The following is a 974,901-nucleotide window of genomic DNA, read 5'->3' on the forward strand; positions in this document are numbered from 1 at the left end:
TGGGTCTTTTCACCATTGCCTGAAGTCTGACTTCAGTCTCCCAAGATTGGATAGTTTTAAAAGAATCAGACAAGATAAATGAACATGGAAGGGGGTCATGACTTTAGCCTGAGAATGTGGAGAGGGTCTTTGTGCTTTTATTGGTTTGGGTTTTTAAAATATTTGCATAAAAGTCTTTCTGGGTGAGGAAGAGAAAAGATCTGAATTCCTTGTCCTAAACACAAGTTTATTGGTTGCCTAGTACTTGATAGAAAAGACTTGTACTTAATATTTCTTACAGAGACAGAACTGGTTAATGCCCCACAACACAATAAAATCTAGCCTTTGTCATGTAATATTGCTGTGCATTTGGTCTCTTCATGTTCACAACTCCCTTTATCTTCACTTGATGGATGGGGCCACTGAGGCTCAAGGGAGTTGAACAACAGTCGGAAGGCAGGGGTGCATGTGTGCATGTGTGTGTGTGTGTGTGTGTGTGTGCATGGGTGCACGTGCATGTATGTGTGTGTGCGTGTTCACGTGTGTGTGTGTGTGTGTGTGTGTGTGTGTGTGTGTGTGTGTGTGCAAAAAGCCTGATGTAGAATGGCCGTCTCCACAGTCTACCTTCAGCAAAAACTTTTTGCAGATGTAAAAAAGCAAGCAAGAAAGAAGGAAGAAAGAGGAGAGAAAGAGAGAGAGAGAGAGAGATAGAGAGAGAGAGAGAGAGAGAGAGAGAGAGAGAGAGAGAGAGAGAGAGAGAATGAATAAAGCTTCCCTGGAAGACTCATCATAAAAAATTTACAGCCAGGTGGTGGTGGCACACGCACGCCTTTAATCCCAGCACTCAGGAGGAACTCTTTGAGTTCGAGGCCAGCCTGGCCTACAGAGTAAGTTCCAGTACAGCCAGAACTGTTACACAGAGAAACCCTGTCTCAAAAGACAAACAAACAAAAACATAACAGTCAAAGTTCTTGAGTCTGACTAAAGAGTCCACTCCAAGAATCACCCTTTCGTGTGGACTCAGAACACATTAGATTCAGAAGGAACCAAAGTCTGTCTGAAAACCAACTCCTTCTACAGAGCTAATTGGTGGTGTCCAGGAACAGTGACTTTCCTCAGACTGCCTAAGCTGGAACTGCTTGGTGCTCAGACTTGGTCTTGCTTTTTTACCAATGTGCCTGCCAAATTGGACTTACACTGACTGATGCCTTATTTTGGAGTTCTGCACATCAAAATAGGTTTTGTCTTCATAAAATAAAGTAGGTTGATGACACAAACCTAGACATTTCTGGGAAGAGAGGATCATAATGGAGAAAATGCTTCTGTAAGATTGCCCACAGGCAAGTCTGTGGGGTATGATTGATGTGGGAGGGGCCATCCCATGAAGAAAAGTGCCACTCCCGGGCAAGTGGTCCCGAATTGCTTATGCAAGCTGAGCAAGTTGGTAAACAGTTTTCCTCCATGGCCTCTGCTTCAGGTCCTGTCTCCTGGTTCCTTGCCTTGAGTACCTGCCCTGACTTTCCTCGGTGATGAATGTGACCTGAGAGTTGTAAGCCGAAATAAACCCTTTTCTTCCCAACTTGCGTTTGGTTGGGGTGTTTTACCACAGCAACAACAGCCCTAAGATACCAGGCAAAGAGAACAACACTAAGCGGAGGGTAGGGTACGAGGGAACAGCGTGTTTTGTTGGAACTCTTTCCGTTAGAATAAAACACCAGCAATTACATCCATGTATCCACAGCTTCCTGTAAACCAGAACTGTAAGAGATTAGGGATGTGCGTGCGTGCGTGCGTGCGTGCTCTTAACTCCTCCCCTCATTTTTCTAAGGGCAGCTGCTGTCCTCGGGAGCCAGCACTCTAAGGTAAGACCTTACCTTGTTGAAAACGGAGAGAAGGCAAGGTGGGTCCTCTGCTGCCTAAATGCAGGAAGAGAATCAGGCCTGGAATGTGGGCCTTGAGCAGAGCAAAGGATATATATATCTCCTTCCCTCCACATCTGCTCCCCTCTCCCCATTTTGTATTAGGAAGAATGGTACTTCTTGAGTATGTTGAGACTGGAACACTTTGAACTCAAGGTAATTGTGTGTGTGTGTGTGTGTGTGTGTGTGTGTGTGTGTGTGTGTGTGTGAACATTTACTTTATTTTGAAAGTTTTATACATGAGTACTGTATTTACATTATTTCCACCTCTCCCTCTCTCGCCTCCAGTTCCTCCATTGACCTCACCACTCTTTTCAAATTCATGACTTCTTCTTTAATTATGTTATTGTTTTACATGCACACCTCTCTAGATAAATACAACATGCAATGTGGATGGGAAAATCTCACAAGGTCCACTCCTAGATAAAGAGCTATAGGCAATTAATGAACGTGGGTAGTTTAGACCATCTGGTACCAGAAGACTCACCAGCTGATGCAGACTTATGAACCAAAATGACCCAAAAGAACATTCCAGACAATTCAAAGAACCATGGTGGTGCATGTGTGGTTGTAAACCACTGAGCTCTGGGAGTTTGGAAGGCAGTGCAAATTACCTTATATAAACAGAGCTTCAATTGCCCACTGCTCCATCCAAAAGACTGAGGATAAATCGTTTTTCGTAAGTCTCACTGAAGTGACTAATCTCATATTAGCCTTTGATACTACAGGTACTAACTTCCTTACTAAATCAATCTTTGCTATCAACTCCAAAAAAAGAAGCTACCAATCTTCCCAAGTGAATGAATTGGCAGTTGAGGTTCTTCAGAAAAACATAATGGGTGATATGTATGTCACACTCTCTCTCACACACAGTTGTGCATGTGCAAGATATAGACGTACAAATGCATTAACAGATAAAATAAGAAGTTAGCTTACACAGTTATGAAGCCTTCAAAGTCCACAACCTGCAGGCAACAAGCTGGAGACCCAGGGAGCAAATGAAACACTAGGCGTATTTGAAGGCCTGAGGACCAAGACTGCTGGTGGTGTAAGTTCAAGGATACGAACAAATCAAAGTCCCAGCTCACGTAGGCAGTAGAAGAAATTTCTTCCTGCTCAGGTCTTTTGTCCCATTCAGGTCTAGAGTTGGTTGAACAAGCCCTCATGTTGAAGAAGGCAGTCTGTACTGCACAGCCCACCAATCCATAAGTTCCTCTCATCCTGCGACACCTTCACAGGCTCACACAGAAAAATATTTGACCAATATCTATGCACCCCATGGCCCAGCCAAAACGTAAAAATGACTATCCTAGCAGGTGGAAGTCTAAGTAGATGACAGAATCTCTGAAAGGGAACCTGATGTCATTACTACTGCTCCAGCGGCCTCCTGGTCTACCAGTCGGGCTCATGGATGTCTGCCTGGACACTCTGCCATTTCACGCACCACAGTATGCATAACGTTCCTGCCTTCTTTTAGGTTTATGCAGATGCAAACCATTATAAATATCAAAAAGCCTAGGGCTGTATCAGTTACTGTTGTCATCATTCTGACGAGAGTACCTGAGAGAAACAACTTGAAGGAAGAATTACATGTATTGGTTCACGTTTTCAGAGGGCTCATTCAGTCCCTGGTTGTTTGGCCCCATGCACTGGGTGGCAGGAATGTTATGGGGGCAAAAGTGTGTGGTAGAAGAAGTGTGTGGTAGCTTCATGGCCAAAAGGAAAATGAGAATGAGAGACAGAAAGGAGCCGGAACAAGACACCCTAAAAAACCTACCCCCAGTGACCCGCTTTATCCAGCTAAGTCTTACCCCCTAAAATTACTAGAAGACCCCCAAATCTTGCCACTATTCAGGACCAAGCATTCAAAACGTTAGCCTGGTGTCATGTGTGTGTGTGGGGGGGAGGAGGCACATTTCTATTCACACCATAACGAGGATGCACATAGAATTAATAACAGTAAGAACCATGCGTAGACTGGAGAAGTGTTACAAGTGCTGACTGTTCTACGTGAGGACACAAGTTCGGGTTTCAGAACCCATGCTGGAGAGCTCACAACTGCCTTTTAACTCCAGCTCCAGGGGATTCAACACCCTCTCTAGCGTCCACAAGCACCTGCATGGTAGACTCTCAAACAGACACATCCACATAAATAAAAATAAGTCTTAAAAGAGCCATGCTTGCAGCCGGGTGGTGGTGGTACACGCCTTTAATCCCAGCACTCGGGAGGGAGAGCCAGGCAGATCTCTGTGAGTTTGAGGTCAGCCTGGGCTACAGTGTGAGTTCCAGCAAAGGTGCCAAAGCTACACAGAGAAATCCTGTCTCGAAAAAAGAAAACAAAACAACAACAACAACAACAAAACCCAAAGCAAACAAAAAAGGCAGCCTGGAATTTCTTTTCCCTTTAAATTACACATTAGAATTTCAAAGAGAAAATGGATGATATGGAGAGACGCCTGACCCTGAGCTGTGCCGTAGGGCCTTTGATGAGTCATAGGAATTGCACGGCCAGCATACATTTCCAGGGAACAAAAATCTACAACCACCAGAGTAGGACAGAAGCCTGGCCATGGCCCTACGTTGCCCTTAGATACCCAAGTGGGCAAATTTGTGTTTGAATTATTTATCTGATTTATAAAGAGATGTGCAGACACAAAAAAGCTCTGTGTATGCATAATATTTTCGTTATAAATAACTGGAGGCTTAGGGTATTTTTCAAAGTTCATTAATTATTGAGATTGTCTCTAGCAGCTTTCCTTGGCATGGTTTGATTTTTGTTCCTGGCCAGATAAAAGTACTCAAGAGTCCACTATGACTGAACTTACTCAGAAAGTAATTTATGGCCTCTTCAAAATTCTAAAAAAAAAAAATCATTTTGGAGAAATCAGATTTTACCTCTTTCTATACTAAGTAGCTCTTTATAGCATGCTTTTTAAAAATGTGGGGTTTATCATTGGAGCATCTTTAAGTGTGCACTTCAGGGGCATCCATGCGTCTGTGCTGCTGTACACCATCAGCACCATCCACCTCCGGAGCCCTCTCATCTTCCCAAGCTGAAGCTCTACACCAACTAAGTAACACTTCCATTGTTCTCATTCTACTTCCTGTCTCCAGGAATTTGGGTATGGTGATGGCTCATGTGTCAACTCAACAGCATCTAGACTCACTGAGCAGATAATTCTCTGAGTATGTCTGTGGGTCGTTATCTGGATTTGGATAATTGAGGTGGGAAGACCCCCGATCGTGTGTGGTACCATTCTACGGATTAGGGCTCTGGACTGAATAAAAGGGAGAAATAGAGCTGAGCACAAACATTGATCCCTCTGCTTCCTGACTGTGTGCAGATGCAGTGTGACCAGATGCCTCTAGCATGATCGCAAAGGGTACAGTGCCAAAGCAGGGAGCAGAGAGCTCACGTCCTCAGCTGTGAGCACAGAGCAGGGAGAGCCCACTGGAAGTGCTGGGAGCCTTTTAATCTCAAAGGCCACCCTAGTGACGTACTTCCTTTGGTGAGTCTGGAGTACTCAGGCATCCCCAACAAGCACCATCAAGTGAGGACTGAGTGTTCAATACATGAGCCTATGGGGGACATTTCGCATTCAAACTACCAGAAATTGCTTCTACTTTTTGGTAAAATAGTAGAATGCTAGAAAAGTCGTGCTATGAAGATGGCATTGCCAGATCTCTTCAAGATCTTGCTTCTAGTGCTTTGCAGCATAAACTTGAAGTGTGATTGCCAGACCACATGTAATTACATGAGCGTATTCCCAACCAAACTGCACAAGATTTCCATTTTTTTTTATTTACCGATTTTATGTGCAGGAGTGTTTTGTTCACATGCGTGTCTGTGTACCACATGTATGTTTGGAGTTCAGAAGAGGGCACTAGATCTCCTGGAGCTTGAGTTGTGGGTGGTTGTGAGCCATCATGTGGGTGCTAGAAATTGAACTTGGGTTCTCTGCAGGACCATCAAATGCTGTTAACCACCGAGCCATCTCTCCAGCCAGTTTCTAAATTTGTTTTAACATCTTCGCCGATGCTTATTATTTTCTATTTTGCTTGTAGCAATCCTAATGAGTATGAAGTTGTATCAAATTGTGATTTTGGCCAGGTGGTGGTGGCGCACACCTTTAATCCCAGCACTCGGGAGGCAGGGACTGATGGATCTCTGTGAGTTCGAGGCCAGCCTGGTCTACAGTGTCTACAGGACAGCTAGAGCTATACACAGAGAAACTCTGTCTCAAAAAATAAACAAAAAACAAAAACAAAATTGTGACTTTGATCTAATTTCCTTAATGGCTACTGATACACATTTTATGTGTTTATTGGCCATTTATATATTTTCTTTGGCAAAGTGTCTTCAAATTCTTTCCATTTTTAAATTTGGCCCTTTTTTTAAGTTGTAAGAGTTCTTTATATATTTTGCATACTAATTCTTATCAGATCTCTGGTTTGCAAGCACTTTCTTCTAGTCCATGGGTTTTGTTTTTACCCAATGGCAACATCTTTTGAGGTGGAATTGTGTTTTTGTGGGATGGTGGTATTCCCCCACATAGTCTACTTAACCTGCTTTTACTTTGTTATCTATGTTTTAATGTCATATTCAAAATAATTGCCAAATCCAACAACATAAAGCTTTGTTCTGTTTTTATTTAAAAACTTCAGTTTCACACTTACATAATTGACAACAGTTATATGTAGCTCATCTTTACATTTTGTGAGACAATGTAAGTATACGCTGTGAAGTGATCACCACAGTCAAGCTATTCACACATCCACCACTTCATTAGTTACTTTTCTTTTTCTTCTTTCCTTCCTCTCTCCCTTCTTTCTATTCCTCTGTGAGTGTGTGTATGTGTGTGTATAACAATTAAGCTCCACCCTCTTAAATTGCAAATATAAATGTGCAATACAGTCTTGTTAACTATGATTACCACACTATATGGCAGAATGCTGGAATTTATTCTTCTTGCCTGAAACTGTACCCTGTGACCTACATCTCTCTTCTTGCCCTCTTCCCAAAGCCCACAAAAACTGCCATTTATTCTGTTAGTTTAATTTGATTTCTTGAAAGTCAACATATGAGATTGTGCATTATTCGTCTTTCAGTGTCTGGCCTATTAACTTACTCGAGATTTACCCATGATATTGTAAATGGGAGGCTTCTCTGACTGACTGATGGACTGACTGACTGACTGACTGTATGTATATATGTATATGTATGTTATAGTTTTTGTTCATTCTGGATCATATGTTAGTTTTACTATTAAACAATACTTGCCAGCAACCTTAGCCCTGACCTGTGGGAGCCCATTCTCAGGTTCCTCGTGGCTTTACCCAGCAGGTCCGAATAGAGGATGATCAAGACCACGGGCCTGAGTGCAGGTGTCTGAGATGGTCTGCACTTGGCTGTGCTGGGGGAAGAGGTCTTTTGCTCCACCCCTTGGCATCTCTATAAAAACCCTGGGCCAGAGACAGTCGGGGCCCGTTGGAATAGGCTCCAGGCCCTCTCGAGCCTATCCTTTATTTTCTATCTGTTTATCTCCGCAAGATTCTCCGCTATAAATCCTTCTATCTAATATTTCCTGCTGATTGCACTCAAGAAAACTCTGGGAAGCTGTGGGTTTGGTGGGTAAACGCCCCACACTGACCTCTCCTCCTTCATAGTAAATTCTCTACAGAATTCTGAGGGAGCCTAATGTTTCCTGCCTGATAGGAACGGTAAGTGAACATGAACATAAACATGATGTTTGAAAGGAGCCAGTGGAGGTAATTAGTCCAAAGAGACATCCACCTTGGTACTTGACATCCTGTTTTGAAGTTGCCGGTTTAGTGACAGAGGCCAGAAGTCACCTCTCTGTATCCTTTTCTTCTTCCTTCTTTTTCTTTTTTCTTTTCTTTCTTCTTCCTTCCTTTCCTTCTTCTTCCTCTTCCTCCTCCTTTTCCTCTTCCTCTTTTTCTTCTACGTTTACTTACTCCTCATTTATGTGTGTGTGGGTGTGTACACACATGTGCCTCCCACAACACAACTGTGGAGGTGTGAGGACACTTTGTGTGAGGCTGTTCTCTTGTTCCACGTATGGATCCTGGGGATCAAGCTCAGGTCCTCAGGTGTGGTAGCTGTTTCCACCTGCTCAGCCATCCTACCTTCTTCCTCTATCCTTTCTCTTCCTTTTCTTCTTCTTCTTCTCTCTCTCTCTCTCTCTCTCTCCCTCTCTCTCTCTCTCCCTCTCTCTCTCTCTCCCTCTCCCTTCCCCTCCCCCTCCCCCTCCCCCTCTCCCTCTCTCCTTTTGATTTCTTTGCATGGGGTAAAGTACCAATGGAGAAGTTAAGGAATGGGAAATACTAATGTTTTCCTTCTTATTGTCTGAGTCACATAAGGCCATTTCCATGTAAGTATCTAATGTTTTTCCCTATAAAGGCTAAGATTTCAATCGGAAAACATAATATGAAAGAGTGAGCGCCCCTGGTGAGCACTGATTAAGGTACTTATTAAAAGCTGACTAGTAACATGATTTTGCACTATCAGAGATCAAATACAACTAAAAATGGCACACAGGCTTCTTGGAAGTTAAGCATCAGGCTGGAGTGTAGCTTCCAAGTACAGCACTTACCCAGCATGCCCAAGCCCTGGCTCAAACCCTAGCACCAGGTGGGGTAGGGGAGAGTGAGGTTTTAATCTTTGTTCATATACCACTTAGGCATGGAAAATGTTCACAACTCAGACATGAGAGGTAAACCCATGGCTGGGTTATATTACACTGTATGTCACGTCAGAATGTGGTAGTCTCTGCAACCACCGTGGCCAGCAGAGCAATGATCAGAGAGAAGCAGGAAGGCAGCTCGGTTCAACATGACTAAGTATCTGGTCTCACTTAGGAGTCTGACCCTGAGTAGTTTATTTTGGGCATATTTTGAGCACAGTACAATTTGGTGAAAAATTTCCTGGTGATAGTTAACTCAACCCTGTTAGCACAATAAACCTTAAGATGTGACTACATCAGAACTCCTTGTAAAGTACATGTGATGTCCTACATAAAGATAGGTTCTATAGATTGACAAGCTCATGATAAAGGTCTGGGGGAGGATCCAGTGTGCTCTCAGCCACACAGATAGAGCAAAGGTCCCCAGGCTATTAGCCATGCCCTCCCAGCCCTCTGGTAGACTAACAGGCTATCCATACTCCATTTGTGGGGACAACCCTGTGTTTTAACATTCCTGGTTCCCCTAGTGCTCATCTGTGAGCACAAGAACCTCTGCACCTCGCACATCAGAAGTCACAGGGGAGGGTGGCATCAGTCTGGGATGCTTGGTCCCTTTAGTCAGCCTTCTTAAGGGGGATGCGTTGTCTCCTGGCAAACTGACTAATTGGGCAAACTCCGTTCACACTCAGGCCTGCCTTGGCTATGGATCAGTGTGACTATGTTAGTCTAACATAAAATTTGAATTAAATTATTGTATAATCACATCCAGAGCCTTATATCACAGGGCTGATGCCTGAGCACACCTGGAGACAGAATTGCAGCACCTGCCCTCGCTAGCAGCTCTCCCCAGTGCTGATTCCGTCACGTGATGTCTACGGCTTCCACCCTCCTAGACAACCTCACCATCTCCGGCAGCTGCAGCTATTGACATCTCACGGCTGAGTTCAGACCTCAGATGGTGCATGAGTCACTTTGCCTGCTGCCGTGATCAAATGCCTGACAGGAGCGACTTAAGAGGGGAGGGATTTATCTTGGCACACTGTTTGAGGGTCACAGGCCACCATGGCAGAAAAGAATGCAGGAGGAGGTTCCAGAGTGCAGGGACATGCAGGACAGGTCTTACCCCTTCAGTAAATTCTCTCTGGAAATGTCCTCACAGACATACCCAATGCTGTAGCTCCTTTTCAAACCAACAAAAAATGTATATACACATACATACATGTGTACTGGTGTTCTGCTTGCATATATATATCTGTGCACCACATGTGTGCAGTTCCTGTGGAGGCCAGAAGAGGGATCAGATCTCCTAGGATCTATAACTGAAGTTATAGATAGTTGTGAGCTACCATGTGGGTGCTTGAAACTGAACCTAGATCCCTTGGAAGAGCAGCCTGTGCTCTTAACCACTGAGCCATGTCTCCATCCCCATGATGTAGCTCCTTAATACACTAGGCATTTCTGATCCAACCAAGCTGATCCCCAGAATTAGCCATCATAGGTGGAAATAATCTACTATGTGTGAGATATTTTGTAAGCCTAACCTCTTCCAAAGTTATAGGAGTAATTCCTAATCCTTTGACCACTCCAAAATTAATCACTCTTTAAAAATTTTTAATAGCTGTGAATAATAGTTCAAAATATAAAGATCATATCCCTGACCAATAAGCTCCTCCTTACTCAAATAATAATTTAAAGTAAGAGATGACTTCTGAACTTGATTCCTATCTACCCATCTGACCGTTTCTCAAAGGAGCTGCCACATCGTCTTAGATAAATCCTAAACAATATTTTACGTTTTCATTATGCTTGTTTTTTAAAATGAAAATAAAAAGACAAAGTATTTTTCACCGTGGCAATAAAGCTGCACAGGCAGAGAATGAGATGTCAGAGGCTTCGCGAGCAGCAACATTATTTAGCTGATGAATTAATGGGAGCTTGTGGAGAGGAGGTAGGATTTTAAGTTAAAGCTGCATAACAATTAGGTTTTAGTGTCATTAAAATTCCACTTTCAGCTGCTACTAATTTTCTTCTGGTCACAAAAGACATTAGTTTCTCCGAGTAAAGAGGGAAAGAGACCTATATTGTTTTACAACTGTACCCACCCAAAGGCTGCCAGTATAGTGAAGAGGTTGTCATCTGAGCTGCCTAGACAGGAAAAGACATGCAGGAAGAGAAGATGGGAAAAACCAAGAATGGACTGTGCTGCAGGTCATCTGGGCAGGGTGAGCTAACCCAGCAGAGCTGTTTCCGGGGAGGGGGAGAGGGGGGAGGGGGAGGGGAGGGCGGGGAGGGGGGCGGGGTGAGACAACAGTCAAGAGGCAGCCAGAAGGACCAAAGGGAGGTGGTGCCCCCAATAAAGCCAACCAAGCTGGGGTAGGGAGAGCAAGAGGATAGAAAAATAAAGGCCAGCCTGGGCTACATACCAAGACCCTGCCTCAAAACGCGAACAAACAACAAAACCGAACCAAAAGCACCAGCAGAGGCCAACATCTGGATCTCTGCCTCTGCTAATACCAGCAGAACGCTCCGGACCCAGCATGAGCATGGACTGGGTCAGATATCATCAAGAAAAGGATCCTGAACTTTGAAAAGGAAGAGCATTGGTATCATGTGAGGCCAAGTCCACATAGTTCTACATACCTGAGGGTATTATTGACACATTAATCTGCAGTGGGAACTTACTTGAGGGAATGAGAGACGTTCTTTCTAGTTTGCTGTTCTGTTGCTGCGATGGAGGAAAGGGTTTATTTTGTCTCACAGGTTACAGTCGTTATTGCGGGAAGCCACAACAGGAGCTCAAGGCAGAAGCTTGGCAATGCTGCTTACCGGCTTGCTTTAACGTTCATATTCAACAACCTTTCCTACATATCTCAAGCCCACCTGCCTAGGAATGCTACCACCAACCGAGGGCTGGGCCCTCCTACATCAGTTAACAATCAAGAAAATGACCCACAGACATGCCCAATATGATGGAGACTGTGGTGATATTGTGTTCCCCAAAATATTGTGCACAAAATAAACTTATCTGGGGTCAGAGAACAGAACAGCCACTAGATACAGAGGCCAGAAAATGGTGGCACACACACCTTTAATCCTAGCATTCTGAAGGCAGAGATCCATCTGGATCTCTGTGAGTTCAAAGCCACAGTGGAAACAGCCAGGTATGGTGACTCACACTTTAATCCCAGGAAGTGATGACAGAAAGCAGAAAGGTATATAAGGCATGAAAACCAGGAACTAGAGCTGGTTAAGCTTTTAGGCTTTTGAGCAACAGTTCAGCTGAGATTCATTCTGGATGAGGACTGAGAGGCTTCCAGTCTAAGGAAACAGGATCAGCTGAGGAATTGGCAAGGTGAGGTGGCTGTGGCTTGTTCTGCTTCTCTGATCTCCCAGTATTCACCCCAATACCTGGCTCCAGGTTTGTTTTTATTAATAAGACCTTTTAAGATTCATGCAACACGAGACAATTCTCCAACCCAAGGTTCCTTATCCCAGGTGTGTTGGGTTGACAACTAAGATTACCCATCATAATAAGCTTCAGAAATGAATACCTCCAGATCGTCACTGTACCTTGGTGTGTTATATATTTTAAGCTTAAGACTTTTGACCAAACCACAGAACCAGATAGTGGTTATAACAGCTGGTCCTTACCCAACAGCTTGTCCCCTGAAGCACGTCTTAGAACTCAGAGTGGGTTTTCTGACCTTCTCTAAGCAAGTCATAAGATCCTCATCGGAGAGGTTCAGGTTCTGTCTCCATACTGGGGCAGGGAGGGGGAGAGACATCAAACAAGATGCCAGGAAGAATCTGAACAGGGCTTGTCGCCTCTCCCTTGGTTTGTTAGCATTAGGCATTACTCTTCTCCACGACTCTACATTCTTTATCAAACGCAGGATAAAAAGTACTTAGTGTATTAGATGGTTTGTCATCACTGTGACAAAATCCCTGAGGAAAAACGTACTTGGATCAGTTTCACAGGGTTTTTTAGATCGCGGTTGACTAGATCCCCTACTTAGAGCCTGAGGCAAGACAGACGTTCATGGTGCTTGAGAAGGCGTCAGAGGCAGATCATCTGACTGAAGTCAGAAAACTCAGGGGAGTGGGGGACCAAAGTCCCCAATGACCTATGTCCTCCGATGAGACCCCGCCTCCTAATAGCCCATTCAGGTATAAAATCATCCATAGATGAGGTTAGACCCACTCACCATACAGTAGCGCTACAAACTTTAATACATGATCCAATGTCAATACATGATGTTGAAGTTTGAGCATTTCTTCTCTTGGTCTGTCTGCTGTCTGTCTGTCTCTTTCTGTAGGGGTGTGTGTGTGTGTGTGTGTGTGTGTGTGTATGGGGTGTGTGTGTGTGTGTGTGTGTGTGTGTGTTCTACTGTTTCTCCCACTATGTCTTCTGAGACAGGATCTCTCACTGAACCCTTGTCCTCCAACTGGCTAGGCTGGCTGGTCACTGAGACCTATGTTTGACAGCCCCCCACCCCAGTGCTAGGATTATAGATGTGTGCTACCATGTCCATCTTTTATGTGGGTGCATGAGATCCTAACTTAGGTCTTTATGCTTCTGAAGTACCCATTTTACTCACTGAGACACCTCCCCACCCCTCCACCCTTCCTCACCCCCCCCCCCCCCCCCGCCTCCAACTAAGTCTTCATTCAAAATTTTTGTTTTGTTTTTTGAGACAGGGTCTCACTATTGTCACCCTGGCTTGCCTGGAGCTCACTATGTGAGCCAGGCTGGCCTCAAACTCATGTAGATCCACCTGCCTTTGCCTCCCAGGTACTGACTGGGGTTAAAGGCTTGCACTGCCACGCCCAGCTCTAAAAAAATAATCACCTTATCGTGGGCACAGTGTTGATGCGGAGGTCAGAGGACAACGGGCAGGAATAAGTTCTGTCCTCTCACTGTGTGGGTCCCAGGGACCCAACAAACTCAAGTTGTCAAGCTAGCTCAGCAGCAGGTTGCTTTGCTTTACCTGCATCTTACCAGCCCAGGTCTCCATTCTTGACAAAGGCTCCCTTGTCCCCAGAACTTGCTTTGACCTTTCGGGTCTCTTTTGACACCAGCCAATGAACACAGAGATGAGTGAAGGAAAAGATGTCTCTCTTCTCTTCCAGGGCACGGGACTTGGCTTTGCAGTACAGCTATGACATGTAACACCCCGCCCCCCACCTCCCATCCCCCCCACGCCTGTCTCCCAAACAAGTGCTGATGTACGATCGGTGTCACCAGGACTATCCACCCACTTAATGCCTAATTACAGATAATAAAACAGCCGCTGAGTGTAGTTCATTGTTAAGCAGACCCATTGATTTATTAACAGAGGGCAAAGCACATGAGCATTTTAATTGAGCGACAGACAATAGAATCAGAACTGTGATTGTTTTAGCTATAGTTCTGAACCCAACCATCCAAAATCCAAAGCCCCGAAGGTGAGGAGGTTTTTGCGGCACAAGAAATGTGAGGAAATATGGAACCAGGACAGGGTCTCCACTGCTAAAACTCAGACATTTGTTAGAAAACTAGATGAAGTTAGTTTGTAGGGAGAGAGAAAATGGAAGCAGGCTGAGTCTCCACATTTTGAGCTGCTGGACGGACTAGGAGAGGAGGAACCCGCTCTCAGAGAGTGAAAGACAGAGCTGTTGTCAGAGGTGGGGAACTGACTTAGCCAGGACATGGCGGCCCCTTAAAAAAGAAACGTGCATCATAGCACAGCCCTCTCTCGCCTTGCTCGTGGCTCCCGGGGTAACTCTGCTAGCCTTGCAGTCAACCCTTAAAGTCAAGAGTGATTGGACATCTTGTGACCTCATCACAGCTCGAAAAGGGGTCACATTACGTTGGGAAGTGTGTACTATCTCACTCTGTAACTTATATACCTAACGGAAGCTTCTAGATCCTGAAATGTGTTGTGATATTGTATGCGGGAGGTCCTGGCACGCAGAGCCAAGATGCCTCACAGCAGGTGAGACAGAGATGCCATGCAGACAGCGTTCAGTGAAGAGTTTTATTTGATGGCGCGGCGGGGGGGGGGGGGGGGGGGGGTAGAGAAGGGTAAGGGGTGCACACCTCCTGGGAGGAAAGCAGAAGAGAGGAGAGGAAGGGGCGGAGTTTATCCTTTTACACGCAGGCGACGCCAAGGGGCGGGATCAGAATATTAACACCCTGGGAAGACAGAATAAATAAGGCGTCACGGTGTGTTAGGCTAGGTGGTCTAGCCGGAGGGGCTGAACTGGGTCTAGATGGTCTACAGAGCTGGGCAAGTGCTGCCGTGCAACAAGCTGCATGCTGGTGGGAAGCAGAGGAGGCCATGTTTAGCTAAAGAGCAGCTTTGAACCCAACAGTTCTCAGACCTTAGACCAGTGGATTCAGTGGAATCCTGAGGCGAAAGAGAGCATGCAATGTCTCCTTTTGGAGACTCCCATTTGCTGGCCTGGCTCCTTGAGCCTCCTTCCTGCAGTATTTGTGGAAAAATAACTCATTCTTTCCATTTTCTTTGTGGACTCTGCTTTGTTTTTTTTTTTTTATTATTAAGAAAATTTTTATTTATTTTACACACCACCCCCTTCTCTTCCCTCATCCCACCCTCCATCCTCTCCCCCAACCTCCCCATTCCCTCCTCCAACAAGGTAGGACTTGATGTTTTATAATTTTCAATATGAAACACCTCTGTTTGAATGTTCATCCGTTGAAGGCTTGGTCTACAGATGGTGGCATTATTCTAGAAAGTTCAAGAATCTTTAGAAGCCTAGCTAGAGAAAGACATGCTTGCTGGCTGTATCTTGTTTATCATCATCATCATCATCATCATCATTATCATCATCATAATCATTATTTTGCCTACCATTTATCTCTCTAACTATCAAAATATCTCAGGGCTGGAGAGATGGCTCAGTGGCTGCTCTTCCAGTGGACCTGGCTTCAATTCCTAGCACCCACATAGTGGCTTACAGCCATATGTAACTCCAGTCTCAGGGGAGCCAATGATCTTTTCTGACTTCCGCAGGCACCAGGCATGTATGTGGTATACTGACATACATGTAAAGCAAACAGCCACATATGTATGTATGTACATAAATGAATAAATTTTGATTGGTGTGGTGGCACATGATTATAATCCAAGCACTCAGGAGACAGAAGCAGGTGGGTCTCTATGAGTTCAAGGCTAACCTGGTCCACATAGTGATTTTCAGGTAAGCCAAGGCTACATAGTGAGACCTTGTCTCAAAAGAAAAAAAAATCTATCTATATTACCTACATATATATCTATATTATCTATCTTATCTATAATCTATAATCTATACCCCCCCCCATCCACCACAGGATAACTAGCTCCTGCCACCATGACATTCTGCCCTACCAGGAGTCTAAGGACCATGGACTGAATTCTCTAAAGATGTGAGCCCAAACAGCAACATCTTCCTCTTTCAAGTTATGTCAAGTATTTGTTGTCTTAAAAACTGCATGGAACTGTAAATTATTTCATGGGTTTCCCCTGAAAATAAATCAGAGGTGTTACCCTCCTGGCCTACTGTGAAGCATAGTCCCTAAAACAAGAGGTCTCCAAGAGTTAAAATTTCCCCAGGATTCCCCAACTAGGGAGGCAAAGGCTAAAGCCTGTGTCGGCACCTGCAAGTCAGAGGAGGCCTCCGGTGTCTTGCTGTGGCTCCCTGCCTTCTTCCTTTGAGACTTATCTCACAGAGCCTGGATCAAGGCCGGTGAGCAGTAGACTCACTTGATTCTCCTCTCTCCCACCTGCAGCACTGGGGTTACAGGTGCTCCTACCACCACACCCCCTTCTTACACAGGTGCTGGGATTTGAACTCAGGTCTTTGTGCTTGCACAAGGACAGTTACCTGCTGAACAATCTCTCTAGCCCTCCTTTGTTCTTGAAGCGTGTGGCCACTAAGCTCTCCCGATTCGTTCGCTGTGACTCTTGGATTTGTTTTCTCTGAAGGGGGTGGGGTGCTTGTTCATCGGCCGCCTGTGCTTCGTGGTTCAAAGAGCTCTGAGTTTTGTCAAGGAAGCTCAGGAGAAATTATACCACAGCTTCAGGATCGGGAGGTTTCCCTGGTGTGAGTGTGTGTTCCTCGAAGGCCTATTTCCTCCCTCTGGTTTAGAAATGTAGCATCTAAGCTCCTCACAATCACTAGCCTCCTTAGTCACAGGATGGGTTTGGGGGCCACAGGAGGCAGGCTGGGATTCTGAAAATGGCTGCCTTTGTTTAGGCCAAAGGCTGGCTTGGGTCTTTCATCATTCCCTTGGTGGTAACTGCCTTTGGATATTTCCAGTGGTTAAATGGTTACTTAAGCTATTTTGCCTTTCTTCTTCCTACTCTGGGACAGTTAATCACTTCCTATTCATCTCTCATTTGTAATCTAGAGAGCTTTCTCTGTGAAATGCAGAGTGATTTCGGAGTGAGCCACGGGAAACTTCTCTCCCCCTGTTTTCTCTTTGTGAGATCAAATAGGTGTCTATCAACAAAAGGCAGTCATCCTGTGCTCAGGCTCTCTGGCGTGAAAATGAGATAATATTGGTTTCAGACATCCCAGGGTCTCTTCATGGGTCTGTAGACTACACCCTGTCTACGTTTCTCCCAGTTTGGCCCCTTTCAGTACCATCCCTGACTACCTCTCATTCAAGTAGCAATAAATTTCTCCATGGTCTGTGTTCTTTGAGGCTTTAAATTCTTTTACAAGGTAGACCAGATTTTCGTCATTCAACTCACTAAAAGCTGCCCAGTGCCTATGTTCAAAGATGTGTGATGGTGATAGCACATGATAGAAACCTGAGCATTAGTCATGTGTGGGTGCACACATGCACTCTAATAAGGTGGCTAAGTTAGAGAGAAGGTAGGCAGAAACTATAAACCAGGGCTGCATTTTCAACCAGCCGAGGTAAAAGGGGCTGAAGAGAAGGCTATACCCCCTTACCCAGTCTGTAATCATGACCAGCTCTCATATCTCCACTATCTTTCCCCTCCTATCTTTTATTTCACTTTCATGCTGCAGATCAAACTGAGGACTGTAGCTAGAGTTTTCCTGCCTTGCCCACAGTCAGGACAAATCTTTGTCACCTGCCAGTCTCACAGCCGCTCAGACCCAACCAAGTAAACACAGAGACTTATATTGCTTACAAACTGTATGGCCGTGGCAGGCTTCTTGCTAACTGTTCTTATAGCTTAAATTAATCCATTTCTATAAATCTATACCTTGCCATGTGGCTCGTGGCTTACTGGCATCTTCACATGCGGCTTGTCATGGTGGCGGCTAGCAGTGTCTCTGACTCAGCCTTCTACTTCCCAGAATTCTTTTCCTCCTTTTCCTGCCTATACTTCCTCCTGCCTGACTACTGGCCAATCAGTGTTTTATTTACTAACCAATCAGAGCAACACATTTGCCATACAGAACATCCCACAGCAGAGGACTTCACATATGACTTCACATATGACACATATATGCTCCATAGAACAACAGCATTGCTTATCAGCCCAGCTGTCTTACTTTTCTGTTGCTGTGATTAAACACCTTGGCCTAGGCAACTTATAGAAAGGAGGGTTCATTTGGGGTTACAGGTCCAGAGGGAGTAGTGTCCATCATGGTGGGAAACATGGTGGCAAGGAGGCAGGCATGGTGCTGGAGCAGTAGCTGAGCGCTCACATCTTGATCCACAGCAAGAAGCAGAGAGAACACCCTCAGAAGAGCATAAATCTTTTGAAATCTCAAAGCCCACCCCCAGGGACACACCTCCTCCAACAAGGCCATACATTCTACTCCTTCCCAAACATTTCCACCAACTGAGCACCCAGCATCAAATATATGAGCCCATGGGGGCCATTCTCATTCAAACAACCACACGAGCTGACTCTCTTTTGTCTCTCTTGAACTCTATGTTTGCCTCTCCCCCCCCCCCCCCCCGCCTCTTTTTTTTTTTTTTTTTTTTGGTTTTTCGAGACAAGGTTTCTCTGTGTAGCTTTGCGCCTTTCCTGGAGCTCACTTGGTAGCCCAGGCTGGCCTCGAACTCACAGAGATCCGCCTGGCTCTGCCTCCCGAGTGCTGGGATTAAAGGCGTGCGCCACCAACGCCCGGCTTTTTTTTTTTTTTTTTTTTTTTTGTCTACAGTGACCTTGGATTCCATGAATGACAGGCCTGATTGATGAACATCTCTCTGACAAAAACCATAGAGAACTCAAGCAACAATGTACCTCACAGGACAGATCATGATGGGATCCCTCCCCTTATGAATCACTCATCACTCTCGATGGGGAGACTGCACCCTGGAAGAGGACTCATCTCATGGGTACCAGATTGCTCCCTTAGAGTAACGACAATGAAAACAACTCCTTTGGAGACAAAAGGTCAAAATAAATAAATAAAGGCAAAATGTCCCACTTTCTAACAATGGAACTTCGACTGCTTAGAGCCTGACCCAGTGACTTGTGATACCCTCCCATAAGTAATTAAAGTCTAATTCCTAATGACCCTGGTGACTCACTCTAACCCCTGGTGCCTCACTCCAAATGGCCAGTTTCAGAAAAGACAAATGATATTATAAAGTTTACTACCCAACAAGATATTACCTACCCCTTGTCTATTCAAATATGACTCCCCACAATTGGCCCAGGAGTAAAGTAACTGCCATAAAAGGACCCCAATTCCCTCTCCGGGGTGTGATTCTCTCTGTGAACTTGATTACTATGCTTCTGTCCATTGTCGAGTCTTTATTAAACATTTTATATCAATTCTAGTCTGGTAAATACTTTTACCTCAGTGCTCCTGGCTTGTCGCTCCCAGCATGATGTTTCCCGGAAACCCTTACAGAAGCAGAATTGAGACACTGCTCCTCGTCAGCCGACTCTCACCACTCTGTCAACTATGCAGACCCCAGCCTCCTCCTTTGTTTCTCTTTCCTAGAACATCTCAAAGTTCCATCACCTTCTTGAACCCTTTATCTGCCCTTCCAGACCCGCTCACACTCCCACAATCTTTACTCTCTGATTCATGAGTCATTCTTTGCTCAGATAAACTCTGCTGAGCCCATTTTGTTGAAAATTTCCACTAAAAGCCAAGTACCACCCATTTTGAAGGTGAGGCTGAGTCCTTTAACTAGAGAACTGATCAACACAAATCACTTGTTGTACCAGAAGTTTTGGGCATGCTGCCTGAGTTTCTGTGTTACTATTACAGGACAATCAGGATCTCCTCTTGGGGTTCTTAGTTTCTTTAATGGGGTAGTTTAAATGATATTGGCCCCCATAATCTCACAGGAGGTGGCACTATTAGGAGATGTGGCTTTGTTGGAGTGGGTATGGCCTCGCTGGAAGAAGTGTATCACTGTGGGGGTAGACTTTGAGGAGTCCTATGCTCTGGATACCACCCAGTATCTCAGTTGACTTCCTGTTAACCCGCCAAGATGTAGGACTCTCAGCTACTTCTCCAGCACCACATCTGCCTGCTTGCCGCCATGCTCCTCATCATGATGATAATGGACTGAATGTCTGAACTGCAAGTGAGCCCCCTCAATTAAATGTTTTCCTTTTTAAGAGTTGCCATGGTCATGGTGTCTCTTCACAGCAATAGAAACCTGAAGACACTTAATAAAAGAATTTAAGAATGGATTCACAAGGAAGCTCTAGGAAACACTCTTTCTGGAGCATAAAAACCAAAACCCAAACCAAACCAAACAGGGCAGGCAAGCTGTAATCCCAGCAGCTGCCTGGAGGAGGAGGAGGATGGATAGGAAAAGGCCAGGCCAGTTATCTGAGTTCAGCAGCATGGCAGTCATTCTCGTGGTGGGCTTGTAGGTACATGGGGGAGCGGAGCTAGAGAGAAGAGGAGGAAGTCAAAATACCAGAAAAATCACTTAGTCTCTGGCCAGCATCTGAAAGAAAGAAACAAAAGAGAAGAAAAAGAAAAAGTTAAGTAAACCCAACAGATCCTGTGGCAGCTCAGAGGGACTAGCCCAGGAGGTGGGAATTCTGGGAAGGAAAAGCACATTATCTCATTAAAGGCCTAATTATTCCCCCCCCACACACACACTTGAACAGGCTTAAGGTATGCCTGCCTTCCTGAGGCATGGTCCCTTGGCCGGGAGACTGGCAGGCCCAACTGGGAGACAATGGCATGTCTCCATGTTAAGGTGGATTCCATTCTTTCAGCTAGGAGGCCACAGCTTTCCCTTCACCGGCCTTCAGCGCTACTTTAACACAGGGCTAGAGTGCCACGTTTGTGTAGTATGTGGCTGTTGGCCACTCATAACCACTGACTACCCAAAATGTGGTTAATATGATTGACATACACTTTAGGGGTGAAACACATCCTGGGTTATGAAGACAATACAAAAACAAACAAACAAACAAACAAACAACGCAAAATGCTTCAATAATTGAAAGCTTTGTGTTGAAACAATAAGACTTTGTATATATTTAGCCAAATAAGGTTGTAGTTAAATGTAATTTGAGTTTCTTTTTACCTTTTGAATGAGGCTATTAGAATATTTCAAGTTACACATGGCGCCCGTTTCATTTCATTGAATTGCTCTGAAGCAGTGAGTAGTTTTCGTGACCGGCCATTCTTGTGGTATTATTCCCAGTTGTTGGGCTTGCCAAGCTTTGGTGCCGAGGGGTCACGTATAATGCGGCCGTACCTGGCTTCATGAACACTCACGCACTGAGCCAGTTGTGGTAGGGTCCGAGTTAGTCCTGTTCTAGGACCCTTTGCTACTTCACTTCCCCAAGGCTTCTCCCGTGCCGCTTTAAAGAAGGGACTTGTGGAGCTAAAAGCATCCAGGTCTGCAGGAGGCCGCAGCTTTTGTCCTTTCTCCTGATGCATCAATTAAAAATGCTTTGATGATCCAGCTTCCTCTCTAGCCCAGAGCTCAGACTCTCCAGCTAATTAACTCTCCAAAGAAAGCCAGGAGCTGCTTTCAACTTAGAGCTTTCCATTTCCGCTTCCACTCGGGGGAGAGTGGCTCAGAGCATCACCTGCTGCAGATACTGCTTTTATTTTGGGGTCCAGACTTTTCAGGACAAACAACACTTTTTGTATTCTTTTATCCTTTCAGAGAGAGACAGACAACTCGTTAAAGGCACAGTTCCGTTTTTGCAAGTGATTAGGCCTTTTCTTTGCTCATAGTGATGAGCAGGAAAACAGAGTGTCTTTGAGCTCAACGGGATTTTCCTCTTGCCTCAAGTGAGCTGTATGTACCTCATGGGGGTTAAAGCACTGGATGCTCATGGTTGTTGTGCCCAGATCGCGACCCCCAGAGAGACCACCAAGGACGAGCAAGCCGGAATGCAAAAGCAAGGTTTAATCGTGGATATCCAAATGCAATACAAGCCTAGGCAGGGACTTCGTCCAATACATCCAATGCAGTGGAAGCTGGAGGAAGTGCCCACCTATCTGCAAGCTCAGCTTTTAAAGGGAAAAATCACAAGGTTACATCATTTAGGGGTGCTAGTACGGGTACAATTCTGATTGGCTAGCTTCTAGGGACTTCTAGAAATTACTTCTAAGGGAGTGGTTGCCCGCCACCATTTCTCATTGGCTGCCCTCAGGTGGGGGCATTTCTGTGGTCAGTAACCCTGGAAACCAGGGAGAGGACATTCCATAGTCTGGCAGGCATTACCTCGTGACTATCTTGTGACTCTGTACTTTTACACTTCCTGGTTTCTGGAATCTGAACTGACTGGTTTCAGTAACTAATGGCCTATTCCTAAAAGGAGAAATCTTAGGCCTTAGTTTTTGGGTGAAAGCATTTTGGTCTTATTTCTAAGATGGCTCATTTTGGTCTCACAATGGTCACACAGAACTTCCACTGAGTCAGTGGCCTCTGGGTTCTTGTCCCTTGAATTTGAAGAGTGGAATTTACAACAAAGAGAAGATGGGTTCAGGGAGGAGTCTTGTTCTGGATCTGTGATGGGAATAAGTAAGAAAACAGAGGGCACCTGTGTAGTCCAAATGGGGCCCTGGAAATGGGATGCCATTGAACCCTAGGCTCTTCCTAGGGTTCTGTACAAACCCGAGTGATGTATGGGCAGGGGCATGATCGGCACGATCCAGTTGGTGCATCCAGGAGGTGGAGGTACCTCCTCTCAGTTTTGGTCACATCCTGGTGTACAGTTTCCAGGGTAGACCAGGAACCAGAGGACCTCTGGCATCCCTGACCTCCTGCCAAGGCAGAGCTAGAGATATTTGGGTTTAAACCTTCTGGCATCTCTGGCTCTTTCTAAGGACAGCACTGTGACAGCATCAGGACCAAGGAAAAACTGTTTAATTTGGGGGCCCCCACTCTAAAGCTTTCTGGCTATTTTCTGTCTCCTTGTCAGCGGTATTTGAAATAACAGAGAAGGCACACATTTGAATAGCTTGCCCACGGGCCAACAGGGCGCCTCTTCCCCTTGCATTGCCCTTCCTGCAGAGTAGAACCGATGTTTTCCATGAAGCTTCAAAATGTTGCTTCTCTCTGAGACAAATCATGCTACACTTTTGTTCAGGTTCAGCTGCTCATCAGACTCCTCTGCTTGAGGCCTAACAGATACCTCAAAGTCAGTATGTGCAAAAGACCTCCTTAAAATCCCCCCGGGTGCCCACCTTCTCCTTAAAGCTGACCATGCATGTGCTCTCCCAGGCTCCAAGCTCAGAACACTGCATTAAACTGAGCTAACCCTCTCCCTTGTTCCTGGCTCCCAAACTCTGCTGAGTCTGTCGATACAAAAAACAAAGCTCTCACCGTAAAGGGAGGAGGAGGGGCCACTTGAGTGAGCCTGGCCCAGGAATGGACTTGGGTTATCCCAGATCCCATGTTCCAATGTGGAAGCAGTTTTACAGAATTAAGAAAGTCATGAATCAAGGGGAGTGTAGAATACATTGGTGGGTAGATCAGAGAGGTTGTTATGATAAGATGGGGGAGGCTTTTCTCTAGACCTGAGATTCTGTCTGATGGCATTTTTAGCTTTTGGGCTAGGGAAGCCAGTGGTCTGCTAAGTTAATAGATCCCAAAAGGTTTTTATGTATTAGTCCCAGGATATTAGTTCCAACACAGAAGTGGACAAGGCATGGCTATTTATTCCTAGCTAAAGCTAGCCCACGATAAGGTTGTTAGCCTCTAGACATTCCAGCTTCTCCACATCAACTTCAAGTTGGGAGGGGAGGATGAGCAGGGAGGTGAATTTGAGAGGAATGAGGAGCATGTGTGAAACTCTCAAATAATTTGAGAATATATATTAAAATGTAACAACTATTTTAAGCTTGCATCACTTATATTTATGTGACAAGAGTGCCTCCATAAACGAACGGGGGAATGTATGTATGTAAATGTTTGTGGACCATTGTGTACAGCTATGACTTGGAGAAGAGTAAGATCTGAGGGTAAACTGGGGTGTGTGTGTAACTCAGCAGGGCCTGCTTGCATAGATTCTTCTAGACATCCAGATATGTATGAAATTCCTTCTCTCCAGCATTAGGCAGGACACCTGTCTCATTGAGGTCTTCAAAGGGATGGTAGAGAGAGAAGGTAGAGTGTGACCTCCCTGTGTTCGATGGCCTGCCTCAGATCAGAGGGAGAGAGCCAAGTAAGATGGCTTTCCTGCTTCTGCTTTTTCCTCAGATGCCAAGGTGCCGTGGTTGGGGGAGGCACGCTCTCATCCACACTGCTACATTGTCCACTCTCCAAATAAGACCATGTCCTGAGGTATTTCTCATTGCTGCGCCACCACACCAGACAAAAGCCATGTCAGGAAGGAAGGGATTATTTGGCTCGGTGTGAGGCTAAGATCCAATCATGGCTGCGGAGGTGTGGCAGCAGGAGCAGGCAGCAGAAGGTGATGAATGCTACTACTGAGCAGTTCTCTTTCTCCTTTTTATTCAGTCTCAGACTCCAGCCCCTGGAAGACTGCTACTCACATTTAGGGTGGGTCTTCCCATCACAATGAACCCAATCTAGAAAATCCCCCAGGAGCTGCCCTTAAGTCTGTTTCCATGGTGATTGTCAGCCCCATCAAGCTGACCTTCCTAAATGATGTCCTGAGTACCAAGGGGGATATCATTTCAGTATACACACGTTAGGAGATGCAGTTGAATCCATAGCACCGTGCTTTTGGTCAAGCCTAAATGCTGTGCACTTCTGAAACCATCCGTGGCCTTTCCTACATTTCTCTACCCCAAGCTTGAACATAATCTCTATTGCTCCCTGCACACCTGTGACCTCATAACACCTCCATGTTTCATAACAGAAAACACTGAAATCAGCATTTAGAAGCAGCTGCTTTTGCTGAACAACATTGTCTTGGACATGCAAGGTAACTGAGACAGGATCAAAGCCCAGCATGACATCTCTGCCTGTGTTTTATGTCTGTGCTTTGGCCGAAGGTACAGAGATAAATTGTGGTCCTTAATCTTTCCTCTTAAGTCACCTTGAATTCCAGGAAAACCTCCCAAAACAGACTGCCTTTCCCTCTAGATGAGGACAATTACCCAAGAAAATAAGGCTGCATCCTCAGCAATTAGCGGTGCAAAGATTTATTGGGCTACAGTTGGGGTAGCGATGTATTGGACCACCTTGCGGCGTAGAGTGGAGCTGAGACAATGTTGGGTCAATATGGGCGGGACCATGCCTTGACCAGGACTACTTGGTCATGCACTATGCATACCGCTTCCCCGTGTTTCAGCCTAAACTTCATCTCAGTACCCAGAAGACGTGGGGGTCACTGGATTGCTTCATTTGGTTCTTTCCTCAATGTGTCCATATTGCTTTTTGCCTTCATTCATCTCTTCAGCTGGCATATTGAGAGGCGTGGCCAAGTCTGCCTTGTTTCAGTGGTGCCAGAACCTGGACTCCATTCCTAAAGTCTCTAGGAGCAACCTTGGCATGGCACCAGGCTCGGCCATTTGTGATGTTTAAGCTGTTTTCTGAAGGGAATGGGGAACTTCCCCAGGAGGTCTCTAATCTTCACTGCCCATGTCTGGCCTCTCTTGCAGGGCAGAGGACCAGAAGCATCACTTCTTCCACATGAATTCTCCTTGTGTGTGCATGGTCGTCCTCTGCCATGACTCTTGTCCTAAGGGATAGCACTGCGTTCTGAAGACAGCCTGGCGGACTCCTCGATCTCTGACTGCTGAAGGCAGCACCTCCCATTGCTCCCACAAAAGGGCTGGGCTTGTCCCAGCCACCCCCATCCCTGTTGACGCCCTCCCCAACCACAGCAGTTAATCTGATGTTTTAGATGCAGCGCCCGATTTCTTTTCACAGCCGGCTCAGCTACTTTGCGGTTATGATTAGGAGATAGTGGCCCGTGTGCAGGAAGTAGGTCGGGTCACACCGTTTAATAAAGCTATCATGGCCAATGTGAGCGCGACACACAAAAGGGAACAGGAGAGCACAGCTGTACTCTTTGTGGCACAAAACCAGGCGGTGTGCACTTGGTAGGGACCTTTTTGATGTCACAGGGTGAGGGATTAAGTCATAATTATGTAGATCTAAATTGCCTTCCAGCGAGCCCACTGGCGGTTCTTCATTATCATCACAGCAGGTCTAATTCTAGTGCACACTGATCATCCTTCAGCTGCCTGACGCCCAGCCTAGGAATACGGGCAGAATTAAGCAGGGACCTGAGCGGTAGAGAGCATCAGGTGCTGTCTTTCCACGTTTGCCTCAGCCGTGTGTTGATGAGCATGTGCGAGCCTGCCTCCTTTCTCCGTAGTGGCTGGTCCCATACCCTTGATTCCAGTTCTCAGCTGATTCAGTTCTCACTGAGAATCCGGTAGTTAGTGAAATGTTGGAGAAAAACTCATCAGTTGCGTTTTCTAGGTGGTGCAATGCGACCTCGGATTTCATTTCCTTGGAAACATTTGTGACTGAGGTGGTCAGTTGGTATCACCACAAATCTAGACCTCACATAACTCTTCAAATGCCCACAACATCTTAGTGGATCTCCCCAGGAAGGCTGAGGCAAGGTGCGGGGGTTATGGATCAAAAATGCTGGCCTGGCAGCTAGGGTGTTCCTATCCCATACAGGTGTGGAGGGGGACGCCCAGTTGATGGGTAAGAAGCCTTGGGATTTAGTTGACTCTTGTTTGGGGTGACTCAGCTGTTAGTCTCAGTTGGGAGAGTCGATGAGTCAAAAGCGCCTCCTCCATCTTCCAGAGGAGTGAGTCCAGAGACTGCTTAACTCACAGCTTAACTTTAGGGCACCCATGGCAAGGCAGCCCCTATGAAGGACAGTGAGACAAGCAGCTGTCCAAGGAGGAGGGCCCTGACCACCTCACCTCCACCTTCTAGGATCACCTGCCCGCGGCAAAGGAATCCTCAGCTGACTTTACCCTGTGTTTACCTTCTAAAAGAAGCACTGAGGTGATCAACTTGGGGGTGGGAAGTATAGTCTAAGCCAAAGTTAGCCAGGTCGCTTACAAAGAGTGCACTCCCAGACTCTGCTGTGACCCACAGACGCTCACTCCCGGTGGCAAGGGACCGCAGTGTCCTTCTCCCTTGTGACTTCGTGAGACTAACTTCCCATTTGCTGCAACTCTCCTACTTTTCTGGTGTCTTTGATTGCTGTTTACATGGATTTTAATTGATTAATTTTGAGACTGGCTTTCCTGTGTCACTCAGGCTGGCCTTCAACGTCTATGGACTCAGTTGGTCCCCTTGCCTCAACCTCTTGAGTGATGGGATTATAGGCACATACCACTGCACCTGGCTTACTTTTAGTTTTTTAATCTTTATGTATCTATTTCATAATCCAGACTACTTTACAGTCTTTCTGGAAAACAGATGGTGGAGGTGGTATGAAACTGTGAGGGACTTTGAACTCAGAGGGCATCTCTAGAAAAGTTCCCCAGGTACCAGAGAACTACATTCATCGCCTCCAGTCAGTTGCCATCCATCTTGAAATCTCCAGGTGACAAGCATCAGAGTGCTGTAAGTATTCCATGGTGGGCCGCTCAGATGGAGTGAAATTCTTCCTTGCATTAAAACACAATTAGCAGTGTGGTAATGTTTTCCTATTTAATTCTGTCCTTTGATTGTCTAGAGGATTTTTCCTCAGCTTGTATTAGTGATGATTTCTGCATAACAAATCATTCCAAGCTAGCTGATTCAGGACCAACAAACATGACTTCCGTGAGATCCACAGCTTCTGAGGGTCAGTCAGGAGCCGAGTGTAGATGAGGTGGGTGGCTCTCGCTGAGCGGTTCTCCTGATGTTCTCTGGCTTGGCTGGAGCTGGAGGACCCGCTCACCAGGTGACCCACTTAACTGGCCATGGGAAGGAGGCTTCATTCAGCTATTGACTGGTTTCTGGCAGGAGGCCAGTCCCTTTCCATACGGCCTTCTCCATAAGGTTTACTTGAGTGTCTTATGCATGGTGCCAACTTCCCTAAGGAGGGGAACTAGGAGGCAGCAGGCAGTAACCGTGATGACTGTGATGGCCAACTCTGGTCCTAGTCTGTCATCTCTGTCACATCCCAGGAGAATGGAGCTGTGGGCTACAAGCTTGAGAGGGGAAGAGCATTTAAACTCCATTTTAAAATTTCATCTTTTATACAAGTTCTATCTTGTTATTGATATTCTCTCTTTGAGGAAATGTCAGTTTTGTGCTTTTGTTTAACTCTGTAGACATGGTTTCCTTTATTCCTTGAACATATTTGCTTTAGTTGATTACATCTAAACATTTTCATTTTATTACTACTAATGTGTGTATGGATATGATATGTGTATAAGTAAGTGAGGGATTACACATGTAACTTTTGGGAGTCCATTCTCTCCTTCCACTGTGGATTTCTAGGATCGAACTCAGGTCATCAGGCTTATACAGCAAGGGCTCTCATCCCCTGAGCCATCTCCCCAGCTCACTCTCCATACTTTAAGAGCACATGCAGTGTAATGTGATGGATTTTAGTGTACACAGATTGGACAATATTACCGTGAGCTACCTCCAGAATATTTTACTGCCCTAAAAAGAAGTCCATGCCCAGACATTGAAAAGTTGGATATGAAAATGATGCACCCAGAATGCCACCATCTTTTGATGTTATTGCTGTTTGTCAAGTTACCTTTCCAGATCAATTCTGTAAGTTATGTACCCCTTGTCCTGACTGAAGCCTCTGCTCAGCTGACCAAGGGAAGCTTGACTTCCTCAGATTACTGAAAAGTCAAGTCTTGTGTCTTTTCCAAAGGCTTGCATATTGGGCTACACTTGGAATGCCCCAGAACTTTATAACTTCCTGTGTGTGTCCCAGGTGAGCCAGAGGAGAGGCGTCACAGTCTGGTCTTTCCACACGCACTCAATTCTGTACATGCGCATGGACTTCTAGATCACCAGACATACATTGGAGCTTTTCAAAACTCCCTGTGAACATTTCCTTCCCAAGCTCTTCTTTTTAATGTCTGGTCGAGCTCATATTTGTCTCAATAGCTATCATGGTCTCAGACAGCTACACTGTCCAAACATGTCCATCGATTGTTCTTGACCCCCAAATTTGAATGAGGTCAAATAACATCTTATGAGAGGGGCCTTTCCAGGGAGCTATGACAGGTCACCACAGGGACAATTCTACGGATGTGCATTTTGAGGGGCTTTCAACACACATCGCCTCTCCAGTGAGTATAAAGCAAAACAAGTCAAAATACACACATTTTGTTCTCTCTCTCTCTCTCTCTCTCTCTCTCTCTCTCTCTCTCTCTCTCTCTTTGGGAGTTCATCTATGGGTGTACATGTGAAGGCCAGATGTCAAAGCTAAGTGTCTTCTTCTATTATTCTCCTTCTCTTAAAAAATACTTTTATTTTATTTTTATGTGTGTATGTATGTATGAATATGGACAAATTTATTGACATCCTTCTTTGGAGAGGTGAGATGTTTCACTACCCTATTTTTTTTTACCTTTAGAGTATATCCAAAGTGATGCTGTGCTAATTTTAGGGGTAGCCTTTATAAGGTTTTATAAGGATTTTCATTTTGGTTTTGGTTTCTTGAGAGTCCTGAGCTATTGTGTAAGAAGTTCAATTCCTCCCTGGAATATGCTGGAGAGATCATTTGGAGATGCTATGGGATCACACACACACACACATACACACACACACACACACACACACACACACACACACACACACGAGAGAGAGAGAGAGAGAGAGAGAGAGAGAGACAGAGACAGAGACAGAGACAGAGACAGACAGAGAGAGACAGAGAGAGAGAGACAGAGAGAGAGACAGAGAGAGAGAGACAGAGAGAGAGAGACAGAGAGACAGAGAGAGGAATCATGGGGGAAGGGCCTCATCTAGAGTTACCTTGAGATTGGTACCCACCAAGGTGTCAGGTTTGTGAGAAAAACCATCCTGGGTACTCTAGATTGGCCCAGATGCCAACTCAGTAACATTAAAGGACTCCAGTGGGTGTTACATGGGGTAGAAGGATCATCTAGCTCCATCTTGTTAAATTTCTGACCATCAGAATCATGGGATATAATAACTGTTTTAAGACACAATGTCTTGAGTTAGCTAGAGATACTGACTAGAACAGGGAGCCAGTGCCCTTCAGTGAGAATGTGCCCTAGTCATGAGCAAGGGCTCACAGTCACTTTTCTCTGCCTCCCAAAATGGTCCTACTAGAACCTAGTTGGATGTGCAAGCTGATCATACCCAAGTAGGAAGCTCCCTTGTCCTCTTTGTGGACAGCAAATCTTGTATGTATGATGACCATCAAGTCAATAGCTAGAAGGGAATTCTAGCTATTGACTTGATGGTCATGATGGGTCATGATGGGTAATAGTCTAAGCTTCATACATGCACACTACCAAATCTTTTCTAGAAAGGTGCTAGCAAGTGCAAACTCCGCCCCCCCCCCCCCCCCCCCCGCCACTGCCCCTGCCCCAGTCTACAAAGGTACCTGTTTACTGCTCACTCCGTGATGCAGGCAATCAGTGTGGCAGTAATTGTGATTTTATGGATTATATTATCTCTCTGCATGACCTCCCTCAGATTGCTCATCTTTACATCCACTGTGCCTGGCATAGTGTCTGGACAAAATCAACAAGACAATATCATTTGAAAGACTAAAGCCCATGGAGCCTGACTAAGTCTCTTCCTCCATCCCAAAGTACTCTCCAGCCTCCCTGCATCTTTTGCTAGCTGCTCAGCAGGTGCCTTGGATTTGTTCTCCGCCCACCTCTAGCCTCCCACACTGCTTCTCTCCCTTCTGTGTGGCTTCCTGTCTCATGAACAACACTCTACCCAGTTACTCTACCTAGAGATGTGACATGGTGGTTCGAATGAGAATGTCCCTCACAGGCTCGTGGATTTGAACACTTGGACTCTAGGTGGTGGTGGTATTAGGAGAGGTTATGGAACTTTTAGGCTATGGTGCCTTGTTGGGATGAAATACATCACTGGGGTGGACTTTTGAGAGTTTACAGGCTCACCTCACTTATAACTGGCTCTCTCTGCTTTCTGTGTGTGGTGGGAAATGTGATCTCTCATGCTTCATGCCATGCTCTCCCTGCCATTATGGACTCTTCTTCCTCTGAAACTCTCCCCCTCTATGTCTCTTTTGGTCATGGTATTTTATCACAGCAAGAGAAAAGCAGACTAACACACCTGGACAACCTCCTTTGCCCCTTCACCACATCCTTCTACTCACCGTCTTCTATCCAACCAGTGATTGCATTCTGTCTGTTCGATTCCCTGCCACCAGGAGTCATTCTCAATATAGTCAATCCACATGTGCCAGTGATTGATCTAGATCTGAGGATACAAAGAAGAAAGGAGAAGTCCCTACCCCACAGTTCAGTTACAGAGCATGTCAGATGGCAATAAAGTTGTGAGGAAAAAGCAAGAAGTCTAAGATATGGGAAGGACTGCTGTTTAAATAGTTGGCCAAAGAAGGACTCATTAGAGGGTGAAATCTAAGTAGAGACCAAAGATGGTGAAGGAACAAAGATTGTTCCACACTGATCATGTTTTGCTGTGGAACAATCTTTGTACATTGTAAATATGTATTACTCTCATTGGTTAATAAAGAGCTGACTGGCCTGTAGCTGGGCAGAAAGAGATTGGGTGAGAGAGCCAGACTAGGAGAATTCTGGGAAGAAGAAGAGCAGAATCAGAGGAGTCACCAGGGGACACAGAGGGAGCAAGACATGCTGTAGGACAGGTAAAGCCATGAGCCACGTGGCTGCACATAGATTAATAGAAATGGGTTAATTTAAGTTGTAGGAGCTGGCTAGTAATAAGCCTGAGCTATCAGCCAAGCATTTATAGTTAATATTAAGTATCCATGTTGGTTATTTGGGAACTGGTGGGTGGGGAAGAAAAATCCATTTACAATGTTTAAGATATTTCCTAAATGTGTCCACTTCTCTTCTCTTCCATGCCATGGCCTCAGTCTTAACCCAGTCTTAACTCAGTCTTAATCTCTCGAGTCTTCTAGATAGCCACTTTCACTTTGTGTTATCCTTCCCCGTGTCATATTTCTACATCAAAATCTCATGCCCTGCTCTTGCTTACAATCACTTAGTTGTTGCGCCACATTCCCTAGAGTCTAGAATTCAAACTCATTAAATATTGTCACCTACAAGCCCTTGCGTCTGTCTCCAACTTTATATCTTCCAAGTATCCAAGTATCCCAGCATAGAACTTAACTAAAAAAAACCAAAAAACCCCAAACACTCTTGAGTCTGTTTTTTTTTTTTCATTCCACAAAGAAAATAAGGGGCTGTTGTTGTTTATCTATTGATTGTCTTTTTTATTTGAGTTTGAGACGTACCTTAGAGAATCTCATTCCCTTTAAAAGAGCCATTCATTCAGAAAGGACAGGTTTGTGACAGGCTGAAGCTTTCTAATCAGGAAGCTAAGAGCTAATCATGCAGATGAACGACGTTTGTATCTTAACGCAGCCAGGAATCGCCATGCATTATTAATTAGCTGAAGACTGGTGTCATGGCCTGGCTATTAATAGGACAAGCGAGATGGACGCCAAGGCTTGTCATGAGGAGTGCAAAGCTCAGCACCTTTGGAAAAGGAACCTGTTTGCGTAGCAGCAGGAGTGGTTGTTCTTTTCTTTTTCCTTTCTTTTCTTTCTTTCTATCTTTTTTTAGGGGGCAGGAGAGGAATTTGTACCCAAGTAATCTGAACTAGTTCATAAGATCTTTTGATTAGACTTCCGGATTTGACGGTGTGTGTGTGTGTGTGTGTGTGTGTGTGTGTGTGTGTGTGTGTGTGAGAGAGAGAGAGAGAGAGAGAGAGAGAGAGAGAGAGAGAGAGAGAGAGAGAGAGAGAGAGATAGCGCAGTGGGTTGGAGGAGCATCAGGCCACAGAGACAAAGCAGAGCCCCTGTTTCTGGAGGAGCCTGTCCTCATCCTTGTGCCGGGAGACAAGCTGGGACTACATTCTAGATCCTGCTTTGCAAATCTGAGCAGTGGTTTCCAAGGGCACAGTGCAAACAACCGCCCATAACTAGGGAGGTAACAATTAGTAGACACCCCACTTGGGGGCTAGAGGAACTATAGGGTGAGATACTAATGAGGAGCCCATCAGCCCAGGCCGGCTGCTCCCCGAGAAAAGGCTAGATTCCAGAGTGTCTTCCAGAACTCTCTCTACTGCAGTGGGCATAGACAGTTTCTCCAGAATTGACATCTAAATTAGAACAGTACCAAAGGATTGGCAAGTTAAATGGATTGTAAGTGAGTATGAAGTGTGTTTAAGATATGCAGTTGCCAGGTAAGGTTTTATGAGCTTTGCTTTTTTTTTTTTTTTTTTTGGAATGAAGTTAAAAATAAATGAATTCACCTTTTTAAAGGGATGCAGCTGTACCCCACCAGGACCCTGATCTCGTAGAACTGATGGAGCGGAGCAGTCTAGTCCTGATCTGACTAGAAGGTGGGTCTGATCCCGCTGACAGGATATCTTTTTGTTTGCTTTGGAGTAAATGTTCCGACAACATGATGGTCAGAGAGTGGGGACAGTCTGGAGACTTCCTGAGCTTCCATCGAGTTGAAAGGTGACCTATGTCCTTGCTTGCTGACACGTTGTCGGTGGATTGCTCACTTTGCAGCTTACGACCTGCCGGCAAAATTGTGGAGAGGAGACTTCGCTCCCAGCTCTTCTCACGGCAGAAGCTAGCGACGCTTAGCCAGCCGAGGATGCTGCAACGCTGTAGAATAGTCCTTCCCTGAGGCTTGGGCTGTGGAGTCAGTCAGATGCTCACTTCCCTTCTGAACCCTGAGTGGGGTCAGAGAAAGTGACACTTTGGGTGTCTGCTGGACAGAGTCTGTCTTCATCCAGAAACCACAGAAGTGAGAAATACACAAGAACATGCCGACGGTTAATACAAGTGCAGTCCCTGACAATGTCTACCACGCCCGGGCAGATATATAATCTGTTAGCCAGCCACAGCCCTTCCAGGGCCCACAGGCCTGCCTCCTGGAGATTTCTCCTTACAGATGGCCAGGTTAGCAGCCCGTTAGCTTACGTCTTCTCGTTTAAAGGTGGTGGGTTTTAGACCTTGTTTAAATCACGGTAACATTTGCTTCCATCGGGACATCGGAGAAGAAAGGAAGTCACAGCTGTTGGGGAGGAGGGTAGAAAACCAGAAGACGGAGTTTCTACCAGCACTTCCATGGTTAGGAATGAGATCTGGGTTTCTGGAGGATAAAAATCTCAATTCTGAGGAGTGGTATTGCATGGTGGATAATGGAGACACGCGCCACCCAGAGTGGCTGGCGCTGCCGGAGTAGAATGGAGGAGGAGAGATGATGGCCTCTGGCTGGGGCCTTCAGACTTTCCCGGCAATTGCTTATTATAGATAGCAGGTTTTTAAAATTATGTACTGGACTTTTATAGAAGATTTCCCATGAATAATTCAAAATACTGACCCCAGACCTATGCATATGGGCTTACAAAGACTAACTGAGCTAAAAATAAAACAAGGAAGCCGAGGAAGAAAAGGCCTGTGAACTGAGGCGATCCAGGGTCAGTGTTTGTGATGTTAATTGACTGGGTTAAGGGAAGTCTGGGTAGCCCATAAACATTGTTTCTGGGTCCATCTGAAGATTAGCCCTGACCACTTCCCTGCACAGAGAAGATCTACCCTCACCAGGTTGGGAGGGCACCGCCCACTCTGTTGAGAGCTCTGAGAGAATGAAAAGGGCCAGCAAGGGTAAATTTCCTCTAAGCTGGGCCGTCCATCTTCTCCCGCCTCTGTGCAATGGGCTCCTGATTTTCTGTACTCAAGGCTTACCTCAGAGCATGGCGCTCTTGCCTGGGAGATGCCCATTGATTGCCTTGGTTCGTAGACCTTGCTTTGGGATGCTGGCTACTGCCTTTGAGCCAGTTCCTACAAGAAGATCCCAATCTCTCTCTCTCTCTCTCTCTCTCTCTCTCTCTCTCTCATTTTTTTAATGCAGTTTTTTACTTCAGTGTGGGCTGACCTGGAACTTGCTCTGTAGCCCAGGCTGGACTTGACTTTCTGATGGTCCACCTGCCTCAGTCTCCCCAGTGCTGGGGTCAAGCATGAGCCACTACGCCTAGTTTTCTTCAACGATTGCCTTTCTGCTTCCCACCATGTGGCCACAGGGCGAGATGACCTTTGGCAGATGCTAGCCCCTTGCTTTTGAACTTCTCAGCTGCCCAAACTGTGAGAAACACATTCTTGGTCCCTACAAATTACCTGGCTTCTGGGATGCTGTTATCGCAGCACAGGACAAACCGAGTCAGGGGCTCTCTCTCTTGAGTTTTCACAAGTTGGTCCTGCTGAGCACCTTGTACTGAGGAGTGGCCCTCTGCTTCACCTTCACGTCTCTATGGTAAACTGTGGGGCTGTCAAAGTGCATCCTTCATCTCAAGTGCCTCAGCTGATGCCCCAGCCCCACCCACATCCTTTTCAATACTGTGGTCCAATCGTACCTCCATTAAGTTGTGTTGGGCTAACAGTCCCCTGCAGCCGTGGCTCCTCTTGCTGGGTTCCTCAAGGGTTTAGCCTGGTCCATAGTGACCTTGCTTTGGGATGCTGGCTACAGTATTCTTTAGCTGATCCGTGGTGTTGTTCTTTCTATGAGATGGATGGGGCCTTGCCTTCTAGTTTCCTTCTTTTAACCTACGCATAAGACAGGTGCAGGGTCCCCAAATGCAGCATCCCTGGGGTGTGAGGCCAAGAGCCCTAGATGCTAGTCCTGGCTTAGTCACTGAGGAGACATCTCCACACTCTTCTCTTGGACTCTGGCATTTTGCTGCTCTGAGAAATTCAATGGTTGGGACAAAAGCTTTCTAAGTCCGTCCAGTGTTTTCTGCCTACAGTAGGGTAATGTACTGGACAGCTGGGTCAGAAATGTCCCTCAAAGTCCCTTCCATTAGAGACCTGGGCTTCAGCTTGGCACTGTTGGGAGGCAGTTGAACTTTGAGGAGGCAGGCATTTATGCTAGAAGTTAGCATATTGGTGCTTTGCTCTTGAAGGGCATAGAGGGTATCATGGAGGATACCCTGGTGTCTTGTGCTCTCTGTCTCAGTCTATCCCTGTCTGTCTGTCTGTGCTTCCTGGATGTCATGAAGTGAATAGGATTCCGTAACACTAAAAATGACAGGCTACTAAGACATGAAAGCCAGTCTCTGTGGGATCATTCTCCCTCCTCCCATATTTATTTTATTTTTGATATTATAATTTAATTACAATATTTCCTCCTTCCCTTCCTTCCCTCCAAACACTCCCATATGTCTTGCCCCTCTCTCCTTGAAATTTAGGGCCTCTTTGTTCACTAATTGTTATTGCATTCATATATATATATATATATGTATATATATATATAATACATATATATGTATATATATAGGAACAGGTTATATGTAGGTAGATATATATAATGCTACCTGTATGTATGTTCTCAGGGCTGACCATTTAGCGCTGGACAGCCAATTGGGGTGCTCTTCCCTGGGGAAGGCTACCTCCCTAGGGAACATCTTTTTCTGGAAATACCTATTGCCTCCAGACACTGAACTTTTGCCAGATCTTGCCATGCAGCAAGTTAACAATACACCTTGAGATCATTTAAAACCATGTACTCAGTCTGCTGTCCTACTGTGCACTCAGTCTGTTTATGGTTAACCTGCTTTAATAAAGCAATGGAACCCACCATACGATGCTTTGTACTTCTCACGTAATCAACTCTTACAACCTGCATGGGAGGCACCTGGGGCCAGAAGCCAGGCAGCCTCCAGCAAGCAGACATGAGAAGCAGCGAAAGTAAGATATTACAAAGAAGGTAAAGGCCCCCAAGGCAAATGGTAGATAAAGAGAAAGCGGTTATTTTAAGTTCAAAGAGCTGGCCAGAAATGAGCCTAAGTGAGGCCGAGCACTCCTAACTAATAAGTCTTTGTGTCATGATTTGGGAGCTGGTTGGTGGCCCAAAAAGGGAGATCCTGGTACATATAGCTTTAATCTTAAATTGTGTATTCTGCCACGCCCCTTAGTATAGTGTGTGTGTGTGTGTGTGTGTGTGTGTGTGTGTGTGTGTGTGTGTGTGTGCATGCACTGTGGTACTCATTTGCTGAGAGTATCTAACAGGCTGAAAGCAAACTGAAACAAAACAAGCATATACAATAAATATTGGAAGCAGATGTGGATGCAGGTAGATAGTACATGATTGCCATTTGGGCTCAATCTGTGTTAATAAAGTCATTTTTCCCCTTATAAAACTCTATTAAAAGTCTTTATAGAAAAGAACTTATTCCTTTCCACTAATGTATTTCTGTGCTATTCAATAAACATACAGCAAAGCCCTTTGTTAGGGACAGACATCAGACACACACAGCAGACAGATGGCACAGGGAGAGAAGTGAAGAATTCAAATATGGGCTCCATCTTTGTCTACATCAAGAGGAAGACTTTTAAAAAGTATCTCAATGTGATACTGACACCTATCTCTCTTAGCTGTAATTAAAATGAAAGCCACGTCCCCTTCTCCTGACACCTGAAGGTTTTTTTTTGGGGGGGGGATTGCTCTTGAAGTCCAGGTGTTCCTCATGTCCAGAGCCCGTTAACAAGCTGCTTTTCTCAGAGCAGAAAAGGGGAGGGGCGAGTGTATCTTTCCTTCTTAGACAGGGTACCAGCTGCAATCCAAAGTATCACCTCCCAAAGTCTGAGTTGTGGAAACAGTTTATTGGGCTTACAGAGCATGGATGAGGGGTTCCTAACAGGAGTGTGGGTGGCCCCCAAGCAGCTACACCACTGAACAGTCTCACCCCAGCATGAATGATGACTTCCCCACAGCTGCAGAGATGACACCTCCCCCTTCACAGTTAACATTCATACACTATGTACTCCACCTTCTCCAAAGACCATGAGGCCAGGAGAAAAGGCGGCCGAATTAAACACAGTGCACAGCTGGTACCTTCCAGCCCCTTCCTTCCGAGGGAACCTCAGCACTCCACAGCCTCCCCCACAAGAGTCTGCTCTGATGGAGATGTACCTGCTAACCCTGCAGCTGGAACGCTACAGCCGCTTTACAGAGACAGGAGAGAACAAACCCCACACTTCTCTGCCCCACCCTTTTCTTCAAAGGTCCTCGTGTGCATAAAATAAAACTTGAATACATCTGCATGTTTTCACGGGCCTTTTGACACGGATGCCACAGCCAGGGAGCCTTCATGGGTGGTGTTTCTCTCCTGTACAGGCTAAAGTGACATTCTGAGCCCCGATTGTAGAACCATGGTCTCCACTGCCTTCGGATGGAGTGAGAATCACTTTCAACAGCCATTTCAGTCCTTTGGAGGTTTATGTGTCTCAGATTTCTTTTTTTTTCAGATGTACTGGCCTCATGTTATTCACAGACAGTGAGGCCCAGAGAGAGGCAGAGATGGGGAAATGGCTTCTCAAATCAAGCCCAGAGGTGCCTCCCTCTGGGGGCCATAGGAAGGACAGAGGAGCTAGAAGAGCCAGGCTGCCAGAGACTGTCGCTGGAGCTCAGAGCTGGTGAAGTACGCTTTCTCTGCCACACTCGACACAAGTATTGGCTCAGAATAGAGAAGGCCAGAGGGCTCCCAACTTGAACCTTGGTGCCAAGCAGAGCAAGTCCACGAACTTGCTGGGTCTCAGGCACAGTCCTTGATCCAAGTCCCTGTGTCCTCAGTGAAGTGGGAAGGATAGTGTCTCTCCTAGGGTTATTGTGGAGATTCGGTGAAATAGTGTGGTAGAGCATTTAACACATATTGGACACATTACGTGTTCATGAAATGGTGTCTCCCATAATGCACTAGCAATCAACCACAAAATAAAAAACAACAGAAGCCAGCTAGTAATGGTTTCCCGATCTCTCACAGTAAGTAAATCCCTGTGACAAAAACTTGCTTTTTCTATGTGGAGTCGGGTTCCTCCTGGAACATCTCTGCAGAGTCAGCAGGAATCCAAGGCCACCTTTCTATCAGGGATCACAGATAATGACAACTCCGCTTACCTACAAGTGTCCAGCCTCGTCTTTTTTTTTTTTTTACAGTTTATGCACATGCAAGCTGTATATACATTTACACATTCGTATGTGGTTTTTACAGGTCACTGAATCCTTGGGGTCCCAGGGACTCCCGCTCCAGGTGTGTGAACACCCTGGCGGTATTTTCCATCACAGATGTGTCTTTGGCTAGGCACGTCCCAGTAACCCCAGGTCATATACATTTCTTCCCGCTCACACCTCATTCTGTTCACAGAAGTCCTTTCTGCTGTTTGCATCTTGGTTCAATTTCAGAGAGATTTCCAGCTCAGCTCCAGCCACTCTCCCATCTCATTACACTCTTGGTAATTAGCTCCATCTCATTACCCCAGCCCGGTTGGAATACGATTACTTGTTTCCAGGTGTAAACCTGTGCGGTGCATACACCTCTTCAAAATTCCAGGCAGGCCTTCTGCCGCAGCCAAGGCAGGACAACTACTTCCAGCCGCATACAGTTCATTAGCGCTTCCATGTCAGGGAAAGAACTCCGCTGTATTCCACATCTGGTCACATGCTTATTAATTATGCACTTCTTATAACAACTGTGTCTAATTAGGACAGAGTTGAGACCTCTGCGGAGCCTAGCGATTCTTTATGTTTTCCCATTCTTGGTACCTCATTACCCTCCCTCCAAATTATGCCCAATTTGTTTTACATCCATGCCACATTAAGACAATTGCTCTCAGGTGTGTATTACAACACACGCTCTGCTTTTCAACCCAAACTTTCTTGACCAGAACACTCCTTGTTCTCATATCCTGTTGAAGGCTAGCCATTTTTTGGTCTCTGCTCACATTTACCCTGGATGGAATGAATCCAGCTCAGACTTGCTGAACCCTGGGGCTGGACTCTGGCCTGCTTTATTCCTTGTCTGCCTATTTCTGTGCACGGGTCCCGGGGAGGCAGCCACTGCCATGTCTCAGAGCAAGAATCCCGACTGTAAGGGCCCTGGTCCATTCACAGAGCCCGTGAGGCAGGAACCCATTTGTTCCAGCAGGAGCTGGTGAGGCGTGAGCTGCCAGGCTGTGCTGGTGAGGGAAGAGGCACACCGAAAACGGACAGTTCTGAGCTTCCAAAACTGCACACAACTGAGCCAAGCAGCAGGGAGTCGGGCTGACGATTTCAGTCCTCAATCCTATGCAATGGCTTCCCAAATGAAAGGCTAGTGTCAGAGCATTGAGTGGGAAGTGTGGGCGGGAGCAAAAGCAAGATCCCCGTGAGTGTTTTGAGAAGCTGGCGGTCTTCTTAAACTTCCATAAACTCAGGGTCTGCGGTATTGACCCAGGGCCCTCCCGAAGCTGTCCTGTGTCTCTGTCTTTTTCTTGATTTACGTCTATATTTCATAGCTATCATTTCCCAATTCCACATCCCGCCCCCTTCAGAACCGTTCAAGAGGTTGAGCGGGACTCGACACCGTCCCATCTTACCCCTGTACCCTCCTCTTCGTATCCCTTGTTTCTTGGGACAGTTTTGTTTCTACCATATATACATATATGATTTTATATAGTGATTTAAGATCTAGAAACTACATGCACAAACTCTCAACAACATGGCTGCCTGCACAAGACAAGAGCGACGGCAGCCGGCATGGCCAGTTTTGTCTGAAACTGGCTACTCAGCTTACACTCATCTCCAGCTGCACCCGTTTTCCTGAAGATGACAACTTTGTTCTTTGTGGTGAGAAGACATCGCATCGTGCATCTATGGCATAGTTCCTTACCCATTCCTCCATTGTTGGGCACCTGGCCTGGCTCCATACTTAGCTGCTGTGAACGGTACAGCTGTAAACACTGCTGTGCAAGTATCCCTGTGACATGTGGATTTGGGTCCTTCAGTAAGTACCCAGGAGTAGTACAGCTGGGGCATGTGGTAGATCTATTTCACTTTTTGGAACTTCTAAATTTTTTAATTGAGTCTTTTATAAATGAGCACACTGTATTTATATCATCTCCGCCCCTCCCCCTTCTAACTCCTCCCATGTTCCTCTCCTTCTTGAATCCATGATCCCTTCTTCTAGAATTCTTGTTATATGTACATCCTGATGAGTCTGTTTAGTTGTTTGTATGTACATGTCTTCAGGGCTGACCACTTGTGATTGAATAGCCTACAAGGGGGCGTGCCCCTGGAGAAGTCTGATGATTCTCCCTCTCTTAGAAGGACTTGTGAATTTTTCCTTCATCCATGTTGGCATGTCAACTGCTGTTGTCATTATGTAGGCCTTGCGCAGGCAGCCACATTTTGACGGTTCATGATGCAGCATCTTATGTCTAGAAGATACCCTCTCACGGCAGCCACCCTGGTCCTCTAATTCTCCCACTTTTCCTGCTTCCTCTTCCGTGATGTTTCCCAAGCTTTGGGTGTAGGGGTTGTGCTGTAGCTAACCCAACTGGACACCTCACAGTCACATTATCTGCATAATAGTTGTCCACTTTAAATAAGGCTCATTGATGAGGCATGAGAGCTGCACCTGAGAAAGCATGTGAATGCAGCTTCTGGGTGTGAGGAGCTACAGGCAAGGGACCAGGGACAGAGTCACCAAACTATTTTTACTATTTTGAGGAGCCTTCACAGTGATCTCACAGTGGCTAGACAGCTTACATTCCTCCAAGCAGTATATAAGGATTTCCTTCAGCCCCTGTCCTCAGCAGCATTTGTTATTTAAGGAATATTTCTGTTCCACGTTTGGTCGAGTCTGTAGAAGAGAAGCCAATGGCTAGCTTTGTGGACTAGCCATAGGTCCATCTTATCTGTCCCACATTTAAGAGAAAGTGGTGAACTTTGCTCTCAGTGCTCTCCTGCGGAGGCTTAGTAGTATTTTTCTCTTTTACTCACAACAGGACTTTTTAGGGAGCGGCAGGCACAGCAGAATGTTAACTCTTGCGGCTATGTGTGTCTGGGCTCTCTGTATTGACTCTAGCACTTTCTTGTAATGACTGTGAATGACACAGAATCCTTCTCACAAAACATCCCTGAAGCAGGGCCATACCATGCAGAAACCTTCAGTGTGTCCCCAGTGGTGACAGGTTCTGAGGTGGCTATGCCGTCCATCTGTATCCCCTCAACCAGCTACTGAATGTGTCATTGGTTCTGACTGTTGACTTGGGCTTGGATGCCTTGGATGAAGGCCCCTATGACCCTTTTCTGTGTAGAGCTGGCATTTCTGGTCTGCCACTGTTGTAGCAAAGCGGGGACCCACTCTACACAGACTCGCACCCGGTCTCCACAGCAGCTCCCGTGCAGGGACACTGCTGGCTCTCACTGATGCCACTGCTACGCTCAACCCAAGCTCTTGTCCCCGTCCATACTCAGGAAACCCATCCCAAGCCCTCACACTAGGCAGGGAGGGACGAAGAAGGGGAAGATCTAAGTTAGGTGGCCACAGTCACTACCGAGTAGTGTCCCAACAAAAGTAGAACTCCAGCAGCTCTCTGCCCCTCCCGCCACCTTGCCTCTTGGGTAGACGTACGAGAACCTAGTGTGAGGCATTGCGCTTTGCCATGATTGTCTCCTGTGTGCATTCCACTTCTTTCCTGTCAGGCTTCTAAACCACACAGTGTGTAGCCCTCTCTCCTTCCTCTCAGCAGGTACTGAAAGGCCATCCTGCAGCTGCCTGCTGGCTTCTCACCCCACCGCCAACCTGGTTTCCAGCTTAGTTGTGGGTATGAACTTGTTGGGTTTCAAGTCCAGTTCCTAAATGCTAGATAAAAATGGTGTCCTCTGTCTCTGGCCTGTAGTGGCTTGAAAGAAAATGGCCCCCAAAGGGAGCAGCACTATTAGGGAGTGTGGCCTAGTTGGAGGAAGTGTGCTGTGGATATCACTCTGTATAAATAAAATGCTGATTGGCCAGTAGCCAGGCAGGAAGTATAGGTGGGACAAGCAGAGAAGAGAATTCTGGGAAGTGAAAGGCTGGGGCAGAGAGACGCTGCCAGCTGCAGCCATGTGAAGATGTTAAGATACCAGTAAGCCATGAGCCATGTGGCAACTTACAGATTAATAGAAATGGGTTGATTTAAGATATAAGAACAGTTAACAAGAAGCCTGCCACGGCCATACAGTTTATAAGCAATATAAGTCTCTCTGTGTTTACTTGGTTGGGTCTGAGCGGCTGCGGGACTGGTGGGTGAGAGAGATTTGTCCTGACTGTGGGCCAGGCAGGACTGGAGAAAACTCCAGCTACAGAAGTGTGTCACTGTGGAGGTGACCTTTGAGGTCTCATATATGCTCAAGCCACACCCAGTGTCTCAATTTACTTTCTGTTGCCTGTGCAAGATATACAACTCCCAGCTACCTCTCCAGCACCATGTCTGCCTGCACGCCACCATGTCCCACCATGATGATGATGGGCTGAACCTCAGAAACTGTAAGTCACCCAATTAAATGTTTTCCTGTATAAGAGTTGTCTTGGTCATGTATCTCTTCACAGCAATAGAAACCCTAAGACATGGCCCAAATATAGCAGTGCTTGCCACACGCTAGGCTCCCAGGAAATGTTTGTTGAATGAAGACAATCAGAAAAACAACATACAACATTAAAGCTTCTCAAGACAGTTTTTAATTTTTGGTTATTCCCATCCAGATCAAAGCTGTTACAAACAGGTGTGAAAATTCCCTCCCTCAGGGTCTAAGCATGACCTTGAACAGCCCCAGCCCTTCTGGCTCCTCTTCCCATGCGTGTTCAAGATGCTTCCTTGTCAGTGCACTGGTGTCTCCGGTGACCTATGAACCTCGAGCAGCAAGAGCACATGGGGGCCTGGGCAAGACCCATACCGCCACGAGCATCGCAGTCACCCGTCTCAGGAAAGGGCAATTGGAAAAGAGGCTGAGCGGCCAGGCCTGGGGGTGCATGCCTTTAATTGCAGACACTGGGAAAATGTCCCATCCTCCTTGCTTTCAGCTGAGTGGACCTGAGCTGTACTGCTTAATATTAAATATTTCTATTGCTTTATTCCTCTCTGAATTTTTCAGTAGATTCGATGTTTACCATAATATTGATTGCTTTACTTTCTCACTGTCAAATTATTTTAAAACTATTTTTATTTTTGTGTGTCTGTGTCCCTGTGTTGTGTGTCTGTGTCCCTGTGTTGGTTTTGGTCAGTTGTTTATCACAGCAACAGCAACCAACTAGGACAGGACTTGTCTGTGAATTTGAATTCTGTTAACTGAGGTGGGCAGGCCAACTCTGACTGTGGAGGAACATTCTACGGACCGAGGTCCTGGGCTGCATAAAAAGGAGAAACCTACCCAAACCCAGGCATGCACGGCTGTTTTCTGACTGCAGAGGTGGTGTGAGCAGTGGCCTCAGCCTCTGGCTGCCATGGCTTCCCGGCTATGTGATGTAGGATGGCTTACCACCCTCAACTGTTAGCCAAAAAGCCTTCCTTTCCTAAGCTGCTCCTGTCACAGCGACAGGACAAGTGACTAACCCGGTGTGCACGGGGACGTGAGGATACCCTCAGGACTGACCCTCGGTGAAGTGTGAGATGGGAAGTTCTGCAGCCATGGGAGGGGAATCACCTTTCATCCTTCTTTCTTAGCACTGGTTTTATGACTTGGCTTTTTTTCGTCATGTGTATGAGTGGTTTTGCCTGCATGTATGTCTGTGCACCACATACATGAGGTACCTGTCAAGCCATGAGAGGGCTTCAGGTGAGGGGAACTGAAGTTACAGATGACTGAGCCTCCATGTGTGGGTGCCGAGAACTGAACTCTAGTCCTCTGGAAGGACAGCCAGTGCTTGTAACTGCTAAGCCACCCTCCAGCTCTGACTCTTGGTTTTAATACAGAAGGAATAAACAAAAAGGTTATAAAACCGACCAGCAACCTGTGTACAAGCTATAGCGCACCCTCCCCCCCCAGGCCAGGGATGAAGGCTGCTTTCCCCCAGCCTCGGGATCTGTTTTTGGTAGGGAGCCTGCTGAGAAGCCTCTTACTTGATTTTGGCAATGGAGACAAAGCAATGCGCACACACTTCCTTCACTGAACTACAAAGCCCCTGCTTATGCTATGGACCTTATTAAGTAGCTTCAGGGTGGTCCTGAAACAGGCAGTAGCCAACTTTCCTTCACTCCTTGACATGCCTCCTTCTGTCCCACCCTCATCCCTTGGGAATAGACAGCACTAAAGTAGTCATTAGGCAAAACGTTCTGTACTGCAAACTTCCTTGGAGTTTATAGAAAAGCAAAAGTGAGGAGAAAAAAAATCCACCTTCTATCCACTAAGCATCAGTGTAGACAAAATCAAGTCAGCTCAAGCCATGCCGAGTAGCTAGAGCCTGTGGCTGCACACACAATGAATGCCACCCACACCCACTGCAGTGCACACCATCAGACGGTGGTTATTTTCTTGTCTTTGGTGGCTTGCTTGATGGCGGCCTGCTCACAGATGATCTCTTTGAGCCTCTGCAGCCTGGTGTTCTGGATGGTCTGGTCCCCCACGCCGGTCTGGCTGCGGTGCAGCAGGGTCAGGGCATGAATGTACTCCAGCTCTGTGTACTTCACGCCCTGGTCCACCACCAGGTTCAGGAGCTCATCGGCTGTGTTGTACAGCATCTCGTAGTACTGCCTGGGGAAGCAAGACAGAACCTTGTTGAGTGTTTCCTCCATCAGTGTGGTGGCCAGGGGCATGCATATGCTGTTAACTGTGCTAATAAGTTTACTTATTTCACAAACGGCTACGGATTACCTGGAAGGCAAGTTCTGTCCCACTCAACCTCGTAGTCACTCACTCACTCATTAGCTTATTATTTGGAGTCACTCATTAGCTTATTATTGGAGACTCTGGGAAAGAAATATAGCTTTCTTCTCCTTTACATGGAATAATAATGTTGCCTACTTCTTCAGGTTATTGGAAGAATTAGTTAATTCATATAACGCACTTAGAATGTGGTGTTTCAAGATGAACTCTTACAACAGCAATGGTAATAGGAGCACAGTAACAGTAACAGTAGCATGAGGGCAGCTTTGAGTGCCCAGCCTGTTAGTAAAGGACAGAAAAGGCTTCCAAAGTGTGGGTCACCTCTTTCCTTCCTTCCATGAAGGCTTTACCAAGGTTGAGGGGCTAGAAGCACGCAGCATGCGCTGAAGAGATGTGGGCAGTACAGACGGACATCCTACATGTCAGGACTGCTGGCTCAGGAACGTGCATTCCTGCACGCAGGGCCTTGAGTTGGTCGCTTCTCCACCAAGAATATCTTGGGGAAAGAAAAACCAAAAAACCAAACACCAAACCAAACTAAAAATCCCCAAACCTCACATTTTATGGAGTGAGGAAGCCATCCTTGGGTATGGGAATGTATTTCAAGAGCTTTGCAATCGCTGTTTCACTGGGGGTGTGGTCAGGAAGAGTTCTGGTGTTCAGAACTGATATTCTATTAGAATTCTGTTAGATATTCTATTAGTTCAGTAGAGCAGGAGAAATGATGCCCTTGAAGTACTAAGAAGGGGGAGGAATGAACCTGCTTGTTTCAGATGGGCAACTTCATGAGTGTCCTGGGAGCACAGGTTGGCACTGTCATGTAGAGACTCCCCTGAACATTAGTGTTCTGTTGTGGTTTCAAATGAGGACTTATTTCAGCCTCATGAGACCTGCTATGGCATGATTGTGAAATGTTCCCACGGGTTCATGTATCTGAACACTTTCTCCCCAGATGCTGGCATTTTGGTAGGCTGTGAAAGTTTGACTGCAAGAACCAGCTGGCAGATGCAGGACATTAGCGGCGGGCCTATGAGGGTTACAGACTGGCTCTGTGGCTTCCCAACACTCTGCTTCATGATCCATGGAGATGCTAAGAGGTGGCAGCTGTAAGCTCTCATTGCCCTAGAGTGAACAGCCATGCCTTCCCCACTAGGCAGACTGCGGCCCTTTCAACTGTGAGTCCAAATAGACCCTGTTTTAAGGTGCTTCTGTCCACTATTCGGTCACCACCAGAAAAGCAATGAACACATAATGGGTGTTTAGAAAGCACGGGCCAAGCATATCCTTGGATGCGCACAGAAGTACCTCAGATGGAAGAGGAGGAGAAAGTCACTTGGAGGAGTCTGGGAAAATGGTATCATCAATAATCAAGAAACCCTCTGAGGTTGCATGTTTGGCATAAAGTCAATGAGTTTTATATTATATTCCTCAATGTATCTGCTATAATTAAAAATATTTTACTGAAAAAATTATGCTGTAGGAAGATGCTTCATACTGTCCTACAGCATCATACGCTCAGTGGCACACAGTACCTTCCTCCCTGACACTTTCCTTATTTTATGAATTAAGGATCTATGCTATATAGTTCTGTTTCTCTTAGATGCATAGCTGTGAGAAGAAGCTGTCTGTTTAGGAGACAGACATCCGTTTTAAATATTGCTCAAGAAGAAGACATGTACAAGTTTAGACTTATCAAATGGAGTAAGGCCTTTGTGAAATCTGGACTTTCTAGCCTATGTTCCCAAACTTCAGAGTGCTTCACTGGGACCCCCCCCCCCCCCCCGCCCCCAGGGTCATGAGAATGGAGTACAGGAGCCTCACAGCCTGGCACTGGAACTGTCAAAGGTTCCAAGCCACTCCACCTCCGGAATCCCCAGGACCGGGGAGCAGGGGCTGTTAAAGAGGCAGTAAATGGTTTATAATACTTTTCACTGAGATTAAGCCAAAAGAATTGGAGTTCTTTGCATTACGATATTGATATTTTCATCATTTATCTTAAAAAGCAACGCTGAGCCCATCAGCCCAGATGAAATTGGATTTCTTTTGAAAAGTCTGATGAATTGTTTCCAGGGAGACTGGTTTTCTGCAGAGACTGCCATTCCGCCCTGGGAGCAAACAAGACAAAGGCGCCCAGATCTCTAGCCCTGGACCTTCCAGTGTGATGGGTGATGAAGGGCACACCACTGAAGTACTTAATGTTTCAATATCCTCTGTGCATTGACCACCTTTATGAACCCCAGAATGGCACTGCGAAGGCAAGGGGGAGACTAAAGGAGTTCTCAGGGGCCTCAGATGAACAGGGCACCAGGACTGCAAAGCTGAGTTATTAAACAAAATTGACAGCTAACTGATGGCATATTTTCTATAGTGAGGGTAAATTCCCTATAACCATGATGATATATTAGATCATAAAGAAACATAAATATTTAACGACAGAATGAAATCCATTTATCTTTCAGAAAGCCACCTTACCCAGTAGCGAAGACTAATAAATGGGCAGAACAGCTGACAGAGAGGTGGGAAGGTGCTACAAGATGCCCTAAAGAGGAAGTGGGAACATGCCCCAAACTACGCAATTAAAATGAGCTTCCATGATAAACACTGACAGATTGAAATGAAATCATGTAACCCAACAGTAATAAATAATTGATGGGTATGTACTGAGACTTCAGGAAAATAAAAGCATGGTTTTTATCATCAAGCTTTAAAACAGCGGCCATAGCTTCCAGGGTACCCCAGCTTACAGCAGATGGCATTGTATGTGGCTGCCTGGGCTGCATTAGTAAACACACATGTTCTGTAGATGTTTTCCAGCTCAGGACTCACAGAGGGAGTCTCTTTATAAGACCTTTAACATTTAGAGGCCAGCTGCTAGCTGTGGACTGAATAGGCTGTTCTGAGGACCAAAGGAGTTTGGCATCATCCTGGTGACTGGAACATTCTGTGACCAAGTGTGTTCCTTCCCATGGTTCCTCCTGCTCTTTGCTGTGTGCCTTTTGGTAGCACTTCCCAAAGTATCATGAGTAGACATGGTGTATTAATGGCTTTTCTGATGGTGTGATAAGATATCATGACCCAAATTGACACGTGGAGGAAGACTTTATTTTGGCATATGGTTCTGCCAAAATAAAAGCCACCCCCACACCCCAAAGCCATCTCTTTTACCACAGCAACTGTCCTGTGCCTACAGTCTTTCACAGCAGGTGTGTGTGCAGGTGACAGACAGCAGGACCTTGCTGGGGGGCTGGCCTAAATCCCTGGGTATACTTTTACCATCTACCTTCGTTCACTTGGTGGAATTCAGAGTACAAGATTCATTTCTAAATGGCTTTTAAATAGTTACCCTGGGCATCTGGGGGCATTAGTACCAGTACCCCCAGGCCAAATTCTCTCTATAAAATAACATAATATTTGCATAAAACTTACACAATCCTCGTGTACATTTTAATTTTTTGAGACAGGGTCTCACTATGTAGCCCTAGCTGGACTCAAATTCACAGAGATCCTCTTGCCTCTGCTTCTCAAGTGCTAGGATTAAAGGTGTGCGCCACCATGCCTGGCTCTTCCATACATTTAAAATCCTGTCTGGATTACGTATTCAGCACAATTGGAACACACTGCAGGCAGTTGTTATACTATAGGTTTCAGGATAATGTTAACAAAGTCTGCACATATTTTTTTTCCTGGATACTTTGATCTTTGGTTGGCTAAAGCCATAGAAGGCAGAATCTGTGGATAAGAACCTGTACATAAAGATGGGTAAATGTACACAACTATGGACTCCTGCTGTGCTTTGGGGCTGTTTTTATTGTAGTGATATTAGCAATGTTTAATCTGTAGATGGATCTATGTATCCAACCTTCTGAAATGGGCATCACAATTCACACTGGACACAGAAGCAACTCAGCTGAAGAACATGAGTGGTTTGTCTCAGATCTCAAACTAAAGGATTTTAAGACCTATACGTCCCCCAGAGCCAAGGTAATATAGATAGCTGAAACTGTAGAAAGCAAAGGTCTAGTCGCAAGTAGTGTCTGTATAGCTAATTACACTTAGCTACACTTTCGGATAACTGAAAAAATGATCAGACTAACTGACTCCAGCCATGTCTGCTGGTGAAGAGGAGTGAGCCTGCGCTGCGGCAGTTCACACTTTGTTTAGACGAACCTCACGGGTACAGGTGACCAGCTCTCGGTGGATATGGAATTCAGGGCTCCAAACTTAAACTTCAGCATTTAACTTAGGACTTTTTCATTTTGTTACCTACTTTACTTTTCCCTGTTTGTCTGTCCAAGGTGGTAATGGATGAGGTAAGCATTCTCTTTAAAAGTTGGTTGCCTTTCTGATTTATTACTTCCCTTAGGATAATCACGTGTTTTCAGTGTGGTGCTTTAGAAAGGGGAATTCTCATACATTGTTGGTGGAGATGGAAATTAGTACAGCCATTATGGAAGACAGTAGATAGAGTTTTTAAAACACACAGAACTCTGTATGACCCAGCAGGCCACTCTGGGCTCTATATCCAAAGGGAATAAAGTCATTACATCAAAGAGATACTTGTATTTTCTTCTTTGTTGCAGCAGTATTCACAACAGCCAAGATACAGAATTGACTACAGTGTCTGTTCCTGAATTTGTGAATAAGGAAAGTGTGGTGTATATGCCTAACAGGCTGTTACTTAAAGAAAGAATGAGATGCTAACCTGAAAAGCTGACCCGAATCTAACAGTATGGACCGTAGCTCCCCAAATTATTTTCAGGTGGGAATAGTGAGATGGCTCAGTAGATAAAACAGTGCTTGCTGCCAACCCTGGTGACCAGAGTTGAATTCCTGGGACCCACATGGTGGAAAGGAAGAACTGGCGTCTACTAGTTGTCCTTTGACCTCCACATGTACACTGTGGCTAAGTGTGTGTGCACGCTGGGTATTACTTTTCTAAAACGTTTAGAATCAGAACTGTGTTGCCTCAGGTGATTTCAGATTGGGAACTATATGCACATACATAGTGAGGTATCTTGGCAATGGGACTTGAAATTAAATTCATGTTTCCTACACTTCTGTTATGGTGTGGCTTAGGCGTGAGGCTCTCTCGGAAGGCTCCTTTGTAAGAAGGCAGCACTGGGAAGGTGGGCTCTTTAAGAGCCAGGTTCTTGGGTCCCTGTGGTCCTGCCTTCTGAAGGGACTGCTGCTTTGGGAACACAGTCCTTACAAAAACCAGGGCCTGACCTCCAAGTCGTTCTTGTTTTTCTGTATCTCGTTGTGATCTTGTTTCTACATGGACTGCTACCATTGGCATCTGCCATCTGATGGGTCTGAGGGAGTCCTTACCAAAGATGATACAGGCACTGGATTTGAACTTGTAAAATGAAGCTCTTGTCCTCATTAGCAACTTGCCTCAAGTATTTCATTATAGTGATGAAAAGCTGGCTCTTTGCAGAAGGCAATTTTGTGCAATATTTTAGTGAGAATGCATTTTGAGTGCAACCCTTGTACAAGGTTAGAGGTGGAGTTTTCCACTTGTGGCATCTGGTTAGTACCCATAAGATTTTGGAATTTAGAAAATTTTAGGTTTCAGATTTCAGATTAGAGATGTTTAACCTGCAACAGGAGTATTTCAAGCACTTTCATAAAGGCACCATAGTAAAGGGTAACTAAACGATCAGTTGAAACACTGAATTCTTCTCTTCTCGGCCTCCTTACTATTGACTATAATAATAAACACAGAAATGGGATGAAAGAAGAGAAAGATAATCATCCCATAAATAACTGACAGGGCCTCCTACAGTGGGGATTACCCACTCAGCAACCAGGCAGAGATTTTGGTTGTCTTGCAAGCCATCTTAACTGGCCATGTGCCTTTGGACAAATGCTGTCATCTCCTCCCCGTGTGAAAATCTGAGAGGCCATGGCAGGTGCTCTGTAAGCACGGTGGCATTTTTGGGTTTTACACTGGTACAAAGTCCCCTGCGTGGTCCTTGCACGTCACGGAGCTGCCATCAGGACCACTGATGCTAACTGTTGCCAAGCAATGGTAGGCACCACATTAGCAGTTGATCTGCAAACACTCCAACAAGTATAATCTTAGCCCAGGTACTTTCCAGACCACTAATAAAGCAGATGATAATCCTGTGTATCAGAAGAATATATTAGTGTATTAAAATACAATATAATTATTCTTATTTGTCTTCTCCTTCAAAGAGCTTAGAGTTTATTACAGACATGATTGAAATTTTTAATTTGAAATGCAGCAAAGTTATTTCCATTTCAGGAATGAGAAAAAGTAGAGAAAAGCTAAATAAGTTTCAGGCAGTTAATGGCAGGTTTAAATGAGTATTTTATGTTGAGATGGTCTTTAATACTCTCAACAGATTACCCTGCTTTTTGTTTGGGGCATGCTGCTGTAGAATAGATTTTAGAAAAGACTTTCCCTCAGCTGATGACAGCAGATAATCATTCCAGAGGTAGGTACAATTTGGAATTTTATGTTTGCAAAATTTGCTTTGTCTTTTTGGTGGCTCGTTTACTCATTTTTTATTGCTTAAGTGACTGGGGATATAGCTCAGTGGTAGAGTACTTCCTGAAGTGTGATGCCCAAAGCTGGACCCCAGACTCCAAAGCTGGGGAAGAGGTGGGGGTGGACAAGCACTTATTTATCAGCCTTATTCTGATAACCTCCACACTTTCACAATTCTGGGGTGTCTCTCCTGGAGACTTCAAAAGTTCACACCAGCTCTGTTCCCTCCTCCTCTCAGGAGGGTACCTCATCTCAGCACTTCTGATGGGCAGCTGCAGCCAGAGCTTTATTTCTCTTTAGAAAATGCAGTTCTTACAGCAAAGGAATTCCACTGAGTCCATCCATCCCTGTCACTGCTGAGATGATGGTAGCATTCCTGTTCCAGTCACTGAGATGGGGAGAATGCCTCCCCATAATTTTAGCTAGCAACTTTGTCCTCACACTACCTTTGGAATACATTCTGAATTTATAAAATCCCACGTCACTCTGTACTACATCGGATAATTTTTTAAAATAAGGTTTCTACAACAGGGCTAGAGGACAATCTGTATTTTAAATTCAGTACAATTAAAACTGTGTCTCTTTGGTCTGGCACTTCCTTTGGTCAAAGCCCATTTATATGAATAATTATTTACTACATTAAGAAGTCAGCTCAAGTCCTTCTCCCATTCTGAAGGTTTTAATAAATATTGATCAGGACCATTTTTGTTTGCACTTGCCAAAGCAATTCTGATGGATTCATCGTCTGATGTTATCAAATAATGAAATATGAAAGAGTGAATAGAATTACCCTCTTGTTCTGTGATTTTTTATTTAGGTCCTTCATTTTACTTTCATAATTGTGTTTGTCTCATACTTCTGTAAATGTTCTTTTGATTATCAAAAGGTGAGCCTGGGTTAAGGAGAGCTGTGCTGGGCTGAATAGCAGTTTAGAGTCTTTTCAATTAAAATAGTTTATCGGATAGCACTTTGGAGAGTTTTCAATTTTAAAAAATAATTTGTCTAATATCACAGGTTGAAAAAACGGCACATAGCATATTGCCCTCTGGCAGTCACAAAGCTACAGACTGTTTACTAATTAGTAGGAAAATCTTAAATTGTGTATTATCTATATTTCATAGACTAGAAATCTGGAGGCAACTGCTCGTGTAAGCTGAAAAATAATTCAGAGGCCCCATGGCTTTTTCATCTTTAAGTAAAGCAACGGCAGTACTAACTTTTCAAAGATAATGCAAAGTGCTACTTCAAAGGGAGAATGGACCTTGTTACCACTGCTGAGAAGTTCAGTAATGCTACAAATGACAGCATCACATAGAACAAATGCATGGCCCTAGGCTTCCAGAAGCTTCTTTTATTTGCTCTTTAAAAATAACATCTATCTAGGCCTAGGTCAAAGGTATCCACGGCAGAAGTCAATGTTTAAATTTAAAGTCAAGCCAAGCCAGGGCTTGCTAGTCTACCTGTTGGCCTGGGCCATTCCTCATGTACTGATCTTGGGAAATGATAGAAGGATTAGAGGGCCATAGACAAGAGACAAAACCAGGGCTTGGTGTCAAGTAATTATTAATGTTAAGGATGGGATAGAGAAGTGAGTGGATTAATGAGCTTATGGTTTCTGCATCTATCTACCCACCTGTCCATCCGTCCATTTGTCCATCTACCTACCTATCTACTATAGTGCTGGGGACTAAACCCAGAGCCTCTAATGCCTTCTAGGCAAGGGCTGTACTGCTGAGCTATATATAGCAGGCTTGGTTTCTGAATTTATAATGGGGAAATTCTGCCTACCTGGAACTATTTGGGAAGAGAGATTGTGGAATTGCATGGGATCTCACGGCTTTGCTCAGAAACCACTCTCATTAAGGCCTTGTGCTGAAGAGACCAAGGTAATGGCTTGATTATAGCAGATGACAGTTACGGCAATTCCATTCCACCTCACAACTGTCAAGACAGACTGGGTGAGGGTAATGGGATGGTCTGCTGCAACCCATTATCACTCTCTCGCTGCTACTCAGCTATCATTTGCTGGACTCTTACAGGACACTCACTCAGCCTTTCATTTCCATTTAGAAATCTGAACACTTGTCAAAATTGTTAGGGGACTTCTCTGCTTTGTTGAAACAAAGACCATCTATTTCATGATTAATAAGTCTCCATTGGGGAAAAAAAAAGGTTGGCAGCTGGGTATGGTGGAACACACCTGTAATCGCCCACTTGGGAAGTAGAGGCAGGAGGATCAGTAGTTCCGATTTTCATGAGACTACACACACACACACACACACACACACACAGAGAGAGAGAGAGAGAGAGAGAGAGAGAGAGAGAGAGAGAGGGAGAGACAGAGAGAGAGAGAGAGACAGAGAGACAGAGAGACAGAGAAGAGGGTTACTAGAGGAAACCCAGCCCCCTCTGAAATCCACAATTATTTGAGAAGTGTAAGCATATGCAAATCAGCAGGTCCCAATAGCAAACACTTGAGGTTGTATTAACTAAACACTTAGGTTATTTATGAAGGAGAGAAAACCTAAATAAACCAAAGCTACAAAAATGGGCCACCTGAGATTCAAGGACACGTGACTCAGGATGGATGTCAATTAGGAAAGTAATGGAGTAAAGAGGAGGGAGCTAATGGAAGTATGTACAGTATCCAGCAGGGCTTAATTAAAGACCCAAAGACTCTGACAAATGTGATGGATAGCTGTGGGAACTGTGAATTTGGTGGGTGAAAAGACCACTGTGGGTGATACATATTTGGCTGTCAGCAAACTGTTTGATACAGTGAGTCTAAAAATTGTAACTAGTAAAATGAATTTATTCTGAATGGCTGCCCATGACAGGACACAGGCAGAAAGCCCAACAAAGGGTAATGAGAAATGCAAGTCAACAGCTTCGGAGAAGGAAGCATCACTGAGTACTGAGGACACAGCTTCACAACTGGTCTCACTTAATGCCTTAATTAGTGTGCAGGAAGAAAAGGAGCAGAGGAGAGGGCAAATGTTAGTAAACTGGGCAGGGCTGTGACGGTAACAAAGAAGTACAAACACATAATGGACTCTAGAGAATTTAGACTCACAACAAAAGGAGGTCCATCTTAGACAGGCCCACATGACCATGGCAGGAGGAAGTCTAACCTTCGCTTTCAAAGATTGGCAGGAAGTGAGAGCAGCCCTGGGAACCAGTCTGGCCATCGATGGAGGGGAGGCCAGGGCTATAAAAACAAGGGCAGTTTTAGGGCAAAGAGGCAATGGCCGTCCTTTCTTTGATGCATTTCGCAGATCTTTTTCATTCTGTACCACGAGCCACATAGAAGAAGCTCAGAAAGGAACATCAAACTAGAGAAAAGGGACAAGGGGTCGTCAGTTTCTGTTCCTCGGTCAGCCTATGGATAAGTGAGGTTCCCCTCTCACGGGCCTCATTCCCATCAAAGGATATGTGACTACATAGTTATACATCTGTCAGTGTATATGCATACACTGGGTAGGGTCACTGGTGGCCTTGCTTTATCTGACTTTGGACAATTTGTTAATCTTTCTGCATCTTCTTTTCTTCTTCTCAGTAAGAGAACTAGTACCATACATGGGCTGAGATGATTAAGAACATGGGTTGGATAAGATTGATTACAGGCAAATGCATCTTAAGAGTCACAGGTTGGGGAAACTCTTTGAACAGAATGACAATTTTTATAAGGCCCTTTCTATACAAAAAGAGTAATAATACTAGGATTTTTCATGGACTCTCTTAAGTCTACATATAAACAAAAGGGCCTTTGATGGGAGGAAATTTATATAGCATTTGTATTTCTCCTATAGAAAGAGGGCAACTGTGAGGAAGTCTGAGCAAACTGTATGCCTCTATTTATCTGCTTAATGCTAACCTATACCTCTAGGACAGGTTAAGTCTCAAACTCTGGGACAAATGGCTGAGGTGTCTATTTAACGTATCAAAGGAGACCTGGCTGTCAGGTTCTCCCTGCATCCTTCAGTCCCTACTTGTTCCAGGGTATGGCTGGCATATTCTGGCCCTTATCCTAAACTTCTCCAGCTCAGGGTCAGGGCTTCCCTTTCCCCAGCTGCCCTTCTCTATATAATCCAGTCATTTTGGTTAGGTCACTTTCTTGGTCCAGGCTGGCCCTCTTGGTTAGCAGCTCCTCTCCCCTCTTCCTCTCCTACATGGATTCTCTGAACTCTAGCAGATGTCCCTGCCTCTGGCCATGCTCTCCCTTTTATCTACAATAAACTTTCTCCTCCACCATACCCAGGAGCAGTCATGCCCTTTCCTTTTTATTTTTTATTCAGGTCACACCCAGTTTTTTTTTTTTTTCAAAGACCAAAAGTAATTTTAAACTGAAACCTTACTTTCTTTAAGAAAATACCTATTATTTGTGAAGAGCAAAATAGAATTGAATACAATTTTGATCAGATTTTTTTTTTAAAGATTTATTTATTTATTACGTATACAGTGTTCTGTCTGCATGTGTCCCTGCAGGCCAGAAGAGGGCACCAGATCTCATTCCAGATGGTTGTGAGCCACCATGTGGTTGCTGGGAATTGAACTCAGGACCTCTGGAAAAGCAGTCTTATTTACGTGCTCTTAACCACTGAGCCATCTCTCCAGCCCAATTTTGATCAGATTTAAAGATAACCTGGTGAGTTCGGAGAGGCCAGCCCAGGGTTACAGGGCTATTTGCCTGGGTCCCCTGTAGACCTTGACACACAGGAGAGGTTATGTGTGTCCCGCCTACTTTGATGCAATGTCAAGAGATCTCTGATGTCTGAAAGGAAGTGGGGCGACAAAAGCAAGGAGGCAACACAAAGGCTGGGCAGCTGGCTCAGATTAGCAGAAAGGACACAGTGTGTGTGGAGAGCTCTGGAGTGCTTAGCACTGCTTTATTTCCCCTGGGAACCAATGGTAATGAAAGGAGGAAACCCAGGTGGGAAGGCCTTGCTCCAAGCCTGAAGAGGGCAGACTGCAAGGCTTGACTGGTATGCACTGATGAGGATGTACACTAACAAACCAGAAGAACACTGAGCAAACAGAAAATGCCTGGTTTGAGATACGTAGGAGGGGCCAAAAGGACATTGGGGGGGGGCGGTAATTTGATATTTAGCACCTGACAATGCTCATTAGGGGGCATTCACATCTTAAGATATAATCAAGCTGCATACTTCAAATTTCTGCATTCTATTCATGTATGTTACACTTCAATAAAAACATGTTCCCAGGGGCTGGGGATACAGCAGGCAGAATGCCTCCTTAGCATATAGGAGGCCAAGAGTCAATCCTTAGCACCAAACAGCAACAACAACCAACCAACAAAACAAACATAAAATCCCCAACAACAACCAAACATAATGCCATACATGGTGGCACATTCCTCTAATCTCAGCATATGGGAAGATGACAGCAGAAGAATTAGGAGTTCAAGGTCATCCTTGACTTCACTGTAAATTCAAGGCCAGCCTGGGTTATATCAGGAGGCATTGTTTCAAAACAAAACAACACCCACCCCTTCTCCATAAAACAAACAAACAACACAGACCCACAATCAACCAAACACAAACACAGCGGTGTGGGTGATTCAGGGTTAGAATGCTTGCCTAGCACGCATGAGCCCTGATCTACCTCCAACTCTGCAAAATCTACAATAAGAACAAAAACCACATTAGCTTCTTACTCCCTATGCTCTGCCCCCACAAACAAACAACACAAACCAGAAAGGAAAGAGAAAGGTCAGGTGTTGGGGTGGGTCCCTGGACACACTTTTTAACTCAGTCAGTTTCATACTGAAACTTTAAGAAATGCTAATGTTTTGAACTTTGAAAGTGCGATGCTAATTGAAAGCAGCTAGCTGTAAAAGACCACTTATTGCATAATTCCATTTGTATGATATGTCCAGAAGAGACAGAAAGTAATTAGTGGTTGCCAGGGGTAGGGTTTGCAGAGGAATGAAGAGTGATTGCTAATGGATACAGGGTTTCTTGGTGGGGCAATGAAAATATTCTAAAATTAGCCAGTGATGATGGCTGCACACTCTGGCTACACTAAAAACCAGTGAATTACACACTTTAAAAGGGTTAATATTTATGGCATGTAAATTATTACTCAATAAAGCTATTACAAAAATGCAAATTTTATGAACTCCAACCCTGACTTAAGTACACAGAAGACATTAGTCTGCAGCCAATACTGCTGTGAGGATTCACCCATTAATCAGGACATTGGCTGCAGCTCGGTGCTTCCCTTTGGTAATTAAGTGACAGATGTGGAAACACTTTCACTAAGTGCCCCTGAAATGCACGGAAGCCATTTCTCAGGACTCCACACTGTTGTGGGTTAAGTGACGGGTAGTCTTGTGCACTGCTGTTCTCAAGAAAACTTTACGGTAACAAATAATGGATAACCCTTACTAGAAAAATGGGTGTGAACTGGGACAGTTCTGTGTGTATAATTACAGAGTAATAGAAACATAATTGAGCCAAAGATGCAGTAATGATTGTCTTAATGTTCATAATTAGGAAGGACATTAATTAAGGGAGCAATTAGCATCTGACAATTTCTCCTGCTGTACTCTTTTCAAGCACACCTGACTTCCAAGAGGCTCATAAGGGCCACTACCTGCCTAAGGTCACCTGGTCACCAGCACTGAGACAGAATTTTGATTATATAACAACATACTAGCCTGACTCCACAGAGTATTCTATTTAAACTACTGAATTAGCCTATGAGAAAACAGTTTAGAAACAGAATCAAGCTTAAGGAGACCAAACTGCTTATCTGTCAGGAGACTAGGTCACCTCTGTGGCAGCCCTGTGGGACACTGGAAGGTACTAAGGGAATGCACACACCTATCAGTGTGAGTATGGTGCAGCTGTTAGGTCACAGACACATCTTGTAATTATCTGGCCATTTGCACAGATGATCTTCAGACCCTTACAGCCAGGAGTAACAAAGTCTTTATAGTTGAGGCAGCAGTAGAGAGGTGTAGCTGAAGTTTTCCTGGTCCTGCCTGGCTCCTGTGGCCCTGTGGCCACTTGGACCCAAGTAAACAGACAGAGGCTTATATTAATCAAAACTGCTCGGCCACTAGCTCAGGCTATTGACTAGCTCTTACATTTAAATTAACCTATAATCCTTATTTATGTTTAGCCACATGGCTTGGCACCTTTTCTCAGTTCTGCCTTCACATCTTGCTTTCTCTGTGTCTGTCTGGCAACTCCTGACTCAACCTTCCTCTTCCCAGAATTCTCCTTGTCTGTTTATCCCTCCTATATGAACAACATATTTACAGCATGCAGAGCACCATCACCCATCAGAGAGGAGACTGGAGGACAAGACTGTCTGAGATCTTAGAGGTTAGATTTAAAAAGTTAAAAATGTTATACCTGTGATTCTGTTTGCATGGGTATGTGTGCACTATGTGGATGTCAGTGCCTACAGAGGCCTAAACAGGGCATAGAACTCTCTGGACTGAAATTATAGGTGGTTGTGAGCTGCTTGATGTTATTGGGAACTGAATTCAGGCCCCTGAAAGAGCAGTATATGCTTTTAGCTGCTGAGGCATCTCTCCAGTACCAAGGATATAGATTTTTAAAGACTGTATCTGATGATCTCTCAAGGGAAAATAAGTCATTTAAAAGGTAACAGAAACACCTTGGATGCCTGAGCTAGTTTTTCTTAAATACAACCAAAGGTGGTAGGTAGGACAGAGCTGAAACTGTTTCATTTCCTGTACTTGAGGCCTTCACAGTCAGTTTCAGTTTGCTTTGGAAATTATAAAGGACTTTATCAGGTACGGTGGGCATGTTCATGACAGAATGTACGTAGCCTCTCTGTCACCTCCCTGTGTCACACACATGTTGCTCTTATGACCTCCATGTCGGGGAGAAAACTACAGGGGAAGAAGGTGGAGACAAGAGCTCCTGGAGCACATACTGACCAGCTTTCTTTGAACCTCTTTTCCACTATGCTCCATCCAGTGGCAGGATGAGTTAGTTGAAGAAATCCATGGTCAGAAATAGAGGTAGAATTCGACCTATTCTACCCAGACTTCAAGTTGCTGGCTACAGGATGAGACCAGGTCCCATCACCACCAGAGCAGTGCTACACACCGTCACAGCAGAAGTCATGGTGGGGAGTGTGGGGGAAAAGGAGGAGGCAACAAAGAAACCCTGCCCATCCCCTTCAGTGATACTGCTCTGGCCTCCTTCCTGCCTCCTCACTCACACTTCCTTCTCAACCAAGGCTCTACATTCTCAGCCAACTCTACATACACTCACTCAGAACCACAGCACCACTCTTCACCTTCTACAGTTTCAAGTCCAAGAATGCCAAAGGTTAAGGTGATGCTGGGTGATGCTCTTATGGGTCAGCAGGAGATAGCTTTGCCTTGAATGTCCTAAAGCAAGCATCTCAATGTATCCTCACTTCAGTTGGATGTTTCTGCTGGGAGTCTGGTTTACTGGCATACATTTCTAATGTTTTCAGAGAGGAAACATTTCAAACGTGGCAAAACAAACATTAGTTTGTGACCCAAATGTTTCTGTAGAACATTTCTCAGGCTTGGGGTGTGTGAATATTTGTAAACCAGTGAACCTGTGGGGGATGTATTCTGGTCACTTGAGGGGAGACACTCCCAGCAAGTGCAGCCAGCATGTCCTCAAGATGATGCCTGTCTGTTCTTTCACATTCCAAGTGGCAGTGCACACACAGTGACATTCCTGATGTGCCTCTTCCAGGCCTTGTCCCACTGCTAATCAGTGACTGCTATCTTGCTTCTCAATCCCAGTGTGCCTCAGTTTCCATTTCTGGAGACCTAAATGAATTAGGTATAAGAGATGACATCAAAACCACTATAATCCACAGGAGGGCAGGAGAAGGAAAAGAGGCAGCATTATTAATATTATTTCCATTTTCCAGGAAATGCAATTTATGCAGAGAGAGATGAAGAGATGAGGCCCTGGGTCACACAGCTCATCAGTGCGAGGCTGGACTTAAATCTGCATCTCCTGAGCCTGAAGCCTGTAACCTTCCATTATAGCTTGCTGGCTCACAGCAATTTATCTGCTTCCCTGGATTCCCCGGGGCCTCTGGACTAAACGACAGTAGGATGGGTTGCAGATGGCCCCCATTTGTTATTTGTTCTTTTACTTTATTTTTCTAGTATGCATGTGTCACTCAGCTGGTATACACACACACACACACACACACACACACACACACACACACAGAGAGAGAGAGAGAGAGAGAGAGAGAGAGAGAGAGAGAGAGAGAGAGAGAGAGAGAGAGAGAGAGAGAGCACTTTGAGAAGAGCAAAGAGTGTGCTGGGAAATGTGGGTGATGCAGCTTTATTTCAGTGTATATTCAATTGGATGTAATGGCAGCTTCATTGTAATAAAAAGCTTTATTGTGCTTTGTAATGAAGACACAAAGCACTTAGTGGAAATCACAGTCTTTTAAACTAATCTGCTTTCTACTCTATTGCAGAGATGCAGATACAGGGGAATTCAAAAGTGGTTTCTACAGAATGATGGTTTCACCCAGAATAGCAGGGTCTATAAGTGTGCACCCAAGCTTTGCCCAGGGTTTCTCATCTTTTTTCCAGGAATGGGCTGGGTGCTTATCTGTTCTCCTTCCCCATCATGTTTATGGCAGGTGCACCCTGAACTTTCTGTTTTATTCTACTTGTGAGGACTGACAGACTACCCAGTAAATACCCCATGGACTTGTGTGATCACAATTTGGTGTATTCTTCTGCCCACTAGTATGTGCATACCCACACAGACACAGACAGACAGACAGACAGACAGACAGACAGACAGACACACACACACACACACACACACGCTCACTGTATGCAAGCAGATGGGTAGCTCAAGGGAGAAAGGGTGATGAGGAGTTTAAAGCCTTTAAATAAAGACTGTAGCTGTTCCTGGACTATACACAGATACAGAGTAATTAAAAAGCTCTTCAAAGAATAGAATAAGTCCATTAAATCCAGTTAAATATTTTTTCAGAAATACTGCAAGAGATACTTCTTGCTGTTTCCTTCCCTCCCAATGACTAGAGGAGGAATATCTCATTTTCCAAATGGAACTTTATGGAGTTTTCAATAAGCCCCCTCAGCACTTATCTAAATCTTTAATTAGTTCTATAATATACTGATGATATCAAGCCTAATTAAATTTATATAGATAAGGAGCAATGAAATTCTAACCAAGTGAGCTGGAAAGCATATATTAAACAGTAAATTTAATGGTTCAAGCTGATAACTACAATTTTATATCAAAAAATTAAATTCAATTTACATGTTGTATTCAAATTGATTTTGAGTGTGCAAATTATTGGAAAAAATATCTGAAATGTATCAGTAAAATTGCTAATCTAGCCTATTTAAATATCAGTTATTAATGCCCACATTTGCAAATAAGCCACACACATTTGCATTTTTACTGCATATAGTAAAAAAAATCTAAACTTTATGTTATTTGTTAAAAATATTCAGAGTTTTTTTTTCTTTTTGACCCATACATAAATTAAAGAATTGAAAAGGGACCACTGGATCTAAAGAACAGTCAGCAATTCAACATATAATAAGTAAAGATGACATATATTTTTGCTGACTAAAGCAGTTTGTGTTGTCCTTCATGGACAACAATTGCAATGGCAAAATGTCCCCTTAGGGCCAACTGGAATGAAAGCATCCACGGACATCTGACGACATAATCACAGGTGGAGGCAGACACAGGAACTGGGTGGCATTACTGTCAGGTTGGGAGGGAAAAGAAAGCTTCTGCTGTCACAGAGGTAATGGCACACAACAGTTCATGCCATTGCCTTCAACAGAGAGTGCAGCAAAGGGAGGCCTCCTGCAGTCTATGGCAAATAACCACCCAATCAAGGGGCCACGCACAGGACCATGACATTTGATCAACAATGCTATTTTGCTGAGGTTCCATACCAAACTGCCTGCATCTTAGAAGCATTAGCCTTAAACATGCTTACGTCTTTTGCTTGCTTGACATATATGAGTACTGACAATGTTATAAGTGAGTTTCATTGACCTCATAATTGCTACCCTTTAGTAATAATGTGTGCTGTGATGACTCTGCCTTTATTGTTAGGCATTTTTCCCAAGATAGACATTTGTCACTCTTAGATTCTAAATGATGATTATTTATTAAATACCTACTTTAGGCCATTTGCAAACATTATAGGAAATGCAAGTAATATCTTAAAGACTTCAGAGAACATAAAAATGAAATGATCAATCATTTTAGAAGAGAATAAGGACTTCCAGGTGTTTTGAAGGGTGTAAGTTTAAGATTAAATAGACCAGGTAGAACAAAGGCTTGGAGGCTAGACCATAAGTCACACTAAAGGGACTATGAGATCAGTGGGAACAGCAGATTTCAGGATAAATAATGAGAGGAGAAGCCATTTGGTTACGTACGAGAAGTATAGGCTGTGTATAGTATTTATAAACATGTTATCCTAAGGACTGAGCAAAAAGTTAGTTGAAAGATATGGGGATGATTATGCCAACCTCATTCAAAAAGAAGGCTGAAGGGAAGACAATGAAAGCATGGACCTCGACTGAAAGATGGATGCTTTATATTTTTGGTTGTGAGCCTATCCTTTAACGACTGAGCCATCTCTCCAGCCCAAGATGGATGCTTTATTTTAGATATGAGAGAGCAGCTGAGGAACAGTAACATGGGGTTGGGAATGAGAACCATTTAGAGAAGAAAGAGTAAGAGTTACTGTAAGACAGCGCATGGAGGGTGTTGGTGACTTGTGTAATTGAAAGATCAGCTCTGGCAGATGTTGAAGCTGCTTTTAAAGAGAAACAGAATCAAAGTGGACACACCCGCGGTCCATTAGTAATGGCTGAGGGCCTGGGTGAGGAACAGCTAGGACTACGTAAGGATGATGACCCAGCAGCAGGAGTCAGCAAGACTCCTCTCCTGAAAGCAGGGGACTGGCAAAGTTAGACATGTGAACTTGTTTATGCAGAGCAGACCTTGAACTCTTCTTGGCCTAAACCTTTCAGGGAATGAGAGCCCTTGCATTCTGTGGCTCCTCCTCACATTTGTTCCTTCTCTTGGAATAGCTAAGCAAAATGGTATGTGAAAGGCTGGAGAGGTGTGATCAGCCAAATGGAGGACTCTGATGGGGGGCTGTGGCAGCAGGGCATGCTACCAGGCCTGGAAGGTTGCATTACTTTAGCATGCTTGTGGCTACATGCTCTGATCCCTGGCTCTTTGATTCAAAGACAAGAATGAGAGTAAACACAGAGGGCCAAAGAGAAGGGATCTGAAATCCCATAGCATCATTTGAAATTTTTCTAGAAGCACAACTATCTTGTCAGAAGAAAACACACGTGTATACTAACAGATTTTGATCTGATCATCAGGTGTTATGGACTCCTGAAGCTCTACCATGCACTCTAATGACTGCATGTTTTATATTTCAACTACCACACATATGTATATGTATTCGTGCATCCAAATACTTATCTTTTCTATATGATATGCACCATAGCTAAATGGATGCATGTAAATGCTTATAAGCCCATTTTCCTATCTAATCTTTTTGTGTCTCTGTATGTCTGTGCATTCCTATGTGCAAGTTTGTGTGTATATGTGTATACATGTAGGCCAGAAGACAACCTTCAGTGCCTTTTTTTTTTTTTTTGAGACAAATTCTCTTGATTGTCTGGAAATTTCCAGCTATCCTCAGGGACACACCTGTCTCTATCTTCTTGGCTCTACCATTATAAGAAAAGTCCATCATGCCAGCATTTTTACATAGGCTTTGGGATCGAATTTAAGTCCCTATGCTTGCAAAGCAAGCACTCTATTAACTAAATGATCTCCCAGGCCCATCTTCCTACCTGTTAGCTAGGTCTTATGTTGTACACTCTTCTATTTCTGATTAGTCTGGATTTTTATCTAGACCAGAAGGAAGCAGAATGGGGTAAAAATATAGGTTGGGCAGATCTTACCCAGCAAGCTAAGGCCAGAACATGGGACAATGGAACAAAGACACTTGCATGTGTCTTTACACATGTGTGCTCAGTGCTTGGAGTCTGCTGGGTGCAACCATCGTGTCTCTCGGCACCCTCATATGTAGACCCAGTGAAGCCCTAGGAAGATTCTGTTTCACCCACAACCATGAAAGGTCATGGAAGAGCTCCTAGATACTGTGGAAGAGAAGATGTAGACAGGGCTTTGCCTGTGCTCCACCTGTCTGCTAAGTGTGGCCTTCACACGGCCACCTTGGGAGTGAGGGTCTGCAGAGCATGGAGTACAGTGGACAAATCCAGAGCAGGGAACAGGAAGTGTATCACATAGGTGAGTGTCAGCTACAAGGCCAAGATCTGGAAAGAGATGCCAAGTCAGAAGGCGCTCAGAGAGAATAAAATTAACACAACACCAATGATTTCTCAAAGATATTAACTTATCCACATGACTTAGCTTGGCACCTTAGGGCAATTTAAAGGATATAAAACAAACCAGAGGGGCCAATAGCTCTTAATACCTGACTATACACAGGGGTTCTCAAAGAGAAGGCATATAGACAGAGGTGCCCAGAGTATTGGTACAGCATTTGGGGAAATATTTTTATTCTGTACTCCCTAAAACATTCCTGGAACTAATAAAAGATTAAAACTTTTGTCGTGTTCACTAGGTCTTTCCATGGGAGAAGTCCCAGGCTTAAGCCCATTAGGTTGCACGTTAACATCCTAAATCTGCCCCGTGGAAGTTCAGGGGCCAGTTTGCCTCGTCTCTGCTGGATGCCAACAGTCCTCACCTGCCAAGGGAGCTGATCCCTCTCCAATCTATACTGTGACTGCTTAGCGTGGGGACATCTGCTCCACTGTAGGCTGTGGCGGGGAGGTAAAGGAGACCTACCTACCTGCACCGAATCCCATCCCTACCGGACCTTTTAAGGGCAGACAGAGGAGAGAGGGGCATCTCTTCATTCTGGGCATTTAGAGAAGAATCCCCTTGATTCTGAATCAGAGGAAACCTGAGCAGGTAAGTCAGGACACCCTGTTCTGTTCTGCTGTGGTGCTTTGTTCTACAGACAGGATGTAGAGCTTCTTCTCATCTGAAGACGTGCAGTGAAGAGACCAGGACAATGAGTTTCGGGACCAGGAATGCTCCGGAGGAAGGATGGGGCAATCCACTTCTGAACTGTGCCTGAATGTTAGTGGCAATATTCATAAAGCTTTGGGTACCAGAGCTGCGGGGGGTTGCTCAGTCTCACAGCCTTGGTGGGGTGAGAAGAATGCAGAAACCAATGCAAGCCCTCTTCTCTACTAACAGACGTGAGTAACTAAGATGCTAACTTGAACTCCTCCGCACCTCTCTGCCAGGAGAAAATGCTAGAGAATCAATGATTATTGAATTAGAATCTTACAACATATTTTATCCACCATCTCACACCTTTTGATCATTTGATTTCTTTTTATAATTCAAAGTGTTTCAGTGAAGAAATAAAGTTGCCCTGATCTCCTTCTGGGAGGAAGCCATCCCACCAAAGCACCTTCAGTGGGGCTCAGCAGGATCCAGCTCAGGGCACACGGTGAGAGCAGCCTGCTCTTTGATTGAGAAACATACTCAAAAGCATGGCTATCGTCTCCCTTTGGTCTTTATCCTTTCTGCTTTTCATCTCTCTTCTTGTTGCTATATTCACGCTTCAATGAGAGTTAAATTCCTTTGCCTTGCCCCTAATCTGACTCACTTTCCAATAATATCAGCCTTCTATAAAGAATATAAAAACTAGGGAACTGAGGGCTAGGTATCCCCTGCATATTACAATAGGAAGGAGACTGGACAGTGAATCGGCTCCTCTTTGTGTATGTACTGTTTTCTTAAAAATATTTTTAAAATTTTATTTTGTGAGTGTTTTACCTGCATGTATGTCTGTGCACCATGCTGGTACAGTGCTCACGGTGGCCAGAAGAGGGCAACATATCCCTTGGAACTGGAGTTACAGACTGTTTTTGCCACCCTCTGGATGCTGAGAATAGAATCTGGGTCTCCAGCCCACTGGGCTGTTTTCTATTGCAGTTGTAATCCTCACAATTTGCCTAGAGTATAAATCGGGTACCTCCAAGCTATGGAGAAGGGGTAAAACATTAAAAGTGTAGAGAATGTTTGTGGTTATGCAGCTGCTAGCACATTCAGGGGCCTGGGCCAACCACCAGCCCTGTGAAGACAAAATAAGAATCTATCTCTATAGCATAAAATTGATAGATTACAGAAAGAGATGAAAGATCCTTTAACATATATGACTTATGTACAGATAATTACTCCAAGAAAAATATTCACTCAGAAGTTCTGAGGATCTTGAGCTGACACATTATTAACCTGTATTTCAAGGGGGGATTTTTGAACAGAGAAACTAGACACTGGCCAAGTCCTCTTGATTCTGATTTAGTTCCATAATTGAGTACGAGGCTAACACAGAAAACAACGTTTTGGACAGATCTGCAGGCACGAGCACTAATCAGGTTAAGGAGCATGAGATTAATAGGTAACTTGTGTAGACCTTATAGTCATGCTGAGGTAGACAGACATTGCTGTTCCCAGGGACTTCCCACCTAATCCAGTCTACTGAGGATTGGCTTTGAGAAGGCATCTTCCATTTCTGCTCGCAAATAGACTGGGATGTGCATGTGATAAAAATTTGACCCGTAAGAGTCATGTTAGACGACGGACTGTTAGAAAGTGTTTCCCTGTTGGCAAAAATAAAACACAGAAAAGGAAACACTCATCTTCCATGAGATATTTTTTGATACTGGGGTGTTCATGAGCTAACCTCAGACTACAGAGGAAGCTTCTGGGATGAAGCTCTTCCAGAAGGAGGAAGAGCAGAGAGATGGCATGACCCTGGTTCCTTAATGACATCAACAGGACAATGAATAGCAGACCTTCAAGCCAGACTACCTTGGGACTTTAAATTACAGGAGAGGCAATCTCTCCTTTTGAAATGCACATTTTAGTCAGGTGTGGTGGTATGTTACTGTAGGCAAAGGCACAAGACTGAAGTAGGCTTGCATATCACCTGCAGTACAGCACCTGAGCACAGGAGGGTGAGCGCAGCCTGGGCAACACAGTGAGACTGCCTGGGAAAAGTTTCAAGTCAGGGTTTCTGCTATATGCAGTCAAAAGCATCCTAACAGGGGCTGGAGAGGTGTAGAGGATCTTGATTTGATTACCAGCACCTACATGGTGACTTACAACCACTTGTTATTCTAGTCCCAGAGGATCTGATACCTTTTCTGGCCTTTGAGGGCTCTCTATACTCATGGTGCACAGATATACATGCAGGCAAATCGCACATTCACATAAAATAAAAATAAAATGAAGACGCGTCCCCCCAGCCGGCCCGGCAGGACTCTCCTTGCAGTGGCAGCCGTGGGTGCAGAGTCCGAGCTGCGGCGGCATGAGTCATGGCTGGACAGGCTTTCAGAAAGTTTCTCCCGCTCTTTGACAGAGTATTGGTTGAAAGGAGTGCCGCCGAAACCATGACCAAAGGTGGTATCATGCTTCCGGAAAAGTCTCAAGGAAAAGTATTGCACACGACAATAGTGGCTGTGGGATCAGGCGCCAAAGGCAAGCGTGGAGAGATTGAGCCAGTCAGTGTGAAAGTCAGAGACAAAGTTCTTCTCCCAGAATACGGAGGCATCAAAGTAGTTCTAGACGACAAGGATTACTTCTTATTTAGAGATGGTGACATTCTTGGAAAGTATGTGGACTGAAATCACTGTTGAAATGGTGTCACATGAAGCTGCCCATTCTGCTGACGGTCTAAACTATTCATCATGTAAATAATTTCCATGCCTCCCTTTTATAATAAACTGATAATGCCGCCCCCCCCCCCCGCAAAAAAAGTAAAAATTAAAAAAAATGAAAAAACAATGTAAAGAAAGCATCTTAGCAGATGAGAAAGATCTGGTTCGGCCATGACACTGAGCTTTTCAAACACTTCATAGATCTAGAGAATATGGCATTTAAATGTTTTGATAACTTGGAATTCTGCTGACATGAACCACAATTGCTTCTGGCAGCACTGATCTACTCCTGAGAGAATGTTGGGCCTCTAAGACACTCCATTTGGAAGTTGGTCGTCTTCTTGGCACAAGATGGCCTGCTGGGCAAAGAACTGCCCTTGCCTCAACTGCTGACAGTATACACGCTGTCCTTTCCAGATGAGCAGGACACAAGGAAAAGCAACTGCTGGACCTTGCCAAGGCAGGGTAAGATGGTCTTTCAAAATTCCTGCTTCTGAAAACTGTCTGTCAGATATTCTAGGCCTGTAGCCAAAAATGGATGCCCCAACGGTGCTGAGGAACATTAGGTGACTGTCCAGGCTGCCAGCTGTCTCTGTCAACTCTTGCAATTTTCAGAAGTTTCTTGCTTGCACTTCCTGTTTACTTAGGTAATATTATTTTCCTTCTCAGGTATTTGATGGGGTTGAAGACTAGATAGTTACAGTTATAAACCTCTCATATCTTAGATAAGAATATTTTAGATACTAAAGTTAGAATCTTCAGGATAGGACAGCTATTGGAGTAATCTCGGTAATTTGCCATTTACCTGTGATCTGGACATTCTGGACATTTAGCATGTCTTTCTTATTTGATGTTGTTATTGTTGGTTGTAGTTCTATTTTTATTATGTTATTAACCTTTGTTTTTCCTGGACAATATTTGATAATCATTCTTATTGTATATAGTTTGCATTAGGTTTAGAATCTTCTAATTTAGAGAAAAGGGGGAAATGTAGTGGTATTTGATCCACCCATGACCTTGGGCTATATGGCTCAAAGGAGGCAATGCTTCTTGCCATTATAAACAACCTCTTATGCCTTGTACATGTCTCACATGCCTTTTCTGTATGAAGATTCATGAAAAATAAAAGGACTGGTGTCACCATGTACATACACACTGGTTAGTGCTGCAAGGTACAGACAGGGTAAGTGCTGCATTCCTCCATGGCCAGACACAATCCCCAAGCCTCTCAAAGACAATCACTTCAAAAATTGGTTTTGTATGAATTGAATAGTTTTCCTTTGAATATCTCCAATCTACTTTTCTTTTTCTTACATGACTTATATTTATCATGCCTTGCTTGTCTGCAGCCCCTTAGCAATGTTATTTCCTTTCCTTTGTCTTTCCCCTCCCTAGAAACCTTTCTTTTCCAGCTTGGATGGGTTCATCTGAGTTGCTTCATGGCTCCTTTCCCACTGTTTTCTGGGGAGGGATCCCATGTTTTCTCACCTCTACTTCCTTTTTCTTTTGGCTTCCTTCTTTGCTTTGCTTGAACACACTTTTGATTCTTAGTTCCCTAGGAGAGGAACATGAGAGGCTTCCCAGCTCCTTCTACCTTGGGAAGGGCCTGTCCTGGCCCAGAATAGGCTGCTGTGCTGAACAGGTCCAGGGTCAAGGAGGATTCTTCCTCAGAGCTGAAGACCGCTCCATTATCTCCTGGCACTTGGCACTTCTCAGTCACAACTCTGATGCTACCTGACCTTTATTGTGCCTTCTGGGGGCTTGTAGTAGCTTGTTTTTACTTCTGGCATTCTGAAATTTCAGAGGCCAGTTTTCCAGCCACAGCTCCAGGCAACAAAATATGAAGCCTTGCAACCTTTTTCAGGTTTAGAAGGCATTTTTACTGTTTTCTAGGAATTTCACCTTACTTTCATTTTCTGTCATCCTTTACTGGGATTCCAAATTGTTGGCTCCTGGTCCTCTAACTAAGTACAGGGAAGGTTCATGTGCCTAAAAAGCCCCTGGACCAAGATGTTCTTGTGCTTGGAAGCATGATGTGAGTGATGTAAAAGGTGCCAACAGGTAGGGTTCTCTGGGAGAACAGATGGGATCTGAACTGTCTGGCCATTTTTTCTTCAGTCTTGGATTAGAAAGGTTTTATTCTGGAGCACTGACCTACCTATCAGAAGTCTGGATGCGCTTTGTGTTTCTTGGATCTTTCAGAATAAATTTTCCAGCACGTGGGAGGGGAGGCAAACAGCACTCCAGCTTTCCATTGACTCTTCCGTTTTTGGTTTCTGCCCACTCTCACTGTCTTCCTTTCTGCCTGTTGATGATGATCCCTGAACTTTCTGCACACTTCCTCTACTACTCCATCCACTAACAGCACCACCTGTCGGCATCTTTGGTTCAACAGCAAACACTTGTGGACTCACTCCTTTTTGGTCCTCTGTAAAGTCTGCCATACTGTACCTACCATTAATTTAGGTCTCATGGGCATCATTAAAGTTAAAAGTGTCAAAGTTGTGAGACACTGTCACCAACTCCCCCCCCCCCCCCCCCGAAGACAGTGTCTCACTATGTAGCTCTGGCTGCCCTGGAACTCGCTCTGTAGACCAGGCTAGCCTAGAACTCACATAGATCCACCTGCCTCTGACTCCCAAGTGCTGGGTTAAAGGCGTGTACCACCATGCCAGCTGTCACATAACTCCAAATTGGCACTAACTTTCCCAGTGGTCAAGGAGAAGAGAACACTGCTTCCCTGTGGTACCTAAGTGGGCACACTGGGAGGAGGAGAAAGAGGCCATCAAAGTTATACAGAATAGCTTTTCATCTCAGAAACCAATAAAGAGACTGTTGGGATCTGCTATGGTAGCTCCTAGACATGCAGGATTCTCTAAGTCCCAAGGTGCGGCCTCATTGAGAGCCACCAGCCTGCACAGGTAGCAAGGTGACTACAACAGTCCTTCCATCCAAAGGCTGGCCAGCTCAGACTAGGCTGGTCTCAGCTGACAACATTGCTGGGAAGGTGATAACGAACCGTGCCAGGAAAGGGTGTCAGATGGCTCTGAGCCTGGCAGGGTGACAACATCTGCACCTTGATGTGGCATGGAGAGGTGCCAGTCAGTCCCATTAGCAGCAGGAGGATGGTGGCAGGGGCAACAGCTTGTATGTGATGGTGATGACAGCCACAAACAGTGAGATCAGGCTGGAAGCCACAGATACTGAGACACAGCCACTGGACGTGACAGCAGCTGCAGCCACAGGAGAAAGTGCTGACAGACACAGGCAACACACACCTAATGCCTTGATGTAATAAAGCAAAATTGCTTCCTTTCTATACATAGGATAGTGCTTTCCAGGTGATGTGGTTATTGGAGGGGACTTCAGCAAGTTTAAAGGATGCTCTCAAGGAACTGTTTTCTGATCTCAAAGCCAGAAGACCTTTAAAAAGCCTTTGTTTCCATCTCTGTATCACCAATCCCTAATCCTACCTCTGAGAGAGTTAACTTGTCTCCAGGAAAGTCAGTGTTTGTACTGGGATGTGCTCTTTGTTATCATCAGGTGGCAATAAAGAGTCATAATTCATATTCCCAGATAGTTGTGGTTACTAGGGGAAACACATACGGAACATTTCATAGCATGCCTATATACTTACTACTGACTCATTAAGATGACCACAAGATTCAGCAGCACACGAAAACACAGCACAAATCATTGCAAACAGAAAACAAAGGAATTCTGCCACACTTCTTTAGCTGCTCGAACTCGATGGATCTATTCATATAGGGAGAATACCTCCATTTGCAAAGAAGTTTCCCTGTTCTGATGTAAGACAGTCTTCCAGCTCCTTGGAGCTGCCTGTCAAGACTCTGAACTGGCAACAGCTGCCCCACTTTCTAGCCCAGGGTACTCTTCCTTTAGCTGTAAGTTGTTCCATCTTAATTAGCTCCAAACCAATTCTAACAACAGTATCAACCTTACCAGGGTTACGGAAAGGATCACCTCATTTCCAGACTGTCTGCCTCGCCTCAACCACAAAAGTACGTGCTCCCCCACTCCGACTCCACGGTGGGAGGGGGAGAGAACAGTTCCTTGCCACTTCCACTTCTGTCCCTCGAATTTTCCCAGGTAAACAGCTTTATTGAGATAAGAGTCTCCTAACACACAAACCCCCATCTCAGGTGTCCAGTTCACCAGTGGGTTACATATTAAAGTATGCGGAATCAATACCACAGGGAACTTTACATTTTTATTTTCCTAAAAAGAAATCCCGTATCCGTATCCTTCAGTTCCCACCATCCTGCCTCCATTTCCCAACCACCCTATGCAAACACTAGTTTACTTTCTGCCTTTTACATGTTTTTGTTTTTTTTATTCTGGTATTTTTACAATTGGAGACATGTAGTCTTTTTTATTCACCTAGAATAATATTTCATAATTCCTCCATGTACATACAGAATCTATTGGTCAACCTTATCATACCCATGTACTATTGTGACGTATAGCTACATCACATTGTAAAGTCTACTTACCATGGGTGGACATAAGGATTGTTTTCACATTCTGGCTGCTGTGAAGAACGCAGCTCTCAGTGTTGGTACAGATGTTTCTGATGGAAATATGCTTTCATTCTCTTGGGTACATAGCTGGGAGTGAATCTGGTGAGCTCTATTTGATCCACTTTATTCTTAGGAATCTCCATTGCTCACATCACTGCTTACTGTGCTCATATTACTGTGGACAAGCAGGGACCATATATTTGTCTCTCTGACTCCAAGAATACAGTGAATTTTGTGTACTTTCAATAGACAGTTATATGAATGGAATGATTGACCCCTAGCTGACCTGTTCTATGCACCCCAATAAGTGAATTCTCCAGGAATTGCTTCAGATGCTGAAATAATTGACATAACTTGGTTATACTTGGCTCTGTTTATTATGCAAATTTGTGTTAAGACACTCCTAGTGGTAGGTGGTCCCCAGGATGTAAAAGCCTGAACATAGGCAAATTCAACAGGCTCTACAAGTGAGGGAGAGGCTGACTGCACAGCAAAGAACACACTTTATACAGTGGCGTTACACTCTCTCTTCACAGAAAATGATTACCCAATCGATGAACACCTTGATCTAGGCAATGTCTTTCTCTTAGTGTAGTAACAAAACTACTGTGTGTGTCCTGTGGCCTTAGGTTTGCTTCCCTCTAGTCCCCCCTAAGCCATCTGAAACACTGATGAAGGATCTCAAGACCTCTCCTGTCTATACATTAGATTGACCAACATAGAATCATCTTTTGTGACAGTCAAAGGTCTAGATTAGACGAGGGAGAAAGTAAGAATTTGCAGATAAAGCTCAGCTCTTCTTTGAACTGATCAGAGATACATAGATTCTCTCTTTATCTTGGCATTTAAAGGGGACATTCCTACATTATGATCATGAACTCTAGAGCTCAGGACCAGAACCTGTTCACCCTGGGAAGGAATCATCACTGGAGACAGGAGACAAGTACCAGGATACATCTGCCAAGATAAGTGATGACACTCATGCTCTCATGGGCCACACCTTCTGAATCAAGCCACTTTCTACCCAGGCTAATTTAAGAGCTCCATGCTAAGCTCACGATTTGACTTTATTGTCCTGAAAAGGAATTCTTTTCTATGATTTCTTATCTTCATAGAATCCCAGTTTTTATATTTGTTTTGACTTACAGTTTAGTAGAATTTAGATAGTAATTAACTGTACTACAGTTTCAATGTTAATTTCCTTAGGGGGAAAAAGATTCAAATTGATGTAGGCAGAACAGATATTTATAGCTGAGAGAGAACAGGGCCATTCCAATATCAAAAGCTAAGAAAATTAACAACCTGCCTACATTTGCTTAGTAACAAGAACAGGGGTACGTGTAGAGAGAGAGAGAGAGAGTAAATAGAACTCATAATTACCACCATGCAGGATGACTTTTTGGTTGTACGAACGCAAACTAGTCTAGTACTAGGGAAGGCTCACATGATGGTTGGTAGTTACTGTGACATTCTTAGGAACTTGTGGTGTTTAATCTTCGTTATCAACTTGCCTGGATTTACAGTTACTGAGGAGGCACACTTCTGGTTGTCTATGAGGGCATTCCTTCAAGGAAGAAAGAGCCATCTGGTGAAGGCTGGACTGATTAACTGAGGCTTTCTCTGAGGACCTAATGTATAGAGAAGAAACACTGCTCTGTCTCTAAGACCAGGGATATGCTTGGCAGAGCTGGTAATGGCCTTGGACCAGGGCCTTGGTGGAGCTGTGAATTCAGATCCTGAGAACCCAACTTGTCCTACCATACAGGGCTATGGTAATCAGTCCCAAGGCTGCTGTGTGCTCAGTCTACAATGCTCTTGAGATACCATGTTTCCCTTATGCAACACTGTTAAAATAACTTTCCACTAACTTAGTTCTACTGTATGATAGTTTCTGCTGACTTTGTCCTATTTCTCCCCTGGAAATAGGATATAAGATGATGTACATCTTATCTTAATAAGCTTGCCTGGCATAAGATATAGCTTACGTAAGACTTCCTGATCCCAAACTTATCTTTTTACCTTTCTGATATCCTGGTTCTCTCTCTCTCAGGACCCTGTCATTAATGAATGACTTGCTAGTCTAGGTCACCACCCTGAATGTTGGGAGTACCAACCCATGCACTGAGGTCCCAGATTGAATAAGAGGGGGAAAGGAACTAGTGGCGACACCAGTTTGCACTCCCTCCAGCAGTGAATAAACACTCCCCTTTTCCCACATCCATGTCTACATCTATTGCTATCTGATTCTTTGATCTCGGCCATTCTGACTGATGTAAGATGAAATTTCAGAGTAGCTTTATTTTGCATTTTTCTAATGGCTAAAAATATTGAACATTGTTTTAAGTCTCCCTTAACCATTTGTCTTTCTTCTTTTGAGAACTCTGTCTAGACTCATGCCTTATTTTTAAGTTAGGATGTTTGTTTTATTGGTGTTTAGTGTTTTGAGTTCTTTGTATACTGTTGATACTAGTCCCCTGTCAGGTGTATGGCTGGTACAGATTTTCTCTCATTCTGTAGTTTGCCTCTTTACTTGAATTATGTTTCCTTTGTTGTACAGAAGGTTTTCAGTTTCATGTGGTCCCATTTGTCAATTGTTGGACTTAATGCCTGTGCTACAGGATCCTGTTCAGAAAGTCTTTGCCATGTCTATATGGTGAAGCATACATGGTCTCTATTTTCTCCTCTATCAGATTTGGGGGATCAGGTCTTATGTCAAGGCCCTTGATCTATTTGGCACTGAGTTTTGTGCAGGTGAGAGATGAGGGTCTAGTTCATTCTTCCATATGTAGCTATGCAGTTTGGTCAGCTCCATTTAGTAAAGACGCTGTCTTTTCTCCAGTGTGTATTTTTGGCTTCTTTGTCAAAAATCTGGTGGCCATAGGTGGATGGACTTAAAATTGGACCTCAATTCTAGTCCATTGATCAATATGTCTGTTTTTATGTCAGCACCATGCTATTTTTATATTTTATATTACAGCTCTGTAGTATAAAACCAGGGATGGTGAAAATTCCAATAGTTCTTTTATCATTCTGGGTTGTCTGGCTATTCTGTTTTTGTTTGTTTGTGTGTTTCTAAATGGAATTTAAGATTATTTTTTCAACTTCATGGTAGGAATAACTCACACCAGAGTTCCCCTGCCACAGCAAGGCAAATAATCCTCACTGAAAAGGGACAAACTAAGAAGCTGGAGAGATGGCTCAGCAGTTAAGAGCACTGGCTGCTCTTCTGGGAAACCTATGTTCAATTCCCAGCACCCACATGGCTGCTTGTAACCATCTGTAACTCCAGACCCAGAGGGTCTAGCACCCTCTTCTGGCCTTTACAGGTACCAGGCATGTATGTGGTACACAAACATATATGCAGGGGTAAACACCCACCCACCCACACCCACCCACCCACCCACCCACAAATAAACAAATGAATGAATGAATAAATAAATAAATAAGTTAAATTTTTTTTTAAAAGAGACAAACTATTCCTAAGCCATGAAGAAAAAATGCCTTGGAAGAAAGAGAAGCTACAGAACTTACTGTACTGGAATAAATTCAGTACAAAATAAAGGCAGGCATCCTGGGGGGAAAAGATCTTTTGGCGGAGAAGGAGAAAGAAAGGGAGGAAGAAGGGAGGTGAGGGGAGGGAGGAGGAGAGGGAAGCTTGCCATTTACTCCCTTAACTCAGGAGAGGTGTTAACTGAGTTCACATTCCTGGCAGCCTTCAGCTTCACAGGAGGATGTAACACAGCAAAGTATTATTTCTGGTAATTTAAGTATATGTTGTTAGTCAAAGTGACAGAGGACAAAAAATGAATATACTTTTGAAAAAGGCTTTTCTGTGACAGCAATCACCTCAAACACTTCATTTTTGTACGGGCCTCTCAAACCCTGCAACACTCACTTGTCACAGTCAGGGTTAATTTTATGTTTCTTGGACTGAATCTGAAACAATACTGTGTAACACACCACAATCGACCAACTCTTGATTTTCTTACAGGTCTACCTAGAGTTAGGAAGGCAGATAAAGAAACCCCCAAATTACACTTAGTAAATTCTATTTTAATGGCATTAGGAGAAAGCTCTCCTCGCAGTGCATACTATGAAATGACAGGCTTTTGTTGTGTGTGCATAGGTAGCAGTCAGGGTCCAATGTTGTAGAGAAGGTCTTGCTGAAAGGATCCCAGGAAACTCATACTACCAACATTTCCTCTGACTATTTTATCTTCCTTCCTTTTCAGTCTTAACTTTCAAAGTACATGTCCCTGAATTACTTCAATCCACTCTGAATAATGTACCCAGCAATCTCTTTCCTTCCAGAAAAATGCCTTTGTGAGCTGTGCCCAACCCTCAGGGGCGAGCTGCCCCGCCCCCCATACTCTCATCTCTCACCACACAGGGGTGGGGGTGGGGGGGGGAGGAAGAACTGACCCTGATGGTGTGGCCTAGGGGAGCTGGCTCCAGCCCTCACTGAGGGGGGCAGCCCTGGTGGCCTAGAGTTGGCTCACCCTAACATCTACTCTATCTAGGACCTTCTGGAGCTTGTGAAGGGACTGGTCCTGTGGAACCATAACTGCAGGATCTCCGTGACTTGGGGAGACTGTGGGATATCCGAGAGGAGTCTCAGTGAGAAGCCAGTGATGATGGTGTACCAGAAACCAGATGGTGTACCTTGAACCAGACCAGTGACTCAATGCAATGAACATTTGCAAGTAAAGCTGACTGGACAAAGGGGGTGTGTGACACACCACGGCTCCCAAAGCCACCAGAACAAATGAAGGGTGCAGAGGTGGGAAAGATGGAGGAGCGAAGAGGGTTTTTTGTCTTGTTTTTGTTGTTTGTTTTGGTTCGGTTTGATTATTTTAATCAAAAATTCTAAGAAGGGGGCCTGCACGTGGGAGAGGAGGAGATGGAGGGACCGGGAGGTGGGCTGCATGGTGTGAAATTCCCAAAGATTCAATAAAGAAACTGTAAGATAAAAAAAGAAAAATGCCTCTCTATGATGTGACTGGTTGGAAGTGTCCATCTTCTTTGGCACTCTGTAAACTCAAGTCTGTGCTTTATGTCATTTCCTGATTGAACTGCATCCATGCAGTAAACTCCTACTGGGTGGAGCTTCCTGTCTCCTTCCTGGGTGTCCAGCTGTCCTCTCTTGTTTGGGTGACTAAACCTTATCTTCGGAGCATGTTCTATGAGGTTCAGGCTAGACTTAGAGATCTCCACATCCGATGTGGATAGGAACTTGGTCCCATCATAGTGCACAATCCTCCTGATTCTAGCAACTTGTTCATAAATTGACACATAGAGGAAAAAGAATTTGCTCTATCCCTTTGGAAGAGAGAAGGTAACTATTTGAGTTCCAGCTATGCATGTTATACACATTTCAGGTACTATTTTGCCACCACGGGGAGACAGGGTTTGAGGTACAGATAAGCAGATTCAAATAAATGTAAGCGCTGCCGGAAGAAAAGGAGTCTAGCTGATACAGTTGGAATCCTGGGATAAAAGCAAGGCTAAAACCAACTACTTCTTGTAAGTCTGTTGCATGATTCAGTATATTTTCCTCCATTTTGGCTTAAGGGACTTTGAATTAGGTTTCTATTCCATGAAACTGAAAGAGTCTTGACAAAGACATTGGGTAGGTCTAACTGTACCAGGCTGAGCTAGGGTATCTAACCTGGAGCCCGTCTAAAGATAGACCCTAACAAGTCACTCCCACCGTTATGCCTTCATTTAATCCCCTCTATGGAAAACCTGGCGAGCTCTATGACTTGCTCGGATATGGTGGAAATGATTCTATGCAGGTAGTGGGTCCAGGCCTCATAAAGGCTTGGTAGTTTCTGTTTCATGTGTTCAGAGCCCCACATTGTCATGTGTGTGATACCCTAATAGAGAAATGACATGTGAAAGCTACATGGAGAAGGGGGCATTTTGAGAAATGTAAAGGGAGTGGGGACCTAAGGATCCTGCATCCCTGCTGAGCCTGGAACTCTAGCTAGCCTCAGCAAGTCACCATACATGTGAGGCAAGCCACTCCAGACTTTTTAGTTCTATTGCTGTGTGGTGATATTGTGTTCCCCAATATATCGTGTACCCTAATAAATTTATCTGGGGCCAGAGAACAGAACAGCCACTAGACAGACATAGAGGCCAGAAAATGGTGACACTCATACCTTAAATCCTAGCCTTCTGGAGGCAAAGATCCATCTGGATCTCTGTGAGTTCAAAGCCACACTGGAAATAGCCAGGCATGGTGACTCATGCTTTTAATCCCAGGAAGTGATGGCAGAAATCAAAAAGGTATATAAGGAATGAGGACCAGGAACTAGACCTGGTTAAGCTTTTAGGCTTTGAGCAGCACAGTTCAGCTGAGATCCATTTGGATGAGGACCCAGAAGCTTCCAATCTGAGGAAACAGGATTAGCTGAGGAATTGGCAAGGTGAGGAAGTTGTGGCTTGTTCTCTTTCTCTGATCTTCCAGCATTGACCCTAATACCTGGCCTTGGGTTTGGCTTTATTAATAAGACTATTTAAGATTCATGCTACACTGCTGTCAGGCTACAGCCATTTGAGAGGCCAAGGCTGTCTACAGAAGAAGCTTATGGTTGGGCCTCAGTGACCACTGTTTCTAGAGAATGAATGCTGGGGGTTGCTGTAGGTACCGAGTAATGGAGTGATCTATTACATAGAAATAGACAACAGGAATAAATGTGTAGATTGAATAGTAAGTTTTGGTTGGATAGTCAACCTTTAAGGATACAATTCAGTCCATTTTGCTCTTAAAAAAAAAGAAAATTTTGATAGTTATTTTTAAGGGTATTATTTAATTGACCAAGATAAAGAAAAAGGATAGGATCAAAGCTTTAATGGCAATGCATGATACTGATAGACTGGCTTTTTCTGTGTCTGTATATGTATGTATGTGTGCTATAGTCAGGGTCTTCAGTTAGAGAAGGGATTATTGAAAGGACTTTGGGCAACTCATAGTTCCAAGAGAATGGGACTTAGGGAGTGAGCAGGAATAAATCAATTCAGGCAGCAGCTAGAATCAAGTCACTTCAAAACTGTTCTTCAGAGATGGTTCCATAAAGGTAGTATCGCTGCTACAAATGGGGTGCCATGTCTTGCTCTGCTCCAGCAGAGCTGGATGTTGGCATCCCACAGCCATGGCTGCTACCACCACCAGTTAACCAAAAGTTGCTCATTATCACATTGTCTCCAGTGGCTCTCTACTGCCCTGTGCTCTCAGGCCCCAGCTCCATGACCAGAGTTTGCAGTAGGTGCACTCAATTGGTCTAGACTGGCTTCCATATAGGGTCCAGGCATTGATTTCTGGGTTTTTATGATGGAAGGCAAACTTTGCCTCTTTCTAAACTCAGGAACTAAGGAAATTTCTAAACAGATTTAGAAACTAGATAGCCAAAATATGACAATTGTCAATCATATGTAGCATTTTTCCTTTAAAAAGGACTTGGTTTACTATTTATATAACTAGAAGACATAGCTCCTTGTGATTTAGACTAAACACTCTAGTGTCTTCGGGACTCTCAGCTGTCATCATTACTACCATAGGCTAGTTTACTAATCCTTTGGGAATTGCTCTTGGTGGCAGCCTCACTCTCTTCAGACTGCCTGGCTCAGTTTCCTCCCTGACTTGGACACTGTCTAATGCTGCTGCAGTGTCAGGTCCTTTGAAAGGTCATGTCTCATTTGATCCATCAATGATGGCGATCACTTCAAGACTGGACTTAGGTATTAGGTTACAGTCCTTCCTCATAATCTTTTGAATGTGTTTTGTTTGCCCCTGCATTACTATTTTTCTCATTGCAGGGGCAGATACATGACAAAGCCATTTCGAGAGGGTTGATTTTGGCTCACCATGGTGGGGAAGGGATGGTGACAGAAGTGTGAGGTGGCTTTTGGCTCACCGTTTGAAGGGTACGGTCCACCATGGTGTGGAAGGGACGGTGACAGAGTGTGAGGTGGCTGGTTATATTGCCCCCATAGTGAAGGGGAAAGAACTTGAGTACTGGTGTGCACGGGTTCTCCCTTCTAGCCAGTCTGTGGAATGGTGCTGCCTATATTCAGAGGAGCTCTTCCCTTCTCAGTTAACCCTCTTTTGAAATGATCTCACAGACATTTCCAAAGGTTTCTCTCCAAGGTAACTCTAAACCTGTCAAGTTCACCATCACTATTCACCATTACATCCTCCTAACCACTGTCTCCTCCCAGTTTCTCTCAGGGGTGAGAAAAGGCTACGACATGCCTCCCTTAAGCACTAGGACGGCCCCATCACCACTGTTTAGTGGAGTCAGAAAAAGCACCAGGGCTGTGGTATATCTCTTGAGATACAGTCCATCACCATATGCCATATAACATGACTAAGCTGCACACAGGTCTGTCAGTGAATCATGGTCCTGCCATCTACCACTAGTGTAGATCCTGCACCATGCTTTCAGAGACTTGACTTGTCCACGTGCAAAAAGAAAATGCTAACCCCTAAGCATGCAAGGTTAGTGCAGACTTCACTGAGATGATACATGTAAATCACATAAGTAGGGTGCCTTACACAAAGTATGTGCTTAATCCATGCTATTATTAATAGAACTGCAGTAACAAAATATCAAATACTTATTTTAAGTAATCTATTGTTACAACCCAGGCTTACAGAGAACTTGAAATGCTATGACAGAGGTATAGAATTACTCTATAATGTAGCATGAAAAGAAAGGGGGATATACTGCTTATGCTGGAATATCATGCTGATTCACCACTGACAGAATACAGTCAACTCTACTCAATGATTCAACTATCTCCATGTAGTTGTGCCCTTCTTTGATGACAGAGGTATTCTCAACTCAAGGAAAACCATCACACACTCCAAATATCACTGCAGTGAAGAGGTACCACAGTCCGGTCAGCGTGATTTGATTTTCATGTTTGGTTCTGATTATATATAATAATTCAAAGAACGATTAGTAGTATTAGTAAGAGAAGTAAACTTACCTATTTCAAGAAATGGTCTTGCCGGGCGGTGGTGGCGCACGCCTTTAATCCCAGCACTCGGGAGGCAGAGGCAGGCGGATCTTTGTGAGTTCGAGGCCAGCCTGGGCTACCAAGTGAGTTCCAGGAAAGGCGCAAAGCTACACAGAGAAACCCTGTCTCGAAAAACCAAAAAAAAAAAAAAAGAAATGGTCTAGGAGACAAGGCAAACTTCTGAAGTTAGGACTTAGCAATCACTGCTCAGGAATGGATAGCACAGATTAGACACAACAGGAAAGCATAATGCTAAGTTCCATTGAGAAGACATGTGGATATGAACAGCTCATATTGTTAGGGGTTGGCCAATTTTCGTGCAAGCAACAGGATGCTGCCATGTGCTGATGCATTATGTTGGCTAGTGTGAACCATGACACATACGCCTGGTGAGGTCCCCTAAGAACAACTGGCAAAAGGAATCTTTCTCTCTTCGCCCAGGTGAGCAAACAAAGAGGCCAGTATTTTCCAGGCTGATTTGTATGGGTCCTACTGGGAAGAAGGGGCCTGAAGAAAGGGGCTGTAACAACTGTTGGAAAACCATAGTACTTTTCATTTACAAAGGGGGAAGAAGGAGTCCAGGCTGTGGCTTAAGAGCCCACTACTTCAGCACGTTGCCTCTGGTGAAAAGCAGCCCTAGACTCCAGAGAACCAATTCACCCGTCTGCACAGCACAAGGTAAATATCGGAGGCTCATTAGGGGAGCTGGCCAATAGTTGCTAACCAATAGCTACACAGCTTTTAACTAAGGCAATCAGCTCCCTGGCAGACATATGCTTCTCTTGTTCAAATGCTATTTATGTGTCATTATCATTTCAATACTCATGTCCCTGGAGAACTAAGAAAACCAAGAAATGGAAAAAAAAAATCCAAATTTCTGAAAAAAAATTTCCTATACCCCATAATTAAAGTTAACAAAAGAAAACAGACAGACTGCCACATCCATGGAGCAGAGAGAAGCTGAGAGGCTTCAAATGACTGATTTACCACAACAAGTAATGCCTTTATGTTTTTCACAAACATTTGAAACCTATTATTACTTTCCCAGCAGCACACATCAACAGAAGACTGTCACCTAAGGGAGGAATGGGAACTGGGCTGTAATTAATTTCTGGTCGAATATATCATGAAGCCTTTAATGTTGTCAATAAAAGGCTCTAGCCACTAAAAATCCCCAGCCTCTCCCTCCTCCCCCATCGCCAATACCTCCAAAATATTTAATCAGCTTCTCGGTGAAACAGATTGCCTAAAGGAGAATGAGATGCAGTGCTCAGGACTGCTGAAAAGTTGGGGCCATTGATCCTTCCTCCCGATTCCGGGTATCAGGAGAGGGAAGTCAATCAAGTGCTGGCCTCTCCTACCCCCACTTGGGTTTCTTTCATTTCACTCCATCTGCAGTCGAGCAAAAGAGAAGGCGCAGTTCTTTGGAGGAATCTGAACATGCAGATGCCAAGCAACAGAAATCATTACAGCAGCAACTGAAGCCTGTGTCTTTAAAGGTTAGAACACAAAGATTAAGAGTGCCTCTGGGGGAAAAAGTGCAATGGCTGATCTGAATAAAACCTTTCCATCAACTGGAAAAGCACAGCACAGCAGATGAAGAGCTTCGGTGGATGTGACATTTATGTTTTGAGTACCCACATGTTTACTTTGTCAATTACTGTTTGGAGCCTACTAAGACCTTTAGAGGTCATGCACAGGCACTAGCTGGCTTCTGCTGCATCTGTCTTGCTCTTATGCTGGTATGGTGAGCAAATGCTACACCTATGATTTTGACTATGGAAAGACATGGGCCTATACGACTCCCTCCCTCCCTCCCTCCCTCCCTCCCTCCCTCCCTCCCTCCCTCCCTCCCTCCCTCCCTCCCTCCCTTCCTTCCTTCCTTCCTTCCTTCCTTCCTTCCTTCCCACACACATTAGCTGGAGGGCCAGTGCACCTCTCAGAAGTCTTCAATTTCTTTATGGAAACAGATTGGAGTAGACTGCTTTTCTTTGATAACCTCTATCAAGAACTAGAGGCGGAAGTGGAGCACCAGTCCTCTGAATCCCATCTCAGGTATATAATGTGACAGTTGATCTTCTAGTCAAAATCATTTTATAGATGGGAGAACTTCAGCCAAAAGGGTGGAGATCACTCACTCAAGTTCATATAACGATTAAGGGCTAAGTTTGCTAGTCATCCACTACACAAATGAAAGAGACACAACTTTTCTTGTGACAGAGTTATGTCCCCAGGAATCAACTGTAAGTTGCAAATACTAAGATGCAAATGCATTTACTATAAAACCAATGGCTTGTAATAGTTCACTTAGCCTAGCCAGGTTTACCTGTGCTCACAACATTTCTTATATTCATCTCCAGTTGGGCAGAATCACAGCATAACATCTCTGTTCTTCAACAGCGTTATGCATCTTGGGTACATTACTGAGTATTTTACTCAAAGTGAAAAACAGAATTGTTGAATCAAAGAAGCCTTGGGTGCAATCCTGAGTACCAACCTGTCCTTCTAAATACCAGAAAAATAGAAATTCTGGGTAGATATACCTTCTCACCATCACAAAGTTGTAAAATCTAAGAAAAGCCATTATTTGTTGGAGGTTTTACCCAACTCCAAAGTTCCAAGAACACACTCTGACTGTCTTAATTTTTGCACATAGAAGCAAAATATAATAATTTGACTATCCTGTAGGCTAGTTTTAAGGATGATTTAACTTAATCCAAATTAGTACTTTTAGTAATTTTGACTTTCTTTGCCTGTAGTAGTGGAGGGAGGGGAAGGAATAAGAGGGAGGGAGAGTGAGTGCGAAGGAGAACATGAGCAAATCTTAAACAAGAATAAGAGGGTGGGCTTTGGCAGTAGGATAGTGTATGGATCTCAAAAGATGTGAGGTCAGGTCAGTATTTCTCTTGGACTGTTCAGGAACGGCCCACATGAGGATCTCCTGGGAAACTGTCAAGCTGCATATATTTGCCCAGGTAAACTCTCAGCCATCTACTTAGAATTTTTAGGGATAGAGTCAAAAGACTTCCCATGTAAAGCAGTATCCCCTCTCTTGCCTTTGGGAACCACTTGTTAAGCTGCTTGTCTTAGCAGTGCAGGTTTTGCATCTGGGAGCAAAGCTAGACTTTGCCAGGAAATGGGTGACCAAGTGTTGGCTCTCCTCTGTGCTATGGCTCTAAGGCATGGTCTAGGGCAGTAAGCAAGTGCTACTCCACGACAGGCATTTGAGAAAACAATCTAGGAAGGTTGAGCAAAACTAACCCTATAACACAGTCCAGAGTAGGAGGAAACTGCAGAACTCTCTTTAAATTGTTAAGTAAAGCTATTTAAAATATCAGTATAATTTCTACCTGCATTCTAAGTACTTAGCCTTATACCCACGGATAAATGTAGCTCTCATGCCTTATCAACCGTTTCTTTTTGCAGGCCAGGGAAACCATTACAGTACACCATAACTGGTCAAAATGCAAAGAAGATGTGATGATGGGGTGCCCAGCCCTAGTAGATACATCTACACTACAACCCCAACAAAGGCTCAGGAAATATCATGGAAGAGGAGGCAGAAATATATATGGGCCAGAGGACCAGGATGTCTGCTGGGAGACTGTCTTCTCTAAAGGACAGGAAAGGTGCACAGTTAACATATCAACAATATGGAGCCTAAGCAAGACCTGAACATCATTTGATATGTGATGTGGATGGGGGAAATATCACAAGGGCCCTACTCCAAGATGAAGAGCTATAGGCAATTAGTGACTGCTGACATGGGAAGAATTAGTCTTTCCCAGGGATCAGCATCTGGGCATCTAACACCAAGTAGTCAGCTTCAAAAATATATACCTATGAGCAACATCAAATGGACTCAACATGGTTACATTTAAACACATTTATATCTCTATATATGTAATGGGAATATTAATAAAAAAATATATAGCCAGCAGAACTCCATAAAAATGAGTGGTGGGAAAATATAACTAGAAAAAAATAAAGAAAAAGAGTATATTTGTGTGTTAAGACGCTAATTGAAAAGTGATGCTATATAAAACAGAAACCCAATGTTTACTAAAATGATAACCTTAACTTCACATGGGTAAGAGTGTATTGAAGTCCAGTGACCTAAGTGTTATCCGATATCTATTATTACATGAACTGGGAATTTACTTAATCTCTTAAGCATTTCCCTTTTTTGTCTACAAAATGTGATAGTAACAGCTACACACACACACACAATCTCAAAGAACCCATGTGGAGAAAGCATTCACTAGAGTACATATACCAAGCCCAGTCATATAACAGTAACAATAAGTACCCTCACTTTACCACAGTAGGATAGCTTCATTATCATACATGAAAGTAACAAATTTAGCCTTGAAGATAAGTTACACCAAACCCATTTGTCTTTTAGGAGCTGCCCTTGTTTTAGAGAAAGCAGTTTATTCCCACAGGTCTATAAGATTAGGTATACAAAGTATTTCTTGGCAACCTATTTGTATTTATTGATGGGTGCTCTCTGAAACAAATGTAAATTCAGGTATACTAAAATATTTTCAAGCCCAGAACATGTTTATAAATACTTTCAATTTATGTGAGCTTTTTTAAAGAAGAGAAAATAAATTACATAATAAACTGTAGACATCTAGAAACTAACACTAAATACAATCCTGGTGACAAAAACTTCATGATTATATAAGGAGGGAGAATATGCTAATAAAATGAGAGTAATAAAATATTAAAAAATATAGGAAAAAGTGAAAATCAAGCACATAAAACATTAATTTCAGAACACAGAAAATTAGAAAAAGCTAGATTACAATCAGAGAGAATCCTATGGGCAGGCACATTATGGAAGACTTGAGAGCAAAGCTGTTTTGTTCCCCCATGGCTAGGTGCTTCCTTTCAGCATCTGGGTTTGATCTTTCCAGATCAGGAAAGGGGGGAAGCAAAGAGGGAGGGAGGGAGGGAGGGAGGGATGCAGTGTGTGTCTGTAGTTAGTCTGCAGAACAACCTTTGGCCTCATTCCTCAGGTGTCATCCAACTTCTTTTTGAGAAAAACGGAATGTATTAAGTAAGTGAGGCTGAACTTAGCCTCAGGGATCTGTCTCCACCTCCTCAATGCTGGGATTACAAGTATGGCCACCACACTTAGCTATTTTTATATGTGTTCTGGGGACTGAGCTCAGGCCTTTTACACCCTAAATCACTTTACTGAATGAGTTGTCTCCTTGGTCTGTGCTTCTGAGTTTCAAGCATGTAAATTTCAATACTACATCTTTATTTAAAAAAAGAGGAAGGGGTCAGCTTCTAGCTTTTTAGTAAGAATCCTACTGGAGTTAATACATGATCCTGGACCGGTGTAACTCAGCTTTCCTGGAAGAAACATGGTCTCACTGGGAGGGTTAGCTTAGTTTCTTAAGCACGGAGATCACAGAAGCACTGGCAGACAGAAGTGGCATAACCTGATGAGGTTGTCTTGGACAAGTTGCTTCTACTCCTTGAGATCTTCACTGTGTAATAAGGACACCTGCCATCTCTGCTCATCTCTGAGCAGTGCCAGTTCCAGAAAAGAAGCTACAAAGGAAGACTGTCGCTGCCAGGAATCTTGAGGAACCCCAAGCACTAAACTGACTGTAGGTTATCAGGACAAGAACAGAAATTTAAGGAAATCTTATTTAATCAAGGCCTTCACATCTATGAGAACTCAGACATTAATTACCGACAGGTATTTTTCTGGGAAGATTCTGAGTTCTCATTGTTCTCTGGTGCTCTGTGGAGGATACACAGGCTGGTGAGGAATGCTCACCTGCATTCAAAGAGCCCCAATCAAACGATTAATTAGAGACCAGTTAGTTGCTGCAATGTATGGAATCTACTTTAAGTATAATAAACTTAGAGAGGCTAGATCAGAAGAAAATAATATAGGCAGAATGGGGTCAAAAGGAGGTTAAAGTCAAGAAAAGTATAACATTATTTAAATATACTTAAAGAGGATCCTCAAGAAAACACTCTCAGCAATCAAATTATACACATTTTTGTCTTATTACTGAATTTTATTTATAGGTGCCTTTCTTTACACTAGGCAGTAAAAGCAATAAAACTCATCACTTAGCAGTTTTCCCTCCTGCTAAGGAGTCAGGGCTAGCTTTTTATCACTACTGAATTAAAGCAACTTCTCAGAACTTCTGGAGGTCATCGTTATGAAGAGAATTTGGCAGAAGACTAGCTTCTCTTATTCGATCACAAATCCAAACTGCCAATGGCCAATGAAGCACTGAAGGGGGGCTTGCCAAAGAGGCTGGGGTGGGAAGGAAGATAGGACTGTCGGAAGGACACAACTGCTTAAAAATGACTGGTGAAAAGGATGGAGAGAATATTATGTTTCTTTCTTCTGGCCAAGCAAAGAGAACAGGGTCTGCAAGGGGAGGCAGTCACTGTTTTCAGCCCCATCACTGAAGTCCCTTCAGGAGCAGAGCCTTTCAGATCACAGGTCTGTTCTGATGGGTGTTTCCAGTAGGTGGCAGCATGTCATCGCTAATTTTCTAGCATGTTATGCCCTGGTCACTCCAGATAGGAAAACTTAACCTTCCTGCAAAAAACCACAGTAATGTCCCCCTGTAACAGGCCTGTAGAAAATACACGGACATAACAGCCCCCATTCAACATTCCCAGCCATGCCAGAGATCATTCCAGGACTTAGCAGGTACAAAGGTCAAGGACAGGGCAATGTCCCATTTAGTTTCTGGGCTGCCTCCTAACTCACTCTGTTACCTTGAGGAAGAATCTGGGTAGGAGACCTCACAGAGGATGTGGAGGACTTAGAAAGAGATACCACTTGCCTTCACTGGGAGGGAGGAGGCTCCGCCCACTGATGGAATGTAGCATGTCTATGTAGGCAGAAGCAAGGCTGTGTGCTTTGTTGGCTTTTTACATCATCCTCTTCCTGCCTTGTCCTGTGGACCCCTCCTTTCCTCTCCTTTCCTGCAGCTCCTTCCTTCCCATGCCCTTTTCGGTCAGGTCTTCCAGATGACTGCTCTCTCTTGTTTCTCTTCTCTAAGAGCTTTGGACGGCTCATGCTTCCCCAGGTCTGTTTGTCTAATCCCACCCTGTCTGCTAAGCTCCAGTCTCACAGCATTTTACATATGTTGGCACTGAGGACCCTTCCCACATCAAGGCCAGTCCTCCCATTGTGCCTTCTCTTACTTGCTGATGCTGTGTCCATGTCAGACTCTCCAGGGTCACCCTTGAACACTATTCTCTGCCTTCACTAGTCTCCGATTCCTTAAGCCCAGCTAGTTGTTTAACTCCTTCACACTTGCCATATCTGTTTTCATTCCAGCCAGCTCCGAGCCTATTCATCACCACTTTTCCACTGAGGACATTTACCTAGTAGTGTAGGTCCTGGTGCGATGTCTTGCCTATGGAATTCCCATTCTACTGGGTAGACAAGGTACGGACAAGCAGATACAAAATACGTTAGGTTTAGAACAAGAAATTAGTTAGGGCAAGGGAAATGATGGGTATGTTTTGAGTTGTGGGCAAGAAAGTGGAATCCATAGCCTACCCAAAGGAGATCTCATTTCCCCCAAGCCTCATCTTTCACTGTCCCTCACTTCCTGACTGTGCCTCTTTGCCCAACTCTGGATAATTCCACTTAGTATTAAAATTAAGCATCACTTCCTTATAAATTCTTCATTGATTGTTCACCTCTCAGGATGATTAGGGAAATGCAAAAATGCATAGGATATTTCCTTGACAAAGTTCTCTATTAATGTGAGTATAAAACCTGAGCTACTCATTTTCTATGTCAAATCATCTGGGACTTTAAAAGCTTTAAAGCTCAACATTAAGAAAAAAAACTTATTGCAATATTATTCAGCTAGCATACAATTTCCATATTTGAAGTCTAGAGTTCAAGATCATTTAACATATTCGTAGGGTTGTACAACCGCCTGTAGAATCCATTTTAGAACACGTTAGTCATTCCTGAAGAAATCCACATTTTCATTTTCTCACAACCTCCAAACACTGACTGCTAGCTTGCAGATTTGCCTATTTTGGATGTTTCACATAGTCACACACGATGCAGCCATTCATGACCAACTTCTTTAATTTGGCCTCATGTTTAAAGGTTCATCATGTATTATGTTTCTGTATTTCATCTCATTTTATGACCAAATAATATCTATTTTATGGACTCAAATTTCATTTATCCATCAGTTAATTATCGATATCATTACTATAAAAATTGGTAGAAATTTCTGAGTACATGTATTTTTCATTTCTTGTGGGTAGAATTATTGAGTCATATAAAAAACCTTTTGAAAAAGGATAAACTTTTTCAAAGCTACTGTACCTTTTATTTTCCCAATAGCACAAATGAAGCTCCTAGTTTCTCTATATCCTTGTCAACACTTAAAAAATTATCTTTATTTTATGTGTACGGGTGTCTGTCTGCATGTATGTCTGCACCTTGAGTGTGCACTGCCCACAGAGGCCAGAAGAGGGCACTGGATCCCCTGGAACTGTGAGACACTAAGTGGATGCTGGGCCACCTGTAGATCTTCAGGGCATGTCTTTGACAACAATTTAATAGACTATTATTTCAAATAGTGTTGAGTCACAAAAAGTTGAGAAGTTATATTCATTATTCCTACTAATAACATCTTATACTAATATGGCACATTTATCACAAATAATGAACCAATATTAATATACCATCATTAACTACAGCCCAACTTCATCCAGACTTCCTTTGTTTTTACTGCATGCTCTTTTTATCCTAGGACCCATCCAGGATAGGACAGATTTAGCTGTCATGTCTCCTGGGTTCCTTATGGCTGAGATGGCTTCACCAACTTTTTTCTTTGTTTATTTTCTTTCTAAAGACTTTGATATGGAGGAGTGCTGGTCAAGTATTTTATGGCTAACCCTGTATATGAATTTTTCTGATGTCTTTCTCGTGATTTGAATGTAACACAAGCTTGGGGAAAGACCACAGCGGTAAAGTACCAATTTCATTACAGGGTATCAAAGATACATATTGTGAACATGATTAATGCATGTTGATGCTGACCTTGATAAACAAGAGGCTACCAATTTGGTCTTTTCTATATCATAGTAGAGACATTTTGGCTGTATTTTTGTTTGCTCTAATCACATCTAGGCTACTAAGAGAAGCCTGTTTCACTTGAGGCTGGCTCCTACTTTGGACAAATTACATAGGAAAGATGAAGGAATACAAATCAAGGTATTCCAAGCCTCTGGTCAAGTCTATCAGCAAGCAGCCAGTTCTCTGTAGTGAGCTAACGTACCCCAGGAACATGTGACACAAAGGTACCTTCTTCAAACACTCCTCTGGACTCCAAGATTCCTCTTTTCCTAGGCTCTTTACCTTCCTTAGTAGCTGTCTACTCATTCTCTGTTGGCGCTTTTTCAGCAGCCCAGCCTCTAGAGAACAAGGCAGTCATTAGGCCCAAATCTCAAAGACAGCATCTTTTTTCTCTACTTCTCCCAGCCAGATCTCACTTCTCACCTTTTCTTCTGGCTTCAAATCCCATGTGTAAGCTGATGGCTCACAAGTTCTTCTCTCTAGGCCAGACTCTCCTATACTCCAGGTTTCTTACTCAAGTCCCTCCCTTATCTCTACTCCTAGCTATAAGAGGCATATCAAACTGAATGCATCAAACTTAAACTTTTGGTATCCCCCACCATCTACTCAAACTCAACTAGCTTTACCCATAGTCTGGTTCAGGACATTAAGACCTCATTGTTTTGGACTGCTCAGAAGAAAACCGAGTCACTGGTTCCCCCTGTCAGCTTGACTACTGTAATCCAGCCTAAGCTGACTTCTTCTTCTCCCCAGTGCTGACTGGTTTGCATCACCATTGTTCACCTGGAGAATGTTCACCTGCTGCTGCTTTCTAATGGATCCTTCTGTTCATGCTCGAGCCTCTGCTTTCTTCTCCCAAGTCCTCTGATTTCCATCAGAGCAGACAGGAGGATTCAGATTGTGGTACTATGCTGCCTCCAGTTTATTTCTGCCTCCCAATCATTAGCAGTTTTCTACTTCTTTCTGAGTAAAAGTCAGTGATGTTACAACGGCCTTCCAGATCTCAGCTCCTTCGAATACATTTATAATCTTACCTCTCCCTGCTCATTCCAGCCACACTCACCTTTCTACTGCTTTCTGATCAAGCGTACACTCCTCTGGGTCTCCTCCTTAGAGCCCCTTTCCTGCTATGGGCTTTCCCTAGACCCACTGCAGGCATGTTCCTGCTAGGACTTTCATGAACACTCTTAGTGCTCATTTCTAAGCTTAGTTTTTCATCACAGTATGTCTGGAAAACTGACAGATTTTGCATTTTACCTATTAGTTTGTATTTGGCCTCACAAAAATGCAAGCTCCTCAGAACTGACAAACTCATATCTTCTGACATACTGTACATTTTACCTATCTATTAGTTGGTACTTTGCATTTCCTCCAGGGCAGGACCAAGAGAGGACACACTTCTGAAAAGTATCTGTTCATTGACTAAAGCAATAATGATGTAAAGCAATGTTCTGTTCTCCATTTTACAATTGATTCCCTGCCACTTCTGAACCTCAGCTTTCATTTCCTTATCTTTGTGAGGTTTAAATGAAGACATTTGTTTAATGAAATGCAGAATGAGGGGTGGGGTGAGGCAAGGAGCCATAAATCTTAATGAGGAAAGCAAGAGGCAAAGCATTATGGGAAATATAGAACAAAAGGAAGAATTGCCAGGCTTAGCAGCTATGCCTTTAAAGCCAGCACTTGGATACCAGTGAGCTCCAAGGCAGCCTGGATTACATAGAAAGTCCCAGGCCAGCCAGTGACAGCCTATCTCAAAAGGCAACAACAACAACAACAACAACAACCACCCCAAACAAACAAAAAATTTAAAAAATAAGCAAAACCAAAAACCAAAAAACCCCTGACAAATCCAAACCTAATCCAAACCCAAACACATGCTCTCCCCACGACAGAAGGAAGACTTGAGAAAGAGAAGAGGACCTGGGGGAAAACTCTAGGCTATTCCTTTTGAATTAGGGCTTCACCTCATCTACAACGCCTGCTAGATAATCCTATCAGACCTTGTTACACTTCTGCTGTACACTCCATCTTCCTACCACACGGACTCCATGGCAGCTTTGCTGACTTACTTCTGTAAAGGAACAGGGCAGCTCAAGTTTAGATGAGCTTCTGACAGACGGAACCACAACCCCACATCCCCCCACCCCAGACCCCCACACTCCCACACACACTTAGCCAAAATCTTTTCAGTTAATCTGCTATGATTTTCTTGGGCAGAAGTCCTTTGATTCCAAAAATTAACAGTAGGATAAAGAGTAAAAAATTAGAGCAAAATATAAGTGGTCTTCATCATGGGGGGGGGGGGGCAGAGCTGTCAGTAATCCTGGCAATATCCAGGCTGTCTTGATTCTCTGCTCACCTAATCTACCCTAGTAGAGATTAGAGTGCAGTGTATATAAAGAGATGGACAGCCATCCCCAGGCAGGAGAATCAACAGAAGTAGAATCCTTCCACACCCCTTCATTCTCCAGTACAGAAAGATGCTATGTGTTTGGCTGGCTAGGAAGGCAGTGGCAGAAAAAATCTACAAGTGCTGTACAACTTCTTGTTAAGTCAGTTTTCTGACACACGGCGACTGGTGATTAATTACTTGTTAGAAGATAACGTTTCTATAGAGATTCACTGGAAATACAGATGCCTTTGTCCATGCTTGATTAGACGCTGCTTGAGGAATGCCGAGGCACACCACTGCAGTCTGTTAATTCTGCTTGTTTAGGTATTTATTCTACACAGCTTCAAATTTGGTAGAATTGATAGAGCCCATTTCAGAAAACTATCCTCTACCTCAAAAAAGAAGAGGAAAAAGAAAGCTATAAAATATGTCCCTATGAGAACAAGAACAAATCAGACAGAAAGAGACCATGGACTGGCAGGGCTATGTTACCTACTTTTGGTAATATCTTCTGGTTTATAAAAGTGAGAGATACTCTTGTTCCTTATGAGTGGATAGAAAGTTGCCCATATTTGCTGCTTAAAACTTTTCAGGGCAGAGAGCCTAACTGGTCATTTTACAAACTCTTCATTAGCCTTGATTTGGCATGTACCCACTTTCTCACCACATCTAGTGATCATATACTCTGTTCCAAGCACTGAGGAAACAGTGTGAAACTCCCCATTTAGTCAGGAGAGATGGTCTCTGAACCATCTGGAGCACAGAATCCCATGCTATATGTTTACACCAGCCTGCATAATCCATTAGAGAAGAGGGATAACATTAGACACACCCCTCCCTGGTGGTCATGTTCACCTTTTACCTACTCCTTGGACATAATTCAGAAATCCAACTGTGAAAGGCATGACTGAGTTGCCATTCAATTATATCCTGCAGCAACTCTTCACTGGAACACAGCCCACTGATGCCAATCTTAGTGCTACCCTGTCAGGGCTTCATGATGCAGACGCTGGGTTTTCAGTATGTGTTTGGGCCCCATACTGTCTGCCAAGAACTGTGTTAATTTACTTATTTCAGCTAAATAAAAAAAATCATTTAAAAAAGGATGATTGAATTTAGGAATTATATTCCTCAGAGAATTAGTAATGGCTCTTTGTATCCCTCAGGCCTCCATGTTCTTAACTTCCCCTTGTCAATGTTATTATGGATAGACTAATTCAATAATGAGATCATTTCCCCTAAGAGCGGCCAAATAAATGCAGCTTTCAGTCACACCTGGTTTCCCTAATCTGAACAAGGGAGGCTTTCCACCAAATTTATCCTAAAACATGGAATTTAATGAACACACACACACACACACACACACACACACACACACACACACACACACACACACACACACTTACTTTCCTGCAAACAGTAGGAAAAATGCAGGGAAAGAGAGAAGCGGAGAGAACAAAATGGGTAGCAACACAACAAACAGACAGAGAAGGAAAGTTAAAAAGGAATATATATGGGCCACTTTCAAAGCAAAGAGTCCCCAGTACAAATGTCTTTATCGTCGTCAAAGTCACATGGCACTGTATAATTCTCTTAAATACTCAAAAACTGCTTCAATTTTTCCTGAACTTCTAGAGGAATCTAAAAGTCAAATGGAAAGAAACAGAAGTAATAAATAAGCAGAAACATTCTAGACTACTAAATCTAACATTTTCCTAGCTAAAAGGGCTTTGAAAATGAAGTTCACGGACTACTTCACCTAACTGTAAGTAACAGAGCATGCGGGGAGGGAAGAAGTTGCTAACGAACTGTCATCCACATTCTACAAAACAGCTTGAACTGTCAATAAAGCACCAAAGGTTTGATTATTTAATAAACAATGTGGAGACCAGATAAGTAAAATAAGATTAATCCTAGCATTTGAAAAGGTGTCATAAAAGAGAATTTCTCCTCTCAGTTGGAAGAAAATTGGACAGGTTCCAACTGGGGCAAAGTAGAAGCAGTGTCAGAACAGGCACATGTAAAGCTAACTTCAGTATTTACCAGGCGAGAAACAAAATGCAAAAGCGCTGACATCCAAAGTGATTAGAAAACAAATTTCAGTTAACTGTACCATGGATTTGTTCACTTATTGAAAGTAATATTTTCTAGAAGCATTAGTATTTGAAAGATCATGTTTTCAAAGATTATTATTGATATGGGAAAATGCAATGAATACATTTTAAGTTACATTAACATAGTTACAGTTTTGTAAAAAGAGATATCATATACATGTGTATATATGAAAATTCACATACTTGTGTACTCAAAGCACATGTACTCAAAGCCAGAAGGCAGACCAGATATCACTGTCTCTAGGCCAAAGGTTTATCATCTTACATATCTTGTAAAATGTGCATATATTATTCTTTTACTCAGAAAAAAAAGTCACCAATGTTTAATAGCATGAAAAACTTCAGTTTGAGGCCAGTGAGACAGCTCAGCAGGTAAAGACACTTGTTACTAAGACTGATGACCCAATTTCAATCCTAGAACCTCCATGGTGGAAGGAGGGAACCACAAGTTGTCCTCTGGTCTATCTCCACACACACTCTATGGCACACACTCCCCCACCCCACTCCTCCCTACCCTTGTCATAAAGTCAATAAAGGTAAAAAATATTTAAAAACAGAATTTAAGTTAGGCAGTGATAAAACTAACATCTGGAGGGATGCTAAACTTTGAATAGAGTTTTGTAGAATTACTGTCTCTGTCACATGAGAATACTGCCTTCTTTTCTTCTTTTCGTGTGTGTGTGTGTGTGTGTGTGTGTGTGTGTGTGTGTGTGTGTGTGTGTGTTTATGATAGGAATGCATGAGTATGCTTGTCTGAATGGATGTGTGTGTGCTTATATGTGGAGACCTGAGGTTGATGGCAGACAGCATCCTCTGCCATTCTTCTACCTTGTTTGTGGAGGCAAAGTCTCCCAATCAATCCCAGGTCTTGGTCTGGGGAATCTTAGTCTCTTCCTTCCAAGGCTGGAGTTACAGGAGGACTCCCATACCCACTCATACAACATCTACATGGATTCTGAGGATCTGAACTTTGGCTCTCTTGCTTGCACAAGTACTTTAACTGCTGAACTATTTCTCCAGCCACATTTCTTTCTTTTAAAAAAATAAGTTTCTTTTTAGCAAATAGAAGCTCATTACAGGCAATGAGTTTGGTGTAAGAAACCTAGCCCAACATTCCCTCATACCTTGCAAAGTCCAAGTCTGCTTCCCGTGACATAGTAATGTTGGTCAAATTCTGCTGAAGAACAAAAATGTTCCTACACATTTTCTTGATGCCAGACTCACTGATGCGCCGGAAGTACTGGGCTCCATTAATGAGGATGCAGGAGATGAGGTGTCCCAGACCTGAGGGGTCAGCACAGTGTAGTGAGGAGACAAAAAAGATATATTAGTGGCATCTGGCTTAAACTTATTCATAAGATTGCTCTTTTTCATCCTCCACAGGTTTAAATGACTGAAGAAAACATGTATCCCAGTTGCCACAGCAAATCTTACAATGATTTCATAATACTTCCACAATGTTTTAGTAGTTGCAAATGGAAAACTTAATATAGTCAGCTAAATTTGGTATATCCACAACCCAGCACTGTAATCCTCACCTAACGCCACCATCCATAAGGGCTTCAAGAAAAAGCCAGGGTGCTATAAGCTATGGACATAAAAAGGAACTGGACTATATGTGCAGATATTTGGAGAGATCTGTTTGGTCTCTCCTACTCATGAAACAGAGGAGGGCACACATTTGGCTCTGAACATAATTGGGAGCCTACGTATATAAAAATAAGTCAGTCCTAAGTTGAGCATTATGATCAATAATGCTAATATTTTGCTTTCCATCATATCAGCCATCTTCCAGTAACTTGCCAAAATGACAGACACAAAGGGAAAGAGGAGGGGCACTCACTATATGTTCTCCAGGCCTTTTAGGTAACATGGATTGCTCCTTTGGCCACTTACATACAAATCTACAAGAAAGATGATATTGTAGACATCAAGGAAATGGACACTGTTTAAAAAAGAAGGCCCTGTAAGTGTTACCATGGCAAAACCAGAAGAGTTTTCTATAGTGTTACCCAGCATGCCATGGGCATCATTGTGAACAAGCAAGTTAAGGGCAAGATTCTTGCCAAGAGAATTAGCATGCAGACTGAGCACATCAAGCACTCTAAAAGCTGAGACAGCTTCCTGAAGTGGGTAAAAGAGAATGACCAGAAGAAAAGGGAAGCCAAAGGGAAGGATACCTGGGTTCAGCTGAAGCACACTTTGTGAGAACAGAAAGGAGCCTGAGCTGCTGGAGCCCATTCTATATGAACTTATGGCCGAATGTAAAAAAAAAAAAAGAAAGAAAGAAAGAAAGAAAGAAAGAAAGAAAGAAAGAAAGAAAGAAAGAAAGAAAGAAAGAAAGAAAGAAAGAAAGACCTGGACTGTAAACAAACAAGCAACAACAATGCTAATCTTTAAAAAGAATCATTCAATAAAATATGGGCTCCTGGCAACAATGCTAATAGATTTCAGCATTGGCAACAGGGTGAATGTATAATACAGTAATGATAGAGCATTTAGGAAAAATAGACTGTGAGTTCACTGTTGAATTCCTAGCAGACATCTATAGATAGTTCTGGGGTCCTATAAATGGTTTGTTTTTACATGTGAAGGATTGTCCTATTATCTTGCTTTGTTTTGTTTGTTTGGAATATACATATAACACACACACACACACACACACACAGACACACACACACACACACAGACATGGTCTCACATATTTGGCCTCAAACTCTGACACTCCTGCCTCCACCTCTCAAATGCTGGGATTACATGCATGTGTTAACATGCTGGGTAGGTTTATATATGCTAGGGATTGATCCAAGGCTTTTTGTGTACACTAGGCCAAATACTCTACCAGCTGAGCCAAATTTCCAGCCCCCTGTGGACTGCTTTATAGTCTATGTAATCTGGCAGAGAGTATCTGAGGACATCAATAAACTAGAAGGACTCCTTTCGTCTTTTTGGTTGTGAATCTAGCCTTTAATGGTTGAACCATCTTTCTAGCCCCAGGACTCCTTTTGGATAGCAATATTTAGGCTGAGGAGTGATGGATGGTTCAATACAACATAAAGTAGTTATAGGTAACTACCTTTAGAAGGTAGATCTAATTTTAAATGTTTCTTCATTCAGATTGTCCCAATTTTGCAGAGTTGGCCTCTAGCAGGGTATTGTCCTCAGAACTCAAGAACCACCCCAGGTAGTTCACTGTTATTGTCATCTTACTCTCCTGGAGCCGGATCCCTTCATGGTAACTAGACTCCGATCAGTGACCAGTGCACATCTAAGGTTCAATGGCTACCTCTAGCTTCACAATGGGTTGCTCCTTGATTGAGATCAAAGCAGAAGAGGTGAAGGCCAAGACAATCTCTCTTGCTTTAGCTATTCTCAACCAGTAATTCTTCAAGACCACAGACTTGTTTGAGCTATTTACAGTGAAGAAAGATTTGGGCTCAAAGGAAAAGAAACACAACATAGAATTGTCATTTAAGCTAGAAAAAATCTTTTCAAGTTAAGGTCTGGTCTGCCATGGTACAATATGTTGTGATGAAAGTGTAAAGTATAGATGATGATGGCATATATCTGATTATTAAGGAATAAAAATATTAATAACTTAAAATATCATTAAATAAATGCAAGCACATGAATAAGACCTATGGAGGTCCAGGGCGTGGAAGAATCACACTAGGAGGAAAGAGAAAGCTCTGTGTTGTCAGAGAACAGTGACAGGTTCTGATGGACACAGTGTGGTCAGAGAACAGTGACAGACCCCGATGGACACAGTGTGGTCAGAGAACAATGACAGACCCCGATGGACACAGTGTGGTCAGAGAACAGTGACAGGCGTTGACAGACCCAGAGCCTTGAAGCTGCATATGATGCTACAGGTACTCTCTAGTCCAGCGTCACAAGGCTAGCCAATGGCTCGTGTCATAACTACTCCCATTTTTGAGTACAATCTCCTTCAGAAAACATTTCTGTCTCCATGGCTTGACTTTGAACATTTCATGGTATAACAGGATTCACCTATCTGGGGCTAGGGTTGCAAAGCTGCTATGGTACAATGTTCTCATAAAGCCAGCAATGGCCATGCACTGACATCATGTAGTCTGCAGCTTGTCACAGTCTTTAGATAATGTACCTTTTTCTTTTTTTCAAATGATTTATCTATTTATGTACTTTATGTAAATGGGTGTTTTGTCTGCATGTACATTTGCACACCAGAAGAGGGCATCAGATCCCATGGGACTACAGTTACAAATGGTTGTGAGCCAACATGTGAGTGCTGGAAATTGAACTTAGAACCTTTGGAAGAGCATCCAGTGTTCTTAAATGCTGAGCCATCCCTTCAGCTCCAACAATGGACCTTAACTGTCCTATTCTGTGTCAAGACACTGACAACTTCTAATATCCAGGCCCATGCTTTGAAAGACAAAACAAGTACAGACCATGCAGTGACATGTTGGAGGACTATGTACCAGAGGCTCTGTGGTAAGGGCCTGGTTCTCATGGGCATTCTTGGGAGGAGGTGGGACCTTTGGGAATGAGGCCTAGTTGGGGGGGGGGTGTCCATACCATGAGATCTTGGTCTCTTTATTCACTACCCTGGCCACAAGATAGGCAGCTCTGCTATCAGTTCCAGTTCCTGCTTTCTGGCCTCCTTACCTACCCCAACTCACCTAAAAGCAATGGAGTCTCTTGACCGTGAACAGGAAAATAAGCCTCTTCTTTTTATAGCTTAAGTATTTGGGGTACTGTATTATAGAGAAAAGGTCCTATGGTAGAATACAGCATCAAGAATTATTTGGCTTGCATCATATTTTTTAAGTTTGAAGGCAAACATCTCCAGATAATACTGCCTCCCACAGCCCTCCTGACGGAGGCAGCTGATAGAGGGCACTGATGGAAGCAGCTGCCCTAAGTTACTGCAGAGCAAGGAGCCTGTTCACTTCAGGGCATAATGCATTCTGCGAGAGAAACGTCCCCATCCAGGTACTAAGTGACCAGAGAAAGATTTTTTAGGGTTCCTGCCTCACTGTCTGCATATCTGTGAACTTCTTCTTTTTCTCTCCTACGTTTCTCTCTTTAAATGAGCTCCTCTCAAGTTAATTTGTGCTCCATTTACACATCTGCCCAAATCTCAGTGACATACATGTCATTGCAGGCAGAGGAGAGACATTTGCATTATCTTAGATAAAATCTCCTATCAGCAGGAGCAGGTGGACTGAGATCTATTTGCTCATACATGAAGCTAGGTGCAGCAGTTCTAATCTAAACACACTAGGAAACAACTTTTCCTTATACATTTTGAACTTCTCTAATACAGAAACACATGAACACCTTCTTCCCTCCCCTGCTCCTAGATACAAGAGGTAGGCCCTGACCTTCAAAGATGTACTGGAACTTGTGCTGCTGAAGGCTGGCGCTCATGGCCTCTTCCATGGCACTGATGTCTTTGTTGAGCTTGACCACCAGAGGGTCATAATCCATACTTTCCACATTGGCAACGATGGCATAGTTCCCCTCCTTTGCCAAAGGAATGAGATAATGGAAACAATGGACTCTGAAAGAAAGAGGGATGGAGAGAGCAAATTAAAATATAAAATAAACATTTCCCCATGAAGACAAGGATCTGCTTGGGAAAGCGCACCAAAATATCTGAAGCAGCTGTGGCCTTGTGCATTTCACCGAGACCTCCCAGCAGTCGTCTTCTTTTTTTAAAAACCAAAAAGCCATCTTAAGTTATACAGCTGAGTGATTGGAAGCAAGCAGGCATCTATGAAATTTGCTCATTTAATACATATACTCTTGATAAGAAATAGATGACTTCTGAAATTCTTTCAATGCCAAGACTGTATGCACAGTATAGGATCCGGGGTGTCTTTCAAAAGATGTTGTTATGATGACAATGGGAGCTGAATTTCCATCCTCAATGCGATGCTATTGTGGGAGACCTCTGATTTCTGTCTCCCAGTTTTGACACTTATTAGCTTTAGGGAAGATACTGGAATCTTTCTATGCCTCAGTTTCCCTTGAAATAGGCACAATAATAATTTCTGCATCAAAGGGCCATACAAAGCATATAACACAGAGCTCGATGTAAAGGAAGCACACAGTAAGAATGGACACTGTCACTAGTATTAATCACTGCTAATTTTTTATGTGACTAAGTCACTTATTGAACATGTTTAAAACTGCTGGAAATTATGCTAGAACCAGGAACTGTAAGACAGTTAGCAGCATTGAAGACTCCACAGCTTACTGGGCAGAGTAATAATAATAATAATAATAATAATAATAATAATAATAATAATAATAATAATAATAATATCTAAAAGAATGGGCTAAAAAGATGGCTCGGTGGTTAAGAACACTTGTGGCTCCTACAGAGGACCTGGGCTCAGTTCCCAGCACCAACATGTTGGCTCACAACCATCCACAACTACAGTTCTTCATTCTCAACTTGACTAGGAGATACACCTTTGGGTAGAACTTTGAGTGTATTTCCAGAGAAGTTTAACTGAGAAGGTAAGAATACAGGCAGGACCATTCCATGTACTGGCATTCCAGGCTGAATATAAAGGGGAAAAGAAGGAAGTCATTGGGTACACTATTCATCCCTCACCATGCTTCCTGGTGGTAGAGGCAGTGTGACCCGACACCTCATGCTCTTGCTGTCATGCCTTCCTGTTCCTGACTGACTATATCCCTTCAAACTGTAAGCTGAAATAACCCATTTTTCTCCTTAAGTTGTTTCCAGTTTTATGTAAAGATAAATTTTCATTTCCCTTGAGTAATTACTTAGAAGTAGGCTTTGCTGAGTCGGAGGCTAAGGGTACCTCCAGCTTTGGAGGAAACAAGGCACTGCGTTACTGAGCTGAGCTATTTTGCTCTCCTACTAGCAACATAAATCCAGTCATCTGTATCCTCACCAGCACTCCATGTGCCAGTTAAAATTTTTTTTCCATGTAGATGTATTATAGTATCTCACAGTGGTTTTAATTTCCATTTTTCTAAAGAGTAACAGTGTTGGACTTCATGTAGTTGTTTCCACCCATCTATGGTGACATAATACTGCCACAATGGGATGAGTCCTTCTACATCAACCAGCTATCAAGACAATGCAGTGACACTAGGTTATGCCAAGCTGACAACAGAAAACAACCAAGCAAAAGACACTGCGAGTCTTCCTTCATCACTCTCCATTTATTATCTAGAGACAGGTTCTCCCAGTGAACTGGAAGCTGTTTCTGCTCCAGTGACCAGCCAGCAAGATCCAAAGATCAACCTATCTTTACCCTCTGTCACCAATGCTGGGGTTACAGGTACTCACAGCCACATCTGACTTTTTATATTACATGGGTTCTGAGGATTCAAACTCAAATTCTCATGTTTATATAACAGGTGCTCAGATCAGTGAGCCATCTGCCTAGTCTCAAGCAATATCCTTAGAATCTTTCATATAAGAAAATATAAATACAAAATGACTATAGTTCATTTTTACTGATATGTGCTTATCCTCACAGCTGCTAATTACTAAGAAATGTCACCAATAAAAAGCCCAATTTGACATTCCTGAGTTAATTGGCAAAGAGAACAGTTTTGATCAAGATTGAACTAAAGGCTCTGATCACAGGCCCTCTCCAATGTGATCTTCCCAGTGTAATGAAAGATTACCCACTCAGGAGTGGGAATCTTGACTAGGGCAATTAATCACTATCTTGCAGAAATTAAAATGAAGTAGCATTAGTTGAATACTAAAGTATCTTTAAACTAGGTGTAAAGCTATGGTAGGATAGTCACAGACAATAGGAAGACCAAGCTGAAAGGCATGAAGTTGTATATGGGCAATGTCTCTGACCAATAGTGAGAGGCTCCTTTTTGTTCCATACAGATCACAGGAGAGAGACATGACATGAACTTAGGGACATGAGCAGTAAAATGTCATACTAGGCTTTAGAGGCCATCTAAAGAATGTGGACTTTATGCCAGAAGGTTTAGGGAACCTTAAGAGAACTTCACAGATTAACTGAAAATTAAAAAACTAAGTATGTGTGTGTCCCCATGTGTGGATTTATACACATGAATGCAGGTGCCCAAAGAAGCCAGATGACTCACCTGATACGCATGCTGGGAATTGAACCTGGGTCCTTTGTACCCACTATTAATCAACAAGTAATTTCTCTAGCCCCAAGAGAACTTTAAGCTAGCCTACTGAAGATTCTGGTACACTGGAGGTAAAGTTCATGAGACTCTACAGCTGGAGGCAGAGGGGAGACAATCACTGTTAAAGGTATTATTTTATTTTTCCCAAATGATCAGAAAAAAATGTCACTGCTGAATATCAAATTCAATAAAGTTTTATTTTTCTCTGGGTTCTGGTGTGCTGTGGCTGACCTTCGCCTGACTTTGGCATTAAGGTTTTCTGCAAACACTGCTGATTGCACAGCAGGATGGTTGATTTTCAGAAAGCGCACACTTAGGATCCCAACAGTGACAGGCAGTTGCTGTTGAACCCACTTAGAGCCCTCCTGATGGTAAGGGAAATCAGCTGATAGAGGTGACATTCTTGGTGTTGTGGACTCAAATGGCAACTTCATTTTCTTTTTCTAAAGTTCAAATATGAAAAAACCCTCAACAACTTTCAATGGTCTCACCATGTCCTTCATTTCTTGGGGGTGGGGGTGTCATCTGCCTTCTGCCTCAAACTGTGGAAAGATAGTACATGGTGGTTAAATGTGGCCTACAATGACATGGGTAAAATGTCAAATGCTCGTTGGATGGGTTCTTCAACACAGAACCTGATGGATTGGAGAACTTTTTTTTTTTGCTTTGAACTTTAACAGTGTTGAAGAAAAATATAGGCTTTGGATATAAAGATATTTTGGGAGTAAGACAGAGTTTGGCATTTGAAGTTGTTCTGGACTTTTGCTGGCACAACCCATTAATATATTTCACATGGCTTTCATTTTTCTTTGGTTCCTAGTGCAGTATTTTCATGGCTATAAGTGCAAGAGAGAGCATCACTTTTCATCATGCCAGCTCCTGGACAGGGCCTCCATTATAACTCTCTTTCACAATTGGACCTGGAACATTTTGCTCATTGCTATATGTTTAGAGCACTGCCTAGTACGAAGAAGACACCTGTTAAACTGTTCAACAACGAGGGGATAACTGAAGATGTTCTGCCTCTTCTCATTTCTAACTGTATTAAAAGCATCTGCATGGCCAGTGTCTTCTTGCTGCAGGGGAAGGAACAGGCATCCTTGACACCCGTCTCTTGGATCATTCTTTTCCTTAATCTCTTCAATTAGGTTTATAATTTTGTTGAAGGGAAGCTTTGTGGCTCTTGAATATAACTTCCTTTTTGACTTGCAAAAATATTAATGATGATAAAGTCCACACAATTTGACTATGTGACAGACGTGGTACAAATTATTCAAGATTTCCTTCACAACATCTAAGGTAGAATCTGCTATTTTCATTTTAAGTGGGAACTGAAGCTTTGCAAAAATAACCAGCTAGCTGACCCTCAGATCATCTACATGGTTGGTGTGCACATGCAAATCCATGTTACATCATAGGCCCTACCACCCTTGAGTCACCACACTCACAGTCCAGCATATGCTCACATCTTTTTAAGAACACTGAATCCTGATAAACATCATGCTCACCAAAGAAATGGACAGCAAAATAGTAAAAACTGAAAATTATGGTGAAACTCCATGACAGCACCTGACTTACGTCACAGGGGGTCCTGACACTGCAATGTCCTGTGCTTAATTGGGTCGTACCTCACTTCCAGATGCAAGACGAGCAGGCAGCGGTCAGCCATATCCTGGAAGGACTTTGCAAGTTCACTCAGTGTCTGCATGATCTGTTCAGATACTGGCGGAAGGTCCATGTTCCCATGGCTCTCTTGAGCAGGAGACAACACTGGACAAAAAGGAGAGAGAAAAAGCAATCATTCATTAGATACCTACAGGTTCCCCATAATGTATATTATTTATTTATCTTGGTGTTTTTACTACTTTGGCAGCATTAGAAGTCTAAGATACATCAGACTCTGGTTTTACTTTAAAATTTATTTTACTTCTTATTGTTGTGTATGTATGCTGTGTGTGAGTATGGATGCATGTGCCTGTGTGTCATAGTGTGTGGTGGCCAGAGGCAAACTCTGGAGAGTTCTTCTCTTCTTTCATCAGGGGTTTTGGGGATCAAGCTGAGGTTTTCAGGCCTGCATAGTAAGTACTTCTACCTACAGAGGCAGCTCACCGGTCCTATGGTGTTCTTCCTTAAACAGTCACTTGCCTCAATCAAGTTACTGAAATAGAAGCAGCTTTAGACTTGTGTGGCCTGAACATGTGGCCTGTCATTGTATTTCCTGTACATTTTCAAGTTGCTGTCCAGCTTCTGGCTGTACACTCACAGCAATGCTTGTGAAGGCAGTATCAGCATCTCTGAGCCAGCTGATTCCACATCCGAAATACCTGAGCTGACAAAACCCCTGGATCTGTCTTCATTAACTTCCAGAATTTCACTGGCACCAATCTACTTAGCTCTGTAGTCATTATCAGACATGTCAGAACTAAGGACGGAAGATACCTCTTTTGGCTTCAATGAAGTCTTTCCTTTCTCAGGCTAAATTTTCCCCATTCTTGAATCATTCTTCAAATGACTGGACTAAATCGTATCCTAATTCTCAAACTCTATTGACAAAGTATTCTGTCTGTTCTAGAGCCCTCCTGAAAGTCTCAGAATAAATATTACAGACTAACATGTCTACCAGGAGGGATCACTTGGGTTATTCTAGAGGCTGTGACACTTGGACTAAAGCTTAACATCTGGGGGATGAGATAGAGGGAGGTGGTGGTGGGCTGTATGCCGCCTCTTTAGTTCACATGTAACTTACGAGCAATGAGAGGCCCTAGCAGGGCTTTTTAGGATACCGGTATAGCTACTTTCTCTAACTTTCCAAAGGACTTCAGATCTTACTACAGAGATACTTGTGCATCCATATCCATTGCTGCTGTATTTGCAAAATTCAGGAAACAGAATCAACCTGATGTCTATCAACGGATAGATAGATTATGAAATTAACAGGTAAATGAACAAAGTCGGAAATAATCACTGAGTGAGGAAACCCAGATCCGGAAAGGCAAATGCCACATTCCTGCTCAAATGCAGGTGTTAGCTTTGAATCTTTAGGTATGTATGCTTAAACTGGATAGCCCATACAAGTTAGGAAACTACCAAGAGGCCATAAGGGGATTTAAAAGAAAGGGGATAGAATGGGAGTGATACGAAGGTGGGAAGACGAATGATAGAACAGGAAGGGCCAGGGTAAAAGGTGAGGGTAGAGAAGCGAGCAGGGGAAGGATAACAGTAAAGTCCTTTGAAAACAGCATATGGAAACCTACCAATATAGACGTTTACACACACACACACACACACACACACACACACACACACACACACACACACACCACAAAGTTTAAATGGAGATAAGACTATAACAAGGGGTCAATGCTTCCTTCAGACAATATAGGCTATAAAATAAAAAGCCCAGTGCAAGGAATTGTTTATCTCTTTTTGATTTGTTGGTGAATAGAGTCTCATACATGTTCCCAAACATTATAAGCTATTGTTATTGCTCTTAGTTACTTGATGATAAGACCCTACTGCTGAAGACACTGAATATCTGAGTTATAGGACAGGGAAAAAAATCAAGCTGATAATGACCTGGGAGTTTCATACCTACTGGCTAGAGTTCAAGTTGAAGGTTCTATGCATGCTATGAAATGAGAAAAGTCATCAATGGTCTCACCCAGTGAACCTTATATGCTATAATAATGATTGGTCCGGCAAGATATATGGAACAGTGTAATAGTGGTAGGAATATTAAGGGGGTAACCAACTACTTTCTGCTTGGACTTAAAGCCCATGCCACAAGATGGACCTCATTCCTAATACTGTTAACTGAGCAAAAAAAAAAATCTTTGACTGGACAAGTCATAGGTTTAAGAAGAGAGACCTTACGACTATTATTCTGCTAAATCATCATAGTAATATATGTCTCTAAGTTTTTATCTTTATTCCCAAAGACTGATTCCCTGCTCAACCCTCATCATAGAAGCTTCCTTTTGCAGTAGATGGCAATTAATACAAAGACCCACAACTGGTCAACATGCATAGTCTGTGGAGTGCTCAGTATTGCTTCTCTGTCTGAAAATCCTTCCCTCTGCCAGAGCACTTGGGTCTTCTGGAACCAGGATTCCTGGACTTGGGGCCTGCCACAGGATCTGCTGAGACACCACTAACTCTAGAAACAGGGAGTCAACAACTGCCCAAGCAGTGCCTAAATGGGACATCTATATCTCATCGTTTCCTACAAAGGTTTGAGGATCACTGAGGAAGAAGTCATGGAAGGATTGTACGAGTCAGAGAGAGTAGATGTCTGCAGTGGAACAATGTTTGCTGTACATAGCAGCACAGCTGCTCACACTGGCTAGGACTGTATGCACAAAACTTGTCCAGGCTCAAGTCAGCCAAAGTTCTAGACTGGATGGGGGAGGTGCTCATGAAGTTCCACCTCTAGCTGAAGAGCTGTTGGCATCTGATGGGTGTTGGGGGAGGGAAGCCAGTTGTCTTTGGGTATGTGGGCTCTGAGCAGCTACTAACCCTCCTGCAGATGGGTCTACACCTAGCACATCAGGCAGTAGTAAGTGGGCTGAGAGTATTAAAAAACTTAGAAAGAGGAGTGCACATGAAGTTGGGAGGGAAAGTGATGGTGAGGATAAGGGAAGAGTTGGAGGATACATTTGATCAAGAAAACTATATGCATATATGAATATTAAATAAAATATTGACAAATAGATTCCCTAGGAAAATATTGACCAGCCAAAGTGGGAGTTTTTGTTTACTTAAGCTTTTCACAGTTTCTTGGAGATCATCAACAATAATTTGGCCACACTAGTCAAGTCTTCTTTTAGCTCTGAACTCTCAGCTGCTGTACTTTGTCCTGCCTCTAGCTCATAGCAAGAGCCAATCTCTTCAAATATCTCTGCCTTAGTCTTTTGTGTAAACTGTGTCACATAATGGTAAATATGTGACACATATTTAGATCTTAATAATTACAGCCAGAAACAATCCCATCTATATCAGAGTTCACTTCCCAGTCATCTGTACAGCTTTATTTCTTTGGCAGAGAAGCCTTGTTCCTGCAGAAGGGATCTATGGGCTTGGAGCCCACCACAGCACTGAGACATCGCTAACTCACTTTAAAGGGTAGGAGTCACCACCTGCCCAAGTAGTGTCTATTATGAATATGTCTTTTCCTGTACTATCAAGCCCAAGTGAAGGTCAGACATGTGATCCAGGCATGTGACTTTTAAGGCTAAAGTTTCTTTTGAATCTGTACCCTAAGAAATTAAAACAGCATCCTTTGAGTATAAACAAGTGAATGTTATTCAAGGGAACTGACCTGTAAGGATGAGAATACAATCATGGAGATTTAAAATTCTAATAACCCCTGAATAGCTGTTCACAAACTTGATCTGCTGGAGAGTGGATGTAAAACACTGCATTTCCTCTCAAATGTTAATGTTATTCGTGTTGTTTTCTAGCAAGGCAACATCACTGCCATCATACCGTTCCATGCGGTAGGCTAGATGAAAGCAACTTTAAGTAACATTATTATAATATTCCAAAGCACTTTAGGGCTTTTAAGGCTCTGAATTCATTTTGTATGTGACATAAACTCTGGTCCACAGAATTGTCTGTGCACATCCATGAGAAGAGGCAGAGATTACTTTGACATTGTACTCATGGTCTCAAGCTCCCAAACACTATAATTGATCAAATACCATCAAAAATATTTTGGGTAAAATCCATTAAAAAGCTAGAATTTTCCCTTTTTATTATACAAACAAATAACTTCACCATGTGAAAACTGACCACTCCCAAACTATCAAAAACAAAAATAAATACTACAAAACCAAAACCCAAAATAGAATATAAGGTTCAGATGCCAAGTAAAGCTTGCCATGGCCATGGTAGGAGCAGTGTGGAGTAATGGAAAGCTATGCATTGTGTCTGACTGTAGGTACAGCAAAGCTATGGCATGATATTAAAGTAACATGATAACTTATGTCTAGAGCTTCCCTGAAGTGCTGGCTTGTAAATTCCTGAGAGCTTCCTGAAGTTTATGAAGCTTTCCTAAATAAGAAGAAATATATCGAGCGAAGGAATGCTGAGCATGGCAAAGACAGTACAGAACAATTAACGGGCTCTTAAATGTCAAGTGACAGTGTTGATAGATTCTGTTTATAGTTAAGAAATGAGATTACTGGACACACCCACCCCCACACCCGTAAAACACCCCCCCACATACACACCATACAAAATACCACACCACAGACTCTCACACAACACCCCCCACACCATACAAAATACCACACCACAGACTCTCACACAACACCCCCCACACCATATTCACCCCCCCACTCACCTCGCACCACCTAAACACACATACACACACACCACACACACCTCTGCACACACCCTTCTAGAGACTAAGTGATTCTATATCTGTCTTAGAGGCTGCTCTTCACTCTGCCACAGCCCCATGGGTACTGAACTTTTAAAATGTTAGTAATTGATCACCTCTGTAAGACATGCACTCTAAGCAGCTGTTCTAGCCCTGGGGAAGGTTGATATCTGACATCCATAATGTGACCACTAAATATAAGCATATATCTTTTTTTCCCTTTTATTTTATTTTACAATACCATTCAATTCTCATATATCTTTAAGATTTCTAGCTCACCCTCATGCTGAGGTTACTAGGGCTTTCTCCATTAAATCCATTGGTCTAACAGGAGGACGATGAACCTTTTTTGTTGAGACAATGGACAGGACAATTTCATCCCATCTTCACTCTAGCATATGAAATGCACACTATTTGAAGCCCTGGGGTTATAGAAAGCAGTGGCCTTGTGTCACAGACTGGTAAACCTTCTAGCAGAGATGTTTCTGATCAAAGGAGAGGGCTGGGCTGGGAGCACTCCTTTCTCCCCTACTCGGCCTTTTCCTGATTTGGGAAAGGAAGGACAAGAATTAGGCAGGTGTGGTATTACTGTTTAACTACTGGCCAGCATGGGCACTGACCTCAAACTTTGTGCCCCATCAGGAAAACAAATACCCTCTCAGAACCTGGAAATGAACAGAATAACAGCTCGCTGGTGAGTAGGGTCTAGTGCCCAGCTTCAGAAATGGTAAGTCCTAACATCCTGACCAGTTCCCAAGCTTTTCTTCTTTCAGCCCTCCCTAGCTTGCTTGTCTGCAGTAGAGCTGCCACTGGGCTTCAACTCGGGAATTCCTCCAGTTGCCCCTTTGAAGGCGGCGGCAGCATGGATGCAGAGCTAGACCTGAGACACCCTTTCTCCAGCAACTGCAATTCCCTTCAGTCTTCTTCTGTTCTAACTGCCTCAGGCTCCCTCTAGCCTTGGGCCAGTTTTACCCACTGACACGAAAACAAAAGAAGACCTGAAGAGCAGAGCATTGCCAACAGGAAGTTCTTGATTCTAATCTCAAAAGCTATCCACAAGCTGATGGTAAGGCCCTATTGAGAGTGGTGCCCAACTAGAAGCCTCACCCCCTACAGACTAGTGATCATGGTACTGGAAGGTATTCTGCATGTTACTGGAGGAGAAAGGTAATCATTAATATTACAAATTCAGCAACCTATAACAGTCAGCTGGCTGCAAGATATACTGGTACAATAGCAACACAAACATTATAGCAGAAATCAACCACTTTTTTATTGGATTTAAGGCTTACTCTATGAGATGGAATTCATACCTGTGTACCTAACACTGCTAAAGTGGCCAAGAACCCGAGACTAGATAGGTCATGGGTACAGAAGAAAACCTAATGCTATTATTCTGTAAAATAAAATAAAAAATAAAATGACTTCTAATGACATATTGCTATACCCACAGACCAGTGCCTCACTCAGCCTGCAATAGAGAAGCTTCTCCTTGCTGTAGATGGACACTAACACAGACACCCATGATTGGACAATGTTCAGAAGAGTGAGTGACTTTGGAGCACTCAGAAAGAGAGAGAGAGCATAAAGTTGCATGGGTAGGGAGGTGGGGACCATCTGGGAGGAGTTAGAAAAGAGGGAAACCATGATCAAAATATATTGTATACATTTTTTTTTTTACATAAAAAATGCCTGCCATACCACTTCTCAGTCCTTTTGCTAGCCAGCTGCCCCGTCTCAGTAACTTCCACACTCAAGCTGCTCTCCTCCAGCCCTTACTTCTTCTCTTGTAAGATCTCAGCTGCTTGCTGAATGTGTGAGAGAACTTTCAACAGCTGTTTTCTCTACAGTCCTGCCTCCTATTAGCTCCTCAGTGCACTACTTTATTAAAAATTATTCTGATATCACTTCTATGAAATTCAAATTTCCGAATTCATGGGATGCTTTTCAATGCTAATGCCATCTGAGCTTTTTGCTAGAGAGAGCATCACTGGCCATTTACTTCTTGAAATTACATCTGCTTTGGTTGATATCACATCATGTTCCCCTGAACACTCTTCAGCCTCTCTGGTACTCCCATCGCTGCATTCTCTTCCTTTATCCTACCTACAACTGCTAGGCTTGTCTGGGGGCCAAGTGTGGATGAGCTCATCATTTTCGACACTCCTAGTATTTAGGAATTCATAAATTCATGGCTTTAAAAACTTCATTTAACTCTTTATAAAAACCTCTCTACTTGTGTACATTCCACAGGCATCTCAAAACTAAATACATTATTGTTCCTTGGAAAATTTATTTAAATTGCCTTCTTACCAGTGAAATATAAACTATATTATCTTTGACTTTTTCTTTTCCACTAAAGACCAATTTTTGCTTATTCTAGTTAGCAAATATTTTCCCAATATTCATTTTTCTCTTTTCTACATCAATTGCCTCTTCCTTGGTTTAGACTTCTCTTTTCCATGGATCTTCTAACTGAGGTCTGCCTCATGCTTGACCTTTCAAATCTAACAAAACATGAAGTAATTAAGAGATAATTACCCCAAATGTAAGTATAATGATGCTAATTTCATTGCATTTTCTAGTGCTTGTGTGTGACCAAGACCAGGTTCCTTAGCCAAGCTTTTCACGGCTGCTGTCTTTTTAGTGCTGGGGATCGGGCCTAGAGCTTTTCACCCAGGCACATGTTCTACCACTGTGCTGTACCCCCAGCTCTCTATAATTTATCTGGCAAAATATTCCAGTTTTTCTTAAACACATACCATTTTCTCTTCTTCAATCCATCCCTTCCCCAAACCTTACCTTTTGACTGCCACACTTTAAATCTCTTAATTCTATCACAAGGTTCTATTATTTAATAGTTGTGATAGCTTTTATACTCTTTTCAAAATTTCTCATTCACCTGAGGGCAGTGCCAGTGACTTGTGTGCATTTTTCTCCATCCAATTCTAGTCCAGCAGTAACCACACCCCATTCTCTGATTGTCTATTTATTTTGTCTCTCAACCACATCACTAATTCCTTCTGGGCAAGAAGCATACATTTTCCATAACTGAAGTCAGAAGAATAACTGGAGGCATTCTATAATTCAACAGTGTCCTTTTAGTTAAACTGAGCTAGTGATTTTAACTGACTGGCACAACACAACAAAGAATTCACACAATAACCAATTATGAAGACCAGAAAAAGAAAGAGCAGCTGACACAGACCACCCCGTCTTCTCCTTAGTGTCTTGGGTACAATATAGGGAGAGAGTGGGGATGGGGAAGTCATTTGTTATAGCTGCTTTTCTGGGCCGTTCAGGGAGCTTACAGAAAGTTTAATTCAATTCTAGTTAATTCCTACAGCTCATGAACTATCCCTATAGGCAGTGTCGTCTTGAAGCCATTTTATTTTTAGAACTAGTCAGTCCATCTTGCTAAAACAGAGATTTGGGCCCCTTTTTTCTATTGATATAACATCCTTAGCTTGTCAAATACCCAGTATCTCTCAAGGAAAGCCAGCCCACTAACTGTCATGGAGAAGCAATCAGTCGAGGGCATTAGGATGTCTCAAGTGGCTCCACAGCCCAATATTAACCAGACTGAAATCTGTTTAGGTCTTAAAATTAGTCAAAATTGGACTTATTCACACCCAGAAGAGCATCTGTTTTCAAGGATGCAGCTGCTACACTTTCAATGGCAACTTACTGTGACTTCTTTAATTGATTCATATGAGGATGTCCTTGTACATCTGCAATATTATCTAAAATTGTTACAATATTAGCTTAGGCTGCTATCAGCTGTCAGCAAAGTGATAAATTGAAAAAGGAGAGATAGTTATCATGGCAGGAAAAGAAAGGTTAACCCTGGAAATTCAAATCTTTTAGAGGCTAGAGAAAAACACTGAAGCATGATGTCAGGAGACTTCTCATTGGGAACATTTTAGGAGATCAAATTTTGGTAGAGTAATTATTTCTGAATCCTATTCTTGTGTGTACAGAGATGACAGCCACCACGTAATGATCTCTGCTCTCACCTGATATCAAATTACTTCATTTCCAATCTTCAGTTTTCCTATTTAGAAAATTGTGGTAATTACATCTTTCTTGCTCTGAAAGTAATATGTTATTAGGCCTTGTAAATAATTTTGAGATCCTTTGATGGTGTTATCTGGCTGAACACTTTAGAAAAAAATAAAAATAGGAATGAGGACAAGGTGTGTCAAATTAAGAAGTCATGAAGCTTACAGAGTCAGTGGGGTAGTGACAGCAGCCCCTCCATCTAGCTTCTTTCCTGTCCTCAAAAGCCTATGGAATACGCTACTAGTCAGCCCAGCACCGATGGCATATTTTAAAATGTCAGCTCTGCCCGTTGTCTTGATAATCTCTGCACCACTATACATATTTTTTATCCATGCCCTTGGAATACTTGCAAACACATTCAAGCTTATCTTCCTCCACTCCAATGCTTTGGGCATTGTAGACATTTCATAACTATTAAGTGATCTAGTTCTTTACAAAGCTTCTTGGCATCTGAAGTATGCAAGTGATCTTCACTGGATCAAGTATCTTTTGTCCAATTAACTTCAGCTTTTCTTAAGGTACATTTTACTCTATCCTAAATGGAAATTTCTTGGCAATATTTTTTTAATGCACGTGTGTACATGTGTGTGCATGTATGGAGATCAGAGGACAACCCTGGGTATCATCTTCAGGAATGCTGTCTACCCATGGCGTCTCTCCTTGGCTTAGAGCTCACTGATTAGGCTAGACTGCTTGGCCAGCGAGCTCCAGGTCCCTCCTGGTCCCTCCCCTGCAGAACTGGATTGAACAAAATTTTTATATGGGTTCTAGGGATTGAATTCTGTCTTACATGCTTGTGAGACAAGCACTTTACTGATTGAGCTATCACCCAGCCATCTTAGTAACTTCAGGATTTTTTTTTTTATGATAAAGATTTTTTTCCACATCTAGGTATACTTTCCCAATAGACCTAAGGTTCTGCCACTATTTTAATTCATTTATCTTTAATTAACTAATGATTTTCTTTATTTTGTTCTTTTTAAGCAGGAGGATATAGGCAGAACTTCTGGACAGAGTGAGCTCTGGGAAAAGGAAAGGCAGGGTTGCCAGCTGGACACAGAGGAAGCAAGACATACAGAAGTACAGGTAAAATCCACAAGCCAGTTGGCAGCACATAGATTAATAGAAATGGATTAATTTAAGTTATGAGAGCTAGTGGGACAAGCCTAAGCTATAGGTTAAGCTTTCATAATTAATAATAAGTCTCTGTGTCATGATTTGGGGGCTGTTGGTCTAAAAAAGACTGCTATAAAAATTAGAGTGTAGAAAAGTAGTTCATTACCATGTAGGAAAAAAGAAATAAGGATGTAGGAACCTGGGGGAAGTTAGGACATTTTTCTCTGCTGTCCTATAATGCTGTCACTCAGTTGATGATGTATTTATTTATGTTACAGACAGGCACTCCCTGACTCTGAAGGGAATGCTTTATGTGGGTATAGGAGGCAGAGATCTTCTTCCTTTCCTATAGTACTATTTGCTGTTTAAATGACCAAGCTTTACATCTCTTACTATTGTGGATCATAGACCAGGACATGGTGACTTCTAAGTGCTTCATGGAATGTTTCTTTTGAGAAGACACTTATTATTTTATAGACAAAATCTTTTTGGTGATGAACATATTCTGTCCTACTCACTAATGTTAAGCATAAGCTTAACATTTCAGATGTCTGCAACATTTATTTGAGATATTATTATAAACCCTGCCCAATATCAAAGATCAAAAATTCCAAACTCTTACAAAAATTCATAGTTTTAAGGATAGATGGTAGTTTTCATCTGATATCATATTCTTTTCCTACTATTTGCTAAAGTAATATAATTTATTCTCTCACTTTTTATTATATTTTGTGTGTATGAATCTTTTGCCTCATGTATATATGTGCACCACTGTGTTCCTGTAGAGGTCAGAAGTGGGCATCGGCTCCTCTGAACTGGAGTTATGGATGGTTGTTGACCACCATGTGAGTACTCAGGACTCAACTCAGGTCCTCTGCAGTAACAACATGTGCTCTTAACCACTAAGCCATATCTCTATCCCCAGAACAGATTTCTTAACAATTGAATCTTAGTTTCGTTTCCTCTTCTTATGATAAAATACCCTGAGAAAAGCAACTTAGAGGAGACATGGGGTATATTTGGCTCACAATTCCAGGTCACAGCCTATCATTGCAGGGGAGTCAAGGCAGCAGGAATTTGAAGCATAACACATCCACAGGCAAGAGCAAAGAGCAATGGATTAATGCAGGCAGGCTAGTGTTCAGTTCCCCTTTGCTACTCTTATTCAGCCAAGAACCCCTGCTTAGGCTATGGTACTCCCCACAGTGAGTGGGTTTTCATACCACAATGAATGTAATCAAGATAATCCCTCACAGACATTATTAGGGACCACTTCCCAGGTGATTCCAGGTTTTGACAAACTGACAATATGAATCTCCACAAATTCTAAGCTTTATTTTCCTTACAGACAGGCCTTTGAGAGTTGCTGTGTGGACCACATGAAGGAAAGTGGCATCTAGCACTGTACTTAGCAGAAAGCCAGGGGTTGTGCACTGGAGAGTATTCCTATCTCTCTACTGTGTACTTGGCCTATTTCATTTTGTGCTTTATCCACCTGTAAAATCCCTAGGAAATGCTTAGACATGTGACAATAAACACATTAACCCATTCTTCTTGGCATGATTCACAATATATAGTTCCTGTTTACATCCAGCAGATTGCCAATAATACTTGCTGAATTTAACCTTCAAGTTAAGGACAAACCAAAGAGTTTTATATCCATTAAAAAAGCTGTATCTTTACAATGGTTTTAACTTCATGTCTTCCTAACAGTTCATTAGTCTGGCTCATCATTCTGTTTCAGAGAAGAAACTGAAGTTCCAGGAGTGTGAGCATCTGAATGAAAAATTACTTCACACAGAAAGAACAAAGGGGACTCATGTGAGGCTTTCTGAAGAGTATAACAAAAATAAGAACCAACTTAAAAATGGACTGTTGTTCCCTTAGGCTACCATGGGATAAGAGGTCAACTTAGAGTCCACAGTGTACACTGCACACAGCAGGGTTCTGGAGAGAGGCTGTTGTATTCAGTACTTATAAAATACTGCTTGATGGTTACAAGTCTGAGCAAGCTCTAGGTCCTTAGAGCAGTTAGCTTCAGGGTCTTGTCTACATATAGTGCAAACCAGTGTGGACACATGATGTTTATAGCATGTGATTGACAGTACAGACCTCAGCCTCTTTCAGCCCTGGGTGAAACATTAAGATTGATTTTTTTCTCCTTTTATTCTAAATAATCTTCCTGGAGGTTTAAATGAAAAAAAAGAAAGAAAAAAGAAACCAAGAAAACCTCATCATCTACTAAAAAGGCATATGGTGTGGCCAATTTAGTTTCTGCAGATATGAAAGAGAAATGGGGGAGGGTGTCTATGGAACACCTCTGGTCCTGCTGAATGCACAGCTGTGGAGCTGCATTAAGTCCATGACTGAATAAAATCCAAATTGCAGAGCATCCCAAAGTGTTAGGTGAAAAAGAGACAGGTTTAAGTTATAATTTTTGAGGCAAAAAATATTAAGTGGCAGAGAGAAAACATGTATCTTTGTTCAAACAGGATTCCTGGTAGGGGGAATGAAAGGGTTTGTTTCAGCTTACAGCTCTCAAGTCATATTCTATCACTGAGGAACCTGGAAGCAGGAACTAAAGCAGCAGCCATAGAGAAGTGCTGCTTATTGGCTTACTCCTCATGGCTCGTTCAGCCTGCTTTCTTATACATCATGGGGTCACTTACCCAGGGTTGGCACCATCCACAACAGGCTGGGCCTGCATATGTTAATCACTAAATAAGAAAATGCCCCACAACTTGCTCACAGGGCAAGATGATGAAGCCATTTTCTCAATTAACATCCCCTCTTCTCTGATATGTCTAGGTTTGTGTCAAGTTGACAAAACCCAATCAGGAGAAATGTCCTTCAAACATAGGGATAAAGCCTAAGGTTGAAATGAAAGATGTTACTTTCTGCCTTTAACAAGAAAACTCTATGTAGGAACCAACACTATGAACATTATTTTATGTGGAACCAGCAACCATATATCAATCAACATTTACTCAGTCTACTGCTGGGGATATCTGGTCAACCAAATCATGGCACTGACATACTAGGGGGACAAGGGGTTATTACCAACTTATTACAGTGTAATTTTCCCTATGTTATTATCACATGGACTTTCCTCTATATTGGAATGATCCTACTTTTCACCTTTTATTGAATATAGCTTCATTTTTACATAATATATCTTAATTATGGTTTCCTCTCCCTCTATTCCTCCCAGTTCCTCTCCACTGTCTCTCCCATCCAGATCTACCCCCTTTCTGTCTCTCATTAAAAAAGAGGCTTCTAGAGATAATAAAATAGAGTAAGATAAAACAAAAACTAATATATCAGACTAGGACAAAACAAATAAACAGAAAACCAAGAAAATGCAAATAAAACAGATATAGATTCAGAGACCCACTTGTTCACACACTCAGGAATGTCACAAAAACATTGAAATGAAAGCATAATATATATGCAAAGGACCTGTTTGTATGAGAAAAAATATATATATATATAAAATAAAAATGAAAAACAAAACAAACAAAAAGCCCTGAAACAATATTATGAAATAAGGAACCTTCAATAATGATGTTGACTTTATTTTCTGTTGGCCATCTCCTGCTGGGCAAGCAGCCTACCCTTGAAAGTAGTTTGTTTCCCCGGTGAGAAAACTGAATTTGCATTTGCAAGTGGTTATCAATTGGAGAAAGCTTCTGGGTTACAGTTGTGGGCATGTGTCCACTTCTTTCAGCCCTAGGACCCCATGACCCCAGATGGTACAGACCCATGCAGGCCCTGTGCATGCTTAGTCTCTTTAAGTTTATATGTATGTCAGTCCTACTGTGTTTAGAAGGCCTTGTTTTCTTGGTGTCTTCTATCCCTGGCTCTTACATTCTTTCTGCCTCCTCTTCCACAGTTACCTGAGCCCCGAGGAGAGGGATTTGACTGAGACATCCCATTTAGGGTGGTGTTCCAAAGTCTCTCATTCTCTGAATAATATCTGGCTATGGGTCTCTGTATTTGTTTTCCTCTGATGCGGGAGTATTTATGATTTATGAGTATATCACAATGTCACTAGGAGTCATTTTATTGCTACTTAAAAATGTATTTATTTATTTTTAAGGACAATAGTACTTGATTTTACACGAGGCTCCTGGGCTAACTAGTCTCAGGGTCTTGGTCACCCACGCAGTGTCAGGTAGGGTTCCATCTAGTGGAGTTGGTTGGTTACTCCCACAAGGGTTGTGCCACCATTGCACTAGCATACTTGCAGGCAGGACATGTTGGAGATCAAAGGATCCAACCAGATTCTTATAGCTTATCACCTGCAAATCTTCCAAAGAGCCTTAGGGCATAATTAATTCACTGTGAAAATTAGAACATTAGGCTCATTTGCAAATGGTGAAACAGAAAACAACAGTAAGTGTGTTTCCCCAATACACAGACCAGATGACAAGTCCCATAAATAGGGACAAAATGAAGTAAACAGCCTGATAGCCCATCATGGATCCTGCTCAACTGAATGCTTTACAGTTGCCTCTTTCCATGCGTTTACTTCCAAGCAGCCATCACTCATAAATTGGGCCTGAAATAGGAAATAATCATTAGTTTCTTGATTGGCAGTAGGAACAATCTCATTTTTATCCTGGTGTCCTCAGTAAATACCATAGTTCCTAGAACAAGAAAGTATCAAGTACATTGAATAAGAGGATGTCCTCACAAAGACCTGAGTTCAAATTCTCACTGTCTCATTTATTATTTGGATCACTTTCTCCATAACAGATTAAGAGATGATTTTCTTTACTCTTGAGAATTTCAGTTATAATGCCATAATAGGTTCTTCACCTGTAAGAAAATCATCCTCACAGGATTCTGGTGATTAACTAAGAAATTCATAAAAGACTAGAACAGTGTTGGCTGCATGGTGCTTAGTCATGGTAGTTAGTATTCCTGTCAGTAATATTATTATTTACCTAATGAAGATACAGTAGATAGAAAGACATCCTCTGGAGTCATATATACATTAGACCACTTGGCCAGCTTTACTTTTCATGCTAAAACCTGAGAATAACTGATTTTAGGGAACAGCCAGCCACAAGCCTGGTCCTCAGATCCCTTCCCAACATCAGGAAAACAAGCAGATACCTGGTTTATGGAAGATAGAGACACGTGACATCACTGTGACTAGCTATGTACTGGCAGGGGCTCCTCTGATGCATCTTGGGGTCAGTAATGCAGAGAGAATTAACCTTCATACACAGGGCAGAACTCACAGGCATTAATCTTGCTACTATTTTTCTTCAGTGAGAACAAGTGTTCTCATTAGTGTTCTAGCATGTGGTAAAGATTACAGCTGTATACTTCCCTTCAATCTCTCATGTGTCAAATGTGATAATGCCTTCTGAAAGTTAATAATATATGACCATGCTTCTGTCTTTATACATTAGTAACAAATGAAGATTGTTCATGTATTCATTTCCATATCATTCATAGAAAAATTCACAGTTCATGTATATGTCTCCACAATCAACTTTCTTAAAAACTAAAATATTACCAATCTGTGTTTAAAACCTTCATGAAGATGAGTTGTTTAATCAGCTGGTTTATATAATTATAAGATATTCTCAAGGGACTGGGGAGAAGGACCAGTGGTTAAGTGGTTGCTCTTCAAGAGGACCAACGTTCAATTCCCAGCATCCACATGGTGGCTCACAACCATTTTTGGATCCCTCCTTTGACCTCAGGCACTAGGCATGCAAGTGGTACAAAAACATACATGCAGGCAAAACATTCATACACATAAAATACACCCCCCCTTTTTTTTTGAGATAGGGTTTCTCTGTATATCCCTGGCTGTCCTGGAATTCTGTAGACCATGCTGACCACAAAATCAGAGATCTTCTTGCCTCTGTCTCCCAAGAGCTGGGATTAAAGGTGTATGCCATCACGGTCTGTTAAAAATAAACAAATCTTAAAAAAAAAAGATGCACTCTCAAAATCTAACTAATTTTCTCAAACCATATATGAGTGGTTTTTCTTTTCCTTTGTTCCTTCCTTCCTTTTATTTTCTTTTTTTGAGACAGGGTTTCCTTTAGGTAGCCCTGGCTATCCAAGAACTCACTATGTAGGCCCAGGCTGATCTTGAATTGACAAAGATCCTCCTGCCTCTGCTTCCCGAGTGCTGAGATTAAAGTTGTGCACTACTGTGCTCCACATATGTGAATGTTCTTGTATTTAGTTATGAACCAACTTTTTTTCTGGCAGTGGGGGTCAGGGAAGAATAGTCACCATATCTTCTGGAGTGGCCCAGAAGGCAGTGGTTAGTCTGACTGCAAGCACTTCTATAACCTTGGACAAAGCAGCGACACTTGAGAACAGGGTGATGATTTTTTCAGTCATTATAAAGATTCAGTGAAATTTTAAAACACAGCAGCCTTACAACAAGGACAAGTGCATTAGTACATGCTCGGTAAATGTAAGGTGGTGCTGTTAAGCCTCCTGCTAGGCACCCCAGGAGACTGAGATTCCAGATTCATCTCTATTAAAAACTCTGCAGACTGGGGGCTTATTTGCTCACGGGGTGGTGGTCAGAAAAAAGGGATACAGTGATAGCTTAAGACATCTGTACTGTATACAATCACGACTTTTTGAAGTTAGAGACAAAACCATGATAAGAGTGATACAGGGAGAAGGGGACCAACAGTGGCAGAGCTGAATCATCTGTCTATCTAATAAGAAGGGGAGGGCAACATCCCTGGAACTGCCAAGTGAGGAGGAGAGAAGGAACGTGCAGCAAGCATGAGGTGCATGGTTTGTGGGGAGGCGAGGGATGATATCTGACAGCATCCCAGGCGGAGATCGGAGATGACCTGCTTCTCATTTTATTGTGAAGCTACCTTCCCTCAGGGTTATCCTCATAAAGACAAGAATGTCTGCATTTGAAAACAAACAAGCAATCTTTTAAGGTCCTACCTTATTCAAGTAGGACCCAGCAGGTCATGTGCATATTTATATTCTGAACTGCATTTATTGCATGAACACAGTTACTGCTCTTCTGCCAAAGTCACAATGAGATGGAGAAAAGCATACCATGGGTGAGACTCTGTGGTACAGGTAAAGGAGTACTGCACAGGAATCTAAATAGCCATTATTGACACCTGTGCAATTTTAACCATGAGATAACAGAAACTATTATTTTCAACTGCAGAGACAGAAATTGGGTTGTAAATTATCTAATATGCATATACAGACAATGATAAGTCATATCTTCTACTAAAGTTAAAAAGAAGCTGCATGGAGTTACTGGGGAGTCTTTGTGTGTGTGTATGTGGGTGTGTATGTATGCACATGCATGCACACAGAGGCCAAAGGTCAATGTCAAATGTCTCTTTTGATCATTTTCACCTTAACTCTTGAGGTAAGTGGAAGACCCCCAACCGAAGGCCCAGACACAGTTCCCCCAGGAACCCAAAAGAGCTGAGGGAAGAGATATCTTAAAATAAACAGGATTGAGTCAGTTCCCCCCCTTCCTGGAGATGGTGAAGTCAGGTGTTTTCAAAAGAACAAAGTCAGGATGTCTGGTAGTGACCGATTAACCATGAGATGCCCCTCTCCGGAGATAACATGACCAGACCCTGGAGATAGTTGTAAAACTCCTGACAGGACAAATAGATAAGCTAGAATAAGGCAAAGTCCAGGCCTGGGAAAAACTGGACCAATCAAGGATGGGCCAGTACTAACCCCCTTTCCCCACAAGGAATTTTGTGGTTTTTGTCTATAAAAACTAACTTCCTCAAGAAAGAGGAACTCTCCTCCCTGCCTTGAGGCGTTGGGTGTGGTGGAGGAGAGTTCCCTGCTAGCTTGAACTAAGCACGTGTGCTGAGTCATGTGTGCCGAGTCAAATAAACCTTGTTATTGCATTCTGGACATCTTGGGTCTCCAGTGGTCTCTTTGGGGTTCCTGATCTGGGCAGAAGGGCAAGGTCTTTCACTGAACCTGACACTCATTATTTGGCTAGCCTGGTTAGATGGAGAGCTCTAGGGATCCACTTGCCTCTAACGCTCCTCCTCTCCCAAACACTACAGTTATGGCATGCAAAGTCATGCTCGTACCCAGCTTTGTTTATTTGTTTATTTTTATGTGAATCCTGGGGAACCTAAATTCAGGTCCCCATGTTTGTGTGGCAGGTACTTTACTCACTGAGTCACTCACTGCCCCAGCTCCAAGTCTGGCTATTTTATTTGCTTTGTTGGGAGCATGGTTCCCATCATATTACCCTAGACTAAATATACTGCAGTGAAGTGGGGAAATACCCTTGCACATTTGTATGCTGACAACATGGCCTCCTCCCCAGTGCCTTTTCTGGAAGCAGAGGGACATTTTCCAACCTCTTGCCAGTAGGGTTTGGGATTTGGGTCCTGCTACTGAAACTGTTCCCCAGAGATGTGTAGGGCATCAAGAAAAGGAAAGAAGCATCATTCTCCTCTTGCAGAGCTAACAAGGGACACTTCGGCAGCTGGCAGGGAAGAGGCCTGCAGCAGCTCCCACTACAAACAGCTGCTTCCTAGCTCTAGGTAGGCGGAACCCTGGGTTACATCCTGATTTCCTGAAAGATGACATCTACTTTCCTGGCTTTTTGCTTCCTTCCAACTGTTTTCTAAGCTCTCTCAGCAATTTTAAAACATCTAATTTTTTCTTGCTTGAAATAGCTAAACTGCTTTTCATATTTTTCACTGTGCCTTGATGAATGAAGATAACCTTCTACTTGTGAGATATTTGTGAACTGTGGCAAGATTTGGAACAGGAAAGAGTGGGCTGAAGGGTTACTAAGAACTTTTCAGTTGGGAATGAAAGTAAAGTGCTTGCTGAGCACTCCCAGTCACGGGGTTGAGGTGCTGCAGTACCACATACAGCAGGCATGGTGGCACTTGGCACAACGAGGCAGGAGGATCAGAAGTTAAAGTTGCCTTTGGCTACATGGTAAGTTTAAGGAAAAACAAAAACCAAAAGATAAAAACCAAAAAACTTTGGCCTCCCTCCCCCTTTAGGGAATGCTGTAAGCCCTAGGCTAGGTTTCCTGAAGGTGTGCTCCAGGGTTCTCTATCCCTACAACCCAGGGCTCCTCACCTTCACCAGGGAAGAAGCACTTAGACTGGTTAATCCTGGTGAGATCTGGAAGGAGAATGCTGCTGCTAACAAACAAAGCAATCAAGGATGTCCAAGCCATGGCCCTTGAAAAAGAAGACGTTGGGACAAGCAAGCAGGTCTCTACAGTGCTTCCCACAGTGTCAGCCAAAGCAGGGGTGAAGGGGTGGGGGGGTGAACATTGAAATTAGGCTCAAGTGTCATAGGCTGAGAAGAGCAGAACATAAATACTATGTGCCAGAAATAAGGGACCTGTTTTCTTCTTTTCCTTCATTATTTTAGTTGCATAATCTCCCTTTTCTACACTGTTTTTCTTACTCTTTTCTGTATTTAACACTCACAAATTATGAGTTACTCTTATTCTCAATAACACTTTGTAGCATTTCTTAGCAAAAAAGATTCAGCCTTCCCTTCAGAAAAGTATTTACACAGACACGTCTGTTTTCTAGAAGATTGTGCCCAAAGTTTCTCTACAATTTCTAAATATACACCGAGTTGAAGATGTAGAAAACGGATAGCTAGGTTGATACTCTATCTCAACTATGAATATTGCTGCCATCAGCACGGATGTGTACAGGTGCAGCTTAATATGCTGACTTCCTTGCCTTTGGATATGTGCCCAGAAATGAGGTATCTGAATCAAATCAATGAGAGATATATTTTCAGTTTTTTGAGGAAGCAACATACTGGCTGAATGGGTTAAGGCATGTCCTCCTTCTCTATCTCTCCCTCTCTCTACCCACTCAGGGTCTGCTCAGTCATAAGGAAGGACATCCTGTTCTCTGCAGCAAAATGGATGGAACTGAAAGATGATAAGTGAAATAAGCCAGACACAGAAAGGCCACATGTTTTCTCTCATATATGGGAACTTAAAAGGCCAGCCTGAACATTAAATAGTAGTTATTAGAGAGTGGGATGGGGGCTGAGGGGCTAGAGGGAGGCTGAACAAAGGCATCTAGTGCTCATGCCACAGGGAAGTGACTATAGTTCATGATAGCCTATTATGTATTTTATGAAGATATGGAAGAGGCCAGAGCGAAGTACCAAATAGAAATAAAGGAGGTGAAACACACTACCCTGACTAGATTATGTGCTTATATACATGTGTTAAAGTGTCACATGGTACCCTACAAATATTGAGTGTTATATGCCAATTCTCAATTAAACATATTTCAAGGTCACCTTCGTGGACCTGCTTACAGAGGCTCTGTAAAGGTTTCCCTGCACTACTGAATGCATCTTCCAGGCAAACCTTGAGGACACAAGAGATGATGCAACTTCTAGGGTCCATGGCTTACACACCATCCCTGTAGCAAATGGTTTAAATACTCAGCATTAAGAATGAATGACTTGGGCTGGAGAAATGGCTCAGAGGTTAAGAGCACTGACTGCTCTTCCAGAGGTCCTGAGTTCAATTCCTAGCACCCACATGGTGGCTCACAACCACCTGTAATAAGGTCTGGTGCCTTCTTCTTGTCATACATGCTGTATACATAATAAATAAATAAAATAAATCTTAAAAAAAAAAGAATGAATGACTTACTGAAGCAGACAGGCTTAGCTGTGCCCATTCATCCGAATAATCACCTTTAACAGTGAGTACTGGTTGAGTATCCCTTCCAAGACACCTGGGACCAAAAGTGTTTTAATTCAGATCTGTACAGTTTCTGGAACATTTGCTTCTTTCACTAGCTGGACAGCCTTCTGAAAATCTGAAATGCTCCAAATTCTGGAACTGCTTGCCTATCAGGCTGTCTATCACTATGGCTTTTTAGGGGTGTTAGATTAGTGATGCTCAACCTGTATTCAAATTCTCACAGCTCCCTTTGCTGGGTGACTAAGTAGATTTTCATTTTCAGAGAAAGAATGAGTTGATATTTGTAAAGGACATACAAGCTGAACTGAAAAATATGTGGCTGGATTCTGCCCCTGTTACTTCCTTGGAAGTCCTATCTGGTCTCTTTCAGTGGACTTGGGCACCTATGACACTTTGCTTTTTGTGAACCATGCTGGCTCTGGTTACCATCAACAGCGATTCTGCACCTTCAAACCACACTGGCTTCAGGGATCACTGTCTAATTGTGCTCAGTGGAGTTTATAGTTTTCAGAGTTCTTTCATTGTGCTGAGAACAAGGATATCTGCTATCATCTAGTACTGTGCTATATTTTTACATAATCTACATTTTTCAACTTTAGTGAATTTCCTTAAACCTCTTAAATCCATTTGAGGTCAATTTTAAAGTAGCTAGGTTCCATCAAATACATCCCTTAGAAATGTTTCTTGCCACGACCTGTCCTGGTCTTTCATCCTATGAACACTCCCTTTTCTGTAGCAGACAGAACAAAGGAGAAGTGGTTTTGCTGTCTATTACACTGCATGCTGGTGGCCTCTCCATCTCCTGCTTTGTGTGTGAAGGCAGCTGCACACTGCGCCTTCCTGTCTTCAGCAGGTTAGATGACTGTTGGGTTACTTCGAGCTTTTGCTTCCCTGCCATTGTACTGGTGGCTCACAGCACATTTTGTGTGCATGCTCTGCACTCATCTATGGGGACACATCTTTTCTCTTGGGTTTTAGTCAAAATTTTCTATTTGTTCACATCAAAGTTTTCTCTGGATGACACCCAAGTAGTGTGTTATTTAACATACAGCTAGGGGGAATAAGGAATAGGATCAAATTCTGCTAGTAGCTCAATATTTCAATGGCTATGTGTGAGATAACTTAATCTCACTCCTCGGGGCCACACTTCCCCTGTAGTTGAAAACAATGATAACTAGGAGATGAACCTATGGATCCAAAACAGCAGGATCTCCATGACACAGGACAACAACAGGCTACCCAGGAGGAGCCCTAGTGAGAGCCTATTATTGGTAGAGTAGCAGAAACAGAGGCCTCGAGCCAGACTGGCAATGAACACCTGGAGGCAAAGGTGAATGGACTAAAAGGTAAACTGTGTATCTCAATGGGCCACACCACAATTTCCATGATAAGATTCTATTTGTTGTTTTGTTTGGGTTTGGTTTTTCTTTTAAATTTGGTTTTGTTTATGGGGGGAGGTTGCAAAGGCAGAAGGAGGACCTGAGGGGACAGGGAGATAAGTGGGATCGGAATTCACGATGTGAAATCCACGAAGAATCAATAAAAGTTAAAAACAAGACAAAAGAAAGACAGAAAGCTGAACAAGGGATAGCGGGCAAACCTGAAAGTAGCACTCCTCCACGTTCCTGCCTGTTTCTGCTTGAGTTCCTCCCCTGACTCCCACAACAATGGACTGTGACCATGATATGTAAGCCAAATAAACCTTTGCTTCCTCCAGAACAGTGATAACTGTGGAATCCATGTAAGGAGTTTTTATGAAGATAAACATATACTGTATATATATGTGTGCAGATGTGTATGTTAGAATACTCTCTATCATACTGTATTTGCTATTACAGTTTGATCATTTCTAATTGGAATGTTTGAAATCTGAAATTCTAGACAATTCTACACCTTTCCTAATAACTGCAGTAACAACTCAGGGTGCCCTGAAAGTGTTATAAAATATTGCCTTCAAGCTATGCGTGTATGATGTATAGAAAACATAGATACAATCTGTGTTTAGATCTGGGCCCCATTCTCTTTTATTCTCAATGCTGGTGATTGAACCAGGGCTCAAGCATGCCACGTAAGGCCCCTATCAGTGAACTATATCTCTTGTTCTAACATTACTCAGTAGTTTATGCTTCAGATTTGATGTAGAATCTCTCAATTCTCATCATGAATTAGAATTATTCCTCAGTATCTAGGGATTCACTCCATGGACCTCTTCCACCAACACCCAAATCAGTGGGTGTTCTAGTCTGTTATATAAAATGGTGTTCTTTTTATGCTGGGCTTATCCACAGCCTCCCATATAGTTCACATCATTTCTAGATGATTTATAATGCTCGATACAATGTAAGTTATCTGCAAATAGTTGCTATACCTTATTTTTAAGCAAATAATGGCAATGAAAGTGTCTGCACATATTCAGTGAAGCTGTGTTTTTTTCTTGAATGTTTTTGATCTGGGATGGGTTGATATGCAAGGAAATGGAGGGCTAATTGTATTGGTTTAGTAGCACAAAGCAGAGATACTATTTTCTGCACGAATGCATTAGTTCTAGCTCTTTGTTTCAAAAATTATCCCTCTGCAATTCATTCTCTATTAGTCTTACTAGTAAAATCCTTCTGAATCCCTACTGGGTTACATTTCTCTAGTGTTTTAAGCCTTCACTAGCCTGCCATTGTCCTTTGCTCACCTCTGTAGAGCCACTGTTTGTTAGTTCCCTATACAAATACATGAAATACTCTGAACACATTATTTTCTTCATAGCCTTTTCTTAATTTTACTTGATTTCTGCTTTCTATAATTTTGCTACTAATTCTTTCCTTGGCTAATTACTATTTATACTTTAAGACCCAAATCAGAGGTTACCTTCTTCAGAAAGGCTTGCCTGGTATATACCTTTCCCTAAAGATCTGTACTTCACACATTTCCATCATACCATGTGCTCCCTCCATATTTGGCAATTCACTATAATGTAACGACACTCACATCGTCTTTTCATGACTTACTAGCCTCTACAAGCAGAGATCGGGTCTTGTTTGCTCCTGGGTCTACATCTTCTCCCATAGTTGGTATTCCTGTTATAATGAATTAATACACAAATATCAATGGAAAGAATAGCTTCCCTGATGGCTCCATAAGGTAGTGCTTCACCAACGAAGGTTAATTTCTACTGGGAAAGTTCCAGGGATCACATGAGTTGTGAGTCCTTATCTGTGCATGTGACCATTGTGATTAGTAAGCTAAGTCACTATATGTCCATTTCTTTGTTCAGCTATGATGCCTACTATAGAGATGGGCATGGAAACAACTGGTACAGCCAGAAAAGCAAAACAGGCAAGTCAGGCAAAAGGCAAAAAGAGGAAAGCAAAATTCCTCCAAGATCAATTTAGCACTTCCCTCATTATCTGCAACTCAAACAACTTACAACACAGAATCAAAAAACAAAACAAAACAAAACAAAAAAAACAAAACAAAAAAAACAAAAACCAAAACTAAGTAGATAGAGAGCATCTTCAAGTTTTTACATTTTAAGTGTTTATCTGAGAGGTGCTTATTTAAATATAACAATGTAGACAGCATCCCTCTAAAATACAGACTACTGCATTATGTTTCCAAATGTATTCATCTCTGGGAAGCAACAATGATATCACCTCAGAAATAGAAACCATAGCACAGTGGATGGACCAAATGTCCACAGTGAGGAATGCAGAGACAATGGGAAGTACAGAAGAGGAGAAGGAGGAGAGTCAAGCCAGGCAAGCTCTCATTTCTAGTGCCATGACTGTCAAGACACAGGCATCACTCAAGTTTTCAGGTTTTTCACTTGTGCTATGGGAAGAGAAGAGCTAGCTTTCTAATTAGCGGCTCTAGGGACTAGCTTTCGTATGGCTACTATAAGGTGCAAATGTGGGGGGCTAGAGAGGTCTGGCTAAGATGAGTCATCAAGAGGTAAAGAAGAAAGAGTAGAAAATTAGAAATGGGCCCAGTCACTTCATGGCTTCCTTGGCACCCCTGGATTGCAGGTCTGGAGGAAGAAAACAGGAATGCCCAGTGAAGCTCGGAAAGTGATGCAAACTCATTTGAGATGAGCAGTGATAAGCAGGCCTACCCACAGTCCCATCAGCTCAGTAAACACCAAGGACAGAGCTGGTACAGACCGCCACCAGTGATAAAGGGCCAGCTAAACACTCGATTAGGTTTTCATTTGGTGAATTAATGTCCTTCACGGAGTGTGTGCACTAACTGGTAATGAATTGTCTTCCTCCAGCTGCCTGGGGTACTCCTCACTGACTCTGCAAGGAGGCATAAATTTCACTTGGAAATTAGCACTTTTAAGGAAGCAATCATTCCTTTAAAAGAGAGTTGTTTTCTATAAGCCTCTGCAAACATCTTGCTTCAAGAAAATCTACTTTTCTTATAAATCAGTGTACTTTATAGAAAAGAAAAAAACAAAACAAAATAATTCATCCATTCATCCTACATAAAGGCCCAGGTATGAGTTGGGAATAAAAAAAAAAATCCACCTCCACTCCCAAAAACAAAAAAACAAAAAAACAAAACAAAACAAAAAAAACCAACAAGTTAGCTGGGTATGGTGGTGTATGCCTGCAATCCCTGCACTCAAAGAGGAGGCAGGAGAATCCCACAGTTCTGGCACAGCTAAGGCTACATAGCCATACCCTGTCTTAGAAAAGTAAAACATCAAAACCAAACCAATTGAACAACTCTGGAGGCCTATTTGTTAGTCTTCCATAACAATGAAGGCAGTCTCTTCCTAGCTAAGTCTTACATATTACCTGGCATGATCAGGGTTTTCTCCATTTGCTGAAATCTTCTATACCTTCTCTATCCTGCAGAAATAGATGGTTAAAGGCTGGTCTATGCACAAAACAATGTTTCAGGGTCTGGGGTCTAGTACTCCTCCTGCATCTTAGAAAGAACTGTGCAGTTATGTTTAGATGTTCTTCTCAACCTTTAGCCAGCTTCTCATGAGCCCTTTATTTGGAAGATGTGCCTTACAATGCAGAAGTCATCTGTCAGTCATTTTGAGGTCGGCAGAAAAGCCATCAGATTAAAAAACAAAACAAAAGGAAGATGGTTCTGGAGATGGTGGTTAAGAAACCAGCCTCTTCTGGTGGTGACAGTTCACTCTACTGTTGATCTGAAACCACTGAAGCATAGGCTGGTGAAGCTAAGCTTAAAAACACACACATATATAGTTCTAAGTCTGGCATAAAGACCCACACAGGGAGGCAGAAGGTCTCAGTTCTATGACTGGTTCCTTTGCTGACTTTTCTAAGAGGGTTTGGGATTTATTTTCTTCCCCAAAGATTTATGTACTGCCTATTTCCCTAAGAACTTGAAGTTCTTTCTCATATATCACCTCTTATTAGCCTTGCAAATTTTAATTAAAAAGATTTCACAGGGGCATACATACATAATAAAAACATTCTCATAAAATATATAAGACAAGTTCCTGTTTCTACACTTAACATTCTGAATATCCATTCCTTCAATGTGAACTACCCCTTTCTTGTCTCACTCAGTATTTTCTAAGCTACTAAAAGTAAAGCAAAAAAAAAAAAATCCCTGCATTAATTTAACTCACATCTGTGCAGACAACAGCTCAACTAGGCTGTAACCCTGAAGTGGACAGTGGACAGGACTCTGTTTCTAGTGTTCTCCATGAATCCCCCACATTTTAATGTCCCCCTTGAGTCCCCCATGTTGTTCACAGGTCTGAGCACAGAGCAAGCTGAATGATAAAGCTAAAGGAAAGACTGAAGACTAAAGGAAGGGCAGTGTCTTTTCTTGTGTAGTGCCAATTTTACCCTCACCCTCCTTCCCTGGGGCGCTCACCTCTGTCTTTTGTGACACTGTAATGTCACACACTAAGTACAGAATCGTTCCCTCCCCTATCTTCCACACCGTGCTTGTCCCACGGGAGCTGGTCCTCACATCCACTGTGCTGTCACTTTGTCTTCACTGCTGGCCTGGCTTGTCAGAAACATCCTTGCTGATGACATTTCCTTTGCCCTTGGGCTATCTCCAGTTTATAGAGAAGTTCAGTTCCTAAGGGTCAAAATTCTGCTGTTCCATTGTGAAATCCATCCATGCATTTTTACTTCAATGTATCACAACAGTTCTTCAGTGAAACTGATGATGTTGTTGTGAGCTGATTAGCCTTTCTTAAATACTAAGTATGTGCTCTGAAATACACTAATAGCACTTAGACTTTTTTCTTAATTCCTGAGTAGTTTCAAGTTCTGAACACTTTAAATGTGGTTGCTTCCCCCAATGTCCGACCAAAATGGGAACCCCCTGGAGAACCTCCCTGTACAATCTGCCCTTCGGGAGTAAGGGGAGCCACAGCTGCAGTGAGTGGTTGGCCAAAGCCACCTTGTCAAGTGAAGAGCCTTGACAGACAGTCATGGGCTTCTGTGCACACTCTATGTGAGGTCGACTCCCCATTGTTGCCATGCCTGCCACCCCTGGGTTGCAAAGGCATCCCTGTATGTACAGCATGTGAAAACATATTGAAATCCTCTTCATATCACAATACATCTGTTCTAAGAGGCTGAATGGGAGATGCCAGGGGAACATTAATTCAGAATTTCCTAACTTGAGTGCAATTAAAATCTCAGCCATAGTACAGAATTAATGTAGCCCTTTGCATTTTAAATACATATTATAATTAAATGACACCCATCTGTAGAATATGAGAGTGCATTTTTATTGAGGATTTCAAATGATATAATCTGTTTCTGTGAAACATAAATGGCTTGGTTCATGTTTCCAGAAGCCTCGAGAGCATTATATAGATGAAGCGTAAGCACGTGTGGTGACACTCAGTTTTTCTCAGATGGAAATGTCTGACTTGCTTGATACAAGTTGTTTGTGTAAGATCAAGGGTGTGCATAACATCAGATAATAAGAGCATGACCCTTTCAGTGTCCCAGCTTAGGCCCCCACAGACAACATGGGAGGACCAATGGGAACAGAGGCTCACAGCAGCACCCATCTGCTATGACTAGTGCCCAGATAGGGACTGAAGTCCTCTCTGAATGAATTTAACCCAGTCTCAGGGGAAGGTGTGCTATTGAGCCCAACTAACAAAGTCCATGCAGGACAGCCTTTGGGGCTACACCTTCCTTTTGACAAGGAGGCTTTAGGTTCCTGTAACACTTCTCAGGAAACAGAGCTGCACTACCAATGAGAAGGTAAATGTATGGTTTTGCATTTAGAGTGGTCATTTTTGGTTCCTTGCTGTGATATTGCCATACACTTTCAAGAACATTAGGCTCCAGCAGGGGGCCTCTGGGTTCTGCTCCTAGCTGTGGCATCACTTAGTGAGGTGCCTTCAGGAGACGCAGTGAGATGAGGGCAGAGTACAGGCACTGGGCTTAACTGCTGTTTAGATCGGGCTCCAGCACTCTTGGCCTCTATTTCCTCCTCTGAGAAACGAGGGCACCCATCCCACACCTTGCAGGCTGCTGTAAGGCACAGACAAGATGCCACACTTGTCTCACACTTGCTGCTCTTCAGGGAAGGCAGCCACAATGGCAGTCAGAATTCCAGGCTGGGAACAGGTTGCTCTAGGTTCCAGCCCTAGCTTTGGCGCCTGCCATCTCATCTTGTAGAGACATCGTTTTCTCTTTGAACCTTATTTTTGCTTTCTGGAAAAATGGAGGCAAGAATCGATCCTTACAGCTCTGCTTCCTCCTGCTGCTGTGACAAGGGTTTGTGTTCTTAGTGTCTTACCCTCGCACTGCACTGGAGAGCTGAGTACCACATGGCTCTTCCCATCCCACGCAGGTACCAGAGGCCCTGGAGCAAATGCCCATCATTGCCTTGTCAATTACTCCCCCATGGCCTTTCCCTTCATCTTCAAAGGTTCTCTCTCACAGGCATCCCACTAACCTACTCTTGTCTTCTTCCACTTGTGAGGACACTGGACTCACATGCACCATCTGGGATAATCTCCCTATTTTGTTTGTTTGTTTGTTTGTTTTTTGAGACAGGATTTCTCTGTGTAGTTTTGGTTCCTGTCCTGGAACTCTCTCTGTAGACCAGATTGGCCTTGAACTTACAGAGACCTGCTTGGTTCTGCCTCCCAAGTGTTGGGATTAAAGGCGTGTGCCGCCGCCACCCTGCTAATCTTGCTATTTTAAGGTGAGCTCATGAACAACTTTAATTCCTCTTTGCCTAGCAGATTCCTAGGTTCTGGGGATTTGCGCACAGGCACCTTTGATGACTGAACTGTTTTTTACTGTTCTGTGTACTGAGGGGTCATCCAACCTCAAGATTTTCCCAGACAGAACAATTCTCCTTTCAATAATCCATAGACCGGGGGTCCTGGCAGTACTCTCCTGAGGGGTGCTATGTTCTTACTGGGCCAGTGGGAGTGCTATTAGCCTAGCCTCACCTATCTCCATTCTGAGGAGCTTTCTTTGTGAGAATTCTAGAACCTCTCTTTCCTATAGCCAAGCCTTGGTTTTACATGGTATACTGGTTTTCTGAGACTCCGCATGTCTGAAATACCTGTATCTTCTAACACACCGAATTAGTATGATTGGATACATAACCCTATGTTGGAAATAACTCTTCTTAGACACCTAAAGGTATTTTTCCATTATCCTCTGCCTTCCTGTGCCATTTTTTTAATCCTTGCTTTTCAGTTTCTTGGTCTTTTTAAGATAAATTTCTCTTTGACAGTATATTTTCTCTTTATTTGGAGGGTTCTGCAACGTTGAGATGACTATTTTGGTGAGAATGTAGGTTTGTTTCTATCTACTTGACCATTTGAGATTGAAATTTTGTATTTTTCACTTGAGGAAGTTTCCGTATGGTTTTGTTCCTTCGCTCTTCTTTCTCTCTGAGGTCCTGTCACTCACTTGTCCAAGACCTTGTGCTGTTCCTTAGGGTCTCTTGTCTTTTCCTTCCTTCCTCCCTCCCTCCTTTTTTCTTTCTTTGTCCTATTTTCTTAGATTTGTTTTTGTTTTATTTTTCTAATCTTTCTAAGATTTTAATTTCACTGCCATAGGTGTTATTTCTAAGACTTCTTATATTCTGGATGCTTTCTTATCATACTGCATATTGATCTTGTTTCATGAATGTGAATTTTTACTTATTTCTAACTATAATTTTTCCAAGCCCCTCTCCACACTTTCTAGATAATTCACGTCTCCTCTAGGTTACCATTTCTGCTTGTCTTGGTTTCTCTGCTTTATATTATACAGTCTTCACAGATATCTACTGTCCCTGGTTGTCTGCCATATTTAAGAGGGGCTAAGTAAAGTTCTGTTTGGGGAGGTAGGGCCGATGGGCTGTAGTTACCCTCGGTGATGGCCTGGCAGGTCTCTTTTATCTTTAAAGTTACCTTTTTAGGAGTGCTAAGACTTCGTTGGTCAGAACAATTGCCACTAAACCACGATGACCTAATTTGAGTCCCAGAACCCACATGGCAGAAGAACTTCCACATATGTGCTATGATACATGTGTATATCTGCATATACACACATAGGTAAATAAATGTAAAAGTATTTTTTAAAAAAATCAGTGCACAAAGTAATGGGCTCAGATGGCATTTTCATACATATTTTTGTTTTTGCAGGGCCTCCTCCACATTCCCCTTCCTTCTCCCTCTGCCCACTCCTGCTGGTCCCTGTGTTCCCTCTGCTGAAGCTCCTCGCCATGTCACATACATTCTGTGCCCTCTTCTCCCTTCTTATGGCAGGTCTCTTTATTGGAGAACTAGTAATATCAGTGTCTTTGGCTGCTCTGCCCTCTTTAGGGGGATGTTTAGATCCTCTTAGTCTCTTGCCTGAGGTTATATACTCAGATACTAGCCCATAAGGGAACAAAAGGTCTAAACAGTCGTCGGTATAAACTTTACCTAATTTCTAAGTTCAGCCATGAGTTATGCTTTTTAGTCGTCAATAGGATTTCTACTCTATCAGTTTTAGAGATTAAATCTCGAGTGTTCGTGTGTGTGTGTGTGTGTGTGTGTGTGTGTGTGTGTGTGTGTGTGTGTGTGTGTGCGCTTGCGCGCGTGTACATGTGGGCATGTTGGGGCCAAAGGTTGACATTGGGTTTGTTCCTTAATCACCCTCCACCTAATATTTTTCATTGGGAAAGGGGATTTATTTAGATTGCCTAACACAATAAACACTGGTTAGTGAAACCATACCATTTGAATGCTGAAGAGGCAGAGAACATGGTAGCTGCTCAGAGCATGATGCTAGATAGCCCAGCAGTCTTAATCTGGTGCTGGAAGCCTGGGATACTCCTGGAGAGCCACTCATATTTAGGTTCACGTTGGAGGACTGAAGAAGCTGGGTTCTGATGTTAGGAAAGGATCCCACTATCATCAGCAACAGGGTAGATGAACTCCCTTCTCTTTTAGAGGGCAGACATGCAAAATCCTACCTTATGATTTGAGACAGAGTCACTCACTGAACCTGGAGCTCACTGACTGGATATACTGGCTAACAGTCAAGCCCAAGGAATCCTTCTCTCTCTGCCTCCACAGCAATGGGATTACAGGCTTGTACTACCATGCATGGTTTTTTAACTGGGTACTGAGAATTGAACTCAGGTCCTCATGTATGCACAGCAAATGTTACACTAGCTAAACAACCCCGCTCAGCCTTCTACTACAGTTTTGATACAAATAATGGCACATCTAGGTGAAGTGGGGGAGAAAACCTGAGGTTATGCATCTTCCAAAGACATGTTCAAAAAGGTCTTCTTGTTTTTGGCTTCCTCTTTATTTCTTCTTTCAACATAATTTGCTATACCAATACCCTGCATTTTTTAAAAAGAACTTCTGAAACATTACAGATATAATTTTCACTGAGTGCACATTTGTGCCAAAGTTGGTGCTGAAGAAAAAAATGTGTAAGGAGAGACAAATCAAAGTGGAAGGCAAGAGGGAACACCTTTAATAAATAAAATCCCTAAAGGAAAATCAGAAATATAATCAAATACATTGCATCAAATAATGAAGTTAAATGACTAAAGTATGGTGGGGATTTAAAGGTAATTATACTATTTAATCCAAGGAGATAATGGATAACTAGAAAAGAAGCTTTCTAAGCTATAATAGTTATTATGAGTCTTATTATGTGAGGAGCACAAAGAAATGGTAGATTTTGGGAGAACCAAAAAAGGTTCCTTTGATTTTGGAGCCTGTTCTGCAGATGGAAGCAAGAGTAGCAGGCTCTCTTTCCCTGGCAGCATTTGTTAACAGAATTCAGTCCGGTGAAACATTTGCTGACTACCTCCATCTTCTAGGGGTTAAGTCCAGAGCTGTCTAGTTTGTGGGAGCCCGTTCTGGGGTTCCTCGTGGCTTTACCCAGCAGGTCCGAATAGAGGATGATCAGGACCACGGGCCTGAGTGCAGGTGTCTGAGATGCTCTGCATTTGGCTGTGCTGGGGGAGGAGGTCTTTTGCTCCACCCCTTGGCATCTCTATAAAAACCCTGGGCCAGAGACAGTCGGGGCCCGTTGGAATAGGTTCCAGGCCCTCTCGAGGCTATCCTTTATTTTCTATCTGTTTATCTCCACAAGATGCTCCGCTATAAATCCTTCTATCTAATATTTCCTGCTGATCGCACTCAAGAAAACTCTGGGAAGCTGTGGGGGTGGTGGGTAAACGCCCCACACTAGTTGCAGACAGTGACACTCCTGCTGACCTTGTTAATACTGAGATCAACATCGGTGCTAGCAGGCTCCATGGAACACACTCAGGTTGGCCCTGGCTGCTGCCTAATGTCACTGGTTTACAATCTAAGTGGATATGAAGCACTGGTGAGAAAAAGGAATAGTAGCTGGAACAATCTGGCAACAATGGCTTGTCTGGCAGGTATCTCATATGTTTACTTCCATTCAGAAAGCAGGTAACTGAGTGGATTGCAATATGGGTAATTGGTCCTTAATTATTCTAGCTAAATAGCTATCTACCTTTCACTATTCTTGTTTCCCAGGCTTTCCAAATACATGAAGTAGATGTACTTCTCAACTCTTTAGGTGTTTGGAACAGTTCTGCTGAAGCCAGCACATGCTGTTCCATGATGTATGTTAAGCCTTAGGAGAGGGTTAGCATATACCGGAAGTCATAGGATAATCCATCATCCATGTAGAGGACACAGAAAACACCTCATTAACATTTAGGAATCTTGACTTCCTAATCTAAAATCCAGAACACCTTGAACTCTTGGGACCTATATAAGAAAAATGCTAATTTAATTTAAGTTATGTTTTCCTTCAAGGAATTAATTAAAGACTAAAGACTACAGTTATTCAAAATTAAGGACTTGAAAGTTATGGTAGATGTTTTAAGTTAATGCATATTTATTTGAAAATGTCTAGTATGTAGAGTGTTATTGGCCTGTTAGTATTCAGCCCATCTTTCCCAATCTGTTCAGGGTCACACAGACTTTTAACAGTACATAAAATTATTCTCTTTTTAAAAAATAAAATTATGTAAAAGAGCTAACTAGAAAAAACCCTATGAGCAATCTTTTCAATAAGACATGCTATGTTAGCATCTAGTAAAGAAAATAAGAAAAACCTTGGCTTTATGGAAATATTATGTTAAAAACACTTAATTCTAGATCAAGGATACGAAGACCATTTTGAACACACCACAGAGAAATACTTAATGGAGGTATGATTTTAATTGCCCATTTTACTCTCCGTAGTCTTCACATTGGGAAAAAAAAAACAAGTATAGTGTACTATCAGTTCAAAAATGTGTGTTTTTTTTTTCAAATAAGGAAATGGACAGAAAACACATTCTGTGTGGGTCAAACTGATTAACTATAAATATATAACTATAAATAATGTATAAATAAGAAACATGGTTTTCCTCATCATATCCTAGTAGAGTAGAACATACAGAGTCACAATTCTTGGCATTTTTTCTAAGAAACAATCTTTTCCTGTCCCTTGACTCTCTAGTGGCTCGATGACATTGGCTGACAGGATATGGCTGAAGTTAGGTTGGACAAATTTCAGAACCTGGGCTTAGGAATCCCAGCTTCTGCCTTTGCCTTCATGGAACTTTCCTGCTTTCCTACTTTGCAGCAGCCCAGGATGAAAGACCACAGGAGAGGGGGGTGAGGCAGCCCCCAGCTGAGGTGCTCGCTGAACCCAGCTGTCTGAGGATCTCTGGAGATAAAAAGTGGTCAGGAGGCTCACTGAACTCTGATAAATATTGCTTCGCAGACAAACAACCAAACTCTCAGGCTCCCACACACTCAAAAGACACCTTTTGTTTGTTTTGCCCTGCCATGCTTCACTGCAACAACTCAAGCTGACAGAAGGGCCTCCACACAGGAGGATGTTTCCTATCCTTGCTTCCCTGGGGAACCGTCCTTTCCTACCCAATGGCCTTCAGAAGCATTGGCTAAGATCATCAGAAGCAATGCAGTACTGGACATGGTAGAGCATGATTTTATCCCAGGACTCAGGAGGTGGAGGCAAGAGGATCTCTGGAGTTCAAGACCATCCTGGTTTATGTAGTAAGCTCCAGGATGACCAGGGCTAGGTAGAGACCCGTGTGTGTGTGTGTGTGTGTGTGTGTGTGTGTGTGTGTGTGTGTGTGTGTGTGTGTGTGTAGGGAGGGGGGGACAGTGATGTTACCCCAGTCCTTAGCAGCTTTGAGGGACTTTCACTATATATCCTAACAGAAGTGATTTTGAAGTCCAAATCACTACATCCTTATTATAACCTGAAAAGAAATATGGGGCAAATAAAGTTCTAAAATGTCTTCCCAACCATGAGAGCTTTAAATTACACTAGCCAATAGCTCAAGGCGTGCATATACTTAGGGCAAGCAAGGTTCATATTAAGGATTTTAGATAAAAATTCGTATTTCAGGAAATTCCTTTGACTCATTTAAGTTCTTATCCAATTTCCAGCTATTTGATTAGTTTGTTATTACAGATTAGATACATAGAAAACTCACAAAGAGCCCTACTAAGTGCAATATAAACTAGGCTTGGCATTTTCTCATGGTTTGTTCTTGCTTAGATCTTTAATCCATGGTTTAAGTTATTTTTAGGAAAGTGTGTTTAGTAAATACTAAAGATCCAACATCAGCAAATAACCTTCCACCTAAGATTCAGGGAACATTGTGAGAGAGGGTACAGAAAGACTGTAAGAGTCAGAAGATCAGGTAGTTGGCAGTGAGATTGTGTCTCCTGTTAGCCTCGGAAGCTAGAAACATAAAGTCTCACAAACATGACCACCCAAATGTCAAGAAGAACAAGGAAGACACTAATGAACATGCCAAATGGGATGGAGAAAAGCCCACAATGCCTCAATCCTACACAAAGAACTAAAGGCAACTGAGGAAAGCTGGGAGCAGAGAAACAGTCTTTCCCAGGAAAGAACACACAAATTGGTTGTTTAGGACCAAATGGTCAGCCCCCAAAACATACATACAAGTCACATTATATGGCCTCAACAGGTTACACATAGGAATATGTATGTATACAACAACAATTAGTGGAAAAAGAGGCCATGACGTTGAAGGATAGCAGGAAGGGTATATAGAAAGGTTTGGCAGGAGGAGAAGGAAGGGGAAATTATATAATTGTATTATAATCTCAAAGCCAACCAACCAACCAGCCAACCAAACAATCATAAAACTAAATATCCAACAGAAAATTTAGAAATCTAGTTCACTAGACACTTTCCCCAAAAGAAAGTAATGCCAACAAACAATCAGGCAAAGGATGCCATAATTAGCCTGTTTTAGAATCCTTAGTTTTTTTTCCCTCAAGATACATTACCGCCGGGCGGTGGTGGCGCACGCCTTTAATCCCAGCACTCGGGAGGCAGAGCCAGGTGGATCTCTGTGAGTTAAAGGCCAGCCTGGGCTACCAAGTGAGTTCCAGGAAAAGGCGCAAAGCTACACAGAGAAACCCTGTCTCGAAAAAAAAAAAAAAAAAAAAAAAAAGATACATTACCAACAGCACTTGGTATATAGCCTAAACGAAGACACTATACAAGTTCTTATATTAAACCAATGAAATTTATATAATTTTTTATTGTTTTAGTTTTTAAAAGCATATATAAATAATATCATGTTTTGTTTCTATGGCCCAATGTATATTTCACATATTCTTAGGAGGTATATCATCCATACTAATAATGGAACAGAAAATTTAAAGTTTAAGTATAATTGTTGAATTTCTTAGAAGTAAAAAAAGAAGGCATCATCCAAGGGTTTTTATTTTAATTTTCTATTCCAAGAGGAGACAAGGAATAATTATTTCTTTGAAGAGAACAGAGATTAGGAGGCATAAACCCTGATGTTAGTCAAATGTGCCCCTATGCAAACTCCACTACTTATGAACAAAGTACTGAACCCAATAGGCTATAGGTCAGGAAAAATGCATGGAACATACAGATCTTGGAATGCATAAACACTATTATTGCTTTCATTTATAAGAAAAAGTACTAAACTTTTCTTCAGAAGACATCAAGCAATAAGGGAGCTGCAAGGTAAGTAGTAAGTACACAAACATATGAAGTGCGTCTGTCTCAAAATACTAATTCCATAGCTATGTTTCTGTGTGCATACCCGAAAGAATTCCAAGCAGAAACTTGGATGTTTACACACCCATGTTCACAGCAGCATGACAACAGCCAAAAGGTGTGAGCCACTTAAGTGTCCATCGGTGGATGAACGGAAAAACAAAAGATAACATAGCCATCCAATAGACTATTATACAATCTCCAAAACAAAGATATTCTGACACATATCACATATGGATGGATCTGTAAGTCTCACAGAGAAAGAAATAAACCAGTCACAAAAGAAAAGCCCTATATAATTCTACTTGTAGAGAGTACCAGTTGCATTTCTAGAGATAGAAAGTTTAGAATACTGGTTGCTAGGGGCTGGGAAAAAGAAGGAACAATTTAATAGATACCTAATTTTTCAGTTTTCAAAAGAGAGAAAAGTTCTGCAGACAGATGATAGTGATGTTGTACAACAACTTGTACAGTTGTAAATGTACTTAATGCTCTTGAATTGCCCATTAAAAATGGCTGAAATAGCAACAAAGAAGAGTAACTTCCATTCCTAGGCAAAGTTCCTAAAAGGGGAGCAGAATCTGAACTCTTGGAACTTCAAGTGTTGTATGACCTGGCAGGTAGCAGAGAAGGTGTCAGCAGGGAGCTGCATCACCTGCCACTCTTGTGAGCCAGGCCCGGTTGAAGTGTGGGTATGTTTTAACTACAATGATTATGTAAGCTTATTCCAATGCAGACAGAGTCCCTTGATGTTAGAGACTCAGAGCTCTAGAGCAAACAGGGGCTTTGGCAATCGATGTCACATTATTTCCTTATTACAATAATACAGCAGCTTTGTCGGTTCCATACGACTTGATACACTGAAGTCAAAGTTTACAGAGAAGTTACTCATGACAACCAAGGGGTTAACATCAAGCTCCACTAATTGTGGTTATGAATAAATACCACCTTCCCCATGCCCGAGTTCCTAGGCCACATGGAATTTGGAAAGTTGTTAAACTTAAGAGCTCAAAAATCTAATTTCAAATGCAATACATCAAAGATCCCTTGACAGTGAAGTCAAGTTAGCAAGCAGAGTGGTTAAGCCATGAACGGGGAGAGTAAGAGACAGAAAAACATGATACAGATTGGGGCATTTCTCACAAGGCACTGTGGGCAAACATTGGCAGTACAGTGGGAAAGTCAGAACTAAAATGGTCTCAGGAGGAAGAGAGCTTCAATAGGAAGCAGAAGAAGACAGACATTACTGCTCATTGAGTTCACTGTTCACTAGGCACTAGAACAGGTGTTGTGCATACATTAGGTGGCTTGATCCTCCAAGCAATCCTACCAGGGCTTTAAAATATAGATGACACTTTTAGCAATGGTAAGGACTTTGCCCAGTTCATCTGTTGGGATATGTTGGTATTGAAATGCAAGTCAGGAAGGGAGGTACAAAATTAGGTGCTGAGTGGGCTTCGGTGTTTCATAGGTAGGGCTGGGTCAATGGATAGAAAATCGGGGCATGGTGTTTAAGAAAAAGGACAGCAGGTGGGGGAGGGGAGGTTTCTGGCCAACAGTGCTGCCTGTGCAGCCATCTGTCTGTGGTGACCCATGCTCTGCTTTCCGGAGAGGCTGATGCAGCAGCATATGCAGAATTCTCGTGGGGGTGTTTCTCCAGCACACTTCCCAGATTTCTGTGAAAATGTAAAAGGCTGTTGGCCTGAGCAAATGCGTTAATTGGGCTTGTGGTGCCTTTGACCGAATGATACGTGATAGTGGAGTTTTAGTTGTACTTCCTTCTGGAAGCAGACTTGAAGAAAGCCCTAAGCACCTCCTGCCTCTGAACATAGTTTGAGCAAATATTTTTCTTATAAAGCCAGTTCCCAAAGTTCTTATTATCAGTATGTGACAGAAGACTACAAAGTCATTTTGATTTTGTTCATAAAATAAAACTTGAAATTAAAATGTTTTTTCTTTTTCTCAGTCTTTTTGAGGAGATTTCACTGTATAGATATACCTGCCATCAAACTCGATTTTTATTATTTCTCTAAAAAATGTGAGAGACTATCTTGCAATGGACAGGTCCTTAGCCGGCCCAGGAGACAGCTCCCAGTGGAGGAAGATGTGGCCATTTTATTCTGACCCACTGTCCTAGGGTGTTCTCACTAGAAAGAGAATGGCTTTAGCCTCAATTAGAAAGAGCCCAGAACAAAACCCTGAATAAAAGACAAACACCTAAACATATGTATTCTAGGTCTGGCTCAGAGTCAGGTCATGTACATGGCTGCTTTAAAAACAACCCTTCCAGAACCATAGATGGCCTAACTTCTCAGAATGAAAACAGTTAATGTTCTCAGTTCTCTCAGAGCTCCACACGTGAGGAAGGCAATGCTATTTGAATGGGCATCTCCTCCTGGGTGTCAGGCTAATGACTTTATCATCTTCCTTTCAGGAACTTTCTCATCTGGAGACCGTCTGTGTTTACAGAGAGATCCACTTACATCGCTTATCAGCACCACTCTGAGGTTCTATAATATAATAATTCCGATAATACCTTCCTTGCCTTGTCTTCTAAGCACATCAGACTTTGCAATACCCTCATCTTTACACCACACACTGTGTGTTTTAGCAGCAGGGGAGGGATGTGGGGGTCCAAAGAGGTACAAGCTATGCATACACTGCACAATAAAGAAAATACAAAAGAAGAGGGGAAAACCCCAACTGTAATTAAAATACAACAGTCCTTCACCGTACGGCCCAAGGCTAGTTAATGCAGGCACTTCCAATAACTTTAATCTCTAAGTGGTGATTGTTGGGGGAGAAAAAAGAAATCAAGTTTGCGTTTTTTTAAAAGACAAGAGGAAAGAAAATGACTTGTCATATCTGGCTGGTTTAGAAATATAAAATCCAATTCTGAAGCAGCAGAGATAAGGAGAGTGCAGTGGAAGAGCCATCAGCTTAGCAAACACTAAATAATGAACAATGCAGAGACTGTCCAGTGTGATAAAATGCTCTATTAGAGGGACTGTTTTAAATGAGTGATAATTGTGGCACATCCACAGTGAAAGGTTATTGAATTTTTATCTGCAGGAGAAGCTTTTGACAGACTTGCCAGAAAAGTCACCTACAAATAGCACCTTCTTTAGATGAATTTGTCCAAAGGGGTTTCCCAGCATATAGCATCTCTCTGACATTTGCAGGTTTTTGCTTTTCTCAAGGATCAGATCAGATCGCCTGGGTTTCTCTGAAGCACTTGGGGTTTTTCATTGGCCTTCTAGAAAAGTCCCCATTATTCTTCCTTTCATAAACATTGAATTAACTTGTTAGGTAAAAACTCAGTCAAATCCACTCAGGACTCAACAACCAGAGCTTAAAGGCGTCAGTACCTTCATTAACCGCTATTAACAAGTGACACAGTGCCTTGGAGACTCACATCTGACACATTCCTTTTCCTCATATGAACATGGAGGACTTTTACATTTTTCTGCATAATTTATAACATAAATTATACTGCTGGATTTAAGATAATAAGAGAAACTTTCCTTGAACACATGACAAAGAGTCTTTCGAAACAGGTCCTGGGGGGCGGGGAGAGGAGTGGCAGCCCCAGGGCTCCAGCTTCAGAGTTGGTGCAGGGATGCCAAGGCTGCTTCCCCCCACTCTTCCTGGCAGTGCATGTGATGGCGCAGGCAGTGCAGGCAGGCCACAGAGTTGTCACCTAGTTACTGTCATTATGGGGGGCAGCTTGAGAATGGCCCTGTTTGTTTATGTGGGAAAACAGAGGCACATTGGCCTGGGTTCTGAGGCACCCTATCACAAGTGAGCTGGACATCATGTCACACTCTGAAAACTGATTTAGTCACCTTTTTTTTCCTTTTGACCTTGGGCAAATGACCAAACTTCTGTGCTCTGTGATCATACTTTGTTAAACTAAGAGAATAAAAGGTGCTCTGTCAACTATAGCTTGAGGCAGGGATGTGCAATTAAGAATTAATGTCTCTAAAGGTCTTTGAAACTATGAAGTGGACTCTAACTGTGGAGTGCCACCAACATCATCATGCTGTCCTTTGGGGCTGCTACATGACACACATTCACACAACCACTCCTCCGGCAGGCCAGAAAAGGGTTGTAGGTACCATTGATGAACACATAAACTTTCTGAAGCATATCCTGTTGAACTTTAGAATATTTTTCTAAATTCAGTCCTACTCAGTGATGGAGATATCTTGCATGAAATCAGCCAGGCCTCCCCCACCCTCCAGCCCCCCTCCACTTCTGGAGTTCCCTGTCAAGATTCATCTCTCTTCACCCAATACATTTTCTGACAGAGACAAAGTTTGTGTCAAAGATGAAAAAATTAAAAGGCCGATCTTTCTCCAGTGGAGTTCATTAAGTCCCAAGTTCACACTGGTTCCTGGGCTTGTCTCCAGTTTTAAAGCACCCAAGTCATCGACAGGAGCTGAGATTAACAGTGCGATGCGTGTCTTCAGGTCCTGGCTTTACTGTTCTGCACTGTAACACTGGGACCATTTGGCAGCCAAATTGATCTCCTCAGATGTATCGTTTAAGCCATGCCACCACAGTAGCCACCCCTTCTCACTGTTCTGCAGGGTGCCAGCCTTACCCCAGGGAATTTGCACCCTCTTCTTAGGCTGGGCCTGCAACTTCAGCATGCCATTTTAGAACTCTTTTATTTTCCAACTTCTGCCTCCCATCTTTGCCAGAGATTTTCATTTATATTTATTCTTACTGTTTCCATTTTATAGTTTTGTTTGCAGATGCAATCATTCAGCTGGAAGCTTCCAGCCACCACACTTAAGCATCCATGATATTATCATATTTTAATAAAATATTTCCCTTATGGATACAAATGTTGGCACTTTCAAAGAAATAGCCACATAATTCTTTATGTGCAGATACTTAGAACTTGGTAATTACACTGGAACGCCCACAGCACTAGCCTCCTCTAGCTCTGCAATTGATAACTGCCTCCTTACAGAGTGGGAGGAGGCTCTGCTCCCCAATCAGGATTCGGCACAAGACAAAGAACCTTAGAAAACATCATCAGACTGACGACAGAGAACTAGCTCAGGTCTTCGGGACAAAGAAGAGCAGGACACATTCTATATTAACTAGAAAGAAGCTGTGTGGGAAGGGGCAAGACTAACTGTAATCTGGGAGCCACTCAGAGTAGGAACGGCTCAAAGGGGGAGTAGCACTTATGCATTAGTACTTAGGATTGCTTAAAACAAAAGGGAACATGGGAAGTCCCCAAGGGTTTCCCTGAAGCTTGGCATTAATCCACAGTCATAGCACATACCAATGAGAAGCAGACAGCAGCCCAGGTGGTACTCCTTATGACACCCAGGGAAAGCATCATCTCCACTTCTAATATCAACAGTTGGCGTCCTAACAACCAAACACCCTGACCACAGTAGCTTCCATACTGTTCTTTTCTTGTTGTAAGTTTCAATGCATTTGTAAAAATCAACACAGTACAATTAAGGCTGAAAATGAGCAAAAATTATCAGTTGGTGTTTTTGCCTCAACAAAACATGATTAGTTGTTAAGTTGGATATAACATAGAATTGCATTAGGATGTTCTTTTAATGAAAGAAAGGCTTATACAGAAGTATAAACAATGTTGATTAGAGAAGCCCCAAACAAACTCAGAGATGGCCAGTGGTTGAGAAACTCATGAAGGAAATATGTCATCAATGGTAATTTGATTTTCTTAGCAAACAGCACGACCATGAAATTAAACAATGACTTTAAAAAGTATCATTAATAAAAGAAGAATGATAGGAATGGAGACATAGAATAAATTCATTTTAGAAAAATGACTGCTACTAACACCAGAAAATGATGAAGGGACTAGAAAACCTAAGTACAGAAAGATGAATAAAGAATCTAAACTCACAGGGGCAGGCTCAGGCAGATTGAAGCAGGATGTCTGATAACAGTGGACAAATATTTGAAACTTGTAAATACTGAAGCAGGAAAGGATCACCACACAGAGAGTTCTAATTAAAAAGAATCAGATGTAATTAGGACAAGGGGAATGCTGGCTTAATGGTTTACCAAAAGCAAAGCTGAAATGGGACACTATCCCATGAGACACTTTTATACCTGGGTGATTTGCATCTCATTTTTGTTTACCATCAGGACACAAAAAGACCAAGATAGTGAGTTCGTTCATGAAAGAATCCAGATTCCACTTTATGCAGTGTTGAAGCATATAGCAGGTAGCATGTGGACATGTCTTGGTATGCCATGCAGCCTGTTGACATGTAGGTGTGGATGGCCATGTGCACCACTTCTATCTACATTTTCAATGATATAATTGGCTGGTATCTGATTCGACATTCATTCAGTAGATTTGGCAACTGAAGACTTTGTGTTAGGAGAAAGCCTCATGTTATTATTATTACCTTCAGAAGTATAAAAAGAACATTTTAATTTTCAACCATTTTGGGCAACAGTCAGGCTGATAACTGCTAAGTCAAAATGAGTCACTGTGCAAGTACCTTATCTCTGTGGCTTCTGCTCTTGTCCACAAAGTGGGGTCATGTCAACACCATGCTTCTAAGAACAGAAAACCTGCTACAAAAATTTCCTCCATACATGAGGCTACAGAAATAGAGGAAGAAATGTCTAGGGGCTCTAGGTCAGTGGTTCTCAACCCTGACTGTCTGCTATTAAAAGGTAAACACAATTCAATTATGAGCTGAGGTTGTTAGCTGCCTCTGGACAACTGTAGGTCTTATCTTAACTGGACGGGCTTGGGGTACAGCACATCTTGTTACCTTTGAAGTAGGGCTCAGCTCTCCTACTGGTTATAGCTTATGTGCAGTCAAGTGTGAGAAATGCTATCCTAAAATGTTTGTTTGGAAGTAGATTTTAATTCAACACTACACATTTAACTAGACAACAATGCATTAAAAATACCTATTTAGTGAAGAGACCCCAATATGTTTTTGTTGGAAATAATACGTTTGTATGAGTCCATCAAATTCTGGTAATACACAAGACAACCAAGTACTACTGAAGACCCAATGAAGTGCCCCAAGTGCAAAGGCCAGCTCCTCCTATAATGGAGCCTTTCAGAGCCACCAGTTAAAATCTACACCAGTCACATCATTATTTGAACTGGATAGCTAGTTTTGAATGTATTCAGCTTGGCTAAACATTTGGCTTATAATAGATGCATTCATTATATATAAATTTTAAAGGTCATTAGAAAGATTGAATGGGCAAAGCCACTTTGTGGTGGGAAAGTGGAGAGTTGATCTGGAATTCAGAAGGAACTATCTAGAAAGATTAAACGAATTAGGGGTATGGAAATAAATTTGAAAACAGTATCAATGATATGGTGATAACATGAACAATTCATTAGAAGAGAATGGCAACACATCAGGTAGTCTTTCTTCCTAAAATCCATATGCCCAGACTATTAAAAATATTAGACAGACTCACACTTAAGGGCATTGTGTAAATACCCAGCCAGCACCATCCCTCAATGTGCCAAGGTCATCAAGAACTGGAAAGTAGCTATTCAAAGGCCTCTGATGTGATTAAAGGATAACATACATATATGTAAAAGGCAAAAAACAAACAAACAAAAACCCCAAAACCCAAACAAACAAAAACAAAAAACAGGGAAACTGGAGGTGGAGGGAATAGGACAGATTTGATCAAAGAACCACTACATAAATGTATGAAATTCTCAAGCAATAATTGAAAACAATGAAAAATCACAAGGGAAGTCTAGGAAACCATCAGTCTTCATGAGCCAAAGGAGACACGATGGTTAAAATGTACTATGATATCCTGGATAGGCTCCCAGAGAGAAAAAGAACATTAGACTAAAAGTAAGAAAACTTAAACTACAGACTTTAGCTAATAGCAATGTATCATATCAGTACTGGCTCATTAGTTAAGACAAATAGTCTATCTTAATGGAAGATGTTAACAAAGAGGGCATCTGGGAATGAGACGTATGGGGGTTCTCTGTACTGTCTTTGAAATCTGAAGTCTGAAAATAAGAAACCATTTTTCCCCTTTAATAAAAGCTGACTGGAAGCCCCATAATGGGTCTACTGGCATGACTTGTGGTGTCTGACTGCTTGGCCTCCTTGACAACTGTGAGATGAACTCAAGGAGTGAAAAGAGTCAGAAGGAGGACTGAGGTTTAAGAAAACAGGAAATGTGGGCCATCTTATATCGGCTGACTTCAACATTAAAAACCCAAACAACTGAAGAGTGAAATAATTAGATTACAAGGGAAGTCACCTGGGGTTGTACAAATTTGTCATGAATAAGAAATTAAGTCCCTGCGACTGTGGAACATCTGTGCCTGGCAAGGACAGGAGAAACAGGAGCCATTAAGCAAATCATAGTACTATAGCACGGAACTGTGAGGCCAAGAAGCTGGTTCATGGGGAAAGGCCTGTGAGCATCCTTGCAGCGAGAGGATTCCCATGAGCAATATGTCTGATAAACTATACTGCTGTTGTAGCCTTCAATACATTGGGAGCTTCATAGATTTAGGGTAGAGAGGCATACTCAAGGTGTTTTCACCATCACATTTCCTGAGATTATGTGATCACTCACCCCTTTCCCTCTTAGCACCCATAAACATCAACAGAAAAACCAGCTTAGAAAATAGAGGACCCATAACATAAATCTCTCCTGGGGTGCATGTGGGAGGCCAGCTCCCACCTTTTCAAGGGTGCTTATGAGGAGAGAGGGATAAGAAAATATTAGAAAGATAGAGAAAAGGAGAAAGACAGAAACTCAAGATAACTTCGGGAGGACCTGGGTCAATACCTATTGACCTTTCCCATATATTCTAAAGGGCTTTTTATAACAATGCCAAAGGGGCAGGGCAAAAGACCTCCCCCTTGCTAGATCAAAGGACACCATACAGCCAAGTGTAGACCCTTCCAAACACATGGTAACCACGTCTGTAGTCAAATCATCCCCTTATGTAGCCCTGCAGGGTAAAGCAAGCTCAGATTCTCGGACCCTGAATAAGTTCTCCCTAGGAAACCTCTATGGGTCTCCACAGGTGCATATGTGATTTAGGGGCTGAACGGTTCAAATAGTTATTCAGGTTTCAAGACAACCATTTAGACATTTTGAGTATGCTGCAAGGGTAGAGTATATGGACTGTTACTGTTAAAAACATTCCTCCGTGGGTGGGATGACGAGACACAGCAATGTTCAATAGAATGAGCTGATGACAGTGAAACGATCAAAAAGAAAAAATGACATTTTAATTTAAATAGCCATATAGGCTAGTGGATTCAGTGTGGCACAGTGAAATATCTAGAATATATTACAGAGCATAACAAGACAGAGTTTCTCAATCAGAAAATGTTTGTAATACAAAAAAAGGATGACACATTAATATTGATTACAACTCAGATGAATTTCAAAAATGATATATGCAATAACTCATGTACCTAAGGTATAGAAATTTTGTTGAGGCATGAGAAGAAAATGATGATCAAAACTAATGAACTGAAGATGACTTTTGACCCTCCTGCCTCTAACTCCTGAATTTTGGGATTATAGCTAGTGTTACAATTCCTGTTTTATGTGGTGCTGGAGATTGAACCTGGGTTTTGTGCATGCTAGGCAAATAGTCTACTGAATGAACTATATTTCCAGCCCTTTAGATACATTTTAAAAAGAAAGTATTGAGCACTGAATTTCTGAATAGAACATAACACATGAAGAAAGGATTAAGGCATACAGCCTTAACAGAAAGATATGGCCTCCTAAGTAGTAATTTAGCTTAAGCAGCACAATACAGTATATAATCAAGGAAGCTGTAGAACCTTAATCCTAGAGATCTGAACAAAACCCAAGACAGAATACAGGAACTCCGTGAGAAAGCATCCTGGGCAGAACAAGCCCCGGGGGCTCCTTCAGGTCTGTGTATCTGCTTTCTGAAACCGACATATCCACAGAGAGTCAAGAAATAAGGCCATGCAGTCACAATCAACTCATTTTCAACAAAGATGGCAAGCACACTGCAGAACGGACAGTCTTTTCAACAGGAAATCAAGGCAAAAACAGACAACTGGGATTGCATTAAACTTACTAAAAAGCTTCTGAAAAGCAAAAAGTCAATAGTGTGAACAACCTACAAATCGAGACAAACTACACGTCTAATAAGGGGTTGATAGACTGCATATGAAATTTAAAAAGGTCAATAGAAAAAAGTGTACAGCATACCTAAATAGATAGTTCTTAAAATATCTTACAGAAATTTAGAGCTGAATGGTGATTACTAGAGACTGGGTGAAACAGTGGGAAGTGGTGGGAAATATGTGCAAATGTCCATCACAAATACTCATGCTCAGTGGACCTGGCTCAGTTTGTTTGTCAACAAATCCATTGACTTGAGTTAGATCACTAGAACTCACATGACAGAAAGAGAAAACTGACTTCTGCAAGCTGTCCTCTGACCTCCACACACATGCTGTGCCACACTCATGTGTGCAGGGACACACGGACACACACACACACACACACACACACACACACACACACACACACACACACACACACGGGCTAGAAGGGGATATAGGATCCACTGGAGCTAGAGGTGCAGGTAGTTGTGAGCTGCTCTATCTGGGAGCTGGGAACTGAACTCACATCCTCTGCAAGACCAGCAAGCTTTCTTTATTGATGAGTTATCGCTCTATTCTCAAACTGAAAAAATCTTAGAGGAACAGGTGCAGAGAAGTTTGATGGGGGAATACCCTCAGGAGATGGAACAGCAACCATGGACTGTAGAAGCCCCAGAGTAAAAGCAACACTTTCTGCAGTCAGCATCTAGAAAAGGGGGAGGAGACCCCTTTGCATGTAAAGGAGACAGAATGACATTTAGGAAAATATTGAAAGAAAAGAAAAAAAAATCCCCCTTGGAAATGCCATTCACTCTGATCTCCTGGACAATGTGTGACCAACCATACTTTGCCATCAATAGATGATAATTTTCTCAGGAGGCCATGACATGTTTCAGGTGGGTGAGGATCCTGCTGTACTTGACTGAAGAGATGTTTAATATGAAAATGATTTTCTGCCAGCTGTCTCTAGTCCATTACAGTTGTAATGTGAGTTTAATGCAACATGGCATTTACCACAGCAAACAGTTACCAGCATGTGGAACAAGAAATAAGCCTGATTTCCTCCCCATCTTGCTGGGCATCATCTTCATGCTTTCTAGTCTCTTGGCCGGGAAGTACTTAAGATGATGTAATCTTTGGGTTCACTTTTCAAAACAATAATGAAGAGCTGTCCTTTTTTAGACACACACACTGGTGTAGAGTCACACTGACATGGAGCAGTCAAAGTAGGCCAACAATGGAATCTCTGTCTTTGTTCAAATGACAACATCAATGGGCATCTCTCTGGGAATTCATAGACCTGGCAAGTGGGGGTGAACTGGGCTGACTGTGAGCAAGATAAAGCAGGCTTGCTTGGTGCTTTGTTTTAGCAAAGACACCAGAAGTAGTGATTATAGTTCACTTGGGTTTTGAACTGATTTTAAAAATGCTGACAGTTAGTTAAATCACTCACTGGGTGGAATAATCACCCTGAAAGGAACTGAGAGGGTGCAACTTGTATTATAAGACGGAACCGAGCACAGTAGACATAGCACTAATGGGCGTAGTAGAAGAGATCTTTGTCAGAATAACAGAGATGATTAAAGACATGCATTAGACATCATCTCCACTGGGTACTCTCAGTGACATGAACACAACAGCTAAATTGAGCAATTACAAAGTTAAGTGTAACTTAGAGAGCATCTTTCTCCTTTAGAAAACAGTTGACATCAAGTTAGTTTAGCTTGTCTGAATCACTCAGTGGCTAGCTTCAAACTGTTTTGTCTTGTGAAACCTTTTGAGAATGGACCGACTAGAAATCTGGCATGGTATGCTACTCAAAATTTTTAAAATGTATTACACAATATTAGATCGTGTGTGTATGTGTGTGTGTGTGTGTGTGTGTGTGTGTGTGTATACATACACACACACACACACATACATACGTCACCAAACAAGCATATCCCTTCTAAACACCACTGAGAAATATACCTGCATCAACAGGAGCCAAAAGAAACCAGGAAAAGAGGTACCTGGTTCCTTTTCAGAGCTATTTGCAGTTAGCAAAGAGGAAATTAGCTCTGCCTTTTTTAGAGAGGAAGAACAGAGTGGGTCTGGGCGGGAAAAGGGATGATTTCAGTGGCTGCTTGTAACAGCCCTGTGATTACGGGATAGTAGAGTGGAGTGACCTTCCACGGACAGCGCTTCACGCACACTGCTCAAATGTAACACCAGGCCCACACCACCCCTAACAGGGTGAGCTTGTATTTGTGCAGAGTTCGGAGACTGAACATGTGTAATTGTATAAGTAGATAAGACAATAAGTAAAAATACAAAGGTGAAAAGCATACCTTTGAAGAAAAAGGCAAAGCACATGATAAGATTCCCACCTGCACACCGCTTCTATTGCCCACCCGCCCCCTGCTGCTCCGCACCAGCTGTGGAGATGGGCACATGATCAGCACTGGAGGGCACAAGCAATGAACCTTCAAGGGATCTCAAAGACTCTGGCTATGGGCCTGTATTTCATGGAACAATTTATCTCTGTGAATTTCATCCACTCCTTTTCCACTTCTAGGCTGCAATTGTGGTTACTCAAAAAATAATAACTTCACAGGACACTGATAATAAATAACTGCTTCCAAAATTTACAGTCACAATAAACATGGGCAGTTTCTTCTAATGACCATCTGATTGCTAGCCCTAACAGGACAGAGATGATCTCAGTGCTCTCTTCCTGCCAAGAGCTTGCTTGTCCTTATTTGCTCCCATCCCTCCACTCGCACGTCTAAACTGGCTTTCTTCTTTATCCACACTAGTGTCCCTCAGCCTCTACTTTCCATCTGCACACTTCTGAACTGAGCTGCCCAGAAAGCATCTACTAGTGGCTAGTGTGATGTTGCAGCACTTGCTGCTCTTGCAGAGGGCCTGGGTTCTGTTCCCAGCACCTACAGGGGGCAGACAGCCACTTACAACTCCAGTCCCAGGGACCCCACATCTTCTTTTGGCCTCCACAAGTACTATGCACACACACAGTAAATATACACAAATGTAGGAAAATTAAACATACAGGAAATAAACCTTATTTTATAGTAATTAATTAATTAATCCTCAACTTCTTAGAAATCTATAATTGCTATCTCTCATCTTTCTCTTTTCCAGAATAACTGTCATCCTTATTTGCTGTGGGATGTTCTGTATGTCCTGTGGGAGCCCATTCTCAGGTTCTTTGTGGCGTTACCCAGCAGGTCCGTATAGAGGATGATTAGGACCATGGGCCTGAGTGCAGGTGTTTGAGATGGTCTGCACTTGGCTGTGCTGGGGGATGGTCTGTATGTCAAGTTGCTCTGATTGGTTAATAAATAAAACCTGATCGGCCGTGGCTAGGCAGGATAAAAGGACAGAAAGGCAGAAGGAGACGCTGCAGCAGCCGCAATGACCAGAGAGGCTGCAGCCCCCGCCATGACCAGCAGCATGTGAAGACGCCAGTAAGCCACCAGCCACATGGCAAGGTATAGATGTATGGAAATGGATCAATTTAAGATAAAAGCACAGTTAGCAAGATAAGGACAGTTAGCAGGAAGCCTGCCACGGCCATGCAGTTTGTAAGCAATATAAGTGTCTGTGTTTACTTGGTTGGGTCTGAGCAGCTGTGGGACTGGCGGGTGACAGAGGTTTGTCCTGACTGTGGGCGAGGCGAAAAAATCAAGCTACACTTATTACCTCTATTTTCTATTTCAATCACTTCTATTATTCTTTTTTTAGATACTTTTATTAGCTTTTATCCAGTTAAAGGAAAACTGTAACCATGTACTCAGGCTCTAAGAGAAGTTGCTGGAAAGAAGACAAAAGGAATTGCTTTCTGTTCTTGAGACTTAGTATTGCCATCTTCCAGGGGGTTGTATTTCTAGGGTTTAGTATGAAGCCATATGACATGAGCCATTTGGCTGCTCATATTCCATAGAGGGAAGCTGAGATGAGTTCTTCCCTAGAATCTCAAAGTAAGAGAGATACAGTGTGAACACAACTCAAACATGGCTCTGACACTCGGAGCATGCTCCACTAGATGACAAGCGCCCACACTCATGTTCAGACTGGCTCTGCATCACCCAGCAGCTGCTGCCCTCCTGGGTACTTACTCTGGGATGTAGAGAGGTTGCCAAAAGCTGACTTTGTTCGGCCGGCCAGCCATTCCAGGCTCTCGTGCATGTTGGCCAAAGCTTTGAGGTCACTGACATCACGGAGAATGTCTTGTGGAGGTATAAGTTTGTCACCGAGATTCCCAATTAGAACTTCAGATTCCTTGCCAAAGGCTGCCCTGAAAAACAAATCAAAGCCACACCTCACTTACTGTTTGGTAAAGGCTCGGGACAGGTTTCATTCACTTATTTTAAAAAGACTCTGAAGCAAATAAAATATAAGCATTAATCTATGTTGTGACAGAAAATCTAGGAACAAGCACAAAGTATCGCAATGCAGGGATTCTTTAACTCACTGGGCTTCCCAGAGGCTACTGTCTTCAAACATTCTTAAGGGTGTGAAAAAGCTACAACATGGTGCAATAAAAGAACTCTGGAGACCACATGTCCAGACACACATTTTGAAAAACAAACTGCTCTATTTGTACAAATCTTTTCTACTAAGAGGGGAGAGGGTAGAGGGAGAGAGAGAGATGGGGAGGAGAGTACTGCTAATGTGATAACAGGTGACTAGGAGCTGGTTACACATGGTGGATAAGCAGAGCTGACACCAGAGGAAGTGGAAAGAGGTGCCTGGGGCCTCTTCTCAGTCCTAAGGCTTTTAAAACTCAAATCACCTCAGTGAACAGATGTGAGGGCTCTATTCAAATGTAAAACCACAATTTAAGCTTTGAGTAAATAATGAGTAGTAACATAAAATATAATAAAAAAGACTCTTAATGGACATACAGGCACTTAAGATCCAGCATTAGAGCAGGTGTTCACTGTGACAGAAACCCTGCTGTGAATTAAATGCTGTTAAAGATATCTGACATTAAACCATCACTCATGATAAACTTCATTTCAACAGAGGGTTATGTTCTTAAAAGGAAGAGTTACAGGTGATTGGCTGATTTGGATAAGTTGTGGCTAAAACAAACGAATGGAAACACATGAACTATGAATCAATGGCTGAGGGGCCCCCAACTGGATCAGGCCCTCTGAATGGGTGAGATAGTCGATTGGCTTGATTTGTTTGGGAGGCATCCAGGCAGTGGGACCGGGTCCTGTGTTCATTGCATGAGTTGGCTGTTTGAAACCTGGGGTTTATGCAGGGTTGCTTGGCTCGGCCTGGGAGGAAGGGACTGGACCTGCCTGGACTGAGTCTACCAGGTTGATCTCAGTCCTCGGGGGAGGCTTTGCCGTGGAGGAGGTGGGAATGGGGGGCTGGCTGGGGGGGGAGGGGAGGGGGTGCGGGAGCGGGGAGAACAAGGGAATCCGTGGCTGATATGTAGAACTGAATTGTATTGTAAAATAAAATAAAATAAAATAAAAGGTTGTGGCTAAAGGGGCAATAAAGCACATTGGACTGTGCATATGAAATTTCAGTGTGTTAACAAGCTCTACCTATGATCTGAAAAAAGATATTAGGGTGACTGACTCCCCAAATGACCCACTTCTAACTAGTTTCCAAGTCATGTTTGGGTAAAAATTGTGCTCCAGCTTCAAAGTGGGAAACCTAGGTGGGAAGCAAAAGTCTGCTGCTTGCTGAAGGTGGGATGTTGGACTTCCCTGTATGATGTATCTGGTGGTAATGGTACTGACTCCTTCTGAAGTAAAGTGAGGATTAGGTGAGGTGATTTTGAAAACTTTTCATTGGGAAAATATCAGTAATCATGAAAGCAAAATGTTAACAAATTCAATGGCCATCTCCCAGTTTCACCACCAGCAACTCACAGGGAACCGTGTTTCCTCTGTCCTCATGCCCTGCCCAGGAATATTTAAGTGCACAACACAATGCTTGGGATCTAATAGAAATCATAACATTTTAGTTATTATTTTTGGGGGCCACTGAGAAGGCTAGTTATTTACAATCAACTCAAGGTATGTGCTGAAAAATGCACTTAAGTAGGTAAGAGTGAGCAATGGGAACTAAGTCTCAAGGGGTAATACTACAAATGGAAACTTCTAACACTACAGTTACTCTAGAGGTGAATTACTGTGATAAAAATCCCTGGTCCCCTACCTAGCGCTCATTATTCTAGTCAGACCTGGTAAAAGGCCCTTCATATTACTGTAGTTGAAAGTGTGCCCAGTGTCAAAACAATGAAACAAGCAATCTCACTAAATTTCACTGTCCACTTGCAAATGTGGTACTGAGTGCCATATGATATGAATTCTGAGCTGTTTAGGAGACAGCTCTCTGGAGTAATCATGGTAAATCAGGACTAATTTTGCCTACTTCCTTTCTGGCATGTAGTCATAACAACTGAGCTACAGTGGCTCTTCTCAAATATCAGGAGACCTTGAGAGTAGAAGTCACTACTAAGAATGACAGAGCCTAGAGGTAAGATGGTTCAAACATACTGTGACATCACAGGTACCACACTTCAGCCCCAGACAATATGCTCTGGGCTTCATGTCAGAGGAGAGAAAATAAAGGCTGTTATTTCTACTTTGCTAGTAGCTGCTAAATGCAATTTTTAACGGACACAATCATCTAATTAGCATAAGTGAGGCTATCCTCATAAAACTTCCTCTGAATTTTGCTGTCCTTAAAATCTAGTTACTGAAAAAAAGCAAAACTAAGTCTCCTTCATGATGTGAGGCCAGAAAATATCTATAATGTCTTCCCTTGGGCCAAGTTGCAAAATTTACTTTTCTTAATATGTCCTTATAAATCAACTTTTCTAATCCCTTAATCATCTTTGATAGATATAACACAAAAAATGTCTCTGAGCTGGGTGGTTAAAAAGCAAAAGGGGAGGCAAAGGGCTTTGAAAGCCAGGCTTGGAGCCATTTTTATGCATGTGGGTCTAACTCTGGGTGGAATGTGACAATCAAGACAAGTGTATTTATGCAGAAGTCTAATCCATGTGTGCAGGTCTATGGGCCCCAGGCAAGTCTGTGTGTGCTTCCAGGGCTGGACGCTGGTCCTCTTCCCTCTGGATCACTGAGATTTGCTTAACCTCCTCAGACAGGACAGAAATAGATTTAGAAAAATACAAACTGCCTCATGTTGAGTACACAGCAGATCCCTCATTTGACAGGAATCTGTAATCACTCCCTAACAACCTGGAAGACATATCGAAACTATGACACGAGAATAACTGAATGACAGCTATAACCATTTCACATACAAAATCATTCCTTTGAGGATTTGTGCATGTGTGAAAGAGTGTGCTGGAAGGTTTTTGTGTGTTACAATAACCTTAGAGTAATGGCTAAAGTTGCCTGACTGCAGATTCATTTTCTAAACTCTCTGATTTATTAAATTGTACCATATCTACACTATAAAGTCATTAGAAATTATTCAGTGGAGAACTTTCAATATCACAGAAAATGTTTGGTGTAGCTTATTTTTATGGACGATATGCAGTTGGGTCAATCAAAACTATTATTACATTGTGCACACAGTGTAATCTAGGAATCCCAGGAAAGGAGGCAAGAGGACACAAGATTCACAGACACTAGAACAAAATTAGGAGGAGGGTGGAACAGGCCCTCCCTCATCACTGAGCAGAGATGATATGATGTATATCCAGGGACAGGAAGGAGAACTCACAACTTCTATGTTCAAGGAACTGATCTCTGGGAAGAGCCCCCTTCATAGCCAGCTGGCCAACAAGCTCACACCACCCAGAAATTGAAGAAGCATGGTAAACCTCTTAAGCTTAAATTTTACCATAGTTTTTTAAAAAATCGTTAAAGACCTTGATCTGACAAGGATTCATTTAAGAGAATTTTTCCATGAGTGTTAAATCTGTTTAACTTAATTTTAACACACAATTATACTCTTTAAAGAAGTCTATCTGACAAGAATTCATTTCAAAGAATTTTGCAAAGGATGCACAAAATTGTCTCCATTTAGAACTTAAATAATTCTGTTATCTACTGAAAGGAAAAGGAAAAAAATCTGCATTTTCAGCAGGCTACATGGAATTATGAAAGAAACATCATAAACGGTTTCAAAAGTGATTGATCTGAAGATCTGGCCTGTATCAGACATGGCACATACCCATTTTTGTCTCCTTCCCTGTGCCTGTTCCCTAGTCTTTTACTGCTGTTTCCTAGGTCTGAGCTCAGCTTTGAGGTCCTACAGATCCTGGAGCACGCCGCCTGAAGAGCAAGCACCACTGTGTTAAAATATGAACAGGGAAGGGCAAAGACCCATGCTTGCGGCTATGCAGATCAACGCTTTCCTTCCTTCCTGGTCTGCCAGGTCCATATGGAGCAGGCACCTGGGGCATGAGTTTGCCTTCCTTGCCTGAACGATTTATACCAGTCCCTCTGTTATGTCTACTTAGGGTCTTATTCATAGTCACAGTATCTTGTTTAACAATGTTGGTGACCAAGAATGTAATAGTACAGACTCCTGGTCTTCCCTTCTCCAACCATACACTCGCAATCATCCAGACGGAGCTAGCAACCAGCAAGATAGCCTGGGCAGAATTCAGCTCTTATCAATTGGAAAACAACTTATAATGCTGGTGTGCTGGGATACCTGACCCAAAGACCAATCACATTATATCCCTTACTAACAAGAAAAGATGAGTCTGGGGATTTGGGATTAAAGGTAGAAAGGATCCCTTCTCTCATTAGACTATTACTCATGGAACTTTTGCTCTTTCCCCTTCAGCTTTGGGCTAAGCCAGCCTGGTGGTATCCAGGAAGGAACGCTTCTGCTGGAAGACACATGGTGGCTGCATTAGTTGGAAGGAGAGCTTGCCATCAGGCTGCTTTGAACTTTTCACATATTCACAGTAAACAGCATGGTAAAGTAATAATATCCAGACAAAGGCAGGTTCATTAGGAATTCAGGTCTTTAAGGAACAAGGGCTAGAAATAAAACAGGGGAGAGATCTGGCCAGGTGAGGCACTGGCAACAGGCAAGGGCAATATGGAGCAGGCAGCTGCAGTCTAGGATCCTTACTCCTGCTGTCTTGCTTTCAGGAGAGAAAGACAACCACAACAACTCTGTATGCCAGGACAGGTAGCACATGATTGTTTGTGCTTTACTTCATCTACTATTTTATTAATGTTGAATATATGGACAAGGGTGCCAGTCTCCTCACAGCCTTGCTGAACTAGCTACTTCATGATTTTTGTTTCTTTGTTCTTAAATAATAATCATTCTTATGGGTGTGGCAGAGGATTGTAAAGACCCCATACTTGAAATGAATGTAATGACTCAAGAGACTAGCCAGGGCAATGCTGGAGAGCTCACCCTGGTGGTGAAGATGGGAGACAGCTGGAGGGCTGACCAACCTTGCAACTACCCAGGTCCAGAATCAACATCCACCCCATCTATGATCTGCTGAAGCACATGAAGGGACCATTTCTGCAGTCCCAAAGTTGAAAGAGCGCCATAACACAGGGCAACAATCGGATAGCCAAGAGGAGTCCCAGTGAGGGCCCAGCATCCACAGTGTAGCAGAAACCAGAGGTCTCAAAGCAGACCAATGACTCTTGCAATGAACACTTGCAAGGAAAGATATATGGATAAAAGGGTTTACTGTGAGACTCAGTGTGTCATACTATAGCTTCTGTGATGAGATTTTCCCTTAAATTATATATATGTATATATATACATACATATATATGTATGTATATATATGTATGTATATATATGTATATATACATATATATGTATGTATATATATGTATGTATATATATATATGTGTGTATATATATATATATATATATATATATATATATATATATATATATATATATATAGGCAGTGGTTGCAAGGGCAGAGGGCAGATAAAAAGGGACCAGAAAATTAATGGGATTAAAATTCATGATGTGAAAGACACAAAGAATAAATAAAAAGAAAGTTTAAAAAAGACTCTTAGGTGATTCCAGACTGTGTCAGTTGACAAAAGTAGCCACCACAGTGTGGAAACAACAGAAACTCTTACTGATGATGGGAACCTAAATGTTACAGCAACAGTGAAAGATACCTCAGTGGTTTCTACAAACTGTATAAACTAAATAATACTTACATTACATGACCTAATAATATACTCTTGTTGTTAACCAAAGTGTTATATCCATACAAAAACTCATACATGGATATTTTTAGTAGCTTACCCATAATGACCAAAACTGGGAAGCAACCAAAATAGTCTTCAGTGGGTGAATGTATTCTATGTAATATTATATACTGTTTATGAAAAAAGAGCTATTGAGCTGTGTTGGTCAGCTATCTGTCACTGTTGAAAATCCCTAAGATAATCACCTTATTAAGATAAGAAGCTTATTATGGTTTAGTTTTCGAGGTTTCAGTCTATGAGAGGTTAGCCCCATTGGTTTTGGCCTATGGCAGCCTGTAACCATAATCTCAGGCAAAATCATTTACCTAGCCAGGACACAAGTGGGAGGGTTGGAGAACAGGCCCACAGTCTCCTTCTTGGGCACACTCCCATCACCTGAAGGCCTCCCATTTGGCCTTACCTTTTCAGTTTCTACCACCTTTCTACCAAGCTAGGGATTGGGCTTTTAATGTGCAATTTTAGGGGGCATTTAATCAAACATGAAGCACAAGTCAAGAAAGGCACAGGAGAACTTGTTAGGACACATCAGTGAGTAAAAGGAGCCTATCTGGTGAGGCTGTATTCTGTATCTCTGCCATATTGAACATTCCAGAAAACACAGCACTATGAGAGCAGAGGGAAAAAGTCCTACTATTAGTGGGGTTTAGGAGGAGGGACAAACAGGCAAAGCACAGAAAATGTTCTGCATGATGTTAACATGGTGGACACATGTTATTCTACATTTGTCCAAGACCACACACCACCAAGGTTGAACCCCAAGGTAAACTACATGATGTACCAATACAGGTTCACTAACACAAATATGCCAGTCTGGTGAGGGGTGTTGATAACGGAAGCTGTATACTGTAGTGGGTAGCCATTCCAGCTTGGATCTGGAAGTTCCAACCCCCATTGAGACTCTGGCAACTGTCACACCTACGAGGCGGGGCGAGGGGAGGCGCCTGGAGACCCGAGAGCTGGATGGGCCAGCGCTCTCTCGGTGTGCTCTCTCTGTGCCGGGATGCTGAATGGTGAAGGTGGACTGTGCAGAGCTCCGGAGAACACCGCTGGATTGCAATACACCTTCCCCAGACCCTGCGACCTACTTTTCACTTAATTTGTGAGTTACGCCATTAAATAAATATCCTTTTAACTACGTGGAGTGGCCAAAATAATTTCTCCAATAGTGTCCTTAAAACTGCTCTAGAAAATAAAATGTATGTACACCTAAGAAAAGAAGAATGAGTATCAGAGCGGATCTTTCTAAGATCTGCCATTCCTCCCTTCCTTTTCTGTGGTTCTCATGTACATCAGAAAAGTGGAGGACAACCTTTGCTTGCTGTCTGCAGATTCCCAGGTTCTGAAATCAGAGGCCTTGGTAGAAAACTGAACGGCAAAGGGAAAGAGAAGCCCTGTAGTCCCCGTGGTGTCAGTTCTTTGCCTTGCAGCTGTGGCCTTTCTACCCTACTGTGCCCTCACTTCCTCGGGTTCTACTAACATGGGCCCGGCTCTGGCCTTTCAGCTATCAGATGGTGTGGACGTAATGGATTCTGACCATTACTGTGGTAACACTAACATCTCCTGTGTGGTACTCAGATCCTGACTGACCCTGGGAACCAATGCCTGCATGAAGTTCACTGTGAGATAAGCACCTGAAGTGGGCTTCCCAGGTTGGACTTGGATTTATGTAAGATTCAATATGGATGCCTATTTTAATGCTATTGAATTCTTTTTGGTTGATTCTGTTGTGTGGATGAAGAAACTGAAGCATGTTAATATAACCTATTAAAAATCACCGAGGTTTAATCTGGCAGAGCATAAACTAATGAAAGTTAGAGAAGGCCAGGCCACCTGCCTAGATCCTAAAACTCCAGATTGCTCTTTTAAGATGTGACAACGACACCTCTGTTTTAGTACTTCTGCTCTTTACCATCACTCACTCTTCAGCCTTTTAATTTGTTCTTGTCAAAAATGATGGGGACAGAATATTTCTGATGGTTTTTAATCAGGTTTTCCAAAAGTTGTTTTTCTAAAATCATCTTCACCAAACACTCATAAATAGAAAGTAATAGAATTGTTCCAATACCTTGGTTACAATATTATTTTTCTCCAAGTCTAACCTTCAACAGTTCTCACCCATGTGTTTCCTGATATACTATCATGTGAGGAGCTAGTTTTTATTTCAGGAAATAACTAACCCTCTCTAGATGTCTGTCTCTTCTCTAAGTAATTTTCCATTTGTTTTCTTTACCCATTCTCCTTCCTCCACTTTAAAAAATCACAATGGAGGCTGAGGAGCTGGCTAAACTGGTAAAGCACTTGCTGTGCAGGCCTGAGGATCTGAGTTCAGAAGGAAGGTAGTGCACCTAGTGTATCAATCGGTCTGTGTACTTAGTGCTGTGGAGGCAGATACAGGAGGACTCCAAGGGTGTGCTGGCCAGACAGTGTACCTGGCCTGGCGAGCTTTGTGAGAGCCTGTCTCTAAAAATAAGGTGGAGAGCAATTTGGGAAGACACTTGATGTCAACCCATTGCACATTACCTGGTCTCTCTCCCTCCCCCACGTGTGTGTGTGTGTGTGTGTGTGTGTGTGTGTGTGTGTGTGTGTCTGTCTGTCTTTCTTTCTCTAAACACACACACACACACACACACACACACACACACACACACACACACACACACACACACACACACACACTATACTTTTGACTGGCTAGATGAGGCTATGTAGTGTCCAAGTGTACAGAGCCTGAACTGGGAAGGGGACTTACTGGTCATATGTGGGAAAACACCAGCAGCTTTTCTTTCTTGTACTTTGCTAGAGACTGAGAACACTATTCATTTTATTGTATTTTTTTCCAGTTAAAGAAATAACAGGGTTCTAGGGTTCTACTCATTCAGGGGTAATAGCCAGAAATTCACATGGCTGCAGTGAAGGCCTGGGTGGTTAGGGATGCCTGGTTTTCCCCTTGTGCCTTTAAATCAGCTTGTTTACTGGACACAAATCACTAGACTTTAATGATTTATGATGTTGTGTCCACTTTAAATACTGCAACCATATCCCCATCTTTAAGTAACTAAGAATTTACTTTCTATCTCTATGGATTTCCTCATTTTGGAGATTCATGTGTAATTTCTACTCATATCCAAGGTCACTGTTTTCTTTCACTTATCACATTTTCAGGGTTCATCCACATTCAAGGATGTAGCAGTACTTTAATATTTTTATATTAGCAAATAAGAATGTGTCATATGATCTAGCACATTCATGTATTCAACATGTGGATATATGTAAGTGGTTTTCAACTTTAAGTAATTACCATGCTGCTGCTAAAACCATTAGTGTGCATGATTTTTAATGTTTTTCGAGACATAATCTTGCTATATGTTAAATATATACACATATACATATATACAATCTTGCCTGTAGCTTAGGCAGGCCTGGAACTCACAATGTTTCATTTGCCTCCCGAGTGCTGAAACTGGAGAGATGTTACAACCTTTCTTCCCTCCCCCGCACTGCGAATTCACTCAGGCGTTGGTCTGGTTAGGTAAGTACTCATTCTGCCCCCCTATTTTACTCTTAGTTTTGATCTAAGGTCTTACTAGATTTCCCAGGGTCTGAACTAGCTTTAGGATTCTCCTGCCTCAGCTCCAGAGTAGCTGGGATTATAGGCCTGTGCCAGCATGTGTAGCTGCAATAGTTTCCTGTATACATTTTGTATAGATGTGTCTTCACTAGTCTTGGTGCATACATCTAAAAATAGACTAGCTGGACTGCACAGCAATGTAACCTTTAACCTTTGAGGGAATGTTTAAGGGTTCAATACTCTATGTCCATGCAGCACTTGTTATTATCTTCTGCCCTTTAAAATTATAGTGGTGGTCTGGGGGAGCAGTAGCTTGATTTGCATTTTCCTGACAGCTAATGATCTTTTTTGTCCCTGTTAACCATCTGTATTATGTTCTTTAGAGAAATGTCTATTCTGAGTCTTTGTTCATTTTTTAAAACTAGGTTGTCTTGTTATTACAGAGTTATTATTTTTTAGCAGAAATTTACTGCAAATTTTCCTTTCTGTAAGTCCTGTCCTATACTGCATCATGGGTTCAAAGCCACCTTGTAGCAATGAGCATAGCCATGCTCAGAGTTGGGTTTCTAAATAAAAAGTCACACTCAGTAAAAAGGAACCAGAATTCTTGGGGGAGACAGGCTTAGGATATTTTGTGGTGATTAAAGATTAATGGGCTCATGTCAGAAGAAAAAATATATCTTTGTCTATATTTCAGACAATTTGAGATCACACTTCAAAAGAGTAAAAATAATAATGACTTTGTTTTAGCTATGAAAGAGGAAATGGTATTGAATTGGCTCGCCGGCCATGGGCCAACCACAAATGGGAGAAATAATTAAACAGCTGTTTCGATACTGAATAATAGGCAACAAACTATGATGCCTGAGAGAAGGAAAGTAAGGAAGTAGCCATCCCAGCTCACCACTGGGTGACATTATCTAGATTACAGTGCAGGCAAGTATGTATGTCTTTGTGTGTGCATACACATGTATACATTCATTTGCACTATATGTGTGTTTGTGTGTGTGTGTCTGCGATACACCTTTGAAGTAATAATTATAGTATATATCACTAATGTACAGAGGAATATACATCCATTACAATAATACCTTTGGAAAGTGATGAGGACAAATGACATTCTGGGCCATTTTAACAAGTACAATAAATTTAAAAGAACTGAATTCATTTCGGAGTGTATCACCTGACGATAAAAGAATCACATTACAAACCAATAACAAAATGTATCTGGGATATTGCCACATATCTGAAATTTAAGGACCATCTTTCTAAGCACTCTCAGCTCACAAAGGGATCACCAGAGAAAGAGAAAATGCTTTGAACTGAATGATAAGGAAAACACAATATGTCAACATTTGTGGGACACAGCTAAAGCAGAACTTAGTGAGGAATGTAAAACTGTAAATGTGCACATCAGAAAGGAAAAAACAGGATCAGTGATGCCAGTTCTCACCCGTAGGTGCTGTCTTACAGTGCTATACAGAGTAAATTAACCTGAAGTTAGCAGAAAGCAAAAGTTAGAGAAACAAAACATCTAATCAGTACAGTTAATGAAACAACAAAAAAGGTTCATTATAAAAATCAATAAAATAAAAACCCTCAATTACTCATAAATTGATAAAACTGGAGCTTGGTGATGAATGTCTAGTGAAATCATACCCACTGCCTACACATTTAAATGAAGCTGCGTTACTGAACACAGCTGCTCTTGTTATCTGTGTGCTGTGTACTATGGTTATAGTCACACTACAATAGCAGAGTAAAGCAGATAAAAATGAAACTCACAAAGCCAAAAACTACCTACACTTTCCTGGAAAGAGAGGGAAAGCTTTTGCCCTAAATGAACTGATGAATAAAAAAGTGAGGGGATACAAACTACTAATATCAGAAATTAAATAGCGGCTTCTACCACAGATCCTGTGGTAGGAGGACATATGGGAATATTCAAACCTTTCTTAGGTCCTTGACTTCAGTAACTTAGATCAAAGAAATGAATAAATTCCCTGAAATGTTTAATTTACAAAAGGGATTCAGAAATAATAGGATCTATAAATATACACATATGCATGCATATTTGAAGAGACCGAAATAGTAACTAAAGGTCCTCAAAAGGAAAAAAAGAACAGATGGCTTCACTATAGAATCTATCACACATTTAAAGAAAAAAAAATACTAGTTTTATGTAAACTCTTAGAGCAACATATAAAATACAAAATGCTGACAAAGTGAAGCAATGAGGACTCCTAGAAATTTCATATAATGTTAAGTATGCTTTGATCCTATGATCTAGCCACTCTTCTTCCATAAAGGCATATGAACACCTAAAGATTTTTATAAGAATTAAAGTGTAAGACAGCATCTGTTTTAGTTATGACAAAATAAGACTGCACACAACTCAAATACCTGTTAATGTAAGTGTGGGAAAAAACTATACTATATCCATACGACAGGATACAGCTCAACCATAAATATAAATTACTAACGAGAACAACTGTTACTACTCTAGAGGTGTAGGAGCTGGAGAAGGGAGCCAACAAATGAGACAGACCAAAGTCACATGCAATAGCCAAGTTTATTCAGAGCCTCAGACAATTTATACTGAGGGTCAAGAAAGCTCACTTGAGTCAAGTTCTCATGAGTTCAAGCTCCTGGGCAATCACAAGGACAAACCACACATGGCAAAAACTTTTCACAAAGATACAATTGAGTAATAACACCAAGCAGTAATGAGTAATCTGAAGTAAACTCACTCCTATCCACTACACCTGGGAGGAGCATGAAAACACTTTCCAAGAACAATTCTATGTTTGGAAGAAAGAAACTGAGGTCCTTGTCTTGTTTTCTCACAAGCACTCAGAATTCTCCTCACATGACTCCATTCCTGGACTGTGTTCTGACAAACTATGATGCAGAAGAAGCTCAAGCCAGTAGGACAAGTGAAACAAAAGATACTGAAGAGTTTGCTCAGTATGAGTCTCTTAACATAAAATTCTAGAATAGGCAAAGCTAATCTATGGTGAAGGGATCAGAACTGTGAATGTCTCCAATGAGGAAAGGAATTGTTCTTGGAGTAATGGATAAGTTTTACATATTCATTGGAGTATAGGTTATGTGTGTATGTGTGTGTGCATGTGTGTGTGTGTGTGTGAGAGAGAGAGAGATGGGGGAGAGGGGGAGGAGAGAAGGGGGAAGAGAGGGAAAGAGAGGGATAATATGTCAAAACTCATTAAACTGCAAACTAAGGTGTGGTGGTATTGTGTTGCCCAAAATATTGTGTACTCTAATAAATTTATCTGGGGTCAGAGAACAGACAGCCACTAGATACAAAGGCTAGAAAATGGTGGCACTCACACCTTTAATCCTAGCATTCCAGAGATAGAAATCCCTCTGGATCTCTGTGAATTCAAGGCCACATTGGAAATAGCCAAGCATAGTGACACACGCCTTTAATCCCAGAAAGCCAGCCTTTAATCCCAGGGAGTGGTGGTAGAAAGCAAAAAGATATATAGGGTGTGAGGACCAGAAACTAGAAGATTTTGACCGGTTAAGCATTCAGGCTTTTGAGCAGTAATTCAGCTGAGACCCATTCCGGATGAGGACTCAGAAGCCTCCAGTCTGAGGAGACAAGACCAGCTGAGGATCTGGCGAGGTGAGATAGCAGTGGCTTGTTCTGTCTCTCTGATCTACCAGTATTGACCCCAATAACTGGCCTCGGGTTTGATTTTATTAATAAGAACTTTTAAGATTCATGCTACACTAAGGTCAGCTGTATTTCACTGTATTTACATGTATTTTAGTAAGGACATAAAGAGAGGCTGTCCTGGTAATAATGCAATGAATTTAAAAAAATGCATGCCTACAATAAGTAAGTACGCGAGAAAGAGGAAGAAGAGGAACAGAGAACATGTTCCTCACGGAAGAATCTCAGTGATGTTTCAGACAAAATTTATCAATGGCTGTAGAGACTATTGGTGAATGATTGCTAGAAAAGCAGAAAACCTCAGGGTCTCAGGGTCCCACCTAATTAATAAGCAAAGTAAGTAAGAGCATCTTTCCACAGGTGAGACCTGCTTGTCATCAACTTAAACAAATGGTGGCCAACACAGCACAGTCAGGCTTCAGGTGAGGTGACACAGTGGGAGCCTAAAATATCATCTATGTGATGCTCATGACTGGACTGTTTATGTAGGAATCAGTAACTGAGTCATAAATACAGACATCCATCTGACCTCTGGCCTGGATTCTTATCCAAGAAATCCATAGCATGAACAACAGGGGCTGATGAGACTGGCAGGAGAGTGGGAACTTAATGTGTGAATCCTGACTGAATAGTGGACTTGAAATGATAGAGGTCACACTTTCTGGAGAATGAGTAGGGAAGTATGACTGTAGACTGTATATTTGAATGAATAATGGCCATGCAAAGATGCCTATGTCTTAACTTCAGGAACTGTGACTAAGTTAATTGAAATGGAAATAGAATGTACTGGTTAATTGTGTTTTTTTTTGTTGTTGTGGATTTGTGTGTGTGTGTGTGTGTGTGTGTGTGTGTGTGTGTGTGTGTGTGTCAACATAAGGAAGAGTCACCTAGAAGAGGGAACTTCCTTTGAGAAAATGCCTCCAACATACTGCAAATCTGTGTGTGTGAGGGGAAGATTTTCTTGAATAATGATGCAGAAGGGCCCAGCCCATGATGGATAGTGCACTTCTGGGGAGGTAGTCCTGGGAGAGATAAGAAAGCTGGCTGAGCAAGCCTTGGAGAGCAAGCTAGCAAGCAGTGTTCATCCATGGCCTCTGCTTTAGTTCCTGCCTCCAGGTTCCTGTCCTCACTTCCCTCAGTGATGAACTTAACCTGGATGTTACAAGATAAAATAGACCCTTTCCTCCAAATTGCTTTTCATGGAGTTTATCACAACCCCTCCCCAAAAGCAAACTAGGACAAGGAAATTTACAGATAAGATTAAGAAGACTGAAGACCATGAGCTAGACAGATTATCCTGGATTATGTGAAATGCCAAGCCTAACTACAGGGTCCTCAGCAAAGGAGACCCTCTCTTGGCTGTGCTCAGGGAGAGACATGTGTTTCCATACACATTTCCCACTGATCTTTGGTTTTGGCTGTCAAAGAGCAGCAACCAAAAGGGAAAACTAAGAGGTAAGACACAGAAGGCAGTTGCTATGGTTTTCAAAAGTGTCTCTTCTACCCCAACCCAAAGAGCGCCTAGGTGCAACAGTCTCATGCTTCCTAGAGGAATTCCTTGCTAGAGATCTGTTTCTAACCAGAGTGCTCAACTTCTGGAAATGAAGATTTTTACACAAGGTATAATATATACATATGGTGAGAAGTTAATGTCCTGAATCAAAACTCAACAATATTACTAAAGTAAACAGAATTCTTACACATAGTTTCTGCCCTTCGCCTTTCAGACCCAGAAATCACAAACAAAACACAATGACCCAAAATGATGCTGTCATGGTAAATGTGGAAAATGTTTGGACAAGTTCAATCCACAAAGGCATGCACGCACACTTTTTCCCTTCAGTTCTTCTTTCTGTCCACGTACAGCGTGTTAGGATGGTCTGTGTGTTGTATTCTCACTGGGGATGAGCACAGGGAAACATTGTACACAACTGAGCTTTTCCAGAAGAAAAAAGGCCAGGGTTACTAACCTCTGGGGTAAAGGTCCAGACATTAAAGTGAAGGTACCACTGTGCTAGGGGCAGCCTCACCATCATGTGGGCTCACTATCCAGAGGACACAAAAGCAGCATCTTTTGTGGAGTGAGTTGGCACAAAACACCAAGTTCAAAGAGCTGGTTCCCAATTAGAGGCTGAGATTTTAATCACAGGTCAAGGTAGTTAACTTTGTGATAAGTTCAAGTGCATTATTATGGAAGATGCATTATGTTAAAAATCCCTACTCCTATTTGACTCATCCTTGCACAATTTCTATGCAAGGAATTCTTTAAAAGTTCTCTGTAATTAGTTTTATTTTAAGCTGCTATTTTCTTCCCAGCAGTGCAACTTTTGTTCTTTGGCCTATATTACTAACAATATATGTAATAGATTAAAGAGTCACATTTTAAGTTTCTGTTAATTTCCAATTTTTACTTTGTGAAACAGGGTCTCACTATGTAACCCTGGCTGGCCTGGAATAGGCTATGCCAACAATGCTGGCTTGGCCTTAAACCTGGGGTGAGCCCCTCTACATCAAAATGCTGGGATTACAAAGTGTGCCACATGGCCGAATTTCTACTTGCAAATGTAAAACTGCAGTGCAGACTGTTATGCCAGGGGTTTTGTACTGTCCCCTCAAGATTCCTATGCTTCCCATTCTCCTGATGGCTTTACTTGGATAACAAGTAATGGATGAAGGCAAAAATCTTGAATTTTCAATAAATCTTCTTTAACAACTACCATGTAGCCAGTTTGATGTGTGTCATCCAACCAATAATGAGAAGTAAAGACTGGTCAGAAATACACACCTCTGGCATCAGTGTGGAATCCTGATTTGATCTTGGGGCTGGATGGTTTCAAAACCTATTCTAGGCAGTTTCTGATTTTTATTAAAGTGTTGAACTGGAGATTTCAATGGAAGACGGTAATCATCAAAGAACCAATCAATTTTAAAAAATGAGGTGACTTTATAAAGAATGTCCTTCTGATGCATAAGTGATACATCTTTACAAACAATGTGCTATAAACGTAACATACTGAAACCAAAGCCTTAAGTAGTAACAAAGAGTAGTCAATTGTGTTCAAAGTTTATGTAGCCAACTTCCTGCCTCTACCTCTGAGTGATGATGGAGTCACAAGTGTGCCCCATCATGCTCAGTTATTCTGTGCCTTCTATCAACTGAGCTGTATTAATTTTTCTTAAATCCCTTTTTACTGCCCCCACACCCTGTTCCTCTCTGATATGCTAGTTTAAATGAATAAATACACATACCTACAATCACTGAAAAGAAAACCCACACACCCAGCTTATATGTTGTAGGCACATATGTTGGTTGACACATGAATGGAAGGATTTGAAGAGTGGGCAGAGTAAGGCAGGATCATGGGCTCATCTCAGGCTTTACTCCATATGTTCTGTATCTCTTCTTTGGTACCAAGCAGCCAAGTACATGGATGCATCCATGGGCAGACTGAAAACTTCCATGAAAACGGACACAGGTCACAATAAGCAAAAATCAACTGTTAACAGTGTGTTACTTAAGGATCATACTTTAGTGCACTGACTCAACTTGCAGTACAAGTGCATTCACAAGTTTTAAGCATGTGTTTCTAAGCTAAGCACTCCAAGCATCGTCTCAGTGTTTCCTTCATAGATGAGAAAAAATACTAGGTGTAAGCAGCAGACTCCATCTTGTTTCTTTAGTTACAGGGGATCCACATGGTCACGTGGGTTTTCTGCCAGGAGACACGATGTTACCCACTCATATAAACAGCAACCATTTCCCACCAACAACATGCTATAAGCTTCAGAACTTTGTCAGTATAGAATTAAAATAATCAAAAATCACTTGTGAGTTGGGCATGATGTACCTTGGCTTTCAACTACAGAAAGTGACTACAGGTTTAAAAGCTGATGTTGATATAGCCCTGCAGACCCTCCTCTGAAGATTCCACTGTATTGACAGTTGTGATTTTTCTTCTGGTTGTCATACAGTTTCCTTTGGAGGAACTTATGCCTTTGCTTAGCAGAGACACTTTAGAATTGACTGGAAACAAGGTCCACTAAGGGTCCAGTATTCTGGCAGCATTCAGAATAAAGGGAGAGATGGGATGAAGGAGGTAGGAAAAGACACAGAGAGATGGGAATGTGTGTGGCTATGTGAGATAGCACAGAGAAAAGAGGATGCTGCCATAAAACTGGGAGAAAAATGAAGACGCCGAGAGATGATTTTTTTTTCCCAAGGGAAAAAAATATTAGGGTAGTGTATTGTGGAGAACCAGTGAATGGGCAATAAATAGTAATAGTAATTGAGGGTGTGTGGGAAAATATTTAAGCAGGTAAAAATTTTAACATAAAGTAGTGGTTACCATGGCTAAATAACCTATCATAATGTACACTGACATACTGTCCCACCTCTCCCCAGCTTCAGTTCTGTGTCCTAGAAAACTCACATACAATGGTTTAAGACTTATTTCTCCAAATTCTTCCAGTGATTATATGTAGACGAAATTCTAAATGGTCTTATTAAATAAGAAACACAGAGCCAAATACACAGAGTTAAAAGCCCAAGAGATCCAAGCATTAGCAAAGAGCCAAGACTACCTTATCTTACCACTCACTGCCGTCCTTCCCCCGAGAAAGAGAGAGAGAGAGAGAGAGAGAGAGAGAGAGAGAGAGAGAGAGAGAGAGAGAGAGAGAGCAAGTAAGCGCCTACTATCTACCAGGAGAAGAGAAAAAAGCTATGTGCCATGTGCTCCGGCTTGAGCTGATTCGGGACTGAATAGCTCCAGCTGCGGGTAACCGCTTGTAGCTACGGTTGAGTGCAGCTCTGATGGTGTGCAGCTGGACTGAGCCGGGTCTGGGGCCTGTAACCCCTGGCCAAGCCAGCCTGTAACCACCAACAGTTTCTAATAAATTCTTGCCCCACATTGGGCGCCAAATGTAGATGAAATTCTAAATGGTCTCATTAAATAACAAACACAAGAGCCAAATATAGAGTTAAAAGCCCAAGAGCTCTGAGCACTAGCGAAGAGCCAAGACCACCTTATCTTACCACTCACTGCAGTCTTTCCCCTGAGAGAGAGAGGAGAAAGAGAAAGAAAGAAAGAAAGCCAGTAAGCAGCACCCGTCCATGGCCTCTGCATCAGCTCCTGCCTCCAGGTTCCTGCCCTGTTTGAGTTCCTGTCCTGACTTCCTTCAGTGCTGAACAGCAATGTGGAAGTGTAAGCCAAATAAATCCTTTCCTCCCCAACTTGTGTTTTGGTCATGGTGTTTTGTCACAGCAATAGAAACCCTAACTAAGACAAATTGGTACTGATATAGTAGTGAGGTATTGCTGTGACAATTATATTTCTCACTAAACAATCTGTTGAAACTGCTAATGTTACTGAACTGATTTTAGACATTTTATTCTGACCTGGTTGGGTTCCAATCACATCTTCTTCCCTCCCTAATGTGTTTGGGTTTTGGTCTTTGTGTGTGCTTAAAACACATTTCCACTGAGAACACCACTACCACACCAGAAAGGATCTGCTCACTGCTCCCACCAGTGACTCCCTGACTGCTCACTGCTCACATCTGACATGCTGTCTGCTCACACCTGTGACATCCTGACTGCTCACTGCTCACATCTGACACCCTGTCTGCTCACACCTGTGACATCCTGACTGCTCACTGCTCACACCTGTGACATCCTGACTGTCTGCTCACTGCTCACATCTGACACCCTGTCTGCTCACATCTGTGACATCCTGACTGCTCACTGCTCACACCTGTGACATCCTGACTGTCTGCTCACATCTGACACCCTGTCTGCTCACACCTGTGACATCCTGACTGCTCACTGCTCACATCTGACACCCTGTCTGCTCACACCTGTGACATCCTGACTGCTCACTGCTCACATCTGACACCCTGTCTGCTCACACCTGTGACATCCTGACTGCTCACTGCTCACATCTGACACCCTGTCTGCTCACACCTGTGACATCCTGACTGCTCACTGCTCACTTCTGTGACACACTGACTGCTCACTACTCACATCTGACACCCTGTCTGCTCACACCTGTGACATCCTGACTGCTCACTGCTCACACCTGTGACATCCTGACTGTCTGCTCACTGCTCACATCTGACACCCTGTCTGCTCACACCTGTGACATCCTGACTGTCTGCTCACTGCTCACATCTGACACCCTGTCTGCTCACATCTGTGACTCCCTGACTGCTCATTGCTCACATCTGAGGCTCCCTGACTGCTCACTGCTCACACCTGTGATACCCTGTCTGCTCACACCTGTGACACCCTGACTGCTCACTGCTCACACCTGTGATACCCTGTCTGCTCACACCTGTGACATCCTGACTGCTCACTGCTCACTTCTGTGACACACTGACTGCTCACTGCTCACATCTGACACCCTGTCTGCTCACACCTGTGACACCCTGACTGCTCACTGCTCATATCTGTGACACCCTCCCTGACTCTGCTTCTGCTAGGTAGGAAATGGGAGGTTTACAGGAGGTGAGGGGAGAGGAGAGGACTTGTGAAAGACATGGGCAGCATAGATGCCTGAGCTGAATCTAGAAAGCTGAGCTGGGCAGACACAAGAGGGAAAGAAGGGACAGTGGGATGATTAGAGGCCACACCAAGAAGAAAAGCTGGGAATGGCCAATAAGGAGGGGTGAAATCACGAGTGGGAATCTGAAAACATCTAGTAGGGAAAGAAAAATGGAGGTAAGCGAGCAAGTGGTTCTTCATCACCTAGCAGGGAAATTCAACCTCTACAAGTCCCATTGCTCGACCTTAGCCTGGCTCAGCTGCTCAGACTCCATCACAGGCATCCTACCCACTATCATAATGGCTTGAAGTGGCCTTCTCAATCTCAAGGACCAAGATGGACTACATCAGAAGGGCAGGTTTTAAAATGTTTTATTAAGACTTCAAATGGGAGAAAGAGAAATAGTGTGAAATTAACACCTAAATGGAAATTATTAAATAATCCTATGATCTGAAATTAAATAAAAATGCAATATATAAAATAACAAATTAATGCTTTTAAAATGATATTAATAAAATTATAATTCACAAATAACTGTCTAGGAAGATTAAAATTTTACAACCTGTATGGGAGATTTTATTTTATTTTTCATTTACTGCCCATTTTTTACTAATAGGAGCTTTGATATAAGAATAAAGCACTGAATTCAATCATCTTGAATACTGATATGTTTGTATCTGAGTTTCTGGTTAATGGCTATCTCTTTTGTTTAATTTTGAGACTGAAGTCTGACTTGCTTGACAACGTCCCACATCTGTCCATGACCTTCATCTTGTTTAATTGAGGAGTGAAAAAAATTTTACCCAAGCATTTTCTACCCTTGCACTTAAGTTAATATATTCATGAGTCTTGTTCATCTTTCCTTTTCTAATTGCATTTTAAAAGTCATATTAAGCATCCAGAGATAGTGAGATAAGTGTCTGTATTCTACAGACTAATTCGATAGAGCTGAAGTCTTTGCCCACTGTTATCACCTCACTGCTCCTTCAGATTTGTCTAGAGATTTCCAGCAGCTGCGGTTTGCTGAGACCTTTCTATAGTTGTTGCTTAGATTATATTGGGGCCTTTTTAAATTTCAAGTGCAACTTCTCAGAAAATTGTTAATGTTCTACTTTATTCATATTATTTCTGAATCTGAACATATTTCTAGCCTTGCTTCTTTCATAATTGTCTAGTCTGAGCTATGTGAAGAAACCTATCAGGGATAAGAAAGAATTGAGGAAAAAAAACAAAGTGGACTAGTTAGCGCCAGGCAGGGCTGAGGACCAGAACTCGGGGCTGCCAACTTCCCAAGGAAACTACTTTCCCCAGCTTTATGAAGACAAGCGGACTTTTCCATTGCTAAGTTGGTTCCACCCATTTAACATCTATCAAGTATATACTGTGCTTTGAGGATTCCACAGAAGGCAGACAAAAGGCCCACCTCCTCTGCTTTTCTTCTGACTCTTTAAATTAAACATATAGCACAGAAACCAAAATGAATAGAAGCTTAAAATGATTATAATCCACCACTGAGTATTGAAATAATATTTTTGTTATTTAATCATCTTGCCTCCAAAATTTCATACAATAAAAAACCCTGGACAGTGAATACACCAGTCATCTGATCCTGTGATGAGGTGTTAAAAGGTTATCATCTAGACAACTCAGTTTTAAAAATACAAAAGCCACAGCTCTCCGTAGTCTCTCTTTCCTACTCAGAACCGCAGCATTTTCTTTCCCAAATTTAAGCAATTAATTTTATATATTTTTTACATTTTATCTTTCTTTCCTTCCTAACAATGACCGTCTCTATTTTCTTTGCTTTGAATAGACAAACAGATTACTGAGAAGGAAAGAGAAACAATTTAAAGCACACTACTGGGTTTAATGCACTGTTCCTCCCAGACACATCTCGGCACATACTGTTTAAACACTTGCTATTGGAATGGAGAGAATCCATAAAACACAATATATTGCCGGGCGGTGGTGGCGCACGCCTTTAATCCCAGCACTGGGGAGGCAGAGGCAGGCGGATCTCTGTGAGTTCGAGGCCAGCCTGGGCTACCAAGTGAGTCCCAGGAAAGGCGCAAAGCTACACAGAGAAACCCTGTCTTGAAAAAACCAAAAAAAACACCACAATATATTAATAAATACAATAATTAAAATTATAGAGTCAAAGTGCCATCATGACACATGTCTGTGACATTTGCAAAAAGAAGATCTATCAGTCAAGATTATGATAATCAGTGAAAATGAGGGAGCAAATAAAAAGTCCAAATTGTACATTACTGATCCAATTTTAGCCTGGCTGACCTAGTGTGGTGGCTCTGCAGGCCAGAGTACCTAGGTTTAAACCCCAGCTCTGTCACTTAACGGCTGTGGCTGTGAAGAAGTTTCTTTCTCTCAGTTCCCTCATTGGTTAAATGGGAATGATAACATTTAGAGACTCATAATGCTACCCTATAGTGCCAGGCACTGACGATTCTTATTGTTTTCATTATATTGTTGATCTAGAGAATTACTTTGTATCATTTGCCATTAGTCTGCTGTAATTCAAGACTAATCTGTACGCTTCATATTTACTGTTTAATTTTTATCACTTGAACATTCAGATCCTGGTCTACCAACCAAACTTACAAGTTTTCAGGACTACCTCTAGAGAAATGATTCTTATCCTTTAAAATTCAGGTTTTGGGGGTCTGATTATAATCTGCCCAACTTCTGGACAGCCCAGCCCTGTCTCTTTTACTTCCACCAACACCTTCCTCCTTCTGTTAATTACATCCCCCAATAGCAAACTCTTTCATCAGTGGATAGCTATTATCACAAAGGATACATACACACACATACACATACACATGATGACAGGTGCAAAGACAATGGGCTAGAGAGCCTGCTTTTAGCTTCTTTGGGAACAAAGGGTATTAGCTCCCCCTCCCCATTAAAGCCCTAGCTTGACCTAGTTTTTTTTTCTCCTTTTATTCAAAGCTAAACCAGGAAATAATACATTTTTTTTTTTAGTTAAAAAACAGGAATAGAAAAAGGACTCATTTATTAATGAAGAGAGCATAGCCTTTATTCAATGCAAAGGGCACTGGATTCTATATTCATCAGTTCACTAAATAGTCTTCTGAGCTTTAACACCTAATTATAGGAGAAGAATGACTTTTCAGTTGGTTTTGCTCATGCAGTGCTATATGGTACTTTAGTGTGCTAAACCAGGCCCTCTGTCAACTCCGCTACACTGGAGGATCAGAGAAGGTTTCAACTTCTAATCTAGATACAGGATAGGACAGGTTAAAGGAAAGAGCCCATCAAAGCTAAAGTAAACAGAAATCAAAACTTATTCTCTCTCTTTCTTGGTTTTTCAAGACAGGTTTTCATTGTATAGCCCTGGCTACCCTGGAACTCACTTTGTAGACTAGGCTGGCCTTGCACTCAAGAGATCTGCTTGTCTCTGCCTCCTGAGTGCTGGAATTAAAAGTGTGTACCACCACCACGCAGCAAATATTTATTCTCTTATGATGCATTTCAAACCATGTCCACATGCAAAAATATGAGCAAATATCTCAGGCATAAATCAGCAAAATAATCCAGACACTACAGCCAAAAAAATACAAGGACAAACAAAACTAAACTATGATTGTAGAGTTAGAATGGGGCATACTTTGATGGTAGGTCTTTGGAGAACACTAGGAGAATTTGATATTTTGATCTAGTTATATGGGCATAATGATATATATTTTATTGCGACCAAAAATGAGGAAATATTTATACAATTGGCTTTTCCTTTGATTTTAATATGAAGAGTAGTCTGATTGAATGATCAAACAAGAGTAAAGAAAGCTGGATCCTTAATTCCAGCTCTTTTGAATCTAAGGCAGTGTCAAAAAAAGGCTCCATTCCTGGTTCAGCATCTCTTTTCTATAATAGAACTGTTTCCTTTTACACAGAGCTACGGAAGATAACTAATACAGCTGATTAACAATCTTTTGCGGGCATATATTACAATTAAATTCTTGTATAAAAATAAACTGAGGAACAGTAAGAAGACACATGATTATTTGAAATACTAGTGCAAAAGAAATTATCATCCAGAAATTGCTTGTAATTCAACTACTGAGGTTAATACATACAGTTAAATGAATATAGTTATAAGAGAGAGTAGGAATGTGCTTACTCAGACCACTTGAGAATGTGGTAAATGATGATCTGACAGTAATTCTGTAAAAGCATAGCACCTTGGGCTTGCTTTCTGTGTTAAGGTCAGTTGATTATATCTACTTGAGTGATAATCAATCCATCAATCATTCATTATCTCTTGTCGTGGTAGATATGAGGATATTTTCTACTATTAAAGTCAAAAGAACATAATTTCAGTTGTGGAAAGTTTAGGTTACAGAGGAATAGAGTTAAAAAAAATTTTTTTTTAAACATACTGGGTAACCAGTCAGTACATCAAAGATTCCAAGGAACATTCCTCTGTGACTTTTGTATAAGCAAACGTTCTTACACAAGATGTTCAATCCATAAAATAAACTATAAACTGTACTTATATACTATGGAGAGTGAGTGGACAGTCTCTCTAGTGAAAGACTGCACTGTGCAAGTAATAAGGCAATCTGTCAAGCGGGAGAAGACTGGTTTATCTATAGCAAAGGAGTAATATCATGGTATACAGATCACTCCTACAAATTACTAGGAAAACCCTCCATAGAAAACATAATTAAAATTAAGCAATAGATTTGAAACACACACACACACACACACACACACACACACACACACACACACACACACACACACCCCATGAAGGTCAATAAATATATAAAAATACACAGGAAATTGCTCACCCTAATCCATGAGAGAAATGCACACTAAATGACATCAAATTATCTCAGCGCATGTACTAGAATGTCTGCTATCAACAAATGGAAGATACCCAGTCCTGATAACACAAAGGCCAACAGAAACTCTGACAGACCACTGTGACGGTGCAAACTTCTAGGCCTACTTTGTTTTCTAATTTTTAAGACATTTATTTTAAGTTGTGTGTGTGCAGGTGTGATGTGTGAGTGTGGTGTGAGGCCAGAAGAAGGTGTCAGATCCTCTAAAACTGGAGTTACAGACAGTTGTGGGTGTTGAGATAAAACTTGGTTACTCTACAAGAGCAGTTTGTGTTCTTAACGGCTGAGTCGTATTTCCAGCTCCTTAGGAATACTTTAGAAAGCTGATATTGTGGACCCCTCAAAATTTGCACACACTATTACCCAGCAATTCAAGTCCTGACATATATTTAATAGACATGCATACACACTTCATTTCAACATTTAATTGTTGTGGAATATTACTTTAACTATGTAAAGGTATGCTACATTTGTTTATGCTGCATTTAATGATATAAAGATGCATTATATTTGTTTATGTTGTATTTGTTTAATTATGTAAAGATGTGTTGCTTTTTGATCTTGCATGCCTAAGGCACTTGATTGGTTTAATAAAAAGCCAAAAGCTAGGCAGTAGAGTGATAGGTGGGGCTGGCAGGCAGAAAGAATAAGTAGTAGGAGGAGAAATCTAGGCTTTGGTAGGGAGGATGAGGGAGAAAGACAGGGAGATGCCCAGGGCCAGCCAGCCAGGCAGCTGCCAGCCAGACACAGAAGCAGGAAAAGTAGGACATACAGAAGGAAAAAAAAAGGTGAAAAGCCCAGAGGCAAAACATAGATGAAGAGAAACAGGTTAAATTAAGTTATAAGAGCTAGCGGGACAAGCATAAGATAAAGTCAAGCAGTCATAACTAATAAGCCTCTGTGTCTTTATTTGGGAGCTGGTAGGCAGCCAAAAGAAAGCTTGCTGCACTTAATATCCTACAACTTTTCAGTTGTAACTATATATAAGCTAGTATCAGGAAAAAGTTACCTACTGTCAGTGAAAATAAGTTATACAGGCATAAAGACAGGTATATAGGTGTGAAGACAGTTAACTTTATGAACAGTAAAGACTTACTATCTGGATTAGTTACTTTCTGTTGCTTTGATAAAGTAACATGACCAAAAGCAACCCATGGATGGCAGAGTTTATTTAGGTTATGGTTCTAGAGGGAGAATTCATAAGGGCTGGGGAGGCATGGCAGCAGAGGGCAGTAATAGGAAACTTAGAGATCACATCTTCCACCACAAACACGAAGCAGAGAGAATGAACTGGAAATGGGACAAAGTTATGAGCTCTTGAAGCCTGCTCCTAGGCTGCACCTTCTAACCCCCAAACATGACATCAACTGGGGACCAAGTATTCAAATACCTGAGTATATAGGGGACATTCTCATGCAACCCACGTTATCTACAGTTTCAATCTACATTCTGACAGACAGAGATGAGTCTGTTGTTGGATCATAAACTGAAAGTAAGATGCTATCCATTACTTTTGAAATTTATTTATTTTGAGTTTTGATCTTTGCTGCTTCTCCTTTTTTCCTTTGTGACTCTGGGTCTCAGATGGTCAGGCCAGCTTGGACTCACTATGAGGTGAAAGGTAAATAAATTCCTGATGCTCTTGCCTCCACCTCCTGAGTGCTGGGATTCCAGATAGGCCTCACTTTCCCAGCTCTTGGTCTTTGCTTTTCAGAAGTGCTTTTATTTTACTGTACCACCTATTTTTTCCCTCAGATAAACAAAAGGTAACAAGAATGAACCTAATTTTAATGTGATGAAGCACTGTTGCCATCATTTATCTGCTTTACACAGTTCGATGGTGACATGGGTGAAAACGTAGGAAAACATGCAGCTTCATAAGATCCCATGGGTTAAGTAAAGAAATTGTACAAAGAAAATGTTGAGTGATAATGTTAAGAGAGAGACCTTACTTTTGTCAAAACAAGCAGAAATAGTAGAGACAATCCAGTCTGTGTGAATGCACATGGAAATTACAGAACATGCTTGGGATGCTGTGACATACTCTGAGCCAAACTTGATCTTACTATCAGTTTGTCAAGGAACAGGGTCAGTAGAGCAGAGCTGAATGAATGAATGAACAAATGATTGTATTGTACCTGTATAGAATCTGAGACATTTTAGCCCGACTTGACAACGCTTAGATTGGGTTCACAGCTCCTCCTTGCCGACATTTGAGCCCAAGGCACACTTGTATGAGAAAGGAAGTGCACGAGGAAGAAAACAGATTTTTCAAGTTCAAGTAACTGCTGCTTGATCTTTAGAATCGGCACCCTTTCATTTGAGTAAGGATTTGCGGAGAGCATGGGGTTTTCCTCCCCCTGTCTAACATAGCTTAGAGAACAGACGTTTACCTTATGAAGTCTTCTTCCTCTTCCCTCTTGGGCCTCAGCTGTTTGGGCTGAGCCATGTTAGTCCAGTTTGGCAGTGATTTCAAGAGTCTGCTGATATCATCATCTTTTGCCCAAGATGCACTGATGACGAGTTTCTCTTCCGACTGGACAATGCCCCTGAAATGGCCACAAAGAAATGGACAATTTAGAGTCATACACAGTGAGCGTTTTCTTCTGCCTTTGCTATAGAAAAGATGGTATGCCCATCTCTCTCTTAACACAGTTCATCACCTGTGCTGGAAGCAGCGTTATCTCTTCCTGGGTCACACTGCTGGGAAATGCCACTCTCAGAGTTCATTTTAGGTTTCCAATTTGTTGAATAAGCTAATAATATCGATTGTCCAGCTTATAATTGTTAATATCTTATGTAGAACACAAATGTATGGAAAGGTTTAGTTGGACCTTTTAAAAAATTTCAAAAAATAAAAAGTAGGACAATCATGTTTTTAAAATGCTATTTAAATGACCAAACAGTGGTACCTGAATGGTGACATAAGTGTTATAATAGACTGTTTTCTGACTTTTGGGTTTATGCTACCAATTAGTTCTATGTGAAGGTAGCTTTCGAATGATGGACAAATATCTCTCTATTCAAAACAAACCTACCATCATAAAGAAAGCCTGTGCCCCAAATGTCAGGCAGGGAAAACTTTTGATTACAGATAACTCTACTGGGCTTTGGCTGGTGACCTAGAGTTGACAGGCTTCTAGTCCTTTAATAGGGCCCATGGGTTCATTATTAATGCTGCCCTTACTAGAACGTACCTTAAAAGTCACCTTAAATGTTCAATTTCAACTTAATTAAAAAGTTTCTCTTTCTACTCAATATTTCTGCCACCAAAGCTGGTTTTAAGGGTCTAAAAATTCTCATCAGCAGTCCTTCCTGACAGAAGTGACATTTACTTATGGAATGTTCATGAGCTGGACATTCTTCTGATGACGATGATCAAGTCTCCAGTCTCTGGAAGCTTCTCACATCACAGGCATGGATACCTTTCAGTGCTAAGCATCACACTGAGATACAGCATACATTTCAGATAAATATAAATGGTGCATATGTACTTATAAGAAAAGTGCCTTCACCCAACAGACATTTCAATATGCACAGGCAAGAAAAGATGAGGCCTATAAACCTTGACTCCTTGCAGCCTGACCAAAGGTACCATGGTTTCATATTGCAACAATACTGCCCTGGTTCTTTTAAAATAAGCTAGACTAGGACAATTTTTCTAGCTTACTTCAAGCAGAAATGTTCTGATAAAAACTGTTGTCAGAAATAAAAACTATGACAGCAGAGTCTTCTTCCCTGCCCAGTCTTTCAAATTACTCTCATGGGTGGGTGCCCCTTATTCTTGTTTCTCCTTTATTTCCTTCGAAGTTTCTACTATTTCACTTTGTTTGTTTGTTTGTTTTCAGAGACAAGGCTTTTCTGTAGCTTTGGAGCCTGTCCTCGAACTCTCTCTGTAGACCAAGCTGGCCTTGAACTCACAGAGATCTGCCTGTCTCTGCCTCCTGAGTGCTGGGAATAAAGGCATGGGCCACCACCGCCCAGCTACAATCTCACATGCAAATCTTATAGCATGACACCACCTCAGATGTATAACATTCCATTTCAGGCAAGTCCTGAATAGTCTTCGGCAAATTGAAAAATGTGTCCTCTCCATATTTAACTTGGTGGCCATTTAAAACACTTATCTTGTAGACCCTCATTGGTCACCGCTACATCCTTTATATCTGACAGAGAATGGAGAGCACATATTACACACTTGAGTTTCTCTCTTCAGCAGGCATATTCAAATACATTTCATCTTCCTTTGTTATCCTGCTCTTTCTTCCTATATGTCACAAGCCTCTCCACAATGCATTTTCCTGGTCTCTGTTTTCTAAATAATGGACACATGATTTTCTCCCTTGACACAGAATTCCTCTCTTCCAAAGTTCTTCTCCCTCCTTTAAAAACATCCCATCAAATGATCGGATAGAGCATCTGAGTTTTCTGGTTGGACTCATGGACGAACCCATCCCTTGTACAACTTCTGCACAGGTGAAAGCTTCACCTTTTTGCATTGCAGGCTGAAGTGTCATCTTTTCCTTTTTTGGCCTCGTAGTCTGATACCTTTGTGGTCCTCTCAGCATCAGCCTTACTTGTTCCTGTGGCTTTTAATTCCTTTTTCAGTCGGGGAATATGGAGAATTGGCTTCTTTTTTAGTTTGATTACCAATTAGAAATACTTTTAAAGCTAAATATTTATACCCATTTTGTATATGTTAGAAGGAGGAAAAGGGCTTCCTAAATCTATTTTCTCCACATTTTTGACAGGTAGTTAAAATTTAGTCTTAAGCCAAATGCAGTAATGGTCTCAAACCAGCCTTCCCATGATGTTGACCTACCTTATTGACATGTCTTAAATCTTAAGGCTCTTTGACTGTTCTGAAGCTTCTAATGTTTTATTTCTCTTTTCTTTTCTGTATCTGCTTTTTCTTTTTATATCATTTCCTCCTGGTTCTATTACTGCTACCTGAATCCATTTGGGAGCCAAAATGATAGTTCCTTTCCTGTGCCCACACCTTACATGCTGAGTCCTTCAGGCCTATGCATTTCTCACTTGGGCAATCTTGTCTTCTAGACAGATTAATGACTCCTCCATCACATCTCTGGGGAAGCATTACTTCTCATTCTTGTTCCTACATTTGAAAGGTTAACTAGAGAATTCTTAGTGGACAGTTTCACCAATATTTCAAAGTAAATGAATCAAAAGGAACCCAGTCATTTCTATTTCTCTCTTTCCCAGTAGAAACCTGGCATGCCCTATTCTAGCCATGATGTAATCCAATCAGGAATATGCTCTTCTTTATCACCAACAGTGACCATATCCTATTAGTACCACATCTTTAATATCTTATGAATAGTCATTTCCTGTCCAGACTCACTGCCATTAATTGACATTTAAGCCCTAATCATTTCTCATGTGGACTTGGCAATGACTCAGGGCCTGGGCTTCTTGCCTGGAGTTATGAGACCATTAGTCATGTTTATCCTGCCAGAGGGGTCATCTCTGTAAATTAAAATACAATGCTAGTCCCCTCTTCAGAACCAGACAGCAATGTGTGAACATCTACCTGTTATGTGATACCTCCTTTGTCCCTGCTTACTATTCCAGGCCACTCCCCCATGCAGGTTGGCATGCTGGCTGTACATCCTATCCAGAAGGATAGTTCCAAAGTTCCAGAGTAGGATGTGTTGTTTCCCCTTCTTTATGCTATCATATCCTGTTTGGATGTTTTTACTCCCTAAAGGTTACTTGGGTTCCATCCCTGCTATTGTTGTGTGCATCTTTTTGTGTTCCACTCTCATGCTAGAGGTTTTTGGCCTTGACTGTGCACTAGAATCACTTAGGGGAGCTCTTAAAAACAAACAAACAAATAAACAAAAATAAAAAACAAAACACAAAACAAAAAAAGAAAAAGAAAAAACCTGGATGCCCAGGCCATATACAGGACTAAACAAATCAGAAACTGTGTGTGTGAGCAGCATGGAGGATGTAATCTTTAAATTTCTCAGGTGATCCAAACTGCATGCCAGGGTTACAAATATCTCTCCCCTCACTGTTTTTTAAAACAAACAAACAAACTGGGATCACAAATTTAATGAGTGTGCTGAGGATAGTTAATTTCTTGTCAGGATTTTTTTAAATCTTAGTACCTAGCACGATACCTGATAAGTGGAAGGTTTGTAAAAACTGAACAAGAAATAAACATAAGACTTCTTTCACGAGTCTGGATAACTCATTCTTCTGAGGCCATTTTAGCAGGTTCCCTTTCTCTGTGCTTAACTCAGACCAGTCACTAAGCCAGTAGCTTTCAGCCAAAGCACAGGTTTATTCTATGCCTCTCTAAATCACTAAGATCAGAAGTCGTGAATTAACGAACATATGTGTCTCTCACTAAAAACTCAACAGAAGAAAAGTCCTCGGAACAGAAAACATATGAACCAAGGAGCAATTGTTGACAATCCTTGCCCTGTGCTCCACTTCCTCCTAGGTGGTCTATTATGTGGAAAACCTCCTCAAAACCCTGCTTTCTCTGTGAGGAGTTTGTTGACCATGACAGCATACAACGATTTCTCTCTTTGGAAAAGACACAAAGCACAAACCTTTGCTTGTATATGGATCGCCTACCTCTTAGGATTTCATTCTATACAACAAAGTTGGCCTGTGGATCCCTCCTGCTCACCAGTTGTCTTTTTATGTCCTAGAAGCCATTTAAAGGTTGTCATTTTTAAATTGTTTCAAAAAAATTAAAGAGTAGTATTTGTAATGTGGGTAAATTATTTGTAAAGTAAATGTCAATGTCATACTCACAAGGAACCTTAGCTGAGTGGTTCAGTTCCCTTTAGAGCCACATTAGAGGTCAAATGCTGCTTTGCAGACTTAGAAGCCCAAGCCAAATCACTTTTTCAATTCTTAAATCCTGAGCCTGTCCACGGAAAGTGATTGTATCCACACTTGTGAGATGGTATTATATATTTTGGAGGGGTGTGGCTACAATCTTCTGTTTTAGTGCTTCATGGATCAAAAGAAACAGCATCTAAGATATTCACTGTGTTAAAGGTACCCAGAGCAAACACTGGTTTGCTCGAAAAAGTTCAACATTATATTACTACCTGAGGAATGGCAATATTAATTAATCCAAATGTTAGTAGGCAGTATATTAATTCATATTGGAATAAAGATAAAACCAAAAAGCAATTCCCAATACCTAACCTGAAATACTGACATCCTGTAGGAAATAATTACCCTAAAGGAAAATTTTCATTCAAATGACAACTGTCTTTGTTAGTTTTTCATTTTGTAATGAAACAAATCAGGTGGGTTATAAAATTCCAGGACATATCTAAACAGCTTCAAAAAAGGACCCCAGTATTCCCAACAATTATTCTGTAAGAGGAATGGGGTTAATCATTCCAACCAGAACCCATAATCTACCAATTAATTCACAGTTCGATAGGCAGCAGACAGAGCCATCTGTATAACTATTTGTATCCTTCCCAGAGGGGAGAGGAAAGTAGGTGTGTCTCTAGAAACAGGTGATGGGTTGCCATGAGAAGAGTCTACCCTCCAGACATGGCTGAGTGGATTTCATTCAGAAAACATCTGCTGATGTCAACCGGCTCTATGAGTACACTTCTCGCTCACTGGAACAGTTGGGAAGTGCAAGTCTGCACAGTCCCTAGACACAGCTGGGGTGGTGGGGCTTTCATTAGGTAAACAACCAGGGGCAGGTGGGGCTAATTGGATTCAACTGTTTTGTGACAGCCAGGGCATGATGCTTACTTTCCCAGACTGAATCTTCCAGAAATTTCAAAAACTAGAAGGCAAGTTAGACAAATGAAGCAAGGACAAGTCTAGCTCAGATGAAGCTGTGGTGTTAGTTGAGTTTATATAGACGATCAATGACTGAACATGCATCAAGCCAAACTGGAGCGCAGCACCACTCAGCCACCACGTGATAATGACAGTTAGGGATACAGGAAGAGTTAGCATCATGCTGCAGAAGAAAACCAAACAAAACCAGCAGTTCTAAAGTACTAGCTATTGATAGGTTCTATGAGAGCGGAAGTCACTATTGTGGGTTGTGTATCCACTGCTGGGCCTGCCAGGCCCCACTGCCAGCTTCAAGTCTATGGTAACACAGGTCTGGTTAAACTCAGTGGATCACCAAACAAAACAAACAGACATGAATGTGAGCAAGACATTTTTGGGGTTAGGGAGTAGATGGGGATGGGGGAGGATAGGGGTTGAATGATCAGCGTGCATTACATAGGCACTTGAAAGTGTCAAAGAAAAATACGATTGACTGAAAGAAGGGAAGGAGGAAACTGAAAAGGGAGGAAGAAGAAAAAGAGAAGGGGGAGGAGGGAGATAATAATAGCAATCATAAGGTTAGACCATAATACTTAAGAAAAGAGATAGAAATACCAGTAGGTCTTTAGGCTCCTCACAGAGCTGCAGGTGGGTGTGTCTTAGCTAAGGTTACTACTGCTGTGATGAAACATCAAGATCAAAGCAAGTTGGAAGGAAAGGGTTTAGTTCACTCATGGTTACATACAATAGCCCATGTCAAAAGCAGTGTGGGCAGAAACTCCAGCAGAGCAGGAACCTGGAGGCAGGAGCTAATGCAGAGGCCCTGGAGGAGTGATACTTACTGGCATGCTTTCCATGGCTTGTTCAGCCCTTCTTATTCAACCCCAGACCACTGGCCTAGGGGTGGCCCCACCCACAGAGGGCTGGGTCCTCCTACATCAGTCACTAATTAAGAAAATACCCTACAGGCTAGCTTATAGCTGGATCTTATGGAAGCGTTTTCTCACTTGAGGCTCCCTCCTCTCAGATAACTGCAGCTTGTGTCAAGTTGACATAAAACAAGCCAGCAGAGAATGCATACTTCTTCCCAGGAGACACAAGCTAAGAAGCATGTGGCAACAGTGCAGGCAGTCCATGGCAAACAGTCAAGCGGACTCTAGGGAAGGAGGGCTTGGATCTGAGTGTTTGCTGAAGGTAACTCTTGAAGATAATTCAATAACAATCTTCAAAGAGCAAGTTTGCATGATACTGTTTGTAAGTGACTGACTTTTCTTCTGACTTTTTAAGAAAAAGAATTACACTGTGACATAGGCAGTGGAGCAAAAATTAATGTGAAATGTGCTTCAACTGTCAATGTTCAGATTTTCCTTTGGTAAACAAATTTAAATAATTCGATGTTTGATATCCTTAAGATGTTTATAGAAAGACAGACCAGGCAGCCACTTTTAAACTTCCCATGTCCTCTTACTGCACTTAGGATAAAATCCTAATCTCTGGTTTTAAGATCCTTTATCAAGGGCTCTTAATCCTGGCTATACATTAAAACACCCCCAAAACATTTAAATATATCTACCAGGCTCCCAGTCAGAAGCTGGGCCTGACTGGGCATAAAAGTGCTCACACCGGCCTTCTCTTCCCGGTTCTTCCGGGAGTCGGGAAAAGCTGGGTTGAGAGGGCGAAAAAAAAAAAAAAAAAAAAGTGCTCACACCATTCTACTGTGTAGCCAGAGAAGGGCCAGGACCTGACTGCTGCCTGACCCTAGTCCGTCTCCTCACGTCGGCTTCTGTCTCTGCCTGGGAAGTGTTCCACTTCTCCACAGCCAAGTTCAAGCGTCACAGCCTCAGCGAGGTCTTCCTGCTCCTTACTCAGAAAACTTGTTTTGCAAAATCAAATCATTCTAATTACTGAAGCCCACTTTTTCCCTTCGTCACTAGATCATTACCTGTCTCTTTCCATTAGAGTGGAAAAGCCATGATTGCAAGAACTCGCCTCACAGATTCATTTCTCCAAGTTTAGCCCTCAGCATACCACTGCATACCCAATTCTTTTGTATTATAAATTGACAAATTATAATTTTACACATTCATAGAGTACAAAGTGATACTATGATTTACAAATATAACATATCCACCACTAAGACACATCATTTTTCTGAGGACAACATTTCAAACTTAGTCTTGATGACTCTGAGCACTGACAATACATTTCAACAAGGATGGGAGAAGCCTTCCTTTTTCATCTAATGGAGGCTTTGTACCATTTACCATCACTACTCCAACTTCCCTCCTCCCAGCATCTGGTAAGCACCCTTCCACCCTCTCCTCACAGACGTGAGGATATGTCTTTGTGTCTGCCTCATTGTACTTAGCATAGTATTTTTCTATTCCATCTGTGTTGTCATAGATGACAAAATTCCTTTTTAAAAAGCTAAATAGAAACCCTTTGTGGATATGCACCACATTTTCTTTATCCGTTCATCTGTTGATGGACACTTGGGTTGATTCCATAATTTGGCTATGTAAACAGTGTTTTAGTGAACAGGGACTGCAGACATCTTTTTGACATACTAACTTTAATTTGGGGAGTAAACACCCAGAAGTGGTATCTCTAGATATAATTTTATTTGTAGGTTTTTTTTTGAGGAGACCCATTTTGATTTTTCCACAATGACACCACCAAGTTATCCTTTCAGCAGCAGTGTATATGTGTATAATATCTCCTCTCTACACCCCCACTAGCAGCTAATTTTCATCTTTTTGTTAACAGCCTTAATGACAGTTGTGTGGAGATGTTTTAAAATTTGCACTTATTAAATCATTAGTGATGTCCAGCTTTTCTAAATACATCTGTTGGCTATTTATACATCTTCTTTTGAGAAATTCCTATTCAGGCCTCTTATTAGTTTTTCCTTTTTGTTTTGTTTTGTTTTGTTGTTAGTGGTGTAGGATTCAAATCTGGGGCCTTAAATAAGCTAAATGGGCACTCAAGTTACACCCTCACACTCTTTATCCACTGTTAATGAAATTTGTTGTTATGTTTTGTTTGTTTGTATGGAGCTAAATTTTCGATAGGGTTTTCTACTAACTACTAATAAAATGTACAGCTTGGAAATATTTTCTTCCAGGTGTAGGTTGTTTCCTCTCTCCTTCATTTCAGTACCCAGACCTTTGGTAAGCATGTTTTTTTTCTTTCTTTCATCCTCCCCATATTGGAGGTCAAAGCTAAAAACATCTTTGCTATAGGAATGCCATGGAGATGTACTATGCACTCTCTTTGTAGTTTTGGGTCTCACATGAAGGCTTTGACTACCTGCACTTGGTTTTCCTGTGTGACGGGAGATGCTGTGTCTCCTCTCCTATGCACACTCCCCCACACTGCAGCTGAAGATAGTTGCACCCTCCCAATATGAATTCTTGGCACTTCTGTCAAAATTCAATTAACTGTACATGCATGAGTGCATTTCTGGGCTCTCAATTCTCTTCTTCTGGTCAATGAGTCTGTTCTTATGTCAACGCTGTGGTGTTTTAATTACTATTACTTTGTAGCATAGATTGAAATCAGGTAGTGTGATGTTTCCAGTTTTGTTCTTTTAGCTCATGACTGTCTTGGCTATTTTGGGTTTTGCTTTTGTGGTTCCGCATGAATTTGATGTTTAAAAATACTCCTATAAAAATACATAGTAGGGGCTGGGGAGATGGCTCAGTGGGTAAAAGTGCTTGTTCTGCAAACAACACGAGGACCCGAGTCTGAGCCCCAGCACTCACACAGAAAAATCAGACATGGCTGTGCATACCTGGGGACCCCAAGATAGGAGGACTGAAATAGGTGGATTCTAGGAACTTGCTGGTTAGCCAGACTAGCCAAAATGGTGAACTTCAGGCTCTGTGAGAGACCATGTCTCCAGACAATAGGTGGAGAAAAGCAGACAAAGATGAGGACAGCCTGTTCTACAATCATGAGCATGGATGCAGGAGTCCACATGCTCATTTGCAAATACCAAAAACCAATTCATGCGCATGCGTACACACCCACCCACATACACACATACCCACCCCACCCCCACACACTGGAATTCTGAAAGGCATTGTGTGGAATCTGTACATTACTTTGGGTAGTATGGCCATTTTGCTATTTTTACAATATGACTCTTGACACAAACATAAATTATCACTCTGGTTACTGTGCCTTCCATTTCTTTCCTTCACACTATCACATTTATAGTGTTCAGTTTTAGGTTTTTCATCTCCGTGGTTACATCTGTTCCTAAGTATTCTTTGTAATCTTTGTAAATGGACTGTCCTCCTGATTTACTTCCATTATGCTTACTCTCAGTACATGGAAGTGTGATTGACTTCTGTTCTCTGCAAGCTCACTGCAGTCTTTTATTAGTCCTAGCTGTTGGTACTGGTAGAATCTTTAGATTCATCATCTGTGCCACTGATCACGTCAAAAAGCAACACTTTTCTACTTGCTTTTCTTTCTTTCTTTTACTTACTTGCCCAGCATCTTGTCCTGCCCAGATCTTGAGGAAAAGATTTGAATATTTCACCACCGTGTTTTATGTTAACTGTGGATTTACTGCATGTGGCTTTAACGGGTGTATTCTCTCCACAGCACATTTGTTGTAGTGTCCTCAAGAGAGGACACTGAGTTTTGTCAAACGTTTTCTCTGCATCTAATGAGATGATCACACAGCGTTTGTCCTCCACTGTTAATGTGATGCATCACATTTATTGATCTGTGGATGCTGATGTGTTTCTACATTCCAGGGATAAATCCCACTCGATCACAGGGAATGATCCTCTTAATGTGCTGCAGAATTTGATTTGCTAGTACTTGGTTGAGAAATTTTGTATCTGTTTGTTGAAAAGGTTGGTCTGTGGTTTTCTTTTCATATAATGTCCTTGCCTGTCTTCGGTATTAGGCCCTCAATAATTCCTGAATAAATCAGGTAACAGATTGAATGATGGAATGATATATTTGAAGTATAAACACTGGCGACACAACAGAAGGCATAAAAACATCTTTCCTGGGTCATCAGCAAACCTTAACAATGCCATCAATGAATGCAGTAATAAGCAAATATACTAACACAGTAGTTACCACAGTCTAGACACTGTTCTAAGTTCTTTACACATGCTAAAGCTTTTTGTTTCTTATGTGTGTGCATGTGTGTATGTGTGTGAATGTGGTATGGTATGTGTATGTGTGTATATGTATTTGTGATATGTATCTGTGGTATATATGTGTAAGTGTGGTATGTATGTTTGTATGTATGTGGGTATGTATGTATACATATATGTGTGTTTGTGTATGACTGTATATTTTTACATGTATGCATGTGTGTGATATGTATTGAGTGTGGTATGTATGTTTATATGTATATGTGTATATATGTATGTATATATGTGTGTGTTTTGTGTGTATGTGAATGCATGTCTCTGTGTGTGTCTGTGGTGTGTGACTGTGGTATGCATGTGTAAGTATGGATGTTTGTATGTGTGTGGTATATATGTATGTAGTATATGTATGTATACAGGTATGTATCTGAGTGTGGTATATGTATGTAAATGTGTTGTCTGTGTGTGTATGTTGTGTGAAGTGTTTAGTGTGGTATGTGCTCATTTTTGCTTGTGAGAATGCATGCCTATAATGTACACTCTTGGAGGCCTGCTCTCTCACTTTCAACGATATTCCTTAGAGACAAGGCTTCTTATTAAATCTGGATCTAGGCCAACAGCAAGACCCAGAGATCTTCCTATCTCTGCTCCCCTCTTCCTCAGTGCTGGGGTTACAGATGTCTGTGTGGCCATGCCTGACTTCTGACGTGGGTGTTGGGTCCTCAAGTCTTTATGCTACACTATCCAGCCCTCAGCTCATTGAGTCATCTCTGCAGCATGTTTACTCATGACACAGCAATCCTGTGTGGTAGGTTCACCACTTCCATCTGGTGGAGGAAACACCTAGACAGCTGAGTGCTGGGGTAGACCTAAGCTGGGCTCACGCTGCTCTTCTGGAGCATGGCCTCCATATCATTGTATAGTCTTCTAAGCCTCCTGAAACATTTCTAGGTTCCCCATTACTTTTTTAATTCCATTGCTTATGTGGGCTTTCGAGTCAGACAGAGTTAGCTTCTAATGCATGCACTACGTCTTCCACAATCTGCCCTTCGCCACATTATTAACCTTTCTGAACCTCTGTTTTTTCATGGGTAAGGTAGGAGAATCCAATTTAATAGAATTGTTGAGTGACTAGATAAGCTAATGACTTATAAAGTCCTCTGCACTGTGACTATGCATTTTATTGAGTATTTATTTCCACTCAGTCCAGGTCCTTATTACTGTGCATCAAAGTTACTGCAATAGGCTCCTATCTGATCATGGTAGGCGAGCTAGGCAGGAGAAACGAGGTTCACTGCTTCCTAAAGAACTTATAGGTCACATAGTTAGGGAGCAACATCTGGAACAACTGTTTGGGGCCAAGAGAACAGATGGCATGTAAAGTAAAGTGAAGGGGTGTGGTGATATATTGTGTCCCCCAATACATCGTGCATCCTAATAAACTTATCTGGGGTCAGAGACAGAACAGCCACTAGATAAACATAGAGGCCAGAAAATGGTGGCACTCACACCTTAATCCTAGCATTCTGGAGGCAGAGACCCAATCGGATCTCTGTGAGTTCAAAGCCACACTGGAAACAGCCAGGCATGGTGGCACATGCCTTTAATCCCAGGAAGTGATGGCAGGAAGCAGAAAGGTATATAAGGTGTGAAAACCAGGAACTAGAGCCTGGTTAAGCTTTTAGGCTTTTGAGCAGCAGTTCAGCTGAGATCCATTTGGATGAGGACTCAGAGGCTTCCAGTCAGAGGAAACAGGATCAGCTGAGGAATTGGTGAGGTAAGGAAGCTGTGGCTTGTTCTGTTTCTCTGATCTTCCAGCATTCACCCAGTACCTGGCTTCAGGTTTGATTTTATTAATAATACCTTTAAGATTCATGCTACAAAGGGGTTCATCTGGTCAATAACCATGAGTGCTAGGATATGGAGATGGATTATGCTAGTTCTGAGAGATAATTATGCACCAAAAGTCACAGTAACTTCCTTCTACAACCTGAGAGGAGAGTTCAGATAGTGATTTAACCAGTAGCACACATGACAATCACTTCTAAAATTACAGTTGCCAAGGCCTAATGCTCAGTGGACAAACTGTGGGAAATCTAATGTCTTAAAATTTCTCCTAACAACTTTGATGGGAATCCATAGTTGGGGAATAATGTTATGAAAAGAAAAACATACATATATCAATAACTGGTCAAATAATAATACACACAGAAATGTAAGTTACCAATAGGACAACTTCAGAAGCACATTACAAAAGGTCACCTGACTCATGCTTTCTATGAAGTAAATACTACATATTTTATAATATTCATTTGTTTGTATTTTATATTTAATAAAATCATGTGTGGTGGTTTGAATGATGGCCCCCGTAGGCTCATGTGTTTGAACACTTGGTCTCCAGTTGGTGGAACTGTTTGGGAAGGATTAGGTGTGGCGTTGTTGAAGGAGGTGTGTCACTGGTGTGGGGTGTGAGTTGTTAAAAGAGTCATGCCATTCCCAGTGTGCCTGCTCTTCCTCCTGCCTGTGGGTTGAGATGTGAGATACCAGCTGCTCCTGTCATCATGCCTCTGTTCTGCTATCATGGACTCCAATGCTTTGGAACTGTAAGCACAATTAAATGTTGTCTTCTATAAGTTGTTTTGGTCATGGTATTCCATCATAGCAACAGAAAAGAAACGAACACACCACATGTCAGTGTTGAATGAACCAAAGAGATGGGGGAAATAGTCTTTGTAGGCAGAGGGTAATTAGAGCTGGGGAGGCCTTTGCAGAGGGTTCCTCTGGCTCATGACTTTGATTTCTCTCATGTTTACATTTATTAGGTGGGCAAATGTTCAAGGCAAGCTCAACTCTGCTCTTGGTCCTACAGGAAAGGTGCCTCTGGTTATGCAGGGATACTGAGAAGTATTTCCTGAATCTGAAGGCATCTATGAATGTCCCATTTTCACTAGTTAACACAATGGACTCTTCCATATCTCCACTTGGACCATGTTGTCCACCCCATACCAGCCATATAGTTTTCTCTGACTGATTGGGAACATTTCAAAGCTTCCCTTTCCTACCTATCCCCACATCCTGCCCTTGTTTCTATTTCCTCACTTTCCCTAATACACCCATTTATCCCTTCTGCTCCACATTCAGTTCAGCAAAGCTTCCTTGTTCATCCAACAAACATTCCAAAAGGCCAACAAGGTATCCTGAGTTGGACCTGTTCCTTGCCATCATAGTTTATCATAGTAAGTGTGCCCTCTTACTACTCTGGAATCAAATCCAGGGTCCTTTGAATGCAGTCAAGTGCTCTACAGCAATTCCACTGAGCCCTAGGCTCAGCTTGCAAGTGTGTCCTGCTGCACGGTGTCTTCACACTTTAGCATAAGTTCCAGCTCCTTTAGGAAGACACAGTGAATAGCTGAAAGGTGAGTCCCCAGCTGCTTATAGCCCCCAATAGTATGCTGTGTCTGATATTAATGGAATCTCTAAGTGTATAGCAGAGGTTTTATTTGTATTCTCTACCAAGTAGGTCCAAAGTTATGGCAGCGTGTGTGTGTGTGTGTGTGTGTGTGTGTGTGTGTGTGTGTGCCACACGCGTGTGTATACGCGTGAGTGCGTATGTGCATGTACACACTGTACCAGCCCCTGGAAAAAAATTAATGAACTGATGCTAAATTAGAATGAAGAGGAACTTTAGACAACTGTGACCTGCAAGCATTAAATGACACTTTGGGGACAGATGGAGCTGCTGGTTGACTCTCAGGGCAAAGAGGACAAGCATGGTGAGAGAAGCATTTGGCTTGGAGGTGGCACAGTAATAGACAGACTGCCTGAATGGAAACACGGTACATTTCAGAACTCACAACTGAGCTTCCTTGGTGCTCCAAGGGGTGTGACTAATTATGGAATACACTTCTAGGCTCCTTTCCCTTGGAGGGAACATCTGTATCCCAAGCATGTACTATGACATCATTCCAGAGCAGTCTTTTTCTCCAGAGCGCTGGGCTCACACAGAAGAGATGCCCTGACCTTTCCTCAGATCTTTAAACCTACAGCTCTGCTCAAGTTCTCCTGGCAGACTCAGAAGACAAACTGATTCTCAGCAGAGGGCATTGTGAGCTTGGGGATTTGACAGCTTCTGAAAGGGATCTGCTGAAAATCACGAGGGAGAAAGTCAGATTGCAATGTTTCCCTGCTTCCTCCCTCCATCCCTCCCTAGTGTTATATCATTTTGGATCATTTGAATTGTACATGCTTTCTATTTAAGTCAGTCATTTGCTGGCAGCAAAACTAGAACATTTCCTGTTTTTCCTCTCACTGTAATCAGGATTTGGTTGTCCAAATTAGGACTGCCCTAATTACTCCTCAGCAGGTGCCAATCTGGGGGAGGGCAACAGACTGAAAGGGAGGAAGTAAGGACACTTTGAATCTTCAGAGTCACACAAGAAGAAAACACATTTTCCCTAAGGCTGAAAAACCTGATTAAGTCACAGGAACACACACCATGGGGTTGTGTCTGGAGAATGTACACACATGACCATGAATTGCTGTAAAACAAACATAAAGATGGTTTTCTACTTATCTGCTGTCATAGCTTTACAGATTTGCTTTTTCTAACTCAGAGATGAATTCAGGTTATACCCACAATTCAGCAGCCATGTACATCACCCCCAGACAGACTTGTGTGGAATAATCGACTGTTGAAACAAGAAGTGCACATAATTCTGGAGACGTTGGCTCTGTGTGTGCGTGTGCGTGTGCGTGTTTCCAAAGTGGTTCAGTCTCTTAAACAAAAGAATCAGGATCATTTTTAGGAGGACCAAAGCAATGGCTGTGGTCCAAAGGAAGCACACATGGGCTCAGTGGGGAAAATGCTTGCTCAAGCCTGATGACCTGATGCTTTAGTCAGGGTTTCTATTGTTGTGAGGAAGCTGCCATGATCAAACAGTAAGTTGGGGTGGAAAGGGTTTATTTGGCTCATATTCCCACACTGTAGTATATCATTGAAGGAAGCCAGGACAGGAACTCAAACAGGGCAGGAACCTGGAGGCAGGACCTAAAGCAGAGGCCGTGGAGGGGTCCTTCTTACTAGCTCACTTCTCATGTTTTGTTCAGCCTGCTTTCTTATAGAATTCAGGACCACCAGCCCAGGGATGGTACCACCCACAACTGGTTGGGCCTTTCCCCATCAATCACCAATTAAGAAAATGCCCGACAAGCTTTCCTATAAGCCCCGATCTTATGGAGGCATATTCCCTTATTCACTAGCCCCTCCCTCCCTCTATCCTCCCTCTCTTCCCCCTTCTCTCCTATCTCTCCTGAGACAGGGTTTCTCTGTGTAACAGCCCTTTGTGGTGATATAATGTGTACCCCAATAAACTTGCCTGAGAATCAGAGAAGCAGAACAGCCTGCTACTAGATCTTACCTCTACAAAATCCTCAGTCTAAATCGAGTGAATTCCTATTTGCTCACACCTTATATACCTTTCTCTGTCCAGATATCACTTTCTGGAATTAAAGGCGTGTGTGCTTCCCAGCACTGGGATTAAAGGTGTGTGCCACCACTGCCTGGCTCTGTTTCCAGTGTGACCCTGAACTCAGAGAGACCCAGACAGACCTCTGACTCTGAGTGATAGGATTAAGGGTGTGTGCCACCACTGCCTGACCTCTATGTCTAATCTAGTGGCTGGCTCTGGCAAGGTTATTAGGGTACACAATATATCACCACAGCCCTTGCTGTTCCATAACTTGCTTTGTAGACCAGGCTGGCCTCTAATATCGAGATCCACCTGCCTCTGCCTCTTGAATGCTAGGATTAAAGGCATATACCACCATGCCTGGCCAGAGGCATTTTCTTATTTGAGGTTTCTTCCTTTCAGATGATTTTAGCTTGTGTCAAATTGACATAAAACTAGCCAGCACACCTGAGTTCCAGCTTGGGCATGCACACAGTGGAAGGAAATGACTGACTCCCACAAGTTGTCCTCTGATCTCAATATGAGTACCATGGTATGTGCACATGTGCATACTACCCCACAATTAGTAAATATAATAAATAGGAGATGGTAAACATAAGTTTCCTTGGAAATATAAACACAGAAAAACAATTGAATTCCTATCCATAAAAGAGTCCACAGTGAATGAAACTATTCCCATTTCTCATTTCTGTCTAAAACCAACCACTCTACTTGTGTATGAGATCCCACCCTTACCTACCTGTCCCCAACACAGCTTCACAGTCTCCCTTTATTTCATATACTAACAATCTTCTCTTTCTATTAAATATTTTTCAAATATAGATATGCATATATTCCTCTTTGGAAATGACTCACCAAATATAACATATCTCCATGTGACCTCAGTTCTCTAGCTACTACCATAATCCTGTTCCCCTCTGTAGTGGCACCAATTATAGTTGTCATTTCTATACCTGTATTTTCCTTTCTCATCCATGCCATTCTGCTTTGCACCCTAATGCCCCACAGGAACAGCTCTTGAGATGGTCACCACCTTGGGAAAGCCACTACCCAGCCCATGCTCTGATTAGACCCAACAGCAGCATCTGGCTCATCCCTTTGCTTGGCTTGCACATTACATCCTTTTCATTTTCCTGTTTCACTGGCTGTTGCTTCAGTCTCCTCTGACAATTACTCCTCCTTCTGCACACTTCTGAGGTCCACATTGTTGTCAACTGTGCCACAGCTAGCTAAGCTCATCCCAAGCAGGTTTCACCAAGTTCCACAGCTTCACACACCACTCCTACCACATGCTAATGGCTGATAAATGCCTAACTCTAGGCCAGGGCTCTCTCCTTTTGATGAGTGTATCCAATTGCTACCTCCGTGTGTCCATGTGAATGGCTACTAGAAACTTCAAATTTAGTTTTGTATAGGAAAACATTCAACAGAGCAGCTTAAGCTGAAAAATTAGGGGGTGCCTCTTGGGCAATCCTTGCCAGGTGAACATGTATGTATTGTACAGTCTTTCTAGCTGGGAGCCTGCCTTTGGCTCAGGAACAGGCCTTACAGCCAGTGGGAATGGCAGGTTTTTACCTACTCATAATATGACAACTGTCTAGTTGTCCCCAGATCTGCAATATTCTCCTCCTCAATGGAAACTGATGCAGAATTTAAAAGTAGAAGATGGGAGGATTGTGGCAACATGAGAATGCCATCTGCATTGGGTGTGCACACACTATCTTGGGAAGGTTTAGGCTTTGAACCTGGAAACAACCTAGATGTCCATCAACCAAGGAATGGATAAAGAAAACATGGTATATTTTCACAGTGGAGTGTTACCCAGCTGTTAAAAACAAGGACACCAGGAAATCTGAAGGCCAATGGATGGAACTAGAAAAAAAATCATCCTGAGTGAAGTAACCAGGACCAAGAGAGACAAACATGATATATACTCACACATAAGTGGATATTATCTGTAAATAAAGGATAACCACGCTACAATCCATAGACCCAGAGATGCTAGGACACAAGGAGGGTTCATGGGCAGGTGCCTGGATCCCCCTGGGAAGGGGAAATAGAAGAGATTTTGTGAGTGGGTTGAGGGCAGATGTGGATGAGAACACAAGTGATCAAGTTTGGGGGTGGGTGGAAGGGGAGAATACTGAAAGAGACTATGGAGGAGGCATTTCAGGGTTAGGTAAAAACCTGGCACAAGGGAATCTCCCAAGAATCTATAAGGATGACCCCAGCTAAGACTCCTAGCAATAACAGGATGTAGCCTGAACTGCCCATCCTCTATGACCAGATTGGTACCTAGCCCAGTTGTCATCAGAGAGGCTTCTTCCAGTAACCGATGAAAATAGATGCCGACCCATTGCCAAAAATTAGGCAAATTTCAGGGAATCCTGTAGAAGAAGGGAGGAAGGGATTGTAGGAGCCAGAGCGGTCAAGGATACCACAAGAAAACTCATAGAATCAACTAACCTGGGCTCTGAGGGGCTCACAGAGACTGAACCAACTACCAGAGAGCCTGCATGGGACTGACCTAGGCATTTTGTATATGAGACAATTGTGCAGGTTGGTCTTCTTGTGGGACATCTAACAAAGGGAACAGGGGCTGTCTCCAACTCTTTTACTGGCTTTTGGGACCTTATTCTTCACACAAGGTCACCTTGCCCAGCCTTAATACAAGGGGAGGTGCTTAGTATTACTGCAACTTGATATGCCATGTTTTGTTGATATCCATGGGAGACCTGCCCTTTCCTAAACAGAAGTGTAGGAGGAGTGGATGGGAGGAGAGGAGGGAAGTGAAACTGTAGCCCAGATGTAGAACAAATGAACAAACAAACAAATAAATAAATAAATAAATAAATTTAGGCTTGGTGCTGCACAGTAGGACATGCCTACAATTCTAGCTCTTCAGATGCTGAAGCAGGAGGATCTTGAATTCATGGCTAGCCTAGGCTACACAGTAAGTTTCACACTTGCCTCTAAAACTAAACCTAAACAGTCAGGGCAAGAAGCACCCACAAGAAAAATGCTTCTGGTAGAGCAGCAGATGCTACAAATTTGAGCTGTCATTAGCAGTGGTACGGGGAACAACCACCACCATCAGCATCAGCGCCACCATAGCACCACCACCAGCACTACCAGCACCACTATAGCATCAGCACCAGCACCACCAGCACCACCATCAGCATCAAATTCACAGTTGAGTAATTTGGGTGACATTTCATTTGTTTAAACACAGGTGTAAAAGATTGGCATTTCAGGAACACCTCTTTTTTTATTTTTTTATTTTTAGGAAAGGGATTTAAAGCAGAGAGGCTGTATAGCTGTGCAAGCTGGCATTCACACTGGCTGTAGGGCCTGCTTCCAAGCCAAAACTTAGTTCTGACGAGAAACACTGTATAATAATACATACATGTTCACCTGGCAAGGATGGCCCAAGAGGCACTCCTAAATTTTCAACTTATGCTGTGTTGTTGAATGTTTTCCTATAAAGAAGGGAGGCATGGAACTTAGAGGAATAGCTCAGAATTTTTGATGACAGAATGAGGATTCAAAAATATCTCAATAGACCCAGATGAGGAGTTAAAAATAATACTACATTCAATGGCTGAATGTGAGATATTGAATCTATGTTTAAAAGTTACCACGAATTCCAAAGATAAAGATGCTTTTACACTTGTTTCCCCTAAAACCTCCCCTCCCCTCTCCAGCGAAGCAGTGGCCTGGCATCACAACTGTCTCCTCTTCAATACTTCCTGGACTGCCCCCTTCTCCTTTAACTTACCTCATGCCTAACAAGCACTCTTCTCCTGCTCTTCCTTCTCTCTCCCCAATCCATCTAAACCCCAAAACAGAAGAGCCTCCTCAGAGCACCTCTCTGCACCTAGCCCTCCCCTTTACACCTTCATTGGCTCCTTACTGCCTAAGTTTAAAATAGGAGTCCAGAGCCTGCATTCGAGAGCCCCAATGTCACCCACACTCATCCACCTGCTCTTCCTTTTCTATACTTCCTAACCTTCGGAAGGTTGCCACAGTTACAGCCTACCCTTCCTAAGCTTCTCTGTCTCAATCGTCCTCATTCCTCATCAAACCAGTTCACGTCTTTCTCCAGTCCTCTCCTGCTCTCATTAGTAATGTATTCCTATGGCATGGCCCTTCTCTGTTTCACTCTATTCCCTCCCACAACTTGATGCTGTGGGCATATACATTCTGTTTCTTTGTCACATACTCTTCCACTCCTTTCCCTGGACTGGACGGGCTCCTTGAAGGTAGAGTCTGTGACTGGTTAATTCTACACACACGGGGGAGGGGAGCGTCTTGGTGGATGCTCAGTGCAGTTTTATCCAATGCAATGACAGGATACAAGAAGAACTGGGTTTAGTTAGCCTTGGCTTCTAAAGGAGGCATGTGATAATACTGTTCTGTTATGCAGAGCACACCTGGATAACCAGTCCAGGCTGGGCAGAGTCCTTTTTAAAATGCGTGCTATCAGGCTAATGACAATGGAGGAGGATGACTGGGATGATGTCCAGTCTAGGGGAGAAAACAACATTAAAACAAAACCCCCCACAATGATCGACAATAACTGTCTTCACAAATGTGCAAGATTTTAATACATAAGGAATAAAAATACTTTCACTCTAATAAAAAGGAGTGGACTTTGAGTATATGTTGTTAAAAGGAATTGTGGGACCCTGGTTTCATGAGGTTTTTCTGCTTCTTGGTTCACGATGCAAGTTGTTGGCTTCACTGGGGACATCTGCCGTGATATAAAGCCCTTTGTCAGAGGCTCACAGCAATGAGACCATGTCATCTTGGACTGGAACAGCCGGATGGGAGCCATTCACTATGTAGGCTAATGGTCCAAATTATTTCATTATAGTAACACAAGCCTGACTAACACACAATGGCTTCTAATCACTTCACAGGTAGAGAGGAAGTGATGAGTGAGGAACCAAGCTCGAGGAACTTAAAACTTTTCTGTCAAAATAATTAAAGCAACAACACTTAACAATGCCTATCAGTAGAATTTAGATTCAAGAGCCAATTAATTTATTATAGGTTATTTATTATAGTTTAATTATAAGTAACATTCATCAACATTATTATTGGTGAGAAATTAGTTATATATATCAAAAAATGTTTAAATTTAATGGTAGTTCCATATAAACATAAAGTAAAACACATTGTTATTAAAGTCTAATTTTAGAATGTTTTCACTGCTTAAAATTGAAGTCTCAATGTTTAAAATATTTTTAAAGTCTCATTTGGTAGGTGACACACTGGTACAACCATTTAGGAATTTATTTTAAAATACTTGAGAATAGAACACCCATGGGATGGCCAGGAATTCCAATTTCAAACAAATACATTAGATCAGTAGATTGAGGAATTTGTATACCCACTAAAAGAATTTGTAAAAACTACAGTTTCCTCTCTGCATATTAAAGCTGACATACAGTTGTTTTGGGTGTGAATTTAAGTACTTACAAAACTCATGACTTTTGACATATCATAAACACATTTGTTAAAAAAAAAAATCACTATTTTAAATTCTCCCAAAGGCTAGCAACAGAAATATCACATGTTCTCTTTCAGATGCAGAATCTTTACAATTCAAATCCTAAGAAGTAGAGAGTAAAAAAAGTGGGTATTTGGGTTTTGTGTAGGGTAGGAAAAGGGGTTATTGGGTCAAAGACACAATCTCCATTAAATACAACATGTATTTAAAAGTTGACCAGATGTGATGGCTTGTGCCTTTAATCCTAGCATTCTAGACACAGAAGCAGGCAGATCTCTGAATTTGAGGCCAGAGTGATTCCTGGACAGCCAGACTACACAGAGAAACTCTGTCTTCAAATATAAAACCAAAACAAACCAACCCGCCTCCCCGCAAAAAATTCCTAAGTAGATTTTAAATGTTCATATCACACACATTAAAAAAAAACTATATGAGTTAATAGTTGTATCATAGATTGATTTAATCATTACAAATTTAAACAATGAAACATCTCACTGTAGATGAATCTCCTAAGTAGATTCAATTATTACTTTTCAAGTAAAAATAAAAAATGTACTTCATGGATCTCAATCTCACAGGAATTTGAATTCTTCCCCTGTATATTTATAATATATAATAAATGCTCTTCTTATGGACCCTTTCTCTTTTTTTCTTTGGGCACCAGTTGTATTTTATTTCTTCACTAAGTCTTATTGTAATGGAGTACATTTTTAGCTTGAAGCATTTGCTTATTATGTTGTAATTTTTGGCAAAGCAAATTTGTATAAAATTATTTTAAAATAGGAATTTATGTTTTCTGTTACCACAAGAATAAATTTTAATATTTCTGAATTACCATGATAATTATTTAGTCTCTAACTGAATATAAAATATTACTAGTGTATGACTTTAGCCTAATATGTTGACAGTTTGATGAATACAAAAAGTAAATATTGTAGGGTTTATAAAAATTTAAGTGAGCTATAAAACAATGGATAAATAATACTTCCTGCTGCAATGAGGGAGGTTTGCATTTATGTGTATTATATCACTCTTTCAGATTCCTTTTTTTCAACTTTGCTTCCTGACTCACATGACTCTCAGAACATTTACATGTCAAAGTCTTGTCTTCTCAGACCCTCTGTTGGTTGGTGTCAGTCTTCCTAGGAAACATTATCTCCTACTACTTCCCACTTAGGCAATCCTATTGTCCCCTCCAAATACAAGGCCATTATGTTAGTGTCCTCTCCTTTACTGAAATGCCTTTATGATTCTCTCTACTTCCATGAATGTCATCTGTCTAGCATGTCACCTTCTGCAAAATCATTCCTGTCTGTAATCATGTTTCCTCTGTGTTTCACACAGATTATGATTATGCACTGTACTGTATCTTTCTATCTTTAATTATATATCACATATAATTTAGTATTTTATTATACATTCTCTTTTTTCTGTAATTGTTTCAAGTCTTGTCAACCAGGCCATAATTTGTTCCTATTATTAGTTTTCTACATGAAATGCTATGATCTTTCTATGAGCACTGGATAATTTGATAAACTATGAAAAAAGGATTCTGAGGTCTAACTAACAGGTTTTAAGTTTATAACACTATTTTTCTCCTTTCAACTGATGTTGAAAACAGGTCTAAACGTCCTTTACTGACAGTAGGCGGGCTTCAGATCAATGTCAGTAGGATGTACTAGTAAGAATGAAAAATACTTTATATACTAGAATATTAGGAGTTTTAAATCACTCTATTATCAGGATCTTTTCACTCACGAAGTGGACTAATCAAGACCTGAAGTTTCCTTGAGAAGCCACACTCATAGTTCTAGGTTTCTAAGAAAACCAGGGCTGCCCCACGAGCTGAGCCATTACAACCATCTTAAGTGTCTCTGCCATTTGTTCCCTTCGTTCCCATTGTCTGTGTGACTGTGCAAGAACCTAAGTGACTGTCTCTATGGTGCTCCTTCCTGTCAGGCCCTCTGACAGACTCAGGGAAGTAGGCAAAGAAGGCAGCCTGGCCAGCAGTGCCAGGCTCCAGAGTCAGCATCTCCAGAGCTGTACCCTAGTCAGCATCCCCAAGCTGTACCCTAGTCAGCATCCCCAGAGCTGTACCCTAGTCAGCATCTCCAGAGCTGTACCCTAGTCAGCATCCCCAAGCTGTACCCTAGTCAGCATCCCCAGAGCTGTACCCTAGTCAGCATCCCCAGAGCTGTACCCTGAGTCAGCATCCCCAGAGTTGTACCCTAGTCAGCATCCCCAGAGCCGTACCGAGTCAGCATCCCCAGAGCTGTACCCTGAGTCAGCATCCCCAGAGCTGTACCCTGAGTCAGCATCCCCAAGCTGTACCCTGAGTCAGCATCCCCAGAGCTGTACCCTGAGTCAGCATCCCCAAGCTGTGTCCTGAGTCAGCATCCCCAGAGCTGTACCCTAGTCAGCATCCCCAGAGCTGTACCCTGAGTCAGCATCCCCAAGCTGTGTCCTGAGTCAACATCCCCAGAGCTGTACCCTGAGTCAGTATCCCCAAGCTGTACCCTAAGTCAGCATGTCCAAGCTGTGTCCTGAGTCAGTATCCCCAAGCTGTACCTGTAGGCTGTGGAGCAGGTGTCCTTGTACTCCTGGAGCTTCACACACACCATGTTGAGGAATTGATCTGAATATGCACTCAAGTCATGCATCAGGTTCATGAGGTCTTGCACTGTCTTCTCCACAATGATCGTGCTCTAGAAATGAACAAAAAAGAGAGGACACAGAAACTCATGAGATTTCTGTTTAGAAATAATGCACAGGACAAACAAGAACAACTGAAAGGATGTGACCGCTTAAGGCACTTGAGCTTCCTGTAGGATGTGTCACTTAAAAATACGAATTAAAGCCGGGCGGTGGTGGCGTACGTCTTTAATCCCAGCACTCGGGAGGCAGAGCCAGGCGGATCTCTGTGAGTTCGAGGCCAGCCTGGGCTACCAAGTGAGTCCCAGGAAAGGCGCAAAGCTACACAGAGAAACCCTGTCTCGAAAAAAAAAAATATGAATTAAAATTAACAACCAAATAAATATCTCACACAATGCTAGCCTGTCAAAGACCTGAAAGATCTGTTCCTAGGGTTGACGCATGATAGGGATTTTCAAAAGGTTTTGTAGACTTCATGGAATCTACCAGATATCTTTGTATCTGTTTTTTATTTTTCAAAATAATGCTATTGGGTGGACACCAGGACTTTGCACTCTACATTTCCCAAGGGCTGGGATTACAGGCTTCCACCATCACTACTGGAATCTCTGTGGGTTTTAAGAAAGAGCATTCATAGTCAATGGAAGCCTCATTTATCAGCTCCAGGGCTCTACTTAGGGAGTAAAAGCCCACTACAGGCAGCATAAAGAAAAAGGCTGCCATTATTTGTTCTAAATTTAGAAACTATCACTGTATTAGGAACAAGGAACATTCGGGTTGTATCTTACAGCTGCAGGGTGTTTGTAGCATGTTTTGAATCACTTGGAAGTCATATAATCATCATGATTATCATGATGTTTACAGGGGTCTTACAAGTACAAGCAAGGCCCAGCACTAGGTGCTCCACTTGCTTTAGCTTATTTAACCCTTTCAGTACCCTATAATTACTGTCAGTGAAAACAGTAGTGAACAGCCTGAGAAAGAGGAAACAAGAAAGCAAGGGCTCCAGGCTCTGCTCATGTTTCTGTCCCTTTCTGATTTAACACTGGCCCTGAGTTCTGCCCACAGCCCATTATTTTTTCACAAGTTCACTGTGTTTCACATTTATTTCTGTTACTATAACAACCAAAGGGATAACCAGCTTCCCAAGAGAAAGGCTACCTGGCTCACAGTTCAGAGGTTTCAATCCTTAACTTACTGGCTGGATTGTTTTAGGCCTACGCTGAGGCAGCACATTAAACTGCTCAAGGCATGGCTGGAGCCTAAGAGAATGAATGGTGCTGTACTCTACAGTCTCCCCCAAGGTCGCGCCCCTGGTGGCCTGAAGACTGCCTATGATACCCCACTCTTGGAGCTTTGGCAGCCTTTCAACATCTCTTCTCAGGGAATAAGCCTTTAACACATGCATTCTTCAGGTCAAGTCCAGAGCCAAATGATGTCATTATTGTCAGCACCATTGAAGAAGGGCTCACATAGACTAAGACTTTAAAATTGAACCAAAGAACTTCCAAAGAGAAAAATAAGACCATCTTAAAGTAGGGTATTATTACTAGCAAATTAGTGGTACTCTTGAAAAAGGGAATGTTCAATAAACTCTGAATCTTTGGTTAAAAAAGACTTAGTTCTTTAAACCACTATTTCATGTCTCTTGTAAAAAGAACAGAATTACACTGAAGTAAATATTAATCATATGCTTAGCAGTCTGGAATCCTTTGGTCAATAAAGAGTGTGTTATATATTTATTTAAATAAAATCACACAGGTTACAGCAGACTTAGCCATAAAGGGAATATGAAAAAAATATTTTTTCCAGTCTCACAGTGACCTAAGAAGGAATCAAAGGCATTTTACTGTGCTTAAAGATTCACAATGGGGTCAGGGTTTTAGATAATTTTTTCCCAAAATAAAAAGAATAGATAAAAGTACATACAATGGAGCATTAGCCTGGATTATGAGTTACAGTTGTATGCTCATTTCAGATGATTTGGTAGTACAGGCTTCTGCCTACTATGCCTTCTCCTCCCCTCCCCACTCCTACTGAAATAATTAGAAGGAAAGAAGAAAGGAGCATCATATTATATATGGCAAACCTCATAGGAAACCAAATTACAGTCTCTATAGAATCCTCCCAAGTTCAACTTCCTTTTCTGTATTGATTTTGAGATTAAAGCACTGCAGCTTCACCCTGATCTATAATCCCATTCCTCTGTATTTGTGTGACTGACAGGAATTGATTCTGCCTAGCTACATGTCCCCACGTTAAGCATCTAAAATCCTCATCCCAATTCAGAACACAGGATATCCTACAAAATGTGGACAGCAATTAATAAAGCAGAGGAGCTCAGCAATCCTCACAAAGCCTGCTTCGATTCTAAAGCATTGCAAGATAAACATGGGGAGATGACTCTGGTCATTAGGAGAAGGCCTGGTTCTGTCCTCAATTACATGATTGATAATCAGCTCTCTGGTAGCTTGGATAGCCTCTTCCTTTATTAGGACTCAATTTAGTCCACTAATAACAAGGATAACTTGATTGCTCCTTTATTGGTCCACATGACTCATGTATTCAACCTGTGCATTGGTGCTTTGCCATTGGCTGAATTAATGTATAACTGTTCTCAAGTTTTTGCAGGTGTTTCAAATAGATTATCAGCTTCTTAGAAGTGACCGACATGTCCCTTTTCTTTTTGTTCATCTCCTGTCCTTCCTTCCACTTGCTCATCACATGTCAGGATCTTCAGAACTAATAAAAGAGTGCTCATATAGGAAATGTAAAAAGTTCTCACTGAAGGTGGCATAGGCAAGGGATGTGGGAAACAGGCACCTGTATTTTGCAATCTCTTTGAGTGAGGGAGGTTTGTTATGTATCTACCACAGTGCTTTAGGGTAGTAAGAATGGAACTGACAGAATTTGGAGGAGAAAGGATGACTGAATAGTCTCTGGAGGTTGAGGTTTTGGGGGTGAGCAGGAAGTACCAGCACAGACTAACTAGAAAGGCACAATTTCATTCTGATGGCTGTGCTTGACATGGCACCTATGTGATGCTCTATGATTCTATACAATTTCCCAGCTCTCTGGCTGGTTTACCTTGTCACCACAGTACCCTGGATAATCAATCACTGCATTCTCTTCAAGGAAAATGAAACTGCACTTTGCACAATGATGGGGATTTTTATGGGAAAAAAAGGTCCACCTTTTCAAGAAGTTACAACAATTTCCAAATCAGAGGCTCTGACAGATAAATGCTGGAAACATTACATTTCAACAAGGTCAATCCTGTTTTTATTTGTTTGATTTCTTTAGCATCACCACTGATTTACTGGCTCATTATTAGAAGTTTGCCACTGTGAGTATAAGAACTTCAAAATAAGTAAAAGTGTTTTTATTTATTATAATTCCTATTAAACACATTTGAAATGATTTATATTTGTTTAGGAACAGGCAAGCTCACATTTCTTACAGCTTATTAGCAGGTAATGAATTCTGAGCATGACCAAAAAAAACCAAATCAAAACAAAACAAAAAACAAAACAAGGAGATAAAAATCTCCAGATAGCTAATACAATGAAAAACTTCTATGAAAAATAAACTGAAGTTTATTACAGGGATGCAAGAGCACTCCAATATGGAAGTGGGTATATAAGAACCAGCAATTTGGTTCTGCACTAGAAAACAAATATGTAGAGTTAAGGTGTAACCTAAAGGTCATCCCAGAATTGATCATCATCACTGCCCAAATAAGTAAATAAAGCTTATGAATGGAGATCATTGGGTTTTTTGAGACACAGACCACTGTTACCAAAATTGGGCTCCAGAAAATGATACTAATATTAGTATTATAGAAAATTGGATCCATGCTCAAATGCTTGAAAGCTTTTATAATATTAATGCTATTACGAATCTTCAGGGGATGACTATAGTATGCAATCTTATTCTAATCAATTGGCTTAAAAAAAACTCACAACACAAAAACATTTGTAATAGTCCATCCCTTTACACCTGCTGAACACAGTTTTAGAATGACTCTCCCCAGCCCTTTGAGTATAGTATTTGCTGACAGGGAGGGCCCGTGACATGCTTGAACACACAAAGGAAGAATTTAGGGTTCTTTTCCCCATCCATTCATTTCCTTTCTTATACTACAAACCTGCTTAGCTTTGGCTCTTCGACCTGCCTATGCTTCTCTCCAGTTCCAGTGAGCATGGACATCCCTTGATTAACCACACCAGATCATCAGTCATCCATCCCATGCTTGCATCCAGCTAACCGCTGCCTCTGTGCCTTGAAACCCCCTCCCCCCCAGATCTTTCTGTCTACAATGCTCTTCCTATGTCGTGAATCCCTTTCTTGACATATTAGCACATGTGTTACCCACTTTACTTTAAGTATTCTCTTCTGTGCTATGAGAATTCCTTGGATGAACAATTTCAGCCTAGTGTCTAAATGAGCTCTGGTACCACTGGTTCACCATTAGGCTGTCTCATCCACTAGACTAATATTTTTTTCATAAGGCCAAGGACCATTCCTTCAAATCACTAACACTGGGCCATATAGTTCACACAACATAGGTTATTTATAAATTGTATTTCATAAAGTAATACACAGTACATTCTGGGGGCAGGCAAATACACACACACACACACACACACACACACACACACTCACATACAAGAGTAATCATTGATGAGATCAGTTAGAATGGTAGCTTCCCTTCAAGGAGGTAGATTCTGAGAGCAAAGGAAAGGATCTAGGTGCTGGAAATATTTGGAATGGGTAGCTACTGCATAAAAACACTGACATTCTTTGCACTTAAGATGCCTGCCCTCAAGCAGGTAAGCGACCAGCCTGCTAGCTGGACCACCACCACCTTCTAGATTGTGCTCCTCAACACTCACTCTACCACCCATCCCCACCCACCTCTTCATTCTCCCAATGGCCAGCCCTTCCCTGTAACTCCAGCAGACTCCATAGGCACAGGCACAGCCCACACCAGTCAGGGGAACAGCAGACTCCATAGGCCCAGGTACAGCCCACACCAGTCAGAAAAAGAGCAGACTCCAAAGGCTCAGGTACAGCACACACCAATCAGAAGAACAGCACCCACTCCACTGCGTTCCATATTCTGGTCTACAACTTCAGAAGAAGACTTTGACTTTACAGGTCAGGCTGGATCTAGGCACTCAACGCCCTGCAAAACTCAGCAGAGACACCCTACTGGACCTGAAGACTTGCCAGTTACCAGAACCCTCAGCCACTTAGGCCAGAAGACAAGAGAGGAAACAGAAAACAAAGGAACAAAACACATATCCAACAAAGACAAATGCAAGAATCAACACCTAGACCTGTAATCATCCCAAATCCAGTGTAAGAACACATTCAATAACAAAAAGAACAATATGGCACCACCAGAACCCAGCGATCTTATGACAGCAAGACCTGAACATTCCAACACTGTTGAAACACAAGAAAATGACCTTAAAAATAACTTCATGAAGATGACAGAGGCCCTTATGAGGAAATAAAAAACTCCCTTAAAAATCAAGGAAAAGACATACAAAAATTGGAGGAAATCAATAAATCCCCTAAAGAATGCCAAGAAATCAAAGAAAACAAAATCAAACAGGTAAAAAAAATGGTTCAAGACCTGAAAACTGAAATAGAAAGAAAGAAAATACAAACCAAAAGAATTCTGGAAATGGAAAAATCTGTGTAAGTGAACAGGAACTATGAATGCAAGCATCACCAACAGAACACAAGAGATGGAAGAGAGGATCTCAGGCATTGAAGATATAATAGAGGAAACAGAGTCATCAGTCAAAGAAAATGTTCACTCTAAAAAGATTTCTAATACAAAACATTCAGGAAATCTGGGACACCATGAAAAGACCTAAGAAAACTAGGAATAGAAGGAGGAGAATCCCAGCTCAAAGGCACAAAAAATATATTCAACAAAATCATAGAAGAAAACTTTCCCAACCTAAAGAAGGCCATGCCTATAAAATACAAGAAGCTTACAGAACACTAAACAGATTGGATCAGAAAAGAAAGTATGCACATGTCACATAATAAACAAAACACTAAACAAGCAGAACAAGAAATATTAAAAGCTGCAAGGGAAAAAGGTCAAGTAACATATAATGGCAAACCTATAAGACTTACACTTAACTTCTCAATGGAGACTCTAAAAACCAGAAGAGTCTGGACAGATGTTATGAAGATGCTAAGAGACCATGGATGCTAAAACTTCAAGCACCATAGACAGAGAAAATAAGATATCTCATGACAAAACCAAATTAAACAACACCTATCCACAAATCCACCCCTACAGAAGGCACTAGAAAGAAAACTCCAACTCAAGGAAGTTAGCTGCACCCATGAAAACACAGGCAATAGATAATCTCACACCAGCAAATCCCAAAGAAGGGAATATCTCTCTCTCTCTCTCTCTCTCTCTCTCTCTCTCTCTCTCTCTCTCTTTCACACACACACACACACACACACACACACACACACACACACACACACACACACACACCAAAAAATAACAGGAACTAACCATCACTAGTCATTAATATTTCTTAATATCAATGGACTCAAGAGACATCTTGACGGGGGTGGGGGGTGGGTAATATTTAGGGGCCAGGTAGAAACCTGGTGCAAAGGAAACTCCCACAAATCTACAAAAATGACCCTAGCTAAGACTCCTAGCAATGTTGGATAGATAGCCTGAACTGACCATATCCTGTAATCAGACTGGCAACTACCCAAATTGTCATCAGAGAGCCTTTATCCAATGACTGATGGAAACAGAAACTAAGCCGCATCAGCAAATTTGTGTAGTTTATTAAGCAAAGTTTCTCTTTGAAACTGAAATCAACAGTGTGAAGAAATATGAACAATGCTGTAGTTAGACCATGGGCTCAACACTGTGCTTTATGGTTTTCTGAGAGATTTACTAGAAAAATTTACTTGAATCAAGACGTTGTTTGAAGCATTCATGGTATTATCAATAGCTTCTTTCCTAGGATCTCTGTAGAGCCAGTCCGAATTATATACAAGTCTTTGATTACACTGATTCTTTCTGACATGTGCTGGATCAGCTAGACTGGAGGACAAACATATTCAGAGAGGATTCTTTGTTGAAATTCTTCATTCTCACAAGTTGGATAGCCACAGGACAAGAGAGGACAAAAACTGGCAGATTACCGTACAGTTGTAATCTCTGCATATCATACTGATTAATGACCCTGATGGCCCTCTCCTGTGAAATCATGGGATAGAAGCTTTGGCAACTGGTTCTAGAAGATGAAGCTCCTGTTTATAGTTCTTATACCAAAGAACAGTATGAAATGCTCTCCTGTCAGGCTGGTCCCCAATCACTGAGAACCTTGACCCGTGTCTTAGCAAACTTCACTCCAAATATGAAGTTGGAGGGGGGTTTTCAGGCTACCACAGAGTGGCAGTGGAAGAACAAATATTCCTCCCAAGAGGACTTGTAAAATTTTTACCAGAAATGGGGAGAAGCATGCTGTGCCTGTCAAGAGTAAGCTGACACTCCAGTCTCAGATAGCTGAAGATAGCAGACACAACTTCTAGGAACAAAGAATGGAACTGATGAGGTAGAGTTGATGGTGGGATAGTGATTTCATGGGAAAAGAAAAAGAAGAAGCTCAAGGCTGTCGTTTATTTTTGAAACTTCTATAAAAGGGCTATTATACCCTATCTGCCTCTCTAGTCCAAAGTGTTAACAGTTACAACCAACCTTATTTCACACTTTTTTAGGGTATGGGATTTAATACTGGGAAGAGGGGAGATGGGTGTCATCAATTACAGTTTTACTTACCCTGGGCTGACAGGCCCTCTCTAGTACTGTGCAGCGGTTCCTATAATGGAGAAAAATGTACCTGCCATTCATTAACTTTAGGGTTGTGCTCAGGGACTAACTGGAGTTGAATTTTTAAAACATAATCTTTAATTACAGATGTTCTTCCTAATTTCTTGTTGGGCTTTTAGCATTTCCAAAGTAGATGTCTCACAAGTGCGATTGTTCCAGAGTGTGAAGTCCAACACTATAAATATGCTGTAATTTCTGTAAACAAAAAAAATCACCTGGGATGGATGGACTAGGCCATAGCTGCAATTTAGAAAGCATTTGGAAAACTGATCATGATACCTGGAATCATTTCAATCTGTGCCGTGACCTTGACTTCATGATTAAAGTGAGAAGGCAAGAGAGAAATAAAATACTGAGTTCCACGTTAGTAATTGTTTTTAAGGAAACAATAAACAAATCACATTTCATTATTTTTGCCTATCAATATAATTTTCTTTTGTTGAATGATATGCAAGGGAGTAGTATATTGGAAGCTGTTTTCCAATCTTGATTTATCTGTCAAGTAGATATAAAACTCACTATAAGACATTTCATTTTCCCCCCTTCAGGTAACACCCTGAGACCTCTTGAATAATCACTTTTTTTTTTTATTAATTAAAACTACTTGGCCATTAGCTCAGGCCTACCACCAACTAGATTTTACATTTAAACTCAGCCCATTTCTGTTAATCTATATGTTGCCACATGTTCTGTAGCTTTGTAGCACACAGGGAGCAGCTATGTGCTGTTACCTGCTGCCCCCTGGACGGTAGGCTGGCATTTGCTGACTCAGCCTTCCTCTTCCCAGAATTCTCCTTGTCTGCTTAACCCACCTCTACTTCCTGCCTGACAACTGGCCAATCAGCATTTTATTAAACCAGTGTAACTAATGTACAAAAGCATTATCCCACAGCAACAGGTTTTTGGATGACACCACACAATTATAGCTTGCTGTTAACAGTCTACCATCCCATGCCATTTGGTTTTTAACACTCTCTTCTTTTTCTATATTTTAAGGTAACAATTAAATGATTAAACATTTATTTTTTTAAAAAAGTGTTTCTAATGTATGTGTTTACAATGACGGATTTCATCTCTTTCTTGCCTGCTTTCTTTTCTGACTCCAGGTCTGCATGTGTTGGACCTACTGGTCTTATCTCTTAAATCTCTGATAGGTCGTAACACAAAAGATAGAACATGACAAGAATTTTTAGAACTATACAGAAAGCATGAAGAATTTAGAAATTATAAAAATGGAAATACAGATCTAAACTACATGAATGAAATTCTCACTAATAAGTTCAGCCACAGGTTGGTACTGCAGAAATAAGGGCAGGATGGCTTGAAAACAGGATGAAAAGAACTCTGAGAACTGAAGCACGCATGAAGAGGAAAAAAGTTAAAAGACCTTAGAGAATAATCACTTTTTATGAGCTCTTCTTCTTAGGAAATGACAAGTCAAACTTGGCCACTGCTGTTAGCTTAGCCTTCACATACTACTTAAGTATTTCTTACTTGGGGATGAAGATTGTCAATAAAATATTATTATAATAAAATATGTACTGCAGCAGCATTTTCCACTTCAAACAAAACAAAACACCAAAACACCACCAACAAAAAACAAAAAGAGGTAAGAATAAAATGCTGAGCAAGAGGATTAGTAACTACATTGACCTTACACAGCAAGGCAGTTACTCTAAAGCCTACACCAGAAAAAAGAACCTGGAGGGCATCCTCTAGAGTTTTCCTTCACAGTTGTATATCACTAAACGCTCTGCCCACAGGGCTTAATAGTCCACATTCTACAGTGGAAATAAATATACTTTGGAAGTTCCCCCATTAGTTTCCTTAACATAACAAATACTGGATTTTAAAAGCTAACTTATTCAAAAGAAAAAAAAAAAGACAGCAACATAAAAGTATAAAGACTTGAAAGGAAATAGTCTAGACAAGTTTACAGAGAACAGAGAACCTGAAAGACAAATTCTGACCCTTAGTCATCTTGAGTGTCAAAAGTAAAATACCCAAAACTACTATTTTTTTCTCTTATTATGGAAAGAACTACAACTGTAAGTAGAATTTATATTAAGATAAAAATAGGAATTGTAAGATGAGCAAACTTTCACCATTCAATACTCACTGAAATGGAGTTAGTGATGTGCCAGGCACAGCAGTTCATACACACACATGTTGGGGGATATTATTTTAAGGTGTGTTACTTTTGTTTATGTTGCATTTGTTTAACTCTGTGAAGCTGTGTTACTGAGCCTGTCTAAAACACCTGATGGTCTAATAAAGAGCTGAATGGCCAATAGTGAGGCAGGAGAAAGGATAGGCAGGGCTGGCAGGCAGAGTGAATATATAGAGGGAGAAATCTGGGAGGAAAAAAATGAAGTAGCCAGAGAAGGAGGAGGACTCCGGGGCCAGCCACCCAGCTACACAGCAAGCCACAGAGTAAGAGTAAGATTTACAGAAGTAAGAGAATGGGAAAAGTCCAGAGGCAAAAGGTAGACAAGATAATTTAAGGAAAGCTGGCAAGCAATAAGCCAAGCTAAGGCTGGATGTTTATAAGTAAGAATAAACCTCCATGTGTGATTTATTTGGGAGCTGGGTGGCAGGCCCCCCGCAAAAGGGCCAAAACAAACAACAAGAACAACAACAACAACAAACATGCAGATTGCCCTTTTTCTTGAGGTTTAATGTTTTAAGAAACATTTGAAACAATCCAGGAGATTCTAATGAATTCTAAACACTTTATATGCATTATCTTATTTAACTCATGATAAATCTCATTTAGTCATCAACGAGGTGTATACTGGTACATACTAACATTCAGTTTTACAGGTGAAAAAAACCAAAGTACCAGGTTCAACAAGGTACACAAATACACAAAGTTCCAACCAGGATTTGAACTCAAGCAACTTGAATCCAGAGTTCATTTTCTAGTTACTGTTTTTGTTGCTTCTAGTAAACGGTAAATGATATGCTAGTATCTTAGGTAGTTCAGCAAGGTTAAGATGACTGATGGCTGCTAGTGGAAAGTTTCTACAATGTTCAGAATTGTCATAGTGATGGATTTGGTGAAGCCAGGTTTTCAGAAGCTATGAACACAGTGTGAGGAGAGGGAGGAGAGACTGTCACTGAAAACAGAGGTGTGATGTGTGTAGCTCAGCAGGCGCACAGGACAGACAGGAAACAGAGGTGTGATGTGTGTAGCTCAGCAGGCGCACAGGACAGACAGGAAGGCTGATCAGTACAATGTTCTGTTTGACCAGCCTTCTGAAGACACAAACCTTTAACACCAGTAGCCAAGAGTCTATTAATGGATAGCTGAAGTCCTCTTTTAAGCCCTCTTCTCTCTTATTTTCCCCAAACCCTGGACTTTCAACTCACCAGGAACTGATACCTAAGAGGAAAAGACAGACTAGATGGGCATAGGACCATAACTTCTTCCTCAAATTAGGTCTTAGCATAATTTACCACGCCCTGCTATCAACATTACCACAACATTTTCTTTTCTTTTCTTTCCTTTCCTTTCTTAATTCTTTTTTAAAAATTTATTTATTTTACATCTCGACTGCAGTTTCCCTTCCCTTCTTTCTTCCCAGTCCCTCCCCACTACTTCCCCTTGCCCCTCTAATCCATTCTTCATCTATTTCCATTCAGAAAAGGGCAGGCCTCCCATGGATATCAAACAACAACAACAAAACAAAAAAAAAAAAACAAAACAAACAAACAAACAAAACCCCATGGCATATCAAGTTGTAGTAAGACTAAGCACCTCACCTTGTATTAAGGCTGGGCAAAGCAACCCAGTATAAGGACTAGGGTCCCCAAAGCCAGCAAGAGTCAAAAAGAGCTCCTGCTCCCACTGTTAGGCGTCCCACAAGAAGACCAAGCTACACAACTGTCACGCATATGCAGAGGGCCTAGCTCAGTCTCATTCAGGCTCCCTGGTTGTCAGTTCAGTCTCTGTGAGTTCCTATGCTGAGGCCATGTTGGTTGATTCTGTGGGTTTTCTTGTGATGTCCTTGACCCCTCTGTCTCCTCAGACCCACCCTCCCTGTTCTTCAGCAGGATTCCCTGAGCTTGGCCTAATGTTTGGCGACCACAGCATATTCTAAAACTCCTCTTCCAGTTCTTGAGAACATTGAACACTGTAAATATCTCAGTCAAGATCCTAACAGATTGTGAGAAAGTAGAACAGTCATTAGTGTCCCTATTTTATAGCAAGTCTAACACTTGACGCAGTTTACAGGAGGAAGCATAACACTTAGAAGGTCCACAGGGGATGCCAGAACATCAAGCTGCAACCAAAGGCGCTGGGATGTGGGTTTTTTTTTTTTTTTACATTTCTTACATTCTCAAGCCACTCTGACTAGTCTGTCATGTGGCAAAGCATCTGTAATCACAGGAGCCTGTTTCCTGAGGTAGCAATATTACTCAAGCATTTTATATGATTATTTTGTCCTTTTAAAGATTACACATCCTCAACCATTTCTGCTAGGGCCAACTAAAAGACCCACAAATTCAGAGTGACCTTTTACTGTTCTTGTGTTTGCAGAGGTAGGGTACTCAGCAGGAGGTTCCAATGACTTACAATGGGACACGATTCATTAGGGAAGAGTTGCAAATATATAAATCAACATGTCAGAGGAGGAAGATGGGTGGACCCAATGGGAGATGCACACTATACACATATTTGTTCCACTCTGTGCAGGCTCACCTGTCTTTGGTGGCTCACACTATGTAATAATCAATTATGCTGACAAGCTTCGCTACAAATTCTTTCAGCCTGGGTTACTTAGGCACCTCTGAGGTAAGATCTGGAGCCCTCTGAGGAGGAGAATGAGAAGGAAGCTTGGCTCCCAGCAAAATGGAACATATGGACTTGTCCAGGGGAGAGAGCATGTGAGCAAGCATGCATTCATCCACACACACAAGGAGAAATTTGTTCAAGGGTAGACTACAACCCAGATATGCTTCATACTGGGAGTGAAAACATTTCAGAACTAACGACTTCTAAAATTGCTTCTCAATAAAAACAAACAAACAAACAAAACCAACCCCAAACTGGTAGTTATAAACCCAGTATTCTAGCTCATCCCAGGAAGAATTATTCTACATGACCTTTCCACGTTGAACAAGTCAGAATGTGTTGCATGCCCTCAAAACTAAAAGACTGGCCAACAGGAGAGCTGGGCTTCCAATGTGTTTTCCTGCTGACTGACTTGAGAGAGCTGAGCCAGTCTCTGATCCTTTCTTCATTTGCAAGGAGTGGGATACTCTTCATGACCCAAGAAAACATGTCCAGCTCACCTACTATAACATAAGCTGAGGTTTTAGGTCACCTTCTAAGTTTTAGGCCCATGTCATCCATGCTTCACTTTCTTAGGTTTTAGCTACTGAAGCACATTATTTGTGAGGAAATGGACTAAAATGAGCTTGGAAATCCCCATGATGCATTCCAATGAACTAAACTCCAGGGCATCCTGCCAAAGCTAGTGTGAAAAGAACAAGAATAGAACCACCTACACACTGCCCAGGGAGGCAGCTTTCCTATCATGAATAAGAATGGCAAGTGGTTAAAAAAGCAGAATACTGAAGTTTGAAGTGTCTCCCTCTAAGACAGCCTTCACACAGGAAACACCTACATCCCTGGGAGGACACAGCCAGCATTTAGAGTGTACAGTTCTATCAGCAGGGTTTCACTAGGCAGGAAAAGGTAGATGAGCAAGAGATTTGTTTTTTCCCAAGACAGGGTTTCACCGTGTAGTTCTGGCTGTCCTGGAACTTACTCTGCAGCTAACTTTTTATTTTATTAAGTAAAAACCTTTCCTAAGGTCTTGAAACAACATAAAACATAAATTCTATAATACCGCTGTCTTTAAAGGTGTGAATGTTTTAATATTCCAAATAGAAACAATAATTTTGCCCAAGGAAATAAACTTTAAATATCCCTCCCCGCCCCACTTACCTTACTTCACTTACTTTCTATGGCTCATATGTTGGATTGAAGGGCCTGGGATAGAGAACTGGCCCTGGGGGGCCATCACTCTTAGGAGTAAGGTATTAGGCATCAGGAATAAACACTGCAGACACTATGTCTGATGAGACATATGCACAAAGTTCAAATGCTGGCTGTGAGTGCTTCCAACTTTGGGTAGGACTATTAAGCTCTGGTATTTAAGCCACCATGATGCTAAACTGGGGCCTCATATTTCCTATCTCTTCTCACTAGACTGTAGATGAGAACAGAAGCATACTCATATATTTTCAAAAGTAGAAAAAGTAACATGTACAAAAACTCAGCTGTCGTTATTTTATCTTTGGTTTGCTAAGTACAAATATTTAAAAATACAACATTAGCACAAAATTCAAATGCATTAAATGAGATTGTTCAGCAGCCTTTTACTGTGTGGTGGTACTTAGGAGGAGGCACTTTGAGAATATGCACATATAATTTGGAAAGAAAATTCTAATGATTCATAAAATTACCATGGTTCCCATGTAGCTGAAAACAATAGAACCCATAGCAAAATATAGACTGAGCATTCAAATCATTATAATGGTCTTTCATTTTTTCTTTTAAACTCTCTGCTCCTGTTATCACTTGAATTATTTTTTAAATGAAAAGTAGAATGCCCTTGCTGCCCATTTTCTTCTTTTATTGTTTCTATTTTATTCTAAGAATGAGGGTAAAATTAAGAACCTAGATCGCTGGAGATTTCCAGATGGCCAGACAAATGAGTGTTTTGGCTCCTGGGCTTGCTTTTTTCCTAGATACAGACACCCATCTTGCACTCTGTCTCCATGGTGTTTGTTCAATGAACATTTGATTTAGCCTAAGTACCTTAAATTTGTGACAACTGAATTTCTTCTTTTAGTAAAGACTAAAATTGATTTAATTGCTGAAATCAAAATGGGAATTTTCTAAGCAGTTTGAAAAAAGTTCCTTTTGAGCTAGCTTAGAGGGTAGCTCAGCAGCACAGAGCTTGCCTAGCAAACACGAGGTTCTGAGTTCAACCCTTGGAGTGGGGAGTGGAATTCAATATTCTTTATTTCCCAGGCACACATATTTGAAGGAAAATGCTCAAGTTTATATTATAGATTTTAACTTTTGCAAGGTATTCTGAAATGTAACTGTTTTTCTTCTTATTTGTCTCTATTCCTAATGACTACATCTTCTCTCTTTTATTTTATTTACTTTTCCACTAGCTCCCTGTAGCTGTTACTCTGTTACAACCTCAGGCCATTTTGCCTCTTCTTTGATTTACACATGTTTCATAATACTGTCCTTGACTTTTACTACACAGTAAGCTGGTGGGCAGGAGAACAACTGCCAAGTATTTATTTATTCATGTTATTTGAGACCAAGTCTCACTGTGTAGTCCAGGCTGGCCTTGAACTCATGATCTCATATCCTATGCTTCCTAGTGCCGAGGCTGTAAGTGTGAGCCATCAGGCTCAGCTTACAACTACTTACTTCACTAAAAAAATATGTACATATTGCTTACTGCACTGTTGGAATTTTTCTAGGTCTTTTAAAAATTAACTTATACCTCATAATAACTGATCTCTATACAGATAATGAAACTGAGACTCAAAAGATTCAGTAAGAAGCCCAAGGTGACAACCAGTGAGTGTGGGGCCAGATTCAAAGTCATTTAGTTAGTCTGTCTCAATGCCCTTGTTCTTAACTACAAGGCCAGGAATCTGGAGCAGTTGGTAAAAGTGATGGGAGCTAGATACAGAGAAATGGATGACTGGTTCATTGGGGATGAAAAGGAAGGAGAACCAGACCAGGACACAGACATGAATTCAGAGCAAAAAATCTTGGCCTAATGCTCACTAGAGTTGAGTGTCAAGGAAACATAAGCTAGATATGAGTATCTTGGAGGGGAAATTTTGCCATCTTGAAGAGAGATGGTAACTGGGGTGACTCAAGCTCAAGAGCAGAGACAAGCGTGGCTGGCTGTATCCTGACAGCCATCTGACAGTTGGGTCTCCTGGAGATGGGAGGGTCCTAACTTGTGTTCCTTGGCTTTGGTTATGTAAGCAGTTCTAACATGGTTGATTTTAAAAAGCTAACGTGACATCATTAAACTTAGAGCTGGGAAGAAATGCATAGTAACATGTTCAATGATTGGGTTGGAAGCCACAGGAGATGCAGATAGCTTCAAAAACAGGGGTATTAGTACGATCTCTGGTAGAATAATTAGGACCTGATTAATTCACAAATATTATCATTGCTCTTGATGTCAAGGAGTTCATTTTTCACTAATAGCTTTCTTTTTTAGTCAGCTCACAGAATTTCTGGGAATTTTAGACCCAGATCTTGGGGGCCCACCAGTATGACTCAAATACACCCTGTACTAGTCACTTTCCTCATCTGTGGCCAGATATCTGACAAGAAGCAAGTTAAAGAGAGGTGGTTTATTTTGGCTCATGGTTTGAAAGGGTGTAGTTGACATGGTGAAGAGAGTGTGGTGGCAGGACCAAAATACTGCTTGCTCACATCTCAGAGGATTGGGAATTCCACAGAAAATAGAAATCTCCGTGCTCAACTAACTGTTGGTCTCACTTCCTTCCATTTTATCCGGTCAAGGACCACAGCAGAAAGCATGGTGCTTCACACATTCCAGGCAGTTCTTCTACCTTCTGTCAATTCTCTTGAAAACACCCTTACAGACAGCCCAAAGCTATACCCCACTAATGGTCTAAGTTTTCTTTTTCTTTAAAAAAAAAAGTTAATTTAATAATAAGTACAGCATTTCCCCCCTTTTCTTTACTCCAACCAATCTCTCCCATGTCTCCCTTTAGGTTTTCTTAATCCATCCAAGTAAACAATGAAAATTAGCCATCACAGAGAGCCAACTCAGAGGGTAGATCATCATATTTCAAGTGAGTCAAATGAGGAAACCATGTAATAGGAAAACTATGACTACAAAACTTAATGAAGTCAATTCATGCAAAAATCTGGACATAGTACTGAGAAAACTTACATGGGAAACTCTGCGATAGACTAAAGTAATGCACGAACAGCAACGAGCCACATGCAGAATGGACAGTCTGCTGGATTCATTCAAGTTCCCCAATCCAAGCCCAGGGTCCAGCACTATCAGAGTCAGGCAAGAGTTTTGCACAATGGATTTCCATGACACCTGTTTCATGAGGTCTTTTGGATTTGTATCATTTGAGTACAAAGAGCTGTGTGGAGGTGTATGCATGGCGGGAAATCATCTTAGTGGAGAAGATTCTGCCTATTTCTTTTGTTGCTTAAATTTTTATTTGAAAATGAGTCCACCAAGGAAGATACATTAAAATTTTCTGTCCCCAGTTCTTTCTATAGTTTTTACTAAGTACACTACAGTACAGAATTTATGTATAAGGCATTTATCAAATGTGTGTCAGACTGAAAGATTAGGGCAAGGTCCATCTCATTATTCTAAACTGCCAAATAATGGGCTGTTTTGCTAATTGATACCTGAACATATAATTACAACTGGCCACTCTACATAGCGGAAAGCCTTAGGTCAAACACCAGCCAGCTTCCAGAACCAAGTGGCAAGCTATGGCTGGAGTGGAGGTACTAGCACAGTTGTCACTTTGCTAACCGCACAATGGAAGCCCAGAAGCAGCCTCAGCCTGGCTTTGGGAAGGCCAGGAGAGATGAGGCCCTTTTGGTTTCACTGAGTACATAGCTTCTGTTCCCCTGATCCCCTCACACAGGAGAGTAGGAATCTTCGGCCATAGCTTTAGTTTAGAGAAGGGAGTCTATCTTCCTGCCACACTTGATATGCTCTAGCATGAAGACAAAGAAATAGAATATCCATGTCTAAAGGAAAACCTCTACTAAACTATTTTTCTAGAAAAGAACATTTAGTATTTCTTAAGCATCCACCACCAGGGAAGCACCATGATGCGAAGATATAAGAACAAAGGAGGTAGAGAGGTGTGTGTGTGTGTGTGTGTGTGTGTGTGTGTGTGTGTGTGTGTGTGTGTGTGTGTGTGTGTCGCGTGTGTATGTGCATGTGGAAGCCAAGGGTCCTCAATCACTCTCTGCCTCTTTTTTTTTAAAGACATGTTTCTTACTGAACCTGAAGGTTGCTGACTAGGCTAGTCTGGCCAACCAGAAAACTACTGGGATTTTTCTATCTCTAGCACTGAGATTATAGGTACCTGCTGCTGTATCTGGATTTTTATGTGGTTCTGAGATCCAAACTCAGGTCCTCATGCTTGCAAAAAGTACTTTACCAACTAAGCCATCTTTCCAGTTAAGACTAGCTTTTAACAACTTTATTTTTGTATACTGGACCTAGGACCTTAACCCCTCACTAGTAACAAGATAACACTCTTACCAGCATGGCCTTCCCACCACCATCATCTCTGGCCATCTTCTGTCATACTCCACAGCTGTACAAAAGAGCACACTCCTGCTCACGTTCTTTACTCACCTGCCCCTCATCATTCTACCCCATCCACACCTCCAGGTTTTGTTTATCTGGAGCAGCCAAAGGCACAACAAATGTTTTATACATTCTCTAGTGCCAAAGTAGAGGCGACTTCTGAAGACAGGAGTTTGCAACCATTTCAATGGCTGTAAATTGTTATGCAAGTAATTTCATGAGTTTATACAACTGTTAATTCTTAATCCTTTGAATAATAGATACTGGTGGATTATTATTACTTTCACTTCCAAATTACAAATATATTGCTTCTTAAAATAATATGAAGTCATGGCTGGAGACTATCTCAGTTGGCAGAGCATCTGATTAGCACTCATGGGAAAAAAAGTGAACCTGAAAATCAGAAAGCCAAAATTTTGTAGAATAAATAGATCTGATGAAGGGCCCATGGGTAAACTACAAGAGTGGTACCTAGGTTTATAACCACCAGTTATGTAGCTTGGGAGTTCCTATTTTATAAGATTACATATGTATATATATATATATATATATATATACATACATCATGTATATATACAAAGCAAAACTACTTTTTGTACTTAATTTCTTAGTTAATTAGGTTCTTATAAAATGTAAGTTTTGAGAGTTGCATTATTTTCTCCAACAAGAAATCTCCTGTGCAGCAAATAGCATGAACACTCCAATGAAGAAAGACTCATGATATAGATACACTGTTCATATCCCTGTGGTAAAGTTTAGGTTTCCTGGAAGCAAACTGAATCTTGCTCACTTCTGTACATTTCAGTGGACTTATGATAGTGTCCAGGACAGAGTTGGCAACCAGTTATTCTTGAAATCATCACAGAAGTAGGAGAAAAAGAGCTTCTAGTATTTCTTCAAACTCAACAGTTGCCTACATTAAGGACACAACTCTCCATCAAAAGACAGAATAGGGACGGGACAGAAGAATAACTGGTCTGGATTTAAAAAGAAAAAAAAAAAGCAGAAAAGGAAGCCAGGGATGAGCTTCAAGCACTGGTGAGGACCTCTGACCACAATGGCCCTCAAGTATTCTCAAGATCATGGGAACTTGCTTCCCATGCCTTAGATTTCTGCCCTTCGGATTCCTGCTCTAAAGGACCTGGTTACCTGGCCTAATTCCTGTGTTTTTACCTCATAACATGGAAGTTTACTTTGATCCAGGTTGATCATGGAAATATTTGTTCCCTATCTGGTACACATAATTTGCTTAGGAGATATATCTGTTATTCCACAATTATAAATAATCATGCCATGAATCTTTCTGTTTCCTAACTTGAGTGCATAGCACCTTAAGGATAGAAGGGCAGGGTTTGGCAATGTATTATTTACTAATATGCACCAGATTGAAATGATTAAAAACTAATACTTATTGAAAATGTTTGGGAGTTAGTAATGATATAATGATTCCTATAAAGTTTTATAAATTAATGAGAACCCTTGAAGCCTTTTTAGTTCGACAGAGAGATAGAGTACGGAAGAGTAAAAACAATGCAGAATCAGAGAACAGATGGACATCAGATTCTGATTTCCCACTTACTAGTTAAGACATTTATATAAATCATAGTTTTCTTCTACATAAAATAGTAGAAAGAGCCTATCTTATGAGGGTGTAATGCACACAGCACACAAAAGCAAGATTTTAAAATATCATCCTAATGAATAATCATTGATATCATCAACTTGCACATTACAAATCAAATGGCCTAATCTAATCAACCTTCAGAACCTCTGAACAGATAATTGACCAGGTCATGCTACTTTATCCTGTCTCATCACAGCCACATAGATACTAGAAATAACATCAGACACATGGCTAGCATTCATCCAAGTATTAGCTGATGATGGTAATGAGAGTAAGTCCTCAGTACGGAGAGAACACAACCCAGAGTCAACACGAGAGAATTACACATGCTATTGCTACTGCTATCACTCTCACTAGATGGAAGGAGAAAACAATAGCTTGAGGACTACCTACTACCTCTTTTGAAATCTGGTTGCTCATATAACTGGTCAATATATTACAGTAAACTGTGGATTGCTTCAACTGTCAGCCACTAGCACAGTGCAGGAAAGCTGGGAGTTTATCCAAATAGCAAAGCTATTTCAGACTAGATGGGATCCTCTAACACAGCCTTTATTTTTCTTGGCAAAATGTTTAAATGAAATGAATATACAAACTGCAAAACAATTATCTGGATTGCCAAATTATTCAGACTCACGGATCTTTGCAACTATTCAGAGACTCTCAGCCTGGTAACTGTTGCTTTAGATGTTAAATTTCTTTTTTTCCTTCCTTCCTTTCTTTATTATTATTATTGTTGTTGTTGTTGTTGTTCAACACAGGGTTTCTCTGTGTCGCCTTGGCTGTCCTGGAACTCACTCCGTAGACCAGGCTGGCCTCAAACTCAGAGAGATTCATCTGCCTTTGCCTCCCAAGTGCTGGGATTAAAGGCAACAAATGCTTTCACTCATGTATCTTTGCCCTGCTAGAATTTCTGCATCACCATGTTAATAAGATGTAGAAAATTTGCAAAAACTTTCCCCAATGCTTACTTTCTTATTTTTTTAAAAGAATATATATAGGACTGGAGATGTTTCCCAGAGGTAAAGTACTTGCCTGGCATGTGTTAGGTACTAGTCTTAATCCCCAACACCACACACACACACACACACACACACACACACACACACACACACACAGAATTCACATGCATATATACATAAATTTAAATGGCAACCTTGACTTCTCGTACATATCCCTAAAAACCTTAGAAACAAGTCAGGCGTGATTTTCACAGCTGGAAGCAATGAGTGAGCTTAACTAAAGGGCATCCTTTCTGCTGCAATTAGTACTTTAGTCAATCAATCAATCAATGCAAGAAATAAAGTGCCCTGGGAGTAAAGCCCTTCGTAAGAACTATTTTTTTTAAAAGACAAAAGTAAAAGCCTGAACTGTACAAATCAGTTCTGATACATGCTATGTGTTTATAAGAACATTTACAAAGCTATAATATATAAACAACTGTGACCAAATACCTTATCTTGCGGATTGTACTCGTCAGGAGAAAATGAGCTAGACCTAATACAGAACTGCAGAAGAACCTCCTGGCATCCCCAACTGTGCTTCTTTTTCCTTCTTTCCCTTGACATGCAGGGTACCTGCCCTTTAAGACAGTAGGTACTTATTAAGGCTGTGGACTTTGGATCACCACTCCACAGCTGAAGATCAGAATCCCCATTCTAGAAGCTTCCATTTTTTAAAAATTTTTTTATTTTATTTTATTTTACAATACAATTCAGTTCTACATATCAGCCACGGATTCCCTTGTTCTCCCCCCTCCCGCCCCCTCCCTTTCCACCCAGCCCACCCCCCATTCCCACCTCTTCCAGGGCAAAACCTCCCCTGAGGACTGAGATCAACCTGGTAGACTCAGTCCAGGCAGGTCCAGTCCCCTCCTCCCAGGCCGAGCCAAGCGACCCTGCATAAGCCCCAGGTTTCAAACAGCCAACTCATGCAATGAGCACAGGACCCGGTACCACTGCCTAGATGCCTCCCAAACAGATCAAGCCAATCAACTGTCTCACCCATTCAGAGGGCCTGATCCAGTTGGGGGCCCCTCAGCCATTGGCTCATAGTTCATGTGTTTCCATTCGTTTGGCTATTTGTCCTTGTGCTTTATCCAACCTTGGTCTCAACAATTCTCGCTCATATAAACCCTCCTCTTTCTCGCTAATTGGACTCCCGGAGCTCCACCCGGGGCCTAGCCGTGGATCTCTGCATCCAGATCCCTCAGTCATTGGATGGGGTTTCTATCACAACAATTAGGGTGTTTGGCCATCCTATCACCAGAGTAGGTCAGTCCCGGCTGTCTCTCCACCATTGACAGCAGTCTATTGTGGGGGTATCTTTGTGGACTTCTGTGGGCCTAGAAGCTTCCATTTTTAAACATGGTCCATGGGACAGCTTTTGTGAGAACTGCTAGTTTGGCTGGTGGCAGTTGAGGGAGAAATACTGGTGATTTGGGGATGGGTGAAAGGGGATTCCCAGTAGTGAGAAGAGAGGGATCTAAAAATAGAGATGTTCAGAATCTAAGTGAACAGAGGACAGTAGAATTTATCTGAGTTACAAAGGCACCTCCCATATATATATATTAATGACATGCAAACCAATGCATAGTCCTAGATCATGAGATCCTATATTCTGATTTTAAAAGTTTCAAATAATGTCTGGTTACAGTGGTGCAACACCTATAATGTCAGCAGTTGAGAAGCTGAGGATGGAAGATTGCAAGTATGAGGCTAACTTCGGCTACATTGCAAGTTCAAGGCCATTCCAAGCTCCAGGATGAGACTCTATCACAACAAAATAACAAACAAATAAAATATTTTGCATAGGGCATCACTGTTTCGTGGTTCTAAATTAAAGAATGAATTCTTCTTGTCTGAAAACTGGAAGTCAAGAGAAAAGCAGTCACATCTACTTAGTACTTCCATGACTTGGCTCTTCACACAGAATTCTATCTAATCTTCATCAGTTCATCAATGCCTCTGTGATGTTATGTCCTTGGTACAAAAGCCAAAGCAGTAGGCATTAAGATATATGCCTAACATATTTGCCCAAATATAGCAGTTTTCATGGCTCCTTCTTCCCTCCCACAAACTCAAAATAAACTCATGCCCAGAATCAGCAGTGTCCAAGTTTTCCATTGTGACATGGCACTTCGTAGGACTGGGGAATGAATCCTGGTTCTTTCACTCCCTGTCTTGGAACTTGTAGTTTGGCGATCTCTCCTGCTCCACTGGTGTGATAGTACTGAGTCTAGAAATGCTGTGGAAAATGAAGCTTTGAATGAGAAAGCAAGCTGCCCAACATTAGTCAGTCTGTGTAGCCAGATATTTCCCCAGCACAGCAACTCGGGGCCATATTTCTGACATGCAGTCACCAGCTTAGAGTTCGGATCCTCTCAAGGGCACATGGGCTTTTGCATATAGGTTTTTAATGTTTTCCAAAGACAAAACATACAGATGGTGTCCTGTTGCTTTACGACTCTACCCCAAAAAATTAGCATTGCATAGTTGAACATGGGAGCGATGGTCAGGTTTTGACCTTTCCAAACAACAAATGGCAATGACATAATCTAATAGAGAAATTCCAGATACATCATAAGGAGTTTTGTAGTTTGTATTCTGGCTAGAACATAAGACAACTACTTGCTGTACAGCAGTTCTGCACTTTATAGTTTCCTGTTATTGACCATTAATTATACTTCAAAGTTCCAGAGCAATTTTCATCCAGCATCTTAATTCTTCACAATTTGTATAATGAAGACATAAAAAATGCCATTATTTTCAAACTCCTGAAAGTCAGAGATGAGCCTATTCCATTAGGCCATTTGTTCTAGAAGGACTTTGTGATTTTACTCTTAAAAAGCTAACCAACCGCTCGAACTTTCCCAACCAATCAAGGATGGCAGGAAAGTAGCTCACCAGCCCTTGTCCTCAGTATCATTCCCTTCCTGTGCTAATGACTCCAAGCCACTATCCCGTGAATAAACCCATTTAGGTCTCCTAACACCAGCTGCAAGTAGGAAATTAAAACAAATGGAAAGCCAGGCACTGCAGCAGTTCCAGTGTGGATAACCAGCATCCAAAAGATGCTCATTCATTAACCATACAGCAGCACTTTCAAGCCCAGTGGGGCCAATGGCTCCCTGCTGAGGAATAGGAATTAACTTTGCAAGTAGGTAATTTGTCTTTAGATAGCTGTCATATTCAGAAAAGCTCTCTAGGTGAGAGGGTAGGAAGAGAGGAAGCAAAGCTCCCAACAACACAGTCACACATAAAACAAAAGCTTATCAGGAGCCAGGTGCTGCTGGAGATTGATGGTCTGGCTCACTACCTCTGGGACATGTGCTTCAAGTGTAGCAGGAGCTATGGTACCATTTGCCTTTCACAGCCACATGGGAAAAAAATGGCTGCCCACACAATGGCTGCAGATTTAACTCAGTTAAGAAAGGAATAGTGAGGGGGAAAAGGTGCCCCACCCAGGGTGGAGTTCTGCAAACTTTGGCTAGAGAACAATCAAGTAACCAGAGGCTGTCAGAGATGACAACAAAGATTGAAATGCATCCTGGGATTGAAGAGCAAGCTAGAAGATGTCATTTCATGTTCAGAGTAGATGAAACATAAACGGTGCCTAAGACATTGCTTTGACTAATTTGGAAATGTCTTCATTATGAGTTTGGATTAAGATGGTGAAAGTTTAAAGAAACTTTCTGATACTAGTGATTTAGCACCACCCAAGAATGAACATTTCCCAACTACTCACCATACCCTCAAGGAGCTCCAATATGTGTAATTTTAAAAGGTATTCAGGTGCCCTCCTCAGAGCCATTCGTGTGCTTAGTGCCAGTATAATAGCACAGCATGCAAGTGTCTTGTTCAGTTCCTGTACAGTGCTTCTGGCTTTAAGTGAGAATCTATAAGGTCACTTGAATCAAAAGCCATCAAGAACCCCAAAGATGAAGAATGGGAGTATTTCTGAGGATTTCCTTAATTGACCAATACCTGCCAGTTCGTTGTCATTTTATACATGTAAATGGTATCTATGAACTACCACAGGGGAAAAAAGATAAGGGCAGAAGAAAAAAGGCATGCATTCATTCCACAGACTTCCTGAGGGACTACTACATGTAGTAGGTCACTAGAAGCTGCACATGAGGTGAGAGACAGTCTCTTTACAATCAAGGAATCCAGAGTAACTGAGAAGTAAATGAGCAATCACAAAAGAGGTGATTCTACACCGTGAGTAAATGCCAGCACCAGAAATGAGGCCCAGGCACTGTGCCCTACATGTTACACCACTGTCATGCTCTCTTGTAACTTGCTAAAAAAGCATGCATATGCATTCTTTTCACTGCACCAATAACTTAAATGTATTATATATAAGGTAAAAGTACACATTTACACATAGATGTAAAACATAAACATATATGTATACATATACATATACACATACATATGTATACATATATATACACACACATTCTTTCATATGTATTCACTAATCCCCATACTGTGCTCTAAGGGTCAATGTAGTATTTTTCCATCTTACAGATACGGAAATTAAGTCTCAAGAGTGTTGAGCTTCCTGTGAAAGGTCACATTATACAGTGGCATTTCTACGAAATGGTCCCACATCTAATTCCAAAGCCCATGCCTCCTTAACTGCATGGGTTAGTTTCTTAAAGTTAATGTTCAGGTAGGATTGTACCTTATAAAGTGCTTTTACACATTTCAGGTCATTTAATCTTTCTCATAGTTTTTGAGATGAAGAGCTCAGATTACAGGTAAGAAAACAGAGGTTCAGAATTGCAGGAAAAAACCTGTTTACATGGTTAGAAGTGATAGTGCCAACAGCTTGCTACCAGGTACCAGATTTAAATCAATGCTTCTCTCCAATTCAGTCTACAGGTAGACATAAAAACTGTGAGTAATGTTTATAATTTGGCCATAATTTTTTCTCTTTTGTGGAATTCAAAGCAGGGTTAACTACTTTGAGTAGCAGATGGGACACAGAGGGCTGACTTAATGCTCACTTTCTTATCAATAATTGCTTTTCCCTTTGTCCCAAAGCAAAGGGTCCACACTATGCTTTTCAGGCTTGTGTGTCATCCTCTAACATGTTAACAGTGCTACCACATTGTAGCTTCGGCACCTGGGGTAAGATGAACAAATGCAGTGTGAGTCCTGCATGGAAGTCACACATTCAGATGAAGTTGTGCTGTTGCTTGAGAACTGAGGTAAAGAATCAATCTTACCCATCCTGTAAGTGGAACACATGCGGTGGCCATGGCTGTGCATTTATTTTACTTCCATATCTCTTAGAGCATCTGCTGTAATGCAGAACAGCTGAAATTTGCAGGTGGAACTAAGCTGATTTTCTGGTTGAAACTACTGGATTATTCTGGGAAGGCTGGTGGCTCAGGAGACTTGAGGGAGCACTATCAGGCAGACAAGGTTTTGTATCAAATGCCTAGGACGGGCCATGCACAAGATACTGCCCATTATTCTTTGCTGGTAGGAACTATTTGGCAGAGTGCTGGGGACGGGGGAAGCCCAAATGACCTGACATCAGCCAGGGGCAGCCTGTGCTACTGTTTCCTCAACCAAGAAAGACATGGGGCCAATCAGAAAGTCCTAAGTAGTAGGAGTAATGTACTACACCAAACTCTAGCTGAGGGTCTAGATCAGAAGGCATATTCTTTCTTTAATTAATGCCAAAAGGCAAATTCTTTTTCTTTTTTTTAATTGGTTTCTAGGGAGCAAAGGAAAGAGAAAGTGAGGGAGGATACACCTAAGTAGAAGAAATGGCTATGAGGGCCATTTGAAGGTAGAGATGGGGTGGGAGTTTAGAGGGCTCCAAAGTTTAAAGTGCCTCAGGGTCCCATACAGCCTCTCAATTTTGCTGATGGCTGCACTTGTGTTTTAAAAATAAAATATCTGCTGAGTGGATTAAAGGAGTGAATTGAATTCCCGAGGCTCCGATTACCTTTCTTTCTGCCAGTTTTTATCAGCCATGATCAGTAAGACTGTCAGATCTGATGTAAACTTCTTTCCTCTCACACTCCTTTTAGCCTCACAGCATGTGAAATACAGGCTTAGCCCCCCACCCACCCAACCCCTTTGTGTGTATGCCTTTGAACAGTTGAGCTCAGTTGAGAAGAATGCTAAAGACAAACACAGAGGGTGTCTGAAGACAACAGGAAGGGGCAGGTACATGAGCAGTGGACACAATGGTCTCCTTTGGACAGCACTGTCATCTACTAGTACCCAGGGGCTGCCTTCACAGCATCACCACAACGGAAAGTTCATATGAGGCTATTTCCTGGAGCCAATTAGGATGGAAACTGTGGCACTTATTCTCTGAAGAGGTAGTATCCTAGCTCCTGGTTAAGGCTATTTCCTCCATGTACCCTGTTTCCTTAAAAGTAAAATGAACTACTTCTAGGAAGACGAATGGAAACACAGTCAACATCTTGAGCCCCACAGAGCCTGTGAACTGCTAGAACCCTGCTCATGAGACATTCCAGCTGAAGGATGCACCTGGAACATGCTGGTTAGCTAACATCAACTAGCTGTGCTTCTTACATTTAACCTGGCCAGAAGAAGTGGCAATTACCCTTAAAACAAGATCACTGTGCCACTGGAGGTATAAGACACACACAAGCGTTTGATAGGTGAATCAACATGCCTGGAGACTAGCAATAAACAAGGGGTTTGAGACTGGGGTCAGGCATGCCTAAACCCAGTGTTGAGCAACTCAGATATCAGGGCAGAGTGAAAGTTTCTTTCTTTGTAAAATAATGCTGGTTATAGGCAAAACAAGGAGTGAAATCTTGGAAGGGAAACAATGGGAAAGAGAAAGGAGGATGGAAGCAGAGCCCAGCTAGCTAAATGAAGTGGATGTGCCAGCTGGTGAAGAAGCACCTAGTTACCCTGTGTCAAGCTAATGAATGGTGTCATTTTAAAGAAGCCTGAAACGACCTTGATTGCTTAAGCCATGGCCAAGTGTACTTTAGATTTTGAACATTAGGTGCAAAAGGATATATACTTGACCACATCTAGCTTCCAGTAACTAAACCCATCTCAGTTCCACCAATCCTTCAAGGGAAACCTAAGAGGAAAGACACTTAATTGTCTGGTGTGTGTGTGTGTGTGTGTGTGTGTGTGTGTGTGTGTGTGTGTGTGTGTGTGTAACACATCTTTGTTAACTGTCACTGGAAGAATGCTCAGTAAACTCACTGTGGATGAACTGACATAGGCTTGTATACAGAGGCAGAAGATGCTTCCCTGAGAAAGGATACTTTCTAAGTTCTTCATTATGAGAATTAAGACAAAGAAATTTCATCTAAAAAGCCAATACATGATAGCACAGATGACTTTCAATTTTTTTTTCAGAATTAATAGACTGAGTAATCTTATAGTCCTTAATTATTGTGAAGTAAAACATATGATGGGGGACAATCCATGATGTCAAGCATGTTCAATGGATTCTTTTAAAGAATATTCCTAAAAGCTAAAGTCATTAGAAATGACAGGTATTTGATAACACTGAATAAAGACACATACTATTTATTAAACTTAATCAAGCCAGAGTGCTGAGAACAATCAACTACAATTAGTGGCAAAGTCAGGACTAAACATCCTGACAGGCGTAAGACCAGAATTATGAAAGTTAAGAGAGAAAGGTTCAAATCACTATTATCAGAAAAGAACAATAAAATAATGACAAAAATCAATATGAATTAGAAATTTGACCAGATTTTTGTAAAAAACAATTGTAACAATTTGATCTAGATTCATAACAGTATGGTGTTACATGATGATCTATAGAAAGTCAAATTAACTAGAATTACTTTTTAAAAATTATGTCAGTCCAGTCTTGTGCTTAAAAATCTTCCAACGGAGTCCACAATGTTTAAAATTCATACTTAGCTGAGCCACAGCTACCTTATATAAGCCAGTAGTCAACTTCCTCTAAGAAATCTCAAGTTACTTTCCCCTGTTCTTTACCTCCTTTTCAGGCTCCTTTTCCACGGATAAGACTTCCACCGCTGAGCCTGCCCCTGGCCCCTTCCTCTGTGACCCCTTACATCTTCACTCACACTGTTTCAAGAAACCTTGGAATGGTAACTCCTGAGAAGTATTCTCTCATCACCGCCGCCAAATAAGTCACCTATTCCCAACCACTGTTCTCAACATCTAGCTTACTGCATTCTGTGCACCTAGAATCATGCCCCAGATAGAAAGAGTGGCTCCAGAGTATTTGCTGAATAAGAGGTTAACATCTGTGTTTGGAAAGATCATTGTACTAAAGTCTAGTATCCTGTTTTGAGAGAGACACTGGACGCTATCAAGGGGAGAATAATCAGGCTCATGAGAATTCTATGAACCTCCTTACTGGAGGAAGGATTGAATTAGTTATACTTTGCCCAAAGAAGAAAAGAGTAACAGGAAATAACAATAATTTGGAAGGCCAACTTGCTTTGCAGACATTTCAGATGGTGAAAGAGGAAGGGACAATGATTGTAAAGAAAGCTCTGGTTCCTGTAAGGATTTTCACTTGTTCATTGTCTGAAGGTGAGAAGGCAAGTTTCCTGCAAAGTGATATCCAGCAGAGCTGCCCGGAGCCACATGAGATAGGCTCTGGCATGAGTGTGTGGGCAGGAAGTGTAACCAGGGAACCTCTGTATTCTCACTTCTAAGCACTCTATGATTTTATAAGTCAGCTCATAATGAATGTACTCTTTCCCATAGAACTCCTTGGGACATTTGGTCTGCAATCTTTTACAGAAGAATACTTCATTTGGGAAATAGTATTTACTGTATCTCTTTCTGTTATGTACTACTGCAAAGAGCCCATTTCATGTGGAAATAATGTCTTCCCAAACTTATTTTGACCTTGGAACCAGTTTGCGCACAGTGCCTATTAACAACCTTCAGGACTGGAGCTCATGAAACATATTCTGTGAAAGGTTAGCCTAGACTATGAGAATCGTATTCCTTTTTCCTTAGCATGCCCTAAAGTGAATAAGTGCTAAGAATTCTATTTCTGCATTCTGATCAGTGCCAAAGCTTGAGCCTGAAGGTATGGAAGAATATCCATAAAAGGGTTTACATTTTCTGCAATTTCATCAAAACAAATAATCTATATATCACAGAGACTGGCAATGTTTTGTTGGGTTAAAAGAACACAAGCAGCTCAAAAAATTGACATTATGCTGAAAAATAGTTCCTGAACATATTTACATTAAGAGTTATTTCTCTGAACACTATGCCCATGAATAACTCACATATACTTAGTTGCAAGATATTGAAAACATTAATATTTCATGCACTGAAGTGCTTCAGGACGAACAGTCATTGTACATAGTTAAAGGCAACCAAGAGGAAGAAACTAAGGTAGGATTTTTTTAGAAAAAGAAACCATTTTCCTTTGTTTTTAGGTTGTATTAATTTGGTAAGAATGAAAAAAAATGGGCTGATTTATTCAGTCAATGAATATTTGAATATCTATGTTTTGTTTCAAAGATGCAATGCTGGATGAACAAAAATAGTTCTCTACCTTTGGAAAGCTCATAACTTGTGGAAGGAGGCAGACAAATAACCTATTAAAATAAACTTGACAATAAACAGTGATGTGTTAGGGATACATCCTAATAGTTCATAGCTGTGCACTCTTACATTTTTAAGGCTTCAGTAAGCTAGTTAGCAAATGCATCTGTCATTAAAAATTATATAATGTAAATGTACAATTAAATACATTTAATGAAAGTTATAGTGATACTACTACTTCCCAGTTATTTTATATTGTCCTACTTTATATGTTCTGAGGGTTATTTATGCCTGTTGTACCTACATGAGGACAATTCCATATAATTCTATACTACTTTGAATTCCTAAGACAGCACATCATGCGAGTAGCATTAAACTAGCCGTGTAGGAAAAGATATATCATGGCTATTAGCAAATACTACAAATACGAGCCTAATATAAATCCCCTCTCATTCTAATTCTTTCCTAGAAAGTTGGTTGTTATATATTTACCAGAATATGAATGAATATGAACTATATTCAGATCTCTAGATTAAGGTTAGGAGACCTCCAAATACAAGGCAGAAGCACCAAAAAAGGCTTGTGCTTATTAATATTCTTGGTTTCAGGGAGACTTTCTGATACCAAAAGTATCTTTGCTTTTGTTTAAACATACCTTTGCTTAACAACACACACTGAATGGCCTACCATTAGCAAGGCTCCGAGATGGAGGCAGACTTGGATTAGAAATAGTCTCATATTTCAGAAAATTTACAATCTCACTGAGAAGCTAAGAGTGGCAAGGTAAGAAAAAATTAAATGAGCAAACTGTCACTTTTAAAAGACATTTCAGAAGCCGGCATTATTAGAATAAGAATAAGCATACTTCCGATCCCAGAGGAGAGCTGAGATGTGCTTGTGGGTAGGGCATGACAGTTGAAGGACAGAATAAAGGTATTTCAGGTGGGAGGGAAGAGTTGTGGAAGAGTAAGTGGTCAACAAATTGACATGTATACTTTAGGGACAGTGACAGAGCAATTAGGCCTTCACCATGCCCGGTACACTGCTGCTGTTCAGATACAGCCATCATCTATAGTTCTTCCTCACCGGACAAGTTAGCAGGGAAGAAGATCCATGGTGTTAAATATACAGGCACTGGGGAAGCATTAATACAAAACTTTAGTGTACCATATCCTTGGCAAGTTTAAACTCTTGGGAAGGCTTACATGGCAGAGATGCAACTAAATGCCCATCATCCCACCAACTACCAGGGTCCATGTTAGGAATATCAGTCTTGGGGTCTCCCCTGGGCTCTCCCTGAAGCCATGCTCCAAGGAGAAGGGGCCCATAGTGCTCCCCTCTGACAGACTGCTAAGGTTTCCAATTGGAAGCACATTCATATAATTATTTCCAGGTGTAGCCTAACTTCCAGCATGGGGCTCTCTCAGGGCTTGTGGGGGCCCTGCTCCCAATCCGTAAGTTTCAAGATACTCTGGTATTATGGGGAATTATAAGTGAGTCCTAACTCTCTCTTCTTCAGAGAATAATATTAATAATACTAGGCAGAAAGGCTATGTTTATGACGTTTCTCAGGGTGAATAAATATCTACCTAAATTTTCCTATTGAACTGTATACAGGAAGCAAAAGCAGCACTGTTACCACAAACTGCATAAATATAAAATTGATGAGGCCCATCAAGTTAGGATGGTTAAGCCCTAGTTCAATATACAGTTTTTACCACTGCATTTGTTAATAAACTATAGCCCATGGGCCAAATCTGGCTTGCTGACTATTCTTGTTAACTAATTTTAATTTACTAGAACATAGACGGACAACTGAGTTTATTACTTAAGGTATAAGCTCTTTTCCCTCTACAAGGGCAAACCTGAGTATACAGATGATCACCAACTGCTGGTGGGGTTGTATCCTGATAAATTCAATGTAAGTACAAAATGAATTTACTGATTCACCTAACCTGATGTCCAGTTGAGCTTAGTAACACAGCACTATGAACTTCAGGTGATTACTCTCACAATTGCATGGCAGTCTGGGATTTGAGATGCATCTCTCATATCTGCCATCCCAAGAAGCCTGGAGTATATGCACTAACCCAGGAAAGATCAAAATTCAGAATTTGAAGTACAGTGTCCATTTAATGTGTATCACTTTTTCACCATCATAAATTCAAGAACTAGCCAGTCAAACCACTTCAGCTGAGAATTGCTTGTAGGCACAAGACAGATTGTTATGGTTCACAAAGGAAAACCAGTTTGCTAATGTGTGCACTACCCCACATTGTCTTTGTTGATTGGATCTATAATTTCAAGAATAAAAGTATGGAGTCTTTCTGTCTAGAATACAGGTGAGGTAACTATTTATTGCCTAGCAGAAAGAGCTTCAAAGGCATTGTGTCAAGCATGGGATGCACATTACCAACACAGACCTAAATTAAGGGAGGTAAAGGGCTGAGACTCTCAGGTTCTTGCATACCTTCAGATTAGCCTATGCTTTCCATTATTAGTATTTTCTAGCGTTTCTAAGAATCTGAAGAAAAGAAACTGAGTCAAAAGATAGGACTAAAGATTTAAATTACTGAATGCAAGCCCAAGGTAATGAAGCAAGCAACTGACAGAGATAGAAATAGATTTTATAAAATTCAAGTCTCAGCTTGCTTCTTGCATTGTGCTTTCTCAAATTTCCTTTCACATCATCTCCCATTTCTTTGCTTGATTAAAGACCAACTTTATAGATATAAATGTGATTTCACCATTTTGGAGGTATTATGGAAGATTTTCTGTATGGATATGAACACACATGGTGTGCATGGTTGTAGAGTCAGGAGGAGATGGTAGTTATCACAGTCACTGCCAAGCTTGTTGGTTATTATAGAGAACCTTTTATATTCTTTAGTGTCTTGTAAGACAGAAACGTTTCACCAGTTAACCTTCCAGAAGGAGAGTTTGCTATCAGTGTTCTGACACTACTCTAGCAGGGAGCCAGATGACTGTGTTCATGACATGGTTGTATGAGGAGCCTGTGATTTGTTAAGATAATCAGATGGATCACCTTTGAGCCACTGTATGCACATGAAGTGTGGGCTTCAATTTAAATGAGGCTCGAAAGTGATAGCAAGGAAGATGCAACTGCTTCAGTGATAAGGAATCACCATGGCTAGGTGTTGAGTAGTTCTGTAATTCCAGGAGGAAACGTTTGGTGTGGCAGGCGCCATAAGCTAGAGAGTAACATAAATGAAGTGTTTTGGTCACTGAACGATATGTCAATCTTTTTCATTTTCCAAGAGAATTAGATACCAGGCAGTTTGGTTGGGCTCAGTCTAGCCCACAGGCATCTTCAGTCAGGAAAAGGGCAGAGGCTATATTTTGAATCTGGCTTTATCTTTTCTATTTGGTCCACACCGGATGCCCAAGCATTTCAACTCCACAAAATGTTCCCAGTAGTCTATTTGACGTAAGACAAACTAGGAACAGGATGTTCACGGACCACACAACTATAGTTACTATGCAGAAAAAGTCATAAAGCATATGTCTACCTAGTTAGAGTTTGCCTTCATATCATCTCTCTAAATAGATAACAGGATTTATTCACTTCAAACACAGAGAAAGCCACAGCAATAGAACTGAAGTGTCCATGATGTAGAGGCTACTCACAGACATACACCTCAATTACAAATATCAAGATAACGTTTGGGGGGAATGGTTAATCAAAATAAAAGTAGTCTGAAAAAGCTATATGGAAACCTACTACTTTGTAAGCTAATTGAAAAAAATTGTTAAAGAGTTAGAAAGGAGATATTCAGGCTGTTCCTAAAAGTCATGGGGTTATTATTAAACAGAACTCGCATTGGCATGCAAGGGATAGCACCTTAGGAGTTATTAGTCAGGGAGGTCCCAGAGGCTCATATTCCTCTTGGTTATCTATCAGAACTAGCTGATAAGAAGTACTTTCCCTCCTAGAGTTTGTAAGGCTGATAAAGGTGCTATGTAATCTGCTGAGGAAGAAAAGACATCAAGGGTGTTACCTAGTTGTAAACTTACCAACTACAATGCCAACCTGACAGTCAAGATATGCCACTGGTGCAACAGTGGCATGGGCTATGATGGTAACTGACCATTCTTTGGTTAGATTTGTGGCCTGCTCCACAGGAGAGAATTCATGTCTGATACTACGAACTCAATCAAAACCCCATGAACAGGTAAGTCTTAGGCCTAAGGTGGCAACTGACTATAGCAGTTCAGCTAAAGTGACAGGATGCAAATTGCATTGCAAATACACACACACACACACACACACACACACAAATCTTACACCTAGTCAAAATCAGAGAAACTTCTCTTTATAAGGAATGGCGATGAATGCAATTACCCATGGCTTCTCAAAGTGCTGAGAATAAGTGATGGTAGATTCCTGATCCTAAATAGACCACCCCTTCTAAGGCTAAGGGAACACTGTGGAAGAGGAGGCAGGAGGGGAATGTAAGAGCCAGAAGACTTGGAAGAAGGGCTGTAGAATACTATCTTCTGGGCATTATATGGCCACTGCCACTATGATCTTTCAGCAGATGTATTTGTCTGTACTGGGAATGCAGATGACTGGACTAATGGATCAAAGAGGGATTCATAGGACCATAATGATCTTACTGGCTATTGGCTACGGGTAGATTCAGGAGGGTCAGGCAGTCATTGTCTTTATTTGTCTATCCACAAGTGAGCCTATCAGGCTCCAGTGGACAAATGGAGCCAGTAGAGACATGGAGGTTAATGGGACAGGAGGGAGATACACAAGGGTGAAAGTGAGAATAACCAGAATGTACTGTATATATATATACACAAAATTGTCAAAGAAGAAAATTAATAAAAATTAATAAAAAAATTAATAAAAGTTACATAAAAAGATATGTTTGGATTTCCAGGTGTGAGTAAGGTCTTTTCAATAAATATATCTATTTGATAGGAACAAAAATCTATTCCAAAGTAGAAAAGAACTGTGGTTTTCATAGAGGTAAATAGGTATTTTTTTCAATAGATTTTAGGAGACTTAAAATGACTTCCTTTTTAAGAATTGGCTCTGGAGGAAGATTTTGTTTGGTTATGGAAATTGAGTTGGGTCTGAGAAATAAGTAGTGACATGGGTGAGGATCTGAGGAAGAAGGTGAGCAGTAAGGACCATACATTCAAACTAGTCAGAAAGGAATTCTCAGCTACAGTGAAGAAGCAGTCAGTTCAGGTCATAATGTATAGAAGGGCATAAATACTTGAAGTGGTCACTGGATATGAAGACAGGAAAATGAGCAGTTTTCTTGTCCCATAGTAGATCCTGGTGTCCTATCTACAGCCAAGTAGTGACTATGAGGTTCTATTGTGAAACATCCTTCAACCTACAATGGACTGTGCTGTGGGATGTCGTTCTGCATGCTGTGAATATGTGTTGCTCTGATTTGGTTGACAAATAAAGCGCTGATTGGCCAGTAGCCAGGCAGGAAGCATAGGTGGGGCAAGTAGAGAGAATTCTGTGAAGAGGAACGGCTGTGTCAGGAGTCACCAGCCAGATGCAGAGGAAGCAAGATGAGAATGTTTAACTGAGAGAAGGTACCAAGCCACATGGCTAAACATAGATAAGAATTATGTGTTAAATTAAATGTAAAATGTAGTCAGTAATAAGCCTGAGCTAATGGCCAAGCAGTTATAAATAATATTAAGCCTCTGAAAGATTATTCTATAAGCGGACCATGGGACTGTGGGGGCTTGGCTGGATGGAGAAACCTTCTGGTTACAGGACTGAATGTTTACACTTTCTATACTAGTCACCTTTCCTGTTGCTGTAATTAGATACTCCGATAAGAGCAACTTAAGGAAAAAGAGTCTATTCTGGCTTATTGTTTCAAGGGATCATTTCACCATGGCGAGAAAGACATGGCTTCAGGCAAGAAAGGCATAGCAGCAAGAGCAGTAAGCCTGCAGGTCACATTGCATCCACAGTAGGAAACAGAGTTACCAAGAAGAAAGTTTCAAAGTTTGATCCCAGTGACCAACTTCTTCCAATGAGGCTAAGATTTCCATAACCTTCCCAAACAGTGCCCCTGCTGGGAACCAAGTATTCAAACCCAGGAGCTTACTGGAGACATTTCACACCTAAACCATGAAACCTGTCATTCACATGTTGACATTCCAGTCTCCACAGTGCAATTCTAATCCCAAAGCTGAGGGGGGTGATTAGGTCTAGATGATATAAGATTTCTCTGTAACCAAAACTGTAAATAATAAATTGTTGTTAGAGCCATCAGGCACTGGGTTTTGCTTAAATGGACTATGATAAAATCCATTCCTTCTACTCATTCAAAAAATTCTCTTCTTTAACTCTATTTTATCACATTTACACATGTGTGCGCACGTACACATATAATACACTGCTATCATTTGGAAACATATTGAATGTATTACCCAAAAGTTTAAGAACTAGAATCTTGGTATCAAGAATGGCAACAGTAAAAGAGGGTGGACTCTTTTGAGAATAGGAGCTAGTAGAAAGTACTTGGTTATTGGAGGCATCTCTCCTGGGATAGATTAATGGAGTTCTAGTGGGACTTCAGTTAATTCCTACAGGAACAGATTGTTATAAAATATGGCAAGCCTGACTCCTTGAAGATCTCTTTTGTGTCTTACTCTGTGACTACTTCACCACACACTTTTGCTATTCTGATGCCATCTGCCATGAGACCCGAATGAGAGGCCAAGTAGATAGGGCTGTCCCATCTTAGACTTACAGACCCTAAAACTATGAGTCAAATAAACCTCTCTATATACTATTTTGTTATAGTAACTGAAAACAGACTAATTACATGTCTGCAAAATGTTTATAGTATGTGTGCATATAGTATGTGTGCATAAATAATCATTAAGGAGACACTGAATAGAAACCAAACCTGAAAAGAAATAAAAATTCTTAATATCCTCAGTACTTCCCTGTTCTATTCAAAACTGTCTCCCTTCCCACCTAAGGTAAACTCTGCAGCAACCTGGTTCTACCCTTATCATGTAAAATATACATCTTCAAACTCCATAGGATAACTTGGCACATCATAAATAAAATCAGGTATTACATATTCTTTGTGTCTTGCTTTGGTGAACAGTATGTACAATAGCTGAATGTAATGGTGTATGCCTATAATCCCAGTATTCTGGTTGAGGTAAAAGGATCATGAATTCCAGGCCAGCCTATACTAGTTTAGCATAAACCTATGTTATGAACTAAGAACAAAAATATTCATTAAGTTAATCCAAAAATGAATAACATGTTATTTGTTTATTCATTTTCATCACTGCATAGGTGTCCCCCTTCTGGGTATATATGACAATGTATCTGTCATCCTTGATGGGCTAGGCTGCTATACCTTTCTCAAGGCCTCTTTCTCTACCAGCAACATGAAAGATACTAGCAACCTTTCTAGATTCATTAAGTCATCTCTCTTTTAAAATCTTTTCTGAATGACCTGCAAAGTGTAATTGATCATGCAAGCTCCCAAGGTGCCTTATATGAATGTACATCATGATGAACAGAATGCTGATTTGCTAGTGTGTCTTCTCCTCTTTGATAAACAATAAAGTTGAGGCAGGATTCTGTGTTCATCTCTATTGCTCTAGTCAGTCTTACACTGATTGTACTGTGTTTTGAGTATGCACACAAGATACATGTTGGCTAAAGTGCAGAGGATTAGATAACTTCCAAAAATGGTGGGGGAAATAGAAGGGGACAGAGAAGAGGGTGTGGGGTGTGGATATGATTAAAATACATTGTATACATGAATGCAATTCTCAAGTAATAAGTAAAAATATGTTTTAAAAACTCAAATATTTCTAGGTTAAAAAAAATCACTTAAAATATCAAAGAAACAAAGTTCACATGATTGACAGGTCCAGGCATATTGAAAGGGCAGATCTAGTATACTGGTCTGAGAATCAGAAATCTGGAGTTTAACATTCTCAGAAAGCACTTATCACTACAAGACTTGGTTACTGGCTCAAGTGTGTTCCATGGCTGAAGTCCTAAAGCCATTAACACTGCCTATTGAGCGCCAGCTTCGTCTTCTCCACTGACCTCCAACTCAGCGACCACTTCTTGTTAGTGGTAGACAAACAGACAAGTGCTGAGTGAGCCTGCCGAGGAAAGTTCGGGGGAAATTTATTAAGCGCCTGCGTTGTCGCCAGAGCACAATCTTCAAAGCAGTGTGCTGCACTGTCATTATCTCATTACAGCAATTTCAACACTTGCTCCTGCTAACTTATTAAAAACATTTTAAATCATTTTCTTCATTGCAGGCACAACAAACTATCTCATTACCCAAATATGGATCACTGCCAAATGATATGGCAAGGGGCGTGATGAAAGAACTGCACATAGGCAGGAGGAAGTTAGAGTTCCGTGAGAGGCAATCACAGAATCACCCGAGACTGTAAACCAGTACTTGCCAAAAAAGAATGGCTTTTTCAAAATGCTGGCACTCAAGAGGACTAATACAGTATTATTCTCATCATATTATATGTCCTCTAGAAGGCAGATATATTTTATTAATTTAAGTTCTTTTACAGTATTACTTAGGCAAAGCATAAATTAACCACTATCCATTCATTCTATATATGTGCAAACATTATAAAAATGCCCTAGGTGAGCACGTGGGTGGAAATTTTTAGATTAAAATAACAAAAATGAATAATTTCTAACAAACTGTCTAAAGTTGGAGTTGGCAAAACAACCTGTAGCCAAATTTAGCTGCTGCATTTATTTATTTATTTTTATTTTTAATTTATTTATTTATTTATTTATTTATTTATTTATTTATTTATTTATTTATTTATTTATTTATTTATTTATTTTTCGAGACAGGGTTTCTCTGTGTAGCTTTGCGCCTTTCCTGGAACTCACTTGGTAGTCCAGGCTGGCCTCGAACTCACAGAGATTCGCCTGGCTCTGCCTCCCAAGTGCTGGGATTAAAGGCATGCACTACCACCCGCCCAGCACATTTATTTTTTTGTAAATCAAGTTTTACTAGCTCACAGCTATATGTATTCATTTATACACTGTCTATGCTTGCTTTTATACTATAATAGCTCATTTATTCAAACAGAGATAGCCAAAATCACATGGCTCATATTTACAGTCCAACACTTTGTAGAAAAAGTGTGCTTAGCTCTGATCTAGTCTGGCTACTAGATGAATGGACCAGATATAGCAGCACTATCTGAACATTTGACTCAAAAAGAAGAACAGAATGACGCACCTAGACTGGACGGATCAAATGAACACACTAAGAAGATACTACCTTCTATGATGAACAAGATAATTAAAATTTTAACAACAGTCATCCATAGAGTACTGTCCTAAAGATGAAGATAATTCTCCAACAAAAAGGAGTGGGCTTATTACCAGATGACATTTTATTGCTAGACAACAGAGGACAGGGTCCTTTGAAGAGAAAACAAAGAGGTAGATGGCAAACCAGAGGAAACACTCCTGTTGTTATGTAGGGGAAAGACTCCTTATGTCAGTCTTTACCTCCAGAGAAGATAGGACATGTAAAAACTTCATCAACTCAGCTGGATTATTTTTTTTCATAAAGGGACTATTATTACTGAAATCTGATCTTGGCCCCATATCACTTTCCCTAGTCCAAAAACAAGTAACTAAGAAACAGATTTGCTAATTTCAACCAAGTCCATTTGGTTGTCATACTCATTTCCTTTTTAAATACTCCATTTTCTCTCTAATAGGAAAATAGTTTCTTCAATAAGGCAAATGGGTTATGACTTGCTCCTCGAAAACAAACACGCTATAAAATCCACTTTAAATCTCTATTCTATCATGTGCTATTTGTGTTTCATGTGTCACAGGTTGATTTGCTGTCATTTGGGGCTTATGCTAGCCAATGCTATAAGGACCGACAGAGATGAACATTTCTTCTTAGTGCTATAAAGCCTGCTCTGCCACTATGTTTACATTTAACATCTTAACATTTTCTGTGCTTTTGAGTTGTTTAAGACTGGCCACATAGAAGTCAAATATCCCTAAAGAGACAAGAATAATAAATATATGAAGGATAAATACCAGGTTATGATCTCCCAATCTAACTAATGGGCAGAAAGTTAAGACTTGTGAAAAGCATATATCATAACCAAAATTCTTACTGGAAAAACAGAGTTGTGAGTTAGCAAAAAAGATGCCACATAATAATTTGACACAGAAGGTTATTTCTACTCTGATAATAAGTATCACTTGCTCAAATGCCATTTTCTGACCCCAAACTCACCCTGCTTTTGGCTACTGGACTTAGCCTGTAGGGAGCATATTCTGAAAAAAAGGGGTCATTTGTCTAGAAGCTTTCAGACTAGACAGGCTTTGATTTCAGACATGGTGAAGCAACTTCTGTCACAGCAAATTTATACCTTTTATAGTGTCTTACTCTTTCAATTAAGTCTCACAAAGAAGAAAGTGGTTGCTACTCTCTGATCTCCTACTGTGATTCACAGGTGGGAGTGCACCTGGAACATCACTGTTGCATGGAGACTGAAGTTGAGCCTCAGAAAAGTCATGCACACTGCTCCATGCCATTCCGCATGTTGGTAGCTGATCACCAGGAAACACATTCCTAAAGGACAGATGCCTTTCTATCCTTTCAACTGTCTGCATTTTCCAAGTCTTGGCACACAGTATGCATTCAGAAATTGTTTACTCAATGTACTACAAATCTCTGAATTTCAGACTGAAAGTTTCTTCTATTGTACTATGCCTGTTCATGTTTAACAATGAATTAATCTCTCCTTTATCTTTCAAAAGAATCAGAAGTCACATTTCAAATTATGCTTTTACACAGGTATAATTAAATCTTTAAAAGGTGGGATGGCAAAGAAATTAGAGGCTAGAGTGTAACAGACATTTTATAACCTGCAGATGCCAACAGCAGGCAGCTCCCACCCTACTCTGCCCCCTCCTCCCCCACAGTATAACGGCAATTATATTTCAGGGTGAATAATATAATTATCTAAATGAAACCAGGAAGAAAAACATGTAGGAAACATAAAAGGATTAGCAGTGCGAGGATGTGTGGTTGGGGGAGGCAGAAGGATGGATCCAGGCTGACAATTCCATAAAGTAGCCATCAATTATTTAAATCATTGTGACTTTTCAGACGCATTCTGGACAGCAAGGAGGAAAAAAAAAACACTGTAGAAATTTGAAAACCATAAATTAGGAGAGAGATGCTTGTTATTTGGTTTTGGCGTGAAACGTGCTCTGCCTAGAGAAAGGATCCAAAGTCAAAGTCACTCTAAATGGGGGTAGGAAAGATGTTACGTTCTGGGAAATGTAACAGAACAAAACACTGTTCTTACAGAAAAGTCCCAGTGCTGCTCAAATCCACGGAAGTAAACCACTCGACAGACTAACAGCAACGTGTTTTCAAATAACACCACAAGTAGACTACAGAGAACTGAGCCAGGAGGAGGGGGACCTAGAGTCTCTGTCAGAGCTGTCATTTCTAGATGTCACATGTGGAACCTGGCTCCAGGGATGCAGATGGATTACTTTCTAAGGCATATTTCAGCCTTAAAAATTCTACTGAAGCCAAGTCATTATGTAAGTATGTACCAAATTGTGCTGGGAAAAACTCACAAATCAGATTACTTATATCTAAAAATAATTTACAGAATATTATATATTATATATTTATAAAAGGTAATGTCCTGTCTCATGCATATGGTTGAGGTTGCAACACTTCCTGTCTGATCTATTATATTTTTACCATAGAAGTAAATCTGCCTGTGACTCTTAAGTCCAGGTCTTAAAAGAAAGAAAGAAACAACTGAAAAAAGCCACCCCACCCCACCCCCCATCTTGCTATTGCTTGAAGCATCTGCATTTGCTAAGCAGGCTGTAGAGAAATTGATTGCTTCTTCACAGGCACAAGATCTGCTTTGGTTAATACTCATGAGGTAAATCTAGTCAATAGTTTCATGAGCCAATTAGCTTAGTTTCCACCTAGATTTAACTAGTTGAGAAAGAATAAAAATAGCTCTCAAGCCAGTCACTAACAATGATTTTTAAGAAACAATTAGATTTGCCACAGAAAAGCGGGCATTATAAGTACATAATGGATCATATAAATATTTAAAAATGCATTTAAGCAATTATGTGAGCTTTATATTCACACATACAAGATTAAAAAACAGTAACACAGGGACTAACTTAAAAAAATCTCAACAACCAAATAATAATTTTATAAATTACAGCTTGTCTTTCAAATTTTACTCATGAAAAATAAAATCCTTAACTTATTAATATTCTATATATCAAAGCTTCTGATCTCTTCTGCTAATGAATTTCTTGTCTGGCTGGTAAGAATGATTTCTCTCTGCTTGCTCTGCCCCCTGTCATTACCACCCTTCGAATTGGCTAATTCCTTTCTAAATGGTAGATGCATGACACTATGCCTTCATCAGACATACAAAACTTCACAAAACAAAGATTAAATGTCAATGCATGTAAGGTTAAAACAAAGTTAGGACAGCATGGGATCTCAGACAGTGTGTGGAGTATGACAAAACTGGGATGGGGATAGAAACCTGAGAGTGGAAAGACCTGACAGACACTGCCTCAGACCAGCAGTCAAGCTTTCCCATCAACACTGTTAGGTCATATTAGAGGGTATACCTGAGATGATGTCCCAAAACACACAGTTCCTAGGAAACCACCAGAAACAACAGGTCAGTATAAATTTTGTAGGATATTTTACAAGACACCTCACTATTACCGCATGAAATACAAACACTGCTTTTGTGTATTTACTTTAAGTCAACATAACACCAAGACACTTGCAATCAGTGTTTATTGCAGCATGATTCATAACAGTGAAGTTATGGAACCAAAGGAGGTCCTCAGCAACAGAGGAATGGATTTGTAAAATGTTGCGTATATGCACAAAATGAATTTTTACAACCATAAAGAAGTTTGTCATTTGTAGGAAAATAGATGCAACTGGAGATCATTGCATTAATGTGACTTAAGCCAGTCTCAGAAAGACAAATATTGGATTCATTCTCCCGTCTGCAGATGCTAGATGTTCTATAGTATATATAATCATGTATACAGCTATGACAGGAAAGAGTTATGTATTGAAAGGATGAAAGTGAACCAACAGGGGGACAAGAGAAGGCAGGGGAGGAGGTCTGGGGGGAATGGGCTCAGGTACTAATATGTAGTTAAATAAAAATTGAGAGAAATAAAACATTAAAAAATAAAAACTAAGCTGTCATGGCCATCAAAGGGGAACAGCAAGAAACTTCAGGACAGCTGTTACACTGCCCTTGCAACTTTTCTTTAAATGAAAAAAGTTCCAAAAGGAAAGTTTATTTTAAAACATAATGCTGTTTCCCTTGACAAACCATGGAAGTTTGTTTTTGTACACCCTTTGACAAAGCTGCTGGCAATTCCATTTTACTCATTCAGTGTGTCCCACTACGTGCTAAAGATTTCTACTGGTCTATGATAAAATTTGAAAGGATGAAAGAAAAGGGTACTTTGGTTCGAGAGGCAAGAAATTAGCACAGTCTAGCCCTTAGTCTGTCAGGTTGCTCCCTCTGGTAAAGCTTTGGAAGCCATGGGCACACAGTAAGCAAGGTCATCAAAGCACTCTGCAAGTACCTGATAGGCAGCCTTGACCTTGGAACACCAAGAGGACAACAAATTCAGAAATGCTTCATGGAATAAAAGGGGGGAAAGCAATTAAGCTCTTGTAGTTGAAATCAGGCAAAGAGAAGTGCTGTGCACCCAACGAGCAGAGGTAGAGAACGGCTCATTTAAGTGCAGTTATCTGAATTTAATTTATACATATTTGCAAGTGAATACTCATGGCATTCTGGACTCTACAGATAGGACCATCCATCATGGGAATAGCTGCAACCATGAGGGGTAAAAGAAGATAAAAATGGGGGAGAAAAAGAAAAAGAAACCAAATAGAAGCCTAGATGAATTTTTCTTCTCAAAAGACTCTATTTCTAATATTCACAGTCCAAAAAGGACACAATGACATAGATAACCTATTAATGAGCTAGCTGTGGGTTGTCTATTCCCCAGAGCATGACTTCCAATTGCCAGAGCTTGTGTGTGTCTAAAAAGAAAGAATGAAAAATGTACAGCTTAATCTTTCAACAAATTTGGATGTGCTGGGGATGACGGCTGCTCCTGTGATCCCTAGCCCGTTGAGGCCTTGGTGGCATGGGGTCGAAAACTTGACAGATTTGAGTGTTTTATTGTGGGAAATCAGTTTGTTGGGTTTGTTTGGCCAATTATGACAATCAATCAAAAGAATGACCTCAAACACTGAGCCTGGGCTCACCTATCTCAGGCAGTTGTGAGGTTACTGCTCAATGTTTCAGTCTAGAGAAAAACAAAACCTTCACAGGAGACAGTCTCCTGTTCAGGGCAGTATGACTAGGGCCCTCCATCAGCTGCCTCTGTGACACCAGGTTTCTGTCCTTTACTGTATCTGTAGATGGCAATTCGCATTCTTCTTTAAAGGGCCACCTACTGAATAGCTGTATTTGTAACAACCTTTCATGTTTCCCTGACAGACAGCAATAGGAAGCAGGTCTGCTGAAAACCTGAGATGGCCACTGGCGAGTTTGTCTGTTTAACCTTGTTTCTCAGTCTCTGTCCACTTCTGCACCTCAGTCCGTCTGTCCTTTCACACCACTGAGAATCTTGTGTCCCCTGCTTGGGACACTTTCTCCTGCCTGCTCCATATCTGCACATCCAACGACAGCCAGCATCCTTCTATTTGGTTTTTTTTTCTCCCCCATATTTATCTTCTTTTACCCTGCATGGCTGCAGCTATTCCTATGATGGATGGTCCTATCTGTAGAGTTCAGAATGCCATGAGTATTCACAAGTATTTCTCTTGATTCCTACAGCCCCCAGTGCCTCTCCTTACCACATACAGTGCCTGGCTTCTGGACCATCCCAGCTGGGTTCATTTAGACACTGTCCTCCACTCTTCCTGGATTTGTGGGTGTGACAGATTCAGACTCCCTCCTAAACTTCTCAGATGAGGAAGTCTAGCTTTAAACTTACATCCCTATTCACCTTGTCCCACGACATTCAGAGATGAGACCATAAGTTTAGCACAGAGCAAGGGTTTACTAAATATCTCCATTTAGTTTCAATAGCATTTTAACACGGGGGGATTACTGGCCTGAAACCTGTCATTCTTGTCAGGGCAGTGTACCAGATCTCTCTGGCCCATTGTAGATGCCCACACCAAGATTAAGTGCAGACAAGTTGAGTATTGCATGAACCTTGAAAAGCATGAAGAAAAACAGCTGCTTTCCTTGAACAGTTAATCTTTAAAGGGCCATTTAACTTTGAAGCTGAGATAGTCTTGTTTCGTTCTCTTCACTTTCTCACTAGAACGTCTCTAAGCCAGACTGGCAACATACAGACAGGGCAAAAATTACTTAGGATAAGAACCTCAAAAATTCCCTAAGTACAGCAGTTCTCTGTCTATACTCATCTGGCTCCACCAGGAATCTCGCCAGATCAGCAATTCCCTCCTAAGAATGATAACTATCATTTGCTTGGGCTGCCAAGCCACCCTTTCTCTCTTCCTAGTGTCTGTTCATGAAATGCTCTCCCCCCTCTAACATTTAAGGAAAAGGAATAAATCTGAAGATGCCTTTGTTAGCACATAAAGTCAAATATATTTCAGGCAAAGGCAGCCCTCTCAAGATCTGAGTGACAGAGTGTTAATGTAGTTCAGTCCCTGTCAGCACATCTGTCATAAGTCATTACCTTCTGTCCTGCTTATCCACAACAGAGTGGGTTGAGGAAAGATCAAAATGGACAGCAGCCACTCAATGTTTCAAAATATTTATCTCAAATGTGGCCTGATACATGGAACCATCTAGGGGACAAACTAAGCTGCCCATCAGCACACTTACCGTTACTCATGATAGAAAGTAAATTCAGAGTCCCAGCTTACAGCCCTGGGCTTACCCCTATATTGATGTCATTTTCAAACAGCCCTGTGCTCAGCTTCTGAGCACCGAGAAAGCTGGTAGACAAGTGTCACTGGCTGTAATTACTTTCCTATGCAGGCGTCCTCATGACGAAACCTTCTAGCTCGCTCTGTTTTCACTTCCATTTTTAAACAATCCAATGACCTATATGACATTGGTCTCATAAAACTAAAATATGAGATATTTAAGGATCCCCCATATAAAATATATAGGGTTAAATATACATTGTTTTTTAGTGGCAGACAACAGGGGAAAAAAGATAATTAAGGATCCCCCTATAAAATATACAAGGATATATATATATATATATATATATATATATATATATATATATAGACAACAGGAAAAAAAATGACAACTAATGTTTATTTCTAGCCCTTTTATATTACTCCAAAATCCTAACTATCTATACTCAATAGAAGTTAGGTTAAAATAGTTAATTTTTTCTTCTCATTTTTACAGGAAGATTCCTAAAGACCTATTGACCAAAAACTTCACTAAGAAAACCAGACAAGAATCTATTCTTTTATCATTTAGAGGCAAGACCAAACCTTTAAGATATTTATAAATAGTAAAGTTGCTCACATAGTATGTTTGGTCTACCTGTACATACAAATCATTCCTTATTCATGCCACAGCCTTCTGCATCAATGCTGATAAAAACAAGTTCTCTTATTGTGTGATATTGATAAAGACCCTACTTACAAATTAATCTGAGTTAGTCAATTTCATGTTCCATGCCAATATTGAAAGGAAACTTGGATGAGTACTTCTAACAACTGAGTGCTCCAAAGAAAGCACCTATGGTCTCCCTCACTGTGGCACCTACACATGCCTATTTTTAAAGTCCTGTGAGTAGTCAATAGGAAATGGTTAGTGATGCATTTCTGGCATAGCTGAAGAGAAATTAGAATGTGCAGGTTCACCTATGCTACAAAACCAATACAGGAAAATGATAATGGCAGAATTTTGGCTGGGGAGTATGTGTGTGTTCGGGGACATGTAGCTTTTAGATGCTTAAATATTTTCACAAATTATTCAAACAATAGTTTCTTAATTGTCAAGTTCTCATGTTGATGGTTTACTCATGTATTAAAAAAATTTGGAAAAGATTAGTGCTATATTGGAGTGGAAATGTCTACAGCTGGTGGTAGTGGTCTATGAGGTTGTGAAACCTTTCTGGCCTGGATCCCTGCTGGTAGTCATAGGACTGCAGGCACAAGCTTTGAGGGTGAGAGGAGGGCCTTGCCTCTAGTCTTGCTGTTTCCTGACTGCCATTATATGACCAACAGCCTCACTATGCCTTCCTCACCATGACGGACTCTCATCATGAGCCAAAGTACATCCATCCCCCCTCAAGTTGCTTCCTTCAGGTATCTACTAACAGAGAGGACAGAAGAAATTAGCACAATAAATGAGACTTTTCATTTACTAGGGAATATTTCTGCAGGAATCGTCTAAGCACCAGTTTCCTTGATGCTGTCAGAATGAAGGGATTATGTGGTTAAGTGAACTAATAATACCTGTTGTAAAATGTCTCAGTATGTAGAGACTTTCTGAAGCCCTGCTGGACACATCATACCCACTCTATTTCTCTCCTTGTCTGACAGTAGCTTGGGCAAAGGTCCTTTCTACCCTACAGATGAGGGAAGGGAACCAAGGGATGGTATTCAATGGGACTCATCATTCTTAGGGACATTAGACTCATGCATCTTGTGCTTTCCCCACTTTACCATAAGGAAACTTAGTAGAAAAAAAAGAAGATATAAAACTTAAAAAGATCTAAGCCAGCAGTAGGACTAACAGTATAGAAAAAGCACATCTGGATAATGAGAACACAGGTGGAGGCAATGAAATCACAAGTCTCCCTTCTCAACAGAAGTATATGACTGTTTGAAGCTATGGTGACAGACAACCCAAATAGAGACAAGAACAGAGGTACTTCCCAGTACTACATCTCCCAGGACAAAGTCTAAACTAGCCACAAAATGCAGGTTAATTGAGGCTCCTGCTTGTTGTGAAAAAGCCAATCAGCACTGCTAGTGAATAAATATTAGGAATACAATTCCAAGAAAACAAGAACTGTAAGTGGTTAGTGTTTCTTTAAGCATAGAGGTACACCAAAGAATGAGATTGGATCCCAAGAAGCTTTGCTTTTTGAACTAGTTTTTCACAGTGAGAACATTAGAACCATCTCTAAGAGCTTGAGGAGGGGGGTGTCAATTGATCAGTTCTCTTTTCAGCTTAATGATTTTCATGATGACTTCCAGCAGACCTTAAATGGAACTAATCTATTTACACTAATAAAGCTGAATCTATTCTGTACTAGAGAGTGGAATAGTAGAACGGCAACAACTGGCTGTGATGCAAACGCCACTCAAAGGCAACATTCTTCATGTTAACATAATTCGATCTGAGGAAAACAATATGCTGTTGCCGCTATCCATATATCCTTGGGAACACAGAAAAGGTTACTGGCAGTGCTTTGGTCTAGCTGGGAAGATAATAAGTTTGGGTGTCAGTAATTATTTCCAGCAAATAATTGTACTGTAAGCAGCTATATCCACTACAGCTTGCCTGGGATTCCTGCAATCACCCACCTATCAATCCCTCTCCTTTGGAACTCTGTTGACTCCTAAAATTCAGACTACCCTCAGCAGTTGCTTTAAGAGTAATACTTCCATACTGATTCCCATGGAGAGGTAGAGGAATGAACCATGTGCTTCCCAGCCCACATCTTCTACATGCAACTTCAGAATGTGACCCAGCTTGGAAAGAGGTTCTTTGCAGATGGAAACATACAAGATTAGGGTGAGCTATAAATCTACTGAAAGTGTCCTTATTGGAGTCAGACAAATGACAAAGAGAGGTGGGGACTGGATTTATGCTTCTAGAGCAAGAACAGCAATGGCCCCTAGAAAGGGTCCCCTCCAGAGCTTTGGAGGAATCGCAGCTTCTGGCATCTTTAACAGTGTCAGAGTAAATCATTTAACACTATAAATGTTTATTTACTTGGTGTGTATGTGCACATATACATACACTACAGTGCTCATATAGAGGTCCAAGGATAACTTGCAGGAGTCACTTCTGTCCTTAGGGTGCTAGAGACTGAACTCAGGTTATCAGGTTTGGTAACAAACACCCTTACCCACTGAGACATCTTGCTGCCCCACAGAATAAACTTCTTTTGTTTTAAGCCACCGGCATTGTATTAACTTGCTTTAGCATCCCTAGGAAACCAGTCCACTGACTCTAAGAGTCATAAACACCACATGCCACTCCTAATTTTTTCTAACCAGCAGAGGGGCTCCAGGAACAGGTAAATGGTGCAGATATAGCATCGGCTCCTGCTTGCTATCAGGCTAGGTAGAGGGGAGCTAGAAAGGTGACTGGGTGGGTATTAAGAGTGAACACAGGTTCATGGGGAGAGGACAGCAGCTTGAAAATCCAGACAGATGGCAGGATGCTGAACAGCCAGTGACAAAGGTCAGTCAGTCTTAGAAGTGAGAGCTAGGAGCAGGCAGGCATTGTATTAGAGCTCTTTATGCTAAGATGCAGTCACACGTGGTGTGAGCAAGAAGAGGGTATGTTCTATAGTCATTACCCACTTAACCATTATCATGTTCCTAGGCCAAAAAATTATAGTTTCTATTTTCCAGAGAAAGAAATAGATATATAGAGGCTAAATAATTTGGTCACAGAGAAGAAGCTATCAAATGATGTGGTTGGAATCCACTTGTATGTGATTCCAAAGCTTACATCTAAAGCTTGTTCCCCAATATAAAACTGAGTACCCTGTTACAGACCTGATGAGATAACGCCTGAGCAATAACTTTAGCTTTTCCTTGTCAGAGAAATAACTGATTCAAAGCCGCAATCTTCAGAGAAGTGGCACCAATTCTGGCTGAATGCTAGGCTCATCTGGGTATCTTGCTGGAACTCTCTCACTCCCTCACTCCGGGCTGACTGATGGAGTGTGGGCAGTGGTGTTTTTAGGAAGCTTCCTGGGTGACTTGAATGGGTCGCGTTCCTGAGAACCGCTGATGGAGGCCAGCAGGTGGAAGTGGGAAGTGTGGCTGGCGGAGGAGGAGGTGCGAGTTTGGTGTCTGCAGGCAGCCTGCAGCTATTTCACTTCCCCGAAGCGACTCTGGCCAATGCTAGGGCAGCGAGGGAAATGGAATGTGCTTTACATGTTTCAAGACGGCTTCCTCTTACTCACACAGCTTATGTTTGTTCCTCCAGTGATAGGAAGTTTGAGCCTGAGCATTAGGGAAGCTGCCTGTCTCACATTGTCCTTCCTGAGCCAGAAAACGTGGGCTCTTCTCTTGGGAAAGCACTCTGCAAAATTCTGCAATGTGCTAGACTAGGAAACAGCTTCTGCCATCATGGCAAATATTGTTTTTGCAATGTCTGGGTCAGTGTGAAACAATGTAGAATACTTTTTAACATGACTACTGTTGCTCACCATAAAGTTAAATACTCACAACACTAGGTCCTGGAACTCCTTACCTTCAAGATGGGCATAATGACACTAAAGAATGCTTCTTCAACTTCAGATTATATTAAAGCTACATGCAGGGCTGTTACAATCCAGGTACGAAGTTTAGGAATCTAGTTCTCACAAGTTCCCAGGTGAGGCCAACACTCCAGGCTACAGGTCACATGTTGTGCTGCACTGGTCTAGGGCACTGCTTCTCAAACACAAATACACAGACATGTCAGATGGGGACAAGACACAAGTTCAGGCTGAGTTAGAGGTCTGATGGCCCTGTCTGTAGGCGGCTCTCCAGCTAGTAATAATGGTAAAGATTCCCCAAAGCGACTCTGGCAAATGCTAGGGCAGCGAGGGAAATGGAATGTGCTTTAAATGTTTCAAGACGGCTTCCTCTTACTCATACAGCTTATGTTTGTTCCTCCAGTGAGGAGGAGCCAATGGGGTAGGAGAGGAAACTCCAGTGGACCACTGCTCAGATGGTTGCCCATTCAACAGTTTCATAGGCAAGGAATAAAAAACATAAACTATCACTTAAAAAACAAAGAAACAACCATGGAACCATCAAAGGATATGTAAATTACCAAATAACAATACATGTGAGAACTAAAGTGAACCAGAGTTCAATCTCTCTCCTTATGTCTACATTTCTGAGTTAGGGTTTCTATTGGTGTGAAGAGACACCATGACCACAGCAACTCTTATAAGGAAAACATTTAATTAGGGGCTCGCTTGCAGTTTCATAGGTTCAGTCCATTATTATCACAGTGGGACATGGCAGCACGCAGGCAGACATGATACTGGAGGAGGAGCTGAAAGTTCTATAACTTGATCCACAGGCAGCAGGAAATGATGTGAGACACTGGGCATGGCTTGAGCATATATGAGACCTCAAAGTGACACACTTTCTCCAAAAAGACCACACTTAATTCAACAAGGCCACATCTCCTAATAATGCCACTCCCTATGAGCTTATGGGAGACAATTACATTCAAACTACCACACTATGAAATGAAAATCTCTGGAACACCTCAATGTCCATCTCAAACAAAAGTGCTCCTAATTCCAAGTCAGAATGCTGAGCACAGAGCTTCAAAGTTCCAGATCCAAAAGATGGCTTAGGAAAAATGAAGATTTTTTTTTCCTAAGAGACTTCCTTAGTTTAGCTTGAATCAACAAGCTTAACATAGCAGGAGTCGAGGCCACTTTGCAGAAAAAGCAGTGCAAAGGACGCCTCCGAAGGCTAGATGAATCATACCCAGTTTTGCCCTTATGTTAGAACACAAGAGGTAAAGGAACCATGACATTCTGATTTAGCAATGGGTAGGTTTTGAAACTCAAGATGAGAAATTTTGTGTCATGAGGGGAAAACATAGCCACATGTGTCCATGCAGTAAGGAAAACATCATTTTCATCTATTCATTCACTCATCCATTTATTAAATATTGAATATTGGGACTAGCAAGATGATTCAGAGGGAAAAGGCACTTGTTGCTAAGTCTGATGACCTGGATTTGATCTTCAGGACCCACAGGGTGGAAGGAGAGAACCAACTTTGGCAAGTTGTCCTCTTATCTCTGCACATGCACCATGGTGTGTGTACCTGCATGCACATACACAAACATGCAGACACATTCACACAAATAAATAAAAATATAAGAATATTCATATAAATATTATTAGATATTCTAGTCTGGAACTAGAGATTTTGGAGAGAACCAATGGGGAACCAATACTCACGCTCTCTATTGTAAATGTGTTAGGGCTGAAGCAGATGGTCCTTTCCTTCATTCTCTGGGGGGCAGTATGGGACAGTAAAGGATCTGGAGCAATGCTCCTCTAACTATGGTAATAGCCCAGTATCCCCACAATCTGTTGTGAATATACGCTTTTATGAGATATGATAAAAATGAGTTACCAGAGAAAGAAATTCAAAACCTAGAAATACATAAGATATAAGTTCCAATTTCTTAGATTCACAGACAATGTCCAAGCACTAAGAAGAAATCAACATGTCTAAAGGGTCACTCTCACCTCTGTGTCTGGTGGCACACAGGTAGCGGGGAGCTTGCAGACAACCATAATCCTCAGACTATGATGTGCAAACTGTTGTAGAATGTAGGGCTCAGGACAAGACTTCCTATGTGTGAACTAACCTTCCCTTTGCTAGCCACAAGACTCTGGGCAGGCAATTTAATTTAAGACCATCAAAGAACTTGTCCTACAATCAAAGCATATATAAGCCGGTTCATGTAAAGCACTCAGAAGAATGTCTGGCTCCTAGTCAACACTGCTAATGTGCTGACTACTATCATTACTAATATTACTTCTGTCATTACTTCTTGTTTCTGCTGGGCTGCGCCATTGAGGACCACCTCTCTCACAGCATTTCACCCATCAAGTGGGACTTGCTCTTTTTCTTCCTATTAACTCCCCTTCTTCCCTCCACAGAATTTACCACAGAAAGTAAAGTCATCAGTGCAAGTGCATGTTAGCACTCCCAGATATGTCTCCTCATGACATGATGTCTGGGCTGCTTAGATGCCATGTTGGGGGTGGGGAGCAAAGACAGACCCGCCAGAGTTCTCCTCACAGGACACCATGCATTTCACCTGCCCATCAGCTAACGAATGAAAGCAACAAGTAGACAACTGTCCTTCCTTCTCCCTGGAAAACCCAGTGAGGCTGATGACAAACGACACAGCTGCTGCTTCGGGGGAGGAGCACACGCTCGCTCTGCTCTGTGACCTGACAGCAGTCTAGCCCAGGGGTCTTTTTATGTTTCCCGTAACTGAGCACTTTCCCCACCCGCGTCTCTCACACATATCGCCCCCAGCTCCCTTCTTAGTGTGTCTTACATCCTCAGTTAATATTTTAAGACCTACTCACCACGTTTTCTTAGATTAGCCACCTACAATTAGCTAGAAATAAAAATGTAAAGTAGACATGGAGATACTTTTAAGAAACACTGAAATTTTAGCATAGGAAATCATGTTAGAAGACCATTTATAATTGTTATAAAGAGAATTTTTCAGGATGGAAGCCTCATTATCTCGGAGAACAGTAGGTAGATTTAATAACTATACCCTCAGAACTTTGCATCTTCAAAAATATAATTTTAATGTACAAAAGAAGGCAAGACTATGACCATATAACAAAGCAGGTATTTTAGCTCTGAGCATAAACTTGGAAGTTATTAACTGGAATGGCTTTGGTCTTAAGTTTTACTTATTTATGTGTAATTATGCCCTGATAAGGTAAAAAATAGAACAGGTAGAGTCCTTACCTAGCTTAGACTGGAGTAATTGATTTAAAAGACAAAAGAGAGATACTAATACAAAATGATGGGTGACAAATTTGAGAGTGATCTGACAGGTAGACTATGGACTGCCCAGAGGTGACATTTAGCTGGCAGTGTATGGCCCAATATGGGTCAGACGATGAATCTCAACGTGTATTTGCTACATAAGCCCAAAATGATCGTGTTTATTAAGGTGAATCTTTAGTTCACAGATTTACTAGATAGCGTAGTGTGCTTTCCCCATCCACCCTTTAAACACAATACATGATATACGATAAAGCTGTTATCTATAGCACAGCATTTCAGGATAATAGATACTGGGTGGGTTCCTGATGGAAAAGAAACTCATGGTCAGACAAATCATAGTCACTGTTTCTCATTTTTTCCCATTTTGAATTTTTTCATTGAGTTTATTCATCTATTGACCCATCTATGCACGTATGCATCTGGTAACATGCATGAGTACTTCCTGTTGCCAAGAGAGGGCTAGGATTTAGAACTTACCTCTTAGTGGGAAATGATAGAAGAGAAGTTAGCAAAAGTAGTAACTATATCTGTGATGAATGTTAAGAAGGAAAAACCCAGTGTTGGCTTGGGGTGTAGCTAAATTGTAGAATGCTGGCCTTGCATGTGCAAGGTCCTGAATTCAATTTGAAGTTAAAGCAAGCAAGCAAGTAAGCAAGCAGCAAATACTAAAGAAATGGTCAATGGATACTTTGCTTTTGGATCCTGATACAAAGTGCTCCATTCAGGTAATTCAAATGAAGAACTATTAATGAAGAAATAACTTACAGAAGTACACCCAGGGTTGAGAAAAGGAACTAGGGATGTTGAGAATTCAGAGACTCTAATAGCAGAAAGAGGAAATCAAGGAGTGAGGAGGAGAAACTGTTGTTAGAGCCCAGAGAGAGCAGGAGCTACAGCTAGTGAGGAAGCTTCATCATCACAAGTAGCACGGAAGAAACAGTTCAGTCTCTTTCTTCTCTGACCTTTGGGTTCCTGCTAGTGATCCCTCCCAGAAGAACCCAGTCAGAAGGTCATCTTGGCAAGATGACCTCAGTGGGACAGTACATAGGGACTGATCTCAGCCTTGAAAATACATGAAGAAGAGAAAAGGAAGAATGAGGAAAATCAGAAAAGGGACCTGGTTAGGTAGTAAGTAGCCTGAAAAACCTTCTAGCTGATGTGAAATACTCAGTAAGATTCAGGAAGGTCTCATCAGTGGAACAGCAATCCAGCAGGGACAGTGAACAGTGAACAGAGTTTTGGCACCCCCTTCTCTAAGAGCAGACCTGGCAGGACTAGACAGTGCACAAGAGCAACTTCCCTTACGATGCTTCTAGTTCATCTCTTCTTTATCACAGAGAGTTTGTGTAAAACTAGATACCCTGCTGAGGAAGTTCTAGCATGTCTCTATAGTCTAATGAACACGGACTTAGGTAGGCAGCACAGCCGAAGAGCTGAGTGAAGCAAGTATATCCCACCCTTCCATGTGCACCACTCTATTGAAGAGCTCGAATCTTCTACACCTGGCGCCCCTCACACTGTGTAATTTATGGAACATTGTGTTGTGTTTTCGGTTCTTTTCTGGAGATAGAGCCTCACTATGTAGCTCCTGGATGATCTAAAACTGACCATGTGGACCAGACTGGCCTCAAAATCAGAGATCTACCTGCCTCTTTTGGAGTCAATGGTGTGAGCCACCATGTCTGCTTATTGTTCTTCTTAAAGCAAGATTAATGCAATTGTCAATGTATACCCACAATTCCAACTCATGATTTTTCTCATTTTCTATTTATGATCATGTCATAAGCTAAATGTATATAAAACATCTACCACAGGCCTATGAAACAAAAATATCTATTGTCAGATAATATATATTGCCCAGAAACCGTATCTTCAAGGAAAAATGTTCAATATTAATAAGATCATTACTTGAACTAAATGATCTGACTTTTAACACCAGTTTACTGGTTCAGACTCCCTGAGCTAGTCAAGTTATTTACACTATCTACCTAAAAATGGTTCAGAGAACTGCTTTCCTGCTGGTAACTGAGGTTACATAGGGTAACTAATTTCCTTCCTGTTAATCCCTCCTACTCTAGGATGCATTCACCAGTGGAAAAACAATTCTTTCAAGGACAATTCTAAACAAACAGTGAAGAATTGTCTGAATGTCAGTGAGACTCACCATCTCCCATAGTCAAAGTTAAACTTTTTTTTTACTTCTTTCATTATCTTGGGAATTTCTATTATCCAAACTATATCAGACCTAAATTTCCCTAGCGTCTATTTAATTTATTTCCTTTTGTTTTGTCCCTGTTGAATATAGAACCAGATGGTAATTCTTCTTCTTTTCTAAAGTTATGACTCTTGTCAAGTCACAAAAAAAAAAAATGGTGATTAAAAACAGTAATTTTGGGGCTGGAGAGATAGTTCAGTGATAAAGAACACTGGCTGGCTTCTAGGGGACCTGGGTTGAATTCCTAGCACCCACATTATGTGAGTTACAACCACTTGTTTCAGCAGGTCCAACACCCTCTTCTAGTCTCTACAGGCGCCAGGCACACAACTGGTACACAGACATACACACATAAAAACCACATTTTAAAACATTAGGAAAAGAGTAAGTTTCTTTCCTCTTATTACCTGTAGAAGAGGCCTCTGCACCCCCAGAACCTTCATGGTGTCTGCATTAGCTAGGACCTTCAAGGGGTCGGTGGTTTTGGTGACTCCTTCAATCTCCTTGTTGATCTCAGCCAAGACTTGATTAAGGAAGATGTTTTTGATATAGATGGTGAGGAACTCTCGAAGGGGACACTGTTTGGCAGGGCCAAGTCCCAAGGCGTGTTCAATCTCCTGAATAAATCTGGAAGACAAACAAGAAGGTGGTTAAATAAATCAGAAAGACATAAATATGATACCACACATCAGTATCTGTGGGCTCAGGCTGTTTCCATAGATACAGCAAGGTCATCATTCCATCTCAATACAAGTTTCAATTTTTTAAAAAAAATAAATTATTTCACTAATTAAATGAAATAGGATGGAACAGAAAAGCATGACTTCTTTTATGTATGGTAGAGGATAATACTCGGGTTAATTCTCAAAAGAAATAAGACTGTAAGAGTCAAAGGAAAAGTATAATAAACAGAAAACAAAATTATAGGGCAAACTAAAGAGCATACCCACAAACAGTGCTTATTTCTTATTGAATTTGCTTATATATAGTGTGTGGGGCATAAAAGTATTCCTTTATTTACAATGATAATGAGTTTGCAGCAGGCTAAAAAAGGGAAAGAACAGGAGTTGGAAGACAAAGGAGAATTTCAACTATATGTTTTATGTTTAATTTTATGTTTTTTATTAAAATAGGTAAGGTGTATATACCAGAATATTAACAGCTGTCCTAACTCAGAGATGAATATATATTATCGTTTGCACTTTTCTGTAAAGGTAGCCTTGCTTTCAGTGGTTTAATACACACAAATTTAACTTACTATAGTTTATTTAAATGACACCAGCCCCCAACAACATAGTTTAAAACTTATAGAATCACAGTATAGTTAGCACCATCCATTCAGTGTAATTACACAAGGCCAAACTATGATATTATCCCTTCAGAATCCTACGTATAAAAAACTGCAGGGCATTGTGGTCAGAGACCAATCATTTCTTTCCAGTCTATTGCAAATGGTCATTGTGCTCCGTCTATTCAGTTCATGTACAGACAACCAAGTATGTGGTTATGTTGTCTCCTTGTCACCAAGTGAAAAGGCCACATGGCATTTTATAAAAAGCAAAATAATTGGCCAATAAAGATAAAATACAGGAACAAAACTAAATGAGATGACACCAGCAGTGAAATCTGAACTGAATGCAAATCATCTTATAGAAGAAATACATGACCATGACAACTTTGACACTGTCATTTCAAAATCATATGTAACCAAAATAAAACTTCTTAACATAAACCCAGAAATTGGCCGTGATAGGAGGGAGGGCAAGGATGAAGAGGGATGGGCCACCAGAGCAAGTTGGGAACTTGCTGGGAACTCATGGAGGTATTCTATAGCAATGGGACAAGAAGGCAAAATGCTTACAATGCCTAAAGTGTAGAAGCACAAGCTTGCCAAACAAAGACAAGACACACATGTGGAGCCACAAAGTACACAATATGAAGCCAGCAAGCACCATTCAAGCATGTTTTAATATTTTCAAAGGAAACAAAGCACTTTAACTGTGTTTCCAAGGTCCCAGCTACTGAATACATTTTAGACCATAGTTTCCTTGCTTTTCATTTCTACATATATTTACATGTTTTGATAGAAATTTCCAGAAGACACAAGTTAATTAAGAATAGCTTGTAGTGTTTTCTTATATGGTCATTTTTATAGTTCCACAATGGCATGCAAAGCAGGGGCTGCTTGTAATGTTTTCCGAGAAGAGAAAAAGAAAAATCAAGACAAAAGATAAACAAATAAATATAAAAATATTTTTAACATGTATCACAAATGTTGTCTAGACATAAGATTAAAAACCCACAGATCTTAGTAGAAAAGTGGTCAAAGCCAGGAAAAGAGCATCTAGAAAAGAGAAATGCAACATTCATCAAACATAAAAATAAAATCTCAATTTCATAAGACAAATGCAAAGTAAAGTATTCCGATTTTTGAACCTATGTGCTAGGCCAAATTCCAAAGGTGTGAAAGAAAACACACTGTTAGTCTGAGGCGGGGGAAGGAGGCTTTTTCACACAGCACTGAGGCAAGGAGAAGTGGTACAGGATATAAGAAGGGCATGTTGCAATATTATTCAGAACTATGTATGGATTTCCTTTTCCCCCCAGAAACACCACTTGTGGGAAATTCTCCCCAAAGCTAAAGGCAGAAAATAACCTTAATGTTGATCAGTTAGGTGACAAGCAAAAAATTGTGGTGCAACACACTGGAATGTTGTGGACCCCTTCCTGCTTTCCAAATGGGAAAGCTTTGGCTACATGGGTATGAAAAGATCACAGCTCAGAAGGTTAAGTAGAAAAAGGGAGTGAAGATCAATGTGTAGTTAGTGGTGTTTATCACATTAGCCTCTCTATAAGAACTGTATAATCTCATTGTATACTTTAGCTTGTAGCCTCATAAGAACCCAACAGGTACCTGAAGGAGACGGGATGGAGCTGAAGTTGGGGAGTGGGAATGAGAATTTTCAATGATTTTTTAAATGTTTAAAATGATTATAATCTGAAGGGTTAATGATTCGATTAAAATTAATTTAGAAAATTTAAAAATTGACTATATATAAGCTTCTAGTTAGACTATACTTCAAGTTTAATTCTTTAATTTTTGCTTAACCTAAACCTTAATAAATGAACATACTCCAGATAATCTTAAATAGTACTATGTTGCTCCATTGATTGTGTTCTTTCTCCCTTTTTCCCTCTTTCCACTTGCCTTTGCTTGTGTATGTGTGTGTGTGTGCACGTGCATGTGTGCAATGCTAGGAAGTAAAGAAGTGGTTATTACAATAAAAATAGTGTGACCCACAGAATTCGGGCAAAATGAGAAACTGAAACAAACACAAGACTTCTTACCTGATTTCAACAAAGAAAAGGAAGTCAAAGTAAACCTCATAAATCTTTAAGGAGATGGTGAGTGGAAGAAGGCAGGGAAAATGAGAAACAAAATAGTTAGCCACAGCCATAATTTTAAGATCTTGCAATCCATATCCTGCCCTCTGACCCTTCTGATTCCTGGACCTTGCAGAGGAACCCCTACCCAGGAGCACTCTGGTCCCTTTGGTCTGCCTCCAAAAGAAAACTTGTTATTTACCTTCCAAGGAGCAGATGAGAAAACCTCCTTTCACCAGAATCCCATTTGTTTTCTTAAGAGGGACCATGGTTTTCTAAGCAAAAGTACTTATATTTTCTTTTCAAAATCTTTATAATCTGAACAAACTTTTTACCAGCCAGCCTGTTCTCAAAGTGACAGAAACCTTAACTTGTCCACATCTTCCTTCTCTAGTCATGTATCCCTAAAACATGAGATGGCTTCCAGCAGCACTGGCAGAGGGTCCCCCATCACTTTCAGTAAGCCATCTCTCTTGAATACAAACTACTCCTTCCCTAGAGCACACAACATCCATCTCCAATGACACATCCAGGTTGATGTTGTCATTTTTAACTTGAGGGGATCCACTCAGGATGTTTCCAAATCTGCTTTCAGAGCTGTGAGGGATTTCAGCAGAAATTGTGAAACATGGGAGAATGAAAGAAAAATTAAGGATGTTTCCAGATCCCCTTTTTAGTCAGAAAATGGAAAGAATGATAGTTACCAGGGTGGGAGATGGTGGTGGGGATGTGTTCATCAAAGGATACCAAGTTCAGCTAGCCATGAGAAATCAACTCAGATTGTACAGGGGGAGACTTCAGTTAATGAATGCTATACGTGGAAAGCACACAAGATAGATTTAAGTAATTTTACCACAAAATATAGCAAACATGAATGGTAACCATACTTGTTTTGTTTGGGTTAGCCATTCTATATCATGTTATATGCCTTAACATACATGAATTTCTTCCTGTTTTTTCTTTTTATTTATTCTTCTCTCATTCAGTACATCCCTACTGCAGCCTCCCTTCCCTCTACTCCTTCCAGTTGCCCCCACCCCTCAATTCACTGCTTCTCCATTTCCTTTCAAAAAAGAGCAGGCCTCCCTGGGATATTAACCAAATGTGGCAAAACAGGAGGTAAGGGACCCCAAAATCAGCCAAAAGAGTCAGAAACACCCCCACTCCCACTGTTAGGAGTCCTCTAAAAATCTCAAGCTAAACAACCATAGCATATGTGAAGAGGACCTAGTGCAGACCCATGTAAAGCAAGCAATTCCACTAAAATCAGAACAAGACAAGGCTGTCCACTATCTATGTATCTACTCAATATAGTACTTGAAGTTCTAGATAGAGAAATAAGACAACTGAAGATCAAAGGGATACAATTTGGAAAGGAAAAGTCAAAGTATCATTATTTGTAGATGATATGATAGCATATATAAGTGACCCCAAAAATTCTACCTGGAAACTTCTACAGTTGACAAACATTTTCAGTGAAATGGCTGGATACAAGATTAACTCAAAAACACCAGTTGCCCTCCTATACACAAATGACAAATGGGCTGAGAAAGAAAGCAGGAAAACAACACCCTTCACAATAGCTACTAACCATATAAAATATCTTGGGGGGCGGGGGTTAACCCTAACCAAGCAAGTGAATTTCAAAGAAAGTAAATTTCAAAGAAAGAAACTGAAGAAAGTATCAGAAAATGGAAAGATCTTCCATGCTATTGTGTAGGTAGGATTAACACAGTAAAAATGGCCATCCTACCAAAAGCAATCAACAGATTCAATGCAATCCCCATCAAAATTCCAATATTCTTTACAGACTTGAAAGGACAATTCTCAGATTCATATGGAAAAACAAAAAACCCAGGATAGCTAAAACAATCCTGAAGAGAGTATCGCCATCCCTGATTTCAAGCTGTACTACAGAGCTATAATAATAAAAACTGCAGGGTATTGACATAAAAACAGTCATGTTGATTCATGGAATTGAACTGAACATACATAAATGTTTTAAAAACTACAAATAAGCAAATACATTGCTAAGCTATGCTCATGTTGGCAAAAACAACAAAGAAAGTCTTCTCCTAACTCTTGATAGGTGAACCTTGCTCACTGTCAATCGCGACAGGAAGGACAACTTCCGGAAGTAGGGTGATCAAAAACACAGTACTCAGAGTTGGTATTGCAGAGGCTGGACCAAGTTGCAACAACTTGGGCAAATAATTGAGTCTCTTGTAGTCTTACTTCTGCATACTGTGAAATGTGAAGATACCACCACCTCCTCACACAAACTGGACTGAGAATGACATGCAGCAAGAGCAGTAAGTGTGACAGCTACTCCAACAGTTAGTAGTGTTTCCATAGTGCAAGCTTGGGGGAGGATGGAGAATCTCTAGTGGGACACATTGATAATTAGATTTAAACTCTGAATCCTTCAGAAACAAATAAAAAAGTTCAGGCATGACCAAAATGTCCATATGGCCAGAAGTGAAGTGTTAAGTGCTCCCTAAGTGCCTATATGGGCACAGAGCAGAGTCTTGGGAGAAATATATTGAACTATTGAACAAGATATAGAGCAAAGGAACACATTTTGATCTCAATCCATAGTTCTTGAAACTAGGATGCAATTTGCCTGACAACCAGTGCTCCTCCAACCCTACCCCTTGCCAAAAGTTTGGATTAGAGGTCCCAATGAACAATTAAAAAGAGAAATAAATTTCATCCCTCATCCCTACCACTCCAGTGTCAACTGGTTCCTCTTTTGTGAAAGAACATTTAATGAGTTTGTCAGTTTAACTCTGCCTTCCTTTTTGGGCAATATGGCTGTTCATACTACCTTCCCCTGCTCATTCACAGAGAATCATAAACTCTGTCATGCTAATGAGCACATTATTAAATCAAACATCTGTTAAGGAACATTAATTCAGATTTTATTACAGGTAACCCCACAGTGAACATCTTCATTCAGTTTCTGGTAAGCTATTTTAACAAGTGCAAATATTTTAAGTCGCTCCTGATATTTTTTCTGAGGAAGTTTATATTTTATTTCCTGTTCTGTGCCCCCAAACTCCTATAACATGTTCCTGTTTCATATTTCGTTTTTTTTTTTTTTTGGTTGTTGTTTTTGTCTACTAATAAGCATTTTTTAAGATGGTCTGTTGAACATGAGGACAGAGGTAGAGATAGAGGTATAGAAGAAAATCATCAGGAGTCCAATCTTTCCATGAAGGCTCCTCATTAGCACTATGGGAGCAAGAAAACACTGAATATTTGATAATGTCAGAGAATCCCATTAGGAATGAAAACACTTCCAAGTTAAGCTAGAACACAGATGGAACCCTGTGAAAGGGGCATTATCTAATCTCCAGAAGTGCTGTCAGCTGGGGATTTCCCAGACCTATGAATGATGAGCAGGCAAACACAAACTACAGGTGCATCTGTGCATGAGGAGGAGACTATGAGAATCAAAGGAAAGAGCCACATAATGCTGTGTGTGGAGTATCTAATCACAGGATTTTGAAGACTGTTCTCCAAGTAAGCCTCTTCAACCAGAGACTGTAAAACAGGATGAACCATAAAGCAAATAATGAGGCACATGACTAATTTTCACTGCAAGTTTAAAACACTCATCTTATTCCCTAAGTTTAGTATTGATAGTTATGTATTTATAAATATTAAACTGGATATTTTCATTTCATTTCATTATCATTGAGGGGAATTTAAAAAGTCTATGCATACATAACACCTGTATTTTTAACTCATGTTTTGTTGTAGCAAGTTACTTGTTCTCTGGAAGCCACAAATGAGCACCCACTGCCCAGAATTTTCAATTATATTTTTTACCTTGATGTGGTTCCTATCTAGGGAATTTATAAACTAATCAAAATTTTACTCAAGCATCCCCAGTCCCTTGCTCAGCCTAGCCTCCTTATCACAAATTATATTTTATTGTAAAGCATCATTTCCTTATTCTATTTCAGCTAAGAATTGTGGCTGGTACCAGCTGGACATACCATCAAGCACAGAGGATCTACACCTGCTGTAGACACTGCACTGAGAGCAGCGACCTTTATTTATCTTAATGAAAACAGATGCTACAAGTAGACTTATAGTAGGACACGGTCTATTCAAAATCCCGACTGTACTGGATTTGCCTGGGAAAAAGAAATCAACCTAGAATCTCTATAGAGTCAAAGAGTCTACCCCTAGACACGAGCTCATCCTTGTACAAAGAACTGAAAACAGTTAGTTATACACAGAACGATGAGACTTTGGAATGTAATCCAACTAAGGCCAAAAGAAAAGCAGGAAACAACTTGGTCTGTACGTAGAGGCAATACAGCACATGTACCTTTTTAAGACATGTTTTGAATTTACTTGATACTTCTCACATTGACATCTAAGGCTGAACAAAGTGGAAGACGACCTAGGCAAAGAAGTGAAGAAGGCTCAGCAGAATTGATCTGAGATATAGTCAACTTACTTGTATTATCTGAGTGAAAAAAGAGCGTTTAGAAATGATTTACAAAGGACTCATTCAGAAACAGCAGCAACAGGCATATTTAAGACCATAAATCAGTGGAACATGAAAACTGAAGAAAAATCCATAAAGGTTAATGCACATTGGAGCACATTTGCCTCTTAATTCATGGGAGTGAGCCATTGGCACATCGGGGAGAGGCTCTCCCTCAATAGTCTGTAATTGCTCATGCTGAGTCTAACTACTATCTGGGCCTTTTGTATATAAAGATTTTCTGGGGAAAAGTACAAAATAAGCTCATCATTGCAGAGCCCAATTGTGTCCTCGGCTCGTGCCCCTAAGAGACAATTTGCTGAACTAATGAAATCAGAAGGGGTTTGGGTGCTCTTATTTGTAATGAGTGAGATTCATGCCTGGGACTTGAGGAGAAACGAGGTAAAAATCATTAAGTAACAAAAGAAAAGAATATTACCTATGAAATTTGGACTCTGCAGGCTTACAAACAAATTTAACTTTCAAAGTCTTGCCATGAGTGTATTGCAAATGATTTGAGACTATGCTTAAGTGCTCCCGACAGACTGAAAAGCACTTTAGGAAAAATGAAAAAAGCCTTTTTAAAATGACAGCTGTTAAAACTTTTAAGCATATAATTTGGAAATTGAAGTGAGAGTTAAACTCTAACCCTTAGTATAAAACAATCTTTCTTTAACCCCTCAAGATGCAAATAAATAAGTCAATAATACGGGCTATTGAATCAAGCTCAAAGGCAAGATGATATTTTTTCTATTCTGATTGGGTTGAATTCTGTTTTATTGCTTCAACTTACTTTACTTACAGTTAAATGCCTTTTTATGCTGTCATATAAAAGATTAATCTGTCAAAAAATTCCAAGAAAAATTTAGGAGAAGAAGCCTCCAGCATAGCTATAAACTCTCTTCTGGGGCTGGAGAGCAGTGAGGCCTTCAGATACTCTAATACAAATGCAGGGGAATGTGGTCCACATTGCTACTGTTGCTACATCAGTAGGAGTATTACATAACCGCTCATAGCCACAGCTCTCTTACCATGTCTTGCTCAAAGAGCTTTATAAGGATTCGTCAACATAAATTTCAAAAGTATCCTAAGAGGACTGCACTATTCTCGCCTCCATTTCACACAGGATGGCACTGAGATACCACACACAGAAGTGCTGTGTGGAATCACCGTGCTTTGGGTCACAGTCCTTACAATGTTGCATGGTAGAACACATGCACAACTGCCATTTGGAAGCAGAACTGACTGGCATCACACATCAAGATTCTTTCTCCAGATCAAACAGCTGGAAGTGATGGTGCTAAAATTTGACCTTGGACAGTGTGATTCCGGAGACCATGCTAGACTTCAGCCTATTCTAACACAACTAATTCTCAGACATTCAGCCCTAAGGTCAGGGTGCTTGAGATGGGCTATCAGTAGATGTAAGTCTACACTGAAGTCTAAAGTGTGTGGTAATGAGTGGATAGGAAAGATTATATTATCCCAATAAAATATTTTAATATATCAAGAATATTTATCTTAAACTAATTAAATCTTTTTTCTTTGGTTTTGTTTTGTTTTGTTTTTCAATGTAGGGTATCTATGTGTAATAGTTCTGGCTGTCCTGGACCTAGCTATGTGTAGACCAGGCTGGCCTCAAACTCAGAGAATTCTTCCTGCCTCTGCCTCCCAAGTGCTGGGGTTAAAGGTGGGTACCCACACCTTTAATAAGATAAGTAAATCTTATCTTCAGTTTAAACTATTGGTCCTTGACCTGTATTTCCAATCACCTGTTAGGTACTCCCAACTTGATTTCCCCCTGATAATTCAAATTATGTCTCACCTAGAATTCTTCACTGCTGAGTTCCAACTGTTTTTCAGTTCTCTCCTATGATTTCCATATTTATACCATTATTATCACAATCACCCTGGGTCAAGTTTAAAAATCATCTATCACTTTTACCTAATCTTGCTATTCATGTAAGAAACTCCCAGATTTAGACATGTTTTCTGTCTAATGTTCATATATGCTCATTTGGTCCCCATTTTGTTTATGTGGCATTATGTGGAGTGTGTTTATTATGCTGCCCATGGCTGTAGGTGATAAGCAAGCACAATGAAAGAATCAGGATCCATGGGTTTCATTTACACATCATTTGACATGGATGGTACTAACTCAACTAGTTCAAGGCTGTAGCTCAGGCAGACATTCCTGTGTCTCCATTACTAACATTTGCAACTCAATTCTGATTCTAATTAAATGAGGTGATGCAGATAAATGGTGAGAAGTTAATATAAGCACATTTAGTTCCCTGGCTTCCCTGTTACAATTTCCTAACTGGTTTTCCAATTTTTTTCTAAACCCCATTTCCTTCAATTTGTCATCCTAATTTCACTGAAGTACAGAATAGAGAGGTACTTACAAGGTCGTAATGCGTCCTGCTCTCCCCTGCCCGCAGGCTGTTGCACAGGCTGGGCATTTACCTGAGCACACTCCCTCCACTCTTAGTTGAATGCTGCACACACAGTCACAGCTTAGATGTCACTTCTCTAGTGTGTCTATGCTGACTGTCTTGTTCCTCACTACACCAACATAACACTCCTGGTGAGGAGACTGCACCCCACCATGTAGAACTTCCTGGAGAGAGGGGCATTCCTATTCACTGTGGACAGTCAGTGTGGACACTGTGGACAGAATATATCCTGTGTGTAACCTGCACGAAAGTAAACCTGGTGCCTTTTCTCACTTAGTATTTTTAGTACACCTTGAGTACACTACTGTGGCAGAGCAGCAAGCCTGGATTGGAGGTCTACAAAACTGTTACTTATTTCAATGTAGCCTTTGGACAAGGACCAATTAAAAGCATGGAATTTCCCCTGACCTCTAATTTATTTGACTTCAGTCATAAAATAACTACTTCACAGCATTAGTCATTTTTCTAACCTATTCTTTACTCACTGATAACACAAACAAGCTCCTTCAGACCCATAACTGTGTTCTATACACCTCTGAATCATGCCTGAAGAATCCAAATCAATTAAGTAGTGTGCATAGTTAATAAATATTCAAATAAATAATACTATTGCATTATTATGATAGTTTATTTAGTCCTTGTCATTAAGGGCTATGACTTTTTAAAGTGTTCACTATCCATGGGCTATTTTAATGTTCTGTTTTATAGATAAAAATGGTTGGATAAACAAGATGATAAAAGAATTGAGGTAGTGCAAGGAATACAGGAGGTTGTAAAACAGATGATGCATGCATTATGTTAAGTGTTTCAAAACGAGGCATTTAAAGACAAATTATCAGCATATTAAAACCTAGTCTTGATCTCTCATTTGAAGCTCAGAGAATCTGGCCCCATCTGAACACCATTCAGGCACCAGTAATAGAAATCAAGTACTGGAAATATGTCATGTATCAAAACTAGATGTGTGCACCTGTTGCAACAAGGCTATTGGATACATGAACTCACAGCTGTGAATGAATTCATGAGACACGCATAAGATCAAACCATCCAAAACTCTATCATGGGTGGGGCAGGGGTACATGACGTCCCATCCCTAGCTCCCCAAGGAGCTACTAGCAATGGACGGCTGCTGGTGGAGAAAGAGGCAGTTTTCATCAGGATGTAGCCCTGAAGGCTGCTCATGTTCTAGTGGTTGTCTCTATACCCATGCAATACTGCACCCATGTAATACTGCACCCATGCACATACTGTACCCACGTAATACTTCACCCATGCACATACTGTACCCATGTAATACTGCACCCATGCACATACTGTACCCATGTAATACTGCACCCATGCACATACTGTACCCACGTAATACTTCACCCATGCACATACTGTACCCATGTAATACTGCACCCATGCACATACTGTACCCATGTAATACTGCACCCATGCACATACTGTACCCACGTAATACTTCACCCATGCACATACTGGCACCACTGTGGCTACAGTGGGTAAAGAAAACAGCAAATGGAGTTGGGAAGGAAGAATGTTGGTCAGGGATGGGAGCAGTTGAAGGGAGGGAATGGGGGACTGGATCTGATCAAAACACATTATATATAGGTTTGAAATTCTCAAGTAATTTAAAATTAAAAATTACATAAGATAGTTGCTGGATTAGACAGGCAGGCTACTTGTGTCTCTTTCAGTGTTCATCAACAGGATGGATTTTATTATGCTTACAAATAAATGCCTTGGAAAGCTGTTTGAGTTATCTCTAATGAGCCTATTTGGCACCTAAACTTGTTCCAAGATTTTAGCTTAGATCATGTCTTATCCATTCCATGTTTATTATTACTTGATTAACTGCCAACCTGAATGTGCAGCAATCTAAGAAAAAAGTACCTGCAAAATAATGTGTGATACCCAGCAAACAATTATGGCATGGGCCCCAGACATAGTACTGATTGAGTCTGGGGCCTTTGTGGAGGCCCACAAAGGTTTCCTAATGAGATCTGAGCTTGCTTTACCCAGCAGGGCTGCATGAGGGGACTGCTTGACCATGTGCATGGTTACTAGGTGATTGGAAGGGTCTGCACCTGGCTGAGGTAGGAGGCGGTCTTTGTTCTACCCCTTGGCACTCCTATAAAAAAGCCCTTTAGAAGAGACAGAAGAGGTCAGTGGATAATGATCCAGGCCTTCCCAAGGTATACTGTGTTTCTGTCTCTCTACCCTCCATATTTTTATATAAATATTTCTCACTTCTTTTTCCTCAGGAGTACCCTGGGGTAAAAGTGGGAGCGGGACTCCCACAGGCCTTAAACTCTTGAACATTTTATCCTGTTTCATTTGAATATTTTGATTATTAGAACTCAGCCATGATCATCTTCTTATCCACTGCACACATGCATTTTCCAGGACAATATGTTTAATGAAGCATCATGCATAACTTCTCACAAAACTGTTATTCTATAGTGGTCTTAGATTTACTCCAGGTAGTCCTTTCCTGCTTGGAAAAGACAGCATTTTCTAGAAACACTTGTAGCCAGGCATTATTTTATCAGGGCTTTAGTACAACAAAGCAGCCTGTGCAATGCTTACCTAGGATAAAAAGTGAACGAAGCTGAATATTTTAAAGGTATTTTATCCAGTGTCCCATCACTATCCTATCCCTTTGGGAGGTATCAAAGGGCTTTTGCTTTACAGTTTCATAAATGTCTATTAATAGCCAGGATCCAAAGACTTTACTACTACTGAAAGTCCACTTCCTTCAAGTTCTTCCAGTAAAGCTAAATCAGATGTTAAAATTCTGCTCACAAAACCAAGGTACAGCAAAGTACAAATTATCACACTTCCACACAATCAGAAAGAGGGTTCCTTGCCTGTCTGAGAATCTGCAGGTAGATATGTACTAATAAACAGCATTTTAAACAAAACAAAAACAACAACAACAAAAACAAATCCAAGATCTTAGAAAAGAATTTTGATGGCAATATTATCAATTCCCACAGAACCAACACTATCCCATATTATTATGGTGACAAATACCTAGAGCACAGAACAGATAACACAGCTGTGCAACATTAGTGTCTACAAGCACATGACTCTGCTTAGCGTCTTACACTTTGGAGCTGAGTGTTCCTACTAGAAGGAACTGAATATATAGGAGACAGCAACAACTACAGAAATTGTTTTTTTTTTTTTTTTTTTTTTTTTGGTTTTTCGAGACAGGGTTTCTCTGTGTAGCTTTGCGCCTTTTCCTGGAACTCACTTGGTAGCCCAGGCTGGCCTCGAACTCACAGAGATCCGCCTGGCTCTGCCTCCCGAGTGCTGGGATTAAAGGCGTGCGCCACCACCGCCCGGCACAGAAATTGTTTTAACAGAAAAAAAGTTCAAGGTCACATAATTTCATCTGAGAAACATTTTATGTTTTCAAAGGCATAGGGAAAATTTGAGGAATATATGCTTTATCACAAAGTAAATACAAAGTCTACCTTGATGTAAAAATTATTTAAAAATTACTTTGTCTCAGGAAATTTGTGAAATAATTTTTAGTAATTATATCGACAATGAGTTTGCCCTCAATACAGTTTATTTATCAGCATAATAGTAAACACAAAACTTCACTTGTTCAGATGGACAATGAAAAATTATGGCCACAGGCATGATAGACAAAAACTTGAAAGAGTTCTGCATTCACCATCCATGCACTCAGCTTAGTGACACTGCATTCATACTTGTTAATACCGTGAAGTATTTTTACAACACTGCCCACAAAAATGCTTTGCTTCAAACCTGATAGGATAAGCTATTCTTGGACAAGAAGTAGTTGATACAGCTTTCTCTTTAAAAAGAATGCAACTGTATTCATTTCATTGATTTAGAAAAATTCTTGGCAATAATCACTCAGAGTAAACCTTGGTTACAATTGCAAGCTTGATGGCACAGAACTTTCCAACATCTAACTAAATAACTCAACCAAAACTTGCTGATTATGACTACATTGTATTCTAGGAGCTAGAGATGCCAGGTCCTCCAAGGCAAGCAGAAATGATTATCTTCCATATATACAGTATTTATCACTGCTTACTGTAGACTTTTACAAAACCCTCTTGTTCTGCTTTAGGGCTATTTTGACATTGATAATTATTTCCATTTTACACATGACAAGACTGCAATTCAAATAAGATAAGTAATTTTCTGGAGTTCAAAAGGTTATTAAGCTTTAAGATTATGTCTTGAACCCAGTTCCAGCTTCTAAGTAGTTATAATTCTTTCTTCTTTACCACATCCTAAACATGCTATAGGCAGAAATACAGAGGACTATAATACTTGGTCCCTGATTCAGTTATTTTGGAAAAATCCCCCAATAATAAAACATATGAAATGACATCTTTCACAACTTACAAATATTTTGATCCTATTAGATTTTTTTGTCTAAACTATTAAATCCTTGGTGGTCTGATGCATAAACTTTGTTGGACAGAGGGCAAGATGCATACCTAAAAGGCACACTGTGTCCAGATCCTGTACTCCTGACATTGATTTTTATAGCAAAGATCCAAGAACATGCACAGCATGACAATTCTGCTGTACACTAGTCTGGAAAGTGTGAGGGATGTGGACATCACTAAATTCCAGCTTCTTTAGGCCAAGCACAGAATCTGCACCTTTTGCCTCTGCTCAGTGTTGAATTTTCCAATGACAGAAGCAAAAGAGTAATTAGAGTACGTAGGTTTCTCTTTAGCCTGGCTGACCATTTCCCCTAACAGCACAATTACCCTGCTAATGAGATTAAATTTGGTTTAACTAGAGGATTATTTTACTGCAGAGCCCCCACTGACTCTGGTTCCCACAGGACCTATAGCTCTGTTGATGCACCCACCTAACATTCATTTAGGATAATGAAAGCCAGACATAAGAACTGGGCCTGCACAGTAGTGAAAAACACAAGGGCTTTTGTTTATATTGAAAAAGAGCCTCATTTAGTCAATCTGAATCTTCCTAATACCAAGTGAAATATTTATTAATGAGTATCAGCACAGCAAGCCAGGGAGTCTTATTTGCATTAATTTAAACCATAAATAATTGAAGGTAGATTTCATTCCTTAAGTCAGGGTTTCAGAAAAATCCTCAGCACGCTGAATAAAAGAGGCCATTAGTGAGATGAAATGTATTAGAAGTTGAGGGTGGTAGATATTTTTGCCCAATCTTAGACTATGTGCATCATTTTTCAATTATACATAATTCATTATCCTGTTCTATTCACCTCAGTAGAGGAGGCAGACTGAGACACTGAGTTTTTTCTTATTTCTCCAGGTCAGGGTTATAAGGAACCTGTGGCAGGCAATGTCATCTACCAGGTTGGACCGAAAACTGGTTGTGAGATTTGAGTGCACCTTATCTCTTGTTTATTGTGTGCTTACCAGGAAGCATGAGCATCGTCACAAAGCAGAAAGGAGACCTGCTCTTTGAAAGCTCAGGCTAAAGGCAGCTGAATTGAAACAATACAAATCAAAACAAATGAAGTGTTATAAACAATATGGGGGTGAAAAAGTGAGAACGAGGATACCTGAATAGGACAGGAAACAGGAAATACTGTAGTATATTGCAACTATGCAGGACAAATTGCCATGTGCTAATTATGCATAATTTCAAAAATACTCCCACTGGGTATCTCAGGAACAATACACTTTCATTTTATGTACATATGGCAGTGTGCTAGATTCTGAGTCCAAGAAATTCTTACTGGGGGTTGTAATGAAGAAAAAAATATCCCCACTTCATTGACCCATAGAGAAAAGAGCTAAGAATTACACAGGACAGAGGCTCAGTGTTCTGGACTGCTCTCTAATTCATGTGTACACATCATGACCCTTCTGGACACTAGGTTCTTTGAAGGAAGGATGTGGGCTCGATTCATTACTGTGTTTCCCACTGGGCCAAGCACTGTGTATCAGCAGACATTCACTACAAGCCTCCTGCATAAAGCGAGAAGTTAGGCCAGCTCTGAAAATGGGCATGGTGTAAAGCAACTACTTAGAGTTAGGCTTAGATATACACATGTGAAGAAAACATATGTATTTGTTGTTGGATGGTGTTTTTTATTTTATACTTGTATCTCTGTACTCATCTTAGATCTGAGATCTAAATTCATTTGTGCAAGCTCTGATTAATTCATATTTCTTAGTCTTTATGTTCTAAAAGCACTCAGAAATTATAAACAATACTGCTGCTGAAACAGATTTTTGCCTCTTATTAGCTGGGTCTGCAGTAGTGTAGAAGTGGAATGAGCTTATTGATTATTTATAAAGAGCAAATATAATGTGCCCAACCAACAACAGAACAGTAATTGGGAGATGTGTGAACAACATCTCCTTCATAGCCAGTGAGAAGAGAATCATATCCCCAATGTTTCCATGCCTATAGGAGCTCATCACTCCCACTGGGTGTCTCAGGAACGAACATCTTTGTTAAGAAAACAGTGAAGAGTGGAAGGAAACCTGCCTTCATGCCCTCAAATCACCGTAGCCACCATGCCATGCCTCCTTCATTTGCCCTCGTCATGCTAAAGTGTCTGCTACGTGTGTGTCAGATAGGCTGTGATTCTTGGCCAGTTGCCATGCAACAGTCCTTTCACTCAGCTGGAATAAGACAGGCTTCATCAACTTCAACAGTATGCCTGAACCATTCTTTCCCCATGATAATTTATGGATGTTAAACTGCTGGAAGGGAACAAAAGCAGTAGATGATCTTCAAATTTTCATGTGTTGCTCTTAGATGTGAGAAGTTATGCATGACTGATGCTTTGTACTATTGTCATTAGAGAACAGAAGATGCTTGCCTGCTATGTCCTAAGACAGGGAAAAAGTTATAATGAGGTGTCACACTCTGATACTTGGGTCAACTAAACTTTGAAAGCAATGACCAGGAGATTTTTATGAAATGTTTCCATGAATGATCTTCTTTTTGGCTATCATACCTACGATTATTTGGACTTTGGAAACAATGGAAAGAAAACTATCAGCAAAGGCCTGAGACGTCAGTGCAGGAACACGGTGCTGAAATGACTGTAACTCCCTACAGTCCTGGGAGGGCAACACTATCACTGAGACAAAACAGAAGCACCAAATTCCTGCAAAATCTTTTATTAAAAGTATCACACACACACACACACACACACACACACACACACACACACACACACACACACACCAAACAAGCAAAAACAAAACAAAACAAACCAACCCAAAATATAACAACCCCCACACACAAACAATATGATGACTATTCTAGGTCTTGGTATCGAGAGGAAGAGGCTCTTTTCTTTTACCCAATTAATTCTCTAGAGGCTGCTGTCATAAAAATGCATCAGGAAACAGAATAGGGAGAAATCAGAACACTGAGGTATGTTATACAGTATTTGTTTTCAAATATACTAACAGTATGTAAGTCTAACCAATTTAAGTATGATTTGAGAGAATCGAAAAGGTATGACACCTAGGTAATAAAAATAATACTAATATTTCAAATTTTTAAAAATGTTTTTTGAATACCTCTCACTTTAGCCACCTAAATTAATGCTGCCAACAATTTACAGTGCTACACCAAAATTTTCATTTGACAGGAATGAGTTCAATTGTAAGTGTAAACCTAGAGGAAGCAAAGGAAATTGGATGGGTGGATGAAAAGGTACAGTGTAAAAGGCTACCATTAGCTGATTCACCATGTTACTGTTATTTTAATCTGTTGTTTTGAACTCATTTCATTTCAGTGGCTTCAGGATCAAGTTAGTGAAAAGACAATAGAGTTAACTGCTCACAAGTTCTGTCTCTTGAACTGTCTGCAGTTCCTTTACATATACTCTTTATCTGGATCTCTACCAATGTCATAGCACAGTGGCTTCTATTTCTAGTATACCTATCTTTCAAAATCTCCCCTGCTGCCCCTCATCTATGGTTTTAAGAGCTTCCACCTATGATTTGGCCCCACTATTTCCCTACATTTCAGTAGGATGCTCCTTTGCTGTTATTTCCTGAAAATCTGCATTTTTTTCATCCTGGACTTTTTGTTAATAATTCTATTCATTCAGCATATATTTCATTCTAGTGATATTTCAGAATATCTGTATTTAACACATACAAAACCAATGATATATGGACTGAGCAGGGACAATGTAAGCACAGTGAGACATTCAGCCAATGATTTACTCAATGAGAATATGTCCCAGGAGAAGCAGGACAGGAGACACAAACCCAAGTCCCCCAGTCAGAATTAGTTCCTGGTTGCCTGTCATGATGCCACTATCTTGCTGCTCTGAGTATGACAATGTGACCCAGTGTTTTAAAATACCCATCTATTTTACATAACATAATGCCACTTTAACAAGTTAAACACTTCACTTGAGGCTTAACCAAAGGAGAGGCAAGTAGCAAGGTCCAGCTGCATTACCATTTCTAACTTGCCAAGCAATTTTCATGGGTTATAACAACATCTGATGTTCACCCTAGGTACAAGAGTAGATCTTAACATCCAAGGATGATGTTTCTACCTGTCTTTCAAAAGCTCAGCTTCAGGCTTATTGTCTGCAGTCTACATTAATCTCCGTCTCTCCTCTAGCTTTCACAGGCCAAGGAATGCAATTATGTGTTTATACCTCATCTTTCACTATTCTCTGCTATTTCTCATGCAATCATCTCTTTCCAGTGTATTTCGTTTGAGTACTGGAATTGCATTTTTATTTTTCTTTCTTTTATTTTTCTTTTTACATTTCCTATGATTCTTAACACAATATGTCCCTCATATTATGAAGTCAGAAGTAAGTTTTGTTTTTTTTTTGGGGGGGGCAATAAAGTATACAAAACACAGCATAGGGTTTAGGGTCAGACAAGTCTGGGGCTTCAGATCTGCCGATAGTTAACAAGAGAACTTCCCTGACCAGGCTCCTAATCTACAAATGTGGAAATAATATGTGCCTTGAGGGATTATTGTAAGGTTGTCAGTGATGTATGTGTGGTGACATTGCCTTACATTGGTGCAATACATGTAAGTCTCAACATTAATATGAGTAATCATTAATGTAATACTTGTACAAATTGATTTTTATCATTTATAAATCTTCTAATTCAGTTATTAATAGACTATTTGTAACATAAAAGTGATGCCTGTAAGTCAGTGGTTCTCAGCCTTCCTAATGCTGCCACAATTTAATTTATGAGTTACTAAATTAATTTATTAATAATTAATAAAGTTTCTCATATTGTGGTGACCAACCATAAACTTATTTTGTTGCTACTTTATAACTATAATTTTGCTAATGTTATGAAGAGTAATGTAAATATCTGATATACAGGATATCTGGTATGTGACCCCTGTGGGGTTCACGACCTACAGGTTGAGAACCACTGCTATAACATTTGTCTACTGAGAAGAGAATTTCTTCAAAAACAGGCAGTGCTCAGTTGACAATGGTGGAGTTCTGGAGTGCTCTGTTAATAGACTAGTGTGGCTTACTCTCTACCTTACAAACAAGGAACACTACGGGGGCTATTACCAGGCAAGGCGGGATACTCAGGTCTGCTGCGTGCTTGACCCAGACAGTCACAAGATTCACTGTTTCACAGCAGTCAGTTTCTTAAGAAGCTTAGAGAAGGGTGGCATTAAAAAATACCTCCCCAATTAACTATCTCTTCCAGCTGCCTTCCTTTTCTTCATAGTTGGCAAAATCTGATACCACAGATATGAGTTTGTTTGCTTACTTTCTGTTTGCCTCAGTGGAATGTAAGCACCAAGAAGACAACTCTTTGGTCAGTTTCCAGCAATATATCTAGATCTCAGTAAGGTGCCTGGCACACACAGGAGCTCTTCAGAGTCGTTTTGAATATATATAAGATTACTGGACTCCTTTCTAGTTCTCTTCACAAGCTCTGAGGGCAAGAAACTCCAGGATGTAACAATGAGGGGTATAATATTCCCTGAACCTGTTACTAAATTCATAGACACCATGTCTCTACCACTTGGCCATCAGCAAGTCTAGCCACAGATGTTTGAAGGAGAAAGTTCATAACCAGCTATGCTTCCAAAGACATATTTTGCTGACACATGTAATCTCAAATCTTCAGTGATATCTGGAAATAAAAGCATATATGTGACAGAATAAAAAGGTAGTTAAGTAGCATAATGATTGACCTTGTCACCCTTCCTTAATGCCTTACTACGATTGTCTCAGTTATACCTGAAAAGGAAGAAAGACATTTCTGGCACAGAATAGCTTCAATTTTCTCCCCTGAGTTATCAGCAGTAGCACATTCTACCATGTTCAAATCCTGCAGCTCTCAATCTGTCCCTCTGCAAAAAGTAACATATGCTCACAATAAATCTTTAAAATGGCTCTATTAATAGAGTGGCTGGGGTGACAGCTTTATAAATGGGCCCCATCTTTATGCAAACTGTGTTTTATTAGATTGCATTATAATGATTTGTAATAAGAATACAGAAATGAATTCTGAGAACAGGAACTCCAAACATTCCTAAGTCAGTTGGGGGTTTCAAAGCCCATGTATTCTGTGTGAAGGGTGATGTATTCCAGGAATAACAGACATCAGATTAGTTTTGTTACAGTGTATACATCTTTGCCTGCTCCCCCCTCCCAATAAGATAATAACAGTCTAATAACTGTCTTTGTGTCTGTCAATCCAATTATGTTCTATTTGGGATATGCTGACACTCTATTAAATCAGCAGACAGATGGCAGGGTCTTTCATTACCCTATGACTGAATAATTAGCTTCCTAGGCACATAACTAGGGAAAGAGTCCATGTATAAAGTCAGGTGACTTCCAAATAAAACCAGACATAGATCACTAAACATAATCTTGTTAACCCCATGTTGGGTCAGCATCATGCCTCCAACAGGCAAAGCCATGTTGTACATCCTTCAGTCTACTGAGAATCCCCTGAAGCAGCCTTGGGTGGTGGCTCTCTGGCCATGGTTCAGTACAGTTATTTCCTCCATCAGTCTGATCAGTATGCACTGCAGAAAAAAACTCACAAAACTAGCTAGAGATTCCAGTGATATCACTTTGGGAAAGTAAAACAATTCTCTCTTTAGACCTAATCTCATTTAAAAAAAATGAAAAGAGTAAAACACTCACTAATTTAAGGTGCCTACAGAGAAAGTTAAAATGGAATTTAACTGAAAACTCTTAAAGATAGATGATTGGTTATCTACAGTATATTAAAATATATTTTTAATAAAGTTATCATGTAATACTTGCAATTAGAAAGAGAAGCAACATATGTCTTCCATATGTCATTCTATCTACTGGAACCATCAGCACAAAGCAGGTGTTCCACAAATTCCCTGTTAATAACTTAAGGATGTTTTTAAAAAGTTGTTTAGGATGATGGTGAGGGTTGAAGGGTTGGGAAATGACTTTTCACAGAGCCGCGGTTCTACTCCTCTGCACTCTTCTTAGCTCTGTCATCAAGGTCTCATTATCATGGTCAAGTTTTAGTAACTACTTGGCATTTCATTTCTTCCCAGGATATAACTTCTACAATGAAGCAAACAAATTAATATGGAGAATGTATAATACCATAGAATATGGCTTAGCAATGAGAAAGCATATGTTCCAATGTTGAGTGTACTACTTAAAACTGCAACCCTAAGGCCTCAGTTTACTCACAAAATACTTTGAATGTAGCTTCACATTCCATGGTTCAATATGGGATGCTGGTGCAATTTGAACTTTTCCCCCCACCTTTCCAGTTGCTAAGAGTAATTCTCTGGGGGCTGTAAAGGGGAACTGAATCACCTCTGCTATCTTATTATGAATATTCATTCCCAAAGGCCAGAATGACTAATAAACTCCCAGCTTCAGGGAACAGGGGGTCAACATACTAAAACAGCACTAAAAGCAGAGAGCCATTAGTGTGCTGAACCACTAAAGCAGACAACTTTATAGCCCTTTAATGACGATCACATTTTCATGGCTGTGGTTAGAGGGAAAAGCAAACCCATTAACCATTGTTCTTTCTTTCTAAGTGTCTTTATTCCTTATTCATTGAAGATAACAGATTATTCAACAATGGTTATATATGAGCTTGTTTGTGAAATACCTAAAACTCCATTTTAAAAAATGGAGTTCTTTGAACATGGTCTTTTCAGTCTGACATTTAAGAAAGCATACACAGAAATGAAGAATTGAAACATTGAAAAACAGTGATTAGACTGGGAGGTGTCCACTCTGGGAGCAAAGGGCACAACTACTGAAGAGAAAGTAAGCGAGAGTCATAGGTTGAGATACACTTGCGCTATTATCTACAAACTATACAGCCTGCATAGTTTCCAAGGAACTGATAAAAAGGAGGTAAGTCACCTGGCTTGAAAGAATTGCAGCCAAAAATAATTGAATTGAAGGCACTACCTTTCAGATACTAATTAAAGAATGGAATGGCTTAGTGAGCTCAAAAATCAAGAAAAGGGCAATTTCATTTTGAGATTTCACAAATTCAGTTAATGTGTCAAAGCAGCAGGCTCTGTTCTCAGCTCAGAGGGGACCGGGGAGCTTTGCTGCTACTGGTCATGGAGCTTGGAGAGGGTGCTCAAGTATTTTACCATTTAGAATGGGTAGGAAATGTTTAAGTTGTAACTGGATGTGGACAACAAAGATAGAAAGACCACACTAATTACTTAAGTCTCCTCAATGTATATGATAAGACTTCCTTAAAGACATTTTTTTCATCTATGGGTCAAAAACATTAGAAAACTCATGAAGAATTCAAAGAATTCAAATGTTGGAACTGGAAACAAAACAATAATAGGCTAGACACACGAGGAGTGGATGGTTTCACTTCACTGTTCTCCAGGCCTTTTACTCAGCTTCTCATCACATGTGGGGAGCACAGGGTGAGCTTTGCAAATGCATGTGAGCCTGTCAGTGCTGGGAAGCTGAAAGTTCTCATGGAGTCGCATATTTGAGACCTACAGCTTCAAAGTTAGACAAAACACTCAATAAACACAGGCAAGAGTAACAGAGGACTCTATTGCCTCTCCTCTTCCCAAATCACTAGGATTAAAGCCATAATGAAGGGAAAATATGAGGAACGAAGACTCCAAGGGCTTCCTACACAGGCTTCTCTTCGAAGACTTTTAGGCCTGTGTGCACTAGGTGTTTTCATTTGCTAACTTCCTCTCCTTGGAACTGCAGTAAAGGACAGTCCCACCGATGGTCTGAGGGTGAGAAGGACACCTTGGGAAGATGACTCACTATCTGCTTCTCTACCCAGAGCCTCCAGATCCTCTCCAACAACCTACAGTGGACTGACTGACTGCTCTTTGCTACTATTTGATATCTCCTTTTGAAAAACTCTAAATGCACACTACTTTTATAGACTTTTTCCAGAACATTAAAATCATCTCAGTTTTTACAGTTCCATTTTCATTTGGGGATAAAAATGCATATTTTACAATAGCTCCATTTATAGCTTCATCATGGCATGGTAATTTAGATTTCTGCTCTTTGTGAACAATTTTCTTCTAAAAAAGCATTTTTATTTTTCCATATTTTCTAAAAAATAAAAATGTCTTAGTTGTAAATAAGTAATCAATCAGCTTCCATGGACAACATGGAGAGCACCTTCTTGATACTAAGTGATGAAACGGTACAGATTGTTTAACTCTGATGGACATAGAAAGCAGATATTAGAGCCCTTCAGCACTGACAGGGCAGCCAAAGGCACGAAAGAAACAAAGGGAAGGTGACAGGGCCTTAAACTAGGGCCTTTTATCTGCCACCTGCCACCTGCCACCTGCCTGATGTCGTGGGTAAAACTGCACGGGTTTGAGCACACAAGGATTTCTTCAGGATCTACAGCTCTCTCTCTCTCTCTCTCTCTCTCTCTCTCTCTCTCTCTCTCTCTCTCTCTCTCTCTCCTCTCCCTCTCCCTCTCCCTCTCCCTCTCCCTCTCCCTCTCCCTCTCCCTCTCCCTCCCTCCTCCTCCTGCTCAAAGTAGTTGTCAAACCAATCATTTATTTAACTATTTCACTTTCATAGACTTTGTTTCACAATATTTTGCATTTATTAAATAAGTAACCAGAAAAGAAAATTAAGTCATATAACTGCCAAAAAGAATTCTCATTGTTGTCCCCATTTATCCAACAACTAATCAATAAATATTAAAGTTCCAATCCCATGTGACACTGTACTCATTAGACGTTATGCACACAGATGTCAACTGTACTGATATAGTATCTATTAGGGACCATACAGTAAATGCTATATTCTGAATGGATAGAACTCCAACTAAAATATAAATTCAGCTCTTGGTATTTGATAGCAACATGCTCAGAGTATTTATTTTTATACTTGATCTTAGCCAAAGGGCCGAGAAGCAATCAGAGTATTTATTTTTAACAATATATTGAAAATAACCTGTGTATTCTACCACCAACTTGGCACAGCTCTAGGAATTAGGTGCCCTCAGTGGCAACTGCTGAATGAGATCAGCTGTTGGGTCCCACTAGTTCTACAGTAATGCAAGGCACAGTTCCCAGTGGAGAAGAGAAGATCCAGAGGTCAACACATTTCCTAATTCCCAGCTCTAATAAAAATGACACTTCAATGATTAAAACATTCCACATTCTCCAATCTACATATATGTCTTCTTTCACTAAAACCTAATTACGTCTACAACTAAAGTAGATATTTAAACTGATAGTTCAATTGATGTAATGTACATCTCCCTCTACGCTTCAGAGAGTTGAGTTTAAATGCCTTTTTTGATTACTAATTATTTTCTAAGTGAGTTTAATGCTTGTGAGAGCTATTGAGACCACATGCCTGAGAACGAATGTTTTCTGTTTATTTGACAAGCAAGTTCCCCAGTGTCCCAGGCAGCCTGCAGCTGAAAATGCTACCTGCAAATCATAACATGGAAGGCTTTTTTTTTTTTTTTTTTTTTTTTTTTTTTTTTTTTTTTTTTTTTTTTTTTTTTTTTTGTGGAGCTGAAGAACCATTTTGTCACGATATACTCCCTTTAGTTACAAACTTGTTGTAAACTTCACAGAGGAAGATGGCCTAGCTTTGGGAATGGCAGATGAATTACAGGAAGAACTTGCATAATGATTTAGTTCCAACTTAATTCATGGGGCCATCCACAAAATACAAATTGTACAACACAGGACTAACATGTGCACTGTGATAGAGGCATACAGCTCCCAGTTTTTAACCCGCTGTCTAAGTTCTATCAATTTGGAACACTTTAAGGTATTACAGGAATCACCCCCACAATTCCAGGAAATTGAATCATGTTTTTGCATCATTTGTTCCATCCTTCTCAGTGCTTAGCAACATGTAAGTGCCCCCAATGGGACGGACAGAGACTCTCATTAGCAGCTTAAAGCTTTAGGAGTATTAGGCAATCTCAGATGAAGACATCTCCAGTGGAAATCAATTCATCAAATTCTTTTCCTGTCTACCATCTACTGCATGCTCTAGAACTCCTAAAAGCCTGTTTCTCCTCCAGCTGTCGGAAGTGCAGTTCACTCAGCAACCTCTAGCCGACTGTGCACCTCAAAGTGAGCCCAGTCTTATTCCGCTGGGAATACCAGGCTATGTTAGTCATAAGGTGATTATTTACAGGGCTGGATGCAGATTCTGATTCCCTCAGGAGCTGCCCAACAAGAACGGCGTCAGGTTTGTTAAATGGGAATATATGTTTCAGCTAATAATGTGGTCCACTGAATGGAGACCTCACCATCCAAAGTAGCAAGTCCTTGAACATTTGAACAAGATGATCAATATGTGGACCATATCAAGATCTCTAGAGAGTTAGAAGTGAAATCTTGGCATATTTGTGACGGTTAAAACCTCCAATTTACACGCAGTCTATTATCGTTTTTAACCATGCATTTTTTGAAACAATACCATCGACACCAAAATAACACATCTCTGAAATGGACAGACCTGGATGAACTAGCAGACCTGCATTTACCATGCAGTTATTGTAATGATAAAACCTAAACACAGTAGCTGGCATAGAGTTTGCTAACATGATCAAGTATATCTAGGTTAACAAGAAACCAGAACTGTTTTAAATCTGCCAGTCAGAATTTCCAGTACAGTGCCATCATGCCTGACTCAACTCCTATTCTGATGGCATTAGGAGGCACATAATTTGGAACTAATTAGATTTGAATGGGGTCATAATGATGGGATAAGTGTCTTAATAAGAACAGACCCCAGGAGGGTGGGTATTGCTCTCTCCCAGAGTCCCCATAGGAACATACACCCAAAGTAGCAATCTTTGTGCTAGGATGAGCATTCAGCAGAACCAGGTGACACTCTCGTCTCAGACTTCAAACCCCATAACTCCAGAAATGTAATGCAAGACACTCAATACACAGTAGTATGCTTTAATAGTCCAAGATGACTAAGACAACATTTTTATGCCTTTATCTAAAAATTTACACCACCTATATGGTGAGGGATTAAATGACTTAACCCCTAAAAAGTGTTCAATATGGTACCTGACCCAAAATGCTCAAAAGTTATTTATCATTACTGTTAATATTCAAAAAGCCTTCCTCCTTTTATGCTTAAGGCACTTTGCATGTATACTACAATCATTTGGAATTTATATACAATCTTAAAGTATAACTGTATAATAACTCCTCCACTGTCTGCTTATTTTATCAGCCAAAGTATAGAAATGCAGTAACTGGTTCAACATCTTCAGTTTTATAATTTTATGTCAATACTCTAAGCAGAATGGATACTGAATACATATTAGTCAAGTAATACCTTCTGATGGGACAAAAAAAAGGTGCATCCATCTCTCTTAGATTTTCTTCTCTGATTGCATGCACATGTAGGGGGAATACTTTCTCCCTTTTCATTTTTCATTTTGAAATTAAAATATAATTATATTATATACCCTCTTCCCTTTCCTTCATCAAACCCTTCCCCTAATCCATCTCACTCTGTCAAATTCATGGCCTCTATTTCTTTACTGTTGCTACACCTACACCTACACCTACACCTACACACACACACACACACACACACACACACACACACAATATATATATATATATATATATATATATATATATATATATATATACCTACATATATGCACATGAAATTTAATGAGACACTTAAATGACCCATTCCAACAGACAGGTGGATTAACATCATCATTGCTAGATTATGTGTGGTTTCTGTTGACTGAATGAAAGTCAGCAAAATGCAACCTGGTAGAGTCCAGACCTTGTGAGTGGTCGCTGGCTTTTTAGGGCCAGTGTTCCACATTTCTCAGGTTCTGAAGATGCTATGGGAATTGTTACACTTTCTAGTTCAAGTAGAAAGAGAAATGACTTGAACCCAGTACATTTGCACTAAATTCTTGATGAGTTCTTACCCAATTCTAGTTCCAACAACACATATGCTTTTGAGGTGACATTGTTAGTCCTCTTCTTAAAGAAGGACCCATGACCTGCAGAAGAGTACACCCTTTGAAGCCATTTAGTCTGACATATGGCTTTAGTGTTGCTCCACTGATGTGTACAATGTCATAAGATAGCTGGCCAAAGTGAGGCCTGAAACTCAGGAGTTGATGGTAACTAGGGCTGTTAAAGCCACAGACTTTTCTTCTAAGGTTCCCAGAGTTGTTGTGGGCTGTTCTTCGAAAGGGTGAGATTAAGTTACAGTATCCTTCTGAAACAACCTTTTCCTTTTTTCCCTTATTTTCTTCTTCTCTCCTTTTCTTCCCTCTGTCCTGAGGACTGAACCTAGGGCCTCATACATACTAGGTACAAGTCTACTTCCTGGCTACACACCAGCCCACCATTTCCTTTGTGTGCAGTGAAAACAACCCTTTACTGATCTGGTACTGATATATCTGGTACATTAGGAAGAAGTTAGGATATAAACTGAGACTTTGAAGTTTTTTTTAAAGGAACACTAGATGTTTAACACAGGTTCCTACTTCCTTCCCCTTTCCACCTCTTCTTTTAAACTCAGTTTGCCAACCGGACAAAGTGGCATTTCAAGTGCTAAGGATACAAGAAGCTAGGCAGATAGAGAGCATGAACAAGGGCTTCTGAAGGAAAGGGAACATAGAGCCATTTGTATACAAGTAAACTATGGCCCCACTTGTCTAACCACACTCCATCCCTCTACAGGCATGAGAGATTAACTATGAGAGAATGAAAGAAGCCAAACGTACATGGGAAGACAGAAATAAAGAGTTTTGTTTCGACATCTCCATTTGCTGGGAAACAGAAATCCAGGAGATGCCAATGTGTGTTGTGCTATGATAGCCTGGGACTAAGTGAAGTTAGTCAGCTGATGGAGACTGACTTCATAGTCTTGTTCTCACCTAAACTGTGTTGTACTTAACAGCAATATACTACTGTGAGGTCATACGCTGCAGAGATTTTCTTGAGTGCCCGGAATAGCACAGCTGAGAGCGTGAAAACCAGCAGCCAAGCAGTTAACTGCATTTGGAAAAGCCAAAGACATTTTTAACGGCTTCTTTTTTCAAAAGTTAGCCTGAGTGCAGCTGTGATTCTTGAACAGCTTGTTCTGAAGCACATGGCCTTCCAGCCTCCCAGTCTTCCCACTATGTTCCATGCTCAACTGGCTTGTAACAGCTTTCCTGAAGCAACTCTGCAGCATACTAAACTTGGGATCTTTTAGCACCAAGTGACACTTTTCTCTCTTTAATGGGATAATTTAGCCTTCTGACATTCACAGCAGATGCATTTAAGACTCAGTGATGTCATTTAATTACAGACTCAGAATTAATCTGAAAGCATCATTGTAACTAGATTCTGTTGTCAGCTCCCTGGTGGAGCCCACCAGCACTGCCCCACACAAGAAGAATGGACTATGGAGGAGGAGGAGGAGGAGGAGGAGGAGGAGGAGGAGGAGGAGGAGGAGGAGGAGGAGGAGGAGGAGAGGAGAGGAGGGGAAGGAGGAGGAGGAGGAGGAGAAGGAAAAAGATCCAGGTGAAAGCTGCTGTCCAATCACCTCAATACTGATAACTGGAACTCTCCGCATGTCATCTCATTAAGTGGAGATAAAACCCAGAAAGGCAAAGACTAAGGGTCCAATTAGAAGGCAAATGAATGGTCAGGTCAGTATACACACTAAATAATTATTAAGTTGTATTTTCTCAATTAGTGTGATCAAATTAAGATATCAAAGGTACATTTTTCTGTCCCTTTAGTGGTCCCTTGAAGTCTTAGCCACTAGAGTTCAATACCTGCCATGCACTATTACCAGCACTTCCACTTGACCTTGGCCTACTGAGAGATGATGATGAAGGGGAAAACAGGAGTAAAGAGAAGGCTGCAAGTTAATCAAATGAGAAAGTACTTTAAGAAAAAACCTAAGTGGCATATCACACATTTTATTGATTGAAATTATTAATATGTAATTATCAATAATATTATCATAGAAATGGAATAAATTGCATTTAAACTATTGGTTTCTATTGTGTAGGAACATAAAATGGAGCTATGAAGAATTCAGAGGTTGTCCAAAGAAAGCAAACCAAGTAACATATGACAAGAAATTTTCTTTATATGTCATCAAATACCTGAGAAATTAAACTACATAAAATAATCCATCAAAACCTGAACGCATCTTAGCCCCAATCTACTAACTAATTTTGAGCACATATACTTCTAGTATATTATAATGAGAGAAGAAATAACAAAGCTAGAGTTTTAAGTTTCCAAAGCCCGAACCTTCCTTCTTTCCAAATATGTTTTAGTTTTTAACACAACCTGCAAACAATCATCTCTTACATTTAACTCTTCACAGTTCACTAGATGTATACTTTATTATTCTACCTCAATGTATCAAGAGTTCAAGGACATAAAGATCGATGAACAATTTGGCATGATGAATGAGATGAAAAATTTGACCCTCTGTCACCAGGAATCATGTAAATTCATTGCTCATAAGAGCAGTTACCCCTTATAGGAATAAAAAATAGTATGATGGCCAGAACCATGACTTGTGATAATGATGCCACATACAGCAGTGCTTCAAACTTAAGTGCCATGTTCTATGTGTGTACATGAATATAATGCTCTTCGAGAAATCAATTACAGTCAAATTTTAGTCTACTGATATGTTCAATCATAGAAGGCCCTGGTAGTCTATGCAGCAATAAGACTTTTAAAGAGACAATGAAGACATAGATATTCTGAAATTTCCAACTATTAGGAAGCAGCTAAAAAGGTAAAGTTTTCAAGAAATGTAAAGGCTCATATCTATAGTAAAAGATATGTCACAGAAGGTCTTTAAAAGTCATTTATTGATTTCTTGAGTTCCTTATATATTCTGGATATCAGCCCTCTGTCAGATGTGGGGTTGGTGAAGATCTTTTCCCATTCTGTAGGCTATCGCTTTGCCTTGTTGACCGTATCCTTTGCTCTACAAAAGCTTCTCAGTTTCAAGAGGTCCCATTGATTGATTGTTTCTCTCAGTGCCTGTGCTACTGGTGTTAGATTTAGGAAGTGATCTCCTATGCCAATGCATTCAAGACTACTTCCTACTTTCTCTTCTAGCAGGTTCAGAGTAGCTGGATTTATGTTGAGGTCCTTGATCCACTTGGACTTAAGTTTTGTGCATGGTGACAGACATGGATCTACTTGCAGCCTTCTACACGTTGATATCCAGTTATGCCAGCACCATTTGTTGAAGATGCTTTCTTTTTTGCATTGTACACTTTTGGCTTCTTTGTCAAAAATTATATGTTCATAGGTGTGTGGGTTAATGTCAGGGTCTTCAATTCGATTCCATTGGTCCACATGTCAGTTTTTATGCCAATAGCAAGCTGTTTTTATTACTGTAGCTCTATAGTAGAGCTTGAAGTCAGGGATTGTGATGCCTCCAGAGGTTGTTTTATTGTACAGGATTCTTTGGGCTATCCTGGGTTTTTTGTTTTTCCATATGAAGTTGAGTATATATCAGCATTGTTTGCAATAGCCAAAACCTGGAAATAACCTAGATGCCCTTCAACTGAAGAATGAATAAATAAATTGTGGCACATATACACAATGGAATACTACTCAGCAGAGAAAAACAATGACATCATGAGGTATGCAGGCAAATGGATGGATCTAGAAAAAAATCATCCTGAGTGAGGTAACCCAGACTCAGAAAGACAAATATGGTATGTACTCACTCATAGGAGGATACTAGATGTGGAACAAGGATGACTGGACTGCTACCCACATCACCAGTGAGGCTACCTGGAAAACAGGACCCCAAGAAAGACACGGAGATCACCCAATGACAGAGAAATGGATGAGATCTACATGAACAACCTGGACATGAGTGGGAGCAATGAAGGGTGAGGGTCGAGGGAAAGAGAGCGGGAGATCCCAGCTGGATCAAGAAAAGAGAGGGAGAACAAGGAATAGGAGACCATGGTAAATGAAGACCACATGAGAAAAGGAAGAAACAAAGTGCTAAAGAGGCCCACAGAAATCCACAAAGATACCCCCACAAAAGACTGCTGGCAATGGTCGAGAGACGGCCGGGACTGACCTACTCTGGTGATGGGATGGCCAAACACCCTAATAGTTGTGCCAGAAACCCCATCCAAGGATGAGGAATCTGGATGTAGACATCCACGGCTAGGCCCCGGGTGGAGCGCTGGGAGTCTAATTAGTGAGAAAGAGGAGGGTTTATATGAGCGAGAATTGTTGAAACCAAGGTTGGATAAAGCACAGGGACAAAAAGCCAAGCGAATGGAAACACATGAACTATGAACCAAAGGCTGAGGGGCCCCCAACTGGATCAGGCCCTCTGAATAGGTGAGACAGTCAATTGGCTTGATCTGTTTGGGAGGCATCTAGGCAGTGGTACCAGGTCCTGGGCTCGTTGCATGGAGGAGGTGGGAATGGGGGGTGGGCTGGGAGGAAGGGGAGGGGGGCAGGAAGGGAGAGAACAAGGGAATCTGTGGCTGTTATGTAGAACTAAATAGTATTGTAAAATAAAATAAAATAAATAAATAAACAAAAAAAGTCACTTATTGAGGGGGCTGTTGAGGTGACTCAGTAGTTCAGAGAACTGACTACTCTTCCTTTATGATGGAACATAAAGATGGAGGTATGAAGAACTTATCACATCTAGAGGTTGTTCAAAGGAAGCAAGCCAAATAATATGACAAACAGATGTTTCATGATTCCTAGCACCCATATGATGGCTCACCTCTCTATAATTCCAGTCCTAAAGGGTAAAACACCTTCTTCTGGCCTCCATGGGCACTGTACATATGTAGTGCATAGACACACATGGAAGTAAAACACCCATATACATTAAATACATACATACATACATACATACATAAATAGGTAAAAAATTTACTGAATGCTATATCACATAATATAAGAATGAATAAATGCGTGTCATTTCTAGTCTTCATCCCTATGACACTTATATTATCAGTTTTCTATGTATGTGTATTCGTGTGTATGTTTGTATGTAGTCCAGGATTCCCTTAAATTTGTATTCCTCCTGTTCTAGCCTTTTGAGTGTTTGGATTACAAGCATGTATCACAAAGCTAGTCACATTATTCTCATTTTAAAAGTGAAGCACAGTAATTTGTCGAAAGCTACTAGGGAACTGAAGGACACAGCTTGAATTCAAACCCTGGCCTGTCTTGATATTTGAGTCTTTTCACCCTATATGATTCTTTCCCATGCTTCAGGCTGGTGACCAGGGAGAATCTATTAGTGCTATGTCCTTTAAGCCAGTAAATAGTTCTCTAGCACCTTACTTTGTCTCTGTATATTATGTACAATACCATCAGCCTTTGATATCACCCGCCTCTCCCTGCATGTACAATTTTAGTTGTTTACTCTACTCCTAGGAACTAAGGTAGCAGTCATCCTTGGCATTCATTTAAAATATTTGAGGTCTATTATACTGTGCCTTGCCCTAGGCTCCACTCTGCTAAGGGTGATGCTGTGAAGAGGGCTCCCATGTTGGTATCATTTTTTCTGCCCTCATTTGAAACTTTTCCTCTGACAGGTTTCTCCCTGCCTGAGCTGAGTTTCATCTGTTCAGGTAGATTATTGCAGAAAAGGCTCCTTGCATTGTGAAATCAACATGCAGGGAGCATCAGATAATTTCTAATTGAATTTTGCATCACTTTGATTAATGTTAATGCCCTTAAGGGCCCAAGGATGGGTGCATGTGTGTGATCTGAAATAATCCAATAGTTTTATAAAACCAAGGAAGAATATTTGCTTATTTGTAAACCCAGAGGCCCAAGCATCTAACTAGTATGAATCCTAGACTACTTGCATACCCTTAGAGGTTACATTTATTTTAGGAAACCTAGATATGCAGAAACATTTTACTTCCTAATGTAGCATTTTGACAAATAACTAGCAGTCAGAATTGATGAATTCCTCTGAGCTATGGAAGTTAACATGGTTTTAACAAAAGCTTAAGAGACACTGGTTGCAGAAAACACAACAGCTCAGTCATGACACTTGGCAGCCTTCTGTTACTGAGCCAACTTGGCTGTTTTCATCCCTACAATAAGCAGGTAGGAGAACATCTCTAAAGCTAGGATCACAAAAGCACAGCTTTAATAGGAAAACAGAAAGCACAAGGTCATAATTAAAATCAGAATAGGTTGCTGCTGACACAACAAGACTTTCTGCGCTGTCATTCATCACACAGCTTGTCTGGAAGGAAGTGTTATTTGTGTTTTGCAGCTGGTGGAACTAAAGATAAGTCAGACAACATGCCCACAGGCATAAGGCCTGTGAGCAAGCCAAGAACACAGTTGGGAATTTCAGCTCAGAAGTTCCTACCTTTCCAATCCAATGACCATGATAAATCAAGGATGAGCCCCAAAGAAACTCAGAGGTAAAGAATGCAAATTCTCTGCAGATATATTAAGTTCCCCGAAAGATTTGAGCATATGAGTTTTGAGGGCTGCTACCATCAAAATTAGCCTAGATACTGAATGAATCAGTGAAGTTTTGAAAGGAAAAGAATCTCTACGCTCATTGCAATTCCAGTTCTTGCATTCTGCAGACAAAGAAACAAGCCTAGACAGAGGAAGTGACATCCTCAAGGAAATAGAGGTCATATGTGACAAAAACAGACCCTAAGCACAGGTCTACCAACTCCTGCTGTATTGTCCTTAAGTGCATTAATGTTATGATGACTAATTATCTTTAGAATATGGAATTTCAAAACATCAGTTTGAACTTATGGGGAATCTAGAAACGCCACAAGATCTGGTATGATTTTAAGTTTAATGGACTACCAAGACAGCACCAAATACAGGCCACATGGAGGGGCTCACGGAAGTTCTAGTCTCCAACAGCCTTCACCCTGGACTTTGAATTCCACCCCCATGTCCAGTCTCCTCTGTTTCTCCTGCTAAAATGTTTCGTGTGTATATGTGTGTATGAGGATGTTCACATTCATATGTGTGAATCAAGCTTTTTCTTTTAGGCCACCAACCAGCTCCCAATCATGACAGAGACTTATTACTTTTGAATGCTCGGCTAGTTCTTTTAACTTAAATTAACCTGTTTCTCTTTACCTACCTTTTGCCTTGGGGCTTTTTATCTTTTCTTACTTTCTTCCTGTCTCTATGTCTGGCTGGATGGTGGCTGCCTGGCTTCTGGCTCTAAATGTTTCCATTGTTCTCTTCCTCTCCTTCTTCTCTCATTCCTTTCTTCTCTCTTCCCAGCCAAGATTCTTCCTCTTATTTATTCTCTCTGCCGGCCAGCCCCACCTATCCCTCCTCTACCTAGCTACTGGTTGTTCAGCTCTTTATTAGACCAATCAAGGTGCCTTAGGCAGGCAAGGTGAAACAAATGCAATACATCTTTACATAATTAAATAAATATAGCATAAACAAATGTAACACATCTCCACACAGTTAAAAGTCATAATCTGCAACATAAACAAATGTAACACATCTTTGCTCAGTTAAAATAACATTCTATAACATATGTGTACTGAATGCATGTGCCATGGTCTCTGTGTAGCAGTCACAGAGGCCAACCTTGAGTGTCTTCCCTAGCCTTCTACCTTGTTTTGAGACAAGGCCTGTGTCTGTATGTCTCTCTCTGTCTCTGTGTGTTTCCCTGTCTCTGTTCTCTCTCTCTCTCTCTCTCTCTCTCTCTCTCTCTCTCTCTCTCTCTCTCTCTCTCACTCACTCACTCACTCACATCATATCCCAGGCTAGGTTGCTATCTTAGGGCTACTAATGCCATAATGAAACACCCTGACCAAAAGCAACTTGGGGAGAAAAGGGTTTCATTGGCTTACACTTCCACATCATAGTTCATCACTGAAAGAGGTCAGGACAGAAACTCAACAGCCAGGAACCTGGAGACAGGAGATGATGAAGAGGCCATGGAGGAGTGCTGCTTGCTGGCATCCCTTGTCAACTTAACCCATAACACTTTTTACAACATAACGCTCCCCCCCATCCTTTTTGGTTCACTCCCAAGATCTCAGACTAATAAATATCATAAAAATAAAACACATTACAAACTTAAAAGTCTCACAGTGCTTACCAATTCAAATCCTTTTTAACAGTTCAGTCTCTGTAAAAATCCAAAGTCTCAGCCGGGCGTTGGTGGCGCACACCTTTAATCCCAGCACTAGGGAGGCAGAGCCAGGCAGATCTCTATAAGTTCAAGGCCAGCCTGGGCTACCAAGTGAGCTCCAGGAAAGGCGCAAAGCTACACAGAGAAACCCTGTCTCGAAAAACCAAAAAAAAAAAAAAAATCCAAAAAAAAATCCAAAGTCTCTTTTAAAATCCACAAAATAAGCTGAATACTTTACCTTAAGAGGGAAGAACCAGGGCACAATCACAATCTGAACAAAGCAAAACCAAACCCTAACAGTGTAAATTAACTCAATATCCAATATCCTGGGATTCACTAACAATTTTCTGGACTTATCCAATGGGCTGGGGTCACTCTGCTTTCTGCAGTGTACACAGCCTGTCTTCTAGACTCTGCCTGGCTGCACTCCACAGCTGCTGCTGCTGCTGCTGTTCTTGGTGGTCCTCCCATGGTGCTGGCATCTCCAAAATGCTGCAGCCTTTTACTACAGTTGGGCTGTACTTTCAGCAATAGCTGCTCCTGGACTCTCTTCATGTTGCCAAGCCTCAACTTTTCTTCAGGACCCCTTTAATCCTGGGGCTTCCACTGATACTCCATTGTACCTTTACCAATGGCCTCTCCTGACATCTCACAGTGCCAAGCTTCAGCTGCTTTTCATGACTCCTTCATGCCTTCAAAACCAGAGCTACTTGTGACACTCTTACATGTGACCAAATTTGGCTGCCAGTACAATGTACAATGGTGGCCACCTCTGAACACAGCTTGTATGTGCTGACTACAAGGAAACACTTCCCAGAAGACCTCAGCTCAATGATGTTGGCCTCTTCTTCATCACAGGATTCTTTGGCTCCAGGTGACCAGCATCAATTATTCCAGCAATTCTGGTCTTGTAAATCACAGCCATTTTTTCAGCTTCAGCTGACCATACTCCACAGATTCTTCACACAAATGGCAGTAGAGTCTTTGCTTCCCTATGAGCTTCACAAGCCAGGCTTCCATCATCTGCACTGCTCTCAACATTCTTATTTTCAAAGCTTTCAACACTCAGTGGCTCTTCTAACACAAAGTTCCAAAGTCCTACAATCCTCCCCAAACCAACATGGTCAGGTCTGCCACAGCAATACCCCACTATCCTTATCCCAATTTCTGTTGTAGTTACAAGTGCTATCATGAAACACTATGTAACCAAAAGTAACTTGAGGGAAGGGTTTATTTGGCTTACATTTCCATATCATAGTCCATCACTGAAGGAAGTCAGGGCAGGAACTCAAACAGGGCAGGAACCTGGAGGCAGGAGTTGATGCAGAGGCCATGGAGGAGTGATGCTTACTAGCTTGCTCCCCATAGTAGCTCAGCCTGCTTTCTTATAGAATCCAGGACCATCAGCCCAGTGAAGATCCCACCCACAATGCACCAGGCCCTCCCACATAAATCCCTAATTAAGAAAATGCCCTATGGACTTTCCTACAGCCCAGTCTTACAGAAGCATTTTCTCAACTGGGATCCCTCCTCTCAGATGACTCTACCCTGTGTCATGTTGACATAAAATAAACCGGCACAATGGCCAACAAGCTTCTGGGAACTCTCATGCCTCCATGCCCAATCACTCATAGGATTGCTGGGATTACAGACATGTATTATCATGTCTACCTTTTGCGTGAGTTCTGCAGATCTGAACTCAGGTCCTCATGGCTCTGTGGCAAAAAAGTAAAGGTCCTCTTTACTTTACTCACTAAACCATAAATATCCTCAGCCTCTTGTGCTTCTTGGTAATGTATATTTCTACTATAGAATAGGATACCCTATTAAGAAAATTGACATTATTTTTTAGAATCAAAGCATGGTGAGAATAGGAAGTAGTGTAATCTGCCATTGTCAGAGTGGCTTTGGCTTCATGCTTCCAGAGTAATAAAAGGTCATCTGCCCAGCTCTGTGAGCAGTCAACACGAAGCTCAGTTTATAACAAAAGCTCTCTTTAGTAAACTCAATACTCACTCTCCATTTCAGCTAACAAAAAATTAATTTTCAATTTAAAAATGTATCACCATGCTAATGTGAGCTGTTGTCATGTGGACGCTCCCCATAGATCTTCCAATAAGAGAATCTCCTGTGGGGTACAGGATTGACTGCCCCGGGCTGTAGATCATTAGAGGTCGTCTGACAGGCCATAATTTCCTTAGATGCTCCTCAAAAAGGACTGCATATGGCAAGTATTCAGAAACTGAGCCACTCCCACCAATCTGGGATTTCTTATGACAGCAGAATGCCATGAAACAAAAGGAGACAATATCCAAGATTTATTTGTACAAAAAATTACTTTGATAGACTTCTGGCAAATCTGTGAGTGTTTTCAAGCTTCAGTAAAGAGGCTGTCTCTATTAATATAAAGTCAACTAAAATATGTACAGCCTATTTAATAACAAGCTCTCTCTCTAACACATAGCTGGGGCTTCTCATATTGTTGGAGTTTCCCTTTCTAGATTTAAGAAAACAAACAAAACAAAATGTTATTGATGTGGTAATACTGTCAAATTATATGATCAAAGTAGAATTTAAAAGAAGATTCTTAGGAAGCAAATAAAGGAAGAAATAACTTATTTCAACTATGAAGAAAGTGAGATTTCTAGAAAGCATATTGATTACAAATGCTAAGGTATTAGGCTATTCCTTGATCATTAGAGATGAAAATACAGCTGGCTATTAAGCACTATTAGTGACTACTAGTTCTAAGGATGCCCTACCATCTAAGTATCTGCTGCTCCAATTCTCCCCACCCTCAACAGACCAGCTGCTCTCCAGGAAACTACAGGGATCAGTTCTCTGACCCGAGCATCCACAAGTCAGCTTAGACTTTCCCAACAGACCCAAAGGCTGATCTGATCTGGGAAGTTTCTAGAAACTGTGCTTCCCAGGGATTGAACTGTTCCTTCTGTCTCCTATTTCCCACACTTTACATTTTATAGTTCCATAAATCCACATTTTTTTTTTACCTACCACTGCAACACAAATAAGAGTTAGTAGTATTGAGAAAGTCATTAAAAAGAAAATAAACCTCATTTTTATGGAGAAGGGCATGAAACACACAGTATTTAAACTTTTCACTTACACAAAGAAGAGGGTAAGTAGGCCTAATGTTTAGTGTCTGAAAGCAAACTGGTGGCCTACCTAAACAAAATTACCTTTTCAATAAAACTCCACAGGAAAAATGTAACATCTAAAGGTCCTTTTGCATCCAAGTGCTCAAGGATGGGTGAATTATACTCAGAGACAGATCAATAGACTGTGATGCTTCATCACCCCGGCAGTACATCAAATCTTCTCAGCAGTGGTGGAGTCATTGGATGTTTGAAGGTACTTACTTGAAGATACAGAGGAGACCCAATCCCTATTAAAGGAGACCATACCTATTAAAGGATGGAGCCTGACCACAGGATCTAAATTAACACTGTAACAACTTACTTAAGAATCTCTGATGCACCCATATGAGTGAAGCTAAGTCAGAAGGGAAAGAAACCTGGTTAGCATTTTAGTAGAATTAGATTAAAGGAGGGGAGGATCCCAACCTAGCAGAAGCCATGTTACAGATTAATCAGGGATTAGCTAAAGCAGTTATTGTTTGAGTATTGTTTCTGCTTTGTGACACCACAAAGGGGAAAATAGCCTGAAACCTCGGTTATGCTCTGAATGAACAATGGGGGGAACAAGGGCGGGGGCAGCAAGTGGCTACAACATGCTAACTTCAACTGCACTCTAAAAAGAGGTGAAGTCCACAATGAACTTATATCTTATAAAGTCTCATTTAACATAATGAGTTCATAAGGGACTTGGTTTCCCTTAGAGTTTCTTCATTAATTTACCTCTAAGACCATAACCAAGAGATAAAGTGGCATACATGGAAACTGGGGTCAAATCTCTCATTTTTAATATTTTCTTTTGTCTGAATTACACTACAGTCCAGGATAAAATGTAAATATTTGGGGGAACATGTGTGCTATGCTCATCAATCAAGTACAGTTTGTCAACCTTTCATAGTGACTTTTAACTATTAAATTAAATATATGATAGAGGGTAAAAACCATTAGAGACCTAGGCTGGAAATAGCACTGAACTATAGGGATAGTGTAATTCAGAAGGAACCGAATACTACTTGGGCTGGGTATAATACCAAGACAAACATGTTTCTGGTCCATGGAAATAGTCATATATATCAGATATACATATATATGTATACACAAGCCAGAGACTCTTCTAACAACATCATATGTATTAATAAGTTTAATCCTTACAAAGGATGGCTTTACTGTTATCAACCATATACTAGATAGGGAAGATGAAGTCATAGAACTTGCTGGAGTTCACATAGCTAATAGGTGACTGGCCATGATCTGAACCTACAGTCTGGTTTGAAGTCTGCATTCCAAATCCCTACTATCACACCTTATCTGTACTGGTCACTGGCTTCTGACGACAATTCCAAATAAGGCATCCCTGATTCCACCAGTGGATTTTTGTTTGTTTGTTTGTTTTCAGACAGGATGTATCCTTGACTGGCCTGGAACACAATACTTAGGATCAGGCTTGCCTCAAACTCATAAATCTGTTTGCCTCTGCCTCCCTAGTGCTAGGATTAAAGGCAAATGCCACCATGCCTGGCCTCAGACAGCAATCTTAATACTGCCTAGCCTCTTAATTTAGAAGAAAAACACTGAGAGTGTAAAATCACTTTTCAGGACTTGAAAAACAACTTCTCACAGGACCCTCAACAGGAAGTATTTTATTACACACAATAGCTCTTATTTTATTATACACAATAGCTCTCCATTGGATCTAAATAGAGGAATCAGCAATAAAGTTTCTTGAAAATGTCTTCTACAAATGTATCTAGTGAAATAAAATTCAAGTGATCCTGTTATTTACATATACCACAAACAGAAGATTAGCAGAAAGAATGATATCTATATGGCTTTTAATTTCAGTAGGTATTTTGGTAAATACCAAGCTGAAACAAAATTCCTTGATAGGAAAAAAGAATTATTGAAGATCCTGATAAAACTCACCATGTAGAACCTATAATCCCATCTTACTAAATACTTAACTACAACAAAGATACTTACAAAATAACATCTGAAAATATAAATTAAATTATTTTCTTGCTCCTGGAGGTAGTCTTATATTTCAAAAAGATTTAAGCTCTTCCTTTTTGTTTTTTATTTTCATTTTTATTGTAGTTACTTTTCAGAAAGCTATAGGAGCCTTTTTGTTACAGGAGAGTTTTATTTCATGTTCTAAATACCACAGTGAATAACAGGTAAGTATTCTTAGATATAAAGCAAGGCATGCGTGAAGATGGGACAAGATCATGGTGTCCAGCCTGCAACCAAGAAACACAGAAAACTGGAGTTTTTAAAAGACAACATTGAACACCCAAATCAATCGTTTTCTGAGCTTGATCCAAATTATTTGGCATATGAATAAGCCTGCTCCAAGCCAAATGTTAGCTCTTGAGCATTTGATAACTCTTAAAATATAATATGTTGATGATTTAAGAGGATACAAATTAAATATGAGTTGAATTTTTCATACATTAAAAACTAGTGAGATGAATAAATGAATTATGTCCACATTCATAATGGACCCTGATTCATCATTCACATTTTGAAGGTCTTCATTCACAAAAGGGTCAATTAGCCTTCTTTGAAGGTCCCTTTTGCAACAAAAAGCAATTGTGCTTAGGGCAACATGTGTCAAATGTCTGAAACAAGAGACAAGATGTTCCATTAGTTCCTGAAAGAAGACTGAATAGTGAATGAATACAGAACTGAAACTAATGTAGAAATGTCACTGAAGCTAGAAGTTGGAGAAAAGGAGAGGAAGCGCAGACCTTGAAGCACATACTATCCTGCTGTTTAATTGAGCAGCAACATGGAGACATTACCACTTGTTCTCTTCTTGCCAAAGAACAGATGCAGAAAAAAGACTCTGTCCACCAGTAAGAGACAGTAGGAAAAAGAAAGTGCACAACTCACTTTCCTCAAGTGGCTAATCCATTCTTAAAGTAAATACTGTAACTCAAATTCCTTTCTTCCTTTGCCTTTTAGTTCCACCAGGAATAGACATGTACCTTGTTTTGCCTATTTTCATGATCTGAGCATGTTTTCTCTATAGAATACCCAAGGATGTCCAAAGATATTAGGTCTACTGAGACTAGGAGCCAAAATAAGATAGACATAACTCAGAATTGATGGTGACTTATATTTTCCCTTAGCACCAAGCCTAACTAACTTACTATATCCTACAAATAGTTGTCTGAGTTTCAAGAACATAAAACCTCAATTGTTTTATAGACACCAGAACATTCAAAATGGTCAATAGACAATGCTTAGAGGCACTATGGTATCATATCCATCTTGCTATGTATGCACATAAGGAGGATCCAAAAAGGACAACGCAGAAGGAAAAAGTTTATGGGATCAAGGATGCCTTGCAAAAGACATGAAAGGGAAAGAAAGATTTCATATATGTGCATAGTCACATTGATGCTTTATCCATGTGTTATGGTTTGGGTGAGAATCTCCTGTCTGTGTGTCCAGAGTGGTGCTATCAGGGGCTTTAAGAGGTAGGTCATGAGCTCAAAGGGGATTCTGGAATCCAGTCTTTGCTTTATCTCTTTGTTACCTGGCTTATAATATAAGCAGCTTGCTTCAATGAGTACCCCCACCATGCTTGAGGCCCAAAACAAATGAGGCACCTGGGGCTTGGAATGGAACTGCTAAAATGGAAAGTGAAACCACCTTATTCTCTTTATCTGCCTTAGATATTTTGTTACAGTGCCCCATAGCTAACATACCATATTAGTCTGCTTTACTATTGTGACAAATACCATGACCAAACAAAACTTGGGGAGTTAAGTGTTTGTCTTATGGGGCAGGAACTGAAGCGGAGGTGATATTGGAATGCTGCTTACTGGCTTGCTCTCCATGGCGTCCATGGCACAGCTTTTTTTTTTTTTTTTTTTTTTTTCAAATGTAACCCTGGTCCACCTGTCCAGGGGCGGTACTACCCACAGTGGCTGGGCCCTCCTACTTCAATCATCAATCAAGAAAATCCCCTACAGACTTGCCTACAGCACAAGCTGGTACAGGCATCTTCTCAATTGAGTTTTCTCTTTCCAGATGACTCATGTCAAGTCGACATCAACAATAAAAGCTAACTAACACAAATACTGTGCAATACTCCCCTCTCCTGTACAAAGCCTACCTGAAAAGTTATAGGAAGAATAAGATGCAGACAACAGCAGTGTAATTTATATATTCTGCTGGATGCATCTACTGCATGTTTGGCAAAGAAAATTAATCTGACCTCCTGCCTAATGTTATGAAGGATAATTAACTACAAGACAAGAATGTAAGGATGATACTACATTGTGCACCTAAATTAAACACACTCTGTGCTTGCATATCACCTATGAGACTGTCAAATTGACTGCTATACTGAATGGCCTGACACACGGTTTGAAGTCATTCTTTATGCTGGAACCTACAAATGATCAACCATTACAATGGATATGAAAGCCTAATGTATATTTCATTCATGTTGATTTCTACTCTTCTAACATGAAAGACAGGCAGACTACAGAGCACAGACACAAGAAACCTTGGTGTATGACATTGAATAATAAAGTATTACAGAGAGATATGATTCTTTACTTCTGACAAGAAAAACCAAGAAAATCATCATACAAAATATTATTTACCTTCTGAACATTGCCATAACTATGGATCCATAGAATGTAATCCACTCAAAACCCCGAGATCAGATATAACGGCATTGCTTCATTCAACTGCCTTTCACCTGGGTCACTGTGAGAGGCAACAGACTTTTTTTTAGGTTAATCAATGTTTTTATCTTTATTTATTCAACTAATCAGGGGAAAGCTGAGTGGAAGAGGAGAGTCCTTTGGGGTAAATAATCATAGACTCTGAATTGACATTGTGAATTTTATATAATCTCCAGTGATCTCTGAAAGTGGTCCCAGGATGAGCTTCTTAGAGCTCAGCTACTTACTTAAAAACATCTAACTCTCTAAGCCCAATGAAAATATGAACTCACTGATGTCTATAAGTTAACGACCACATACTATAATATGGAAAAATAAAGCAAGAAGTTTAACTTGAACAAAGTAGCTATTTTATATTTTTCCTAAAACAAACAAGGTAAATGTCCTCAAGTTTTTAGCTTAACACCATGGCCAGTATGCTACTGGCCATCAAGAACAAGTTAAACAGTGGCAATGTAAGAACAGCAAAAACCTGAAATAGAGCGAATACTTGATGAAAGCTTATTGTGTTTTGGAATCTGTCTGAAATAACTTTAACTTATGGTTGTTGTTGTTGTTGTTGTTCTTCTTCTTTTCTTCTTCTTCTTCTTCTTCTTCTTCTTCTTCTTCTTCTTCTTCTTCTTCTTCTTCTTTTCTAAGATTTATTTATTTATTTATTATGTATACAACGTTCTGCCTGCATGTCTGCCTGCATGCCAGAAGAGGGCACCAGATCTCATTATAGATGGTTGTGAGCCACCATGTGGTTGCTGGGAATTGAACTCAGGTCCTCTGGAAGAGCAGCCAGTGCTCTTAACCTCTGAGCCATCTCTCCAGCCCTTTTGAGTGGCTTCTTTTTAAAAGTTTTTAAATTTAAAACTTTAAATTCTGGGGGGATTTCATGCATGGACAATGTTTTTAAAGCCATTTCTATCTATCCTTTTCCCACTCCAGCTCTTTCTATGGCACCCTTACTCCCTTTCAAACTCATGACCTCATTTATCTTTAATCATTACTGTAAAACACACACACACACACACACACACACACACACACACACACACACACACACCCCTACTGAGTATATCTAGTGTTGCTCATATGTACACATGTATGGGATTGGATAACTTGTTAAAGAGCTCATCCATGAAGAAAATGGATTCTTCTTTTAGAAGCCATTGCTTGCCTATAGTTCTATATCTAAAAGTTGGGACCTTGAGAAATTTCTCTCATCTATGTTGGTATGTCAACTGATTTGACCCAATGCAGGTTTTGTTACAGCAACAATGTTGAGATTTTATGGGTGTAGCTTTCCTGTCATGTCTAGAAGATACTACACAGCAATAGGTATCTTGGTCTTCTGTCTCTTACTATCTGTCTATCCCCCCCTTCTATGATGGTACCTGAGCATTAGGTGTAAGGACTGAAATGTTGATGTAGCAGATGGGGCTAGGAACTCCACAGACAATCATTCTCCGCATTTTGACCAACTGTGGATCTCTAGTAGCCTCCATCTAATACGAAAGAAGCTTCTTTGAAGAGGCATGACAGCCAAATTTATCTCTGTGTATAAAGGTAACTATTTAGAAGACAATTAAAAATGGTATTGGTTTAGAAGGTTTTACTGTAGGCTCTAAGACCTCTCCAGCTATGGGTAGTTGGCTAGGTTTACAGTACAAGACAAGAATTCCCTCCTCTTGAGCAAGCCTGAAATTCAGCTAGAAAGTAATTGGTTACTTCCAAGATAAAAGTGCCACTATTGCACCACTGTGTTTGTCTTGTTGGGTCAGTCACTGTTGCCATTCATAGGCTTTATAGCTAGGGGGGACTATTTACTGCTCTCCCTAGGCAGCTTGCATGGCACCACTGGAGACTCCGAGAGATAATCCTCAGTGAGTAGGCTTCTAGGTCAGTTCCAAATATTTTTGTTAAATATAATTCTCTTTCTACTGGTGTATCTTTAAGCCTTTATAAATATTTTAAGTCCACAACTGGCTGTATTCAACTAGAAAACAAGTAAATCATTATAGCAACACAGGGATTTAGCCAAGTGTATTTTCTGCCATGCCTGAGGATTGAGTCAAGATACCAGCCTGGATTTTCAAGGATGCTAATGGGCTACAATCTAATAACCTTCTCAGTGCAACCCTGTTTGTGGCTGGGTACATGATTTAACATGCTTTGTAATAGCACTCTAATTAATTACTTGATTCCACATAGTATAACTTTAATCCTAGCTACATGTTTGAAAGTATGTACTTTTTGATCACAAGGCCACCAGACACAAGAGAAAATGCCTCGATATAAACATGGGTGGTAGGTATGAGAAGATTATGTCTATTTACTTATATTGCTGTGATTAAAGCACCATGACCAAGGTAGCTTATAGAAGAAAGCATTTAATGAGGCTTACAGTTTCAGACAGTGACTCCATAACCATCATGGTGGAGAGCACAGCAAGGTAAGGTAAGCAGGCAGGCAGGCAGACAGAGCACTGGAGCAGTAGCTGAGAGCTTACATTTACCCACAAACACAAGGCAGAGAGCTAAATAGGAATGGCATAGGCTTTTGAGACCTCAAAGCCCAGACCCAGCGATACATTTCCTCAAACAAGGCCATACCTTGGAAACCTTCCCAAACAGTTCCAACAACTGAGCACCAAGCATTCAAATATATGAACCCATAGGAGCCGTTCTCATTCAAACCACCATAAAGTACTATCACAAAATAAAACAAGTTTCAAATGGTTTAAAAGGAAACCTAGCAAACATGATTAACAGACTGAAACAGTTATGCTGTATTAGGCCTTTTTAATTTTATTTTTTTGGGGGTGGGGGGACTGAGTCATAGGCAGAAGTGGGAGGGGAACAGGAGTCTATAAAAATACTCCCTGGGCATTCTGTGCTATATTTGGAAGTTCCTGCTCCAGAAACAGCACTTATGACATCCTATGTTGAAAATGTTTGCATTTCTGCACATACCTTGAATGGGGGCTTGTCTCTATATTGAGAAATAGAAGGCTAGTAGGCAGCCTATAAAGAGTATGGTTCCCAGCCAGAAAGGGAGTGGGAGCACTGTATGTGCTGTTAGCCATGCACTTAGAATGCTGATGGAGTAATAAAGGCAGCAAGGACAGCACAGCTTTGCTTGGAATCCTGGAGGAGACTGTGCGCAGCTTCTCCCCTCTCACTCACTGCAGCTCTAGGAGGTGCTGTGTTATTCCTAGGCACATTTTACAGACTAATTCAAGCTCAGAAACTCCCCGTGAATGGTTCAGTTACCAGAATAATAAATCAGGAGACAGTGATTCTCAGGGGAAAGAATACCAGTCTACAACTCAAAACAATAGAGATTCAGCCCACTGCAGGATCTTAGCCAATTAATTTGGCTCTTTGGGCCTCAAATGTCTTTGTAAAGTAAAGGAATTGGACTTGATAATTTCTATGAACCCTTAACATTATGACAATCTAAGATTTTAATCTGCCACAAACAAGTTTCTATTTCATGGCTTAGTTTCCTTAAAATTATGCTTTACTGTCTTGTTATAATGATGTTTGGAAGAGAGGGCATGAAAAACCAAAGATAACAGCTACCTCTGGGACTATACCAACTTAAGATTGTTCTAAACACAAGAAGAACTAGCCTCTATTAATGCACTTAAAATTCTATTTTAATACAGAGAGTGACCTGGTGGTTTGAATTCAATACTGAAGGGGTCTGTGGTCTAATGCTTAAGTTGCATCTTCCAGAAGACCAGGTGTTAGAGACTGCTGTGTGAGATTTTCCCAAACATTTCCAAGGCTGTAGTTACATTTTGGTCTGCAAAATGCAGGCCTGGCATAGCCTGGGATGCAGGGCACATACTAAATAGAAGACATAAATGTGCACAACGGCTGTATAATTGTTGAACTCGCGTCTCATATATTCATAGTTAATTTTGGCAACTGATTTTAGTTATGGGAAGGGGGAAGAAGGGGAGGGGGGTGACTTCTCCTGTCCTTCAACTTCTCAGAAATGTATTAGAAATGACAGCCTATGATTGCTGCAGACAGTATCTAATTAACTGTCATTATAAAACACATGTCAGAGCCTGGGGCCTATGAGGGATCTGATGTCTAATTTCTTTCCAGAATAATAAGAGTCTCCTTTGAAAGAAGCTGGTGAATGAATTTTGTTGTCTTATTAATCAAGTGGTTTCCATCTGACCCTTTATTTTCTCCCTACACCTCATTCTTTACTGCTGTATCCCCTCCCCTAACTATTTGGGAACTCATTTTTTAGACAAGTGATAGATTTAAAACAACTTCTTGTCATCTTCTGCCTTGGCAATCTCAATAAAGAGTGACTGCAGAAATATGATATGGAAATGGAAGCTGTTTGTAAAAACTATTAACTCAATAATGAAACAATTATTCCTAAACAACCATGAAAATTACTTACAAGCCTTATTTTCTCTCATTTTGCCATACCAGAAGATTGCAATTCTATTTTCATTCCTATTAATTAGAACAAAGAACTTAATCCTTTTCTCCTTCTATTATGCAAAAACAAGCATGGTTATTAGGAAGCTATCTAGTTTCCAATTAATTTTATTTAGGAATGAGCTGCAGAGACAGAATCATTACTGATGTACTCTAACTAGGGGGTTAAGATAAAATGGGGCCTGAATCAACATAGAAAGTAAGTAATTTTCCTCAGTTCATTTTTTTCCATTCATAAGATTACTCATCAGCTTTACACATGCATCCACAGCATTCGGCAACCAAGCAAACAACATTAGCAAATGGGGCTTAATGAAGCAAGGCCAAAAAGCGTCAGATGATAGAAGGTATATGAGATGCAACAAATAGCATATTCATGGTAACGCCTATCCACGCCATTGTAGGGTGGGTACAATATACATCTATAACTGTTTGTGAATTCTGGGATTTTGGAATCAAATTATCAATCGAAGCAGTGCTACTGGGGAAAAGACCAGAGTACTCTTTTAGATTGTGAGCTACAATCATTAAACAGAACAGACTAGAAAATGTCAGGGTATATTTCTGTAGTTAGATAAATGTCCACTGTTGGTTATGAGCCTGTTCTTCTACAAACTGAAGCAATTAATCAGTAAGTATTCATTAAGTAAACAGAAGGTCCTAGAACAAACACGGCAAGTATAAAATTGTCAGACACTTCATTGCCGACTCTCCTCCACAGCTATTTCTGCACCCATCTTCCCACCACAGGAGAATTCAGAAGGGTATGGAACAATTCCAGCACTGAGAGTCTACAGATAAAATCTTGACTTGTGGGAAAGTCAGTTCTAATTGTTACTGAAGCTTTAGCTTTCATTAGGGATGATGGAAAATTTTGAAAGGTAGGTCCACTGTGTGATAATCAGAATGCAGATTAAGCTGTTAAACTTTTTTCCCCTTTTTCCTTAAGAAATTTTTTAATTCATTTTACATACTAACCACAGATTCCCCTCTCTTCTTTCCTCCCGCTTCCCTCACCCTTCCCCCCAACCCATCCCCCATTCGCTCCTTCAAAAAGGTGTGGCCTCCCATGGGGAGTCAGCAGAGCCTGGTACATTCAGTTGAGGCAGGTCCAAGGCCCTCTCCCTGCATCAAGGCTGTGCAAGGTGTCCCACAATAGCTAATGGGCTCAAAAAAGCCAGCTCATGCACCACGGATGGATCCTGATCCTACTGCCAAGGGCCCCTTAAGCAGTCCAAGCTACACAACTGTCTCACTTATACAGAGGGCCTAGTCCAGTCCCATGGAGGCTCCACAAAACTGTTAAACTTTCATAGTCGGAAGTAGTCACTTGCTTCTACAGCCAATACAAGTGAGTAACCAATTTATTTATCTATTTATATAGTGAATATTTATATGTTTGTCAGAGTACTGGTAAGTGATTTCCATATTCAGACTCAAAGTCTGGGCTGTATATTAGATCTTTCATAATATTTATTTAATGTCTTATGTGTTACAGAGAGGTGACCTAAGTGTTAATAAAGCTAACAAGTTGTGTGAATGGAATTGCTAAATGAACAACAAAATGGACAGACTTGTTTATTTGTCCTCATATCTATATACCTTCTAAGCAGCATTTAATAAGTAATGATTATGCACCAAGGCATAGTGCTAAATATGCTGATGAAGATGTTTATTATCCAGTAAGGGGATAAAGCATAAAAAAGAAATTCACTAAAAATTGTAAGTTGTAACACTAGAAAACCTGAAGTTGATTTTGTAGACTTTTCTTAAAAGATTTTATTTTTATTTTATGAATGTGTGTGTGTGTGTGTGTGTGTGTGTGTGTGTGTGTGTGTGTGTATACACCTGCCTACAGGTGCTAACATGGGTGCTAAGAATTGAAGTGCAGTCCTCTTGAAGAAAAACAAGTACTCTTAAGCTCAGAGCCTTCTCTCTAGTCCCTGTAGGCTCCTTTATCATGAAACTCTTCCTCCTCTCTGCCTTTCCTTATTGCTACTGCCTAGGTCTGAGTCATCATTTCTAACCATGCTTATAATAATATGGTCCTATACTATATGGAGACGAAAATCTTTAAGGATACACAGAAATGGGATGAGGCAACTACTCTGCTTAAGACTTCTCAGTCCTCCTTAGCATCTGGCTAAATAAAAACCTGGCCAGAGGCATTTGAAGACTTCCATAATGGGGTACAGAGTGGTCACATTTCCTTTGTGGCCTTAGAAGTCAGTTTCTTAAGAGTCATCTGTCCTGATCCTTGACCTTAGTTCCACCTAGATACTCAGCACCACTATTACTGTCTCTCTGCTGTGAAACTTGAACTTACTGAGGAAAAGTGTATCATTTCTTTCTCTGGATTACTACATCTGCTCACTCCACAGGCTCATAGTACCTTTTACAAAAGAACCATATGTAGTTCAGAATTCAAAGTTCGAATCTTCAAAAGGTTATGCAAGGCATTTTCTATATATTCTATAACAACTTGAGATAAATGTAGAGTTGTACCTTATAATCAAATACAAGCATAAATATTTTAAGAGGTACAAATAAAGGACATGTGTAGCTTCTTATCAGCTCAGCTCAGGCATTATGCTATACTATAGTCTTGCAAACAGTAAAAAGGTTCATTTCTCAACATTTTTAGAGTTGGAAATTATGGGGAAAAGATGACATATAGTTGGGTTTTTGTTTTGTTTTGTTTTGTTTTGTTTTGTTTTGTTTTCCCCCAGTGCTAGGGTTCAACCCCAGAGCCTTGCTTTTGTTATACAAGTGCTCTACCCTGCAGTTACACCCAAGAGCCTACAATTACATAAGTTTTATCAACTAGATTTAAGGTTTTTAAAAACCTATCTCAGTGCCTAGAATAATGTATGGGTATTATTAAAAAAAAACCGTACTTTCTGAGTAAATGTTTATTAACTCTGTATTGCTTATAGCTTACTTTCAATGTTTACCATAACATTTAGCAATGAGCCATTACGAATTGTCCAAAGCAGTTAGTTGTGATTTCCAGTGAGAAGTACCTATAGGAAGGTCGACTTTCCAAGAACACAGAAAGATCAGAGAGGTGTGGTTTACCATGGAGTTAAAAGCATTTACTTTAGAATCAGACAGACCTAGGTGGGAGTTCATGCCCTATTAGTGCAGGATAATAAAACTATGTTTGATTTTTCAACTCTTAGTTTCCTCATAGATAAACTGGATATTACCCTGGAGCATTAGCACAAGTTAAATGAGAAAATTAGTAGTGAACAAATAGGATGATTATAAAATGACTACAGAAACATTTATGACCTGACTGAAACATCGAAAGGAGCAATGAAGATGGTATCCCACACACAGAGAAAGTGACACCTGCTGATTTAACTGTTTGTCAAAGCAATGATTTATTCTTTCCTGACATACAAGTTGGTTATTTTATTAATGTTTCATCTTGAAAACTGTGAGCATGTTTAAAATACAGGAGTTGAGGCCAGCAAAACAAAGGGCCTTGTAGTAACCACAACAAAAATGATTCTGGACTGGAAAAAAAGGTAGCAAATAAAATCAAAGTGTGAGACCACCTGTAGTGACTACTAACAGTTCCTCAAACATGGAAGCAAATTCTGAACAAAAATTGCCTACTTTGAATAGAAAACCTTCACAATAAAAAGAATAAAAGAAAGTTCATACTCACCTCAATCCTGTTACCTTTAGTCTTGTGTAGGAAACAAGATTGGTGGTCTTTGCTTAGAGATTTGCTTCCCCATTAGAAAAATAACCAGAAGTTTCTCTCCCATAAGATTTCTGTTCCCTAAATAAATGATAGTTCTCACAGTTGCTAATAAAGGGGATTATCAGAACAAATCATGTATCCCTCCATGAACTACATGGCTCAAAGCATAAATGTGTGCAGACAGACCTAGAAATTGGAATAAAAACCAGACACGACCTGAGGACAAAGAGGATTTGATGGATCAAATACATGTCCTGCTTAACGTCTTGGAGAAAAATGGTGCATTATAGGGAATAAAACTTTCTATTTCATATGGCTAAGTTCAGCTGCTCCCAAACACCAAAATATGACCACCCTGATAATGACAGCCCATGAGTTGTCAACATTAAAAAAGAAAACAATATATTTTTAAACAATCAATATACCAAGTCTTTGTATATGTATATTCACATTGAAATCTCACAATCTTTTGTGGGAATCACTAAATGTGGAAATGAAAGGTAATGTTCAGAAGTTCAAAAACTGGCTCATGCATTGAGTATGGAATATCTCTGGTATATCTGATGACCATTCTAGGAAAAAATATACAAGATTTGCCCAATTCCCAGGTCATCCTCACAGATGCAGATTTCGTGTCATGATTTCTAATATGACATCCTTTTTTTCTGGTTCTATAATATCTTTATATTTCTTCTGTAGCACATGCTACAAATATTGTTAAATTATCTCCTTACCTATTAACTCTTTCACTAAATTATGGGTCTCTGAGAAGGGCTATGTCCCTTTTTCTTGCATCTTGGACAGCTAGTTGTCAAACAACATCTATTACATTGAACTGAACATCTGTCCCAAATTCAGTATCACATTTTAGTTTAATTAAAATGTGATTATATAGCTAATAGATAATACTTTCCTACGGGTATAATTATTGGTTAATAAGAAGGAATTTCTTCCAGAAAACACTGTAGTACTCCATTTTGCTAATTAAGGTGTTTTTTAAATCTACATTTGTTGAAAGCAATAACTTAACTATTTAACCATCACATAGCTACTGTCATAGATGAATAGACTCAGCAGTGTGTCATAAACCCTAAGAATTTGTCATTAAAGTGTGTAGCTTGCCTATTACAGTTGACATGGGTATACATTCCAGATGTACAATAGTGTTTCCATACAGCATTTTTTCTTGATTAAAAGCTATAGAACCTTATCTTATAACTAAGTTCTCACATTGTTTGATAGCTGACTCATTTTCATTCCATCTCATTTTCAACTCCCTAGTTCTGTCTGTCCCACTTAACAGGATCAATATATTGAGCAATGTTTGTTGTTTCCTACCCAGTCTCCAAGTCCTCTTCCTTCATCCTGACAGGCCCACAAAGAGTTCCTTCCCATTCTCAGCAACCAAGTCTCAAATTGTTGAAACTATCATTAAAGAAATTCTTCTCAGCTTGGTCTATGGATCAACACAACTCAATAGCTCTTATGTAGTTACATATCCTACCTAGCCAAATATATTGTTTTGCAACTATTGATGCCTTTTTGCAACCTAGAGTTCTTAAGCCTCAGAGTTGGAAGAGCTTGTCTATTTGATTATAAACTCTTTGAGGTCAAGAGCTATGCCATAACTTATTATCAACCCAATCACCAGCACCATACCTGGCATATCATGGACATCTGTTGTGAATAAATTCAAAATTACTTCAGTCATTTTTAAATTATGGACCTCAGATTACGTAATTTTTCAGAAACGATTTAGAAGGGTACAAATGGCTTTTATGTTTCAACGACAGAAATTATATCTCTGTTTCACATAAATCTCATATGGATTTATGTAACATTTCAATAGAAAGTATCTTCTACTGCTATAAAAGCTCAAAAGCACTGATTTTTGTCATATATTGTCTTACCTGTTAACATATTTGTCTCTTGAAACATATAGGAGGATATGATAACAGAAATTCAGCTGTGTACACACAGTAAGTTTAGAACATGGCAAATGTCCTAACATCATAGACATAATGGATGACTGTGGTGAGCTAGAAACTTTGTATGTGTTATTCCATTTGACCATTTCTCTGGCCTTATAACAGATGTGCCTTATAAATAAGAATTCAGAAGCTTAAGTAATTAGCAATTACCTCAAGAAGCATATTTGAAACTCACTTCTCTCTGGACCAAAGATCAAGGTCTTCAGATAGCAAAGGAAGTTTCTGGTATGAATTATAGAGAGTAAGTAGGAAGAAGGACTTGCAAAATTTTTCAGCTCTTTTTAGAAAGACAAAGCTTTTTTTGTTTTTTGTTTTTTCGAGACAGGGTGTCTCCCTGTAGTTTTGGTGCCTGTCCCGGATCTCACTCTGTAGACCAGGCTGGCCTTGAACTCACAGAGATCCACCTGGCTCTGCCATTCAAGTGCTGGGATTAAAGGCACGTACCACCACCATATTTTTAATTAAATTAAATTAAAACAAGAGACAAAAAAACAAACCATCAAACAAACCAAGATGACAATCAATCTTGTCCCACAGAAAGGAAAGTTAGTTAGGTGTGATTGTACATCCCAACACTCTAGGGGATAAGCCAGGAAGGTCTTAGGTTGAAGCCAGCCTGGGCTACATAGAGAAAGTCTGTCTCAAAAACAGGATGGGAGGCAGTCATGTAGATAATAGTTTCCAATTTCCCAGTATGCATGGGAGATTTTATTTTTTTAATGACTTAATGTTTAACAAAGGATGAAGGAATGAGGTTTATATAGAAGTACAAGGATTCTGAATCTGAGAAAAGATAAAGATCACGAAAATGGAAAAGATTCAACTTTACTGGAAATTCAGTTTTAAAATTAATAAAGTATTTATGACCATGAGATCACCTACACACACTAAGTATGTGGGGTGATCACCACTATGTGATAGAGCATCTGAATGTATTAGGGGTAAACAACACTGGCCAGTCAAGGAAATCATTCTGAAGTACTAACACCCTCCCCTTTTCTGCAGTAGGCAAGAAGGGCATTTGGAAAAGAAGAGTAGGTTCTCCTTAAAGGGTGAAAAATGTATCTTTCAGTGTATCATGTGTATCACCAGTTGATGATGAAATAACACTAACATTCTTACTCTTCAATTTTTAAGATTCACCATTACTACCTGATATTAAAACAACTGTTGAATTTTAACCAGTTCAAACTTTATGGAGGTAGATAAATATTTTTCAAATATTTTCTAATGAAATGTCACTACTATTATTTTAGGAGGCATATTAAATTAGAATTTAATTTAAATAGAAAGCGAGTTGCTTTCTTTTGAAGAATTATGCTATTGCCTGTGTTAAGCAAATAATAATTAACACAAGTACATACAGTTATAATTAGAAGGGAATTTAATTAAACAAATATGCCAACATAACCAGATGCATGACAAAGTAATTGTAATATGGCTTGCCAATGTATTCTTTCCTACTTTATAGTTCTTACATAGTAATTATAAAGCTATCTCTCCTTATTTTTTTTAAATAAGCACAGAAATCTAAATGCAAGCCTTGTAAAAGCTACATTCAAAGTAAAGGAAGCAAGTAAATGAACTCTTACTGATCAGGGAGTACCAGAGGCAGCAATCAGCTTTGTCAGTAAGAACTTGTGGTCAAAATGTGATGATCTGGTTTGTTTAGCCTCACCTAGAAGTCGCCAGCCTTCATGCTCATTTCAAATTTAAGGGGCTATATCTCTACCCTGGAGAGGAATGGTTTTACTTAATATCCTTGTAGAAAACTTTGTCTAGAAAGGAAAACTAGTCATGGAGAAATCTTATGTCACTGTGAGTCTGTAGAGTTAAGACATAGGCAGACTACCCAAAGGACAGAATTATGATTCACAGGTAAACTGCAAAATAAGTACTCTTGAGCCAGACATTATGGCACATGCCTGTAATGCCACCAATTAAAAAGTTGAGGCAAGCTGGATGGTGGTAATGCATGCCTTTAATTCAGGCACTCAGGAGGTAGAGGCATGAGGATCTTGGTGAGTGTAAGGCGAGCCTGGTCTACAAAGCAAGTTCCAGGACAGCCAGAGCTGTACCACAGAGAAACCCCATCTTAACAAACATACATACAAACAAACAAACAAAGGTGATGCTATGATACTAGAGGATCACATATTTGATGTTAGTGTGAGCTACATAGGGAAATCCCTGAATCATCAAAACAGACTAAAATCAAACTATAACAACATAAGAAATAAATTAAAATATGTACTCTTGTTTAATATCAATGAAAGAAAGATGGTGGGTTAATCTGACAGCTTCCTTATAGACAATATTATAATATAAAGGAGACTAATGTAGAGAAAATAAAAATTTTTATTTGGCCGTCTCTAAAATATAATCAAATGTAAATTTAAATATCACAATGGCATGTACCACCCAAAGATGTTAAAATACTACATTTCATTTATATTGTCTATATATGCAAAAACTCTGATGTTTTCATTGATCAATCAACAAGAGATTTGTGCATTAAAATAAATCTAAATTTGTTTTACTGAATCTATCACTGTTATCATCATTCCATTAAAGTTGTGTTTTCAAAATATGAATAAGCCACTTGAAAATGATATAATCTGTACTTATAAAGCAACTATTTGGCCCTTTAAATTTTACAATATATCATATGAATTACAGCAAAACTAGCAGTATTCAGTCAAAAGGCAGGTGGGCCAGACCATATGTATGACCAATTCCATTTAAGTCAATGCTCTGAAATCAAGACTACTCAGTTAAACTATTCCCTTAGTTATACTTCTATTGCTGTGATAAGACATAAGGGCCAAGGAAACTTGTAAATGAATGAATTTAATTGGTCTTATGGTTTCAGAGGGCTAGAGTCTAGGACGGCAGCACAAAAGCATGGATACCAGAACAGCTGGGAGTTTACATGTTGATCCACAAGCAGGACAGAGAGAGAGAGAGAGAGAGAGAGAGAGAGAGAGAGAGAGAGAGAGAGAGAGAGAGAGAGAGAGAGAGAGAGAGATTGGGAATGGTGTCAGTCTTTTGAAATCTCAAAGCCCATCCCTGTGGCACACCTCCTCCAACAAGGGCCATTATTCCTAATGCTTTCCAAACAGTTCCACCAAATAGTGACCAAGTATTCAAGTATATAAGCCTATGAGGCCATCCTCATTCAAACTATTACAAGTGTGAATACTTCCTAAGCAACAAGATATGCATATTTTGCAGAAAAGAAAACACATTATTGCAAACAATATAAGCAAGATAGCAGCAAAATTCAACTACTATGTAGGTCCACCAATCCAATTTAAATTTTCCCCTCACATTTCATTTCTATTTCAGCTGAAGGCTATAGCTGCTGCCAAATGTGAATCTATATTCAATGATGGGGAAGTTGAGACCTGGGAAGATTCAATGACCTGGATCATGTAGCTAATGAGGGGCCCAGACCAGAGTTTAAATTTAAACAAGTTTTTTGATTTTGAATGTTTTTTCTCTTCTAGCTACCTCCCTGATGTCACACAAAGGACAAATAAATGTATATGTGAGCAACAGACATTGTTATTCTTTAGATTACTATCAGCTTGATTAGTATTTAGACTGTCTAACTAGGTTAGCTAATGCTGGTACACCTTATCTGAAAATCACTCTGTAGTTGAAACTACTAACCTTACAATTACAAATATTACCAAAGTTGAAAATTAAAGGGTCATAGTGCTCATAAGAAGTATAAAGTGTATTTCCTGACTATTTCACAGGAAATCAGCCATGACAAGGAAGTTTTCAAATGAGCTTCACACCAAACAGTTTTCAATGGAATAGTGCGGAGCCCACCTGTAACCCCCCCCCCCAAATAGCTGCCTGACCTCTGCTCAGGTGAACATCTGCATAGAGCAGCCACATGAGCAGCCTGGTTTACAGGCTCCCTGCTTGGGATCAAGGGACTGCAGGACCAGGCAGGACACAGGAAAACTTTTAACTACATTTGGCACCCACACATGGTACCAAGAGTTTCCACCTAAAACCTGAGAGAACTTAAAAAGAGATTCTGGGTCATGTCTCTCATTACCAGCAGCACTACAGAGATGTGTCCCCTGGTCCTGGCAGGCTTCAGTGGGAATATGGCAGGCTCCTGCAATCTTCTCCCAGCTGCAGTGCAGCAGCCTTGGGCTTAAAAATACAGGCATACTACTTAATACTGTTTCCCAGAATTGGGGAGGTAAGTATGACTCCTTGGCACCTGTGATATGTTAAAAAAACCAAGTGGGGCAGAGCCAGCAGCCAGGGCTACTGCTGCTTTCATCCTAGCCACGCAGCTTAGCAGTTTAAAATCTCTCCTGGTCAGAAAAGGATTATAGATACACAATAAGACAGATTCAGAAGGAATAAACCTCTAAATGGTTTACAGTATGTCTAAAAATGTATGCAGACTTAAAAGAGAGAAGAAAATAAGGATAGGCAGTTATATAATGAAATAGTTTTAAAAAATAAAGTCTTTAAAGAGACAGTAAAAGTAATATAAAAATTAAGCCACATAAAGATGAAAATTACACAATGAATCTGGATACTGCATATTATTATATTGTCTTTGGGGGTTTCAACTACAGAGAGACTTGATTGTATGGGCTACTAAGTTAAGCCAACATTTATATTTTAAAGGTATGTTGACTTCAAAATTCATGTCTAAGGATATGTTGCTTTGGAAAGAGGTTCTGCTTTTCTTTCCACAGAAGATAAGATTCCTTCCAGGTTAATATGGTTTCATCAAGGAAGATCCTCTGAGAGCTCTCCAGATGATATAACATCCAGAACAGCTTCAAGGCAACTGCCTCAGAGAATACAGCCTCACAGACTAATCGAGCCAAGAGTTGACCATAATCTTAAATTTTTCTTTGTGTTCCCATAAGACTACCAGCACCCACAATCAGTAGGAAGTAGCCTAAAAAAAAAAAAACTACAGCCACATTCCCCAAAAGTAGATCATGGATGTTTGTTTTTGTTTAGGTTGTTGGTTACAAATTGTTATTGTCATAGTCAATCTCTTTCTAAAAGAAGAAAGGGGGATATAATATAGAAATGATGAGAAAAAAGGTAGATTACAGAATCTACTATAATCCAAAAAAACAAAAAAACAACTGTTAATCTCAAAATACCTTACAGTGGTATGGATTTTGGTTTATTAATATAAATTTAAGGTCATTTTTGTTATACTGTATACCTATATCTATGTATCTATGTATCTATGTATCTATGTATCTATCTATCCATCTACACACACACACACACTCCTGTTTAAGGTTTTATGTATACAACTCATTTAAAATTGTAACGTATAATTAAGAAATTCAGATTAATAATTAGTCATCTATGATAATCAAACTTATAGTAATGTTAGTTAAGTTTTCTAGGTATATACAGATATATTTCAATTAGGTATGTAATCTTCAAACACTTCAAAGACCTACAGAATATGGCACTTAAACTGTTTAAAAAACTTAGACTTTTCTGGACAGTGAGACATGTCTGCTTATGGCAGCACTAATTAACTTCACATAGGCATCAAAGGCATTCCATATGGAGTTTATCTTCTTCTTGGCAAAACTGGCCATTTGGGCAAGAAACTGCTCTTCCCTGAACTGCTTGACAGTATGTTGTATAAACATGACATGCAGAAGTCATAGGAAAATGACCGCTAAACTTTGCCTAAACAGGGTGAGATGGTCCTTCAGGTTCCTGCTTTACAGAAGACACTGCAGGACACAGAGGAAAGCAACTGATGAACTTTGCCAATATGCAAGACAATCCTTCAAATTCCCTGCTTCACAAGAAAGTCTGCCAGTCTAGGCCTATAGGCTGAGATGCATGCTCCAATGTTACAGAGGAACTTTGGGTGATTGTCCAGGCAGCCAGATGCCTGTCATTTCTAGATTTTTGGAAGTTCCTTACAATGTACTTCCTATTTACTTAGGTAATATTATATCCTTTTGGGGTCTTTGATGGAGTTGATGACTAGATAGTTATAATTATAGTTTTCCTTAGTTGTGATAAAAGGAAAATTAAATATTAAACTTCAGACTCACAAATATAGGATAAATGATAGAATATTTTCTTTAATTTTACCAAATACAAATAGACTACATATTGTAACTGTAATTCCTGCTTGATAACTGTTTTATTAATTACAATTACTCTATGTTAAAGTTAAAACCTTCCTTTTTGATTAGACATAAAAGGGGAAGTGCTATGGGATGTCTTTCTGTATGCAGTGAATATGTGCTGCTCTAATTGGTTAATAAATAAAGCTGTTTGACCAATGGTGAGGCAGAATAAGGTTAGGCAGTACATTCAAACTGAAGATGGAGGTGAAGAAGGGTGGAGTCAGGCAGACACTGCAAGCCGCCGCCAGGAAAAGCAAGATATGAGAGAACAGGTAACTCCACAAAGTCACATGGCAATGAACAGATTAACAGAAATGGGCGGAGTTAAGTTGTCAGAGCTAGCTAGCAAGAAGCCTGAGCTATAGACCATATAGTTTGCAATTATTATAAGCCTCTGTATGTTTACTTGGGACCGAGTGGCTGTGGAACCATGTGGGACACGGGAAAACTTCTAACTATAGCACACTTACAACAGAAAAATATTACAGTCCTAGGCCAACTCCTGTCACATTGAATAGAATTGTTATCAAGGGTCAAAATGGATTTTCCCTGACTTATTGATACTTCAGTGAAATATCCTTGAGGCTTCCTGTACTGCAAGAGTGGGGCTTCACATTGTGACTTGACAGATTGGCATCTTAGATATCAGAGATAACACATATTGCAAAATCTTTGGTAGTTAATTTAAAACTTTACCAACCCAGGTCAAAACACTATTTTTACTTCTCTCCAGTATTAGCAAACTACATAGAGATGTGGGAGGGTGAAGGGAAAATAAAATGAGTATTAAAGTAAGTTGTCTGCCTAGAACCTTGTTAGTCCATCTCCTTTAACACCTCATTTAGTCTTATAATTCTTCAGTTAATCTATATGAACCAAGACTAAAATAATGTGGGAAGAAATTCTACTGTGATGGCGAATCTTTTCTATGTTCTCAAGCACCAGCACCACTTGGGAACTTAAAGAGATACACATGGACATGCTTCTATATAAACATGATAAATTTTAGCCAGGGGGAATATTGACTTTGTACACTGATGTCCAACAAACAAGGATTAAAGATATCCTCCCACATGATAAATAATATATTTTAATAAGTGTTAATATATTACTAATATAAAGTAATGTATATTAGTAAATACACTAATAAAATAACAAGTGAAATAAACAATTTTTTTCTTGCAAAAAATCAATACAATGTCAATGTTTTGGTGTATTAGCTTATAGTATTCTATGATTATAAGTAGCTTTATATTACAATTATGACCATAAAACAGATTATTCTGAAACTGTTCATTTTATAGACATTTTCCAGTATCATTAGAGATTTAGGTAAATATATTATAATTATTACCGAATGTCACATAATATGGATATATTATGATTAACTGATAATCTCCTTATTGCTAAATATTTAGTTTCCAATTTTTGTGCAGTTATAAACAAACTGTGATTAACATATTTGCACAAAAATATTTATGCAATTATCACCACACTACCTTGGTATAATGCTGGGGATGTCTTTCTCTATGCAATAAATGTGTTGCTCTGGTTGATTGATAAATAAAATGCTGATTGGCCAGTAGCCAGGCAAGAAGTATAGTATAGGCGTGATAAGCAGAGGAGAATACTGGGAAAGGGAAGCCTGAGTCAGTAGACACTGCCAGCCACTGCTGCCATGAGAAGCAAGATGTAAAGTACTGGTAAGCCACAAGCCACGTGGCAACTTATAGATTATTAGAAATTGGTTAATTTAAGATATAAGAACTAGATAGCAAGAAGTCTGCCATGGCCATACAGTTTATAAGTAATCTAAGTGTCTGTGTGTTTACTTGGGTCTGAGTGGCTGTGGGCCTAGGCGGGATTGGAGAAAACTCTAACTACAGTATATATATCTATGTATGAAAAATACTGAGTTTAAATATTTTTACATTCACTGTCTGTATTAACTAGTGTTGCTACCAATAGAGCACAAAGACTATATTTGGGTTTATGCTCTCACAAAGGTGAGGACATAGTTTCTTATTTAAATTTCAGTTCTTAGTAACCCCTTTAGTTCCTGAACTTCTTATATATTAGCCATAATCACATTTAAAACATATCTAAGATCACGTGATTTTTATTTTCTAGTTTATATGCATTACAGGTAAAATATACTTGTAAACTAGTAGTTTTAGAGTATTCAAACCTAAAAGCCTAAATTGAGTTTGAGGATTCAGAAAGTCTGTCAATTATGTGGTCAATTTTATACAATATTACACAATAGAATTATATTTATTTGAGCCACTTTACATACATATATGAAAAAATGATAAAATACACATCAATAGTCTTAGTACTATCTCTGGTCACAATCAGAGCTTGACCTCCTCCTACAACTAAGTGACCCTAGGCTTAGAACAGTGTGTATGTAGACAGAACAGATTAAACTAGAGAGCCAAGCTTAGCAAAGCAGCAAGGGACATCCACAAATCTTTTTTTGCCTTTTTCTCATTCCTTTTTGGAACACCATTTCAATGAAGTCTCACTTGAGGAAAGAGAAGAAATATTTTATTAGCAAACCCAGCCCCAAACTGATGATTTGCTCAACAGGAGGGCAGGGGGAAAGTGGGTCCAGGTGAAATTGTTTGCTTATAGTTAGTTTTGTTAGTAAGTTACCTAGGGACATGGTTAAAAATGAATAAAGCCACCAAGTGAAGTCACTTTCATTAGTAATTAGAACAATCAACAAAGCCTACTGCACTTAAGAAAAACAAACACTGACCTCACAACAAAGGGGATGAAAAGATAAGAAGAGCATGGCAGCTCTCTCCATCTTTTCAGGCAGCTTCAGTCTAGCATGAGTGTTTTCACCTACAGTAGCCAAAAGCCCAGTTGAATCTGTTCCCTCTTTCCTAATGAGGGAAGGCTCTATGGTATCTTCCCAGTTCTAAATTCTACTAAGACAATGACAGTTAGAGAATATCACTGACATTCTCCTTTCCTTAGCAATAGCACAATGTTGTCAAGGGAGACTCAGCAAATCTTCCAAAGTAGGCTCTTAAGCACTCTTAAACTCTCACATATGCAAGAAAATACACAGCTTTTTATGAGTTTCATGAGTCTGTTTCAGACGCTTTAGAAGAATACTGTTATCCCAGCTAATTAAATCATTTCATCTGTGCGGCTGTATGTAATTGTTGGGATTTCTCCAAAAATGTTCCTTGGGGTATCCTCTGCTTACACTGTTTTGTTCTAAATTTCAGAAGTAAACATCAATAGAGGATGTTAATCTCCCTTTAAGACTTCTTAATTAGGGAGGTTTGGAGCCCCAATAGGTTTACTGTTAATACTAAATTCTTAGTGTATTTGTTTGCTCACTTATCAATAGACTGAATTCACACTAGCTTTAGTGCAGGGTAGTGAATCTGTCATTCTATTCAGTTCGTTCAGTTGTAAAGCTGGGTATTGTAGGTCAAATAATGATGACAGAAAAACCCAATAGATGATGTGTATATTTTGCTAGAAGTTTGTTGTATCAGATATTTCTTAAAGTAAGACCATTTTCCTTGAGGATGTTTCTGTTAGAATTGTCTGCTACATTGATAAAGAGCCTTTTAAAATCAGCCTGAGGACATTAAGTATGTGGTATGATATTTACCTGCACTGTTTAGGGATGAATATCTTGTAAGACAGGGAAAAGTATTGTGGAGATCTTGGTCCTGGCTTTGTTAATAATGCAATTCCTAAGTGCATCCCAAAATAATACAAGGTCAAAACAGACAGAAGTGACTTGGGACCCTGCAACAGGAGAGCAAAAGCACAGGGCCAGACACTCAGGTGTGGGTCATGTTAGGAAGAGGGAGAGGAAGAGTGGGGGTCAGCCCAAGTATGTTCAGATTCTGAGACACAAACAAGAGAGCCCTCCACTGCAGACAGCACACTCCGCCGCATGTTTCTTACTTGAGGAATGACATTTTAAAATGTCTGTGTTGAAGGGCAGAAATACGTTAGACTCAAATGTGGTCTTTTTTTTTTCTTTTTACAAAAACTATAGCACAATCTGTATTCTTCCTCTATATTCTTTCTTAAACTACACATACATACACACACACACATATACATTCTACAACATCCAAGGACTGATAAGTCATTTTCCTTTCTCCTTTCTGCAAGTTCCATTTGAGCATCAACCTACTAGGACTTCTGCAATTTGCTGTAATGCAGATAAAGACTCAGGAACTAAGTGACTTTCCACTGTAGGTATGTAATGAGTTTTATATCCCGTGGTAGCAAACACAGGAGTGAGGGGCTATCGAACCATGTAACTGAGGTTTGAATTCTGACTCTGCCACTTACTAAATGTGTAACTGAAAAAGTTAGGAATTCTGCTGCAGCCCAGATCAGTTTATTTGTAAAATGAGAGAGTTTCTAAGTGTCCAGCACTTAAATTAGAGAATGTATATCAAATACTTCTAGATGTATTCCTGAGACAAAGAAAATACTCATTACAGATACAGATGTTTTTATCACACATCATCACAATCTCATTATTTATTAGCTTTCCTGACACATTTGAGTTTAAAAGATTTTTCAAAGAAAAATATCTTAGTCCATTACTACACACACACACACACACACACACACACACACACACACACACGCACGCACGCACGCACGTACGCACGCATACGAATTTGGTTGCTTTCATAGACATCTGGGAAGTGCCCCGTTTAAAAAAAAATAAAACAAACAAAAATCCTGAGGTCTATCCCTTTACAATGGATTTCCTATAATCTTTATTATCCTAAAAACTCATGAACTGCAAAAAAATTAGTTGCAGTATTAACCATGTTTAACATGTTAATTTGGTTTTTGAACTTTTCTTCTTCCTTTTATCTCACACAAAACAATAAAATTCTAAAAAACAAAACTTAGCTTGGGGACTGGGGGAGTAGGTGGAGGGCAGGCTCCAGTGAGCCAATCTCCCAATCAATGGCACACCCTAGAGAATCTAATCTCTTTCCTCTATCCCCACCCAGCTCCCAACAGCACCATTACCTGGGGAGGGACTACACTCTTAATCCGTGAGCACAGCTGCACAGAGGGCTTAAGTGGACCTCTTAGCTTCTGTGGCTAGTTCCACCAAACAGAATGCTGCTTCTCAGGGACCAAGGGCTGGTTAGAAAGTTACTTTTATATCTCTTGTATCTGGTATATCACAGGCATCGAAAAATACACTGAATAAATTATTTGTTGATTATTCTAATGTTGTGTCTTTCTGATTGGGTCAGATCGCTAGAGGTATCAAAAAAAGATACCTGCAATATAGCTTATTAGCTTATCAATGCATAATTCTCTTGATGGAGCAAAAATAAAAGTAGTCATGAATGCATTCCTTCTTTCACCTCTGGATAAGTAAGCAGGCCCTGGAGCCCATTCAAATCCCACCAAGTCATTTACTTTCAGTGACAATTTATGCAAGTTAAAAATCAATTTTTATGACTCAGTCCACCTTTTATTTTCAAACTGGAAGGGAATAATAATAGTACCTACCTTGATGGGGCTTTTGGGAAGATCGAACAAGTTAATCAACCCAAAGACACATAGAACCATGTTATTAACCACACAGGTTCAGCACTTAGGGGCAGACACTCAAAATCAAACTTGGAGTTGGCACTGAATAATTAAACATTTAGCTGGAGCCAGATCCATGAATGTAGTGTCTTTGTCCAAGTATTACAAGAAAGTTAGGACAAAGGAGTTTTCCACAGATAACAGCAACAACAACAAAAGGCCATTTGGCATTTTATGCTATTAGCACTTATTTTTAATTATAATTCAATCAAAGTTAAGATTTTATAGCATTTTATACACCTCTCTTAGAAGACTTCACCAAGAAATCTTGACTTAATAATCCCCCACAGAAAGGATCTGATAGCCTTCTCTTACATAAACCTGCACATTTCCAAAGCTAAAGCCTCCCCAGGACACTTCTTTAAACAGCATTAGCCACAGGGCAAGCACAGTCTATATCTTTAAAAATTACTTTAAATTTTTTCCAGGCTACTCCACCCCTATTTCTTTTTACTTCAATAGAAAAAATCCTGAGTAATTCAACTAAAGCCAAAAATGGAACTTACATTCAACCTTCTATCATTTCCTCACTCTTATTGCATTTTAAAAGAGGATCCACTCTCTCTACCTATAAAGGGAGGGTTCTTGAAAGAGTGGTGATGCCATAGGAACCAAGCAGAACCTTAGCACCTGCCTATCTACTAACATCTGGAAAGTGCAATATGGGCGAGTCAGTTTCACAGACAGATTTATAAACGATAGACAGTAAAGGAGCAAGCCTGTTTAGTCTTGTAACATGTTTTCACGAGTTAGTCAGCAAGGTGTGAGCTTGTCCATTTTCTCTTTCTCCTTCTAGAAGCCCTGAGTTAGCATTTCTGTGTAGCTGCAAGGCACATTATCTTTGGTGATAAGAGCTCCTAAATAAAATGAGCAAATAAGACTCAAATACTATAATTTAAAATTTAAATTCAAGTCAGTATTTTAACTACCTTTCTAGTATGTTTTACATATACTTTTCAGAATAGCTTCCCATTTCCTACTTTCTTGGTGTTACAATACTAGAGTAAAACCCATATAATCCCTTATCTAAGAAATAACTATATCTTGATTTTTATGTCATTTCCATAATTTTTCTTTCCTATTTTTAGGGCAGAACTCTTGAACCCAAGATATTAGTATGTTTAATATATTGTGTGCTTATGCACAGGGGCATTTTTAAATGGAGAGGATCCAAAGTTCTTCCTGTGTTCTTAATGGTATGTATGAAACCAAAAGTTGAGGAATTATCAATACTTTAGAAATCCATTACATGCAGAAGGTCATGGTCACATTCTTGTTAGAGCTTAAAAGGCCTTCAGAGATGATCATAATCAGCCTCAATGCCCTCACTTCAAGGTCAAAGTGAAAGTTCAGAATAGCTAAATGAATCTGAAAAATTTTTTGTGAAAATGTAACCTTTATCTTAGTAAGAAGTGGCAGTCTAGGTTTCCTTAGCCATTTAAACATTCCCACCCTCTGCCTTAAATTATACCCAGGTAAAAATACTTGGAAGTTATCAAAATAATTATTATAGTCTATTTTCCATAGTTAGAAATATTTTAAATGAAAAATATGAACACAAAATTATATAGAAATACAAAAACAATAATAAGCAAGGGATATAAGATCTAAGATAGTACATGAAGAACTATCAAAGTATGTTTGAGGAAAAGATTAGGATGAAAATAAAAGATATTTCCCAATTAGGCTAAAATGGTTTGTTTTTACCAAATTCCACTGGTATTGCACTATTTTTCCAATGATTTAACAGGGAAGGGAACCACCATGTAGACTCTAGTAAGACATGTTAAATAACGAAGATCAAAGATGTACCACAGAGAAGGGAGGGCACACTGCTCAGAGCAAATATTCCTGCTGGAATCAAGAACTGGAAAGAGAAAAATAAGGCCATCTGAGGGTGGGCACCAGTGGATCATGCTTGAAGTCCCAGTACTGGGAGGGCAGAGGCAAGCAGATTGCTGAGCATTCAAAGCCCACCAGGGTTACACAGTAAGACTGCTGGAAAAAGTTGAAAATGTGAACATCTGAACAGTGTAAGAAGCCCACAGGAGCTGAAGACACAGTTATGGGATCAGAAAGAAGACATATACTGTTCCTGTTTGTAGGCCTCAGAGCATGGGTGATGTTGTTATTTTTCAGTAACTCCTTTAAAAATTCTCAATAAATGTCTTACTGATCACTTCAAACAGAACCATTCCCCTCATCAAGTCCTGCAACAGACCCAGAGTACTAGTCATCAGATGGTTCAACAGGATGTACCCTTGATCATGTCTGAGCTTGCCCACAAGTTCCAGCCTGGTGACTTGTATGGGTACAAGGATCCCAACTGAAGCCTGGAACCAACAGGGGAAGACACACACCCTATGGCCCTCACCAACCACACAACATAAAGGCTGCTGGTGTCAGCCCCCATGGATGCACCACCCCCAGCTAAAGGAGGTTACAGAAAACAAGGACACATGAGTAGTCACCAGGACAGCCAACCCCCTAAAGAATGACTCAGGCCCTATAATTATGGTTGTCCAATTTTGTCTTCTTTGTCACCCCATGAGAAAGACCCCATACCCCATGATCCAGGGCTTGGGTATGGAAATTAAAGAAAAACAAAAACAAAAACAAAAACCAGGGCTGGGATGCTTATAGCCAGTCGATCCACTGAGGCCCAAACCACCTTCCAGGTAGATTTCTGTAAAATATTACATCCAGGGGCTACTGGACTATGGTTCCCTTCTCCTCTAGGAACATGCAACTGGAACTCTGGGTCCACTGATAATGAAAGTGGACTCTGATCTATGCCTGTCAGGCTGAATGCTCCCCAAACTGCCAGGATATAGGTGAGTACCATTGTGCTCAGTGAGTTTGCAAAACGAAGTCCTCCTGGGGGCACATGGACCTCCTCATCATCATAGAAAGGAAACCATCACAACATCACAACCTACCTGTGGTCATGGGCAATACAATCCCATATCCATAACGGCTAGGGCCTGTCAGGAAGCCAAAGGTCATTATTGGGAAACCAGTAAAACCTGGGGATTCAAGTTCTAACTAAGAAATCCAGACCCCAGCCAACAAATTCTCTATCGAAAAGAAACCTGCACCTAGGGTCATCTGACCCACTGACCCTATCTGACACATATTGATTCCCCTGGGATATGAGTCCCCCTAAGGTGGTAAGCCTTAAACTTCCACATCTCCCAGGAACTCCCTCAAGAACCTTGAGGACAAAGGTCCAGGAGGCAGCAGAAGCCAGCCCCCAGTTTTCAGGATGCTAGAAAGAGTGCATCACTTTCTTAAACATTCTCAATCAGACATAGATCAGGACTGGTGGCTGTGCCTTGACCCCAACCCCCATATTATACTGGGGTTAGAACTAATTGAACAATTAGCTTCACTTCTAACCCCAACAGCTGTAAATGGGAACAAGCTAAGCTCACCCTAGGAGGCCTCCAAGGGAAGGGTGCCTGTTTAATGTCACCAAGATTCCCCATAAAAAAGCTCCCCCAGTGCAGACTCCTGTAGCCATACACAGCAGGATAACCCCAGAAATGGTGGCCAAATGTATTTCCAGGTCCCGGAGACTACTGGCTTGCTTGCACTATCAGCTTAACAAAGTGTACATCTTCTGAATTGTTTGCATTGGAGGAGACCTCACACCTTTTCATCCTCATACATGTTATACTACATAATGGAACAGTGGGCAGGGCACCCCTAAATCTAGATTCTGAACTTCTTTGTAATGTGTTCAGTGAGCCATTCGCATTCTCATTTCCCTTTTGGTGGGGCAGGTATGGTAGGCTCCACTACAGTTGAAACTTCAGCCATAAAAATTTTAGTAAACTCAGTGCTCAAAAAGACATAGACCCAGGCCATCTGGAAAATTCTGTTTTCTAAAGTTGTTCTTTTAAATCAAAGGAGATTGATCTCCTCTTTTTGAGACAAGGAGACCTCTCTCTGACAATGGAAAAAACTTGCTGCTTCTATGCCAACTGGTCAGTGATAATTAGAGGAAGTTTAGCCATGGCCAGAGATAACCTTCATTGGTAAAGAAAAGATGTCAAGAATTTAACAACTGGTACAATCTTTGTTCTCCTGGTCCCCCTGCTTAACTACTCTACTTACTGCATAACTGAGCCAATCATCCTTTTGCTCCTAGTCCTCACAATAGCACTCTGCTTGCTCAACTGCCTACTTAGCTAAGTAAAACAGAGAATAAATTCTTTAAACTACTAATGCTAAGAGGACAATATAACCCTCTGCCCCCAGATGAACCCATGTTTTGCCTCATGCCCTAGAAACAATGGGGAATGTAACAGCCCCTAGAACCAACACAACTGACAACATGATTGGGACCCAGCTCATAGGCAACAATGCCCTAGTGGAACAAAGACCTAGTCCACCTACCAAAAAGGAACAAAGGCTAAGTCAACAGTCCCGGGATGCATGTGGGAAAAGTCCCTAACTGCACTAACCTTGTTCTCTGGCTTCTGTTGTTCTGCTTCTGGCTAAGTGTTCTTGCTAACTAAAGTGTGTCAATTCAGGATGTGGTTTTTGTGCTTTAAAAGACAAAAACAGTAAGGCCAGGAGACATGGTTTGTGTGAGGTCTTCCTGCAGCTGCCGGCTGGCTATAAAGACTTTCTATTTAGCTTTATGAGTTCACATGTTCTCTAAAGAGTTACCTCACAACACTGCAGTTTCAACTAACACCCAAACACCTGTAACTCCCACTGCTACTCTTCTAAGCTCATGGCAGCTATTCCTAACCAGCTCCTGCATTCCTTCTGGAACTTTCTTCAGCATTTCAAAGGCCAGAGTTCAAACCTAAGCTTAATGCCTTCTCCTTAAAGCTGTTGCTGTTCTTATTCTGTTTATTTCAAAGAGAAGCTCTGCCCAGGGCAAAACCAGAGGCTAATCTGGGCCTCTTCTATCCCCTTCATCTCCAAAAGCTTTGTAAGACCTGTGAATTCTGCTGGCAAGAACTCTAACCCCTGACTTATTGAAAGACTCTTGCTTGAAGACCTATTTCTCAGACTATTAGAATTAACTGTTCTCTGTGTTATTATTGGTTTTTATCTTATTTAAAATAAGCCTCTGCACCACTAACACATCACTGTAGGAAGACAAGATGTGAAGATTAAATAGGTACTCTATGTAAGTGTCATAGTTACTGTTCTATTTCTGTGAAGAGACATCATGAACCAGGCAACTGCATTTAACTGGGGGCTTGTTTACAGCTTCAGAGGGTTGGTCCACTATCATTAAGGCAGGGAACATGGCAGCAGGCAGATGTGATGCTGGGGAAGTAGCTGAGAGCTACATCCTAAACCGGAGGTGGGGGGGGGAGGGGGGAGAAGGAGAGAGAGACAGAGACAGAGACAGACAGACAGGGCCTGGTATGGGCTTTTGAAACCTCAAAGCCTACCCCTAGCAACACACTTCCTTCAACAGGGGCAAACCTACTCTAACAAGGCTACATTTCTTAATCCTTCCAAAACAGCATCATGTGGTGGCTAAATATGCAAATATACACACCTATAAGAGCCATTCATATACAAATCATCTCAATAAGCAATATAAGCTTTTATCTGGCTTACTGTAAGAGTTAAAGCATCTCTTCTTCCCTATACCCATTTCAAGTTCAAATCAGATCAAATCTCTCTGACTTAAACCATGCCATTGTCCCCAACTTACAAAGCCCAAGTCACACCCCTAAATAAAACAGACCTTCAGGCTTCAGCTTTGACCTTTGGGCCCAGTGTGATGTTCACGCCTCTCAATAAGCTAAATATTCAGTAGGTCCCCTGAGCAACTTGCAATTCTGCAAACATGTGTTAGAGTTTTCCATCATTTTGCTTTCTGCATCCTGAAACCTCAGGCTGGAATATACTTCCTTCCTATTCATCTGAAGAAATTCTTGCCATTCTTTTGGATTTAGGATCTGTGGGATAATATTCATGAAGACTTTCCAGGCTGTTTCTAGCTGGAGGTCAGTCAAAGCCTGAACTGTATCTATGTAACATTAACTCTAATAGGCTGTATGGATTAGACAGCTACCTACATAGTTCACTTCCAGAGTTTTTGTTTGTTGCTTAGATATAGCACAGGCTTAATCCCCACGTTCTTTTTGTGTATTCCTTCCTTTAAATAGCATCATATCAAGTATTGGTCATGAATCATTTTTTGTGTGCTAGTGATACAGAAGAAAACATATTTGATTCCCTACTTTAGGGACCAAAGTAGGCTGGTAGATTCAAAGAACAAACAACCACAATAAGAACTATAGTGTGGTCCTAGGTAAGAATGGTTCTTATAGTCTCAATAGATGAAAGTAACTATATTTATACATAGAGACTGAATTTATTGATTTAATAAATAAAGACCATTCTAAAGAGATTAAATTATTTGATTTCTGAAAGAGTAGATTTTTAAATGGTAGAAAAAAAAAACAGCCAGACTGTTCTACAGGAAAGATAAGAACAGTGCCAGACCAAATCTCATAAAGGAGGACAAATTGTCTGACTCTACCGCAGTAGGTGGAACAAACAAAACCTGGCATGAGATATGGGCACCTGTACGGGGTAAAGGTGATGGAGCCAACTTGTTTTTAAAGGTTGAAAAGAACTGAGAAAGTGAGACTATGGTAAACTGTATTTGCAAGATTTGCCAGAGAAGCCCTGTCTGTCTACATCCTCTGGGAGGACATCAGCATTTATTTGCTAGGCCAAGTTGCTCATGGGACTACTTGAACGGTCCCACCTTTCACACAAAAAGAAACTCTGTGATGGTCTTTCCTCTTCTGAATACTTGTGTTGCTCCTATGGCATGCTCTCTATATTAAACAGCAGCCATTTTATAATTACTTATTTACCTTGCCTTTTCCTTAGTGGATTATGGGTTTCATGACGGCATAGACTATGCCTCTGCCTCTTATCATATCCTAGTAGTGGCACTGGGCTTAACACCGAGTAAGTGTTCAATATAAAGGGAAGATGAGAAAATGAAGAAAATAATGTCCTTGAAAGATGAGTTCCCACTGGTCTCACTTTATGTTGAGAACACCAAATCTCTGAAGTTAGCAGCAAGAATAGTAGTGAGCGAAACTGTTAATACGTTACCACACATATTCTTTGCTTTAGACCACACAGCTTCCTTCACAGAGCAACTAAAAATTAGATATGTAAGTGTTGAAGAAACACAAATGTTCCTCTAAGAAAAGGATGACTTACTGGTGAAAGATTTTAGATGCTGGTCTTAAAATAAACTGGAAACTTCCCAGGATGCAATAGTTACTTTAAGCGAAAAGAACAGTATGTAAGAGGACAGTTTCAAGGGCTCTTGATAGAAGTGGAAAGTTACAAGTAAGTATATTACAGATTTGCTTTAACAGACATGTAAAAGCCCATACGGCAAGATCTGTACACGAAGCAGTAGTTTGGATGAAAGTAGACAAGTCACAAACACCCAAGTCACAACACTGTTCTACATGAACTCATCTGCTTACATACATCCTCTGTCCAACTTCTGCCTTCCTGATTGAATTCAGCCAAAGAAACCCAGTTAAACTTGTATGAAAAGGGGGAAAAAAACAGTTTGTAGATGTGACACCTCATACATGCTGATGAGTAAAGCTTGGGTGGGAGCAATGTTAACAAGGAGATAACAAACTATTTTGGGCTATGTGTTTTCTCAGGTCCTTCCTTGCTAACCTATCCCACCCCAGATATTTTACTAATTGGAACTTCCCATTTCTAGCAGAAGTCTTAAGCTGTAATTTGGTACATCTGCTTAGAAATGTGACTGGAATATCAAATGATTTCATTGTAGCATTGGAAATGGTGAACATTAGTGCAATTACAAAAAAAACTATGAGAGAAATGCTCATAAACGTCACTTTGTCAGGAAAAGAGACAGACAGATACAACTTCACGGAAGCAACTAAAGGTGCCTTTGTGATCATGAAATATGCGGACTTCCAAGTATTTTTGAGGGCCCTTTATAGAATAAAACACTTAAAAATTCCATAAACCAAGGCAGGGAATACATACTTTCTGCTGAAATAAGCCTGAGAATAAATTACTAACAACTTCTGTCCAAATATTCTTCTTTTAGAGAAGTCTGTGTGTCCCTAAAATGGGTCCTCTTAAATCTTGCCATTGGAAGAGCTCAAAACAGCATCAGCACTTACCTTTCAGATACCATCTTGACCATGATTTTAAGGCTGGTTCCTCATAGCATTAAGAACCCTCATTGTTTGGATTTACACTCACAGTTTAAATATCTTTAATCCAAAACTCCCCAATACTACAATACTACAAATTTTGAGTGCCAATGTGATGCCACAAGTGGAAAAAATTGGTACCAAGCACTAAGTTTAAATGTTGGGTGTCCTTTCCCCCAAATTCATGCGTTGCTCCTCAGGGTGGCAGTGTCATGTTGGTGTGAGCCTCTAACAGGCAGGTTCCAATCAATAGCCTTAGGCAACCTGCCGGGGTCAGTGTGTGGGGTCCTCTAGAGAAGGATTCCTATGATCTCACATGGTGCTGTGGTAGTTCTCCTGAGAGACTGGTAATAAAGTGAAACAAGATTGACCCCTTCATCTCTCTGACTTCTTGTTTGAGATAAGAGCCTCCATTCTTACAAGAAGAGTCCCTGCTTCACGACCACCATGATTTGAAAGAACCAAGAAGGTCCTTGTCATGTAGGAGATACAAACATTTGTCCTAAGATCTCCAGAATTGTGAACTAAATGAATCTCTTTATAAAGTTAGCTACCTCAGGTGTTTTGTTATAGTGACAGATGCTGATAGTGACTTATCATTAAACAGTTTCTTGCACAAAAATATCTAAAATTTTGCATAATATCAACTCTGTAAAGGTAAGGTATATATGAAATGCTCATTAACACTGTACTCAGACTTGTGTCCCATCTCTAAGATATACATATTCAAAAGTTCTGAATCAAAAGAAAATCTGGCCCCAGGCATTCTTGGATAAAGGATAAAACAGATATATACTACAGAAGGCACTAGAGAGGCCTAGATTTGCTAATTCCTCATTCATGAGAAACTTAGTAACTCCAAAAGGAGCACACTACTTCTGAAGACCTTGAGTTCCACAGACACCTTGGAAAATGGTTTTTGGCCAACAATTCTTAAACATATTAGGGTCTGAATATGTTGAAATATAAAATTTCAACGATAATGTATTACTATTAGTGCAAAGAAATGTGAAATCTTGGCTACCAGGGAAGAAGAAACAGGAAGGAGGTATCAAAAAGCTTGGCATTTGGATCCTTAAGTAATTCTAATAGATAATGTTTCTTCTCTGCTGATCACTACAAAATCACATTAGTTCTGTAGCTTTCCATTCTTCTATCTAGTTCCAATAATTTCATTTTAGTCTCAGGCACTTATCTGCTTTCTACTCATGACACCAAATACATTGATTAAGAAAAAGAAAGAACAACCAACTTTAGGAAGGCCAACAAAGAAGGGAAAGGTTCTTTGTCACTGACTCAATCTCAAAGTACTGTAAAAGGAGTCTAGTATCTTTAATACTATACTATACCTAGTCAGTGTTTGACTAGGGTAGATTTACTTACAACACTGAATGAGACAATTAAATCAGTTTCAGAGTCTATCTGATTACTTATAAAGCTTTAAAATATAGGTCACTTGCCAGACCTACAGACCTGATTACCACTACAAAGCAGTCCTCCAAGGGGAGAACTGTCCTTTCCTACCATCTCTCTGGTCTCCAGTGAAAAAGTAGTCTAAAATTGCGAACAGGGACTCTCACCAAAAACTGAAGCACAGCACCAGAATCCCCTGAATGTGCTTCCCAGCTAGCTAATGATGTTCTTTTAAGTCGCTAAAACAGTGGACCACTGACACCAAAAGACTGCAGTGTTTATCTAAGGAGAACAGACACCCAAGGTGAAGCCATCAGCCTGGCTCCAGATCTGGTCTACCATGCTGCCTTTCAGATGAATGCTAAGTAACTGAAGCCACAAGTCTCATGTGGAAAGGCTGACAGGCTGGAGGAGGAATCTGAAGAGCCTGTAAGGTTGCCTCTGACTGGGATTGCTTAACTTGGGTTTTGGTAGTGGATTACTCCTTTCCTACACTCCATAGTGTGTCAGCTGTTTATGCAGTGTGGTTTCACTGAATACTTGCTTTCCTTCTGGGAGACTGGAGTTCAGTAATGCTCATTACAGGGTGTGTAGGACCAAGTGACAAGTTCTTGACCTTGGACACTGAATCTCTCATACTTATTATTGAATGTTTGTCCCTGGAGGAAATGTATGCTCTAAGTGGTCCTCTCAAGGGTGAAAGGAAACATAAGGAAACCTGCACATGGGCTTCTCTAGAAGCAACTCATTCCCAAGTCATTCAGGTGTGCCACCTTATGACTTATTACTATTCCTTACAATGTTTATTACTATAATAAATCTTAGCCATAGGCACAACAACATGTTGGGTTCCATAGACGCTTCCACTGAATGTCTAATACAATTCTCAAATGCTTCCTGTGATGGCTATTCTTGGTTGTCAACTTGATTACATCTGAAATTAACTAAAAAGCAACTGACTGGGCACATCTGTGAAGAATTTTTTTGTTAATTAAATCACTTGAAATGGGAAGACCCACTTCTATTCTGGATCTATGAGGTGGGAAAGATTCACCTTTAATCCAGATCTTTTGAGGTGTGAAAATCCACCTTTAATCTGGGCCACACCTTCTGCTATCAGCCTATATAAAAGTCAGAGAAGGAGGAAGCTTGCTCTATTTGCCTGCTTGCTCTTGCTAGCAAGTCCATTCCTTCACTGGCATTAGCAGCTACTTCTTCAGGATCCTGGCATATACTGGAGACCAGCTGAGACATTAAGCCTCAAGTACTGAACAACTATTAGATTCTTGGACTTCTCATTGCTAGACAGTGATTGTTGGGGTAGCTGGACCACAGCCTATAATATATTCAAATGAATCTCACACACACACACACACACACACACACACACACACACACACACACACACACACACACACACACAGTCTGCACGTTCTGTTCCTCTAGAGGATGCTGACTATTACACCTCCTTATCTGAGACATCATGTAGTCAGTCCCTCTATAACTGAAGCTCACTCATGAGAAGGCTTCACTTCCCCTGCCTGAAATCTGTCTATCTCTCTTCATGTCTCCCCAGATTGCTGATATACTGGTGAAAAGCAGTTGTAATTTCTAAGATGGGGTATTTTCAAACCTATGTAATTTTCAGAAGTAAAGTTTTGGTTAAAATTCCATTGGTTTCCTTATATAATCCAAAGTGTTTACTCTTTTAGTGGGAAATCAGAGTAAAAAGATGATAGTTCAATAACCAATCAGAGTAAGAAGCACTTGGAAGTAATGCAGTAACACTTCCCAAATCTTCAAACAGAGCTGGACCACAGGAAGGAAGGGTTAAGACACATGCCCACAGTAATAGAGAATGTACTGGCCTCCTTGTCCCAGACCCTACAGATTGTGCTTTCTCTGTAGAACAAGGAGAGAACAGTTAATGAGGCATTCTAAATCAGAAAGAGCCAATTTTCAATCAGAGTGTAGATGCTGCAATTATATGGTAGTAGCTGGTAGGCAAGAAAATAATTAATATCTTCCCTTACTGTTGGTTTTTCTTGCTGAATCATAGAGATTCAAACCACTGCCTCAGAGTATGAACATTTACGTTAAGGCTGAGGGTTAAGATAGCAGGGAGCTATGGGGAGTCAGGTTTATGCTCAATCTGACCCTAAACAGCTCAAATTACACTTACTTTTGACTACAGTAATCTATACATGAGAATTTACCAACATACACTACAATGTATGTGAATTTCAGAGCCAATTAATAAATTATTTCATTTGACCCTTAGAGCATGCCAATTCCTGAGTATATCTTTGGTGTGTTCTGAAGGGAATGATCAAACAACTAATCCTGCTGGAGTTCTTACCATTAAATGTGCTCAATGTGTTTCCTATGTGAAAATAAAGTAGTTCTGTTAATCATCACCATGCTCACCCTGCTGTTGGTGCAATACAGTGTAAGCTTGTTGTGTGGTATTTTGATTATGTTCTGAAAAATAAAGCTTACTTGGAGTCAGTGGGTAGACCTAGCCATTAGCTGACCTAAATCAACCATAAAGGTTTGGAGGACTGTAGACTCAGTGGAGACAGGAAGTAGTAAGGTGAAGCTGAGAGAGGATCTCAGCCTTTTTGGAGAGAGGAATGATAGAGGTAGGAGGTGCTTGGTGGCTGCTCCCTACTTCTCTGATCTTTCAGGTTCTTATCCCGATATCTGACTCCTGGTTTTTTATTGATAAAGATTAATTAGATTAATGCTTCATATGCCATTTCCCTTTTGAGTGCTGCTTGAGGTACTTAGTTAAGGCACACCTCAATTATGATACCCCCAGGATAAACCTGCCCTTCTTCTATCTTTATCTTTTTTTTAATTTACTTTTTTTCCAATCTCCCTTGCTTTTGCTTTCTTCAAAGTGCTTCAGGAAGACTCTTCAGAAAAGGGAAAACTCAGCACTGACTTGTAAGCACATGATAAAATTTCTTGCTGGCAGTGTGGTGGTTGAATGAAAGACCATGTGGAAAGATGGGTTTGCCTTTGCGACTTTGAAATTTTCTAGCAGCAGATGAAAAGGCTTCTACAAAGGATTTGTTTGAATCCTCCCTGCAAGAGCTTGTGTGAGTCATTACGACTGTTGAACTGAGGCTTCTTAAAAATGAACATGGAGTGCTCATTTTTAAGAAGAGCTACCAAAGAACTGTGTGCATCTCAACAGAGAGTGCCAAGGCCAAGCTTTACTGGAAAGCAGATCTTCAGGCAGAGGATCAAGTATGTGCCTTCATAGCTGACTGATAGATAACTGAGCCTTTGATTGCTTAGTAAGCAAAAAAACATACTAGTATGGAATCTGGAATTCAGAAAATTGATGTGAATGAATCATTAAGGCACTTGTAGATTCATTAGGCAGGATACAGTTTTTGGAACTAAGTGCCAGAATAATACATTGTTACTTACAATAATGCTTCAAAGTAAAATTTAACTAGAAAATACCTAAAATGTTCCATATTCCTTGGAACTTAGAATTCCCACAACCAAAAGAGGAAGTCTTTCATGAGTTAAACTTGAGAAATTAACCTACCCATTTTACTAAATGAATTACACACACACACACACACACACACACACACACACACGCACACACACACACACACACACACAGTGTGTTGGAAGGGTCACATCAAGCAAATATATAATGTGAGGAGCCCTTCTTTTTGACACTTGACCTTGAACTAAAAAGCAGTAGTAATATGCCTTCAAGAAGGTTAAGGCAGTGCTTACAAAACAGCACCCCCTATTCCATCTATTATATCAACAATTTTCTGCTAACATCATTGGAAAATGCAGAAAAGAAAGAAATAAACATATTTATTGAACAGATATTTACTGAAAGGCTCCCCAATGCTAGGCATTTAGCATTAGACACAGGATATACATTGTAGAAAAGGCCAACATGAGGCTTCCCATAAAAGTGTGTTCCATTGCAACACATCACCAAAACCAAAGTAAAAAGGCCAATAAAATAACTGTACTTGTGGTAAGTACCTCGTATTAAGAAAAGACAGCAAGAGGAGGGAATGACTCTAAAACGAACCAAAGTACTATGGGTCCCATTATTCTGGGGCCTTTAAAGACGTTTTAACTGTTTGTATACCTGCAATCACATGTTACTGCATACATCTTTGTTTCATATAAAGCTCCCTTACTCATATTTCTGTATCATTATGCATGCCTCATAGACATACATTTATTAATGCCTCTTATTCTTAAATAAAAATTAAATAGTAAATTACATAACTCACTGAAGGTTATAGAGTTAATTTAAAAGCATAACTGAAATGTTTTAAGTTAGAAAGAAAGAAAAATCAAAAGCAGCATCCTGCAAGTCAAAGCAGGCAGTGAAACCTGAGACTAAGTTATTACTATATAATTACATCACCAAAAGGGTGGCATACTAGTCCACCATGGTTATTTGTATTTAGTACCCAGGTTTTTATACAAATATTAAAGACAAAGAACATGGAGCTATGATGGAAGCAATAAATATAGGAGGAAGCAGGAGAGGGTAAATATTCCTTTGGAATTACTAAAAGAAATGATTCCATGAGGAGAGAATCAATGGCTTTCAAAAGTTTTCCATGGGTGCCAGAGAGATAGCTCACAGGTAAAAGCACTTGTGATACATGTCTGATGACCTGAGTCCCATTCCATATAAAAAGCCAGACGCTATGACTCCCATATTGAATTCTAACTCTAACCCTACTAGAGATAACTGGTAGAGGCAGAGTTGGCTAGAGACTCACAGGCCTGGAATTCACAGCAGACAGACCCTGTACTAATAAGGTGGAAGATGAGAATGAACTCCCAAAAGTTTTCTTCTGACTTTTATATTTATACTCCCAACCCCAATGAAATAAATAACAACTGTCTCCTTTGAACTAGGCATGTAGGTGTAGCATGGTGGCACACACCTACAATCAGGAGGTTGAAGTGGGAGGATTGTAAATTACAGATCCAGCATAGGCTACATAGGAAGCTCCTGTTTAAAAAAAAAACAGTAGCAACTACAAAAGAAGAAGAGATCACAATATGAGGCCAGAAAGAGAGGAAAATGGAATGTTAGTGATGTGACTGGAAACTCCCTGGAAGGATGAAAAGGACCAAGAGGTGTGGCCAAGGGTGCTGAGGAGGGTGATAAAAGTTGTTGAATATTCCCTGTCCTCAACCAAAGGTGTATAAGAAGCAGGAGTTACTGAAAGCCCTGACACAATTCTATCCAAATTCTGCCACCCATCATGACAGGTTTCCTTTGTTAGAAGTTCTAAATGTAACAGATTCACAGATACAAACTCAAGTCATGGTGGAATGACAGGAGGTAGAGCACTATAACAGCTCGCAACAGCCTGGCTCTATTTGTGCCTCATCTTACCCTTTCACCCACACCTTGCATCTCTATCAGCAATTACATTTGAACTCACTGAGTGAAGAATGGCTTTACACAGTCCATCAACCCCTAGAGCCAGGGTTCTCAACCTATGGGCCATGACCCCTTGGGGTCACATATCAGATGTTCTGCATAATAGACATTTACATTACAATTCATAACAGTAGCAAAATTACAGTTATGAAGTGGCAACAAAACTAATTTTATGGGTAAGGAATCACCACAACATGAGGAACTGTATTCAAGGGTCACAGCATTAGGAACATTGAGAACCACTGCTCTAGAGTCCTTAAAAAAATTGAGTTTAAAAGGTAAATGATGTAATAAAAGGCTTAAGAGCTTGAAAATCAGATTGTCCTGGACCCAGACACAGATATCATCACTCACTTCTGACTGAAAAACGTTGGGGGAGGAAGAGGAAGGAGACTTGGGGAAGGTGGTGAGAGTGCATTATTTTCTCTGCCACTGGGCTCTTTTATAATCTTTAGACATAGCAGGTGTTCAATAAATACCTCTATATAACATTCTTTCCATCTCAGTTTTAACTATATTTACCAAGATCTAATTCTCTTCTATATTTTTTTTTCGGCCAAGAAATATGTATCTGGCAGATGTTTAACAGCTACATATCAACAGTGAATGAAATGATATAAGTACATAATTTGGTTATAAAGTTTATAAAGTGCTTTAAGCTGACAAAAATGGTGCATATGGAGGCGGTAAATGGACATAAAACATGAAATCTCTCTCTAACCAAACTATCCCTTTTCTTTAGATTTATCATTTCAAGAGAGGGGCTCCTTTGGTATGTCCTTTCCCTATAAGGTAGTTGCCAGCCTAACATGCAACAATAAGACACTGGGGGCCTCTCTTTAGAAGATGTATTTCCAGAACCAGGGCACACAAATGCCCACGCAGGTCAAAACCAAGGCTTGGCTCCCTGTCCTAACAAATAGCATTCATTCAGAATGTGTTTATAAGAGGCCAGCATCCATGTCAATTGGGCCCAGAGGACAAAACTCAAGTATGGCATACAATGGCTAGGAACCAGGGCATTTTTATTTAGTTCATAGTTTTGTAAAAGATAGAATTAAATTTTCAGAAAGATCTGGATGCTTCTGGGAGAAATTCATCTATCTTCCTCTGGAGTTTAAATACATGACATGTCATGGTGCTTTAGAGTGGGCTTCTGCCAATGGTGCAGAAACGGATGACATGAAACAGGTACCAACAATGCCACAGCTGCTAATGGGAACATTTAAATCAACGCCTATTCTTCCCCTGTCATCATGCAAAGCCCCCTTTACTGCTCTAAAACAAATACAGCTTAATTTTATTTCCTGCCTGCTTTTGTATAATTTTGACATGTCCTCAGTCAAACACGACCCAGTCCTTCAATCAGGCCCTATTTTTCTGGAGATGAGGAAACAAGAGGAAGCTAAAGCAATTATTGAAAACTCATAAGCAGCAGCTTTAGCCTAATTACCTTTACTTTCCTTTTTAATTTTTCTATCGATTGTCTCCTGCTAATATGCAAGTATTGACTGAGCGGGTAGAGCCTGGAGCTGCTACGATAAGAACAGATGCCGCTGGGAAGCAGAATGTAATTAGGAGGCCCAACACTATGCTTCCTTTTTGGAAGCACACATGCACAGCCAAGGCTCAGGCTGGCCCCTCTTAAGCAGCTTTGCCACCAGAGGGCAGCTGGGAAAAGGAAAAACTACTCCATATTCTTTGTTTCTCTTTTGATTTCAAAATAATTTGTTTCCCATATTTCTTAGCATATTATCTATCAGAACTCCCAAGTCTGCAACTTCAGGAGGATAAGGTGCCATTGTTTTGAGTGGCAAAGTCCTTTTGAAATGCTACTACATTTAAAGCCTCAACTTAAACAACTGAGTAATAGTGGGTGTTTATTTGAATACTCATATATCACTGATAACTGCTTTAACAGCTCTTGGCTTTTTCTTTATCTTGAAGAAAAATAACTTTCTTGCTTTAGCATATAAAATTTGTTTTTAAATCATTTTTCAAAGCTATTGTAAACTCTCCTTTTTTAAAAATAAAAACTGCTTTCTCTTAACACTAATGATACCCTGTTTGTCAGCCATCATAAATTGGTATTACAGTGTGTAAAACTCACTATGAGCTAACACAATTTAATAAAACTGTATGCTTATCTTTTTCATAGGAGCCAAGATGACCCCAGAAAACCAAGGTGTCATGTTGTGTTCTGTTTTACTTTATCTTCTCCCGAAATCCTGGGAACAAATCAAGTAGGAACAATTAGCAATGCTTAATGAGCTTCGAATACAGCTGCAAAACCGTTAATTAAGCAAAATGTAAGCATGGGTGAAGCTCTAAAAGAAACAGAAGAAAAATATGAATAAAGGAATCATTAGATAAAAACATGAAAACTGAAGGTCTAAAGATAGACACAGCAGAGATGGAGATGGACAGCAGATACCTTAAAATAGCAACAAAGCTACATTAATATCAATGGTGCATCCATTACAAAGTGACAGTTCTACAGACAGTGGGAGAATTTAGCCAACAATAAACTGATTTATATTAAAATAACTTCACAATCCCTGAGGGAATCAATGTAACCCCCTAGTCACAGGCATAAGGATATCAGCCATCAGATCGGCAATCGCAAGTCTCTACAAGGCACGGAGAAAAAAAAACTCAAACTACAGTGTGAATAACTGATTAGAAGAGCATCAAATAATGCCATAGGTGTTCATGACACGGATTTCAAATAGGATTTAGAGAAAAAATGTTTCAGGTACCTTGTATAATATTTAAGGTTCAGGAATGAAAGTTGAAAAAGATCCTAGGATTTTAAATGACCATATCTGGAAGTATAATATTGTGCTCTGTACAAGGCTTGATTAGAGCAACTAGAGTTCCTTCCAGGTCATTCAAGAAACTGTCCTGGAATGCCACAGTGTCCCAGATGGTAGGCACAGAGCCAGGTATAAGTTGGCCTTTCTTTCTATAAAGGCCTAACATAGAAAAACAAGTAACTATGATATGAAGTGATATGGACCATAATTATACAAGAACAAGATGTTATGTCAGCTAAAGAAAGAAAAAGAAATTTCACTTTTCAGTGGAGCTGTGTCTAAATAAATAATTTAAAAGACTGTTAAAAGAGGAGGGACATTGTTAGCAGTTGGTACAGACAGGCCCAGGAAGTTTAGGTCAACTAAGACCTCACAAAGGGAAAGAGACAAGCCAGTACTGTTAAGAGTAGACATGTCATGGTTCCAAGGCATGTAGGACTGACTACTGATAGCTTTCTTCCCTTGGCAGCTTACATAGCACCTTCGGGTACTAGGAGAGCTAGTCCCCAGGAAAAAGGATTCCAGGTCAGTTCCATTTTCATTCTATCCAATCCTGTGTCCACAGGGTGTGGTGTCTACAGCAATAGGGACTTCCTTTCAAGTTCTGGGAGGCTACCAAGGGCAATGACAATAGTCTATACTGTCTGAGGATTCTTTTGAACATTGTTGACCAGCAACTGGAAGGAAAGTTTCCCTTGCCTGACACTCATGTTTTTGTTCTTGAGGGAGCATTATCACCCCATATGGTATGACTTCATTAAAAAAATATGTATGTGTGTATGCATATATTTTTAAGTAAGCTTATAAAATATTTCCCTATGGCTTTTTCAAGCATATCTTTAATATCATTTATCCCTCCTTTGTCCCGCTATAATACCCTCCCTCTGCCTATCCCTATTAAGAGTACCACCATCCCCATTTTTCCCATTTCCTCCTTCACAGCTTTGGCAAGAGACCCCCAGTGGTTCAATAGTGGCACTATTATCTTGGAAATAACCAACAGCTGTCTAATTAGACTTAAAACCCATTCAAGAGGAGTGAATTCATTCCTTGTACTATAAACCTCGCCAACTAAAGACTCATGGCTGGAGAAATCGAAGACCCTGGAGGAGAATCTATTACAACCATTTTCCTAAATTAATAGAATTTCTAATTATATTTTAAATACATAAAACAAGAGGTGAATAATGTTTTCAACAAGGAAACTTCTTTTTGCAACATATGGATGCTACAACTGGTCAAAATGCAGAGAATAGGTGTCTATGGAGTTGGGGAGCTCAGTCCTAATTGATACATATGTACTGCAACCCCTGTACCCAACACTCAGGGAACATTCTAGAACATAGGGCAAAAAGACTGTAAGAAACAGAGGCCCAGGACACTTGCTGCTAGATAGTGTCCTGTAGACATGACAGAAAAGCTACACCCATAAAATATCAACAATATGGTTGCCTAAACAAGACTTGAATAATGCCACCACTAGTTGACAACAAGCTAACATAGATTTCAGAGGGCCATGCTCCTAAATGAAGAGTTACAGGCAATCAATGGCTGGCTCCTAAAAGAATGACAATCAGAAGCCGGGCAGTGGTGGTCCATGCCTTTAATCCCAGCACTTGGGAGGCAGAGGCAGGCGGATCTCTGCGAGTTCGAGGCCAGCCTGGTCTCCAAAGCAAGTTCCAGGAAAGGTGCAAAGCAAAGCTACAAAGAGAAACCCTGTCATGAAAAACCAAAAAAAAAAAAAAAAAAAAAAAAAAAAAAGAATGACAATCAGTCTTCCCCAGGACAATACCTCTGATAGTTTAATCCCAAGTGGTCAGCCAAAAACATATGTACATCTAAGCAACACTGAACTTGAGAGGGAATTGAGGGGCATAGGAGGAACTGAAGGGGTCAGGGGGAGGGATATAGATGATGTAAATACAGTACTCATGCATGAAATTCTCAAAAAACATATAAGAATAAAAAAGGATAGACTTGTGTTTAGAAAGACAAGGGACTGATGAGGTGTGTGTGTGTGTGTGTGTGTGTGTGTGTGTGTATGTGTGTGTGTGTGTGTGTATGTATGTGTGTGTGTGTGTGTGTATGTATGTATGTGTGTGTGTGCACGCGTGTATGTATGTATGTGTGTGTGGGGGGGATACCAAAATAATTTGGAAGACAAAGGAAAGGGTAAATAAAATAAAATAACAAGAAAAAAGTCATCTTCCAGAAATAAAAATACATGGCTTTTATTGACTTTATAGTTGTAGTGTCATGGGAAGAGGTTTGGATTTCTGTCAAATTAACTTGGTTCAAGTAATAACTATTCTTTAGTATGTATATGACTGTCTTAACCAGGATTATTTCTCCCTCAAGTATCATAAAATTCACTAGAAGTGTTAAGTAGGTAAAAGAAAACACTTTAGCTGTTTTACTCAGAAATGATTTAATACAGGAAATATGCTACTCACAATAATATCGGAAGCACGGGTGGAACAGGGAGTAAGCTAGCTTTCCAAGGAGTAAGTCCTAGGTAAAATGTGAGCAGTGACCTACTACTGGCACAAATTACTACCCTGTCACAGTTCGCAAAGTGAGGAGTTAGGAGGCTGACAAGACTCTCATGGTTTCTTTTAGAAGGCTTATTAGTGACTTGCAGTACTTTGACAAACCCCTCATCCCTTTGCTGACCAACCAAACAACTGAACCACAAAGACAGTCTTCACCCAGAGCCCTCTCTCAAACCTCTCAAAAGTGGATCTGCTAGGAGGAACCTAACTTATCCCTAAACACTGTAGCAAGATGATCCCGGAACACAAAAAACAAACAAACAAACAAACACACAAAAAGAGGACTTAGAAAGTTTCCTTAGTACCAAGACAGGGTATGGACCACAAGATGACTGAACATGAAGGGTTCCAAAAGTAGGGCTACTTCCGAGTGACTTACCTCTTGGCTGATATATTAGGGTTTTTCCACTGTCATCATCATAGGATTGTTCCACTTTGATTACAAAATGGAAGTCACAGTTCTGCTCAGCACATGTACAAATGACTCTGTTGATGGGAACAAACTGAACTAATTCTTCGTATCATCTTTAAATCAGACAAAAACCCTTCCTCTAAAAGCCTAAGGCTTTTTCTCACATTTGCTGACCATAACTGTAGCATTTATACATGTCCCTCACCATTACCAGCACAAGCTGAAGTACTAACACAACTGTAAGATGAATTATGAAGAACCCTCAGGGGTTAAAAAAATCAGGACCGTTTCCTGAGCATGTCATCATGCAGGGAGTACAACTTCAATCACGTTACAATCTGAGAGTTAGGAGGAAGGATGGGTATGGATGCAGATAGGAAGCCAAGAGGTTCAGGCAAGTTGTGCACCTTCAACTCAATGGCTTCATTCCTTCAATTCTAATACAAAGGTGATGATATGTGCCCACTCGAGTAACAAGGTTATCAGTGCAAAGATAAGTAGTGTCTATAACCTGATAGGGACATTATTACATTACATAGGTAAAGTCTCTGCAGACAAGGTGAAATACAGGCAGTTAGTTATAAAGGAGGATGAGGAAGGAGGTTTGCTAAAGTTTTACTCAGGACAGAAAACAACTGTTAAAGGAAAAGCAATTTGATGAAAGATGTTGTTCCCTGTTTTATATTATTTATTATAGGAAAGAAAGTCAAATCATTCCTGATGACAGACAATAAACAAGCCTTGAAAGTTCGAAGCAGGTTTGGAGTGTTTTCAGAGATTTTCTTTTTTTTTTTTTTTTTGCCTTAGTCAACAAAGACACCATAGTGGCACTATTCCGATGGCAGTGAACTACATTAAAGACGTATGTTGGCCATGCTGGCCACTCTTCTTGTAGGTAATCAAGAATATGAAGTTTAAGGGCCAAAGCTTGCTATTAACGCAGATGCTAATAACCACAGAGCCTCCTTTATCACGTAATGTGTACAGTGTACGAGGAACTGAAAATGTCATGGTCCTAGAGTTTTCAAAGGGTCATATGCTTACTTACCACCTGTGGTGTACATGGGAATGCATACCAATCCCCGCTGTCAGGGTCTAAAGTTCTATCCTCAGAAGCATTCACATCATACAATTATGAGGGCAGCAAGTACTGCCTCCTAATAATACACTTACAGTGTCTCTCTGCTTGCCAGAGATAATTCATTAGATCAGACTACGTTATAATGTGAATTGTTGCTATAGAATCCATGTCATAAATTGATCATCAAACTTTTGAAAGGAATTTCCCCTAACATCTTCATGTATTCCTTATCACTACTGCCTATTAGATTTCTTTACCCTTAAATATAATGAGGACCCTCATTGTATAAATACAAAGGACCCTCAGCTGCACAGTGGTATTAGTGACATATTTATATACACTACCCATAGCTGCAACATTGCTGATTATATATTGTGAGGGGGTTGACAAAGTTTGGCTTAATATAGGATATTCACTAAATAGAATATCAGCTTTTTAAACAGAAATAGAAATGATGCAGAAGGCTTTGTTGTTGTTATAGTAGCTTGTGATGTGCAACTGTGTCAGGCTAATGTGCTTTCCTCCCTCTCCATGTGTTCAAAGCCAGACAGGGTAAGAGGCTTCCCCGTGTGTTGAAGTTAGAATGGGATAGGAGAGATACTCTTCTGAGATGTGAAGGGTGACAGTGGGGCCGCTTGAGGTTGTCACTAATTGCTGTCTCAGAGCCTTGGCAGCAGCTCTCACTCTTGTATCTGCCCTGACTTTCAGGGATGACTCCTCAGCCAAGGGTATGTCTAGCTCTCTAATGGGGGTACCAGTTTCTGCTTCACTTTTATCATTGGGGAGGGGACAGTGAGAACAGACACACATTCTTGCTCAAGAATCATAGACCATCTTGTTCACCCAACCTTTTATCATTGTCTCCTTTCTGGTGGGCTGACCTGCAGAGTCTAGGCTCTGGTATGCTCTGTGATGAACAAGCTTATAAAAAGTGTCTGATCTGATTCTATAGCTGACTAAAGTGAAGTTACCATAACAAACCTCATATTGTGTACACATATGCACAAGCATGATTCTAGATTTCATACATCAGATAACATTATAAACAACTTGCTAACAGACTCAAATACATTGACACTGTTTAAAACTGCTAAGAAATACCACTTCTTTCAAGATAGCAGTAGAATATATTTACTATTCAAGGGGCACAGGGAAAAAGCAAAGTTGAATTGAAAAAGCACAATCTTGGCTTTTCAGCACAAGTTGTGTCGCCCTGCAGGGAAAAGTGCAGCCTTTCACCATAGCAGGTATGAAGGGAAGGCAGTGGAGTGGGAGTGTCAGCTCTTAGACCACAGAAGGAATTTGCATTTATATTACACTTCACAGCTCATTTTAGACTTTTGGATCTCAGTTCTCCTCCAATCTTCCTTGGACCAGTTAGTTTCCTTCTCTTCCACTGCTACAAACCATCAAAACAAGCAAACTATTTTATTAAATGCCTCCTACATAAAGAATAAAGTGCATCTAGAGCATATTCATCTCAGTTACTAGAAAACAGAACAATTCCTATAATATGGAAGTAGCATTTGGATTTTAGCAGAGGGAGAAAATTTCTAGGCATACTGGTTCACATGGTACTCAGGCTCCTATACCCAACAGCCTTGGTGTTATCAGTAACAAATAGTTCTGAGAATTCCTAATAAATTGTTACTTAAATGAACATTTTAAATCATGTTATCTAAAAATAACATTTGTATAACTAAAAACCATAAAACCAAAGTCTAAAATTGTCTGCAGAAGACTCACAAGAGAGATACAGCAGAGCATCTGTCTAACTAGTAATATTTAACTCCAAGGAATGCCTTGTGGAAGGCAGCACAAACAGTAAACAGTTATCTATTATTCAGACTTTCCTGTAGAACTCGTTCTCCTAAAGGGATTTTCTTCGTCTCTGAAAATGTTGTATTAAGCACTATGCCATTTCCAGCAATGCCCACCAGAACGGTAATGATGCTGTACATTTAATTCCTCTAGCCTTTTTATGTCTGCTGACATTATAAGTAAATCATTAGCAGTCTCAAACAGACTGGCAATGTTGTTTGCTAGTGATGAGAAATTTTATTTCTTTCAATACAGCAGGAGGACAATTTGGAATTAATAACTGAGGGACACTGAAAGCAAGGAAAACTAAAAAAAAAATCAAGGGTAAATGGGCTCAACTTTCTAGGGCATTTATTTTATCATTAATTCAAAGATTAGATGACATTTTTCACAGAAAGTCCAAGCTAGAAAGATAAACTTTGGCCTACAAGAACATGGAAGTTGTCCCAGACCAAAACAGAATAGAGGAGAACTCAACCACCATACACACATGTACACACACACACGTACACACACACACACACACACACACACACACACACACACACACACACACACACACAACCATCTTGTGACACAAAGTGTCAGAGTAACATTCAGTTACAGCCATCTTTCAATATGTACATACACACTGGTTAGGTGAGCTACAATCAATTAGAAACCTCAAGCTAGTAGTTCCATGCTGAATTTAGAAGTAAATAACATGAGAGACATCTGTATAAGCTTGGACATGTGTGGCAGAAACCTCCCTGTCTATGACCTTGAGGTAAAAAATTAGTTCATGAGACATGAGGCTGGGGAACAACAGCCAGGAGCCTCATTGAGCTGAAACATTCTGAGAAAGAATGATGGGTGTGAGGTGGAAATGCTGGTAGGAGTCTTTAATCAAGTATCTTGAATTTAATGCTAAATGTTTATATTTGGCTATGGTCAATGGGGAGCCTTGGAAGGTTTTAAAGAATAGTGAAGATATTGAAGCTATGCCTGAAAACCAGTACTATAGCACTATGTAGGATCCAGTAATGAACAGTGAGGAAGTAATTACAATTGTCCATACACAACCAGAAAAAGATTAATGACTGTGGAAATAGGAAAAGAATAACAACTTAAGAAGTGATCCTAAGATAGGATATACAGGATTTAGATAATAACTAGCAGTGATAAAAAGAAAGATCAAGTTGAAGATAAGGATGATGGACACAGTGTAGACTGCTGGAAAAGCAACAGCTAGCAGGAAAACTTGAGCAAAATAGCATGCTCTTCTTGACATGAGTGCCAATGGCACATGAAGGGAGGATGTCTATAGGGCAGTTTGCAATGGTGAGCTGGTTGTGGACAGAAAGCAAGTTGTTAGTATCTGAACAAGAAGGTCAGATCACCAGTCTAGAGAACATAAACATCCACTGTTGTTAACTGTGCAGCCAGTAACTCAGGAATGGAAAAAGAAAGAAGGGGAGCTCAGAGAGGACAGAGAAAATAAGAATTAAGGAAGGTGGGGAAAACTGAAAACGGTTCCAACTGTAAACACTTATGAGGGAAGGAGTAGGTTTCCACATTTCACAAGAACCAGCAAGGGCAGAAGGGCACAAAACTGTTGGAATTAACAGCTAGGGGCCTTACTGCAGTGATGGCATGATGGTTCTCTGCCCAAGATGCATATCATAGTTCTCTGAAAGAGTTTTAAAATGATCAACAGACAGTCTCATTGCATCAGGTAAATCAGAAATTATCATGATAGTTTCCAGGCATCTGTAGATTTCACAGCAACTTCTATTGAAATGCAGCCAGGGTTAACATTTACATAAAATAATGAAGCAGTAATGTTCCCAAAAAAGGTTGGAGTCAGTGGGTAATAAAATGAGAAGAAACCCAGTCTACTTTTTAGATATACTTGGTACAGAAAAGAAGGCAGTGTCTTAGCAGACTGCAGGTGAAAGCAAGGTTTCTTCAGGTTATGTAGAAAACAGGAAGCCGACAGGTATGAAACAGGTATGATGGATATAGAAAACTTAAATATATGAGATTAGAAAGTGTTGGATTGAAAAGGAAAATAATAGAGCAGGGAGAGCATGAAATCAAAAGCACAAATGGGAGCTTAGCTTCACAAGGAAGATGATTTAATTCTTAAAAATACAAACAAAAGGAGAAAAGAGAGAGAGAGACAGACAGAACTCCAAGTAGAAAGCAATAAAATCTTTGTCTCAAACAGTGAGTTAATAAGTTGGTAAAAACAAAACAAAACAAAACATCTGTTTGATCTGGGGACAAATATATTACCTTCTTATGCAGGGGATAAAAAGATAGAAGGATACTACCTAAATTTAATGGCAAAGCAAGCTCAGTAATCTAGATCCCACAGACTAGACTCCATGGAAGATAGCAGGATGCATGGCTGAATATAGCAGCAACTGTGAATGCAACACAGTGGAGAACAATTGTCTTGCAATAACAGGACTCCACATTCACGTTCCATCAAGCAGAGTGAAGGACTGTAGTCTCTCAAAACATAAGGGCCCAGCCTCATTCTCTGCTTCATTTTTTTTTTTTTTTTTTTTTGGTTCACCCTATGAGCTCTTAGCTTCCCACTCCTGTCACCATGCTTGCTGCTTGAACCCATGTAGTCCCTGCTATTATGGACTCTAACCCCCTATATACGTAAGCCAAAAAATAACCCCAAACCAAAAAACAAACAAGCAAAATTGACCCACACAGGATTCAATCTAACTAAAGCAGATTAATAAGTCTAATGTAACTGAGCTGATTTCTTTATGAGAAAGATGACATATGTCAATGGAAAAGACTTGGATAAGCTTGTAAGTCATCTGGAGGAGGGTTATAAAAAATGGCTCAAAGTCAAATGCCAGCTGTTTAACAGAAAAGGAAATGGACTACTTGAAGCAAAGTTTACAGCATCTACACTGGCTGAAGAATGCTAAATAATTGATCAAAAGTTTGAGGTAGGAATGGTTTTGAAATAGTTGTTAATACCAAACTAGAACCTTTGAGAAATACTGACAATGAAGTATGAATCATGATTTGTTAAATCTCTAAAGTTTCAGAGTAGCATGAAAACATTACAGGAAAATGAGAATGTCAAGGAATCCCTGGGTTTCTAGAAGACATCCCAATATGAAGAGAAACTGGGAAAAACCCTCTAAAAGCAATTTTCCAATAAATAGTCTAACAGAAATAATCAGAAATCATCTACAATTTTAACCTCATACTCATATTGAAAAAAAGTGAAGAATTATCATGAGATAAGTGAACTTCAATGATTCCATTTATATTCTGCCAGATCCTGTTTAAATAAAATGGAAAACCAATTTATGACCCATCACCATCTCCTGCTTAATGTGATAATGACTGCATGGGCTTAAAAGGTTTAATTTTAAAGTCTTTTTAGTACTTGGGTTGTTCTCGTCAATAATTTGAATTTTAAGTGTCACCATCTCTCAGCCTAGACTGTTAACGGAAGCTGTCCTGGTAATACAGTGAGACTCTCCTGTGGACAACAAACAACTTAACTGTCTAAGTTGGATTTGCCAAAGGCACTATTGTCTAGTGCTTAGTAAATGGTTTGTATAAAAATCCATATATTGAGTTGAGCAGAAATGAAATAAAGTCTGAGCAGTGACAGAATGTCAATTATGGAGTTCATAAAACAGTCCTGTTAAAAAATTGTTAACTTGGTCCCCCTTTTATTCTAAGAATTATGCTTAAATATCACAGCAAGGAAAGTCATTAAGAGAAAAAATTCTAGTAACTGACATAAATTATATATATATATATATATATATATATAATTTGTGTATATATGTGTATATATACACACACATATCGTAATGTCTGTAAAACTCACTTTAATCTACAGAATACATTGACATAATTAATTCTTGGGTTTCTTAAAACATCTCTTGAGGAAACAAAAACCTTCTGATACACCCATTCAAAACCTAATGCAATGCAAGAACAGCTTGTTGAAACTAACCTAGGTAACTAGGGTAAGTGCTTGATCAAGAAACCAAATTAAGGGCTTCTGCTAAATTCCATGCTGACTCTCTGAACCAGGAAGTTTTAAAGTGGTGAGACTGATTACGATTTTATTTATCTTTTTATTCTTATTCTCCGCTATACTACAAGTTTTATAACGGTAGAAGTCACTGTGATAGGTTTAAATCATATCCTAGTAATATATAGGTAATCTTCAATTAATGCTGATTACAAGGACCCAGGTGTACTGGGCATCCTTCAATATATGTCCTCTATAAAAGGCAGAAGCTTTCAAATGGGAGATGGAGAATTAATGTTTAGTGGATTAAGTATTTCAAAGATCTGGATATGGATGATGGTGATGGTAAAAAATGTGGCTATACTTCCTGTCATTGAATTGTAAGCACAGATAGAATTGAAACACAGCTAAATGGTTAAATTACTAAGTTTGGTACTGCTCAATTTTATCACAATAATAAAAAATCATTAAATGTTTTAAACCTTAATCTGACTAACATTGTTCTGCAAATAGTAAATTACTATAGGAAGATATTTAATGGACTTGAAGAACTATGTTAAGTATGCTGCTTTTCTATTTAATATGACTCATACTTAAAGTAATCTGAAAACCCTAAATCTTTTTCCCCCAATTGCACAACTAGATCCGGTTTATACGGATAATATAAGGCCTTTAAAGTGGTCGTATGAAGTAAAATGAAGGCTAACAGATGGTAATAGACTATCTGCATATTACCCATAGCATTTCCTAAAACTAGTAAAGTTCTCTATACTAGCATCTATGAGCTAATCCACACAAAACTGGAGAGGAGCTGACAAAAGAACACTTATTTCTAAAGAGCACACATTTCCATGGTGGCATTAGTAGATGCTACTTTCAAAATATGTCACAATATCACACATCCATGAGGGCAGAGGTTGTATTTTTCTTTGCTGTACAATAAAACTTAAGCAAATAGCAAAGGAAGGAAAAGAGATAGAAGACAAATGTCTATAAACATATCCAAACAAAAATCCAAGAAAAAAAATTGGGCTTTGCTCAGTCTGAAGTAGCTTGCTGTTCACCAAGTTGACTCTGATTATTTCAAAATACCATTTGTTTTTCTGCACCCTTGCTCAGTGAATACACTGATTCATCTTAATGTCATCCTAATAGTCCATCATTGATTTGAAAGGAATAGCCGCAAAACAAGACATGTCATTAAGGGATAATCACAGACATTTCATTCCAGCAATCCTTACTTCAGGGTGCTCCAAAATGCTTCTATGGCTTTCAAAAAAAAAATGCCCTGTTCAAGTATAATATACAATTTTAATCTACCCAATGAGATTCTGACACTGTCACTATTGAGTATTACCCATTTGACCTATGTCACTAAGCAAGAAGCAGAGTCTCCAAGAAGCTTCTACAACTAGAGGTTGTCTTTGTTTGCATGCTTTTTTAAACCTTGCTTTGTGATTGTTAGAATTGTGCAAATATTAGAATAAGAGATCAGGCCCATACTGTTATTTGCTCCAAAGTCTACAGCTTTTATTCCCTTCACCTACATCTAAAAGAAGGGAACCACGGCAGCCAAGGCTTCTGTCTGCATGCTGTAACATTTCATTTGTAAAGGTCAATTACTTTATATATTGCTTTGGGAGGCTTCCAAATTAAGATTTAATTAATCTTCTTCCTTGGACCAAGAAATTTAGAAATTTAGACTTAGCAAATGAAACTTTCTTAGTATTCTATAGTGAGGGAAGAAGCTGTCTCCACACATGAGCACATTCAGAAAAGAACTCACAATGTTGACTATGACTGCTATTCTGTTTTTATATTGCCATATAAAACATGAGTAAGGAAATTCTCAAAGTCTCATTAAAATAGAATGCCAAGAAAAATCTGTATCTAACTAAAAATGAAATATTAAAAGAGCTTCAGAAAGCCTTAGTATCTTCCACAGGACCGAAGAAGGTATCTGATTCCAAGGAAACAGTCCCTTCCTGCCATGACACCCTCCAGCCACAAGGCATACAAAGAGCACTGCATTGCGCCCCGGCACAGGCTGAACCCACAGAGCCCCCTGCTCCCTGTTACAGAAGCATTTACTTGGCAGTTACCTTCTATGTATTAATATTTTCTCAGTCTTATAAAAAGTACCTTGCAAGATTTGAGTATTAGGCCAGCACGGTGAGACCAGACCCACTGATTAATGACAAACATGCACAGAATTCTCCTTTAATTATTCAATAATACACTTAGTATGGTTACAGGTTTCACAAAAATTAACAACGTTTAATAAAATGGTATCGTTTTATATCTACTTAATAGAAAGTAACCATGTCAGTGTTTGCTTATTCTCACATTTCTGCTTAACGCCTTCCCCAAGTTTTTAGTTTGTTATTATCTTTATTCATTTTTTAATATTTGTACCTTTTTGCTTTCCTTAGAACTAGTTCTGAGGAAAAAGTTTGAAAGGAGAAAAGACATCAATACCAAAACGATATAAGAACCCAAATGTTTGTAACTAAAATACATCATCTTATCATTCAAGTGTCTCACAGGCTCCTTTGGGGGATGGTTTAGATTACTTCCACATGAACTGCACCTGAAGGGGAAGGGAGAAAAACAGGAGGCCAACAGTTTTGCAATACATGAATGTTCTAATGACAGTTCTGCTGAGAGATGCAAAAAGGGGAGAGTTTTGTGGAATTACAGGTCCAAATGTTAGGCTGGCTCAAACTTAAGCCAAAGAGAAACTAGGGAAGAGTTGTGAGTTGGATCACTAGAGGACGTCATGGATTCAATACAATACCTATATGTAGCAATTCTTTTCAGCTCAGTAATAAATAAATGGGGTCAGAGCCCCAGAGGAGGTTATAGAACAGAACAACTTTACTTATGTCACTGGGGGACATAATGCAGGTTACAAATAGTGGACAGGCACTAAAATAAGGAAAGTTTGTACTAAATGTCCAAGATAAATTATCAATAAATACAACAATTTCCCAAGGGAAACACAGAACATCCAGCCTAAATCTAACAAAGAAAGGTATTCTATTCTTTGATTGATTCAATATGCTCAAAAAAGGCCTGAGACAGTCTATACCTCATAGTGCTATCTACAGTTCTGAAATAAAAGCTGTCTTCAGTAAACACCATGTGACAACATCAATGGAAAGACTCAATAAAAATATTCCCAGTACATATTGTCACAGAGTATTCTTCTCAAGGCAACTTCCCAGCAGTTACTTTCAGGAAAGAACAACTGTGTGTCTTGCTGCCCGAGGTTTGCAACGCCATTAAAGAAAGTTTAGCACCCCATGCAACTTTCCCAGTCCAAGTTTCACAAAGGCATTGATAGGAGGCTCAGCACCCTGTGGAACTTTCCTGCCTGATGCACTACTATAAATTTTCACGTGACATTTCAAGGTCTAATAATGAAAAAGTTATAAATATTGACTTAGGCTCGAGTCCCTTCTCATTTTGTGATTCTCTGTTGATCCAAAATAATGTAGCATTAGGGGACAAAGGAAGAATCGGAAGCTAACATGCAGACAATCAAGTGGCAATGATTTAACGGGACTTCAGCAGGAAATGTAGAGTGTAAAACTGTGATTAAGGCATAAGACTGAGCACTTAAGTGTTTCAATGTAAAGAATTTAAGAAAAGGGGCATGCAAAGGTAAGTAAGCAGTATTACTGTAGACAAAACATGGAGAAAAGCAATGATCTTTTGAGTTTTCCTATACAACTTGCTTGTTAAATTGTTCACATTGAAAATTTTTGCTTTAACCTGATCCACAGTAATCTCAATAAATGAAAAAACTTATTACAACTCTCCTATCTAATTTTCATGAGACCTTGTTTATCTTACACTGAAGGTAAAGAAATGAAGCCTACAAAATTTTAAGTTACTTGGAAAAAAATCACAAGCAATTAATAGTATATGGAAGAACAGGTATATAAAAAAAACTAGTTTGTTTTATACTACCCTCAATGCTGACAATCAGTACTCTACTAATATTTTACGCACATGTTCTTAGGGTCTAAAATAACAGTGTACATTAAATTAGCAACTGGGATCAAATAAGAAATGGCATTCATGACAGTGGAACCATTCTAAGGTTGCAAGGGTGGTTTAAAAAAAACCTTCAGAAAGAGGACAATGTACCAAAAAGAAGACATTTGACTAGGTCCAGAATAAATGACCAAGATTTCAATAAGGACTGAAAGAGAAAAGACATTTCAAATAGAGAGTATTTGACACAGAACAAGAACAAAGAAATTCACTTGCAGGGAGGTTGAGCCCTATGTGTGCTGTAATTGACAATAGCCATATGAAAATATACGTGTCTATCAGGGAGTTGGCAATGTGAGGAAGGCATTACCTATTTCTAAACAAAGCTGTGCTTATGTATTAAAACTTAATAGGAGACAGAAGAGACTGCTGTATGTCAGTGACACAGTGACCAAACACATGTGGAGGAACTCACTATGTTCCACGTGGCATCTGTTAAGTACCACTGAATCCCTGCTCAGTGTGCTTTAATTTGGCTCCTGGACAGCACTTTCTGCATTGTTTACCCTTCCTTACAGTCTTCTCACTGGCTTCCTCTTATTTCCCACCAAGCTGTGCCACAGATCAGTCCTCAGAACTCTTCAAATTGTCACTCTGGGAAACCTCATTAACACTCAGGAATACTATTATTTTTGCTAACTATCAAATATGTACTATAGCCCAGATGCTTCTTTTCAGTCTTACAATTCTTTTGGCTATATAAGAGATGAGATGTCTTTTCCCCCTCCTCTCTCTCTCTCTCTCTCTCTCTCTCTCTCTCTCTCTCTCTCTCTCTCTCTCTCTCTCTCTCTCTCTCTCTCTCTCTGTGTGTGTGTGTTCCCATTCATTTCCCTGTCCCTTCATCCACCCTCTGCCCTTGCAGCACACCGTACCCCATAAAATATAAGAGACAAAAGAAAAAAGAAAAAAAGGAGGGGAATCTCATCATGGAAGCTGTAGTATAACACAGTGAGTCACACAGTAAACCCTTTTGTGTGTATACCTTTACTTGTAAGTGTTCTTTGCAGAGAGTTATTGGTCTGGTTTGAGGCCTCTGGTTTCTACTACACTGTCAATGCTGGGCCCTAACTGGAACTCCTCTTGGTTATCTTGCTGTAGCCTTGTCTGCAGCTTTAAGTCTGCAGGATGGGTCCCTTCATGTGCTCCAGCAGATCACAGACTGGGTGGGCCAACTCATAACCCTGGTTCTGGACCTGGGTAGTTGCAGGGTTGGTCAGCCTACCAGCTCTCTCTTGTTCTCACCACCTGGATAAGTTCACTCTTTGCAGAGATGAGCAAGGGGCGGGGCCAGTTCTCCTGCTTTCATGTCCTCAGGGTTGGATCTCCCACACCTACACTTTCAGGGGCAGCTCTACATGTTGCCTAGGTGTGGTGCAGGGTCGCAGGGTCGCTTTTCCTACTGCTGCCTGCAGCTGATGAGGGGTAGGGCCAGCTCTCCCACCTGCCTCAAGTATTGCGGAGGGAGAGCTCTCCCCTGCCCATGGTGCCACATGCATGACAAATGTGTAATGGGGACAGCTCTCTCATGCTCACAACTTCGGGGCTGGCTCACCCACACTTCCACTAACAGGATTGGCTCTACTGTGCTGCACAGGCGAGGTGCAGAGCCTGGTCTCCCAAATGTTGCAGCTGGTGGCAGGCAGGGGCAGCTTTCCTGCCCTTCTGACCTCACAGCCAGCTCTCCCACCCACCTCAGGTGCTGATCAATGGGGTGGGGGGAGGGGACTAAGAAATGATTTAAACAACAACAACAACAAAAAAGCCAATTAAACTCAGTTTCTCCTCCCAAATCTGCTGAGTCTTTTCTCCCTCTGTAAATGGTAAGTCCACTTTACCAAATATACAGGCCACGGGCTTCAGGGTAAGTGAGCCCTCCTTTTCTTTTACACTGCACTTGCAATCAGCCTATGAATCCTGTCACTTCTACTTGGAAGGACAGCCAGTTCTTCATCATCTCAACTCTACTAGGAGTCTTTAAACTACAGCCTACAGACCCTCAAAGAATGTTCTATGAAAAAGCAACTGCTCTAGCTCATTTACATATTGTCACCATGCACATGAGTAGCTTTGAAAGAGGCTACATGACATGCTCTGGTGGTTTCAATAGGTATGGCCCCTAGAGATTCATGCTTTTGAATGCTTGACCACAGGGAGTAGCACTAACAGAGGTGGAGTCTTGTTGGAGTAGGTGTGGCCTTGTTGGGGGAAGTGTGAAGCCAGGCTTTGAGATCTCATATATGCTCAAGACATGCTTAGCATGACAGTTCATTTCCTGTTGCCGGAGGATCAAGATGTAGAACTCTCAGCTCCTTCTCCAGCAGGTTGTCTACCTGCACACTGCCATGTTTCTTGCCATGACAATAATGGACTAAACCTTTGAAACTGTAGCCCAGTCCCAATTAAATGTTTTCCTTTATAAGAGTAGCAAGGGTCATGGTGTCCATTCACAGAAATAAAACCCTAACTAAGACACATGCAAAACCTAAAATAATTTACTATCTAAACCTTTGCAAAAAAGTGTTGTTTGGATAATACTACAATAATTATCATTATTCCTGCTTATGACTCTGCCTCTTTCCATGTATTCTTCACAAAGCAGCCACTGCTGGTCATTACCTAAATGATGTTATTTACATTTAAATTGTATTGAGTTAAAGTCTTTAGTTCTTTAGGTTCATTAATTACAGTTCCAGTGAACCACAAAGGTATCTATGGCTGCCTTATTGGCCATGGTTGATTTTAAAATGTTTCCATCATTATAGAAAATTCTGTCATCTAGCACTGCTTTAAAACCTATCAGACCATATCCCTCTACTTCTCTAAACCCTCTAAGGGTTTCTATTTTAATTCAAAGTCCAATTCTTTGTTGTGGCCTATTATGTTGCTATTCTCCATGCCCACTTCCAACCACTGCTCTGACCTCACCTCCTTTCTTTTTCTTCACTTACTGGTCTGTTCTCACCAGTTCCTCACAGTTTCTCAAAATATAAAGCACATGATTCCTTAGGGCACATTACACTTGTTACCTCTTTTTAGAATATCTGTGTAGAAATACCTTCTTAAATCTTTCTTTTATTTCCTTTGAATTCTGTTTATTTCTACCTCCAGAGATTCTTTCATTAGTTTATTGGTCCACTTCATCTATATTAATGATATTTTCTATTATTATCTATATTTGTGGTGTACTAGTAAAACGAGATAATGGTATTGATAGTATATGTGTTTCTCCATAGAGTATAAGTTCTAAAAACGCAGGAGTTTTGTGTGTGTTGTTCAGTGGCAAAACTCCCAACCCAGAATACTATCATGTACACAGAAAGTACTTCACAAATATTTGCCAAATGAGAAACATGAATGAATAGATGAATAAGAAGGCTGTACAAGGGATGCCAGAAGTAAGATGTAAGTTTTCCCTTGAAATGTGTCTCACTGACTCAGCTGCCAAACATAGATTGAAAGTTTTGTCATTTTCTTCCACCAAAGCTTGGACTGATGGAGATCTCTTTTCAGTTAACTTTGGAATTGGGAAGATAAGGGGCAGCTTCTCAACTACTCCACCGACATCATCTATACCTTGAGCTATCTGATAAAAAAGGTGTGAGTGTTTTGAAACACGTGTGTGGGGAAAATGAGCCCTGACTCAGCAACTCAATGCTTAAACCTGATAGCAGACGAGGAAACTCAAAACTCAACCCACTAGCCTAGGCTGTTATAAATCTATCATCATTAAAATTTCTAACAACCTTATCTTTGACTCAGGTAATTTATTTGGCCATGATGATCAATCTTATCTAAGATTCTTTCTCTTTATGTAACTCAAGGTTTCACTCAGCTTAGAGAATGTCATCATGGAGAAAAACTATTTAGAAAATGAAGATGATAGTCTCTGTGGAGTATAAGAGGTATAATTATACTTTCTGACCTCTTCTCCAGAAGACGTTACTAGCACTGTTTTTTGGAATGATGTTCCTTGACTTCTCTAACAATTCTACGGAAGAATGAATGAAGTACATGCACAGAAAGAGGAGTGAGAGCAATGGGTCAAGGGCCAGCAGGAACTGGCTCAGGCCAGCTAACGCACAACCCACTGCAAGGAACATCACAGGAGCTCTTCTCCAACTCTTCTCCTTTCTCTGCTTCTCTTCACAGTGCTTACTTTTGCAAAGAACCTCAAAACAGCTACTTTAGCAAGCAAGAAACTACTACAAATATATTCATTCACTTTACAGCTTTCATCTAGCAAATCTGTAGCATATGAGTTCAAAAGTGGGTAAATAATTACGATCAGTAATGTAAACAGAAATAACATTTAACTTAAAAAATAACACTCATAAATAAAGGAATTATAATTTTTCTGAAGCACATAAATAAAAGCAAATCTGTGAGATGCTTGCTGACCTAGAAAAGATTAAGAACATTTGAAATAAGAAATGGAGAAGATTTCAGACTCACACAAATTTTCTTTTTCCTGTCCTTGATACTATCTATAACCACATGACAACAATCCAGTTTGAAGAGCTAAATTTATGTACTAAGGACATAACTCAAAGGCCTGCTCATTTAAAACTGTGGCCCTTTAGGGCAGTTTGGAGTGATGGCGCTATGAACCACTTTGCATTTTCAATGGTGGTAAAAGTTTACATTGATTTTCACAGAAGACACTTAAATACTTGAGTAAAAATTAATGGTGACCTTTAAAATGCCTGGAATCCAAGCTTCAGTATTGAACTGTTATCTCTTTACTCCCTGTATCAGTTGCATGACACCCAAGGCCTGTGGGTTCAACAGTTCCAAACTGACTACAGGGAAGTACCCTAGTCACCAGTACAGCTTAGCAGCATTCTCTTCAAGCATCCCACAGAAAGGATCCATTGCTGTGCCCCAAGTTTGCAGAATCTCCATTTTTTTTCTAAAGGAAAAACTGAACTGCTTTCTCCTTTTAAAGAGTCTCAGGGATCTTCCTCAGAAGTCCGGATAATTGCAAAGGTGATAAGAATGTACCCTTGGGCAGGAGCCATGCTAATCTGCTCTGTATCGTGCTGATTTTTACGATATGTGCTACTGAAGTGAGAGAGAAGAATAAATACTTTAAATAAATAAAATTATAAGATCATATGACCTAAAAAAATGTAACCTTGGGCAAAGCAGCTGAATGTACAAGAGAAACTGGTTTACTTTATTTCATGTCTCAAACTCTTACTATCAATGGATTTCCAATATTTCACTGCAAGGAAAGAATAATTTTGAGACATTTTAGCCTCAAATTAAGTCTTAACAAGAAACAATACATTTTGGTTCTTCAGTTTTAACCTCCTCATCTATGTCCCAGAACTTATATGCATTTGCAAACTGCATCCCATATAGAAATTTCTCTGTGTCTTATTTAAAGTCAGAGAATTCAAACTCAACTGACTTGGAGGATGTGAGAGTCTCAAATTTTACCCTATCTGCAAGTAATTAATAAAAGTTATCATACCACAGACTCACAGACACTGGCAGAATTAAAGTAGCAAACAAAGGAACCAAAAGGAAATTCCTGGTTGGAGACCAGGGACATATCATCACCCTTGGCAGTAGTCTTCACCAACATTATGGTTCCTGTGCACTGGTTCTTTGAAGCTGCAAAATGAGCTTCTGGTTGTACACACACTGGCCAGTATTGGAAAGGGGAGACTGAAATTTGAAATAGCTACATTTTTTTTTTAAATCAGGTATCATGGATTTCAAAAGCAAATCAGCTCTATTGACCTCTGCACCAGCAGGAAATTAAATGATCCCTGTAAAAATAGCCCTTGATAAAAGCACACTAATAAGTCAAGAAGAAAACCAAGAAAAACATGAAGATTTTTCTCTGAACTCTTGATCTTCTACATCTACCCAGCAATGACATCTAAAAGAGATACCTAACTTACTAGGAGGTCATGGAAATTCCTAATGCCTGTGATTGACTACAAAAGTTCATACTATATCTATGTTTTACAATAAAAAAATCTGACAATGGCCCACATCACACTTGATCAACTCTGTCTTTTAAAATGCTTAGTAATGCTATTAGGAAGAGGAACATGACCCCTTGATGTACCACATCTGCCATATCACATTGCCTATGCATTAAAAGAGGTTCTCTATCATATTAATGGTTCCAATTATCAGTTTTGATTCTTAGTTCTTCCCCTATAGATCCTATGAAAGTTCAAAATAGATAATACTCGAAAAACATGTTTGATGATTTTTTCAATGTATTTTTCATCATAATAAGCTCTTATGAGTATGGAAAAGAGTATATTGCAATGAGACACCACTGCTGATAAATGTGCAAAGCACTGATGTTTTTCTTAGTATTAATGAAAAAATGGAAATGAAGCTCTATGCTTTCCCATCTTCACTGAAAAGCCATTAATTATTGACAGAGAAAATGAGTTTTCTAAATTTCAAGTTCTCTTTCCCCTTAATTGGACACAGATAGTAAATGCAAAAGCAGGTCCACCAGAAATGAAAGAAATAGAACCAAAGTTCCATCTCAGTATCATACCACAATCCTGCACTTACTTTAGGAAAGTGCTAAGAAGTTCTATTTTAAATCAAAAGATATTGCTTAAATTATCAGCTTACACCTGGGCCAGAATAACAATCCATTATCTTCATGGTGTCATGTGAAAACTGACAGACAAGCCAGTCTGAAGTCATGCATTATTCCTTTGCTAGAATGTTTATTTCCTACATTGGTCTTGTATTCTGTTTACCAACAATGAGATTATTACTATTTGCAAAATCCAACAGAGGACTGCAATATGTATCATCAACAATGTAAGCAAAAATATCATTCTGACTCCAACAGTACTTTTACTGGAATAGTTAAACAAGAAGAAAGTAAAACAGGAGTAGAAAAGCCAGTATATTCCTACGAGTAGTGGTGACATATTATTGTAAAATCCAGTGTTTAACTTAATTGTAGGAGTAGAGTCATTCAGGTCTCTTAGGGAAAAACTATTCTATTCTAGGCACTGAGTCAGGGATTATCGATAAAAAAGATAAACAAAACAAAAATCAGGCTTTGCCCCAAGAGGTCATCAGTCCACACTGGTGATGGTAAGGGACATAGTAGACAATCATAACTAATTAGTCACAATACTAGAGGCTAAGAATCTACTAATTCTCAGCTCCTTTGCATGCTTCTATCCATCTATTCACTCACCCATTCATCCATGTACCCATCTACGCATCACCCACTAATCCATCCTGCTATCTATGCCCCTACCTGTCATCCATCCATCCACTTACTCATCCATCCATTTTCTGGGCAGGCATCAGTTTCTAGGAAGCACTATACTTGACAGGGCTGGAGAACAGAATGCCAAACAAAACATTTCTAATGTTTATGGAACTTTGGCACACTACTTTTAAAACAATCATTACATCTTGGAAAGGGGATATGTTGTTCTAATTTAATTAAATCAGAAATTGCATCTACTTCAAAGAAATCCTATTGTACTTGTTCTTTGTACTTGTCAATATGTCCTATTAAAAATGATTTATATTGATTTCTTTGTTCTTATGATGCTAAGCCTTAAACCATGCCTATAATAAAGAAGAGAAGCTGATGAACAAGTTATGATGAACACAGCAACTGAGTCTGTAAGTGAAGAGCTGAAGGCTGAAGACAGACTGAATGACAACCAAGGTCAGACAATCCGAATCCACAGCTTTCTGGAAGATAAACTACTTTTAGCATAAATGTTTCTTGACTTTTGATTTCTTTATCTTTAAATCCATATGAATTATCTACCAACACATTCTTAAAATGTCCAATACATATCATAGTTTGACATGAAAATCTTCAAGATTCCAAGTGGACTGGTAAATGAATCCATAGCACTACAGTAAGGTCTCATATCGTAATATGTTAAAACCCAATTCTTCCCAGAATTCACTTTCTCTGATGGAGCTAGTTTACTCATAGACATGGACATACATGTTCTCATAAGTTTTCTCATCATTAGCTTTCTTGGGGGAACTTTTCTTTTCAGCTAATACTCACTAAACATTAATATATGCTACATGCCTATCTAACCCTCACTAATCTTCTACAGAGAATAAATTGATATTGCTTCAATTTTATAGTTGGGGCCCTTGGTGACATAACTAGTGATGGGACAGCTGATACCTGACTTGGGATACATACTTCTGGGGTCCAAACTCTTAGCCATGCTAGCACAAGAAAGGTTATCTGGCGGTGACTCTAGAGCTCACTCAGTGTTGCCTAGACATATTGGCTGGGCCAAGAGAACAACTTCCTTCCCCATCAACTATCACCAGAGGCAATGACTTTTTCTTTGCAAAGGGGGAAAACAACTTCCCACTGTTTGGAGGTGTCAGGATACTTGACAGCTGACATTCGCAGATACTTTCTGTAGGCAGCTAGGACCTAGAGACAGTGATTCTTTCTCAATCTTGTCCCATGGCAGGTAAGAAATGCAAAGGAATTCGTGTCTTTGAAATGGGTTCAGGAGAGTCCAAACCCAGGACATCTCTATGTGTGATGACATGAGAATTAGGGGAAAAATGTTTTCTCTTTCCTTATAAACTTACCCTTATATTTTTCCTTTCACTAGCATTACCCAATTCTTAATTCCTTCTGGTAAGAAGGTATAATTGCTTTTATTGCTAGTATTTGGTGAATGGAGACATTGATGGATACCAATACATACAATCAATACCTATACTCCATTGCCATTCAGCATGAGTCTTACCTTCTTATATAAAATTAAGCTAAAGTATCATTCTCTCTGTGAAGGAATTCCTGATTCTCTTTAGTGAAGGGGTCCATAGTCTATGAATAAAGTAAACCACTAAGATATATTCTATTCTTTTATTAAAGTATTCTTTTCACAGACATGTATTATAATTCCATTGAAATTGTAATTTCCTCTAGATAAATAACATAATCATGTAGTAAAGGCCATTACCATGCAGTAAACAGATGTCACCATATAGAAAATAGGCACTTAAAATCTCACAAGTTCCTGGGTGTGTGTGTGTCTACTTATTAGAAATTTATTAACAAAAAAACATATCGAGAACTTTCTTGGGCACAAAATTCACAAAATATTGCTTTGCCACAAGATGATCCCAAATTCGCAATAGGAAGAATTGCTGTGGAATAATCCTTCTGTATACTGTGAAGATGTGTTGCTCTCATTGTTAATAAAAAGCTGATTGGCCAATGGCTAGGTAGAATTTTGGGGGCAGGAAGAATGCTGGGAAAATAAAAGGTGGAGTCAGAGGGGTAAAGAGCCAGATGTGGAAGAAGAGATATGAGAAATTTGTAGATGAAGTAAATGAGCCTCAGGGCAGCACTATATATTAATAAAAATGGGTTAATTTAAGTTGTAACAGCTGGCTGGAGACAAGCCTAAGCTATCAGCCAAGCATTTATAGTTAAAAGTAAGTCTCTGTGTGGTTATTTGGGAACTGACTGACAGCAAAGAAAAGTCCACCTACAATGAATATATAAATAATGTATTCTGATAAGATTATGCACAATGAAACACGTGAAATTTAGTGAAAATCACAGGAGACTTCACAATTAGGTGAGACACTCAGACACACATATACACAGAGTGCGACAAAGGGAGAAAAGCATAGAGATAGACTGAGAGGAAGGTAGGGAGATGTGGAGGGACACAGAGAGGGAGAAAGGGAGAGGGGGAGGGGGAAGGAGTGAGAGATAGTAGAAAAACTATGAATCAACATTTAATGTGGCCTCAATGAAGCAGACTAGAAAGAGGGGCTTTCACCAGGTGGTGGTAGTACACACCTTTAATCCCAGGACTCAGAAGGCAGAGGCAGTTAGATCTCTGTGAGTTCAAGGTCAGCCTGGTCTACAGAGCAAGTTCCAGTACGGCCAGAGCTGTTATACAGAGAAACCTTGTCTTGAAAAAAGAAGGAGAGAAAGGAAGGAAGGAAGGAAGGAAGGAAGGAAGGAAGGAAGGAAGGAAGGAAGGAAGGAAGGAAGGAAGGAAGGAAGGAAGGAAGGAAAAGACTTTCTACAACCAAATAAAGAAAATCACCCAAGTCCTCGGTTACTAAGTAATTAATGTGGGAGGATCCTGGTCACTTGTAAACCTACAAACCTTACCAAGATTCCAAGTTTTCCTACTACTAATCAACCTTGAAATACACAGAAGATTTTGTGATTTCATTCTTTGCTTGTCTTTAGAAGCCACCTAAAACCATAAGAAACAACAGTGACATTTGTAAAAGTTCCAACAATTCATCTTTGTATGGATTCTTAATATTTCTCTTTGCCTTATTTTTCTGGTTTTAAGTGCCAATTCTAAACCTATGGGCAACATCAAAGGGAATGGGGCAGTTTTTAGCTTGACAATGAATGAATAAAGTTCATGTTTCTTTATTTATATCTACATTCAAATAACATGGCACTGGTGTGAACTGTGGCCAACTGGAGAAACACTTTTGGAGATTTTTTTTTAACTACTAATAACAAGAGAGTCTTATAAACAAGAACCTTTAGAGGAAAGCTCTTCTATTTTGGATATTTTTATTTATGTTTCCTTTCAGGAGACCAGATCTGTATTAAAATCATTTTAAGTCTTTTAGTCTAATGGATGAGGTCAAGTGTAAAAAGCACGTACTTTGTAAACAGGAGGGATTTTTCTAGATCATTCAAAAGCACTGTTCTTTGCTTTCAAGTTTTTTGTAAATCTGTACGTGTTAACAGATTACTTTTGCCCAAGATACTCTCCCATGAGCTCCATAACAAGCTTTTGCATTAGGTTTTTCAGTTTGTTTCTGTTACAATATTGAATACATATTTCCTGTCAACTTTCCCACTGCACACAGTAGAACTTACATTTATTCATTGAGTATATCTTCCAGAAGAATATTGAACACATAGCCAGCTACAATAATAAGTCAGCATTATAAAATATCAATCAGAACTGAAAATATTCATTAAATCTCATTCATAGTCTTACTGTGTAGTTTAGGTGGGCTCCAGCCTGGATGGGCTTCTGCCCTGTCTCCTGAGTGTTAAGATTCCTGATGTTAATCTTTTTAAAGAGCAGGAAGACAATTTCTTGATTGTGGCAAAGTATGTGAGCCACACTCCTGAGGCAAAGCTAACTGCGTTGATAACCCAGTACTGCCTATAAATGATTTTCCCACAGGAACAAGAATAATACATCTACCTGATGAAGAACTATGCTTTCTAGAGTCAGAATGGGAATAAGCATAAGAAGTCAACTTCATGGTCTCATGCTGAGAGAAAGAGGCAGGAGGACTGCCAAGAGTTCAAGGCCAGCCTGGACCACAAGGTAAATTCTATGTCAGTCTGGGCAACACGTCAAGACTCTGTCTCTAAAAAATGAAAAGACACCAAGCAAACACATGAAACAATAACAACAGCAGGAGGTGGAGATAGTAGCTGAGGATAGACAGAGGTCAAGAGACAGAACAAGACGAGATAAGAGAGTGGACTAGATGCTACAAAACAGGGTAAACAAGAATGAGGCCAGTGAGTGGCAACTTCAGCATCATGGGAACAGAAATTAGTCAACAAGTCAATCTGAGGAACCCTGGAATCAAAGGTAGGGAAGAGCTGAAATCAGAGAGTACACCAGAGATACTGGTATACCTAGCAGAAAAGTGATACAAAAAAAACTAGTGTTTAAAAAAGACACAAAAGGCCCTTATACCAACAATCAAACTAAGTGCCTGACTAGTAGACAGTGTGCTGGTGAGGGAGTAATCTGTTGATATAGGAAACCAAATGCTGAGAGCTGAGGGGACAGCTCAGTTAGTAGAATGCTTAACTATCATGTACAAAGTCCAGGGTTTGATCCCGAGCACTGCATAAAGCCAATCCCAGCATTTCCCCCAAGTTGAGGCAAGAGGCTCAGGAAGATCAGTACCATCTTTGGCTACATAATGAGTACAAAACCATACTGGGCTATATGACATCATAGCTATAAACAAACAACAAAAAGGAATTAATAAATACTTAAGTGTTCTAAGCAAATACTTTAGGAATACATGTAACAAGTACAAGGTGTGAGTAAGAAGGAAACTTCAAACATTAAGGCAGCAGTTCTCTATCTGTGGGTCCTGACTCTTTTGGGAGTCAAATGACTCTTTCACAGGGGTCACCTAAGACCACGAGAAAACATAGATATGTATATTATGATTCACAACAGTAGCAAAATTATAGTTATGAAGTAGCAACCAAAATAATTTCATGGTTGGGGGTCACCACAACATAACTGTATTGAAGGATTACAACATTAGGAAGGTTGAGAACCACTGTATTAAGGGAACTATGTACTTTTAAGAAAAAAAGAAAAGAAAATATGTAACTTCTAGAAGGAGTATAGCTAGTTTTGACACTGTACTACAAGTGTGAATGGAGCCTGAATGTGGTCAACCTCCATGTCCAAGTGTATTCTATCTAGTGGAAGAAAAGCAAACATTCCTATATTTTCAGGTTTTATCTTTCTGTTTGTAGTATAGTTCTTACTGAGTTATTAGATATTTTTGTGTTGCCTATTTACGTGCGGTTTGTTTTGGAGTTTTAGTATTTTGTTTTATTTTGAATCTTTCTCCTTTACTAGAAACTAAATTCAGTGACGAGTATATTACACCTACCTCACCACATTTATATTCTCAAAGATTAGTACAATGTCTATAGCACAAGAAGTTCTTATTAAATAAATACTTCAGAGGAATGAAATTAATGGCAATAAGGGCCCACAGCAGTGGGAGGGGTTGTCCAAGGGTAATCCTCATTGTGAAGATGACATCTGATTGTTAGGAATGAACATAGCACATGCTGCCTCTGCTATAAACTACTCTTTCATTCAGGAAGCCTGTGGGCAGAGAGATCAGTTAGTATTACACATTTTCAAGCCTACCTCCAGACCCCAGGACCACAAAATAGACTAGCTACAATGAAATACTACCTAGGAGTGCTTGTTTTTTTTTTCTTAATCAAAACTTTGTGTGGCATTTTCATGGATAGTACCTCTTGCCTACTGTTGAGGGGTACTTGGGCTACTTTTATCTTCTAGCTACTATGGACACTGGTCTAAGAAACTTGTGTGCACGTGTACTTGTTTGGCTCTCCCATTCTGACTGTTTTTGGTATATATACCTGGGAACAGAACTGTAAAGTTCTATGTCAAGTCTATGCTTAGCCTTTCCACTACAGAACCATTCTGCATTTCCATCAGATGCTTTCAACATCTGCCAGCGTTGGCCATTTTCCAGCTTTGGTCTTGGTCATGCTAGTGGATGCAATGGATACCTCACTGAGGTGCTTTAATCTGTTTGAAGGGTTTAATATTCAATGCTTCTTAGCCGGGCGGCGGCGGCACACACCTTTAATCCCAGCACTCAGGAGGCAGAGCCATAAGGATCTCTGTGAATTCGAGGCCAGCCTGGTCTATAGATCGAGATCTAGAACAGGCACCAAAACTACACAGAGAAAGCCTGTCTTGAAAAACAAAGAACAAACAAACAAATTCAATGCTTCTGTTTTCTGCTGAGTACTTAATATCCTTGCAATTGACCAAATCCACTCTCCATTATAAACATCAAATTTAGGCTCAATAAGAAGTCCTTTGGAGTACCTAGATATTGAACACAGAGTAACACATGCCCAAAGGGTGTACATTAGCAAACAGGGAGGAGGGCTAAAATGTAAGATCTATGGTTAATTGTAGAACCATAGGCAGCAGGGAATGACAACAATAAGAGGCTCCCACAGGAAATGACTCCTCTCTCCAGCTCGAAGATCTCTCAAATGACTGATGCTATGAAAAGACTAAATGGCAGGGTATGGCCAGAAAATAATTTTAACTTTCTCCCATTCTTTGCTAGCTCAGCTCACTGCAGAACACCCAAGTAAGCATAGTTTACAAGTACACAAGGCTATTATCACGGCACTAACTATAAGTAGGTATACCCAGGCTGACAGAGTCTGAGCTCCTCTAAATGTAGGGCGTCTTAGCAGTATCAAGCTGAGTCTATTTTCCCTGTAAATATACCTGAATTGCTTAATATCGTGTACTTTTATAGGAAACTCAAAAGTGATCGTGTGTATCTTATCAGTGGGTTTCAGTTTGTGCATCCTTGTATAAAAATCCATGAAACTCTCTTTTGAGTTCTACTAAATCCATTTCTCTCTCATTTCAGTCTCAGCATTGCAATCCAGCTCTACAGGTAGCAAATTGAAATGTTTAGTGGCCCATTGCAGGCAGATTGAATCTGTAAAGAATACGGCAATAAGAAAGAAGCAAGGCATCAATATCATACGGCAACGTTCTCACCAATGACAGCACTGATGCAGGCTGAGTGATTGAGCATTTGTTAAACTTCTACCATTGTGAAAGTAACCTATTATTTTCCTGGTTGTATTCTGAAATGCCTCAATCACTGACAGAACAAGTCAGTAAAAAATGATACAGTTCACTTACTATTGCTCTTCTTCCATGCAGACGGCATGGCATATGGCTCCCTCAGCCCCTGAACTCGGTTCCACCATTAGTATGTTTAATTTATCCCTCTTCTCATTCATTTTCTAAAATGTCTGATAATACCTGAGCTGGTATTAACAGCCTTTCTTTTCCTTCCACCTCCTCTGTTTTCACTGGCTGTTAAAGAAAGCCTGATAACATGACACGGTTTTCTAGTTCAGAATTAGTCCATAAGAAAGATAAGAAGGATGTGGTGACTACATGGAAGCCAAACAAAGGGAAAGAAATGGGCAGCAGTTGCTCAGAGGAGTTTCCTTGTCTGACTGCAGAGTAAAAAAACAGCTGGGCTCTTGTCAAGGGCCTACCCAGGAGTACTGCAAATCTGCTGTCCCTGTCCCAACTATTTCCATGTCTAAATCATGTCACCATGTAATGAATTCCCAGTGAATCTCAGTATGCAACATGAGTCATAAACAGCGCATGTACTCAGGGCTGTGAGTCAGAGGCAAGCTACTGGGAAAAGCCTGGAAGACCAAATGCAGAGGCAGATGAAGAGGAGATGACCCATCTCCAAGGCTACCCCACCCTGTGATAGAAGCCCAGACCACCAACAACTCTTCCCAAATGTTCTGTTCTAAAAGCCCAATCACCACCATGTCCATATTACTAAATCCATAAGTCCTTTTATGCCTGATAAAATTACACAATTACACACACACACACACACACACACACACACACACACACACTCTCCTATCAAGTAAGTCCTTTCTCTATTCTTATTTTACAGAGGAGGAAACTGAGTCAGTGAGAGATACGTTATTTTACTAAGATGTCATAGGTAGTAGGCAATTTATATACTGAGCCACAGGCATGAAAACTAGATAGCACTCAAAGCAGAAATAGAAAACAGATAATAAGTGATGTCTGTCAAGAAAATCTTCATGCTAAACTCACAACAGGCAGTGGAGAGACTTCAACTCCAGCTAACTAGTCTGAAGTTTGGCCGAACACATATTAAGCAGGACCATGCCACTCTCTGTAGAATCAGATCAACACAAACATTACTTTGGTAAGAAATATAATATCTAAAACCCTAACCTGTGATAATAAACTTACAGAATGGTTCACCACAGCTGACTGGTAATGCATGCAACTGTCTTGATTCTGTCCTGATTCCCACTTAAAAGAATCTTTTATTCCTTCCTGATGTCATCTCCTCTATTCCATTTTTCAGAATAACTATACATTTCTCTAGTACCTGTTCCTATATCAGCCTTTGCAGACACTGCCTGACTATCAGCCATGCTTTGCTCCTCCGTGGACAGCACAATTAAAGAGGCAATTGCTCCTTAGAGTCACCCTCCCAAAGAGGCGTCCATGGTGACACTTCATGCTCTAACTGAGGGAAGGGAGTTTGATACTTGGAGACCACAATAAGCATATCAGATCCAGTCCCTTCTGAAGGCACCATCAAGCCCAATGTTACAAAATGACTGCTCTAGAAAACAAAAACAAAAGACAAAACTGAGCCAGCATTTTCCACCCTCATTAAACACTACCCTTGGTAAAGTATTTTATAAAGCTTGCGGCCACATGAGGTAGTATAGCCACAGATCTATGGGATCACAAGGTCAAACTGGCTAAGAATTTTGTTTGTTTTGTAGTTTTAAAGATTACTTTATGGAGGTGGGAAGGACAGATGAAAAATGGTCCATATTTAATGCATATTCTTAATGAGTTTGGGGCTGAGCACAGGCACCACTTGCTTTTCCTGTGTGGTAACTGGCTATGTAACCTTAAGGAACTTACCAAGACCCAGTGTCTTCATGTTTTGTACTGTTCTGTGTTTGTTTGTTGTGGTGCTATGGATGAACTTACCGTATGCCTTAATGTATGCTAAGAATGCACTATGCCATCGCACTGAACCCCCACTCACTTTAATGTGAATTTCACAGGGGCATTCAAAACTTAGAAGTCCCTATCTGCCAGCTAGAATGTTTGATCGTTCCTAAACTTCATAGCACAAGTGCAACAAGAGCTTATCAAGACAAAAGCCTCTGAGGCTCCATCTCTTCTTGTTTATTAAGAGAGTCACTTATGTAGAATCCCCTATTCCTACTGAGCACACATTCTTCCTTTTCACTGTCTTATTCTCCTTATCATATGTAGTTATAGACTATGTATGGCACTTTGTAAAAATGTCAGTACTTCTATGTCTAGTCAGAAGCATGACATCAGAGTTTTCATCAACTTCAAAACTGCTCTGAGTCTGATAGCTCTCACTAGATTACACTTTGGGACTTTATAAATAATATAAACCACCGAGCATCAAAAAAATGGAGGTACCTGTATTATTCCTTATCTAACTTACAGTGTACTGTCACTATAAATATGATTTCAAATGTCAGGACCTCAAATTCATCAGAAACAAATTTGATATCAGTATCAAAGGTATTTCGGAAATGAGCACTTGAAGGGATAGAGGAATATCTCAGTGGCTGAACATTGCTTACTACGCAGTAGCCCTGTGTTAGATCCACAACACCACAAAATGTAATAAATAAATAAATCTATTTTAAAATATTGATTTCTTTGCTCCTATTTAACATGTTTTATGCTTTTACCAACAGCACACATACTAAAATTGGAACAATACAGATAAGACTAGAAAAGCACCTCACAAAGGCAATACCAAAACTGGCAAGTGTTCAATACTTTACAAAGAGTCTCAGAGCATGGCTCAGCTGCAGAGTGCTCACACAGAATGCATAAGGCCTTAGTCTATCTTCTGTCCAGTAAACTAAGTAAATGATAGTAGAAAATGACCCTAGAAGGCATTTCCATTGGGGCAGTGAGATGACTCTGTGGGTAAGGTTAATTATAGTCAAGCCCGATTACCAGGGTTTGATCACTAGAACCCACAAAATGGAAGGGGAGAATCTTCTTGTACAATCCATCCTCTGGCCCCTATCATGTGTACTGTAGTGCCCTCCCTTGCCCCATAACAAAACATGAAAAAAATAAAATAAAAATTTACATCATTTTCTCAAGTTCTTTCAACTGTATATTCCTTTCTTTCTTTTCCCAGTAAAAAGCTTCCATATAAATCCTCCGATGCTCCTGGCAATTCCTATGTGTGTAATGAGCATCTTGGCTTCAAATGTACCACCAGCAGTACATTTTCTTTCTTTCTTTTCTTTTTTTTAAAGAAAACAGAAAAAGATTTAATGTAAACATACACAAACATGGTACAACCTCTGATTTACTGGGCTAGATGCAGTGAAGCCTGAATGTCCTCAGCTCCTTGGTCAGTGCATAGGTCAAAGCCTGGATCCCAAATGTCTTATCAGGTGATGCTTTCAGAGGTTTATAGGCAGTCATGAAAATGGCATTTCCATAGGAAACAGCCAGGCAAGCATTTTCCTTTCATCCTTGGTATTTCTTCTTTCTTCTGTCATCCTCCTTCCCTATGAACTCCTAAGAAAGAACAAATGTGCAACCCAGGAAATGGGCTCTCACCAGAACCCAACTATGCTGGTACCAGGATCTGAGCCTTCAGGCCTCCAGAGCTTTAGGAAATACTTGTTTCTGCAGTCACTCAGTCTGAGATAGTTGGCAATGACAGTCTCAGTTACAAAAGCATCTTCATACTTTTATGTCACATTCATATTAATTAGGCAAATTAACCCTGACATTTCCCTCAAATGAACTTTACTCACAGTGGGTGAGTTATACAACCTAACCTATGCCTATGAGTGGGAAAAGTCTATAGGGCTAAGGTGGGCTTCTAAACAGCAGGCTTCCAGTAACGTGGACAGGCAGGCTGTTCCTTTCTAAGAAAGAATCAACAAGTTCTGGAACATTCTCTAGCTCTTCTACCTAGTGTATTTGAAAACTATGGTTTCTATCAACAAACTAAGAAGTTATTTGGGTATATACTCTTGTGTCATTTATATCTGTATAGCTGTGCTATTTTTTTACTTTATGTTTCAATGTTACTTTACGTAGTAAAGAAGTAGTAATTATTGGAGAGTCTGTCAAATGATCTATGATTTAATCATCATTTTATTATTCTGACAATTGTTATACCAGTTCCCAACTAGACTGACCATCCTCTACCTTGCCCTATCCAATAACTGTAACCACAAGCCATAAGTGATTACTAAAACCTTCAAATTTGGCTAGACAAAATTGGGGTGTTTGTATTCCATGTATAAAATACACACTGGATTTCAGAGGCTTAGTATGAAAAACACACCATCTTAAACAAATTTGACATTAATGACAGGCTAAAGCAACAATATTTTCGAAGTGCTTAATGAGGTAAAAATATCTATTTCATCTATAATTTCTAAAATGTGCCACAAATATTGTTATAGGAATCAAAATTAAAAGTGAAGCCCCAATTAAAGTTCTATTGGAGAATGCCTATGTGAGTATTTGTTAGTAGCCCAAAGCTGCTTCTGATGCTGATTTGGGGTTTGGTGTAAAGAAGGTAAATATGAGCATGGAAATGTAGGAGTGCATGTGGATATCTCCTGTGCAATGTCACTGACAGCTCTAGTTTATAGAACCCTCCAAGGTCAAAGCAGCATATGCTGCAAACTGTTCAGATACTGGATTCCCGCCTTAGTAATTTATTTTTGTTGAAGCAAAGAAAATAATACAAACATACTGTTTTTCACAGAGTCAGAGTCTTATACATGCACATACATAGTGGCCATAAAAGTGATATTAATTCAAACTGTAGGAAAAGTTCATGTACAAACTAGCCAAAAGCCAATGAAATCAGCTAATTCAGATCATCATGTTCCAGATGCTGACCTAGGCAATCTATGGTTTTAACCACATCTGTTTCAAATTTCTAAAGTCTAGGAATACAGTTTACTTCAAATTACTCAAGAGGAAAAGCAAATTGGTAATAAAGACTCTCTAGGAATTTTTAACCTTTTGGTAGATATACTGGCTGGTTTTATGTCAACTTGACAAAAGCTATAGTCATCAGATAAGAAGGAGCCTCAATTAAGAAAATGCCTCCATAAGAACCAGCTGCAAGGCATTTTCTTAATCAGTGATCAAAGAGGGCAGGCCCAGCCCATTGTGGGTGGTTCTTTCCCTGGGTTCTATAAGAAAGATGACAGTCCTGGCTTCTATTAGAAAGCAGGCTTGGCAAGCTATGGTGAGCAAGTAGTAAGCAACACCCCTCCATGGCCTCTGCATCAGCTCCTGCCTCTGGGATCCTACCCTGTTAAGAGTTCCTGTCCTGACTTCTTTCAGTGATGAACAGTGATATTCAGTATAAGCTGAATATACCCTTTCCTCCCCCAACTTGCTTTTGGTCACATAGTTTGCCACAGCAATAGAAACCCTAACTAAGACAGTGGAATACCTACAAATTCAAGATAATACTTGTATTCGTTGATGTACATCTCTGCATTCTGATACTCAAACCCACTACTTCTTTTTATTTCAGCAGGCAAGAATAAGTTATGATTTCTTTTTTTATAATTTCTTTTTTTTTAAATTTATATGTGTATGTATATAACTCCTTCTCTCTCTAACCACTGCATGTACCATGGAGGTCAGAAGTGGATGTGGGATATCCTGAAACTGGAGTTATAGGTGGCTTTGAGTCATCAGATATGGGTGCCTGGACCTGAAGCTGGGTCCTTTGCAAGAGCAGCAATTTCTTAAGTGTTATTTGAGTTCTTATCTCAAAGAAAACATAACTATTCCAAACACCCCTTCATAATTCAACTTTAATTCAGAGAAAGCTTAAGATATGATCACATTGGCCAGGTGGTGGTGGTGGCACATCCCTTTAATTCCTGCACTTGGGAGGCAGAGGAAGGCAGATCTTTGTGAGTTCAAGGCAACCTGGTCCATAAGGGTGAGTTCCAGGACATAGAGAAACTGTTTCAAAAAATCAATAAACAAAGTCAACTTTGGTTATTCTGCTATATATAAATATATATACAGTGCCTTGCCCAATATCATGGGAAAGTTCATCTAGCAACTGGTGGAAACAGATGCAAAGTCAAACATTAGGCTGAACTCAGAAACCCTGCTAAAGAGAGAGAGAAAGGACTGTAGGAACCAGAGGCAACACAAAGAAATCCACAGAATCAATTAACTTGAGCTTACAGGAACTCACAAGAGACTGAATCAGGTAGCCTGCATGGACTGACCTAGGTCCTCTGCATATATGTGATAGCTTGGTCTTCTTGTGGGACTCCTAACAGTGGGAGCAGGAGCTGTCTCTGACTCTTCTGCTGGCTTTTGGGACCCTATTCTTCATACTGAGTCACCTTGACCAGCCTTAATACAAGGGGAGGTGCTCAGTCTTACTGCAATTTGATGTGCCATGTTTTGTTGATATACATGGGAGGCCTGCCCTTTTTCTGAAAAGAAACAGAGGAGGAGTGGATTAGGGAGGGCAGAAGGGATGTGGTGGGGAGGGACTGGGAGGAGAAGAAGGAGGGGCAACTGTGGTTGAGATGTACAACACATAAAGGAAGGAAAGAAGGAAGGGAGGGAGGGAGGAAGGAAAGACTTGATGACATTCAAGTCTTTACATATGGACACTATTAAGTCAATATTTAGTATTTAATATCCTTTTCCCTTTAGTTGACAAAACACAAATGCCAAAGGAATCTCTGTAATCTTTCTTGGAACAGATTTGATATCTAACTCTACATATGAAAAATAATTGTCACATCAACTTATTTCTGCAATAAAAACATAACTTCAGCAAAATAAGAGAATATAGATTGACTGTTGTTACCTAAATGATCTGACATACACATTTTGAACAAGGCCTGTTAGCTAAACAGATTTTAGTACAAAATCACAAGTCCAAAGATTAAGTAATTGATGATGCATCTCCCCAGTTATCCCTTTTACTAATGAATGAATGGGAAGAAATTCAAGAAATTTTGGAATGTATCAAAACCTATGAAGCAAATTAGAGACAAATTCCAAAAAGAACCCACAAGCAGTATCATTTCAATTCTTTGGTTTTCATGCAAGCCAAAAATGACTTTGACATAAAGAATTTGAGCCAACATCCTACAAAACAGACATTAAGCCTTCTCTAAAGTTTGTGTTTATATAAAGGTGACCCTTCAAGAAAAAGCAGAGTAAATTTAAAGGACAGTTTTGTTGACATACAACTGTAGAAAAATAAGTTATGTTACTCATCCTGGCAATGTGCATTTTAGTATACTTTAGTTAAGAAAAGCCTGAGAGCTGAACAACAAAACAAACAAGAAAAAACCCCAACCATCTAAGTTTTATTAGCCAATGTTTTCCCCAAATCCATCTTCCCTCTCTAGGCCATGAGTTCAGTTCCATTTTGTAAGAATAATAACCTCCTGTGGAAGACAGTTTGGCAATGGCAGTTTATTGAAAAGTATACAGGATTGAAACAAATGACCACAGTGTCAGATGAAATGTAAGGAGCAATCTGTATGGCTTCAGCAAGCTATTTACTTCCTCATACTTCAGTTTTCCAAGGGTCACAATAAATCTATCACTCAACAATGTAATGTGAAATCATTTGCTCTGGTACACTCTCTGCCAGTGGGGGAAATAATATATTTTATTCATTAAATCAAAATAAATATTTAGTAAATATATCCCAAACCTTACCCTATAGTATCATAATCACAGGAGAAAGCCCAAGTCTAAGAACAATGTTTTCTGGGAAATTCTGATATACTTAATTCTAGGTCTGTGCTTAGCAGAGGTTTTGTCAAACACCTAACAAATAAGGCATTGTTGCCCACCGTTTAATAAGGGAGGGTTCCATAGGAACCAAAGCAAACCACACTGGAATAAGCACAATGATGGAAAGAGTGAGAAGTAGGGTGGGATTACTGTGCTGTTTTCAAACAGCTAAAGATAGCAGTGCACTGTAGTACTTAAATGACAATAATAAAGCCCAAAACCCAAAGAAAATGAAAATTAAATAAGATATCCATGTTCAGAATGTATAATGCCACTGGCCATTCATATATGGAGAGAGAGACAGACAGACAGACACAGAGAGAGAGAGACACATAACTCTGTGTGTCTATTACATATAATATATATATATAGGCTTGAGAATCAATTAAAATAGCCCCCGATTCCTAAAAGGGACATCTATATTAAACCCACCACCACCAAGACTCAGCAAATATTGCTAAAAAAAAACGGTGCAAAGAATACAAGAGCCAAAGGGTGGGGAGTAATGTTATAAAATGCTGTCTTCTGGACATGACATGCTTTTTGCATACATCAATTTCCAGTAGCTATGGTTACTTGCACACAACCTATATAAGATCAAGCCAGATAAAAACCCTTGTACAAATAGGTAGATGATCTCCAGGCCACACTCCGTACTGAGGAGCTATTGGAGAGTGGATAGTTTTTGGATGAGGGAGAGTCATTCTTGTTGAGAATGTGGCTACCGGTAGGTTTCCTATACTTCAGAGAATGGTCCCACATGCATGTACATGTGTGCATGCACACATGCACAAGTAGTTGAGACAGAGTATGTTAGAGGAGGAATGGTCTCTGAAATGTAGATTATATTTAAGGTCAATTATCAGATATAATAAATGAATGGAGATTTTTTTTACTATTATAGAATTTGATTCATGTAATATCAATGTTTAGAGGAGCATAACATAGATGCATCTAGAACTCCATTTCCAACTTTTAAAATGCTGAGAGCACAACAGACATCACTTAATAATGATTACTAGCAAGTTTGCTACCCCTGCCACAATTATCAACAGAGACTGACTCAAGCTCTTAATGGCATAGTTTCACCAACTTGTTGGCAAACAGCTCATGATTTTATTATGACAACTTATCATTGAATGATACTAAGTTTCTCCAAACTGAGAGGATAATTGGAAGGAATTCAACTCCTTAGAGCTAAAGAATGAGGGTAAAATGATGAGTCAGTAGCCTAAAAATCTACTCTTTTCCCAAAAATAAAGGGGTAGAAACAATGCACAGTGATAAAGCACATGGCTAGCACATATATATCACTGGCATGTATATACCACTGAATCCATTGCAGCACTATTGAAAATGAATGTCAAAGGCAACTATTTAACTGTTCCCTTTGCAAATATGGTTAGGTCAGAGGTGGACAGCCTAGATGTGATAAATAGGTCTATTCCTTTGAGGGGAAGGGAAAAAATTGACATACTATCATAATATTCTGATTCTTGAAATAAATCAGTCATTTTCTACCATTGGAGCACGTGTGTGTGTGTGTGTGTGTGTGTGTGTGTGTGTGTGTGTGTGTGTGTTTCATTTGAATACAGAGAGGATCAAATGTGAATGCTGAGAAGAATACTCTGGGAGCTCCACCTTCAATTTTGTGCTTCCACAGGTCCAGGTGAGGTGGTTACCTACATTTCCATAAGTCTCCTAGGAGGCTGGTCCAGGGTCACACTGTACAATTCCTGGCAAGCATCATCATTTTAGCCTTGGGAAGTTTGCACAAACTTGGTGTTCTCACTGAGCCCAGCTCAAAGACAACAACATTCTCTTTGAGTCTTCCCCGAGGCCTTATCAGTTTTTTTCTGATGTTTGAAAAAAAAAAAAATCTCTTCTTTGTCCCCCATCTGTAAGGGAACAGATGAATTCTAGACCTACAATGAATGACTTCTTTTCTTATCCTTAGTGCCTAGAACACAGATAGTATCTTATCCATTTTTTTTTCTTTTTTTTTTTTTTTGGTTTTTCGAGACAGGGTTTCTCTGCGTAGCTTTGCGCCTTTCCTGGAGCTCACTTGGTAGCCCAGACTGGCCTCGAACTCACAGAGATCCGCCTGGCTCTGCCTCCCAAGTGCTGGGATTAAAGGCGTGCGCCACCACCACCCGGCCTTATCCATTTTTTTTCATGATTAAAATTCATATAGCAATCAGGGAATGAGTGGTTCCAGAATTAGACTGACCCACTTTAAATTTGGCCATATGAGTTTCTGTGCATTAGGAACTGCTACCTAAATTCTCCAAGTACTCATTTTTGTACTTACAACAAACAACCAGAACATCAGCAAGACTGGCATCACGGGACCATGGTTCAAACTGAATACAATAATGCATTTAAAGCACTTAGCACAGCACTATCATGTGGCATAGGCCTGCATTTTTATTCACAGTATTATTAAGAGACACTAAGGATTCTGACAAGGAGGGGAGATGCTGTTGGTCAAAACATCACAACAGCACACACTGACAGCCACATTGGGATTAAGACTCAGTGCTCCGAACACAGACTTCTAAGGTTAAGATGACTAAAACTTGTTGTCTTTTAAAATGCACACAGTCTCCATTTCTCACAGTTGGCTAGCTGCAGGAAATGGAAGTAGAATCACTTAAGTAAACCACATAGAGTGGGATTGGTGGCTGACAATCTGGAACTGGTTCTTCACTCTCCACTCAATGAGAACTGTTTACGTCTGTAAGAAGGTGAGCACTCCCAACATCTTCAGGACAGAGGTAAATAGTATGTATATCATTAATCTGAATTCAAGGAGTAGGAACAAAAAGAATAAAAGTTTGTGCAAAGGACTGTGATATCGGGAAAGAGAAAATATTCAATTTGTAGTTCCTAGTTTGAGAAGGCAGAATAAAACTGTTTTACAAAGTGAAATGATTCAATTCATCATGTATATGTGTGTGTATATATAATGCATATAATTGTATTCTTACAATTATAGTTGTCTCTCAATATGGAGGAGAAATTGTTTGAGAACTCCCCAAAGATGCTATCATCTATGGATTCTCCATCTTATATTAAATGTTATAATCTACACATACCTTCCCTTTCTAAATTACGTTCAATACGAAATACAATGTGCATGCTATGAAAATCATTGTTACATTGTACTGATTAAGGAGTAATGATGAGGAAAAATTGTCTGGACATATCCAGTACAGACAGTTTCAGTTACAGTGTTAGATGCAGAAATAAAGATGAGGGAGGTAATGCTTGTGGGGTAGTCTGGTAAATTCTGCTCTCAGCTGGACTCTGTGGAAATGCTTTAGTAAGTATCAGTTTAATTTAGATATTTTTCTAAGTTGGTTTACAAGTTCATCACTTTTTTTTTTGTTAAAACTCATATAAACATATCCTACAGCTGTCCAGAAGCTTTCAAAGGTCACATTTGACCTCGAACTGCCATTACTTTCCTCTCATACCAGAGATGCAATGCTCTCTCAATATAGGATTGAAACATAAGCCACAAAATTATGAAGCAAATGCAGAAGGTTGCCAAAACACTGCATGGTCTTTGTATGAAGACTGTGATATTTTACTGCACCAGGGGCTTTCCTTTGACTCAAATGTGCCACGCTCCTGACCACTTTAAAGGCATCATTTCCCAAATTCAAGCTTATCTCATCCATGGTGTGGAGACTCTGTCTGACTACTCTGCAGAGTGACTGTACTTTTTATCCTTTCCCTCACAACTCTCTGGAAAATTCATTATGTTTTCTAATTCTCTAATTTTGGCTTCATTTGTTCACTACCTGTGCACCCACATTATATTTAATCAGAACCTTGAATCATTGGTCATGTCTGCACGGCTCACTATTCCACGTCTCACATACCTGGTACATTCTGTGTGCAATCAATATGCAGTGAACACTTTCATCAGTATTCTGTACACTCTGCTGTGTTGCATCAGTACTGCATTGCTGAAGATGCCAGTCACTACATTACAAAGTATCATTGTCATGAAATCTCTATAAGTTATTCTGCTTTCAGGAACAATTGCTACTTTAAGAAAATAGTTTGTTTTGTGTTATAGATATAAAGAATTAGGGGGGCTGGAGAGATGGCTCAGAGGTTAAGAGCACTGACTGCTCTTCCAGAGGTCCTGAGTTCAATTCCCAGCAACCACATGGAGGCTCACAACCATCTATAATGAGATCTGGTGCCCTCTTCTGGCCTGTAGTCATACATGCAGACAGAATGCTGTATACATAATAAATAAATAAAAAAAAAAAAAAAAGAATTATAACAGAGATACATATATCTATCTTATGCTGGTACCAGGAAGCACAAAGATACATCTATAGCTCATCTCTAATGGTAGCACTAACATCACAGTTGATGTTTTCTGAATTAAAAAAAAAAAAAACAATGGTGCTGGAGGTTGAATCCAGGGCCTCAGTGTATGCATATGCTCTACCAATATCCTCATTTAACTTTTCCCTTAATTTTATATATCTCAAATGCTAAGATAATTTACTTAGTTACGGCACTATAACCCAAGATAATTATTTTATGGATGATGAAGATATCAATGTATTTCTACAAAATGTGTCACTATGGTACAAGACTACCTTTGTGCTAAAGGGAATTAAGAATTAGCAGATCCACCCTCCTCTTATAAACCCGAAAGCACAGCATAAACTTGTCTTTCTGAAAGAGGAATGATTCCTCTTATACAACTTTTCTTTTTATACAGGATCTTGCTATATAGCCCAGGGTGGTCTTGAACTCCAGATCTTTTAGGTGTAGCCTCCAATATGCAGAATTACAGGCATATATTACTACATCTGGCTAGAAGAGCAAGCAACTGATAGCCAGAAAGGTGCTTGGACATTTGAGTAAATAAACCCTGCCAAAATAATCCTTCTCGTCCATTAGTTTCCTCCATATTCCTAATTAGTTCTTCAAAATTGATTGTTCCTTTGAGCGCAAACCCTGTTTTCTTTGCTTAGTGATATATAAGACAGAATTTCTAGCTTAATTTTGTGAAATCTCAATAAACAAACTAGTACAATTATCTGTCAAGAAGAAGGAAAAAGCTATAAGCAAGAAAGAATCTGAGTACCTGGAGCTCTGTGGTCTCAACAGTAAGGAGAAGAAGGCAGCAAAGGAAAATGGGAGAGAGCGTGGTGATGTTGGCCTATGGATATGCTCTTACTAGCTCCTGTAGATATTAACATGAGTTTAGGGGATACACGTTCAAAGAGAATTTAGCAGAGTTTTGGTTGGATGAACTTTATTTTGTTTTTCTGTCTGTGGATGAAAACCAGAACCTCATGCATACAACCAAATGTTCCACCATTGAGCAATACCCCCAGACAGATCGCATTTTTTTTTTTTTTTTGGTTTTTTCGAGACAGGGTTTCTCTGCGTAGTTTTGCGCCTTTCCTGGAGCTCACTTGGTAGCCCAGGCTGGCCTCGAACTCACAGCGATCTGCCTGGCTCTGCCTCCCGAGTGCTGGGATTAAAGGCATGCGCCACCGCCGCCCGGCTAAGATCGCATTTTTAAAAGTAATTTTTCCTCTACCAAAGTAAAGATCTTTACTCTAAAAAGGATTCAGTTCTTTGACCAAATCTGAGTCAAGTTCCCGAGTCCTTTTTCTCCCTGAAGACACTGACCTTTGGTCCTTGGACCCCTTCATTCAGTTTTTAGTAAGAATTCAGATAGGGTAGTTCACCATTGGAATCTAAATTTTACAGCTCCTACCCATGCTATATGAGACTCAATAACTTAATACTTGAGCCTGCAGTTGGCAATAATCCTGATAGGATAGTTTCTCTGGAGCTCTCCTTCCATTGGCATTTCCTTGGGAGAATTTCCATCTATTGTCCAGATGTGGGAATGCAGATCTCTAGCACTCCCTGATGCATTCAGTATTGAGCTTATCTTACTCCCTCCCAAAACCTTACTGTAGGTTCACCTGAATAAAGTTCTCTATGCTTTAGTAAGTGTCAAGGACAGTGTTTGCTTTAATAATTCCTTCACTTTTCTCACTGTACTAGTAAGTGAGGTTAGGCCACAAGATTGCAAGCTTTCTGTATTCTGTGTGTAGACAGGAGAGATGGAGGAGGAAGTGGAGAATACTAAAGCAGGAGGCTAAAAGTAGTCCAGCAAAATGCATCACCATGGCCATGAACAATCACCTCTACGAGACATGTGTTCCAAGAACTGTTGCCTGTGTTGGCTGTTCGCTTAGAGACTGAAAAATAATTTCAAGACTGTTTTCCCCCCAAACTACTTGACTGATGATGATAACTTTTTTGGTAGTAACAACAGAAGACAAAGACTGGGTTGCATATGGAAGAGAGTGACATAAAATAGACATATAACAAAATATCTCTAAGGAAATATGAGATTAGTACAATTTTAGGACATACATGAGAAGGTGTGACTGCTTCCCTGATAAACAAGAACTGTTGACTAATTCAGACAGAATCCTTTGATCTCTTCTCAAGTTTTAGAGTAAACACAAATATGAAAAATTTCACACAGGAGGTGAGAAAATAAATACCATTTATCAAAGAAAACAGGGCTGAGGCCACAGAATACAGAGCTATGTGTCTAAAACATTCCAGATTGGATGTGAAAGCCTTCTTTAAGAACATATCTTTCTACAAAGCCCAGGCTAGCCTACAACATTAAATTCTTTTGTTGTTGCCTCCTAAGTTCTGAAATTACAAGTGGGTGCCAATATATCTGGTGATAGTTTTATTTTTCTAAGACAAATTACATTTTTACCAATATTGAAAGATATTTGTATCTTTGAAAGACTATTTAGGCTATGTTATAGTTCTAGAGCATCCACATTACTAACACCAGAGAATACTAATAACTAAGATAACAGGGTGCCATGTCTTTTTTGATCAGTCCCAAAGGAACAATAATCATCACTATACTGTCATTCCTAGTGTAAAGTCAAATCACAACCCCACTGGGACCTGAAGTAAAAATCTTAAGCACTATATTCCTGCTGCCACCTTTGTTCAGTGTGTATGTTTTTTTAAAAGATTTTTATTGTTTAATTAAACATACTACTGATAAAAGAAAAATGCAGGTAATATGCACACAATGTACTGACTCTTATGAACACTCTTATGGAACATAGAGAGTTCCATTTCAAGTTATTTCACATAAAGGACAACTGTTTCAGTTACTCATATTTTAAAACTTACTGCTGTCTCCTTCCTCTCTCAGGTGACTCTCCTTATAAGATTATACAATGATCTTATGACATTTCCACTTGCACTACAGGGTGCCTCAATCATTATGTTCAATGGCATATAAACTGATGCTAAATAGTTCCATTCTAGACCAACTATTTTAAGAGATCATGATGGCAAAAACAGAAGTCCTATAATTCTATGTTTTAAAACAAAGTTGTACACATGCCTGTATATATACCTTTCACTACATTTCTGCAATGACATTTTAGGATTCAATGCAAATATAAATGTTAAGTAAACAGAGCTAGCCAGCACAGTTATTTCCTATCACTAGCAAGGAATAAACAGTTGTAGTCAAGCTAAAATAATGATCAACTGCTCAAATTATGTTTAAGACTGAATATTTTATTTGAAAGAAAGAGTCAGTTCGTGGAGGGATAATCATTTCCTGAAGCTGCTTAACAATGATGGTAAAAGGCAACACAGGGACAGGCAGTAACATGAAACTTTAGAACTTAAACAGATAAAAAAGCACAGAAGTGCAAGTCAGTCCTCACACTTAGTACATTTACCCCTTGTCTGCAGACTCTAAAAACTCTAAGAACCTAGCTGTGTGTCAATTTGCTAACTAGACATACTAGGTAGAGGAGATCAAATGACTATACCACAAAAATACTTGATATACAGTCTTCATGCAGGTATTTAGTTGTAAGACTGTTCTAGCAGCATGGTTCCATCCCATCAAACTGCTGGTAGTTAACTAAGAGGAGACATCCAACACCTGTCAAACCAAACGGCTAGAAGCCAAGGTCTTATTAATACTCTTAGAAAGGTGAATTTGAAATAAAGCAGCTGATTTTTAAGGCAACAACTAAAGGAACATGGTATAGAGAAAGACTAGAAATATCATACGTACACTGAATTTTAAAAAGAAATTTAATTGCTGAAACAAGAAAAAAAGAAAGAAAAAGAAAAGAAAAAATGTTGACACAAGGAAGGGAACAGCAAGCATGAAAGCTCCTGGACTCATCACTGGGTGAGGGATGAGCATCTTGACCTTCACTCTGCTCTTTCGCTGAGATTTACATTTACTACCCCTGTTTGGTTTCTCGGCATTTTTTAATATGTCCTATGTCACATACAGACCATAGCACTTTACAGAATCTGCATGAGTTTCTACTCTGAAAAGATTCAATGGAGGATTGAGTGAAAGCCTCACTGAAAAGATCCTAAAACCCAGTTAAGTCTCCAAAATCCCTTCTGCATTAAAAAAAAAAAAATCCATTTGAGAGAAGAATATGTACAGCAGCATGTAGTTGGAGTTATCTCCTGTCCCGTCCAGGCCCGCAGCCACTCAGACCCAAATAAAAACACAGACGTTTATATTATTTTAAACTGTTTGGCCTAATGGCTCAGGCTTCTTGCTATGAAATTCTAATATCTTAAATCAACCCATTTCTATTAATCTATAAGTTGCTATGTGGCTTGTGTACTTTACAGCTTATGTCCCGTGGCGGCGGCTGGCAGCGTCTCCTGACTTAACCTTCCACTTCCTAGAATTCTCCTTTCTCTTTGTCCTGCCTATACTTCCTGCCTGACTACTGGTCAATCAGCGTTTTATTTATCAATCAATCATAGCAACACATTCACAGCATACAGATATCCACAGCGTAGCAATTGATGACCACTCTCTTCCTGATGCTTACAAACAGCAGTTCTCTAATTCTTCACCTTTCTTTACCAAGTTTCCATTCGCTCACCATACCTTCCTTCTATTTCTTTCACAACTACTTACCATGGTTAACACTAATGTTAACTGTGGGAGGCTCTAGGATCACTTAGGAGACAAGCCTCTGTGCATGTTTGTGAGGGAAGTTTCTAGATTACTTAACTGAGAAGGGAAGATGAATCTAATTGTGGGAATATCAGAAATAGGCTGGGGTCCTGAGCTGCATAAAAAGCACCAGTATTCCTCTCTCTCAGCTTCCCAACTAGGGAAGCAAGTCTGACCGAGGCCGCTGCCTCCATGACTTCTCTGCCATACCCTCAAGCTGTGCACCAAAATAACTTGTGCCTTCCTTTCTTTACTTTTGTCATAGCAAAAATAAAGATCAACTAGTATAACTTACAATGACTTTATTTCTTTTTGACAAATCCAAATTATTTCCATGTATTTGACAAATAAAAAATAACCCCCTTGCCAAAATGTAGCAGAATATTTATTACTATATTCCAGCAATAAAAAGATTTTAAGATTATATTTCCAAAAGTATCACATGATAAAAAAAAAAGTAGGTCCATTTTGTTTATTATCGAGCAATATATCACATTCATAGAAACTCTTCCATTCAGTATGTAGGTTCCTTATAGGTATCAGATGCAGTCCTGTGGTAGAATGCTTGCCTAGAGTCCAACAGGCTCTAGGTTAGGCACACTGCATTGCAAATATAATCTTCCACTACCACAACAACAACAGCAAGGTTTTGTATCTCTTAGTATATATCCTTGTATATCCTTCCCTCTCAGCTTCTATATACTCCCATCTGTCCCCATTAAAAAATTTCCAATCAAGTAGGTCTGGTTTCACAAATGACTTTTTCTTTTTCCCGTGTATGAAATTATTTATCTAATCATACCAAGCAGAATCAACCTCATCTGTAACCTCCAAAATCCATTTAGACTTAATGAACATCACACTCAGGAAGTATGGAACTAGGCAACTTGACTATACTTCTATTCCTTTGCTTGCTACTTTAGCATGTGAAGGTAATGGTTCTAGGATCCTCTGTACATTTCAAAAGTAGTGAACTCAAGTTCCATATATAAAATGATAGAGTGTTTGCATATAAATCATTAGATTACTTGTAATAGATAAACTAATGTAAATAGAGGGTACAAGAATTATTTAAGGAATAAAGGCACAAAAAACCTACATACTTAGCACAGATACTTATTTTCAAATTGAAGTTGGCTGAACCCATAGATGTACAACTCACAGGTAAGAAGTGTAGCACAAATATTTTTTCTCTTTTTTTTCCATTTTTCTTTATTAAGAAATTTTCTACTCACTCTACATACCACACACAGATCCCACCTCCTCCCTCCTCCCACCCCCCAGCCCTCTCTCCCAATCCACCCCACATCCCCACATCCCCCAAATCAAGGTCTCCCATGGGGAGTCAGCAGAGCCCGGCACACTGACTCTAGGCAGGTCCAAGCCCCTCCCCACTGCACCAAGGCTGCAAAGGCGTCACACCACTGGCACTGGGCTCCCAAAAGCCTACCCATGCACCTGGGATAGATCCCAATCCCCCTGCCTGGGGGCCCCCCCAAACAGTTCGAGTCAAACAACTGTCTTCTGTATCCAGAGGGCCTAGTCCAGTTCCATGGGGGCTCCACAGCCACCAGTCCACAGTTCATGGGCTTCCACCAGTGTGGCCTGTCATCTGTGCACATCTTCCCATCATCATCTCGATGTCCCCTGCCTGGAGAATCCCTCCTCTCTCTCATCAATTGGATTCCCGGAGCTCAGCCTGGAACCTGGCCATGGTTCTCCGCATCTGCCTCCATTAGTCCCTGGACAAAGGCTTTGTGATGGTGGCTAGGGTATTCACTAGACCAGTCACCAGAGTAGACCATTCCAGGCACCCTCTAGACCACTGCCAGCACTCCCAGGTGGAGTCATCCTTGTGGATTCCTGAGAGCCTCCCCAGCATCCTGCCTCTTCCTATTCCCATGATGTTCTCATCTATAATGGTATCTCCATCCCTGCCCTCCCACTCTATCCCTGGTTCCAGCTCGACCCTCCCATTTACCTATGTTCTCATCCTCCACTCCTCACCCTCCGCCTCCCCCCCCCCCCCACTCCCAGTCCACTCATGTAGATCTCATCCACTTTTCCTTCACTGGGACATTCATGTGTCCCTCCTAGAGTCTTTCCCTGTTACCTAGCCTCTCTGGAGCTGTGGGTTGCAGTCTGGCCATCCCTTCCCTCACATCTAGTATCCACTTATGAGTGAGTACATACTATGTTTGTCCTTCTGCGTCTGGGTTACCTCACTCAGGATGATATTTTCTAGTTCCATCCATTTGCCTGCAAGTTTCATAAAATCATTGTTTTTTACTGCTGAGCAGTACTCCATTGAGTATATGATAGCATGAATCTTAAAAGGTCTTATTAATAAAATCAAACCCAGAGCCAGGTATTGGGGTTAAAACTGGAAGATCAGAGAAGCAGAACAAGCCACCTCACCAATTCCTCAGCTGATCCTGTTTCCTCAGACTGGAAGCCTCTGAGTCCTCATCCAGAATGGGTCTCAGCTGAACTGTTGCTCAAAAGCCTAAAAGCTTAACAGCTTAACCAGGCTCTAATTCCTGGTCCTCACGCCTTATAAACCTTTCTGCTTCCTGCCATCACTTCCTGGGATTAAAGGTGTTTGTCACCATGTCTGGCTGTTTCCAGTATGGCTTTGAACTCAGAGATCCAGACGGATCTCTGCCTTTGGAATGCTAAGATTAAAAGTGTGTGCCACCATTTTCTGGCCTCTATATCTAGTGGCTGTTCTGTTCTCTGACCCCAGATAAGTTTATTAGTGTTCACAATATATTGGGGAACACAATGTCACCACAAGGAAGTGCTGACTGTGCTTCCCCCTGGAGCAGAGGTCTGCGTTATTATATTCCATTTCCTTCCCTACTATACTGACTCTAAACTATGACATTAGATGTATGAATTATAAAAGCATACGTAAACACACATGCAGTCTCTCAAATTTTCAAACTCTGTATGAATGCCATCATGCTATACATATGGAAATAAGTATATTTGGATGATTGATTTACACTGATAACCATAGCTTATAGTCAAACATTTTTGTTGATAGATACTATGTATAGCCTTTTATTATTATACCACATCACAGTACATTGATGAAGCCTTGTGCTGATAAGAGTTAAGGATGTTTCTGCTCTTCAGCTATACCAGCTCAAGCAGGGTGATACTTAACTAGTGCTTTTCTCTCGCTTTTAATATTCATGTTATCTTTGACCTGACTGTTATATAGCTGTATATGGGTGCATAAGTTATGTCTTTATTCTTCTTTTCCTAGTTGAGATCCATTAACTTTATGTCACTCAATTCTTGACATTTCTTAACTTCTTTTTCTTTAAGTGCTGTTTTTCACCATTATTTCTCCATCTTTCTTTTTAACTTTTTTCATATGTTCGCTAGACCTTGTCATCCAATATGTTCCATTTACTTCCTGTTGCATAGAACATTACTCAAAACCTGTTTAATGAAAAAAAAAATAACCATTCTTTGTTAGGAATTCAGGCACAGGGGCTGAAGAGATAGCATGTCTGTTAAGAGTACTTCTGCTCTTGCAGAGGACCACAGTTCAGTTCCTAGCACTGATATTAGGCAGCTCACAAGTTCAGGACACACACCTGCTACTGACCTTGGTGGGTACCCACAAACTAGTACATACATATACACACAAATGCACACACACATACATACACAAAAATAAAATAATTCTTTTTTTGTAAAGAATTCAGGGATAGACTGTCTGCTCTAGTATGAATGCAATCTCAATTATGAATATTCAAATTCCCATGGCACATACTCAAACAAACAAGACAACCAAATAACCAGAGTGGGACTCTGCATGTGTTTTGGGGTTCCTCAAAATACTGTGGCCTCAGAATGGCCAAATTTCTTTTCTAATCAACTCAGGAATCTGAAAGCTAATATTCCAGCAAACCAAACTGAAGCAGTATAGCCTGTAATAGTGTCATCTTGAAATCATATATTAGAACACTTTCAAAGAATTTGTTGTCCATTTTTAAGTTGACCAAACATTGGGCTATTTGTTTTATTTTTACTGTTTTGTTAGGGGTAGAGATTAGAATTTCCTCATAAACACATGAAATTCCACCCTCCAGTCAAGGAATTCTACATTTTAAACTTCTTTTGTATTTTCTAAATCTTTTATCTTCACATAATGCATCTGAAGTATTTCCTTCAAAATTATGCAGTATTTCACCTTGTGTGTTCAATTTCCTACTTAACCTCTAAGTTATTTTTCAATAGAAAATAACCTTAATTTTGACTTCTACAAACCTGTTCAATTCCTTTAACTCTTGTCCAGTATTTTATGACAAAAAAATTTGTTTTCATGGTTTACCCAAAATTTGTTTAGTAATTATTAAAAGACATCCACTTGATATTCTTCAATCAGTAATTTTACTTCTAAAGTTACCATAAATAAATAGAAGTATTTGTTTTTTTCTAGCTCTAGCAATGGTTATATATTACTTATATATTTCTGCAGTTTATAAATTAATGTTTTAGAAGATTTATCCATGGACAAAACAAATGCCTAAAATGAAGGAGTGTACCACAAAATTAACTGGTTTGTCAGACAAATTTCATTGTCATTTCCCTTTATTTGTGTGGGCAGTTTGTCTCTGTCTGTTTCTCTCTGTTTGTGTCTCTCTCTCAGCTTTATTTCTTAAAGGGTGGTAAAGAGAACCTTTTCTTTTTCTATTCTAGTCTCTCACTGAAAGTACTATTTCTGCTTTATATATGTCTGAATTCTACCTTGCACAGGCCCAAACCCTGTCTTTACTAGTCTGCAGCTGCTAAAGCTCAAACTTCAGGTTACCAAGACTGACAAATGCCCCAAGGCAACTGCTGTATCAGTGTCTGCTCACTGTCCTGGTTTTTAGTTTTTCTCTCTATTTTCATCCTCAGGAGACTTCTTACTCTCTAACAAAGTCAGCAATATATTTAAAAGGAAGTTTATTACATTTTCTCCAGTGTTTCCACCTGCTTTGCATCACAAAATTTTCTAGACATTTATCTCTCAACTTTATGAAAAATAAAAGTATTTCATTTTCTTTTTATGTGATTCTTCTATTTCTCTCCCCATGTTCTTGGACCCAGAATCCACAAATTTGACAAATATTATTACAGGAAAATTTTTACATTACCAAAGCAAGTAATTAAAAAGTGATGCTAGAGAATCTCAGGTAGGCTGCCCCTAGACTTTCCCCACTCTCCGTTACCCTAGACCCAATTCTCAGGGGCACCCTAGTACTGCAACAGAACTCCAGTTGCAGCTTCCCACTGCCCTGCACCCAAAGTTCATGCCTCCTGTGGATCCTTCAGATCATCTTCCCCTGTCCTCCCCTTTCCCCAGCCTCCAATATCAGTAAGCATTCCCCTCTGAACACAGCAGCATACAAGGCAAGTAAAACAGGCAACACTCAGCCATCATACTCTGCAAATCCACAGAGGAAATGGAAACCAAGAAAGAAAACTTCCCACAGAACCAAGACAAACCCAGATATCAGCACCTAGATCTATAATCATCCCAGAATCTTGATGCCTAGACACCAATATAAGAATACAATCAGTAACAGCCAGGACTTATGTCTCCATAAGAGCCCAGCTATCCCACGAAAGCAGCCCCTGAATATTTCAACACAGTTGAAACACAGGAAAAATATCTTAAAACCAACTATATGAAGATGTGACAGGTCCTAAAAGAGGAAATGAATAAATTCTCTTAAAGAAAGCCAGAATAACACAATCAGAAGAAATGAATACATCCCTTTAAGAAAGCAAAGAAAAAAACAAACATTTGAAAGAAATATGGAAATTCCTTTAAGAGAGCAAAGAGAAAATAGCTGAAGAAAACAAATACAACTGTTCAAGACCTGAAAATGGAAAGAGAAGCAAAAAAGAAATCACAAACTGGGGGAATTCTGGAAATGAACAATTTTGGAATGGGAACAACAACCACAGAGACAAACTTCTCAAACAGAACACAAGAGATGGAAGAGAGAATCTCAGGTATTAAAGATACAATAGAAGAAATAGATACATAGGTCAAAGAAAATGTTAAATCTAAAAAATTCCTGACATAAAATGTCCAGGAAATCTGGGACACTCCAAAAAGACTAAACTAAATTGTAGAGACAGAGGAAGAAGAGTAATCCCTTCTCAAATGCCCAGAAAATATTTTCAACCAAATCACAGAAGAAAATTTTCCCAACCAAAACAGAAATAAATGCCTATAAAGGTAAAAGGAGCATACAGAACACCAAACAGATTGGGCCAAAAATAGATTAAAAGCTGCAAAGGAAAAAAATCAAGAAACATATAAAGACAGACCTATTAGAATTACACCTGACTTCTCTAAAAGCCCGAAGGCCTTGGATAATTGTCCTGCAGACTCTAAGAGACCACAGATGCCAGCTCAGATTACCATATCCAGCAAAACTTTCAATCATTAAAAATGGAGAAAATAAGATATTACATGATAAATTCAAATTTAAACAATATCTATGTGCAAGTTCAGCCCTATAGGAGATTCAAAAAGAAAAAAAATCAAAACCAATGAGGTTAATTATACACATGAAAACACAGGAAATAAACAATATCACGAACAAAATCAATAGAAGGGAAACACACACACACACACACACACACACACACACACACACACACACACACACACGAATGCACCCAGCATGCATGTACCAACATTACCACCACCACCACCAAAATAACAGGAATTAATAATCATTGTTCATTGCCCTCTCTCCATATCAATGTCTTCAATTCCCCAAAAAGTAGACACAGACTAACAGAATGGCCGTGAAAACAGGACCCATACAAAAAAATAAGAAAAATACACCTCAACATCCATAGACATTACCTTGGGGTAAAGAGTTTGAAAAAGATTTTCCAAGCAAATGGTTCTAAGAAGCAAGTGGGTGTAGCCATTCTAATATCTACCTCAAGACCCAGCTATACCATTTTAGGGCATATACCCAAAAAACACTTGCTTAACTATGTTCACTGCAACTTTATTCATAACAGTCAGAAACTGGAAACAACCTAGATGCCCCTCAACTGAAGAGTGGATAAAGAAAATGTGGCATATTTGCACAATGAGTACTACTCAGCGGTTAAAAAAAATGACATCATGAAATTTGTAGGCAAATGGATGGAACTAGAAAAAATTCATCCTGAGTGAGGTAACACAAACCCCCAAACATAAATAAGGTAAGTATTGACTTATAAGTGGACATTACCTGCTAAGCAAATGATAATTAAGCTAAATCCAGAGATAGGTTAGGTTAAGGGGAGGGTTATAGAGGAGAAGCATGAATCTCCCTGGGAAAGAGAAATAAAATAGATTCTATGGGTGGATTGGAGCTGGTGGAGACAGTAGCGGGAGGGATCAGAAGGAGGGAAGGGATGGGAGGAGAGAATGTGAGGAGAGACAGCTGGAATGTGGAGAGGGCATTAGAGGGGTGGTGGGGAAACCTAGTGCAGTGGAAACCTCCTGGAATCTACGAGGGCGCCCCTAGTGAGGACTCCTAGTAATGGAGGATACACAGTCCGCAGTAGCCCCATCTTTGTAGACAGACAAGACTTCCAGTGGCAGGACTGGGTTACATTTGAATTGTTGGCCAGGAGGTGCTGTCAGCAAGATGTTCTGGGGCAGCAATGGAACACAACTTGTGGGAGTGACCCACCAGTGTTTGGTTTAACTTGAGGCCCACACCAATTAGAGGGAGCCCATGCCCAAAACTGCTGGGATGGCCAGGAACCAGAGAGAGACCTAGGGCAGAACCAAACATGACTGGCAACAACAACAACAAATCAATGTAATAACTCCTAATGACATTCTGCTGTCCTCATAGATCAATGCCTTGTTCAGTCATCATGAGAGAGGCTTCCTCCGGCAGCAGATGGGAGTGGGTGTCAGACATTTTGCAAAGACAGAGTCAAAATTGAAGGTCTTGTCTTATCTGGTCCCTCCATTCAGGGATTGAGAACCCCAAGGAAGTGGGGGAGGAAAAACTGTTGTAGTCAGAGGGGATGGAGAACATGGCCCACCAAATCAACTAAGTAGGTCTCATATGGACTCACAGACTGAAATGGCAAGCATGGGGCCTACATGAGTCTGCACCAGGTCCTCTGCACATATGTTATAGCTGTTATCCTGGTGTTCTTATGGGACTCAGTGCAAGTGGGTGTATCTCTGACTCTTTTGCCTGCTCTTAAGGCACTTTTCCTCCTACTGGGTTGCTTTGTTCAGCCACAATATGAGGGCTTTTGTCTGGTTCCACAGTGTGAGGGCTTTTGTCTGGTTCCACAATGTGAGGGCTTTTGCCTGGTTCCACAATGTGAGGGCTTTTGCCTGTCCTGTTTGGGTTGCTTTGTTCAGCCACAATATGAGGGCTTTTGTCTGGTTCCACAGTGTGAGGGCTTTTGTCTGGTTCCACAATGTGAGGGCTTTTGCCTGGTTCCACAATGTGAGGGCTTTTGCCTGGTTCCACAATGTGAGGGCTTTTGCCTGTCCTGTTTGGCTGTCATCCCTTGGAGGCATACTCTTGCCTGAAGAGGAAAGAGATGGGGAGTGGATCTGGGGAGGAAGTGGGGGAAGTAGGAGGAATGGAAGGAGGGGAAACTGTGGTTGGCCTGTATTTTACGAGAAAAGAATCCAAATTCATTTTTTTTTAAAGTAAAGGTAATTAGGTGCTCTTTAAATTATAAATAATTGGAAATTAAACTAAAAATGGCAATTTGAATTGTGATTCATTGTCTTTAAATGCATATTATGTACATTATAGAATCAAGCCATTACTATGTTTGCATGTTAAAATTATAGGAATCTATAGGATGTTTTCTAGTGCATACTGCGACATTTGCTCAATCCGCTAGTCCTTTTAAAATTGAAAATTTCTATTTTCCAGGAATTTTGTTTCTATATAATCTTGTATATTTAGATGTATTGAAAATACATTTCTTTTCATACAAACTTTTCATAGTTTATATATTACCTAATATATAACTTAGAAAAATGACAATTATTTCAATACGATGCACTAAGTTTCTTTTCTTACATTTTCTGAGTGTCCCAAATTTAGAGAGAAGAGATCATGTGCTACCTGGAGACTTCAAAAGTCTACTGGTGTAGGGTGTTTAAGTGTACATTTTACTGAAATTATTTTCATAAATTTTATACTTAATAATTAATGATCAGTGAAAGATTAACTATCACAACATATTTTCATATGAGTCAAAAGGTAAAGATATTGGATATAATAGCTAAGGTAATCAAATTATAAACCACTCATTCTGCTATTGCCAAACTCTTGACAATTATTTTACACACACACACACACACACACACACACACACACACACACACACACACACACACCCCACACCTCACATTGGAGCCCAAGAAAAGACCTAACACTGCATATGAAATTAGAACACAATGAGTTAAGTTAACAAGTTCAATGTAGAATAAACCACAAACGATATTGATCAATTCTGCCCCAAGCAAAGCAATCAAGAATTTCTATCTTTGAAAGTAAGCTTGTTGACCTGGAAGAATGAGAAACAACAGTCATAGTGATTTGACTCCTTCTAATCTGTCTGATAACACTAACAGAATGTGTCAGCTGGAATGAGCCATGTAATGTAAACACACAGAGAAGGATGGAACAGCCGGGCCCCACAAAGAAAGGCAGATACAATAATAGGTAAGAAGAGATGACATTCAAAAGAGTCGGTGCTCACAACATTCAGATGGAAATGAGGTCTTCGACATGAACCCCCATAATTCACATAAACTTGTTTAAAGAAAAACATTTCATGGTGTTCTGCACAAGAGTTAAAATCCATAGATCCTTTTGCCATGTTTGTACCAATTCTCTTCCTTCCACAGCTTGAAAAATAACAATGAGCTCCAGGACCCAGCTGAGAACCCGAAACCCTCTGTTGTTGTAAAAAGGCCTTAACCACTATTTACAACTGATAGATAACTCTCCACTGATGACATTATTTTATATGCATGAGATATATGCTTATGAAAGTGCTCAGGCATGCCCCTCGCATATACTATACCACAAACCACCTGAGTGCTACTATGGCTAGGAACTTTATAAAGGGGGTATTTGAAATTAAGGCAAAGTGGCTGGCCTCTATAATGTAAGAATTAAGGCTTTCTTCTCCGGGTCAGTGTCTAAAAAGCTGTGAATAGTTGCAAAGATCCAATAAATAAATACATGTAATAGTCTGAAGAGAATGCTAAAACCATATCAGTCCACAAGCATTACATGGCTCCCTAGTGTGGATGTTTTCATATGTACTAATTAATAGCATTTATCATTCTAAACCTATTTAATTGATTATCTTATTTCAATACTACTACTTGTCAAATTTGCATGTTTATATATTTTATTAATCTTCTATTTTAATATTTTGATATGATTTCTTCATGGTAAATGGAAATGTGTTTTTAAAAGAACATCAAATTAAAGGTAAAATATAATACATCATGCTCACACTTGACGTTGGGACTCAAACATAAGGCCTTATGCAGACACATTCCCTACCACTGAGCTACAGCCCCATCACTTAGATCTTTGACTACACAGAGTAACTAATTTTCACAATTATATATAATTGGATATAATACACAACCTACCATTTCTTTTGAAAAAAGTTGTATGCACTTGTACTTCAGAGAACTTTAAGTTATTTTGAAATAACTGCATGCTTGCAAATATTGTGTGGAAGTCCTTGTAGATGCTTCCACCTATTTAATCATAGTACATTTACCAGAACCCAAATTAAGATGGGTATATTATTATTAACTACTAAAGACTGCGATCATTTCTACTACTCAGTTGCACTACTGTTTTCTTTCTAGGGCAGGATATATCTTTGAGGCCACACTGAACTTAGCTGTCACATCTCCTCAGTAACTCCAATACAGTTACACTCCACAGTCCTTCATCTTTCATGGTTTAGAAGCTTTTCAAGAGTATGAGTGAAGTGTTTGGTTTCTCTTATGTTTTCCCAGGGTTGGACAGTTGTAGTGAGTTTTTGAAAAGACTCACAGGTGTGAATTCCTCTCATCTTCACATGAGGGCATCAATGGTATCAATACACATGTTACTACTGGGGACACAAACCCAGAACACCTGTGAAGTGGGGTCTCTTGTGCTTTTTTTTTTAATAATTCCTAAGGAAACCCTTCAATTTTATTTTATGTTTGGCTGTTTTGCCTGCATGTATATCTGTACTACATGAATGCAGTACCCGCACAGGCCAGAGGAGGGCATCAGGTATCCCAGACCTGGAGTCACAGGTGGTTTTTGATCCATCATGTAAGTGCTGGGAAATAAACCAGGACCCTCTGGAAGACCTAAGCTATCTCCCCAGCTCCCAGTTCTTTTTTTTTTTTTTTTTTTTTTTTTTTTTTGGTTTTTCGAGACAGGGTTTCTCTGCGTAGCTTTGCGCCTTTCCTGGAGCTCACTTGGTAGCCCAGGCTGGCCTCGAACTCACAGAGATCCGCCTGGCTCTGCCTCCCAAGTGCTGGGATTAAAGGCGTGCGCCACCACCGCCCGGCTCATCCCAGTTCTTTTAAAATTAACGTTGACTTCTCAGTACACTGTATGTGTGAAAGGTGAGTCACTATGTTATAGGAGGGAAAATAGTTCTCATCTATAACTAAGTTGGAGGCTGAGGCCTTGATAAAAGATTTATTAACAAATAAAACATAAACAAATGCATTAAAATGAGTTTTAGGTGGCATGAGAACCGTCCAAAGGAACAGAGAAATCTGCCTATGTTTCTGCTATTTGATTGAGAAAAGGATAGATTCAGGGAGTACTTACTGGACAAGGCAGGTATGACCTCATAGTAATAAACTAGGGTCGGGAGACTGAGCAAGGCCCATTTGTTCAAATACTGCTGCGGCTGTGCCTTGGGGGATAAAGATGTCCCTTTCATCTAAGCACTGACATGGTACACCACTCACATCAAAGTTTGATGTACTACTTCATGGGGAGGTCAGAAAATTCTAGGATTTATGAACTGGAACTGTTTCAGTGGAAAAGGGTGAGCGAAAGTTACAGAATAACCTTCCTGGTTCTGCTGCTTTCTGTAAGCCTAACATATCATACTGGGGTATCTAGAATGTCATCAGTGTCCAGCCTAACTCTAGAGCAGGAGATTAGGTTTTGTTTCCTAGTAGGGAGGAGCAGTAGCAAAAACACGAATGACTTGTGCTAAAACCATCACAGTAATAAGTAATTCTGCAGACACTTCAACCCTTAACAAGTGTGCCGGCTAATTTTATGTCAACTTGATACAGACTGGAGTTATCTGAAAGGAGAGAACTTGAACTGAGGAAAAGGCCCCCAGAAGATTGGCCTGAGGTATTTTCTTAAATAGTGGCTGGTCGGGGAGGGCCCTTGTGGGTGATGCCAACCCTGGGCTCATGGTTCTGGATTCTATAAGAAAGCAGGCTGAGCAAGCCATGAAGAGCAAGCCAGTAAGCAGCGCCCCTCTGTGATCTGTGCAACAGCTTCTGCTTCCAGGTACCAGCCCTACTTGATTTCATGCCCTCATTGCTTTTGATGATGATTGTTTGTTATATGGAACTGTGAGTGAAATAAAGCCTTTCCTTCCCAAGGTGCCTTTGGTCATAAAGTTTAATCACAGCAATAATAACCCTGACTAAGACAAATCTTATATTGTTTCTCTAACTTAGGTTTAATTAAAAACTAGCCGGGCGGTGGTGGCACACGCCTGTAATCCCAGCACCTGGGAGGCAGAGGCAGGTGGATCTCTGTGAGTTCAAGACCAGCCTGGTCTACAGAGCTAGTCCAGGACAGACTCCAAAGCTACAGAGAAACCCTGTCTCCAAAAACAAAAACAAAAACAAAAAAAAAAAAAAAAACAAGAAACAAACAAACAAAAAAAAAAACTATTTTATATGTAACATTTCATTTGACCATCACAATACTTCCACTGTTTTTTGTTTGATTTCTCTTGTTTTGGGAGATTTTACTGAATGTATAGAACCAATGAGACATAAGGGTCAAGGCTTACCAATTCTTAATTCACTTTACTACAGACTAAATGCAAACTACAAAGACCATGGAAGGGCTAGGCTAGGAGACAGTCAAGTATTGATGCCATTACCTTTCTAAATCAAAGGTATTGCTGATGCATCTTAGACTAACCACTTGACTCTCTTCCTATAAAATCAACTAGATGCTGGGTGCTCTAATCAGTACTACAAAGATCCTCAACAGTGAGGGATCAATGAGCCTCAAGCCTAGAGATAGTCTCAATGAACCTCTTTTCATAACTTCTGAGCCATGCTTCATGCAATGTTAAACTTTTAGTACCTATCTTTAGTTAGTCATTCATATTTGAAATTTAAGAACATTAGATATTTCAGACACACAAGAAAGCTTAGCATATTTTTTATAATATTTAGAAAGCACATATATATTTCTCATTGGGTTATTTTTCAAACAAACTACATTAGAACATAAACATTCCTGTGTCATGGACTAAATAAATAAGAATTCAAGTAGTTTACTTAAGAGCAACCATCTAATGCTAGTAGTGTTGGGAATTGACATAAAACTAGCTTAAAATGAAAATTTACGCCGGGCGGTGGTGGCGCACGCCTTTAATCCCAGCACTCGGGAGGCAGAGCCAGGTGGATCTCTGTGAGTTCGAGGCCAGCCTGGACTACCAAGGGAGTCCCAGGAAAGGCGCAAAGCTACACAGAGAAACCCTGTCTCGAAAAACCAAAAACCAAAAAAAAAAAAAGAAAAAAAAATGAAAATTTACATTGGCATGAGCTAGTGTTACTGCACTGGTATGAGCTGAGGTGTTATTACATTGGTGTAAGCTGGTGTGTTAATACACTGGTGTATGCTGGTGTGTTATAACATTGGTATGATTCTGGTGCCTGGTCCCTTTGCTCTGAAAACACACAAACTTTGCTGTGAAAACACACAAATGTTTCAAAGGTAACATACATAGCTGCATTAACACAAGTATGAACCGTGGGTTGTACACAAGCCAGCCAAAGATATTTTTTTTGTTTTATGTTTGAGCAGATAAAATATATGTCACCTGTCTTGAAGTTTTTCTAAGTTTGTTTCTTTACATCTGTAGCCAGGATGTTCAGGAGGTCTCCTAATCAAATCTGATTTCTATTAACCTTGAATGAATCCACAGCCTTTTGTTTCCTGTGGAAACAAAAGTATAACCACTTCCCCCAGTGCAATACAATTTTTTGACTTCCATTTTAAAGTTAAGGCATCCCGAAAGTATCTAGACTGGTTTAATTCAGCAGTCCCTTTTTCAATCCAATGTCTCTCAGCAGCTGTCGTTTGCTCATCAGCAATCAAAATATTCTAAGTTAACACAACATCATACAGGATCCAGCCTCCCTGTATATTCTTCATCTTTACATGGCTTATTTTCTTTTATGTTACTTTACACTTATTTTTAAAGACTTTATTATTTTTAAACTATCTTTTTTCTACGATCATCTATACCCATTTTCTTTTCTTTCTTAAGTCTATGCACAGTTCACACTGGAACCTGTTTAGAAGTTTTTCCCCCGTCTGGATCTGTCTTTACTGTGTATCTCTATCCTGTTCTGACTGCAGGAACCAAACTTCTGTGCTGGCAGCTCTAGCAGCTCCCCCGGCCCTGCTTGGGTCTGTGAAAGCTGTGTTTTTAACCAGAATCTTAACCCAGCTCTAGGAAGTGGGTGCCCACACTATGGCAGGTGATTTTAACTTAGTTTGCTGTTTCTACTTACCTTTCTGGCTGCTCATGGGCTTGCTATACAGCAGAACCTATTAAAGGAGCCATATCTGGTTTTTTTGTTTGTTTGTTTGTTTGTTTTGGGGGAGGTATTGTTTATTTCTTTCAGTTTTCTAGGGCCCTAGCCTGGGGGGAATTGTTCCCTCAAACAATGGCTCTGTTGCTATACTAAAGGTTCTTCTAACTAAATCTCTATCATTATAATAAAGCTCAAGATTCAAAGGCTAGGGTGAAAACCTGCTAGCTGAGCAAGTTAGACTAGCAACTGGCCAACTTTCTCTCTACTGCTGTCCCCTTCCACACAGCCCCAACTAAAACAACCCATGCTGAGCTTCTCCCTGCTACTTCCTGTCAGCCAGTTGTTAACCCCGCCTCTCTGAGCCCAGGTTAATTTTATTTAATTAATGCAAATGTAACACATCTTTACATGGTTAACAAATGCAGCACAAACAAATGTAACACATCTTTACATTGTTAACAAAGGCAGCAGAAACAAATGTAACACATCTTCACATATTTAAAGTAATATTCTGCAACATAAGCAAAAGTAGCACATCAATGACCAATTAAAATAATATTCCACAACATAAGTTGGTGTGTCACTTCACTGATGTGAGCTGGTGTGTCACTACATTAGTATAAACTGGTGTGTCACTACATTGGTATAAAATGGTGTATCACTACATTAGTATGAGCTGGTGTGTTATTCCTCCGCCTTGTATCTTGTCTGCCTGAGCATGCTTATTTGTATCAGATCACTTTTACTCAAACTGCAGTCTTAAGCACTCTACAGACACTGACCCTTAGTCATACTTTCTCCCCAAATTCTAATAGAAATGTTCTTTGGATGAACACAGAAAAATAAGAGAAAATTCTAAAATGACCACAGAATTCATTATTTACTTACGTTAATATTTCTTTAATAATTCATAAAATTTGAGTTCTTAGGCTAGGCGGTGGTGGCGCACGCCTTTAATCCCAGCACTCGGGAGGCAGAGGCAGGCGGATCTCTGTGAGTTCGAGGCCAGCCTGGGCTACCAAGTGAGTTCCAGGAAAGGCGCAAAGATACACAGGGAAACCCTGTCTCGAAAAACCAAAAACCAAAAAAAAAAAAAAAAAAAAAAAAAAAAAAAAAATTGAGATCTTGTCATTTCTGACATCTTATATTCAAAGCATATGTGTTTGTCTTTGCTACTTAAACTTTTCATAGATACTAGTCCATTAAACCATAACTCAGAAAAAATAGCAAAAAGCTATGTGATGTGTCCATTCAGTATTTATGGGCTTCATATGTATAAACTTCTTTAAGCTTTGCCTTAGCTACATGAAGTTTTATTATACACATTTAAATGATAGGAAGCTGACCCAGTGACTGGAGATGTCATAATTTACTTAATGTCTTCACTTTTTATTCAAAGACGGGTATCACCCAGGCTGGTCGGGACTACAGGGGTCTAGAGAACTTCCTATTACATCAGCTACCAAGGAGCTGGGACTACAGGTATATACTGAGCCTGGCTTTGATATTTCCTGCCCTTGTCAGGTTGTTTGTAACTTACAAAACAGTGACCTATAAGGCCAATGTTAAATTCTGACACTGCATGTATTATTAACATAAATGCATGCTGATTTGGCAAAACTGTTGATCAAGTGAAAAGGAAGGGAGATACAGTCTTTATGAGACACTGCTGAATAAGTGGTACCAAAATAAAAGGGGAAAAAAGGCACAGCTGCCTTACACTTTCAACTAACTTGGGTTTCTGTAAGACATCTAAGTCTTAAGTCCATGGCCAGGAATTCAGTTATCCACATTTTTTTGCTTTAAGAATAGCCCTTTACTCCATGATGGTAACATCTGGTGACACCATTTGTAAAAGGGAAATGGTGACTTAAAAAATCAAAATTACTCCTTTAGTCAATCAGTCAATAAATATTTTTACAATCCAGAAACTGTACAGTCACTGAAGCAAACGTTTGCATCTAGCAAATCATATTGCCTTTCAACTTTAAAACTATATAAAGTACTTCAAAATCTTCTACACACACACAAGACTGAATCCTCATGGAACACCATGGAATGTAAGATGAAGTCCAATAAATGTATAAACTTGGTTTTTAATGCCAGTTTGGAATTATTAGGCAAGTATATATCTGGTTTGTCATGAATAGAAATCTTTCTCACCCTAGCTACAGAGAGAACATTTATTTTTAAATTAAAACAAATTCATTCCCCTTGAGCAAGTTTTCCTCACTGAAAAAGGAATCTCAGTGCCCTTTACCTACTTTATTTACATGAGAAACACGACAGGAGAGACTTAAGGCTCTCCACCACCTAATTCTCTAAGCTACAGCCATTGATTCTTTGTAAGTTTATTTATTCAAAACAACAGCACAAACAATTCTTTTTTCTTGGGTCAGCAACTTACTGAATTAACATCAATCATCAAAGGAGACAGAGCTGAAAGGAAGATGGAAGCCCATTTGCTCAGACATTGATTTTTTTTTATTTAAGCCAAAACACACAGGCACAAGCAAGAGGCTATTTACCATCAAAAAGGTTCAACTTGAAAGTCACAGCCCAAAGTGGGCAGACACAGTACTGCTGGGTTCCCTGAAATCTTAAATAACAAGTATGGTGTTGCTTTTTTTTTTTTTTAATTACTTGAAATTTTCTTAGATAGTATGGAAGAATTTGATTTCCATAAAAAAAAAAAAATCCCAAATAGCTTAGGACAGAGAAAGCAGTGATTCCATGCAGAAAGTAGGGGTCAATGCTGGTGTTTATTACAACGATTTTCTAATGGTTCTCTCCATTCCTTTGATGTATTTAAAGTGGGAAAGTTCATCAAAGGCATCAATGATTAGGGGCTTAAATGTATTTAAATAACCACCTTTGGAGTGTTTGAAAGGTGATTACCTCCTTAGGCACTAGCAAAATTATTCTTTGAAAACTCTGATTTGCTTCTTACTAGGAATTCAGCTGAAATCATTTTTCTTACAAGGAGGGTGGTGAGTTCTTGCAGGAAAATGAAGTCAGAAGAGTGAGTATTCCTGAGACAGCTCTAAGAACTGTAAAAGCAAGCAGCTTATGTCCATTTTACAACCTGGGGTGCTGAGGGAACCTGTTTCCTTCCTAGAGTTTCCTGGAGATTTACAGAAGGTGAGAAAGGCCTTAGACCAAGCATGGATGGAGTGCTGGCTGTCTACAGTCTTTATTTTAACAACAACAACAACAACAAAATAACTATATTGTTAATTCAAATTAGGAAAAATATTATGAGATTTTTTTTTCAATCGTATGTAGAAGAGAGACAAACCAAGAAAACCAAAGACATGTATGTGTGGACTGGTTGGCAGAGGGGACCTGTGCTATATACGATTTTCTCTCAATTGGAGGCAAAATTTATTTCGGTTCAGAATTTGATATCAAAACCATCAATCACTCTTTTGTCTAGAATGACACAAGAACATCTTTTTGTTTTCCAGAAACAAACCAAAGATTTTTAGCCTATGATTCACATTCGTGGGGATTATGTTGTAGAATAGAGGTTACACCTTGGAAAGAAGGAAGTTGACAAATTTATCAAACAAAATCAACAAAGCAGGAGGGCTTTCAATCAATCTAAGGAACAACAAAAAGGGAACTGGGTAATACAAAGACAGCATAGTTTACACCCAGTAGAAATTCACTTTCACACACTCTTCAGGCTTTGATCACAGATAGATCAAAAAGCTAACTTTGCACTTCTATGTCATCACCTATTTCTATCTTTGAGTGTTTTTGTCTGGCTTCTTGGCATGGGGCTGTGTAACCTAGGCTGGTCTTGAATGCATAGTAGTCCCTTGCTTTAGCTTGCTACATACTGGGATTGCAAGCATGCACCCTTATGCACAGTTTTACTTAAAAACCTTTCCTCTTCCTAATGCTGCACAATGAACAAAAGAAAAACCTAGGTGCACCAAGGCCTACCTCATATAATGCCTGCCACAGTCAATTGATTATAAAGGGTTATAGTTCATATAACACCTGTATGGTCCTATGTGGAAAAAGTGAGATTTAAGTGAAGCTAAACGTGAATTCTCCGGGCCATCCTATGGCAGGGTAAGCACTGGACATCATACCAAGGCTTTGCTCTTGTGGCTCTGCAGTGGAAGCCACACTGAACAAAACTTCCCAAGGTCACTGGAGCACTAAAACCACAGAGGGAAAGAAGCTGGCCATAACCATCTTGAAAAGGAAAATGTAAGCACTGTATTATCCAAACAAGTACTTTGGGGAAAACTTAAAAAGCATGATGGCAATAAAGATGGAAAAGGGAACCAAAAAGCATTATAAAATTCTGAAAATAAAATTGTTTAACAATTTTCAAAATGGCTCACTCACTTTCAACATGACAGTTCATTCTCTTAGAAAAACCTCCAGTCGAGAAGCATGAGGAACACGGGTAGAGCAGGTGGACGGACATATGCCTGCTATTCCGAGTCAGGGAATGTCAAAAAGGCAAGAGCTCCCATTACCCAAGTATTTTAATAAAACTGAAGTCCTTGTAAGGGTGAAAACAAAGTTCTTTTCCCCAAGAGCATTTTCATTAATAAGGTAATTTCCCCTTCTCCCACCCAAGCGTGATGGACTTTCTCCTCGCCCCACACTGTTAGTGCTCCATGAACTCAGAGATTTCAAAACAAGCAGGAAATCAACCGGGTAAAAACATAGGTAGGAGCTATCAAGACATGGATTGGGGACATAACAAAGACATTTCATAATGAAACACAGACAGACAGACAGACAGACAGAGAGACAGAGAGACAGACACACATACACACACACACACACATACACACACACACACACACACACACACACACACACACACACACACACACACGGAGAATGAGACCAGGTGTGAATAAATTTATGACCCCCAAGGAAATTAAATATTTCAAAACAAATGTAACCTTGAAAAGTTCGTTACTTTAATAACGGGGTCAGCATGAGAAAAACAGTTGGGAGTAAATTGCATTAAATTATTTCCTTGTGAGTGAACACACAGGGTAATAAGCTGTGAAGAGGGTAATTCCATACTTACATTGTGTTTTGCAAGCAAAGTGGGAAATTGAGAATTACTGAACCCTGCTTAGGTTCTTACCCAAATGAATGTTTTAATTAGTTGACTAAGATTTCTCCATGTTTTAGAACTGGAATTAGTATGTGGAATAAAGCAGTCAATCCATGAAGCAGCAAAGTGACCCAAAAAAATATGTTCTACACGGATTAAGACTAACTAAAGAAGGTTATTTGTACTTTCAGTATATAGCATTTTTAGGCAGATAGGATCTTTTAAATTTCTTTATGTATACACATAACAGCTTTACTAAGATATACATTATATATTATAAAGTTCTAAGTGTTTTTATAGGTTGCTATTAAGTTCAACAAATACAGGAGAGAAATTGAGACACAGTATAAAATAAGAAAAGTTAAGATGATTTTTTAAAACTAGAGTATACTGCTGATCAGATTATAAATAAAACAATAAATATAAAATAATAATAAGTATGTTATAAATATCCCAATTCACTAGGTGACACTAAGCCAGTGTGTGCTTTCAAATATATCTATCTACCCACGAAAGTTAAAATACATAAAACCCTTATGTTTAACCAAAAGAGTCCATCATATTAAGTATACTAGAAAACAAAGGAGTTAAGGCTAGTTGTGGTTTGGGGGGCCACAGAGTTTAAAGTAAAAATAACCTTTTACTACATTTTAACTTTGAAAATGCTTAGCAAGATTTCTGCCATCAGTGGGAACTTAAAAACTATCTGTACAATTAAAAAATGCACTGGAAGCTGAAATATATGATGAGGCAAAAGCCAAAATAGAAACCTAAAGCCACAACAAACCAAAGTGACTTTACGGCTTGTATTTGGGACTGGATAGCTTGAATGACAATTTTGTTCTCTTTTTGGGGGTATGTACAAGATGACATATGAGAAATTCTATCACAGCCTCTTTGTGGTGAGGTCAGTATGGCCTTGACGAAGATGAAAGTGTCTAAAGAGGGAATCATGGAACAAATCAAGTTCTACTAGACTATGACCCTAAAAGTCTAGCAGAAGCATTTCTGAATGGAAAAGAAGTGAAATTTGTCACTTGTTGCTAAGAATTGTAATGCATTCTTAACCATAACAAAGATATTATAAAAGTATCCCATTTTTTAAACTTAAAAATATGAGACAAAGGAGATATTAAAAATTATGAGTTAGTTTTATTTCATTCACAATAACCAGGAGTACCAATAGAACCAAATAACAGTTTAAGGATAAGATAGACATTAGTATAAATAAGAACAATTCTGAATACAGGAAGGATTGCTCATCTTTTGAGATGCTTCACTTTCTCTACACACACACACACACACACACACACACACACACACACTGCCATTTAGTACATTCCCTATACACAAATCAATGAATAAATAATTTTTGAATGAGTAACTAAAACTCTGGCTGGATGTACTTCAGAGTACAGGAAGAAACTTGAGAGACAGTGAAAGAAGACGTGTGTATATGGCCAGTCTAGGCTACATAGTGAGACCCAGCCTTAAAAAGCACCACCACCACCACCAATGCCACCAGCAGCAGCACCAGCAGCAGCAATACCACCACCCTGCAATCCTCACCCTACTAATTTAACTGAATTATATCAGTGGCTCTGTCTGTCAAGTTTATCTTAAAACCTCAAGCTCCTGGAACAGGCACATTACCAAATAGGCAGTGTGTTTTTTACTAATGGTACTGGTCTAATTAATTAATAATACATGTGCCAGTAATGATGAACTGCCTGGCTAGAAAGCCTGAAAGTGTTATGAGAAATTGAGAGGGTGAAGGCCTAACAAGTAAAGATTATTTTATAAGAAGACAGATTTTAATTCAATCTACTTTATCCAAAATAAGAATAGACACTGAGTTCCTAGCTCCCCAAGTTAAAATCTGCCTTGTGAAACTTCTCAGTCCCTGACACTCAAGATACAGCATAGCCTAAATCTGCTTGCCAAGGTCATCAAGAATTCCATCGGCTGTAACTAAAAAGATCTACAAAGTAGAACGTTTGTCCACACAAGAGGTACACAACTAGTAGATAAGGCCTCGGGGTCACCCCAAATAAAGTCACATCTATCTTCATCATGCACACATCTCATCCTGCACTGTTCCCTGGCAAACATTTGCTCTATACTTTCTAGCTTGATTTAATATATCCTTAAGTACAACTATGAAGACAAAAGGTCTTTTTTAGATTGACATACTATAAAATACACTGACATACTATCCTGGTTAATAACGACTAAAATCTATATACAGCAACAACACAGGGCTATAGAGAATAATCAATATGATTCTCTTGAAAGCCATAAATTTAAAAAATCCTGTTTTAACAAATATCTTCAAATAAAATGGTCTAATCCTCTGGTTGTATAACTAGGATTTGGCATAACTCTGCTTATTTATCGCTAGTAACAGAATGCAATGATCTGATCACCCGTGAGTCATCACTCTGAGAAAAACCTGCATTATTCTATACCATCCATATATTCCATATACATAAAAATAACATGTACAAGGTTAAAAACACAAAAGTGTTACATATAAAAGCAGCACTGAATTTTGGGGTATATATATTCACATATGTGTAAATAATTGATAAATATGCCTATATTGAGATATGCCTCTGCTTTGTAACAACTAATTCCATTCAATAATCATTTCCACAATGTTAAAAGGGACACAGTAGCTCAGTAATATTTTAATTCAAGAACTAATTTATCTGTATAAATATGTTCATGAACTAGCTAAATGTAGTGACACACACCTGTAACCCCAGCACTCTGGAAATGGAGACAGTCAGATAAGGACTTGAAGGCCAGCCCGAGCAATAAGCTACATGGTGAGTCTGAGCCTAGTCTCATCAAATGAGATCTCATATTTAAAAAATAACTTTTTATGACCTGATAAAAAGAATTGTCAAAATGATAGGCTATACATACTTAGTGTTATAAAAGTTAAACACGAAGATTTACATATGTGAAATAAAAGTTACTTATTCAGTAAACTTAGAAGACTTGAGATCAGACATTTTCTGGATCTAAGCAAAGACTCAGGCTTCTAGGTAGACAAAATTGTGGTGTAAAGTATTCATGAGTTTCTATGGCCATTTAAACTTATTTTCCCTTATATCAAAGGCCAAAGAACTATTAATAAAGACAGACAAAAAATATAATAAAAATACCATGACTACTCTGGGGTATAACTAGACAGAGGTTGTTATATGGAGAATTTTAAAGATTATTCTGCATGCTGTACCATGTGCCTGACTGGGCCTCATGGAGGCCATGCCATATGAGGATGTTGTATCCTCTGGAACACGAGTTACAGGCAGTTGTGAGCTGTCTGTCATGCGGGTACTTGAAACCAAACATGGGTCCCCTGCAAGTGTAGCAGCTGTTTTTAACTGATGAGCCACCTTTTCAGTCCCATTATATTGAGAATTCTCAATAGTGACTGTATGTTTCAGCTAAGAGAGGTGAGCCATTCTCGGGACTACTCGGAGACTCTAATTTGTAGGTAGTGTATGTATAGGTGGCTCATAGTCATCTTGAAAACTCCAAATGGAATTGAAAATGAGGGGATTTTGAAGTAATTTTGCCCCTGAAACAAAATACAAAAGGCTGATAGCTTTCCTGTGTGTAAAAAGCACTAACCTAACACTTACACATCACAAGAAATTTAGGATAACACACTATTGAGAACATTATCTTATTTGTCTTGCCAATTTGAAGGTGATGTAAACTAAGATCCTACTTCTATGACTGAGTCTTTCCCATCTGAGTGTCATTACATTCAGATGCCAGTGCTAAGCATGATATTAAGCATTGTATTTCCGCCTTCATAAGATTCAGGTATATAAATGGCATCCCAGTGTGCATGGTGAATTTTGATCATTATTTCTCCACTCAAATTGTGTTCATCTTCCCACTGAGAGAGATCACTAAGTTTTACCATAAGCCCAAGGGACCCATTAATTATTATATTACATTTTATGGTGTGGAGTAAATAAATAACATTAAAGTGCTAAATTCATTCATAGGGATGAACTGTATTCATTCACTGGGTAAGTTCTTTAAATCAAGCCTAAGCTGCTAATAGGCTCTTCATAAAAATGCAGGAAACACCCATTGTAATATGGTAGCAATAAAGGAAGGCAGCTGGGTTAACACAGAGAAACGTTAAAAGACACACATTCCCTTCAAGGCACATACATGGCATGTAAGTGAATTATGAGGTTAAATACACAAAATTCATTTAATAATCAGTGATTTCCATATAGCTCAGTTGTAGAAATGCATATCTTAAAGTATCATAATTATCCTTACAGAAGAACTCAAAATAAACTAAATGTATGAAGTGAATGAAGAATCCAGCAGCCCTGACCCTTTCAAAGACATAATTACTGTACATATTGCCTTAATCGGCTTGTCTTATATTAAAAGCCCATTGGGCAGGGAATGTGTGTGCATTCATCTTTTGTATTATATATAATCCCTGCTCATTTACATTTGTAGTTTCTAGAGTTATAAGCAATTGCTTTTGTTATAGCTTTTGACTGTCAGAGATTTTCTAGTCACCAGCCCATTGGGATTTTCTTTCCCCATGCTTCATGTGACTTTTAATCATTCAAGGCAAGGTACAGCTCTGCATTTTTTCCTTGGCAGATTTAAACTCTGGAAAGCTTAAGAGTGATACCAATTCTCTGCCTCCCTTGTACTTCACTACAGAAAGACACTATGGTCTTCAGAGTCAGGCTCCATCCTACCCCACCATCTGCTCCTCTGCACACCTCCCTGTAACCAACACCCTGAACACTTGGCAGAACTTTCAACCAGAGGAATGAGAATGCACTCTGTATGTCAGCCATACTGTTCGCCATTGTGAAATGGTACAAAGTGCTGGGCAGCAGTGATGCATGTCTTTAATCCCAGCACTCAGGAGGCAGAGCCAGGCAGATATCTGTGAGTTCAAGGCCAGCCTGGTCTACAGAGCGAGATCCAGGATAGGCACCAAAACTACACAGAGAAACCCTGTCTCAAAAAACAGAAGGAGGAGGAGGAGGAGGAGGAGGAGGAGGAGGAGGAGGAGGAGGAGGAGGAGGAGGAAGAAGAAGAAGAAGAAGAAGAAGAAGAAGAAGAAGAAGAAGAAGAAGAAGAAGAAGAAGAAAAGGAAGGAAGGAAGGAAGGAAGGAAGGAAGGAAGGAAGGAAGGAAGGAAGGAAGGAAGGAAGGAAGGAAGGAAGGAAGGAAGGGTACAAAGCATATATAAAGAAAAGGAAAATTGCCGGGCAAAGGTGGCACATGCCTTTAATCCCAGCACTCGGGAGGCAGAGGCAGGCGGATCTCTGTGAGTTCGAGGTCAGCCTGGTCTCCAAAGTGAGTTCCAGGAAAGGCACAAAGCTACACAGAGAAACCCTGTCTCGAAAAACCAAAAAAAAAAAAAAAAAAAAAAAAAAAAAGGAAAATGAGTATTAAGAATGTCACAGAGTTAACTCAAAACTATACCAGCAAATTACCATAGGAATTATAACCAAAGCATTAAAATTGGCAAAGGAAAAGCATACTTGTCCCTTTGGCTTTGAGATTTCTCCCCAAGTAAATGTAGCAAGTCTCGGGTCATGAGAAACAACCCACCAAACACAGAAAAGAGATAAGGCAGTGTCTGGTACAAAGAATGAAGTCAGAAATGGAGACTATAGAGAAATATGCAATGAAAGCTTATTAGGGCTTGAGCAAACAAAACAAGGATGTACTCATGCTGTTAAATAAGAGGCTGAGTCAAGGTACATAAAGGAACCATGGAAAGAGTTTTCAAAATAGAGGAATAAGAGAAAAAATGAACAGAGGAATATATAATATTATAATGTTGTAATATTATAATGTATATATGGGGGGAGACACAAAATTGAGTATTAAAACTCAAGGTCCAGGGGAAGACTAAAAGAGAAGTCAAAAGGGAAAAATACATCAGCAGTAAGTATCAGAGAGTTAGGGTAAAGTCTACCTTTCAGTCATATACATTAGTTTAATTTGATCTGACTTCCAGATTTCCTTTCTGGAATCTCTTTAAGGAAACAACGACAGAAACAAAAACTGTGGTAGAAAAGGAAAGGCTAAGGCTAGCCAGCTGTTTGGTTCTTTTTCCAAATCTGCTGAGATAAAGAGATCTTCTTATTGGCTTCACTTCAACAAGCTCTGGCAGGACTGGCGAGAGGGAATGTGGTGGCCATGCTGGTGAGACTGGCCAACAAGAAGTAGTACCCACAGTGGGGACGCATCCATGTGCCAACCTTACATCAGGAGACTCATCTCTTTCTCTCTTTCTTTCTTTTTCTTTTCTTTTTTTTTGTAAAGAGAAATATTTTATTTACATTGCTATGAAATCTTAATAATTCTTTTTTTAACGTTAGATTATTGTATCTCTTCAATGACTCTTAATCTTAAACAATACTTCAGTTAAAATGATTTAGTTTTACTACAAAATTTCTCAGTATGGGTTAATATGCTTTTTTTCTCTATTGTATAGTTTAATTTGATCTTGTATATACTTTGCTTTTACTCACAGTTTTCAAGCCCTTATATTTGATTACATTTAAGAACATTAAATGAATGATGATATGAGCTCAGGAGGTCAAACATTAGGATGCAAGTAATAAAAGCTGTCCCCCTTACTATTGTTATTTGTATCAAATTCTCTGCCAGGGTCACAAATATATTTGCAATATTTTCTCTTTTCTTTTTATTAAGAAATTTTCTATTTATTTTACATACCAACCACAAATTCTTCCCTCCTCTCTCTTCCCGCCCCCCAGGGTCCCCCCCCCAATCCCATCTCCTCCACGTCATAAAATAGCCAAAGAAATCTTTAAAAAGAATTAGAAATAAAGAAATCAGAATGAAATGTGCCTTTAAAATGGCTCAAATCCCTCAAAAAGTTTTCCAATTCAGGATAGAATACAAAATCTGAACCACCATCTAAAAGATTGGACAATCCTGCCCTAACATCTCTCTGATGTCATTACCCACAAACACTCTTCCTTCTCGTGGATCTCAATTCTAGTCTCAGAGCTTCAGGACTCCCACTTCCTCTGTCCGGATGGCTTCTTTCCTACTTTCATTCATGAGTTTCCTTGAACACCGACCTGCTCTGAGCACCCTAAGTCAGCACCTATTTGCTCCTCCCTACCCTATCTTCTTTTATAGTAATTTAAAACCCAAGGCATGTAGCATCTGTTCACTATTTGCTTTTCTTATTAGGAAAAGATTCTGTTTTGGAAAAACATAGACTTTATGCTTTCCATTTCTTGCTCAAGATAATAGCCACATAAATATCTGTTAAATAAAAAAAAAAAAACTTATCACTGTGGTAAATGCCTGGACAGAGGAATATATAGGAATGTTCTTCAGCTATGTAAACTCAGAACACCCATTGGTATTAGCTTGCTCGGGATAGAGATAAAGGCAGAAACAAACACCCGGGAGAATTCCTTGTCTTACAATGCTGTGCACTGAGGAAGGAAGACAGAATGGGCGAATCTAAATAGGAAATTCTGTAGGTTTTCAGGATATCCTTCACAGCTCGGCCACACCACAAATACTCTCTAGACAGACTTTGCCCATATGTTAGCAATAGGCAAAGAAAGCACTGCCACAAATGGAACCAAACTAAATGAAGCAGAGCCTGATTGGACAGCTAGCTAATGCCAGGCCCTTGTACATGTACCACATAACTGAGTGCTGGGAACAATGAAGCTAGTTAGCCCACAATACAGAGGAGGGAGAAGTGCCAAGACTGAAGCACTTGCCCAGTCAGGAAGCTGTGAAGGCCACAATTTTAGCTTCCCTGGGAATGCAAAGACTTTGTGATAGAGATCACACAGATAACAGGGTAGTCTTCACATCAGGAATGGAGGTGCCAGACTCTGACCCAAGCCCTTTAACTTCACAAGGAAAGCCAACACCACATCTGCTACTTGCAATTTCAGTGTTCACAACTGCACCAACTGTGAATTTGTACTACTGAAGGTTGAAGGTCGAGATAACTAATCCCTAGAAAATCTAGAAAATTTTCACTGGAAACTTGAGTCTTAAAAGCAAAAAAGCTTCCTATACAACCACAGTGCAATGCTAAATGAGGGACCCGTGCGCCAGGAATATGCCTAAGTGAGTACAAGGGATTGTTCTGTAAGACTGATGACATAAGTTTGTTCTCTAGAATACACATTAAGGTAGAAGAGGAAAACCAACCTCACAAAGTTGTCATCAGTATACACACATGCTGTGACATGTGTGTACCCAGCCTACACATCACAGACAACACACACACACACATACAACGATGGAAATCTTTAAAAAGAAAATATGTGAAAAATAAAATGTTTAGATGTAAATATAAAAAGGGAAAAAAAATTCTTCAGAGTCCTTTCAAAGTTTTCTTCAGAAATGAATATATTCTCTCATGAAGCCCTTCAGTAAGCTCTAAATGAACAGGGATCTCCAGGCATTCTTCCCAGAGGACTCTGAAGGATTCTGCTTTAAGCTCTCCACCTTCCTCCTTAGAACCATCCTCCTTCTCCTATTACAAACCAACACAAATACATCCCACCAGCAATGAAGTATACAGATTTGCAAGACTCAGTGTAAGTGGAAGTAAGTTCTTGTGCATGCTACACAGCACCTCACAGGCTTTTCATGGGCTCTTCATTCAATGCAGTTTGAATGTTGTTTGGTGTAGCATGAATCTTAGAAGGTCTTAGTAATAAAAACAAACCTGGAGCAAGGTAAATGGGTGAATGCTGGAAGATCAGAGAAGCAGAACAAGCCACAGCTACCTCACCTTGCTAGTTCCTCAGCTGATCCTGTTTCCTCAGACTCAAATGAATCTCAGCTGAACTGCTTCTCGAAAGCCTGAATGCTTAACCAGTTAAAAGCTTCTAGTTTCTGGTCTTCACGCCTTATATATCTTTCTGCTTTCTGCCATCACTCCCTGGGATTAAAGGCTCACTTTCTGGGATTAAAGGCGTGAATCACCATGCTTGGCTGTATCCTTGAACACACAGACATCCAGGTAGATCTCTGCTTCTGGAATGCTAGGATTAAAGGCATGTGCTACCACTGCCTATCCTCTATGTTTAATATTGTGGCTGTTCTGTTCTCTGACCCTAGAAAAGTTTATTAGTGTGCACAATATATCGGGGAACAAAATACCACCACAGTTTGGTTTATCGAGTCCAGTGTCCACAAAACTTTCCAGGAATTTTCACTAAATGACAGATTTGGATCCATTAGAAAAGCAGTTTCCTTTCTACCATTAACTGAAATGCAAACACACACACACACACACACACACACACACACACACACACACACACACGCACACACACTTTACCAGGCACTGTCACGCCCCCTGTACGTCTCACCCTGCATTCATGCAACCTCATCCCCTACATACACTCCCCAGGTAGACCCCTCAGAAGCTCTCTTCCTCCTCACTGACAGCAACACCCCATCATTCCTGTTTTTGGCACTGCACTCTGCAGCCAAACAGTTGAAGGGAGAAGGGTGAAGGTGGAAAGGTTAAACATGAGAGACACTTTGACGTCTTGTCCAGGAAGAAGTCCTTGAACACTCCCTCCTGCCCTCAGACCCCTGTCACTACCTCTTCTTCCCAAGCTCACTCCAGAAACATCTACAAACTCAGGCCACAGCTCCACTGCTCACTCTGGTGACCCTGGAGATGCTGTCCCTCACATCTTCCCTACAGGACCTTCTGCACCAGCTGTTGATAACATTCCTGGGCATGCAGAAGGCTGGACTAGATGATTGCCAAGGCCCTTCTGTTTGCCATACTCTAACACTGAATGGTCTTCTGACCTCATGTCTCACTAGGAAAAAAAGTGTTGCTAGAATCTTAAATCGAACTGTTAATCCACTCCTAGGATACAGGCTTTCATTAGAACTGAGTAAGTTACAGTGAGAAACACTAGACACCCAAAGAAAGTTTGTACCAAATGAAATTATTTCCATGAGCAAACGCATTCTGAGTTGCAAAAACTTGACTTACAGATAATCCAAGTGCATGAGCTTCAATCTAGTAGTAATCTAAAGCCACATTGTAATGATAGAACAGGGTACCACTGTAGAAAACCTTCCTAAAACAGGCTGTTCAGCAAACGACAATGAACATGGTATAAAGCTGTTCCAAAATAATCTACAAAGTAAGTACACATTTTTATTACACATGTTTTGGGAGAAACAATTAAGAGAAAAGCAAGGCCTGCCTTATGACTTCTTTTTAACCCATACATTTAATGGTTTTTATTCCCTTGTATTTACTGTACTTGCCCGGACATTAAAAATTTATATAGAAAACCCTACACAGGGCTCCTGCTGTGTATCAGATTTTACTGCCGAGTCACTTTGGATGTGTCAGGGAGTATGGGAAGGAAGGCCTACTAATGCCTCCAACACAAAAGAGCTATTGTGAAAACACCACACATTTTATGATGATAGGGGATCAGATGAGCAACTACAAAGAAAGAAAGGGAAAGCTGACTCATTCTGATGTTATTATGAGAGACCCCAAAGGCCATTTGACAATATGGGCTACTTCTGCCCTGTTTGATGGTAAAGGCCATTTATATCACAGTTGTCTCAACCATACTACTTGTTCTGCAGTATCAAACTTCTGAGGCAGATGTCAACTGAGAAAGAGTATGGTGTAAGGGAGAATTAAGAGACTTGGGTTTGGCAGGCTCTTCTAACTGATTCTAGTATCATAAGTAAATCTCTTTCTCTTGTCCTCAACAAATATTTGAAGTGAGTATAAGGGGACAGAATAGATGACTGCCAATGCCTTAGGAGTTTGTCTCACCCATAGAAAGACATTCCACGGAGTGGCTGTGAAGGGAACAGTGGGGAGGCAGGCTGCTTCTCCTTCACAGACTGTTGCTCAAAGTACCTTCAAGGCCTGACTAGATACAGTTTCCAACAGCTGTTCTGGGAAAGTTGCATTGTCCGCCCTCCCCCCTTCTCTAGGACTGTCTGCCAGATGAACAGTGAAAGTGCTGCATCATCAGTTCTCTAAGTGTATACTGAAAAGCAGCAACCCAGAGGTTGTTACTTAAGCTCAGGAAACCTGGCACACTCTATTTGACTACACATATTCGCAATGCACCTGGTATGTTAAAGGTTCTAAAAAGTTCCACAACACGAAAAGTGCTTGTTTTAAAATAAACACAAATTAAATATTATACATTTTTTTCTGTTATTGCTAAAAAATACCAACTGGAATAGAGACTCCTGGGTATGACAACCACTTCTTAATTTGCCTTTCTGGTGATGACACAACAATTGATACATGACAGTATTTTTGTTTTGTAGTGCTGTTTAAATGGAGTAGTTGAACCTGGAAATGTGACCCATGTTTATAGCACTAATTCTTGCATAGTAAATGAAAAAGCTTTAATATATGAAAAATGCAAAAGTATATGAAATGTACAAAAAAAAAAAAGAACAATAGTTCCCTGTGAGGACAAAGAGTAAATTAATGGCAGTAAGTTCCATGGAATTCTTTCTGCAAGCATAAAGAGGAAAGCCAGAAACAAAATATACTGCATAGGACTCATGAAAATATGCTCCACAGGGGCTCAATAAACATTAGGTAATATTTCCCAGCAGTGTCTGTAACTTATTATCTAGCCACTTAGGTTCTCAATGCCTCAATTTCCCTGTCTATAAAATAAACAAATATTTACCGTAAAATAAAACAGCAATCTATACTCACTAAGGAGTTGCAAGGCTTAGTTTAAGTTTCAGAAGCATCTGGAAAAAGGTAAATGATGGATGGGAGTGTCAATCATCATCACTGTTCACAACTGCTATTGCAAAAACAAGGTTAGAAAGGCAGCCAATTCCTGGCTCCCGTGTGCTGCCACAGGAGAGGTGCCCTTGTATAAAACGACAGACTTCTCACATTCCTGAGTATGACCAGAAAGATGAAAATCACTAAGGCAACAAAACTGTATACAGTTAAGTTCCACTGATTTGTATTAATAAAGATGTTTTTGTATTGTTCTCTGACAAAAAGTTTCTACTTTCAAGGTTATATAAATCAATTTGCTGCAAGTGCCAAGATAGAATGCGGTTTTAAAAACTGTAAAAGAAGAATAGGGGAAGTCAGAAAGGACTTCAAACCTAGAACAGGTGAGAGGCTGTCTTTGCTTAGGGACTTAATTGTATATTGCAGGTTCCTAAATCATCCTTTAACACGTTACTTGACAGAGAGAATGGTGACAATCAGCCAGCATCCTTTACAGACAATCACAATCCTTTACAGCCCTGAAGACTGTCATGATGCCTGGAATGTATCGGGCACTAAGAGAAAAAACACTGAAGGAATCCCTATGCCCCAGTGTTTATCAAGACGCAGACAGACCTATGCTAAACAAAGGCTGACATTAATGGGTCCTGCTGTTTGGAAATAGATGTAAGGAAAAAGACAAAATGCTTGCATCCCTATTACCATAAGCCTTAAAAACAGGAAGGGAGGAAAGAGAAGAAGCTGGCATCTATGCAGGCTACAAAGTGTCCACCAGATAATCTATGGCGGTGGTATCAATCTGCACACCAGTCACCCCAATCCATGCTGAAGAAAAATCATTGCTTCCAACATAATACACTAAAACAAATTTATAAATGTTAATAAAATTTTTAAAAGGTCAGGTCACTGCTTCCTTTAACAGATGTCAGAGGAACCCAATACATCTCAGTATCAGGTCACAGACAGGACAGCTCTGACATTAAAGGATGGGGAAAATGGAATTTTTCTCTTTTAAAACTAGTTAACCAGCACATCTGTCTGTTTCCCCTTTGGCTGCCTGGTACAGAGCAAGTACGGTAACAGGAAAATTTATTGAAACATACCACTAAATCAATATGGCAGGGCATTCTAGTTTATACTGGGCTATAAAAGTCATGCATGTAGGAAACATAAGGAAATGTACTGGTCCTGGAAATAGGAATAAAAATGTTTTGTAAAAGTAAATGAATCCCTAGAATGTACAATTTAAGAGATTACATAGCAAAGCTGGGAATTTAAAATTGACCATGTAACCCTTTGTTCTTGGGCGGATGTGAGAGGTAGCCTTCTTACTGAAGGACAGAGCTGGAATGTGACAAACAGAAGTGAGGGTTCTGGCAGGATTATCAGAAATTACTTTGGAAAATGGTAATAAAATCAGATTTATAGAAACACGTCATAGTAGGACTTTATATACTCATAAAGGGAGAGGCCATATTTTTTAATATAATCCAGGGAGATTCCAAGCGTCAGAAGAAAATGTTCTACCACAGAATCTTGCTGAAGAGTACAATGTATTGTGAATATCTGAGAAGTGCACACTGAGAACAGTATGTACAGGGCACACTGGAGCTCATCAATGAGTTTTTAGAGTCCTTCGCCACTTCCAGTTACTTAATATTTCACAGTCAGCTCTTGGAAAGCCCATGTTATAGACATGTGTACACAAATGCACACACAGTCTGAATTTATAGAATCTAGTACAATGCACTTATAAAGGCCTTAAAAATAACTCAGGTCTACAGGGGAAAGGAATTTTAGAAATCAGCTGATCTGATGTCAATATTGGTTTGGCACTGATGATTTAGATGTTTCAGCAGTTTATGAAATGCATCTCTGTGTGTTTGATCCTCATAAGACAATTTGTAATGAAAAAAGTTAACAAACCAAGACCACCCAACTAACAATATAAAAGTCAAATAGTAAAATGAAAGACTTCTCAATTAAGAATGAGGAAAACAGGCTGGGGAGATGGCTAGGTGGGTAAAAGGCAACCTGGCCAAGCACTGGGGCTGGAGTTTAGATCCCCAGCACCCATGGAAGAGTCAGGTGTGAAGACTGAGGTCTGAAGTCCTAGGGCAGAGGGTGGGGAGTCTTTGAAACTCGCTGGATAGAAAATCAAGACAATGAGTATGCCATAGATGGATGGATGGACAGATGGATGGACAGACAGACAATACATACATATAGTGAAGAGCAATAGAAGAAGACACTAGAACACTGGACATAAACCTCTTGCTTGCACATATGTACCCCTTCCCAAGAATGAAGAAAATACACAAAAAATATAATCTAGATCACTACAATAATGGAGTCAGCAAGAAAATTCGGTGGGGAATGGAGCTTGCCATCAAGCTTGTAAACTGAGTTAGACCCCTGGAAACCACATGATAGAAAGACAGAAGCAGCTTCCTTAAGTTGTCTTCTGATCTTCACACATGTGCCATGGCAGCCACATGTCCAAACCCAAATAAATAAATATAAAAAAACACAGAAAATGTCGACAATCACTAGTATGAAAGTTAAGAAAGCAACTGAAAACTCCATTTAATTATTTGAGACAGAGCTCATGAAACAGGAAGGGAAAAGAAGGAAACTAGGTTACTACTAGGAATAAAGCCGCATTACACTTGTAATTAGTATAGTAGAAACCCCTACCACTGACTTTCACTGGTATCCATGCAGTACTTCCTACCCAGATTCTTATGCTATCAACAAGGGGGGAAAAAAGGAAAATAAAAAAAAGAAGAGAAAAGAAAAAAAAAAGAGATACCATAAAAACCAACTTGATCCCAGCACTCGGGAGGCAGAGCCAGGCGGATCTCTGTGAGTTCGAGGCCAGCCTGGGCTACCAAGTGAGTTCCAGGAAAGGCGCAAAGCTACACAGAGAAACCCTGTTTCGAAAAAAACAAAAACAAAAACAAAAACAAAAAAAAAACAAAACAAAAAAAAAAAAAAAACTTGAACCAAGAAACACCTGGAGGTTGTTTCTTTATATCTCTTCAAATGGTTTCACTTTAACCTTTTTTCTTTACCTTATCAAAAACAGAGGAAAATCTCCACCTTGCATAGTAGCTTAGCCTATAGATACCCATTTTGTCACAGGCCATTAGTTTCATCATTATAAAGCGTAACGTAGTTGGTCTGCTCCTTTTCATGAACTAGCCATAAATATGCCTTCAGCTAATGCAGCAGAAGCTAAAAGGAACTATACAGGGTTTCAGATTTCTTTGCCTCTGTGTAATAACATTTTGAAGCCATTCTGGTCCAAAGGGATACTAACAACTGGAGATGGTAATATGTGCTTTTTTTCTCTTGCCCTCCTCTGACAGGCAAGGCTTGTTCGTGGAGACGAAGATCTGGGTATCAGGGGCATCTGTGTACTGAGGTAAAAATCTTTACCTTAGGATCACAGCAGAGGCATCAGCAGAAAAATTCCATTCACAGACTAAAGGAGCAACACTTGTATAGTGCAGCTCAACAACTTGGGTGAGCAAGTTCATTCATTAAACAAAAATAGGTGGCCTATTAGATGTTAGTCATGATGCTGAATTTTAAATAACAACAGTGAACAAATCCTTACAAATCCCTACCTTTACAGAGAAAAAATGAAGAGTGCAGACAATAACAAGCATGGTGGGTGGACAGGCAGAGCAGTTGAAGGGATATCAATGGGATAGCCAGAACTAGGAAGGCAACATTTGAGAAAATCCACGAAGGTGCAAAGAAAGCAAGTTAGGTGGATGCCTGGTAGTACAGGTGCATGGAACTTACAAGCTACAGCTAGAACACCATTGAGGGGAGGGGAGTGATCTACAGAGAGAAAGCTGTAGAAAATTCACTGGCAGGGCAGGAAACCACTTTAAAAAAAAGGAACAATTTCTATCACAGATGAATTGCTAGTGGAGAATGTTCAGCTGTAAATTCATAAAATGGGATTGAACTATTTAACAGTATCATTCTGGCTAAAAAATAGTAAAGAAAAGTTTGGGAGAAACAAAAGACCAGAGCTGAATTAAATAAACCAAGCAAGAGAGGATGGCAGCTTATACCTGGGCAGTAGTTAGTAAAGTCCTGGGCAATTTTTGAAAGGCAATGGCATACCTATCCTGATGGGCTGCTTCTGATGTTGGTAAACAGGCATGACATCTAGGCTTTGCTCACAGCATCTAAAAGTTTGGCATATTCACTGACTGAAATGGGGGAGACTGAGTAAAGGACAGCAAATACTGGACATATAGAGCAGAACTGAGTTTGGGGTGCTTTCAACTCAAGACTCCTAGATGACAAACCAATGGAAATGACAAGAAAGCAAAAGGTCATCAAAGCCAAAAATTCAGTAAAGTGTTCAAGGCTGAGGCGGAACTTTGGGAGTTGACAGACTGACATGGCCTTTAAAGCCCTGAGACTGGCCGGGCGGTGGTGGCGCACGCCTTTAATCCCAGCACTCGGGAGGCAGAGCCAGGCAGATCTCTGTGAGTTCGAGGCCAGCCTGGGCTACCAAGTGAGCTCCAGGAAAGGCACAAAGCTATGCAGAGAAACCCTGTCTCGAAAAACCAAAAAAAAAAAAAAAAAAAAAAAAAAAAAAAAAAAAAAAAAAAAGCCCTGCGACTGGATGAAGCTACCAGGACACAAAAGAGGGCAGAAAATGAGCAGGTGGCCAAGGACTGAAGCCACACATCAGCAGAGGTCAGGTAGATGAGGTTGAGAATTCAGGATGTGCTAGGGAGGTCTGAGGAAAACCAGAAGGGCAGATACTTCTGGGAGCCAAATGAGAAGAAAGTCTTTCAAGGAGGCAATAGACAAAAACCCCATCATGTATTGCAGGTTGGTTTAGTAACATGCAAAACAAACCAACTGTTTGCTCTGAATCATTCTGTTCTCCATTTCAAGTGTGTGTGTGTGTGTGTGTGTGTGTGTGTGTGTGTGTGTGTGTGTGTGTGTGTGTGTAAGATATTAACAGACTTATCCGTCACACATAACATTTATTTATAGAAGTTGAACAAGTCTGTGAAATGTTTTGAGTATCTTAGTATAAAGCATAGAAAATCATGTTTTCAAGATAACCACTAATAAATTTCCCTGATTACCCACTGTCACTGCCTATCTACTTCTGCCATTACTCTGCTATTCTTCACAAGGCAGATACCACATTACAGTTTTTCTTTCTTTTATATTTGTACTCTGTGTGTTTTGGAGAAGGAGAGACAGAACAAAGACAGGAGAAATGCAGATAGGTTCTAATTTACTAGGAAACAAATATTCAGAGCTATTATTCTAGATCACCAAAATATGGTCTTAAATTAGCCTTAAGTGATAGCCAAGAATACTCACAGAGTAAACAAATCCAAAGCTTCAAAATGTATGGTACAATCAGGTATGATGAATCTCCTCTATTTAAAATCACCCTGTCTAAATGAAGAACACATGAGAAGGGGAGGAAGCAGAGAGCTAGGGAGGCCCACGGAGATCCACAAAGATACCCCCACAAAAGACTGCTGGCAATGGTCGAGAGACAGCCGGGACTGACCTACTCTGGTGATGGAATGGCCAAACACCCTGATAGTTGTGCCAGAAACCCCATCCAAGGACTGAGAAATCTGGACGCAGACATCCATGGCTAGGCCCCGGGTGGAGCTCTGGGAGTCTAATTAGTGAGAAAGAGGAGGGTTTATATGAGCGAGAATTGTTGAAGCCAAGGTTGGATAAAGCACAGGGACAAATAACCAAATGAATGGAAGCACATGAACTATGAACCAAAGGCTGAGGGGGCCCCAACTGGATCAGGCCCTCTGAATGGGTGAGACAGTCATTTGGCTTGATCTGTTTGGGAGGCAGCTGTGCATTGGTGCCAGGTCCTGGGCTCGTTGCATGAGTTGGCTGTTTGAATCCTGGGACTTATGCAGGGACGCTTGGCTAGGTCTGGGAGGGGGGGACTGGACCTGCCTGGACTGAGTCTACCAGGTCGATCCCGGTCCTCGGGGGAGACCTTGATCTGGAGGAGATGGGAATGGGGGGTGGGCTGGGGGGGGAGGGGGAGAGGGACGGGAGGGGGAGACCAGGGGAATCTGTGGCTATTATGTGGAACTGAATGGTGTTGTAAAATAAAAAAAAAAAATTTTAAAAAAAGAAGCAAAAAAAATAAATAAATAAAATCACCCTGTCAAAGTCTTCATATCACATATTTCTCTCACTGTTCTTGGACATCTACCCAGTTGTTATAATGCCCTTCTCATCACACTCAGTTTCTTTCAGATGCTCCTTGCTGCTTCATTGTCTCAACATCATTTGACCATCATCTAAGAATGAACTGATTCAAGTGTTTATAGCAGCACTGTGCCGAGTACCATAGGAACTAAGAACCTGGATTGAAATATCATGAGGACTTGGATTTGAAACTCTGTCAATTACTACTTCTGTAACCCACAGCAAGTGACAAAGCCTTTCCAGTGGCTGTCTCCCACCTGTGACACATTGATATAAATATAATGCTCGGAAAGCCAGCCATGGTGACATAGCCCATAATCTCAGCACTTTCAAAAAAGAGGAAATAGGATCAGAAATTCAAGGCCAGTCTTGTTTATGTAATAATTTAGAAGCCAGCCTGGGCACCCGAGAGGCTATTTTAAAAAACTAAAAATTAAAATGATTTAACAAAAGATATCACCTCGTAGTCTTTTAAAATCAGGATCAACATAAAGAAAGGCACATACGAAGCATGCAAACACAGTTAGCTGTTACTGTATTCCTCAAATAGAAATTCCTACCTGGGGCCTTTATTTCAAGCTGAATTTTAAATTCTTCAATTCCTGACACTAGTGTAACGACATATTTGATTAAAGCATGTTGGACTCATTGGACACTGATCTGCTGCTGCACAAGTATAGCTCACTTTCTTATCAGTTGGGTATTTTAGACTTTGTCAAACCTAATTGAACTATAATCAGTTTTGAAAAATAGATTCACATTGCCATCCAAATTCTTTTATTTCACATATATACTGCCCCTCAACAATGAAGACTTAATAAAACATTTAAGCCAGTTAAATATGTATTGTACATTCATTCATTTATTCATTCATTCATTGATTTTGAGGCACTAGGGAAGAAGCCCAAGCAATGTACGATTCAGCTACATTCCCTGGTACAAACAACATAGTCTTTCTTTGTGCTTGTTTTATTTGAGACAGAGTGTTAGAACACTTGCCAAGGCTGGTCTCTTACTCAAGACCCTCCAGTCTCATTCCCTAAGCAGATAAGACTACAGGTGCCAAACACCACATCTGGAATTTTACCATTTCCTGTGAGTATGAGTTTTCTACATTCTTTGTTGCTGTAGATTTTTCCTATCTGGACTGGGGATAGGAATAAAGCTGATGTTTTGGAGAAAGTTCATATAATGTGTAAAGTATCTTCTATTTTTCTCAGTGAAAACTAGTTAGCTAGTGAAATGTCTCCACAAATGCCTATCATTAATGACGTGGTCTTCATCGTCTCTATCTTGGTGCTGTTGGAAGGGTGCTACAGTCTGATCAAATGGTGTCTCCAACAGGCTTAGGTTTTCAGGCTTGTTCTGCAGCTGATGGTACTGTTCAGGAAGGCTGTGGAATGCTTAACAGGTGGGATCTAACTGGTGATAGCAGATCACTCTAGGTGAGGCTTTGAAGGTTACACCTAGCCCACTTCTTGCCTCACTTGGTGCTTCCTGACTCACTATGATGTGAGCAGCCTGTGACTGAGTTCCTCTGCCACGTTCTTCCTGCCAATATGGTCTGGAACTAGGAAACAAAACAAACCTTTATTTTGGTCGCAATAACACAAAGTAACCAACACTGTGGGGAAGCTTTGAAAGGAGTCTGTAACCTGAAGTTAGTTCACTTGAAGGAGCATGTCCCTTTCCAGTGTCCCCTCTCTTCCCTCTTTTGCTTCCTGGCTATGAGATGAGCAGTTTCCTTTACTGCTACAGTGTCTGTGACTGGGAACTATCTTGCCGCAGGGCACAGGGTAACCATGCTTTCATGAACCAAAGCCTACAAAACTGTGAGCCAAAGTAAATGTTCTTTTTTTTTTCAGTTGACTAACTGGAGCTAAGACAATGATCAGAAGCTAAGAGGACAGAGTGGATGTGAGGGTTAATGGTTTTTTTTTTTTTTTTTTTGGTTTTTCGAGACAGGGTTTCTCTGTGTAGCTTTGCGCCTTTCCTGGAACTCACTTGGTAGCCCAGGCTGGCCTCGAACTCACAGAGATCCGCCTGGCTCTGCCTCCCGAGTGCTGGGATTAAAGGCGTGCGCCACCACCGCCCGGCCGAGGGTTAATGGGTTTTTATTTCCCTTGAAGAGTAGCTCCTCAAGCAGTCATTTCTAGAGACCTGTTCTGCAGATGCATGCCTGCTCTACTAGCAAGAAGCAAGGGACTGATGGGCAGCATGCGAGCTCACTTCCTTCCTCCTCCCTGAGTCAATGCCACACTGCCAAGCTATTTCACAGAGGTCTTGAAAATGCCCTAAGGGAACAACTGTGTGGGTGTTCAGGCAAATGAACAAAACATAAGGAGAGGTAACAAAATTCAAATCTCAATCCCAAAGTGTTGTCATGTACAACTTTAAGCAAACTGTATTATCTCTGTCACAAGTGACCGTTATGAAACTGAAATAGGACATTCATGAAAAGGAGTTGACACCAAGTAAATAAATGCATATTAGTAAATGCCAGGTTTCTCAGTCCAAGCTGACTGGGCTTGTGGGGTGGCAGCACCTCTTTCTGTGTCCATCCTTTTTATCCTATTCTATATTCAACTTAAATAAAACATTTATTATATAGTCTATAATCAAAGGAAGGGTGAATATGAACAAAGTGGATGGCATACATGTATGAAATGGTCAAAATATAACATCATTTTGTAGAATAAGTATATGCTAATTGACCACTTTTAAAGGATTTTTATTTTTTTAAAGCTGAGGGGAAACCCAAACTGGACACACAGACTTAGTATTTTTACAATTAGATGCATTTGTACACTTGCAATGTTCTACTCTCAAGTGCATTCAACTTTCCAATGTTGTGTAAAGATATTATTATCTATGAAGTTCAAGCTCAAGAAGCGTGCAATTAAGTGGGAAAAAAAGTAAAAAAAAAAAAATCTCAATGTTTTAACTGATTTACAAATTGATATTGGGCCACATTTATAGCAACCTTTGACCACATGCAGCTCAAGCAAGTTAGACATGCATGTGACCCATGTCTAGAAAATATATCCTTAACAGATCAAGCCAATCGACTGTCTCACCTATTCAGAGGGCCTGATCCAGTTGGGGGCCCCTCAGCCTTTGGTTCATAGTTCATGGGTTTCCATTCATTTGGTTATTTGTCCCTGTGCTTTATCCAACCTTGGTTTCAACAATTCTTGCTCATATAAACTCTCCTGTTTCTCACTAATTAGACTCCCAGAGCTCCACCTGGGGCCTAGCCATGGATGTCTGCATCCAGATTTCTCAGTCCTTGGATGGGGTTTCTGGCACAACTATTAGGGTGTTTGGCCATCCCATCACCAGAGTAGGTCAGTCCCGGCTGTCTCTCGACCACTGCCAGCAGTCTTTTGTGGGGGTATCTTTGTGGATTTCTGTGGGCCTCTATAGCAAAATGAACACTTAACAACTTTTACATATCTTGATCTGTTTGGGAGGCATCTAGGCAGTGGTACCAGGTCCTGGGCTTGTTGCATGAGTTAGCTGTTTGAAACCTGGGACTTATGCAGGGACACCTGGCTCAATCTGGGAGGAGGGGACTGGACCTGCCTGGACTGAGTCTATCAGGTCAATCCCAGTCCTCGGGGGAGACCTTGATCTGGAGGAGGTAGGAATGGGGGGTGGGCTGGGGGGAAGGAGAGGGGGGCAGGAAGGGAGAGAACAAGGGAATCTGTGGCTATTATGTAGAACTGAATAGTATTGTAAAATAAAAAATAAAATATAAAAAAAGAAAAGAAAATATATCCTTTTCATGCCTTATTACAGAGATGTCATAAACAAATAAAAACCCAAAACCCAAAAACAAACCAAAACCACTAAAAACAGGCTCTATCAAGGAATAGCTTTCATAATGGGCATCCTCATCATCCTCTCCTTCCTCCTCTGCCTTCTTGTTAAAAGACTGCAGCACACAGGCCGGCACTTCTGACTGAGCCTTGAACTCCAGTCACCCAACATCAGAGATGGCTGCTTCTCCCTATTCAAATTTACTTGGAAAATACTCAAAAAGAAATGTGTGGAAACAAATTAGTCATCCTGTAGTCTATTGATTAAACCACTCTAAATCAGGGTCACACTGGGTATGCTTTTGGGGGGAAGCAAAGCAATCAATTCAAGACTGTACAATATTAATGAAAACATTAGGGACCTTTCAGTCCTTTTTTGTTTTTTTCACCTTGTTATTAACATTCTAGCTAGGAATCCTGAATAGACTGCTTAAGGGCAGGAACAAACCCTGTGATGGGGACAGAAACTTGTATTAGTAACCACATCATAGCAAAGTCCTGGCAGACAGGCTACAGTATCTTTTTCTTAAGTTACAGGGGGAAAAAAAAAAAGCTAGTGAGAAGAAAGTATGTAGATGATGAGGATTGATGAAAATAAGGCCACTGAGCAGGTTTCTTAGTAAACCAACCAGCTGTTCTGGACTCACAGTTGTAGAACACTAAATAAAGGAAGAGAAGGAAATACCCTTTCCTTGTGGTGCACCAACATGGAGGTCAGTGGGAAGACAAACTGAAGAGGCTGCTCACCGCAAGTGCACAGGAATCCCTGACGAGTCTGTTCAAATGCCAATCCACACCCTGCCCACAGATTCTCATTTAATGGAAGACAAATGAACAAACAAAAGGGCTGAGATTTCATTTTGTAAATAGTTTCCCATATTGATAGAGAGGTTCCTGAAAAGCACTTTGACCAATGTTATGAAACAAGTGCTATAGAATTAAACTAAAACAATAATTTGCTTTTGTTAAAAAGAAATTAAAACTTCAAATAACAGTACAAAGTTAGTGCAGAGCAGCCTATGTCCTAGTAACTTGGGCTAGTCAGAAGCTAATGAATTGGGGCCTTTTTCTCATGACAGGATACCACAGAGCTGTCTTAGAGAAAGCAGCCCTGCCAATGTCCCTTTCTTTTCATTTACACTAACTCTAAAGAAAACTTTTTTGCATTTCCACTGCATCAAAGATGGCACCACTTTTTCTTCTATTTTCTTTTAGCTGAAAGTAAGCTAAGCCCCTATTCATTTCCTATATAATTTTGTTTGTATTAACTTTAAGTTTTCACGGTTCTAACCTCCCCACATACCCTACATTTAAAGATAATTACATAACCCCTACCTCATATTTGCCATTTCTTTAATGGAAAGGTGCCTTTTGGACCAACCTGTATTCTGTCTCTGGTTCGAGTCTGGCCTCCCTCAGGAAACCTCTGGATGATCATATATGCAGCTCACATTCCTACACTTCTGTCATGCCTAATAGTTCTAAAATGCTTGTAGGCTCCTTACTACTGTATATTAAAAAAAAAAAATCGGTAGAAATTTGCAGAATTAGTCCAAAGTAATACTCTCAAGATTTTGGTTCAACCAGGATATACAGGATAACAATCCAAGGGCTGAGGACTATCCTACTTTTGAGAGTTGGACAGTATAAGCCAGAAAGCAATATATAAGAGTTCTGAGGAAGCTCAGAAGGGGCAGTCCAAGACAGTGGATATGAGCTACTGAGCTACTTATATGGAGACAGTACACTTAAATTTTAACCTGTTGGGATTCTCAAAGGCCCTACAAATTCATGGGCAAAGAAGTCGTGTGTGTGTGTGTGTGTGTGTGTGTGTGTGTGTGTGTGTGTGTGTTTGTGTGTGTGTGTGTATGTGTGTGTGTCAAAATCACTTGCTCCTACCTCCCAAGTGTAAGGGAGAAACAAAATATAATGGCAAGTGTGTCCATACTGGAAAGCTGGTGTACCTCATATTCTCAGAGCCTCCAAAAAAACAAAAACTTGCCTTGCTTGCTCTGGCTCTCTCTTCTCGTGTGTCTACATATGCATTTTCCCTCATCCCTAAGTATGGATCTCCCTAGTTTCAGCCTAGGTAACTTCTACTATAGAAGGATTTCTCTCAAGGGCTGAGTTAGGACACTATAGTCTCCCATTCTTTGTGTGTGTTACTGTCTTCTTCATGACTGCTTTGCCACCACTAATCTGTTAGCACTGTGAAATCGTGAAGTGTAATTCCTGTCTGTTTGATTACCTCTGGCTAGCATAGGACCTAGTATTTGATGGGTGCTCAGTAAATATTTGTGTGTAAGACAACAAGAAAATAAGCAGGCACTCTAAGTCTTTCCAAAGCACCAGGTGGCACAGCAGGTCACAGTAGGGCCAATTCTATGGTGGTTCTTAGCATGCATCAGTTTTCCTACAGTTGTGAAATTTCCTAAAAGCAAAGAACATAATAGGATTTATTATCAAAGCCAAATTAATGTAGAGCATTAAAGTATTCAAAAAGAATACTTTTTGTGCCAGGTGTGGTAGCACATGTCTGTAATCCTAGCAATCTGGAGGCTAAAGCAGGAGGCTTAAGTTCTAGGTTAGCCTCAAATTAAAGCAAAAAAACAAACAAACAAACAAAAAAGCCAAAAACAAAAACATATGCAGATAGAGAATCCATACCTTTTGGTTCCTAATTTTTTCACAGAGAATCAAAAAACAAGTTGATCATCTCTCAATACTGAATACATATGTAGTTAAGGCAAATTCACAATAATGTCTAACGTGACAGTGTAACTCTCATTAGAAGAAACTTAAAGCAAACTTTCAAAAATGCTGTCCTTGGGAAACTGGAAATCATTCCTGCTCATAACTGCAATTTATTCTGAAAGCTTAACGATCCCCTTTAGTACAATCTGAGTATCATGGAGACTCAGTTATGTGTGTCAAGGGAACTGGGTTAGATTTACCAATACTGAACTTTGACTGCTTTTAAGACCCATATCTAAAAAATGTTCTGTGTTAAGATTTTTTTATTCTCATTTTCAATTTTCTATGCCAGGAACAGACTCTAAGATTTTATTGAGATTTTATTATTAAGATTTTATCATTCTCTATAGTTAGATTGCCAGTTTCTCCTTGGGTTGTGTATTAATTACAAGCAGGAAAAAAGATGCCCACAAACTTCCTTTGTAATTCATTATCGGTAAACTAATAAGAAACCAAGAGGGATCAGTAACTACCTCTAGGCACTTAGAATAACTTTCTTTCTTTATTAAATCATGTCTCACTTAGTAGAAAAAAAGCCATTTGACCTTAGGAAAGTGAGAACAAAGAGACAGAGATCCCACTTGCCACAGTTTATACTGGTCTCCCTGGTTGTCTGAACATGTTCACAGCATGTGTCAAATTACATGAATGAGCTCCGCCTCCAAGTGCCTTTTGTTATCTGAAAAGCTCTTCTAATTCTTATTTCAAATCATGATTTATTTATTTATTTATTTATTTATTTATTATGTACACAGTGTTCTGTCTACATGTATGCTTGAAGGTCAGAAGAGGGCACCAGATCTCATTATGGATGGTTGTGAGCCACCATGTGGTTGCTGGGAATTGAACTCAGGACCTTTGGAAGAGCAGCCAGTGCTCTTAACCACTGAGCCATCTCTCCAGCCCCAATGACTTATTTCTTAAACCTGGTCACCAAGAATAAAATCCAGATAGCCACATATAAAGAAATTACTAAAAAGCTATATTATATTATTTAACAATTTTTATGTGTTGTTTATGTACGCATACATGTTAGTGTGTTTGCAGATGCATGTGAAGACCAGAGGTCAACACTGGGTGTCTGCTATCATTTTCCGTCTAAGTTTTTGTGCCAAAATCTTTCACTGAACCTAAAGGTCACTAATTTGGCTATATTGACTGGCTGGGGAGATACAGGCCTGGGCCTGCCTCTGCCTCCTCAGCATTAGGATTCCAGGTGCATCCCACCCTGCCTGGCTTTCATGTGTGTACTGGAGCAAGCACTTAACTGACTGAGCCATGTTTTAAGCCTTTTAGTTCTTTTTTTGTGTGTAATTGGTGCTCATTTGCTAGCACAAATCATATAGAACAAGTCAGGTCTAACTCAATAAACTCAGCTGTACTTTTTTTGAAAGGTATTTTAAGACTTAACAAGTGGCCCAGCCATATTGGCACATGCATTTAATCCTAGCACTGGGAAACTGAGGCAGGCAGATCTTTGTGAGCTAGAGGCCAGCTCAGTCTACAGAGAATTCCAGGACAGCCAGGGCTACACAGAGAAACTCGGTCTCACGGGGGAAAAAAAAAGACTGAACAAATGGTTGTTTGGTTTTGTTTCTCTATTTTAATTCCATAGGGCTTTGCTATAGTTCTGACTTACAAATAACTTAGTGTAAATGCATCAGTAGTGAGTAATTTCAGCAGTATTTTGATGCCATTTCATATACACTACTATTTTAATTAATGAAAGTCATTTATCAATCTACTAAAGCTTTTTCTTTATTTGAAAGGGTTATAATATCTTGTTAGCATTTGAAAGCTCAAAATAATAATTTGTATTACTCATATTACATATTAGAAATAATCTAACAATGTGATTCACTGTTTTCCCCAATATCTGATTTTCCTAATTTCTTCCAATAAAAGAAAAGGAAGTAGCATGCTCTATACACTATTAAGGAAATATTCCCACAAGTATTTCCTTGTCACAAAAGCTTGAAATTCAGCTCTTAGTGATTCACATGCAAGCAGCTTTTCTCTATTTCCTATAAGCACCTTGCTGGAGTAATAAATCATATTACTTTTCTATGAAGGAGCACTGAGAAACAAGAAGAGGAAGTAAGGAGAAGGGCTGAGCCCAGTGTGGAGGCAAAGGTACAGGAGCAGATTTTTCCTTCATTTCCCATCCCTTTGCTTTATCCATAAGTAAAGCCTAAATGGTATATACTCACTCATAAGTGGATAGTAGATGTAAAGCAAAGGATAACCAGATTGCAACGCACAGCTCCAGGGAGGCTAGCTAGTAAGGGGGACTCTAGGAAGGATGCATGTATCGCCCAGTGATGGAGAAATGGATGATATCTACTGGAGCAAACTGGAGGTGGGGGGTAATGGAGGGCAAGGGGCAGGGGATGAGAGCTTAGGGGAGCGGAAGGTTCAAGCTGGAACAGGAACACAGTGGGAGAGCAAGGAAAGAGATACCATGATAAATGAAGATACCATGGGAAGAGGAAGAAGCAGAGTGCTAGGGAGGTTCCCAGGAATCCACAAGGATGACTCCACCATAGACTACTGGCAATAGTTGAGAGGGTGCCTGAGCTGGCCTACTCTGATAATCGGATGACTGAATACCCTAATTGTCATCATAGAACTCTCATCCGTGACTGATGGAAGCAGATGCAGAGATCCACAGCTGGATCCCAGGCGGAGCTCCAGGAGTCCAATCGATGAGAGAGAGGAGGGATTCGATGAGCAAGGGATATCGAGACTGTGACTGGAAAAAGTACAGAGACAACTAGCCAAACTAGAGCATGAACTGTGGACCAAGAGCTGAGGAGCCCCAATGATACTAGACTAGACCCTCTGGATAAGCAAGACAGTTGTTTAGCTTGAACTTTAGAGGGGGCCCCCAGACAGTGGGATTGGGACCTGTCCCTAGTGCATGAGCCAGCCTTTTGGAACCTAGTGTCTATGGTGAGACACTTTGCTCAGCCTTGATGCAGGGGGAAGGGCTTGGACCTGCCTCAAATGAATATACCAGGCTCTTCTGACTCTCCATGGGAGACCTTGCCTTGGAGGAGGTGGGAATGGGGGGTGGATTGGGGAGGAAGACTGGGGGTGGGAGGAGGGAAGACAGGGGAATCTGTGGTTGGTATATAAAATGAATAGAAAAATCTCTTAATAAAAAATTATTTAAAAAAAATACTGGGGAGAGACACTGCAGCCACCGCCAGGACAAGCAGCATGTAAAGACTCTGGTAAGCCACCAGCCACGTGGCAAGGTATAGATTTATAAAAATGGGTTAATTTAAGATAAAAGAACAGTTAGCAAGAAGCCTGCCACAGCCATACAGTTTATAAGTATTATAAGCGTCTGAGTGATTATTTTATAAGTGGATTGTGGGACTGCGGGACTTGGGGAACCTGGAGAGAAGCCCTCCAGCAACAAATGACGCCCAACGGCTCAAGTTTCCACCTTAAACCTGAAAATATTTAATAACCAATTCTAAACAGAGCCAAAACCAGGTTCCTGCTTCTTGTCTCATACGGGCAGCCAGACAGCGCAAGACGCAGGTTTGAACACTGGCGGGTTCCTGGCATGTGCGTTTGACCGGCAGTATGGCGGGAATGAGGCGTCTGCCAGCGGCACATTACGCTCTGTGGTAGATTTAGTCTTTACTAGTATTTAAAAAAAAAAAAAAGAGGTTTCTGGACTACACGCTGCTTTGATAAAAGCTTAGACCCACTATTTCTGAGACTTGATGACTCCCCAAGCTGGCGGAAAACATACCACTGCCATGTTGGGAAGCTGAAGTGGGCGGAGCCAGCAGCCACAGCGCCTTTTCAGTCTTAGAATGGTGCAGTTTAAAGCAATAGGCTCAAGGTAATATAAAAAGTAAGCCACATAAAGATGGCTACCACTCAGAGAATCTGGATTATGTTGTCTTTGATATTCATAACTGAAGAAAAACATTTGATTACAAAAGCTGTTGAGTTATGCCAAAATGTATATTTTAAAGGTACCTTGACTTCAAAATTTGGATTTAAGGATATGTTGCTTTGGAAAAGAGGTTCTGCTTTTGTTTCCACAGAAAGCCAGAGGCTGTGGATTTGTTCCAGATTAAGATACATCAGGTTTCACCAGCCAAGACCCCCTGAAAGGTCTTCGATGACACCATGGCCTAGATGACCCAACATCCAGAGCGGTTTCAAGGCAACTGGTTCACACAATACAGCCTCACGGACTACCCCATAGGCCTAAAATTTTCTTTCCATCCCCATAAGATACAGCGCCCCCCTCCAGCAGGAAGTAGTAAGAGATGCTACGCCCAAATTCCCAAATATACCAAGCTGGCTTTAGAGGTGGAATTGGCTCACTCCCCCTCTAAACCCAGACATATTGCTTTAAAAAAAAATGGCTAAGAGATTCTTGTGTCCCAAATCAGAAGAGCCCTCTGGTGTGGGACAGAGAAAAACCAATATTTTTATTTAAAACAGGTTGATTATAAATGTGATCTCTTTCTAAAAAAGAAAAAGGGATATGATATAGATATATAGGAGGATATGGAGATGATAAGATAAAAGGGTAGATTAATGAACCTACTTTTAAAGAACAACTTGTTTAAAATGTTTTACATTGGTATAGATTTTAGTTTATGTTTAAAATGTTTTACATTGGTATAAATTTTAGTTTATTGATACAAACTTGAAGTTAATTTTGTTATACTGTATATAAATATTTCTATTCTTGTTTGAGGTATTATGTTTATGTAACTCATTTAAAATTGTAATGGATAATTAAAAATAGATTAATAATTAGTCATCTATGATAATCATATCTGTAGCCATGTTAGTTAAGTCTTCTAGGTATACATAGATATATTTCAGATAGCTAGGTAATCTTCAAACACTTCATAGACCTAGAGAATATGGCATTTAAATAACAAAATTCTGTTAACGTGAGACACAATTGCTCCTGGCTGCACCAATTGATCCCGAGAGAATGTTGGGCTTCTAAGACATTTCCATTTGGAAGTTTGTCTTTTTGGCACAAAATGGCCTACTGGGCAAAGAACTGCCCTTGCCTTGATGGCTGACAGTACAAATATAATGCTGTCCTTTCTGGACAAGCGGGACACAAGGAAAGCGACCACTGTACTCTGCCAAGACAGGTAAGATGGTCTCTCAGAATTCCTGCTTCTAAAAATGGTCTGTCAGATACTCTAGGCCTGTAGCCAATTTAAATGCACCAACAATGCTGAGAAACATTAGGTGACTGTCCAGGCTGCCAGCTGTCTTGGTCTACTTTTGCAAGATTCCCGAAAGTTGCTTGCATCCATCAACCATTTCTCAGGTACCATTATGTTCCTTCTCAGGTCTTTGATGTGGTTGAAAACTAGATAGTTGTAATTTCCTCAGTTATGATAAAAGATAAGTTAGATATAAAACCTTAAACTCACAAATATAAGATAGATAGGACATCTTCTTTAATATTGTAACTATAATTCTTGCTCGGTAATTGTTTTGTTATATGTAATTTTACCATGTTAAAGTTAAAGCCTTCCTTTTTAAAAAAAAGAAAAAAAGGGGAAAAAAATACTAAGGCCCTTATATTCATGCACGCGTACATGCGGACACGTACTCGGACACGGACAGACAGGCACACACAAACCCATTAACTACCTACTTTCAGTTTCTAGAACCTATGTAAGTATTATGTAATTTTCCTGGTCACAAGCCTCACTATAATTAGTGTAGGTATGTTAGCTCAGACTTCCTGCCAACACCAAAAACATGGACATTATTCCTATTGTGCAGATGAAGGAACCTAGGATTGGAGAAGCCTAGTAAGCAAGATTGGAATAAAAGCTAAGATTGCTGGAACTCCTAAATCTGACAGCTCATAGCATGCTAGGCACTTAGGATAACAGAGAATTTGAGCCCCTCTCCTTTAAGTTCTTTCTGACATGTATTCCTTCATATAATATTTTCATACACTTGAGTCATTGATTTATTCACAATGCTAAGAACCAGTGCTTTAACAACCATGCAGTGTACCTCTTCATTTAACCTCCTACGGCGAACTGCTCATTAGAAACTATTCCATTAAATCCAAAACAACAGAAAAATACATGTTATCTGGGGGAAACCCATTCCTTCCCAGAGCTACCTCAATTTCCCCAACTTTTTTGGTGTCATTGTTGCTTGTTTCCTGAGACAGGGTCTCATGCATCCTAGGCTGGCCTTGATATCACCGTATCTGAGAATGAGCTAGACATCTTATCTTTCTGCCGCCGCCTCCTAAGTGTTGAGATTACACGCGAGCACCACCATTCCAGACTTCCCATTTATACCTCTTAATGCCTGGACTAAAAGAACTTGAATGCCTGCAACCCCGACTTCCACTGTCCCGGACTCTGCTCCTACATCGTATTAGCAGAACAACAAACAGCTGTAGACAGACAGCACAGTTCTGAAATATGTCAGTTTTGTTCACTTCACTTTTGCTGAGCAGTTCAGGAGCATGTAGTTGTTTGGAAAGTGTCAACACAGAAAAAGGTTTATAAAGCCTGGCTTACTTTCTCTTATCTGTCAAAACAGAAAGAAATTCAGCAATATCGTGGAGACAATTCAGCTATACAGGCAAAGGTATTTGCTGAGCTTTGGAGAATTTAGAAGGAGTGAGGGGATGTTTGCAGAGCTGAAAACCCAGAGAGGAAAGATTAGAGAAGACGTTTACGATGTTAACCTGTGAGAGTCCATCAAAAGTTCTAGGAGATAAATGTCCTGGTACTGGTACACAGATGTATAATGGTGCAAACACTGCACAGAACTTGAGTATTCTTAAAGAAAAGCACCTCTGAAGCACAAGTTCACAAATAAAAGACTATTTGGATACAGAGGAAATTTCATTCATGACAGGAAAACATATAGGGAACTATTTTTATTATAGTAACTCGTCTTTGGAGAAAAATGTTCCTGACTGATAAGCCACAAGACTTAAAAGAGAATATAAAAATATAGTATCTACTTTTAAAAAAATGTAAACTCATTATTGGCACTAAAAACAGCGTTCTTCCTCCCTCAAGTTGCATTAGAGACACCTTCTGCCCACCATGTAGGACATGGTTGAAGCTACGTTCACCTTCATCGCCACCAGGAAACAGAAGTCAAAATACCATCAAAATGACAAACATCCTATTACTGAGTGGTTGAGAGACGGAAGAGGCCAGTGAAGGCTCTCTGTCCAAGGCTGCTCCTTCCTCCTCAGTGACCAGGTTGATTCAATCTATCACTCTCCAAGGTTCCTCTAGGAAGCCATTCCCTCTCTCCCCATGGCTCCTCCTCCCCTTTGGACCCTCATCTTCCTCTTTCCCTCCCCCCTTTCATCAATTCACCTTTCCACACTCATCTTCTATATTTCTTTCATTTGCTTTAACACTTCTGTTAAGAGATAACGTGGAACTAAAGTTTTGTGCTTTTTACACAATTTTCATGTTTAGTATATAAAAGCTCAAACTCTTTATTATGGTAAAGAAAAATGAATAGCTTATATTTCTCCAGGACCCACCCTAATAAAAACAATTGTTTCATTAATGTGTAGCATTTGTTTTTGGATAATTCAAAGGAAGGGAAAACTCTCATCTTCCACTTATCTTTAAAATAATATTGCTTTTCGAGCTGTGTGTATAAGTAATTACAATTTATACTTTTAACATACAAATTAAAAAGCATCCTTTCATGTCCCAAGTACTTGTGTCAGTTTCATTTCATTGACATGGAGAAGTTTTCCTGCATGTCATATGGAGAACTCAGTAATATATGACGAGAACTAGAGTCCAGTACCTGGGAAAGAAGCCAACTAGCTTTTCAGTTTTCCCTAGACTAATACAAAGAATCAATGTAACAGGAAGTGGATGCTCTCCGGAGTTTGGGGGTTACAAGGTGTGGTCTTTGGGGGGCAGTTCTGCTATTCCATAGATGTCCTCAGGATAATTTTTGAAAATTTTCCTATGTGATAGTGAACACACAAATCATAGTTTTGTACTATGAAGCCAATCCAAACAATAGACTTGAAGCACACTCTACCAAGACTATTTTAGACTAAGGCATTGTGTGTATGTGTGCTTTTTTTTTTTAATTTGAAAATTAATATAGAATACAGTGTTAAGAAACCACTGGTTCTCGACGTGGCTGATATGTAAAGTTAAATTAATTATAAAATAAAAATATTTATTTTTTTTTAAAAAAAGAAACCACTGATGTTGGTTTCTTCTCATTTTGTTTGCCTTCACAGTTTTTTGGATATATAGCATCCTTATAGTCTAGACTTGTCTTGAACAAGAAGTTCCTGCTTCAGTTCTGGTTTTGAGCTTCTTAGCTAGAATGTCTAGTTAGCCTACACCCTAAAAAGACTAAGTCACTAGAGATGCTATCCATCATGGACATCAAAGTCTGTGCATGAGCAGAGTGACTTCTACTGACTCATTTTCAATGTTCTCTTTGGGGAGAAAAGGGAGAGAGGAGAGAGGTATATAACTTCTACAATTTTCTTTCTCTCTCTCTTTTTTTTTTTTTTTTACACAGAGCACTCAATGGCTGCTTTCTGTATTAGTTCCTTGTGCCTTTTCTTGGGCTCTTTTCCTTATGTTGGTTTGTTCTGTCCTATTCTGATTTAATTTTTGTATTATTATCCCTTAGATGTCCTTTTGTTTTCTAAGAATAGACAGAAAGGGAGTGGATCCAGATGGGAGGGAGGTCAGGAGAAACTGGGAGGAATAGAGGGAGAGAAAACTGTAATTTCAATCAAATAAAATTTACCAGGAAAAAAAGATATTTCCCTAGGCCTAATCCAATAGTTAAGAATATACTAAGGTATATAATCATGAAGCCATACTTTTCCTTTCAATAACCCCCTAGACTACCAATAGCAGCCACAGAGACAGACAGGTAGAGGATTAAGCTGAGCTACCTAGTGCAGTCTTGCTACAGAAACGAAGATGACGTTCAGATCACAGTGTTCAAAGGGAGACAAAATCTGGTGAACAGTGAAGTTTTCAGAAGGATGCTAAGATAGCAAACTCCAGTGGAACCATTCCCTTCCCTTTCCAGAAACACAAATGAGAGTGGCAGACACCAGATTACAGCCTTCAGTGGTAGGAAAGGAGTAGGACTTCACACATGGCAGGAGGTTGTGGAACAGGCTGGGAAATACACACTACTTACACTTATTTGCTTGTCTAGGCTGTGAACCCTGCCTCCTATATTTAAAAGTGAATGAAATACCACTGAAGAAATGCTAATGGCCAGGAAAGTGGTGTTGATATCTGGAGAAAGAGATAATCCACAGAAGCAGAGGTTCCGCAGGATAGATTACAAACACCAGGAACAATCAATACAGAGTGTGCAAGTCTAGTACTCTAAAAAGCGAGATATTATTTCAAGAAAATAAGAACAAGAAAAATCCCAGTTGAGTTAAAAAAAAAAAAACATGGTTATAAACTAAGTTTCCATTAAAAACCACACCTACAGAAATACATACAACACAATTATAGTTACACCTTTTTCTTGTCCTAGTGTTAAAGGCACTAATTGGAGCTGGGCGGTGATGGCACACGCCATTAATCCCAGCACTCAGGAGGCAGAGGCAGGCGAATCTCTGTGAGTTCAAGGCCAGCCTGGGCTACAGAGTGAGTTCCAGGAAAGGCTCCAGAGCTACACAAAGAAACCGTGTATAAAGGGGGGGGGGGCACTAACTGGAAAAACCCAAGTAAATTAAGAGAAAAAAGTACAAAACTGAAGCCGCTCTGCTTCTCTTTGATCAATCAATCCTGGAGGGGTTTTACCACATGTTCACTTTTCAGCTGCTTCTCAAACAAAGTATTTGGTCAACTGTCTCACAGTCACTTTGGAAAAGCATAAACATGAAATGAACAACTGGACGAATTAAAACAATGTTATGCTTCTGAATCAAAATGATAATCCTACTGACATGCTTCCAAATAAATACATTAATATGTCCATTCATAAAGACTAAAGCGTAGCAAGATGGTACCAACAAACTACCTGAATGTAAGTCAGGATAGTTGTCCTTCCCTATTCTATACTATATTAGTATGAAGAATTTTCAGACACTGAGATATACATGTGTTGAAAACCAGTCTATAGTGAATATTTGGGAATAATATACTCCCTGTATGTTGTAAGAAGAAGAGCTTACAAATGCAGGAGTTATTTGCAAAATAAAATAATGCCATGACACACATAGGCTCATATTCTCTTGAAGACAAGGCTAAAGATGGAAACAATCCACTTGTCAACATAAGAGATTCATTTCACTATATCCTAAGAAACAAAATAAATGAGAAACTCATTGTGCTGTACTTTGTGAAAAGATTTTTTATTATTTCTCTCTCTCTCTCTCTCTCTCTCTCTCTCTCTCTCTCTCTCTCTCTCTCTCTCTCTCTCTCTCTCTCTCTCTCTGTGTGTGTGTGTGTATGTGTAACCACCAGACATGTGTGCTGGGAATCAGAGCAGAGTCCTTTGGAAGAGCAGTTCACAGTCTTAACCCCTGAGCCATCTCTCCAGCTCAAGGCCATACTCTAAAATATTTGGTGCCTTTTCTGAGATAGGGAAATTTCTTTTAAACAAATTTTATTTTTAATTGGCTAGAAATTTTATCATTTATAAGTTTATATAGTAAACGTCTTTAAAGTATATAAACTATTATACCCAAACTAACCAGTTAGACTATAATGCTTCCTTCTAAAATGGCTCAAAACTTTGTTGATTTTCTTTTTTCTTTTTCTTTTTTTTCAGAGAACAAATGAAGAGGCAGGCACAATCAACAGACTGGAGTACCATGAATATGACATATGCAGAGAGGCCTTGACCTGATCTGCAGGGTCTCTGAGACTCGGAGCTGGCCATGATATATATTCTCATCTTAGTTGTTTAATAGAAAAATCATTTACTCTAACCCAGCAGAACTGCATTCATGAACTATTTCCAAAATATCATAATGTAATGATATTCTAGGGTGAAAGAGACCAGTCTGCTTTATCACCGAGGAGTACAGCTCCTGAGATGCCGCTTCACTTTAGGGTGTTGAATGGAGGCACACACCCTCGCTACAAAGAAAGAAGCAGAACTCAGGGCTCTGGAGCCTCTGACTCAGACTTGCATCTCAGAGGCTACATTTACAATAGTACAATTTTGGTCAATCTACTCCATCTCTCTTAGAGTCAGGTTTTTCAGATACAGGGTGGAGATGATAACAGTACGGAACACAGTTTCCAGAAAGGTGAAAGGAGGTGATGCTTTCAACATACTTACAACATAACTGGGCAGATCTCTAAGGCTCAAGTATTTTAGCTATCCTTTCATCATGTGAGGTGATTGAAACATGAAGAATACAAAAGCGAATTATAAAAGTGAGCCCCAGGATATGCACACTTAGGTGAGTAAGCCCATATTATATTATTCTAATATCATAGATTCATAATGTTTGGAAACTACCATTTATTCTATGTACAGTATAAAATCGAAAGTGTTATATATATTTTCTTCTATACAACATAACAAGGGATCAAAATGTATACTCTATGTCCAGCTACAAGAAGGAAACAATGTTAATGTTGAAGAGATTCAATGTATGCATGGTTTCAAACATATGATGATAAATTGGATGTGAGCAGTACAAGCAGAATCACCAGGACTGCATCAGTAACCTGACTCCTTATGGTTTCGGTGATGGTTTTCCTGGAGTTTGCTGTGATAATGAGTATATACATTGTTGATCTATTAAGGACCATGCCTGCTGTCTTAATGTGTTCCCTCAAGTAATTCTGTCATATTTGTTTGGGAGAGCCTTTGTGCTATCTTAAAGACATTCAAACATCAGGGTCTCCTAGGATATGCTAATAATCATAAATTATAGAGGGGTGTGCTGATTGCATTATAAATGCTTCTATTTTTCCCTTTCTTCTCTCTGCAGAAGACATACCACTGGCTATGTTCTAACCAAATGCAAACTTCTTTGGAAATGTGATTATTAATTACATATTGAAGTGCAACTGGTCTCACTCTTGGAGGATATTTATCATCCACCACATGAAACAGTATGTGAAATATGAATGGCTCACACACATGCATTTCACTCCAGTCCCACTGAACACAGAGTGGGGTGTGCTAGTAAAAAGAATCTAGAAGGCTGGCAGGAAAAAAAAGAAAAAGGTATTCATTTTATCAGTATCAAGGCCACTTGGAAAAGCTTATTCTTTGCTTTTTCAGAGAAAGTAGGATAAACAAAAAAAGAATGTCAGATAATAACTAATATTTCAAAGATAGGTTTGTACTGCAGCAAAATACAGAATTCGCGTAAGATGCTTGGAAGATTGCAAAATGGTCAGGCAAGCCTTCTTCCAAAAGCAAACTATGCCAAAAACACCCGGCAGAAGCTCCAAAGGCTCTGACAAGTCCCACTGACATTAAGGCCTATAGGAGTTTCCCCTCTAGGAGGAGAACATATAGGGAAATGAAATTCTTGATAGCCTTTGTGATGTTCAGTAAGGTGGAAGTATGTTTGCAAATGTGAAACCTGACTGACTTGCTGTGGCACTTTTCTGACAGACGAAGTTACATAAACGTCGCACACAGGAGTTCCTCTGATATGTGTGCCTAGGTTTGGGAAAAGACAAGGAGGGGAAGCTTCATAAGCTGTCATGGGAAATTAACAGTCGTACCTTCAGGAGTTTACACACTATCATCTTAAATCAAACACAGGCACTCTGCCAGCAAACATAAAGCAGGACTACAGCAAAAGAAGTGAATGGCTGCCTTAGTGTCATCCTCATATTTATTTCCAAGGCCTGGCTAGAAGTTCATCTTCCTTGAGTAACTACCCTAGAAAGCACAGTTAGAAATGGAGACTTGCAGCTTATCTACTGGAGTACCAGAAGCTACCACAAGAAGAGATCTGGAAGCAAATGTGTTTTAGAAGGCAATGACCACAAGGTACATAGGATGATCTATGATCCATGACCTGTGTGGGCACCAGAAAAAACAGATGTCTGTACCCACTTTACTCTGGTTCTGATGGAGAAAACTACAGTATTTCTCTTAAGGAAAAATTCACATTGCTGAATTCACCAAAATTCATTCCTCAAGTATTTACTGAGAAACTAGTATTATTTCATGCTACAGCTGCAGGAAAATATTGTAAGAACTCAGCTGGTTATGGCAAAGGGATCAAGGAATTCCTTCAGAGGAAGCCAAATTCCAAGGAGCTTTTGGTGTTACTTGGCTTGTTATATATCAGCTGTCTTCTGTTATGAAAATCTGTGTGCCTTCATAGTTTTCCCAATTGACTTTTCCCTAAGAAGGGCTAACAGGGTGGGCTGATTATTCTCTGAACATACACATTCAAGGTATTCGGAGAACAGCTCCAGGAAAGGCTTCCTTCCCCCAGCCCATCTGTTTCTCCCCTTTCAGCACTGGAATCAGATATCTCCCTTAGCCACTTTCAAGGACTAACAGAAGTAACAGTCCAGACCACCACATGCTAATCTCCTGATTTAAGGTAAATTCCACAAGGAGATACCGCCTAGGTCAAATGGACCTTAAGTAATAGCTTTACACAATTTAGCTCCTTTCTTACAGCCTTACTAACTTTATAGACCTCTAACTTCTTAACTAACCACTTCTCAGAATGTAAACTGAGCACATAAATCTCCCTTTTTATATACTAACTGGTCGTTAGCACTCAGTTGACCTCCTCTTTTACCATTCCCATTTTGGGTTGCAAAAGAAGGCCTGACAGTCACTGCCTGAGGAAAATTCTTACCTACCTTTATGACCCCATACAATTCAAGCCTGGTAACCTTGCTCAACCAGGGGATTGCTATTGCTTGGGTTTAAACTGGATTCCTGAGAAACTTGGGGAGAACTTTGAGACAGAGAACAGAGAGGGATAAGGTGGATTTAGATCAGAAAGAACATGTGGACAAGATGAAAGATGAGGAAGAGCCAGATGGGGAAGTACTAGCCAGGTAAGAACAAGATGAAGGGACTGGATGAGGCAGAATTAAGATGAGAGAATTAAGATAGAACTTAGAGGGAGGGAGCAGTAGACAAATAGAGAAAGAAATCAGGCAAGAAAGGAGCTAGGCACAAGAACAGAACTGAGGCTGTGTAAATAGGATGTTATCCCAGAAGAATTAAAACAAGTGGACTAAAGAGCTCGGTGTGCTGAAATTCTATTTCCCAAAAATAGTCCTTGCTGTTTGTGGTTTTCTCTCTTGAGCCCCTGGGATGTATAACATTAAGGCTGGTCACTCCAATATTATACAAGAGTTTCATATTATCAAAGATCTAGCTATGCAAAAACAATTGGCTCTGACAACTGTCTCAAAAGCTAAGAACATGAGTAGACACATCTGCGCACACATGCGGGTTAGGCCTTCCAAGGGACAGAGAGCAGGGAGGGGAAGCAGTGAAAGAAAGAAAAGACAAAAAGAGGTTCTAGAAAGTTCTCACAAGAGCATGTTGCATAAGGGAATAAACAATTTACCAGGAAAAAGAAGAGGAAACAGATTGACATGAAGAGAAAATGGACACAGTACAACAGAGGGTGGCACAGATGCCCACTGACAAACTTCCAGAGGCAAAGGGTGCTTCCATGAACTGTAGAAAGTAAAATGAAAACTGAAGGCGAAAGATAACAGTCTTTGGATCTTGTCTTTGATATGATTATTCCTTACTAAGTAAACAGACACCCAGATTTAGATGTGGCAGGAACCTCAAAATGTAGAGGGCTCAGATACCTGAACAAAATCCTTAGTACCTGGGACTTAAAACTCCACATGATAGAAAGAATAGTTTTAAAATTCAAATTAAAAAAAAAAAAACTAAAACAAAAACAAAAAGCTGGGCAGTGGTGGCTCACGCCTTTAATCCCATCACTAGGAGAGCTAGGCATTTCTTTGTGAGTTGGAGGACAGCCTGACTTACAGAGCGAGATCCAGGACAGGAACCAAAACTACACGGAGAAACCCTGTCTCAAAAACCAAACCAAACCAAAACAAAACAAAACAAAACAAAACCAGATTCACTGATTTGTGTCCAGCCTCCAAAACTGTACCTCAATAAGAGCTGGATATAAAGTCCCATCCATGAAATGAGGCCTTATTACACAATCTTTTCAAATTGTATCTTAGGATTTTTTTTTTCCCCAGAGCTGAGGACCGAACCCAGGGCCTTGAGCTAAATCCCCAACCCCGTATCTTAAGATTTGTGTGATCACCAAACATGAAAATATCTTTGGATGTAATTTATAAACTGCTACTTATATATTACCTAATCTTTGTTATTACAAATATCTTAAAAGTATGATAATGCTTGTGATAAGGTTATCGTTATTCATATACTAGAAAGTCATAGTCTTAGAAGATTGCCTCTTCCTTTTGTCTTGGTTAATTCTAAATAAACATATGTTAATTATAATGAATGAGAAAAATATGGGAGGAGCTGGGATGCAACTCAGTGTAGACAGCTTGCCTAGTATGTGTAAGGTCCTACCTAGGGTTTGATCCTCACAATTAGAGAAGGGAGAAGGAGGAGGAGGAGAGAAAGGATAACAGGAAATACAGGTTATCATTGCACATCTATTACCAAATCTAAATGGTATTTATGAATTATGAATTTATATATTTCATGCCCTTATAAAGTCACAGATTTTAAGCAAAATTTAATCTGCTATACATTCTGCCTTTAATCAACATTTATTAAATATGTTAACTGCATATCTTTATGTTAATAAAAATATACCTATCTACTTGTAAAGATTAATACTGGTGGTCAATTAACATAATAGAGTCAACTAGGAAAAGAGATGCCTGGCACATCTAGGAGGTGTTATTAGATCAACTTCTGGACATGCCTATGAGGAATTATCTAGATTAGTTCAACTGAGGTTGGAAAAGTCACCTTACCTGGCATCTATATATTGAATGATGATAATAATAATAATAAAGAAGCTAGGGTCCTCTCCTGAATAAAAAGGAAGACATGAGCTTAATTGTAGCATCCATTTCCCTTTCCTCATTACATGTGGACACAATGGTCAACTGTTTCAAATCCCTCTGCCACCACGATGGACTACACTCTCAGACTATGAGCCCAAATAAATCCATCCTTCCTTACCTTGCTTCTGTCAAATATTCTTACGACAGCAACAGGAAAAGCAATTAATGTACTACTATTTCAGCACAAATGGCTGGACAGGGTGGTACAATATCCTGTAATTTGTACCACCACCAACTCCCCTCAACAGAGCTAGCCTTATGGAAGTAAAACTTGTAGTCCGGGGAGTTGTCTCATTCTGTGATTTATTCTCTCCTCCTACTCCATGCTCCTACCCACTCATCTGCTGGTTTTGTTTTTTTGGCATAATCTCTGTATCTGACCTCAAGCATTTTGTTTTCTGAAGGATTTCCATTGCCATCATAAGATTCAATATCTAATTAATATTCATATAATCTTGAGTTCAGTCATGACTATCAATAACTCATCTGGCTTATACTATTTTAGTAAAGGTTCTACTCTGATTTTCCTTTCCTATCTCCCAGGCAGACTTCCAATTTTATATTTAATATAACCCAACTCTATTTTCATCACTATTCTGCCACCTTTCCAAATATCATCAGTAATTACAGATGTCCCCACTTTCTCCTAATAAGAAGGCCAATTTCAAATTTGTGGGCAGATTATAGCATGAGAGGCCCAAAATAAGAAATGAGTTATGGATCTAGACTGAGAGGTGAGCATGAGAGTTCTGTGCAGAGTGGGAGTGCCAGGTGTGATGCTTTACACCAACAATTCAGACTAAGTGGGCAGGGAACATAAAGTCAGGACAAGCAGGCAGGCAGCATGAGCCCCTCACAGAGCTGATGCAGGTGGGTTAAGAAAGGTCAGATCTGGCATAATGGGAATAGTAGGGAAGCTAACAGACTAAAGCAATGCCAACAGGAAAATTTAAGACACAGAAGTAGAACCAGAAGAAATTTCTAACACTGAATACATGAGGAAGTAGGAACAAGAGTCTTCTAGGCAACATTAACATGTTTATGTTAAATTAAATCTAATTTAACATGAAGATAATAAGTTTATTTTTTGCCTTTTTTTTTTTTTAAATTTGGACACCAAGTGATAAGGGTCAAGGCTAGATATGAGTTAGAAAAGGATCTGCCTGCACAATAGTCAAAGTGTCCTTATGCCAAATACCTTGATAAAGGTCAGGAAATCCAGAAGTGATGGAAAGGTGGACTTCCTCATTATGGAGTTCCTTTTGTACTCCAATCACCACAATACTCTAATTAAGAAAGAAGTTCGAGAGCCAGGCAGTGGTGGTGCACGCCTTTAATCCCAACACTCAGGAGGCAGAGCCAGGCAGATCTCTGTGAGTTCAAGGCCAGCCTGATCTACAGAGAGAGATCCAGGACAGGCACCAAAACTACACAGAAAAATCCTGTCTTGAAAAAAAAAAAAGAAAGAAAGAAAGAAAACATGAAAAGAAAGAAGTTCTAGAAAGCTCCATGGACGGTGCTACACAAAAAGTTAAGTTCTACATAAATATTTGTGGGGTGGGGTGGGGTGGCAGGTGTTAAGCAAGAAGTGAAAGAAACACAGCATATATACTTTTTTATATATTTTTAATTGATTATAACAGATATATAAATATTTAAATGTCTTCAAATTCAGTTCATTGTACAGTATAGTCAACTCCCACTCAAAGTCCGAGTTGACCCCTGAAAATCAACAAGTCAGCCAGGAGTGGTCATGCATGGCCTCTAACTGCAGCACTTAGGAGGTAGAGAAAAGAAGATGCTCAGATTGAGGAAGCCATGAGCTATACAGGAGATCCAGTCTCAAAGAAAGAGGGAGGGAGGGAGGGAGGGAGGGAGGGAGGGAGGGAGGGAGGGAGGGAGGGAGGGAGGGAGGGAGGGAGGGAGGGAGGGAGGGATTCATTTACTAATCAAATCATATGTAAAAGAAAATATAATAAACTAACACTTATATGGCAGAGGGAGTGGCAGCTCAGAGAAAGATATTGGTGTTTTTTTATTTAGAGAAATCAATCTCTCAATTTTCCTAAAAGAGTTGAAATAAGAAAAAAACAAAACTCACTCAGATGCATTTATGGGTATTAAGGAACATCTACGCTGTCCAGAAGGTTTCAGATTTCTAATTACATTGTGAAGAATAGGTACAGGACTGATTTTCTTACACTTTTCATTACTATTCTTATTTCTTTTTTTACATTTTAACATTTTCCTATCATACTTCACACAGACACACAAGGCAAAAGTACATTTTAAAAGGTTTCATTGGCTTCCCAGATGGAAACACCCTGAGCATTCATGGCACAGCCAAAGAGCTTCAGTGGCTCACAGCAATGCTAGCTACATCAAAAGAGGCCACGGGGAACTATGTAGCCCTGGCCTTCTTGCTCTGTAGACCAGTCTGCCAGTATGGCCTTGAACTCAGAGATCCGCCTGCCTGCCTCTGCCAGTGCTGGGATTTAGAGGCATGCTCTGCTAATGCCTACCCTCGTCCCCACTTTTCAATCTGTCCTAATTATTTGTAATTTTCATTTTTGTTTTGTGAAAAATAGCTTTCCAACTCCCCACTATGGCCCACAGCATGTGCTTTATGGTAACCACTCACGTGAAGCTTTCCCTAGACTCCAGAGGGCCATTCCTGAACTCTCATTTGTAATGCTTCCCTCTAAAGGGCTCCTGGCTAATCACACTTGCCAAGCTCCTCCCTTCCCCATTTGACTGAACTTATTTCCTCAAAACTATACTATATGCCCATATTTGTTTAAGAATGTTGATTTAATATTATCAATTATCTTTCTTTGAAAAGGTTAATTCTTAGTTCTGAATGACGAGTAAATTAAAAATGAACAAATATTCAAATAACCATTCATGAAAATTTAAAATTTGAAGTTATCAAAGAAGAGAATTAGTCTGATACAGAAGCCCTAATATCAAAGTCAGCAAAGTAGAAATAACTTAATCAATGGAGAGAGAAAGAAAGACAGGGAGACAGGAGAAAGTGAGACAGGGAGAGTGGAGGGAGGGAGAGTAGAGGGAGGGAGAGAGGAGGGAGTGTGTGTGGAGGGAGGGAGAGTGGAGGGAGGGAGAGTGGAGGGAGGGAGAGTGGAGGGAGGGAGAGTGGAGGGAGGGAGAGTGGAGGGAGGGAGAGTGGAGGGAGGGAGGGAGAGTGGAGGGAGGGAGAGTGGAGGGAGGGAGAGTGGAGGGAGGGAGAGTGGAGGGAGGGAGAGTAGAGGGAGGGAGGGAGAGTGGAGGGAGGGAGAGTGGAGGGAGGGAGAGTGGAGGGAGGGAGAGTAGAGGGAGGGAGGGAGAGTGGAGGGAGGGAGAGTGGAGGGAGGGAGGGAGAGTGGAGGGAGGAGTGGAGGAGGAAAGGAGAAGAGGAGGGGAAGAGAGAGTGCACACAGAAGGGAACAGGGAACAGGTAAAGCTTCCAAATTGAACAGAGAGAATGCATAGCCTACACCTAAAGGAATGTGTTATTAAAGACAGAAATTACACTTTTCTTTAGGCATGCCTACATTATTTTGATCTTACATTTCATTATCAACTTATATTCCAAAACCAGATGTAAATAGGCCTTTAGCTAGATATAAACATACTTCACTGATGCTGAGTAGGCATATTTTGGCTAATACAATCCAAAAGACAAATGCATGTTCAGAATACATAAAGAGAAGTACACAAACTATGTAAATTTTTGCACTGAAAAGTTTTACTTCTGACTTTTATATTTAGACTATCAATAATGTTAATGGAGAGTGAGAGAATTAATACATATAAAATTTCAGCATATAATTTAGAAATCACAGCAGCACAGTTTGGATAATTTTAGTGCAGTGTGTTATGTTTTAGTCTTTACAGTGGTAGAAAGACAAAGTCACTGCAAGAATGAATTCACTACATGAAGAAGTTGCTATGATAAAACAAAACAGGAAAACAGCAAACAGAAAGAGAAGAAACACAGTGAGGTAAGGGGGGAGTAAAGCTAACTAAACTACAGAGAAGAGAGGGGTGATCTCTAGTAACACTCCAGATCTGAAAAGAACCCCACTGTCCAATGTGGAGAAAAAGTCAAGCTAAAAAGTGTGCAGAAGACATTAGAATTTCCAGTCCTGCCAATGGCAATCAGTAGTGCTGATATGTTTGATTAAAAACAACCAACCAACCAACCAAGCAAACACCAACAAAATCCCTGAAATCCCAAATGAACATTCTGAAAGAAATACATCAATCTAGATTTCAGAAGCAGCACGTGTGTCAGAACTAGAGTCACAGAACCAAAGAATGTGCACCTACCAATTGAGCGTATAGTTAACTCTTCTTGAACTCAGCTGCCGGTTATGCATCTACAGGGTAGATACTGCCTCGTATTTCTACTGATTTTTCATTAGAAACCCATCACTAATTAGCATCAAGTCTCATTACATATACCCACATTTCTAACACTTCTAATCTTTCCAGTTGATTGTTAAATTTCCTTTTATTTTTCATAGAATTATCTGTACTTTATGTGTAAATGGATTACCAAATGACTTCTTTCAACATTGTTGAAGGGTGCACAGAGAAGTGGTTTGACTCCCTGACTGACTTTCATTTCACTCAGGTACAGGGTGTTGCAACCAATGTGTAGCATGTATCACATAACATGGTAGAAGAGATAAAGGTTAAGAGAAGATGAGAATACAAAATGTGATTTCACGGGGCAGTGGTGGCACACGCCTTTACTTCCAGCACTTGGGAGGCAGAGGCATGAGGAACTTTGTGAGTCTGAAGGCCAGCCTGGCCCACAAAATGAGTTCCAGTACAGCCAGGGCTGTTACAAAGAGAAACCCTATCTTGAAACAAACAAACAAACAAACAAACAAACAAAAACGAAAAGCAAACAAAAAACATGATTTAATTTCCAAATGTTTGATGAAAGATTAAAAGCAGTTAATATTTGTAATGTAAAGTTGAAAGCATGTACTCATGTGGGTTTTAGAATCTACATAAACCAATGCTCAGTGCACCTTAGGCTTCATAGGTCATATAGTCTGTAAATTAATTTCATAATTCAGAAAAAGACAGTTCTGTTTCTTAGGAATGCAACATAGTGGTCATATTGCCCCCCAATTTATGAATAGCATATGACACACAGTATCATCACCAGTACCTTTGAAATTGTGCACCTAAGCTTTAGCAAGAACAAGCATGATGAGGCTGGAGAGATTGTTCAGCAGTAAAGAGCACTGGCTTCTCTTCTAGAAGACCTGGGTTCAGTTCCAAGTACCCATTATAGCAGCTCACAATTGTCCGAAACTCTAGTTCCAGGGATCCAACACTCTCACACAGACATACACATGCAAGCAAAACATCACAAAATAAAAAATAATTTAAAAAAATCACTTAAAATAAAAGAACAAGCATGTTTCTGTATAAACATATCACATACATGTGGATGCTTGGAATAACACTACCAAATATCACTGTAAATATCAAACTGTCTTAGTGGAAACAACTTTTCTACACTTCTCAAAGATAAAAGCATTGTTTTGGAATATTACTTTAATTATGTAAAGCTATGTTTCATTTTGTTTATGCTGCATTGTTTAATTATGTAAAAGATGAGTTGCATTTGTCTCCCTGACCTGCCTAAGGCATCTGATTGGTCTAATAAAAAGCTGAACAACTAATAGTTAGGCAGAGGAAGGATAGGTAGGGCTGGTGGGCAGAGAGAATAAGTAGAAGGAAGAATCTAGGCTTGGAAGAATGAGAGAAAAGAGAACAAGGGAGAAAGAGAGGGAGATGCCTCAAGACTAGCTAGACAGGTAGCCGCCAGACAGACACAAAGTAGGACATACAGAATGAAAGAAAGGTAAAAAGCTCCGAGGCAAAACGTAGATGAATAGAAACAAGTTAAAATAAGTTATAAGGGCTACTAGGACAAGCCTAAGCTAAGGTCAAGCATTCATAACTAATAATATTCTCCCTATCATGATTTGGGAGATAGGTGGTGACTCGAAAGAAAACCTGCTACATACATTGGCAAAAAATATAGAATGTTTATTCTAAATATTCAAACTACATCTTCCTTTCAAAGCAAACCATATGAACACACAGATACCTACATAACTACTATTAAGAAATGAAGGCATTATTCTACACTTTTGAATATAAGGGGAAAATCCAACAGAAACAGGGAAAGAAGTTAAGTAAGATTTTAAAGTAAGGTTTCTATTAGAAAGGTTTTATAATCTTGGAAATATTTTCAAAACAGACCCATTGTGCTAGACTAGGTTTAGGCTAACATGTAATTTGCCAAAGAAGTCATTCTTCTGTAGTTATTCTTTAGAAAGATTAGCTAAAACAAACCAGGACTTTTGTAATGAAGCCTGCCAGACCATTCACTGCTTCAGTGGAAAACAAGACTTTATAAGTATATTTGAAAGTACGTTGTATCAGAAACCACACATGGGATGAATTCTGTGTGACATTCTGATTTTCCAAACAACATAGCATTTGCCAAACAACACTGGAGAATATAATAAAAATGAGCTACATCAAATTACATATTCTACTTCTAGATATATCATTGTTAGGAGGGATCTATCATTTTCAATGTAATAATAATCTATACTAACTACACTAAGTTATACTAACCTAGTCCTTAGAAAGAGTTCTGTACTTCAAATCAAGTAAGAGGCCTAATATAATAATTTTTCCTGAATGCCAGCATTATCAGGCTTTCTCTATACTTTCCAAGCTTTTGGGAATTACAAAGGTAGTTCCTATATTTTTTCAGTCTAAATGTATTGCCCTCTTTAAAATAATATAAAATATATTTATAAATATAAAATAAATATAAAAGGAACCCATTTATATTCTACTACTTTGAGTATAAGCTTTCAATTCACATCCTCCAACAGGGACCATTGGGGAATATACCCAGCCTCAGCAAGCCCATGGTGGTTCTTGGAAAACAGTCACCTTTCCCTTTTCATTTGCGTTTCTGCTGGCCAGGGATTCTTCCCTCAAATATTCAGGCTGCTCCTCTTACTGCATCCTCAGGTCTGATTAACAAACATGCTCTCACAAAGACCTTCCCAACTCAGACTCTACAAAACACCGAGCAACAGAAATAACACATTGTAAAATTCACTTGTTGTTTGAACTTTTAATTTTTTTTTTTTTTTTTTGGTTTTTCGAGACAGGGTTTCTCTGTGTAGCTTTGCGCCTTTCCTGGAGCTCACTTGGTAGCCCAGGCTGGAACTTTTAATTTTTGAAGGATAAGGCCCTTGCATTCCTGAAATATAAAGGCATTGCCCAGTCACAGTCATAAAAATTAAAATGCAGAAATCAACATGCAAGCTAATCAACTCTTTGCTAACATATAAAGAAAATTAAAACTCATTGTAATTTGGCCAATAGAAAATTTGTTTCAATATGCTTTTTCTCATTTAGATCAACAGGCAGAAAAATTGATGAAACGACCTCTTCTCATTGCAAGCTTTGGGTAGGGCTTCAATTGCTTACAATTTCTTGGTAGGCTAAGAGTAAAGCAAGCAAGATGATTCTATCCCCCATCTTTTCAAGATACAAGATTGACCAAAAGTAAACAGTAAGGAAAAATATTAAACAAATATAAAAGCACCAGCCGAGTAAATGTGGTGAACAATTGGAAGGCAGTACATTTGTCTCCAACATCCTATGTGATTTCAAAGTGATACGGCTGCCGTGGTTATGAGGAGAGTACAAAAATAAGACTACAAGGTTACCAGAATGGAAGACCTTGTAGAATAATTTTATGAGAGGAAAGCACAAATGACTTCTGGGAATATATCAAACAAAATAACGGGAATCAACTCTGCAGCACTCTCAGAAGGGCAGTCCCATCTCCAATTCAGAAACCCCTCTAGGCACTGAAGAACACACTGCCAGCTGAAGCAAAGTGACGAAAGTACTTTCTTCATAAATGAAGTGTACAAAGCTATATGCAAAGTTTCCAGAAGACAGAGCACCATTGATGCTGGGGGGGGGGTGGGGTGGGGAGGGGGGGGCAGAAGAAATTCTGTCTCCCAGTGAGGAAAATATTTAAGCTCAGCAAAAGATACAAGGAAGCTTACACAGTCTATTAGTTGCTACTAAAGAATTCATGATAAATGTCATTGTGAGGAAAGTTACTTCTGCAACTCATAATCACAATCTACCTGATAAACAAAACCAAAAAGTTTGAGATAAGTTAGGAATATGAGTCACTTGATCTAAGTAGAAAGTTCCCAGAATAGCAGGAGGAAGACAGTGACTAAAAAGAGGATATATGATTATAAGAATTGCCACACTGGCTCAAGAGAAACATTGCATACGCATGTTCTCTGGCAGATTTAAAACATTCCACGGATTCACATCCTTCCCAATAGCTGCTGTGCCCAGACCTGCTGACTTCTGTCTCCTACCAAGCGGGTTACCAAGCAAGCATCTTGTAGACAAGACTGTGACCTCATCCTGTTCTCTTAAGCCTTACATAGAGGCAGAGTCCAGTAAATAATCGGTGACAAAAGCTAAAAAAGGAGTCCAGAAAGAGCAAAGATACCCTATTATGGTTTTCATCTTAAATTTCAAGTCCCCTACTCCTGCTGACATCTTTCCACTCTTCTAATCTGCCTGTCTCACTTTGAAATATTGTCTTTTAAATAAGAACATATGTTTGAAGAGTCTATTAATATTAATATGAATAACATAAATAATAATATAATAGTCTATTAATATAACTACTAGTAAAGAGTTAACTCATGATGAAAATCAATGAGTGGAAATAAACTATGTGTGTGTGTGTGTGTGTGTGTGTGTGTGTGTGTGTGTGTGTGTGTGTGTGTATGTGGTGATTCTAATTACAAAATTTAATTTATAAACTTAAGAAGAAATAATGGACACAGAAAATGTTGGAAAATAGTAACTAAAATTAAAAAGTAAAAATTACTAAAGGGCTTAGCCATTTGAAGTTCTATAAGTCCATTATTTTATTTTCACTGAAACTTAACAGTGCATTTAAGGAGTAAGGTTTGAATTTGTGCCAAGGGCTAATGTAAAGCCTGTAATTGTCACATGCTTACCAAAGAATTAATTCACCTTGCAAGTCACATAATGTTCTTGCTACTTACATTAAGAGATACACAAAGAAATAACTAATGGTGAATTATATCATGTGACAAACCTTCAGTTCCTGTCAACAATAACAAAACTGAGAATTAAAATACAAATGGAATGGGTAAGAAAAGCCGTAAAACAGCTCTTTAGAAAGCACTAGAAAGCTATTACAATCTGTTAAGTTCTACCCTCCATAGGCATCCTTCCATGCTCAAAATAAATGTATATACAAGGACTCAATTCATCCACACTATGGTACAATTAAGCAGCAAAGTACAATGTTAAACTGGCTTTAGAAGAGGCCAATAAATATTCAGGTACATTCCTGCTTCCTTAGCAATTAACAACACTAATTAAAAATCAATTGTAATTGATGAACATGTATTAAACAAATTACCAAAGTCCTGATATATATGGACAATATTGTTAAATACAGAAGTTTTACATTATAATTTACCTATTATATGTAACATATATAATATATATTAACCAATTAAATAGTCTTATTTGTCTTAACCCCATGATTCTTAAGTGAATTTACTTGCAACAAGAGTTTTAGAGGCTTAGACTGTTATTCTGAGATACACCTTGTAATGAATTCAAAAGTTTGTTACTTTACATACAAATACAGTGAGTATATAAAGGTTCTTTACAGAGAAAAGCAATATTATATAAATCCAAAGTTCTTTCTCTAAACTGTGATAAACATAAGATATTAAATTTCCCTTATTAAGCATTTTAAGTATACAGTAAAATAATGTTAGCTATTATATGAACATTTCCTGAAAGGTCAATTAAAACAGCCATTATGGAAAAAGAGTGTGAAGGTTTCCCCAAAATTAAGAAGAGAACCATTGTATGATCTAGCAATTGCCATACTAGGTACATATCCCCCCAAAAGTGGAAACAACCAGAGTACCCTTCAGCTGACGACTGGATAAAAGACATGTGATATACATACACAATGGAATACTATTCAAGTCTGTCATTAGTGACATATGGGTCAAAGGGCGTGATCTCATTCTTGTGGAAGTTAAGAGTGAAATGTAGGTTCACAGAGGATAGGGTGACTAGGGGAAACAGATGGGAAAAGCTGAGCTATGAGTAGCCACTTGAGATGAGGTAGGAAGACAAAGAACTGGTCTGCAGTGGTGCAACTGGAGGGCTGCAGACAATAATGCACATTTCATAAAAGATTGAGGTTTCGCCCCAAAAGTGATAAATGTCAAAGATATTTAACACAGTAGTACAAGATTCTTATATGTATGAAAACATCATGCTACCTGTTAATGTGTACAATATTTATTCTTCATGCATTTTCAAAATTAATTTAATGAACCACAGTATTAAATACAGCATCTTAGCCTTCCATAATTTTATAAACAGTTTGAACTCTGTCATGCACATAGATCTCTAGAAATCATTAATTTGTAATGACTGAGCAATTGTACCTTTAACTCTGGCAGAAAAGACCTGTTTAAAAGCACTTAGGACTTAGAATATTTTTTGGGGAAAGCATCCTGAAATTTTCTTTGCTACACTATAGTATAATCGAGAAGTGAACAATGTAACAGATTTTATTCTGCTCACCATCAAATTATCTTCCAAGAAACAAAGCCATATATTTTATTCTTAATATCTTTCAGGTTTCTGTAAATCACATCTGTTCAGGGACTTGGTAATTCTCAAAAGATAATGAAGGAGTAATTAGTGTAAATGAGTAAGAGAGACCATGGGTCAGTAATCTGTGTTTCTTATGAAGAACTAGAGAGCAAAAACGCAGGCTTGCAGGCTGGGAGTTACACTGCAACGCTTCATCTCTGAGATGGCAGCGCAGAGGCAGAGGAAGGCTACACATGGACACATGAGCACAACTGTGGTCAACAAATGTGTGTTTATGAAAACAGATGGCAGGCTAGATGGCCCCAGCAGGCCTGGACTTGCCAACCACTGAGACAGATCCAAAAACAGAGGAGGAGGAGGAGGAGGAGGGAAGAAGATGGGCAGGACTAGAGAAGGAATTAAAGAAAATCAAATTCAAGTGTCTGTGAACAGGGAGCGACTTGGCTGATATTATCTGTTCTATTGACTAACTTTCACTGTGAAACCTGTGAAAATGAAACAAGTTTCTTTTTTCTAATGATTTGACTCAATGCTGGCTGAACGACTGGCACTAAGCACATCAGCATAAATAATGAGAATATTGATCATGGGTTAGTACATCATAGGGATGACTTACCTCAGTAATGGATGGAATATGACAGTAATATTTCTGGCTCCAGGTTTGCAGACAAATTTTGTTCCTCCACCTTCAATTAAGTTGTCATCAGGACCCCCTTCCAGGAAAAATGAAAACCGAGATTTAGCTAGTTGGAAGTTTTACAGATAAAGCAAACCAAGATAAGCATTGTATGAGTGTTGTATTGTCAAAAGGGCTACCTTTTAAGTTACCCACAGTATTTACAGCTATTGCAAATGACATGATGCAATCTTTCTCTTTAACAATCTATGGCACAATTACACAGGAAAGAAAAAAAGGGAAGTCCAGGAAGAATCAATGACACATGGAAAGTAATGGCTCAAGGTTACAATGCAGTTGAGGCTAAAACATTTCTCTCTAGTCAACAGTGTCTTCTTCGAACAGTAGAGCACACAGAGAAAGAAGAAGTTACATTTAAAGCATCCCAGATTGTAAAACGTATTTAATCCTATTTGCCATAATTGTCACCAAGACAAAAACTTCATGAATTAAAAGGCACACTACTATTTTATGTAATACTAGGAGAAAAAATTCTAGTTATTAAAATATGTAATTTATTAAGATCTTTATTATATATCATAGTAGAAAGTTTACTTGGCTATTTAAATAGATAGTCCATAAATACCTTGAGTACATTTAATATAAAAAAAATAAGAAAAGTAAACTTGGGGCAAAAAAAAAATTTAGCTTAGTGGTTAAAAGCACTGGGTGCTGCTCCTTCTAGAGGACCTGCATTCAATTCCCAGCACCCACATGGTAGCTCAAAACCATTTGCTTCTCCAGTTCCAGAGGATCCAATGTTCTCTTCTGGTCATCTAGGGCACCATACACACAAGTAGCCCACAAAAATATGTGCAGGTAACACTCCTATGCACAAACTTTAAAAAAATTAAAAAGAAACTCATCAAGACCTTTTAAAAACTATATAATATACACACTCCATCCCTTGGAATAACTGACTCAGAGCTGGCAGCATTCATATTTTCCAATAAGCGCCATCCTGTATTACCGAGAATGATACTTTCTTAAAGAGTGTACCACAAGGTATGCAGGATTTTATTTCAAGCTGCTGATACATACTTTGCAAAGTGTAACATTGCTGCCTTCTCGATGCTATCACAAATCTTGAAGCAAGATTTGCAATGGCAACCAGAACTTATATTCTTTCCTGAAATGGTTCTTAGTAGGTAATTAGCTGAAACATCAAAGGGTCAAAGTGCAAGAAGTAATTGCCGAGCTCACACATTCTGAGGCAGTAACAATTTACATCACTGTTTTGCCAAGATTTAGTTGCAGAGAGTTTAGAATATACAAAGCTGCATATAACTTCAGAAGCTGGAAGAAATGCTTCCACTAGCACCACCACCCTGCCCCCATGGATTTTTAATGATTCAATTGCTATATTCCCTAGCGTCTCTCCACTTTTACATATTCCAAGATGAGTAAATTGTCTTGATCAGCAAAAATTAAGGGGAAGAGGCAGGGCATAAATATCCTGGAAAGCCACAGTATTCCATTTGAAAAACCACGATGTCTACATATGGTAAATGTAGTTTGGTTTATGTTGGTAAGGCTGTAGATATAACTCAAGGGTAGAATTATTACAGAACACATGTAAGACCTTGTTTCAATACAGGGAGGGAGGAAAGTCTGCCTATAAAGGACTTGGCTATCAAAAAAGAAGTGAGGGGAAGGTTAAAAAAGAAATAAAGTGGTCTAATACCTTCTATTAAATGGGTAAACAAATCTATCTCACATGTTCAGCTAGCAAGTCCACCTAAGCTAGGTTATGTCCTTCAGTGTCATTATTTTTATTGTATAATTGGTACTCTACTTTTCATTTACTTCGTTAGTCCTCAACAGTTTCAGAATTCTGGCACAAAAACCATACTATTTGGTGGGTTTCTTCGAAACCCTAGCAACCTACATATATATTTTTTCTCTCTCTAAATATTTCCTTATGGTTAGAATTCTTTGCATGGTATCAGACACAAGCAAGGCTGACTCTGGTTTATTATCCATCTTTGTGGTCTCCAAGGCATCTAGGAAATGGATAAAACCAAGGGACACTTCAGCAAACAACATCCAGGATCATCAGCACTTCCCAGAGGCATTTAGATAGATACTTTTTGGATAAGTTGTTTCCATAAAACCATCAGAGCACAGATCTAAATTTCTAACAAAAATACAATGGTATATTCTTCCTTTAAATTAATGGCCTTCTTCACATTCTCAAAATCTGCATCTGAACACAATGATATGAACCAGGATTATTAACATCTTGCTAATTTTTGCAACTTAAATGAAAGCATCTAGACGAACACAAGTTCTAGGGGTATAGCTCAGCTGTATTGAATGTGCTCTGCATGATCAAGGACCTAGGTTTAATGAATATACAACACCAAAAAAGAAAAGGAGGAAAACAGCTAGGGCCTGGAACAGACTAATAGAAATACTACTCCTTTAACAAAACTTTACCTTCAAAGATCACATTGAACATTTACAAACAGAGAAAATAAACTCAGAATAGATTTATCTTCTTCATCAACAATATACCATTCAAGACTACAAAACCTAATCAGAACAAAAACCAAGGAGATGAGTACAGGGAAAATAAGGTTATATTCTGCACTCCAGGAACAGCATACACAAAACCAAACAAAAAACTTTATATGAGATGGATACAAAAATAACACACAATTCTACTCATAATAATAGAAATGAGTAGGTGTCTTTAATGACTTCTAAAAAGATCAAGTGTTATGATTTTAAGGACTCCATAATTAAATTTAAACTGGAACAACCAAGGCAGTCAACTAGTTCTTTATATACAATGCATACACTGTATGGATGCTGGGCCTGTGTGCCTTGGGCATACGGGGCTCAGTTTTGGAGGGGTATTTCTTTTACCAATCCTTTAAAGTCCAATGTCAAGCCTAAAATAGTCAATCCTGTTTCCCAAAAAACAACTGTCTCCATAAAAAACAACTCAGACAAACCTTAACATATGCCATTTTTATTATCATTATATGACTTCATTAAAGTTTATATAACTTGGCTCAGAGGTTAAGAGCATTGGCTGCTCTTCCAGAGGTCCTGAGTACAATCCCCAGTAACCACATGGTGGCTCACAACCACCTGTAATGAGATCTTGTGCTCTCTTCTGGCCTGCAGGCATACATGTGATCAGAACACTGTATATAGAATAAATAAATAAATAAATAAATAAATAAATAAAATTTACAAAAAGTTTATATAACTTATAACTATGGAAAGAAGTTAAGCAAGCATGCATCTGCTGCATTATTGGAAAAAGAAATGGAGCCCTAGGTGGACAAAATAATATTAAAATTAGGTAAGAAAGTATATTTGAAAATATATTGTCAACTGTCAAAGCCTAGCAAAAGTGAATAACTTGCTCTGTCCTCCTAAAGCCTTATAGGTAGTAGGAATACCTCATAAATGTGTGTTTATAGCAAGGGATAGAGCCACCATAAAAAACAAACAAATACCAACTAGGAAGACAGGAGCCACTAGAATGTCAGTGGGAGAGACAAGGCTGTGGCAATGAAGGGAGGAAGACAGGGTATGAAGTTCCAAACTTAGCCACATTCCCAGTGCTCAAAACTGGGAGCTAAGGAAAATGATGGATTTATGTGGTGTGCTATTGTTCAGTACGAGTGAAAACGACTGCTCTGTGTACTTTAACCATCAGCCAAAATTCTACCTCTGGGAACCTTGTGCATTCTTTCAGACCCATGCCTATGTGACCCTCATTGCATCTGATATGGTTTCCTCTTTATAAAGCAGATGTCTAAATCTAGGTTACTAAATGCTATGGTACAAATGTGATTCCCAAACACCATGTGTTGGACTCTTAACCTCCAATTCAGCAGTACTGAGATCTGATACTTGTCATGAGGATGCTCATGCATGGATTCAAACAAACATCCCAGGACACAGATGACTATAGAAATTTGAGCCCCCTTTCTCTCTCACCCTTCCTCTGTTTTCTACCATGGTATGAGATATGCAAAAAAGTCACTTGATGGCCCACAATTTCATCTTCCAATCCTCTAGATCTACACAACATTGAATTTCTGTTCATTATAGACAACAAAGTCTGTGATATTCTGTTGTAATAGCACAAAACTGCCAAAGGTATTGAATTACCATTTTAAAAAGAAAAAAGAAGCAGCATCCTAAAGAACTATTTTTGGAAAATAAAGCTATCAGAACCAAAAGCAAGGCCCTGACCAAAGATCACAAAGTCTGAGAGTGTCTACCATCAAAATGGACTGTAAATGGACTCTTGGCATTTCAGTATTCTGGGTGAGAAACCGAACTCACCTCTCCTCACACGGTCTCCCATTCAGCCAAGTAGCCTGGGAACTGCTGTCAAGACCATTAAGGAGCGAGCTACTCCAATTCTGAGACATGCACTGACCAGACAGGGAGAGCTCTCACCTTCATTCATTATGCTTGCAGTCTAATCTCAGCTGGGAAGGCCAGCTGATGGGCACCAGAGAAAATGTTGAATGATGATGGATGTTTCGAATAAAAAAGAAATTGACAGTAGGATTACAAGTAAGCTGTAGAGCACAAGATGATGGAAGAATGCCCCACTCATATTTCCTACTTTTTGCAAAGAGGAGAATGGTTTGACAAGCTCTCTCCAGATGACTAGAAACAAACCCAAGGCCACTTAACAACTTTATTTTGACAGCATTTTAGCACTCACTAGTCCCTACATTTAGAACTCATGTGGAGAAATTAGCTGCTAATGTACATATTCCTTGACTCTTTCCAACTAAGATTCATTGTCACTGATAATGAATATAGTTATCTTAATGACTATGGCAGAAAGAGAAAACAAATGCTTCAGGAAAAATGAAAATAAATGTTCTTACTGAAATGAACATGGTAAGATGGGAAGAATCAGTAAATCTATAATCAGATCACACATCTTATTTATTATGAGTGTAAGTATAATAAGTTAATTAAAATAACCTGAACTTAAGCTAGACCACTTATAAAAATAGGAATTATGCTTAGTTCCTTCAAACATAATTGTCTAAATGAGAAATTATACACAAGGACATTCAAAACAGTGCTTGATACCCAGTACACACATCCCAGTGAAGTAGCCCACTTTTCCTTTTGGGGCTATCAATAGGTAAGGGTGTGTGTGTGTCTGTCTGTCTGTCTGTCTGTGTGAATCTGTGTGTGAGAGAGAGAAAGACAGAGACAGAGACAGAGAGAAGCTCTTGACATACCACTAGAACATAAACAGGGATAAAGGTAAGACATTTTAAAAAGCACTTTCTATATTACTCTTGAAAACAGTAATAGTCAATATCATTAATGAGTTCAACAAATGAATTTGTAACAAATGAATAAAACATTTCTGTGAGTTCAATTGGGGGGACAGTATCACTGCAGTGACAGATTGAGAAAATTGCTAGGAACACTTATAATGTGGCAAGATGAAATAAGCTTCTCTCAACTCTTAATTTTTCACTTAAAATAATCAATATCAAATGTATAGATGCTAGTATTGTGAAGAAATACTTTGTGCCAATACTTAAATTAAAATAGTGAATTCCATTAAGTTACAGAAAGCAGCATGTCCCAAATAACATTCTGAATGTGTCCTGGGCCTAAAATTGGCTTTCAACGTTGCAAAGAATTGCAGTAAAAATAGAGTATTTTACAACAAATATCTGACTTTGGAAAAGTCATGGAGAATAACAAATATGGAATTCCTAATTGCATCAATAAAGAGCATGTTAAATTGGATGTAGGCACCAGCTGAGTGGCCTGAGTTTTCTGAACTCCAGGTCACCTTGGCAGAGGTAGTCTTACAGACCAAGTTCTTCACCATAGGTCTATTGTCTGATTTTTTGTTTTGATTGTTGGTTTGGTTTTTTTTTTTTTTTGAAACAGGGTTTCTTTGTATAACGCTCCTGGCTATCCTGGAACTCGATTTGTAGACCAGTCTGGCCTTGAACTCAGAGATCCACCTAACACAGCCCAGCTACAGAGGTCTATTCATAAAGCATGATGTGCCCTCAAAATTCAGTCTGGTGCTATCACCACCCTTCAGCCTCTAAAGCAGCCTAGACCCAGCCCTGGGGTGTAGTCAAGAACCAAAGAGAAAATAACAGAAAAAAAAAAAAAAAAAAAAAAAAAACTTATCCCAAAATGCTTTACTATTTCAGTAAAGCAAGTGAATCAGGACTGGTCGTGCTATGCTCTTGTTAAAGGGTGAATTTCAAATAGATCTAGGATGAAAAGCCAAGCAAAAAAATACACCTCAAAGACAGCATCGCATGGGACTCAACTTGAAGCTAAGGATAGAGGATTCCACAAAAAACACCATTTTAATCACTAGGGTATCCCTGGTACCTGGAATAATTTTTAGAATATAATAAACATTTGCTGACCAAATACATGTGTAAATAAAATGAAGAGAACATCTCTAGTACAAGTGAATTATGACTATAAACTGTCTATGAAAAAAACAGCAGATATATTTTTAGAATAAATATGCTCAGTCAGAAATCCAGATTTTAAGAAAGAACAGAAAAGTTAAATGAATTAAAATATTATTCCTAGAAAACACCATCCCAAATAGAAATTAGCTACTTATTCCAGCAAAAGTTGAACAAACACCTTGCCAAGATTCCATCGCTCACATACATTTATTCTTGGTTGCCTCCACTTCTGTGATCAAGGTAGATACCATTTCCCTGGGTATGAATTAATAAAGAAGGCACAATGGAAGGAAAAGAAATGCAATCATTAAATAATTACAATGAAAGGGAAAGTCTCCTGGACTCTACGAAAACCTCCTCTCTTAACTCTAAAAGATATGCATGAGATATTATTACCAAACACAGAAATGAAGAAATGTAGGCTTCTGGTGGGGAACCAAAGGTACAGGGTCTGCTCAGAGTTACATATGGTAGGCTCAGTATTCAAACAGTCAGATGCATCCTAACCATTTTAAGTACATACAAATTCTACAACCTATTTAATTAACATCATTTTCTCTTCACAGTGACTCAGATATTGAATAAGATAATGGTGATACAGAAAAATTCTGAAATATTGAACACTGAGACCAATTTTTTTCGTGAGATGATACACTTAAGCATTTTTCATAGAATCAAAACTAAACATATGTTGGTTATTCAGGTCAATATTTAAAAAGTCTCTGATTAAAGATACAAGTGAACTTAAGATAAATAATATTTTTTTTTCTATGAAATGACCACACAGACATTGTATTTGGTAGAAGCATATTCAATTATCCAATTGAGGTTAGAAATACCTTTTCCCTCTCTAACACAGCCCCCAAACCAAGAACTAGACTGCACTTTTCCATCTCTCCAGACAGCCAACAGGGAATATGATGAGCACTTCATCCTCACAAGTAGCTAGGAAAGGCTTTCTAGATTGCAAAGAGCATAAACTTAGAAGAAAAGAAGAGGCAGTGTCTTGCAAAGGGACAAGTTGCTGGTTTGTTTGCTTTTGTTTTTGTTTTTTACTATTTCTCTTTTTAAAATAAAGAAACTCAACAGCCTTCCCTTGCTTTGATTCAGGGTCAACACACTACAGCTCTACTTTCCTAAAAAAAAAAACAAAAAAAAACAAAAAACTCAGAACATCTTATCTCTAGCTTCCTCATGACATGCCAACAGTATGGGTGCTCCACCCCCAAAAACCATCACCTTGGAGTTGTTCATTTTAATATCAGAGGAAAAGGAGAGAATGTGGAAACAGACCAAGTCTGAAAAGTCATAAATGTTGCAGATAAAAGGAGTGGTCCTAGGATGCAAATTATAGAGAGCACCTCTCCTTCACTGCTTCTCTCCGCCCATTTCCATCCTTCATCATGTCTCTAGACTGGTAGTCAACTATAAGCTTCAAGAATCATGAGATGAATTAGGGGCTGATATTCATGAAATACTCCCCAATGTCACATGCTTCTATCATCCAAATCAGTCTGAACTTAATATGGACATTCAAACTCTATAAGCAAAACAGATGGCATGGTAGGTTACCACAGCAGAAGACAGAAGAAAATGTGGGTGACCTCCGTCACTCAAGATGCCATTCTTCCCTCTGGTGGGCATTAACAGTCATTTCCACACAAATCACACAATCTCTGGTGCTATATACAGTCACAACAGATGCTGAGAAATGAAACCTGCCACCCCCATTCAAGAAGAAAACAAGCATTTTGTGTGTGTGCATTATTCTTCCTTTATCAGGATTCAGGCTCCATAAATATATAATCAAATAACCAAAACCAAAGCGGGGGGAAAAAAGCTGTAATAAGAATTTTGTCATAGTGTCTCTATCACAGAGAATAAGTGTGGGGTGATGGGGCACCAGATTAGGAGTTCATGAAAACTGAAGAAATTAATTTGAAATTTCCCTGCTGAATAAAGAGTTAAGATGAGCAGTGACTAACAAAACTCAACTTTAAGGAAAAAAAAAAAAGATGAAGAATTTTTTAATAGCCCCTTTCTGCTTCCATGACCCTAGAGGAGGTGAAATATGTGTAATCTGGAGGACCAGGAGACAGTCTACAACATGACAGAGTGGGGGGAAGGAAAAGGGAGAGTCAGGGTCTGGGGTAGGAACCTTTCTAGGCACAGTGGGAAAGGGGGGGGATGACACGGGGGACGGGACTGACATGATGGAAGGTTCTGGTAAGAGAAAATTTAGGCAATTAATTAGAGATGAAGAAAGTCTTGATGAGGGTGGAAGGACTTGCTACTTAAGGAAATGGAGTACGTATCAGGCTGCAGCGTGTAGCTGGAGTCAGGTGAGAAAAGGAAGATGGCAGGCAACAGGTAGGTGCTTGGAATAACACCCTTCCACACTTTCCCTGAATTTAGAGCCACAGGGACACCCCTCCTCTGAGCCAGAAACTTAGAGGAGGAGAAGCATTTTTGATGACAACCCTAAGGAGTTTTACTGGGCAAATGAAGATGAGAATAAGACAAAAAGGAAGAAGATTCCAAGGACTAAGCCCAGATGAGAAAAAGGAAAGTCATTTGGTCTCTCACAGGACAAAAACACAGAGAAAAAGAACATAACCTCAATTAGGGACTGCATGAGTGCATAAGTTACTGCAAGCAGGACAAATGTCACTTATCTTGAATAAAAGTAACAGTTCATGAAGCATCTGCATTTGTTGGAAACATCTGTGAGAACAATTGGACAATTTATTTGGGAACTGCCGTAAGTAAGATGATCTCTCCCAGAATTCAGTTAGAGTACATGAAATAATTCCTATAAAGGAAAGAAAAGTGTGACATTATATAATTCTAGAACTGAACACATTCATTAGATGTCGTGGCACAAGCCTTTAATCCCAGTACACGAGAGGCAGAGGCAGGGGAATCTCTGTGAGTTGGAGGCTAGCCTGGTCTACAAAATAAGTTGCAGGGCAGCCAATAACAATCTAGAACTAAATACATTCTAAATAAAAAATAAACTTTATAAATAATCTAGTTAATTAAGAGACTGGGAGGGAAAGGGACCAATGCAATCACCCTATGAAGCCTTAAAGTAAAGTGAACTGGAAGATAAAGTCACTAAAATAGACATGTCCCCCAAAGATGGTCAATAAATGCTACTTATTTTTAAGGACTATCTTGGATTGCAAATCAAAAGAAGAAATGCATCGATGATAAAGGGGGAAGGGAAAGAAGATATAGAGAAAGGGAGGGTTAGAAGGAGAGGGAGAGATCACACCTTAATCATCTTCCTAACAATCAATTAAGAATTTGGGAAGTATGAGATGTCATGGAAGGAAATATGATCAAATATATTTTAAGGTTAATAAGCCTACATCCTGATCCACCTGTAAAATGTGGTCATTGAGAAATGGCTCAAGCATAAACACTGTGTACTGCTCTTACAGAGGACATAATTTTGGTTTCTAGCAGGCATATCAAGCAGCCTACAACTGCTTGTAACTCCAGCTCAGGGAATCCATGACCCTCTTTTGGCCACCACAGACATCTAAATTCACACATGTACAGACCCTGAAATAAACCCCACAGACTCTCTCACACACACATAATTAACAAGTATAAATAAGTCATTTTTTAAAATGTGGTAACCAAGAGGTCTTCCAGAGACAAAGCCAGAAGGATCCAGTTGTGGCAGTACTGGATGATCAATAAGGCAAAAGGGAACTTCAATTGACCATCTTTGAGGAACACTTCAGTCTTAGTGTCATTATCCTCCAACTCACTTTATTTCAAGCCTACATAGGGAGATGGAATTGATCCATTTTCCTCTCATTCTTTTAACTAGCTTTAATGATCCTGAATCTATTAAATACATTTGAGTGGCTGGTAGGGCACAACCAGGTCAGAGGCCTCCTGCCTGAAGCTAAATAACTGTTACTAATCAAATGTCGGGGTTCATTTACATTGTATATTTTTAATGCTGCAGCATACATTAGTACTCCATTGTTATTTATTGTTGAATAACAGTCTATTGTATAAGCATGGTACATTTAATTTATGCCAATATTCATCAACTGATGAGGGATCTCTACTTTGTAGTTAATATGAAAGATGAAGATATGAACGTCTAAACACATGTACCTATGAGAAAGAATATTTTCAATTCTCTTAGCCATATGTACCTACGAGAAAGAATATTTTCAATTCTCTTAGCCATATGAGATTATGCTTAACCTTTAAAAAAAATTTCTGGACTATTTTCCAAAGAACCAGTACTATGTTTTAGTTGTTTCATTTTTATTTTTATTTTTCAAATAACTAGTTAATTAACAGAAAGGTCTAGGCATAAGAGAGTAAGAGATGGGAATAGTTATAGTTAAAAACAAAGGAACTATCAGTAATTTGTTTTCCCTAGAATTACTTCCTACTAGAGCCAGCTCCCCAACCCGTCTCCTATAGCCCTGTTTCAGAAGATCACCAAGGAAGCATTACAAGGTACAATGGATGAGGATGGCTCAGTAGCACTTTGGAACTGTCAAAAGCAAGAAACTCTTATGTGTTGTCTATAGTATAAACACTGTTTTGTCACCTATGACTAAAACAGGGTTTCTCTTATCTTTCAAATTTTGGATTGTGGGGTATTTTCCTGTTTGCTCAGGAATTCTAAAATAAAGGAAGATGTGAAGGACAGCAGAGTGGGATGAGGTGCCTTGATAGGCCAAGCTCAATGCAGACCTCCATGTGTGTTTGGCTGACTGGAGTCTGCTAATGATGGCTGCAGATCAGATCAGTTTTATAATACTGAGAACAAAGAAACTGAAAACTGATTGTACCCATCAGTCTTCCTTTGTCTTAAGTGGTCTGCAACGTGGTTCATTGGGAATGAGAACTGAATGAATTCCAGTTCACTGAAGATTTTGTGCTGCAAAATACTTTTGTTCTAATACTCACAGACATGCCTACATCTGCTTACTCCCTAAGTGGGAAGGGAATTAATTTGAAGAAATCAACATGACAGGTACAAAGAACAATGACCCAAATGACTGAAAGAAGAAGAGTAGATGGGGGGTCCTTTGAAAAAAAATTATAGTCAAAATACAGTGGCATAAGAGTATTGTCACTTCCTAACAAAGATCATCAGTGCTGGCCCTGGAACAGAATGAGCATTATTTCACAGTGCATTGGAAGTGTCTACATCACAGAGGGATGGGTGGCTTTAAATAACTTTACCAGCACACCCACAGTTACTAAGTTTAATTAGCAAGTCAACTTTCTAGTCACTGGAGACAACAAATCTTACAAATTTCCAGGAATTAAAATCAGTCTTGGACCTAGGGAAACAACTCAGTTGATAAAATGATGCTGTGTAAGTATCAGGACCCACATGCACAGTGAAAAACAAAAAGCCAAAATTATCTTCTGGCATTCATATGCACACATCTGTGCATACATACATGTATACCCACATGTGTATCCATACACAGATGAACATGAAAACACACACACAATTAAAATAAAACAAAATCAGATCCTTTCACCATAGAAGAGTAAATGCAGCAGTACCCCCCCCCCACACACACACACACACCTTTCTCTATATAATTCTAATAGTGACAACAACCATGGGAAGAGGGTGAAAGTTTGGGCAATGTGAGCTGATAAACATTTAAAGTGTAAGTTCTGCCCTCCACTGAGGAAATTTTCCAATAATATCTGTTCAACATTTAAGTGAAACACTGATATATTTATCCTGAAAATTTTATTTTCCATGTGACTACTCATGATTCTTGTAAAGCTCATGGCTAAAGTTTTAATGTTTTACTTTTTTTTTTCTTTTTTTTTTTTTTTCCCCGAGACAGGGTTTCTCTGTGTAGCTTTGCGCCTTTCCTGGAACTCACTTGGTAGCCCAGGCTGGCCTCGAACTCACAGAGATCCGCCTGGCTCTGCCTCCCGAGTACTGGGATTAAAGGCGGGCGCCACCACCGCCCCGGCATGTTTTACTTTTTATGTGATAAAATTTCTATCCCAGGAATCTGCACTCATACTCAACAAAAAAGCTATTCATCACAGAATGCAATGTTAAAATAAACATTTTAATATAAAACAATTGATCAGATAAACCTAAATATAAAAATAAATACTTATAATTATACACACATAGATTGGGACTATTATATGACAATTAAAATGAACAAGATAAGAAATCAAGAAGAATATAAAAGGCAAGAGGCAGGATGCCCTCCCCCAAGAGGAAAGTAGATTTGTTAATATTCTGACCCACCCCTTGGAGACTTTCCCAGTGTCCTGAAGTAAAGTCCCTTTTAAAAAAGAAAACTCCCCCTCCATTCCCAGGAGATGTGCACCCCCTATCTCTCCCCCCACCTTTCCCTCTCTCACCTCTCTCCCCACCTTTTCTCTTTCCCTCTCCCCCATTTCTTCCCCCTACCAAAATAAAACTATTCACTGAGCCCTGCCAGCATGACATTGTGGAGGGCCTCAAAACAGCTTGACCACACAGCAGCCATGACAGGCTTAGGGGCCTAGACACAGCTTCTGTGACAGGCTTACAGGCAGGGAACACCCAGATCCAGGAAAAGCCTTAAACTGATACCACCAGGAATCCACCTAGGGATGAGGAAGTACCTGACATCCCAAACATTCCAACCATTAGATAAGGTGGCCAGATGTCCTTGAGTCTAGCACACACCTATTTTTGTTTTACAGATACCCCTAAACAATTGTCAGCCAATCAGGGTCCTGGACCCTGGAAATCCCCTTACCCCAACCTCTGCTATGATAAAAACCCCACCCCACCTGAGCTCAGGGCTCTCTGCTCTCACCGCTCTGTCGGACAGACAGAGGGACCAAGCTCTGAGCTTGAAATAAAGGCTCTTTGCTTCTACATGCAGATATCTGTGGTCGTCTTTTGGGGTGTCCCTGTGATCTGGGCATAACAGCATCTGTCTCTCACCTGCCAAGGGGCACCTTGCCTCCAAACCAGCCAAGATCCCTCCCTTACCTGTATCATTACAAGAATAATAATTGAAATCACAATACAGAAGAAGCCTGATCTTTGGAGGCTATGAGTTTTGTTTCTGTCTTTCATCTCAGTTGAATCTGGTTATTTTCCACTGTGTGCAAGTCATGTATGTGAGGCTTGGGGGTTCATATATCCCACAGAAATTTATCGTAGTAATTCTTCAAGGCCCAGTCAGAAAACATTTACCAAAAACATCTGGCATGGCAGCTTCTCCACGAAAGAGAAATAGAGACCTAAAACACATTTTAAACTAAACATAAATTTGGAAGATTTTCAAATCACACACACACACACACACACACACACACACACACACACACACACACACACGACAGACAGACAGAGACAGACGTAGTTATAAACATTCTAGGGAACATGTTTCCTCTTCATTGCCTCAGTGATAATTTTCTCCTTATCTCAGAAGTGTAAAGACAGTGGGAGAGCCTGGAATCTTGAAATAATCCATTCTGTTTACACTGAGATTCCCAAAATGAGTAAATCCTGGGCATTTTTCTCAGTTTCTTGAGCTTTACAAGTTCAGTGGGATTGAAAAAATAGCTTAAGGCTGTGTCCTCATCTTCTCTCCAGCCCACTCTTCTTTCCTCTACCAGATTCTCTCTCCCTGTCTCCCACAGGGTCCTCCAAGAGAAGGATCCTATTGCTGAGAGTACAAGCAGTAGCATCATGCCCAGCACAACTTTCTTGAGCTTTCTCTCTGAGCTGTTTCCACTAATCCTTTCTGTTAGAATTCCTAGCCATTCCCCCAGCTACAAGACGTTCTGTCCAGTAGCCAGGCAAGATGCTTAGTCATCCTAGGGCTTTATGCCCTACATAATCCATGCACTGCATGATCACCTAATCTATGTGCATGCGTGGTGTAGCTATGTAAATCCATATACGCATGGGGGGGGTGGCGTGGACACCTATAAAAGCAGATTCCACCTATTCCTTCTCTCTCTTCCTGCAAGGTCATTATAGGTTTATGCACACCTTTCTATTCCCTTCCCTTAATAAAATCTTATAGTGGGTTTTGTTGTGCCTCCTGGCTTCTCTGGTATGTAAGGTAAACATCAAATACATTAAATGTATTTTTAAAGTTTTATCCCAGGTTTTCCTGTCATGCCCCACCCCCCAAAAAGTTACTATGTTGGTTTGAATAAGAATGGCCCCATAGGCTCATGTATTTGAATGCTTAGTCATCAGGGAGTGGCAATACTGAGGATTAGAAGGTGTGGTTTTTGTTGGAGGAAGTATGTTGATGGGGGAGGGGGGGCTTTGAGTTTTCAAAAGCCCAGGCCATACCTAGTGGCTCTCTTTCTTCTTTTTGCCTGCATATCTGAATACAGAAATTTCAACTACTTCTCCAATACTATGTCTGCCTGCACACCACATTCCTTCCCCATGGACTAAACCTCTGAAACTATAAGCAAGCCCAACAGTCTACACATAACTGTACCTCAGAATGAAATTATTCCAGTGCAAGTATCTAAAAAGTCTCCTCAGATGTTCCTATTGCTGGGTTTGTTTTGACCAATTCTCAGAGTAAACTTATGATAATTATTCTGACCATTTTAAGAAAAATAATAAAATGTTGTGCCCAGATCTTGACCTCCAGAGAGACCACCAAAGACGAGCATGCCGGAATGCAAAAGCAAGGTTTAATTCTGGATATCCAAAAGCAATAAAAGCCTAGGCAGGGACTTCGTCCAATACATCCAACGCAGTGGAGGTTGGAGGAAGTGCCCACCTATCTGAAAGCTCAGCTTTTAAAGGGAAAAATCACAAGGTTACATCATTTAGGGGTGCTAGTACGGGTACAATTCTGATTGGCTCACTTCTAGGGACTTCTAGAAATTACTTCTAAGGGAGTGGTTGCCCGCCACCATTTCTCATTGGCTGCCCTCAGGTGGGGGCATTTCTGTGGTCAGTTACCCTGGAAACCAGAGAGAGGACATTCCATAGTCCAGCAGACATTACCTCGTGACTATCTTGTGACTCTGTACTTTTATACTTCCTGGTTTCTGGAATCTGAACTGACTGATTTCAGTAACTAATGGCCTCCTTTCTCCCAAAAGGAGAAATCTTAGGCCTTAGTTTTAGTGTGAAAGCATTTTGGTCTTATTTCTAAGATGGCTCATTTTAGTCTCACAAAAAGAGCAGAATACAGTGTTTGCCTTAAACATTATTAATTACTAGAATATGCAGAAATACAGCAACACATAATAAAGCATAAGTTAAAATATTATAAAATAATCCTTTAAGAGAATAAAATTCTCCTTTAACTTTTCAAACAAATAATTCTGTGACACTAAGCAACTGCTTACTGAGTCTGAGTGGTTCAATCTCTCTACAATAAAATAAGAAGAATTAACCATACTATGCTTTTTAATATACTTCTGGCTGAATATTGACTTTATTGGTTATAGAATTCTCATTATAATTAGGTCCCTTAACAGCTTTTTTCCTGAAACTACAAGAAATAGTAACGTACCATTGTTGTCCAAAAGAAATTTATTCCAATTATTATATATTGAAGCATCATATATAATTATTTTGTTGACAGTTTAAATGAGAATGATCTGTGCATGTTTGTTGTAGGATATTTGGGGTGCTACAGGAAAATATGGTTACTACCATTTAGAGATGATACTTTTTATGAGATCCATCAATGATTATTAATTATGACTATTATTATGCCCAGATCGTGAAGTCCCGCAAATGAGCACCAGAGAGACCGAATCCCATATAAATAAAGCAAAGATCCTTTATTTCAAGATCAGAGCTTAGTCCCTCTGTCTGTCCTATGCAGTGGTGAGAGCAGAGAGCCCCAAACGTAGGTGGTGTAGGTTTTTTATCTTACCAGAGGTTGGGGTGAGGGGATTTCCAAGGTTCAGGACCCTGACTGGCTGACATCTGATTAGAGAGTATCTTGGTAAAAAGGGGAAATAGGTCCGTGCTGGGCTCAGGAACATCTTATCTGATCTCAAAAGTTGGAATGTTTGGGATGTCAAGTACATCCCCTTAGATGCTGACTCATCCCTGGGTGGATCTCTGGGTGATGGTAGCTTATGGTTTTTCCTGGATCCAGGTGTTGCCTGTCAGTAAGCCTGTCACAGAAGCTGTGCCTGGGCTCCTACACTTGCTTGTAAAGGCAGCTGTGTGGGTCAAGCTGAGCCCTCCACAATTATACTCCATTTCTTTTATGGGAAATATCTGAAGTTCATCCTACAATTATCACAAGAATTCCCTGACAGAGAAAAGCAAAATGGGCAAAAATGCTAACAGGTTGTATAAATTTATTCAAAAATATTTCTGTTATTCACTCTAAAATAAGCTTCTAGACAGTAAAAATAATCACTACAATCCAGGATGTTAAAAATAATCACTACAATTAATGGTTTCAGAAGGAATATGTTTAATAAGAAAATACAATTTCATTGAATTTATAATCAGTAACTCTGGATATTTGCGCCTTGGGGTGTACCTGTGGTAAATTCAACATGAGATATAGACAATTAAAAACTTCAATGAGTTCATGTTATGACTAGGATATAGACAAAACAAAACATATTAGAAATTACAAAGCGGGCTGGAGAGACGGCTCAGTGGTTGAGAGCACTGACTGTTCTTCTAGAGGTCCTGAGTTCAGTTCCCAGCAACCACATGGCAGCTCACAACCATCTGTAACTCCAAGACCTGACACCCTCAGACAGATATACATGCAGGCAAATCACCAATGTATATAAAAGATTATTAAATAAATTTTAAAAAAAGAAGAAATTACAAAGCTATTATAAAACAGGCAAACAAATAAAACAGGTCTACAAAAAGGACAAAGGAGGAATGTGAATTTACAATTGTTTCATAGAAAAAAAAATCACATTGCTCCTCCATAATATAGCCAGTATCTACTAATATAATAGAACAGATTGGTCAAGTGGTATATAATATGAAATTTCAAATATTGGTACTCAAGAAATACTATGATCAGAAATAATGTCACAATCACAGAACAAAGGAGCTACATATCAATATCTTCTAAATACATCACATAAAATTACACTCTCTTCCTGGAAATGAATTTTCCTTTGTATTTCTTTAAAAATTGGTTATTCTGCTTATTAAATGCTGTTTTTCAAAAGTCTGAAATACAGAAACGCCTTTTATTAAAACAGAATGCACAAAAGAACTTGTCGATATAGCTCGGGAGGAAGCAGACACAGGCAGCAGTGACCAACCAAAAAGGCTCTGAAGAACCACACAGGCAACTTCAGCCCAGAAACAAATGGTCAATGGAATACAGCTTTAGTGCAAACGTTTTCATCTCAACAATCATACATATCCCTAGAAATAGAACCAAGGAAAGTCTGCAACTAAATACTGAAATTACTAGATTACATTCAAAAGATTCCTTATGAAACACCAGTCACATACTCTACCCAGGGTTCTGAGGTGATAGGAATGTCAGCATTTAGTTGCTTGTGTCTAAAACCTTGAATTTGCTTTCTATTCTACTTCATACAGTCTCTCCTCAAACCAGCCAGAAATCCTGTCGGACTGTTCTTCAGAATAAAAAATCCTGGTATTTCTCACCACCCTCAAACATGGTTATACCATCCTTGTTCCCATTCCATAGAGTGGTAACAAATCACTCTCTTCTCCATGATGTTCGAAAGCTTTCCTTTGTTGTTTGGAATAAAGGCTAAACCCCTTCCAATGATGTATAAAATATTCCACTCCTCCTGGCCCTGCGATTTTCTGAACTCATTTCCCATTGCTTCCCTGTCTCAGTCTGGTCCCATCATGAGGCCTCTATGTTGTTTTCCACATAGCATGGACCCATCTGTGGCAGAAGCCCTGCTAAGGCCGTTCCTCCCCTCTGTCTAATGCTGCTCTACCTGGAAACTGGAGAACTCACCATCTTACCTACTTCACATCTTTACTCAATGACCTCCTCTCTAAGTCCTTTCTGGACATGTAGGCTAAGAGAATGCAATATAGGCAACTTCAGTTGAAAATTAAATTCGTTTTCTATTAAGTATGTATTTCCATATATCAACTACTAAATTTCTTAGAACTACGTTCCAGAAACATAGCCATCATGACTTAAGTCAGTGGAAGAGATGACATGGGGAATAATAACCAAATCCCAACATTTATACCACCTCACAACTTGAAGACCTTGAAAACCATAAGATTATAGATGTCAGTGACCATTTTTCTCCCAATGATACTTAGTTTTCTCTTCTGCCAGGAAATATTTTTTAAGAAAATAATAAACTTGACAAACATTCACTATTTAACAATTATTAGAAAACCTGCTGTATGTCATGCACTATGATACTGATATGGTACTAGGAAGCTATAATGCTTATTTGTAATATCCTTGCTATTAATTTACTTTGAAGCCCGTGAAGATGCTTTCCTCCACACCTGGAAGTGATATTTACAGAGCAGTGAAGGATGCTGATGAGCTGACTGGAAGAGCAAGGAAAGTGTTCTAGGTATTGGGGGAACATGTGTGAAGACGCTGGGCACATTCAAGCAAGGAAAATGGTCAATGTGGAGTAAACGAAGATGGAAAGAGAATGATACGAAAGGAGAGTGCATGAAGGGAGGAAAGAAGCAGAGCCAGATCACATAGGGCCTGGAGGTCATGCAAAGAAAAATTGCTTTTTCATCCAAAACAACAGCAACTGACATGACTGACTGAAACTACACTGTCATGTCTGCAGAACTCAGAGTAACCTCTGTACACCTCTGTACAAGACTCCACATAACTTACCCACACATAAGGAATGGCTTCAGAATGCCTTTCTATCTGTTCCAAAGCAAAGCCCCTGGAACAGGAAGTGTCTCCACAAACTAGCAAGTGGAATTTGCAGCTCTGGAGCAACCACCAAGCACAGGGAGGTAGGAGGCCCTCTCACCCCATTGCAAGGCCCCCAGCTGCACTTCATTAGCTAATCTCCTTCACTGAAAAGTTGCTGCTACCCTATTAGGCCCTCACAAAATCCTTAATACTCTTGCTCCCGATTCAGACCAACTTGGCTACAGTCTTCAAAACATCTCTTAGTTATACCCTGTTTTTCCTCTATATTTATTTTCACTGGATTCTCAATTTCGATATTGCCTTGTTCCCAAGCAGGAGAACTGCCAGTCAAGAAGCTTTATCATAGTCTACAATATCTAGCCTATAAACATAACATAACCTACATTAGTGCTTATGGATGCAGATGGCCTTCTAAAAGTCTGGACAGTCTCTTATTCCATAGCCTCCTCTGTTTCCCTTTGGTCATCAAGTGAGCTGCAGCAAGTGCTGCCAGAGCCTCCAGCTGTGCGCAGCTGGTGAGTCAGGCTGGTGGCGCCATTTCATGAAGGCTGACAGTAGTAACAAAGTAGGAGAGACTCAATTGCAGGCCTCATTCCTGCTTTTTCATCTGTTGTTTGCTTTAGAAAAATGGGCACTATAGGCATCAGCAAACAGAAGAACCTTCACATTCCCATGCCTAGACAAACAGGCTTTATCTACAGGCACTTAACTTCAGCAATCCAGACAGGGCTTCCCAATCAAAAGTTAATATGGAAGCTTTGTAGAATGTGTTAAAATATATTATGAGGTGTTAAAATATATTATGGAAAGAAAAATTCTGTCTCACTCAAAATAACCAAAGAGAAATGAATTAAAAATACACATTAAAATGACAGAAATGCAATTTCACTTAATGATGCATACATATAGAGAACAAGACAAATTCCATAATTCAGATTTTTTTCAAAAAAAGCTGTCAATTCCTCATACAGCTAAAAATGAATTATTACATAATTTAAAATTTGAAAAAAAATAGTAAAACAATAAAATATACAACAAAACAAAAATATATTCTCTACATGATCAAAATAACAGAAGGGTGTTTTGTACAGGGGGCGTGCACACAAATAACTATATCTCTAGCTATGTGCATATGAGTTATCTGGTTGGATCTCAACATTGTATTCTATGTTCCATATTCTATTTTGAATTCATAAAATACAGCAAGATAATTCAGATTTGAGGATGAAATCTTGGTCCAATGATATGAATTCAAAGAGAGATGTACCTCTACAAATAAGGAAGTATTAAAGGCAAATATTTCACTTATTAATGAAGTCTGCCTTAAAAGATTACCTCGTAGATAATTCTTCACAGAAGTAGGCAATATAGACATAGAGTTTTTTTGCTGTTGCTGTCGTGGAGAACTCTTCGTTGCTTGTTTCCTTCTTTACTCTTGAAATGGGGTCTCTACCTACAAACCAGGTTTGGCTCAAACTTTTTCTCAATCCTCCTCCTCAGTCTCCAGGTGCTAGGATTTTAGGAGTAGGTCACATATCTAGCTAGTCATTTTTCTTCATCTTTGTAGGGTCACAAAAATATTTCGGAATTTCATATAAACCATATTCTTTCTACTTAGAAAAATGCACAAGCACATGCAGATAAAATAATACAAACAGTGTCAGTGTTACAAACAGTCTAAGGAGCATGAGCCCTGAATATGACAGGAAGAGCAAATTCAACTCTTAGAGTAAAACTTCAATGCCGCTGCTTCCTCCATGAGTCAGTTCCTTGGACCAATCTTTATGAACTTACTACAAATGACTTTTCTAATCTTTATGAACAGCAAAATAAAGATTTATGATTATAAAGGAACATTTAAATAGATGTAAAACTTTTCATATTTTTCTAAAAGACGTTATCAATGCTAGTTAACAACAAAATGCAAATAACTACTGTGTGTTTTGCTAATCCCTACTCTAAAGAAGCTATGAGATGAATCCTCAAAGAAAAGCAGGTTTAATTAATATAGTTTCATTCTACAATTGAAAAAATTAGTATGGAAACTGGGGAATGGTTAAGTTAGATAAATGGAATTGTTGGAAACAATAGCATTACTGCCTTCAGCTGTAAGAAATACTACCCTATGAAAAAGATAATGGGATTCTTTTCTATGGTCTTGAAAAACAAAATTAAGACAAGTAAGTTTATACCTTCAGGTAGACTGAACACCAGAGGGTAAACAGAGTCTACAGCAAATTATACTTCAAAATATCTAGAAAATTCCAAGGTTAACAACAGAAATGTTGTTAGAGGATATGGAAATGTCAACTAATCTGCATTGGTCACTACTCACTGCATATTTGAGATATGTATCAAATTAACATAATTACAAATATTAAGTCTGTCAAAATAAAAACTTGAAAGGCAGAGTTGGACTTATTGAAGGAAAACGTTGCTATAGCTTAGAAAGGCATGAAACAGTAATGCCTGATTTGGAAGACACTTTCCTGATAACCTAGGTCCCATTTTTCCTAAGAGAGGCGGGGAGCCCATTTGTCATGACCTCAGAAAGGATAGGTAAAGCACTAATCAAATTGATAATCAATTCCAACAGTGAGGTTCCAGATTGCCTAGAGATGCCCTTCTACCTACATATAATTAGCAAATCAAGATTATTCCCAGAGATTTTGTAGTAGTTGACTATCCACTACAGTTGACTTCTCAAATGATATCACCATTATAAACTGTCACAGTCGTGAAGCATACCAAAGGGGAAATAAACTCGTAACATATCTAATTATATCTAGTTATGTCAGGCAAAAAAAAAACAATACTGCCCACATTAAAGAGCAGATGATTATAAAGATTATTATAAAGGTGTTTTTAAGGCCTGACAATATGGGAAAGTAAAGTAGAATTCAGGGCTCTCTCTCTCTTGTAAGTAAAGATTTTTGGGAGACAAGCAGACACAGGTAGGCCTGTGGCAGCGGCCCGCGGAGGTGGACGGGCCCGGCGGCAGCGGCCGACAGGGACATTCAGGCCCGGCGCTGGCCGATAGACACATTCAGGCCCGGTGGCGGCGGCCCACAGAGGTGGACAGGGCTCGCGGCAGAGACAGGCAGACACAGGTCGGCGACCTGCGGAGGTGGACGGGCCCGGTGGCAGCAGCCTACAGGTACATACAGGCCCAGCGGCAACCAGGAGAGACATACAGGCCCGGTGGCGGCCCGCAGAGGTGGATGGGCCCCCGGCGGCACTGACAAGCAGAGGTGGGTAGGCCCATGGCGGCAGCCAGCAGAGACATACAGGCCCGTTGGCGGCCCGCAGGGGCAGACAGACCCGGCGGCAGCTGATGGGGGACATACAGGCCCAGCGGCGGAGACAAGTGGACGCGGGTGGGCCTGTGGCGGCGGGCCACAGGGGTGGACAGGCCCGGGGACAGAGAGAAGCGGACGCAGCTTGGAGCAGGGATGCCCCTGGCCCCAACACCTGGGGAAGAGGCTATCTCCATGGGTCGGAACCAGGGCGAGTCTGGGCACTCCTTCTGGGGACAACCCAGGGCCCAGCTGCTGATCCTGTGAAACCCAACAACTTGGAGGTGTTGGTGAGACTACCCTGCTCAGCTGAAACCCATCTGGGAGAGGATTCAGATGCCTACAGTTGGAAGTCTGAAGAAACAAGATCAGCTGAGGAGTTGACAAATGAACAAAACGTGACCTGGGAACACAGAAGAAGGCGCTACCCAGCCACCAAACCAGATCACCAGAATCATAAGTATATAATTCACCGACTGAAATCAGCTGCCCCTGAAGAAATAGCCCAATAGCACCAATTTAACCAAGAATCCCTACTAAACCAAGACTAAAAATTAGAACAAGAGAGGCACTCTCAGACACAGACACCACCTGCACCGCACAGAGGAAGAGATGAGTAGACACCAGTGCAAAAATACAAGCAACAGCATAAAGACCTATATGGCAACATCAGAACCTAGTGATTCTACACCTGCAAGACCTAAACATACCATGACAGAAGAAAGAGAAGAAATCGACCCTAAAAATGACTTTAAGAAGATGATAGAGGCCCTTAAAGAAGAAATAAAACACTCCCTCAAAGAGGAAATAAAAGCTTTCCTTAAAGAGGAAATGAAAAACTACCTTAAAGAGGAAATAAAAACTTTCCTTAAAGAGGAAATGAAAAACTCTCTTAAAGAGGAAATAAAAACTTCCCTTAAAAAGGAAATGAAAAACTCCATTAAAGAGGAAATAAAAAACTTACTTAAAGAAATGGAAGAAAAAATGAACAAAAAATGGGAAGAAATCAAATCAAGCCAAGAAAAAGCAATTAAACAGATGAAAGAAACATTCCAAGATCTGAAAAATGAATTTGAGACAATAAAGAAAGCACATGCTGAGGGAATGCTGGAAATAGAAATCCTGACAAAATGAACAGGAACTACAGAAACAAGCATAACAAACCGATTGCAAGAGATGGAACAGAGAATCTTTGACACTGAAGACACGATAGAGAAAATAGATTCGTCAGTCAAAGAAAACACTAAAGACAAAAAAGTTGTAACACAAAATGTCCAGGAAATATGGGACACCATGAAAAGACCAAACCTAAGAATAATAGGGATAGAAGAAGGAGAAGAATACCAACTCAAAGGCACAGAAAATATATTCAACAAAATCATAGAAGAAAACTTTCCTAACCTAAAGAAAGAAATACCTATGAAGATACAAGAAGCTTACAGAACACCGAATAGGCTGGATCCAAAAAAAAAAGTCCCCTCGCCACATAATAATCAAAACACTAAACACACAGAACAAAGAAAAAATATTAAGAGCCGCAAAGGAAAAAGACCAAGTAACATATAAAGGTAAACCCATTAGAATAACACCAGACTACTCAATAGAGACTATGAAAGCTAGAAGATCATGGACAAATCTCATGCAGACACTAAGAGACCACGGATGCCAACCCAGACTACTATACCCAGCAAAACTCTCAATCACCATAGGCGGAGTAAACAAAATATTTCAGGATAAAACCAGATTTAATCAATACCTGTCCACAAACCCAGCCCTACAGAAAGCACTAGAAGGGAAAATTCAACCCAAAGAAGCTAAACACATCCATGAAAAGTCAAGCAATAGATAATCCCACACCAACATACACCACAGAAGGACAACACAACACAACCACAAAAAATAACAGGAATTAACGATCACTGGTCATTAATATCCATCAATATCAATAGTCTCAACTCACCTATAAAAAGACATAGGCTAACAGAATGGATAAGAAAACAGAACCCATCCATCTGCTGCATACAAGAAACACATCTTAACTTCAAAGACAGACACTACCTCCGAGTAAAGGGCTGGGAAAAGGCTTTCCAAGCAAATGGACCTAAGAAACAAGCTGGTGTAGCTATCCTAATATCTAGAGAAAAAGGATGTTTCAAAAGAGAAGAAGTCTTGTGGCAATGCCTCAGTGGTCCAGGTAACTACCAGAACTCGGAAATCCGAGACGGAGACTAAGGCAGCAGATATCTAGAGTGGAGTGCTGAGTTCTGGCAAACAGCTACATCTTTCTTCCGGTGGGTGCCTGGGTAGGGCTGATGTGAATTGTGTACAGTCCAGATTTTGAGAATCGTGCTCTCTCAGGGATCTCCACGGACTAATGGGTGTCCTCCCTCACTGCCCCTGTGGGACAGTCTCTGTGCGGGAGAGGCCTCGAGTGACTTTGTCTCTGGTGTTCCTCTGGGGACACCCGTGTGAGAAACTGTATGCTCCAGAACTAGCTCTCGTGTCCTTTGGCCAATGCCGGAGTGTGAAATAGTCCAACGTGGGAAACAAAAGATGATCCCAATCGGGAATCGTGACATTTTTTTTTTTTTATTTTTTATTTTTTTGGATGATGGTCATGTTCTGTTTTGAAATAGCCTCTGTGTATTTCATTTGTTTTCTTTTACCTGGCGATCTCTGAGCAGGCTTCAGATTTTGACAGTTGATGAAGGATGCGACAGGCATTAATGTGTGGGTGAAAAGCTTGGTGAAATTCTGGGTGAAGTTTTGGTTAAAGTTGGTTGAACTTGGGATTGACTGGGAGGCCAAAGATTTAAGGAGCAGAAGATTCTCTCAAGACACAGGTTGTGTGATAATGGTGTGTTTTGTGTGTGTGAATGAGAATTTGTGAATGTTGAATTCTGGGCTTCGACATTGTCAGTGCAGATCAAGCTGCAAGTATTTGTGTTTTGGAACTTAAATTATAAAGCTAGTTACGTCTTTCTGACAGCTAGTTTTGGTGTTTGTGAGCATATTTTACCTACATTGCCTTTTCAGGATGTTGAGAAAGATGCATCACGGGCACAGACAGGAGGCTGAGGGCTGGATGGTTTTGAGGAAGAGGTCTTGGTGGACTCTTTCATGGAGCAAAGGAAAGCAATGCCTTCTGGGAAATGAGCTGAGTTTTAATCTAGTCTTTAAGATTGGAAGTCAAAAACAAAAATATTAAGGAAAGGAAAACCTAATTGATCTTTGAAGTATTGTTATGTGGAATTGAGTGGGACTTTTGAGGCCTTTCTTCCAGAAACCAAGGACTTGGTTATCAGACCTATGTTAGGCCTAGGCCTTGGTGCCATGTAGTTGTACTTGAATCATTTCAATGGAAAGTGTCTTGGTGATTGGAACTTCTAGTGCAGTTTGGAGTTCTTCCATTTGAAAAATGTGGCATTTGCATGGGATTGTTTGAATCTTGTTTTCTGGTCCCTCCCCATCACCACCCTCATAGTCTGAAGGTAGATTTTTCTCTTGATAAAGGAACAAAAAAAGTGAACATCTTGTTTGTAAATAGGTATCTAGTAACTAGTGGTAAACTTGAAATGGTAGAATTCTTTAAAACCTAATTCTAGGTAGCCTTAAGAAAATGTATCTTAATTATTTTTGAACCTGTATTCACCTTGTTTTTTTCAAGTATCTTGTTATATTTTCTTTTTCAGAGCTGCTTCTTATTTGGGGCTACTTTTTTTTTTAATTGAGGAGTAATTCATAAAAGGGTATATTGTTTTGATGAGATTTTTTACAACTGTGGCTGGATGTCTTTCTTTAGTCTTCCAAGAAGGGCCATTTTACTTTTTTAGAGTTACTTTTTAAAGTCATGAGGTCAACAACTTGGACTACTATGCATGTAAGTGCTAATGCAAATTAAAACCCAAGTTGACCTCCAGTAGCAGTTCATTCTATGTTTACAGTGAGAGAACACTTTGCCTGTTAGGATACTGTTATTCGTGGACTGAAATGCTGAAGAAACCCCTCCCCCTATTTTGTTTTTTGCAAAAATCAAGGTAAATTCTAGGGTTTCCTTGTTGACCTCAACAGATAAACTGAGATGATAGTCTTAGTTCAGAAAAGATCTGAATGTAGATTTACAGTCTACATGTACAGCTGGCTAAGTGAGATTGCTTTCACAGTTCTGCATGTATCCCATCAGCTCCCCATTAGTCAGTCACTGAACTCTTAAAACTGGTATTGTAACATTATCACAATGTTTTGCGCCAATTTTATAAACTTTACAGTGCAATATGTGTTCCTTTTCTGAGGCAAACCAAAGGTATATTTCTCAAGGTTCTGCTGCTAACAGCAGCGTTGATGGAGGATTTTTTATACATTTGTAATAGATAGAAATAAACCAGAAAAAAAGAAGAAAAAAAAAGTGGTAGAGGAAAAGGTGAACACTGCAAGAATACTCAAAAGGGCTGAGAGTTGCAAACGCCGAGAATGGCTTTGCATAGTAAATGGAATAGAACAGCTCTGAACTATAGCTTACTTTTCCTGGTTTGGTCTGACAGAATGATTGAATGCTTTTGTACAAAAATCAGAGCCTTAAAAACAAGGATTTGGTGAGATTGTAAAATGGTGTGCCACTTTGGCAAAACAGTTTGGTGGTTGGTCAAAATGCAAAACATTGTTACTCTGTTACTTAACAATTCTACCCTTAGGAATATATCCTCAAACTACTGAAAATGTGCACCTATGAAACATGTACATGAAAGTTTACAGCAGTGTGTTGCTAACAGTAAAAAAGTTAAAACAACTCAAATAGCTATCAAATACTGGAGAGAAATAAAATGTGGCTTATTCATACAATAGAATATTATTAAGACATAAAAATGAATGAGAAACTGATAGATCAAATGACTTTGATGAACCTTCATAATTTCATTTGTAGATCTTTCCATTTCTAATTTATAAATACATTTGGGGTTATAAATTATAAATGTACTGCCTCCTGTCAACATTGTATATTTCTATTTGATGATTTCTGTGTCAAACATTATATGGAAATGTTTCCAAGTATTTTCTGTATTAACTGTGAATGAATAGAACAAAATAAATTGCCTGTAATGGGGAAAAAAAAAAGATTTTCATACTCTAACCACTAGTGTGTTGCTTAATAGTTAATAGTCAGTTTTCATAGAAGGGTGAGGTGAGCTCCAGATTCACAGCATTTGCTGTTATCTGTGGTATAAATACTGGCCACCATGGTCAATTAGAAACTAGGAACATGAAGTCATGGAAATCAGAGAGATGTGACTATTGGCTCAAACGGGTCAGTATGACAATGTTCTGTCACAGCAAGTGTATCTATAATTTCTCTAATGATGCTACGTGACATCATCACACCATTCCCAAAAAATCCTCCATCAATGATTTCCTCAGCAGTGCCAGGGTAGAATGATCACTCCAGAGATATTATGAATTAATAATATCAGGGAATTGTCATTGCAGGCTTGGCTGTCCTGGACTCACTCTGTAGACCAGGCTGGCCTTGAACTCACAGAGATCTGCCTGCCTCTGCCTCCTGGGTGCTGGTATTAAAGGCATGTGCCACCATGCCAAGCAAATTAGCAGCTTTATCAAAATAAAATTCATATACCCTTAAGTTTGTTCTTTTGTTGTTGTTTTCTGTCTTCTAACAGACAAGATGTCCATGGTAAGTGAATTATGTCATAGTTACAAAACTGAAACTATCAAGATCAAGAATAATTTAGTTTAAATATAAAACATGCCACAAGGAAATTGATAAGAGTTCTGTATTTAATATTCAAATTCCACTAATAAAATTCATTTTCTACCGCACCTTTTTAATCAGTAAATCCTAAATGAAGTCAAAAGGTGTAATTTCACAAAACTTCCATGGGGTTTGGGATAATACTAAACAGTGATTAAAAATGAAGTTATCAAAAAAAGTGGCCTTATTTTTAAAAATGTGAATTTAGACATATAAGAATAAAATGCCATAACATGTGGCAATTGACTTGAAATGGTTAGAAAAAAATTAAAGGAAAATACAATAGGAAATGGAGTAAAAATAACATTTTGGTAATTGTATAACAATTAAACGTAGATGAGTATGTAGAGGTTTTATACACACATCTATGCATGTACATGAGTAGGCTCATGTGTACCCACATACATGCATGGGAAAGCACACACATACATATGCACTCACACTACTACCATAACTTCCGTATCTTTGGATGATTCCCAATGTAAGCAAATAAAGCTGATAGAAAGGCACAGTGATGTTTATACAGATAATAGCTATTAATTTCGCCCAAATCACAAGTCTTTAATAAAAAATACATACAAGTTGTAACATTACATATTTAAATACTATACTTATTTTTTAAAAAATATTCAACAACTGAAGGATAGTAAGAAAATTTAACTATGTGGGCCTAAAGTAAAATGTTCTCCTAATCACAAGTACTTAAATGAAGCCACTGAGCCCACTCTGGAGAGTCTGTATGACCCTATAGAGATACAGATCACTATTATGCACAATATCAACTGTGCTCCCATGAAAGTAACACCCTTCAGGTAAATATCCTACTTTAAAGCTGGTCAACAACATATACCCACTGAGCTATGACTTGGGCAAAGCAGAAGGCCATGCTAGAGTGACACTAAGTGTCTGTATTCTGAAGCATTAGGTGTATCAAGAGTTGCTTGGGGGTGACTGGAGATAGTCTCAGAGAATCCTAAGTAAGGGATTCACCTCATTTAACATATGTCCACAGAAGCTCCCCAAATAAGCAGCATGCTAAAGACAAAGCTTTGCAACTGGAACCAGCTAGTAATAATTTATCATAAATGGAGAAAGTTTTAACTTCTGGGCACAGAACAAATCATTGCTTGGCCCAGCTAGGGTCATATGTCTCACATTTTAATATTCTATTTCATCTTCATTTTCAGTGTTTTGGGGAGCAGCTGACTATTCTACTTTCTCCTTAGTCAGGGATCATGAAAATCTTTTAAAGCTCTATTTATCTCCAACTTCAAGAAAAAGTATAAATTTCTATGTGTTCAAAATATATGTAGCCAGAAGTTTTCCTGTGTCCTGCCTGGCCCTGAGGTCCCGCAGCTGCTAATAAAATAATCATTTAGACGCTTATATTAATTACCAATTGTACGGTCTATGGCAGGCCTCTTCTAGCTAACTCTTATAACTTAACTCATTTCTATTCATCTGCAAGTTGCCACGTGGCCGTGGCATTACCAGTCTACAGGCATCTTGCTGATCCTTTGGCGGCGGCAGCTAGCTAGCGTCTCTTTCCCTCCGCCCTTCTTCCCTCTGTCTCTCTACTTGGATATCCTGCCTGGCTGAAAGCTTTCTTGCCATAGGCCAAAACAGCTTTATTTACTACCCAATGGGAACAGCATACATTCACATCATACAGAAAGACATTCCACAACATATATATGTGTATATACATATATATGTATGCATGTGTGTGTGTGTGTGTGTGTGTGTGTGTGTGTGTGTGTGTATTATATATTCTTTGAACTTCTCAGGAACTGAGATGATTCTCATTGAAATCATCCCCCAGTTGTCTCAAGGGAAAGTTCTTCCATAATATTCTCAACTCATCACCAAAGTCAGTCCCAAACTTAGATAAATGTGTATAGATCAAACTAAAACCCATGGATCAGTGAAAAACTCCCAGGAAATTCTAGCATGAGATTCTGAACATCTTCAAGTGCAAGCACATTGTATCTTTAAGAAACAATTTTTTTTTTACTGTTTATTTTCTTAATTTTCCCTAAGAAAAACTGGGATCTGAAGAGATGGCTCCGCAATTAAGATCACTTAACTATCCTTGTAGAGGATGCAAATTCTGTTCCTAGTACCTATGCAGGGCAAATCACAAGCACTTAACTCCAGTTCCAGGAAACACAACACTCTCTTGGGGGGGGGGGGGAGAGAAGAGAGAGAGAGAATACGAAACAGATAGATATTCATAAATAAAAATAATAAAAAGTAAATCTTAAAAATTTTAAGAAAAATCCTTTTATAATCTCAAAAATCCAGTAAACAGTAGTTTAAAATGACTTAATAAAATAGATTTTCATGCAGGGCAGTGGCAGCGCACATCTTTAATCCGAGCGCTTGGGAGGCAAAGCCTGGTGGATATCTAAGTTCAAGGCCAGCCTGAACTAAACAGAATGAATTTCAGCACAACTGGGGCTACACAGAGAAACGTTGTCTTGGTGAGGGGGTGGGGATCAATCTTCAGTTGCTCCAATCCACATTTGACAGATAGTAAATGCAATTATCAAAACCATGCTATTTGCTTTTGTTTTAGAGAAATCTCTTTTTATACTCAAGTTGTATGTGATGGTTCATTTTATGTCAGCCTGTGAACCAGAAAGGAGTAGTAGCATGGAACACTGATATTAATATGTTGAATGCAATCAGCCGAATTTGTACTGCTGATGCCTCTTAGGAGGAGTTTACAAAATGATTGGTGTCTGATCTTCTGACAGAGGAGAAGTATTAGTGTGATGAAAAAGGCTCATGCCAGTCCATTGTCACTGGTCACTCAAGCAACTGCATGTGATCTGGGAGCTCCTTTGAGCACATAATAATAATTTACTTACTAAATTTCTAAGTTCAATGCCAGGAGATGAATTTAAATTCTACTATGCTGACATTGTTTAGGTACAATGTCCCTTTTATGAGGCCTAGGCTATTTGGACTCCCAGTACTATCTTGTTTAAAATCCAAATACTACATGAATTGAAAGAAGCTGTGTTTCAACGTTTCAAAACCTGATTTATTAGTTGCTCCAGTTCTATCAATTTCAGAAAGCTGCAGTACGCCCTTACTTCACTAGCTGCCCCAAAGTGTGAGGTCCAATTTTCTTTATCATTTGATCAGCCTGTCTGACACATGTGTTGTCATTTTTTCAACTTATAGAGCACTTAAAATTCATACATTTAAAAAAAAAAAAGACCAGCCCTGTACAGCAGAAGCCTAATTAATGCATTTAAAGTAGGAAAAGTGGAAACAGAGTCTCATGGGTGAAATGGGGTCAGTTCCAGTTGTTTATAAATTTTAAAGGACTATTCAACGATGATGTTCAGAATAAAAGGATCAATAGTGATGAGGCAAGATGTTCAGGTACAGGATGAAGGACAGACGCAGAGCAACACTGTGGATGGACAAGGAGTGTGAAAATGTTGGGTGAGTGGTACTATAGCTCAGATATTTGGATACTTTATATTGTTTATGCCATAGTTCCATGGGTCAAATCCATCGCCTCCCACAGGGTATGATACACCAACACTGAGCTGTATCTGGCCCACTATAAAAAACTTGCGTCACAGAGTGGTGCAAGTAGAAGAAAAGAGAACCTTGAAAAGGTGGGAGCTAGTGAGATATCCACAGATAACTGGAGACATGTTTTCAGAGGGGACTTGAGACACTAAGTACCTCTCCCCCTCCCCCTCCTCCCCCCCTCTCTCTCCCTCTCTCCTTGGACATGAAGTGATCAGTTTGTTTTATGACATGTTCCCTAATGTTAACATATAACATTCCTATCTGAAGAGGTAAAAGCATTGGGCCCACCTAATCATATATTTGAATCGCTAAAAGAATGAGGGAAAAAAAACTTTTCTTCTTTGTAAGTTAATAATCTTAGGTATTTTGTTATAGTGGCAAAAAGCAAAAATATAAGTAGGCAGTTTCGGGTTGTTTGTGGCAACTGGCAAGAATTAAACAAAAGGCTGATGAGCTGAAAGACAATAGAACTGACTCTGTTAAAGATGTAAGCAATTAAAAAGCATAGGGATTACAAGAAATATGCCCAGCTCTGGCACCTTCAACTTCAGGACGGTAGTAGAGCAATGAGCAATTATCACTCATCATCTCATTCACCGAACTTAGCAGCATTAATTGACACAATTAACTATTCCCTCCTTGAAATGCTTTCCTTGGTTAGCTTCCAGGACCTTACACTCTTTCAGCATCCCTAAGGTGCAAACCCTTTCCAAGGCTCTTATAACCCACTCATTTTTCTAGCCCTTTCCATTTTAAGTGCTCCAGGCTCAACCTTTTAACCCTTTCCCTGCTCCATCTATGCTCTATAGAAGACTTCGTTTATCCTTGGTGAGTTTAAATATCATCTATATGATAATGACTTTGCTATTTAAATTACCAGTCCAGACCTCCTTCCTGAACCCCAAATCAACATGTCCAAGTGTCTACTTAGAACTTGCACTGGAATTCAACATCTACTAATATAATTTCCTACATTAAAAACAAATTCAAACATACTCCTCTCTGCCTGCTTCCTCCTTCAACAGTCACACTTACCTCACAAAAAAGAACTAAAGTTTGATTCACATTACTGTGGGGACAAATCTTTAAAACATTATGGTAAGTGGTAAAAAAAAAAAAAAATCGACACAGAGTCCACATAGTGTATGATCTCATTTAAACTTAATGTTCACATTAGGCAAATCCATGGAGATAGAAAATGGATTTGGTGCTCCTGTGGCTGGGGAAGGAGGGACAGGAAGTCACTATTATTAAAGGGTAGGGGTGTGTCTTTTAGAAGGAACAACTAGTCTAGAATTAAACAGTGGTGATGGCTACACAACGCTATAAGATGGTAAAGATCAGCATTTGTAAATTCTGCCTCAGTAAAAATTCAAAATAAAGTAGAAATAGGAAGATGGCAGGAGCTAGTTTTGATTATTTCTGTATCTGAAGTGTCTAACATAGTTTCTGACAACTGTGAAGACTCAGAGAATGCCTGCTTGAGAGCTACCAAATCAATTCCTAAAGTCCACACATATGTAGTCACTTACTATTTTTCAGCTTTTTTTCATACAGCAAATCTAATGATGTGTGGACAAAATGCAGAGGTAAGACCAGAAGCCCAATGTTCATCTTGAAAATAATCTCAGATATAAGTAAAACATGGAACTGGAGCAGGCAGAAAGCATTAGGAATGCAATTGTTTAATTCGAAACTCTCTCAAAGTAAAAGAACTGCAATTATTTCAAGATTTGCATAGTACTGCAGTTGAGTTTTAAAATTATCTTTTGCAAAGCACAAAAGTATATTCTACATCATTCCAGATAGACATTACAAATCTACTTTGTACATGGTACAATGAGAGATAACAAACACCAACATGTGGTTCCACACCAAGAAGGACTTTATAACACATAACAATAGAAAAGAAATAATCATTGCCAAAAAAAATGCTAAATATAAAGGATTACCAAGTTAGATAACAAAATTATGTTGTCTTAATTCGGTAGCAACTGAGAAAAACTACATAGTAAAAAGATTATTTAGAAACTGGCAATTGTATTCAATGTGGAATATACTATCATTAAATGGAGTAGCTGTGAATATTCAGCCTTTTTTTTAGGTAGTCATAATTCTATAATAGTTCTCAAAACCTACAGAACAAACCCTCTAACACACACACACACACACACACACACACACACACACACACACACACACACACACCTCCTTTTTTACACACAGAAAATGCAGGAAAAGGGACCATCCTAACACCAGGGTTTCCCCAGATGTTCACTGCCAAGGCACAGACCTCGCCTCTCAGGAATAAAGTCCAGCTGAAAGTGAAATGGATGATTCCCTAGACTTTGCCCTGATATATCGAATTCCTCAGCCTGTTCATCCATAATCTCTCTGAGATGAATTTCTCTCCCTTCTCATCATGGCAGCTTTGTTTGGTCTGAAATTCAATCACAGAAGAATTAGGCTTCAGGAACCATTCCCATTCTAGTTCTGTAGCCACATCAGAAACCCTGGACCTCGTGTTAATTTTGTTACAGCTTTTAGTTCTCACATTTCAATGCAAAATCACTTCCCCCTGGAGAACGCCACTGATATTGGCAAGAAAGCACAAGGGGCTGCCACACAACTCAATCCCAATAACAACCAGGAAACTCGAGCCTCAGCAGACATCAGTAATCACGGGAAAACAGCCAGAACTTTAATCACAATTCTTTCACAAACAGCCAGGGATTTCAAAATGCTGTTATTCCAGGATATGACCCTAATACAGTGCTTAATCAAAGCCATTGCCAGTACAAGAACAACCTGCAGACTTTAATGAAAACCAATTTCATAAGAGTCAGTGTGTCAGCATCATGCTGCATCCAATTTAGCAAAGCTCTAAGAGCTGTACATATCATTTATATGTACACATATATACACATTCAATAGATACAAATTTGTTTATGATTCCAAATACCACCTCTGAATAGGGGAATGTGAATGCATTCAATTACACAGATAGATATCCATGTACATACACATCACCCCACATTTAGGCATGCAGTTACACAAACAAGGCTACGCTGTCAACAAACACACTAGAAAATGTGAACACATAAAACCAGGAGCCAGCTGTGTGGGCAGGTGCAGGGTCTGGATTGAACTGCCCTGGGCCTCAGAGGATGGTATAGAGGCTTTCTTCTAAACTAAAATTTAGGACAGAGCATTTTCAGTGCCAAGTCTTGACTGGCAATAGACACAAATCCCAGCTGTTCAGGAAGCTTGGCAGCTTGACCTAACTCTGCCATTAGTTCTATTTTAGGCAGTGTCCTGGTAGAGCAGCACAGGGCACAGTGACACCTCAGAACAGAGCAGCTACCTCAATTGCTTCAACACAGAGAGCACAGTGGAGCAGTTCTGCATCGTGGGGAGGGAGCACAGAAAAGGCACTGCCAGGCCTCTCCAGAGCTCTCCACTCACTTACACAGCTCTTCCAGTCCCTCTCTAGAAAGAAGAAGAAAAAGAAGGTAGGGGCCACAAGAGGACAAAAGAGATGCTACCCCGAGGTACTTGGTTCATTTTTATAGAATTCTACAATGGAATAAAAAGAACAGAGGGCTCCATGTATGACAGTTCAGAGAGATTTACAAGCTATTAGATTAGAAAGAAAGTACTCTTAATGTTTAGAGAATAGACATATCATGGAGGGAGGGGGGAGTTCTTCAAAAATGATCACAGATGACAGATTCATTAGATATTTCACCTAATCTTTCCACTAAAAATGAAGGAGGTCCCGTCAAATAGAAACACCACTGCTCTAAGTGTCCCAAGAATGACACTAGCAATCACAAAGTTCAGCACTTGCATGAGCTTAAAAAGGGATCTAGCCGGGCGGTGGCGGCGCACGCCTTTAATCCCAGTACTCAGGAGGAAGAGCCAGGCGGATCTCTGTGAGATTGAGGCCAGCCTGGGCTACCAAGTGAGTTCCAGGAAAGGCACAAAGCAACACAGAAAAACCCTGTCTCGAAAAACAAAAAAGCGGGGGGGAGGGGAATCTAGAATCAATTTACCTCTGACAGAACCACTTCAGAGGGATGGAAGAAAAAAGAACATGCATAATAAACCATTTTTAAACTTTATTTTATTGTTTGTTTCTTTTGTGTTTTGAGACAGGTTTCTCTGTGTAGTCCTGGCTATCCTGGAACTCACTCTGTAGACCAGGCTGTAGATCTGCCTGCCTCTGCCACACAAGTGCTGGGATTAAAGGCGTGTGCCACGACTGCTTCATTTTTCAACTTTAGAAAAATGACATATAAACAGAGAAAAATAAAGTAGTGAATTTTATATTTTTATATTCCTGTGAACTAAACCCAGATCAATCTTTAGGTGATTATCCCCAGGATAACTGATTCACATCAAGCATGCTTCCTAGTGTATATTAATTTTGTATTAACCACCATAATGTATCCATAGCTGTGTGGGTGGTCCTAAAGAAGCTGTCCCTACCTTTCAGACATAGCTTTCTAATGTTAGAAAGCTAAGTCAACAGCACTTAAAGATGAACTCTACACTGGAAGAAGAGATATATATTTTTCTGCCCAACAAAATATGAGGGTAAAATTGTCACAAAAGTCTAAAGCTTCTTATTTTATTTTCTACTAGACCTTTTTTGCACTTTTGTTTCTTGAATTATAAATCCTAGAACATGAGAGATGCATATGTGATATTTTCTAAATTATTTTAATATTTACTTGCCTCTATTTTAAACTCCAAAAATTGATGCTGCTCTCCTTAGTGAAATTAATACCATGTCTTCCCCACTGGCTCATAGTGAAGTGGTAAACACTACCATTCTCCTTTCACCAAAAAGGGGAGGGGAGCTACAAAAACAAGCCTCTACAATACTGCGGGCCCTCAGCCTCCAAACTGCTTTTACAATCCTCTAGTCCTGGAGCACTGCAAGAATTCGAGTAAGTAACTACTACCGGTTCCTTCATAAAGGAAACAAGAAGCCCAAAAGGGAACATGGACCCAAAATCCAATTAGTGCCTAGTAACAGAAATGGTAGAAACTCCATGAACTATCACAAAAGTTATGAACTTATAACCACTCTATAATTTGTGCAATAATGTCAACTTGGATGTGAATTTGTACTATAAAGAATAAAATTCATACTTCTTTCCCTTGGATCCCTCATCACAGACACCAAAACAATAAAAATTAAATACTTTGTAAGTTCTAAACACAAAACATTCCATACAGCTTCAAGGAAAAGATTGTGTTTCTGTTAATCTATCTTAGAATGAACCAGTATCTAAGAAAGTATACATGGTAGAAGTGGAAGTTAATGTCAGAAAGTCTAACATAAATTTATCATCAAAGACACATATTCACTGAGATATATAACATGAATATTAAACAATATGATCATCTTTCAAATAGTAATTATCTACAACTCTCCTTTAAGCTAGCGAAGGTTAAGGAGAAGTCTGAGTATCATGACGAGGGGAGAGAAAAGGCTCTTGACACAGAAAGCTAAGGGTAAAAACAGTATATGACAAGAACATAAAAGGCAGTTCCATTCATCTTCAAAACTGTTGCTGCCTCAGAAATGAAAGGTGCTAAGAAGCCAAGTCCACTGCTAAAAAACAATGAAGCTTTCACAAGGGGAAATATAAAGTGAACTCCACATATAATTTTAAATTTTCAGTAGGAACAGCAGAAAATGAATGAAGTAAAATTAATTTTATTAGTGTGTATTATCTTTAACCTATAATAATCAAAACATGCAGTGTAGCTGCAGATTAAAAATTGTGAGTTAGTTTGTTTATTTATTTATTTTGGTTTTTTGAGACAGGGTTTCTCTGTGTAGCTTTGCGCCTTTCCTGGAACTCTCTTTGGAGACCAGGCTGGCCTCAAACTCACAGAGATCCGCCTGCCTCTGCCTCCTGAGTGCTGGGATTAAAGGCGTGCGCCACCACCGCCTGGTGTGAGTATATATATATTTGGTTTTTTGAGACAGGGTTTCTCTATGTAGCTTTGCGCCTTTTCCTGGAACTCACTTGGTAGCCCAGGCTGGCCTCGAACTCACAGAAATCCGCCTGCCTCTGCCTCCCAAGTGCTGGGATTAAAGGTGTGCGCCACCACCGCCTGGCGTGAGTTTATATATTTTTATAGTGAACTTTTAAAACCAATTTTCACTTTATATTTAAAGCAGAACTAGATTCAGATATTAAATGTGCATCAGAAGTACTCATCTGTTTGTAAATTCCATGAAATTTAGTTTAAAAATCAGTCACATGCTAAAGTTGATCCAGAAATAATAACTTTCCAACTCAAACAAATGTTTTAAATTAAACTAAGCAAAATTTAAAATCCTATTAATCAGTTACATTAGCCACATTTCAATAAGTCAATAACATCAGTCATACTGAGTCTCTAAACATTGGACAGTATTCTCTTGTTAATGGTATGGCTTTCAAAAGACAAGTGGAGGTAAATGAATATCAAATATTAAGGAATTGATCATCTGTCTAGTAACATAATGTTCAGGTGATTAAACTGGGAAAGGGGAGCAGAGACTGTTACTTGTGACCAGTAATTATTTTCCTTTGACTGTTGACTGAACATCTTGCAATCCCAAGTGCATATGTGGCTCAGCCCTGAAGCTAGGTATGGCTAGTAGTTTGGCCAGTGGGACATAAACAACAATGTAATGTGGTTCCATTTTAGAGCCTTCCTGACAAAACAATAGTTAGATGGCATTCCTCTTTTGTCTCTTCTACCATTCACAGGCTTCAGTGACAACAATGGTTATCACTTTATATCAAAGATTAGCCACAGCCACCTCCAATTCCTCTTGGTGGCATGAGTTGGAAAGAGCCTAACCACATAAGAATGTGGTATGCCAAGAACATCATCATATGAGCTTTGAAGGACAGTCAGTCTTTCAAGTAAGAGGGAAACCCCACTGTAGCACAGGCCATTGTTATTTCCATCTTAGAGAAGAACCTGATGCAACAAAGGGGTACTCTGGGATGCTCAACTGCACAGCACCACTCATCGACCTTGATGGAGATGACTTGTCTGATTGAACAAAGAATATTTCATGTACAATAAAGACCACAAACACAAGTGGAAAACTGCCTACCTACACAAATTCCTGTTTTACCATGTCTTCTTCTCTAAAAAAAATATGACTTTCTTCTAGATAGGACAAGAGCCCTGAAGGAGAGTCTACCCACTCCCCTTCCTTAGGCTATACTTAGACCAAGTTTTACAGCTGAGGCTAATGAGATGTGGAAAAAGATCCAAGGAGGCAGTTCTTTTATTCCCTCAGAGCCCTCTAATGGATATGGCAACAGTGTAATCTCTTATGCTTTACATGTTGATAGCCATCTGGGAGTCAAGAAGAAAATCATCAATGCACTTGGAAAATGGAAGTCCTTAACAGAGCAAGGAACTACAAACTTATATACTTGTAGAAAATTATTGCTATTGGGGCTGGAGAGATGGCTCAGAGGTAAAGAACATTGTCTGCTCCTCCTAGAGGACCCAGGTTCAACTCCTAGCACCCACATGTCGGCTAACAACTGTCTGTAATTCCAAGATCTGACACCCTCACCTCAAACATGTAGACAAAATACCAATGCACATAAAATAAGAATAAATTATAAAAAAAAGAAAATTATTGCTCTTATTTGGATAGACAACTTCATGGGAAAAGGGATGCATTCTTCCATGGAATCACTCTTTTAATAAGCTCAAAATAACCACCACACAAATATTAACAAAACATTTAGCTGAATTATGAAAAAAGGATATATTAAAGAATGGATATAAAAGTAAAATAAAATCTGATTTAAGTATTAGTAGTTCTACTATAATAAGTTTTCAAAGTATACTTTGCTTCTTTTTAAGATATAGTAGGCAATTTATTGCTTTTTTACAAAATGAAAAAAAAACATTTTTATGTTTCACATCAGAAAACAACCATCTCTCTTCCAATGCTTGTAGCTGAAAGTTTTCCTGTGTCCCACCCGGTCCACAGCTGCTCAGACCCAAGTAAACACACAAAGGCTTATATTAATTAAAACTGTTCGGCCATTAGCTCAGGCCTACCAGTGACTAGGTCTTACACTTAAACTCAGCCCATTTCTGTTAATCTACATGTTGCCATGTGTTCTGTGGCTTTACTTGTATGCCATTACATGCTGCTCCCTGAACAGCAGGCTGGCGGTTCCTGATGCAGCCCTTCTCTTCCCAGAATTCTCCTTGTCTGCTTATCCTGTTTATACTTTCTACCTGGCTACTGGCCAATCAGCGTTTTATTAAACCAGTGTACAAAAACATTATCCTACAGCAAATGCTTCTCATGACATTTTATATTTACAATAGAAAATGAAATAACCAAATATCATTTTCTATTGTAATTAAATGAAAAGAAGTCTAAATTGAGTTACTCAACAAATGGATCATCTAAACTGTGTGGGATGAGAAAGAAATGAAATAGGAGAAAATTAGTAAAAATGAGAGGCATGTGAAGACGACTCTACAGGGAGGGCAAGTCAGGGCAAAGCAAGGAAGTGGAGGCAGCAGGCCACACTAATGGAGCTACATCTAGTATGCAGGACAAAGACAAGCACACCATAACCTAAAGAGCAGGTCAGAGACCATGACTAGCTGGACAATGATGGTCCCTGTAACTTCTGAAATCACCCATCAATGTATATATTTTTTTTCTTAAAGCTGTTTTCCTCAAACATTTTGGCATCCTGATGAAAAACTAACAAGCAAATCCTTCAAAGTATACTTTGACTCATGTTTCTCATTTGTTCTTCCCACAAACCAATCTGCTTACTCACTGTGTGTCTACCACAGTCTACAAAAACAAATGTGAGCTCTGTAAACATAAACCTTCCCCGTTCACTCACTGCTTATCCCTCTTGTCTGAAATGCTATCTAGCATGGGTTAAGAATCAAGGAATAACTGCTAAAATTAAGAAGGAAATGCTCTTCAGATGCAAGTGCCTTTCCTTTTCTGTGCTTCACATTCTCACAAATAATGTTGTTTTCTTCCATTTTACATTATATACATTTTAGCCCACATTATATACATTTTTGCCTAAAAAACTATGAAGACTTCCAGACTCTCCCCTTTTGATTCAAGGGAGAAGCATATATACTGAACCAAGTTGGTTCTCCTTTAACATGTCTGAAAACTCACATTCTAAAATGCCTCTCAGTTGAGGCTGGGATAGTTTTGCCTCAGTGACACCCATAATACTCACTAAGACACCTGCATTGCTTTATAGACCTCCCTAAGTTAAAATACAACAGCTCTCCTTTTTGAAAGAACATTATTTTTATATAATGTACAGCTAGGGGTCACCAAATACATTTTTAAGCTATTAAATTTTACTCTGTACTTATGTAGCCACATAAAATGTAGATTTTGATTACAAATTAGAACGTACATATTATCATTTTAATATTTAATTAAAATAATGCACAAACCTTGTCTGTTTTTATTTGCTTAATAAAACACTTATGTACTGTTTTAAATGATATTTTATATTTCATCATGTTTGCTCAAAATATGATGTTCATCTGATTTGGAAATCCACTCAAAAAGCATTTTAGTAAAGCAACATGCAAGGGTATGACAATCAGCCTCTTTCTGTGTGGGAACCATGGATTGAAAGGGAATCTAGAAGCAGAAGATATTCAATGGTTTGAGAGCTTTCATGACGAAGACTCAGCATGGTCATTAACCACACAGATATGACAGACTTCCTCAGCTATTCTTCTCAGTGTACTTTCCCCCAAACCCATTCCCATTTATAATAATGTACATACTAGTGATGCAGGGAGTAAGATGGCCTATGGCTTATAGATTTGTAGCTGGATTATCTCAGGCTCTGAACGTTATGCCTGCTGGGTAAGGATTACAAGAATTAATTTCAGATCGGAGACACTAGATATTGAAAATGAATGAAGAAATGTCGAGGTCCACAACCAGAACAATAAAGCATCATTGCCACTCTTGCCTTGACAAATCTATCCTTGCCCATATGTGATTCATTCTCCTGTGTCATTTGTAGAAAGGAGACAAACATCAGGCCCACAGCTGACTGCAGCTATAAGTGATGACTGTTCACAGCATTTTCCTCTTTTGAATTTTACAACAAATGAGGACGGAGAGAAGAGGCACTAGGATGAAAACAAGCATTTTCTCATTTTTAGAATACATTTAATTTTAGCAATATTTTCTAATTTAGTAGCTAGATATTTCCAGATGGAAATATCTATCCCAGGTGTAGCTATTTGTGAATGCACCAAAGAGCTCAAAAAGAACGCTTTACAAGAAGCATTTGAAGACTCAAATCTAGATCTTGTGATGCTTTGGTCCAAAATAACACAGGAGGAGAACATCAGTGTTCTGAATGGGAAAAATTCAAGTGCTGATTATCTGTAACAGGCTCACAGTACACTTTCAGGATTATAAAATCTACTACTGCTTTGTCCTATTTATCTCTGTTTTATGGCCATAGCGGAGGACCTTTAAAATTACATAAACTAATTCTCAGACCTATATTCATTCAATCCCAGAAACTCCACTGTCACTGTTTATAATCCAGTGAACTCTCCAATGTATTTAGGTCCATTATTTGAAGAATTCACTTCCCCTAAAGAAAGGTTAAATAGGATTGTTAATAATTTCATATCAGAAACTTAGTAATAGAACTAAATTTTTATACAATCTCTCAGGGCTAAAAACAAAAGTAAAGATGCAGGTTGCTGAGGACTACCTATACATATATTTAAACAAGTGAAATCAAAAGAGCTAAAAATGGTGTGATAATGTACTAGATCTTCATCTTTTTTTCCATTCAGTCATCCGATTTTATATAAACAGAGAATAAAGGAAAATGGTAGTATGTTACTAGTGTGATAATAGCCAGTTATTGTTATTATTATTATTATTATTATTATTATTATTTCCCAAATAAAAAACCATAAGCAAGGAAGCCACAAATATTGAAACAAGCACGTTATCTACTTTTAGGATGTCTTTTAAGATCTTTAAAAGATCCAGCAGCAAGGGCCACAGAGGACGGGAGGGGGAAAGGCAATCATTCACTTTGTATACATGATATTTAACTTTTTGTTCTTGGAATGAACTGAGGACCTGGGTGTCATGAATTTAAATGTTGCCACATGGTCCAGTTCCCAGTTATTTGGCTACTATACTATAGTTGGATTTATTTATTTATTTAAACATATAAGTGGTTTGTCCATGACAGAAGGCATTCCTGCTTTCCAGTAGATAAAGTAGACAATTTCCCCTGGGGGACAAATATGGGGCAAGAATACAAAGAAGTGAGTCTAACAATAGCGAAAATGTCAAATCCCCATGAAAAAAAAAAACAAATTCAAACTTTGGTTAGAGCTCAAGCATCATTATATTTTCATGTGATGAAATTATAGTTTACAACCTCCCCTAAGGGGCAAGAACAAGAACTAGAACTGCTAGAACTAATCTGGGTGTAGTATCTGGTGCAGGTTATTTTTCTTCAAAGTTCAAAATAAAAGAAACAGCCAGAGCCCAGCTTTCATGTCATCACTGCAGAAAATTGAACACTTCTTCGGACAAAGTTGCTTTGGGGAAAAAACCCAAATAAGTGAAGAGTAAGTGGAAACTTCACATCCTAAGCTGTTTCGGATTTCAGTCTCCTGTAGAGTGTGCTGGAATCTCAAAACACTCAGGCAACACACTGAACTGCTGGTTGTGTGCTCAACCCATCTGATTTGTTGATGGGCATAAACAATGATGCTAAAACTCAGACATTTTACTACATATCTGTTCAGTGTGGCATGCAAAGCTCTTGTAAGAAAGGCAAACGATGTGATTATAGTCAGCTGATGACACTGTCCTACCAAGGTCACTCTAGTTCAGGGTCATCTTCCTGCACAGGAACTCAATTGAGGTGGTACTTCCATCCTGAAACTCAAAGGCAGGATTGTGATCATTCAAAATCCCCAAATGACAATTAATAACACCTGATACTGGCAACTACATACAGTCTTTCGGTTTTCATTTTCAAATCATGTCTGAGCAAATAAAAAATAGATGAGATAAGAACTAAATATTTAGCTTTGAAAGAATTCTACCAACGTCCTATTAAATATGAAGAGCTTGACCTTTCCATCATTTCCAGCTGTATATTTTGATACAGTATCAATTCCTTGTCGTTATGATATATTTCTCCTTCAATAAAAAATGAATGAGCAATACAGAGCTAATAAAAATTGTCCATCAGATCAAGAAGCCCATGAAGGAGCTAAAGGGAAAGCTAGTGAAGCATGCCCAATAAGAAAATACAGTAGGTCAGATGGAGAAATAAGGGCACTCACTGTCTTTAGAAAAAAAGAGATCAAAGACACTATCCCATACAATCTACCTAACACTCCTACTCTCCCTTCTGATAATTTGTCTTCCTTTTATCCTTTAATTGTTATTCCCATCACATATCAATATACAGTATACATATCATCTTTCTAGATGCTACACAAGCATATCATCTTGCACATAGGCTTCACAATAGAAGTAATCTTTGTGCCTGTCTGGTTCACTGTTATAAATGAACAGACTAGTGCCAAAGCAAATACTGGCTGAATGAGCAAAATGAGTGAATGAGAAATACATAGATACATTAGCTAGGGAAAAAAAGTTGTGCTACACATTTTTACATGTTTAATTATTATCGATAATAATAATTTAATCCACAGGTAGCCTGTTTTAGAAATATTAAGAAAAAATATCCAGGCGTTTAGGAGCATGAGGGTTGATTGAGTCCTAGTATGGCTCGGCTACAGTCTGCTATGATAACAGAGTGCCCACACCAAGTATGACAAGTGGGGAACCACCAGGTTGCCTAATGAGAAGTGAATTTGCTCAGGTCAGAAAAACAAAAACTGATATGCACAAAAATTATCTGAGTTTCACACAAAAAAAAGTAACTATACAGGATTTCCCAATAGTTCTGCCTACAATAATCACTGTTCTTCAAAAAGGTACACTGAGCTCAAACTTTATTTGCATAAGCGAGAAATGTGAAGAAAATGGAAACATTAGAAATCAAAGACACATGAAAATAGGAGAACTAAAATTACAAATATAGCACCAAGAAGTTGGATCTGCAGGTAAGGGAGCTGTACCTCCAAACTTGTACCTGAGATGAATCTCCTTCCACTCTTGGGGAGCCCACAGAGGCTTCCTAGTTAGAACTTACTCAGGGTCCCAGAATCTGGGCTTGCTTTACCCATCAGGGCTGCATAATGGAATGATGTGACCACAGGCATGGTTACCAGGTGTTTGGATGGGTCTACACTTGGCTGTACAGTGTGCTTTGATCTTGCAAGGGGGAGGTCTTTTGCCTCTCCCCTTGGAATATTATAAAAAGCTCCTTAGAATTAAAAAAAAAAAAAAAGAGGCTGCTTGTTATTGATCCAGGCCGTCATGAAGGTATCCTGTGTTTATCTCTTTTTTCTCATCATCTAAGTCTCTCTTTCTATCTAATATTTCTTATCACTGTCTCCTCCACCTAAGAACACTTCGAAAGGTGGGAGCCGGACTACCACACACCATCTGAGATTCCATGACTCCCATTAAGTTGTCTTCTCACCTCTCTACCTGTGCACTGTGGTATATGTGCTTGTGCACTTAAACAAATTCACAACACACACACACATACACATACACACACACACACACACACAAATGAATCAATCAATGTAACAATTTTTGTAAACACGATGATAAAATATTACAGATGTAACCTAAAATTTATGATGAGATTTACATTCAAAAATATGTATTGAAACGGTGAACGCTGCATTTTCATAAATGAGTAGTTTCAAACGTTTTGTTTTTTGAACAAAACTTTCATCATATGAAAAGGTGCTTAGAACACTGATATATTTAATAGATAAAAGTATGAAAAATTTGAAGACAAAATATGAACTGGAAAAAATTAAGAATGCTTAAAATACAGTGACATGTGTTGATAACACAAGAAAGCATATTTGGCAGCTAGCTATCTTAAGAAAAAAAAAAGTTTGTTGACTGTGGCGGCATTCCTGCTGAGCTGCACCTGAAATTAACTGGCTAAACTGTATTGGAGAGAAATAAAACTGCCTTAGGGGAAAGGTTAGTGCTTCAGTCCTTCAATGCTGAACCCCCTGCAGCCATGAAAAACTCGATTCATTCTTAGGATGCCTCTGAATCTTCATTCCACAGAACTGAGTAAACCCACACACCCACGTAGCTACAACACAATTACAGTTGACCAGCACATCAAAGATACTGCTGAAGAGGAGACCTGAAGTCAGAGTCTACAGAAGGACACTGTGTTGACAGAACAAGGACAATGCAGAAGGTTGGAGATGATATGATGTGACTACAGATGTGGCCAGCTCTTCATCCTACATCACCAACATGTTCAAGTCCCCAATATTTTGTTCTCAATTATTTGCTTTTCTCATTCTTCCTGAGAATGATCTATTAGGTTGTCAAGTACCACCTGAATATTAATGATACCGTATAATCAATCCATGCTTGGTCCAAATCATTCCCCCAGCTCTAGATTTTACCTGATTATCACACAGGTTTCAAATACAAGTTCCAGTGTGAGCTCTCCTTTGAATTTCACCCCTTGTGCTCCAAAGTAAGACCCTCCACCAGCCAGGCAGGATCATCCAACACTCTGCCACCCTGCCACCCCACAACATCCGCTCAGGCACAACTACCATGCAATTCAGACACCATTTATCACCACTAACAGGAACAATAACAATAACATCATCTTTAGGCATTCTGCACCATTTCCCTAGCTTTTCAAATTGAGCCTTAAGACTCTTACAAAATTCTGACTATAATAAAGCTCTGCTTAATATCTTTATCAATTTCATCACGTCTTCCTTTATCCACTACCATCCTTCAAAGGCTACCAATGCCTTTAGGATAATACTGTCCTTTTTATGACATCATGAGCCTTTCAAATCATACCTTTCCCCTATATTTTTTTCCAAATTCTTTTCTCTCTTTTCTCCTCAAAGACATACCACTGAAGGAACTGCTTATCTTCCTCTAGATGTAACAGGTTGGTACACATCTTAAAAATTTTGTAGGGAGTAATCCCTTTTCTTGGATTCTCTATCCAGTATACCAAGCCAACTCTTTCCCATTATCTGAGATCCAACTTGCATTACTTCGTCTACACAACCTTGTACAGCACTCAAGTGTACCTGCTCTAGTTTCCTATGTCATAATTAGGGTGTCTTTTGCTGTGATAAAATGCATGACAAAAAGCAATCTGAGGAGGAAAGGATTTATTTCAGCTTGCAGCTCCATAGCATAGTCCATCAACAAAGGGAGTCAGGGCAGCAACTCAAACAGGGCAGGAACCTGGATCAGGGAGTGGTACAGAGACCATGGAGGTGTGTTGCTTACTTGCTCCCCCATAGCATACTCAGCCTACTTTTGGGGGCAGAGCACTAATCATTATTTTAAATTAAAAAAAAATTGCATATGTCGAAAATGCCACCCTGTGTTTGCCTAGATCCTCCCCATATCCTTAACCCCTTCTTGAAAGAAAGGGAGGGAGGGAGGGAGGGAGGGAGGGAGGGAGGGAGGGAGGGAGGGAGGGAGGGAGGGAGGGGGAGAGAGAGAGAGAGAGAGAGAGAGAGAGAGAGAGAGAGAGAGAGAGAGAGAAGCAAAACAAGCAAAAGACCAATAAGACCAAAAAAAAAAAAAAAAAAAAAAAAGGCAAAGCATACCAAAAGGAAATAAAACAAACAAAAAAGAGGCTACAAAAATACCATTGGGTTTATTTTCTGTTGGCCAACTACTCCTAGGCAAGGGGGCTGCCCTGAAATGTGATTGATATACCCAGTGAGATTCCACTGGAGTAAACTAATTTTCCTTTTGTCAGCGGGTATGAATTTCAGACATTTTCTTAGCTAGGGAAGGGGCCTGGTGTCCACCTTCTCTCAGTGCCTGGATGATGTGGCTTGAACCTGTGCAGGTCTCGTGCATCCTGCCAGTCCCTGTGAGTTCAAATGTGCATCAGACCTGCTGTATCTGAAGAACACTGTTTCCTTAGAGTCATCCATCACCTCTGGCTCTTAGAGTTTTTCTACAAGCACTTCAGAGCTGGGACAGAAGGGGGACAACCTACTTTCTTTGACCAGCCTAGGGATGGGACTGTCCAAAACGAGCTGGGCCCTCCCATATCAGTTATCAATCAAGAATATGCACTATAGGAAGTGCCTGCAGGCCAATCTTCTGGAGGCATTTTTCACAATTGAGAGGCCCTCTTCCCAAACAGCTCCTGTCAGGTTGACAATTAACTAGCCAAGACGCGACAACACGCTGAACATCATCTCCATGAAAGTAATTCAGTTCTTTGTTGTGGTTACTGGTTTACATGATCACCAAGTAGAAGATTCTTCAATACCAACAACACAGCAGACCTTTGACAAATAATGAACGAATGAACAAACAAATGAATTTAGCATGCCACATGAGGGATTACCAGTATGAGAAATACAAGTTAAAATGTAAAAAGGCTGAAAATGTGGCTAAAGTTAGGATTAACAATTGAGGATGAAGAGACATACAAAATCTCATGAAAATGAAGTAAAGAAAGAATAGAGGGTCTTGGTCAAACTATAAAAACAAAAGCAAAAATAAACTATTTTTTTTAAAAGCTATTCTCAACTTAGAAAAATTCAGTGGTTGTATAGTTCTTCAAGCATACCTCAAATTACAGAATTGTACACTTTAAATAAGTGACTGACACAAAATGATAATTATGACCAAATAATGCTGTTGAAACACTAAAATATTTGAGTGCACCATATACTACTGATTCCTAAAAGACGCAACTCATCTGCAAAGAATGAAACTTGTAAAACCTATGATCTCCTCTGAACTTATTTTCTCTCAACTGCCTTTTCTTTTGAATGTATATTTATTATTTAAAATATTCCTATGATTATCTTGAGAGCAGCAATTCTGATCCTCATGCTTTGTTTTCATTGCCATTTTAAATGCATTTTCCTCAATTTGTAATCCCTAGGCTTCTGACTATCATCCATGTTCACACTGATAAGCTTCTGACTATTATTATCCATGCTTACTTACACTGGTAGGCTTCTGACTATTATCCATGCTCACACTGAAACAGCATATGATCACACTTGAACCTGTTAAAAAATCACTAAACTTCTAATTCACAACTCTCTTTTAAAGTTTAAAAAGTGCAATGATTATGACTGCATGGAAACTGGCATGAAATGATCATATTTGACCAAATATGTTGCAAAGCCTGAATTAAATAGAATTGCAAAGCAGTCTTTTATTTCACCTTAATGTATAGGCCCAATAATGAAAGACTATTAACCAGGCTATGAAAAATAAAACAGACTACTAAGTGCTGTTCTTGACAAACACTGGTAAAATTATTTGATAAATCAGGCTTCTCGTCTATAAAATTAAGCTGCTTGCTGGATCATCTCATAGCTTCCAACCCACATAAAATTTCTAAACAGCATTAAGAAATCAGCAGAGCTGATGGGTACAAACACTTTCTGATATAACATCAAAAGCAACATTAAAAAGTGAAGTAGTCTTTATAGGCTTGGCATCTACCTTAAAGCAGATATTTAGAAATACACAATTGGAGTATGACTTGGATAAAACTTCTGACAGGGAATCCAGCAGGAGAAAGGCCTCAATTACCTCCTTAAAAGTTCCTGGCTGACTGTACAGTTCTATTCACTTCAATATCTATTTTGAACAATTACAGCCTATGGGGCAAAATACTATAGTGCCTATTGGTATCAGAAAGGCTACAAGGCATAAACTGTACAGTGCCTGAAACTAATCAACATTCATTCTGCAGGATGTACTCACTGGAAGGCATCACATTAAAGGAGCGGACTTAAAGAGGACCTACAGATGTCATAGAGCAGTATTCTGGAAAGGATGACAGAACAATGAACCTCATCTGAGACCTGAGTCAATGTTAAAATTTAAGGAGTCAAGGAGGCTTGAAGAGGATTTTCAATTTTGATTTATACTTTCAAAATTGTTCAGTTCTCTACAATAAGCACATGTGACTTCTACAACTTAAAAAAATATACCTATTAAAGAGAATGTAACAAGTATTGGTGAGAATATGGATAGTAGCCATATGTACCACTGGTTAGAAAGCTAAAGAAAAAGAGTTGGTCTATGGAAAATTCTAAGGATGTGCCCCACAATAATAAAACTTGAAGTATCATATGATCCAGCAAGTCTACTTCTGGGTAAACCCAAGGAAAAGGAAGGTGGGGTCTCAAACAGGTATTTATAAACAGGTATTTCCATCTCAAGGTTATTCACAATAGCTAAAATCTTTAAGAAACCCACAAACTGATTAATAAAAATGAGGTATATATCCATGAAAGAATACTATGTAGCCTCACTTGAAGTAATTTCATACATTCTACAACATGAATGAGTCTTGAGGACTTTGTGCTAAGTGAATTTGAAGTGAAACAAAGGGGAAATCTTGGAGCTAAGAAAAGCCCAACTCTCCCCACCCCCCACTCAAGAATCAGCTCAAGCCTGTTGACAGTAAAAAACCAGGAACTCCAGCACATGGGCAACCTTATAGAAGGGGTTATGGTCTGGCTCCCTTCCCAGCTGTAAATCTAGAACCTTCTAAGATTCTCACTGGAAACCCTATTTACAGAGAAAGAACATGTACTGATCCCGGTGTGTGGCCACAGCAACTCTTGGTTTTGACAATATCAGATCCACCCAAGGCATGTCCAGAGCCATCCTATAAAATCTTACTTCAAAAAGAAAAATAAAAGGAGAAAGTTTTCTTAGCAACTTTTTGAGCTGTAACTTGAAAACAAAACAAAAAAAATTGTGTATATGGCTAATGCTATCACAGTTAATTGTGATTCTCCTTTGAAAAGCCTCTACCTCCACATGGGTACCTCTTATCTTCTACCCTATCCAGAGGCTGAGGATGAGTATATGAGTAAACTGCCTTGTGTTGTTTCCACTGACTGAGGGAGGGCTCAAAACAAGAAAACAGGTTTATCTCAGATGTCCTTGATACTCCCTGTCCTGGAGCATGCTGGACCTCTGACATTCTAACAGGGTCACAGGAGAATACCAACAACTAAGGGCATTAAAAACTTTGTACCCTTAAGAGCTATAAGAAAGACAAATTCTAACCAACATTCCCACTGTTTATCCCATGGCATAAAAATGTCTGCAGCTACTATAGAGCTATAGTAATAAAAACAGCTTGGTACTGGCATAAAAACCGACACGTGGACGAATGGAATCGAATTGAAGACCCTGACATTAATCCACACACCTATGAACATATGATTTTCGACAAAGAAGCCAAAACTGTACCAAGGAAAAAAGAAAGCATTTTCAACAAATGGTGCTGGCATAACTGGATGTCAACATGCAGAACATTGCAAATAGAACCATATCTGTCGCCATGCACAAAACTCAAGTCCAAGTGGATCAAAGACCTAAACATAAATCCAGTTACAATGAACTTCATAGAAGAGAAAGTAGGAAGTAGTCTGGAACGAATTGGCACAGGAGACCACTTCCTAAATATAACACCAATAGCACAGACACTGAGAACAACAATTAATAAATGGTACCTCCTGAAACTGAGAAGCTTTTGGACACTGTCAATAAGACCAAATGATAGCCTACAGAATGGGAAAAGATCTTCACCAACCCCACATCTGACAGAGGGCTGATCTCCAAAATATATAAAGAACTCAAAAAGCTAGACACCAAAATACTGAACATTCCAATTAAAAAAAATGGGCTACAGAGCTTAACAGAGAATTATCAACAGAAGAATCTCAAATGGCTGGAAGGCATTTAAGGAATTGCTCAACATCCTTAATCATCAGAGAAATGCAAATCAAAACTCTGAGATACCATCTTACACCTGTCAGAATAGCTAAGATCAAAAACACTAAAGACAGCTTATGTTGGAAAGGATGTGGAGCAAGGGGAACACTCCTCCACTGTTGATGGGAATGCGAACATGTACAGCCACTCTGGAAATCATTATGGCAGTTTCTCAGAAAATTGGGAATAAGTCTACCTCAAGACCCAGTTACACCACTCTTGGGCATATACCCAAGGAATGCTCAATCTTACCACAAGGACACATGCTCAACTATGTTCATATCAGCATTATTCGTAATAGCAAGAACATGGAAACAACCTAGATGCCCCTCAACTGAAGAATGGATAAATATACACAATGGAGTACTGCTCAGCAGTAAAAAAAACAATGATTTCATGAAATTTGCAGGAAAATGGATAGAACTAGAGAATATCATCTTGAATGAGGTAACCCAGACTCAGAAGGAAAAACATAATATGTATTCACTCATAAGTGGATACTAAATGTGAGGGAAGGGATGGCCAGACTGCAACCCACAACTCCAGAGAGGCTAGCTAACAGGAAAGACCCAAGAAGGACACATGGATGACACTGTGAAGGAGAAGTGGATGAGGTCTACATGAGTGGACTGGGTGTGTGTGGGGGGTGGCAGAGGGTGAGGAGTGGGGGATGAGAACATAGGGAAATGGGAGGGTCAAGCTAGAATAGGGACAGAGTGGGAGGGCAGGGAGGAAGATTCCATGATAGATGACATCATGGGAATAGGAAGAGGCAGGGAGCTGGGGAGGCTCTCAGGAATCCACAAGGTTGAGCCCACCTTGGTCTGCTGGCAGTGGTCCAGAGGGTGCCTGGACTGGACTACTCTAGTAACCAGCCTAGCAAATAACCTAGCTGTCATCATAGAGCCTTTGTCCAGTGACTGATGGAGGCAGATACAGAGATCCACGGCCAGACACCAGGCTGAGCTCCGGGAATTCAATTGATGAGAGAGACAAGAGATACTGCAGGCAAGGGACGTCGAGATCATGATTGGAGGAAATGCAGAGATGACTGGCCACACTGGTGGAAGCCCATGAACTGTGGACTGGTAGCTGTGGAGCCCCCATGGGTCTGGACTAGGCCCTCTGGATACAGAAGACAGTTGTTTGGCTCAAACTGTTTGGGGGGCACCCAGGCAGGGGGATTGGGATCTGTCCCTGGTCTATGGGCAGGCTTCTGGAATCCGGTGCCTGTGGTGTGACACCTTGCACAGCCTTGGTGCAGTGGGAAGGGGCTTGGACCTGCCTAGGCTCAGTGTGCTGGGCTGGGCTGACTCCCCATGGGAGACCTTGATTTGGGGGATGTGGGGATGTGGGGTAGATTGGGAAAGAGGGCCAGGGGTTGGGAGGAGGGAGAAGTGGGGATCTGTGGATAGTATGTGGAGTGAGTAGAAAATTTCTTAATAAAGAAAAATTTTAAAAAAAAATGTCTGCAGCAAGGCCAGAACCTAATTCATGGGGACTTTTCCATGGTGAGACAGCTCTACTCCACAGGGGAATCTGGCAGGAACTTGACCATGACTGTTTTAGCAACATTTCTCCAGCAATTTCTTTCTTTCTTTCTTTTTTTCTTTTTTTGTTTTTTTGTTTGTTTGTTTGTTTTTCGAGACAGGGTTTCTCTGTGTAGCTTTGCGCCTTTCCTGGGACTCACTTGGTAGCCCAGGCTGGCCTCGAACTCACAGAGATCCACCTGGCTCTGCCTCCCGAGTGCTGGGATTAAAGGCGTGCGCCACCACCGCCCGGCTCTCCAGCAATTTCTGATGCAGTTGATCATGATTTATTATCCACCTCTTACTTAGTATTTGTTTTATTCTTATGTTTGTCTGTTTACTTTACATGGAAGCCTCACCAAGGGAACACTGTTCCACACAGAACTCTAGCTGGCTATCTCAATAAAGCTTCCTCTATCATTTCTCCTGGATATTTTAAGCACCAGATTTAAAGATGCTCTGCTATCTATCGGATAACTGGAATCTGTTCTCTTATTTTTGTTTACTACATATTTAATAAACTCACTAATTTCAAACTGAAAGAACAGCTTACTATAATTTAAACCCTCAGACAGAAGTATATCCATACTGGATATGTCATTCTTTATGAATGCCTCCCTTTCTCCTTAACCCTCATGTTGGAGCCTATACAACACTATTTTTAATAAAATAATTAATTTTGCTTCATTACCCCTGAGAGTCCTGAAATTCTTTTCTACCTGGAAGCTACAAAACACTGTTTGGTCTGAGTCTGGGTCCCTAAAATTCTAGGGGAATTCCTCGGAATGTGGAGAATAGCAGTATAAGCTAGGTCTATGCCAGTCCTAGAAACACAAATATTGTTTATATTGTTTATGTGAAACCTAGAAAAGACAAATCCATAGAGACAGAAAGAATGGTGGTTGCCAAAGGATACAAAGAGGAGTGAAGTGGGTTAAGACTAAATGAATACAGAGAGGGAAGGAGGGGGAGAGGGAGAGGGAGGGGAAGAGGGAGGGTGGGGAGGGAGAGGGGGGAGGGAAGGGGAGAAGAAGGGAGAGAGGAAGGGATGGGAGGGAGGGGGAGAGAGATGGAGGGAGGGAGGGGGAGAGGGAGGCAGTGGGAGGGAGGAAGGGGGAGACGGACAGAGGGTGGGGGTAGAGGGACAGAGGGAGGGGGGAGAGGAAAGAAGGGAGGGGGAGCAGGAGGGAGGACAAATAATGAAAATAAACTATCTAGTAGAGATAAAGACTACTATGTGAACTGCAATTGAAGAGAACTTTGTTTTAGAATCAAAGTCATCCATACTCAAAAAGAATATTTTCTTCACAAAAGAAATGGTTCATTGAATAAATAAACAAATTATATCCACATGTCAGGTACTACATTTTCATTTCATTTCAGAGACAAAAAAGCCAATATATAATACTGTATGCTGAAGTATCCCTTCACTGTTAATCAAGTTTAAATGAAACTGTTTATGGATGACTAGAGACCTAAAACTGAAGTATCAGTGTACTATTAATATTTTAATTGAGCATGAATATTCATAGTCATTTATTTCTTTAAAGAACAAGATAAGATAACTTAATTATTCTAATATGCAAATTCCAGTCCTGACATGACATCTTACCTTCATCTACATTATAAAAGCCTTGATGCATTTGGGGGCCTATTCATTATTAATGGATTCCTAAAGTTTCTCAGGTTAACAAGAGCTATTGAACACAAGAGCATCTTCTCAGATGGGAGCAAAGTAATTGTGGTGTTGCAAAGTCACTTTGGTCTAGATATCTCAAAGAATTGCATTTTATTTTTCAGGCACACAAACTAATTTCAACTTCACCCCAACACCTGTTCTTCACTACAAGCCCAAGAGAACAGGTAAAATGTAGTGCTATTAAACATTTGTTTCTCTGCTTGTTCTTGCTGGGCCCTTGGAAATTCCAGATCTAGTTCAAGAAATGTTAACTTTGACAGCCAGACCAACAGTTTTATGAAAGTAATAGTGTATTACTTCATTTCAGTCACAAATACATTTATGCAAGAAAGTTGATAGTTCCCCGAGGTGAAACAACACTTTTTTATTCAATAGGACAAATAACCTACTAATTCAAAGAGCTATCAAAAGAATATAACCATGTCAATGTCGTATATATTTCATAATAAGCAAAGGGGACTATAATTTCAAGTTAGAAATGGCCAAGAGAAATGCCATGGTGAAAAGTCAGTTAGAAATACATATTACTGATTTGTGATATAAAAATAGATATCCTAAGATCCAAGCTCTATATATAAATAAGGAAGAAGGCCCGGATATATAGCTGACCATTAATCAACAATCTGAGATCTACAATCACAGTTCTGCAGCAAATAAATATTCTCCTTGTATCTACTAAAGGTAAATCTACAGGTAAGTAATAAAAATCCTTCTAGTATATAAGAGGTAAAATCCATAGGAAAAAGGAAAGATGAAGTCAAAGGATAGTGCAAAAACAGAAGCCCACTTTTCTTCAAATCCTGGGCAATGTTCACATTAAACGAGATAAATATTATTTGAACAATGATAGTAACAATTTCATATATATATATATATATATATATATATATATATATATATATATATATATACAAACACACACATACACATACATATAGGCAAAAATCTGCATCTACAAATTGGGGGCAATAAAATGAACACCCATAATATTCTGAAAAATCTAGAACCTCTGCCACTTGCTTCTGATTATGAACACTGACTTGTGTTCAATTGTACAACTGTGTTCATGTTTCATTATGCAACAAGAGCCTTCCAAATAGACAGATGGATCCATTTTGGTTTCTTTACTGATTTTAACTTCTTGTTGTAAGTCATAAATATTGCACACGCAGAATCAAACTACCAGGTTAATTCACTCATTCAATAAATATGTATATAACTTGAAAAATATATGGTTTTTGGAAAATAAACTGGAGTTCTATAATTCTACATTAAAACGTATGGTAACATTGACAGTAACTACTGAAGTAGACTGAACAGTGCACACTTGTGACTTTTCTCAGGCAACCCATCCTGATAAGGGTGTGACAGGAAGCAGCATGAGAACAATAAAGACGAAATGACAAGAGGGCAAACTTCCTCTCTAGTCCCTCATTTGATCTATACAATCTGGCACAAATCCCTGAACCTTCTTGGGCCTCAGTTATTTCTTGTTGAAAGTGAATTAACCATTATTTCAAGAGCTCTTTTAATTTTATAATGGGATAATTAACAGAATCATATATCTTAGTAGGGGATGAAGAATGAATTGCTTATGATGATCCAGAGAACATACAAAGCGATATTTTTAGTTTTTCATAAAGAATGTTATTCAAACAAAGAGGAAAAGGGCAAGTACAAACTTGTAACTTTATCATTTACTTGCCAACATTAAAATATCTAGTGAAAGAAGTAAAGCAAGGCTAACCAGACTATAATCCACAGCTTCAAAGAAACTAGGTAAAGAGGAAGACCCTAAGAGGGACACATGGATCGCCCTGGGAAGGGGAAATAAATGAGATCTCCTCAGTAAACTGGAGGTGGGGGCGTGGGCAATAGAAGCAATAGAAGGTAGGAGATGGGGGATGAGAACATAAAGGAAAGGGATGGTTGAACAGGAACAGGGATGGAGTGAGAGAGCAATGAAAGAGATAACTTGATAGGAGATATGGTGATAGCAAGAAACCTGGTGCTAGGAAAGTTCCCAGGAATCCACAAGGATGGCCCCAGCATAGACTACTAGCAATAGTGGAGAGGGTCCCTGAGCAGGTCCACCCCAGTAATCAGATTAGTGAATACCCTGTCATCATAGAGCATTCATCCAGTAACTGATGGAAACAGATGTAGAGATCCACAGCCTAGCACCAGGCCAAGCTCCAGCAATCCAGTCGAAGAGAGAGAAGAGGGATTCTATGAGCAAGAAGCATCAAGATCATGATGGGGAAACAAAGAGACAACCAAACCAAGCTAGTGGGAACTCATGAACTTTAGACCAACAGCTGTGGAGCCTGCATGGGACTAAACTAGGCCCCCTGCATAAGTGAGACAGTTGTGTAGCTTGATTTGTTTAAGGGGCCCCTCGCAGTGGGAATAGGAACTATCCCTGGTGCATGAACTGGCTTTTTGGAGCCTATTACCTATGGTGGGACACCTTGCACAGCCTTGAGGCAAGGAAAGGGGACCTGCCTCAACTGAATGTACCAGGCTCTGCTGACTCCCCATGGGAGGCCTTACCTTTTCAGAGGAGGGGATGGGAATGGGCTGGGGTGAAGGCTTGTGGGGGGTAGGAGGTGGGATGAGAGGGAGACCTGTGGTTGGTATGTAAAATGGATTAAAAAATTCTTAATAAAAAATATAGTGAATACATGAAGTAGAGGGGCTGTTTAAAGACAAGCAGAGATAACACATTCTCTTTTCCTAATCTCCAATATTATAAATGAGAAACAGAGGACTTTAGTGGAAAACTGTCCCACTCCATCCTTTTTGTGACATATTCACTTTGACTTACCTCATGCAAGGGACTACCAAAACTAAGCTTTCATGCCTAAAGTACAGAAGGCTCTTCTTCCTTGCATTCAGCCATGAAAACACACATCCAACCCTGGCCATATTCTTCCACATACTCACACAGTGAAAAACAGACTTGAAAGCAAAGGGAAACAATTGATTTAATCTTAGCATATTTTTCTAAGAATAAATAAATGTCCATATTCATCATCATAAGAATTGGGTATTACGAAGAAGAAGAAGAAGAAGAAGAAGGAGGAGGAGGAGGAGGAGGAGGAGGAGGAGGAGGAGGAGGAGAAGAAGAAGAAGAAGAAGAAGAAGAAGAAGAAGAATGTTTTACAAGTGCTGATATTGTAGGGCTTAGTGGCACACACCTTTAATCCCAGCACTGGGGAAGCAGAAGCAGCAGATCTCTGTGAGTTCAAGGTCAGCATGGTCTACACAGTGTGTTCCAGGGCAGCCAGGGATATGTAGAAAGACCCTGTCTCAAAAAAAAGTTGATATTTAGATAAATGTTGAATTAATATTTATAAACTCTCATTTGTCATCAGTAAAGTGAAGAGAATGGACAGTTTTATCCTAACCTCTAGCAGTTCCATTCAGACTTGCTGTGTGCTGAAAAGCATCTGACTACAAAGACCTCAGAGTACAGTTATCTCTCCAACCACAAACTGGTCCAATGCCCTCTGTCACTATGTGGATGGTGAATCTTCACTGAGTTGGTGACAAGATTCCATTTGTCATTTCTGGTGTCCTTTGTTTCTGCTCACACTCTCTTAGCTTGACCTGGGTCTTGATCTGCTCTTCCCTTGGAAAACCAGATCTGCCATTTTGTAGATCTGCCATTATCTGGGATCTCCCACCTTTGTTCATTTTGATTTTGAAGGCTGCTACTATATTGGCCAGCCAAATCATTAATGTAAGAAAATGTTTTAAACAATTCAAACTCAACTAACAGATGCCCCCTAACAAATGGGTTAAGTGACAGTTTTTAACATGTAGTAATATACTCCATAATGGGAATGTGACTGTGATGGAAACAACAGATTAAAGTGAAATAGACAAGCCAGCCAATCACTTTTTGAGGTGTGATCTGCCAATTATCTCAACCAACACAGATCCTAATATTATCATTCCAAGCCATATGTGTAATTCTTGTGCAAAAAATAAATCTTTTAACAAGTCTGTAAGAACTGTTGGCACCCATTCACAACAGCATGCACTAACATCTTGAGAATTTTCTTTATTCCAAAAAGCATACAAAAAGGGGGGCAGTATAAGAGGTAGGAGCGAACCCAGCCACAAACGTGAGATAGTCGTGAGTCAAAAAATGATGAGAGAATCCAAGTGATTCTTTCTAAGTTTGCTAATAGACGATAAGGAAAATGCTGGCAGTGCTCCCTGCTCACAAGCTGAAGAAGGATGCAGAGGTCCAGAACACGTTCAGTATTCACTGTGCCCATCTGTTCAGCAGCACAGTCGTCGAACAGTACCAGCAATTACCAAAGCCCCTTTCAGATATGATCTGTCAACCACATCCAGTCCTCCTGCCAAAAGAAATCAGAACTTAGGAATGCAAAAACAGACTAGCCTTATGGGACCAAGAGAAGTTCATTTGAGATAAACTTGAAAGAAAGGAAAGCAGGAGGGAAAAAAAAAAAATCAGAGGACTGTTATAAATATATACTAAAATATTTTTAATTGGAACCATTCATATCAAAGCAACACGAAAGAAGAAATGCTCTATTATGACTTATACCAGCTTTGCTACATTGTATTTATTACAAGGTTCATTCTACAAAATAGCCTGTTTACTTCCAGAATTGGTATCTTTGGGCAAAGAACATATTAAATTTAGCCCTCTCTACAGGCATTCTATTACTATATTCTACAACCAAAACAGAAGTTTTAAATCAAGGAAACTGTTTCAATTGAGAAAAGAATCATTAGGTGATTTCAACAGCTGAAGCAGTACTGTATATGTGATAGGTCACATTTAAATTGAGGAAGGCTCTTATGAAATAACGATGTACAAATCACAAACCAGTGTCTCCCTGGCCCCCTTTATTGTTGACTATTACTTTCAATCTACAACTAAAAGCTTATAGTCACTGTTGCTATCACACTATATAAATGTTCTTTGAAGTATACAGAATGGATCAAAATTATAAGACAGAAGCATTAGGTACACAATGCACTGAGTTAAAGTTGATATGCACTTGGACAATGTAGTGGCAATAAACCTAGGAACTCACAAAAAAAATAAATCAAAAGAAACATTGAAATATATACATATTGACTTTATTGGGAAAAGACAAATCATTTTACAATATTCTTAGCTAGAAAGTAAGCACACTTCTTTCCTTACTAACAGATGCACACATCATAATTGAATTTGTGGGGCACCTTCTTCAATATAGATAATATTTGGGCCATTATAGAGATATTCAATATAGATAAAATGAAATAGGCAAGCTATCCATTTCACAAATGCTATCATTTTTATTCCAATATCCTTTTCCAACAAGTGTTTTTGTAACCGATCTGTCATCACCACTGAAAGTAAAAGATAATTTTAAATCTTATGAGGCTACCAACTTTTCACCAAAGAGCAACTCTGTAGGGAGCTCTTAGTACATATAGGTACAAAGGGCAAAGGCAAATTTATAATGAGAAAAAAGATAATGACAAGGGAGGAGAATGGCCAGCATGAGACAGCAGCATGAAAGTATCAAGAGGGGGCAGTGACGTAACGGAGAAACAATGAGCATGCAGACCATGAGTTCCATCTTCCATGCATTCACTTATTGATGAAATGCATAACATTCCAATACCAAGGCAGCTATCAGTGGCAGGTGATTGACTATCTAGACAAACAGCCTTTCTACACATGTGCAAAGAACCCTGATTTTAATTTTTCCTTGGGGGAAAATATCCATCTTAGAAGCATAATCCATGTCTATTCAAGAGCAAAGAGTTCCTGGAAATGCCTGCTCAAAAGAAGCTTATGATCTAGCAAAGAACATATATTTAGATATCTGTATATAGATATTACACATACATAAAGACTATGTTGATTATATACAACTGATTATATATGCATATGCTAACAAATTATACTATATATACAACACACTATTGTATCTGTACTAGTGGGTACTCAGCTGGCCATTCCTCCCTCTTCTGAGTATATCTGTGGTTTATGGAATTGTGCCCAAAAAATGCAGGTTCCCATGTGCCTCTATCAATAATTAGTTCACATCCCCAAATTTAATTTGGGCACCATATGCATTATTCCCATTATTACTACAAAACACCTTTCAAAAGCAGTTTAAAGAGGAAAGCGTTTGCTGATGAGACCATCAGGATCCATGGATAGTTCTATACCCATGGACACTTAGGTAGCCATGTTTAAACTCAGTAAGTAACAAAACAAATAAAAAAGACATGAACATGGAAAAGGAGAAAGGGGCATTAAGGCTGACAGGTACCTGAGAAATAAGAGGTGGAGTATAATAATAATGCCCTATGTTAATGTATAACATTGTTAATGAATAAACTCAATTAACTTCAAGAATAAGGGAGAGCTCATGCTCACAATTTGGAGGGTATACTTCCTTATCACAGGAAAGGCATGGTGAGGGGAGCATGGAGTAGTTGGTTACTTTCAATCAACAGTGAGGAAGCAGAGAGATGAATGCTGGAGTAGAGCTGACTTTTCAGTGTCTTACTTGTTTTTTGTCCATCTGTGACCCTAGCCCACAAGATGCAGTTGCCTGCATTCAGGGTGGTACTTACACCTCTCTAGAAATGCCCTCAAAGACGTCCTCAGAGGTGTGTCTCCTAGGTGATTACAAATCTAGGCATAGTGACAATGAAGAGTAATCACCATAGTTACTCTGTAAAACTGAAGTCTCTTACAGCTCTAAATTTTTATATACAACTTGGAGTATCATAAACATCCTAGTTGTTTTTAAGGTTTTAGAGACTTTATTATTCTGATAATTCCAAAATCACCTTATGAACTAGACACAAGACCTAATTGTTCAAGTGTTATCAAAGCTGAATATGGGCACTTCCTTTTGTCTATTTTAGTTTAAAATATCTATATAGCCTAAGAGCTTTATCATATGGCTAAACATCAGAAGCATGGTACCACTGCTAGCAAGTAGAAGACATCTATATCAAAAGTCAAAAATAACGGTTTTTAGAAAATATTAGTCCACTTCTCAATATACATAGCTGGGCCTTAGGTTCTAGAAATTAGAATTTATTGAGAAATACTTAAGTCTCTATTTCCTAGAAACATCCAGATAACTTTAATTTACTGTTACATCAGCAACCACAACTGTATGTTTTAATGACTTTAATGGGAATCTTCACAGGTTCCTCAAATCAATGAGATATCTACCCTAATGGTTAATCTCTTATTTTACTAAATTAATACTTATAAGGAGTAATTTCTCTTATATATTTCTTCTATTTCTTTGTTTCTTTTAGACATGTCCAAATGCAAATAATCTTTCACATCACTCAGAGAAATTATCAATTTTTTTATTCTTATGTTCAAAGTAAAATGATTATCCAAGCAACTTGGATGTTTATTATTCTTGATTTATTGCTATTTTTACATTGAATGAGTTTGTAGCAGTTTTTTTTTCTCTAAACTATTGATTCTTCAAGTCTAGGTTTCTTTTCCAACAAAGTTCATGCTGTAACCTACTTAATTATTAACAACTATTGTTCACATTTATTGTTTGAGATTCTGAAAATGTGAAGAACAGACTTAGAAAGAATGACATATGAGAATCTAAGTTATTTAAGTAAGTTAAAAATGCAGAAACAAACAAAATGGTTAGGGTGTTACATGGCGAAGTATCTCTAAGCATGAATATGGGCATTCACATCATTGTCTGCTTTCTCTGATACCTCCTGTCACTTAAAGTCTCCATCACAAACCCTGCTGTCTTTTGCATCAGATTCTCTTTATCAATGTTTATTCCCATCCAATGACTCATTAACAAAGAAAATCTCTGTCTAAATGCATGAATCACTTAATGACATCGATTACACAGTTTATAGTACCACTAAATTGACTCTTCTATACCTTAAACTATCACATATGCCCAGATAATACAAAGAGGCATTTCCTGCACTCACACGACTCAACTTTTCTAGCACTTCCATCTTAGCACAGAAGCAATGAGGCAACTATTTGATAATTTATTGCATCTTGCAATTCTTTTATAAAAATTCCTTGTGAATGGGGAAGAAAAACTTACATAAAGGCAATGAGGAGCTCTCACACACAGATCTTGGTTGAGGCAGAGATACAGACCATTAGATGTGCAATGGAACAGACTCAAAAGCCTTGCAAAAAAAACTAGAAACTTCAGAAACAATAAAAAAAAAGATTGAAATGATTGCTGGTACAGTGGAATGTTACTCTCTTTTTTGAATGTTTCAAACCTAAAAAAATTCAACTTATTTTCACATCAACTACTTCCTCTGGGCATACTGTCTATTGTCTTTACTGTCCTATGTATCAACTTAGTGTTTCACTTACCAGGATTTGATGTCCCAAGTGTTATCTATTCCCCAAACAAAAAAGCATCTTTACCATTATCATGTGAGAATTTTCTGTCACCTTTCTAGACAGCCAAGCCTTGTAGGTTTTGTGTTTTTGTCTTTATGGATATACAGCTGATGACTGTATCTCAAAATGCAGGGAAAACTAGTTATTAATATAAATTCCATAGTTTATTCTATGTACTCATTTATTTAAAATAAATCAGCCAGGCCTTTTATATGTGACTCACATTGTCAATTAATCCACTCAGGCCATACACTCAGCACTCTAAGAGCTTAGACCCCACTTACTTTTATAGAATACTTGCTTAACACATTATTAACCTGCATTATTTTAACAGTCAATGTACAAATGAAAAAAAATGGAGACACAGATATCAGCATGCTCAATTCTCTACAAATCAGCAAGAGAAAAGGCAATTACATTTATTCAAAATAAAAATAACAAAGAGGTAATAATAGAAAAGGTACTTAGATATATGAACAGTTCAGTATCACAACAAAGAAAAATGCAAATTCAAACTAAAATAAAACTTTTTTTTTTCAAAACAGAATTAGTTTGGGTTAAGTCTGATAACAGTGTTGAGAAGAATGCAAATAATGAAGAAATTGTGTGACAACCCTTAAATTGGAGGGTTGGCCAAACAGCTCAGTGATAAAGAAGGCATGCTGCTCTTGCGAAGAACTAGAGTTCAGTTTCAGCACCTACACTGGATGGCTCAAAACTGTAACCCCAGGGCCTCTGACATGCCTAGTCTTCATAGGCTGGGTACTCATGTGTGCATATCCACACACAGATTATCACATATAGACAAAATTTTAAAATAAAACAAATCTTAAAATAATACACTGGTATAATCACCAGGATACTGATTAAGCTCACCAAAACTGTAAGTGCACACCGTGTGATTCACACATTCATCTCCAGAAATTTATCTTACAGTTAATTTACATATATGTGAAAGGACATCATTAGCACCTATTATGAAAACCAAATACTAGAAACAACATGATTAGGGGACTAATCATATAAACCACAGTATATCAATATATAAAATATTTTCTAGCCATAAAAAACAATAAAGAAAGCCTCTTGGTTTATTAAGTGAAAATAATCAATGTTTAGAAAAGTGTTTCTAATGTTTAATGTATGCTGTGATTATACTGTGAAATTTCCACCATAGGTCACTATGTTTTCAACACTTGGTCCTCAACTGGTGGCACTGTTTGGGAAGGCTGCAGAAAATTAGGAGGTGAAGCCTTGCTGAAAGAAGGGGGGTGCTGGAAGAGTCCTTGAGGATTTAAATTCTGGCCCCCTTCCTGTTCACTCTGAGCTTCCTGACTGTGGCTGCAATGAGCCTTCTGTTCCTGCCACCATGACTCCCGCGCCATGATGGAGTATGTCTTCTCAAGATGTCGGCCAGAATGAGGCCTCCTTCCCTTAGCTGGCTACTCCCCAGGGATTTTATCACATCGGTGGCAAAACCAGCTAATATGATGTCTAGAAGGAAAATTAGTAATTTGCTTAAATGTGCACAGAATCTTCCAGGTTACTAGAAACTAAGTATACCAGTTGTCTGAAAGAAAGATAACAGGTGTGCCTTAGAAAGAGGTTTTTACCATAGAAACATTTATACTTCTGAATTATGAAACACTGCAAACATATTACATATATAAGTTGACTTTTAAAATAGTAAAGTTATCTTTGACAGTGTATCATACCAAAGTTTAAAAGACAAAAGTGGAAGGTAGGGTTAGATCACTTCATTCCTGCATAACAACAATAATGAATGCACAAGTATATACAAATCTTTCCACTTTTCTTTATGTTTTCTATGATTATACATCCTTAGGTCTGTGACCTATGAAATTCTACACTGCTATACCAGTCAGAACTCAACCTTAGAAAGTTAGTATGTCTGTAAGCAATGAATCGTGTAAACTTAGTTCACTGGGGTATCTGTCAACAGCAGTCATCCTTCATTTAGTCTGCAAATTATAGGAAAGGTATCATTTCTATCAGCAAAGATTAAACAGCAAAACAAAAACAGCCCCTGCTATTATGGAGATAACACTGTAGTGGACATCAGATCAAATAAACAAGTACATATGGGAATCTTCCAGCCTACCATGAGTTAGTGATGCTTTCTGTCAAAAAAGCCATCAGGTTTGGTGACAATGTATTAAGACCTTACCCACTTAGAGGAGTTTGTTTCATTTAACCCTCAGCCTATTTTATCTAACATTTAAGTATTTAATATATGCTAACCCATGTGCTGTGTACTCTTATATCATGCTCAGAACAACTATGGGACCTGCAACCATTTTTATATAGTCCTTATACTTAGTCAAATATACTAATGTATCTATAGGTATACCTAATTTAATTTCCTATTAAAATTAAGAAGAGCAACAAACCAAGAAGTTGGATTTTGACTTTAGGTGTACACACACACACACACACACACACCAAAAAAAAAAAAAAAAAAAAAAACCTCAGCAAAAATTGTACTTAGACAATGGGGTAATGTCAAAAGAGAGTGGCTTCTATGTGGAATTAATTCCTAACAATTTCATAGAAAGAAATTTCTATTTTTACCCTATTTGAAATTCATGTCAAAAGTGTTTTATAGTCTTGTTTTGTAAGGACTTCATCTATTCTGGGACCCATCTAAATTTTGCCAACTAAATAATGCCATCTAATTTTATGAACCATTTGATCAAAACAAAACCAAAAACAGAGACCATACCAGCTAGGCCCTGCTGGAGCTACTAGGAACTCGGCTACAGCAAGGCACAGTCAGTGGGGCTGTTCCCAGGCGCTTGGAAAGAACAACTTTAATAGACAAGCATATTTTAAGTTCTTCAAAACAACTCCAATTTCTTTTTTTTTTTTTTTTTTTTTTGGTTTTTCGAGACAGGGTTTCTCTGCGTAGCTTTGCGCCTTTCCTGGAGCTCACTTGGTAGCCCAGGCTGGCCTCGAACTCACAGAGATCCGCCTGGCTCTGCCTCCCGAGTGCTGGGATTAAAGGCGTGCGCCACCACCGCCCGGCCAACAACTCCAATTTCTTAATTTGTCGACACAAGCAATTGCATCTGACTGGACAACAGTAGGAAAGAGGAGATTAAGTGGAATGTGAAGATGGGGATGAAATGCAGGAATAAACCTAGAGACCTCTGTCACTAGCAGCTGCAAGCCAATTAAACTCAATACTTTACAGATGTTCATGAGAGAAACTAATCTGCCTATTCTTGATTCAGATTTTTTAAGCATATACTTCTTGAGAGTTAATTGTTTCCAATTGAGGATACTTCAATAATTAAAATATACTATCTTTTTTCCTTCTAACCTCCATTACCTTTTCATTTAATATGCCATTAAATGTAGCCATTAAAAATGATCACTAATGGCAGATTGTGACAATAATCAGTCCAAATCAAACAAATGAAATATAATACTGTAAACATTAGTACACAACCTCCCAAATGCTAACCACAGTGTTCCTATTTGGCCTGAAATAACCATGTAAAATTTGAAATGGCACTGAAATGTACAAAAGAATTTCATTTTGTTTTCACAATTTTAAGTGTCACTACAGTCTATTCCAGCAGCCCACTGTATTACTAATGAGTCTTCCGATTATTAAAACTAATTATGAAAGTATTTGGTTTGGTCACAGGAGGGATAGCAATACAAAAATTGTGATGACTTCAGGACTGCAAATTAAAAGCTCTCATTAAGAGGCATGAAGTTTACTAGGGAACCATTAACAGTATTTTACTTTGGATTCCATAAGTAACAAGGTCCCAGAGTGATACATGAACCCCATAATGTACGAGTTGTATCATTAGAAACTATAATGACTCAGTGCCCTCAATCTTTCTTTCAATTTGTTGCCGTAGTACAAAACAAGAATATTTCAGCTATGCTTATCTGAAACTAATTGCAATTTTCCAGCTCTTCGAACACTTGTGGAAACAGCCAGTTTTAAGACACAGTGAATTTTTTTTTTCTGGGTAAAATTCTTTCTTATGAAAGAACTCTATTTGTCAAGGGGTATCCCATAAGTGCTGAAGCAAAGAGACATAATAAAAAGGACATGTCTGGAAATGCCAGAGGAATGAAATTTAGAGAGGCAGGAAAACCAAGGGCTATAGCAATGCAGAACCCAGGAGTCACTGCAGCCTCCAAAGTCTAATCCAGGTCAGACCATGGCCCACAGAGCCCCATCTTCAGAGTTGAAACCAAGGGTTGGCATGAGTGGCCCAATACAGGACAGGATTGACTAAAACACTAAATGGACCTACAGAGAAGTTTCATTCCTTCCTCACAGTAGACGCAAACAAAGTCAGCAATCTAGGGAAAAGAGGGATGGCTAAGGTAACCAAACTCTGTAGGAGTGAAACAGAGAAATGATCTTATCATCATAGAAGCTATTTCTGGTTTCTGGGATGCTTTTCTGCACTGAACAAAGTGGCTAGTAGATATGGACAACAGATTCTCAGAGTCTTTCTGTAGGAAAAACTGAAGGAATAATTAAAGCACAAAAAAGCACCAATTAAAACTCTGAACACCTTGCAAAGGCTGATGGTACTGACTGAAAACTCAAAGGCCACCCCAACCCCACTTCCCACAATGAAGACTAAAAAGCTAGATACTGGTCAACATCAGCTACAAGGAGAAGTGGTCACATGAACAGATGTAAGCAAAGCTGCCTTAAGAAAGCTTTCTGAACAACAACCGAGTGACTTAACTCATGCCTCTCCTTTCCTCTCAAACATGAATGTGACCACCCCAGCAGGATCTACCTTTTCATCACCGGAGAAAACCTTTCAGTTATGAGTAATACATTCCAAACTCCTTTCGGTCTCTGCTATACACAAGTGCATATTTTGCACAAAGGCCGCTTTTCTGTAGCCTTGATGTTTCAAGCCCACGAAGTGCCACCACACCACCATGTGTTTAAAGAGTTATCCATGAATAGCAGGCCCCACTATAGAAAGCTTTTATTGTCTTCTTTTGCTCACCCGTGTTCTCCACATTTTCCATTAAGCTCTATTTGATTACGCGGAGATTAGTACAGAGTATACAACTGACAATAACATAACCAGCTCAGTATATGTTAACACAGTTTTTTAAGATGGAAGTCATACTCTGATTCTGGAAAATGAGTCTCAAAAGAAGAAAACCAATTTTCCATTTATAAAGCTATGAATTTAATCTATTCCCATAAAAAACATGGGATGTATAATGAAACTTGACATGTTCATTCTAAATTTCATCTGGAAGAATAAATCCCAGGCAATAATGTTTTAAAGAAATAAAAATAATATAAAAAAAAGATAAGAAAGTCCTTACACACACAAAGTTTTACAAACTCTCAAACACAAAATAAGTGACAAAGATGAAATTTAAAACAAAAATAAAATGAACTCTACATGGTAATTGGCCCAGCACTGAACTGAAAGAGACGAAGATAAACCTAATTATTCATGCCCAGGAGAGGTTAGTCTTTTGTCCACAGCACTCTGGTCAGGTCTGGCTATGCTCTCCTACAAATGCAATTACAGGAAGGGCAACTGGGCCAAGGGTGAGGATCTAGTCCAGTGCCCACAGTGAGCTGCGTAGATGAAAGGCTCAAGAGAGTCCAGAAAAGTACAGTGCACAGTGAGGAAGAAGGAAGCAAACATGAGACAGAGAGGAAATGCAGTGCAAACAGAAGAAGCCCATAGCATTAAGCCCTGTCTGTGGCCACACTCCTTTTCAGTGACTCTGAGGAAAAGCTCAACCCCCATGTTTACCTAAGCTCAGTAGGCGGCTCAATTTCACCTGAAATCAATAAACCCTCGACGCACATTTGATATTTACCACAGATTTCAAACCACAGGAAAATGGCATTAATTCCCCATAAATAAAACTTAGACACTGATTAATATTTTTAAAAAATTAACTTCCAGTTCTAGCTCATATATTATATAAAAATTAATTCCATGTGGATTAGATACATAAATGGAATAAAAACAGAAGAGTTAAACTATAGATTCTAGAGCAAAAACCGTTTATTTTAAGTAATAGATAAGGGGAGGCTTAACTGAATAAAACTTTAAGAATCAAAAATCTAAAAGAAAAAGCACAATAATGACACAAAGCAGCACACATTTGCACATAAACATATAACAAAGTTTAAGAAATAAGCCACGAATGGAAAACACTTTGCCACCTACAAGAAAGGACACCCATGCTATACATAGTTACATATAATCAAGAAGTACATGAAAATGGTGAATACAAAAATTAAAAAAAAAAACAACAGAAAAACAGAAGCTGAAATATAATCCAAATGCAAACTAAAATGCAATTCTAAAGCCTGGAATGATGGTTTAAATCCTCAAAATCTTGATTCAAGAAGTACTGTGTATAATTACTTAATATTGTCACATATTTCCCCTCCTCTGTTCCTTAGCTTTAAGGAGGACATTGGTGTGGCTGTCAGAGGAAACTCTGAGGGTGATCAAGGCACAAAATGTCCTGCTTTTGACCTCCCAGGCTTTCTGCTCCAGGGCAGTTACCAGCTCCCCCCCTAAACAAACCAAAATTTGTTAGATATTTTAAAGTGGTAACTCTCGGCTATTTTGATTATCAGGACCCTATCAATACAATTTGCACTCCTTCAATGGGCATCATCAGAGACTATGAGACAACCAGAACGTGTGTGTGTGTGTGTGTGTGTGTGTGTGTGTGTGTGTGTGTGTGTGTGTGTGTGTGTGTGTGTGTGACTGAAAGGGAGAATGAGGAAGAAATTTAAAGAATATGCAGGATATATTTTGTAATTTTCAAATGTATTGTGCTGCATCAAGAGAGAATAATTTAAATATGATTTCCCATTACATTAGTCAATATTTGGCACATAGGTCTCCCTAGTGCCTGAAGGATTTCATGAACTTAAAATATTATTATGCATTTAATTAAAGAAATTGATTATGGCTACACACTCTGGAAATACATTTTTAAAGACACAGTATACATGAATATCTTCTATTTTCTAAGTACAGTGGGGTTCCCCATTTGTAGTAGTTTTCTGAGATTTTCCATTTACATATTTCTTAAACCTACATTTGTAACAGGTTAAAAAAGAAAATTTTTACTGAAAATAGGGGAACATATAAGCTAACACTTCCTTGCACAAAGCTTTTCACCAGGAATGTTTCAACAGGCCTATTTCTACTTTGGTCAAGGAAAAGTAAGAGGAGAATTAACAAACACAGGACACAGGTCAAAACTGATGCACAAAGTGAAGATACTATTTTATGTACAATGGACAATAAACTACTGGATTCAGGCAAGGAGACTTGTCTTACATTCAGAACTCCCTAAAATGCTGCATGTTTTATTCACTACACATCCATACTTCAACCTCCTAACATGCCCTTACAGTTTCAGTCTAATAACACTGTTAATTGAAAATGTTTTATTTTTTATGCTCATGAAAAACAAAAGTCTTTGAATTTGAAATTAAATCACTAACCCTAAACCCATGAAATTCCTTGGCTGTTAACAGAATATATATTGCACATACCATTTGGTTGGTAGATGTTCAACCCCAGAAAGCTATGTTTCTGTGGAGAGGGCAGTTATGAACAGTAGACTAGATGATATTCTACACTGTGAGGAATAACCATTCTGAACATAGCTGTCTGAATAAAGAAAGTTGTAGTTCCTATGTGGAACTTGCTCTGTAGCCAACATCCCAAGCTTTCGCTAGTTCTCAGAGCTCAGCTTCACCACAGACAAGGTCAAAGGCAATTCTCAAAGGAGCCTTCCTCCAGTTACCTAACAGCCTTAATATCTATCTCACTCTCTTCCCCAACTTGGTGCTTATGCCCTTTCCTCCCCTGCCTCTCCCTCCAGCCATCCCTCTCTGCTCTTCTCATTCAGTGATTCATTTAAACAAAAGCAAGAACAAGAACAGGTTCAGGCAATCTCAAGGCAGAGAGACTGGCCAGACCCTTGGGTGTCCGGGATTTCTCCTCCTTAGCTTGCCTCCAGCTTGCCTCACTTGCCCCCTCTGACCTTCCACTTCTAAAATCTAATCATTACTCCTCTGCTCTTGAGCCTGCCCACCCTGAGTCTGTCTGGCCACCATTCCTACTAACAGCAATAGGAAAATACTCCCTTGGTGTCTTAGCTCCCTCATGCCCAGCCCCATAATTTTTCCTAAAGAGTTTCATACCTATCACAATTCAATTTGTAGTTTTCTTTAATGTATAGACTAGATCCTGTTCTTGATGTGGCACTTAAATTATGTTTCTTTAAAAATCTGATATTCACAGTATATTTCATGAAATACAGAGGTGTAATTGATGTTTTGCTCTCAACAGTGTGGGAGTCATGAATTTAGAAAGTGACATCAAGTTTGAAGATGGAGGCAAGCTACAAAGGTATGAACCTAGCATCAACTGAAATAGGATGGAAAAGCAGAGCAAAAAAATCTCCTCTCAAGACAAGAATGAACTTTAGGTATGTATAGAAATTTCTATTTAGGATAAGAATCAGTGACTGGAAACAGCCAAAAGGGACTATTTGTACTGAACTACAAGCCATTAACTTGAGCTAAGCTAACAGCGAATGACTGCAGTGGCAACTGCTGGCTGAAGATAATTAGTTTAGAACCTATTTTAACATGAATATTTTATCATGCAGCACAAAACTCGTTATAGGGAAGAATTAAAGGGCCAGGACGTCTGGAGGCTCTGAGAGGTGATCCGTCAGGTCCCAGTAAAGAGCCTGCTAGGGGAAAGCAGGTTAGTGATTCAGCAAGACTAGATTTCATTAAAGGTTCAACAATCCATTAAGAATGTATCTGGTGGCAAGTTAAAGAGAACAGGTACCAAGCTGCAACGCAACATCTTAACTACTAAGCAACAACTGACATAAAAATGAAGCCAGTGAAAAGTCACCTAAAGTGATTACAATCGTCTAAGTAATGCACAACACTATTAAAAAATAAATGAATAAATCAATACAGATGGACATTTCTTACACAAAAAGCTAAACTTTATATACTTACTTATAAGGGTAAAATTCAAAGTTCAGGAAATTAAAACTTTAATTCATGTTATCAGGTGAATGTTAATCTGTAATTTGTGTTTCAAATACAGTTCTATATTAAATATATATTAAGAAAGCTAGTAACCATGGGTAGGATTCTCATTATCTTATTTAATCATAATTAACCTGTGAGGAAGGTACTATCATTATCTTTATTGTGTACATGACAGAATAACAGAGAGGCTGCAGTAATCATGTCTAAAATCACATTCGCTGCAGCTAGAGAGGTGGCTCCGCAGTTGAGAGCACTGGCTGATCTTCCAGAGGACCTGGGTTCAATTCCCAGCATCCACAGGGTAGCTCACAACTGTCTGAAATTTCAGTTCAAGGGGATCCAACACCCTTTCACAAAAGCAGCAATGCAAATAAATAAATCTTTCTTTTAAAATCACATTCCTAAAGGAGCAAAGCCAAAATATAAATTTATGCAATCTGATACTGAGTCTATGTTCTTACAATGTCTGTGTATTTCTAATAACCAAGGGCTTCTAAATATAAGCCTAAGCTCACAGAGAAAGAAGGCCAATGTCTTTTAATTGTATTGAATGAATAAAATAAAAACAAAGGCATACAGGCATTACAATATAAAAGAAAAGACAGCTGAAATTATAATATAGTCATCAGTTTTGTTGAAGATGAGCCATGAAATATGGTAGAACAGCTAACACAGGCTAATATATTACCATTCCCTTAACTTCCATATACTCAGTGACTGACAATTTAATTATCACTAGTTTAGCACTGAGATCCCTCAGTCTATGTAAAGAATAGTCAAGTCTAGTACAGTCCCTTAGGCTGATGGGTACTCAATAAATACTTGTTCATTATTATGTAGATAAATTACTTACTCAGGCTAATCTGTAGTATAGGAATTAATCCATATCCCAAGGGGAATTACAAGATTCAATTTTTCCAATCATTTCTAATATACTGCTATCACAAATATTTCCTCTCCAGAGCAATCTTGGAAATTTTCTAGACTTAATGATATGCAGCTATACTAAGAGAAGCTAACAATGAAAAATATTATGATAATTAACCCATCTTTTAAATCTACAAACACTTACTACATGTAATACGGAAAATGCAGTGTTATACAAAATCAGTATGACAAAATTCTCTTGCCCTTGAGAACTGGTGAGGACAGAAGAAGGTTATAATACAAAGTGATGGTGGTTGCTACACAAGGAGCTACAGGAATAAGAGGAAAAGACATTAAAACTGGTGGTCAGATGGGGCAGTCCTGGTGAAAATGGCATAAAAGAGGCTGGCAGCAGTAGGCTTAGGAAGGAAGAGTTCAAGTAATAAACTTGGGAAAGAAATGACAATGGTCACAAAACCTAAACCCTGAACTGAGGCCTGTGATTGGCAGTCAAGTTCCTAATGGTGATGGTTGATTTTGATTGACAACTTGACTGCCTAGAGAAATTCCTAAGGCATTAATGGGGCACACTTCTGTGTGAACTGTGAAGACATCTGGAGAGCAGTCCATGCCATGGTTTGGAGTGAACAAGGAGAAAAAGAAGGAAGGAGGTGAGCTCTGGCATTAACACTCCCTGCTTTCTGGCCACTTGAGATGTGAACAGTCCTAGGCAGATGCTTCTACTGCAAGGAGCTGCCACCACCAAACCTACTTCACACCATGACAGATTGAATCTTCACAAACTAAGGGCAAAACAAATCACTGCTCTGCTTTTAGATGCTTCTTGTCAGGTGTTAGGACACAGCAACCATAAAAGTAGTTAATATAGATAGTGTTTTTGTTAAATAGAAAAGACAATTTTGTTTCATTTCAAAGCACAGGTCCAACATGTAGGCACAGACACTATGCCAGTACTAGTATAGGTTGCCAGGTCCACGCAAAGTACCCCCAGAGATAAATACACTTTAAAAAGGATGAAAAAGTTGTAGCAATTTCAGTACAGAGAGCTCAGAAACTAAGAATATAAAAACATAACATTTCTATTGACATCTGATAAGAGTTCTGATATATGACAAAATTGGTATTCAAATTATATAACCAAGAAAATAGTCTAGAGAAAATATTAAATTATCAAATTATTGTGATAAAATACTAAAAATTTTAATCTATAAATTATAATCTATGGAGATTTTCTACCTTCAGAATAGACCTGGAAAATAAGATTTTCAATCTCTTTTTTTATATAATCACTTAATGTGAGGAAAGTATAGATTAATGTAAGAAAAGCTGATCTTGCAAGCAGCTCAATTTACATTATAATGTAAAGCTGAATTCTTCACTTTCAAGACACCATGATTTTAAATTCTTTAGCAACAAAATAAAACCTGGATTGCCTCACACAACAGGAAAATCAAACTGGGTAATACTGTCTCTCTCCTGGCCAATACCTTCCATCCCTAGATCTTAAAATTGACCTAAAGAAGAAAAGTAAGGCACAAAACTGTACTTGAGTCTTGAAAGATAGGTGCATCAATTTTTATTGGGTAGAGACAAGGAGAACTTCTATGGATGCAAGGATTGTAGCTGTTAGAGCACACACATGAATGCAAGGATTGTAGATATTAGAGCACACACATGGATGCAAGGATTGTAGCTATTAGAGCACACACATGGATGCAAGGATTGTAGCTATTAGAGCACACACATGGATGCAAGGATTGTAGATATTAGAGCACACACATGGATGCAAGGATTGTAGATATTAGAGCACACACATGGATGCAAGGATTGTAGCTATTAGAGCACACACATGGATGCAAGGATTGTAGATATTAGAGCACACACATGGATGCAAGGATTGTAGATATTAGAGAACTCACAAAAGCATGCCACTGGCAAGAACAAAGAGAAGGACAAACAGGAAGTAGTGGAGGGACCCATATGGGAAGAAGCAGCATGCAGAGATTAAGAGCTGCAGAGTAGATAGATGGCACCACACAAGTCTGGAAAAGAAAAGTTGAGCTACTGTAGGAATACTCAACAAATTCAGTAAAATATATAAGAATTCAGGCATAATCTAATCTGAGGGAGCAAGGTCTAAATTAGATAGGGAAGTGAGGACAAAAAAATAATATACAAATATACTGTGACATGATGCAATCTTAAAACATTTAGTAAATGTTATGAAGTACTATGTCAATTGTCTTGTTTGAGTCTTGAACACCTTGTAAATTAAGGCACATAATAGGATAGAATCAATGCTTGAGATGTTACAACTTGCCTAATGTCATAGATCCACTGGCAAAAGAAGAAAGGTCATCTCAGATCTCAGTGCATGTTGACACAATTGAGTCTTCAACTACACAAAAAGCAGGTGAATCAGACACAACAAATATATTTTTTGCTTCTTTATTAATTTACACACATGTTAAGTAAAGATTTTATAAAATTTTGTGCAATAAGCACAACAATAAATATGAATTAATAGTAGGATACACCTTAGTTGTGAACACCTTTAAGTATGACAAACATAATTTCTTGTTATCAAGACACTACCGTGTTCAGTAGTGTCAACTACTAGACTCTGTGCCAGGTGCTATGAGCACTGCTGAAGATCCATCCACATAGGCCTACTGTACTGACTATGCATACATGATCACTTCGGCACCAATGGGAAAGCCAACCCTCCCTGCTACCTCCTTTGTTATTCACTAATACATGAAACTTGAATTATTTATGGAGTGGATACCACAGATTTCAATAAATATATATATTGTGCAAATGGGAGTAAACATATCTATTTCTTCAATATTTGTCATTTCCTTATAATAAAACATTCAAATGTTTTCTTCTAGCTTTTCAAATTGGTACACTACATTAACATTATTTATAGTAACTCCACTATGCAAGAGAACTTCTTTCTGCTGTGTAATTGTAACTTAGTTTACATTAATCAAACCTTCTCTGCTCCTTTGCTCCTTTCATTCTAATCCCCAAAGAGTATCAGTAAGAAGGAGCCTACATGAACTGTCCACGCTGTCATTTATTTCTTTGGGTGGATACCACTGAACATATGGCCTTCAAAATCATTTTAAGCACCAATAATTCAATAATTATGCCTCTATTTCCCAAGCATGTTGAGTATCAATAAAAGTCTCAAATGGGGCTGTGAGATAGAGCAATAGTAGGAGAGAGAGAACCAACTCCTGCAAGATATCCTCTGTCTTCCACATACTCACTGTGAATGGCCGACACACACAGGGGCAGGAAGGGGCGGACAGGCAGGCAGAGACAGAGAGAGACAATACATAAATGAAAAAGCAGTGTTGAACGTAAGCAAGAAGTACCCTTTTCTTTTTACATGACAGCAGTAACACAAAGACATCATCAATGACTTCTGCCCTGTCTATTAAAACAACCGCTTTAGAGAGAGTCTAAAACATTTAGGACGCAATGTAAAACAATGCCAGCTGACACATAAACCAGCAACCCTGACTCGAGTTTAGAGACACATTTTTATGAGGCCTGAATCCATGGTTAATAGAACCCTGCTTTTTCTTTCTTGTTTCTGAAATCAAACTTCCTTAATGATATAAAACATCTTCAATATCATGCAACCACAATACAATCATTTTATTACTTTTTATATTCACTCAAAATGCCAAATGCCATTCACAATACCATTACTTCTGAACCATGAAAACATATTTAAATTCATTACTATTATTACTTTTTAAAATGTCCAAAATGATCTAACTCCACCTTCATATGAAGATACAATAAAATACAACAATTTCCCTCTCTACACTGCAAGTGAAAAATGGATACACTGTTCCCTGCTGTTAATAGGGCAATAGAACCAATACTGCTATATGACTAATGCATTTGTTTAATGAATTATTTTTTCTTGGTAATTACTGGAATAATAGTACTTCACTGCAAATTTTAGCATTTTAACACAGGCACATTATTTTCACATCCAGGTTTAGTTTGCTTACCTCCTGGACAAATGTAAATGAATGAAAATCAGCAAGATTACAGGTGGCATAAACCCCAAAGAAATACCATATGGAGAGCCATATGCTCTGGCAGTACAGCCGCATGTGACAGAATCCTGGAAGGCAACTTCAAAGCAAAGCTTTGTGCTCTAGAACATATTTCAGCCCACGTACTAACATATCCTACAAATACTACTAGACACAGTGAGTCAAAATGCAAGAGAGCACTTTATTCCTTAGGAAGAAAATGGATAAATAATAATTTTTGAGACAACTAAATTTATGTAACATGATTTCTCCATACTCTAGGCCAGAAAAAAAAAATTAAAGTTTCCTTAGGAAGAAAATCTTGGCAATTACAACAAAATCAGATGAAAAATAAGTAATATACCATAGTTCAATTTATGGCAACTAGGCAACTGTAAAGTAAGTAACAGACATTTACCACACATTGAGGGTCTTCAGTAACAAGAGGCAGAGGAACAGGTAAGAACACTACTTCTTACAAAGTCATGAGAGAACACCATTCAGTTGACATGCCACATAGTCAGAAACTAACCAGAGAAACAGGATTAGTGAGAGACACAAAATACCACATGGATTTGGCTAAGAGTGGGTGGGCACTTTCTAGTCCACTAAAGAATTCACAGGAAGGCAGTTGGGAAGAGAGGCTCTGATTTGGAAGAGTAAAGCTGCTCTCCACAGATAGACTTTTATTTTCAGCTCCATCTTGAAGGCCTTTACCCAGAAGATATGGAATCATTTTCACACTTAAAGCCAATCAGTGATTAAAAAAGAAAATACAAAGAGCCTATACTAATAATACTAGGATGGTAGTAATAAAACAAAAGCTGATTCTCTTGAGGAAAAGTAAAATGCCATTATATGCTAGAAATTCTCAGAGGAAGATTGTATAATTTCATATAAGAGCTAGAATTAAAATTTATTATTTAAATTCCTATAGAAAAATGACTTGTTATCGTGAATAACTGCCATAGATGTATGAAAAGTAAGCAAAACGGGGCCCTCATATTGATAACTGTTATGAAAGATCTAGTGATCCTTCTTCAGAGAGTATCCGCTATGCTACTGACAATCCGTTTGGTTATGATATCCCAGCATCTACAAGGTAGATGTGGTGTCTATCCTCCAGGTGCTTATTTATTAAATAGAAATTACTTACTACAAAACACCTCTTACTTCAGTGAAATGTTATCTGATATCTAATGAAAGTGGTCAGTAATAATAGTACAGCTTTAATTCAAATACAAAATGTCCATCAACACAGTTTACAGAAGTTTTGATTCATAAGAAATAGCCAATTGAGAAAGAGAATTTGTTGACTTCATGTTCTTTGTAACTAAGGAAAAGTAGCAAGCAAATAGATATCAAAAATTAAAATATCAAAGAACTGAAATGATACAGAGAAATGTGAATTTTAACAGTGAGCTATGTTAAAATTTAAAAGTTATGTTAGGGGCTGAAGAGATGGCCCTCTGGTTAAGAGCACTGGCTGCTCTTGCATAGGACCTGGATTCAGTTCCTATGACCCACATTGGCAGCTCACAACCATCTATAACTCCAGTTGTAGGGACTCGAATGCTCTTTTCTGGAAAAACAATCATACATGTAAAACATAAAAACAAATCTTTAAAAGCCACATAGAAGGCAGAAAAGGTAAATCTGAACTTCTGTAATAAAAATCCATGCCTTCCTTATCTATGTGTTCCTGATTTCAATAAGGACTGTGTCAAGATGCCTTGAGCTGACCTTCATTAAAATACATGTATGATAAAAACATAGTAGTAATATAGTTGGGTGAGTTAAAGTACATACAGGATCAGAGTAGGAATGAGAGATGGATGCAAGAACATAAATAGGAAAATATTCTAGGGGAATGATGGAGACAAAATTCAAGCACTTGAAAAAAGGGTCAAATTAAATGTCCTTTAAGTTTCTTACTACTGAAAATAGTCATAAGTTGTGGTTGATATACTGTGTACCCTAATAAACTTATCTGGGGGTCAGAGAACAGAACAGACACTAGATTAGACATAGAGGCTAGAAAATGGTGGCACACATGCCTTTAATCCTATCATGTGGGAGGCAGAGACCTCGGATCTCTGTGAGTTCAAGGCCACACTGGGAACAAAGCCAGGCATGGTGGGTGGCATACATCTTTAATCCTAGCACTTGAGGTCTCATGTCTTTGCTTGAGAAGGACACATACCTTTAATTCCAGGAAGTGATGCAGGAAGCAGAAAGGTATATAAGGTGTGAGGACCAGGAATTAGAGACTTTTTAGCAGCAGTTCAATTGAGACCCTCCAGGGTGAGGACTTAGAGGTTTTCAGTCTGAGGATTCATGGAAACAGGATAAGCTGAGGAGTTGGCAAGGTGATGTTGGCTATGGCTTATTCTGTTTCTCTGATCTTTCAGCTTAAACCCTAATATCTGGCCCGGGTTTATTATTATTATCATCATCATCATCATCATCATTATTATTAAGACCTTTTAAGATTCATGTTACGATAAATGATAAAGAAAACATGAGCTACGCAACCTATAGTGAATGCAAAAATAGGGATTGGAAAGCAGTTACTACTACAAAACAGCTATTACTAGACATTTTTAAGTATCAAATCTTGAACATGAAGAGGGGAAGGGGAAGAATCTCTCCTATGTAAGTATTTGGAGAAAAAAATAGCTAACCTTTTCATCAATGTCAAATTATCAAATACAATATACATATTTCCCTTTACTTTTACAAATTCAAAATGAAAGAAAATGTGGGGCACAGTGACACATGCCTGCAATCCCAGCACTTGGGGCATTCAAGGCCAATCTCAGCTATCTAGCAAGTTCAAGACCAACTGTCTCCCAAGAAGGAAGAAAGGAAGGAAGGAGGGAGGAGGGAGGGAGAGAGGAAAAGAGAGGGAGGGAGGGAGGCAGGGAGGCAGGGAAGACAGACAGAGGACCAAGGAAGGAAGGAAGGTAGATAAGTAATCCTCTTATCCATTAAAGCCTTCCCTGCACATTATTCATTTTCAAGACACAAAGAGTTCTCAAGCATGCTGACTAGGAATTAGAAGGAAAGCAGTCTACATATGGAAGATAATAAGGTTTTTCCCACAGTCAACCAACCGAGCACATCAATGACCTGTTCCTTTAGAAACACAACCTAAAAAGTAGTGCTTTAATGCCCTTGATTTAGTTAAACCTCACATTTAACAAAACAGCATCTAACAAAGTAATTAATGAGGCCCTTGATATCAACAATAAAGTACAGAAAAAAAATGGCCAAGTTGGGGTTCTGATATATCAGTTAAAATGCAGAAGAAAAAGGCATTAGACAGTGTGAAGTGACCTAATTTAATTTGTGGTAACAGTTGCTCAAGTGGATTCTAATGTCCTTGATACTAACTGACAGAGAAAAGACAATTTCAAAACAAGGACATGAAAATCACATGGAGAGGAAGGTAAATCAGTGTCCCACTGGGAAACTAAATGAATGGTGGAAGTTGCTCCAAAAGTCACTTCCTGGCATGAACTGTACTGGATTTCAATTTAACTTGATCTTTACATGATTAGACAACCAAAAGGAAGGCAGATAAAACAATAAAGACAGTATCATAAACATGCTGTGATTTCAAGATTTTAAATTTTATTTTAGATCTGAAATAGACAAATCAAAGCACAAATATCAGGTAAATTTACTTTGAACATGTATTATGCATTCTATCTATCTGGGTATGATTTTTAAGTTAAGATCAAGCACAGATGATGAGGAATCTTTTGTTCTGTTCAGGAAATATATGCTGAGTTCTTAACACTTTGATTTTCTCAAAGCACCATTATTTGGTTTGATAAAAGCCAAGCCAAGGCAAGCAAAAAAAAAAAAAAAAGACATATATAATCATCATCAAAATGTAGCCCCTAGCCTTTGCTTTTTAACTTTATTCAGAAAGGTATAATTCAAAATTTTCTAAGTAATGTTATTTCTCTGAGAAATAAGATAAACTTAATTTCATTTACAGGCTAACTAAAGACTTAGGTTCCATCTATCATTTTTTAAATGCTAACCAGCAGATAAGATTAGTTTCTGTCACTCACGGCACTGGCAGGAGGACTCAAGATGATTGCAAAGTCGATTTTTATGGCCATATTTGAACAAATAATAAATGTTCCCATGGAGGCTTCAGTTTGAGGGTCTCCGAGTTTGACTGATACGGAGAATAATGACAAGAACACTTCTAGCAGGAGGTTAAATCATGATCTTCTAAAGATCGAGGCGAAGCCACTAAAAGCATTAAGCCTAGACAAAGAAATATAAAAACAAAGCCTAAAGGAACTGAGATTATGGTGGGTAGAGAAAAGTCAGCATAAGGATAACCAAGGAACAGTTATTAAATACATGTATGAGCTTAGTGCCTGCAAGACGAGAGCTGTTAAGGAGCAACCCAAGCAGAAATGGCATTGAGAGTCAGGTAAAACGAGGAAAGGAATGTGCCTACAGGATAACCACTAGCCACTGAAGGCATGAAAGTTCTCCAAATCTCAATACTGGAAAATACCAACTGACAACAGTTTGGGTGGGATGAACACGACAAATATAACTAGCATAGCTATTTCAGTTAATCTAAGATCCAAAGAAAATTTTACATTAAATAACTTGTTAAAAGTGGCACTGAAGGGAAATCCTAAACTGTGAAGATATTATCAGGATACTCAATTGATATACAAAGTAATTTTTTAAGAATAATGAAAACCATCTCTAATAATTTTCAAAAGCATATCAAAAAGACAAATTCTTTATCATTCTATTCATAAAATAAATTGCAAAGGCAACCATGAGTTGATATTTCCCAATATTCCCCCCATCTGTTTTATGTCATAAATGAAAATACTTCTAGAATAGTGGTCAATTATGATCATATTTAGCATACTTCAGTGTAATCACTAAGCATTAATATAATGTCCAAGTTTTAACTATGAATCCATCAAGGACTTTGTGAGGAACACTTTTTTCTTTTCTGTTTTTTTTTTTTTGTTTCTTTTGAGTTTTTCAAGACAGGGTTTCTCTGTGTAGCTTTGGTGCCTGTCCTGGAACTCACTCTGTAGCCCAGGCTGGCCTCAAACTCACAGAGATCCACCTGCCTCTGCCTCCTGAGTGCTTGGATTAAAGGCGTGTGTCATCACTGCCCAGCAGGAACACTTTTTTCTAAATACATAAAAGGAAATAAAATTGGTCCTGATTATAAAATATAGAATGGAATGCTATCCATTAAATCCTCTCCAAATCATTTGTGAGCATACTTAAATTGGCATTTTCCAAAGACATCTTCCTTTTGTCATTTTTTTTTTGTCTTCTTTTGTTTCTTCTTTCCCTTCCTTCTTTTCTTATTTTGTCTTGGTTTCATTTAGTTTGTTACTTTTGGGGCAGGGGAAACGGTCTTAATATGTTGCCTATACTATTCTAAAATTCATGATCCTCCTAACTTAACCTCTTGAATTCTGGTATTACCACCATAAGCCAACAAGCTCAGCCGTTATTGAATCCGGGGGGGGGGGGGGGGGGGGAGAAAAAAGAAAAACTTTTAAAAGACTTTTTAACATTGATCCTTTGTGGATTTCACATCATACATCCCATTCTTATTTCTCTCTCCATCCCTTCATATTCACCCTGTGCCCTTGCAACCTACCCCCTAAAATAAATTAACTTTAAAAGAAAAACAAAAACTAACATACCAAAAAAAGGAAGAAAAAAAACCCTTTCAGTGTGGAAGCTGTAGTGTGACACAGTGAGTCACATAGCAAACCCTTTAGTCCACATATCCTTATTTGTAAGTATTCATTGCAAAGAGTCATTGGTTCAAGGCCTCTGTCTTCTGATACACCCTCGGTAATGGGTCCTCACTGAGACTCCTCTTGGATAACCTGTTGTTAGACATCCTGAAGTTTTGGATCTGCAGGTCTGGGCTCTTCACATGCTCCAGCAGTTCTTAGATGAGGTGGACATTAGGTTGGCCAACTCTTAGCCCTGGTTCTGGGTCTGAGAGGTAGTTGGCTTAGTCAGTCTGCCAGCTTTCCCTCATGGACACCACCAAGGCCAGTTCTCTCGCATTGCCCCAGCTATCTAGGCCACTGCAGCAGGCAGCAAGGAGTTGGGCCAGTTCTCCTGTTCTCAGTCCTTGGGTCTGGCGCACTTACACCCACACCACCAGGGCCACCTCTACTGTTCTGCCCAAGTTGAGGTGCAGGGCCAGCTCTCCTCAATGAGTCAAAACAAATTTTTAAGATGCTTTTAAAATGCATTTTTCTAAAAAAATGATAAATGGGTATTTTTAAAGTGCTCAATATCATAGTCACCATGCAAATATTAAAACTACTTTGAGATATTTATTAACTCACCAAAGTGAAAATTGCTAGCATCAAGAAATCTGATAACAAATGCTGGTGACAATATGGGGGAAAAGCAACCTTTATTCACTGCTTGCAGGAGTGCAAACTAGTACAGCCACTATGAAAATTGGTTTAGGGGCTTCTAAAATATTCAAATATAACTACTATACCACTCCTGGGTGCATAGTCCATATCCTACTATAGAGGAACTTGCACATTTATGTAAATCAGAAGCAAATGAAACAAGCCTAAAAGTCCACTAACAGATGAATGATAATGAATGTGGGACATAAACAAAATGGAATTTGATTTAGTGGTAAATGAAAATAAAATCATGAAGTTTTCAGGACAATGGATGAAACTGAATGATATAATATTAAGCAAAGTGATCTAAACTCAGAAAGGCAAAAAAAAAACATGCAGATTCTAGCCTATACTGTATATGAATTTGAGGAGTAGAGGATAAAGCCTCATAATTAGAGAGGAGACTAAGAGTGGATAAAAATAAGTGATAATGCCGGGCGTTGGTGGCGCACGCCTTTAATCCCAGCACTCGGGAGGCGGAGGCAGGCGGATCTCTGTGAGTTCGAGGCCAGCCTGGGCTACCAAGTGAGCTCCAGGAAAGGCGCAAAGCTACACAGAGAAACCCTGTCTCGAAAAACCAAAAAAAAAAAAAAAAAAAAAAAGTGATAAATAAAATCAGGTAATGAATAAAAAAACAAAAGGGTCATGAAGGAGGAAGACTTGTGGGTGTAAGGGGGATTCAGAGGAAGGAGGTGATTGAGAGAGATGAGGGAGAATCTACTAAAACACATTACTTGAAAGCATCAAAATCATATTCAATGCCTTCTATGGTAACTTTAAAAAGCTGAAAAAATAAATAATATGCGTGTATACTAGAAAGAAAATTGAAAGAGAAGTTTCTGAAATTTTGAGTCTATTAATGAACAACTGCATGATCACCTACAAAAAGGACCTTGAGTCTTCCTCACTGAAGATCTCTCCATACATAACACAAAAACATTCCTCATTCAAAATTACTCACAGTGCCTAGAATGGCTCATTTTACTATACTTCGTAGGGCCCATGTGTACTAGTAAGATTTTTCCTTTAAAATTAGCAAGGCTTATGCTTAATTTATGTGGGCAATTGTTTATGTGGGCAATTGTTTATGTTGGCAACTGTTCAGTGACACATACCCCTCATGAGCCTACAATGTTTATAATTAAAAGCATCCAAAGCTGTCAGGGAGCTGCTACACAATGGGCAGGTACAGTGAAGAATTCCTAATAAAACCTTAAGCTTGTGATACTTAACCGTGGTAATCAATGTGACTGTATCTGGAATTAACCATGAGACAAGCTGCAGGTCACACCAGTAATGGGTTTTCTTGATCAGTAATACAAATGGGGAAGACCCACCCTATATGTAGGTAGCATCTTCCACTGGCAGCTGAAATAAAAGTAAGTCCAAGAAAGAAACCCATTCCATCCATCCTATTGCTACTGCTGTACTCCTTCACTAACAGACTAACACTTCTTCAGGTTACCAACATGAACCAAAGACGAGGGGCTCATAGGAATCTTCCAGGCCCTTAATGATAGGTTGGAACTACTGAGGCAACTGGAGTCATACAATGCACGACTAAGGGGTTCTCAGCTTCTACAGTGTAAGCCATTGCTGGACTAGCAAGACCATATCAAGAAAGCCCATCAGACAAACATTCCTTTAAAATGTATTCACATTGCTGGGTCTGTTCCACTAGACCCAAAATACAGGGTTCTTTAGACACAAATTGTCAGGCACTGATAGCTAATCTATGCAGTGCAAAAATTCTCAAATGGATTGGAAAAATTGGAAGAAAAAATTTCAATATGAAAACAGTACAAGATGACTAAAATTAATTAAAACGAAGAAAAATTAAAATTTTTCTTTTAGAATTTTTAAAAAATTAAAAAAATTAAAACTAAGAATATTTAATAATAAATGAAAATGAATAAAAACATTCAGACTCAAAATTATTTCATGTAAATATGAACATTCAGCTGATGGACACCAATGACGCTTGCTACTACCATTCTAATGTAAAACCTTTCAAGTTCCTGGAATTAAAAAATAAAACTGCTAATAATGTCAGAAAAGGAGAACTAACTGGGAAAAAGAGCTTTGATTCTCCTTGTAAAAAAAAAAAAAAAGAGTCCAAATTTTATTTTTTTTTTTTTACCAGAAATGATCCCAAATTGATAAGCATGTCTAAGTAAAAATATCTTTATTTTATTATGGGAAGCTATTAGCTTTAAGAATGAAGCAAGTAAATTCTATCAGGTCAAGACATTGTTGTGTAACTTGCAAACTGATAACTACTAGCAAGAGTCAGAAAAAGAAACTCAAAACTGAAAAGTATGCATGCATTAATTCAAAGAGCTATGCACTAGTAAATGAAAGCACAGATTATGTTGTGAATTTGAAAATGGATAAAAAAGCAACACAGCAACTTAGAAATTGGGTATAAAAAAGAAGCCATGCATAGAAAACATATTAATATTCTCTTAGCAGTACTCAGAGGTAATAAGAACTAGGAGGGGGAAATCAGTTGGAGTTAAAAAGTCTTTTATGTTTTCTTTTCTTGGATACCTCTATGGTATGTTCTTAAGAAACTTCCATTACAAGGTTCACGGACAATTGGAACAGAAATACTATTTGAAGACTGGAATCTCAAGAAAAAAAATCCAGTGACAATGTTTACATAGGATGTGGTTTACCACAGATTATATAATGACAAAAAAGTAGCCATTTTGAGTAAAATTGAAGCTCCTCTAAGCAACCACATTAGTGAGGCAGGTGCTACATAAATGATAACAAGTAATGGCAACAGTAATGACAAAAATGCCTAATGTTTACCTAATGCTTTCCTTCCAGAGTGCTCAAAACTACCAACAGGAAATAGCTAACCACTCCTCTTAGGTTATAAAGGTTGCTTAGTGTGCATGCACAGGGACATACACACACACACACACACACACACACACACACACACACACACACACACACACACGTCACCGGAGTTACAGAACAGTAAAAGAATCACAAAGCAAGAAGAATTCCATGAGACTTAATCTACTCCTAACACATTACCTGCACTATATATCTGCCCCTAAGACATTCCCTCTTAGAATCTTCTAGAAGATAGTATACCTATTTCATTAGTAACATAATATTAAAAGTTAATATTACAAATTTAAGGATCCATGAACTTCACAAAGCAATAAACTTCTTCCTAAAGATTAACATGTCAGCTAAGCCCATGACAAATCCTGGAGACAGTTTTCATACCTGTAAAATTTTAGTATATAATTTCCTTTCTTGTATATAAAAACTGTTGTCACACACACACACACACACACACACACACACACACACACACACACACGAGAAAGGGGGGACCAAATTGATTAAATCATCAAATAATATCTATTTTGGTAGCTTTCACAAAGAGCACACATTTGTTACACACTTGGTTTCTCCAGATGCAGAGACCCACAGTCAAACATTAAACCAAACTCAGGGAATCCTGCTGAACAGAAGGAGGAAGGGTTGTAGAAGCCAGAGGGGTCAAGGGTATCATAAGAAAATTATAGAATCAACTATCCTGGGCTCAAAAGAGCTCACAGAGATTGAATTTACAACCAAGGACCCTGCATGGGATGGATCTAGGCCCTCTGTATATATGTGACAGTTATGTAGCTTGTTCTTCTTGTGGGACACCTAATAGCGGGAGCGGGGGCTGTCTCAGACTCCTTTACGGGCTTTTGGGACCCTATTCCTCATACTGGGTTGCCTTGCCCAGCCTTAATACAAGGGGAGGTGCTTAGTCTTACTGCAATTTGGTATGCGATGTTTTGGGGGTTTTTTTTTTTGTTTTTGGTTTTGGTTTTTGGTTTTTTCGAGACAGGGTTTCTCTGTGTAGTTTTGGAGCCTGTCCTGGATCTCACTTTGTAGACCAGGCTAGACTCGAACTCACAAATATTCACCTGGCTCTGCCTCCCGAGTGCTGGGATTACAGGCTTGCGCCACCACTGCCCCCCCCCCTGGGCGGTATGCCATGTTTTGTTGACACCCATGGGAGGCCTGCCCTTTGCTGAATAAACTGAGTAGGAGGGGATGGGAGTGGGTGGGGAAGAGGAGGCAACAGAAGGGAGATGTGGGGAGAAAAACTGGGAGGAGAGAAGAGAGGAGAAACTGCAGTTGGGATGTTAAACAAACAAATAAATAAGAAAAAATTATAAATAAATGTGGTTTCTCTCTTGCCTGTTCTTTTTTCAACAGGCATAATTTCTTTTCATGCTCTAGATTAACAGGAAATAAGATAGACTGTGTCCACTAACAACAAAGCATTGAGATCTGGAATTCTGTTAAATCAGTCCTGCTAAACTTTGGTTCCTGAATGCATAACTGGGGTCACTTTTAAAGTACAGACACAGTCAGTTATGAATAATGGAAAAATACAGCCTAAGATAAAAGTTTCAGGGCAAGACAAGACACAGGAGAGATGTTTGTGTCAGCAGAAGACAGAAAATTAGCCAAATAAACAAAAAAACAACAAACATCTCTCCTCAGTACTCAAGGAGGACAAGATGAAGACTGACACTATGCCTGTTGCCAGGCAACATGGGATACCACTAAGGTGAGGTATTTCACTCTTTATACAGGATAAAACAGGGGAGGCTGGGTGTATAAAAATAAAATTGTTTCTTCAACAGAAGTAATGGAGTAGAACAGTCTTACATCATATACCACAGGTACAAGGTACACAGTCAAAAAATGAGAAAGATACTGACATAAGCATCTCCAGAATAGAGTATGACAGATTAGCATCACTTCATATTAAAGTCAAAAAGACTAAAAAATGAAAATATAAGAAATAAATTCAAAGAAACAAATATGAACTTTTCTTCATGAAGGTATTATATACCTGTAAAGAAATGCTATATTCCTTAAGAATATGTATACACAATTACATAGTTACATGTTATAAATTCAATCACAGAAGTAATAAAAAGTGGGCTAAAAGTAAAGGATTTTAATGGTATTTGTTCAGACACTAAAAAGAAAACACCGTGAATAACAAACAGTAAACACAGTAAAAGAAAACGAAAAGCATCACACTAGTTCATTATTTTGGCAAAATAGGCCCTTACATGGAAAATGGTATGTCCATTCTAAAAATGCAAGAGAATTTCAAAAATTCAGGACTTTGTACCCAAAGCCCACTACCTGACCTCAAGCTTCTGTTCCACAGTGAAGCTTAGTAGCCTCAGAATAAAAGGAAAAAGGATTGTGGGCAAAAGCACAAGAGGCAAAAGAAAGAACAAGTATTAGTGGTGTATTAATCTGAGCCAAAGGAGAAGGAAATGATATGATAGTAACCAAAAATCTTGGAGGAAAATAAATGTTCATTTGGAGCTTACACCAGCAACAGAAAAGTATGGTGGAAATACTTGAATGTGCACCACTAGATTTGGGAAAAGAAAATGCAACATATTTGGAGGAGAAATAAATATGTTTCCAAGGCTAAAATACATAAAATAAAATCCTAAAAGTCTGTAGGAGTGGGGCTAAAGTGATATGGCTCAGCACAGAAGAGCACTGGCTGCTCTTCCTCAGGACCCACTTGGGGGCTACAATCATCTTCAATAGTCCTGGGGGATCTGATGCTGTCTTCTGGCCACTGGTGACACAGCATGAACACTTTGCAAAGATTTATATGCAAATAAGCACTTCTCCCCCCAACACACACACACACACACACACACACACACACACACACACACACACACACAAAGTCTGTAAGAACAGATGTATTCTGGGTTTCGACAGGGAAAAAACACTTGCCAAGCCTGACATTCTGAATCTGATCTTGAGAACCTCCATGGTAGCAGGAGAGAACAGATTCCCACAGGTTGTCCTCTAATGTTCACATCTGTATGTGCAAACACCAATATAGAAGCATGTGTACACATACATAGGTGTGGTATTGTATTCCCCCAAATATTGTACATGATAATAGACTTATCTGGGGTCAGAGACAGAACAGCCACAATATTAAACATAAAGGGTAGGCAGTGGTACCACACACCTTTAATCCTAGCATTCCAGAGGCAGATCCATGTGTTCAAGGATACGGACAGGCATGGTGACTCATCACGCCTTTAATCCCAGAAAGCAAGCCTTTAATCCCAGGGAATGGTGGTAGAAAGCAGAAAGGTATATAAGGCGTGAGGACCAGAAACTAAAAGCATTTGGCTGGTTAAGCATTTGGCTTGTTAAGCATTCAGACTTTTGAGCAGCAATTCAGCTAAGACCCATTCTGTATGAGGACACAGAGGCCTCCAGTCTGAGGAAACAAGACCAGCTGAGGATCCGGCGAGGTGAGCTAGCTGTGGCTTGTTCTGTCTCTCTGATCTTCCAGAATTCACCCCAATACCTGGTCCAGGTTTGATTTTATTAATAAGAACTTTTTAAGATTCATGCTACACATAGGGACATATACAAATAAATAGTACACAGATACATACACAAGTAAGAGTAGTGTGGAAAAGAATTTTTACACATTAGAAGTTTTAAAATATAATCCTGTGAAATAATGGACACTATATTTTAAATCCAATTAATCAGATTCCATCAAACACTGGCATAATCCTGATTTCAAATGATGTACTTGTGCTGAATGTGAATCCTACAGTCCCTTCAGAGAACATAGATGTCAATCTGGGTGTTCTACAGCACAATCAAGCTCTCTTATCCTGAGTGAAGTTAGGAATCACACAGCTGCCTGTGGTCATTCTGGTGTGACTAGAAACATCCATGCTAAGAAATCACTATAGAAATGCAATTATCTAATAGCCACAGACTCCCCTGTTCTCTCCCTTCCTGTCCCCCTCCCCCCAGCAGACTGTTATGTAGAACTGATTAGTATTGTAAAATATATAATAATAATAATAATAATAATAATAATAATAATAATAATAATAAATAAGAATACCCTCACAAAAGCTTCCAAAAAAAAAAAAGAAAGAAAGAAATGAAATTATCTAAACCATCCAAAATGAGGTTCTAAAAAACTGTTAATCAAAGATCAAGGGCCACAAAGACATTCAGTTTCCTAGTAAACAAACAGGATATAACTGCTGAGTGAAACACACAAAAAGATTGTTACCAAAAATAGTACACAGTTGTTTGTGTGCTCCAGGCAAGGCACTACATAATGGGTAGCGTTATTACCTCTCCAAATAATGACTCTTAGGCACTTACGCACATACATCCATGCACATACCACTGAGAAACAACTGATACCATTTGGGATACTGTCAGCTCTACACATAAACTCTGTCTCATTAACCCCACACTTTTTCAGAATGTCTCATTAACCCCACACTTTTTCAGAATATATGTACAAAGAAATGTATTATTAATCAAGTAGTTCTTCAGCCAGATGGGTGACTCAACGAGACCAAAGACAAATTTACTACTTGAATCTGTGGAATTAAAATATAAGAGAAGCCATTGTCAAAGTCTATTTATTTTCTTTCTTTCTTTGATTGGATCTGATTGACTTTGAACATTGGTAAAATGCTGCTTCTCTCTCTCTCTCTCTCTCTCTCTCTCTCTCTCTCTCTCTCTCTCTCTGTGTGTGTGTGTGTGTGTGTGTGTGTGTGTGTGTGTGTGTGTGTGTGTACATGTTAATGTAATTCAATACTACTACTAGGTTAAACTGCAGAGGAAACATTTCTCAGCCCTTGATTAAGGTCTGCATTAAACCATCAGACCCCAGCACAAGCCTTGCTGATGAGTAGTTATTTGGACACACACAGAGCTGTGATTTCCATCCACTTTGCTAATCAGTAAGTTCAGATTTGCTGCTAATGTGACAGTGATGAACAGGAATGATGCTAATGTGACATTGATGAGCAGGAATGACAACTCGAGGTTGATTAAAATTAACTCAAGTTCTCTGACCTAGCATAGAATGGAAGGGCTTTGCAAACAACTACAGCCAACATGTATCTCTGAAACAGGGTGCAAACACCAAAATCACACATTTACTGATAAGACATGAATCTAAGTAAATATACATTTCATTGTACATCATTTAAATGAATATAGTCAATTATCAAATCTTATATAAAATCAAAAGTGGTAATAAAAGCATGAATACACAGAATCAAAGTGCTAAGTGAAACAAAATATCATAGATGGAAGCTGTGGCTTGATTATGAAAACAGAGGGCGCACAAGAAACAAATCATGTACTTAGCTGAACTGAAGAAAATTCTCTAACCTGAGGCATCAGGAAAGATAGTCTGAAAAGTCACATGTACTTCTCCCTACCTATCATGCACTAAAACTTAAGTTAAAGCTTTACTGATAGCAGCATGGCAATAAGGTTCAGCAGCTTAAGGGGCCTCCATCAAGATGGAACCTAAGTAGCATCTCCAGGGCCCACAGAGTGGAAAACAACGACCAACCCATTCATACGGCATGGTGAGCATGTATATTTTACATGTGGGTGTGCACACAAAAACACACACACACGTAAAAAATGCATTAGTATTTTAATTTAAAAACTATTTCATATTTATTTTTATTTTAATTATGCATATGTGGATAGGGGGTATATGTGGACATGAATGCAGTTGCCTATGGAGTCCAGAAGACCATGTCATATCCTCTGAAGCTGAAATTGCAAGCCATTGTGAGCCACCTGATTTAGATGCTGCAAACCAAACTCTACAAAAGCAAAATGTACTACTGTTAATAACTGACTAACCCAGTGCCATTAATGACTGACTGACCTATTTGCTCTAGCTCCCAAAAATCCCCCCAAAAGTACCTAAATCAAACAAGATGGCTCTGTAAGGATACTTGCCTTGGTGCCAAACTTGGAGACCCGAGTTTGCTCTCCGGAACCCATATACTAAGAAGAGAGAACGAACTCCTGCAAGTTGTTCTCTGACCTCCATGGGTATACTGTGGCATGCATGCCACCTACAGACATATGCACATACATGCTAAATAAACAAATAAATGCAAACAATTAAAACAGCTTTCAGAACAATGACCTCACCTTCCTTTGCTCACATCCTACCCCAACGTGGTCAAGGCCAACTAAGCAGCTTAGCAACAGCAGGAAAAACAAGAATCCACGAAAGGCTGGTAGAAAAGTCAAAATGTACTTTTATAAGACACTGCACATTTCTGTTTTCTAACATAGTTCAGATAATTCACCCACCAATGTTTCTGGCAGCATAGTACAGCTTTAAAACTAAAAAAAAAAAAAAATTATGAAACACAAGCAGAAAATCCATGTTAGATAGTAAACACAAAGCTGGGGCATTACTATAGCTTTTTAAAGGCAACACAGAAAATCTACAGGAAGAAGCTGACCCTGACCTACAGATATGTAGAGTTCTATTCTTAAAACTTTAAAGTCCACTCATACATATTCTCATAGGCTCTAAATAAAATGACAATAATCTTTCTGTTGATCATATTGAGATGAATTCTTAAAGATGGGTTTCTCTAAACACTGATCTGCACTAAAGAGGCATTAATAAAAGTAGATGCCCACAGCTACACCACCACCCAAGATCATGGGGGATTTTAAACATTCACATGGCCGAGTTTTATAAAAAATACAGTTAAGTGTACATATGTCTGAAATTAGTATCAGGATTTTAGTAAAGTTGAATTTAGATGCTGTATGTTAGTAATGACATTGACTGAAATATTCTTCTCCTAGCAAACACTCAAGAGAAATAGATAAGGCCTTCTGAGGATCTAAAAATCTATAGATAAGCAAGACACATTTTACAAGCAGTTCTGAGAAGAAGTAACAAAGGAGATAAAAGGGCAAGATGCGCTGCTCGGAGCGTCTGTAATCAGATAGCGAAAGTCAATCAACACAGGCAAATCTTCAATTACTCCCGGTGGCAATCACTGACAGGCTGTTTCTGGGTCATGCTCCATCCATGGAATTTTCACCCTTAAATCTCAGAGAAGAAATGTATTCATTCAGAAAGGATCCCTCGCTGTAAACTCTGGCCACCATTAGCCACCTTTCTCCCTTTTTAGCAAATAGCCATTTCTCATGCATACTATAATCGTCTAAATTATCCTTTATTAGAAGCCCTTCTTGAAAGTGAATTTTCTGAAATTATCTGAATCACCTTATTGCTGCTAAATAAGTCAATTGCTGGAGTCTACAAACAAATTCATATTGGAGTAAATAATTTTGGGTTTTTTCCCTTATTGCTGAGTTTCAAACACAATATGCCTTCCAAACATGAGGTCAGATGTGGCCAATTTTTGACATGGGCACTCACTCCCAAATCCCACTTTCTAGAAAAAAACAGAATCACTATCAGGCTTTTTTCTAGACTAGCATTTTCATTTTGCTTCACACATTGTTTTCTGCCATTCAGTCATGATCATATGACCACATGTAAAAAGCACTCAACACTGAGGAGGTAACAATGAAATAATAAACAATGAAGTAATCACCTATAAAACTAAGCGCCACTTCTCTGGGTACACTCTCTCTGCTCAAGTCAAGCACAGTGGGAAAGCCTCCCAGCAGGCCTTTCATACGAGGTCACACCGAAATAAATGATCTTAATCATTCCGTTCCCAGGGCCTCCCTTGATATTCTTTAAAACTACTAGATCATGGCAGGTCACAGATGATGGAGAAAGGGGAGGCTCTTGATAGTTTTCTAAAGATAGAGGTGCAGCTGGGCGGCGGTGGCATACGCCTTTAATCCCAGCACTCGGGAGGCAGAGCCAGGCAGATCTCTGTAAGTTCAAGGCCAGCCTGGTCTACAGAGCAAGATCCAGGACAAGCACAAAAACTACACAGAGAAACCATGTCTCGAAAAAAAAAAAAAAACTACATGCCTCAGAACTAGAAATAAAAATGTGCTTGGTACTTGTGGGTACACAAAGTCTCTAGTCCCCAAAACTAATTTCTAAAAGTAATTCAATAGCAACTTCTCTTCTTTGAAAAGCTTTCCTATTACTAAAAGTCAGGCCAACTGCAATGGGGCAGAACAACTAACTCCTGTACTGCAACTCAAAAGGACTGCTGCCTCTAAGGATTGCTGGGCAGTTCACAATGTACCATTTAAATGCCTTTTTTCTTATAAACTTTGGATCCCTGGGAACTTTGCTAGCACCAGGTTTCTCCTTATCTCCATGATGTCTCCCCTCTATCAAGATATCTCTTTCATTGCTCTCCCACTCCACCCTGTTCCAGCTCGACTGTCCTTACGTTCTCATGCCCCCTCCCCTATCTTCTATTGCCCCTCTTCCCTCACCTTGAGTTTACTCATGGAGATCTCATCTATTTCCCCTTCCCAGGGCGATCCATGTGTCCCTCTTAGGGTCCTTCTTACTAGCCAGCTTCTCTGGAGCTGTGGGTTGCAGAAAGAGTGGAGAGGGTGCCTGAACTGGTCTACCCTGGTAATCAGATTGCTGACTACCCTAACTGTCATCATAGAGCCTTCATCCAGAACTGATGGAAGCAGTGGCAAAGATTCACAGCCAAGCACCAGGCCAAGCTCCAGGAGTCCAGTTGAAGAGAGGGAAGAGGGATTCTATGAGTAAGAAGCATCAGGATTATGATGGGGAAACCTACGGAGACAACTAAATCAAGCTAGTGAGAACTCATGAACTTGCAACCAACAGCTGTGGAGCCTCCATGGGACTGGACTAGGCCCTCTGCATAAGCCAGACAGTTGTGTAGCTTGATCTGCTTGAGGGGTCCCCTGGCAGTAGGATCAGGATCCATCCCTGGTGCATGAGCTGGCTTTTTGGAGCCCATTACCTATGGTGGAATACCTTGCACAACCTTGATGCAGGGGGAGGGGCTTGGACCTGCCTCAACTGAATGTACAAGGCTCTGCTGACTCCCCATGGAAGGCCTTACCTTTTCAGAGGAGGAAATGGGGGGGGGGTTATAGGAAGTGGGTTGGAGGGGGATGCTAGGGGGTAGGCAGGAGGAGGAAAGAGATGGGATCTGTGATTAGTATGTAAAATGAATAAAAAAATTCTTAATTATAAAAAGAAAAAAATAAACTTTGGATCCCATGTTTGATATATTTGCTCTCAACCTGATATTTCTCTAAAAGAAATGGCAGTGTCACAGTTCTTGACTATAATTAAATCTTTCTTAATTTCATTATAATATTCATCTCCTTGTTTGGTTTAACCTACTAGTCAGCATTCAAAAATAGACAATAAATTCAGTTAATATAACTACAGTTAGAAAACAAGTGAATTATTTTATAAATACAAAATATAAACATGAAATGTTCATTATATCAAAAATAATTGCAAATGCATGTTAATCTTCAATCTGAATGTTTAGATTCGATAAAATATTATTAAAGAATATGCTTCAAGAAATGACAACAAATACCTTGTAAATACATTTTTAGCCAATAAAATAAAATAAAGATATATCTCATAAAATTATTATCAATGATGCCCAACCATAAGTAGGGCATCATCATCACCCCTTCCCAGGCTCAAAGAACATATTAAGAGAAGAAGTATACAGAATTTAAAAGCAAAGAGAAGAAGTCAGGTGATGTGCAGCACTAAATGCTGGGCATGGAATAGTCATTGCCTCTTAAACTTGACAGCAGCTGTTACCTGCACTAGATCCTATCATGGAAAAGGTAGGAGCTCACAAGGCCAAAGACCTCCCTGAGTGTTTAAATGCAGCTAATGGTTGCTAGGAGAGGAAGAGACATTTTCTTCAGTGATATAGTCACTGGTAAGGTGCCATGTTCCTGTGAACAACCCCTCACCACAGTCCTCTAAGCAATCCTAATGAAACTCATTGAATAATCCAAAGAAAAAAGGGAGGAAAGAAGAAGAGGAGAAAGAAGAAACAATATTAGAAAGAGGACTAGTTGGGAAGGGAAGGTGATCAGTGGGAGTGGGACAAGAAATGGTAACTAGAGGTAGCAATAAATATCAAAATATATTATATACATGTATAGAAATGCCATAATTATCCCATTATATACAAAACTAGTATATGCTAATAAAAATAAAAGACAAAAGAAAACATCAACAATGTTTTATAAGAAATTATTAATGGTAGGCATTATATTGTTATTTTAACTAAAAATACGTTTCTTCTCTAGAAACCTAATATTGTCCTCTAGCTTGTCTTTGTTAAGGAAATACACACACACACACACACACACACACACACACACACACACACACAGAGAGAGAGAAATATCTGTATGTATATGTACAATAAAAGGTGTTTATTATTACATTCGTATGATCAATGGCACTGGTGTCTACAACATCTGGCATCCTGAGTCTTGCTATGATATCAGAAATGTCAAATGCCTTAGAAATGCTCTAATAAAAAAAGAAAAAAAGGTGAGTGTGACTCCTTCTGCCACATTCAAGGTCATGCAGTTAACATTCCACAGCACCTTCTACACAGTGGTATTGGAATGTGAAGCAAATCAAATTTCCCCAACTCCCTCTACTCTTAACAGCAGAAAAGGATCCTCCAACCTTTCTGGATTTAATTTCCTCCTGTTTTCTTTCTCGAAATTAACAGGTCCTTCCATTTGTACCTAATGAATGATTCAGAAATCACAGGAATTTCTTGGATCAATAAATATTACACAAAGTCCTTTTTCCCTAAGGTTTGTGACAGTAAATGTCCAGCTGTTGAAATAATTTCATTCTCCTTTTCTAGACTGCTATGGCACACTATCTCAGCTCTTAGACCCCATTCCTTGTAAGCATGAACAGTGGCTGAGAACCTGTGCACTAGAATCAGATATTGTCTCTAGCATAACTGAGTACTTGTGAGCTATGTGACACTGAGGAAATTCTTCTGAACTCAATTTTCCACATCTATTCTAACACTCCTAGCATGGTTAAATGAAACAATGTGCATTTGAGTCTAGCACATACTGCACTCCTAACATGCATGAAAGCAGAGACTGGTACTTTCCTGTGCCCAGTTCTAAAGGAAGCTCCGGGTAGATCTTCCTGGACATTCTTGCCTAGATCCTGTGCAAATGCCGAAAGAATCTTAAACACAAACATGATGACCTAAATGGAAGTCTGCATATGCAGAGAAGTGATACTATTAGCATGATCTCTCTGTCTTTTTTAAATTCTGAATATACATAATCAGTGAAGCCACATAAAACTGAGCACAGACATCTGAATTTATGCAATTTACTAAGAGGTTGCATATATACTAGGAAGAGATGATGGAGCTGAAATGACAAAGCTTAAACTGCTGACCAACAATCTACTAACTGCATTCTGGAGCTTTCAGATGCGCTGTGATCTGGATGTAAAGTAGGATGATAATTTACCACTACAATCAAATGAAGGAATATGAGTAATCATCTCACATAAAAACTTAGGCAAGCATGAGGAACCACCTTAAACAACAACCCTCTCTGCAGCATGAAATAGGGTGTCTCAACGATGGGGATTTATTGTAAAAATCTGCTCTTGATACTCTAGAGTTACACAAACAAATGGTACTCTAATTACACTGGGGGCTTTTTGTTTATTTAAGTAAAAGGCACGGACAAGCCACAAATACAACAAAAAGCTAAAGGAGAAGGCAAGGAAGGCAAAAAGGGAACAGCTGGTATAAACGGTGCACATCCTTCAAAGAGGCAATGGGGCCCAGAGAGTGTCTCAGTAAGTGCAAGAGAACACTAGGTGGTAAAGAAATGGATGCTTCAGATCTGGGGAAGCTAAACACACTGAATACTCTTCAGGTTGCCAGGCGAGGCTTAGATAAGGCCTCCTGTCTTAATGAGGTACACTTTATTCCCAGATGCTCAGAACAACAACAGAGTTCACTGCAGAAAAAAAAAAATGTACACATACAAAACCTTTGTGGTCCCCAGAGCCAGTGGTGCAGGGCAAATGCTAAATCATCCATCTGCTGAGGCTTTGATGTATAAAAGAAGAGAAATTTAAATGCACACTTGTGCACACAGGATCTTTTTCTTTCAGTCTATCTTGTGCACATGTTCATCTCTCTTGCTTTGTTCAGAGGAATACACTGACTCTATTATTTAGTTAATTGAAAATTTTGTATGAATTTGTGTGAATGTATGTTTAGGGTTAGAGACAACTAATCTGACTGTACAGAGGGTACCCACAGTTCTCTAACTCTCAATACTTCTCTGAGGCCTATCTGACTAAAATTATAAAATAGTCATCCAGTATTTGTGTAAGTCTCGACACTTGTTCAGTCATATTTCTTCCTAGTCCTCTAATGATATGACTCATCTCAAATTACTAATCCTACCTCATAAGCATACTCCTAGCCTGGCATCAACTTGGAGAGAAGTGCCAACATTTAGAAATGGGTCTAACTTACCTAAATAAATTGGAAAGAAGATTAAGGATTTCTGATGAACATGTCCTTTATACTTTGATCTATACAATCTCATAAAAACAAGAACTTCTCAACAGCCTGAGTGACAATAATGTACGATGTAGTGAGTAGCCATTCCAGCTTTGTTCTGGAAGTACCACCGCCATTGAGGCTTCGGTAACTGTCACGCCTACAAGGCAGGGCCGAGAGAGGACCCTGAAGACCAAAAATGATGCACCAGCTCTCTTGGTTCCTGGACCCTGGAAGCTGGAGGTAGACCAAGCAGAGTTCTCCAGAGAACACCGCTGGACTGCGCTACACCTTTCCCAGACCTTGTTATCTATCCCTTCACTTGTAAGTTAACCCACAAAATAAACCTCCCTTTTAACTACGTGGAGTGGCCTTAATAATTTCACCAATAATGTACTGGTCTCATGAGTGAAAAATTATCCAGTTAGGGGAATGGAAAAATAATACACTAACTATGTGTCACTTCTGGAAGAAGTCATGAAAAATACTGAAGCACCATAAACCTCTTCTACCAATGTCAAGAATCCCGTCCTTCAGGAACAATAACTAAGTATCTCACCCTACAGAGTAGCTCAAAGGCAGTATGGATGAGACAGGCACAGATTTCTTCTTAAAAGAAGGGAGTTTTTTCATCTGAGGCACATGGACAGAACTGATCTTGGATAGAAACCATTTTACTATGATAATAATCCATAAACAACTTTAATATATTAGTACATCCCATAACTTTGTCATGAATAGAAACCACAAATAATTTTAAGGCACACAGTGTTGCAAATATCCTGAAGGTTACACTTGTAATGATTTACAATTATATGATTATTAGTCTTGGTGTTCCATTTTATTATTTACTGTAAGTATTTCAATAAAGGTAGTTCTTTCTATATAATACACTCCCTAATACATTAACAACATTATTTTGAGGAGTACATAGGGCTCCTCAGGATCTTGCTTTAGAAAAAATAAGATAGGAAGACTATGAAGAAATAACAGAAAATTGGGCATAAAACCCATTATCAAAAGGTATTTTCCAAGATACACATTATGCTGAACTACAGAAAGTTAGGAAAAAACACAAGGTTACTCTTCTCCCCAGCAAACAACAATAAGACTTAAGGGTCTTAATTGGAAATACTGGTCGACCAGCACAGCTGTTCAGAAGTAGAAGGAAGTGCAATGTCAATGTCAGAAGTCACATCATTCACAGTCCAGACACCTACTAAGACACCACTAAAGGGACACCAGGATACATTTCAGGAGCCACATCCCTCACTGTGACTAGCTAGAATCAGGAGATAAATCATGCAAAACAGGTCAAGTCACACTCAAAAGATGTCACAAGTCAAAAGGTCTTTCTTTGTACAAAAGGACAACAGAGTAACTTTGTGAAATACCAAAAAGAAAAAAACACTGAACCAATCACAAACCAGTATGTTATAATTTTCAAATATATTTGGGCAATTCTGTTTGTATCTAAAAGATATTCTCAAAACAGTGATTTGTAAACCACATTTGCAAATTTTAAGAAGCAACTCACTACTGAGAGAAATCTCACAGGAAGATTTTAAAGGTATATGCTTTAGATTTCAGCTTAAACCTAGCCCCCAGCCCCTAACACATTTGCAACCACTCTCTGGAAAAGCAAGACAGTAAACTCTGACCTTAGTGTTGCATGGCTCTCCCCAAACCAATGTAGAGCTGTTACTTAACCTATTAAAATGCTGTTTTGACAGGCCAAGGTCATTATTCCATGACATTCTAAACTTTTAACTTTTCTTTCTGGCCTGGTATTTTTTTCTTTTCAAATATCCTTGTACTAGATGCTCTAAAGCAATCGGTACATGGGAAACTACAGCACATTATACCCATTGGCTAGAATTTTAACTAAAGGTAAGTTAAGGTAGTAACCATATTGTCACTTTGGCTTGTATCCGTCTGGTTTCAGGCAGCAGGAAATACAAGGCAACAGAGTATAGTCCAACATTCACCCTGACTTAATCTAAAATGTGAGGTTGCTGATGTCCTCCAAATCTCTTCATATAGATCAGCACATAAAGAGTCAAGAGCAAACCTACTGGCCTTTGTACAGCCATACCCAAGACTCATGGGCAGAAACCCCCTCCCTCCTCCCAGAATTTTAGTTAGCCAGACACTGAAACCTGCTCAACCTATACATATTCAAAGATCTTAGAGATTGGGGCATGCGAGAGTCGGGGGGGGGGGGGGGGGAGAAAGTGGGTGGGTTGTCTAGACAGAATTTTGGATATTTAAAATGTTCTATAGCTACTGGGAAAAAACAACAACAAACCACTCTTTCCCTCTTCAAACAAACACCTACTATTTCCACATTCTTCTGTGCTACATGCCATTCCATTTTTGAAAAATCTGCATATGGAATTATGATTCCATTGAAAAAAGATAGTACCATTATAATTGTACGCAATGAGCACAAAATATTACTTTTATCTTCAAGTATGGCTTTCATCATTCTCCCATACAATATGGTACATATGATAATATATTATTTGTTATTCAGAAGAGTAAGAATTCCATACAAAATAAATGACTTCAATTGCCTTATAAATAAAACATGGATAAATGCCTTGGTAAAATAAACTAAAGGACTATTTGTATTTGATCATTTCATCATATTACTGTCTTTGTCTACAAGCTGAAGAAGCTATCGTTATATGTTTCCTGAAATTCATTATGGGTAATGTCTATAATGGAGAAAAATTACTAAGTTATAACTGGAATTCAAATAAATAACACATATTAGGCACCTCCATGAGACTCAAGGCACACTAAAGGCACAAGTCTCCCTAATGATGGCCTACACCTGTACTGTAGAGCATTGTTGCTGTATTTGTTTTAGGAAAACTTACTAGCTTCATGAATTAAAAATTAAGCCATTAGAAAGATTACAAGTTTGTAGTAAACTTCATTTTTACCCCTTAAGATTTGATAATAGCAAAAAGCGAATAATAGCCTTGAAGAAACATATTTACTGACTTTGATTTTCATCAATAAGGGTCATGAAACAAGCTAATTACATCCAGTTTTAATTAAAGTGAACCTACTCCATTGCTGCTACATAGTTACAGAAATAGATATATAGAATACAGAAGGGGAACACATCACAAATCATAAGTACATCGGGATGTGCTCTAAGGGTGCCATTCTAGCGTTATGTTTGTTTATTCCCATTATAGCAGAAATGCACTGGGGGTCTAAGGAACTTCAAAATCTATGGCAATAAATGTAAACAAATGCTCTCAGACTGTGTAACAAGGACATCTTTGTTTTTTAAAGCAAATTTTTTAACAAATGTAGCAACAACTATCTGCAATGAGGAAATTTTCTTCTTCTGTGTGATGGGCAGACTGATTTACAAACATAAAAATTTAATTACCGCTGACATAAAAGAACAAATCAAGCAAAGTCTCAGGATTTCTCAAGAAAATACTGTTCAAATAAGCAGACAAGTGTGCTCAACCCAATAAAAATGAAAGGCCGGTTCATTTAAATGTCATTTTGAAAATGTGCAAACACTGCCACTTTCACTGTGCAGTTTCACAATGGCTCAGTTTACCATGCAAACTATGTAACCTGCACTTGAAACCCTGAGGGGTCATATCCCACACAACAGTCCTATTTTATACATCATCATCAACAGCAAGCAGCCTGCATCCAGAGCATGTTCCCACCACACTAGTGTAATCTCAAATACATAACATCCCGGGTTGTTCTTTGTTTGCATGGGCTACTGTTCATGGAAAAAAACAAATTTAAAAGTTATGGTCACAAACACGGGCATAAATGGACCCCTCACACATGCACACGCACAGGCAAACATATAATACCCCTAGTGAGTTAAAATTTAAAAATGATAAAACTGTTGTGAAATAATGTGGTAACTATGGGGATATAAAACAGGTAAACTGAGAATGAGTTATATCTAATCAAATTGTGGGCCAAACTGGCCTCATGGGAACCTCTGAACAACCCGGGATATTGGTTGCTTTCCATAAATGGACGGTAAAGCTGAAGATGTTGCTGAAGACAATACCTATACAACTCACTGAACACAGAGGAAGTTGAGCTGGTGCCTACTTAGAGCTTTTGCTCCTATGGATTGGTGTTCATGCTTCAGTCTACAATGATGACCTGCCTACAGTATGTGCTAGTACAATAGTGGAACAAATCTTGTAGGAATAACCAGTCAAATCTGATTGGATTTAAAGCCCCACTGCATTATCTGGAATGGATCCTTGACACCTCTTAGGTGGCCGAGACTAGATAGGCCAGGATGACAATGTGCAGAGAGAAAGAGAGATCTTGGAACACTCAGTCCAAAGTGGGATGTCCCCATCATATCCCTCCCCTTAGGGTTCAGGTAACTACAGAAAACGAGGTAGAAAGATTATAATAGCCAGAAAAGGATGGAGGACACCAAAGAATCAAAGCCATGTAAAAAGAACAAGACCGATGCACAAATGCATGTACACTGTGACAGTATGCGCAGGGCCCACACAGGTCTGCACCAGATTGGGTCTCAATACTAAAAGAAGTGGACACATGCCCCCATCTCTAACTCAGAAGCTATCTCCAATTGATAACGACTCACAAACGAAAAATTAGATTTCTCCAATGGAGTCTCACTGGGGATACAAACCACTCTTAAGGGCATGTCCTATGCAAAGTAGTAGATGACCAAAACAAGATGAAATCAGTGGTATCTGTAGAGATTTTTGTCTCATGTTTTGTTATTGCTTGCTCATTATTTCTTATTTTCTCTCTTTCCCTTCTCTCTCTCTCTCTCTCTCTCTCTCTCTCTCTCTCTCTCACACCTTCCAGATCCTTTGCATTTAATATCTGAAAGTTCTGTTTTTTTATTGGATTCTTATTTGTGTAAACATGTGTGTTTCTTCATCTATATGTGTTTTCTGTTTTGGTCCTTTGGTCTTTTTCTTCTGTTTATTTTGTCCTGTCTGATTTTATTGTTTTTCTTTTTATCTTAATATATATTAATTTATTATTATTATAATTATTATTATTATTATTTAGATGCCTGCTGGTTTTCAAAGGAGAGACAGAAAGGGTGTGGATCCTAATAGGAGGTGAGGTGGAGAGGATCACAGAGGAGTTGGGAGAGAGGAAACTATAATCAGAACATATTGTATGAAAAAAAATGTATTTTTAATAAAAGAAAAAAGTTTTATGGAAGCTTGCATTTAATAACTTTTTGGAGTTGCATTCATTACAAATCTACTAAATTTAATTTTTTACTATTAATTTTAAATGTTTAAATTATGATAGCTTTGAGATTTCGGTGCAACCATGCTAAGTTCTTTGTTTTCTGAGGTTCTTGACTTGGGAGGCAAAATATTGAAACCCTGCTGCCCAGTCTCCCCACTGGGGGATTACAGTTCTCACCCCCTCCTCCAAGGGAGTCCTTAGGATCCAGCAACAATAAAACATGTTTATGCTTACCTTTGAATTTTGTAGTTTTATTCTACCTCAATATTTTAACCATCTGTATATAACTTGTCACATAAAAGTAGGATGAATCTGGTAGATTTATTTGCAAATTGTTGATGCACTTATTCTAACAAAAGCAAATGGGTCCTGAAACATGGAGGTAGATCTCTTTCCTCTGACTCTACTTTATTTACTTCCCCTGGGGACTTCAGGAACAGCTTTCTGCTAACGGTGGCTGCTAGATGTGGCGTCCTACCAATACTTAACTTCACCAAACTATAATTCTTATGAATCTCCTGAAAATTTCTTCTATTTTCTATGACAACATCTTGTGAATTCCCTTTCTACTTGGCTATTTTTCTACTTTATGATTACTTTTTTTAATAATTTTTCTCAAAGTTTGCTCTATGTGTTGGATTTCTATCTTTAAGGTTGTGCTACTTAAATTCATGCCCTGATTTTTATTTATGACAAGTATGTCCTGTTGTTATCTTCATAAAACATTTAAATCACTACATAACACTTTGTAAAGCCTCAGTGAAATTTCATTTACCTAAACTTTTCTTTCCTTTCACATTAAGAGCTCCTTTTTCATAGTACTGTGAGTGATGCTGCTAACTAAACCTGGGCAGACATGGCAGAGCCCCTACCTGCATTTCTTTGGAGCTGCAATGAGCACACTTTGTCTTAAGCTCTTTTTTAAAAAAATATATTTCATATAATTTCCTCAAGATAAAAACCTAAAAGTATTCTAAGAGAATAAAGAAAATAATTAGGAGGGCATGAATAATTTAAAACTTTTCATTTGGTACTATCAGAAAAGAAGGCCAAACTTCGTACTGTCCTGTAAGCGTTCTACTTTTCTCTACAATTCTACAGTGCTTTCCATCAAAACAGAGAGGATGTTTCCCTTACCAAATGGGTTTCCTTTACCAAATGTGATACAAACATACTTGATGGGCACATAAGCACAGTAAATACAGGGGACTTGATCTTATGTGAGCAGGCTCCAGCTAACCTCTTAAATAATGACAGGCCCCGTAAAATAAAGGTCCCAGTGATACCAGATGACTCAATCCTAGAAGAGCCATCCCCAAATGAGCTATTCAAATCCTGACAACCAGCCAGTCAATGACAGGAAATGAATAATAATAAATATTTGATATTTGATGGTCTTTGGAATAGCTTGCTATAGAATAAGACCAAACTAATACGTACATATGAACACTTAAATTAACTACTCATTTCTAGTTTCATTTCAAACCAATTTAAAGATTCAAGGTACTAACATGGAGGTTAAGGTAAAGTGACAAAAATGAACTGATTTCATATTCTTAAACCATTAATATGATGTAGAATTTTAGTTTTTGCTTTGTTTTCCTACCTTAGCAAATAATTTCTAACAGCGGGTATTAACCCTTGGCTTGATTTATTTGCTCCTCTTCAAATTTAAATCTTCTCATCTAAAATTGTCTGAAAATGCCTGCCTCCTCTGTTACAGATTCTAAGTTCCCCTTGATAGATCTCCTTCATTGTCAATTTGCCCACATCTGAAATGAACTACAGTCCAGAAAAGGAGGGAACAGCTGGTGAGACTTTTTTGCTTGCTTTGAGGTGTGTGAATCCACTTCTAGTCTGAACCTCTGAGGCAGGAAGTCACAGGGCTTTAATCTGGATCTTGAGACAGGAAGACACAAATTTGGACCACACCTTCTGCTGGAAGTCTATATAAGGCATAGAAGAAAAGACTTAAAAGGAGTAGCTTCCAAGTCATGTGACTAGTCAAGACACTGCTGAAGGATCTTAGTTCAACCTAACTCATTTCCCCCTTTATCCATCCCACCTCTTTCCTGATTCAGCCCTTGAAACTCTGCAGGTGTTTAGAAGGCATTTCCTTGCCTCTGCCCCCTTTCCATTTCCTTAGTATCCTTCAGAGACCTTTATTCAGTATCTTCTTTCACAACAGTTCAGCACCTAACAGAACTATTTGTTTGATGCTGAGTTGATGACTTTAATGTAAATGACCATGAGGGGTCAAAAAAAGGTTGCTAAAATTGCTTACACCAAAAGAAAGCCTGGAATTAAAACTGACACTGAAGTACAACTAAATATCTAGTGCAAAGATAATATATTGTGAAAGCATTTTATTATAATAAAAAATGAGGTATACCTTGTAAGCATCTAAACTGACTCCTCGCTCTTGATTCAAAATTAGCCTGAAATCTCTGTTGAATAAAAGTTTAGAAAATAGCTTTTCACTCCTTATACTGAACATTCTTCATCTCCAGTTTTGTGATTCATGAATAAAACTCAAATGAAGGAGATCTGTTCAAACATCCAATTATAGAGCCTGGTGATTGTTAATTTGTTACTATAGCTACAAGTTTTAAGTCATTTGTTGGGAATGCATCTTTTCAAACTGCTGTGGACCCAGGGGAAAGGATATACTGTTGATGATCTGTTAATGCTCATGCATAATTCTATTAGATTCACTATTCTCCAGGGAAACTTGATACCTTTCTAAGTGCTATAATGTTAAGAATGAAGTAATATAGTCAGAGGCAGCATGCTTATCCTGACTATCACCACCATCTTTCATTTTACTGTAAGATTTATTATACAGATCCTCAAAGTGTGTTCCGTGGTGCTGTGGATATCACTCTATATAAATAAAACACTGATGGCCAGTGACCAGGCAGGAAGTATAGGCGGGACAAAGAGAGAGGAAAATTGGGGAAACAGGAAGAAGGAGGAGAGACACTGTAAGCCACCACCAGGACAAGCAGCATGTAAAGACGCCGGTAAGCCACCAGACACGTGGCAAGGTATAGATTTATAAAAATGGGTTAATTTAAGATATAAAAACAGTTAGCAAGAAGCCTGCCATGGCCATACAGTTTATAAGTAATATAAGTGTCTGAGTGATTATTTTATAAGTGGATTATGGGACTGCGGGGCTTGGTGGAACCTGGAGAGAAGCCTTCCAGCAACACCATGGATCAGGAGAGCAGCTTCACAAAGTAGGTAGAAATGCTAATTCACAAAGGAAAAGGGGGAACAGGCAATGGGATCTACACGTCCGGATTTTAATGTGCTTTGTAGGTATCTAAAGTCCTTCTAAAGTTAAAGAATGCTGTCTCAGTAGATACTCTGAATTTCATCTCTTTTCTGGACAGTAAACAAAGGTATATTCATATCAAGTTGGGTAGTTCTGAAATTTTAAAAATGTTTAAAATTGTAAAACTAATAGGGTATCATAAGTGATCACAAAGATGAAAAGAAACAGACATAGCCCTATACTTTTGCAAATAATGCAGGCTAACAAATGTTTTTGGAAATTAAGGACTCTAGCAAATCTCAAATAGGATTATCTTGTTAAACCCTTATAGATATATACTGTAAAGGAATCCCCACAAGTTCACTGTAATATTTTTTAAATAATTTTTTATTTTTATTTTATGTGCATTGGTGTTTTGTTTGCATATAGTCTGGGTGAGGGTGTCAGATCTTGGAGTTATAAACAATTATGAGCTGTCATGTGGGTGCTGGGAAATGAACCTGGGTCCTCTGGAAGAGTGGTCAGTGCTCTTAACTGCTGAGCTATCTTTCCAATCCTCTCTGTAACGTTTTAAAAATAGCACAAGTTGAAGTATGTGAAGAATCCAGACATAAAAATGAACTTGATCAACATCATACACAGCTTACAGAAGGCTGGGACTCCTCATTTGCAAATTCTCATAACATTTGCCTCTGAGGCACGTGTGCCTGGACCTATATAATACATAAACTTTTGGCTGCAAGTAGTTTTTGTTGTTGTTGTTGTTGTTTGAAATAGAATTTCATGTAGCCTAGAGTGGCCCTGAACTCACTAAACTAGGTAGTGGGAGCTATCTTTGTACGTCTGAGCCTTCTGTCTCTACCTTCATAGTGCCAGTACTACAGGTATGCATCATCATGTTCAGTAGAAGAATAAAGTCTTAAAACCACTGGACTAGATTATTTCAAAAGATGCTTCCTAGTTCTGTGGGAGGATAGAGAATACAATGTTTTCAAGGGACTCTATGCCACTGAGATTTATGCAAACTTCAAGGATGTATATGAATACATTCTAATAACTACACTGATACCATAGATTTTTACCTAAAACATAAATCTATCAAGCATCACTACCAAGAAATATATTCATAATATGTTTAGATATTCTAAAGTATAATCTGTCATCGACTACATATATAATATATTAATATAAGCCAGTTACTCTAGAAATATTAATTCTGAAAAAATTTCTAAAACTCGGCATGGTCGTTGTTTTGAATCCCAGTACTCACAAGGCAGAGACAGACAGACCTCTGACTTTGAAGACAGCCTTTAAACTATTTCTTGAGCAATGTGTTCCATTGTTCTATTTTAAAGACATGTAGGTAAAGTAGTTCATTTGAATATATTTATATATTCCACTGCCATTACCAAGAAGAAATAGTTCCTACAACATGTGTTAAATGCTGCTGAAGGGCATCAACTGCACAATGAGTGGTCAAGAGACCTCAGCACTTGTTAACACAATGAAACTGAACACAATCACAAATCACAGTAAGTAAAGCACCCACAGAAGAATGTGGAAAGTCAGAAAGGCTATTTCTTTCTTTCTTTTTTTTTTTTTTGGATGTTTTTTATATTATTTAAGGCAATCCAGCTACAGAACATCAAGCTTTATATATTATATCATCAAGCAAGCAGAGGGTAATCTACCATAGCTGTATCTTAGCAAACCCTGAAGTCATAACAAGAATGGGCTCTCTCACTATTTCCTAGGTGCTGCCATTAGCAGGGCCAAGCTTTTAGAAGCTCACAGGAGTAGATAGAAATTCTTGGTGTTGATTTAGAAAAGTTTACATAGTTTTGGCTTATTTCATATCAACAAAACAAAATATTTCCACTTGCCATTTTAATAATAGCTGCAAAAGCATACAATTTTAATTCAGGAGCTAACAACAAACAATAGACTTCAAACCTATTAAAATAAACTGGAATTTATATGTAAGACATGCAGAAAGAAGTGCAGAGCTATCAAAACTGGCAGATGACACTGAAAGAAGGGGAAATGTGGCTGCGAATGATGGAAACAGTAAGAGTGTACTTACATTAGTTAATAAAAGCTGGTGTGGATGGTTCTGACACAAGTGTCCACGGGCCTGTCCTTTCCCTTGAGAGATGCTAGACATTCCCCATATCTGCATATCCTTCAGGCAATAGTGACTGTTTCCTTTAGATTATTCTTTCTAGTTAGTCTTAGGTTTTTCTTTCCACATATTTCTACTTTAAAAGCCCTACATTACCACAGACTGTTCATCTATTCAAACACTGTATAACACTCTCCAACATACTGGTCTGAATGCTAGAGTCCTAACCTCACTGGCTTATAAACTCACCATGTGCTAACAAGTATCAAATACCATCAATTAGACTGATCATATGCCTAAGAAAATGAGCTTCTTTATCCCGGCATAGTCTTCACTAGGGGAGGACACCCTGTCAATTCAAGAATTTCAATGGAAAGTTAAGACCAAAGAGAACGTCAGGAGTCCATATCAGAGAATCCCACCAAATAACTGTATAATTCATGGCAAAAGAGCAAGATCTATACAGAGTTACATAATAACAAGCATACATGAATCTATCATTATTGAATGTTAATTGTATGAACCTGGAAAGTGAAAGCATTCCTTTCTACTCATCACTAGCATGTTCTGAAACAGTCTTCATCCACATCAATCATCCATCACCATATACACTACACCTACGGCACATCAGACAGAGTAGAGTGATGCCAACACCATAACACCACCAATGGAAACTGCATGTGATATTGGACAAATTACTAAGTATAAGCCTCTTAAATCAAGTTCCTTAATTAATAAATTAAGCTATGACAAACTGTAGTTTTAAAAAACTTCATATTAAGGAAAAAAGCTTAGACTAGCCTGGCTTGTCTACTTCACTAAATAACAAATTATTCTTTCTTTAAAACTGATTCATATTTAAATTATTACACCAGTTTGATTAAATTTTCCTGAACTTTAATAAACCACATTATTTCTGCTTACCTTTAATAGTAATATTATCAAATGTTAGTAAGTTTTTAAATTGATCTTATTTTACATTGTATTTAAGTTGTTTTATTATTTTCTTCTACAGGTAATAACATTCAATGTAGAAATGAAATTTGAATGTATGTATGTCTGTGTGTATTTACACATACACAAATAATTAAAGCATGCTGCAAGTCTAATGGAAGCAATATACTTCCCTTTTATCCACAAACTTGCAGATATGCAGCAGGGTATCACAAGCTCCCAGAAGGTGGACATGATAATTTTTACCCTAGCACATATACACACACAAATGTTAAAAATCTCTAATTCATCTGTTTAAGTGCTCTCTTGTGCGCTCGCTCTCTCTCTCTCTCTCTCTCTCTCTCTCTCTCTCTCTCTCTCTCTCTCTCTGTTTGTGTGTGTGTGTGTGTGCGCGCGCGCACGCACATGCATGTATGCTCATGTGTTATGGAAGTGAAAATATACAATCATTATACAACAAAGAAAACAGCTATAACTGTAAAACTACACACACTTTAAACAAATATTTTATTGAACACTATAAAGCATATTTATCAACATCTCCAAACATGAGCACTGAGCCTGATAGCTATAAATCCAATAATGTCTACCCTTTGACCTCTGACTGGCAGTTCTTCTTCTTCCCCAAGATTAGACAGCAGCCAATTTTCATCCAGCCGGTGATGGATACTTTTCATCAACAAAAGGCAAGAACTGAGTAAGAATGGCACACAAAGCTGAGAATCAACAGTAGGATTGCAAAAATGATAGATTATATCAGCAAATCATGTTCCTAAACCAGAGATATTTGAGGAAGAAAAATGCAGCACCAGAAATCTCTGATTGAATAAAATCTGTATGTCTATCTCTTGTATTCATGGTCAGCATGGTCTAGAATATGGTTACAAAGCTAGTTTTTCAAAAAGAATTGCAGAGGCTTTGTTTAAATAAAGAAAACAAGGCTAGGATAACAACAGACAAGCCAGATCCACTAATGGTCAGCGCCCCCCCCCCATTCAGAATAGGAAGGCTTCTTTACCAGTGCTCCAACTTAGACTAGACTACCAATGGTGCCCCTGAAATGACTAAGCAAGCAATCCATAACAGCACACACAACCAGTACATTAAATGTGCTGTAGTATTTGTAAACTATTTACAGAGGATGAACAGCATGGTAAATATGAAGACAGAGCAGCAAAGAGATGGTTGAGCACCAAAACCACAAAAAGGAACTGGGTTTCTTTGAGGAGCTCAGAACCTAATGATTAAAGAGGCATGTGAGTTTTAACTAGCACACTTTGCTAAGACAAAAGATATATTGTTCTTTTATTTTCCAACTAAAATTAGAAGTCTAAATTAAGAATATAGAGGGTGACAAATATTTTCTAGAACAAATAAATTTTCATTATGCTGCACCTCCCTAGGAAAAACTAATGATACTAATGACAGAATGTACCTTAGTTTACAGCAGATCTGAAGTGCCTTGCTCTATCTCAGGCACCTAACTTGACAAAGGTCACTTATCAATTAGTGGTAATCTATGGCCTGACATAACTCACTACTTAAACTATAGTTCACTTGAGAAGTGATTTGAAATTATTTAAAAAAAAAAAAAATGAATAGACCCTTAAACTAGCAAGTCATCATTTAAAAAACAAGGTCATTTTCTAATGGGGGAAAAAACTGGCCTCCCTCCAATTCATATAAACATTTTAGGTATTTGTTCAGATACTGAATACCAAATGAAACTTATGAAAGGAGAATTAAATAATAATAATGAAGGAACAAAAACCATTGGCTTGCATCTGACCATTCTCTGAACAAACATTTAAAACAGACACCCCTGCTCAGTAAAGGGGCCACTGAAGAGCCAGAACTTTCAGGCCCTGCACTTTTACATTTTTTTGTCTTTGCCCTCTTCTGGATTTTCTATGGCCTGAATAGCAATCTCAAAATCAAAATCAAAGATCTTTTTAAAGATATAATTTCACACTCCCCCACTCCCGCTTTGCTGTCAAGTGTCTGACCCTGGTTTGATAATCTCATTTCCTGAGAATCAAAAAGCTGGAAATTTAAGCTTCCTAGAGTGCTAATTGCGGCCCTGCTCCACTGCTAATCAAAAAATTGGATGTTTTGCATGAAAATGCTTCTCTAATTAATTCTCAGTCATAAATCGCCCTGGTTTTAATAACCCCTCCTTGATTGGATAGCCTTTGAAGAGACAGTGCAGCTAATCCGCTAAACTAGAGAAACACATGCAGAGGAAATAATAAGTGGGCTTACAAGGTCTGAACTAGACGATTGCATTAATACTGTCAAGCCAAAAAAGGTGAGTCTCCTTTCCAGGGCTTTCATGCCTTAGCCCGTACCTAGGAAAACAAACCATGAAACTAGAAATCATGAAGAAAGGCAACTGCCAAAGAGGCCATGCACCAAAGTCAGATCTTCTCACCCTTCTTCCACAGAATAGTTATTCCTGCCATTTTAAAAAGGGTCTTCCCCTGACACTTTCCCCCTAGAAAGCAGACATCAGGCAGTGTCCACGTGTCACACTATTTTTAATAAGACAAGGTTTGTGCTTCCCTGCCATCTGCTTCTGGCTGACAATATATTATCATACATATCTCTAAGAGGTGCTGAACTGAATTTTCATTACCCAAAATGTCAAGACTCGTTTTTGTCATCAGAGAACACAGCTGGTCTACACCAGCAGCCCTTTCATTAATTCAAATGGAACAAGTCACCTATACATAACTTCATTTTCCCTGGACTGAGGCTTGCATTCTCCAAGTTTAAACCTACAGCTTGTCAGTGTAAGGTATCAGTGACTGCCATGGTGGTGCTCAAAAATACAAGTCATAATTAGCAGCATTGTACATGAGTCCTGTGGTTACTGCAGAGCGACAACTGGCAGCTTAGTTTTCTAATAGGACTTCCTTAGGACAAACCCACAAACTTCCAGAAAATTCTGGAACTAGACAAATACATAGGAATAAGTGTTTTAATAAACACTATTGTAACATATAAATAAATTCATATGTAGCTTTTCCAGGGGCTTATACTATAGATACATATATTTATCCTATATTTTTAACACTTAAAGGTATATATAATTTATTCCAAAAGAAATGACAAAAAATAGAGTTCTGAGATAATTATACAAGACAAAAAAATTAGTAGTTGATTCTAATTTGGAAACAGAAGGCTCAAATTGACATTTCTACAGCCTCATGGATCAGTAAGATGTTACATTAAAAATGGACACACTACCACATTGATAATACTAGATATTCACTAGACTGTCTCAAATTGAAAAGACTGACAATATCAAGTTCTGACATACACTGGAGATGGGAATATAAAATACATTCACTTTGGAAAACTGGCAGTTTATTAAAAAGTTAAACAAAAGTAATGACATGTATGACCCAGATATCCCACTTCTATACATTCCTAATTTAAAAATGCTTATCCCACACAAAGACTTGGACACAAATGTTTGTGGCACACCATTCACAGGGTTGAAACCTGGGAACAGAGTCAACGTGCATCATCAACTGAAGGGATAATCAGTGTGTGGCCTAGCCACACCACAGAGCACTACTCATCAGTGAGAGGAACAAACACTAAGTCAGGCAACTAGTGAGGGGAAAGTCAAAGTCATTAGATGGAAAAAAAGAAGCCTGTCTCACAATCACAGACTAGAGGACTTTAATCCACTTACAAATTTCATGCTAACCTAGTGTGACATCAAGTATTTCAGCACTTACTGAAGGCTTGAGAAGAGAGATGCAGACCCTCAAAGGCCACAAGGGAACTTCTGCTGATGAAAATGTTCTGACACTTGAGGGTGAGATGGCTTACACAGATAGATATCTCTACTCAAACACAATACCTGCATACACATTAACACCATAGGGCAAAAACTATACAAGCATATCAAATGCAAGTTATTTTCCAGCCTCTGCACAAGAAAACCACAACAGAAGAACACTGTCACAAACTGGTTTTGTGACTTTGGTGTAATTACTTAATCTATATAAGCCATGGTTTTTCTTAGCAATAAAAATGAGATATTAAGGCTTACTTATTAAGACAAAAGTTATTAAAAAAATAATTATATATGTACTCAAAAATCTCATCTCTATAATTTTATCCTTTTCTCTCAAATAACATCAGTTTTCCTTATCTTGTTCCTTATTATAATTTAATCTAATATATTCATATATCTCCACAAGTATTATTAGCAAATTGGGAAAGACTGAAGATTCTGTCTAGTTTAGCCATTTAATGTGTAATGTTGAACTTCTCACATCTGAAATGTCAACTTATCAGAGGTGTTTAATATACTAGATGTTCAGTATGTGCAATGAACTTAATGACTCGGCCCCTAGATGTATGGAATATAAGTAATACATATACATTTTAAACAAATAAATTCAAGTAACTAATTGAACAATGAGTACTACAATGGAAGCTAATCTAGTATGGGGAGGGGACTTTCACCAATATAATATAATGATATTAAAAGAGGATACTACATGTCAGATTTGGAAGGTCACTGAGTGACATATGGTAAATTAGTCAAAATGTAAAATTCCTGGGTGCTGGAAAGATGGCTCAGTAGGTAAAAGCTCTTCATGTTCTTACAGAGGACTGAAACTCAGTTCCCAGGACCCAGTTCAGCAGTTCACAACAGCCTGTAACGCTAGCTGAAGGGGATCCAACACTATCTTCTGGTCTCCCTAGCCACCAGCACTCACAGGCAGCCACAGGCAGCCACATAATTAAAAAGAACTAGAAACAGACAACAGTACCCAATTTCTGAGTAAGTGCAGCCCTCGCTTTTCAACAAAGCCACTTCTTGCAGCTCACATAGGCTCCAACAGAGATCCATAGCTGGTCAAGATGGAGAGAAAAAGTGGCCACGCAGTGCCAGCTCCAATTGGGCACAACACAACCCTATATCGAAGCTCAAGGAACAGAGCAGAAGAGGGGCAGAAAGGCTGTAAGAACCAGAGGTCCAGGATAACAGCTGCAAGAGAGTCTGTTAAACATGCAGAAATGCTATAGCCATCAACTCTCAACAACATGCCTGCCTGCACAAGACCACACCAGTTAATATGCCAATGTGGGTGGAGGAAAATTTCACCAGGCTCCAACCCTTGATGAGTACCTACAGGCAGCCAATAGCTGCTGAGGGAGGGAGAATCAATCTTCTACAGGGCCAAGCCCCCTGATAGGACTCCCAATCTTAACTATTCAGCCCTAAACACATATACATAAAAGCAATACTAACTAGACTTGATAAGGGGTAGGGAGGGGTGTGTACATATGGGGGGGATTAATAATAAAAATTATATAAGACATCGTGAATTCAAAAAGACCTGGTGTGGATAACACAGGAGTAGTGGGCGAGTGGGGTGAGGAAGGTATGGACATGGCATAAATACAGTATACTCGTGTATGAAAGTCTAAGATCAATAGATCTCATTGAAGCTGCTAAAAGCTGATGTCCATGAGTATCAGTCTAACTTCTAAAAGGCAGCAACATCTTCATGTAGCCAAAGTACTAGGATAAAGGTATTCCACCCTCTGGAATTTATACCTTAATTCCCATACTTAACAAGAAGAGAAAGAATTTTTATGATGCAACAAGTGAGAGCAGACCTCAGATGACACTCCAACATGGACTCCCAAGTATTCAACTTCATAGGACATTGAGTATTTCTGTCCAGTAGCCTTTTGGATTCACAGCTATTATTCTCTTTCTGCTTACCACAAAGATTACTGGAAATGGACATGAATGTAACATGACATTGGGACTTGACCAGATCAGATGGGTCTTAACATTCAATGAGAATAGCTGGTGGCATATTCAGAGAGGTGGACACCATGGTAAAGTAAGCAGATAAAGAAACTCAAACAACTCTGACTCGCCTATGATTATACAGTAGCAGTATCCTGAATAGAGTCATTTGTCTGAGGGTAAAAGTTATTCACTTAAAGCACTCACTTCTTAGTGATTTGTAGTGAGGATGCAATGCATGTTACAAGATCATGAGCTGACAGAGAAAGCATAGGAAACCCTCCCAGCTAGCCACCTTTATTATCACTGCAAAGATTATCACTAGTCCAAGAACAGGAAGTCTCAAAATCTGGCTTCATAAAACACTAGGAGGCACCATCAGTACGATCTGGTAATGGATTCAGGACAGGGCAAAGGAGGAAGAGTCAAGATGCTCCTCCAGGTAAACTTCCAGACTCAATAGCCAGTGATGAGTGTTACTTAATGAAAGTGGATGTACTAAAAGAAAAGTAAGTTTGGAAGTAGTGGCAAATAAAAAAAGGCCCTGACAAGTTCACTGTCAGATACCAAAGAGACAGGAATATAACTTGTTTTGCTTTCCTTGGATGGTTATAACAATTAGGTTTAATTGTATATTTAAAGATCCTATAAATATTTTCAAAATTTGTTATCTCATAGGAAATCTCTTAGCCCTGCATCTTTTTCCTATCAGTTCCCAAATAAACAACATCATAAAGAATTGGAAATCCTGGGAGCAACTGTGAATACTAAGGGTTGGGACCAATGTGGAGAAAGAAGAGAATAGGTTCATATTTTTCATTCTTAAAGTAAGAGAAATCGCTTACAAACATCCTCAGGAACTGTTTGGGCACCTCAAAGGAAGGACTGTATAGTATCAAGACTGAATGGCATGATGGTTTCCAACAAATAGGTAACATAACACAGTTCTGTGCATTCAGAGCTTAGAACAACACAATTCAATAATCTTACAACTTCTCCTAAAAGTGTCCACTCATCTGCATGCATGCTGTGGCATACACACACACACTTACATATATATGTACATACGTACATACATACATACACGCACACATGCATGTACACATATGCATACACACAATAAGTAAATAAATATACAAATATATAAATTAAAATTTTAAAGGGAACTTCTCCCTTACTTGCATTTTCTTGTTCAACAAGTGACATCATATCTACCCAAGTCACCAGATTGGAAAACTGGTAATGAGCCAAAATGTGTATCTTATGCTCAAACACAACCAAGAACAGCATGTCCTACTGATTCCATTTTCAAATTAGCTTCCGAACCTCATCCCACTTGTTCTAAGAAGCTAGGATAGTCTTCTCTTGTCACCACTTCACTGCACTTACTTTAGTCTCCACACATTGACTATATTACTCTCTTCCACAGACTTGTCATCCAGAAGAGAAAATCCAAACCTTATATTATACCAGGTCTTCTAAGATCTACTCATCTTTTTCCTTACCTAGGTCCAATCTTCCTCACACACTTGCTTCAACCAAAATAAAATGACTACAACTACAAGGTAGTCTTATAGTGATATTTTATTTGTACTGAAATATGATTTGTATGTTAATACATAAAGTTGCCTGGGGGTCAGAGCTATTAGCAAGCCATAGCGAAAGCTGGGCGGTGGTGGTGCACGCCTTTAATCCCAGCACTTGGTAGGCAGAGCTAGGTAGATCTCTGTGTGTTCAAGGATACAGCCAGCATTGGAGACACACGCCTTTAATCTCAATACCAACCATAGAAGACCTGGAGGTCTGTACAGACAGGCAGTAACTAGGAGGTCATGTGGTTGGGTTTACAACCAACGAGAAGGCAGAACAGAAACTCTATTAAAAAAAAAAAAAAAAAAGACAGACACAGGAAGTAGGTCTCTTTTGGAAAGGTAGGACCACCGCAAGAGGAAGGGTAAGGTTTTTAGCTCTTAGCTCTGACCTCTTGGCTTTCTTCTTTGCATTGGTTCTGTGTTTCTTATTGAATAAGACAGTTCCTTTTACAGTCTCCCACATCTGTGTACTCAGATATATCCTCTCCATAGTGCAGTTTAACTATACTTAGTCAGTTAAACTCCCTTGGTCAGTTGCTTAATTCACTTTCCAGTTTAGGAATGGAGTTCTTCCTTTGTAATGTCTATGACTTTCCCAAAAAATGTCAAGTCTCTTCTCCTTTGTACTGCGAAGGAAGTTATGACACTCATTAGAACTGTGACTGGTTGCATGTGTGCCTTCCCCAGGTACCTACTACACCTCCTTATACAGGAGGAGTGGGGGTTCCGGGAGTAGAGACAAATATAGAGCTAATCTAGAAATGCTGATGCTACCTTGTTACTATCAATGTGGTAACTGATACAACCCCTAGGAATGGGCAGGTGAGTGTTGTTAGTAACATATTACAAAGAAGTAAGCAATCTAGAGCTTAAAAACATAAAACGATTAGTCCATGCAGCAAAAGTATAATGAGAAATAGGTGCTCCTCCATTAAGCCATAATATTCCCCAAGCCACTCAAGCACAGAGCTACACTACACATGAACATCACTAACCAACTGAACAGGGATATGTAAATTAGTTAACTGATGTAGAAACCAGACATTAATGTGCAAACAAACAGGGACTTATTTGAGCTAAGTGGGCATGAATATGCAAATGAACTGGCTGCAATTCAGTAGATGTCATCACAATTCTAGGAATGAACATTCTATATTATGACTATTACAATATTCATGTAGCATTCATACATACTATCTATATTACTGTAATATGGCTTTTTGAGTTTAAATTTGTGGGAAAGCCAAAAGTAACTTGATGCATATTTTCATTCACACCACAGTCACAAGCTGGAAATCAGATGTGAACAGGAAGAATTCTGAAATCTCAATATAGGACCAAGCTGCCAACACTACTTACAACCTAACTGAACATTCTATTTTTACATCAAGGTGGTTTAGAAACGTGTTAGACTAATCCTTCATGATATGGCCTCTCCCATTATGTCCACCCTGGCCTCATCTACCATACACAATCTCAGAGGACACTATATGAGTTTCATATAAAAGTGTTACTTTTCCTATATAGATCTTTATAAAGTTGTATAACTATAAAACTTGAACAGTCAGAAAATTCAGTGTGATTACAATTAGCAATTGTTCATATGCTAATGATCTTTATCTTCCTATCATCACCTCTCCAAAATTGTTTCTTGATCTCATGGATATTAGGATAAACAGTGGCAACAAGTCTGGTGTCCTCTGCATCACTGTTTCCCAAAAGTAACAAATCAGAATGAGTCTAAATTACTATATACTAACAGAGCTCCCTAATTAATAGAAAAGATTGAGTCATATTCTGAAATGCAAATTAAGAAAGAACAGCTTCACCCCTCACACCCTTTCATATATTTATTCATGCTGTGCCCAACAGGTGAAATGCTTGTCCCTTTTCCATCTGAAAAGACTTCCATATGGATGAAAGGCTCTCTGCCTTCTCTAGCACTTGCATATGCATACACATAACGCCATCCAGTGTGTCACAATGCTGCCATTACTATTTGGCATGAACACTTGATTAGGGTCTAAGTAGGACTGGAAGTAATAATAAAGAAAAAAAAAAACACTAGAAATTTAACACTGAGAACGTATCCTCTCTGGGGTGGGATGGCAGCTCTGGTCCAGTAAGTACTCAGTGGTGTACCACTTCAGGGAAGAGAGACCTGGGCTCTTTCTAATTTTTAGCTCTATGATCTGCATAATATGGTCTCATCTGCATTATCTAAGGAGCTGCTCACCACATTCCAGTATAAGCATGTCTCTACACACATACTGGGCTGGAAGAGGAGGAGAGTCTCTTCCTTCTCTTCCATGTGTGACCTGAAATAACATACAATTCTTTTTCTCACACCCTACTGTCAAGAAATAAATCATACGCCTGTGGCTGGCAATGTTTGAAATTCTTATATTCTATGTAAACCTATGGTTATGTAAAATTCAGGAACTGTATGAGAACAGAGCCAAGGGAAAACAATGCTGACTGTTAAATGTCAGTCTCTGTTACTTCCAACCTCCTTCTTTTCTTTTGCACATCAAACATAAAACTAGTTTAACTCATTACTGTATCCTGGGGTCTAGTGAAGTGCCTGGCACAACCAGACATTTCACAAAGTTGTACAGGATCAATAAATACACAGGTACAGAAAACATAAGGAACAAACACAGCCTAGCTGATGACTCCAACTCACGCTTGATAACCATGACACTATGGAACAATGAGGAAAAGAACAGGTAAGTCAAGAGGAAACATACCTAACACAAACTATCATCTGGTGAGCTATTTTAGTTACCTAAGAGCTCAGGAGGAGATCAAAGATTTGTGGGAGAAATGAGGTTTCAATAGGATGATACAGGCTTTAAAAAAAACAAACAAACAAACAAACAACTCCTACTGTCAGAAAACTCTAAATTTGGTCTGGATTTATATATGGGAACATCAAACTAAATATATGATGTTGTTTTAGAGCCTTAAAAGATATCTTTTAATTAACTGCTCATTTTTGTACTTTACACGCGCTATACAACATATAAAATTGTTGGGGAACAGTATTTTAATGTGTGTTACTTTATCTATGTTGCATTTGTTTCACTCTGTGAAGCTGTATTACTTGGCCTGCCTAAAACACCAGATGGTCTAATAAAGAGCTGAATGGCCAATGTCAAGGCAGGAGAAAGGAAAGGCAGGGCTGGCAGGCAGACAGAATATATAAAAGGAAAAATCTGGGATGAGAAGTAGCCAGAGAAGAAAGGGGACTCCAGGGAGCAGCCAGCCAGCTACACAGCAAGCCACAGAGCAAGAGTAAGATTTACATAAGTAAGAGAATGAGAAAAGTCTAGAGGCAAAAGGTACATGGGATTTAAGTTAAGGAAAGCTGGCAAGAAACAATCCAAGCTAAGGCCAGGCATTTATAATTAAGAATAAGCCTTGGTGAGTGATTTATTTGGGAACTGGGTGGCGGACCCCCCAAAAGGAGTAAATGATAGCCAACAACATAAAATAGTATAGCGTGATATTTGACCATTTTAAACAAGAATAAAGAAGACAGCATGGCTCTTAGAGAGGCTCCATTTGCTCCAGTGGAGAACTTTGAGTTTCTTCTCCTAGCTTAACTTCTGTACATTTTATTACTAAAGCAAGTTCTCCTTGCTTCTGATCATCATCCAAATGAAATTATGTATCTGTATATATTTGTATCTGTATGAAAGACGGAGATAGAAAGAGACAGAGACAGAAATGGGGAGCAGGTTTTCTTATGTGGCTGATTTTTAACTGATTCAATGTACAATAGTTTATTCATTTTCATTACTACACATCACTCTCTTGTATAACTCTATTGTATATCATATATAATCATCTACTTATGAACATGAAAGCCATTTCAAGATTTTTACTGTCAAAGAATACTGCTATGAACAGTCTTTCCAATATATGTTACTTTACATATTTGGGTTCTCATCCATGAAATTTTTGTTTTTTAAATGGTGCAAGGAACAAATGCAATTTTATTTTCTCCATTTCTCTATAGATAATCAATTATCTCACCACCTTTGTTGATTCATCTGTCTTTTATCAATCTGTAATGTCATTTCTCTGTTGTATTCAATTTTTAGGTGTGTGGAGATTTATCTTCTTCTGAAAGTGTATAAAGGCTGATCAAGGTCATCCAGGTACCCAGACTGAGAAAGGGAAAGGGCAGGTTGGGTAAGTGCCTAGGCAGGTGGGCTGGGGAACCTAAATCCTTCTTATCAAACTATGCCAACTTTAATTTATCTTCTATTCTGAACTGTGGAATCAGACTTAAACAAGAGAAGAATTCTACACCAAAAATCAATCCTGGAAAGCAATAGCCAGTGAATTCTGAAATACTTTCTAAAACTAAACTCTGCTTTTTTATTTTCTAGACATAGAAAATACCTGCATGCTAATACCAATTTCTTTTGAATTTTGTTAATAGGTTACTTCATAAGGTAATATCTCCCTTATACAAACTTTATTTTGAAAATATAAAATGGTACTATGAGTTGTGTCCTATTAGACAACCATAAGCTTGCTATTGACCATTCTCATGAATTTCTAGTAAATACTGTGGTCACTATCTGCCATAATGGTTATGGTCTTTTCTATTTTCTAAAAATGCTCACCTCAGTATGAACTGCCCTAAATAAACTATATAAGTCTAAGAAGCAGGCATGAGATGGTGCACACTATAATCCCAACCTGCAGGCAGGAGACACACAACAATCCAAAATTCAAGGCTAGTGTGGGTTATATATACCACATTCAACACCAAAAATAATACCTAAGAAAATTAGATTAAAGTAGTTGTTTTGATATTTTTTTAAAAAGCTATAAAGCAAGACCACATTAGAATTTATTACTTTTTATATAATTGCTTTTAAAAAAAAGCCATTGAAGAATGGTATAAATGCACTTATATGGCTTTAAACTCAAATACATTAACAACATCTCCACTTCTATAAATCAATGAATAAAGGAATATAATGGAATATTTTTAAAGTAAGGCTCTTCATAATGAATGAAGTTCTTGTAATAAGTGAAGTCACTGACATCACTTTGTGATGACTGTCTTATACCTCCTAGATTCCATTTCTCAGGAATTCCAGTCTCCTTCACATGGCTCAGTTAACAGTGATCACCACCTCACCCCCACTTCCATGTAAATAGGAAAACATATGAAACCAGAGTATTTGCAAAAAAAGTTCATTTTAGAAATTAAATTCAAACCTGACAAGAATTTTTAAATAAAATAATGTTCTCTATCATATATGGAGGCTAACACATTAAATAAAACTAATAAAAAATTCAGAATGTTTTTATTTCCTAAATGATTTCACATAATGCATTAAGTTTATTCATAACAGGAGAAAAGTGTACTTATTACTTCTTAGAAACATATGAAGAAATTAGCATTTATAAAAACTCTATTAAAAGTTCATTATTTGATAAATCTTACCATAATAAGTAAGTTAAGATCACTCTTTTTAAAAGCAAGGATATAAATATACAAAAGGGAATCCATTTTTACAGAATATTAAGGCTAAAACAGAAAAGATAATATAAAAGATTAAAGTTATTTTGAAATAATTATATGCAATTTTCAAAAGAAAAAAGGACTTCTTTTCATGTGTTCTGCATATTGTTACAGTTATTAACAAAGTCATTAAGTAAAATTTAAAAGACTGCAATGAAATCCCTAATCAAATTTTAGGATATGAAGTTCTACAAGTGCTTCTTGTGTTTAAGAACACAGAACAAATGTGCGGTATGAATATAAAATCATTGCACTAAATACCATACCTTACTCCATTTAAAATGTCCCTGAAAATGTGCACATAAATGACATCTTGCAAAATGCTCCACTATAGAGCAGCTTGCAGCTTCAGAGACTGCTGTTAAAAATCCTTCTCTAGGGTTTGGGGATTTAGCTCAGTGGTAGAGCTTGCCTAGCAAGTGCAAGACCCTGGGTTCAATCTTCAGCTCCACCAAAAAAAAAAAAAAAAAAAAATCCTTCTCTAAAGAGGATAATCACCCCATGGCTAATGGATGTAAAATGTTGTCTTAGCTGAAGGCAAGGTAACCACAAATACACAAATACATTAATTATATACAAGGTCATTAAGCATTCACAACTCCAGTCATCAACAACCCCTCAGAGATAAAAAAAAATAATAATAATCAGGAACTTCAGGTCAGCCAAAGAGCTCAGTTGTCCCTGATACCAGTACTTCCATATTTACTATGTAGAGCAAAGCCTCTTAGGAAAGCTAATTCTAAAGCAGTTGAAGATTTGCAGAGTCTTATAATGTCACAATTAAAGAAACGCCACTCATTAAATTGACAGGAATAAAGCTGGCACTCCAAAGGTAAGATCACTGAGCACAAACAGGAAGCTAAGTAGCCCTTAGACAAAAAGGAAATTAATCAAAACAGCATATATTTCAACTTGAATCAATGGCCATTAAACTCTACCCATTCATTATCTTGAAAACTAAGGGAAGATAAATCACAGGATTCTGAATATGGTTTATTAAACCTTTTATTAAAATTTGTCAAATAGGTTATAATGCATGCCCACCAACAAGGAAATAAAGATAAAGATTTTCTCCACTATAATGTATACATATCTGTAGGCAGAATATAAAAAAAGCACACGCACACACGCACACACCCACACACACACACACACAATTGTGTATGCTTGTGTATGGCAAATACGTGTTCCATATCACAAGTTCTCATCCTATATTTTAAAGAGCCTAATTTAATCACAGCTTTATCCTAGGCATTGCAGTGCAACAATAAATAGTGAGATTTCAAGTCTGGGTGGAAGATGGTATAGACTAACAAGTTAAAAATAAACAAGACATGCCGAAGAAGAGTGTCATGACAGAAATTCTTTGATGTTGTGCTCAATAATGATATGATGAGGGGCAGGAGGCTGGAGATAAGGGAACTAGAATGTAATGGGCAGGAGACACAGATATAGCAGTCTACTATTCCTACGCACTAGGCCGAGCCTTGACTGGACTGATGAAAATCCAGGAGAGTTACAGAGCAAAGAAGCAAAGAAGAAAGTGAGCAAAGAAGAAATCCCAGGACCAAACACCGAAAAATCAAGTTATTGAGAATCATCACAAAAGCATGAGGAGTCAAAACAGCAAAGAGAAGCTGAATGAGCAAGTGAGCCAAATGCAGAAGAGCGAACACAGGACTCTGCCATAATGGAAGTCACTGTGACCTGGAGGAGCATCATCTCAATGGACTAGAGTGGAGAGTTGAGGCAGAATCAACCCTCCCTTAGTGCTTCAAGCACTACTTTAATTTAAAGCAGTATTATTCTAATTTTCCCACAGTATAAACTTCTAACTTAATAGTTCTAGCACCTGCATTAGTAACCAGAATTTGAGATTGCTGTTATTTGTTATGTCAGAAAATGAGACCCAGTTGAAGTGATTAAACCAAGCTATTTGCTCATGAGTAGCAGTATTTTGATTTTCTCAACACTCACAAGGTAATGTGTTCATCATTATAGTATTCTGCACATTAACACATTTTTAAAAAGCTATGTTCAAGCTAAACATTCATTAAAACTAAGATCCACCTTTCCCTACAACAATGCTGTCTAAGCAGTACAATGAAGCAGTCGAGAGGCTCAGAACAACAGGAAGCCAATGATTAACGCAGACACATACACAAGTTAGATTCCACCTGTTATCTCACCCACTTTGAAGTAGCACCCCCACCTCCTCAGTCCTGACTGCCAACGGCAGCTATATAATGAACCATCTGTACCTTAACAGTAAGAGCCAATTGAGATGGGCTGATAGTACCAAAGAAATCTCATTTTTAAATTCATGTTCCCCCTAGTGCACTGTTAGTCTGAGTAGCATTTTTAATTGCATGATAAATCAAACATGTTGGCAAGAACTTAACTTTGTAAAACTTGAGCTTTTTAATGTCACTTTGATGGTCGTTAGGGTGATTTCTTTGCTGCTCCCCTGCAACAGAGGGAAGCTGACCCCATGAACCAAACCACTGGGAGGAGAAGCCTGAAGCTATGTGGCTTTAACAAAGAGACAGAAATCTTAGTCTCTTATGATTTGGCTGAACTATTCAATGAAGCTTTTTCAGGGGTGAGCTGTGGTCCTTGGAACAGTCATATTAGTGAATAACTGAAAAGAAACAGCCATTCTTAGATAGAATAGGTGTGATTTTTTTTTCTTACTGAAATATTAAAAGCACTCATCAGAGAAACTTCTATTCTGGAACCAAACATCATCAAACCTTTTCAAGAGCTAGTCAGTTGATCCATGTCCTCACCAAGCACATAAGGTGACAGTACTTTTTACACTACAGTACTTTTTAATGGCTATCATGAACATGATACATTTGCTAATCTTTTCTCTCTCATGGTCAAAGATATTCCTAAAATCATGCTGAACACACTTAGTACAACAGACTTCTGCTAGAAAGTCTCATATTTCATTGAACGTTTTAAAGGATGAGAAAGTTAGATTACAGTGATTCTTCCATTTCCTATCTTGTAACTTACTTATTTCTTTTTCCTCCTACTTATATACAGCAGTTTCCTCGTGGGTCTGGCAGCTGAAGAGCAACTTTTCTACTTAATAAAGCTTATGTGTAAGGTAACCACAGAGAACAAAAACTCATGCATGGTCCCTCCTCCTTAAACTTAAAAAGGCATGTAAACATCCCTGAAAGATGAAGACTGTCAATGGCCACACCTCCTGTTAGGGTACTTCCTCCCACCAGGTGATCTCTCTATCCTATCTCACACTTTACCTGGCCTCATTCATTTGTCACAGCCAGCCAGTGTTTAGGGTACATCTGCCCTAACAAGCATTGTAAGAAGCACCAGAAATAAATGGCATGCCACTCATGGAGCTTACAGCATTGTCATAAACTCTGGCAGGTAAGCACTGGTACATGCTGTACTATGGGAAGCACTCCCAAAGAGAACATGAAAGAAAGATGTGGCAGTGAAGCACCAAACAGCAGGGCCACAACCCAGGAGTGTATATGTGTCTGAAATAGACTGGGGAGTGGAGCGGAAGGCAAGGAAGCTCACTAGAAAGAATGAGTGAGAACGAAGGTTAACTCAGAAGTCAAGTCAGACTTAGCCTACAAAAGATGATACGGAAAAACAGAAGCTCTGTGTGTGTGTGTGTGTGTGTGTGTGTGTGTGTGTGTGTGTGTGTGTGTGTGTGTGTGTGTGAGAGAGAGAGAGAGAGAGAGAGAGAGAGAGAGAGAGAGAGAGAGAGAGAGAGAGAGAGAGAACAGATTAAAGCCAAATTTTCCCAGCCTCTTCACAAAGCAGGTATTATTTCTATCACCATCAAGAAAAAACAAAAGCAAACAGGTGGTGGGGAGCTACATTTTGGATGTAGGCATCTACGCCCAGGACTAGCTACTCTGCATTGCCAGATGTTCTGCTTCTCAAGAGATCATGGACCACAGAGAGCGACTGAAGAATCACTCCACAAGGCTACAACATAGAAGTCTTCCTATTCTTTCTGTCTAAGAAATAGCACGTGGCACTAGTCACTGATGATACTAATATTGACTAATAATATTTGAACCTGAGTGACAGATAGGTGTGCTGCTGCCCCATTCATTACTTCGATGACCCAGGGATGGTGTTAGCAGAGGGGACTGCTGAGGACAGAGATTCTACACGTGCTCTATAATTTCTACTCAATTTTGGAGGGCCCTTAACACTGCCCTTTGAAATATTTTTTTTTAAATGAAATTATTGGAAATTAACTTTGGAGAGGGACTTGTTATTGTTAAAAGAGTTTAATGTAAGGCAGATGCAGAAAAATGATGGGGGCAAACAAACTATTAAGGAAACACAACAAAAAAATAGGACAGTAGGAAGAATGTTACACTAGCCCTCATAACCTACTGTATCCCGAAGGGGCAGCTTACAGAGCTTACAGAGCTTACAACTCCTGCAAACCCATGTGTACTATTACTGTCACACCATTCCACACTTAGTAGTGTTTCCTCTTTCTCCTGAAAAGCAGTTACATTCCAGAGCTGGGGTGAGCATGGTCCTCCACTCCCTGCATGACAGAGGGGTCATTCTGCTATTGTTCTCAGTCCTATGTACCCTCTAATTCCTCCAAGAAGCACATCAAGATGCATAACACCTTAAGAGTAATTAAATAAATGTCGCTATGCGAATCTCATCTTAATACATAGAACATATTCCTAGACTTTTACTTCTGGTTAGTATGCTCTTGGAGCAATTATTATATGAGGTATGAGAGAGCACAGCAAGGTTTTGGAAAAAAGTTACAAGTTAGCAAGTTAGTATAGAGGTGGAGATGGGATGACTAGGCAATAGTCTTAAAACCCAGAAAGGCTGACTGGTTACTACACAGTATTCTAAGGAAGACCTATGATGAGTCTGGTTAACTAAGTAACTGTGTAAGCTAGTCACAGCAGAATAATCAAAGTAGTTCAGTGCATCAAAGACTAAAAAAAGTCTTCATATCCATCTCTCTTAAAGTCCAGAGTTCTAAAGTAATCATTCCATTCTCTTAAGTCCTCTAGCAATTATATTCATGTAATCTGCCTAGTTGTTAGTACGTATATTCCCACACTGTTGTTGAAGTGTCTGTTTAGGGTATATGTATGGTCATCCCCATGGATAACAATACCCAGAGATGTTCAAATCTCTTATATAAAATGATATAGGTTCTATACATGACTTACAAACATCCATTACTTTAAATTATCTTTATTTATTTGGGCTGGAGAGATGGCACAGAGGTTAAGAGCACTGACTGTTCTTCCAGAGGTCCTGAGTTCAGTTCCCAGCAACCACATGGTGGCTCACAACCATCTGTAATGAGATCTGCTGCCCTCTCCTAGTATGCAGAAATACATGCAAAAAGAACACCGTAAACATAATAAATAAATAAATAAAAATTATCTTTATTTTATAATACCTAATATAATACAAATGCTATAGAAATAGCTGTCCTACTGTAGCATTTAGGCCATGACAATAGAGCCATATACATGTTCAGTATAGATGCTTGGTCATTAGGGAGTGGTGCTATCTGACAGGGATTAGGAGGTGTGGCTTGTTGAAGAAGGTGTGTGTCACTGAGGGTGGGTTTTGGGATTTCAGATGCTCAAGCCAAGCCCAGTCTGTCTGTCTGTCTGTCTGTCTGTCTGTCTGTCTGTCTCTCTCTCTCTCTCTCTCTCTCTCTCTCTCTCTCTCTCTCTTCCAGCTGACTGCTGATCGAGATGTAGAACTCTCAGTTCCTTCTCCAGTATCATGTCTACCTGTGCACTTCCATGCTTCCCACAATGATGATAATGAACTAAGTCTCTGAACCTGCAAGCCAGCCCCAAATAAATGTTTTCCTTTATAAGAGTTACTGTGACTGTGGTGTCACTTCACAGCAACAGAAACCCTAACAAAAACCTAAGATAGTACCTATTTTTTGTCACTAAAGGAAATGCCATCACCGCAGTTTTTATTTTATTTATATTACAATTTATTTTCAAAGTATTTTCCTCTGCAAAATAAAACTCTTTAGTAACCACAAATGGGTATCAAGAGGCTTATTATCAATTTACAATGCTCAAACCACACTATCCACAAGCATCCATGGGCTCTTTACCTGATAGAGGCTGAACTTCCCCTTTCTACCTGCCATACTCCAGAAGGCTTCAAAAAAATGAGCAAATGGAAACCCCAGTGGCCACCATAAATGACTAGCATCCTACTGAACTATGACTGGACTCAAGCTAGCCTCATCTCATCTGCTTAGAATTCCTACCTCAACAGCAATTCATTCTTTGTTGGGACAGTACTAGTTTTAGAAGCCTCACATCAGATGTTGTGGAATGACATTGGAAAAGGATTACCAATTCATTAAAATTTATCTTAGAAGAACTTTGTCAATGTTGAACACAAACTCATATGCTATACACATTGCAGACTGCCCTCCAGAAAACTGGTTTTTCTAGAGAAGTCCAATTGCCTACCTTGAAGTTCTCCACTCCGACTATAGAGTTCCCTTCTCTGTTCTCGAAGATAGGCGCTCATGCTGATTGCATGGGAGGATGATTCGAACCTACAATGCAACACACAGTACCACATGGTTAAGCCACAAAATGGCATCTAACTAAGTATTCCCAAAAATATTCTACTCTACTGTATTCTGGTATGTATAGCATTTCCTGGTATATAACAGTTATAATTATGGCTTTTTTGGCTATACCATAATAAGCCTGGGACAGCTGCCCAAATCTTGGTTTATTTACAATAGTCCAGCTACTGTCCTCTACAGTAGTATTTGAACCTTGTCCTCATTACACATGTCACATAGAATAATCATGACCCACCTCCACTTTCCTTTACCTTCAGATCATCATTATTGTCATTGTTGTCATTGTCATCCTCTGCCAGGATGCCTAGATATACAGCAACAAGTGTACTCTATAAAGTCATTCTAATTATGCTATTACCCAAATCAAAAGCCATCGTTGACTACTGGCTGCCTCAGCAGATATATTGGCTCTTCAGAGCAGTTCTCTTCCTAAATTGTTGAGTTAAGAGACAAGAGGATAGGAGCTTCTACAAATGAACAGTAACATCAAAAAAGCAAGACATCATCGGTCTCTTTCTAAATATTCTAAAAACACTGTTTCCAAATGGCTTCTAGTTTTTGTCCTGTGACATAGCACCATATAAAATATTCTCCAGGAATTGTTTACTAAGGTCAGCAACATAGGAAACAGACTTGTGGTAAAGAATGGGTCTCTAAAAAGCTAAAACAAGGAACACAAAACAAATTAATCATAAAGAATAGCTTACAGGTAAGAATAAAACCAAGTAAAATTATAACTGTATCAAATAGCAAATCTTTTGATGAACTGCCGATTCCATTTTAAATCTGAGACTTTCAAAGACAGGATAAGAAGCTGACAAAAGAAGGAATCCTTCTAAGAGTTTTGCCTCTAAAGGGCAACAACATAGGGAGAGAGTAACAGAGTCCATGGGATCAGTAACTAGCAACAAGAAAGGAGCATCATTTTCTTAATCATGTCTCTTTTATCCAGTCCTTGACAAGGAAAATGAATACCAAGACGAGTATCAGCCTGTGAAGGAAATACTTCAGTTACTTGATCTGCTCTCTGCACCCTACCAGGAATGAAGAGGCACAAAGAGCCGGAAGGAAGGCAAAGTGTGCAGTACTTAAAAAGTGCCACCTGCCAGTCAAGTGCAGAAAAGAAGTCACTGACCTCCAAAAAGCATGCTGACAGCTATTGATCAGAGATGGCAAAGGAAAAAACAAACTCTCCAGCAAATACTAAAGAAGCACACATTGTACAATAAGAGAGAACTTACACACAATTAACCTTGGCTAAGGGCAATTAAGGAGGGTAATAAAGTCCTTCACAGATCCGATAGAAACAGATTATAGCTCTCCACAATCTGAGTCCTTTATGACTTGACAGACTTGCTATTCATGAATTTTCTTTATGCTTACAAGTCACAGATTGAGATAATTTTATACTAAAAGAGGCATGAGAGACTCTTCAGTCTCACCTTCTTATTTTATAGCCAAAGGGACTGAGGCATGCTCACACATGAGACCTACTCAGGCCTGCATGGCTAATGTTAAAAGTAAGCAGATCTGTATAACTGTCCATTTCTAGGACAAGGATGAGTTTTATTACTGACCAATAATAATAAATGTATAACAATTAATTAAGTTTTTTCATGTCTAACAATTAGGGGTTTCTCTTCCCCCCACCCCCACCCCTATACCACAATGTAGCCAATGATAAATGACTGAATGTGTTTGTACGGTCGGAGGCTGAGACGGTGATGATTGAGAGCATGACCTGTTAGAACCCCAAAGCCTGCTTTCTGCAATAAGCTTAGAAGGGTGTACTGATTAGTGTTTATTGTCAACAAGACACAAACCTGGAGAAAGGAGAATGGTAATGGAGAAGAGCCTTGATCAGATGGGCCTATAGAGCATTTTCTTGAGTGCTAATTGGTTTAGGAGGGCCCAGCCCACTATGGGCATTGCCATGCCTAGCCAAGTAGGCCTACATTGTATTAAAAAGTTGGCTGAGAGACTCATCGGGAGAGAACAGATCAGTAAGTAGTGCTATCCTGTTCTTCCATAGTTCCTGCTTCAGTCTCTGCCCTATCTTTTCAATAATGTACTCATGTGGAAGTTGAAGCCAAATAAGTCCTCTCCTCCCAAATCTGCTTTTTGGTCTTAGTGTTCATCACAAAAAGAAAAAGTATATACATCAAAGGGTAAATGGAGCTTTCAAAGAAAGATGGGCTAGGGAGGAAGCAGAAAGAGAAAGAAACAGATTGAGTGACATAAGAAAAGAAAAGTTATATGCTCCCAAAACAGGAGTACAAGGCTGAAGAGAGAGAAGGGCACTGAAATGACTTAAGCATGGGGTGGGGGTGTATACATACATAATATATACATACATACACATATGTATACACGCATATATGTTTTATGGCTTTTGAAGTTATAATTTATAATCAAATTGAAAGATTAAGCATATTTCAAAAGTTTAAAAACTAAGTAAAAAATATGAAATAAAATATATACAATGTGCTTATTTCTTTTAATTTTTTTTTTTCCTTTTTTCAAATAAAATTGTGTGATGGTTTATGAAGATCACAATTCAAATTCAGGGATGAGAACAGAATATGGATATAGCTAAACTCAGGCCATAAGCAAACTGGTCCTTGGCAACTGTAGTTCATGTGTTGTTTTTAATGTCCTTATTTGAGCATCTCTGGGAAAAACAAACATTGTCTCTACAGGCTACTGTGATTTGTTAGTTGTGATAGGCTTTTCAATTTCAACCAGCTGGAGACGGGAAACTGGATTCCAGAGTGAGAGAGTCTTCTCCTTGTTTGTATCCTCACTACCACTTTGTTAGCTGTTACTTTATATGATGTACTTAATTTCTCCATACATCAGTTTTTGTCTGTGAGGACTTTAATATTTATAGCACTAAGTAAGGAATAAAGTTTGGTATTGTTGCTACAGTTGCTGAAATTTTGTTAATTCCGAATTAAACTGTTTAGTTGGAATAATTTTGATAAATCAATGTGTAAAATCTTGTACACAGAAAGCATTCTATCCGTACCAGCTAGTATTATCAACATCAGTCTTAACTTACAAACTATTAGCTATTGCCAAGAAATAGATACTCTGAGCACATGGCTGCAGAGTTCACTAACATGGTAATTAGGAAAAAATTAAAACCTTTTGGATTGCTCCATTATTAAGGATCTAACCACATAAAAGCCAATAGTGCATAACTTTATTAACAAAGGTTAATTCTTGGCACTTGGGGCTTTTTCAAGGATGACATATTTCATTTCCTATAAAATTCTTCAGAAACACCTGGGAAGTTTCACTTTCCTTAATCTTGTATAAAACTCTCCAGAACCAAGCTTGAAAAATGTACTCAGAGTTATAGATAGTCCAACAGTTATTCTGAAAAAGCCACTCGACCTGACAGAAGGCAACAGAAAACAAAACAGGATATGTTCCCTTACTACAAACTGCTTCAAGGCAGCTTCAGTTAGGAAGTGTGTGGCTGTGGATGACATAGAAGCCCTCCTGCTCAGCTGACTCACCACAGCTTCCTGTCTCTCTGATACTGGTATACTTACTTGAAAAGAGAATTCTTTGGCCTTTGTGGTTTCTTCTTGGCAAAAAAGGCTGCGAACTCTCGTCCAGTGCTAGCATAGCTTAGTTGAGCTGATGGTTCTGATGCAGTACGTGTGTTTTTCATATCCAAGTATTCAGTCAAGAGCATCTGTACAATTAGATGAGCAGTTGAATTTACACATGTGCTAATGTACAAATACAATTCTAAAGCCTCATCCCAGACTTCCAGAATATATAAACCTAGATATTCATTCTCCTAGTCAGAGATATAAGGAAAGCTCTATTACAGCTATAAAATCATATACTTGTTAGTAATTTACAAGGAACTGGAGGTTGTGAGCATTGGAACATGCCAAGTATCATGCTGGGTGAATTAGTAAAAGGTTCTTCTTTACTAAGCATTTAATCCTCATTATTCCAAAGAACAGCAGCATTAGCAGCAATGGCCTAATATTTAGTGAGGGCTTACTGTGCTCTAGGCAAGGTACTAATCTATTTAGATGTATCAGGTTGTGGGGTTCAGAGAGATTCTGGAGCTGCAAAGTAGTCCCTGGTGGACTAATGCCAGAGTTCACGCTGTGACCCTTCATTCTGCCAGCACTGTAGATAAGCATGCCAGCAAACCTGTCAAGGAATGTCTAGGAAGGGGGGCTAAGAAGTGAGATGCTCCCAACCTGCAAAGACTTACTATGACTGCTATTCACCTTAAAAAGAGGAAAGGAGCAACTGTTTTTGTGATCAACTACTTCCAACAGGTATGCCTTATAAAATTCACCATAGAGCCACAATGTAAACACATTCATTAAAAAAATACAAATTTGGAACAGAAAGCACAATAGTTCCTAAGAATACCTAATAAAGATAAAGCAGTTAAACTCATTTCTATCTTAGAAAAACCACCCATGAGTCAAGGAAGTGTTTTTCAGAGACTCAAGGTCTCATCTATTTACTCACTCACTGAACATTAAACTCTACTTTAAATATCATCACCGAAAAAGCATTTCTGAAGTGAAATGAGCATTACTTAGTAAGTGTGAAGGTGATGAAGCCTCTTCCACAAACAAACACACACTACTCAATACTTGAACATCTGAAATTTTTTAAATATTAGCATTCTTTTGAGTCTCAAATCGATGAAGTCTGAATTTCTATTTTGTACTTTAAGTGAATTAGTAGTAGTTCTAAAAATTGCAAAGGGACCAATTTCAACCTGGATTGAGTAACTTTAAATCCTGTATACATGACTAGGATGCTCAGCAGTGCTGCACAATCAAACTCTTTTTAAGAACAGTCCTACAAGTAGCAATAGCTTCTGTATAATAAAAATGGTACAGGAAAACCATAAAATATTCTAACAGAATGGGAAAACGCTGTGCTTATGTGACCATTGGAGTATTATCCAGTAGGTCCACGAAATAATATAGTAACAAATATCACCTCTGATAAAGATCACTGAACTCTCTGGTATCAGGAAGACACTGAGTTGAGTCTCTATGGAGAGCTTAACTGAGGAACTTGATCAAGCTGTAGATTGTGATAGCTGCTAGTAAGATATTCAGCTATCTGTGATCAAAAGAAAACTATAAAACTCAAAAATTATTTAAAAGTCCTACAGAATAGAAAGGTTTCTTACCAACTCACTATGCCAATCAAGCTTTGGCCTTAATACCAATGTAACAGAGAATGTCTCCTGCTAAAACAAAGTTACACTAAACCAAGTAATTCTTGTAAGGCACATAATGTCCCAGTATTCAATACCTGACCTGAACGATAAATCACTGACCAAGGAGGCATAACTAGCAGGCATTCACCAAACCCAGGTATCTTAAGATCAGTGTTCTTTTTCTCCACATCAGCAGCACCCCTGAATTATAGCCTTGCAGCACTGTTCATTGGGCTGTTTCTCTCCACCACGTTATCTTTATCTACAAACAGATCCTACTTCCATCTTCTCAACAAAATTTACCTCCAATCATTATATGCTATCTATAATCTTTAATTCGTTTTTGTCTTCAGGTTCCAAAGTTTTAAAAGTAGCCTTCACATCTGTTGTTTCCTTTGCCATGATATGGTTTACTGCTGATGTCTCTCACAAATTATATTCTCATGTGTATGAGTGTATGCTTGATATTACTTTGTACAGTCATATTTCACTGAAAGAAACAACTTTGCTAAAACTTAAATCATTTTCAGATACAAATAGCTATTCCTTCTGCTGCCTTTTTATTTTTACAGAATTTTATCACTTGTCTCTGGGTTTAAATGCAGGACCACTTTAATAATTTTTAATTATAATATAATTAAATAATTTTCACCTTCCCTTTCCTCCCTCTAACATTTCCTAGGCACCCCCATGTTCTCTATATGAATTTGAATATTATATAATGATATATATTCCTGAATCTTCAAATACAACCTGTTCAATCAATATAATGTTAGCTGTATGTGTGTGTGTGTGTGTGTATGCGCATAGTATTATGTGTGTGTATGTGTGTGTGCACACACGTAAGTGTGATTATGGAGGTGATAATTAGACCTACCCAACTACCCAAGGCTAGCAAAATCACGAATCTCAGAGGAGAACCTACAACCACTATTTACTAAAGCAGTGTAATCCCTAACTACATTCTAAATACTTACCCTTTTTTCCTACAAATAAGTGTAGTTCTGATCTCTCATCACAGAAATTTCTCTGTGCAACAAATGGGAATCATTACAGAAAGCCATAACTGATCCAAATGTAGAGAACAAGAGATTGTGTGATGCCCAGCCCCAACTGATACATCTAAAACAGTTCCTAAACCTTGAACTGTCTTTTGATACAGTCTCACATGCTTTCATCTATTAATGAGTCTGTCTTACCTCTTTATTTGTTTACCCATTCCTGTCACCTCTAACAGCTTAGTTCATCAATTCTCTCCTTATCTTACTATTCCAGTACTGCCAAATATAACTGACAGATTATCCAACAATCTGGCTTCAAAATATATTTCTTTTGAATTGTACTTTATTCCCCCAGTCTACTTACTTCAATTCCAGTCAAGTCTACCTACTTCAATTCTTCCCTGAATATATACGAGCCTTACTGTTTCTGGAATCCTAGTCTAGATCACCCTGGCTCTAATCAACAAATCCTTCCGAGAGTAGTGCCAATGTATTCTCTTTGGCAACTCCTTTTCAGGAGACTCTCAGTCAGCTAATCCCTTTTCTGAATCCCAAAAGCACTATGTTCCACATTGTTACATAAGTAGCCACCAAAAATTCCATAATACTGTTAGCCCTTAATTTATATGGCTCTTAAAGCATTATATTTCTTTATTTATACTATAGACTCATGCAACAAACAGCACTATTTATACATTGAATTTAGGTATAGCATCCATGGTGTACAAAGCAGTCATCAATACACAAATCTATAAGACAAGTAAAATCCAAAAGGAACAGGCATGACCTGAACCACAGGCTAAATGGCTGTGGCATTAGTTTGTTCCATTGTGTTTTACTGTGTTACCAATCCCATTTATTGTATGTATATATGTGTATGTATATATAGATATAGATATAGATATAGATATTGTGTATGTGAACTAGCTAGAAACCAGATTGATTTAAACCAAATAACATTTTCTTTTGATCACAAAATTAGGAAAGGTACATTTTTAAATCTCTCAAAAAAGAATAACTAGCCTTTAATTTAATCCCAGCAGATGCCTGGAAAGTAAAACATAACTAGTTGCATGGAATACAGCTCATTGGCAAAATGTGTCCAATCCCAAGCATCAAAAATTAAAATGAAATAATAAAACTATAGAATTTCCTGATGATTCTGTATCTTGGTAGGCAATGAATCGTTTATTCTAAATTGCATATACATACTTTAAGCACATACCCATAAATCCAAATTTCTATTTTATCAAAGCCATATGAGATCAGAACATATATGATCTGGAACAAAAAGCATTACATTTAACATAAAAGGCATCATCCAACAAAATCAATACAAGATAATCCCACATTCCTCAGGTTCCAAACCCCTTCTTACTTCAGGTACTAATATCTTTTGTACTTTTGAATAGCAATAATAATTTTTATTGATCTAGAATTCAAAAGCAAAGTGGAAGTTTATGGGTATTTTGCATTTAACTTATAAAGTTTTAATGTGTCAAACTGAAGAGAACAAACACAAAGACACAGTTGGAAGGAATACTGAAATCCATGTACCTTCAAATGATACCATGACTCACTATATTTTTTGAAGCCCTGGAATGCTGAGTGGCTCCCTCCACAAAGCAAAGATATACACAGTTGTAAAGAATATAGAATTTAAGCTGGGCAGTGGTGGTACACGCCTTTAATCCCATCACACAGGAGGCAGAGGCAAGTAGATCTCTGTGAGTTCAAGGCCAGCCTGGTCTACAGAGCGAAATCCAGGACAGAAAAAAATATATAAAATATTATAATATATATATACATATATATGCGTGGGGGGGGGCAATTCTGGTACTGTACTATCAGCAGTTGCTACAGTGTTGGTTAGGAATCCCATGATGTAAAGGCAGCAGTAAAATTCTGAGATTTAAAAATTGCTGAAATATTGGTGATATCATACTGAATGACTCCTCACTCATCATTTAATCTTATTTATTTAGCATATTGCCTAAGGAAAGTTTTAAGTTATGTATGCACAGTTTTCTAAAAGGAAATATGGAACTTTTAGGCTTAGAATTAATATGACTCCACATACAAGGAGAATGCCTTTCTATGTGTGAGGAAAAAAGGCTCTGACATTTTGGCTTCTTGAGGTGGTATTATCTCCATCTTATTTTCAGCATTCTTTGTGCAGTGGTCTTTTTACTTAACTTCTCTTGATCTTATGATGACAACTAACTGTATCTATCTTGCTATTAGATGTAAGGGCATAGCACCTTGGAAAATAGGTAAGATTAGTATTACTCATCAACAGGCCCACAGTCAAATGGAAGATAATTCCAAAAGAGGCTACCCAGCCTTTTTCCTAACATTAGGTTGGTGGTAGAAATAAGTATTTCATATTCATATGGTGAGGAAATAAAATATTCAAGAAAATTGCATTTTTAAAAAGCTTTTTGTTTATCTAGCTCCTAGTTCAGACATATATATACACACTTATTCATATTTTATGTGTATGTATCTACATTGTGTAGATGTATACACTGAAATAATAAATCTCAATAAAAGGACTGTACAGACAGTGATTCCTGCCTTCCAGGAGATTACTGTCTAGCTTCACTATGGACCCAACTATCTCACTCCAGTAAAAACCTACACAGCAGCTGTGTCCTGCATGGGCCTGTCTTCTTTCTTTTATGTTTTGTTGGTTTTGTTTCGTTTTGTTTTTATGGGTTTTTTTAGCCTTCCCTCTGAGTTCAAGCCAAAGCTTTTCTTTGTAACTGATACCTAACATGGCATTACAACCATGTAGCTGCTTGCTAGTAGGTTACCTAAATTGAAAGTGTAATCTAAAGGGCAGCTCCTCACTGATGTTCCACATTCACAGATGAGCTCCCCAGGGTACAGCTACAGCACCCACAGTGAAACTTCAGGCTTTCTCAGGTACATTAATTTACTCACATCATGGGAGTACCATTTATTAAATTTCTGCTCCAATGCGATAAGTGCTACCCTAATGACCCCAAAGAGTTAATGCATCTTGGAAAAAAGCCAAAATGCTCTCTGGAGACAGTTTATTCAATTAAGTGCCCAAGACCTAGCATTTTCAATTAGCAGTTTAGTTACTAAAGACTCTTTCATATTGGTTATCTGTAACATGTGACTATTGACACACATTAAAAATTGCTTATAATTCATTCAAAATGAGATCTCAAAAATAACAGGCACAGGCATAGATTCAATTAACATTTATTTTCCTATCTACAGAATGCTAGGAACTATGTTAAGTATTGTCCTATTGGGGTTTGAGAGGAACATTGGTAATGAAGTTTGAAAGCACTAAGGATATAGCACCTGGATACAGAGATAAAGAGACTCCCTTCTTTAAGGAGTCCACAAAGAAAACCTCAACTGGCTCATCCAGAATCACGTTCCTAAGTCCCCTGTTGTGAATATATATATGCTTATTGTCCCACTAAAACAGTCTTACGGGTGCCTGTATCCTTCTGTTCCTGTATGAACCAGTCAGGTCCCACTCTGTGCATAAACCCTTTACTGTACCTTTAAGTTCTTCTAGGATCGCCAGCAACCACCACAGATGTTTTTCCAGACCTAGCATTTAACCATATACACCTGGATATTGAAATTTTATTCATCACTTAACCTCCTTCTATAACTTGATGAGAAGGCACTTTGCCTAAAACCCTGTATTACCAGACTTTCTCACATAAAGCTCAAATACCCTTTCTAAATTATACCTTACATCCACATGAAATTACTCATTTCTGGACTTCGTATATGCTTGCTTTTTCTAGAAAGATTCTACCTCAAAAATAAAATTTTAGATCTGTAATAGGTATATTATAATTGTATGCTATTTCTACTAAAATTGTGCATTTATTCAAAACACAAAACTAAATTATTTTATTTATCTGCTACAAATAAAGTTGATGATAAATTTAAAAGTTAATCAATGAGCTACATTGATAGTTTAAATTAGTTAATAGTATATAGTAACTCTAGGATCCTAAAATGGAGAACTGATAATTCTACTGTAGGAAAATAATTATTTTACATGTTTTTTCATCTAACTTTATTTCATTTAAATTCTTCCTAAAAATTCCATAGTACAAAAATATATGAAGGTTCGAGTATTCTTTAACAGTAGTTATAGCAATATATTTTTAATTTGCCTCTTTTCATATCTGGACTCATTTTACCTATCATCTCTAAATACTAAAAAGCAGTGCCCACCCACACATAAAGTACCTTACTAACTGCATGAATTCACCAAAGAGACCCTAACCCTGTTACTAAACGGAGTAAAAACGAACTGTACTTCACAGACAGCATAGGAGCCAATAAAACCCTTTCCACGTTGAGTGACTTGCCTCCTAACCTGTATGCATCACCACATAACTCAGTCTATAAATTATAGTACATGTGCCTGTACCAACCATCTTTCCTCCTGAACCTATAACTCAAGGGCAATATCTGAACTACTTGAGCTTTAAAATAGATATATACCTGAATTACTTTTCCAATAATTTGTCCAGTGGTGAAATAGTATAAATTGGATGAAGGAGGATGATGAAAGTGATCCGACACACTATGAGACTGTATGTTTGTAAACACGAGTTGAGAATACCACATGGAGGAGGGGCTGGGCTAACATTTGTACTTCTGCAGAGCACCACACCTCCACGTAATTAGCCTTGGCACCAATCTCCCACTTTGTAATACACTCATACTAGAAAGCAAGTCAGAAAGAAGGAAAAGATAGCAAACTATTTAAATACCAACCATGTTAACGCTGAAGCAATACAGTACAATTCATGTACCTCATGTTCTCTGCTAATTGCTTAAGACATCCTGCTATAGGGAAGACAGCAACAGTAGCCAGATCCTAGTCTTCTTTAAATGCCAGCTCTTAATAACAAACCCCAAAAAGGTCTTAATTGCATTTACCAGGAGCTCATGAACTTTAAAAGTTGTTAATCAGATTTCCATGTAAATGGAATGACGATTAAAGGTTAAGTACAGGTTTCTGAAATTTCAGAAGTTGAGAATATATTGCCCTTCACAAGGGGAGGGGGGAATATCAGCCTTGACAAGAACTAAACATCTTAATTAAACATGCAAAACTACCATGCTTATTTTTGTATGAAGTTCTATTTCCAAATGTCAAAGTTAATCGTGCACTTGACTAAAATGTGGGATATTCTCTCTGCCAGAGAAGAGGTGCTGTAGTATTCTCTCCTGAGAAGACATCTGCCGGTCTCCAAACCTCCTCAACTGTCCCCTAGCACCTGATCTTCACCTATGCTACAGGAGACCTGAGAATCACAGGGAAATGCCATCTACAGCAAGATCTGAATTGCTCTCCATCTAAGAAATAATCCAAAGCCACAGTTTTTTCAATCAATTTTGTTTTCTATTTATGTGGCTTGCGAGAAACATGAGGCACTACCCATAAGAAACATGAGGCACTACCCATAAATTCATTGCACCTGTGTCCCTGGAGTGACATGTTGACAAAGGAACATGACATCTCCTCAAATTCCAATAAGAATTTATGATTCCTAAAAAGAATATATTTGATCAATTATAGCATCATCACAGTTGAAAGTAAAACCATGTCTTTGGGGTGCACTTCACAGAATTTCGGAGGGCCTCTATTCTGCAATAGTATAAACAGAATCCTAAGCCCCAGGCCGATGCTCACTCACTCTCTAATACTTCCTCTCCAGTTCTCAATTCTACAGCTGAAGAGGAAGCAGGTACAACTGCTGATGCTGTAATAAGACGAAAAGATTTTGCTCCAGACAAAATAACTACAGGGCTCAAACAATCAGAAAATATTTGCATTATACCATCTAGCCAGGAAAAATAAATATTCCTTAATCCAGGTAAACATTATGGAAAAAAAACAAAACTCAAAAAAAAAAAAACTACTGTCCCTAATTATACTTCAAATTCTCCACTTGCGTTTCTAAAAATTTGAAAAAAATTCTGTTTGCTCAACACAAATGACCCACAACACTACTTTGTTTGTTTTACAAAGTTTGATTCTTAGCATTGCTGCTGAAGCTACAGCTACCACTACCATTAGAATTCTTTCTGGTGTCTCCATTTCTGGTACCTACTATTATGACTAAATTTGCCACAGAACAAAACAAAGGACTTGAGTTTTAGAGAAGTCCCTAAATGACAAAGTACTGCATGGTTATGTAAGGGCAAGATTACATATACAGTTAAGAAGGGAGCTTAAGAAGAAAAAAAAATGAGGTAGTGGGAAAGGGAATAATTCTTAGATGACTACCGTTCTTGGAAAATGCCTCCATTAGACTAGAGATGTCCTTAACAGAGTCTTTGGTTACAGCTCAAGAACAGTGAGATACATCAACTTTAATGGAGAGGTTCCCTCTTCCAGAGAACAGCCTTGGGGAGTTTTATTTTTGATGATTCAAGCCCACAAATGTCAATAAAGCTTTGAGATGCAATTCACTGACAGAAGCCCCACACCCCAATGTGAATTCTATGCAGGAGGATATGGATGCTCTGGGCTGCCACACAAACCCTTACTATATCCTTTCTGTAACAAAAGCAGCTAGAATGGCTGTGGATCAGAGTTGTGAGATTAGTCTACATACAGAATTTCTCAATAGAGAAGTCTCACATTCTCTTTATATGAGCCCAAAGGATAAAAGGGTTTTCATACCCATTCTCTTCCCTTCTCCTGTCCTCATACAACCTCTGTGTGTGTGTGTGTGTGTGTGTGTGTGTGTGTGTGTGTGTGTGTGTGTGTGTGTGTGTGTGTGAGAGAGAGAGAGAGAGAGAGAGAGAGAGAGAGAGAGAGAGAGAGAGAGAGAGAGAGAGATCTAACAATAGTTTTACGTAGATGAAATCTACAAGCTTGGCATTTTTTTTTTTTCTATAAAATCAGGTTTACCCAACAAAATAGATAATCAGGACAGGTTTTCAATTAAGGAAAGGATGGAGAGAGGAAAAGAAAGCTGCAGAGGACGTAAGTTTTCCAGGATCTGGTCTTTTAAAACAACTTCTTGGGGCGGTCCCCCCCCCTCCCACCTCCCACTCCCCAGTGGTGGTGCATGCCTTTAATCCAAGCACTTGGGAGGCAGAGGCAGGCAGATCTCTGTGAGTGGAGGCCAGCCTGACCTACAGATTGAGTTCCAGAACAGTTAGCACTGTTATATAGAGAAACCTAGTCTCAGCAAACCAAAAAATAAAAATAAAAAACTCTTAACAATCAATCATCAGTACAATATGTACAACAAGGCCTCTAATCAGACTAGCAAGTTGCTGTCTCACCAAATCAAGTCACTTTACAGATTCTTACTAATTTAAAAAAAAAAAATTGCATTCCCCTCAAAGTCAATTTCATTCTCCTTTCATGGCCCAACACAAATATCAACCTTTCACTGGTATTTCTGTTCATTCTGTAACACATAGCCAAGGTATGGAAGGTAGCATACTAGGTTATGAGCTCACACAAATAAAGTTCTTGGCACTCTTCAGGGCTCTTCTATTCCAAAGAATTATGACCTTTTGTTTCTCTGTTCACTTACATAATAATCATGCAACAACACACCCAAAGTACCACCCCACCAGCAGTAACTTGGAGCTCATCTCTATTCTCTATTTTCTGTGGCTTATTCCTATAATTCCATTTATTAGCAGAAATAGTATTCATGAATGTTTTCTATGAACTAGGCACTTCCATTTGTCACCTATATGCTACGTCAAGTTAATTCAGATCTACAAATCACCTATTATATGCCTCATCTTGGGCTCTAAGATATCTGGCTCCATAATAGCACTAGCTGTTGCCCCACTGTAAGCTATATGAATTTGGAAAGTCACATCTACCATTCAGTTCAAAATGACTACCCATACTATTTATAGGGGCTAGTGGAGCTTCATTCACACAGTCACCTAAGGTTGCTGACACATCCAACAGCAGTTACTAACTACCCAATCTACCAAAGTAGCTCATTTGAAGTTCCCCTCCCATCTAAGCCTCCCTGATAATCTGATCATATGAACATAAACTATAACTCTATGCAAAAGGTAACAGTTTATCAGACTTGAGAGTAATATCCTTTTACACTATGCAGATACTGTTATTGGCCAGTTTGTTGGCTTTGTTATAACTATTCTTTCTTCTGAGCCCTTTAAACATTAAAGCAAACCTTTTCTAGCTACATGTTGGCTCCAGTAGAATCTGGTGAGCCATTTAAAATATGATGAGTCTACAATTCAGTTCTAATAACATACAAGCAGAAATTAAGACAATGCAGAGCTGGGAGTAGTGCCCACTTCCTTTACATTTACTTTATACTGGTAAAACTATCTTTGAATAAAGGCTCATGGATAAAGTAAATGTTCCTCAATTGGGTATAGAAAGTATAACACAAGGACATCCTGACTTAGACCAAGACAAAACTGAAACAGACTAGCCCCCATAATTCGTTTCTTACATTGTACATTCAGAGGCTAAATCTATTAAGATCTAAAACTCTCAAATTAAAAAATAATATTAGCTTATGATTTGGCATATGAAGGCCAAGCTAAGAGCTAAACTGTTTTATATTGCATAAAATTCTGTTACTTTTAATGTTTAACACATCACTACCACTATAGATAGATCTGATTTTTAAGTCAAAATAGCAGTGACTTATTTGTGAGCTTCCAATTTTCTATATCTCAGACACAGTTGTAAAATGAGAATCAGCACTTAATCTATTCAGACAACCACTAACACAGCCATACCCAGGAGTAACAACTAATTTCTATATCTACCACTGTAACTTTCAGATTCCTCAGCTCTGGAATAGCTCTCAATGTAGCCCAGAGTCACTGCAATAAAAAAAAGGTTCTATAAGGAACAAATATTGAAACTAAAAGTACATTTTCTTATATGTCGCATATTGCTACCTTAGAAATATGTTCTGTTCCAAAAGGGGGTTTTATCTTTCATAACCTTCAGCTCACAAAAAATCAGGAGGACTACTAAAAAGAAATAAATTTAAAATGTAATAAAAACTAAAATGGTTGTTTAAGTGTGGGGAAATTTCCAGTTTGAAACAACATTTCTATAGTCTCTTAGAAACTGAATATTCAGAGACTTTGCAGTGGTTACAAGTGAGTAGCAGCAGAAGTGTAATAGTGGCCTACTCTGGTTTCCTTTAAGATTGACATTTAAAAACAGTCTTAATCATAGAACTCTGAACTTAATCATACATTGTTTTGAAATGCCAATGCTGTTAAAAATGGAATTAGTTTGATCTCAGCCAGGAAGCTATCTAAGAAAAAACACTGTGTCCTACACCTGTGCTTTATCACCTATATTAACTGAAGTTGTTCAATCTGAATGTCAAGAAAAAGGGCTTTAATAGAGAAAATCATCCTGCTTTCAAAATAAACATAATACTTAACACATAACTTTAAATTATATTAAAGTTGTATACTACAAGCAAAACTTTCTTCAGGAAAGAATGTCATGATTGGTACCCAAGAGGTAATAGAATAGCTTTAATAAAGACTATTTTCTTTGCAACATGCTTAAAAGGTTATAAACATCTATTTATGATTAATTTCCCAAGAAAATATTACTTAAGTAGATATAATGGGTAAAAAACAATAAATGCTTAGGTAAATTATTTGGGTTCTTTATATATAAGTGCCATAAAAGTCATCACTAGTTTCAGGGGAAAATACTTTAACTAAATCAAAGAAGAAGGCTTGAATACAGACTTTGATTTTCAAAGACTTTAAAATCTGCATACTAACGCTAGGCAGTAGTGGCACACGCCTTTAATGTCAGGACTCGGGGGGGGGGGGGGGGCGGCAGAGCCAGGCAGACCTCTGTGAGTTCGAGGCCAGCCTAGACTACAGAGTGAGTTCCACCAAAAGCACAAAGCCACACAGAGAAACCCTGTCTCAGGGGAAAAAAAAGTCTGCATACTACTGACCAAGAGAAGTCAGAAAGAGGAAGCCAGGTATGGGTTGTACATGCCTATAAGCACAGGACCTTGAGTTTGAGGAAGAAAGACCACACATTTGAGCCTGGCTACAGAGCAAGTTTAAAGGCAGCCTGAACTATACAAAACAGACCTTACCAGGAAAAAAAAGTATATGTTTATATAATTTATACATATAATTTATTTATATATATACACACACATGTATAAAGTTACAATCAGCAAGTGACAGAGAGATTTATTTTGATACCTCACAGCAATGCAGAGTAAATGCAATCTCTGCTATTTAGTAAGCATCAGTGCTCCATATCATCAATTATCTCCAAGAACTTTAGTATGCAGATTTCTACTATATAGTATTCTACATACAATCCGGTCAACCAATATTATTAAACTCACTGAGCCTTACTGTAGCAAGTGGAAATATACATTGGCTTTCACATGAAATGATTTCTGTAACCTTGTTGCATTATTTATAATTCACGGTGATTTTTATAGTCTCGTGGTTGACTCCAGATTTTTCTTAGTGATTTATGTAAGGCTCTTTTAAAGCCTCATTCATATTTATAGCTTATGCTCCTTCCAGAAAAGGTAACATTCCTTTCCATGTACATATGTCATGATAAGCTTACAGACTAACGGGGTGGACACAGGCAGACTTTACATAACGGAAAGAAAATTGATAAATAACTAGTGATGCCATTATAAGACACTTGAACAGAGGGGAAAATAGGAATGGACCATAGATGTGAACAACTAACCTCTCATGGCCAAATTTTAAAGAGATGTATATTTCAAATGTCTACATATTAATCATTTGCTCATAGTATAAAGAAAGGTTAGTAGTTGGCATATGTCACGGTTTGTGGGTTCTTTTGTCATTATTACTAAGAACATGTTTCCACAGGGGACTTGCCTTACTCTCGGCTGCTGTCAACAATCCACAGTAGGGGAGAATCAAGACAACCTAGCTAAAAATAACTTTTATAGAGAAGATATGTATGTAACTTCAATATAAAAGATGGGCAGAGAACTTAGTTAGTGGAGACAGGAAGATGGCAGAGGGTGTTGAAGGTGGAAGATTCTTGTGTTTTCTAGAAGCCTGGGCTGCTCCCCTCTAGTCGTCAGATTTCTCCTCAGATTTACTGCTTATTATCAACACACAACCACCACCCCATTTCCAAATCCTAAGGTACAAATTCTCTTGCTACCGAAACTACCTAAAAATAAACATCTTTCTAAATGTACACATGAGAGACATGCTGATATTGATGTGGGGACCATTTTTTTCGGTCTCTCCCAATGTTTTCAATCTTTCTTCTTCTGTCTTTGGCTTCTCCCGAATTCCTTTCATCAGAAAAACTAATCAGCAATCAGAATGATAACCAGACCCTCAACTCCTCTCAATAGGGAAGACAGAAGGCAACCATCCTGTTAATAACATCAACACTACTAAGCAGTGATTTGGACCATAAACTTAGTTGCATGTTTTTTTTTTTTTTGCCCCATCAGAAAATATTTTGATTAAGAAAGGTAATAGCCAAACAGTACATCTCTGTATCTGTCACAGCATAATGTTGTCATTTAATTCAAAATAACTGACCTCTTCCCATCCACTAATGAGTTATAAACTGAGCAAGTCTACATTAACAAACTTGAAATCAGCACCATGCTAGGAATCTTACTGAACGGACATCAGAATCAGAGCAGTTTCATTTGTTCCTAAGCTAGTAGTTTAAATGATAAGTCTAAATTCCTATCCTTTCTTTAAGTGGAGTTTTTCTTCATTCATTCATTCACTCATTAAAAAAAATTTTTTTTCACTTTACATACCAATCCCAGATCCCCCTCCCTCCTCCTCTTCTGCCCCCTCCACCTTCCCCCATCCCACCCCCCATCCACTCCTTAGAAACAGTAAGGTCTCCCTTGGGGAGTCAACAAAGTCTGGCATAGGAAGTTGAGGCAGGACCAAGCCCCTCCCCGTAAGTAACCATTCTAACACTGAAATCTCCAACCTTCTTATCTTGCCCAGGGTATTTAAATAAGTCATGCCTATCATCTGGAGAGAGATTTCAGCAGTTAAGAGCACTAGCTACTCTTCCAGAGAATCCAGGCTTGATTCCCAGGATGCACTTGATGGCTCACAACTCTCTGTAACTCCAGCTCCAGGGAATCTGATGGTCTCTTTTAGCCTTTGTGGGCACCAGGCACACACATGGTGCACAAACATACATGCAGGCAAAATACCTATATACATACAATATATTTTTAATTTTACATAATTAATTTCCAGAAATGAAGGTGTAGAGAACATATAAAGTGAAAATATTAAATACCGTGAGCCTATGAAATGCAGAAGATCATTCAAGAATATAATTTTTCTTATATTAATATAAAAAATATTAGAAACATTTCTGACTTCCTAAACATGTTGGCCCATATTTACCATATACATTTAAATTTTAAAATCCCATTTATGGATAAAGAAAATAAAATAAAGGACAATATTCTTCTAATTTACAACTTAATTGGCAATCTACAATTAGAATTGAGAGAAGTTTAAATGTTAAAATGTAATCTAATGAGTAGTAGTACCCCACAATCTCACCCACACACCCATTAAAAGACTTATAAATGAAAAAGAAACATAAAAACAACTCACAATGCCAAAATCTAGATCCAAACGCAGCCACTGCCAGAATGTTTAATGAATCCCCACTAAGTCCAAGGCTGATGGAACAGACTTAAAGCTTAATGTAATGATTTAATGATGCTGTTCCAAGGGAAAGCCACCTGCTTGTGTAGAAAAGGTAGAGAAAGCCTCTCCCTCTTTCTCTATATCCCAAAGAAGCAATGCTGAACAACAATGATGCTGGCTTGAAAGGCTACTGGCCCTCCCTGCTCACTTCCCTCCTCATGCAAACACCAACTGTCCCATGTCCATTAGAAGAGGAGTTCAAACTAAAGAAGTTCCCTGAAAGCAAGAAGAGCAAAAAAAAAAAAAAAAAGAAAAGAAAAAGAACTCTGACAATATAATCACTTCTTGAAAAGTATCATAGATAAAGAAAAAGTAATCATGAAAACTGATTTTTATTTGAATACTCAGGTTTTTTTCTGTATACTCATAAAACTGATTTCAAGAGTAAAGCTCAGGAAATAATTTATTTAATTATCTCCTGGATATTTAGGCAATAAGCTAAGAAGCATTCCAACAGTGGGCAAACAATGGTTCTGGATAGAGTTGTTATCCTGTGAAAGGGAGTAAACAAGAAAAAAGAAAGTGGGGGGGGGGGGGGTTGCCACTGCAACAAACTAGAATCAAGAAGTTCTCAATAAACCCTGATAGCCATAGTAGCACATAAAACAAATGGTTTCTTGCAACAGTAAGAAGAAACCTTTCAAGGGAAAACTAGCTGAAAAAAGTTATTGTTATCAAATGAAAGGGAACCAAGGAAAGTTAAAAAGGATTGCCTGGAAAAAAAAAAAAGTTATAACAGAAGTCACAATAAAGGCACAATGTTAGAGACAGGCCCAGCGGCGGAGACAAGCAGATGCAGGTAGGCCTGAGGCGGCGGCCCGCAGAGGTAGATGGGCCCAGCGGCGGCCCGAAGAGGTAGACAGGCCCGGCGGCAACGGCCCACAGGGACATACAGGCCTGGCAGCAGCCGGCAGAGACATACAGGCCTGGTGGCGGCCCGCAGAGGTAGACAGGCCCAGGGACGGAGACAAGCAGATGCAGCTTGGAACAGGGACGCCCCTAACCCCAACACCTGGGGAAGAAGCTATCTCTGTGGGTCGGAACCAGAACGAATCTGAACACATCGTCTTAGGACAACCCAGGGCCCAGCTGCTGATCCTGTGAAACCCAACAACTTGGAGGTGTTGGTGAGACTACCCTACTCAGCTGAAACCCATCTGGGAGAGGATTCAGATGCCTACAGTTGGAAGTCTGAAGAAACAAGATCATCTGAGGAGTTGACAAATGAACAAAACGTGACCTGGGAACACAGAAGAAGGCGCTACCCAGCCACCAAACCAGATCACCAGAATCATAAGTATATAATTCACCGACTGAAATCAGCTGCCCCTGAAGAAATAGCCCAATAGCACCAATTTAACCAAGAACCCCTACTAAACCAAGACTAAAAATTAGAACAAGAGAGGCACTCTCAGACACAGACACCACCTGCACCGCACAGAGGAAGAGATGAGTAGACGCCAGTGCAAAAATACAGGCAACAGCATAAAGACCTATATGGCAACATCAGAACCTAGTTATTCTACACCTGCAATACCTAAACGTACCATGACAGAAGAAAGAGAAGAAATCAACCCTAAAAATGACTTTAAGAACATGATAGAGGCCCTTAAAGAAGAATTAAAACACTCCCTCAAAGAGGAAATAAAAACTTTCCTTAAAGAGGAAATGAAAAACTACCTTAAAGAGGGAATAAAAACATTCCTTACAGAGGAAATGAAAAACTCCCTTAAAGAGGAAATGAAAAACTCCATTAAAGAGGAAATAAAAAATCTCCCTTAAAGAAATGGAAGAAAAAACTAACAAAAAATGGGAAGAAATCAAATCAAGCCAAGAAAAAGCAATTAAACAGATGAAAGAAACATTCCAAGATCTGAAAAATGAATTTGAGACAATAAAGAAAACACATGCTGAGGGAATGCTGGAAATAGAAATCCTGACTAAACGAACAGGAACTACAGAAACAAGCATAACCAACCGATTGCAAGAGATGGAACAGAGAATCTCTGACACTGAAGACACTATAGAGAAAATAGATTTGTCAGTCAAAGAAAACACTAAAGACAAAAAAAGTCATAACACAAAATGTCCAGGAAATTTGGGACACCATGAAAAGACCAAACCTAAGAATAACAGGGATAGAAGAAGGAGAAGAATACCAACTCAAAGGCACAGAAAATATATTCAATAAAATCATAGAAGAAAACTTTCCTAACCTAAAGAAAGAAATACCTATGAAGATACAAGAAGCTTACAGAACACCGAATAGGCTGGATCCAAAAAAAAAGTCCCCTCGCCACATAATAATCAAAACACTAAACACACAGAACAAAGAAAAAATATTAAGAGCAGCAAAGGAAAAAGACCAAGTAACATATAAAGGCAAACCCATCAGAATAACACCAGACTACTCAATAGAGACTATGAAAGCTAGAAGATCATGGACAAACCTCATGCAGACACTAAGAGACCACGGATGCCAACCCAGACTACTATACCCAGCAAAACTCTCAATCACCATAGGCGGAGTAAACAAAATATTTCAGGATAAAACCAGATTTAATCAATACCTGTCCACAAACCCAGCCCTACAAAAAGCACTAGAAGGGAAAATTCAACCAAAAGAAGCTAAACACATCCATGAAAAATCAAGCAATAGATAATCCCACACCAACATACACCACAGAAGGACAACACAACACAACCACAAAAAATAACAGGAATTAACAATCACTGGTCATTAATATCCATCAATATCAATGGTCTCAACTCACCTATAAAAAGACACAGGCTAACAGAATGGATAAGAAAACAGGACCCATCCATTTGCTGCATACAAGAAACACACCTTAACTTCAAAGACAGACACTACCTCTGAGTAAAGGGCTGGGAAAAGGCTTTCCAAGCAAATGGACCTAAGAAACAAGCTGGTGTAACTATCCTAATATCTAATAAAGTAGACTTCAAACTAAAATCAATCAAAAGAGACCAGGATGGACATTACATATTTATCACGGGAAAAATCCACCAAGATGAAGTCTCGATTCTAAACATTTATGCTCCAAATACAAAAGCACCCACATTCATAAAAGAAACATTACTAAAGTTTAAAACGCACATCAAACCCCACACATTAGTAGTGGGAGATTTTAACACACCACTCTCACCAAAAGATAGATCTACCAGACTGAAACTTAACAAAGAAATAAAGGACCTAACAGATGTTATGACTCAAATGGACCTAATAGATATCTACAGAATATTCCATCCTAACACAAAAGAATATACCTTCTTCTCAGCACCCCATGGAACCTTCTCAAAAATTGACCACATGCTTGGACACAAAACAAATCTCAACAGATACAAAAAAAATTAGAATAACCTCCTGTATCTTATCAGACCACCATGCCTTAAAGTTAGACCTCAACAACAACAAAAAGTATAGAAAACCCACAAACTCATAGAAACTGAATAATGCCCACCTGAAACATCAATGGGTCAAGGAAGAAATAAAGAAAGAAATTAAAGAGTTCCTAGAATTCAATGAAAATGAAAGTACAACATACCCAAACTTATAGGACACTATGAAAGCAGTGCTAAGAGGAAAATTCATAGCTCTAAATGCACACATAAAGAAGATGGAGCAAAAAAAAAAAAAAGAAGAAGAAGAAGAAGATGGAGCAATCCCATACCAATGAATTAACAGCACAACTGAAAGCTCTAGAACAAAAAGAAACAAACTCACCCAGGAGAAATAGACGCCAGGAAATAATCAAATTGAGGGCTGAAATCAACGAAATAGAAAACAAGAGAACAATACAAAAAAATCAATGAAACAAAGAGTTGGTTCTTTGAAAAATATCAACAAGATAGACAAACCCCTAGCCAAATTAACCAAAAGGCAAAGAGAGAGCACCCAAATTCACAAAATAAGAAATGAAAAGGGAGACATAACAACAGACAATGAGGAAATCCAGAGAATCATCAGATCATACTTCAAAAACCTGTACTCCACAAAAATGGAAAACCAGGAAGAAATGGACAATTTTCTGGATAAATACCACATACCAAAATTAAATCAAGACCAGATAAACCATTTAAATAGACCAATAACCCCTAAAGAAATAGAAACAGTCATCAAAAGTCTCCCAACTAAAAAAAGCCCAGGACCAGATGGTTTCAGTGCAGAATTCTACCAGACTTTCAAAGAAGAACTAATACCAATCCTCTTCAAAGTGTTCCACACAATAGAAACAGAAGGAACACTACCAAACTCTTTTTATGAGGCTACAATTACCCTGATACCCAAACCACACAAAGATGCAACAAAGAAAGAGAACTACAGACCAATCTCCCTCATGAACATTGATGCAAAAATACTCAACAAAATATTGGCAAACCGAATCCAAGAATACATCAAAACAATCATCCATCACGACCAAGTAGGATTCATCCCAGGGATGCAAGGATGGTTCAACATACGAAAATCAGTCAATGTAATACACCATATAAACAAACTGAAAGAAAAAAACCACATGATCATCTCCTTAGATGCTGAAAAAGACTTTGACAAAATCCAACACCCCTTCATGATAAAGGTCTTAAAAAGATTAGGAATACAAGGAACATTTCTAAACATAATAAAAGCAATTTATAGCAAGCCAACAGCAAACATCAAATTAAATGGAGAGAAACTCAAAGTGATACCACTAAATTCAGGAACAAGACAAGGCTGTCCACTCTCCCAATACTTTTTCAATATAGTACTAGAAGTTCTAGCTAGAGCAATAAGACAACAAAAGGAGATCAAAGGGATACAAATTGGCAAGGAAGAAGTCAAACTTTCACTATTTGCAGATAATATGATAGTATACATAAGTGAACCCAAAAACTCTACCAGAGAACTCCTACAGCTGATAAACTCCTTCAGTAAAGTGGCAGGATACAAGATCAACTCAAAAAAATCAGAAGCCCTCCTATACACAAATGATAAAAGGGCTGAGAAAGAAGTCAGAGAAACATCACCCTTTACAATAGCCACAAATAATATAAAATACCTTGGGATAATACTAACTAAACAAGTGAAGGACCTTTTTGATAAGAACTTTAAATCTCTAAAGAAAGAAATTGAAGAAGATATCAGAAAATGGAAGGATCTCCCATGCTCATGGATAGGTAGAATTAACATAGTAAAAATGGCAATCTTACCAAAAGCAATCTACAGATTCAATGCAATCCCCATCAAAATCCCAACACAATTCTTCACAGACTTGGAAAGAAAAATACTCAACTTTATATGGAAAAACAAAAGACCCAGGATAGCTAAAAGAATCCTATACGATAAAGCAACCCTTGGAGGCATCACCATCCCGGACCTCAAACTCTACTGTAGAGCTATAGTAATAAAAACAGCTTGGTACTGGTATAAAAACCGACATACGGACCAATGGAATCGAATTGAAGACCCTGACATTAATCCATGCACATATGAACACCTGGTTTTTGACAAAGGAGCCAAAACTATACAATGGAACGAAGAAAGTATCTTCAACAAATGGTGCTGGAATAACTGGATTCAATATGTAAAAGATTACAAATAGATCCATATCTGTCACCATGCACAAAACTCAAGTCCAAGTGGATCAAAGACCTAAACATAAATCCAGTTACACTAAACTTAATAGAAAAGAAAATAGGAAGCACTCTTGAACGCATTGGCACTGGACACCATTTCCTAAATAAAACACCAACAGCACAGACCCTGAGCACAACAATTAATAAATGGGACCTCTCGAAACTGAGCAGCTTTTGCAGGGCAAAAGACACAATCAATAAGACAAAAAGACAGCCAACAGATTGGGAAAAGATCTTCACCAACCCCACATCTGACAGAGGATTGATCTCCACAATATATAAAGAACTCAAGAAACTCGACATCAAAGTACTGAACAGTCCAATTAAAAAATGGGCTAGCCGGGCAGTGGTGGCGCACGCCTTTAATCCCAGCACTTGGGAGGCAGAGCCAGGTGGATCTCTGTGAGTTCGAGGCCAGCCTGGGCTACCAAGTGAGTTCCAGGAGAGGCACAAAGCTACACAGACAAACCCTGTCTCGAAAAACCAAAAAAAAAAAAAAAAAAGGGCTAAAGAGCTAAACAGAGAATTCACAAAACAAGAATCACAAATGGCTGAAAGACATTTAAAGAAATGCTCAACATCCTTAATCATCAGAGAAATGCAAATCAAAACGACTCTGAGATACCACCTTACACCTGCTAGAATGGCTAAGATCAAAAACACCAATGACAACCAATGTTGGAGAGGATGCGGAGCAAAGGGAACACTCCTCCACTGTTGGTGGGAATGTAAACTTGTACAACCACTGTGGAAATCAGTATGGCAGTTTCTCAGAAAATTAGGAATCGAACTATCTCAAGACCCAGCCATCCTACTCTTGGGCATATACCCAAGGAATGCTGATTCATACCATAAAGATACATGCTCAGCTATGTTCATAGCAGCACTATTTGTAATAGCCAGAACCTGGAAACAACCTAGATGCCCATCAACGGAAGAATGGATGAAAAAAAAATGTGGTACATATACACAATGGAGTACTACTCAGCAGAGAAAAACAATGAAAGCATGAAATTTGCAGGCAAATGGATAGAACTAGAAAAAATTATCCTGAGTGAGGTAACCCAAACCCAGAAAGACAGTTATGGTATGTACTCACTCATAGGTGGATTCTAGATATAAAATAAAGAACAATCAGACCACAACCCATAGAACCATAGAGGCTATATATATAGCATGGAGGTCCCTAGGACGACTGTGACTTATAATAAATTTCAGTTTTACTCAATTATTGAAAAAAAATAGCCAAATGAATGGAAACACATGAACTATGAACCAAAGGCTGAGGGACCCCAGCTGGATCGGGCCCTCTGAATAGGAGAGACAGCTGATAGGCTTGATCAGTTTGGGAGGCAACTAGGCAGTGGGACCAAGTCCTGTGCTCATTGCATGAGTTGGCTGTTTGAAACCTGGAGCTTATGCAGGGACACTTGGCTCAGTCTGGGAGGAAGGGACTGGACCTCCCTGGACTGAGTCTACCAGGTTGATCGCAGTCCTCGGGGGAGGACTTGTCCTGGAGGAGGTGGGAATGGAGGGTAGGCTGGGGGTAACGGGAGGGGTGGGAGGGGAGAGAATAGGGGAACCCATGGCTGATATGTAGAACTGAATGGTATTGTAAAATAATATATATATATATATATATATATACACACATTAAAAAAGGCACAAGATTAATAATAATTGATATCACATAAAATAAAATCAGAGGCACAAAAATTTTTCAGATATGCTCTCCAAGGAACATGAAAAGCACAGTAATAAGACTGAAAAGACTGAGAACGGACAGTAAATAGGAAGATTGTGCGAACAGGGTTTTAGCCTCAAAATTACAGAAACAGAAAAAGAGAGGGAGGAGGAGGAGGAGGAAAGGGGACAGAAAATATGAATAAGAATGGGAAAATCTTTATTAAAGGGAAAATGTTAAGAATAAAACAAGAGTTTGCCATATTTGGTATTTAGAGTAACTGGGTCAATGAATAACCTTAGCTAGGAACATAATCTTTGTGAAGCAATCTCATACACCAGAAGTGGGGAGAGGAGCAAAATAAAGACCTTATAAAAAGAAAAAAGTCTGAAGAGTTGCGAAGTTTTTATACCACTAAACACTATACCACTACAAGGCAGAAAACTCTGAAACAATGACTGCAGAGTTTTTAAATGAAAAGAGTGTGCTTTAGAAACAAATAAACCCTCACATTTTAGAGACTAGAAAACAAGAAGTCCGAGTTTGGGGCAATCTATTAGGCTTCAACAATTGGCATAATGAAGTCCACTGAGTGACTTAAGACAGAAATGCATCCTCTCAGCTTTAGAAGCTGAGTATCTGAAATCAAGATATCAGCAGGACCATGTTGTCTGTGGCTCTAGGGGATGAAGGCTCCCTGACTATTTATTTCATTGTGCCTTGTTCTCTTGGGGAGGACTGGTCTTTGAGTCTTCCTGCTGCTGGGGGTTGCCAGCAATGCTTTGCATCCCTTGGCCTATGGAAATATTATTCCACATTCCTCCTCTGCTGTCAAATATCATTCTTCCTGTGTGTCCCCTGTCTCAATAATCAAATCCCCATGATGACTCACCTTAACCAGTATAATTCCACTTTATTCTGAATGAATATGAAAAAGACTTGTGGAGCTATGGCCAGAGGGATCAGTTTCACAGGTTAGTAATACAATTCCACTCATTACAGGGGGAAAACACTTGAGGCTACCAAGAAGGAGAGGAAATTCCAACTTTAAGGATAAGGAGTTATGAAACGTGAGATCCACTGATGACTTTCCCCAGGCCCAGTGTTAGTAATCCAACTTGTTAGAATGTGCTGAGCATGCTGTGCAGACTCTGGGACACAGCAGGCTCCACAGGAAACCCTGAGCTGCACCTCCTTCCTGGTGCCCCTGCCCAGAGGTTGAGCCACAACCAAAGTATTTTAGGCAACCCCAGTATCATCCTTTCTACCACTTACTGACAGTGGCTGACCTGTTTTAAACACATTTGGTAAAGCAGTTCAGACTTAGCAAATCAAAGGTGCATACTTTTTCTCTTTCTTTAAAAGAGTAAGATAGAAAACGTAAGTTGTAATTTTGTTATTTGTGGGTTTTTCTTGGGAACTTGAGAATTAATTTTTCACATCTTTAAATCTCATACTAAACTATTTGAATTATTATCAGATTTTAATTAATTCTTCTTTGGTCTGAATTCTGTGACTGGGCCTGTATTAAGCATGCTTCAAAGTAAGTAGGAGAAGAATCCAGTATTTTAAAATAAATGAACATAAAAATAAAGTAAAAGATAAAAATATCCCAAGAATGTGGGGTTCTGGACTTTTCTCAAATTTTTATTTCCAAACACCTCTATAATAGTCATTTAACTACATTTATAAAGAGAAAAGCATGAATTATTAAAATAAGTATATAGTCCCTCTTCTGGTTTTCTATCATATATATATATACACACATATATATACACACACATATATATATGTACATACATACATATATATGTATATACATATAGATGTATATGCACATGTATTAGTTGGATCTTGATCTCACATGAAAGAAAATGCATGATGCTTGTCTTTCTGTCTTATCTCACTAACATAATGATCTCTAAAGTCCATTCATTTTCCTGAAAATGGTAAAATCTCATTCTTTTGAATATATGCTCTTTTTTAGACTTTGTCAGAAAAAGGAGGTGGGAGTCTCCTTTCCAAGGTAATGTAGACAGTGTCCTGGTTGGCTCAATAATCCCTCAGAATTAAGAAAATTCCAGAAAAAAAGTAGCATGATACAGGATAGAATCTCACAATCACCCCACACATTAGAATTACGTGGAAAGGATTTTTGTCTTGTTTGTAAATATCATTTTCCAGGCCTCTAGAATGAGGCAGGGGATGATTTTTGTTGGTTTTTGTTTTGGTTTGCTTCCCACAATGATTCTAAAGTACAACCAAGGCTAAAACCCACTGAGGTGATGGCAGAGATCTATTAGATGAAGTAAAGCCATGGATTCTAATACCACCAACAGTTTTCAGTTGTATTGTCTATACCCTCACTCTGTATTCCCAAGCCTTCCCTCACACACCTGAAAAGAAAAAAGTATAGCACCCACACAGGGCTTTGGAACCCTAGACATATGTTAGCTGAAAAGCACATTACATATGTTTAAGCAATCATTTTCAAACACAGTATTTACTAAGAAAGAGATTTGAGGGACTCAATAAATCCTGAAGATGAGAAACCTATGATTGCATGTACACACTTGAATAAATTCTATAATGAGTTTACAAAATTTCAACTTGCCAGGATATAAGTTGAGAGAAACTGTCTTTCAGCCATCAAGTATATGGCAGAAGGAATTTATAAATCAATAAACATAAGATCCAGGAATATGGAAACAAATATATATGCAAAGTCACACTAGAACCCCTTAAGGTCCACTTAATAAAAATAACTATTTTTTTTATTGAATTTGTTCTTTGTCAATTAAGTACATGTAGATAAAGTCGTCTGATTACTCTTACCCCTACCATCTCATAAACCCCACACCTTTGTCAGCCACTCTTTTATCCCTACAGGTCCTTTTCCCACATTCTTGTATTTTTATTTATTTTATGAGTTTGGCCAGGGCCAACCAAGACCGTGGGCTGGGAGCTAGCCACTGAAGCAGGGAGCGCAAGAGACAGTCTACAAGTAAAGATAGTAACTGTTACCCCTCCAGAATCCACCAGCAGCCAGTAGTTTAGCAGAAAGGAGTAAGACCGTCTGGGCCCTCGCCTGATACCCGACTGGCAGATAACAGTCCCAATCTTGTATAGGCTCAGTATGGGAAAACACAGATGCTATGACAACATGGTTGCAATGGCTATGTTGTGACATCAATTAACACTGTGGTGGGCAACCTAGAAAAATGACAAGAGCATGATCAGTTTTGGGAGCACCTGGGGCCTCCCTAACCAACAACCCAGAAGGAGGTACCTCATACTTGGCACTGGAATCCATGGCTTTTTAGGCGCACCATTATCTATTCAAACAGTGTATCTCCCTTCTAACTTTCAATTTTTAACTTTTTTAAAAAAAAAAGTTAAACTGGCTTACAAAGTGGTAGGTCACATTTCTATTCAAGTAAGCATAAAGAACTTATTTAACAGGGACTACACTATGAGTTTGATACCCAGCACTTAATAAAAACCCATATGCAGTTGATCTCTCAGAAGGAGATATCATTAAAAAGAGTAACCCAAGGCCGGGCAATGGTGGCGCACACCTTTAATCCCAGCACTCGGGAGGCAGAGGCAGGCGGATCTCTGTGAGTTCGAGGCCAGCCTGGGCTACCAAGTGAGCTCCAGGAAAGGCGCAAAGCTACGCAGAGAAACCCTGTCTCGAAAAACCAAAAAAAAAAAAAAAAAAAAAAGGATTAAAAAAAAAAAAGAGTAACCCAAAAGTGTGAGCATAAAATTATATTTACTTCTGAGACTTAAAGACAGTCTGTCAATGCTGTAGAACATTATTTTAAGGTATGTTACATTTGTTTGTAGTGTGGAACTATTTGTTTAATGATGCAAAGATGTGTTGCATTCTTTGAAAAAAAAAAAAAAAACAGTCTGTCCAACAACACTTTTCATTTTATCAACCCAGACCTCTCCTCTCTCACCAAGCTCTGTATCATCTGTCACAAGCACCCCAAACTGTGTTTTGGTCATACCAATGTTACCAAATTACCAGCCCCAATTCTAGTCTTTCTTCTCCCAGCTGAAACGTGTATTACTCCCCACCACTCAGGACTCAACTTAGACGACATCTCTTCAAAGACAGCCTGATGATCATTCTAGGTTAAAGAAGACACCTCCTAAACAAGCCACACAATCATTTGTTCTTCTACAATGCTCTTCCCCAAATTTTACCTTTGTCATAGAAGATCATGGGGAAGGGAATTCACTCTAATCTCTGTACGTGTTTATGGCTTCCATCTCTTGACTAGAATGTAAACTTCATGAAAGATATCAGAAACACCTTGCTCATCACCATGGCTCCAACATGTGGAAAATCATGTGTATAAAGCAAGTCCTTAATAAATACTGTTCTCCAAATACGTAAGTATGTGTTTAAATGCAGACATAGTTGAGAATAAGAAAGACTGGAGCTCTTCAGGCTTCTGTCTCTAATTCAGGGTCTCCGTTCCTTGAACTGAAAACTCCTTTGGTCAGCCAGCCTGACTTTATATTTTGCCTTCTCTTAAAGAACCCTTCAGGTGGAACCACTAGCCATCCTATACCTGAGAGTAAGCTCTTAAGATCCTCCTCTTAAGAAGACTGGGCTGGCAGCTCAGCTTTTAGCCCCAGGTCTCAAGACCCAAGAAAAGATAAAGTCCTCATAATTCCCTAAACCACACAGTACCTGAGGCCTGTCACTTAGGCTTGGTCCAGGAGCAATGTCCATAATAAGGGATATGGTTCATCCCATCATCCTCTGGCTATAGGATCATTTTAGATAGTTCGTACTTTTCAAGAATACAAGACCCTACCTCGCTTACCCACACATTCCCGTTTTAAGATGTTCTGTTCAGCTGACCTTCTTATAAAGACATGAAAGAAGTAAGAATGGGGTCTTAGGGGCTTTAGGTACTGTAAGTGTTACACTCTAAAGAGAAAGGTTTCTCCTATGGAAGTGCTACAGCTCTGCTCTGAAAGGTATCCTGGAAATCAGAAGCAAAGGAATACCACAAAGTCACACCTCACACAAGAGATTTATTGGGAAGGAAAAGCCCCAGGAGGGTGGCTGCCTCTCTAAGGGAAAGAAGCAACAATGAACAAAGAGAAGGCAGCCTTTATATAGGGTTTCTTGGTGGGGTTTTGTTTTCTTTTGTTTTGTTTAAGTGGGGGCAGAGCTTTCCAGGGTGGTCTGGGATTGGTGAGATTTTTGTGGCCTGATCTTGGAGCAAACTTAAGGATTGGTACTGTGTGGGAGCCCGTTCTCGGGTTCCTCGTGGCTTTACCCAGCAGGTCCAAATAGAGGATGATCAGGACAACGGGCCTGAGTGCAGGTGTCTGAGATGGTCTGCACTTGGCTGTGCTAGGGGAGGAGGTCTTTTGCTCCACCGCTTGGCATCTCTATAAAAACCCTGGGGTAGAGACAGTCAGGTCCTGTTGGAATAGGTTCCAGGCCCTCTAGAGGCTATCCTTTATTTTCTGTTTATCTCCGCAAGATTATCTGCAATAAATCCTTCTATCTAATATTTCCTGCTGCTGGCACTCAAGAAAACTCTGGGGAGCTGTGGAGTTGGTGGATAAATGCCCCACAGGTAGGGTTCTAGGATTAGACTCTAGGGCAAGCTCAGAGACTGTTGGAATTCTGTAGTCTGATCTTGAGGCAAATTCATGGATTGATGGATTCTGTTTCTTGGCCCTGGTCTTGGGCTTAGGGTCAAGTCAGGGTCAGGATGTTCTTTCCTTGGCCCTTTTACCCTATAGGTACTATGATTAATCTTGGCCCTTTATCAAGCCAAGAAGATGAGTAAACTTTACTAAAGGTCATTCATATCACCCACTGATGCCACCATGGACAGAATGAGCAAGCAGTATGATCTACAGAGCAATAGAAACAAACAATTCATCAGAGAAGATCCATTGGATTCTATATCCCTCTAACTGATTATAGATAGGAAAGTCACATAGGGTTTATGAGCTTTGAATTTCTAGCACAGAATGACTGATGACAAACACAGGAAACTACGATGCAGTTCACATATCAAGTTTTACCTTTTAGGCCTGTTTTCTGATTTCATTGAAGGCTACTTAGCTGTTCTCTGATGAACGAAGATGTGAAATTTTCACAGTATGTGCTTGTTTCTAGTGTTCATTTAGCCTAAGGCTCAGGGCCTCTCTAGGTTCTCCTCAGTCCTCAGCTGAAAAACACAGCTTTTCTTCTACTATTACAAATAGCCCATGTGCTAGGAAGAGGCTCCAAAGCTACATCTATGCCTGAGATACAGGAAAACAAAAATACAGAAGAAAAAGTGAGTTCACAGCACCTGTGAAGTCAAGCCCACAGGTAAATAACTGTGTTTAAGTCTCATTCCTTGCTTCTCAATGCATCCCATCACAAGCCCTAAAGTGCCATAGACAGGTATTCTGTACCACAGATCACATTACCACTACAGGCCTTATTGGACTGGGTTTATTGTTGTATGTTTATTATTTTGTTTGGTCTGGTTAACTTGACACAAACTAAAGTTACCTGGGAAGAAGGACCCCAAAGGAATTGCTTCCATCAAGTTCTATCTATGGGGCATTTCTTGATAAATGCTGGGCAGTGGTGGTGCACACCTTTAATCCCAGCACTTGGAAGGCAGAAGCAGACAGATCTCAATGAGTTCAAGGCCAGCCTGGTCTACTTGGTCTACAAAGCAAGTTCCAAGACAGCTAGAGCTGTTACACAGAGAAACCCTGAGGGGGGCGGGAGGGATTGATGTGGAGGACCCATCCCACTATGGGTGGTACAATCCCTAGGAACGTGGTCCTGGGTTGTATAAGACAATCAGCCATTATGCAGTCTCCCTCTATAATCTCTCATTCAGTTCCTGCCTCCAGATTCCTGCCTTAAGCTCTTGACCTGGCTTCCTTTGATGACAATCATAACCTGTGAACTGAAATAAACCCTTTTCTCCCCAAGTTGTTTTTCCTCTGTGTCTTATCACGGCAACAGAAAAAAAAAAAAAAATACATTCCTTTTTGGTCAAGGGCATGTTTTAGGTTAACATTATCAACCCCCAATAGATTCTTTTCTTCAGTTTACAAATAAGCATAAATAACATGACTTCATCACACCCACTAAATTGAGGAATCCTTCCATCCTGTTTCCCTGGCTCTTTGGCCCAATCTCATCATCAAGCAAAACATGTCATCACTATTTGCATGTGATAATGTCTATTAGTGGAAGCTCTTTAAAGCACAACACTAAGGTTTTATAACTTTAAATCCCCCATAGTATAATATATTCCAGGAGAAGTATATGCAATGAATAAATTATCCTGACATAAGTCTCTTTAACAGATAACCCTTTTCCCCCGTCCTTATACTGTCCTTCTCCATCTCATACTACTCTTTTCAAGAAAAGCTTTTAAATAGGCTTTCAGTTTTATTACATTCCACTTAATCATGAAAACTATGCCCAGTATATCCTTTCTAAGACAGTAATCCCTATCAATCTTAAAAGAGGTTTAAAAACAGCAGACAATGAAATAAATGCAAGACACACACACACACACACACATACACACAACAACAACAACAACAACAACTTCCAATGTTCCCTCAGTGCTATGACAAGACTTGTCAGTGGTCAATCCTTAGTAATCAACAGAGACATGAGGTCAAATTCCTTTCCTTTCACACAGTTAACTATGAATACTCAGTGAAGATCAACATACCCTTCTATTCCACTCTGCTCAAGGATCCTGTCTCAGGAACCAGAGTCAGTGGGCATACTCAATTGGCACTTGCATACACAGGAACATGCATGTTTTAATTCCTCGGATGCTTACAGTCCATATCATTTATTTGGAATTTACCACCATCTGTTCATGTTACAACTTTTCTGATAGAAGATTTCAGCCAAAATCTGCCAGTAGAACATAAATATGAATCATGAACACTGATGAAGTTAATTCCAAGCTTGAAGCAGAGGAAGTGGAAACTGGTGGGAAGGATAATGGTGTGGGGGCTTTATAAGTGCAGAGTTGGTTGTACTGCTTTCCTTTTGCTCTCTAGATAGGCTATCCTCTCTCCCATAAAACCACATGAAAATATGAAGAGAAATAACAGGACTTCAAGTTCCTAGAGGCTATATATAATTCATGGAAAGCTAAAAATATAGCTGAAGTTACCCACTCTAGGACCTGGTTTGGAAATAGTTGACTTGCATGCAGTGTTATTAGGGACTGCTGGCAAGTGACTATACTAGTTGATCACTAAACATGCTTTCTAAAATGCTTTTAAGTGAGAATAAGATAAAGGAAACAGATACAATGAGGCTATGATTCAAAAGAATTTGGTTCTCAGAGATGTCAGAATAGAGTAGTAGATGAAGAGGTGCACTGAATTATGGTCCCATTGGTGACATTACTATTGTGAATCTTTACACACGCCATGATTCAATGGTGAGGGGTGTCCAGGGAAAGTATAAGAAGGGTTATTGGGGCTGAGAGACTGATGTTCTATCTTCCTGAATCCTAGTTTTCCTATCATTTAATAAATCTTAACTAGAGCCTAGCGGGTGACTCAGTGGGCAAAATGCTTGCTCTACAAACACAGAAATCTGAGGTTTGGATCCTCAAGACCCACATAAAAGCCGGACATCAGGGTAATATCTGTAACCCCAGGATTGGGGGATTAGAGGAAGGTGATTCATGGGAGACTCACTAGCAAACCAGATTAGCCACTGAGTAGATTTCAAATTTCAATAAGAGACCCTGTCTAAAAATCCAACATGGAGAACAATTAAGGAAGATAAGCTATATAACTCTCTGGCCACCACACAAACACAAATGGATCAGCATACTCACACCTACCCATGTGCACACTCGTGAACATACACACACACATACAGAGGAGGGGGGAGGGAGAAGGAGAGGGAGACAGGGGAGGAGAGAGATGGGGGAGGGGGGGAGAGAGAGAGAGACTCTTTTGTGAGCACAATAGTGAGATGGGCTTGTTTGTTCCCAGGTCCCATGTGTCAGTAATCAGAAGGGAGCTCTATATGGTACAATATTCTCGTAAATATAACAGAAACACAAATGTATGCACTGAGTTTCACAGATCATACAATGCACATTGTTTTACATTTTAACCTCCCTGAAGTGATGGATCTAGTATATTAGAACTTGTTAATTATGGTAAATTTCCCCTAAACTTGACATTAAGACCTTGGGGACAGAGGGGGCAACTTAAGCTCACTGACTGAAAGCGCCATGTGTGGTATCGTCAACTTGTACTCATCTGACAAAAGAAGAAAACAGACAAAGAAGGGAGCTTAGGACCACAACTCCAATGTCCAAGGCCCCTGATACCAGCTTTTATGGGTCATCAGTACCACAGAAAAGTACTAAGATATTGTACTGGTGGTATTGTGTTCCCCAAAATATTGTGCACTCTAATAAACTTATCTGGGGTCAGAGAAAAGAACAGCCATAATATTAAACATAGAGGTTAGGCAGTGGTAGCACATGCCTTTAATCCTAGCATTCCAGAGGCAGAGATCCATCTGAATCTCTGTGAGTTCAAGGCCACACTACAGCCAGGCATAGTGACTCACACCTTTAACCCCAGGAAGTGATGGCAGGAAGCAGAAAGGTATTTAAGGCGTGAGGACAAGGAACTAGAGGCTGGTTAAGCTTTTAGGATTTTGAGCAGCACAGTTCAGGTCAGATCTATGAGGCTTCCAGTCTGAGGAAACAGGATCAGCTGAGGAATTGGTGAGGTGAGGAAGCTGTGGCTTGCTTTGTTTCTCTGATCATTCAGTGTTCACCCCAATAACTGGCTCAGGTTTGTTTTTATTAATAAGACTTTCTAAGATTCATGCTACAAGACACTGATTCAATGCAATTGAGTCACCAGTACTTGCCAAGAAATCAAAGAAGTTTTTGAGTTGAAGACAAAAAGAAACAACTCAATGTATTATGAAATGTTGCAAAACCTAGACCCTAAACACTTTGCACAATGTGATACTCTGAATATCAAACATGATATCTTACAGATAGCCCTATTATAAAAGAATTTATGAAAGAATATACAGGAAAGAACCCGGGCTGTTGCACTGAAGGCAAAAGGAGACCAGGCCAAAAACCAGTGAGTATGTAGTGGCAATATACTATGGTGTGGTTGGTGCTATGACCATCCAAACATCTCGAGTTAAGACTCAAGCTATTAAGGCTCCTGACTAACGAAATGAATAAGAATCTCTGAAGCTAAGACCCAAGAATCTGGACTTTGAACATTCCAGGTGATTCTCATAGCCATTACTAAAATTTGAAAACCAGAGCACACTAGCAAAAGGCATTGCACTGTACACAATGAGAAGGTATAAATATCACAAATAAAAAACAGAAATATAAGCAACCCAGAGAAATGGAGAAAGAACACACAAAACCTAGGAAAAAGGGGAAAAAAGGAAACACAGAAAGTTAGTTATAAACTATGTAAATGCAAAAACCATTTAAATATAAATGCACAAACATTAAAGAATCAGGAACTCTGAAGAGCCCTGGGATGAAGGATAATTCCATCACGGTGCAAGAGGCCAGGGTACCATATGAGACATCATTAGGATAATTAAATAATTAACACACGTAGGATTAAATTCCTCTTGGGGCAAATGATAATGAACAAGAAACACCTAATGTAGTTTCACAAATGGCACTTCAAATATCACAGACAAAGACAGATCTGAACTGAACATGGAGAAAAGTGAAAAAGTCTCTTCTCACAGTCAGCTAAAACTTAGAGAAAAGAGTCAGAGGTAGCAAATTAATTCATGCTACTCAAGTAAGTCAGACATGAGGAGACAAGCTTTTAAAATTATCAAGGAGTCAGGGGGAAGACTAGGAAAAGAAAAATGCTGCTAAAAACAGAGTAGGGCACAGAATTAATGAAGACTAAACTAGCACAGAAACTAATTCTTTTTAATTTGTCTTTGACAAGAAAAATGAAGAAGACATATTTGTATAATTAGAGAGAATGAAGACTTTGCAAAAATAGCGAGTGACAAAAAGCAGATGTGGAACACTTGACAAAACTGAACTCACACCAATCAGCAGGCCTGGATGATAGGAAGCTGAGCCTTTCAAGAGAATTCAACTCACACACTTGTGAACTCATTTAAACTCATTATGGAAAAATCATAGGAAAATGGGAAAACAGAAAAATCTGAGTGGTGGGCAAAAATAATGAAGTAGCCTATCAGTCCTAACATGGTTAGAAAGAGAAATGTTGGGTTTTAGTAGTGAAATTAGTGACACTCTCAGCCAGACTGTGAGCTCCATGAGCCTAGAGGTATGCTTCTTATACTCTTAGAAGAGTCCAGAGCAAGCAATTCATAATCCCAGAGAGAACACGAGAAATCACATTGAGCTGCAATGGGAATGCTACCAAACCTCATGTCTTCTCTGCAGAAAAAAATGCACCACCAGGGAATTTTTTTCTCTCATAAATAAAATAATAGCAAAGGGCAAAGCACTTATACATCTGAAAGATAATTTAAAAAACAAATAATTGGAATAAAAATACCTAAAGACACTGATAATACAGAATATTTGAGATACTTTTCTAAAATATCAAATATATAAATCTGGACAAATATTTTCAGTATTTTGTTTTAAAATAAATTACCGAGTATTTAGAGAACATGCAAAGTTAAATTCATAGACAAAACTCTAAATGGCACCTTTACCATGATGATTATTTGGCCTAATAAAGTATTAAGGCATTTCACATTCCAACACAACCTAAACATAGTCAAGACACTGAAATATTTGTCAATAATTCATCCTCAGTATATAAATAGTGTGAATGGACAAATTTATATTGAGGAATATGCTGCCAGGAGGTTGACATTAAGCTAGTGGGGAAAAACCATAAGCAGTTCTGAAGTAATTAAAAACATAAGCTGAAATAACTACATGTTCCATTTCCTACATGAAAATTTTCTAAGTATACCTGAAGGGAATTTCATTTTTTTAACAGTTCATAGTGCATTACACATAGTATGTATTAATAACCACACACCAATCAAAGCAAACTAAAAGCCATATACATATACATGACTCATGTAAAGGAAAGGGATATGACATATATAACATCATTTGTATAAATAATAACAGCTCTGGTCTAAAAAACACATCTTGAATCATATTCCAGGATCTTCTCATTTAGAGGCCAAAGCTCAGGTGGACAAATAGTTGATTACAGACATGTCAGTTAAAACAGTGAAGAGGTACAATGAAGGTCTAAGACACTGTAAACTTGACCCAGTACATCTCCAGTTAATTTGTACAAATACTGGGGATGAGGCACAATCATCTTTTTAAAATAACCAAGATGCCTACTGTAGTAGTTTATATCCACAATCACAGTATCTGAGAGGCTGAGATGGGAAAATTACAAGCATGCCCAACTTACGCACTACAGTGACACCCTGTCTTGAAAAAATAAGTATAAAGACAATGAGTGGCACAAGAGCAACCATCTCTTGAATCACTTCCCTGAGGAATTTTACCTGCTAAATAACAATAATAATTAATAATAATTATCTCCTCTAATATAAGTCTAGTGTTTCATAATATCTAACACAGGTGGGAAAAGATCAATAAGAAATTATTAAATGTAAAAAGATTCTAAGCAGATATGTGACTAAAGAAGGTTGGGGGGAGAAGACTCATGCTTCAGTGTCAAAAGCATCACTGCTCGCTGTGACAGTTAAACCTGTCAACTTGACACAATCTAGAATTATCTAGGAGAAAAGCTTCGAACTGCTTGTGAAGGACTATCTAATTTAGATTAACTAAATTGGGAACACCCACCCTAACTATGGATGGTACCATTCCATGAGCTAGGGTCCTGAACTAAATAGAAAGAAGAAAGCGAGCTGAGTACCAGCATTCATCTCTCTCTACTTCCTGATAATGGATGCAATTATGATCTGTTGTCTTAAGTTCCTGCTGCCATAATGGACTGGACTCTTATAAACTGTGAGTCAAAATAAACCTTTTCCACTTAATTTGGATTTGTTAGGGTATTTTCTCACAGCAACAGGAAAATTAAATAATATGCTCATTTACTTATCCAGTCAACAAAACTGAGATAGCATTACAAAGAGACAACAGTAACTATATACATAAACTAGATAGTCCTGGAAATTAATAAGATAAAGGAGTATTGTTTCTCAGAAATGGATATCCATGGAGCACCTAAGATTTAACTAATTCAAATACAGGCAAAAAGGACTGAAATATAGAACCTTACAATAAAGGTTTTTAAATAAGTTCTCCTGCTGGTGGGTAATAATTTATCTAGCAGCCTGGACCATTCAGAATAATAGTAATCAAAGAACATTTCAGCTGGGTGGTGGTGGCGGCGGCGGCGACACATGGCTTTAAACCCAGCACTCAGGAGGCAGAGGCAAGTGGATCTCTGAGTTCTGGGCCAGCCTGGTCTACAAAGTAAGTTCCAGGACAGTAATGTCTAAACAAAAAAATCCTGTCTTGAAAAAACAAAAAAAACAAACAAACAAAAAAAAAAACAAAGAACATCTCATGGGCAAATTTATATATGGTACATAGTCAGTAGATAGCAACTAACATATTTGATACTATGGAATCTTTTCTGAGCACATCTTCATTCAGTGCTAAATACCTTGGTTCTTTATCTTTGCAACTTATATCCCAGTAATTGAGCAACTTAAAAACTGAAAAGCTCCTGTAAGACAAATGTAAGTAGCTAGATAAGATGATCTACAGTCAAACAACATAAGGAGAAAAAGACAGATGGCATGAGCAGCAGACAAAATGAGATTAAAAAGAAATAAAAGACGGGCAGGGGGGCGAGTATAGTTCTGGGTAGAAGAAACTATGCATGCCTCCATGAATGAAAAGGAGTCTTTGACCTACTCTAAATAACTCACAAATGGAAATGTTGATAAAGTTCAAGAGAAGTATCACTACCAAGTTTAAGATGATGCACATTAATCATTAAAGTTTCTGAATTTGTGTTTTCATAAGTTTTGTGTGTCTGTCTGTCTGTTTTTCTTGCTTTTTCTTTGTTTTCTTTTTCTGTGTTTGTTTTTTATTCTGATTTGACTGGTTTTTATTTGCCTGTTTTTTTTCTAAATAGAGAGAGAAAGAGGCATGGAGTTAGATAGGTAGGGAGTGGAGAGGATCTAGAAGGAGATGAGGGTGGGGAAACAGTGATTAGAATATATTGTATGGAAAAGAGTTTATCTTCAATAAAATAAGAAAAAGAAGAGAAAAAAATCTGAAGGTTCTCAGTATATTGTGACAAAAAGACCGAACTAGAAAATTGCAGAGTGCACATTTTCCATCGTTACAATGTTTACTCTAAAAAGGTAAAATTTTGTTTCTGGAAATTTAAGTTACACTGAAAATCAGAATCTAAAACAGTACTTTAATGAAAAGCACAAACAACAACAACAAAAATAGGCGTTACCAATCTTTTTAAAGAGAAATATGACATAGCAGAAAACAGCAGGAACTTACTTGAAGTTTCCAAAACACAGAAAGAGACAGAGACACATACACACACATAGATAGATAGATAGATAGAGAGAGAGAGAGAGAGAGAGAGAGAGAGAGAGAGAGAGAGAGAGAATGAGAGAGAATGAATATGACATGGCAGAATAATGATAAAGATTTAATTACAAAAGCAAAGAGCCAGATGGATCTGTCCATGATCTCACAAGAGACTTGGCACACAAGGACAGAAAAATAGTTAACAAGCTCAAAAGTATTTTTAAAGCACCGTAAATGGTGTGTTAGGTTTTTGACTTTATTCTGCACTGATTCAAAGTTAGTAAATGTTGCAGACTGTTCCTCTGCCTTCAGTCTACTCTACCCTACTCTCTAGAAAACAAAAGCACCCTTACTGTCACTGCACAATCTATAGCATTTGCAAAATGACTTGATGGGAAAGCTTTGAAGTTTGCAAGTACAGAAAAGGAAATATGCCATGAATGCCAGAGGGGGGAGCTCAGAGCAAAGGGAAAGATCAAGATTATGTGCACAAGAAGAAAAATGCTAAGAAAATCCCCGACTTTGACAAAGTATCTTTTTCTCTTTTTCAGTATTCTCTTTTCAAGGCTGTATTACAATACATACTGAATTATTGTCCTGTCCCCCATCCCCCTCTTGCCCCAGCTTGCTGAGGGTAAGCAGGTTAAACAATGGCCAGGTTTCTGAGCCCTATGCTCAGAGAGGTCTCTGGCACCCCAGGCTTTCCTTTCCAATCATTTTGACTGCAAATGAGACACACAGTAGGGTTGGCATCTAATGATGCTGAAGGCATAGTGAAGGAATTAGCTCAAGACAATCATTATTTTAAAAAGGTGCTTGGCCTCCTCCAGCTTCCTTTATATGTTTACTTCTAAAAACAAAAGAGAATGTTAATAGGCTCTTTCCATAATTAAAAAGACAATGTGGATTCACTTCCCTTTTTACCACTAAGAAAATAGAACTATATTATCCAACAAAAACGGGAGCCACTACCTTAATCTCCTATAAACAATTTCCAAGGACAGGCAGGCTTGGGGAAACAGCCAATGTCAACCAGAACCTTCTTCCAGATCTGTACTGTTTGCACACCTTGTAACAATTTCCATCCTAAATGGAACCTACTTTGATGCTGGTTGTGTGACATACCAGTGCTATGAAATGGTAAAGGCCCTGAGTCTACATGGAAGGACAATGCTCTGAAACCAGTGCCTAAGGAAAAATCTTTAAAACAGTATCCTCTTGTATCCTTTATCTACAGCCACAACAATACTGAGTAAAAACTATCCTACAGCTCGGCAGCAAACAATATGCCTTTCCTTCTTGGTCATAAATACACTAGTTATCTAGGATTGGGCTGTAGGTAGGCTCAGCTGGACTTGGTACAGAACTACAGACCAGAGAGAGCCAGCACTGGTTATGCATCTCCATCAATTAGTAGCTACTTAAGAGCATGCTAACTCATGACAACTGATAGAAGTACAAAAGGCGAAATCCAAAAGCATAAGAACATGTCTAGCTTTTTGCTATGGCAAATCTGTTAACAGGTCATTGGTCATGGGAAGTCACATGTCCAAACCCAATGTCAGGAGCAAGGGCTCATAATGCTCCCAGGAAGGTGGAAGAGGGATGATGAGCTGAGTTAGAAAATGAGTATCTGTTGAATATACCATACTCTTAGATATAGGTGTAGAGGGGTGGCTAGTGGCTCACACCTCATATCCTGATACTAATGTTATTCTAAGGCATTCCATCATCACTACACCACCTAGGTTGAGAGGGTGGGGGGGACTGTCTATATATGCTTGCCCTTTATGGGACCATCAGAAAATAGACATTAAATAAGAAAAATAATTGTAAAATTATAATGATGTTTAGTTTCTAAGTCAGATACATGCTGACAAAAGACAATTACAGAAATAGAGTGATTATTATATCAGCTAGTGTTTGGGTCCATGTACTCCCTGAACTGTCTACCTAATAACAGGTAATAATATTTTATGCAATGTTAGCTTTGCAGAGGAATAACCACTAGGCAGCAAAATTACAAAACGATGAGAAATAAGAAAGATTATGCCAAGGTTTCCAACTTGGATAGCTCAGGCAATAGTGGTGGCACTAGCAGAAACTGGAAGAGCACAGGCTGAACTTAACCAGCAGATGTGCGGCAACTACAAACATTTATAATCAAGTTTAAAAGCTCTGACTACCAACAGACATTGAAGAGTTCATTTGTCAACCACATAACCAGTTAAATACTATTAGAATCAAGAGTATGAGTGTGTGTGTGTGTGTGTGTGTGTGTGTGAGAGAGAGAGAGAGAGAGAGAGAAAGAGAGAGAGAGAGAGAGAGAGAGAGAGACAGAGAGAGAGAGAGACAGAGAGAGAGAGAGAGAGAGATTTCAAGTGAGTCTCAGGGCACTCAGTTCACTGCCAACTACTGAATATTCACTATGTGTCCCATATATCATCTCACCAGAACTGCCAAGAAATAGAATTGCTACTCACATTTTACAAATAGGGATTGAGCCTTGATCTGTGATTTAGACAAATAATCATAGGGGCAGATTTTGAATGTAAATCTAAATAAAAGCCTGTGGGGATTTTTTTTTTCTTATAACACCATGTTAACTGTCCAATGTTGCTTTATTTTGTACCTTAAGTAAAAGAATAATTCTTTTATATTCTCCCACAGTCAACCTACACATTGCATGGATGGAATCGATGGAGAATATAATTATGAAATAAGTAGATTTATGATCCTATTTAGTGTGCATCCCACAAATTTGGAAAAACATAACCAGAATTTATGGAACTTTGGAGCCTGTTACTTTGATACCAGGTATTACCAGGTAGTCAAGAGTTACCAGAGAAAATGGGAATACTACATACCTTCAAAATGAGTTTTAACTAAAGTAAGCAGAATGCCTTTTTTTCCCATATCTTATAAAAATCTTCTTAAAAAGTCACTGAAATATGTGCCCCTGTCTTCTAAGGCTCCAGATTTCCACCACAACCTTCACACAGTGAAATCTCAATTTCATTCACACATCCAATCTACAAACCTATCCTTTAAGCACAAAACTCCACTTACCACGCAAATGTGGTTCCAAGAACACTGCTTTCACATGGAGTAAGTAATGCTCACTTACACTATGCTATGGTTAATTTACACATAGGCTACTCTAGAAAAACAGAGTATGGGAAAAGGCTAGTAAGATGGAGTCCTCCATTCACAGGGTGATTAGGAACAAATACTAGTAAAGAACAAACTTGGATTAATTCGTCTTTCTTTCAGATAATTAGCTGAGAATTTTTTAAAACAAGTGACTCACAAGGGAAGGCACAAGTTTATTGTGCTCTACAATCTAATAATCTTGGCAGCTCTGGAGGTTATCTATTTATTGATGAGCAACTGTAATGTATCCTTCTTAGATAAAATGCAGTTATTTAAATGTTTCTCTCCTTTTCTGTTTCTGAATTCAGCAGTAAACACGTAAATGACTTCACAAGAACAAAAACACTCATTAAATGTCAATAAGCCCTCCAAACACAGCTGGAAAACATCCAGAAAGCCCTATACAGGTCAACAAGGACCACTGTGCTCAGGAAGAGAAGGGAATTTGAGAATGACATTGACTGAAAACTGCAAGGAAATCAAGAGCACAGTGCTGGACTTCGCTTTCCCCTTTAGTCCCTGTGTGACTTTCAGGAAGTCACCTCATTTCTCTAGCATTATTTCCGTTTATAAAGGAGTTGGTGCAGGGTCATTACATGCATTCATTGAGAAACATGTACTAAGCACCTACTATTTATAGTACTGCTCTAAACAGGACAGATACAGTAGTAAACAAAATGAACAAGAGCCACAGATCTTTTATTACAATAGGAAGATGGACCAATTGGAACCCATGAACTCTAAAATTCTACGGCTTTCCAAAGCTTCACATAATTTATTCTACCATGCATGATGTCCAAAGAGACTGGTTAGAAATTTAATTTTTCTGCAGTATGTCGGCACAATTTCAACTTACATGCTCAAAATGGAGAGAATGTAAAGTGGCAAGGCTAATTTCAGAAACAGGTAGTGTAAGGATTCTGTCGTTATTACGTCATCAGCCTTCGATGAGCATCCCAGCCTAAAAAGCGGGCGTGCCCTCCCACCGGCCCTTTTTTTCCGTATTCTCTCTGTACTTCCCGCCGCGTGGTCTCTTTCCTTCTTCCTAATACAGCTCTAAAAAGGTAACCATGGCTGATTATTCTTCCGCCACCACAGCATTCAGTGCTTTCTTCCATCGCCGCAGCTACGATAGCCGGGCCAGCCACGAGCGCTGCTCTACCCCTTCAGGTAGTTTCTTCAAAAGGTTATACACAGAGGTCTAGGAGATGGCTCAGTAGGGAAAGGCACTCAACAGCAAGCATGACAACCTGAGGTTAAGTCCCAGAATCCAGAGTTGAAAGAAAGAACCAATTCCTGCAAGCTGTCCTCTGACCTCATGTTCCATGGCACAAATAATGGATACATGTGTACACAAACACACACACTAAATAAATAAGTAAATACATATATAAAAGAGTAAGTTAAGCATATAAAAAGGAGTTTAAATGGAGTTACCCTTTATCAGGGCAACAACTCAACATCATAGGACAACAAATAAGTAAATCTAGTCCCAAGAAGGGTTACTTCCTTTGAAGTTGTTGGCAAATGAAGTCTCAAAGATCCACCCACCCCACAAAATATTATAGACTATTGCCAGTGCTCTTGGTTAACCTCCAGTGTGGCAGTAAGTCCATATTGCTAAAATATTATTTATTGGAGTCATAGAAGATGGGAAAATTCAAGCTGGTACTGACCTGGAAGCTCCATCCCTAATGGCTAGATTCCATAGTGCTGAAAAGTTCTATATACACTACAGGAGGATAAAATTTTAAGAATCAACAATCTTACCCAGCTGTGAATCCTATGAGTTACTATGACAGGCCTGGCAAGATATGCCCACTGGTACAATAGTAGCAAAAATACCATTGGAGTAATCACTTTCTTATTAGATTTAAGGACCACTCCAAAAATTGAAACCCATACCTGCCATTGTTATCAGGGCCAAGAACCTGTGGCTAAACATGTCACTGGCCCAAGGAGAGATCCTACTACTATTACTCTACTAAATGGACATAATAGTAATGCAGCTCCTGATGACTTATTGCTGTATCCATAAACTAATGAATCAGTCAAACCTCATCAGATTTCCTTTTGCAGTAGACAGCAATTAACACAGAGACCCACAACTGATTATGGTGCAGAGAATAAGAAGTACAGAATGTTCATCCCCAAAGAGCCATCTGTACCACGTCTCCTTCTCCCGAGGCTCAAGGATGTTGGCAGAAGAAGGGATGGAAAGATTGTAAGACCCATAGGTAGGAGATGACTACAAGGAAACAGTGGCTTCTGACTACCACAGAGCAGTCACACACATGGATTCCCAGCACTTGAGCTAGTATGTACAAAACCTGAGCAGGCTCAGGTCAACATAATTCAAGCATAGGGAAGGAGAGATTAGCAGTTAATTGCTACTGAAAAAAAAGGTCAGGTTTTTTAAAGGGTGCAGATTCTAATGACTGGAATACCCTTCTAGTGAAGATTGTATATACAAAAGTTATATGTGCAACCATAGTATACTTAATGGTTAAAAAAATAAAAGAAGATACCAATTTGGATGGGAAAGGAATGTGGGGAAGTGAGGGAAGAGGTGAATATGATCAAAATGCATTGTATGAAATTCTCTAAGAACTAATAAAAAAGAAAATATAAGAAGCAGTAAGAATATTGGTACTAAGATAGGCTATAAGATGACGACCCTTGAAAACAATATACTATGTGAAAGAACAAGACACAATGGCCAGGTAATGAATGAGTTCATTTACACCAAGGGTCCAGAAAAGATGGATCCATTAAGAAGAAAGGAAATTAGTGGTTGCCACAGGTTGAGGAAAGGAGAATGGGAGACACTGATGATGGTGATTGACAGCTAATGGTCAGTTTTCTTTCTGAAGGACTAACATATTCTGGTTTTAGAAAGTGTTGATGATTGTACAACTTTGTGAGCATAATAAAAGATACTAATACTAACTTCTAAAGTGATAGATTTTATTGAAGGTAAAATAGTATTTTAATTTTTAAATTTCAAATTATTTAAAAGTTGCAGAAAGATATTGGTCCTAATATACAATAAAATGAATTAACTTAACAAAAGTAAGGAAATGTTGTATAGAAACAGAAAGCAGATGATTATCTAGAGAAATATTTTAAATAATGTTCAGATTATTATTGCAAGAAATTTATACTTGGTTTAATAGTTTAGGTCTAAGGCAAACATCATTAAATTGACTACCACACAACATGAAAAGCCATGTTTCTGTCAATTCTTTCCCTAGTAGCCTAAGACTCCATTGTTTCAATACTATTGCACTTATTAAGTCATTATCCTCCCCACTGCTCCTTTATTAGTCTCTCTCCAACTCAAACTGTTAATCACCTTAATACACATTCTGCAGGCATCTCTCCCTTGGTTAGTACTCTCCCAGCTCCTTCAGCTTTTCCCAGCATAAATCCACCTTCAGTCATATTTTGACTCATTACAAATAAAGTATTTAAGTTATGGCTATCTCAAAATGTTCATAATGTAACTGTTAAGCAGGAAAAGAAATAAGACACAAAAATATAAAATTCACTGCAAGTAATCTTATCAAAATAACATTAAGTCCAAGTATACTCTAGGACACAACCAAATATATACAAGAATTACCAATAAGTGCTTGTGGAACAAATAGCAACTAGCACAACCACAAAACATTCTGTGGTTGCTTGAATAAGAACTGCCCCATAAGCTTATATATTTGAAGACTTAGTCACCAAGAAATGGACCTGTTTGAAATGATTAATAAGATTAGGAGGTGTGGCCTTGTTGGAATAGGACTGGCCTTGGAGAAAGTGTGTCACTGGGAGTGGACTCTGAGGTTCCAAAACCCCATGCCAGGCTAGTCTCTCTGTGTCTGCTGACCACTAAGTCTGTACATAACTAATCAAAGCTGCATAAACCCCAAGGTTTTTTAAAAAATTGTGAGGTCTCACTTAATAAATACAATAAGATAATGTACCTAGCAATCACTCTTCCCTCTGACACTGGTCACTCTGAGGGACACATAACCAACTGTAACTTATGCTTATGTCTGCTGAAACAACAAACAGCACTTAGCCATCAATAGAGAACAAGGTCAAGAGCAAAGGAAATATTAACAATTCTAATTGAAAAGTCCACAAAAGGAAGAATTCCTTGGAGCTCAGTTTTGTTGGCCTTGACCGAAACTTAATCTACCACATAAGACAACAGAAAGCATGACTGCTCCTCACATCAGACTGAGTGAATAAAACAGGGAATTTTTAAATCAGAACATTCTCTATGCTGAGGTTTAATAATCCATAGACACACAAATCACTGTCAAGTGCAATCCAGTGATTCTGAGGGCTGCATTTTAAGCTTCCATTAGACTGGAGCACTTTTACTATGATCCTATCAGTCATAAGTTGAGAAGTTAAATACCCTATTTCTCAAACTCTTGAAAGCATCACAGACTGAAAGCAAATAATGAAAACACAAGGTAGTTATGTCTCTCATCTTTTTCTATAATAAGAATATAGATTCTCACCTCAAAATCTACCAACTGACTTTTCTCCTTCTCAACCAGAATTATTGCAGGTAGTAGAATTTCTCTACCTGGGAACTTCAATCGGAAAGGAAGAACAATGGAACAAAAGCTACACTTGCCCCTTGAAGATTTATTAAGGATATATTTAACCACTAGCACCCAGAATATTAATTTTCACATGGCATCATCATCAATGGAGAGGACTGACAAAAAAGATCTCCAGAGGCAAAATATTAATGTCTATGGTTGGATGATTCAACGTAAGGAAACCACTATGTTACAGAGAAACAATCAATCCAAGATATAATTGTTCTGTTTTCCACTTAGACTTTAGGTTAAAATTCTGACTGTATCAAAGATTAAAGCAAAAGTTCATTTCCATTCCATTTCTTGTTTTGTTAACAAAAGATGATTAATCATAGTGTCCTCCATTTCATAATGTTTTCAAAATTATTTTGTAAATGTCAGGGTTACTGATGAAATGCATAGAGGTGAGCTAAATGCCTTAGACTTAATAATATATTGAGCAAATAAATAAAAGAGTGTACACCGTATGGAGGAAGATTGACAGTGAGTAAACCCAGCTTACAAAGTTGTACATAAAAACAACTTCTTCCTTTCACAACTACAATGGTCCTTAGCCTTTGAAGTATCTGGCATACAACCGAAGTTAATGACCCAGGAGAACTAAATATCTCAAAAAATAAAAGAATCATGATCTCTAACATAATTCCAGGGACATATACACACAACAAAATGAGAATATCACAGCACAGTGCAAAGGCATCTACCCCATACTGGGTGCACTCAGCAAATGTCAGGCCATCCTGAAAACCCGGAGTCCAGTTGCTCATCTCCCCACACAGTGGATCACAATGGCTACATAAGCTTTTCAGCTGTCTAGTTTATCTTAAGAGAGGGAGCTGTCTGAGGCTCGCCAACATGGCATCAAAAGATGTTCATAAAAAGGTCAATATAAAGTAGATCCAGATGAACTACTGAGTGTGAATCTTCAACAAAATGAACCCATGTGTTATATAGTGCTAATGGTGGCAACCATGTGTTTAAGGCAGAAAAATCCTACAGCAGACATCTTTTCTTCACCATTCACAATCTTTACAATTGTTTTTGGCAAGCCAAAGATAAACAGAATGGGTTTTCAATACATTTAGGAGTAAAAGACAAAAGAAACTAATAGTTACTATTTTCCACAGGAAAATTAGCAGAAAACTGCCATGTAAATAAACTTGCCATAAACATCTAAACAGATACTATTATTATCCCACACTTCATAAGCAACAGTTATTTGCATGTAATTAATTTGCTTATTTCTGGTGCCTCAAACAATGTAAAATGCTTATCAGCTTGATTTCTAAACAATAACTGTTTAACTCTTCCTTTCATATCTGTAAGAAAATATTTACCTTGTTCTTCATTTTGTAGACTCAGAGCCATCTGCAGACATAACACTGGGCTCTGACTTTGGCACTTAGTGACATAACCCCAACTGAGGAGTGACGTCAGTACATCAAAGGTTTTCACGCAGCTGGCAAGGTTGAATTCTGTGAACACGTATATCTAGGCAGGCATGTTGTGCCAATGACACACTCAGTGTCAAAAGTGTCATGAACAAGACAGAGAAAGCTGTGGGGCAGAGGGTGATGATAACCCACTCCAGCTCCCATTTTCTCCATCTTTCTTCCTGTAACTCTGGGCCATCTTCCTCCATCCCCTGCAGCTTCCATAGCTACTTAGCTGTCTTCAATGTCCCCTCTGCTGACAGTCCTATAACTGATATACCTTCCCCCACAGGACACCAGGACACTGTCTCCCCTCTCCTGCAATCAGGCTACAACAAAATACCATTGCCCCCTTTGTGAACTTCTGGCCACTACTGACTTAGATGGAAGCCTTGACAACTCCTTTAATGTTTTCTGTGTGCTCACCAACCAGGGTACCAGAAGCTTTATCGCCAAAGAAATCTGGCAATCTTTTGTGTGTCATGGATTGAAGCTTAGAAATGAAAGTCCCAGCAATTGATTCCCTTTCCTCTTCAGTTTTGGTCCAATTGAAAGGTAACAATAATATAATTGTTGTTGTTGCTATATGATCATATTTATAGTGCCTAAATTTATATCTAATCTAAAGGAGTCTATATATATATATATATATATATATATATATATATATATATATATATAATGTAAAGGAGCCTAATAATGTAACTAAGTATTTCTAGCATGCCTTCTCAGGAAAGTTCGTAGGAGAGAAGATTATAATCTAAATTAATAATTAATAAATGACTAAATTAAGTATTCATTCAACAATTACTAAGTATCTTTTATGGCCAAGGACAGCACTGGGATCAGGGCACATAGTGATAATGCAATCTCACAGATATCTCAATGAGCTTATAACCTGGAAGGGGTGGCCTTAAAATGTTCGCATGTGTGTATGTTTGTAACTTAAACCCAACAAACACCAAATGTGCAGAGATCTGTGAGGGGAAAGCTAGCACCTTGGGGTGGGGATATGATGGAATGAAATAGCTAAGCCAATATTAATTTCATCATATTATAAGGTTTCTAAAGTTAATGCCTAGAGGAACTCTAGAAAACAAAACTATCTGATCTATCCATGGGTTATTCCTTAATTCTATTACTTTCTCTAATGATATTTTACAATCAAGGCTGTTTCCTTTTATTCTTTTATAAAATATAAGTATGTCCTATATTTTCCTTAGCAATAACAAAAATCTTTACTTTTCTTCCAAAATTCTAACTATAGTTTTTTTTTTCTATTATTAAAATGAATGAGGTTCCCAGGAAAAAAAATTTAATTGCTCCACAAATTCACAAGGGATTTTCTACTAAATGCCCATTTCAATCAGCTATCTGAGAGTTGAATGTCATTCTGAACTAGGTCATTTTGAAGAGTTGCAGGAGCCAGTAAAACATATAACCTACATAACCTCCAGGTTAAGAAAATGTGGTCCTTTTGCACAGCCTTGGTGCAGGGGGAAGGGGCTTAGACCTGCCTCAGCTGAGTAGGCCAGGCTCTGCTGACTCCCCATGGGAAACCTTGATTTGAAAAATGTGGGGATGGGGGGTGGGTTGGGGGGGAAGGCTGGGGGGTAGGAAGAGGAAAGGGGGGATTTGTGGTTGGTATGTAAAGTGAATAGAAAATTTCTTAATAAAAAAATAAAAAAAAAAGAATATGTGCATGAACTACATTCTGAAAAAGAAAGAAAATGTGGTCTTGAAAATTAGTCCTCTCTGGTTAACCTAAGCACCCATTTTTACAATGTCATGCAAGGTATAGGAAACACAGCACACTTATGGGAAGGTGTGAGTTTTATTACATAATGCAAGGGATGTAAGTGTCCTTTCTGTACATGACACAAACTTCTTCTAAGGTCAAGGTTAAACATGAAAGTAAGCATTCAAATCATGTATAGGAAAGGATATCTTATTCATCTCAAGATAGTGACTTATTGATCAGTTTATTAAAAAAAAAATTAATCCAAGTCTCTGGGTTTATTGTGTGTTTGGTTTGGTTTTTGGTTTTGTTTATTTTCTGTTTTCAAGACAAGGGTTCTCTGTGTAACATCCCTAACTGTCCTATAACTTGCTTTGTAGACCAGGCTGGCCTCGAACTCACAGAGATCCACCGGCCTCCTCTGAGTCCTGAGTGCTGAGATTAAAGCTGTGCACCATCATGCATGGCTTGTTAGTTTGTTTCAGATTTGCCTGTATTGTTGCATTTCTCTGCAGTCACTTCAGTAAGGAAAGATCTACAGGGTCCAACTGCCTGGCCTATTTGCAATGCTATTTTGCACATGCAAAAGTGCTGGGTCCAAAAGCAAGTGTTCCTAAAAAATGGTCAAGGACAAAAGAAAAGAAAAACTTTGATGTCTAAGTATACTGAGCATAGGTTAAAGATCTAATCACTTATATACTTAATTTTTCCTTTACCTAACATTAAAGTTGGTCATTTACATGTACTTTTCCCTGAGTAAATGTAAAACAACTTGGGTACAAGGATCATATTTCTTCATGTCAGCATCTCCAAAGCACCCTAAAAAAAAATACGCGATGACTATTCAATAAATGAAAGAATATAACTGGCCTTTAAAAACAAATTTGTAGGGCCGGGCGGTGGTGGCGCACGCCTTTAATCCCAGCACTCGGGAGGCAGAGGCAGGCGGATCTCTGTGAGTTCGAGGCCAGCCTGGTCTACCAAGTGAGATCCAGGAAAGGCGCAAAGCTACACAAGAGAAACCCTGTCTCGGAAAAACCAAAAAAAAAAAAAAAACAAATTTGTAAACATTAAGGGGGAAATTAATGAGTATTTAGGGGATTTAAAAAAGATGCTAAGTACCAAACCATTGATTTTCATTTCAGCTCTCCACTTGAAAGTAATAAAAACAACTTAAAATAGCCTAAACAAAACAAAAGAAAAAAGGTCATTGTTATACAGATTTGTAGTTGGGTACTACACTAGTCAAAGTCAAAAATGTAGCCAGAACAAGGAAAAGCAAGCAGAAAATGGAAAGTAGCAGGCCTCTAGGAGCAAATGCACTCATGTGCATCTCTCTTTCCCTCTGCTTCCCCGCCGTGTGTGTGTGTGTGTGTGTGTGTGTGTGTGTGTGTGTGTGTGTATGTGTGTGTGTATTTCCTTTCTTCTGCAGATGCAAGCCTCTCTCTGCAATAAGCTTTCTCTGTTACACATCCCATAGAACAAAGCTATACTCCTGCACACTTGGTTGAGTTTTCTTATATTAGATCAGCAAGGACTGATTTAATATACTAAATTCAAATTCCCAAGATGGGGAATCTGTGTATTCCAGTTTGAGAAGAGCATCTATGTTTGTTTGGTTTTTTTAATGATATAGTCAGAAAGACACCATCAAAAGCTGGATGTGGTGGGACATGACTATAATCCCAATATTTGGAAGTGGAATCAGGAGGATCAGGAGTTCAGTCATCTTCAGCTACAAGTATGTCAGGGGCCTGCTTGGGCTATTAAGACTTTGTTTGAAAAGAAAAAGAAAGAAGGGGTCATGCTCACTCACTTGTAAGGCAGCAAAAGGATACCCCTGTGAATTAGACATTTACAAAAGCAGTCTACTACAATCTTGAATGTTTTAAACTCTCCCATGAACTTTGACATCCTAGTTCACTCAAGTCACACAACACCTCTATAAGAAAGAAAGGACAGAATTTACATGTGAGATAACTGATGCTAAAGATAGTTCATCAACTTTCCCAAAGTAGCTCTGCTATGGGGGGGGGGGCAATGAGAGTCTGCCACTCATTATCTACTTCTAATAACAAAATGGAATATAAAATGTTTTTAAAGGGGGGAACAAAAGAACATTTTTTTAAGTCAGAGTTGAGAACTCAGAGGTTCTCAGAAATGCATCTTACAACAGCATAAAAGTAAAAAAAAAAAAAAAAAACAAAAAAACCTTTAATGGGGGGGGGACATAAAATCCATGATGTAAATAAGCTCTTATACCAGAAGTTAATATATTGTCCATAAAACAATCTATCTAGCCAATCCAATCTCTTCCCTCTAAATCTAACTCCTTTGCACTCACCATCTCTAACAATGCCAGTTAAGCTGGAATATGGTAAAAATGGAGATTGACTTTTGGTTTTGTTCTGTTGTTGTTTTATTCTTTAAATTTTCCTTTATGGGAAAAGAAAAATAGTCTGGTAATAAATATTTTCACTATTGGTTCTCCAAACTTAGTTGTGATTCCTTTTTCATAATAAATAAATCCTTGGATGAAAAGGAAATTTCAGACTTGCTCTTTCATTGTATCCATAAACTCACTTTGTTCCATGTTATGAACCTTTTCCTTCCCTGACATTCTTCCAATCCTTCTAAGCAGACATCAGCTCAGATGTTGCTGGAATCATAATTCTATACCATCAATTCTTACTGGATGTTTTCACTGGATGCCCCAACAACTGTAAACCACCTTGGTGTCTTGAATCACCCATTTCCACCTGTATTTATTCTGCCTACACACCTATCTACAAGAAAGACCTGAGTTGCTCAGAAGTACCTATCATTTCCACTGTTGTACAATATTGCTGAAATTTATTTTCAGGCGATTACACTGAGCCATTTTGTGATTTCTAAACTGTCAAGGATAACCTTTTCCTCAAGTTACATGTCATCCTTATATTTCCATAAATCTCCATTTATTTTTTTTTCATTGTAAAATTCTAAAAGTTTACCATTATTGAGGTCTTTATCAAATCCTATATACTACATTAGTTTTTTACATTATACATACCTACAATTCTAGCTACACAGCAAGATTGAGGCCACCCTAAGATACATGAGATGCTGTCTCAATACAAGCAAAAAGATGTAACGTGAATTCTAATTGGTCTTAATAATAAAAACCCGGAGCCAGATATCAGGGTAAATGCTGAAAGGTAAGCTAGACAAAGGAGCAAGCCACAGCCACCTCTTCCTTGCCAACATCTCAGCCTGAAAGGGGGACCGAGCTCCTGTCTCCACCTGCCTTATATTCCTCTTTCCACCCAGCCATATCACTTTCTGTTTCCTCCTCCCAGTGTTGGGATTAAAGGTGTGTGTCACCACTGCCTGGCCTCTATGGTTAAGTGGGGACTGGCTCTGCACTCTGATCTCCAGGCAAGCTTTATTTGTCAGAGCACAAAATATATTTTCCATTTTTTGTGTAAAATAAAAAAGGTTATGACTAACATAAGAAAAAGTATATACAATAAGTACATTAACTATACACAACATACACAGGCAATAAATACCTCAACAATGTCTAGCCCATAAACATTTGACAAATTCAGAGAAAATATTCCATTATCTATCCTATGTTGATGAGTCCAAAAAGTTGTACCTAATTGAACAAATATCACCACAAAAAAGAGTTTGTTACAAAATAGTTGATCAATTATAATAGTCTGTTCTCCCTAAAGAATTAATTAAGAATGTGATTCTTAATGTTATAAACTATAATAATCCTAAAATAGAAGCAGGAACAAGCGAAAATACAGAATCCTTGGAAGAGTCAAAGAACTGTGGTGATATATTGTGTCCCCTAATACATCGTGCATCCTAATAAAGCTTATCTGAGGATCAGAGGAAAAAGCTAGCCACTATATTAAACATAGAAGTCAGGTAATGTTAGCACATGCCTTTTGTCCCAGCATTCGGGAGGCAGAGATCCATCGGGATCTCTGTGAGTTCAAGGCCACACTGGGAACAGAGCCAGGCGTGATGGCACACACCTTTAATTCCAACACTAGTGAAACATAAAGGTCTGGAGGTCTGTACAGATCAGAAAGAGGAAGTGATGTAGCTGGGTGGAAAGAGGAAGTGGGATGGCAGGGACAGAAAGGCATATAGGTGTGGGTATACAGGAAGTAGGTCTCTTTGGAGGCTGAGGAGTCAGTAAGGTGAAGTTGGCTATGGCTTGTCCTATTCCTCTGATCTCTTGGCTTTCACCCCAATATCTGGCTCTAGGTTTCTTATTAATAAGACCATTTAGCAATTTGTCTTACATAGAACCACATAAAATGAGGCCTATAAATTGGCAAATGTTTAAACCTGAAATGCTATCATAGCCCCTTGAATACTGTAACCCCCACCCCACCGCAACTCCAAGATACCCAATGTAATCACCCTTTGGTTCCTTTTCCAGCCTTCGGTAACCTAGACACAGCTTAGATAGTCTGGTAGATCCTGACACATTATTTTTCATGAAGCTTATGCTTTTAATAAAGCAATATCTTAGAAGTATATGATAAAGGTAATTCTAAGAGCAATTATTTTGTATTTTCTAAAACCACCAGACAACTGAATAAACAACAGTCGTTTGAATGAGAATGCTGCCCCCCCCCCATAGTCTTTTATATTTGAATGCTTGATCCAAAAGTTGGTGGAACTGTTTGGAAAGGATTAGGAGGGGTCTTGTTGAAGAAGAGTGTCATTAGGAGTCTCTAAGATTTCAAAAGCCCATGCCATTCCAAGTTACCTCACTCTCTCGATCTCATCATATATGTATATATGTATGTACATATGCAATGTATATGTAAAACTGTAAGCAATCTCCAATTAAATGAATTGTTAATAAGTTGCCTTGGTTGAAAAGTAACTAAAACACTAACTAACATTATGAACCAAGCTATAGTTCCATTCCTTTCTCATATAGATGAGGTAAGAGAAGCTGTAGTAAACAATACTAAATTCATAGGCATTAATATACAGAATCCCACAAAATTACAGTCATGGTGCTGAGCCAGGCAGCAGTGGTGAACACGCCTTTAATCCCAGCACTCAGAAGGCAGAAGCAAGCAGATCTCTGTGAGCTCGAGACCAGCCTGGTCTCCAGAGTGAGTTCCAAGACAGCCAGAGCTGTTACACAGAGAAACACTGTTTCAAAAACAAAAACAAAAACAAAAGATTACAGTCTATAAACTAAGTATTTTATGCATTGATCCCCTAAAGAACACAATATACAATGCTGTCTCTTGTCTAAAACATCTTGATGTGTCTGGTCTGGTGAGACATTCTGAAAAGAATGAGGCAAGCTTAAAAAGCTGTTCTTTGTTCTTTCTGGGAGGATAAAGTAGCAATGTGAGGAGAGTAGATGAAAATTACAGAGAAATTCCTGTTTAACAAAAATTGGGAAGATTTTTACATTTTTAGAGTAAAGCCAGTATTTACCATACAAAATTCTTCTAATGATTAAATGTGGAGAACACAAAATTCTTTAAAAGGGGTGGTGGTGTTTTTTAAAAAAAATCTGATTCATGTGCTTATCTGCAAATAAATTTAGAACTCTTTATTTCAAAAAGTCAATTATAGTGATTCACTCTAAGTGAAATTTTAAATGAGTAAAAACACATGAAGCCTAATTATACTGTTGAGGTGGACTGCTTGGGAATCACAACAATTCATGAGAGATAGTCCTGAGAACTGTTTGTCAGCCTATGAGCACAAAGCTGGAAACATGCGAGGGTAGACTTTGATATAAAACATTCCCTAATTCTAAAATGCTTGGCTCTTTTCTGGCTACAAATGATGTCTAATCTATCTAGACTTATCTAGTCACTATATTTACTCAATTCTTGGTACAAGCTAGATAGCCTTTCTCTATAAAGCTTTGCAACACCTTGAGCATTATAAAGGCTTTTAGGTAGAACATAGTTGGGCCGCCACATTCTGGCTTCTTCTCTGAATCCTCCCACTAACAAGGAACCGCATCCCTCTCTCAAAACAGTAGATGCCAACTACTGGTCTAATTATTATCAAGTTCTTTATACTGCGTAGGTATCTATCTATATTACTTCAAGTTTTTAGCCAGAGTTCTTTCCTCTATGAAAACAATTAGAAGAACCATTTAATTATCCATCTGAGAACTTTTTGAATCAATTAAAGGAAGTAGTTATGACTCCCATCAAATCTTCCCTTTGTGGCTTTGTGTGTTCCTTCCTTTAGAGTATAAATTCTACATGCTCTTCTTCAATCACAGCTACCAAAGCACAACTGCTTTAATGCAACAACTGCTACTTGTATTGCCCCTAGGTCCTCATCCTCATCCTTTCTCTACTTCATCTTTTCTCCTTTCTTTGTCCTCTTCCTCATTACAATATGAGGACCTTCACTATGTATCTCTTCAGTTCACTCTCTACTCCACCATCACCTTATCATCACTCTCTGAAAGTAAAAAGTCATCTTTCCCTCTTTAAAAACCGTGGAGTTGCCTCCTTTCTGCAATCCTCAAATCTACTGGAATGCTTTCTAATCACCTCTTCTCAGACACTGGTAGGAAAGGAACTATGAAGAAACACATTATTGATGAATTAGGTATTATTAGGGATAATGTGCACACTACTGTACTTAATCTTTCCATGTTCTTCATGGTTTTTGCCCTCAAAAGAGTATCTGGCTGCTGAAAAAAGTTTCTTTTTAAACTAAGTATATTATTTATGCATATAGTATATGCAACATGCTCACTTGGCAGTGGGACAAAGATGAATAAATAAGTTTATTTCCTTCATTCAAAGGATCATAAAGAGCTACAAAGAGCCATATAGGCAAATTATGTTTTAAACAAAGGACACTTGAGAAAATATGAATAAGAAAGTTACTGCTCTACATTCTAAATCACAGCTGGGTGGCTGTAGTGCTCCACTTCGAAATCCAAATTGTTCTTATTGATGATGGTCAAGTACTATGCCCCACTGGATGCTCAAGACAAGGTTCTTGAGTCCATATTTCTTTTCAGTCTACTGCACTATTTCTCTCCATGAGCTCACTGACAATGCATTAATGTATTTTATACCACAGTGTCAATTTCTCTCACAAGCCATCAATTTAATGCAAATTCTCTACCATTTGAAGTTGAACCTAACTTCTAAAATAAAACTTAGAAGGCTAACAATGCCTTCATTATCAAATACAAAGTGTTTTGTTCTTGTTGTTCTGGGTTTTTGTTGCTGTTTTTATTTTTTGACATTTGGTTTCTTTGTGTGTACCCCTGTCTGTCCTGGAACTCACTTTGTAGACCAGGCTGGCCTTGAACTCACACAGATCCATCTGCCTCTGCCTCTGCCTCCCAAATGCTAGGATTAAAGGCATAAGCCACCACTGCCTGGACAAATACAAAGATCTATTGCTTATATTCAATAAAAATATATCTTCACCTCCACTTCAACATTTGATATTGTTGAAAACTATTAGTTGGTTTATGTATTAATAATGATCCTTCCACTAAAATCTTTTAACTTAATTTTATTTCCTTTATGTCATCTCTCACCAAAATGAAAGCCAGTACCATGACATTTCTGGACCTTCCATTATGTTATCATTCTTTTCCAGAAAAAAAAAAAAAGGTTCCTATGCTCACAATATCAACTTCAAATTTTTAGGTAGCCAACATCCTGTATGTGTGCTTTTAACACACTCAGATAGAACACTACATACCAGCTATGTATCTAACGTTACAATTATAATAAATGCTAACATATTATCTGCTTCATTTTACACCTTTCTGAAAAATTAAATAACAAGTATTCTATCTCATCTCATTTTATATACTAATTATACACCCAGAAAAACACACCAATGTTTTTATACTTTAGAAATCGATAGAGTCAATAAGCACACAAAAAAGATAACCAACATCATTATCCACAGTGGAATTGCTATGAAAACATCAGTGAAATAGTACTCTACAACCACCAGAATATTTATAATAATAAAAAAAAAAGACAATAGCAAGTATTGGAGAGGACATGAGGAAATAGGAAGCCTCAAATGCTGCTGGCAGAGCAGTAAAAGAATGTAGCTACTCTAAAAAAAACAGCTTGACTATTCCAACACACAGTATCAATAGCTTAAGAACAGAATATATATACTGGAGAGAAACAGAAATTTATGTCCACACAAAACTTCTACAAAAACATTCATGGAAGCATTACTGATCACAGTTAGCCAATAAAAACTACTCAAAATTCACCACACATTAATGGTTAAAAGTACAAAATGGTGGATATGTTTAAAAGACACTTGCTGGCAATAAGGACAAATCAGGCCCATGTGTATATACTGTAACACTTCTATAGCTGGAAAACATTATCTGACTGCAAGAAGCCCATCAGAGAAGACTGCAGAGGACATGACTTCAGGTAAAGGGAATGTCCAAAATAGATCAATTGTGGGAATGGAGATCACTGGTACAGCACTCACCTCAAATGCATTAAGATCCTGAATTCAATCCCACCACAGCAAAGAGTAACAACAGTGCTGTGACAGAGACACAATTTTGTGAAATATATTAAAAGCCATTAAATTGTATACTTTGAACTGGTAAATTTTATAAGAATTATATCTCAATAAAACTTTTAATACAACATGTCAGATTATATCACATGTACGATACACTGTTTTATAGCATCCTTTATTTACTTGACATCATGTTTCTGAGATTTATCCATGTGAACAGTTTGTTTTTAACTATCCCATTGTATGGTTGAAAAGCATACCCCACTTATCATTTCCTCTAATTTTTTCCATATAAAGAATTGTTATAATAAATACACTTGCACATCTTCTCCTTGTTTCCATTAATGTTGACAATCTTCTAGGCTAACACATAAAAACAGAATACTGAATTTCTGAACCTGTGCATCTTCAACTTTACCAGATATTTCCAGGATGCCTGATACAAAGGTTGGAGTAATTTATTCCCAACAGCAATATACAAGAGTTCTTGTTTCTTCTTATCCTTGCCAACACTTGGTGTTATCAAGCTTATTAGGTTATGCCAATCAATAGGTGTAAAACGGAATCTCACCAGGATTTAGATTTTCATTTCCTTGTTAGTGAGGGTGAACAACTTTCATAATTGGCCATTCAATCTTCTTTCCATGTCAATTGCCTAGTCATATACTTCACCTGTGTTATACAGAGTACTTTGACTTTCTGTCATTGATTTATATGACATCTTTCAAAATTTGGTTATCTTCGGTTACTTACAAGAGTTTCAAATATATACTCCTAGTCTGTGGTCTGTCTTTTCATTTTGTTTTTATTTTTGTTATACTGCAGATCTTTATAATAATGTATTAAATGTAAGTCTTTTCTTTGGGGGCCTATAATTTATGTGTATTACTTACATATTTCTTCCCTATCATAACCTCATGTCAGTATGGCCCTTCAGAGTTGGACAGTCTTAAACAACACTGTTATTTGAACATGGCATGGCCAATGCTCATCACCAGTGACTAGCCACACAAGACTTGCACAAGACTGTGCCCATTAATGGTTGACAGAGGAAGAAAGGAGCTCACAAGGTCCTGTTCCTCAATAACAACATACAGGCAGTTAAAGTTTGCTTCCAGAGATAGAGGTTTAGCTGTTTTAAGTTATTCATATTTCTTTTTTTTTTTTTTTTTTGGTTTTTTTTTTTTTTTTTTTTTTTTTTTTTTTTTTTTTTTTTTTTTGGTTTTTCGAGACAGGGTTTCTCTGTGTAGCTTTGCGCCTTTCCTGGGACTCACTTGGTAGCCCAGGCTGGCCTCGAACTCACAGAGATCCGCCTGGCTCTGCCTCCCGAGTGCTGGGATTAAAGGCGTGCGCCACCACCGCCCGGCTAGTTATTCATATTTCTAAAGCAACTCCTCGCCCATGCTCCACAAGTCTAATTAAGCTAGACTTGAATGGAACTGTTTCTTTGGTCTGTCACTGGTGCCACATCTGGCATGAACAGATATTTGTTGGGCTCCTCAGGAAAAGTTCACTCAACAGACAGAATTTGTCTAAGGTACCCCGTTTTTCTACTCCCTTGTTGACCAGCTAATGCAAACCAAACAAAACAGAGCAATGTGGTCCTCTCTAGATTTGGTAGTCTCTGAGCTAAAAGAATGATCTCTTATTTAAAATTCTTCAAAGACTCTACTACCCTTCCAACCATGTCCAGAAATGGTAAGCAAATCCCATGTGTCCCCAGGGTAAACTCTGGTAAAAAGTTTATAAAATTGATTCCCTTATACAATATACAAGAGCCAGTCAAGGTGGAAATCTGAAAATCAAGCCTAAATCTGACCAAACTCACTATCCTTCTTATGACCTCACCAAAAAAATGTAAATATGACATGTAAGAAGGCTGAGTTAAGGATGATCATAGACAGAACATCTACAATTTCCTAGGAGTAGTCTTTTCATTTATACAGAGCACAACAAAACATCACTATTTAACAGACTGAATTAAGAAGACTCCCTGGTAACTCCTTTGAATTGAAGCACTAAGGAAAATGATAAGGAATTGGTGTTTGAAATGATCAAATTACCAGTTTCAGCATAATCTTCATTGGAGCTGATAAATCAGAAGAAAATTCAATGAGCTGTGCAAAAGGAAAATCATTGGAGTCAACAGAGGGAGCATTCTGAAAGGGGTCTTCAGTAGATGGAGCTCTCCCCTCTGTGATGAACCTTTGAACAGGGAAATGGGAAAAGCAGGAAATAGGCATCACACAAAGGTTCTGTACACTGGTGCTGATTAAAATGCCAATCACCCTTCTTGTAAGAGCACACACATTAACTCTCTTGTACTGGCCACACTTCAACCCTGAATAATGTTATTATTCAAGGTATACAAGGTAACAGCAATGTCTTCAAGACTCCTAAGAATGATGCAGAGTTGTTGCCTAGTATTTCTCCATCAAGCCACCTCTTTGCCAAAGGCAGCAGCATAACCATAAACTAGCTGGGATCTAGCTTTCCTGGGTAGAACCCTTGAAGTTTACCTCTCCCCTCAAATGTTGGTGACTCAGGAAAACTTTCTTTCTGGTTGCAGCTTCTTTCCTTTTCTTTTATGAAAAGTGAACACAGGAGGCCTAAATTTGCTATGTAGGCCAAGATGACTTGAACTCCTACCTGATCCTCCTTTTTCTACCATCAGGTTCTGGGATGATAGACATGCACCATCACACCCAGCATTACAATATACTTTTGCCATCCAATGTCAGTCAACAAAATACTGGCCAATTTTTAAAGCTGAATTCTGAAGGTGTTTGGTAGAGACACACCAGAAATTCTGAATAATCTAAACTCTTCTCCAAGGCAGCCCACTGCAAAGCAAGACTAACTTTGGAGAGATATCAGGTAACAACTTCTCAAAAGTCATACACTCCAAACAAACTCACTGACAAGTTTTTAAACGCCTCACCATATTTTTAGACGTATTTTTATTATTTTTAACTATGTGTAAGTGAGGGATATATACATGACTGTGGTGCCTTCAGAGGCCAAAAGCATCAATCTTTCTGGAGCTGGAGTTACAAGCAGTTGTGAGCTTCCTGACATGGATGCTAGAAACAGATTCCGGTCCTATACAAGAGCAGAAAGCATTCCTAACTGCTAAGCCATCTCTCTAGCCCCTGATGACTCACTCAAAGGTTCCGGAGTGCACTTGCATTTAAGAACTTCAGTATAAACAACACTGCATGGGATCCACATAAACTGGCATGTTCTCCTTGACCTCGCACACAGCTTTCCTAAAACCAGCACACTCTCTGACCTTGAGGATAAGTCCCTCATAATCTGATCATAACTTGCACCTGCAGGTGCCTTCCCTGGGGTATTGAATCCTGAGATTATTGTTCAGAAGACTTTCTTCCAAGTGTTTAGACGAAATGTAAAGACCAAGAAATTGTTGTACTTTTGCTGAGGATGAACCCTGAAAGCACTAAATCCATAGATATAATCTGCGATAAGATCTGGATAGGATTCTGTAGGTGTGAGGATGGACTAAAAGTACTGGCAAAGGTCAGGAAATGAACACAGAATGGGAAATGTCTACAGAGTGCATAAATCACCAACAGCAATTCTACTACATGATAACAATTCTCAACTCTGCTTCTGAAGACAATAACATGATGCTGTGGGATGTTCTGTATGTTAAAAGTGTTGCTCTGATAAATAAAACACTGATTGGCCAGTAGCCAGGTAGGAAGTATGGGTGGGACAAGGAGAGAGGAAAATTCTGGTAAGTGGAAGGCTAAAGCAGGAGACACTGCCAGCCACCGCCAAGAGAAGATGTTAAGATACTGGTAAGCCACGAGCCACATGGCAACTTTTAGATCAATAGAAATGGGTTGATTTAAGATATAAGAAGAGTTAGCAAGAAGCCTACCACAGCCATACAGTTTATAAGTAATACAAGTCTCTCTGTGTTTACTTGGGTCTGAGCAGCTGCAGGACGGCGGGTGAGAGAGAATTGTCCTGACTGTGGGCCAGGCAGGACCAGGAAAACTGCGGCGCGCTCCTCGGCCAGCGAGGAAGAACGACCACCATGCGAGGATCCGTCTCAGAACACACTTTATTGGAGCGCCTCTTGATTAAGGGAGAGCGGGAGGTGAGGGGCCCCGAGGACTAAACTGCATCTGCTTATATAGGGAATCAGGCAAACGTGCCGTACTGTGATTGGGTCCCGCCAGAATGCTAGCACGGGGAGCCACGGGATAGGCTGAGGACATAAGGCCAATTACCATACTCGTGCATCATAGCCAAATATGGAGTTGTTTACAGCTAGGCTACCAGGAAGCCAGCGCCATCTTAGAATGGCGGCTCCCTACATAAAACTCTAGCTACAACGTGATAACAGACCACACTCCATACACAGTGCTTTCAAAGAGGACTTATGATCAAAAGCTGAATACCTCCTTATATTTCACAAATATTTTTCATAAACTGTTTAAAGACTCTCCTTTATAGTGAAAAATAACTATATTAAATATGAAGTTCAGGGGCTAGAGAGATGTCTCAGTGGTTAAGAGCACTGACTGCTCTTCCAGAGGACCAATGTTCAATTCCCAGCACCCATATGTCAGCTCACAACTGTCTGTGATTCCAGTTCCAGAGAATCTGACACCCTCACACAGACATATATGAAGGCAAAAACACCAATGCATATAAAATAAAAATAAATTATTTTTTTAAAAAAGATATGAAGTTCAAATGTTTCTTTATAAAACTAAGTATGAGTTTACACTATTTTGGCTAACTTCATCAAGACAGAAAAAAAATCAGATTTCTATATGACAGTCAGCAATAATGCTAATAAAGATTATTGTCAAAAATAAACCAAAGTAAACTAAGCCAAAGGTATTGATTAGTCCATGTAACTTAAGCATCATAAGACCATCGCTCTATCCAATGCAGTACATGTCTAAAACCAGAATACAATAAGATGATGGAGGTGCACCTAGCACAATTTAAATCCTCAGTATTTATTAATTCTTAGTAAAAATTCACAATAATAAATTTTACTACCATTTCTAGGGACTGTGTGGACCAATTACTTTTCTCATTTCTGTGACAAAAGCAATTTAAGGAAGAAAGGATTCATACGGCTCACAGTTTAAGGGTACATTCTATCATGAAGGGGACGCATGGCAGCAAGAGTAGCTCTAGGTGTGGCAGCAGGAACAGGAGGCAGCTGATCCCACTGCGCTGCATCAGGAAGCTGAGAAGTATTGGTACTGGGCTGGTTCCCTCACCTGCTCCTTTATTTTAGGTCGAGGACCCAAAGTCCATGGGGTGGTGTCACCACATCCAAGGTAGACTTTCCTTCTTCAGTTAAATCTTTCTGAACACATCTTCATAAGAGATGCCCAGTGGTATATCCCCTAGAGAATTCTAAATTCAGGTAATTTGACAATGACAATCAATCACCTCACCTCTAATACAAAATTAAGTAGGTGATGGCTCTCTCCGTGTGCCTTACAATCATATACAAAGGGGGGGAAAATATATACACATAAATACCTCCGTCTTGGGAGTTCATTTCATAACCTTATGCACAATGCTAATTTCCCTAATGCTTTTTCTCTAATATTATGCGTTCTTCCCTCCCTTCTTTGATATCTTTGAAAATGTAATTCCTGATAAGAAGACTCTGTGGTACTACAAAACAAATGCCCAGCACATTACTGTGAATCCCACAGGCTAACCGTGCGGTGCTCACAGGCATAAAACCATTTCAAAAGTGCATTCACTGTGTACGGGCTCAGCAGGATAGACTGTCTGAAGACAGGGAAAAATAAAAAGGCTTTAAAAAGGCAGGGTCAGGTGAGCTAAAATTTCATTCCTTAGGCTCCCTCCCAGAAGAAAACTCCCTGAGACTCTTCATGGTGAGCCTCTTTTTTTCTTTGTCATATCAGGCTAAAATATCTGAACACTGCTTTAAGAGCATCTTATGAGCAGGTTATTGACAATAAGGAATCAAAGAAACGGATGAATCTTTTAAGTTCAATGACACCAGGCCTCTCTCTAAGTAAAGTCTTGTAATTTCCACTGCTTTATTTCACCCACCCACACTCACTTCGCAGCCCTGCAAGGGTGATTAACCCAGAACTCTGAGAAGGAAAGTATTTCCAACACTTCTCAAGCTAACCAATAGGAACATTCTTCAGAATACAAGCTACCCAGGACAAGTAAAACATAGAGAAAAGAAAGAAGGCCTTAACTAACAACCACAACCTGCCAACTATTTGAAAAAGGCCAATTGTTAGTATGTTCACAGAAGGAAAAGTTAGGCAAAGGTCAGGATGAGGAGAGCAGAAGGCCAGCACACAGCTCTGAGGCAGCAATCTCCAAAGTACTCATGAAAGTATAAGTGGGTAAACGCCTCTGAAACTTCTGAAGAGCAGCACAGAAACGTGGCCTTCAGCACATCTCTCTCCTCGCCAGTCCCACATCACATGGCTGCTTTAAGGTTGTGCTCAGCCACAGGAATGCAGGACAGACTTTACACATGGATCTTTTCTCCCACTTGTGTGGTGGAAACTGTAGAGACTGAATTAGAGTAAAAGAGGAAACCTAACATGGCTTAAAAGTCTCTCAATTTAGTGGGCCAACAAAACAGTAGTTTTCTGTAGAAAAACAAAATCTCAATAATGTGGTAATAAACTTGATCATTATGTTACTGTATTTTAGCTAAACATGTATGTACTAGCTACTTTATGGTACAATTCCTTATGAGCAGTGCAGAGACGTAGCCTATGTGTAAGAAGATGATTTAGCTATACAATAAACTAGGAGTTTTTTGTGATCTTGATTACACTTCTCTTTTTATACAATCACTCCAGATTTCTCCAACAAGAAAACTGCTGGCATGAGACAGTTCCAACACAAAATACTTGCAGAGGTTCCAGAAGTTCTTTTCCTTACAAAAACCGGTGAATGTTGAAATATGCAAAGTTAAATGCAAAAAAAATCACTGATCCAAATTCAGTCATCTTTGACTAGTCCAACAGGGCACAACTCACAGCTGGCATCACTATACTATACAAGTATACTGAATCTACACATGGCAGACTGAAAAGGATGTAGGAAGTAATGTAATATTTCAATAAAGTTTATGAACTTTGTTGTAAGACTAATTTGAGTTCAAACCCAAGCTCTGCCATTTAATAGTAAAATATGAACAAAGCCTGATTGCTATTCTTTCATAGCCTAATTAAACATGACATATTTTCACATGGCTGATACCCCTTAAGTCACAATGCCTTTAACCTTCATGTTGAACGAGTCTTGATTATTTGAACTCATTTTCCTGATATGAATCTATTAAAAGAAAAAAATTATTCTGTCACTGGTTAAAATAGCAAAGAAATCTTTATTCAAGACTTCTGTATCGCAGAGAGACTGGGCCTAATTCCATATCTAGCAAAGAAGCTGGTGATTTACAGCCAATGAACAGTAATAAAAACATACACAGGAGACACAGTGGTGGGGAGGGGAGTTCTTATCAAACTAAATTAGCATAATTCTTGCTAAAAACGGGTGAAAGACTTACACATTAAGGTAAGGGATGAGGCATTTGATCAGATGTCAAATGTGAAGCCAATCTCCCTAAGCTGGCATAGCAAGAGTTTTGCTAAACTAGACTCACCAGAGATGGACATAGAGGATCCAAGTCACACAACACCAAAGCTCAGCTGGGAAGAGGGCAGAGGGAAGGCCACTAAAGTTCAATCAAGGAGAAAGGTCAGGAGTAAGCAAGCCCTGTGTAGGGACACGAGAGGAGTCTCTCTTACTGAGTGCAAGGGTCACTCCACATACTGCAAACACTGGTTTTGAAAGCAATGAGCCACTACCCCTCACCCTCTATCCAAGCTATGCACAGGGGCATTCTAAACATATCAGCTATACTTAAGTAGCATTTCATATCTGCCAGTCACAGTTTGTTTTTTTATCCACTGGTATTGTCAATACAAGTGATTATTAGCCTAAATGAAGAATTTCTGTAATAAGCAGACACAAACAGGTCAACTATGAGATTTGTACTTTATCAGCTGATATGTTCCCCACATATTTCTTTTCCTAGTTTTTCTTATCATAAACACTTCATACTTTACACTATAAAAATATAACAATGAAATTATGAGGTGATGAGAAAGAACCAAAAAAAAATTCCAATGCCTTTCTCTACAGCTTAAATTATAATCTAGGAAAAATGAAGAGTAAAGCCATGCTTCTAGTATTTTTAAGAATGGGGAAACAGTAGGTAACTTAACAGATACATATACTATGAGTTCTCACATCCAAGCACTAGCTCTCTGAACTTAAGCCATTAAGTGTTTTAAAGAAGTTTCCAAACTGTGCTCTCAAAAATGCCACAGAGGTATATCACAGTCAACCCATGGTGACAGTAGCAGAAATTTGGAATCAGAGTCTATTTAAGATACAAGTTCATTTTTCCAGCTCTAAACTGTAATCCAGATAATACCTGCGATGGTACATTGGCTATAAAATGCAAACAAAATATCACTTTTTAAAATTATTATGTGAATATTTGTGAATGACATTTATATAATTTTATTATAATTTGAAAACAGAAACCACAAAAGAGAAATGATTTCGTTTTTCAGAATTTGCAAAGCTCTCTATTTCTACTCAAATATTTATTAATCTTATGATTACTATTCCAGATCTTTTCCTTCCTCCTTCATATTTAATATGGCTCATTTCCTACATACTAAAACAAAATTACAAATTTTATTTTATTGACATTTGCTGTTTGTACATCATTAAAACTTGATCGCTAAATGTTGTATGAACTTAATATAAAGTTTTTATAGCCTCAGACACATTGCTGATACTTCTTTAAACAAGTTAAGTTTTAACCATCTCCACCACTTTCAGTCTCGTGTACAGTCAATTTATCTACAGGCCAAGCTCTACAAAAACAGATATGCACAGGAACTCAGTCTTGCCCCGAGGTTCCTGGTCAATCTAAGAACAGACAACAACTACATAATGTAAAAAGTGCTGAACAAAAAATTAGGGAAATCCACAACAAGGGTACCAATCCTTCCCAGGGGTTTTAGGAAATGCCTTCCAGAAAGCTTGATATCAAAGCTGAGAAATGACAAAATAAATGAAAATTGCCCATGAAAATGGGATATGATGGTAAACTGATTGTCAGTTTGACAGGATCTAGGATCATCTAGAACTGCAATCTACTGACTATGTGTGAGGTTAACAGACTGAGGAAGACCCACCTAACTGTCGGCAGCACCACTCCATGGGCTGAATAAAAGGAAAAAGGGAGCTGAGCAGCAGTGTTTATCAGTCTCTGCTCCTGACTAGATGAAACATGATCAGTTGGCCTCCTCCCCTGCTGCAATGTCTTTCCTGCCATGAAGGAATGTATGTAAGCCAAAATAAACACTTCTTTCTTTAAACTGCTTCTTTTCAGGTATTTGGTCCCAACAGTAATACAAGCAACTAACATGGAAGGCTGAATAAAAGTATCATAGTGGAATGTACAAAATCTTGGCAGAATTTGAGAATAGATCACCCCCTCACCCTGAGGAAATCAGTGAGATAAGAGGGAAGTCTTTATGCCAAGCCAAGGACTTTAAACTTGACCTAAAGTTTCAATGTTAAGGAAAGATTTGTTATTTTAAAAGATGGTCCTGGTGCAATGTGAAGAGTAAATCATAACAGGGCTACATCTATGAATGGGATAACAGAAATGTAGAAAGAGAAAAAGGTCCCCTAAACTAAAGCTGTGGCCATGGAGAAAGAAACAGGGCCTTTAGAGGTATGAAAGCAAAACATTAAGACTTCTGTGATTCATGAGCTGCATTTGGGACCTGGAGCAGAATTGCCAAACTCATGGGTTGCTCAACTTGAGATTGCAAATGGTTTAGTACTCATCGCTAAGTTAAGCAAGCAGGTATCATTCTAGTGACTTAACAATACACTAACTAGCCTAATTCATCTTTATAATTTAAGGAAAATTCATCATCATCTAATGCACTGATACCTACAAAAGTTCAGAATTTGCATGATGACCAGCCAATAGCTCTTTCTTAAATACAATGGAAAAGAAATTAAGAGAGACAGGTCCCAAAACCTCCATGCTATAAAAAAGGAAACAGGAATAGAAGTATGTTTCTTATGAATAACAGGATTTTTCCTATTGTTCTAGAAACAGGTAATAAAGTCTTGCTACTCATATTCAAAATGTGGTCAAGCTCACTGAATACAACAGCAGCTTTCAGGGATGTGTGTTCTCGTCGTCAGCACAGCCAGGCATACATGCAAGCAATCATGTCTAAGGAACCAACATTGGGCATTGACCTTGGCACCATCTACTGCTGGGAGGGCGGGGGTCTCTCATCATGGAAAAGCAGAAATAATTGCCAATGACTAGAGTAACCTAACCACACCAAGCTATGTTGCTTTTATTGACAGCAAAATGATTCACTGGCAATGCTGCAAAGTTTCAAGTTGTGATGAACAACACCAAGACAATTTTTGATGCTGAGCATCTGACTGATCAGGTGTAGGTGTGATGGTGCTGGACCTTTATAGTGGTGAATGATGCAAGCAGCCTAAGGGTCTAAGTAGAATAAAAAGGGGTGATCAAATTTTTCTACCCAGAAAAGGTGTCCTCTAGGGTTTTAATGAAGATAAAGGAAATTGCAGAAGCCTATCTTGGGAAGACTGTTGTCAATGCTGTGGTCACAGTGGCAGCTGACTTCAGTGACCCTCAGCAGCAGGGAACAAAAGATGTACTTAGAATCAATAAAGAAAACACTGCTGTTACTATTGCTTGTGGACCAAATAAGAAGGTTGGATCCTAAAGAAATATGCTGATTTTTTTATTTAGAAGTAGTACTTTTGATATGTCAGTCCTTACTATTGAGGACATAATTTTTGAGTTCAAATCTATAGCAGAAGACACCCATTTGGGTAAAGACTTTGACAACTGGATGGTTAATGATTTTATTGCTGAGTTTAAATGCCAGCACACAAAGGACATCAGTTAAATCAAGAGAGGTGTCCCTTCTCTATATACTGCTTGTGAATGGGCTAAGTGTACCCTTTCCTATAGTACTGAGGCCAGTATTGAAATTGATTTTCTCTATAAGGGAATAAATTTCTGCATCTACATTACCCAAGCTCAATTTGAAAAATTGAATACTACACTGTTCTTGGGCACTGTAGATCCTATAGAAAAGGTCCTTCAAGATGTCAAATTAGACAAGTCTTAGATTCATGCTATTGTCCTAGTGTGGCTCTACCAGAATTCCCGAGTCAGATGCTTCTGCAAGACTTCTTCAATCAAAGAGAACTGAATACGAACACTAACCCTGATGAAGCCATTGCTTATGGTGCAATTATATACACAGCCATCCTCTGAAGACATGTCTGGAAATGTTCAGGATTTGCTGCTCGTAGATGTCACTCTTTGTCCCCTTTGTGCCGAAACCCCTGGTGGAGTCACACCTGTCCTCATCAAGCACAATACCATCACTCAGACCTGGCAGACACAGACCTGCACTACTTACTCCAACCACCAGCCAAGGGTGCTCACTCATATAGATGAAGGAAAACATCCATGACTAAAGATAACAACCTGCTGGGAAAGTTTGAACTCCCAGGCATACATCCAGCACCCTGTGGTGTTCTTCAGCTTGAAGTCACTTTTGACATTGATGCCAATGACATCCTCATAGTTTCTGCTGTAGATAAGAGTACAGGAAAAGAGAACAAGATCAGCATTACCAATGACAGGGGCCACTTAAAAAAGGAAAGTATTGAGTACATGGTCCAGGAAGCTGAGGAGTACAAAGGAAGATGAAACAAGAAGAGACAAAAGTATCATCCAAGAATTCACTGGAGTCCTCTGTATTCAACATTAAAGTAACAATTGAAAATAATAAACTTCAGGGCAAGATCAATGATATGAACAAAGTGAAGATTCTAGAAAGTGTAATAAAATCGTCAGTTGGCTGGATAAGAAAGAATCAAACTGCAGATAGAAAAGAATTTGAACACCAGCAGAAAGAACTGGAGAAAGATTGTAACCCCATCATTATCAAGCTTTACCAGAGTGCTAGAGGACTACAGAAGGAATGCCTGGGGACTTCCCCAATAGGGGAGCTCTCCCCTCAAGTTGTGCTTTTTCAGAGCCCACCCTTTGAAGAGGTTAATGAAGTCAGCCCAAGGAGATGTGTAGCATTGTTCCACAGGAAAACATTTAAAGGACACAAATTTAGCAAGTTCCATGGTACTTTTAAAACTGAGCTGCTACAACAAATTACTGGGCACTATCAATTCTTGAATAAGATTGTGCACATAGGGCGGGGCCGGGGGGTGGATAACACTGCACATTACAAGTATTGAATACTGAGTAGAAATGCAATGCCTTAAATACAACTATTTAAAATTGTGGGGGGAAATGTTGTCAAATCACTGATACCACCTGAAACCTTGTTAGAAATGCAGTTCTCTAGCCCTATCTGAGAAATAGTGAACAAGAATCTACATTTGAAGAAGACCCCAGAGATTTATAGACTTGGGAGATCTTAAGAATCACCAAAAGAACTTGTCAGCAACTCACTCTCTATGGATGAAAGAAAAATGCGTTGACTGACCTTATACCTGACTAAAAGACTAACTCAACAATGCTTCTTATTACACCACAAACAAAGCAACACACACAGGCATTAGGTGTCAACTAGTGTGCATCAAAAAGTAATGCAAAGCCAAATATGATGGCACATGTTGTAGCCCGCTAGGTTTCCTAGCGGCTGAGGCCAGCGGGACTGCATAAGAGGTTGATTGGACCACGGGCCTGGGTACTAGGTGTTTGGAAGGGTCTACACTTGACTGTAACTAGCAAGGGGGCAGTCTTTTGCTCCACCCCTTGACATTGTTATAAACAGACCTTTGGAATAAAGTTCTGGGCGGTGGGTAAGGATACAGGCCCATCCAAGGCTATCCTGTTTTTCTCTGTTTCTCTCCCCTCTTTATTTCTAACTAAGTCTCTAATTCCTGACTCCTCAAGAGTCCCTGGGGTAAATAAATGTGGGGGCTGGTCTGCCACAGGCACACACATTTCATCCCACACTGGGAAAACAGAGACAGATGGATCTCTGAGTTTGAGGTCAGCCTGGTCTACATAATGAGTGCCAGGACAAGGGCAATGTAGAGAGACTGTGTCTCCCAAAAGAGAAGAAAAAAAAAAAAGTAATGTAGGGTCTCCCATATTTGCTAGCATAGAATAAATGCCTAAAACTATGGTTTGCCTTTCCTTTAAATATTTTCACAAAGAAAAAATTATTCCCACTACCTATTTGCTGAGTAGCACAATTGATAGCATACGTACTTTTAAGTCATTCCTAGTTTCCTAGTTTCCCAGGGGAACTTTGCAAAGCAATTAATTATGTACTAGTCTTGAACATCTATTTCATTAGCCAATTTTCTGCCCACTTCCTTTGTCAGGTGAAAATGTGTCACCATAGTTCTTAAGAGAAAACACAGTTAATGTGTTTTGGATAGTAAATTGCCTTAAAAGGATAATTAATATTTCAACTGCAAAATAGCACATCTATTAAAATAACAAATTTTTAAAAATAGATTAGAAGGATGAAGAAGCTAAACTCAAAATTTGGACAAAGTCAACAAGACTCATTGTACAAACTCACTGGTATCTTTATGTTAAATCTTCAATTAAAAAGATTTATCCTAATATTTTATTCTCTAATTATTAGAAGAACCTGAAACACTATAAATGATTTTTAAGACTAAAGTCACAGAGAAATTAAACACCTGACTAAATAAAAGAGAAGAGGAAAATGACACCTAAATTGGAATGAATACTGGGACAAAAGCTGCTATACAGAAGCTGACCCTCTCTAGACTGACAATAAGAAGAACAAGTGGTCTATACATCAAGAAACAATGTTGTGCACAAACAGTGATGATGAGCAATTCGTAGCCACAGAGCAGAGTGCTTATAAAAACTATGGCAAATCTTCTGATGGAAAATAAAACTGGAGAGACATTTCAATATTTTTTGCTGCTTCCTACATAACTTGGCTTCAAGAGAAATCTCTGACTATAGACTGACGATCCTGTGACCGTCCTCGAGGTCTTGTACTCTTGTTTGTTTTATCCTACTTTCGGCCTCCAGCTTTCATTCCTCTGCTTCTGTTCCTTAGACCTCTGTCTCCTATTACACAATTCACTTTCCAGAATTAACCTTCCTGCTGTGGATGATTGATTGATAAATAAAACATTGATTGGCCAGTAGACAGGCAGGAAGTATAGGCGGGACTAGCAGAGAGGAGAATTGAGAGAACAGGAAGGCAGAGAGGAGGAGACGCCAGGCTGCCATCCAGGAAGCATCATGTAAAGGCAGCAGGTAAAGCCAAGGAACATGTGGCGACACACAGATTAACAGAAATGGTCTTAGTATAAGAGTAAGAGCTAGACAATGGTAGCCCTGAGCTAATGGCCGAGCAGTTTAAATAATATAAGCGTCTGTATGTTTATTTTATAAGTGGGCTACGGGACTGCCAGGGCTTGGTGGGACCCAGAGAGAAAAACTCCAGCTACACCTGCCCATCTATCCACTACAGATATTTCTATGCCCATCTCCTCAGCCATTCTATTAACCCACTAGGTAGCACAAAGCAAGAGAAGACATTTCAGAGAAGAACATTGGATAATTGTTAATAGTCAAGAAAGACTAAAGCTGGAAGGAAGGAACTGAAGGGGAATTTTTCAAGGACTCTCACTTTTGTGCTTAAAATGCTGAAGTAAAGAGGAGAGTAGAGGAGTCTGAAACAGAGACAGAGTCAAAAAGAAACTATAAATTAAACTCAGTTATCTGGCATTATCATGTTATCATAAAAAGCAAAACTTTCCAAAGGCAAAAACACAGGAGAAAGCATCATAAAAAACATTTAGGTGATGGAGAGAGGGATCAGTAGTTAATAGTGTTTACTGATCTTGCAAAGGATCAGAGTATGGTTTGCAACACCCATGTTTAGCAGTTCAAAACCATCTGTATCTCCTGCTCCAGGACGATTTGATGCCTGTGTATTGATTAAATACCTACACTCAAGTACACATATCCACACACATAATTTAAAATAATACATATAGGTATTTTAAAGTTAAAAACCAATATTCAGTCAACAGGATACCTAAAACAGCTGGTCCTATACAAACATCAGGAAGTAGCTTATTAAATGGTTGTCCCAAATAAACAAATGTCAAGTAGGCAGAGGAAGACAGAAGAGGACATCAAATCTAACATTAAGCTGCATACAAACTAGATTCTTAGTAAGTTCATATTAATTACTCATTTTAGTATTAGTACTGTGAATTCTTTATAGAGTATACATAGAATAATCAAGACCATCAAAAATCTCTATCATCTATAGCAATGGCTCTCAACCTATGTGTTGTGACCCATTTGAGATGGAAAGATTCTTTCACAAGGATTGCATATCAGATATCCTGCATATCATATATTAACATTATGATTCATAACAGTAGCAAAATTACAGTTATGGAGTGGCAAAGAAAATGATTTTATGCTTGGGAGGTCATCACAACATAGGGAACTGTGTTAAAGAGTCACAGCATTAGGAAGGTTGCAAACACTGCTCTAGGGCAAGGTCTTCAAGTATCAGAATATACAAGTATTAAGACAAGCCTAAGCTAACTGCTCATCTTACACCTGATAGACCAGCACTCTACATACGTGCTTGTGTACATACTCACGCTCACTCTCACTCTCCATTTTCCACCCTTGCTGAACATGCATTCAGGATCACTGACCTCTGTACCAGACCTAGTTGTCATGAGAATAAACTCAAAATACATATTAAAGTAATGAACACAGTTTCCAACATAGAAATTGTTTTAAAAAAATAGATAGATAGATAGAGAGAGAGAGAGAGAGAGAGAGAGAGAGAGAGAGAGATAGAGAGAGAGATAAAGTGGTATTTTCTATGAATCATTACTTACCTGACAATCAAGATCCTTACAACCATAGCTTCACCTTACCTCTCACACATTTGAATAGTAACGGTGGCCTTACACAAACCCTTGTTCCATTGAAACAGCTCCAACTGGGGAGGGAGACTTCTTAAGAGTTGGGGAGGGAGGTAAATAAAGAAGGAAGGAAGAGGCTAAAGGGGAAGAGCATAGTACAAGTGATCTGCTCAAGGAAATAGGAAATGGGGTGCTCTAGGGAAAGGGGAGGGAAATATGGAAGGCTGGGTAAGTGTAAAATAATAAAAAGCCATAAGGAATATTATTTTTTAACTACTATTATTAACATATTATTAACTATTTATGTAAAACAACATATAAGATACAAAATTCTGTCCATAAATACACATACATAGTTTAAAGAACTTTTCTTATCTGGACTAACAGTGTTCCCTCCAAGAGCCAAAGAGCATCTAAAAATCCCCAATGACAGACATGAGAATCCCTCTTTTGAGTTGTTATCTAGGGCTGTCAAAGAGACTCCCAAAGTATAGAGCTTATTGCTATTGCCCTTGCTTGCACCCAGAGGTGGCTGAAGACATCATGTTCTACAGCAGACACAGGGCACAGAGGACCCTGAGATGGAACTGACCTGAATGTGCCTTCCTGAGGACTAGCTTTCATGGTAACAGAAGGTGCCACACAAGCTTCCAAACAGGGAAAGCAACCAACAGGCCCACCAAGCTCTGATGCATATGAACCACAATATGACTGCAAGGCACCAAACTCTACAGGTGCAGTAGTGGCGCACATACCTTGGCAGCAACTAACAGCTCTCTAAATGGACTGAAGATCTTTCAACAAGAGGGAAACCATGCCTGGTATTAGAAACTGAGTCAACTATTCAGTGCCAGTGAAGCCTGGATCTTGAAGGAGAACTGACAATCCCTAACAATCTAAATATGTTTCCTTGTAGTTGCAGATGAGTGTAGTCTTCACCGCTCATCAAGGAAATTTCTCTTTGCAACAGAGACCATAAAAAAAAACAAAAAACAAAAAAAAAAACAACAAAAAAACAAAAAAAAAAACCCACAACCAATCAAAATGAAAGTTGTGGAGCCTAGTCCCAATGGATACACCTACAAAATATTCCTAACTTAAGGATCTGGGAATATTATGGAAGAGGAGGCTTAAGAATTGTAAGAGCCAGATGATCTGGGAAATTACTATGAGACTGTGACTCCTAGTAATGTCAGAAGCTACACCCATAAATCTCATCAGCACAACTGTCTAAACGAGAACTGAACAAATACAAAGCCAATAGAAATACAAAGAAGACAGGAAAAAGACCATAATTCATCAACCCTACACAAAGAACTACAGGAAACTAAGGAATGCTAAGATTGGAAAAAATAGTCCTTTCCAGGGAAGAGCACACCAATTTGTTATCCAGTACCAAATGTTTAACCCTGAAAATACACATATAAGTAACAATATGAGCAGGTTATATTTAGGAACATGTATGTACATACATATACACTTAATTTATATAATAACAATTAATAAAAATGAGGCCATAAATTTGAAAGAGAAAAAGGAGGGAGGGGTATAAGGGGAATTTTGGAAGGAGCAAAGGAAAGGGGGAAATGATGAAATAATAGTACAATCTCAAAAAAAAAATGCCATCTTCCATGCACCATTACTCCATTAACCTCACTCCATGTCTTTCTTCTCTCTGTTCAGTCCCAGTCTTCTAAGTTCCCCATCATCAATAGGTAGTCTAACTCTAATCCCACCTCCATGTATAGCATGTCTAAAAGGACCCAACTTCTCTTCCATGATACTGTCAAGCATATTTTAACCTAATCACTATTGTGGTGGTTTGAAAGAAAATGGCCCCCCAAAGGGAGTGGCACTATTAGAAGGTGTGGTCTTGTTGGAGTAAGTGTGTCATAATAGACTTGAGCTTTGAAGTCTCATATATGCTCAAACCACGTCCAGTGAGACAGACCACTTTCTGTTGCCTGTGAGTCTAGATGTAAGAACTCTGAGATCCTTTTCTAGCACCATGGCTGCCTGAATGCTGCCTTGCTTCTTGACATGATGATAAAGGACTAAACCTCTGAAACTGTAAGCCAGCCATCACAATTATATGCTTTCCTTTATAAGAGTTGTCATGGGCATGGTGTCTCTTTATAGCAAAAGAAACCCTAAGACAACTACTAATAAATAATCTGTGTGCATATCTGACTAAGACCATTCAGTCCTAGTTTTTAAAATACTGATAAAACATTTCTGAAATATACAGAAATGACTTTTGTAAGGGAAACAATTTCTGAATATAAAAGCTGTGTTCATTTTTGTATCTGTAGTGTAGAAAAAAGAATCTTGGACATTCATAACCTTTCTTGAGGAAAGAGCTACAAGAGGCTGGTATTATGTTATTTCCTGAGATATGTGTTCACTTATTTGTAGCCTTTAATTCAGGAGAATATATACTTAGAATATGCACACATTTTTGTAAGACTAAAAGCTAATAGAGGCATATTAGCCACTACAGTGATTCTAACCCCTGTTCTGTGTTCAAGAGCACTAAGGAACATTTGTTTTCCTTCCGTGGTTCTAAAGCTTCTTCGCCCTTTTAACAAGGTGACATTAGACTCAAAGAAAAGTACTAGCCAGAAACTGAAAATGGCAATATTTCATGGATAATACTGCCTTAATTTAAAGGAATGTTAGGAGGACTGCCTAACTTACATGAACAAAGTACTTTGGAAGTGTAGGTAGTTTACAAATTCTAAAAGATGATAACAATGGTGAGCTATCTATATGTTAACATTTATAAAATGTAATTGAAAGATAATAAGCACTTAAATATCACTTTAGATTTGCTAATCAGTTTCCAGAGGCTAATTAAGTCACAAGGCATGCACCCAAATATATGTAAATATTGTCATTTAGAAGTCAAGTCACCTCCCCTGGTGGTGGTGGCACACCCCTCTAATCCCAGCACTTAGGAGGAAGAGGCAGGTGGATCTCTGTGAGTTCGAGGCCAGCCTGGTCTACAGATGGAATTCCAGAACAGGTTCCAAAACTATACAGAGAAAGAATGTCTCAAAAAAACAAAAACAAAAATCAAGTCACCAAGTTAGGTCTTTGTGAAAAGAACTAAAGGTAATCCAGTTATCTTTGATATTTCAAAATTCAAAGAAGAACCGGGCAGTGGTGGTGCACGCCTTTAATCCCAGTACTTGGGAGGCAGAGGCAGGTGGATCTCTGTGAGTTTGAGGCCAGCCTGGGCTACAGAGTGAGTTCCAGGAAAGGTGCAAAGGTACACAGAGAAACCCTGTCTTGAAAAACCAAAAAAAAAAAAAAAATCAAAGAAGTGGAATTTACTAAAATATACAAAATAAGAGCAACACAAATTCTGATATCAGCTCTCTCCGTAAAACTGGCTTAATAAAATATTATCAAGAAGAATTTGAAAAGGTAATGTTATTAAACTAAAGATTTTCCCTTCCCCGTGTACTTATACTCTAGTCTACACTAGAAATCTAGCCTTAAATAAATAAAAAAATAAAGAAAGAATGAACATGATAAAAGAAGACCATTTACTGTACATATAAAGGCGCTAGAATCCCAGACTGAGAGCAGAGATACAACTCAGGAGCACATTACCTGCCTGACTTGTGCATTGGTTCAATCTTTAACACTACAAAGAAAGAAAGCAAAGATCCTAGACTGAAAGGTATTTGACATACCAGAAAAAAAGTCTATGGCCATCCCATCCGCAACATGTCCAGTCTCCTCTGTTTTCACAAACTAAGCAGTGTTGGGCCTCTTTAGTACATGGATGACAGAATTACTACACCAAGAGAAGCCTGGTTTAATGATAACTGACTGTGGTAGGTTGAATGTAATTGGCCCAAATAATCTCATAAGGAGTAGCACTATTAGGAAGTGTGGCTTTGTAAGAATGGGTATGGCCTTGATGGAGGAAGTGTGTCACTGGAGGGTTGGGCTTTGAGGTTTCCTATGCTTGGGATACCACCCAATGTCTCAGTCAACTTCCTGCAGCCTCAAGATATAGTACTCTCAGCCACTACTCCAGAATCAGTCTGCCTGCATGCCACCATGCTCCCCATCATGATGATAATAGATGGAGCCTTTGAAATTGTAAGCAAGGCACCCCAATTAAATGTTTTCTTTATTAATTATAGTGGTCATGGTGTCTCCTCAGTGTAATAGCAACCCTAACAAAGACAGAAGTTGGTACCAGGGATTGGGGTATTGCTTTTATAGGCCTGACCTTGTTTTTGTTTGGAAGAATTGGACTTTGGTACTTTGGGTTATGAAAGCAATGGAATGCTTTAAGCACTGCTTAATGGGTCATACTAGTAGGAGCATGGAAGACAGAGGTGCTAAGTGTTATATGAACTGTTGGGGGCTACCTCAAGAGATTTTAGAGAAGAATTTTAGTATGTTGCCTAGAGTTCATTCTTGTGATATTTTGGTAAATAAAGTAACTGCCTTTTGCCCCTATTCAAAGAGTCTGCATGAGGCTAAAGTGAAGAGTTTTGGATCAATTCCCTTGGCAAAAGAAATCTCAAAATAGCCTAGTATAGAGCTGGAGAGACGGTTCAGTGGTTGAGAGAGCTGACTGTTCTTCCTGAGGACCCAGGTTCAATTCCAGGCACCCACATGGCAGCTCACAACTATCTGTTACTCTAGTTCTAAGGGACGTGACACCCATGGCAAAATACCAATACGTATAAAATAAAAATAATTTAAAAAAAAAAAAGCCTACTATAGATTCTGTTGTGTGGTTACTAGCATTCACATTTATAAAGGTTTATAATGAAAAGGAGCAAGCTGAGCAGGGTAAATTACAAAATGTAAATTTTAAGGAGAAAAAAAGAGCACCAGGAAGTGGAATGGAGTTAAATCCTGAGAAGATAAGTGGATTAAGAAATATAATAAAGGGAGTGGTGATCTCAGGGCAAGATCCCACCCAGCTAAGTTTCTACTTGTGAAAAAGAACTAAAGAAAAGCTTAGAGCCAGGTGTGCTGGGGCATACCTTTAATCCCAGCACTGGGAAAGCAGAGACTGGGGAATCTCTGAGTCTGAGACCAGCCTGGTCTAGAGATCCAGTTTCAGAACAGCCAAGCTTACGAAGTAAAAGACAGAAAGCCAATGAAGATGTAATTGAACAAGGGAACCATGTTCCAGCCCCAGTAAGCAACAAGACTTGGCAGTTTCAGGCACACGGTTCGGGCTTTAGAGTTAATGATAGAAGAAACGGGTTGTGGAATTTGCTTCCACACCTAAAGAAAGCTGCTGAGGCCAGGCACCTGTCAGGAGTGTCCCTGAATGGAGGTCTAGTAGAGAAATCACTGTGGGAAGCTGTGACGTTGAAGCCTGGATTGCCTAGGAAAACCCAAGATGTTAGAGCTGCCAGAGTTGTGGGACACCTGCCGAAGAGCACTGCTAGCAGGGAGTAGAACCAGCCTGAGAGAGAAGGGTGTTACAAACAACAAAGCTGAATGAAGTTGGAGATCTAAAGAGCGTTTTGACATCAGACATGGAGATGCAAAGTTTGGAGTTTGCCTAGCTGATTTTCAGTCTTGATTTTCCCATGCTCCCTTCCCTGCATTTTGGAATGGTAATGTATAACCTGAAGCATGTGATCTGCTTTTTTTATTTTTAATTTTACAGGTGATTATAGTTAAGAGATTGCATGAATCTCAGAAAAGACTCTGAACTTCATTCAGACTTTTAAACATTGTTGAGACTGTGATAGACTATAGGGACTGTTGAAGTTGGACTAAATGCATTTTGCATTACGATACTGTTACAAGCTTATGGGGGCCAGGGAATAGAATGTGGTAGTTTGAATATAATTGGCCCCCATAATCTCACAGAGAATGGTACTATTAGGAGATGTGGCCTTGCTGGAGGAAGTCACTGGGGGAGGGCAGGTACTTTGAGGTTTCCTATGCACAGGATAACACCCAGTGTCTCAGTAGACTTCCTGTTACCTGCAAGATATAGGACTCTCAGTTACTACTCCAGCACCATGTTTGCCTGCATGCTACCATGCTCCCCATCATGATGATAATAGATTGAACCTCCGAAATTCTAAGCAAGCCACCCCAATTAAATTTTTCTTTATAAGAGTTGTGGTGGTCCTGGTCTCTCTTCACAGCCATAGTAACCCTAATGATGACACTGACCCTAGGTCTACATAACCTTACCATATACTATAAAAGTAGAAATGGCACCCAAGCTAACATGTAAGTATGAACATATACAAAAACAATGTCATTTCTTAAGGAGATAGCTTGAGCCATGAGAGATAAAAGCTTTAAATAATTAGTTAACTAATGGATTGAGACAAAGTCTCACGATTTGCCCATACTCTCAGGGCCAAGTGATCCTCTTGCCTCAGCCTATTGAGTACTATGAATAGGTATATACTACACAGCCATCTTGATACATGTGAAATAGAACTTGATCTGAAGTTGTAGCTAACCATGGCCCTTGCCATCATCTGGTCTCTCTAGCAGAAGAACCAGGATTCAAGGTGTTAGACCTCCAGCCTAAAGGCCTGCATGCTAGCCTCCACATATTAGTTATACATGAGTAAGATACCATAATGAATCAAACTAGCAAAACCATAAAGGTGCATACATGTTTTGTTAAAAAAAAAAATCAGCCAGTTGTGGTAGGACATATCTATAATTCCAACACTTGGAAAGCTGAAGCAGGAAGGTTGCTGTGAGTTCAAGACATAATAGTGAGACTCTGTCTCAAAAAAGAAAACACACACACACACAGCATGGTGGTACATGGGTACATGCCTTTAATCACAGTACTCAGGAGGCAAAGGCAGATGAATCTCTGTAATTTGATACCATTGAGAAGTAGGTAGAAGTTACAGACCAGGCAACGATAAGCAATAAGACAATGTCTAAAATTGAGCATAATTTTAAAAAATATGTATGTGTGTGTGTGTGCATGAAAAGAAGAAAAAGAAAACCACACAGACAATGCAGCATTATCGTCAACTATCTAAATGAACCTCAAGAGCTAATTTTCAATCTCTGCCTTAACACTTAATGACTGGTAAATCATTTAAAACTACTTAAAGGATTTATGTCAGCTATGAATAATAAAAATGGCATTATTGATGTGCAGATTATATAAGGTATGTGATGTATTAACCACAATGGTGTGTTAATGTTCATTAAATTGATTAGCTATAATTTTATAAATTATATTATTAGTCAAGACAAATTCAGAGAATAGCAAATGACACCAACAAGTACAAATATTCAGAGGAAATGAGAAAACCATTAACACTACAAAAAAGATAAACAACACATAGAACAAACTTAAACACTACAGGAAAGAAGAGGACTTAAATATTGGTATGAAATTGCTGAGTAGCTACTATGAAATGACACAGAAGGCTCAGTGGGTGAAAGTACTTGCTATGAAAGTAAGAGGACATGAGTGTGGTAGCCAGCACCCACAAATAAGACAGGCATGGAGCCATGTCTCTTTAACTTCAGTGTAGGGTACACAAAAACAAGTAGAACCCAGGAGCCAGCCAGTCTAGCAGAAATGACAAGCTTCAGGTTCAGTGAGAAACTCCATCAACAAACAAGGTGGACAGAGATAAAGGAAGATGCCCAACATCAATCTCTAGCCTCCATACTTACATACATACAAACACAGACATCACACACACACACACACACACACACACACACACACACACACACACAGTCATTCTGCAAGGGATAGTAATTCAGCTAAGGAGAGTAAAACTTTACGTGAAAGAAAACAAAATTATTTATACAAAAGAAGAGGAAGAGGACAAGGAAGGAAAAGGAAGAGAGCAGGAAAAGGCTGGTCCTACAGGCTTGATTAAAAATAGCTAGATGAGTTCTAGGATAGTGCCAGATTGAATCAAGTCTTGAGACAGATAGAACCAGGACTGTTGAGAGGAAAGGTGAAAACCAAAACAGTATTTCATGTGTGGGGTTTACAGTGACTGGCAAATATATATAACACAGGGGAAAGAGTGAGCAATCCCAGTTGGTACGCACTGAAAGGGGATGACAAGCACAACGTCATGCTGAGTGCCTGTAATCCCAGCACTGAAAGACTCAAGTAGGGGAATTGTATCCTGGGCTATTCCTAGACCATCCTAAGCTGCATAGTGAGATCTTGTCTTAAAAATAAACGGGGAAAAATGTAAAGGATGGCAGCAAATCTGCAGGCTTACAGTACCAATATAATAGAGCCAAATTACTGCTCTTGCACTGAAAGAGGATAATGACCTTGAAAGTCACTGTGCTGTGCTAGCTTTTCCAGTGTGCCACAGACAGCCTGGCTAGAGAATAGGTGGCATGCTACAGGGAAGTTAATGTCATCTGAGGAATCAAGACCCACAGAAGGAAGGCAGTTCAGTGAGAAGAAAGGGATTAGGTTGGCTAGATGATAGGAGAGTGAGGCAGAGCTGGGGGCAAGTTGAGTTCCACATTTATACTATAAATTGCTCTTGGCAACATCTTCTAGCTTGACCTCTTAGAAGTTTTCCTAGCAGGTTAGAAACCAAGTTGTAAAGTCTCAAGAATAATTAATTAAAACCATCCATTCTTCTCCAAATATTCCTGTTCAACAGTAGTAAAGAGAATTGACTTTGAAATTATTATCAAAATTCTAAGCCTGGCTCAGATCCTTACCAATCATCTGTGCTTGAATACAATGTCACCAATGGAACAAAAGGATATACAGCAAGTTCCCAGGAAGGTTGGGAAAGCTGAAAGAAATAATACATGCAACTTGAACCAGGTCACATTCACTACCATAAGCCTGGATGATGTTTTCTGAAATAACACTACCATTTCTTTAATCCCGTCTAGTGTTGAATTCCATGTCCTCCAGCCACAGATTGTTAAACACAGATTGCAGAGTCCCAGCCTCCATAAGTTTCTCTGCCAGTAGTCTAGGATAGAATGTGAACATTTGCATTTCTAACTAGTTTCCAAGTTATGCAGATGCTGCTGGTCTGGGAACTAACACTTTGAAAACCACCTGTCTGTCAAAGTCATTCCTGATGGAATCCTGAAATTTTTTTCATAGTAAGACAAAAGGATAAATCTCTCCCATAATCATTAAAAGGTAACAAAAAATTAGGGGGAAAGCATCATATTTTCATGGTAGAAAAGAAGGGAGGCAGGGAGTGGAGAGCAAAACAATCCTTAAAGAAAAAGTTTTACTTGCCCCCACTCTTTCCCACACAGTACAGTATTAGTATAAATTTCTTCTTAAGAATCCCAAATGATTCATTGTCAGATTAAGTCCCCACGGGAATGCAGACAGAATGAACAGGTGGCCTTTCCTAAAGTGTGTGTGTGTGTGTGTGTGTGTGTGTGTGTGTGTGTGTGTGTGTGTGTGTGTGTCTATTTCATATAGAGAGAGGTTGCCTGTTCTTTCTTATTTTAAAGTGAGCACTAAGCTGTTTGTAGAGTTTCAAAGGACCAACCTAGTCTCAGTAATTTCAGAGCTACTGTCCTGGGGTTCCAATACCCTGCTCCTTTTAATACTGTGCCATGTCTATGCTCTATCTACATCCCAGAAGCCATGGATGAAGGGAGATATATTAGGCAATAAAACCAAGAAAATAACAGAAAAGATCAAGATTTTCTCATGCTCTGCACTACATTCCTTTCTTCATCGATCTGACCCTGATAATGATCACAATGAACCACTTTACATACATAGTGAGATGGTGCTTACATATGGGCACTGGTTAAAATATTAAGGCAACTCCACGTAGTTAAAAGAGGGGTTTATTTTGTGGGGTAACTTACAAGTGAAGGGATAGGTAACAGGAAATGTGTAGCGCAGTCTAGCGGTGTTCTCTGGAGAACTCTGCTTGGTCTACCTCCAGTGTCCAGGGTCCAAGAACCAAGAGAGCCGGCCCATCCAGATCTCGGGTCCTCAGGGTCCTCTCTTGGCCCCACCTTCTAGGCGTGACAGTTACCAAAGCCTCAGTGGAGATTAGAACTTCCAGATCAAAGATGGAATGGCTAAACACTACATATGGGTGCTAGAAAATTATATGATTCTTTTATATTTAAAACACAAACTTTTCCTAATGTGAGTAATTTAAATAGCCCTATCACTGTTCAGGAAGTTTACGCTTGCCCATCTATAAGCAAAAGGGGTTTTCATCATCTTCAACAGGTACCAAGTAAGGAAAAAAAATGAATGAACCTCTGCTTAATCAGCAACAATGTAAACATAGAGATTGTTAGGATTCCAATTTAAACAGACACACAGGTTCATGTGTTTGGATTCCTGATGCCCAGCTGTTGACAATGTCTAGGGAGGTTGTGGAATTTGGGATGGGAGGACCAAATGGCATGAATGGAGATGTGAGTCACATGAGGCAGGCCTCTGAAAGTTATAGTCAGAGTAACTTGCAATCATGCTTTTTGCTTCCTGATCAACAACCAAGATGTGAATAAGCCCTATTGCAAGTTCCTATGGTCACAAAGTAGGCCTCCACCAGGTGTCATGTCTTCTCATCACAGTACACTGCACCTTCAGAAACTGGAGCCAGAACAGCCCTCCAGTCCCTCAGTTCACTTCTGCTAGGTCTTTTGTCACAGAGACAAGAAACAGTGAATAACACAACCACCATGGCAAAATTACTAATTGCCAAGGCTAGCCAGACAGCTTTAAACTGAGGCCTTAGAAATAGGTTACTAGAATTAAGTGACCCAATTCTAGCAATTTTAGTGTCACACACTAACAATTTGTTTTTCCGCTTCTCCCTGTCTCCACAGTGTATTTAGAAAGAACACTTTTAGTAGAGGATTTTTATGCTACATCATTTGTAACATTCACTTGAAGCTTGAAATTAAAATTTCCTTCTCTTACCAATTTAGTCCCTTCCCATTTGGCAAACATCCTTTTGATTCAGGCATCTCTAATGGAGCTGAAAATTAATATGACTTTTTGTTTAACTCTTTGACTATGCGAATGAACCATCAATGATGTTAGCCTGGTTCTGTACAGTTGGCCTCACATTTTAATAGCACCCGACCACTCAGAGAATCACAAGACCCTTTGCAAACCATACTCAGAAGACCTACACAGCACTCACCAGTAACTATGCCTCCTGTGAATGTATGTTCTGCATAATTAACATTTACTCCAAAGAACTGAAGAATAGAGTCTCCAAAGGTTCTAAAGAAAGACAGCACTAAAGAAGGTAAATACAGAGCTGAAAAAAATGGATTTATTTTAGTACAAGTGAGTTTTACTTATGGCAAGAATTAAAGAAAAATTTTTACAGTAAATGTAAGGAAATCAGAATTTTAAATGTCTTTTTCTAAAGAATAAAGGAAAATCTTGGATAGTTATTTTAGCCCAACTTACTACCAAATGTTCCACCACCTTGCCAAGTGTGTTGTCATAATCATAATGAAATCACGCTGACCCATGAACAACAGTTACACGGTGACAATTCAGGAACAGTCTCAAGTCCGGCTGCCAGACCGGGAACCTTCTTAGAAGAATTGAAGAGCAGCCTCGTATGAGAGAAAGCAGGAAGAACTGGTCTCCTAGAGCACATCACACTTTCAATTTTATGATTCTTGTGCTACATATTTTTAAGTCTACAAAGTTCATCTTTTTTTTTTTCAAGACAGGGTTTCTCTGTGTAGCTTTGCGCCTTTCCTAGAACTCTCTCTGTAGCACAGGGTGGCCTCGAACTCACAGAGATCTGCCTGCCTCTGCCGCCCGAGTGCTGGGATTGAGGGCCTGTGCCACCACCCGGCTTACAAGGCATTTTAAACTCAATTTTATCCTTTTTTGGGGATACTATAACAAAATACCATATACTGAGTAGCTCATAAACAACAGAAATTTATTCCATCACAGTTTTAGAAAAGCTGGAAATCCTAGATCAAACCACCAGCTAGTGGTTTTGTGAAGTGTTTTGTCTAGTATTTTGTGAAGGCCTGCTTCCTGGTTCACAGGCAGCCACGTTTTAGTTGTGACACCACATGGCAGAGGAAGATCTCTGAGGCCTGTGAAGGGGCACTGATTCCGTTCACAAATGGAATCTGCTATACTCTAACAGCTCATTCCTTCACAAAAGCTTCCACCTCTCAATGCCACCACCTTAAAAAACAGAACTGATCATATGGATTTAAGGGGAATAGAAATACAGTTTGTAGTAAATGTTCAACCAACCAATGACAGATAAATGTTGAGCAGCTACTACTCATTCACCAGTTAAGTATTTAGTAGGTGGATATCGCACATAACAACCTGTGTCAAACTCAGGTGGGGAAACAATTATATTCTCTTCTCTCAAATGGTCAATTGGTTTAATAACAGCTGGCCAGCATCCATTGACCCAGCAATGCTACAGTTTTACTTTAGTGGTTCTGAGATCTACTTAATCACAGCTGATTCTCTGGCTCCAGCTGCCAAGACACCACATACTCTTCCCACAAATGGCAGCAGTCTTTGCTCCCCTCTGAAACGCCACAAGCCAGGCCTCCGCCATCTGCACTGCTCTCAACATCCTTATCTTCCAAGCTCCTACAGAACAGCTCACTGAGTTCTCAACACTCAACAGCTTTCCTCACCCAAAGTTCCAAGTCCTTCCACAATCCCTGCCAAAACAACATGGTCAGGTCTGTCATAGAAATACCCCACTAACTTGGTACCAACTTGTCTGAGTCAGGGTTTCTATTGTTGTGATGAAACACCATGACCAAAAAGCAAGTTGGGGAGAAAAGGGTTTATTTGGCTCACACTTCTAGATCACTGTTCATCATGTAAGGAAGTTAGGAAAGGAACTCAAACAGGGCAGGAGCCTGAAAGCAGGAGATGATACAGAAGCCTTAGAGGGGTGCTGCCTTGCTCTTCAAGGCTTGTTCAGCCTGCTTTCTTCTAGAACCCAGGATCACTAGTCCAGGGATAGCACCACCCACAAGGGGCTGGACCCTTCCCCATCTGTCACTAATTAAGAAAATTGCCTACAGCCCGATCTTATTGAGGCATTATCTTAATTGTGGTTCCCTCCTCTCAAATGACTTTAGCCTATGTCAAGTTGATATAAAACCATCCAGCGTAAGCATTGAGAGATTAAAAGATGTAAAGTGATCATGGCCCTGGTGGAGGAGACAACCTTTAACCTGGTTAAACTTTCTTAAAGAAAAGGAAATACACATATGTCAAATGAGTACACTGCTAAAAGTAAAAGTTCATAGAATTCCTGAAAAGAAATGAATGGTTCAGATAAAAAGCAGAGGGTTGGCTCACAAGAGAAAAGATGCTTAGGAATGAGGGCAAAGGCAGTAGGAAAGATGTGCAGTACAAACAAAAGAAAAGACAGAGATGTATTTGGGAAACAAAGGCAGGAATGATTTGAAGACAGTTGTACTACACGGCAAGTACAGGTAGACCTGAGAGCTGATTACACAGCTGAGGAAACAATATTCTCCAACTAGATGAGCTTACTCAAAGAAACAGAGTACAAGCAGTAAAACTACAGTTGAGTTGGCATTATCAGTTTCCTTCTTTAATAGACACTGTTGCTCCTGGAGGCAGACTGGAATGTATGCCATCACCACATGCGAAGGAGCTCAGGAATGCACAATGACCATATTTCCACAGAGAATCTAAGGGCACACAGTCTGCTGGATAACCTTTTTCCTGAAATCAAAATGATGGGAAAAGGGAAGAAAATGAAAATATCAATGACCTCCCCTCCAAAGTTCTTTGGATCCCAAAGCCACTCATGGAAGCTGGCTGGCAGTTACCACAGATGAAAAAGACTTCAGCCTAATACATACCACCCAGTCTACCAAACTTTGGCACCTTCAGTAGGGACCTAATGATATGCTACATGGAGGGAGTCACTCCATAAAATCAGAGGAAAAGCTGCCAGATCAACCCAACAGCAGTAAACGTTCATGTTTTAAGCCCATATCTATGAGGAAAATCATCTAAATATGCCTGTGTGTCTAAAAATAAGATGTGAAATTTCTTTCTGAATACCAGGTAAAGAGATAACAGAGAATCTGAGAAAAGACAAGTGAAAGATGCTACAAGAACACTCAACCTATTTCACTATGACATATTCAGTTCTGTCAAAATCAAAAGTCAAACAAAATTCAACTTTATTTTCCCAGGAGGATATCCTACAGTCCAGTAGTTTTGCTCAGAAATGCACCCTGGCCGAGGCCAACCTGGTCTACAGAGTGAGATCCAGGACAGGCACCAAAACTACACAGAGAAACCCTGACTCGAAAAACAAAAACAAAAACAAACAAAAAAAAAAAAAAAACAGAAATGCACCCTGACTTTCCATTTCAATTCTGCATTTCTTAACTTCTTTCTGCTGTACATGCTTACCCTATTGTGAGAAGTAAATAATTGCTCCATTTCATAGCGGAATTTTTAAAGATTACTACAAAAAACTATTCAGTCCCTATTGTTCACAAGCAAGATGTATATCACCTGTTGTTTCCTGTCCCTCTTATCATCCTATCCATCAGGGCCAATGCTGATGATCATGTTCCTGACCAGAATAGAGCTGACCATAAACAAGTCTCTTTTTCATAATTGGCTATCTGCAGAAGTATGCGAGTGATTTCTGTAAGTGCATTATATTAAATATATCCCAACTAGTGAGGACTCTCTAATGAACAACATTACAGGGATGCTAGCCCACCAGCATCTCCCTGTCTCTGAAAAGGTTGATACATTTTAATACCAAATTCATTCTCAAATGTGCCACTTCCTCTGGAAAGACAGAAAAAATATGTCCCATCTGAAGTCCTCAGTTACTGTCGATGGTGTTTCTGGGACTCTCGCCCATTTGCCTATCTCCCAGGGACACACGTGCCCAGCGTTCAAAGCAGCCTCTAGATGCCACTTCCTGAGGACTGGAAGAAAGGGATGATCATCTCAGCTCAGTGATAACATGCTGTTTGGTGCATCATAGCCAAAAATAGCGCTGGCCTTTTTCATTGCCATCTCACGCTGCTAGCACATATCTAAGTGCTGTCGTTAATCTCCCCCCACCCCCCGGGCTGGCTACTTGGTGCTAAGCCTTCGTCATCTGCCGCACTTCATTCTGCTGCAGCCCTTATCTTCTCATGGAATCATAGCCAAAGCATGGGTTTTGTTGCTGTTCACTTCATATTTCAAAACCATACAAAACCTTCAAGTAGCTAATCTAGAAGGGTGTATTTCATTCTTTTGTGTGAACAATTCTTTGAAATTACCAGCAAATAATTATGAGAAGCCAAGAATGATATAAGAAAATAAAAGTTGTACTTTAAATGTCATAATATTTTCTACATAATCTTACTGACAAAAAAATGAAGATGGATTTGAACATATATAAAGAACAGTCACCTGTGGTGGTACTGTGTTCCCCAAAATATTGTGTACCCTAATAAATTTATCTGGGGTCAAAGAACAGACAGCCACTATATACAAAGGCTAGAAAATGGTGGCACTCACCTTTAATCCTAGCATTCCAGAGGCAGAAATCCATCTGGGATCTCTTTGAGTTCAAGGCCACAATGGAAACAGCCAGGCATGGTGACTCACGCCTTTAATCCCAGAAAGGGAGCCTTTAATCCCAGGGAGTGGTGGTAGAAAGAGAAAGATATATAAGGCATGAAGACCAGAAACTAGAAACATTTGGCTGGTTAAGCTTTTAGGTGTTGAGCAACACAGATCAGCTGAGAGCCATTGGGATGAGGACAAAGAAGCTTCCAGTCTGAGGAAACAAGATCAGCTGAGAAGTTGGCCAGGTGAGGTTAGGTGTGGCTTGTTCTGTTTCTCTGACCTTCCAGTGTTCACCCCAATACCTAGCTCAGGTTTGATTTTATTAATAAGACTCTAAGATTCATGCTACAGTCACCCTTCTTTAAACTTTGAATTGTATGTGTAGATTGAATGGCAAGTATTTATTTTGCCATCTTTCTACAACAAGCAAAAGGCATCTAAAGACAGAGGAGTGAGCAGACACTGTTAGGCAGTTTAAGAGGGACTTTGGAGGAATATATATTTTTAGAATCCTTTTAGTGGTGGCATTTTTAATGATTTTACACAGTCTTTATAATTCCTAATGAACCACAATTCCTAAGTTCTGGTAGAACAAGAGAGGACATCAAGAAACCTGTGATCTCACCAACAGGTCCTCAGAGGTAGGGAGGTCAGGCAGGGGAGCCCAGGTATTAAAGACAAACACCACCAGGGAAAGTATAATCAGTCCCCCAACCACAGTGCCTCTTACATACTCTGTCTTGTTAGCACTTCCAGGCTCACTCACGGATCTAGTATACGGATCTACCTCCTCCAAAAGGGGTCAGTCTAGATGCCCAAAGAAAACACCAGCTTCCAGAAGACACCACCCCTAACCTGAACAGCATTTGCATCCACGTTCTATATCAGTCCCTATGAAATAAGCATGCAGCAGAAAAGAGAGGACAATGTGGCATCATCACAAGAAGATCCAGCCTCAGACTGTACCTGTGTGACAACCACAGACAGCTCACTCTACAGACCACTTGGGATAATTAGTCCTCACTCAGCCCTTCCATTCTGACATGCCCATCTGAATAATCTCAGTTATTAACCCCATGTAGACAGACCTCTTGGTCTGGTATCCCAGCTTCCCATGTCCAATCAAGCTGCTTTGTAACAGTTCTATAGGTGTATCTGCCAATACCTCAACTTTAACAAAGATAGGCCACCATCTTTCTCAGCCTAATTTTCACTTAAATTTTCACCCTAACTTGGAGAGCTCCATGTCTAAGAGTCAAGTAAAAAGGTTTTAGAAAGCTGTTCATTTTTCAAAAAGTTCTCTAATCTCTATCTCCTTTCTTTTTACTGCCCAGCATTTTAGGCAACACATTAACCAAACGTGCCTTCCAATTGGTCTCTCTCCATCCACTTTCTTCTCCACCAATTTGGTCTGAACATTATTTCGAGATGACACTAATCAATGAACAAAATCTAGGATACAGGAAATTCTGAAGTCTAAATGATCAAGTTTGACTGATAAATATCAGGGGATGAAAAATAAAACAGAATGAAAGGAAAATGTACCGACTACATGTCTTTTTTTTTTTTTAAGGTTTATTCATTATGTATAGTGCTCTGCCTGCATGTATGCCTACAGGCCAGAAGAGGGCACCAGATCTCATTACAGGTAGTTGTGAGCCACCATGTGGTTGCCAGGAATCAAACTCAGGTCCTCTGGAAGAACAGCCAATGCTCCCAACCTCTGAGCCATCATCTTTCCAGCCCCTAGACTGAGAGTCTTAAAAAACTCAACAAACTACAACATTTCAACTTCATCTGAATCTGGAAAAGGAAAAGCATATAATTATCACATGTGAACAACTGAAAATGTAAATATCACTGAATATTTGATAAAGGAATTTTGGTTTTAGCTATAGTTCCTAACTTTTAGAGACAAATATTAAAATAGAGACAAAACAATATTATCTTTAAGACTGTTTCAAAATAGGAGAAAGAATATAGGTAGGAAGTAAATGAACAATCCTGGCCATAAACTGATAACTGTGAAGCTGGATAATGGGTGCATGGAAATCTATTTATTATACCATGTTGAACATGTTTGAAAATTTTCATATTGTAGAAAAATAGAGAAACAATAATAGCAGCTAGTGCTTAAAGAGCCAAATCCAAAAGCTGCCCAAAGATCTCCATAGAATCCAAAATTAGTCTGTCCTAACTTTTCTGTTTGGTTGGTTGGTTAGTAGTAACGGTGGTAATACTTACTGTCTTGCAGGACAAACTAACAACAGCAACCTTCCATGTCCCCAGGTTCCACGGTCTCTTCACATTTATATTCACCTCCATGTTAAATGTGCCAATTTCCATCTCAGCAATCAAGTCAACTACTTTAACCCACTGACTTCATCCTTCTATGGTCCTCCCCTGCCCTTCTATGGTCCTCTCCCCTCCCCTTCCATAGTCTTCTCCTGCCCCTTCTATGGTCCTCCCCTGCCCTTCTATGGTCCTCTCCCCTGCCCTTCTATGGTCCTCCCCTGCCCTTCTATGGTCCTCTCCCCTGCCCTTCTATGGTCCTCTCCCCTGCCCTTCTATGGTCCTCCCCTGCCCTTCTATGGTCTTCCCCTGCCCTTCTATGGTCTTCCCCTACCCCTTCTATGGTCCTCCCCTACCCCTTCTATGGTGCTCTCCTGTACTTGTCTTCATACTGAACATTTTTCCATGATGTCACAAAATGTTCTCAATTATTCTTGATTTTAACTACCTTGCAAATCAAAATTATTTTCATAAGAAACACTAGAAGAAATATCTTTACCCAATCACCTGAAAAGGAAGGTGGGGATACCCACTGATATACACATAAATGCAAAAAAACACATGAAAGTAGTGAGTGGGAATAAAGAGAGAAAAGCAACTTGGAAAGTCCCCTTTTTAAAAAAGAGACAATAACTATTAACATTGGGGTGCTATTTTCCAGTCAAAACTTATCTTGAATGAAAGAACTTATTGATTAACATTGTCAACCATCCAGGTCAGAAACACAAAGTACCTATGTTTGCTGTCTTTGAGCCGCTACTTTAAAATTGACCAAAATCTTCAAATGGACATCAGTTCTAACACAATAGTCTAATTTTCCTGAGCACTATTAAGTACAGATATTGACGCTCTGTCCCATCCTCAAGGACGTTCTTCATCCTATCATCATTTGCTATCTAAGTACAGGGCACTGCCACTTTCACAAATGTGCAACACTGACACATCTTTCAAAATTAATCCAAATTCAATTTTGAAATTTTTATTGTCAGTATTGCTGTTCATAAGCATACTCTAGCTATTCTCTCTGGGCAGGACAGAACTGTTAAAGAGCTGCGATAAGTCACACACGTCATACAGGACAACCTCACGAGATCAGGTCTATTCATGTTCCCTTCTGAAAGGTGTCATGAGGCTCCTGAAGATCAAGATCAGGAGGTCTTTAGGAGATCTGGTTCCTCCATGAGTTGCCAGTCAATGTGATTTAAGAGTTAAACAACTGGTGGAGACGGGAGCCCTTGGTGGTGTAGCTACCCATGAGTTTTCTGTACTCCTGTAAATTACAATAAATTCACTGGCTCACCAAGATGGAGTTGAATGGAACCCTTCCTTTGGGCCATAAATGGCCACTCTACACAGGGCAAATGCACACTTCTAAACATGCCCCAGGAAAGTCACATATCAGTGGTCTTGATTTTAATATAACTGAACTAACAGCATTTGCTAACCATGCCTCTGAACCAGAAGTATACATATTAGAATTGATTAGAATTTAAAAAGGCTCTTTTTTTCTGGAAGGAGTACACAGATAACTGTAGCTATATACCCAACAGAATCACTGTTTTAAGAAGGTAGATGCAACAAATAATAATCACAACAAATAATAATAAGGACACTTCAAATGACTACTTATATAATGAAAACGCACCAAATAATGGGACTTAGTAGAATATGGGCACATCTCCAGCTACAGCATCTGCATTTCTTACCACCCCTCAACCAAAGCAACAAGGTCATACCTACACAGCAGAGATCTAGAGAAAAATCTTTGCAAGAATGTCGTATTCATTAGCACTCACAGAAATTTTGCAGGCCACCATCAGATGAAATTCTGCAACAGTAGGTACTATGTCACATTTCACCTCAGGTCTAAGAGTAACTTCCACTCCATTTTTAAATTAGACATTCCACCCATTCATAATATAGCAAACATATCCTCCTTTGTATATTCCACCATGGCTCCAGAACAAGAGCATAAGCTGTGGAACCAGCATGGTTTCCCAGGAGGTGCTTCTCCCTCCACTACAAGAAGTACAGAACACACATAAGACGTGTAACCTGGAAGGAAAGGTAACCACCAAAAGTTGTTTATGCCATCTGCCAATGACAATTTAATGAAAGCATGATATGCAAAGAAAACAACTCCCTCTAAAAATAGAGAGGGGAGGGGAGGGGGAGAGAGGGAAGCAGAAAGTCACAGCTAATGTGGTGACCAGTCTGGAGAGTACAAGAGGATGGAGAGAGGCCTAGTGAGCACTGGGATTACCAAAACATTCAGAATATCCAGGTGATTCAACAAAGCTGTGGCCCAAACCATAAGTGACCCAAGTAATGCAAAGGCCCAAACCAATCTAAGGGTAACCATCAAAATACTTGGCATTTTAGGACAGAAAAAACTGAAGTTCTTGCAGTGTCTGCTTTTCTTGTAAATCTGAAATTCTGATTCTTCACCATAGGAAAATGATCATAACTGCGCACAGGTAAGTGTGACAAAATCCATATGGTACACTTAGTAAAATGTCTGACATAGAATATTTCTCAACACAAAGTTGAGTTTAAACAAAACAAAAACAAAAAACAAAAAAAAAAGGTACATGACATGGTAGCATACACCTTTAATTCCAGCATTCAGAAAGCAGAGGCAGGCAGGCAGATCTCTGTGAGTTGGAGGCTAACCTGGTCTACATAGAGATTATCAGTATTAGTACAACCAGGGCTATATAGAGAGACCCTGTCTCAAAAAGGAAAACTCAAATCATTTCAGCTAAATGAATCAATTAAAAACTACTATCCTAAAATCTTTTAAACTGAATGTTAAAATGCTAAAATTTAAGCCAAAGACAAGCTTGTAATTCAATCATTTAAAAATTATGAGGCTGGGCATAGTGGTACAATGTGGTGGTAGAAGCAAAGGGGTCCTGCGGCTACCCTAGGCCATATGAGATCCTGTCTCAAGGTAAAATTAAAGTTTTATAAAGGAAGATATACAAGGTAAGTTTTACATGTAACTCTTGGGTGCTGAAAACATGTTTACAAGTCATTACCCCAGTTCTCCATTCCTAGTAAGGGGATATGACAAGAGAGAATCATAGAAACACAAAGAGAAAGGTGAGCTACAAGAAGTCACTCCAGTGTTAAGTCTAAGGTGACAGAAAAGTATAATTATTGTAAGATTTTTCACAAACACACTGGAACAAAGCAATTTTGTAAAAGGCCATGTATTTTCTTAAGTGTATCTTGACCTTCAAGATGGTAAAATTTTTAACTCTATTATTCATTATTCTCTAACCAATGAAAAGAACTTAGCAAGAAAAGGTGCTGTGAGATGTTCTGTGTGTCCTGTGGGAGCCTGTTCTTGAGTTCCTCATGGCTTTACCCACCAGGTCCGCATAGAGGATGATTAGGACCACAAGCCTGAGTGCAGGTGTCTGAGATGGTCTGCACTTGGCTGTGCTGGGGAATGGTCTGTATGTCAAATTGCTCTGATTGGTTAATAAATAAAACCTGATTGGCCATGGATAGGCAGGAAGTATAGGCGGGACTAACATAAAAGAACAGGAAGGCAGAAGGTCTCACTGCCTGCAGCAACCGCCAGGACAAGGAAGGTGTAAAGTACTGGTAAGCCACGACCCATGTGGCAAGGTATAGATTTATAGAAATGGATTAATTTAAGCTATAAGAACAGTTAGCAAGAAGCCTGCCACGGCCATACAGTTTGAAGCAATATAAGTCTCTGTGTTTATTTGGTTGGGTCTGAAAGGCTGTGGGACTGGCAGGTGACAAAGATTTGTCCTGACTGTGGGCAAAGCAGGAAAACTCTAGCTACAAAAAGGTTTGGTAACTGCATGCCAGTCAGACTCCGGGTGATCTGTAAAGGCTAAAGACCTGATCTTCACAGTGTTGTTGTGCAATGAGGACAGGCGTGGGGCTGCCAAAACCTGGCAGGAATACAGTGCTGACCTATCATGTGCAAGCTCCTGGGTTCAATCTCCAGTATTAGACACAAAACAAAAACAAAACCCAGCTTCGAACTCCTTGCTTCACACTGCTCTCCTTGATGACTAACAGCACTCTATTTTCCTTTCTCTTGAACCCAAGCCACCCTATCAACTTAAAGAAAGTAGTTGATGTCATATCCAACATAAAGCTTGAAAAGATCTCCAGCCTTACCCTGCAGAAAGTCCCACTGGAAGCCAACAATCATGTTAAGTGTCCCATAGCCCTGAGATCAGCACCCTGTAAAGTCATACAGAGGAAGAGGCCATGTGACAGTCCCATACTGAAGTGTCCTACACATTCTAACCAGTCAACAATGCAGCTAGAATAGTTGGGCAAATGATTACAGCCAGCACCTCAGAAGACCTGACTCACAAAACTATGGGAACTAAAATGTGGATGATTGAAGCCACAAAGTTTGTAAGTAACAGAAAATCAAGTTTAAATAAAATTATCATAACTGTCAAGAAGTCAGACATACATATTTCTTCAACAAGTCAACAGATTTAAGAAAAAAATCACATTTTCAAACAAAAAGTGTAAAGGTTACCAATTCTCTAAATCTCTGATGACATGATCACCATCAGTGAAGATCATGACTGTTGGCTCACCTCACACAAATCACATGAGAACTTCTACAGCACGATATTTCAGATGTTACTATCATTCAGTACAGGCACATACTGGGTCTCTGGGAATGTTCCCACACATACTGTTCATTAGGTTCAGGAGCACCAAAGCTTGATGAGAACGTGTTAAGCAGCAGTACCAACAGGATCATGATACAACAACTTGGCTTTTTTAGTTCATCCTTTAAAACTCTCAGATAAAACTAGACAAGTGTACTTTGGCCATACAAGGTTGGAAGATCTGTTATTTCTACCTGTTATCCTTAGCTCAAGACACAATCAGGCCCAAGTATCCCTTTGTGGGTATCTAGAAATTCAAGAACATATTTACTCCCACATCTACCAATTCAAGGTGTCCCCTGCCAAATTTCTATTTTCTAAAGTTTGGTTCAATATATTAACTGTCCCCATTTATTCCAGGCTTCACTGAGCATTGGATAGCCTGGAACTTTGCCTTGGGTATCTGCCACATCTGTGCTAGGCCCTGAATCATCATCTCCTTGACTGCCCATCCCTTTCTGCTATAAGAATTAGTAGTACACACGAAACAGAACGGGGGGTGGGGGGGTGACTTAGTGCTATTCAAATTGACTGCAAGTGAGAGGAAAGTCAGTGAAGGGCCTTTCAAAAGTTACCTGAATTCTACTTGCCCTGTGCCATTCTGTCACTGCAGACTACAACCAGACTCTGAAAAAGAAGCACCTTTCTGGAGAACCAGTTGCTGGCTGACAGCTCTACCACATTAGCTGAAATAGTTAAAACTCTCAAGTCTGAGAAATGAAGAAACACTATTTCTGAAGAATCCGCTCATAAGTTGTGTGGCTGAAATACTTTGAAAGGCTAGTTTCACTTTAAGGATGGGAATCCTCAGTTAACTAAAACACTAAATGCAACAAAATCTAAGAATAACCCATTTCCAGCCCTAGATTCAAAATAGAAACTGTATGTCTTCTCAAAAATCCCCTTTAGGTCATGATCAGTACCAATAATTTCATGGATTTCCTTCCTTGACAGCAAATTCCAAGCTCTCGCGCGTGCGCTCTCTCTCTCTCTCTCTCTCTCTCTCTCTCTCTCTCTCTCTCTCTCTCTCTCTCTCTCTCTCTCTCTCTCTCTCTCTCCCCTGAGGGTAATTTTATCACTATTTAAACATTAATGGAACAGTAACCAAAGTAAAATGATTCTACATTCTCTAGAAAAAGATGAGAAAACACCAGAAAAGTAAGGGCTTGGTCCAGGAGTGATTGTTGTAAACAGAGTATTTGGGAGCCACTGCCTCAATCTGGACACATATATTAAGTACACTACAGAATTATACATTTCAGCCAACAATGGCTAAATGGACAGTGGATTTTGAAATCAAATATTTAAAATTTACATCTTTTCAGAATCATACAGCTGGGAGGATGAGATTGTTCATAGCGACCCACTTATTTCCTCTATTACACAGAACTCAATAAGAAAGGAATATTTTGTGTTTTTAGTAGACCCCAGTCTTACACACTTGGAAATGTGCAGCCATGGGTATGACAGGCATGTCACCAAGTAGGTGACATTTTGGAAGGTTCTGCTGCTGCTCAGAAGGGTAAAAACATGTATTTCTATTATCACAGTTTCAAAAGAGTGCAAAGCCGAAAAAGGAGCGCAAGGGCATGTGGTCCCAGGGCTCCCACCTTGTTACTGGGATAGCTACGGTCTTGTCTCCTCGCTGTCTGTCTCCAGACACAAGCATGCTGAGACAAATGAGCTTCCAACTAAAAGATGGGTTCTGCCTTCAGGGGAAGCCTGGGTTCCAGCAGAAAGCAACTGAGAAAGTCTTCAAAAGCTAAGAATTGTCTTCTTCTTCAAGTTTTACTGTTTTTTAAAAATTATTTTAACTTTTTAGCAAGAAATATTTTCCATCCAAAGAAACACTGAAAACTAAATTTCAAACACTTATAACTCCATTCATCATGTCATCTTACTTTCATTCATGCTTAAATGCAGATGTGCTATTTTCCATTATTTCATGCTCCAACAGTAATTTTTAACCTAAAGATCATTCTTCCGAGAAGCATATGAAAACTAAATTAGCCCTATGCATAAAACCCTACATGAAATCTCTTCTGTGTCCTAAACCCGCCATGCAGCCAGACACTTCCCAGCCAGGGCTCTCCTGCGGCACTGCGAGTTAAAGGTCATTCAGACTGTACAGCGATACTATTGGAGGCGCTCTCTGACTCTGCCATGGACTACCATGTGTTCATCTTTACACACTAGCATTTATTATTTAGTCCCAATAATTTATCATTAATCTACCATTAAAATATGCAACCTACTGAAACTAAAGCTGACAGGTCAGCCACATCATGTTACAGGTTTCTGAAGACATGCTCCAAAAGCTTACACATTCTCTCTGTCATTTTTGCATTCTTTTAGCATTGTCTACCATCAAAACCTGTATTTATTTCACTATTAAGCAATATCTTAAGTAATATAAGCCACTGTACTCCAAAATAGTTTTCCTGCCTTATTTTGCAGCCTTCTGCTCATCTTTCCAGTGCTTTTCACTGCTACCTGGCTAACCTACCTTCATCTTATCATAATCCAATCAAAATTCCCAAAAAATCAAAAGTGCCTAAGCAAAGATCCCACACTATTCTCAAACTCTTTAGTTCAGTAAGTCAAAAGCTGGAGTGAATTTGCATAATAATATGTTTCTGTGTATTGTTGGTGCTACTAGTTCAAAAAGCAGTATATCCTGAATTTGATAGTCAATATCCTGAATTAATGATCACACAAATAGGTTATTAAGTGAAAATTACTGAATAAACTCAGCAGCTAAAAAGCACAGAATCTAGTTATTATCCACAGTGATTCTCACTCAAAAGGTATAGGTAAGCAATCCCTAAGCGAATCTGATAGGCAATCAGCTTCAGAAGCTATTAAACTAAAGGCAATTCACAAATCACCTAAATGATGCTAAGGGTCTTCCATAACTTACAACCAAATCAAAGGGATTCTTCTACTCCATAAAATAAACCTTCTATTATAGCTAAATCTTCCTCTTCATATCCCTGAAGAATACCTTGTCCATTAATTTCTTTATTTCTTTTAATGACAGGTATTATCTCATAAGCTTCGGACCAATGGTGCAGTTGGTGCTGTGTAGTACAGCTCCCCACATTTTCCACCTCTAAGGAATCTACAAAGACCCAGTTCATCAGCATGCTAAATATATTCTGAACAAAAATGACACCTTTTTAGTGACCTAAATAAATCTTGTGTATTCTCTATTAAACTAAAATTTCCAAAGATGTATACTAAAGAAAATGAAAAGACCAGAGGGCTCTGTGTACATGATAAAAATAAGCCATTTATAGAAATGAATGTGACTGTGTTAGGGTAGAGAATGGGAAGTGATATGGATGTAACCAACTGTTTTATTAAATAAGAAACACAGAAATAATGCAAAAGAGAAAGCCGAGAGGTCAGAGCTCAGAGCCAAAATCTCACCCTTCCGCCTGCGGTGTCCCAGCTTCCCGAATGAGGGCTTCTTTTCCTGTCTGTTAGTCTATTTAAAGAGACAGAACAAGCCACAGCTATCTCACCTCACCAGTTCCTCAGCTGGTCTTGTTTCCTCAGACTGGAAGCTTCTGTGTCCTCATCCCAATAGCTCTCAGCTGAACTGTGTTGCTCCAAAGCCTGAAAGCTTAACCAGCCAAATGCTTCTAGTTTCTGGTCCTCACGCCTTATATATCTTTTTGCTTTCTACCACCACTCCCTGGGATTAAAGGCTGGCTTTCTGGGATTAAAGGCGTGTGCCACCACCGCCACACTCTTGCTATGGCTCTAATAGCTCTGACCCCCGGACAACTTTATTTATTAACATACAATCAAAATCATATTTCAGTATAATTAGATTACCACCACATTGTGACAACTAACAGATTCAAGATTTTCTTTTGGAATAAAGACAATGTCTCAAAATTAGACTGTAACTATGGCCGCACCATTCGCTAAACACACAGAACACTGTGAAAACTATTCTTTATAGCTGACCTTAGCCAACAGGCTGAGAAGCAATAAAACCTGTACTTTAAATTGTATTCTATTAAAGCTGCTAAAATATCTCACTCTATCACGTTAAAATAGAATCCACAAATTATCCATTTTTAACATATGGAAGGATTAATTCACTTAATAAGCTAGAAACACGTATTGTAATAATTTGTATATTCCATGTATTAATGCCTAATGGAATTTAAGTTGCTTCATTATTATCACCATTTTTAATATGGATTTTGTTTTTAAAGCTGTAGGAACCTCATTTGATAAAGCTAAAGCCACTGTAAATAAGGGAATACAGGATAGCTTGTTTGCACTGTTCTTAACTATAATCTTTATTCATCATGGCAGAATTAGGGTCATCTCACTGTTGTTGGGAACTTAGAAATACTAGTTTCCGTTGTCCAAAGACAAACAGACCCCCATCTACTCCAAGAGCAGAAGAATTGCTGTATTTGTGTATGGCAATGTCATACTTAAATGTCTTATTATGAACAATTGATAAAAATAAACAGCTACATTATTGGATCATACAATTAAACCAGAATATATACAGATTACATAAATTGATATGTTTCTCAAAGAATTGTGTGTGTATGTTGTAAATGAGGACAAGTAATATAGTAAAATGTTAACAACAGCCAAATTTCAACAAAGAGGCATTTAGTCTTTTAGTAGTAATATTATTCTGAAAACTTTAAAATTATGTAAAGTTTAAAACATAATAAAATAAAATGCATCTATTGAGATTGTATGTCTGAGTCTTATTTTTATTTGTCTTTAAACTAGAATGATCTCTGCTATTTAATTGGGAAGTATAGCCATTTATATATAATATAATTATATATTTAGCATGCATCTTTCTACTTGTGTCCTAGCCATATCATCTTGGCTTTTTTCTTTCTAATCAATTATTCAGTGATCAACTTTATCTCCTCTGGCAAGTTTTTTATCTATATACTCATTCTACTGTTTTAGTGCCCTAAGGATTAAATTATGAATTCTGAACTTATCGTAGTTTATCCTAAATATTATACATCTTCACATATGCTGTAAAAAACTGCTGCCAACACAGATTTGTTTATCAGAAATATAATCTTTCTGAAACTATTGTTATGTAATTACCCCCATATGTTATAAAATTATCATATATGGTTATTAGTTGTGCTTTAAGCATAAATGAAACCTCATCAAAAGATAAATCAACAAATTAAAAAAAGTTGGTATTTCACTCTTGCCCACATATTTTTTTCCTGTAATTACCATCTGATATCACTTTCCTTCAGCTTAAAAAACTTTCTGCATTTCTTAAGTGCAGGTCTAAATTCTTTCAGCTTTAATGCATTTGAAAATGTGTTTTATCTTTACATGCAGTTGATACAATATTCTAGATTGACAATGTTTTTGCATTTTTTTTTCCTGGCACTTTCAAGATGGCATTCATTGGTTTCTGGCTTATGCAGTTTCTGATACAAAGTCAATGATAATGTTTATCATTTTTCCCCCTACAGATAATATGTCCTTTTTTTCAGACTACTTTTAAGATTTTTTGCCCTTTGTTTTTCAGGAAACTGATAACATATCTAGTGTTGATTTTCTTTGTGTTAATCTTGCTTGGGATTGATTGGACTTCTTGATCTATGGGTCTACATTTTTCAACAATTTCTTCTGATAATTTTCTGCCCTAATCTGTCTCTTCTCCCTCTACCACTACAACCACATATTTGTTAGAATGAAAGAAACTATAACAGGGAGACTGGCTTTATCCATTTTTGGTTGTGGTCTGTTGTTGCACTATGCTTTGGTTTCGATAGATTACATTAATCCACGATCAAGTTCACTGATCCTCTCTAGAGTATACAATTCACAACTTCCTCTGTCTGGTGATGTTTTCATTTCAGATATTCATTTTTGTGCATTTTTAGTCTGCTTATGTGTGATACTCTCAGACTTATGCACAAGTATTATAACTGCATGCTAGACATTGTTGTGTGATTATTTTGTGTTCTGACAAATAAAGCTTGCCTGGAGATATGAGGGGAAAGCTAGCCACTAGTTAACCATAGAGGCCAGGCTGTGGTGGCACACACCTTTAATCCCAGCACATGAGAGGAGGAAGCAGGAAGATCAGGAGTTCAAGGCCACCCTGGGCTACATGAGACTGAACCAGTCTAAAAGAAAAACAGAGCCAGGCAGTGGAGGCTCACACCTTTAATCCCAGTACTAGGGAGGTGGAGACAGGATCTTGGGCGACCATTTAGTCGGAGGATTCATAGAGGTAAGAAGTTTTTAGTGGCTGCTGCTCTGCTTCTCTGATGCAGTGGATATCGCTCTATATAAATAAAATGCTGATTGGCCAGTAGCCAGGCAGGAAGTATAGGCGAGACAAGCAGAGAAGAGAATTCTGGGAACAGGAAGGCTGAGTCAGAAGATGCTGTCAGCCGCTGCCATGAGTACCAACATGCTGTGGAACTGCCGGGGCTTGGCTACACTCTGATCTTTCAGCTTTCACCCTAATATCTGACTCTGGGGTTTTTTGTTTTTTGTTTTTTTTTTTAATAAGAGTAATTAGGATCACACTTCAAGACATTGTGGGTGTGCATCATTATTGAGAATCTGGATTCTTTTATCTTACTTTAGACAGAATTTATATCTGTCAGTCAATTACTTAACAAGTGGATCGCCTCGATTCAGGATGAACTTTGGGGGTTAACCTTTGGGGCTATGTTCCTAAGGCATGAAGCACAGGATACTTTAGCATGTTCTCCCTCCATTCCTAAGCATTTGCATACCCTATCAGAACCTCCAGTCAGCAATCAGTACCACAGTGTCTGTTTTCCGCTAAGGCTTGTGCTGCGTTTGAGCAGAAGCTCAGGCAACTCTGCTTTAACTTTTCTAGGGCTCCTTTTGCAAGCAATTTCTTCCCCTCCGGTATCCTATTTCACAAATTTCAGAAACCTCTACATCCCTGAACTCTATTCCCTGATTCCAAAAGATAGTCTTTTGGACTTCACTTCTCTATGGCAATAGCTTAAAAAATATCCACCAAAGAATCAGGAAGAAAGTGGGACTAACCTCATCTGTTCTCTCCTTTCTGCTAATTGTATTACCTAAGTCCATTCAGGGTTATAGTTACTTACTATAAAAAGTCATTTCAACATGGCCAGAATTAGAAGTCCAACAATATTTGAAATTGCTTTAACATGTTATTTTATAACATGAAAGGCACATTTCATTTCTATGTGGCAGATAAGCAAACCAGGATGGAAAGTGTTAAATAAGCAGCTCCAACACATAAAGATATTTACTCCAATATACACATTTCTCAAGCACCTACTGCAGGAACATAGTAATTGACATATTAGTAAAAGGAATCCAGAAAAAGTACACTCAATCCATCTAAACAGGGCAAATACACTGCACCTCGATCCCAAAAATAAGTCTAGAAAATGAGTTACTAAGAATCAATCTTATTCAATCTACCAGAAGCGTGCATATATTCTCAAAAATGACTACAATTTGCATTCATGATTTATCATTGCAAACATTCCTATTTTCTGTGCAAGTGATTTCATTCCAACAGTTACATTTTTCAATTCTCTACATGTACTTACCTTTTGTAATATTAAGTAGATCTTACCATTTCTACTTAGCTATGTCAAACTTGTTTCAGCTAACTCTTAATTGCATTTCTAATTTTCATCTGGACAAATCAAATATATTTTGCTGACAAAGAGAAAAAAATATAATGTACTTTCTAAATGCCATGTCAGCAGTATCCTATCAAACAGTAAATGCAATTCCTTCAATCTTCAACAAATAAAAGCGATACTTTTCCAACCCACAGATTTCTTCTCATCTCACAGAATAAGCTGTCCTGTCATTTAACCCAATGCATGGAAAAGGTGATGGTAAGAAAACAATCAGTAAAATTAAGCTCAGCTGTATTCATGAACTAGCTTTAAAACACTTTAATATTTATTATCTCTCTCTTCTTCCCCCAGCCCTTATTTTCTTTCTTTTGAAATGGGGTCTCAATCCATAGTCATGGCCAGCAATGAACTTTCCATAAACCCCAGAATGGCCTCAAACTCATGATCTTCCTCTATTAACCACCCAAGTTATTTATTAGCTAACCATATGACTAATTTTAATGGAGTAAAGAACTTGTGAATAGAAATGTGATAGTATCTATCTTTGATTGCTACATATTGAGAATCAGCTCTTATTTTTAAAGCCTAACCAAAATAATAATAATTAATATTAATATTAATATTAATAATAATAATAATAATAAAAGTTTATTAGAAGTCCTTTATAAAGATGGTAGAAATTACTGGCATTCCCTTTCATTGAAAACTTCCTCATCCAGTTTGTGCTTCCTAAGGTACTAATTTAGATCACTATTTACTATTGTTCTACACTGCTGTCCCCAATCAAGATAACAGCCTTTGCACAAAACCCTTACCTGCAGCACATCTTGGATCTTCACCCACACATCTGCCATATCATATAATTTAATCTCTTCCTGCTGCATTGGCTGGGATCCAACAGAGTCCTGCAGGTACCCCAGGACCACAGAGTGTGCTGTGGCTACAGCATTAAACTTGTCAAACAACAGCTCCAACAGTTCTAGAAGTAACCTATGGAAAAATAAACAAACAAATAACATTTACAGAAATGCATATAGCCATACACAAATGGTTTACACTGGCCTGCAAGAAAAAAATACCAATTCCAGTGAGCAACACATCACCATGTAGCAGATTTGATTTCCAACAGCTATACAATAATCTAAGTAATCTTCTAAATCTATCTAGTCCCAGATTACTGTCACTAAAATGAAGATGACTTAAGAATTTATAAATCCAATGTAAAGTCCCTAAACCGGGAGCCTAATAAGCACAGTTTCCTTTTTAGCATATTTGAGGTTATAGAATCACAACTACTCTGTATTGATACAGGTAGTCTCCAACGAATTCTAACAAATTTTTTAGACAGCAGTTCAAATACCACACAGAATATGCTATTCCCTAGCAACAAATAGAGTGCTTTGGTAAGGACACTAATCTTGTTAGTCATGGGAAGCTGTGCTTACTATCATTCAAATGCATGGCCTAAGGTGTCTGAGAAAAAAAAAGACACCTGCTAAGCAATCTGACTTTCACTACAGGGAGCAGCTTAGGCATCCACATTATCTCATTTATCATAGTGAGATATGCTGGACACATATTATTACATCAATACTACACACTCAAGGACACAAAATGAGGTTGCAAGGCAGCTGGTCTGAGAACAAAAGTTGATTTCCAAGCCAGTGCATTTAGCCACCTACCTCTCACTACCACTCTAGAATACAGATGTATATTTAGAGAAAGCACAGAGCTTTCTGTCGTGATACAAAGTAATTCCTCTACCACTGAGCTTTATAATTTCACTGATCACTTAGACCTGGAATTATTCCCTCCTCTCAACTTGGAGAATAGTTCAACCTAGTTTTAAGGAACTTACCACATGTGGCTTAACAAATATGGGTCACATTTACCTTTATACAGGTATTCTGCCTCCCCTCTCCATTATTACTTTTTCAGAGTAGATTTTACATTGTATATTTCTATACTCAAGAGCACTTACAGCATGTTTAACAAATATTGGCTGAATAAATTTAATGTCTATATGATGAATGAGGATTTAATAACTTGGAATGCGAGCCTCACTGTACGTTTCTCAGTTCCCAGATCCTTAACAGACTGATAAGCCAACCTCAAAGTAGAACAGCAAAGCAAAGGTACTTTATGGCAGTGTCAATTAACAAGACTTTACTGCCATAAGTAGGGGTTTCAACTATACTCTCACAAAAAAACGCACAGTATATTACCTATTCCTGTGGCTTTTTTATTGCCCAACTGTTGTAATTAATGAGCCAGTGTGACAGCCCATAACTATCCTATGATAAAACTCTAATATCTATTTGACATTGCAATTTCAGCTAGAGAGAATCAACAGAATTTATGTAGTGCTTCTAGCCTGCAGTATACTTGCATAATCTAGAAATTACACATTGAGTAGGTAAACAGGAACCATCTTAACATTTGGAAGATAACTTTATCTTCTCAATGTCAGCTCAGATTTATACCCACATGTGCCAGCCAGTTTTCTGTATTGGAGAGCCATACAAGTACCAGCAGAAAGAAGACCTGACTGACTAAGCACAACAGCCCAAACAGTTACATCAGTGGTAAAAAACAATGGACATAAAGCTTGTAACTGAGACCAGACACAGAAAATAGTGGGCCAACTGAAGTGGACCAATTTCTACTTAAAATTGCTGTGAAGTAGATTAGAATACAGCTCCAAAGTATGAATCTGTAAACAATATGCATTGTTTTTTCAGAGATAGGAAAATAAGAAACATTAAAGCAATGTACTGACTTTCATAACTGTTTTTTTTTCCAACTCTCTTGATAACAAACTCTCAGAGTTGGTATATTTCTGTTATTGTTTCTGTCATGACGATGGTTATATCACCCAATGTTCTTTCAGACAAAAAGAAACTTTAATGGCCATATTGTACTTAACAGTGTTTAAAAACACATTAATCAATGACATTCAGAAGTCTAGAGGAAACTGTGGTCCAGCATTCCAGTAGTTTGAAGTTCTGGGTTCATAAACTATGAACTAGCAAGGGAGCACAAATACAGGAAGTGAAAAAAACCACACTAAGTAGAGTGATTATCTCCAAGACCACTGCCCTCCACAGCTGTGCAACTTCTCTGCCAGATACCAGAGCAGCATAATGAGCAGAAACAAGGCTCTGTTAGAAAAGAGAAATAAAATGGAAGATCAGATTCAGTCTCAATTTCCATTGAGGAAATAATAACCCATAAAAATTAATGCTAACACAGGGTCAGCTTCAGCCACGCCTGTATGCTCAAGGTCAAGGCAGGCCTGCCATTATAGTATGGACATCACAACTCCAAAGAAGAGGGGGAGAGGGAGCGTTAGCTGGAAGGAGATGGGCCAGACCTGTGAAGCCTGCACTGGTGGCTCTACCTACTTGGAGCTATGAATCCACTCAAGGAGGGAAGCTCAGCTATGCCTTACAACAGTACAACAAACTGTAAACAGTAAATAGCCCTACAGCTACAAGTGAAAACCTTAGTTTTTGTTTGTTTGGGTGATTTCAAGTGATATCATCAAGAAAGGGAAAATTCAACCCACAAAATGAGAAACAAAGCTATAAACCATAGCTTCATAGAGGACTATCTGAATTTTCCCAGGGGCCTGCCCTGAGAAGATTCCTCTCAGTGTCCTGGGGAAGACTCTACATCCAGTGTGGGGTTATCCGAGAGAAAAGAATCTATGTGCACCATGCTCTTTTGTCCACTTACTTTATCTCTCTGTAACAAAATTCTATCTATACAGCTTCAGTTCCATCCTGACACTCAGTTCCTCTCTGTCCCTTCTTTTTCTGTCCTCTCATAGTTTTAGTAAGCTTCTATGCTTCCAATCTCATCTTCGTCTTCAGTTTCTCCATCCACACACATTTCTTCTCTTCCTGCTCTCTTGACCTGAACCAATCCTTACTCTCTACAAAAGATCTGCCTTGTTCCTTTCTCTCTGGCAATGTGACTCTGCCCTACCATCTACAAAAACTCTGCCTTGTTCTCTTTTCCCCCTGGCTGTGGGACTCCGGCTGGACCAGGCATCCTGCCCCACCCTTCACTCTACCTTGTGGTGATATTTCTTTTGTGCTCTAATAAACAAAGCTTGCCTCGAGATCAGAGGAAAATGCCAGCTATTTTAAGTAAACACAAAAGTCATGCAGTGTTAGCACACGCCTTTAATCCTATCACTTGAGAGACAGGGATCTGTCTGGAGCTATGTGAGTTCAAGGCCACACTGGGAACAGAGCTAGATGTGGTGGCACATGCCTTAAATTCCAACACTAGTTAATCATGGAAGTATGGAGGTCTGTACAGACAGACAGAAAGTGATAGCTTTGGACAGGAAGAGGAAGTGATGTAGCTGAACAGAGAGAGGGAATCAGATGGCAGAACAGCAGGGCATAAAGATATGGGTAAACAGGAAGTATCTCACTCCTTCAAAGCTGCAGAGTTGGTGGGGTAAGGTTAGCTGTGGCTGTTCCTATTCCTCTGATCTCAGACTTTAACCCCAATTTCTGGCTTGAAGTTTTTTATTTAATAAGACCTTTTAGAAATTCTGGATATGCAAAAATCCTTTGTTCTAAGTCAAATTCTCTAAAATGCCATTTGGCTAGTCTGGGGAAGGAAAGTCTGAGCTTCATTTGCACAAGAAAAAAAGATATGCATCACAGTCGGTCTGTCTCCTAGGCTCTGGAGGAGTGTTACCTAGTAGATCAGCAGTAGGTCTGAGAAGTTTATGCTTTTGTTCTATGGCCTAGTATATGAGAGCACAAGAATTTCATAGCAAGAAACAGCTGCATATTAAAAGCTGAATAACACCAAATATTGCTTAATAAATGGCTTCCCTCTAGAAAAATTCCTTGATGTTTCTACGTGTAGCTTTATTATATACAGCTGAATCTCTATAATATACTCTTGCGGCTTGCAGCAGAGGACTTGCACCTAGAATACAAAAAAAAAATCCTTGCACCAAAGTTGCTTGAAATTTTACACACACACACACACACTATACACACACACACACACACACACACACACACACACACACACACGGGCACAGATTTAAATACACATTATGGCAAAAAAAATACACATCACTGGCTATTGAGCAATACACAGAGGTGAAACATCATTAGTTATCAGTGACATATAATGAAAATCAAAATGAGAAAACATTTTGATCCACCAGACTAAAACAATAAAAAAGACAAACACAAAGTGTTGTAACTATCACACAATATTAGTCAGATTGTAAACTGGCACTTTCTCCACAGAACAAGCTTTCAAAGTTTCTCAAAACATTAATTAACAGTTACCATATGGACAGAGACTCCCTTCCTAGAATACACACGTAATTGAACAGAAAACATAAACACACAAAAACTTGAACACAAATGTTCACAGAAGTATTAGTAACAACATCAAAGATCAAAACAATCTAGTGTCTAAACAAGACAATGGGTAAGAAATTAAACAATCTATGAGATGGAACAAACTTTTAAAATAGTCTGGTAAAGAAAAAGTCAAAGATGGCTGCCTACTTATAAGAAACATCTTGAGGGCAGAAAAAGTCACAGATATACTATTGGTTCTTATTGTAGGAAGAAATGAACTCATGAAGTATAAGGAATTTATAGTGTGTGGTGGGGGAGGGGGTATTCTGGAACCACACAGTGGTGATAGCGGTCAAAGCCCATCACTATGTTATAAACATTTTCTAATCACTCTGACAGAAGGCCTACTACCAAGACTTAAATGTTGATTCATTTTGGCTCACAGTTTCCAAGGATTTATCCAATGGTTGTGTAGGCCTATGAGCTTGGGCAGACTTCATGTCAGTGCCCACAGACAAAACACAGTCCTGAAGATGTATCTCTAGTGACTTACAGCTTTCAGCTGGCCTCTACCTTATAGCTGCATCATCTCCCAAGAATGCCATCATATTATGAATCCACCAAGAGATTAACCCATCATTCAAGTCAGAACTCTTGAAATTTAATGTCAACATATCCAGAATATATGATTGATACTAATTGTCCAAGCATTTCTTAGTCTAATCAAAATTAACAATTGTATGCTTTCAACAAGTGAAATGTAAGGTATCTGAATTATATAACAAAATAGCTTAAGATCTAACAGAGTAATAGCTATGTCTTGAGTGAAAAAGAGACAAGTGTCTACAATTCTACTCTGGTAAACATGAAATACACAAAATAGCAAAGAAAGGAAACCAGCACCTCAAAAAGAAAACTATACTGAAAACTTATTCCTCTGAATTCTGACTACTGAGAAGAAATTAACTTTTTCACTCATTTGGATTTTTTATCCTTTCATAAATAGTATATAAGAAATAAAATATTTGTAGTATGGAGGTTCCTCCATAAAAGTAGAACTACCAAGTGTATGCTCCAGCCAGATGACACTTAGACTGTAATGGAAGGGATATAAGTCAGCACACAACAGATGTATCTGTACATTGACATCTCTTGTGGCACTATTCACAATAGCTAAGTTATAAGATCATGCCCATGCCCATCAATAAATGGATGGATAAAGAAAATGTGGTGTATAAACACAATGAAAGTTTTATTTTAATTCTTTCTCTCTCTCTCTCTCTCTCTCTCTCTCTCTCTCTCTCTCTCTCTCTCTCACTGTGTGTGTGTGTGTGTGTGTGTGTGTGTGTGTGTGTGTGTACTGAGACATGCTCAGCATATGTGTGAAGATCAGAGAACTTTGTGGAGATAGTTCTCTCCTACCAGCTTTATGTGGGTTCCAGGGAATAAATACAGATTACTACATTTTCACAGTAAGGACTCTAACCCACTGAGTTATATCATCGCCACCTATAATGATCCTTTATTCTGCCAATTATAGGTGCAGATGATATAGGGCTACACAGAGGAAATCCTGTCTCAAAAAAAAGAAAAACAAAAAACAAAACACAAAAAATGAAATAATTCAGTTTTTAGAAAAATGGATGAAAACGTTAAGTGAAAAAAGCCAGACTCAGAAAGACAATTATTTCATGTGTTCTCTCATGAGAAATCCAGAATTTATTTTATACACACACAACACACACAATGAAAAAAATCAACTCCTCCAAGAGTCTCTGACTGTAAAACCAAGAATTACTATCTGATCTAGAAGCCTCACAGAGATGCCATAAGGCTCAAAACAAGAATACAGACAGCAAGCTGAGGATAGACAGAACAGTAATAAAGAAAGCAAAGGGCTCCAGATCCCTTTGTCTGGGATTCTGGCTTGAGTAATACCAATAATGTTGGATTTCCTCTGAGAGAGGGGAGCGGGAAGGAGATGGATGGAGGAGGGGAAAGGGATCTAGAAGTGGGGAGATTAAAGTGAAGGTAGAAATTTAGAAGGACACTTTTGGGTTAGATCTAGACATATTAAGTTAACGGAGCATGCCCTTAGGTACCTGACATGCAAGTCAGGAGCTCAGGAAACAAGCATATACTAGAAGTGTAAAACATCGATTTATTTAAAAGGTGCTATGAGGCAGAGATACTTTGCAGAGTTAGATAGCAAGGAGGGATATAGCCAACACTGTGGAAAAGGGAGCACTGAAAAGAGATGATTAGGAAGGTGCCAGAGAGGAAGGAGGCCAGAAATATTTTTAGAAAACAAAGGAGGAGAGAATTATCAGCAAAGTCAAGGGCTTCAGAGAAACCAGATAAAGGAAAGAGAAATTTAGAACTTTCAGGTCCCCCAGGGTTTCAGGGCAACACTAGAAGGTGACCTCAGGAGTAAATGGCTCCTAGGTAAGACATATTCCTCAGCAGCATGCACTCTTCTTAAAACAGGAGAACTTTAACAATAAGAGGATGTTTTCACGGGGGCATCAATGAGCAAAAAAAGAGACAAGAAGTTGCCCGCATGAGCAGTACATGAGTCTGTGCTAGTCTGCCCAATTTGAAGCTACCAGAAATAAATACAAGACTGGGAAAACACACTTGGGATGAAGGTAACACCCAACAAAGCCCCAATAAAATCACTCTCCAGTCCACTCTGACTGCAAATGTTTAGAAGAAGAAACAAAACATATTGCAGTTAGCTCAGCTACACAAGTGCAGTCTGGATCTCAACTCCACCACAGATAGAGTTGACAATATGACACATAAGACAGTTAAATTACCTAACTCCGCTTATTAAACTGCACTCCTCAAGGAGAGGCAGCAGAAACATGGAGGTTTACATTTCAATTAACTACAATTTTTCTATTCAGGGAAAAAAAACAGCTTCACAGGTTGATTTTCCTAGAGATGTAAATCAGAACACAGCACTAGGCCTATAGAACATCGTGAAAGTAATTATGAACAGAGGGACAGGATGACAGAAGGCCTAAGCACCAGGGTAGAGCACTCCCATGAGAACGCTAGGTTTAAATACCAGCTATCTACAAAATAGCCATGAGACTTTCACTAGGGTTCCTCAATCAAAATTCCCTAACTGCGAAATGATTAAGTTAGTAGAATTTGGTCTCTGTCATATGGCCAAAAGAAGACTGACCTAATAAAAGCTAGTTCTCTCATTCCTCTGTGTTCCGGCAGTCTTTCCAAACAAAAACTATAAAGTAGTTCAACCTTGCACTTCCTCTTTCTCTCTCTCTCTCTTTCTCTCTCTCTCTCTCTCTCTCTCTCTCTCTCTCTCACACACACACACACACACACACACACACACACACACGCGCGCGCGCGCGCGCGCGCGCGCGCGCGCGTATAGCCTCCTAGGTAGAAACCACGGGTCCAGAAATGAAGACAGAGCCCTATTTTGTGCTTCTTTGTAACCAGACCTCCCTGTTAACACATGGGCCAAAGTCCAGGATGGAGAAAATGGTCAAAATTTGTAGCATCTAAAATCATAAGGAAATGAGGGAAAAAATGAACAATGTAGGACTGGAATACTATCAAAAGTCTAGGATTTAAGATGCCAATCTGCATTCATCCTTCAATTTGTGGCAGGCAGCAAAGGCTGTCCAGAGGTATGAGAACCTTGAAAAAGTTAAGGATGATATTGGTGCTGACATACATATGACAAATATGGTGACAGCCTCTCTTTTCTCATTACTCACAATATTCCAGGAACTGCATTAAAAATTCTGTTTGATTATCTCATTTTTTTCTCTGAGCTCCACTTTAGGAATGGTCTAAAGCTCATAGACAAGAATAGAACAAAAGAAATTATTTATCCCAATGTTTCTTTCTAGGGGAAAGGGGGAAATAATTTATCAGTGCTGCTCAGAGAGACATTTGGACTACAATTCCTGGGAGTTAAGGCTGGCACAAGTGCCAGGAGAACTATCTGCCCTGCCTCTGCCTCCTTGGTACATGCAGGATTCCACTGCTGCTCAGCTACTAAAACACCTCTTGCTAAAGTAGCAGTAAGTGGTTTGCTCTGGTTACTGTAGAGCTGTATGATAGACACCCTTCACTCAAGGGGCTGCAGCTGTTGCTTCCACTGGCCACTCTCTACTTCTCCGTCGTCTACTGGCCTCCCATTCCAAGGCTGCTACTTTCCTCTCCAGTAGCGCCTTCTAAAAGCTTCCTCAATAGCTGACACGAACTCTTCTCTGCCCTCAGGTCTCTCTTAGTAAGTGCACATCATCATCATCATCTGCCAAGACTTGTGAGCACACTTCCTGGATCACTACCACGAGTGAGCAACAAACCTAAGACTTAACATGACCTAAATGGAACCCATCATATCCTCCTCAAAACCTAGTTCTCCATGTTACATCAGTAGTCACAGCTGCCATGAGAAACCTTCACCTCCTCTTCTCCCTCGGATCAAATATTCACCAAATCCCTGTGAGTCTTTTCACTCCACTGTCACCGCCACCTGCTACATTCTTAAAACTCTCATCTGAGTTACGAGGACAGTTCTCAAACCAGTGCATTTTCCTCCAGCCCTGCCTCTGATCTTCTAGACTATTAACTCACTGCTTCTGATTTGCAGCTGCATACTAGTAGTTGTCATAATACCCAGCAGTTAGTAAAGGGATGTTGTTGAAGGAAGGAATGAAAATGAAGTCCCCAGAATAGGAGTGAGACGAGGCAAATTACAATAAGTGGCTTAAAAATGAGTGGCATAGATTAGTCTCCTAATTTTAGAAGCCCATAATAAAGTTTTCCTCACTAAATTATGTTCTCAAAAATATAAGTTTATCAACTAAAACATGAGAACATAGGAAGTACAGTTCTATAACCTGAAAGATGCACATTTAGAATTAACTTGAATAATACTTGCAATAAAATCTACTTTAAATTAAAAACACCAGAAAAGTGTCAAGAGAGAAGCATTCATTCATTCTTTAAACATATATCCAGTTACCTGCAGCCATCCGCCAGGCGGTAGTGGCACATACCTTTAATTCCAGCACTTGGGAGGCAGAGGCAGAGATAGCCTGGTCTACATGGTGAGTTCCAGAACATCTGAGACTATGTAAAGAGATGCTGTCTCAAAAAGCTAAAATAAAATATTCAATAAAAAAACAAAACAGCCTTCTTCTAAATGTATAAGTAAAACATTAATTCTCCCAGTGTTGCTCCTAACTTCCTATCTGGAACATCCCTGTGGTTCCCATCCTCAAATGCCACTATGCAAAAAGACAGAGAGCTGAGAAGAAACTGTCAGGGAGCAGCCACTTACTCTTAACAACAAGAACCCATGGTACAAAGGCATTCCATCAGGCTGTGAAAATGTTCAATATTTAAGGTGAGATAAGACTATCTGAATCTAAATTTAACATCCTGGGAACCTTGGATTAGTCATTTGGCTGGAAAACTCATGTTGGCAGCCAACAAGCTGCCTTACTTGGTCACAAAGCAGACACACAATGAAGAAAATTGGTTCTGTTCTACTATTATCTGCTGAGACCTTAAGATCAGGGTTCTCCATTTTCCCACTGACAGACAAAGCAATAACCACAGAATATTTATCTCCCTACTGTTACACTCTAGAAGGTAAGGAAGTACTACACTCAGAGTTAATATTTTCTATGAACATTAAAATAAATCAGTCATCAACTGTATCATATCAAGATGGTCTTAGCTTTGCTGGCATGTATTTCACAGAAACATTTTCTTAATAAGCTCTGATAACCTAGTATCTTTCATTTTAAACAGGACATAACCTCTATTTAATTTTCAAGGTTATCTAAAAGCTACTTCTAAGAGGCAGAGATGATTTTTATCACATTACTTCAAGTAAAAAAATAAAGATACTATTTGAAAAATGCTGACTAATTCTCCATCTGCACTATGAAAAGAACAGAACAACACTATTAACGATACACAGTGAATGAAGACTAGCAATGAACAGCCCTGGCTCTAGTCTGTTCTTCCCTGTTTCCTTCCCTCCTTGTCAAATAGGGCTTCTGAATTCAGGAGAGATGACCTTGAATGAACTTCTAATTCTAATGTGTGGCAAGGTAGTGGCCAAAATTAGAAAATAGGTCCTGTCCTTCTTCCTTTTAAATATAAATATCAAAGTTGCTCTTTTAAAGGCATTTTCCCTATTCCAAAGCAGTACTTCATAATAGCAGAACATTAAACACAACTACCCATAAACCTTCTTCTGTGTGATAACATACCTTAAGGTTCAGGATTCTTGGTACTAGGTTGTATGTGACTCTCAGTGTACAAATGTACATGCCACTTGTATGGTGGCATTCCTGCTGAGCTCCTGGCTTGGCTCCAGAAAGCAGCACCTAGCCCTAATCCTTCCTTTGTTTAGCCACACCTTTTGTTTCTCATACCTTTTGTTTCTCTTATCACCCTATGGGAATCTTGTTTGAGAGTCAAGGATCAGAGAGTCCCCCAAGGATCAAAGGCCTATGCAAAACTTGGTCCAGGAAACCTGGAAAACCGAGGTACCTGATTATAATTCAAGTAATTTGTACCTGGCATTTTGTCTCTGGGAACTTTTTTTGGGTTGCTTTGAAGGTATGGAAATTAACTATCTAAACTATAAAAAAGAGTAAATAAATATGCCCTAGGTGAAGGGAAGAGTGCTTCAGTCCTTCGAGGCTGGACCCCTCTGCAGCCATGATAGGCTAAATTCATTCTTAAGATGCCTCTGTGTCTTCATTCCACAGAACCCTGTGTATCCACACAGTCGTGTAGTGACCACACAGCTACACACTTGAGTAATTTTTGAGGTAACTAAATTTGAGTCTAAAGTGAGCTAATCAGGACTCATTTCCTCTGTGGCTGCAGATCCCATTCCTGAACAAATTCAGTAGCCTCTGAGAGCCTATCATGAATCACAATGCAGGGGGCATGCAGCAAGAGAATGGGTATGTCAGTACAAACACTTCCTCAATCTGAGAAAAATCAAATTCAGGTCCAGGAAAGGAGGTAGAAACCCATATATATAAGGTAGCAAACTTACACAGTGAAAGAGGCCACTTCTAATCTTAAATCTACCACCAGTAAGCTTTCTGAACTGTCAAATTATTTCAGATTTTACATCTCTTTGGACAAATCTGGGATTAGTAATAATATCCCTCCTGTGATGAAGCCAGTTGTGAGACTGACTCAGGTGAGATGCCAAATGGCAGCCTGCTTTGCAAACCGGAGTGCATGTCTCAGAATCACCTAACAGAGTCCTTATGGCCAGCCCTGCACCCATACTCCAGTTTACTCACTCCCCCTTACTATTAAGATACTATCTTCTTTGTCTCTTTATCATAGCTATTTACCTGTTAAAAGTATTAGGCATGATCCTAAACCACACCACAAACACAAATTTAACCCCATCTTACAAACTCATTGGACCATAACAAGGGGGTAGGCCAAAAGCTTGAGGGGTCCAGATAGCCTGAACTATACATGAAGGGGTTTTGATCACACCTGCATTGCTCCTACTCATCATCAAGAAGAAATTCTCAATTGATCAGAGTATTTGTCTGTCCATCTGTCTGTGAGGTGACCTTGATACAGCATGAAGGGTGACACTGAAATACAGTTATAACAATCCATGAAAGAGATTACTCTATTTCCTTATTATTATTAAACATTATTCCCTTAACATGTCCAATCTCTAATTTAAACCTGATATACAAGAGACAGCAAGAACAGATTGTTTTTCAACTCTGTCAAATGCAAACAAAGCTTTAAGAAATTTATTATTGAGAAGTAATTCCAGCCGATTCAATCACAAGCCCTTTTTCTAGAGACTACAAGCAAAGGACAATGTACAACCAGAAAGCCAGCAATTCAACTTCATGTTTACAAGGTAACTGTGAACATACTGATATTTCTAACTCACTTCATCTGTTATAGAGCTGTTAGTAATTAACATTTAAGTCTTATTAAAAGTACAGAGACTTAAGATCATCCATGGTAATGAATTATCTACCTTAGTTAACAGTAAGTCCCACACTCAAAACAACTATTTCCTTTCATTTGTTTAAAAACAAATAGTACAGTCATGAATGATACATGCTCATTAAAGAATGGTGGAGTTTCTTCACTATGTCCCTAGTTCATTCTTCATACCCTTCAATATTTAATAGCTGGGTGTATTTAAAGCATGTTCTCACTGATACGTGTAATCAAAAGTAGAGATTCAATCAAATGGAATCATAATCACTGAAGTTAAATTTACTTGCTTCCCGCTTGCTTTGATTTGAATTAACTCTTCATCTAAATCGCATTGAGGCCCTTCCTGATTCTAAGCATGTCCAGGTGCTACATGCTGTGCCTGGGAATGGCTACCAGAAGCCACAAGGACAAATGCCTGACCCTGCTTCAAAGATGATCTCAAATGACTTTTCTGCAAAATAAAGTGACCAATTTCTACCAGGTCCTGTGTTTTAGACACTCAGAAGAAGAGTAACTAATACAGACAGAAGAGTTGAAAGGAAATGCTATTATCTGAAAGGGAAACACATGCCTGATTCCAGCCATAGGACTAAAGAAATAATGAGAAATATTTCATTTTTCTCTTGCCACAAATATTGTACTTGTACTATGAGTTAACCTTGGAATATGAGCCTTTTGAGTTTCTCATACATAAAAACACTTTATAAGCATGCCTTTTGATATCTGTAGGTCCTCCTACTAAGTTCTAGACTCCAGATTTTTAAAATATTGTAAAAGTATACATTTTCAAACTTTATAGGAATAATCCTATGCATTTTTGAAAATGCTACAGTCTTCACAGGCTGAGAGACAGGAGGTGGGGGAGGTGGTGAGAAATGAGATGAATATTAACCCTGGAAGGAACTAAAAAGTGGGTAATGATTGGTGTTAGAATTATTCAGCAAGCACAGAACTACCCTGTCAATCAATTACAGGACAGACACATAGCAGGCCGAAATGAAAGGAGTGAACAGCACACTATGATCCAGCACAGTAAGTAGGATTGGATTTAATGTACATGGCTCTCCTTCAGAACCATGTAAACATAGAGCAGCCCTCACACATCTGTGGTTTTCCTTCTGTGGTTATCAGCTACACATTATCAACTACAATCCTAAAATGATACAGAATATTTGAGAAACGATTCAAGAGTTTTAAATCTGTGTACCATTTCTAAGCAGCAAGATCCTTTGATTGAATAGAATAGCTACTCTGTTTAAAAACTTAGCCACAAGATGAGCATGTTGGTGCACTTTAATCCCAGTACTGGGGAGGCAGAAGCAGGCATTTCTGTGAGTTCAAGGCCAGCCTGGCCTACAAACCAAGTTCCGGGACAGCCAGAGTAGTTATACAGAGAAACCCTGTCTCAAAAAAAAACAAAAAATAAATAAACTGTTAGTCACTTAGTAGCTATTTATAATCTGTGTGGCCTCTGTATGTATATAGGGAAAAACATCAGAAAAACTGAAATTAAGAAGATAATGAAGAACCATAATCCAGCACCCTGACTCAGTAAGTGTCCTTTGTCTGACTTTGTGTTCTGCACCTATTCTCAACCCAGCTTATTTTGAAGCATTACATCCAGACATAATTCAGACAGCATAACAACTTATTGTTATACAAATGAAAACTGTAATCTTACTCATGACAAGAAAAAAACAAACCCAAACTATACTAGAAATGTCAGTTTTTACTTCTCAGATTGACAAATATAGAAGTATCTAACAATATAATGTACTGGCAAGGGAATATACAACCCTAAAACATTATCCATAACATGAAAATGTGCATCTCTAATAGAAGTACACTTGGTAGTATTCATCAAAATTTAATAAGCCACCGGTGTCAGCAGGAACTGCCCAGCAAGGCAAAGGTCTGGTTCTTTTCCTTCTCACATTTGAGATGTTGATATCATGCTGACTGCACAACTAGAAAAACAAGTTGGTGCTATCAAATGGATGAGCCTGACAGCTACAACTAGTGTAAACAATGAATGCTGCCTTACTTTACTTTCAATACAGCAATAGTCATACAAGCCATTTCCAGATAGGTACCTAAGCACATGCTTCCAAGGTACCTTCTGCCTGTCCCTGTACCTTTATTATTGTTTGAAACAATGTATTGATCTGAGGGTGCCTTTCTTCCCCTGCAACTCCATGAAGACAGCGCCATGTCTGACTGTTTGGCATTTTAGTCTAGTTTCTGGTCCATAGCAAATATTCACTCTATGTGGGATTCATTCTTTCATTAAACTCTTACTACACGCCCAGTGGGCACTCTACTAGAGTATAAAATTATAGACCAAATGGGGCAAGCTAGTTCTCTCTTCTCATCTTTTTAGGTATAATCAAAAAATAATCAAATATATACAGATAGCTATATATAATAAAATATTCTTTAAAACAAAGCCTTATGGAGCTATGACATTTTGCTAAACTAAAATTCAGTTTCATGATTGATCCATACCCCACAGAAACTTTAAACTCATCCATTTCTTCCTACCCTCTTCCAGGTCAGCAGTTTACCAGTATAGCAGGCCTTCAGCATCTCTCTTCAGTGAGCTTTTGCCTTCAGATATACACCAAATAGAGTAGCTGTCATATGCAATCCAATCACCACCACCTCCTCTGGCTCACTTCCTTATTCTTGACAAGATCTAATAGTTATGAGAACATTTTTTTTTTCCTTCAATGTTTTCCTCTCACTTTTGGTATTTGTGAACTACTATAGAAATTCTTCTGGCTTTTTTGACACAATGATAATAATATGAAAATCTCATTGGCTAGATTTTTGGGTATAATAAACAAGACAGTAAAAATTGAAGAAATTGGTTCTAAACTGCAGAGGCTGTGGCCACATTGGCCATCTGAAGTTGAAGACATTGCCTTGCCTTTGAGGGGAACAATAAGTAGCAAATGGTTGTGCTAGGTTAGCAAGGTACCTATCACCGAGTTAACACTTACCAAGTCAGTAAGAGCAGCCAAACAGCTGCTGGGCATTTCCCTTTACCAGTGTACAGAAGCTTATAAACATTACAGGTAGTGGAAGAACCAAAAAGATAAAATATTTCTCCTATGAATATGAATAAAAGGATAGTCTGGAAAATAAAAAATAAAAAGTAGGTCACCAAAATGATTTTTTAAGCTGATGAAGGAAGTATTCTGGCTTTGTATAAATTAAAGCAAGATGGAATTCAATAGCCTCGCTCAATCTCCATTTCCAGCAAAATACCACACAACATTAACTCGCTTTGCATAAGACAAATGGAAACAGGCCTACAATGCATTACAACCACAATATATTTAACAAGATAGAGATGAACAATGAAACTTCCAGGGAAACTTACAGTACTGAGGCCTTGCCTCAGAGTTGCATTTGCATATAAATGTTTTAGAATAATTTATTTCATTAGGGTTAGCCAGAGAATGCGCATGTTGGGAATGGATGGGGATTTTGCCTATATTCCAATTTTGCTTAAGGTTTTGAAAACAGATTCTTCTATCTCCAGTAATAATAGGCTTGAGGTAGTAAAATAACAATAATGATGACACTAATAATGCCACTGTGGTTTTACTTCCTTCTGAAACAGATGTCACTAATATCTCAGGAAAGTTTCAACAACACATAAGCATCATGCATGCCTCATGGAATAATTTGATAATATCCTTTCTAAAGTTCCAAGGCCCTGGAAGCAACAATTGCTAATCATTTTTGGAATGACTGTGATTAACTTAAGGAAATTAATTCTTGAGTTTTAAGGGACCTTACAACTATCAGAAACTAGCTGCCAGAGGTCAGCTCAGAATTGTCAGTCATTTGAAATCCCAGTCCAAGAATTTAGTCTTTGATCTAATAACATGGTTTATCCCCAAATGACTATTTTCTCTGTAATATTCTATTCATAATAAAGGATTCTGGCCAAAAATATGTAGATTTTGGCTTTTATAAAATGGAATTATGTTATACAGAAAAACAGAAACATTTGTTTGCTTCTTAGTAGCCAAATGTACTCTGCCGAAAGAAAGAAAGAAAGAAAGAAAGAAAGAAAGAAAGGAAGGAAGGAAGGAAGGAAGGAAGGAAGGAAGGAAGGAAGGAAGGAAGGAAGGAAGGAAGGAAGGAAGGAGATCTTTAAAAGAAAAAAAAAAGAAAGAAAGAGAGAGAGAAAGTAAAAAGGGCCTCTACTACTGCTGACTCATTCCTCACAGAAAACTATTTAGAATTTCCTGGGGCAAGGAGCTGACTTTCTACTTCTATTGATGTAATCTTTGCTCCTAAATTCTGGAAACAGCTGAAGCAATAGAAGAGAAAAGAGGTCAAAATCCTATGAAAGACACTGCTTTTAGGGCAACTATAATGAGAGCTGCAGGAAAGTTATTGATCTGTGCCCTTTGCTTTATTTCCAGTATATATTAATGCTATTTCCCTATGAAAGTTCAGTCTATTCATCTGGGAATAGCAAAGCAGAATTTTAGCGTATTCATTAGCAAAGTGTCAAAAGGTCATTGCAGAAATCCAGGCACCAAGCAAAGAAAGAAGAAAAGCAAAGTTCAATTCTGAATCTCTGAATCACAACATGAGTGATGAAACACATGAAGATTGGAGAAGGCACCGATAATAAACATATGCATTGGCATGTAAATGCATGTGTATGATGTTCTAACTAAGCATTATAACCATTAACCTCATCTAAAACAGGCAACCCTGTAAGGTACCAGGAGCTCCAATACTGTCAGATCTGCTCTCCAAAATCCATGTTCGTCAACCATCTGTTTGATGCATCCTTAATGGTAGTCAGGTAGATAGTAGTTTGAAGATTTTTTGTTGGTCCTTTAACAATTATAATACTTCTGAATGAACTTCGTAAGAGAATTATTTTTGAAAGGTTTTTAAGTCAATATCAGTATTATTTAAATATACAAAAAAATTCAGAAAATATGAATAGAATACATTAGCTTTTCCAAAATATTAAAGTAAGTCTGAGACCTGTGGTGCTATTGTGTTCCCCAAAATACTGTACACCCTAACAAACTTATCTGGGGTCAGAGAACAGAACAGCTACTAGACATAGAGGCCAGAAAACGGTGGCACACACACCTTTAATCCTAGCATTCCAGAGGCAGAGATCCATCTGGATCTCTGTGAGTTCAAAGCCACACTGGAGAAAGCCAGGAATGGTGGCACACGCCTTTAATCCCAGGAAGTGATAGCAGAAAGCAGAAAGGTATATAAGGCGTGAGGACTAGGAACTAGAGCCTGGTTAAGCTTTTAGGCTTTTGAGCAGCACAGTTCAGCTGAGATTCATTCTGGATGAGGACTCAGGCTTCCAGTCTGAGGAAAGAGGATCAGCTGAGGAATTGGCCAGGTGAGGTGGCTGTGGCTTGTTCTGCTTCTCTGATATTTCAGCATTCACCCCAATACCTGGCTCTGGGTTTGTTTTCATTAATAAGACCTTTAAGACTCATGCTACAGAGACCGTCTAGGTTGAGTTAGTGTTCCTTCTCCTTACTTCTGCTTAGGGTCTGTTTTAGCATGTGGCATGTCAAGTGAAAACAGCAGAGCTGCATTGCCATCCCCATGTACAACCATTCAAACAAATGAGGAAATTATTGCTTCTCAAGAGACTTTTTTTCCCCCTTGAGACAGTGTCTCCCTCTGTAGTCTAGGCTGCCCATGACCTCCAGATCCTCCTGCCTCAGATTTCTGAGCACTGAGATTATAAGAACACACCACCACATCAATGTGCCTTCTGTTCTCCAAAGAAACTAAAATCTTCCCTGATGGTTCTCTCTCCGTGCCACTGCAGCCTCATATGCCTGGCATGTGTCGGCAAAGAAGGGTAGACGTGAAAGAGGCAAGAAGGAAGAGATCACTTTACAGTAATTCTGATTTTTTTTTTTTTAACTAACTCCTAATTCAAATACTACCATACAATACTGGACTACTGTTCCCTAAAATCCAACTTGAAAACCACGTTCTCCCAGGGTGTAATAGCCACCTCAAGGACCTAAATATAATTGTCATGTTCTCGTATGAAACAAAAACTTTGAAATTCAAATCTTACTTATTGTTTTAAGGAAATGTAGGAATGTCTACTATTTTCCTATTCACAAATATCACCACATGATGAAGAGGAAAACACAAGACAGAGAAAAGGCCACAGACTTCAGAATCACGTAGCCATGTATTCAATTCCAAGGCCAGCCAGCCTCCAAACATAAGCTAACTACAATCTGAGTCTCAGTTCTTCTAATTATAAGATGTGGACACTAATAACTAGCAAGAGAGTAACAGTGAAAACTAAATGAAATAATACACACAAATTATCTCAGAGACAGCTTGGTACCTAACACATGTTCAACAACTGCTCCATTCTTTCTTGCCTTTGATTTATTAACATATGTGGTAATAAACACTCTTCATTAGAAACAGACTTGTATCTCTCATTCAATGTCTGTGAATATGAACAGTAGGCCTAAATTTTCTCAACAAATCAAAGCAAGATAGACAATGCCTGGCCTAAGTATATATGGAATATAGTATTCTCAGCTCAAGAAAATAACCTACCTGGAGATAAATTATTTACTCTCCACCCTAGAAAGCATACAAGAAAAAGAAAAGCCAACACCAAACTACACCCTGGTCTACCTTGGTTGGTTGTCCACAGTGAGGCTCTCTCCCCTCTGATAGCCACTGTCTGCCACCTGAGTGGTTGACCTCTTCACAATCTGCTTTAGCTCCTGCTCCAAACGCTCTTTAATGGCTTTAACTGTCTCAGGGATCTTCTTCAGTCTGGCCAGTCCCTGGATAAGAATTCCCATGAAAAGAGTGCTGTTCTCCTCTGGATCACACTCCAAGTCCTCCTTGATGTCTTGTAGGTTCATCTCCCTCACTGCAAAAGAAAAAGCACACCAGAAATATCAAATCCAGTTTCCACATTAATTGAACAGCATGGCAAGACTAATAAAAATCACTGCTTTGATTATTCTCTGAAAGGAATCAGAGAAATTTTCTATTACATTAAGTTACATAGTAATATGCAGCAGCCCCCAATTCAAACTAATTGGTTAGTAATGAATGTACAAGCACTTATATATGAAGATGCGAATCTCTAGTTTTACAAAGACTATTTTGACCCAAGTCTGTTGATAAATTAAGTACATGCTATCTCTAAAATACCATACATGGTATTTCAGGAGAACTCTGGGGACTCAACCCCCAAGTCTCAACTTCCTACTCATTAGATAAAAGTGATAAGCTGAGGGAATAAAATATGTTATAAATACATGTAGGGGGCAAAAGTATATAACTACAACAAATAAAAAAGAAATGAAGAGAAACATATGTAAGAAAACAACATATGAGAAGAGTCTGAGGAAAAATACAATAGTAAAGAGGTACTGAATAACTACCAAGAGAAGAGTTTGAGGGAAAATATAATAAAAAAGAGGTACCAAAGAAACTATATTTGCTTCAAACACATGTGTGACTTGGCATGGTGAACCACACCATGCAATCCCAGCTACCAAGGGGCTGAGGCATAGGGACTGCATTTCAAAGTGAGTGTGGGCTAGGTAGCAAATTCCAGCCAACCTTGCATACATAATGAGACCTTGTTTATGAAAGTGAGTGAGACAGAGAGATGTGTGTGTGTGTGTGTGTGTGTGAGAGAGAGAGAGAGAGAGAGAGAGAGAGAGAGAGATATTTTTCATAGACCTTTGTTATAATCAGTGAAAACCTTCTGACAAGTTATATTTTATGCCAAATATCCCTATAGTTCTTTATAATATAGCCTTTACCCAAACCATCTGTTCTTAAAAAGGAGGACATAGCCTCACACAGTAGTTCTTAACCCCTGTGAGTAAGTGGAGAGGATTATTTGATGATCTGAGATCTTTGTCCCTACTAAAAACTACATGAGAAAAGCCATATTAGGGCTGGAGAGATGACTCAGCAATCATGAGGACTGGAGTCTGTGTTCTAGCATCCATGTAACAACCTAGATATCCCTGAAAATGCCTGTAAGCCCTAGATATCAAAGCCAAACAAAGACAGCACAAGAAAGCTACAAACTAAACCAGTATCTATTATGAACCATATTTCTCAACTACATATCTATATACCCATAATGATTCATTATTCACAGCATTCATTATTATAATGGCAGCATTATCCATAATTGCCAAATTTAGAAGCAATCCAGGTGCTCACCAACACATGAACAGATTAGCAAAATGTAATCTACATAAACAGTGGCATGTCATTCCACTTTAAAACTGGGGAATCCTGACATGGATGAATCTTTAATACATTATGCTAAGTGAAATAAGACTGTCACAAAAGACAAATACTTCATGATTCCACTTATAATGATGTACTTAGTAGGGTCAAAATTCCTAGAAACATAGTAGAAGGATGTTTGTCAGGGACAAGGAAAAGGAAGAAAAGAGTAGTTACTTCTTAATAGATACTGAGTTTTGAGTTTTACAAGATGAAAAGAGCTATGCAGATGGATGGGGGTACTGTCGGCACACACTATGAATATACTAAATACTACTGATCTATGCATTTTAAATGACTAAAATATAAGCTTGATGATGTGTATATTTTAACATAAAATATGCACTTAAATATGGACCAAAGGTATTTTAGTAACATGCAAGATACAGTTACTTATGTAAGCTCATTCTTATGAATAAATCCTCTATATATGTGTCCATGATGTCTTATTAGACTCATTAGGCTCCCAGAAAGTCAGAGAGAAACTATATTCATAGGGCATTCAGTACAATAGAGTACGTTTAATGATACAGTACTCAACAAAAATAATGTCTAACACTAATGGAACTCGAAGTAGAACCCAGAGGCTTAGCCTCAAAAGATAAAAAATCTGAAGACAAGTTTTTAAAACATCATCAATACTTCCAAATCTAATGTTCTAAAAAATACACATTTCAGTTCCTGGTTTTGTTTTATACATGAAGATGTGAGATAGCTCAGGCCACAGAAATACTCTATCTAGCAAATCCATCCCCACAGCAAGGCAAGGAAAGTACTCAGCAGCAGGGAGCCGCCTCAATTCAGCATAGAATAGGAGGAAATGAAGCTGAACTACAAGGAGAGCTGCAGGCAAGAAGAAAAGTAATGGAAATGTACCCGTTCAAAATGCTCTTGGTAAAAAGCACACCTACGAGTCACAAACAGGACACATACAAAGAGCCACCTAAACATCACAGCTCCCTGCCTAGGGTGACTGATGATAAGGTAAATATAGTTTAAGTCACTATGGCCTGCAATGACATGGCATACAGCTACTTAAATGCACACTAATATGAGAACTAGGTCATTAAAAAGCAACACATAAGCAAGATATGAATACTGAAATGCCATGGCCATAAACAGCACATCTGTTTAAAAACTTAGCTTTTTGTTGTCTCCTGAAATTACCTAAAGCATAAATACTTAACAGATCCAATATTAATTGATTTATATTATCTATTTCACTTACATCAGCTGAAAATTAAAAGGCAATGTAAAAGGGTAATATAATCAACGTGACTAGTCTAATATTCACAAACATCTACAAGGTCAGACAGCATCACTGAGAAAAAAAATTACAAAAATAATTTAACTGAAATTCAATAAGGCTTCACGCAATACTCATAACATACTTGTGCATCTTTCCAAACTCCTCATGTCCACATCATTTCCAAGCACCTGAATTGCAATAGCGGATACTCAGTATATAGGTATTAGATATTTTAAAGCTAGAAATATATTACTTTCATCTCCAATTCTCTTATCCTCAACTTTATATTGTTCTAAAGATCCTAACAACTAAAGATGAATCAAATGTAGTTTCTAGAATCTTACTGCCTGATAGGCTAATGTAACACACTACAGAATGAGGATGACTTTTACCTTGTTAGTCATCCTACAATCCTGCTGGCTCCAAGTATTTATTATTTTCCACACCACTTTGTTTATACAGACCTAAGTGGATACAGACAGAGACAGCTGAGGGCAAACATGGAAGGAGGGTCTCACCGGACTGAATGGATGAAAGGATTAAGGAAAAAATAGCTAAGACCTTCTCAAGCTCTAGACTTCCATATTCACATTAACTCTCCATCTCTGGTTACATGGCCTAGAGCCTGTTATATGTATACCTGTATTACTAACAGCACATAAAAAAAATTAGCAGATAAAGGCCTGGGCATGATGGCACACACCTGAAATAACCACAAGATGAAGACTAGCCAGGGATATACAGAAAGACGCTATCCCACAGAAGCTGAACAAAAATTAACAAGCAAACAAGGTAAATACTCTATTCATGAAGCTAAATACTTTTTGTTTAATGACTTCACAAATAAATATAGAAAAAAATCTAGACCATCAGCCCCTGGCTGCTTTCTTTCTTCAATATTTATAAGATAAAATCAGCAATTTGTATCATGGCTTACCACACACATGACAAAACTGCAGAAGACAAGGCCCTTTAATTCACTGTTGAATATGCCATATTGTATCATTTAGCACTACTGCTTGTACATGTTAATTAGGGCACGATACAATGGCATTGTTTACTATAGGAACTCTTGACAGATGTCATTCATTATATTATGCACAATATACAAATTGTGTAAAGTTATTATACAATAAATGATTTAAATCTATGTAATTTGAATTACATGTTGTATTTAAACAATATTAGCTCTGTGTAAGAAAAGAACTGTTTGCCGGTATTGAGCAGAATTCAATATAAAGAGGAGCCTTTGTAACAACAATTAATTAAAAAAAAAAAAAGAGGCCATGCATTTGAAAGAGAGAAAGGAGGGTGCACAGGAGAGTTTGGAGGGGAGAAGGGAAAGGGAAAATGATGTAATTATATCATCTCAAAAAATAAAAGGAGTAAAAAAATCAAGGAGCATTTGAAAAGTTGTCAAGTTAGTTGGAGCACTAAAGTATCAAACAAATTACCTGTCTACAATGCTACACCACAGATGGGACCTGGCAATCCTGACAATAGTCTTAAAAACAGTAAGAAATCGCCACTAAAAAATAATTTGTGTGCCTCAAAAAGCACACTATAACTCATATTCCTGAGATATCCAATTTTTTTTATTACATAATTACACATAAAATATAATTCCTGAAATTGAAAGGAAATAGTCTGGCTGAAAACAGTAACATTGCTGAAGACAAGAAAGGTGAACAATGAACGGAGCCAGGGTGTGGAGCCAGTGATCTCCTGATGGAAAGGCGGACAAGACAGCTAGGATTGGCCCATCTGTGTTAGCTAGCAGACCCTTCCTGGGCTCCACTGGCCTGAGAAACCCATTCACTGTGGGTGTCACAAGCCCAGGAGCAGAGCAAGCTCCTACTTCAGCAAGAAGGCTAGTAGATCTCCCCCAATTCTCATCCTCCATTCTTCTCTGAGGAAATTCTTGGTCAAATATATATCTTAGTATTATTCCTTTCGCCAGTGAAAAATGACTCCTTACATATTTTGTTCTAATTAATGCACCCACTGGTGCAGAGGAGAACAGTAACTGAAGCACTGGTTGCCTCTAGAGTACAGAATCTTGATTAGGGTCTTTCAAATGTTAACTAACTACCCCTGGAGTGTAGATTCCTGATTAAGGTACTTCAAAAATGTTAGCTAAGAACCCCTAAGGTGCAGATTAAATTACCTTAAAGAAACCTACAGACAATAAAACACCCCACTCCAGAAAAGAGGCTGCCAAAAAGGAGACTATCTGAGGTAGACAGAACAAGGATATCAATTCACAGAAAAGGACTCCACCCTGCTGACCTGAAAGCATTGTGTGTGTACACAGATACACTAAGGACTAGTGTTGTTCAACAGGGAAAGATAGTAAACTTGTTTAAAGCAATGATAAAAAGTATTTTAAGGCGGGCGGTGGTGGCGCACGCCTTAATCACAGCTCTCTGGAGGCAGAGTTCTAGGCCAGCCTGGACTACCAAGTGAGCCCCAGGAAAGGCGCAAAGCTACACAGAGAAACCCTGTCTTGAGGGGGGGGGGGGGCGGTGCGCGAAGGTATCTTAAAACAAAACTAATGATCTACTGAATCTTTTTATCATGGAACAGAGCTTAATACCCATTAACTTATTTAGAGGAAGGACCTTTGAAGATCCAGAAGGAACAATCACAGAGGCTGCTAAAATAAAACTGGCATACAAGATAAAGAGAGGGGTAAGAACAGATGAATAAAATAACTGAGAGTTCACACTGATAATCAATAAAATGTACTGGATTTTAATCCATTGTCGATACTCTTTAAGTCCAATTATTTAGGTAAACAACAGGATATAGGGAAAAAAGAGTAAGAGCTTAAAGTCATATAATTTTAGTTTTGATTATCTCTATACTTTCCAGGTGTGAGATCATTCTCAATTATTTAATCTTCCATGATCTCTGCTGTGGATATCACTATATGTAAATAAACCCTGATTGGCCAATAGCCAATAGGAAGTATAGGTGGGACTAACAGAGAAAGGAATGGAGAAAGGAGGAAGGAGAGGGGAGACTGCCTGGAGCCGCCCCCAGGACAAGGAAGATGTAAAGTACCAGTAAGCCACGAGCCATGTGGCAAAGTAAAGATTAATAGAAATGGGCTAAATATAAGAGTAAGAGCTAGACAATGATAGGCCTGAGCTATTGGCCAAGCAGTTTAAATAATGTAAGAGTCTGTGTGTTTATTTTATAAGTGGGCTCTGGGACTGGCGGGATTGGCAGTGGGAGCTGGAGAGAAATTCTCCAGCAACAGATCTTTACCCTTTCATCTGTAGATATTTTATTATCAATCTTACAGAGTTGTGCTTAAATAAAATAGTATGATATCAAAACTCAACAACAAGAAAAATATTTAAAGGGTATACATTGCAAACTTCAGCTTTGTGAACTGCCAGATCAGCAATGTGACTGTTAGGTTCCCCCATCCCTTGGTATTTTCTTCAATAACTATATAGGGGAATAAGAATAAAAAAAACACACAAAATTCATCAATAGGTACATAGATAGATGATAGATAAGATGATAGATATATGGATGGATGGATGATAGATAGATGATAGATGGATGATAGACAGGCAGATAGCTTGAAAGGAGAAAAGCTGCTCCAAATTCAAAACAACTGTAACTTAAAATAATATTCCTAGAAAGCACATCTCATGCTCAGCCCTGCCTTTGCACTGCCACAGTCAGCGTGTGTGACTCTGTGCGCATACGTGACACTGGGGGAACTAATCTCCTATGGCAGTGTGGAAGTCAGGGGCAACTTTGTAGAGTCCGTTATCTCCTTCAGTGGGCTCCAAGCACTTAACCCATTCGGGTGCCAGGCCTTCACCACAGGTGTAACACTTTACCTGAGCCGTCTCACAGACCTTGCCACAGGTTTTGTAGCTGGCAAAACTAAATGGTAAATAACTATAATGAAAAGAATTCATAATGTTAAGGATGATACAATATCACTGCAAAGTCATCATCATAAAAGACAACATCTATTTGTGGTTACAAATACAAAAATCTTATCCAAGTGGATTGGTGCATTGACTACAAGGAAAGGGATTTAAAGACAAGCACAACCCAAAAGAGCAGATTTTAAAGTATAGCTTATAAAAGAGGGCAGTAAGATTAAGATAAAGAAGAAGAGAGAAATGCCTTCTGGCTAATGAACAGTTAAAAAATAATTTTAAAAATTTTAATGTACTTTTATATCAGAGAGCCAAAATTCAGACAATATACAACCTTTCCCCACCACCAAAAAAAATTTTTTTAAATCCATAAATAAATCTGGACTTTGTTATACTAACAGAAGAGGGAGCCAATGAACTGAAAAGTCTTTAAAATACTCCTGTGCCACAAAAACAAGAAAAAAAAATATTGAACAATTCATACTGGCATACCATAAAACAGTCAAAAAAACCCAACACCAATACACACAATAAAAGAAAAAAACACAAAACACAAGAAAACAAGAAGGCAACACACTAGATGTAAACAATATATTCAAAAAAAATTTTTGAAGAAATGTTAAGCTACCTTTTGCCAGAAATTAAAAATCTAAACATAGACATAAATAAAATGTAGGAAGATATAAAAAGTGACCAAACTCAGGGAAAAGGTAAAATAAAAAGACAGTTATCTCATACATGTTTTAAAAGTATAAAATGTCCATGAGAAAATTTAAAAGATATTTCAGATAAAATGATTCAGAAAAAGGTGGGGAAAAATAAGATTTAAAAGACCAAAGAGAAAGTAGTTTAACAGGAAACAAGGCACAGAAAAAAAAATAGCATGAAAAATACAAAATAAACACTAAAACAGACTCATTATATAAAATTACAAAACAAGATTTTTACCACAAATTTTCTTTTCTTTTTTTTTTTTTTAAACTTACAAAGGTCTATTGAGTATCTGGGAAAATGTATCCCAAATAATCGACTCTAAAATGTACCTAGGTGAAACTAATAAATGTCTCAAATTAAAAAGAAAATCTAGCAGATTCATCAGCATGGTCCTGTGGTCCTAGGTACTCAGAAGGCTGAACAGGAGGCGAATTGAGGCCAGCTGCTCAAACTACTATTTTCCATCTATTAGATTAAAAACGGGAAAGCATGGCAGATGTCATGTTAGAAAAGCTGTTGGGAAACAAGCCCCCCCCCCCACTGGTGATGGGAAAGCAGCCTAGCACTATTCTGCTAAAGATGATTCCACACATCTCCTAAACTAGAGGTGGACACTCACCCTTACCTGGCACCACACACAAAGTTACTCTACATAGATCAGAGCCCTAAGCATAAGATCTAACACAATACAACTCATTGATGAAAACAGAACCAAAGGCTCAGAAACCTCACTTAACAAGGCTTCCCTACAGATGACACTAAAAGCACAGGCCAAAAAAAGAAAAGACAAATGTGACTTCATCAAAATTTGAATCAAGGTCCACAATGGACACAACCAACATAATAAAACAAACACGAGAAAGTACTTGGAATTCATATATCTGAAGAAGAGTTAATATCTAAAATAAAAAACACCTACAATTTGCCAATAAAAGAACAACTGCCCCAATTACAAAGTAGGCAAAGGACATGAGTAAACAATTTTCAAAGATGACAAACGAATAGGCGATACACACATAAAAAGATGTTCAACATCACTAATCACTAGGGAAATGCAAATTAAAAATACAATCAAATATAACCTCAGACCAATTAAGATGTCTACTATCAAAAACCAAGAAAGAAAATGACAAGTGTAAAGAAACAGAACCCATATGCACTGTTGATAAGAACATAAAAAAAAAAAAAGTGTAATTGCAGTGAAAACACTGTGACTATTCCTCAAAAAACTTAAAAATAGAATCACCATATGATCGAGGAAGTCTACTTCTGGACACCAACTCAAAAGATCTAAAAGGAGATGATAAAGAAAATATTTACAGCACAACACTAATACAGGAGCCATGAGGTAGAAGCAACCCAAGAGTCCATAAACAGGTGAGTGGACAAACAACACACAGTATCTGAGCAATGGAACAGGAGGAAGAACATTCTGACACACATTACAACATGGGCTTACCTTAAAAGATCATGCTGAGCAAACTAGCTAGTCACAAAGGACAAGCACTGTGATTCCACTGGTATGCAGTGTACAGAGTAGTCACTCACAGTGATAGCAAGCTCATGCTCCAGGCCAGGAGTTAAGGAGGGGAGGAAAGGAAAAGCTGTTGCTCAAAAGGTACAGACTTCCAGTTCTCAAAGATGAACAAGCTCTAGACAAAAGCTGCACAGCAGAGTAAATACACATAAATCATTGAACTTAGAGATGGTGAAGACAGTAAATTTCTAGTCAGAAATCTACAGAACTTTCTTCAAAATAGAACACAGTATGAGTAACAAAATTATTAGTAACAAATACAAAATAAATTCTTGTATCTTATCTGATCATAGTAGAAAAAGCTAGAAGCTAATAACAGGAAAAACTAAACACACAGAAATAAATTAATACATTCTTGAATAATCATGAGTCACAAAAATCAGAGAGGAAAATTTTAAATTAAAATCAACTGAAAACAAAACCACAACTTTTCAAATACTCTAAGATACATTAAAGGCAGTTCTAAAAGAACAGTTTATGTGATTTTACATTTAAAAAAAATTGAGAGATAACAAAACAAAAACAAACAAACAAAAACCTCAAAACAAAAGAATAAACCAAGCCTGAAATAGGGAGACAGAAAAAAAATAAGGAATAGGGCAAAAATTAATGAAACGGAGACTAAAGAAGCAGCACTAAGAAGCACTGAACACAGAGTTAATTACGAGAAGGTAACTAACAAACCCTCAACAAAATAACCAAAGGAAAGGCAGAAAAATCTCAAAGAAGTATAATTAGGAGCAAAACAGGGAGCACTACCACAGATATTAATGAAACCCAGAAAACGATTATGGAATTCTTTGAAATACTAAATTAAAAAAAAAAAAACAAAAAAAAACCAGGAGATCTAGAAAAAATGAATAAATTTCTAGATATATATGACCTGCAAAATTAAGAAAAGAAAAAAAACCCAACAGGCTGATAACAATGAGACGAAAGTAGTAATAGTTTCAAAAAAAAACTCAGAATTCACTGCTCAAGGATGTAAAAGAACACGCATGTTCTTCAAAGTATCCCATTACAAAAATAGAGGGAAGGAATACTCCTGAACTCACCCTACAGTATCAGTATTACCCCGACAACAATACCAGATAAAGACAAAAGAAAAACAAAAAATTATAGGCCAATTTCTTTGACAAACACAGATGCAAAATTTCTCAAGAAAATTCTTAAAATCAAAGATCAAGAACGTTCAGAATTATATATTATGACCAAATTGGTTTTATCCAAAGGATGAAAAGATGGTTTTAACATATGCAAACCAATAAGTATAATACAGCACATAAAGAGGTCTAAGGACAGAAATCAGATGATTTTTCTCAAAACATGCAATAAAAGTCTTTGGCAAAGTTCAACACCCCCACATGATAAAAGCCATAAAGAAACTAGGAATAAGCTGGGCAGTGGTGGCGCACACCTTTTATCTCAGCACTTGGGAGGCAGAGACAGGTGGATCTCTGTGAGTTTGAGGTCAGCCTGGTATATAGAGTGTGTTCCAGGACAGCCTCCAAAGCTACAGAGAAACCCTGTCTCGAAACCACACACACACACCCCAAAAAAAGAAACTACTAATAGAAAGAACATACCTCATCACAGTAAAAGCAGGACATAGCAAACCTATAAGTTAATAGTATACTGAATGGGGAAAAAATAAAAGCATGTCCCCTAAAATCAAGAATAAGACAAGGGTGCCCACATGTTCCACACATACTCAAATCGGTGCTTGATTTCCTAGGCTAAAGACAGAGATGAGGGATAGAGACAGTAAAGGAAGAAGCTAAAGTATTCCTATTTACAGAGCACACTATCCTACACTTACAGAACCCTAATAGTCCACAAGAAATCCTCGTATCTGATACTTTCAGCAAAGTAGTAGGATATAAAGTCAACAAACAAAATTCAGTACATCATATATACCAATAATGTACATACTAAAAAGGAATCAGAAAAGTTTACAATATTCAATAAAAGCAGAAGAAAAATGTGAATAAGTATGCCCAAGGAGGTAAAAGATTTCTACAATGAAGAAAACTTTAAGAAACTGATGAATAGCCGGGCGGTGGTGGCGCACGCCTTTAATCCCAGCACTCGGGAGGCAGAGGCAGGCGGATCTTTGTGAGTTCGAGGCCAGCCTGGGCTACCAAGTGAGTTCCAGGAAAGGCACAAAGCTACACAGAGAAACCCTGTCTCAAAAAACCAAAAAAAAAAAGAAACTGATGAATAGCCTATAAATGGGAAGACATCCCAAGTTAAAGGATTGGTAAAATGTATAGTGTAAAAATGATTGTAGTAACAAAAGCAATCTATAGATTCAATACAATCTCCATCAAAAAGATCCCCAGACAACCAAAGAATCTAAGGGGAAGGGAGATGCTGGAGATACCACAATACTTGACTTCAATTTACACTACAAAGCAACAGTAACCAAAACAGGGTGACAGTAGCACAAAAACACACATATGAACAGAATAGAGGGCCCAGAAATAAACCCATGTATCTACAGTCACCTGATTTATAAAAAAGACACCAGTCTAAATTAGTCATCGACAAACAGCAAAAATGTGGTCCATATATACCATGAAGTTGTGTTCTGCCCTAAATAAGACCAAGACAATGTTCTTTGAAAGGGAAATGGATGGAAAAGGGGATAATCATATTAGACTTAAAAAAAGGCAAACTCGGGAAGACAAATACCACAAGAGTTCTCTTCTACATATATTTTAAAATATGTGTATAAGACATGAAAGTGGAGGGGACTGTTTGCCAGGAAGGAGAGCAGTGGGTAAGGGGCAAAGAATGGAAAAAAGGTAGTGGAGAGTTAGCCATGTTCAAATATAGGAAATGACTATATGAAAATATTAAAATGAAACCCATCATTTTAAATAATTGATATTCTGTAGTTTACAAAACAGGAAACAGGGATGAGGAAGTACTAACCTAGTGGGACTCACACGTTAATGGTATACTGATCTCTAAGATATGAATCATGTAATCTCTTCTTATAATATTTGTAGTAAATATATTTAAATAAATAAAATCTGGTCTTGATTGTTTTTGTATTTATTAATATATGGCCAGTAACTTACTATTCTATCTGGCTCCCCTTATATTTTTCTTCAGTTGTACATATGATTTATCATAGACGTCAACACAGGCATTTAATGAAAACAATTACAAAAGGAACTGGAGATAATCCTAAACAAAATCAGCCAGACCCAGAAAAACAATGGAATACTTGATTGAAATGCCAATGAAGTCCCTAACCAAAGTGTCAGGTCCCAAAGAAACTGTGGGCAAATGTCTAACTGTGGTGACTAATAGTCACTAATAGGATACCAACGAACATGATGGCCTCTAGGGACATTCAGTAAACTAGTGGCTCCTCTCAGCTCTTCTAACCCTGCCCTCCACCTTAAACCTCTCCAGCCCAGGGGCTTTACTCCCCTTCACCAGCTTCTCTTTCTATAGAACCCTGCCTGCCATTTAGGCCATGCGCTCTCTCTCTCTTAGTTCTTCTCTTGACTCCTTTAGGTCCCCTCTTGGGCTTCTTGCCTCTCCCTCTCCTCTCCTCTTCCTCTCTCACTCCCCCTAACTCTCTCTCTCCTTTCATGGCATGGTTCAGTCTGCTAGTCATGTTTATTCCTTCTATCTACAATAAAAACTTGCTCCTCAACCATACCTAGGAGAGGCCATTTCCTCACTTCATTCACTAAGGTCAGAAGTAATTCGAGAAGAGTCCTACCATTTTGGTAAACTAGAACATCACTTGTTTCTACATGTGAGTTCTATTAAAAAAAATTTTTCTAGGCAGTGGGACCAAGTCCTGTGCTCATTCCATGAGTTGGCTGTTTGAAACCAGGAACTTATGCAGAGACACTTGGCTCAGTCTGGGAGGAAGGGACTGGACCTCCCTGGACTGAGTCTACCAAGTCGATCACAGTCCTCGGGGGAGGACTTGTCCTGGAGGAGGTGGGAATGGAGGGTGGGCTGGGGGTAAGGGGAGGGCGTGGGAGGGGGGAGAATAGGGGAACCCATGGCTGATATGTAGAACTGAATGGTATTGTAAAATAAAAAATATATATCACAAAAAAAAAAAAATTTTCATGTCCTCTTATGTTGGAACATACAATTCCCACTCTATGTTGAGAAAATTATTTAAATGTCAAATCTCTTGACTCCTCAAATAAATATTAAGTCTTACATAAGATTTATATGAAATAAGATGCACATCAAGAAAAAAGCAGTAATGTGAAAAAATTTAATCTGTGTTCTTTTTTAAGTTTTATTACTTGATCTATGTTGTATCAAAAATGAAAGCAGTAAAAAGTCCACTTTTGCTACAGTCATGATCATAGTAGCCCAACAGGACATGAATAAAATGGATCAAGAAGCCACAAATGAAATGCCTGGGAGTGCTTGCTCAGTCACAAACTTTTCAAAGGCTCTTGGCCAAATGGAAGGATATATTGAGAGTTCAAAAGCCTAAACCAACATTTTTACTACAACTACTGGCTTTTCTCCCAATCTTTCTAATTCTTTAGATGAATTACTACATCTAAATGAGACAGTAGTTTTCCCATACGTTACAAAACACTGTAATGACGTGACAGAGACTACACAAGAACGGAACCAGCATAAGGCCAAGTGAAGCCATGGAATGTGGATGTAACTGAACCAAGCATTAGATCTCAATGGAATCACTTCCTAAATAGGAAAATGATTTTTGAAATAATAGAGGATTAACTAATATTTTTCTATATATTACTAGCATGAGATTTCCCTTAAGAAAAACGCATGCTCATATTTTCCCCCTTTATTCTACTAGCTTGTTTTATTGATTAACAGATAAATAATCTTTTAGGTATAAACTTTTCTTTCTGGTTCTACATAATCTTCCCTGTTCTTTATTATGCCATTTGTAATCTGATTCATATGTAGTAGGAAAGAAATGCAAATTCCAATTACTTGCCTTTTAATGTTACTTGCTTCTGCCAACCTGTGCCTCAATTTTGCAATTTATAAATGAGTACTTTAGTCAGTCAGATAGCACATACACACATGTAATTCCAAATAACTTTTCTTAAATATGCCTAAGTATAATGAATAAAAAGATGACATTCATAGTGGTAATAACAAAAACTGCCCTAAAATGACTTCCTAGCACTGTTGCATCCATTGAACAACAAAATGCAGTTTGGAAAGCATCACTTACAAACTATGATAGAAAACTTCTCAGAGAAAAGTCACACTTACACCTCTAAATAAGGCATCTGCAAAATGACTCATCCAGAAGCAATCAGAATTCTCATTTAATTAATAATAACCTGAACATTCTCAGGAATCACCTCCAACCTTAATTTATGGCACCCCAATGGGAAATCCGTTCTGCCTGGGGATTCCCTACTGGAACTTCCTCTATAAAAGTGTCAATTCTAATGGATTACACCCTCAATCCTACTGTTTCACAAGATGAGAGGGGAGTTTTAAGAGCCTATGTCAAATTCCCTGCTGAAAATGTCTATTACTTTCTCAGCTGACTTGTGGAGTACTCCACAAATAGACACTAAAGACTTGCTGTTCTGAACCAAAAATTAGACAAAATTTCTGTACTTTATTATGGTATATTTCACCAGCCCCAAGCTTTTATATGTTCTTAGTAACATTTTATGCACTCTCTCCATAATGAATATCTTCTTCGCTTGTACAATCTCTTAATAATGTGATTCAGATTAATCGAGTCCTAAGGACTAGAATGGCAATGACTTAAAAAGATTTCACCATAGAATTCCACAAATGTCAAATTTTTCACACATTGGTTTTTAAAGATAACTTAAGACAGAAAACAGCTCTGCAGAGTATGGTAAGCAGAATGAAGGATCCCCAAAACATTCATGCCTAAGCCGCAAAGCCTATGAGTAGGTCACCTTACATGGCAAAGGAGACTCTCAGATATTATTAAAGTTAAAGACTTTGAGATATCGAGATTAGCCTGAAGTACCCAGGTGAGCTCAGTCCTCTCACAGAAGTCCTTTAAAGGGTAGGAAAAAGGCAGAAATGTGGGTCTGAGAAATACAAGAGGGAAAACTGTCACCTAGCACCATTGATGCTTTTGAGAAAGGAGAAAGGTGACCACCTCTAGAACCTCATAAAGACAAGGAAAAAGAATCCCCAGAACCTGCAATAAGAAACATGGTCCTGTAAATGCTTTGATTTGGGCCCAATGAGACATGTGTTATGTTTTGTTTTGTTTTTCCTAAGAGTACTATGTAGTCTGGGCTGGCCACTAACTTTCCATGTACCAAGGCTGACCTTGAACTCCTTATCCTCCTGCTTCTACCTCCTGAGTGCTAGGATTTACCATGATAACCAGCTTCATGTTAGGATGTGTGTGTGTGTGTGTGTGTGTGTGTGTGTGTGTGTGTGTGTGTGTGTGTGCACATGCACTCATGCTTGTGTACATGGAGGGCAGAGGTCAAGATCAGATGTGTTCTATGGCTTGCCACCTTGTTTTTTTTTTGTCTTTAAGGCAGAGTCTCTCACTAAACCTGGAGCTTGCTATTGCTATTTTTGGCTAGACTTGCTAGCCAGTGAGCCCCTGGCATCTAACTGTCTCCACACCCCTTCTTCCCACTCTGGAGATACAGGCACATGCTACTGTATCCAGCTTTTTATTCTTTCTTTGCTTTCTCTGTGTGTGGCCCTGGCTGTACCAGAACTCCCTCTGTAGACCAGGCTGCTCTCAGAGCTCTACACGCCTGCCTCCAGAGGGCTGGGATTAAAGGCGTGCGCCAGCACCCCTGGCTCCAGGACCCAGCTTTTAGATGATGTTCAGGGTCCAAACTCAGACCTTATACAGTAAGCACTTTACCTGCTGAGCTTGTGTTATATTTCCAACCTACAAAACTTTAAGATAATTAACAAATTTATTTTGGGTAAGCCATGTTTATGTACAGAAAACAAAGACACAATGCACAGCTTGTTTATCGACAACACCAAACTGATTTTAAAAACTCAGTTCCAGCATGGAAATCCAGATGCTTCTTAATCAGCTGGGAAAATTAAAACCAATTACTAACCTTGCTGTGCCTCAGTTTTCCTGTATGTAAATGAAGCTACTAATAATACCCATCTCAGTCATTCAAGTAAAGCACTTCAAACATTGCTTCCCACCTAGCAGGCAATAAATACTTCGTAGCTTAGGCTATTACTAATATGAATCAATATTATAACTTTACCTTCTTTTTCATTCCCACCCAGGAAAGTCATAAGGGCGACAGTATCCAAAACAGTCCAGGAAATAAATCCTTTTAAAGAGAAAGACTTTTACATATCTCCAAATGTGGTTTCCACAATGGTCCTGGCTCCACTTAAGCCAGCATGAGGTTCTTCCAGACTTTTCTAATAACAACAAAAGTCACTGTGGGAACATGAATTCCACTACATGACATTGTTAATTCCAGAAATTGACAGAATAAAATGCCCATCAGAAAGTAAAATTGGTCTTATTAAAGATAACACATGTAACAAGCTGTAATTGGCACTTTTAGCTTATTTGAAATGTATATAGCACTTTCATTTTACAAAGCTGACCTATAATTTCTTTATAAACAATTAAAATTTTTATTTCAATTGGACAATGACTCAGCAACATTGACATAAATTAACATAACCAGGCTGTAGCTGGAGTTTTCTCCAGTCCTTCCCCAGGCCCGCAGCCACTCAGACCCAAATAAACACACAGAAGCTTATATTAATTAAAACTGTACGGCCTAATGGCTCAGGCTTCTTGCTAGCTAGAACTTACATCTTAAATTAACCCATTTCTATAACTCTATACCTTGCCACTTGGCTCGTGGCTTACTGGTATCTTTACATCTTGCCTCCTCTGTGTCTGGCTGGCGACTCCTGACTCAGCCTTCCTGTTCCTGGAATTCTCCTCTCCCTCTGTCCTGCCTATACTTCCTGCCTGGCTACTGGCCAATCAGCACTTAATTTATTAACCAATCGGAGCAACACATTCACAGCACACAGAGCAATATCCACAGCACCAGGCTTAGTAGGATGGTTTACTTAAAAATTATAAAGATACAATAATAACAATTTCCAAAAAAGGCAAATAAAATACAAACCAAAATTAAAGGTCTGTATGTTATTGTATAGTTCTGGACTCTACAGAAGTATCTCTACCCTTATAGAAGTATCAAAAGCTCAAAGAAAAGAAACACTGTATCAGAATGACAGGAAAAGCTTTCTGAACTATGTGAAGGGGACTGAGTACAAACCTCTGTACAGTGTAACAAAAACAACTAGTGTTAGAGATTTAAGAAAAATTGGAAACCAAATAAATCAACAAAAGAAAAGAAAAAACAAAATAATTTTTATAGTTCCCTATAGCAAAAGTAACAAACATCAAGATCACAAACCTAAATGACTCTAACTTAAATGAGATTGTTTTCAGTGAAGCATGTCCCAGTAACTAACTTTCAGTTAGTTACATAAAATGACTAGTTGAATCCCAATTCTTATTTAGCCTTCTTTTAAATTATTTCAAAGTGCTATACAGCCACAATTCTAATAAGAATGTTTCAATTTTTTCACTAGGACTAGAGGCAAAGTCCTTTAATCCCAGCTAATTGCGAGCAAGGGGGAACAATGCAGCAAGAGATTCAGAAAGGCAATCAGCCTGGGCTGCAGTGACTTCAAGGCCTGTCAATCCATCTTAGCAAGCCCCTGTCTCGGAAATAAAAAGTAAAAAGAGAGTTGGAATGATATCAAGGGAGTACTTCTCTGGCATGGGGCAGGCCCTAGGCTTAATCCTCAATAACAATAAACTAATATTTATCCAAAGGAGACAATAAGCATCACTTGTAAAGACTTGAAGGACTTTGGCTGCTACATGAGGGTACCTGCAGAGTCCACAGAAAGCATCAACTCCTCTTCTACCCAATCCAAAGGTGTAAAGGCACAGAAACCCTCCCTGTGCAGTGAACCCAAGGCTGTACTCTGCAGAGTCAAGTTTGAGCCACTCAGGAAGAATCCACTAAAATTTTATATTCAGAAGCAAGTAAGTCTTCCCACAGTCAACTTTAAACATACAATGAAATGACACTCCTTCATCTTATTCAAACAATACCAGGTTGCTCAAAAAAAAAATAATAATAATAAAGTACTTGTGGATATTTCCTCAAGATGTGCTAAGTATATGCACAGAGGCACAGGTGCATTTGGAAATAGTGAAGCCAGTGGAAGATACAGAAGGAGCCATGTTACAAGGCAGGAGTCGTATAGTCAAAAGCTCTTGAAGACTAGCAATGCAATGTAACACATCAAACAATGGAGAAAGGCCCATAAGAAGGCAGTCAGGAGCCACCTCAAGGAACAAAGGGCAAATAAACATTGAGCCCCTAATTTGATACTCATTAAAAGCATACATTCAGCATTTTGTCACAAAACAACAGATTAGAATACAAGATCAGAAGGTTTACGCAAGTACACATAAGCTGCCCCTTACATAGTAGCCAAGTAAAACTAGTAGGATTCAAATGGACACAAATGGCAATGGTGGGAGAGGCTATCATCAAAGCGACTAAACCCTCCAATTGCTAACAGCTCTAGCATGCGGGTTAGAGGTTACTCTGCAGAAATGTGAAGGCTATAATAACTGACTAAAGCATACCATCTGACATCTCCATCTCCTTGCCAAAGGTGTGAAGGCACAGAGTGGGGCTCAATCAATGAGCCACACTCTGCTCAGATCTGTATGTGAACATGTGGAATATTTGATGCCGTCTTGCCCAAGACTACACTATACATTATGGCCAATGAGCTGTTGGGAAGTATTATTTTAAGGTGTGTTACTTTTATTTATGTTGCATTTGTTTAACTCTGTAAAGCTGTGTTACTTTGCCTGTCTAAAACACCTGATGGTCTAATAAATAGCCAAACAGCCAATGTTGAGGCAGGAGAAAAGACAGGTGGGGCTGGCAAGGAGAGAGAATTAATAGAAGGAGAAATATGGAAGAAGAGATCTAAGAGCATGAGAGAAGGAAGAGGATAGAGGGGCCAGCCACCCAGCCATCCAGCCACCCAGCTATAGAGTAAGCCATGGAGTAAGAAGAAAAGAAAAGGTATACAGGAATAAAGAAAGATAAAAGCCCAAAAGCAAAACCTGGACAGGATAATTTAGGTGAAGAAAAGCTTACTAGAAACAAGCCAAGCTAAGGCTGGACATTTATAATTAAGAATAAGCTGAGAAGAAGAGAGAGATGGCTCAGCAGTTAAGAGCATTGACTAATGTTCCAGAGGACCCAGTTCAAGTCCCAGGCTGTCCAATGTCTGATCACTCCAGGATAATAATAATAATAATAATAATAATAATAATAAGAAGAAGAAGAAGAAGAAGAAGAAGAAGAAGAAGAAGAAAGAGGAAGGAAGAGGAAGAAGAGGAAAGAAGAGGAAGGAAGAGGAAGAAAAGGAAGAAGAGGAGGAAGAAGAGGAAGAAGAAGAGGAAGAAGAAGAGGAAGAAGAAGAAGGAGGAGGAGGAGGAGGAGGAGGAGGAGGAGGAGGAGGAGGAGGTGGTAGCTGGGTGGCAGGCCTCAAAAAAGAGTAAAAACAAACAACAACAATAAGCCCTTGAAGTTAGCGTGTGTTAACCTTGACTTTATATTATCTAAGCACATGTGCTATGAGGCAGCTCATGCACTTAACATCCTTCAACCTTACCATAAAGCCTGATGTCTGTGCAAAATGGTATTATCACCAGGCACAATAGCACATACCTAAACAGTTGCACTTGGAAAGCTAAGACAGAAGGATTCTAAGTTTGAGTCCAGCTTGGACTATACAGAAAAATCCTGCCCCGGCCCCCAAAAAAAGACAGAGCCGGGCAGTGGCGGCAGCACTCAGGAGGCAGAGGCAGGTAAATCTCTGTGAGTTCAAGGCCAGCATGGTCTACAAAGTGAGTTCCAGGACAAGCTCCAAAAGCTACACAGAGAAACCCTGTCTTAGAAAAAAAATACACAACAAAAATGAAAAAGAAATGTCAATAAGAGAAGGAGAGCTGAGCAGTGGATTCAATAAATTTCTGCGAGTCTACAAACCTCAAGGCCAGAATGTTGGTGTGCCAGGAAGGAAACATCTTTGAAACTGTGCTCATGGACAATTACAAATGGACAATTACCAACTGTAAAGGAAGCTTATCTGTCTTGTTCATAATATATGGCTGCATCTCATTTCTATTTTTCTGCCATCTGATATCAACAAAAGCAATAGAGATTATAACCAAAAAGAAAAGTACAGATTTTACCAAAGAGCATTCAAATGCAAGTTTAGAAAACTGAACAGTACCACTGAAATAAAATGAAGTCACAGCTGGAACTTGCAGGCAAGCCAGTTAACTGCCAGTTATCACCCTCTAAACCGCAACAGGTCCAGACAATGGTTTTATATCTATTTCCCATGACAGTCCCAAAGGGCACATCACAGGCTACCTAGTCTTTGCCTAGGCTTTCTAGTATACTAAGATTGTAGCACATGATAAAAATAACTTACCACTTGAGCTGCCAGCAGCAGAATATTGAGTGGCATCGAGAAATTTGCGTGGAGTAGGGATGTTTGTAACATCCATCAGAGGACCAGGAGAGGCATCTTTGCCATGAGAGCTGTGGGGAAAGCAAGCAGCAGTTACCATTTTCTCCAAAACTAACTGAAGTCCCATTAGTGCCCAACTCTCTACACTGCAACTTCAAACACCTCATACATTCATTGCCAATGCAGCAGTTGCCACAACTGGAGGTTTGAAGATGTCCTCTAAGAGTCTCAAGTATTTAACACAAATAGTAAGATGACTATCTTACAATAAAATGATACCAAGCACCTATCCTGACCTTCTTTGTAGCTGTAGTGAAGACTACTTATGACTAAATAAAGTTCAAGTGACACCATGACATGGTAGGTAAGTAAATGAGACTTTAATAGTACTAAACTTTCATTTAAACTTGTGTTTTTCATGTTCAGTTTTTACTTACTTTTCAGGAGTTTACTCCTTTTTGTTTTCTTTAAAGTAGATTCATAAGTTTTGACAAGTCAAGAATCACTATAATAAAGGCTGAGAAATAATTTCTAAAACAGACTTATTCAGCATTATTGTTTTTCAATAAAACCTAGTTGTTCATCATCTAAAGTCTGTAAAATAAATAAATTGATTATAGATGACATAAAGATTATAAACAATGAGGGAAGGTTGCAGAGAGATGCTTCAGTGGTTAAGAGCACTGGCTGCTCTTCCAGAGGACTTGAGTTCAATTCCTAGCACCTACATGGCAGCTCACAACTTTCTGTCACCCCAGTTCAAAGGGATCCAACACTCACACAGACATGCATGCAAGCAAACATCAATGCACATAAAATAAATTAGTTTTAAAAAAAACAGTTATACACAATGATTACATTTTCAAGGTTGTCAAGGCAAGTGCAGCTTGAACCCTGGCCATGGGAAACAGAATCCTCTAGCCACATACCCTGAACTGCAGAAGTTTCTCTAAGTTCAATCCAAGGATACAACCTACAGTTCTCACTTTGTTCTAGCCCAAAATGTAGCAGCAGCAGCAGCAGCAGCAGCAGATCACTCACAAACTAATTCTTTAAAGGGAGAACAGACACAATAGAAGGGAAGGACCAAGCCCACTGGAAAGACTTCAGGAGGACTAATCCAACTAGGAACAACATCTAGACCACTGGTTCTTAACCTCTCTAATGCTGAGTCCCTTTAAAACAGTTCCTCATGTTGTGGTGACCCCGACCATAAAATTGCTTTTGTTGCTACTTCATAATGGCTGTTATGAATCATAATGTAAATATTTGATATGCAGGATTATCTGATATGTGACCCCCGTGAAAAAGTCATTTGATATACTCCCCTTCCCAGGGTTTGCAACACCCAGGTTGCGAATCACTGATCTAGATCCTCCTTCATTGTAATATTTCCGCAGCCTTTTCCCATGACCCTTCTGGAACCAAAGCACTAGATTTAAATATTGTATGTATTCTCCCTCTCTTTTTCCTCCCTTTTTACACTATTAGAGATCATGCCCACTACTATATAAATGTTGCCTCTGAGCTATATCCCTGCATTTTTAACTAAGAAAAAGACAATAATATTTCAGAAACCTTTGAAAAAAGCTTTGTTAAAGAGTAAAACTAGCAAAAAAAAAAAAAGAACAAAATTATCACTTGTAGTAATATTACTTTTAGTCCATGATGACGATGTATGATCCTAGAACTTCAGGATAATATGGCAATCTTTAACTGTTCCGTTTTTACTGACCAAGGTGAGAGGGGATCATTATCCAAATAATTTCTGTAATATGTTAGTGGTTGGCACTATGATAAGTGCTGATAATAAAAGTGTGACTAAGGTAAACCAAACATCACTCACTCTAATAGACACCATCACTCCCAGCTAGTGTAAAACTCAATTAAGGTGTATAGGTAATGGGAAATGAACTGGCATAGTTATTTCCTGCTGCGGGCCGCAGGAATATCATAAGAACTCAGCTGGTTATGGCAAAGTCACTACCTGGAGGAATCAGGGAATTCCTCCAGAGGAAGCCAAATCCCAAGGAGTTTTTGGTGTTACTTGGCTTGTTATATATCAGCTGTATTCTGTTATGAAAATCATGTGTGCCTTCATAGTTTTCCCAATTGATTTTTCCCTAAGAAAGGCTAACAATGTGGACTGATCACTCTCTAGACATACACATTCCAGGCATTTGGAGAGCAGCCTCAGGAAAGGCTTTCTCTGGAATCAGATATCTCCCCTAGCCACTTTCAAGGACTAAAGGAGACATCACCCAGGTGGTCACCCAATTTCCGAGGATTAACAGTGATAACAACCCACAGGCAAGTCTCCTGACTTAAGGTAAATTCCACAAGGGGACACCGCCTAGGTCAGGTAGACATTAAGTAATAGCTTTACACAATTTAGCTCAGACCCCTCCTTTCTTACAGCCTTAATAACTTTTTAGACCTCTAACTACTTACCTAACCACTTCTAGGAATATTTAGATAACCTTCTGTGCTAACAGCTATGCTCAGCCAGAACTCCCAGTTCAAGTCTCCCTGTAATTATCATTATTGGTAGCATCCGGCCAGGTCCATCACCGGATGGAGGAAAGTACCTTATCAGAGATACCTCTGTACTCTCTAAGAACAGACTTAAGCATCCAGGCTACCTGTTTGAAAAGGCCTGGTGGATGTGCTAATTAAGCTTAACTTCCTCCTTTCCCAAACCTTACCTCCAGTTCCAGATCTCCCTTTAGCTATCACCAGAGGCATCTAGCTGTACACAGGTTGCCTAGAGACTGAGCACACTGTTCCCCACCCTGCAGAAAAACGGCAGACAGCCTGGACAGATAGGAGCCACAGGAAAAAAGAAGACAGTTTTATTTTCTCCCATTGACCTAGCAACTTATAGATTTTTAACATCCTTTACCAAACACATTTAAGATTATAGTTGTGCACGTAAGATCCCTCTTCTTAGATATTACCCATATTTAGCCTTTAGTTAATTCATTAGTCACTTCCCCTTTGGGTCACAAATGGTAATTAACAACTAGTGCCCCTCTTTGTAATTCTTATCAACCCTCCACTGCCTGAGGAAGTTCAGGCTGAGTGTCCTGGGTGGAGGGGAGGATTGCGATTTTGGAGAGATATATAACTGTAAAGCAGAGGACAGAGAAGGGAGAAGAGAATGGAAGAACTAGATGGGTAAGAACTTGAGAGGAACAAACTGAGATGGGAGAGAAGTAGATTGAAGGGCTACAGCAGAGTACTAGAGGAACGAGATGGAAGATGAGGAAGAGCCAGATGAGAGAGAAGGAGACGGGAGAGGAGATGATATGGGAAGGAACAAGATGGATGAGAACCTAGAAGGGGCAGAACTAGACAAAGGAATTAAGATAGAACATAGAGTGGACAGTAGATAAATATAGAGAGAAATCAGGCAAGAAAAGAGCTAGACATGAGAACAGAACTGAAGCTGTGTATAAAGGATGTTATGCCAGAGGAATTAAAGCAAGTGGACTATAGAACTCGGTGTGCTGAGATTATATTTCCTGATAATAGTCCTCGCCGTTAGTAGTTCTCTCTCCTGAGCCCCTGGGATGTATAATATTAAGGCTGGTTCCTCTAATATTATACAAGAATTTCCAATTAACTCTTCTCTATGGATATAAAACATCAAGTTTCTAACTACCTAAATCATCCTAAGTAAATCCAGCAGACTATATGTCCAATGGTCTGTTGTTCATAGTTGTTTTCATTTTTTTAAACAAGGTCCTACTATGCCTTAGCCTCTAAAGCACAGTCATGTACTACCACATCACTTTTTATTCTCAATTTTTTACTCTTAGCTAACTCATCTACCTGTATTTTATTCCCAACTAGAAAATGAGGTTTGCATACCTCCTTAGTCCTCAGATATGCAGGCCATAGAAACAGGGTAATCACTGAGGAATATAGTGCTACTGCGCAATTTTGAAAAAGTTAATTTCAACTTTAAATGACAGGAAAATTATATACATATATTATAAATATTTAAAGACCTGGAGGAGCTATTTGTATAGCAGGATAAATAAAAATACCAATGAGCGGGAAAATAGAAGCTTATGTATAGCTAGAATACTGTCTGTCATTTCTAAAAATAAACAGTACAGGTAGTGCCTGGGTGTGGATGCTGGTATGTACACATGAGAGTCCAACAGCAGTGCCTGTTCATTAATGTTGATATGTATGCACTGACAGTGTAGAGGTAGTGCCTGTGCATGAATGCTAATATGTACACACTGAGAGTGTAACTGTGCATACCTCTATCAACACAGATGACATGGGATTCACTTTAGACCACAATCTACAATTATTTTCTCAGTATAAACCTACAAGTATATTTCTGACAAACACAGGGTAATAAATGGCCTGCTACCTTGAAAAACATAGCTGCCCACCTTTATAATCAAAGCCAGAAGAACAAAAATTTCAGAAAAACAATTTACTGAAATATTACATTTAGATGTAGTGTATTCTGTGTATGTGTGTCTGTTTCTGTGTCTCTGTATCTCTGTCTCTCTCTGTCTCTCTGTCTCTCTCTCTCTCACACACACACACACAAACACCACTTACCTTAGGCCTTAATTTTCTCCTCTGTGAACATTAATTCAAGGGCAAGTAACTCTGGAAATTATTTCTAGTTTTCTCTTGGACTTCATTTTTATTTGTTTGGTTTGTTTTTTGTTTTTTGTTTTTTGTTTTTTTTTTGAGTTCTGGCTGTCCTGTAATGACTATGTAGACACTAGCATGGTTTCGAACTCAGAGATCTTCCTTGTCTCTGCCTCCCAAGTGCTGAGATTAAAAACGTGTGCCACTATGCCCAGCTTCTCTTGGATTTTTTTTAAATAATTTATTGATTTTTATTTTATGTGCATTGGTGTTTTGCCTACATGTATGTCTGTGTTAGGGTATCAGATCTTAGAGATACAGACAGTTGTTAGCTGTTATGTGAGTACTGGGAATTGAACCCAAATCCTCTGGAAAAGCAGTCAGTGCTATTAACCTCTGAGACATCTCTCCAGTACTCCTCTTGGATTTCTATGGAAAGACTTGGTTTGAGAAATTCCAGCGCAAGTCTCCACACCTATTCATTTACCAGCTAGAGAAATGAATCTCAGCAGAGAAGAAGGTGCTATTACAGCATATCACATTAAATGGACCTTAGTTTTCATTTCAAAAGAGAGAAAAGGCCTCCTCTCACCATGCATCAGAGACAAAATTGAAAAGGTATTAATTAATTTCCTCAAAGGTCTTTGAATCTCTGTAAGTTATTTTAGAAAACAAAATAAGTAAAAGACTGTTCTCTTGAAAATTCTAATTAGTGAGAATGCTCTGAATTGTTATATTTTGAAAGAAATGTGAAGTTATTTTTTAAAATACACATGATAACTTTTATTTTTAATCCATTCAGAATCACTCACAATACATTAACTGATGCACATTGATGTATATGGTGAGTGAAATGGGTTCGGTTACAGAATAAACAACATGGTGCAGAGTGGGGAAACCATGCAGCAACTTATGCTACCCCACACGCAAAACCGACTGCCACCATTACTTACCCAAATCCCACTGCCACTATAGTTTTTCACAAGACCTTCTGACCACAATAAACCACCTAACTTGCTGGGATCTTCAATATGTGCTTGATTTTAAAATCCATGAAAACTGTTCTTTCATTTTTTTTTAAAAGAACAGTTAGAAATCCTCCAGCTTGTAAAACAATTGTTTTTAGTTTCTGTTCCTTGGATTAGTAATTGCTAATCCTTGGATTAGTATATATAGGTTCAACTACTTACAAAACTTACAGGCCCGGCTCATTTGGTGGATTTTATTGCCAAAGACTGAAGGAAGTGAGTAAAGCAACACACTATAAATCTAATAACTAATATATTCACACCTATAACCAGAATGGCTGGTACAATGGTGGTCACAGAGCAAATCCTCATAAAAGTTGGTTAAATCAGACTGAGTTGCAAAATAGCCATTAAAGATAACATGCCCTGAGTAAGAAATCTTAACCAAATAATTAAACAGGAATCACTGGCATAGTACTTCCACATAGTTTTGAGATGTAGCTAAAAATACAGAAAAAATAGTGAATGGTTTAAAAATCAAAAAATATTGAGGAAAAAAGAGAGCTATGCCCTCAAATGACAGATCCAGGGCGAAGATATAGTAATATAAAACGGAATAAAGCTAAGCAATTTACATCTAAGTAAAGAGAAAATAAAAAGAAAACTGAAAGATAAAATCAAAATGGATATATAACAGGAAAAATAAAAAGGACAAAATAGAAAGCAAATAATACAAAGGAATCCAAAGCATTCCTCATACACTTGCACACAAAAATGGATAGCAAACTCACGGGATCTGCAGTGTTTTCCTCTATCAATACAGCACAGCTGAATATGTGCAAAGAAGTGAGGTGAAGCCAAGTGGTGGTGGCGGCGGCGGCGCACGCCTTTAATCCCAGCACTCGGGAGGCAGAGGCAGGCGGATCTCTGTGAGTTTGAGGCCAGCCTGGTCTACAGAGTGAGTTCCAGGACAGCTAGAGCTACACAGAGAAACCCTGTCTACAAAAACAAAAAAAAAAAAAAAAAAAAAAAAAAAAAGAAAGAAATGAAGGCAAAGCAAGTACTGACCTAGGATATACACAATGTGTCAAAGGAAGAACTATCTTTTAAGTAATTTTGCAAATGTGTCAAAGGAAGAACTATCTTTCAAATAATTTTGCAATGATCTCATATGATGATAAAGTCAGAAGTTCTATACAGAAATATGAAGAAAATAACCCACTAAAAGCTTCTTTACTCCCCATTTCTACCTTCCACAAAAATGAATGTTGTGGAATGCCTATATGTTAAAGATACATTTGCTCATATAAATAATGTTGTTTTCAATTTGATTTAAGGGTTCAATAGTACTTCTCAGAAATCTTACCAAGCATATAGAGATCTTTCTCATCCATTTTAAGCTGCTGTGTTACATGAAACAAATATGTAATTCACTCAACCATGCTTCACGATGAGCATTAAAGGTATATGGAGTTTTATGGGGGGCAAGGAAGTTGGTTTTGGGGTTTCCCTTTTTTGTGGGGTGGATATATGTCATTTCATTCTTGAGACAGGGACAGCATAGCCCTATTGCCTTCCCCTCCCAGGTGCTAGAATTTCAAGCATGTTCTACTGCACCAAGCTTAGTTTTGTGGGTTTTCATGTTGTTCTTACTTAACAATAATGTTGCAACGAATATCCCACTACATATATTTTTATAAACTGGTAATATTTTAAGTAGGATCTAAACCTAGAAATGGAATGCCATGGTTAAATAAAGAATAAATTTTTTTCTTCCAAAAAGGCACGTTGAATATTCAACCAAAGAGAGAAAACTATTCATTTCTTCCACCCTTACCAAGATGGTATGCTGTGGATGGTTTTTGGCTAAATGATGTTTAAATGCTATATTTAATTCTCAAATGTGTATTTCTCTAATCATGTCTCTTATCTATGTAGATTTAAATCTATGAATTACATCATTTCCCTTCCATTACTCTGGAATATTTTCACTCTATAGACAATAAACCTTAATAAATATTTTTTCAGTCTATGTTTTAACTTTGGCTCCACTTTACTGAAGATATATTTTCAGTTTTGAAACAGATAAATTATTTAACATTATTATTTATGAACTGTGTGATTGCTTAGAAAAGCCTTCTCTACAAATATGTTAATGCCTATCAAGTTTTACCATAAGTCATTTTTTCTATCTGGCTAGGATTTTTTATATGTAAAAGATAGGTATCTAAATTTTCTTCAAATCAACAGCTACATTACCTCAACCCAGGTATTTTAAATACGTTTCCTGTTACATCCTGTACTGACCTGAATGAAAGCCAAAAATAAATACTAAAGTTTAGGAACTCTGTCCCAGCAATGTTTCTACTTTCATTCTGTACTGTTCTGCTTCAAGCAGCATTACAATATACTTTAATGTCACAAGAAGGAAAGCCTTCCCCAGAACCTTTCTTCATTTGGTTTTGGTTTTGTGGTTTTGGACAACTATTACATACTTATTCTTTTTTTTTGATGTTTTTGTTTTTCGAGACAGGGTTTCTCTGTGTAGTTTTGGTGCCTGTCCAGGCTTGCTTTGAACTCACAGAGATCCGCTTAGCTCTGCCTCCCGAGTGCTGGATTAAAGGCATGTGCCACCGCTGCCGGGCTATACTTATTGTTCTAAATAGACTTCAGATGTGAGTTTCAAACACATCAACTGGGTTTAAATGGAGCAGACATCTACATTCTGAGAACATGGCAATCTTCCCATTTGTTCATTTCTTCCAGTGAACTTTTATTATTTCTCTCTCCCTTCCTCCCTTCCTTTCTTCTTTTCTCCTTCTCTCCCCCTACCCAGGGACGTTTATTTCATTTTACTCTGTGTATGTGTAGACTATACACACCCATGTATCAGGGGTATGTGTACACAAATGTGGAGACCAGAGGGTGATATTCCATGTCTTCCTCTACTGCTTCTCCACCTTCTATTTTTTGAAATAGGATCTCTCACTGAGCATAAATAAATATTGATGCTTTGGCTGACTGGCCAGCTAGTTCCTGATTATTTGTCTGTCTCTGTCCCAAATGCTGGGGTCACAGACATACACAGCTAAGCCTGTTTTATATGGTTCTGAGGATTTGAACTTGGATCCTCTTATAGAAAATGTTCTAAACTACTAAACCATCCTTCTACTACAATGGTGGTGGGGGCGGTGTTTGTCTTGTTTTGTTTTGTTTTGTTTTAGACAGTGTTTTCACTCTTTACCTGGTGGAGCATTCATTATATAGTCAACCAGTCTACAGCCTATACAAAAGTCTCAGTTCTTCATATGTGATATCAAAGTAGAGATGGGGATACTAGAATGGAAATGTGTTAAGTCGAAATAGAAGTAGGGGATATAGGAGATGCAAGAGTGGGAGGGAAAGTTAACCAAAATGAAGGATGTATGAAAAGCCATTTTATAAGCAATACCTATCATTTTATAAGCTAATTTTAAAATATAATTTAAGAAAAAAAGGACTTTATGTGCATTCTAATCACAACTTTTGAACGTCTGATTATTCAATGGTATAGACCTACCATATAACAAAGTGGCACAAACAGTGTGGTAAACAACGAAATCTGGGCTAGCAAGAGGGCTCCGCAGGTCAAGGCACTTGCTGCCAAGCCTGAAGCACCGAGTTAAATCCCTGAGACCCACATGTGAAAACAGAGAATCCACTTCTTTGATCTGTCCTCTGATCTCATGGCATACACATACAATCATTCAATTTTTCTTGCTAATGTTTTTTTTTTGTTTGTTTGTTTTTAGTTTTTTGTTGGTTTGGGGGGAGTTGTTTTGGGTTTTTTTATTGTTGTTGTTTGCTTTATTAAGACAGAGTTTCTCTGTGTGGCTCTGGATGTCCTGGAATTCATAGAGATCTGTTGTGGAATATTAGTTTAAGACGTGTTACATTCGTTTATGCTGTGGAAGATTTGTTTAATGATGCAAAGATGTGTTGCATTCTTTTATGTTGCATTTGTTTAACTCTGTAAAGCTATGTTGCTTTGTCTGTCTAAAACACCTGGTTGGTCTAATAAAGACCTGATTGCCCAATAGCTAGGCAGAAGAGAAAAGATAGGAGGGGCTGCCAGGCAGAAAGAATAAATAGGAGAAATCTGGAGAAGAGGGAGGAGCAAGAAAAGGAGGAGAAGGCGGCTCCAAGGGCTAGCCACCCAGCCAGCTACAGAGTAAGAAGGAAAGAAAGATATGTAGAAGAAAGGAAAAAATCCAGAGGCAAAGGTAGTTGAAGAGAAAGGAGGAAATTTAAGTTAGAAAAGCTGGCTAGAAACAAGCCAAACTAAAGCCAAGCATTCATAAGTAAGAATAAGTCTCCATGTATTTATTTGGGAGCTGGGTGGCAGGCCCACAAAGAGTTTAAAAAAAAAAAAAAAAACTAGCGACATCTACCTGCCTCCTGAGTGCTGGGATTAAAGGTGTGCACCACCATGCCCAGTTCTCTTACATATTTTAAACCAAGACTTAAATTTTTTTATTTACTTTTTTGTTTTCTGACCCTTCATGTTTTTATCCTGTTTATGGTCTCTGTTCATGCAGCACACTGTTTCACAGAAGTTGTTGCATGCTTGCTGCATACAACCATAAAGCTCAGAAACGTTCATCAATAAGCAAATATTTTGGTGACTCTGAGCCAGGCTGGGTAGATCTTGGGTTGGTTCCTTGCATCTGTCACCTCATTCTCCAGGGACAAGTATAGTAAGACAATGGCAGAGGAAAGAGAACATACTCAGCACAAATATGTTTCAAGACCCTGACAGACTCATTTATCCTAATGACTCACAAAGGCAAAGTACCAAACCAAGAGTAGTAAATGCATGCATCTGACTTAAAGGAGGGAAGGGGAAGTTGTTTTGAACATTCATTATTGGTCCAAAAACCAGACCCCCCCCCCAAAAAAAGCCAACAACAAATTAAAGGAAAAGGAATTTCTTGTTGCTGTGGTTTATAAAGATACAGTCCTTCAGTGTAGGGGGACACAAAGGACGAGGTGGGGAAGCATGGTAGCAGATGGCTCCGCAGTGGAAAAGCATGTGGCTAGGACTCTTCATATCTCAGGTTAACATATGCCCATCTATCTTTCTCCATCTCCCTTTATATTCATATCTCAATCTCAGGCCATAGGATGCCACCAGGATGAATCTTCCTAATACTTCATCCACTGAGAAAACACTATTACAGACATACTCAAAGGTATATCCCAATAATACTCCATTTATTAATCTAATCAAGTTGACAACCAAAATTAACCAACACAATATCTAAATTATTGTGGCTATTTCACACATCTATTGAGAAATCTCAACCTGAAATCTCCAAATTTTTCCTACTTTTTTTTATTTAAATAAATACCCTTCCCCTGAGATAGCAAAGCAATGATCATTTTTTCACAGCCATTTACACAAGATGCATAATGATCCTATTTTATTATTTATCCAGCACCAGACACTGGAAAGAAGCTCTCTTACTCACACTGACCCCAGTAAAATACACTGCTAAAAAGTTAACTGACAGTTACCCTATTTACATCTAGCCTTTGCTATGGGATATCTTTCTGTATGCTGTGAATACGTGTTGCTCTGATGGGCTGATAAATAAAGCTGCACTGGCCTATGGCAAGGCAGCTGAGAGGCAGCCGGGAAATCCAAGCAGATATACAGAGAGGAGAAAGGAGAGGAAGGGGAGACGCCAGCTGCCGCCTACGGAGCAGCAAGATGCCAGCAGACCAGTAAAGCCACAGCAACGTGGCAATCTATACATTAATAAAAATGGGCTAAGTTATAAGCTAGCAAGAAGCCTGACACAGGCCATGAATTGGTAATTAATATTAAGCCTCTGAATGTTTATTTTATAAGCAGCTGAGGGACCACAGGGCCGGGCAGGACCAGAGAAAACTTATGGCTACAAGCCTTGAACTAATTCTGGAGTACATACTCATTTGCTCAATTTGTGTGCTTAGTAGTTTGTCTAGGACCCATCTGCTAAAGAGAAGTAGAAATTTCTCTTTTGATGTCTGAGTCTCTGCATATACTGAAGCATCACACATAATGATGTCTTTGTTGTTGTTGTTCAAATAGCATAGGACTTTAAAGACTTCATTCCCAGCATGTACTATTCCAGTGCTCTCCTGATATACAGCTGGATGAAAAGGCATAAGTATGTATATCAGAAGATAGTGCTTAAAAGATACCTTCTGAGCCGGGCGGTGGTGGCGCACGCCTTTAATCCCAGCACTCGGGAGGCAGAGGCAGGCGGATCTCTGTGAGTTCGAGGCCAGCCTGGTCTACCAAGTGAGTTCCAGGAAAGGCGCAAAGCTACACAAAGAAACCCTGTCTCGAAAAAAAAAGATACCTTCTGAAAAGATCTTACATTTCTTTCTAGGAATGCCAGAAGGACAACCATTATGTGTAGTTACCATATAACTCTAATGATCTATCTTAAGATCTAGCCTTACTCAATACCAGGTCACTTAAAAGCTTTCTTGAGCCTACCTAGACTGTTAAAAATAGGGCTGTGCTACAAACAGTCAAGGAATCAAAGCAAAGTTTTTGTAAATCTCTCCTAAGCTATTCCAAAATGAATTAGCTAAAGCTGAGAAGACTCTAGTAAATCTTAGAACTTCAGTTCATATATCTCTGTAATTTTTATTATTGCTGACCTCACTGTTCAATTTAAGAAGTTCTTTTTCACTTCCTTCTGAGAGCATAAGAGTGTTTCTGATCCATATATAACAGGCCCACCGGAGATAATTCTTACACACCCTTACAGAAGAGGACCAGAACAAATATACAATGAATGAATGAACAAACTTTGATGTTAGCCTCTCCGAATATGACATATTTGCTATTATAAAAGCATCCATGAGTTCAGAGAGAGAGTACATTACAGGGTAAGGAAAATAAATCATAATATTCTAGAATATAAAGTATGTTTCTTCAAATAATGTCACTGCCACAAGACACTATAGTAGAGGGGCTTCTTAACCGACCTCATCTTCCCTTTTTCTTTGTTACGCTGCACAACTCGGCTAGTGGATTTGATGTACAGGTGCCGGTGCAGTTCCTCGATGAGAACCAAGTGCAGGTTCATCTTCTTGCTGTGAAGTTCCAGCCTGAGGTCACTGAGTCCTTCCACCTGGAGCAGTGGGCCCTCCAAAGACTCTACTGCTGACACCTGAAACAGGAAAAAAAAAAACCAAGTAAGTACAGCTAGAGTCTAGCCAAACCTTAAGTAAGAAAGAATGGGAGTTCCAGAGAACTGTCTATGCAATATCAGACTCTGCAGAGTAGCATGTGGATTAAGCTAGTATGGCCCTTAAGGTTCTGCTAAGATAAATAGAACAAAAGACAAAAATAAAAGGAAAACCTGATAAAAGAATACATAAAGCCATATAAGTCACCACAGCAAAGCTGTAGGTACTATTTAGTGTCATACACATTGCTTGTCCAAGTACACATGTAAAATAACTATATTAATTCATGTTTTCACTAGACTTTCAAATACTGATGGTTGAAATCAAGTTCTTTTGAAGGGGGTGTTTTTAGTTTGGGTTATTTGTTTTGAGACAGGGTCTAACTATGTGGCCCTAGGTGGCTTCAAACTCACAATCCTCTTGCCTTAGGCTCCCTAGCACTGAACCACCACACGGGCTTGAATCAACTTTTAACACTAAGACTAAGTCAAGGCACACTGTATAAACATTTTATTAGCTTCTTCTCATGGTAATCATGAGCCAGACAGAGCTCAGTTGGCCAAGGTCACATATGTAGCTATATAGAACCAAGCTATCTCTCTCATTTTTCTCATATGCACATGCATATAGACATAAATGCACTTTGGTATGCATACTACAGGTAAGAAGTAGCAATCATGACCTCTTGATAGCCTGAGTCAATCTGATAAACAGAGGGGATTGAAATGGAGAACTGAAGATAAAGTACAAAGGAGATATTCTTAAGATGACTAAAGAGATATTAAAGACAAGAAGGAGTGAACGAATCAAATTGTACAGGAATGCCTATAATAGAGAAGTTGAAAGACAGGGAATCAAAAGTAACTGACTTTAAAAATTGAAGTGATAACTGGGAGGTGGAGAGGAGCACATGTGGTATGATCTCATTTCTTTGTGTAAGTTCAATTATTTCTCTATGTGATAATGCTCTTTTATATTTTGAAAGGAAAAAGGTGCAGGGCATACTCTATTATTACTCAGGAGTGGGGCAAAAGGTGAAGGGAACTTGAAGGCTACAAGGTGGGAGAGGAAGATGAGGAAGGGGGAAAAAAAGATGAATGCAAGCTAAGCCTGGAGGAGGAAAAAAAAAAAAAAACACCCCAGCTCCCTGAGGAACTAAGGTCTATGGTTATTCCCTACTTAGGTTATGCTTCTCAATATTTCAGATAGGTGTAGCTAAAGGCAATAATAGCACCATTTACAACTGGGTAGCACATTAAACCTGATTATGGATATAAATATGACCCTAAAAACTAAATCATTCATATAAAAGCAATAGTTAATAAAAGTCATGAAATGCATTGGTAATCAAAAATATTAATCACAGCTCTACAGTGGTCTATGGAGTCATCTGGGAGCTTGTAGACAATGAATACAGAAAGCTCTGTGGCTGTCAAATACAAACCAGCCCAAAATGACCTAAAAATAATAATAAAGTCCAATGGCTCACCTATAAACACATCACTTGTTTTGTGATGTGCTATAATCAAATGTCAGTAGTAAATAAGTTTTTTTAAGTTAAAGCAAGAAAGAATCATGGAGTGGAAGATTGACAAGCCCTGGGCCAGCTCTGCCCTCTGAAGCCTGCCCATTCATTTTCACACTGACTTGCAACTGCCCCTGCTATGACAGCCCCTGGGCCCTGTGCAAGCTGCCAGTAATTCCAAATGGAAAGGCAGACTTATAAAATGACCAAAGTGTCCCCAAGGAGGAAAAACAACAACAAATTCATTTATACTCATGCCCTAAAATGGATTTTAACTCAAGTCTCTAGTGAAGAAAAGAGGATGCATTAACCTTCAGTGACATCTAGATCCAGAAAATAAAAAATAATTTGGTAAACCACTGGTCCATCATATAGCCTTATCCCTTGAGGTAATTAAATCCAGCCAAAATATTTAAGCTTAAAAACTACCCACTGCACATCCACACTTGACTCGCTTGTAGGAATTCGCAAGAAAAGGATTTAATTCATATCCCAAATACAAAATTACATAACAAGACAACTTCCAAAGACAATCAAAAAAATTTTTAAACTTCAGATAAAACAATACCATGCCTAGCCATCAGTGTTCACAGGAGTTATTTTTAACAGTACCTATTTACTATAAGAATAGAGAAAATGCATAGATTTACATGTTTCAATATAGCATTTAAGCAAGTGTTCTTCAGCACACCATTGTAGTCATTTACACAAGCTTTCTGTTTCCTTAAAACCAAATATAATTTTCTCTTTCTCTCCCTCCCTCCCTCCCTCTTACGCACACGCGCGCACACACACACACACACAAAATCAAGGGTAGTCATAGAACTTAGAACTTTGAAATCCTCAACAAAAAAGACAATAGAGAATAGTCTCTGTGGTTATTTGAATGAGAATGTCCCCATAGGCGAATATGTTTGAATGCTTGGTCTCCTGTTAGTGAAAGTACTTAGGAAGGATTAGTAGGTGTGGTCCTTTGGATAAGGTATGTTACTGCAGGGGGGCTTTGAGGTTTCAAAACTCCACAACAGCATCAGTCTCACTCTTTCCTTGCCTGCAACTTGTGGATCAGATGCATGCTGTTAGTTACTTCTGCAATGTCATGCCTGCCGGCCGCAATGCTCCCTCCTATTCTAGGATATTTCTGTGACAGGTCTGACCATGCTGATGTTTGTTAGAATATGGAAGATTTGGGGATCTTGGATTAGAAAAGCAGCTGAATGCTTTAAGCAGGGATTAATGGGGAAGATAGTAGTGCTAAGAGCCATGTAAACTATGGAGGACCAGCTCAAGAGGTTTCAGAGGAGAAGAATATTAGAGACCTAGAGACCGTTCTTATGATATTTTGGCAAAGAATGTGACTGCTTTCTGCCTTTGTCCTAAAAATCTGCTGGAGCCTAAATTGAAGAGTTTTAGAATACTGCCTTTGGCGGAGGGAATGTCAAGGCAGCCTACCTAGTATTGACTGTGTTACAGGATTAGTAGTGATCACTCTTATGCAAATACACAATGAAAAGGAGCAAACAGGACAAAGAGAAATACAAAATGTACAGTTTGAGGAGAAAAGGAGCACAAGGAAGTATAATGGTGGAGCCAAATCTTGTGCCAAGGAGATAAGAAGTTTAAAGAAAAGCTGGATGCTAAATGAAAGAAAGAGAGTGGTAACCTCTAGGGCAAGACCAGACCCAGCTAATCCTGAAATTTGGAGAAAGAAAAGGTCTGAGGTATTTCCTAGGCCTAAACAACAAGGAAAGCTATGCAAATATTATTCAAGGAGGGAGGACAGGTCCCAGACTCAGCAAGAAGAAGAACTTGGCTGTACTGGCCAGGTGGTTCTAGATTTAGAATCAAGGGTATAGGAAATGGGTTGTATAATCTTCCTCCCCAGTCAAGGAAAGCCAAGGCCAGACCTGTGACAAGGGAGTCCCTACCTGGAGGCCCAGAGAGACCAGCTATGAAGGTGAAACCTGGAGTACACTGGAGCCTCCAAGATGTTGGAGGTGACAGAGCTGCAGTGAGGTAGCTGCCAAGGAGAGCTGTACACAGTAAGTGGAAGCAGCCCAGAGAGAAAAGTGTATTGCAATCAATAAAGCTAGACGGAGTGGAGGACTGGAGGAACCCTCTGAGAAATTGGAGTTTGTCCTGCTGGATTCCAGTCTTGCTTTTGTCCAATATTTCCTCTTTATGCCCCCTTTCCTCCTTTTTTGGAATGGTAATGTACATTAGGTGCCACTGTATGTTAGAAGTATGTAAGCTGCTTTTCCCCTGTGAGATAGCCTTCAGTCTCAGGGGAGACTTTGAACTTTTGAAAAAGTGTTGAAAATGAAAGACTATAGGGACTTTTGAAGTTTAACTGAAAGTATTTTGCATTATAATATGACTACAACCCTATGGGGGCCAAGGAGTGGAATGTGGTGTTTGAATGAGAATGGCCCATAAGCTCATATCTTTGAATGCTTGGTTCCCAGTTAGTGGAACTATTGGGAAGGATTAGTAAGTGTAGCCTTGTTGGAGAAGGAGTGTCATTGGGGTTAAGCATTGAGGATTCAAAAGCCCACAACTCTCTCTGCCTGCAACTTGAGTATCAGATGTGAGCACACAGATACTACTCTGTGGGAGCCCGTTCTGGGGTTCCTCGTGGCTTTACCCAGCAGGTCCGAATAGAGGGTGATCAGGACCACGGGCCTGAGTGTAGGTGTCTGAGATGGTCTGCACTTGGCTGTGCTGGGGGAGGAGGTCTTTTGCTCCACTCCTTGGCGTCTCTATAAAAACCACGGGGCAGAGACAGTCAGGGCCCGTTGGAATAGGTTCCAGGCCCTCTCGAGGCTATCCTTTATTTTCTATCTGTTTATCTCTGCAATATTCTCCACAATAAATCCTTCTATCTAATATTTCCTGCTGCTCGCACTCAAGAAAACTCTGGGAAGCTGTGGGGTTGGTGGGTAAATGCCCCACACTACTCCAGAACAATGCTTGCCTTCCTACCACCTGCTCCCTGTCAAGATAATCATAAACTAGTCTAACCCTCAGAAATTGTAAGCAAGCCTCCAATTTAAGCTTCCTTTTATAATTAGCCTTGGTCATGGTGTTTTATCATGCAACAGACAGTCTCTTATTTCTGTAAGAAAACACAATTGTTTTATTTTGGAGGCTTCAAAATTATTTACAAAGTTAAAATTACAGAAGTCAAGCAAGCATTTTAATATACAGAAAATGGCCATGTTATAAATTAGTTCACTGGGTAAGTCAGTTTTCCCATCACAGGGACAGAACATCAGAGATAAGCAACTTGCAAGGAATCCGTTTTTATTTTGGCTCATGGTTTCAGAGTTTCAGTCCTTGCTGACAAAATCCTATTGCTCTGGGCTTATGGCAGCACCATGTGTATGGCAGGAGCATGTAAAAGAGGACACCTGCTCACCTCACAAAGCTAAGAAGCCAATACTCTTTTCCAGAGCACCTCATCCCATGATCTAATAATGTATTTCTACCAAGCCCCACTTCCTGATATTTCTACCACTCAAGAGTGTGCCACAGGCTGGAGGTCTTAAGGATATGGGCCTCTGAGGGAGTGGGTTGACTAGGATCACTTATCAAATAACGTATCAATAAAGCAATAACAGGAATTTAAGATACTGCTATATTAAAAGATACAAAAACAAATTGGCTTCAGGAGGGTAGAATTATCAAAATTGGGTTCCTAAGTATGGCAGTCAACACAGAATTATGTTACAAATATGTATTAAAATTATAAAACTAGACAGACAACATGCAGAATGTAGATAATTAGCAAATAGCTAAGCATCACTTCATAGAACCGATCTTGTATATTTATAATCGAGTGGTCTTAAATAAACTCCTAGAATTCTCTAACATATCACATTAGTTCTTAAAGTTGGATTGTTATACAATGAAAAGAATCAACTAAAAAGATTTGAAGTTTTCTTACATACATATTTGTAAATAAACATTGTAGTAAAGAAAAAAGGTACTACTAGCAGGAAACATTTTAAATACTTCTTAGAAATTTTTGTACAATTTTTTGATCATATTTACCCTCCATCTCTGAACTCATCCCAAATATACCCTGCTTCCCTTCCCACCCAACATTATCCTTTCCATCCCCTCTCCATCATCAAGGGCTCAAATGTTCTTAGATACATGGCCTACCACTGGAGTATGGTCAACTTACCTAGCACAGTCCAAACATACAATTACCAAACCAAAAGTTCAAAATCTTTTGCCTGTTGGTGACATATATGTTTACTAAAAATAAGGTCTTTGTAATGAGAATGTAGTGAGCTACTTAACTATAGCTATGTCATCTCATGAAAATATTCCTAACAATACTTTTAAGTGACAATTATCTTAGGTAAAATTAGTCTCTGGACCAACCTCAATTCCTATAAAATGTGACCCTCAGCTAAAGATTACTGCCTGACCATCTCTCTGCTTCTGTAAACAAGGCTTGCTTGTTGCAGATGTCCAGAGCTGCCTTTCTGTGTATCACAATTGTGGGTTTTGACCTTAAAAACTCAAACCAACTGGAGATCGAGGCTGCTTCCTGCTAAACTCCTTGAGACAGTCCTGCTGGAGATTAATATTCCATTCAACTTATTCAGGCCACTGAAATTTTCCTCTTCAGGTACCCATAAACAAATAACTGCCATGGCCATTTGTTTCTTCCTACATTTTATTTCTCAATTTGATGTTACCATCAAGAACTGAAGATTCTTGATGGTAACATCAAATTGAGATTATTTCATAGTAATTGACTATCTTCAGCAACCCTTAAACTTTTAAGCAACAACAACAAAAGTCTAATTTTTGTGCTCTGTTGTGAATCAGTAGAAACATTTTAAGGAACATTTTGAAGTTGGCCATTCTTAGCAACTACTTCATTAAAGAAATGCTATAAAGGAATTTTTTTTTAATTTGGGTGAGGAGAGATTTGCATAGGTATGAAATTAGCAACTATTTCTAAAAGAAATTAAGATGCAAGCAAAAGAAAAGAAGAAGAGAAGCAGGAGCCTTTACCCTCATTCCTCTAAACGGACCCTTACTCCCAAGTGTCCACCTAGCTGTAGATGGCTAGAGACATCTACCTCCAGGCCTCCCTGTGGAGATGCCCTGGTTCAGACCTCTAAGTGTGAGACCAAGAATCCTACATCCTTCTATTTCCAAATGCTTCTACCTTACTGCAGTTAATTCGAAAAATTTTAAATATTTATCAGACAGGAACTAAAAAAAGCAACTGAACAAAGCTTTAAAGATAACAGTTTCAGATATTACTGTTTTCACAGGTCATAATGATCAAATATTGGTTATTTAGCTTATTTCAACCTGTCAAAATCGCCGGGCAGTGGTGAGTTCGAGGCCAGCCTGGGCTACCAAGTGAGTTCCAGGAAAAGGCGCAAAGCTACACAGAGAAACCCTGTCTCGAAAAACAAAACAAAACAAAACAAAAAAAATCGCCAGACTCAAAACTGGTAGAAACAAAGAAAAATCTTGCTGTCCCACAAAGAAACATGCAAACAAAGCAAAAGTGACATGGAAAAACAATTGTTTTTCAAAAAGGGGTGTACCAGAACCCAAACCAGTCTAGCAAGCACACCAAAGGCTAAGAAGGCTCCTATCTATTCTCCCTAAATGGTGGATCACTAACCACAGAAGTGTCAGCTCAAGTCTTTAAACAGGCAGTAGCTGGACAGGAGGTTAAGCAAAAGGATTCTTTTGTGTGTAAAGTTGATAGGCTCCTGTGCAACACTGTGGTTTTCTGAGTCTTTGTCATCTTTTTTTCACTCTTAGTCTTAGGCTGTGTATCATCCTGCTGGTGTGAGTGACTAGCTCATCCACAATGGGGAAGGAGAAGTTTCAGGAATAGAAGTCCTTGTCAGCACTACTTTTGATGAAATTTTTAAAAGCAAAGTTTCTCCCACAATTAAGTCATTTATACCAGACTCTAACAAAGCATAGAGGCCAAAGGTACTAAGAATGGAAAAAAAAAATTACGAAGACTCTGAAAACCACAATCTGCATAGGAGCACATCAACTTGACACACAAAAAAAATATACTTTTGCTTAACCTCCTGTCCAGCTACTGCCTGTTTACAGACTTGTTTACTGACAAGAGTTTTGAAACAATTTTGATAACCTTCCTAATTTAACCTTGAAAAGGTCTAGTCTTTGCCTCCCTGAATGTGCCTGTGATTTGTCAAAGCATGTATGGACAGGAATAAATATTATTCCTGAGTAAATACATTTGGAAAGCTGTTCTACCTATTATTATTTTAGTCTGATAAACCTAATAATTTCAGGAGCAAGTCTGAAAACTTTAGGGTATCTGGGACATCACAGTACTATTGTAAAATACTGTGTCCTTTATATAACTCTGAAGAGGATCCTCTTCCTGAAATCTGTACTAAAACCTTTCCTTAATGAATTCCCACTTTGCTAAATATTCACACATGCAACACAGCTCTGCGTATTTAACTGCATCAGATGAATTAGGAATATTTTTACTAATAAACTATAACACCATAAGATATATGAAGTATAAACAGTAAATCTGTTAGGATTCTGCACATGCACCGCTCAAGGTCTTGTCTGGCGCCTTACGTCATCAGCAGGAGACTACGTACCACCTTAAAAAGCTGATAAAGACCCCCACGCGCTCTCTCTCTGCACCTCTCTTTCTGTGTTTCCTCTCTCTGTTCCCTCTGCCAGGTCTGGCTCCCCACCCCCTCACACCACCCATCTTTCCCTCCAATAAAGCTCTAAAAACTAATATTGGGTTCCTACTGTGCTCATGCAACCGCTGCTGCAGCCGCATCCCTCTGTCCCGCTGCAGTGTCTCCACTACACGGGCAATTGCAGCCTGAGGTACATTATTCGCCAGACCTCCCGTGGGGGTGGAGGGTGAGGGGGTGTCCTCAGACTGCACAGGCAAGGACACATTCTGTCTTGACAAAGTATAGGATGCTGTCGGACCACCAGGTGGTCCACGTGCTGCATATGCTCCCAGCCCTTACTCATAAAGTGAGGGTGTTTTGGGTAACTTGTGCTGATTCATAGATCCTTCTCCTTGCCTCAGGGACGCCTGGGATTAGAGTCTGATCCTAGTTTGTTACTTTATTTTTTTATTTTTCTCTCTCAGCTGCAGCCATGGGACAAAGGGGTGGATACCAGTAAATTTGGCAGATATCAGTAAATTTGGCCACATAACAGCTTCTTGGGAACTTCTGCCAGCGAATGAGCAAATGAAAAGAGTTACTTTATCCCCAAACTTTCTGCTAAAGCTCTGAACCCTACTCCCTCCCCATTTCTGATTGTTTTCTCTGCCACATGCAACCATTTCTGTCTGACTTCCGATTTCTGCTCTCTGGCAGTGGATGGGCTTTAACCCACCCCATCTCAACTAAACAAGTGGGTATGTTCTCTACTGTTATATGGGACGCTTCTGCTGACTCTCACTTTAACTCACTTAACTCCTCCCACTCATTCTCAAGCTGCCTTGAGAGGCACAGATGGGTTTGGAAGCGGGCTAGGATCCATGAAAATAAGTTTACAATAGTCAGGATGGCTCTTGAGCCAGAGATCAGTTTATAGCTTGCCCTCAGGCAAGTCTTCCAAAAGCTGTCCTCAAGCCAGCAAATATCAAGGGAAAAAAAAATTCAAGACACGGAGTAAAATCCATCTCTTGTTCCCCAGACCTCCCCGACTAAAACTTAAGCATCTAGAGAGCAAGGCTCCTGACCCCACAGGTGAAAGTGTAATCTGTGGCATTCAAGGTGTGCCAGGGAAGAGATTAAAAAAAAAAAAAAAAATGAGAACAAAATTGCCAAGTGCTGGCACACCCTGGCTCCCGAAAGCTGTTGGGTCCCTGTTTTAAGTGAGGAAAAAGGCCACGTGGGCTAGTGAGTGCCCTGCCAGGCCATCAATAGCTTTGTTGAAAGTGCCACCTAAAAAGACAACCGGTCAGCTGACTTGACTGCCCCCAGGCACCAAGGTGGCATGAGAACATCAAGCTAAGACCTCCAGCAGACCTAGGTTTGGCTACAGGCTCACAGGGAACCCAGAACGCAGCAGGGAAGCGATCCATTTCTTTCCTTCTGGACACCAGAGCCACTGACCCAGTCCTGGGAGTTTGGGGATATCACCTCTCCTCATTTCCCTCTTGTCGGGGTAGGGAGGACAGCCTCACCCACCTCACCAGACTTAATTATACTTTCAGGGTTACTTAATGGGAAAAGATTTTCCAGCTAAGATAGGAGCTTTCATTTCATTGCTCCCTCCATGTGCCTCACTCCAGACCCACCCACCTGAGCTTCTCCTCTTCGTGCACACAGACAGGGCCCTGATCTTTGCCTTGTCCCTTATTACAAAGAAATATGTTCTCATGCACCACAAGCTTTTCTTCCCAGTTCCCTGTTCTAACTCACTGCTCAGCTAATGGTACAGGAACACCACAGAACTGGAGTCCAGAGATCATCAAGGAAGAAACTGTAACAGCTAAAAGGTATTTACACCCCCAGACCCAAAAGTATCCAGGCTCTACAAAAACAGACTTTAATGTAACCATCTATTACTGTTAAATGCTCTCAACAGTTGATCACCTGTCCTGGATGCCAAACTAGGAAAGGAAACAGGTGCTTTAAATAATCTGTCTCTGATAAAGCTTAACATGTTCCAATCTCTCTGTCTTTCGCATTAATACTAACCAATACAAGCAGAGTACTAAACACCACAAATGGTCACTAATTTTCTCATGGCTGCTTCTTAACATGTTCAAAATTTTTCCCAAGCTCCAGAAACCATCTTAAATCCATCTGGACAGGTCAGATCTGCTTCAGGCCTTTCCTGTCTCATCAGCATCCTGTCAGACACAAAAGCAGCCAGGGTGCCAAGCCAAGAGGGATGGACAGCTCCAGAGCAGGACAGCCTTACCCACCATCCCAAGACACCTGTCTACCTCGGAAGACACCCTTCCTTATTCCCCCTGAGAGCCAACCGATGCCCACCAAGTCAGCTGGAAGTTGTTTTTCTGGGAGAAATGATGCCTCTATTCCTATTTACTTGCTTTTTTATAATAAGCAAAAGTCTGGAATGTTAGGATTCTGTACATGCACAGCTCAGGGTCTTGTCTGGTGCATTACATCATCAGCAGGCGGTCACCAGCAGGCGACTACGTATCGCCTTAAAAAGCTAATAAAGACCCCCGCGTGCTCTCTCTCGCGCTCGCGCTCTCTCTCTCTCTCTCTCTCTCTCTCTCTCTCTCTCTCTCTCTCTCTCTCTCTCTCTCTCTCTCTCTCTGTGTGTGTGTGTGTGTGTGTGTGTGTGTGTGTGTACTCTTCTTTCTGTTTCCTCTCTGCTCTGCTCCTGCCATCTTTCTGTCTCTCCAGGCCTGGTTTCTTTCTAATAAAGCTCTTTCTAACTCTGGTAGTCATAGGCATGACTTGTAACTTTTCCACCACGCCTGCGACCCACCAGCACCGTTCATTCTTTCAAAATCCATGTTCATCGATGAAGTGTAAAAAGTAAATCTCAGTTGCTGATGTAAACTCAGTGACATCACCCACTCAACTTTTGGCTATACCATGACAGCTCTTGTGGTTACAAGAGCTACTCCATGAAAAAAAAATATTAGTTAGGAGTAAGAGTGTGGGGTATGTAAAGGAGACTAAAAGGAGTCCATTCAAGGCTCAGAGCAATAATGAGGTTTAGGGGAGGTTTGGGGGTTTATAGGAAAAGCAATCTCTGATGCTTTCCTAAGAGAAAGCAATTTTTGGGTTCTCTGTGGCTCTACACTGCCAGTGTCTGAAGGCCTCAGGGCTATTGACAGTCTGCTACTTAAGACAGACTTCCCAAGATAGCTGCACCACACAGCAAGGCCAAGTGCCTGGAGCAAGAACATATTTTCCCCACCAAGTCCTCAGTCTGTATGCTAATCAACAGTGATCAGGTCAGACCATCAAAACTGCCCATTCTTAAACCAATCTGATAACATACCATTGATCTGACCTATTCAGGGCCCCATCTCCCTCCGGAAGCCCAGCATCTACAATGCAGACTCAGCAGGCTCTCATCATTACAAACAGGACACTGTCTAGCTCCACTCTCCTTTCATTACTGCCAGGGTTATTGCATGTTTTTATTTAATAAACCTTCATCAGCTCAAATGAAGGGTTGTTATTAGTTGAGCTAACAGCCAAATGATAATACTCCAGAGAGATATCAGTGCTTGTTGGTGCATTAACAAAGAGAGAAGAAGGGCTGAGGTCAAGCACACCTCAAGTAAATGAGGTGATATTGGGTACTCAGGGCTTAATGCAATAGACTGCCTGAGAGATAATGGAATTTACAGAATAAAGCAAATAACATGAAGTTATTGATAAGTGAATAAAGGAAGGAGGGCCTGTAAGATAAATATCGGCAAAAAAAAAAAAAGGCCATCTGTGAATTTCTTCTTTAGACTCTTTCTAATCTATCTCAGAAAACAAAAGTCCAAAGAGACCAAATAGGAATTGTAGTTTCATCAAAGACCTCACCACATTAGCACCACACGGCCCATACTCTTATTCAGCTCTTCTTAAATTCCGTTTGGACAAGCATTCCTTCTAAGTTTTTGCTTCTTTTTTGCCCCTCTATCATGGATACTGCCACAAATAACTCTCATATTTCATTAAAGCAACTTTTCTTCTTTTTTTCTGTCTTGAAGTAGGGCCAATTGGGTCTCCTAAGATACTCATCAGGCCAGACGTCACAGAATGACATTAGCTGAGAGATAAAATGTACAAACCTTCTATTATATGAGATCTTTAAAGGTTAACTAGGTGCCTATCTTAATGTTATGGGGGAGGGGTGATATTGTTTTCTTAAGCTTTATTTATCTTCCACATTCCAAAAGTAATAAATGTTTAATCAAGGGAACTTGAAAGACACAAAAATTCACAAAGAAGAACTTCATTCATCAAAGTTCTTAAGCATGTCTTTTTTTTCATTTTGTAATAAATTAGGAAAATTAGCACATAATAAAAACCTATGAATGTGTTGTGCTATCATACCAGTTCACACTATGAGTACATCACAAATGACTTAAATAAATTCCCTAATTGTAATTCATTGCAAATGTCTATCACAAATCTTACTGTGATAAATAGCTATATCCATAAGAACATAAACACAGGTGCTCCTGAACAAAGAATAGTTGAAAAATCTTCCTTAACATAAAACTCTACAAGTAGAATTCCGATCCAGGGTTCCTGAGGCATAAAACCAAATTAAGAGTCTTTATATTCTAAAAAGCCTTACCGAAAATAAATAAATAAATAAATAAATAAATAAATAAATAAATAAATAAATAAATAAAACCCTTAATTTCCTGATTAAACTATATTTAACACCTTACTGAATGAAAAAAAAAAAAAGAAATAAAAAAGACATGACTCCTCCTAGGTACCGTGGGGGAGTTTGTTGGAGATACAAGGGAGAACATAGTCAGAATCAGGGACATCTGGGAGAGTCCAGAGTGAACATGACCAGACTGAGCTGGGTCGTGTAAGGAGAGAGAGGGGGAGAGAGCAAGAAAGGAGCCTCAGACCAAGAGGGGGTGGCTTGGACAAAGAGACTGGCCAAGAGAGTAGATGAAAAACACCGGGTAACTAAAATGGCTGGATTATATAGGGAGCAGAAAGGGCAGCCCTGCTCCTAGGCTAGAGAATAGAGAAGCTCAGGGTATGCATGAGATGTGCCAGCCAGAAGGGCCCTGAAACTCATAGACACTGAGGGACTTGCAGGGAGAACTTGGCAGCTAGGTCAGCATCTGCTTTGATATGTTTTGATATGTTAATGGACTTCTCAGCCTTTTGTCCCAGGGTTTGAGACCTAACACAAAAAAGAATTGTCAACTACATACAAGGAAAGGGGCTCCCTTGTTTGGATCCTGTGTGTGGTGCTATTGTGTTCCCAAAAATATTGTGCACCCTAATAAACTTATCCGGGGTCAGAGACAGAACAGCCACTAGATACAAAGGCTAGAAAATGGTGGCGCTCACACCTTTAATCCTAGCACTCCAGAGGTAGAAATCCCTCTGGATCTCTGTGAGTTCAAGGCCATTGGAAACAGCCAGGCATGGTGACACACACCTTTAATCCCAGGGAGTGGTGGTAGAAAGCAGAAAAGTATGTAAGGTGTGAGGAACAGAAACTAGCAGCATTTGGCTGGTTAAGCTTTCAGGCTTCTAGCAGCACAGTTCAGCTGAGAGCCATTCGGATATGAGGACACAGAGGCTTCCAGTCTGAGGAAACAAGATCAGCTGAGAAGTTGGCCAGGTGAGGTTAGCTGTGGCTTGTTCTGTCTCTCTGACCATGTAGCGTTTGATTTTATTAATAAGACTCTTTAAGATTTCTGCTACACCTGTGTTCCTTTCAATTCTCAGTTCTCACCAGCACTCTATGAAGAGTATTCAAGTATAAGTTTCTCCTTAGGTAGAACACTAGGAAAGAAATTCTCTTTTAACAAGTGTCCTAATCACTTGTCACTTACCTAGCATCTTGTTAGCCTGGGACAAGAAAAAGTTTTAGAACAACTCTCCTAGGAGCTCTCAGAGCATCTCTTCAAACTCACACTTAATCCAGACCATTTCAAGTGTATTCTGCACATGTCCCTAAAACCATTGGAAATGCTGAGCAGTCTCACCAGCCCTTTACTAACAAGCATTCTGAATATTCCATAAAGAAAAGGGGGCAGTTCATATTAACAGCTAGGGAAACACACTAATTAGAATCAGGATGAATTCAGAGAAAACAGACGTTGTAACAAGTTAATTCTAGCCTGTCAAGGTAAGTAAAAATTACTAAGCATTCTGAGACCATAATCAGGTTGACACATATACATCTATCAGCAATACAGGTTGCCATCATCTAAACTAGCACAAAGATCTAGTTCACATCTGCCTGAAGACCAACCAGTCAAATATCTGTTCAGAGAAGCCCATAGGTGAAACAGAAACCAAAATATCATGGATGACAACAAATAACTTGGGCATTATTCTGAACCATCATTCCTCCTCTAAACTCAAGTGTGTAAACATTTGTGTAGTCTACCTGACTAAACAACATGTGTACCCTAGTGACACTGGCATCAGGACAGAAATGCTGCTGGTGCAGTGTAAACAAGTCCAGGACTAGTATCTGTTCTTTTCACTTGGCACTTGGCAATGATGATGACAGTGATAGCACCTATAGCATTTTAAAACTTTATACTGCTCTACATTTGACAGAGCACATCTTTGTATTTCAATATTTCACCTTTATTCTCACAAAAATTCAATATTGATCATTTTTATAGATAATAACACTAAGAATCAGGGTCAGAAAGTGATTCACCTGTCTAGACTGAAAGCACTGGTGACTTGTTGAGGCAGGACCAGGATCTAGAACATCTTAGATAGACTGAAAGCACTGGTGACTTGCTGAGGCAGGACCAGCATCTAGAACATCTTAGATTGAAACCCTTTTTGTTCCCACTTTGTCACACTGACACAGCCACCATGTGTCAATTAATAAAGTTGTACCCCAATTTCAATCCATTAAAGCCATGCAGTAAATCAGACCAACAGCAAAGATGCAAGAGGTACATGAGCAAGATTAGAGTATGGAGTCCAAACCTGTTGAATTGCCTAGCTTAACTAGTACACTAAACTCTTTTAAACCACATAATCTGCCTGCAACATCAGAATACAAGACAGACAGTCATCATGAATGTAAATATCACCATTGTAGTTTTACACAAATACTTGCTTTGCAACTATTAATACTTCGAGTTGGTGTTAAACAAAGGCAAGGACAATGAGTCTTGCTCCATTCAACAGCACAAGCTAAACCCTACACCAAGAATTACAAATTTGACTATAAACTGGCATTACTTGGAGACCATCAAAAACAACCAAAGTCAGCAGCCTGCCACCAGAGGCTTCAATTTCATCAGTCGGGGTTGTGGCCTAGACTTTAGAATTCTTGGGAGATCCTCCAATGCACAGTTAGGAATCACTGCTCCAGACAAGGTAAATGAAAATTACTAAACCTCATAAGGGGTCACATAATGAAACGGAATTTCTGTTGATTTTAAAAATAAAAGAGGTAAATGAATAAGAGATTAAAAGAAGCAAAAATGAAGATACCTACCAAATCATCTGATTTTTAGAAACCCTAGCCATCAAAGCCAAATATAAATAAAAATAAGTTTGAGCAGCAGGAAAAATGGTTACTACAAAGCTCTGCATTTTTATTCTATAATAAAAAATAAACTGCAGCTACCACAAACCTATTCATTAATTTGGTACACAAAAGCCAACTCGGTCACTAATTTTGTTTTTAGCTTTTCCTAACTTATCAGACAGATGTTTGAGGGAATGAGAGCTTTCAAATGAAGTTAAAAGCTGCCTCAGACGATTACCCCAAAATAGCAAGCCAAATTAAACCTGCCCCCACTCTCCCTAGTACCCCTTTCTTTCTGCATGTCCCCCACTGTACTTATCACGACATGAACACTATTTCCCATCTCTCACGCTGCTGCTAGCACATGACCTCTTCCAAAGTCAAGACCACCTTCACAGACAACCAAGCCCAAAACGGAAGTGATCAACAACAGCATCACCATCTGTAAATCGAGTTCCAGGGGATCTGATGTCCTTTACTGGCCTCTGTGAGCACCACCCATACAAGGTGCAAAGACACACATGCAGGCAAAACACCAATACTATAAAATAAAGCTTTAAATGTAGAAAAACTCTAATCTTTTATTCAGTTACTAAATTTGTGCCACATTGTTTCTTTCCTGAACTATAATACTATAGAACATTAGCCTCAAACGTTGATATTGAAATCAGGAACACATGGGCCTTAGCAATGATTATCACAGTACTCCTCACTGACATGTTTTTATTGTGCTACAGACAAACCCATATAGAGTTCTGGAATGTTTGTGCAGTCACTGAACCACTATTAGGTTGATACCCATAAGCCCACTATATGTTCAACTCCTTATATCCAAGATGCTTCACATCAAGAGCCCTCCCAGAGTGATGATAAAAACAAAAACTCTCAAGCCTGGGAAAGTGGATTTACATTTGCCTGGTTTTGTTACTTGTCCATTAATCATTTGAGAATCAATGCATGATCACCTCCTCCCAGTCCATAAGAAGAGAAAGTAAGTTCAGTATGTGTGCTAATTTCAACTTCCCTGGTACAAATAAGAACAACCTCTGTAGTTCATCATTCCTGAGATCTAAACCAGAAAGAATAGCTGACACCAGCTAACACTCAAATCAATACTATTAATAAGCCATTTCCAATCCTGAAACTGGTTTATATCTAACTTTGATGTCTAACAGGTTAGAGTATTTAGTTAGCTACTGCTTACAATTACACGAGTAGGGAATTTCCCATGAAAATGTATTTGATGTAGGCTGAATGAGGAATTAATGATAGAGAATGCCAAATCCATCCATGCCAAATCCCAGAAATATGGCAGAAAACTTTGGATCTTGATCATCCATCTGTGCACGTGTTAAGGAATACTAGAACAGCAGCTTTCTTAAGAATCCCTTTGACTAGAAAATAGAAGCTAGTCATGCCACCGCTGATAGCAAGTGTGCTACTCCCTGGTGGCCAACTCCCTGGCACCAGCACTAGAACTGAAATAGAGTGATTGCTTTATGTTCCCATCACTACCCCCATCTACAGCCAGCTGCTCTTGGATCTGCATCATCATTAGGTCTGAGGGCAAAGTGCTGCAGGGCCCCATCCCTACTGTGCCTACTGGTGCAAGAGGCCTTGACAAGAGCAGAGCTGACTCAGCAGAGCCTGAGGAAACATTAGCACACTCCCAAAATACCACTCCTACCCTTGAAATGGCCATAAAGAGGCACACAGCCCCGACTACTGAGTGTACCACCCATCATGGCCCCTCCAGATAGTGGGTCTGTCTAACCTGTTACAACACATACTGCATTTAAAGCTATAAGTTACAGCCAAAAAGGCGTGGCAGAGATTACATTATGGTGCCCAACTGGCACCAAAACCAACCAAATACCCCAAGACATAAAATCTGAAGAAAGCTATTTACAATAGAAGCTACCTTATACAAAAAAAAAAAAACAACAAAAAGAAGTGATCTACCAACTGTGGAAATATCAATGTAGGATCATAGGAAATATGAAAGACAATGTAACAGATGCCTTCAAAGAAAACAAAAACTCCCTATCAACAAATTCCAAAGAAAATGACACTGAAGAAATGCCTACTTTTTTATGAGGAAAATCAGGGAGAATTAAGAAGATACAAATAATCAAACAAAACTAGAAAAACAATTCATGACGAGTGGCAGATTCAGCAGAAAGAAATCTTCTAAAAGAACAAATAGAAATCTTAGAAATGGCAACCATAATAGATAAAATTTTTAAATTCACTTGAAATTTCTAGTCTCAACAGTAGACTAGACCAAGCAGAAGAAAGAATACAGAACTTTAAAAAACAGATCTTGTGAAATATCCTAGTCAAACTAGGGGGCAGGGAGAGGGCTCAACAAGAAGTAGAGAATAAAGACCCTTGGAACATGATAAAAATGGAGAAGAAGAAAAAAAAATGTTTCTGGAATACTTGAAGGCAAAGAAGTGGGGAAGCAAGAAAAGCTACTGAATGGATTATCAGCTGAAAACTGCCTGATGTGGACACCCAGGAACAAGAAAGAGGCCAAAAGACATGGCCTTAAAGGTCCACACTACGGAATATTACAGTCAAACTGTCAAAAGTCCAACACACTGAGTTTCTGAGTACCATGGGCTAATGAATGAGACCCTCTCAAAAAAAAAAAAAATCTGCCATGATCTGACCTGGCTAGTCCACTGTGGAGTATGTATCAAAAGCAAATGGCATCAATATACAAAAAAGAGATGGTTAAATACTCTTGTTTATTGTTGTAGTATTCATGATAGCTGAGATGTGGAATCAACCTAGATGCCCCTTAATGAATAATTAGGTGATGAAAATATGGTGGTTGTACACAATGAAATATTATTCATATCTAGTGTCCTATCATTTACAGAAAAGGATGGAACAGGTAGATATAACATTAAGTGAAATAAATCAAATACAGAAAGAGGAAAACTGCATGTTCCCTCCCATATACAGATGCCAAAAAGTTAAGCTGAATGTAACACTGTAATTACGAAGGAAAAGAAAATTGAACATTATCAAAATACAGTTAGAAGTAATTAGTGGTCCTATAGCAGAAAGAGATGACTAGAGTTCAAAATAACCTATTATATATTTTATGAACAACTAGCAGGGCCCAAAGGCTCTAAAGACAATGTCATGATGGGAAAATTAAAATTAAAATAAGTTCTTTGCATTTTTCATAATCTGTATCTTGTAGAAAAACACTGGGTTACAAGTAACGATCACTACCATGTTTGTATATTGTTCTTTAGTGGTTAGTATGTGAGGCCATGGGACAAGCACGTTTACAGAGGTTTTCTCTTTTAAAGCTCACAGCAATTCCAAGAGATGAATGCTAGTATCATTCTACCTACGGAAGGAGGAGATGGCACAGAGAAATTAAATAATACACCCAAAGTGCCTCATCTTGAAGGGGAATTTAACTCAGTCAAATGCTTGAGCTTGCTGACATGAGAGCTAAGCCAAGTAATGTTTCATCCTAAAGAAGACAGAAAGAGAACCAAAAGACCTCTTATTTGGTCAATACATACTGTAAACATGTACTGAAATCACATTATACCTCATAGATATGTACAACCATTAGGCTGTTAATAAAATATGTCAAACAAAAAATATCCAAGGAAATTGAGATGCTAGTTACCCACACTGTATAAATATTTCAAATTATCACACTCAATAAAAATATACAATCAAAATATCGAACTAGTCTTGAGTTCAGGTAACACTCATGTTGACTAAAAAGAAGTGAAAAATGTTTAACCTAGCCCTACTTCAACTTATTACCAACTCAAAATAAGTCTACCTCTAGAATACATTTTGAGATCATAATATACCTTTTCCAACACTCAATTTAAAAACAGAATAACTAACAATAGTTAAAGAACTTACAGTGTGCACTGTGATTACTTTAAATCTTTCAATAAACCTCAGAGGTATATAGTATCTTCACTCAAATATTTAGTAAAGGTAAATGACTGGCCACAGTCATGCCTCTGTTAAGAGTCAAAGCTAAGATTCAAGTCTGGCTCTTACATTGGCACAAACAGTTCTCAATACCATCGAACAACTTCGATATGAACTGAAAATACTACAATATTTTTATTACACGATTCTAGAAAACTACTCAATTAAATAGCTGCCTTACTCTCTTATCTCAGATAGGGTCATATTTTCAAAGCGTAAGTAAAATAACTCCATTACACAATGCTCACAAAAAGGCATCCCAAGATCCTCTGGGGAAAAGACAACTATGTAAATATGTTATTATAATTATCATAATAATCTTCATCTGACTATATAGCTATGGATTCTTTTTGTGAAGGTATAAAAATAAAGACAAAATGATTAAAAAGACATTCAAAATCTCTATAATCTCAGACAGGCTTAGAAATGAAAATTTATTTTAGTCACAAGCCTTGTATGACTGTCAGCTAAAGTGCTTCTAAACGACTCACAGTGGCTTGGTTTCTACTGATTGAATGCAATTATGAATTGACTTCTATGGCTGATAAATCAGAACTTGTGTAAGTGGTTTTCAAAGCGCTCCCTGCAATTTTCATATGATGCAGACTTCTACACACAAATTGTCCCTGGGAAAAAAAAGTTTATAAAAATATTAACTCTCATGAAATACCTTCCTGGTTACTCATGCCACTGGGAAGAAGCTGCTATTCTCATATTAATAATTGTTTCCAGAATTAATCAGTCATTGTACATTAAAACCAGCAGCTGGAGTGTTTTGAGTGATAATGAAACCTGTAACAAGGCATCTTCAGCCGTCTTTTCAAGACAATAAGGGAATTAAAATTTCAATTTAAATGCAGAGGTTTGAAACACGCTTCACTGGCAAAATTACTTCAATTAATGTGAGTGGAATACAAAGGACAGACTGCAGAAATGTGATGCAGCAACCAGAAATTATGTCATTAATGTGCTTGCATCAACCCAGCACAATACTGCAAAGGTCTAATTTAAACCATACATATCACAAAGCTACAGGCTACAATATTAATCAAGCTCTGATTTCTGTGTGGCTTCTTGTTAGATCATTTTTAGCTTTTCATAAGCCAACAGCAACTGTTTACCTTAAAGAAGGAAACAAAAGGCTGGGCCTATTTGCAGACATTGCCTGTCATGACAATTTAATTATTTTGTGCAATATTCTGGTTATCATATCAAAAGAAGAAATAAAATTCCACCTAGAAGCCAAGCCTACAGCCATAAAACAGGTCAAATTTTAAAACAGGAATAGCAGGAGGTGGCAAGAGCCATGGGTCACCACTGATTTATTTACTGTGGGTTTATTAACCTATACTGTGGAGGGATCAAATTACTACATATCTGTATCTGCACCTGCCTTAAAATGAAAATGCAAAGTCTTCTGTCAAACAAATCCAAGGAAAGCAGTGGGGCTTGAAAGACTGGATGGTTTTCTCTTTACTTTCCTCTGATGCATTTTAGTGACAATTTCCATTTGGACCCTGCAGATTCCTTAAGTAGATTTTACTTGTAACAGCACGTAACCATGGAGAAAAAAAAATGTAATTGTTTTTCATATGAGGTCCAAGAAAAGAGTAGTTGCAGACCTTATACTACACTCTTATATACACAAGACTGTTGAAGAATATTTCCAGCCTTTCGCAGACTGAATGGACAAATAGTTGTACATTTGGGTACACCAACTTCCTGAATCTAGCATAATTACCTCTTCTATAAAATAGTAATGATACCAGAAACCCATCTATGCCAGCTGTAAGAGTGAAGGGCGTTGATCCATTTCCCATACTCAAAATATCAGCACAAAATAGGTGTATAGTCATATTAGCTCTGTTGAAATTGTTTTTGCTAATTTAAATATTACAAAAGGTTAGAAATCAGATTATCTTGTCCACCAACCTGAGGAAATAAAGCACAGCTCCTGAAAAAGAAATACTTTAAGAAGTGTCATTTCCTCTATGTATTCAAGTCCTTCACATAGTTACTCACTTGGCTAATGATTTGTTAACTCTGACTCTATGAATGTCACTGTGGTAGGAACAGGGCAAAACTGGGTAATATATAAACCCCACAATCAATGATCTACCACATAAATAAAAACAATTATATGATAATGAAATTCATGTAGCTTACAAAAACATAAAGAAAAGCATGTAGTACCTGAGATACTCAGAAAGCTGAGTAAATATAAGCCAAGTCTAAGAAGATAGGGTTGGAAACCACTCCAGGAAAATATATAGTCAATTAATAAAAATAAAAAATCAAGCCAACAAATGGCTCAACAGATAAAGGGCATTTGTTGAAAAACCTGGCAACCTATGTTCCATCTCTGGACATACATGGTAAAAGCAGAGAAATTACTTTTGGAGGCTATCTTCTGATGCACAAAAATAGATTGAGACCTTTATTGAAAACTGCAACCTGTCAAAGTGCAGAAAACTATGTGGAGCCCAGTCCCAACTGATACATCTGCAACACAATTTCTGTACCTAAGGCTCAGGGATCAGAGTGTAAGGGGGAAGAGATTATAAGAGCCAGAGAAACAGGGAAGTTTGCTGTGAGATTGTATCTCCTAGAAATGTCAGAGAAGATACACCCAAGAAGTCTCACCAAGACAGCTACCTAAACAAGACCTAAAGAAAGATGACTCCAACAGACATGCTAACAGAAGGGGGAACTCTCACAGGGCCCTTAACCCTAAGGCAACAAAGGAATATGGACAGTGGGAGAAATTATCCTTCCCAGGGAAAAGCCCCCAATTTGGTTATCCCATAACAAGTGGTCAGCCCTGAAATCATATGCATATGAGTAACATTATAAAGATTGAGCAAGCCGGGCAGTGGTGGTGCACGCCTTTAATCCTAGCACTTGGGACGCAGTGCCAGGTGGATCTCTGTGAGTTCAACACCAGACTGGTCTACAGAGCGAGATCCAGGATAGGCACCAAAACTACACAGAGAAACCCTGTCTCAAAAAACCAAAATAAATAAATACATAAATATTGTACTGCTATACTTAGGAATACACATACACACACACACACACACACACACACACATATGGGAAGGGTTAGAGGGAGAAAAGGGAAGGAGGAACATGATATAATTTATTTTAACTTCAAAAAACAAAAATTATTTTTAAATGATAAATGTTAAAAAGAGATATATACCTTATATTTATATACAGCAAATAACTAGTGACTATAATTAATAAAAAGCTATTATTTTTAAAGTCTCAGAACATAAGTGACACATTAAATTCAATGGAATATATGCAATATTTGTAAGGAATATATTGCTAAATATTATCAAAAGACATAAATGAATAGGCACATATTCACTGATAATGAAGACAAGATTGCTAACACACAAATCCTTAAAGTCAACGAAATTCTTTTTATCTTTTTCTGAAATTTGACACACTGATACTAAGTTTGCCATGGAAGAAGAGAGGGCAAAGAAGAGTATAAGCAATTTAGAACAAAATGAAGCACCATTTTTACTTCCTTTCAAGATATATTGCAAAGTTACGGTAATTAAAAGGCCATGATTTTTGTATAGGTATAGGCAAGACCAACTGAACAAAATAAAAACTTGGAGATACATACATATGTGAAAATTTGGAATGTGACAAGTAGCATTATAAATCAATAGGATTCAATAAACACACAGCCAACTGGATATAAAAAGCAAAAGTAAAATTAAATCCCTGGCTCATAGCATAAATAAAAATGGACTTCTGATGGATTAAAGAACAAAATAAAAAAAAATTCTCCTAAAGACAATAGGATAGAAATTTTTACCTAAAATCACATACCTTAAATAAACAATGTTGAGATAGTTTGCATTAAAAATGTTATAAGAGAAGCTACCGTGAACAAAGTAAAAAGATAAACACCAACTCAAAAACAATATTTATTACCCATGCAGCCGAAAAAGTATTAGTATCCAAAATACAAAAACAAGTATAAATGGGGGAAAGGAACAATGTGTCTTACACACTGACCTTGTGGGAGAGGGGACTCTTCATCCCCTCCCATCACCCCAAACACAAAGATTTTAACTAGAACTGATGATTACTATAACCATCCGGTTCAGCACAGGTTTTAGACTTCTATTAATTGGTAAAAATAATAATAAATAAATAAATAAATAAATAGGTTATTTCCTTCTGAAACTGGATAGATGAAATCTATGGCTTATACTCCTTGCTCTCCCCCATCAAAACACAAACACCCTATTCTATTCCCACATACAGTTAAGACCAGTTGTCCTGGTTTGCTTTCCGTTGCTATGACAAACAAAGCAACTTGGGAAGAAAAGGGTTCATGTTAGCTCACAAGCTACAGGCCATCATCAAAGGAGAGCAAAGCAGGAAATACAGGCAGGAACTGGAAACAGAAACCAATGGAGAAAGGCTTCTCAGTGGCTAGCTCCCTCTAACATGCTCAGCTACCTTTCATACAAACCTCAGTGTCACCTTCCTGTGAAAGATACTGTGCTGTGGATATCGTTCTGTATAAATAAAACACTGATTGGCCAGTGGCCAGGCAGGAAGTATAGGCGGGACAAGCAGAGAAGAGAATTCTGGGAAGCGGAAGGCTGAGGAAGGGAGACACTGCCAGCCGCGGGGTAAGGCACGAGCCACGGCAAGGTATAGATTTATAGAAATGGATTAATATAAGATATAAGAACAGTTAGCAAGAAGCCTGCCATGGCCATACAGTCTGTAAGCAATATAAGTCTCTGTGTGTTACTTGGTTGGGTCTGAGCCGCTGCGGGACTGGCAGGTTAGAGAGATTTGTCCTGACTCTGGGACAGGCAGGACCAGAAAAACTCTAGCTACAATACTGCCCACTACGGAACAGGCCCACCTACATCAAATAGCAATAAGAATATGCCTCACACACATAAACACAGGCCAACCTGATCAAGCCATTCTTCATCTGAGGTTCTCTCTTACAGGTCACTCCATGTTTGTGTTAAGTTGACACCAGTCTAGAGAAGAACAACGAAGACATGCAGAGAGAACACAGAGGTGGCTTTCCAAGTATGCCTCTGCCCTTTTAACAGATTGTTTACATGAGTCCACTTTTTTTACCCTAATGTTGCCCAAAGAGCCATGTGTTAGAGTGTGGTCCCTAGTCTGCAGCACTATTGAGAGACGGTGGAAACTTGAGGAGGTAGTACCCTATGGAAGTTAGGCCATTGGAGGCAAAACTTTAAAGGACCCCAGTCCCTTCCTGTGGGAGCCCATTCTCGGGTTCCTTGTGGCTTTACCCAGCAGGTCCACATAGAGGATTAGGACCACGGGCCTGAGTGCAGGTGTCTGAGATGGTCTACACTTGGCTGTGCTGGGGAAGGAGGTCTTTTGCTCCACCCCTTGGCATCTCTATAAAAACCCTGGGGCAGAGACAGTAGGGGCCCGTTGGAAAAGGTTCCAGGCCCTCTCGAGGCTATCCTTTATTTTCTATCTGTTTATCTCTGCAATATTCTCCAAAATATAAATCCTTCTATCTAATATTTCCTGCTGCTCACACTCAAGAAAACTCTGGGGAGCTGTGGGGTTGGTGGGTAAACACCCCACACCTTCCCATCTCTCTTTTTACTTTCTGGTCACTATGAAGTGAGTAACCTCCTCTGCTACATGCTCCAAAGATGGTGAATTGCATTTTCCAAGCAACCATGAACTGAAACCTCTTAAACTATAAACCAAAATAAGCCTGATTCTTCTCATGGGCTGCTTTATCTCAGGTGTTTGTTACATCAAGGAAAAAGTATAGTTTAATCTCTGTAACTTACAACAAAGAATTTGATGAAGTTATTTAATTAAGAAAGATCTGAGCAAAAATTAGTTAAGAAAAGGTTGGTACTCATTTAAGCCTTTAAATAAATAAATTAGCCCATAAGTAATAGGGCTATAAAAGAATATTCTGAAATCCTCAAATGAACATAATTAACCTAAATAAACCCTACCAATCCATTCTAATACATGCCATTTAGTCAAGAGCAGACGCATACCAAAACAGTGACTCAATAAGAAAAGCAGCTGGGTATTATGTTCCACAAACACATATAAGCTTATCTATTCAAATTGCTATATCTTGATAATTCAGCAAAAATATATCTAAATCAACACTAACACTGAAAAGTAATTTTTGGCTGTTAGACAGCCCAGTGGTTATGAACTATGATGTCACTATGGTATGATGTTGGAAATAAGCTGGGCCTGGCTGTGCAGGGCTGTGATCCTGGCTGATCACAAGTCTAAAGCAAGAAGACTACAAATCCAAGGCCCACTCAGGGAGTCTGAGACAGCCTTGACAAGTGAGTAAGACCCTGTCTCAAAAAACTGGAATAAATGCCAGGCATGGTGGCACACGCCTTTAATCCCAGCACTCGGGAGACAGAGGCAAGCAGATCTCTGTGAGGTAAAAGGAAGCCTGTTCTACAGAGTGAGTTCCAGGACAGCTAGGGCTATGCAGAGAAACCCTGTCTTGGGGGAGAAAAAATGAAATAGAAAAAGGGCTGAAGACAGATTAGTAGTAGAGGGCAGAATGCTTACCAATCATGTGCAAGGCCCTACATTCAATGACAAATACCAAAAAAACAAAGGCACCAATAACCACACACAGAAAGCAAAAAAAAAAAAACCAAAAAAACCAAACAACAACAAAAAAAAAACCCTAATTCTTCTACTACACCAAGACTCCTTTACTACACCAATACTCCTGTACTGTTAAAACTGATGATTCATTTGATTTATAACCAATATGTGATAAAATACTATGCCACTTCTCACCCTTTGATAACCAAATTCCTTAATACTCCTTACAGCAAAATTCTTAATAGAAGTGAATGAATTATTTCATCAGTGTCCCCACCAAGTCCACCAGTGTTTTCATGAATGTAATTTATAAAACAAAAAAAAGAACTTGGGGCTGGAGAGATGGCTCAGAGGTTAAGAGCACTGACTGCTCTTCCCGAGGTCCCGAGTTCAATTCCCAGCACCCACATGGTGCCTCATAACCATCTGTAATGAGATCTGGCGCCCTCTTCTGTGTACATAATAAATAAATAAATTGAGAAAAAAAAAAAAAAAAGAACTTGCCCCCATGGTAGAAAATAGAAAACTTCAAATCCAGCACAGCTGATGTTGAGAGCCTCTGTGGACAGCTACAGATATCAAAGTGGATATGGATCTGTGTACATGAGCAAGAAGACAGGACAGCCATCCAGAAAAGCCACCTGTCCTGGAAAAGTCAGGACCAAGAGGGAGCAAAGTCTGGCTTGACATTCACCACAGATTGCACCCTCTAGGAACTTCCATTAATTCAAAAGGTATCAGAACACCATGGACTGAAACAGTAAAGGCCAGGTCACAGAGCACTCCAGCTCTGTAAAGTTACTTCTAAAATTAGTATCAAAGAAGTCATTTTCTTTCCTACCAGCTGAAAGGAACAAAACAAAGCTATAACCAATCCAAAAATGACTTCAAAACCTTTAGCGAACACCTAACTTTACAAATCTTCAGGTCTCTGTCACATAGATTTCATCCTCTAAAAATGAGATTCATGATCTTCCTCTGAAGCTAAAAAAAACAATCTCTTATTATCATTTCAACAGGATTTTAGTACTGATTCCTTTCCGCTACATTTTTTGCCTGTTCAAAGAACAGAAAATATATAAATAATAACCACCTAACTTTTCAAACACTATATAGGAAGATAACTAGCTAGGGTTCCCCTTCGAGGGCTTGAGAATCCCAAGAGCTGTTTGTACCATACTATATGCAGAGAGAGGAGAACTTTGATATCTTGGCACAGGCTGCTCTTACCAGCATGTCAGTGGCACTAAGGTAGTGCTTGCTGGCCATGCACTGTTCCAGTTTTTGAGGCACTTGCTTTATGTTCTCAATTTCATCCAGCAGGTTCAGGACATGCTTATGCTCAATTCCTTCAATCCATAGTTTACGAAGTTCATCCCGTTTGCAGTGCAACAGCATCTTGCAGGAAAGTAGATTCTCTTTTACCTACAACAAAACATATTTGATCTTCAGTCAATTCAAAATCTTGCCAGCCTAAACCACTAACCTGGTTAGTATTCCCTATTGGTCCTGTGTATGTAACAGTTCCTAATTCCCTCCCACTTATTCCCTTTAGTTGGTCCCCCTGCTAAATTTTAATCCTGATTCTGATCACTTGGGTGCATCACTACCTCTCTGTGTTTCTATTTTTTTTCCCATGAAAACTACTTCTAGCATACTTTTGAGTGAATCTAGAAATAATTACAATGGATATTAGACACTCTGGAAATATGAAGTACCTTATTAATGTGGATCCACCTAAAGAGAGGAATGATCAGTATGAGAGTCCAGCTGTAGTATTCCTTCCCCAATTCCCCTGCAGCTGAAGGCCACATGGCCCATGCTTACAGCTCTAGAACTCCAGCCAAAGTTTATGACCAAGGATCTCAGTGCTCTTCCCAAATGACCATAATAAAATTAAGCCCAGCATTGAAAAAAATAATAAACACATGGAGAGATAATCTCAAAGACACATGACAGATTTTTTTGCCTCCTATTTTAAGCATCACTTAATAAATTGATATTAAATAGACAATCTCCAGCATTCTGTATACCTGTACATTCTAAATTGCTGCACATGCAAAATTTAATTAAAGGTAGAGAAGTTTTACGATAAAAGGGATTGGGAGATGAACAGTAATCACAATCACATCATAAAACTAAGTTTCTATTTTCAACCCTATAAAATTTTCAATGTTTAAAACATGGAAAAGGAATTTTTTAAAAATGATAAGGTTTCGCCGGGCGGTGGTGGCGCACGCCTTTAATCCCAGCACTCGGGAGGCAGAGGCAGGCGGATCTCTGTGAGTTCGAGGCCAGCCTGGGCTACCAAGTGAGTTCCAGGAAAGGCGCAAAGCTACACAGAGAAACCCTATCTCGAAAAACCAAAAAAAAAAAAAAAAAATGATAAGGTCTCATGTAGCTCAGGCTGGCTCAAACCCACCGGCTTTGACCTGGTGATAAGACTGCCTCCTTCTCCCAAGCACTAGGACTTTAGCATGTGCTGCTATGCTTGGTTTTGTTTTGGTTTTTTGTGTTTTGTTTTGTTTTGTTTTGTTTTGTTTTGTTTTGTTTTTGAGGGGAAGGATTTTTAAATTCATTATCGTCTACAAATCACATAACTGCTTTCAAACAGTGTTGACAGTGCTAGCATATGCTTCTATGTAGAGCTCACACTTGTTTAGTTTTGTCTCTATTTCCCCTAATAGAGTGCAACTCCAGTACAGACTTGGTGCATCCTGACAGCCATGTATACCTACATACATGATCCAAACTGCCAACAGTATGAGGCATACCCATCACCCTGAAAACCTGTATTCCTCTTCAATGAGAATATTGAGGGTGAACATACTATTGAGACTGTGCTTTTGATTACTGTAAAATGAAATTTCAATATTTGTCTAACAAGCATGGAAAAGGTGAAGATAGTCTGTTAGGGCCAGAAGGTCTCTTAAGAAAACAACTAATCTGATTTTATAATTTCATAACATCTAAGTCAGCTTTCTATAGAATGCTCATGTAAAAGAAGTAGTCATGGATAAGAGGAATCTGTGATGTCCTTTGAGAAGCATGATGGTATGACTCCATGGAGGGGGTAGAGAAAATCTGACAGAGATGGTTCTAGTTCTCGCCATTGCTTCTTGCAATTCCACCATGGTAAAAGCAAAGAGATTCTTTATAAACATGACATCAAGAAAAAAAAAAAAAACAGAGGAGGGAAGAGCAAAGAGAAAATCACAGTACAATTGTAGAAGCTAGACAGAAGGTGAATGGTGGAAGTTAGCAGCCCATGGAAGCCTGAGCGTCTCAGCCTGGAGTGGGTCTGGCTGCACTGAAGGGCAGCAGCAGAACATAGAAGGCCTAACTAAAGAATTCAGACTCCCCACAGGGATATCTTGAGGACCAGCATCAAGCCACACAGGCAGGTAAGTCCTTCTGCCAGCAATTGCAAAATCTGGACAACTGGAAAGAATATGGGTCAAGGAATGGTAGGTATGGCTGAAGGCAGGGTGAGAAGTGCCAAACAAAAACAAGAGGATGTAGTCAAAGGGGAGTCTATTAACCAGCATGATCCTTAGGGCCCCTAGGCCCAATGATCCAACTCCAATAACCTCTCAGCACCAACCAGGGAAAGGAAGGGCATTCCCTCTGGGAAAGTGATCTGGTTCAAGTTTAAAGGCATCTGACTTTTCACTGAAGAAACTGAGAGTCCTACATATAAAAGGCCCTCAATTTGCTCTAACCTTCCAATCAGCTCCCTTGCATACAAATGGCAGCCAAGAATCATCAGACAACCAAGGAAAATCCATAGGAAGGACTGACAAGTCAAGTCTTTTGAGCATAAACATAAAGCATGAACTGAACAGTAGTTTTAAAAAAGAAAAGGATTGACAAGCATCAAAATGAAAAGAAGGGACTAGTAAAAGAGAAAGTACACAGAAAACGGTTTTTTAACTATAGTTAACATACTTATTGAAAAATAAGAAAAGCTACTACATCCAAGAAGCAAAACAGCACATGACAATTTTGGAAAACGAAAAATTCTTAGAAATTTAAAAAATGATGTAAAATTGATAATGAATAAAAAAGTTAAGATGTTCCTTCCAAGTGTGTGGGTGCATGTGGATGCACAAGATTTTTAAAAATTAGAAGATTGGTCTGGAATTCAATAGTTACTAAAGAAAAATCCTGAAGGAAAGGAAAATTATTTTCATAATATATCAGAGAAAAATATTAATGAAATTTTAACAAATAAAAATTCCTATTTCTCAAACTGAAAAAGCAAACGAAGTAGTGAAGACAACAGAATGGGAAGAGGCGGTGTCAAGAGGACCAAGAACTTGATGGCAGTCTGGCCTTCTTTGAGACCCTTCTTAGAGGGAGAGGGAGAAGGGAGTGACACAGGAAAGGGAAGGGGACAGGAGGAAAGAGCTAGAAAATGAGAGGGAAGGAGCGATAGACAGACAGCCGAGAAAGTGAGAGCAAGAAGTGGTGGGTACAAAATGAAGATCTAAAAGCTTTTGAAGGAATACATCAGGGTCTATACAAAAGTTGGTGAAGTAGACAAAAGGACACTCTCTCTTCAGAATCTGAGAGAGAATTACTTCCCAGAAAAGCTATCAATTGAACATGAAGAAAGAATGGTGACATTTTCAGACATGCAAACGCTCACAAAATAAACACTGCATGGACAGAATCAGCAAACTTCTGAGAAATGTTGCTCCATCTATACAAGAGCACAGAGGAAATAGGCAAAGGGGGATTTCCTACACAGAAGAAGGCTACAGGGCCATCTTCATCACCCCAGGGAGAACAATGGTGGCAACAAACTGCACATGGAAACACAGCCATGCAATGGCTCAGGTGTGACTATTTGCATGATTACAATAAAGAGGCACAGAGAGCTTAACCAAAAAAAGGAATATCTATTGTTTTTAGAGAAGAGGAAGGAGGAAGGTGTGATGGTCAGAAGAGGGAAGGACTAAATTGAGCTCCCTATGTGGCAAGAAGTCAATCTACAGCTTCTGAAACAGAAAACTCAAGAACAGTATGAGCACACTACCAGATACGCAAATGTTCGAGAAGGGAGAACTCCAGCAGTACAAGTTCCAGCTTTTACATGGACGTGGGACCTGGCAAGAATGAGGTCAGGGAAGACAATTTTTATCGTTATTTCTGGTTTAGACTTAAATATCTCTCAAGGTCATTCATAAATTCCCTTGTATTCTTGATCTAAGTAGTTGTTATTAATCTCATTACATTTTACAAATCTGTTAGAATTTGATTTCTGATATTCTCCTATGACTTTAATTCTACAATTTTAGTCTTTCCCATAAAAGTAGGTAAAAATAAATTTTATCAGAACACTCAACTAGGCTCTTGACCAAGGGTGAGGGGGCAAATTTACAAAGTGTCAGTCAAGCGTAGCAAATTCCTGCATGGTGAGAAAAAAACATTATGGAATTTCATGGTAGCATATACACATACAATCAGAGCGCTTCCCACTTTTGCTCACTACATAGAAACTAAAGTAAAAATAAGGTAGAATAGTAGCAAACACACTGGCATTGGGTCGTACATAAAGTGAACATTACTAAGATTATTCACTAAACTGGACTAACAAGGTAGAGGACACAGGAAAGTACTTTTTCTTACTACCTGGCTTAGTTTAGGGTTTCTATTGCTGTGAAGAGACACCATGACCACGGCACCTCTTGTAAAAGGAAACATTTAATTGGGTGTCTTACAGTTTCAGAGCTTTAGTCCATTAACATCATAGTGTAACGTGGCGGCATGCAGGCAGACATGGTGCTGGAGAAGGAGCTGAGAATGGAGAAGGAGCTACATCTTTCAAGCAACAGAACAGAACAGTCTCACTAAGAGAAGCTTGAGCAAAGGAGACTTCAAAGCCCACCTCCACGGTGACATACTTCCTTCAACAAGGTCAAATCTCCTAATAGTGCCACTCCCTATGGGGGTCATCTTCTTTCAGCACACCACATTACCAAGCTGTCCTGAGTCTTTTATTTTTTGATTAGAAAAATCATAAAAAATGGGAAAGGGAGTCAATCAGCAACAAAAAAGAAAAACATGAAGAATATCAAAATTGTGTGCTGAGAAAAGAAGCCACTTGTAATAAGGACATGTGTATGAGTTCCCCAGCAGGCAAATCTAATCCAGTGACAGATTTTCTATCAGTAGTGGTGCACAGCAGGATGTGGATGAGAACTGACTATAAGAAGCAGAAGACCACACATGACAGTGCACGTTGTATAATGTAAGTATTAGGAAAGCTGAGGCAGGAGGTGCCTAAGTTTGAAACCAGCCTGGACTACAACAGCCAAGCTTGAAGTTAGCCTAGGCTACATAGCAGGAATGAATTCTCTGACACAATAGTAACAAATTGAAATATATAAACACCAAATGTACTGACATGTAATATCAAAATACATGCATATTACTGCGTGATAATTAAATATCAATAAAGATGGGGAATAAACCATTGAAGGAAATAATATAAAGCCAAGGTAGGGACATACCTGTAATCCCAGCATTCAGGAGGCAGAAGCAGGCAGATCTCTATGAGGTCAAGGCCAGTCTGATCTACATAATGAGTTCTAGGACAGACAGGGCTGTCTCAAAAAATAAAGAAAGAAATAATAAAAGACAAAAAGAGAGGGAGGGAGGGAGGGAGGGAGGGAGGGAGGGAGGGAGGGAGGGAGGGAGGGAGGGGGGAAGGAGAAAGGGAGAGAAGAAAAGAGAGAAAAAGAAAAGAATATGGAGGTTCCTGATAAAAATAAATAAATAAAACAACAGTACAATGTGAACTAAGACTCCCACTACTGGGCATTTAGATAGCTTCCAACTCATGATGTCAACTTCATAATGACATAAAAGTGAAACACATTCAATAGGAGCATTCCCACAAATTGTGATCATTTTTCAGGTTAGTATTATGTTGTATGATGCTCTATAAGAATGCTGGGTAGCAGCAGCAAGCTACAGCTCCCAGAAAGCCACACAATCAGGAGAGTAAACAAAGAACCCTCCACAATGCACTATAGGCAAGTTGAGAGTTCGATGGACAAGATATGTTAAATGTACTTGTATTTGTGGCATTTTCAATTATGATAGGAGTACTTAGATATAATCCAACCATAAATCAAGGAACATCTGTATATCTAAAGGAAACGAAATCAGTATGTCAAGGAGACATCTACACTGCCATGTTCATACAGTGTTACTCACAAAAACTTAGGCACAGCATCAATGTACGTGTCCAACAGACAAATGGATAAAGATAATAATGCACATATACACAGCATTTATCCTTTAAAAAAAAAATACATGACACATCTTCTAAAAGGAAGGAAATCCTGACATTTGCAACAACATGGATAAAACTGGAAGACATCATGCTGAGAAAAGAAGCAAAGCATACAAAGACAATACCACACAAACTCACTTATATGTGACAATTTTTAAAAGTCAAACTCAGAAGAGAAGAAAATGATGGTTATCAGAGTATGAGACTGAAGAGATGTTAGCCACAGGATACAAATCCTTAATTAGATAAGAAGAGCAAATTCAAGAGATCTGTTGTACAACATGCTGACTGAAGTTAATAGCAATGTGTTTTATACTTGAAAATTGCTAGAGATACTGTAAGTGGTTTTACTACAGAGAAATGTTATCTATGTAAGTTGATGTACATATTAACTTGATGTCACCATTCCACAGTGTGTTCATATTCCAAAATACCATGGTACATCCATAAATGTGCATACTTTTATTTGTCGATTAATCAATTTAAACAAGGCCTTTTTAATTAAGGATGTGAAACAGAGACTCTGTAAAGAAAGTACCAAACTCACATAAACATTTATTTCTCAAATCCATGTTCTACTTTTATAAATATGATGACAGTATTCTCATTCTGTTATGTTTAATTATAGGGATAATTAATATTGAAAAATTATATTATACTGTTTCATTCATAAACAAATCCATGGAAAGTCAAGTTGTTAAAATCATGTCATCATGCTTTGCCTCCTTGAGATTACAGTAACTTGACATTTGCTTCAAATCCTGTGTTCAGCAGCACCAAGAACTCCAGGCTCAATATACAGAACTGTAAGTCACTCTAGTTAGAGACCAGAAAACAACAAAGGCAGGGCTCAAGAGGCTATTGAAAAAAGAAATGTAAGATGATACAGGTGGCAGAGAAGTAGCAATTTTTGTAACCCAACATTGGGACAAACAAAGAAATGAGGAAAACTAACTCAGGCTTTAAGAAAATACAAATCTGCCTCAGCTTTTGTAAAAGGAATCCAGAGACACACTTAGAGGGACTAATACATAGCTGCCCAGGAAAACACAGGAAGGCCATAATCTTCAAGACACAAAAGCAAAAAAGTGCTGAATTCAAATCAAGAGAAATAAAGAGGGAAAATTCCTCTGAGTGTGCTAACACCCATAATAAAGCACAGCATATGTGCAAGCATCTTAGGACACCTGTGGGCCAGAAGGAACCTGAGAAGCTCCCTCTTGAGCAAGAAATGGTCACTAAAAATCAATATATCAATATCACTTAGTTTACAAATACAAAACATTGTTCTATTCCTTTTGTGGCAATGGAAGTAAATCTACATCTAAGTGCTTTCATACACATGTGCCTATGAGAAGGGCCCAGCTGGTTTGTCCTATAGAGTTTATAGAAAGTTCATAGAAAGAATAAACTTGAGAAACAACAGTCATGTTTAAATTAGCCTCACATTTTTATTTTCCATACTTCCCCTTCAGTTTTTTTTTTTTTTTTAACTTTCATTTTCAGGTTTTAAATTCTCTGAAAATATCCCCTCAACTCATTCCAAGGGCAATACGTTCAGCTACTGGATGCAGACACAGATTAAGAAACCCTTGAACTTTATGGAAAGACTATCTTGTGGTTCCTACAACTACAATAACGTACTTAAGACTGCTGTTCTGCATTTAAATTACAGCTCTTGTTACTGGCCAATGTCCACTTCTGGAAACCCGAGGCTTTCTTCCCTTTCTCATACAAATAGTTAAAAATTTTCACTAACATTTAGGTTGTAAATAACATCTTACAAAAACCACGCTGTTCTTCTATGACATTCTTTGTATTAATTAAGGCTATTCTTCATCCTAATTCTACCTTTCAAGGTATACTCTCATATAAAAGCCAAAAGTCATTTTGGGTAAATGTTAAGTAATGAACGTTGCATTCCTGAATAATGGAGCCCCTAAGAACATCACTTGAATAATTACTCATAGTTATAGTCAAGAAAAGCAGGTTTTTAGTATGGGATCTAATACCAAGAAAACAGCCAATAACATGTGAAATGTTGTGTCTGTATGTATACAAGAAAGGCAAGTGTATGTTCAGCTCTGCCTTCCCTTCTTCTATGATAGGCATCGGACTGACTACTGCTATGGAATGATCCTTCTGCACACTGTGAAGATTTGTCACTGTGATTGGTTTAATAAAGAAACTGACTGGCCAATAGCTGAACAAGATAAAGTTAGGCAGGAAAGCCAACTATCCAATGCTGGGAAGGAGAAAGGCAGAGTCAAGAGAGATGCCAGCCAGTTACTGAGGAAGCAGGACATGTAGAAAATGAGGTAACAAGCCATGAGCCACGTAGCAAAGCACAGATATGAAATATAGGTTAATTTAAACCTAAAGTAAAGTAACTGTAAGAGTTAGCTAGTAACAAGCCTAAGCTATCGGCCAAGCATTTGTAATTAATATTAAGCCTCTGAGTGATTATTTGAGAGCAGCAGGACAAAAAACTCAGCCTACAGATTACTTAATATGTTTGAAGAAATCTGCACGGAACTCACCTCATCTCCCCTTCATACCATAGAGAAACATCAATAAGTGTGGCAATGTATGATACAAGTCTTCAATCTGTATCAATTACACCCATCAATGTCAATGCCATTTTAACAGTCACCTTAAGACTAGCAGAACCCATGGATTCTGAGGTACCTTGTTTTGGCCAGTTTTACAGTGTATTCAACAATAATAGGATCACTCAAGAATTCTGTTTATTATCCACATTACTTGACCTGATTGATCATATATGGTATTTCATTTACAATGATTTTTTTTTTTTTTTTTGGTTTTTTTTTTGAGACAGGGTTTCTCTGTGTAGCTTTGCGCCTTTTCCTGGAACTCACTTGGTAGACCAGGCTGGCCTCGAACTCACAGAGATCCGCCTGCCTCTGCCTCCCGAGTGCTGGGATTAAAGGCGTGCGCCACCACCACTCAGCAACAATGATTATTTTTTAATCTATAAAAACCTTCCAAATGGACATGGCCAATGTAAAATTTTCAAACCACTTGAGAAGAAAGTCAAACCCATGAATCATCATGTACTTATCCTGAAGGACATAGATTCTAACAATATAATCTAAATGGATATATGGAATGATGTCAAAATGAGAAGTCATGCATAAATAAGAGCACATCTTTATCTGACTTGTTCTACCTTAAAATATATTCCTACATCATCAGGTACAGTATGACTTTAAATGTTAGTCACATTATGTTGTTCCTATGTTTAAAACCTTACTGCTTCTAAAAGGCTAAAGTTATGCATAGTACACATTGCAAAATCATCATATACATGAGCCAAGTATACCTGAGTACATTCATTAACACTGGAGTTCTTCTAATGACTTGCCAGACCCTATGGCACCAAGTTCCCTTTGCCACCCCTCACACACCAGGCTCTTTCATTTGTCTCATGTCACTCTCCTGGCTCCTTCCTTTGCTCTCATCTCACTAGTCCTCTTGTTGCTTCAGGATCATTGCATCTGCTATCCCTCCTTCCTCAAAGCCCCCTTACAGACTCTCCTCATCCTCTGCAGATACTAGCCTCCCCTGACCAATCTTGTTAAAACAGCAAAGTCCCAGTCATTTCTTTGCTTGTTTTTTTCTTTTCTAAACATCATGTGGTCTGCTCATTCTGATTAGAATGTAAACTAAAACTTAACTCTCTGGACAGACGTCTTTCACTTCTGTACTCCAGAGCCTAGAAAAACAATCTCTACACAATGCAGATACTCAAGATAAAGAGACTAAACAAAAGCTGGAATAATCTATTTGTTTCTACCTATCCTCATGTAAGCTCCATGAGGACAGGGACTGGTGTCTTCCACTTTTTATGTCCACCAGCACCTAAAACAGAACCGAGACCATGGCTGGCACTCGAGATATATTAATGGACTCAATCGTCTTTCTATTCCTTTGCTAGAGAACAGAAAGGAAACTTCACATCAGATCTGAGTATTCTCAACTTCTGTGTGGCTCTAGAATAATGCAGCTTGATGATGGCTGACTCATCCCATTTTCGCCTGAGAAAATATAAACCTATACTTGGTATATAAACTGAAGTGCAGGTTAAAAACAAAAACAAAAACAAAAAAAGACATGGAAAGATAAGTAGGGAAATATTACTGCTCCTTTGGTCATTAAAAAAAAAACCGCTTACAGTACACAATTATCAAAATATAGAATACAAACAAATTTACTTTCATTTTCCAGCATTTCTCCTATCTTATTAATCAAGTGTTTTTTGAAAGCTTTAACCCTGCACTTCTTGTCCAAATACTGCACTAATCCCTAACACTGAATCAGGAGACATTTACTTCCTTGGCAAACTGGAATAACAAAGGCTTCTTCTGTTTTCTTTCTTTTGCTCTGACTTTAGTATACTGAAAGTGAGAATGGTAAATACAATAGAGCGTGGCTTCTAAAACAAACGAAAGAGCCTCAAGATGAGGTCCTTGTTTCAGCACCAAGACCAGCAGACACATTCTGTTAGCAGCAATGATGCTTTGTCTGGATGTTGAGTGGCAAGAGCAGAGTAATCACTGCTGACACCTCCCTGGAGATTAAGACAAAGTCCTTCCAGTCAGCCAGACTAATCAGAGATCTCTCACCCTTCCTGTGATTACCCAAGGAAAGCCAGAAGGTCAGCAGTGTTAGACATTCATTTCCTGGCCTCCCTTGAGCTTACTATACTGGGTCAAAATGGACTAGAGTTTGTTTCACATAAGACCAATTCATCTATAGCTTCGTCCAATTTCAAGATAAATCCATAGGAGGGAACTACCACATCTAAAGGCTAAAATTACAGACTTTCTTTCAAAATTGGCCAGTTCTTTGTAAAATACAAAGAGACTGCTTCATAAAAGACTAAGAGCTTACTGGTTCCAGAGCTGGACTCTAAGATTAGAGGCTGAAATTCACATCCACAGTGTCTGAGAAGTATGACTTATGCACTGCTTACAAAATCATAATCAAAGGTCAAAGGACAAGAAAGAATGTAACAACACCACAAGCACAGCTGTTCCTGAGCAGGAACAAGCTAGGGAGTCCTCTACATCTCACAGCCCAGATAGCAAACTCCAAGCCACAGTCTCTGCACAGTGCATAATCTCTCAAAGGTCCTTGAAGGGCAATTGCCAAAAAGGGGGCCAAGCATTTTGCTCTGCACTCCTCACCCCAACATTACATAAGCAGAGATCTCTAGCCCTCTTGGTATTTGGCATGTTGGGGTTCTGTAATGCCTCATATTTATTTTTTAAAGGTGAAAGGCGCTGCTTGAAAAATTACTGAAGAAAAATTACTAAAGAAAATATGCCAGTAAAGGCTTTAGAGTCAGGGAGCCTTGAGTTCACATTCTAAATATGTGAGATAACAGAAGCAATGATACCTGGCAACAAAAAAAGTCAGTGTTCAATACAATAGCAATTACTGTTACTTATCAAAGAACAGTACAAAAAAGTACTAAAGGAGTGATCTTTCAAATACACAGTCTAGGGGCTCAGGAAATGGCTCAGTGCTCAGTACCCGTTGCACAAGCATGACAACCTGACTTCAGATTTCTAGCAGCCACAAAAGAGCTAGGCATGGTAGCACATGCCAGTAACCTTGGTGCCAGATGGAGAAAGACAAGTAAAGCCATGAAGTTTGCTGGGAGGCCAGTCTAGCTGAATCAGGGAGCTTAAGATACAGTGAGATCTAGTCTCAAAAAAAAAAAAAAAAAAAAAGAAGTAGAAAGTAATACAGGAAGATAACCAATGCTGTGACCTCTGGCCTCCATACACAGACCCACAGATACATACACACACATGTACACCTATACACATATGTGCATGCATGCAAACACACCATACACAATTTAAAAAATATGTAGCTAAGACCTACAAAAATATGATCTGATGGTATGGAGTTTTTTTTGTTTTTTGCAGATCATCCCTTTGACCAAATATAAAAGCATCTCTTAGAAACTCACTTTGTCCTTTAGGCACTAAAGGCAGAGTACCCAGAAAACAACAGCTTCTCAAAATTCCAGAAACTGTCTTTATGAATCACTGGTCAAGGACCATTAGGCACACAAACCACACCTGTAAGGGAAAATGACCACTGCCAGACAGGAAGAAAGAAGGCTCACCTGCTTGATTTTATTCCTTGAGTTAGTGATGCGCTCTGTGATGCTCTGGTAAGTGCGAATGGCTGTTGTCAATTCTGTGTAGTGTTGAACGATCAATTCATCCAGGTCACGGTCACACTTCTCATAGGCTTCTTCAAGGCGGCCTTTCTCATTTTCTCTGTCTTCAACATCATCACTGGTAGACAGAGTCCTAGTGAAGACAGAAATTATAAAGCTGTGTCACACTTCAAAGCAACAATCAGAAGAACAGTATCCAGGCAATACACTAGCACATTCATACTTCAAACAAGGAAATGACATGAATTACCAGAAAATACAAAATAACCTTCAAGGTCAACTCCAACACCCACCTAAGTACATGCATAGGTTGCATAGCCACAGAGCCCACCCTTCATCTATTCTCTTGACCCCTGAAATTATTTTACTCAGACAGCAGATGGGCATGGATATGGAGGGAAGCAGGGCGGCTCTTGATTTATAAGAATCATGGTAATTCCTAAGAGATCCATTCTTACAACTTCGGCTAACAAAACCTATAGAACATCTAGAGAAAGGTCCCTTCTCCAGCCCAGGACACTGACACATAGAGCTGAGATTCCCAGACACTTCTGTCATCTATGGAAGCAAAAGGCATAGCAAATGCTACTGCAGCTGTGTCCATGGGCGACATGAAGGAGCCATCCCTGAAGCTACCCTCCCCTCAAGACTTCTTGTTAGGGGAGATAATAAACATCATTGTTTAAGTCGCTCTGGATGGTATTTCAGTCATACGTGGCTGAAATACACTAAGGGATAAAATTTCTCTCACCAAGGAACTACCTTCTAAAAGCTCACTCTCAAATGGCCTGAAATTGGAACAGAGCACCCAGCAGCCTGGGGATAAGGTCATGTTAATTCTAAAATCTGTTACAACAGCAATAACCTAAGCTGCACTACAAGACAGTGCCTGCATTCACTATTCTTCAAACAGCACCAACAAGATTGATAGGAATCAACAATAACCAGACAATGAGATAGGTACACTTATTAAAAATCTTTCAATAACTCAGTTTGATACATGGGCCACAGATCTTTGTTTCCTCCATTATCTTTCTTGAATAATTTTTTTTAATTTAGTATTATAATAAAGAAACCTTTTTCTCTTATCTGCTCCCTGTGGTAATTTAGAGTTTCATTAAATTCCCTCAGATTTGTCAGCTTATATAATCAGCCTAGTTTATTTCATTTATCTTTTTTAATTTAGGGAGGGGGATATTTTAGGCTCTCAATGATGGATGCAATCAATTATAAGTCCATCATTAGAACTGCTTTCAGAGATGGTCTGTCAGCAAATCAATCACATATCCACTTCCAGATACTTTCAAGCAAAATACTGTACAACATTCTTCTCCAAACTGTCACTCAGAGCATGGGGGTCTTAATTAATGAGCCACACAATATATAAAACTTCTTTTTCAATTTAGAGGGGAATTCAGGAGGCCTGTCTGTGACTTCAATGTACCTTCCAAAATGAATTCTGTGAATGTGTTAGGGATGCCAAGAGATCAAGTGTTGCATGAAATGAAACACTACTGGGAGCTATGAAGGGCAGTACCGGGCCAGACCCTATTTCCTCATCTGTAAACTCATGCTCCTAAGCCAGTCCATTTCCAAGATTGTTTCCAGGTAGAGAATACACAAGTATTTAACTACTAAAGTAAATCAACTTGGTCTCAAAGGGAGAGCCACAAAAATCACCTTCGATATTTGGTTCCGAGTATCTTAGCATGTGTCTCTGTTGTTTTTATGACATACAACTTTGCTCTTTAAAACTGAAACCTTCCAGGATGTTAATCTAAAGAACAATCAAGAAATGCTTTCAATTGATCAACTGTCCCACTGGTAGGAGTTTCTGGATATTTTACTCCATCACCAGTGCAGCGCTACACAGCATGAGCCTGCCATTTTCTCTGTACCTCTCACATCCTCCTTCCCCCTCACATACACACTGCCATTTGTGGAAGGAACATGCCAAACATCTCACACTGTTTACCTTAACTAGTCAGAATTACCATTAAGGAAAATGTCAGGCCCAGGGAGGACACCTTCTCTGGCATGAGCTGTCACTGCAATGCATTACTGGATCATTAGGAGTTACTCAGGAAAGAGAAAGGGTTACTAAAACGAAGATTAGGAGTAAATTGAGTCCACAGGGGATCTTTTCTCCTATTTTCATTTCCAGGGGAAATATTTATATAAGAACTATCCTGTGCCAAGTTTAACTCACACTGAAGGTTCATCCTCTTCTTTTTGATGTAACCTAAGATGGATGAGTTTGTCTTTAGTCAAACACATAAAACTCTAAAATTATAAATTGTTACAGTATTTTTTTTTAATTAGTGAAGGGAAAGGCAGTAAAGACAATGAAAATAATAAAGACCTCTAAAATTTAGAGAGGCTTACACATGCAAGAAACCACCTTTATTTGACTTTTTATTGAATATATGTCCACTCCTGCTGGAGTGGGGCCTGTTGTTATCTTCCAGCCGTTTCCACACTAGAAGTAGCTGAGCTTTGAAGAGATTAATTTGCCCACCTCACACAATGAGAATACGAGATCCTAGAAGGATGGAAAACCCAAGTCAGTCTGTTTACAGATTAGGTTTTAAACAACTGCAGAGTAATTAAAATCTATCTCCGAACTCTTAACTGCTAGGCTGAGCTCTTTATTCCAGCACACCTACTACCCAGTGTCATGGAAGTTTGCATGTGCTGCCCTGTCAGTGTCAAAGGTGTGGGCTTCTGAAGCCTACTTCCAAACCAAAAAAGATATTAATAGCATGTCATAGGCACAATCATTCTAAACTACATTTTTTTGTTCTTCTCAGGTTTTAGTTTGGAGGGGTTTTTGTCTTTGTTTGTCAAGTGGAATTTAGGCTGGAATTAAAGCTGAGTACACTTGACACCAAAGCCCAGTCTCTTTCTACCATACATATGAATTGCTACTTTTCCTGCCTCAATCCCAAGCTGAGGACTTCACCCTAACCATGTGACAGCTCACCTGTAAGAAAGTACTGGTCAGCTAAAGATGAACATGAACATGAGGCCCTACAGTTTTTTCCTTCTTTTATTTTTGTTGGGTTTTTCTTTTTTCTTTTTCTTCCCCCCCCCCATTGTTGTTGTTGGCAGAGGTAGAGGGGTAGGGAGAAAGAAGGGCTTGAAAAGATTCCCTGTGCAGCTCTGGCTGTCCTGGAATTCTCTACAGAGTGGCCTCTAACTCACAGAGATCTGCCTGTCTCTGCCACCTGGGTGCTAGGATTAAAGGCGTGTATCACCACCACTGATTGTTTTGGTTTGGTTTTTGGTTTTTCAAGACAGGGTCTCTCTGGCTAACTCGCTCTGTAGACCAGGCTGGCCATGAATACAGAGATCTGCTTGCCTCTGCCCACTAAGTGCTGAGATTAAAGGTGTGTGCCACCAACACCCAACAACAACAACAACTACTACTACTACTACTACTACTACTACTTCTTCTTCTTCTTCTTCTTCTTCTTCTTCTTCTTCTTCTTCTTCTTCTTCTTCTTCTTCTTCTTCCTCCTCCTTCTTCTTCTTCTTCCTCCTTTTTCTTCTTCTTCCTCCTCCTCCTCCTCCTCCCCTTCTCCCCCTCTCCCTTCCCCTCCCCCCTCCGCCCCTCCTTCTCCTCTCTCTTCCCCCCCTCCTCCCTCCCCTCCCTTCTTTTTCTTTTTAAGAAATGCTGCTGGACCTGACAAAAAGGTTTTAAAAAAAGAACAACAAAAACAGAAAGGCAGAAGGAAAGGACAACGATGTAAAGTTGGCACTCCTAGATACATTCAAATTACACAACCACTCTTTAGATTTTGCCCTTATTTCATGTAAACTGTGATTATGATTTACAATCTGGTGCGGAGTTCACACTGGAACACAAAAAGGTAAACTAGATTGCAGTGAAGCTGGACACAGAATTTTTCACTCAGACAGCTCTGGTATTTTACATGATGAATTGCATCTCTAACCAGGACTAATTAATCCCCCAAAAGGAATGTGTTCTACTAACAGGCTAACGGGCCACCAAATCTTTCCAGCAGGAACAAGGATGGCAGATTGTGCCAGTGGATTCACAAGGGACCAGCTCCCAAGGAGTCCCACAGACAAGCATTAAAACATGAAATAAAGATCCAGAGACTGAAAATGGAATTCATTGGTTTCTTTTCTTTCTTTCTTTCTTCTTTTTTTTTTAAATAGCAGCTTCAGTCTTTCAGTTGACCAGACAAATGTTGTGAACAGAAAATAAGCACTCACCATCAGCAATTCCTTCCACAGAGTAATCCTGCTCTCACTTTGGACTTTATAGAGTAATGGAGTCCAGACAGGGACAAGAGCATGAAAGGCAATGCCTTTCTTTTAAAAGATCAAAGGAAGCACAGACAGAAGGGAAAGTGAACCTATGAAAATCTGGTTACTCACCAAGACAGCCCATCACTCTCCAAAGCTAGAACTTTCAATCAAAGACAGAGGAAAAGAATGGAAGAAGAAAACAACCAAATCCATGCTGCTGCTGGGAATACACCAAACCCTTCTTAGAACACTCAGCAGACATGTCACACAGAGGCATTCAGGGTTTGCAGAAGGAGCTTGGTGGGACAGCACTTGCCCAGTATGTGCAGGATCCTGGGTTCAGTCCACAACATGCATAAAAGTTCACTTTTCTTTCCCCATACCACTTATCTGTGCAAAAAAGTTGAACATATTAGCTGGGTATAATGGCGCTCTCCTTTAATTCCAACACTCAGAAAGCAGAGGCAGGTGGATATTTGAGTTAGGTATGGTAATCTCAACACTTATTGGGGCAGAAGCCAGAGAATCAGGAGTTGAAGCCAACCTCAGCTACAAAGTGAATTTGTGGCCAACCTGGATTATATAAGACCTTCTCAAAAACAAAGCAAGAAAACAAAACCATAAAAAGTATCCTCATAACATCAAACAAATAGTTGTTCTCAAAAGTTAAAACTGAAAACTCAAATAGGGCTTTGCAGTGGGACAAGCCAGCATTATCTTCTAATCCCAGACATTTAGAGGCTAAGGCAGGAACATCATGACTTTGAGGTCTGCCTGAGCTACACAATGAGGCCCTGGCTTAGAAACAGAAATCCTTAGTAAACAAAAACAAGTAGAACTCTGCAACCTCAGTGAGGTCCTCAACCTCTCTGGGTGCTTTTCCTTGTAAAACAGGAAAAAGAATAACACCTGCCTCTCTAGGACATTTCAAGGACTGAAGAAATGTGGGAAGGTGCCATGCAAAATATAAAGCAGAATGGAAATGTGGACTCACAGCATTAGAACCAAAATATATCATCTATGAATCCCAACTCTGCAAAAACAAATACTCTCAAGCCTCCCCACCCCAAAGTCCCTATGGATCTATTACGAACACAGATCAGACCTTTTCTCTAGATTCTCACAGTGCCTGGCACATTAAATGTTTAGTAAAAGCTACATAATGAGCAGCAGCAAGATGCAGGATGTGGAAGGTCATGCAGGACAGCTCTCTGCCCAGGATGAATGCAGTGGAATGGTCTCACTGGAGGTCATGCATGCTCATAAATCCCTGGAAATGAAAGCAACAGCTCTGGTGGCCCTGCCCAATTCACTGATTCATTCAACAGCATTTACTAGGCACCGTTACTTCCAGGCAGTTCTATGTGGCTAGACACACAGCAGTAACTAACTTAGTCCTCCCTCAAGAAGCTAACATTTCGGTGTGGAGGTGCAGACCATAAAGTAGGTAAGTGGGGAAGTGCAGGAGGCAGGAGCTGTGGAACAACAGAGACAAAAATGGCCTCCTCCAGCAAGGGCACAAAAAGGAAGCATGTGAATAAGGCCTCTATGAAGACATTCTCTGTGGGGAAGCTGTTCTAGGGAGGACAGAGGGCCATGAAGGAAAAGGAATTCAAACTGTTAAGGGAAAGAACGGGCAAGGAGATCACTGTGGCTACTTAACAGCCAGTGTAGCAGTGACAGAGGAAGTTAGGAGCCAGACCAGACACAGATCTATGGCCTTTACTCTGGGTGGTCACTGAAGCAACTACTTAGCAGTGATGGTAACTAATCAGCCAGTGTTTAGTGGTGACAACCAGTAACCACATTTACACTGGTTTCATTTTAATTATATCTCATCTCTTTCAAAAAAAAAAAAAACAACAACAAATATCAGAGATGTTTTCTCTAATACAGTAAAATACACAGAACATCATTATATAATTGTAAAATATAAGCAGGTCACATGGCCACATAGAGTTCATTGTAAATGAGTTTTTAATCTACATTTGAGCTTCCAAGCAGCCAAGGCAAAAAGTTCTAATTCTCATTTTCTAAAAGATAGACTCCTTTAGGCAAGCCAAATTTTCATTTAAAACAACATGGGAGACACTTTACAATAGAGTGAAAGATGTCCTCAACAATCTTCTGAAACTAGGTAACAAATTTTACATCAACATCTCTTCAGGAGCATAATAAAAAAAAAAGGCCTCCATATTTCGGAAAACAAAATAATATAATCCAAATACATAGTTTTCCAATTATTTATTTTTTTCATTCTCATCTAAAAACAGAATTTAGAGAAGTTATAGAACTAGGTGAGTTAGATTATCTTAGCAAATCTTTCAACAGCTGAAGCCATCACCTAGCAGATCTCTGGAGAGTGTAGAGCACACATGTTGGTATCAGTATTGATGCAAGACTGGTAACTATCACAAGACAGCATGATAGTCAGTGCTGAATACAATCACTCCTGCCTGAGGTTACCTGTTTGCAGATGACAGACTACTGCTCTGGAAGCTTAGAGTATTTTAACAAGGTGATAAAGGGACAGCTTAGTTAGAAAATGAACTGTGCATCCCACCAAAAGGCTTTTTTCTTTTTATGATAACATCTCAGTTCTCTACTTGGACTAGGTTTAGAGATGGCAAAGAGAAGAGGTGATGAAGTTTAGCAAGATCAGGAGAACCTCAGCTAGGAGTGCTGTTCTCGTGAGACACTTGTTACAAGAATAAAGTTACACACCTAAAATTTGGTGACTCCTTCAGAATGAGTTAGAACTCAGCCATGTTTCCTGATAAGTAGACAGATAAAGGCTTAGCTGTCTACTAAGGGCATTCCTTGTTAGCCTACACTGGCCTCTCTTCTAGAAATAATAAAAACTAAGAAAACAATTAATGGGGCTGAAGAGATGGCTCAGAGGTTAAGAGCACTGGCTGCTCTTCCAGAGATACTGAGTTCAGTTCCCAGCACCCACATGGCGGCTCTCACAACCATCTAGAATGGGATCTGATGCCCTCTTTTGGTGTGCAGGCAAACATGCAGACAGAACACTGTATGCATAATAAATAAATCATACATATACATTATATATATATATATAGAGAGAGAGAGAGAGAGAGAAAACAATTAATGGAAATTCCTTCAAGCAACTAAGAAAAACTAATTACAAGTATAGCTTCACATATCCAAAAATCACTAATCAGCAAATGACAAAGCACCATCTATACTAGGAATCAAATGTCCTCGGTTACCCCCTTTCTGAGAAGTACTCCATGTGGGCCTAGGACATCAGCTGGATGCTGCAAGGTTCCTGTGCCTCTTATCATCAAGAACCTCAAACCTACCACCACGAACTGCTTTGCTCAAACACCAGAGCACAAGACAAGAACTGAACCTGAGGGTGGACTAGTTTCCAAGCCTTACTCCAGAAAGTGAAAACCAAGTGCTTCATAACCGGTCTTTTCAGAAGAAAATACACCTTTTTGTTAGTGATCCCACAGATGTCTAGAGCTGATATGACCTTCCAATATCAACCATGCTTTCTTCCAACCCTGCTCCGTTACATTATCAGTTGTACCCAGCACTTACTTCAAAGTACTAGAGCCACATTTTCTTTCCAAAAAAAAAGAGAACCCAACCCATCTCATACATGGCAGACAGCAAAATATAACTACAGCCAGCAGGGAACTACAGACAACAGCTCTAGGCTTGAGTAGAGAGAAACTCAAACCCATGAGGAGGAAAAGAGACTGAAGGATACAAACACTACACAGCTCAGAGTTCCAAGCTGATTATGCAAAGCAGGACACACTGCTACACTTCATAGATGCTGAATCATCTGTAACTGCTTCCAGGGAGTTATCAAAATAAGAGGCCCTCGTGAATCTGAGATTGAATAAAGGATCACACATTAAAGAAATGCTAGAGATGTGTATCACTACATAATCACACAAGATACACTTTACTCAAAGCATAAGTAAATCAACAACTCGCTTTCAAATCCGATTTTATTCTATTCAATTATACATTGTAATGCCTTGATTCTTAATTATGGCTTATTAGAGCCTATGAAATACAGGATAATCCCATCCTGATAGCAATCCACAATGACAAGTCCCTCTGAAAAAGTTGTCTCAGGCATATGAACATCCCTTGACAGTACAGAGAGACTTGTGTACCCTCAAGTGACAATAAACAATGTCTGCTTTAAAGTCAGCTGAAAACTCACTAGTGTCTGGCTTCAGACAGCACTTAGGGCCAATTATTATACCCAACACACGTGCGTATACTGCTTCAATAGTGCAATTAACTCAGTTATGCAGAACAGTACTAGAAACCAAAAGGTATAAATTGCTCAGGCAACAATGGCGGCTATTATCTAAAATTAAGTAAAATCACCCAATTCAGGCATAAAACTGAGCTTAAGGCTGACAAAGTCAATTTAAAACTCCATCTCTTTCCTACTTCCTTATAAAGTCCAGCACCCCTCAGAAAGCATTGTCCACAGATAGAGCCTCACTTACTGGTGAGTTCCTAAAAATGATGTTTTACAAGATTCTGGCAGGTATTATGTGGTCAAATACATATTGGAAATTGAGAGGGGTAGGCTTCTTAAATGAAAGCACCCATGAACCTTGAGAATACAGGTGTCATGGAGAAATAACAAGATCTAAAGTAGTGGTTCTCAACCTCCCTAATGCTGCAACCCTTTAATACAGTTCCTCACGTTGTGGTGACCCCAAACCAAAAAATTATTTTCCTTGCTACTTTATAACTGTAATTTTGCTACTGTTATGAATCATAATGTATATAAATATCTGATATGCAGGATATTTGATATATGACCCCTGTGAAAAGGTCAATCAACCCCCTAAAGGGGTCAAGAACCCAGGATGAGAACCATTGATCTAAAGGCTACTACATCATACTGCATTTCTGTGATTTACTGATCTGCTAAATAGACACTCTGCCTCCAGCCCCCACATAAACATTTTTAATGGAAGTTTTTGACCACATACAAAAGTTAAAAGACTTGTCAAAAAATCCCACCTTCAAGAGATAGTGCCACATTCCAATCTGGCCTCACCTATCCCCGAGCTGGCTCTAACCCTGTTCCCCAACTACATTAGCAAAGTCCCAGGCATGATTCATATATATATATATATATATATATATATATATATATATATATATTCAATAGATAATCATTATACAAATGATCATCTTAACAGCAATGCTTTTTTAAACTTTGAAGTTTAACACACACACACACACACACACACACACACACACACACACACACACGCATGCCTGCACATAAGTGAATGCAGAGCCTATGGAGGCCAGAGGCATCTGATACCTGTGGTGCTAAAGTTACAGGCAGTTCTGAGCTGCCCAATATGGCAGCTGGGAACCTAACTGTGAGGTCCTCTGCAAGAGCAGAACGTACTCGTAACTGCTGAGTCATCTCTCCACCCTGAGTAATACTTTTTTAAAAAGTATATTCACTGAAAAGAAGAAGAAAAGCATAGCTCTATCATTATCTCAACTTTAAAGAAAGGTAACAATTTGAATTTGTTTCTTAAATCTTATTTCCCCAATAAAGTATGTTTAAGGGCTACCCAAACTTTTATCATCTTCCAGATAATCTGTTTAGTTATAAAAATGCAGATCCATGTCAAATGGGTCAGACAGTGCCTGAGAAGATAGATGATAGATGATAGATAGATAGATAGATAGATAGATAGATAGATAGATAGATAGAAAGAAAGAAAGAAAGAAAGAAAGAAAGAAAGAAAGAAAGAAAGAAAGAAAGAAAGAAAGAAAGAAAGATAGATAGATAGATAGCTTTCAAGGGTGAATTTGGATATAAAATGATGTGAATGACAATTCCTGGAAAGAAATTGTATCTACAAAGACTGACTGATTAAAAGTGCAATGATACAGAGAGACTGGAATGTTGTATGTCCAGAGGCTAAATACCTTGTCTTGAGCTAGCTTTAGCCCCTGAACAGGCATTGCCCATCTCTGTTTAAGAACTAACATCCTATCGCTTCCCGGCCTTTTGGCTAAGATCAAGTGAAGAACTAACATCCTGTAACTAACAGATAAAAACTTTTGGAAATCTGACTTAGCAGACCAATAGCATCCACCAACCACAAGCTAAGAACTTCATCAAATAGCATCTTGGGCCTATAGAAAAGCCTCCTGCTGGGCAGTAGTAGCATTCTCATTTAATCCCAGAACTCAGAAGGCAGAGGCAGGTGGATCTCTGAGTTTGAGGCCAGCCTGGTCTACAAAGTGAGTTCCAGGACAGCCAAGACTGTTGCACAAAGAAACCCTGTCTTAGCCGGGCGGTGGAGGCGTACGCCTGTAATCCCAGCACTTGAGAGGCAGATGCAGGCGGATCTCTGTGAGTTCAAGGCCAGCCTGGGCTACAGAGTGAGTCCCAGGAAAGGCGTAAAGCTACACAGAGAAACCCTGTCTTGAAAAACTGGAAGAAAAAAAAAAAAAAAAAAAAAAAAAACCTCCCCCATCTTGCTGTAACTGCCTCTCTGATGTACCCACCATGTATTTTAAACTTCCTTTGATTTATGACCTTCTTTGTTCCTTAAAACTATAAAACTGTTCCCACTTTGGAACATGGAATCTGGGATAACCAAAATCTGTGTTCCCAGACTATGGCGCTTTAAAATGACTGCAGAATAAACTATTTCTTATTCTCTTTAAGGCGAGAGCTGTATTTTTTGTGTCAACAGCAGTAAGTTTTAAATGAAAAACAAACACGATCTTTTGAATTATGTCCTATTTACTTTTTGAAAGGGCTTATAGTAACAAGCAACTCAGAAAAATTCTCATAAAAATCTTAAAATGCATAATTGCTTATATCAACATTAGCAAAGGTAACACAAAAGTATTCTTTTATTACTTTGTATTATATTGTAAGTTCTGATTGTTTTTAAGGCTGAATCCCTAGCACATAAAAAATGGGCTACTACTATAAGGATCAAGGTCTAATTCATTTCATAGTCTGAAAGCAGTTAACAAAATGTAAACAGCAGCAGAATCAGACTGTGTGCAACAGAAAGCAGAACTTACCACTGCAAACCACCACCAAAAACCCACCAACTAGTAATAAAAGCCTCTAAAGCCTGCCCAAAGAAAACCTACTGCGACCACATTAAACACCACACCAATAACTTCAACACTACTCCTGCAGGTGGCAAAACAACAGATAGATCTGTAAAATGAATAGCTGTAAGTGCGCACAATCATTTCAAAGCATGTCTCAGAATAAAGGGTTTTTAATGAGATACGTAATAGGGGCTGGGAATTTAGCTCAGTGGTAGAGACCTGCCTAGCAAGCACAAAGTTCTGGGTTTCGTCCTCAGCTCTGAATCTGTTTCTTTATTTGTTGTGCATGAACCGGACCCATGCACAAGGTCCTGGGTTTGGTCTCCATCTGTGAATTAATTAATTTATTGTGCAATGGATTGGACTCATGGCCTGAGGCATGCCAGGCAAGTACTCTCAAATTTAGGAAAAAATCGAGTTTCTAACCAAAAACACTACAGACACTAGAAATGAACAATTAAGTATCTGAGTGCCTCTGTTCCAACCTGTACAAAGCACCTTCATGTTTTGTCTCGTTTCATGTTCCCCCAAACCACACCAGATCCTCTAATCATCCTGTTTCATTAATGGGAACGTAAGACTGGGGGCAGTATGGGGACTGAGTGATTCCAAGTTACAAGAGTAGTTAAGTTTTTCTTATCAACCCTAAACTATGCACTGACCCTCTCACCAAAGGCTTGTGTCCAGACATATCTATAAAGGCATGGGTTGAAAAAAATAATGAGGCCGGGCGTTGGTGGCGCACGCCTTTAATCCCAGCACTCGGGAGGCAGAGCCAGGCGGATCTCTGTGAGTTCGAGGCCAGCCTGGGCTGCCAAGTGAGCTCCAGGAAAGGCGCAAAGCTACACAGAGAAACCCTGTCACGAAAAACCAAAAAAAAAAAAAAAAAAAAAAAAAAAAAATGATATCACCCAATAATAAAACCACAATGCTCAAAGCTTATAAGAAATTCCAATGTTAAAAATGACTCCTGAGGCTTTAGAAACCAAGACTTGTGTCTCAGCTAGGGTTTCTGTTGCCGCAACACCATGACCAAAAAGCAAACTGAGGAGGAAAAGGTTTATTGGTCTTACACTTCTAGATTGTAGTCTATCACTGAAGGAAGTCAGGACAGCAACTCAAATGGGCAGAAACCTAGAGGCAAGAGTTAATTCAGAGGCCATGGAGAAGTACTGCTTAATGGCTTGCTCATTGTGGCTTGCTCAGCCTGCTTTCTTTTGGAACAGAGAACCAGCATCCCAGGGATAGCACCACCACCAACAGTCTGGGCCCTCCCCCATCAATCACTAAAAAATGTTCTACAAGCCTGCCTACAGCCCAATTTTATGGAGGCATTTCCTCAGTTGAGGTTCCCTCCTCCCTCAGATGACTACAATTTGTGTCAAGTTGACATAAATCTAGCCAGCACAAGTCGGTCCCCCAAGATATTAATTCTGCATGTGCAGCCAGAAAATGGAGTTTTCTTCTCATTTCAATAAATGCCATTATCAGCTGTCCCAGAACCTCCTGAAAGTTTAGTGTTTGTTCTGTTTCCAAACAGAGTCTCATGTATCCCTTATCCCAAGTGCTAAAATTACAGGTGTGGACCACCACACCCAGTTTATGCCAGGGCTCAAACCTAGGAAGGGCTTTGTGCTATGCAAGCACTCTACCGACTGAGCTCCATCTCCGGTCCTGACACTGTTGGTTCTGATAGTAACTTGCAAACATCACTGCATCACTGAGGGGAACAAGGCTGAGGGAAACAAAGAGCAAGAAACCTACAGGCTATTTTGCAATGGGCTCAGATAAAGAGATGGTGCTAGGAACAGTATCTATGCCTAACACAGCTCCTGGGACCCAGCTCAAAACAGTGGCCAAGCTCTTCCTGCCACAAACTGTCACAAGCCTCAAAGGCCTCTGTTCAAAGCCCAGATCAAAGCCTGGACCCCTCAACAAACTTTACTTTGAATTAACTATGGGCTGACCAAAATATCCTCTACAGAGAAAGGAAGGAATTTAACAGGAGCCTGCAATAAAGGATTTTCTATGTTTTTGAAATTCCAACTTCTGTGAAGACATAAAAGTTGATGAAAATGTGAGCCTCCAACTGCCTTCAAACCCCCTTGACATCTATAACCAGCCTGTCTACAAAAGCTCTGCTCCAATGTTTCAATAAGGCCTCCTTAAGTCACGACCAGAGTCTGTCTCCCCAATTAAACTGGCTATTTGCAGGCTGACGTACAAAAAAAAAAAAAAGACATATTCAATGTTTAATTGGAAAGCAAATCACCTAACAGTAAGTGGTAGACACATTCCCCAATTAAAAATCTGACAAGAACTCACAAAAATAAAATAGCATCTCTGAAATGCCATCTTGCTTATTTCACAACTCCAACTTCACACCAAACAAAAGGTTGAAGTAGGGTAATCAATAGGAAAGAAGGAAGACATGGTGTGTGTGTGTGTGTGTGTGTGTGTGTGTGTGTGTGTGTGTGTGTGTGTGTGTGTAAAACTGTCCAAACTGGACTATGTCCACCCAATTAGCTCTGCTGTAAAGGGCCAACGGTGATTAAACCCAAAATCACAGTTAGTGGCAGTCTCCAAAAGACCAAATCGCAAACACCATCTCTCCTCACCAAAAGCCTTCCTCACAGACCTAAGGACTTTTAAACAGACACAAGAGTGGACCATTACACAACTGACTAGCCTGAAACGCGTTTATTCAGGGTTTTTAAGTGATTCAAAAGTTTAATTTAAGTACCTTCTAAGTCCCTTTCCATCAAATATAAGATTGCATTTGCACAGGCAGGCAGTGGTTGCTAATACCTTTAATCCCAGGAAACAGGAAGCAGAGGCAGGTGGATCTCTTTAAGTTCAAGGCCAGCCTGGTTTACAAGGTGAGTCAGAAGTTCAAGATGGCAATGAGGCCGGGCGGGCTATTTCCTGTGTGTACACTAGCTTACTCCTTATATTAGCCCTTATCTGTAGTTTAAGCCAGTACCAAAATGTGTCTACAACAAGAAATGTTCTTATTTTCTATTAAGAATAACATTTTAGCCAGGTATGGTGGCTCACATCTTTAATCCCAGCACTTGGGAAGCAGAGGCAAACATCTCTGTGTTCAAGGTCAGCCTGGTCTACATAGCAAGTCCAGGCCAGCCAGGCTCTATAGTGACACCTTATCTCTAAATAAATAAATAAAATCATTTTAAAAGCAATATAAAATGTTAAAACATATAACCTGGTGTAGAAATGGTGTTTTTACACATTTGGGAAAGAGAACTGAAGGAAATTTTTAAACATTCCAAAACAAGAAAAACACTGCTCAATGATATAACAAAGATGAAATAATCAAACTGTTTAAAAGACAGGCTAATTTATTTTGGGGACAAGATGATGGGTCTAGGGCACCATGAAAAAGCTAGTATATACTAAGTACCCTTACGGGAATACTCAGACTTTTTAAAACACCATCCTAAAATGGGATTTCCTTTGTGAAGCTTGTTGCCAAAGCAACCAGGAAAGGTCTAGTCTTTCGAGAGAACCTGAAAAACATTAAGGACGGAAGAAGGTAACTGAAGTCCATGGGAAGATATAAGAACAATGAATACAATGCACAAGAAGAGCAGCAGGACAAACTGCAGATGTGAAGAGCCAAAACCAGAATGACACACGGTTCTTGATAAGAAATGCACGGTCCTATTCTATTATTCCAATCAGGGCCCTTCTCTCACCCCAAATCCCAACACCAAAACCATACTACCATTCTCTTCTAATGCACTGTTTATGAGCTAAGTACAAAAGAAAATCAGGACGGAAACCAACAACAGAGATTAGCAACATCATCCCTCATTCCAAAGCAAATGCTTCTGTCTCCAAAGGAATGTTGAAACACAAACAGCAACACTCCAGCACCAAAACCATCTAGTCTTGTGTTCATATGTAAGCATAGACCCCAATCTTTACTAAACTTGCCTAGAATGATAGGTCTGGACGTAACTTAATAGCATGATTGTAAAAAGCACAACAAAGGAAACATGTCATTCAAGTGTTTTGACATGATCTGGATTAAGAATCAAAATTAAAGCAGTACTTCACAACAGAAGTCAAAGTAAAGGATGCCCTGGGCCAAAATCATGGTGAAAAAGTAAAGGTGATACATACAGATTGGATTAAGAGATGGGGGGGAGCACACCTTTGATCCTAGCACTCGAGAAGCAGAGGCAGGCAGATCTCTGTGTGCTTAAGGACAGCCTGGTCTACAGAGTGAGTTCCAGGACAGCCAGAGCTATTACAGAGAGAAACCCTGTCTCAGAAAAAGAAAGATGGAAAACCAAATAAGAGTAGGTATTGTGATGTACACCTGTGATACCAGCACTCGGCAGACAGAAGCAAGAGTCCAAGGTTACTACTATTTACATAATGAATTTGAAGCCAGACTGGGATATATGAGACCATAACTCAATACAAAATAACAATGTCATACACTATCCTGCAGTGGGTGATGCCCCCAGAAGATGAAAAAGAATTGACCCTTCAAGGCAAATGTATGTATCCACATCAGAATCAGTCAAAAAGCTTTAAGGCCTTTTTCAGTTTTTAAATATCACATACTGAGGGTAAAACTGTCACTTAAGAAATCTGACGCACACTGGGCAGTGGTGGTGCACACCTTCAACCCCAGCACTCGGGAGGCAGAGACAGGTGAATCTCTGTGAGTTCGAGGCCAGCCTGGTCTCCAAAGTGAGTTCCAGAAAAGGCGCAAAGCTACACAGAGAAACACTTGAAAAAAAAAAAAAAAAAAAATCTGACACACAAGGCCTACATACAGGATCAGAATCACAAAGAGGATGGGCATTTGTTTACAGTTGCTACTTTTCCACTCCTTCCATAAATTCTCCATCTCTGTAACACTCCATCTTTCTCCAAGTCCATTTCATACTCTTTATACATCTTTATCTCAAAAGTAGAACACACACTCAAGAGTAATATTATATCTGACTCGTCTTTGAAAACCTCACGGCATTCATTCACTCATTCAACAACTATTTCCTAAGTACTAAATAAATGCCAGGCACCATACTCCAGTAAATAGCTATTGTTTATGAGTGTTGACTATCAGGCAAGAAATAAAAACAAGTTCAGAAAAAGATTCAGAATTTCAGAGAAAATTAAGATAGGGTACTACAAATGCTTTGCTTGGGGTTTTAATATCACGGGATAAATCTGTGCTGTATAGTCTTACAGTTACACAAGCCTATTTTCTCTTCAAGACCTACCTACTTTTCTGTGAAAAGTATATTATTTTCACAGAAAGTTCTATCCTCTCATTTGTAAAATAAAATTGATAATAATTTAACAGGCCATTGTCTTAAACTACTGTCTCTGACATAAAACCCACAGATAGGTCTTTCTCAGTCCAGTAAGTGGTAAACTTTCTGAAGCTTGATTTATCCATTCTTTCAAGGGCTTACAACCTACCAAATTCTGGTAGGTCCTGGGTTTAAAAAAAAAAAATCATCAGGACCATTACATGAGCCCTCTTAAGAATTCAAATCAAAGTGAAGAATAAGTGGGAGAAGCAAGGGGCATTTGGTTCATGAAAATATGTGGGGTAAAATTCAAATGACAACAACGTATAAATGTGTCAGAGTGCGTTTCATTCGGGCCGGTCTAAATTTGTTTAACGTTTTAAACATTTTTTTTTTAAATAGTCCACCACTGCCACTCTCACCCTATTACTTCAGGAAGAGAGTAGTGACACGGAGGGCGACGTGAAATTCTGGTGTGGTTCTGAGGAGAAAACTGGAAGAAGCAGCAAGCGAACAGACTAAGAAACACATGTGTCCCTTCGATATCCAGTCCTAACCGGCTCACCGCAGAACCTGGGCTCAGCGGTGGCCGGGCTGGGGCTAGTCACAGGTGGTGGGAAGTGCCCAGAACGGGACACTCGCGAAGTTCCGACAGGGGACACCGCGGGCCGGGCCCCCGGGAGCCCGGGCCACCGCCGGGAGCCCCGGCCACCGCCGGCCTGGCTGAGTGCGAGCCGCACCGGGTCAACCAGTACCTGGTCTAGGAATGAATGAGCACACCTGCGCCGGGCTGCTTCCCGAACCCAAGCCAGCCAGCCTGGAGGGCCGGGGACCCTGAGGAGCAGGCTGAGGGGCGGGCTCCTCTCCTTAAGCCGGGCCCCAGAGAAACGGGGAGTCCTGGGGGCCGCCCCGCCGGACCACAGGCCCTGGGGAGGGGCTGGGGAGGCCAGGAGGAAGGGAAGGGCCGGCGGGCGGGACCCGCCCGACGCCTCTCCCTTCCTCAGCGGAGGGCGAGCCGCTGCCCTGTCCTCACCCTGCCTCCTGCCTCCCTCACCTGATCACCGAGATGAGCAGCCCCGAGGGGTCTTTGCTTTTGCTGACTGTGCTCCTGTATTTCCCACCAGCTGCTTCTGCCGCCATCTTGGTGCGGGAGCCAGAGCCAGGTGCTTGACAGGACCGGGAAAGAGTAAACTCCGCGGCGGAACATCCACCAATGGCAGAAGAGAACCGCGGAGGCGCGGAAGTGAAGAGACCAATCACGAGAGTGGGAAGGCGGGACTGATGCTCAGCTGGAGGCCGAGGCGTCTGTCCGCTCTAAGCACTCTGGGAAACGTAGTTCTGCGAGTTCTGGGCATGCCTGGACAATAAACCAGTGGCCACTTCAAGTCTCCCACTTGGTATCTGCTTTAGATCTCTTCAGACCTTAGGTTGTCTTCCAGTGTACTCCCTTTTATAACTTTACACTTTTTTAATTTAATTATATCTAATGATATCAAAATGGATAAGCAGATATGTGTATTTGAATGAAGGCCCCAAAGTTATGCTGGTGCTTGAGTGTGCAAAATATTAACTTCAAATACTGTCTTTAAATCAGCCAAATGCAAAAGCTTATAGGCACAGACTTTTTTTTTGGTATTTTCTAAGACTGAATTTTTCAACATTTGTCTTATGTGTAAGTTCAATTTGGCATGTTGCAGGTTTTCTGGAAAAAAAAAAAACATTTAGAAGCAGGCAAGTGAATATTGATGAAGGAAAGGTAATAACTGAAAAACAAACAAACAGAGTGCAGATGTCTTCCAAACTAAATAAAATACAATGATAATGCACAGTGGTGTCTAAACGCAATTTGAACTGGTAAAGTTCTGTTTCCTGCATTGGTTCTACTGACGAGCCAAGGTCAGAATGTGGATGGAAAATGAGAAGACGGGGGACAAGAATGATAATATATCAAGGAGGAAGTAAGGGGGTGATTTCCTTATAGAAGTGAAAACTGAAGAGCTCCAGAAACAGAAAGTTGACTGACTCAGTCTGGAGCTTCGGACAGCTGACTCAGAATACAGACACTTTAATTAAGTGGTAGACATTCACACTGACCTTTTAAAATCCCTCAGAAATCGTACAGAGAACTTCAGAGTTCCCAATTATTCCAACCCTAAAGACTTGTTCCTAAAGAAATAGAAGGCTAAAGGGTTAGAGAAATGGCTTAGCAGTTAAGAGCACTAGCTGGCTCTTCTAAAGGACCTGGTTCAATTCCCAGCAACCACATGGCAGCTCACAACTGTCTGAAACTACAGTTGCAGGGTATCCAACAACCTCTCACAGACATGAATGCAGACAAAACTCCAATACACATTTTTAAAAAAAATTTTAAAAAAGAGTTAAAAAAAAAGAGGCCAGGCGGTGGTGGTGCACGCCTTTAATCCCAGCACACGGGAGGCAGAGCCAGGCGGATCTTTGTGAGTTCGAGACCAACCTGGTCTACAGAGTGAGATCCAGGAAAGGCACAAAGCTACACAGAGAAACCCTATCTCAAAAAACCAAAAAAAAAAAAAAAAAAAAAAAGAAAAGAAAGAAAGAGTTAAAAAAAGAAATAGAAGGTTATATAGAACACTCAAATTTGGTGAACCACCTGAAGTATTAAATAAATTATGGATAGATCACATGAGAAAATTACATATACCCATCAAAAGTCATAACTTCAGTGGTTTTGATGAAAATAAGATTTTTGTACCTAATGCAAAACACAGCCATGAGTAATTCACAGCGGAAAAGAGGCCACAGTGTCAAATCATTACAAACGCAGGCTGTGGAAGAGGAAAGCATCTACCCCAGTGGTTCTCAACCTTCCTAATGCTGTGGCCCTTCAATACAGTTCCTCATGCTGTGGTGACCCCAACCAGAAAATTATGTGGTTGCTACTTCATAACTGTAATTTTGTTACTGTTATAAATTGTAATATGAATGTCTGGTATGCAGGATATCTGATATGCGACCCCTATGAAAGGGTTGTTCAACCCTTCAAATGGGTTATGACCCGTAGGTTGAGAACTGCTGACCAAAACTGATACAGAAAAATCTTTTGTAGAAATTCAACATACTCTTAAAATAAAAACATTAAAAAGAAATTCCAAATAGAAGGAAATTTCATAAACATAATGAAATTTTAAAAATAACAGTATGTAAAATAAAAAACAAGCTTTCTCATTAAGATTAGAAACAAGATAAGGATGTACATCTTCTTTTTTTTTTAATTTATTTTACATGCATTAGTGTAAAGGTGTCAGATGCTCTGGAACAGGAAGTACAGACAGTGGTGAGCTGTCATATGGGTGCTGGGAATTGAACCTGGGTCCACTGGAAGAGCAGCTAGTGCTCTTAACCACTGAACCATCTCTCCAGCCCCAGGATGTCCATTTTCAATGTGTCTATTCAATAAAATTCTGGAAACCATAGCCAGAGCAAGAAAAAAAGTGAAAAGCATCTAATTTCCAAAGATAGAAATAAAACAATCTCTATTTGAGGACAATATGATTTTATATAGAATGTATTATAAAGAATATCACAAAACACTACTAGAGGTGATGGGCATGGTGGCGTATGCCTTTAATCTCAGGAGGCAGAGGCAGAAGGATCTCTGTGAGTTCCAGGCCAACCTGGTCTACAAAGCAAGTTCCAGAACAGCCAAGGGTGTCACACAGAGAAAAACTTGTCTCAAAAAAAAAAAAAAAAAAAAAAAAACAACACCAAAACAAACAAAAATGAAAACAAAACACTACTAGAGCTAATAAAAGAATTCAGTGATCTCACGGGATACAAAGTACAAAAATTCAGTGTACAATATTGTATATATTCCTATACAATAAGAAAGAGCAATCTTAAAAAGGAACTAACCTAGCCTAGGCATGGTAGCACATATCTTTAATCCCAGTATTTAGGAAATAGCGGCAGATGGATGTCTGTGAGTTCCAGGTCAGCCTGCTATACATAGAGTTCTAAGACATTCAGGACTTTGTAAAGAGAACCTGTCAAAAGGAAGGAAGGAAAAAAGGAGGGAGGGAGGAAAGGAAGGAAGGAAGGAAGGAAGGAAGGAAGGAAGGAAGGAAGGAAGGAAGGAAGGAAGGAAGGAAGGAAGATTAGCCAAATAATCCCAACTCAACAGAAAAAGAATAAAACAAGAATAAATTTAAGCAGGAAAATCAAATATGTATATGCTGAAAACTACAAAATATTGCTGGAAAAAAAATAAAGGAATCCCTAAGTGCATGAAAAACATCATAGATGAGAAAATGATGCAGCTAAGATGACAAAACTTTTTCAGTAACAGAATAGTTGATTCCAAAGGTCATGTGGAAACATAAAAATCCCTGAATAGCCTAAACAATATTGGAAAAGAAAAAAAAAAATGCGGAAGCCTGGGGAAATAGCTCAGTCAGTAAAGTGCTTAGCACAAAAGTACAGGGACCTGTATTTTATACCCAGAACCCAAGTAAAACACCAGGCACAGCTAAATGAACTCACGACCTAGGCACAAGGGAAGCAGAGACGGGAGGATCCTTGGGACTCACTGACCAGCCAGCCTAGCAAAATAGGCAAGCTCCAGATTCAGTGAGAGACCCTGCCTCAAAAACAAAAGAGGTGGATGGCAAGTGAGGAAGATACCTATGATTGCCCTCAGGACTTCACACACACACACAAAGAATAAATATAGAGGATTTGCATTTTTCTGGTTTAAAACCACAGAGAAAAGCTAGAGCAATCAAAAAGAAAAGTGCTAACATAAAAGGAAACACATAAATGGAATGCAACTGAGAATCCAGAGATAACCCCACATGTCCGTGGACTGTTGGCTTTTTTTCTATTGTTACGATTTATGCATTTTAATTTTATGTGTACAAATGTTTGCCTGCATGGATGTAAATGCATACATGTATGTGCCCTGGTGCTTGCAGAAGCACCTAGTAAGAGTTGCCATGGTCATTGTGTCTCTTCACAGCAACAGAAATCCTAACTACAGCAGTGTGTGTGTGTGTGTGTGTGTGTGTGTGTGTGTGTGTGTGTGTGCGCGCGCGCGCACGCGCGCGCAGGTGCCCATGTTTGCTGGCTAGTTTTATGTCAACTTGACATAAGCCATAGTTATCTGAGAAGAGTAACCCTCAATTGAGAAAAAATGCCTCCATAAAATTGGGCTGTAGGAGAGCCTATAGGGCATTTTCTTAATTAGTGATTGATGTGGGAGGGCCCAGTCCATTGTGGGTGAGTCCACCCCTGGGTTGGTGGTCCTGGGTTCTATGATAAAGCAGGCTGTTGCTGGGCAGTGGTGACTCATGCTCTTAATCCCAGCACTCAAGAGGCAGAGGCAGGCCATCTTTGAGTTTCAGGACAGCAGGACTACCCAAAGAAACCAATCAAACAAACGAACAACCTGCTTCCTCCCACCCCCTGCAAAAAACAAGCAAGCAGGCTAAGCAAGCTATGGGAAGCAAGCCAGTAAGCAGCATCCTTCCATGGCCTGTGCATCAGCTCCTGCCTCCAGGTTCCTGCCCTGCTTGAGCTCCTATCCTGACTTCCTTTGATGATAAACAGTGAGTGATGTGGAAGCCAAATAAAACCTTTCCTCCCCAAGTTGCTTTTGGTTACAGTGTTTCATCACACCAACAGTAATCGGAACTAAGATACCACTGAAACAGGAAAAGGGTGTCAGATACCCTGGAGCTGGAGTTACAGGTGGCTGTAAGCTGCCCTACATGGGGCTGGGAACCAAACTCAGATCTCTGCAACAGCAGCATGTACCCTCAAGCCCTGAGCAATTTCTCTAGCCCTTCCATTCTATTTTTAAAGTCAGCTTAACTACAACCTATCTGTTCATGAAGATTTTGCTAGCCATCCCAGCTTTCTTTGATTCTTTTTCACTGAAACATCTTCAGCATTGTGTGTGTGTGTGTGTGTGTGTGTGTGTGTGTGTGTGTGTGTGTGTTCAGCAAATTCTTTGGACTGTGTTCATTTCAAAATCCCTTTACTCCATGTGCTCGTCATCATCCCTACATAAAAGTTTCTATAACTAATCTCTTATATGTTGAGAAATGTTATTTAGTTCTAAGTAGCCTGTTGAGTTTGGGAGTCTATGTTAAAGGCTGATAGTTATCTACTAATCCTCCTGTAAAATTAAACAAACAAACAAACAAACCAGTTTTTCCACATTCTAGTACAAGCTTGGAGTATTCTTCAAGGCAACCAAGAATAGAAACAATGTCAAAGACTATATTTATCACTAGAAGATGAAAGGTATATGGGGTTAAGTTTTCCTTAAGTGTGATATGGAACAGGACAATTAGAACTCTTTCTTGAGGGTTTAATTTGCTGTGTGATAATTTAATTATCACCTAATTACAGTTCTAGTATGTGATAAAAGCAGTCCATCATTTTTGACACTTCTCCAAATCATGCTTTTAAATAAAATGCATTTGTTTATTTCCACTTAAAATGTATAGGATCCATAAGAAAGCATACAGATAAAAGAAAAATTATCCAAATTAGTGTGTGTGTGTGTGTGTGTGTGTGTGTGTGTGTGTGTGTGTGTGTGTGTGTGTTCTGAGATAGGGTTTCTTCGTGTAGCTCTGGCTTTCCAGGAACTCACTCTGTAGACCAAACTGGCCTTGAACTTGCCTTGAACTCACAGAGATCCACCTGCCTCTGCCTTGGGATTTCTGGAATTACAGGCATGCTCCACCATCACCTGTCTTCATATTACTGTGTCTTAAAACAACCTCACATTACTGTCCGAGACATACTTTAGACACTTTGAAGGCATGCTTCAAAGTGAAGTCATTTTACTACCGGCCTAACAGATATGGAAACTGAGGCACAGAATGGCTTAAGTCTCTTTTCAAAGGGAAGGTGGAATCAATTGAGACCTTGGATTGAATCTAGGCAGTACTACAGCACAAATTCATACTTTAAAATACACACAACATAAACTACCTTTTTATCATCTTAAATGTGTTATCAGTAGGCTTAATAGATTCAAAACTTATACAAGTATAAACACTGAACCCATCTAGTATTATACACTTTGTTGCATAAAGTGACCCTCCCCCCAGCTCTGCATACTCACTAATTTGCTTTTTGTCTCTATAAGTTTACCCATTCTGAATGTTTTATTTTATTTCTGCATCTATCTATCTATCTATCTATCTATCTACCTACCTACCTACCTATCTATCATATATCTATTTATTTATTATTTTGTGTGTGAGTGCATGTGTGCATGTGTGTGTTTGTGTGTATGTTTGAAACAGGGTTTCACTGTTTCGCCCTGACTGTCCTGGAATTCTAGCTATAGAGCAGGCTGTCCTTGAACTCAGAGATCCATCTGTCTCTGCCTCCTCAGTGCTTGGATTAAAGGCATGAGGCACTGTAGACGAAATTCTAAACAGTCTTATTAAATAAGAAACAGAGCCAAATACAGAGGAAATAGCCAAAGAGATCAGAGCAATAGCCACAACTAGCTTTAGCTTACCACCAGCAGTCGCTTCCCCAGAGAGAGCCCTCTTCCTGTCTAACCTGCGCTTTGATTGCTTTCCTGTTCTGCCTTCTCATTGGCTCTAAGCCCAACTACATGACTTCCTCGTCACTGCCTGTCTATACAGACCTCCAGGTCTCTATGGTTGGTACTGGGATTAAAGGCTCCTGTTACCACATTTGGCTGTGTCCTTGACCACACCGACACTCTGCCATATGATTGGATTTAGGGTGTGTGCTACCACTCCTGACTCTGCTTATGGCTCATTTTTGACCTCTGATCTCCAGGCAACTTTATTTATTAACCTACGAATAAAATCACATTCAGCACAAATAAAATATCACCATAAGCCACTACTGCCTGGCTAGACTATTTTATATAAATGGACTCCTCAGTCTTTGTGTCTGGCTTCTTTCACTTGGCACAGTGTTTCGAGGAGTATTAATGTTGTAGAATGCACCAGTACTTCACTCCTTTTTATGGCTTTGAAGTATTGTATTGTATGAGCAGTCCGTATTTGTTTAACGACATTCACACAACTCATATTACACCAAATTTATCACTATTGTCAATAATGCTTCAATGAATGCTTATGTGCATATTATTTTTGAACATGTAATTCTCATGGGTATTATTTGTGAAAGAAACCACTATTTCCACATTGACTGAAACAGTTCATATTCTCAGCAACACTGTTCTGATTGCTTTATGTATTTGCCAGCATTCATGTTTCACTGGGGGCTGGGTGTAGTGGCCCATGCCCTTAATCTCAGCACAGGCTAGTGTGAGTTTGAGGCCAACGGGGTGAAAGGAAAGAGCTGCTTCCTGCAATTGTCCTCTGACTTCCACACGTGCTCCCCATCAAATATGTAACTTACTGTAAATAAATTTTAATCAAGAAAAATACATAGTCAGCCCAGTGAATGTGAAGTGGTAGCTATTATTGTTTTCATTTTCATTTCTCTAATAATAATGTTGAGCATTTATGTACATCCTTTGGAGCTTTTAAAAATATCAGATATATAACTTACATATATATAAAATAAAGTCCTATTTTAATATACATTTTCCTCTTGTTGCTCTTACTTTTGCTGTCGTATATAAAAATAATAATAATAATCCATTGTTAAACCTAAAATCATAAAGATTTACCTCTATATTTTCTTCCAAAAGTTCTAAATCATATATTTAGGACTTTGGTACATTTTGAATTAGTTTTTGTGTGTGGTATGAGATAGGTGTCCACTTCATTTTTTTTTCAGGTTTATATCTAGTGTTCTATTGTCATTTATTGAAAAAATTATTCTCCTCCTCATATTTGAAATAGTCACATTTTAAAAATGATAATCAAGGCTTGGGGATTTAGCTTAGTGGTAGAGCGCTTGCCTAGCAAGCGCAAAGCCCTGGGTTTGATCTTCAGCTCAAAAAAAAAATGATAAGCAAAATATCATTTTGAATGATACTGGAATCCTTGTCAAAAATCCAACTGATCATGACTGTAGAGATGGCTCAGAGGTTAAGAGCACTTGCTGTTTTTCAGAGGTCCAAAGTTCAATTCCCAGCAACTACATGGTAGCTCACAATCATCTATAATGGGATCTGATGCCCTGTTCTGTCATGCAGGCATACATGCAAATAGCGCACTCATATGCATAAATAAGTAAATATTTAAAAAAGAGAACTTGCTGCCTTTGCAGAAGATCTGGGTTTGCTCACTAGCACCTACACGGCTGCTTACAACCATCTGCACCTCCAGAAACATCCAACTAACACTTACAGTTTCAGGGGTACAGTCCATTATCATTCTGGTGGGGAGCATGGTGGTGTGGAGGCAGATATGGTGCTGGCTATGTCTTGATCAGAAGGCAACAGGAAGTACATTGTGACACTGGGCAGTGTCTTGAGCATAGAAAACCACAAAGCCTGTCCCCACAGTGACACCTTCCTCCAACAAGGCTATACTTATTTAGGCTATACTTATTCCAACAAGGCCACACCTCCTAATAGTGCCACTCCCTTTGGGGGCCATTTTCTTTCAAATGACCACACAACATAATGAAAAATAAATATTTTTAAAAATAGGCTAGAGACTTAAATTCCAGAAGAAAAAGAAAGGGGGAGGAAGGGGCAGCGGAGGGGAAGGAGGCAGACAAACTAAGGCACAAAATGAAGCTGTGAATCATGTTCAAGGAGACAACTGGTCTTGAATAAATGGTTTATGGATGAAAGGTGGTGCCACAAGGTGAAAAGGCACACAGATGATTTCAGAAAAGATCTCAAAGCCCACAGCTAGACCCTGCCTAAGTTTATACAATGAGGTTCAGAAACAGTACATGTGCATGTCTTGTTTTATGTTGTCTATTATTTTGCAAACCAGGGCAGACTATTTTATTATTACATTTGTAATATACCCAGAGGCTCTTAAAACCATGGGAACATCCAATTAAATGAAAATGCTTTGACCTCTTTGGATGAGCAGCTCCATATAAATCCAGGGTATTGATATTCTTATTATTGCAGATAAATGAAATGTGTGAATGTGGCCAACTCAGCAAGAGAATGGCCTCCCTGAGATTCATAAAAATTGCCCAGGTCTTGGTGTCTGCAGAGCAGCAGACATAGGCATGGGAGACTGGAAAACAAGGGTCTCTTGATACCAGCAAGGGGGGCAGAACTCCAGAAAAAGAGCTGTTTTATGCCCCCACCAGCACCGCCTCTGTACAAGAGGCAACTCAGCTAAGATATGAAAAATGCACGTTAGGCACGGCAGAGTAAATCAAGGCATGGGATCTAGATTACATTAAAAAGAAAAAGTCAATGATACATTCCTCATGAAAAAAGCAACTGTCTTATTTTATTTAGGATTTAAATTTTATACCAGCATTTTCAATTACTGTGGCATAAATAAATCTTACCTAGTGTAAGCTTAGCTGAAGATATATACATATTGCGGTCTATTTGGAGGAAAATTTTATAAGTAGATCACAATAGGCTGTAATTCTGACCAGTAAATTCTATTGTTCATACTCAGTACCTGGTTCATTTTGGCCTCTAATAGAATCCATGTTGATTTGGGTTTCTGAGTAAGGTTTGGTTTCTGGAAATTGGTCCAAGAATGGTAGATTAAATTTGATTTTGTTGAAGGAGGGAGGAGTAACCATTCTTTCTCTGGAACACGATCCTGTCTTCTGGCTATCTAGAGCAGCAACATTCTTCCAGTTCCTCTGCTAGACTCCAGAAGTGCTGATGGGCCGGAGAAATGGTCAGTGAGTTCAGTGTGAGGAGCTGAGTTCAGGTCTCCAGAACCCATGTGAAGTCAGACCAGGTGCCACTTCTCCATAGTCCCAGTGATCCAGGAAGGTGAGAGGTGGGGACAGGAGAATCCTGGAAGCACCCAGGCCAGCCAGTCTGGTGTACACAGTAGTTAACAACACGGTATAGGAGATGACTGACATGGGAAGTTGTCCTGTGACCTCCACACATGCAGTATAACACATGCATATCTGTAATCATGCACATACACATGTAACTCCCCCCCACACACATACACACATATATACACACACATACACACACACACATGCATGCATGCACGCACGCACACACGCACACACGCACATGCACATACACAAAGAAATACTGAATGTAATACATGCTCCAGACACTACATGGAGCCAAATACCTCTACATGCCCTCAATTCTGCCTCAAACTAGACCTATGATTCCTCTTGTCTTGAATCCCCTTCATTTTCTCAACTGTGTTTCATATTTCAGCAAAAGTAGTTAAAAAAAAAATCTATCAAGTGAAGGGGCTAGAAGTGAAGCTTAATGTATAGTATGCATGCAAAAAACCACAGGGTTGGACTCCAATACTACACTTAAAAACTAATTTATTGCTGGGAGGTGATGGTGTGTACCTTTAATCCCAGCACTCGGGAGACAGAGACAGGTGGATCTCTGTGAGTTCAAGGCCAGCCTGGTATACAGAGTGAGTTCCAGGGCAGCCAAGATTACACAGAGAAACCCTGTCTCAAAAAACAAAAAATATTTTAAAGAGAAAAAGATCCATGCAATGAGATGGAAAACTATAATATGGAAAAGAATTGTTTCAAGTTACATAGTTCATAATGTTCTAATATTCAGAAAATATAAAGAATTATCACAACTCAGTAACAAAATAGTAATCCAATTTTTAAAAAATGGAACGAAACTCTGAATCTTCATTTTTCAAAAATAAATACATAAATGATCAATAAACATACAAAAAGATGCTTGGTGTCATCCATCTGGTAAATAAAATCAAAACAACAAATAATAACATTTTTAATTTTATGTATTATAACTATTATTGCATGTGTGCGGTGTGTGTGTGTGTGTGTGTGTGTGTGTGTGTGTGTGTGTGTGTGCACATGCGCAGTGTGAGTGTGGCGGTCAGAGGACAGCCTTCAGGAATGAGTTCTCTCTCCCCACTTGCTCACAAGGCAGGACCTCTCTTGTTTCTGCTGTGCTGCACACTTCTGGATTCTTCTCCTGTCTACACCTCCCACCTCACCATGGGAATGCTGAGATCACAGATGTAGTAACTGCATCCAGATCTGCTCATGCAAATTCTGAGGACTGAGCTTGGGATACCAGGCTTACGAGAGGAGCACTCCCACAGGCCTGAGCTAGCACTTTACACTGCCCGGGTTGGCTGCCACTTTATTTATTTATTTATTTATTTATTTATTTATTTATTTATTTATTTATTTTTAATTTTTGGTTTTTCGAGACAGGGTTTCTCTGTGTAGTTTTGGTGCCTGTCCTGGATCTCACTCTGTAGACCAGGCTGGCCTGGAACTCATAGAGATCCGCCTACCTCTGCTTCCTGAGTGCTGGGATTAAAGGCATGAGCCACCACTGCCTGGCAGCTGTCGCTTTTTTAAGAGAAAACAAACTTGGCCTGCATGTGGGAAGATGGAAGTTCAGTACGTCACTGGTGAGTATACAAAATAGTATAGCTACCATGGAAAACCATTTGGTGACTTTTCAAAATGATACATATAAATCACCTTATAACCCAGCAACCCCACTGCTTAGTATCTTCCCCTAAAAGTTAGAAACTGATGCTCAAACAAAAATTTGCATGTGAATGGTCATAGTATCACTTACCACAAAAACCAAAAGGTATAAACAACACCACTATCCATCAATAAATGTACAGATAAACAAAATGTGGTATATCCACACAATGGGATATTGTCCCATTATGTAAGGAATGAAGGGCAGATATGTATTATAGCATGGCTGAATATCAAAACCATTAAGGAAAGTGAAAGAAGCTAAATACAAAAGGTTGCCTCTTATATGCTCTATTTTATATGAAATACCATGAAGGGATAAATTCATAGAGATAGAAAGTATATTTGTGGTTGTGGGGGGTGGGGAGGATGAAGAGAATAGTATGAGGGTGATTGCTTAATGGAAATGAGGACATGACCACGCCTAGGTATGGTTGAGAAGATGGTTTCTGTGGTAGATATGAGGGAGAAAACAGCCAGAGGCATCTGGAAGAGTCCTGAGTGAACATGGTCAGAAGTGGGGAGAAATAGGGCAGAGTGAGAAAGGAAGAGAAGAGAGAGGATCAAGAGAGGGGACCAGGAACCAAGAGCAGAGGCCAACAGAGCAAGGACCAGGAGCCAAGAGCATAAAGAGAATGGATGGCCGGGCTGTATAGGAGTCAGAAGCTGGGGGAAGGGAAGAGAAGCTTGGGAGCTGGAGAGGTTTAGGGTAAGGGGCAGGACTGAGAAGTGCTCAGAGGAGCCAGCACAGAGGTACTTGTGATGCTGAGAGAGCCTGGTGCCCAACATAGGTTTTGGTAAGTTAAATAGGAACCACAGTTAGCCATTTGTCCTGAGTTTCTTTTGGACCTGACAGTTGCTTACAGGATTTTCTTTTAGAGTGATGAAAATACTCCAGAATTGGTGTTCACGGTTGCATGCTATTGTGAAAGCTACCAAATCTTGTATTTTCAAATGTCACGAATTTTACCTCAAAAACAAACTTTGAGTCCTCCCACTAAGATCCAGGAAGTCATAATTCAATTAGTTACACGCTTCTATCCATTTGGTGTATGCAGCGCTTCTTTTTCAAGGAACACACAAAGGAGGTTTTGAGACAGCCTCACCATGTACTTCAGGCTGACCTTGAACTCTAGAACCTCTGCCTCAGCCTTCCTAGTACTGGAATTGTAGCTAGGAGCTATCACACACTGCACACACACAGTGTTTCTTAAATCCACCCTTTTCTTCACTTTCCCACTCCCATGACCTCCACATGTCCTGGACCAGGTCCTCACCATCTTTTCTAAATAATTGCTTCCTCCTTTGTCTCTTACCAACTTCGTTGCAATGTACTCACTGCACTTCTGGAGTTACTCTGACGTGTTAATTGAAGCTCCTGCCCCTGCATTAAGAACTCCAAGGACTACTTTGCCTACAGCACTGTTTTCCAAACTGCTCACCAGAGAAACAGCTCCAAATTATTTTTCCAGCTTCTTTATTGATTACTCTCGTTATACCCAACTCTCTAAACAGGTTCAGAAAATTGCGGATTTGCTTCTGCTTCCTTTCCTCTTACATGCTTCTGTTCCTCTTAACGTCTCATGGAGCATGGAGTCTACAGCTGGGAAAACGTGGCTACTTACTCTGCAAGGTTGTTGTGAGACTTTTAATTCCACACCTTCTGTTTGCTCCTCAAGGCCAAAGGTCAGCCGCTCACGCAACCACGTATGCTCACAGGCACCATGCACCTCACACCATAGCGCTCTTAATTTTCAATGAGCGCTGGCTATAACAAGATGATAAGATTCATCTGCTTGTTAGAGAGTATACGTTTATTCCCTTCAGTCTTGTTTATTTCTAAACATGAGAATGAAAACAGTTGTTGTTGTTGTTGTTGTTGTTTTCATTTTCATACCCAGTGCCTTGCACAGAGCAAGGTTTTCAGTAAATAAACATAAGACTTGTTGAATTGAAGCATCTTCTAGTCAACTTTAATAAACTACAGGGCTAAGACTGAGCACTTTCAAAAACACTTAATTTTAAGGAAAATTATACCAGAGAGGCTGGTAAAAGTCACTACAGTCATCAAACTAGTGATAAATGATTTAAACATAGTGTTTCCTTTAACAATTTTTTAAAATACTACATCATTTCAGTAAATTAATTCAAACTTATGTTGCCTTTGGGAGCCATAACAAAACTATATATCATTTATGATTGATTTACTGATTATAACTCATTTTAGTATATAACACTAGGAGGAACAATGAAACAGATTCAGGAATGATCTTTCATATCTGAAATTTCTCCTTCTGTGTATAAGAGCTTGTGTTGTGTTTTAAAATCTCACATTTAACCCGCCCCCCAAAACATAATAATAACAAAATTAATAAATAAAATAAAATAATGTCTTTAATCCCAGAACTCAGGGGGCAGAGGCAGATGGATCTCTGTGAGTTCAAGGCTAGCCTGGTCTACAAAGCAAGTTCCAGGATAGCCAGAGCTGTTCCACAAAGAAACCCTGTATCGAAAAACAAAAAAATCAAATCAAATCTCACAGTTATGAATGTTCTAGTTTGGTTTCTATTGCTGTGATAAACACCATGACCAAAGGCAACTTGAGGAAGAAAGGCTTTATTTAGCCTTACAGCCTCCAGTCCACATGAAGGGATGTCAAGGCAGGATCTCAAGGCGAGAGCTGAAGCGAAGGTCATGGAGGAACGCTACTTACTGGCTTGCCTCTCAGGCTCACATTCAGCTATCTTTCTTATACCTCCCAGATCCACCTGCCCAGGGAGGGCACTGCCTACAGTGTGCTGGGCCCTTGCACATCAATCATTAATCAAGAAAATGTTCCCACTGACTTGCCAATAGGCTAATCTGATGGAGGCATTTTCTTAGTTGATTTTCCCAAATGCCCTTAATTTGTGTCAAGTTGACAAAAAACTAAGCAGCACAATGAATCAAACTACAGATAATACAATAAGTCATTTGCTTTGCTTGGCCTATAAAATTCTTCTTACAGGTGTTTACTGTAGCGAAAAATCAGTATTCAGACAGCAAAAGCTTTTGAATTTTCTCTTTGCTTATTTGATGCTTATGTTTGTCCATAAGTTGGCTCATCAGTGATGGTGAGCTGAAGATGAGCTTGTACAAAAACAGTGAAATGATGTAGTTGGAGGTTCCAACATTTCAAGCCTCAAGGTTTCAGGAAGCCCAATCACCTAAAATCACACTTCTTGTTATAACAGCTGCAACCACAGGAATACCATGTAGCCTCGGCTCTCCCCCAGGAGGATCTTCACCCACCGCCGAGATACTTTCCTTAGTTATGACACAGCTCTGTGGATATGCAGAGTGCAGAGTCACCAGGGAGCCCACCTCACAGGTGGATTAAGTGCTCTGTGTGGATTGGAGGGTCTGTTCCTGATTCACCAAGTCCAGAATAGCTCCTCTAGCATTGAGGACTCATAACATCTTTTGATGCCCATAGTACCCAGAACACACAAGGACCAAAGGGGATGAGAGACAACAGGAGAGAATATTAATAAAAACCAAGTGAATGCCTGTGATATCATCAGTGAGGCTGAGATAGACAGAAGACTGGTGAGTTTCAGGCCAGCCAGACTATGCAGTGAGAGCCCAGGAGAACACAACGGAAAGAAAAGAAAGAAGAAAGAGTCAAAGCCAGGGAAATATAGAGTCAGAGAGAGGGAAGTAGTCACGCATAAAGAGGGAAGTCAGCATCAGTCCTCACTATGTCTCTACCTCCATGTCTTAAACTAAGTTTTAAAATTATGAAATTAATATTTGCTGTAGAAAAAGCAATATAGAGCAACACATTGAATAAAATAATTCCAGTGTACAACACTCAGACATAACCACCATTAACATACTTTCTAAGGTTTCATGTAGATATGCAGTATATGATAACTTACTTTCTACATTTCAAACAACAAATAATAAAAACATGTCCCACTAAACAGTGTATTGCTACTCTTATTTGTTTTCAGACAGTAGCTAAAGATAATACATCTGAATCGATGATAGAATTGTTTAACAAAACATCCTAATGGTGAACATGTAACTCTTTTGCTTGTGTGTGTTGTGGTGGGCAGGGGAGTGGATAGAAATAGAATTTACAAGGAGCAGAGCTTATCAAGTTGAACTGGTTCTGCAGAAAGGTGAAAATATCCACCTGTACAGTTTCACTGATTGGTGTCCGAGAACTGACTTGCCTTTATTGGTCCTAATCCACTGTACTTGCTGATCTCACAGAGAACCTAAGTTGGGTGCCCAGCGCTCCAGTTGAGCAGCTCACAGCCACCTTTAACCACAGCTCTACAGTATTCAGTGCCCTCTTCTGGCCTCTGTGGACACCCACACTCCCATGCACACACCCGCGTACAGACACACATAACAGAAAACATAAAAGAAAATAAAAATAAATCTTAAAATGTCTTCCAGTATTTCCCTGGCAGTTCTGGTGATGTCCCTCAGAATTCACACACACAAGTCTGTTGCTTTAAGGCCTAAAACTTCTCAGATGTAATGAAATTATTGCTGTCTATCTCATCAAATTCTTTGATTACTTTCTTTTCTAGGAAACAACCCTTCTAACCTATGTGCACTGAGTAATACAAAATAGCTGACACATATCTATTTTTAGGTTTGTGAAATTTATATGCTTAATTTCAAAATTATTAAGTAAAAATAGTCACTACCACCTGTTATCTATTCAGTGCCAATATTTATAAACTAATAAATATGGTTTTCCTGAGCACTAAAAGTTGGGTTCTTTGTGTGATAAATATGTTCTACTTTGCAAATATGATATATGTGTATATACACATTTATCTTATATCAAGTCAAATATGTACATGACTCTTATTATGATAGGTCAATATAATGTAAAATTTTTATTACAATTATATATACAACTTATGTATATATTTACTCATTGTGTGTTCATGTATGAACATACCACAAGGTACATATGGATGGCAGAGGACAACTTGCTGGAACTGGTTCTCTCCTTCTAAGCTGTGGATTCTGAAGTTTGAACTGAAGTCATCAGTCTTGGCAGCAGATGCTCTTACTCTCTGAGCCATCTCAGGAACCCCAGTTAGCATGAATATGACTCATATGTGTGTGTGTTACATATGATTGGTGTGAATATAATGAAATGCAGAATGCAGAGATTTTTAAGAATAACCAGACTTAACACCTGAAATAGTAAAAGTGACTAACTCTAAACCTAGCAGAAAATATCTGAAGATCTGAAAGCCTAAGGAATTAGATGAGCAATTAAAGTAGACCTGGAGTAGCAGTGTGAAATGTGCTATTCAAGGTTTTCATTCTTCTAATTCAAGGGCAATGCAAATGTTTAGAATGTGACACTGATGTTAACCAATTACAACAGGGATTTGAGCCTTAGTTCTGTAAGTCATCTATAATGCCAGGGATGAAGATTTTAGTGGGGCATAGTAAATGAACAAGTTTGAACAGTCACATTGGCTTACAGTGACTTTGTGACTATCAGAACAAAATGAAATTTATTACCTTATGTCACCTTAGAGTTAAAAAAATAGTAATGATCATTTTAAAGGGTTTTCAGATCGGCTAGAAATTTTGTTTGTTTTAGTTTTTAATGTTACCTTATATATATTTTTTGAGTCAGGATCTCACTATGTTGTCCAGAGTAAATCCTGCCCCAGATCACAGAGTGTTGAATTGTAGGTGCACAGCACCTTGTTTAGCATAACCAGGGACTTTTAAATACAGAATGTATATTGTTATTTTTCTTAGATGTTACATGGTACTACGGTGACATAGAAAAAGCATGTTTGTTGTTATGAAATATGTGACATATTTACAGATGAAATGGAATTGTTTCTAAAACTTACCTTTAAAATATCTTAAAAACTAAAGTTTAGCCGGGCGGTGGTGGCGCATGCCTTTAATCCCAGCACTCGGGAGGCAGAGCCAGGTGGATCTCTGTGAGTTCGAGGCCAGCCTGGGCTACCAAGTGAGTCCCAGGAAAGGCGCAAAGCTACACAGAGAAACCCTGTCTCGAAAAAACAAAAACAAAAAACAAAAAAACAAAAAACTAATGTTTATATAAATACATAAAGCAAATATATATATATATACATATATATATATCCAAATATTTGTTAAGTTGTTAAATTGCTAAGTCTTGAAGAAAATATACTGGTTTTTTTTTTCATTGTTCTATTCTCTCAACTTCTGCGTGTCTGAATATTTTCAAAATAAGATGTCAAGAAAGTTAGGAAGTTTTGTGGTTTATATAAAATGTATATTTTTTGGTATGTGCACATATAACACTGACACAGACATAGAGAAACATAAGGAAATGTGAAGAGAGTGACCACCATGCAGAAACACACCGGCAAACTGGGAATTAACACCAGCGTAGTGCATGATGCAGTGTGATGCTGCTGCCCTGTACAGATGTGAAACGTTTAACTACTGACAGCTAGAGTCACGGACATAAAGAAAAGGGAGCTGTTTGCTGATTTTAAAAAGAGTAGCACAGTGCAGTTCTAACCAGGATCTTGAAACACGGCTGCTATTTGATCCTACAATGTCAGGGTGTTCTGTGTTGCATGAGTTGGTTGAAGAAAGAAGTCACTCCAAGATGAAATTTTAAGGCCTGTGTGGCAGCAGGAAGGTCCAGCCTCTCTGATGGACTGAACCCTGAACCCACTATACAAAGACATATTTATTGATTGTTACACAAAGCTGATTTTTTGGGGGTAAAGTATTTCCTCATACCAAGGTCCATAATCTAATCTATATGTCTCTCTAAAGGAAAGCATCACATGCCCTCGTGACTTTAGTCCTTTATTGTGTATCGTTTGCAATACACAACAATCCAAGAGCCCCTTCAGAAAAATATTCTACACATCACGGAAAACAGTCATTGTTTCCCACAAAGATTCTTTACTGTTTATCACGATGATTCTTCAAGGTCAAAGTACTTCTAGAAAACATCTATACATTTTAATGTCTACCCCAGATACAGCAACTGTGCTGAATTCCTACAACACGACAGGGATCATAGCTCTGGGATGGCCACCATATAGGCAACATGGATTTTGCCAAAGCTAAACACAGGGCCAAAGAGAGCAAGGATGGCCATTTGTTCTGAGGAGACGGAGAGAAGTGCTGTCACCTACCACACACCTACTGCAGTCGAGCAGGCAGCCTGTGATGAATGTTTAGAATACACGGTAGAGACGCAGAATTTCCACATAAATAGGTCTTTTTTGGTCCTTAGAAGCAATACTTTGATAGATAAATGCTTTTGCAGCAAGGACATGAAACACATGAACCAAGGCACCAACTTCATCAGAAACACTTTCTTCAGCATATGGAGTGAGGCTCTGATGGTTAATGTTGTCAAGTTGGTGGAATCTAGACTCATCTTGGGGATAAACCTCTGCACATGTCTATGAAAAGGTTTCTACACTGAAGTAATTGAGGTGCTAAGACCCACCTTGAATGACAGATCAATAAATTTTATTTACAGACTGAATAAAAAGTAAAATAGGGCCTGGAGAGATGGCTTAGCCTGTAAGAGCACTGGCTGCTCTCTCAGACGACCTGGGTTCAAGGCCCAGCACCTACATGTTAGCTAACAACCATCTATTTCACTCTAATGCCAGGGGATCTGACTCCCTCTTCTGTCCTCCATGGGCACCAGGCATGCAAGTGGACACATACTTGCAGGCAAAATTGTCTCTACACTTAAAATTAAAATAAACAAACAAACAAAAAAAACACCCTTTTTTTGTTTTGTTTTGTTGTTGTTGTTGTTATTTCAAGACAGGGTTTTTCTGTGTAGCCTTGACTATCCTGGAAGTCAATTTGTTGACCAGATTGGCCTCAAACAAAAATCCTCCTGCCTCGGACTCTCCAGTGCTGGGATTAAAGGTGTGCACCACCACACCCAGCTTAAAATATTTTTAATTACACTTGATAAAATAAAACCAGGAGTGGTAGTGCACACTTTTAACCCCAGCACTCAAGAGCCACAGGCCAGCCTCATCTACAGAGAGCCTTCCAGGCCAGGCTGAGCTACTTAGTGAGATCTGTTAGCATTCAGGCATTTACACTGACCTGCCCTCCGGGACCTAGCAGCATGAGTCATCAGTAGCAGCCAAGATGTGACACTGTTACTACTGCTGCCACTGAGTAGAGCATGCTCCCTATGCGCATGTGCTCAAGCCTTCCTCACCCTACTCTCTTCCTCTCTCACTTAGAGGTTGCCTCTGCACCTCTTCTCCCCCAGTAAACCTCCCACGTGAGCTCTGTTGCATGGTGTGACTTTGTGGTGCCCCTTGGCTCCAACCCGCCAAGGCTACCTTCTACCGTTAAACTATCACAAAATCCTGTCTCAGAAGTAAGATAAAATAAACGCACCGGCATTCATCATTCCCGGCTTCCTGGCTGTGGAAGCAATGTGACCACCTGTTCCACACTCCTTCACCATGATAACCCGGGCCCTCACTCTGTGAACCAAACTAAACCCTTCCTTAATCTGTATTTGTTAGAGCAAGAAAATTAGCAAATATAATGGTTTTTCCCAGGGGTTTGGGGAAACACTTCTTCAAAATTTGAATTTGGAAAACGAATGCTTTTCTTTACAAACAAATCTTTATTTTCTTAATTTCTGAAACGAAGTGTCCCCTTCCTGATATATTATGCTGAGATACTAACCCCTTATCACTGTTAAGTCCAGATTCTCCAGTCCTGAGTCAGTAACAAAAGGCTGTGCGCTTTGCAGAACTAGATCTCAATACACTTATTTCTGTCCAGTGTGACAGAATTTGAAGGTTACAAGAAGTCCTGAAAGAAGATTGGAAATTGAGAGCCAGCCTGGGGGGAAAAAATTAATGGAAAAACCAGGGGAAAAAAAAGGAGTTACACAGAGGAAGAATTTCTTGACGCTAAGTATGACCATAGTTCACACTGGAGTAGGTGACTGTGGGAGGCTTTCTATCTCTCTCTTTCTCACACACATGCAGGTGTGTACAGTTTTCACAAGGATCTTTGGGCCATAGAAATTCTGCCCTTCCCTAGAACATTGGGATTGCTCTGTGCTCTCCTTCACAGGCGTCAACCCCACCTCCTCTACCCCATATCACTAAAATAAGCAAACAGAAGCGATGGCCTGAAGCAAATTCTAAAAGGCCTTAGGCAGATCACACTGGTTTTGCATCAAATTTATTGCTGAATTTCACTGGCTCCTTCTGATCTGCTTTATTGCTGATTTTAATCTTGTTTGTTTTAGGCTTCTGAGCCTTGGCTGCAAAATACCTAATATACTCTTTGTAGCTAGAGACTGTATAAATAAGATGCATCACACTCCCATTATGACCACACTATATCATCCACATTATGCAGCACCCATAGGTGGCCTATATTTGTAGTCATTCTCCCCACCTCTAAATTAAGACAATGAATTTAGAAACCCCTCCACCTCTCATCAGAGTAAATAATTGAGTACTCTATTATAATAATAAAGCATTTCTCATTGTAAGTAATCCTTCCCAAAGGCAGTCTATAGGCAATAGCCCTAAAGGATGCTATGAGTGCAGATAATAGTATTTGTTATTCTGCCTTACATTTTAAACCACTTTTACTCTACCAAGCCCTTCCAGGAGTCTGTGGCAAAATGTTCCATTTTTCTGGGTAGGAAAGCAGGCATAAGCAGGCATCAGCTCTCCATGGTATCACAGCTACCCTAGGCGAGAGTGCAGCATAAAGCACACAGCAAGCATGGGGCTGGAGCAGCGTTTCCCTTTCTCACGAGCTCCTGTCCTGTTCCACCTTCCTCTCCGTAAGTGTGCCTGACCCTGGGTGAGGTCTAAGGACAGCACATGGGGGCGGTGTCTTGTGTATCTTAAACCCTCCCACTGCTTTCCCTGTGATTGGCACTCAATGAGTGTTGAGTTACCTGGCTGACCTGAAGCACAGGCCAAGGGCAGAGAAAGACAGGGCTGTCTCTGAGAAATTGCCCAGGACCAACCAAAAAGGTGCACACACACATACACACACATACACACACGCACACATGCACGCATGCACTTACACACAAACCACCTTTTCTCAGATTTGCAGAAGCAACATGGAAATCTGCAGGTATGTGCAAACAGGCAGCTTTGGGGGCTGGGAATGTGGTTCAGGGGTAGAGTGCTTACCTAACCTGCATACAGTCTTGTTTTTTTATTTCCACTGCTGCAAACAAACATTAAGTCCAACTTTGATGTCAACAGTCCCAAGCTTCCCTTGCCAGCTGCAGCATGTGGGAGAGCGGTCCCCACCCCTCTCCTGGGTAGCACAGCAGAGCTGGCCCTGGTGGCTCCAGTGCAAGAGAGTGGGTGGCTGAGCAACTCAGCTACCACCTAGATCAAGCCTAGATCAAGGACTTAGGCCACCAGGCCTAGATCAAGGACTTTGAATTGGCCCACCCCAACATTTACCCCATCTGTGAACTATTGGGGTGAGTGAAGGGACCTGTCCTGCAGGACCAAAGCTTCAGGATCTCCATAACACAGGACAATAGGATATCGGAGAGGAGCCCCAGTGAAGATCCAGCATTGATAGTAGAGGACAAGCCAGAGGCCTTGAACCAGACCAATGAGTCACTGCAGTGAACATTTGCAAGTAAAGCTGCTTGGGCAAAAGGATGGACTGTGTGACACTGGGACATAGGACAGCTTCCACTCAGATTTTTTTTGGAAAGTGGGAGAGGAGGTTGCAAAGGCAGAGGGCAGATATGGAGGGATGGGGTGATGAATGGGATTGGAGTGCATGATGTGAAAGTCACAAAGAGTCAATAAAAACATTTTTAAAAGGAGTCTCAAGTTTAAGAGCAAGTATAAATGGACTAAATTAAGAATCTGAGCCCCAGGAATGGGGGTGTAGTTCAGGGCTAGAGATCTTGCCTGGCATGTCATGTGTTGGGCTCTAGGGTTCAAGTTCCAACAGTATCAAACAAACAAAACCCCACAAAAGTAAGAATATAAACCCTAACGTCAGCCAGTCTTGTGGGGAATCTGGTTTCTGCCACATACTGGCTGGTGGTGACCGAGATGAGCGGGTGGTGACACTGATGAGCAGCTTGATCGCTGTGTGTCTCAGTTCCTCCATTTGTCAACGGAAAGTAAGGATAGAGCTCCTCGGTGTGTGAGGGTGTGTAATGTAGGTGTGAGTGTGTGTGTGAGTATGAGTGTGTGCATATTAATGTGTGTGAGACTGTGAGAGTGAATGTATGTGAGCGTATGTGTGGGTGTGAGTGGGTATGTGAGTATGAGGTATGAATATGAGTGTATGAGTATGTGTGTTTGAATGTGAGTGTGTATGTGCATAAATGTGTTAGTGGGTATGGCTGTTAAAGTGTGTACATGGGTATGAATGTGTGAGTATGTCACTGTGAGTGTATGTTTGTGTTTGTAGTGTATGTGCATGAGCAGAGGTCAAAAGAAAATATATGAGCCGGGCGGTGGTGGCGCACGCCTTTAATCCCAGCACTTGGGAGGCAGAGCCAGGCGGATCTCTGTGAGTTCGAGGCCAGCCTGGGCTACCAAGTGAGTTCCAGGAAAGGTGCAAAGCTACACAGAGAAACCCTGTCTCGAAAAACCAAAAAAAAAAAAAGAAAATATATGATATCCTGTTCTCTATTATTCTCTGACTTACTTTCTTGAAACAGGGTGTCTCACTGAAATGTATCTTACTAGGCTGGCAGCCACTAAACCCCAGTGACAATTCTGTCTCTGTCTTCCTCCTCCTCTAGGGTTCTAGTTCAAGGGTTACAGGGGCATGAGCTGCCACACCCAGCTTTTTAAGTGGGTACTGTGAATTTGAGTCCTGGTGGGGCAGCAAACCATCTGAGCCACTGAGCCGTCTGGTTGCGGCAGGATAGTGGTGCCTTTGAGGGCTACTGTGCTGACCACAGTAATTTAAAACTACTTAGAATGTCTGACGGGACAGTTAGTTTTGGAGGTCCTTATAGGTCCCGTGAAGACTTCTGCCTTGCAGGGCTCAGAAGCAGGGTAGGCAAGCCACTCTGCAGTGGGAAGGCTGACGATGGACCTCTCTACACAGTCGGGGGAGTGAGAAATCAGGGGGGCCTGTGATACATGTCACAAGTGTGCTGGTTGTTTTTCTGTCAAGTTGACAGCAGCTAGGACCATCTGGGAAGAGGGAACCTCAGCTTAGAAAGTACCTCCATCAGATTGGCCTGAAGGCAATTGTGTGGGGGCATCTTCTTGATCAATGACCCATGTAGGAAGCCCCAGCTTCCTGTGGACAGTGCCGCTCTTGAGCAGGTGGTCTTGGGTTGTATGAAAAAGGAGGCAGAATGAGCCATGAGGAACAAGCCAGTAAGCAGTGCGTTCCCCCATGGTCTTTGCTTCAGCTCCTCCCTTGAGTTTCCACCTTGGCTTCAGTCCCTTAATGATGGACTGCAAAGTAAAATACAGTGTTTCCTCTCCATGTTGCTCTGGGTCCTGGTGTTTATCACAGCAAGAGAAAGCAAAGGAGGACAGAAGCCTTCTCTGAAAATAAAAGCGCTGGTAAAGGAGAAGAGGGTGAGTCATGGTTAGGTTGCCTCACATCTCCAATGGTTTCTGTTGGACACCAGCACACTCACTTCCTTCTTTGGAAGCTTTGTACCACATGGCCCCTGCTGGTTTTTCTCACCTGTGCTCCTAACTACTTTCCCACACTGATCCTGCCTCTGGGCCTCCTGTTCATCCAGCTGCTGTGATTGAAGTCTAGTTCAGCAGAAGTTGTCCTTCTCCAGGCATACTTGCTAAGGAGAGCTGTTTACATGGTCTGGCCTGGGAAACCTTGACAGCAATGTCATAAGGGTGCTCTGAGTGGTCATCTAGCCACCCACCATCCCTCTGCCACCACCAGCTCTAGCCTGTCCACACACCTCAAGGGGCTTCCATAAGGAAAGGACTCCCCACACTACTGCAGGCAATTCTACAGCTGCTAGCAGCCGCTGATCTTTAAACTGAACTCAGCCATAGCTGATCCACAGCGCCACCTCCTTCCACTTCCAGCTCTGTTACACCAAGAGCGAAGTGTGCTGTCTCTTCAGCGCAGAGCGAGGGATTTGCTTCTGGTGTGTACAGGGAGAAAGGTGAGTTCTGGGGGTAGGGGTAGGGGTCCCCAGACACCATAAGAGCTTCTCCCCAAATCTTGTCCTCAGCAGCAGCCCCGAATTTTGTTAAGTAAGAAAAGTGTTTGGAAAGTACTACAGGGGGCATGAGGAGATAAGTCGAACATATCAGGAAGTTAGCCATGTTCAGGACATAATGATAACCGAGGATTCCTTAGCAGGAAAAAGGGAAGGGGGCAAGCTTCTGAGATGTTGCCGGGTTCTCCTGAGCTGGTGGGAGCCACACAGGCCTGTTCACTTGTGGTGATCCACTGGGAGCTAAGGAGTTGTGTCTCCTTCTGAGTTATACTTCATTTAAGATGCTCACTGAAGAATTAAAGAATATTGAATACATTTAACCTATGCACAATTGGAAATGTTAAAGGAATTTCAGTGAGTTACCATGGGCTAAATAGAAGTCCATTTTAAAAATCATGGAGAATGGCCTGGGATTTCAGCTCAGTTGGTGGTGTGCTTTTCTGGAATTCATGAAGCCCTGGGCTCCTCAGCATTGCACATAGCCACACCCTTGGAGTCTCAGCTCTGGGGATGTAGAGGCAGGAGGATTAGAAGGTCAAGGTCATTCTTGGCCACACAGTGAGTTCAAGTCTAGGCTAGGATATATGATACCGTCTCAAAAATAAAGGAAGAAAATATAAAAAGATATTATTACATTTTTGGCTGTCTGGGAAATAAAATAAGAGTTACAAATGGAAGCTTAAAATGTAAGGAAAATATTATTCGGCTATAAAAAGCAATGAAGTGCTGATTCGTGCGACAAAATGCATGTCCTACTAGCATGTCAGGCTGCATAAAGTGAACACAAAAGACAGCAGAGGATTCCAGTTTTGTGGAATGGCAGGCATAGGTAAGTTCACAGCTATAGAGATCAGATTGGTGACCGGCAGAGCAGGAGGGAATGGGGAACAACAGCTCAATGGGTAGTTGAAAGAGCCATGGAAATATCTGGGGAGACACAAAGGATGCTCCACATCAGGAACACACCTGCCACCCCTACCCTGTCCACTTTGAAATGCTCTTATGTGAATTTTACCTTAATTAAAAACCTAAGGAAGGTTATATTTAGAAAATCAAAGTTTCATACATTCCATAGCATTTTTTTAAACTTCTGTGTGTGTGTGTGTGAGTGTGTGTGTGTGTGTGTGTGTGTGTGTGTGTGTGTGTGTGCCCAAACTATACTCAATAGCACACAAAGCCATCACACTTTCTTTTAGCTTTTAACGTGGGCTACAGGGGCTATTACTAGGGTCACGTTTGTGGATGGGTGTGGGAATGGGAGTTTTGTTCCACATGCTATCTAAGATGGTTTACTGCCTCAGTGGGTCTAATTTCATAGTTCTCCAGAGAAGGGAGCATTGAATAAAGCAGAGGGAAATGTAACTGATGTAGTTTAGGGAACCGTTTGTTCTTTCCTCCTGCCATTTGTTCAACCTGAACTTGATCCTTTTGATATGGTCTCACTGAAATAAACTCACTGCCAGGAAGGAGCATCTACAAACATCCTTTGATAACCCTTTAAGTTCAAAGAGTAGCATTTACAGGAAGACCTTCATAATGACGATAATGACTTCCTACACAAGCAGGTGTTCTTTGGTCCTTCTAGAGATGGACATTGAATTCACTTTCAGATTTAACTGGACATGTTTGCTACCTTAGCACAGGAAGTTATCTTGGTCATAGCGGGATGGGTTGAGCATTTCCGTAATTTTCAGAAGAAGAGAATAATTCTATAATACATCTGCTTGAAAGCTCTTCCCAGAATCTGCAGATCATCAGGGACCATCACCTGAAGTGTGAACTCGGAGTAACTACAGCTGGACACTGATACTAATTTGCAACTAACATACAGGTCTGAACACAAGAAGATGGCCATTCTGATAAAGGCCAGTCTAATAGGAGAGGATGCCCTCATTCTCCTCAGCTTCGCTTGGATTGCATTTGCTATCAGAGCTTGATCTGAAGTCTAATTAGGTTAGAGTTGATAGATACAATAAATAAAGTACAATGCACTCAATTAAACTGCAAGTCAGAGCAATGAAGAGATTTCTAGTATAAATGCTTTCCATGTGTTGCTTGCAAGATACTTAGATTTTAAAAACTCTAAGCCAAACTTTTACTGGCCATCCTTTATTTTATTGGACAATCCTAAATGTGTGTGTGTGTGTGTGTGTGTGTGTGTGTGTGTGTGTGTGTAAGAAAGATACAAACACACACACACACACACACACACACACACACACACACACACGAGAGAGAGAGAGAGAGAGAGAGAGAGAGAGAGAGAGAGAGAGAGAGAAACTGATTAATGCTCAGAGAAAACAAAGCTTCCCCAGTTTATATGATCTATCATGCTAAGACAGCATAGTGGCTCATTTATCCTAACACCCAACAAAGAGGTGAAACAATAATCTGAAATTTGGGGTTTCCTTTATCGTGACTTTCTTCTCAGCCTTCCTGTACTGCCTCCATCTTTTCTGCTTTATAACTTAGGGATTTCTAGTCAACCTCATCTGCCCCACTTTGTGGTCATCTTCATGGTTTACATCCTCTGGTGAATCTGTCTCCCTCTTGCTGTTTTCTTAGGAGGCCCCTGAGGTTTCATTTTGATGAAGAGTTTTCTCAACCCAAGCAGAAAGTACACTAGGACTGTTAACCCGCCACCACCTGGACCAGGTGCAGGAAGGGGGCAGCGAAAACATGAAGCAAATGAAAAGTGGGAAATCTGTCTCACTTGCTGCTGTTTGTCATGTATCACACAAAATGGGACCTGCTGTGTCTGTGATATTTACTGCAGGAGCAAGCTTTGTGTAAACTGGGTGAGCCACTTTCCAGAGTAAATACATATAATCTCTACTGAAGGCCACTGGGAAGTTCTAATGGAAAAAAAAAAGGGTATGAATAATACTTTATAAAATGATAAGAGCCATGATTATAAGAATATTTTTCCTCTTGCAAGACCACAATTGATACAGACTTTGAGCTCTTTCAAAGAAATACTATCAATATATTCTCTCTACCTCCACTTTGACCTCAGCCACTAGTCCCAAAGTGTTGACTGCTAAGGAAACTTCATCAAGCACATCACGTGCCACCTCCGGCATAAATCACGGGACCTTTCCATTCCCAGGGCCACTCTGCTTTAGGAATCACATGATGATCCAGGAGAAACAGGGATGAGGGTTTTTTTTTTTTTAAGCTACCTTGAGTCTCTAGAAAATTACAACATTTCAGATGTATGAAAAGAAGTACTCGGGAGTTAAACACCAGAAAACATCTATCAAAACACAAAAGAAGTGACAGATTACTTTATAACATGCAGAAAAAAATATGCATTTGAATGATCAGCATGAAATACGTGGGGAGGGGGGAGAAAACATTTCTAGGTGGTAAGCAGGAGATGGGTGACTACCTCATTCTTGGACTAAATCTTCCCAGACAAGGAACTTTAGGGGACTCAAAGACGATTGTGAAGTTCCTTTCCTTCTCTTACTAGCTTTTTGGATTTTTGCTTTTAACAAAGCACCACAACCCTGATGGCTACATCCATCATCCCGGAGACCTCCTGCTATATTTTGCTTTCTTTTGTTTTTAAAGCATTCTTCTTGTTCTCTCACCTCTCCAGCTTCATGGAGAAAAACTGTGTCTCCTATCTGTTTCTTTAAAAAAATGTAATAATACTTTTTATTATTTGAAAGCTTCAGACATTTATACAATGCATATGGATCATATACACCCACTATTACCTCCCTCCAGTGCTCTCTAGTCTCCCTCCCAATATCATGCCTGTTTGTATTCTTACAGCCCTTGCATTTCATGCTGTTTTGCAAACCCAAGATACACTAATTCTGTCTCTGAAAAAAGAGAGTATGTCTCTCAGGAGCCCTTGTTGGAGGTCCCTCACACCCGCTTGACATCATGTGTCAGTGTGATGGTTTGAATGACAAATGCCCCCATAGGCTCATGCATTTGAACTCTTCTTGGTTTGGTCCCCAATTGATGGAGTTGTTTGGGGAGGTTCTGGGCATGGAGGCCTGCTGGAGGAAGTCCCTCACTGGGGGTGGATTTTGAGTTTATAGCCTTGCTACATTTCTAGTTTACACTCTGCTTCCTGTGGGTGTGGATGAGACAAGATCTCTCAGCTTCCTGCTCCTACTGCCATGCTTTTCCTGCCATTATGGACATCTAGTCCTCTGGAATCATGAGTCAAATAAACTCCTTCTTTAGGTGCCTTTGACATGTTACTTTGTCACAGAAGTAAGGTAACTAATTCAGTCAGTATTTGGTACCAGTGAAGGATTAGATCATAGGTTGAACAGATGCACACAAAAACCAAATCTTCTATTCATGTGTGAGTACTAGGTAAAAGATAGACATTAATGGAGGAGCCAGGAGAAGGAGGACCTATGGACAGCCCAAGGACTATTTCTTATTTGTTTAGCTTGCCAGTCTATTAAAAATCCTGGCCTTAATTTGCATTATAAAACCTCAACTACAAAAAAAAAATTAACAAGGGGTGGAATGATGGCTCCATGGTTAAGAGTATTGACTATTTTCTTGCAGAGGACCTGGGTTCAGTTCCCAGCACCCACAGGCAGGTCACAATTTTCTGTTACTCCAGTTCCAGGAGATCCAATGCTTTCTTCTAGCCTCCATGGACACCAAATACACACATGGTGCACATCCATAGATACAAAATAAAAATAAATAAATCTTTAAAATAAATAACAAGTGTCAGGGCTGGAGAAATGGCTCTGCAGTTAAAAATGTTTGCTGCTCTTTAAGAAGATGTGGGTTTCATAGTCTGCATCCAAATGGTGGCTCACAAGCATTTGTGGCTCCACTTCCAGGGGATCTGATGCCCTGTCTGAAGTCAGAGACTTCCTCAAGCATTGCACACATGAGGTGTGCATATATACATGAAGGCAAAATACTCACACATATAAAAATAATATAAGCAAACCTAAAAATAAAAATGTCTTAGCTGACAGTCATTAGACTGATCATGGGACTTGAGTATTCTCAAAAAGGACTTAACTGGAAGCAACCCAGAAAACTAAACCTACTCAAGGCTGTAGATTAGTCACTCCTGTCAGGGTGAAAACCAAGTTGCCAGGGCACGTGCTTCCCCTTCTTGTGGACTTCTCCAGAGGAGCATGAGAACAAAGACCCTGAAAAAGACATCTGGTCCACCATGATTTGGAAGGGAAAAAGTGTGACCTTACTTCACCAATATGCCACCTGCCTCATAAATATTCATTAAAAAATACAGGACCCTTATAGGGCAGCTCACTCCAGTCTCTCCTTAGAGTGTTTCCTTTGCTTTGTTAAATAAACTTCTGCTTAAACTGGCTGTGTATCTCAACACCCCCCTCACAACATGAGCAAAAATAATAGAACATCTAGTTCTATTAAAAATGAAAGAGCTAAGCTTTAATATGTAGCACATGATTGACACTGACAGCTTGCCTGGGTTCATGACATTTGTTGACAGTGGTATCCTAGGGAGAGAGGAATTCTACTTAAAGCCAGTGATCTGGCATTGACACTGACCTCCATTCTCTTTCACTCTATTGCATCGAGTTCTGACATGTTGCAATTTGCATGTAAACAGTTACACGGATTTACTGATTCCCTTATTTAATTTTAATCCACAGAAATGAACTGAAGGCTTTAAAATATTCCTGCAGAGAGGCCATGAATTGAGTTGAATTTTAATAATAATGCACAAGGAAGCAAGGGGTTGGTGGGGCCGATCCTTTTCCTCCAGAATAAACTGAGTGACAAATTGTGGGTGAGGACAGTGGTGAGCTAATAGAGTAAATGGAATTCTCTTGCTTAAAGATATTTTGTTTGCAATGGCAAGAAAAATTGTATGACCATATTTAGTAGTATAGGCATACTGTAAAAAGTAACTACAAATATTTTGCAATTATAAGCTGAAAGGAATGTTATTAATAAGGATACACAGCCAGCTGGGTATAGTGGGATACACCTTTAATCCTAACACCCTTTTAATCCCAGCACTCAAAAACGTAGCAAAACCAGATGAAACTCAACAAGAGTATGCAATTGACAAAGCATGCTGCAGCCCTGCAGCCTCTTTCTCCCTGGCAGCTGTGAGCAAGCAAGAGAACTGTGAAATAGACCCTTATTTTTGTCTAGTGCCTTGGCACATAGGGTAGGTCAGCTAGATTCCATGGTAGGGAGCTCACCCACACCCCTGAGAAACACCTTTGTCCTCTGGAATTGGAGGCTTTCTCTCTTTCTCTACAAGTCCCTACTATTATATATGGCCCTGGTTTGATACCAGTAATTCCAATATTCCAGGAACTAGACAGTCTGTCTCTTTCTCTCCAGGACCCCCAGGGGTTGTGGCAGCTATCTCTTTTAATACTCTCGTATTTCAGAGCCTCATTATGGCTGGCTATGGCCATGATCCTATAACCCTCGTAATAGTGTTTCTCTGAAAGGTAATTTCCTATTATCCCCTTTCTCCAAACCTGATTTCTTTAGTAATTTCTAACACATGCCAGAGGGGGGTCTCATAGTCTGGCAAGCACACATGTGCATCTTTCCCCAAATTCACACTCAATGACACACACACTATTGCCTGAACTTAGCCTTGATTGAAGGATTTAGATCAAAGACATCAGAAACACACACACACACACACACACACACACACACACAGAGAGAGAGAGAGAGACAGAGACAGAGACAGAGACAGAGATAGAGACATGGTGTGTGTATTTGTGTGGGTACATATGTATGTATGGAGGCCAGAGGTCAATCTTGGTTGATATTCCTCAGGCACCATCTATGTTTTTCTTTTTTTGAATCTGACTCTCACTGGGTTTCTATTAGGGTTTCTATTGCTGTGAAGATACACCATGACCATGGCAACTCTTTTTTTTAAACAACATTTTTTTGTTTTTTATAATTTTTATAATTTATTTATTTGTATTTTATGTACATTGGTGGTTTGCCTGAATATATGTCTGTGTGATGGTGTTGGATACCCTGGAACAGGAGTTATAGACAGTTGTGAGCTGCCATGTGGGTGGTAGGAATTGAACCCAGGTCCTCTGAAAGAGCAGCCAACACTTAACCACTGAGCCAACTCTCTAGCCCCATCACAACAACTCTTATAAAGGAAAACATTTAATTGAGGTGGCAGCTTACAGTTCAAAGGTTCAGTCCATTATTATCAAGATGCGGAGCATGGTGGTGTGCAGGCAGACATGGTGCTGGCTACATTTTTATCAGAAGATAACAGGAAGTGGACTCAATATCACACTGAGCAAAGCTTGAGCTTATCTGAGACCTCATAGCCTGCCTTCACAGTGACACATTCCTCCAACAAGGCCACACCTACTTCAACAAGGCCACACCTACTTCAACAAGGCCACACCTCCTCATAGTGCCACTCCCTTTGGAGGCCAAGTTCTCTCAAACTGCCACATTGGGCGAGGCTGCCTCTCTCAGGCCTTCCCTGTGCTGGGTAAATGTGTGCTACCACATTTGGCTACTAGATTACCCCATGTCTAGTTCACTTTGGTTTACCCAATTGGACACTTAGAGTATCTTCTCATTTCCACTGTGTCAACTCATGCTTTTCTACCATTTGCTTGCTGCACCATAGGCAGAAAAAAAATTTAAAAATCTAATTTAAATTTACTTTAATTTTTAAAAATTTAAAATGTGAGCCAGATGAGATCTCCATGTTAAAATACCTTGATTTCCATTGTTTTGAGGAATAAGAATCCAAATGTGTCTGTGCTCCCCAAAATATTATACACCCTAATAAACTTATCTGAGGTCAGAGAAAAGAACAGCCACTAGATGGGCATAGAGGCCAGAAAATGGTGGCACACACACCTTTAATTCCAGCATTCCAAAGGCAGAAATCCGTCTGGATCTCTGTGAGTTCAAAGCCACACTGGAAACAGCCAGGCATAGTTGACACATGCCTTCAATCCCAGGAAGTGATGGCAGGAAGCAGAAAGGTATTTAAGGTGTGAGGACAAGGAACTAGAGCCTGGTTAAGCTTTCAGGCTTTTGAGCAGCACAGTTCAGCTGAGATTCATGCTGGATGAGGACTCAGGCTTCCAGTCTGAGGAAACAGGATCAGCTGAGGAATTGGCCAGGTGAGGTGGCTGTGGCTTGTTCTGCTTCTTTGATCTTCCAGCATTCACCCCAATACCCAGATCCAGATTTGTTTTTATTAATAAAACCTTTCAAGATTCATGCTACATGTGTCCCTATGTTTTATCTGTTTTTACTTGATTCCTGAGACCAGTCCTTGAACAACGGTGCTGCACTTGGATGGCACGATTAGGTGTATGTTCCATATACATTTCCTGAACTTCTGGATATGATTTGCTTCAGTGACCCAAGTGGGAGTTAGCGTAATCACACACTCTTTACTGGTATTGTAGCTTCCCTGTATTATTTCCCATGCCCTTTTAAAAGATTTATACCTTGTTAAAATGTTGCTTGCACTTAAATGCTTGTGTGGTAGTTTAAATGTAATGGCCCCCATAAGTTCATAGGGACTGGCATTATTAGGATGTGTGATCTTGTTGGAGTAGATGTGGGCTTGTTGGAGGAACTTTGACATTGTGGGGATGGGCTTTGATGTCTCCTATGCTCAAGCTATGTCCAGTGAAACATGCAGATCAACATGTAGAACTCTTAGCTCCTTCCTCAGCACCAAGTCTGCCTGCATGGCGCCATGCCCACCACGTTGATAATGGGAAAAACCTCTGAACTGTAAGCCAGCCCCAATTAAATGATTTCTCCTATAAGTGTTGCCATGGTCGTGGTGTCTCTTCACGGCAATAGAAACTCTAACTAAGACAACTTGTGTCAATGACAGTTTCCAACAAACTCAAAGTACCAAAAGAATGTGCTGCATCACGGTCTATAACTTTCTATCCTTCCAATCTGCATCTCAGCCTTCAAGCCCCCTTCATGGTACTCTGGTACAATTCTTAACACTGAATCCAATCTTGATCAGTTGTCAAGTCTAGATAGTGGTAATGGCAGTAGGCAGATTCCTGGATGTTAGAACGTTTTTGTTTCTGTATTCTCTCCCTCTCCTTTCCCACCCCGCAAACCTCACACACAAACACAACAAAAGAAAATAGAATGACCTAAGACACAGTTTGAGGCTATCATAAGTAACAAGTGAGAGAATGAGAAAAATCAATGGTGGTTTTTTTTTTTTTTTTAACTTTTAACTTGAACAACAGGGAAGCCAGCAGAGCTCTTGCTAATTCTGAAAGGCTGAGGAGGCACACATTTGGGGGTAAAAACATCAAGAATTATGTCTTCAACATTTTATGTTCAAAATGTCAGTCATTCAAGTGAAGCGATTAAGTAGCTGGTTTAAGATACAAATCCATACTCTAAGAAGTCTGGCTTGAGATATAAATTTAGGACTTAATAACATTAATTTAGGTGTCAAATGAGAGTGAACATTTAAAGCCAGTGGTCTAAACTTCTAGTTCTAATATTTCTAGAAGAGATTTCTACCCTGGTGCCAAATATTTTCTATTTCACAGTCCAGAACTACTCTTTCTGCCCTGCTTGCTGCCTCCTGGAAAATGTGTCTTGGTCTGTTTTCTGATACTATAAGCTTGGTAGCTTATCAAGTCAAGAGATAAGTCTGGTTCATAATTCTGGTGGCTGGAGGTCCATGCACATCCTGGAAGGGTCCTCTGGCTAGGTCCTAACATGGTAGAGAAACAAAAGAAAGGAATAGGCCACACCCATTAAGGGCTAGTGCTTGTGTAGCCCTGCTTCATAACAACCTGCTCCTCAGAAACTCAATCTAGTCCTGTAAGAGACCTCAACCCACTCTGCAAACCCCTAGGTAATGGACCTCATGATCTAATCATCTGCCATTAGGCTCCATTTCCTAATGTTTCTACTACTCTAACACCATATGTTGGGATTCAAGCTTCCAAAACATGAAATTCTGCAGCACAAAGCACATTTAAACCATAGCAAAATGTATGTGTGTAGAGAGCCATCAGTGGGCTCCCCAGTCCCGGTTTGGTGGAGTACCATTTGTGAGGCCTCTGGCCTCACTCGCAGGATACAAGAGAGAAGCAGAATGAGGAGGAGTGCTGGTAGTCCCCTCTGGAGCCAGCTCACAGGTTTCTGGTTCCCTCTCAAGATGGCTTCCTCTGCTCACCTCTTCTGAATCCCATCACCTTCCTTTTTTCCTTTTCTGGCTCAGGGCTCAGTGAGTAACAGCTCAGCTGAAGCCCCAGCAGTGCAGAAACTTCCACAATCCCCTGTGTCCAGCTCAGACGTTTGTAAATAGCCCATCAATTGGATGAATGTTCCTCAAATCATCCTAATTTAGAACTCTGCCCTGAGCCAGGTGGGGGTGATGCACGCCTTTAATCCCAGCTCTTGGGAGGCAGAGGCAGGCAGATGTCTGTGAGTTTGAGGCCAGGCTGGGCTACAGAGTGAGTTCCAGGAAAGGTGCAAAACTACACAGAGAAACCCTGTCTCGAAAAACAAACCAAACCAACCAACCAACCAACCAACAGCAACAACAACAACAAAAAACAAAAAAACAACAACAACAAAAAAAATAACCCTGTGCCCTGAGTTTCCTCTTAGGACCCTGGATAGCACACCTACTTACCTTTCTCCTCTTGGGAATCATACCAAAACAGTGAGAGGGACGAACAAAAGGACACACCATCCTGTCGTTTATAACCACGAACTGCACTTCTTAGAAGAGCGGGTGGAGAGCAGTAAATGAATTGGTAAAGCTTTAAAAGGCCGGGCATGGAAAGCACCATGAAATGCTGTCTTCTGGACCAAGACATGGCCAACTCACTGCAGCTGTGGTTATCTGTATGAGGCCTGTACAAGATCAAGTCCACCAGATCCTTTAACATTCTAGCAGGGCCACTAGCTGGTTACAAAAAAAAAAAAAGAAAAAAGAAAAAGAAAAAGAAAAAAAGGTAGAGGATGTTGAAAGGGGACTCACTGGGGGTGTTTAGGAGGGGAGTGAGAAGAGCAAGTTGGAGTTGGGTACAATCAAGATGCATTGTATTATAACGTGTTTGAAAATGTCAAAGAACAAATAAAATAAATTTGAAAAAAAATGAACATAGACTATGACCCACCAATTCCACATAAATATATTCTGTTTTGGCTTCAAGTTCTAGCAGAATGCTGAGTGACTTAGCTGTGGTTGTCCTGAACCTGTGGGATATAGTAGTGTCCCCAAAGCTCCATTGTTCATTCTAAATTTATGGCAGTCATCCTTTGCCACATTCAGGGAATATTTTTTCTTCTCTATTTTAGCATGAGGGGTTTTATATGTTAATCAGAAACAAGGGTTGAATTTGAGAAGACCTTGAAAAGCATAAATCAATGTCAACTTCAATTTCCTCATTTGTTAATGTAGAGAATTACAAGAAAAGGTCTCCAAATGTTGCTTTATCCTACATTCCTGGGACTAAATCATGCAGGGTGGGAGTGGACATTTTCTTGGTAATATATTATTTAGCATAGTCATTTGCACTCCTGGCTCTGTGATTTTTCTTGCTCTATCTGTCTGTGTAACAAGTTGGGAGGCTTTCCATCTTTTCTCTATTTCTGAAATAATTTATATGAAGTCAGAATTATCTATTTCTCGAATGTTTGACAGAACTTGCCTATAAATTGTCTGTGACTGTAACGTTTAAACAATAGATATTTGATTGCCTGTTAAATTATTTTTATAGGTATTGAATTATTCAGTTTTTTCACCTTTTCTGTCTACTCAAGTCAATAGGAAAATTTTATATTTCCCTGGAAAATAATCAATTTAATCAATATTTTCAAATACAATGCTATAAAATTTATACAATCTATTTTAATTTTAAAACCCATTGCTAAAACTTTAGTTTATTCACTCTTTTTCCTTAGGGAAAACCCCTGTTTTCTCCCCATCTCCTCCCCTCCAGATAGCCTCAAGTACCCTGGGGTAACTTTGAACTCACTGAGTGCCCAAGGATAATCTTGAGCTTCTTATCCTCCTGCCTCTGTCTTCTGAGTACTGACATTACAGATGGGTGACACCACTCCTGATTTATGGGGTGGTGGGGATTGAACCCAGGGCTTCATGTCTTCTAGGAAAGCATTCTACCACTGAACTACATGCCTAGCTGCTACTTTTTCCTCTTTTATGTTTAAAAGAACTTCCAAAATTGTTTTAATTTAATGATATTTATATTTATTTTATTCTTTTAAAATAATTCAGGTGTTGTTTTTTTTTATTGACCAGGCCATATTTTATGTTTCATCAAATTCCTACTTTTTTTTTTTTTTTTTTTTTTTTTGCAGACTGAATTCACTTTATTTCTCTTGTATAAAAACCTTTATGTGGTAACCACAACTGGAGCCTCAATCCTCTGAACTGAAACTCTGGTGTGGGGTTTCACAAGATGGCCAGTGAATTCCTGATGAGGAGATTTGGTGAATACATTTTCTTTCCAGAGGTCTTGGGGGGGGGATGGAGGCGGGGAGCAGGACAAGTAGCTGTAGGTCTTGGAGATGGCATTAACGGTGGCCTTGGCAAAGGTGCTCAGGGTGGCAGTGCAGCCCCTGGCTGACGTGCAGCGGTCTTCCATACCGGCCACCATCGGTAGCTTCTTGGGCTCAGGGGTAGTGCCTCTGGGGGCAGGGATGAGACGTACCAACACAGGGCCACAGCAGCCTGTCACTTTGCACAAAATAGTGTGGGGCTGTGACAATCTTGTTCCCCCAGTAGCCTCTTCATTCAGAGATGGAAAGCTTGGCCAAGATGATGGCCCCTCAGATGGCAGTGGCTACCTCCTTGGAGCATTTAATACCAAGACCAACATGACCTTGTAGTCCCCAATAGCAACAACAACAACAAAAAAAGCCTTAAGCCTGGTCTGCTGCCCAGTCTGCTTCTGCACTGGCAAGATCTTTAGAACCTCGTCCTTTAGGGATGTCCCCAGGGAAAAATCAATAATTTTGGATTCCTTAATGGGCAGTGAGGACAGGTAGACTCCTCCAGGGACTTGATCTTCATGTCCTTGATCAGACAGTCTAGCTTGGTGATAGGGATCCACTCCTTGTCTTTAGCTTCACCCCCACTGAGCCCCAAAGCCTGGACCATGGCTGCAGCCTTCATCACAACTGTCACCCCTAAAACCACTGCCAAATCCTCCGCAGAAGCCTCCTAATCTTGCCACCTCCCACCCTCATTCCACCCCAGCACCAGCGTCATCTACCATTTGGTGTTTTCCCAAAGAAGAAGAAGAAGCCAAAATTCTACTTTTATTTTCCTATTTTTCCTCTATTTTTTTTTGTTCTATCCAAGTTTTCTATGGTGAATGACTAGTTCATTTATTTTTTAAAAGTCTGCTGCAATTCTTTTTTAGAATTAATTATTTTTATTTTGTGTATAGGTGTTTTTCTTGCATGCATGTCTGTGTACTGCATGTGTGTCTGGTGCCCACGGAAGCCAGAAGGGGTTGTCTGATCTCCTGAAACTGGAGTTACAGACAATTGTGAGCCGCCATGTGAGTGCTGGGGATTGATCCTGGGTCCTCTGGAAGAACAGCCAGAGCTCTTAAACCCCTCTTAACCCTCATCCCTCATTTATTTAATATGATTGAATAGCTCATTTATTTAATCTTTCTCATTTTCTAATAGATGTATTTAGGCTACACATTTTGCCTTGATATGTCTAACAGTTTTTGACTACCGAGACAATTTGTGGCTACTCTTCTCACTAATTTGTAATTTTAGTGTTGATGCATTTTAAAAGCCAAGAATTATTAAAGATTGCTTAAATAATATTTAAGAATCCTTGAATTTCCTTCTTTGGTATAAGTGTGTGTGTGTGTGTGTGTGTGTGTGTGTGTGTGTGTGTGTGTGTGTGTGTGTGTGTGTGTATGAAGCTGTACCCATGCCATCCTGTATGTATGGAAGTCAGAGGACATTATATGTCAGTCCTCAGCAGTCTTTTTGACTGCTGTGTGTGCCAGGCAAGCTGGCCCTCAAGCTTCAGTGATCCTCCTGTCTCTGCCTTCCAAGTGCTGTAATTACACATGTGAGCTCAAGTAACAGACTGTTTTAAAGATTTATTTTCATTATTTTGTTATTTTATGTCTATGTGTATTTGTTTGTTGGAGGATGTGCAAGTGCGTGCAGGTGCCCAAGGGGGCCAGAGGCACCAGATCACCTGGAAGCTGAAGTTATAGGTAGTTACGAGCTACCATGTGGGTGCTGAGAACTGAATTCTGATCCCCCGTAAGAGCAACATGTGCTGTTAACTGATGGACCATCACTCCAGCCCATCAAGAGCAGATTTTTAAAAGTAGCTATTATTGTGATAAATATGATGAACAGTTATGTGCAAGACGTAATCACCTCTTATGTTCCCGTGAGATACAGCATTTGTACTAGCTACTTCCCGTGTCTAATGTTAAAGTCATCTACGTTTAGTGAGATCATAGATTAGATTCTTACTGTGCGATATTAAAAGACTCTTGTTTTGTTTTCTATTTGCAGAACCTCAATGGAAAAGTGTTTATTTTTCTTTTGTTTTGTGACAAAACAGGGTTCCCTAAGCCCCACACTTCAGTGGGTCTGAAGTGGAAGCTGTAAGAGGGAGATTGTTACCACATTTGGGCCCTGAGTTGATGCAGGGCCTCCCAGGAGCTGAGGCCATGCTCTTCCCCTTGTATTTTTGCTAGGGTGGGTGGGTAATCCAAGTACTCTGACTCCTTGGAGGCCATATGGCCATGTGAACCACCTTGTTCACTAGAGTCAAACCAACAGTCACACCAGGACATGGGATGACAGCTTAAGAAGAGACATTTAGCTTGACAATGTGATTATTGAGGGCAATGCCAGTAAGAACACTGAAAGTAGAAGATTGGGTGTCACTGTTGAAGTCTCAAGAGATAACCTGGTCCTCCAGGTACTCCAGGATACCCTTCAGGTGATGTCTTAGTTTGGGTTTCTATTGCTGTGAAGAGACACCATGACCACAGTAACTATTATAAAGGAAACATTTAATTGACATGGTGGCTTACAGTTTTAGAGGTTTAGTCCATTATCATCATGGCAAGGAACATGGCAGTGTGCAGACAGACATAGTACTGGAGAAATAGCTGAGAGTCCTACATCTTTTGGGCAACAAGAAGTGGTCTGTCTCACTGGGAATAGCTTGAGCATAGGAGACCTCAAAGCCCACCCCTACAGTGACATATTTCCCCAAAAAAGACTACACCTACCCTAACAAAGCCACACCTCCTAATAGTGCCACTTCCTTTTGGGGGCCATTTTCTTTCAAACCACCACAACCACAGGTGGCCTTTCTTTTCTTTTCTTTTTTTTTACTTGGTTTTCAAGACTGGGTTTCTCGGTGTAGCTCTGGCTGTCCTGGAACTCACTCTGTAGAGCAGGCTGGCCTCTAACTCAGAGATCCAATTGCCTCTGCCTCTCAAGTGCTGGGATTAAAGGTGTGTGCCACCACATCCGGTTAGGTGGCTTTTTAATGCCAATATTATTGCCTTCTCAATGCCATTATTATTGACAATTTTGACAAAATTGACAGGTGACTAGTCAATTTTGAGGGCATATGGTGGGTGGGGACACAGAAGGCCATGTCAGTGAACCTTCCAAGCAATCCACAGCTTTAGTGATACAGTAGATGCAGAGGTGATACTTTGACCACAGCCATCAGGCCATTTCCCTAGAGGGGCAGTTCATAGATTTATTGGTGAAAGTGATGCCATCTATGAACTGTAGTCATGAAACCCTTCATGACACCCACATTGTCTTGTATGACCTTGGCCAAGGGGACTAAGTTGGTGGTACAGGAGTCATTGCTGATCCTCCTTAGGAAGATACCTTCATAGGATTCACTCTTGTCATAGAAACATCAGCAAAATGGGCAGAGATGATGGCCCTCCTACCTTCACCCTTATCCATGGTGGTGAAGACACTGATGACTCCACGCTGTCCTGAACACAAACATCACCCCACTTGATGTTGGCAGGATCAGCCTGATGGAAGAGGGAGACAGCCTCAGTCTTGTCTGTGATATAAAACATGTCATAGTGGGATTGTGCTGGAATATGAAAACCATGTAACTGAGGTCAATGAAAGGGTCGTTGGTGGTTATAATGCACACTTTGCTAAAGCTGGAAACAGCCCTGATAACCAGGGGCCTATAGGACCAGATCTACTCACTCCAACCTTCACCATCATGTCTCAGGGATGATGCGGCTCGAACTGAATAAGAAAACTGTTACTGTCTGTCAAACGAGGAGGAGCAGCGCGCTCAAACCATTGTGTGTGTGTGTGTGTGTGTGTGTGTGTGTGTGTGTGTGAGAGAGAGAGAGAGAGAGAGAGAGAGAGAGAGAGAGAGAGAGAGAGAGAGAGAGAGAGAGAGAGAGAATATAGCCATAAAGGAGTTAAGCTTCTAGAGCTCAGGGTTTGTGGTAACTGGGGAATAGGTGTGCCCAGATCATAGCTATTCCCGTGATTCCATGCAGAATCCACCAAACTACCCATAGAATGAAAACACAAGGCCTCAGACATCCAGTCCCAGGACAGTCTGAAGAGTCAGAGCTGGGGAAAGGCTGTTAAGCTGGCACGCTATCTGCTGGTGGTTAGAATGGCAGCCGGAAAGAGAGGCAAGCAGCAAGAGAGAACAGCAGGTACCAGCTCATCAGGCTCCTGCCCTCTCAAGGGCTTACGGGAATTTCGTTCCTGGAATTGTGTACAAAACCCTTGCCACTGTGTCTCAGATGTCTCCACCTGCTTCTCCTTTGAACTTTAGATTGCATTATAAGAGCTAATATTTGCTTGTTTGGCAGGAGGCTCAGCCTCCTCTCGACCCTTTTCCCTGGCCATTTGAGAAAGGTCTGGAAGTGAGAAGGATTCTTTTAATAAGTAGACACAGAGCTTCCTCTTGGCAACAACACACTCATCCACCATTCACTTTACTTTTTAAAAATGAAAATTCAAAGAGACTTTCCAGATTTGGTACAATCCCTTCGACCCATATCTCTCTGAATTCACAGACTGGTGCAGAATTTTCTGGCCCACCCAGTGGGAAAACCAAGTGGGGGTGGGATGGAGTGAAAACTACTCAAAATCGTATGAAGGGGAATTTGGAAACCAAATGGCATGATGCATTGACGAGGAACTCGAACAGAGAAATGCAAATGGTTTCCACCTCCCCTCCCTTCACACCAGTTCTTCAGCAACTTACAATTATTATCCCCCAGGCTTCATCTACACTGCTCTTTCTCAGTGCAAAAGAATAAAGGTGAAGGTGAAGTCTGAATGTTAAAAGCTGAGGCAATACTTCCCTAGACCGCTCTCTGCTTCAAAATCATCTACACTCTAAATATTTCCTGAAGTCCTTGAGTCAAGAAAAAAAGGGGGGGTCTTAAAATCTGTTTTAAGTAGTTTTTGAGGTGTTAAAATGTTATTCCAAATATGAATTCTGCAGGCAATTTGCACATAATAGTTTTATTTGTACTCTTTTACAACTTAAAATCTCTGCAAACTACTTTCTTATGCAATCTTCCTCAGAAAGCAGTTTGCTTAGAAAAGCAGTTGATAAAAGTTGTAAGTGGCTGAGAAGTTACTGAGGAAAATCATTTACCTGCAAAATAAAATATTGATCAAATGGTTATGACTTGGAGTGAGCTCTCACATAAAAGAAAAAATAAAATGCAAAGATGTAAAGGCACCCAAGTGAAGAGAGGGCTAGAAATAGAATTAATTACCAAGAGGCTATTTTTTTTTTTTCTGAAGAGCTGAAGTGCATTACCTGGTCTCAATCCCCTCTTCCCGCTGTGTGAGAAGAATCAATGAAACTTACAAAAAAATTAACTCAGCAGAAGCTAGGGGAATGAGACGTATGAAAAATGACCCCTTAAGTTACAGTGAAAACAACTTCTTACCCTAGGGTTGCCTACACAGCCACAATAGGTCCTGTTTGACGTACTTGTCTTTTGCCTTCATTTCTGTCTCTTCCATTCCTTTTCCTTTTCTTTATTAGCCACAAAATTGAATACCCCAGGCTTGGGTTTGCTATGTAAAGAAGGATGACATTGACCTTCTAATCTTTCTGCTGCCTCCTCCAGAGCACTGGGATTACAGGCTTGTGCCATTACCTCTCATTTTTGTGATGCTAGAGAATGAAACCCAGGGCTTCAGGCAAGTGAAGCAAATACCCTACAAAGGGAGCTACATCCTCAGCCATATTTAACCAACTTTAAAATAAGAGTTAAGGGGGAAATGCTAAAACACCTTAAAACCAAATCTAGTGATAATGCTTAGAACTCATATGAAATGAACTGAATTTTATCATATACAAGTTTTTTTTTTTTTTTTTTAAACTCCCGCTCATAGGTTAGTGCATCTGAAGCACAGGGAACTAGGAACAGGAAACGTCAGTCAGTGTTCACCAAAAGACATGTCTCTTCTGCTTTATCTGAGCATATCATAAGACTCCAAACCTCTTCCTAGTTATTGTTAGGAAGGCAGCTCAGGACACATTATGGTCACTGGCATCACTACTTGTGAACCCACTCAAGCTTCTCATATACTAGGTACATTACGTTCTCAATCGCCTTTCATTGCTTAGCCGAAAGGTTTTTCCATGAAGGGCTCCAAGTCCCTAAAAGATGACAGAAGTCAGTGTGACTCCCTGAATCTCTGCAAAGAAAGCTGCCAATCCATTTGGAGCAGGACATGAGCAAGATGTGAACTTCTGGTATGTTAACAATCTCAAGTTTGAAGGCTATTTCTTATAGTTACCTTGATGAATACAATGCTTATAAAAACTGTATCTGTCTTGTCCTATTCTCAGATATGCTGAGTCAGGAAATCATGAAGCACGGTCCAGGAGTCTAGAACTTCAAATTCTCCAAATGATCCTGGGCTCACTGGAACTTGAGAAGCACTCTGGCTTAGCATTTGATTTCATTAAAAGTGTCTCTATAGAAAATGAAAAAATTTCAAACATGTTAAGTTGAACTGTTCAAAAAAGTTTAAGTTCGAATATTCGTTTTTATCTAATTGTTTATTTTGAGGGATTATAAGTGCATAATTTCTGCCTTCCCTTTAACCCCTCCAAACCCTCCCATATTTATTCTTTGTTCTCTTTTTTTTTTTTTTTTTTTTTTTTTTTGGTTTTTCGAGACAGGGTTTCTCTGTGTAGCTTTGCGCCTTTCCTGGAACTCACTTGGTAGCCCAGGCTGGCCTCGAACTCACAGAGATCCGCCTGCCTCTGCCTCCCGAGTGCTGGGATTAAAGGCGTGAGCCACCACCGCCCGGCTTATTCTTTGTTCTCTTTCAAATTAGTGGCCTCTTCTAAAGAGTTTTAAATGAGACTATGGAAGAATGAATCTGAAACAATGCTGTTTTCAAATTCAGAATCATAGTTTAAATCATCTTGGTTAAAGTACGTTCAGACCATGCCATACGACTAGACAATGATCAACAAGATGGTCCTATTTCCTGTTTCCATGGATCTCTCTACGGGTATACTTAGTTAGAACATGCAGTAGCAAATGAAAATATAAACATGTTTAACCAAGATATTGAAGATTTAGGGAAAACATCTTAATAGAAGCATAAAGGATGACTAGAACTTAACCTGCTAGAACTTAACCTGCTGGAAGGGAAAAGGAGAACAATGGGGCAAAACATTGACTCAAGTTGGTCAATGATGTGGATAAGATCAAAAGCTGCAAGAGAAGATGGGCCATGATATTGACATTGATGTCAATATTGACTATAGCTCAAGAAAAGAGTACGGTCCAGATGGAGGAGAGTGGTGGGAATCAGTGTGAGGAGTTTGGTAGTGAAGGACTGTTGAAGAAGTTTAAAAAGGATGCACTTCCCTAGATTTCCTTGGAAAATTACTTCAATTGTACTAATGAAAGTGTACTGGATGAATTGTGGGTGAAGGAAACCTGAAATCTCATGTTAAATTAATCCATTCATTAATGTGTCCTCTAAGAAATCATTTATTTAGCCCCATACAAAGGAGTTAGGATAAAGCGATGGCAAGGTAGTCATAATCTCCTTCCTCATAAACAAAATATTTAAGTAGGTAGGTAGGTAGATAGATAGGAAGATAGATAGACGGACAATAGCCATAGTAAGGGTGGAAAATAGTATCCGATATTGAGAAATAAGAAGTCCAAGATTCCAGGAGAATGCTTTGTTTGCTGCCATTCATGAGGTATCAGGTGGGTTTGTTGTTGTTGTTGTTTTGTTTGTTTGTTTGTTTTAGTACAGAAATAGGAGCTGGAGAAAAGGCCCAGTGGTTAAGAGCACTGGATGTTCTTGCAGAGGACCTAGGTTCCATTCCCAGAGCCTATGTGGTGGCTCACAGCTGTCTGGAACTCCACTTCCAGGGGATCTGACACCCTCTTCTGGCCTCCTTGGGCATCAGACATGGCACATGGTACATAGACATATATTTAGGCAAAACACCTATACACCTTAAAATAAATGAAATAATTAATTTTAAAACAAAAATAAAAAATAAGTTGAAAGAGATAATAGGCTCAATATTGGTCTTATGGTACCCAATTTCAAGACTTATTATAAAGATGCAGTAATTAAAACAGCATAGTATTAGCATAAAGGTACAAAAGAAATCAGTGGAACAGAGTAGAAAGCCTAAAAATATCTGCATACATATACGGTTTTGAGTTTCCACAAAGGTATAAAGCAATACAATTGAGTAAATATAATTTTTCATCAAATGATTCAGAATGAATTGGATAGCTATATCTAAAACAGTTGATACATTACATAAAAATGAGCTCCAAGTGGACTTTCGACTAGAAAACTCAAAGTATCATCAATCTTAGAGAAATCTTAGATTCGATACAAACCAAACCAAACCAAACCACCCTACGGTTAGTAAATGAAAATGGCCCGGGACTATCGGTTGGCGGTAAAACTCTTAACTAACATGTGAGACTCTGAGCTGAATTTTCAGCATTACAAATGAATAATCTTTTTTTAAAAAAAAAATTGGTAAATGTAAATAAAATGGGCAGATATATTGGGTTTCATCAAAATTAAGAACTTTGGGGAGGCCAGGTAGTAGTGGCACATGCCTTGAATCCCAGTACTTGGGAGGCAGAGCCAGGTAGATCTCTGTGAGTTCAAGGCCAGCCTGGTCTACAGAGTGAGATCCGGGACAGGCACCAAAACTACACAGAGAAACCCTGTCTCAAAAAACCAAAAAGGAAAAAAAAAAAAAAAAAAAAAGAACTTTGGGGCGCGTGGAGATAGCTTAATGGGTAAAATGCTTGCTACCAAGCTGAAAGCATGAGTTTGATCCCCAGGACCTACATGGTGCCATAGAGAACTGACTCCCCCAAGTTGTCCTATGACTTCTACATGCATGCCTTATCCTGTGCATGCACCTGTACACACACACACACACACACACACACACAAACACACACAAACACACACGCAAATAATTTTTAAATACTTTTTAAAAATTTTAAAACCAATACTAAAAAAACAATTATATTTTAAGATGGTCCAAAGATTTGAGAAATTACGTCACCAGAGAAGAAACATAGATAATAATCATATAACATATGCGGTATCAGTAAGCATTAGGAGACTGCACACTAGTCAAGTGTTGAAGATTCAAAGGTCTATCACACCAATTGTTGAAGAGGATTGCACACTAACTGAAACTCTTACGTTCTACTTACACTTCTGGTGGGAATGCAAAGTGGTGATAATTCCTTTGGGAAACGACTTAGCTATTTCTTAAAAAGTTTAACGCATATTACAGTATAATCCATCTGTCAGCTGCTAAGTATTTACCAAAGAAATATGAAAATGCACATCTATACAAAGCCTTGTACATATAGATGTGCATTTCCTTCCTTTTTTTTTTTTTTTCTTTTTTCTTTTTTGAGACAGGGTTTCTCTGTGTAGTTTTGGTGTCTGTCCTGGATCTCACTCTGTAGGCCAGGCTGGCCTTGAACTCACAGAGATCTTCCTGGCTCTGCTTCCTGAGTACTGGGATTAAAGGCATGCGCCACCACCTGGCCTTAGATGTGCATTTTCATTCACACACACACACACACACACACACACACACACACACACACACAGATATCATACCTGTTTTTAATATTAAGTCCCCACCTGAACACTAATGATAATTCATCAAGGTGAATGATTAAATACATTCTAGCATATCCATTCATAGGATGCTATGTGACAACAAAGGGAATAAGCTGATGATATTATATGCATTGAGAGATTTGAAAATTATTGAGCTAAGTGAAAAAGTCATTAAAAAGATAAATTGTGAATTTATTATTTAAAATGGTGTGAACTGAAGAGATGGCTCAGTGTTAAGAGTGCTTCCTGATTTTGCAGAAGACCAGAGCTCCCAATATCCATATTTGTTAACTCACAACTACTTGCAACCCCAACCCAAGGAATCCAACAACCTCTTCTGGCCTCCACCAGTACTCACATACATATGCATGCACACACACAGGCACACATCTATAAATAAATACAATTCTAGAAAATTTCAAATCTCTATAGTTGCGGGAAGCAGATAGGTTGTTGTTGGGGAACTTGGCAGGTATAGTTAAAGTGAGTAGGAGAGAGGCTAGAAAGGACTACAAGGAACCTTTGGAAACTGATGAACATGTTTGTTAATTGGATAATGGGGATGTTTTCCATAGACATTGACATTTTTAAACTTTTTTCAGCCTATGCATTTTACATACGTAATTTCTATGACTTCCATAAATCTATTGTTACCTCAAAAAGTAAAACCATATTGTCTCTGTCCATAAAAAGATGCCTCTGAGAGCAGTAGTTGAGAAAAAGCAGTAGTCCAAACCAAACTTCTAGAAATGAGAACAGAATTTCTTGAAACTAAAACTTAGCTTGAATGTAAGACTTTTTTGATACATTCAGCATTAAATTGGACCGAGCTGTAGAGTGATTCTGTGACCCAGAAGACAGATCAAAGGGACTGGTTCCCACAAACTGGATTTCCCAACAAGGTTGTTATGGTTGACCTCAGTGAGAGCAATTTCAGTGGAACAGGAGTACATTGTAAGGAAAAGTGAATGAGAAATGAGAAAGTAAAGATAACACATTTAGACAGTCTATCAAATGTTTGCCTGGGGAGTGGAGGTTTAAAAATAGAGTATGCGTGGAACAAGCAGAGAATTTTATTTCTTTTTTTTTTTAAATGTCCACAGAAAAGTTAAAATGATGATTCCTTAACTCAACTGTCAGTCCAGGTGCACCCAGTTCTTCTTACGACCCAGAGAGACACTTTCCCCATAGCATCCCAAGCAGATCACTTGGCATTTCACACTTGAACTCATGAGCACATGTGTCTCAAGAACAAGAGAACTCCTCTCTCTGTCTTTCTCTCTTTTTCTGTCTGTGTGTGTGTGTACACACATGTGCACATTTTTGTGTGTATATGTGTGCATGTATGTACAGGTGTACATGGAGACCTTGGTGTTGTTCAGGCACCATTATAGGTTTTTTTTTGTTGTTGTTTTTTGTTTTGAGACAGGGTTGCTCACTGGCCTAGAACTTGCCAAGTAGGCTAGGCTACATGGCTGCTGAGCCCGAGGAAGCTGCCTGCCTCCACCTCTGCAGTACTAGGATTAAAGTTGCCTGACGTCACAGCCAGGAGTTGAACTCAGCTCCTCATGCTTGCATGTCAAGCACTTTACTGATTGAACCATTTCCCCAATGACAAGAGCATTGTGTTTCTGATGTAAGGCAATCAACATGAATCCAATTGCTTCATCCAACAGACAATGAATACATATCTTCATTTAGCATGAAAATGTCTCATAACTACTTTTTCTTTGAGACGCAATCCTATCAAGGTTAACACATTGTATTTGACAGTTAAGAGTCTTTACTTTTTACCACACTTCCTTCTCTTTTGTGAGCATTAAATCCTTCAAAGAGTCTTAGATAGTGTCCAGCAGAACATTCCACAGTCTGAAGTGACAGGACCATTTTCCTGTCACAAGTTTCAGGTCAATCACTTCTTTCAAGACACCACCAGTGTGTTTCTTCAAAGCTTTGATTTTCCATTAGAAAGCACAGAATAACAGACTGGCCCACTGTGGGGGACACTAAGCTTGACTGTTTGGTTATTACCATGTCTGGGGAAGAGTAGAGAAATGGATTACAGAGTAAATAGAGCAGGAAGATGATGCTGGAAGAGAAAGCATAGTAAATAGAGGGAGACTTCCTAGACAGGTGCAGAGAACAGAGAACAAAGGAAGGATCAGTCCTAGCCAGAAGGGAAGAGAACTCTTACACTGTGTCCAAGGAAAAGGAGAAACCCACTGCAGATGCATGAAGTTATTACATCTCCTAGAGCCGCTGTGGAGAAGAGCAGGGAGACAGACTGCCAGCAGCTGTTACGGACCTGCACAAGTAGAAGCCTGGCTTAGCCCAGGCCTAGAAGCAGAGACTGTGGACAGTGGCTTAGTCAAGATGTATTGGGACAGGTGGTTGCCTTGGAGAGACAAGAAGACGAGAGAGTTGAGGAGAGAGGCAGCCATAGTAATGGGGCTCAAGCTGCTGGATGTAGGGGAAGAAGAACTGCGGGTGAGGGTGGAGAATGTGGAGCCAAAATGGTCAACTCACAGATGCAGGGGAGAATAAGGCAAGAGCAAAATTCAGAAGGCAAGAACTTTGAGTGAAGAAAGGCTTTCAGAAATGGAGGGACCGGCTGCTGACTTGATCTGGGCATGTGACACTCAAACTGGGCGGCTGTGAAGCAGAAGAGACACCAACTGATGACACGAGACCCTTGGAACCCGTTACCCAGTGTGTTGTGTCCTCCGTGTGTTCTAGGTGGGGTGGAGAATTCAAAAGAACACAGGCATTGGTACTAGCTGCTCCCAGCTGCTCCCACTCACAGCTTTCCTCAGCATAAATGATGCAATAACTCAGAGAAAATGACACTCCTCAACAAACAATGGATCACCAGAGAGATTCAGCCTAAAATACTTGAATCAAAACCTGTGTGGAGTTCAGCTGTAGTGGCCTTCTTTGTCCTTTCAGGGTGTTTTTAGCATTTCCAAGGAAAATCTCATTAGAAAAATTCTTTCCTTACTGATGATCTTTTCTAATCCCTCACCTGCCATCTGTGTGTTATCACAGGAACTTGAGTTAGCTATGATTGCATGGTCCTGAGAAAATTGGATTAGTCAGTGAGGAGTTCAGAACCTCACCAGTTTTTTTATTTTTGGCCTCTTGGGAAATTTGATGAAAATATGACTCCTTTTTCCAGGAGAATGAACATTGGCACGACCCTACACAATACTGTATTTAATTTCAAGGTGCCTCACTTAATATCCCCTGAATTTGATTACTGTGGGTACCATTTCAGTCCAATAATATTATGACTATCTCAACCAAGTCGGTTGGCTTGTTATCCAAACATTTCTTTAAACATTTACTGCAATCCTTTCCTGAGAACTTGTCTCTGAGATCTCTTTTATATAATTAGTGAAGTCGGAAGCAGCCATGTGAATTTCCCCTCAGACTAGGGTGTGGTTTTTCTCCCCTACTTGGATCTGCCCCCATCACAGCCCCTGAGAGCCTTGTACTGTTTACCAGACAGATTTTATTTAGAAAGGATCATCTGTACAGTGAAACAGCTGAGTCTGACATCCACTCTGTCAACTGGCAACAGCCCAGCTCTGCAGCTGAAGTGGGATAAAGGACATCAGAGACACTTGCCGTCAGCCAGCTCACTGCGGCCTGGGAATCACAAGTCAGAGAGAGGCACTTGGGCACAGAAGGTGGTGCAGAGACTGATGGACTGAGGAGAGCGTGTCTGCTGGGCACACCTGTGCTCAGGGTCCCCAGAGCATTCGAGATGACAAGACCAGAAAGAAACCTGGGAGAGAAATGAGGAAATCGAGAAAACAAATACTACACTTCCCCCAAGCAAGCAAGTGAGCAAGCAGCACATATATACAGTTTAAAAACTGTGTGTGAGCCGGGCGGTGGTGGTGCACGCCTTTAATCCCAGCACTCGGGAGGCAGAGGCAGGCGGATCTCTGTGAGTTCGGGGCCAGCCTGGTCTCCAAAGCGAGTTCCAGAAAAGGCACAAAGCTACACAGAGAAACCCTGTCTCGAAAAACCAAAAAACAAAACAAAACAAACAAAAAAAACCCCAAAAAACTGTGTGTGGAGATAGCATTCTTTTTTTTTTTTTTCTCTTGGTCTTAAAATCAATAGCTGTTAAAATATTCGTAGATGCTGGAGAGATAGCTCTGTGGTTAAGAGCACCGGCTGCTCTTGCAGAGGACCTGGATTCAGTTCCCAACACCCACATGGTGGCTCATGACTACCTGGAATTCCAGTTCCAGGAGATCCAGGGAATCTAGTGCCTTCTTCTGACTTCTTTGGGCATCAAGCATGCATGTGATGCACATACATACCTTCTGGCCAAATGCTCATATGCATAAAACAAAGTAAGTAAATTTTTATTTAAACAAAACAAAGCAAAAACCTACAAGAGAGCCAGGTCAGTCAGTTAAGTGTGCACCCTGTAGGCATGAGGATTTGAGTTCATCCCCAGGAAACAATGTGGGGAGGTATCTTAGGGTTTCAATTGCTGTGAAGAGACACTGTGACCATGGCAACTCTCATAAAAAAAAAAGAAGAACATTCAGTTGAGGTGGCTTACATTTTCAGAGGTTTAGTCCCTTATCATGGTGCGCACATGGTGGCATGTAGGCAGACATGGTGCTGGAGAAGTGGTGGAGAGTCCTACATCTTGATTTGCAGGCAACAGGGAACGGTCTGAGATGCTGGGCATGGCTTGAGCATCTATGAGATTTCAAAGCCCACCTCCACAGTGACACACTTCCTCCAACAACACCGAACCTAATCCAACAAGACCACACCTCTAATAGTGCCACTCCCTTTGGGGGCCATTTTCTTTCAAACCACAAGGGGGGGGGGGGCTCAGGAAAAGCCAGGCAAGGTGGTGTGCCTTTGTAATTCCAGCCCAGAGGCGTGGCGGTAGGCCAGTCGCTGGGGCTCACTGACCTACCCAACCTAGTTAATGAGAAACTTACTCAACAAACAAGGTAGAGAGTGCCTGGGCATCAACACGCAAGTTTGTTCTCTGCCCTCTACATGTACACATGCGCACCCCCACACACGTGGGCACATGTATATATAAACATATACATATATTCACAGAGAGGGGCGGGGGAGGGAAAAGAGTCTGTGCTTGCAAGATGACTGTGTGTAAGGCACTTTCCACCAAGCCTGATGTCCTGAGTTTGATCCCCAGAAGACACATGATGTAAGGAGAGAAACTCTGGCGGGCTGTTTTCTGACCTCCACAGTGCGCTGTGGCATGGAAGTGAAATCCTAATACATTTTAGAAAATAAATGGGTTACCCAGATCAGATCATTTCCTCCTGCTTCTCCTCCTAGTAGAAAAGCAGCCTTTGCCCTCTTTCTATTGACACCTTCTCTTTGTCTATGGCAATTCATCAACTCCCACCTCTAACTACACTCCATCAAATTCCTCAAATGGTATTATAAAAATTATGTGTGCTTTACTTATTATTTCGATATTTATCTGTTGCCCCAGAGGATTGTAAATGATTACAACAAAGACTGAAATACAGACAAACAAGTAAGAAGATAGTAACAGAATAAGAGTCAGCCACTAGGTGGATTATAGCTTTGTCATGAAAACTTACGCTTAATAAAATTACTGCAATTGATTCCAAAACATAGCTCCAAGCATCCTTGCAGCTGAGATTTAAAAAAAAAAAAAAAAAAACCAGACATAGGATGACTGTAATGGTTATTGTCTTCATTACCTGAGGAATTAATTATACCAACTTAAGGGATGTTTTTGCTGTTATTGTGTTTTAAAATGAGTTTATTTGTCATGGAGATATCCAGCTAATATGGAACATTTATATCTTCAGTTTATTTGAAATGTATGGATGTTTCTATATGCAGCTTTTTCAAATATGAATACCAAAGGAGGAAACACCAAGTTGTGGGCTCGTTATGGTTTCCTTGGGGTAGCATGTAGTGCGTTGTGTGTTTGCTTTTTTACTTATTATGGGAATAAAATGTAGGTTAGAAAAATTCATCTTTGGCCATGCTTCTCTGAAAATTCTTCTCATTATCAGTTGCCTCGGGTGAATAAGGACCGGACAAGGAAGAGCGGGTAAGCTGAGAACTAACTAAAGCTTAGATCTTCCACATTGTTGATGGGTGATAACCAGGCTCCGGGAACCTTACGCTGCTGGCTAAAAAGAGATGTTATCATAAAATTGAAGGACTCTGTTTATATTCTTGCCTCAGTGGAGGGTTTTTCTCCATTCGAACACTAGGCAGGCTTTGGGTGCACATCGATATTGTCCTACCTTTTTCCAATATTGGAATTTTCAAATGAAATTGGGATGTTGTGGGCTGACAAGATGGCTCAGTAGGTAAGGGCACTTGCTGCTGAGCCTGGCCACCTGTGCTTGATTCCCGACCCACATGGTGGACGGAGAAAATAGACTTTCTAAAGTTGTTCTCTGGTCTCTACATAAATGCTATGGTATGTGTGTGTACATGTACACACACACACACACACACACACACACACACACTCATTTTTAATTTTTTTTTAAAAAAAAGAAAGGTGTTTAGTATTAGAGTTGAAGAAGATGCCCCTGGTGACTGTTTAGAATTTGGTGCAATTGATCCTAGGGTTCTCCTTTTGATAATGATCAATGAGATTATTTGCTTTATAGAATGTGATTACAAAGAACAAGACGTCTCCATCAAAGAAAATGGTGTTTATCTTTCTGTTCACCATGGGAACAGAGATGTGCCCAGCTTATCTTAAAATGTATTTGTACCAATATCTTTGGCATGGATTCTGAAAAGTGAGAAAGGATTATAAAGTTGCTACAAAGAAGGTAAAGTACTTCTCATTCCTATTCTGCAGACTCATTTCATGGTGCTAATGAAGTTAGGGTGACATCAGACTTTGAACAAAAGACAGCATGGTACAAACTATGAGGAAGCCCAATTGGTACAAGAGGAGGTGTGTGTCACAGCTCTGCATACCATTGAAGGGAAATATTCCTTTCACATTCAAAGTCTCTTGAATCTGTCACGTGAATTAAGTCCCTCAAATAACTTGTCACATGAATTAAGTCCCTCAGAACAAGAAATTCCTTTGGTCTGTGTCCAGTTATTTCTCCTCTGAGGGTTTGCTTATCTTGTAACTCAATACATAGACAGAAAGGAGGTCTTAAAAATAGAATACAGTCACTCTGTCATTCATTTTAGTTTCAAGATTTAAAAACCAAAACCAATCAGTGGTGATATCATCCTGTAATTATAAGAGGATAATAGAAGTCCAGGACTGGAGGTCCACACAGACGACAAGAAGAAATCTGAAGATGGTTTGACCTGTGAAGAGAGTTAGTGGGTGGGGAGAGGAAGGGAGGGAGGGAGAGAAAGATTCCATTTAAAATTCATCAACATTCCTTGATGTGTGTTTCTCCAGATTGTGAGTCCTATGTCAGTTCCAGGTTCAGCTAGGAGAAAAAAACACTTTTTCTGGGCCAGCAAGATGGCTCATCAGACAAAGATACTTGCTGCCAAGCCTGATTACCTGAGTTTTATCCCCCCATAACTCACACAGTTGCGGAAGAGAACTCACTCCTGTAAGTTGTCCTCTGACCTCCTCATGTGCACAGTTGCATGCACACACATACACACACACCCCACCACACAACACACACAAATATAACTAAATCAGTCAATAAATAAATGTAATTTTAAAATTCCTTAGCCAAATTACTTTGGGAATGTGCACACTGCATTCTGGGTCCCGTTGAGTCATAATGTAGATTGACAAAGGCAGAGGTGTATATTCTGTTCAACTGTAGTTTTCTAAACTTATTTCACTAGGGTGTTCTTGTATTTCCTATAAAAAACACTTCCCAAAGCAGCAGTAAGTGAAGGGTCGGCCATTTCCTAAGCAAAGCGTTACCCCATGTCACAGTCTAAAGACGTTCACTTCATGAGTCTGTCTTACTTCACTAGTTATTAGCTTCTGAAGGATTAAGATGCACACACCCAGCTTCTGGGACCTTTCTTAGTACAATTGGTCTCAGAAGAGTCTGGATTCCTTTTTGGAAACCAGGCCATATTCTTCCTGTACTCATGGTGAAAATTAACTAGTTATTACAAACATCTACTGTCAAGGGGCACTTGCCTTTACTAAAAAATTATAAACCTGGGTCATAAATGTAGATTTTCTTGCTCTAATGTAGATGGGAAACATTTTTTCTAACTGTAATATTTTCTTATAATTGTTAACATTTGAAGTTATTATTCACCTATTTATATATGGTGGTTTTTTCATAGAAAAAAAAGAGTAGGTAAGAAAAGACAATTCCCATTTCTAAGTGGCTTCCTCTACATGGGTTATCTATCTCATATCCCCAACCATACTGTAACCTGAGTCTTGTTATCATCTTTTCATGATCTAAAAATTGAGACTTAGAGACATTAGCAAACATGTCTTATGTGTGGGAGACTCAGCATTTGAAGCCAGGTTTCTTAGACTCCACACTTCATAATTTTTCTATGATTCCATGAATTGTAGGACACAAGACATTGGAAGAAGTAGAAGACAGGTTTGCCATTCACTAATATGTAATGCTAGCCTAATGCTGCTCATTGGACATATAATAATCCAGGCTGCATATATGGTTTCTTCTTTCAGTGTTGAACATCAAGTGTGAGGCCTCACACATGCTGGGCAAGCATTCTTCCAAAGAACTATATCTCTGGATATATATATATATATATATATATATATATATATATATATATATTCATGAGATGAGCAGCTTGGCTGTGACAAGAGTGGTGGTTGGAGCAGAGCCTGAGGGTTAAAGCTTCTCACTTGGTCTTCTGTCTTAGTTACTTTTCTATTGCTGTCATAAAACATCATAACCAAAGCAACTTATAAAAGAAATAATTTCATTTGGGCTCACTGTTCTAAAGAGTTAGAGTCCATGAACATGGCAGTAAGCAGGCATGGCACTGGAGCAATAGCTTAGAGCTCACATCTCATCCACAAGCATGAGGCAGAGAGAGCTAATTGGGAATGATATGGGCTTCTGAAACCCTAAAGCCCACCCCCCAGTCCTTCCCAGACAGTTCCACTGGGGACCTAGCATCCACACACAAGAGCCTATGGGGGCCATTCTCATTCAGACCACCACAGCTTTCCAGCACAGAGAGTCCTGTGTTTTAGAATATTATTTTAACTGTGTAAAGGTGTGTTGCATTTGTTTCTGCTCCATCTGTTTATTGATGTAATGGTGTGTGTTTAATTATGTAAAGATGTGTTGCATCTGTTTTACTTTTCCTGCCTAAGGCACCTGATTGTCTAATAAAGAGCTGAATAGACAGGCAGGAGAAAGGATAGGTGGGTCTGGCAGGCAGAGAGAATAAATAGGAGGAGAAATCTAGGCTCAGGAGAGAACTGAAAGAAGAAGGAGAAAAGAATGGGGGAGATGCCTAGGGCAAGAAGCCAAGTAGCCACCAGCCAGCAGACATGAGAAGCAGTGCTTGAAAAATGATCTATTCTGGAAGATGTTTCTTCTGCATTTGCTGGATTAAATATTTGTATATATTAAAAAGAAGGAGAAACACCTTCAACCTGGCTCCCAGGAAATGGTATGATGTAAAGTGCTTCTGTGGAAAGACTGGCTCCAGCATTGTCAACACCCACCACCACCCAACCCGGGCATTACGCCTTTGGCATACATTAACAGTCTAAGGTACTAGGGTTGACCTCTGCCAATAGATACACGGCAAACTTTTGCTATGGTGCAAATAATGACAGGACACATTTAAAAAAAAAAACAAAACAGAAACACCCACTGTGAATGCATTTGCATCTCAAGTTTGTGGAACAAACAGTTTATAGTGTTGATGTGACATTTTTATTTCCTGAAACACTCAGGGCAGCATTCAGTCTCCTTATGTCACTAAAGACCAGACATTGTGTGGCCTTGTTGTTTAAAAACTCCAATAAGGGCTGGTGAGATGGCTCAGTGGTTAAGAGCACCAACTGCTCTTCCAGAGGTCTTGAGTTCAATTCCCAGCAACCACATGGTGGCTCACAACCATCTATAATGAGATCTGATGCCCTCTTCTGTATACATTAAAAAAATAAAAAAAAAAAAAAAAAAAAAAAAAAAAAAAAACTCCAATAAGATAGTCTTAGGACAAAAGGTGGGGAAAACACTCATACTCTCTGGCTGCCATCCTTTGCAAATAGGAGTCCAGACAAGCATCACTGGGTTTGTCTGACATTTTACCAAATTCCTACATAAATAACCATTACCTGGGAAACGTGAGCAGCTGGGAAATAAATAAGATTTAATAGGTTCAGATGGATAAGGTGGTCCGATCCGGCTGACTTTGTTTTGAGATGAGATGAGGTTCCTGTCTACGAGCTGTGAGAGTGTAAATATGTGCTAAACGTGGCACTGAAAGTCTGTTAGACACAGCTCTGGGCTTCGCAGAGGTGTGAGGGGAAAGAAATTTGCCTGGTGCACAACCATAGAACATTTTAACACTCTGTCTTCGCAGATGAAATACCGTCATCCTGCTCAGTCTAAAGCCTCCCTGGGTTCTTTACTATTCACTTCTGTTCAGAGAAAGTGATGTGCAGTAATTTTAAGACAGACCCGTTGCTGGAAGAGGTCAGCCTGGAAAAATTAACTGCTCAGGGGTGCCAATGTTCTTATTAAGGAGACAAAGTGCTACAGAGATCGAGTCAAAGACATGCTTCAGGATGGAGGGCAACGCTTGGAGCAGGTTGGTAAAGAGACCCTGAAAGTGGTTTTCTGATTGGAAAATGACCATTATGGTCTTCCATACTGCTGGATTGCAGGCATTTGGAATGATCGATCTCTCTCTGTGGCAGCACTGGGGTTCAGATCAAGACTTCTCACAGAATTAAGGAAGTTGCACGTGTGCTCATTTGCATGGAATTGAGAGAAAGAAGCAACAGGAGGAAGCGGGAGGGAGATAGAAGTGTTCTTTGTTATTTTCAGCTTCCCTGAGACTAAATTGCCAGATGGTAACAGTAACTGGCTGGAGGAAAGATTTAATTTGACTTACAGTTTCCTGGGGGTTTTAGTCCATCATGGTGGGGAAGGCAGGATGCAGTGTGTCTGTCCATGGAGGTGGGAGGGTGAGGCCATGCCTATTCACTTGTCATGAACCAGGAAGGAGGGCCAGGCCTCCCTTTCAAAGACCTGCCTCTAGAGACCCACTTCTGCCCACCAAGCTCCACCACCTAAGGGCTCCACGGCCTTTAAAATAGTTCTTTATGCTGGGAACATGAGCCTGTGAGGGATGCTTCAGATTTGAACCTTGAGGAGGGAGTTGGTAAAGATAAAAATGTTCTATGGTTGGTTGATAAGAAGGCCTATTGGGGGGTGGGTTGTCCATCTTCTGACATGTTTCCAGGGCTTGCTCATAGTCATGCCTAGCAATTCACAGCAGCCTCTGACCTCTATGGAGCTCAATGAAGGTTAAGCCAGGCAGGCACCTGTTTCCAGTCCCCTGCCTACGTGGGTGCTTTCCAGCCACAGGAAAGTGACTTACTTCACAACAGAGACTACAACAGCCCCTGCTTTTAGATCCTCTGGTATCCCAAGATTTAAAAGATAATGGCTGGGTTTCTCTAGTGGCCGGATGTGGAGGCAGACGTTTGGTAATGTACTCCCAACCCAGGTGTTGATGCCGAGTGGTTCAGAACTAAAGTTGTCAGCAATGGACCACTCCCGACAAGACACAACACACCATAGACTGACTAGTGAATGTGGAGAGGTTCGTTCTGGTTAAGATGCAGGAAGCAGAAGATGAAACTTAGAAATCATTCTCTGTGCAAATGTAGCTTGGTGGAGCCAGACCAAAACCTGTGGGCTTCAGCATGTTTAAAACAGTGCTCCCTGTGTCTCAGCAAGAGATGGATGCCGCTTGTATTTGGTTGGTTGGTGGGCTGAGACCCATCAATTTCAATATCCCTAGATTACGGCAAAATCATTTAGAAGCCCCTCTGACTGATGGGCTATTCTTTTTCTCTTCCATCATCACAGCATGTAGACTCTGTGCTTGCCATAATTAACTAACTTAGTGCTAATAGCAAACTTCAATGATGTATATCAGCCCTCAAACACCAAGATGAAGGGAGAAGAGGACGGACATTTTTTTCTTGCTTAACACACAATCCCCTCAGGAAATCAGAGGCTAAGGAAAATTCCAGCAGTGAAATTAAAAACTATTCCCTTAGAGAATAGTTCAAATAATAAGGAACGAGAGCGGCTGTGACTTCAAGGGAAGTCTGATGTTTCAGAATCGAAAACACTGGTGCACAATAGGCCTTCAAAAAAATTTGAGAGAGAATACAGCAGAGAAGTGGGAGGAAAAGGGACCTGCAAAGAATTGACTGACTTAAGTTACGCCTGGCTTTTGAGAAAGCTGCGCGTGCACACATGCACACACACACACACACACACACACACACACACACACAGTATATGCTATTCTATGTTAGCCTCTAACATGTATTGAAATATTTCTTCACTTCCAGATACTTTTGATTTGTCACTACTTACACATGCATGTAGCTACTATCCAGGGGAGTCTTTCAACATTGTATTGCAGTGGGAAGAGACCACAGTATTACCTTACACTACCGAGAGCTGGTTCTCTCCTTCCAGCCTGTGGGATCCAGATATTGGATCGGATCATCAGGCTTGGGGGTAAGTTCCCTTACCCACTGAGGCACCTCACCAGCCTGAAATAAAAAATTAAAAAAAAGAAGGAAAAAAAAGATGAATCTTACTAGGAAAAGTATTTTCCTGAAAAATTTCTATTAACATTGAGGGGCAAGTGGTTGCTCATGTTGTTTATATCTCTTTATATGCAAACATGTATAGTTTTTAATGAGACCTTGTCTGGAAAACAAAATACAGTTAAATATCAAGCAATCAGTGATGATATCTTCAGTTTCCCTTTATGTCTTTGAGGAAGAAATATTTTTTAAGTGGAAATAGAACGAAATCAAATAAAAAGGAAGGGGAAGGCGAGGAGTAAAATTGTGACAAAGGCCACAGGAGACAATCAAGAATAAGAGATTTCCAAGAAATGGCGTAGGTGTAATGGGCTGGTGCCAGCCTGACCCACAGAAGCACGCTGCCCTCCTCCAGATGGTGGAGATCCTTCCCCCGAAGCCTGTGGACTTGAGTCCAGAGCCAGTCGCCTTCCCTCCCTCTACTCCTCTTTCTGGCTACATCTTCTGTGTTTTATAGACTCTGCCCTACAGAGTGTAGAGACCTGTGCAAACAAGCTGAGCAGGGAGCAGACAACCGGGCTCATCAACGTAAGCAGCTTCCAGATACGCGGAAGGTACTCACTCTGTGGCCTGAGCAGGGCTGGAGAGATGGCTTGGTGAACAAGGCGCTTACCTTGCAAGCATAGGGACCCGAGTTCAATCCCCAGCACCTATATAAAGGTCAAGTGTGATCCCACAAGCCTGTAACCTCAGCACTGGGGATGGAGAGAGTGGGGGACAGACGCGGGAGGATTGTTGGTGATTGGTGGCCGTCAATATAGCAAAAAACCAGTTAGGTTCAGGTTCAATGAGAGATCCTATCTTAAAGGAGTAAGGTAAGGGTGATAGAGGCCACGCAACACCCTCCTTTGACCCCTGTGTATGTGCAGGTTTGTATGTACACACATACACACACACACACCATCATTGCTGGGAGGAACTGGAAATGCTGCTCACCTAAGGCTCATCAGAAAGCAGAGAGAGAAATGAAGAGGAAGGAAGAGGGCCAAATATACCCTTCCAAAGCAAAGTACACTCCCAGTGCCTACTACCCCCAAACAAGCTCCACCTCCCAATTTACATTATCTCCCAATAATGTCATCTCAGTATGAATCCACTGAAGAAAAGTTTGTACTATCATGATCTGTAATCACTTCTCAATAGTATCATCATCTGGCGACCAAATGGTCAATACACTAGCTGTTTGCGACCAGGAAAGGGAAAGGAAATGGTTTTTGGGTAAATAAATCAATTGATGTCCACTTTATACCATGTCCATAATTTCTTCCACTACTTGAAGACTCAAAACCTGTTTGGCTTTCTTTTGCAGGGGCGGGAGTGTTTCAAAATTGGGTTTCTCTGTGTAACATCTCTGGCTGCCCTGGAACTCACTCTGTAGACCAGGCTGGCCTTGAACTCACAGAGATCCACCTGCCTCTGCCTCCCAAGTGCTGGGATTAAAGGTGTGCGCCACCACTGCCCGGCTCTGTTCTGCTTTTCAATCCCAGCTTCCACCAAGAGGTCCAGTAGAAACTGAACTTCTGGGTTACCTGGAAACCTGAAAGGAGTACTTCTCATGCCCAACTTCCTTTCTCTTCTTGGAGCTTTTGAAATAAGTGAAAAATTTCTCTCCTGAACTTGTTCACTACTTTTGGAACCTTTCTGCAGGGCTGGCTCCTGTTACGGTCCTCGGTTTCTGGTAACTTCTGCTTTCTTCCTCCTAGAGCTGCATCACCCCACAGCTGCTCCTTTGTTTCCAAACGCTTCTCGTTCGGCTGATCTAATGCATCCTTGGACCACCAGGTTTGGTAAACAGTGCTGACTGTAACATACAGAAACACAAACCACTTATGAAACTATTGCCCCCAAATAAACAGGGTTTTAAAAAAACACTCAGTATCCTGGGAGATGAGAAATATACAATTCTAGATAATAGTAGGAATAAAGAAGCTATTTTTCTGAGTCTGGCTTATTTTGCTTAAATATGATCACTTCCATCTGCATCCATTTTCCTACAAATTATATAATTTTATTCTTCTTTATGACTCAGTAAAACTTCACCTTAATTATACATTGCATTTCTTTATCCATTCATGTGTTGATGGACACCTAGGCTGATCCCATAACAGGGTTGCTTTGAATGATGCCACAATACACATGGAAGTGCAAGGACAGCCATTTTGTGTGGACTTAGATGCCACTGGGCCTATGAAGCCTCTAGAAGTGGGGTAGCTGGCTTATATGGTAGCTCTAGTTTTAGTTTTTAAAGACCTTCTATTCTGATTTCTGTGGTAGCTGCACTAGCTTACCTTCCTGACAACTGCATACAAAGGCTCAAAGTCTCTTTCCTCTATATTCTCTTCAATATTTGTTACTTGTTATTTGAATGATAGTCATTCAGACAAAGTATATGATGTAATTAAACAAAAATACCATTGTGAAATCCATTACTATGTACAAAGAATACCAACTTAACATTAAAAAAACTTTTTAAAGTTACTGAGATTAGCAATTTGGTAGTGTAGGAAGTAGCCTGGAGGATCATGATAAACTGAATTTATATTTTGTACTTGAAATATGTAGTATTTGAAATTTCACACTCCGATATGTACAGAAACCTAGCAGGCTGATATCAGCGAGGAGAGAATTAGACACCAGGCAGTAGGACCCGAGGTGGGGTGGAGCTGGCATGGTCTTGCTGACAGTGAGCTGATTAAGAGCAGAGATTCTACAGCTAGAGAGTTATGTATGTTATGGCTCCTTTTTTTCTTACCTGTGTGACCATAGCCTGTTTGATCTCCCTGAACCTATAGGTTTCTTTGCTATGGAATGGATAAGTCACTAATATTTGCCTTTTAGGATCATTGTAAGTCATTGGCTTATTTGTTTGTTTGTTTGAGACAGAGGTTTTATTTATTTATTTGTTTGTTTATTTATTTTTTTGGTTTTTCAAGACAGGGTTTCTCTGTGTAGTGCCTTTCCTCAAACTCGCTTTGGAAGCCAGGCTGGCCTCGAACTCACAGAGATCTGCCTGCCTCTGCCTCCTGAGTGCTGGGATTAAAGGCGTGTACCACTACCGCCTCGCTGAGACAGAGTCTTATTATGCAACCTTGGCTGCCCTGGAACGCACTATGTAGACCACCAGGTTCTTAACAGAGATTCCAAGCACTGGAATTGATGGTGTGTGCCTGCCCACTTTAAGTGTCAAATAGGTCAACATGCATGAAACATTTAGAATGGTTTCAGGTGTCAAACTATAAAAACACTGTCTACTGTTTGTCAGTCCAGCCAGGAAGTCATGCTATCTTGTGAGATCATCTAACATTCCAAGACAATTTTTATCTTAAATCTTACAGCTGTTTATGTTTAAACTAATTGTAAAAATATTTTCAAACACTGATGGGCTTAGTGGTGCCTGCCTTTAATCCCAGCACTCAAGCAGAGGTAGGTGGATCTTGGTGAGTTTGAGGCCAGCCTGGTCTACAGAATGAGTTCTTTTTTTTTTTTTTTTTTTGGTTTTTCGAGACAGGGTTTCTCTGTGTAGCTTTGCGCCTTTCCTGGAACTCACTTAGTAGCCCAGGCTGGCCTCGAACTCACAGAGATCCACCTGCCTCTGCCTCCCGAGTGCTAGGATTAAAGGCATGCACCACCACTGCCCGGCCGCCAGAATGAGTTCTAAAACAGTCAGAGCTTCATAGTGAGACTCTGTCTCAGAAAAAGAAAAAATTATTTTCGAACACCAAAAAGGCTTTGTTGGCTAGGGATGCATTCAGCAGCAAGCTTATAGTAGCTTAAACAAATGCTTTCTTTTTCCAACATAAAGATATCTGATGTAGGGATTGGGGATCTAGTTCAGTGGTAGAGTGCTTGCCTAGCAAGCACAAGGCCCTGGATTTGGTCCTCAGCTCAAAAAAAAAAAAAAAAAAAAAATCTGATGTAACTATTTGGAAAAACTGCTTGTCAATTCAACTCAGCAGGTAGCTGTGCTCTGACCCAGGAATTGCACTCCTAGATGTAGACCCAATGAAAGTGTGTGTGTGTGTGTGTGTGTGTGTGTGTGTGTGTGTGTGTGTGTGTGTGGAGAGAGAGAGAGAGAGATCAGACCACGTAAAAATGCTTATTGATAATAACCTCAAACTGAATAGAATAGAATGCTCCTCAGTGGTGGAACAGATACATATAAAATACATGCATACATGTGAGATTTGTGTGAGACATAGAAACCAAATGAACATCTATCTGTAGCAATACAGAAGAACCTCACAACTAAGCAAATGAAGACTCGAAACAATATGCCCCACACAACTCTATTTACTAGGTACAAAATCAGGCCAAACCACCCAATGGTATCAAGAGCACGAAGAGCTCCTTCTAGAGGTTAGAACCATGAGAGAAAGGACACTGGGGTGCTGATCATGTTGTCTTCCTTGATCTAGGCTCTGCTCACCTAAGCTGTACACTTGTGAGGCAACTTTTCTGTTTTATCTTATTACATTACAGTACACCCCAGTACAAGTGACTAGAAGGAAGAGAAGGGAGCAACCAGTATCTGATATCAGCACAGGTCCAGTCTCCCCCTGCATTCATACTCTACATTCTTAGCTTGGTGGCCTTCATCTTTTCTTTTCTTTTTTATGGTCATTGGTGTTTTGCCTGCATGTATTTCTGTGTGAGGGTATCAGAAGCCCTAGAACTGGAGTTACAGACAGGTGTGAGCATCCATGTGGTTTCTGGGAGTTGAACCTGGGTCCTCTAGAAGAGCAGTCAGTGCTCTAAGAAATTGGACCATCTCTCCAGCCCTAGGCTACCTTCATCTTTTAAGCCTGCCGTTCACCAGCAGGGCAGGAAAAAAAAGGCCACCTTCAATTTTATCAGGAATTTTTATTCTCAAAACCCTCCCCTTTCCCAATGCAGCAATCACTGGTTATATTTCCTTAGCCCCCACTGTTGCTAGTCACAATTGGAGGAGAGCCACATCCCACAGTGAGAGCCAAGGAAGATAACTCTGAGGAACCTTTCATAAGTCAGCAACAGTGTCAGCCAGCCAGGCCAAAGAACACAGAATTGTACGTCAGATCTAACTGTTGTTTCTTCTCCCTGGGTCCAAATGCAAGGGCAGAGCATAGGAGGCTACATTCAAGATATACTTTTGAGATTAGCATAGCTGATTGCTGAATGGTTCAAGCTGATGATAAACCAGGCTTGCCCAACATGACAGCTGAAAGTGGTGTCTAGGCTTGAAGAGTGCCCCATGATGAGATACTTCCACCAGCTGTGATAACTTCTCTTTATTAAATAAAGAAGGAGACTCTGGATGGCTCATCTTGCCAGGATCTGCATTAGTCAGACATCTGACCACAAAAACTAGCGTGGGCTTTAACTAAAGGCAGTTGTTTGGGGTTTGTTGTTTTTGTTGTTGTTTATTTTTTATTTTTATTTAGATGCTGCCTGAACACCACTCCTAAATAGATCAAATATTTCACATAAAACCCAGTGGACTAATGACAAGCAGTGTATGTAACAAGCGGAAATGTTGCAGTAGGTGGTAGGAGTCGGGTGTTGGATATAACAGGAGGGTTCAATCTTAGTAGTAGATCTGGGGACAGTAATTAAAGTTGTTGAGCTGAAAAGTCAGGTAGAAATAATCTTCTCTCTCAGTCCCAGACTGTCCACGAAGATGAACTTTTATTGCTTAAGCCAATCTATAACACATGGATCTTTCTTTTCATTCAATTCCTTTCCCCTCAGAGGCTTTGGCTTGCAAAGCTGGCTCCGATGTCTATTTTTTCAACCTTTTATCCACATGGTGCTTGTATCCGTTACTTTTCCTGGGGCTGTGATAAAATACCCTTACAAGAGCCATCTTAAGGGAGGAGGGGTTTATTTACTGTTAAAGGGTGCATTTCAATCATGGTGGGGGAGCCTTGGTGACAGCAACCCGAGGCAGCTGGTTGTACTACATCGGGAGTCAGGAAGCGGGGAGTGGTAGCTGCGGGTGCTTGACTCACCTTCCCCTTTTAACTCAGCCCTGAGTCATGGCCCATAGAATGGTCCCCCACACAATTAAGGTTGGTCTCCTTATCTCAGGCATCTTAACCTGGTGTCTAAGCATGCTCAGAAGCTTGTTCCTGAAGTGGTTGTGGGTCATGTCAAGTTGACAATCAATGTTCACCATCACAGTACATGTCCCTTAGTGTACTGCCCAGTTATGGAGTGCAGGCTTCCTGTTTCTTCACTCTCTTTCCTTCTCTCATTATTTCATACAGTGTCGCACATCCAGTAACTGCTAAAACGTAACAACTGGCTGTTGTCTGATCATCTAGTCTGGTTGATGGAATGAATGAATTCCTTTTTATGCTACAGAATGTCTGCATTCTAGAAGATGAAGATGGGACAAGTGTCTCCACGGCCCATACTTTGTCTTCTGATGGTCCACACGGCACTATGGCTAAAGCCACGGACTGTGGTCTTCATGTCATAGTTGGGGTACCCTGAAGCTGCAAGAGGGTAGGCAAATTTGTTACGGAACCTGAACCTTCATATGCTATTTCAGCTTTGATGAATCTGGCTAGTTCAATGACAATAGGGAATTTATTGTCATGAAATTGAGTCATTTTAGATGAACAACCTAGAAAAAAAAAAATCTAAGCAGCCTGGGGACAGGGGAACCAGCAGAACTGTGGGTACGTGTGTGTTCACATTTAGTTTTCTATTGTGGTAAGTATATATTTTTAATAATTTAATAATAATGTTTATCTTAGGGTTTCTATTGCTGTGAAGAGGCACCACAACCATGGCAACTCTTAAAAAGGAGAGCATTTAATTGAGGCTTGCTTACAGTTTAGAAGTTTAGTCCATTGTCATCATGGCAGGAAACGTGGCGGCAAGCAGGCAGACATGGTGCTGGAGAGCTGAGAATTCTACATGCAGTTTGGCAGACATCAGGAAGAGAGTGTCACACAGGGCCTGACTTGAGCATCTGAGACCTCAAAGTCCACCCCCAGTGACACACTTCCTCCAACAAGGCCATACCTACTCCAACAAGGCCATACCTCCCAGTAGTGCCACTCCCTATGAGCCTATGAGGGCCATTTTTTTCAAACCACTACAATGGTAAGTGTTAGGTGTGACATGAGCTATGTTCACAATATTGTGTATCCATCACCACTGTCTTCTCCTAAAGCTTTCATCATCCTGCCCAGAGATTCTGACATTAGCAAGCAATAAAAATCTATGACCGTCTCTTTCCAGCTTCTGATAATTTCTAACTTCCTTTCTGTCCCGGTGGATTTGTCTATTGTAGAGATTTTATATAGCTAGAATTATCCTATTTCTGCCTTTTGTGTATGGCTTATTTCTCTCGGTATTATGTCTTCAAGACTCGCCCATGGTGTAGTATGTAACTGGAATCATTCCTTTTTATAGTTGAATAATATTACATTGTGTAGATACATTACAATGTGTTTATTCATCCATCTCTTGATGGACATTTGAGTCATTTTAAATTTTTTTTTTTTACTTATTTTGTATGTGTGGATGTTTTGCCTGCATCTATGTCTATGCATCATGGCAGGCCTGGGGTTCATGGAGCCCAGAAGAGAGCATCAGAAGCCCTGGAACTGGAGTTATAGTTAGTTGTGAGCTACCGTGTAGGTGCTGGGAATTCAGCCCAGATCCAGCAAGCGCTTTTAACCACTGAGCCATCTCTCCAGACTACTTCTGAGCCATTGTTACCTTGAGGAAATTGTCAGTATTATCACCAAGAATGTTAGTGTATCTGAGTACCTGAGTCTGTTTCCAGTTCCTTGAGATGTATGTCTAGCAGTAGAACTGTCAGGTCAGAGGGCAATGTTTTCAGGGACCACTGAACCATTTCCCACAGCTGCCTTACCACCTTACATCTCCTTCAGCCAGGAGTAAGAGTTCCAGTTTCTTCGGGAACACGGTCTCGCAGGGTCTCAATGTTCCCTGTGCACTCACCCTTCTTCAGACTTTGGGATTCAGAGAGGGTGTGGCTGACCTACCTTGGGCTGTGGTATTGGTTCCTTTTCTTGGCACTGTGACAACGTAGCCGGCAGCCGTGGCTTAAGGAAGGGTGTGTGTTGACTCAGTCTGAGTCGACAGTCCAGCTTGGAGGGAAACTCGTGGCAACAAGAGGGAAATAAGGCAGCTGGTCACAATGTGCATGCCGTCAGAAAACAGCAGGAGCAGGAATGCTCATGGCCAGCTTGTGTTCACCTTTCATTCCGTCTGGGATCCCATCCCATGGAAGGGTGCTCTCCACGTTCAGGGAGGAGTCTTCCCTCTTTAGCTAAACCTTTCTTGTGTCTCATAGACACACCCAGAAGCGTTTCCATGGTGATTCTAAACCCAGTCAAATTAACAAAATTAACCATTAAAAACAGGGTGTGACAGGGGTTGGGGAGCGGCAGCGTGGGGGAAGGGAGGTACCAGAGGATGACATCATATCAAGAAAGATCGTGTTAACTGAGCACAAACGTGCAGGTTTGCCGATACTGTTCCCTGTTTCCTAAAATGGGGATAATTGCACATAATGCAGTGTGCTTGTGAAGGTTAATGATGATAATGCGTGGAGAGTTCTTTGTAAGTACTTCACTCTCCAAAAGCCAACAACCACAGCAATAGCGCAGTTCTAAGAGCAGCAAACAGGACGCTTTGCAGGCCAGCACAGCTGTTCTGTCATATATCAAGGATGCCTGGCTTTCCTATTACAGAGCGAACCTGTGTTGTAGATTTCTAAGCAATTTTTGAACCTATTTCTATTTCCAGTCTGTGTCGCCTTCAGGGGTGACATGTTTCATTTCTTTTCTGCCTGCTTTGTCGAGTAGTAATTTGTTGTATTTGTCCTAAAACCACCCCTTTCCAGCCCAAGACAGCTTCTTGGTTCTACCTCAGCAGCCTCGGAGACCTTCACCACAAGGACCTGCTCACGTTCCAGAAGCTGAGTGAGTGGAACATTTGTACAGGCTCCAGGCTTTCTTCCGGGTTGCATTCCAAATCACGTATTTCCCGGTATCCATTCACAGACAAGCTCTGAGTCCTTTAACTTTATTAAAGTGTCAGCATCAAATCACGACTTCACAGCTTTCCCACAAGCTGCTGCCTGGGATGACAATGCTGAGGTGCTGTGGGGAACTGGCACAGTGCCATCACCGACTACAGACCTTGTTTCCCCTATCACAGGTGATGCAAATGCCCGTCCATCTCAATAACATGACAAGATACTTTATTCCCCCTCCAGGGTTGCTCTGATCACAGGCCAGAATCAGGAAGGCATACTGGTTCACAATTTAGTTAATACGCATTTTCTGTGTGTATATGTGTACGCATGTGCAAGTAGAGGCCAGAAGTTGATGTTTGGTTAACATGCCTTTACTTACCCCCTTTTTCCCTTTGATTTAAAAGTATAATTAGGGACATCGGAAAAGAAATTTTCCTCTATATAAAACTGATTTAGGCTCTTCCTCAGGACCTGCCAACTGAGATAATAATATTAGCCCAAACTCTGATGCTATTGTGATGTGAGCCACACACATGACAGTTGTGTATCTTTCTCCTATAGAGTCAACTCCCAATTATCTGCACACTTGCAGGGGTGCGGTGGTGCAGATAATTCAAAACCACAAATAATACAAATGCCATTTCTGCTTGGCTTGAGAATACATTATGCAAATGTGGGGGAGCAAATTTACCTTCTTTATTACATTTTGCTTGGATTTATATTAAAAAATTGTTTGCATTCTCCATGATAGTATATGTATCTGCAGGGGAAAGGGGGGCAAAGAATGGCATCCCTGGAGCTCAAGAGAATCATAGTAATTTAGCATTCAAAGGAACCTTGGGGATCACCATGCAAATTCCTCCTTCATTTTCTAAGAGGGGGTAACCAAGGCCCAGAGAGGCTGTGTGGCTTAGAGGAGATCCCAGAGTAAATGTGGCAGAGCTGGGACCAGATCCAGGTCTCAGACTCCCTTTTTCCAAGGACAGAAAAAACACTGCTAATTACATGCCCGACTGGGTGTGCTGGCCTTGCCAGGAAAATCTTATTTTCTCCAAAAGACGAAGCCATGTCCACTGTAACTTCACTAAGCACAGAGATTCCACATCCTCATGGACTGACATACCTGTTTCTCCAAAGTGGCCCTGCTATTGGGTTTGAATTGTTTGCTGTCTTCAAGAGTTCTCAAAGATGTCCACCTGCATTCTGCGTGTGGGGCCCAGGGAATTTCTGGGAGTCCAGGAACACTGGAATTGGTGAGTCTGTGCCTTGAGGAGCGTGGCACATGTAGACATCATGCTTTGAGTCAGGTACACCAGCAACCCATCAAACCACTGAGTAGTCTGGGCAAGTTTCGTTGACCTTGAAGTAACAGCTAAAAAGCAAAATAGAGAGGTAAGTTCACCTCTCTGTGAAGTGCAGCAGAGAGGTCGGAAGGAAGACCCATGCAAGATCAGCAGGTCAGCAATCATCAGTTCCAGGATGCTGGAGACCTGGATGGCTGAAGCAGACAGCTCAGTTGCTACACTTCATGTCAACTTCTAGAGCAGTCCTGCATGAACCCAGGGTCATTAGCAGGTAATGGTTTTTTGTAGCATGGACCTGGCTTGAGATTTCTTGTGTGGGCAGGTGTTTCTAGTGTCCTGTACTATCCTGGAGCAATGCAACAAAGGTGCTTAAACATCAGAGGAACACAGAGCCTAGCAAGGCTTTGGAAGCTGGGACTGTAACTCAAAGATTGGGAAGCTGCTCCAGGAAGGCATACAGGAAGGGTTTGCTCCAAGCATCTGGGGGAAGGGTTTGCTCCAAGCATCTGGGGGAAGGGTTTGCTCCAAGCATCTGGATCTATCAATGCCACTCACCTTCCCTGCACACTCTTACTTCTGTCAAAATGAAGGCAAATATTTATCTTTCAATGTAGCTACTTAATAGAGAAAAGATGTTCCTTTTAATCAGAGACTGATTTTATTAATACTTGTTAATTGTAGGCAAAGCCTTTTTCTCTGCTGATAGCAACATCTACTCCATACTGCTGGAGTTATCAAGACTTTATAACATATTGATATAACAATTCAGTTGGTTACTAACAGTCACACTTAACAATATGAATCTAGTTTATGAAATGATAAGATTGGTAGACTGGCTTGTCTAAAATGAGAGCGCTCTATTGTTTCCAGGGCTCAGAGAAATAAATTCACTTATCCCCACACAGTGCAAGAGAAACTCAAAGCCAATTCTTACCATTCTCTCCCAAGATTTGTAGCTCTCCCTCCAAAATTCCAGGAGGGAAGATCAGACAGCTTATGATAAGACAAAGGATTGAGGAAATAAAGGAAAAATTAAACTCAGACTTGGAGTTGAGAAAAATGCTCGGTGCGTGGAGGGCACAACTATGCCACAGTGCACAAATGATCCGGGTGGTGGGATAGCTCAGTTGGTCCAATGCTTGCCTAGCATCCATGAAAACCCACAGAACCTTAGCACTGGATAAATATGGCACAATGTTACACACCCACAATTCCAACATTTGAGAGGTGGAGGCAGGAGGATCAGAAATTCAACATCATGTCTGATTATGTAGAGAATTCAAGACTAGTGTCTTAGTGTTTCTATTGCTGTGAAGAGACACCATGACTAAAGTAACTTTCATAAAGGAAAGCTTTTTGTTGTTGTTGTTGTTGTTGTTGTTTTTTGAGATACGGTTTCTCTGTGTAGCTTTGGAGCCTGTCCTGGATCTCGTTCTTTAGACCAGGCTGGCCTCGAACTCACAGAGATCCGCCTACCTCTGCCTCCCGAGTGCTGGGATTAAAGGCATGCGCCACCACCGCCCAGCAAGGAAAGCTTTTAATTGGGGCTGGCTTACAGTTTCAAAGGTTTAGTCCATTATTTTCATGGTGGCATGCAGGCAGACACAATGCTGGAAAAGGAGCTGAGAGTTCTACATCTTGATCTGCAGGCAGCAGAAGCAAGTGTGTCACTGGGTGTAGCCTGAGCAGATGAGACCTCAAAGCCCACCTCCACAGTGACACACTTCTTCCAACAAGGCCACACTGATATGGATTCACATCACGCCCCCACGGTGGGGCATGGTCGAGCATGCCCAGCAGGACCTAGTCACTTCCGCCTAGTCATTTCCGGGTCAAAACGTCTTGCGTGACCAGGACCCTGTGGCTTTGCATGGTTGTGTAAAGCGCGCAGCTCAACCATGTGATCTACGCGCATTCATGGAATAGCCACATGGGCCTGTGTGTGCAGGCGCGGCCCAGCCTTTATAAGCCGGTGCCATGATTCTTGATTCCACTTCATTCACATGTCTTTCCGCAGGCCTGTGCACATCTGTCCCTCTCCCTTATCCAAAAAAAAAAAAAAACAAAAAAACAAAAACAAAAACAAAAAAAACCTCTTAGCCTGGTGGTAGTGGCGCACGTGGGAGGCAGAGGCAGGCGGATCTCTGTGAGTTCGAGGCCAGCCTGGTCTCCAAAATGAGTTCCAGGAAAGGCACAAAGCTACACAGAAACCCTGTCTCGAAAAACCAAAAATAAATTAATAATAAATAAATAAATAAATAAAACTCTTGTTAGTAGATTCTGTCGTGCTTCGTGACGTTTCCTCTCAGGGTAAGAGCGCCGCAAAAACCAACACACACCTCCTAATAGTGCCACTCTCTATGGCCAAACATTGAAACACTTGAGTCCATGGGGGCCATATCTATGCAAACCACCACAGCCAGCCTGGTATACTTAACACTGTCTCAAAAACAAACAACCAAAAATGAAATGAATGTGTGAGCTAGGTTATACCTGAATCTGGACTGAGGAAATTTACCAACTCAGAAAATTTTGAACTGGTAAGTGCCTACATAAGGCAGTTTAAGGGGTATTAGTAAGCATCCAAAATTCAAATTCTTGAGCCCTCATTAGAACACTGAATCAGAAACCCTGATAGTAAATAGAACTTTAAGTCCTTCAAGTAATTGTAATATACATTGAAGTTCAAGATCCCTTGGCTCAGACCAGAGAATCAGCAAACTTTTTCTAGAAAGGATCAGATAGTAAATATGTTAGGCTTAGACCTGTAGTTCTCAACCTTCCTAGTACAGTTCCTCATGCTGTGGGACCCTCAACCATAAAAGTATTTTCGTTGCTACTTCATAACTGTAACTTTGCTACTGCTATAAATCATAATGTAAATATCTGTTTTCTGCTAGTCTTAGGTGACCCCTGTGAAAATATTGTTTGACCCCCCCAAAGGGTTGCAACCCACAGGTTGAGAAACAATGGCTTAGAAGGCCAGACAGGCTCTGTTAAGATTTGTCAGTACCGAAAGCAGCTGTCGAGAACATGTGAATGGATGGCTGAGGCTGGATACCAATAAAACTACTTGGACTGATGAGGGCTCACATGGCTCGTAATATTAACACACAACAGTACTCTAAACCTATAGAATACATTCTTGTAAGGAAAACTGGTCTTTCCGAGTGTGGTATGGTGGTTAGTTCTAACTGTCTGTGCGACAGAAAGCAGCGGTGGGTCTTCCCGTTCCCTCACCACGGTACTTGTCTCTAGCTGGATGCCCGTTCCCTGCCTCCGTGTTGTTTAGTATTGCTCAGTCTGGTTTAACCTCTTCTTGGTACAGATTGTGTGAGGGGTGGTCAACCTGCTGTTCAGGATGGGGTGGAACTCTGGCAAGAGCTGTCTTTCCTTAGGTTTGTAGACTTACAGTCATTCCCCCTTTTCTCGCCTTCCTTAATCCCATGTTGCGTCGTTTGGTGCCTTACAAACCCTGCTTAGCCATCAGCTTGGCTTGTTCCATTCTGCTAGGTGAGTTCAACCGCTTCACTCATTCTTTTTCTTTTTACTTTGATTGTTTCCTAATTTGTCTTGGTGGAGTTTGTATTCTCAGTTACTCATTAGTGCTATTGCTTTGGGGTGATCTCTCTGAAGAAAAAAGGGGGAGAAAAACTCTCTTCTTCCCTGTCATCTTGAAGTTGAAAATCTCTGGTAATACATTTGAACTTGGATATTCTCAAATTGCCCTCCATGTACTTTATACCACTTAAGTAACAGTATTTTTAAAGTATTCCCCACATCTTTGCCATATTAACATGTTAGTTTTTGTTTTTGTGGTTGTTTATATTTCATCTTTTATTTTTGAGGTTATAATATAATTACACCACCCTTCCCTTCCATGCCCTCCCTCCAAACCCTACCATGCACCTCTCCTTGCTCTCTTTCAGATTCGTGGCCTCCTTTTTCATTAATTGTTGCTACATGCATATATATGTAGTTTTCAAAGTTTACTTTTTAAATCTTAATGAAAAAACAGACGGCATCATTTTAACTATGTCTTTTGCAAATGGCACTGAGATCTTATTGAACCTAAATTTAGTCGTTCACTGAATGCATACCCTTGTATATAACCATTGACAGACAAATGATTATAACCCACGCTTCGGAAACTCCCTTGAAGGGCTCATCTTTCTGACGTCACCAGTAGTCTGTGCTTCTAGTGAGAGGTTGCACACAGTCAGGCTTGTCCGCGCACAACAAAAGGCCCAGGGAAGAGAATCTCTGGACCCTGTGCCGTTCTTCCCCAGTTTACTTTTTAAGAATCTCCTTCCAGGAAACCAGCAGAGGTGACAGAAAGGGGGTGGGGGACTTATCCTGCATTATGCTTTCTTCTCAGGTCCCTGACTTCTCAGCTCTCAGATTTACACAGCATGTGTCCTCTAAGCCATTCAAGGTGCTATATAATCTCTTTGACAGTGAAGATCTCATAAACATCATAGTATTCCAGCTGTCAGACATCATGCTAAAAAAAAAAACACCATGACCCAGAAGTTAATCCAAATCTCTGGGCTGAAGTCTCTGAGGGCTGTGGAAGGGGATGCTTAAAAGAGAAAGTTCTGATTAGAAAGTTATGTCCTTATTTTGAGATATGGGAAGGGATTGGACTTCTTGTTTAATGGCCAATTCTCCTCCATTGAGGATTCTTGTCTATCTAGAAGCACAGAGGTAAAGTACCAAACACATAAATGTAAGGGAACTTGCCACGTTGCAGCAAACTGCATATCCAGGTGATGGCAACACTGCTTATGTGAGTAAGGGCACAACTTCTTTTTCCTGTATTAATCTCATCTGGTGGCTTTTCTTCCTAGTTTATTGCTTGCTTATGTGGCTAGACTGAGCAGTAATCTCAACCCAGAGAAGATGAACCGAGGAACTAAAGAAGATTCTTTTTTTAAAGCCTAATGACTATGCCAGTCTTCTAAAGGCTATTCACCTCAATGCATCATTTTTCATTTATTTATTTATTTATTTATTTATTTATTTATGCTTATTTCAAGACAAGGTTTCTCTGTGTACCCTTGGCTGTCCTGGAACCCAGTTTGTAGACCAGGCTGGCCTTGAACTCATTGATCTCCCTGCCTCTGCCTTGCCAGTGCTGGGATCAAAGGTGTATGCCACCACCGCCTGTCCACCTCAGTGCTTTAAATGGTCTTTTAATGTTCTGAAATGTTTAGAAGGCAAACAAGGAGAGTGGCTTCCTTAGGAGCTGGGCTTACGGTCCTGTGTCTGCCTCTTTCCTCGTTGACATCAGATGAGGGGATAGAAACACACTCTGCCAGACTTTGTAGATGGAGGATTGAGAGGTTTATCCACATGGAGTTTACATTTCTACATGTAGTAGAATATTGTTTTAAGGTGTGTTACTTTTGTTTAAGTTGCATTTGTTTAACTCTGTAAAACTGTGTTACTGTGTCTGTCTAAAACACCTGATGGTCTAATGAAGAGCTGAACAGCCAATAGCAAGGTAGGAGAGAGAAATAGACCGGGGTGGCAGGGAGAAAGAATGTATAGAAGGAGAAATCTGGGAGAAGGGAGAGATCTAGGAGTGAGAGAAGGAGCAGGACATGAGGGGCCAGCCACCCAGCTACACAGCCAGCCACAGAGTAAGATTTACAGAAGTAAGAGAATGGGAAAAGTCCAGCGAAAAGGTAGACGGGATAATTTAAAGTTAAGAAAAGCTGGCCAGAAACTAAGCCAAGCTGAGGCCAGGTATTCATAATTAAGAATAAGTTTCCACTTGATCTGCTTAAGGGGTCCCCTGGCAGTAGGATCAGAATCCATCCCTGGTGCACGAGCAGGTGTTTTGGAGCCCACTACCTATGGCGGGACACCTCGCACAACCTTGAGGCAGGGGGAGGGGCTTGGACCTGCCTCTACTGAATGTACCAGGCTCTGCTGACTCCCCATGGGAGGCCTTACCTTCTTGTAGGAGGGAATGGGGTGTGGGCTGGGTGGGGGGAGGCTGGAGAGGCAGGAGGAGGGGAGAGGGGAATATGTGATTGGTATGTAAAGTGAATCAAAAAATTTCTTAATAAAAAAAGAAAAAAGAAAAACATCAGCTCCAAATGCCCCCTCCCAAAGCTTCTTTGTGTGATTTGTTTGGGAGCTGGGTGACGAGCCCCCGCCCCCAAAGAGAGCAAAAAAGACCAAAGACCAACCAACAACATCTACCACATCTACACATCATTTTTATGCACCTTAGTGAATGCCTAGCACCTGTGGGGCTCAATGCCAGAATGTATTTCTCCATATTTAAGAGACATCCAGCAATTTTCATCAATAAAGATTTTTGTTGTCACTTGACAAGGGAACAATACCCTGACAGACTAAGCCTACAACAGCACCTCTCAATCAAGTACGTTGGGAAATCACAAATTACAATAAAACCCATTCCATTAAATTGCCCATGGTGTTGGGAATTATTCAGAAATCTGGTGTTGTTGAAAATAAGTGAGTTTTTACTCATTGAACATGGAGAAGTCAAGCTGATGCCTCCATAGAGCCTTCAGCCCTCTGTGCTAGCATCTTTAGTATAGGAACATACTCTGCAGGCTACCAAAGGAGAAACATAAACACTAACCCAGCTACAAAGCCTCTGATCTACAATGGGGTCCTGCCTGCAAGATATGCTAGCGCAATGGTGGCACGAAGCTATGTCAGTAACCAACCAACATCTGACTTAAGGCCCGCTCCATGAGATGGAACCTGTACCCAACACTGCTTGGGTGACTAAGAAAGAACTAGAGACTAGATATCCAGGGACCTAGGATAAAACCAAATACTATTGTTCAACCAAAAGAACATAGCATTAAAATGACTCCTAATGACATCTCTATACTCATAGATCAGTGCCTTGCTCAGCCACCATCAGAGAAGCTTCCTCTCTCAGCAGATAGAACAAATACAGAGACCCACAGTCAGACAACAGACAGAGAGTGGGAGACCTTGGAACACTCAGCCTTAAATGAGATGTCTCCATCAGATCCCTCCCATCAGGGCTCAGGAGGAGGACAAAAGAGTCTAAGAGCCAGAGGGGAAGAAGGACAACAACCACAAAGGCCCTCTGAATAAACAGGATCAAGATACATATAAAATCACAAGGCCTGCCTAGGTCTGCACCAGATGGGGTCCTAGAGCAGAGGAAAAGTGCTGCCATCCTTAACCCAGATGCTATCTCCAACTGATAACCACTTGCAAATGAAAATATAATTTTCTCCAAAGAAGTGTCACTGGGGAAACAAACTACTCTTGAGGGTGGACTGCATGTTCAGCAGGAAATGGCCATCAGAAAATGAACTCAATGGCATCTTTGGAGGTTCTTTGGCTCATAATGTTGGTTTTTTAAAAATCTTATTTCTAGTGAGGCCCAGGTGGCGCCGGCGGCGGCGGCGGCGCTGTGGGGAGGGAGTGAAAAAGAGGAAGGGGGAAGCCGGAAGGGGTGTCCGGGGGAGCTGAGGTGGGGGGGGACACCGAAAGGCAGCTTCAGGGGCGCTGCGCGCGCACCGGCTCCTGGTTCCGCGGGGCTTGGGCCTCGGGTCTCCCGCCGGCCCGGTGACAGCTGGGCCCGGCCGCCGCCTGGCGCCGCCCCTCCCCCGCCCCGGCGCTGCGGGTGCCGCCTGCGGGGCTCGATGCCAGTCGGCCACGTCCCGGGCAGGTTTTTGAGTCCCCCGACCCGGATCGCGACTGTCTTTCCCCCTCTCTGCCCCACCGCTGCTCCAGCCCCAGGATGCAGAATGTGATCAACACGGTGAAGGGAAAGGCTCTGGAAGTGGCCGAGTACCTGACCCCGGTCCTCAAGGAATCAAAATTTAAGGAGACAGGTGTACTCACCCCAGAAGAGTTTGTGGCAGCTGGAGATCACTTAGTCCACCACTGTCCGACATGGCAATGGGCTACAGGGGAAGAATTGAAAGTGAAGGCATATCTACCAACAGGGAAACAATTTTTGGTAACCAAAAATGTTCCATGCTACAAACGATGTAAACAGATGGAATATTCAGATGAGTTGGAAGCTATCATTGAAGAAGATGATGGTGATGGGGGATGGGTAGATACATACCACAACACAGGCATTACAGGAATTACTGAAACAGTTAAGGAGATTACACTGGAAAGCAAGGACAGTATAAAACTTCAAGATTGCTCAGCACTGTGTGATGAGGAAGAAGAGGAAGATGAAGGGGAAGCTGCAGACATGGAAGAATATGAAGAGAGTGGATTGTTGGAAACAGATGAGGCTACCCTAGACACGAGGAAAATAGTGGAAGCTTGTAAAACTAAAGCTGATGCTGGAGGTGAAGATGCTATTTTGCAAACAAGAACTTATGATCTGTACATCACTTATGACAAATATTACCAGACACCACGGCTATGGTTGTTTGGCTATGATGAGCAACGGCAGCCTTTAACAGTTGAACACATGTATGAAGACATCAGTCAAGATCATGTGAAGAAAACAGTGACCATTGAAAACCATCCTCATCTCCCACCACCTCCTATGTGTTCAGTTCACCCATGCAGGCATGCTGAAGTGATGAAGAAAATTATTGAGACAGTTGCAGAAGGTGGGGGAGAGCTCGGCGTTCATATGTATCTTCTAATTTTTTTGAAATTTGTACAAGCTGTCATTCCAACAATAGAATATGACTACACAAGACACTTTACAATGTAGTGAAGAGGACATAGAGTGTATCCTAATTACTGCTTCTGATTTTTAAAGAATTAATACATAGATGTGACCATTGACCATATTTACCAATAAGTATAATTTCTCTAATAAAGGGACTTATATGTTTATGCATTAAATAAAAACTGTTCCACTACCAGCCTTATTTGTTTAATAAAAATGAGTGTGAAGAAAAAAAAAAAATCTTATTTCTAATTTAATTTAATTTACACACACACACACACACACACACACACACACACACACACACACACATTTTACCCTACAGGTCCTTTAGGTATATATTATGGCTTCCAGTTTACAGTTTTATGGGATTTCTGAATGTGCAAACAAGTGGGTTTCTATGTGCATAACTGTTTCTTGTGACTTTTCTTGGGCTCATTTCCTTTTATTTGTTTGTTTCATGCGATTCTGATGTATTAGTTTATGTTTTATTTTATTTTATTATTATCCCTTAGAAGTCTGTTTTCTAAAAAGAGACAGAAAGGGGGTGGATCTAGATGAGAGATGAGGTGCGGAGGAACGGGGAGGAGTGGAGGGTCAGAGAAATGGTGATCAGAACATATTAAGTGAGGGAAAAAAAATCTATTTTCCATAAAAGAGAGAAAAAAGAAAATAAGTGAGTTTTTAATGAATTAAATTTGAGAATTCAATTACAAGCTGTAGATTACAGGTCTGGGTAGAGGTGGCTTCTGACTTACTGAGAAACCCATAGGATATAGCTGCTGGCAAAGTAGACAGGAACATGCTTGTTTCTCCAGAGAAGGAAGAAGAGGCCACTGAGAATGTGCCAGTGTCTCCTGGCAAACCCGTTTCCACATGGGGCAGGCTAGATCTGTGTATTTGATATTCAAGAAATTAAAATGTTTGTCCTTCTTGGACCCTTGGACTCTTCCTATTTTTTTTTAGACTTAAATTAAATTTAGACTGAAGTTTTAGAGTAAATTATTCCAAACCTGATAGCTCTCTATTTCATAATTAAATCAAATCAATCAATTTGGCAGGCATTCAATTAGTAATCTATAGTTAGTACCAAACCCTGGTCCATGAAACTACCCATCACTTAGATTGATTCATTGGCTGTTTATGGAGTGTCTATGTGTCTTGTTAGGAGTATGACATTGGTAATGCTTCCTATAAGTTATTTGAAGATGGGGACTGCACCTATTTGTCTCAGTGTGCTCTGTGGCCTCCTCCATGCTGAGGAAAGAGCTTAACACACAGAAGTCCAGTAGCTACTGCTGATGCTTTTGCTGTCATGCTGATTGTGTCTGGAGCAAAGCATCTCTCCGCTTGGGTACCTTCTACACTTACTAGACAAACTATTCTGTAGACTGAAGTTTGGATCGGTCTGTTAAGGATGGATTTCTATTGTGTCCTGACTCCCAGCTGGGAAAATTGCTTTCAGTCCAGCCAGCATTCGACTACTTTCCCCCCCATCTGACATGAATATGCAAAGGACAAAAAAGGCCACCAACAGATCCTAGCATGGCTTCATGATTAGGTATTTATAGACAGCATGGAAAGAATGAAATCTTCAATGAAGAAGAAGTATTTGATCACCCTGATTTCATTGGCATGGCTGTGAGACAAGAGTGAAAATACATGATTATAACTAGCCCTTGGTGGATCTTTTCCACACTTATCAGGAGGAAGCACAACTCATGGAAAAGAGAGACTTCCTTGTATGTTAAAGGGCTTAACAAAGATTTAAGGCTATCTCAACCTTGTAGCTGAAGCAATCGAGTGAAAGGGAATGATTCTTCCCATATTAAATGTGTATATTCCTGAGTATTGTCAGCCAAAAGTGACTCGGCTAACCCATGGAGTGAGATACACTCTATTTCCACATGGGTGCACTAAACAAAGCTGAAGACTCTTCTACAACCACTCTGAAGGGAACAGAAAACATCAGGATGAAAAAGTGCTCTCGACGTATGGTTATATCAGCCCTAAATTGTATCACAGCTGCTTCTGACACCATTAGACAGAGCGCTGGGTAATTTATAGGAGTCATTTTTAACAATTTGATTGTTGGTATATATCTGCTGAATTGATTGGTTGCAGAGACAGATCCTTATTTTTATAATAGCAATAACCTCCTTTGCACATTACTGCTCAATTTATCCCTGATGCTACCATTACCAACCAGTAGTTATCAATTTATATTGGAAAAATATGTTCTTATTTCTTAATTATCTGTTTAATTGTAGGGAGACTAGTGTTCTATTGAGCTCTGATTTGCCAGCAGTGGAGGGCTCACCAGACTCAATGAGAGTCTGGTGGTTTGGCTTCTAGTGGTGTGGGGATTTGAATAAGAATGGCTTATATATTTGAATCTTTAGTCACCAGGGAGTGGAACTATTTGAAAGGATTAGAAGGATTAGGAGATGTGGCCTTGTTGGAGGAAATATGTCACTAGGGGTGGGCTTTAAGGTTTCAAAAGCCCATGCGAAGCCCAGAGCCCCTCTTTCAGCCTGTGAACTAGAATGTAGCTCTCAGCTACTGCTCCAGGGACATGCATGCCACCTTGTTTCCTGCCATGATGAAAAAAAGATTAAACCTCTGAAACTGTAAGCAAGCCCCCAATTAAATGCTTTCTTTTATAAGCTCACCTTGGTCATGGTGTCTCTTCACAGCAATGGAACAGTGACTAAGACAAATGGGCTCTGTGCAACTTCATGAGACTGACCACTTTGACTCTGTACACGTGTGAAGGCATTCATGATGCAGCTGCACAGCTGCCTCTTCCACATACCTACTCAAGTCTCTACAAGCCTAAAGGGGGCTTCTCTATGGACCTATGTCCCCCCTGGTCTCATTTTGCCAGCCACGTCTACTCATCAAGAATACTATCGATGACACCCTCCATCAAGTCTCTACTGGGCTCTAAGGGTCTTTCTGGAAAGTGTCTGGTTAGATGTTATTATCTGACATCCAGGTCCAGTGAGCATCCACAATTGCCAGGTTCTTGGGCCCTGTAAAAAAGAACTAGAAAGAGACATATGGATAGTGATAGGAACAGTGCTTGAGGACAAAATACTCTGGAGGCTGGAGAGATGGCTCAGTGTTTAAGAGCACCTGTTACTCTTGCAGAGGACCCGGGCTCTATTTCAAGCTTCTACAAGGTGGTTCATAACCATCCGTAACTCCAGTTGCAAGGGATGTGATGCCTCCTGACCTCTGTGGGCACCAAGCATGCATTTGGTGCACATACATACATTCAGAGAAAACACTCACACATTAAATAAGATGAATAAATCTAGTACATTGTTTACAAGAAGTAAAGGAAAAAAGAAAGAATACCCTTTTGAGGGAGAAAGTTGACAGCACTTGGGAAGAAGGCTAGAAGCTCTGTGGTACCCATTCTTAAAAGATTGGGCCTTATGTAGGCCTTTTGTAAAACAGGCTTTCTGTGTATTCTGTGCACATTGTAGGCATTCTCAGCAGATCTTATCTGTTGTGGACCTCGTCAAGAAAGGGTCCATCTTCCTTTCTGCCAACCAGTTTTTTAATACTCACGTGCCTTGATCCCTATCCTCATCTCCTGTCATAGACATAACTACCCACCTTTGCTGGAAGCTCCTTGGAGCAACTTTGTAAGCTCTATTGTTGAGCATGGCTTGGTTCAGTTTTCTACATTTGGTCCTTTTCCTCTCCACCCAGACAGCACTGGTGGGCATACATGCACTTACATGCATGTATTGGGCATGCTCAAGAGTACAATTGTTGCCATTAAACATGCATCCATGTTTGGCCACTGTCTTTATTGTCAGATTTTCTTTATTGTTGTAAAACACACATAATATAAACCTTATTGTTTTAGCCACTTTTAAATGTATGTGTCAGGATTAATAAGTGCATAGGGGTTTGAATAGGAATTGTCCCCATAAGCTCACAGATTTAAATATGTGGTCATTAGGGAGTGGCACAACTTGAGAGGGATTAAGAGATGTGGCCTTGTTGGAGTAGGTGTGGCCTTGTTGGAGGAAGTGTGTCACTAGGAGTGGGTGTTGGGGTTTCAAAAGTTCAAGCCAGGCCCACTACCTTCCTCTTTCTGCTGCCTGCAGATCCAGATGTAGAACTTTGGTGCTCCTTCTCCAGCATCATGTCTGCCTGCATGCTGCCACTCTTCCCACCATGATGATAATGGGCTAAACCTCTGAATCTATAAGCCAGCCCCAGTTAAACGTTTTCCTTTAAGAGAGTTGCCTTGGTCTTGGTGTCTCTTCACAGCAATAGAACACTGATTAAGACAGTACACCTCACCACTATGTACATCCAGAACTCTTTTACCTTTACAAAATTAAGCTCTCTATCTAGTAAATAATATCCCCGCCCCCCATTACCCTTTACCCCAGCCCCTGGCAACTAACATCCTACTCTCTCTGTCTCTGCTTTTGACAGCTTTAGGGCTCACATAAATAGAATTATATAACATTTGCTCTTTTGTGTCTGGCTTATTTCAATTATCATAATCTCAACAAGGTTTAAACATACTGTAGGATAAAGTCAGAATTTTCTTTTTAAGGCTGAACAAAATCCCATTGTACGTATGTGTCACGTCTTGTTTGCCTATGTATCTGCTGGTGGAACATTGGATTGCTTCTACTTTTCGTGCTATTGTAAAGAATGCCATTAAGAATGTCCGTTGGAGTTTTTGTGTTTTAGGTTTTTTGGTCTTCACCTACTCTTTAAAAGTGTTGATCATCCCCTTGACCATTTCAGTCACTTTTCTTGTGGCTGTAACCAAATTCCAACAACAACAAAACAACTTCAAAGAACTGATTTGGTCTCCTAGTCTAAAGAGTATGACTCAACAGAGGAGAAATTAGGAGTGGCTAGAGGTTATGGCAACAGAAGCATGAGGCTGCTTGCTCACATCTGGACAGGTCAGAAAGCAGGAAACAGGACGCAGGCCTGGGCTGTACCCCTAAAGGCCCATTCCCCAGTGATCCACTTCCTCTAGCTAGGATCCACTTCCTAAAAGTTCCACAACTTCCCCAAAAAGTACCACTTGGCCAGCAGGATGGCTCAGTGAGTGTGGGTGCTTGCGGTCATGTGGCCTGAGTTCAAACTTGTGGCCAGAATCCTTATGGTGGAAGGAGAGAATTGACTCCTAAAAGCATGATGTCAGCTTGGTACTACAAGATCAAATACATGAACCTGTGAGGAACATTTCCCATTCAGACCATAACATACTTTCCCAAAGCTTTCTATGCTGCATCTCACAGTCCCTGCCAAAGCCTTACCGATGCTTAGGTACCACCTCTTTTGTTTACCCTACCCCTTGATTTCTGCATCTCTTTCTTCAACTCATAGATTGTGTCCTTTTCTCATTTCCTCCCTCCTTTCCTCTCCCCATCTCTTTCTCCCGTTATTGCAGTGTTGGGCATTAAACCCAGAGCTATCTGCATGTTAGGTAATCATCTTACAACTGAGGACTACATCCTCAGCCTGAACTCTCTTTTGCATATTTGCCTGTGCTAGGACAGAGACAGAACCCAGCACTAGAACCTTAGAGGTGGGACATTCCCACCATTTCTCAACAATGTCTGTAAACTTTTGACCCCAGCTCTAAAACTAAGCCTTTCTCAGTTAAAAGCAATGGTTCCCAATTTCTACACAGCAGGCATTGTGAGCACACGATAGTCATTGCATTAGTCACTCTGCTCCTTGTTTCTACCAAATACCTGATCAAAGCAGCTCAAGGAAGGAGGGGTTTGCTTTGGCTTACAGTTTGAGAGGAAGTCCATAGTATCAGGAAAGCACAGCGGCGGCAGCATGAAACTACTGGTCACATTGCAACCAGTCGGGAAGAAGAGGACAATGAAGGCTGGTACCCAGCTCACGTTTTATCCTTTCCATCGAATGATGCCACCTACAATTAGAGCGGGTCTTCCCACCACGTTAACTACTCTAGACACTCACAGGCACACCAAGAGGTTTCTCTCCTTGACTCTACATCCTATCAGTCTATGATTCTACATAAAGTCAAATCTAGAATTGTATTTCACCAGCACTTTGGCACAAGGACATCAGCTTTGTCTCAAGTCAGATGCAAGTTCAGGTAAAGAAATTCTCTCTCGCAGGAGGATTGTTTGCTGGGGACAGAAATCCTTTTGGGGATTGTCATTTGACCTTTTCTAAATCATAGTTTTTTGTTGTTTTTAATTGTCATTTCCATCATGATCACCAATATATGGCTCCCATTTGGTGAAGACTTACTTTATATAAAACCCACAGAAATTGACTTCTATCAATTAGTGCAAGCTTTGGAGCTGAACTGCAATTTAAGTCCGGGGTTGCCTCTTACTAAGGTTTGCGCCTCTCTAGCCCTCAGTTTCCTCATCAAAGAAGGAAAATGAACAATGTGTGTCCTCTATGCATGTAAGAATAAAATGGGATGACCCATGAAGAGCAGTTAGAGCCAAAGGAGGTGTATAGGCCGTGGGTAAAGGATGTTGACTTACCATTTCATCACCTGGATCAGGAAACAGGTTAAGAAACTTGTCCAAGGCTTGGTGTATTGATGTTGAAGTTGTATTATCTCTTAGGAAGCTCGAAGTTACTGTATTGTCCGTGGCAGAGGAAACTGACCAGCCTGCATTTGAGCTTCTTATGTAAATCACAAATATCTCCCTACCACAAGATATATTTTGTGCTAGCTAGCCAACCACTAGGTTGCAAAGAGAAGATAACACAGAGCTAAATACAATTTCTGCCTCTAATTTTTACTGACCTAAGGCAAGCAGATATCGAAATTGATAATATCTCCCATGTACAAACACACAGAAGGCGTGGGCATTCCTTATCTCCCTCTCTGCTAAATATCTATTCTCCACACTCCCAGTCACTGGAAAGCAGACTATTAATCCTTTCTCCTATCTCCCCACCCTCATCACTCTCTACAAATTGGTACATGAGAGATAGTGAATGTAGATGGCAATTCACGGAGCTGGAAATGATCTCCACAGGTATGCCTGATACAAGGAGCTGCCCATTTCCCAAGAGGAAGGACTGACTGAGTCCAGTCCAAGTGCATTTCAAAGTCATAGTAGCGGTAACATTCTTACTATTTCCAAATGACCTTTAGGAGGCTTATTTGATTTCTTAGAGCTTTACTCAAATAAAAAGCAATGTCACCGCCACTTTTCTTTTTCTTTTTTTTTTCTTTTCTTTTTTTTTTTTTTTTTGGACACAGGGACTCACTGTGTAGCTATGCTTTACCTGACACCATGTAGAACAGGCAGGCCCTAAACTCACAGATATCTGCCTACCTTTGCCTCCATAGAGCTGGGATTACAGGTGTGTATAGTCACGCTTGGTCCCCACCTCTATTACACAGAGCCAAAGCCATACTATGGTTGATATTAACTGGAAATATTTGCAATCAGGCATGGTCTACCTGACTGCTATGGAAGTAATAGGGACACTTTCTGAATGTAGATAGTTTTAAATTGAAGCATCATCTTGCTTAAGTGTTAATAGGCCTCCGTAAACAATGTAAGCTCATCTGTGAAAGACAATACCATGTAATGTGGAAATTATGGTATGCATGTGAACTTCTTGTCAAGTGGTTATAGTTGGTGGGACATGCAACTAGATGTGTTACAAAAAGCTCTGTTACAGAAAACAGGCTATTAGATATAAAGTGACTTTTAATAGGCAGCTTTTCTGAGCCTATAAGACAGGGTTGGGGATAGGATTGATGAACGTTTTCTAGAAAAAAAGAGAGAGTAAAGATTTTAGAGTGGTCGCTGTCAACAGTACTCAATTCTTCCATCAAGGAAGGAAGGGAGACACAGGTTGTATATAAATGAACTAACATGGCCATGTGCCCATAAAGTCTTATTGAGGAAAACAGTCTGTAGGATGGATTTCCCCTTCAGAACAGTATTTGTCAGCACCATACTGGGTTCTGTGCTGGGCATTTTATATTTATTCTCCCAATTGTTCAGATCATTGAGTATCAAGACCATCTAGTTGAGGTAAATGAGTTAAGTTATAGGCACATAGATAAGTAGATTGCTTGCTTTTGAGATAGGGTCAATATGTAGATCTGGGTGCTTAGAATTTGCTCTGTAGACCTGCCTGGCCTGAACTCACAGAGATCCACCTGCCGCTGCCTCCCAAGGGCTGGACTTTAATTTTTTTTTTTCATCTAGTCAGGAATAGCAATGAAAGCTGGTTCCAGACTTTCTGCCACAGCATTTAATGCTAGAAGACTAGAGGAGAAACATGATCAGAGCTGTAATAGTAAGGGTAAACTATGAACATGGTGTCATCCCGCAAGCCTGAGAGCAGAGTCTCAGACGCCATCTCAGCACACAGTGATGTCAAACAGCAGAGACCCACGAGCACCACTGAGGAAGCGGGAACAACTCCACATTGAGATAAATAAATAAATAAATAAACAAATCGATAAGTAAATAAATGAATAAATAAATTTAGGAGTGGCTATCGCCAAATTAAGGACTCATAGTGAGTATAAAACTCACCTGAGTGTGAAGTCTATGATACATTCAGAGCAACCACAGTGCTATAAAAACAGTAACACAACTAACACAAATCAAGAGACAGAGGAAGAAAGCTGCTGAGGCGGAGGGCTTCCAGTGCCTAAAACAGAAGCATAGGATTCTAATCACCAGAGTGGTCTTGTATACTCCTTAGCTTTAGAGAGCCCCTTAGAAACTGCTCCTATTAAATGAAGATACTTGTTAAAATGTTAATAATGCTTTTAAATGCTTTTAAAGATAATAAAACCAAGTTTAATTCTTTTAATTTGAAATAGCACCTATAGAGTGAATGCATTTAAAATTATGTTCTGATTTATTTCACAGTTTCACATTTTCATTTTTAGTGCACTTATTTATGTGTGTGTGTGTGTGTGTGTGTGTGTGTGTGTATGTGTGTGTGCGTGTGTGCTGGAGTGTATGTACTTGTTAGTGCGTGTGTGCGTGTGTGGAGGCCAGAGGTCAAAATCAGGTGTTTTTCTTCAGTCGCTGGCCTCCACATATTCATTTTTAAAAGATGCCTCAGATAGCAAAGAGGTTTTTGTTTGTTTGTTTGTTTTTATGCTTTCCTTAATAAAAGATTTCAGACAAAAGTAGGCATGTGCAGGTTGGTATGGCCATAGACAATAAAGAATTTCTGAATGGAGAAATTTAGATTTACATTTCTACATTAATGTCTGCATCACAAGCAAGTAAAACTTTTTTATAACATAGAGTGATTTTTTTTTTTTGAAGAAAAGAAGAGAAACATGTTAGGAGTAATTACTTTTCAATGGTGATGATCGCATTGATTCATGACATCCTCTAGTTCAGTGATATGTTCAAATAATTGTAAGGAAACCAATGTGGATTTGTAAAACTAAAATACATCGTTAGATGAAGGATAGAAAGCCATTTCAAGGTGAGAGTGTTAACAGTGCCAGTACTGAAAAGAAGTCAAATATAATTCGGATAAACATTAACAGTCAAGAATTCAAACTTAACCTTTATGAAAACAACGTCCAGGGAATGATAGAACCAGAGACCAGAATTAAGTGAGCAGAGGGCATATAGAAAGCAATGAAGTAGAACCCTGAATTTCAGCGGATTTTTCCAAAATTAGTAATTATTTCTCAAAATCACATGCTGGTAACCCCAGCACTGAGGAACTGAACTCTGTGAGTTCAAAGCCAGCCAGGGCTACAGAATGAGACCTTGTCTTCAAAAACCAAAACAAATGGTCACAACCTTGCAATACCTGCTCTTTCCATTATTTTTATAAAGAAACTGAGGTTTAGTCAAGAAATCAAGTCATAGAACTGACAGTGGCAGGGCCAGGGTTTGAAAGGAAGTCTGTCTGGCCCCCAGGCCTTTTCTCTCACAGCTGCTCAGAGTTGTTTCAAGTGTTGGTTAGAGGAGGAGGAGGGGGAGGAGGGGAAGGAGGAGGGAGAGGGGGAGGAGGGGGAAAAAGAGGAGAAGGGGGGAGAGGGGGAGGAGGAGGAGAAGGGGGAGGGGGAAGGAGAAGGGATTGTTATTAGAGTGGAGAGAAACGGGAGCGGGAAGGACACCCTCTGTGACACATCCGCCCACAGCCCGCTTTCCTGAGAACATTCCGTAGTCACAGAATAAAAGAATATAGAACATTCTGGAAGGTCTTGCCATCTTAGCCACTGTGCATGGACGAGAGTGGGCAACCAGAGGACGGTACTAATTAGACTTGAGCTAAAGGCTACTAGCACTCTTGGCCAGATACAGGAACCAAGGATAATTAAAATGGGCCCAGATAGCCATATTTGTCAGATCACTTGGAGAGGCGGGGGTGAGTGGGCACGGAGTACAGAGAAAGCAAAGATGAAGGCGGGCAGCCAGGTGGCACCATAGAGAGAAAGGGACGAAGCGGGAGAGAAGAGCTGACGCCACACCTCCGCTGACGCCACACCTCCGCTGACGCCACACCTCTGCTGCTGCCAGCCGCATCTATACCTCTTTGTTTTCGGGTAGTAGTGCTAGCAAAACGGTCTGAACTGAGAAGGAAGATGTGGCTTTAGTCACGCTGGGGAGGATTTGATGGAGGGTTACCTGCTGTCGCACGGCTCTGGGCTTGCTTTCCATTAGTCACTGGATATATGCCACTTACCCACTCGAGGACTCTGACTTGGCTTAATAAAATAACAGTCGCCCAGGGCCAGTGAATGGCTCAGTGAGTAAGTAAACTTGCAGCACAAACCCGGTGACCTGAGTTAGACCCTCAGAACCCACACAGAGGTAGGAGTCCACAAAGCTGTCCCTTGACCACCACACCTGTGCCAGGCACTTGAAACCACATGCACACACCACCACCACCACCACCACCACCACCATCACCTCCACCTCCACCCACCACCACCACCACCACCTCCACCCATCACCACCACCACCACCACCACCACCAATAATAATAATGATTGTGGGAGTGTCCTGAGAAAAGACTCCTTGACCCCTCTGCTCAGATGGTTTCCTTGTTCTCTGAACTAGGAGAAACTCAGAACACTGCTTTTTTCTTTTTCAGGGCAGGGGCTGGAACCCAAGGTCCTTCCCATACTAGGCAAGTGCTTTTCTACTGAGCTACATCCCAAGCCCCTGGTTTCTCCAGATAAGGGTTCACTGTGTAACTCAAGCTGGTCTTGATCTCACCATGTAGTGAGAAATGGCCTCGAATTTTCCATCCTCCTGCTTCTACCTTTCAAGTGCTGGATTATGTCTAAATGAAATTTTTTGTTTGTTTGTTTGTTTGTTTTTGGAGACAGGGTTTCTCTGTGTAGTTTTGGAGCCTGTCCTGGATCTCACTCTGTAGACCAGGCTGGCCTTGAACTCACAGAGATTCACCTAGCTCTGCCTTCCTAGTGCTGGGATTAAAGGTGTGCACCACCACTGCCCTTGCGTCCAAATGAAATTTTTAAAAAATGATAGAGCAGCAAGCTGCAAGAGAGAGGGAGGTTGTGGGTTCTGAAAGCCTTCCTCTCAGGAATTCCCTTTCCTTAACAAGATCCAATCAGAGTTCCCAACCAACTTGAAACTGCTGCCCTGAGCCCCACCCCAGAGCTTGTTAGTCTTTGGGGGATGAAGGCTTTGAATTGTTCAGTTTGGAGAACATGAGTTTTCTTGTGACTGCCAGCCTTGGAGGGAACAATGGGAGGAGGGGAGGGCCAAATTCTGGTGCCAAACCTTTATGGTAAAGGGTTGGCTTAGGGCCTTGGGTCATTCAGTCATCACCACAGCTCTCCAGTGGTCTCACGTCTATAAATCTGTTGACTAGAGGAGTGATGATAAGATTCTAAATTTAAGTCAGGCGGTGGTGGGGTTCGCCTTTAATCCCAGCACTTGGGAGGCAGAGCCAGGTGGATCTCTGTGAGTTCGAGGCCAGCCTGGTCTACAGAGCGAGATCCAGGACAGGTACCAAAACTACACAGAGAAACCCTGTCTCGAAAAACCAAGAAAAAAAAGATTCTGAACAGATATTAATGCAGTCTTATACTTTATCATCTGCTTGCTTCTGTGTGTGTGTGTGTCTGTATGCATGTGTACATGGTGTGGGTGTACATGGACTGGCATGTATAGAGAGACCAGAGGTCAATATCTAGCATCTTCCTCTACCAATCTCCACAGTGTTTTCTGAGGCTGAGGCCCAGTCCCTCACTGAACCTGGAGCTCACTGATTTGACTAGAATGGCTGGCCAGGAAGCCACATGGATCTTCTGGTCTCTGACTCCCCAGGTCTGGAACTACTGGTGCACACCACCATGCCCAGCTTTTTACATGGGTTTGGAGGATCAAACTAAGGTCCTTGTGCTTATGACAAGCACATGACTTACTGATTGAACCATCTCCCCAACCTTAATTGCTTTAACATATTATGGGGACATGGCCCATCCTACAGTATGTTAGAGGTACATCCTCATCACAAAAATTTTCATTTGTCAGATCCTTTCAAGAACACAGTGGCGGTAGAGTTTTTGGCAAAGGACTAATAATGCAATGCAGAGGATGAACTCTCCAATGGAATTTGACACCAAGGCTGTCTCTCCGATGCATTTTTGCCCTCGGCTAGCAGTTCCTGCACATGAGATCACATTCTCTGAATACCAAGCATCCAGTGTCCAAGCTGATGTGTGCAACTTTGCTGATGTAGATTTAAATGCTACGATGCATTACAAAGTGCTACATATCACCCCAGGTTGTATTCGCCTCTATCATGGTTTAGGCTGATGGGCTACAACATAACAGGATGTGGCAAGCTGGGAGATGTATAACACCGCGCTACGTGTCCTGCCTGCAAAGCGTGCTCTCAATGGGAACAGCACATCACTGCAGCATGCCCTACTCTCCACTGATGCCACAGCTGCCAGAGGAAGAGTCAGCTTGGTTAGGTAAAGGGCTCTCTCAATACCTCAGAAGCCACTGCTCAGTTCTAAGTTACATTCTTTCAGCAACTGTTTTCAAAAACCCAATTCTATCAGCAATTGCTTTCAAAATGTGAAGGCCATCAGCTTCAACCTAAAGTCACCTCAGGGAAGAGATGAGCCTGGAATTGCATGTCTGTGGTTAGAAATGAGGTTGCTTGAGATCTGGGCATTTGCCTTGACTTTTGAAGGCTCTCGTGAGGGCACTGTCCTGCACACTCCTGCAGGTACAGGCTGGGTTTTATTTCACTCTATCTATGGTCAAGATGCCAAGAACCTTCCACAAGCCATTAGCCCAGGAGGTACCTTCTGATACATGAGTGAAGGCCACCGTTCTTTCTGCCATCTGCCTGTGAAGCTGCGTCCTGACAGCAGCTAATTACTATGCAGGGAGATCTGTTCCCAGTCATTTGAGAAGATTGACAACCAGTGTCTTCCTGGATCTCCTTGGTCAGGTCACCTCTTTCTTGTTCATTGCCGTTCCTCTGTTTGGGTTCACCTTCAGAGATACATACTCAGAAAACGAAGGGGATATGGAAACTTCCATGCTATCTAAATCTCCCAGTCACCAAAGGAAAGACCAGAGTGTGTATACCCATGACAGGAAGGGGAGGCTACCGGTGCTAACGGGGGAAAAAAAAATCACTGAATAAACCAGGCATTAATGTTTAAAACAATGGATTTCTTAGCCAGATAAGGTGGTCCATACTTGGAATTCTTGTAGCCAAGGATGGAGGCAGGAGGACCGAAGATCTGTGGGCAGCCTGAGCCACATAAAGAAACCCTGTCACCAAAACCCAAAGGCTGAGGATCTAGGTATATAGTACAGAGTTCACTTGGCATGAGTAAGTACCTGGTTGTATTACTAACACACTGCAAAACAAGGCTTTATCAACCATAAAAGTAATGTTTATTAAAGAAAAAAATGAAATTCTTAAAGTAGGAAACTAGTGTAACTTATCACTAAGTGATAGTCACTATGTATTTCTTCCAATTTCTGTAACAGTCATAAATATGAATCAAGTGTTCTGGGATTGTATGTATATGTGTAAAATGTGTGCCCTTCTTTTTCCTACTTAATGTAATGTTTCTAAGTGATTTTTTTTGGATAAAGTATTAGCATAGGAATTTCTGGTTCAGAGGACAGTTTTAAAATCCTGACACATATGGCCAAGTCATAAGCAGATTATCTTGCTTTTCAATCTTTTGGGGAACTCTCAGGCCAGTGCACACAATTCATCATCTTCCCTGAGAAGGACACAGGCACATTAAAGGAACTAGCATGGAGTGGCTGACAACCAAAAGAACTATTCTTGTTTTGTTCACCTGGTCACCAAGACAGTAAATTTCCATGTTCAAGTTCTGTTTCCATCTGTATAAGATGAACTTGAAATTTTACAGGATTCTTAAGATCTTGTTGAAATGTTGCAAGGCACTCAGAGTAAGTCCCCAGGCTTCTTTACATGTAGTCTTTATTATCCTTGGCCTTCCACCAAAGCAGGTTGAGTGCACTTTCTGCTACTATAACAAAATACTTGAGGCTGTACTTTGTACTTGAGCATGAAGAAATGAGGTTTACACAGCTTACAGTTTTTAGAGGCTGAGAGTCTATAAAGTGTTACACTGGCTTTGGTGACGGCCTGAGCTAAGTTATGTCACAGTAGCTGGTGCCACATGGTAGGAGTACGAGGGCAGAAGAGGACATATCATGGGAAGCAGTCAGGCTTGTTCAAACAATACTCCCCTGAGAAATAAGTAACTCAGGGATCCTACAAGACTTATCCCAGTCCTTTCCAAGTACATACCTCCAGAAACCTAAAGGCCTTCTACAAGACCCCACCCATTGAAGGTCCTACTCAATACCACTGCCTGGAGGACCAAGCCTTCAACACACAAATCCCTGGGGACTGTCTTAGTTGGGGTCACTGTTGCTGTGATGACGCACCATGACCAAAGCAAGTCGAGGAAGAAAGGGTTTATTTGGCTTGTGCTTCCACAACATTGGTCCTCACTAAAGGAAATCAGGACAGGAACTCAAGCAGGGCAGGCACCCAGAGGCAGGAGCTGATGCAGAGGCCATGTGGAAGGGTACTGCTCACTGGCTTGCTCCCCATGGCTTGCTTAGCCTGCTTTCTTATAGAACCCAGGACCGCCAGCCCAGGGATGACACCACCCACCATGGGCTGGGCCCTCCCACACTGATCACTAAGAAAATGCTCTACAGTCTTGCCTACAGCTGGACCTTATGGAGGCATTTTCTCAGTTGAGGTTCTGTCTTTTCAGATGACTCTAGCCTGTGTCGAGTTGACGATGTAAGACCAGCCAGCACAGGGGCAAAGCACAAACAACCGGAGCATGTGCCTTTCTTTGTACATCATGCACATTCTGTCTACTGCTGAGACAGGGAAATCTCCACAAGCCTGGAGGCACAGGCCTGTGATTCCATCTGCCAGAGAGGCTGGGACAGGAGCAGCACAAGTTCAAGGCCAGCCTGGGCAACTTGGTGAGACTCTGTTTCAAAACACAAAGTAAAACAACCACAAACAGGGCTGGGGTATAGCACAATGGTAAAACACTTTTCTAGTAATCTGTGACACCCTAGGTTCAATCCCCAGCATCCTAAGAACCAAACAATAATAATAATAAAAAAAGTGACATGTGCTTTTCAATCCAGCACTGGGGAGGCAGAGACAGGCAAATCCGCTGGCCAACCAGCTTAGCCCAATTGGTAATGCTGAGGTCCCAGTGTGAGCACTTGTCTCTGAAAACAAAGTGGACAGCAACAGAGAGTCAATGCCTGAAGTTAACCACACAGCTGCACACACACACACACACACACACACACACACACACACACACACACACCTGCCCCATTTCAATCAATTTAAGTTTAAATAGCCACATGTGGCTTATGGCTACTGCAGTGAGTGAGTTTAGAGAAAAACTTTACCCTTAAATATTTGGGGGGCATTAAAGAGAAATTCACTAAATGGAAAAGGAGCCAGTATTTTTCCCTCATCAGTCACCTCTCACTCACTTCTGCTCCAGATCATGGGAACCGCCCCCCCCCCCCAAACACTCATGTGTTACATGTATAAAAATCCATTTTCCCCGTCTTACTAGCTACATTTTTAGTTCCAAAATGGCACATATGTCTGCACTGGACACTGGTGTGCTTAAAGAAAGTTCTGTATTGTCTTGCCTAAAATTTTCCTCGGATGGAGAATAGTCATAATGCTGAGATTCTGCAGCTTCTGCCAGAACCTCGTCAGGGAGACACTTCTTTGATGTCTCTGGGTTTCTTGTTTATGTGAATTTTTCATTCTATATTCTAATGCATACATCTTTGCTTTAATGTGAAAATGGCTTTAATACAGAGAGTTGAATAAAACAGACAAACTGGGAAGTTGTTTGGTAGGGTGCTATGGTTTTTCATGATGCAGCTGGAAGAATATAGCTTTTTAAGAACACTGAGAATATTGCTCATCGCTGTCTGTTACCAGTGACAAGTTTTTCTGCCTTGCCACCAACTGCAGAGGGAAATGCCTTCTGGAATGAAATGATTCATAATTAGGCCCCGGGAGTGATAGATGTGCCAGTTCCCAGGACCTCCCCTTGCACACTGCGAGGCCTCATGAAGTACAGGCAACAGTGAGGGTCATTTCATCAGGTCTGCCATTTTTTATCTATGACAACACGGTTAGCTGAGTCAACCTGGATTGAATTTGCTAACCAGGTAAGACAACCCATACTCAGACAGGGCATCTCTGAGGATCCAGCCTCCTCAGGGAGCTGTCTTTAAGCCCAGTGCTGAAGTTTGTTTGCTCAAGGTCAGAAGTTTTCAAAGTCACTTGGCAAACTTCTGGAAAAGTATGGGACAGGAGGGCTCTTACGCTGGGTCCTACAACTTCTCTGCAGCTCTAAAATGTTGGAAAGAATTAGATCAAATATCCATGTAATCTTCTCCCATTTTAGAATGTAGAGCATCAGCATTTGTGCTTAAAATTCCTCCTTCTGTATCGAGGTCTGCTTCTCCTTTGTGTTCAGAAGAGGTAGGAATGGCTAACTTCTGTTCTTGAACAAAGCGTGAAAACCACTCACAATTTTGAAAATCTTTATGGATGTAATATGCAGGCTTTAGACTGTGCTAAATTCTCTCTCTCTCTCTCTCTCTCTCTCTCTCTCTCTCTCTCTCTCTCTACCTCCCTCTTTGGTGCTATTTTCCAACTCAAATCACCCTTTCTTTCTAGTTCCCAGAACTTTTCTAATTTATCCACACCCATCTGAGAGGAGATATGCTGAATAAAACAAGGTCCCAAGCAGTGCTACAGAGTTTAATGCAACTAAAACTGGACTGTGGCCATCTCATTTCAACTGGCCTGTTGGTTTCCTTCTAACCTGAGGCCCAACACCTGTGTTCTTCTTGCCTTCACCAGTGATCATGCCCCTCTATTAAGACTCTCTCAGCATTCAACTGTTACAAATATATCATCTATAGGAATTGCTATTGCAAATATTTGTTTCAATTAATTAGCAATGGCCTTATGATGAAGCCTGACTGCATTTCTCTATTGTAACCATGTGGTAGCACTAGCCCTGGGGTGATACACAGCCCGACAACATTCCTTAATGATCCTCTTAATTACACAGTTGGGGTAACCATTCTGTCTAAAAAATCTGCTTCGTAATTACAAAATCACCAGCCCAGCCAGCCGTGTTGACCCATCAATCGCTTGCATTCCACTGTGTCCTGAAAATGTGTTCTGTCTTCTCTCCAAATGACAGGGAAGCTTTGGAAACTGGTGAGTGTGGGATGCAGCTGCTCTGGTTATGGGGACGTCTCGGCCTCTCTCTGCCTAGGGCTGTTCGACCACTGGGCTTCTTCCTCTACCTCCCACCATCTTTTCCTCCACACAAGGGAATCCATTCCCTCTCTCAGATCCATCTACATAAAGCTTGTTTGTAGTCATTTAGCATAAGCCTGAAAAAGTAATTATAGTCCCTCAGGTTGACTGGCCTGGCTCCTTGGATGCAGAGTCTGCTGTTGAAATTGTCACTCAGCTTTTTCTCTTTTGCTAGCCAGCCAATATGTGTACGTGTGTGTGTGTGTGTGTGTGTGTGTGTGTGTGTGTGTGTGTGTGTAGACAGTGATGGCTTATGGGTAAGTAGGTATCCGCCATCATTCCTGGAGCCGTGGGAATGGTAGCTTCTAGCTCAGTGAGTGCAAGCTCAACACTTAAATGTTAGCAAATGACAGGCTGGTAAGTCCCCTGGTTCTCTACTATGTCACATATGCACACCTCAAAGGCTGGTTAACATGTTGTGATTGCTGTGTCCCCAAGGAAATCTTGGGATTCATGTTACATATGTCCAGTTTAAGTGTTACTCAGTGAAGATCCTTTTCTATATCACAGAACCACTGTTTGTGAATAAGAACTCCAAGTATCTTCTTGCGTGGTCTGTACACATTCTTCCTATATAGTGAAAATATCACAGCTCCTGTGTGGTCATATTTTGTTTGTACTCTAACAAATAAAGATTGCCCAAAGATCAGAGGGCAGAGCCAGCCACTAGTTAGCCATAGAGGCCAGGCAGTGGTGGCATACACCTTTAATCCCAACACTTGGGAGGAGGAAGCAGGAAGATCAGGAGTTCAAGGCCACCCTGGGCTACATCAGATTGAGCCAATCTAAAAGAGAAACAGAGCCAGGCAGTGGAGCCTCACACCTTTAATTCCAGCACTAGGGAGGTGGAGACAGGAAGTGATATGGCTGGGCAGAGAGAGGAGTATAAGGTGGGAGAAGACAGGAGCCCGACCCCTTCAGCCTGAGGATTTAATAGAGGTAAGAAGTCTCTTTAGTGGCTGGCTCCTTTACTGATCTTTCAGCATTTACCCCGATATCTGGCTCTGGGTTTTTATCATTTAAATCAATTAGGATTCATGTTACACTCCTGGTGTTCATTGTGAACTTGTGTCCCTCAAGCCCTCGATATAGCAGATCCTGAGAAGTACCTGTGTCACGGCCACTACCTCTTCTTATAGAGAAATTGCCTTCTATAGCCAAGGACATGGACTGGGAGCTTTTCTTTGTGTTGTGAGCTAAGGGGTTGAAATGAAGAGGGAAGCCTCAGGGTAATCGGAACTATCATTCACTGCTTATGGGGATGCAAACTGGTTTAATCACTTTGGATTAAATCTCTTGCAAGTTTGTCAGTCTCTTGCAAGTCTAAACATATTTTCATGTTACCTAGGAATCAGACTCTGGGGCATTTATCCAACTGATTTGAAGCTATGTTCACACAGAACCCTGCACATAAGTGATGACAGCAAGTTTATGCACAGTTGTCAAAAACCTGAATCAGCCCAGATGTCTTTCAATAGGGGAATGGATAAATATGCTCAGGTACATCCATAGTCTGGAATAATACTCAGGGATTAAAAAAATCACCTATCAAACCACAAAATACATGAAGGAAATTTAATGTTCCTGTGTGAAAAAAGCTAGTTGTAGTGATTAATAGTGATTATTAATTTTATGGAATCTAGGATCACTATGGAAACAAACTTCTGGGCATGTCTATGAGTGAGTTTCTAGACTAGTAACACTGAAGCAGGAAGACCCTCTCCAAATGTTGGTGGCACCATTCCACCGCCTGGGAGAAAGTGAGCTGAGCACCAGCATGCATCTATCTGTGCTTCCTGAATGCAGATGCAACGTGGCCACTGTTTCACACTCCAACCCCACCATGTTGGGCTGCACCTTCAAACTGTAAGCCCAAACAATCCTTCCCTTTCTCACATTGTTTTTGCCCCAATAAGGAGAAAAGAAACCAACACACAACTTTAAAAGTTCACGTATTTCATGATTCCAGTTATGCAACATTCTAGAAAAGGCAAAACAATACAGTCAGTAAGAAAATAGCCAGTGGAGATAAATAGGAGACACTCGATTTTCAAAGCAGGAAAGTCATTCTGTGTTATAACAGATGTGACACTGTGTGTGCCTCAAAAACTATAGGCCATTGCATCATAGAGTGAACCTTGATGAGCATAATTTTTGTTTTGTTGTTGTTAGGGTTTGCTTGTTTGTTTGTTTGTTTTTGAGACAGGGTTTCTCTACATAGCCCTGGCTGTCCTGCAACAGTCTCAGGAGCCCCAGACATGTTGCAGCCTCGGTGCAGCTGATTTTGAAGGGGCAATTAAAGCCTCCTGTGCTTTATGTGCTGTCCTCGTTGTGTTTAGTCGTGTCTCCTGAGGCCAGGTTTCATGATTTCAAGGATGGGCAAGACATGGTAGAGTATGATGACTTTGCTGAGTTTGAGGGTGGTTGGAAGAGTCTGTTACGGAATCTCCTTAGCAAGTGATAATCACTGAAGACGATGAAGACAAGAACACTGTGGAGGTAGAAGGGCAGGATAAAAACCAAGGAGGAGACTTTGAAGATGGAGATACTAAGAGTGAGCCATGTGATGATGAAGAACTTGAGGGTTGGGAAGACAAATCATATACTTCCTCTAGCAAAAATAAAGACCCAATAACAAGTGTTGATATTCTCGCACACCTCTAGAAGAGTCGGAAGAGTTATCTAGAAATTTTGATGTTAACTGGTCTGCTTGCCTATATCATGAACTACACCATTGGGGTTAAAATAACCATGGGTGATGAGCACAGGGGTACATGTGTGTTTGCTGTTGGCACTCATAAAGCTTTGGTGAAACTACAGGAAGAGATGCAGGAGGTGGTTAGTTTTGTAATGATAAACCTAAGTCTGGAGCAAAGTATGGACTGCCAGACTCTTTAGCCATCCTGTCAGAAGCAGAAGTCACAGAGGGAACAATGGGTACGAAGATGATTCACTTCCTTATACACTATGCTGACAAGATTGAATCCATCCATGGTTCAAAGATTATGCAAAGAGGAAGGTAACCTTTAAAACTCCCTGACATGAAGAGGGCACTACTGCTTACATTTAATGTGCCTGGCTCAGGTAACACTTTCTCAAAGACATGGAAGCTTTGCTGCCCTGGTGAACACTGGGACGCGTCCTATGGATAAAGCCAAAAACGTTCCGACTCAGCAGAGAAGGTAAACAAAATGCAGACAAGAACTGGGCAGGAGTGGAGGAGAACTTGGAGCTGACACAAGCACAGGGTCAGGAGGCTGCAGAGCCTCAGCATGGGAAGAAGGAAGGAGCCAAGAAAGAGTGGATCGTGAAGGAGAAGATCCTGAGACGCAGGGGAGGCTGGGGGAAGCTGCTTTGAAGAGAGAACAAAAGAAGCTGGAGAGGAAGCAAATGGAAATGAAACAAATCTATGTGAAATCCGTTGAAGCCACCCCAGAGATCGGAGCCTTCATGCCACGGTAAGCTCTGTGTCCACGGGAAATGGGGAAAGTGTGAGTCCGTTTCTCATCTTAGAGTTCACAGATTCCTAGTGACTAAGACATCCTTGCTTCACCCTCTTCTCTGGGTATGGAGCTTTACAAAGGTTGTAAATACATTGAAAGAACTACTTCAGTTATCTCCTCCCAGATAACCAAATGACTTTATACAAGGGATGGTATGTAAAGTATGTGTCGTTTAAAAATGTCTTTAGATTGTAACATGAATCATCAGTGCTTTGTTTGGTGTTTAACGAACAAAATTTCTAGAAAGGTTGTTCCTCTTTTGTTTAACCTGGGCAGTTGGAATAACCATGGAGACTAGCTCTAATTCAAGATCACACAAACATCCATCAGAACTGCACAATAAACACTGCTTGATTTTGTTCTTTTGTGTCCACATTAGACTTGTGGAAAAGGTGAAACCTAGAACATTGTATGTAATGAATTTCAGAGACTTAGAACATGGTACCGTACATATTTTGTATGTGGGAGGTGCTGATGGCAATATTACAGGAGGAAATCTATGGGTGTTGGGATACTGTATATTCATGGAAGATTCTAGGAACAATACTGAACCCTCTAAATTAAGAATGAAAATTATTATAGTAGGTGAAGATGGCAAACACTTTTTTAACTTTCTTTTCTTTTTTTTTTATTATTTTTTGTGTCTTTCACATCATGCATCCCAATCCCACCCATCTCCCCTCCCATTGAATCTGCCCTCTGCCCCTACAACCCCCCCAAAAAAATTAAGATAAAAAAGGAAAAAGGAAAAAAAAGGGGGGGGGATCTCATCATGGAAGCTGCAGTGTGACACAGTGAGTCACCCAGTAAACCCCTTTATCCATACATCTTTACATGCAGACGTTCATTGCAAAGAATCATTGGTTTGGTTCAAGGCCCTGGTCTCTGCTACACTATCATAGAGTAGGCACTGAGCCCTCACTGGGACTTTTCCTGGACATCTCGTTGCTGTCCTGTGTAGCCCTGGGTTTCCAGGACCTAACCCCCAACCTGTGCTTCAGAAGATCACAGATGGGATGGATGTTGGGGTGGGCCAATGCTTAACCCTGGTTCTGGGCCTGGGTAGTTGCAGGGTGGGTCAGTCCACCAGCTCTCCCCTGTCTTCCCCACCAGGGTGAGCTCTCCAGCATTGCCCTGGCTAGTTCACCCTTTGCAGCAATGAGCAAGGGGCGGGGCCAGTTCTTCTGCTTTCACATCCTCAAGGTCTGTTCATCCACACCTACACCATCAGGGCCAGCTCTACTGTGTTGCCCAGTCGAGGTATGGGGCCACTCTTGATAGCAAATCATTTTATTCTTTCTTATGGCACTAATAGAAGACCAGAGGGTGGGAAGAAAGTCACCTGGGGATTGATTCTCTAATGCCTCTGTGGCATGGCTATGGCCCGGTTATGACTGTTGTGTTATCTACAGGCAGCAGACGCCCTCTGGGAGGCCCCTTCGTAAGTGCTCTCCCCCCACTCTCATCCTCTCTCCCTTCCTCCTTCCCTCCCTCAGGCTTTCTGTAACTATCACCTGCTCTTGCTGCTTTGAGCCTAAGCTGGTAACTCTCACTGTCATGGATACTTTCCAATCCCACCATCCCTTGCTGGTTTATCCTAACACTTCCAATACTTTTGTGAGTAGAACTTCCAGTAAAATTATCCCTGTTCCCTCACTTGCACATGGCCTCTGTGTCCAGCTGTGGTCCAACTCAGGGTCTCAGGGCCTTTGTGATGGTTACTATTCTTTGTTACTAATCTTTGTTATCAGATTTGAAACCACCAGTGAAACAAACCTCTAGCTGTGTCTATGAGAGTGGTTTCAGAAGATTTAATTGAAGACAGAAGGCTTACCCTGGATTTGTACCATCAAAGGAGTGGGGTCCCAAATGGGATAAAAAGGAGAAAGCAAGCTGAGCACCAGTGTTTGCCTCTCCCTGCCTCCTGCCCACAGATGCCATGCGACCTTCCTCTTCACACTCGTACCGCAGTACCCTCCCTGAAGTGATGGGCTGCACTTCCAACTGCGTTCAAGTAGGTCGTCTCAACAAGCAAAGCAATGACTACAGCCTTTGCAAAGTGGCCGCCAGCCCTTGCTTCCACCTTTGACCTGCTGCTACAGCTCTGTGTGCTCACTAACCTATAGGCTACCATGTTTGTACAGGAGAGTCAAGAGAAGCTTGCCTCCCGGAGACATACTTGAAACTCACACTGACTGCCCTAGTGTCTGCAGACTCCAGAAGCAGATGGAGTGAGTTACTTGATCTTTCAATGTAGACCAATCATGGCCACCACTTGTACTACTTACCAGGTTCTTCATGTGAAAAAGAGAAATCCTGACACAGACCTACCCGACATCTCTCTGAAAGAATTGCCAGCAATAGCAAAAAAAATAAGTAAATAAATAAAGTAAAGCTGAATATGCAATAACACCGCTTTTATAATCTCTTCTCTTTATTATAATAGCAATTCAACATCCACATTGTTTGATGTTTTGTAGGAAGCTTCTATTTGGTGTGTTGCTTTTATAATTAAAAGGCTATAAAAGACAAAATTTTAGTGTTATATATGCTTATAATTGAAAAATATTTTAAAAATTTAAAGGAGAAAATAAAAAAGAAAATAAAAAAGAACAACAAGCAGGAGTATTGTAAGAACATGAATGTCCTTATTTTAAATAATAGCTCTATCACGTTTTTAGATTTATCCCTGTACCAGTCCCTTAGCTCCTCTGAGCCTCATTTGTCACAGTTAGAAAAAAGGGACATCAATGCCTCTTGCCATGTTTTGGCAAGACTTAGAGATAGCATAAGCAAATCCTTCAGCAGGACGCCTCATGCAGGGAGTGTATGACTGGGACAGGTCTGGATTTGAAACTCTGCTTTGTCAGTTTCAAACCGTTCAAAGCTTGGAAAGGGTAGAAAAGTCTCTCTCTGATAAAACAGGGGTGGAAAACCAGTCAGCTCCTTCCTAGGATTAGGCTGCCCGTTGATGACAAAAGAGCTCTCGAGGACGGTGAGCGGACACGGCAGACACACTGATGTGACGCCATTGCCTTCACCTTCCTGATTGTTTGAAACCTGTATCACCAACAGTGATCACCTGGAGAAGGGAGTCCACACCAAAGTGACCTGATCTGACATGGGGAGGGGACGTTTATGTATTCAGTGAGACTGGGGGAGACAACTGCCTCATTCAGGGTCCCCAAAGTGACGCCTTCAGAGGTATGTTTGCTTAGCCGGAACCTGTTAAAATGCAGCAGCAGTAGCTGAGGGACTCCCAAAGGGCACAGGGCTGGGGCCCTTCCCAACCCTAGCTCTCTCAGACTGAGGAATCTTGCTACCAATAAACAGTAGTGGTGACCTTAAGTTGGAAAGAAAAAAAAAAAGAAGCAAAAACAATTTGGAAGAAGGAGAGAGTAGAGGGAGAACAGGGTGACAGAGGAGGGTGCTGGCATGGACTACCCCCTCTCTCTTCTCTTCACCATGTGGGAAGGTTTGCCAGCTTTTCTCGTGTTTTGTTTATGTTTGCTTGATTAAGAAAATCACCCAAAGGGGCTGGAGAGATGGCTCAGCAGTTAAGAGCACTCGCTGTTATTCCAAAGAACCCGGGTTCAATTCCCAGCACCCACATGGCAGCTCACACCTGTCTGTCACTCCAGCTCCAGGGGATCTGGCACCCTCACACAGGCATACATTCAGGCAAAACATCAATGCACATAAAAAATAAATTTGAAACAAAAAAATAAAAAAAATCTGAAAAAAAAAAGAAAATGTGTCTTGTTCCTATGAACACTCTTCTGGGCACTTTACAAATACTGTATTTGTTAAAACAAGAGCATTTGCACCCCAGGTGGTGGTGCACACTGTTAATCCTAGCACTCAGGAGGCAGAAGCAAGTGGATCTCAGAGGCCAGCCTGGTCTACAGAATGAGTTGCAAGTCAGCCAGGGCTATGCAGAGAAACCCTGTCTTGAAAAATCAGAACAAACAAACAAACAACCCCCAAAACAAAATAAAATAAAACAAAACAAAAACCCAAGCACATTACAAGTACAGTCATCGGAGTATGTGTGGGCCAAGGTGTGCCAGGACTTCTGCATGGAAAAAGGTTTACCCGAGCTTCATAACCCATCTCTATGTGTTCTGTGGCATGTTCTATGACATTTCTGAAACTAAATGTGTGGCACTCGCTCACTGGTTGTGTTAAGAAAAAAAAAATGTACTAAGTCATGGCCTATGCCCACCCTGGCCTGCTGGATCTGGTGCTCTAACAGGAAGAGTCCAGCAATGAGTGCTAAAGTCATGATTAGTCAAGCCTGAAGCATTGAGGATGAATATTTCATCTGATGTTTTCTCTGGAAACAAGTTTCAGTGGTGGGAGGGTGGCAAAAGCCCAACAGCTTGGTTTGGGGGCACCAAGTTACCAGGGATGTGACAGCGGGAGACTCAGATAGGACCGGCGGGTGTCTAGATGGTTGCTTTCAGCTCAGAATCCCTCCCTGAAACTGCTATGCTGTTGGTGTGGGTAGGTCACACCTCTCTTCCCAAGTCACCATGCTTCCCTGGGAGCCCTTTGGACACACGAGTACCCACCCACACAGTCACAAAGCTTAATCCATGGATCAGAGCAGCACCAAGCCCAAAGGCCACGCTGTTACAGGACTTTCTTATCCCTTCGTCTCCAGCAGAGGCTGTTTCAGCATGCCATGGGGTATCCGGGGATGATAAATTTTCTTAGGAAAATCATATTAAAGTTCAATTTGTTAAATCAGTCTCCTGATCTTATCGGTGGTGGGCAGTTGTTCTAGCACCAGAACCAGGAAGTGATAAATCCCTTCGGCTGAGTCTGCAGATGGTTATCCTATCAGTGTGGATGAAATCAATGGGGAAGTCATCTCAGGGAATGTCCTCGAAGCTTATAGAACACCAGCTAGTAATATTGCTTGATCAGATTGTAATCATTCATTATTTCCCCCTGGCTCTCGTGTGTGTGTGTGTGTGTGTGTGTGTGTGTGTGTGTGTGTGTGTGTGTGTGTGTGTCTGTGTGTGAATGATTTCAACAACAAAGCTTTCAAGATTCACTTGGTTGGATCAGCAGAAATGCCTGGTACCCATATTCCTGTTCTCAACACCCAAATTCAGGTGGCTAATCATGGCCAAATGTTTCCTGAAAAATCCTAGAACCAAGGCTGGAAGAGGGCAGTTTTCTGCTACTGGCCATGAACACAGACCCAAGATTCAAGTGCTTCTCAGAAAACTTGGGGCACAGAGAAACACTCCAGCAGACGGAGGGACACTACATGAAGGAAGTACCCATCTTTCATGGCACTTCGTGGCGAGGTGGCTCTGAGGTTAAACAGGTGAACACTTCCCTGGAAGCAGATAAGGGGTTGCCATTTGCTCCTCTTGGTTATGCACCTGTTCAGGGCTGAGAGTGCACCACGTGCTGGGCAGTGCACTGAGCAATTGGAGTAAAGGTACTTGGAGAAGTCATCCCTTGTCTTGCGGAGTTCAACATCTAGGACGAGGTCCAGCAATCTGCCCCTGATTATTTCTCTATATCCCAACAATTATTTAATCATTGAAGGGGTGGGAAAGAGTATTTCATGGCCTATGAAAATTGCAGATTCCAGCCCATAATTAAAGCTTTAATGGAATACATCCCTGACCATACATTTCTATACCACCCATAGTTGCTTGTTTACTATAATATACCAAAGATGAGTCACGGCGGCAATGACTGACAATCTACTGTTTAGCCGTAAGAAGAACAAGCTGTCTCACCATGGTCTAGGGGTGAAGGCAGGGGGGAGCTACTTAAAGTACTAGAGAGTAGTAAGTACAGCTCATAGTATCCTCACTTTGGGACTGCAGGCAGCAGAGGTATCGAATCAATCATTAGCAAACACTACTGCTGTTACAAACAGGGTTAGAAGCCCGGAGGGATCGCTTGAAAGGGAGAGAAGGTGGGGCTGGTAGTGACTAACCCACGAGACCCATCAAATGAGTGAGATATGTGGGGAATCAAAGGAGAGGAGTCTGAGTTAGGTTTGAATTTCGTTGAAAATAAAACTGGAGATGAGCTCAAGTCTGGGGAGTTTGGGAGGTATCTGAGAAACCATGGGTGAGAGGTAATGACTGGTTGCTGCTGTGGTCAGCTGGTGCTCACTCCTTGAGACACTCTGAGAAAGAGTGGAGCAAGCCTCAGCGGTAGCTCTCTGCCCACACGGAAGCCTTGACTTACAAATGGCTAGGCACCTTTTATAGCCTCTGCATTTCCACGTCTCACCTGCAGGTGGCTTCTGAGTCCCTCCTGAAGGTGCTGAGTGGAAGCCTGCAGGAGCGGGTAGGGAACTGTCCATTGCTGCTGTGCTGAAATCCAGTGCATGGAGCATAACAAGAATGCCTACCATCGTATGCCGAAGAGCTGTCCAAGCAGCTGAGCTGGAGCAGAGTTAAGCTTTGGCCCCAGGCAGTGGTTCATTCTGCAGGACTGACATCTCCTGCTGCTGGCTGCTCAGATTCATGCTGGCTGTACCTCCTCTGGGAGAGCCTTGTGCTTCATGCTCTGGATGGAACACAGCCCGGATTTGGGAGGCCTTGATACCAGTTGGACTTAGCCTGCCTTGTCCCCAACTGACCCAGTAATCCGTATCTATCTTTTCTGACTAGAAAAATGCTGCCCTTTCTAACTCATACATTTGTGATTATAATTGCCTTGCTTCAAGATTTTAAGAAAATATATATAGATATGGTGTCATTACTATTCTTTCTGTCAGAGGCCCCTTCTCCTTTCTTCTCTCTAATGAAAACGACTTTCAGAGTTTTAATCAGCCACCATGAAGTTGCTCTCTACCCCCACTGAGGCTGTGACTTGCTAACAAATAGCTAGTGTACACTTAGCACTTCTTGGCAGGGAGCTTTTGTCTCCTGGGTTCTATGGGCTGGCATGGCTCCAGGGTTTATTGGCATCTTCCCATATCTTTGCTGGTCAGTCCATCTTCTAGACGCCAAACAACTGCAGGAAGTCTGTAGGAAACTGCAGGACAGACTTCTGTCTTTGACAAGAGCAGGTAGACTTTTGACCAGTCATTTTTCCTTGAAAATGGAAATGAATGTGGAAAGGGGCATGAAGAGAGGAAGACATGGTGGGCAGGGGGAGAGGAGAAGGATAGGAATAGAAGTAAGAGATAGAGTTAGGAAGGGAGGAGGAGAAAGCAAGAAGATGAGGAGGAGGAGAAGAGAGGGCAGGAAGGGGAAGAGGGCAGGAGGAAGAGGAAGAGAAGAAGAAAATACAAGGAATAAAGAAAGAGATGAAGAGGAATAAGACGACAGGAGGAAGACATGGCAATCACAGCATGAGACCTTTCTGAGCCAGCCACACCATTCCAGGACAGAGAAAGAAATGAATATGTTTGGGTGACAGATGGTAAATATCTTCATATTATAAGCACACACATCTCTTTCCTGGAGCCTTTAGAAGGGCCCTTCTCATAGTTCCAAGCAGTTGATCCTTGATTGTGTTTGGTATTTATGCAACATCTGGAGAGAAAATAATATTTTGTTGCTTTTAAATACATGCCAAACACCTCACCCCGAGAGAAAGCAGCTTTCATCATAGGAAGAAATAAACAGAGAAGGAGGGAAAGAGGAGAGGAGGAAGACAGAGCAGTGTGCCATCTCAGGATGCTGTCCATACACTGGGTTGTCAAGGATGAGGCAGGAGCAGAGAAAAATGATAGCATCGGGGACCACCAACATCTGGAATTCACCACCCATCACTCTCTTTGTTCAGGCTAGGTAAAAATGTTGTGGAAAGATCTATTTCGCTCAAATCCATCTTCACAACAGCAGAGTGAGGAGTCAGATACCAGCAATTCTGCTTCTGAGGAATGAGGAGTGAGGCCCTTGTGTGCTCTGACGGGAAGCTGGAGTGAGGGCATGATGCTCATTGCATCTCTGAGCAGTGTGGTTTCTCACTGTCCTTTGCCTCTCCATCCCTCCCCCTCCAACGGCATCTCTTTCTTTACAGAAATTATGGGCGTTCGTGCCGATTTTCTGCCATTTGGAGAAAAGACATTTTTAAACACTGACACCCTCCAATTTTGTAACAAGTCCCTTCACTTTCCTTCTTGTTCTAGACATTGAAGAGCAGAAGCATTTGCTTTTCTTAGAGAAAAAGCATAGATCCAAGGCAGTGGTTAAATCAGTGGTTACAGATCTGTCACTTAAAAGACTTCCCCGCCATTGCTGTGTTTGGAACTTGCAGTGAGCAACATATCTCATGTCAATTGCTTCATCTTTCTTACATGATGTCTAGTTCTGAAAATCTGACAATCTAAAAATGTCCCCCCCCCCATCACACAAACCAGTTTGATATCCCTATTTTTCCCTAACAGATAAAGGGTCTAAGAAAGATAAATGCAAAGGGGGTTTTCTCTAAGGCTATGACTATGGGCTTCCTTCTTATTTACTTGTAAACTAAACTACACTTTACTGAGCACACAGAGTTTAAAACTATTTTAAACACCATTAATTTCAGCATCTCTTCCCATTCAGAGAGGAAGTCTCTATGTAACTTACACTATTTTCTTAGGGCCAATTAATACAAACTAGAGCCCAGCCCAATCCTACCTTAGAAAATTTGAACAAACACATCAAGACACTGGAGGTTAACGTGGTGGTAGCAGACACGAAGGGGCCCTCTGCCTCCACTCTTCTTCCAGATGCTTCAGGTCTGTGCTGCATCAGCCACAGGCAGAGTGCTAGCTTCCAACATGACTCAACCTACAGACAAAGCCAGACTACATTTTCAAATTTCAATTAAGATCCATATTGTATGTAGCTAAGTTAGAAGTAAAAAGAAAAAGAAAGAAAAGAAAAAGAGAAAAAAGAAAGAAGGAAAAGAAAAGAAGAAGCTTGAATTTGCTAAAAGACACCATAAAGAAGGATTTGCCTTGATTTCCCTGCTCGGGTTGTCTGGCCTCTTCAAGAAGACTCTTAGATAACTCTGACCCATGGAGAACAGAAAATGAACACTTGGATTGGGAGGGTCTCTGAGTTAAAGATTCATGGAATGGTGGAGTATGATTGGATTGGGAAATGTCTAAGGTATTGAAACACACCTTTGGGTGAATCTGGTTATTTCTAGTTAGGATTAACTGAGGCAGGAAACCCCACCCTGAATGTTGGTGGCACTGTCCCAGGAGCTGACTTCCTGGACTGAATAAAAGAGGAGAAAGCTTGGACCTTTCTGCTCCTTAGTAGGCTCATGGACCAACCTGCTCCCACTGCCATGCCTTCTCCATCATAATGGACTGCATTCCTCTCAATTTTGAGCCAAAATCAACCCTTCCTTCAGTCACTTTTTGTCAGCCATTTGGCCACAGTGATGATAGAAGTCACCAGTACAGCATGTGGGATGGCATCTTCCACCCAGTGTATCCTTTGGTGCATACCCTGGTGGTGAACGCTTACCTATGAAGGTCAGCCTCACCTTCTCTGCCACCTGATATCACACTCACCAGCTTAAAGCCTTGAGTTTGAAAATTGTTGCAGGTTGGACTCCTGGAGGTGTCAGGGTTTTACTGGGGCTCTCTTAGGACTGACATAAGAGAAAAGGAATGAGCCACTGAAAGTAGAATTGGGCAACATTGATCTGTGATTCAGATCAATAGCATTTTGGCTAATCCTACAGGGAGCTGTGAAGAACTGTCCCAATTGGGGTAATAGGTCTGGCATTTAAACTTCCCATTGATCAGTTATTGGATGCAGACCAACTTGGGAAGGGAGTATGACCTTGGGCATTGTGGCTGTCTTTAGCAAGCTCCCAAAGGGGGCTGGTAAGCTGCCAACATCTGGGCAGCAATTCCTCCACTCTGGGTGGTAGATAACAGCATCTATCATCAGGATGCTAAGATAGAGATAATTCCAACAAAGAAACAGAAATCAAATGAAGACTGCCTAGTGCATCCAGTCCCTCAAAAGCATCTCTTAGCTATAGCTACTTGCTATAAACAGCCAATAGTCTATGGAAGATGCAAAGACATAAGCTGAGGTGTGGATGCTCCAATATTGTTTCTGATGGCTGCACAGTCCTGACTCTAATACAGAGGGCATGCTCATTCTCACCAGGGAGCCAGACAGAGCTTCAAGTGTTGATTTGACAAGGAAGGGATCTGACCCTCAGTAATGTGTCCTCATTGTTGCTAAGAAACCTGTACTGGTACCTGTACTGGCAGAGGTCAGATTGATTTAACTCCAGCTGCCCTGGAATGTGCTAAGCAACAGAGGGTAGATCCCCCAAGATTTCAACTATGTAATGAGAGCTGAGCCATGCTGTGGTGTGGACCCCCATGGTATTCTTACTAGAGAGAGCTGAGCCCTGCTGTGGTGTGGACCCCCATGATAGTCTTACCAAGATGAGGATGATTGAAGATGCATGAGTGAGCTTCCTCTCACAGTGACTAGAGCCTGGACCCAGTAGCACTGCCATGGATGCTCATGAAATGAGACTCATCCTAGAAATGGGAAACAGATCACAGAAGTGAATCCTTACTACACTAGGAATCCTTGAGGATTTGAAGCTCCTGCTCTACAAGAAGAGACTTCTCATGAAGTGGGCTTACAGCTGATAAAGGTCTAAATGTGGAGGGCTGATGTGCTATTCAATGACAATCCTCTGACCTGAAAAATCAGAATTGGGTACACCGTTGTAACCAAGCCTAGCAACATCTCTTATTGATTGGAATTATCTTGATTTTTTCTTAAACCATATCCATGTTTATTCTCTCCCTATTAATTCTCTCAATAGACACTTTTGTGGATATACTCTGGACTAGGCATTGCATTAGAAGATGTAGTTAGTTATGAAGACTGATGTGGGAATCTTTCCCTGGAGGAAATCTAAGTAGGCTTTATGGTGGTGGTTCCTAGAATTGCATTGTCAAACTGCAGTGTTTGGTGGGGCAAGATTCATGCATGGGTATCAAATGACCTTGATTGTCTGACGTGGACTCTAGGGTTTCTTCTGGGTTGAGGTTCCTCACCTAAAACCTTAGTGCTGATGGGGACCTCTTGTCTTCTCTGACACTGTAAAAACTGGCTTCCTTAGTGTTAGACTCTGACAAGTGTGGGCATCGTGAATCTTGCTGCTGCCTTTTAGTTTCTCAACATTGTAGAAACATCTGCTCATATCCTTCATCCACTGGTCTAGACCTCCACATGCTTATGACATCTGAACTAATCATAGATTTTTTTATAGTCCTTTGAACTTGGTGACCTCTTCCTCCTCCTCTTCTTCCTTTTCTTCCTTCTCCTCATTTTCCTTCTCATCCTTCTTAGTCAGTGGGGCTAAAGATCACTGGCCCCCACTTTGAAGCAGGGTCTCAAGTTATATCCGTGGATGGCCTAGAAATCTCTTTGTAGACCAGGCTGGTCTTAAGCTTACAGAGATCTGCCTTTGTCTGTGTCTGTGCCTGTGTCTGTCTGTGCCTGTCTGTGCCTGTGCCTGTCTGTGCCTGTGCCTGTCTGTGCCTGTCTATGTCTGTGCCTGTCTGTGCCTGTGCCTGTCTGTGCCTGTCTGTGCCTGTGCCTGTCTGTGCCTGTCTGTGCCTGTGCCTGTCTGTGCCTGTGCCTGTGCCTGTGTCTGTGCCTGTCTGTGCCTCTGCCTGTCTGTGCCTCGGAAGTACTAGGATTAAAGGTGTATGCTAGCACACTGCACAGCACTGGCTACCTCTTTTAAGAACCACCCAGCTAATTAGTCATTCAACCCCAGCCCTGCTTATTTGTAGCTTTCTCTCATTCATCTAAGCTTGAGACTGAGAATTTAGGATGCCTTCAGAACATGCCCCAGTTAGGAAAACCATGTCTGGATAAGTCTTTACCACCGAAAATATCACCTGTGACACCACAGATGCCATTCCCCTTTACCATGTCCCCATCCCAGATTCCTGTGTGTGCAACAAAGGAAGACACTGGATGAAACAATGATTTCAAACTCAAGTTGATGCTCAACCCAGCAGCCTCTTTGACCATGTCCTCCAGAAAACCATTAAGATCAACTTTAATAAAAGAGATTTTAGAGCTTTAGGGTGCCAGACAGAAGTTCTAATAGCATCTTTGCTTTTTTTTCTATGACTCTGGGGGTATTATTTAGTTAATTCCGTGTGCCTTAGTTTCTTTGACTGTAAAATAATAAGCTTATGCTCCCCCTACCCAACATAGGCTTAGTGTTCACATAGCTCACAGCAACTATAATAAGCTATGATAATTTTAAATCATATCTTCTCTCTTCTGAAATATTAAAAGAGACTCAATCCTGGATTTTCAGTGCTGGGCCTGAGACAGGATTTAGAAGAACCTGGAGAAAGAGCACAGGAAACTGGTGGGGGAGGGGGGAATAGAAGAGCAGCTTGGGGAGAGTATACTGAGATTGTTCAGAACCTACTATGAACGAAATGTTTCCCCTTTTTTCTTTTGTGGTCTCTTTCTCTCTTCACTTCCTTTCCATTGTGAAGACATGGAATACAGAGAAGTGCAAAGGGGATGCACTCACCAATCAACTTCTCATGTCCTAATCACCCAGTTCTAGAAATGGTCCATAGTTTTGCTAGCTACATGAGGTTTGCTTTTGGTGCCTGTCATGGTTAACATCATCAACTTGACAGTATCTGAGGTCACTGAGGAGACAAGCCTATGGGCAAGTCTGAGAGCGAGTTTCTAGATTTGGTTAGTTGAAGCGGGGAAGTCCATCCTGCATACGGGTGGCCGTATTCCATGGGCTGGGGTCCCAGTCTGAATAAAAGAAAAAGTGAGTTGAGCATCAGTATGCATCTCTGCTTCGAGATTCTGCGACCATCACTTCCCCAACCACAATGGACTGCATCTTCTCAAGCAAGCCCTCTCTTCCTCAGGTGGCTTTTTACCAAGTGGTTTGTCACAGCTGTGAGAAAAGTAACGAACATGACATCTTAACCCTCAGCTATGAGGTGTCTCCTAAGGCTATTCTCTTGGCTAAAGGACTGAGGGTAGTGTTCTTACAGACTCCATAGAGCTACCAAACCCAAATACTTTCATGAACCTTGAAGAACATTCTTTATCTCATTGTTTCAAGTTAAAGGGATTTTTGACAACATTTAAAATCCTCTAGTCTGCCAGCCTTCCTCCCCAGACTGGCCCACAAATCCACCATCACCACATTGTACTTCTTCCCCACAACCCTGTCACATTATGCAGCATGAAACAATTCAAAATTAAAATGACAAATGAACTGTTAACTGCTAAATATTTAATGTCAAGAAAAAGCTGTTTAAAACTCGTAAAAAACCCAAGCAATAAATCTAAATACTATAGTGGGAAGTGTTATATTAGCTAAGTTTTTTTTTTCTTCAGTATATTAGTGTTGTCTTTATAGCAAACATTTCCCCATTGGAAAACACACAGCACATTTACTGCACAAATTTATGAGCATGTTCTTTTAACCCCATTCGTTTTTTTCTGTTTTGTTTTCTCTTCGTGTTTGTAGCAACGTCAGTTTGTCACTGTGCAAAGATAAGTGATTTTTAAATGTTTTCTTCCAGTGTCTGCCCTTGTGTGTGGAGTGCGCTTGTGCCCAACTCACATTTCTTTTATTATCCTTGGAAGAAAAAAAACAAAAACTCAGGTTTGGGTTTTAAAACTAAAGTGATAGAATCCAAGACCTGGCTGGAGAAGAGTTTGTTGGCCAGGGACAGAAAACCTTCACTCCCCACCTCTGGCAATGATTCGCTCTCCCCATCTAAGTTGCTACTTTTGTTTCTGCTGAGACGGCTGGAAGAGTCCTATTGTTTTCCCTAAGCCAATCCCCGGGAGATGTAGCGGTGGAAGGAAAAACGAAGTAAAATGTCTGAGTTACAGAATGTCTCTTGGATGGAAGTGGTACTAGACGAGTGTGGACCCACTGAGCGCTGCTGCAGGGTCCTTGCTCTCAGCAGCATTACTTCCTGTGGTGTTCAACCACTCATTCCTTGGGTGTGGCCACACAGTTGCAATATTCCAGCCGTTAGGGTCTAAATGTGAAATACCCTGGTAAACACTCACATTCAGACACTTGGTCCTCAGCTGGTGCTGCTGCTGTCTGTGGAGGTTGCAGAACCTTTGGGAGGTGGAGCCCCAGGGAAAGGAAATGGATCACAGAGGGTCAGACCTTGAGGTTTATAACCAGGGTCCACTTCCAGTCTGGTCTCTGTGTCCTGCCCCTTGAGGTATGAGCAGGTGAGGTGTTTCAGCCAGCCACATGCTCTCCCCATCAAAGAGTTGCCATTCCTTCCCTACCGTGATGAACTGTATGCCCTCAAAGTTTGCCAAAATAAATCCTTCCTTTGAATTTGACCACAGGAACAAGGCAAAGCAACAAATACAGCAGCAGCACAGCACGTGTTCTGCACAGCTCAGCGTTCCTTTGCATGGACCACAACGTGACTGGTTATGAGCACCAGTACTCCCCCTCTGAAGGCCTTGCCTGGCCCCTCAGTACTCAGGCCCCTGTTTCTCTAAAAGGACCATGTTCTGCCCTCAAAACGATTCTCACTAGAGAATCCTGAATGAGTCGCCAAGAGAAACCCAAGAAGGGTTTAAGCTCGTAAGCAAACCCGAGTCCCCTGAGTGATGCTTGGTTACTCTTAGGAAAACCCCATTACCCTGGTCCAAGAAAGACTTAACAGTGCCACAGGGAAACTCAAATGGATGTTCAAGAGTCACTAATCCCTTCAGAAAAGAGGGATCATCTAGAGCAATGGTTCTCACCCTTCCTAATGCTGTGACCCTTTACTACAGTTTCTTGTGTAGTGGAGACCCCCAACCATAAAATTATTTCATTACTACTTCATAACTGTAATTTGGCTACTGTTATGAATCATAATGTAAATATCTGATATGTGACCCTGAGTGGGTCACAACCCACAGGTTGAGAACCACAGGTTTAGCTTAAGACTCTCCAGAAGCAGATATCAGAATCCTCTATCCAAAAACTAAAGCCAGGGTCAACAAGATGGCCCAGCTGTAAAAGGTGTTTGCCACCAAGCCTCATGACCTAATTTAATCTCTACTACCCACATAGTAGAAGGGGAGACCAGATTCCTACAAGTTATCCTCTGACCTCCACTTGGTCACTATGGTACTTAGACACACATACACACACACACACACACACACACACACACACACACACACACACACTAAAATAAAATAAAAGGGGGAGTCAATGCCATACACAGTCATTTTACCAACTTCAGACATCCCTGAGAGCTATAAGGATCTAGGTTTAGTTAGGCTGCACTTAAATCTCACCTGACTTCAAATAAGAGCCTGGAACTAGGGACTGTTAATGAAATCCATGCCCTGCTTTAGACCATGTAGAACATCCTGCTTCTTTGGCCATCCTCTAGGATGTCCTTACTGGTCCATCTCCCTATTATATCTTCTGTCCCATATCCAGGCCCATTAGACAGCCCAGAACAAATTAACTGTCACATGTTGCCTGTGATACATGTTGTATAGAGTACTCCTCTGCCAACATCTTGGTCTGAAGATCAGGGACTATGTATGCTGTGTTGATTTTCCTGTCTCCAGAAGTCATCACAGTGATAAACACAGTAGAAACCAAAATGTATTTGTTAATGATGTCATGCATATAAAATAAACAGTTTGAAATCCCTCCAATTCATAAAAGGAGCATGGCCATAGTATCATCTCCTTTCTATTATCTTGTGTTTGCACATCTCTAAGTAACCCAAGCCTATTTCCATGTGAAACGTGACAAGACTATGGATTATCGGTCTGTAATTTTCTCTCCCTTTTGGAAAAGGCAAGTGATCAACAGGACTGCAATTTTACCTCTGTAAATTACTTCTAAATAAGATCTCAAGGCTACCTTACTACTACCTCCTACAGTTGGCTTCTCCCACTGTACAGTAGACTGCCGTGTGGAAAGATTATGGAAAATGAGGGCAGAACATTTTAAGGGTCAATCTAGTAGGGTTATCTTAGGTCAGGATGTCTATGGCTTCATGTGATCCCCTCAAGCCTATTTTAGAGATAAGAAGTTAAGGCTCTGAGGGGCAAGGAACTGTGTAAGATAGTGCAGGCCCTAAGACAGAGAAGGTGATTCAAGCCCAGCTACATATTGACTTCAGGGTCCACATCTTTCTCAATTCATGTGCCTCAGAAGAAGCCTGGTGTATAAGATAAATCAGCATCGAGATGGCTGAAGAGTAAGGAGGCAGAGAGACAAGTGATGCCCCTCACAGACCATGGCTCGGTAATGGAGGAAGACGCGTCTGGCCTTGACTTTCTCCAGCAGAGGGCAGAACCATAGCTTTTATGGCTGTCTTCCCACTGCTTAGCACAACGACTAGCTCCATATTTGTGCCTGTCTTTGCAAAAATATTTCTAGCCTATGCTGTGAAGCTTTTTTTTTTTTTTTGCTGTTAGGTATCAGTAATAACCATCAAATGTACTTTTTATTGATTTTCAGCTACCCTGCTTGCAGAAAACTTTATAAATATGTAATCAGTACATCTTGTCCAGGAGGCAATTGATCTGTGGCTTGGAACTACCCTGTCCAATATGATGGCCACTGGCCACATGTGACTATGTAAATGTTAATTAAATAAAATGAAAAATTCAGTTCCTTCATTACACTCATCACATTTGCAGGTTTCAATAGTCACACATGGCTGGCGGCTTCCTCCCTGGACAAAGCGCATGGAGAACCTACCCGCCATCACAGGACATTCTATGAGGCAGCATTAACTTAGAGCATGGGCTTTGGTACTAGACAGACTGGAGCCGTGAGGAACATAGCCATGGGGAAGTAACTAATCACCATCTGCAGAGCAGAAATAACACTTCTACCTGTCTTGGCTTAGGTTTCCCATGAAGCAGAACTAGAGACAGAGGCTATTGGCAAATACTTTATTAAGGAGTGCCATTGGGAAGAACAGCAGTAAAGAACGGGGTGTGTGAAGGAGGAGGAGGGGGAGCCCACGTGTGAGCACACTTTAGAGCTGCAGGTAGCCAGCTGCTTGGTCCCGCAAAACTGTCAGAAAAGCTATATTAATGTACCCCAGAATCTGTCGTCTGGGGAGTGGAGGGGAAGGGACACATTTATTTCTTAGTGTCTACTTCCCTTTCCTTGCTTTCCTGGTGGGGAGTGATTCAGAAACTCCTTTTCAAAGGTCTCAGCAGTAGTTGCCTTGCCTGGCAGGGATGCCTTAAGAGGCCATGCTCCCACGGGATCCTGTGGGCTGCAGGCACTCTCCTCCCTGCTCACTGTAGTCAGAGCTCGTTGTGGTAATCAGGGTCAATTATTCTCGGTAGTACAATAATTCCGTTTAGTTCCTTGTCCTTCAGCTGGAGCATCTTACGTGATCGAGTGGTTCTGACACCGTCAAGTTTGCAATGACTAAAGCTGTTAGTTTAACTACCCCCACTACTAACCCAGTGCTAGCGGCTGGGGAAGCAGCCTGCAAGCCTTGTTGGACTCAATGTATAGGCTACATTTTGGGCAAAATGTCACAAACCAGAAGACTATTGCCCCTGAGATGGACATTCACTGGGGGTGATATCCTCCAAAGACATGTTGTTGACCTGAACAATGGCATACATGGTCAAGCCAGAGTAGCTCATGAGTCATTGTTGCATCTCGGTGTCATTAAAATGGACCTGTCCTTGAAGATAATGTTGTACTATGTATCATAGTAAGGGACCAGGCATCCAGCAGCCCAGTAGTGATGGCTGCCAAAGATACTGTGTGACATCAAGACAAGCATGTATCTAGAGTAAGTATCAACTTTGTTAAGGGAAAATTTTTGCTTCCTCTAGGGCAGTGGTTCTCAACCTGTGGGTCACGATGCCTTTGGGGGTCACATATCAGATATTTACATTACAATTCATTACAGCAGAAAAATTACAGGTATGAAGTAGCAACGAAATAATGTTATGGTTTGGGGTCACCACAACATAAGGATCTATGTTAAAAGATCACAGGATTAGGAAGGTTGAGAACCACTGCTCTAGGGTGAAAGGATCTGACATAGTTAGCTTGCCCTCCAGTGTCTACCTGCAGTACGTATCAAGGGTGTACAGTCAGTCCTGGATGTAGGCAAATTAGGTATTCACTAATGCCATTCACCTTTGGTGAGAAGAAATTGGACCCACAAATAGTCATCTGTTGGACCCACAAATAGTCTCATCTCTCTTACTGTGGCGATCATTTAAAAATTCATTATGCCACCCCTAAAAAGTCTTAGGAATGAAGCAGGCTTACCTCTATCCTGAGTCATCCTGCCCATCTGCCTGGCTGGTAAGACCTTCCTCTGCAAGAGATGTTCTTGAATGGGCATCAGTATGAGAGTCACAGATGGGCAAGCTTGTTCTCACTTCAGGCATCTATCCACATGCCCTTTGACCAGACCTTTTTTTCTCATATCACGTAGTCTCAGCACTTTCAAGCTGCTCATGAACTGCCAAAGCATTCTCCATTGTTCAGGACTCTGTGAACTCATACTTGACACCACCTTCCATTAGAACAGAATGATTAAGTGGATTGTGGCTCCCTGCTTTATCAACTAGAGAATTTTTTCTTTTCAATATTGTCCTTTATAAGATCTATTTTTGATAAACACCAACATATAGTGCACTGTGTCTATGAAGAAATTGTTTCTTTCCCTTTTCTTTAGTAGAAAACCCCTACCCCATACAGACATGCTGTGAATAGAAGAGAGATGTCGATACAACCGGAGTATGTGATCTTGGGGCAGGGTCAATGGATCACACATCTTATTTGTGCATGCTACATCTGCTCTGGCATTACCCTACACTCTCTGAAACAGTTAGCGGACTGATGCTGTGAACTGATGTTACGATCTGATGGTTCTGGTTGCAGTGAGTCCAGAATGGTATTTGGGGTCTCATAGTTACTTTTTGCTCCAGGTGTTAGAACTGTACTGTGGTTGAGGAACATCCTAGGTAGTATTTATCAAAAAGACCATAATTCTCTGCTTTAGAGGTCATGGTCTTGCTCCAGAAAGCTACTCTAATCCTCATGTCAGGGCTTGTCTGTCGTGGGATATTTGTACATTGTGTGAAGATGTATTTCTGTGATGGGTGTAATAAAAAGCTGAATGGTCAATAGATAGGCAGGAGAGAATAGGCGGGACCTCTGGGCAAAGTCAGAGGGATGAATGGAGGAGCAAGGGAGATGCCAGTGAGACACAGACCAAGTCAGACATACGGTACAGAGGAAAGGTAACTGAGCCATGTAACAGAACATAGATTAAAACTCATCAGAAACTGCATTCTTATCTACTAGGAATCTCCTCGGGACAATTGAGCCTGATAGGTTACGTAACCCAAGTGCAAAGTGGTTTGTCCCACTTCCTCTTCTGTTTTAGATCTGAATCAGTCAGCTTTCTGTCACTATGAAAAAATAGTCAAGGCAACTAGCTTATAAAGTGAAAAGGTATATTCTAGCTCAGAGTTTGAAGTTTACAGTCTGATTAGCTCTATTACTCTGGGCTTGTAGCAAGGCAGTAAGCATATCATAGTGGAAGAGTCTGGTGAAGCAAACTGCTCACCTCATGTCCAGAAGTGAAAGAAAAAATATAAAAGGATCTAGGGTCCCATACACCTCTCCAAGCATTTCTTCTGGTGATTCAGGGCCTTCCTATAAGGTCCCACTTCTTAAAATTTCCAACGCCCCCCAAGGGTGCCACTCTTAGTACTAAGTCTTGAATACATGGGATTTTAGGGGATATTCAAGATCCAAACTGTGTATCAGGATCACACTTGAAAATGGAGGCCTCTCTGGGCACATGCTAAACTGGCCCAAGTGCGCAATCAACCAAAGATTCAGTGAATGCTGTGCTTCTTTCATTATGGATGCTACAAGGGACTAAAACCTATCATATGGATGTGCTCCAAGACACTCCATACCTTCTACAAATTTCACCACCAACTACATACCTGCAGGAGACAGAGGAACATGTCAAAAGACACCTCAGAGATGTAACTACTAATCTAACCTACGTGGGAAATGACCCAGTTCCTGTCACAAATCAATTCCAAGAGTAAAAGAAAACTTCAAGAGATGGAAGGAGACAATTACACTTGTGTGTGTGTGTGTGTGTGTGTGTGTGTGTGTGTGTGTGTGTGTGTGTGTTTGAATGAGCCACAGCACACTTGTGGAAATTTGAGAACAATTTATGGGAATTGATTCTCTCATTCCACCATGTGGGTCTTGGGGATCAAACTCAGGTCATCAGACTTAATAACAAGTGTATTTCCCTGCTGAGCCATCTTGCTGCCACAAAGACTTTAAAAACAGGTTGCAATGTGTGAGTTTTAGTCTTACATTCAAACGACCTCCTTTAAAACGTTAATACATAAGACAACTGGAAATCTGAAAAATTGACTATGTGTTATGTTAAAGAATGATTTAGTTTTTTTTATTGCAGTTTTGTGTTTGGTTTGGTTTGGTTTTGGATGTTTAGAAACAGAGTTTCTCTGTGTAGCCCTGGATATCCTGGAACACATTCTGTAGACCAACTTGGCCTCAAACTCACAGAGATTTGCCTACTTCTGCCTCCCGAGTGCTGGGATTAAAGGCATGTGCCAACACCACCTGGCCATGATTTGGCATTTTTAGATGTGATAATAATCAGGTGTGTCTCCATAAGTTTTATCTTTTAAAGACTGTGGTGGTCTGAATAAGAATGGCCCCCATAGGCTCATATATTTGAACACTTGGTCCCCTGTTGGTGAAACTGTTTGGGAAGGATTAGTAGGTGTGGCCTTGTTGGAGAAGGTGTGTCACTGGGGGCAGGCTTTGAGGTTACAAAGGACTCATGCCTCTCTCTCTCTCTCTCTCTCTCTCTCTCTCTCTCTCTCTCTCTCTCTCTGTCTCCAACTTGAGGATCAAATTGTGGGCTCTCAGATGTTCCTGATGCCATTCCTTTACTCTGGAATCAACTCTAACTCTCTGAAACTGTAAGCCCCAAATTAAATGCTTTCTCTTATTGGTTGTATTGATCATGGTGTTTTATCGCAGCAATAGACAAGTGACTAAGACAAAAATACACATATAATATTTTTAATAAAAAGATATATTTGAGACTCATTCCAAACAATACAGGAAAGGGAGAAAGTGAAATTCTACTTGAAAACTATTGGCTGTGGGTTGACCATTGTTGGAACTAGGTAGAAGACATGTGGCCCATTTATTATATTGCTCTGCCTGCTTTGTGTGTGTGTTTAAATTTTTCAACAATACATTTCTAGTTTTATTCATTGAAACTTTTGTTGGTGCGTGCTGTCTGGGCCACTGTAGGGTTTCTCTCTGCAAACTGGCTCACTTGCAAGAGCATCCAGGGTGCTGACTGCCCTACTTTCGTTTCTTCTGCTCTGAATAAGACCATGACTAAAAGCGACCTGAGGAGAAAAGGGCTGGTCTCAGCTTACAGTTGAAGTCCACCATGGAAGGAAGTCAGGGCAGGAGCTCAAGATGGGAACCTGGGGGCAGGAACGGAACGACTCAGAAGCCATGGAAGAGTGCTGTTTACTAGCTTGTACTCCATGGCTTTCTCAGCCTGCTTTCTTACATAGCTCAGGACCACCTGCCCAGGGCAGCACTTCTACAGTAGGCCAGGACCTCTCACCTTGGTCGTTAATCAGGAAAATGTCCCAAAGACTTGCCTACATACCAATCTGATGGAAGCATTTTCTCGTCCTAGAGATTTCTCTTTCCAGATGACACAAGCTTGTGTCAAGTTGACAAACAAACAAACAAAAAAACCCCAACCAACCAACAAAACAAAGCAGTCAGGACAGTGGCAAACCCATTCTCACCCAGTCAAATTAGAATGACACTGTGAACATTCTGCTGAGATAGCCACATGACCAAGTCCCTGCACATTTTATTGAGTCGGGGAACAGGAAAATTAATATACCCCTAGGGCAAGACAATGAAGACATCTCTGTCTGTCTCACATCAAATCAGACTGATTCTGATCATCCCCACCCCTATATGGGAGGAGAAGAAGACATTTGCCAGATCAATAGCCACATACAAAGAGCTAGCATCTGTGATGATCGACTTCCATCAAGACAGGACAGCTGGCGAGACAGCTGCTCTCGGGGCTGCCACCTGAGTGAATTTATGACTGTCATGCACCATGCTCTCTCTTGTTGCTGGTGTTATTGTTTACAACAGCCAGACTGATGAACTGAAGGGAATCATTATGGGGACCACAACCCCGGCATCATTGAAGCTTTTAATGGCAGCATTCATCTCTGCAGTTCCTTCTAATGCACAATTACTTTATGATCTTGATTAGAAATATGAGGCAAGGGCAGTGAAGAGCTTGTACCTCATCCTTCCTATCACTGAATCTCTCTGCAGGTCAGAGAACCTGTGCGTGATGATTTTTCCAAGCCTCGAGTATACCTACCCAGATGACATATGTGGGAACTTTAGAGAACCATTCTCTTATAATGGCTTCAACAAAGATGTTCAAGGGCACCAAATAAGAGGCAGGAACTAGAGGCAGGCCTCGATGGAGAGCATCTGTATGGATCTGACTGGAGTCACAGACCTGCACACTTCAGTACCAGCTAGATTAGCAATGAGCTGAAACTGAGGGAATACGAAGTTGTGTACAGTGGCACACACCATGTAAAAAATACTGTTTGGGGAATTTAATGTGAGAACCTTGTAAAACCACGCTGGACCTTTTTATGTATTCAAAAATGGGTAGTTACTCTGTTGTTGTTGTTATTATTATTATTATTATCCCAAGGACTTAATTTTTTTATTTAGGCAAAGAACGAGATTCAGATAGCTTCCATTATTAGACACTACCTCTCATCATCTCTGGAATCTTATTGCTTACTGCCCCCATAAGGCATGCAGGAATAATTAAAATAACAGTAGTAATTGCAATTTCACCTCTCCACCAGAATATTGGATGATCATAAGAAGTTATTCTTTTCAGCTCATCCCAACCCCCATCATTAATTACAATTTCCTGAGTAGCCACATTGGATACCTCTCATTTCTGAATTTCCCTTTTCAGTAGCCCATTATGATTGCATATGGCACCTGAATTCTGAGCTTTGCCTAATTCTGACTCTTGCTTGGTGTATTTATTACCAGGTATGATACCCCAGTAATTTCCAATATGGTCCATGAGACATGAGGAAAATGAACAGTGATCAAATGGAAGGAAAGCGAAAGTGGGGGGAGGAAAATCAACCTGGGGAGTGAGGATGAGAATTTAGTCCAGAGGTGGGATGTTTGCATAGAGTGCATGAGGCCCTGGGTTTAAACCCAATTCTGCAAAGTAAATAAATAAAATGAAATTGATGCAGTCGAGAGAAATCTGAGTATTTGAGTAATTGCTTAATAAATAAGGATTAACGCTTCCAACTAAAGCCTAAGGACTTTAAAGCTAGATCTAAATGACCTAAATATATAGTTATAAATGGAGCGACCTGGAAGAATGGAGCCTAAAAATGAGGCAGACTAAAGTCTCATTCAATAGCCAACTTTATTCAGAGCAACAGGTAATGTGTACTCTGACAATTAAGAAGAATCACATGAGTAAAGTACAATCATAAGGACAAGCTGCACATAGCAAAAGCATGTTTTTCCACAGAGGTATATAAACAAATAACAATAGGCGGCTACAGTGAATAATCTGAAGTAAACTCACTCCTGTCCACTACACCTGGGAGGGCCACAAAGCATAATCCAAGAACAATTCACTGGGTTTTGTTTGTTTGTTTGTTTGTTTGTTTGTTTGTTTGTTTGTTTCTTGAAGAAAGTGAAGTCATAACACTCTTGTTTTCTTGGAGTTTTCTCACAAGCACCCAGAATTCCCTTTGAATGACCCCATTCTTGGACATTGTTTCAACAGTGATGCACACCTTTAACCCTAGCCTCAGAAGGCAGAGGCAGATAGATCTCTGTAAGTTTGAGGTCAACCTGGTCTACAAAGTGAGTTCTAGGACAGCCAGGGAGGGCTACACTGCGAAATTGTCTTAAAAAAAAAAAAAAAACAGCAACAAAAGCAACAAGCCACACATGGAGAGTGTATGTAGTCTATGTAGAAGAGACTATAGAAAGATTAAAGCCTGCTGAAAAGACGGCTCGGTCAGTGAAGTATTTGCCTTGCAAGAATGAGGATCTGATGCAATCCCCAGAACTCCTGGGCTGTCCTTGTGATACCAGCACTGGAGGGCCAAAGCCAGGAGCGTCTCTGGGGCTCGATGGTCAGCCAGCCAGTCTAGACTAAATGGTGAGCTCCAGGCCAATGATATAAATCCTGTCTCATGAGGAGATAGATGATATCCCTAAGGATGACATCTGAGGTTGTCTACTGGCCACCACATGTATTCAAACACATGTAAATGTGTACACGCATGCATATGTACCCACACACACCTGCACCCCTTCACAGGAACACACACATATGTACATTTTTTTTTTAAAGCAAAAGCGTAGAACTTTGCTTCCAAACAAGATATAATAGCATGGACCAATTATAGATGTCTGAGCAAAAAAATAAAGTGTTTGAACCAGCTGCTTTCATGTCTATGGACAACAAAGAATGGTCATCCATGCCAGATGGGAAACCAAGGAGGTAGGATATGCAGCTGCTCTAACTTAGCATCTCAAGAGTTCCCAGCTTGCTGGTGAGGGAGCTGAGGTCAGTGAGGCCCTAAGTGGAAGAAATAGAGTTCCGAGTCTGGGGAGACAAAGATGGCTCCCTTCTGCAGGACAGGCACAATACCAGGAGGGAAGCGCTAACACAGAGTTCTGGAGCTCTCTAGAACATACTTGAATATTCAGCAGACAAGCCAACAACCCCATGCAAATGCAGAAGCGATCTGAGAAAAATAAGATGACAGGATATGGCTCTCAGAGGACTGAGACTACGTATCATCTGTTTTCCCTCAAGTCAGAACAGAAACCTGAACCAGAGATACCTGGATAGAGAACTTAGAAAGGTCTGCTTCATGAATGAAGCATCATTAGTGATTGACTAAATATTGCTCTAATCCTACTGAATAAATGTAAAGCAAGAGCAGAAAGGTCAAATGTTCCTAAATAACAAAGCAAAACTCAAAAATATTTATAGCAATACAAACTATTTAGCATGCAGCAAGGTAAAATTCACAATATCTGCTGTCTAATTTAAAATTACCAGGCATAAAGAGAAAAAAGGATACAGAATAAGGACCAAAAGTATCTATAACTTGAAACTGACAATTGATTAAGATAATAAAATTAGCAGTGATATTAAAGCATCTAGTATAAATATTAATATACTTAATTTTTAAGAAAGATGTGTGTGTATGCATGTGTATGTATGCACACATGCTTGTGGGTATATGTGGAGGCCAGAGGAGGACATCAAATTTCTTGGAGCTGGAGCTACAGGTAGCTGTGAGCCTCTCAATGTGGGTGCCAGGAATCAAACAGCCATCTTCTACAAGAGCAGCAAGAACTCTTAACAGCTTGAGCCATCTCTCCAGATTTTACAAAGATACTTTAAAAAACAAGTTGAAAGGGGTATGAGAATTACAGTGTGTCAGATTAAAGACACAGTGGATGGATTAACACAGATGGAGCATTTGTTTCAAAAGAAACAAAACAGTTTTAATAAAAGGAGTTTCAGTGAATTGTGAATACTTCAAGAGGCTTCAAATATGTATCAATGGGTACCCGAAGGAAGATCAAGATAGAAAGCACAGGTAAATTCTATGCTGCCGAACTGAAAGTTTTTTGTGAGGTCAATGGTGTATTCATGAGCTGGTAAAGTAACCTTTATGCTGGCTGGTTTGCTGTCAACTTGACACAAGCTAGTGTCATCAGAGAGGAGGGAGCCTCAAGTGACAAAATGTCCCCGTAAGATCTGGTTGTAAGGCATTTTCTTAATTAGTGATTGATGGTGGAGGACCCAGCCCATTATGGGTGCTGTCATCTCTGCTGGCGGTCCTGGGTTCTATAAAAAAGCAGACTGAGCAAGCCACAAGGAGCAAGTCAGTGAGTAGCACCCCTTGATCGCTTCAACTTTAGCTCCTACCTCCATTATCCTGCCCTGTATAAGTTCCTGTCCTGACTTCCCTCAGTGATGAACAACAATATGGAAGTGTAAGCCAAATAAACCCTTTCCTCCCCAATTTGCTTTGGTCATGGTGTTTCATCACACCAATAGTAACACTAAGACAATTTTTTTCCTTCCCTAGTCATGGTGAATCTTCCCAAGATCCTCTAGAAAAGCCCGTACTTTGTAAGTACACATGTGTGAGAAAATGCTCTGGTTCCTTAGTTTTTGGGATAGCAGGAATAATCCACCTGCATCAGGACTTTTAGCCACACAAGGGTCTTTAGGAGACAGCTTCCAAAATCCAGCTGCGCAGGGTCCCATGACTGATCTCAGAGATCTCAGTTGATTAAGGCAATCTGCCACCCCAGCGTTAAGGTACTTTATTTTTCTAATTGAGGTTCGATCATGAAAGCTGGGGCCAGGTTTTCACAATGGCTTGCCAAGCTAGACAAACAGGAACAAAGCATTTTGGTTGTCTTTTGGGGCTTTTTTCTCCCAGCTCTGTTGCTCATGTCCTTTTCCTAACATGTTCACACAAAACAGCCCAATACTGGAGCCAACCCACCAACGAGCAGATAAATAATAAATGAGCTGTTCAGACACAATGAGGAAAGAAGTGCTGGCACGTGCCACCCCGGTGAACTTTGAAAACATTATGCTAAGTCAGGCACAAAAGGCCACATATGACACCAATCGATCTATATGAAATGCCTACAGTAGGCGACTTCACAGAGGTAGCAACCAGATTAATGACTGCCATGGTTTGGAGGCAGGAGGAGAATAGGGAATGACTGCTAATGGGTGCTTGCTTGCCTTTAGAGACTGATGAAAATGTTCTAAAATTATATAGTGATGATGGATGAACAACCTTATGAATATACTGAAAACTGCTAAATTGTACACTTCAAAAGGGTGAATTTTTTGCTATGTAAATTAGGCTTCAATTTTTAAAAGTGGGAAAAAAAGATGGCAATTAATAAGATAGTATTTTGAAAAATCTAACTGAAAAAAGCCTTAAAAATTCGAGATGGTCCTAGAAGCTCTAAAGAAATGGAATCAGTGATCAAAAACATTCTCTTATGAAATGTGGAGCTGTAGGTCAAAGGGTGCAAAGTTGCAGTGATGTTGGTGAAGCGAGTCAAGAGATCCAATGGGCAGTGTGAGGACTGCCGTTAACACTGTATTACATACTGGAAATGTGCTTGGTGTGGACTTTGCATGCAATAATTAGCTTGACTCCAACAATCACTTCACTGTGTATATCAAACTACCATATTAGGTATTATATTTTTATTTATATAATTGTTTTCTGAGATAATATCTTTCTATATTACCTAGTCTGACTTTAAACATGTGATCCTCCTGCCTCAGCTTCCTGGGATTACAGTTGTGTACTACTATACCCAGATTTCACTGTATAATTTGCATATACAATAACCTCTATTGAAATGTCCCTCCTAGAAAAATCCAGGAAGAAGTGTCTGTCATAGGCTTTCAGAGGTTAGGAAAAGAGATGCCAGCTTCTTAACCAATGAGACTAGCTTAGGCCGACACCAACCTTAGAACCACAGTGGAAGAAAGGGAATTTACAGAATATGATTAGCCATGTGAATTAATGCAAAAGCTGTAAACAAGACCTTGGTCTATCCAACTCAACTATTCATAAATGGCATACACCAGAGCCAAGTTGGATGGTGCCCTGATTTTCACCACCATGAAAACCTCTCTAATGAGGTTACCTTTAGATGATTTTGTAGGTAGCATTTCCTGCATGCCTTGAATTCCAGGAGCTAGAGAAAGATTTCCCTTAGGCCTCCATTTGGTTTCCACAGACAAGTCACTAAATACAATCAATTAATCTGGTTGGGGAATCACAGGTACATTGAATGGGGAGAGAAACCATGAAATAAGAAGGGGAAGGGAATGCCTATAAACCCAAAATACATTGTTATGAGGGTAATCAGGTATGGTAGTGCATACCTGTAACCCTAGCCCTCTTGGGTAGCTGAAACAGGAGCATCACTGTGAGATCAAGGCTAATCAGGGTGTTAGCAATACCATATTGCAAACAAACAACAAACAAAATGTTATAAAGAAGGCATTAGGAAGTCTAGATTGCTATCCTGCTGTGAAACACTTAGAGTTAAAAACAGATGACTTGGATTTATTGAACCCAAAGGGCAAGTAACTTGAGACAACTCAGGTACCAGCTCCTAACCATTTCCCACTGGGGGCTGCTCCCCTGGTTCAGGAATGAGGAGGTATTAATTTCTAGAACTTTCTATCTGGAACCTGGGAGCTAGAGAGAGCTCAAAGACAATGGAAGACAGGGTGGGAAGTTGGAAGATGAATGAGTGGGCACTGATGTGGAAAAGCCAAGAAGTGAGCCTAGCAGCACAGTGTGGGAAAGGTCTGTGAGGGAGGGAGGGAGGGAGGGAGGGAGGGAGGGAGCGAGCAAACACTGTGGTCCTTTTCAACAGAATCCCAGCTCTTGCCCTCTACACCCATTCTGTATATTAGCAGGATCTGGGTCAACATTGGTCAATCTTTCCAAGTCCCTCTGCTGGGCTTGCATGTATACATGACCTAGCAGTGCAGTTAGAATCTAAGAGTGTTTTGTACCAATGAGTTGGGGAACCTGAGCCCAACTCTGAGACAGGTAGTGTAGCATTCTTACATTCTATTATAAATTTCACCTCTCTTTACCTTTCCTGTTTTCATCTGAGATAACAGGCAAATATCTATGCTTTGAAAATGGAATCTAGTAAATATGTACATATATGTGTATAGTATATATCTGTAGGCTGGTAAACGAAGTGTTAATCATAGGACTCAAGAGCAATAGTAGTTTAAATATCTTTGGAAACTACTGAAGAATTAGTGATATTTGAGGCATATGGCACAAGTTTTTGGTTATTTCTGAAAGGGTAGAACAATTTTAGTGAGAAAGGAAATCTTCTAAATGCTGAGGTTGATTATGATCTGTGCTCTGCAAAAATCCCCATCTGTGCAGGAGCTCTCTGCCCCCGGAAGCTTTAGTCCTACGCACAGCCCTCCCACTTAGCCAACTACTTCAGATAAACTCTCCACTGAGTCCAAAACCAAAAAGTTGGAGAGATCATGTTCACAATCTGCTCAAGTACAACCGACCAGAACAGTCCAATCCTCCAGAAGTGTTGGGCAAAAACAAGGCTGCCATCTCCAACTGAGAGCTTGCATAGTTTGTACACCAGATCTTCGTTCTTAAGGCTCAACTGTGGATTCTTTCATTGCACTGTTTCTCAGATGTAACTTCCGTTCTTTGTTCTTGCCTTCTATTTATTTATTTTTTTAGACAATGTCTCCTGCTTCTATTTTCTAAATGCTGGGATTACAGGCATGTACCAACATGACCAGGTTTATGTAGAATTGGGGATGGAACTAGAGGATCCATGCATGTGAGACAAGTACTCACCAACTGAACTACATCCCTAGCCTCAGTCCCTGCTTTCTTAGATAGAAGTTCCCCATGGCCTGTGTAGATGGGAATACATTCTGAAAAACTTGTTAGGCAATTCCATTTTTATGTAGATCATGTCAAGTGTAGTCATACATACCTAGATAGTAGGGGTCATTCACTCAGTGTGCTCTCTTGATGCAATGAAGGGATGTGGAAAAACAGGTGTGTGGTATAACATGACATACTATTTTACAATAAGCAGGAGTATGGGAAAGGCACAAACCAGTGGTGTGGTCATTTATTAGCATTTCAAGTGTTGTGAATATAACTGTTTATGTTATTCTTCTATGCTGTGGGATGGCCTGTATGTCAAATTGCTCTGATTGGTCAATAAATAAAACACTGATTGGCCAGTGGCCAGGCAGGAAGTAGGTGGGACAAGGAGAGAGGAGAATTCTGGGAAGTGGAAGGCTGAGGCACAGAGACACTGCCAGCCGCCGCCATGACAAGCAGCATGTGAAGACTCCGGTAAGCCACAAGCCACGTGGCAGGGTATAGATTTGTAGAAATGGATTAATTTAAGCTATAAGAACAGTTAGCAAGAAGCCTGCCACAGCCATACAGTTTGTAAGCGATATAAGTCTCTGTGTTTACTTGGTTGGGTCTGAGCGGCTATGGGACTGGCGGGTGGCAGATTTGTCCTGACTGTGGGCCAGGCAGGAAAATTCTAGCTACACTTCTATGTAACTGGCATAGAAAAATATTGGCAGTAGGATCACTTGGACCAGCCTCATCATGCACATGTGAGCAGTGCATTGTGCTACAGCATTGGGATGTCTACTATGCCGTTAGTTGATGGGGATTTTCCAGCCCTGCTATGGTCTTATGGGGTGCTGTGGGTCATGCATCTCTTCGTTGCTTGCAGTGTTAGGAAGCACAGGACTGTTTTGACTTCTGGGAGGTTTTCTGGCCTCATGAATGTCTCCATTCTATCTATCCTGTATTCTGTTCACAGTCAGCTACTCAAAATATCTCTTCATCATTTTCTTCTTTTGTGCCATTACTGTGATTCTGATTTGGATCCAAGGCCCCATGCTGGCTTCTAAAAGTCTAGCTCTTCCTTATCTGTCTGAAATACTCGTCCCTAAGTTCCAGCATGCATCCTGTGCCAGCCCCTACCTGCCTTGCTTTCTATTGCCCAGTCACATGATTGGTTTGCTGTTGTCATCATTACCACATTGCATGTGCTCTGCCAGCTCCCCTCCTGCCCGTCCCTAACCATACAAATATTAATGAGGCTAGATGTATAGAACAATACAGTTATCTTTCTGACATAGTTGGTCATCCTCGAATATTAATATCATTTCCACAAACCTCACTGATTGTAACTTAGGGTCCCTGAGTTATGAGTCCTCATTATCAGAGAGGCAGAAAGGAAACCTGGTCTCAAATTTTAATTCACAAGGTTCCTAAGCCAGTCACTCAGGCCCCTCTTCTCTGTTATTCTTAAATTCCATTTTAATTTTTCTTATAGTGTCCTTCATATATGAAGTTACCTTATTTATGCACTACAACTGTCCATCCATCCATCCCCACTATTCCTTTGAGTCATAATATGTCCTGTGTTATCTACTCTAGCACTGTATCACTCAGCTCCTTTCTAGCACATGGCTGGGGATCAGAAAAGGGTAGTTGGGTAAATGAATGAACCTGTTTCACAAAGTAATGCGACAATCCACAGAGGTCTAGTATTAACTTACTAAGAGGGTAGGATGGGGATACAGGCTCACTAATACAGAACAAGGGAGGCACCGCTGATCTTGCTGGTCCAGTCCTGTTGGGGGTTGAGGTTGGGGGGATGGGGGTTAGGGGAAGTAGGATGGGGATGGGGACTAACTTCAAGCTGTTCCACGCTTCTTGACCCAGTCCTGGCCACCCAAGAGAGAGATCAACTCCTCTCTCTCAGCTCTTAAGGGGTCACGTATGTATGCAGACAAAGCCATGCCCTACGGCTTGTACCCCAAAGCCATTGGCTGAACAGAAGGAATTCACACAACAAAGCCTTTTTTTCACTGGATTAGCTAGTGTGGATTTCTCACTCTCCTGGCTGATAACTCCCTAGCACAAATTTGACTTCTAGTGATAAGTATTTACTATATCAAATGTTCCAAAATTGTCTCCACTTACACATGTATCTTATTTCTGCACCCACACACAATTCTAGTGGGTGAGAGTCAAAACTTAAATATAGAGATCTCTGGTTTTAGAATATGACAGAAGTAGATGCAACTTCCACTTGGTAGCTGTGTGAATTTAAACAAATTATTCTTTCTTTCTGAACTTCAAAAGAAAAGAGAAAGAAACAATCTTTTCCTTATAGAGTTGGTGGGAAGATTTAATGAGATATTTGTGTCAAGTGTTGGTTAAGTATCTTAGATATTATCAATCATTAAGCTAAGATACTTTTAATTTGAAAAAACCTTTAGTAAACACGATGCCTAGTATATATAATGTACATATTTTAAATTTTTATTTATTTATTTATTTTGAGACAGGGTTTCTCTGAGTGGCTCTGGCTGTTCTAGATCTCACTCTGTAGCTCAGGCTGGCCTTGAATTCTGAGATCCACCTGCCTCTGCCTCTCAAGTGCTGAGATTAGAGGTGTGTACAACCACTGCTTGGCTAGATTATTTTATTTTTAGTTATGTATATGTGTGTGTGTTTGTGGGGAGGGGAGGTATACGTACATGAACACAAGCATCCACAGAGGCCGGAGAAGGGCATCAGATCCTCTGGAGCTAGAGTTATAGGAGATTGCTAGCCACACAAGAAGGTGCTGGGAACAGAATTCAGGTCCTCTACAAGAGCAGTATACAGCCTTAACCACTGAGACGTCTCTCTAACCTATATATAGATTACCTAAATATGTTGTAATAGATATTGTAAATTATATATTATTAAACTATAGTGAACTTAAAATTTTTATTACATTTATTATGTGAGCATGTGCATGTGCATGCATGCACACATGCCATATCACATGTGTGGAGGACAGAGGACAACTTGCTGGAACTAATTCTCTTCTTCCACCCTTGTGGGTCAAGGGGATCAAACTAAGATCATCAGACTTGGCAGCAAATGCCTTTACTCACTTAGCCATTTCACTGGTTCTATCATTATAACTTCAACAAACAAACAAACAAACAAACAAACAAAAACAAAAAAACAAAACTTCTGTATTGATTCTGTGGGAGTTTCACATCATGCACCCCAATTCCGCTTACCTTCTGGTTTCCCCCATATCTTCCCCTCACCCCTGCAGTGCCACCACAAAAGAAAACAAAACAAAGCCAGCAAGTAAACAAACAAAAACAAGAGCAAAACAAAACCTCTTTGCTTCTCCAACTCTCCTGTCTCTCCAACACCTCTTTATTCGTCCTGGAGGCACTGGGGCCTTGATGTCTCACATAGCATACCCTTTTGTCCTGTCGGCTTACTAGCAAGTGTTCGTTGCAATGAGTCGCTGGTCTGGTTCACCATCATCACTAGATCCTCACCGGAATTCCTCTGGGATAGCCTGTGGCTACCGGAGTCTTGGAGATCCTGCAGGTATCATTGTTCCACAGAACTAGTCTCTTCACGAGCTCTGGCAGGTCCTAGATGGGGTAGATGTTAGGGTGGGCCAACCTAAGGCCTGTGTGGTAGCTGAGCTGGTCAGTCCAGGCTACTGGGGCCACCTGCCTCAGGCAAGGGGGCAGAGTCAGCTCCCCTATGCTGATACCCATGCCCTAGCCTTAGTTCACCCTCACCTGTGGTGACAGGTGGAGCCATCTCTCTTGAGTGTAGGGGGCAGCTCTCTGGTAAGGGCCAGGGCCAGCTCTCTTGCTGTAGTGTCCAGTGAGAGTGAAGGCCAGCTTTCCTAGGGCCAGCGAAGGGTGGGGCCACCTCAGCATGACCCTCTGATTTCATCTCACATGGTTCCTAAGGCCTCCTAAGGTAGCATGGGCCACAGACATCAACACAGACACCAGCTGCCGCTGGACTAAAGACCCAGTTATGGCCCTTGGCAGCAGCTTGGGCCTGGACAACATCCTGGCTCTGGGTGAAAGCACTGGCCACTCAGATCAGGATGGTTCTGTGGTTCTGGCAGCATGGTCCCTGGACACCACCAAGGCCTCAGGTTGCAGCCCCACCTACAGGCTTCTGTGTGACCTTTGGTGGCAATACAGGACTCAGACTTCGACACAGACCCCAGCCGTGGTAGGACTACGGACCCAGACCTGGTGGCTGGCAGCTGCTGGGTCTGGATGTCACCATTGTCCCAGGTGGCAGTGCAGGCCACTCAGATTGGCCCAGGCCTCAGCAGCAGCATTATAGCTTTTAAAAGGAAATAGTATAGCAGCCATATGTCCACCATTCAGAATTAACATCCTTTAACATCATGTCATTTTCTCAGCTCTTATTAAAATGAAGGACATAAAGCATTACAACATAGGTAGGTCCTTTTTACTCAACATAAGTATGTTTATTTCCATACAGAAATCCTTTTTGGGGACAAGAGCTATGGGATATAACTTCTCCTGTCCCTGCCATCTGCCACACTAGTTCTCCCGAAGGTATAGGTGTTTTAGGAGTATTTGTTACATTTAGTTTTAGGTGTAGGAATATCTGTTACATTTAGTTGGAATGATCTGCAGACATCCGACCAAAAGCTGATAAGATACTGCCTGATTGTCAAAACTGGGAGAAATCCACAGTGTTTACAGATGATGCAGAAAAGATTTGTATCAAGTTTTTCAGTGCTGTGACGAAACTGGAGATAAATTCTCTCCCCCATAAGATCTCAGAGAAATGGGATCACTTTGAAAGGCATCAAACATGAGAGGGGCCCGCTTCTGTTCCATGTAGGTGATATCCAGCCCGCTAAGGCTTGCTGACTGGAAAGACACGGGGTCAAAGAGTTCTCTGTGCACTGCAAACAGAGTCAGCTCAGAGGAGTCTGACACCCAGGCACAGAGAACTGGGCACTGCGTTTGCCACCCAGAGTGCAGCTCTGAACACACCTCCCACAAAACGGGAGTCAGATCAGCCAGGACCCACATGTGGTGCTTGTTAACCAGCTGGATAACATGTCACAAGGCCTCCTTTAAGCTCAGATTTCTCATCTGTCAAATAGCCAGACTGGAGCATTGATCTCCCAGAGCCCAGTGATTCTTAACTGAGGTCCTGTATCTACACCGTTTACAGTTGTATCTACCTCTGTGTGTAAACACAGTATCTACTAACTCTGAACATGTTTTTCTTGCCTCGCAGTTTCTAAGGATGACCAACCCAGGCAAGCCTGGGCTGGGTGCAGACTTGGATCTCAAGGACTCTCTGGTCAAGGTGAGGCTACTGCCATCTCAAGGTTAACAGAGGCATAATCTGCTCCCGAGCCTAGTCCTGTGTGTATGGCAGCCTCAGATCCTTGCTGATTGTTGTCTGAAGACATCATGTTCCCATGTTTATATTTTTAAGTTGGCATATGAAACAATAGGTTCCACCACAACATATCTCTCTCTCTCTCTCTCTCTCTCTCTCTCTCTCTCTCTCTCTCTCTCTCTCTCTCTCTCTCTCTCTCACACACACACACACACACACACACACACACACACACACACACATCATTATAGTTTTCTCAAATTCTCCCCTTCCAAGGCCTCTCTTGTCCACTCTGCACTACTCTTACTCTACTGGTTCCCTTCCTCCCTCCAAACAAGCTCTCTTGTGCTGTCATTATACACTCACGAGTGCACGCGCATGCACACACACACACATGCACTCACGCACGCACACACGTGCACACACACGTTTAGATTCTACATATGAAAGAAAATATGATATTTGCCCCCCTGCATTATTCTTGTGTCTCTCTCTCTCTCCTCTCCCTCTACTTTTATGGAGACATCAGTTCCTTGCCATATGGTCTTCTCCATAGAGATGATCTCCATATGAAAACTGGCTGCCTTCAGAGAGAAGGGAAGACAGCAGATGGGAAAAAGCGAAGGTAGGAACAAAAGAATTAGTGAAAAGAGAGGGGAGAGGAGGGGAGGGGAGGGGAAGGGAGGGGAGGGGCCAGGGGAGAAGTCACAACCTTTTCTCTATGATAATCTTAGAAGTGGCATTCCTTTATTTCTGCTTTATTCTTAGGAATGAGTGAATGTGTTCAACCTCCACTCTAGTGGAGGAGATTGTACTAGGGTGCAGATTCAAAATCCCCACATGAAAGTGGAAATGGAAACAAAGCTGGATAGAGACACAAGACAGGAAGGAATTGCCTGGTGGGGCCCTGATAGAGATGCAGTGAGGTGGTCAATTCTTCCTAGTTTGTCTGAGACTCTTGTTTTTGATGCAGAAAACCCTGCATGCCAAGAAGCCCCCGTCTCTGGCACACTAGAATGTTTGATTACCATCTGGGTGTTCTGGCTACAGCCAGGTCTCTCCAGTGAGTACTCTGTCCACACTTTGAGGTTCCCTGTTGAGGAAGAATTGCTTCCATCTGCAGAGCAGAGCTCCACACAGACAGACTCATGTCACCCACGGACTGGGGTCTGTGTTGAGCTGGGTCACACATGACTTTCTGGTGAGCAGTGTCTTCTTCACTTGGCAGCTTCTGCCCTTCCCAGGAAGGCCTTCTTGCAGCATTAGTATAAAGTTTATTATGTCATGTGGGGCATTGTTGCTAATGCCACTTTGGCTGGCACTGGGGCTGGTGGATATTGGCGTGCTGTCCTGCAGAAAGGGCACCATGCCATTGTGACAGATGGATTCCTGTGTTGGCATGTTGTGGAATCAACAGGTCTAACAAATATGAAAATGGCAGTCTAGAAAGGAATTTTGAAAGCCACATTGAACGTTAGGGCATTTGGGGATCTTGTGCAGGTAGTTCCGAGTGTCGAAAGTTTTGAGATGAATTTTGTGGAAATGCACCTGAGAACCAGCATCTTTTTGAAGGTCTGTGCAGTAGAGTGTGACATCAAAGTTAAGTTCCACCCATCATTGTTTCTTTTCTCTTTCTCTTAGTGACAACAAACGCCCAGACAGAGGTCCATCTTCCTGCCATCAGCACCCTATCTCCCTGCAGATCTGAAAGAGCAGAGAGGAGCAACATCCTCCCCATCTAATTCTCTCTGTTTTGTCTTCTTCTGCATGCGCGTGAATAAATCTGCTGTCGAGCTAATGGAAAACTCATTGGGTAAAATATCCTTTGAGAAATATTTTTGATTAAAAAAAAGATACCATACATTACTACCTTTTTTCCTTTCACCTACAAGTCAGCCTTGTTCCGCTCAATGTAATTCAATTTACCATTGTGGTACGATTCCCTATGATTCCTTACACTTTCCTTAGAAACCTTGAGAAAAAAAATATATTCTCAGTGAAGAAAATTTAGACTAGGAATAGAAGAGGGATGCTTTGGAGTTTCAATGCCATGTTTTCTTAGAAACAGGATAGGCATTGGGGAAGGGGGCAAGCAGTGCATAGATTGAACGTGAGTGCTCATAGTTTGTGATGTGTTCATACCTCCAGGGATTCCATTGTCTGGAGGTGGATCTTGCCTGAGTCACTATGGTGGGGGAGGGGTGGCAGAAACATTGATTCCAAATAGAGACCACTAGAAGCCGTGAGATTGGGAAGGGTATCAGAATCTCTAGACAAAAACAGTGTAATTTCATTGGGACTAATAATTATCCTCTCTATTGCTTTCTCATCAATAATCCTGCCCTACAGAGGAGGTGATGTTACTCTACTTATGATATCAGGAAAGGATGATGTTGACCATGTGCACTCCTAGTCAGAATTTTGTCTTGTTTTAAGACTAGGTTGTACCATGAATCTTAAAAGTTCTTATCAATAAAATCAAACCTGAGGCCAGTTATTGGGGTGAATGCTGGAAGATCAGAGAAGCAGAACAAGCCACAGCCACCTCACCTCACCAGTTCCTCAGCTGATCCTGTTTCCTCAGACTGGAAGCCTCTGAGTCCTCATCCAGAATGGGTCTCAGCTGAACTGTTGCTCAAAAGCCTAAAAGCTTAACCAGCCAAATGCTTCTAGTTCCCGGTTTTCACGCCTTATATACCTTTCTGCTTTCTGACATCACTTCCTGGGATTAAAGGCTCACTTTCTGGGATTAAAGGCTCACTTTCTGGGATTAAAGGCGTGAGTCACCATGCTTGGCTGTATCCTTGAACACATAGAGATCCAGACAGATTTCTGCCTCTGGAATGCTAGGATTAAAGGCATGTGCTACCACTGCCTCTCCTCTATGTTTAATATTGTGGCTATTCTGTTCTCTGACCCCAGGTAAGTTTATTAGCATGCCCAATATTTTGGGGAACACAATACCACCACACTAGGTATCACCACATAGGCCAAGCTGGTGTCGATCTCACTCCACAGCCCAGGCTGGCCTTGAACACATAATCTTCCTGCCTTATTTGCCTCTAGAGCATTGAAATTACAGCTGTGTACCACCATGTCCAATTTTAGCCAGTATCTTAGCCCTTGACCCAGAAGGCCAGAGTGAAGGATTGCTTGTCACTCAGTGCCTCAGTGCCTCCACCCACCCTCAACACTTATGTAAACAATCCACTTCACTTCATGTGACAGAGGAGAAACGCTTGCCATTTCAGTTCCTTTCTCTCCTAAGGAAGATGGATGCCTAGACAAGTTCTTTGTGATGATGCAAATTGAAGAAGCTTGGAGAAGCGCGAGGTGAACAACTGTAGAGTGTGTTCAGCATGTCAGACAGGCCACTGGTTACTGAGAAGAAATTCCAGGGGCTCTTCCTGAAATTTTGGTGACTTAACTGTCAGGTTAGTACTTTTCCCTGTCTCTTCATGAAAACTGGTGAAGTTTAAGCAACCAGTTGGTGCTTTTGAAGTGTTATTTTACGTTTAGTTTTTTTTTTTTATTGCCATCGTGTGTGCATTGTGTGTGGCTGGGTGCACATTTCACAGCACACTTGAATGTCAAAGGACAACTCTGTGGCATTGGTTCTATCTTTTCACCTTTATGTGGGTTCTGAGGATCAAACTCAGGCCACCAATCTTACATGACAAGTGTCTTTACTCCCTCTGCTGAGCCATATCACTGGTCCATTGGAGTTTGAATTATTTTGATGGCTTATTATTGTGTTATTTGTGAGGAGGGGTATAATAGAATACTGATATGACCTCAGAAAAGGTACCAAGAGCAAGCACAGGGTCTCCCACACAGGGGAACTAACTTCTTCACCCTGGTAGGAAGGTTAAGTTGCTCCATAGCTTAAAACATGAGACATAGAATGGACATGACAGTCACAGGGCACTCCAGAAATGAGGGCATTCATTTATTTATGTTAGGGAGTTATTTAAGATGAAGGCAACCCTTGGATGCTCCAATTCAAGAGCACACCTTCATCAGTTACTTTTCTTGCTGTGATAAGATACTTGAAAAAAAAATCAACTTAATGGAGAAAGTGCTTAGCTTACAGTTTGAGGGGATACAGCTCATAATGAGAAAGCAGTCTCAACCACAGTAACGGGAAGTTGGTCACATGGCATTTGCAGTCAGGAAGCAGGAAGCAGAGACTGAGGAATGCTGGTGCTCAGCTTTCTTCTTTTTATACAGTCTGAGACCCTAGCCAAGCATGCTTGGGGTGGGCATTCCCACCTTAATTAACATCAGGTAGATAATCCTTCACTGATGTGCCCAGAAACTTGTGCCTTAGGTGATTCTAGATAAGTGGTTCTCAAACTTTCTAATGCCTCAACCCTAATACAGTTCTTCATGTTGTGGTGACCCCCAACCATAAAGTTATTTTGTTGCTACTTCATAACTATAATTTTGCCAGTTATGAATTATAATGTAAATAGCTGATATGGTACCTGAGGGGGTCATGACCACAGGTTGAGAACCTCTGTTTTAGATCCTGTCAAGTTGGCAATTAGCACCTAGATAGGACAGCATTGTGAAATTTTGTCTTTGCGTATCATCCCTGAGGGACTTCAGATGAAAAGAATAAGGGCTGTTAGAAGCCTTTTCAACATCAGCAGTGGCTTCATTGTCCCTGGGTGAGGACCTGGGTGGCCTCCCAACACTTTCCTGTATGTTTTCTGTTCCTTTTCCTAGTGATATGCTTGTTGTAGATGAGAAAGGATGGTGTGCTCCCTTACCTCATCCAGTGGCCTTGCTAGCCCCTGTTGGCTCTTGTTAGACCACTGTGTGCCACCAAAACTTAAAAACTCACTAGTGTTAACCTGCACTTCCAAGTCAAGCAACTATGACACATTCACACCAGAAACTTGAAATGAGCTTTCACAAACCAAGTGTGGTGGTACATGCCTTTCTTCTCAGCCCTTGGAATATGGAGGCAGGAGGATCAGGAGTTCAAGGTCATCCTGAGCTAGATACCTATTTTAAAACCAGGCAGGGCTAGGTGAGATTGTTTTTTTTTTTTTTTTTTTTTTTGGTTTTTTTCGAGACAGGGTTTCTCTTGTGTGAGATTGTTTTTTTAAAAAGTCTTCCTAACAATGTCTGACTAAGAAATAACCTGTTGTCTTGCTGCCAACTGGTCAGTGTGCTATTCTGTGGGGGATTCAGAGATCCTGGTTTCCACGAGCTGGTCAGAGTCAACGATCTGTTCCCTACCAGTTCCCCACTGCAGATAGCTTGGCCCTGAAGGGATGATGCCCAGAAAAGAGAAGGCGGGTCAGCATTGGCTTGCTGCTCCCGATTGTCCCCATGGCCGGAGGCCAGTTCTGAATACCAGAGGGAAAACGGACTCCCACATGGCAGCGAAGCATCTGTGCCTGCTGCAGCCAAGCCCTGCATTCCTTCCTCCTGCTTTTTGACTCTTTGCAGGAATCTCATTATGAACTCATTTCATCTCTCCAGGGAGCGAGCTGATGAAAGACACTGTTAAAATTGTGTTTCAGTGTCTTGAACCTATTTAAAGCAGACTGCTGGGAGGTTATTATCATTTCTGTCATTAAAAGTGGAAACAATGCTAACAACAATAATTTTTTTTTTATTGAGCACTCAAACCACAAACATTTCTTGAATAAGTGTGATGGATGCCATGCACTGGCTTGGGCACTCTGGGAGTTTCAAAGAAGCTCACTGCTTTGTCCTTGTCTCAAGAAATGTGCAGCATACTTGGAAACCCAATGGACTTTTAATTAACTGTAGCAGAGCTGGGAAGGATTGAGGAGAGACACTGGGGACACAGAAGACCAAGAGTCTGACTGTGACCTTCCCATCTGCTTACTGTGTACATTTGCAGCAATGTGTGTAACCTTAGTGTTCTCATTGGCAGAGTGAGCTTGGTCTTGTTTTATCTATTCCATCTATTCCACAAATATTGAGCAGATGTGTGTCAGGCAGCTTGTGGGGGTTATAGGAAGAAAGTAATATGCATTGCAGCAGCAACAGCAGCAGCAGGAAAGTCAACAGATAGTTACAGTCTCACATGCAAGGTAATAAATATAGAAGAAATTCCAGTGTTTTCATGCATTCACTAAACATTTACTATGGGCAATGTAGTCTTAGTGAACAAAATATATGAAAACTGTCTACCTTTATAAATCTTATCTCCTCATAAGGGGAAGACAGAATTAAATAATAATTAAAAACAAATGGAGAAGAGACTGGGGAGATGGCTTGGAGGGTAAAGTACTTGCCACATAAGCATGGGGACATGTGTGGATCTCCAGAACTCACTCACAAACACTGGATGTGCGACACGGGTCTGTTACTCCGGCACTCCTACAGTGAGACAGGAGGTGGAGACAGGATTCCAGCAAGATTGTGAGCCAGGCACCCTGGTGTATTCAGCAGAGATCAACATAAAAACCTGTCTCAAACCAAGAAGAAGGTGAAGGCTGAGCCCAAGACTGTCCTTTGACCTCTACATGTATGCTGTGGTGTGGGTGCCCTTACTCACATACATACACACTCTCTCCTGTGTGAACATGTACCACTCACATACACATCAAATACACACAAAGTGATTTTCTTTTGTTTTGTTTTTGATATAGGGTTTTTATGTAGCCCTGGCTATCTTGGAACTCATTATGTAGACCAAGCTGGCCTTGAACCCACAGAGATCCGCCTGCCTCTGCTTCCCAACTCATGTACCACCACACCTGGCTACAAAGTGATTTTTTAAAGATAGATTAATTAATTAATCAATTAATAAGGAACTGGGGAAATGTGCTTGCCATGCAATCATGAGAACCTGAGCTTGATGCCCACAGAAGAAACCAGGCATGGTGGCACATGAGTGTAATCCCAGTACTAGGGGTCAAGAGAGTCAAATCCCTGGAGCTTGCCTACAGTCAGCCTACCTTAATTTCCAGTTTTAGGAAATTAAGTGAAGAGCCCACCCTACCTCTTTCTGAAGGATCATATCGTATTGTGATGGGGGAAGGGTTAGTTAATTAAAAAATGTTTGCATTTCTTTGTTGGGTGTATAAATTAGCCTACTGTTGGTATAGAATGCAGAACTGCACATGTGTGGGAGCTATGTGAAGTTATGGGTGTGCTCTGGTTGCCATGGATAGGGCAGAGTTGGTAGAGCTGCATAATTTCATTAGGGCACCACTCTGAAAAGTTATAAAAAACATATTGTTACAAATAATTTCCTTTGAGTACATAAATCTAATATTTCAAAATGTATTTTTGAAGGGCAATCTGAAAAAAAATATCTAAATAGACTACTCCTTGGGAAAAAAATTCTAGAGAGATAAGTGCAAATATTAAGCTGTTAGGTTATTTGCTATCGTTCTTTTTGTAACAAGGAAAATTTAGAAATAATCTCTATGTCAAAAATGAAGGATTCATTTTTAAAAATTATAGTCCAACCACATAATGGAACAGTATGTGGTCACTAAAGATAATGCTTGCCCCCCCCCACTCCATTGAAGTAGAAATTCACATAATACAAAATTAACGAGTTTAAAGTGTGTCACCTGGTAGCATTTAGCACATTCATAATTTGTGCAAGTAATACCTCAATCTCTTCTGAACAGAGTTTCATCAATTCAAAAGGGAACCCATATCCATTAAACAGTTATTGCCTATTCCCTTCCCCTGGCCCCTAATTGTCACTTGTTTGCTTTCTGTTTTAGTGAGTTTACCTCCTCTAGATGATTCATAAAAACCATGCAATATGCCCGGCTTCTTTCACTTACCCTAGTGTTTTGGGGGCATATCCATATTGTGGCTTGTGTGAATATACTGCCTTAGCTTTTCCTCCTGTCCTATGCACATTTGTCTCCCTTTTAACAGATTTTTGTGTAGAATTATCTGCTCTCCTTCGATGTCTACCAGCACATTTGAACTCCTCTTCCCAATGTACTGCTCAACAAAGGATCTCCTGCCACAGAACACTTCCTGCACACTTTCTGGGGATGAAGGTGGCAGCAGGCAACAATAGCATCAACTCCTGGTGTGTGTGAGACCTTAAGGAAAAGATGCTGGAAAAATATAGTCCCTATTAGCGGTTATTGTCTCTCAGCAGTGCTATTAGAGGTCATTTTAATTTTCCTACTTTTGCTTATTTGTGTTTTATTCAATAAACATGTATTGATTTTGAAATGAAGAAATGTTACTTAAAAATAGATCACCATGTTGAAATATTGACTGGAAATGATCTCTTTCTTAAAAACCCACTAAAGCGCTCACTTCAGCAGCACATGCTCCCAAATTAGAATGATACAAAGGTTTGCATGGCCTTGTGCAGAGATGAAATGCAATTTTGTGGACTGTTCTATGTTTTTTGAACATACTAAAATAATGCAGAGTAAAGGAATTTAAAGGTAAAAATTAAAAAGGTGTGGGGATGAAGAGATTCCTCAAAGATTAAGTATACATACTGCTCTTCCAGAGAACCTGGTTCAGTTCCCAGAATCTACATTCCAGTGCTCACAACCACCTCTAGCTCCAGCTCCAGGAGATTCAGCGCCCTCTCTGGCCTCTATGAGCACTGCATTCATGTCCCCCCACCTCCACACACTCATGCCCATAATAGAAAACAAAAATAAATAATGTAAAGTAGAACTTGGAAGACCAAAAGAATAGGAAATGAAGCAAGAATAAATAGATTTTAAGGCATCTTTAGAAAATGGCAGGAAGTTGGAGGTGTGATAGACAGTTAGCAGAGAAGACTAGCCCAGCTTCGTCCAGTAGTGGAAGAGCTGTTAAAACACCTCCTCCATGGAGCCTGGAAAGCTTTGAATAAAAAGTAATGTTAACCCTATGAGTCTGTACCTCACTTAAATTATAAACCAAATATGATAATAAGGTAAAGATAGGTTCAGACCTGCAGCCACTCTGGGAACAGGAGGAGCTAATGCAGGAAGACAGTGGGGGTGTGGTGTGTGCTGCAAGAACAGGGTAGTCACCCACAGGAAGAAGAGACCTCACTCAAGACAGCAGTGGAGGGCATTCCCAGTGGAGGGGATGGAGTCAGAGCCTGCACAGGACAGGGCTCCGGGAGGCAAGAGATAGGAGAACATGATGAACGAATCGGAGTCAACACCGTTGGACCTTTGAGAGCTAGTGTGAAAACCACACACAGGAGGTCATAGTGTGGGGCCAGGCTATGGAACTCATCCCCAAGACAGCAACCTAAAATTTAAAATGGAATCATCCATGTGGAAATCCCATGTCACCGAAAGGAAACCCAGATAGTTTTGGTACTTTTAAGGAATTGGGAGAAAGATAACAGCCCAATTTCCTGTCAACAGGCCAGTTTCAATTGGCACAGCACTGAATGTCCTTAATCCTTATACAGACCTGTTAACCTATCAGTCATTTTTCTATTCTTTTGTCCTTCCCCTATAAGGAAAGTAAGTTTGAGATGATGGAGCACCTCTCAGCTCCTCATTTTGGCTTTCTCCAGTCAAACCTCTTCTGGAATACTTATTCTACTCTGTGGAATGAATACCCAATTGGAAACACAAAGAAGGTCACTTAAGACCTCTGACCTAAGTTGATGTCTGTATGTTCTTTAACACTACTAATGGGAAGTTTCTAGAAAACTTGATAAATTGGCTACACAAGCAGCAAGCTACATCATAATGACCTGTGAACTGTTTAGAATCAGAATTTGTATATTTACTCTCTAGCTCTTCATTAAGCTCTTAATATGCCTGTTATTAATACTTGCAATGGTGAGTAGAACAGATTAGGTCCTTTCTTCTATGGGTTTGACATTATAGTTGTATACAGGATGCGGAATGGTTAAGTTGGAGGGTTTTTTTTCATGTTTTTACTTTATAAACTGGGATGAATACAACTTTATGGAATGTCATACTTTCCTCCTTGGTAGCATATAAAATAATATTTATTCTTAATATTTTGATATTTTAATTTATTTTGATTTTGCATGTATGGGTGTTTTGCCTGCATGTGTATCTGTGCACCATGTGCATAAATACTGTGGAAACCAGAAGGGAACAATCTGATCCCCTGAAACTGGAGTCACAGAAGGTTGTTAGTTGCCACATGGGTTCTGGGACCCAAACCTGGATCCTCTGGAAGAGCAGTCAGTGCTCTTAACCACTGAGCCATTTCCTTGGCCCCATAACACTTATTGTTGATGTCTTATTCTTGGTGGCAATCTTCAACTCAATGAACTATAGTTATTTATAAGTCATAAATAGTCACAATAGTAGAAAAAGCATCAAGTGTTGAATCAAAAGTATACTGGTACCGCATAATGACAGGAATCGGGGTGAGTAACAGCAAAGGATGGGTATGTGAACCCATTGCCATGGTGGGGAGCCAGTAGACAGGGCTTCAAAGTGGAATAGCACTATGTGTTACTCACAGCGATAAGATACATACTAAGAGCATCACAACAGGGTGAAGACGACTTCTCAGCCAAAGGCTATTCTCCATGAAAACCATTCAACCCCACCTGAAGCACTGTGGGAAGAGGACTCTGGGCCTAACATCAAGAGAAGCTAACCATCATGCTGTAACTCTCAAGAGTAAATGTTCTATTAGTCAAGGCTCTGCTGGCTGTAAGCGAAAGAGCCACCTCAATTCACCTCAGGGCAAATACAAGGCTGGAGGAGGGTTTCAGTGGTTCCCATCATTGAAGACCAGACTTGGTTATGTTCATGGGTCAGTGACTGTCACATGGGATCCATCTTTCTTTCCTTCTCTGGTAAACTGTTTTATTGTGACAGTAATGATGACATCACACCCCCAAGAGGTCACTCCTGTTGGTGTCCTGACCACCATGGAAAGAGAAGACTTCCTATGGCACAGACAGAAATGCCCCAGGGAAGTTGTAGAGGCATCTGTATATTTCCTGCCTTTCCTTGACCCAACCCTTACAGGCCTGGGAGGCAAAATACCGGAGCATCTGACGGCGGTGTGAGCATGGGTAACTACCCCAGCTTAAAATAAAGGGCTTCCTGCAGCAAAGAGGGATTTAACTAGCCACAGAAAAAAAGGGAAATTACATGGCCAAAAATCCTAGTAGGCATCCGCTAGCATCCATTTTTCTAATTCTCCTCATTCTCGATGTGGTCCAAGCTTTAATTATCAGAAGGGAGGGAACCTGACATCTTTCACCAGTCCAGTAGAAATGGTATCACCTATCTTAACCTTGGCTGCCAGTTTATGAAGCCTAGGGAATCGATGGGAAGTGAGATTTGTAGTTGACTTAGTTCGTCTCCATTCTGGTTTATGAAGAGGAGGTCTAAGGAGAGAAAAGGGCTGGTTGAAGGGCAACAAGGAAGTAAAACTCTTTTTGAACCAATGATAAGACAATAAATTCCTTAGTTGTGAATCCTGAATGAAGATGCAATGGGCTTTTTCAGTATTCTACCTTCCTGGTTATTAATATTTACCGAGGGTGGCTGGGGGCTGGCTGAGGTGGGGCTAGGAGCTGGCTGAGGGAGGCTGGGGACTGGCTAAGGGTGGCTGGGGGGCTGGCTGAGGTGAGGCTGGGGGCTGGCTGAGGTGAGGCTGGGGGCTGGCTGAGGGAGGCTGGGGGCTGGCTGAGGGAGGCTGGGGGCTGACTGAGGGAGGCTGGGGGCTGACTGAGGGAGGCTGGGGGCTGGCTGAGGGATGGCTGAGGTGAGGCTGGGGGTTGGCTAAGGGTGGCTGGGGGCTGGCTGAGGGAGGCTGGGGGTTGGCTGAGGGTGGCTGGGGGCTGGCTGAGGGAGGCTGGGGGCTGACTGAGGTGAGGCTGGGGGCTGGCTGAGGGAGGCTGGAGGCTGACTGAGGGAGGCTGGAGGCTGACTGAGGGAGGCTGGGGGCTGCCTGAGGGAGGCTGGGGGCTGGCTGAGGGATGGCTGAGGTGAGGCTGGGGGTTGGCTAAGGGTGGCTGGGGGCTGGCTGAGGGAGGCTGGGGGTTGGCTGAGGGTGGCTGGGGGCTGGCTGAGGGAGGCTGGGGGCTGGCTGAGGGAGGCTGGGGGCTGGCTGAGGGAGGCTGGGGGCTGGCTGAGGGAGGCTGGGGACTGGCTAAGGGTGGCTGGGGGCTGGCTGAGGGATGGCTGAGGTGAGGCTGTGGGCTGGCTAAGGGTGGCTGGGGGCTGGCTGAGGGAGGTTAGGGGCCTGGCTGAGGGAGGCTGGGGGCTGGCTGAGGGAGGCTGGGGGCTGACTGAGGGAGGCTGTGGGCTGGCTGAGGGAGGCTGAGGGTGGCTGGGGGCTGGCTGAGGGTGGCTGGGGGCTGGCTGAGGGAGGCTGAGGGTGGCTGGGGGCTGGGGGCTGGCTGAGGGATGGCTGAGGGAGGCTGGGGGCTGGCTGAGGGTGGCTGGGGCCTGGCTGAGGTGAGGCTGGGGCTGACTGGAAGAAATCCAGCATGTGATGTTCTCAGCAGCTTCAGGTTAGTTGAAACAGTCTTGTGACTTTTTATTCAGCTTTAATCTTATGCTTTCATGAATTAGAGGAAGGCATTTCAGAAGAGAACTCTTAAGTCACTTCTTCCACAATGGACTTTGTTTTTTTCCATTCAAGTTAGTATTTCTTTGTTCAGAATCCCCAAGCTGCTTTTAGAGAAAGAACTTTGTATCTTTGCAATAGAGTTAGATTCTGATTCAGACTTGGCACCGAGGTCTTGCTGACAGACCTTTATCACCTCAGGCTTGGACAATGTAGACTGCACAGAAGGAAGGGAACGGAGTGAGCTGGAGAAGCAGTCAATGCCGCCGAGTCAAAGGACAGGTCCTTCCGAATGCTGTGGGGAGGCAGCTTCTAACCTGAGAAGGCAGCCATGGAGGGACCGGGACTCCCCGGGGTAGCAGTGTGGGGTATGGACCCGGGTGTCGGATTCCCTGGCTGTTTATTTTAAAAGGTAGATGTAACCAGGACCCAGTGAATTACAACCTTGGAGGGATAGCTTACTTTACCGAGAAGTATTCCTGGTGATTGTGGTGCCCCCCACTACACACAGAAAACACTAGAGACAGAGCTGTCCGTGTCTTTGGTATATTACCCAAATTTGGCACTTAAATTTTAGGCTGCCTGTTAAAGCTCATCTTTTCTAAGGCCAGATGAAGAAATTAGCAATCAATTGCAATTTTATTCTTCATTACATGATGACATTATACAAGAAGGGCCAAGAACCCTTAACCTGAGATTGGAGGTGAGTGTTTTAACAAGAGAATGTGTTATTTGATCATAAAAAAAAACAAAACCAACCAACCAGACAAAAAACTCAAGGTTGGATTTTGAAGGGTAAAGGAAGTGACATGACTGAAGTGAACTTTAAAAAGTGTGTTTCCAAGGAGAATGGGTATTTTTAAAAGTACTGCTGGAGTGTTTAAATTCTCTGCTGGCCCACACCCCAAGACTGTCTGAGTGACTGCGTTAATGATGTAGCTCCATCCAAAGCCGAGCCACATCAAAGAAACATTCAGAGTCAAGGAACTGCCTGGTGTGACGGTCAATCTTCTTTGTCCCCTTGAGTAGGTTTAGAGTCACCTAGGAGACACACCTTGGGCTGTCTATGAGGGCATCTCCAGAGCCTTTTCACTGAGGATGGAAGACCCACCCTGAATATGAGTGACACCATGCCATGGGCAGGGACCTGGCTGAATAAAACCGAGAAACTGAGCCAATGCAACCATCTCCCTGCAATGCAACTCTCCCTATTGCCTCCATGCTTCCCCTGCCCATGGTACTGTGGGCCTCACGGCATTCTCCAACTGTGAGCAAGTGAACTCTCCTTCCCTTCGATTCTTTCTTGAGGCCATCTGATCACAGCAATGAGAAAAGTAACTAAGACTGGGCAGTGGTGGCGCATGCCTTTGATCCCAGCACTCGGGAGGCAGAGGCAGGCGAATCTCTGTGAGTTCAAGGCCAGCCTGGGCTACAAAGTGAGTTCCAGGACAGGCACCAAAACTACACAGAAAAATCCTGTCTCAAAGAGAGAGAGAGAAGAGCAAAGTAACTAATACACCTCTATACAGGTGCCACCCCAGGTGCCCCTGCACAGGTGGACTCCCAATTGTCTCCCGAGTGGGCACTGTAGTTTTGGGAAGCGTGTTTAATTTGCATTTATGATGTTACAGCATTTTGAACTTTGTGCCAATATCTTTTTAAGGCTTGAATTCTTTTTAGGGACACGGTAGCTTGCGGAAATGAATTTCACCACCTCTCCCCACTAGCTCTTGCAAATCAAGTTTCACCCTCAGCTGCCGTGACTTGAGTTACGTAAGGGAAGGCAAGGCACGTTCAGGGAAAGGCAACACTCTGGTAGTTATAAGGCAGTTAGGTCCAGATTGCCCTCTGTTTATTTTACTAAAGACAAGACATTCTGCCCCAGGACACAGCTCAGATGAGTGTTATTAAAATAGATAAGGGCGAATCCTGCACCCGACCTGTATTTCAGTTGAAAACTCGGTTGTGATTAAGAATGCACCTCATTTTAGTACCCCATTTGTCTAAGTGTCTAGCAGGACCCCCTTACGAATGACCAGCAGCTGTGGCTAGAGAGTCGAGACCACAAGTCCATCCTTCATTCTCTTCTAAGGTCCCAAGCTGCTCATCACCCTAGCTAGAGGCCTCCCGAAAGGGCTGTCAGACAAACCTGGCAATGTCTGTCGGGCAGTCTGTAGAATACTATTCACACTTTTTGGAGAAGTTATACAGGGTTTACTATCTAGCAGTGATAGGATTTTTATTTTTATTAAAATTTAGTTTCAGTGTATTGCATGTTTTGCCTGAATGTATTTATGTGTGCTGTGCGCATGCCTGGTGCCTGCAGCTGTTCTGTGGGCTCCCTTAGAACTGGTTATGAGGGACTGGGAGACACCATGTGGGTACTGGGAACCAAGCCCAGGTCCCTACAAGGGCAGTGAGCACTCTTAACTGTGAGCCATTGCTCTAGCCTTGGATGATACTGCTTTTTTAAAAAGGGAAAAAAAAGAAAGAAAGAAAAAGGACAAGGTTTGTCCCACTCAGATGAAACTTATCACCTGGGTATTTTACATTCTTAGAAATCACAGTGGGGGCTGCCTAGTGCTGTTTAGATTTGATATATTGTCCATAATTCTAAGACCTCGTGGGCCACAGATTACCTGGTACTGGACAGTTGGACTTGCCCCAACATAAAGGAAGGAAAATGTCTGCGTGGAATTTCCCCACACTGGCCCTTCTCTAGCACCCAGGTAAGAACCAAGAAAAAGAAAGAGACTTGAGAGAATGGTAGGGCCTGTCCTCTGTATCTTTTCATCTTCTACTTATTTGCTGATTGTTTTGCAAATTTTAAGACCTTTAAGTTGGGCATAGTGGCTCACCTCTGTAATCGCAGCATTTGAGAGACTGAAGCAAGAGAACGTGAGTGTAAGGCCAGTGTGAACTGTGTGAGGCCAGCCTGAGTTACTTAGTGGGTTACAGTGAGACCTGTGTGGGGGAGGGGGGAAGAAGGAGGTGGGGGGGGGCGGAGGGAGTCAGGCAGGCATAACACAATGGGCTGGTGATGTTGCTCAGAGTTGAATAACATGGTCGAGGTTCTGGATTTTATCCTAAGTGTGTGAGTGAGCTATAACACACACACACACACACACACACACACACACACACACACACACACACACACACACGAGGCAACACAGCTCTGTCTGGCTCTCTTTCTCAAGATGTCAACCTGTCACCTTTGGAACAAAGCCACCACATTATAAGAAAGCCCAGGGCACACAGCCCAGCTAGTATTGCCTAGTAGATAGGAAAGGGAGAGAGAGATGCCTCTGGCCTTGACAGAATCCAGGATATGCTGAGTGGATCCAAGAAGAGCCATCATGGATATACTCAACCAAATGGCAATGTAGGAGCTGAATGAGTACCATATTATTTGAAGTCGTGGAATTATAATTGTGTGTTGTGTATATATTCAATAAGAAAGTATGTACAGCCCCAAACCCAAATCCCCACTTTATGACCTCACCTGTCACCCTCTCTTCAAAAATAACTGACTCAGGAAATTCATTGATCCAGACATTTTTGGTACATGTCAAGCTGTTACACTGTACACGTCAGGCTTTTATTTAGTCCAATGCCTCTTGTGAAACTATTGACTTGAGCAATACATTGGTATTTTGTGTTTTCAATTCCGAGTGAGGAGTGTGGTATTTTTCTAGGCTACTGGGTGCCCTGTCTGGGACAGTGATCTTCCCAGGCAGTAATAAGCCGTGGCGACAAAGTTGCTCTGTGACTTCCTGGCTTCAATACAGTTTCATCCTGCTCTGACAGGGCAGGTGTGGCCATGGTGGCTCATCTTGGCTCCACTAGGAATAAGCTCCTATCCCTCAAGGACAGAACCATCCGAAGTCCTACTTCCCTGGGCTGGGGGCAGTGCTGGCTGGGGCTGTCCCCTGGAACAACTGCATATGGTATTACTTAGTACCCTGGGCATCCTCATGGTGTTGTGGCTGGGTTTCAAAAGCCAGGCAGGACTATGCTCCTCTCTCCCTCCCTCCCTTCCTTCCTCCCTTCCTTTCTTCCTCCCCTTTCTTTTCCTCCTTCCTTTTATCCCCCCTTCCCCCCCCCCCACTTCCTCTCTCTTTTCTTTCCTTCTTAGCATGCTGGGAATTGAAACCAGGATCTCAATCATGCTATGCCCCCGAGTCACATCCCAAGCCCTCTAGGTGGCTTTTCATGTCCCAGTCACATAGAAGTCACAAAACCTTTCCACTGCTACATTCTGCTTACTGAGAATACAACAGAGCCCTACCAGATTCAAGGGAGGAGAAGGCTTCTCTTCCCTCGTGTGGATTCAAGTCCATGAAGAACACATGGGGAAGAAATAACAGAAATAGGGTGGTAGCTTCGTTTTGCTTTGTTTTGTTTGAGACGAGTTTTTGCTATGTAACCAAGGCTGGCTTCTAATTCCCTGTTCTCCAGCCTCTGCCTCCCAAGTGCCCAAATTGCAGGTGTGTGCCAGCACACCTGACTCTAGCCTTTTTGTGTGCTTGTTGGGACATAATCACGATGTAAAATCAGAGCTTTGGCTGGGTCCTAAATTGGGGGCTCCCAAATCTGGGAGAAGACAGTTACTGAGAATAGAATTGGGTAGAGCATCTGGGAATGCAGGGCGGAAGAAACGCGGCAGCGCTGGACAGGAAGGGCATCTCTGAGTTTTCCTTGCTCTGTTCCCAGCTACACAGTACTTGTCATTCTACCGGAAGGCTGCTGGCACTTGTCCGGGGCATTTCACTGGTAACAGATCTCTCTGTGAGCACACTGGCGATGCTGTCATGGAAATGGCACCGATGCTGAGACCAGTAAGGGCCATCGCCGCCCGAGATTAACTGTACATTTCTAATGTGCGCAGCTAAGGCACGTCTCCCAGGCTGGAGGCAGGCAGCACGGTGATCCGTGGAGGAAGAAACAGGAGCTGCTGCTGTAGAGTGAAATGAGCTTGTGTCTGTCCCCTTCGGCGCCTTGTGCTTTTGTGGCTCTCTGTCGTCCCTGCTTCCAGCTCCCTGCCTAAAGTTTACTGATGGTTTCCTTCAGGGATCATTAAAAGTGATTTGTGAGCCGGCAAGGCTTCTATTTGCCACGCTCCGATTTCGTTTCAGCATGTAACTTGGGAAGGGGTGTCTGGAGGACCGCTTCTCAACCAGGAAACCTTCTACTGCGGGCAGTCCGAGGGGCTGCCACGGTCCGTTGGTGATGGATGGTGCTAGGCTTGAGTGGGAAGATTTCGCTCCCTGGGAATCTGATAGGGTGGAAGTCAGGGCCCACGAGGCAGATTCTTCCCTCCTCCAGCGCGGCTGCTCCAGTGTAGAGGGCAGAGAGAGCAGAGGTCTTTGAGCACCCTACATTCAAGGCCAATGCTGTGTGTAGCAGGGTTGCCTTGGATGACCGAGCAGTACAAGAAACCTTTGGCCCAGTTTTTTTCTTTCTTTTTTACCCCATTGCTGAAATGAGCTTGCCTCACTGTGTCCTTTTGACCCTCCCTTTCCCCTTGGGAGGTGTTTTCATTTACAAATAGATAGAGAACTTGGTTCTTGCATATGCATGGACTAAGTTTTTATGCATGAAAACACATGCCAGGCACCAAACACACCAGTCTTTGGATCAGCTCTTCATCCTGGATGTACACATCCAGCTTGCCAAAGAAGGCTGTGTCCCCATGACCCTCAAAGGGTGAAATCAGTGTCCACTGCCCAGTCACCTTCCTTCTCTCATCCCCACAGCTGTCCCAGTAAAATATGGTTGTTCTGCATCTCCCTTAATCCTTGGAGTGGTGCTGGTCCTTGTGTGTAGATGAAATTCTAAACAGTCTTAGTAAATAAGAAACACAGAGCCAAATACAGAGTTAAAGCCAAAGAGATCAGAGCAAGAGCCACGACTACCTTATCTGATCACCTTGCCGCCATCACTTCCCCCAGAGAGAGAGACCTTCTTCCTGTGTGACTTGTCTTTTTATTGCCTTTCTGTTCTGCCTTCTCATTGGCTCTAAACACAACCATATGCCTTCCTCATCACTGCCTGTCTATACAGACCTCCAGGTCTCTATGGTTCGTACTGGAATTAAAGGTTCGGGTCACCACGCTTGGCTGTGTCCTTGACCACACAGAGACTCTGCTTGTCATGTGATCAGAATAACTGCCAGAATTCTGCTTAATGGCTCGCTTTTATCTCTGATCTCCAGACAACTTTATTTATTAACCTACAAATAAAATCACATAAAATATCACCATACTTGTGTGTGTTGGGGGACGTGCTTTATGATAACTAACAGGAACAAGTGCTGTTGCACTGTGTGGTCTTGTCCTGGCACCAAGTTGCTGCCTCCATGTAGGAATATTACACCAACAATAATGTGAAGCAGATGCCAGCTATACTGGCCTCAAGTTCAACTTCACTGGGTGATATCTTCTAGTTATTCCCATATTCACTGAGGTACTGCAGTGGATGCATTGTATAGATGTAACTCATGTCTATAACCAGCCCGGCTATGTCTCACGTTGATCATACTTAGAAGGATGACGGTATCAAGCGCAATTCCCTTATGTCCCACGTATGGAACAGAGAGTGTTGCAGCAAACAGGCAACACCTGAGAGGCTTCACAGTGTATGGTTTTCTCCCCTGAAAATTTCATTGCTAGGGACTTCTCCTCAGGAAAGAGCTCCAGATATGCACACTGAATGGCATGCAGAGTTTTTGTTGAGCTGGTGATCTGACTCCGTAGATAAGGGCTCTTGTTGCCAAGCCTGAAGACCTGCATTCCACCCTGGAAGCTGAGTGTAGAAGGAAGGAGCCAACACCCACGAGTTGTCCTCTGACCTCACATGCATACTACGACAGATGTGCTCCCCTGACAAATAAATGAATAAAAACTTATTTTAAAAAGTTTAATCAAGAATATCATTAATGATCTGTTTTTTAAAATTAGGGTTGAAATTTCTAAATGTCCAATAAGTAGAACATTTGATGGATGAATGAAAACATCACACAAAGGATATCATGTAATCATATAAATAAAAACTATTGTAAGACAATGTTTAATGACACAGAAAAGGGACTTAGAATGCAATAAACAAAAACCCAGTAGGCTAAATACTAGCATATACTTTATGACCCCATTTATCTTGGAGATAAAAAAGAATGTATTTTTGTATTCTGAATATATTAGCAATATATAGGTATGAATAATAGGTATTATAGTTAGTTTTTATTGTTAATCTTTTATTTATCTACATTTACTATAACAAACACATGTTATTTTAATAAACAGAAGCTACTTATGCAAGACTAAGGAAAATAGGAAAACAGTTTACAAATAATTCCAAATTAAGGAGTTAAAAATGGAATTGATGTAGGTAATATAAATATCTGAAACATATACAAACAAAATACAATGTGAGATTGGAAATACAATAGTGCATTGGAAATCAAGAAGAAAAAAACATGGCTAGGATAATGTAAAATCACTACTTCACATTTTAGTAAATGCCAGATGTTCTCTATGCTAAGTGCTTTACCTAAAATACCTACCATCGGTGCAGTAAGGTAGTCCCTCATTTAAATGTTTTGATGGCTAATATGGGGAAAAGGCAGAAACATTGGCAATGGTTATCTTTGTTTATAGCAGCCTCCACATTGGCCATCCCATTCCTCTCTGAAATGCCTCTTCCTCACAGCTATGCCTTGAGAATAAATGGTTCTTTCTGCCATTTATCAGAGATCAGGAGGAAACACTGACACATAATTCGTTTGATTCCAACTCATTCTATACAGTTCCTGTCTATGTTCAGGGCCCTAAGATCCCACCCTCTCCCCCTCTCAGTTCCCACACCTTACTTAGCATCCAGGGGGACCAGGCATATAGAGGGACCCTGGCCTTGTGCAGTGAATGACAACTCTAGGGTAAACGTCAGTAACTTGGAAAATAGAAAGCAAAGTGGTTTATCCGTTAGTATGCTTTATTTGGTGACTTGTAGCAGAGAAGACACAGACTTATTTGCTCATATAATGGGAAACTCCAGAACGATGCCTGGTAGGTGTGGTTTGGAGCCAAGAGACAGGACCAAACTGTTTTACTTTCCAGTTCACTGCTCTGTTCTTTCTTTTCAGCTCTGTTTTCATGCAGGCTTCTTGGATGATCAAAAAGGAACACTTCAGGCTATACATTCCTTCCTGTGCAATGGGTATCTAGCCAAGAAGTGTTTGTGTTCTAGGAGAACCAAGAGAGGTGTGCTGATGGGTTTACATCCTGAGCATTACTTACATTTTTGGGTGAAAGGATGGGGACAATCTCACTCAAAATACATATAAAAATGTCAGTGTGTGTGCGCGCGCGTGCGTGTGTGCGTGTGCACATGCACATGTACATGTGAGTATATGAGTGCAGGTGCCCAAGGAAGACAGAAGAGGGCAATGGATCCCTTGAGCTAGAGTTACAAGCTGTTAGGACCCGCTCATCCTAGGTGCTAGGAATGGAGCTTGGGTTTCTTGAAAGAGCAGTATACAATATTAAACACTAAGCCTTCTCTCTACCCCCTCCCAAATATTTTTGAGAACTGTTTCTTTGGATTCATAAATGTAGAACCTGAAGATAAAAGGGTGACTGTACTTACTCTTGGATACCTGTGTGATCCTGGCACTCTAATGCCTAGGACCCATGTAGATTACCAACTGTTAAATACCCAGGCAGAAGGGACAATGTAAGCCCAGTTTTATGGTGTTTGCTTTCTGTGATAACTGAGCTCTTCCCACATTCATTGATTCAAGCTGCCAAGTTGATGTATCTGAACGTACAGCTGAGTGTCACTGGGTGTGGGCGCTGACTCCAGCAAGCCTCTGCTTTAAGTTTCTCTGTGACATTTCCTTCAGTTTGGGATGGTTTGGAGCACATCTGTCCCATGGATCCTTCTTTTTTTCCTCTCGTCCAATTCTCTTTTCTCAGGTGATTGACTATAATAGACTTAGGATGTCCTTGTTAATTATGAAGTACCCTGAACCTCAGCTTTCCAGTAGAGGATTCAATCATCCCTGAGACTTGTTCTCCCAAGCAATCTCTCTGTCTTGCTTTCCCTCTACTTCTAAATTAAAATAAAATTGAAGTATTGCTTGCATTTTACTCATGGACAAGTGTACAAATCTTAAGTATACAGCCTAGTAAAATTGTACAGATATGATACCATGAAATAACCACACAATTAGTGACTAGAATCTTTGAGACACAGCAGAAGCTTCCCTGGTGTTTCCTCTAGGTGAACTCCACTCACAAAGGTAACTATTTTTTGATGTCTTTTGCTGTAAGATTTGTGTGTGTGTGTGTGTGTGTGTGTGTGTGTGTGTGTGTGTGTGTGTGTGTGTGTATGTGCGTTCATCGATGTGTGCTGCAATGCAAATGTGTGAATGGAAAAAAGAAATAAAAAGGGCCGGGCGGTGGTGGCGCATGCCTTTAATCCCAGCATTCGGGAGGCAGAGGCAGGTGGATCTCTGTGAGTTGGAGGCCAGCCTGGGCTACCAAGTGAGTCCCAGGAAAGGCGCAAAGCTACACAGAGAAACGCTGTCTCAAAAAACAAAAAAAAAAAAGAAAAAAAGAAAAAAAAAAGAAATAAAAAGGAAAGGACATGACTGCTCCTAGGTATGGTGGAGGAGAAAGTTCACTGTAGATAAAAGAGAGAGCATAGCCAGAGGCAGAGACATCTGGCAGAGTCCAGAGTGGGGATGACTGGACTGACCTGGGACTGGTGAGGAAAAGGGAGAGAGGAGAGGAGCCAGACCAAGAGGCCATGATGGTAATGGTAGATGAAAGGGCCAGGTAATCAAAGTGGCTGGATTATATAGGGAAGGGCAGCTGGGGGAAAGGCAGCCCAGCTCCTGGACTGGAGAAGTTTGGGGTAGGGGCCAGAGCATGCCAGCCATACCCTGGAACAGGTAGGGACTGAGGGATGCCGGGAGAGCTTAGCAGGCAGGTCCACTTTGATATGTTAAATAGGCCCCTCAGCCATTTGTCCCAGGGTTTGAGACCTAACAATGTGGAGGTCAGAGGACCACTTGAGTGAATCAGTTTCTCTTAGCATCACGTGGGTCAGGGGACTGAAACTCAGGTTGTCAGTCTTGGCAGCTAACACTTCCCCTGCTGAGCCATCTCACTGCCCTCATCAGTTATGGTCCAACGTTCTTTCTCCCTCCCCGAGTGGTTGTGATTGACCAGGCGCTTGGTCAAGCTAGTCAGGCTCTTTGTGCCAAGAGCTCTGCCCCTAGGCTTTGCCCTCTTCTTGAACTCATGTGCACGGCCTTAAGCAGTATACGTATTGTTCTGAATTTTCCTTCATTTGCTCAGCATTATTCCTATGATATCCAGCTTTGTTAAATTTAACAATAGTTATGTTTTTTTGTCTTTCCCCGTAGTGAAACCTTTCCTTGTGCAAATATGCCACCATTGTGCACTCTTAAGTCAATGAACACTTGCATTGTTTCCTGCATGAGGTCTTGTGTGATGAAGCTATGATAGATGTTCCTCTATGTGCTTTTGGTAGACTATTGGTGAAATTATTAAGGCAACTCCATGTAGTTAAAAGGGAAGTTTATTTTGTGGGGTAACTCACAAGTGAAGGGATAAGTAACAGGGTCTGGGAAAGGTGTAGCGCAGTCCAGCGGTGTTCTCTGGAGAACTCTGCTCGATCTACCTCCAGTGTCCAGTGTCCAGGAACCAAGAGAGCTGGCGCATCCGGATCTTGGGTCTTCAGGGTCCTCTCTTGGCCCTGCCTTGTAGGTGTGACAGTTACCGAAGCCTCAATGGGGGTTGGAACTTCCGGATCAAAGCTGGAATGGCTACCCACTACAGTAGACTTAAGTTCTTCTCCTTCTTCTCTCTCTCTCTTTTTCCCCTCTGAAACAGAGTTCCTTTGTGTATCTCTGGCTGTCCTGGAACTCACTCTGTAGACCATGCTGGCCTTGAACTCAGAGATCCACCTTCCCCTGCCTTCCAAGTGCTGGAATTAAAAATGTGTGCCACCACTGCCTGGCAAGTTCATATCATATATATATGATTAGCTGATGGATTTGTGTGAAGCCTCTAATATTCCCACAGAGGAGGGAACTGGCTTTATGTTAGATCTGTCACTCCTACACTTGGGTTCTATATCAGCACCTCACAACTGTACAGCATTGTCATCTCCATTTAATAATCCTGTCTGCCTTGGTTCCAGTGACTGCTGAAGTGCCCATTATCAGGCCTCAGAACCGGGGCAGTTGAGGCTCAGGAGGGCAGTTTTCCATCAGAGAGGAATCAGAAGAGCTGGCAAAGTAGTAGACTGAATGTCTCTTGTCACTGGGCTTTGTGGACTTGGGTGACTCACTCATTTTCTCTGGGTGTGAGCCCCATCATCCGCAGCATAAAATGAAGACTGGGGGCTGGAGATACAATGGTCCTGCAGTTATGAGTGCATACTGTGGAGTTATGAGTGCTCTTGTGGAGGACCTGAGTTCAGTTCCCAGCTACCCATGCTGGACTGCTCACAACTGCATGTAATTTCATCTCCAGGGGGTCCTTCTTCTGGCCTCTGTGGGCACCTGACTTCATGTGCACCCCCCACACATATGCATAATTAAAAATAAAGCCTCTAAAAATGAAATTTTGAAAAAGGAGATCAGATGGTTGTCAAGGTTATTTCCACTTAAAATCTCATGAATTCCAACACAAGAATACACTGTCCGGTCGCCTACTCTGGGCTAAGGGCTGGAATTCTTTTCTTCTCTCCATATGTTTGCCTAATTATAGTGGCTGGAGTATTGAGTGTTGGGGTAAAGACTTTGCTTTGGAACATGAAAGCAAAACAGTGTTTCACTGGCACTGAAAGATCAGCAAAGTGCTTGCCTTGGATGGTGCTGAGCTGGGTACCAGCAGCTGAGAGTATGCACGGGGCTATTTCTACAGTATTAGCATCAGTAAACATGCGTTTCTCCACCTGTCCAACCTCTCAGCAGAAGTGCCTGTGTAACCTTGATGCATTCCAAACATTTGTTATTTGGAAGTAAAGAGGCTAACAGCTTGCATTTCAGAAATCTCTCAAGTTCCATGACAGGTAGATATTGTTAAAAGGTTAGAAGAAAGTCCCTGTGCTCTCAAGTAAAAATGGCTTGAAAATTCATCAAGGCCAGAGGAGCCATTCAGGAGAGATGACAGATGGAATGTTTGTGCTTGTTTAAGGGATGGAGATGAGGAATGAGTCTCTGCTGACTTGTGCTATGCTCGTCAGAGATGATCACTCTAAATCCTGCGCAAAGGAAATCAAAGGGCCTTGGGACCTCAGCACGGTTTGAATTTGGAAACGGGGAGCTAGTCAGGGCTTCTCTCTCTCTCTCTCTCTCTCTCTCTCTCTCTCTCTGTGCATACTTCTCCCTGTCAACCCCTCCCTCCACGTCCTTACCCCAGCACTCAATATTCCAGCCACTATAATTTGATGAGCATACAGAGAGGAGAAAAGAAATGAGGTGTCAGGGAAAACCCATAAAAATGAAAAAGGCCAGGCAGAGGAGTGTCCAGGCAGTGACAGAAAGTGACTGCTTAGAAACCGGCTGTAAACTGGGTGAAGCTTTACTCTAGAATAAACTTTATGCTGGACGTACCAGGAAATCTTGGGACATTGCCAAGAATATGGCCTATGTGCAGAATTTATTCTAGCTATATAGTGTTAAGTGGTGTCTGTTAAGCAGACTAGTCACCAGGCTCACCTACTATAAGGCAAAGCACAGCATATACAATTTATAGTGAGCCAGACATTGGCAGCGAAGGTACTGTCCACTGGAAGTTGGAGATGGATGGAGATGTTCTTGAGAAGTGAGGGACCGCTCTCTCATGATTTTGCTTAATACATGAGTAGCTCAGAAGAGCCTGGTTTGTGCTGTTACTGATGTTATATGCCAAAATACACATCTTTATCCTGCACTTGCAAATGCCGTTTACTTATTGCTGACTTGTTTTATGCTATTTTGAGTTTGTAATCTCTTTAAGTATGCTACTTAAAATTCTTATATTCCAAATATGTCACAGGAGCCCACGTACACACACACACACACACACACACACACACACACACACACACACACACATGCTCACATGCAGGGAGAACTACTGTTGAGTGTTATCTTGTTTTCATATGGTTCTTTGTATGATAATAGATGGGAGGGATTTGAAAGCTGGGGCCCTGTGACAGTCCGTCGAACACGTCCTAGTCCATAGATTCAGAATGTGCTCATATTGATTGAACTCCACCCGCAGCTCTTGCCTGTGATTTTAATTGGCTAGCTATAACTATGGCAACTATATGGCCTAGATTTTCTAGCATCATCCTGATTTCAAGGACTGTGTTTAATTGTCTCTCTAAGTACATGACTAATGTCAGGGCAACTGCTTCAATTTCTCGCTCAGAAAGGAAGATTGTTATATCTGCATTCGATTTCAGGCCAGGCCATAGATTCCAAGTGCTCTGCTGTGCTGTGCCATGCTCCTCAAGAGCTACGAGA

At 40.1% G+C, this 974,901-nt stretch overlaps 2 protein-coding genes, 2 long non-coding RNA genes, 1 other non-coding gene and 2 pseudogenes across 7 annotated transcripts; 5 read left to right on the forward strand and 2 right to left on the reverse strand.

The window, feature by feature from the left end:
- Positions 1 to 44,130: 44,130 nt before the first annotated feature.
- Exoc4 (exocyst complex component 4) lies at positions 44,131 to 854,507 on the reverse strand. 3 transcript variants are annotated; one of them, XM_076566558.1, is made up of 18 exons: positions 854,444 to 854,507; positions 795,948 to 796,137; positions 783,709 to 783,903; positions 755,913 to 756,097; positions 743,257 to 743,366; positions 722,664 to 722,907; positions 703,437 to 703,611; positions 599,558 to 599,703; positions 595,873 to 595,961; positions 465,280 to 465,376; positions 264,763 to 264,982; positions 207,737 to 207,873; positions 183,665 to 183,820; positions 156,477 to 156,655; positions 106,044 to 106,185; positions 101,634 to 101,812; positions 97,389 to 97,548; positions 44,131 to 45,631 (listed from the first exon to the last, which is right to left on the reverse strand). In XM_076566558.1, exons 3-18 carry the CDS (start codon positions 783,874 to 783,876, stop codon positions 45,394 to 45,396), a joined length of 2,625 nt encoding a protein of 874 aa, XP_076422673.1. In that variant the 5' UTR covers positions 783,877 to 783,903; positions 795,948 to 796,137; positions 854,444 to 854,507; the 3' UTR covers positions 44,131 to 45,393. The 3 variants fall into 3 exon arrangements, with proteins under 3 accessions (XP_076422673.1, XP_006990431.1, XP_042128950.1); XM_006990369.4 differs by lacking the exon at positions 854,444 to 854,507 and adding an exon at positions 813,747 to 813,952; XM_042273016.2 differs by lacking the exons at positions 44,131 to 45,631; positions 97,389 to 97,548; positions 101,634 to 101,812; ... (5 more) ...; positions 465,280 to 465,376; positions 854,444 to 854,507 and adding exons at positions 524,563 to 524,881; positions 813,747 to 813,896.
- LOC102912292 (10 kDa heat shock protein, mitochondrial pseudogene) lies at positions 68,713 to 69,153 on the forward strand (annotated as a pseudogene).
- Positions 641,020 to 644,958, forward strand: LOC143272315 (uncharacterized). The gene is made up of 2 exons (XR_013049781.1): positions 641,020 to 641,216; positions 644,612 to 644,958. It is a non-coding gene; the product is annotated as an uncharacterized LOC143272315 (long non-coding RNA).
- On the forward strand, positions 674,394 to 690,432 carry LOC143272316 (uncharacterized). Its single transcript, XR_013049782.1, has 3 exons — positions 674,394 to 674,518; positions 686,987 to 687,086; positions 688,758 to 690,432. It is a non-coding gene; the product is annotated as an uncharacterized LOC143272316 (long non-coding RNA).
- Positions 840,601 to 840,726, reverse strand: LOC143272584 (small nucleolar RNA SNORA23). Its single transcript, XR_013050261.1, has one exon. It is a non-coding gene; the product is annotated as a small nucleolar RNA SNORA23 (small nucleolar RNA).
- A 36,813-nt stretch (positions 854,508 to 891,320) lies between the features above and the next one.
- On the forward strand, positions 891,321 to 892,655 carry LOC143272317 (ubiquitin-like-conjugating enzyme ATG3). The gene has a single exon (XM_076566559.1). It carries the CDS (start codon positions 891,557 to 891,559, stop codon positions 892,499 to 892,501), a length of 945 nt encoding a protein of 314 aa, XP_076422674.1. The 5' UTR covers positions 891,321 to 891,556; the 3' UTR covers positions 892,502 to 892,655.
- A 20,420-nt stretch (positions 892,656 to 913,075) lies between these two features.
- LOC143272211 (PAT complex subunit CCDC47 pseudogene) lies at positions 913,076 to 915,946 on the forward strand (annotated as a pseudogene).
- The last annotated feature ends 58,955 nt before the right edge of the window (positions 915,947 to 974,901 follow it).

Source organism: Peromyscus maniculatus, chromosome 3, assembly GCF_049852395.1.
Source record: "Peromyscus maniculatus bairdii isolate BWxNUB_F1_BW_parent chromosome 3, HU_Pman_BW_mat_3.1, whole genome shotgun sequence".
Classification (NCBI taxonomy): Eukaryota; Metazoa; Chordata; class Mammalia; order Rodentia; family Cricetidae; genus Peromyscus; species Peromyscus maniculatus.

What these genes read in the sequence shown, in the direction of transcription:
- LOC143272317 (XM_076566559.1), top strand. Translation starts at nt 891,557, where the DNA reads ATGCAGAATGTGATCAACACGGTGAAGGGAAAGGCTCTGGAAGTGGCC.
- Exoc4 (XM_006990369.4), bottom strand. Translation starts at nt 813,832, where the DNA reads ATGGCGGCAGAAGCAGCTGGTGGGAAATACAGGAGCACAGTCAGCAAA. An exon ending in TTAGTGCCACTGACATGCTG is followed by an intron (nt 756,098 to 783,708) that starts GTAAGAGCAGCC and finishes TTCCTGTTTCAG; the next exon opens with GTGTCAGCAGTAGAGTCTTT. An exon ending in ACTGTGGACAACCAACCAAG is followed by an intron (nt 703,612 to 722,663) that starts GTAGACCAGGGT and finishes ATTTTTCCATAG; the next exon opens with GTTACTTCTAGAACTGTTGG.